The sequence below is a fragment of the Aphelocoma coerulescens genome, chromosome 4, assembly GCF_041296385.1.
Source record: "Aphelocoma coerulescens isolate FSJ_1873_10779 chromosome 4, UR_Acoe_1.0, whole genome shotgun sequence".
NCBI lineage: Eukaryota > Metazoa > Chordata > Aves > Passeriformes > Corvidae > Aphelocoma > Aphelocoma coerulescens.
In genome coordinates this window covers 22,532,177-23,609,912 of record NC_091017.1, presented here as the reverse complement: position 1 = coordinate 23,609,912, position 1,077,736 = coordinate 22,532,177, and the positions used below count along the sequence as shown (strand labels likewise).

General features: G+C 39.1%; 5 protein-coding genes and 2 long non-coding RNA genes across 27 annotated transcripts; 1 reads left to right on the top strand and 6 right to left on the bottom strand.

Annotated features, from left to right (window-relative positions):
• Positions 1 to 7,811: 7,811 nt before the first annotated feature.
• Positions 7,812 to 44,247, bottom strand: LOC138108981 (melanopsin-like). The gene is made up of 11 exons (XM_069012094.1): positions 44,225 to 44,247; positions 42,769 to 42,888; positions 27,086 to 27,228; positions 25,239 to 25,372; positions 23,089 to 23,292; positions 22,486 to 22,657; positions 20,458 to 20,613; positions 19,279 to 19,386; positions 13,952 to 14,126; positions 11,559 to 11,708; positions 7,812 to 8,241 (listed from the first exon to the last, which is right to left on the bottom strand). The coding sequence occupies exons 2-11, from the start codon at positions 42,859 to 42,861 to the stop codon at positions 7,855 to 7,857; spliced, it is 1,722 nt and encodes a 573-aa protein (XP_068868195.1). The 5' UTR covers positions 42,862 to 42,888; positions 44,225 to 44,247; the 3' UTR covers positions 7,812 to 7,854.
• A 24,362-nt stretch (positions 44,248 to 68,609) lies between these two features.
• On the top strand, positions 68,610 to 100,402 carry HPGDS (hematopoietic prostaglandin D synthase). 4 transcript variants are annotated; one of them, XM_069013087.1, is made up of 6 exons: positions 68,610 to 68,765; positions 81,256 to 81,399; positions 92,521 to 92,613; positions 94,616 to 94,725; positions 99,152 to 99,250; positions 99,921 to 100,402. In XM_069013087.1, the coding sequence occupies exons 2-6, from the start codon at positions 81,267 to 81,269 to the stop codon at positions 100,083 to 100,085; spliced, it is 600 nt and encodes a 199-aa protein (XP_068869188.1). In that variant the 5' UTR covers positions 68,610 to 68,765; positions 81,256 to 81,266; the 3' UTR covers positions 100,086 to 100,402. The 4 variants fall into 4 exon arrangements, with proteins under 4 accessions (XP_068869188.1, XP_068869187.1, XP_068869186.1 ...); XM_069013086.1 differs by having other exon boundaries at positions 68,610 to 68,769; positions 81,259 to 81,399; XM_069013085.1 differs by having other exon boundaries at positions 68,610 to 68,769.
• LOC138109518 (uncharacterized) lies at positions 71,108 to 75,253 on the bottom strand. The gene is made up of 3 exons (XR_011150533.1): positions 75,150 to 75,253; positions 74,270 to 74,369; positions 71,108 to 71,204 (listed from the first exon to the last, which is right to left on the bottom strand). It is a non-coding gene; the product is annotated as an uncharacterized lncRNA (long non-coding RNA).
• A 1,837-nt stretch (positions 100,403 to 102,239) lies between the features above and the next one.
• SMARCAD1 (SNF2 related chromatin remodeling ATPase with DExD box 1) lies at positions 102,240 to 222,116 on the bottom strand. Of its 5 annotated transcripts, none has more exons than XM_069013080.1 (24): positions 221,915 to 222,116; positions 143,677 to 143,888; positions 136,551 to 136,722; positions 133,181 to 133,358; positions 130,092 to 130,155; positions 126,339 to 126,427; positions 124,313 to 124,402; positions 123,601 to 123,685; positions 121,757 to 122,136; positions 114,817 to 115,019; positions 113,491 to 113,581; positions 112,192 to 112,291; positions 110,626 to 110,685; positions 110,324 to 110,399; positions 109,750 to 109,885; positions 108,584 to 108,721; positions 108,175 to 108,270; positions 107,628 to 107,745; positions 107,266 to 107,387; positions 105,943 to 106,131; positions 104,987 to 105,105; positions 103,903 to 104,085; positions 103,112 to 103,221; positions 102,240 to 102,801 (listed from the first exon to the last, which is right to left on the bottom strand). In XM_069013080.1, the coding sequence occupies exons 1-24, from the start codon at positions 222,019 to 222,021 to the stop codon at positions 102,740 to 102,742; spliced, it is 3,180 nt and encodes a 1,059-aa protein (XP_068869181.1). In that variant the 5' UTR covers positions 222,022 to 222,116; the 3' UTR covers positions 102,240 to 102,739. The 5 variants fall into 5 exon arrangements, with proteins under 5 accessions (XP_068869181.1, XP_068869182.1, XP_068869183.1 ...); XM_069013081.1 differs by having other exon boundaries at positions 108,175 to 108,267; XM_069013082.1 differs by having other exon boundaries at positions 143,731 to 143,888.
• Positions 222,117 to 229,936: 7,820 nt separating this feature from the next.
• On the bottom strand, positions 229,937 to 230,815 carry ATOH1 (atonal bHLH transcription factor 1). The gene has a single exon (XM_069014863.1). It carries the CDS (start codon positions 230,813 to 230,815, stop codon positions 229,937 to 229,939), a length of 879 nt encoding a protein of 292 aa, XP_068870964.1.
• A 1,789-nt stretch (positions 230,816 to 232,604) lies between these two features.
• LOC138108979 (uncharacterized) lies at positions 232,605 to 239,830 on the bottom strand. Of its 3 annotated transcripts, none has more exons than XR_011150175.1 (5): positions 239,448 to 239,830; positions 236,075 to 236,250; positions 235,310 to 235,467; positions 234,562 to 234,626; positions 232,605 to 233,801 (listed from the first exon to the last, which is right to left on the bottom strand). It is a non-coding gene; the product is annotated as an uncharacterized lncRNA (long non-coding RNA). The 3 variants fall into 3 exon arrangements; XR_011150176.1 differs by lacking the exon at positions 239,448 to 239,830 and adding an exon at positions 236,434 to 237,520; XR_011150174.1 differs by lacking the exon at positions 239,448 to 239,830 and having other exon boundaries at positions 236,075 to 237,520.
• Positions 239,831 to 243,944: 4,114 nt separating this feature from the next.
• GRID2 (glutamate ionotropic receptor delta type subunit 2) lies at positions 243,945 to 1,068,889 on the bottom strand. 12 transcript variants are annotated; one of them, XR_011150528.1, is made up of 17 exons: positions 933,058 to 933,232; positions 791,232 to 791,387; positions 526,830 to 527,114; positions 511,564 to 511,769; positions 462,539 to 462,592; positions 454,501 to 454,674; positions 449,291 to 449,452; positions 441,477 to 441,596; positions 387,717 to 387,818; positions 375,536 to 375,733; positions 368,338 to 368,650; positions 348,954 to 349,092; positions 338,172 to 338,367; positions 310,088 to 310,254; positions 250,722 to 250,962; positions 248,690 to 249,085; positions 246,531 to 246,617 (listed from the first exon to the last, which is right to left on the bottom strand). XR_011150528.1 is itself a non-coding variant. In XM_069013075.1 (16 exons), exons 2-16 carry the CDS (start codon positions 791,338 to 791,340, stop codon positions 246,195 to 246,197), a joined length of 2,889 nt encoding a protein of 962 aa, XP_068869176.1. In that variant the 5' UTR covers positions 791,341 to 791,387; positions 1,068,652 to 1,068,889; the 3' UTR covers positions 243,945 to 246,194. The 12 variants fall into 12 exon arrangements, 7 of the variants coding, with proteins under 7 accessions (XP_068869176.1, XP_068869178.1, XP_068869175.1 ...); XM_069013075.1 differs by lacking the exons at positions 248,690 to 249,085; positions 933,058 to 933,232 and adding an exon at positions 1,068,652 to 1,068,889 and having other exon boundaries at positions 243,945 to 246,617; XM_069013077.1 differs by lacking the exon at positions 248,690 to 249,085 and having other exon boundaries at positions 243,945 to 246,617; positions 933,058 to 933,433.
• Positions 1,068,890 to 1,077,736: the final 8,847 nt, after the last annotated feature.

Here is a 1,077,736-nt window from a genome sequence, read left to right as displayed (position 1 = left end):
ATTTTTTTTCCATGTGGCACACTCGCAAGATGCTGGGGCTTTCACGGTCATTGCCAATGTTTGATAATACTGAGATGAGACATTTGAGTTCCTTTGCATAAAAGGAAACATCCTATAGGCTGGAATGGAAACGTGGGCAAGACTTCTTCCAAACTGCTTATTTTAAAAGTGACATTCTTTGAGAGAGAAGACTTGGAAACCCTGCCCCTAGAAATACAATGTTTACATTAACTTCTGGTTACTGCCATCAGGCATGCCAAATTTAAGGTGTGAGGATAATATTAATTCAGTGCCTGCTATTTATTCATGGTTCCTGGAGAGGGTCCCAGGCATATGTTTTGGTGACAATTCCAGCTGTGCATTTGAATCTATCACTGAAATTCACCACATTATACAGATAGAAATTCACTGTGGTAGTCCTCTGCTTTTTACCCAATTTGAAGATAATGTTAGAGTCTGGCTTGAGTGTTTGTCATCATTTTTTCTGGCCTTGCTGAGTCCAGCCCCAGATTTTAGGAGCACAATGGAGAGGACTTCCTTACCACCTGCTTTTTACCTTGACATCTCCATTGATTCCCACCTACAGACTGATTTTCTCCCTTTTTTTAGCTTGGGTTATTGAAACTGCTGATTTTTCTGTAGCCTGTGGTAAAAGAGTTTTCAGTATTTTAACAGCAGTGATGTTCCAGAAGTGCACAACCACCTTTTCTGAAACAGAGGCATGTGAAGAAGAGACTCAAACTGTCAAATTTTTAGGGTGGTTGAAACCTACCCTTACACAAGTTTGGAAACAGCACCTCAGTCAAAATGGAAACATGCCATGGGAGTTTCTCCTCTGGAAATTTTAGTTGTTAATTCTTGCTGGAGAGGAAGAGCTTTACCCAAAAGCATATGTCTTGGTACATCAGGAGCACCAGAGTATGGCAGAACAACCCAATCGTGAAGGACCATCTGCCAGGCACCCTCAGCACAGCTCAGAAGCTGCTCCAGGAAAAATCATCACATAGGAGAAATAAATCCAGACCCGCACAAAACCAAAGGCTTTCTGAGTAAGCATCCTATGCCAGTAGGGATGCAAGCCAAAGCATCCATGAGAAAAAAAAAAAAAAAAAGAGAAAAAAAAAAAAAAAAAAGAAAAAAACCCCAGTCACTCCACAAATAGGCAAGATAGTAAAACCCTGAAAAAAGAAGTCTTTTTTTCACTTGCCCATTTCCCTTGGCCTTGCAGACCAGACCATCTGTCAGCCTAAAATCGGGGGGGACAAGGCATGTAGGAGAGAGCCCCAGGAGCTTGTCAGGGAGTTCAGCACTTGCTGCTGGGCTCTGATGCAGCAAAATAAGGTTTTAAGCTATACTGTGATGGAAAGACAATTTGGTGCCAGGAGGAAAAGGCCACACCACCTCAACTCCCGGCCCCAGAAAAGTGTGTCGCTTTTGCGAGGAGGGAAAAATAACACAATGCAGGCTCAGCCCTGCCAGGCAGCTGAAATTCAAGTTATTTCCACATTACAAAATACCTTAGGGGACAGGCAATTTTTCCACTAAAGTTTACAAAAAGGATAACAGAGATCCTACTGGTCTCTTGGCAGTTTTCCTCCTCAGTGAATGAGAAGCAGTTCCTTGCTCAATGGCTGTGTGTTGTCAGGAAATTTACTGCGTTTCTTCAGCAGGACTCCTGCTTCGCGACTCTCCTGACAGTCACACATGCACTGAGACTCAAAACAACATCAGCCTGTTTAAAACCATAAGCAAATAAGTCATCTCAAAGCATTTTTTAATAGCAGGATTTGTTTCTGTGGGTATTCACACTTTTAAGGAATTTATTATCATTCTACTGCAGCAATCAGTGTCTGAGACTGGCCTCTGACGGCTGTCACTGACACTTCACTTGAACATCCTATTTTTCATCCCAGATATGTAAAGAGAGTAGTCATATCCCCCTCAGTTGTTGTCTCCTGGGTGTAACAAGGTGAATGAAGTTTGCTCTTGTAAGAGAAACTTTTTATCCCCATTTTCTCCACATGCTGGTGCCCAGAGGGTCACAGCGACCCAAGCATGAAAAAGCTGCCAGTAACTCTGAGCTTATTTCTGTTGGATTGTCCATAGATGGGGTTAGGCAAAAAGACCTAGTTGTATTAATTTATTGGATACAGATTTTTTTTATCTTTTATGAAGATGGAATTGGCCATTTTGTTGCTTCTGGTGGACCAACAGTTTCCACTCTAAGCTGCTGTTTTCATTTGCTTTGCATTTACTGAACTCAAACGTGTTCAGTTTCACATTTTCCACACTTGTAGTTTGCTCTGGGCTGGATTTTTTTTTACTCCATCTCAGGAAATAGGGATCATTTGGTTCCAAGAACACGCCTGTGGAAAATTAGTTGTTAATGTTAAATACATCCATCTGTTCCTTTGAAGAGATTTGCCACCTGCTTGCAGTGGAAAAGAATCAGAAATTTGGAAAGGAGGAACTCTAGGGAGACATCTTCTTCTGTCCGCATGAAAATCTACCCCCACTGAGCTCCCTCTAAATGTCTGGAAAATACCATTTTCATATGGCACCCACTAGCACATGTCTGGCTGTTCCAGGGGAACAGACCTGCTCCTTGGCATGGAGGGAAAGGGCTGGGATGCATCATCCTAAGGACCATTGTGGCAGGGCACATCACCCCTCTTCCCCCCACAGGTGGCCGGTGCAGATAGGAGAGATAACCCAGGTGGGCAAGGCCCCACGGGTATCATCTCCTGGTGCCAAAAGGTCTGCCAGCTTAACAGATGTGGGTAGAGATTAAAAAAAAGAGGTGACCAAAAGGTCTGCTTTACACTGTAAACGTACTACAGTTTATCACAGAGACAGAAGCCTTCTACCCACACGTCCTAAAAGTATGTGAGGCTTCTCCCTGGAGCCTGGATGCAGATTCCATGGTTACTTTCCTGGGAATTGAGGGAAAGGATTTTCATGTGTGCTCCATCAGGAACTGGATGGTAAGAAACATTGGATCCTAAGTTATATAATTTCTTCGCTAGCTGTAAAATTAATAGGTACCTTTAACCCCGTGTGTATAATACTAGCGCTCCCTTTTGTCTTATTCCTGTGCAGTAATAGTCTGTTTTAAGCCTTATGTCTGTTAGCTTTGTGTCTATTAAATAAACAATTCGTTCTATAATAGGCAGAATCAGCCATTATTAAAGGACTTGCAAATGAGAGTGGATCTTGGGGTGCTGGCCTCCTCAGTGACACGACTGCCTGCTGCCAGCGGCCTGGGCAAAAGGCAGGGACTTACCTAAACCCACATCATCCATTCATAACAACCATGCACCCCTGGTAACAGCAGCAGCCCTTCTCCTCACCTCTTAGTGCATATGTCTTTGGCTGATTGAATCCAGAACAAGGTCCTGAAGATGACAAGGATTTTCTGGAGCTTTGCTTTAAGGTGAAGAATGCAGCTGACCTTTTAAATAAAAATGCCTGTGTGATACATAACTACAAATATTGAAGAAAAATGTTTCAGAGTAAAAAATGTCAATATATTGCATAATTCACTAATCCCTACAGAAATTTTCTCTCAGGGGATTTTACAATGAAATATTGGCACCAGGATTGCTGGCACACAGTCATCTCCTCATGCTGGCACAGGGGAGAATCTGTAACAGTGGATTTACACCTGGCTTTGACATTTTGCAGTTAGCTTTTCATGTCCTGCTACAGCCTGTAGCACTACCAAGTACAACCAGAGGGCATCTCGGACACACCATAAAACAAGTAAAATACGTGGACAGACATCTGAACTCTTAGTAAGCCATAATGTATGTTAATACATGGGTAAAAGTGACAGGTACAACGAAGGCATCCTAGCACCAAACTTTTCACCTAAATTGTCCATTCAAGGTGCAGACAGAACATTGGTCACGGACTGAGGCTATGGATGAGGTGCAAAGCTGGGGGGAAAGTAAGGAAATTAAAAAAGAGGGTATTTGCCTCCCAGTGTTTTCCAGTTTTCACACATCACAACATAAACTTTTTTCAGGCAGTGGGGTGGAAGGGATTCCTTGTTCAGGTGCATCTCCTGAAAGGAGGGAAATGGATCAATGTCTGGGGCTTTCTGGAAGAAATCATGTTTCATACCAGCCCAAAGCTGCAAGATTCAGTAAGATTCAAGTAAGTAAATTTTCTTATTTGAAAACTTTATCTAACCATTGATTTAACTATTAAAAAACACCGTTGTCCATGATAAAAGAAAATGTTTACACTTGTGGTCTGGATTTTCTGTTACTCATGAAAACTGGAACATATCCTATAATTGTGCTATACAGAGTTTTAGCAGAAACAAACAATTACTGATTAACTTTCATTCAGATTTAGGACAAAAATCAAAGTCTGCTGTCAGAGTTTTGATGTATTAACTTTGGCTATTTTTTTTCAGTTTTGTTCACCTGATACATGACATCCCAATTAAAGTCATTGTATTTCAAAAGTAGCTGAGCATCTTCAGGTTTTACCAAGTCAGTGAACTCTAAATTTAGATGTTATGCACTCAAGCAGGTGAGTGCTTGCACCTGAGCAGCCTAAATGACTTGAAAATAAAGTCATATATATGTACCTTACTATTAACTGGATAAGAGCACAGGTTTCAGAAACCTTGACTCAACTTTTTTATTGCTCCTCCTGGCTCCAAAAATAATGATTGAATAAGAAAAACAAATAATTCAGTTTAATTCCCAAGAATTTTTTATTCCATTTGAGTGAACCAATACATTCCTTTGTGAAACAGGAAGCAACAATAATTAGTGTACATGTTTATGTGCCATCTATTCTAATGTGGCAACAGAGAAACTTGCAAAATTTTCCTGCATCGTGGTAGTCAATTTGAGACTCATTTACTCTGTGACTGATGTTTCTGCAGAAGTCTCACAGTGACTGCAGTAAGTCTATCTGATATTTCGTACAACTTCATGTTTTATCTACCACTATCCCATTTGGAATTTTAGCCTGCTTCAGTTTCAATAAGCAGTAATCTTGACAGTAGCTTCTGAAGCAATGGTACTAACAGTGTATGACACTAACAGCATAAAAGTGAAACATTGTTTGCACATACCTCAAGCCTGCTAATTTTCTGAGACATGCTCACAGTACCAGCACAGTAACAGTACCAAACACATGCAAGAGATCACTGGAGAGTCTTCTTGTAGGCTAACAAGTAGAATGCAAGACTTCAGATACAGAGGAATTTGTTGACTATGACTTCAGGTCCTCCTTTCTTCATCCTGCCAAAACCTATTGCAATACCTTGCCTACAGTCTTACCTGTATAAATCTGTCATAATCTGAGTGCAAAATCTACTCCATGGCATGTTTTTATAACATGGAACACCAAATGCATTTTTTATTGTTATTTTGGACTAATTACAACAGTGGAAGTCAGGTCTAAGGCTTGGAAGCCCTGAAAGAACACTTGCTTCCTAACATCTGGCTCAAGAAGAAAGGAGATACAGTGGCTGAGGATTTAAAATGCAAGAATAAGTAAGGTCACTGACTGTACACTTCGTGTAGGGGAAAAAAAAATCAGAGGGCAGGTTCAGCAAAAAATAAAGGACAAGAATCCAAGATGGCAGGACAGTATGTTTAGCTGAGGACTGGGCCTGCCCATTTCTCATGAGCATAATACATAATTAAGATTTGATTACTCATTGTGGCCAAAACTATGCAGTGGATGAAAACCTGGCACTGTGGAACTGCAAGTGAGCACGTCCCTGTCCCAGTCCCCGACAGCTGTCCTGCCCTCTCTGCTCACTGTGCCAGTCCTCAAATGGAGGAATTGCCCTTGGAATTGCTGAGCTCATTGTAGATGACCTTGGCATGATTCCTGGACCCATCAGAAAACTCAGCATGCAGTGGGCACAGGCTTTGGCAGCCTGGCTGCAGGAACAGCAGCCTTCTACTGCCCCAGCTGAGCCTTGGTCCCCCAGCACCACACGCCAGGGCTACGCAAAGGCAACCACATGCATGATGTGGCTCCACCACTGATTTCCTCCCTGCTTTCCATGGTAAGGAAGCATGAGGGTCTCTACCCAGGAGAGCACCTCAAAAAATAGCAGCATTAAGAGTGTCAGCATTGCATTAGGCAGCCTGGCACAGCAATCGCCTCTGTAACCCACCAGTGCTTTTTTTTTTTTTTTGTCTTTTTCTAAAAATTGTACTGTCTGTATCAAAAGCAAGTGTCTCAGTCCTCTTGAAGGTCTGCTGTGCTGGCACCTTGCAGAGCCCTAGGTCTGCAAATTTGGAAGCATTCTTCTCTCTCCTGCACTACTTTGGGTTTAATTTGTCCTTTAGTGGTGTTCCGGTCTAGCTTGCTGCAAACAAAATTTGTGTTATCTTTTTTTGTAATGAAAACAGTAATTAAAAACACTTCTATGCTTTCCATCTGGTTTTTGCATCAAGAAAACAGGCAAAGAGAAATTACTTCCCGAGTTCAGCCAGTGCATACACAAAACCTGGAAATTCTCTCAGTGATCTCTTGCACAATATAGGATACAGCCAAGGAAATAAACTGAGACTATGAACATAAACTCTCACTCTCTTGTTGAATGTCTGAACACTATTAGTCTCACTGGACCAAATATTTGCACTGTTATATCCAGAGGAGCACCTGCTTTCTACTAATATATACTGGTACTAGCTGAAGAACAATGTAGTTCAGCTTGTTGTCTAGGTTTGAAAATCAGAGACTGAAGGGGTAGACGTGGAGAAATGAGAAAATGAGTAATGAAAGGAAGAATGCAGTTAGGAATAAAATGCTAGGACAGTCCTGTGAGCCTGAACCGTAATGTGAAGCACAGATAAAATGAGCACAATTAGCAACCACAGATAATGATGTAAGTACAGATCCTGTAACAAACACCACAGTACTGTGCATTTTTCTCCCCAAGATGATGTTTTACCCACTTTGAAGGCCTCTGGTAAGTGACCTGTAAAAGACATCTGCTGGTTTGTTTTAGAGGAGATGAGAAGAATCTCCTCTGAACAGACAAATGATATACAGCAGCCAAGGCTTTATTTTTGTCAGTGACTTGTCAAGCCAGCTGTGAGCATTCACCCTTTCAATCACAGATTCATTAGGATGCATACATATTTAATCAGGACTTAACTCTGAAGGTACTCTGAATGCTTCTATGGCAGTGTATGTTTTAGCATATAGCACCTTGCATTTTGACATTTAGATGACCATGCTAAAGCTGAGGTAAAAGCCAGATTTCTACCACTAAACTTCAGAGAATTAGCGACACTTGAAAGCAGTCACTTGCCAGTGAAAAACCAGTTTCTTTCTTTATGTTTAGCAAGCTGCCTATTTAAAAAATAAAACACAACAAAAACAATGCTGAGATTTGATTAAACTGTAGTTGAGGTCATGTATCCATCTGCCTTACTGCTGGGGCTGGTGGAAGCTGTGGTCGTGCAGTGCTTCCCATCACTGTCCAGAACAGAGCTGCCAAAATGGGAACACAGTTCCATGTGCAGATAGCAGAAACATTCAGGAGCTGACCCTGCTCTCAGTCATTTTCCTTTCTGCTGGCACCCCCACCAGTGGCAACAAATCAGGCGGCCTCCTTGACCAATGCCACTTGATCATGCTGCCAGATCTTCCACTGCTCATTTCCTGCAGCACAATCTGAAAGAAAGCCTGTTTCCACGCCTGAGCTGGTTTGGACAAAGATAAATCTGAAGGCTGCCTAGTGACTAGCATATAAACATACAAAAAAAATCTGATGATCTAACCTACAAGGCTTCAGTTATTTGGTATAATTAAGTGGAGAAGATGCCAAGAAAATAATTACCGGAAAGTTTTCTTTTGAGAAACTTATGATAGAAATTTCTCAACAGCTTCAAGGAATTCCATGGATGAGCTAAGCCCTTCCAAGTCCAGCAGATTGCCCTTTTTGTCATGAAAGTGGAATAATTCAGTCTCTTCCTCTTCCAGTTCTTCCTGAAACAGATTGGTCTCTGAGGTAGGAATGATGATGATGCGAGGGACTGCATTGCTAATGACAGAATCCAGAACTCCATTCACTTGACTTCCTTGAGTTGCCATATGGGAAGTACTTGAGTCTCCTCTGCTGACACTGCTGCTATTCAATCCGACAGGCAGAGAAGTTGCTCTCAGGGAGCTGGTCACAAGTGCTGCAGAGGGACTGGGTAGGACTGGCTGCCCAAGCACCTTCTCCAAACAGCTGGAGGAGAGCGAAACCTGGAGTGGGGACATAAGCTTTAGCATGGTCAGACACCATATTGCTGTGGAAACCTGTATTTGAAATATTCATTGCCACTGGTCAATATTTGAGCCACCAGGCCAGTTTTCTAAACACTTGAATCATTAACTTGAGGGAAAATCATGATGTGCTAACATGTGCTGCTTGGAAAGCAGAATGTTAAATGAAGCAAAAGAAGATGTACTCAAATATCAGCAGAGACTGAAAAGAAAAAAAAAAAAGAAGAAGAAAACAAAAGCTCATTCCTGTATCTGACTTATCATTAAATAATGGTAATACTCCATTTTTAACACATCTCAGGGTATCAGGGTACTAGATAATTGCATTTCTCTCTCTTCTTGTGGAAGAGATCTCAGATAAGACTCAAGTACACTTTATTTTCCTGAAGTTTTGTCAACCTTGTGACAATCTCTGTCTCTCCCCAAATGGCTGCTGGTCCTATCTCAGGGAAGTCAGTGGCCTTGCATTCATACATTGGAAAGTGCTTCCTCCAAGAAAGAAGCAATAAATATTCACTTTCTCATCAATTAAAAAGAAATTTAACAATTTCTTATCTGCCTATTTTGAGAGAATTCTGATTTCTCACTTGGCTCTGATGGCAAGTCCTCTGTAATCTTTTCATAAGTCTTGTGCACAGTATGAAATTCAGAGTAAATTAAGTAAGCTTTGAAAGTGTCTGTTAACTGGCAAGGGAAGGCACAAGTGATCAGTTTTGGCTTCCTTTAAAAAATTACAATTAAGGCAATAAAATCACTGTGTCAGATATAGAGATAAGCTGGAAGTCCCTCCTTTCTAGGGAAAGACAACATTTAAAGTAAAGTGCAGTTTTTACTTCACTACTATGTGAATTCCCATCGTTTCGTGTAATTCTACTCCACAAGCAGGAATCATTCATGAGTCCCTATTGATAATGATTTCTCCAGCCGCTCTTCCTACCAAGTGGAGGGAAGAACAGTGTGCTAAAAAAAGTGGTTTAAATCGGTGTGACAGAGAAGAAAAGTCCATTCTTCCATATCAAAGATAATAATAGAATGAAAATCCCAACTCCAAAACCACTCCTCCCTGTTTCAAGTGCTGTTTTCCCTGCAACAGAAGGAGAGGTTTCTTTTGGATGTGGCTTGGTGGGCACAATACCCACTTACAAGTTTTTTAATAGTTTTCATGTCGGGTAATTCCCTTGAAAAAAAAACTGGATGCAGAGAGGATATTTGACCTCTCCTCTTTGAAATCAAGTATCCAAACCCACATTTTAATACTTCCAGAGAAGCCATGTTAAGTTCCAGGTGTCAGCTTACATCAATTTCATTACTATCCTAACTAACTGAAGTAAGTCATGGGGCTGCATCGTATCTTTGTGGCAGCACAGTCCTATGCATTTTTATGCTTCGGGAAGTACCAAGCCTGGGACACTGACTGGCTTTTCCAGAACTGAGTGTTTTTTAGAAGTGCTCTAATTGGAATTCAGTCATAGACAATCCAGTGATGCTATTAAAACCTTAAAATAAATATCAAAAAATGCATTGGTGCTTCTTTAGGGTTTGTTGGGGATTTTTTTTTTTTTTTGAGGATAAATGGGTGGTCTCATTGTGAAATATTCTAACTGAGCTTGACAAATAAATATTTATTCTCATAGTATGAATTTAGCATTTAGCTGCAATGGACACAAGAAGAACCTTTACACCACACAGGAATCTCTGCTGAAAATAGTAAGAAAAGCAAATGAGGCTTTGAACATCCAATGTAAATAAACTCCCCATATCTCAGTGAACGCCACTGAAAGTCTCAGCATGAAGATACTCTGTTTATCAGTAGGGTTATTTATCAAAGTAATTCAAGAGATGTCTTTCAAATGCAAAGTAATAGCACATGAGCTTTCTTGTGGGCTACACGGTTGCTAAATTCCAGATACAGAAATATTTATTTTATTACTGAACAGTTTATGGAGACCACCTGAGATTTACTTCCCTTCTCCTGTCCTGTGAGACCAAAAGCCAGTGATTCTCCAGAATCTGGAGACAATATCCTGCCTTTGCCACTTGCCTACAACCTTGGACACACCTGGCTGCTGACAGAAGGCAGCAGAACTGAGTGGTACATTTGAGCACATGTTGCCTGACACCACATTTGGAGCCACTGTTTTCCATCAATACTGTTCACAACAGTTACAGGAAAAGAACAAGGTTTCTCACAACTTGATCTTAATGGCACACATGAAAGAAGACAGGACAGAGGCATGCAGGAGCCAGGTCGTTGGGTTACTGGAAATCTTCAGAGCAGTTCCTGCTTTAAACTATGCTGTCTCTAGACAATTACCATCAGATCTGGAAGGGAGAACGGGGACAGAAACAGATGCTTTAGCTGCCCAAGGTGTGGGTGTTTGTCTGCATGCACTAGAATAACCCCATGAAAGGGTGCCTCCATCAAAAAAAGGGGTACTACTCAGTCCAGCCACAGACAGAGGATTGTAAGCTATGTCTGTCTTTTCCTGAAAAGGCAGCACTGGTGTGTTCCTGACACTGTGCCACCCTTACAAGTACTCCTTTGGAAACTGGTGTTACAATCTGGCAGATGCTGACTCGTGGGTGACCTTCTGCCCCCATCAGGGGATGGGGTGCTCCTCAACAGCAGGATGCCAAACCTCAGTGGTTTGGGCAATGGGGGTGATGCATCCACAGAAGATGCGCTGAGTACTCACCGTCTCCTCTTTCAGTGAGGGAAGGGTGGCAGTTGCCAGACTCTCCTACCCTTAGGGAGAAATGGGAGTTTCTTTCTCATCTTCCCCCTCAACAAAAATAAAACATTTTAATGTACACTGAAAAGAAGGGAAAGGGTGGCTTCTATCATGTCAAACTCTGTTTTACAGACTTGACTTTACTATAAAAGGAGACTGCCACAGTATGAACACAAGGGCCATGATGGAAGGAACCAAAGCTAGGGTAGATAAACAGACAAAGAGGCAAAGAACTCATCTTCTTACATTTGATGCTAATGACTATGCCTTAATGAGCTTCAGAGCTATGAGCAGAGCTGGCTTTCCAAAAACAGGCGAATATCAGTGAAAAAAGTTGATTAGGCATTACAGGCACTCTCGTTTGTCACACACACACAAAAAAAGAAAGAAAGAAAGAAAGAAAAGAAATAACAGCAAGGAGGGAGACAATGTTGGAATTAGTATAAATACAATCTACAGATGAAATAGATAGGCATAAAGGCTGAATTATCATTCCAGAGATGATGTACTGCAGCAAGATTAGCACTAAAACAGAGAGTCCTCAGCTGAGACTTTTTCCCATACCTTTTCGGCAGAGGCTTCATCACAGCTGCAGGTCTTTGGGAGCAGGTCTCTCTTGTCTTGTCTCAGACTTGTGGAGAAAGAGTGACTTCGTCGAGGCTTCAGTTTCTCATGAGCTGGCTCTACAGGGTCAAGCTCTACATTGTTCCAGGTCTAATCACAAATTGAAGAAAGATTTCAGCCAGTTGCATCTTTTTTCAAATTCTTGAAAGTTCTCAAACTCTAGTAAAACCCATGCACACTCACAGAAAACTAAAGCTGTTCTAATGCAGGTCTCATGCTCAAAACTCCCCTGAGGAGAGGCTTTATTTTCAATCTTCTCACTTACCCTGGACTATTTGGCTGACCAGAAAAAAAAACAAAAAAAAAACCAACAACTTGGAAGTAATGAAAAATTGTTTAATTATTTTTCACCAGGATGTTTTGCACTCTTTTATATCTCATTGCTTATGCTATACTTATACCTGCAGAACATCTGAATTCTAAAGATGGGAGCAAGTACAATTTATCTGTTTAATATGTCTTGCAGCATTCTGTGTGACCACCAGCTGATACAAAACAATGGACATGGACAGATCCAAAACCTAGTTTGCATACATCCCAGCAGAATATCCAGAACACCCAGGGCTTCTCAATCTGCATGAGCTTGCTGATTCTACAAACCATCATTAGTGCATGGGAGACAATGGGGGGGCTCTGCTCCAGTTTTCTAAGAGCATGCGAGTAATGAAGCATGAATGGGACATTCCAAAAGTGCTGTTCCATTTAGAGGCTTGGGCAGAGGCCATTTGTCATCCCTTACTTTGTGGTGACTTCTATGTTATCAATGATGAGATCATTTCACTCCAGCACTAGCTTTTAGATATGGATAGACAGAGGACAGACGGGCAGACTGACAGGGCTCCACACAAGCGGGAAGATAACAAGTGCATAATTCCCCTGCATCACCTTGCTCATACGTCTGTGTGTGGCCACCTGTTTATTTCTCCACACTTGTTGAATGAAACTCCTTGAATGAAGTGTTCCTTGGTATGACTCACAAATGTTTGTTCCCTACACTGGCACGTATACAACACACAGAGGAAAGCATTGGTGGCTACAGCTGCATCTTTTACAGTGTTCCTGGTGTCATTTCTTGCCCATTGATGTTTTACTGGAGCATTCCAAAACTTCACTCAGTCCCGTGTCGTGACAAAGTTGTTGAGCTTAGCTTTTATTTCAGCAGCTGCTGCTCCAGCTAAAACCTGTACAGCTGCACTGAGCTGCAAGTTGCCCCAAGGACAATTGCCTTTGGCTGCATCAACTCAGCACAGCAGAGTGCTGTGCACTGCTAACAGCAGGGGTTTTAACTGAGACCCCTAAGCCAAAGCTGTGCCAAAAGCTGAAGCTCTTACCCTCATTATCTTGCCTATTTAAGCAGCACTGGCATCGAAATACACACAATAACCTGCTAACATGAACAAACCAAAACCAAGTAGTGACCAACAGTGAAGAACAGAAAGCTTCTTTGATCAGGATGGATGATGAAGCTGAAATTACTCCATTCGGCATCAAACAAAGGAATAATGGGGAGAAAATTTAGGTTTTATACCCAAAGGTGTAAAAGTTGCCTGTAGGATTTATACTTTTGTGACAGGTTACTGGTGGAAGCTGTTGCTCTGGGAGGCTTTTGATGCCCGAACTGAGGGGGAGCAGCACAGGTCCCCAGGAGGGCCAGCCCCAGCCCAGACTCTGCCGTGGCTGCCACCCCCCCAGAGCCACCTTCCCAGCACCTCTGCAGGCAAGGCCAGCTTCTTGTGACTGAGAGAGGCTGTGAAGAGTCTCAAGGGATTCTTTTGTTTCTCTCCCACCCAGTCGCCAGCCTTACTGACATGTGGGGTATATTCTTACAAAACATCCCACCATGCTCTAGGGGCAGGAGCCTTTTGCTCCTCATGGTGAAAATCCAGGTAAAGAAATCAAAATTTTCCCATCCTACAGAAAATGGACTTCTTTTAAAACAATAAGACAGCTTTTGGATACATTATAAAACTTCGGATGGAAGATTGTTTTCTTGTCCTCCAGCCCGGTGAGATACCTAATCACAACCAGTAGTTGGTGACACAGGGCGTGTCTGACAATGGCTCTTTTTAGTTCACATTAAAGACTTAACCTGAACATCCTTGGTCCCAGCAGGCATCAGAACCACACAGATATGCTGGCCTGAGTGCTTTTTCTGATCACACATGAACTTCCAGCTTTGCAGAAATGACCTCACATGACCCAGAAATTTTAGCTACACTCTCCTCCTTCCCTTTTCTGCTCTCTAATTTTGAATATGTATTCATGGAGTTGCTTATTTAGAGTCTGAGAAATGTTATACTCACTTTCTTTCATGGAAACAAGAAAAGACTTACAGCTTCTCCAGTAGAAACGGAGGAAACACAAGTGCTCTTGGTCCTGCCAGCAAGAGAGTGGTGGCTGGAAAGAGAGGTCCTGAATGATGACTCATTTATGGATCCCCTCAGGAGGTCATTCTTTGATATTCGTATCAGGAACCTCAAGCAGGGAACAGCTTTGTGGATGGTTTTTCTGAAGGAAAACGTGAGAAGGAAGAAAAAGCCAAACCTAAAGCCAAACCTGTCACACTGAAGACACAGCTTTGAAATTCATGTGGTGAAAATACTGTCTCTTTCCATCACCTCAACACAGCTTCTGTTTTGATGAAGGGGGTCTTACAGATTACATGCAAACAGCATGATATAGCTGGTGCAAACTACTCAACAGGCTGAAAAGAAAATAACAGGTTCTTCCAGGCCTTGTGTAAAAACACATACAGAAGAGCTGCATAGGTGAGTGAAAAGAATTGAAAATATCTTGGAAGAGCATGATTGCTTCTGATTTATTTAAAATGTTAACCCAGAAAAAATTCAGGCTAGTTGGTACAAAAGTCTTCACTGTGCAAAGACACAGAATGAGTGGAAAAAAGGGAAGAGGGCCAGAAGAATCAGATGTTGTTACTTATTTGTGTCACGCCAGCTACTGTAAACTCCTATTGGTCTAGACCCCAAATCTGCCTTATTCATTAAATAATAATCTCAGTTATGGTTGTGTGAGTCTGTTTCTCCTGACTCCAACCCTGGCCCTTCATGGAGCGGAAATGTCCAAGAGCCTCCCCTGTGCAATGCCAGCTGGCCTTGCTCCTCGCAGGGTAATGCTAGTCAGAATGCTTCATTGGGTGTAGCACCTCCCCAGCACTTCCCAACCCATTATTTCAGCCCAAGAGATGAAGCTAATAGCGGCACAAAACTAAATTAGCAAGTCAAGAAGTGAGGCAGCAGCAAGGCAAGGAGCTGATGCAGGGAACTACGGATCACTGGAGGATGTCAGGACATTGACTTTACACTGAGATGCAAGCCAAACAGAGGAATATTGTAAATTCTTTTGCATCTATAGCTACCAGGTTTGTTGAATAACCAGTACGTTTAAAATCATCATTTCTATTCTCACAAAAGATCACACATGTTAAAATTTCAGAGACATGATTCTGGGAGCATGAAATGTGGTCACTCACTTGTAATCAACAAAAGAAACCCACCACCACCAAACCTCAATATTTGGCATCATCAGCACTCTCAGAATACTTCTGCTTCTCTTTCCTCTCTAATTTCAAAGGCAAGTGAACAGCAGTTCTGTGTCTACTCTGGAGATGGGTACTGAAAATAGCTGCCTGCACCATCATTCCTGATCCTGCCAAGATGCCCGTTGGTGACCTGGCAGGGCCCACCGAGCTGCTTGGGGCAGAAGGCAGAAGGCTTCTTGCATGATGCAGGGTAAAAAAAGATGGTTAATGTTGTGCACAAAGTAAGTCCTGAAAAAGGGTTTACAGGACATGAGAAAATGTCAAACCTCCATCAACTTCCTTTCAGATTGAAGACCTCAGTCTGGTGCTGAAAAGCAGCTGCCAGTTTTTTCCCCAGCTGAGAAGCTGAACTACTTCCATCTGACAACTTCAAGTTAATGGAAAACTCCATCCCATTTATTATGTGGGATTTGGTGCAGAGGTCTCCTAATGCTGGAGATTCAGGAAATAAGTGTCTGATGGTGAATTTTCAAGGAAAACATACGAACATTTCTGAATGCCTCAAGGGACCAGAGTTTCTATTTTACTAATATTTGGGAGGACTATTGAGGGACATTTTGGTGGTTGGTATGAAAGTACAGATTTTGAAGAGAGTTTTAATACTGTATGGGTGGAATACAAAACAGGCATAAACTGAGGTACTTATTTAATGATATTTTTATAATCTGAAATAAAAGAGTCACCTAAAGTAAAATACGTAGTAATTGCAAGCAACTTTTTGAGAAAATACTGCAACTCAAAGTTATTTATGATTATTCATTATTTATGATGTAAGAGTTTTGAACCAATAATTTTTGTGTAATTCTGCTTTGCTTGGGAGCCAGTTGGAAACACGGAGCTGCAGAATTTCCTGTTTGCTATGAAAGAATGATTACAAAACCTAAAACTTCCAAAATGTAAGGGAGTTTCTGCAATAACTCTAACACAGCAATGTGTTATTGTGGAACATAGAGACAACATACAAGTTGTTAAAGATGTGTAAGCTTTCTTCCCCACAAAAGAGTATTTCATGAATTAAAACTTTGAGTACATTCCTCACGTACATTTGTTACTTCCTGTGAGACCTATTAGGGAGAGGTATTTTTCTCCTTTACACTGGTGGGGAGTGGGTGGGCAGGGGGATGGGTGGATGAGGAGGGCTATAGCAAACTCTCACACCAGTTCTTAGAAGCCAAGTGCTAGCACAAAGGTCACTGTTACAATTTCAGTTACAATCACTATAATGTAGGGTTCTTTTCTCCGTTGTTTAAGGTAAGGAAACCCCACGAAAAGGCTTGGTTTTGTTGGGATGTTAAGATGCAGTGTCAGGAAATCTCTGTGCAAAAAACCATCTTGCTTTGCTAGTGGTACATTACTGCTTTGAGCCCGATTTGAACTCTTTAGATCCTGATTTCTAGATGCCTCTTTGTAGAAAGATTTGGAAAACAACTTAGATGTTATTTGGTTCAGTAGTTCCAATATAAAATGACAAATTATCCCCTGCTCAAACCCTTAGCCCTTTGGCCTGAACAGACTGGCCCATTTATCTGTGCTTGGATAAATTACTCTCAAGGCATGATGTGAATAATTAGAAGATTTGGAAATTATCCAGAAACAATAATCTTAACATATATATTCATTATTCACTGTTTAAGCTAAACTGGTCCTGCCAACATATTTTTGCCAACTGACTTATTGGTGTACTGTAGGGTTTCTTCCAGTTTTGAAACTGCATTCTTGATTCATCACAAGGGACCCAACATTACTTCTTTTCCTGACTGGATGGCTCCCAAGTGTATGAAATGTCTTCACAACAAGTCCATAAAAACTTCTCTTGTTGATATGTCTAGAAATACAAGTTAGAAAGCAGTGAAAAAAATAAAACAAGATAAAACAAGATACTTATTAAGAAAATGTCTGAAATCTTGTTGAGGACTCCAGCCCTTTTCCTAACAGCCTTAAAAAGCCAATGCTGATAGGAAAAAGACTAACTGAAGCAGTTCTCTGTCACAGAGCCATAGGATGGTGTGGTTTGGAAGGGACCTTGAAGGAATCTTAAAAACCATCTAGTTCCAAGCCTGATGCCATGGGCAGGGACACCTTCCACTAGACCAGATTGCTCAAAGCTGTATCCAGCCTGGCCTTGAACACTTCCAGGGAAGCATCCACAGCTTCTCTGAGCAACCTGTTCCTTGCAAAAATAATAAACTGAGCACCATAACTTTGGTTCAGAAACAAATTATGGGTCCTAAACACATCAGCCAGCTGTGAAAACTTCCCATTGAACTTCTGCAACCCATCAGAAACTGGGTATTCTCCTACTCTAAAATGCTCTGCAGACTTCAAAAGACTCAGATGGTTTTTGGACGATGTGAAAAGGTGTTAGTTACGATAGCAGATGTTTTCAGACAAAATACATCTCTAAAATGGAGAAGCATGGATGTGACAGATGAACCACATGGTGGATAAGGAATCAGCTGGATGGTCACACTCAAAGAGTGGCTCAGTGTTCAGGTGGAGCCCAGTGACAATTGGTGACCTCAGGGGTGGGTGTTGGGACCAGCCCTGTTTAACATCACTGTTGGTGATGGACAGCTGATGGCACCAAGCTGTGTGGTGTGGTTGACACGCTGGAGGGAAGGGATGATGTCCAGAGGGACCTGGACAGGCTGGAGAGGTGGGCCCACGGGAACCTCAGGAAGTTCAACAAGGCCAAGTGCAAGGTGCTGCAAGTGGGTCAGGGCAATCCCAAGCACAAACACAGGCTGGGCAGAGAATGGATGAGGAGAAGGACTCAGGGGTGCTGGTGGATGAGAGGCTGGACATGACCCAGCAATGGGCATTCACAGCCCAGAGAGCCAATCATGTCCTGCATCCAAAGCAGTTTGGGCAGCAGGGGAGGGAGGGGATTCTGCCCCTCTGCTCTGCTCTGGTGAGACCCCACCTGCAGTGCTGCATCCAACTCTGGGGTCCCAGCACAGGAAGGACATGAACCTGTAGTAGCGAGTCCAGAGGAGGTCATGAAGATAACCAAAGGGCTGGAGCACCTCTCCTCTGCGGACAGGCTGAGAGAGTTGGGCTGTTCAGCCAGGAGAAGGGAAGGCTCTGGGTAGATCTTACAGCACATTCCAGTACCTGAATGACAGCTACAGGAAAGCTGAAGAAGTACTTTTCACAGGGGCATGTAAGGATAGGACAAGGGGGAATAGCTTTAAACTTAAAGAGGGAAACTTTAGATTAGATAATAGGAAGAAATTTACTGTGATGCTGGTGAGGCACTGAACAAGTTGCCCAAAAAGCTGTGGATATCCCATCCCTGGAAGTGATCAAGGCCGGGTTGGATGGGGTTTTGAGCAACCTGGTCTTGTGGAAGGTGTCCCTGCCCATGGCAGCGGGTTCCCAGGGTTCCAACAGGAATTAGATGATACTTAAGGTCCCCTCCCAACTAAACCATTCTATGATTCTATGTTTTCACGCCTTTTGGGTGTATTTCGACCAGCATTCTGAGAAACCTTCACTTTTCTTAAGACCATACTGCTATGCATCAGACATCCAAACCGAGGAACACAGTTTCCAGCTCCCAGGTCCTAGTTGCCAGGCAACGGAACTTACCAGCTTTTCCACTAATTGGGTGGAACAAGCCTTATACCAACGACTAACCCTGCCATCTAGTGGTATTTATACATTTCTCACATCTACCTGTGTTTTCTCAGAACTTTCGACACAGCATCACTTTGTGGTAGCAACGGACAGGTACGCTGAATAGCAGTTCTGTTACAAGTATATCCCCTTTATATAATAAAGTATCTTTTTCTGCCACTGTTTCGAAATTTTTGGTGAAAAAAATGCTTCAGAAAACCAAACCTTGAACACATGCATATATAGCTCCTTAAACTGGTGAGGATGTGATTTTTTGAGCCTCGCTGGTTGGGACCTTTTATCTGGAGAGTGGTCTGTAGTGGCTGTCCCTGATATGATGAAAGATGTCCCTGAGGATCACCTCCTCCTCCTGTCAATCACAGTGTTGTGCAGCTCCACAGGGCAGAGCAGGGCTCTGAGGGAGAGGATTAAAGATCCACATTTGCATGTACAGTTATACACATACCTATATATTTACTATACCTGTATCTTGGGTGAATTATTGCATATATGATGGGGTTGTAGATTGCAGAAGCTTTGGCAATAACTGCTGGCACAGATTTGGAATATGGTGTTAGGCTGTTGCCTCGACTAAAACAAAGCAAAAACATTACACACAGCGATGCCATGGATTACATGGATACTATATTACTAAAACATATTACTCCTTTTAACTGGTTTTATGCTGTTATCTTTTTGTAAGAAATACCCCTGAAAAGTTGACTCATTCAAGTGATTTCTTTGCTCAGATGAAAGGCTTGAATTTGACAGCATGTACTTGGTTTCATTCATTTAGAGAAGATCGAAGACATGCAGTAAGTAATTTTAGGATGACTAGGAGCACAAAGAATCACCTTCCCTGTTTCTACAATAGATTAAGAAAAAAACCAAAACCCCAACAAAAGAACCCCCATTGTGGCCATCTGGGAAAAGTGAATGGTGACAGAAAAGAAAACAGAATCAAACCTAAAAATCTTTCAGCAGCAGCATCTGTGCTGCATGGTAACGTGTGTCAGTGACTCAGTTCCAAACACTGTAGAAGGAAGAGAGGACTGGAAATGGTTTAAAACCAGTATTTCCCTTTTGACTTTAACCTCCCACAGTCACTCAGGTGTGATCAATGTCAGTGCAGGGTAAGCACAGTAATATCATGGTATCATAGAATGGTTTGGGTTGAAGGATACCTTTAAAGATCATCTATCCCAACCTCTCTGCCATGGGCAAGGACATCTTTCACTAGATGAGCTTGCTCAAAGCCCCATCCAACCTGGCCTTGAAAAGTAGAACATGCATCGACAAGACACCAGGTCCCTTTGGAGTGGAGAATGGGTGGAGACAACAATGCATGGAGGAAGCTTCTCAAGACAACAGGTATTAGGAGATAAAAGAGATAACTCCTCCAATTTATGCAAAAAAAGCACCATGTGGAAGAGAAAACATTGTGTACCAAAAATTAAAATAAGAAAGTCATAATGGTTCTAAAATGCATAGACAAATAATCCCTTTTCTGGCTTTATTCACAAGGATATAGTGAAGAATGAAACATCACCTCTAATGTAATAATTATTTAAGACCCATTCAAAAAGGAGCTCTGCCTCATGTGGGTGACAGTACTAATCCTATTTACAAAACTCCTGCTGTTTGGAGTACTTTTCCACTTACCCTGCCCAGGCAATCAAGGTGACACAAGCATAAGGAGACCAGGACAAGACAAACACAATGATGACCACAAAAGCAATTTTTGCCAGCTTCCATTCATTCTTCATGGACTGAGAGAGGTAGGATTTCCGGCTGCAGGATCCCAGCTTTTGAACATCTCTGTGAGGGGGAAAAGAAATACAGATATTTCAGCAGGACAATGAAAAAGCAACATCTCTAATATGTTCTCACCAATATGAAAAATGAAGTAAATTTCATATTTCCCTCCTCTAACTCTTCTTTTGTCCTCTGATATTTAAAAACTCTAGAAGGTATTAATGTAGTAAAATGGTTGCAAGTGTTGTGTTTGCCTGTGAGACTGAGCCAGAACCCCTGGGACTACAGGACTGTGTCCTCATCCCTAGCACAAAGGAAGGCTTCAGGTTGCAAAGATACAGAAATTGGTATCTCTTGAGCTTTGTTGCTCTTAGAGGTGGAGCAAGCAAAGGCACAGCTGGATGGAAAAATCAAGTCCTATGTCTTTTCCTTTTCAAGGGAGGAACAGCTTGCAGAACTTCTAATTCATGAGGTAACACATGCTGGAGTACCCTGACAGCTTTGAGGAACTTGTCCCAAACACTTGCAAGGGCATTTTTACTTACCTGCAGATTTATTTATTAAAGAGTATTTTCAGTGGGAGGTACAACAGGCAGTCCTAATATTTTTGTCACAAAACATCAAATTCTCTTCTCACACCAAACACCCTGCATTTAATTTTAAAAAGTTTTATATGGTCAGGTATTTTCTATACTTTAGTATAGAAAATAACAGTTTTTACATATATATCAGTGTTGTTAAATGGAGATACATTTCAGGCTGAAGACATTAATTACCAGCCAGCAGGGTAACAAACTCCCTGCTGGTGCACTGTAAATATAGACTAGAATCACAGAATCATAGAATGGCTTGGGCTGGAAGAAACCTTAAAGATTATTTAGTTCCAACACCCCTGCCATGACCAGGGACACCTTCAGCTAGACCAGGTTGCTCAAAGTTCCATCCAGCCTGGCCTTGCAAAAGGCATAGAAAAATCTTGTGTCCACTGTGCTTCATGGGTGTACAAGACACCATTATTTTAAGGATGCATTCTTTACTCCTTCACTTGGTATCAAGTATACATACACAAAGCACAGTAAAAAACAAGGCAAAGGGCAAAAAATAAGAGTTCAGAAAGAACTTTATTTCAGGCATATGTAAATGTGCTTATAAAGTGGAATTTAGCCTTATGAAGCCAAATGACTTCAACAAGTGCCTGCAGACAGAGCAGAGAAAAACCATCAGAATGGATGATACAGTTGAGCAGCAGGAAGGACTCACAGCACCAGCTGGTGTTGTATCAGACCAAAGATAAGCCATGTGCTCATCAGCAGAAAAATAACTGATAGAATGATGACACTCTACAGATCTAACACCCTGCTGATTTTTCCTGTCAAACATTGACCAAAAAAATTTTGGGGGAAAAAGTCTGAGTAAGCATAGCCAGATATTGTGCGTGTAGTTGTGATGCTTGAGTGAAGCAAGATGGTTTTTGGGATGCCTGCCTTAAATAAAACTGTCAAAAAATATGAGGACTGTTATGTTTACAGAACTGCTCAAAAGCAGATGATTCCCCCATTGCTACATGTGTTTTATTATCCCTCAAGGCTGAAAACTGCTGGAATACACAAGGACCTTGTTTCTTGTAGCGCAAATCTGAAATACAAATAACTCAGTCTGATTATCTGATGTACTATTCATTACTACAGTGGAATAAGATTAGAACTGCCAGAGACTTCTTTTTCTACTCTGAAATTCATACATCCATTCCAGTTTTAAATTGGCAAAAAATATTTCTCTTGTTACTACTGTTAATGATCTGCCTCTACAGATCATTAACATTCCAATTTCAATACAGACTAATTTTTGATTCAGATGTTTCTGCAGCTAAAGAAATTGAGAACACCTTCTGCTACAAGAAGAGGGATATGTACTTCTTTCAGCTACATTGCTTACCTGCCAGTACGCCTTATGGCCAGGAACATCGATAAATAGCAATGGAATATTATTACCAGGGGAATAAAAAACACGCAGCAGCATAAAATCATGGTGTAACTTCTGTTTGCAGGGGAGTAGGTGACATAGTCCCACGTACAGGATATCATCAAGCCCTCAGGCACATAGGAACCTATGGAGTACATGAATGCATTATTCACACATACACCCAAAGTTAGTGCAGTTGCTAATCCAACCACTAAGCCCTTAAAATAAACCCTGTCCTGTATCCATGGTCTTCAAGAACTGTGCCAGCCAAATTATACCTTATATATGCAGTCTGAGAAGTGAGTGCCCACATGGAGAGGAGATCCTGACTGCAGAACTCTCAGGTACACCCCTAATACTCCATCTGCAGATTGATCTGCTTGAATACCTCCTGCGTGTGGGGGGCAGAGGGTTTCTGCAGCGCAGTAGGTGCAAATGGGTGCTACAACAACAAACCATCATGTGGTGGCTGGGCACCCATCCAAGAACTGATAAGAAAACTCATTTTTTTACACTCCAGGCAAGACTAAACAGAGCACATAGGGAATGCTAGGAGAGGGAGAGCAGCCAACATACTCCAGCCGAGGAGCGGAGCAACACTCCATCCCAGTGAGTAGAGCCACACGACGGCGATGATCTGCACGGTGCGTCTCTTGGAAGTCCACTGGATGGAGTGCAGGGGCTTGGTGATCACCAGGTAGCGGTCAACAGAGATAGCCAGCAGAGTCATCATCGAGGTTATCCCGAAGAGAGCCCCGCAGAAAGCATACAAGTTACAGCCTGAAGAAGAAAATGGCAGTGTCAGGGGTTTTCCTGAAAAGAAAGAGGCATGTTTGCTCTCAGAGCCCATCATAATAAATTGTTGGGAAATAGAATTATTGGGATCAATAAAAGAACTGTGCAAGCAATAGGCCTGGAAGTTTTAGGCTTGTGTGTGAGAAAAACTTTCCATGGGAAAGTCACTCTGTGAAGAAAACAAGCAGGCCGAGAAAGAGCGAGGGAGTGGAAAACTTGCAGCTGTACTATCCGGGAGTGAACAAGGGAGATGGGCACAGAATTCTTTTGATCATAACAAGACTGTGGAGACTTGCCAATGTAAGTCCAATTATGTAGAAATAGAAATGTGTTTTGATAAGCTTTAAGCCACTTAGGAGCTAACAAGCTGGTATACTATAGAAGTGCCTTTGGACTGCTAATAAACAGAGTTCATTTATCAACCATATTGGTTTGGACTGTCTCTCTCTCTCCCCCCGCTGGGATCCAGGCTCCTCATCCCGCGGAGCTTCTAACAATAAAAAATCTCCTAATTTTTTTCCTGGCTCAGGACTTCTTTCTCAATAGAAGCATTTTCTTAGCCTCACATTTTCATAGTTATTAAATTTTTATTAGAAAAACACAAATATAAATAAAATACAAATATATGTATTCAAACAAGTCCTACTTCACTGCAGGCCGCAGCTGGGAACCTTTTGTCAATGGAAAACTGCCTCAAAGAAAATTCAATCTAATTAAAGTTATATTTTCCTGGACTGTTGCCCAATATATTGATCTTAACTTGCTGCAGCAGACATCTGTCTGTTAATGATAGATGGGTGGCTCAAAAAATTACTTTGGTTTATGTGGTTTAAAAATGTAAAGTTGTTTAAATTTGGTGACTAAGAGACCAGCTGTAAAACATAGCTCCAACTCCTACATTTAATGGCAGTACATTTTAAAAGAACTGACTTTTTTTTACATGAAACAGACCTTTTAATCCCCTCGGCATTCAGGCACTGCACTACCAGATGGAAACTTGTAAAGTTACACTGAATTTAATGGAGAAACCTGTGTGGAAAGATCATCCATTCTTTGAAATCTTGCATTGCCCCATGTGGTTATAAACATGGGCCCACTAGGAATGACAGGCAGCAAAAACACCAGATTCAACCTTAAAGCAGAGTTCTAAAGTCTTTACAAGCACCCTGCAACTAAGGACCAAATCCCACTCAACCCAAATCAAATGCTTCATTTGTGACAGCATAATAATTTGCACTGATTTTATCTAAGGGGATGGGCAAGACTAAACATATCTTCAAACTAGAGAAGAGTCCCTTCTGTGCTGCTGAACAGTACATGGTCTCTGGGCTTGCTCCACCATTGTACAGCCACTAGTGGGTGCAAGCTTTAATCCATGATGTGATGAGAAGCACCAAACAGAGCATTGAGCCTTCTGAGGTCCTTGCTCCACCCACATTTCAGCTATAATTTCAGCATGGATCACTTTTTCTTTCTTGTAGTTGGAAAGAAAGAAGCTTAAATTTGCTGAGTCCTTAAATGACTATTGTTATTTAAATATCTTAATTAAATAGGAGATTCCTAGAAGCATGCAAGAATGGATATCAAGATACATTTTAAATAAAAGTAATAACTAGCCCTCAAAATGATACAGAAAAAACTATTTACAACTTACTAAAACTTTTCTACCCATTTTCAGCAATAACATCTGCCTTAGAAGCTAAAGGGTATCATGATTACATGTGGATGTTGACTCCTTCCTTTCCAAAATATGTAAGATAAAAGAATCACAGCTGTAATGCAAAACATGTGACATGTCACTGATGGTGTCTGTGGCTGTGACTCCAGAGATTTGTGCTGCTCTATCTGTGGCACAAGCCAAGGCTGTTGTGGCTAAAACAGGCTGCAGGCAGCGTAAAGCTGGCGAGGTAGGAATTAGTGTTGGAAAGTACCTATGTCTCCAAGTATCCATTCTCTGTGCAAGCTGTTGACAAAGCACATGGGTGCCTGAGAAGCCGACATCAGGAAGTCACTCACAGCTAAATTCATTATAAAGTAGTTTTGGGGAGTCCTCAGCTTCTTGTTGCTTAAAAACAGGAGAAATACATAATTTTAAAAAGACAAAGTGGAAAGTTACTTTATAACTTTGTTTACTAGCATAAACAAATACTGTGCAGATTGGAATCAATGGTTACTCACAGTGAATCAATTGCTAATCACCAGTCAGTCAGCTGTAGTCATTTCAAAATAATTGAAAAGAGCAGGAGCAATAAAATGGATTATTTCCTCTTCTAGCTAAGGAGAGTTTCAGCTGTCTTGATAAATATAGATTTGTTCAGAAGAGCAGTTCCCTAGGAGTGCTGTAATATTGATTGTGTCTTGCATTGCACATGTGGAAGATCTGAAGAAAATTACAGAGCCAAAGGATCTGCTTCTGGTGATACTTTAAAAACTGCTGACCTGAGGTGTTGTGTTGACACAGTTGACTTGAAGTGGTTGACACACCACTAACTAAATAACCCTTTTCAAAGTGCTACAGCACAAGCAGAGCATACACAGAGATTTGGAAAAAGTGCTTTTGCTTATATACATCTCATAAGAGAAAATGAAAGCTCTCAGTTGCAGATGAACAGGCAATATTAAATGCCACAACAAGGAGCGTGAAAGCAGCAGAAGTCTGCAAGCAGAGCTTATCCAAGGAAAACAACAAGGCCTTTCTGATGTGCCTTGCAATATCACTATTTGCAGCTAATATGATTTTCTTTCCTCGTGCTGATAAACAAATACTGAAAAAGAAAGTGAGAAAGCCATCTCAGGCTGCTGCAATTCTAACAAATTCTTAGGTCTCATAACTGCCTGGAAAAACAGGGTGAGAGAGAGTACAGAGTTCACATCTTCCCAGGTGCTCATCTGCCTGTGCAGATTTTCCTACTTTGGCAATTTAATGCTTTTATTACACCAGCCTAACCACAGACATTTCAAGACAAATGCAGAGCTTGTGCTGCATTTAAAAAAAATCATGAAGGTACCTACAGTTACAGGGATTTCTCTAAATCCTATTAGAAGCCAGTTATTCAAAATAATTAATTTATTTGTCTTAAACATTTAAGAACAGGAAACTAACACTTGTGTCTCTAGCATTGTAAGGCCCTGCTGCATCACTATGCATAATGACAGCAACTAGTGATTGAGGAGGGTTTTGAAAACCAGCCTCACAGTGTGGGACAGAGGGCAGATACTTTTTTTTTCCAAGAGGTTTTTGCATACTCTGGCTGCAGTAGCTTTGGCTGTCTATTGCTCTGCCAAGAGAGCACACAAACTGATGGAAATCCTACGGTCTGCCTGAAGCAGGAAATACACTGCTGGCATGAGCTCATTTCATGTAGCACATTGCCTTCTTGGTCCTTTCAGGACATCTGGGCTTCTGGGAAGAGTGTCAGTGTTTGTCAAGTATTTCTGCAATTGCTACAGGGTAAGTGAAGAAGTCTGCAGCTGCAAGACTGTGGTTTCTATCATTAGAAGTATTAAACCGTACTTTAAACTTTCAATTGGAAATTGTTTATAGAACAAGGTATTATTTTCTCATTTTATTTGATTCCTTAAAACATGAAGAATTTACACTGAGGTTGTCAATGATGCACATGGACGTGTATCTGCAGGTGTATGGCCTTCTCCCCTCTTTCCCCCCACGGTTGTTGCCATTAGATTTAATCCAAGAGGAAAGCAATGCAGAAATCCACACACAGGCACAGGTGAAACTCAAGGCCACTCAGATTAACCACAAAAGGAATTTTTGTACCTGTAAAACGCGTAGAGAACTAGGAGGTTTCCTATGATGCCAATGGAGCCAATAATAAGCACACACGTTCCTACGGTGTAAAGAACATGGCCAGGGATCTCTTCCTTGGTCACAGTGTGTGGCTGGGTACTCATGTTCAGAGCCTGAATGGAAAACAGAGGAAAAGGAAAGCACTTGGGGCCCTTAGTTCGGGGAACACATGCTCAGCCTGTTGGTATTCACTTCCATGGCTTGTGCAAATCAAATACACACCTCCGAGTTCTTTTCATGTCCCCTGTAATCAAGCTTCCCTCAAATAACTTTCATAATTTTGACAGCAGACATTTCTCTTAAGAAAAGAGCAACACAGAAAGCAGACTGGAAATGACAACTAAGGAAGTTATGATGATGATGTGAAAAAGGCAAAGAAGCTCGAGCATGAAACTCACTCTGGGTAACTGCTGCACTTTGGGGCACAGAGCTGGCTGACAACACAGACTGATGGCGACAAATAAACTGTCACATTTTGGTTTTATTAGGAGCAATGATATCAAATCCCACACTTACACACACTAAATCCCCTGCATCTCCCCAGGTTCACTATCCACTAACTTAGAGCGTACAAAACCTGGGAATTCCCCATGCAAAAGAGAGGAGATGAGAGGTATAACAACAGCAGTAACACTGCCTGGGTAAGAAAACATACATTAAATAATCTTGACACCTCTCTCCCTGCCCCGGATCTTCAGCACATGAATAGGCTCCCTCTGTATTTTTTTTTAAAATCAAATTCAGATTTATCACTGGCTACATTCAGCAGAAAGGCAGCCTACAGCCAATCCACTCAGCTCACATTAGCATTAGCAACGAGAAGAGTCCAAATTGCCTCATGGAAATTCTTATTTACCAATTCACAGGCAGCTAAGTCTCACACTCACAATCAGACCCGGAGAGCTGAGTTGAAGTTATGGCACCTTGTCACAGCTGGGTACCTGCTTCACTTCATCCCTTTTCTCCACTGCACAGCTCAGCAATGTGTGGAGTGTGGCATAAGATTGATTTTGGCCTGTGGGAGAGCAGCTGAGTGACAGAACAGGTTACTATGATAACTGTGTGATGATAACCACTGGTAGTATTTAGGCAGCCATTTTTAAAATGATGAGTACACCCTTTCTTTCCTGTTGCTAGCTCCTAATCTCCCCTACTGCTGCTTCTCCTTTCTGCCTTGTATTCCTCACTCATCTATGAAGTGCACAGAGTACAGCTCCCTTCCTGTACAACAGTCCTAGCTGTGGGCATTATCCCCCAACTCTGTGACACCCCTGGGGCACTCCCCGAGGAGGCTGCACTTGGCAATAGGGAGAGCGTGGTGAAGTGCATTGCACACCCTGAGTGTGCAACGGGTCTGCGGTGGAAATGCTGACAGCAAACTCCCCCGGACTGAAGTGATGTAGTAAAAAGGTATGGCTTCAAAGCAGGAAGGTGCTTTCAAGCCTTCTCAGTCATCTGACAGACTCTACCCTTGACAGGATGGCTACTGCCACTATGGCACTTTACCAGAGATCACATCACTGTAAAAGTAGGAAGACATGGAAGAAAGCATCTGCGGGTGCTGGTTGCACCGGGGGGCTGTGACACTTATTTCCAGTGCTTAGGCAGCAATAAAAAATGTCACTGTTTGTAGCATTTACACTTGAGAAAGGTGTGAGAGGCAGTGTAAGAGCAGGCAGAGCATGGAGAGGTGGCCCAGCAAAGAAAGCAGTCGTGGCTGTTTGGTGGCATCAGGCAGAACCAGCACCATGCTCTCAGAGCAGGGCTGCCTGGGCATGCACATTGACCATATTAAACTCCTTTCCTCCTCTCTCAAACCCAATAACCCTAGCAGCATGTGCACTGAATCATAACCCTGCCACATTTCTGACAATGCATACCAAAGAAGCTAAACTATGGAGAAAGGGAAAGAGTTCATTTTTTCTTCCTTTCCAGCTTATCTTAGGCATGCCAAGGATTTGCCCCTGCCTAGAGGTTTATTTTATAGAGCACTATTATATAAATGTAACTCAGGGCAAGTAGTACTTGCCTGTCATATGAATTACGCTTTACTTCAACATATGGGAATTCACTGTTGCAGAAATTCATTTGAGAAACGGACTATGAATTTCACACCCAAAGGTGTCTCACCTTACCTCTCTGCTGAAGAGAAGCCGACTTGGACATTTTGGCCCCATTTGCTCATTTGCGGGTGGTCATCTGTGTCAAAAGCTGAAAAATGTCTCACATGACAGATCTGTAAACTCAGCTTACAGTTTGCTGGCAATACTAGATGAAATAGAAACTATTGATGCCTACAGAGTGCAATCTGGAAGGCAATAAATACCAGGGATTACACAGAGTCTTCAATCTCAGTGAGAAGCTGAAGTGAGGGATGTTTAGATTACACAGGCTTTGGATCTTGCCTCCAGGGGAGTCCATGAAATGCCACGGCCACTTCTGCTGCAATGTTAACAGCAGTTCGATAACTCTCAGATCTGAATGGAAAGACAGCTACTCATTCTCTCTGCTGGTGTTACCCTGAGAGAACAGGATGTGGCAGGCATCCAAGCTGTATGAGATGGGGCAAGCTGACAAGGCCAGAAGCCATTTATAACACTATCGTTTGAATCTGAGAAGAAAAATGTTTATATCTATGTTTGTGTATATTATATTTCAACAGAAAACCTCAACTTAGATAAAAAAATAATTTCATTAAACTGGTGGAAATTTTCTGAATAAAACAGGCTAAACCAGTACAAATAGCTGTAGGCTAATCAAGAGAATGTATACCTCATTTTACTCACATAATGTATTTCACCAATTTGGCATATTTTCACAATGGAAAACTTTTAAATTTAAAGATTTAAATACTCTTAAGGCTGAGAACTTAAAATCTACTCTGGTGAACAAATGCTGCTTTTCTAATACAGACTCATTCTCCATACAATGTAACATCCAGCTGGAGACAAGTAGCACTATCATCAAGGTTTTAGGATTTTTATTAAATTTAGGCTTTTCTCTTTTTCTACAGTGTCAACTGTGAGAAGATGGCCTTTTAGCAATTTTAACTAAAAAGCTAAATGCTTGCCAATGTAAATATTTTATTGTATAAAGGTGAGGGCTAGAAATTTGGAAAAAAGAAATTACAAGCTTAGTGACGAGCTTTAAGGAGAAGCTGGGTTTTGCAGATCTTCTCAGAAGCTGTTAATACTCCACACATTTTTTTTTGTACTTCTAGTTTCCCACAACAAATAAGAATAAAATTAAATTATAGGAGAATATTCTGAGTTGCTATGAGTGTTTCTAAGCCAAGAAAACTCAAATAACTATTGTAAATTTTTCCAGATATCTTGGTAAGCAGGAGGGCAGCTATGTACAGCAGGTTGCATTCACTATAGACACTGATGAGTCTTACTTTGCTTTGCCTGTATTATTAGCCTGTCCTAGGACCAAAATGAGGTATGGTCAATGACAGCTGCCACGAATCAGCAAAAGATTAGTTTGTACTATGGGGAAGGTCCTGCCTTTTAGACTTAGTAAAGCACAGATTTTGTATCCATCTCACGTCACCACTAACTATTAGAATACACTGTGTAGTTATACTTGGACTTTATACTTCAGTCTGATCACTTCTATTTTATTAACTGCAAACTCAGACCCCTTGAGAATGCAACTTAAAAAACTTAAAAAATCAAAAGCCATGTTGGGAGAAGCTCCCCTTCTGCTGTTTCACACTGCTATGGTGATGTACAGCTGACCTGGATTCAACACACCGATCTCAATTGTATTTATGGGTGCTCAGTATCATCACAGCCATGTACTGTATAGTGAAAAGCCTGTTCTGTATAAGCCTCAGTCTTGCTCCTTCTCTTTAAAGATGTGATTTAATATAATGATAATGAAGGAAGGCATTATATTTTATTCAACGAATATATTGAATATTTAATGGGTGAATCAAGTTTTCAAGTGCTCACGTGAGATGAGTTCACCTCTCCATTTTTCCCTCAGACTGGCTTTGCCTCCCTTCATACTTTGGTCTTGGGACAGAATCCTGAGCACTCTGCTGAAGACACATCCATTTCCTGAATGAACATTTCAAAAGCACCATCCAGAATTGTTTAAGTCAAAACTCCAAATGGAAATAAGCAGCCCACGGAGATGCCAGTAATTGCAGCAGGGCCAGCTTCTGGCGTACTTGCCGACCCTGCGCTCGCTCTGTTTGACTCCTTCTGAATTAATGCTACAATCATTTGCATTTTGACTCCATGAGCTGTTGGAGGACCTGACAACTCACATAAATTATGATGTGGCCTTACCCTTATATATGAAGCGACTACAACATCAAAATATATAAGCCCCTATGTGGCTGCTGGGAGGGCTTTCCTGGCAGGGTAGCTAACAGATCCACAGGCAAATGGAGGGTAAACAATTAACAGTTGTCCCTCAGCTATCTGGCAAAGGAAGCAGGCACCAGATATAAAAATAAATTTGGCCTATTTCTCCCAAAATAAAGATGGAAAACTTGAAATAGATGAGGAAAGTCATTCTAGGAAAGCTTTTGCAATTTGATTTTTAGCGATAAAATGATGGCTAAATAATTAGAGCCATCTGTTTCTGCTTTTCAGATGGTAAGATGAATAAGGAAGACAAAATTAATTAATTAATGCAGAAGACAAACAATTGTCGTTTAAAAAGGAGGGCAAGGGCAGGTCCCCTTCAATAGGTAGGGGTAGAAACTGATGGACTGAAATGGTTGTATGACTGGCATAAGGTGGATATAAGATTATCCAAAGCTTTATTCACCCTCTGGTTTTGCTCATGGGTGCAAGCTGATCTTGTGGAAATGATTTACACTGAAATGAGCTTAAGGAAGGGCTTGCTTACATGAGGGATTAATGTGCACTAACAAGGGAATAAATTAGCAACATAGCAGCCTCCCCATGTTGAACTGCTCCATGGATTCACAACACAGAAGTCTGATTTGCTGTACAAAAAACTTGTCTATACTGTTACACCTGAAAATTTTACAGAAAAATACTAAACAATACTTAGGTATGTTAGATGAGATGGGAGAAATGTGAGTGTGGCAGCTAGCAGATAGCACTTGCCAACTTCCTTATAATTTCACTGATAGTCTGTATAATCCAGGTAATTTCAGTATGAAACATTGTCTGGTTTGAAATTACAACAAAATTTGTGGCTTAATGAAATATCTTGTATGTAGGAACTCTTGAAGCAGCAAACAGAAGGTCGTTGCTGTGTAGAGACTATAACAGAACTCGTGATCCTCAGATATTTTACAAAACAACAACAACAAATAATAATAAACTAATAAACAACAAATAATAGCCAAAACAACAACTTTGCTTGTTCTGGCTGACAGTACTGTGTTCCAACACCATGCAGAAAGGTCAGATTAATCCGGCCCTCAGAAAGGCAAGTCAAACTGTGATCATCCACATATGGGAAAGTTGCTTTCCTTATCAGCCTCTGGGTGACAGTCCTCTTCCACACTCGTTCCAGTCAGTTCACATGCCAAAGCCAGGAGCATTCAAACACACATTTACAGTGTGTATTTAACCAAAATGAAAACTGCTTTAGCAAATGGACTTCAATGCATGGGACTTCAATGCAGTCCATCCAAAAGCGACCAAGAAGAACAGGAACTGCCTGTGTATAACAGGACAAGTAGCAAAGTCAGGCATCTGCTCCAGACCAAGCCAAGTGTTCATCCAGACAGTTGTCATAAAATTTTGGGGAAACCTCGAGGATTTCTTCCTACAATGAGGTACATATCTAGTTGATTCCATTCCAGCAATTTGCTTCTGGGCTTCTGGCCATTTGAAAAAAAGCACTGTATTTCAGGACTCATTTGTATCCTTAAGACCTCGTGTTTAGCACAGCCTCTGCTTTGATGAGGTGCTTTCTTTCAGGCCCTTAATATCTTCTTACAAGCAGTCTAGTGATGCATGGCTGGGGATGGCAGAAAAAAACCTCAAACACCCCCCCAAAAAAAATCCAAAGAGAAAACCGTCAAAACCTTATCGAGTTCTCAATAAAATAATGAATCAGCTAGATACTTAAAGTAAGCATACTCAGATTTTTACATATCTGAACTAATGAATCAGTATAAGCAATGGGTATTAATAATTCAGATGTTTTCTATATTAATGATATTATATTAAAATGATTCTCCTGAGAGTAACATAGCAATCAGTTGCAAACTATGAAACTGAAAAGAATTTAAGTTGTAATATCTATCTGCCAGTTACAGAGATCTCTAAGAGCATATTTTCGTCTCTCTGGAGACTGACTAAAAGAACATTAAAATGCAAAGTCTTTTCTGGAAAGCACAGAAACATTGCTTTCTATGTACATCTTCAGCTACACTGCTGAAATCGGTGACAAAAGATATATTTTTTTTCAGAGCACAAAAGAAAAAAAAAGAAAAATCCAACCCCAAATATCAGCCCAGCTGAAAAACAAGCCATTTTATGTTCCAGCTTGAGTGCTCTCTGCATGGCTTGGGAAGGGATTAGCAAACGTGAGGGATTACCCAATGTTCTACAAGTTTTTCTATGGAGTGTGCATGCACAGCCCAGCTTTCTTTTTCGTGAGGAAGAACTGGCAAATAACTAGCACATTCAGTTTCCCTTCCTGAATCCATGCCACCAGAATCAAACCTTGAGGCAATGGACTTCAGTTTCAAGACCTGAAAATTTTAAACCAAGGTACCAAAGACATGTTTCCTGAGAACATTTCTCTTCCAGTATTAGTGTACTTGTATAATCCACACAAGTAACATTAACAAGGTCTTCACAACATTTTCATCTACAGAAATTTTACGTTCTATTTAAATGTATCCACTTCTAGTCTGAGACCTAAAGGAACCAAATTCTACCATGACTTATGAATTTTTGAAAAACAAGCAAACAGAAACCCACTACCAGAAGCTGCTAACACTCAATTGAGTTGAGGGCTCAGTCCATCTTTTCCCTATCACATCTCACAGGTGCGCATGCCAGCGCAGACAGTTCCTTAATGTGACCCCTGAGACACTCACCATATTGTCCCCTTGGCCATAAATGACACCAGAATTATCTGATGCTGTGTCCAAATGCACCTCAAATCACAACCCAAGCTGTACACGCTCAGGCAGGCAGCACACTGAACAAATCTAATCAATGCTGACACTGCATTAAAATTAGCTGTACTATCACAGTTCAGTGCATATTTGTTTGGCCATGAGGGAACAGATGACTGCTGGCACAGTGCAACAACAAAGCAGTAGGCAGAAATCTCAGGATATATATATATATTTGAGGGCCTTGGAGCATGTTAGTTAGAAACATGGGTGGTCAAAACATGATATGCTTATTAAGTCCTTCAAAGTAAGATATTTAAGCAGTCTTCAGGGAGAAATTACAGCAAATATTTATTTTAATCCTATTATGCAGCATATTCTCATAGGTTATTTTACTCCCCCTGAACATCCTACTGCTAACTGGAGTTCTTTAATAATCTCACAAAGTTCACCTAAAGAAAGAAATCGAATTGTTCTATGTTTGCCACTCGATGGTGAGAGTGTTTTGAACTCACTTGGCTCTGTAACCTTTGGGGATAACATGGCCTCTTCACCTGAGCTGCTCTCCCTTCTCTGCCTCCTTTGAGCTCCTGTGGCTCATCCTGATCTCTTTTACTCACCCCAGGCTATCACACGATGGCTGTTCCCATTTCATCCGCCACAGATACCTCATACCAGCCTGCCCACCACACACCAAAAGCCATTTCATCATCTGCCACTGTTGGCTGATGACAAGGCAGTGCCACAGCATCCATGGCCTGCCTGGACCAAGCCCTCTCCCACTCCATCAGCCCCAGCAGCACAAGCTCATTTCCGGGGTGAGGCTCACGCTTCACTGGATTCAATGGAAGTACATGGAGAAATGCCTGCCTGTCCACAGCTGTTGGCAACTGTCTTGGGCTGACTGTATGATACTGTATTCCCTATCGTCTGCTCTGTGCCCAGACATGAATCCTGTGCCTCTCTGTACCTTTAAGATAGAGCGGGGAGAGCCGCTGGAATTCCTTCGGCGCAGTGTTCAGAACACAGAGGAGCTCACTGGCTTCTCCTGCCCCGCTGCTGCGCTTCTGCAGCAGGGAAGAGAGTTACATTCCTTTTGCTTTTTAGCTGGTTTCTTGTTCGTTAGCTAAAGCACTGTGCCCTGGGACTTTGGCGACTTCTTCTTCTCTTCTGGACTGTTCAGCAACACCAGAACGTCATCTGGGAGACCCTACACACCAGGCCAGAGGAGCCCACACTAAACCCCAGCTGTGGACAGGAGAGAGCCCCTCCCACAAGGGACTCTGAAATCTACCCAGGTTCTCTCCACAGCAAGAGGTTTCATTATTTAGCATTATTCATTTTTTTCCCATGCCTGCGTGCACTTTACTTTGTTAACTAGATAGTTTATTTTTTTCACTTTCCTCTGAGGAAAATTCTTTCTGACCCTGGTGGGGGAGGGATGGCTGTAACCTGCCTTCTATCAGAGGATGTTCATTTCAGACATTCCTCCAAATTTGTCTCAAACTGGGACAGCAACACACTGAAATTCTGATCCCTGCCAGTGGTTTCTGAGCTCTGCTCTGAGGTTTCAAAGAGCTTGAACATATACTCTGGCTTCTGGACAGCTGAACTTTTATATTTTAATTTTAAAAAATAATTTCTTCCTTATTATTGATAGCTGAAAGCACATCCTTCACCAGCCACCTCTGGCCTCATGTACCTTGTCTAGATGTTAGGAGTCTTTTCATTCCACCATTCAGCTTCTTGGGGAGACTGACTCAACTGCTGCTGGAAGATCTGCACATGGAAACTGCTCTGAGAAGAGTGCCCTGCAGTTTAAATAGATCTCATGAAAACATGTGCTTGTTTTTAAGGACTGTGGAAAAAAATCCCATCAGCTGACATTAGCTGACAAAGGCTGATTACAAAATGAAAACACATCCCAGTAAATCTGCTAAGGCAAGATCTTAATAACTTTTACTAATCCTGTATAGTGTTTCTAATGCTACTTTTTAAAATACACATAGCTAATACCTTTCACCAATGTGGTCATTTGGTTCCTGCTGAGTTCACTGCTCTAGACTTATTCTGTCACCTATGAAGAACTGTGGTGAATGATGAAGGAAGTACAAATAAGAATAGCAGAATTACACTTCTTTAACTACATTACAGTGAAGCTTTTTTACAATTTTTACTAGCTAGGCACAAAGAGCTACAGATTTCCCTCTCTACTTTTCACTATTTGTAAAAAACCACTTCTTCTGCAGGAAATATTCTTAGCTGAAGGCCTGAAACCAGAGACTTTCTTCATCAACTAGGGTAATTTCCATATTTCAACAAGAAATTTTGGTTATGGGTGACAGGGCAGAGGGCAACCCAACTTCTTGATGCCATTTGCATCATTCCATCGTACATTTGGGAACATAAAAACTGCTAAAAGCTGTCAGATTAGAGGTCCACCATCTCCAGTGTCTCACACCCGACAGAATCTGGCAACAGATGCTTTTAAGAGGAAGAACACAGGGAATACAGCCAGTGAACACTCTCAATCTGCTAACTTCAAGCACATTTGTGATATTAGTATAAACACCATAGGATCCCGTTTCTGTTTAGATCAAAGAATTGTCTGATCACTCTAAGATGAGGATTATTCCATGTTATATCTGCTTGTTTCTGTTTAATGTTCCTCTATGCATGGAAGGCAGGGTATGCAGAAGGCAGAGACAGACACTTCACAGAGGTGAACAAGAAATTAACACAAAGAATGTCAAATAATGCCAGCAATAAAACCTCCAAAACACACAGTTAATAAACAAGGGTTTAAGCCATAAATGAAATTAAATATATTTCAGTTACTTGAGGACAGGTGGTCTGTCTCAGTAAACTGAAAATCTTCCTACCTACCTTCTGTTACTTTCACAGGAAACTGGGGGCATCAAGAGCCAAGTGAACCTAAATGCTGTCTTACACCCAGAGACTTTAGATAATTTCAATTGATAATCCCTGCAGAGACCACAATTCTTGCATAGGAAGGCTGCAGCTAAGTGCTCTACTTCATTTGCAACTTTTTTTTCCTACTGTGGCTTTAAATCCAGCATGAAAAGAATGATTTCCAGACTCTTAGGCATTTCACACCTATTGATTGCACGGGTGGCAAAACACCACTCTTCTCCTGTGGTGCTGAAAATACTCCCTGGTGTTTATCTGCACTGTTAGGTGCCTAAGCATAATGAAAATCTGGCTTTGAAGTATTTTATGACTACTTTTAGAGAATCTAACTGGCCCACTGATGCAATGTTAAGTCCAATGGCCTAATGCAATGAGCACAACTACCCCTAACTCTCTAAAAAAAGAGTAAACCAAGCTCTCATCCAGGAAGGAGATCACTGTTTTTCTAGTCCCATGGAGGATGAAGAACATACAAATTTCTTGTGGATTTAGCATTGCTAAAGGAAGAGAAACGAACGTCAAAGAAACAAGTGAAACCGGCAGCTCCATTTACAACTAGAAATCTATGGCAGCACTGAGGGCATTTCAAAGATTGAAGCAACACTTGCAAATTAATAAGAAATTGCAATATGAGCATCATTAGAGAGAAATTACAACCATCAAAAGACCTCTAGATTTCTAAAGCACTAAACTAATGAAGCATGAATTGACACAGTGGAAATACGTGTGTATAGTGTAAGTAAAGTCTGTATCTCTCAGAAAATTATCTCATGGCAATGCTCCTCCAGGGGAGAAGAAACAATATCTTACACAAAAGAAAGTGCCTTTGGTTTGGAGAAGCATCAAGACAACTTTCCATTGCACTATGTAACCTACTGAAAATAGGGATGATGCAGTTATTTAAATGTGATCTCTTGTTTTAATTCTACAGAGCATTTTTCAAGACTGTGAAAGACAACAAAAATTTTGGCACATCTATATTAGGAAACACCATCTTCCTCTCACCCTCATGATAATCTCTGGATATGGGGTGGATTTGAAGTGTCTCCTACATTACGTCTGCAACATCACCTTGGAATCAGGATGAACTACCAGAACAGAAAATCTCAGCACAAGGCAGCTCCCTTTTCTGAATTAAGAAGAAAGGTTCCATTTTACAGAAAAGAGCCTTTATGTTTAAAAGCATATTAAAAAAAACAGCAAAGTAATATGCACCAGAGAATCTCAAAAAACAAGCACAAGTCTAAAGAAGTACTGTGTCTGTCTCAAGTCATGTCCGTACTAGATCTGAGTGCACACTGGACCTTCCTCTGTCCACCCAGCTCTGGACAAGCATTGCAATAAAGAGCATCTCTCAATGGCAAAACAGATGAAGGAACAATTTGCTCCCAACAGCTGTGAGGGTAAGAGAGATATCCATTTGAGTTTTCTCCCTGAGTAAAAGCCCACGGAACCCAAATAGTTACTATTAGTTTCAAAGTTGCATTGAACTTTAGGAAAAGTTTATTGCTCTTACTTTTGTTGTATCAAACACTGTGCTAATGACAGAGTGCAAAGCAATTTGACAGCCATGATTCTGAATACAAAATAATTCTGTTACAAATGGGTTATTAAATTGTTTTGAAGCATTACACAGGACACCATCAGACTGCTGCCTCCTGTGCTGTGGAGGAGGGATGGCAAACACAGCAGATCTTTCAGCCCTCCAGCATTTGAGCCACGCTGCCTTGCCTCACCAGCTGCTTGAGGAGTAAGTGACTGGCACTTACCTACAGCAGTGCCCTGGAGCTTTCCAAAGAGCCAGCATTGATCCACTAAGAGTCTCCCTGGTGCTCCTGAAGTACCTTCATTTTCTATCACTCAGCTTTGCTGCAGTGGTCTCTGCAGCACCATGGAGGGAGGGACCTCTTACGACAGCAACTACATGGTCACAACAACACTGCATGTTTCTATGCCATGCTGACCCTTTCCCAATCATGGTAAAGTCAACTACATCATTCGAGTATTTGCACAAGTTTCAGTACAGAAATTGTAGTAAAAGATATCAGGTATATAAGAAAGTATGCATATTTTTCTTTCTTAGCAAAAGGCAGGTAATTTATGGAACACTAAAGTTACTGGCTGCAGAAAGTTCGATGAAAGTAATTTGCCTTTTTTATAATTAAAACTCAAACAAATTTCCTTCTCACTTGAGACCTAGTCCTTTTTCAGGCATTGCTAACTTTGCAAAGCTCAAGCCAAGTGTGCTTCTTCCTGTTGCTTTAGTAGGTCTAGATTAGCTGGACCTTTTTAAAAGTTGCCCATTTCATCATGCAGGCAGCAAGGGCCTGGTTTCACCTAGTCAGTCATTTCACTGGCAGCACAGCTGTGCTGATGGCAATCAGTCCAGAGGGATCAGCAAGAATCAGAACAGTCCATCTCCCCATTTCTTGGGCTTTCTGCTTAGGATACATTTCAGCTTTGCAAATGCTGTCAAACAAAGCTGCTGCTAGCATTCCCTGGGCTGCTCTCAGCAGGATCAGCTGGTAACTCCCAGCTCAGACCTCACTGCAACAGGCTGGCCCAGGCACACAGGGTGATCCATCGACACAGCAGACCAAGCCTGCATCCTTGAACCATGCCCTGTGTTCTGCATGTGCCACATCACATTCAGCTACTGACCACCATCTGCACTGGGCATTTCTGACTGCTGAGTTATCTACCTGCTAAGCATGCTCTCAAGTCCCAGTGCCTACCAAAGCTGCATGTGAATTTTGAACAACACCTTTTTAATTCAACATTTCCTGGCGTGGCTCTCTGCATCACAGAATTTATGAAGAGGGTCTAACGGCATGCAAGCAATTTATGCAAGTCAGCCTGGTGCTTCCTCTCAGCTGCATTATGAGTAGCTACTTAAATTCCCTGTCACCTATATACTAAGATTTCCTACTTTTCAGAGCTCAGAGAGCTTGACTTGTATTCCAGCTGCTATGTCTTGCAACTCCATGCTTCTATTAAGTTTGCATAACTTTGAAAAACTCGTGGGTACATTGACACCAAAGGCTGAATCACCTCATGCAGTAACACTGCTTTGTCACACCCTGGGGCTTAAGGAGTGTGACCAGCCTCACTCAACCACCTGCAACAATATGCAGACACACATCTCTGCTCTGGGTCCAGTTTGTGCACTGAATTCTACTTCCCATCTGCTTAGCCTGGGACTGCTGGACTAAGCAGACCATCTTCAGCATCCACCCTCTCTCACCAGGCTGGCACCTCAGGGCGTTGGAAACAGGACATCCTAGGGGGAGATAATCTGCAGCCTCTGAAGGCAGCCAAACAAAGTCAACTAAATTTCAATTTTAGATCCCTTGATCAGCTTACTTATTTGCATATACACGTTTTCACACAGCTAAGTTTGTGGCAAGAGAAAGCAATACAGGATGTGAACTAGTTGAAAATTTGGTGACAGGGAACAAAACTTGGATTTCCTCAGAAACTTTAGAGAAAATTTAACAGCAAAAATAATGCAAAGGGTCACTGCGGTAAAGATGTGATTAAAAAGACAAACTGAAATTTAAGACTTTTAGCAGTGCCAGAACACAATATGGGTAAATAATTTGGAGTTATGAGTTACGTGCTCAAATTCCTTTTCACTTGCTGCTTATTCATTACTTGAAAGGACTCTATAAAAAGCTTGCCCCAACGTTTTGTCTCACTTATTCCAGGACAATGACCTGTTGCAATGAAACAATAGCTGCAGTTTCCCTCCTAAGCTGCAGTTTCTCCCACAGCATTCCCATAACCTTTTCTCTTCCACTCTTCAGACTAGAATCTTCTTGGTAGACTTCTTTGGATGACAGGGCTGGGCTGCCTAATAAAACTAATTCTAGACAAGTTATCAAAGATTCAGCAGTAAAGCTTCTGTCCTAAAATCTTTACAAAATATTGTAATGGTTTAAGGTCAGGGTATACAGGGACGAAGATATATGAGGACAGAGGTACAAAAATTTTTTATATTTAGCTTGCTGATCTATCTCAGTCTTCTGCCTCAAATCATCATGACTAATTTGTAATGCACAAGAAAATCCTCTTTTCATTATGAATGTGTTCAAATAATCCTAGCTTAATGCATAAACTATTGACAAGCCTTTCTACAGCACTCCATTTAGGTCACTTTACATTATATTAATCAGCTCCACAAAAAATAACAGTTCTGAAATCTGCTTTAGGACTTCGTTTTTATTTCCTTTCTCATAAAAATGTTCTTGCTATTAGGGAGCAGATCACAATAAGGTTTAATCAATCAGATCTTGATGATGCAACAAATACCATCATAAGCAACCTCCTGCTACATCATCCCCTTCCATAACTGGTTTTCCCATCAGCCAAAACTCCAAATCAATCGTAAAAATCTAAACAAAACAGCACAAAGAAAATGCATGTCCCTTTGAGTAGAGCTGGATCAGATACACACACACAGAGAGAAAACAAGTACCAAAATTCACATTAAAACAACTTCAGTGAGATTTTCTTTTTCCTTCTAAAGAAGAAGCAATTCATTTAAATTATTCCTGAGAAAACAAAGCAGAAGAGAAATGCTCCCTTTCCTCCTCCCTGCCCAGCTCCCACTTCCCAAGCCTTCCTCCTGGCACGTACTTTTTGGGCTGAGCCGAAAGCATTTCTCTTCCCTCTGCACATCTGCTCCATGCAGGGCTGCCGAGCTGCGACTCATCCTGAGGAGCGCTGGAAATCCCAGGCTTTAAAAAGCCGCTCGCAAGCCCCTCCTGGGCTGCCAGGCTGCCAGCTCCGACAGCGATCGAAGCACAGCATAGCCCCCAGCAAGCCACATGGCCCGTCAGTCACCCTCACTGGCCACACCACCACTGCTTCACGTGCAAATAAATGACTTGAAACAAACAAATAAACAAACCCCATCCACACCCAAATACCTCACAATTTAAAAAGAATACCTATATATATATATGCACACACATATATATATATATACACACACATATATATATACACATATATATATTTATAAAGGATGGACACCCAGAGGAGCTCGTTTCCAGGGCAGCCCAGCTGGCTGTCTCTGCCCAGCCCATCCTGGCAGCATCCCGAGCCCCTGAAGAGAGTGGTTACCTGAGGCTGTGCCTGCTGCCCTGCAGTCCCGAGCGGACAGCCTGGGATGGAGGGTGCTGCCTGGGATTTCTCTTGTGGCAACCCGTGCCCCTGGCCTCTTATGCTTTTGCTGCAAGGAGCCTGGCTCTGCCTTCCCTGGAACCCCCCTTTAGGTGGCTGGAAACAGCAGCTGGGCACCCCCCGACTCCCCCAGCCTCTCCTGGCTGGCCAAACCCGGCTCCAGCTTTCCCTCTGCACACCCTGTGCTCCATCCCCACGGCTCATGAAGTCCCTTGGCCTGGTTAGGGTGGCTCTGCCCTGCTGCACAAGTGACCAGGCACATGCTAAGCCATGGCTGGGTTTCTTGCAGGGCTGCCAAGGAACAGGGTATATATAGAACAGAGCCACTTCCCAGCAACTCAACCTGCAGTTACCAAAATGTCATTTGCAGAATACGGCTTAATATTCAAGCATCTCCTGTCACAGAGGCGCTTGAATAGCCACAGAAAATTTAGTGAGCAGCAGTGAGTGTGTCTCAGGAATTTCTTACCTCACAGCAACTTGTTGGTGTCATGGTTGTAAAGCTGAGCATTTCAGAGGCACTGGAACATGATGAAAAGAGCAGGGATCTGATGGCAGGCATGTCCTTTGAGAGCCTCTCTCTTGCACTCTGGCCAGAAAGACATCAGGAAAGTACTTAGATTTCTATCCCTGTATAATTTTTTTAAGTGTATTAATATTTTCCATAAACTTGGTTTCAATGTTTGCCTTTTAAAAGTTGTGAATGGAAACCATGCCTAAGAATGCATTTTGCCTGGAGAAGAAAAGGTTCCAAGTAGTAGAGAGAGGAGTAGGAATTACAATTTAAATATAATTCAAAGAACTTACATGCCCCCTCCATCTAGGGCATGACAGTGGTCACAGCTCCTCAGAAGAATCTTAAAACTATTTCTGCCCATAGATTAATACTTTTAACTGATGATTTTAAAGATAGTAGAAATTGAACTACAGATATAAAACTTACAAGAATGGTGAACATACACCACATGGATGATCTGCAAATGCTGGAGAATACTGCTGAGCTTCCTAGACTGGAAGCCTAGATTTCAAAACAAAGTTTACTTTGGTATTTAACAGCCCAAATGCATGATGAATATGTTAAAATATAATGGTCAGCCAGAACAGAAAAAAAATACCTACTCAGTGAAAACACAATATGCTGTTATGCCTTGTATTATAAAAACATGCACTGTCATACATAACAATTTAGACATTGGTACTGTTGGTCATTATTGCTTCATCCTTGGCTTTCATTCCTTGCTGAGCTGCCTTATTTCCATTCAATCATTTGACCTGACAGGTTCTGCTTCCCTCCTCTGAAGATGCCCAGTTGTTAGCTGCTGTCTTTCACTGTCAGTTGCAGCTTGGCATCTTGGTGCTTTACTTTCTAGGCCCACCTGTTGACCTGGTCTCTATGATCTGCTGGTTGTAGATCTGTTCGGGAGTGAACTCCAGTTCTTTCCATTACTTTATATGCTCCAAGTTCAAATCCACCAAATGACACATACATTAGATATTGCTACAGTTACAGAGTTATTTTTTTGGTTACAACTTTTCCATAACTATTGCCTTTCAGAGGAAAATCTATACACAATATTGGAGCTACTATATACATTAGTGATAATTTCAGAACCTGTTGATTTATAATTTGTTGGCTAATAATGTTTCTTATCTCCAGTGTGGTTTAAATTTTCTGTAAGGCAAGAGAGATCAAATGAGAAATTATCAGCCCTCTAACATCCACACAAGGGTTCCCTTTTTTCCTTTCCTTACAGAAGTAGGTAAAATGCTGGAAATGCTGCCCTCTGAAACCTGAGACCTGACAAACTGCTCAGATGTTCTTTCTGAGGAACTGCTTTCTTTGCTCATGTTGTTCATTCCCATGTCCTCAAGTTGGAGAGGAAACTTCTCTGAGAACAAGCCACTACATATAATACTTCACATACCTAGATCAAAATGAACCCAATCTTCTGTGAGATTTTCTGATCAAAGCTAAGAACTGGATGCCAAGGGAAAGTTAAGTGCCAACTAAAGCAAATTTCTTCACACTTCAGATTTGTTTAGACTCACAGGGTCTTGACTGACAATTTAAGTTGGCTCCACGAATGACAGTGTTTAGGTACAACTAAACCTCCAGACAGAGGATTACTGAATTCCTGTCTCACACATCTCTCTTCCCTGCTCTAACACCAAGATTAGCTCTTCATTAGGCCTTTCTATTTCAGCTGTTTGTAATTAATCCTAGGACATGGGAAAATACAGTAAATCCATCAAGTCAGTACAACCAGACAGTGTTTGGACTCACTGAGCTTTATGAACTGCACTTGCACACTTAATCTCACAGTGTGTTCAAATAAAAGCACTGAAAGCACTGAAAATCAATGCATAAAAATTAGTCACAGAAAACAGGTTGCTCAGATAAGTGAAGAAACAGGTAAGGGAAATAATTGCCTAAAAAAAAGGTCAGATAAAATGCCTGAGACACAGTCAAGATACAAGCACTAAGTGGTAGCAGTTCCATGTGTAGATTTAAAGAAACCAACCAAACATTGAAAAAAATGCAGGAAAGAAGTATATGTGGTTGTTTGGGTTTTTTTTAGGAAAATAGCATAGAGTGATTTAGGATGAATAATAGCACTCTACATTTCTATGACACCTTTCATCCCAAAGGTTCCCAAAGCAGTTGGCAAATTTAACAAATTGAAGTACGTTATCCTCCATACACTGGAATCATTTTATCTGTCACTAAAGGCATCCCTGCTGGAGCAAAAAGCAGTATATGTTTAACAGGTTAGGTCTATTGTGACAAACACCACATCTAAGCAAAGCTACAGGGAGAGGATAATTGTCAACAGCTGGAACTAGTGTTGAATCCTGGATTAAGCAGTTGTTAGGAGAAGGCTGCTAGTATTTCTCCTGTTACCACTGGTGAGGATGACTTTGTCACAGATCTTGAAGAGCTGCCATACCCAGGGCAGGCTTTCTCCTGACCCAGCTCCTCAGGGCACCCGCCTCAGCATGAGGTGCCTTCACATGCCACAGTTCCCCTCCTTGCAACACTTGAGTGTTATATTCACCAGACAGAGCGAGAGCAGAGATTGACTGTGAACATCCAGGCACGAAAACAAACCCAGTGGTCAATCAAGAGGCACTGCACACTGAGAAATGTGGAATCATAGAATAGTTTGGGTTTGAGGGGACCTTTAGAGGTCATTTAGTTCAACCCCTGTGCAATTAGTAGGAACATCGTCAGCTAGATCAGAGCCCCTTGAATGTTTCCAGGTCCTTCATCACCTCTCTGGGCAGCCTGTTCCAGTGCTTTACCAACCCTCATTGCAAAAGAGTTTTTTCTTGTATGTAATCTAAACCAACCACCTTTTAATTGATTTCAACCGTCAGCTTTTATCTGAGCCTTCACCAAGGTCATCTTTCTTTCATTGCAGCCATACTTGTGGCAACACAGCAAGTGTCAAAGGTGTTTCACACACAACAGACTGTTCACATATGCTGCTTCCTAAGGCACATGGGTCTGGCAACAGCCTAACCAGCTCCTTGGAAATCTCTGAGCACAGAGATTAGCAAAGCAGGCTGAATTCAGTTACACACTACTATCTATAATGGCAAAGGGCGGAGAATTGCACTGAAAAGCTCTTCCAGGCTACAGATTCAGTGGGATGGGAGGTTCACACTCCCTTTGTCCCACAGTCACATCAGGGATCTCAATCCTCTCTATGTCCAATAATGTCCATACACTTGCAGCTACTGATGCTATGATCACTGAAGAGTAAGAAGCAAGATGAGTACATCATGATTATTGAAAAACCCTGTAAACAAAACCACAAAAACTGGAAGAAAGGAGAAAATTCAATGAAAGCTAAACACATGGCCACTGAACTGGTACATTCCAGCTTTAAAAAGAAGCAACATAACATTGAAATCCCTTTCCAGATGTGCTGTTGGACCAAAAGACTGTCAAAAACTGATGAGTAGTCTACAGTCACATGTTCATTTTGGGATGGCACAAAGGCATGTTTGGAAATGTGCTTTGAGCTGTCGAATAAGGGACAGTGAAATAAAAAAGTGGGAACAGAATTGTATGCCAATGAGCAAAATGGATTTATTGAGCAGTCCATATTTTTCACTGGTTTAAGAGTAGCTACGAGGTTGATCTGGGAATTAGTCTTGGGACTGTTATAAGCTGCTGTGCAAACACTCAATGTCGTCCTGCTGAGCTTCTGACAACTCTAAAAAGTCTCACATATTTCACATGGCAGCTGAAATATTTTAACAGAAAAGGAAAACAAAGTGTTAGCATGGGTCAGGCTAGCTGAGTGTGAATGAAACAACTGTAGAAACTTCAGGGCTTGGAAAAACTCTCAAGAAGTTAATTCCTTAGTCAAGTGTTTCTCAGGCAGGGCTAGTCATCATGGAAAACCAACGTTTTTTTAAATGCTAAGCATCTACACTATAAACTAAGCTTTAAGGTATGAATGCACTCAGTTAACTCACTCACTAGCAAAAATGTAAATCTGTACCAGCTTGACTCTTTTCTTCTCCACCCCCACTAAAAGAGCATAACCCAATGACAATGATTAACTGGGCATTTGTCTTTTCTTTCCACTTCACCTATGCCATTGCTTGCTTTCACTCCGAGAGGGAGAAGATGAAGCTACCTGAGGTGGTGGTCCCTGCATGAACAGGGGCTTCAGCATAATTCCTATCCCCCTTCCCTCACAGAGGCTGACATCCCTCCTATTCCCTTATTCCACCAGCAGCAATCAGTTACCGGGACTCAGACGCAACTTTTCTTCCCAGGCTCACCCTTACCCAGAGTCCTTCCCATGGAAAGAACAACCCAGTCGAGATCCATGCCCAATCTCTTTCCTCAGTTGAAGACATTCATTTTCTCAGGTACAGCAAAGGATTTTTAGCCATGGCTTATAGTCTTCATGGCCTTTGAAGCTCATGCCTCCCAAGGAGAGGGTCCTTGGCAGCAAGCTACAGACAAGGAATGTTATCTCTGCTGGAGACACAAAATGGCAGGAGAAGAAATGCAGCTGTGAAAGGACCTGAGTGAGGAATTCAACTCCATAATGCTCTGGGGAGATACTCACTTGGGGGACAGGAATCTGGGCTCTTAGTTACCACTCCTAGCACTGTTATGCACCCTCTGGAAAGAAAGGCTGTTTGAACTGGAACTGAAATGGACCTGTGCTGGGACAGGGATCTCACATCAACATTTTGCTACACCACCAATACCGTAAACTTACTCAAAATACAACCTCTTTTACTTTCAACACTCAGTTTAAAAACACTTTTCATGATAGCAGTGTTTTCCACAGGAAAGACATTCTGATATTTTACTAACTCGCATTTTTTTCTCTGGCCTCATTCAATCACAGAGTTTTCTCCAACAGCTTATGGAAAAACCCTAAAAGTCACAACTTTTGCTGTCAAAGTCATGGCAGTGACAGTCACACAGATTTTGTTGTTGCTGTTTTGCTATCTTCTATATTGAAGTTTTCCATTTCTGGTCAAAGGTGACTTATTTCTATAAACAGAAACATTTTCACACTTTAAATGTTTAAAACAAAATCCTTTTGTGTAAAAAGCCAGCCTGGAGAATTTCATCCTGGCAGCTGAATGTGTCCTATAAATGCTTAGACAGGTAATGAGGTTAAAAAAAAAAGAACCCCAAATTTGGTATTGGCTCCCTATTTCAGACACTCTTTCTAAAAGAGACACCAAAGCAAGGAAGCCATTATAGGTCTTCAGTTCCTATATGACAAAGAATGGAAGAATATACTTGGATGTAAAGCAACTCTGACCCACACGTCCTTGAAGAGCCAGAGGGACAACCGCTACAATCCAGAAGGGATACACGTTAGGCAATAGCTGTGCTACTGCCCTGAACACTTAGCAGAAAGTGCTGTACCCTGTTAAGTGTTGGCTCCAGGGGCTGCAGCACAGCCCCTAACACGGCTCTGATGGTCCCTGCTGACACAGTGACAGGGGCTCTGTGTGCGCTCCAGGTGACGCTCTGCCCTGCTCCAACGATGTCACTTTGCAGAGCATGTCGAGGGAGGCACATGTGGTGTGACCTTTCTGAGCTCAGCCCTGCCCTCACCCTCTCAGTGATCAGACACCAGTTCCAGCTCTGCAGGAACCTTCAGTGTGAACCATTCCCACCAGCCACCTCGTAAACCAGGGGAATTAAAATCCAGGTCCCACTGAAATTAAGGGCATGAGATAGCAATATGTTTCAGAAGATCTCAGGATGTACTGCGATACAAAAAACAATACATAATTTCTTCAGCCATTTTAGGCCAAATAATCCTATGGTTTGAATTGCTCTTCAGATAACATTGCCCTAAAACACTGTCTGAACCAGAAAATAAAAGAAATTTAAACTACAAACTTGTTTAAAAATTTGGCTTGAGTCTTGACTTGAAGACCCTCAAGACCTGGTGACAAATACCAAAACCACTGTTGATTCTTACCTCAGAAAACAGAAGCAATAGTATGCCAGTAACTGAATTAGATGCATAGTAATACATTTATCCTGAAGTGAGAAGAAACTTGAATTTCATCTCATGCTAGAAAAAGAAGCCATCACTAATACCATCTGGATGACAATCTGAGATGTGAATCTGAGACTGGCTTTCAAATGCAGGTGCTAAAAGTAAAGGAAAATAAACCCAAATTAACTAATTTTTCTTTCAAATGGGATCATCTTTGACTTTTTATCTTCAAAAATTTCAATTCTGTTCCAAAAAAAGAGAAGGAAACACTATTAGAAGCAACACCTCAGAAAAAATTCTGTACTTACATTCACTGGGTTTTTTTCCAGAAGAAAGAACAAAAAACCTGTTACTAAAAACTGTGTTCTTCCCTTCACCAAACATTCTCTGGTCTAAAATTCCTTCTCTTTCAGACTGAGATAATTTCTCAGCTCTCTTGGTCTAATGCCACATGGGTTCCTGTAATCCCTCTCCCATCTGGTCCGGAAGTCATCAGGATGCACTTACATTCCTCACCAAAGTAGGTATTACTAAAAAAATCCAGCACTTCACTAAAATGAAACATTTCAGACAAAACCCTTTTGCCTGAGAGCAGGGCATACAAATGAAGAGACTTGATGAGCACCATGAAAGCAGCTGGAGACTCGGGTGTCTGGGCTTCTTCGACCACCTGGTGTCCTCCTTCCCTTTGCAAAGATACTCCCACAAGTAGCTTTTTCCCCCCCAGTTCTCATAGCAAGCATAACACAAAGGTACACATTTCCTGAAAAGGAGACAAAGTTTTGCTTGGTCTATTAATCATTAAGAAAGAAAGGTTTGAAATGAGGTTTTTTGCCCAAACATTTGGTGAATAAGGGATAGGCAGAATATAAAAGAAGCTATCTGCTCTAGGTACTTTCAGGAACGGATACTCTTGCCCAAAGGCCAAAACTGCAGGGCAGAGAGAGAAGCAGATGGAATAAGATATTAAAACAGCAGGGTAAAAGCAGATTTTTGTCAGAAGATGTGGTGAACTACACAGGACAACTTAAGGGACCATTTAATGCATGACTGAAAGAGGTTTTGTATTTCTTCTAAACATTTTATACAGAGCAGTTTTGTTGTTTTTTTTTTTTTTTAACCACAGTTTTATGTAGAAATACTACAGAAAATTTTGCATTAGAACTATAGGCAGGTCAGATCACACACCCTCAATTTCTGGGTGTGCCTGCATGCATGTGCACCCATACACACACTTTGATAAAAATTCATTTCAATTAAAAAAACATTTCCCATTATAGGGAACAATCCTCATTGCTGAAGTTAACTGTACCTTTACTGATCATTTATTCTGGCAGCTGCAGCTTTGAACTCTCCATCCAACTGCTCAGCTCAGGAAAAGGCTGACCTACAGAAAAAAAGCATTTTTTGTTCTTTGAGAAGCATGAAGGGGTGTTAGATTGTAAAGTAAGCTTTGCTACAGTTAAACTCATGAAATTATTATAACAAATTATTATAACAAATAAACAGTATTAAATAAATTCTTGAGTTTCCTTATTCTCTCCTGGAGAAATACTAAGTTGCTTTTCAGTGAAAGCTGTTGATACAAATATAGTTTGATTTTCCTCCTATCAGTGTCTCCTTCTGCCTTTGGTCCCAAGTAACAAATCACTTTCCTCAAGTCAGAGAACCAAATTCTACTGTTATGTCACAAGCTTCAATTTGGCTTATATATTTGTGTTAGGATAGTGAGAACAGAAGTTGGTTTACAACACTGATCTTCACACATGCATTAAAAAACCAGTTTTATTGTATTTTCACATTGCTAAGGGGAACTATTCTTGGGCACAAATCACTAGGATTTGGCCTTTGAGAGAATTAGCCTTTCTTGTTCTAACTCTTTCACTCTGCCCACTTTTTCCCCACCTAATTTCCAAAATTAAGAGTCTGCTCAACACAGAGCTGTTCTCTGCAAGTCACGGAATCAATTAGACTGTAAAAAAACTTTGAGATCATCAAGTCCAGCTTATGACCGAACACCACCTTGTCAATTAGACCACAGCACTGTCACATCTAGTCATTCCTTAAACACCTCCAGGGATGGCAATTCCACCATCTCTCTGGGCAGCCCACTCCCTTGTCTAATCAACCTTTCTGTGAAGAATTTCTTCCTTATGTCTAACCTAAACATCTCCTGATGCAGTTTAAGACTGTGTACTCTTGTCCTGTCACCGGCTGCCTGGGAGAAGAGATTGATCCCCACCTGGCTACACCTTCCTTTGAGGACCACCTTTGAGCCTTCTCTTCTCTAGGCTAAACACCCCCAGCACCCTCAGTCACTCCTGATAGGACTTGTGCTCCAGGCCATTCACCAGCTTTGCTGCCTTTCCCTGGACACACTCCGGCACCTCAACTGTCCTTCCTGAACTGAAGCACCCCGAACTGGACATGGGACTTGAGACCTCACCAGCACCAACAATGGGGGAAGAATCATTTCCCTGGTCCTGCTGAGCACACAGCTCCTGATACAGGCCAGGATGCCATTGGCTTTCTTGGTCATCTGGACACACAAATCAGCATCCTGAATAGGCCAAAATCTGCCCTCTGCAGCTGAGGCTGCATCTTCTCCCCTTTTTTGTTTCTTTCAACGCCTCTCATTTCAGACCTGCCTGACCCTGATTTGGTGTAGTGGGAACGTGGCATGATGCACAGGGCAGCACCGTGCAAAACCCTACATCCTCAATTTTAGCCGTGCACTGACTTGTTTTTATTTCACTGGAGAGGCCTCACTGAAGGCACGACATGTTCATTACCATTGTAGCACTTCATAAACAAAACATCAACCTAAGGATTAACTACATAAACATCTTGTTAAATTTGCTGTCATTATTTCCTTGTGATCTGATGATAACTGCATAACATATTGCTAATACTAATTATTAGTCTTGACAGATTTGGCACATATCATGATTTCTATATTCGCTTCCTGGCATTAGCATTTCCCTGCTTCCTGATCCCCACTGACTTTGTGTTACCTAGAGAGCCTCCTGCTTTCTCCAGGGAATTCCATAATTCTCTTATCTGATCCCACAGCTTCTCTGCATCCACATAATTGAAGTGGTCACCGCTGGACAGGAAATGTAAGGTTGAGTTGATACCATATTCTTCTGGACATTGTTATTCTGAATGGTGTCATACATCTCATGAGAAGACCCCAAGGGAAGATGCATCTCAGGCAGAACTGAAAAGAAGAATTAAAGTCAAAGAAGAGGAGTTGAAGGCATCTTTTGTTGCCTTTGTGGTGCAGCAATTACAGCCACTGTTTAATCTGATGTAATAGTTGTCTCATTAAAAGATTTACTAGAGTCAAAACTGAATACATAGAACCGCTTTTTGATTTAGAAAATGTAACGATTTCTTAAGTATTTTTTGTTTAAAAGAGGTAACTCAACACCCTTAACAACCAGGGTGTCAGCAAACTTCTAATTTTAGTTTTACAAATACTGTTCCAAAAATATCTTCCAAAAAACTTTTGGCTCCAAGGTACGAGAAATATGTATACAGGAAACTTAGCCTGAGATTTAGATTTAGTTTCCAAAACTATGGGGTTTTGGATGATTACACTGCAAGAGAAATTTCTTGGTTAAGGTTAACTGAAATTTAAAAAGACTCTGCTAAATGTTCACTGGTTTGGAGAAAAGGATATTTGGCAGATTTTAGAGAGACGTATAAAAGCAGAATTTCTGAGGGTGAGCATGCCAGTGCATGTCCTTCACATTATATAGGAAGCAAAGTATTCCCAGAAAGAGACCAATAGTTTCCATAAGTTTATGGAATCTATGAGTTAACCATATAGATTTATTTTGTACCTTTTGCAGAATGAAATTAAGTTTGATTACGACCAAAGAAGTATCCATACATAATATTCTAATGTTAAACATACCAAAAACTGCTTAACCTTTTAGGGTACTACTACTGTAGTAAAAGTCAGATTTCCCAAAACATGCTAGCCTATATTAGCCAACAGATTTACATGATGCTTTAAACCCTCAGGATTCTTGCTTAGTATAAAGAACAAGGAGAGTCTGCTAACAAACCTAGTGCTGTCTGTTTGTAAGTTCTAGCATGAAATGGTTTTACTTTCATAAAGTGGTGTTACACTCACCTACTGCTTTGCACTCACCCATAGCTCAAAACAGGAATACAGAGCAGCATGACTCAGCTGAATAAAATGGATCTGTGGTAATTTCACTGGGCTATGGAGAACTGCTGAAATGTGATAAACCTGTGAAAAGTGAAGAGACAATGAGTTATGGAGCATTGGCTTCTCCCATAGTAAAGTGTCTGCCACATTTTGATCTTAAAATAGTGCCACTCTTCCAGAGGGACATTTCACAACAGAATTGACACCTTCCTCAACCCATGGTCCACCCTTCAGAAACGATACTTAGCTAGCTAACAGATATCCTCCCTTAGCAGAGGGGCTGCTGCAACAGTTCACATCCCAGTGTCAGTGCTGTATTTTTGTTCCCCAGTGCCAAAATGTCATCCAGCCTCACATTAAAATCCTCCTGGTAAATCAAGGATAGAATACTGTAAGTTTAATGTATCTAAACATGTATTAAAATGCTAGAAATTATTTTAAAAGATTAATTTTTGCAGCCATGTTTGACCGTGTCAATACTATTTCAATTTGTCTTGCCCACTTCAGAACTCTCTCAAGCTGCCTTCAAAAATGTATTGACAGATATTTCCTTTACTTAACCTGCTGCTCATTTTCACATTTCCTATCCTGGCTAAAAATTTAAAACATTTCATTTTGCTTCTTAGTTACACCTTAGTCAGCTATGCAATGAAAAAATATCAGTGTGATATTGCAAAGATGCATTAATATAATCAACATTCAAAGTTTTGCTAAAAATCAAGAACTCAGCAAAGAACTGAATATATCTTCATTGTGTCACATAACTAACCAAGAGCTCTTTATTTTCCAGGGAAGCACAGATTTTATGGGATATTTACTGTATTAGACTAGATTTTTAAAAACTCAAAACCCCCCAAAAAACCCAACAGTAGTTTATATCAGGTTGGTTTGTACAGAAACTAGTGTAATTCATTTTCCTGAGCTCTCTGACATGACTTACTTTCTGGGAGTTAAAACAGAAAACTACCTTTCCCTCTGTCCCAGAGGGAATATATTGACTCCCATTCTCATGCAGGGATGGCATCACAAATATCTCTCTGCCTGAACTGCTTGATGTGTGGGAGTCACAGAAAAGAAGGTGATTCATTAGAAAATTATTTTGGTAAGGGAACAATAGCTCTAAGATTTTTTTTGCCAAAAGTATTCTTTTTCCCTTGGCCACTCCTGCAAGACATTGAAAATGGAAAAATCTGGATAAGCAGAGAAGTTAAAAAGTGCCTTTCACTAATACAAGTCATGCACATTTTACAAACTTTGAGTATGAGTATTTGTTGACATTGAAAATACTTCTACATTGGTAAATCCTTGATTTTTAAGAACTTTGATCCCCAGGAAAAAACCTTGGAACATGAGCATTTTATATCACCAAAGCTCTGCATGCAAATACCAGACTTCCTTGTACAGGGGTAAATTCTAAATCCTGCTTAGCTCTCATAATGGTCCCCTTCAATCTGAGAGATTTCTGTAGCATGAGTCAGGTGAGTGTAATTATTACTCTCCTAGAAATTCTTCTATTAATATTTTCTGCTTATACTTTAAGGTAAAGAACATTTCCTTACCCGGGCCACTACTCAATGATACAACTGCAGTTTTCTGAAGCCGAGATGCCCCTATTGGTCTATAAATCAAAGAAATCTTTTAGATACATTTATCAACTATATCCTAATTGTGCAAACACAAGTCCATGGGGAACAAGGTGGATGCAAAACATCCCCCTGGTTGAGAAGCCTTGCTCTATTAAATTCATCTTGCCCAGGCTGGTGGTTGCACACAAAGCACCATGGAGAAAACAAATCCAAGCCGCACGACAGAGCAAAAGCAGCTGAGCATCTTGAATTTCTTTGCACCTGCTGTTCACTGTAATGATTTAAACCCAAGAAATTTGTGACTCCGCTGATGTCTAACATTTCTGCAAAGTACACTGGTTGGTTTAACCATAAGGGGATGCTGATTTCCCCATTCCAGCTCAGCAAAGAACTTCTTATGTGATCAAAAGGTACAGAACCCATTGAATTATTTGCAGTCCCATTTTCCTCCCCATGATATTAATCTGGCCACATCAAAACAACCACATCCCTGTTGCACTGATGACCCTCCCAAGACTGAGCTGTCGCCCATATATCACTAAGTCAAACCTGTCAAACTGTTCCATGACTGCTAAACTAAGACCAATGACTTCACCAGTGGCTCCTGGGCTCTAATAGGCAGAAAATAACATTGATCTTAATCAGATCAGACACCAGCTTCTCTCAACTCCATCGCAAAGTCTCTTTGATTTCATGCTTCATTATAAAATCAATTAATTGTTTCATTGCCTAGTCATTTTATATGTTTCTTATGGAATATATTGTGGTGATATTCAAAAGACAGTAGGCACTCAGGATATTTTTTATTAGCCACCCACAGTTAGAATGGAAACAGCATTATTTTTAAGAGACGTGGCACATATAAAGCAATGCCATGAATCAGTTCACCAGACCATCCAAAGTAGTGTGATCAATTGTACTGGCCAGGGGGCCTTTCCTGAGTGCCTAAAAGCCCTGTTTTCACAGGGCCTTCACAACCTGTGACAAGGAGACAAGTGCCATCCACAAATCCATCCTCAGCAGCACCTTCTGCCAGTGCAAAGCACCTCGCAGCACAAGAGCTCAATCTCCTCAGAACTGAAAGCAGAAATATCTTCAGTGCAGTGAGATATCTTAGAAGCTGAAATTAAGCATGAAAAACCAAGTTAATTAGTACAGACATTACAACATGCTGGACATGTGGAAAAGTTAAGCCACAATGAGTCTCTTTTGTGGCTGTGCAATAACAACTTAATTTTCCATGCAACTTGTAAATCTGACTGGATGTTTATGGAAAATGGAATCATTCACTCAAGCGCAAGTTTCCTAATGAAGCTGATTTTTAAGGAAGTTATTGATAGTTTATTCTATCAAGCTTTTCATTTACATCTAGATTCAGTAAAGCACTTAGCCATGATGCATTTAAGTTCAAGATGCAGCTCCATGAATATATAATTAGAAACATTCATTTCAGACAAATGGGATTCCAACATTAGCAAGGAGGGGAAGAAGTTGTTAAGATTCAACCCTACAAAAGTATGCATATATCTTCCCCCCTGCAGATCATATTTGCAAGAGATGTGGGCTGGAAACTGCTTTTCTGTTTTTATATTAACTTTTGTCCCAGTTGCCACGGACATATTCCAAAGAGCAGTTTGCCTTAGCCTTCTTGATTAAGTGCTCCTATAACACATATTTGATTTTTTATCTTGGATTTAATTATGCGTGGTTTTATCCAATATTCCTTATGCTTATTCCTTGATAATCTGTCATGTTCTCTTCTGTGATTTACAAATGTTATTTGGACGTGGCACAATGACATTAACCTTGCCCTACTTTTGAGGTGTCAATAATTGTCAGAAGCCTGTTTTGCAGCTCTTTTGAAACCTTTCTTTACTCATATCCAAGCTGTACGAGTTGCAGTCAGAGCTGAGCTTCACCCAGCACAGTATCCCACTTTTGACACTGACCACCACTAATTCTTTCAAAGAACATTCACCAGGACTTAAAAGAGGAAGATATGGAATAGCTTGCTGCCTATAGAATGATTTTTTCCCCTTCTAATTCAGAGTAGATTTAGGTCTCCTCTCACATTATTTTCTTATTTCCTTGATATGATGGCAGCTTTTGACAGTTGAATAATTTCTAAATGCATAAACTATTTTTTGAAGTCTTAAAGCCCTGGGTGTGTGCAGGGCATGTCCAGCCACTCTTGGACACCCACAAAGGCATACCACTGTCTTTGTCAGGCAGGACATCTCCTGCCAGTCAATCTGACCAGCCTGAGGGACCTGGCTTCAGTCTGACAAGTGCCCTCCTGCAGATCACAGCAATGACTGGAACTGCAAGTGACTGGCTGGCTTTCAACAAGCCAAGTAATATTTACCCAGAACACAAGTATTCAAGGGGGAAATATTAGTCTCAAACCAGCTTACAATATCTTATGGTTTAGGTGTTCCTCTGTCTTTTACACAGAAGCAGCTGAAATCCACAGTATTTCACATCCTCCCTGATAGGTCTGTGTCAGTTGGTCAGGGTCTCATTTCCATCCATTCCTGGAAAGTGATCCTGACATAAATGCTGTACTTCTTGTAGCTTCTTCACTACTACTCTGCTCTCCTGTGCCAGCACAAGGCCCCAGCAGCTGCATTTACCTGCATTGCTTACCTGTGAGATATTGCCTTAATCCAACTTGTCAGGCCACAGAAAACCCCAAGCGTGTAAACTGAGGTCCTGTGGAGGAAACTGTCCTGCTGCAGATATGTCCCTGTCCATGAGAGGAGCACACTGCAGTGCTTGAGTGCTGCCAGCCTACCTTCAAAGGATGGCAGCTCACATCCAGTCTCTGTTCTGACCCTCCAAGAGGCCTGGTATATTTGGCATGTTGACTAGAGCTCTACCTACCATGTAGGAGTGGTGTGTCAGTAGTGGGAGGCAGAAACAGTGTAGTAAATGCCAGCTGGGAAGCATTGGAAAACACAGTCTGAAAGAACTAGTTCTACTCTGAACACCTGAGGCTAGATAAGCCAACTTGACAAGTCCTTAGCTTCTGGAAGATGAAAACTATTCTTCTAGAATGAGGGTAAGTAAACACTTGGACTCGCCAAATTACTGATCGTTTCCATTTAGTTAGGAGGGATTCATTAATTTTTTAAAATTTATTTATTTAATCTATGTGCTGCTAGGAGGAACTTTTATTTAAATATCAATTCCCAATATTTCTCTGAGGCATAGAGGTCTAATATAGCTGGATTACTTATTCAGCACTCTTTGTTCTCTTTGCTTGATCAATACTTATCGCTAGAAATAAGTCAAAATATTTCTTCTGGTAAATCTATTTACAACACCACTTTCATGAACTTTCATCAGTTAGGCTGAATATATACAGCACTCATAAGCTGAGAATCACATTTCCTCGTGTGTATCATCCACAATAATGTGAAACTCTATTTCCAGGCTCCTGCCCTCACTATTTCAGAATCAAAGAGTGATTCAGGACTCACTAAATAACTCTCCCATCCTGTGACTGGGTAGAGAGCCACCAATTTCAAACAGAGAAAAGAACACTTTCAGGACTGTGCCCCAATAGGGAAGAGGAGAAAAAAGAATGCTAAGAGCCATAATGTCAGTGATTTTAACATCCATGAACTGTCTTCTCTACTCAATTTATGGAAAGTTAACATCACTGTTTGGCAGTGCAAGGATGTAATGTAGGAATAAGTGGGTCCAAGTCTAACTTAATCATGAAGTGTTTTTTCCACATTTCTGTTGTGTAGTACTCAAAAGTCTTATGCTGAGTGTTGAGAGCTCATATCAAGTGCTACAGAAAATGAGATTGTACAACACCTTCCTGGAATAAGTCCTACACTGGCATAGTTTACTTAGGTGTTAAAACTTAGAGAATAGCACAAGTCCACAAAGAGTTTAAGATTGTTGCTTCCAGTGAGTGTACCAGTGTGGGACTAGCCCAGGGCCACAAATAAATCTAAGGGACTGGAAGATCTCTCATACATGGAGAGGATAAGTGAGCTGGGACTGTTCAGCCTGGAGAAGAAACAATGGATATACAGCAAAGCACATCAAATTCCATCTCCCATCTCCCATGTACCATCAAGGATACACCATTTAAACAGCGAAGCTGGTAAAACACAGAAACAGGTTTGTGGAGATGTTAAAAATCCAACTGGACATAGCTCTGAACAACTGGTTCTACCTGCCCCTGCTTGAGCAGAGTGTCTTGACCAGTAGATCTCAAGAGATCCCTTCCAACCCAAACTACCATCAACACCATAATCTGCAGCAGCAACACTAAAAAGTTATTTTATTACTGCTATGTTCCTGCACATGTAACATCATTTTTGGATGGTCTGTAGTTTTCATTGGGCTACAAGTAACTCCAAATAGTTCCAATCGATTACCCTCTAGATGGGGATATTGTGAGGAAATGAGGTCAAAGATAGCTTCAGCAATGGAACAAACATATCATCTGCTTTAGTGGTCAGCTAAAGTGTTTGCAACCAAAGTCATAGAAAGGGCAAATCCTCTTTCCAGCAACTTGCTGTGCTAAAAAAGCTAATCCTTGTGATTGCTTTCAGTTCAGTTCTCTGCTTAGGAGTAGAAGCATCTATGCAAAATAAACCCTGTGAAAAGGTATAAAGTGTGCTACACTTAGACAATGTGTACTAAAATTAGTTACCTTTAACTTTCCCCTGAAGAATGCAACTGAGCCACCGGGTAGCTAAGTCAACAAATGAACTTCTGCAGGTGATAAAATTCTACCTTGCTTTCAAACATTAACATGCACATACAGCTACTTTACTTACTACAAACTCTTATTGTACTTTTGTTCCAGGGCACTGCACTGTGTCTCAAGTATGGTACTTGAAGGCCTTTTTTTCAGAAGGTAACTGATTCATCTCAGGTTGGAAAGAGAAATGTCACTTTTCAGCTTCTACTTAGGATAGAAACCTCCACAAACAACTCAGAAAAGAGGGATCCTTACCTCACTAGCTGGATTTCATCATCTCTCGACTCTTCTCATCTCCTTTGTCGTCAGAATAATGCTTGATTATGGTAAGAGATCAGCAGTAAAAGGTGTAGGCAGACAACACTGTTCCTCTTGCTTTTATAGAAACTTTCTGAAATTAATGTATATCTTTAATTTCAGCTACTTCAATTCATCAGCTTTCAAAAATTTGCAAAGTATGATATAACAAGAACACAAAGCTACTTTCATTTCTTAAATACTGTGGTAAACAAGTCAGAAGAACTCTCCAGTAATTTTACTATTTCTTTAGAGGAAAAACAAAGGTGTATTACTGGAAGCTTGTACAAATGCTTAAAGGGTTTAAAAAGTGAAAGGGACTTAGTAAGTTTACCGAAATCTTCACAAAAGTGGGAATTTCAAAACAGACAGTACTCAGCAAGGAGTATTTTAGTATGGAGGAAGAGATGTACAGAGTGTGGAGAACACATTCTGTTGTGTTTTCTGCATGTATTTTGCAATGACAAGCAGAGAGCGTTCACCACTTGAGGAGACTCTATGGTTTCCACACAAGGCACAGAAGGAAGAGTTACAGCATCATCTTCTGTTGGGAAACACAGCATTGCAGAGAACAGGATAAGGGGAAAATGTCATCTGAAAAGAGACAGCAGTGCCTGAGCTCTGGGTCTCTCTTTCAGGCATACACCAAGCCTACAGCCCTGCCTGAACACAGGCCAGGGTCATCGCTCAAGTGCCTCAGCTTTCACTCAGCCACAACTGGGGACTGTGACTCTGCAACTCCAACCACCACCCTTACAGGAAGGATCTGTCTGAGCTACTGCCATTGGCTGTGTGAGGGAAAAGAAGCAGCCCTTGCTCTGTGTAGATCAGCAGGGAGAGTGAGAGGGGTGTGAGACAAGGTTGGCTTGGGCAACTTCTAACAAATTCAGGAGACTACCTGGATGAGTAAGAGCTCCCTGATCACTCATTCAGACAGGTCATGAGGTCGGTAAATAGGCGAGAAAGCTGCCTGCAGGAAACCTGTAAGACTGACAATGTAACATTTAGGGTCGGACCAATACCTCTGGTTTATCTTTAGGTACAAAACCAGCCTGATCTGACATTCAACCCCAGCCTAACATCACAGCCAGCTCCTCCAGGCTGCTCCTCTCTTCCTGCTGCTCTCTGAATCAGTGGAAACAAAAGGCAGCATTGTCTGGACAAGTGAATCATTTCATGATGACTCCCAGAAAAGCTCAGCGACACAGAAAACACATGGATACATTATCTTGCCTCACTTTCTTGTCTCAGCTTCTCTCTTCTCAGTTTCTCACTGCACTCCTGCAGAAGTACAGTGATTATTTAACACACAGAGAGTGGGGGGAACTCTCTATCCTTCATGGGCTGCTGTACACTCACGATCTTGATGCTTGGTATAAAGTAGTATGCCAAATGATGTGCCAGCAGGAAGATATCACTACACAGGTCGCAACACCACAAAATCTGCAGTTAAGAAATAATCTTATTTATAGAAACAGTAAAATTAAAACCATCATGGAGACAAGGACAACTTACAAAGGTACTTAAAACTCTTGGAAAAAATTAATCTATGTTTGCTAAGAAAAACACACTGATAAAGGCGATGTTGAAAAAGCCTTAAGATTACAGCAAATATTTTGGATAAACATCAAAATACTTGTAGTTCAAGCAATTTATGTTTTCCCACAATTTTATGAGGGTAGACAGAATAGTCCAAAATATGTTCAAGACAAGAATTTTACTTCAACATCCAAAGATTTTTTCCTTTCTGAATTAGGCAATGACAAAAATATCAAAGCCTACAACACTACTGACCTTGGTTTTTTCACTAGGTGCCTTTCCAATTTTTGTTTTGTTTTTCATTCTGCTAGCAGAGCACTTGCATCCAAACCCAAAAACTTTTCTGTTGAAGTGCAATTGTACTTCTCTCATCCTCTGAGTCATTCAGTGCTACATACAGCAAACATGAAGAGGGAACTGCTCTGTAAATATCACTGCAGTTTGTCCCTAAGATTTTCCATATTCTAAAATCAACAACAACAAAAAGTTCTATAAATTTAATGACAAAATATGTGTAGATCCTTTACAGTGTCACAGTCAGCATTGGCTGGATGGATGAAGTCAGTTATATGGCAGCATCTGTCAAAAGCTGGAGGCTTTCTACTAATTTTTGCTCTTGAATGTCTGCAGTTTATGGAGAAAAGGACAGGAGCAAATCATTGAAGGAATAGTGGTTGTTTGAACATATTAGTTTTTCTCAGAGACTCTTATGCTATCTGTATCTCCTGAAAAGAACACTGGAAAGAGAAGGGAGGGAAGAAATAAACATTTTCACAATATCATGATTGATAGAGTACCAAGAACTCAAAACCAGAAACCTCCTAGGAACAACTCACCAGACAGGAATCTTGATCATTTCAGGCTTCTCTTGATGAGGCAACAAAAGTACTGATACTGACCTTGAAAGGCCCATCTCTGGCAAGCTGGAGGCATTTCACATTATTTTCTCTTATACCGAGAAGAAAAGAAGGCAAATCCAGAAATCCTGACAGAGTAAGCTCTGGTCTTCATATGAATTAAATCTCAAATCACTGAAGTTGATTAATAATTTTCTCTGATAGAAAACAGTAATTGACTTGGCTGTATATTAGTTCATTTTACCCTGAAGTGACTTCCTCCAGCTATAACACTTTGCTCGGTGCTATCTCTGCCACTCTGGAAACTGTGTCATTATGAGCAAATATCTCTGGTTGCGTGCTGCTGTTGGACACATCTTGTCTACCCAAATCTATCAGGTACTTAATAATACCTCCAAATATCTCCCCAAAGCTAAAAGGACCATGTTACCAGAGAAGACGAGGTTTTTTTTTCATTTTGTCTCTACAGAAGCAACGTGAAGAGACAGTGTACTTTTGCTCTGCTCTTTCATAGTGACCACCATGTCTTGTTGTCAGAGTTGGAACATGGAGCACAACTGCTGTTGGGAGCTGTGTTTTGATCCAGATCACCCTTTCACAACATGCTGCCATGGCTATTTTAGGCTCCCTGGCACCTGAGAGAAAGGAAAAGGGCAAACACCCCACAGTTCTCCAGAGCTGCAAGAGGAGATTCTGAAGCCAAAGGCAATTCCTGTTGCTCTCCCTGAAGAACTTCTCCTAACTGATTCTCATTCTAATCGTTGCTGGTTGTTGTTAATTTTTAATTAATTTTGCAGTTTACATCTGTCTAACGCCAAACAAATGCTAGCTCCCTTCCCTCTGCTGCACTTTAAGCCACTAAACAAAAGACTTTGCTTTAATGTATTTAACCTCTGGGCCTGCAACCACTGTAGAGAAGTACAAGACAGATAAAGTAGTAAAATATTTATAAATAGCTTTAGAAATGGCCTCCAGGTCTCTGCCCCTAGCTTTATGCTTCTTTGCTTTCTACGGGCAAATTAGGACTGCAGCTGCCTACCACACACAGTTACCCGGGGATTTGCACCCTGAGCTTCAAGCCACTGGAAGCAAGCATCTTAAAGACATTGCCTGCAGGTCTGAACACAGCATCCCTGCAGAAAAGGATGTCAAGGAAAGGCTGAGGCCAAGGATTGCACCACGGGGCAGGGCAGCACGTATCAGCTCAAGTCCCTGAGAGCCCCAGCCAGACAGAAGTGTCACCTCCTGCTGCGTGTGGCTCATGCATAGCACCGTCACATCATCTGGCAACACAGGGGTGGAGCTGCACTTGTGCAAGAGCTTCAGTCTGCAGCCTCGGAAACCACCAGAGAGATGAAAGGAGCAAAGAACAGAGGAGACTAAACCACTCTTATCTACCTTACTTTTTCCATAGCCAGTATAAAGTCAGACAAAGAACACCTGAGTAACTTCCGCTTAAGCACCTCAGACTATTGCTAATTCAGGGAGGAGGAAGAACAACTAGCAATCCAAATGTGAGATTATTTTTACTTTGAGAAGCAGAACATGCAGAGACCCTTTCTCCTTAAGCACAAGAGCACAAATAAATCATTTTCTAGCTCATAAATTCAAGGCAATTTTCTATTCTGTTAATCTTGTAATGACTTCCACATTCCAGCTTCCCTGGTTTTTGAGTTTAAATTTGTTTCTGGTACACAAGGCTTTACCCTTTCTTCCTCTTGTCTCTGCAGTAAGTTCCAAGAACTACCTCAGTCCATAGGTGTTAATTCTTCCTGAAAATTAATCCTTAATCAAAGGAATCCAGGGTTTTAGCTAGACAAGTTAATTTTTCACCTGGTATTTTCAATAGATTTTTTAAAATATATACTATACTTCCTCTAACCTCCTTCACCATACCAATACACTGGGGACACAGTGAGCTTCAGAGGTGGGCTATCTGTGGAACTGACTAAGTTCTGTCATCTGGACACAAATGCAAGCATTCCCTTTGTGAATTTATCTTGGATTTACCAGTACTGGTTTCCATTCTGATTAGAGCAGTTAGTGCTGGAAAGTCACTGCTGTAGCCATGGGGCAACAACACCAAGGCTTAGACACACTGATCATTTTGTCCCACTCACTTTGACAGATCAGCCCCACATACTTTTGGGAACAGAAGACTTCTCCTTCAGCAATAATTCAGAAAAGAAAAAAACCCACCAACAACAAACCAACCAACAAAATCCCCCAAAGCCACCCCCCTGGCTCAAAAGAACTAAAAGAAAAAAAAATCACAAATAAAACCAAACCAACCAACCAAACCCAACCACACCAAGTGTTTAAACCAAATTCTTCTTAATCCACTTTAGTTTCCTTGAAAGCGACTGTGATATTGAATGATCCATTTCGTGGAATTACAAAGGATGGCATGAAGAGATTGGGGGTTTTTTTAAGAAGTCGCAAATTTCAAAATGTTGAAGTGAATGATTTCTCCCCTTTCATCCCTCCAAGTGCATATCTGTAAACAGGTCCTCTGCCTGCTCAGGGCTCCCTTGGGGGCTTCCTAGTGGGACTACCCAGTACTTGTACATGAGATGAAGAGGCTTCATGTTTTTAAGAAGGTTTCCCTTTAAAAGCTTTTATTTGCTTGTTAAGTAACACATTTGTCTAATGTTATCCCTGCTGAAACTGATGTGGATGGAATCAGGCAGACAACACATGTTACATTACATTATGAGTCTTAACATTTCACTAATGGCATTGACCTACTTCTGTGAATTGCAGATTATTCTCCTGCTCATAAAGCACATCTGATTCCTTTACGTAGTTGTTCATGCAACGTGATACAACTGCAAGGGCCCACTAGGGGATGAGACCTCATGATTTACCTATCCAAATGTAAGCAGACAGCATCTCCAGCTTTCATCAATACTTTGGCCACATGCACAAAACGAGGAACAAAGCTCTTTTATCTTCTGCAATTCGTACACAGTTATTTATTTCTTAACTCTTCCTTTCCTTTTAAACAGCGATAACAAAACATTAATTGAAGTTTGAAAAGCAGCTGATCAACTCTGACTTGGTCATGTGGTTTTTCATTTCCACTACAAGTTTCTGTGGGATAAAATGGGAAACAAAGCATCAGTACAGAGACCTCAAATGGGTAGAGGTCAGCCATCAGCTGACATACGAAGGACCTCCATACAGTGTCTCTATGCTGAACTGCATCTTCTGAATAGATGGGTCCTCTGGCTATTCATCAAGAATTTTTACTTAATTGTCAGGTATGCATATAACTCCCCATGAGCTGGGAAGAGTGTCATTGCTCCTCTGCTAAGGCAGAAAAGTTATTGGGATAAATGCATTCTATAGGGTAACTGGCTTTTAAACCTTGGCCAGTTTCTCATAAATAGAAGTGCTAAGATAAAGCAAATAGTCTGCCAGCTAGCTCAGGACTGAGCATTACTTAAATGAAATGCTGAGGCAAATGCACTGGAAAAGGTAATTTCAAATGCTCCAACTATCTGAGCCATTAGGATCCTGCCCAAATTCCCAATGGCAAAACCAGCACCTGAGATAAGAGCCCACAAGTGCTTATGCCAGCTTCACGGGACTTTGGGTCAGGGTCTTTCACATAAAACCACCTGTAGCTGGGAACCTTCCTACTTACAAATAAAGCCAAGAGACCACTTCTCAACATGAAGAACAGTGTCTAACAGATAGCTCTTTATGGCTCTCCATGTAGTAATTTGAAGATGAATGTTCCAGCTGATGCTTTTCACCGTACACACAAAAGCTCCCTGCTGCCAGGAGCAGAGGAAAAAAAAGTTATCAGCTAAACTTAAAACCCTAAAATTGCAGGCTTGTCTGTAGTTGATTGCTTCTCCAAGCTGCTCTGTTTCAAAAGCAAATCTCATTATTGCTCGTGTAATGATCTCATTGATCATTAAGCATGGCTTTTGCCAGAGCTACAGTGACACTGGAAGGATATTTGCTTAGCAATAGATACTCTCCTTAAAATGAGTGTGTGACCCTTCTGTAAATTTTTAACAAAATATCATAAAAAATATAATGGAATATGCATGAGCAGGGCAAACTGCGCATGTAGGATCATGCTTGTATTGACACAGATGGTGTTTTCAAATACACTAACCTTTTTTTCTATTTCAGATTAGAAAAAAAAAGGCAACAACAACATTAATTCACAATAAACTTTAAATGTGTCAACTTTTCAAAATATAAATACTTGGTATTTTCAATATTCTCCCTGGCATTTCTTCGGTCAAGAGTGTTTATAAACTTAAGCTTCAAAGGTCCAACATTAGGTCTGTCTGAAGGTGTATTTTTCTGTCTGAATTTAGTGCTTGCTAAAAGAGAAGGCAAATTGCTGAGCTCTACTACATATAAACATAAAAGATAAAGCACCTTTGCTGTGTTTGCAGGTCTAACATTTTGCAGGCCTAATATCCTTCATTACATGGCTTAAAAATTATGAAACTTGTAATTATTCATTTTGTGTATCTTATCCTAAGTGTTAGTTTGCTCAAGTCTCTAATCGCAGCATAGCACTGTAATTAAAAATAAAACAAACAAGGCAGGGGTGGGGTGAGGAAATTGCTAAGGAAGTGAACACGATCACTATGTCTAAATTTCCAGTGAAACTTCTGCCTTGAGTGGATTTATTCTCTTGGACACACAAGCAGATGCACTAACTGCAGGTTACTAGTCTTGATAAGATGTGGAGTGCAAGACTTGTGGAGTGCAAAAGTCAACTCACCATAAAAATGGTTGGAATTTCCTTCCCAGCATGGAAAATTCTGCACTGTGGCAATGAGATTACTGTGATTTCAGCTCTGGGGAGCTGGCCTCTTATTGTTCCCACAGCAAGATATCAGGAATCGTGGCTGTTTCTCTTGGCACATGCAGTAAGCAAGCTACCTCACACAGAGACCTGCAACAGAACACGGGCAGCTTCATGAAATGCTACATCTTGTTTCAAACCTTCTGCTTAGCTATCAGCTCTCAGGCACAAGGTAGAGCAGCAAGGTGGGGAAGGTCTGGCCACAAATCAATAGACAGAGTGATCCCTCAACACTTAGGAGTCACGAGGCAGGAGATCTGCCTGGAGTGTACTGATCCCCTAATAGCCTGTGAATGCCCTGAAAGGGACATCTGCTGAACTAAATCTTGGATTTAAATTTAATCCATGTGACTTCCTCTGCATTTATCTAGGGCTTTCAAACCATGAGAGCCACCATGTTGATCAAGAAAAGAAATGCGTCATTGAGTTAATGTCTTCACTTCCCTGTATAAAATACACAGAAAACATCCTTTCACTGACTTGGTGATTCCACACAATCGCCAGATACATGCCCACAGATTTGCCCACGGGGCTCAGCTGACCACGAGAAATCTGAATGTTGCTCCATGGCCAAACAACAAATGGGCAAGAGGCCAGCTGCTGAGTCCTGAGACTGCAGCGCCTGACTGCAGCACCTGCCATTAAGGTGCCCCTGCAACCATTCCTGGAAAGGAGATGAATGTCTCTGCACCCAGCTTTTATACATGCTTCATTTAATACATCATGATCTTGACTGGTTTGCTCTCCCCACCCTGCAGTTTCCAGCAGTTAGACAGAGGTGAAAGACACTTTAGGCAAAGAGCCTCATGTAACAGATCCCAGCCTGACTGCTTCATCAAGCAATTCAGCCAGTGTTTCATGCCGTCAGCAGCAGTTGCAGGATGAAAGGGCAACAGAAAGGAAGAGCTTAATCTGTAAGAAATCATCAGCAGATGAAACTGAGGTTAGATCAGCTCAGGGCATTACTAACTCCATTATTTTGAAACTGTATGCACAATTCACTTCCCCTTTTAGAAAGCACAGGAATTTATTTGATCATTCACATTCATTGAGTTGAATCTGGCAGAAAGGAATTACTTTTTCTTTAGGAGAACCTAGTTCACCATCATGTAAAGAGCTGTACTCAGCTTGAGTAATAACTGGTCCTGAGCACAGCCTCTGTAATTCCCACTGTTTGCATACCCACACTCCTGCCAGACCCTAAGGTGCTCAGAGATAGATAGAGGCAGCAACATGACAGATCTAACTACTAACGTGCATTACTCATGGACACAGTTTGCATGAATCCTTCTTCACTGGTGCCAAAAAAATCCACCCATCAAAACCAAGCAAAACCCGAAAAACACCAGTTTAAATCACACTTGGTCCTTTATGTAAAAGGCTTAGGATTTGGGTTTTTTTGATGGTGCTGGTGGAGGGGTTTGGGGTGGTTTTGTTGGTTTTATATCTGACTCTCCATTTGCAGCTATTTGAGGCATTGTTCTATAATTAGATCAAATGCTGTGGGGGTTCCCATTAGTTAGAAATCATCAACGAAAGACATTACTTAGCTTGTTCCACACTTTTTACATTTAGAAAAAAACACCCATCATCTGACTCAGCTCCTCAGTGCCTGTCTTTATTATTATTTTATTATTATTATATAGATTCAAATGGCACTTTATCACTTTAAATTTGCTTTGAACACAAGCCAAGAAATTCCAGCACTCAGTATGTTCTGCTAGCCCCAAGTCAGCAAACTTGCTTCTTATCATGAACGATGCATTTGCCGTGGGTGTGAGATGGGGGAGGAAGAGGCGTGCAGGAGGTCACGGGGAGGGAGCGGTTTGCATATTAAAACCCGTGCTCGAGCACATCAGCCTTTTCCCTCCGAGGTCGGGGTCGGCACTCAGAGGGACTCCTGTGCACCGAGGAAGGGACCGCGGATCACCGCACCGAGTGAGTGAGTTCTGTTTCAGCTTCGCTACTGCAGCAGCCTGGCTCCTCTCTTTGCCCTTGCTTCTTCCGATCCTGCTCTGCCCTCCCTAGGCTACCGCTACAGCGGTTGTGTGGGGGGTTACTCTGTCACATTATGCTGCGTGTAGAGCCAGTCCTGAGAGTACTTAATTTTGAGAGTTTTGTTCGGTTTATTCAGCCTGAGTCTCTGAGTGGTGCTACCGGCAGTGAAGAGCTCCATACGGGGGCTGCAAGTGTAACTCAAGTATTCTGTCTATGAACCTTCTTTGGTACTTACAGGCATCCTTAAACTGCCTGCTGCACTTAGGACATCTGTACAATCCCTTGCACCGCTAAAACCAGACTTTACCAAAAGTTATGAACTGCTTTTCCAGAGGCAAACAGGCAGATCACTGGCCTGTTGTAGAAGCAAGCCCCTGTTCCTCATCAGTGCCTTGCGCAGTCAGTACTGAGCTACTTTGATAATCAGGCTGTGTGTCAGGGTACTTGCCAAAGAATAGACAACCTCGTCAGCAAAGAAGTCAGAGTGAGGAAGCTCTGGGCATTCTTCAGGGAGTTTTCAGTAAGTGAAAACCCATGTCAAACCAATATTCAATTTGATGTAAAGGCTGACTAAAATGCCTTCACTTACATAACCAAGTTAAATCTAGGCTAATGTCAGAGAAATTAGATGAATATTAAGCAGCACCAACCAATTATGCTAGGTCATTTTTGTGCACTGTTCTGTTCATTTTTCAAATTCCTGTGTTCTAAACCAATGGATTAACGTACTCTAGTCCTAATTCCCACCATCATTCTATAGAGGAAAAAAAACCCTGCATCTGCTTCCACTGCCTCCACATTTCTCCTTATCAAAACTCGCAGGGTTATTTGTTGTTGATATTTGTCTTTTACTTCAAAATGATACTCTAAATAGCCATTAAGGACTTTTTTCTTTGATCCTAACTGCTGTCATTTTCCTATATACATAATCCTCCCACACACATTTCCTTTTAAAAAGCCATCTCTTGTTTGCTGTTCATTTCAAACTATCCAAGCAAAGAAACTGTAGCTATGAAGTCCCTTTACTGGGCTTCTGTACTCCTTAGAACTGTTTGTAAACACTACTACTGTTATACTCAAAAGTTGCAACATTTGTAAAGAAAAAAAGACACAGAGGTCTTTTTTAAGTTTACTGTTGTTCATTCTTTTGTTTTCTTTAATCCAAATTAGAAACCTCTTCTCCCTAAATATGCACACATTGTGTAAATTACCCCCTGATGCAGATGCATACATGTCCAGGCACACAGTCAAACCTATTTGTATAGAAATAAGACAGAAGCTCTCCAAATTTTAAGCTGAAAATATACACAAAGTAATCCTTAAAGAGTTCTGGGTTTGTGCATGAGCAAGCACGTTAGCCAGCGCAGCACGTTCCTGTGCCACTGACCACCACGCTCTGCTGCTCTAAGGGTTTGCTCCTAACATTTCTCATTGCTCTCTGTCCCACACAACCTTCTCCTGAGCAGCTGGAAAGCAGAAGCAATTGAAGTTGGTGCTCATTTTCAAAACACTTTTGATTGAAATCTCTCCAGAAAGTAATTACACAGCCCAGGAGCCACTGACAAGGCTGGTGTTGGGCTAGCAGGGAGCGTGCCCTGTCACAGAAAGTTATGTTTATTCATACCTGCTGGAGACTTATCATATATCCTGCAAATCTCAAACAGGTGAATTTTTTACCCTTTTAACAGTTAGTCCAAGAAGGGGGAGGAAGAAGAAAGAAGGGGGAAAAAAATCTCTCAAGTCCTACATACACATTTCAAAGTGCCACCAACTTTGAAGAACCTTGTTTAATCTCAAGTCAATCTGCTAAAACTCCCATAAAAAAAGCTACAACAATGAACTGAGAAAAACTGAAATGCCTAATTTTGAATCTCTTTAGAAGTAGTTAAAAATACAGTTGGAATGACTTAGTAAAGAATAAGCATGAAATGGAAGAAAAGAGAAAACAAGGACATTCAGTGATAACGGACTAAGTGTACTATGTTTTGTATTCATAGCAGATGCAAAGAGGGAAGGCAAACAAAGGTTTACACTGTCTCACAAGCTTAGTTTAGCTGACGTGTGACAAAAAACAGTATGTGACATGTAACTGTGTGTCTCAGCCAAAGGAACATGTTTTTGTGCCAGGCACACAGCAATTGGGACTGCCCCGGAGCCAGACTAGCTGCTGTCTCCATGAATGATTGGCTGCAAACTGTCTCTCAGAAAGTACTTTCTCTTAAAGTGTAGAAACACAGGTCAGGGCTTTACATACTGAGCAGTTTGTGACGTAACTCAAGAGTCCAGGATGTTTTTCACTTACGGCCAAATCTGGGTGATCCCCAGGCTTCTGGCTGGGTGTTGCTCAGAGCTGTAGGTCCACATTTGGCAGTGTTGGTCCTCTCAAGAAAAAAATAATTTCAGAATCTGAAAATACTCGAGATCTGTATCCCAGCCCACTCGTGCCTCCCAGGTATGGTGGTCTATGCAAGGCACTGAAGAGCAGAGCAGGAGGACATGAGGAGTTTGTGACCAGGACACATAGTGGATGGTACTGGAGAACTCTGCATAGTGAATAAAACCTTTTCCAATCAAACCTCTACCTGCTACAGGGATCATATACAGTGCTTAAAAGCCTATCTAATTCTTTCACATCTGTAATTTTGGGTTTTTTTTTAGCAAATCATACAGTAGATTCACAACATGCAACAGATCAAGAGCAAAGTAGTTTAGACAAGCAAGGGGAAGGATTTGGTGCTTGTACTCCCTCTTACACATATACACACACTCATATCCACACGTGGCTGGGATAGAAAAAAAGACCATTTTTCACAACCAAGGAAAGATGTTAGGTGGCTAAGACAGTTGCTACACAAATTACTGTGCTGGACAGGCTTGAGAGGTCAGAAAATGGACACGATTCATCCTGGAAAAAGCAGCTGGCTTTGGAGAGCCAACTAAACAATACAGAACAACATCACTCACAACGGATCTCTGAGCTTTGTAGGAATATTGAGAGGTCATGCTGATTCATCTGAAGACTGCAGAGAGAGATGCAAGGCATGAATTTCACAGGGATGACTAGGGGTTGGCAAGCACTAAGATTATTTAGGCTTTTTTTCTACCACAAAATGCTTCTGGGAATTCTTAAAACATCTGATGTGGAAATAAAAGACTTAATTAGTTTTTCCTGAGAAATTATCCTAACCACTCTTTTGTATCTTTCCCAAGATCTCTTGCAATTTTATTTACTAGTATTTAATGGTCTTGGGTGTGTAGTTCATTCATCCAAACGAGGCTGCACAAAACAATTTCAAAAGTTATCTACATAAAACTGGGACCAAGTAGATGCAAATCCAAAGTGTGAGGATCAGACAGAAGGCAAAGTCACCACAGATGCTCAGGCCCTAAAGGGAAGGTGTGGCAAGCCAGGCAAACTGAGGACATGCTGCTAAGGTGGATGAGCAAAGCCCTGTCCATCGCCACTTCACTGCCTCCTTAATCCTGCTCACATGTGAGAGCTCCCTCATGCACTTCAGTTCAAACAAACGGGGTGAACTTTAGATATCTGAGTTAATTATTATCAGTTTGGTTGCAGTTGCCTGAGGGGCAATCACAAACTCAGCTCAGAGGAACCCAGTGGGCCCTAGCATTCTCCTTCCACAAGTCTTGACAGTGGACACCCATTCACTGCCCACTTACACTGGACTCCCACTTTCAAAAAAACCCTTTCGTATTTTTCTTATACTCCTCTTTCACTGATATGTTGTGGTTATTTATCTAAAAAAATTTAGCAAAAAAAAGTGGTGGGGTTTTTTTCCCTGTGTCCTCCAAGGATTTTTCTAAAATTCTGATTTTCCACATCAGCAAAAGAAGCCTGAAGCTTCCTCAGAGAGATAATTGCTTTAAGGTCTCCTACAGCTTCTTTTTTTAAGCCCACATATTGACAGATCAGGCTTTGCTCAGACAGTAGAGTTTTACTCGTCAGGTCACTTAAAATACTCATAACCATTAGTACTATTCAATACTCTAACAGTAATGCCTTAAAACCTCTTCTCATTTTAGCATGCTGATTTCCCCCACAGGTCGCAAACAAGCAGCACACCAGGTGCATGCACATGCAAAATCCTTCTAAAAAAGATTTTATATCTGTATTATGCTTGAAGCGATCCATGTATCTAACCTTGAAAATCATGCTTAGAAGTATCAGGCCACAACCATTATATTTGGAATTTGTTATTTCAAAACTCGACCCTACACCTAACTGCACAAACATTTACTTCAGATGACTTCTGTATTAAGCAGAAAAGGGTGCACAGACTTTTTTCTCTTTTCTCTCCAAGGTCCAGATTGCTGTCTGGCTTAGAAATATAAGAGATCAAATTCAAATGCTTATTTTCTGTAACTGGGCCAGAGTGGGAAAAGAGATCATCAATTTTCAGAAAGAGAGCTTATGTCAGACTGAGAGCTGACAGGAAATAGAATTACTTCGAGTTTTTAATTTTATTTTCTGTCAAAACATACTGCTGAGAAAATCTTCCATTGAAAGACTTGCAGTCTTCCATCAATCTGCCAATATTCTCTAATCCTTCCCCCCAAAAGATGGACAGAAAATTTCTTATTTTCTTTGCTAAAAAATGAGTTAATAAAAAAATCTTTTGGCAGAAAAAACAAACTAACAAACAAAAAAGCAAGCCATCAAATCATTACTATTCTTGGTTTTCTAAGGCTGAGAATATCTCTTAAATCCCTTAATATTTTTGAATCTGTGCTAAAAGCAGGAGAAGTTTATGCTGAAGAAAATGAGTATTTTTCCCTTTTTTTGCTGGACAACAAGAGAAGACCATCTGATTCTTCAATTCTCTGTTTTTTAAAAGGAATCCCAAGGTCATTTACTTCCCCATTCAGGCAGCACATCACATACCCTTCAGTTTTTCCCAGGTGAAGCCATAAGTTGGTTGTGTTAGTGTTACATACATCCGAATAAACAGCTTTGATTAAGCCAGGGTCTTTGCCAGGCAGAGTTGCCAACCTTCCTTGCCAATGAGGAGTCAGAAGGTGGCCAACAGCCACCCCAGGGCTGGTTCTTGCTAACACGAGGGGATTTCTCAGCATCAAACTTTGCTCTCCAAAAAAAGGACAAATGCATCACTATTTCTTTCTGTAATTTCAGCTCAAAATTTAGACAGAAAATATTAACACAGAGAGTCTCAGAGAATAATTTTTCACCCAAGAGAAAAAATTGAAGGCATTCCTACAGCAACCAGTTTGATCAGTAACCAGGAGGAGAGCAGCACCACACCTGCAGGCAGGGCAAGGCTGCTTCTCACATCGCTTCAATCTTTTCAGCACTGCTCAAACAGGAAAATGCAAACAATTATGCCTTTTCCCAAACTTTCTGACTGTTATGTTGGTTAAATAAAAAGGAAGAAATACTTCACATTAACATTTTTTATCTTTCCTACCTTGTGCAGTTTTGCAGTTTATAAAGTTACAGCTGTGGAAGCTTTTCTTTATTTGCCTTCTGCAGTAGCTGTTTGAGTCTTGTCTCTCTGGTTCCTTCCTCTGAAATATGAAAATTTAAACAAATAAAGGCAGAAAGACTCACTTGGACAGTTAAAACATCATTTTAAAATTGAGGAGAGAGAAAGTTGCTTTAATGCTCATCTTTCCAGTCACAGAGATGAGGAATTCACATATATGAGAAGGACAATAAGCAAGATGGGCAATTACTATTCCTAATGTTTCTCAGGTGAAACAAGGCAGACTAAGTCTTCCTCCTGGTTAAAGATTTTTTTTTTTGTACTCCATAAGTAACACAACTATCCCCAATTCCTAAGGAATAGAAACAAAAATCCACGATTCATACTTTAATAAGTCAGGTCACTCCTGAGATGACAGCGTAAGAAAGATTTCTACTTTAATATGCAAAGACTCTTTTGTCTGTATATACAGAGACCTAGCCAGCTCCTCTCCTTTCCTTTTCTAAGCTGACATTAGCACTACTTGGCCCTGTCACTGGGAGTAAGGGAGACAAGAAAGAGTCTTCCCTCTGAAATCCCAGCGTTATCATTAAGGGAAAACATTCACGTGACACTAATTTTAAGACTTCAGACTGCATATGTGACAGAAATACATGAGTAAACATAATGATTGGGTGAAATTGCAGTGCCCCATCCACCCCTGTAGGACACCCAAATCAGGCTGCTGGGTGTGCATCTGCGTCAAAACTTACTTGATTTTCAAGTCAACTTTGCAGAAAAATTTCATAAAGAAACAGCAAATACTTTGAAAACAGCACTAGAAAAAAACAAAAGAAAGAAAAATGCCCACAAAGCTTCTCACCTTTGGATAGAATAGTGCTTAGAGAAGGCACAAACTTCATAAAGCAAGATTCTTCTTGGCAGAAAGATAGCTGTAGGCTTACGTGAGTGGAAGCTGATTTGTTTTTATGCCTTCATCCTGTAAAATAAGGAAAATGGAATATATAATCAGCTTCAGCAACTCAAACACTCTGAATTAATATAGAAGCTTAATCTTACAATAAAATAAAGAGGTGTCCATTGACTGAATCATCACTCCTGAATCATTGCCATGCTCTGGTTGCAATTCAAGAAAGGACAAAGACACGTGGCAGGCAAAGACCTCCAGCTTCCCCTTTTTGGCAGGCCCGCAGCCAGGGCAGCATTGTGTCAGGTACTAACCATGGTGCTTTCCGTAAGTGACTCCTAAATTAATGAAGAGCCCTCATGTTAAATAAATATAAATACAGTCCAATGCGTCATCTTTTCCAAGCACACAGTTCAAGTCCAAAGTTTTAGAAACACCCGGATGAACCTTACCTCAACCCGACTGGTCTTGCTTCGTGAAGGGAACAGCTGGGCTTTTTTATGTTCTGTAACAATGATGAAGCAGTAAGGCAAGAAAATCCTTAATTTCTTGCAGCACAAAGTACAGTTACAGGGGACTTCGCAGCACAAGCCCTTTGTCAGACCTTGGATGCATGTGAACACATAGCTCAACTTAGCTGGCTTTTTCCCCCTCTTCACCCCCAGCTTAGGGAAAGCTCTCTTCTGCTTGTCACCTCAAATACTAATAACCTTACACAGGAAAATGTAATTATGTGCTGCCTTTTAAAATTGTTTTTCTCTGGATTCGCGTACTAAGTATCTGCCATTGTCGCGTTCCACTGCAAAGGAATCGTGTGGGGTTTCTTTTAAACAGATTTCTCAGAGTAAATAAAGCAGAAATGCAGGAAATACTCCATCTAAGAACTGTTTATTGATAACAAAAGCCAAGTGTTCTTACCGAAGGTGGATAGAAAAGAGAACAGAGAGGCAGGGCAAGCAGAGCAGCAGGGAGAAGGCGAGAAGGGGCAGAAGGAGCTGAACCTCCAGACAAGCCTCCTGCCCCCTGGAAGTCGAGACGGCAGGCCCCGGGTATGGCGCAGATAACTGCGTTTGTGTGCCAAGGCTCCTCCCATAGTCCCATCAACCATCGGCTAGACTGGGGGAATTTTTCCCTGGGAGCAGCAGGAATTTCACCGCCTGCGGCCCAGTGGTGGAAGTTTTCTCTGCCCTGACTGACTGCCAGGAGAATTGCCCCCAGAACCAAAGCTTCCCACCATTTTCTAAAGGCCTTGTCCGCGTAGAGACCCAAAATGGCGGCGGTCTCTGCCCCCCTCACGCGTCCCAGCTGCCTCCTGCATGCGGCAAACATTAAAGCTCTGTAGTTATTTTCCTCCCCGTGTCAGAAAATGGATTTATAGCATAAAACCTCGACAATGTTGAGGCATTAATAAAAGTTAAATTGGTTCCTCACATGCATCCAGGTTTTGGTGCCTGTTACGAGCCTGAAGAATATTTTCTTGTATTACCTTGAGGGCTGGATTTTCCAAAAGAGAGATGAAATACTGTTCCTCTAGAGAGCCCAGCAGAGTTTTGGTGCTTAATTTTGCTTAGGCTGGGCCTGCAGAACCAAACACTGGCTAGCAGAGGCTGCCTGCTCTGGGTACACACACAAAACTCATCCTGAGCAGTGTCCAGTCTGCCAGTGTTTTTTCTCTTCTGTACTTCTGCTATCTGAAACTCAATATTGCAGTTCGCAGAGAATGCTGGTTCCTTCCTGGGCTCTACTTTTTAACTCTAATCCTGCTTGAAGTTGTCAAATGGATTGCTCAGTCCTGCTTCAACTGGAATAAAAGCATCCCAAGTTCATCAGGAAATACAGTATCTCCATAAAGCCACAAACAGTTTTAAATAATTTGAAATCTGTCCTAAAATTTTTAGACACTTGTAACTCCACACTGATTTTTTGACTCATGAGTATAATGGTGGATGCCAACTTTACACATATTTGAGATTCTCTCAGATTTCCTGTTTGATTTTGTCACTGAGCGGTTCCAAGTTGAATTTAATCATGAGATCCATTAATCTCCTGTTTAAAGGTATGTTAAAGCCAGTTAAGCTGGCTTTCAGAAAGTCACAAAGGAAAGCCAGAAAATCAGCTAAGCAGGTCAACAACTTTAAAGCATTAAAGTTAATTTAATAGTAAATATAAAGCTGTTGAGTTCATGGCTTTGAAATCTGTATGCAATGAAACTGGGACTGAAGTGTCAGGAAAATCCAAAAACGCCAGAAGTTTATGTCCAAAAAGGAGACAGAGGAGTCCTGCAACTTTATTCAAATAAAGGGAGAGAGTCCACAGGGGCACACGCCTACGGGGTTTTCTCTCTCGAGGTTTCGGAGGGTGCAGCCTCCTTTGATCCCAAGCTCCCGGCCGCACGTTGCGCTCTTCCTTTCCCCACTGGCTGAGGTACTGGGAAGGTGCAGCCTTCCCACACTGCCTACCACATATCCTCCCCTTGAACCTACTATTTTACCCCAAAGTTCAGAAGTTCAGGCTTGTGCAGACCCCTGTCTGTTTCAGGAGCCAAGCTGTCTGGGCTCTGCAACAAACCTGCTGCCCAAAGTTAGTAGAGACATTAAGACCCCCTTTCAAAGATGTTAACACCCATACCTTCACCCATCAAATTGTTTGTAAAGACATGAGCTTTCCTCTCGGAAGTGCTGTCAGATAGGACAGGGCAGGTGTACAGGGCTGTTCCAGCCATGTATTCATCAGTTAGAAATTGGAAAAACAGAGCTTAGATGGCAGGTTTATTGGTGGAAGGTAAATCAGCCCCCTCCTGTCTTTATACACACCTGGCTTTGCAATGAACTCACCTGAACATATTTAATAGCACTAAGAAGGTGGCTAAATGCCTGCAAGTCTGGATACTGAGGTCCACCCACCACCACCACCACCCTTCAGTATTTTTAAGCCATGACTAGCCTAGAAAAAGAGAAATAATTTTAAATAGTTTTAAAGATTTTCCTGCTCTCCACCTCCAAAAAAATTCCTAATATCTTCATCCCAAAAACCAGCTCAAAGACACCAGATAGATCTTTTTCCCCTAGAAATGTCATTTTTCAATAATTCAGTAATTCTGCATGGTTTTAATAGTTTTGATTTTTCTTCCTGAACCCCTTCCTTATAAAAAACACTGCAAAAAATGAGGTAAAGGAAGACAAGTTAAAAAAACCCCTAACATCTTACTTTGTATGTTTGGCAAAAAGCTGTTCTGAACACAACCATTTCTTTCATTTAGAAACTTATCTGTAATTGTTTAGGAAGCACTACTCCTGACATTTCACAGTAAATATAAATAAAAAATAAAACCGACAAACATTTACAAAAACATGCTTACAGTAAAGCTATAAAGGCTTTCAAAATGTCAAGTATTTTTGGTAAGCTCCTTGTGGAGTTGGTTTTGGTTTCGTTTTTTTTTATTCATGGATGGAAAAAAAAATCATAAGCTTAAAAGTGCATCACCACTACAAATACTTGGTTACTCCTTACAGTGTGTTCATTAGAAATTTGTTTAGCTTTGCTTTAGACAACTCAAACAATAGTTTCCACTGCTCCCTTGACAGACCAAAACATTCCACTGTCTACCACAACAGGCAGAGAGTCTTGCTGATCATCAGCCAAAATTCCCAATTCTTTACATCACTTCACTACTCGACTAGACATGTCTTTGTGTACAGAGTGCTCCCACAGCAAGAATTAGGCTCTTCAACACACTCACCTACCAGAATGTTTAGGCTTCAGCCAACTCCAGCCCTCTCTCTATATAGCTGTCTACTTCCTCACAACTTCACCTTAAAAATCTACTATTCTTATGCTTTTAAGTGCCTTCCAGCTGCCAGCAACTATTTGCTAACACAGGGCTAAGCAGGCTAGAGGCAGGCAGGAAACGGGAGCCATGTGTGAGTGGTGCAGCAAGTTCAGGGCACTGGGACTGCTATAGATGTTTATGGAAAAATCTATGGACACTCCTAAAGAAGGGGAACAGACACAAAGTCAGTAAATCAGACTAAATCAGTAGCATTTGCTTGTCTCTAAAAAACTGAAAAGTAAGACTTAAGGTTTGGGGTTTTCTTCCCTTTGGCTCCTGAATCACTGTCATGAATCTCAGATAACACATGCTCTTTGAAAAATTCTATTCCTTGCTCTCAAATGACCACACCAAATCAGAAACAGGGACAAAAGGGAAGAAAATCCTGCTTCTATCTCATTCTCTCTTCTTACATTAACTTTGTAGACATATAATCCAAATTCATAGCATATAATACTATATAGTTTTAGTATATACTCAATAGAGCATACCAAGTAATAAATCTGGGCACAAAATTGGAAAATGGAGCAGCCAAGCTCTGCCGCTTACCTAAAACATGCTTGAAAAACCTGGGATTTTCAACATTTCTCTCTTTTATATTGTGCAAAGGAGCACACTTGGCTTAATAATTGTAGTGGTGTGTCTGTTTTGAAGCACTTGTAGATATCTCCGTTGGTAACTTTCCAGCTCTGTTCCTGCTTCTCTGCTAGGCCATCTGACATGAAAAGTCTGCATTCGCTAATAATGCGAATCTCCATTCATTAATAATTCACTTCTGAGTCTGCTGTGTGCTGTAGGGGAACAGATAACTTTCACATTGAATTAAGCAGCCTCTAGTGGGCTCATTTGCTCTGCTTTTTTTTGTTTTTGTTTGTGTTTTCTTTTTGCTTTTGCTACTTGGAGGACAGAAGTTACGTGCTTTGACTTTAGAGAAGCAAGCGTCAAAAGCAGTTTGCTCTTTTCAGTGTAAGTGTATGCTTTTCTATTTCTGAAGGAAGAACTTCTCCATCTAAAATGAAAGCTGATGATGTATCTCCTTAGGCACATGTTTTCAAGGCAAGATGACTAAACGGGGTTGTTTCTACTATGAGATTATGTGGTAGCACTTACTCATTAAAAAAGAAAAATGAGATTTCCCTTTTTGTCTTCGTGCAGATGATCGGTGTTCCAGGCTTTCTTACTAAACATCTTACTTTTCTTACTTTCTTACATAAACATCTATAGCTCTGATGGATATAAAAGACTGGTAAATGCAGTGTCTACTTTAAGGCAAAAATGAGAAAGGGTTTTCCTTTGGGTGAGGAGGCAGATGGTTGTTTTACTATCCTTCAGCCAGCACATTCAAATCTCAGCTGAGCTCTCTTTTTAAAGTGCTATGTGTAAATGCTTACCCTTTGGTTTAAAGCAGCCTTATCTGTTCACCTTTCCTGTACCATCCTTGCTGTACAATCAAACTCGCAAATACTTTCTTTTGTTGCCTGTTATCCTGGGAAACAAATAGAGCCTTCCCGTTATGTGACTCCTAATTGGAACTGAAGGGAAAAAAATAAATCACATGAAAACCTAAAAAAGTTATTTCAAGTTTTCTTTTGGCTTCTGTACAAGAAACTGAAAATTCAATGATGATTTTCTCAAAGCAACACTGTAGCCTGGTTTCCATAGCAAATTTTTCTTCTAAAATAATTTTTGTGCAATAGCTTACACAACTAGGATAATAATTGATCACAAGAGTTTGGTAATTCTCATGATTTGGTCTTGGATGAAGGTCTCCATAAGCAGGAGGGGCTGAGGAGGGCAGGCCTGAACAAAATTGCTGCTAAAGATAACAATTGTCTTCTGGTACAGAATATGATTTTAGATTTGAACTCTGGGAAAAAAAAGGCAGAAACCCCTTTATTAAAAATGGCCTGAACTTGGAGTCAAGGGAAATAAATGAAAGCTGAAAGTTCCTAAGACATCTAAAAAAAAAAATCAAGCCAGCTTTCTAGAGACACACAAGGAGGAACTGCAGGTTCAGCTGTCCTTGTCCACATCTGTGTGCGCTGTGGCTGACAAATGCAGAACAAAAAGGTGTGAGCAATGCAACGATTGCAAAGTACAACACACCACGGCTTGGTGTAATACTTCCTTTGCATTGTACAAGCATGTCTGTCAAAAGCAAGCATACAGAGTGGTTTTGTAAAAAGGGAGTTGAGTTAACCCTCTCTAAAGCAACTCTGTCCCCCCTCCCAGCAGGGCCCAGCATGCCGCAGTACAAGCTCACCTACTTCAACCTGCGAGGACGAGCAGAGATCAGCCGCTACCTCTTTGCCTACTCGGGCAAGGAGTATGAAGACCACAGGATAGAAGCTGCAGACTGGCCCAAAATCAAGCCAAGTGAGTAGCACGGGTTCTCATAGCCAAAGTTCTACTAGAAATGCTGTCAAAAAGAAAAGCGATTGATGAGGTACCTGTATGTTTCATGAGCAGAAATACACCTAATTTCTGGCTTTAATTAAGGCTATGAGAGTTTTAAAGTGAGACACCCAAAATGTCATTGCTGATGCTCTCACAGGAGACCGGATCCAAACCTTCAGACAATCTGAAATGATTTACCTGCTGTCATCCAGCTGGCCTTTTACTCCTGATCAATTCAGTACAGCTTTTGTGTACTTAAAGAAAACCAAATGAGTGTTGATCTCAGCTTCTCTGGATAATTTGATCTCAAAGACCACACCTCAGCCTTCACCCTGGGTTTAGAAAGCCAAATAGGAAAGAAGTATCAGGAAGGACACTCCTTGCAACCTGAAAGGTCTTCACAGAGAAAAAGTGATGAGAAAACAAAAAGTCAGTTGATATAGCAAAGAAAAAAACAAAAGGATCAAAAGAGGTACTAGAAAATAATTATTCCTTAGAATAAACCCTTCCAGACCTTCCAGAAGTACCCTGCAGGCTATTGTACCCCGTTCATTTAATGTCTTTTAGTTTAAGTAACCTCTTTCCAGCTTTTAAAGGTATTTGTTATTTCTGTTCATTAAATTAGCCTTAGTTCAAATGAAACAGGTCTGGAGTTTGAAGACTCAGGGTGTGAAATCAGAGAAATCCATGTGTTCATTTCATGGATTAGGCCTGTATTTGGCTACATGGACTATGACTTTCACATCCAGAATGAAGAGTAGTGCCTTTAGTTTAGGGAAAAGACACAGCAAATGCACAGCGTGATTTCTGTTAATGAAGCAATGTTTCTTGATAAGCTTTCACACCATTTAGTAAGCCCAGCCAGCAAGCTACCAGGTTTTTCCAGGGTGCAAATTTTGTAGGTTTGGTCTTCTCTGTTTGCAGTGACTTGAATGATAAACACCCAAACAGAGCTGTAATCCAAGTGGCCATTGAAACCTTCAGTGGTGCTCAAGCCTAGAAAACACTGGCAAAAATCCACAGAGAGGAATAAGAAGCAGTGGAACTGGGATGTTTTCAGCTAGGAATGACTGCCTTTGGAAACCTTTTCCTTAGGAGAGCTTAAGCCAGTTGACCACGTGGTACAGCTTATTTCTCTTTCACTGCAGTTCTCAGGGAAGCAGGGTAGAAACTAAAGGTGAGATTAAGAATTCAGATGACCTGAGGAAAGCTCTGCATAGGCTTTTCGTACTTAATTACACACATATTCACACATATGCACACTCATTTCAGGACTTTTGTCCTGAAACAAAGTTGAGCATATAAGCAAAGTATATGTTTATGTAGAGTTTTGTATACTGATTTCTTAAGTAAGACAAATTAAAAAGACAAAAGCATAATTAGTCACTTACAGGGTGCAGAGGCATTCACATTCTAGGACAAGGTGTTCTAACAGCAGATATGTCAGACAAGGTAAAAGCATTGCATCACTTTTGAATATTGTTGATGATCCCAGTCTCTGAACAGCACAAGAAACAATGCAGGAAAATTCTTCCTATGCTTTTCTTCAGTGCTCTCTCCACAAACCTCCCAGTGAAGCTTTATGTATACAGGACTTGTTCACTACAGTGAATGTCCAGCTGCAGCACCATTACCACAAAAACACTGGGAGCAGAGACACCCTAGAAATCTTAAGCTACACAATTTATAACTGTATTGGCTGCATTAATGGATGCTTTTGTTTCCCTTTCTGTGCTCTGAAGAGTTTGCTAGCAGGCTTACCAAGGGTTAATTAACATTTTTCATTTTCTCTGTGTAATGGCTTTTCCTAGCAGCCTCTATAACTGATCCCTAGATGAAATTGCGCAGCAGATAAGAAGTTTAGTAAAATGTGGAGGCTGCCACTCTACGATTTGTGAAGTCATCTGTGCAAAATTTATGCTGGCCTAAGAGTTCTTTGAATTTCATGCATGTGTAGACACCTTGTCAGTCAGTGGATGGGAACTGGAGTGTACCCTGCTAATTGACCAGGAAAACATACACCTACACAGAAACGGTTTGGTGTGTATCTGAAAGTGCTGTCACATCTTATGGCAGCAGGCTAAACTTTTGCTCTTCAAATCTCCCTGAAGCCTAGCTCTAGCACCAAAGTAATGGTGCCATCTGCCACCACGGACATCGGCATTACAGACAACAAGCAGTTAAGAGGTTTGCCAATTAGAACAAGAGTAAAGGTTTCTTGCGTGCATAAAAGTGTAATGCTGCTTAAGTAAATTGTCTGGAGATCACCTAGCTGATGACTACCTCCTCCTCCTTTGTGAGGTGTTTCTCATGGTTACTCACAGTATTTCCAGACAAAATGTTCTCCCGCAGGCGAATCATTGAGCAAAACACTGAATCAAAGGTAGCAACAGGGCTTTGGAATAAGCAGCCTTAACTGTTCAACAAGACCGATAGCCAATGCCCCAATCTGCCCTAGGGCACCTAAACCCTGACTTTGCAGGCTGTGACTCAACACGAGAAACAGTTGTCTCCTGGACAGGGAGTAGGTTTGTACAGGCTTTGTCTGCCTTCACACTACGAATGTTGCATACAGCATTTCTCTTATGGAAAACAAGCCTTGCATTCTCTGCAATCCTGAGTTTTCAAAATGTGCCTCAGCTTTTTCCACAGAGACATGTTTTGAAGATGAAAATGCACCAGGGATCAGGATGCTTGCCTGCAAAGTTAAACTACTGCTGTGTTCAAAAAGTAAATGTGAAATGAGATCCATCCAACCCATTGCATATACAAAGGCATAGTTCACTCTGCTGAGAATTCTTCTGCACCACTCTCATTCGTATCTGTATTCAGATCTTTTATATGAAGCTTTTTTTCCCCTCTTACTTCTGCTGAACTGGGTCTGCCTTAGAAAGAAGAGAAATAATAGACTCCAGTCAGTCTCATCCTGGTGAAAACCAAAGGGTGGTTAGTGTTTAGCAATGATAAAGGATAAAGAATTACAGCTGCATTTGACATGACAGTAGTTAAAGTAATAGCAATTTAGTACACAGCTTATTTTGTAGCCCTCAAAAATCACCAAAATTGGTCCAATTAATTGAACTAATTACATAATTATATATTGAGGTGAGATTAAGAAATACCAGACAAACTACTATGCACACTTGCATACACCATGTTTGCCTTTACCCACTTGCCTATGAAAGATCTGGAACCAGTTTTGACTGCAGTCTGCAAGCACAATGTGATGTCCCTCTTTTTAAAAACTTCAAGTATGATGAAGCAAGATAAACAAAAAAATACTTAGGGAAGAAGTTTGGGCAAGAGAACGCTTCATGTTTCTTGAGCTAATAAGGAACAAATTGAATAATTCAAGGTTGTCTAAGAGCACAAGGAGTCAGGTCTCTGAGATCTGAGAGGATAAGTTTGCTTCAGCAGTTTTGTCAAAAGTAAAGTAAGGTTTTGCAACAAATACCAAGCCAGCCAAATCATCATACCATATAAACCAGGAAATACTGGCATTATTCTGAAGAAAAGACCTAGTTCTGTAAAAGTGATGGGAAAACAGAAAATCTGTGCCTAAAGATCAGTGTGCAGAAAAGCCATTTAGAAAGCAGACTTGCAGCTGCTGCAAGTTTAATATTTGACCTGAACTGAAGAGTGTGGTGGGGTTTGTTGTTTGTTTTGGCATTTTTCATGTGGCTGCCACCAATAAGCTGCAATCCTAATGTATCTTCAGGCAAATAAATAAGTCCTCCCTCCTGGAAATACTGTCCCACTTGATTTTGTTTACACCTAATGGTGCTGTTGTTGTGTATGCAAGGAAAGCCTTTTATAAAATAAGAACTTCTGTTATTTGGATTATACATGCTGAAATTAAAATTTCTGTAACTCAGCATTTCTTTTTTCCCCTTCTGACACTAATCAGATCATCTTTGGCAAATTTTCCAGTTGGTGATTTTGGGCAAGGACTGCAGTTTATAATAAAAACAGGTTTAAGGAAGCCAGTGTATAAGCATTGTCTTGCTTTAGCACATAATTTTTAAAATCAGACAAATATTAAGCAGCAGCTTTCCATAACTCTTCACTCTGTATAAGTGAATAATTATTTTAACAAGTAAACAAACTCATTCTTTACAATTCCTTTTGAACAGACTGACTTGACCATGCCCCCCTTTAAAGGGTAATCAATTCAAGATCTACAATAGGCTCATACAAGATCTCTATTTCCACACAATGGGCTCCTCACACAAAGCATCATTGCACTGACATAAGTCATGATGCAGCAGAAAATCCCCTGTAATGGTACACTAAGTTACCATCACCTTAGATATTAGGCTGGCAGGCAGCAAGAGCTTCTGATCTGTGTCTCCTTCAAGCAACTTGAAGCCAAGGCAATAACACAGACTTTATCATCATAGCAAAGGAGGCTTCTGCTGTACCGATGGCTGTAAACACCCCATGAACTGTTTAGGATGTGCAGAATGGTGCTTGAAAGGTGCTTAGGAAACCTGATGCACTAATGGTGCTGAAAATACTCCCAAGATAACAGGTGTTTCTCAAGATTTACCTGACAGCAGACAAAAATTCCTCAGGGGAGCAGTTGCCCTGCTTCCTGAATGACTTTCTGCTATGTAGCTCTAGCTAAAGTGTGTACATAGCTATCTTTGGGTAAAAAGTAGGGCTTAGCAAGAACTTACAAGGAGAATATGAGTTGTAATAGCACTGAACCTGGGCTGAGATTATATCAGAGCATCCTCCTCATCATTCTTTTCTAGAAGATTCAGATTCTAGGTACCTCCAGCTCTGGGCCTACCATTTTACAAGTGCCTTGATCCTCTGTCATCATAAAAAAAAATACATATTTCATATATTTCTTATTAGAAGATGCAAAGTATCTCAATACATTTGTTTCTCACAATCCAATTTAAATATGAATGGATAGGAAAAGCAGTTATGGTCAGTTTTCAAGGCAAAGGCAAGGCAAACTTATTTTGACACAGGTGTAGTGAGAAACATGACTGTGACATTTATTTTCCCCTATATTTGACTAATCCAGCTGCCTTATTATAGAGCCAATCTAAGCTTGATTACCAAACAATAATTATTCAGCTTTTGAGCAATAATCAAGTGCTTAAGCACAGCCTGCATTGCATCAACACCACAGACATTTACAACATGGGCAGGATGAGTCATGGGCAGGTCAGCACGGGGGAAATGGGGGAACATGTTGGAAGGACAGAACAGAAATGAGCAGAAGAAGAATAACGAAGAAGTTGAGTGAAAATAGAAGAAAGAGGCAAGGGAAGGAGAACATTAAGAGCTGTATCTGCACAGGGGAGAAGAGAGGTGAGAAGCACAGCACAGCACCAGCAGCTGACCAGCCTGGATGCCAGGCTTGGACAAAACTTTGCTCAACTCTGTTGTGTTTCCCCTCTCTGTCCCTGACAGAGGAACAGTCCCACAGGAGCACCACCCACACTGGGTCATGGCCAGGAGGACGAGTGAGGAGCTTGTGCTCAGAGGGAAGGCCTGAACACCAGTGAGAACCTACAGGCATGGCAGGATGCCAGCAGTTATCACAGCCCTTTGGGACTTGCTGGGGTGGAAATTAATTAAGGGATGTCCTTGCTTTTAACACACATCAGGCCTCATCTCCCCTTCTCAGCACCCAGCAGAGACCTTTATAAACACCACAGCTCTAGTCACAAAAGCCAACGAAAACTAAAATAGTATGAAAAGGAATTAATCCAATTCCTAAACACTGTACAGATACTTTAGTGAGATCTTCCTAAAACGAGAAGAGAGACTGCAGATCAGTCTGATGACTTGTCCTCTGTCAAGGTTTTCTTCATGGGAGGTGTAGTCTGTGGATTTCATTCCAGCATGAGATGCAAAAAAACCAATAAATAACCAACATAATATGAAAAGCAAGAATTTGCTGATAAAAGTTCAACGTAAAGAAGACTACAGGTTTAGTTATTCAAAAAAGAGGCTTTTTAAAAACCCTGTTTCTCTTTCCAGCCAGTTTTCAATCTAAATTTGGAAACCAGCACACACGTTCACAGTGCTTTGTACTTCAGATGAGCAGCAAAACAAGCAGGAACTAAATGGGAAAGGTCATATTTTGTGCATGCCTGAGAAATGACACTGTTTGCATGACGACAGCAATAGATTTTTCTGCTTTTCCTTCTCAAAATTTATTTTGAGTGGGAGTTGGAAACACTGTAAGACAACATTGTTTTGGAAAACATGGAAAGGACATCATATGGATACACAAGGATTTAAACTGGCGTAAGTATCAAGCAGCCCCCAAAACGATCGGGGTTAGAGAAAAGCCAGCAAAGTGACACTCACATCCTTCCAGCCTGCACTACTTTGGCATTACTGCTCAGCTGTAATGGCTCCGCAATGGATGGTGTTTATGCCTTGCCCCCATGACCTGGATTCTACCCAAAGAATAATCTCTCTCACACGCCAGCTTTTCACTTGCTTATCTGAAGTAGGAGCCTGGCGGGAACTGACTTAACTGCTCTGTTTATCTGGAGTCACACAAACCATGCTTTTCACCAAAACTGAGAAAACTTCAGCAGGTTTAGTACCATGCTTATACAATGGGGCATTTGGGCATCTCCAGAGGCTTCTCAACCATGTCAATGAGCAGAGTTGGGCCAAAAGCACCACAGGAGGTCCAAAGCAATCCACAGAAGCCCATATCCATGAGTCTAAGGGTAACACTACTTAAATCCATGTGCAGACAGGTTTCTGTTGTAGCTTGGAGCCCCTGGGGATATGGCCTGGATGCGGTTTTTGCAAGAGGCAAAGTCTCCAGTGGCCACATCGAGGTCATTTGTCAAACCCCAGCCTTACCTCCAGCAATCATCCAGTGTGAAGGCTTCTCACACCCTCCCTTGGGATGAGCTGTGTGACACAAATCCACTCCCCTCTTCTCCAGCTAGAAAAAGAAGATTCCAATTTTCAGAGAAAATGCACTCTTCCCCATAACAGCCAAACTAAGATATATAAAAAATCTCCTGGGAAAATTGTTATTTTAAGTTAAAAATGCTAAAAGATACTTTACAACAGGTTCCTAAAAATTTTGGCCATTACATGAATTTTAGATAATAACATTTCAAAGGAAAAGATTCTTTTTTCCTAAATTTTCCAGATTGAAAGCACAAGTTTATAAGCCATTATACCTTCTCCATAAATATGAAGGAGATACACTATAAATATTTTCTGCCCCTTGACTAGTCGTTGTTATTTTCTTCAGCTGTAAAGCAGCCTGAATATCTGCTGTGCTTTCTGGTGTTCAAGCATTGCATGCCCTGCATCTAAGAAGAAACAGCAGTTTTTTAAAATTATCTGCACAGCACGTGTACTTTCTTCAAACCTCTTAGAATTGCACTCATTTACAGCTTATTAACTCAATAATCAACAAAACCAGTGTATAATTGTATACATGCACTCTATCAGCTGGAAAAAAAATCTATGTTTACATAAAATCCCTTTTTTTTTCCTCTTCTTGATAAGAAAAAATTAAATAGCATTTGGAACACAGAAGAAAGGAAGGAACATCTATCATTTACCATATTTTATCCTTTATAGAGTCCATTGTTCAGTAATGATAGCAACAGATTTACTGCCTCCTAACAAAGCAAGCCCAAGTCTCATTATAAATCAGAGCATAAATACTTTTGGACATTATGCGACAACATACAATGAAGTCTGCTCTCATTTATTAATTTCATAATTGTATTAGGAATCTTGAAGTTGTATGTACACAAAACAAAGCTGTTGTTGTAGATTTCCAATTGCAAACTCAGTTTCTCTTTCAGAGAAGAATAAGCAGGTCTTAAAGAAAGTAGCTCAGCACTGAGGAGCAAGACATTCGTAGACATTACTCATGTTTTCAAGGAATGAATAGCAATTCCCTTAAACTCAGAAATGATCAGATTTCTTAGAAACAGAGCATGAGAGATGACTACCACTCTGCCAGTCAGTTGACTTTGACACCGTAAACCATGTCCTTCAGCTGTTCAGAAAGATGCTTCCCTCCTTTAGTTGTAATCAAGGATTTCTAAAAAAAACAACCAACCAACCCCCCAAAAATGTCCATAGAAACAAACTGGCTTTAATTTTGCTTGTAGTGACCCACAAAGTGAAACATCAGTCAAAGGTGGGATTTATAGACTTCTTCCACTGTATGTAAACACAGCAGCAAAAATATCTGTTGGTTTCTGGATGAAGCAATCCTGGTTTCACAGTTTCCCAACCTAAGCAGTGAGTGACAGTGTGTTTTGACAGCTATTGCCACAGACTGGCTTAGTCATATTGACCCTGCCAGAGCTGCATCACCCTATAGCATTCCTGCTGGGGCCTCCAAAAGAGGCTGCTTAACTCCTTCATGTGGGGAGCTATTATCCCTGCTCTGGCTGCACTTTTGCTGTTCCCTGTTGTCAGGCATTGTTGTAGATCCCTGTGTGGTCTGGAGGGTATCTGGAGCAGGCTGCAGGCTGACCACACTGGCACATCCAGCAGTCACACCTGCTCTCATCTCCTCTACTTGTGCTGGCCTGAAAGATGTGCTTTACATAAGCAAACATTGTTAACATCTCTGCTGCTTTGGAGCAGTGATGCTCAGGGCACTCTGCACCACTAACCCACAGAGCAGAACCAAGGCTCTTCTCATTTTCATAGCCAGAGAGCTTTCCTGTTAAACATTCGGGGATACAACTTGTCATCTCTCAATGATTCTCAACGAAACAAAACATGGACTTGCCATGACCTTGCTGCTCTCTGGATAATAAAAATTTGAAGTCTTCTGCACAAGAAGTCTATTATTGCTTCAATAACAACCAGCAGAGCCTGCTTTCTCCCTGGGGTACAGCAGCTAATGCTCATTGAACTCTCCTGCTTCTGCTAGTCATCAGCATCCAAATTTACACCGACTTCACACACTTCCCAGTGTGCTGAACTTAAGGAAAAAAAAATGGTGTCATGAGTGCTGTGTTCAGATACAGTGACATTTTATTGTGCCATAAATTGAGTCTCTCCTGATGGGAGAGAATTTGCTGAAAGTCCTTGCAAAGAGTTTAAAAGATAAAGCGAGACGTCTTCTGTAGTTTCAATGCTTCTAGATAGTTGTTTATTAAGTCTTATCAGAGGAACTGAGCCACTAGCGTGACCCAGGTACAGCATGGAAGGAGGAAAAGTAGAAGTGAGAGCGAGAAAGACTGATTATCAAGATTTACACAGCCTTTTAAAGACATTTTAACCAATAGTTACTAAAAACGTACATTATTTTCACTTTCTTACCAATTATTCAGTAACACGACTAGGAACTGCGGAATTTTCTATCCAATCAATCCAAACTACTTTTACTGCAAAATATGGAGTGGTAGAAGAAGGAGAAGAAGGTCTAGAGAACAACAGCAACCCTCCATTTTGATACTTCTTACTCTTATCTATTTACTATAAAGAGAAGCTAAAACCTCTAAATTTTTCACCCTATGACAATCTTACATAGTAGTCGATCACCTAATTCACACCACTCTATTTTCTAGCTGTTGTCTAACTGTTGGTAATTTTTTCCAAGGTTTAAAACTACACCAGTGGTGTCCAGGGGGGTAAAAACCCTTAAAAACAGGCAGAGAAATATTCTCGGCACTCTGGGTTCCTACAATACAGAAAAAAAAAAAAAACAAAGAAAAAAGGCACAGAGGAGTCCTGTATGTCTTGTGCAACTGCAGCATTCATGTTGCAGATCAAGATTTAACATCTAAGATCCTGTACCTAATGTGATTCACACACTGCATGCTAAACCACAGAGCAACTGGCAGTGCTCATCATTTATGAAGTTGCCTTGCTAAACAGTTATAAATGCTTAAGGTTTCATTATTTTCCCCTTTCCACTAAGAACTAAAAATCCTCATGGAACAGAGGTGTCATTCCAGCTGCCCTGTAAAGACAGTTCTCCTGGGTTTGAAAGCTCCTTGCATGCTTCCAATGTTCTCACTTTTCCACTATCACCTTTTTACATCACAGGATAGTCTTAAAATGGATATAAATGTTAACTATATAAAGTGTAATGCAGATGAAAACTGGGTACAAAGCATTTAGCTATGATCAGCACTTGCAGTCACGTACTTGGAGACAGCATCCTTGGAAATGCAGACATTTACAGTTCCCTCAGTGAACAGCACCAGGTTCCCACAAGCAGATTCTCACTGCCCTAAACACGACAGTTTTGCCCAGATTAAGCTTTGCTCCAAGATTCCAGTTCCATTTTATATCATGCCAGCAGCTTCTCTGAAACACAGCAAAACAGCAGTCCAAGTTTCCACGTAACTATGAAATTAATAACAGAAAAATAAGATTGATTTCTTATCTCACGCTCCCTTACAGATATCCATGACACCTGCTTAGTTTTTCTTTCCCTATACTTGAAGTCTGGAGGCTTCTTCCCCGTAACTGACTGAATTTTTTTTTTGAATGCAAGCCACATCAGCTAAATTTGAGTATCTTTTTAGCGTTTGTAGTTCAGTATGAAAGATATATTTGTCTCAGTGATGACTGCTGAGTGAAATGCCCTGTCATGATGTAAGTTCTGAAACACAGATGCTTCTCTGAATCACTGCTTCTGCATTTAAAACAACCATAAATTTAGAACATCTTGTAGTCTTTGCCCAATCTGTAGCTTCATGCCCCAGTTGGATCCTGCACTATGAAATCTTCAGTAGTACTCTACTTAACCTTGGCAGTCACTTTCCTGGGGAAGAAAAAGCAGGAGAGAGAAGGAAAGACTAATACTCCATGAAAAGTTTCCCTATATAAAGAGCTCTGGATGTATAGGAGCACATTTGGCCTCTGCAGCACAAAGCTAGAAAATAGGAAATGCAACACCTGGTTTCTATGCTATAGTTGCCTTCATGCAGTGCAATCTGATTACATCCTTAGCCTTTTTGTTTTTAGTCCATGCATTTCTCCACAGAAGGAGTGTGAAACTGTTAAGTGCTGTAACAATGCATACCCTCTGAGTGGTAAAACTACAGCTGTCACAGACTTCCACTGTTAATGACTGTGATTTAACTTTTGGTTGTTTTTTCTTTCTCCTCCAAGCTATCCCATTTGGCAAACTCCCCATTCTGGAAGTAGATGGAGTTATCATTCACCAGAGCCTGGCAATGGCAAGATACCTTGCCAGAGAATCAGGTAACGTATCTTTGACTATTTTCTTTCTCTCTTTTGAACTCACATTTAATGCTCAGGTAAAAATACGTCCACAGTAAAAACAGAAACAAACCAACAGTTTGGCAAGCCTAACCATGCAGAAGTCAACACCAGCATGGCAAAAATGGAACCAGTGCCTGGGGTTTGGGCTGACTTCTCCAGCCAGTACACTTTATTCACCTGTCTCTGCACGACAGAAAGCACATACCTGTGGTTTCCCTAAGGCTGCCAGGGCAGTTTCCCGTAAAGCTAAACCTTGAGCTGCCAGGCTAACCAGAGAGATGACCAGGAGGAAGAGGTTTTGGAAGCATTAGAGATTATCACAGCAGGCAGAGAACTCTGAAGCAGATTTAGGCAACAATTCTGGGCTAGCAGAGAGATTAGAGGAGATGGTGACATCACTTGCATCTTTAAATACTTACACGCTGTAGAAGTACACAACCAGTTAGATAAAATGATATAAGACTTAGCAATGCAAGTAATCAAAGAGAGTGGCCAGGCTTTGCTTTAGGTCAAAAAGCTGTCATTCAACACCATCTGCAAAATTGGTCTGGCTGAAGGCAGATGTGTCCATGGCATGCCGGACATCAGCAAATTGAAGAGGGGGGCTGGGAAGCAAGTACTATCCTACTTTTTTATGCTGTGAGCAAATGGATGTAGCCTGCCTTTCAGAATATCTCCCATTTTCTAACTGAGGAAAGAAGCAGAAGTTCACAGCATTATTCTTCAAGGCACTAGCACAGCATGTTTTCAAGCATGTCTGCAATACTCTGTTCCTGCCCATTTCCTCCAGCTTTGATATAATCTACTCCTTGCAAGAGAGGAGAATGAGGAAAGCCCACCTGGTGATGAAAAACAGTGGGAAAGCCTGCCTTCCACACAAGATTCCTCCCTCCCTGGCTCCTGTTGGGAGGCTGACCTGGAGCCATGCTCCTTTTGCAGTCTGAAGTTCAGACTTTTTTCAGTTGACTTGCACCAGTGACAAAGGCTTGGGATCTGGAGCACACTCAGACCATGCTGTGCTCTTTCCAGCATTACTCATGCTGTCAGCTACAGCAGGAAAAAGAGCACACAGGAAAGGAGAAAAATATATTTTCAAGTTCATTGTGAAAACTTGCTAGTGCTGCCACTAAGTCAGCAAACACGTCACTAATCCTTTAAAATCAAGAAATGGCATTTTTAAGTGCCCAACACCAACAACTCTTAGCTGAAGGATCACAGAACTTGAGGCCCAGTAGGAGAGGCACAACCTTCACCTTCAAAAGCACAAAGTTTCAGTAAGGGAGATGACCTGGCAGAGGTAGGGCATGCAGTTTGTGATTCAAACCTGCACAAAGGTGAAACATAAACACAAGTCTGTGAAGTGAAAGTGAGGGAGAAAAAGTAGAACCATTAAGGGAACTGCAGGAAAGCCAGAGAACTACAGGGGAGAAAAGCAGATTTGTAAACAAGACAAAGTTTGGCTGATGTCCCTGATTACAATGGAAGAATAAAAAGTAAGTGGAAGGTCGTGAAAATGTTCTGAATGAGGCTGAACGAGCACGGTATAAGGAGAAAGAAGCAGACTTTCACAGGTGCACTTTTGGAGAACTTGTTGACCAAAATGTAAAGACCATGAGATGGAGAAGGACATTGAAAGCTGGGATGGGGAAAGATTAAAGGAAAGGAATTTGTGCTGACCCTCACTGAATGTGCCAGGACGGTGGAAAGCAGAGAGGGTAAAGAAACAATGTTCAGGCTGTGGGCTCAGGTACTGGATAGACCAACTCACTACCTTGGATGGCTGTAAGAGGCCAGAGATGGAAAAAAGCAAAGGTAGATGAGATGGCACCTGGATGCAAGGAGTCAAATCCATGTTGTTAGCATCAAAAAGACCCGGAGAATATGAATTTTTATGGAAATGTTCCCAGAGTTTACCTTTGGGGTATCAAAAACTCCTGCTGACACTGTCTCTAACCTCCCTTCATATGCTTGCTTCCCACAGGTCTGGCAGGCCGGACACCTGTGGAACAGGCTTTAGCTGATGCCATTGTGGACACCATCGATGATTTCATGACGCTGTTCCCTTGGGCAGAGAAAAACCAGGACGTGAGAGTAAGGCAATCACTAATTTAAACAGAGACAGCAAGTAAGCCATGGCCCTGTATCTGAGCATCTCCTCTTGAGACACTGACGGGTGTCAGCCACTGGGTCCATCAGCAAAGCTGGGCCAGTGGAGCTCTGTGGTTCTTCCTTGAGGCTGATCCCACCTCCTCCTTCACCAGGTTGTTTTCACCCTTGGTGGAAACTCTGAGGCCATCATGAGCTGCCCCTCACTAGTGCAGCTTGAACCAAGGATGTGCCTACAACGAACTGCTCTTCAAAAGGGCAAAGATGAGACACTTCCACCCCAGCTGGCGCTGTGGAATTCCTCTCTCTTGTCACAAGGAGCTTGTGCTCAAATCCTTCTGCCAACTCAATAAGATAAGCCCCATCCCATCCTTTAGTGCTTCTGCATTTTGATTTCCTCTAGGTGTTCAGTAAGTATCAGTCTTTAATAACATCACCTACCACGGACAACTGCTTGTCAGTCACCAAAGCAGTGTAGGACAGCGGGCACTGCTAAACAGGGCAGGTAGCACAGCACTCACTGTGCTCTTCAGATGTCACAGCCCACCTTGGTCCTCTGCAGTGCTTCTGACAGCAGGCTATGGTGCCATGGCTACTTTAACACACCATCATGGGCTTGTCCTACAGCATTTGGGGTTTCTTTTGGCATCAGTGGCTCTCACCAGAATCCCAAAAGCAAGCACACACATCAGTTGCTGGGAGAAGAAGGCCATGGGTAAGTTCACTCCAGCGTTAGAATGGCTCTGCACAGCTCTGACCTGAGCAGATAACCACACCCTCTTAGGGAAGTGGAGGTGTAACAACAGGTCTCACTGTAAACTGCCAGTGCAGCCACCTTCCATTTATTCAAAGGTAGCATTTCTGATCATTTAGTGTATCTTATTGCAGAGACCACAGAGTAAAAAATGGTGCCCCAAACCATTAAATAATAAAGAAACAATATGAAAGTGCTCTGAAATCTTGTAGGGGGAAATCTGAAAGCATATTTGGAGCTTTAGTACTTAAAAGTGTGAATTACTTAGATTTCCTAGTGATTTCCTAAAGTTTCCTAGTTTGGGGAGGGTAAGCTGACTCACGAGTTTTAATCATTTCAGAAGAGCCACACTCCTGCTGATGTGCTGGTACAGAGGCAGCACTGCTGCTCCCCCATGGGGAAGCTCCTGTTGTAACTCCTGCGGGTCTCCCAGCTCATACTCAAGCACTTCTCCAAAAAAGGACCCAGACCGTGTCACCAATGATTAATTTAAACGGGAAGAGCTTGCAGCCAACTCCTGTGTGCCCATCCGCACGTATGCATGCAAGGTTATGTGCTGGGGCCAAGTATGATCGGGAATTTCACTTTCCCAGACTCTCCCAACGCTGTCCTCCCTCTCTCCTCCCGGGTCCGCTGCCACCACCTTGTGGTCGAAGTGGCATCTCATGGTCTCACCAGGCCAGATTTAAGTCAGTTACACACACACTGAAGTCAGAACACCTCCCCAGGCCTGACCAGTGCTCACAGGAACACACACCCCAGAGATGGTGAGAGGAAGTGTTACGCCATCTAGCCAGTAGCAAAGAGAAATCAAAGAAAAGTAGGGGAGCAGAGCTGGAAGCTGCCTATGGAAGCTCCCTCCGTGCCAGGCACAGACTCTCCCTTCACCCCACATTCCCTAAAACATAGCTGGCATTGCAAGAGCTTTGCACTCACCACAGCAGAGCTCCAGGGCTGAGATGAGCAGGTTCTGCCACTCCAGAAGAGTGTTCCCATCAGCTTCTCAGCTTGGCTGTGCACTTCTGTAGTTGGGGACGATTGTTACCATCATGACCACACAATAGTTTGGGGTTTTCTTTGCAGGGTGAAACAGTGGGGAGGGGATCACTTACCTAAAAGAAAGGAAATACTACAACCCAGGGCACAGATATGAGATTTCTGGACTTCAAACTCCTGGCTGGTATTTGCAGTCACCTCATCCAGTTACTAAGCTCTTAACAAAGAAGAAAATTATGTCAAATCTTCAATCATGTCCATAGAAACACTGGTTTGATTTCAGCCTGCATTTAAGTTTCTGACTCTTCCAATTTTTTTTTTAATTAACCTCAATTAAAGCTGTAGAAATAATTCCATTCCTGTACACCAGTGCTTATTTACCCAAGCCTATCTTCCTCCAAAATTAGGCCAAGCACAGTAACTGCACAAATTGTGCCACGTGAGTTGACCAGATGGTTCCAGCAGTCTGCAATCTTAATTGTTTCCATGCAGGTGAGAAGAGAAAACCAGAAGCAGTTTTCCATTCCGAAGAAAACAGCTTAGCCCTTTTAAAAGCAGCCTAAATACTTTCTGCTATGGGGAACAGCTGGTGGAGGACCACCACCATCATAACCTCATAACCTTCAGCCATTAACACACAAATTCTAAGGCCTGAGCCTTTTGATCATCCTTTAAAAACACATTTTAGCTGCCTCAAATCTTATTGCTGTGGAGACAAAAAAAAAAAGCAAAATAACATGAACATTAAAGTTGAGAGATAAACCAACCCCGGCAAAAGTTCAAAACCCAGGTTCCACATCTCACATGAGAAGGGCTGATAAGCAAAGATAACTGTCCAGCATCTTACTGACAGCATGGAAATGCTGATCACAAGGGATTCTGGAAATATGGGACTGCACACTAGAAAAGGTGACATTCAAAAGGGTCCCCCATAAATGACTATGAGACATTAGGAATATATTTTGTAGCTGGATTCTTCCTGAATCTGTGGCAGAGCTCCTGCCTTGCCATGGCTGGGTGGCTGTCAGCACAGAAAAAGGAGCAGCATCACCACAGACATCACATCAGCATTGAGGAGCACTCCAGTGTCCATTAAGGGAGCAGTTGGCTTTAAGTCATAGCTCAGCAAGCCATGAATGCCATGTTTTGGTATCTAACATTAATCTTTTTCATATTTCAGCTTTCTTTTTCATTGTAGCCAGCTCGGTTTGTAACTGGGCAGAAACACCAATTTAGTGTAGTGGTTTGGTCCAAAATACTCATTACTGTTTACCTTCTGTGAGATAAGAATTAGGAGAAAAGCAAAGCAGGCACCAAACTCGAAAGAATATAAAGAGAAGTTTATTAACAGACCTAAAAGAGGGAAAAAGAAAAAAATAAAATCATACCACACCTTCAGAACTCTTCTCCTCTCCCCCACCTTTCTCCCTTCTCCCACTGACAATGTAGAAAGACAACCCTTAAGATGTTCAGTCTGTTTACCACTTCCATAATAACCTTGTTCAGTTCATTTAGGAAGAGGAGTCTCTCTTGCCCATGCTATGAAAACATTATCACAACGAGACAGCCGCCCGGGTTGGTTCTCTGCTCGCATGTGAGTCCCTTCCCCCGACCTGCAGCTTTTCCCACAACTGCTTTTGAGGGTCCACTCTTGAATCACCGGGGTATAAATTTAAGGTTCAGGAACAAAAGTTCTCTTCACCCATCTCTGGGAGCATTTCATCTCTAAGAACAGAGGCCCTTCTCCTTCCCTGGGAGCAAAGGGTCCTCCTCATCTTCATCTTTAGGACTATCTCTGGGAGCATCTCTAGGAACTGAGGTTTTCTCCTTTTCCATTTGGAGCAAAAGTCCTCATTGCTTCCATCTCTCCCTGTTGAAACTCCTCATGAAATTACAGCTGCGTCAGCATCTGCCTATCTCAGCACAGGTGCTTTTGCTCACAAGTACAAGTTGAACACTCCACCCCCCATGCCTTCATGAAATTACAACGGGTACTCTGGTAGATCATAGCTTCACAACAGAATTTCAGCTTTAAGCATCTCCTCTTTCTCTTCCCTTGGGTTTTCAGCTCTTCACAGCACTAAAAGGGTTAATCTCACCTCGGCCTTGCAGCTGGAATGTCGCTTATCGCTGTTGGTCACAGGATCTCTGCCGGACAGCAGTGCAGCTTCAGCTGAACCTTGGCCTTGGCACTGGAAGAGGGGAGGGAGCCGAGCTGCTCCAGCTGCACACAGCCCTGCAAGGGGAGGGGAGGGGGGTTCCACAGCTGGAACAGGTCCATCGGCTCCAGGCTGGCCGTGGCCCGGCCCGGCCTGGCCCGAGCAGGGCCTGGCTGGGCCCCTGGCCCCCGCACAGGGCCCGCAGCCACCTGTCCCAGCGCCGGAAACGAGAGCGAGCTTGGGGGGGGAGTTTGTCTATTCTTAAGTGTGGATCACAGAGGCGTCACAACTTTAAGTGGCTTAAAGAATTGTCCATATTCAAACTGGCCAGCTGATAGGTTCTATCAGGTCCCAGAGGAGCAGTAAGCACCCCTTTGCAGAACATCACTTCTGAGACTATGCTTGCTAACCATGACATTCATAAATGAGAAAACCCCAAAAATTCAATTTTGCTGACTGCTTACACATTGGTGAGAATTTCTGTGTTTGTTTCTTCCCCCAGAAAAAAGCATTTGATGATATTCTCACCAACAAAGCACCTGAGCTACTGAAAGATTTGGATGCTTTCTTAGGAGATAAAAAGTGGCTGGTAGGGAATTCTGTAAGTATAATTCTCATTTCTCCCATTCCAATCAGGTTGCCAGAAAAATAAAGTAATTGACTATTGGTGAATTTCTGGGTTTCATGTCAGGCCATGAAGCAGCTCTCCCCCCACATTTAACTCTTTGTTCTTACCAATACACAATTGGTCACTCAACTGCAAAGTGGAAATTGTTTTCCACAATATTAGAAGTGAGGCAAACCAGGACTAGGATCTGCATTTTCTAAAGCAGTTCAAAAGTATTCAAAAGACACAAAACATTTTAAATTCCTTCTAACCTGTGAACACAAATTCATGACTACACAGAACCCTGCTTATCATCACTGACTTATTTATAAGGCAACATGAAAAAAACTTCTATAAAAACATAGTACCCTTTTTTACCCCAAACTGTTTTAAGCACTTTTCTGCAGCACAGTTTCAGCAGTAAAGACTAATATTGTAATACAATTAATATTTTTAGCAAGGGCTTTACTTTAACCAATATTTACTGAAGTCAGGCCTTGCATTGCAACCTAACAACTAGCCCTGTAGTAACAGGCTTAAAAAAAATACCCAAGATGACAAGTTAAACAAAACAGATAAATTCATGTTTTTTAGAGAATATTAGTAGTCCTGGCTTTTGAGATTACCAACTAAAATTTACTGCTTTTTCTCCTATTTCCACTAGGTAACATGGGCTGATTTCTACTGGGATGTGTGCAGTACGACACTTCTGTCCTGTAAACCTGACCTGGCAGACAAATACCCCAGGCTTTTGGCTCTCAGGGAGAGAGTGCAAGCACTTCCAGCTATTGCAGCCTGGATCCAGAAAAGGCCAAAGAGTGTAATGTAGACCAGTTGTTCAGAAAAACAAATGCATGTTCAGTTTTCAATATGACAAACATCCTAAGTTATTAACTTCAGAATCATTTAAATTAAATTAACTTCAGATGGCTATGCTGTATCAAATCAAAATCTACCACTTGTATCTCACTTTCAAGAGAATCTAAAATACTGATTTAGTTGAGTAATAAATATTGATTCACAGAAGTGTGGTTTCAATCACATTCCCCCTCTACTAACACAATGATTGATCAAACCAATTAATATTTTGTGCACTCTCAAAGACAGAAAAGGTGAATAAATCTTCCTGAAGAGGTGCAATCTCAACATTTTGCCTATTGCAGTCTTTCAATCTGGAGGAAAGCCAGTTAAATAGAGAGTGCAAACGTGTGGGACACTAAGCAAAAAAAAAACCAAAAAAACCAAAAAGATCCACTTAGTTAATAAAATTCAAGGGCCTGAAAAAAGTGCTTGAGAAGCTTGAGGTTGATGCTGTGCCCCTGAAAAAAACCCAAACAGAAACTTCCAGAACAACCCAAAAAGCAGTTGCGCAAAGCTGGTGCCCACACCAGCACCAGTTCTCCATAAATGCACCAGCTGCAAAAACATTCAACAGCTCAGTATCTCTGCCAGTAAGCAGGAGACACAAACTGGGGGCTGGTGGTGGCAACCAGGTTCAGGACAAATGAAGGGTTTGTTCTTCCAGGACCAGAGGGAAGGGAGGTGGAAATCCTGGCAATGTGGATGGCTGTAGATGCAAGTGGTTTACAGAAACTCAAGGGGAGACAAGTGCCTGTGAGAGGTCTCTGCTGCGTGGTGTAAGCAGATAAACCACAACAAACTTGGGCAACACTCTGGGCTGGAAATGGCCACTGCTGGGAAAGTAGTTCCCTTCACTCTTGCTTTTCCCTCCTACCTTTAGTATTATTTCATTGAATCATGAGTGACACCAAACAATGCCTAAGAGAGACAAGTCAGGTACTGTCAGAACAGAAAGCACCAACCTTTACTCATTCCAGTCTTCACCTGCTTTGCAACTCCTTGCACGCTTGGTTCTGGCTCTTCACACATTTTTCCTTCTTTAGCTCCCACACTCCTCTCTTCTTCAGCAACTGACTTCAGAGAGAGTGGCTTTGTGTTTTTTCCCTTCTGTACATCTTTCCCAACCAGGAAAACAGAACCATAGAATAGCTGAAGGGACCTCTGGAGGTCATCTAGTCCAAGTCTGTGCTCACACAAGGCCACCTACCTAGACCCAGCTGCCTAGGACTGCATCCAGTTAGTTTTTGGTTATCTCCAAGGATGGTGACTGCAATCCCTTGAGAGCCCCAGCTAAAAAGGGTAGAAACAGTTAGAAGGAAAAAAGGTCAAAACACACATGAGCTTCACAGCACCTAAAGACAGACATTGACCCCAGGGGTCTATGGATGTGATTGTTTGAGGAGTAACCACTGCTCCACCAGACTACATTAACTGACCCCATACACATCCACACCACCACACAACCCACCCTGAAGGGCAGGGATCTTGTTTCAACCCACATTTGAACAAAGCAGGTGAGAACATGCAGATACAATGGGGTAAGAGTTGGGTTAGCATCACACTTAACAGAAACACACAATCTAATTAGCTGTAGCATTGAATACCTGTGGTTCTCTGTTAAATCCCGCTACTTAGTCCAGCAGAACCAGTGGAATTAAAGAAACATGGCAGACAAACTGATTCTTACCCATATCCCTTCTCAAAAAGTACAGTATAGCCTCACCTTAAATTAAACCTTACTACAGATGCACGTTTTGGAACAGACAGCACAGCCACAGAATACTTCTAGGAAAAGCCAAGCAGTCTAGTCCACACTTGGAAAACAAGTTTTGGAAAAGCTTTAATTTCCCATCCATTTTGAATTTGCAGAAATCATGTACAGTTCACCAAAATACCAACAGACTTGACCAAACCATTTGGCAGGAGTTCTGTTTTTACAATCAATATCCTCAAACCACTGTAATTAGAGTATAATGACACATTGGTAATTAACTACTAATATTGACAAAGCCGAGTCAGATCAATTGGAACACTCCAGCTGGTTTGAAAGCTGCCTGTTTGATTTGTAACATGCACATTACCATCCCCTCACCGGCCCCAAATCACCACAACCATGAAAACATTTTGTCAATCTATGGAATTTTATTTGAACAAGTTGATACAAAACCAGTACGGAACATCAAATGAACCAAAACAAGCAGAAACAGACTCAAGCATTGTCAAATAAGGCACATATAAAAAAATCTACACGCTGAATCCAGTGAAACAGACAGTTTTTATATATATATATATATATATTTGGAGGTAGAAATAATTACAAAAATACTGACAAGTCTTAAGCAGTAGCAGATTTGTTAAAACAATTACTACTTAGGTCCCCATTTTTAAAAGTGATCTGTAAAAGCTTTATTCAGCATCTGATGTTGGCACATTTGGGCCATTTATGCTTTTAAGCATCAAAAGAATGCTATTGGTGTTAGAAATTTTCAATATCATGAGCAATACAATAAAGAAACTACAAAAAGTTATAAACGTTCATAAAACTCCTGGTCAACAGTAATGTAAGAGTCCTTGGGGTACATCATCACCTTTCTTCCTTGAAGTTCACAACATATTTACATTTTAGAGACCCATTGAAGCTTTTAATAGTGTGGCTATATCTGCTGGAATGGTTCCTTCTTCTCCTGAGGAATAAAAACAAGCATTAGTACAGCTTAAAATATTTCACATAAACAGATAAAAGCCTACGTCCCCCAAACCGTAAAAAAAATCCTCTGCTTGTAGGGCTTGGTCACTGATTTCTGGGTCAGACTCAGAGGGCACTTCCTGTCAAATCAAAGAATAAGCAGCAAAAATACATCTTTCTAGTTTAACATAAAAAAAGCCCAAAAACCAAAAGGCTTGTCTGCATCAAGAATCTCCTTTTCTTCAGAGCAACATCTTGCAGCAGCTTTAATTTACTTAAGTGGACATCACTATGTGCAAGACACCTACCTGATTCTGCTGCAGTCATATCTTGTTCTAATTTCAATTTCTGTTGGCTGATTTTGAGCATGGTTTCTTCAATAGTCTCCTTACTGATGAGCTTTATGACTTGTACTTCTCTGAAAACCGCAAAATAGGAAAAATTCATTTTCATAGTTCAGACTAGTGCAAAAGAGAAGGATGTTATGTCTTTGCTCAGCTGGCTGGGGTTTAAAGCAAGGATGAGGAAAGGAATGAGAGGGCAATACAAAGAGCACCTAGGTTTTTCTCTGGAATAACTGTGCTCTGTATTGCCAGAAAACATGTTTTCTCCTGCACTCCCAGCCACTGCAAATGTCTGACAGTCACAAAAATCTCCATTAATATAAACAAGTCAAATTCCCCCTAATTCCATGTTAGAGTTAAATACAGTTGAAATTAAACACATTCTATGGTTTCACTCCTTATGATAGGGTGGCACTTAAAAGCTTAGAAGTCTCCTGAAGAGAACAAACAGCTTGGCCAGGCAGTCCCAAAGACTTCAGATCTACCTTGGAATAGTTCCCCAGCACCAGAAATTTGAGAATTATAGAGAATTTGAGAGTTGTAGTGAACTAGAAAAAGGAGGGAGAGTGTAAATAAAGGTTTGTTCTGGCAGCAACATGGACTAAGACAATTACAGCTCCTAGCTCCCACACAACTCAGACCTGGTTTACACAAGTCTCTGCTTAAAATTTTCAACCATAAATACTGTCCTTTTAGCCTCCTTTGAGAGCTTGCCTCCAAGAAAACCCAAGCATTATAATTAAAAGAAGTCTTACCGTGTCTGACCTACTCGGTGGCACCGGTCTTCTGCTTGCTTATCGTTGTAAGGGTTGCAGTCAATGTCATGAAGGATAACAACATTGGCCGAGGTCAGATTAATGCCCAAGCCACCAGCTTTGGTTGACAGAAGGAATACAAATATACCCATATCTGTATTGAACTCATCTATCAGATGTATCCTGCAGAACACAAGACACCATGAATCAGGCCTTGGAAAAAATACCACACTGGCTCCAGAGCTGAACACAGAAGTTGGGATGATCTTTTGGAAGAGAGGACAGAGGCACTGCACAGCAGCTCCAAGTCCAGATGTTACGCAGCAGGAAAAAGGGTACCAACAGTCCTCTGCAGTGACCAGAGAAACATACTGAGTGACAGACAGATGGATAGCAAAGAATGAAAAGAGGCTCAGAAAAAGATTTTTGATGATCACAGAACACAAAGAGCCAGCTGGAGGACGAGGGAAGACTGAAGTACATGAAACAAATGGGAAGGCGGGGGATTAATTTCACTTCATGACTGTCTTCTGTACCAACTGCACATACAAGGGCAGGAACAGACATCAGCTCTACAGGGGAAGTAACACCACAAGCAAGAATGACAGTTTTTGAAATGAAGGAAAAAGCATCCAAAAAAATCTTCAAAAATTCTTGAGACAGAAAACCAGCATTGCTCAAACACAAGAAAAGCACTGCAACGTTTTCAGCTGCAGAGGCAGGCGGAATGGTTTGTCCTAGAGAAACAAAGGGGTTTATCTGCCTATTGTAAAAGAGATACACTCTACTTGCAAGGAATAGCTACAGGAATTATGGCATGGTGACATGCGAACCAAACACACCAGGAACTGCTGAAGATGGCTGATTTCCATGGCTAAGACTGTAACCCCACCATCTAAACCCCATCTTTCAGCCTCACTCTTAACTAAGGTGATCTGAAACTCAACATTAAATGCCTTCCATAGACAATGTCCAGCAGCCACAGACTTTTATACATTGAAAAACAAAGGTAAAGGTCTGAAGTCACCTCCCCCTCTCCAACACATTCACTTTCTCTCTCTCATTTTTGGCAAGAGTCACATACCGCTCAGAAATCTGCGTTTTTCCATCCAGCCTAATGTATCTGTGTTGCCAGTGTTTTAGGAAAACTTCCAAGATGTCCAGCATCATAGTGAACTGGCTAAACAACACGACTCTGTCACCCTAGAAAAGACAAAGCAAAGCAAAAATTGAAAACATGTCAACTATGAACTACAGAAGTTCTTTATCGGTGCAAATATCTGATTTTTACTTTCACTGAATCCATTTTCCAAAATCAAAGACTAAGCTGAAATTCATCAAGTCAGGATTGACTTTCAGTGAAGATTCCATATCCAGTCTTTCTGCTGCATTAACTCACTGTCATTGCAGTAATATTTTAATTATTTTGTACCTTCATGACTCAAGCAAATCACATTTCAAATGCATAAATGACCCATTACTCCATCCAGAAACATCAAACTATTTTCATTCAAAACATGAAATATTTCAATTTAATATAGAGAGTAGCCCTCTTTTGTCTGAAATAATCAGATACACAGCACCCACATGTGCAAATTCAGGATACTCTGAAACATTACAGAACATGTTTTTTTGTAAAATAAACCTGCTTGAATCTCAGGGCAGGACTTAAAGCAGGGGCCTCTTCTTACCCTTCCACTGGCCTTTACATTATTCTAATGTAATACAATCTTATTTAATTGCCAAGAGAAGGTCCAAGTCCATGAGGTGTGAAAATGATGCAAATCCCCATATACTGATAAAGTGGTTAACCTGGGCTGAATATTCTGAAACTTGGAAAACTGGGAAAGTTTATTTCAGCGGTCTCTAAAGTGATGTGCATACTCAGGGCTGCACATTAAAAGTTTTAAGTGTTGCTTTGCAAATTACATTGTAATACTCCACAGCAAAGCAACTGGGTTGCATAGAGAGCTGGCAGATATTAACCAGTTATTTAGAGCCACTCTTTAGACAGGAAAAAGCTTCAGCCATCTGCAATACCTTCTCTTTAAGGTCGGAGAGAATGCGTTCCAGTGCTCTAAACTTTCCGGAATCCAGGATCTGATCCATGTCTAACGTGAAGTCACTGATGTGAGAATATTGCTTACAAAGCACATGCAGCTCAAAATCTGTCATTACTGTCATATCTTCAAAGATAAGGTCAGGGTTAGCATCACAATGTGTGGGTTCCTGTTAGCAAAAATGAAGGGAAATAATGCAATACACAATCTCACCAGAGAACTAAAAACAAAGGCACCACACAGTAACATCCATAATCTCTGAAAGAAAAAAGTAACGCTCCTAGACATGGACAAATGCTAGAGCATGGCTCACGCAAGCAACGGAGGATGAACTCTCAGCTTCAGGTTTATAGGAGAGGATAATTACTTCACAGTTTAGCTTTCACAAGCACTTGTACTGCCAAAAACTTAAGAAGGATATATGCTCAACCTCCATATCAATTACCTACTTCCCATCAAGCTCTAAGACCTTTTACCCCTTTATCAGACCTCTTCCCCTGAAGACACATTGCCTAAAAGGGAGGTCCAATCCTTGAATAGATGGCAGAAGACATGGGAAGCCCAGCCCAAGATGTAGGGTGGGTAGAGGGATGCCATGCCTGGAAGAAAGAGGAAAAAAAAGCCACATCTGGAGAGTACAAGGGTATAAATGGTAACAAAAAGGGACAAAAATCCTTCAAAAACTGCTGGGTCACTTCTTGCTTCTCCCCAACCTTGTCCGGCTTAATTTTAAAACAAAACTGAAGACTACTCAAAGCCAGCTCCAACTTTTTTAGAGCACCTGCTGCACACAGATTTTTTTTTTTTTAATATTTTAGAAAGAAGCAACAATTTTCCCAAGCTCCTCAGGCATTAACCCCAGACAAATTACAAAAAAAAAAATCCTTATCAGATCAATACTTTTATGCCTTCCCTATTTTAGTTCTGTACAATCTAGATTTCTTGCTACTCAGAAAGCTACTAAACTCAAGTGCCCACCTAAGATTTTTTCCATAAGCACTTTGGCTTTAAATTTTGGGGTGGAGGGAAGAGGTGCTAAGGGGGAGCTACTGAAAAGGAGATGACTCCAGACCCACAACTGTTCTCTCCGCTCTAATGATACAAAAATCAGTGTTAAATACATACAGAGCTTGATTAGAGCTCTGGATAGATGAAGAGGAATAAAAAGTAGCAACAATGAATTAAGTTTGGCAAAGACACACTTTTGACCAGAAGTCTGACAAGAAAACAAACAAACAAAGAAACAAGTGTGCATTAGAAATTCTGAGAAATGAAGGATCGCTTCTGAATCTCATCCTCCTACCTTGAGCATAAGTGTGGACATTGTCCTGAGTTTGTCATTTGTGTAATACTGACGATGCAAAAGAGGGTGATTGGCCATTTTTCTAAGTTGCATCATTGCATTTCCCATATCAGAGTTTTTCTCTGTAAACAAAGAAAGTTATTTTCAGTAGTAGTACAAAGATTCTATCTCTCAGCAGAGCTTTATTTGCAAGAACTCAGTTTGAAAATTCACCTATTACCTGAACTTCAGAAAAATTAATAGAAGGGATATAGACGGTGTATGAGCATTAGACATTTCTACAAAGCACAGACTTTGTAGTCACATTCAACACGTCTCAGCACGAAAAAAATCCATGAAAAGGAAACACGGCCCTTACATACCATTACTGTTAATAGTTTTCTTGAGCTTGTTTAAGAGAGCAAAGTATAGTTGTTCCTGTTTCTCAGACATGGCACAAAGTTCAATGAGATCTTTTTTGGGAGGTAGTTGTTTAAGGACCTGACAAAAAAAATGATACCAGATAAAACCTGTACTGTTGTGAATCATCAGTAATTCTGCACCATCTCACAGCTGTTAAGACACTCTGTTCATTCTCCTCATCCCAGCTCCTTTCACTGCTTGCAACTTCACTAACTTAGTTAGCAATTCAACTCCCATCTTGATTTGGATTATACATCAACCTCCTCATCAAGTAGTGTGGTCTGCACACTCCGGAACTGAATGAAATAATACTATATGCAATGCCTGGAATCTACTCCCCTGCTAATCAGGGTTACCCTCTTCAGACCACTGAAGTCTGCAAGTACCCATTAACATTTTTTTAAGATCAGTAAGTAATTTCACCTCATATTATACTCAAAGATTGGTCTCAAATATTATCAGGCTTTTTGATAACACAAACCCATCATTTTAAAGATAAAATGTTACCTCATCTTTTACTCTTCTCAAGATGAATGGTTTTATTATCTGTTTTGCATGTGCAATTCTCTCCTTCTCATATATGCTTTGTTCTTCAGCACTCTTCTAAGGAAAACATTGAAAGAATTCAATTCAAGCATTAAGCTTTCAGCTGCAACACCACCACCTTAACTTCTCTAACTTGATGAAAACCCCAGCCAAAACAGACATATTTGACCTGACCATTAGTATTCCAAGACATCCTGTTACAAGATATTTTAATTTAGATGGTTTATTCAATTGTTTCATTTTCTAGATTTTCAAAGTCACATTACCTGTTCCCATAAGATACCAATAAAACAGAAGTTATGCAGCAACAGCAATCTTACAGCAAAAAGAAAAAAAAGTTGTTTTCAATAAGAGAATTCACGATACTCACTGTTTTTGAGGAGAACATCCTTCGAATTTCACTTGTGCTACTGCTGAACATATGAGGCATGACAAAGTTCAAGAGGGACATCAATTCCAACAGATTATTTTGAACGGGAGTCCCCGTTAGCAGCAAGCGATTCTTGGCCTGTTTGTCCAAAGTGGAAAGAGCAGCGAGAAACATTCACCAAACAGACTAAAAACTATTATTGGCAAAAAACCCACAGCTATGGAGAAGTGAGAAAATAAGCTTGGTTTAAATTATAACTATTTAAACTTATTCTATATTTGGAACTCATGGAATAATTTCCCTGTTAAGTGAACAAAACTGTTTACAGAACTGTGGGTAACTGTGCACCAATTTAAGACAATTAAAAACAAACATTCCTGGATCTATTAAACTTTTTCTCGATTGTTCTGTCTGGGTTTTGTTTTGGTTGTTGTTGTTGGTTTTTTTTTTTTTTGTTGTTTGGGCTTTTTTCTTTCTCTTAATGACTGTTAATTGTTGCACCCATATCAAGTTCTCTAATGTCATACAGTACTTATGCACAAGTTCTGAATTTCAAGTACAAGCAGGTTTCATTGCTTAAAGATCGGCTCTTTAAAAAGGCTTTTGATGAAAAATCTTGAAAAATAAGTTTCAGTAAGTGATCTTAAGTTTATTATTATTGTGTGAATACTACAGTGGTAGATCATAATCAGAGAAAGAGCTGTACTCAAATCTTTTGTAAAAGTCTGCTGACTCAGGCTGCAAGCCACAAGAAAAAATATTTTCAAGCCAGCTCTTCTCACAAAGCTCTATTAGAGCAGGTCCTGAAATACTACAATGTTTCAGCACAAGTAACCAAAAAAAGTAGCATCTTTAAAATCTTTACTACTACGGGATGTAACTGGGAATCTGCTGAAGACTGAAACTCAAGCACTACCATCACTGAAATGATGCTGCAGGAAATTTATTACATTTCTTTGGGAGCTTATCTCCCTGCAAGAGTTCACAGTGCAGGAGCCACTCCTTAGACCACACCAACACTTAAATCCACTTGCATACTGCAGTTTCTCTAAAATTATATGTATATGAACTTTACAGTTAATATTCTATTTTCCCCCTGCTTGTAACTACAAAACAGAAAACCCAGGAGCTGTCCCCTCTAACCCAGCAATAACAAAACCTCTTACATTAATTGTCATGAGGTGCTGGTAGCGGACAGAGCTCATGTTCTTGAGCATATGACCTTCATCAAAAATTGCATAGTTAAGCTTCAGCCTGCGGAACAGTCCTCGATCATCTGAGCTGCTGATTGCAGAGTTGTACCTGTCAGAGACAAATATGACTTGCATTTAATCCCTCTCTGAAAATGAATGTACTGCTACTGTAATCAAATTAAATTCTCTAATATTGTTAAGAGTTATGGAGAGAGTGCATGAGGGGCAGTAAAACTGCCTGGTTTACTCGACTGAAGTAACCAACCATAACACAGTTTATTACTGGCAAATGATTACAGTTTACTTGATGAGCGAATGCTCTCAGTAACACTTCCTAAAAATCTGCTAAAGCCTATTACAATGTAATATTATCTATACATGCTGACAGACACATCTATAACACCTATGACACAGTATCTCTTACACAATAATAAATCCCTAGTTAACTATTACCTGAAACCCAACTCCTAGAACTGTCTGGTTCCTTGTACCACTAGAGGTCAGCAGGACCTCACTAAAGCTCTGTAGTTTTTTCTACTGTACTTACGTAGTCACAATCACATTGAAATCGACAACTTTATTATGAATGTCCACCCTGAGATGTTTCCTGTCTTCTTGGGATCCTTCAGAAGGACAAAACATAAAATGAGTACATATACATATACATATACATTACATATATTTATATACATGCAACAATTAAAGATGCTACATAGAAATCACTCATCAATAATCTGTGTACTTAAATAACTCTCTTCAAACAACACTTCCATGAGCAATTCAGCTTTTCTTAGACTGACCACGCAAGCAGTTGTATTACTGGATTCATTTCTTAAATTGATTCCTCACCATAATAAAAAAGGACATTCAGTTCAGGACACCACAGATGAACTTCTCTTATCCAGTTATCTGTAAGACAACATCAAAACAAAACCCAAGTCATTAATACTTTATTATGTCTTAAAGTTTCACACCTCAGCATTAAACCAAACATCTGATTTCAATGCAAATCCCTTTAAATTCTCCTGAAGGTTAAGAAACATTCTGTCTTTAAACTGGAAAACCGACAATATGTAAGAAACTGAACCAACCCCAACTGGGCTTTTGCTAACTCTTAACCAGCTTGCACTTTAAACTCCTAAAGAAACAGGTCTTGCAGGGTCTGCAACCACCTGTGAAATAAATACAATGTTTAACTTTGCAACTCGATTTCCTCCCTAGACAGTTAATTCCTCAGAAAGCACATCCCTTCATCTGCCAGTACTTGCCTCCAGAAGTATGTCACCAGGAGAGACGGTGCCTCTGGGAGCAGGCAGAGGAGCCTGACAAGCCGGGTGTGCAGCTCCAGGTGTGCAGCAGCACAGTGGCCACAGGCAACATTACTGTGCTCAAGGGGAAGCTGCTTGACAGCCAACACAACTGCTGAGCCCCAACCACAGCAGAAGGGGGACCCTGCTAAATGCCACTTGGGAATGGGCTGGACCCAAATCAGGGCTGAGGAGATGCCTCCAGAAAAGCATCGGGAAAGCTGCCAGTAGACTGCACTGCCCAGGCATTGGCAACCTGCCACTACAGTTCGGACTCTAACACTGACTTCAGGAAAGCACCTTTGTTCACATACTTAAGTACACCTCAGGTTTTAACTAATATATGCATTATTAAGAGTTGTTTTTAAAAAGGGAGCTCCAGTGGAGTCTGAAAGCACACTAAAAATGGAGACTTCAAACTTAAGTTGAACAACTGGAAACTTTTCTGATGTGTCGAGAGAAATTTCTGAAGCCCAAGTAAGTATTTTATATTAAAAGCAGCATTTACTTTCTAAATTCAACTTGTTATTTTCTCCTTTCATTCAAAAATATCCAAATTTAACTCCATCAAGAACCATTTTCTACTCAACTTCATCAGCTTTGCTTACATTTCATTCCACCATACTCTTCCTACTTTCAACTGAGGCCATAAAACAATGAGAACACCCAACTAGAAGACAGACAGCCTCATCATTTTAGGATTTTCATCTGCTTTGACAGATGCTGCGCAGTAAAGAGGAAAAAAAGACCGTGAATGTTTAAAATGTCATGAAACCTAACCCTAAGCACAGCCTGAAGACTAGGAAGTTCAGCCAACATTCAATACGTAAAGAGACTACTTGGCTACACAAGTTCAAACTGTAACAAGCAGCTTTATTTTTTTCGAAGCATACAGATCATCTAAAAAAGTTCCATGCTAAGTCTAATTAATTCAGAACAAGCATGCCTGCAGTATGGTCTGCATTCCAATTCAAATCACTTTAGGAGTTGAGTACCACCATAAAAAACCCAAGTTTTCCTTCATTAAATTATATTTGCTTTACAGTATGTCCATGATTGGTTTGGGGTTTTTTCCTTAAAAAAAATATTTTTGAAGCTTGTAACTTACCTAACGTTGAAGCTGGTACAACTATCAAATGGGGACCCTTATTGCCCTCTTGGTAGAGATAAGCCAGAAATGCAATAGCTTGAATTGTTTTTCCTAAGCCCTAAGAGAAAACAAATCCATTTACACAATCTGTAGGACATAAAAGTGTTTTGTACTCATAAGACAGCTACAGTGTAGTGAAGGCCCAATAAATATTAGAACTTTGATATGAAAATTTGTTCTGTTTAGCTAATTTTAGAGAAGACAATTCCTTCTTAAGTAGAACCTCAGTCAAACTTCATTATCATTTCAGCTCAACATTTGAACAAGAATTCATCTTTTCCATTTATGAAGTTTTTCATTTTAGTTCAATATCATCCCTCAAATCATGGTCAAAAATGTACCTTCCTGAACCAATGGTGCAGAAAAATGATTACTTGGAAACTAAACATTTATTTCCATTTGAGCCAGTTGTACAAAGGATATTCCAGCTATATCTGAAGTAGAATTTAATATGCAAATCAGATTTAAGATAAGCCTACATTTCCACCAACACTCACTCTTCCTGTTTTCTGCATCATGAATTTAGAAATTTCGTGTATCTACCACAAAACACACACATTCTTACTAACATGAAACACAGAGAAGTTGAGAAACACTGCCTAAGTCATAGCAAGGCAAACCAATGCTTTCATTCATGGTTCATCAGAAGATGAACAGCAGCCAGGATTAAAAACAACAGACCACAAATTCAGCAGCTGCATCACTAAGATTTTTCTGTTGTACAACTATGGGTGGTGTCAGCACTCAACAAAACCTCAAACCCATAAGCTTGTCTCTCTCTTAGCTCAAAGTTGATGGGGAGCGTCATGCAAAGAGATGGTGGAAATGCTGCTTCTGGAGAAGCACAGAATGTTTCTACCCATTTAGCTTTTCCTGTATTATTATCTGCCTGTTTTTAAACTGATGGAGAAATGGAGAAAACAGGTACTCACTACACTAAATGCTGGACAAGTAGAATGAATTTTATTTTGGGCCCAGGAGCTGTTAAAATCCATGGTTTGAAAATAACCTGTTGTGGTAGAAACTGGTTCCATTGCATCAGAAGACACCATGTGACTTGTAATTGTCAGTGTCCACAAATTTTAGGCTACTTTTGATTTTCAAATGGAAAGAAGGAGTTCAGCAGCTTCTAAGATCTTGGAGAACTATTTGCAATTTAAGATTACTTATAATCTGCTTTAGGTTTCTAGGCAAGGATTTAACAAAGTCTTTTTTGCAAAATTTTAATGATTCTTAAATAAGCAGTTTCACACTCACCATTTCATCAGCCAAGATGCCATTCAATCCGTGTTTATACAGCAGTGCTAACCAGTTCAAACCAATCTTCTGATATGGCTTCAGTTTCAAACTGTTAAAAATAATCAAGCTTATTACCACCTTTTATTTGTTTCTCCATGAAACACAACTTTACACTTACAGTAATCACAGAATGGCAAGTTTAACATTGCCTTTATTTTAATGCCCTCCAGACCTCCTTGTGTAATGAAAACCACAAACTTTATTAATCAATCACCATACACAAACTGAGTTTCTTGCATTTTCATACACCTAAAATGATCAAAGTGAGTAACACAAGAAATACTTTTCTTCTACAATCAGTGATACACAACCAGATAAAAGCAGCTACAGAATCACTCTTTTTTAAAATACACCATGGATTAAGTGGCATTTTGCAGCTGCATTCCTAATTTTGCTCTGTTGTACAATTACTGTTTGTGTCAGCACCAAAGAAAAACCCAAACCTAAACATACAACGCACAAAGCACACTCAACAGCAAGTCACCCAGTCCAGCACTTTTTCCAAAGAAGAAATGTCACTGACATTCTTCCTCCAAAGACTTCTTGCTTCCTCCCAGGTTTTATTTTCACATAGCTGAAAATCCTTTTGCTGTTGACTTGTAACAACATCCCACTTTAATTCAAACTGCTACTTTGGCCATTCGCACTACAACCCTATGCTTCCTAACCCTTAGGATAGTGCCCTCCACCATATGCATATCCATTTCCATTCCTCCTAAGCTCTCTCTTTACTCCTAATATCTATTTGGAGAACCTTTCCAATTTTGAAATAAATCCTTGCCCACAACACATCCCTGCTGCTACTCCCACTGGATACAGAGTTTCACATTACTTTGCACATCTGAACTGCCTGACCAAGGTCTTTCATCCAGCTGATAAACCTTCCCAGTTTGCTCAGATTTGTTCCAATTTAACATCTTTGAAATCTAATCTCATTTGAAATCTGTCCCCCGTTACAGAAGCAGGTTTGTTTGGGATTTTATTTGAAATAAGTTGACAGCTCATGATTCCATTGCTTAAGGTTGGTTGTTACATTCACCAGAAACTGCAGGAAATAAAACACTGTTATAATTTATGTTCTTATCCTGCTCACCAGCTTTCCTGATACACTTAGAAAACCTGTTAGATTCTCGCAAGTGTTGCACATCACTATTTAGCTCACTGAGAACTACTAAGTATGAAAAATCTGTACCTCTACTTTCAGAAACTACATTTTTGAAAATCCCAGTCTTCAAGTACACCTCACTGTCCAACACCCTTATAAAGTACAAAAATGAGAGATACCTGCGATTCAGAATGGAGGGTTGCTCTATGTTCCATCCACATCCTCCATCTCCAGTAATCCTGGTGACCTGTTTTGTCAGTTTATTGGAAATGTCTTCACATTTATTCATGAGCTTTAGAACCACATCCCTCTCCTTCAGCAGTATCTTGCAGTTCCACACTATATCTTCTGACAAACCAGTAGTCTTTGTCATTTTTGTAAACTGCAAAATCATTAAAAAAAAAAATTCTGTGAATACTGGTAATAGCAGCAAAGGTGCTGCAGTGAAAATCCACAGCTGCTGCAGGCAGTAATTTAAGTAGGAGACAGCAACAGCATTCCCATCTTCTCTCAAAACTTCAAATACTCCTTACACTTGGCCCACTGCAAACTGTGTGAATCCACACTGAAGGTCATCACTGCAGCTCCCCACAGTTCAAGAGATAGAAATTCTCTGAAGAGTTTCTAATGTAAAATGCAGGCACTTTAAACTCAAAATCCTCAAGAGGAGGCAACATACAGTGCAAAGCCAGCTTTGAAGGCCAGGCTCACTAACAGAACAAAACCCCAAAAGGAAGGAAAAAACCCACTCATTCTCATTAAGATGCCCTTTTAAACAAACCCTATTAGATACTAAAGATGTAGGATGTAAGCATAATGTAGGCATCAAGGCAAACAAATGAACCTGTAACGAAGGTTACTACATTTTGTTATGTTTCTGTCTGGGGCTCAGCATTACTTGGTTCCAGTTCTAACTCCACCACAAAGGGTACATTCAAACTGGACTTAGGCATATGAAAAAAAAAAAAAAAGAAGAAGAAGAAGGAGGAGGATAAGAAGTTTCCCAAAACTATGCCAGGTTTTCTGTGGCCACCAAGTACTGACGGGACAGAGAAGCCTTACTTCCACCACTTGCTTCCTCAAGTCCACACTAGTTACTTTGTATTTTCTTCCTCTAAACTTCAGATCTTCATCACAGTATGAATATTCTACATGTCTGAGCCAAGCAGCCTGAAGCTGTGTCAAAACAGGCCCTTCAGGCCCATCAACTTCTCCTGAATTCCATGTAGTGCCATCTGCAGAAAGTGTAAAACCTACCACTAAATATGTTTCTGCAGTAACTGGGGTAATATTTATAATGACAGCATTTTCACAAGTAGTTATCCATATTTCACTGTAAAGAACAGATACCTTTTTTTGTTTATTAATGGATTTAAAGAATTGAAGAATACAATATGCTTTGGATTTGCCATTCTTCTATTAAAACAGAGGTAATTTTCATACAGAGTTTTCTGAATTTTAGATCAGGGAGCTGTTAAAATTTACCACAAGACTCCACATGCATATATCCTCCAAGAATTCCTTCCATAAAAAAGGAATCGTATGATCCAGTTATTATGTGTTAAGCAACTCACCAATTTTGCCACATTGCAGAGTAAAAGCAAGTTTTGTTAAGGTGAAGAGCGTAACCAGATTGAATTTACAATAAAATAAAATTTTAAAACCAGCTTTCATTAGAAAAATATTGAAAAAATAAATGGAGTGAGGCAATTACAGTTGGGGGATATGTTTGTTTTGTTTCTGTTTTTTCCATTTTAAACAAACCCCAGAAAGTTTACCAACATTCATAGGTTAGACCAGGCTAAAATGCACATGTCATCACCTGCAAAGTTTTCTAAATAGACATCTCTATTTAGAAATAAAAAAGAACACAGTTTTTAATAGGTGCCTACAAAAATTCAAAATTTGTTTGGATGCCTAAAGCTTTGGTTGGCATGAATAGAAATCCTGTAATCCATAAGTAAAGGTGTGGAGAATTGAGCCATCTGTTATTAAAATAAATGGTATTGTTTCATGTCAGCACATTAACATCAACGTCCAAGTTGCAACAAGAAATACTTCAGCCACTGGTTTGCATGTGAAACACAGGGTGTTACCCTGCTCAGAACACAAAGCAGATCCACGGGTGGCCTTTGCTTTCTAGAGGTTCTGACGCCCTCCCAAGTTCACCTTTTTTCAAATGAGGCCCAAAAATGTGAGACCATCACGGAAACTGAACCCATGAGCTTCCACAGCACACCTGGAATTGCCACACCAGCGTACTCTGCTTGGGCTTACTTTACATCACTTGTAAGATGATCTAGGCTCTCACTTTAATGCCCAGGGGTGAAAGGCTCAACCTCAATCAACAAACTCCAGTTGCACTGTAAGCAGTTTTCTAACCTGATGCATTTGCTGCTTCCCTTCAGCTGGCTTTGGTGCAAGGCGGTTGTGGAGTTTGGGTTTTGTGGCAGTTTGTACATGTGCAGCCAAACAAAATGAGATGACAAAAAAGCTGGAGCTACCCTTGCTTTAGTCTGTATCTCCTAGCTCATATACTGCTGCAGTGTACAGAATATGATGGACAAATACATCCACCACTGACAGCTCAGTTCTCCCATTCCCCCAAAAGTGATGTGCTATGTCAGCATTTCTACGTAGCACTTTCCATCAGCTTTACTTGTGTGTATTCTGTAAGAATTTCTACAGACATTGTTTAAACCAGTCTTTAAATGCTAAACAAGACAGCTTATTTTGTGAGAGAGTAATACTGTGAATGACAAAAAATGAGAGGATACAGCAAATCTCACAGAGATACATATATTTTTACACTAAAAGGAAATTCAAATAGGTAACAGTTATACACCTTAAAAATAAGAAACTGAACAGCATTAAACCCTCTCCAGTTCCTCTCCAGCATTTACCAGAGGCAGCAGGAAACTGCATTGGGCACACACAGCAAGCCAAGGAACAGACCACCACCCCAGACCCCAACACCCCAGCTGAGCTCCTCTGGGAGACAGTCTTGGCTCTGCCTTCATTTCTTGGCACACACTGAACCCTGTTGGAACCCTGGGTTCTGAGAATTTCGGCCTTTCAGTGCTGAGAGGCAGTGATCCTCAGAAACACACTGTATTTGATCTGAAACCCTGGGAAAAGCTTCCTAAATTGTGTGATAACACTGAGGTCATTGCTGCGTAATTGAAAGTTATATCACTGGGTGAAATATGTAGAAATGTAGAAAATTAGGTTTAGAGGATATAGGTAATAATAGGTTGCAATATGGAGGATTTTGGGTGTGGATTTATGTCTTCTTTCTCTTTCTTCTTCATAAATCTAGCGATTATGGTATTGGTTCAGAAGTTCAGCACCACAGGACATGAAAAGTTAGTAACTGCATTGTAAGTAAAAACATATTACTTAGCATTTCATAATTGGTTAATTTAGACTTTAAAAAACCTTGGAAGTGAGAACTCATGGCCATTTTCCACCCTGCCAACTAAGAGGCACACACTGTGCAGCTGTATTACTGATAAGATATAATAAACAACTAAGTCCAAACAAGAATTCTTGATCTCCTGCATTTTAATTTGAACTCTGGGTAAAAGAACTCGAAATACAAAAACAGAGAAAACCAATAAACCCATGCAGGTACTGCCCTTACATGACTGTGCTCTCAGCCTCTCTGCTGAGAAATGGTGCTGAGTGCTGCAGTTTCCAACACTGGTCAATGCCACAGTGTGGAAAAGAGAGCGCTGTTAAAATATAATTAAGCACCAACAAGATTTTAGAGGAGTGAGGACGGGGGGAAGGGCAATTGATGCACAGAAATTCTTCCACCAAGGAAAGGAACAATGGTGTCTGCTGGCCCACAATGTGTGCCAGTGGGGCATCACTGGGACCTCAAAGCAAACAGGAGAGAGAGGTGAGAAGCCAACACAGGAGATTGAGGGGGGACCTCACTGCAGTTACAACTTCCTCACAAGGGGAACTGGAGATGCAGACACTGATCTCTTCTCTGTGGTGACCAGGGACAGGACCTGAGGGAATGGCCTGAAGCTGTGTCAGGGGAGGTTTAGGTTGGGTATCAGGAAAACGTTCTTCACCCAGAGGGTGATTGGGCACTGGAATAGGATCCTCATGGAAGTGGTCACAGTACCAAGCCTGACAGAATTCAAGAAGCACTTGGACAATGCTCTCAGGCACATGGTTCATGGGGCTGTCCTGTGCCGGGCTACAGGAGTTGGGCTTTGATACCCTTGTGGGTTCCTTCCAACTCAGAATTTCTAATATTCTGTGAAAAGACCCACCAGGAGAGGAGGTCTCTCTTAACAGCTGTTGGTTTACTACCTCATGTAGTAAACCTCTAGAGGAGGTAGAGAGCATAAAGCCAGCACAGAGCAGGCCTGCATTGAGAGAGAAAAACATGGCTGTGCCTCTTGCACAAGATATACGTAACATAAGACAGCAGACCAAGACAATGGGAGGTGAACTTTCCTCTCCACCCTGTCCTGCAGCTTGGTCTGATCCTTTGCTTCACCCTCCCCTCCACAGATGACGACACTCCTGGAGCTCATTCCTGCCTCTCCTCCTGGATGTCACAGCCATGCTTTTCTCCTGACCATCCTTTAGTATGTCTACCACTCATCTGCTCCTCCTGTGTTCTAATGCCCAATTCCCAGCAGTGCAGGACTGCCCCTCATGATCTCCCATCTGCCCATCGCACCTCCTCTTATGTCTCAGCTCCGTGCTTGGGCTTTGCAGAAGCACCTGGGCCCACCCTTCCAAAGCCCCTGCCTCAGGAAGCAGTGTGCAGTTTTAGGTTGTGAATATGACAATCACTGAGAGAGGTGCTCTCAGAAAACACATCCCAATTTCTTTTGTTACCTACTACTTTCCCTATGCACACTACGTACTCTGGAGAGAGGGCACCAGTCCTTGCACACTGCACACCTTGCCCACTTCTCCAAGGAGACAGACACATAAAGCCTCAAGGACATATCCGAGTACTCTTTATGCAAGTTGGTGTTTGAGAGGAGGCTCTCCCAGCCAGTCGTGTCCAGCACTGAAGACTGGATAAAATTACCCTCCTGGAAAATGTACTTGATCTACAGCGCAGGCACTTCTAAACTGCCATATAAATTAATCTTTGTGAGCAAGGACAATTTCAGCTCTCTCCATTTATTTTGAGAGCCACGTCTGCTAAATTATTTTCTATGTATTTTAAACATTCCTAGATCAAGTTAAACATTTGTCTGAAATATCTATTCCAAAGAATAAGTATTTCCAAGTGTTCTTATTAATCTTATGAGCTTATGAAATTAATTTAAATCCTCTTGGAAACAAAATAGCTTAGTCCAACTTAAAAAGATTGTCTAGAATAAAAAAAAAGGCATTCTCATTTGTGTTTTCCTGGAATAAAACAGTCAATTTACAAAAAAGCAGGCTTTAGTTTTAATCTCAGGCTTAGAGTCTTAATATCTTCCTCAATTCTAATAATGAACAAGTGGTAACAACTTGTAGTGCTTTACATTGTGTTACACAAGATACCATTACAGTAAAAAGAGACCTTAAAACTAAGCCAATTTCTTTAATGCTGTAACTGAATCAGCTCTCTCCATTATTCTAACCACTCTTATTAATTGGTAGGAGAAACACTGGGTTACTGAGCTACTGGATCTTTATAATCATCTAAAGCCACACTGATACAAAACATCTGCTAAAATCTGCTGCAAATCACTTCTATTCTGGGCAAGTATTCACAATACTACATGAACATGTGGCTGCTGACAGCAGCAATCTTCATGAAAGACAAATTTTGAATTCAAACAGGCCCATGCAGCTTTTTTTTTTTTCAACTCTAAAATATTTTACACAGAGAAGAGCAGAAGAGCCCTGTAGCAAATACTTCTGCAAAGAATTAAGCTCAGGCAAAATCCAACAAGTTTAGAAAGGAATAGCTGTACGACAGATGTTCTGTGAGACGCCAAAGGCTTGGGGCAAAACGGATTTCTTTTGCAGCATACCTGTACCTTGTATTTTTTTGAAGTATCGTCCTCTTGTCTCGGCCCCCCCACCCCTTGCAACAAAACAAAGATCATTTTGTTTTCCTTAAAATTCTGTTTAGTATCCCTTACTGTTTTGTGGTAAAATATTTCACACACAGGATAATAAATGTTATTGTTTTACACATATTGAAGAAGTTCTTGCATATGTCAGTGGGAGGGGGGGTTCAGAATGCACACTGATGAAAAAAAACACCAATTACTTTGTAAAAAGGCCTATGCACAGTTACTGCTTTAAAATCCAAAGCACTAATAAATTAAATCAAGACAATCTGCTGTAATGCACTTCAAATTTCTTACCAGCACATTGCTCTTAGCAGGACTGATGTCTTGCAGTTAACTGAAACTGTATGAAATGTGAAGTCTACAAAAAAGCCATGGTAAACATCTGAAAGTAACAATGCAGCGACAGTAAGTAATGTACTTACCAACAGATATCCTTGTCCCTTCTGTGGTGGATTGTGGCTTAGCCTTCTGCTGCTTTACCTTTCATTAACAAAAACACAGCAGCTCACTCCACTAAAAATGGCTGCATTGCTTAGCTAGCAAAACCATGCTAGACACTAAGCTGCAGTAGAATAAAGGCACAAAAGAAGGAAAAAAAAAAAAAGAAAACGACCGTTTCTTGCCTGAAACTGAAAATATCCATGCTGGCTTCTTCAGTCATGGAGCTATCCTGGAAACTGCTGCTGCTACACAAGCGTCTGCAGTAAAGGTCCTGCCACGTTCTTCCCTCCTGCATGTGTTTTCAGCTACAAGAGCTCAGAACAGGCTAGCAAACACCTCCTTCTTAAGTGAAAGCTCCAATTTCTCCTTCTGCTGTGAAATCAACCAACTTTCTATGCTACAGAGTGAGTGACAGTAATGTCAGCCAATCAGCTTGAGTTTTCCAGAAAAATCACCCCTTAATTCATTCAAAATCAGGTCATATGACACTATTTGAAATGCTATTGGCTTAGGAGGAACATAGCATTTTAGCCTAATGAGGATAAGGCCACCCATCTAAGCCTCTCTAGGCTGAAGCCACCTTGACTCTAGGCAGGCTGGGGATAGGAAAGGAAGAATGCAGACCTACCAGAGCCTCCCAGCTGTTAAAGGGCCGGAGTGCTATTATCTTCTGAGCCTTTTTCTGAGAACACTGGGGAATCAGAGTCAGTTCGCTCAGGGAAGCATCCTGCAGGAAGCTGAGGATTTTCGCTTTGTAGCCATCCTCCATCACTTCATCGCCGCTGCTGTAGTCCTCGTCCAGGGAGCTTCCGCCATCTTCGGAAGCGGACTCGTCCTCCATGTGCTCTGTTTCTCTTTTAGTGCTCCAAATGCTCCTTTTGCCTTTGTCCTTTTTCTGAAAGCCGTTCTGCTCTTTCTCAGAAAATTTCTGCTTTGTCTTCTCTTTACTCTCATCACTTTGGCTCTCACTCCAGTCAACAACTTTCCTTTTGGGAGGAAATTCCATGCCTATGCACGCAACATAGAAGGCAACAAGTCAATGCGTATTGGTTAAGGGCTGGTGCAAACACAAGTTGTTCTTCCAAAATAAAACCTAGAGATCTGTAAAACACAGTTCTAGTATTTAATACACAAAAACTCAACAGCAGGTGTTATGAAAAGAAAAGCAAATCTGTATAAAACATGTAAATAGCTCCAACTGTGAGTGTAGGATAAGAAAAGCTAATTTGTATAATGCTCAAATAGCAGAAGGTTTTAAGTATCTTAAAATAGAGATGATGAACATAATGTAATATTTGTGAGCTGCAGAAGCTCTGAGGTAAGAGCAAACTGTTAAGAACTCTGATGTATCCTTAAGATGAGATACTGGTCCCACCGCACTTGACTGCGGAGACATTAATTCTGCTGATTTGAGAAAACAATCCTTTTTTTCACCAAGAAAATGATCTATTTTTTCCTTTTTAATGCATTATAGTACAGTATTAGAGATGGGACAACAAAAACATGCACTTGTTAAAAAAACTCAAAGAATGAGGCATCTCCAACCAAAATAACTGAGCTGTCAGAACAGCTGAGACAAAAGTTATTTAACACAGCACAAGCAAGTCGTTTTCAGAAGTGCCCTGCATGGGTTTTGATTCCCTCACTGGAAGACAGCACTTGCAGTGTAGAAGTTTCTCTTCTGCCCAATCCCAGCTTGCTACTGACTGAATCCAACCCTGACATCTGCCTTCTCAGAAGCAGCAGTAAGGACTCAACTTCCGGTGTACTGATAGCTCTCTCCACTTGTAAAAACTCAATTAAGAACACTGCCCTATCCCAAGAACACTTAAATAGCTGATACAGAAAAGCATGCACATATCTGACAGCTGTGTAACACACTGAAAAGTAATCAATTCATTAAATAGTACTTAAGTTATAACTCACAGATTTACTTGGAATCACTGGGTTTGCTCCCTGCCACATTTGAAGTACTGGTATTTACAGATGGGTTGCATAATTCAAGGACTATTTCTAGTATGTTTCTCTCCTAGAATACATTTTACAAGGACAAAATAGCATATATCACTTTTTACCTATGCAGTTATCTGCCATTACTGGTTTAGAAACCAGTAATTTACAAATTAGTCCAGTTAAAAAACAAGCTTATTTTTAAACAAGCAGGAAGGGAGCAGGTATCAGCTTTGACATTTATCAAAATATATTTTAAGATATACTCATAGGTAATTAAAACTTTTTATGCCTACCTGTATTAGCAGGATAAAGAGATTTATTCCTACTTACAGAGCAAAAGATAAAAATACAGAAAAATTTATTTTCCTTCTTTTATCCTCCCTGTAATACTAATTTCAAGTACAAGTGCAAGTTTCTAGGCATGTTGCTGTCAGGACTGTCATTGCTGGACATTCAAAAGTATTTGTATCACAAGTCTGTTTTGTCTCGGGATAAAATGAATTATAAATCTGTCTTTACCCTCCTCATCGTCTGCAAATATTTTCAGGGCTTCCAGTGCATCATGAAACACCCAGTTATGTTCCTGAAGTACCTCTCTCAGCTCCTAGTGAAAAATAAGACATTTGGCATTGTGGTGAGATAAGCACAAGCTAAATTACTGTGCCTAATAACTCCAGGCAAAGAAAACCCCTGAATTTCAAAATCAGGCAATTCAAAATAAAGAATCAAAAGGAGAAAACCCTTCAGTTAATCTTTACACATTCAGTTTAGGCAGAGCTGCACTCCAGTTTTGAAAAGTGTAAGAACACACATGAACAAGCTTTGCTTCCAACAGTTTAAAGCTCAGTACTTGATGAGCAGTCGCTGAGAATCATCAGATACTAAACTAAAACAAAGTGAATGATACATTTAGCAGTCTGGGGGAGAAGAGTGAGAGAGGGAGGGATCATTTCCCCTTGCATTATTATAAAAAGTCATCAAATTTGACTATGCTAGGCCTGTCATAGGGCCAGAAGTGTAGGAAGAGAAGTTCCGTGTAGTCCTAACCACATCCCACTGCTCTCAGTTCAGGACAAGCTACATTCTAAAAGGAGGAACAGCAAAAACCTTCCTACCCTGGGCTCTTTCCAAAATTGCTGCTGGTAAAAGAAGTGTTTCATATGGACTATCAACAGCTGCAGTTTTCTTAAGAAGTCAAAACCTGATGTGCCATAGGGATACATCAGCTCACCTCCTTATCCAATCCAGGGAATGTACCTTGCAACTTCTTCACAAGCATCTCTTGCCTCTCCCATTGTCTTTTGGGTTCTGAGTCATCCAGCTATGTTAAAGAAAGGTAGGTTTAATATAAAATACAACTACAGAAACAGAAGAAAACCTCATCAATATTGCTTATCCTTTAAAGAGCTACTCTAAATGACAAAAGCACATAAGACAAATTCAAGTTGAAGCAATTCCTCATACATAGTCAATGATCAAAGAAAGACCAAAATTGTCATAAACATTGAAAATGCCTTCCATCACAAAAACTGGAACTCTTTGCTTGATAAGCATACACAGTGCCAAGCTATATACCAAAAGACAGTTAATTTAGAACAGTCTAGTTTATATTGCTTTAAAATCAAAAATTATTAGTAATTCTGGATGATATTTAAGGTAGAAGAAGTCAAGGTTAGGAATCAGATTGGATTACTAAGCATGCAGTGTTTAACCCACCAAAGCCTATGAACATGTCAAATGGTATGCTTATATTAAGATTGATGGGTTAAAAAATCCCCAAATATTATGTCACAGCATCATGGAGTCACATCAAAGACTGGTAAAACTTTTCATCAACAATAGCTTCACTAACAGCTACTATCAGCCTGCAAAATGGAAGTTAACAAGTGCCAAAACTTCCACAGGCCACAAGCGGCTCTGCTTTGTATTCACCACACCAGTGACAGTGTGGTGTGTTTCATCAGAAAATCCAGTTTCTTCCTAGAGCTTTGAATGCAAAGTGGTTACAGAGCTACTTGTCTACAGCAGAGATACCAACAGGCTGGATCAATGTTTACTTTGCTGAAGGAGCACAAACCAGATCACCCAGAGGCACTCTGAGTAACAGAGGACATCATTCCTTTCCTCAGTGAGCCTACAGTGTCACTAAGACAGCAGCTACAGTCCATAGAATAGCTGCCCAAGTATGCTCTGGTCTTAGGAACCAGAGGGAAAAGCAAGACTAAAAAAAAACCCTGCAAGTTCTCACTATAGTTCTCTATAATGAGTTCTAAAAACCCATGTTCCACATTTGTTTTTTCCAATTCTTCCCCTCTTAATTGTAATGAAACTCTCAAGAACAGAAATCAGGTTGATACATGAAACCAGGTCCAGTGGAGCATTGTTTGCTAGGCTGGCTGGTTAAAAATTCACTAAAGTCTCCTTTCATAACCAAACCCAGGGGTTTGGTGAGGAGGAACAAGCCCAACTCAAATCTCTCTTTCAGGAAGAAGGGGACTAAATGAGTAGTAGTCTTTTTGCTTTAATGGAAAACCATGTTTTCTTTATTTGGTTCTGTCTGAGGACAACATTAGCCTAAATTTCAACAGTCACCCTTCATGCAGCCTCCAATACTTATGCAGAATTTCCTTTCTCTGCATAAGTGGTTATCAAGGATGTCTGCTGGGATGCCTGGGAGATGGCCTCATGACAGCACTGTAGGACTGTGCAAATCTGCCAAATACTATCCTGAATAGCCCAGGATCATGACACAGTTCCCATTTATTAGCAGAGGTCAAAGTAGTCAGTCCTTTAAATGTAACCAATTCATTATTTTTAAAGATTTTTTTTAAGTCACAGTTTCAAATATATAAGCAACATTACTTCTATAACAAAGAATAGCAGTAGCAAAAGATGTTAACTTCATGTGCTTGAGGAAATACAAGGAATGACCTGAGGAGGCGAAGTGATCCAAAGCCTGTAATTCCCACTGATGTTCACAAAGACTGAATGGTACTCAGAGCCTCACATACTGCTGCCTGCCTTCAACCACTTCCCCAAAGCAGTGAACTGGCTGGTGTGATACAAATCCACAAGCACTAAAGAACAAAGCATGTAATTCCATTTAAAATACCGACAACAAAAAAAGTACAAAAATCTCATTCAGATGGCAAGGTCTGATTTAACTGGATTTTCTGATAAAACGCACCCCTGTCACTGACCAAGTCAGGTAATTCAGTTTATTTTACAATGCATAAAGAGAAAAACACAGTACTTACATAACTAGCTTTTGACTTTTTTGCAACTTGCTCATTTTTGGTTTTGCAATTTGTGGGAGAATCTCTTAGTTTCCTTTTAGCAGAGGCAGCTTCAAAAAGAAGTGAGATGGAAGAGAAGATTTAGTTCCTTTTGTTAAGTTCACCCCATAACAGCAGGATATTTCAATTACCACAACAATCTAGTAGCTACTCGTTACCTGCACAGTGTTTACCAGTCTCCATAACAGTTTCCTACCACAGACCACAGATACACTGAAACTTGAAACAAAGCAGCTACTTGAACGTACAGGTTTATTTATCTCTAGGTTTTATTTAGCAGTCTGGCAAATAAGCAAGTAATTACCTCACATATAACAACTGAAATAGCATTTTATTTTTCTTTTTTCATAACTAACTGCAACATACTTTTACACACAAGTTGCATTAAGGTGTATCTGTCTCTGCTTTTATTCAGGCTGGTATTTCTCCCAGGCTGAACCCCATCTGTGTGCTGGAATATGTACATCGCTGCCGATCTGGAAATGCTGATGACTGATTTCTGGCTCAGATGCACACTGGAGCAGTTACCAAATGCTTTTCAACAGTAAATCCAGACGTCTGAAAGAAAACTATGCATATTAAGTCTGTGATAACCTTATCACTTACAAATAGTCCACGAGCCGTAACTTTCTATCTTGGGCCCTGGTGATTGTCAGGAGATTATCATCTCAGCATTAAGGCCTGCCCAGCCAGGTGCACTTTCAGACTGCTGCTGTGCATAGCTCATGAAGGCAAGAACATGTTACCAGTATTTCTGCACACCAGCTTGGCTTGAAGCAGCATTACCAGAACAAATTATTGTGACAATTCCTAGTCCATGATCTGAAATAGTACTGGAAGTTAAAGCTTTTCTGGAACAGCAAGTGTCTGCAGAGCTTTGGGGTCTGATACCAGTATCTCCAGCCAACCTCCCCTCCCAGCCTGCCCTGGGAGACCAGTGAATAAGCACACTCACACACACACACACACACACACAAAGCACACCTGCTTTCCAGTCCAGAAGACTGTCTGGATGATCAAAATAGTCTTAGCTCTGGAACATTAAATAGCTGTATTTTTGCACAAAGAGATATTTTGTGTGGAAATACTTCCAAATAAATTTTCTACTATAGCCATTCACTCTGACATGAGAGAAGTGACATATAAATATTGAAAAAAAATTATTAAAACATGCCAAAGGAAATTAAAGTACGAGCAACTCATCCTTAAATTAAGGACCTAGTAAGAGATACTAGAAAACATTGTCAAGATTTTTCCAAAATCTATTGATAAATACATATATATAGGTAAAAATATCATAGAATCATAGAATGGTTTGGGTTGGAAGGGACATTAAAGATCACCTAGTTCCAAAGCCCTGCTGTAATCAGGGACACCTTCCATTAGATCAGGTTGCTCAGAGCCGCATCCAACCTGGCATTGAACACCTCCAGGAATGGGGCATCCACAACTTCTCTGGGCAACCTGTTCAGTGCCTCCCCACCCTCACAGTAAAGAATTTCTTCCTGATCTCTAATCTAAACCTACCCTCTCAATTTGAAGCCATTCCCCCTTTTTCTGTCACTACATGTTCTTGTAAATAGTCCCTCTCCATCTTTCTTGCTCAAAAAGCAGTGAATATCAGACAGATTTACATGAGGCTTCAGCTCAGAAGCACCTCCACTGCTTTCATGGTTTTTCAAGACGTACAGCAAACAACCCCAGAAACAAATCACAAGCAACAGGTATTACTGCAGCTTCTCATCTTTCACTCAGACACGTATTTTCAATGTGTCACACCTAATCTTCATACCTTTAAAAAACTGGCACTGTTTCTTGTTTTAGCGCTACACAACTGTTGAATTCAAGCTATAAATACAAGTTTTTTGTCATTTTGAAAGGACAGAAAAATTCAAGGATATCATGGTCACACTATCTTGCCTATCTAAGCCCTATCTTGCCTTGACCTCTCACAGTCAACATTTCACAACATGTAAAGCATATCTCAAATTGACACACATAAAGCAGATGTTCAGTAGTGTCTCCATTTTTAAAAAATGTGTCCAAAATGAGGTGATTTATACCACCACTGTCAAGCATGCTTACTCCTAACTAAATATTTTATACAACAACTGTGATTAGTGAGAATTTTGCTGCCAAGAAGATTCTTCTGTGGGCTCATACTGAAAGGATGTGCAACAACATTCTTAGATCAACACAAAAATGGCCAAAAGGCAGGACCTACATACCAGAAATCAAAGTGATTTAGTTCAAACACTGTGAACGGCAACAAAGTTTAAGGATATATAGGAGCTTAATTTGGTTTAATATTAATTGAAACCCTTGAAAAATAATCAGTCTTCCAGGAACAGCAGCACGCAGTGTATTTCTCAAAACATGCCAGCCTTGTTTTCTATTGCCAGCATACAAGAATTTCCATCTATAGAATCTGACCATGCACACAGTGATAAACTCAAAAATGGTTTGGTTGGTCAAAAAAACCCCATCAAACAACACAAAACACAATAGCATCCCTTTATTCAAATTAGCCTGAATGTTCTTAAAGCTTCTTAGAAATTGTTAAAAATCTTTGCACTTTTTATAAAAAATAAGAAAATTAAAATATGGTAAGTACAACAGGGGGAATTAAATAAGCAAAAAGTTTTGTACTTTAAACATAGGAGTAAAACAGTTCTCCCTCAGCATATGCTTCCACAACATATTGGAACATATACTTCCTCCTAGACATACTGCTTCCAAATCCATAGGATACTGCATGAAAAGATGCATGAACCACTCAGAACTAAATGAAGAGTGATCATAAATAGCTTTTTCCATAATTTCATTAAGATCTCTCAAGAAAACCATGACTGAACAATAAAAACAACCGAACTATAAACAGATGGTTGATCTGCTTTCTATAATACCAACATTCCACTCTTCCCTGACCAACTCCAACAAATCAAAAATATATTAATATTAGACAAGACTTAACCCCAGACTTGAGTGATGTCAAGAAACAAACCCAAAGCCCAAGAATTATGACCCTTTTACATGTCTCACGCTTACAACACACTCCCATAAAATGTGCTGGGTTTTTTGTTTTGCTTTGTTCTGGTAACAGTATGAGACTGCATAAATTGAGGTACAGAACTGACACCCCTAAATAGGCCCTGAGGGTTCAAAAGCATGGTTTGGGTGATGCTTTGCTAGAGAACCAGGGGGATCTGTCTACTGTTTAACAGTTCTTGCTCAGAATTACAAGCAAGTCTTGAAAACAACCTGAACAAAAACCTGTGATGGGCCTTGATACAAACAATAGCTACTTAGTAAGGGCTACATACTCCAGTATATTTTTTCCATACTACCAGACTGCTCACCTAGAACACTTACTATTACTACTGCTAACCCATTACTGTCTGCCTCAAGTTCTGGGCAAAAAAGCAACCAGCAAGAACAGGAATCACTTAAGAACCCACGTGCAAAGAAATCCTGAGAACAAATTCCCCTTTTTTGTTTTATTTATGGATTTTGGTCCACATTCTCTTTTCGTCTTTCTCCCTGCAAAGCCGGTAAATTCAGTTTTGTGTTACTACAACAAACAAACAATACTGTAATGTTTAGCACAAGCTTTACCACTTTTTAAGTACCTCCCAACCAATTTCACTGAGTTAGCTACAGCATCTAAAGTTTGGGTTTTGCTTTTGTTTGGTGGGGGTTTTTTGTTAAACATACCTTTGTCATTGAGCTTCAAACCGGCAGCTACTGCTTCATCCATTGTGCACGCTGATTCTATCAGCTGCAAAACAAAAAAAGGCAACTGCTAAGTGGAGAAATGTAATCCAGTTGAACAGAAGACATGCTGGATCAGTGGTGACTGAAAAACATTAAAAAAAAACCCAAATATACATGTATTATAAAATCCAAGAGCAAAATCAAGAGGTACCAAATTAGCAGGACTGATCACACAAGCTGTATTTGGAAACACTTTAAAACACATGCTGGAAACATTTTTTAATATAATGTCATTTATCATCGCTTTCTTCCCTACTTCACAAACATAACCGCCAAATTTACTTAAAAGCTTTTTTCAAAGTCTATTCAATATTAATATCACAAAACAGGATGATAAACTCCCCTAATTCATTAACTCATAAAGTGTCTGTATACTGTTAAGTTGCACTGGTCCATTTCTTTTAAGTACATGCATGAAACTTACAATGTGCCTCAAGGTTTGTCCATACGTCCTGGAATTCCTAGATTCTTTCTCCATCTACACATAATCTCAACACAGATCTGTTTCACAAACTGCATGCTGAGACTTTCAGAAGACTTTCTGCAAGTGAGGTAACTGCAACAAATGCAAATGGTCTAAACCTTATAAGTATGAAAAAAAGCCCACAAAAAAATGAAGTTATGAGGAATCCTGATTCCCAAGTATCAGTCCACGTTTAGAAAAAGCATCTTAAAATTTTGCTCTAATGGCACAATTTCCTTTTCAAAAGGCTCATGATTTTTCCTTAATAGCCTTCATCAGTTGTGTCAGGTTCGTCTGGACAGCCTGTTCCAGATCCTTCATGAAGGAACAATAGATTTGCCTGATATTCCTTGGTCCTCCTTCAAAAATGTTGCAGCCATGTAACTGCAGAAAAAAAACTGCACAGCCTCCATTTCCTACAAAGTTCTGCTGATAGAGGAGCTGTCTTGCATTCTGCTGAAAACAAACACCATCAGCACCACATGCTGCTCAGGGGATAAGTCACAAAACAGCAGTCAGACACACCACATTGCACTTCTAGCAAGTTACTAAGCTCCAGTGAACTTTTATCAGTCTTTGAATCAAATAAATTCTAGGCAGCCAAAAACTGAAAAAAAAAAAAAACACCAACATTCTGGATATATACAATATAAATGTTAATTACAATGTTCAGAAGAAAAATTCAAAAATTGCTATTTGCAACCCTTTTGTTCTTCCCAAAATAAATGGAGCCTAAGCATAAAGCTTGATCCACTGGGAAACAAAACACCCAGCAAGAACACCAGTAAAACGTCTGAATTTCTTCAACGCCACTTCAACAACGAGGAAACTTTACAGGTGAGTTTAAACACATTTTGCTTTATAAATTAAAGCTAGTGAAAACCTAATTATGTACTAACATTGAAAAGTAACCTTGCTAAAAATATCTTGCACTGTACTAAAGATATTTTACTGTAATAAGCTACCATATCTCACTGTACACTGAACAATGGCCAAGAGTTATTTCACGTTGACATGTCAGCATAATCAGAGTACATCATAGGAAGTTCAAACCTATTCTTTGCCTCACTGGAAGGTCTAAAGCATTTGTGTGTCAAATGTCATAAACGCAAGGATGAAGAGTTTCATCTACTGGAGAAGATGGCAGTGATTTTACTCATTCTGCATTTAATCAGTTAGCTCATTCCAACAACAGCAGTTACCAACAGTTAACTGAGACAGCCATAATTAAGCTTAAATGTCACAACAAAGAAATGCTTGAAATATTTTCTATACACTGGACCTCTCTGTTGTTGAACTTACCTAAAGGTGTTTATTTAAAGTGGGTGTGTCTCTATACTCATTTTTATAGATACCCAAGTTCCCATGTATCTGGAAATGTTACACAACTGCACTACACCTAAAATGTTACTGTTACCCTTTTCCTATTAACAAAATAACAATTAAGAGCTGCACTGTATTTGCATGGCCAGGTTTGATAGTGGCAGGGGCCACACAGGTGGCTTCTGTGAGAAGCCACCAGAAGCTTCCCTCACATCCAAGAGAGCCAATGCCAGTCAGCTCCAAGACAGTCTTGCTGCTGGCCGAGGCTAAGTGCATCAGTGACAGTGGTAGCACCAGTAGGTAACAGTTAAGAAGGCTGAGGGGTAGGGAAATGGGGAGGAACAACACACCTGCAGCAGGAGAGAGGGAGAATCCATGAGAGCAAAACAGCCCTGCAGACACCAAGGTCAGTGAAGGAGGGGGAGGAGGTGCTCCAGGCACCAGATTCCCCTGCAGCCCATGGTGAAGCCCATGGTGAGGCAGCTGTGCCCCTGCAGCCCATGGAGGTCCAAGGTGGAGCAGAGATGCACCTGCAGCCCGTGGAAGACAGCACAGCAGAGCAGGTGCATGTCCAAAGGAAGCTGTCACCACATGGGAAGCCCCTGATGCAAGCAGGCTCCTGGTAGCACCCACAGAGAGAAGGGCTGACCTTGGGGCAGGTTTGCTTGTGACCCTGTGGAACGGACCCACAATGGAGCAGCTTGTTCCTGAGGGACTGCATGCCATGGAAAGGCATCTTACTCTGGAGAAAGGGAAGGGTGTGAGGAGTCCTCCCCCTGAGGAGGGCTGATGAACTGACTGCAGTTCCCATATCCCATTCCCCTGCACCACTGCTGTGAGGGAAAGGAGGTAGAGAAAATCAAAAATATAGTTAAGCCCCAAAATAAGGGAGGGGTGGGGGAAAGGTGTTTTAAGATTTGGGTTTATTTCTCGTTACCCTACTCTGATCTGATTTGTAATAAATGACATTTTTTCCACAAGCTGAGTCTGTGTTGCCCATGACAGTAACTGGTGAGCGACCTCTCCCTGTCTTTATCATGACCCATGAGTCCTTCATTCTATTCTCTTCCCTGTCCAGCTGAGAAGCAGAGTGACAGAGCAACTTTAGTGGGCACCTAGCATCCAGACAGTATTAACCCACCATAAGACTGTACCCTGTAATGAAGCCAGAGGCTTAGAAACACTGCCTATAAAATCCCATAAAATAATAATCAAAATAAATCAAAGAGCTGAGCATTATTACTTTTAATAATTCTTGGTCACTTCTTTGGGGAAAAAGTTCCTTCATTGTTTGCAGCTTTGAGTCTCTGCTATCTTCCTCTACATCCTCCTTCACAGCTGGCTGCTGATTCCCACCATTTACAAGTGCCAGCTGGGGCAGTTCTTCTTCAGGCTGGTCATCATCATCAGACTGTTCAGAGCTACAATGTATGGGGGAAGAAAAAAAGAATTAAAATTTATTTTTGATTATGAATGTTTTACTCTACCAGAGCATTGCTGTAAACTAAACCCAACAGGATTGCATAAAATGCATTTAGATGCATTCAGTAACACTGAACCAACTTGTATCCAAGGGATACCTCTATTCAGGACAAAGTCAGGCATGTATTATAAGTACAGTCTCCTCTTTGCACTATACAATTTCAACTTGGTGAAGGGAAGAAAAAAAGAAGAATGGAACAGGGAAATACCACAACTTACCCTCATATTGTTCTATAAAAGGTTACTTGATAATTTAGCAACAACCACCTTAATACAGTTCATCATTTCAGCTACCTGAATTACATCAGACTACCCCAAGTTTATCTCAAACCACCTTGCTAGTGTTTATTTGCCCAACAGAGACACAGATGTGGATTAGGTTCTTTGTAAACACTCTCCAGGTACAGTATCAACTCTCTGTTCTAGTTCTCAGCTCACTGAGAAAGAAAATTCAAAGTTCCTTGGGCAGCGTCTTAAATGCATGAATATGGGAAGAGCCTTTCTGAAAAAAGAGAATGCTCTGAATTTACTGAAATATTGATTACTAGCACTAATCTGCAGGAAAAGCAAGCCCTACGTATCTTTCAGGATACTGAGTTGCACAGATGAGACTGAACCAAAGCACAGGTCTCCCATTCTCCTTCCTTCCATAGACTTGTAAAAATCTCATTTTCTGAATGAAAATTAATTGAACTGTATGGAGTTTGCCCTTTTATAGGGATTTCACCATCAGAAAGGCTTGCCTGCAGGTCTTTCTACATACATATATGTAAAAGACTAAAAGTAAACCTGGTTTTCCTCACTATATCTTCCTTTAGCAGCTGCAACAGGCAGACTGCAAAAGAATTCTGGAAAAAAATAGTTACATCCCACTTACATAAAAGATACAGATGACTGCTTATCATAGAATCCTTTCCTCCCTTTCCAAAAGGCACACAAAGCAACATGGACTCCCTGGTTGTTCCTCTTAGGAGTAGGGAAATAACAAGAGATAACCCAAATTCTTCTTCAGTCCACCAAAGCACTGAGTTTTAAGCCTCAAAACATGAATCCTACTTCCACTTTTAAAAAAGTTTTAATGAAACATCATATTAAAATTCTATTGGCATATTTCTGATCTTTTTGCCTTGATAAGGAAGAAGGTTTCTTTTACAACGTGCATGTGAAAAAGAAAACCAATCCAAATGAAAGTGGTAACACTGCAATTATCCTATCCTTTCCTATCAGGGAATAACATCTAGACACTTGTCAACAAAGCCAGAGTTGCATACATCATAAATCTTGTCCTCTGTGTATAATCATATTCTTATCAAGCATAAAGAAACACTCATTTAACTGCTAAGCAACTCTGACCCACAAAACCTTGTGTTAGATTCTGCTTTTTCTCTGATAGACTGCAGACAGTGACTCTCTGGTAGCAAAACTTGTGGCACACCTTCTTTTAGGAAAGATGTGTTTTCTACCCTAAACTTTCTGCTTTCTGTTCTGTACCTTGTTCAGAATGAGGGAAGCTGGGATACTCTGCAAAAGGGAAATAAAAACAAAAAAAAAAAAAAACACAAAACCCCCAAACTAGGTAACACATGCACTAAAATGCACAATGCAGACACTGAATTGACTGATTCTACGCAAAGCCAGAATTCAGCACAAAACAGAGCTCCTAAGCCCAGACAGAACCCAGCTAACTCCTGCCACACTCTCAATTTGTGTGTTAGCTCAACCAGAACAGCCACTTGTGAGACAGCTCAGTGGGTTCTGCACACATCAAGCAGCACCTGAGCCAGCACACTGGGCCAAACTGTCAGGCACTGAGGCACCTGGTGGCTCCACAGGAATACTGAAGAGTACAAGAGGATGTAGCCTCATGCTCATCAATCCCACTAGGAGTCACCCTGCTGTCCATGCCTCACTCCCAGTAATCACAACTCAGTATAGGAATAGCAAGCACTGGCTCTGCAAGTTGCATCCTGTGTGGCTTATCAGCATCAGCTCTGCATGGTACAAAACCACTTGAACTGCTTCCAGGTGGGATTCAGCCCAGAAGCAGAGTAACTACATTTACACAGCACTACACACAAGCCAATTTGATACATACAACCAGCTGGCCATCTCTGTCTCCTTACACAATCTACAACTTAAATCACAGGCAGAAACAGGAGCTCACTCATAACTGCTAATTTTTTTTCTCTGTTTCAAGTAGGTGCCTTAAGTTGAAATTTTGATGGAGAAGTACTGAAAAAAAAAGAAACCACATCAGAATTTCAGGTAATAGCAGCAGGAAAATGCATTATTTCACTTCTGCTGTAAACTGCCAGTAACTCCATGCTCCGTGTAGGACTGAAAACCTGACAAGAGACTACACCTGTTAAGGCTGCAATTCCCACAAAAGTTTTTGGCAGATTAATTCAACCAGACTATCAAAAAAACAGGTTAAGCCATCTTGTTTTGCTTAGCACAAGAACATCTAAAGGGCACAATTACCACACAGACATATAACTAGCAGGAGCTCCTTTAAACCATTTCAAATGGCTGCAGATGTCTATCTACATCTTGTCTCACCAGTTCTCTCAACACTGCTTTTTTAGCACACACGCAAAGTGACTCCTGCACAGTAACTCTTCCCTCCCAGCACATTCAAAAATATAAATTTCCAAACCACTTAGGAAAGAAATAGTTTTCATCATGCATAGGAAACATACCGTGCAACTCATACTTAAGTTTACCTCAGGAACTCAAACTACACACTGAAGCTCTACTTGCTTCCCTGTCAAATATAGTTTCATATACAAAAAAAAAAAAAAAATCAACTCCAACAGTTCAAAATTAGTAAAGCAAGTGTTTTATAGTAAAGTTTTCAAGTTGCACTAAAAGGATTTCAGAAGGACAAAGGCACAAATGTATAAATGAACAAAAACATCACACGTTTCAACATGACAGAACTCCTCCCTCTGAAAAAATGATTTAGCTGGATACTTCTTCCCTGAAAATCCAGTAAAGTTTAGCTAGGGGCAGCTGAATCCCAAAGAAGTAAACCAGAATCCAACCTAGGCTCTGATTTTTAGCTCAGTATTTCAACTTAGAACACCCCGTGGGGGTGCAGAGACACTACAGAAAGCTGGCCCAAAGCATACATTACGGCCGCCTCTGCCCTCGGAGCCTGGGCTTCTTCATCAGCAGTGACGTTTCTTGGCTCTTCATCCTCACTGTCAGAGACGTCGTGGAACTGCAGCCCTCGCTGGCGCTTGAAATAGGACTCTTTCATTGTCCTCTGAGCTTCAGGAGTTTCTGGCACAGTGGAATACTCTGTGCAAGCCATAGGAGAAAAAAGAAAAAATATTTATTTGTACTTAGAGCATCAAGTAGCTGTGATTTCTTTCAGAGACACAATAGCCACTTAAAGAGAACTCACATTCTTATGCATGGAAAATTCCTGTAAGCTGCATTCCTTAAAGTGGGTACTTACCTGACAAAGGATCTTCAGCCCTCTTACATCAAACAGACAATTTTTTCTACAAAGTTTAAGAGAACACATATTTTAAGTTAAGAACTACTTATAAATAAATACATAAATAAAGATTTTTTTTAATATAAACTAATAATGAGCAAATTCCTCTGAACTACTTCCAGGCTGATCAGAACATGGATAGAAACATTGGCATATGACTGAAGAGAGAAAGATTGATGCACAGAGCAGAGAACATGACAGCTGCAGAGAGCATTTTCGGTATGAAAGAAATCTTGTGGAAAATAAATTTAAAATAACTCACTCTGGCACCACTGAATGAATGGAAAAAAAAGATAAATCCTAGAAATACAAGCAATTTGCTGACAAAGGAAACTGTGCAGGCTTTGAAAGGAAAAGGCACCCAATAAACTAAAAAAATATAGTACCAGATGTTACAGAGTACGCTACAGAAAAAGAAGACGACTTTAAAAGGGGGCTTAAAAGTGATTAAAAGGGATGAAGGTGAATGTAACTCAGTGTCTATGAGGAAACATTAATAGGGTTCAATGACAGTTCACAAAAGCAATCATTGAAGACGTAAAACTTCAGGCTGCTAAAGAAACTTCCCTGTCCAACCATCCAGGAGCCACTCTGGCAGCACCTGAGCCGGCACCAAGACCCCTTTGCAGCTACACATTCCCAGCTACACATACACAGAGTCACACCAGGTTTCCCAGAGCAGTCTCAGACGTCCAGATCCCCAATATCCTTTAATCATGGTGCAGTAACAGAATCACAGCTCGAGCTGGTGCCTCTGAGGAGCGACCCCAAACAAAAAATCCTGGGCTTTTACACCCTCCCAGTCTAAGTGGCAGACTTGCGGGCAAGTCTGGAGTCATCAGCTCCTGAGTGTCCGGAGCCCTGGCTGGGCCACAGGTACCCGGGCTCTTGGTTGTGCAATGGGTCCACAGCTCCTGGCCACTTGCCTGGGGCTCTCCCCACCCACAGCTCAACCTGCAGCCACACACTGAGCTACCTGCACTGAATGGATTCCTCAACAAGGTGACCTTAGCCACACACAGGAAAAATCCAGGATAAGGGGCAGGAAAGTCAGCTACAAACTTCTCGGAAAGTCGTGTTTTAGTGATACTACTGTCAGTGTAAGTCTTCAAATAAAAAGATCTTAAATCCTCATAATGCAAAGAAAGCATCAGTGGCATCCTCTTCTAACACATCCATTCTTTCTTGGGTGCCTGTAAACCAAACACCAGTGGTGCTCCTAACTCTAGGACCACAATTTTGGCTGGGAGTAAAGATAGTTTCTTCTGCCTCCATTCACTAATGCAGAAACTTGCTGAGTCAAATTACTACAGAGTGTGACATCAGCTTTCAAAGCTAATTTGCCAGCAGACACTAGACACAGATGAATAAATTCATCTGATAGTCAAATGCAGAAAGGAGCTATATAGTGTTTGAGTCTTTCATCTGTGATAAAAGACCTAATTTTAGTTATCATAAAAATCTAAACCTTTTCTATCACTTTTAAATCACAATAGAGGATTATGGTAACGATTTTTAGAAGAGGCAAAAGTCTCACTTTGCACATTAATCTTGTTATTTTGAAAAGCCCATTCACATGTAAATCTAGGAAAGCCTAAAAATTATTAGTTCTGAAGCTGTAGTACACCGTTGCAAGACAGACCTCCCTGCATCCAAGACCAACACATTGGCAATGGAAGCTTCCTCAGCAGTACCCTCTTCTACCTATTTTAGGAAGGAGATGTGTTGTCCTCGATGCAGTTGCTTCATGTGAAAACCAAATAAGTTTTTAGATGAATACAGGAGAGGAGCAAAAGTGACCTTTGGGAACATGATGATGTTGGGTTATCAGGGCAAGTGCTATCACAAAAGGATAGAAACATGAAATGCATTAAAAAAATGTGATTGAATATCAAAACAGGTCTCTAAGAAACATGAGCATTTCACTTTTATTCTGAATTAACAAAACCAATCAAGGCAGTTTTCATGGATCCTTACCTTGTAGGTTAGACTAAATTCTAAAGCAGCATCAGACAGAAATGACAGATATTCATAACAACTTTGCTAAGAGACATCCTTACTGAATTTTAAAACAAAACACAAGGCAATTTTACAAAAATAGGATGGTCTTCAAAGTAATTTTATTCTTTATGGTATAAACCTTGTCTAAGGTTTACATTTAAATAAAAAGTATTTACTGTTTCACTTAGTGATTTCTCATTTTAGTTTTACTTTATTTAGCAATTATTGTCCAGTCTTCATGACAGCTCCTAACTCCCATATCTGTAAAATACCAAGTTACCTGGGAAAAAAAAAAAAAAGCATTCTCCCTCTGAAAAAAAAAGCCCAGTCTTCTCCTCTTCCTCCACCTACTTCACGGAACAGAGTTCCTTACTAAGTGGGGGAAGCAGAAGCCACACATGTAAAAAGGAGTCTTCATATTTAGAGCAAACTGTAACCTTGTAGAGTAGTAACAGATTAAAGTTACTGCCACAACATGTAACTGTTGGAGGCAGAATTTTCTGATTACAGGCAATTAAAAAGAGCTATTATGGAATATCTGCAATCATAAGACCAGTATTTGACTCTAAGGCCAGAAATAGGAACACTCGTAAGTATCCCTACATGCACACATTAGCATCAAAAGCAAAACTCAACAACCAATTTTTGCTATTGTAAAAAGAGAATACACAGCCCTTTAATTCTAAACATAACTGCCTACACAAATCATACATCACACTCTGAGAAAGCCAGCTTCTTCTCTCCCAAGTGAAAACACAGGTAAAACCAAAGCAAAAACTGAGGCAATACTTAGAGGCTTACCACATTTACTAACATTGTCCAACAAGCATTGTCAAACACAAGTAACTTCCACCTAGTTTAGGAAAGCAGTATCAAGCACATGCTACTGAAATCCACAAGCTAGTAAGTATTCCATTTTCAAAGGAAAGTCTTTTCCGTTGACTAAAATAATCCTAAATACCAGTATTACTCTAAGGTACTTCTTAAAGAGGCCCTTTTAAAATGATGATTACTTCAACATATCTTCCCACGAACCCTTAGAAAACTGCATTAGGTACTACAGTCAACACTTTTTTCCAGAAATACTCTAAGCAGAATTACACTCTATGAACTGAGACATAAGCAAAACACAGGACTTCCTCAGATCCTAGAGAAAATGACAACAGACAGAAAAAAAAAGAGCAGTCCCAGCGCAAGTGAACTCTTAGCATTATAATCTCAACGTGCAGTCATTTGGGATACGTGTTCAAACAATACAGAGAGGGTAACAACAAAATCAACCATCAACAACAGGGTTATATATTGTAGTTTAATTTCATCTACAACTTTCACTTCAATCCACTGTTGAAGCTTTGTAAGCATGCTTTTTGAGATTTGAATACCAATCTCACTTTTAAATGTATGTTGGTAATTATTCCAATTTGTGCAGTTCTGGTATGGTTCTGCTCCATTTCTACAACTATGTAGAATAATCTCATTATCTTAGCACACACAGCTATTTACATAATTAAAAGCATCTAAATGAAAATTAAGCAGATGTTTCACTGCTTCCTTAACAGACTAAGAGAAACTATTCAGTAAATAATATTCATTTGTATGGAAAATTGTAGTAAGCCACTCCAGTGTATTTTTCCAACTTTTAGAGATATTTTCAGATATAATTTGGTAACTGTCCCCAGAGTTGGTTTCTATCCCCCAGTTAAATGCTGTTAAGAATTATTCCCTACAACCTGGCTGCAAAATCACTGCAGGCCTGTGTAATTTTGAATACAGACAAGTGTACAACGATGACCAATTCTTGTGGGCATCACACCACAAATTGCTTATTAAAGCATAAGGGATGCATGTTCAACACAAAGCAACAAGAACCATGACCTACAGACATAACTGGGGTACAGAACAATCTACTAATATTAGTTTGTTCTGGGAAAACAAAACTAAAAGAAAAATAGCTAAAAAGATAATGGTGGTTCATGACACAACAGACATCACCTGACTATATTTTTTGAAGATAGATGACATTTATACAATCATATCACTTTGTTAAATGCATATTTCAGGGCACTTGATAAAACACAAATCGGAAGAAATCTCTCAGAAATTATACCAAACTGTTTGTGCTCCTGAAGGAAAAAGTCAGATTTCTAAATTCTTTTTACATACAAACTGTGGTTGCACAATACCAGAGGAAATAGAAGAAAACCCCCAAGTTACCAGCTATTTATAGCATTTTTGTTTGTGAAAGTGAAATAAAGATCACTCTCCTCTTGTTTCCCCAGTTTCTTGTACCAGTATTTTGTTAATGACTCTGTCTTCAGAAGAAATCTGAGTAATTGTTATCCTCACATGATTCATTGAGCACTAGGGCAAGTTATTTTTGGTGAACTTGGTGTAAACCGTTTGTTGTACAGAACAACTCCATAGGCTGACTAGCTGGTGCAGTTAGCAGTAGAGAGCACACAGTGCCATAAACTCATCTTTGGGCCTTCTCCATGACCATTCAACAATAACAACAAAAAAGCTGTTTTATTTGACCCGAAGCAAGAAAAATTCTGTCTTCCTGACAGTAATTAGGTAACAAGGAAGACAATCAAAAAAGTGCTAGTCAAATTTAGTCTTCTCTATTACATTTAAGTGCCTCATATAATTCAGACAAAATCTGAGTGTTCTTTTTTTTGGTTAACTTCTGTAGATGTAGAAAATGTGATTTAATTTCTTAAAAAGTTATTAATTCTTTAAATAGGTTACATAACACTGCTGTGCAAATAAGTGGGAGAAGAAGTCAGTAAACCACTTGATCTTCTTTAAACACTGACTATCTGTGAAAGATGAAGCATCATGTATGTGCAGAGCAATACTATTGCATCTCAATTTTAAATGTTAATTAGTACCCCAGTTTTCCACCAGCATCTGCATCCATGGACGCTTATTTCAGTTGGACACTTGCTGTAATTTTGCCTGCTCTTGCACTCTCCCCAGTTTCACTGTTAGCCACCACCACCTCCAACTAATTTTCCTTACAACTACTTAGCCTTGCACTACAGTTTTTAGGCTGCTCTTCATCTTTTTATTACTTTGCATCTAAACTCGTGCTTATGCCTCTAAATTGGGTATTACATCCCTTCTCCTCCACAGTCCTACCCCTGCAGAATCTAAGCCAAGGGAGACCAGTATTTTAAAAAACAAGCACTAAAATTTGTTGGCAATTATGGTCTAGCTACATGCTTATACTGACAAAGTCCACAGGCAGATTAAAGGAAGAAATATTAAAATGAAGTAAACCACAAAGACAAATAAGCAGCCTCCTCCATTACATCACAACTACATTCGCAGTTCCAAAAGGGCCCCTGCACTCAGTAACTCCTCCACAGCACAAGACAATGATTTACCACAAACAGGAAGAGAACACCTGTTCCAAAGTGCACTTCCTCAGAGTGCCCACTTTTCCATACGAGCATTAAAAAGACATGTGCCGAAGCCAGAGCTAACAGTTGCTTGCTTCTTAAGTTCTCCCTGTCCCCAAAATATTCTTTGCGAGGGGATAGGTTTCCTAATTCCAGACTGGCAACTTACATGTCGTATATATTTTATTTTCAACACAGAACACTGCTTACTATTTACTAATGTCAATAGAAGAGCACTCCAATCAACTGAAAACAGTCAACCTGCACTAAACCAAAATTCAGGGAAGAGTAAATATCCTCCGACTTGGCTCAGCTTTAAAAGAGGAACTCCTCCTTGTGCATGAAAGTTTCTCTACTATTACATAGATAAGGTATTGTGAAAAACTGCCTTGCACCAAGAGAAAGTCACATGCAAAAAAATGTAGTTGAATAACATCAACATATATTGTTGTTCCATTCCTGAATAAATACATAACCAAAGTCTGTCTGATCTCTCCAATAACACTCTTAACTTGACAATTATACCAGAAGTTACATGGACTGTCTGAGAAGTACCAAATAATCAGCAGGAGATGCTGCCTGTTCTTCAAATCTTACTCCCTCAGTAACAGGAAAGACCTCCTGGTGAATGTGATTACACAGTTGACAGCAATTTCAGTCATTAGTATTAACCAACAAATCCAAACAGGAACAGCCAAAGGAAACCAATACACTACTACACAAGCAATTTTTTGACATTCCCATGAAAACCCCAAGCTTCTGCCCAAAAAGAGGACGAACACTACAACAAAACCATTAACACAGTCAGCTTCTGAGAATCAGTAGCAGGTCTCTCAGCTCTTTACAAAAGCAGGCCCAAGTGAAAAGAAACCGTTCTCTTTCTTTTGAATTTCATCTGTGATGCTCCACAATGCATTAGCCAAGGACTCTATACAAAAAGCTAAGTCTAGTGTTGCATCCATCAGACAAATAAAAGCCATTTCTTCCTTGAAAACCCTGAAGCATAAAATAAGTATCAGTAAATACATTTTATAAATAGTAAAACATAACATACTTTCAATATTTAATCTGAAGCTTATTCACTCAGTTAAAAAAAAAAAGTTATTTCAGGTTACTGACTTGCCTGTAAATACAAAGGTTCAATCAGGCCATACACTACTACAAATGAGGATACTTTTGTGGAAATTGTTGTGAAACGTGTGCACAGAAAAACACATTTGTAGAACACGCAGAGGAGGCAAAAAAAAAAAACAAACAAAGGAACACCAAAACAAAAGACAATTACTTTATTTCTAGAAATTAAGTCGCTACAGTGCCCTCATGCTGCACGCCAAACACCTGACTCACCAGCCCTCTCTGTCACGTCCGAAGCCGGAGTGCCTGGCCCGCTGTCATCCGTACCTTCATCCTCATCCCCTCCAGCGGCACCAACCGCGGCAGCAGCGTCAGGTGCCTCCGCCCGGGCCGCCGGCGGGCAAGGCGACTCCTGCTCCGCTCCCTTCTCCTTCCTCTCGAAGCGGAACCGGTCCAAATTGTAGAGGCTCATATTCTTAACCTTTCTGTGGGAAAAAGCCAGAAAGAGGACACAGACGGTAGGGCCCATCTAATACGGATCAGGAAAACGCTGGCGAAGGGACCGGCCGGCGCTCCCACAGAAACGCGAGGCCAGCGACGCTGTCAGGCAGCTGGAAGGCTCCTACCTGCCCATCCATCCGTCCATCCACCCTCTCTCCCTCTTCCCCGAGCTCCCCTGCCTCCCTCCTCCTCTCACGGCGGCCGGCGCCCCCCGGGCACGGGCGCCGGGCCCCACACGCACCTGTCGCGCACCGGGGCGGCCCCAGCGAAGCTGGGGGGGAGCGGCGGCGGCGGCCGGCAGGGCCCCGGCCGGCCCCCGGGACAGGAGTGTCGGCCGGCGGGAGGGCGGGATGAGGGCGGGATGGGGCCCGGCGAGCGGGAGTACGACGCGCTCCCCTCAGCAGCGGTGCGCGGGGCTGCCGGCGCGCGGCGATGACGTCACAGAGCCTCCCGCCAATCGCCTCGCCCGGCCGGAGCGTGCGGGCGCGTGCGCCTTCGCGCCTTTTCCCTCGAGAGCGGCGGGCGCCGCTTCCCTCAGGGGCGGGGCCGGGAGTGCGATGCGGCGCTAGCGGGGGCCGTGGGGTTCTACAGGCTTTGGGTTTCGTGCGGCTGGGGTTCTACAGGCTTTGGGTTTCGTGCGGCTGCCGCCGTGACCAAGCAGATTTGCGGGTTCCAACTCCAGACATCGCACAAGTAACGTTTTTGATACCAAATCCTCTCGTGTTCACACCCCGCCACCCCCTTCCAAGCTGAAATTTTGGGTAGAGAACCGCGAAAAGACCATCATAGGAGAACTGGAACTCTAAAACACGGGGTCATACAATCATAGAATAGTAGGGGTCAGTAGGGTTCTTAAAAACACCTAGTTCCAGCCCCCTTGCGCTGGGCAGGGACATGTTCTGTTAGACCAGGCTGCTCAAAACCCATCCAGCCTGGCCTTGAGCGCTTCCAGGGATGGGGCATTCATAACTCTTCTGGGCAACCTGCTCCAGTGTCTCACCACTCTCACAGCAAAGAATTTCTTCCTAATGTCTTAATTTAAACCTACTCTCTTTAAGATTGGAGCCATTCCCCCTTGCCCTGTCCGCTTACATGCTCTTGTAAAAAGCCCCTCTCCATCTTTCTTGTAGACTCCCTTCAAGTACTGGAAGGCCACAATTAGGTCTCCCCTAAGCCTTCTCTTCCACACAGAACAATTGCAGTTCTCTCAGCTTCCCCTCATAGGAGAGGTGCTCCATCCCTTTGATCATCCTGGTGACCTTCCTCTGGACCCGATCCATCAGGTCCATGTCCTTCCTGTGCTGGGACCCCAGGCTGGCTGCAGCACTGCAGGTGGGGCCTCACCAGAGCAGAGCAGAGGGGCAGAATCCCCTCCCTCACCCTGCTGCCCAAACTGCTTTGGATGCAGCCCAGGACACGTTTGGCTCTCTGGGCTGTGAGTGCCCATGGCTGGGTCATGTCCAGCCTCTCAGCCACCAGTGCCCCAAAGTCCTTCTCCCCAGGGCTGCTCTCCAGCTGTTCATCCCCCAGCCTGTGTTGGTACTGGGGGTTGCCCTGACCTACTTGCAGCACCTTGCACTTGGCCTTGTCAAACCTCATCAGATTGCCATTGACCCACTTCTCAAGCTTGTCCAGGTGTCTCTGGTTGGTAGCCCATCCTTCAGGTGTGGATTTAGGGCAGTTTTCAGCTTAGGTTCCTCAATGTGTTTCCAGCATTACGTTCCTTTGGCAGAATAGGTGGGAAAACACCTCCTTTTGCTGTCTTGGGTAAGGACCTGCTGCCATGGTGGATTTCAGTGGCTGTGTGGTTGCAGGGCACATGCAGCTGGGTCTGCAAATACACCTGAGGTTACCTGGTATTACACAGAGAACCTTGCCAGGGCTAAAACGGTGGCCTTAAATAGTGAAGTTGTAGAGAGGTACTGAAACTGCCTTTACACGTCTGGCCTTTCAAATACCAGCCACCTGTGAAATAAAGTGCTTCAAGTCCTGGCAGAAATGAATAAGCATTATACTGGGGACCCAGGTGCAGCAGCTAATAAAGACCTTCTGGGGAGATTATGCTAGCTAGCAGAAGAAGAGAAAAAGAAGCCACTTCCCCATCCATCATGCCATCTCTCTAGTTCTGGGCTTGCAGGATGTTCCTTCACCCTTAAAGTTATTTGCCTTTTAAATTGCAGTAGCTAAACACCTGAGAAGCAAAAGGATTTGGAGGAAATCAAGCTTCAGTGAAGATGTCTTGCTTTCACATCAAACATTAATCTAAAATTTGGAGAACAGATGAGTTTAAATTTGTTGGAATCTCTGTTCTGCTAATCCCAAATACAGATAAGTGGCAGTGTGAATGGAACAGAAGAGTGATTTTGCCCCAGAGGTGGATGCCAAGGCACAGGTGGATTTGCAGACTGGCTGGTGTCTGAACAGTGCAGTTCAGAGATCATCTGAGGTTATCCCCTGAGGTTATCCTCTGAGGAGGACTAAACTGTGCTGGAGAAGGAGTGCCTGGGCTAGACTCACTACTTTTTATAAAAGGCAAGAGATCAAGGGCTTTCATGCAAAGAGCAGGTCAGAGTGAAAATGGGAGAGAGTTTTGCCTGTCAGCACAGGCTCAGACTCCTACCAACTTGAAATTCTACCCACTTAAAAGGCAAGTTACTCCAAAAATGGGAATAAAGAAGCTTGTAGGTACATCAGATGTAAAGCTGGGTGTGGGTTAGAGGAGGAAAAAGTTTGGTCCATGAGGACACTTTTACTTTAGCGCAGGGAATTTGGCTCCTTCTGGGGACCTGATAACCATAACAAGGCTCATGAGCTTCTTTGCAAAGCTTTAGTACTGTTGTTAGCACCTCTGGTGTGCTTGCCTCACACAAGCTTATTGCAACACACATGAGCATCTGAAGGTTAAGGACTCTGACAAGATTTAGACCACTTTTTCCATGAGGAAAGGATAACAAACTGTGCATGTGATAGATGTCAAGTTACATAGTTTGACTGACTTGGAGGACACAGTCAAACAATGTTGTTAAATGTACAGAGACAAAGGGGCTGCAAGGCTGCAAAGCTGAAAGGGTAATACTTGAAAAGTTGAGAAAAAAAAGATGAAATGGGAAAGTAAGTGTAAAGGGGAGCATGCACTCAAGTCAGTCTGTGTTTGTGACTCAACAAGGCAGTCAGAAACACCAGTCTTGGGGGGAAAGATAAGAAAAAAGACATGAATTCCAAAACCTGGAAGAAAAAGCAAGTTCAAGATCAGAAAACAGTGAAAATGAAGGGTATTAAATAGAACACTCCAGAACGTGCCAGATTTTAAAAGCATTGCGTTTGCAGGAATTAGCATGAGCCTAGAAAATGCTGCTGCAGACTACTTCAGTTTTTGCAGCACTTTGAACTTGAAAAGATTGGGTAATTGGTGGTATTAGTATTGTTAACAAGCTATCCTGAATTCCTGGCAAGTAAGGCAGGCAAAATGTCTTTTTTGAGGTCCTAATGACTGGTTAGACAGCTCGAGCTTACTGGAGAACTGACAGATTGCTGTCTGCTATTGTTTTGAAGGCTGATTTGTGAGATTTGGTTTTGAAGAATGGCAGCAGAAACTTGAAAAGAATCTATTTATATACAGAATTGCTTTACATGCAACATGAGAGCTGTTACATTTGACTTGTTTTTGCTTAAGACACAGTTTTGTTGCTATGCCAGTGATAGAGGAGCATACCAGATGGTATGTGGGCCTTCAGAGAACTTTATGAAGGTTTATAGATCAGTGATATATAATAATGGCCCAAACACTGAGAGAAGTAAAAGAAAACAAAAATATCAGTTTAAAATCACTCAATTTGAAATTGATGCAAATTGAATTTGCATTGTCTTTAGTAGAAGGAAATACAGTTTTAAGAGTTTGATAACAGGAGTTAAAACCTGGGAGACACAAAGAGTCACATTCTGTGTTACATTTTGCAAATTGGCAAGGCAGTAAAATTGTTCATTAGTAAATAATCAGCCAAGACAAAGTGTGTCTATAGCCATTTCTGACAAGTCTCTGTTGTTTCAGCTATTGTTCTTTCACCTTTGATTCACGCCCTTTTTGTGCCCCGTCACTTCAAGCAGCTTTGTGTTAGGGGAAGGTTTACCTCAGCTACCGCATGAGAAGCCACTGAAGTTGTCCTGCAGTATGGAATCAAAAGGGGCTGTGGCAGGTAAATGCTTACAGCACTTCTGTTGGGGCTTGCCCCCAAGCATTGTATAGGATAGGTGGAAAGTGTTTCTGCGTTGTTGTAAATGGTGAGCAACAAGACCAGCTGTCAAATACAGATGGGTTTGTGCTCGATTCTAAAAAAAAAATTAAAAAAGAAAAAAAAAATTTAAAATTCTATTAAAATGTTAAAACGAATTCAGCTGCCACTGAAAAAGTGACAAGAGTTGTGTGTAGCACATGATGTTGCTGTAGCAACCTCACCATACCTAAATATATGAATATCCAAACTATTTTGTTGTGGGAGCTGCGCAGTCATGGCAGAGTAAGGCCTCAGTTTGGAACTGTGTCTTTTCTCACCCAAGGGTTTTTTCTTTTTTAATGTCCATTGCATAGACAGGGTTTTTTTTTCTATTCAGCGAACAATAAAAACCAATACCCTTTGGGAAAGAGAAAGAGAATAAGGCTGGTTTTGTAGTATGACAGGTTTTAGATTGGTATTACTTTATCATGATATGTGGTATCATTATTATGATACTTGGTATCATTTTTTTGTGTGTATGAAGATACTTTAAAGCTGTCTGGTATGGTTCATGTTTTCTGGAAACATGAACCATTCTACTGCTTTACTACCATTCTAGAACATTTCTACTTTTGTTTTTTTCCTCACCTGAGGTTATTTGAGGTAATTTATTTCCAGTACTGTTATCTTGAGATTGAGCTTATGGTATATGTATTTTTTTGTGGTTGTTGTTTTACTTGTAAAAAAGTAAACACATTTTAGTTTATTGTTCTCTACTTCTCTGAAGTAGTTAGTTGCTCTTTTGAAGTTTATATGTATTTGATTAACAAACAAGAGAGAGAAAAACCTGAGTGTAGAATTTCAGGCATTGTGCTTGCTACCCATGTCATTCATTTGGGCAAATGTTCTCTCAGAAATCAAGCTAACCATAACCAGAGGTCTGGCTAGCTCTCAAAAGGCTGTGACTTGTCAGAAACTATGCATCCATGATACTTCTGGCTGGGGTTTTTTGTTTTAACTTTCAGGTGAATATTACTTACGCTTGTGTTGTGGATAAATCTGCCTAAGGCTGGAACACCCGTTTCACTGGGACAGTGGTGGAGTTTCCCATATCGTTCTGCTCCCACAGCAGATCTCCCATGCAGAGTTCACCACAGGACTGCAGGCTATCTTTAGATCCTTTAAACCATTTATGATAACACGTAGTTATGGATGATCATCTGCTGCTCAATTTGTCATCCCTCAACACCCCTGATTTAATGACCTCCTACATATCCTGAGCAGTTAGAATCTATATTGAGTGAAAAGATTATGCTAGAAAGGAAAGCAGTAGTTGCTGTCTATTTAACACAAGTTAAATGAATTTGAAAATAGGCAGCTTCATCAGAATCAGTTTTGCATGAAATACTGAATATGTGACCTTTGGAATGAAAAGAAGGGTCAGAAGTGTATGAACATACATCATTATCAAGGATTTTGGTTTGTTACCTGCATCTGAGGCCTCCCGTAGTGTTTGCAGACAAACCACTTTTTTTGTTTCAATGAACCATTTTGAGAGGATCATAACCTCAAAAGTACAGGCCAACAGGTATTTTATACCTCCTGAGTCAATTGAAACAAACACATTTCCAGTGTGTGCTTCCATGCCTAATTTTTGGCTTACTTCTATCAGGCTACAGTGCTGTAACTCTCCTATACTGTGACATTTTCAACATTGTGTAGTACAGAAACTAACAGAGTAAAAATGAACAGGAAATTCAACTTCTGGCCCAGCGTTCATATAAATGTCCCCATAATTCACCAAAACAATGTCACAGGGCTTGCATAAATACATACACAGGAGCAAATACATATTTGCACCAAACATTTTTACATCATTTTGGTTTTGGTGGTTTTTTGGTTTTTTTTATTGTATTTATAAAGCCTGATCCAGCTATTTTTCCCCAGATACTTTTGAGAGAGAGGAGGGCTGAACTGGGCTTCTGAAGGAGTACCTTTCAGGAACAGAATTTGTCCTTACACAAATAAAATCTATTCACTAGCATGTTATTAGCGCATAAGCAGAAGCAGAGTTCTGTCGTGTACTGTTCTGAATCTCAAAAGAACTGGAGCAAGGCATATACAATCTTTCATTACATACACTTATGTGTTATATTTTTTATGTGTTTAATTAATGCATTTCAATTCTAATACCTCATTTTACTCCAAATAGAATGCTAAAAGAATCTTTGCCTGCACTAGATAAAAAAATAATCTAATCCTAAAAATGGCTAGGCCAGTTATTTTTCTAAGAGAAAAACTCAAATCATCCTTTGAGCTGTTTTTGTACTTTCTTCAGGTTTCTTTATAACCTACTATAATTTGCTAGTTCAAATATTGATATTTAAAAGCTGGAGTAATGGTTTTTGTAAATGCACACAGAAAGAGAGTAGGTACAGGTACACCTGCACTTATAGGATCAGAGTTCCTGTCTTCATTTCTGTTTCTGTAATCAGAACAATATGCTTTGTTTCATTTTATTTTGCATTCAAGGAAAATAAGCCTCGTTCCTAAAAACATATCTTGATATAAGAGAAATATTTTTACTTCTCGTTTCCAAACTTTAAAATCTCATTAAGAAGCTATCTTTAAAACTTTGGGATTTAGAAGGGTCACACAGGTAAAGTGGGATTTGCATGACATTTTTTAACTGCTATTTAATCTAACACTGTCATATTATTATGAACGTTGCAAGAAAGGATTACTGTTACTAGGCTGCATTTAACTGTTTGCACACAGTAAAAGCTTCACACATTTGGGGAAAGGATGATAACTTCCTGTTCTATCTGTATAGTGAGATTTTATATTTACTGTAAAGTGAAAGATAATTTTCAGGGCTGTGACACAACCAAGCTTGAAACACTTTTAATGAGAAAGAACTAATGCCAGTAAAATGCCAAGAAGTTATAATCACTTAATGCACACCCACACCTTCACCCCCCACACACACCTAGGGAGCAACAGCCAGCATGGATTTGTGAAAATGTGCAACATCAAACCAATTTAGTTTGTTTTGAAGCAGAGCAGGAAGGTTTCTGAATATGGAGAAAACAGCAAATGTTATCTGTGTTGACTTCAGTAAGGCTTTTGGCAGCATGTCATTATGACAGATCCATAACTTGGGGTATCCTATGGCATAGCCATAAGCCACAGAAACATAACCCAGATCAATGTCCAGAATTGATTATTGGCCCAATAGTGAGTGGTAAGAATAGAAGAATTTATCATATGGGGGTGAGGGTGTTCATGTGGCTTCTGTCCAATCCTTGTATTTACAACCCAGGTCACAGCATGCAAACTGCAGATGACGCCAAACTGAGACAGGACTGTAAACATTCTGGAAGTACTGCACTGAAATTAGATTAAAATCCAAAGTGATCTTGCAAATTTAAGAAACTGTTAGAAAATTATTATGCAACAGCACAAAAATCACTGCTCTATACAGGATCAAAAAGGAAAAAAATAAAGAATGGCATAAATACAGATAAAACAGATGAGGAAAAACATAGCCTACATAACCATTCTTCTGCAGAAGCAGAACTGGGAGTGATAACTGGTCACACCACTATGAAAAATGGAAATGCTGTGTTTGGTTGTACTAAAACAGTACATCCCCAAGACTGCTCTTTTCTTTGAGCAGACCTGTTATGCCCAGTGCCCAGTAAGGCAAGAGCACTGTGTCCAGTTTGGGACATACAGCTTGTTTTATTGTGGCTGACAGTTCAGAAACCACCTCTATTTAGTCTCATTTCTTGAGATCATGGCCTTTAAGGAAAAGTTTAATAAATGGGATGTGCTGAATATAAAGCAGAGAATACCAAGGGGAACATGTCTGCAAGTGTACATAAAAACACTGCAAGAGGTAGACAAACATCTGTCCCCTATTTTCATGAAAAACAGAACATGTAGTGATTGCACTAGGCTTAAGAAATTCTTTCAAACCACAGAGATAATTAAACACTGGAGTATAACATCTGGTGAGATTGTGAATTCGTCATCATTAGAAACTTCTAAGAACCAGTTAGGCAAACATCTGTCAAAGCTGACATAGTTATAGTTGATCCTGCCTTCGGGCAGAGAAAGAACTGGATGATCTCCTGCCGCCTCTTCCAACTACATTTTAAAGATTATAATTTCTCTCTCTTACTCTGTTTCCTTAGTCTGCTTTCCCCAGCTCCCTAATCTGTCTTCTTGCACACAGTTTGGACAAGAACAACGTGGGACAACTCAGAAAGTCATGCAGACCTCATGGAAGCTTTCTTTAGTTAAGACTTTCAATTAATTTTTACCGTATGAGACAGAAATATCACATGAACAAGCCCATGCAGTTGATTTTAATACATTACAGTTTTCTTTGGTCAATATGTACATACGTCAAATGAGAAAAACAATGTTTGAGTCTATTTACAGTATGGGTTGTAATGAGATTCTCAGGGATGTAACAACTCCCCAGATTCCCAGCTCCTTTTAAGGTAAAAACATAATGAGGGAAGAGGCAAATGCTGAATAAAGGAGTGGATCTCAAGCTGTGATGAGCAAGCCTACAGGTTCTAGAGATGGATGCTACTGCCTCTAAATACCTGCTTCTTCTTCCCCCATGGTCTCTGCCCCTCTGTAGCTCAGGGATGAAAGGAAAGACAGGCCCATGGCTGCATGGACAGACTTCCCAGGCCCTGACAGTGACTGCAGCTGTTGCTAGGGTCAGGGATCCACTCGTCTGCCAAGGGCTGGGGCTGGCAGGGGTTCTCTTATCCCTGCTGCCAACCACATTTTGTGATGAATGTCAAAAAGACAGACAGACAGACAGACAGAAAACTGTGGCAAACGTGGAAATGGGCAACTTTCCTTCTCCTGCGATCCCAGCAAAGCCAAGCGCTGGAGCACAGAGATCACCCACCCAATGCATCTCCAGCCTCAGAGGTGGAGAAATCAAGCTGATAAGCAGTCCATAAAGCAGCTATCAACCAAAGGACATGATCCATAAAAATACCATGTTGTCCCTGGTTTGTTCCCATGCAGCCTGTTTTTAAAAGGTCCTCTCTTTCACTGTGGGAGCCAGCACAAGAGGAGCTTAGCATCACACAAAATTAATCTCCAGAGTTTTTTCAATTTCTGACTGTTCGTATTTGCTTCTTTTTGAGGGGCAGGGCAAGGGGAATGGTTAATAAGGGTTTCTGAAGACTTGCTTCACCTTTTAAGGCTTTGTTGACATTTTCAATTAAAACAGAATAAACCTTTTGGGATGAAAACAAATGTGCCTCTTAATTGGCATAGCACATTAAGCACAAATAAACACAATATATATTGCCTGCATAGCATAAGCTATTTACTAAGTATTCCCTAGTAAGTACTGTGGTGCCTTATTTTCTAACTTCCTGGTATGCTGACAGTTCAGTTTTCAAACACTCATGAAGTCATTAACATTTTTGTCACTTCTGCCTTAGCTTTAAAAGCTAATGATTTTAAAGTACACTCTCTCCTTTAAAAACACCAAGAAGAATAAAATACATCTTTTTAGGCCTTTCTCTTTTCTGGGGCTATTTAGTAAAACAATTTAATTATGACAGATTTTTTTACTGAAGCAAGGCAACTCCATCATTCGCATGTCACAAGTTCAATTACTACTCCACTGATGTTTTGAGTACCACTCTGAAGAATTCTCTCACCATTTCTATCAATAACAAAGAATGACTTGTGTCCTACATGCTGACTTACTAGCGATTTTCATTTTGGGCAAAAATCTCATCATCAGACTCATAAGAAGGGAGAGCAGGAGCCGGGATGTTGCTGATTTAGGAACCAAAGCAAGCTCATTCTCCTGGCCACCAGGGGGAGAAAACTGCCACCGACATTTATGAAGTGCTCAAAATCAGCTTAAAGATGAAACTTTTTTCTCTTACTGAGGCTTTTTCGGAGACTTAGGTCCTTCAGTTTTCTTAATGGATTATTTATGAGAAAATTAATAAGGTTTTTTTCTAAACTACTGTAAACCCCCCACTGGACTACAATTTTAATTAACAATTGTAAAATAATTTAATTATCACATGGATCATGTTCTTTCCTTCTGTTAATGTTGCATGCTACCGCATTTTAAAGCTAATCCTATTATTTCTAATGGGACTGAGTGCACAGTAAGATACAACTCAGCCTAAGTAAGTACAGAAAAATATTGCTGTAAGTGAAAGGAACAAATCTCTTCAAAGCAGGTTGACACAGGGTGACACATACTCACCCCTTGGCCTAGTATAAACTCTGAATAAGAACAGAAATGTAAAGAAAAATAAAGAAAATGCATTTAACTGTTGACCTGGTACTCAAGGAGAGTAATGTACATTCAAATTATCTTCAGAATGTAAGGAAAGAAGTTTAGGGGGCTTGCATCTTGTTGGAACAACTAATAAGAATATATCTGAGATTAAATCGTAACAATGTGAGTCCTTCATGTAGTTACTTTTACTGATATTGTATCTTGCATCTCTCCTTCTGAGCAGGTATTCAGCCTGATTTCCTCACATACCGTCTAATATTGTTTTTTCCACACATTTACATTCATTGTGGGGAAAAAAACCCATAGAAGATAGGATTTATGGAACAAAAGCAAGTTCCATGAAGGAACTGTTTATAATAGAACTCGACTTTTTAAGTGGCAGCTGACCAGATTTAAGAGTTGCCATGAGTTTTTAACCACAATTAGGACTAAAGCTGAATACAACTTGCAGTCAGGCGCACGAACTTGGGGTCAGGACGAGGTTTTGGGTGGTGTATAGGCAGCCTTCAGCCCTGCTAACCAAAAAGGCAGAAGTGATGCAACAGCTAATGTCCACTAGATGCCAGGCTTCCTTTGCGGAGCAGAGCGGTGGCGCCGGCTTTCCGCACGCTTTATACCGATGGCCTCCGAGGTCTCCTTTTCTCTAGTGCTGTGGACAGAAGCTTTAGTGTTTAGCACCAAATCCTGATCCCGTTCAGGCTGCCTCTGGGTTTAGCACTGTTATCTCTCACAAGTTTTTAAGAGAAGCAAAAGGCTTTCCAGAAGAACTAAAAATAGGAATTATCACTAAGAAGAATTGGGCATTTTCTGAGTCCTTCCTTTTTGCACAAGCAGAAAGCTCCCAGTGAAGAGAATGGGATGAGTTCTGTGATTGACGTATTCAATCTGCAAACAAACCTAGCTGAACAGCGGCAAAGAAGAATGCTGACTGCCTCCTGTGCTCCTGCTGCCATCATCAACAGGTAGGTGACCTCCAACCTCTGGCTGTCATCAAATAGGCCAGGCAGCAGCCCAAAATATTGACTTAAAACGACATTGGGGCAATATTTGCTTTCTGATTGTCTTGCTTCTGTAGTTGAGAGAGGTTTCCAGAGTGCAAGCATCCCTCTGTACGGGAGGAGAGGGGGATGGTGGGCCAGTAGCTGTCCATCAGTACCTGGGCCAGAGCACACTCTATCTCTCATGGTGGACCAGCCAGAGCAGCAGCAGGGCTGCACACTCCTCCAGGAGGTCAACAGCTGTTGGCAGTGCTTCCCCCACACGCTGGCACAAATTCAGGCTTTTCTCTTGGGATTTGGGTTACCTCTAAGAAAATGGCAGGGCTATTGGAAGCCACACTGACTCCAGTTTCTGAAGAGACCAAAGTTGTGTGGTGCTTGTGGTCTTACTAAATGGAATGGTCTTAGTAAATTCTAATTAATCATTAATCTTTAGAATCACAGAGTCATTTAGGTTGGAAAAGACTTTTAAAATCATTGAGTCTAACCATTAACCCAGCACTGCCATGTCCACCACTAAACCATGTCCACAGATGCCACATCTACATGGCTTTTAAATAGCTCCACGGATGGTGACTCCAACATTTTCTATTATATAGGCAGCCTATAACTATTCTTCACAGCCCTTTCTGTTAAATTTTTTTTATAATATTTTAATTTTTTTTTCCTAATAGCCAATCTAAACCTCCCCTAGAACAACTTGAGACCATTTGTCCTATTACTTGTTATTTGGGACAAGAGACCAACCCCCACCTGGCTACAGTTTCCTCTCAGACAGTTGTAGAGAGAGATGAGGTCTCCCCTGAGCCTCCTTTTGTCCAGGCTGAACACCCCCAGCTCCCTCAGCTGCTCCTCACAAGACCTGTGCTCCAGACCCTTCCCCAGCTCCGTTGCCCTTCTCTGGACTCACTCCAGCACCTCAATGTCTTTCTTGTAGTGATGGGCCCAAAACTGAGCACAGGATTTGAGGGGCAGCCTCACCAGTGCTGACTACAGGGGCATGAACCCTTCTCTAGTCCTGCTGGCTGCACAATTACTGATATCTTAGTTCAGCTCAGTATTTGTTTGCTGTGAGAAGGCACCTTAATTTTAAAGAAATGGTTGCAGAAGAAAATAGTTGGTTTGAGTAAAGGCCTCTGGCAAGTTAGAAGCTTAGTTAAATTACCTATTGTTAACTTAGAATATTAACTACTCAAAAATGACTACCTATATTATTCAGAAATTCCTTTCTTGAATTCAAAACAGGACAATGGATATGAAATCCGTCTGGAAACCGTAACAGACCAATTAATTTAAAAAAATCACTACCAGAAAATAATAATAAATGCATAACATACTTGCCTCTCTGCAACCAACACAGTTTCATTAAAAAAAAAAAAAAAAAAACACAAAAAAGAGAAACTTTTTGATTCATTCATTAAAATCAACTTTGGCAAATGGACCAGTTTAGAAGCATTCAGTATCCATGTTTATTCTCTCTGCCCTCAGGTTTTGTCTCTGTGGGCCCTGTGTAGATTTGTGGTATGATTTGTGAAGCTCCTACAGACTCTGAGCAGAGACCAAGGGGTTTGAGAAACCACTGAGTGAAGCAGTTCTCTGCTCACCTACCAGCTCTCCCCTATAATCCTGCCGTACCCTATTTGCTGGAAACAATTAGGGGAATAGAATAGGGTGCTCTGCCACTTTGCCTGTCGTCAGCCTCCCCGTTGAGATCAAGTTGCATAAACGTTAATGGTCCTGCCCGTCTCATGCTCAGCGTTGTCGCATCCCTAAACGCCGCAAAACTTTGGGTTTCAGTCAGAGCAATCAACGTATGTGAAAGGATTGCTGTGGTGTAAAACTTTGTCAGCACCTTGAGCTGGTGCTTTATTTTAGAGCTCGATTGTCCTAGTGGGCAAAAAGGAAAAATGATGAAATCGGCTACTAGAATCACATACAGGAGAAAATGTTGTTCCCTACCCACGTTAGAGGAACCAGCCATTTTACACTGGGCAGATGCTCGCAGATAGAGACATTTCTTTATTCATGTAACTCAGTGAGTGGTAAATGAGGCATGCTCACAGAAGTTATTTGGGATGGAAATGAGTCTAATTAGTCTATCCAACTTAGGAATAGCACTGTGAAGCAAGTTCAGGGAAGCTGGGAGTTAGCAACAGAAACAGCAGTGGAGAAACAGACTTATGTGCTTTCCACAGTTAAGCAGAATATTTATTTGAGGTTTCATCTGACAGAATAAACAATAGATAAGGGGACAGTTCAAGCAGGCAAACATTTCTAAGAAACTAGCTTAAAAACATTCTTATTTTAATTGCAGTGTCTGTTAGTAGCCTCCTACATATTCCTGCCTTAGTTTTCAACTTCATGATTTGTTGTACAGTAAATAGTAAAAAGCTGTTCAGTTACTTTAGAGCTTTCTCAATGGGGCAGATGTGCTCCAAACTTAAGTCATACCAATAAAAATTGGTGTCTTTTGAGGTTAGCAAGGGCATAACGGCGATTTTAAAATAGGCTGCTAGAATATGTACATGTATTTTATGTACTGACAAATCTTTTAATCTGAGAGAATCACATCTCGTAATGAATCGCATTCTTGGAGTGAATAATTCAGCCCTTGACGCCAACCTCTGAGGGAGAATATTGTGGTCATGGTGTCTGAACAGTGTGGTAGCTATGGCTACCTATATAATTCTTAGCAATGGAAAAAAAAGTGACAATGACATTAAATTTAATCAGGTTCCCCTTTTCTGTGGTTCCCACTGGGATGAGCCACTAGTGTCTTGCCTTAAATATTCAAAGCCTTCAAAGTTTGCATGTGTTCATATACTGGGACAATATCCTGCTAATACAGAACAATGGATCTGTCATGTATTTCTCCTGTGGGTAGCCGTAAGTCTGAATTTAGTTAGTATAGGGTATTATGATTGCTGCTTCTTTAGTGATTGTCTTTACATTAGTCTTCACTTAGAAGGAAGAAGAGCAGTAATGAAATGTAGCAAAAATACAATGAACTTGGCTATTTTGGTTTGGAAATATGGAGCAAAGGACTGTGTCTTCTTAAAAAGATCCAGCTTTATTTCCAGTCACACTTCATCTGATATGAATGAGCTGGTACTACATATCACATGGCTGAATACATTTGGGAAACATGACCTAACATATATTTAGGAAAGAGAGCTTAGAATCAAACTAGAGTAGTTAAATGCACAAATTCTTTGAATTCTCATTTGGTAAAATCCATTAATTCTTTTTGTGTTTTGTTGATAAAGCTGTGAAAATGTGACTTTTATTAATTAATATTTACTAGTGCAAGAATTTTCCTTAATCTGCAGTAAAAGTCAGTAGTGAAAAAGTTGAAACTGACTAAATATTTTTGAGTATTTATTCGAAGCAGATATTTTAAAACACAGTCCTTGAAAACCATTTACTTTGTTTAATTTTAAGTGGGAAGAGAAAAGAAGGGGTTTTTTTGCTGTTAATTTGGAGATAAAAACTTCACAGCAGGTAAATGTGCCACAGGAAAAACTGGTGTCTGTACAGTTAAGCACATTTGACAGAAAATTTTTCCCTCCTTTTGTATTTCTTTGGAAAGTCCCTGTGATCAGAAAATTACCAGATCTGTGATGATTTAATATTTTCTCTCACTTTTTTGTGGCTTAATGATGCTTATCTCTGTTTGTCTGGCATAGTAAACCCAAACCTACTCTTCATACTTTCTCAGAGCATCAGAACCACGAGTTTTAAAGCATCCCTAGTAAGATGTGCCTTCTCTCACACACATACTCATGAAGGAATACTGGTGAGTGAACACACTGCCACAATTTCCATATGGAAATAAAAAAAGAAAAAAAAGCCTTGAGAAGAGGTGGCTTCCTCTGCATGCCACGTTCTTACAAACTTTATCTCATTAGATGATTGGAATGAAAACTAAAAAACTGCTGCTCTCTTTTACAGTACAGTACCTCATAAAGGAAACAGGATGTCAGCCACCTTTATTTATTTTTCTAGGTTATTATACAGTCATATATGCTACTCATGATCTTGCTGCCTGAATGCTTCTCACAGTTATGATGTATTTATGTGAAAGAAAAATAAAATCATTTCTCTTGCCCTTTCTTTGCTTTGTTCAGAACAGAGCAAGCACACAGCTTTATTTTATTTAGTTTAGGTAATTTAACATTAAACAGTTAGATATCTATTAAGCATGTAGCAAAGACTGCATGCTTTTATTTTTACATCATAAAATCCATTCTGTAGGGAAAAAAAAAATCTGAAAAGTTTGTTTGAGCCAGTGCAGTTTGCATTTTAGCTAAAGAATCAAACTCCACTGATCAGGGCCATCAGTCTCATCAACCTCAGTCCCTGAAGCTGCAGCACACCAGGAATAATCTAACAGTAGAACCAGACATTTAATTTTAGTTGAAAATAACAGCATCTTTTTAGGCACAGTCTGTCACTATGGGATCACAGAAATTCTTGCCCAAGCAGTAGCAAGAGCAGGACTGTCCATGTTTCCCAGACACACTTGCTTTCTCCGCTTGGAGATTTTCTCCAGGTGGGATGCAGAGACTCTGGCCCTTTGTCTAGGTCCTTACAGGCTGCCCCACTTAGCACCAGCCTCTTGCTCTGAATGCAGATTTCACACCAGTGGCTTTTATAAGTGCACAGGCTGATGACACAGCGTGCGTGCAGCAGTTCCAATTCTTCCCCAGTTTAACACACACATGAAGGTTGGATGTCTCGGGCTCCCCATGGGCGTGTGCTGCAGAGCACATGCTTCCATCCAGGAGACACCAGATAAAAATGGCAAATCTGCCCAAGACTTCTGGGTACCTTCAAGGATGAAGAGAGGAATGAATTCAGCTTGCATGAATTCTCTGTTCCTCCTTGCTCATCACCCAGATGTTCTTGGTGATGATTGCCCAGCCCTGCTGCATGTGTACAGATTTTGGGTTGAGACCCCTCTACATTTTAATCCTGTGTAATCCTGTTGTACGAACACTGATTCAGACTTTGATGTATGTTTTAAAACATCTATAGGACTAATAATCCCATTTTATTTTTCTGTTTTACTTTTCATTTTCCGTCAACCTCCCCTGACTTAAACCAACTTATCCCTCTTACTGCTGCTTCAAAAGCTTTGCTTTACAGGTTGTATCACTGATATGATAATGTCAGAAAAAAAGGCTTAGGAGAATAATCACCCCAAGCCTGTTGGCACCACAAAGTGATGTCTGGTCTAATTAAGGCCTAATAATGAGCTACATCTTAAGATAGGAAACAATACAAAGTCAGTAATGAAAACAAGTTTTACCCCTTGCTGTGTCACGCATGTTAACTGGACAGTCAAGTGCAAGAGGTGAAACCTGCTTTGACAAAACAACTTTTGCATCTCTGAAACAGCGACAACCAAATTTAATCTACTTAAAGGAGTGCCAGATCTTTCTCTTAAGCACAGCAGTAGCAAATACCTGATTAGTAGGTAGCACATTAAACAGGTCAGTAAATAAAGGGCTGAGCCAGTTGGTTTAAAATTACTGTACATGCAAAACTGGCCAGAAGTTTCCAACCTCTGTCCTGCCCCAGGGTTTCCCTGAGAGCTCGGGGATTTAAGGCAAGTCAGCTCAGCTTTCTGATCTGACTGAGACCTGGGAGAAAAAGAGTCATTTCACATTTAATCTCCATACAAGTAGATATTGTGCTTTCCTTCGTCTGTGTATTTTATGAACATTTAGAAATACAACAGCTAGTCACTGTGCCTTAAACAAATATTTTTATTAGCATTTTCCCCTGGAATAAATAAAAGGTGAGTTCAAAGTAAATTACTACTAACAAAACATTTCTTACCCAATCTCATAGCAAACCTACAAACTGGGACGCCTAGATATGATAACTCCTGCTGGTCTGTATGTTCTTAGATGAACCCAAAAGGTAAAAAAGTTCTTTCCCCACAGAAACTGCAGGAACTGCTTTGGGAGCAGATATTACAGAGGTTGAGAGAAACAAATCTTCCAAGGAACTGATGACAACAGGAGGGTTCACCAACAGCCAGCAATGTGTGAGCACCGCATCTCACACCACAGAGGTGCCAAGAGGAGTCAGCATAACCATGAGAATATTTCATCAGAAAAACACTGTTCTCTCTTGCCTGGACAGATCATGTTGCTTATGGTCAAAGCACCACTCTTACCTGCCTGATGATCACTAATTGATAGCCAGTTGTCAGAACTATACATCTGAGAGAATAAATTTGTCATAGAAGCTTTTTTTCCCCTGCAGTAATGTGTACTGATGATAACACACACTGATAGGCTTAGTTGTCATTTTAAATTGAAGGATATACCAGGAAAACAGCGAATTACAGAAAGAACAAAATTACTGTAAGTGGGAGTAGAAAAGCAGGTTGTGACAAAATGTTGTGCTCAACACAGAGACAAAAATTCAAATGTTGGCATCTCAGTTTGAATTTTGTTTGAGATTCCTACAGCAATTACTGAAAGCAAGCAAGAAAGCTACCATGATAAGTTTTTTCTACAAAGTAGTAGTGGACCAAGAGAGAAATGTCGGGAATTTTTGTTCTTCCCCCTCCTCTTGAAAGCCAAGCCAGGATCTTAGCATTAATGCAAAAAATTACTACAGAGTTCAACTTTCTTTGTGCATGTAGGGAAACAATGATGGTGCCATCCTGCGTTTTCTTTCTGGTTACAAGGTTAGATCCTAGTGCAGGGCTTTACATACGGATTTTCCAAGTAATTATAAACTTTAAGGGATGTTTAAAGAATACAGCTATGAAAACGTTTAAACTACTTTATAAGTAGGGATAGTGGGGGTTCATTCTGCTATAGCGTGATACCTAAACTTAGGTTTGATGCACGTTCTGTTTCCTGTGATTACAAAAGGTACTGCACATTATCACTTCTTCATTTATCACTTCGCTTCTCTTAAAATTGCTTCACTGTCTCTTTTATCATCATAGCTTTTAACTTCAGTCTTGAATGGTCCAAGACTGAAATGGACATCAGTGTACATATATTTAAGCTCTAGAATCTGTGCATGTCTGCCTAAGTATATATTATATATATAAGTATATAATATATAATATTATGTAAGTATATATAAGTCCCAGTATATCAGCTTCACTCCCTGCTTTTTCACAAGAGAGGCACAAAATGTTTTAGATAAGATACTGTATGTGCTAAAACTGACAAATGTGAGCGCCCAAGAGGTAAAAACAAATGAGATGTACACAGCGACCACTTCCAAAGGACTGCAACAGAATTTAAAATAGCCACATCATCAATAAAGCCACTTAAGCTAGAGGGAAGACTGATCATCTCAAGATTTGGCAGAAGAGCTGTGTCACTAAATAGCTTTACCAATGGATTATAAAAAACCCCAAACAAATAGGAAGAGCCTTTTGAATCAAGACAGCTAACAAGAGCTGAGGGATTGTTGCTGTGACACAGGACAAAATTAACTGTAATACAGATTTCAGATTATGTGGTTAATAGGCCACAATTTAACACTTTTTTGCTTCAAATGCTAGTTCCTCCAAACCTGTTGCAAAAAGCATACATATACTCATACCCCAGCTATATTGCTACATTTTAGATGCAAACTCTATCATGAAGTCTTATCTGGGTATGATTAAAATAGCAGTTGGCCAAAATTGAAAATTTTTTCTTTAACTTTCTGCATTGACCATAGGGAAACCACTTGACTTCCTTTCTGAGGTAACTAAAGGTACTAGTTAGGTACTAACTAAAAAAGATGCTGTTACAAAGTGAGGCTATGTGGGCTTAATGAAGGTGTGGCTTTTTATTGCCCAATTTTCTGGATCCCTGTGATAGCTCTCCAGGGGGGAAGCAATATAATAAAAAGGGTAAGCTGATACAGCCCTTTGAAACAACAATCTTCTTAATTGCTTTATGCATCCCTCTCACGGGCTCGCCTCAGGGGAGCACACCCTGTTGTCAAACAGCAGGTTCTGTATCACAGGTATTAAACGCTGATTCCAAAGGGCACCAACTTGCGTGTGCCCAGCAGAGCCCGGCTGATCATTTATCAGCTCAGCACAGGGGTGATAAGGTTATTTATCATCCTGTGGCACAGCAAAGTTAGCTGTGGATAATTCTAAAACGCGCTCCTGCAAATCAGTACAATATTTATATTATTGAGTGTCAGGACCACGTTAAGCCTGGGGCATGAGCTACATATCTGAAGCCAGGGATGTCCTCCTGAACTAACAAAACTTCTGACCTGGTGGCAGGTGTGTCCCTGTTTAATATCATATATCCCTTTAAAATGGGGAATAGCTCTCCTGAGGTGCTATTATTGTTAGGTATTATTGTTGTCACAAACTGAAACGTACAGCGTGACGTCTGTGGAGCTCTCTTCTTGGGTAGGATTTGGTGACAAGCAAATATTCTACCTTTGTTATTATGACAAAGACTCACTGTTCTTCCCATTGCACTAAAATAAACCAGCCAAGTTGGCACAGTTGGGTTTCAGATTCCAGGGGACAGTGAGTCTCACTTGGGAGAAACTGTTTTTTATTTCACAGACTGAAGGACACAGACAGTATCAGTTGGAGACACATTGATTCTGTTTTGTTTTCCTGGTGTTTGTGATCTGGCCTGCAAACTCTGCTCCCTTCACAAGCCAGTCATTCCCGAGCTTATGGGAGGTGTATCTTCCTCAGTCTCATCAAGTACCAAAGCCCCATGCTTGCCACTGTTATATGAGGAATTTTTAGCAGCAGTGTTTGAACTAAAAGAATCTGTGAGAAATCTAGGAACACCTGAATAAGTTATGAACAATTAACGCCATCAGATTAATGAAGGGTCAAAGGGGAGAAGTATCTATAGTATATTGTGATTAGAAGGGGTACTACAGGCTAGGGATAATTTAATGCAGTTGAAATTCTGCTTTATGCAGTTTGAACAGATGCCACAAACAGAAAAAATAATTTACAAAACCCATCTGGGCAAATACAAGCAGCACTGTCCTTCAGGAGAGTAACCACTGGCATATTAAGACTCTCACATGTACTTTTGCCCAGTGATTCTAATCAAACTCGTAACTTCTCAGCATAATAACCAACTAGATGACTGATGGCTGGAATACATTTGCACTGCCTACTGCTGCCCGTGGCCCTGCAGGGCTAAGGCAGCCCTAGTGGGAGGAGTGGATTCTGCAGCGTGGTGGTGGGCAGCTGCAACCACCAACCTCCTCGACCTTGCACTAAATGTACTTTAAAAGGAAGGGGAAAAAAGTCTTTCCTTTTCATGATGAGCCCTTGTGAGACTGAACACAACATCTCTTTATTTTTTCCTTTGAGACTAAGAAAGTATTCCACGGGTGCTTCCTTCTGGCCTTGGGAAAAAGCCTCCTGAGAACTGCATCTTAAGATGACCTGTTCAGGATTGGTGCCTGCATGAATGGCAGAAAAAGCTGTTCCCACTGTTCCTGGAAGCCAGAAATAACATTTGCACTCTCCAATGAAGTAAGAGGGCAGAGCTGTGACTGAGTCATGACAGAAACCTTCCTTAATTCTTTCGAACAGACATTTTATGCCCCAGCATGTACATCAGTTGAATTCTGAAACATTTTTTGCAGCTTTCTTAATTTGCTTCCACACATCATAGTTCAGTATCAAATGTTCATACACTCCTTGTTCCCAAAAATATTTCCCTTTTTTCATTCCTAATATACTTACTAGTGTAAATTTCATTGAGGAACAGGGAAAATTTTTCTTAGTGAGCATAAATAGAGAAAAGTATCTTTCTAAAAAAGGTGGGCTGTTAAAAACTCACCAAGGACTCACTAAAAATGAAAAGGACATTTTTTTTTCTTATTTTGTAATAGCTTGCTGGCTTGCAAGTACATTCATTTTTCTTCCTTTACGTCACTACACATTACCAAAAATGTGTTTTTTCCTATATTCCTATGAGCTAATCAAACTTTGTCCCATTAGGAATCTTTGATCTATTCCTGTATTGTGTTGATAGTGTGATAGAGCAGACACTCATAGAAAAAGAGTGTGGCATTTCTCATAGTGTGCCTATCCCAGCCTTTGAACCGGCAGCTTTGAAAAACAGGGGTGATGTAGAAGTACAGAGAATCTGTGTCAGTCAGGCAAAATTACCAGTCCGAGGAGTTTTGCTTCTTGTTAAAGTGCATTGACTCTCTCTGACCCAGCTTAGTGCTTTTGCATGACGACAGGGAAATTCTTCTGGGTAAATAATAAATATTTAGTGAGATTGGCTGCTTCAGTATTTAGGTGCTTGAACATTTAGAAACGGAATAGGAAAGAAGGGGCTCAGCTTTTTCCTTAATAAAGTTTATGTCTTTCAAAAGACAGCTCGGACCTTCAAAAATGGCGAACACAGAGCCTGGTGACTTTCCTGACAATCCTTCCGGTGGCTTTCAACCTTTTTACCTCTGCAGGAGCGCCCCAAATCGCGGAGATTAATGTGAGAAGTCCCGCGGCCGAGCGGCTCAGTGTGCGCGCAGCCCGGAGAAGCCAGGGCACCTGACTCCTGCCCGCGGCCGACGTTGATGGATGTCCCCGCGCAGCGCCGGGTTCAAGTGCTGGGATTCCTGGCGCACAGGCCGCGCTCCGCTCCCCTCTCAGATGCCCTACCGCCAGCTAATGGGGCGACACGGCGCGCCAAGCCCCAAGGTTCAGTGTCTGCTACTTGGGCTCATTACAATTAGTCAACTTGATATATTGTTTACCATTTACACCAAACAAGCTTGGGGCTAATTATGACTTAGCTAGTTTGTCTCTTTGATGTCAAGATCCTCCGCAGGAGGCCCAGCTACTGAGCAGCAACTATGTTTAGTCTCAGGCACAGGTACAGGGAATCAAAACGGCCTTCTAATTCAACTGTAGCCATGCAAAGTCCTCAGGAATTAAGAATTATATTAGCACAGCTGATAAACTTGCTGCAAATAGATTTATTTCTACATCCTCTTGAAACACCTGCTATGCAGGAAAGCAGCGATTAAGAAAAGAAGCCACACAGCTGTGAATTCCAGCCATTCCTTAGGGTGTTCAGACACAGTGAGGCTTCATCCACACAAAATGCAATGAGAGACATACAAATATTCCTTATTTGCACTGGAATTTATGGATTGTTTTCCTGGTTTAAATTGTATCATCATGAAAGCTGCTGCATAAAAGACAGATGGCTTGACCCTTTAATGTAGAATTCTATGTTTACTCCACCATTATGTTGCTAAAACAATGTTGTATAAATGAAAGCTACATGATCAGATGCACCAGTGCATTTAATGTGCAATTCCAAATCACAGAAACGTATCAGTAATGTTTTTAAGGGAGAAACTAGATCTAGTCAGAATTGATATAGGAAAGTAAAGGGTTTCCAACAGAACGTGGTACTCCTTCCACCAATCAGAAGAATGAGCCACTGAAGTCCCCTTTGCCTTGGACACCACTGTCAGATCACTGACCTTGACTCTCACTCACACCTTCGGCACTGGGTGCATAACGTGTGCTAGAACCAATTATCCCATCAACAGGCCCACAGCAGCAAGAAACGTTGTGGTTAGAAGAGTCTATGGTCTATCATACAGGCTCTCTTAACAACTCCTAGGTCAAATCTGTGCATTTTGGAGCTCAGTTGTGGGTTGATTTTTACACCCTTCATTTATTCAGCTCAGCATAGGCAAAATGTTTCGTACTTCTTTTAACTCAGTAGCAGCAATAAGGGAGCTGCAGCTTGGTTTGAACCAAAACTGCAGTGCTGAAGTGTCACCAGTGTGGGGGATGGAGAGACTGGATTCACTGGAAGAAGTCTCATATCTCTCCCTAAAAGGTTAAGTAAAATGTAACAATAGTAACTTAGGATTTCCTAGTAAACTCTACCATGTTCCTGAACAGTAATTCTATCAATTAGTACATAAGTATTTCTAAAAAATGAAAGATGAGTGCAAAACAGGTGTTAGAAAGAAACTCTGTAAAGTCTGATTTATACAGTATGTTCCCAGAAACTTTATATTCCTTTATCTCCATCTGCAATTTTCTGTAATTACAGCAAAATTTGCTTTAGTACTGAGGCAAAATGAGGTAAAGGATGGGATAAAAATTGGGATCAGGAAAACATTAAAGTAAGAGTGGGTAATCAGACAAGATAATATCTGTAAATGCCACTTTCCCTGCCCACCTATGGAAGTAACCACTTGTGAGCAGTAAGGGTTGAAGGAGAATCATAGCTAGCATCCCTCTACAAAATACCATGCCTGACAGAAATCCAACCAGTTCTGCAGACCTTATTTTTAAAAGCTATTTCAGTTGTGGATTTATCCCTTCAAGTGTTAAGAGATATGCCTCAAACTTGCAGTCTGAAATTAGCTGCAAACTTACCCCACCATTTTGACAGCCAGTCAGCTTGTCCACAGAGATGGCACTAACTGCAGCTTTCAGACCCTTAACCCATCTCTGCTACACAGAGAAACCTGCAAATTGAAACACCAATATCTGAGAGAGTCCTAACCAGCTTCCTCACAAGCATGAAAAATAAGCTTTCTATTGGATCCTTTTGGGGAATAGCACAGGGGATTCAAACTCCTCACGGGACCCGAAGTCCTCCTGAATCCCCATGTGCATATATGAGAAGGTAACTGCAATCACAGCAGTTATGTTCAATATGGAAAGAGTTGCAATGCAAAGTTTACCAGTTACAGATGGGATTTTCTGTTTCCTTTGAAGCTGAGGGACCATTGTGTGGCAGCAATGGCTGCTGTTATCTGCTATCTTTATGCCATTTGAAAATCTCTGACCTCTGCATTCCGTGTGTCATAAAAAGAACAAAGCAGTGAATATTGATTAATAAAAGTCTTTGACTCTACCAGCAAAACAGTTACAAGCACTGGGAATTGGTTTGAGTTGAAGAGTATGTCCTCCAAGACTCAACACCTCTAGTTTCCACTCTTTTGACCCACAGGAACCTGCTTCTCTCTCCCTCCACTAAGTAAATTTACCTGGCCAGGTGGCAACAAAATTGTATTTCCATTTCTCCTACAATAGAAGGATAAAGTTAAGGGAGTGTTATAATGCCTTTACAACATGAAAACCAGTGGTGAATCTGAACCACCTGAGTCCTGTCTCTGCAGGACAATGATAAATGTCCGCCTGAAGTGCAAAGATCAAGTGCTGGGAGAGCAAGGTCAGATGCTTTACATGACATCTAATGTGACTGTCATTTCTCAGGCTCGGTAGCCAATGGAAATGTGGTGACAGGATGAGCCAATCACTAAGGTACCATGTCTGGCATTTAAATAGAGTGCAGCAATTCCAGCAGTGCCAAATGATTAGAGATCTAATTGCCATTGTCTAATGAATTCCTCTGTGGTGTGGTGTGCATGTTCAAAGAAAGCGTAAAGCAAAGTCCAGCAAGGTACTCCCACGAAAAACGCATTTTTAAAAGATTTAATTCTGGTTTTCTACTCCTAAATAGTCTCATGAATTAATAAAAGGTTCCATACAGGCATATCTATAAATAATGGACGACCATTTTGCTGTTTTATTGGGAATTACCTTTCCACGCATTCCAACATTTGGCTCTAGGGAAATACCACTGTCTGTATTAAGTGCCCCTCCAAGATCATGAGAACTATACAATTCAATTTTTTTGTTTAAAAATCGTTATCAACTTCTTTTCTTCAAAGAGTATATCGCCTTATGATTGTTTCAACGTACCAGTGACAGATACAAGATATAAACTACCTATTAAAGGAGTGGAAAATATGATTTATTGGGACACTGAAGACCTCCCTGTATTCAAGTTAAGGTGATTTGGTTGCACCCTTGAGCACCTCTGGGGGAACAGAAATTTGGTGACAGATTGCTCTTCAGTTGATTTAACTCAGGCTGTTACACCATCCTGTGGTGTCATATAATGAAGGCAGCTTGGGTAAACTCATCCAGAAAATCAGATGCCCCTATTTAAAATGGGATAGTAGCTAACCAGCCACACAGTTCCCAAAGACTGTCATCACCTTTGTGTTCCTACTGATGTCTAAATACAGAGGGAATTTTTATTTTCCAGAAAACTATATTCTCTTTCAAAGAATTGCATCCAAAGTCAGGCAGTTCAATGGCCTGTGTAATACCAAGGAATCTCATGGGCTGCAGCTGTGTGATTCCTGTCTACTCATGTAATCGAAACATTCCTACTTGGATTCATATTTTGACACTGGTCTGTGCCACCTCCCCTTAGGAAAAAATATTTTCTCTAGAACTGTGAATTTGATTTGTTCCTATTCCAGAAAACTACAAAAGTTATAACTAAGAGCCTCATCAGCTGAACATCCACTGAAGGGAGGGTTTTATCCACCACTGAAATCCACCTTTTTCATAAATGGAGAAGTCTTTAGGTGCTTCTCCACGTCACTTTCTGATCTCCTCCTAAAGGTCAGATAAAGTGAACAAATGTAGGCAGATAAAGTTGAATGTGTAGGGGTCTGAGCTTTTTTGCAGATCCTGTGATTGACAGCTAAGGCCTTGCACAGTGACAGTGTCACTTGAGAGACCCTACACTTTTTTTCCCAGGTTTTCTGCAGTCTCTGGTGTCACAGGGGGACAGCCCCCTGTGGTAATGCCAGGCTCCTCGCTGTCAGGGGGCTAAGACCTGGACTAATTCATTGCGGTGCAGTTTAATTAAACTGCACCGGAGTTGTTTCCCTGGTAAAATAAGTGTGGGAAGAGAATGTGTGTCAAAAGAGACATGCCTCTTACTGTGTGTGCTTTATTGTTACACCACAGCTAATATATTGTGGGAATTCCCATGGAGTCAATGATAAAGTATATTATCAAGCTCCATAAAATAGGCATTCTACTAGTGAGGGTTACTGTAGCCCACAATTCCATTAATCCTCCTAATTTATTATATTATAGCTGTATGTGAGGTCTCATAAATTTATTATACCCCTTTCATCTTGATAAAAATGCTTGTTTCTCCTCTCAAATAAAAACCCTTATTATTTGTTGTGTCTGTCTCTAAAAAATAAATGTATCTGCCCCTTGCAAGAAAATATGATTATTGGCTGAGAAATGTAAACTGCACTTGACATGTCTTCTGACATAAAATTAAAGAATTTTATTAAACCTTGCTTTCTGAGTACAAAAACCAGTATATGAAGGCCCATTGAATTTTTATTTGCTTTTGTTTTAGAGCGTTGCATTCTCTTTTATATATATATATATATATATATATATCTTTACAAGGTTTTGTAATTTAAAGCCACAGAACCTGCATCTGTCAGCCTTGCCTTTTATGAAGAAGGCAATTTCTGAGACTCAACATTACATGTCTCTTGGAAATTCATGTGGGTGGCAAATAAAATCATTCCCTCTTTCAGGGCCTTTCACATGAGTAAAATATTTGTTGATAGGTTATGTTGCAGTAGTCTATACTGAAGCATTTGATACATGCTAATATATGGGCTATATGGGGTAAGTGTAGATGATGAAAATAGCAAATTTTCCCTAAGAGCTTGTGTTCCTGAAGGGGGTCAGAGTGGCCTCTGTCTTTCACTGGAACGCAACGGGTGGAATAGAAATCTTGCTTCAGCCACGATCAAAAGAGAGGAAGTCCTCTGTCATGGTTCAAAGCAAAATATGAACATCAGTGGAATCTCACAATGAGCAGTATCAGGTTGGACTGGGGAACACAGAAAAGGCTGTGCTGGTTCAGTCCAATGGCCCCTCCAGGCCAATGTCTCTGATAGTGGCCAGAAGCAGGTGCTTAACTGAGAAAAGGGAAAAGACCCTCCCAGCTACTTATCTCAGGGTGATTTCAGCTCAGATTTCTTGAGAGTAATATGGTTTGTCTTATTTGCTCATCCACCATGGACCTGTCTTTTGAACATTTCTTCATTCTCCTCTTGAACCCTTGCAAACTTTTTTAAATCCACAACATCCATGCACCTACATTGAGTTGGGGTGAAAAAACCCATCCTTGAGGTAATCTTTACCCTGGTTCATCTGTGATCTGCGCACCCTTGATTTTATATTAGATGAAACAACAATCCCTGTCCATTCTCTCCACACTGCTCTTTACTTTGTTGATCTCTACTGTCCTCCCACTACATCCCCTTGGCTGCAAGCTGAAAGAGTCTAAGCCTGCTCAGTTGTTCCTTGTAGACAAGCCACTCCTTGAATACCTACATTTTAAGAACAGGATTTCCTCAGCCTCCTGTATTTTTTTTTCCTTTTTTGGATTCTACTTCCAGTTATCAAATTACAAGCTTTGTTATGTCATGACCATCCTCTAATCCATCTCTCCTTGCAAGCTGAGTGCAAGTACAGCTGCAATGCTCTTAGTAGATCTTTACCCTGGAAACAGCTACCACCCAAGGTACAGTCACCATCAGGGAACAGTACCAAAATGTGGTTCCAAATCCCAGTTCAAAAGTTTGAAGCACAAAGAAGTGATGCTGAAATCCTACTGAACAGGAGACTTGCAATATATGGAATAGGGTAGCCTAAATCGATCAGTCAAATGTAAACTTCCCCCAGGCCACATTACAACTAGCACATCATGTGGATCTATAAGTTGTGAAAAGTTGCTCGTGTTAAAGATTACTTTTAAACATAAACAAAAAGACTGAAGGAAGAATTTTGAAATTTTGTGATGTGGTCTGAAAGGAGGAACGGGGGAAGCGCAAGAAGGCGAAGAAGTGCTCTAGGCAGAAACTCTATTGTGAAAGAAGATTCAGTGTTATCTCAAAAACCACCTAATTTTCTCTTTCAACACAGTTTCCTGTTCCAAGCTAGAAAAAGTCTATTATTCCAAAAACCATGAAGCTGTTAGAAGTGTCTGATTTGGTATAATTAACTACAATTCGAGGAATGAACATGAAGCAAATGATTTCATTGGGAAACTGGGAAGAAAAAGAGTATTGTTTTCCAAACAACCTGAAAAATAACAACTGGCAGGTATTTCCCAAGCACACCTTTGCCAAAATCCTTGGGGAAGAAAATGATAGATTTAAAACTGCATTAAGAGTTTAACATCACAAGTCTGGGTAATTAGTAACCACAGAAACAAGGCTAAGAGAGCAGTGTTTGGTATCCATGCTGGTGCTTACCAGGGCTGTGTGTATGGGAGATGGGAGGTGGGAAAAGCTCCTGTTCCTCAAAAGAATTGATAGGGTTTGTCATTGTGGGGGAAAAATTCTTTTCCCCTCAAGCTGTTTAGAATAGTCTGTTTAGAATAGATGAGAGTTGCTTTCCATAAATCTTTATGAAAGCCCTCCATGTGTGGAATGTGCAAATCCAAGGCAGGACTCAATCATTTCCATACCAATTTGCACTACAGAGCACGTTTGGACAACACTACTAAAAGTATCAACAGTGGGACTTTCCTGGCAGTGAGAGAAATAAGAATCTGGTCCATATCATAAAATCTGCCTCTCTCCACAGCACCCACTTAACTGCACCAGGATGCACTTAAGGACTCTTAGCTGCCTTAAAACGACATCATGTTCAGTAGGGAATGAGCTCCCAACTGGTGCCACTTCCTGGTGTGGCCACTTTTAGACTGTTTCGTGTCTAAAAGCTTCTGATCTCATAACAGAAGAAAGAACTTTTACATACTAAACCAAGAACATGTCAGTAGATTTAAACTCTTAGGCCACATTTCTGATGTCAGTAGATTTAACCTCTTAGGCCACATTTCTGTCCTAGTTCTGAAACCATGGCGCGATTCACCTTCCACAGCTGCATTCGGCACCACAAGATAGAGAAATAGTTGTGGAAACCTGAAACAGATCCTAGGCTGGCTGGGCCATGAAATGTGATACCCTCTGGCTCAACTCTGTTGTTAAAATTTCAACAAAAATTGTAAGGCTAAATAAGAGCAAGATCTGAAGCACAAAGCTGGTATACCCTGGGACAGTGCTTCATAGAGAAATTCACTGTTCAAGTGGCAGCATTTCACACACTCTTCTTCCCCTTGACCCTTTCTTTTGTGTCAAAAGATGGTCTTTGTTCTTCAAATAAATACATTGCTTGTGATGATTTTATTGTGCTGAGTTGCTTTCTCAGTTAAGGAAGTCCTTTTTCATGTTAGGTATGGATTTCTACCTGCCAGCAAATTGTTTCCTACCTAAAGATGCCTGGTTTTTAAAATGCACATATCCATATTCTGCTTGTAGTAACAAAAAAAAAAAAAAAAAAAAAAAAAAAAAAAAAAAAAAAAAAAAAGAGAGAGAGAGAAAAAAAAAATCCCTATGAGCTGGCAATGTGAGACAGTCTCTCATTCTGGAGTGCAAAAAAAAATTACTCTTTAACACTGAAAAGTCTTCAGAAGCTATTCCTTATGCTGCATTCTTAAATTTACAGTCCTATTTTCAGTATTTCACTTAGTTGTATTTAGCAGCCAGGTGAAAAAGACAACAGAAATCTTTAAACCTCTTTACAATTGGTATCCTCAAACATGAGAAAATTTGTTCTATACTGTATTAAAATTATGCATTTCACATAGGAAATTGATCCATCAGGATTACAACATCAGAAGTGCGCTTCAAAATCATCTTAGTACAGTAACCCTTAAATACAGCCACAGTTTATAACCCTCACCTTAACAGTCTTTTAAGCAGTAGGTATTTGCCATCCAGTTGGAGGATGGGTCACTGCTTTCACAGAGAACTTTTAGTGCCCATGGGTTTTTTAATTTTTCCTTTTTAAGTTATGTGAAATTTAGTTCAAGATTTTGACTAGTCAAAGTCCAGTACTTGAGACAGAAGAAGCATGGACCCGAATATGACATTTTATCCCACTTACCAACTCTTGGCATGATGCTAATAAGATTAACACACCCTGTTATTAATGGGCATTCTCTGATTCGTGTGGGATTTACTTTGCTCAAATGCTTTGAGGTACCTGTGTCACCACTGCCACCAGTGCATAATGGCAAAGGTCTTCACACAAATCAAGGCTTTGCATTTTTCTGCTTTAATACAAGAAAGTGATTCGACAAATAGAAAATACTTGGCTTTTAAAGCCAAGCTGCACAGGTTGGAGGAATGCATGGACACTCACGGACCTGCCTTGGCTAACAACTTACAGACAGTCAGTTCATACACACTCCACTAATCCCAGATACAGGAGATATGCACAGGAGAGGGTTTAGTATGCACATAATCCAGTGCAGAGATAGGAATCAAATTCAAAAAGGTATTTTGGACCAAATGCCGACAGAAGCGGGGCACTGAGGCAGCACACGGATGTGGATAGGAGTACTTCTATATTAAAATTAATGAATATGTAAAAGCAGGGAAAACTCTGTAGCATAGTTTTCTACAGGTCTAATTTAGGAGTATAGCTTAGAGGGAGACTAGAACCACGTGGAGACTGAAGCTCTGTTTTCTCAAGAAAGAGGAAGAACATTTGGTAGGATTTACTGTGCACAGCTACAAAAGCACAGTTAGTGATTTTCACATGGGTCAGAAGGAGAAGGCAAACTCCACCCATATTTTTCACTGGTGTTTAACTCATATCACTGAAACTTGTACATTATTTCACTTATCAGAACAGATCCCATTATTAGTAAAATAACTTAGGAAAATGCATGCCATTCCATTTTGTTAGCACCCCATAATCTGTAGGCTCTTAGGACCCAAACTGAAATTAGAAAAAAAAAAAAAAGATAAATAAGGTGTTCATAGAATTGATCCATTTTTATCAGTAGGATGATTTGATGTAGTTGATTAAAATTGGAATTAACCTGCCATAAAAGAAAATTTTCCTTAAATTCTAGTGGGCAAGTATGAGTCCATCACATGTGCATCCTATCTTATTGACACATTGAGAAAGTACGGCTGCACAACTTGTTCAAGAATAGAAATGCACCAACAAACTAATGAAGTTACCTCCAGTCCAGACAGCAACAGGAATCTCAAAGCTCACCTCAGATACAAATGTTTGGAAGAATTGATTTGAATCATGGCCAGAGAGTTGACACTGAAAGGCACTGTGGGAAAAGTGAATGCTAACAAAGAGAACATTCCAGGGAAACAAGCAAGGTTCCTTGTTCTGGAAATTAAAGCTCTGAGTCTAACTTGGCCAAACTCAGTTGTAGCATCAAGGGGGAGAAGGGATGATGCAGGCTAATGGTACAACTTTTATATTGCTTTCTATTCAGAGTCCAAAAATTTAGTTGGGAAAAAAGATCAGAGTTTTACATAACTTGGCAAGGAAATGGAAATGTGGGCAGAGAGGTGTGTGGGCAGGGAAAGGGTCCAAATATGAATTACTCTAATAAAGTTAAGAAACAGTTCATTCAAAGTTCTTCCATGTTGGTTGGCAGCAGTCCTGCGTTTACAGCATGTGGTGAGCCTTGAAATTAAATAGACTCCAATGACAGCAATTGGGAAAGGTTGTTCAGTCTTAAAACAAAAATAAACTATTACACTCTGTCTGGAGGAAAGTTCAGGAGGGGGAAAAAAAGGGATGAGAAAGCTATACAGCTGGTCAAGGTGAGGAAGAAATAAAATCACAGGACACAGATTCTCAACCTGGGAAGTTGTTTTCACTCTGCTTCCGTAGGGACTTTGTTGGACTTCGATTTTTTTGCAGCACTGCTATAACTTGCAAACAGTATTGTCATGGCTAATACCTAGTGATCAGGTATCAGAGCTATCAGAGCTGCTTTACACTGTTTTTCCTCATTTCACCCTTTCTTAAATACATTTTTCCAAATGCACAGCTGTGCCCTGTGGTAGGTCCATTGGAGCTGGCTGCCAATACCTGTGTCCAGTACGGGTCAGTCTCTGGCCTCACCCCACAGAGGGTGGAGCCCCTGCAGCCCCACACTGTCAGTGCCTGGGCACCTGTGCCCAGTACTCACAAAATTTCAGTCCTAAGGCCATAATTAGAGCACAAACCCCTCCCCCCCCAAAACAAAAAACAGACAAACCAACAGAACGCCCCAACAACAACAGTTAAAGAGATCATATGCCAAGGGACAGAAACACAGATACATATGTGATGCATAGCAAACAACAATTAAAGATTAGCATACAGCAAAGGACAGAAACTCATTTACATCTATATACCTATAGATATGTGATCTCCCTCCAGCACCTCCTGCTTTTCCCATGCATGACTGCTTACAGTCCAAATTCCTCCTAATAACTTTAAAAGGGGTATGTTAGCACATTTGCCATTGATAACAGACCAGTGCAAAGGAATTGAAAATGATACTGCAGGTGACAATCTCACCTGTTGGCATTCAGGGAAACCTCTCCCAAAGGCTTTTTTAACATGTCCTGTGAGCCCGAGTCCCACTGGAGAGAGGAAGGACTCACTGCTGGCAGTTTGTGCTTGCCTCAGGCAGGATCCATTCCCATTCTCAGTGCAAGCACAGCCTGCTCTGCAATAACCCCAAACCCGAACACACCCAATGCAACCCATGTCCCACTAGACATAAATTTTACTTTCACATCTCCAGCCTGCCGCCGGGGCTGGTAGGAGCCTTGTGTCTACACTGAGGATGTGCTTCCAGGGGGTGGTGACAGCTCTCAGAAGAAAGCAGCGACTGAAAGGGGAACATGTCAGGGGGCCCTGTCTGACATGGACCTTAGCAGCATGGGAGAGGTTGCAGGGACGGCGGAGGGAGTCAGTGCAGCCTGGCAGGGGATGGGGCAGTCGGCATTAATTCTCACCCTTAGACAGAGCCTTCTACCAGCAGCTCGAATCAAAAAGAAAAGTTTGCTTTTAAATCATAAGGAAAGTTGCTGGGTATTAAAAAAAAAAAAAAAAATGTCCACAATAAATGATGCAAATTGCATTAAAGCAACATTTAAAATGGACTAAGAGTAATAAACATTTCTGATCGAAACAAAAGCTATTTACCTCAGACTGCTTACACACAAACCAGTACTTTTTGGTATCAAGTCCACCTTCTCCCTTGACTGTTTATGTATTTTATTGATTTGTTTGAAATTCTGGTTGGGGAATTTGCAGTAAAACAACGTTCCAGAGATCAGAAACACCCTGGGTGTTAAATAACCGAGGGCACCTCTTAAAGCCTCAGGAGCAGCCTAAGAAATAACATGAACATTTTCAAAGATAAGTTTCCTATTTCTGTAACTAAGAAATGCAAATTAAAGTCAGAGATTGTGTCCAGTGTATGGTAAAGAGCTGAAGCTCAGCTTTTACGCGTGGATTAACTTGGGTGATTGATCACCCAAGTCAGAGCAGTTTTGCTTCTGCTATGAGCTGGCTTCATCGCTTACAGAATTCAGCTTTGCTGAAGTGAGAAAAATGCCAATTCACAGGTAACAGTTTAACCAAGCCATCCACACTCTGGAGAGAAAACAGGCAGTGAATGTGAAGGCAGTGTCCTTCCGTCCCTTATTCCCAGGATTCTTTGATCTCACAGACAGAGCGGGCTAGGGAATGGTGGCTACAGAGGATACACACTCCCACATTTATCCCACAGACACACTTGCTGACTGAAGAGCAACTAGCTTTATTAATCCAGCCTTGAATGGAGAAGTCTGAGTGCAGTTTCTTTGTCCTTATTTTGCTGGGCTTGTTTTTGGATTTTGGGGAAAAATACCAATGCAGATCTAGCCTTCATAAATAAAACTCTAGTAATAAAACAGTAAGCAAGGACTGGTGGTTTTCTGTGGTTTTGTCTGAGAATAGGGGGAGCTGGCAGGCATTTGAAATAATAATATCTTTCAGAGGTGCTCTTGAAGAGTACTAATATGAATTGGCCTCTGATGAGTAGTGAAGTACATATAGGACTTATTTGTCTGTAATGATTTGCAGCACAAATTTCAGTAAGTTTTAAGGTCAGGGCATACTTGAAATATGGACTTATTCTATTACGAAGTTAAATCACAACAAACCAACAGTTTGTCATCGAGCAAAACCACCCATATTTTTAGCACAAATTTTTGGAAAATTAATTGTAAAACAACTTCCAGAACACATCACACTTGCTCATATAGACAATCAAGTGGTGAATATCTCCATTAAGTGCAGAAAAGAGTCTCAGTAGGGAAACACTCTTAGTGATACTGAATAAAACCCCCATTAAAGCATATTTCAGAGACATATTAGAAGTGTAGATTTGAGTATGGCTCACATTACCACATGCAGAAAGCCAGACTGAGTCCCAGGATACCAGGTTGGTAAGACCTGAACAGGTCTGAGATAATATCTCAAGGTTGCAAGGAAAAAAAGCACATCACCTATCAGCTGTTATCTTTAGACAGCATCTGGAATAAACCAAAATAGCTCTGCAAGAGGCTTCATACAAGCCCCCTGTGCCACAATGGTGTAAACACAGGAGAAGTGGCAGGAGAAATTGCACAACAATCTGGAAATCTGTAGGGAAAATAAGCAATTAAGAATAAGAAGCAGCTGTCAGTCACTGGCTGTGCCATGAGGTCATTTCTGAGCATGCCTTAGAGATGTATGTGCATATCTAGCATCCCCAAGTATTTTGCTTGGCTAGAGAGTTTTAAGGACAAAAATGCAACCAGGAAAATAAAAATCATGATCCATCCAGAATAATAATAAAAAAAGAATCAATCCAGATTCACCAACCTGGACACTTTCCAGACATTTCCTATTGCAAACCAAAATGAAAGAGAATTGTGAAAAATGTTACCAGGAAGAATTACAGGAGTGGTAATTTTTATCATTTGTGCTCCATGGACATACAATCCTTTTAGAGGAGTAAGGGAAGGGCTACCTCTGGAGGTTTTTTCACTCTGGCAAAACCTGGTGCAGGTAACTCCATGCTGACTTCTGGATTTCTCACCATTGTGTCAGCTGGACGTCGGTAACAACAGCTCATTTTACAGGCAGCTTTGGGAAAGATCTGTCAGAGTTAGTCTTGCAGGCACAGATTGTGACGCTCTGTAAGGTCTCCCAGGTTGTCTAGCACACAAATTGCAACTGCAGAGCAGTTATTGTTAAAAGACAAATAATGATTTGGCAATGTGTTGAAGACAAAGAACAAGTAATTGCTTGTTTTCCTTATGGACTATAAAGCAGAACTTTAGGCAAAAAGTGTCAGTTGCCATTAATTTCCAGCTCAGTCAATGAGAAATCTTTATGGCACAAAGTGAGTGTGGCCCCCTGTCAAAGTGCAGTATTTTCTCCTGTCTGTTTAAAGATATCAGAGAGGAAAGTGCAAAGGAGAAATGCCCCTAAAGAAGGCCAGATAAACCCTGCTCACATTGAAAAGAGCCTGGAATATAATGTGGTACCAGCTCTTCGAGCCAATCTTTGTGCAAGGAAGTCAACATTAAGGCTTGAAACGGGAAACTGAAAGAGGTCACTCTGCTTTTATTGAGCTTTTCCTTCATGTCAAACCAGTGGGTTGTGTGTTATACTCCTCACGGGTCACTGAGAGCCTATCACAAAGCCTCTCTGTTTGGATGCCATCCCCGAAACCTCACCAGCCAGCAGAGCAGAAACACTAAGGTAGAGCTACCGTCCAAAAAGCTTCCCAGCACAATAGCTGCTGCTGTCATGGCAGGACAATAAAGTGGATTTTATGCTGGTATATTTTTCTCATCATATGCATGACAGAAAGTCTAATGGGCCTTACTAGTTTCTTAGTGGCTTTTAAGGCCCTATAAAATGGCCTACTATCAGTTCGATCTGTGTTCTCAAGACGTCTGCCTGAACATCAGAGAACTCCAGCAGGAGCTATGTTTTTATTCCCCCAACCTGCAGGGAAGAGATAAGCTAATTAGCTGAGAAATTAGAGAGGGAAACTATTAGCATCACAGAAGTGAAAACAAAAGCACTAGGAGAATTTATAGATGGGGAAGACCTACCCCACCTACTGCTCTCTAAGGTCTGCAGGGGTTTTGTTAATGTACTCTTTATTTTCCAGGGGAAAGCAGTTCCTGCCAACAGCCATGATAAGAAGGGATTTTTTTAATATTGGTGGAGAAACCCTTTACTCTTCAATAGTCTACTTGCAGTTGGATCTCTGACTCTTTATGTAGTTTCAAAAGGAGCCTAATTCTAGAGGACAAAAAGGTTGTGCTTCAAAATTACTGACGACAGAAGCTACAGAAAGATTTAACAAGAAGAAGGGGAGATGCTTCTCTTCTGACCAATACGTCATTTCTGGCCACGGAAGTCATACCCCTATCCCTTCTTTATCAGCAGCCTAGGACTGTCCTATGTCAATTCACTTGGTGCCATCCCCTTGGGACTGGTAAATCCTCATCCTCCCCTGTATCCATTGTTATCCTTGATTCAGGACAAAGTACAAAACTCATTAGTTTTTCTTTCTCTCAGTCTTGGTTATACTGGGCTGACCAACTGCAGCTGAGTCCACAGAAACAGTACTTCAAGAACAGAAGAGAGATGGATTGCATAACCTTTTTGCAGCATAATTTACAAACTTCATTCTTAGAAGACAAAGAGATTGATTTCTTCTCTTTTCCATTTTACACAGATCCAGATTCACTGTCTTGCTTCTAAACACATTATTGAAAAGCTGCAAATAGGCAAAACAAGTGTATAGAATCAGGATAAATCCGCCAGATATATCACACAAACCAATCATGTATTTACAAAATCAGACATAAACCACTTAATTTTTAACTTCTTCCCTGAGTTACAGCTATCCTCAGGATGTCTCCTGGAAAGATACCCTTGGCTTTAAACACTGCAGAAATCAAGGGTGAAAGTAAGAAGGAACAGAGAGACAGGAGCAGACCTTGTTCTCATAAAGTAATTTCTCTCAGAAGTTTTGTTCCTAGTTCTGACCACAGTTCCTTCTGACCAAGGAGGTCACCTTTCCTGGCACATCTCTTGATACATCTCTTTCCTGACTTACTTTCCAGAAGGTTCCAGACCTCTAAGGAAGAGAGTACTTCCAGATCTGCTCCAGACTTCTCTAACAGCTCTTCTTCATGACTGTTCCCGTGTTCCCTTCTTGCTGCTGAAGCAGTTCTGTTTGTTCCTCCTCATGTCTCACAGAAGATGCATTCCCATAAATAGGTAAGTACCAAACTCTTTTTTTTTAGGAATTTAAGCCAAGTACACTTCTGAATAAATAGCTTCCCTGCCCACCCACCCCCCCCCCCCCCACCCCCCCGATAGATCCTTTTCTGGAAATTTCTATGCATAACAACAAAATGAATGCAGCCATCAATGCTGTGTCCCTTTCCGTCTGATGTTCCTTTAAATATCTTTCCTTAGATATGTTCCCCATATCCATGTTCCTGGAATCCCTCTTGCCTTCATGTGGTCCCACAAATGGAAGCGACCACCTAGGGAGAAACATGGTCCAGAAGCCAGTTCACAGAGGGAAAGACACTGTTTTGCTGCAATAGTGAATTTGGCCACAGGGTACCCATATATGCACCCCACCTCTGCTTCAGGCTAAATGCGCATAGAGCGCTGTCTACGCTTTGCTCAAGACAGCTCAGGGAGGTAATTACAAGTTAATTTTGCAGCTACATGACGGCTACTCCCTATGTTACTGTATCCAACAAACCCCTGCAGCTGCTCCCAGGGCTCTCACTGCAGCCTCATGAACCAGGGCACAGGCAGAGACCCACGGAAGCAGAGAGACATCTCAGTTTACCCAAAGTACCCAGGTCAGGAGAGATGAATATGCATCACAGGCAGCCTTTCCTGGTGCACCCAGGCCCATTTTCAGGACAGAAAACACTTGTTGTAGGACCTAAACATATGTATTACAGCAGTACCTGGCTCTGTCACAGACATCTGGGAACAACCTGACTTCCTGCACTCCCCACCCCTCTCCTATGCATTGCAGTGTAAAGACATGGGATTATGTGGCCCAATGTCCTACAATAGTCCCTTTGAAGGACATGGAAAAAAGTAGAAGTTAATAAAACTCTCTCAATACCCTCTTGAAAAGGCAAAGATTTTCAGCAGCTATTAAGGCTTCTTCTGTTGACTAGTACTTCCACTGAACAGATATATATTTACATAAACATTTTGTATATTTACTGTTGGTCTTGAGAGACATAATACACATGTCACTGAGGTCAATAACATTTTAATTCTAAAGGTGGTTTTTTTTTTTTTTTTCAAATCCACCTGGGAATGGTTAAAACAGGATATGGGGCTTTTATTCCTGCCTGCCTGCCTTCAGGAAGGCAGCTCCATTCTCTGCTGTACACACGATAGTTGCTATGCATACAGATAGAGCCCTAACAATACTATTCTGACATTTAAGTATTTCACGCTCTGTGCAGGACAGCCTGTTTGTATTTTTAAGCTTGGTTCTTGGGCCAAATGCAAAGAGACTACTGTGTGACTCTGAGCTTATCTTCTGTACTCCCATCTAAAAAGTTAATGCTTGGGTGTGTCAGGTATCACCTGGGGATTTAAGCAAGAGGCTTTTTGCAGTTAACCCAATCCCGTGACCTGCTCTGAATTACCTTTGATTTGAAGGCAGTTTCATTAAGTACCCAACTGCCCCTTCCATTAATTGGAATCAAATTCTCCTGAAACGTGGGTGCACAATAATTCCTATTTTACCTCCTTAATGGCTCTATACATACTCTGTTACACCTTAGAGCAGAGGTACTGGTGAGACACAGGTGGAGAAGGTTGTTTTGTTGTGCTCACCTTCTTGAATCTGATTTTCTTTGCTGAATGTTTGCGGAGTATCAGCATCTAGTTAATCTGGCAGTTGTCTATATGGAGGCTAGTGCCTCCTTGATAATAGTGCCTTCTCATCAGTAGGCAAACAATTTATTCATTACTGGTTTCTCTTCTACCAATATTATGATAACAATCACTTTTGCTTATCTCGCAGCATCTGGAAAAGGAGGGTAATAGGCACTAGCTTTGTCTCCTTTCTCTCATTACTGATTGAAAAGGTGGCATCCAACTTGTGTAAAGAGTGGTGGCATGACTGCCTTGGGGGCTAAATAAAATCTAATATATGCCCTCAGTCAAGGGCTACAGTAAGGGTCTTGTATTGATCCACAAAGGAACTGAGCAGGTGATAGAGGTAGACAAAACAGCAAATTGTACTAAATGGCATCGGCAGTGGCTAAGTTATCAGCTGGGGTTTAGGCTCTGGAAGAGATGATCTGAGGGATGAAAGGATTACTGCTCCAGACACACTGTGAGCCAGGCTCATCATCCCACCCCAGGTAATTCCATGCTGTCCCTGTATTGGCCCACAGAAGGCACAGGCAACTGTGGCTGCACTGACACGAGTCCTGCAGTGCCCTACAGCATCCGTGGGGTCAATCCTGCTGCTACAGCCAGGATCAGCTTCTCTTGCAAGTCAGATGATTCCATTCCTCTGCAGCAATGCCTCCTCAGCTGTAGCCATGAATTATTGCATTGTGCAGAACAGGCAGCTAGAGGAGCATTTAAGAAATTATATTTCAGAAAAGAGGGATATTTAATGCAGCATCGGTGACATTTACTTTCAACAGTTTACCAAGTTATAACTGTTTTATAAATGCTTAGTTATGGCAAGAGTAAATAGCAACTGAAAGAGGAGCATCAACTGGAATTGGGCCTGGAAAGCTGGTATGTTTCTAGTCTCCATCCTTCACTATACCTGCTGATTTTGTCACTGCTGTAATTACACTTTCAGAGACCTGTGCCACGTATGCCACCTCTTTCTTGTGCAGGCTGACTTGCCCACTTAGGGAATGGTGTTTTTCATAGATATCCCATGTCTTACTTCCACAACTGGTGCAGAGACAGAGGCTTTACAACAGAATCCCTTATTTTGACCTGGGGGACACATGGACATGTATGTACATGGCAATTGTTATAATTTTGCCTCTCTAGTCATTCCTTGAGGGCTGGTGCTTTTTGCTTACTGTCCCCCAGGTGTTTCGAAGCAGACAGATTACTGGTTATGTTTAAGATACACATTGGATACAACTTTTGGTAATTGAACAACACCTCTTGAAAATCCTGCTAGGAATTGTCCCCAGGGTGTTTCCTCTGGGACATCCTAACTCAATTTTTGTGATTTAAAGGTTCTGTCTAGTTCTTTTAAATATTCCTTTGACGTTGTAGTGCTCTGCTTGTAATAGATTTTTATTGCCCTATATTGGGTTTGCAGAGTGAAAGTAAATCTTTTGTGATGTGATTGTGCTACCCCAAACTCAATATTGTTCAGAGGTCCTTCATAACTCTCTGGCTTCACTGCAACAAGCGGGACAAATTTTCATTTTTACTCTTTTAGATTTTTATTCTCTGTTCTGAAACTCTTAGGGACAATATTTACAGGCAATGTCTAGTGCACTTTTCATGAACTGAGAACTCAAATGCCGTGGTGGGACCGCAGTTATTCCCCCATCTCAATTTACAATATACTTAGGGACAGAGAAGGCAAGAGAGACCACATGTGAGTCCTGGCATCTTAGAGTAGTATTCCTAATAGTGTAGAAAACAAAAAAGCTTCCAGTTCTGGTATCAAGTATATCGTGGCAGCTCTTGCTTTAAAAATACATAAAGTACACATTTTCATATAATATCCCCAGCCTAATTCCTTATAAGGGTTCTATAGGTATGGGAACCAGCTACACACCACAAAAGCCTGGTAATCAGAACACTAATGATCAGCAATCAGTAATCAGGTAATCGCCCATCAGTACCCTACACAATATATAGCTATGCTTTTTCCATACGGGATCTATACATGCAAATGCGTGCATAAACACACACAGTGGAAAAGTTGCTTATTTTTATGTCCGCCCAACTGGTTTTTGTAAGAACCCTTCCTAACTGGATAAGTCAAATTTGGGAAGCATGATGTCAGATCGCACAATGCAAGTCAGGAAGCCATCACTGTTTGATGCTACGGACCCAAAATATCTCTGAGTGCACAAGTCTCTGGCACAGGTCTTGAGTGTCTTCCCAGGTTGCAGGCATGCAGCCAGCGAGAGCAACTGCCCAGCTCCTGTCTCAGATTGCTGAGAACTGTCTGGGGAAAGGAGAGTAGCCCCAAGGCCACTTTTGTAGTGGTCTTTGCAGTTGCGTTACAGCGGGTGTGTGTGACAATCCCACTTCAAGGGCACCATCCCTATGCTTTCTCTTGCTCATCACACACCTTGGGAGAGGAAGGCTACCCTGCTGCCCAATTCCCTCACAGAGGTTTAAATAAAACCAAGCAAAACTCTGGAGGCAGATCACATTTCTTGAATGAGGCAATCAACTTCAAATTTCCTCTCACTTAATTTTTGAATATTTGGAAATGGCAGTGCATGTAGAATGGGGGTTTAAAATTTTATCAGAGAATTAGTATATTTTTGCATGAGAATATCTTTATTTTGCATTCTGCCAAGTAGCCTCCTAGACAGAAAAATAAATTAAAGACAATTATCAGCTTACAGAAGGATTTATTTAAACATCAACTGCTCCCAATCTTTTCTGTTTCTCTAAATGCTTTGACTGCTTTTTAATGTTCAGGTTTAATTTGTAAAGCCACTCAGACTGCAGAGACAGTGTTTCTTTTGAGGAAAAAGGGAGCATTCTTTTTTTCTCATCATTGTATTAGCAAAAAATATCTGTACTGCCTAGAGCTATTTCAGAGAGAGACTCGACATTTATGCTGGTTAATAAAGCAAAGAAAGAAAATAGTTTATCACTATTGTGTAGCTCATCTTGTTTCATTTCGGTTTTCATTTGGGCTCTCTTTTTTTGTGCACGCACATACTTCTGAGGAGGTAGGATTTCATTACAAATGCTAAAGAAAACCAATCTTAATTAGTCTGAAACACATCAGTAAACTCAAGCTTGCTGGCTCAGAGTCATGTAGTGTGAAAGGCCGATACACTGGGGTCAGCCATGGTGAGTTAGTGGTTTAGTAAGACTCCCATGAGTCTACCTCTCAAAACTATAAGCGGTCAGCAAGACAAAATAGCCTTGATCAGCATTCAAAGTCATGCCTCTCTGGACAGGATGGTTAGCTACAGTTTTCTGCCTACTAATGTTGCAATTATTTGTGGTGCCCTTTGTATCCTGGGTCTCTTATTCTAAAATGTTTGGCTCAAACTCTTTTCCCAGGTGAATGCACTTTGCCTTTCTCTCAGTTAGAACTCCTTTGTGAGATGTGACTTTTACTCAGAGAACATGACCTGCGACCATTTTATAAGACATTTTGGGCTAAAATCCACTCCAACATTCAGGCAGACACCTCCTGCAGTACAGGCAGTGATGGCCAGGACAACAGATGTATCTATAGTGTACCAGAGACCTTGGGGTGAACTGAGCTGAATTTCACTGAGACTCTCAAAACACTTAGAACACAACAAAAAGTTGTTGATTTTTTTCTGTTGTTCTATGTTTTTTTTAACATACTGAGCTGAAAAAAAAAGAGATTTTGGACTTGCTGGGAACCCTTGTAGGAGAGTGGAAAAGGACAGTCATCAGGAAACAGAGAAGCCAGTGAGCAGGGAAGTCCCAGGCTGAATGCAGTGGGGATGTCTGGTTTGGCACTGTGGGCCACTGTGCTACAGAAGGGGATATTGTCCTCACTCAGAACAGTAACTTGTCCATTTCAGATACTGGGAGTCTGTTCCAGCAAGAACAAGGGATTTAAAAACAAAAGTATCTTGTGGGTATAATTTCTCATTTGGTGACTTCCCTGTGGTCACAAAACTGAAGGTGTCTTGGGAGGAAGGACTAAAAGAGAGAGAGATTGCTAGGCATTTGGAGTAGCGGTTTGAAAGCAGAAGTTTCAAGGCTATTCTCAAAAATTCTAAGTTCTGCAATATTGTAAAATGAGAGAAATGTTATCAAATAATAAAAAAATCAGCATTGAGAGACACAGAGCAGTACTGCAAAGCTTTGGCACCTACAGCCTAAACAGACCCAACTAAGATAAGCAACCACAGAAGTATTCCAATCCTGTATATTTTCTGACCAAAAAGCAACACACTCACCAAAAAAAACCCCAAACCACAATGTCCTTGCATCCTCAGGAGCTTCTGCTTCCCCTAAGAAGGCAAAGGAAAAAAGGACATGTTCTGGTGTCCCTGCTGACATGGCCAAAGAAACCACAGAAACAGCTCTGGAGAGACTTCAGGGGGATGCTTATTGGATTTTAAGAAGCTGTCCAAATTACTGCAAGGAACAGGGTAAAACTGCAAGGGGCTATTGGAGACAATCCCCAACACGGCCCAAGGAAGTTGGGCTCCTGGGCAGACCAGGAGAAAAAGGGGCCCCAAGGCCAGGTTTGCCTATTTTGTTGGGATTTTTTTACGCCTGTATCTGTGTGGAGATCTCTGTGGCTGATGTTTAGCTTTCTTTGTAGCGATTTTATCGCTGCTACATAACACATCCCAAGGCATTAACAAAAGAATAAAGCTTCTGGGACAACCCAGCTGATCACCAGGCTCCGATAGGAAGAGGTGCCATCATCTGTCTTTTAACTGAGAGCCTTGACTGAAAGGAAGCTGGAAATAGGAGGCGAGGAGCCAGTGCCCAGTGACATTTCAGGCACCGCAGGAGGAAGATCACCTAACGCATTTTGCTTTCTTATTGTTAGCTTTGTCTGCTGCCGAGGTACAGGTGCTGGTAGGTGAGTTTTCCTAGGGTCACTCCCCCTCTTCACACTCTGCATTAACTCCTTCTCTGCCCCATGGTGACGGCTTTCATACACCCCATCTACAGCACTTTGAGAAGTTATGTGGAGAACTGACGAAGAATTTAAAAGAAAATCTTCCAGTAGTAAGGAACTTGGAATGGAAAAAGTACACTGAAAGCAAGGAAAATTGTACTCTAAGTCTTCCCAGAGCCTGGCTCCTTTGGGTCACATACACACACTAAAGCTTAGAGATGTCATCTCTTAAGGAAGATCGTAGCTTAATTTATACAAACTGGAATTTCTGAACCATGAAATTATTCTTTCTGCAATGAGTAGCAGAGAAAGAAAATCAAACATCATCTTTCCCTCCATTCCATGTCCTTTCCCCCCCTTCCCCAGACTTCGTGGGACGCGTTTTTCCGAAGAGTTAAACTGGGTGTTTCTCAGGGGTTTACAACAGGCACAACTATTGCTGAAAAACAATCTGATACATTCAACTTAGCAAGGCCCTGCTCTTTCCCTCTAATCTTTCAGCAGGACCCAAGGGAGGCTAAAGCTGAGATCGGCCTATTCTCCCCTCGAACTTTGATTCGCTATTAAATTCCGCCTAATGACGATGACTTTGCCATCTCACGTTCATCAGCGGGCCCTGCGCAGAACAATGAGGGCCCAGCGGCGTATAGAGGGACATTGTTCCTGCCTCCTGGTTGCTCTGTTTGAGCAGCATCACGTGGAAACCCTCACAGAGAAGGGACATGTAAAACCAGCAAGGAGTATTACTCTCCAGGGTGTGACGGTAACTCAAGTCGTACCTTGTGCGTGGGCGTTTGTATTTATGTGATCTCCTGTTGAGTTTAGAAAAACAACAACAAAGCCTACAAAAGAGTAATGTATAAGGAACTACCAGACAACTTGGTGGAAGGTGGCATGCAGGGCTGTGATGGAAGAGTCTTGTTCACGTCTGCTGCCCGAGTGACTTAATGACCTGTGCTAAAATCCTTTACCTCAATTTGTACACCTGGGCATGGCAGAAAACAATTTTTACAGCCTTCTAAATCCCTGATTCCTTATCTGTTTATAAATAGCACAGCCTTCAGCAAGTCAGCTTTTTCCCCATCACTACTACACACTACACAAAAATTCACATGCAGATTTCTGTGCCATTTTACGAAAGTGCCCCAGCCAGGAGCAGCTCTCATTACTCTAAATAACAACTTGGTTTTCTTTCCTGTCCTTAGAGCTTATCAGTTTCTGAGATTTCCCAAGCAGACACATGTGAGTGTATATCTGGTGTGATAGCCACAGGGTGCCACACAGATTGTGCCATGGGAGGCTGTACACACAAGGCACAGCAGCACTACCCCTGGGGTTGGGGGGCAGCCAGAAGGCCAGGAGCTGGCCAAAATGCTGTTCCCCACCTGCATTATTTCACCAGGTACCAGCCCTATCGTTCTGTAATAAGCACAGCAGTTCTCAGTAATTGTCCTTCTGTTTTCTACATCCCTACACAAGGCAAGAAAACAACAAAAACCTTGCATTTGCTGAACTTGCTTTCCCTTTCACACACTAACTCTTCCACTGCTCTGCTCCAATAAATAACATTACAAAATCCTTGTAAACTCTCTGGGGAAAACCCCATGACTGGAAAGCTGTAGTCCAGGCATAAAGAATTTTTGATGTTAGAAATTACTAGGAACAAGGATTCTGTGTCTTTGCATCATTCCCTTAGCTGTCTCTTAAAACAACCCTACACCTTTAACAAATTCAATTTCATTATTTCGAATATTTTTCTAAACTACTACAAATCTTTTCTAAACTAGTTTACTTTTTTATTCAGTAAAATGTATACAGATACTCAAACTAGGTGTTTTTTTGAGCTGGTGCCCAAATATGTTAGTTCAACTTTTACCAACCCAGCTCAAAGAGAATCCACTGCAAACAGGAGTCATGTGCCCTTTATTTACCTTTCTGCTCTTTTTGCACTAGCAAACACATTTTTAACCATTCCATACAAGACATCCAATCCAAAGGAGCAGTTCAGTACCCACTGACAGCAGGAAAGCAAAGTAGAAAATGAAAAAAAACCAACCCTATGCCACATATCAAAAAGTGTTAGAAGTTTCTCTGCAGGCACACACGTCAGCCTGACTCAGGAACACAACCTCTGAAGTCATGCTAGCGCCAGCATTGCTTAGGGTCAAAGAAATCCATTCCCCAGGGCAAAACTTAATCTGATTTTTCTCACAAAGGTGATATTTTCACTTGAGTCACTAGAATAAACAGATGCAGATATCAAATCTGGTACTTGACACAAATTTACTGAAAATCAGATATTAACAGCTTTGTGGAAGTTTGGTATACAGTAATTAATGTCCAGAATAAATGATTAGAAATGATTGGTGAAAATAGAAGCTTATCCAGATTACTAGAATAGCCAAGCTTGAAGCTACCTGCTCATTTATGAAAGGACTTGACCTAGGCTCGTATTCCATGAGGACACTGAAATTTGTGCTCATTAAAACACAAGATACTGTCAGGATATTACCCTCACAAGGGAAGAGAAGCTGAACTTCAGAAGCTGGCACTTTTTTATTATTGTCTAAAAGGTCTTTTAGTCCTTTTTCTGATTATACCAACAAAAGAACAAAGAAAGATCTAAGTACTGGCAAAGAATGTTTTAACCCATGTTCCCATCAAAAGGAAACAAATTACTCTGCCCTTATCTGTGAAAGGAGATCCAGTCCCAGAATAACTTGGCCTCATGCAAGGATGTGCCCGGTACCAAAAAGGAAAGCTTCAGAGCAAAAAGGAAAACTTTTTGGCTTTGTAATTATTTTTATTACCTGCTACGTTCTTTTCTGTATCAGGCACACATGTTAGGATTTGTTTACCTGAGTGGTCACAATTTCTTTCCCTTTTTAAGACAGTGAAAAAAAGTCTCAGCTCCTTTTGTGTGCATCTCTCAGCCATTTTGAAACACAAGCCACAGCTCTCCTGTGGGATTACTACTCAGGTTTGTCCCCTGGTTTATCAACCAAACTTGTGAAGCATTGGCCCTGCCAGCCTCTCACAGATGAGCCCCTGCTGGCAGTGGTGGGGAGTTTCTTCCCCACCCTCCCTGGGACAAGCAAGTCCCACTCTCATTCCCAAAACACCCTGAGTTCCACTCCATACACTTGACTCCCAACCACTTTGTAGGTGGCCTGTTATGGGTTTCACACCAAAAATTAATTCCAGTATCTTTTATGGAAGCAGTGCCCCATCCAGACTTCCATTCAGCTCAAACCACCTTGAACCACGGTAACATCCGGATGTGTCATTTTGACAGGGGCAGAAACTGGCATTTCTTTACTACATATAAGTATCCAGGCAAGAGCTACTTATAAGAAATAGATAAATCTTTCCTCAACTCCTAAAGCCAACCCACACTGTCAATTACATTCCCGCAATTACTCTGAAGCCAGGACAAGTAACAGACACAGGAAGTCCTGTTGCTGGTCCATAGGAACCAATATACATTTTAAATACAGGCCACTTTTAAAAATTATCTTTGAACAAGATATAACTTCTTTAATCAAAAGTATTTCTACTACTATATTTTTTCATTTTCCTCCTTTTTAGTTTTGTCAGAGGTGTTTGCAATCAATAATTATTTCATAAAGCAAATGTTATTTCACATACGAGGTAAATTCCAAATCTCCAGCTGGCCTATTAATCACAAAAATCTCAAAATCCTAAACTTTGGGTCAATTGTTCCCTGTGCAAGGGAAGCAAAAAGATTGCTGTAATATCATGTTTTCTTCCATCTTTCACTCATCTTTCAAAACTCGGATGTGAATGGATTTTTCCCCTCTCAAAGCCTCTCCCCTTTAAATGCTTGTTGTCTCTACCACTGATCAAGTTTCTGAGAAATGACTTTACGTAAGAGATTGAGCAAGATAAAGTTGCCACATTTCGTTTTATCTTTTTGGTTGAATTATTAGGACTTAAAGTTGTGGTGACAAGACTGCTACCTTCTAATAGGCCTTGTTGCCATGGGAGTGGGCTTTTTGAAAAGAGCAAGACCCACGGCCACCAAGACCTTTTTTACTATTATTTCCATCCTCAGCCAATACAGAAATCCTTAGTCACAGACAGGAAAATGTGGTGTAGTATACACAGTAACACTTGCTGACAGTGAAAAACAAAAGGAGTGGAAACTAATACTGCAGAAAGCTGAATTGCATCACAGCCTACAAGCAAAAGCATTTCTCTTCTGTAAAAGAAATTCTTTGTGCATCCAAACAATTCCCTCGCTCTGGGACTTCTTCAGAGATAAAAAGGAAAGAAGGCTGTCATCGTACAAAGTAGGCATTCCAGACCTGACAGGAATCTATTTTCCTCTGGAAGAAGAAAACACCATGCAGCAAAAACAGGCAAACAAGCAAAAAGAATCTGCCAGTGGTCCACCAGCTCTGGTGCCTGGCCACCACCTACACCTGGAGTGGGATTAGCCCCACAGAGAGGATTAACAAGGGAGGATTGCTGCTCGTGTGTAGAGGGAGACCTGCTCCTGCCACCCCCATACAGAGAAATGGCATCATTCTGATACAGAACAATTAAAGCCCAGATGGTGAACTCAATCCGGAATCGCCCACCGCAATACAAAGATCAGGAACAGGTTGTAAAACTCTGGTGTCTTTCTGTAGACAAAGATTTCACAGGCTTGATGTCTGCACACAGTCAAATCTTTAATTAAAGAGGTCTGTCAGGTAAAGCACTGAGTACAAACTGATTTTGGTGATTTAGCACTTCTACACGGCTGAAAATTCTGAGATTTGTCTGTAGTTCAGCAAAGCACCCCACAGACTGCTGGTAAGAGAGGGGTAAAGGGTGTGGTGGCTGGTGGACATCGTAAACAGTTTACCTGTATGACAGATATTCACCATCACTTTCTATTCACAGCTATTAAAAAGAAAAAACAGTTTTATCAATAACAAAGAATTCTCTTTGAGGAAGGTACTAATTTAGCTGCAGTCTAAGACAAAAACAAAAAAAAATCAGAAAGCTAGAAAGGGATATCTCCCTGGATCAGTGTAGAATTGATATGCAGCAAGTCACCTCTGCCTCCTGTGTCTTCAAAGGTGATTGCCTTGCTAGAAATTCAAGCCCCACAGCTGTGGCAAATGCTACTCCCATTCTGCAGTGCAGCTCCTGCAAATTTGCTAGCAAGTCCTCAGAAACAGAATTGTACACAATGGTGTTACTACAGTTTGCAGTAGAAGAGATTGTTTAGGATGTCACCAAAGGGCATAGTCCTGGAGAAGAATTTAATTGGATGAAATTACTGCTAGCTAGTAGCATGTTATAGGAGCTCCAAGAACGTGCTGATCTGTAGGTAAATGAAGTTGTTCCCTTGATGCATCTGAGGATCTGTACTAGTTTAGTACTTTAGTTTAGTACTCTGTCCTGAGCAGGCGACCTCGAGCAGCCTTTATTTCCTACAAGCAAGCAAACAGCTGCGCTGACATGAGAGAATGTTTTTACTTGGAGAAGTGAGCAGCTGAGGCTACAGGTCAAGCTGGATGAATCAAGACATCTCAGCAGCTCTGGAGAACGGGCCAGAGCAAGTCTCCTGGAGAAATCAGGAGGTAGATATTGATGGTCCAGGGGAGGGATCCAAGGGGTCTCTAGACAGAGTGGTTTCTTTTCTTTTCCCTCCCCCTTTCCCAATACTGATCTGCACTGTTCCTGCAACACCCTCCTGCTAATCTCACGTACAGAACACCCATCTCAAAGAGATGCCTGCATTTGCATTTACACCCTTACAAAATGCTCTCTTCATTCTCAGGCTTCAGTGCATCTCCCAGTCACTTTCAGGCATCTGCCAAGTTTTTCCAAAAAGGGTTACTAAAGGGTTTGGGGCTCAGAGGAAAGTAACAAATACATTGTTAAGCAAAGGATTGGGACCAAAGGACTTTCTACCGCTGCAGCCATAGGAAAATGTACATGGTAGCTGTTGATGTTCAGGATCAAAGGTGAACTTCTGGTATTGCTGTTAGATGTTATATATATGACTAATTCTAGTTCATAATGAAACAACAAGCTGTCTCTGAATGCTTGTTTGATGAGTTTATGTTTGGACTCCATAATCTCAAGGGTCTTTCCAGACTAAATGACCCTACAATTCCTTTCTATGGTTCTGTGAATGTTAAATCAAAAAGTGCAAACAAAAAGAATAAGGTGAAATAATTCTGATGGCTCTCAGGACCTATTTTCAGAATACATTAAATGTACAAGCAAAATTAAGTTTCTGGGTAATGTTAAAGAAAAACAAATAAATAAAACTTATGAAACATAGATAAGTCACTCAAGACACGTTGAAGAAGGATACACATTTTAAATATGAGAAGATTGTATAGGAAGTTGAGGACTGGTTGGACCAGTAAGATATTCACTTGCTGAGGTATATCACAGTTCTCTACTTATTCTTCTACTACAAAGAAAAAAAATCAGTTCATTTCCTGGAACATCTCTACATATAACGTTATTTCTTATATGCACAACAATTCTCTTCCCACTATTTCATATTAGAAATACTTACTAATATCAACAAAATGCCAGGACTTTTATTGAGAGACACTGGGAGGTGCCTCTAATCCTAAATTTCATAGACATCACTTCAATTTAATTTATGTAAGAGAAATGTCAAGTGTCCATGAGAGTGGACCTCCTGGGAAGCACTCAGAAATGTAGATCTAAGACCCATGCCTGCTCCTATTTAACCACATACACCCTTAGAAGCAGAGACTTGAAACTGAGTAGGGGTATTCTCTTGGTTGTCAGCTTTTTCCAGGCATGTATTTCAAAACTGGCTCCATTTTCAGTCTCAACTTACACTTAGTATCTGTCCCCTAAGGTAGTTCCATAAGAATCTGGATACAGGGCTCTGCAGAGAACGTTGTAAAGCAGACATCTCTGTAAGTATCACTGTAATAAGTTCCAACAATATTTCCAGCTATGCTCAGGTGTCAGAACACTTATACCAGGTTCTTCCTCACTGACCCCAAGCACCTCCTGTGCAAGTACACAGCTAGAGATCCACATTTCCATCTTACCTCCTGCCTCCACACCCCTACAAGCACGTGTTTTTACACCGACTTTCTTCTTTTCTCTGAGGGGCTGGTGTACTGGGGGGAAGCACAAATAAAAAGCCATGGTCTTTAAACTTGATTTGAAGGTGGCAAGTTTTGTGGTGGTTTTGATCTCCTCCAGGCATTCCATAATCGTGGGCCAAGTTGCCTAGAGATCTTTGTCTCCCACACTTCCAAGTCTCTCTGTTGTGGCTGACAGGTCTATTGTTTTGGAAGCATGTAGCTGTCATGGAGGTCATGATCTCCCAGGCGTGAGGCAGTCCCTTTCCTACTTTGGGTTGAGCTTTGAAGATAAAAATGGTAAATTTGAACTTGGGCGCGAGTGCGTTTGATAGAAAGCCTTCCCTTGTGCTCCTTCAAAGCTTGTGCCAGCAGACAGTGGGCACTGCAACAGCAAACCTCAGATCACAATGATTTTTATTAAATATTATGGTTTAACAGCTGAAGCCAGCTGGGTCAGGGCCCATAGTGCCTGGGATAATGCAGACACATAGTAAGTGGCAGTCACTTAGCCAGAGCACTTCCATTTGACCTTTATATTCCTTCCACTCTGTCCCCTCACTTGTCACCAAAAAACGTCTGCAGTGACACCAGTGTAGTGCCAATGTAGTATTGCCTCATAAATTTAATCTAAGACAGCTCCTGAAAGTGAATCCCATATAAACACTTCAGAAGCGTAGATGTGAGGCTCATGCCTACTCCTATACAATAAAATTAAAGAAAATCCACAACAAACATGTCTATGTTACACCCCTGGTGTGGATTCTGTGTCTTCCTACATTGTATCTGTAACATACACCATTTCAGGGCACATCACCTCCCTCTGCAGAGGGGAAATAACATAAATATAAATACAGGCAACATTAGCTACCACTGAGCTGACAGGCACATGCTCAGGTGGTCCTGAGTGAGCCCTTCCTTGTCGTTTTCTCAGGAACCAACCCTGCAGCATGGTGTGTGACTTCAATCATCAGGGTTTTTTTCCTTCCTGCACTGATGCTCTGTCATCTACGGGTACCAGCAGAGTGGATTAGAACTGCCTGTCAGCTTTCTCTGCCTGTGTGAGCTCACAGAATAGCCCGGGCTCACGGCGCGCTGGCCCTGCTCCTCCTGGCAGAGGACTGAGCTCTGGTTTCTGGCAGCGCATCCCCCTGGCACACGACAGATGTGGGGCTGCCCTCACCCCGGTGCAGCTGGCAGCCTAACAACGGCACTGGGCCTGTGCTTGCCCAGTTTCTTCTGCTCTTACACTGGAAGGGAAATATGGCCTATTTATAGGGATGTATCAGCACCTATACGAAGGGCTGTACAGCGAAACCTCACTGGAATAGAATATTGTAAAATAATAAAAAAACCCAAACAACAGAACAAAACAAACCAAATTATACAGGGTTTAAGAAAAATCATCTTTAAAAGCAACAGAGTTATGTAGCTCAAAACCTGGTTAACACTGCCTGCACCCAGCATCACACATCTGCCTGCTCCCCAGCCCACCTTGGCAACTCGGGCTTCAGCTGAATACTGGTCATAAAAACAGAGAGCCAGGACTTGGAAAAAGCAAGTAAAGGGAAACATTTTGCTCCAGCATGTTCTCAGACACCTGAATAAAGCTGCAAGACAATGTCTCTGCTGATCACTGTCACACCTGAGAGCTGCTGGATCTCTGCTTTCAAAATAGACTCCCCCAGCATGTACCCTCTTGTATTAAGGGCCAGAACCAGACACATTAATCAGCCAGCACTGCCTAAAATGTAGGCTACCGCTGGAAAGGCAACCTGTTGCTGGCCTGCTATCCCAACAGGCAAACCCTGTGGGCCATGCTGAGGGCTGTGCAGGAGGCTGGAACACTCAGTGTGACAGCACTGCCCAGTACCTCTATGGGCACACACTGCACCTATGACAGCTCTGCACCAAAGGGGATTTGGGAACCAGCTGGTCACTAGAATCCCTCTGTGTCCTCAAGTGTGCCCTGAACAGCAGCATACAAAGACCATACTCCCCCTCAGGTAGCGCTGGTGCTCTACTAAGCCAGGCAGATGAGAACATCAAATTTCAGGGGATAAATGCAGTCATCTCAAAGGTCAGTTTGGGTGAATCAGGTGGCAAGGAACATTACTGGCATTGTTTGCCCCTTGTTCACCCATAAAAAAGCTTTAACTAGATAAGATTCCAACCACTATTTATCTGTATGGTTTACAAAATCCAAAGTAAATACATTGTTATTTGGAGATGGAAGAATTGTACGTGGCAGATGCTGTAGGTGACTCAAGGTGCTAAAGGAAGCCTTACTGAGTAAACTAGAGCCTCCTGGCAGGTGCACTTGCTAACCTTTACCATGTGAACCTTCATTCTTGATCTGGAGGCAGCTTTTGTGTTGCTTCTCCTTCCTCAAGTGCATTTCTGCAGAGAGAGAATTGCACTCACAGAAGCCCAGAGCAGCATTTGCAGGTCAGCACGCTTGGGATGGGGCAGCTCCACCATGAGGGAAATTTCCAACAGGAACCCAGACTGAAGAACCCCAGCCAGTATGGTGGAGCAGGATATTCTGGTTTGGAGGCAGACATTGTGGGCTTGGATTTTAAGTTAAGAGAATGCCATAAAAAATACTATGGGAAATATTAATGAAGATATGAGACCTTAAAAAATTTAAATCATTAGCATTTCTTGCCAAGAGGAGGGGAATAACAGCTTGTGCCCTGCTTTGCCTGCATCACCACCAGGCATGAATTGCCTGCTTTTTTCTTCAGTCTTTTTCTGCTTATACAGAAGTGTTAGTACTTGCAAGTACAGTGAGAAATAAAGAGCTGCTAGTAAAAGATTAATATCTTACAATGCTGAATTACTCAGTGCAAAAATTGCTATTCCTGCTACCAATGTAGTAATTTTTTAATTTCAACTAGATTAGATGATTATGTTTTTTTAGGTTAAAAAAATGCTGGTACTGAGTTTAAGGTTTTAAAAATTAAAATTTATCCATTATTCAAGTAATTAATTATTTTGATGAGTAATACTGCCTGGAAGCTACTTCACTGTATTATCATTGTTTGTCTTTCATAATCATGCTTTCTCCTGCTGTTTCACGGCATGAAAAAATGAGGCACCTTCGGATAGCCCAGGGTCTGGCGTTTTCCAGATATGGGAGAACACAAGGATTATCATGCAGCATGGAAAAGGACCCTGAACACTGGGAAAGAGTACTCATATGGGTGGTTGAAGAGCATGGTTAACCATGGTGGAGAAGCAGGGAAAAGAAGCCTGACGTGGAGGAGATCATGCCTTTGGTGAGACCCTCGTGTGCGAACAAAGGGACAGGGCAGCAGGGAGAGCTCTCAGCCACAGCTCCCAGTGACCCACGTGTTCCAGCAGGGCCTGAATTTGTTGACCTTCAGTACCTAACTCGAATGTTGACTAAACACTTAGGCTGTGTGTGAGGAAGGTGTTTGGGGAGCTGCTTTGAATTTTCATTTTGCTGGTTTATTCGGTTTGGCCTCTTTGGGTTTATAGCACGGGCACTAGTGAAGATCCCTACTGGCAGGTTGCACTGCAGAAAGAGAAACCAAAACATAAATAACTATTTTGGGGCAGAGACTGGGGAAAGGGAGTCTTGGATACTATGGAACAGGAGAAAACAGAGGAAAAAATAGCTCAAATCTCAACATGATAGCAGTAAATAACCCTCTTAGTCTCTGCTATAGTTTAATGTACATTAAATGCAAAAATAATTTTCATAGGAAAGGTCAAGAAATTATGATTATTTGAAAATTAGGCTGGGACAAGAGGAAGTGAGCTCACCCAACGAAGTACAAAATTAAAAAAAAAAAAAAAAGAAATGAAACAGGAGGGGGGAAAAAAAACAAACTAGGAGAGGAATTGGAATATTCCTTCTTCCAGAAGGACCAATATTCGGAACATCTGTCTTTTCAGTTGTTATCTTTTATGTATCTTTCAGGTTTTTTAAACTAATTCTTTTATAGCCAAGAGGGCTTAGGGAGTTTTCATACCTCAAACCCAAGACAGACAAAATGTTTTCTCCGTTTTAAATGGACGGGAAAGTGATGCACAGGTGCAATCATTTGTTCAAGGTCCCCCAAGGAAGTCACTGACAAAGTCAATTAACATCTTGTCCACTCAACCACAGTGCTCTTCAGTGAAGTCTCTTCCATGTGATATGGGTCAAACTCATTGCATGAGCCATACCCACAGATAGTTTGAGTTTATTCCTCAAAAATATGGATGAAGCACAGGTAACTTATTTTTATAAATATTCTAAAACTTCATCCTAGTTCAGAGCTTCATCTTGCACCCTTGTTCCACCATCATATGTTACATTTATGTAGATGTATGTATCACTCCATAAAATATCCTGATGATGCAATATTTCCATTGTTAAGCTGTCAGCAAAACCTTGACCTTTGCTCCTTCCAAAACAAACTTTCCTGTCAATCACTATCTTGTTACACATGGATATGACATTAGACCTGTGAATAACAATCTCATTGATGGACAGCGCATCTGCCATGACTCTTTCTTTAAATTGCCCAGACTTTAAAGCCTTGAACAGCCAACCAACCACACTCCCCTCTAACCTGAGAGCTATGCTTGAAAAAATGCAATTAACAGCCACACAGACTCTAATTCCCCCGAAGCAAACAAGCAAGTTGAAGAGCTGTAAGTATCTGAGGCTACACCTGAAAAGTAGGGGAAACAGAGGAAAACGTGCAAGAAAGCAGCAGATGATTTTGTAGGGCTTTTTTTTCCCACCCACAAGGGGGCTGATATTTAAATGGGGACATTTTCAGCACGTGACTTTAAGCAGCTACCAGTTTGGGGGGGGGCGGGAGAGGGGGGCAAAGTGAAGCAAACAATAAAACATAGATTAAAGAATAGCTGATTTCTAAACCAAGAGCATCAGTGACAAAAATCAGAGTCATCTGAGAGCTACTGCAACTCCCACCAGCTTGATGCAGTGACTCTGTAGGAGACCTCACACCTTCTTTATCACAAAAATAGTAGTAAGGGGCTAACACCATTGTTTCACATTGCATTTTTACCACCCAACAGCTTAGTGTGTGGTCACAGACAAACTCCTTGACTTCAGGTCACAGGGCAATTTGGGTTGAAAAGGAGAGCAAAAGCTGTCTAATGCAACCTCCTACTCAGATCAGGGTCAGCTAGGAGATCAGACCAGGTAATTTATCCAATCAGGTATTGAAAACCTATTCATTTTGATTGAAAATTATCTCATTACTAGAGTACTTCTGTGGAGTATGACCTCCAAAGAACTCTGCCACTCCTACCTTTTATCAAATAAGGAAGCAAAAATTGCAGTGATAGATGGGGGGGGCGGCAGAATCATTCATTCATCAGGATAAATTAGAGAGGATATGCTTGAGCCAATCATTACAGCTTCCAAATAGCATACATTTTGTACCATTTTGTTCATTCTGCTGCCAGAAGAGCATCAAAAAAAGCTTATCTGTTTCCTGCTATACCATTCATTTGCTCATTCTAACTAGAAAGGCTTGAGATAACTAGCCAGCAATCATTCAGACTTGGCATCTTCCTTTAGAAGCTCCAGAAAAGCAAAGCCTTGTAGAAGTGCAGAACGATGGGGGTCTGTGCAGCAGAACCCATCCACACCACAGCTCCTTGGCATCCAAAACTCACCCACCTCCTGGCTGCTCCTGCCCGTGCCCTCTCCCATGCACCAGACACAGGCAAATGCAGCAGAGGAAAGAATGGTACTGCTGCCATTTAGAGCACTGAAAGGGCTTTGGAGAAGAGCACTGAGCATAAGAGGTGAGCAGAACGCCTTGCTGCTGGCATCTACAGGAGGTTTTCTGCACCACTCAGTTGAAGTCAAGCCCTGACCAACAGGACTCCAAGGAGAATAATGCCGAAAAGACACACTGTGGTGGAAAAGACCCAATGTGTCAGATGCTGAATGATGCAGTAGCACTTATTAAAGCACCCTGTCAGACACTCACATCAATATCATTTATGTGTGCCAAGACCATTTAACCTCACAGCTTCCTTTGAAGTGCTGAGGATTTCCTTCAGGTGCACTGGGATCAGGAAGTGGATTATCTCCCAAGAGGCTGCAGTGTAGCTTTCCCTTCTGTTCTTGCTTTGTCTCTCTCACACATACTCCCTTAGCTCTAACTGCAGCCCATGCTTCAAAGCCACAGAAAGGGAAAGCTTTGGACAGCAGAACATAGCTTGCTGATTTGCTTTCCTCCCACTTCTGCCAGCTTTGTAAAGGTAACTGATTATTTCTGTGTTAATGTGACTTCTCTAGGTATAGGGCAAAGACAATGCTCCTCAGCTTTATATAAAAAGAATGAATGTCCTTAGGCTCTCCAAAGAATAAAGGATTTGGGTTTAGGGATAGGCTGAAGTTCAAGCATCCCTCTCCCTGCACTGCAGAATTTGCTGCATACGAGGACATCACTGCCCTTGGTCAAAATCTGGAGTACAATGACTGGATATTCTCTCAAGTTTTGACTCAGTACACACTTTGTGATAACTTTTTGAAACTGCTAAGAAACTGAATTTGGGGACAGTAATTGTTATATTAGTTTAGCTGTTGCTGTATAAAGTACTAAAAGTTGAAAAGTACTGGCTGCTCTTTGACATTACCAGATCCACCCCTGCTTTTGTGCAAGGCAACAAAAACCATGTTCCATCACCTACAACAGGAGCAGAATCAAATACAGCCAGGTGGTTTGCAAGACAGGTTGTCACATACCTCCCCCAAGAGCTTAGCCACAGGGCTCCTCCAGTCACACCTCTTCCCTTTCTGCAAGCCTCTTCTCAAAAAATAAAGAAGTCTCATATCTCAAACAAAATAGGGTCTACATTATTTATCATGGCCACACCACAGGTCTGTATGATTTACGGATCCTGTAATTTAGGAGAAGGCAGTGAACAAGGAGGGGATTGAAAATGGAATCAAGTAAAAAGGAAACATTATTTTGTTCTACATTCAGTAACCATATTGGTGTAGATGCACTATTGTAAGGAGCAGTGTTTTGATGTAACATCAGAGAAGATTCACTTTTACTAAACAAAAAGTCTTGAATTAATGGAAGATGAGAATTAAGAACTATACCCTACAAGGAATCCAAAGAAAAAAAACAACTTGAACCCGCTGAATGTCATACCTGAAATATTATAGTTGTGTTGTTTTTCTGGATGTTGCTTTCAGATTTGGGAAATTACAGGCACTGTGATAAATATTTCAGGCAGTTGATTTCAATGAAAAGTAATTAACCCAGCTACAACAACAGGTGTTGTATGGGGAAATGCTGGCTTTTATCATGAAGTTGCGGGTGCATGTGCTAAATGCATTCATCATTTTCTCCTTTCTTTTATTCAGAGAATGCCCTGGGGAAAGTATTCTAGTGCCAGCATTTATAGGATATAAAGAAAACCCATTAAATATGTATCTGACTGCTAACAACAGTGTAGAGAAAGAATAACTTAACTATGGTTATGTAAGGCTGCCTGTTCAGCTGGCTTTGGTGGTGGTGGTAGTTGTAATAATCCCGTTTTAATTCCTTTGCCCTGTACTTAACTGTTGGTTTTGAGTTGAGGGGACTATTCCTAATTTTTGTGTCATTTCACTTTCTAATTATCAAATGCAAGCAATAGGATTCAAAGCTTGGCTTGCTTTAACAGAAAGAGTCCAGAAAACCCCTAAGTATGAACATGACTCTCTGTAAATAAGTAGGGAAGAAAGTTCAAAAGGAAAATAACAGCTGTTCAGAGAGCTAACACATAGCACATGTGTGGGTTTAAATGATGTTGTACTTGCTTGCTCAGAGCCCACTCCTGACAGCCAGGCTCAGTCAGAGACTGAAGAATTTGGGAAAGGAGGATGCTGCAGTCAGTGTCAGAATTGGACTCACGTTTTCGATTCTCTTTTCCTGCAGCAGTCACCCTTACGTAGAAAATGCCAATAGACATTGCAACCCACCCCCCTCAAATAATGCAAAATACATGCAGAATCTTCACTCTTCTGCTCCCATCTGCATTTGGAAGGACACTAAGAAGCTGAGTCTGCTTTTCCTGCTTTCCTCTAACCTTACATGACCTTCCCCATGCTTCAAGAGTCTTGAACCAAAGATAAAATACAGACAAAATCCAGAGCAGACAAGACAGCTGAGCTGCTTCTGTAGCATGGCAGGGAAAAAGCAACACTGATTTTACTGCCCCAAGCCTCCTTCTCCTCCAGACAACAAGAACCCCATCCTTTGCTTTGTTGCAAGAGATGTCTTGGGCTGCCTGGGCCTGTGCAGGACTGGAAAAGGGTCAGGAGAAGCAGTTTGGCACAGGGCATCCTCTGTGCATACTAACTCCTCAGCCCTTGGGGAAAGGAAATCTCCCAAGTCTTACAGGAGGAAATGCAGAAACACAGTCAGCATTGGTGACCTGCAAACTCTATGATCTCAAATACTTTGCATTTTCTTTCCTCTTCGTGGGTTATTTCTCATTTAGGGCAGCAACATGGAAAAGAAAAACAGTATAGATTGCTATTGTCTTCCTCACCAGTGCTGCATGAATTCCCTACAGAAAAGGGCAAAGATACAACATTTATGATGGCACTTGTTCTTTTTCTCCAGAAGGAATAGATGCAGGGGTGTGTTTGCGAGGCGGGTTTGTTTGTCTAAAGATAAACAGAGTCATCTCCCTTAAGCCAGCTCCATTATTTATGAAGGAAGACTTTTCAGCCTCTAAACAGCCTTAACAGCCCCTAAACATGCTCATAAAGTGCAATGTTCCTCCTGTCTGAGGCTGCGTGAGTTCAAAAGTCATCTCCCACTTGTGCAGGGATCGCCGCTGCCTCATAAACTGTGAATTTACGGGGAGCAGGTTACATCCACTGACCCCTGGAGACAAAAGCTGAACCTGACACTGATTATTTAATATCTTACTGACAAATGCAGCTCAGAACAAAAAAAAAAAAACAGAAAAAATTATTTAACTGGGCATTTGGAAGTCTGAGCTTTCAGGTTTGGGTTGGACATTAAAACTGTGGTTGTTTTGAGGTTTTTTTGTGGTGCTTGCTGTGTTATTTCCCAAATACAGACAGAAGCATCTTAGTAGAAGAGAAAAAAAAAAAAGCCTTTTCCTTATCACAAATGTAAGATGGTTCAAAAAACCATCCATGAAAGGACTGTAACTGCTTGTGGTGGAGTTGACAGTACAGTTTGGCAAGTAGAAAAGAAAGAGGACACAGTGCGAGGCAGGTAGAAAATCTATTTGGGGGTAAAAGGCCCTTCATCTCTAGCAGCTTTGGGTTTCCATGTTAAGCACCTATCCTAAACAGCAACAAGCAGCTTGCAAACCGAGCACAAACACGTTTATCTGTCAGGTAAGGCTGTGCCTTGGCATCTCCAGATTGACTGCTAATTTTAATAAAGGCTGTTATCTGGCAGGGGGTGGTTTACCCCTGATATTCTGTAACACCCACACATGCACACACACCATAAGCGTGTCAAAAGCACGGCTGTCTTCTGGCACCAGGAGCCTTCCCCCTGAAGGAATATCAGCCCTGTGCTCACACTCCTGCCATGCCATCGGCTCCTCAGTGTGCCTGGAACAGCCCCTGCTCTCCCAGCTCAGAGAGGCTCCCCAGGAAGATCCTCTCCCACCATGGAGTGAGAAACAGAACTGCAGGAGAGCAGCTCTCTGTTTAACCAAGCCCAAACACTGGAAGGGGAGGATGGAAGCTTCCTCGGAGTGGCCTGGCTGGCCACCACCTCCCACGGTTGAGGCTGTTCCATGTCATACCAAGGAAGGTCTGACCCACATTTCTGCCAGGGGCTTCTGTACATCCCCAGATGAACCTGACGGCCAGAGGGGCTCGTCAATGCACTTGCTATTCTTCTCTCAAAAACACAAACAGAAATTAAACCCAACGTTAAGCAAACTAATTTCACTAAGAAAGCAAAGCAACTGCAATGACACAGGCAAGTTCCAGGTAACTGTTAAATAACTTCCATGTCTGAAGCTAATAAAACCCAAAATATTTAATGTCTTTGAGGAGATCTTTTTTCCTGTTCTATAAATGAAAAAGTTACAAGGATTTTACCTAGGGTCTGTTTTAGTATTATGCACCACACAATTGTATTCCTAGGCTGTAAACCATGTTAAAACAGGGCCAGATGGTAACGGGCAAGGAACATAGCCAAATCCTTCACAAGGTGGGATGCCATTTCTCTCCCTCCTGGAAAACCCTGCTTTCTGAAAAGCTCAGTGGCAACAGCTGGAGCTGAAGCAGTGGTAGATGCCTGCATATGCCTGCTACAGGACCATAAGCATCTTGGACTGAACACCCCAAACTGGTCCAGAATACCTCATTATTACTCTTCCTGCCTCCACCTCTCAAAAAAACCCAGCTCCACACACACCCCACTGCCGTAATCCCAAAGAGTGGTCTTGGAGCCAAACTGCTCTCTGTGAAGCACTCAAGAAATTGGGGGGAGAGGGGGGGTAAGGGGGTGGGGAAAAAAGCCTTATAGAAAAAAAAAATCACTACTGAAATAATTGCTTTGTGTACATAGTAAAACATAAACTGCATACGTTAAAAGGGGCCAACTGAACCATGCATTCAGTAGGTCAGTAGAACAGCAGTTGCCCAGAAATTGAACTAATTAACCAGTAACAGCATCTTGAGCAGAAGAATCGTACTCTAGGATCATGTAATTAAAAAAACCAAAACAACCTCAAGCATTTAAAAATAATAAAATCTTAGGAAGTGGGTTTTCACAACAAAAGTTAATCTGACACCCTGAAGCTTCTGAAACCTTTGTATTTTCACCTTTTACATTGTTTATAAAATACTTCACAGATGGTTAGCTTTTTGTACATAACTGAGTGCAGAATGCCCTTCAGAGGGGTGCACCAGCTCAGCTCCCATACACATGGGGGTGATATTGCTTCTGGGAACTAACTGCTAGTAGACTGCAGAACTGCAGGGGTTTTTCCTGAGTGTTTATAGACAACAGTTTATATCTAAAGAGACAAATTTAAAAAAAAAAATCACTTGCATTGGGATAGGTTTTACTTCTTATTATTTAAAAAAAACCCCAAGCCAATAAATGGACAAAATTCTTTTGTGACACTAATTTAAACCTCACTTTAGCTAGGCAGCAAGCACAGTATTTGTGGCACAAGCTGACAAGAGATGCTGAAAGTGTAGCCTTGGCAAAATAAAGGTTTGAGGGAAGCTATCTGTAGTATTATTTACAGACTGGACAGCTGTGCTGGTGACTGAAGTAAAACACCCTGACTAAATATAATCTGAAGCCAGAGATAAGTAAGTGTTTCAAAGCTGCGTCCCTACAAGAGGCACATGTTTAGCTTTTCATGCATCACAATGGATGTCCCACATGAACTTTTTTCTTCTTCAGGTTTCCTTCAGCCCCCGACTGTCCCTGTCACCCTGTGCCAGATGGGAAGTGAGAGCTAAGCCGATCCACCTCTTTGTGGTGGAAACCCCCTGAGCTTCGGCTACAGGTTACTGAAGCCTTCATGAAAAATTCAGAGCTGGTATAACAAGCTTGCTGAAAGTAAAATGCATGTCACATTATCCACCCTCCCTTTTTGCTAGCACTGAACTACCACCGCTGAGAGGTAGAAAACATGCCTGTAACAAACTTGTACAGGGATTCAGATGCAAAAATAAACATTAAACTCTGTCCTCTTTCTGCCTTTTATTTTAATAAAATCAATATGGTGTGAAAATGAGGCAGCAATAAAAAAACACTGGAAATTGATTTATAGACACATAGGACAAGTGGACACTGAAAACTGCTAAGCTGCTAAAAAGATTGGGATGTGGAAGTAGTTTGTGCCTTTCTGAGTAGTTAAATCCCTGTTGTCTCACATTAGATGCCATTTATGAGTGGTGGAATAACAGTTAATTTGTAAAACTATTTCAGAGGTAAATGTGGTGCCTATTAAAGGTGTTATTTGCTTTAAGAGATCAAGCAAAACAGTGGAAAGAAGAATGGCCTGAGCAGAAATCAGCTGTGTAATTTGGCCTAACCTTCCTCTGTGTGCTTTTGCGCCGCAGGTGTGAGGGGACACACACTCCCAGCAGTTACTGAGGATCATGGTGCAAGCTTGGCCCTACTTTCCAACACCCAAAACCCTAGAGATGGGCCAGGGAAGCAACAAAAACACAGCACATGGCTCAGTTCAGTAAGAGACCATGGGCTCAGGGAGGTGGGGAGCAGCCTTCCCCTTTCAGCCAACTGCCTGCCATGTCATCCCCAAGACCTTTGCCTCTTGCCTCCATGCTCTGTACTTGAGGATTTGTATGGCAAGGCATAAATAAGAGGGGTGGATCAATCAGAGAGAGGCTGTATAGGGATATAACCAGATTTAACCAGAAAAGGAAGTTGTCTTCAATGACAACTTCTTGCCCCACACCTCTCGAGTGGATGGGCAGCAGGATGGGGATGTGGGGAGCAAAGTCTCTCCCAGTGTATGTAAAGACCAGGTTCATGACCTCCTGAGGAACCTGAATGCCTGTGGGTCTCGATGAGATACATCCCAGAGCCCTGAGGGATTTGGCTGATGTACTTGCTAAGCCACTCTCCATGACATATGAAAAGTCACGGCAGTCAGGTGAAGTCACAGGCAGCTGGAAGAAGGGAAACACTGTACCCATGTTAAAACAAGATAGAAAGATGGAGCCTGGGAACTACCACCCTGTCAGCCTCACCTCTGTGCCTGGATATGATGGAGGATATCCTCCTAGAAGTATGCCAAGCCACATGGAGAACAGGGACGTAATTTGGGACAGCCAGCACCACTTCACCAAGGGCAAGTCCTGCCTGATCAACCCAATGGCCTTCTACAATGGAGTGACTGCATCAGTGGACAAGGGAAGGGCTACAGATATCATTTACCTGGACTTCTGTGAAGCCTTTAACAGGGTCCCCCACAACATCCTTCTCCAAACTGGAGAGTGATGGGGTTAATGAGTGGATTGTTAGATGGATAAGAAATTGGTTGGACAGTCACATCCAGAGGGTTTTGGTCAATGTCTCAGGGTCCCAACAGACATCAGGGACAAGTGGTGTCCCTCAGGGGTCTGTACTGGGACCAGTGTTATTTAATATCTTCATTAATGATGTAGATGGAGGGATCCAGCGCACCCTCAGCTGATTCCGAGATGAACCCAAGCTGAGTGGTGCCGCTGACACACCTGAAGGATGGGCTACCAGCCAGAGGGACTTGGTCTAGCTCAGGAAGTGGGTCCCTGGGAATACCATGAGGTTAAACAAAACCAAGTGCAAGGTGCTGCACGTGGGTCAGGCCAACCCCCAATATCAGCACAGGCTGAGGGATGAACAGCTCGAGAGCAGCTCTGCCCAGAAGGACTTGGGGGTGCTGCTGGATGAGAGGCTGGACGTGAGCCAGCAGTGTGTGCTTGCAGCCCAGAGAGCCAAGCCCTCCTAGGAGAACAAGGGAAGTCTTCAAGGTATTTTATGTGCTGGCTCCTACTGTGGCAAAACCTCACACTTGCCATCTACAGATGCTGAGCAGATGCTTCTCTGTGGGATGGTGGGAGCCAGGGTGGAGGGGACACTTCCACCATTCCTTCCACGCTAATTCCTTGCAGAGGCTGACGTAGCAGACAGGAGGGACCCAGGAAAAAGACTTTGCAGCTGCATGATACCTGGAGAAGCAGAATTCAGAGGGAAGAGGGCTGGGCACACAGCAATCTGTGGATTTCAGTAACTATATAAAACACAGGACCTGAGCATGCTGCATGCAGCACGCCCCAACTTCACAGCAGGAGAAGCAGTATTGCCTCCCTTGCCCTTAACCTTTTTCCTGGGAAGCAAATGTGGGTGCCCAGCCAGGGTTGGAGCCAGAGAGCTCCCATGCCTTCCAGGCAGGCAGCAGCACTGCCAGGATGGACAGCCCTTGGGACTGCCTCAGCCAAGCCTGGACACCACATACTACAGCAGCCCTAATAGGCACCCCAGATGTGATCTCCCTAATGGTTAAATTGTGCACGAGAAAGCGGATTCCTGGAAAGCACCTCACTTGTAGTGCATACAGGCAACAAGTGTTGCTTCACGGCATTTATAGCAATTACAAAAACAGATCTTTGCTTTTATTAAAGAGCACTTGGATTAAGGTATAATTACATGCTTGCTTCAAGAGTTTAGATAAGAGGTTTTAGGCTAAAAGAATAGATTGTGCAGACATGATGTTATTTCTACACGTGTTTCTTGCTTTTCCAATTTCTTTTTTCCAAGAAAACTCCAACATCATAATTTCTGCATGAGTACCCACTGAAGGGATGCCACAAAAGACTGCTGTGTACACAGGCTACTGACAACATGTAAGTAGTCTCAGACACACTGGAGGGAAAACACAAGGAATAGAAACTCATATGACCACATCTGTCTTTCAACTCACTACTTCCTCCTTTTGCCAAACTCAGACATTAAATAAAAAAAAAAAAGAAAAATCCCAATCATTTTTTATCTTAACCTCCTCTGAGATTTGTGACATGTTTTTACTCAAACTTGAGGTTGAAAAAATGCTTTAAACTATTTCCCTAAGTTACATCTTTTCTACTGATGTTTTGTAGAACTCTGTCTTCTGAAGTCATATCCATCATATCCTACTCTGCCGTCAAACACTGGCACAATTACGTTAATGGAAGTGATTAATAATTCACTGATGTTTTCTTTTATGGTATAGGAAGGTTTTTGACAGTTATGAATAACATTCAGCTTTGTTTGTTCAGGATTTTTTCCTTATTTTCCCCTATCTCTGTTGTCTTACAACATAATCCTCTACCTACTTGTCCTGGCTGCTTTTACACTCCCTCATTGTTTACAAAATGAATAATTAATGATTGATAACCTGCAGCCAAATCCCTCCCACCCTATTTCTCCTGCCTGGTCTATGCCATTTTCTAGTTTATTCCAGCAGCTTGGTTTACAGAACTTGATATCACTTACATGTTTGAAGAAGAGAAACGGGAGCAAATAAAAGTGTAACAAGGTGAAAGTTCAGGTTAACCTGAGCTGCAATACTCACCTACTTGTAGGTCATTTTCGTGGCACTTGTGATACAGCAAAATGAAATATATCTAGACTTACTTTGTGAAGTAAATAAAAAAAGCACAGCCCTTCTAGAGCAGCAAGAAAATCACTGCAAATGCCTTGTCCACTTTCTGAAGCACTTCTCCCATTTCCCAGCACCAGCCTACATCACACCCCTGTCCCTCAGGGCATCTTCCCCGTACCCACAAACGGCACTTGAATTTTTCAGCCCTCGTGGCTCAGCAAAACCCTCACATCCACCTATCACTCGTTTTATCATATTTTGTCAGTCAGTGCACAAATGTCAAAACGTGATCTTTGCCCCAAGCAGCAAGTGGCAGCTCACAAAGTCTATGAAGCAGAGCCATCTCTTGGGCACTCACAGCCCTCCATGCAGGGATGAGCTTCCGCTTCCCTGCACAGCGACAAAAGCTGGGTCAGGGGATGCTCCATTTGACTTCCCTGTGATTGCCCTGACTTCTGAAGACTCATTTTTAATTTGATTTTCCAGATCAGCATCTAAAGTGAGACCTGACTGTCTTCTTGCTTCCATTGCTTTGCTCTAGCAGCATTTTGCTAGAGTCACATGTGGGCATCATGGTGCAGGTGCTCAGCTGGCCCAGATGTGTCCCTCAACACCTGCACAAGGAAGCTGAAGCTGCTCAAACTGCAGGTGAACAATAAACTAAACTAAATAATAATAAAAAATGAAGTTCACATGATCTGGACTAGGCATGCCATGAAACTCAAATATTTGGCATCTGTTTTTCCTTTTCAAGCTGAAGCTGCGTATATTTCTTTGCCATCAGAGGCAGCCAAATTTTGTAACCAGGAGCACTCAGATACCTGTGTTAACATGAGTGCACACCAGTCTAGTTTAAACCTGCTGAAGGGGGCTACAGAGCAGTGCCGATGAGCTTCTTATTTCTCACACACAACACCCATTCAGGTGGGAGTTTATGAACCAGAAGAGAAAAGCAAATGTCACTGGTTTTGTTGATGGGTCAAAAAGTTAAGATAACACACCTTTACTGTTCTCCCAATGATACATTTCCTGCAAACAACTACAAAACCTGTTAAAATTGCTACCAAGTATATAATAAAATGCATCACATTCTGTAAACTTATAGAACAAAAAGAACATTACAATGAAATAAATTAGTGAAATGCAAAAAGCAAAGCTAAGAATTATGAAAATGCCCATGAATTGTAAAAACTGATAGAGTTTACAGTTTTTCATGGAAAAGCTAAATCCATGCCTGCTAACAAATAAAAAAGGACAACTGTCTCAATTCCATTTAATTTGGGGCCTGTTCATCTCTGATGGACTTGGCAGAGGGCAGAATCAGATTTCTGGGCATTAGCAGCACTTTTACCAACACAATGAGTTGGTGGTAAATCCTCTGCCTTTTGAGAGAAGGAAATTAGTCAAGCTGGCTGGAAGATCATTGCTTTGAGACTTGATTTTGTTCCAGCATCCATTCACTAGAAATTCAGAGATGGATGCGCTTTTGCACATGCCACCTCCAGATTTCTGAAATGAAATCTGTTTTGCAGATGTGTAAAAAGAGAAATGAGTTTCTGTCAGCAGCTGCCTGCAAGATCCCAGGCTCTGAGCACATCATGCTGGGTCCAGACACTGCCACTGCTTCAAACCACTGTTTTTTCAGGCTCCCAAGAACCCCAAACCATCCCCTAGGGGATTTAATGAACTTTCACTGCCATGATCCTGGCATTGGTGGCATCCCCCAGAGCCATTCACACTGGAAGGTGCAAGTCTCTATTTGTCAGAGATGAATTCTGAAGGGCAGAAGACCTCCAAGCCTCAGTACCTTTGACAACCTACCTACATCTCAACAAATGTTACTTGAACCTGGGAGGTTTTCTGCAGAACAGTTTGCAAAACACACTACAAAGCAATTTTTTCCCCCACCAGGTTATTTAATTAGAAAATCCTGAAAAGTTCACTTGTTTAAAATTAGACATTAGACAGACGGGCACTTGAAGAGGTTACCAGGGCAAGATGGTAGAAGATATGAGAGTAGTCAGTGGGACATGAACAATTGGCACTATGTTCAGGGTATCACCAGCCAAAATACCATTGCTGGTGTCTCACTAGGAGGGAATAGCAACTTCTGATCATTTCTGCTTTCAGAAACCAGCATGTAGTGGTAGGATGTTCAGATACGAGCCAGGCTTATTCCTGACTGTATCACAGAGGTTAGAAAAGCAGCTCTGAATCAGATCTTCCACAATTTAAGTGGGGATGTTAATCCCAAATGTAGCTCATCAGGATACTTAGGCATGCTCCATCCAAGCACATAGTAGGACTTGTAGTTTTAGGATGACAAGTGTTATGAAATACAAGGGAAGTTTAAAGCAATTTGGTGGGACTGTTGAAAGGAAAAGAACAGGAACATGGTAGAAAGCTTCCTGCAGTCACAGGTGAAGGAAAGGGGTCAATAAAAGTTGGCATAGGCATAGAGCAGGTGAAGAGAGTCTGAACATTTTTGTATGGAAGGTATCAAGAAACACATGGAAACTCAGGATGAGATGTGAGGACATAAGAGAATGTTGGAATGAGGCAACTATGAAACTGCTACATGAAATGAAGGACAAGGAAGGAAACTTGTAGAAGGATTTCAGAATAAGCAACCCTATTCCAGCCTAGTCCAAGCACTACTCATCTGTCTAGTCCAGATGCTAAAGAAAAATTTGGAGAAGTGGAGAGATATAAGCACTGGGGGTAAAGAAAGGAGTAATGGTATCATCACGGCTCTATCATAAATCAGAGAATAATATATTTCTAAACTTATCAGAGAATCAAAGTATTTCTGTAAGAAAATCTCGTACTAAGAAAATGCACGGCTGCCTAATTTCCAATTAAATCCAATTAAATTCAAGAGCTAAACATTTATATTCTTTGCATTAAAAAATTAAATAGGGACAAAGAACCTTTTAAGAAATTCAATACTCTAATCCTCAAGAGACACTTTTATAAAAGGATGCTTACACTCAGCAGTTAAACAATTTCTACTAACAAGACAAGAAACATACAAAGACATTTTGAAAAATTATATCCACCTATGTGTTACATGCAGGGTTTGGGGCTTTCTTTTTTTTTTTTTTTTGTAGTCACACTATTGCCAAAGCAGCTAAGAAATGAAAATTATTAAGAAATAATTTTTATCTTTTCTTTCTGCTACAAAAATTTTACACAAGGGGTCAAAAGGAAATTCTTTCTGTGTTTTTTATTCCAGCCATAAAATGCACTTTACAGTAGCACTGAAATGCAACAAGACACATTTATGCTGTGCTCACATGGCTTTATGCCACCTGGCCAAGAGACATTGGTAAGGCAGTGGAGTACACACCCTGTCGTGCATACTCAGCTTTTATTGCCCACTCAGAAAGCCTCGTTTTCATCATTTTGAAAGGGAACAGAATTCGCTCCAAGAAAAGCCCAGCTTGGATAAAATCAGAGCCAAAAGGAATCTGAATGCCAGCCTACCATGCTGGAAAAATATTTAGCTGTTTCACTGACGTTTGCATTGCCACATTGTATCCCCCTGTTACAAGCAGGACTAAACTTTTCAGACCTATTGGTACCACATGAAGCTGCTGTCCAGTTATCTAATTTAAAGCCTTTTCTTAGGAACTACTTACTGCCCCTTTTCAGACTGGATAACAGCATACATATGTGCAGCTACCTGAATTTTCAAAGCAGGCCCAGGAATGGGCTGGGCTCAGTACCGCGTGCCAGGCTCGTCCTGCCCTCCTGCATCCCCATCTGCCAAGTGAATAGGTACTCATTTGTGTAGGAGGCTTTTGAAACAGCCCTTATGGCTGTGTAGGAGAGGGCAGACACCCACTGCAAACACCATTGTTTTGGGGCTCTCCGGTAGGAGTTTCACACAGAGCTGGAGTAGCAGCCCTCTCCGTGGGCAGTTCCCGTGACAGAAATGGCTGTGCTGGCCATTTAGCAGTTGGGTCTGCTACAGAAATGGGAATGAAATTCATTTCTAAGGGAAGGAGGTGAATTTTCCTATTTGGTTCTTTTTTTTTTAAGCAGGGATCTCTTCCACATGACCCAAACAACAGAAATGCTCCTGGCAAAAAGTACTCCAGTGCTTCAGTAAGCGTCTGGCAAGGGATTGATTTCTTCATGTGTTTTATGACTTAGAAGATCACCCGGTTTTCAAAACCTAAATGGCAAAGATTAACTTTTACAAGGTTCCCTCAAAACACACCACGAGTTGGCTTTTGTGCAGTGTGAAACAGACCCTCAAGGCCCTGATCCCAGCGGTTCACCTGCTCTAACTGCCTTTGGATACATTAATACATGGAGTGTACAAATGATTGCCAGACATTCAAAGCCAGGGCTTACCACCCTTATTCGAGTGATCACAGAGTCCTAAATGAGACACCCATAGGACTCCAGCTATGTTTGTGTCAGAAGGGCTTTCCAGGTGCTAAAGATGCCCATGTGAAACCAGCAAAGCTAGAATTATACAGCAAAACATTGAGCACCCACATGGAACATGCTAAGAATGTTTTGATAATGTTTTATAACATCAACACTGAGGGCTTTCGCTTCAGGCATGGGATCCTTGTTTAAATTATGTTGGATAACCTGTTTTAGTTTGGTTTATGGGCACATCCTGTGCACTCTTGCACAGTTGAGCAATCCCATTCAATTCCAAAGGCTTATTTATGAGCATAAAGATGACTTACAGTAATAAAGAGCTACACCCTTGTCGTTCCAGCACTCACCTGCTCACTGAGAATCTTATCATAGTACAAACAATAAAAAAAAATATATACTGAGATTCCATTTTGAGCCATGCCTGAGCAAAGCAGAGAAGGATAAACAAGGATCCTCCCACAGCTTCCAATTCCTGTAGTGGTTTGAGGCGAGAGAAGAAAATCTGAACTACGGTTCTTAGAAAGATGAAAAGTTCTCGTTTCACTGTGGATTCAAGACTCACACTTCTGCCATTTTTTTCTTTCATAGAAATGAAACACCTGCTTTCAAATGCCATACTTCTGGGTTTTGTTTTGGGATTTTTTGTTTGTTTGTTTTTGTTGTTGTTGGTTGGGATCTTTTTCATACTTTGAGTATTTCTTTCTGTCATTATATCAAAACTAAACTCTTATGCAAGATGACCTAACTTTATCAACATGCTGCTGTGCAATATAATTGCAAATTCAAATGGATTATAGGGATGCAGGAATTTGGGATTTTTAATTCTTGTTTCTGTTATATTTTGTCAGTGGTTTTATTTCCACCAGTGATAAGCCTCCATGTTTCTGTTTCACTTTTTTTTTTTTTTCCCTACAGAAGGTACACCAGGCCTGTGCAGATTTTCATCCTGTTTGCTTCATATCTCTCTGGGATAAAGGCCCTGCTGCAGCAGAGGACAGATTAACATCCTGGGGTAGACCCAGCTCAGACGGAAACAGATCTTTCCCTGCCAGTCACATCCTACTGGGATTCTCCCTACACACGGGCAATTCAGGGAGAGGTTCCTGCCAATATTAATCCAACTGGGCTCTGTAAATAGAGAGAAGGACCACAGACTATGAGCACCGGAGGGAGATTGCTTCCTTGTGATAAACTAAGCTAATAAATAAGTTTTGAAAAGACCAATATCTCAAATGTGGAGAGCTTTAAAGAAGAATCAGCTTATGCAAAACTTATGGCTGATGTTTTGGAAAAAAAAAAGGTTACTTTCACTGGCCGAATGCATCCTTTATTTATACTGATAGGAATAAAATCCTTTTAAAGAAAGAAGGGAGTAAAGGCCTTGCCTATAACACCACAGCTTACCCCTACCAGTGCAACAGGCTACACTGGCATGCCAGAGCCAGAGAGGGAGACCCTGGAAATGTCTGTCCCTCATTATGTGTCACCTGCTAATATCCCCTAACAGATGTGAGCTAACAGCAGAGATCTCATGTTAGACATGTCAGACAGCTCTGGGCCCATCACCACAAGACAGACATTGAGGTGCTGGAGAGTGTCCAGAGAAGGGCAACAGAGCTGGGGAAGGGCCTGAGTTCAGTTGTATGTGGGAGCTGGGGGTGTTTAGCCTAGAGATAAGAAGACTGAGGGGAGATCTTATTGCTCTCTATAAAAAGGAGGTTGCAGCAGAACTGGACATCAGTAACAAGTGACAATGGGAGATGACCTCAAATTACACCAGTGGAGGTTTAGATTAGATATTGAGAAAAAACCAAAAATTACAGAAAGATCTATCAAGTATAGAATATGCAGGGAAGTGGTGGAGTAACTGTCCCTGGAAATGTTAAAAAAAAAATGTGTGGATATAACACTTGAGGACATGGTTTAGTGGTGAATATGGTTGTGGTGCTGGGTTGACAGCTGGACTTGGTGGCCTTAGAGGTCTTTTCCAACCTTGATGATTCTATGGCTGCATGATTTTAGACTGATTCTTAGCACAGCTTTTGCAAGAACTCCTTATATTTCATTCTGAGCATTTTTCCAATATTTAGTTTCCTATTAAACCTCATAAATTGAAACAAAAACTGGAACGATATTGTCTGTTTTCTGTTATGTCATAACAAAAATCCGTAGACCCCATAAGAAATTGCCACTGTGTCACAAGCCAAGCTTCTATGCTTAATATATCACTGAAGAGTTTTAGCTAGGGGTGATATATAGATTAAAAACACACGCGGCATTGAACGGGGCGGGGTGGAGAGGTTTGCACTGAGATGTTTGGTGGGGCTGTTTGGTTTCAGTTTTTTTGTAGAGTCAGCATTAGCAGGAAGGGACTAAACTAAGGAGGGGGAAGAGGACGCGAGGAGAAAAGGGAAAGAAATACGAAAAAAAAAACTGAAAAAAAAAATTTAAAAGAGAGAAAACTGAAAAAAAAAAAAAAAAAAAAAAAAGGGAAAAAAGCGATCACAGGAGCCGCCCGGGAGGCCGCACGCAGCTACCATGGACAGAGCCCGCCGCCCGCTCGGCCCCGCCCGCAGCGGAGCAGCCGCCGCGGCGCTCCCAGCGCGGCGCGGAGATGCCGGCCCAGGGAAGAGCCGGCCCAGGGAAGAAGAGCCCCCACCGGGCAATATCCTCCGTGCAGGAGCTCCAGCCAGGCCCCCAGAGCCGGGAGCGGCTCGGACACGGGTTTATGGGCTCCGCCTCACGCGGTTTTATGGCGGTGTCTGGCTTAGGTTGGGCTTCCCTGTGTTGATTCAGGGCATCCTTCGGAACACCTGCCTCCGAGCGCAAAGCCGTGAAGTTCAGTTGCAATAAAAAGTTAATAAAAGGGTTTATTGCAGGGTACGTAAGCCGAAAATTTTAAATTAATCAAGACAGCAGCTCATAGGCAACTTCAAAGGCTATTTTTTTAAAACATAACAGTGTCCTACTATGTACAACACAAAAGCTTTGTGGTTAAAAAGGTTTTGTTTTGAACAAACTGTTCTTCCTGCAGAAGGGGAAATATGAACCCTGACGGATTTTTCTTTTGACTATACAGCATATTCATCACAGGAATTCCGTATTATGGATTCTGTAGCCCACTACTCCTGAAGGATGGTTATCAGTAACACCTATTTTACCTAGATAATGTGATGCTAAAGGGAAACCTGAATTTGGACACACTGCAGTACATACAGGGAGAAAGGGATGCAACTCCATGTAAGCATAGGGTTAAGTGTTGGAGAGGAGAAAAGAAACTTAGAAAAAATGTTTAGAGAGCTAATAGAAAATATCCCAATTCCCTAATTTGATTTAAAAGTCAGACTTCAATAAAAAAAAACCGGAATTCATTTCAAAAGAAAAACGTTATACTCAGTTGTCATAAACCTGTGCTTAGTAATGTCCTTAAAACCAAGTGCATTGCTGAGGATATTATTTCATGACACTATTTACATCCTTCATAGAGAATGAAAAATTCTGAATGTATTTAGCTGGATAATGAGGTATTATCATGCTTATATTGATTATTGATAGAATTTCAATAGCCTTTTTGATATTTCCTGAGAATCCCCATAATTAATGACATGAATTCACCTGCTGGTGTTTGAATATCAAGAATACATTTTTAATGCTGTCGGTATTTTGGTAACGGTACTCCCTTTCTTCAGTATAGCGTGGAGTTTGTAATGCTTATGAAACTCCTTCAGAATACAACTGATTGAATATTATATCGCGGCTAAATAAGAGTTTTATGGAAACACTGAGCTTTCTGTAGAAAGATTTTAAAAAGTCTTCCAAATTAGGCTGGTGATCTGGTTGACAGTATTGAATTGAATATTGAATATCTACACTCACAATTTTGTGGTCCTCCAAGCTGTGCTCAGGGCTGGCCGAGTACTGAGAGGGTTTCAAAATAGCTGTGCTCTTTGAAAAAGTGTGTCCATGCTCTGGAACGTAACATGTTATTCGAGGGTCACTGTTTCTTAAGGCAAAATGATGTGTGGTGGTATGGTTGTACAAAAATATGTATTGGGCCGTGGTGACAGAGATGTGCCACTGCTTCTGGGGTAATAACCAAAAAACTATTCATGGTCGCAGCTGCTGAACATCTACCTAAAGTAATGAAAATAGGGGGTGAGGAAGGTAAATTTCAGCTTTGTATACAACTTTTTAATAATTATTTGCTTATTTTCACAGGCACAAATATTTGTCTGCATAAGCAAAAGTTGACGGAACTCCATTACACATCTATTAAAAGACAGTGTTTACCACTAAAATCTGTGGCATCACAAAAGTATCCCACAAGAGGTGTGTTCTCAGTCTCAAAACCCCTGAAATAATATTATGCAAGTTAGAACAGCATCTCCTGGCAATAACCACAGCGTTGTGCTCCAGACCCTTCACCAGCTCCACTGCCCTTCTCTGGACACGCTCCAGCATCTCAATGTCTTTCTTGTAGTGAGGGGCCCAGAACTGGACACAGCACTCGAGGTGCAGCCTCAGCAGCGCTGAGTACAGAGGCACAGTGTGAAAACAAGCATTTGGATCAGCCCAAAAAATGAGCACTGGTGTCCCTGCGTGTGGGAAGGGAGATGGAGCTAGATGATCTTTAAGGTGCCTTCCCACCCAAACCATTCTGCGATTCCATGGTTTGCCAGCTATTACCAGATCAGACAGGAAGAACACCTGCACAAGAGGGTCAGTACGTATTCAGAGGGGCAGCCCCTGCAGAGCAGGTCATGACATTTGCTGTTAGCACATCTACTCTTCATCCCCTACTCCAAAACCACAAAGTGTGTGTAATGGCCAGCACAGGCAGATTTAAGCAATGCTCTCACATTTCTTTTGATGTCTCATCAGATTTCCTGGTCTTTCCAAAGACAAAGAGAGGAGCTGTTTCTCCCGAGCAACCTGTCCAGATCTGTGCATGAATATAGCTCCAAATAACTACACAATATGGTAATTAACTATCTCCTGGCTTTGTTATTTCTCTCATCTTTTCCATTTGGGAAACCTCTGGTCAGCTTTCCTAGGGTCTGTTCTTTTAGTTAAACTGTTTCCATCATCCAACTTAGATCACATTTCACTTCATACCGCAATACTGAAGGTGGCAATTCTTTTCTCCAAAGAGGTGAGACCTTCCTGAATACAGAGGAGGTTTATGCTGACAGAAAACCGTCACACTGCTCTCCTATCCAGTAGTATGTTCTAAAAGGTTAATATTAGACTGCCACTCAAAAATCCTTACCCATTTTATAAAAAAAAAAAAAAAATTAAATATCCCTTTGAGAAATCAGAGGCCTGAAGTAATTTCCAGTAGCATTTGATGAGAACTTTAGGATATTCTCTTCCAGTAAGGGTATTAGAACTCATAAAGTAATTCGGCCATTTGTTTTCAAACCTCAAAATGCGTGAAGGGGAAAATCAACAGTGTAATGCAAGAATTGTCAAAGGGAGTAGTTAGATGAAAATAGCAGAATTTAGGAAAATCTTTAATGCTCTATTTTCTATTATGTTAATCGATTTTTTAGCTGATTAAATATATTGATGTTGGTACTGTAGTAGAATCACAGAAACTGAATGCACCAATTTTGCTGGCTTCCTTTTTTTCTCTAGGCATACTTATAAAATATGAACTTTGCACGAGAAAAAAAAAATTAAAACGCAGCAGGGAACTTTCTTCCTTATGAAATCCATACTTTCCAAAGGCTGATGGCTCAGTTTTCCCAGAGTTGCAGAGTCTCCTAATGAAAATGCCCTGGTCTCCACCACAGAGCAGTCACTGATCTAGAGCCATTCACAGAGTATGAATTTTATGTGATAGCAGTAAACACAGCAGGTGTAATACCTACAGACTGCATATCAGGACAAACAGGAGAGGCTGGCAAGAGTGGTTTGATTTTGTTTGATAGGAATGAGAGGGAAAAAATAAATTAGAATATATTCTTAATTTTTTTCAGGCAATAGAAAAGCTGAAATGGAACTTCTGACACTTCCAATAATTTTTCAAAAAGCTCCAAAGGTAGAGCAAACATCTTGAAACTTATGTTTTTACATTTCTCAGATTTGAAGTATTGAAAATCAAGAAGATCCATCAAAATGGATCAATTCAAGAAGGAAAAAAAAAGTTCTCATCTTTGATAGTCTGGTGGGTTTTTATTTGAATAAACAAATTAAAGGTCTGACAAAAGATGACATCAAGTTATTTGTTCCCAATGTTTCCTGCAGGCTTCGGAGAGCCTTATTCAGCTTTTGCCTGCTCACCCTCTGTGGAGACCCTGATTCGGCACTACCATCTATTTCAGGAATCTCCAGGTCAGTTCCCTACAGCAGCTCCACAAATACTGTCAAGGTGTGCAAGGATAATAAGTACAACTGCAAAATGCACCCACAGATATCCCTTCAGTATTCCAATAAGAGTCCAACTTTTCCTTCCCTGCTGAGCACCCAACTGCCACAGAAACAGCTGGAAACCGCTGAACACTCAGCAGCTTTTGAAGACCAAAAGCCTGGCTTTGGAAGACCAAAACACTTTAATTTTTATTTCTATTTTGGATAATTTCTTTTTCCCGGTTTAAGAATGCTTGAAATTATGACCACAGCAGCTCTAAGGTAAGTTTAGACCCATTGTTTTCAGTTAGAAGATGCTCTTCTATTTACACTTCTCAGTTATTTAGAAAAACAAAAGGAAACCAAATAGAGAAATATCCTTTCCAGATGTCACTTGCTCAGGGGGTGGGAATACCAGGGGAAAAGCTATGAACTACTTTCTAAGCTCTTGTTTAGCCTGGGATATGCAAAGATTAATATCCTCTACCTCACTTGGTGTGTGTAACCCCATTACTTCCTAACCCCAAAGTTACAACCAGCAATGCTTCCAAGCTTTCACTCTTTCCCAACATGAAAACCCTGGGAACCCTACACAATTCAGAGCCTTTCCTTCCTTGAAAGAAAGGAAAAACAGCTTTTTGTTGTTTAAAGAAAAAGCTTTTGAGGATATTCTTCAATGCAAAGAGGAAGCCACCAAACTGTAGGGCAGGAAAGAGAGTTAATTGAATGCCTTGATAGCCGAGTAATAGAAGCATAATTGATTTAATCCAGAAATCTTTCAACAATCAAAGACAAACCACACAAAAAATTGCTGTGAGAGTGTTTTTGCAAGACATTCTGGTAAGTGATGAAACATAACAATGTAATTCAGGCTGCATTTATCATATCTTCACTACAAACACTGCAGCACTGCTAACTTCAGAAAAATAAGATATATTCTTCCTACCTGAGAGGTGACCGAGGCTGGTAGGTAGTGCAAGTTCTGCACATCAGACTGTGCTTTAGAGTCTCACATACCCTGGAAAACCACCTCGTAGCCATGTTCTCACCCATGCCAATGGGGAAGCTCCAGCAGGAACAAATTAAACAGATTCAAACTTAATGAGGGAACAAGCTATGAATCAGGAGAATCCCTTTGCTTACAGAAGCCTGCATCCAGTCACCATCCCTCCCAAAATGCTGCTCAGCTTTATCATGCATCAGAAAATTCCACCTCTCCCTCCCTCTTGACCCACCCTAAATAACAGGCTACAGCTGGGGGCAAAACAAGCTGTTTCCTTGGGCTTTGGAAAGGATGACACTACCAAAAACCTTGGTGAAACATCTCTGGAAGTGTAAAGACAGCCCCTGGTTGAATGTCCTTTGCTTTGAGCAAAGTCTTGCAACTGGAAATACTTTTGAAGCAACTGGAATAAAGTGTGTTGTGTGAGAAAGTGGTGGCACACATCCTGGGCTCATGCCCCACCGGTGGCCCTGGGCTCCTGTTGTCCACAGCAAGCCACTTAACATTGCGGGGCCTCAGGTCCTTCTCCACAGACAGGATAATTCCTCCTCAGGCCAGAGGAGGAGATCAGGGACTGAGAACTGTAAGCAGTGCCTAAATGAGCCTTAGACAAGCTCCCAGCTTGACATGTCTGTAAGATGGTTGTGCAGTCCTACCACAAATCATCACAGCTTGTTGACAGTCGGCATTTTGGGGGACCTTCATGTAACACCAGCCCTTTAGTTCAGCATTAGTACTGGCATGAGAAAAATAAAATAACGTAAACTGTGGCTAGTACAAAGCAAATACTAAAGTTACTTTCACCCACAGCAACTGAAATCCAAAGCAGAGAAACTGTGTGGAAGCACTTATCCCCCTTTTCATTGCTTTCCAAAATGGAGTATGAAAGAGCCCCCTCCCTGCTCTGAAAGGGATCTCTGCTTCCCCAGCCTTGCCTCTTTGCTCTGACCCTGTGGACAGCCCAGTCCCGCTCCAGTGGAATAACAGCAAGGCTTCTCCCAGCCTCTCCAGCCACAAAACCTTTAGGCAGAAGAACTATCTTTTCTGTGTTAAAAAACACCAATAAATAAATGCACCACCCTCCTCCTTTTTTGAAGGAGACTTCAGAGAACAGATGTTGCAGGAGATATTGTCATGCACGGCTCTTACAGAAGCTGGGCCGGTGGATTTAATAAATGAATAAATAAATAAATAAATAAATAAATAAGCCGATCTCCTCGCACTGCTCCCAGGAGAAGTGGGGGCGGCCCCAGCTGGCAGGGAAGGGGGACCGGGATGTAGCTGCTGGTCGCGGATGCCGCCCCGGAGCCGGGAGCGAGCAGGAACCTTTCTCGGGCAGGATAAAAATGTTGACTGTAGATAAGCGAGGTGCAGGTGGGGACTGAGGGCACGGCGGCGGCTCCGGCCGGTCCCCGGGGTTTGCTTTTGGGGTTTATGGGAAGCAGGTGATGCCGCTCAACGGTCTCGAGCTTATTCAGCGTGTCCCCTGAACCAGGGTTCAGTCAGCGCACGTCGGCGGTCCGGGCATCTCCCGGCTTTGCAGAGCCCTTGGAGGAAGAAGGGAGCACAGAAAACAAATAAAAGCTCAGAAACTTGCAGAGTCAAACGCTTTCCCCTGTCCGGGGACGCAATTCCCATAGCTCCGCTTGCTCGTTGCGGGGCGCGTCTCAGAGGTGCCGGGGTGCTGGGTGCAGGCTCGGCATCCTCCCCCGGCTCATCGGCCCCGGACGGGGTAGAGGGACGGGCCGCCTCCCGGCGTGTCCCGCCACAGCAGTGGTGACGGGTCCCGCGCTGCCCGCGCATCTCCCACGCGTGCCGGGGTCCCGCAGGCCGGGGGACGACGGGCTGTCCGTCCCGTCCCCCCGCACCTGCGGGCTCTGCCACACTCTGAGCCAGAGGATTTTGCAGCGCAGCGCAGTGTTACACCGCAGCCCGTACGTGATGCGCTGCTCGCTTCCCATCCTTGCTCCTGCTTCTGGATAAAACTGCTTTTCTGAGCATCGGATGGGAACAAAAAAAACCCCCAAGGCCGAAGATGTTGAAACACAAAAATATCTGTGGGTGGTTGGAGCTGAAATGATACGAGCTGACCCGGTAGGGTCGAGGGATTTGCTTGTCCCGAGCAGGTCTTTTAAACACCAATCTGACAAGCCGGAGAGGGGTTTACCGTGCCGGTGGGCCGGGTGTCCTGTTTCAGCGAGTCACGTACCATTAAAGAGGCACTTTTACAAGTTTGCAGCGAGGCGCTGAGGCATTCAAAGCTGCTCGCTCGGGAGGAAAACCCGCGGCGGCAGCACTTGGGGAAAGGGTTAACCCGCTGGCCGCCCTGCCTGGGAAATGATGGTAAATTACCCGGCGCGTTCTCCCGGGGAAGAAATTAGACTTCAAAAGGGCTGGAGCCCTTCTGAATATATATCAAGCAGATGGGCTGATGCGCTGTCTCGCTGATGTGCCATTGATTAACCGCCCCACAAAAGTGCTGCAGCCCCGCTCGCCCGCGGCGGGTGCGCGCCGCCGCCCGCCTCTCTCCGGGGCACCCCGGCGGCGGCAGCGCGCCTCGGAGTTGAGCGAGGGAAAAGGGGTGGCCGCTGCAAGACACCGGGAAAGAAAGATAAGAAGACATCAGAGAGGGGAGAGTAGGGGGAGAAGGGGAAGAAAAAGAAAACCAACCCAACAAAAAACAAACAACAAAACACACGGGGAAAAAAAACGGGGTGAAATACAAAAAGAAATCTCTTCAGAAACTGAGGGGATTTGCTTTCTCATCCCCAAATCTCGCCTTCCCTGTCAGCACTACCCAGAGCCCATCCCCGCGCTGCACAAGCTCCCATCCCAAGTTCCAGCTGCGCTCCGCGCTGCAGCGGGTGCGACGGGCCGGCACCTCCCCACCCCGAGCAGCCTCTGTTAAACCGAACTGGGACCGAAAAGCTGCGGGGAGCGGCAGGAGACCCGAGCTATCCCCCCTCCCCGCTGCCTGACGGGGCAGAGGCGGCAGCTCCGCCGCTGGCGCCCCGCGGGGAAGAGCCTGGCTGCGGCCCCGGGCTGGGGGGCTGCGGGTGTCGCATCCACCCCCGGAGCAGCTCAGTAAAAATGCCTGCTCCCTCCTCCCGGGCCTAAGCGGGGAGGGAGAAAAGCACACGCCAGAAAGTCACCCATTGTAGCGTTTAAATGCTTCACCGCTCAAACCGCCTTTGACACGCCTTGGCTGGGCTCCCGAAGGCATCCCGAGCCATTCGATAGCACTACAGAAGAGGCCTCTCTGTCTGCTCCGCTCTGGGCAGCCTGGAAATGGCCAGCGGCGGCAGCGGCAGCGCACACACCGCACATGATCAGCGCACCCAGCGCACAGGTGCAGCGCAGCCCGCGGAGCCGCGCTCCCATCCACTGCCGGGGGTGCAGCAGCTCTGGAAAACGTCCTTAGAGAGCGTCCGCCTGAAATTAACAGGGGGTGGCGGCAGGGCAGCATGTGATTTTCCGAGGCCCCAGCCCAGCTCCGGGAGCGCAGCCGGTTGTGCGCCCCAGCCCCGGCGGACACACAGCCCCGAGCAAAGCCCCTTCCGCGTTGCAAGCACTTGGCCAGGGGCGGAAAACTTTGTCCCCTTGTCCCTCACGGTGCGCCGGCAGCTCCTCGCTCCAGCCTGGCTTGCCCGCGGAGAGGATGCTTCCCACGCGGGGCCGGCAGGGTCCCCCTCACCCACGCACAAGCGGATCCCTCGCCACTTTCCCCGCATTTTTTTCTCCCGAATAAGCCCGTCACGGACACATGCGACAACCGGTGACCAGACACAAGGTCGGCTCCTGCCGGGTACCGGCATCGGTGCCCGTGGGTGGCAGTGTCAGAGGTGGGGCCGCGGGAGTCAGGGGCACACAGAGAATCGCAAGCCGGGAGGTGCCCCACGCGGGGACGGGGCTGCGGGGCGGAAAGTTTCCAGGGCGCTTCCCTCTGCTCCTGCACGGAGCGGGGGATTTCTGCGTGTGTCCATCGCTGCTGCAGCGGCTCGGACCCCTGTGAGCGAGTGCACGTGTGTGCAGGCGGCCACGAGTGTGCACGCCGGGCCGTGCCGGCCTCCGCGTGGGCTTGCCCGTCCCTCTGTGGGCGCCTGCCTCTCCGCACTGTCGGAGCAGACACGCTGGGCCGTTCCTGCGTATCTTTTTCTCCTCCTTTGTCTCCCTTTCTTTGGCTTTGACTCTTTCAGGTGCCCCGGCGGTGCCCTCGCGTGCTGCTGGTTGCTGGGAGGTGGCGTGGCTGCCACTGCGCTGCTGTTGTGCGAGGGGCGGGAGGGAAGGGGGCTTGAATGCTGGCTGTTGTGCTCGGCTGGGGTGGGGGGCCGCCGAGGAGGAGGAGGAGGCCGATGATGATGATGATGGAGGGGAGGGGGTGACGATGGAGCTCACCGCGGGCGCGCAGCTCCCTGGGGAGCCGCCTGAAAGGCCGCTGCGCTCACCAGCTGACAACGCGTGCTCCGCTCCAGACACGGCGCACCGCGGCCGGGAGCGAGGCCAGACCCCCCCTCCGCCCTCCAGCCCCCCCGTCCCCCCCCTCATTGTCCGCCCCAAAGCATTGTCCGCCCCGCTCTAATTAAGAAACACTGGCCCCACGGCCAGCTCTCCCCTTAACCCCCCCCGTGGTTCCTGAGCTTTTCTGGTCTCCCCTCGCTGGGTTTAACCCTTTCTCCCCCTTCCCTTCCTCCTCCCTCCCCGAGGCCAGAGGTTGAGCAAACAGCAGCCGGAGAGCTGCACGGCAGAGATGCGCCCCGGCCCCGCCACCACCGCGCCTCGTCCCGCTCCGTCCCCCCGAAACCCCCGCCGCCGGGACGGCCGGGCAGAGCCCCGCACCGGAGCCCGCGGCCGTTCTTCATCGGGCGACCCAGGCTCAAAAGTCAACGGAGCCGCCGTGAGCCTCGCACAAAGGCGACCGCCTCCCCAAGCCCCCCGAGCCGCCGCGGTCGTTTCGCACACCCCGGAGGACAGTTAGCGCTCAGCCAAAATTTAACGCTCGGATAGTGCGCTTCTGACTCGCCCTTTTCAAATAAAAGCCTGTTTAGGATGATAAAACCCCACGAAGCAAACCGGGCGAGACTGCTTCCAGGGGCTGGTGCACGTCCCCGCTCTTGTTAAAAAACTTTGCGGTAGTCTATACAAAACAAACACTGTCGCAAGCTCAATAAAGCGATTTATCCATCTTCATTACTTAAAGAAATGTTGTCTCTTTGTTTGTTTGGGAGATATTAAGCATGCTTAGCTTGCAACACATAGTTGATTCCTTTGCTAGTATCTTGGATACTTGGAGCTGACTTTGGAAGGTAGGAGCTAATTGCTAATAATGGAGAGAAAGGAACCAGCCAGCATAGCGGGAGTGGCCTGGCATATGGGGAATGAGCGGTCTGAAATACTCAATGTTCAAGTTTCCAAAATATTAATGAGATTATAGCAACCTGCAGCTATACGTTACAGCTTGTTAACGGAGTGCAAGAGAGGGGGGCTGCCAAGCGGTTGTTATGCAAACTCTATAGCTGAACCTTAAAATGGGAATGCGGCTGGGTATCTCTTTCAAAGAAGAGTTAAAAAAAAGAAAAAAAAGAAAAAAAAGGAAAAAAAAAAAAAAAGGAAGAAGAAAAAGCCCCTCAGAGGGCGAGCGCTGCGCTGCGGCTACGAGCACCAGCCGCGCCATGCGCTGCGCTCGTCTGTCGGGGGAAGGGACCCGACCGAGGGAGCGGGGAGGATTTTGGTGCGCTCTTTTCCACCACCTCGCGTGTTCGCAGCCGCAGAGGCAGCGCCCGGGACGGCGGGGCGGCGAGAGGCTGCACGCACCCCTTCAACCCACGGCCGGGACCCCTCCGCGGGTGCTGCCCCTCCGTCACGGCGGCGGCCGCCGCTTCACTCGCGCCGAGTACATCCCCAAACTAAACCAAATAAACAAAACAACATCCCCAGAGTCGGTGGTTTTGTGCTCCGCCGCATCACTCCCGTTATGGGATCCCTCGCGTGCCCCCTAAGATGCGAGACGGGCTTCCACAGCCCAGAAATCAGTGCCGGTAACCAAAGCTGACCTACCCCGACAAAGCAGGCGTTTTAATAGGAAGGGAAATGACCCTCCCGATAAACTTTCCACCCTGTGGGACCGTACCCCCTTTCGGCAGGTACGGCCGGCGGCCGCGGGTGCTGGCGGCGGGCAGGGCAGGGCGACAGCCTGGGGTTACCGGGGGGGCAGGTGCCCTGTTTCTGCAGGGGAAAGCGACACCCTCACGGGCTTCGATCCCGCGGGAGCCGCTCCCCGGCGGCGCCTGGTTAACTGATCACCTCTCCGACACCCCCTCCCAGTGTCACCTGCTGAACCCAGCGGGACCTCGGCACCGACACGGCTCCGGTTTAGCCCCGGGTCTGGTGTCACGCGCAGGCTGGGCTAAGCATCAGCCAATCCCCCATTCCCGTCTGGGTTTAGCTCGAGCCCAGGGGCCACATCCTGATCCCCCGGCGACCCGCGGCGCTGCTCGCGTGTCCCCAAAACCCCGCCGGCTTCCCCGCCCGCTCCCGGCCCTTTTTGCTCGGCTGATACAGAGGAGGCTCCGTGGGGAGATCCGGTCGCGTCCCCGACTAGAGGAGGAGGTGGGAAGAAGGGAATGATGTGACTCGAGCGGTTGTGCGGGGACAGGCGCTACAGAGCAGCGACAAGCTCCTTACCCTGCACTTGTTGCAATTATCTCGGCTCCGCTGGGAACTGCGGGACGGAAACGGGACACGGTCCCGGCGGTGCAGGGAGCGGAGGGAGTGCTGCTCCACGCGGGGCAGAGCCCGCCCCGGCCCCGGGGTCCGCCCGTCCCTCTGCGAGCAGCCTGGGTGCCCCATCGGCTCCCCGGAGTATCGCCCTCGCCTCTGTACCTCTCACCACCGCCGCGGAGTTTCACACCACCGCGGCGAGGGGAGAGTGAGGGGAGAAGTTGAACCCGACCACGCTTTGAGGCTGATTTTGTTTTGGTTGGTTTTTGTTTTTTTTTTTTTTTTTTTTTTTTTTTTTGGTTTTTTTTTTTCCCACGTTTATTTGATTTCAAAAAATTTTTAAAATTAAAATACATAAAACAATGGCAGCTGGCTTTGCTAAAATCAAAATAAACGATTCTTGTCGTAGAAAAGAATTTTTCTTAAAAAAAAGAGAGAAGCAGAAAGAATTGCAAACACTGCATAATAAATACGTTTCCTATTACCACAAAAGGAAGATAAAACGGACATAAAAGTTTGACACGACAAAACTGTTTTCGTTTTTAAGAGAGCGTTAGGATTAAGTGGCTTAATTAAATATTGGTCTCCAATTGGCAGTTAGTAGCTTTCCTCTTGAAACTGCATCTCCAGCCGCTGATAAAGTGCTTGCGCCAAGTTTCCCCCACAAAAGACGCCGACATGGTGCTCTAAGGAACATCCAAATTTTCTCCGCTATTTACCGGTTAAGACGGTGCGTTATTGACTTTGTGTGTGTGTGTGTGTGTTTCCACAGCAATACGACCCACGGCAGGATCGGTGTCCTGGAAGACGGGGGTGTCAGGGCGGGTTCACGGCCGGGTGGGGATGGCGCCGGCGGCACCGCGGCACCCCCGGCAGCGGGGCCAGGCTTTCTCCCTGCGCATCACCTGCTCGCCGACGGGGCGAGCCAGGCTCCGCGCTGCGAGGTGGCGTGTTGGCAGGAGGGAACGGCAACGACTTCTAGGCGAAAGAAACTTTCGAAGTGTTTAACTAAAAATGAAAACAAACCAACCGACCCTGACAGACAGGGCGGGTACAGTCACTCGCTAACAGCCATCCCCCCTGGACAAACCAGGGGCTGCCGGGGTGGGAGACGAAGGGGTGGATTTCAAAGCGACCGAGGGGAGCCGATGCCGTCCGTGGCGGCACCGCGTTCGGCTGCTCACCCCACGGCGGAGTCTGTGCTTCGAGGGGCGGCCCTGGGGGGGTGCCAGGGACGACACCCCTGCCTTAGCTGGCCTCATCCGAATCGCTGTAGTGGGAGCGGGGCGAGAACTCCCCGTCGCTCCTGTGGGACCGGGGTGACGTCTTGCTCCTCTCCTGCGGCGGCTGCCCGGGCTGCGGCATGAGGAGGGCGGGGGAAGGGGCTCTCTGTCCCATCAGGGCGCCCTCCGCAAAGGAGAAGTGCAGCGGGTCGAGCTGCACCGAATAGCCCCCCGCGGCCGGCGGAGGGGGGAAGCGAGTCCTGCCGTGCCCGGGGGGCGACGCTCTGGGCGGCCCCGGCGGCGGCGCCGGTGGCCCCGGCGGCGCTCCAGCCCCTGCGGCGGCGCAGGGCGGCTCGAAGGGGGCCCCGCGGTGCTCGGCCTTGCCGGGGGCGTCGGGAGGGGCGGCGGGGCCGTGCAGTAGCTCGGCCAGGGCGCTGATGTAGATCTGAGCCATCTGCAGCGTCTCGTACTTGGAGAGCTTCTTGTCGTTGTTGAAGGAGGGGATGACATTGCGCAGCTGGTCGAAGGCGTGGTTCAGCCCGTGCATCCGCCGCCGCTCCCGCGCGTTGGCCGCCAGCCGCCGCTGCTTCTGCACGCCGCTCACCTGCGCCCGCAGCCCGGGGCCGCCGCCGCCGCCGCCCCGCGGCCGCCCGCCGCCCCGCGCCCCGCCGGGGCTGCTCCCGCCGCCCCGCGCCGCGCCGCCCTCCGCCGCCGCCGCCGCCGCCTCCTCGTCCTCCCCGGGCAGCAGGTAGCGCGGCGAGGCGGCGGCGGGCAGGCGGGCGGCGCAGCACACGCCGAGCCACGAGCCCGGCGCGAAGCCGCCGCACCCGCTCTGCTCCGGGCCCGGCGGCGGCTCGGGCGGCCCCGGCGGCTCCCGGGCGCGCTCTGCCCACGGCAAGCTCATGGCTCTATCGCCGCGCGCCCATGGGGCCGCGCGCAGCCCCCGCCTCGCGCGTGGCGCCCCGACGGCTCCGGTGTCGGCCGGGCCCGCGCCCCCCTTTAAGGAGCGGCACGCGCCGGGGTCCCCCCCGCCCCCGCGGCCCCCTCCCCCCCCTCCCCTCCCTCGCGCCCCACCCCTCCCGCCGCACGCCCTCCACTCGCGCCGGTCGCGTGTCGGCGCGGCCAATGGCGCGCGCGAGCGCGGGGCCGGCGCGTGCGGGGAGCCAATGGCGCGCGGGGGGAGCGGAGGCGGCGGGCGGGGGGGGGGGGGGGGGGGCGGGAGGGGTGAGCCCGGGCCGGCGGCACGCGCGGCCCCGCCCCGCCCCGCCCCGGGCAGGCGCGCGCCGGGCGGGCTCCCCGCGCGCGGCGGGGCGGAACTGGGTGGGGGTGCCCGGGAGCGCCCCGACGGCGCGTCCGCCCCGCGCCGGGCAGCAGCGGGCCTGCCGAACGGGGGGCCGGGGAGAGCCCCGCACCGGGCAGCGGGCCTGCCGAACGGGGGGCCGGGGAGAGCCCCGCACCGGGCAGCGGGCCTGCCGAACGCGGGGTGTCGGGAAGAGCCCCGACGGCGCGGCGCCCCGCACCGCGCAGCGGCGGGCGGCTCTGCCGACAGAAGGAACCGACACCCCGTGGCACCGCGCCGTCCCCGCCGCCGCATTCTGTGAGGACGCTCCGTCGCGCCCGCCTGGGGAAACATGCTTTTCCATATAGCCGCCGCTGGCCAAACCTCGGAGGCTCCGGTAATTGCCCGCCGTGGCCTCCCCGCGCCGGGCGCGAGTAGCCGTCGGTGCGTCCGGCTCTCACTGCGGCCGCAGCGACCCTGCCCGGGCTGTCGGTTCGGAGCGCTGCCCGCCCGAGCCCGTGCGGGCGGCGGTGCAGGGAGCGCGGCGCCGCTGTGCGGGGGTTCGGCTGCGGAGCCGCCGAGGGAATGCCCTCGGTTTTAGAGCGATTAATGCCGGGGACACGCGGGAAGCCCACGCAGGACCGAGTAGGTGAGAAGCGGTGGCGTTTGAGCCGGGACAGCACACTGCCCCCGGAGCTGCCACGTTTTCGGCAGGGTCCCGATCCCCCGCGAGCGAGTCCTTTTGTTGGGCCAACAATAGCTGGCCAAAGGTGGTGGAGAGGGAAATAGCTCCGTGCACGCATCTTAACTTCCCTTCCGCGCTGCCTCCCCTCCCGCCACCGCCGCCTGCCTGGAGAGGAGAAGTGGAGGTTTGCCCGTGTGAATAGGCGTGTGGAGAACAAAGTGATGGGCACAGTATGAGGTAGATATGTTTTTTCAAAAGTGAATAACTCGCAAGCCAAGGAGGGAGCGAGGGAGCCCAGCAGCTCAAAGCAGAGCGGCAGTGACATGGAATGAGCAGCCTCACAAGTTTAGGAAGCTGGCTGGGAACGCTTGTTGCAAGGCAGGCTCCTGGGGCTCACCTTCCACAAACAACTGGATGGTATTGAGGAAACACGATGCTGATGGTTTGCTTTCTTTAAAATCAAACTGAGGGAAACCTCCACTGTTCTTTTTTTCCCCGGCAATTATGCTCCAAAGGCAAAAGCTGCTGGATTCCCCCAAAACAAGTTGTCAATTTCTGGCCAAAATGAAAGTGTTTACTCGGTAAGAAAGGTGGCAAGGAGAAGAAGTTAATACCTTGTTTCTGTATAGTTGCCAGACCATCTATTTGTATCTGGTAACAACTTTTATACCCTGCTATTGTTTAACACCGCCCCCCCCCCCCCCCCCCCCGCTTCAATAAATGCTTCCATCACTAAGAGGAGGAAAAGTCCTCTGCACTGGGCTGCATGGTGCTGTTTGCCGGCTAAAGTCTCAGCCCCCGCCTTCTTCAGTCTGCAGGCACCACGTGCTCTCTCCATGGATCCCCGTGGCACAGGTGTGCTTTGCCAGCAGCCCTGCTGCGCTCTCCTCCCCAGGGTTAAGCCTCCGTGTTCTCCGTTTGGGCGCCGGGTGCCACAGCTGTGAGCTGTTCCTTGCGAGGACCGCGGGCCAAAGCTTGGAAATGAGCATGAGCTTTGCTAAGCAGCAGCCACTGACACGCTTTTCCAGAAGCTTAGCAAGCTCCCAGCATGGGGAGAGCCAGGCTGGTGCAGTGCTGAAGTCTCAAACACCTCCCTCCAGGCTGGTGGGCTGTGTGGCTGTTGGGCCTCCTTGACAGCAGGTGCAATCCTCTGTCCCACAAACCACCCACTGGACTCTGGGCACAGAGGGGAGCAGCATCCCATTAGCCTCACATGTGGATGCAAGGTGGCTGATGCCCAGGCCTCTGGATAGCCGAGGGCTGCTGTCTGGTGCTGGGGACTTCCCTTAGCAGTACCTCAGTAACTGTATGGAGCACTGGGGAGATCAGCCTAACACCTCAGCGTGCTCCTTGGACGGGAAAACTTCCCGGCTGGGAAACACTAACAGCTGCTTATTTTTCAAGCGCGTGTTTTGTGAGCGCATGCATGCTTTGAAACTGGAGGCATCTGAGACTCACTCCACAGTTTGCCTTTGAAAGGACACACACAAAAAGCCATTTTCCCCACCAGCACCACTGCTCAGAGGAGGAAAAATGTTTCACTGAAATCCAGTACTCTCTGTATGCCTGTAGCTGCTGTGTGTGCACACACTCAGAGTCAAAGTCAAAGTCAAAGGCAAAGGGTGGTTTATGTCAGCACTGGGTTTAGCTCTGCTCTCCCAGAATAAGATAAATGTAAGTGATGAAGAACTCCTGGGGCTGGCTGAACTCATTTTGTATTCAACACTGCCCAGCCCTTTTCACTTTCCCTTCTCCCTCTCTTTGTATGTTCAAGCCTACTTGAGTTTCTTTTTTTCTTTTGTAGAAGTTGGTTCTTTTGAAGCGGTTCGAGGCACGCCCTGCAGCAAAGGGGACTTCACAGGAGTCGGAAACACAGGCACACCGGTCTGAAACACTTACTGTACAATAGCAGGAATGTAGGAAGCCCTGAAAATGAATCTGCTCTAAGCAAGTGTCAAAGCTTTCAGAGGAAAACAAACTGAACTTACCCCCGTATCTTTATGCATATTTTCCCCCATCCTCCTTTCCTCCCCCCTCAGCCTGGTTAAGGGCCAAGGCAGCAACTCGAGGTCAAGCACATATTAGTGTTACAGAAAATGTGCTATAAAAGGGGGGAGAGCACACTTGCAAAAAGCCTCCTCTATCATTACAGCCAGAGACATTTTGAAAGCACACAAAGCACATGGGTCAATCCTCAGTTTAACTGTACTCAACAGTCTAACTCTGCATTCAATTCCATTTCAAGATGAGATGGCTTCTCTGCCACTGGTCAGAAAGTATTTTACTCCTTCTCTTCCCCTTCCCCACTTTTCCCACATGTTCTCCCATTTCCTCCTTTCCTTTTCAAAAGTGCATAGGGGGGACACATAGCCCTCTTTGTACCTCCCCTGGTCTTCAGGCAGTAAAACCCACAGGTGGATAGAGACCAAGGTGTGAGTCTTGCTCACTGAGATCAGGTAATCCTCAGTGAATCTCAACTGCAACCTGCCCAGGCCTCCTGCAAGAGGAGGGAAGGCGGATTTCTGCCCTCCTGGTGGCTGACCTGCACCCTGGAATGGCAAACCCCATCTAGAAGCTAGTACAGTGAGCAACAACACACACAAAAAGACAATGTACAGCTGAATTATTTTCAGTCTCATGGACTGCATCATCAGACTATTCACCCAAATAAAGTGTTCATACTTACATTATTCAGAGCAAGATTGCTTAAAGCAGAAGAAGGTCCAGCAGCAAATGTTTCTTAGGCTCCTCCTATGACCAGTGCAAATGGGTTTAAAATACACATTAGAAGTGATGACTGCAGGGAATGCAAAAGCCCTGCATTTGGAAACGTGGGAAATCACATTTCTGAAACCTGCCCCTTTCCTCTCAGGACAATCAGGACCATGCTGCTGCCAAAGCAGATGTGCTCTCATTTCTGCAGAGCAATCTTCCTGGGCAGATTTTTACACTTACCCAATGTCATTTGTTTCAGCTCTTGGAGGGTTTGTAAAACTAATTCCCATTTCTTGGTGACATTTACCTCCATAAAGATCTGCTCTGGCGCTAACCCTGTGGACACTTGCAGCTGTATACAGTTAATTCCAGTGCAAGTACCTCCACTGCCTCCAAGAGAAATGCAAAGCATTGGTATAACAATACTTGCCTACCTCCTGGGGCCATTGTAAGGCATAATGAATTCAGCTTGGTGATATAGTTGGAAATCTTTTCTATAGAATTTGTACCTACATACATTTTGCCCATTTATTTAAACGGCTACAGCTGTTACCGAGACATTAATTCATGCTCATATTTTAAAAATAAAAAGCTTCATATTCAAGGAAACATCACTCATCATAATTTTCCCTTAGTCATTTAGTTTTAAACACTTTTTTGTTTTACACTCAGCTTGGCAAGGAGGTTGCACTAAAATTGCTAAATGCCTTCAGTCTCACCAAAGTCTTGGACAACTGAGGAACTTCTCAGCTATGGGACACTTCGAACAATGATGTTATTCCAGGTGTAGCTTGTTCATCCTTTGCAGCCCGAACAATTCTGCAGGGCCTGTGCATGCTCACAGGCACCACCCACAGGTCCGTCGTTTTAATTACTCCTGAAATGAGCAGTAAGAGAACACTAATGACCATCTCTGCTGTGTGAACAAGTGTTTTCTAACATGCTTTCATTAGGCTGCTAGTTGATGTGTTTTACTAACATAAATCACTTAAGCAAGAAAATACCACCGTGATCAACAGTTTTACAGCACATGATTGATACTTCATTTAGTTTAAGATCAAAGAATTAACATCAATCCATCCACAGAAACAATATATTTCCTTCAAATCACATCTGGTCACCTCCTCTTGCTCTCAAGTTCTCTTGCACAAGAGCCCAGGAAGTATAAGTACTCCAACTTTGCTGGGACTAGATTTACTATTTTTAACTGATCACCTCAGCATTCCCTTTTTCACTGTCACTTTAGCCACTACACAAAGTACAGTTACAAAGGTTTGCTCTGGGAAAACATTCTAGTCATAGGCTTGGTGTATAAATGAAAAATTTAGCTTGCAGGCTCTCTGTGGCACAGTAGTAACACAAAAGTGAACAAGTGAGAGAAAAAATAACAGTTGACATGTAAGCAAGAGAAAAAAAGAAAAAAAAAATCAACATTTGAAACAATCTGCCTTGCCTCTCAACAGCAGCATTACTTGAGCAGTAACCTGTGAGTGTAGGGGGCTGCTTCAGTTGTACTGGGCCTTCAGTCTGCTGTTCTCACATCCATCACCCACAAAGCTCTTGGCAATCAGGCAGCCCAGTCCCCGAAGGAGGTTTCTTAGCTGTGGAAATGCCAGCCTGGAACCTGAACCTTTGCAGATCTCCTGAGGAGGGAAGGTCTCTAAAATGTAAAGAGTAAATATATACAGTCACAGAAGCCAAAACAATATGGAGAACAGTGGTTCCTCTAAGAGGAGAAAATCAAGTGAATGGACCCAGTCTGGTGCTGATCAGCAGCTCACATCAATCCCCGAGAGCAGAGTATTTCCCCAAGAAACCCTTGCCAGCCAAGAAAAAGGAGTACCTTGCCATTCATTGGAAATCCTCTCATTTAATCCCTGACAGCAAAGAGCACAGGGCTTCTAGGAACAATCCATTTCCAACACAACACAGCACAAACAGAGCTTTCAGGAGCTACCCCTGTGAAAGGCTGTGAAAAGAAACCTTTCTGAAGACATCTTCAGCTGGTCCACTACCTTGTAAATTAGGATGTCTTAAGAATTTCTACTTGTTAAAGAAGTAGAACCATTTTTTTCTTCATTCCCTTCATGGGGTTAAGAGAGAAAGAAATACACAAAAATTAAGTATTAAAGAGGATTAAGCTTTAGGGGCACCTCAAAATTCTGAGGCGTGCAAAGAAAATGAGAAAACTCTTCCCAGTCTATTAGACATCAGACAGCTTCAGCAGAGCGTTGTTTGCAGTGCCTGTGACAGTGTCCTCATTGGTTTTGTTCAAGCAGCAATACTCAGCTGCAGTCCTGTAGCTCTTGGGAAGAAGCTCTCCTGTAGCAGTAAGCTTGCAAAACCCTGACTGCAGCAAGACCTCTGGCACACCCCTGAGTTGCAGAGCTGATTGGTCTGGAGAGGGAGAGAGACTTGTTAGTATTTCTATTCTTCAGGCGTGCAGGATGATTTGACCTCCATGAAAGTTCTAGAAATCCCGAAGGGTGAAATCTAGTGTTCATCTGCAGTGAGCAAAAGCTCTGTTGAGGCAGAAGTTTAGGCTAGACACAGCTGATGGCCTGCTGAGGCCAGGCGCTTGAGAGCTTTCATCAGGAACCCACAGTCTGCAGAGGCCCGAGTGTGTGGCCCTCATGTGACAGGGGCCACAGATGAGCTCAGTGAGAGCCCGAGTGGCTCAGCTCTGGAGGGAGCTATGGCAGGAGGAACCAGCACCTCACCCTGCCAGGTTCATGCGGCAGAAAACCCCACCTCTTGCTTCAGCACAGGTGTTGCATCCACGCTAGGAGGAGTTCTCTCTGCCATAGGCCTCTGTGGCTTCACACCCCTGTGAGAGCACGAGGTAACGTCCATGGGAAGGCAGCACACAAGCAATGCCCAGCCGAAGCTGCTTTGCTGAACAAAACCCTGGTGTCCCCGCGGGTCCTTGAGTGCCCTGCACAGCCGCCTGGGATGGACTCGAGGGCATTTCTCTCCTACCTCTCCCAGCGAGTCGGGTCCCCCCAGCTCGGGGCTCCTGCTCTGCTGGTGTTCGGCGAGCACCGCTAGCCAGCCGGGCTGGCCGAGCCCACACCACGCCACGGAAGGTGCCCCCAGAAGCCTCGCCCTGGTGACACGGCGGCGAGGCCACCACCCGGTCCCCTCGGGTGGGGTGTGCGCCCCGGTGCTGCCCCGCTGCCGGCAGCAGGTTGAATATTGTAGGTGTGGGCGATTAAAGTGTCGCCGGCACAATGGCGGTCTGTGTCCCATTCGCCACGCCCGGGCTCCTCTTTGGAAAGCGCACACAAGAGGTGACACGGCGCTGGCCCCCGCCATTATCCCGGCGGCATAGCGGCGCGGCCCGCCCCGTTTCCCGGGAAATGGCGCTCCCCCGGCCGCCGCGTGACCACCGCGGCCGCGCACGGCTCCGCGCTCCCCCCTCCGCTGCCCCGAAACGGCGGCCCCGGCGGAGGGGGGATGGCGAGCGCTTGGCGGGGGGGAAGGGGGGGGGGAGCCGCAAGGCTTTTCGGGGACAAGAGCCCCCCGCCTCTGGCCGCCCCCGGGCGCCCGCCCCGTCGAGGCACCGGCAGCGCGGAGCGCGGCCCGGGAGCCGCCGCCGTGAGGGAGCCGGAGGCGGTGCCGCAGCGCCACCACCCGGGCGGCGCCGGGCAGGGCCGGGCCGGGCCCGGCGCTAAACCCGCCCGGGCCCGCCGCTCCTTCATCGCGGCCCTTCTGCTCTTCTAACCCGGGACAACAGTGTTCTTCTCCCCCCAGCTTTCCTTTCCCTTTCCCTTTCTTTTGCAGGTGCCCACCATTAACTCAGGAAGAAGCCTGTGGCAATGGATGGAGATCTGCATGCAGACGCACCACACCCTGCCAGTTTCTCACATGGCTTCACCCCTTGAAATAGAAACTCATGTCTCTGCTCCAAGTTAACTTCTATTTATGCACTGCAGCAAATTACTGTGTGCCGTGGATAATAACCTTCTGTCTGTGATGCTAATCCACTGGGTGTAAGTTTTGGAAAGAAACGCTGCTTCTATCTGTCAATACTTATGGAATAAATGTTGAGGAATATTTATGGGTATGTTTTCCCTTTTCAAACAACTCATATAAGACACAGCAGACTTAATATACACATGGATAGACCTACATGTCAGACGATGTAGAAAGTCTTAAAAAGTAAAGACCACAGTGATATTTACTGAAGACAAAAATGTGTCTTTCAAAAGTCAGTTTTCCAGGTGTATCCCCTCTACTTCTACATATCTTTTATCTTGATGTTAGGAAAACAAAGTTCCCTGTGTCCCATATCAGCTATACTTTCTGTATTGTATAGATAGGCTGACAGGATAACTTCTGAAGCATATAAAGGGGTTCACAGAATTCTGTTTTGTTGGTGGGGAGGAGGTAAGAAAACTTCATCTGCAGTCTCCTAAACCTCGGGAGACATAAAACCAACCCAAGCAAGAGCAGATACGATTCAGAAAGGTGGGTAAAAGTTAGAGCAAGACAAACCATTCCAGGGTTGCCTGAGCACTATTTCATAGAGTAACACACTTTCCTGTTACACTACATCAATTTCTTGCTGTGTTAGCCGTCATGCCGCAGAGACTATTCCTTAAAAATGTGTCAGATAGAAGGAGTAGCAAGTAACCACATTATTAGCTTTGTTCACAGTATTTGCTTTCTTTCTCCTGTTCCCCCATGTGTAAGCAAAAGAATTAATTAGTAACAACATGGGTCAGCTGTGATTACTCTTAATGTGGTCCCCAGTGAATATTCATATCCAGGGAATATTCAAAACCAAACAAGACCTCCCCACTGTGTGTGTGAAGAAGCATGTCCCTGGCCAGTGGGGGAGAAAGGCAAACTTACCAGCGGTGGCAGGGCTACAATACACTCACAGAGCTGCCCGCTCCTCCTTCTTTTTTCTCCTGGCATTTGACAGGGACACGATCTAGACTGGCAGAGTGCAGCAAATGTAACACAAACAACCCACAAAAAAGTGTTTTTTTTTCTTAATTTTTCCAACTGTGCTTTTCAATTTCTAGCAGTTGTGTAATATTTACCACCTTCACACTCCCAGGAAAAATGCTTGCACAAGGATCTTCTAGCTGCTTCTGACTGTGCTGAGTGGGAAAAGAGGGTCTCTCTGCAATCAAGGGGAGTAAGTGACACCTGTGAGTCTTTCTTCGCGTGGCAACAAAAATTAGATTCATGTGGAGCATTTTCCTATACTTAGAAAGAGGGTATGATGTTTCCATCCCAGTTATGGGGAACTGGGATAATGCACCCTGTGTAGCAAAGCTGCTGCTGCAGCCCCACAAGGAGGGAAAAGTCAGGCAAAGCTCAGCTGACCTTCTGGGCAACCAGGTGTGAACCCTCAAATTATGTGTGTGTGTGTGTCTTGTGAGATCTTTGCCATGAAATAAATCCCTGTTTCCTTTCTCCTCCCATTCTCCATAGCCTACCAGAGCCCTGGTGCTGGGGTCCCAACAGATGTGGAGGTGGCACAGGAACAGCTGAAGCAGGGAGAGCAGTGGCAGAGAGCCCAGCACTGAGCACTCACCTGGGGGGCTGTAACACGAGGCATCTGTGGGACATCTGTGAAAGCAAACCTGCCTGCTACACCTTGGCAGAGGCTGTACCTGAGCTCTGTGGTGGGCTGACCCTGGCTGGGTGCCAGGTGCCCACCAAAGCTGCTCCATCACTCTGCTTCCTCAGCTGGACAGGGGAGAGCAAACATAATGAAAGGCTCAGGGGTTGGGATAAGGACAGGGAAAATCACTCACCCATTACCATTGTTGGCAAAACAGACTTGACTCAGGGGAAGATAAATATGATTTATTACCAATTAGATCAAACTAGGGTAATGAGAAATAAGCCCAGGTCTTAAAATGCTTTCCCTCCTCCCCTCCTTTATTCCTGGGCTTAACTTTACTCCTGATTTTCTCTACCTTCCTGCCCCTCAGTACCCCAGAGAGACCAGGAGTAGGGGCTGGGGGCAGTTCATCACACATTTTTTCTGCTACTCCTTCCTCCTCAGTGGAGGGCTCCTCGCACTCTTCCCATACTTCAGTGTAGGGTCCCTCCCACAAGGGACAGTTCCTCATGAACTGCTCCCGCATGTGTCCCTTCCACGGTGTGCAGTCCCCCAGGAACAGACTGCTCCTGTGTGCGTGCCCCACAGTGTCACAAATCCCGCCAGCAAACCTGCTCCAGCGTGGGCTCTTCTCTCCATGGCTCCTCTCTCCTGGCAGAACCTGCCAGGAGTCTGCTCCAGCATGTGCTTCCCACAGCATTCCTTTGGACATGCACCTGCTCTGCTGTGCTGTCCTCCACGGGCTGCAGGTGCATCTCTGCTCCACCTTGGACCTCCATGGGCTGCAGGGGAATCTGTACTCTGGTGCCTGGAGCACCTCCTCCCCCTCCTTCTGCACTGGCTGGGGCTCTGCAGGGCTGTTTGTCTCATGTACTCTCACCCTCTCTCCCAGTGGCAATTGCTCCTGGGCAGTAACATTTCCCCGTTATTAATTCTGTTTTCCCTGAGGCACTAACATCATCTAGTTGTCTTGTGGAGCTGGCTGGGGTCTCTCAGACATGGAGGAAACTTCTGGCAGCTTCTCACAGAAGCCATCCTTGTAGCCCCTCCACTGCCAAAATCTGGCCACACAAACCCCAAACAGCTCTCATTTACTTTACTGCCACATCAGCTGCTGCAGGGGCCAGGAGAGCAACCTAGGAAAGCACCTGCAGCTGGGTTGTTACTTCAGGAGCTGGATGATTGTCTCATGTGCCCCCCAAACCTTTTATTAATTATGGGTTTGCCTTTTAATTCTTTATTTTCATTTGCAGGGTCAGTCTTATAACTGATGATAGCTAGATTTGCAAATAAAGTTCTTGTTAGCTTTTGTTTTGGGACTGTGACGTGGTCCCTTATCCCATCTTGTGTTGGTGCGTCACCCCCTTAGAACAAAGAATGGGACACAAGCATTTACTTTTTTTTAAGAAAGGGAAAAAATTATCTTGCACTGAAAGAAATATTTGCCTTATTAGTGCTGGTAGGAATAATTAGCTACAGAAGCACTGAGCTGTGATATCATGGTGGAGGGGTGTTGTGTGCTTGCTGGGCTTCAGGTGGCTTTCTTTTTCCACTGGCATGGCAGTTACTGATCCCAGAAAGATTTGTTTTTTCCCCTTACAGCAGGGAACTGGTTCTGAGATGCTGAATTCTTCCTTCTGCCTCAAGTTTCCTGTGTGACCTGGAGTACAGTAGTCAATGACTTGACAGTTCAGTTTTCCAGCTGTAATGATTTTTTTTTTTCTTCTAACATATCTTGCAGAAATAGATTCTGTAGTACACACAAAATATCGCACCACTGTGACGAATGGGACTGGGGGGGAGCACAGATTTTGTAAGTCTCGACAGGTAGTAAATTTATTTTTATAACTACACCTCCTGCAAAGTATTTTCTTTCTAAATTATGTCCTTGGTTCCTGCAATTTTGGGGCATTGGTACAATTTTTATGTTTAGGATTTTGCTGAGCTATGAATCACTTCCTCTGCTCTGACCTTCTTTTGGAGGCCTCTATTTCTGACCTCATGAATAATGCCTTGGGTGAGACATGACAAGCTGATAAGATTGTGATGATGTCTTCACAGTTGCCCACTGCTGTTGATGTGACACGTGGATACATGTTCATGTCCCAGTGTTTATCAAAAATTTTGTCTGTGACAGATAAAGGGGGAGATACTTGGTTTTGACATTTATTTCAAAACAGCTCTGCAGAGTGAAGAGGAAGCATTAATTAGTACCGAGAGAAAAATGGTTAAAGCAGGGCTGTGTTGGTGTGATGCCTTTTCTGTTTTGGAGACTTTTTTCATTAGCTACAGCCACGAGCATGCACAAAGGAAGCTCATTTACTTTTTGTGTCATCACTTTGTGCAGAGTTGAGAAATTAAACTTTTTGGGGCATTAGCCTCTAGCAAGCTGCACTGACCCAGTGAGTGTTGGCAGAAAGGCAGCTTTATGTTCTCATCACTTCATAGCATCCTATGTAAGTAGGAAAGAAAAAGATACTCTGAAAAATCTGATTTGTTTAGGGAAATGATCCTAGCCCTTTTTTTTTGGTGAAGACAAGAGGGAAACAAAAGAGACTTTGGCACTGGTTGTGCTGCAGCTGTGTCACTCAGGGCTGCAATCATTCACTTGGTTGGCTCAGCAAAACTATTTATCTCCAGGTATTTCACTGTTGGTCAATAGAAACATCTTACTAGAAGATTCTTTGAAATCAGATAAACATGTTTTCTTCCACTGCTCCCTTTTTGTTTGTAGCTGGTATCTCAAAGAGGTCATATAACTGCAGATACCATGTAAACAACTCATCTTTATAAACAGCTGGCTTGTATCTCCAGTGGAGCTACTGCAGCAGAAACACTTGACAGTCCTTAACACTATTACTTCCCTGGAATTTGTTGTAAAGAAAGGGAAGTGTCACATAGGGTTCACCATGATGTAGCCCATTATAGAGAGTACATATGTCATACCTGCAAAACTACCTGGCTCTAGAGAGGCGTGTCTGTGAGTGGGACAGGAACACAGTGCCTCTGTTTAGGTGAATGATCCCCTGAATGCCTGCTAAGCTTAATAGAAAATTGTAAGAGGTCAGAAATACTAAGTGAATAAAATACACTGAATGTAAAAAGCCAGCAGACAAATTTTGGCTGCTGCAAGTTAAATTGTCATGGCTGATGTTATTGCAGTACATTCTGCACAGCTTGCTAATGACAAGGTTATTAAGTTTAAAATGTTATTGAAATTTAAAAATTGAGAAAGCCATCATGTATGAAATATGGGCTACCTCCTCTCACACTAAAAATTTTGTTTTAGGCAGTGTATGTCCGGTATCAAGGAAAATTAACCTCTGTGCAAATAAAGATGGCAAAGTGTGATTCTATAAAAATAAAGGCCGTACTCCAAGAATATTCCTACATTATATTAAAACAGATGAAAATGGGATGCAGTATTTCTAAAAATCATGTCCCACACATGTCAGTACTAAGGAACTCTAAACTCATCCTCCAAAATGCTGCTCGTAAATGCTCTCTGAAATCTAAGCCTGACATTGATAAACATGGTAAACACTGGTGTTTTCCTAAGATGCTGTTCACTGAGCTGAGTCAGAGCAGCCTGAGGAGCTCATGCCATCTCCATGGGCTAAAACCCTCCAGTAGTAGTGCAGCAAAACCATGAGTACATTACCTTGTCATAGGCTGAAAATCCCCCTGCACTCAGCAATTGAACAGGAGGAAACACAAGTTTAGAAAACAATTTTATTAGACAAATTATTTAGACAAATTATACACAGAAAGCTCTGCCACTTGTAACTGAGGCCTCCAAAAAGTGTTTTGTGTATCTGTATAATAGGCAACACATCAAAATAGGCCTATTTTAAATATCGTACATGGTTAACAGGTTTTTTTAATAGCTAAAATCACTGCAACATCTGGTATGTCCCTATGTAGCTTGTTGGAAAGAAATTTTCTTTTTTTTTTCTTTTTTTTCTTTTTTTTTTTTTTTCTTTTACTCAGAAGTGTGGATGAGTTCATGAATGTTACAAGGGGGAAGCAAGTTGTGCATGCTTTTAGACACTTGCTACCCTGGAAACAAAATGGCCTTTTGCACGATAAGAATTCGTTCTGCCTTACACAGTAGACAATATTTGAAGATTTAGTACAAAAAACAGTGACAGTACAAGATGCTCCCCCAGAACAGAATTAGCATCAAAATAGAATAGATCTGAAGAATATACCTTTTATTTTATCCTAAAGCAAATCACATACGCTGATTCCTATTAATCTTAGCCAAAGAATGAGTTAGATTAAAGTAAGTGTATGGCTGCATTAAAAAGAAAACCAAACCAAAAAACTCACAGGATAAACTGCTTGCTTTCTACTTAACCGCATTTTTAGTTTAAGGATTACAAATTGAAAGCTCTTCCTATGTTTCTAACAGGTAACGGTGTTACTTGAAAAAGCTGGTGCCAAAGAGGGCACTGGTTTTGCTCTCACTGCTGTTCTTTATCTTGCTCTATACAGTTGGCACTAATGTAAAAAATACATAGCTCCTCTAAATCTAACTTAACATAGAAAGGATTAAACTGAGTGCCTGTTCATATTTTTTCCCCTTAGACCAATACGTGATTATAATTAAGGCCACATCTGTGTGTCTTGAGGGCTTTTTAATTTTCTCTGTTAACGCCATTATTTTATTGATCAACTGTACTGACTTGGAAAAGGATTTATTGACCTTTGATCCATGTTTAACTGCTCTAGAGCTATATTAGTTGTTCATGAACATGGTATACCTAAGAGACAGTTCCATTTGTCTAATTAATTAAAAGGAAAATTATCAAGATTAGCCTTATAGAATGCTCAAAAGCCAATGCAAAACCTAACCAAAGGAGTTACATCTAGGTACAAATGTTAAATTGCCCTGGATGCTCTAATAGAAAAGTATAAAATATGCTCTGTTGGCAAACGATGCAAGTCAGAATAACATTAAAGCAACCTGTCTTTTCTAAATGAAAAGACACCCTGCACTGTACATCTCTCCTGTATACAACACATTTTTACTAAAGCTTTATTAAATGAATTGCAATAGCAACGGCTGTCATTTTATAGCTATATATACATGTATATATATATACACATACCTGTGCGTATATATGTATATATATATATATGAGATACTAATTTATTTAACACAACAGAGGCTTCTGCCATATGATACAGTTTACTGTACATAAGAAAAACTTTTAACACTGTACAATCACATAAAGGTCATATGCACTGTTGCAGTGCAAAAGTAGATTTAACTGTAGTCTTTACTGGCATAGTAATGGCTTTTTGTAATCCTACAAAATTGCATTCTTATATTATGGGGCCTGAATGATCTTTGAACTTCATTTGTTTTCCTTTTTTTTTTTTTTTAATGTTTTTTGTCTTTTTGCCTTTTTTTTTTTTTAAATTTTCCATTTCTTAAACCGCAGGGTTTGCCTTTGGTCCACAGTTAAAAGGACACACAGCAGTGGAGCGCTGACTGGATGCAGCAGAGTACATGAAAAATACTTAAGTTATTGCAATTATAGTAAAAAAAGGCGGTGGGGGAGGAGGAGCGAATGCCCTTCTGTAAAGTAATCCTCAGGGTTTTCCTATGCATGAATCACTGCTTGTTTCCTATATTTAAAGTATATGAAAAGCTTGAAGTAACCAAAACCTAACGTGGTGATAAACTGAAGAATAAGTGATTCAAGTAGTACAGAGAATAAGGGGAGGCAGAAGAGACTGGACTGAGAAAGCAGAGAAGAGGAGGAGGAAGAGTTGCTACTAATAATTCTGATTCTTAAATAAAATAAAGAAAAAACCCCAAAAACAACCCCTGAACAGAAAATAACCCCCAAACAAATTAAAAAAAAAACCCCAAACCCAAACCACAACCCTCAAAACCAAAAAATAAGGAAAAGAAGAAAGGTTACATCCATGTTAGTCCCACAATATTACAGCTGCTCCTTGCAAAGGGAGTCCTAAATAAGAAACAGTGAAGAAACTTGTTCTGATGCTCAGATGGAGGTGCCTCGGTCTGGATCACTACCGATATTCAGGCCCAGGGTAGGAGTTGGTTGGTAAGGGATGGATGACATTGTTTTGATGGGGCTTCTGAAAAAGCCCCCGTTGGGTGCCCTGTGCCTGAAAGGGCCAGTTCGGTGCTCGGGCACACTGCCGAAGGAGAATCCCGAGGCGGCTTTAGCAGACAGCGTGCGGCTCAGAGTCTGGATCTGCTCTGGTATGAAGGTGGTTGTGGTGATGTGAGTGTTCCTGAAGTCACTGATTTGCTCCAGTGCCTGACGTGTGGGTAAAGTGTCAATGTCCAGTGGGGTCAAGTCAATCGACGAGGTGGAGAACTGTTTATGGGGACTGTCGTCGTCTGTGCAGAGGCTGTTCACGCGCCTGTGGAGGTGCTCCAGGTCGATCTCCTTGTCATCCTGGGGAATGAGAAAAACAAGAGGCACCACTCACCATCGCCATTTGTGCTGGGCTGAAGTTTCACAGGGTGATCAGCACTGCTCGGGGAGCACAAGGCACAGTTAACTAGAGCTGGCTCTTGGCTGATGGTGTCCTGAATGTCACCAGCGAACTCCCCCACCGCCTGAAGCCAGGTGGGCGAAGCCAAACCGAGGCAGACCCTTACACCACAGCTACCTTCAAACCCTGGATCCAAACAACAAAACTCAAAGCGCCACTGGTAGATTTTCAGGAAAAGCCAAGCTTGGAGCTAGGTGGGTTAGACTAGCAACAGCTGAATAAAAGCAAACTGCATGATCTCAAATGCCTGGAATGATGCCAGTTCTTCAACTCCGCAAAGAGAACTAAATTTGGATGTCAACATGGGAGGCTCTGAGGGATCAGGTTGCCATCTTTGTCATCCTCTCAGGGTTTAAGGAAGGGCTAGAAACATCTCAGGTTCCTTTTTGCCTTTATAATGTAAATTGTAGCATAGAAAAGCTGAACATACAGAGAAAAAACCCCAAGCACTGGTGACTCATTGACATCACACAAAAAGGAGTACACCAGGCAATTTTAAATTACAATGCCGACGGAGGGATTAATTATCTCCTTACCTACAAAGAAGCAATTCCATCTATTCTGATGGAATTATACTTTTGTGGGTGAGAAGAGAAGGCAGCCTGATGTATTTATTATAATATAGCATAGCTCCTCTTACCTCTGTCCCTTTTCCTTCTTAAATCTCTCTTCCCAGAGAACTCAATTAAACAGGTTTGTTTGTTATAATTGAGAATTTAAATGCACAGAAGTTAAAAAAGAGGAGAAATCCTAGGTGACCCAATAAATCACCTGTGTTGAAAATACATATTTCTGCTGAACTGCAAAGCTTAATTCAAAGCAGCATTAAGTACATACGTACAGGGGTATTCCCTCAGTCTAAGTAGTGCAGCTCATTCAGAACAAAAATCAATTTCAACTAACCTTAAAATTTACCTTAATCTCTGTGAAATTTACTAGCTCTTCCAGGCCACTAGAAATATCTCACACTCTAGGACCTCACAGAGGATAATTAGGCAGCCGATAGATGTGCACTGATGACTTCCAGCCTTGATTACTGAAATTCATTGACTGGCTTGATCCAGAGCTCCCTGAATCAATGGCAAAACTCCTAGTATACCAAATGGGCTTGAGACCCCTCCTTTCTCTAGGAATGAAGTCAAGCACTCATTCCTAAAAAGTCGACACCTAGAACAAACTGCAGGAGTTCACCTACTTAGCAAAATGGATCACTGAACATTTGCGCTGGCACCATGCCGAACACAGAGCCCGACTGGAAGGAGACTGAGAGGTCAGCTCCCCTCCAGGACTGCACCCTCTGAGGGCAGGGACAGGCAGGCAAACCAGGGGAAAAGGGGAAGGGAACAGGGCATCAGGGATCTCCCAGGGACTGGATGATCACTGACCACAAGGGCTTTGGTTTGAGCTCATCATGGGAAGGAAAAAATGCAGTGCTCATTTCTCGGACTTAGCTTTCTCTCTATCATTTATTCACAAGTGGACATAGACATGGATGCACATAACAACCACACAGGTGACATCAAATCCAAACGCATTCACCAAACGCTCTCTCCTAAAAAATTTGGAGCTGCATATGGATGCAGGAGAACTGGGGCCGCATCAGAAGCTAAAGAAATATACAGAGGCTCCATTAGTGTGTGCAAGTCATGACTATGTCTCTGAGGGACAGTCCTAAATATTTTTCCTTTTTCTTGTTTTTTTTTTCCTGGTTTTGTTTTTGTTTGTTTGTTTTTAATGTTGAAAAAAACAAACATACAAACACTTTGTAATTTAAAATGCCAGTCGGGAAAAGATTGGAATTACATAGTTTCTGAGCCTCTAAGAGTTACTCAAAATAGTCCTCTTTCTTTTACAGAGATGCATTTGGGGCTAGGGTCAGACCAGTGAAAATATATAAGCGGTGATAATCTCCCATGCTTAGCCCACAACCCAATCTCCACCCAATCGATACACCAAAATGAGACCCACTCACAGTAAGATTGTGCACATCTCCATAATATGATCTTTCCTCTTCTCTCTTGTGTGATCAGTAGTGAAATATTCAGCAGTTTTCACATTTAAATTATCATCAGGCTTCAGAGTCAACATCCCATTGAGATTACTGGGGCGGTTCATACTTCTCTCAGAGCTACTGTTTAAGGCTGTCTGCAGACTCAGGCAGACATCAGTGAATGGGTTACTTCTGGCACGCGACCGAAATGTTATCTTCGCAACCATTAGACAATTTGTTTCAGTATAAATGCTTGCATTCTGGAGCACAAGATGGCAGCCACCAGGAAAAAGGGTTGGCTTGCTGACCACAAACTGGCCCAATCTGACCCCCGATTCTGGACTAGTGGCCTGGAAGAGCCAATGGATTTCATGGAAGCTAAAATGAATTTTAAGAAAGTTAGTTAAGATGTATTTCTTTGCCGAATGACCCCCACATCCAGGATAATGGGGACATTCAGCACATACGTCCACGTTAAACTCAGTTTTGAGCCAAGCTTTTCAATTTAACGTTGAGATGAGCATTTAAATGCTAAGCTAATGACCATATAATAAAGATCAAGGAGGCCAAATTATACCATTTGTGGAAAGTACACACTTGAATTTCTCAGCATTTGAAAATTGAAATAGAAAATTTTATACTTGCGCAAAATATCTGTGTTGGCATTTTTTTCTTTTCCTTTGTCATTGATTTTCATGTTTTGCACCAGATAAATATAAAGTATGAAGTTCTGAAAGTTTGGGTGAACAACAATCAAGTAAATTTTAGGGTTTTAAAATAATTTACCAGGTGAAACTATATGGTTTCCGTTCCTGAGAAACCCAATTTAAAGACTAGAGATTCCTTTTTTTTTTTCCTTTTAATAATGGTCCGGTCCAGATCTTGAACAAAAAAGAAAAAAAGAAAAAAAAAAAAAAGCTTGGGAATTAAAACAGGCAAGAAAAGATTAAATGTATTTTAACATCAGTGCCAATGTTGTCTAATTAGGTGGTGTAATTAATCCTGCCTGATTAGACAGCATTAGATTAGCAGGAATAAACACAATGGAGAAACTGCAGAGAAGGCAAGACCACTGCACACAAATTAACAGCAATACCCCACAAGCTACACAGATGTGCCTAAGCTACACAGACAGAAAAGCTATATTTGATAGTGCTACATTAAAGCTCATATTAGGTTCAGCTTTGGGTGTTGCTTCCAAGAATATTTTAATAAATCATTTTGTCCCTAATTTCGTTTTAGCATTTTGCAGACGTAAAAACTTAATTATGAACATAAGGAATTTGGTGCAAAGTTGCATAAGGCTCAGATGGCTGGTAGAGGGACAGGTAGATTACCACAGGAAGGAAAGCATTACACATGCAGGTGTAGAACCACACTCGTCTCAGGTGTAAAATAATATATTTCTCTGTGGCCTCTGTCCAAGATTTTCTGAAACAAGCCTGTAGCAGGTTTCAGAAACAAGTCTGGCCTGAACCTGAAAAATCTAATGTAGTCTTGCTTCCCTGGACTTCAGATGAAGTAACAAGAACCAAAGTTCATGGAAGTCTCAAGAGCTTAATGTTTCTGAAAATGGGGACAAGCTTATTCAAGAAGCTAACTGCTGATTAAAGGGGTAAATTTTGCAAATGCATTTTGAGAGGTTCAGCTACTGAGCTTAGGGGATGTATTTTTCAAGAAGAAGTCTAAGACACCTAGTGAGAATTAGCTGTCACTAAAGGGAACAATGAACTAAATATTGATGTATTAATAATGTACTATTCTACAAGTAACAGTTGTGTTTTACTCAGAATAGTTGCATATTTATACATCATCAATATACATTTATTTTCATTCAAGCTTTTCTAGAAAGAATAGCTAAAAAGTTTTTGAGGAACATCATTCACCTTAAAAAATCAGGAAGCTAATGAAGTATCTCTGAATTTGATTCCCTTCCCTCTCTAGTGCTATAAAGTCAAAGCAGCAATCTTTAGGGTGCATGAAAATTCCCCAGGAGAAATGGAGGGTCTAATACCTCTTTTGATGGAACCCGGGAGCCTTTCCTTTTATTCCACCACGTTTCCAACATTGCAATGAAACAGGATAGGACAATCCCTGCAGCGAGGATGCAGAAAACACCTGCAAAACTTTTTATGTCCAGGGCACCTCCTTTCTGTTTGGTATCCACAGATGAGTAAAGATCACACTGACCGTTCTTCGGCCACCACTTATGCTTCAGTATGTCCATGTCGCCGTTCTGCTGCAGCTCCAAAATCCTTGGGGAGAGAGCACAGAGGCAGGGGTTACAACGGGCCTGAGAGTGTGAGGATGTAAATCTGACTGCCTGCAACCTTCCCACGTGTCTCAGAAAGCCAGGCAGCAGATGAACCTGGACAGACTGATTTAGCCAGAAAAGAAAGCTTGATTATGGGCTTGCCTGTTAGACTGAGCATATGGATATCTATGTTGGACTCCAGATACAGGAAAGCACACACAAGTCTCTCTTTCCTTCTTTTAACTACCTCAATGAAAATGCATTACTTCATACACTGTATTTTCTCAATTGGCTTTTACTACAGTCTGTGTCAACTGACTTTCATAGTCCGTTAGATATTTGACAATATTTTGAATTCTAATCACTGGAGAAGAGACATGTCAATTAAAAAAATCAGAAGGAATATACATTTCAGATCTACCACACGTTACACGTGGTGGTGTTGTAAACTGATCTTCATCAGGTTACCTACTTTTGCTGCTTTGGAGAGAGAGCAAAGCCATCTTATTGCAATCAGTGATGACCTAAACTAGTCTTGCTTAATGTCAGAATGCAACCTAATGATAAGTGATTCCACAGGAAGGTTCCTTGCTGTGGAATTCACTTGTCCTTGGACCTACATACCCAACCTGCAGCCAAATATTGACTGGGCAGCTTTGCAAGGACAACATATTTAACTAGACTTCCTGTGGGATAAAACATTTGGAAAATGTGAATTTTGTTTGGAAGAATATTTTCATATTTACTCCATTTAATTCTAAGGAGAATACTTTTTTAAAAAAGTATCCAGAAATGACTATAGTAACAGCTGGGTGCCTCCAAAATAAAAAATTCAATTATTTCAACCAAAAAAGAATAAAACAAGGGAAATGTTTTCCTGCATGTAATAAATTTGTTTTACGTTTCAGTGTTGGAAGGCAAACAATTACTACTGTAATCATTTGACCCAGCATGCAAAAAAATCCAAGTGCACACAAACCAGCAGAACTGGGATGTTGCTACCAGAGAGACTGTACCGCACCAGAGGAGGAAGGAAAGCTGTCCCACTGTCTCAGGGCTACCACAACAGCTCAGTGCAGTGGTCTACATCAGCCTCAAAAGGGAGCTTGAATGCACCTGGGGACCACAGGGCAGCTGCTCTGTACAGAGGTTGCTCAGTCTCTGATGCTGCTTCAAGAGGTAGTTGTGTCCATGAGGCCACTTAACCTGCTATGGCACATCCTAATGACCATACATTTGTTCTGTGGTCTTGCCAGGGATGGGAGGCTTGACACAGCCACCAGTGGCTGAAATCCCTGCACAGGTCTGGAGGGAGCTCTCACTTCCCACCTAGGCAGTATGTCTGGTGGCTGGGATCATGACCTGTTCAGAGGGGAACCGCTTGTTCATCCCTGTGCTGTCCCAAAGGAAACAGTGCCCTCCAGGAACAGATCACAGGTGATACATGTGTCCTTAGAGATGCCAGAATCACCTTGTTCATGTAGCTTTGAGTTTGAAAGAAGTGGGACAAATTCTGTGCAGTGTCTGCTGACAGTACATCGCTCAAGGTCCAGGCCTGGAGAAGGGTAGTTAAGGTCAGAGTTACCTGGACTGTGTTTTGACTTCTCCCAAAACCAGAGACAACTTAGGGAAACCTCATCCTGAAGCTTCCTGATGGAGGAGGGATATTTCAAGGATGGGAGGATTCTCTGTTTTGATGCATGAGACAGAATAGCTGTTGTGAGCCACCCATGTTCAGAGAAGCTTTGGAGAGATGGGGACCATAGGCAGGATTGCTGCCATTGCTGCCTGCAGCTGCCTGTTGGGACTGTGTAGAGAAGATCAGGTTAGACCCTCAGTGACAGAGGAGATGCAACTGGGATAAACTGGAAGATAAGAAATTACAACCAGATAAGAGGAGAATGGGAGACATCAAACACTGGAACAGAGAATTTATGGCATCACCACCCTTGGTGAAATTCAAAGACCCACTGGGAAAGACCCAGAGCAAACTGACCTGCTCTAAACAAAGGACTGAATTGGAGACCAAATTACTCCTCTACAACTGCAAACAGAGTCCATACACTACCCTCAGTCATGGCATACAGTCCTTATGGAAAACTCACCATAATCCTGGTTCTCGCTGCCCCAGAATCCTGTACTAGGATTAAGGCAAGTATTTTGGCCTAAATACCCCATTCTGACAGGTTAGCAGGAGCAGACAGCCAGCATAAACAGAGCCCTTTTGTATAAGTTCTTGTGGAGTAATAGTCAATTAATTTTCAATACCTAATCCAAACATATGTGCTTTTATATTTAGGAATTACTGTACTATCTGCCCAAGGCAGTAACAGAACAACATCCATGGGGTTTACTTCTTCCAGCAGTGGCTGTAATCCCTGAGCAGGGCTATTTTCTCTCTTTTATTCAGTCAGGAATAGAATGAACCATCCAAATGATTGCTCTATTCTCATTAATTAAATGATTCTTCACTTGTCAGTATAATTCCTGATTACACAAGACATCTTTTTAACAAAAGGCATTTGCATAAAGACACTGAGCTTTGGCTTGTTCCTTAACGGAGATTTATTCCTAATTGTACTCTTGGTAATTATTGGCAATTTTCTTTATGGATGTAACATATAAGTTCAACTATTTAAAGGAAAACGTAAAAAAAAAAAAAAAAGAAGTAGAAATTGGGGATAGTAATGGTATCATTACATTGGAAAGCTCAAGAAGTGGAAAGCTTAAAATGAAGCCTTGTAAAACTGCAGCTGCAAACAGAATTTAAGGGATAAAATACATATTGAGAGAAATGATAAGAGCACTGATATCTAACTATATTAATGTCACACAGGTAAAGAGGGACATCCTGCTTTTGTTAGGCTTTGGAAACACTCGATTCAGAATTCACCTGTTTGTGGAACCAAAACAATAGTTAACACACTAAGGAGATTTAACACTTCTAACCTGTTCCTAGTTATGAAACTTCCTATCTTTGCGGCTCATTTTCGGAGAAGAAAATTGCACTTTTATGGAAATTCCAGGAAAAACACAGGAGGGGGGGAGGTTCCTTGCAAGCAGGCACGGCGCACACGGGCGCTGCTATCTCTGCGTGCTGCAGGAGCCTCCCACACGATGGCACTCTTTCCATAAAAATACATGGATTTGCCGCAGCTCCTGGCGGGTTCCCCGATACGCTAATCAGATGTACCTGTTGGGTGGCAGACACTACAATCAGTTTGTTATTTGATTTTCAAATTTAATAAATGACTAAAGCAATAACACATTAACTAAATGCTCCAAATGATAATGATGTTCTAATGCTATAATTCCAGCAAGGGCATCTCCTTCTTAGTCCCAGAATTTTACAACTGAACTTTTTCCTCAATGGCCTTGGCTCTTTTGAACCTGCTTATTAGTACAGAGTCGTACTGCAAGCCATAAGCCAGTGGGAAGAGTGGTGGAAAGTAATAAGCAGGGTGCATGACTTCCTGATGTTTTGAAATACCATAGTCTTAAAAAGCTTACAAAAGAAGCCTATATATCGAAGTAATCCGATTTGTCCAAAAAACATGACCTTTAAAACTTGGTTATAGATAGAGTGCAGGTCTTAATATATTTTTCTTTAGCAAGCAAACTGCTAGAGTTACATTTTTCAAGGCAATGACGTAAATTTATTGAGCTGCACAAAAGAAAATATCTGTGTGCACTTTAACTGATTTGGCTCTGAATTCACAGTGCCAAGTGATGTCTCATAGATATAAAAACAGAAAAATAAGCTGCCTGTGGTTTCCAAATCTAACAGGGATGTGAACAAATCCTAATGAATCAATGGGAATAGGGCTGGATTCCACTTGATAACTACTTACTTTGCTGCTGGCAGTGAAATGTAATTATTCCTCCAAAATACCCACAGATAAAAACCCCTAACTTAACATGATAGCAAGGTGTCACAAATGCTCCAAAATTGACCTCTGTGACAACATCTTTTTTGATCTAATTTTATTCTCAGCTATCAATAGTGAGTGTGAGATACGAGAGATCATTTACAATGATACTGGAAATGCCAGTGCAGGTCCTGAGATGTCAAAGGTGACTGAATATCAGCTTCCTGCACCAGGAACATGTTGTCCAGAGGGATAACTTCCCCATTGGCACTGATAAGGAAAAGGATGTGATGAGGTGCTTGGCTCTAGTCAGCAGATCAGACTGCTGCAGAGAGCAGATTTGTAGAACCAATGTAATGAATGTCCACTGTCAAAGAGGGAAGAAAAAGTAAATAAATTAAAGAAAAATGCTATAGTTGTGTACCTTGTTGGGCTCTGCCTCAGAAGCCTGAGCCAAGGTCCCAGCCCTTGTGCTGGCTCCCAGGGTGCTCACATGGTGCTTGCAGATGGGACCAGGCAGTGACAAGACCTCTGGTAACTTCTGCTAGCCAAAAGTCAAATTCCTCAGGCAAAATCTTCTTGCTGGAGCTTTTCTAACAAAAATCTGGTATAAAGTCTTTGCAGAATTTGGTTCTCCTTTTCAAGAAAGATACAAAACTAAGCTAATTTGTAAGCATCCTTCAATTATCAAAGTAGACAGGGACCCACAAGGAGAGTTTGTGGGTTTTTTATTTCAATGAAGCAACCGCCTAAATCCTTCCTATTCGCTGCACCAACTGGAGTGATGCCAGCTCCTATTGCATCTCCCTGAGCAAGCTTTAGGTTTTGGCAAAGCAGGGTCCTCTCTCGGCAGCAGAGCAGCTTTCACTGGTGCCACCTGGAAGGCTGGCTCAGGGCTGGTGCCAGAAAGGGATGGCTGCTGCCCAGCCTGGCTTGCTGCCTCATGGGACAGACAGGGGGAAAGAAGAGGGCAATAAGAATGGAGACAGGCAAGCAGGAGACTCTTGAGGTCCTTTTCATCTCCTCTCCCAGCAGTGGTACCTCACTGTCTCACTGAGACTTGGTGAGTTTTCATATTTTGCCCTCATCCTTGAGGCCTTGCGGGAGACACACATTGGTGCTCAAAGCCTTGACTTTGATGTCCTAAATCATATTTATAAGATTTACAGTATCATATTTCAGCCAAGAAAAGGACATGTGGGAAGGTGTAGGGCAGAAGTCATTGTCCTGGGACGAAAGAAAGAGGGGAGCAGTGCCAGTGCCTGCTCCTGAGTGAAGGAGGTGATGTTGGCAAAGTTTGCAAAATGAGCAAAGCAGCTGGAAGCAGAGATCATTGCTATAGCAGCCCTTCCTGCTACTACAGATCTTGATATCTGTGAGAATTTTTGGTTTTGAAGAGACTGTTTTCTGTTTTTCTGTGTGGATTTTTTTTTTAGCCAGCTTTTTAATGAGCTGCCAGTCATGGGCTCCATGAGAGGAAATTTTGTGTGCCAGCCAAATACTGCCAGAATAGACGAAGCAGTGCTCCCTCTGCACCCATTCCCACCACTTAACCTAGCAAAAGAGTGCCCTTGGGTCCAGCTGCAAAGCCTGTTTTATGGCAGGGGCTCCAAGCAGATTTAAGCCCAACTAACTGGAGGCCCACGAGGGCAGGCAGGTGGTCGCCTTCTGATCTGCCCCTCAGCAGGGCTCAGCACCACACTGCTGTCAGTAGGAAGTCAGTGCACAGAAACAAGGATAAGCATCTCGCCTTCCAGAGATAACAGAAAAAGCAGTAGTAAACCAGAGCTGCTGTTCAGCTTTAAGGATTTGCATATCAAACAATATTAAAAGAGAGAAAGCAGCTGACCTTCTGTCTTGCTCAGCAACAAACCATTACCTTCTAAAGATGCAGTGCTCATCACTTGGATCCCACAAATTAGTATCACTTTGTTCAATTTAGAGAATTTCTTTTTACCTAAATCTGTTGAACTTACATGGACACTCCCTTTCAAATGCAGAAGGCTAACTTTAAATGAAATGGCATCTGCAGTAATAAGAAATGAGATATTAACTCTATTTCTTAGATGACTGGTGGAATTTGATAAGGACTGCTCTACGACAGTTTTGTCCAAGCTGAACAGCTTTGCTGAGTACATAATAACAATTCAGAAACCTACATAAAGATAAAAATCAAGTTATTAAAGATCTTCTGCTTACTTTTTATAGAGAAAAATAGAAGCGAGCGTTAATGGCCTTTCACTGTGAAGAACCTTCCTGCTCAGGAGAAAGCGGCGATAAAAGTATTAGTACTTATTTATAAATCCCAAATGACAAGAGAACATCTACAGACAGTTGCATAAATATCATGAGTTCATTAAGCTCAGTGCTGTTATGGTAAACACCAAATTAATTCATTATGGTGAGTCACGGTACACCGCCAGCCTTATTAAAACAAAGAAATGTACTTTCAAGGTACATTGGTTCCTGTGCACTACCCAAATTCCAGCCCTCTTTTAGAAAACTACTTGAAATATGACAGTTACTAAGCTTTATAAAATAATTCAGTACTTCATGGCCACATGAACACCCTGGACATAATTTTCCTCTTGCTTTCATTACCATAAGCCAAAAGCAAGAGCAGAGACAGCTCGTGGAGTCTGCAGAAGAACCGAGCAGACTCTCACTGGGACAGCTCTGCACTCCCTGTCCTTGGTTTGCTCTGGGAAATGTGCCTTTCTAACTGCCCATGCTTCCAAAGTTGCCTCCAAGACCCACAGATCAGCTGTGGTGCAGGGGACTGCCACAGAATGGAGACAGCACTCTTTCCTAAACTTACACTCTCTTCACACTGTCCCCTATGACAATGCCTGTGCAACACTGAGGGCAGTCAAAAGTGATATTGGGGCTTTATGAGCAGATTTTATGCTTACAGACATACAGCTAAAGGACTTGAGTTGCAGGTCCCAAGCAGCATGTAAGTAAATCAGGAGCTCCTCTCAGAATTGAAGTATAGCTGATAATTTCACACAAAATCAGGAAACTCCAATGTTCAAAGTCAGCAGGAGTTTCATCCTTAACTTTCAGACAGCAGAACCCAACACAGAGCACACATGAGAGCCCCAACCCTTCTGGACAGGCTGTGACAAAAGTGGCATTTTTCTGAATCAGTACAGGATTAACCTCGATTAACCAAAAATGGAAAGCTTGGAAATTGCCCTCTCAGCCTGCTGTTAAGGCTAAATGCATACTTCTTAGGTGTCTTCTTGCTCAAATCTCACCTCACTGAACATTTCCTCCAGTGTCACTTGTCAGCTGACCCCTGTCTGAGAAGCCCTGTGGTTAACAAGCTATGTAAATAACTGCTACTCTGCTTAGCAGGAGAAAGAAAAGAATTGAGAAAAGCAGTTTAGTTTGATTTTGTTATTTTTTTTTCCCAAGAGTGAGATGCAAACAGTTATTAGGCTCAGTTACTATTTCAAAATGCATTCTCAGATTTTTTGGACACAAAGCAATAATTCAAACACCAAAAGCTTTCATTAAGAAAATACCAAAATGAAATACTAAAATATTTGTCTTTCCTTTTAAGGAATTATTTTTTAATTAGATCATAAGGAATAACATTAACTAATCTGTTTAGAGCCTCTGCTGATGTGCTGTGAGAAGGATAAATAAACTAGTTCACTGAACCTGACCTAGAACACAATCCTTGTCTTCAGCTAAGGAGCAATTACAATAAAAATCAAATTATTAACATGATTAATCTTGAGTTGTGGTGACTAGTGAACTTCAGTTTTTATATATTGTATGTGTTTATGCTGCCTTTAAAAGTCAAGCACTTATTCTGGCTATGACAACACGCTATTTGCTAATATCAAAATTGGACTGCAATGAGTTGACAAGAGGCAGAATGAAAGCAAGCTGAAAAAATGCAAGAGAGCTGGAAAGGAAAAGATAGTGAGTCCCATGGAGACCCAGAGCATATCTGCAGTCAGAAAGGCAACACCTTGGGTGGTCTTTGAAAATGTCAGCAGCATCCTTATGCACACTGTGATATTTGGGTTACTGGGTGCAGGAAAAGATCTTTCACTTCAGTGTAAGACCCTGGAAATGATACTGTTTGCTTGGAGTCATGCTTCCAGCAGTGCAAAGCTTCATTCTTATACAAACTACCCACATCTTTACTTCAAGAAACAGAAGACACATTAGCTACACTAAATCCCTTGAACTGACAGTCTAGAACAGCTCTCTCTTAAAGTAAGAGATCTAGGTGGCCCTTGCATATTTGACATTTATCTGCTATTTACCTAAGCAAAAATGACAAAAATATTTGGCTGATGATTCTCTCATGTTTTAAACTGCTTGTATAGTGATTTTTTTTAAGCCCTTAAAAATTAAAACCTTCAAAATTGCCATTTTGATAGTATTTAAATGAATGATTGGCGAACCTTTACCTAGATATAATAATTTGGATTTTAGAAACCCCAAATCAATAGCTTATAGCTATCTCCAAGGTGAACAGAATTGTTGATAGAATAGGAAAGGCTAGACAGATAAATACAGAGTCTGAAGATCAAATCACAGTAATACGCATTGTGTCTGAAATCTGACATTTAAAAATATCTCAAATGCTTTTATCTTCTTGATACTTGGTTACAGGAGTGAAAGCTTCCCAGATTCATTCCCATACAGGGTTTTAAACACACTGAGGTTTGAAACCACTACTTTTGTACACGAACACTGCAATAACCAACCTTATACATCTACATCATACTGAGGGCAGCCCTCTCCAGACAATCCCTTGGACAATGAAAGTAAAAACATTTAAGATTATTGTATAGGATATATTATTGCTTCACAATTTAATTCATTACTTCGATGTGTTCTCCCAAGCAAAAGCATTTCAGAGAGGAACCATTTCTAGAGACACCACCGAAATATGTTTTTCTTTAAAGCTTTTCTCAAATCATACCAATGAATACTTTTCAAATACACACAGCAGTGTAGAGACTATCCAGGGAAGCCTAAGAAAAAGCCACAATTCTGCCTAGAAATTGTAAAAGTTCCCACCAAGTTTTCCAGAGGCACTGAAGTGTGGATTGGACTACACTTAAATCGTATTTCTTATTCTGCACCTTGGGGTTTGAGGAATTCTACTCCTGCTGTTAAGGCTAAATGTGTCAAACCACACTTTTGACACAAGGCTGGCCCAGGTTACAAACAGATCTGCCTGAGATGGACACCCTGGAAATACTGCTTAGGGCACCATGGCTGGTTTGGGGCTTGCTCTGCCTACTTTCCCTTCCAACCTGCGTCAGGCAAGACTTCCTCAAAGACATGAGACCATAAATGTCTCTATCTCCATGAGCATTCAGATCTTTTAATAGCACCCCCCCCCCAGGAGGGTTTTAACTTCTCCTAAAAGAAGATTCTGAAAGATAAAGTAGTACAACTTTGTGAGCAAGAAGCTGCCTGAGCACAATGCTCGGCTCAATCTGAGTGCAGCACAAACCCATGGGCTGTGCTGCTGCTGCCTTTTGCAGCCCTACTGCTCTTATGGGTGGGGAGATAAGGTAGGAAGTTGCTCTTCTTCAAAAGACTGAGTGATTACTTTCAGGAAGGCATCAGCATGCCAGGCTGCCACCTCTGTGCCTGCCAGTTTTCTGCCAACGGGAGAACTTCTTGGTGATCAAAGTCCCTTTCCGTGCTCCCCAGGGCTACCAGCAATGCAGAGGTGAAAAAACCTGGCACAGAAACCCTGCTAGCTACTGGTGTTTAGGAAAGTTAATAACTGATGGTTTATTGCCCACCTTCCACTGCAGTGTCTGTCCACAGGGCCTGCAGGCTACTTTGCATGATAGGAATCAGGCTTTAAGCAGCATGGTGTTTGCTTGAGGGAGCACACTACCTGAGATTTCCGTGTTATGAAGAAGCGTCTTGATATGAACCAAGTGCCATTCAATCTGGATAACAATCTGCAGGAGGACTGAGTGTTTATTCTGTTAATAGAGGCAGCTCCCTGGTAGTGCAGTTTTTCAAAAGTTTGGCTGTATTCTTGTCTCACAAAATTTGCCTAATCAGGTCCCCTGGTCTCCTCTGCATTTCAATAAGCAAAGGCTGTACCTGTTCATGTGTGTAATGTTATTTTTTTTTTTTCCCTCTGGATTTTAGTGCTTTGGAGCAATGCAGAACAATCAAGACCTACCATTATTTTTGCTGGAGGAAGCAGAGCAGAAAGGAACTAGCAGGAAGATCTGAAGTTTTGCATTTCAGCTCATACCTTTTTTCCCCTGAAATGTAGGTCCATATTATTCACACACTGATTACTGACCTGAAGGTTATATTCCATTCAGCTCAGGAGAACAGGAGAAAGGAAACATAAGCTGGCATAACAATGACAGCACACTTGTATCCTAAAAGTATTCTACAGCTTGACCAACCAAATCTTCAATTACAGCAGGTGCCTTGGAGCACAAATCTTTCATAGTCATCCAGACCAGATAATGGGCTTGCTTGCCCTCCATTATAGTACCTACAGTCATGTCCTTTATAGAATTATGAATCCCACTTGCAGTTCTGCAATTTCTACCATGTGAACCTCAGAGGAGGAATCTTGGGAGCAAATAAATGAACCTTTCCCTCCTTCTCCCTTTACTCCCTCTCCAGCAGACACAGCTCATGAAGCAGCTTCCCATGCAGCTTCCCACAGGGGCCACTAAGCTGGGCTTGCTCATTGTCCCGTGACACTGTGCCACAACTGACTGGCATGGTTCACTACTACTGACAGAAGGCAATGCCAGGATTTCCTGTGTAATGTTACAAAACACATCCCATCATTTTCCTGTGCATTGTGCCAAATAAACTGTGGTTGAAAGAAATAACCCCAGAAATAAAATGCAAGGCATTCCCTGGTGCTATTCTGTCATTTTCCCCGTGCAGAATGCCAATGGCTTTGTAGGAAATTTAACATTTTTATAGCATAGGTCAAAACCAAGAGACTTGGCACTGAGATTCAATTTGGATAAGCCCATGAGCCTGCTCAGTTGACCTGTGCATCCCTTTTTCAAGATCAAGGGCATGAAGTCAAATTCTACAGCTCTTTTTGGTAGCACAGAGAAGTGAGCTCCTTTTTGCAGGCAGAGGCAGACCTAAGAGCTCCTGGGCGAGGGCTCCTGTGTCTGCCATCCCACACGTCGTGCAGATCAGAGCATGGGACAAGTTTGGTGGCAAACTCATCAGAGAGTCTCCCTAGTAAGGGGAGTCAGATGCAGAGTAGATGCAATCAGATGTAGGGTTTGAGGAGAGGCAAAAGAAAGGGAGCTATGTAAAAAAATGTCACTTAAGTTTAGAGGAAGAATCAGGACTATTCTTACTTCTCTTGAAAAAGTTGCCTGGCAGGAGAGATGGAAGCATGAATGCCAGGGTATTCCCAATCCTAACTTCCCAATTCCAGAAAGTAAAAGTTTATTTGTGGGACGGCAAAGGAGGATATTAGCACGCTTTTATTTTTACCCAGCCAGTTCACCTTTCTTTACCTCTGTGTCTGACTGAAAATCAGGATTCCACTGAATGTCCCTGTCGCCATGGTGCACTTTCACAGCTGCAGAAGATGGCACACAGTAAATCACTGTCCTCTCACTGAGAGCTGCCATAAATAATGCCACAGGAGTTCCCCCCCTGCAAACAGCAGCTGCCTGCAACTGCTGGGAGCAAAGCTGTAACGCAGCCCCCCAGGGAACAGAGAGAAGGTAAAGCAACAGTCTGGAAAATAAGATCCTGGCATTTATCATCACATTAACTTGTAAGCCTCTCAAAATATTTGTCTCTTTTCTTCCACAGGAGAATTTCTATACAAAGTTGTCATAACTTTTGACAAATTTCAGGAATGTCCTTTGTTAATGTTTTAAAAGTATCTAATCTTAAAAGTATTTTCATTAACAGCATTAACAGCTTGTATGGAGCAGAAAGCTGAGTCAGAGTCTGTGAAGCAAGAATGGAAAGATCAAACCTCAGGTAAGTGGTGAAAGCAGTGGCTGAACCCAGTTCCTGGTCCCTCTGCTCCCTTTTGCAGTTGGTATATTTGCTTGTTTTCCTAAGAGAAGCGTGGAGGAAAGAGAAGGCAAGGGAAAAGAGCAGTTTGGCAGACTACATGACAGGTGGGAAAGGCTGAAGACCTGAAGTGTATTAGCCATGACTTCCTGAGCAAGCAGCTGGCTGACTCTATTGCTCAGTCTCTACATCACTGACAGCTCTGAAGGCTGCTGCTGCAGCACAGCCTCTCTCTTGCTGGCCACAGGCATTTCCCAAACACAGGCGCAACCTCGGGGTTACCAGCAAGACCAGGCTCTGCGCAGGATTGGCCTGGCGGGGAGCTCCCAAGCAATCATCTGTGGCGGACTGGAAGGGACACGGCCCTCCTGGCAGCTGGGCAGTACCACAGCCCCTCTCCAGCTCCGAGGGGATTAGAGCAGCACCAGTGGCCAGGGACATGAGGGGGTGGTGGAAGAAGGGAGCGAGATCTTTCTCTACATTGCCAGCAAAGCTGCAGCATTTCCCAGCCCTTTACAGCACCACTTGGCACCTTGAGCTCTGTACCATTCACACCTTGGATCACACAGCTGTCCTTAACTGCAATTTCTTCACCTTATTTGGGTCAGACAGACTCCAGGGGATACTTCTCTCCCTGGGAGCGCTTGACTGAAGAGACACATCAACGATATGTATTGCACACCTCACGGACAAAGCCTGCAGGTGGGGCTAAATAGATAAAATCCTAGGGTAATGTCAGATTCATTCTTCTCCCGCTCGGCAAAAAGTAGGAGCAGGGGCTTTTTCCAGCTTTGTAAATACCTTTTTTAAATAAAGATGTATTCAATCTCTGACAATTGGTTATAAAAAAAACCAAAAAAGACACTAGGAACATTCAGATACAAAGATATGACTGTGATTGATAGTTGAGACTGTGATGGTAGAAGGAGCTTTACATGGAGACTGTTCTGTGGGTATTTAGGGTTGGGCAGATTCCAGTGAGGTTTGTGCGGTTTGTTTATTTATTTATTTTTTTTTTTAAGACTAGTTTCTAATTCTGATTTTAATGAAAAACTAAGAAGATTACTTTTTTTTCCCTTCCAACCTTCTCTTTTTGGTTGGGTTTCAGATCAAACTGGATATTCTGACCAAATTTTTCAGAGAGCAAGATGCACATGCAGGATATAGGCAGACTGGGCTCCTATCCTTCTTGCCCGGTTCAAAGTAAGGACTGAAAGTGAGATCTCCTTTATAACAGAGGTTATCAGGTAGAGAAGTCATGCCAGAGACACAGATAAGAGTCCCTTGCAAGTAAATCTTTACTTTAGGAAGCTACTGCAGGGGGCAGGAAAATCAGATATAGGAATCTGCTTGCATTAAGGAAAGCTGTAAACCTCTGGAAAAAATCGGATACTGAAGCTTAGGCTTCTTCTTATTTTCCCCCTTTGAAACAGAATGCTTGTTTTCCAGCCAGCTCTTTGAAAAACTGGAATTAAATCCCCAGCACAGCATTTCTCTGTTGGAGAGGGGCACCTTCAGCTGTTGTCCTGTTGGACCAGAGCCTGCACCAGCCAATCGTCACCCTCTCTGGCAAGGTGGATGCGAAAAGTCAAAGCTCACCCACACTGCCTGCTCAAGGGAAGCTCTTTGCACCAGTTAAAAGATGATGGAGGACCAGCAGCAGCACTGCCTGCTTTGCAGAAGTCAGAGCAAGCCCTCTGACACTCACCTTCTCTCCATTCCCATCCCTTCAGACTAGCAGAGCACGGCAGCAGAGCCATCCCAGCCAGCAACGTGTTGAGCACAAGGCCATGCCCATGCTGTGGGAGTGACCCAACACCAGCTGCCCAAGGAGCCTCTAACCAGGGCCTGGGACTTCTGATTGTGTGGTTCCAATTACAGGTGAACGGGACCAAAGGAAATGGAGCCAGCTGCAGAACAGGGCAGCAGAGATTTTCCCCTTGCTGGAAACCCAAGGCGGCCACTCCTGTAACAGGGATGGGAGGCATGTTTTGTTTCATTGCCACTGCTGGCAGAGAGGAAAGCCAGGCCAGGCAGTCCAGCACAGAAAGTTTTGCAGGCAAAAAGATACTTATACTGGCTGATTTTCTTCTTACGCTTGTTTTACTTTAGAGCAGTAATGCTGACAAAACCGCTGGTTCTTTTCGCATCTACAAGAGAAGTCCGGTTTTGTGTCTTGTCCATGATAGATAAGCTCCTTAAGACTGTGCATATATTTGCAAATTGAATTAATATTTAACATTGCAAACTTGATTTTCCCAAGCTTATTTTTAGTGCAAGCATTGAGTCTAACCAGGTTTTAAGTGAAACGCTTTAGAGTTAAGAATGAAGTTCAAAATTACTGCTTGCTTTTTGATTCTGGTTCTTAAATAAACAAAGAGAAGAATAAATGCCACGTGAAGACTCACCAGCTGCTGGAGCGGATTCAGTAGAAAGAGAAATTAATATTTAATTTTATAATAATTTTTAAGACTCTTTTAAGATTTCTTTTTTGTAATTTTCCTTCGGAGGACATGAACCTGTTTTACATTTACTTCTATTACCTCTCTTTCCAGTCCTGTGCGTGCTCCGGGGGCTAGGAAGAGACTTTACTGGAAAAGTGGCCACATTACAGTGGCTTCTGGGATGCTTGAACTTTGTTTACCTACTTAAATCTTTAAGTCAGGAGGAGGGCTCTGCTTTCAAGAGAGAGATTAAGGTCACACAGTTGCTTGAAGTCTGGTGTCCAGAAAACACATGGAGAAAACTACATGCTCCTTGGACACGCTGATCTTTTGCATTGGCAACATTTCCAACTCCCCTAATGAAGCCTTTTCCCTAAAGTATGTGCTGAGGAAGGCCAATGAAAATTTCAGGTTTGCATTTTTTTTTAGCAGTTCTCTTCATTGCTTACAGTGTGCATTGCTGTGGGGCAGAACCCCAGAGTGTAACTCTGAGATGCTTGAAAAACAGACATGAAAATGAAAGATGCATTTCCTTTTCTTTAAATGTATCCCTTTTGAAAAGCTAGTATCTTATTTTGGGGGCTCTGATTCACAACTTTGGGTTGTGCAGTGCTTTAGACCATCATTGTTTCTTTTCTGCCTGCAAACATGGGGATGTAATACACTCCTGTTTACCTCGTAATACTAGTTGACTTCTTCTTTATAGATCACAGGTCTAAAAGGAGGCAAGATAGATCACACACCAAAAGGCAAGAAAGATTAGAAGATAAGGGCTTATGAACTGAGGCCAAGACAAACAATCATACACTTAGAAAAGAGAGGCAGAGATGAGACATGAGTGGAGATGGTAAATACCTGAGAGGTTGCAGTACAGCCATTGTGATGTGATCAGGTTGGTAGAGATAATAGGGTGGCTGAGCTGAGACTGGATGTTTAACCCAGAACACGGGAGGAAAAGTCTCCCTTAACTGAGGGAGATGTCCCTGGGCTGGAAGTGTGGATGCACTAAGATATGGTGCTGGCAGAGTCAACAGCAAATCTTTCCCTAACTAGGGCACACAGCCCCATGGACATTTAGTGCCTAATTCTCCCTCTCAGAGATTTTGACCCTCTGTGCCTTGTTGGACCTGCTCTCCTCAACTAAAGATTTAGTGGAGGGGATGGGGCTGTTGAGCTGATTGACTTCATTTGACTGGAGAGGGAGCAGTGGCAATATGGGTAAGTGGCTGAGGGAAGTAAATGGGCTAATTTTAGCCTCCCTGCATTCAATCACAGTAAATCACAGATGAGAGCTTTTATAACAGTCTGATAAAAAAATCAGAGTTACCTGGTAAGTGGCACTGGAGAGACAGGTGGCCATGTGCTCCGTAGAGACATGGAAAAATGGCACAAAACTTGCTAGTCACTGGGCCTTAAAATGTAATTAGTTTAATTTCTTTTCATATGGACACACAGTATGTAACATCACAGCAGTACATTATCTCCCAAGACAAGAATTTCAGGCAATGTTTTCCAAAGCAGCTAAATAACGTGAGCATGCCAGGGTTTTGCAAAAATACACCATAGGTTTGGGCAATTTTACTTTTTTTGACACATTATATGATGCATCCAATCCACCTTTAACCACTACAGAACAAGTGCTGCCTGTCACCGAATCCCTGACTATTTTGTACATCACTATATTGCAGCAATATCCCGGTGGAGTGACAGCAGGTTTGGGGATCACAAGCACCTCAAAGGGGGTGCAATTTGACCACAAGGAGCACATGTTACAACATCTCCTCGTGTGGAGGTATTGTTTAAAGAGAGGTGAACATTTCCTGCACAAGAGCTTTTTGCTCTGGTACAATATGAGATCTCAGTGCTGAGGGCAGCAGACACACACGCACAGAGCCCTGTTAGAACAGAGCAGCAGGCAAATCCCATCATCTTTATGGAGCATGCAATGCCACACGTGGCGGCCAAGCAGCAAAGCTATTTTCCTCCTTGTAATTACTTACAACAGCACTTCTTAACCTGTACAGCGCTGCCCCCCTCCACACCCTACCCCACTGAAATGCTATGAGGTGTGAAGCCCTCACCTCAGGAGCCATCAAATATGATAAGGTACAAAAAGCTCTTAATTAGGCTGCTGTGGTTCAGAGGAAGAATTTAACGCACATGAAGCTTTTGAGACACTCTGAGAGAGGTCCCTGTCTCGTGGTGCTCATACAACATGAGCTCCAGGACATTACTGACCCTGACAGAAAATACAGAATGACTCCTCAGCTCCCTCTCGGTTCCAAGCAGCAGGTGGGAAGAGCAGCCATGTGAAGTTGTACTGACAGCAACAGGTTTTCTTCCAAAACACAGGGCTCACTGTGCAGAGATAAAAAGTAGTGCAGCCATAGCTACCTTGCCTAGCTGGTGCCTTTATGGTTAGCATCTGATAAAAGCCTGGTTCAGAAAAGGTCTCCAGCACAGACACTTCATTAACAATGGAGACTGTGGCCTTTCAAACATGGAATCTTTCTTATTCACGAAATTATTTTCTGTTCCCCCTGGGCCAAGTTAAGCAAAAAACACCCCTCAGCTGACTCATTTCAGCAGCCAACAGTTGCTCCGTTTTTCTTATTAGCACCTTCTAAAAGATTTCCCAAGTTAAAAAGCCCACAACTAGCTAGAAAAGTAAGATAAAAGACAACTACAGAAAAAATAATTATCTTAATTATACAGCAGCTTTGTCCTCCAAAGGGAGGGTAGTTTTTCCACAAGACAGCATTGCTCTAATGGAGAATGCACTTTAAATAGGACTATGGTTTGCACACTGCAGTGAACTTCTAACCCCTCAAAACCTGTATTTTTTTCCCCCGGAACTGCAGATCCATTTTGCCATTCTCCTCTATTATGTGATGCCTTAAGTTTTAACTTTCATATTTTTCAAACCCTGTACTGCCTAGTGTGTAACTCTGAAGTTTCCTGTGGCCTGTTAACTACTGTTCTCTCATGCTGGTTAGACATAACAAACCTCTCTAGGTTTGCTTTCCGGGGACACCTAGGTTGTCCCAGGCCCCAAAATGTGTAAAATAAAGCATTGGGGGGGGGGGGGGGGGGGGGGAGGGGGGAGAAGCTTGGGGTAATTACATCATCAACTGAAGTTATAACTGGAGAATTATTCCTGATATGCAAATGGACCAAACTTTTAAAAGTGTGAAGAACCCATGACCTGGTGTCCATCTTGGGTGTAGCCTTTTGGCTGCCCAGGGTATGCCTTTGAAGGCCCTTCAAATAAATACCTCCTTTTATTCTCTTATTCTGGTCTAGTCTCTGTGTTTTAGGTGGCCACCTCAAGGCATCAATGAAACTAAATATCCCATGATATTCCACAAAATGAATCTATACATATGACATTTTTCTTGGTGGGTTTGTGGGGTTGTAGTTTGGTTAGCTGTTTGGTCTTTGTTTTTTTGCTATGGCTGGCATTGCTCTCTCATTTCTCTGTCCCATCCCCTACTATTCTGTCCATCTCCAAGGTAAAGCTGAATGCTCTGAATTACTGTGGGTGCCTGCTGCACAAGAGACTGCTGAAAAGGAGTTCTGGCAAATAACCTTTTTTTTTATTCTGTGATGACTCTTTTGTCTTCTTACCTCCAGAAAAACAGGAAAAAAAAGCCCCTTTGTTGTAGGTAACCTTCCCTTTGCTAATACTAGGTATTGCACTGCACTCCCCAGTTGGCAACGAATTAAGATGTTAATTCTGAAAAATCACAGCAGCTGAAGTCACAGAACTTAATACAGTAACTTAGGAAAAAGCTGTTGCTTTGCATGTTCAGAAAACCATTAAGGGCTTATCTTAACATGCTGGATGCTTAAGTGTCTCTGGCCACGGAGATCTGTAGCAGATTCTGAAGATAGAGCCCTATTTTACACAGCACATATCTTAACACAAACAGCATTAAAAACATTTGTCTGCTACATTTTTTTCCTGCAGTGTTGTAAACACTCAAATTCTCTGTCAGGGTTATCCTTTTAGAAGAAGAAGAAGCTGTCCTTTTCTGATCTTACACAAACCAGGCTTCTCCTGTGTGGGAGTCAAGGCTTGGAGAGCATCAGATTCATTATGAGACTTCAGGCCATCCCATAAAACGTACAGAGGAGATATAAGATGGAAGATTCATGCAAGTCTTAAACTGAAATCTTTACACAGGAGGTGCTCCTGATCAACAGCTGCTCTTCAAAGGTACAAGGGCAGTTTCTTTGATAGAGACTGGAGTGCACAACCACAGCTTCAAGGAACCCATTGTCAGTCAGGGGTGAGAAAACTCATGTTCGTGATTAGAATGAGATGTGACAGCTAATGAAAATTCCTGAAGAACACTGAAGTGATTTAAAAATAGGAAGCTACTTGAAGATTCATAGCACTTCACAGGTTGGAAAAGCTATTTTGTTGCCACTAGTTTAGTCTGGTAATCAACATCACCAAAAAGCTCTCAGATTTCAACAGACTTTAGCTGGCACAGAACATGTTCCATTAGCTTGCTTGCATGTAGATGGGACAGAAAGGAACACCAGTGCTAAAGGACAGAGCCACAACTTCACAGAATCACCAAGCTGGAAGAGACCTTCAAAATCACCCGTGCCCTAACATCACCTCAATTAACCATGGCACTGGGTGCCACATCCAATCTTTTTTTAAACACATCCAGGGATGGTGACTCCACCACCTCTCTGGGCAGATGATTCCAGTAGTTTATCACTCTTTCAGTAAACAACTTTTTCCTAACATCCAACCTGAATTTCCCTTGGTGCAGCTTGAGACTGTGTCCTCTTGTTCTGTCAGTTGTTGCCTGGAAAGAGACCAACCCCCTGAAAGGTACAACTACCTGAAAGGTAGTTGAAAAGGTAGTCTACCTGAAGGAGAGTGATAAGGTCACCTCTGAGTCTTCTTTCTCCAGGCTAAACAACCCCAGCTCCCTCAGTCATTCCTCATAGGGCTTGTGTTCCAAGCCTTTCACCTGCCTTGTTGCCCTCCTTTGGACGTGTTTATCCCAGGAAGTTGGAGGATGTCACTCCTCCTTGCACCTGGAATGTATTTATTTGTCCCAATAGCTCCTGAAAACTCTGTCAAAATGCAGCGAGGGCTGATCCCAACATTGGTGCCAGAAGCTATTGTCAAGAAAGAACACTGGAACTCTTGGGAACATCCTGGCAGCTTTCAGACTTGTGGAAGATGCAAGGCAGGGTCACTTAGCTTGGAAAAGCCTTTCTCAACAGGAACACATGAAAGGCATGACCACAGCACTGTCACGCACAGAGGTCCCATACCAGAATCTCAAGTCACTCATCTCTGGCAGACCCTCAGAGATAACAGAAACAGGGTTTCCACCTTCCCAGGGGCAGACACAATTTGAAGAAGTGTTGAAAAAGTGCACCTCCTGAACCCAACGAGAAAAGTTAGGCCCAAAGGCACTTTTCCAGTCAATTTTCATTAATTAGGTTTTTCTCTCAGTGGTCTACTTTGAGTTCACAAAAAAACTTCTGATAAAAACATTTCCTTTTCTGCCAAAAAAGCATCACCCACCATGGACCCATTATTGATATGGACAAAACATAACAGGATTTTTTTTTGATCTTAAGCACCACTTGTGAAACTAGTTGCAATTCTCTTAATTTATCTACGTAAAAAAACCCTATTAAATAACCTGCTCAACATCTGTTCAAGATTCTTTTTGATGAAAGCTATATGGAGTGCAAAATAAATAGGAAATCTAAATATTCCATGCAAATATCAAGACACACTCTAAATATTGTGATCCTACACAATGCACAGTGTCAACTGTGACAATGAAGGCAGGATTTACTGCTCATGGTCCAAATACATAAACCACCATTAATTCAAGTGCTGCCAGTAGCTGATCTACTTTATGTAGAAAAATGACACTCAAATGTGAATCCAAATTTGAGCTACGCAAGCTGAACTTTAAAAAACTACTTGAAAATAAAATGTTGCAATGGTAAAATAAAAAAATTGCATGAATATACAAATTGTATTTTTAGCACCCAGCTTACATAATTGCCCGTTTCCAAGAAGGGAGTTTGTCTGAATTTTTGATAATTTTAATGGAATACTTTATTCATCATGGTGGCTTGTAGAACATCAGTTAAATGAGAATGCTCAGACTTGCAATTCCTTTTTTAGTTCAAATAGAGTTGCTCATAGTTGCAATTCCCATTTTTCTTCATGCACTTCCAGTCATGGCTTTCTTGCAACATTTTTTTCTAGGGATAGTTGTAATATTTTTGAGCATTACCATCTGTAGAAGATCTGTCTCCTTTTTAAAGATTCAGAAGTAATAACCAACCAATACAGATTCAGTTCTTTGCCACGGAGCAGCCATCCTGTGCTCTCATATAGAGAGTCTGATTTGCAACCTTGTTGAAGAGAAGACAAAATAATGCAAAGTACAAATCGACCTTTTATTCTGTGCTGCCAGGGAAAAATGCATTTCCACTACAAAAAACTAATTCCTTCCAGAGTTCCTATGTCCTCATTCAGAGACAATGAACAACCACATGGGCTATACCTACTCTCCTGTCTTGATCCATAAATATCATTATGGAAAGTGTTTCTGCAAGAAACCTTTGTCTAAGGGATACTGCAAACCCTGACACTCAATACTAGAAACCTGGTTTCAAACCTTGGAAACTAAAATTAGGTCTGTATGAAGTTGACATAAATTATGCTTTCTTTTTGTTCTAGAATAACCTAAACCCACTCATTTCTCTCTCATTTTGATAAGCTGAATAGCTTGAGTTTCTAGCATCGTTCATGATAATCGTGTTTCTCAGATTCCAGACTGCTTATGTAACTCTGAATTTTTATGATGTATCTGTAGCAGAAATGAACTTAGTATTAATCTCTAATAAAAATACCACCAGTGTTGCATACAGAAACAACAAATCCTTTTTTTCCTGCACAGTAGCATCAAACTTGTGTATTCAATTTCCATTATTTCTCCTCAGGACTCTACAAATAATTAATTTTAGGGCCTGTTTGTAATAGAAAAAGATAATTTAATTTCTAACAAGATATTTAATCTGGCCTACAGCAAAATGCTTTCTTACAGATTTAAGCACCAAAGGACTTTCAATTTTTAAGGTGAAATACAAAACAACTATGTTCAAAATTAATTTTGAATAGAAAAATTGTTATTCATATCTTTATGTAAGTATTTATCAATCCTTTTTGGGCCCAATTTCTGAGTGAAAAGGAAGTTTATGTCACCATGACAGCTTTTTTTGTCTTCTCCTCTTTTCCCTCCTGAAATCATCTAAACAATTTCTATGAGGGCCAATTTGGGTTAAGGCAAACTGCAAAACCGAGCCACAGTGGCTCCAAAGGTCTTGTTTCTATGCACTTCATTCTGCTTCAGGGTGAACCAAGTTGCGTAAGAATACAAAACATTTTGAGAAATAATCTTTACACACACAGTTTAGATGGAGGTGGATTGTAGCAACCTGAAAGCAGGGCCCCAGTAATGCCAAAAGAAAACAAGAGTGCACTGGGCCACTCAAGGCAAGGTGCAGTTTGGAGAAAGTTTATTAACTGTGATGCTAAGTTAGCACTGAGCTGCAGCAGCTGGCAGCCAGGGAAGCCAAGAAATAGACCTGTTTGAAATGTGAGTGCCACTGATTTGAAAATTTTAAAAACTATGAACTCTGGACCCAGAGGTGTCATTTTATAGTTAATTTTCAGAGAGCTAATACACAGCAGTCAATGCTGGAATAAGCCAACACACCTCACGAAACTATTTATTGTCAGAACCACAGCTGTGATACACACGGTTACTATTCCAGAAAACAGCCCTAGTATTACTTTTTAAAAGGGTAATGAATGCAATAAAAGGTTCTCAGCCACTGCAAGAGCAATAACAATATTAATGTAATTTGAAAAGATGGTCAAAACTCTTTGCTAATGCTCATGAATCATCTGCTGCTTTTGCAATGTAATGGCTGTGTTTGGAAATTGCATTTCCCCACTCATTCACATTATTCTGACCATTCTTCCAGTCTGTCTGTTTTTTAAAGACATCACGTGTCCAAGAAACAGCAAGCATGAGCCTTGAATGTGCTTTTCTCCTGCTTTCATTACAGAGAAGGAAAATAGACTTGCAGGTGCCCCCTCTGAGCAAGAGAACCCATCCTTCCAGACAAGCAGCTCTGCAATGTGACCATGAGCTGCTGATAGAGTTGCTATGGTTATATAGATGTCCTCTGTGGGGGACAACTTCACTTGTGATTAGGTTTTGACAGAAGCAAAGGGATGCTTGATGTGGTATGGAAGGATGGAAAGAGTTTCCGCCATTTCATCAATGTGAAAGTGAAGTTAAACGACATCTGAAGTGTTTTTGGAGAAAGCCCAAACCTTGTTTCTGACATACAGGGGGTTTCCATGCAGGCCAGAAGCAATAACCATACACAGAAACAAAACAAGCAGAAATGGAGTTGGTCCTGACCTGTGGAGTTTCCTGCAATCTCATGCAAGAGATCATTATGCCCTCCACAGGGCAATGAGACTAAAAAAAAGCCTAACAGGTGAGCAAAGGCCTGATGTGGCAGGGCCTAAGTGAGATTTTGTGCCCCTGCACCAGAAGCACTAAAGGTAAAAAGGATTCCATCTTTTCTTCCCAGCTGCTTCCACTTGTGTTCCTGAAATTGCACCTGGTCACTAACTCAGGCTGCTAAGGAGGGGAGAGGCAGAGAGAAGCCAGGGAAGATGGAGGTGGCCAAGCTAACTGGGGCAGAATTTAAAGGAGTGAAATGCTGAGCATGGGACTGCAGCACCTAGAGACCACTGAGAAGCCTCTTCCTTTCTGTCCTTTGGGATGGAGCCTGTGGTACAAGAGCTCTCCTCTCTTCCTGCATACTTCTTTCTATCCATCCTGCCAACTCCAGCTGAGTGGGCAGCCTGTCTGAAATAGCACAGGAGGGGCAGCTACACTCAATGTTGATGTTTATTAAATTATTTGCCTTATCGTATAAAATTCATTGGTTTTCTTTCCTCTCCCCACATCCTCATCTTAGATCTCCAGAGCAGACCTTTCCATGGGAGGATGGGGTGGGAGAACTACCTCTGCTATGGAGAGATAAACACCCTTGTAAAAGGCAAAAATGAACCAAAATCTCTATTTCAAAATACCAAGACAGCTGAAATACCAACAAGCAAAAATCATTTTGAATAAAGTTTTAGTGCCATAAAGAAGGCTAGCCAGAATGGTTCAGAGTGTGAAAAGTTGTGACTAATAAAAAATATGAGTTCTGTTTTACTATAAAATCTCATCACATACAAAAATTGTTCCTGTGAATCATCCTTGATGCTGGTGAGCAGACTCTGTTCAGAGCACAATGTCTGCACTGTCCATAAATATTACCATGCCCAGTAAACTCAAGGCAATGACGAGGGGGCTGTAAAACCATTGAAGGTGCCATACACTGCAGTGGTTGTAAAAAATTCCATAAAAGAAAAATAATCTTTTATTAAATTTTTTGTTTGGGAGGAGCTTTGTATTTTAACAGGGCATTTAGCACCCGGGATAGCTTTCCAGAAGCAGCAGTATCTCTGCCCTTAAACTGGATTTGGAGTCCTGTAAAGTTCTAAAATTACTTAGGCCAAGAACATTTCTACATTTTCTAAGCTGAGACCAAACCTTCATTGCCTCGCTCAAATATTTTCAATTGAAACATACAGAAGTTCAGGAAAAAAAAGTTATTGTTTACTTCTAAAAGCTCAACACACAACTGTACAAGCTCAGTAGGGGAGTGCAAAGTCTGACATCTAAAAAGCTACACACAAGCCAGTTACAACTAAAACCCATCCATTTTATTTAACTTACGTAGCTAAAGGTAGTGGCAGGGTAAGAAAGTTGTGTGGGGCCTGATGGGCCAAGTGTTGTGCTGTGGCTTAGTACCAGAGATGGTAACCAGGCTGTTACTCTTCTTTTCTGCAAGGGCATACATCTGGAAGCACTCTGGGGTATCCATAAAAATCACAATGGTAGGGGTTTCTGAAGTGCATCCATCTTCCAAGATAAGGGGAAAATTTGGTTTTGACCTCTAGACTGTTTTCTGGACTTAAGGCAAATACTGAAGGACCTTCTATGTCCTTACCAGAGTGGAGACAGCTCACAGGAAGACACAGATATTATAAAACACAGTTAAACTGCCTTCAGTTCTCCTATCAGGACTGACAGGTTTATGACCAAAGCAAAGGAATTTTAATATTAAAAAGCCACACACAGCCTTTTCTCAGACTATGCAGACAGATGTTGATTACTTCAATGAAATAAAAATAAGTCTATTGCTTACAAAATAAATTCATATTTTACAGGTTTGATAGCATTTGTCAACATCTGCAATCGTAACAAAATGCCATATGCTCTAGAGATTTAGTATGACTCTTGTGTAATGCCAAACAAGTACTTTGGGAGTTGTTTTTACATATTAGATGTTTAGAACTTGTTCCTTAGAGCATTAATATTTCCTTTGGAATAGCAAATTAGCAGCAAATCCAGCAAAACCTTTCACAGTACCTATAAAACAAATCTAAAACAAACTCTACTCTCACCCACAGAGAGGGTAGGATAATCTTAGGATAGTTCCACACTTCTTATTCCTATTAAAAAAGACATAAATTCAATCTTTATCATCTTTTCTATTACAACACAGTCTCTCTATATTAGACATGCAGAATCTAATCAAACACAAATGCTTACTTAAACTAGTCAAGCTCTGTGTATTTTGTACCAAAGCCAGCATATCGTATCTAATTAACCCTTCTGCTTTTCTGGCTGTGTTGCTCGGATTGCACTGACCTGAGCACTAAACCCATGACAATGAAATTTAATTGAAGAGCTCACGAGGGAAAAATTGCACTCCATTCACCTTAGCCTTTTGTGGCATAAACCAGCAGCATTTTTAATATGGCCTGTGTTCCACCAAAATGCATCCCACAAATACTTCCGGAACAGCACTAAGGGGGAGGAGGGCAGCACTGCTTCCCTCCAAACAAGATTTGCAGAATCACACTATAGGATATAAGGGCAGTACTTGCTCCTGCAGGCACAGTAACTGAATTTCCAGGCTATAATTGGATGATGTGGTTTGCACCATCTCCAGAACCCCTTGATGGAATTACATCTGCCTGATAAATTATATAGTTTTCAGAGCTGTGTTTTACACAGTGCATGGAGCCCTGGGTCCTAATGTCTTCATGGGTATCATCTACCTTTTGCTCCAGACATCCCAAGGGGAGGCCTAAAATAATATGAGCTGCCCTTTGCTCAGACATGAGGCAGAATGGGAAGGCCCATGGGAGAGCTCACGGAAGCCTTCTTGCCAATGGGACTCTCACAGGCTGACATTCATTCTCCCTCTCTGGGCTGAGGAGGCAGAGGGAAAAAGGGATATCTGCTGTTGTCTGCAACTCCTTTTCTTCCCACAGAAAAGCAGTGCAAATCCACAAAGCACCAGCCACTGGTTTTTAACATGCTTGGTAAACTGCAAGCATGACCAGCACCAGGGACAGGCTGCTGAGGTTGGTTTGACCCCACATGTCTTTATTAAAGAATCTCAGTGTTCTTTTACACTTGAAATTTTGATGTGGTGAAACAAAGTATGAGCTTAGCAGGATTACATTTCGGCTTCCTCTGATGCCTTTATGCAGAAGACAGTATATACCAAGGGAGTGAATTTCAATCTGAGAATGTAGAAGGAATTGAAAAATAACCTATATATAACTGCAGTAGTCCTAATGGCAGCCTAAACCCCTGAGAACTGATGGAAAAAAACAGGGCCTGCCTTCCTCTATCTATCCCCTGACTAAAAGAGAATACACAATGAAGTTGGACAGAGAATAAATGAATGAGAAAATAGTCATTTAGTATACTTATTTAATTAGTTCTTTCTGCTTCTAATGGTAATGTGGCAGAGTACGAGACTGAACAGAACAAGGTGGCTGCCTATGGCATAATTAGGCCTTTTAAGGAGGGAGAGAAAGACATCAGTCTGCACAGGCTGGTAGGGAAGGCAACTTCAGTGAGCACCCAATTTCCATAGCTGGAAACACAGAGCTTCTTTAATGAATGCCTCTGATAAAGCATTTAGGTTTTTTGGTTACAATTTTGAAATAAAACTTAGCTGTTACCTGTCAGTTGAAAAGCTGGGTTTTCTTGGTTTGAAAAGCTTGGGTTTTCTTTGCATTACTGGAGTCCCCAGACTTGGGGCTCTCTGGCCTCGAATATGTAAAAGATGACTTTAACACCTGAATGGTTTTTTTTAAACAAAAGGTGAATAAGAATGGAAGTCCCCAGAAGGAAGGACTGCCCCAAACCTCTTTTTCTCCTTCTCCTCCTCCCCTTTTGAGGCAAAAATCACCACTTTGTATTATGACTGAGTGTCCTGGAGCTGAGCACTCTGACTTTTCTAATACATAGCAAGTGGCCTGAACACAGAGACACACACCCTGCACTGCCACCCATCAACCCGGGAGAAACCTGTGGAGAATCCACAAGTTTTCAGAAGTCATTCAGGCTGCTCAGTACACTGCTGGGAACACTCAGAAGATTTGGTTATCAGCAGCTTGTATAACAAAGGCAGGGTAGGATAAAAAGCTGACCTTGTAAAAGAGGGCTGAAAGCTGCGTGGTTTGACAAATACACCCTTGTATCAGGACCAAACACCCTCGTAAGAATTCTAGTTACAATAAGGAAGCAGCCTTAACTAAAATCCTTAAATGAAAAAAACCCCCTATTTTGTGCAAAACATAAGTATTTTGCTTGGGCCAAAATGCATATGCACACTTACACATCCTCATCCCCAGGTGAAGTGTAACACCACTATAACCCTACATCTCTAGCATTAAAATCTAGAGGCTCAGATGAATTGATTTTTTAACGGATTTTTTAACCTTTTCAGAGAATCCAGCCCCAAATCTCTCTCTTTTCTGAGAATTCTCCGAAAGTATCCAGGCCCCAGAGTACTTCAGTGTCCATCTGCAACATACACTGCAACTTGGCAGAACTCTTTCCCTTAAACTAATCAGTTTTGCTCTAACCTACACTCTTTGTGAGATGTAGGACAAGCATTATCTTAAGTGCATCTCTGTTTAGTTAATAACCTCATTTAGGGTACAATAATTACACACAGGCAGCGGTCAGGATCGTATCTGGTAAGAAGCTGCTCTGACTGAAGTTGATAAATACCTAGCAACTGATTTTAGTTGAAATTGGATTGAACTTCCCAAAAGGGCAGTAAAATTAGTATCTACCTGAAAATTAATATAACCACTCCAAATTGTCACAAAGAATTTCTAAAATTGACTCACAGGATAAAATGAGGAATTAATGCCAGGACATCAACAGAAACCTAGAAAGTACCATTAAAAAATATAGTCTGATGGTGACAATAATTTATTTTTTCCAAATTTAATGGCAATAATGTTTATGTCTTTATTAGCATTAATAAACTTGTATTTCCCTGCAACACACTGATCCTTCAGTCTTATTTCTTTTAGGTAGATAAGCACTTCATCAGTTGTTTTTTTTTTTCTGCTTAGCCATGCTTAGCTTGGCATTGCTCTTTCATCTCCTGCAAGTCTGATTATGCAATTAGGATGTTTTTCCCTTTTATAAAATTCAACTCAGCCTTGTATTTCAGCATGTTACCTTTATCTGGGGAGATGAGTAACAATTCCACTTAATTTCTATGGTTAGATTTTCAAAGTCTGGTGCTGCCGAGGCCATTCCTGGCAGGTGTTTGGCACCAGGCTTGCTCCTGCAGGGCAGGTACCTGAGTTTATCAGTCTGCAGGATTGCAGCCAGCCTCCCCAGCTGCTCATAGAACAGAGCACCAGGTACCTCCACACCAGCCTGCCCTCACATCCCACCACCCAGGGCTTGGCCTTGGCATTTGCTATCCAGCTGGCATGGAGGTGTAAATCACTGTGACCACAAGGCACAATTACTTTCACCTCCATGCAAACACAGGAGATGTTAGATGGTCACCCATGGATCTGACTGCATCCCAAAATCAGTTTCTCTGCATGTCATGATGTTGTCCACTGTGCATACATGGGGGTCAAGACCTAGAATTGCACTGGTGGAAACCAGAGCTGAAAGGGAAGGTCAGCCCCCAGCAGGCAAGAATTCTGCCCTTGCTTAATTTTCAAGAACACCTTTGTTTTTCTGCTAAGGGGGAAAAAATACCAGCAGAGCAGCTGTAGGTGATGGGGGACTAAGCCAACGTCTGCTAAATTCCTGGGAAGGAAAATTGACTTTGGTGTGCTTTGGATCTCTCCCTCATTTTGCAGGGTTATTATTTTACCTTACCCAGGCATTGCTTTATATAAGCCTTGGTGCCACTTCTGCCAATACCCTGCTACACCTGATTTTGAAAATCCAGAGTAAAGCATAATACCTTTGGAGAAGAGAATTGATATATAAAAAAAATATCATTATCTGAAGTCACTGCCATTCCTTTAATCATAAGCTGGAAGAGAGATTTTGCAATTTTCTACGTGAGATTTTCTCAATGCTAAGAACAAAATGTGAGTGCAGCTAACATTAGACTGGGCAGTGCACCTTGTGAACATATTTGTAAGCCTCTTACTGGGAGAAAATAGTCACACGTTTTTCCAATCATTATCCTTGGACAAGGAGCAGCTCCTTCCCCTTTCAGATGGGTTTTACTTACAATGACATATTTAGTGTTAGAGGCACCAAAGGGAACAAAATAATAAGCAGGTTTATTTTTTTTTTGTCAGGTCCAAAGCATCAATCTAAAATCGCTATGCCCAGTATCACTTTAAAAAGAGAATGGGTGAACATAGCAGTATTGTGTCCAGGCATTTATCTCAGAAACCAGAATACTGGGGTTTTATAAGCAGAATTTTAGTATCTCAGCATTACAATAAAATTGTTTGCTAAATGAATTAATGGGTTTTCTTTATAGTTTCTGTTTATTTATTCTAAATGAATGTTTAGGTGATAATGACACAATATCAGCAAGTTGAAGTGCAAAATTTCATAATTAGTGATCATTATGTTACCTCTTTTTTACTATTATTAAAATGATAACAAGCACTATATGAACAAATTAACTTAATAGATAGCAGGCAAACATTAAAAAAAATTACCTAATGGTTATTATTTATTTTCAGCAGAAATAGTTGCTATCAGGGTTGGCTTCAAGGAAGTCAGTGCAGAGCCATGTTCTAACCTGACTCAATAAGCCCTGATAACTGACAGCATCTTTCAGAATATGCAGCACTGATACCAAACCAGTATGGTGGGACAGGCACCCTAAAACTACTACCCTTTGAAAGGATTTTGGCCCATAGGTTTCACACAGTGTTGACTTTTCTTCTGTCCTTCCTTCCATTTCCTGCTCTTGGTGCCTGCTAGAGCCTGGCACTGCATGTGATGTGGCTGTTCAACAGACCAAAGTACAAAAAATACTTAATAATGCCTTTTCCCCACCATGGTTAGCATGCAGGAAATGAATGAGGCTTCCTGCACAAGAGATAAATCTATAACTAAATGTCAAAAACTATAACTCTCTCTGAAGGTAGCTTATTAACAATTTGCTATGGTTCATTTTACAGTGACACTTCCATATTCAGGAGTGTCAGAGTACAGAGCAGCAGCCTGGGATCAATTCATTCTGACATTAAAAAAAAGAAGATTAAAAAAAAAAAAAAGGGAAAGGAGGGAGAACAGGACTGGTATCTAACAAAGCATCTGGACTCGTTCAAAGAAAAAGAAAATTCAAGGTTCATTACTGAGCCCCCCAGTCCCAATCAGACAGGCTTTGTGACACAGTCAGGGTGGTTATAGCTCACTGGAGGAACACACAGCAGCCCTAAAGCCACATTTGCTTAAGTGGCAGGATATGGTTCTTCCTCCCAAATCATGTATTAAAACTCTGCAGAAAAACAGCATGAGTGAAATACACTGTATGCATATGACAGAAAGACCAATGCCAAAGTTACTGAAAGGAAATTAATGAGTATACTAAACCCAGGTTTCTGATACTATCGGTTTTTGAAACCAATAATAGAAGCAATGCAAGGTTTTGCATAAAGGTAATAGAAAAAAGCAGTTCTGATTCTGCAGATAGAAAGAAAGCAAGAACATAGGTTTGGGGTTAACAATTAAAAAAAAAAAAAAAAAATCAGTTGTAGGGGCTGGCTAAAAACTGCAAGTGACAAGGTGTCCTCTGGAACAGGACACCTCTGTAGTGGTGTGCCAACCTGGACACAACACTGATGAGGAAAGCTTCCATGCCAATGGAAAGGGAAATGTCTGCCCACACTGCCTCCTCCAGCACACAAACTTCATTACTGTTTGTCATCATCTTCTGCTTGGGAAATGAGGAATGGGTATTTCCCACCTTTAGAGAAGGTTTTAGACCTTTCTAGACCAGAAAAATTGCAGTGGAGCCAGGCGCAGCTCGAGGGAGCACTGCTCAGCTTGTTTGCTGCCTCCAAACTGCTGCAGGGGAAAATGGGGAGAATGAAGGGCGAGTGTGAAAAGCCACAATGTGTTCCTCCTGCTGGCTCAGAGGGACCCCAGGCAATCTGTGGCAACAAATGGGTGGTCCTGAAATAATTTTTCTATGAATTTGCTCTCACAATAGCTGTCTGACAGCTGAGATGGGGCAGGTACCAAACTACCTCGGTGGTTGTTGGCAAAGTACTTAATAAAAGGGAGTAAGGCATGTTGTGGCAGCTCTGTGATATAACACTATTCCTGGAGCTAGCACCTCTTAATGACAACGGTTTGAAGCCACTTTGTTTGCATTTTAGTGCAAACTCGCGGAGAAAGCCTGAGTCAGAGATATCTGCAATATATCTTGACTTTGTTTAGCTTTCAGACGTCTCCAGTTCAGTTTCCCCACTTACATATCCTAGTTCCAAGTTTTTACATTGAGCTTTACATCCTGGCATTTGTAAATGATAATAGGATAAATAAACAGCCATCTCTTAATTGCTTTTATCTCTCAGCATTTTTAATGCCACATCAGAAATGAAACCCATCTTCTAAAGAACTAAAATCCCCAGCACTCCCAGACCCCTACATCTTCTATGGAGGTTGGTCTGTAAGAGAGTTTATGAGAAAGAAAATTACTGCCCAGCCCAGAGCTTAGACTCTTAGGTGCTACCTGCCTATAAATTGGCAGACTATCCACAGGAAATAAAAACCACAGGGAGAAAAAACTGGAATGCTCTTAAAGGTTCATAAAAGGAATGCTGATCATAGACCACCCAACTTACCTTTGTATGCTTGGGTGGGGATAACATTATCAGTAAAAAAGCACAGGTATCTCTAATAAGCTAGCTGTTTTCTCCTGGGGCCTCCCATCCCATTGGAAATGTCTCACCTCCATAGTTCTGGATTTGGGTGTCAGCAAGACAGGATGTGGCTTGGAAAGGAGAGATGATGCAGGCCTGGGAGGAGGCCTCAAAGAAACAAATCTGGGGAGACAGTTAACAGTCAGGGTCTCGTGTCTCCTTTCAAAAAACTGTAAATAAATGTAAATGCAAGGAATATGAAGTCTGGTCATGCCATGAGAAATTACCTGTGATTTCTAAGAGGCAGCTTTTCACTCTCTCTATCAGAGAAAATGCCTCGAACGGCTCACAATGGCATTACCCATGCAAGAACAGCTCAAGCGCTGCTGATTTTTCGCTCCTCATGAAAATGAGCAGAATCTGCTGTTAAAGAGTCACCTGACATTGCTGAGGTAATGCTGCTGCATCCAGTGCCAGTGTCCCATATGCTTTATATTATTTATTAACAGAGAGAAAAAGTTAAAATAGTTTGAACATTTTAAACAATGGACAAGCCAACAACTCTACCACGAATAGATACAGAGAGATCAAGTGAAAACAGTAACAACAACAAAATGAAAAGAAATTATTTTAAGAAGGATGCTTCCATTTGTTGCTAGGGATTTTCCCAATGCCAGGGGAAGCCCTCCAAGCCCACATGGAGGATGGTGGCAGCTCTAGTGCCTGGGCACCTCACTGCCTAGAGATTGTTGTTACTTGGACTACACTTTAAAGCACTCCGTGTTCATTCTCTCCTGTGTAAGTCCATTAACCTGGCTTCCCTCCTGGCTGTGCACTGTCCTGCCTGTTTGCTCTGTGCTCCTTGGGGGCTGGAGCTGGCTGATGGGCTTTCAAAGGCAACGTGCAGGGCAGTGCTGCTTAGGGATTGTCTCAAGCTCTGTGCCTTTTGCAAAATCCTTCCCAAGCACATCTCGTCAGGGCAGGGATTGTGACCACGCTCGGGTCCTGAGCCTGATGGAGATGAAGTGCTTGGAGAGGGACCATTGTGGTTTAATTGATGGGAGCGTGAGCACTTCTAATGCCCTAATGCAGGAGAAGAGGCTTTTTTAGTAACACTGCTGGTGTTAAAGAAGGATTCACAGCAGAAAAGTTAATTACACAAGCACATGCTTCAAGACAAAGCTGAAAAATATTAGATAAACACTGCATTTGAAAACCCCTTCCACTCATGTTTTTTTTTTAAGTGGCTCTTGTCTATTATAGTACTTCAGTGTGTTTTTAATCACAGTTTTTGAGTAGAGACAGGATGTATAACTAAAATCTGTTACACATCTATTTGATTTTATGTTAAAATGATTTAAAAGACAACTCTGATGCACATAATGCAATAGGGGATCTCCAAGAGGCAAGGCAGGAGATTTCTTCTGGAAGTTTCTGGATGGGACACAGTCACATTTGCAAACGAACAAACTGAGAAACTCTTCTATCACCTGACATAATTTTCTGCCTGCTTTCTTCTGTTTTAGAAGAGCAGCTTTCTTGCATGTATAGAGAAGAGATAATACCTCTTATCCAAAAAAGATCCCATTTTAATCACATTAGCATTAATTAGCAGAAAAATTTGATATTCTAATGATGATACTAATTGCTTGCAGAGATCTCAATACCTTCAAAGCACTGCATGAGAATGAATAGAGTAACGCATAACTGTGCATGCCTTTTATCAACTCCAGTATTATTCGATGCTCACTAAATATTTTCTGGAATTAAAATGCATGGTACTTGATACCTGCAAGCCCAGTTGTTTGAAAGAATAGAAGCCACAGAAGCAGCTTTCTGTGAGCTTTAATTTTCTCATCAGAGGAACAAAACATGTTTAGCTTAGTGTGTTTGCTGCTTATCTTACTATTCCAGGGAGCACTGCATATTGCAGTTGTGTGTCTGTTTTTCAGAGGGACTGTGGATAAGTACAGTTTATTAAACCCTGCTGAGGCAATCTGTTGTGTCTGTCTGGTTTAATGTTGTTATAAGTCAGTTAACCATGTACCATACTTGTTAGCTGCATATATACTAATTTAATGTATTGATGGGCTGTCAGTACAAATACCTAATGAATATTAAAATACAAACTCAGATACAGAAATGCAAAGCAGAGCCAGCATGTGGTCAACATTTTGAGGGACAGGCAGAGAAAGGAAAAGACCAGAGTTCAGAGTAAATGACAGTAAACACTCATGAAATGAACCTGAAAACAAATCGCTAGCGGCTTCCCAGGAAAGATGGAGGAAAATAATAATTAAGGGTCTCAAAAACACAGGCTCTAAATATACACTGTGAACTCTGTCTTCTGCCAGCTGATTTCAATATAAATGAAACAAAGGGTGGTTAGCAGACCAGTATGCCAGTAAGACAAAGGGAACTAGAGAAAACAGAATAAAGACACTGTACCAGGGGAGGGAGGGGAGGGGAGAAGGAAAAATCTCCCACAGTCTCTTCGGCAATGCTAATTTTGTGTTTAACAATAGCTCTAAAAATGGATAGCAGTCGATACTTTGCATGCTCTGCATAATACAGTCTTTCAGCAAGAGCATGTACGTACAAATCTCTCCTGCTCCAAGTGAATGTGGCAGGAGTTTGCTGGGCATGTTGCTCCCTATTAGATCATATTCAGAGCTGCAGTCAGCTGCTTGTTAGAGATTCAAAGGCTTGTGCACCATTCAGACCCAGCTCAGAGGCACGCTGTCTATCCTTCACAAGGTTTGAAGCAAAGAGTGAATTACAAAGAGAAACCCCTTGGGCCAGAGCAGGAAATATCAAACCACTGTGAGTGGGGAGGCAGCAGGGTAAAGACACGTGAGCAGCCACGAGGCTGATGAAACCAGCAGAAACAGCCCCACAAATGCAGGATCTGTCTGGAGTTTGATTGCTGCTTCCTTCTCCCTGTCCCACCTCTCTAAAATCATAAACGTGTCTTGAGGGAGACAGGGAGCTGGCATATCTACCAGTTGCAGAAAAGGGAAGAAGGACCAGGGATATGCAAAACTGAGCTGGTCTCCATCTGCAGTCAGTAGGGAGAGTGGTCCCTATTGATTGATTTAGAGGTGATTTTCTCAGTGGAGGTCTTCATGCAGGACAAGATGGGAGGGAAATCTGCCAATTTATCTATGACAGAGCCTTCCTAGCTGGCAGCTTACAGCTGTTTTTGTGGATGAGGAAGAAAATATATCTTCATGGATCAAATGCATAAGGATATGTCAGAGTTTCAAGCATTACATAAACGCCCAGTGAAAAGACAGACAGCAAGCCTTTGAAATGAAAAGGAAAATCGGTGAAATAGGAAAATTCTGCTAAGAATCTGAATTTCACATTAAGTATACGCTTTCCTAGTGGCATCAGTCACTGAAACATTTTACAATAACCTTCTGATTTAACTATAACCTAACATGATCAAACACCTCACCTTACTGCTTGAGCTAGAAGGGCAAACATATAGCTTTCTTTGACACGTCTGTGCCTTCTTTGCTGCTCCTCTTCCCTGGTTCCTTTTCAGATGACTGGAAATGACTTTAAATGTGCCCCTATAATGCTATGAGGTGTGAAATGCACTCTGCTTCCCTGATCCTCTGGACTCTGCCTGCTCATCCTGCAGCCTGGGAGAGCAGTAGCAGCAGTGGCCATCAGAAGTCTGCTTGAGGAACGGCAGCTGGGTGGCAGGCTGGGATAGTAAAGCAGAGGAGCAAGGACCAAGCTTAGCTTGGCAAGAGGTACTTCATCACCTCTAATTTACAGGTAAGTAATCTTGCTGGGGGAAGTGGTGAGGGCAGGGACATTCCTGAAGGTAGAAGAGAAAAATGACCTGTTGTGAAACTTCAGGAGGAAATGACTCTTTGGGCCACTGGCAGACATTGGGTAGATGATGGAAAACCCAGCTACGGAGATCAGGCGAGGAGAAAGAGCACACATTTTGAATCCAAGGGGAGCTACACTTTTGGGAGGGTGAAAAGCAGAAGTTTGCACTCATTTAAATCTGTCTCACTCAACCCAAAAGATGTGTTGTGGAGAGCTCAATGCAAAGACACCACCGAAGTTTTAGTGAAGAAAAGCAAGATCTGGACAAGCACTAATGCCTGGGTCCAACCAATTTGTAAGTCTCTCTTCTCTGAATTTCCAGGGTTTTTCTATTTGCTTTCTGCCATCAGAATAAGGCCTGGTACACAAAGGTAGATGTCAAGCAAACATTCAGTTCAGTTTAATAAGATAGAGTGTAAATAACACAGGCTCTACGTTTGACGCTCACTAAATATGACTGCATTATTCCTGTCTCTTGTGGCTTTTTTCATTGCTTCTGGCAGGAAAACATAGAACGGCAGGAAATCACTTACTCCAAGGTAAAGGCTTTCCTTCTGTAATAACTCACTAAAGGCCTAATCCTGTTGAGTTTGAAAAAACTTGGTAAGACAAAGGATGTTTAATTTAATCAAGTATTAAGGTCATGTGCAAAACAAAAATATAAGGAAAATAAAGATGAAATAAAATGCAACCCTTCCATCAAGAGGATGAAAGCAAGACAAAGAAATAATAGTCTAACTGATGGCTTCATGGATGAATGGCTAGTAATATCTGCTATGCCCAGAAAATAACTGAAACATCTGAAATCACCACTTAAACCAGAAAACAGCTCCTGCTGCTGAAAATGGACAAGACTGTAAAATGCTTCACTGTGCAACAGCAGCGCTGAACAGTGGTGCAACTGCAAGAACAAGGCTGCAGCACGAATCTCCCCACAAGCAGAGGAGGGATGCAGGACCAGCCCCACGTGCCTCCACTTCAGGAAGGAGCCTGCTGCCTCCCACGAAGTGCAGCAAGAGGGAGACGAGGCGAGGGCACCGCAGGGATGTGCTGAACGAGGCAGAATAAATCCCTGCTCGGTCTTTGCTGACCTGGGGAGCGTGGGGAGGTGTAAGTGTGCCCCCTGGGGTGAAACAATTCCAAATTCATCCAGGCACGGGGAAGGAAAATGACCTTTTTTCCCTTGCTCAGTCATCTTAACAGCAACCACAAGAGAAAAAAACACCTCGAAAGCTTGGCTTAGTTAACATGTGCAATCTCAGCTTCCCATCAGTGTCACTCCTGCCTGCTGCTTGCTTCAGCCCTGCCACACACCAGGCCCACTTGTCTTGCCCTGCTTTTACCTGCATGGTTGGTGTGAGGGTTGTTGCTGTACAGTCTTGTTGCTCCATATGCAGACTGAGAGTTTTCGAAACACCTCTTTCTGCATTTTGCTTGGCCTTGTGATTTCTGTGTGGTTAAAGGTCCAGAAAATAAACTGGTCTCTGGCACTGTCTTTAGAGGAATTGAAGGAATGAAACTGTATGGCGACTGAATTTCACACTTGAAGCTATGTAAAGTTAGTTCCAATCAAGCTATCACTTGTCAAAAATTAAGAGAAGGCCATCATTAGGCCTCATTCCAGCTGGTTGGAAATTAGTAATTAACTTCTCACAGAAAACAGATAATTTTGCAGGGAATCAGAGATGACATTTTTACATGTAATATACTTTGTGAGCCAAAGGAGTCTGCATATTGATAGTAAACATTATGCCAACAAACCCTCTATAGGCTGGAAGATTCTCCTGCCCTAATTGGGGATGGTTTTCAACAGTGAGGATATTAAAGCTGAAGTAAGAAAACACATTTAGACTGCAGTAAGCAGAGCTTTAGCAATCTGAGGTGATCCTACTAACCACAAGCAGAACTGAGAGAGGAATAAATGCAGCAGCAATCAGCTCTGCCCTGGCTCAGGAGCCTCCATCTGGGATGAAACAAGCAGGGAGGCAGGCAAAGCCACATCAGCCCACCACAAACCCTCGATTATGGGGCCTCCAGGACAGGAAGGTTCTAGCTCATAGGTGCTTTGCTCTTGCTGGGCTCTCACGCAGAGCAGACGGAGGAGCAGTCGCAGGTGCAAAACTGCTGGCACCAGGCAAAGGCTGGGTTTCTCTGTAACCACAATGCCCAGTTACATTTACATGGGTTGGTTAGTTGTTCCTCGTTTGCTTTTTTAAAAAAAATCCTGGGAATTTGGGAAATTATAGAAAAGCCTGTCTTATCTCACACCCAAAAATGCTAGTTCAGGCTAAAATCTGGAAGTTCTGTAAAATGCTGCAACTTTTTAAAATGAACACATCCCCACACATGAGCATAAGTATTAAGAGTACAGCTGACAGTCATAAATCATGCCAGCTCACTGTGCAGACAGAAAGGGAAAAGAAAGCTGTCACTTTGGTGCTTGACAGCACAGTGATGAGCACCATACAAATGGGTAGTGCTCATCTAATATAAATTAGGTAGTTGTTGCCTAAAAGACTACCATTAGGGAGTACAATGCACTGAAGCTTAGGTAAACCAATAATATTAGGGAAACCATATAATATTTTCTGCAGCAAGCAACAGAGGAGAGCCACAGAAGAGTGAAGTTTCTCTTATTAATGACTAGGCAAAATACTTGGTTTTTTCCACTTTGGAAAAAAAACCAAAACCCAAGACAGCAGAAGCATAGGGAAATTCAGAGGACAGATGAAGCACTGGGAAAGGCAGAGGATAGATCTGCTTTGTCAGGGAAACAAACTGAGCTGTCTAACAAGCCTTTCCCATATCCAATTCCTGGTTTTATATAAAGGGAAGAATTTTCTTCAGTTTGAAGAACTGCTTCTGCCCCATTCAGGGCAACCTGGGAGAAAGCACAGTAGGGGAAATTTCCCGGCCTCTTTCTTGCAGGACTAAAGGCACAGGAATCTGCTAACCTGCACTCTTACCTCATCTTGGAGGGTCTCAGGTGCAACATTTCTACCCAAGTACCAGCACAGCCTTTACTGCTCCAGCTAAGGACCAAATTGGTAACTTTTATGCTGTAAAAGAAATTTAATAAAACCAGGAAAAGCAATTTTATTTCGCTTTGTTCTAAACAGGGATCTGCTTGCTGACATGGATCATTAAGTAAAGTAGAATGAAAAAGCACTAGGAATGACTGAAAGCCTATTTAGCAGAGCAGCAGCAATACCTAGGACATTAACAGCAAAAAGACAGAGTATATAAGGTGCTGGATGAAATTTCCTGTTCATCTCATCATGGCTGCATAGCCCAGCTGTTCTGAAATTTGTTCATGTGAATCAAGAAGACATACAGAACATACTGCAGCAACATGCAATTGGATGAGAGAAAATGAAATTCCACACAATAGTGACACTGAGCACTGTTATGCATGTAGACCCCTTGGAATGTTTTTTATTATCATCTCTGCTACACAAGGCTTTGAAATGTGGCCATAAGAAGAAAAAAAAAAGCTTCATAATAAGACTTGGCAGACAGCACAAGAAGATCTTAGCCCAAAAAATTGCTGTTTTCCTTTCTTCTCTTCTTCTCCCTGTACAGACCAAGACCTAAATTCACTTACAAAATGAGAACAAATAAATATATTTTCATTAAAGATGAATTAAGCATAACAGTCTAGCCTGTCTTACACATAAAAGAGAGAAAAGGAGGTTGTTCCTCATTTAGAAATATACTGCCTTCCTGTGTCACAATAGCAGCTGGAACCTGAGCTACGAAACCTGGCAAGTGATTAATTGCTCCAGGTATTTAAACAAGTTCCACAGCACACAGAATAGATATAATTAAAAAGAGAGTTTGCTCTCTTAAATCTCCCTATTATCCTTCATCCAAATATGTAATCAGAACTGGCCTAAAGCTGTCGAAGCCTGTGAAACTATGAGTTTTGTATTTCCACTGGGTCACGTGGGTAATTCAACCCAAACAGACCTGCAGCACAGGGTGAGGGGAGGAATCTGAGATGTTGCTGAGACAGAAGAGTTCCACAGATCCCTCCAGGGAGGACAGTCCTTGTTTGGTCTACTTTCCCAACAGAGTCTTTTTGCAGGATCTGGCATTTTTCTTCCCACAGAAAGGACGCTTGGCATGCTGGAACAGATCTATGCCAAAAGGCAAGAAATCTTGAAGGAATAGGCTAACCAGAACAAAGATTTTTTACAAATAGCCCCTGTACAGACTGACCAATACAAAAGCTCTAGTTTTAATATGGCCAGAGCCTGCATACTGCTAATTAAAAATGAAATTTGAGCATATTTATAATCACTAAAGAATAGGATGTCAAAGACAAGTATCAATCAGCAAGTACTTAGTTTCTTCAGTAATAAAGTGCATAAAAAAAAAAAAAGAGTGCTGCACCAAGACCTCAGACCTCTCAGGGAGCCAGTCAATGAGAACAGATGAGAAAAGACTTGCAGAATTCTGATTTATCCCTGCCTTTTATCCAGTCAGTCTGGAAGGACATGCTTTAAAAACTCTTTTAGAAAACGGGTAGAAATTAAAGCTGATTTTGCAGGGCATATGGATAATTGTGAATTCTGGAAAGTTCCAGCACAGCTCTCCTTTTTACAAATGTGACAGTGCATGATGTTAAATGCTTTCTGTAGCTGCTCATGCATGATTACAGAAGATTCAAATAGCAGCTTTATGAGTTTTAATGAAAGCAGAAGGTGTCCAACCTGTGAGACTGCTTTGTTAAGAATATTGGCAGGGTTGGTCCAAAAGCAGGAATTTTCTAGTAGGACTGGGTTGTTCAGTATATGTAGCTCAGACTTTTGAAAAACAAAGCAGAAAACCTTCTGCATTTGGTGAATTTGATTCTTGGCTATTGTCTCTCAACTTTGCCAATAGCTATTATATGCAGGTATCCTTTATGTAATAGATCCCTCCAACACATTTTATTTCCTTGGCTCCCACCAACAGTTTCTAGAAAGAATGTGCTGTTATTCACTTAAATTGGACAATTCAACAATAGTGGAGGGAATAATGGAGAGGAACCACAATCCCTCAAAGTGATAATAACCTGCAGAGATATTTCACTGCTCATTTTTTAACCAAAACCTGACATTTCTCATTATTTCCAAGTGCAGACTACCTAATCCAGAAGTCTATCTATCACAAGTAATTCAGGTACAGAACTGACATTGCAATTATTTTTACTAGTACTAGCCAAAAATGAACTATGTCTCAATGTGCACAGATCAAATATCTCCTAGAGATATAGCAGTATACCTGCATGGGAAACTTCCAATTATTGGAATGCAAACACACAGTTGGTGATCCAAAGAAAGTGTTTAGGGAAGAAAGTGTCCCTATTTTACTCCATTTATTACTTCCCAATAGCCTATCCCTGTCAAATAACAACTGTATTTTGTGATATTTAAGATGTAAAAATCCATCAGAAAGCGTAATAAATTTATCTCTCGTGCAGATATAACAGTAGTACTAGTGCAAAATGCTTGCAATAAAATATCAATCCATGGGAAAAGCACTGGAGTTCGGCTTTTGTTGGAGACTCAAAAGCATGCCTGGTTTTGCTATAAGCTTCAGGACCCAGGTGAAGAGCACTGAGACAATTTGCTTTTCATCTCACAGCTCTTATATGAAACCATTGGTTTCATTGGTCGCAATCAAAAATACTACCTCTGACTAGAAGAAAAAGAGAAAAATAGACTTGTTTCAAATTTTACCAAGGCTGTTCAGCTTTTTTTTTGCAATGAAGTGTAGTAAATCTCAGTGGCACCATAGAAAAATTCAAGATTCTTGTAATTGTCCTACTACAATGAATAATCAGAGACCAAACACTGTGCTATTATTATCAGTTACATCTCTGATGCAATCTGCATTTATTATTCTCCAGGTTTGCAAAGAATAGAGACTTGCTTGGAAGAAATGCAAGCTTTAGTTTACAACAATGGAGTTTTCTTCTGTGCCACCATTCCCTTTATGCTGAAGGTGTGTGGGTGTGAGAAAAGTCAATGGAATAGAATTCCCTCAAAAAAAAGCTCCCCTGAATAACCTAATGAAGGGTTTTTTACCCTGAACTGCATTACTATATTTACCTCAGGTCTTTTCTTACATAAATGAACAAACTGGAATTACTACATTGCTACTTAAGTACATCGTGGGGATTTTTCTATGTAGGGCCTTCTTCAACCTCAGAGTAAAAACAAAGAAAAAAGAAATTACAATATCCCCACATTTATTCCTTCAATGTTTATCATTTTTACTGAGGTTTAAGTAAGAACTGTATACCCCATTCTGAGGGCTGGAGAGAGCACAGCTGATGAAGAACAGCACACCATGCCAGCCAGGCATTCATTGCTTGGATGTGAGGGCAGCAAAGGCTGACACGTAATAGTGGCCAACAGCCACCAGCACAATGAAGTTGCAAAATGGGCAAATGGTGTGCCAGAGCACACCAGCCAAGGTATTTCTGATTCACATTCTGGCAGGTACACGTGCAATCTCATCCAACACACTCCGCACAGCTGGCCTTACCCACCTTCATGAAACCAGAATCAGTGCAGATAAGAGATACGGGGATGAACAGGAGAACAGAGCTCTTATCTCAGGAGGTAAAAAGCCTTGCTGACGTGCATGGAAAAGGAAAACTGAGAGTGGCAGAAGGTAGAAACAGAGGAAAGCAATGTGAGGGAAATGCCAATATTAACAGAAGCTAACAGTTACACACTGGCTATGAAGAAATCTGGACTATAAAGAATATCCCTGGGAGTAATAGGGAGAAGGAAAAGCTTCCCAGCAGGAACAGCATCAGAAAAACAACAGACCTCCCAGGGGAAAACACTCAAGTGAATAAAAATCCCTCAGCCTGGTACTGAGATGGCTCTTGATGACGCTATGAAAGGACTCATGTGGTGTGCCTGCCTATCACAGCAGGACAATGAATTCGGTGACCCAGCAGACCCCTCTGATTCTTATGGTCATATAACAGCAATAAAGCAAATTGCCTGTAGCTTTGTCGCTTGGGTCATCTATCAGACAAATGAGGATCTTGGGCTGCAGCTCTGAAACAAGCACCCCAGTGTGACAGCAGTAGGTTTTGGCATGCCCCATTGGTGCTCCCCAATGCTGTAGGCAATGTGTGGTGAATGAAGGGCACCAGACCTCTCATCTCCTTGCTCCCCCCGTCTCTGCTCTGTCCTCCTCCTGCCAGTGCCCCTTGGTTCTCTGCCCGCCCGGGAAACCTGGTGTGGGGCACTTGGCTTGTCCAGCTGCAAACCCCAAGCCTTGCTCCCTGTACAGCCAAGAAGCCAGAGGTATCTCAGCCCAAAGACCACATCCAAGGCAATCTGGAGCACCGAAGGCAAAGCAACCTCTGGAGACCCTTGTGCGGTGCACAGCTGCCTTTTGAAAGCTGCTGGCTTTTGAAAACAGTTTAACTTTCAATGGCCTAGAGTAAGTGGTCTTTCTAAATAAAAATGTAATATTAATGAACCACAACTTTATTAATGCCAACCAAGCTTACTTAAGTATCATCATAAATGAGCATATAAATAGCTAAGTAAATGCAAAGATATTTCAGACCTCCACAGGGGATATTAATAATGATAACTTCACTCCAGTGAGACCCTGAAGACTCTACTCAAAACCTAGGGTTTCCTTAGTAAAAATACATTGATCCAACAGAGATTTATTTACAGCAGCCTACTTTTAGTACAGAGGACTTATAACACTATTACTCTGGCTATGTAATTAGTGGGTAAAACACATATACTAATGAGCTTGAAGGTAGAATTCAAGTGTTTTATGGATAAATGGTTCACCCCTCCTTTCTGTAAAGATTTTACACTCTTTACTGTGCTAATTTGTGATACTGGGAAGCAATTTCTTTCCTTTCACTCATTACATGTCCACAAAGGAACAGAAGATTAACTCTCTTTTCACCAGCCCTCTAAATACTTGTAATCTCAAACCAGTCTCTAGTGCCTTTTGGTGATAATAATCCTTGATATACAATGTCAGCACAACTATGAAATTAAAGCACATTATGGCAAAATGCCTTCCAACACTGTTAAAAGTTTTGGCCTCCCACATGAAATGAATCATTTCAGTATTAAGTTTTCTTTTGGCTTTGCTGTCAAGTTCTCTGTAGAAAAAAAACTGCCAAGGGTTTTATAATGGCTCCTGTCACCTTGCACCTCATGGCCTCAGAAACACATACTGCTGACTTCAGCTACGGCTTTATCCATAATTTCATCCTAAACAACCCTGAGCCCATAAAAGCCACAGAAGAAAAATCCCCACTTTATTATCATATTGAACATGTCATGTTCTTGAAATAAACCAGCATCATGAGACTTTAATCCTCTTTCAACTTCCCATAAATGCCATCAGTCAGAAAACTGTCAGCTCAAGTGTGACAAAAAACCTGCTTCCATTCCCAAGAGACTCTGCTGAAATGAGTATTATTAGCCCATTTTCTCCTCTAAAGGGGTCTGTTACAAAAGAGTGAAGCATCAAGAAATGCAGTCTCTACCACAAGATCAATATTGATACCTCCCCTGTTGAGAGGCTTAAAAATGCTACCCAACATACAGCAAAAACCTTTGTAGCTTTCCAAAGTGTGTGGTTGAGAAAGGGGCTGGAAAAGTGGCTGTGTGACTTCAGAAGGATGTGACAGGGCCTCCTTGCCTCAAAGCTGATCCATTTGTGACAGTGATGAGTGCAAAGTCTCCACTTTTCCCTCTCAAAAGAAAAGCAGACGATGCTTGTCCAGACTTTTGCTAATCAACTACCTAAAGACCCTTCTTCTCCTCTTTGTCTAAACACAAACTGACCATCAAGCAGTCTGGTATATTCCAAAACATCTCTGCTTCTGTCAAGTTGCTCAGCAAAATGATAAATTCATAGCATGGTGTGCCAGAGACACAGTTTTTCCCATTAGGAATATCTGACTTGAAAGGGCGGCAAAACATTTTCTCCAAATTTTGTAAGGAATTAATTTGATCCCATCCATGAAGCTATGAACTGAGCAAACTGAATATGCATTTCTTCTTTCCAGACTTGTTTTGCATGGAAAGGGATTTTAGTCATTTTCAGAAAAGGTCCCAGGAGAGCATATTTGGATTGGTATATATTGTAATACTGCTCCAAGGCCCCACTCTACTGATATTCCCTGTTACTGTTTTACAGAAGAGCATTGATAGATTACTCTTATAAGCACCTGGCATGTTTACATAATTTCCTTTATCTTGCATTTTGTCTACCAATTTATGTCTGTTTACAAGGACTTCATCTTCCTCAGTCAATACAGAAGAATTTCCATACTCATTGCACATGGATCTCCTTCAAGCTTGTGCGAAGAAGTTTTCAGACTAAGTTCTGCCTCTGCTTCATTGGAAAAATAAACCAAGCCAACCAACCCTTATTAGAAGTGTCAATAGGCAGAAATAAAAGCACTGAGATGGAAATTCCAGCCTGTGGGCACTGCCCACAGAGTAATACAGTCAGGTGACAGGAGATATCCAGTTAGCCACCACTTCTGCCATCTTTCTTTCCCAGAGCACCAGGGATGCTGGGCCTAAGCACAAGCTTAGGAACACAGGCTAAGGGACATAAAAAAGATTCCCTGTTGTTCCAAACATGTCTTGGGGCTCCTTTCTAAACTACTTCCTTGTATAAAATGGCCAAACCCCACGTAAGATGGGCAGAGGTATGAATATCACAGCAACCCGAAGAATGACTTCACAGAGGATGACCCATTTCTTTCATCAGTCATTTCAAATGTCATCGTGATTATTAAACCCCAAACCAGTAACATTCATCTAGGAGCTAAACTGAAAGACACACAGGATATTGACTGAAATCAAACTATCTATCAACTGCTGCAGCTCCCAAAATTTCGGTCCCTATGCAGTAACTGTCATTTTATGCTTCTTCGAACTGCTACTTCTTTTGGCCATCAGCTTTCCTACACTCCTCCAAGCACACAAGCTGCAACCATCTGACAGTAATTGTCATGACAACTGATGCTGGTCCCAAGAGGACAAAAGACAATACCGCCAGCGAAATTCAATAAGCAACGTAATGAAGTGGAACACATCACAGGAAGTTAGTTGTGGTTTCATGGTATGGAGAATGAGCAATCTGGAGGATCCCTCGAGTGTCCCAGGGCTATCCATGTCCCAGCCTGGAGTATTCACATATGCTGCTGCGGGTGACCTTAGTGCCCTGGATGGGATGGAGAGATGCTGCAAAGGAGCAAATGATCAGCTTGGAGGAGAGAGGCAGCAGGGTGATGTCAGAGGAAGAGTGGTTTAAAATGAAGTGAGGAGATTTGCAGAGAGTGGTGCTGGAAAGGCCAGTATAACACGTAGTCTGGCCTACAAAGAATGTCACACTGATGTAGGAAAAGCCAGAGAAAGATCTTCAGAACAGAAATTAGGATTAGGCACCTTCCTCGCATGCATTTTTAACTTCCTAAGTTTGCAACTTACTGGCCTTCCCATCATCTGAAGACAAAAATCTAACAAGTTGTAACAAAATTTAAAAGAAAAAAGCACACTTGTTTTTATCTACTCCAGTTCTAATAACTAAGGAAATGCCTTAATTATAAGCATAGGTTAACTGCATAGCATCATTATAAGGCTGCTTTGGAGTTGCATGACTGAATTAACTGCATCCCTTGCCTTCAGGTTTCTTTGATGTGGAATTTTAATTCAGACTTTCATCATCTTATGATGACTGATTCTGGAATTATTATAAGTGTTCTTTTATATTTCTTTCTATCAAATAATAAGTTTTCACTTTCAACTCTAACAAAGATTTCAGTTTCTAATGACATTCAAGTATCCAGCTGACTCCAGCTAATTTAGCTAACCGCTGTGTTAGCACGGAGCAGACAGACTAACTCAGGAGAAGTGGCATGCTAAGAGGAGCAGTTCTGACTGACAAGGCCTTAAGCTAGCTCCTCATATTTTTCTAATTTGTTCCCCACTTTGACTCAAAAAATAATCGCTGAATATCATACAATTTTCCCCCTTCAACCATAAATTGCTCCATTTCGTTAAAACCAAGCCTGGAAAAAGAGCTGAAATTTGTTTAAGAAAACTCAAGTTAAGAGAAGGCAATAAACCACCAGCTAGGAAACAATTCTCTAGAAAAACAAATGTTGCCAAGAAAGCTTCCTGCAGCCCCGCTGTCAGAGCGCTGTGACTCAAGGCAAGCACCACTAACTAAGCTCAAATGGAAGCGATGCAGACTGCCACAGAGAACAGCAAACAGAAATAAGGACCCTTTTTGCCCAGATGCAATGTTTGTATTTGTGCTGGCAGTACAGCAAGAGGCTCAGAAAGTTCAGCACCAGGCCTACAGAGAAAAATCCTTTGGTTTGTAGGCAGCACACCAGGTATTCTGCCATATCCAGGAACATTAAATCATCAGTTTTACCTGCAAGCATCACAAACTGAACTTTAAGAAGGCACCTCCGGATAGGAACAATCTTGTTTATCCAGATCAATATATCAGTGCAGACCTGCAGCATTTCTCCTGGTGAATAAAGATCTGGCACTATTTACACAGAGATAACCTGCATCATTACTATTAAGATTCAGCCATGTGATAATTCCAGCTGTATGGGATAGGCTAGAGGTATATTAGTGATCTAAAGGGATGTAACATTTAAAAATTTTAGCAAGGAGCTTATCCTTGCCTAGGCAAGATGAAGGACTGGCATCTCTTTTTCCTCAATTCAGAAAAAGATACTACTGGGTATGCAATGCCTGCGGAGGATGAGAAAGCTCTTCTGCGAGCAAGCAAATCTTCAGAATTGAACCTGAAATGCAGCACTGTGGGAATCATCTTAAATTGCAACGGGCTGAAAGGCACACAGCATGGTCTTCTCCCAGTCCTGCCAGCCTAGGACAGAAGTTTCCTGGTGAGAGTCTTTACCCAGGCTTTATTTTCAACACAAGAAAAAGATGATGATAGCTCAGCCCCATGAACGGACAAACCACTTACACCTCTGAGAAACAGGGAAAAAGAAAGGAGATAAAAAAAATCCTCACTTTTTCACAATGAGCAACAGTATTGACTCCAAACAGCAGCTTTGTTTTTGAGGAGGTTTTGAGACCACTACCCCAAGAGGACAGGCACTTACAGCCCTCCCAGACCCAGACTGTGCCCAGCCACCCTGTAGGTCACTCCCTTGCACCCACCCGGGGCTTCACCCCACAGGGTCCCCCTTCAGCCCACTACCTCTGTTTGGCAGGGCAAGGGGCAACAGGCTGCTACACAACACTGAACCAGGCAAAAGGGTCTGTGTTAAGTGAAGCAGCAGTAGGAAAACACTTTGGGCAAAAAAAAGGAAACAGGCAGTGGTGCCAAGGCACCAGGTAATTTGAAATAAAGCTGGCAGGAGCGAGAGGAAGGAAGCTGTGGCTGTGCACTGCTCGCAGCTGTGCCAGCCCTGCTGCCTCCTTTAATCTCAGCTATTGCAGCTCTCCATAAAAGCAGAGTCTACTTCTCCTAAGCTCAGCCCTTAAAAACACTCCAACACCAAAGCCACCCTGGATTTCTTCTACCAAAGAAGGCCTCAGAGCAAGTAAGTAAATCATGTGGCCTGCACTGGTAAAAGCTGAGAAAATGGGAAGAAAACAGCTAGATGGAGATGCAAAGGGCTTTGCTAGGCATTCAAGTGATTTGTGGAGTCAGTTTGGACATATTGTTCGTCCCCCCTGAGCTGAGTGTCCTGTAGCAAGTTGGAGTGACAAACCCTTCACTTGCAAAGCCAAGCAGGAGAGGGTATTGCTACACGCTGCTCTGCTCTTGCTGCCAGCCCAGCCACACACGCAAATATTTCATTCTGGGGCTGAGGATAAAATATAGCCACTGCTGCCAGCACAGCTTACCTATACCTACATATACAACCATGGATATATTTCTCCTTGTGTTAAACACCTGTCAGTGGCTCTTTCTGAAACCCTGTATTTTCAAGAGACCTTGTATGTTTAACCTGTGCAAGATTGCTAGACTTAAATAAATTAAAAATGAGTGTTGTTGGTGTTTTTAACTTAAAAGGGACATGAAGAAGATCAACAAACCTTCACTTCCTCAGGGCTTTAACCATGCCTCTTTTTCAATTGCTTTTCTTCTATGGATTTTACAATTTCCTCCAGACTTATATAAAATGGAAGAACACGGGAATTTGATGCTGCAGGTGAAACCCAATAGCTTTTTGAAAGCCCTGATTGCTGCCCAAGTGTGGCTGTCAGAGCTGACACGTTTCTGTAGCTTTGCATAGCACTTCACAGTGTAAGAAGAAGAAATGAACATAAATTCCCTGTTTCATGGGGATCTTAATCTTGAGCCTTACATCTAAATTATGCCAAAGGCACATTATAGGATTAAATTCTCCCGTCAGCTAAACCAGTATAAATCTGGAGTAATTCCATGATCTGAAGATCCACTGCTAATTAACTAAATCCCCCCAAACCCAAGGAAATGAATACAACCAAACAATATTAAAAATAAAGTATCTATTTCTCAGTTAACTCAAGGCTCAGTTCTTCACAGTTTCTCTCACATGTTGCTGTAGGAATACCCTAGACAAAGCCAAAAAACCCAATCAATCCTGGGTCAGGAACTTCTAATCCCTGCTCTCAAGGCTGCAAAACAGTGCTGTTTTTCTCTCCAAATATTACTGTAATGGAGTTTGTTTGTTTTTTTTTTAATTTTAAAAAAAATCAGATTTTTAATTAAACAAACAAACAAATCCTAACACAGCTTATCTTTCTTATCAGCTTTCTGTAGGAATCTGATATTTTTGAGATACTAATGATCTCTTTGGTCCTGTAGAGGCATCCCACCTATGAAACTGCAGCCAATAAGAGTAATTTTTCCTTTTAATGCTTGTCACCAGCTGAAACCTTGCTGCTGCTTTGGTGGGAGCAGCTGGAGCATGTACTTATCTACAAAGCCAGGTAATTAAGTGGCAGCTTTTCTGCACTGCTTTGGAAATTCAGCTGTTAGGCTATTCTTTCAGCTGAAGACAAAAGTAGCAAATACAAGGAAAAAAAAATATTTTTCAATTGCAGTAAGAATGAAAGGATCATAACCTTTCCAAAGAAGTATACTTCCCCTGGCTCAGCCCTTAACTGTGAGGGCTTTTAGAGCGAACTGGCAAAGCCTGTGCATGCTATTAAGCATATGCAAGAGGGAGATGTGCTCATGTGCCATGACAAATTACTGCCACTAGGACTTAATCAGGAGTGTAAGCACACGTTCCAGATAGGCCAAAACCCCTTGTGATGTTTTTCTGTGACTACAACGGCCTTATTTTTAAAATCCTTCTATTCAGGGAGATTGCTAGAGGAGTATGATAAAGTATTTGACTGAGAGAAAGTCAAGTATGACACCGTTTTCTGATTTATTACCAGACAGCTGAAGAGTGCCAATATCAATACCTTGCATATGAACTTGAAAGATCAAACTTTTCCTGATTAATTCTTTTATATTAGGTTATAAACCCTGCCTTCCCATTCTCTCCTCCTTTAAGGAAAAAAATAAAAAAAGGCTGGTCATTTAAAATGTCTATTTCTGTTAATTGACTATAATTTGATTCTGGTTTATCTATTTTTTTTTTTCTGAAAAATTTCGAAATTCTGGTTCCATATAAGACTTTTCCCTTAGTCAGGAACTGCAGTCTGTAATAACAGCAGTCAAGGCAGTTCATTCTGACAAATGCATGTCAGAAAAGGACTGCTGTGACTTTGAAATATTGAAAGTGACTGATAACATAATGTGTGAAGCAGAATAAATGCACAGAAATGGAAGTTTTAGCTGAGCAGTCAAAGTATGAACTAAATACAGTGTCAGAGCTCTGCCCTGAAAGCTCTCTGTGCAGGTGGTTACAACGGCAAATTACTAAATGCACTTTACAAAATGTTCTATGAATAAAACGGCAAACACAGTTTTTCCTTGGCCATATCATCATTTTTGTCTGCTTGCACACCATGTTTAAGTGGAAAACTTGGGTCTGGAAAAGCATTTGGTTTTTAGGACAGTCAACAAAGCTATGATGGCTGGGATCAGGGCTCTGCTTTATTTATTTATTTATTTTTATTTGCTAACCTTACCCAACTGGTGCTAAAGCAGAATATAAACCACACTGTTGCACATTGTGCAAACAAAAGTCTCCGACATTATCCAGCTGGTTCATGTCAGCAAATGCTTGCATCTGTATTGACCCTGGAAAGCCTCTCTGCCACTACCAAGTCTTCTCTGGGATTTGGGCAGAGGTCTTTCCAACTTCATGATAACTCATATCTGGAACATTTTTTCCTCAAGTCTACAGAGGAATCAGAGAGTAAAGGCTTTCTCACCCCATCTTCATCTTCCAACTAATCCAGACCCCTCTAACCACTGCACTCTGACATACTGGTGACCCTGCTGGGCAAACTGTCTGGCTCCTCCTCCCAGTTCCCTCATGATTTCCTTGGGGAACAACCTAGAGCAACCTACTCCATGGGATTGCTCTGAGACCCAGCAGAAGACTTCTCTGGCTAGTTTTTTTTTAGCTTTCTCACTTTGCTAATCTCCTCCTGCATGAACCTGAGCAATAAGGAAGGCTCCTTTTATCTGCCCTCCATAATCACTCAGGAGCACTCAGCTCCTCCCTGTCCTGGCTGCCTGTCCTGTCACTCCCTCTGCTGCTGCAACAAGCTTTCTTCTTCCTCATATTCTATTTCAGCAAGGGAAGACAGCTCTGCTGGGAAACCTGCTGCCACTCTTCCTTGGCTCTACATTCTGGAGAATTTCCACAGGCTCTTTTTCCCTTTCCCTACCCCTGAACTTGGGGGAAGTCATAAACCAAGGCTAGCACCTTCTTCACTTACTGATGAGTAAGTGAAGAGTGGGTGACAAATAGCACATCGGTGTTCTACAGTAGAGCAAATCTCTGCAGGCTGAGGTAGCCTCTGTTGCAGAAGTTCTAGTGGTGGAAGCAAAACTCTCACTTCAGATATGCATAAATCTCTCTAGTTGTCATTCCATCAAGTTCATTTCAGCTTTGAAAAGAAGCTTTGTTTTCAGGCCTTTTATTTTTATCTAGGAAACAGGACTAGCTGAAAACGAGCTTTATGGTCCAGCTAAAGGTTAATTACTTTTAAGGCAACAAAACGGGTTAGCAAAGATCTATTATTCTTTGGTCTTTTGCTACTCTTGCTCATTTTAACTGAAATAGGCTGACCAGTGTTTTGAAAACTGAGGCCAAGAGCCAGGAACATTTGGCAGGTAGTGCTGGTGTGGGGTAGGTGGGTTAAACCCTTGCTTGTGGTTACTATGGTTCTGCCATCAGGACAACTGTATGACCGGATCCTTCCTTTTTCCAAGGAAAGCTTTGCACTCATTTTCCACCCCACTTTAAAGGCAATGCTGCTGCTCAGCTGAGTCAGAGTGAGTAGTTACACCTCTTCCTCTCAAGACTGACGCACACAAACGTACGAGAAGGCAGCCAGAGAAGAAAAAGGTGTACTCCAGGACAGTGTGCACTGACGGTAAACCTAATCTCTGCTGCAGGAATTCATAAAAAGGCCAGTTCTTGGAGGGAAGCCACTCGCTGAGACTTCTTTTAGCTTTACTGTCATCAGATTTATAACCAAGCAGTTTCAAATTCTGCAGCCATGCACTTACTCACTCCATAAAACTTTAAAACACATGAACAACTCAGCTTACAATAAATGTCGCTTCCACATAGTTGGATGAGCAACACTTTTCCACTGACTGTACTGCACACCTCGCTGGGTAATCTCTGGCCATTTTACACGCCAAGTCTGAGGTGCCTGAGGCTGGAGAAGTGGAGAGAAAGTAGTAAGAAATAGCTTGCAAAGTGCTATCTACTGATAATTTAACACATTACAATTAGACTGTTTTCTTTGGGGTGGTTCATGGGTAATGACGGGGAATTAATATGCATAAGCATACCGTTACCTGGCTTGCCTTTGTGAGAGTTTGAATGCAGGGCCCTTTCTGAAAGTGAGCATTGATTAGGAAAAAGAGGAAGAATGAAGCTGCCTTTTTTCATGGTATCTTTTTTTTCCCAACATGCAGCAATGTTGGAAAGTTTTCCTTCACCACAGCACTCCTTGGATGCAGAGGTGCCTTCCCATGGTGAAGCAGGCAGGCAGCTCTCGGGTGTTCATAGCTCTATGCTGTGTGAAGGCAGGAAGATCTAATGCCTTTCCTTATGATTTTCTTTCTCATGCTTCTTCTCAGTGCTGCTACTTCGTGATTCTTTAACTTACCCCATCAATTAATGTTATGGTATATTTTAAAAGCCCACTAATTTCCTCACTGCCTTTATTTGTTTTGATTGAGTAATTTTTCACTATGTGTATGTAATAAACTCCAGATCTGCTGCAGAATCCTTTAACCCATCTCATCAGTTAATATCACGGGAGATTAAGAAGTTGCCAAAGCCTGTGTTTCTGTAGGCATCTCCATCCTTTTCAGCTCCTAATCATGAATTTACAGTGAGACCTACAAGCACCAGATGCACACCATCAGGAATCAATAAAGCCATTTCTCCTGTTCTTGCAGCGTGATGTGTGGGAGCCACAGTTTCTCTGCAGTCCTACAGCCAGCAGCCCCTGCAAGCAAGCGAGTTGGGGACAGGTAATAAAGCCAGGTAACACTGCTGATGACAGTGCAGGAATCTTCAGAACCTGCAGCTCTGCATAGGCAGTTAGGGGAAGAGGATGCAAAGGGACAGTGTCAGATCATCTGGTCCTTGGGGAAAGCGATTAGCAATGTGCTCAGATAGGATTACAGAGCACTGTAAGCCTGGATCAGATGCTCATGGGCTTGGTAAAAAAAAGAAGAGAGAATAGCAGAGGGACAAAAGATTTATGTTAGGGCTTTCTCATGAAGTAATGGATGCCATTTTTAAAAATCCGAATGAAGCTACGTCTTTGCATATAATCCATTTGAGGTTACAAGTCTTCAGCCCGGGGTGGGGTGTGCAGAGTGTGAGCACCCTGCAGCCCCAGCGGGGCAGGTGGCTGGCTGAGCAGTGCTTCCACAAGGTGAGTTTCCTGGCATGAAGGGCACTTGCAGTTTGTCTTGGAGGACCTGGCTCAGCAAAAAGGAAGATGGACGTGTTCTGAGACCTAGGGCCTGGTGCAATTCCCAGGTTTACCCCTACAAGTCGAACGCAGACAGTAAAAAATAAGGATAGACTAGCTATTTTGGATGGTCAAGAAATATTACATTGGTGTGGTACTTAAGTTTTTTATTTAGTATCCTGGTTATCTGAGAAACTACCTTGTTAATATGTGCTACTCTGAAGTTAAGGCTTTTATTAACAATGACTATATCTGAATAAATTAAGACTGGATTTTCATGTCAGACTCCTCAGAAACCTGGAATTAATTTTGATTTTTTTTCCTCTCACTAATGTAATTTCAGTTATATGAACTTGTGACATGATCTAAGAACAGACTCTCAAAATTAAACTCTTCTATCTAAATTCAGGAGTTTGCTTGAAGTCAAGTAATTCTCCCAATTTGCAGAGTTTCTTAATTTTCTGGAATTATCAGGAATAAAAAGTGCTTTGGGTGGATTTAGGTAGATTTTACTAGTTTGTCTGCTATATTTTTCAGACTGTTATATATACAGTTCAGAATAGGATTTCAGTTCTTAGCAAACTACTGAGACAAAGCAGTTTGTCTCTTACTAAGGCACCACTATTCTGCAGGTGATCACTGTATGTAATAATGAAAAATCCAATTACATCATTATTGTCAGTCCTCTGCGGGGTTAGGGTGTAATCCAAAACTCTTATTTTCCACATAGCTGGTAAAAGATAAGTCAGAGAATAAGTGATACTTTCTTGGGTTTTCATTAAAAGAATATTAAAAAAAAAAAATAAAGAGAGGGAGTCTTCTCAAAGAAAAGGGTACATAGTCCCAAGGGCAGAGAAGAAGAAATCAAGGTAGTTAGGAATAAAGTAATTTTCCTTGCACCGGAGTCTTTGGACATAAGTGACCTCCAAGACACAGAATGAAAATGTAAGGAGAGAGAATTAATGGTGAGGAGACAGGAAGAACACATATTTATGGCTAAGGGCAGGAACTTTCTAAGACTCAGGATTCTGCTGATGAGATGTAAAAAGGACAGAAGAATATCCGTACCATTTATTTAAAGCAGCTGGCTAATGATTTGCTAAGGACAGTCTGAAATGCCACGCGATGGCTCTCTTTCCCTCCAAACTTTTGGATATCTGAAAGCGTACCACTTGCTCCTAGGGAGGTGTCTTTGGGCTTGCCATGAGGAAATCATTATATAAAGTGTCCATTTCTTTTTCCCACTTAGGACAAAAAGATGTAATTGGTTTCTCTAGCAGCAGCACAAACTTGCTGTGACTTTTTGTGCATAATGTCAAATCAGACTGAGGTTTCTGCAGAAGCCATATGGTAGTTGCACCTTCCATACATTTTGCCCTCACACACCCCACATCCCACAGACAACCACCAGGAATTATGGAAATACTGCTGCTTCTTTTGGAGCACAGACAACTTTAGGTGTCCATGAGCTTGTGCTTGGCTGGGGAGGATCATTTGTGGAAACACAGCTGATGAACAAGCAAGAGTCCCACACTGTGGGCTCTGAGGGCAAGCTTGCCTTTTCTTTTTTATTCTTCCTATGGCCACTGTTTTCTTTTACCTAAAGGGGCAGAGCACACACGGATGCTCTTTGGGATATGAGGGATGCAGAACAACTATGGCTTGATTTTTCAGTGGTTTTGGGTGTTGACAGGTTCCAGTTACTTAAGTGAATAGCTGGCTACTGGCCTCTGCTGAGCACGAAATTAGTGCTTCCTCTCCCTTTGCCTCTAGCGTGCTGTGTGGCCAGGACTGTAGTGCAGAAGAAGAGAGTGAAACAGCAGAGAAAGTGGAGACATGAACAGCATTCCAGCACTTTGCTGCCACCCCTCCTTGACCCCCACCAAAAGCCAGCCACCAGCGCAGTGCCTGAGCCATTGCTGCAGCACTGCAGGAAGCACAGACAGCCTATGAAATACTCTGAAAGGCATCTGCAATTATAGTTATACCTCCCAGGGGTGCAGTGGAAGTTTTAAAGTTTAGGGCTGAAAAGAATTCTTAACAGGTGTCAAATTTAGTGTCACCACACAGCTCCTCAACCAAAAGACACATCCTTTTCAAGCTCTCCTAGGAAATTTGGCAGTTCCTATTATTACAGCCCCTGTCATTACCTTGAAAGAAAAATATATATATATAGAGAAAACTGACATGCTGCCTGGAGGCTGCTGGTGCTCAGAAGGTTAAGTCTTAGTGGCAAAGAAAAGAGGACAGCAATCTACCTGAGCACATCATCTCACTGCCTAGTGGCATGGCCAGTTGTGTTTGTTAACATTTGCAACAACTTGAATGAAGTCATCAGGATGGCTATGACAAGTCTACCTTTCAGATATTACCCAGATTATTTTCTGTATTATTTGTGTTACAGCCACATACCTATTTTCAGGATGGACCCAGAGCACCTGTTTTCAGAGAAAGCATTAGGCAGGGACTGGCACAGAGGCTGTGTGGGACCCCACCTGGCTGCTTTGCCATCCCCGTCCAGCAAAAAGCCGATCTGACACTGCAGTCAGGCCATTCACTGGCTGTTCCTGTCTTTGTTTTGGCATAGAAGGGATTTTTTTGCATGTGAAAAAGAAAGGTCTCAAAGACCAGCTTCTTTACGCTGCTTCCTGTTGGTAAATTTTACCACAGTGTTACCCTGGGTGCAGCTCACACGCCGTAGCTTTAGAGAGAAGGGGTGAGTGTTTTTCCTCTCTGTCTTTTCCTGTTTCTCTGGGAATCACCTGAATGTTCAGAAAAGCTTCCTGCACAGAGAACAAAATCTCCTGTAAGCTTGCCAGACCTTTTACAGCTGCACCCTAGGGATTTAACACTGTGCATCTTATGGCTTTATATGAAATTTCTTAGAAGAGAAGACCTGTATTTTCACATAAATATATTTATTTTGGGAAAGATCAAGAAGTGACAATATATTTTAAACCAGCTCCCTGCTGCATTAAAAAAGTGAAATATTCATGTGAACATTTTCTAATCCTATACAATGGATCTATTCCTCTCTCTATTTAGCATGCAGGCTGCAGCTGCTGAAGGTTGTTGAGCTTTTTCATTAGGAAGAAATGTAAGGATGGTGTGTGAAAACCACACGGATGTAAACTTAAAGAACAGTACAGAAGCATGTTGAGAACAAAACCTTGTAAGCTACCTTGTAAGCATGATTTCTCTTTCATATGTTTGTTTCTTATTTGGTCTTCCACTGCCTTAAACTGTAAATGTATATTTATGGACATAATTAAAAATGCTATATAATATGCTCTCATAATACAGAAATAAGAATGTAAGCACAGCAGCACACACATTTTCAGACCATATATCTCAGGCTCTCTAAATTCTCCAGGAGGTAGTATCACTGCAAGCAATTTCCAGTTTCTCTGTTCAACCATTACTTCTGCTAATGCAATGAGTTATTTTCTCACCAGTGCTAAGTTCTGCGCATCCATCCAGATCCTCCTGTGGCCCAATATCTGACAAGTAATCCCTCTCTTCATCTACCTAAATTCTGACAACTTTAGCAGGAAATCAAAAATGAGTGCCTATGATCCCTGATTCCACCAGGGGACAACATATGACCTTTGCATTTCATTTAAGTCTCCTGATGCTATGGATTCCCCAAGCATAAAGTGGAAATGGCATTTGCTTTCCTGAGAGATGCTAATATTTAAGTATTGCTTCGAAGATCCTCAGATAAAAATACCTATATATGTGCAAATTCTTATGCTTCTTTCCTCTTTCGTATAGCTCCAAGATATAATAATACACTGAAAAGCTGAAATTTCCTTATGAAATAAAATTGTACTTGGAAATGTTAGGCCTGCACAGACCAATGATCCAGGAGTCGCTGAAGGCAGTGTATCGAAAGAAGCTGTAACCCAGCCTCTCCATGTGCTGAATATTGCAGCCAAGAAGAAAGTCTCTTGCCAGAACCAGCCATAACCTCTTTCCCCATATGCCAAGAGCTATACCCAGTATATAAACCCTGTCACAAGCAGTGTCTAAGGGCAGTTTGGATGCATCCAGCTTGCCTTGCAGGGCAGCAGTGGTGGGCATGAAGAATGAGGGCATGAGCCGTGCCATGTCACTTGGCGGTTTCACTGTGTTTAGTAATAAAGACACCGGCAATGAAATTCCCTAATGTCTTCCAATTTTTGTACTCAAGCTTCCATGGATAAGACTGTGAAGAAGATGACTTAACACCTTGACAAGCACCTGAGAACTCTAATAGGTGGAAGAATTTCTATGCAAGATTACAGGAAGGAATTTGACTCCTTTGTTTAGAGTGCCAGAGATTTTAAGCAGAACCAGGCTGGTCACAGCTGGAATATGAGAGTATTACAGCATTTGGTAAATATTTGCCTCTAATACTCTTTGTAATATACAAAGCAGATCATGTTTCACAGAAATTACATTTCTCACTGATCCTGTGAAAATTTTATTATGTTGCTGCTACGTTAGCACAAAATTCAGCAATATCACTCCCAATATAGAACAGATTCAATGAATCCAAATCTTCTCTGTTCATGCTGTGTGAGCAGAGAATGATTCCTCTGGATCTGCACAGTGTTACTTACTGGCTACTTTCCCCTTACCACAGTCTTTGGACAAAGGCAAAGGCCCAAATTAAGCATATTTTGTGTGTTTACCAGGCAGCCACACAACAGAAATCCCATCGCAGCAACTGTAAAATTTTGCTTCATGCACATAACACAAACCAACAGAAACAAGGCTGAGAGACCAGATTTAGAATGAAAAAAGGATCACGAGATTAGCCCACATCTCCTAAGCGCCAAACTGCAGATATTACACTTCAAGAAAGTTGGGTAGTTTTTTTCATTTCACACACATCCTGATTTAGGAATCAATACTGGAATGAAGCACAAATACTGCAAAGGCACAATACATACAATTAATTTAGTATTTCCAATCCTAATAGAAAGACAGTACCAGTAGCATCTCTAGAGATTTCACTTTTGAAACCCAAGAGATCGATTAGTATGTGGATAAGGACCTATGCTTTTGGTTTCTAATAGGGGTCTTTCCACCAAAAAATCAAATGTTCATGTTCATTCCCTTTAGTTTTCCCATCAGTGTCCAAATTCACTTTCTTTTTCTTTAAGAAACAGCTTCTGTAATAGGAAGGGTTGAGTTATGCTGACTCTCTATAACAAATGAAGCAACTCTTCCCTCATTTTCCTGCTAATGAAGTTGAGTTCATCTCATTAATGTTTTTCAAAAGAAGCAAGAACAATTCAAATAAGAGCAACACAAAGCATTTTTAATGCAGTTTCTAAAAAAGTGAATAATTCAATGTCTCGGAGAAAATGAATGCCTATGCAAGAAATGAAGTGGATTGCAAATACAAGATCTTTTCCCTTCACCAAAAATTCAATTAAAAGAAGGGTCCAGAGCTGAGAGAAACCTTCCCTTCGTACCTGTTCCTCCTAATGCAAAGCCTTACCTTTGTGAGAAGACGTCTCGGTAGGGGCTGCCGTGCTGCAGGGCGATCCCATATCCTCTGTCCGCGACAGTGTTCCCGACCGTGTAGAAGGAGCACTCCGCGTCATTGATGGCCACGTACTCCAGCACTGCTGCGTCCCACACAAAGGCATAGTTCCCGTATTTCACCTGCAGTAAACAGAGGAAAAGCTCAGCCTATGGATGGCCAAGTCTGAAAGGAGGTCACTGCACTGGGAAATGGGGCAGTTTCAGCACAGTCTGTTCTTTAAGGGAAGTGAAGTTTGGGTGCCCAACTGCTGCCAGCATCAAAGGAGCCCAGACACTGGTGCTGTGAGGGGCTTGGGCTGAGCACCTCGGCTGAAAATGAAGAAACATGACCTGAAAACATGCCCTCAGTGACACAGTGCCATGGAGGAAATCTGACTGTCCCTTTTCAGGCAACAAAGGAAACACCATGGTCCCTCCACCAATGCTAAATTCCACGTAAAATCTTCCCCTGTTTTTATTTTGAAGTGTGAAAACAACCATTTAGAGGAAAGTTAGGTATTCCCATTGGGAGAAGCATGGGAGGGTAGGCATGGCGATCCAGAGGGAAGGCCACTGTTCAGGATGGTCCACATTTCAGTCATGCTTCAAGTTCTGACTGACTTCACAAACACCCATTTGTCTTATGGGTTCTCTGGGTAAGATCATACCAAGTAGATTTTTTGGGATTACTTTTCTCAGCATGAGGCATTTTCACATATCTTCGAAGACTTTCACAGAACAAGATAATGCAAGCCATTTTAACTGCTTGATTAAGATAAATCCAACAAGCTCATTACACTGAAAAGCTTTCAAAGTAATATTTTCCCATCCATTCACATTTGAAACAAATCCAGATTTAAAAAATTTAAATATATGTGATGTATACGAAATTTCAGCATTTATTCATTTATTCAGAAGCAAGCCTTTAAAAACAGAAATTCGGTCTATACAAATCGGTGAATTTCTGCTTTCCAGAAAAATCATGTTTTTCTGAAAAAATAGTAATCTCTACCTGCTCTACCAGACCCAGATCTTTTACAGGTTTTCTGTTTCATTGGTCTCTGTGTCAGACCAGAAGAATCACTCTTCTCTTTTCCTGCCCCTCTGCTTGGCTTCACTCAGCGCTTTCCCTGTGCTGTATTAGCCAACTAAGCTGTAAAACTAGGCTGAATCCATTGCCTTTGTACATCTAATGGGAATAAATACGTGACGGCTAAGTGAAAAGTAAACAAAACACAAAAAGGCCATGTGGGGCCAGGCAATCCAGAGAGAATTCGAAACCAAGTCAGCATATCAAAGTAAGCAATGTCAGTACATCATTTAGATTAGGCTTTGACAATGTAGATTATGTTTTTAAAGACTGTTTGCCTATAAAAGTTACTGAAGCAAGCCACACCGTCTGCTTGCTCACAAGATGTAGTGCACAAGGAACCATTGCATTTGGGACACATTCCTTTTAACTGCAGGCCTGGCAAGGGAATATTTCCTATTGCCATCTGTAGGCATGGCAGGGGGAGGATTTGTGCAGATTTTGGAGCAAAAGGGAGCCATGTTATCTGTGGACTGCACAGGATTCGCAGGATAAAGAAAATTCTTTTCAAAGTGTGCACACACACACACACACACACGAGTGCAGGACTGGGTCAGTTTTAATCTTCAGGCTCTGAAAATAGTCAAGAATGGTTTTTCACTCATCCCAGTGGAGGTTTAGGTCTATCTAAACAGGCAGGGAATAAGGGATAGAAGTGAATTTGAAATTAACAAACAATACAACTTGTGTGCTTGTCCTATAGGCACTGCCACTCACAGAGCTCTCCCTAGCATGGGCTGTTCTGATCTTCCTACAGACACCACTTGAGTAAGAAATAGCATGACTGAGAAAAAAGCCCTTCCTAGGAGAATTTAAAAGGATAATGACTCAGCCTGAAAAAGGACCATGATGTGCAGAGAACAAGGGAGGGAAATAGGAGACAAAAGCAGAAGATCAGAAGTGAGCAAATGAATCCTGGAAAGGATCAGATATACTTTCTGAACAAAAGAATTAAGGGAAAGTGGGGTTCAAAACCCAAGTAATTTTACATGTGGGACATAACCTTTGAGGTGATGGAAAGAGCAGAGGGTTATGTTTTGACACCTGCTTTTTTCCTAATCTGCCTTTTTATCATTCCAGTGCATTGAATTCACCCAAGTGCTTGTAAAGAGACTTATCAACTGCTCAGCTGGTCAGAAAAAATTCTCTTGATTTAGCTGCCTTGCTGTAAAACAACTCACAAAGAGAATATATAAAAGTGGTAAAAGCACTTACTGTCAATAATATCTGTGATGAAGTGGTATATATAAGATCCTCAGAGCAGAGCTGATAATATCACAGTTCAGGTTCCCACGAAGATATTACTTTTCACAGATAAGATCACAGTGAGCCTCAGTTAAAGTGCATGTGGCACAAAAGAGACTGAAGAGCCAGAAGGGATCATTCCCATCATCTACCTTCAACACATGATTGCTCCATGCATTAAAATACATCTTTTTTAGCATTTCTGCCCTATTCACTTAAAAATCTGAGGAATTCAAAACCATGGAGCAAACCTAAGTTGCAATTGTCATGCTTGCAATCCATCTCTTTAGAGAACTACTTCTTGCTCTAACATTTTTTGTTGCTTCAGTTTAGTCTTACAACCTATTTTTTAATATATATATATAACTTTGTTATGTCATTCCTAGGTATTTTTGCTCTGCAGTTCTAAATATTCAGTCACACTTTGGAGCTAAGACTTTTCAATTATTGATGGATCTTTCTGTCAGTTAGCCGAGCTGGATATGGCTTTCTTCCATCCTTCCTTGCAATTCTATCAGTTTGGCCCTCCCATTAGCAGTGACACTACTTTTAAACTGTCTCCAATTCTTAATTTTTATGCATGGGAGAAACACCTTTTTCACTAAGAGAGAATCAGTTTTCTAGCAGCTCTGGAGCTACAGGATTTCCTTCTTGGAATACTCTTCTTCTGAGAATTGCTCTAAACTCCCTGTCCAGGGATCTTTCACACAGCTCAAGACTGGTTTTAGCTTAAAGGACTAAGAATAAAATTTTGCTAGAGTATAGCAGACCTGGAACATTGCTGGTATTTCACAGATATTTGCACCTACACTATGGAAAGAGGAGACGATGCTCTCTATAAAAGGGCAAGAGAATTTCAGAACAAAATGTCAATTAAAAACTTACATCCTTCCCTGTCTCTCCCTCTTACTATGGGGAGCACATATTTTGTAGCTCTCCAGTAGCTGTGTAAAAGACTTCTACTTTGGGCCTCAAAATCAACAGCAAAAATTCCAGCTCTGTATTATGAGAAAAAGTTAAGAAACTTACATTCAGCCAATTATGGGAGCTAAATGAAAGCAAAATCTCCTTGGAAAAAGAAACGGATCCATGCAACGCACGTAACTCAGTACTCGCGGAAAAACTGCGTACCTGATTCTACATTTCCTCATCATTATATTGGCCTTCTGTGTAGAGAGAACAACATTTCAGGATGGTGGCAGATCTGAATGCTGTTCACACATGGCCACGCAGCCCAGGATCACCAGGGAGGTGTTTGTAGGAGGGCAGCACATTATCATTCTGCAGCAACCCCAGCTCTCCAGTCCACCGGGGCATGCAGAACTGACACTTCGCTCTCCTTCCCTGGGGCTTCCTGCCTGTCACTGTGGCAGAGGCTAAAGAGACTTTTTGATTATCTGATATCTATTGTCATAGGGGAAAAAAACCCCAAAACAAAACCAGGTAAAATTGAAACTGTTAGTTGTTCATCAGGGTATTTTGAACTCAAGCACCACAGTGGTCATTAAGTGAAACTGGGAGGTGTGGTACCACACAGAAATGCTTGGCTTGACTTCATGGTCCTGTGAGCAATTCTGAAGGAGTTACTGTAAAAAGAATTGTTACATAGAACAGGGGTCATCAGCACATAGCTTGTAAAACTATTTCTGTAGGGCTGTTATATTTATTTTCTATCACTGAACACTTACAAAATTTTTCTTTGCTGAACCCCTGTCTGTAGATATTAGCTAAAATTTATCCTGGATGATTCCACCAAAAACCAGTTGAGTTACAAGAGGAAAACATTTAAAGCCATTGCACTGTTGCATACGCATATATTTTATGTCAAGATGGATGTGGATAGTATTTCTTGCTACAGCTAACCCGCTCATGCAGTGTAAGCTGAATAATGTATTTGTGTACAGCTCTGGCATTCTAAAATCACATTTCTAGGTCTAGCAAATGTTAAATTTCAGAGAAAGTAATTGTAAGTAAACAACGACCAATTGCTGCAATTTTTCATACTTGTACTCTTGGATAATATCTTTTCTGTATTTTGAATTCCTCTATAAAAGAAATACAAAGAATCCTTGTGAAAGAAAAAAAATACACAATAGATTGCAGGTTAAAAGGAACTGGCAATTTCTTTTTCCTGCAGACCTCTTTTAAATATTTCATTGTACATAAAATGTGTTAACTCTTATAAAAACAACGGAACTCATAAGGCCAGGGAAGTCTTATGTTTGAACTGATTAAAATGATATTAATTATCTAGAGGAAAATCTTAAAATTATTAGATAATGCTGATGGCCCATTTTCTTAACTCCCTGTGCCTACACCCCAGAGTCACAGTGGTGGTGCTTTTCTACTCCTTTCCATTATCAGTCAGGTGCCAACTGCTGTACACCTTTCCCTGCCTATGAAGTTGTGAGCTGTAGTATTTGTTGTATTTTAGCTAAGGATACAAACTGACTCTTCCCCAGCACAGCAGCAGCAGCTCCAGCTCTGACATAAACCCGATCAAGAACATTGGTTAATCACCTGCTCCATACAGCATTTTGAGAGTCCTGTTCTCCAAGATAGACCATTCCACTGCACTGACTACACAGAGGAAAAAACACCATCCAGTGCTGCTAGCTAGACCTTTGCCCATCAGCGTGGAGCTGAGACTTTGGCATGTATAAATACATAAATGAAATTTTGGATACTCTTGCCATGTTCAGCAAGTGTGCAGCAGCTACAGCTTGCAGAGGGATGTGCTCCTCTCTACAGCACAGCCTCACCAAGGCTGCTATTACACAAGGAATGAAGAAGAGGGGAGAAAATTGAGTGAACATTTGCAAATAGATGAGTGAAAGCTGGTATACATAGTGTGGATATTGTACTCCAAAATGGGAAAAGATGAAATCTGAGGTGGAAGCCTAAATCTGGATTTTCAGATTGTCGGATGTTGGCAGACAGGTTGATGGCATTCACAAGAGAGGGTTTTTTTCAGCAGAAGGCAATGGAAACACTTTCCATAATCCTCTTGCAAGAGGCCAATGAAGTTGTTGTTTATCGGACTGCAGCAGAAGTCAGATCTTCTGCCTTCAGAGAAATTCTCATTTGCTAATTTGTTTTCCTCAGGAGACCAAGGCTTCAAGTCTTGGTTTTGTTCACAAAGGGCACAAATTCAGCTGACTTCTGTTTGGATCCCAGTGAAATAAAACCGTACATTTCGGCTTTGTTGAATTGATCCCAATAATTTACAGAAGTAAATCTTTCTGTACATCCAGATTGCAATTTTGGAGCTTCTTGCCCCACACTCCCTTGCAGGACAGCACGTGTGGCTGATCTGCATAACTTAAGACTGAAATGCAGTCATGCATTTAGGGAATCTGAATCTGACTGACAGCTCTCTGCAGTGCAAGATAGGAGCTGGATTCCCATGATGGTATTAGAGCACAGAATGAAAATTCGTATATATCATATATGTATATATATGAGAAACTCTATTCAGTCATCAAGGCAACCAGCTACTACTACTATTACTACTACTACTACTATCACCACTTTTAGTATGTAATTTTGCAGGGCCTATAGAAAATTATTTAAATTCAAGGGTTACTATTTGAAAAACATTGAAGTGTATTCTTTGTACTTATTCAAACAGAAAATGCAGAATAGTTTCTAAAAGCATCATTGAGCCCAGGAGAAAACAGCAGCAGAAATGAAACACCTGGGAAGCTTAGGGGAAGAAAGAGGAGGTTAGAAATCCCAGCCTCACCTCTTTTTCAGTATGAAGTTTATCTTTCATTACAGTGTCATATCAGCTGGAATGACATGTCTATTTGTTACATATAAAACTTAATAAGGAAAAGCATTAATTCCTCATATGCAGCCTGCCATCAACTTCTTGAGAAAAGCCTCATGATCACATGTTCACTTGTTACACTGGGCAGACCTTGAATAATTCATCCAGAATAAGAATTACTCAGGTATGAGAGCTCTGTAATGAGAGGGCACCACAGTGTCAGAACTTTCCCAGTGCTCAGTGCTGTCACATTTTGCCATTGTAATTAAAGGTATCTTGTAAGTTAACACAAAAGAAAATAACAAGCAGAGCAAAACAGTGGAGGCCAATTGAAGGTACAGTTCTGAGGGTGGTGGGAGAACAGAGCCAGCTGCCTCTTCAGGTGATCACAGCAAAGCACTAAAAAAACAGCAGATCATGCTGATCACTGACGTGCAGCTGAACCACAGGTTTGCTACAGCAAACATTCATTTCAGATGGAAGAGACACAGCAGAATAAAACAAATCTCAGCAAAGCAGGCCTTTGAAAGGTAAGGAAGCAATATCTTTTTTTTATTATGCCAGCTTCTCACTTATTCTTTGGCAACCAAGTGCTGGAGATTACAATACATACTGTTTTAAGAGTATCACTAGTGAAGGTCATATAGAGAAATTATATGAAAGCACTTCAGAAAATTAGATCTGTGGTAACCAAGTGGCAGTCTCAATAATGAGGCAACTTTAAACGAAATGTTGCTAAAGGGATCCCCCTCTTCTGAGAAATTAATATTTTTGTGATAGTTAATTCCCAATAAGAGAACATTTAAATGAGGAAATGTACATGGGTCAATCCTCCTCATTTGGGTGGAAAAAAAAAATTGTGGATTGAAGTACCATGAAGAAGCTAAACAGAGGTGAATTTAGAAAAGCAGAATTCCTCTTTATATTAAATCAATCCAGTATGATGCTCACTGAAGGGTTCTTGTCCCCCTTCTTTAGAATAGAAGCCTAACTGCAATTCTTGGGCAGCATTCCTTTTTCAAAGACACACTTATTGAATACCAACTGCAAGGAGAGAAAAATCATTAAACGTCAAAAAACTACTCATCAAAACCATTCATCAGTTGAAAAAGAACTGTAACCACAAGAAAAATCTTTGCAAAACTACCAGTGATACTGAAAAATTCTTTTTTGAAATTCTATTTTGAAATAATAGTTTAGTTTTAGAAACTTATTTTAAAGAAGCTGACTTACCTTTCAGTTTTTTATATTCCTTGTACATGAGCCCTGGCCACTTTCCTAGTGGTAATAGGATTCAAGATGTCCCACTACTCACACAAAAGAATTTAACTACCTTCTTTTGAACCATTGTATTCTTCTCTTTTTGATAAGCATCTCCTGCCCAGATTTGGATGGAGCCAGCTTGGTCAAGACACAGTCTCTTGAGCTTCAAAAGAAAAGCTTCCCAGCCCCTCTTTTTCACCTCTCTGAAATTACACTGCACAGCAGCTTAGCATGTTTCCCCTCATTTTGATGACCTGCAGGAGACAAGAAGCACTAACTGCTGGCAACCCGCATAGGCTTGGGCTGGAGCACGAAGGAGCAGGTTTGGATCATGAAGCTCAGTGCTTCCATATCAATTTGCTTACATACAGACTTTGCTTGTCTCAAAAGCTTCCTCTTCCTTTGGACAACCTGCATGAAACCACTTATCTTCTCTGGCAGTTAATCTTCCCCTTAAGTGCAGCAGGTCATGTGGCCATGGAAAGAAGTGAACTGAGATTTGTCCCCACCCCTTCAGGTTTCTACCTTTCAGCAACCCCTGGCATCAGCTTTCCCTGGGAGCTCAATAAAGGCTACCATAGGGTGTCTCTGAGTACTTCTTTTGGAAGACTGTAAGTTCAGGCTGCTGCACAGACTGGTTCCTAATGCCATCACACCATCCCTTGTCACTGCCTTGTCAGGTCTTTGGAGACCCCACTGCTGAATGCATTTTGATTCGTGCAAGAAGGTGCTTTGAACCCACAGGAAAAGAGAACATTACAGATTTGAGCCATGAAAGTTTTCTCTTTCTTTTGCAGTTTAGGACCCATGGAAGACATCAGGAGCTGTGGGAGGGGAAAGAAGACCAGTGCAGTCACATTTTTTACTCAGTTCAGATTGCCTTCTTGCTATCACCATGCAGACAGCTGAGAAGATGACACAACAGAACTTGTCCCATAAGGTCCCTGTAAGTCTTGAAGATGGCTCCTGTCTCTGCTGCCCTCCCTGCAGCAAGCCTACAGCCCCTGCTTGCAGTCACAAACTAGGGAGTCAAACTCCTCACATAAAACAGTGAATACAAAGGATGCTGTTAAGAGTCATTCACAATGCACAGCCAGGCAGAGCAAGGCCAGGTAAAGGAGCAGGCACCCAAGTTCTGTATGTGCAAGGTAAATCAAGATGTAAACAGTGTCCAGAAGGAGTTTCAAGTTCAAGCAGCACCCAAAACAGTTCAACAGCTCCTGAGCACTCTTCACAGCCAACTAGGGATTTTATGTTTACTGCCACTTCAGGTGATAGTTGGGCTTTTGCATCTTTACAGAGTGAAATACTTACAGCCTTTGCCTTCAAATGTACACAGACCAGTTCATTTCTGGCTACAGGCATTTCCACTTATCCAGGGCTGTAACATTCATTTGGCACACCTTTGTAAATAACAGATGAAGTGCAAGTCACACACTTCCATTATATTTGCTTTTAATTCATCCTGATCTGCCCACATCATAGCTCAGATGCCAGGAATCAGTTTACAGATGACAGAACTGAGAAACAGTTGCCAAACGTCAACTGAAAATAAATGAATTACTGAAAAACAATCACTTGTGCTGGAGGAGTCATTCAGGACTGGTATTTTTCATGATTTTTAATCCCTTCCTTCTCCTGAAACAGGAATCAACAGAAATTCCTGGGCAGGACACTTGACACAAACTCAGAGATGTAATTTTAAACACAGACCTTTGGCTTGGTGAAAGTGATAGATTGAGCTGGACAGAAATTAGTTATCTTTCTGCACAAGGAATTTCAAAATTTTGGATTAAGGAAAAATATCACCAAAATCAGTGAAAAAAAAATCCAAACTGGAGAATATTTTTATTCCAAAAAGTTGACTTCAATCTGAATTACTTTCCTGCCATGGATTAACGTTTCAAAATGAAAAAAAACCCACTTTGATCAAAAAGAGATAGTAGTTGAATATGAAAATACCCTATGATGATATGTTGACAATTTTAGTGCTTTTGAAACTACACAGTATTTTATAAAAATACTTATCCTTCCTTACACAGTTTCAGTTTCAATTATGATTATATTCCAGTGAATAAATCCCTAATGATAGCTCACTCTGGTTTACTTGAGCCATGTTTTTAGGCATCTTATAAAAATCTAAATACGTATAAATAGAATCATTAAGGCAATAAGAAATTGTATTTCCTGCTCCACTACTGATTTCCTGTGAGTCTAATGAATCATGGAAACTGATGTGTCTTTATGTGTTGCTCAAGACTCTCAAATTCAAACTTGGACAAAGTATGCTGAGAAATCTCATTATATCATAAACAAGGATAGTTCTTTGGTAAACATACATTATAATTAGTCATCCAATCTTACTTATTTTCTTAATTTGAATTTGATGTGTATACCCCGTGTCACTGGGTGTACAAATAGAATACAATTGGGTTAAAATCAAGTACTTGTTCTAGTCCTACCCTGTTAATAAAAATGCCAGGGTATCTTTGAGAGAAGTCATGAGAAAAGTAAAGTACTTATGTAAGAGAAGAAAAAATTTCATCATGCAATCAGAGCTTATTTGCCGTCATAAAATGAAGTAGCATTTCAGCTGGAATTAGGAATATCAACTGAGATTTTCTTAGTTAGAAAATTCACTTGCAAATCAGGTATTTGTGCATGCAGTGTTGGCAGCTAAGTGCCCAGCTAATCATGTACATCAGTAAACATCTTACTTGAGTGAATGAAGTAATTTCATTAGTTAGCACCAAACAATGGGAAAGGAAGTTGAAAAACACATGCAAAAGAATCCTAAAATCATGAACTTGATATTCTAGCACTTCATGTAAAGTGTAGCAGGTATCACTCAGCATCTGATGGCTTGAAAAAGGCCACTACCTTTTTAGGAAATGTAATCTCATCAGTGTTGTCTTATTTATTTCACTGAAAACCAAGCTGGACTATGTCTATGTAAAGAAGGAATATCTTAACTGCTGTTCCTTGTTAGTTACATTTATATCACAACATAAAAATAATTTCTCTTACAGAACTCTCCCATGAGAAGGACAGTGTATTGGATACATATATACTAAAGTTAGGGAAGGACTGCAGTTTTTCCTCTGGCTTTCAAAAAATTAGGTACTTCATTGCAGAGGAACATATGAGCTGCCAGCACAGTGGCAAGGGTGGAAAAAGACCTTAACTGGCTGCCAAAACAGAAAAATAATAATTTACGGGCCCAGTTCTATATTATTGTCATGCTCCTTGTTCCTTCAGTATGGATTTTTAAATGGAAAATGATGAAATCAATGGTTTTTCTTTACTTGTTAAGGGAGATACTAAAGGATGCTGCACAGCTTCTGCCACATTGGTGATAAGTGCCTGACCAAGTTTTCAGGAAAAGCAGCTGCATGCCTGCATCTGTACAAACAGCTGGTGCAGTGCTCTGGGTGCAGATACAGCTCCTTTCTGTGTGCACTTCTATTAAAACATCGTACTGCACACACGTGGGCTCTTCATCTGAAAAGATCATCCCTTCAGACACAAAGGGAAAGCACGATTCCTCCAAATCGACATCTATGTCAAGTCCAATATAGTATCATTGTTGCTACATCACTCATGTTCAATTTTGGAAAAACTTTAATTCACAAGATGTATATAAGAAAGCAGAGCAAATACAATGCCAGAAACATATATCCTCCTTTATCTTATGTATGACATATCTATGAAGAGCATATTATATTGTAGCTGAAGAAGATTAAACCACAATAATATTTTCTCTTGTCTCTTTTAAAACTTCTTTTTATTCTTTTTGTCATATTTCAAATTATTTGGAGCTGAACAATGCAAGTACAATGGAATCTGAGGCCCAGTACAGGCATCTACATTTGGCAGCTAGTGAATAACTAATAGTCAGTTCAATGGGCTTACTCTGTACCTACATGGGGCACACACCAGAACCTAGGTCTAGCAATGTATGGGCTGAATGAACTGAGATAAATCACAGACTGTAAAAATATGACAACAACCTTGTAAAAAACAAAGAACAGAAATCTAGAAATTGAGAATAACATGATAAAGATGAGATCAAAACTGCAGCTACAAAATTTACATAAAACTTGTCATGGAGTGTTAGAAATGCCTCATAGCTTTGAAATTTTAGGGTAGAAATAACTAAAATAATATAAATAAATAATATAAATAAAATAACTAAAATAAACTGAAACCTTTATAGAAGGTGTGCAGTATAAATCCTGAAAGGATATGGTACAATTTGATGCAGTATCAGTCCAAAAGTGTACGACGTGAAACTCTGTGGGGACTGAAGAAACTCCACCAGGCCTAGGACTACTACTAGAAAGAAATTCAAAACAAACCTTCTGCAAGTTTCTCTGTTATTTGGTTGTGATTTGTCTTCCTTCAGCCAGGAATGGATCTGGATGTGATGCAATGTTATGCTAAGTAATTCTTGTTGTCATGAGATTTCCCCTTGTAACTCTGTTCACAAGGTCGGAAACGGCCAAGTCAGCTTCCAGCTGGTGAATGGAAATAGAAATTGAGCTGAAGTCTACCACTGACTGTTTTCAATGGATGCCAAATTTGAGCTAAAGAATTTTCATGTTGGATGTAGGGAGAAATTAACTTTGAAGATATGAGAAAGGATGTGGTAGAAAGACAGAGAAAACGTTTGATGGGATGTCCTATGAAGGTGGAGAAGCCAGCTGATTAGAGGCTGAATTGGGCAATTCAAGATCTTGAAAAGCAGAACACTAGTTTGGGAGGAGAGAGGTACTGCAAGAAGCATAGAAAAATTCATCAGATATGATGAATTTATGTGGTCTTTAGTTACAAGCTTGGCTGATATTTCCACTCCACTAAACTTCATCTAAATTTTGCAAAATCACTATAGTGTCTAATAAGGTGGGGAGATTCTCAACACCACACGAGAGGATGTATTTAGAAGTACAATTCTCTAACTCAAGATTGCTATTGGCATCTATCAAAAGACAAAACAATACCCTGAGTATTTTCCACAACTGTTGTAATTAACAAACATATGCTATATGTTATTACATTAGCCAGAATTTTGTTATGAGCTCTTTTGAATTACTTCTGGGTTTGCCTAGTTCAATTCTCTTCTAAAATCTCATATTGCTCTGCTGTCTTTGCTGTGTTCCATCTGCTGCTCACTTTGTTGGATCTGAAATGATTTAATGATCGCTCTAATCAAGAATAAGATACTGTTTAAATAAAACCATCTCCTTCATTTAGCTTTCAGCACAACCATTGCATAATCAAAGAGGTTCAGTTTAGTAACAGCATGATCTGAAGGACTGAAAGCACTTTGCAAACATTCATTTATCGATGCTCACATTTTCTTTTTGTGAGGAAACATTCCTGCCTTTGCTGGTTACACCTGCCCTGTGTGCGCTTACATTGTTGTGTGTTGCCTCCTGACTATGCTGTGAACCACAACATTTGGACTCCAAGAGATTCATACAACAACTTGTGCATAAAGACATCACTGGAGAAGAATTGTAGCACTTAAGGCCAAAATTTTGATCCTGAAGATATTGCTGCTTATAACCACCTAATTTTTTTCATGCCAAATTCTACTTTTGAGCATGCAGTAGCTGTGGGCCTCCCCTCTAAGAGGGATGAGCAGACTGGCGTCCTCTCTCATATCAATTCCCAGTGAAAACCCATGCATGAGGTGAGTGGGTACTTGTGCCCATTGAGAGGCCCAGTCCAGCAGCTTTTTAGTGCATACTTGAAGTGTCACATAAAACACAACCATGCTCAGAACTCCTGCCACGTGTGAAACAAAATGTAAAGATTTTCAAACTTGGATTTGTCACATTTTTCTGACCACATGCAGTTTAAGAAGCAAGTCCATGCCATTTCTCCATGCTGCAGGACACTGTTTTTGGTGTCTTCCCGTGGTAACAAATTCAGACCATTTGGAATCAAGTTATGTTGCAGTACCTTGGATAATCACAAGACATGTCCTGGCCATCAATCTCTTATAAAACAGAGTATTAAAGAACTGCATTCAGGACTGAATGGAAGACTGAAGAGAAATTTAGGGGTTCCCTGGGAATTTGTATTACAGTCAGGGACGACTCACTAATGGGAAGGTGCTATGTCCTATATTTGTTTACTCACAGGTTGAGAATTCTTGCTAGAAATGTATTTGTGTTTGCTTTGACTAGGATGGTTAATTTTCTTCATAACTAGCTAGTATGGGCTATGTTTTGGATTTTTGCTGGAAACAGTGTCAACAGCACAGGGATATTTTCATTATTGCTGAGCAGAGCTTCCACCTTGTCAAGGCCTTTTCTGCTCCTCCCACCACCCCACCAGTGAGGAGACTGGGGGTGCAGGAGGAGTTGGGAGGGGGCTCAGTGGGTACAGCTGACCTCAGGGTATCCCACACCATGTGACATCATGCTCAGCATATAGAGCCAATGGAAGAAGGAGGAAGCGGGGAGCATTCAGAGTGCTGGTATTTGTCTTCCCAAGTGCCTGTTACACGTGAGCCCTGCTTTCCTGGGGATGGCTAAACACCTGCCTGCCTGTGGGAAGTGGTGAATGGATTCCATGTTTTGCTTTGATTGCTTGTGTGGCTTTCTCTTTACTTATTAAACCATCTTTATCTCAAGCCATGAGTTTTCTCACTTTCACTCTGCTGATTCTCTCCCCCGTCCTGAGATGAGGGAGAGTGACAGAGTGGCTGTGTGGGGCTGTGATGCCAGCTGGGGTCAAACCATGACTGCATTACAGGGAAATCCTGCTCTGAGGTCAGAGTGATAAAACAAAACAATCTTCTACCCTTTGATTGATGCTATGACCAGAACCCTTACAGACTTTTATAATGCAGTTGCTTATCTACTGGGTTTTTCATTACAGATGCATTGTGTTCTCCACCCATCTTGATACAGCCCCTGGGATTGATATCTCTCCCTCTCTTACATTCAGCAGGGAATGGGGTCTGTTTTATTTGATTAAATAGCCCTTCTGCAAACAGCCATAAACACCAATCAGCCCCCATGCAGCGGGAAAGCTTTAGAGCTGGGAATAGTAAACAACTCTCTCCTGCCATTGTAATTCAGGAAGGGAGTTGTGCAGCCTATCTAGAGCAGTTATTTCATGCAAAAGAATAGAAGAATGATATGTGATTACAGCCTGGTTAAAATGCTTCTTAAAATACTCCACATGGCACTTTAATCATCTCCTTCCATAGCTTGGCTCTTGAAAAGAAACTCATTTATTGTAGTCACATTTTCAAACTGGACAACTCTGCCACCTAATTCAAATGCAAAGAGACATAAACTGCTTGATGGCAATTTAACTAAAGAGAATAAATGGTGGGAAAAACCCAATTATAACTACTCCTCAGCCTGAGGAAAGATTTTGCTTATTTAACAGAAGAATTTTAGCTTTATTTTTAGTTGACACACTTTAGGAAAACCCACTTGCCTACCTGGCAATAACTATGGAAAAGCAAAGCACCCCCAAAAGCCTTTGCTCATGTCATGACACCAGACTGTAGTGCAGCCTGACAACATGTGCAGAAGAGACTCTCTGCTTACTGCAGTTATCCTTTAAAGCAATAACCCCCTACCTCCCAATCTCAGGATTTTGTTGGCATGAGTATGGTTTAAACCCACAAACGTTAATCATAGGTTCTGGCACGCTGCAGAGTAGGACAGCAATTACTTTTGAGTAGGAACTATCTAGTTTGAACCACTGGACCTGCTCCAAACTGGTCCTCGTTCTCCTCTCTCCCTCCTTAAATACGATATAAGCATTTCTTTTTCTCATAACACTGTGAATAAATGAATAAGCTGAAGTGACTGAAATAAATCAATAAAATGATATATTCCAACAAAATGCAGTTTTACTAGAGTATTTCCCACTATGTATAATGAAATGACTGTCAAAGAGCAGCCAACAGCAGAAGTCTGCTCAGTCTCTAGCCAGGTGTTTTCAGATTAGATATAAGAGATCTCTCTGGCTGTAAAACTTCTATGTGCAATTAAATGCACAGAGCTATTTAGAAGCACAGGCCCGGAGCTTGTAGAACAACCATCATTTTGGGGATGTATAGGGTTCCTCTTTTGTATTTGAAAAATTACACTTTTTTTGTGTTTTATTTCTCTCCATGGTATCTTAAACTGTCCTGTTTTGAAACTAGGATGACTTTAAGGGCAATCACCTGTTTTAATTATATCTTCTGATACTTAGAGGCTTGATACTTACACATGTTAGAGACTAGAAAGGTTGATTTTCCCAAGTGTTCTGCGAGTGATTTTTAGTTTGCAATTTAATTTTCCTGCACCATTCTTAGTACTTCACTAGCCTGTCATCACCTACCAGTATGTTTATTAATGCATTGACTATTTAAGGATGATATTGTAAAAAGTTGCTATTAGAGCAGATGCAGGCTCTCCTCATGTATCCACTTTTTCTTTTCTATGACTTCTATCTGTAAGAGTATTAGAATGGAAAAATTCTGAATCATTTCATAAGGAGCTATTAAGTGTCTTACAGTGGAGATTTCCTACAGATCTACTCACTGCAATTGCATTTGTTGACCTCTGGAACAGACATTTTGTTTAGTAACAAGTTGTTGAACAGAAATTATCTAAAGCTATCAAAACTGTTTTATGAATGATTGATATAGCAGCTCCAAAAACATGAAACAAGATCCCTCTGTTACCTCTTGTCCTTCTCTCATGGTTTCAGACTCGCAGCCTCCCAGTCAAAGTCGTGCTTTAAGGCTGGAACATAGGGGATGTATAAAATGCACTCTTTCTCATTATTTCTGTTCATCTCTCTTTTCTATTGCATATATCCTTTAAACACCCTTACATTCAATCCCATCATTTACATTTGTTAATGCATCCTGAAGTATTTGGGTATTATTAAAATATGTTAATACACAAAAATGATAGCTGGAAACATTAAAACAAGAAAGTGAATACATTACCAAGTTCTGTGCCTGGAGCAAGAGTGTGCTCTCCTGCCTCCATCTATTGATCATTAGACAGAGCCTGCATCTCCCTCATCTGTGTGTGATACATCCCCAGAGCAGCCCACCACACTATGAGCCTGCAACCCGGCTTCAAAGTCGGAGTTTGGGAATGCTTCATCTGATTGCAAATGGAAATTGTTGCACAGATCAACAGTGAAACACTGTAAGGCGATGGAGATAACAAAGGGGATGTGTAACAGTCTGGAGAGGTGAAGGGTGGAAAGAAGAAAGGAATTAGAGAGCTGGGGAAAAGTTGGAGTAGCTGTTATCCAAACAGAAAAGACAGAGGGTCAAAAAGCAGACAAATGAAAAAGTAAGAGGGAAGAAACAAAGTGAAGTGAGAATTCAGAAGGAAAAGAACAAGCAGAGGTTGCTGGAGCTGCGTAGGAGTCTCTGTAGTCCCCAGACACTCTTGGGAGGGTGGTGTTATTAATCTTCATGAACCTAGAAATGTTACAGAACCTCTGCAGGAAAAGCACTAAGTTAATGGAGATAAAATGGAGAAATAAGAGCTCACAGGACCAGAATAACAGATGCCTGATAACTTTCATGTTCCCTGTAGCCAAACAGGAGTGCTCCAAATGCCAAACTACTCTTCTTTGTCAGGCATTTTGTAGAGGTTTTCTTTCTTAGGACAACGAGAATGCAAAATGAGGTAGCAATTTTTGACAGAACTTTTCCATTGATGCTTTTTAAAAAGGGATCTGGAACTAGATTTGGGCACAAAAGAAAATTTGTGGTTGCTGAACTACACAAATTCAAATCTTTTGTCATCCTCCCATAGGAAAATGTCTGCAAGAAGTGACCTGAAGAAGTAAAAGAATTACTTTGAGTAGGACATTTTGCTCATTCCAAGCTTTGCTTCCTTACAGGTTGCACAAACACGACCCATATCTGATGTGACCAGACTAGGAAAACATATGCCTGGGAGTTTGTAACTTCCATCAGGAGTCCCTCTTGTTTAATAAAGAGCAATGAATGTGCTACTCAAAAATCCAAAGAATGGAAAATCCCTCCACAAGCTGCTGACACAGGAGGAGGTTCACTGCTCTGCAGGCACCTCAGCACAGTGTGCTCATCTCCCATCATACAGTTTTTGGTCATTTGAAGTTGTTGGTCATAACCTTTTTTTCCAAATCAATGCCACAGACTGAGCAGCCTGAGAAGGTAGTGGATCAAATTTTACCAACAGCATTAGAGGTAGATTCATGGGTTGGAAAAATTCCAAACATTTATTATCTAGCAGAAGTTTCCTTGCATTGCTTTTTCATTATATATATCCAGCATGTCTTCACTGTAAGATGCCACACCAGGACCAACATCACTCTAGCAGCAGGACCCAAATAACAACTGAGACCTTACAAAACTGACCCCTCAGTATCTTTCTGCCCCAAAGAATCTGCATCTCCCAAACCCTTCCTGACCTCTGCAGCCAATAAACTTTGGTTTTAATTGAGAGAGCAACATGCAGCAGAATTTCACTTTGCTACAAATAGATCTGTAAAGACATTTCCAGTCTTGTACTCTTTAATAAATCCCGTGTGTTACTCAGGAGATGGTTTGTAACAGCACCCAGGAGAGCTGTTTCTCTTTCAGACCTCTCCCCTGCTAATGCATAATAAATGCATTCATCACCTACTAAATACTCACAACCCATTTTTTTTTATAGAATATGACAACAGCATTGCTCTGTTAGATGTAAATATGCACAAACTAAGCTACTCATTTGTAGGGGTGGGTTCAGCATCCTTTTCTGTTTATACCATCCTTTCTAAAAGGTGTCTCCCTAACACTGAGTGTGACCAGCTCAGAAAAATTAGGCAACAAATAATACTGGCAAAAAAATTCCTGTGAGCATTATCCCAACATGCTCATGGCTCAACTTTTACAACCAGTGACTGAAAATGCATGCTTTTTCTTAAATTATTTCCTAATTGTCAGTTTTCTTACTCCCTGATATCTTCCAAAATTTTTGATCCCGTAAAAATCCCAGCTTCAGGACAGAACTTGGAATTTCTACAATTAATCACCTGCCAGTGCAAATGAAAGCAGCATTCATACTGCTTAGTTATGCATAAATTTAAAGTCTCCCATATATAATGCTTGAGATTATGCTATTCAGATGTGATAGGGGCATGGAAACAAATGTGGATACATACTGGTCTGCCAGCAATTCCCAAAGTGCTCAGGACCAGAAAAAGGCACCAGAAGATACAAAGTCCTTACACACGAAGCCACAAGCAGTTACTCCACATGTGGTGGTCAAGGTACCCCCACCATCAGAGTGTAGTGTTCCCACCTTCCCTATCAGACACATCCAAAGTTCTCCAGAAATAACAAAAAACCCCAACCAACCAACCAACCACAAAACAAAAAAGGAAGCTCCTGTTTGTTATCTCAACAGCTAGAGACTGGGAGCTATTAACACAAAATTAGTGCTACATTTTGCATGTACATAAGGATTATTTTAGACCAAATGGCTGGCAGTGCACCCTGGGCCCGACAGTGGCAGCTACCCCTACACTCCTACAGAGCTGGTCTTCTGCCATCAGGACAGGGATGCACAACAGACATTTTGCTCATAAGTCCATCTTAATTAGTCCAGTTCTACATAAGAAAAAAATCAAGTGAAATCTCCACTCTCAAAGAAATGTTTTCCCCCTGGACTGTTCTGGCCTGTAAAAATACAGCTCCAGGGTTAGACACAGGCCAAGGTGTGAAGTACTGAGCTTTTCATTTGGCCATCAGGATGAAGGATGGGGACCACACCCCCATCCCATGTTCACTCCTCAAAGGGCTGCCATCTATCCTTTCTCCAGCTGAAAAGTCTGGACTCAGCTCTCTGCAAAATGCAGTTCTACAGGACTGAAGCAAAATTAGTTCCTCAGGGTATATTTTGCTGTGTCTTATTTTTATTTCCATTTCTAGTCATGGAATACGATCTTAGTTTGGTAGGTACTGTACAAAATAAGCCACCAAGAAAAATAGGATGCCATCTTAGGCACTCCTGACCACTCTCTAGAGAAGAAAATTGCCTGTCTACAATAGCTAGGAAAGAAACTTGGACACCTAAATTAGACAGCTCAAGTTACACATGATGGGGGTATACTTATAGCCATTGACAGATCAAGGTGAAGCAAGGTTTTAAGAAAGAATTATCTTTGAACAGAACATGGGATATATCTGTGGGAAGAGCCCTAAATAACAAAGTTTTCAGGCAAACAAGCACCTAAAAACAAGCAGAAAACTTCAAGATTAGAAACTGCCTCTGAAATTAATGCAATGATGTTGTTGTTAATCAATGAGAAAATTCAAAAGAAATATGTAGCTGGCACCACTGAATCTGGAGAAACTGAGGAATAACATGGAGAAATTGCTCAATAAAATCTTATTTCCCCCCTCTTTTTTTATATTGTGTCAGACTGTCATGAACTTTTAGTTCCCGTGCTCATCTTTTGAAGTTAGGCTGTAGCTCTCCTCTGAGGATGAAGGCTGAAAGGTCAGGCACAGAGAGGCTGTTTTTTGAGAGATACTATTCATTTGATAATGGTGGTGTTCATTAATTTAGTTCATTCTGGGGGTACAGTAGTTCTTTGGTTTCCCCCACATCCCATCTATGCCAGTATTTAGATGATTATAGTGTGCATTCCTCTCTACCCCCGATTTGGCAGCTATAAAATAAAGCAAAGGGAGGGAAACAGCATAGAGAAGCAACACAACAGAGCTGCTCTGCTGATGGGTACTGATCATAGCACACCAGGGACCTGGCTGTCAATGTTTTTGTTACTGCAAAAACAAAGGGGAGTGCTCAGGAGTTTGAAGGAAAGACATGACTACTGTCTTGAAGGAAAACATACCTTACAGAAGGGTCCTTAGAGAAAGCATAAAGATGCCTGCTTGAAAAAGGAGTTGCACTGGAAGTTCACACAAACGATTTCCAATTCAGAAATGAGACCGCTACAGGGAGAGTCAGAATTCACCATGAAAGGCCTTGAAAGTCAAGGCAATTTTATTTATTTATTTTTTTTTACCCAGGAGCATTTTCAATGGAACTAAATGGAAAAAGAATTCTTTATAGAGGCCCCAGAAAATAACACTGGAAACTACTGAAGTGACAGGCTGGAGGTCGTATGGACAAAACGTAGACATGTCATGGAAAGTAAATTGGCAAGACTTAAATAGACACACCAGCAATAGAAAGCCACAGGAAAGAAAATTTAAAATGATGAAGTCAGCTTCTGTAGGCTAAGTGGTCAGACATGAACAGACAGTAAAGGAAAAACACACTAATTTTATTTCAGATGAAAGAAGCTCCGCTCAGTTTAAGAGAAGCAAAACTTCAAGTTGTCTTCGTGGAGCCAATTTGTTTGGACTTAAGGGACAGGGATAAGCTATAGATACAAAAGAATATGGTCTTGGATGTAGGATGGCCCACAAAAATTTTAGAACAGGAGTGTCTCCACCAACCAACAAGAAGGAGATGTAAGCTTTCTTAGGTGCCATAGGCTTTTGGAGGATGCATGTTCCTGAGTACAGCCAGATTGTGAGTCCTCTCTACCTGGTTACCCAAAAGAAGAACAATTTCCACTGGGGCCCTGAACAGCAACAAGCTTTTGCTCAGATCAAGCAGGAAATCGCTCATGCGGTAGCCCTTGGCCCAGTCAGGACAGGACCAGAGGTGAAGAACGTGCTCTACTCTGCAGCCGGGAGCCATGGCCTGTCCTGGAGCCTCTGGCAGAAGGTACCTGGTGAGACTTGGGGCCGACCACTGGGATTTTGGAGCTGAAGCTACAGAGGGTCTGAAGCCAACTATACCCCAACAGAGCAGGAAATCTTGGCTGCCTATGAAGGAATCCAAGCTGCCTCAGAGGTAATTGGCACTGAGGCACAACTCCTCCTGGCACCCCGACTACCGGTGCTGGGGTGGATGTTCAAAGCAGAGGTTCCCTCTACCCACCACGCCACCAATGCCACATGGAGCAAATGGATTGCTCTCATCACACAGCGCGCCTGTATCGGAAAACTGAATCGCCCTGGGATTTTGGAAATAATCACAAACTGGCCTGAAGGTGAAAACTTTGGTCTCACTGATGAAGAAGAACAAGTGACACGTGCTGAAGAAGCTCCACCGTACAACCGACTGCCATCAGAAGACACACACTATGCTCTTTTCACCGACGGTTCTTGTCGCATCATAGGGATGAAGTGAAAGTGGAAAGCAGCTGTATGGAGTCCCACACGACGGGTTGCAGAAACTACTGAAGGAGAAGGTGGATCAAGCCCACTCGCTGAACTCAAAGCTGTTCAACTGGCCCTGGACATTGCTGAAAGAGAGAAGTGGCCAAAGCTCTACCTCTACACTGATTCATGGATGGTAGCCAATGCTCTGTGGGAATGGCTGGAAAAGTGGGAAAAAGCTAATTGGCAGCGTAGGGGAAAACCAATCTGGGCTGCTGAAGAGTGGAAAGACATCGCTGCCCGAGTAAGAAAGCTGGTTGTGAAAGTCTGCCATGTAGATGCCCATGTCCCCAAGAGTAGGGCTAATGAAGATGAGGAGGACCCTCTGCTCCCAGGGAAGGAGAAGGGCCTCTGTTCTTAGAGATGAAATGCTCCCAGAGATGGGTGAAGAGAACTTTTTTTTCTGAACGGCTCAACCTTAAAATTGTACCCCAGTAATTCAAGAGTGGACCCTCGAAAGCAGTTGTGAGAAAAGCTGCAGGTCGGGGGGAAGGGACTCACATGCGAGCAGAGAACCAACCCGGGTGGCTGTCTCGTTGTGATAATATTTTCATAGCATGGGCAAGAGAGACTCCTCTTCCTAAATGGACTGAACAAGGTTATTATGGAAGTGGTAAACAGACTGAACATCTCAAGGGTTGTCTTTTTACATTGTCTGTGGGGGAAGGGAGAAAGGTGGGGGGAGGAGAAGTGTTCTGAAGGTGTGGTATGATTTTTTCCCCCCCCCTCTTTCTTCTTTTAGGTCTGTTAATAAACTTCTTTATATTCTTTCAAGTTTTGTGCCTGCTTTGCTTTTCTCCTAATTCTTATCTCACAGAAGGTAAATAGTAATGAGTATTTTGGACCAAACCACTACACTAAATCGGTGTTTCTGCCTGGTTACAAACGGAACCCGCTACAGTCTGGAAAGTTCTCCAAAAGAACTGAGAGATAAGAGAGAGAGCAAGCAAAGCAGCCAGGGAAGGTAAAATGACCCAGCACCACAGCAGGACAGCAGTCAGTGACATCTGAGGTTGTTGAAGTGACTGTCAGGCATACGCAGAGTGACCTTTGAACAGGAGTCAGGAGCAACCTGGGTGCCATTTCAGGGAGAGGAAAAAGGGTGAGGTACATTCAGTAGCATGTAAGATGAAACAGGAGAAGATGAACTCAGATAAACCTTTCAGAGAAATTTGGAGACAAAGGGAATACAGCAATAGTTGGCTTGCTTAGTTGCTGGATGAACACATGTCCATGTAGATCCACTTCTTGATATGTAGGCTAATTCAAATTCTGACTTATTCATTTGAATAAAGCCCAACTCTGCAGAAAATAACTTTTACAGGTGTTCTACTCAAGATAAAACCTGTGAAAACTCTCTAGAAAGTCAAAGTTAGATGAAACTTTATTATATACTCAGAAGTGTTGGTGAGGGAGAGCAAGCCTTTTATTAGACATAGCCTGAATTCTGAGAAAATGTGGTAGTAAGAAAAGTCTGGCATTTAATTTTTAAAGCTACACACAAAATCTGCTTCATGCTCTGTTAACTGTCACAGACCAGTTATTGTACTTCCCAAACACACTGAGCTCCTAAGCTAACCTAGGTAACTATTAGCTGTTTGATAATGCCTGAAAGTAATGCCACACTGTGTTTGTAGAGCTTACTGGTCAGGATTCTAATTTTTGTCACTGCTGTAAGTTTTTAAAGCCCCAGATATGGCAGTAAAGATACACAGGATTATAGGGAAAAAAAATAGCCAGACCACCCATGATAATACAAAAGTAAGGCAGTGGGTGCCTTTGGTACTCCAAGGCACCTGCCAGCTCCAAAATCATGGACTGTACAGGAGACAGTAATTGCAAAATAGAGAGCCTGCACCTTCAGCTGTGGGACTGAACACATCAAGCTCTTAAGGGTACTTGTTAACCTTATCACTTGTAGAGCAGACACAGAACATCTCATCTGCCCAAGAAGCATCAGCTCCAGAGGCAGAGGGGAACCAGGAAACTGGTGTTTGGGTTGGTAATTAGCCTGCTAATCAACAGCTGCATAGCATAGCTGATCCCCTGGGCTGAAATAGGCTGGAGAGCTGTCCCAGCATTGTTACATGCTCTCACCTCTTCTGCTGCCTATCCCTTTCTTAGCCACTGCCAAACTGCTGACTCATGGTGCACATCCAGTATTCCAAAAGTCTGTCTTGGTTCTCTTTTGTTTTCAGTGTCTTTTCATTGGGGTACTCCATGGCCAGAAATGTTCACAGGAAAGAGGTGGGGACTTCCATACATTAACTAGATGTTTTGTGGTGCTATCAGTGAATCTGTCACAAGAACAGCAATTCCAATGGCAAATTTTTAAGTATATCAGGATAATTAATGAATTCAGGAGGGGTTTTGGCCCACCAAGGTAAATCTTCATGATGTCGCTACTGATGTAGACAAATTAAGAATATCCATGGTCAGTTACTGACAATTTGTTCCAGCACAGAATTGCAAATTGTTATTACCCCTTTCTTCCCCATACAAGTAACCTTAGCAGAGCTTTGTTATGGTCTATTCATAAATACTTTTACTATTACAGTATTTTCAGGAGGGTAAGAGTGCCATCCACAGTGTCCAGGGAAAACAAATGGGCTGAGCAGTTGCTAGCACGCTTCCACTGGCATTGCAATTAGGATCACAAGGAAATCCACACCTCAAGACCAAATTCCTTTTGATACTGTGTGCAAGTTGAAAAGGGAGTACTGGGAGCCTACAAGGAGTTTCTCTTAATGCACCATCCAGAAGCATTGTTTCACCTGACAATAATTCACAAGTTTTCTAGCAGCTAAATATTTTGCAGATAGAGTTAAATAGACAGAAGAGGTTTCAAACACATTCGGATCCCGCCTGGGAAAGGAATTTTCCACTCTGTACTACTGAGAGAAATGAAGACGCTGTAGGCTATGGTATCATGTTCAGAGGAACAAGGTGGGTAGAATAGGGCATTAGGCACTATTATACTCCAGGGAAGAAAGAGCAGACAGGGGCACAATGGAAGAGCTCCATTATATTTTAAATGGGAATAGTTCCAAGGATAGGAAAGCCTGTGGTGCTTGTAAAGGATTAAGCAGGGTAATGTGCTTTTTAAGAAGACATAAAGAGGTATGTAATGTGATATGTTTAAGCCTAAATGATTTTTCTTGGAGTCCTCAATGAATGTTTAAGCAGGCATGACTTGGGCCTCTGTAAATCCTCTCTGAATAAATAACTTCCACAAAAATAGACATTCCTATGACAGAATGAGATGCATATTTCATAACCTATGCAAAAAAAGGAAAATCAATTTGAGACACATGAAACCCTTAGGAATAATAAAGAAAAAGGGAAGATAAAAGTGAATATTCTCCAGAATTATCCAGGCTTATATAAAAATACAGCTACCTCCCCACCCATGTTGATTTCACAGTGCAGGAAGACAAACAACTGAGTGCTCCCCTACCTTAAATTCAGATTTTCGACAGCCTTTTGCTGCCTTTTGAGAAAGGAAGAGACAATAAGTGGAAGAAAATATCTAAAGTGCCTGTGCTTTTCAGGCTGTCTCCTGTTTGAGGTATTTAAAACTCTCTCTCTACAGGGTAAATCTATCCAGCTGCTCTCTAGCTGGACCTGTGGTATTTATAGCTGTTCATTATGGATGGAACAGGAGCACACATGGTGATATGTATGCACCTGACTTATGAGAGGAACAGGACCAATAAATATCAAAACCTGAAAACTTACAATGGCATGATCTTCCCATCCTATTTCTCTTGCCTGCCCTGCCCTCCTGCCAGGAAAAGGAGGTCAAAGCAGTAGAATGCCTGATGCAAAGTGGGACTGTGCAATCATTGTCATTTGGCTGTATTGTGTTTGCACTCATACAGGTGCCATTCCCCACGAAGCCACTGGTACAGCAAGCAGGCAGTCCTGCTGAGTGAGGGAGGTCATGCTCTGGGTGAACCAGCAGTGGGTCCCTCTCCCCTTCCTCCTGTTTATATATACATTAGCATTAGACGGCTACTTTCCTCACAATAAAATGGTGCCACCTCCACTGGAGCTGTCAGAATAAAAGCAAGACAAAACTAAAGAACTTCTAGGATTTTACAATAATATTTGGGGAAGTGTCTTCTGTGAAGTTCCTTGCAAACCCCATTTAACCTCTGAGGTGGTGCAGCGAGGGGCATTGTTAAAGATGGGAGAGTTCACTGCATCTCTGCACACCTCTCTCCCATGGTGGTCCATCCTATCCCACTCCCTTCATGGTCACTACTCAGCTGAGTGGAAATCCCCTTCCCTACCTGTTTGGAGGCACTCATTAAGTCTCTGCTGTCTCACTTGGCACTCCAGGAAGGTTTGCTGAGGCGATGGCCAGTCATGCTTTAGTGCTGATGGATGGGGGAAACAAAACGAGGCACAGAGAAAGACCTGCTGGTTTAGCTTGCCCAGGGTTATAACTGGGTTAATAGCTCTGATGTAGCCAGTTAAATTCATTAAAGACTCTGAAGAGCATTATGAAGCATATAAATAGGCCAAGGGGACCCATGAATTCTTTCTGAAATGTTGTCATTTTATGAAGTGTGTTACAGAGATTGTAATCTCTGCCTTTTATCGGATACCTTTAAAAACACTAGTTTTCCTTGCCTAAGATTAGCTTTTAAGATCACTTTCTTAATCCAGCTTTCTTCCTGAGCAGGCCAACTACAACTTCCCAAAAGCTTCTGTGTGAACAGCAGCTGGCAAATAATCATTTTCTGTGTCATTTCTTCCTGTAAACTGAAGAAAGGGGAGAAACTGTGCACACACAGGTAGATGTGTATGTTCATTAGAATCAGGCCTAAGACCTCAGATTTTTTAAAACTGGAGGGTGGGAGCTTGCTCACTTGACACAATTTAGTTTTTTTGACATCATGATTTGCTTACTCCTGGGAAGCAGAAGCATGAGAAATTAGGAACTTGGATGTTTCTGGTTTTGTAGGTTTTGCCATGTTTCCAGGAATGAGAAATCAATGACTGTAGTCTGGAATTACCTGCCAGCAGGATACACCACTTGTTTGTTTTTTTCAGCTAAAAGCTGTTAGTCAGCACAGCTGTGTTTGATGTACTCTGGGTTTTGATTCTTCCAAAACTCTTTTTATAAATTGGGAAGGGAAGCCAGAAGGAGGGAAGGTTTTTGGTTTTGTTTTTTTTTTTTTTTTTATACATACAAAAGGCAAACCCCAGCTTTATCAGTCACTTACAAACTGAGCTAAAATATGTTTTCTCAAAAAAAGCAATTTCCTCTAGCCAATAAATCTTCAGGCCCCTTTTTCTTGCTCTTTCAGCTTATGACTTTATCTAAAAGGGTTTCAAAAGTGCATTCCCCAGGGCCTCTCTTGCCTCTTCTTTTATGCTGTTTAGTCCTTCAGAGGAGAAAATATGATCTTGGTTATCCAGAGGTTGGATTGGTGATTTTTAAAACTCCAAATAATCTTTGTTATTTTGTAGTTCTATTATTATCAAGAGCTCACCAGTGATTTCATCCTTCTTCTTAACATACTCTTTTCTCTTGTTGCTATCTAGAGAGAGAACACCAGAAATTACATGTTTTCCTGGCCAGTGGATTTTGGTGGAGACAAAATCAGAGTTCATCTGGATTTTTACAAGTCTCTAAATTGAGATTGTGACAAAGTGAACACACAATTCATGGATATTTTCTCTAAGAAATCTTCACCTTTTGAAGTTTAAAATAAAGACAGCAAAATATGATACTTCTTTGATTTGGTTTGGAAGTCTGAATAAAAAGATACAATGGTTGGGGAAAAGCTTGTTTACAGTCACTCATTAACCTGTATTGACTCTTATACTGAAGCCTTTCATGGACTGGTGTTTCTATAAAAGCTGTAGCTCTCAGCCACAATTTGGGAGGGAACTATTCCATTCACAAATGTCCCTACAAAGAGCTCTCAAAATATTTTTCCATTGCTAAACCTACTACAGAAAGTGGTTGTGAGACTCTTCTTTAAAGTCAAATCATTCATTCCTGCCTTCCTCTCTCAAAACAAACATGACCCAGAGCTACAACAGAAAGCCAGGATTTTCAGGGTCAGGAAACTACACAAATAAGATAACCAATGTCTTGTATTCTGGGGTTCTAAGTCCAGTGATCCTATTCCCATTTTGCACCCTTACAAACACACTCATCTCCTGTAAATACACCTGTAAATACTTTTTGGGGCAAACAGTCTAGGTACTCACATATCAAAATGCTATTCAATGCCACAAACCTGAGAAGTCCCAATCCTCCGTGCCAGTGCGATGGGCTTTCGGAAATTGGTTCCAGGCATGATCATTGCAAGGGTGCAAATGCATCCCTTGTAGCTAAAAGCAACGACTAAGCAAACGTGGTGTTACACAGAGCATCTCCCGTGGGAAGCATAAAGGAAGCGTGCCAGTACCTTCTGAATGCCTGCAGTGGACTCCAGGACGTTGTTCTCCGAGCCGTTGCTCCTGTTGATCATGCGCCACATCTGGGAATACATGCTGTCCCTCTCGAAGGGATTCATGCCTTTCACTCGCACGTGCTCGTACACTGCGGAGTCCAGGACGGTGCCATAAGGAATATCCGTCTGCCTCGAGAGATCCTGGAGAGACCTTAATTGTTGGGGGAGAAAAAGAGACACAGGAGACTTTAATCCACATTTTCAAGAGGAAGGAGCTGCAGGCAAACAAAGGGCAACACAGAGGGAGACTGTTGGGAAATAGAATTATTGGGATCAATAAAAGAACTGTGCAAGCAATAGGCCTGGAAGTTTTAGGCTTGTGTGTGAGAAAACTTTCCACGGGAAAGTCCCTGTGTGAAAGATAACAAGCAGGCCTGAGAAACAGAGAGGGAGTGAAAAACTTGCAGCTGTACTATCCGGGAGTGAACGAGGGAGATGAGCACTGAATTCTTTTGATCATAACAAGACTATGGAAACTTGCCAATGTAAGACCAATTATGTAGAAATAGAAATGTGTCTTGATAAGCTTTAAGCCACTTAGGAGTTAACAAGCTGGTATACTATAGAAGTACCTTTGGACTGCTAATAAATGGAGTTTGCTTATCAACCATATTGGTTTGGACTGTTTCTCTCTCCCCCCGCTGGGGCCCGGGCTCCTCGTCCCATTCAGCTTCTCACAGGAGACAGCTCTCGAGACACTTTCTTCTGTTTTTTGTGTTTTTTTTTTTTTTTTTTTTTTTTTTTTTTGTTTGTTTGTTTTTTTTTTTTTTTTAAGATAAAGCAAGGCTGAAAATTTGTTTTTATGGTTTAAGACACAAAGAGGAATATGAAGTGAAAGGAAGGGGTAGAAAAAGTGAAAGTGGATGAAAAAAGAGCAGAAGGAGTAAGAGGATCCTGGGAAATGCCAAGCTGGGTTGAGCAAGGGCAAGGGAGAGGCAGGGAGCATTGGAGTCCTACAGAGGTTGGGTACCTGCCTATGGTGCAAACACACACCCTGCTGTGGGGAGCTGGTGTCAGCACCAGGACTCATGAAATCCAGCCCAGAGCATCTGGGCTGAGCACCTCTGTGTGCTCCTGGGTTACACTGTGAAGGGCAGCTTGGTGGGGGTGTTCCTGCACTGAACTGTGCATCCATCACATACGTCACATCCTGTATTATTTTCAGCAATAAGAAGATTTCTTTAATGAACTGTTTTTTCATCACATTTTCATGTTATCATGCTTCATGTTATTTAGTCTAATAAATTTGTTCTGTTTACATGTTATCTAGTCTTACCCTTCTCTATAAACCAGAAAAATAAACCATTTTAGAAGTTTCTAAGGCATCCCAAATGTGGTTTGATCAACCTGCTTTGGACTTAAAAATTGTGTATAAAAATCCTTTAAAGTTTCCTTACCTCTTGGCCTGTATTTTCCTTTCCTGTAGAATTGCTCTCCTGTACCTTTGATTCTTTAATGGCACTCATTAAAATTTCAAAGTGACTACTGCAATATGTCTACTGCTTAAAACCCATTACAGCTTTCCCAGTGCAAATTAACTGTGTATAAACTGCACAAATCTAGTGGATGACACATAAGGACAATCAAGGAGCTCAGTGCTGTCTTAAAGAAGGCAATAGCAAATTGTAAAAGCATATTGCAGACACAGAAAATGCAAACAGCAATGTAGGAAACTCATCAAATTCCAAGCTGTATTTCTGAAAAATGTAAATATGAAGGCTAGTGAAAATGGCCCTATGGGGCGGGGGGTGGTAAAAATGGAATTCTTATGTGTTGTAAGGATGGCACTGAAGAAAACAGTAATCACATTTCACAGGATGTGTATGCCATGAACAAAACAGAAAGCAGGAAAAGAAGAAATCAATAGAGATCAATGGCAAGGGTTTAGATGTTAGCTAAGTGTAAAAGAAATCCTTTGAAATTTAGACATAGGGGCTTAGAAAAACATTGACCAAGAGCTAAATTCTAGTTAGATAACATATAGTAATTACAAGGAAGGGATGAATGTAATTGTGAGGTGTAAATAACTAATGGTATTGAAATCCCTCAAATCATCTCACTTTCTCCAACAAGATCTCATTCCTTTTAAACAGTCTAGGTACTGGGAACCTGCAAAGAATCTGTACATATATGGGATCATCAAAGGTGAGATGCTATATGTAGCATTTCATGAAGCCAGGTGTACTGGTCTTCTACCAGAGGACCAAGACATGCCCTATTCTATGAGGAAAAATATGGGACTCTGGTAGACTAAAGCATCAGGACAATAAGTACCATGGTTAGCTGGCAACTGAAAAGTAAAAAAAAAAAAGAAAAAAATTATCGAGTCCAGATAAACACCTGTGAGTTCTGAAAGACTAAATGTAGAATGGCTGAGCTGTAAGCAAAAATGTGAACCCTCATTGCAGCCAGTGAGCGAAAGGGAAGCAGTAAATATTTTAAAAAGAGGCAGTCGGGGGAATTATGAAAGTAAGCTACTTAGGTCATATGCTTAAGTTTAATAAACATACTGAAATAAACCACGTAATTTTAAAGATCAGTCCTGAAGTCTAGACACAGCCACCAGGTAAGTTTCTCCAGGGAAAGCAGTTCAATCATCTATTACACTTTGAAATTACTAAAGAAACCCTAAGAATTTCAAAAAGAATTTCATCTCACCAAACAATACACAGATGGTGGAAGTATGGACAACCATCGAAGGAGGAGTTTAGAAACATTTCCTAGCAACTCTGGGTAGCATCAGAAATACTCAGTCGGAGTGGATGCTCTTGAGGGATTTCAATGGTAACAAGAACAGCTTTTGCAGAACTAAAAGGCTGAACAAGAAGAGTGTGACCCTGTGGATGGGGGCAGCACTCACAGCTAAAGCTGAGGCACTCAGTGCCTGCATTGCCTCACTCTTCCTCACCAAGGTCTCCCAGGCCTTTGTGACTACAGGCAGGGTTCAAGAAGGCAAGGAACAACGAGGTGGTCAGGTAAATCCCAACCAGACAAGGCAGGGGATTGATCGGCGTCTCTAGTTCCATAGAAGTCAGAGTGTGCTGAGAGAGCTGGCCCAAGTCCTTGCAAGGCCACCTGCTTTAATTTTTGCAGGGTGAAGGAGGCTAAGGGAGATCCCTTGCTACAGGAGAAAGAAAATGTCCAGACTATATTAAAAAAGTTAAAAAAGATGATTAATGCAATTACTGTTGGTCCAACCTCATGGAGTGAGTCCTCTCAGAGCACATTTCTAAGCACGTGAAGGAGAGGCAGCTGCCTGGCAGCACTCAACATTGACTCACCAAAGGTAAGTCAATGACCAATTTGGTTGCCTTCTACACTAAAATTACTTCATTTGTGGACAAGACTAGAGATATTGACATAGTTTACCTTAACTTTAGCGAGGCAGCCTGCCTATTTGCATCCCACAATATTCTTGTATCCAAATGAGGTCATTAGGTACGGCTGTGTGGGAAACCAAATTTGATAAATTCCCAACTGGATTGTCATGCTCATAGGGTAGCTCACCTGCAGGCTGCTAACAGGTACTCCAGAGGTCTAACCTGGGACGTGTCTTTACCAATAACTTGGAGGAGGTAAGCAAGCACCCTCCTGTCAAGTTTGGGGGGACCAACCACCTGCTCAAGGCCAGGCTGAAATTCAGATGGGCCTAGAAAGGCTGGAGGAGCAGGCTGTGAAATTCATCAAGGACAAATACAAAACTCTGTACCTGAGGTTGAATAAAAACCTGCAACAACCAGACTGAGCACAGCTCTGCACAAAGGCACCCCAGTAGGCAGCAGTGGGCCTTGCTGAGAGTTTCTCCTTATTTTACCATTAGGCAAAGTGTTGTGCACAGTGCTGACAGTCTGTCTGTCATAAGCATCACTGATGAAAGGCACTAGGTAAATACAGCATACTATATTGATCCATTCTGTTATTGCCGCTGCCGCCAGTACGCTCCTATAATCAACTGGCAGTGCTCAGCAGTGCAATGAGCTGTCACAGGATGCAGACTGCAATGTCCTGTAATTGTTATTTGTCATATTAGAAAAGTATACAAAAAGTATTTATCCAGTCTCCAATTTCTAGTGACAACACTTGGTAAAACTGCAATCATTTCTTTACAAGACTCCGTGTGGCCATATAATTTTTAATATAACAAGCATATTTTTTGGATATATTATTGCTAAGCAGTATGCAGTTGACAGGTGTAGCTGGTGCCACAAATCAGTTAAAAACAGCACAAAGAAAAAGAGCTCCTGCGTATATCTTGTGGCTATAAAAGCAACTTTGTTATTTTCAGAAGGGCAAACCAGCACAAGACATGAGCTATTAGTCTTGAAGTGTACTACAGTCAGGTATGGGAAGCAAACAGTCTGAGAAGCAAGTGTGCTATCACACACAAAGACACCACCAGCAGGGAAATAACAAGGAGAAGAATTATGTCAATGCCTTCAGGAAGGCATGTTGTAGTTGCCAAGTCTGGCATTAACTAGAGTCTGCAGTGCCTCACTGTTAGATGTGCTATCCTGTAACACAGGATGCCTCTCAGCTGCCCTACTTGCATCTTTTCACAGTTGCAGGTGAGGTTCCATGCTGAGAAAATGATGACAAGAGGACAAAAGCAAGACAAATGTAAGTGTAAACTCTATGGATGCACTCAATGCTGCTGTTGGCAGTAAACCCAAAGTTCTGGTTCACCTGACCATATGCTGAGGAGAAAGAAAGACTTTCGGGAGCCTTGGAGGTGTACATATGTATATTCTGCTGCATAGACAAGCTGCAAATACAGTAAAGATCTATCACACATCAGTGACTCCCTCCCCTCACACAAACATGTAAAATGGGATCATAATATATATGACCTCCTTCAGAAGCTGTTTGTTTAATAACCCACAGCTCTGCAGACTATTGCTGAGACATTGAACCTAGAAGCTATGGTACAGCAAAACAAAGAGAAATGACAAACTTTGAGAGAACTACTAGAATTATTAAACCACTGAGGTTCCCTTACAGAAGAAAGAACTCTTATAACTGCTTTGCCTCCAGCCTGGTTTATAGGTTACATATTGTTCAGTGTACCTGTGCTCCTGGATTAAACAATTCCTTCTCTTTTCAGACAAATGCATTTAGTGGACATGTAAATCTTCAGCCTCACTCTGTCACCCAGTCTCACCACACAGCTGCCACATCAGATCTCAAAACAAGGAAAAAGCCTCTGTCAAGCTAATTAATTCCTACAAGGGATCCTTTGATGCCCAAATTCTGATTCTATTACCCACACTGAAATTTAATTTTTTGATAGTTCTCAGTTGAACTACCTGTAAAGCAAAGCACTCATTAGCATGAGTAAGCAAATGATAATCTCACATTTTAAAACTTTTTTCTCCTTGAATTTCTAATTTTGAAGCAATAAGGTAATGAATGATAAAATTTTCTTAAGAATTTAAAAAAGCAGATATAATTGAAAAAACTGTTAAAAAGTAAGATACTGTCAACTGAGTTTGTATACAGACAAATTCTGCTTCTAGGGAAGTGACCATGCAGCCAGGTCATAATTCAGCTTATTTTTTCTATCACTCATGCAGCACTGTGGGGAAAAATATTATGTGTGGCCTTTATGGTAAGTTTTTTTCCCATTGCAATTACTGGGATAATACCAATATTATCCCAGCATCAATATTACCCTAAATTAACTAGGCTAATAGGGCTATTCAGAGGAGGAATTGAGTCATCTGAGGAAGAATTATTAACAGATAGATGCATTTTTCAGCATTTGTTGATTTTGTTTAGTATTCTACACCCTTAATCAGGCAGCAGTTGTCAGGTCACTTTCATTTTATGGCTTAGTGCAAATCAATTACTTTGCAATTTAAAAAATTACCTCTGCCTCCAGCTAGAAGAAAAACATAGTAGGATTTGGATATGTTTCTTTCTCCAAAGCATACCCTCTTCTATAAATTCAGATCCTAGACTTAGAATTGATAACACGTTCACATGTTGGCCAAAAGTATTAAAAAAGTACACAGAAAAATGCTGAAAAGCAAAAGGTCAGCTTCATAAATAAATAAGTAACCAAATTTCTTTTTAGGTGATAAAATACCACTGAGGTCAGAGACTTGGGCATCAACATAGCTTTGTAGACCTGGGTTATAGATCAATTCAGGCTGGCTGTGCTAGGCTTGAGTGATGCATAGAGCTGTTTGTAAGAACCAGTTACTGAATTTTCAGCAAAAAACAACTGATTTCATAGCCTACACTGAAGATTTCATTTATGACTAATACAGATAAAGCTTTCCAGTGCTTTTGAGGGTTTTTTTTGTTCGTTTGTCCGGTTGGTTGGTTTTTTTTCCCTAGGACAGTAAGGATTAGTTCACAAGCAGATTTAGGGTTAAGGAACAGGGCACATTAAGCCACGGGGTTTGACTGTTGTCAGGGTCAGCTGTGGCAGAAACCATGTTAAATAAAAGATTAATAGACATGCATTGGGCAATATCTAATTACTGAGTTCTAGGCAACCCCCTTGTAGAAATCCTGTAGTCAGTTGCACTGAGCTGTGTAAAGCCTTGGGGACTCCTTAGCTTCAAGTGAATCATGGTTTAACAAAATGTTGTGAAAAGAATGATTAAGGAAGGAAAGACCTGCTTTCCCTCTATGCCTCCATGTTTGGAGGCAGAGGTCTCACCTACCAAACAAGACACACTAGTTATAACATGGAGAACATAACGGGAACTTCTGATTTTACAGAAGACAAGAAGGGCACACTGTCCCCCACAATATGTACAAAGCTCTTAAGCTTCCACCCTTTTAGAAGTGGATTAAACTTGAAACCACCTAACACCAGGCTTTCAGATGGCAAATCCTCTGACTTCTTCTCTGTTCACCCCACTCCCCCAACCTTCCTGCAAAATGTCAGTGCCCATGTGAAGGTGGTGACACCCTCCCCTATTTCAGAAGACTGTGCAGTAATTTGAGTAAAATCAATCTCTGCCAATGGACTCTAATTTGGTCCTAAAGGAATCATAAAACATAACAATGTCAACACTGGCTCAGTGATGAACTGCAGAACATGAGCACCTATTAGAAACAGCTCAGGACCTCCAAATTTATTTGGCAATTACCAAGAAAAGTCATTCCTAATTACTATTAATTTGTGTTGCATTTGAGAAAGTGATTTAAAGATTTAAGACACACAGAAATTATGCTTTGCTGTCACAGTGTTTTGGCATTTGAAATGCTGACTGCCTCGATTTAAATGTCATCTGCAATGTGGGTCAAGTGTAAACAAAAGATGCATCCAGGAACTACTTTAGAACTTGAGTGCCTCTGCTCTTGATATTACATGTTGGCAGAAGGTGAAAAGCTGGGCTCCCAAAGGTATTAAGAGAAGCCGTTTCTCTGGAAAAGCAGATTTTACACCCATTCTTTTTCTTCTAGTTTCTGAAAATTAATTTAAAAACCGTAAATATTTGATTCAAATTGAACATTGAAGCAGAGCACAAATGCCATCAAGTGAGGTTATACAGCAAAGATCTACTGTGAGAGTCTATAGAGAAAGGCAACAGTTATCTCTCTAAGGGTCCTCCTTCGTGGATGGATTGATAAAATTTTGCATGCTTTGCTTCTCAAAGTAGAGTTCTGGATACCATGAGGCATTGAGTAGGAAGAGTGGCCCAGGCTTCACACCAGCTGAAGAAGGGAAGCTGCAAGGGCTCTGAACACAAACTAGTTTCATACCCAAAAGCTGAAATGCAGTAACTACCAAATGTTTAATGGAAATGAAACACACTGTGGGCTGCATGTAATATGCATGTTATCTTTTGTAAAAGATATCACAAGGACCATACCTACAACAATACACTGTAAGATCTGGTGCTAGCTGGAAATCTGAAGTGAAAAACTATTAACTATTTTTTGTATCTGTGCAAACCCACTGACTTCAATTTCTTTCCTTTTTTCTGGCTTGTCTAAAGCTGACAAGCACTACTAGCAGAGTCTGGATTTTTTTTTTTTTTAATGCTTATACTCATTTCCATTCTGGCCTTGAAGGCTCCCCAAGGTACAATTTGAACTGTTAAAAAAAAAAAAAAAAGGGAAAAGGAAAAAAGGAGCATCAGCTTTTTTTCTTTATTGCTTATTCATGTTTTCCACTTTGCAGTAATTCAGTATGGTTAAAAAACATCCTCTCTTATGTGCTTGTTTAAGTTCCAATTTTGGCAGTTTTGTAAACTAAAGTTTTATACTCACACCATAGTTAGGATAACTTAATTCCCTCATGGATACTAAACACATCTAATTACTCTATTTTTGAGCTGGAAGTGCTGTTGAAAAATATCTGTTCTTTCATTCCAGCAGCTTTCCAGCTGCAACATTTTCTACTGAATAAAACATTTTCCGTGACTTTGCCCATAAATAATACAGCACAAAGACCAATGTAGTCCCAACTGTACATAATAACCTCAAAATTCCACCGAGGCTTTTCTAGTGACATCATAATAAACTGCAAGAAAAAGATGAAGATGTATTAAATTATAGTTTGGGTATATTTTATTCTTTTTTACACATCATAAGAAAACACAGATGTTTGTCACAGTAATTTGAACATTTTTCTGGACTGCTTCAAAACTAGAAGGGACATGATTTCAAAGCAGAACACAGAAGCCTATTTCAGTCTTGTAAGGACAAACTGAATGAGTGAATATATCATTATTATTTATTTTGCATGCATAAATTCCCATGTTGTTTCTTCACAGTCTTTAGTCAAATTTAAATCTTTTCAAACTTAAAAAAATAAATAAATCAACTTTCCTCAAAATATCAAGGTCAATGTTGACAAGCATTGACACAGGATATCATTTTACTCCCATATAAATTTTGAGGGGATTAAAATTGAGACTGCAGAGTCAAATGGTTGAGTTGTGTCTAAATACCCCCGCAGCACTGCATCATCTCAAAATCTGTTATTTAGAACACAAAAGAAAATGGTAACTTGATTTAACTGGTAATACAACTGTATCAAGGGAATAATTTGCTTGAGTGACTTTAGTTTGTTTTATGTATCTCTGTCTTAGAGTATGTAGCCCTCTAATAGATAAAAGTGGTAAGGTTGTTACCTCAGAAAGGAAGGATAACAGCTGTAAAAAATTCCCAGTTGGGAATGAATAAGGACTGGTAAAGCCTGGGCAATTTGGGCTGTGGATAATCAACTTCTCCCTCCACCTCCATCACCTAAGAGTCATAACCATGCACTCAAAATTAGGTTCTGCTTCTGCTCTTGGGTCTGGCTTGGGCTTCAGTTGCAAATGAAATTTGTCTGCTAATTACAGATGTTTATTTGCCTGCTATTGCAGATGTTTACCAGCACATGTGAAAGCCCAGGCCTGCTTTTAGCACATAGAGAATCCTCACCTAGAGAAGAAGTGCCTTTGTGTGAGCAGAGTGACTGCTGGCACACAGTGGTGCTTGATCCTGACCTGTGAATTCACAGGAGGCCAAGGCTCCCCCTGCTCAGTCTGTGATAGTGGCTCACTGTCTCAAGGGGAATTTCAGGGAGATTTTGAAAGCAGCTGAACTAGAGGCAGAAAGACCTTAGGTGATGATACACACAAGTCAGGGACTTGAATCAATGACTGGACTGGGAAAATGGAATTTTCCCTAAGGTCATTGTTGAGCCTGACCTGAAGGTCAGGTTCTTACCTTTCTGAAGGAAGAAATATGGTGAAATGTGCCTCTCTTCTTTAAAGTCACTCTATGATTTTTGCAAAGAAGGATATATAGGAAAGGGTAATTTTGTCACTCTCACATACTTTCACAGACTTGTAGCCTCAAGATAAACCTGCTATGAAAAACTAGCCAGCTGCCCCTCACAGTGCTTGGCTAGCTAATGCTTCACTTTATTTTCTAGTGTCTGCTTTGATCCAGGAGCGAGCACTTGAAGGTGAAGGATGTCGCTGGAGCCACGGGAGCAAGGATAACTCAGCAGGCAGCTTGCTGAAGGAGAGGATACTGGAGTGCAAAAGGGCAGAGAGAGAGGGTAGAAGACCTAGAAAGATGACATGATCTTCAAAAATAGACTGGAAGGTGTGACAGAAAGAGTTCACCATAAAAGGGATAGGAGAAGACCAGGACATTCATTTTAGGGAGGCATGAAGCAAAAGAAGGAATAGATGGGAAAGAGAGAATGATGCAATCTGTTTATGTAGTAAGAGAGCACTGGGGAGCAGAAGGAGCAAAGATTACTGGTGACTGAGTTTGTTACTGTTTGTTGTGGTTAACACACCTCTGCCTTGGCAAGAATAGGGGAAGTCAGCTTTCAGCTCCCCATACATTGAAGAAGCATTGTGTTCTTCCTGACCAAAGTGTCAGAACATAAGTACTGTGGAATACATCTGAATGGAAAGCAGAGCTGGAGAACGCAGCAACAATTTATACCTTCCCATTTCAAATACTGATGCTGTGTGGTCGTCTCAAACTCAACTGCTTCTTTCAAAATATGTATGTGTGCAGGCCTACATATGTATGTCTGTCACATGGAAAAGTATCTGCTAGAGGCCAACAATTCAAATTCTAAAAAAAAAAGTGTCTCCAGGGAGACTGGCAGTCCAAGGTATATTGTTATTTTACTAACTTTCTAACTACTTCTCAGGAGGATAAAAATTTATTCCTTTTCTCACATTTAAGTAGAACATTTATACCCCTCTACATGTATATTTATGTTCTCCCTCCTTTCCCTTGAATCATTCTTTACCAACTTACTGGATGGAGTTCTCAATGCGTGTGATGGTGAGGAAAGCTGCTAGGTTGGCCGTGTAGGAGGAGATGACAATCAGAGCAAAAAGCCACCAGGCTCCCATCATCAGTCGGGTTGCCAGAGTTGTGTATGGAACCTCTCCTCCTGTGGGGAAGAAGGAAAAGCAAGAGTTTTCATTTAGCAGAGGAATGCTCATGCATTGCTCAGGATAACTGGACCCCAAGGTTAACAGCATAAAGCAGTTCATTAAAACCTGATGCTTCAGTAAACCAAGCAGGATTTGGAGCTGCACTTTCTATGCAAGAAAAAGCACTGAAGGAAGCCCATGCTGTCAGTTGTCATTCCTGTATTTAATCTCTTTTGCTATTGTGCCTTTAATTGCAGTTCATCTGCCAGTCCTGTCCAGTAATGGAAATAGACTTCTAGATCTCAGAACAAAAGCAGCCAAAGTAAATTCTTACAATGGTCTTTCCTTAGAGATCTTATCTACAAACCTTAATTAAGTTTTTCTTTCATTCTGGGGAACATAAAGTCAAAAAATCCCATCAAAACACAATTAATTTTCACAGTTCTGTGGGCAGGCAGATGCTCATGAGAACCATATGTGGGGGTACAACTCGCTCCAAGTGAACTTGGACATGCAGGAAAAAAAATCACACATATTGAAGAAGAAAGCAAACATTGTTTTGTATTTCTATGGTTGCTTTCCTTTAAAATCCAACTACCATGTAAACAGAACATGAGCAGCAATTAAGCCTCCCAGGATGAGCTGCACACCATTGACTGTGTGACAAGAGCCTAGTAATGCAAGCCATGAGAAGCAGTAGTTTTTATGCAAATAGCTGCCCCAAAACACACTAATTTGGAGTATTTGCAATAGCTCTTTCTGCTAAAAACATATGAATCTCAGATTTTTAGAGGAAGGAAAACGTTTTTGTTTTTTTTTTTTTAATCCCCCGTTGGTCTGCAGGATGTTTTGTCACACCTACAAGTAAAAGGGGGATAGGTGAACACAGCAAACACCCACAGTCAACTGCTTGAGATGTTCATCCTTTTCCTCTCGCTCTACACTCAGCAATTTGAGAAGCTGACATTATTTTTGAGGTAGCTTTCTCAGATGTAAAATCTTACAATGGTACAATGCCTGGGATTTGCAAAAGCAATTTGTTACCAATTCAATCATCTGTAATTAGTTTGTTTTTCACTTATGTAAAAACTCCTTAATGTTTCCAGAGAAAGTAAGTTTAAGGGAATACAAATTATAATTATTCCCATTCCAAGAACAAATAATTTTCACTTATGTACAGAAACTGTATGTTCAATCAATTTTGTCTATTAAGGATCCTCTTACTGCTTTAATTTTTTCTTACCTATACAAAACACTGGGAACTCTGCATTGCCATACAAATCTGAAACTTTTTTCCTGCATCAATGATGTGGAATTGTACCATATGTGAAATAACAATTGAGTCCATTCATTTATACTTTTGGTATATAAACATTGAAATCCTTTGCCTTTTGAGAATTCCAGAACTGAAAGAAAAAATCTGTTAGACCTACACAGCTGGAAATGAGTTTTCTTTTATTTCCAAGATGCCATGTAATAGCCTGAAATAAGAATCTACTGATCAGATTGGGAGATATTATTATATTATTTCAGTCTAAGGATTATCAAAGGTGAACACTAACTTCAGCATCTGAAGACTTGGGTTTCTCTGCTGCGCAAATTTTAAATTACTTTTAATAGAGCATTTCTACCTTACAACAATTTTTGCGTTGTCTTTGGAATACTTAATTTAAAAATGATTCCTTAATAAAATGAAAAGAGCAAATAATTACATTAATTTATCAGAAAAGGCTGCTTGTCCTTTTAACTTTCAGGTGCCAATCCCTGCAGATAATCTTCATACTTAATTGAAATGGGTAGTGTGATTGACAAGAAGCCAATAATCTTTTGGGCATCCTTGCATTTTCATTTTTCAGCTTAAAACTCTTAAATTCTCACATTTTTGAACTGAAATTAGATGTCAGAAGAGAGAGGACCATTGAAACTCACACACCTGCCTTCTGGTTCAAGGGAGGATGCTGTACATCAAGTGAACATGAAAGTCACTACAGATCCCTCAGCCACAGCATTCCCTACTGTCCATACAGCTTTCCCATATGTCGGTAAGGTTGTCCCCACTATTCACTATTACTTTTTCCTTTTCCACCCCATGTTAAAAATGGACTTTAAACCCCACAAACACTGGTTAGGCCAAGCGCTTTCATTTCATCTTGGTGTTTGTGAAGCCTTGTTCCTAATTCAGAGTTGTACCTTGTATATCAGCAGTCAATAAATGAAGCTTGAGGACAAAGCTTGTATCTAAGTACATGTACAATAAACACATACCAAAATTCCTCACTCTAACAATCCTTCCACTGAGGCATCTTAAACCATCATTTCTAAAGCAGGGCTGGCACCACAACTGCACAGGTGCAGGACTTTTAAGCAGTACAGGTAGGGTACTCCCCCTTTCCCAGAGGAAGAAGAAAAGAAACAAAAATCAAAGGAGACCTTTTACTGCCATGGTATAGTTTCTTTGGCATCTCTTAGGAGACTTAATGCGATACAGTCTTGTTCCATTGCACTGTTTGCTAAGACACTTCCTGCACCATGACAGTTCACCTTAAGAAACCTCTTCACTCTCCCCAATTTTGTTCCTGGGGATAAAACCTTCTGAAGTTTTCTTTCGGTCCCAATCCACATTTTCTCAGTGCAGAAGAGTGCCAAGTCACTCAGGAGAGCAACAATCACTGGTTTTCCCTTAACATTACCATGACAGAGAGCTACAGACCTAAAAGATACTACCCTTGACTTTAAATTAGTGTGCAGGGGGGACAGACATGCAAACCTCCCTGAGCTCTGCTTTCCAAGGTCTAGGATGAGTTTTGGGTGCGCTGACATCTTTATGGGTGACAACATAGTCAAGTTACAAGAGGCTACACACAGGACACACAGTACAAAGGATATACTACCTGCACATCACCTATGTTGTGGCTACAGCTCCCAGTAATACATCTGACACGTGATGTGTGCTAAAATCACTTAAAAAAAATCTGATCTGCCTCTAAAATTTTCAGATTGCATGTGCAGGAAGGGAAAGATATTTTCCAGGGTAAACTGGACTAGAAAAATCAATCTTATTGGGAGTTTTCTGAAAAAGTTGAATTACTGTAGAAGTCGCAGTGAAAGAAATTACTTTTAGTCCTCCCACTCTCATCTAATGCAGCTCTGCTTCATCAATCCTAGACCATTTTAATGCTGGCCTACTTCAGATGACAGGGTTAGACTGCAACTTATCTTATAAATTTCTGTTTATTCCCATTTCTTTCCAAGTGCTTCAAGCTAAACAGAAGGCAGGAAAAATAATGCATTGTCTTGACAATGCAAACAACATAATGCATAATTATGACAGACCTAAATATCAGGAAAAACCCAACTTAAAAGATAAAATGTGTAACTATACAATTACCATACCCATTTGTACGTAAAAAAAATTATTTTCCCTCATTAGCAGTCAGTTTAAAGGCTTCTTCACATCAAAAATCACAAAAGAGGAGTACAGGCAAGAAGGAGGGATGAAATCACAGGACAAATGGGCAAAATAGGGAAAATAAGGATCTCAGCCTAGAGAGATCTTGGTATTTTATAATTCTGGACTAAATTTGAAGAATTCAAAATGCATAGTCTCTTTTTCCAAACATCTTGTTCTCAGGCATTTGTCGATTGTTTGCCTGGAGAAAAACCACAGTGAGCTGAATTTCTGTGTAAGGAGTTTTCTAGATAATTTAAAGAAACATGAAAAATATGTTAATTGTGACTCTTTTGTGGAGGAACTGTAATACTATCAAAATTGAAAGCAAGACTCTCAACTGTGCTTTGAAAAGGATGGTGAAGAAATAATAGAGTGGGTTATCTGGGGACAGATTTTGATTTTTCTTACAAAAATTCTATCCACATTCACTGAATTATTGGCCTTTGGTAAAAAAGCACACAGGACTGGGAGTTGGCTGCAATTTAGCCTTTAGCCTGTTAGAACAGTCACATCAATTATGCTGTGCCTCTGCAATTTCCATAAATAAGGAAGTGTAGATGTCTGTTGCAAACAGTTTAGATCAATGTATTTCTTCTGTTTTCTTTGTGAAAGGGACATTAATAGAGAGTGGGTGTAAGGGAAGTAATTTGTATTAACACAGAGGAAAAGGCATTTTATATTTCTGCTTTTTTTTTGCCATGAGAAACAAAACCTGAAGTTTGACTGAGCTCTGCGATCTTTGCAAAACTCTGCAAAGCAGAGCTATTCAAAGGCAGAATCTTTCAGGGCACTAGCTATTGCTATTGTTCTGTTAAAAACTTTCTTGATAATATAAAATCTCTCCTGTTTTCAATTGGAAATGTTCAATTCAGTATAGGACAAAAAATATTTTACAGTCAATGAAGCCTATACCTATTTCTACCAGCTGTGAAGTAAATGCAGCTTGGAACTTGTCGGGAAATCTCTCATCATGAATTTTTCTTCCTTTATTTTCTTTTTTTTTTTTCATCCATACCTCTCCATTCTTCCTTGAACTTTGCATGTATTCCTTTCCATAACATCTAAGCTGGCATGCCATAACCTGAGCTTGTAATATTTCATTTTGTGCTAAGTTAACACCCATTGACCACAGCAGGCACGATGAATTATTCTACAGGAGAATACAACCCCTTGAACTGGTAATGCCTTCCAAATAAGCTTGTAAATTAGTGGCTGAATTCCCTATCCTTGCAAATATTGGCAGATTGCAGGAGTTTGGGAGTGGAGAAGGAACTGATCATGAGGCAGGGCTGGCAGCCAGGTCTTACAAGGTGTGGAGAAGTTCGAGAGCCAGCTATAGTTTTTACTCACCACACCACCTGTTCCTCCTGTAGCATTTGGTTTGTATCAAAATGTAGTGATTTAAAAAAAAAAAAAAAAATCAAAAGAGACATTCAGATATTTTGTTTCACACATGAATCATTTCTTCAGGTCTTTACTTCCTAAAGAGAGAGCACTGCATCTACATGTTAATACTATACTGTGAAAATACTCCAAATATATTAAGAATTGTTCTTTGAGTTCATTGGAAGTAGTAGGATTGGAAGGGAACCAATTTTTTTATAATCACTGAAGTGATTATAAAAGTTTCCATCAAATACCAATGATAACTGCTTTTTCAAATAAAATAGTTAGTCATGTGTAGACTTTTTAAATGGTTATATATTTTGAAATTGTTAAACGTCTGTTTATATTTGTTAAGTCTTTCATCTTGTTACATCCATATAGTAAGATGGAAGAAAAACTTGCACTGAAGTTTTAGCTTGGTCTTTAGGTTTACAATAGATTTTTTTGGTCATCTTTTTAAAACCTGCCCAATGTTCTAAGACTCAAATCAGCAAACACAAATCTTGGAAGCTGCACAGCAAACTCTCTTAAATGTTTGGGTGAAATTTGTTTGAATTTGCTGATTTGAAACTGTCTGATGTTAGTAGCTACCATTTAACCTCCACAACACAGAAAGTATTTAATTTGCTATTTTCACAAGCACAGAAGAGAAATATTTATTGTCTTTCTGGCATAATGATTTTGAGTGGTGTCACCTTCACCTAATGCACCACTATCATTAAGGTTGCTATACCTCCTAACAAGGTTTTCAGCACCCTCCATCCTGTTGTTCTCAGCTCTGCCTCACCTCTGTGTACACTTTCTCCCCGTGTAATTTCTTCTCTGAAGTTTGTAGAATTTAACACTTTGGTGCAATCAATGTTCCTTTTCCTTTCAATACGCTCTACATATGCATTCCAGATGCTTCAGCATGGGCAGCTGGAGGCTTGAAACATCCATCACTCAGCCTGACTACCCCTGTTACACCTCACACTTCCCCTTAGGTGTTACAGGTATGCATTATGGGAGCCAACCATCCTCCACTCCAGTGTGATTTGGTGGCCTGCAGCAGACGCTGTCTCCCATCTCATTAGCACACAGTCACAGAAAAAAAATCAAAATCAGTTCTTTCCAAGTTCTCAGCTTCTGAAATACCTAAGGCTATTTTGGCATAGTGACACCTTCTTCCCCATTTGCCCACCTTGTCCATCTGACTTTAAGTACTTCCAAGTGTTCCTACCAGATTTCAGAAACATCATGAAGACCAATTCTGTATTTCGGAGTCTAACTGTTCTTGTTTATTATTCAGCTTTCTCCTGCTGGTCTACAGGCAGTTAAAGAATGTGTTCACTTTGTCTTTTGGTGCTCTGATTAATTTTTTTTGCCCTTTAATGTCTTATTTCTGAACTAAACAATCACTCTTACCATTTGTTGTTAGTGTAATGATCCCCTGACTAATCTCATTACTTTTTCTCCCTGGAAGATTGTTTTCTTTCAGCTGGGTGGGAAGCACTGCCCTCATTGCACTCCCAGAAGGGAAGCAATGATGCACAAAAGAAAGCTTTCCTCATTTATTTCTCCCCTTTATGTGACAGGGTGAAAATCTTAGACTATCATTCCTCTCCTTCAGGCTTATTTCAAATCACTCCTAGTTATCTGAAATCTGTGAAGGAGTTTGAGAAGCTGCATCTTATACATGCTTAAAGATCCTTATCAACAGCTCTGGAAGCCAGCTAACTCGAGGGTATATGCAAAACCTTGTGCAGGCAGATCTAGGCTTCCCCCAACCTCCTACCAAGGAGGGCAGGCATGAGCCAGCTCCAATCTGAAAGAGAGATTACCATGCTACCTTGTCACCCTCTGTTCCTGCCGGCCAGTAATCACCTCCAAGTTACATTTCATTTCTTGAAAACTCCCCCTGAAAATCCTCCATTTGCTACTGCTGTGTATCTGTTTGGATGTGCCTTTGGCATTTGACTCACATACCAAGGCTCATTGCTCAGCTCTGTTTTCTCATTAATAAAAAGAGATTACCCATGCTGAGATTTCAAATGCTAGGACTAATCAAGTCACAAAGCTCTCATCAAGTTACATCCCAGAGAACCCATCTCATAAATCTGGTCAGAGGGCCTTGCCATACGACCTGATGGACAAATAGAAATATCCAAAAGATTGATCAAAGGCCTGCTCACAAGCTACTTTGCTTGAAATACAGGTTCTTCAGTCTTGTTCTTTGCAAATATCCTCTCCAAAGCTAGAAAATCCTCTAGCATCAAGGAAAGGGCCAGTGCTACCCAGTGCAAAGTACTTCAGCCTACTACAGCATTGCTCACCACTGGGTTAGTAACCTACAGTCTTTGTAAGTTTGAGACTCTGCTATACCTATTATCAAATTCTTTTTCTATCAGTCTTCAAATACCCAGCCTGCCTAACTTGTTCTAAGTGTCTACTGCAACTGCTTCATTCTAGTGACAGAGGGCTAATCATTTGGCCACCAGGCTCCCTTGGAAAATTCTGCCAAGATACAGCAGGAACTGTCAGACGTCCTTGAGTAAAATTTTGTTTGAAAATTAATCTATTTGCAGCAGTCTGTCAGATGCACCACTTCACTAGATGCTTCCCTTTCCTCCCTGGGTGTAATTTATATACAACAGTAGTTAGAGGCACTACAAAGATGAAAAATAATTTGTGACAAGAGCACTCCTAAGGGCAAACCAAGGAGGGCATCCAGAGACAACATACCTGTAGGTAAAAGGGAGTTGTAACAATAAAGGTCAGCTTTATCTTAACCCTCAGGTACTGAACACACTCCTTTTATAATGTTCACCATTTCCACTAAGCTGTGACTAGATAGTGCAGGATTCAGCCTCAGAATAATCTAGATAGAAATGTGCTCTGTCTGCTGCTACATTATAAAGCTGCTGTGTCCTTAAAGTTGTAAAACTATTCCATAAACTAAACTCTGTTTCTCCTAAAAAAAAATTGTCAGGTTTGCAGAGAAGAAACCAGAGAATGAAAACAGAGAAAATTTGTTTTATAGGAGAAGCAATAGCAAGTCAAACCCAAAATCTAATGGACTTTCTTTAAGGCTATTTTAAACAGAAATTCAAGCCTCTATCGAAAAGGAGAGCAGTACAATGACAAAAATTTTAACTGAATTTTTCTAGTCAGAAATTTTTAGATAAAACCCAAACATTTAAATATATATTGAAAGTATAAAAAAGGGTCTAATAACTACATTCCAGTAGAATGGGATCTAATGTGATAATAAAAAGTCTAAACTCTTTTCAGTTGAGCTGAGATTCCAATTTTCTGCATCACTAGCAATGATAATGTTACACAAACAGTGTTCAATCATTAAATTAATTCCCATTAAATCAATGTCCTTAAAGGCCAAACAGTCTTTTAATAATTACCTGATTAAAGTGATGTTAGCATAACATATTAGTTATAGTATATTTATAATTCTCTTCACAACAATAAATTGTTTCTTTCCACCCATCTTACTGGAAGGGTGACAATAATGCAAGAGTTGGGAAGGGAAACATATCATATCAACCATTTAGTAAATGGCTGTGGTCTAGCTTCTCCTGGTGTCTGTGATGCTTCAGTAACATACATTAATCAGTTTTTCATTCCTATTATGTAGTATTTACAGGATGAATCTTCAAGATCTATAGGAATTAATTCCTGGCTTGTAGGCCTATACCCAAGGTTAATGACATTTCAGATATTAGCAATTTTGCAGTGGTCAGATTCTGTCTTTCTGTGGAATTAGCAAAATGTATTTTCAATTGAAAATCAAAGTTCATGAGAGATAAAATAAAATGCAAAAAACATTAGTGTGCATCAATATAATGCCAATACCTTGTAGGGACTTGTGCAACATAATCAGAGAGAGAGGGAATGAGTAGCCTGTACAGTGTTTCCAACAGCTCTGGAAAATGTATCACAAAGTATATTTTGTTTTTCTCTCCTGCTGCCATTACAAAAGAGGAGCAATGACTGCAGCTAAAATGAAAATGGGGGCATCTACTGGGATTTGCTGAAGTTACTGGGAGCCCTTAGAAGAATAATTACTAGTCTTGTACTACAACCTGGAAATTTGAAAGTGCATCCTTTGATATCTGTAACTATGACCACATTGGAACTGTGAGGCTTGCTGTCAACCTCTCATCAATCTGCTAGACAAAATATACTGTATTAATGCTGCTGAAATGCACTGGTTTATTAGAAGACTTGGCAGGGTTTCAAATTTAATTTTGGGGTTACCAAATACAGTACCATCCAATTACATAATCATAAATAATTGTGCAATAAGCATAGCAATTTTACCAACAGCTCTTGGCAAAAAAAAAAAAAAAAAAAAAAATATCTCTGACCAGATACTTCTTTGTTTGTACTTTTAACACATAAGGCAATAGTTTTACAGAATATAATTATTAATATACACACACGGAGACAAACAAAGACTAGAGCTCAATGTGCATTTGCAAGAAACACAGGGAGCTTCTGGGGATCCTCTTCAGGAGCACTGTGATGTGATGTGTGCTTTTAGGATTGCACTTGATTGCATGCCCGTGTAGAGGTGCTATTTGCAGCCACTGGGAATGCATCAAAGTGATATATGCTTGCTAATATTTTAGAGGATATTGGCACTGGATCTTAAAAAATAACCTTGCACGCTGGCAGCATTTAGATCAGATTTCAAGAGATGCTGAGACCCAGACTCTCAATTACTAATGGTTGGATTCAAATGCTGCGAAACCTCAAAGCAATCAGCCACAATTATAATCTCTGGTACATCTTCATAAGTGGCTAAGGAGATAATGTATGTGTTACTGTCACATTGAGTTTACTTAGTGTGGCCTTTCCATAGGCTACTGACAGGGTTGTGCCCAGCACCTTCAGGGACAGCAGAAAGAACTGTGCACAATGGACTGAAAACAGACCATCTGTATGTAAAATTAAGCTAAGCAATGTCATTTATGAGGTAATAAAGTGTGGCTTTAGCTGAGAGCCTGTCAGAGAGGACATTATAAATATGAGGGAGAGAGTCCCCTTTGGCTGAAACTGAACAACTGTGAACCAAGAGAAACACAAAACAATGCAGTGTAACCATAAGTACAAACCCTTATTCCAGTAAAGCCCCCACATCTTTTGACAAGGAGTTTTCCCCATAATCTTTTTACCTCTATATAATTCTGTGACTCAAGATTTTAGGGGGTGAAAGGAATTTTAAAAAGGATTACACACTAAAAATTATGTTTTTGCTTGAATTTTAAAAGTTATGACCTGTTTTATAAATCTGTTCTTCCAAGATTTCCAAGCATCCATCAGGACAGAGTGAGCCCTGACTACTTCAGAGGCAAGAGAATCACAGGCGTCTCGGATACCTTAGTTCACTTCTCGTGTCACTAATTCTAGTTATCCTTTAATTTTCAGAATGCTTCTCTGCAATGAACTCCTAACCTTATAGAGTTCAGTCATTACCAGTGCAGGAGCTCTAACTATGTTCCTAAATAACACATTTTAAAATTTAGACTAAAATTCCACTTCAGGTGCATCCTGTAATGTTATCAAAGTGATCTCTAAAACTCAGATGACCTAATGTAGTATTATGACAGTGAACAGAGGACAGAATGAATCCCTCATCCTTTTAATTATCAGAGTAAAATGCTATAATGTCATTTATTGATGAAAATCACTAATACAAATGCTTATGTTTGAAAGCTGAATAACCTGGTTTTCACTGCAAATCAGCTATCATCTGCTTAAGATCACAACTCAGGGTTTTCAGAAGTGTAAAGAGACTTCAAAGGTGACTTTACAGGATAGCAAGGATTTTCCTCTTTGGGGATATAGAAATAAAAGAAGCCATTGTAAGAAGGAGGTAAATGCTTATATCTAAAAATGTTCTATTAGCAAGTATATCTGGGCATGAACAACGAACACCCCACTCAACAGATTTATTATCACTGTTCCTTAACAGCCTGTTTGCAGATGACTTTCTTTCCCCTTTATTGCTACCTATACTCTGTCTTAGTGTGGGGGAAGAAGAGTCTTCAGTCAAAACCGTGTTCCTTCATTTCCCTTTTGCCTGGTAGGTGAGGTATCACACATTTTTAACCCAGCCCCATCTCAATAACTTCAAAAACACTGAAAAGGTAAAGTCCTACTTTAAGATCTCTCCCTCCACTATTGATAGTGGAAGAATAAAAATTAAGCAGCAGGAGATTCCTACACCAGGATGCTGCTATAATGAAGGTAACCTCCTTAATTTCCATGCTGAGAAGCTGACAAAAAAAAATACAAACACCCCCCCCCCCCCCCCATTTTACCATATTTGCTGACACTGGTGTTTCATCTCATCAATCAGCGAAATGAACAGGTTAGTTTAAAAAAAAAATCATTTGGTAGCATTTTTGTTTCCTTTCTTTATTAATTTTGGTCTACTCCTTTTATAAACACTTTAATATTACTAGAGGTTCGAGGAAAAATCCCTCAGCTGCTGAAGAAGGGAGACTTTCCTGCCAGCAGCTTGAAAACCTCTTTGCTACTCTTGTCTTTACAGTTTTCAAGCAATTTTCCTGGCACCTACCCACCAGTTGATGTTGTGAAGTGGATCTGCATGGGTGGATGCAGCTATGGCACAGCTGTTGCAGAGGAGGGGCTCCCCACACGGCTGAAAAGCAACAGAAAACTACCATGGGCTCCCTCTAAAACCCATGTTTATCTGGTGCCTTGGATGTCCTCAGCTGAAAAAGGCTGATCAGTTTGTGGATGAAGCTGCTGTCAACCCAAGCAGATGGGGAATATTTTTAATAAAGCTAAAACTCATTTCTCACTTCCTCCCTACCTTAAACACCTGAAGCTGTCAATTCAAGTGTAAATTCCTGTGTAGGAATATCAAATAGCAGGACAAGACTTGCCTCTTCAGCTTCTAAACATCTTTGAAGATAAAACTGGGGGTTATATTGCTCCTCCATGCAAGAAACACTCAGTTCCTGACTAAATTGTTCTTCCTCATTTCCCCAATTAAATGCATATTATACACAGGTGAACCCTGAAAAGTCAAAACTGATTACCTAATCTGAATCTAACTTATCAATTCTTTACCCAATTACGGCATATAGTCATATTAGAAATTATAACAAAGAAACTGTTCTGAGTAAAATATTCACCTTAGGATGTTTTTGGAAGGAACACAGAATGATGGACAAGATGCCATGACCTCCAATTCTACTTTCCTTTTGCCTTGTTTGGTCTTGATCAGCATTTATACTATAGCCAGTCAGACATTGCCTTCTCACAGTCAATCAGAGCTAGTCCTAGGCAATTAAGGTAGTTTTTGGGCTTTCATGCTGCCATTCATTCTCCTCTTCTGAAGTGGTATATCAGACACAAAATCTCTAAATACACTGCCTCACGTACCCAGTGCTATTACTCAAGCAACCACGTGCAGACAAGATGTAGAAATGCATTATTTAAGATGCCTCTGAGAACTGCCTGATCTTAACTTCAAATTAGGGGACAATCCAAGCATATCCCCTGGTAGTTTCACACTAGTGGTATCACACTGCTGCAAACAAATGCCCACACTACTGAACTGTTTATTTGGAGCATGGTTATTCCTTGGAATTACCATTTCAAGAAGAGACAACCAAATAAACCTCTGAAAGGACGTAAAGCTACATCCAAGGCTTACAAAAGTGTACTGTGTACATGACAACAGCCCTCAGTGCACGCTGTCAGTTCCAGTGGTTTCCAAATTCATACAGGATGCAATTGCCAAAATGTACCCATTTTTTGATGCTTTCAAGAAGGCTGGCCAAACCACTGAGACATGCAAAAGGAGCTTGGGTACCACAGGGCTACAGTCCCCATTTCAGAGAGATGGCTTTATGAAGGTAAATATACTTACTGATACACTAGCCTAGATTTAATACAATAGCTTGAGGATTTAGGGGCTTCCATCTTGAGGATTTAAGGGCTTCTATCTTGAGGATTTAAGGTGGAACTATCATGTCACAAATAAACCTCTTGGTGTATGAAGTTTGTTTCCTAACATGTTCAATATCTGACTTATCATTTTCCCAGCTCAGTGCTGTGCATTTTAGGCTCAGCAAGTCTGTTCCCCTTGCTACATGAATATGTCAAGACTGGCATTAGTTTGAAGAGCAATTAAAATTGTTAATTAATGAGACTGGCATTTAACTTCTGCCTTCCATCAGGAGATATAAAACATATTTTTATGAAGGAAGATGGGTAATATCTCCATTTTACAACTAAGAACTGATATCTAAGATATTAAATAAAGTTTCTGTGGTCAGCCAGCAGATCAGTTGAAGAAACCAAATTAGGAACTAGGTCCCAGTCTTAAAGCCTTTATACTGGATCATTTTGTATTTCTAAACATACCCCGTCCTCCCTCCCCCAAAATAAATCAAATAAATCAGGTTTCACCACTAAATATCACATGTGACGATATAATTAATTTCTAACACAACTTTTCCAGAATGATTCTAGAGTTTTCCTCTGAATATTAAATATTTGATTGTTGTACAGTTAATTAAGAGAAAATGTCACTAAGCAAGGATGTTGCTACAGCATAATAGTTTCCTGCTGATAGGGATACGCTGAGAGTGAGATAAGCAAGATGGAGTAATTTATTAAGCAACAGCAGACTCCAGGCAGTGCATTTCAGGAGGATTATATCACACCTTGGGTGGTAATAAAAGGAAGAAGATGAGAATTCTGAGCAGCTTTAACCATCTGAGAAGTATTATAATGACTTTGAAGTGCCAAAGCTTGGACGCTGTTTTATTGCTCTTGTGAAATGTAATTTACACAAGGCAAACAGTAAGATTTGCTCATTTACCAGGTATTATCAACATAATTGGCCATTACTGACACCACTGATGACCAATCAAAACATCCAGTTGTGACCAGCATTTTAAACAAATATGAGGGGATAAAAAAATGGCCCACCAGTGATGCTTTTACATCATCCATTTCATAACTTTGCTAAGTTAAGCAAGTGTATTAAGATCTCTGAAGAAAATTATATTTTTGCAGGTAATACTTCAAGCGCTCATTATCCTATGGTCAAATTCTATTTATAAAACTATAATGAATGTTTGCTTTGTTGCAATCACTAAGAAGTGATTAAATCTTGAATGATTCAGCCATTTAAAAGATATTTTCCATTACAGCAGAAAAACCCCAAATGAAACCCCAAACAAAACAGAGCCTTGCATCTTTACCTGCATAATCTAAAATCCTGCCAAGCCAGCTCAGAAATGCCTTCTCTTATACAAAAATTCAAAGCAAAATGAGCAAAGTGTGATAAGATAGAGACAAAGTCTTTTACGGTGTCTTTCACATCAAATACAAAACATTGTCATTTTCTCTAACTTCATTATTTTGTCAACATTCAGTTGAATTCTGTTATACTAAGTTAGCTCATCACTGTCTTCTGAAGCTAAATTTCAGAGGCTGCCTTCAAAACAAAATCCCCTAAATCATTCTTCTGCAAGTCCCTGGTAAAAAATTATGCACCATTTCACCAGTCTCGAAAACTGATCTATTATACCAAAAGGGTTAGGAATTAACTCCAGATCTTGAACTTCTGTTTTTTAAATCATTGATTTTCTCCAGTACTGGTGAGAGCAGAGTGGTCTCTAGAGTGTGTTGTAACAAGAGCCCCTAATAGGAAGCTAATAGAAAACCTTCAGGAGATTAAACTAGGTTCTCAGCAAGTAAAAAAAGTCATCAGACTATTGCAGCAACTTGATTTAGTTGATCTGGATGAAGATTTTAGTAAAGTTTCTTGAACCCCCAAATTTCTTCTCTGAGAGTTCCTATGGCAGATTCCCAGTACTGGCAAATTCTAATATGGGCAAAGTTTGAGGGAGCAGCAACGATACCATGGCTCAAAAGAAGGAAAACCGTGGTTGTATAGAGTAGCACAAAAGCTGAGCAAAGAGTACATAATATGTCATTATTCATATACCACTAAGACTCTTTGAAGTAGAAAGGGACCTTGTCAAACACACCCTACCCAAGCAGGGCTGCCTAGAGCCAGTTATCTGTCCAATTGACAAAGGGTAATATCAAAAAGAAGCAAAATACAGAGCTTTGGTTGTGGATACAAAAATGCTGCTAGCAAGGATTTTCTTGCTATTTTCTAAGTCCGTGAGAGACTTTTCTCTCTCACAGAAGAGGTAGCAGGGAATGTAAACAACCAAGCCACCTGCAACCTTGAAAAGTCTTGTTTATGGTACAGTAGAAAAATATTTTGACAATGGATGTTTTAGGATTTTAGCCAATCACCCCCAAGGGGTGGCTGAACCTTTGTCCAATTAGACTATGAAGAAAAAGGTCTATAAAAGAGTTTGTAAAATAATTAAATAAATCAATCTTGCTGCACAATTCCTGCCTGCTGGATCTTCTCTCCTCCTCCCTATGGCTGTGGGACACGGTGATATACCCTAGGGCATTTTAATATTTAGTCACTTAGTTTTCTAGGATGAGCAAAAAGAAAAGAACAAATTAAGAAGCTGTGACACTAAATTTCAAGACAACTGCAATCTTCCACAGTTGAATCTAAAAATTTGCTTCATGTTTAGAAGAATAGACAATTCAGAGATAACAGATATTATCTTAACTACTCATGCCTGAATTCTGACTTCAGAGTCAGAAATTTGCTTTTAATAAAATCCACAGCAGCATCATCATGATCACCTAAAAGTCTCTGCCTTCCTAGTGGTCACAGATTCAGTGGGTATATTGGGTAGGAAGCCAAAGCATTTCAGTGCACTGCCTGCCTGTTTTTTGTTTGTTTTCTTAATAATGAAGGGATTGAGTACAGGATAAAAACCCCACTTTGTAGTTTATACACTTTTATATTAATTGGTCCTCCCCAGTTACATTACAGCCTTATCCTCATGTATCTCAAACATTAGAAGAGAAAAAAAAGTATATTACTTTGACTGATCTCTATAATGAATGAACATCAAATAAAAAGGGAAACTTAAAATATACCTACCTCTATATTACCCATCTAAAAATGGTGCCCAGAGCGGTCACTAAAATATGGAGTGAAGAAACTGAAAGCCAAGTTCAAAACCTAAGTTTAAGTGATACAAGTAGCTGTGACATTAAGTTTCAGTCTACCTTTAAGGAAGCAACTAAAAATACTCAAATTTTGTAACTGAATATGACAGTAATTATAGACCTGCCTTAAAAACCACTGGATTGATCTGTGTTGACTTTTGTCTACAGACAATGACACAGTATTTTGGTGTTTCAAAAACTGCAAAAGGTTAGAACTCTTTAACAGCATTTAAACAAGACATCAGAGTCAAGGCTGAACAAAAATAAAAAGGGACACTGTGAACTAAAGTTACTTGCTTAAATCTGCCGAGTTTTTAACTATTTCAGAAGAAATGAGCTCTTAGTTTCAATCATAATAGGTTATGAATTCCCTTAAAGAATGACTTGTATTTTTTTGCACCAGAGGGCTCTTTTGTCTTCAGAGCTGTGGCAGGTCTGGAGCCAGTCTGCATGCCTGCAAATTTTTCCTCTGTCTAGAGGAGAGAAAGAGAAGATGACGCTACAAATCACTTGCTAGCCCCAAACAAAGGATCCAGAACTATCAAAGCACAAGCAATCCTCGGTTCATGCAGCTTTGTTTCTGTCAGCACAGGACATAAAAGCATCTTTGGCTCCATGTTTTGATAACAGAAATGAGTACCTTGTCATGCTTTAAATTGCTGCTGAAAGACTTCTTAAGTGAACCTGACAGTATTTGAAATGCTGCTGCACTTAAGATCTGCCAATCACAATTAACATCAACAGATTTACTATTCCAAAACAAATAAAACCTGCCATTTTTCTGCTGAATGAAGAGCTGATGAATGAAAACAGAGGCAAAATTACCACAATAGCCAGTTACCCTGACAATGAAAATGATTTTCATTTCTCTGTATTCACAAGGATTAGTAAACAATAACGCTTCAGCTAATATTGTTTTTGCTATATTCAAATTGAACGTGAAATACAGGCTGACATTATAAATGCATCTCTTTTGCACTGAATTTCTGAGTTCTACTGAGTCTTTATGTTTACATCAGTCTGTAAGTGTCATGTATTTTGGCATCAACCTTTGTCAATGTGTTTCATTTTTCCTTCTAGCTAATTCAGGACAGTTCTGCTTGTTCTTTGAAGGAGACGTGTCTATAGCGCTCCCTTACTCAGTAGGAGCCAAGTGAGTATTTTATATAGTTCTGGTGAATTCTATAGAGTTTTGTTGAAAATCCACATGGTAGAGCGGTAAGGTGTCTCTTCTCTCTGTAAATAATTCCTCCCACCTTCCAAATTTTGTGAATTTCTTTTTCTGAAGTCGCACAACAGTTTTGTTGCCCCCAGATGCTTTGTACCACCAGCAGGTTTTACTTAGTTGCACCTCATATCCCTCTTACCACAGGGAGTGGATGCAGATCTGCTCAAATAAGTTCCCTTTTTTTTTTTTTTTTTTTTTTTTTTTTTGGTTGCTATTGAATTCTGTTATTTTTGTCACCTGGTCCCACCTTCTTTCCATCAAACTTCTTCCTCAACTTCATGCTGAATTCAAGGCTTCTCTCTGAGCCCTCCTTAAGCACTCATTTTCACTGACTGGTCAAAAAATCCTTTTCTTTTTGGGCTAACTGAGCATCTATCAAAGGGCTCCCTTTTGGTCCACTCTGGACCTATGAGTTAGGAAATTTCAGGAAACCAGGCAACACAGGCTTCCTTGGGTAAACCATGAGGCAAACAATTCAGGTTAATAATTTCTCAGACTGAAGTGTGTTAAACTAGCTGTGCCTCCTTTGAACCTGTGCTGGGCAGTCTCCTAGAAAGCTTTTAGGGACTCATGTTGGGAGTACAGCAGGGATGCTCAGACTAATAAACCTGTGTAGAATGACTCACATTCATGCAGTAAGGAAACTAATTCACAAGTTCTAACCTAACAGGAGGACAGATGTAATGATTCTCATTCTGTAACAGACCAACTGCTCTCACACAGCTGGATTCCCTAAACAGTTACACTGGGGATGTTTTAGATAGAAAGAAGGCTTTATAAACCCACCTATACATATTCAAAAAACTTCCATAGGTCTCAGCTACTCTGAAGTCTTTGGTGTTATTAAAAACAATGAAAAAAAAGAAAAAGAAAATCACAAAACCCCTGAAACAATCTCTTCAGGTCTCCTCAGTTGGCCATTACTGCTCAATGCAAATGATAATTTTAAAAGTAATGTCTCTATGCTCGTGTGTTTAAAATCACCCCTCTTGTGGAAACTTAAAATATAATTTCTTCTTTTTTTGGATAGTGACATTAATTTAGCCTTTTTTTCCCCTTCTAGGAGCTTCATACTTGATTTTTATGGATACCTTTAGCTTTTGTGGATGTCATCTGATTGTTTCGAAACAAGAATAATGTAATGCTAAATAACATGTTGCCAGTGTTACGTAAATATGACCCCTTTACCTACAGTGTTCCATCCAAATTCAGGTTAAAACACAAGGAACTGTCTGTGAGTTTGGGGCTGTAGTGGCCATGGCTCTTTGTAGAGCAGATGTTCTATGAAATTAAAACAGGTGTACCTGCAGTGCCAGCAGTGACTGAGGAACAATTACATGGATGAGCAAGAAGGTGTTCATTCTGTTTTGCTGTCGGGTGTTATTATCTAAACCCCTTTTTGCCCTTATATTAAGCTATTTTTTCTTATTCCACTTTGCATTACAACCCCAAATTGTAGACCAGAATCCTAAGTACTATATACCCAGCCAAGATCTGCAGTCCCTGATGTCTTTAGGATGCATGATTAAAACTCTGCCAGAAGAGTAAGGTTGTGAAGGACTTGGGAAAATAAGCAGAAGTGTGGAACAGCCTGGGCTACACCAGATGCTAGAGGGGATTGAGAAAGCAATCAGGAAGGCCAGAGAAGCTTGAATCTAAACATTATATAGGAAAATTGAGATAAATCAGAAGAGGGAGGAAAGACTATCAGACACAGTAAGATCGTTCAGCACTGCTGACTAGTCTAAACTTAGTCCAAAATCCAAATCCCAGCATTCTCTGCCTATGTAAGAACATAACACTTGTTAATGTTGAATAATTCTCCAGAAAATGATGAACAATACTCTTTTTTAGTCAGAGAAAAATCACCTTTCTGTAATGACAAAACAACAAATCACAAGCTAGCATGTAGTGCTCTGAACTTCTCACAGTTCTCGTGTAGGGCAGCCAGATATCTAGGAAATCTTTTAGCATAAGGCTTTCCAATCCTCCCAGCTCTTGTGGGCTCTGGGAGGGAGGCAGGGAAGAGGAAGGTCTCTACAGCAATGGGGAGGAGATACAGATTTTCTCTTGGAGGCAGAGCCTCCCTCTGTCTCTTACCTTGTTGCACAAAGGATCCATAGACAAACCACATGGAGTTGTAGAGAGTTGTAGACGTCATGGACCCCATCTGAAGGCGCGGGGGGTTGAGCCAGTTCAAGAGGTAGACCAGGAGCCCGACTAAGAGCACTGTGCCAGCAATGCAGGCCCACAGGGAGAGGTCAAACGGGGCCAGGCAGGCAAACATGTCCACTGTCTTCTCTGCCTTCCGCAGCAGCACGCCCACCGAGTAGTCCATGTAACGTGTTGTGAAGTCCACCACGTTCTCCCTGTCTGGGGTGATGGTTAGGGCAGAGATCCCTATGTCAGCTCTCTGAGGAGAGGAGGAGAAAACAACGTGCGTAAGTAGGAGCTAACAAAAAGATCTTTGTTCCTCTGTCATTTATAGCAGCTAAGCTTAGGGAGAATCAGATGCCAGGACCAAGGTCTTCAGCATCATATATGTGAGCACAGAAAGGTGACAGGGTAGATATACCATGTGTAGTTTCTGCAAGCAAACCTCACTTGGTGGACTCTGGCTACTTTACTTTTTACAGGTACAATTAGAACTTCAGTGAAAACAAGAAAGGTTATTTAAAGTAGACACATGAATACCATTTTGAAAAGCCCAAATACTGAGCAATAAGACTGTGAATTCTAGATGTTTTAATATGACAAAAGAGTACTTAAAATATTTAAACTTCTACTACCTTGATTTAATCAATTTTTGTTCTGCCTAGAGCAGTGTGGGGTCCTTTGGAAGGGGGTGAGGAGAGTACAAAAACTTGAAAGTACTGAGTCAAATTTTATTAACTCTCTTGAATTTCCTTCTTCTTGCCCGAAGAAGGCAGAGATTCCTAGCTCCTTAGATATGTGATTTGAAATATTGAGTGGGAAAGTATGGCAGCTGAAACTGATTAGAAAATTTTGTAAATCAACCAGACTCTTTTAATATTATGTGCAGAACACTCTGCGGCCCATGGTACAAACATACTCCTAACCACAGTCCTCTTAAGACTTCAGCTTAAATGACGTTACTTTAACTTTATATTGATTGTTCACTGGCTTGAGAAAGTGGCAGAGCCTAGCTGGAAGCCTGATGATTTGGACAAAAAAGGGTTTGAAAATATTGATTTTCTTAAAAGCTGTGAATTAGAGCTTCAGCTTTAATTTGTGTGTTAAATTCCCTGGTGTCATAAGTGAAGCTGTGTTGATGAGCACAGCTGAAACCATGGCTTCATGAATTCACTTCAGGTCCCTTCCTACCAAATTCTTGTGAGTGATGATTCAACTGCCCTCAGCCCATGGGCAGCAGCAAACTCAGTCAGTAATTAGAATTGTCTATGGAAATGTTCAGGTTATCTGAGTCTCTCTATCCTCTCATCATATAACTTCTGTTCAACAAGTGACTCAAGTGATTCACAGCATCTGCTGACAGTCAAGTCCTAGCCCCAATGAGCAAGATGCAAACCAGCCAGCACCTGAACTGTTTTCCACAACTGTGAACATAAATATGTTTTAGAAAGAATTTACAAATATAAAAGTCCAATAGTTGTCAAACAGGAAATTACAATTGTATTTAATGAATAGCATAGGTTTGGGGCTTTTTCCCTGAATGCATATCAAAAAGCAAAATAAGAATTTAGGGGTAAAGGAGGACATGTTAAAAAAAACGTCCTAGACTTAGCCTCTGCTCATTAAGTTAGCTGGTTTATTAATTATCAGCATATTACTAAAATACTTCCCTACCATACTAGATCATTGAGTTTCTCATTCAAGTTGCATTGTTGTAAGATGTTTAAAGATTTTCTACTGAAAAGCGACATACACCAGTACAGATACTTTTACCAAATAATAGTTGACTGTATGACTACTAGAATTTTTTTCTGCTTTCCCCTCCTTTTTACAGGATTTTTTTTTTCCCATTAAATACATTGAAGACCATTAAAGGAAAAAAACAGACAACATGGAATCTATGGAAATACTACTTCTAATTTGCGTCTCTGGGAAGCAGGCTCTCTGCATTCCCCAGAATTATGGTTCCACTCCAGTTATCAACCAACTATGACAGTGAACAATATCGTGCTAATGGAAATGTCACATTTCCTTTGTTGCACTGCAGCAACAATAGTGATATAGTTATGTCTTGCTACTTTATATGCGACATATATAATTAAGGCTTTGAGGTGACCTAATTGCAGCCTTCCTGTGCCTGAAGGAAGCCTACAAGAAAGATGGAGAGAGGCTTTTCTACAATGGCCTAGAGTGACAGGATGGGGGGAAATGTAAACTGAAAGAGAGTAGGTTTAGACTGGATATTAGAAAGAAATTCTTTACTGTGAGGGTGGTAAGACACTGCCACAGGCTGTCCAGAGAAGCTGTGGATGCCCCATCCCTGGAAGTGTTCAAGGAAAAACTCTGAGCAACCTGATCTAGTCAAAGATGTCCTGCCCGTGGCAGTGGGGTTGGAATGAAATGAACTTTAAGCCATTCTGTGATTCTGTATGTCTTTACTTCTTGAGAGGTAGTAAAGTGAAAAACAGAAAGGAGAGATATAAATCCTGACTTCTTAAGCTACACTGAAATATGACAACTCATATTCTTAAACTTACTAAATTGGATCATAAACACCAGTTTCCCAGAAAACTACACTTCTAGCACAAAATCAAGCTTAAGTTTCACTTGATACTTGATTCACTGATAGTGAGCATTCTTGATTACATATAGACTCTGTCATCTTGTTTCAAAACTGGAAGATGAAAAAAATTAAATGCTCATCATTAACATGTCAGATTGGATCAGAGAAGATATCAGTTTGAAGAAGTAAAGGTTCACTTAGTGCTTTTGAGATAGAAAGGCAAATGCATGCAATTATGTCAATATTTAGATATAAAGCTGCCAATATGAATTATAAACATGTATAGCTCTCCACTCACTAAGTTTTTGCAGTGCCAAAATCAAACAAGCATCATATGTCTTACACGTTTCTCATGAATGAAACTGTGACTCCTGAAACAGATTGAAAAAAACAGCAGAGGGCATTATTTTGCTCTCTGTCACCTGGACAGGAATTTATATTTATCTTCCTTAGCAGCAGTTCTCCTGAGGCCATTGTAGAGCAACATAACCAGAATGAGAAAATCCAAAAGAAATGACCAAATGGGTCTGATAGCATTGCTGCTGGTGTCACAGAACCAGCTTATCAGCAAAGCCTAGAAATCCCTGAAATGTCCCTAAGCTACTGCTGTAGGAAGCACATCTCATACACATGGAAAGCAATCTTCTGATGATTCCTGTGGTTCATGATCAAATACAGGGAAAATAAATGAACCTATTCTAAACTGGTCCTGTGAGGCCCTTCATTTTATCCACTTTCAATGTTAAATCAAGTTTCAACATATGCTAGAAGTGATAAAATGCAGTCCCACATTACACAGTTATTAACATGGACATGCAAAAACCAATCAGAGAGACATTTTTACTCAAGTTAACACACATAGATCCAAATAATTCTCCTTTTACTCAGCTATTATTTTTTCTTCTCACTTCATCCTTCCTGTATGATTTCTTCCTTCTTATGCTACCCACCTTGGGAAGGCGCAATAAAAAAAGAGCCTCATAAGAGGCTTCTACTTGATTTGCAGTTTTTCTTAGGAATGATTAAACATGTATTTTCCCTTTTGTGATGGACTTAAGTGGAATCAGGCTGTTTTCCCTATGCTATTTGCTTCCTCATGGCTCCTCATTGGAAAAAAAGTCCTCGCAATCAAGGTAGCATGTCGAGATGTGAAAAGTAATGGTTGATGGATGTGAATATCACCAGAAAGCCCACTTATGCTGGAAAGTCTACTGTGCTCTCCCAGAAATGGCATTAGCCACTTTTCTTGTCTGTCACACAGGCTTATCCCTCAGGCAATCTGGATAGAGGGCAACTAAAGGAATCACTGTGAGAAGACACAGATAATTAACAGCAAGAGAGATTTGTGGTAAAGCACTGCTTCCTTGAGATGGCTTTAGCCTCTCCTTGAAGGGCTGCTGCTCCCTGAACTAATCCTGTTTGCAAGATGAAGCTCTACAAGATGCAGTGAGAGCCCTCGTCATTCTTCAGGAGAGGGACAAGAGCACCACGTGTTTCTCTCAAAGAGCATTTACTCTCTGACGACCACCTAGTTCAGATGTTTAGAAAACAGAAAGCTTTGTATGGCATGTTTACATTCAGGTTATTTTGACTAGAAAACGTGCATAGACCAAATGTGTACCTAATATAGGTCTTGACAGTCAAAGGAGGGGAGGCTTGAATCAGTTTCCAAGTTCAAATTAAAGACCACTTACTATGTGCTGTTGATTCCAGCTCCTATTTTAGCAGCCAAGAGAAACCTTGTCTTCAAAGCTGGAACAAAGTGAACTTGGCACAGGGTCACGTCTGCAAAGCCAGCTGTGGGCCCAGGGCATGTACTTGGAACAGCTGGGCTCCTGCCCTGCCATCCAACTCCAGCAGGGCTGCTGCAAACAAGATCAGCCTGGGACTGCTCTCCCTGATACCAGGACCTGCACCAGTGACTGCTGCACACTGAAGATGGTTAATGCAAGCAGTGAATATTGATCTTGAACACAGAAATCATGTGGTTGCTACAGCAACTGCTATTTCATATGGCACATCTTCTGTAGTGGCCACAGACACCCTTCTCAGTGAGATGCTCTCTACAACTACCTGGAAGGAGGCTGTAGCAAGGGAGGGATCCATCTCCTTAGTAACAAGCAATAGGACAAGAGGGAATGGCCTCAAGTTGTGCCAGGAGATGTTAGGAGAACTTCACTCACTGAAAAGGTGGCCAAGCATTGGAACAGGCTGCCCAGAGAAGTGGTTGAGTCACCCCCCCTTGGAGGGATTTAAAAGACAAGTAGATGTGGCACTTTGGGACATGGTTTAGTGATTGACTTGGCAGTGCTGGTTTAGCAGTTGGACTTGATGATCTTAAAGGCCTTTTCCAAGCTAAACAGTTGTATGATTCTGTGCACTCAAAAAGAGAAGGCAGCTATTTTCCATTACCCTTGAGTGAGACTTGTCTCTTGCAGAACTCATTCCTGGCTGACACACTAACAGGCAAAGAGTACTCCCACTGTTCCTGGAACTCCTCCACTTGTTGGCCAGACTATCATGTAAAACTTGGTTGGGAAAACAAGGAAATGCTATGTTTCAAACACATTAGGCCTTTAATTTAAAACTATTCTCTGCTCCTCTACTTCCCCTTATAAAGTTGCCAAGAGGATGGAAATTTTGGGTCTGGGAGAAGAACTCAGTTCACAGTAAATAAGAAAGCAGTCTTTAAGAACAGCTTGCACTTGGTAAGGGGTAGATAGATGCTGGCTGCTCGCCCAGCAGTTCTTTTGCCTTGAGAGGGACAGAGAATGGGAGAGAAGGACACAGTGAACCTTTACTGCTAATTAATTATATAGGGGTAAGGAAGATGAAAAATTATACAGTGCCACAGTATAGGGAAAACATGGGTTTTGACTTCCAAATGCAGTTCCATTAACTCTTCATGCACTGTAATGGAACAGAAAGATGTCATGTCCACAAAGGCTCATTTACAGCAAAATCATAACAGACTGGTCAATCTGTTGCACTTGAGACATCAATTTACAGATCTGGGGGGTTACCACCTTCAAAGAGCTATTCTTTGAATTCCTGCCTGCCAAGGGGACAAGAATACCATACATGTTTTTCCTTTGAGCCATTTCAGTTGTTATGTGTTCTGCCTTACAAATCATTCATTGCCAATAAATAGAAAACATTCCAGGCCCACTTCCATTTCCAGACCATCTAGGACTGAGACCCCTCCAGTCTGTGTAATGCAGTGGTCTGATGAGTACTGCAGAGAGTAGGGTGTAGCATAACATCAGATTTAGAGGCAGAAAGAATGGTTAAAAGGAAATCAGTGGGCCATTGTGGTGCTACATCTCAAAATCAGATGAGGGATTTTCAGTTGCCAAGGTTTAGAAGATGATGGAAAATCTACTTTTCTAGCTGTGTCCAGCTTACCATTTGTGAATACACAATTCCACCTTCCAGCTTCATAAAGACATAGGGAGATGGCAAAGGAAGTTTATTATTACAGTGTAGCTGTATGAAAGGTGCTATGGGTACAGAATGAGTAGCTGTTTTTTTTCCTTTCCAACAGGTTGCCTGCTTAGGAAGGCAGAATAGGTTAAACCTATCAGTAATTTTAACCCATGGAGGATAATACTTACCTTTTTTTTTTTTAATATTTTCTTTTTTATTTATTACAAGTCTTAGGTCCTGTATTTGACCACGATTCTCCTTTCTGTTTGCTGCGCTTGTGAATTAAATTCCACATACACATTTGGAAAAACATTTCTATAGCTAATGTCTATGTTATTTACATGAATATCTGCTCCAGTTCTTAAGGAAGCACAACAAATGTAGGTCTCTATAGCTGTAAAAGCTGCCTTCACATGTTAATTATGAGCAAATAAAATACATATATTCATGGTACAAATGAGGCACCAGCAGAACAGAGTCAGCCTAGTCTTCTCTCTCTGTTTGCAGGGAGAAACTGCAAATAAGTAAGATGAGAGGAGTGGGCCAAAAAAAAAAGGGAAATATTGCATATGCGTATTTGGTTCAATTTATTTATTATCTAATATTGAACAATTAATGTCAAATTAAGTAGACTAAATGGTTTATTAATTACAGAATAAAAATAATATATTACTCTTGATTCATACATCTACATAATGTGTTATTATATATCAATAAAACATTTTCTGTTGATTACATACCTCACGTATTCATCACGCCAACATTTTTCTAAGTGCTATACATTATTTATGTAATGTATCACTAATTACTGCAACACCAATTTTTCCTCTTTTGAACAGCCTCTTCAACTCATTTGTGTCAGGTATTGCCAAACTAATTAGGATAATGTGCATCCCATTATTTGACCGCATTTAGATTTTACTTTGGGTGGAAAAAAAGAGATTGCCTTCCCTCTTAAACAGTTACTAGCAAGTGTTATTTCCAGCTTTTTTTTCGTACTGCCCAATGGACATTATCAAGGTCTGGCAACACGCAAGAAAAGAAGTGTTATCAATTACTCATAAAAAAAGGTTACTGGCTGATGCAAACAGAACATACCACATATTCCTTAGCTGTATCACACAGCTTTAATCAGTAAATTATTAATGACCTTACCTTAAACACCAGTTCTCCTATCAGGCCATTCCATGACCCATCATCCTGAGGACTCCCATACTTGTGATCCGGTGCTACATAAATTTCGTATTTAAAGCCGAGGTAAGTGGCCAAGGCTTCCAGCACGTCTATTGAGAAGCCCTGATACTTCTTTGGTTTCCCCAGAACATTTTCAGACACCATGACAAAGGGCTCTTCCTAAACAAACAACAAAGGAGGAATCTGTTAATAAAGCAATTATATGCCACGTTTGGGTGCTGGAAGTTTTTTTAAACAAAAGGAGGAACTATTCAAATATTATTTATACAAAACTTTTCTAAAATGCATAGTTAGCAGTGCCCCTTACATTCTGTGAAATTCTATTTTGTGTTGGATTTCCTTCAACAGAGAAATTTTATTCTCTATTACATATTTCAGAAGTAGATCTGCTGTAACATTTCAACTGAAATGCTTTTTAGTAATGCCTGCTGACCACACTTATGGTCAGCAGGACAGACATATACTCAATGTCTGGCCATAAATATGGAGGATTCAACAGAACTGCCATTTTCCACTAGCTGGGCAAACATTGTACCTAATGCAACCACTAATTCATGTTGTAAGGAAAGAAAAACATGGCAAAACTGAAACATGTATTGCTCTTGTCCTTCTACTGAACCCTGAATATAGGCCAGCTGAATTTCAATAGTTCTATCCGAAGAAATTCCATTTGATTAGTTTAGGGACTATCAATTATAGGACTTAAGGCTGTCTGTAAGAATGATTCATGACTATTCATCTAAAACATGACCATCATAAAAGATACAAATAGATACCAAAAGCTGACACTGAAAGTTCAGATCTCCAAAAAACGTTTTTCTTCTTACTTTTCCAAAGACTTGTAATAGTTTTCTCTATTTTGTTATGAAATTGCCCCGCTCTGTTATTCTTTCTGTTGTGCGATTTCTACACATTCCCCTTCACTTTTTATTTAAATGACACACAAAGAGAGATCATATTTCTAAGAGCAAACAATATATATTTGCCATAGATGGATTTCACTTGTGCTTGTTCTTTATTTTCTCTGAAAACACCTGTCTGATCTAAGTAGAACAAAATATTAAATCATCCCAAGAAGTATGGAGGCACTGTAACACTTAGGTAATATTTAAAATATGCTACATGCCATCCTTTTAATTCATTACATGGCACTTTAATTTCATATGAGGTTAACAGAAACACCTTTTCTGAGGTCCAAAAAAGTTAGTTCTGACTTTTCATGGCTTGGCCAGGTCAAGCACATGAAACCACTCCCTGACCACTTTGTCCTGGTCTGCAAAACCCACAAGTATATAGAAGAAAACAGAATTGATTTTTTGCAGTATTTGTGGCCCAAACTTTCATTGTTTCTCCAGTGGAATTCTTGGCAGTGTTTAAAATATTTCTTTATTACTCTACTACTTATATGTGTAAATTACTTTAAAGCCAAAGCATTTTCACAATTTTTTCATTAAGCCTATGCCTCACTACTATTTTTAGCTTGTTGGAATGTCCTTCTGTATGAACAGGTGTCACTGAATTGCAAGCAGGATGTTCTTGAAATAAGAAAACATAATTTGCAAATGCTTGAGTAAATATTCTCAAGGACAGCCACATGCTGAGGATGCTGCCAAAGAAGAAAGGACACAACCAGAGTGCACTGGCAGGACGCTCTTTTCTGACTCCAGGAAATCCAGAAAAAACCCCCAAACCCAAAACAAGCAGAAAACAAACCAAACAACCCCACCCCTGACCAAAAAGAAAGCATTAAGGGTGGACTGCCTCAAGCAATTATTTCTAGTTGTCAGATAGAATTTCTTTCTTCCATATTATCCAACATCAGTGAAATTGACTAAAAATGGAGGAGCGAAATTAAAATGAATATTTAAAGTTGTTTTCCAGTGCCCAGGTTCTAAGAACATTGCATAAGTTGAGACTAAGTTGATGAAAGCCTCTCTTAAATGAGAGCGCAAAATGAATTCAGTCTTGCTGATCACCTGAATGATAGATTCCGTAAATAAGACTCAAAATTACTGGGAAGAAATGTTTCTGCAAAAAATAAATATGGTAGTTTATCAATCTAAACACAGTACGCACAAAATTCTAAAGATTTATGTGAACAAAGGATGTTTTAGGAGTTGATAATTTTCATATTAGAAAGGATTAATTTTTGTCACTAAATTATTTAGAACATAGTTGCTCATAAACTGATTTTCTACCCAGTTGCTCACTGTAGTGATTTAATGCACTGTTTAAAATGCAGTTTGTCACAACTAATATCAGTCCTTTATTGAGTAATGCAATATTGTTTGCTGTTGAGAGATTGACAAAAAGCCCTGATGTCCAGTGTTCTATATATATGTAATGAAATATAAACAGTCAATCAACTTTATGCAAAGCAACTAACACTTCCCAATTTTTGTTGAAGTCTGGAGCAGCAAATAATTTGATCATATTCCAAACAAAACGAAACCAATCTACTGCTATGGTTTTTTTTTGGTGTAATTGTTTATATTTCTGAGAATGCATTGAAAGAGGACAAAAATATTTGTCTTGATATTTTCTCCTCATAAATACGGCAGGCTGAAACTATGCCAGTTGTCCTTTTTTTTTGGGAGGGTGCCACGGGAGCTACGGAATGGTGTATACATCCCTACAATATGGATGTTAAAACAATTGTCTCCATCCTTGAGAAAGTTGAATTTGCAGAAAGAAAATACACAAAGCAAAGCAGCAAGGACAATGATGAGCTTGTAGAAAGTAGGTGTGAAAAACAGCTGAGCTAACTGATGAGTCTGGAGGTGGAAAAATTCACCTGGATGATGAAAGTTCCATTCGACCCCAATAAATTCAGGAAAATCCTGATACACTTTCTCTCCAAAGCAAATGTTGATTCAGACTATGTAAGAAGGTCTTTATCAGAGAGTCCATACAATTGCCATCCTTGGAGATGCTCAAAACTCCCCTGGACACCATTCCAAAAACCTGCTCTAACATTTATTCTGCTGCACTCAGCTGCCACCCAAGAGTCCCATCAAACCTAAACTGTTCTAGAATAGAGTAAATCGATCCAAGGAAGGCCACTGCTCCTGCTTCTCCTTTTCTTCCTTTTGGAGACACCTCTCTAGGGGTCTTGTAAGGCAAAAGCAGACTTCATAGCCTATAAAGCCTGTGAAAGGGAGGTCTGGAAAAGCAAACAAGTCACAACATTCATGACTGAGGAATGAAAAAAAAAAGAAAAAGAACAGGTTGCTCGCCCATAGCTTCTTGTTTTTGCAAGGCTGATCTGCCTCACCGAACTCCATAGGCATCCAGTATATTTAGGGGATGGTTTTTCACCCAACCTCAGTGAAGATCCTTTAAGGGAAGGGGTATTTTTGTTCAACTTTACCTTCAACATGCCCCCTTTGTCAACTGAATGCAGCACTACTAAGCCGATGATAAGGGTTCCTTTTCAAAATAGCTCTACAATTATCACTGCCTGGCTTCTTCTTGGGATCAAAGCTGTGCTGCCCTGACCCAAAGGAGGATAGGTTTAAGACCTGGTGGATTTTACACAGGACTGTGGGTTTACCCCGGTGGACAGCTAAGCACCACACAGCCAATACCGCCTGCAGCAACATGAAAGTCAGCAGCAAACAGCTAAAGGCTATATTGGGTGAAGCTGTGCATATTCTTTTTTATGGCTGTAGGAAGACAAAGTCTGGCTTCAGAGGTGCTCATGTCCCCCCCAAGCAAGAGAAACTGCAAAATGTTAGACTGGCACACCTTAGGAAGGATAAAGTTGAACACAAGATTAAGGCAACATGGCATAAAAAAGGGAAAATGTTGGGAAGATGACACGTTGTACAAGTACTTTGGGGGAAGTAGCTCAAGAAAATGTTTGTCTCCATTCATTTCACTATTATCACACGCTTTAAGGAAGAAGCCACACATTAAGACTGACATAGGTTAACAACATGCTACTTATTAAGACTGATATAATTTAACATTCCCAGCACCCCTGGAAACTGATGTGAGATGCTATAGCATAACCTCTGGTCCTAGCCATGCCCCCTCCTAGCTACTGCAAAACTTAACCCTGTCCTGGCCAAAATCAGGACAATTTGCTAAATGCTTCAAGAGTCTAAGATTTAAAAATACAAAATACAGTTCTTATTTACTCTGATGAAATTCTCAGACATACCAATAATTTGGATAAAATATCTGGTTTGGAGTGATCTTTTTATATTCTTTACTACACCCCCTAATAAAGTTAAAAATAGGAAAGGAGAGAAAAGCTTTTGGGCACAGAAGACCTTCACACTTGAAAATGGAGCAATACTCAAGCTAAATAGCAGAAAAGAACAATTAGGCTGAGTTTAACTTGGTTGTGTTAATTAATTAGACAATCAAAGAGAAACATTTGTTTGTAGCTGTGCTACAGATGCGGATGATAAAGTCAAGCAATAAATTCCAGCCTTAGAGGAGGCAGAACAAAAGAATAATTGCTTTTCATAAGTTCAGTTCCCTAAACCCAGAGTCTCTATTTGGGATGATTTTTAGTCAGTAAAATAGTGACTTTAGATTCCAAGCTTTGATAGTAATCTTTTAGTTCCTCGATGAAAATCAAGTTTTAAAGGTCCAGTATTTTTGTAAAGATCCTCTCTTTTTGGACAAATTACAGAAAACTTTTTTGAAAGAACAGAAAAGCCCCATTCAGATCTTAAAGACAGAACTCTAATTACATACATGAGAGGAAGAAAAAAGTTGTCTGCAGTGGGCTGTTTACAAGGAAGTTGTGGTCTTAGCTCAGCTGTTCATGGTTTTACCCACGCCCACCACCTCATTATGAGATCACTGAATGGGCAGTAAGGTAGATTTTCTCTGCAATTACAAGTGTGGATTCTGTGGCTTTAAGTTGAGACTTATTTCAGGATAGAAATCATACGGAGCTATGATACACTGCTCTGCTGCACTTATTTGTGACGGTCTTTTGCTTGCTCTAAATATAAACATGCTAAAAAGCTAGGATGTACTTTACAAATGAAAAAGCAAAAGCAAAACAGAATGGTTTGGATTATTTTCCTGGTCAGCTGAATCCTCTTTACCCCTTAGCATGGACAAAAAACTTCCTAGAGAGGGCACCGTACAGAAAATACTCAGTAAAGAAAATGTTACTGGCTTTTAAGGTGAGAGAAACTAACCCCTACTGGGATTTACAGCACAAATTGGAGTCTTATGTGTTTCTACTATGTTTAGAAGAATCCTTTGTTCAGCTTTAAACCCCTCACTACACCAGAGAAGGGCAACTGAGCTGGTGAAGGGTCTGGAGCACAAGTCCTGTGAGGAGCAGCTGAGGGAGCTGGGAGTGTTTAGCCTGGAGGAAAGGAGGCTCAGAGTAACATAACTGCTCTCTACAGGTATGTAAAGGGAGGTTGTGTCAAGGTGGGAATTGGCCTCTTCTCTCAAGAAACTAACTACAGGACAAGAGGAAATGGCCTCAAGTTGTGGCAGGGGAGGATTACTTTGGATATTAGGAAAAATTTCTTCACTGAAAGGGTTGTTAAGCTTTGGAGCAGGCTGCCCAGGGCAGTGGTGGAGTCACCATCACTGGAGACATTTGTAGATGTTAGAGATGTGTAGATGTGACACTTTGGGACATGGTTTAGTGGTGGGCTTGGCAGAGCAGGGTTAATGGCTGGACTTGATGATCTTAAAGGTCTTTTCCAACCTAAATGATTCTATGAAGAGAGTTTTGAAATTAGGTAATTATATGGGTGGTTAGCATTCATAAAGCGTATGAAAATGACCTCTGTGTCGACTCATCAAAAATTTCTGAACACACTGTATTCATTCAATAGGACTGCATTCATTAAATTTTCCCTTTTTCTCCACTGAAAGTAGTGAGAAAAAAGAAAGCAAGAAATGAAGCTCAGTTGTGGGCGAGTCTGTCAATCTGTACTTGACACTGACTCTAGAGACAGTGGACAGGCACATTAAATGATTCCCATAGCCCAGGATGAGCCTTGGCAATCTCGTGAAGTAAATATTCACTATGACACTTTAAAAACTCCCATTCCCTGCAAATTTTAAGAAACTGCTCCCCAAACTGAAATTCACTCTTATTACTAGATTTCTCAGCTCCCTTCCAATGGCTGCTGGATGACCAAGCACAGCCATTATAACCAACAGGAAACACTAAGTCCTGTAAACTATAAACAAAATATTTTCAAGCACAAGATGCTATTGTCTTGTTGCTAGGCAAAATCACTTTTCCCTTGACTCATAAAATAATTAATGCCCCCCTTTTAAATGTTAGTGACTTTCCATTTCCTTCCCCAAAAGATTTTAGTGAAATTTGCAGTCCCAAATACTTAATTTCCTCAAGTGCTTTATTGACTCCTGTTTTGGGGATTTTATTTGGCTAGGAACAGCACAGCAGCTTGTTATTTTTAATTGAAAAATAATATACATTAATTCATGTTAGAATCAATGACCAAAATTTAATTCAAACATTTCATTCTTTCATTACAGAAATTCTCCCACTATCAACAGTTATAAAATTCCTGCAAAATATGACACAGCCCCCACCTCTTAATAACACTAAAACATAAAGGATTCAAATCTACAAGATCTTGGATAATTAAATACTATAGTCATTCAATATCCTATAGTGCCAATGGGATGTGTAACCGTACTGGCACTGAAAACCACCATTCTCTCTCATCCTGTGCTTTTCAAACAGTTTGATTAGAAAGTCACTTGTACTGACAGAAAAGTCACCTCATCTACAGCAAGAAGCCCATTCACATCCCAGAAACTGAATACCTTATTAAAGGGATTTTACATTTGGCCTATTCTTATGCATGTGCGTAGTCTGTCACTTTTTTTGATATTTTTATTGTCATCTTCAACTAGACATGAAGCTCGTTCTTTTAGTTACGGTACTTTAAACAGTATTTTTTCCTCCAGAGTGAAATGGTAGCTTCTGGATTTATTATGGTCTTTAGTTTAGTGGTATTTACCAGAAATGAACAAAGAATGTTAGCCCCTCTTCCCAGTTCCTCCCATTTCTCAGCAATGGGACTAAGACTTCTTTCAAAGCGACCTGTGGCAATGGTCTATTAGGATGCTGCCAAGCTTTGTGTATTGATTTTAATTCACAATAACTTAATGCAGGTAACAGCTCTTTCTGAGCCATATTACAGGAATATGGATTGAGATTGGAATTGATTGGAATGTTTTAGAGTACGTCTAAAGAGTTCAATGGTGGCTTTAATGCAGATAGTTCAGACACTTGATTTAGCAAAAGTGTGGTATGGGTACATTAACCTGCTGGGAACGACACTGTACTCCTTCCAGCAGCCTTGCAAGGGGGCTCCTATTCATAAGGATCGTGTCACACAGTTCAGCTCCTTTTCTATCTTGCATAGTATGGAAGGATAATTACAGTCAGAGTAAGAGCCTCTTTCTGTTTCAAAGTCAAATTTCTGTGAACTGTGTGAATTGCTCTGGAATGCAAATATGCCCAGAGAGCAGATGGGTAAGGGTCAGCAAGAAGATAAGAGCCAAGGAGCCCTGAGAGGTAGCCCTTGACACAGAGATGAGTTAGGTTGGTCCTACCAGGCTTTGCACTGCCCCTACCTTGCTGTTAAATTGTGGCCCCAGCAAGTTCCCAAAACATTTGAATTGCTTGATATCCACCTTATCTAGTATATAGTACCTGCTACTTTAGAAAAATGGATTGAAAATAACAATAATTGGAAAAAAAAAAGGTGCTGGGTTTCCCAGCAGGCTGTGAGATTAAAGCTTGTCAAATGAATGATCGTAGTAGTCAATAAGTGTAAGGTTTATGACCTGTTAATACAAGCTAGGTAGCTCAAAGGGATATAAAACAGCCATTCACAGAAACCTGTGCCCAGTCAGTAGCAATTTAAACTTGGCCCTTGTACAGGTGTGGTGGTTGGAAGAGGAATAGAAAGACAGGTTCTGCCTCTATCGAAGAGTATTACTTTCTGCTCTTATAATAATGATTTTAATTATTACTATTTTGGGTACTACTGTAGTCCAATATACCAATACAGAGAGCAATATATAATTCAGTATAATACATGCCTAATTAAAATTATTTTTCTTAGTGCAGAGATAGAGCTGCCTAGCAAAATGAAGAGACTTTACAGAAGTCCACAGCATCCAGTTATGAAATGGGGAACGGGATTGGGACTGCATAGGAAAAGTGATCACTCAAAATATTGGGAGAACATATAAGAAGCATTATCTATGAGACTGGTTCACAATTTATAAAATATTTATTCAATATTTAATGAGGTATCCTGCACATGATCTTCCTGAAGTTGATCTTTATTGTACAGTCATTCACTGATGTTTTTGTCCTGACATTTTTAAACCTTTATCACTTCTGACTGTTTGTTCCTCCACCTGTGCTTAAACATTGTCTTATTTCATCTTTCTTATGCCTTATGTCCTTTCCCCAGTCACTCTGAAAGTTACTCCAGCTTCTTGGAAAGAATTTTTATTTTTACTTTCTTTAAGCCAGTGTTGGAAGTCAAATCCCAAAGGCAGTTTCAGCTTTTAAAACCAGGCCTTAGCTTCATATCTAACTTTTCATCTTCTCTCTGAGTGGTAAATTCAATAAAAAAAGGGACTGAAGATGCAGACCTCCTGCCAGCTCATGTCCCTAAAGACACTGTCTGCTTTCAAATAACTTTCTTTTCTAATCTGTGCAACAAATGTTCATGAATTTACTACCAGACACTGAGAATTAAACTAGTCCACATATGATAACATTTTCCATGGTGCAAATTATGTTTCTTAATTATTTTTTCTTTCTGTGCTTATCTAACCTTTTGCTAGTCCTTTCACTACATCACGTCCCACAGTGCCCACCTGCAGCCAAGGGTGACCAACCTGCAGCTCTGTGCAAGTAACCCAGCTAGTAACTCTCGAGGTACAGTGGATAGGGCTGCATGGCAAAGCATAATTCAGCACGGCTTGCTGTTATCTTTCTTTCCTTTATCCTGCCTGCCTTCTTAGAACCCTCCAGATATAAAAATACATTCCTGTTTGGGAGCTGTTTTGAATTTTCATGTAGAGTCACAGAAAGTCATGCAGAGTCTTTTGCACCATTAGGATATTATACCTTATGCACTTTCAGGAAAGGCTCTGTACCTTTCAGTCAAGGTGTTAATGCTCTAAAACAGGGAAATTCAAACTATTTCCTTTTTTGAACAACAGGGGCTTTTTTAAAAATATGATTTTACAAATACCTGCTGGCCTTTTCATTGTCAAATGGACCAGATCTCTTTCCACTTCCAATGTCTTAATATTCATATGAATAATTCAGTAATTGCCACAGCTAGTAAAATTATATTGTGAGAGTATCTGCTATATTTTAGGTCTTTTTCGATAAAACTGATCAACTGAAAAAGAGAATAAACTGAGACAGAAAAAATGGATATATAGCTAATTTTTCTTGGCCAATTGTTCATTCAAGACACTCTGAATTTGTTTGAGCCTACTATGCTGACCTTTGATTGAGCTACATTGCAGAAACTCAGAATACATTTCAGAAATTCACAAGCAAGTGACTTGAACTTAAGAGCAACTTGTCAAACACAAAGTTCAGACTTCAGCTTCATATGTGGAAGCAGTCCAAGACAGAGACATCTGATATTTAAGTCAGACAAAAAAACCCCTTTTCTAGAAGTGTACAAAGTTTGGTACTAATCCAACTCAGATTAAAGCATTGAATTACATGTACACAAACATGACCATAGTTCTCCTCAGAATAAACCACAAAGAAATATTTCTTATTGCTATTTATGCAAAGGAGAGCATTCACATTTACTGCAGAGGAGCCAGGATTCTCTGCCAAGTGAAACCAGATGATTTCCAGTTTGGGGCTATACTGTATTCTGCCATACTCACAAAGAGATTTTGGTTTGGGTCTGCAGATACATAGCCCATAATTATTAAATTTACTTAGGGAAAGGAATTAGTAGATGGATGATGGGAACTGTTCAGCATTTGCTTACTGAAAGGCTGAGGAAATAAGTCACAATCATTTGTTTTCAGACTCCAGAATGTTTCATTTCTTTAGTATAAAGCAGTATAAACCCAGGTGCTGCAATTTGCTATCCTCTCAAATTCTACTGCAATTTTTAGAATAAGTCCTTTTCAACCTGAAGGCATAACAAAATGAAATTGGAAGAGGAGAAGGGGTGTTATCTAGAAAGACATGAGAGATTTGAACTATTAACAAAACAAAACAAAACAAATTTGCAAATTAATGTAAACTTCTCAACTCTCCATGAAAAAGAAACCTATTAATAGTCAAAGGTATATTATTTAATTTTTAACACTTTTTTCCCTGGATCAAGATCATACTGTTAGAAACTGGCAGAATTAATATCAATAACTAATCATTCACAGTCTGCATAGATTCTTTACTCTTAACAGAAATGTATTGACCTAATTGAAAAACAGTGAGAAAGATGGAAGAGAAAATATAAAGAAGATCATCACTAAAATAAATTTAATTGGTGAAATCCCTCCTGCTGTCACATCCAAGGTAAGAATCACACATGTTCATTACACAGGTTAAATATAAATCTCCAATTTTGTCCTATCCAGCAGATATAGAACTAGTAAGGAGACTGAAGTGTTGTGTGCTCTGTCTTGAACTTTAAATGTCTGCTTTCATTTTTATAATTACTACAGGATCCTATCAGCACAGATAATTTTTTTTGTGTGTATCTTTGCACGTTTATAAATATTCATGCTATAATAATGTGAAAGAAGATTGCTCTCCAGCAAGGTAACTAAGATAACTGGGGATAAACCAGTGGGGAGAGAGGAAAGAAGAACAACTTCATCTTTCTAGGGAAAATCCACAGGTCCTTTTTGTTAACAGATAATTATACTGAACCAATTAATATGAGTATCAGGGAAAACAAAGACCAGCCACTACCAACATGATGCTATTTTGATGAACATGCAATTAAAGTATGATCTTCCCCCTCTCTGTTAGTACTCCTTTTTTTCTGTGCATTCATCCTTCCTTGGCTGGCTTTTACTGTTGTTGTTTGATTTGGTTTTGGGTTCTTTTTTAGATTTGTGGGGGGTTTTTTTGTTTTGTTTTGTTTTGTTTTTGTTTTGTTTTTGTTTTGTTTTTGTTTGTTTTTTTTTGTTTGGTTTGTTTTTTTTTTTTTTGTGTTGTTTGGTTTGCTGCTGTGTCTTATGGAACTGACATGCTCTGGTGATTTCACTTTCCACCCCTGTAGGAGCCTCTTCCTTCATCATGCACTGTCAGTAATGCAAAGCCTGGAAACTCCTCTTTTCTTGTTCTTTATGAACAAGTGCTGGGCCCTCAGACACTGCACTCAAACACAAGTAGATAGTAGCAAGAGGAAAATAGTTCAATCTAACCTTTACAATTCTGCAACCCCAGATCAACTTTGTCTTTGGGCATTGGTCCAAAGAGGGCTATATACCTCATATTATTTTCTTTTTCTTTATTTGTTTAAATTTTTTTCCACTCTTATAAACTTCTCTTCAAGCAGAGTTTATGGCAGGGAATACACTGGCCTCATAACACGAAGTACCTTCTATTCTGGTAGACATTGTGTGTTCAGCTTTAAACCAAGAATCTTCCTGTGCTGCTTAATGCAAGATGCCCACAAAGGGGAAGAACCTGGCTGAAGAAAACTAGGATGGGACAGGAGATGTTTTACCAAACTAACATTACTTGCCCTAAGCTGACCTTGAATATTTCCTGAGTGTGACAATTTGTGTTAGATTGCACTCAATTTGCCAAGGTGACTGGAATTGAATCATTTAGAGCTTCAGCTAGGTAACTTTAGCTAACAGGGCACTTGAAGTTGCCCTTTATCAGCTCATATGCTTGTGTTACCTAATTCAGAATGTGCTTGTGCAAGAAAAAGGTTCTAACATGTTTGATTCAGTCTGAAATGCACTGTACTGATAAATAATTTTATCTTGTGGAAAATTATCCATTTTTCTGGGTTTTTTCTGACCAGTTTAAATCAGACACTCTAATGCCAACTACCTTCTTGGTAAAATGATGTACATAATAAAAAGATGAGGCAAAAGGAAAAAAAAAAACATTCCTGCTAGTGCAGAAGGTTGAGCATCTGCTTACCAGCACAGTCACCACACGCAGAACCACTCCTCGCATGTTATTCTCCAGCTTTCTGTCTGTTAGTGACCCATTCAGACCAGTGATGGGGTTCCAGCAGCCAAGCTAAAAGAGAAAACAAAAATAATTTTCTCATTGCCCATAAAACTTTGCTAGTCATTCCTCTTAGGTGGCTTTATGCAGGAACATATGAAATAAACAGAATACCTTCTGGAATCAATGGGATGGAAACTCGGAAGGTCTTGTGCACAGATTCAACTTTAAATTGAAATTAAAGCAATTAAGGATATCGGTTTCTGATTTCAAATACCAGTGCAATGGATGACAGCATCCAGGATTTGGGATTATATGCATTGCTTTAAAAGAGGTGAGAGAGGACTTCTATATTACCTGAAAACATTTAAAAAGTACTGTAGCTGTAACAATATTTCTACCTTACTTTCAGTAATACACTAATTGGAGAAATAATAGCTACCATCATTTTAGCATGCTATCTGCTCCAGCCCATCCTTCCTAGTGGAACTCTGACAAAAGGAATTACACCAGCTTTAATTAAAGCTTATACGACTAATTGCTAATGAAACAGCAGTGATTTTAATCCAGGTGAAAAATCACATTTAAAGATAATTGAGGAAAAGATCATTGGAGAGGCACACCACAGTATTGAGAGAGTACCGCAATAGATAATGCAGAAGTTCATCTATGCCATTCTTTGCATTGGTGCTATCGTATTTCTTGAGCTTCTATGGATGAAGCTTTTGCTCAGGAATCTCTCTAGGATTATCTGCCTTTCAATCTGAGTTTAGTAGATACTGACTTGTAATTCAGCTTCTCTGAAAATATAACTTGCCTGTTTTTTGTATGATGGTAGATGCTTTCTTTGAGCACAGAGAAAGAAATCAATCAACCACACATCATGCCTTAGCACCACATACCAAGATAACCAGTTTCATTTTTGAAATTCGTTACTGCACTCAGCTGGCCTGCACAATTACCAGTGTTAAATCCAAAACCCAACAGAAGGAAATGACTGACTTCAGAGGACTTTGGAGCAGTCTCAATTAAGGCACTTAAACCAATTGCTTGTGTAAAGTCATTACACAGCCAAAGAGACAGCCACCTGCAGCTACAAGTTCTTGCTCTGACTTTCCTTCTCCATGGACTGTGAATGAAACATTTCAAGGGATGCTCATCTTCTGACTCCTATTTAAAGGAACAAAAGGTCTTGCTCCCGCTGACAAATCAAGATTAACATCAGTAGGTTATTGTTGGGTCCAGTGGCCTCTACTAAGACTATTCTCTTGGAGCATTCAACACTGTAATCGGAGAGAAACAGAACTGCAAAACATTGAAAATATGACTGTAATTTCACACAGAGTCACAGAAATGGCAGGTTGCCTCCAACCATCTGAAAGGGTTTGTAAAGAAGGGGAAAACCTGTGCTGACCATACTTGAGCAGGAATTTACAGAAATCATTTTCAGCCTTTGTGTGAAAAGGCTTTGTATATGTGTTTCATAGATCTCTCAAAGCAAAACAAAAAAGAAAGAACTAACTTCAAGTAAACATATTTAACCATTCCAGAAATGGATAATTTGAAATATTACACCTATTTTGTAGCGACTTCTATATTTTTTAATTCTGATAACATTCATATCAATTCTTTGAAGATGCCTCCTTAAGAAATGTGTGTCTCAAAAAGTAAAGGATAGAAACTTTCTGCAATGACATAGGAGCTGGGTTTGACTCAATGGTCTCAAAGGTCTTCTTCAGTCTCAATGATCCCATGATTCTATGCTTCCCAAAGGAAGATGGCCTTAAAACAACGTAGTCACTTCTCTCTGCTGCTTTCAGAAGTACTCACAGCTAATTCTTGCCCTTCTGAAGTCAAAGTTATACTATCAGGGAATGAGTGAGGAAAATGCTGAACATACTTGAAATCTCAAGGAATGACTGAATCAAAGATCTACTAGATCCAGAATACCAGAGAAATTGAAAGCACCAACAGGATACAAGGAGAATCAAACTCAGGAGGCGTCATGTTACCCTCTTGCAATTGCTCACCTTTCCAATAGCTGTTTCTAAATAAAAGCACTAATTACCCCTGCTTGGTTTCCCCACTTCGTGTTCCCATCTGATCACAAAGCCCAACAAGAGATCATACCTGCCTGCTCTGCTTCTTCTGGACCTCCACAGTGTATCTAGCTGTTCACATGAATGGACTGCTGACACATTCTAGGTCCTCATCACTCCCCTGGCAAAGCCCTGCAACACTTTGAGCTGAATAACCTAAATGCTGAAGTGTGTTGACTATAATAATACAGTGAAATGCAGCAAATATACTTGCACTGTACTTTGTACGTGACAAACCACTGACATCCCATAAAGCAAAGCATTCCACAGGCTACATTTTCTGTACAAAAAATAGCAAAACCAGTACTAAGCTCAGAACAAAACTGCATTAAAATAATTTGGTGATTGTCATTCTTAGTCACACAAGGAAACTAATTAGAACTTAGTTCCAATTAGCATATCTAAATGTGTTGGATGTATAATTACTGCAGAAACTCTGCTGCTTTTGCCAGAACTAAAACCCTAGGAAGCTGCTGAAGAGCCTTTTTGTCCTTTTGAGGTTAAAGTCCACTTTTAATTATGTACGTTAATGTGTACATATTTATATAATTAAGATTTGAGCCCAACCCTATCTTTTTTAAGGCAAACTCCCCCCACCAACTTAACTGATTTCTGGAAATGCAGCATAGCACTAATTTTCCTTTAAAAAGGCACTTTTTATTTTCAATTATTGTTCATTTAATTTTCAATTCAGTTGTTCCTTTATGCAGCTCAGCCATGCTGAAGACAAATGTGCAGAGCGTGCCAACAAAGTTGAAATTGATTTTGAGTGGGAGCTGCTTACTGTTATTAGGAGAAAACAAATCAACATTTATTGATGACAATTTGAGCTTGCCGTTGGAGCAAGAAGCAAATGTAACTACTGCTGAAACATCGAGATGGGGTGGTATGAAGCTCCCTCTTCAGCTTTGAGTTGTTTAACTGCTGCTGCAAAACATTTGCTGCTTCTGCATTTACTTCCTTTTTTCTTTTGTTCTCTCTCTAATGGTTGAAATGAGAGAATAGATCAGACAATAACAGAATCTCACATTAACTCTGGTAGATTTGGGCAGATGGGTGATGGGAACTCTCTTACTGACCACAGTGCTTGTCATCTTCATACCACATGAAATTTATCATTTGTAGTACTTTGTACTTCTGTTGCAGCTTATTTTATTAATTCTAATTACAGCTTTTACTCTGCTAGGTTTGATATAATAAGATGAAGATGGAAAAGTTGTCAGTCTTCTACTTCCTTTGCTATCCAGTTTGCAATCTCTTTCTGTTCATCCCACATCCCAGCTTGTTATCCTCACTATCATCATTGTTGAAATGGGCTTTGTTCTCCTGTTTTGCTGGCAAAGCCAGAAATTTACTTTCCTTCTTCATTAAAATTTTTTGACTATATGAACAATACATTATGGAAGGAATTTAATTTGTGTATCAATATTAAAGTAGGCAAAAATCTATTTCATGTGTACTTACAATTTCATTATTTATAAGGAACTTGGAACACTAAAATCTATAATGCCTTTACGACAGAGCTTACAGCCAGTTTTCCTCCCCTACTTCCTATGCAACCATTGAATTCTGCTGAATATCTGAGAGCTTTCACTATTTTTTCAGGCACAGTAAATTGTGTCAATTAATCAAGAAAAATACATTGACCTGCTATGATCACAGTTGATGACCATCAAAGAAAATGAATAAAAGCAGAATAGTGATACAGATAAATTACTTAACTGCTTGTCACTACATCAAAGTTTAGAGTATTCTGTTACTTCAATGAATACAGAAAATATTCAGGAACTGGTTTATCCAGCACTGCAATGCAGCCACCTCAGAACTCAGACTACATTACCACAACATTAACACTAGAGAAAGTGCAATGGAAATCTGAAAGATAAAAGTGCACTACATCCACAACCGAAATCTGTTAAGGACATTGGGATCACTGACTCCTCTTTCATTTATTTCTCTGTCATTTACAGAAAAAAACCCCACCAATATCTTGTTTTTATTATGGACAGCCTGGTGAAACATTTCCAGTGGAAATGCCTATGACTGAGTAGTTCATACAGAGCTGATGAGCCAGAGAAATAGCAGCCTCCTTGCCTGAAGTACCCACATGCTCTTCAGAAACTCTCTCCTCCATTTTCACCCAGGTCCAACCTGCTTTAGGAACTGAATTCTTACAAGATCTGACTTCAACAGAAGGAATGTGCCTTAATAATCCTTTTTTCCATTCCAAAGCATACTAAATTCACAGAAATGGAAAAGCCCCCATGAAGCTGTCACAAAATGCCACTCAGTTGGAAGATTCAAACTCCCAGGAGTGCTGGGAAGACTGGAAATAGGACACATAATAAAAAATGATGAAGAAAAAGGTGTAATTTTTTTTGTGATATGTGAATTCAGAATTTGCAACATTTTCCAGGACACCAGTCTAGGCAAAATTCAAGGACAACATAGAAATTGTTTTGCACAGAGTACTGCTGATGCCTCTTGTCACCTGTTGTTTAATATAACATCCAACAGCAACTGGGAAATCAGAGACTAAATCCTATTGATTAAAGACTGTCTCAAAGAAGAAACACCATAAAAAAATCTTTTCATCATCAACATGATGCTGTCAGTTATTTAAAATGTAGTCAGATGCTCTGTTACCTGGTTAAAGAGTCCTTTCAGTTCAGCTCTCTAGCCAGCAACCAACAGTTTGTCAACCAGATCTGAAAAAAATCTGATGGCCAGGGGTTAACTGAGGGCCTTTGTAACCCTGGGCTTGACTGAAGAAGCAAGGATCAGTTTTGTTCTTCACAGCAATTTGCTAACAGCAGTGGTTAGCAGGAAAGCTTTCTGTGTTTAGCTGCTACCTTCACTGAACCTTAGGTAACAGTCAGCAAATAGCAAGATATTAAAATCAATAGAAAATATGGTGCTCAACAATTGGATAATGTATAGCAGCCCTTGTTTCTCCTGCATTCTGCGTGGTGAAATCTCTACAGTTCTGTGCATTCAGTTAATTATTTTGTACAGTGTGTTTTACTGCTTTAATCTGTCTCTGGACTAGATGGAATGGCCTGCCCCTAGACTTGCTATGTTATTTTCGAGCTATTAGGTGGATGTGAATACCCAAGTTTAGCCCTTTATCCGGTGGAGTAAGGATTGTAATTGCAGCAGTCAAGGTGGGGGATTTGTTTTGTTAACTGATCATAGACACTAGTGCAAGTGACCTAAGTAGGAATTTCTTTCCTCAAAGCACAAGGCAGAATAATGCTGACTGGAGTTAATAAAATATTTTGCTTTGGGGACTAACCAAATTTCCTTTTCCTACTGAACTGAAATCAAGAAGCTAATGGAAACTTACCTGCTGGTAACCTGCTGTTCATTTGCCTACTAGCTCCTGACTCATTGTTTTCTCAAGGACCCAGATTGCTGCCAGAAGTTATAATTGAGTGTTTTAGACCACTGACAAATGTTGAATTTATGAGGGAAATGGCACGGACTTCATAGGTGTCCTCACACTCCATGCTCTACTCACAAAGCTGATGCTTAGTGCTTAGGCCAAGATTCTAGAATCTAATGGTATAATTTTTCAAATGTGTAGTAAATTACCACATCTCAAAGAAAATGAACCATGTCTCCAAGCCAGTGGTGTCATTCTAATGATCCCCCACTTCTCCTCCCCCCCCATCTCTTTATCTCTGGCTCACTTTCTCTATTGCTTCATTCCCTTTCATTTGAAATTCGTTGGTTTTAATCTATCATTTTCCCCTTCTGTCATCTCTTATCTTTGGAAAATACCATTTTTTCCCTTCTTTAGTCCTTTTTTACTGTGAATTCAGTACTCCCAGCAGTTCCCTCACCTGTCGTTATCTTCCTCTTTCCTACATTACGAAACCTCTTGCCATCCATTTCTCTTTGTACTATCAGGGTACTTTCTGTGCTCTCTGCTTTTCTTTCCCTTGATCTTCCTTTCCATTTCCTGTGCCTTTTTCCTATCTTGTGTGTTTTTTTTTTTTTTTTGTTTTGTTTTTGTTTTTTTGTTTGCTTGTTTTTTAGGGTTTGGGTTGGTGTCTGGGGGAAAAGGGACCTCACTTTTCACTACATCCAGCTTTGACACATCTGTCAAACCACTTTGTGTCCTTTCCCCTTTCTCTTTGCCCATGGATCTCCTTTTCTCTCGGACAGTCCTCTCAGGAAACTTCCCCCCAACTCCTCCTTTCTCCTTTTGTCTTATGAAGGAGATGGGACTTAACAAAACAAATTATTGTACAGCCCTGTTTCCTTTGCTTTCATCTTTCTTGCATTTTTTTTTATTCCCATCCCCTGACAATCTTACACAACTCTGAAGAGTCAGTCAAGGATAATAATGAGTCAGATGTTGATCTCTTTTCCCATGGCCTCCATATTTCAATTAATGTCAAATACTCAGAAAAGCCTGTTCTTTGACCCAATACCAACATCACCCCTTTGCTAACAAATTTCTTCATACTGCCAGAATAAAACTTGTGAACATCACTTTCATTTTACACTGAAAGATTTCTCACTGATGTCTGAGTTATTCCAGGGTAATTGATAATACCAAGTAAGTTCAGGTTTGTGTGCAGTTTAAATATAGTCACTTTGATTTTTAATTGCAAATTACTGTCTCCTTTCTCATTAAGCATATTAAGAGTTAAAAAGGATGTCTTTTATCTAAGTCATGTGAGATCTGGAAGAAAACCAAGAACCTTAAAATCAGGTTTTATAACTGAACTTGGTCTGTTTTGTCCACCTTCTGAAATCAGAGAAAAATATTCAAGGTTACTACTCCAGCTTGTATTAAATCACAATATATAAGCTTTTGATACCATCATAAAACCTTTGATCAAACCTATTCAGTGACAAACAGTGAAAAGCACTGTTTTCCACTCGGTTGCATGAAGCTCCCTCTCTACAGGTAGCAAGAAAACACACAGAGCACATTTCAGTTTCTCATCAGTTCCCTGGCAGTGTTCAAACATTCTTCAGCAGACTCCCAGCTTTCCCCTCAGCTTAGCAAGGCACGTTTTTATGCTCCGAATTTTCAGAAATGGTTTGTCAAAGTGGAGTATCAACAAAACCTGTTTGCTGTTCAGGGCTCAAAAATTCTGGGGGCAACATTCCAGTAAGAAATCAAAGTAGTAACAGTGCAGAGCAAAGCCACCACTGCTTCATTTGGAGGAAAGTGGGTTTACAGAGCAGCATTCTGAATAAACCCAGTCCAGCAAACGCCGTAAGTGAATCCTTCAGAGTAAAGTGGCCCATGGTGAAAGCCCTGCTTCTGCAGCAGAGTGCTGCCAGTGCTGAGCTGCTTGGGCACCTCCACACTGCATTGCAGTCAGCTCGGTGAGCACGTATGCTGAGAAGCACCTTGGCTTTTTTTTCCCTGCAATAAAGATCTCCCCTTCAATATAATCCCTGAATTAGTAGTCTGGGAGTCAGCTTTGGAAGTAAATCCACGTGGAGAATTGTGTATTAGATTCATCACTCTCCAAGCTGGGAAGAAAAAGAAAGGCTCCTGCAGAGCAGTAGTACCGACCTGTGCTTGCACTAAAGAAATCTGTTCTTATTTTAAAGGCAGCAGACAAGCAATGCATGTTTAAGTATACATGGGGCCCAATGAGGCTACAGAACATCTGGGCTAACCTCAGTGGCACCTCTTTAGCACTATTTTTGAAGTGTAAGCAGAATTATCACACCACTGCTTTCACAGAAATGCATCAAGGAACTCTACATCTGGTTATCTTTTCACATGAAGTACAATGTTATGAAGTATACTTTTTTCAGGCATAGCATACGGGAATCTCCATTTTTCTTTGGCAGGCTAAAGGATTTTAAATTAAGCAATACCTCAGCACTATTTACTCAAAAGCATATTTATGTATTTATTTAGCTACTGAATGCTCACTGGGCAGTACTGCTGTGGTTGTTTTCCTCGTGCAAGAAGAACGAGTTCACTGGACTTGGGTGAAGGGTGGGGGATGTTCCCAGGATGCACATACCATGAAAATACATGTCCTGAAAACCTTGGAAACAGAGCAACCTCATTTCATCTTATACTCAGCATCTTTGGCATTGTTACACAATTCTCAACCTCACCATGAAACACCAAATAAAAAAAGGACACAGAAAAACACTTCCTCCTTAGTCAAGGCACTGATGTAATGACATGAAAACACTACTTTCAAATACAAAATACAAAGTCAAAGAGAGGCAGCTGCTATAAGATACTATTTTTGTCTCAAAGACTGTGGGTCCCTGTCTCCTCAGACACGTTCAGCCTCTCATTGCCAACATGAAAAGCAAAGGAATTAGCATGTAGGTATTGTGGAAACATACACCAGTGTTCAGCACAGACAATTTCTATATCTTTAAGCATATTTGTACCTGTCTAGAAGCTGTTCAAAGTTACACAACATCAAAGTAGCTTACACTTTCTGTTGCTCAGCACAGCAGAGTTTTCCAGCTCCTTCTTAAATGTAGTACAAAGAGAGATCTGACAAGAGCATCTCCTAGTCATACATGCTAGTGCAACATGCTTCCCAAGCAGAGGGGCTAGGAAACAGCTGCTCACAAAGCATCAACACCAAAATGTAAATATTAGAGAAAAAAAAAAGACAGAAAGAAAAAAGCTGATGGAGCATGAGAAATTTGCATGAAAGGGCAATTTAGCTTATTTCCATTTTAAATGTGCATATGTGAAGGCACTCTGGAGAGGGCCTAAAGAATGGAGAGCTTAGGTACAAAGTGACAAACCTAAACAAGCTTTTACTCAAATATTGCCTTCAAGTTTCTCACTACAGAGGAGCTAACATGGTAATGCAGCAAGAGTAGCACTAGATGACAAACTGCTTTCCATTGATTCTTCAGATTCCTGGGATGCTTAAATGAGGAACATGGAGATGGAAACAATCTTTGCTTACACACAGATCAATACTCTGTTTTAAAATTCAGGATTTATTCTTAGCACTGGCAGAAAAAAAGAGGTCTGCTAAGTTGGATATGTCACAGAATTCCCAGCTTGATACTGGCTAGTAAATCAAAGCTGCATTCTGCCACTGATATGTTAGAAAATATTACTCCGGTATAACCCATGCTCACAGAGTATATGGCTACAGAGTCACCAGCTTTTAGTGCATTATGGACCAGATAGAACAAGTGATTTACTGGATCATATATTTCTGAGGGTTTGGTAGTGAAGAAAATAAGATTGTGGATGTTTTTTCCCACTCCTTCAGCACAGAGCAGCATTCTCAGGAATCAGAACTATTAGTGAAGAAATCAAAAAATTTAGCACAGCAGTGACCAAGCAGAGTTAGTTATCAGTACCAGGCCCCAACTGAGAAGGAACAGCACCTTCAACTGAAGGCTCTCTTTTGACCCTGACACTTGGGGCAGTGGAGAACAGAAAGGTCATGAGTGAATTTGAGGAGATGGTTGTGGCCAACAACCTGGATTACAAGAAGTAACTTCTTCCCACTAAATTCAACTGCAATGAGAGCAAGTGTGCTCACCTAAAGTCCTAAAGATCAGCACAGGTACCAGGAGCATTGAGCACTGGGAAATATTTAAATAATGTGGCCTGGTCATAGACCTCTATGGGGTCTAGACAATACGTTTTAAAATTTTTGCCTGCAGATGATCTAGCCTTAGTTGCAAAGCACAGGCCATTTTAACATCAATAAACTGAAATTTTCTTAGGTCTAGAGGCCATGACAGAACTGCTATTCTGATAACCAACTGCTATACTGATAATGGTCAAAAGCAATCCTCTAATTACCAACACCATAAACCCACCTTCAGCACAGTCCATACATTCAACTTCATTCATTCTATATACCAGAGGGCATTTGCTTCATCACTAGCTAGCAGAAAGGCTGTCCCTAAAACAGGCCTGTACTCTCTATGGCCTTCTGATGTTGCCCCCAAAGAGACTTCAGAAGCATCCCCCCCTTACCAGCAGAAGAAATGCAATTCTGATTGCCCAATTGCTTTTCCTGGGGGTGATGCTGTAGAGCTACCACAGCTGTACATAACCTGTTTAAAATATCTGTTACACTTGTGCATACATGATTTAGAGCAAATTTGGAGTCCACTACGCTTACTACTAGTCGGTGTTCCACTGAAGAATATCTAAATCCTATCAGGATCTGTTAGTAACTAGTTCAGTGGAACCACATGCAGTAGTGGGTAGTTCTGCAAAAAAGAAACAGAGGCATTAGTGTGAGTAAATTTCATATGTTTTCATAAATAAATGGCAAATTATATTCTGTAGAGTACCTGAAGACTTAAATAAAAGATCCTTGTGGAAAACAGTAAACCATTAGTGTAAAAGATTAAATGATACATCTAATAAACCTTGTCTAGAATAGCTGAATCACTAAAATAAATTTTTGTTACAAATGAAAATCACTGCTTTAATGACACTGGAATTTGCCACAAAAATAAATTAGAAATGTATCTTAGTAACTAAAACTACAGAACGCTATAAATCTGTCTTGCAAAGGATGAGAATTATATTTGCTAGAACACTATATTCCTACAATAGATTCATACACACTGCTGAAATCGGGTAAAGAAACCAAGAACTTTAAACCACTGAGAATTTTCCTTAGTTAGTTTGATATTGCAAAGATCCTTCTAAGAAAATATTGGCATCTATGGCAGTGATAATTTAACCAGCTAAGTATTAATACTGTGCTCTTCGCTACAGTCTTTCTGGGATTTAATTTTAAAGGATAATACCTATTTTAAAATCATCTTTCCATTTGAAAAGATCCTACTACTTTTAAGAAGAAAGGTCTGTCTTAACAGTACATTAAGAAATCAGTAGTTAGGCTCAAATTACCATCCCAGCTCGTCCCATACGAAAAATTTCTTTCAGCTGGGAAAGGTGACTTAAAAATAATACCCTTCCAAATGCTAGACAGAGCACAAAACAAGAATCCTCAAGGCCTTTTTCTCCACAGCCTGTGTGTACCCCTGCATTGTCTCCCAATGCACACTCAGAGCTTTTGCCTGGGGACACTGATCATCTTTTAAGGAGCAGGCCCTAAGTTTAACAGCTACTGGGGAAGGTGTAAATGTCGGCAGGACTAAGAGTGCTCGCTTGGAAGCTGACTCTTGGTGGGACTACTCTCGTCTCAGAGTTCATCTCCATTATAGTTTTGATGGAGAATGTTACTAGTTTTCCCAAATTTAGAAAGAAGATATTATTGCTACTAGCTTCAGGCTTTAACACAAACTCCCCATAATATTTTTTTTTTAACTTATTTTTTTATTTTTAATATCATGGTCTTTTAAAATTTCACTGCAAAACTAACCTTCATTTATGCAATCCTAGCTAATGTGCTGTAAGTCTCCCACTTCAGGCTAAAGAGACAAAAAAAAAAAAGCCCAAAGAGCCTAGTACCTGGTGTGGCATCTATTCATTGTCTAAAGTAGAGATGAATGCTAGTAGTCTGTCAGCATTTGTTCTGATTTAAACACTTTACTCTGGACACTTTTATTAACTGTGTTGGCATAGCTATATATTACTGATTTAACCTGCACTTCATTGTGCTCCTAATACACAATCAGGCTTTGCAAACATGAACCTGAATATAAGACAGTTGAGGCTGGAGTCTGGGTTGGTTTAAGCCAGAAGATTTTAGTGAAAAGAAGCCTCCCTAGCCTGTATGAGAATCCAATCCTATCCCTACACTGGCAAATGCAACTATATTTCTTCTTAGAATAGATCCTGAATGTGCCTCCATTTTTAGTACAACACCTGGGAGCTATGCTCAGCTCACTTTTCATTGCATTAAAGCACTCATTAAAATGAGAATTTGTACTGCTATAGAAACATAAATTGCCTCTATGCAAGATGCACTAAGTGAATAATTCATCTATTTTTCATATACAAATTTATTCATGGAATAATATCATCTAATAGGCTCCTTTATGGAGATTACAGGCAGTTTCTCCAAAGCATTCAATAATCAGAAAGCTATGCTGGTTTGTTTGCCTGGACACATTGTCCTTACAGGACATCTTTTTCTCATGATTGGACTGTCTGGTTTCTGGCATGAACATCTACATTTATCAGTTTAATCCTTACCAGCTTTACAAGCTGTGAAAATAGAGACCACGTACCTTCTAAGAAAGCCTTGACAGTAACTTAGTGCAAGCATTACACAACTCATGACAGTCCTACTCTCAGGAACCATCATTGTTCAGCAAATTCAAATTCCTTGAACAAGCAGAACTAAGTCCTTGCACAAACAAGCTGTTCTAAGTCCAAGTCCCTGACATCCAAACCTGTCTGTCTTGTGGTTTTGTGATTTTAAGACAGATTTGAAAACTCAGAATACTATTAACAATGTATAAAACTAGAAAATATTCATTAATGTCCTTTTCCCTCAGCTGATAGGATTCATAATTATCTTACTTCAGTAACTAAGAGAATTTCTTCCATATTTCTTTTTTACTCCTTATGTGCTTGTTCACTGACGAAAATAAGATATAAGTCACTCCAACAGATCTATTCCTACCTTTAGTACATTGACATTTCCTATTCCCATCTCCAGAAACCTATATTAGGCTCATATCTCTTTTGAAAAACATTCTCTAATCAGCCTGGTCTATTTCTGTGCTAATTATCACTATGCTCAGAGTGACTACATTGAATAGATAACCTTAACATATATAACATGTATTATTTTGAATTTTATGGGCTTCTGTCTCCCTGCTCATACAAAAGTGTCGTTGTAGCTCTGCTGGTGTAATTCTATGAACCTGCTAGGCTTGTAAAGAGAAGTAATATCTTTTATTAGACCAAGAAATATAGTCAGGGGAGAGAATGAGTTTTGAGCTCAGAAATCTAATGAAAGTCCTCTGAGACAAAAATCTTTCTTGTTTTTCTTCCAGCTGTATTATTTGGTCTTATAAAAGATATAACCCTTTCCCTGTAGGCCTGACTGTCCTTGGATGGGCACACTGTCAGCTGTCTGCAGGAAGAAGGCAAGAAACTGGATATTGCACCAGTGATGTTCTGTGCATCTAGGAGGAGTAAGGATGTGAAGGCACTGAAAGAAGCGTTCCTCATCCATATCTGTAGCAAAAGGAGGGCTATGGAATGGACAGCCTTGCTGCTCAGTGGGCAGGGGACCCAGAGACAGCAAGCTCAGAAACAAAAGAGGAGCATGCTTTCCTTGACTGGAGCTTTATTGTCAGGGTCTGTTCTCAGGCTTTCCAGCTCGTGCACCTCATGTCAGAGTCTGGGGGAATGAAGTGCTACACATGACACAGGGAAATCAATGAGGCTGTGCTTAAATAAGAAAATGAGTCCATGGAACTGCACAGGATATAGCTGATAGGGCTGAGGGAGCTACAAATCTCTGATGTTTGAAAAGTCTTAGTGGCTGGAAAAGGGCAAACACCACACCCATCTTCAAAAAGCACAAGAAAGAGGATCCAGTGAAACAGAGACTGGTCAGTCTGGCAACCTCAGTTCTTTGAGGGATTTTGAAGCCCTTTCCATCTGAAGGTGATGCTCTCTGGGGATCAAAGCAGGACATCCTGTCCATGTGCTGCCCACACAGTTGATGCCTTTGAAATGGGAAAGCAAACTTCTATGAATAGAGTGAGGAAAAATGGTGGAAAGTTTAAAGCCCCTCCTTCATCGAAGCAATTTCTATCTGTATCATCCATCCAAACAACTCTCTTTTCCTATGAGACCCTCATCCTTAAAGTAACATTTTATCAATTAATGCAGATTGCTTTTTATAGTAGACAACTCCTCCTCTAGTTATCTGCAAGTTTTATCAATGATGGTTGTCTAGTTTCATGAAGATTGACATAAATATTTAAAAGGAAAACCGAACAAGCCAATTTCCTTGAATATAAATACACCTCAGAATTAGCATCAGCTGTAATACACAACCATAGAATAAATTTATTTATTCTTAGACATACATAATAGATGGAGGCCTAATCAGTAATTATTAAGGTCACCCTATCATTTGTGCTGTGAATCACCATTTTTTGTTTGCTAGATTTGGCAATTTGAGCTACATAGGCTGAAGTTTTCCATACCAGATGTCAGTTCAGGATAAAACAAACTATCATAAATCATACAAATATATCATTGGAATGACAAAAGATGGTGTTTAAATAAGTTAGTAATTTTCTCATTTCTGGGTCAGATTCAACCTTGGAAAGGTTTTTAAATCGTTTTTATTTTTCAAGTGGTAATACAGTAGGAAGTGTTTTAGCATAACTTTTTACCAAGTTCCCCTCCTACTATTTTTTGACTTGCTTCACACTTTCCAGCTGGAAAAGTTCCAGCTTTTGTCTTCTTTGACTGACATTTAATTTACTTTTTTTTTTTTTTTTTTTTAAACTAGGGCAAAATTTCTCCAACTCTGCAAAAGAAAGATTGCAGGAAAAAATTACTCTCAAAATTAAAAAAAGATCTAAAGGTGTCATGACCTACTTTTGATGCTGTTTACGACAGGAAGTCAATTCAGCAAGGAAACAAACAAACTGTGAAAAGTTTGCATGTGATAGCTTAACCACTTCTGAGATGGGCAAACAGCTCCACTTGCCATTTTCACTTTTATATCATCCTCCAACTCACATGGAAGATGATCTTGGTAATACCTGCTTTTGAAATTTTTAAAAATCTTACTAATGTGCCTTTTCTTGACAGAAGAGGATGGAAGTCCTAATTCACAGCTCAGCATATTAGAGGTTTAAAATTTAGCAGGCTTTTTAGAGATTGTTTTCAATCTTACCAAAAAAGGCACTTTTAAGAGAATTAGCACTAGCATTAAAAACCTGAAATTTCCTGTGGACTACCTGAAGCTGTTCCTGACAGCTCTGATAATGGCTTGCTACTAATCAGTCATAAAAAAAACAACTCAGAACACTGTTTTATGGGTTTGGTTTCTGCTGTTTCTTCTTTGAAGAAACAATTCTTTGAGCTTCAGAAATGGCTATTCTTTAAAGCAAAGAACTCTTTTTCTTTTTTTAAGTAGAGCACAGGGTTCTCATGTAAAATACCTAAGGAAAAATGTCTCTTTGAATAGGATAAAATTGCCTTTCCTAAGGTAGGCTTGGCTTAGTGATTTGTAATTTCTCGAGGCTTCAGGCAGGCTATTTTATTCTAACCCAACCTCTTCCTCTTTGAAATCAATCATGGGTACACTTCATAATTTTAATTAGCATCTTAAAAAATAACAACAGACTCCTGCTTAAATGTAGAGGAACAAAAGATTTAGGAAATTCTGTCACTGAAGAAATAATCTTTTCTATTCTTTAACTAGTACAGAAACCATATTAAAAAGGAATTTTGGAAACAGCTGTCTTGCACTCAGGTCCCAAATGAAAGACAAGGAACCAAGATGAAAGACTACCGACTTCAGATATCTTTGGATCAGAGTTCTCTGGCTTAGATGCTCAGCCCCACTTTTATTTTACTCTTCCCAAATTCTAAAGGGATGTGGCTGAAAACTTCTCTGTCAATGAATTACCTCATGGAATGAGCTGCCCCAGTTCCTTGTGATTTGTTCACAGCTATTAGGTATTGACAGAATTAATAAAACACAGAATATGGCAGAGCCTCAGATCATCACTTCAGCATTTCTCTACTTTGACTGAATGCCAGAAACTCTTTATTGGATGCTCTGACAGGAAACACTGCGGCACATCCTAAGCACAAGTATTTACCAGAGAATTCCTGGCCAAAGAGCAAAGGTGAGCTACGATGGTTGACTTCAAGCCACCCCCCAGCTCTCGGCTGTGCCATGAGTTTGGCAACACCACCAGCGTTTCTAGCAGCCTGCATAGGCTACAGCACTATTTGAAATCAAACTAATATCTGAAAATATTACCTTTGTCATCATATATTGGTTTTAATCCATGCAGCTCTTAGCCCTAGCATTCCTAGACAAAATGCATAAGAGACATTCAACTTATTGTTAGAATTCAGAAAATGAGTTAATAAGCAATGAGAGAAGAATCCCATAAGAAACAATGGGTGAGCAGTGGTACCAAAAAGGATGGGATTAGTTGGAACACAGAAATGCTTGCTCCTGAATTTTTTGTGTTAACAGTTCTGTAGACCCTCTAATTATTAAAGCACAAGACCTGCAGTTCTAAAATGTAGAGTTTAATATGCATCAATCTTCTTGGATTTGCTTTTGCTCTTATGACAAGCAAATCCATTTGGTATGGATTTGCCATTCACTTTATCTGCAACAGTGAAACAGCACAATGACAACAACAACAACAAAAAAACACAAACCCCAACAAACCCAGGAAATGACAGAAAAAAGTCCCGTGTGCCATAAAATAATAAAATCCATTGCAGCTGCAGGAATCAGTAGAATCTGAGTCAATCTGAAGGTGCAGAGAATTTGTGGAGTTAAAAAAAAGAAAAAAAATCACCAAACCAACTCTTCTGGCTCAGAGCCAGGATGCACAGCATGTAAATTTGCTAATTCTCACAGACCTTTTGTAAAGCTTACTGCTGCTGTATCATTTACCTACTCAATATTTATAGATAACGGATGAAGTTAATGCAATTTATAATTTTTTCTTGGCTTGTTTACATGAACACTGCAAAAGCCATAAGCACAAGGGAACTGGGCTCATAAAGCATAAGTTAGCAGTGGAGATAGGATTTTTCCTGAATTGAAGCCACTGTCATCTTTCTCCAAAACATCGTAAGATGAACATCAAACCTCTTCCATAGCACAGAAGATGCTACACTTGCAATGTCTTTAGTCCCAAGTGGGATATGTGGGAGAAACTTAGGGTGATGCAGAACTTCCCACTGCCCCATATTCAGTATCTTGCCCAAACGAGCAGAATCAGACATGAAGACATACTCTTGCAAAAACTGAAAACACACAAAAAAGCCCCTAAGAAAAAGCAATTAAAATAGATGAAGGTCCTGGCCAACCAGTTCTGGATCCAATTAACTCTTCGAAAATTCCATATCTTTACAAAAGTCTTCATTATCTCCTTTGATCACCACCTGCCTTTTTACGACCCATTGTAAACCATAAAAGGTCACCAGTATCATATTAAAGAATCACTGTTCCCTCTCCACCTCACACTCCTACTTTTGAAACCATAAGAATGTAATGAACCCCTTACCAAGTATATAGTCAAAGCTAAAATGTTGACAGCTGTGATGAGAAGAACGAATTTCCCTTTTTCTAAAAGTTGTGCTATTCAAGGTATCCATATCTGAGAGGAACATAAAAGTTGAATTTCATCCTTGATGCAGTGCTCATATAAAAACATTGATTCAAATAGACACGGTCGATGCTGGTGAAAACTGTAGTACAATATAGACAAAGTTTCCACAATTCTTCCATAGGGCTTCTTATCACTCCAAGTGGTCTTCAAACAGAATTCATTAGGAGCACATCAGTAGTGAGAAGGTTCAAACAGACAGAAAAATGGTAAGAAAAGATTTCTTATAAAAATTTCTTCTCTTATTGCTGTCCAACACACAAAGATCTCATTTGCAAAGACGAACTGAGTGATCTCTACTGCATGTCACCATTCCCAATTATTACATCATCTCGGTCTGTCTTATTAAGGGATTCCACAATTTGAATGCTCACTGAACTTAGTGCCTGAGTTCTCATTCTCAAAATTGAGATACATTATTCACCTTACCTCACTAGGACTCTAGGAGTATAGTTTCATAAATATCTACTCACCATTTAAAAGAAATAAACTTTTACAAATAGCAAAAAGACACAAGTATTTGAGACATAACTACAGGTCCAAGTTTAAAGAGGAACAGTTCAGAATGACTTTCCAGAACCCTCCTTTGCCCCAAAATCTGCCTTGAGATGATTCTTAGGGAGTCCGAGCACCTATTTCCTTCCCACATATATTGACAAATATAATAGTGTTCCTCATTACCTCCCAATAAAAACGATCTCCTGTTAACCTGACTCAAGCAAATAGTCACACAAACACTGTTCACATCTGTATACAGCACTCATGACAACATCAAACATCCTTTCTTAGGTTATTTTGGTTTCAAACCCGTGGTTCTCAAAATTACATGGTTTATTACAAGAGACTGAGGGGAGACCTCATCACAATCTACAGCTTCCTCATGAGGGGAAGAGCAGGGGCAAACACTGATCTCTTCTCTGTGGTCACCAGTGATAGGACTGAGGGAATGGCCTGAAGTTGTGTCAGGGGAGGTTTAGGTTGGATATCAGGAAAAGGTTCTTCACCCAGAGAGGGGTATGGCACTGGAACAGGCTCTCCAGGGAAGTGGCCACAACACCAACCTGACAGAGCTCAAGAAGCATTTGGACAATGCTTTCAGGGACATGGTGTGACTCTTGGGGCTGTCCTGTGCTGGGACACAGAAGTTTGACTCAATGATCCTTGTGGGTACCCTCCATGCCAGGATATTATTCTATGATTCTATGATATCTGTAATATGAGACTAGTCTAAGTGCTATATTAAATAGATATGCAGCAATATTTTAAGGGTAAATCAAAGTTGTGATAAAAGTTTCAGTTCAATGACTCATCCAAAATGTGATGTAGATGTGCTTAACTTATAAATTCCTGATCTACACAAGATGATATCTATTACATCTGTGCTTCAAAATAAATGTCATAGATTACAGTGAAGGCCGCAAAAATTTTTTGAAGTTTCCAGGGACAGTGGTAATTTCAGCAAGAAGTCAGATAACTCTTTCTTTGCAGAATCACGATCCGCCATCATATATGAAATCACAAATAATATGCACTCTCAGAAATAATGATCCAATATGAAAAATACCATTTACATACTGAATTACCTGGGAGAATTCTATGTGATTATCAAAGATTATTAATCGTAACAAGTTGATTAATTTGAATGTAAAACCCGATAAATCTGAAGAATTTTGGACAGTGCTTCTATTTTAACACAGTGATATTGATTAAACTCTGCCCTCCACACCCTAAAAATAATAATATTGATGGAGAAAAAAATCAGGGATCAATATGCATAAAACTGAAGAAAATCATGACTCAGCATCAAGAGTACACATGTAAAAATGTTGATACCAGATACCAAGGAAATGGAGGATCATAGGAATGAAACACAAGAAAAGTTGATTTTTTTGTTTGTTTAGTTGGTTTTTTGTTTGGTTGTTTTTTTTTTTTTTTAATATGAACACACTAAATCATTTAAACAAGACCTTAAATGAGTTCTTGACTGCATTTTTGACACATTACTTCTTTGTGTGCTTAGAGCTGATGGTCTTATTTCAAAACTTGACGTAAAAGCAACTAGGATATGCTAGGTTTATTTCTCTTTGGAGATTCTAAAAGGGGGTAGAGAAGAGTATTATTGGCATGTTTATTGAGACACTTTCATTATTAGAGGCAATTGATAACAGTACTTTTTATGTAAATTACTACCTCTGCTATTTATGATGTGGTAGCATTACTATGATTATCGATGTTGTGTTTAGATACCTAATGAATGCTAATATTATCATCATAATGGTGACTGGGAGAACTAAGGCTTTCGTTTGGTGAATCAAAATAAAAGAAGGAGAAATGTCTGTTCCTCAATTATTTTGAGATGTCACTGTCAATCAAGTGCTGCCTTACAGTTCATCTGCTGGAAATATTTTCCTTTCCACTCAAGCTCAGCTGCAGCTCAACTACACCACATTCAACTATGTGAATTTTTAGATTTTCCTCATTCACATTCAGGAAATATTTCATTTGCAAAATTAACATGATTAAGACTCTCTCCAGTTTCATAAGGGTTATTTAAGGATGACAGTCAGTCACCAGTGGCTTGGACTGGATTCAAATCAGTGACGTAAACATGGGACGTTCTGTAATCTGTTATCATTTCCTGAGCAAAGCACAGTGATGTTTTACATGTTCATATCAAGGAAAAGCATGTAATTTGATCAAACTGCAAGTGCAAACTTCTTGGCAGAGCCTGAGGGAAAGCAGTGACAATAAAATGAATAGGCAGGTTGTCAAGAGAAGTGAAAGTATTTTCAACTGCAAAATTTTAAAGCAAGTCTCGCTGTAGAGAGGCTGAAAATATTGTCTGCAACAGTGCCCATGGCTATCCTGGAGGTGAGGGATTAGTTTCTGAACTGCAGACATGCTATTATTAAATGAATTCAGATAAGAGTTAAATTCATTCATTTACTTAACACTATTGTTGGCAAGGGAGCAAGTCCTCAGTGATGTAAAATGGAATTGGAGCCATGACAATTTCTAGCACGAGTGTCTGACCCTAGAAGTATTTATTTTGCTTGAAAAAGTAAATACAGTTTATATGTAAATGAGAGGCAGCTTGCCAGTTCTGTATAATTTGTCAATATGGATGCTAATTTCACAAAGACTGAGCAATCTCTATTCTAGAATAATAATAGGACTTCATTGCACCAACTCTTGCTATTATGGTGGTGGAACTAGAGGAACAGCTGGACACATATCATATGATACTTTTCTTCATATAATTTCTTTGATATGTTTCCTGGTCTCTTTCAGCATAATGAGTGATGCTAAGAGCTAAATAAAATTCTAGGACACAAATTAAAAGCCGTCTTTTCCATGGATTTTCATGGAGTACTATTGTTTGCAACTGGATATGGGTGTAGATTAAAAATACTACTTTATAGTGAAAATCTGATATTAAAACTACTGCTGCCTTTTTGTTTCTTCATTACAAAGGGATTTATGCCAGGGTGCAGAAAACATTATGGAGCTTAAACCTGTCACATGAAGAATTTCTTGGGGAGAACTTCCCCTCCTGAGAGTTTGAGATATAAATCCAGATTCTTTGATTTATTCCCACTCTTGATAGCACTGGCCTCAATCTGGAGACCTGACTTTTAAGGATTTGAAACAAGCTTTAAAGCACCTTTAAAAGTGAGAATGCTCAATCCATTTCCAAGTGTCATAAGACCATAATGCAGGCTATAGACATATTTTTCAAAAAGGACACATTTAAAGTGTTTTCTTAGACACAATATTGAATTAAATCACTTCGCCTAAGAGCTACCAAGAGAAAAAGGTGAAGAAAATAAATAAGAGCATAATTCATTTTCACTTCACCTTCTTGAAAATTTTGAATTTATTTTGTTTTCCTTTTCTTCTGACCTCATCAACACTGATTTACAGTTTTTCAGTTGACTAACAAACAGATCCATCAGGATTGTGACATACATGTTGTGAGACTCTTTTGATAAAGTTTTCTAATAATCTTTTTTCAAATAATTTTGTTTGTAATAATGTCTTTAATAAAAACAGTGCATCTTTTGTGTTATATATGCGTCCTGTGATATAGGTTTAAATTACCTAGAATTGATCTCAATATAAAGCTTAGAAGCATCTGTTCTAACAATTATTCTAAACCTCTGTGTTTGAGGCATGAACTTAATTGGTGAGGTATCTAACTTACTTAACAAAGCCTTATTTGGTTTAGCTTTCTTTTGTTTATCCCAAATTCTTTTCTACCCTGTCAATATTATTTATGTCCTCTTTGGGGCTATAACTCTGCTAATTTTTTATATCCCTTAGCCTTGCCTTCTTATTTCCTGCTGTCTGCTAGACATAATCTCTCCACCCCTGCAGAAAGCAATGGATATTATTCAGGAACATAATAAAAGCACACAGTTTGGCTTGGCTCCTATCTACCAAAATGCCATGGATGTCACTGGAATTTTAGCCTCTGCTTAAAAATAAGGCAGTGTCAAAAGACTCAAGTGTTTTTCAGACTGGGATAATTAAAAGATGGTAACCTAGGAATCACAGCAGTAACAACATTTATCTGAACTCAAAAGTCAATTGCCATAATTAAAAGCAAAAGAGTACATTAGTTGCCTTTGGACAGAGAAGGGTCAGCTGGTACTGTACCAACAATATTAAAAATGGACAACCAGTACCTTCCAGAAAAATTTCTTTTTCATATTCTTAGTGTCACTTTAGTATTTACAAGGTTATTTGCCAATATTAAGACAGGCAGAGTAAATAAGCATATGCCAGCCCCATACTGTTGCTTGAAATATCTACGGAGCACAAGGCTGGAGTGCAGGTAGACATTTCAGCTTTTTCCTAATACTTCTTCCTTGTCACCAACTACTGCAGTGGTCAGCAACCACATGGTCAGAATCAGGCTATAGAGCTGGGATGATTTTTAGTCTGACACCATACATCAGTTCTTATCCTACAAAACCAAAAGACCCAAATGCCACATCACAATGCACTGCCAAAACATCACTGATGTTCAAGCCTCATCTATCAATCTTATTTAGGAAACTACCTTTATGCAGGATAGCAGATCTCACACAAGCCTGACTAATCTATTTAAATTTCAACACATTTTAAACAACTAAGCACGTTCCATTGTTCTGTTATTATTTTTAGAAAGGATGCATTTAAGCTTGGTTTTAACTGTTTGTCTGAATCAGGTCCTGTACATAATTAATCCCAACATCCATACTTGAAACTTAAATCCCCCATAAACAGCCCTGTGCCTTTGGAAACTATAAAACACAAAACATATACTCCAACATTAGTTGTGTACCTCACTGAATGTTAAATCAAGCTCAGAAGCCCAAAGACAGTTTTAAATAAATTAAAAAACAAAACCCCAAATCACCATTATTTCATTCAACTGATAAAGGTGAGTTGCCTCACCTTCCTTTCACTGAAAAAGTTGAATAAATAAGTAGCACCTATTTCCTCCAGTTTGCTGCACATCTCCCCAGTAGACTGCTCTTACATATGCAGCCAGCAGAATGCAAAACTTGGAATAGGGATTCATGAGCCACATTCTCTTTGAGAGGGAAAATGTTAACAGCTTTTAAGAAAGTAAGGGAAGATGGGTATCTTGTGAAGGAGGATGTAGCTAGAACGTTCACAAGTCATGCCTATGCAAAAAGATAAGGATGTAAAACCTGAACTCTGTAGGTCTTCGACTAAAGCTATTTTTTTCCTTCTAAATGTACTGTTCATTAAATGAATTTTTATTTCTTAAAGGACTTACTATAATGCTGTCTTAGCAAGCAGCACATACGAAATTTGTGGTCTTCTCCTGTGTAAATATAGGCCATGGACACACACATCATATATTTTATAGTCACAATTTGCAACCTTTCAGATGTCTGTACTGTTTATTTGTCCTGTTATTGTCTCAGAATATTTTTATTATAGAATTCTTTTTTAATCAGAAGGAATACAGCTAGAAAATATACCAAAAGCAACATTCACATTTTCCATGACAAAAGTTTCACAGAACATAGATAAAGGTGCCCTTGATGTTTCCAAAATGCACGTTCCCTTGACACTAATGTTTCAGCATCAACTAACGTGGAAAGAAAAATGAGAAACCCAATGCTTCTAAAAAGACCTTAAAAAAATATTTGTTGGTCAAAGATACACTTTAGAAAAACTCTTATCTTACTACATTTCCCAGTGAATGAAAAAAATATATATACCTTGCCTGCTCTGACAGGTTATCAGGCAACTCAGTTTTGCATTCTCTGGTAAGTATAACTCAGAAGCAAAATAATGAAGGAAAAAATTCTTTGGTTTATATCATACATTTCACCAAAAGAATGCTATTTGATCATCATGTAAGGAAGTGGAGCACAAAGTCATGACAAAAAATACCAAGAAAAGAAATATAGATACATTTTAATTGACAGTGCTGAGGTTTATACTTCTGATACATTTACAAGGAAGTGACTGATGTCTAGGTTTGTAGATGGGTATGGAAGTGGCTAATAGAGAATTTAGGCATTATTAATTTTATATGTGTGTCTCTTTCCTTATCAAAAAATTAGCATAGAGTCAAATATTACCTAATTTGATTGTTGATAGTGAAATGTAGTGTTTTACATATTTAATTTGATTTCTGAGAAGAGACTGAAATAGATATCCTATAGCGTATATCTATATGTATATATATATGAAAGACTTGATTTCAGCACTGCAATCTCTTTTTCTCCCCCCTCCCAAAGTTAGTTTGCCTAAATTTCTTTAGGTGCAAGACTTTTCAGTTCACCCCATTGATTTATCTTTTTTCTTAAGTAAACACTGACCTTTCTACTCCCAGCCTTTCTCTCGAGGTGACACAGCCCTGTCTTCAGAAAAGTAGACCTGCTAATTTTAGCCAGAAGCAGACAACCTGGCATTTCCCAATAAATGACCTAATCAAACAGGCTTATAACACTAAAACTGTGATGACAGGTAACTTGGTCATTAGTTTAGCTGTTTTCTTGTGTTTCTTCTGACATTTCACATCAACTTACGAGGCCAGCAGCTCTCCTGATCTGAATAATGCCAGGCAGTTCTGAGCTTGTGTGGGGGATACAAAAAACCCCACAAACCCCATCAGAAAATAAGAGGTCAGCCTTCAAATGCTATTGTCTGGAGAGAGTTAAAAGTTTAACTTCCAGCACTACATTTGTGCTGCCATACTTTAAACAGCACTGTCCACTAACTGTGCTCTTACAATGGCTTTTACTTTGTTGTGCTATTTGATTTTTGCACTATGCTTTTGAAAACAGATTGCTTCAGCATATCAGCAAGATTTTTTTTCTTTTTTTTTTTGCAAATAGGACTAGACAATTTTGCAAACAATATGTAGAAGAATGACCTAAAAAGGGCATTACAGGTAGGAGTGAGAAATCTCATCTCCAGATCTTCGATACAGTGGGTGCAAGCTCGTCTCACAGTACATCTGTGCATTAGGCTCACTTGAATGAGGAGGCAGCTTCTGTGTCTAACACCCTTCCTGAAATAAGTTGTCCACAAAAAGATAAGGCAGTGATATTTGAAGAAAAAGACTTATTTTTCCTGTTTTAGGTGGGTGGAGAGCATCAACCTCTTTTGCACAAGCTTCTAGAAACCCATCAGATGGGTCTAATTTCTGTAGTAGGGCCTGAGCCAGGATTTAACTGTAGGCTGAAGTAAAAGCTCATTGCTGGTATTCTGTCTCTAACAAAAAACCCCATGCACAAGGAAAATGTTCAAGTGTATTTCTTGGACTCTGGCTGCCTCCTCTTTAGTCAGTGTAAAATTTTGCGAGGTCTCTAGGAGAAAATTCTCTAAGCACTGTGAAAGGACAGATTTTAAATTTGTAGTACCAATAAAACTAAGACAAGTTTACACAACTGCAGTTCTGCCTCACAGTGAGGCATTTTCATCCAAAACTATTTAAGGAAAATATATACAATTCTTCATCTACAGTCAGACAAATAAAAGTGCATTTACAGTAAACAGGCAACATAAGATATTTAACAACAATCCAAAAAGAGGCTATAAACCCAACACTTTTAACTTTAATGGAGACAGAAATGCTGCAATTTCATGATTCGCCATAAATGGCATGCAGCACAGAGAGTTTCCTTTACAGAAAAAATAGATGAGTCAAAATGAAACACAAAATAATTCATGCCACGGTGAAGACAGGGAAAGATACTGTAAAAGAATCAGATATGCAGTTAGAAGGAAAAAAAGACATCTAGAAAAAGAGATGTAGATAGCAGTTTGATCTCAAGACAAAACAATGAATTGGCCTGCACAATACCAGGATGCCTTAAGACAAGGGAGAAATCACAGTAAGAGCTTTAAGAGGCAGGAAAGGCTGCTCCACTCCACTGTGCCAGAAACTGATGGGAACCATCAAAAACGCTACAAAAGAGTGGGACCACTCCACTGCCTTTCACCCCCAATAACCTGAATAGGTAGCAGGCAGTCTTGGCTGCAGCATTATAAAGCCCAGGTTGCCACATTTCTCTGGTGTTGAGGAGTAACACCCCTCTCTTGCCAAGGAGGATCTTGTTAATCCTGTTCTAGCACAGCTGCCAGGCACCTGGGTTTTTTCAGTTTATGTTATCTGGGTTTAGATGGCAATCCAAGACTTATGAACAGAGCTATAGTTGCACCTACTGCATTCCTCAGACTCTTAACTAGTCACTGCTACACTGCTGCCAGCAATCCTTTTCTGGGGGTGGTAGCAGAGAAGTATGCATATGGTAGAGCTTAGGAGTATTTACCATCTAGCTGGTGCTCTCTTTCACCCTGCCTTTCCTACAGCTTTGCTGTACTCAGACTGGAGAAATCAGCAAACTACAGAGACTACCTTCTGAATATCTTATTAGTAGAAACAGTGTTGCACAGTATTTGTTCTTTTCACACAGTTCACCAGTGATTATCAGTGCTCAGAATTAAATTCCATTATTACTGCTGGTAGGAAAATCATTGCTGACCAAAAACGTGGGTGCGGCGATGAGGGAAAGCAAGTGAAGATAAAATCATATAGTAAGAAATAAGGCTTGTGGAACATCAAATTTTGCAACCTATCAGATATAATTACAGAGGCATGAAGCTCTTTGAGAAAGAAAGGTGATAAAGTTGATAACTATATTCCATCTCAAAACAATGTCAAGTTTTGAAGGCTGTGGTTTAAAGCGTTTGACCTCAGTCATTCACAAATATGCTGCTAAATCCTGCAGCCAAATATTACACTTATTCCCTGATTTCAGCCCCTGGAATAAATGAAGATAAACAAATGAATGAGGATATGTGAAAGGAATTACACTCATGCAACAGCTTCTCATCGTACTTGAGCACTTCTGATGTGGTACGTTACAACTGAGTATTAAAATCAAGGATTAGGGGCAAACCCCCCTCACTACCTCAGAATAATTTTGATGGAATCTTACATGAATGCACATGTCAATGCACATACACATATAGATATATTAATACACATTTGATGAACATGAGCAAGTCAAAGACCTGTGCTTACATACAAGGCCACAGATTTCAAGTATGTGCATTTCCACTTACTCAAATTTCCACAATCAAGGTCTGATTTTTATAAAAGTTCCACGAAGAGACAAAATCAACAGAAATCAACGCCTCATTAGATCAATTCTTACTGGGTAAAACAAGCCAATCACTTTACATCCAGAGGACAAAACATAGAGCTTTTTCACCTGTAAAAAAACCCTGAAAAACTCTGTGTCCACAGATTTGTAGTTCTAGTTTTATCTGGAATAAGCACAGAACAGCAAGACACAGTGCAGAGGTCAAGTGAACTTGGGAATAAGGTATCCACAGAGACAAATTTCTCCTACCTTTCTTCTACCCATGTCAATTAGGCGGAACTCACATCCAGGAATTAGGGAAAAGGAAGAGGCCAAGTTGTCAGTAGGAGAAAAAGAAAGAGATAGAAAGATTATTCCCTGCCTAAGTATTGAGAGATGTAAAGAAGAAACAACTGAAGAAAGAACTGGAAGGCCACCCAAGTTCACCAGTCTTACAAGGCGAAGGTAATCGTAGCTACTCAAACTTTAAAGACAGACTTTTGGCTCCTATGAATGTATCAAATCATAATATTCCCATGCTAAGCAAACCACCACCAGATTACAACATGATGCATTTTATTTTAAAGATGTAACCTTACTGAATGAAGGGGTTGGTTTCTGGCTGTTAAAAGTAGACACATCTACTTTAAATACAAGTCAAGGGAGTTTAGAGCACTCTGTGCCTGGATTCACTGAGCAGTAAGAAAAAGTATTCTTTGGGGTTTTTTTCTATGTAGCTGTTTGTTTCTCGGGACTTTTCTCACTAAGTTTGAAATCTGTAATGGCTGTGTGGTTTCCCCCCTATGATTTACTCCATTAGAAAATTCATGATCAAAACAATATTGGGCATAGTTCCTTCTTATACAGCACAATATTCAAATCAGATGAACTCAAACATCTGCGTGAATCAGGCTTCCATATTAAAACATTCAGTTAACAGGAACACATTACTTAATTTATGATAACCCCATGGCACATCAGTAGCCCACAAACATCATGTTACAATATTTAACAAAAGATATACTATTAAATAAAGTGTTTGTGAATAAATCAACAGTGATTTGTCTGCAATGACTGAGAAAAGAATTTGGCTGCTGACTTTTTCCTTTTGGTACAGGATACAATTGCAAAATACATTTTTAAATCTTCAATTATGTTGCAAGTTGCAGAGTTTGTCATTGGAATTATTAAGCTGACATTTATCCTTTTTTTCAAATTGCTCTGCCTAATAAAATTACCTATCTTTTTTTAACTACATAGCTTCCCTATACACATGAGGCTTTAAATGTATTTTAAATATTAAAAAACTTTTCATTAAAATGCAGAAACAGGGGTGGGGGAGCTACTAAAAAAGGCTTTACTCTGTCTCTTTTAGTTTTATGTGGAAGCATTAATCAAAACCTTCATTAATATTGCATAAATTCAGAGCCTTTGCACAATTGGAATGCACGTTACTTCTTATTTACAATATTTTTATTGTAAGGTGCTCCATTTAACAGAAAAATTAGGAATCTGAAGATATTTATGCACACATAGAAAGTGCTATATTGCAGAACTCACGTTACAGGCAAACTTCTGGATTTACACAATGGAAAATTGAAATTCTGTAGGAATCTCAAGCAGCATTTCCAAAAATCTGCATTTGATACGACTGTGAGTGACTGATTACTGAGTGCTCAGGATTTATGGTTAAGGCTTCCTGTCTTCCTTCCAAGACTTGGGGTGAAAAAACATGCACTGTTGACAGATAAAAAATCCACAGCCTTCAGGAAGCCAGGTAAGGTTAAACAGAATTATCAACTGTGCTGCTAGATACATAATTACAGGGGAAACAACATGCCTCTTTTAGATCAAAGTCACAAGTAGCAAAAGCTGTCATGACATGTAAGGGAAAATTCTTTTCTAGATAACCAATGCTAAATGACAAAAATGATAAGAAGAAAGAAACAGTTTCATATTAGCAGGATATTAATAATATCCTGGTATCTGCACTCGTCTCCTGGGCTCTGCTGTTTGACATATTCATACAGCGTCAAGGAAAGTTGATGAAGAGCAGAGTGGCAAAGTTTGTGTATTGTGCTAAATAATTCAATTGAATAAACATGGAAATGGACAACAAAAAAATCCAGATAGATCTCACAGTACTGAGCAACTGTAGTACAATAACAGATGCTGCTCAATGTTGATAAATGTGAAGTAATGTACACTGGAAAAAACTATTTTAACTGTAACAGGCCAAAAAAACAGGAGGGCAGGATGGTGTCCCAGATTTGCATTAACATCAAAACCTTAAAAGGCTTCAAAAAGCATAAAGAAAAAATGTTAAACAGGCACTATCTTATTCTGAGAAGCCTTTAAAACCTGCACTCCTGGAAGGTGTGATGGTTTGTGGCAGGACTAAAATGTTTTTTTTTTTTTTTTTTGTTCCCTATCAGTCTTCAGTGAAGTGTATTGGACTAGAGGACCCTCTCAACCCCTTCTCATACTGTCTGAAATAGATTTGTTGCTGTCAAAAGCAGACTTTTCTTATTTGTTATTAAACACTGTCATTACCTTTCTGTGATAATAATATTACACTGCACAATACTAAAACGCTATGTGCAAATACTCATGCTTTCACCTCTTCCCATTAACACAACTCCATCTATTTCTCCTAAATACTGCTTCCCTTTCCATGCCTACAGCTCTTGCATACCCAGAAAGAAGCTTCACAAATTGGAAAGGTTTCTTTTCTTTGGAAAAAATTGGTTCTACTGGATTAGTTCAGCTCTATATATAAAGAAAAAGTCAAAAAGTCAGAAATTACTTTTGGAAAAATACCACCTGGAAAAATGGCATCCTGTGGGAATAACTTCATTGAGGTCAAAATTTCACTTGTGGATTCAAACAGGTAGTTAAAATTTCACTGAAAGGCTTTTCACAATCAAAGGAAGGAGAGGACTTGAGATCAGGCTTTTAACTGGAGAAAAAAGACTGCACAGCAGACAATTTTTACAAGATAAGTAGAATGTCGCAAAACTTTCATGGCATTGCATAATTTTTCCCCTCAACAGGACTCGTTAATATCTTCTGGCTATTGAAACATAGATTTAAAAGAAACATAAGGATTTTAGTTATAGGCTAGCTGTGTTGAAATGAGTTAGAATATGAGGGAATTCAGGCCCAGCTGGAGTTAATTAAAATAGTTAAGAGAGCTGGACCTGAAATGGTTTTCAAGATGTTAGTAATTGATTACTGAATGATTGATGATCTGTCACTTGTATGTTTGTTTAACTGTGCTTAGAACGAGGAACAGAAACATTGATAAGTCAGTGTGGGGAACAAGGACAATTACCAATTTCCTCCCTCTGTGAGAACCGATCCAAAAGTCACACAAGAGAAACTTAGAGGTCACTAAAGTAATTAGGATTGTTAAAGTTCAGAGCAGCGAAAAGGTCAAAACGAGGAAGATGAGTTACTTCATCTTTTTAAGACCACTGACCCAATTCAAGACCACTGACTCAATTCAGAGAATACACTACGCATGCCTAATGGTATTTAAGCTCATTTCCATACAAAGCAGAGAATGGGAGGTGTTAATGTTATGAATATGCATTTGTATTTTGGATATTCATAATTTTTGTAAATAAAAAGCTTTGTGTTTGCTTGGATCGGGGCCCTGCATCTTAGGGAGCTGTCCCACGCAGTGCCTGGTGCCAAATAAAACATACACTTTCTAACTTTAAACTGTTAGAGAGTTTTTGTCCTTCTCGGTTGGATATTGATACTAGATCGATATTCATATTTTAATAAATCACTGTGATGTTTTGAATTGCGAGCAGCAACATAAAAATGAATAGCTAGATATGAAACCCAGACCTAATCTGTGAACGCCAGTCAATATTTCGACTGTACAGAGAGACCCAGGTTATGTAAGTAAGCATATTAAATTTATATTCCTGGTTCACTTGTATGGTGTAGGCTTACAATTTATTGTTATGTGAATTTTAGAAACAGCGGGTTCAGTTATTTGCCTCTGCTAGAAACCCACTTGAGCATTTTCATTATATGTATTACACTCAATGAAATTAAAGGACTTTCTAATATTTAAGTGTCATCCTGTGGGGATACAGAGCATTTAATTTTCAGTATCATTATTTGGTTTTGTCAATTCTCTACATATATAAAGTACAAAGCTGATCTATATTTACACTGGATGATGTAAGACATCTGCTTAGCTCATACCTTCTCCAGGGCTTTCATTAAGAATGGAATTTACGTAGTTTGGGTTTCACTGCCCTCGGATATTTTTCAGTCCAGAATGAGTTTGTATTTGTCTATAAGACTACACTATAAACATGATGATAACATCTCCATCCCAGAAAGCAAAAAACCCCCTAATTTAATAGTGGTTCCTCTTGAAAAAACTGAGCTATTATGTTAGTGTGAATAAGACTAATAGAAAACTTAGAACTTAATGGAATGTTTTAGATTTATATAATTTATCTTATTTTACAAAATATAAATGAAACTTTCCTACCCCAAAGCAGCACCGCACTCTCCAATACTTGAAATACATTAAATCCACTTTGTAATTTCTAGATTATAGCTCTCTTTCCTCTAATTCAGATGTCCAAGGTGCTAAATTTGCAGGAAGCACCTTTAAATGTTAGTCTAGGAATATATCCAAGTACCATGCGTTTTGAAAATTAAACTGAAAATGTCTTATAAAGCATGTTTGACTGTATAAAATTTGCAGAGTTTTTCATTTGAGATTTTTTGTGCAACCAGCAAACCAGAGGTTCCTCTAATCCAAGGTATACCAAATTGCTGATGTTGGGAGTGGAAGGGGTGTATTTCAAGAAGGGACAAGACAGTAAAGCACCTTAAATTTATTCTAATGAAACTACTCACATTCTGTAGATATAAAATCAAAAGGCGCTCGAGGAGGCCACTGGTCTGAGGAAGCTACAAACCTTATGGGGAACAATTAGTGTCATGGTCCAGGTCAAGCTCCTCCCTTTACCTCATTATGTCCATCTGTTTAGAGTTAACTACTTGGGAGCCCATTTCCTGCTGTCTTTGTAATTGCACATCAGAGCCCCAATGATAATGAGATACCAATTACGCATTTAAAAACAGTTTTGTGTTTAGTGACAATCTAGCACGCTGAGAAATGGATAAGGAATGTTAAAAAGAGAGGTGCAATGTTAGGATTTAGGAAAGATGCCTTACACTAAAATAGAGGCAATTTCTTTCTCCCCTCAGAATAAAAATATCTAAAAGTATATTCTTATGGTGAAGAAACATCAAGAGCTATAAACACTAAGGCTAAGAAATATGAAGAGATAATCCTATCTATTTATGTGTACATATATAAAAAACTGGTTGCAGAGATCAATGAAGATGATATGTGCACGGATCTGGTGTACAAAATTTCATGGTGTGAATTATGGGAAGCACGAAATCTACACTACCTAGGGAATTTCCAAGATCCCATTTCCAAGATCCATTTTTTTGAATCAAAGTACAAAAAGGAACTGTCTCCATTCCAGGCTGCTGTACAAACTGAACTTGATGCTGAGGATGTTGCTTACAGCATCTGATGCCTCCTCACCTCTGATACTGCTGTGCAGATACAGACACTCTTCCTACTGTAGGACTTACAATTTTTCCAGTTTTCTCTCCATATACAGCGGTTGTCTTGGCCTGTCTTTACAACCCATGAATGCCTTAGTTATATGGACGGCCATTGCAGTTAACCAAGGTTTTACTATATATATAACAAACTTTACAGGTAACAGCTAATTGTCAGGCAAGATAATTTCAGCCAACCAGCTCAGTTCCTTAAACAGAGTAAGAAAAAAAGACAATTTCTGTTGAGGTGTTAGGCTGCATAGAAATTGAAGTGCAGTAGAAGGACAAGAATAGGATTGATTAGAAGCTATGATATGTTCACGGATCATGCTGGGAATCTCTGGTAAGCACAATGCATCTTTAATGCAAATCAATATAGACAGTCTGACAATGACCCTTGAGAAAGGAAGTGCAATCAAGCTGCTGCTCCAAGAGACGGAGCCGGTCCAGCAGTGAGCTCATGGGTTCTCTCTTCACAGTGTCTACAGGAGTGAGGAATTCATCTGATAATTAGAGCAGGTCAAATGATTTTTGCTGTTGAGTAGGCTGTGAAATTCAGGAAGGTAGTCTGGGTTTTGCCTTATAATGGCACAGTTACTCATTGACAGAGCACAGTGGCACCATTGTGGTGAGTCGCTAGCAAACATCAGCCTCATGAGCTGCAGATGATGCATAATTTGAACAGAAGCTGCAAAGTTTCCCCCAGATTGTCTTGGGAGCTTCAAAAACCCATTTTCAGAGCCATGAAATTTTGCAGTAGCTTTTTTAGGGAGAGAAGTTACAAAAGCAAGGCACATATTTACCTCCAACCCCCCCACTCTTAGATGCTCATCTGTAACCATGTAGGCCCTGTTCACCAAGGAACAGTAGGCGGGTAGTAATTTTTACAGCTTTCACTCATTTATTTCAACAGGGTGTCTGGAGTTATTTGAATTGTAATTGAAAGGAAGAAAGGAAGCATACAGCACCCCTAACAACTACATTCCTGTCTGAAAACAATTGTTTCTTGAAGCTATTTCACTGAGATTTCAAATCTAGGCACACAGCTGTCAGGAAGCTCTACTCCTGCGGACCAAGAAGCAGAAGCAGAGGCAACGAGAGGGCTCGCACCAGTCCTCGTGAGGAACACTCATGGCCATTAACTGACCCTGTCCTTTTGCCCCCTTGCCTGAGTAAGTGGGGCGGGGACAGCAGTCAGGAGGGGCAGCTCTGAGACCACTTCAGAGAGGTCCAGTGGGAAGGGTTCAAATCAATTTGTGGAGCCCAGGCCCTTACATTGTGCAGAGCTCTGCAAAGAGAAGCACAATGCCCTAGGCAGCTGGAGTGAGCTGAAAGCTTTCTAGGACAGCACTGAGCCTGCTCTCTGAACACCATGGGTCTTCACTGAGGGAAACATGCAGAGAGAGAGCAAAGTTAATGATTACTGCAAGGATTAATACTCACTCTATGTGACCTTTGAGACTAGGGAGGGGCTACAGTTTCCCATTGGTTTTTCCAATATACTACAACAGCTTTCATCTGGTGAGGCATCTGAAGATCTCAGGTGATAGTAAGTTAGACACTCAGTTTAACAGGAAATTTTGTTGCTACCAAAAAGTACATTTCCTTTAAAAGCAGGTACTTTTTTTCAAATCCAAACAAAACCATACAAATAACCGAAACATCACAAATTATTATATAGTGCTTAAAATTCACATGGATAAATCATCCTTGGAGTTTAATTGAGCATACAGTTCTGAATGTTTTGTTAAATAGAATAAATACCTGTAAAGTTGTAAAAAAAAAATGGTTTAGATGTTATTAACCTCTGCGCCTAAATTTAGAAACTTAAATCTTTAATTTGCCTTATAAACATAAGCCCTTTCATCTTTTGAGATGCTTAAGACTCTTAGCTCCCAATAACTTTGTGAATTTAGATATCTAACACCCACTAAGGAAAAACAACAATTACATGCTTCTAGTATTTTCATCAAGTATACTTTTAGTTTGGAACGTCCTCTCTGAGAAACAATTATATAAAGAAAATTAACATATACGTATTTGTTCACATTGCACACTTAAAAATTGCTTTTATAGTGCACTGCTTTATCTTATAATCTTAAATTTTAATGATTAACATACTTTTTTCTAAATTAACAATGTGTTAGTTATATAAATATCTTACCACAAGAAAGAATAGTAGCTTTTTCTGTGTGAGCTTTATTATTTAGTCTCTAATCCACCAGACCATTTCTAAAGTGCCCTAAAGAGCCACAGATGAAAATTTATGTCTAAAAGGAGTCTAACAAATGTAAGGGCTTCAAGCAGCTTTTCTGGATTTTCTGCAGATTTTACTCTTGTTGGAATTAAGGAAAAAAAAAAAGAAATTAAGCATTTCAGCAAAATGTGTACATATTAAATATATATATGTATATATATTGTGTGTGTGAAGAGCAATTCTTCCTAGCCTACATGAAGATACAGTTTACAGTGAAGAGAATCTATCACAAAGAATAACTCAAGCCAATAGAAAAATCAATCTAATATGCTACAGATAAAGTATGTAGTCTAACACATCCACTAGTGCTTAAACATCAGGAATAAAATCTGAAGTGTAAAGATTAAGGAGTACTACATGGCAGACAAAACCAAATACAATGCAAGATTGAAATGAGCATAATAAGTGCTACCCAATCGTGACCAGGGACCAGACCATGACTTAAGAGCATAAAATAGATTTGTCTCCTCCTCATAAATCTGCTGTAAGGACTCATGGTATTTCTAATGAACTGCTCCATCAAAGCCTAACACAAAAAATAAAAGGCAAGTGACCCTCTTCTAATTTCCCATCCAAGTCACTTGGCTCATTACACCCTTATATTAGAGTGATAAAAGTCTGGTGAGTGATTCATTCATTTATCAGATGAAGAAGAAGATACAATTTGATAGCTTCCCTGAGTCTATCTATCATCATGTTAGGGAGGGACAAAAAGAAGAAAAAAACTGATGACAAGAATATTGAGAGTTAAGAATGTAAGGACAAATGTGCTGGAGGTTAAGAAGGAAAGGGAAACCAAGAGGTAAAATGGCTCCCTGTGAAGCCATTAATCTCAGAAGTTAAACCACGGGCACAATTTCCTACAACTGTCTCAGCATAATGGATTCATTATTGCAATAAATACTGTTGATGGCGATGCTCTGCATTTACCATGGGCACTTGGGAAGAGAGGAGCTGGGGTGACTTTCCATTCAAAGAGGGCTCAATGACAAGGATAGGAATAAAAACAAAGAAAGGCCAGTAATATGTGCTACTGTCCAGAAGCAACCCATGAGTCTTTTGGAGGCCTGAAGCAAGCAATCCCTTCTAGGAACTTAGGCATCCTATGAAACAGAGATTTCCAAAAGATATATGATCTTCAGGAGGGAAAAGCTTTAGGGCTTTAGAAATACATAGTAAGAACTCGAGTCAGAAGTCCATCTCACCTTTGGGGCATTCAGGATATCTGAACATCCCGTATGTGAGGCCAGGCAATCCATTTTCCCACTGAGAGCTCTGTGGTCTAGGGTTTTCTAGGAAAACTGCAGACCAGCAGCTGTGTGTGCATGAACCTATACATATCTACGTATATGCACATATATATATATTAATGAGCTTTTCTCTGAACTCAAAACTGAGCTCAGCCAAAAAGTTTTCTCAGCTACCCCAGGTCTTCCTAATGCTCTGAACTTTGGGAGAGGGGTGCAATTTAAAGGCACTACAGCTATTTCTACATAAATAAGATACACACATAGTTAAAAATTACAAGCAGGTACTGCACTGGAAATTCTTTTCGTATGTTGAATTACAGGAAGAAATCTGAGGGCAGTGGCAAAATGCTACAAATACATTTTTCTTTCCAGTTAGTTTTCCAACTTATTAGGAAGTCAGGAGGAAAAACTGACAGTGAGATTCTAACTGTAAAGAGGAGCAGAGCAGATTATCTGTATCCAGCTTCTGGCATTTCACACTGACTGCGTGAACTTGGAACACTTGGACAAAACAAAGCAGGAGAGACAGCACAGAAAGCCAGCATAGGAAGCAGCTATATTAATTCCCTGCCCACACTTCTCCCAAAACAGTGTTTTTTTACTCTAAACTCTACTGTTCCCACATTGATGATGACACATGAAAATGAACATCCTTGCTGTTGTATCAGTCAGTGATATCAGAAACTAAAAATAAAGAGGCAAAGATGTATTGTTATTCCACAACATTATTGAAGGGTTTCTTCTGACCACTCACTTTGAGCTCCTGTGTGCTTGCCCCACACTCATATCTCTAATTTGTACCAGTTGTCAGTCTAAAACCCACCTCCAAGGGGTGACTGCCCAGACTAGTCAAATCCCAGACACAGAGAAATGGAGACATAGAGAAATGCATCAGCCAGCCAGGTTTGTACTTTAAGTTAAAACCTGGCCTTTCTACTAATACAGAAATAGTCAGTAGAGAATTCCAGCTACTTGTGAGCCTGTCTCCTTCAAAAATGCAGGAGGGATGGGACGTATCCCACAGGACTGACTTGAAATAACAGCTACACAAGAAAGAATGCAGGGAACTGTGTGGCAGCCCTGAGGCACTTCACAACACTGTGTACCAAGATTGCTGCATCAAATACATTGCATTTTTAAAACGTGTCATGATTCCTCTTTTTTGCTGTGTTGAAAGAGATATGATTGTTTCCCCTTTCAGTAAAGACACAGGCAAAAAATTTAATAGCTATGTCTCACCCTGGCTCTTGAACTGTTTTTGCTCCTTCTAATTTCCTGCCAAAGTATGTAGTCAATTTGCAAGGTGACATTTGCAGAGTCTCCTTACAGATTGATTGGTTAAACTGCTGGGAAGCCAAGAGAATTCATATAGAGAACGACCTTCGTTTATTATAAAATCAGACCTGCTGATGTTGCTGCATGCCAGAAAAGTCCAACCATTCCCCACATGTTTCTCAGAGAGGGCCACTGATGGATGCAGATTACAAGCAGGACAGCAAACAAGAGGCTGGATAATCTGCAGAGTTCCTGACAATCCTTGAGTGAAAACTCATGTCATGGTGCTGCATGCTGAGTGCTAGACAGGAAAGGAAAAATGCAATCTTTTCTTGGAAGACATCCTGTATGGTAACAAAGAGCTACCTGGAGGGTGATAGTGACTTCAGTAAACATGCAGATCCCTTCCCTTTGTGAGCATCAGGAGGCTCTCCTTGCCTGTCCATCACAATTCACCTCCCTTTCAGACTTTTTCTTGAAAGTTGCTGTGCTCTTGGCATAGCTTAAACTTTTAACCACTGACACAACTAATCCTCCATCCTTTCGAACCAGGGGCACTTGCCAAATTTGCATTTGCTACAGAAAAAGTCATTGCTCTGTTTAAAAACATTTAACACGGATTACCAGTAACAGCCATTTGTGTTTTAAGTATTTCTCAGTACAAAGAATCATCTCTGTGCTTTGAAAACAGAACAGATGCTGAACTGCTTTTGTGGCTCTGGACGTGTACCACACTTCTGTTTTCTTTCATTTCTTTGGCTTGAAGAAACACGTTGTCAAAAGACAAGATGTATTGGTTTATTCTTTCCCATTCACTCCTTTGTAAATATTGACATAACATAGACTTCCTGAAATATATGGTGAAACATAACTCATCAAAAAGATCCCTTTGGGAGCTGCAAGTTACACATACAAAATATGTGTCATTTCTAAATTATAGTCCCTCCTGCAGTATAAACTCCCAGCCTTCCTGAACCAATAATGCTATCATTGAAGAATTTGTTTGATTACTTTGAAGTAAAACACAGGATTGACTGAAATTTAACTACACTCCCTGATTTAACTTAATCAGATTTAATCATGGCATGGAAATCAAACCTCATGTTTTTGTGATATGTTTCACAAAAACTGTTCATAATAGCACATGGTTCAAAAATCAGTCACAGTTTATGGCTCCATGTAGGACTTCTTAGTTCTCCCAGATACCAGGGATCAGCTCAGGGGTAACTCAGGGAGCCTGCAGATCTAGATCTTCTTTTCACAGAGTTTTGGAGGACAGTCTTTTACAAGTTTTGAAAGAAAACAGTTGAAATTAGCTAGCAAATATCTCCAGATACCTTCTGCAGTCTGGAACTGCCTTGTAGGGCAGTACCTCCTGTCCCCATGTGGGGTAGACGAAGATTACTTGTTAACACACGCCCCTGAATTAGCTGCCTAAAATTGACAGGTTTTAATAAAATAGCACCTAGCTAACTATTCCAGCAAGAAACTAGAATGTCATTAGCTTTTTCACTGCTCACAAGACACACAGACTTTGTTTAAATATTTTTAACAAATATTTTGAAATATTTGTGTAAAATTATGGAAAGGAATGTATTGTCATGATGTTTTTATAAGGTTGAATAATTAAATAAATATTCCTAAACACATATGTGCACACATCACAGAACAAACCAGTAAGCTCACTCACAAACAAGCTGAAATGAACATCAGAAACTTCATGGATAATTATTAATCCACAATATCCAACTTGCTATGATTTCCTGGCAAAAAACCCCCACTCACAACAAAGGAAAATTCCTTTCTGCTCTTTAGTTAAGGGTTTGTGAAAAAGAGGCCAGTTTTAACTCTCACCAAGAGAGGGCAGTGACATATCTCAAATTATTAGGAGATCCCATATGAGAACCATATACCTTTATAGCAAGCATGATAGCAAATCATCTCTGCAGACATTTAATTTTAAATTCTGTGGAGCATTCAGCTGATGCTGTATTATTTTTAATTAACATCCTCCCACCCTTGAGTGTGTGTACTGTTGTGTTTGGAGAAAATAGAAAGAGATTATGGATAAAACTGTGAGTCCTTATGAAATGAGACTTTTTTTTCCTTTTTCAAACAGGTTTTTCAAAGCAGAATATTAAGAAATACCTGCCTTCTACTATGAACCATGTTCATAGCAGTGTGTAAGCCTTATTTTCAATTTTAATTGATTTCTCTAGAATGTGAGGACTTTACCACTTAGCTCTATCCCACACTTTCTATCCTCTCAACCCCCAAAATATCTGTTTTTGTTCCCAAGTCCTAAAGATCTTGTTACAGGTAAGCAGCTGTACTATGCTGTTCAGGATGATTGATTTTTTTTTTTTTAAGGAAGTTAGTATATCCATTTTTTTCCTCAAAGTTATCTCAGGACTATTGGCTTGTGAAGCTTAAATTGTCCTACCCCAAAATCTGTGATTAGCATATGTCCTAAGTCTGTTATTTTTGGTCTCCAAAGGACTGCAACATCTTCAAGTTCATGGCCTCTTGCACATCTACTGCTATCCCTGAAGTTCAAAAAATACAGCTGGCAAAAAGCCAGCGCCTTTCTCTTTTTCACAGCCTTTCAGTGGGTAGGTGTAGTCCAGAGGAAAATGTTATGTCTTCTAAAGAAGGACTTTGGGGTTTATTTTCAACAGAATTTATGAGAGATCACACACAAAATCTGTCCAGTATGGCATGTGGTTATATATTATTTTCTTTGCAATTTTCAAGGCATCTTTCAAAAGGTATGGAGAGGAGAGAGGAAAAAAGAGGAAGAGAGAAATACACTTCATTTTATCTATAGTCTTTGGAGGTTTAGAGCAGTTGGAACCCCTCTTTGAAAATGAATTTAACTAGATCAGATGCTTTTATATGGGCTTTTTCTCAATTTCTAGGGCAAATGGAATGAATAAGAAGACACAAAATAAAATAATGATGAGGACAAACATTTCTCTAACAAGGTATCATAACATTTTCTTATTGACGTTTTCTTTATTGATGTGTTGATTTCCCCTTGCAGAATGATTTGTCTCAATATTCTGGAGTGTCACAACAAGCTAGAAAACAGCTTCTAATGACTAATGGAATGACTGACAATTTAGATGTTACAAACCTGTTAGAAAAGAGCTTAGAAGGAATACATAATGGGAACCAAAAAAAATTGGAAGAATTGATCTGTAATAAATGTGGAGTATCATGTTACATACCAACTACATTAAAGAAAGGGGGATGAGATCCGCTATCAGAAAAAGTTCATCAGAATTTCTTATTTACTCTTCCTATCATGTCTGACATCACACCACATACACACACCCACACCCTGAGGCCCCCCATTGTAAAAGCAACATAAACATGTCCACCACAAAATCAGCATCTTGTTAAATTCACTCCCTTTTGGACCGAACAGAAAAGCTCCAGTATATACAGATGCTAAAAGCATTTGTATTCAGTGCACCAGTCCTTGTTTAAGGCAATCTGTTGGTGGCCTACAGTCACAGAGCACATAAAGATTATATTCTCATGTGGGAAGATATCCATCACTGAGTTGGTCTTGTCATTCTTGCTTTCCTGCAGACACTGTAAGTAGCAAAGCTAAAAGCAAGCAGGGTATAAGGTCTTCAGCAGTAAGCTTAGCAGCAAGAGAGGACAATAACTTTCACATTCTGTTCTGTGTACAGCAAGCCCCAAGGCCAAACAGAGAAATCAATTCAACTATCCAGAATCAAGTGTATCAAGAGACTCACTGTGACTTTACTGGAGACCAAACTAGCTGTGAATTATTCCAGTCCTTCAAACATATTTGAAAAGGTAATTTGTGACCATATAGATACTGTGGAAATACACTTTACCTTAGTCTATACTGACCAAAAGGCTGTACTTCAAAATCTTTCTGCTAGCAACCAAACATGCTGGCAATCCAAGTACTGTATACTGAGATCCAGGTAAAATATTCCTATATGTTTTTACCATCATAGAAAAGAAAGTTCACCTTACCTGCTCCCTGATAAAAGACTGTTACACAGATAACATAAAAATCCATTCACTTTTGTTTTGCAAATTGTAGCCTCATTCTGGAATAAACTTTGTGGCACTATACCCACTGACCCCCAACACTAGCTACCATCTGTCTGTGAACATAGCTGCTCTGATACGAGGCTGGAATCTCTCTCTAATTCAAAGCTTAGACAATCTCTTCTGTAACCTTCTCTGAGCAGGTTTTCTGCAGCACAAATGAACTGTTCATGCTTTTAAGGCATTGCCTACATCCCACAGCAAAGCCTACAATTTTCAGACATTATTCCTTGCTAATAAAACATCACTTGTGACGCACTTTGCAAGAAAAGTGGGCTCCGATGTCAGAAGCAGAACTCATAATTTGTGGAAAATAAATGAATGAAGCAGCAAGAAACACACCCATAGCAGCAGGCCTGGATGGCTGCTCCAGGGATTGCAAGGCAAGAGAGGAAATCAGTTTGTAATGTTGTTTAACCACTATGGCCTGAGTGGGACTGATACTCCCTTTAAGTAGTCAACAGATATTTTGAAAAAACTGCATTAATTGACACTGCTCCAGTGAGTTTTAATAATGGATTTATGCTATTTAACTACATCTTAATTAAAAGACTTTTTTTCTCACTTTATATTTATGACAAATATTTGTCTCAAGTAATATAATACACAGCTTAAAATAAACTGACTAATGAGATCTCAGACATGCACATTCAGTGGGGAAATCCCAAATTTTATCAGTAGTTAATAAATTTGGAGAGCTAAGAGTACCTGAGTTCTACTTCAGAATACTAATGTTTAGAATACTGAAACCTTATAGAGTCAAACTGATGCAAAACACCAGCATCAAGGCTTTAAAATAAAATCTATTATTGTTAAAGGCAATCAAGTTATAATGCAAAATCAGTAGAAGTGTAGAGAAACTGAATGCTGCATTAAAATATTCATATAAAACACTTACGGCTCATTATTAAGGCACTCCATTAGAATGCATACTTTGAATCAGATTTTTATGAGCTCCAAGTACATTATTTATTATAAAAGTGTGTTTAAAACAAACAAATAAACCCCTAAAATCAAATCCAGCATTTCAGACTAAGAACTTTGTGATGAGGTTCAGAAGCAGACTGGTTGAGCACTGATCAGAAAAATATGTTAAAGCTACTAGTTTATATTGAAACATTATCAACTTAAATGTATTTTTTTCACACCAATGTATAAATTTTGATATATTATGCTGTATTTTTTCTAAACCAATTTCAAAATTATTTACACATATGATCTAAATTAATTTGAGCTCCAATTTCAGTAGAATGCCTCCTGCCGTTTATCCCATTCTATCCTTTTCTGTTTACACAAGAAGGATACTCTTTCTACTGCTACACTTCAGAAAGAAATGTCTGTAATATTTTTCATAGATTTTGAGAAATGGAGAGTAGTTTTGGAATAATGATGAGACTATTTTTTGACATCTGCCACAGGTGCCAGACATATCTTTCTTAATTCCTTAAAATATGTTTATCCCCATTTGCTTCTAGCCTAAAGAGTTTCAAAGCCTTGTTAGTGCACACAATTTCCTCAAAAGCCTTGTTTTTTTTCTGAAAGAGGTTCTATCAAATAATATTAATTCTGTTTATCAAAATGAAAATGTAAAGTATTTGAGACTTCATCCATTTTACTTTTTCTATTACTCCTGCTGTGCATTTTAAAGCAGGAGTACACCATGACAAGAATATTTATTATTAAATTCTATTGTAACTTACCCTTTGATTAAGGCATTATATCATAACTTTAGAAGAGGCAAAAATCTGAGCACTGTAATTTTAAGGCTGAATCATAAAAACCTTCCAACACTATCAAGGAACTATAAATATTATGAAGTCATTGAAAGCTTCACCATCCTCATTTTTATTATTTGCAAAGATCTCAAAAGGTACAAAGAGGCGTCCCTAAACAATTACACAGAGGTAACTTTATCTCTGGAAATCACTTTTAAGGATCGTTTAATTGCAGGATACAGCTATAACCGCTTTAGGGGAAACATATCTCAGCATTGCCATAAACTCAATATTGAGAAAAAAATGACATATCAGTTCTACTCCTGGAGTTCTTTTAGCAGATAAGAAGACTTAACTGAAAACTTCTACTTTACAAATGGATTTATGAATAGTAAACTCTGCCACATTTTGAAATATACGAGCTGAGTTATGTGGTGGGAAACTACAGTGCATTATAAACATGATGCAGCATCCAAACTGAAACCACAGGGATAGTTCTCTTTGTCTTCTCAAATACCACCATTTATTTCTTATTGGTCTTCAAAACACCACAACAAACAAAGATTTACTGTACTTTCAACTGTGTTTTGCTGGAATACAATTTCCACTGTCTGATGTGTCATTTCTCCTCTTCCTCGTTAGCAACCATTGTACCCATGTGCACTCTCTCCTCCAGCCAAAAGATGAGACTCCCCATTGACTCAAGCTGTTCTTCCTGGGGGTGGCCCCTGCTCTCACCAGACGACAGCTGACCCTTGACTCTTTGCTAATGTAACACATTCTGACTCTTGCCTATAGATGTCCACATCCTTCTGATTCATTTGGGAGCTTCTAGCAGCTTCATGGATGTTTTCACATTTGTGCCTGCTGTAATTCTTCTCCCGCAGCTCTGAAGGCTGAGGGTGGTAGATATTACACACACATATATATAAATAGACATATAGAGGGTGTTCTCAGTGGAAATCTACAATCATCATTTCCCAATCGGTTTATGACTTGTCTGGCTCCTCTACATCCCACAGTCTGCAAGTGGAGGACTAAAGGGATTAAATGTCTGTGTTTGGATTCTCCCTCCTTCAGTAGAAGATCCCACTGAATATTTTATGGCCACAGAGGCAAAGGGTGTTGGGCTTACCAGGGTTCCTTACCCCACTGTAGGAAAATAGTGCCTACTGCTGTCAACAAATTAGTATTCAGCATCATGTTCAATGAAATAGTCTTTCCACAACACAAACACTGAAAAACAAAACAAAACAACCCAAAAACAAAAAAAAACCCCACCCAAACAAAAAGAAAAAACAAACCAAAAAACACATCAAACCCCCCCAAACCCAAAAAAACCCCAAAAAATCAACAAAACCACCCCCAAAAGATCCAACCAAAATATCTGCACAAACCAACCACACACACACAAAGATATCTCCTCCACAAAAACCCCCAAACAAGTAAACAAAAACCAAACCAAGTTTTGTCTCTGATACACATAAATAGTCAGTGTCTAAAAAGACACATTTTTATGTTTTCCTGCTAATACACTAACTGGGAACAAAGAGATTTTACTGCAAAAAATAGATAGTTCTGCCTACTTTAAACTTGTACCAGCAAAGTTTTGATTAATATGAGCATTCCAGGCCTTTCAGATGCACCACAGAGGCTCATCCAACTTACCAGCCTACAAGATCACACAGCCTTCAAGGAGAAGCCTTTCACTAAACATGCAAATTAGAAGCAATTTATTGAAAGGTTGGACTGGACGTTCTTTGAAGTCCAGCCTGGACTGTGGTACAATTCTATATTATCATGGGATGTGGCTGGGAGAACACAACAGGCCATATAATTGTGTCGGTCTTGGCTTGCAGTTCTTGAAGAAAAAGACAATTTATCGAATTCAAATCCCGTGAAATGGCCCAGGTGGCCAATAAGGCCAATGGCATCCTGGCCTGTATCAGCAATAGCATGGCCAGCAGGAGCAGAGCAGAGCTCTTCCCCTCTCTACTCAGGACTGGTGAGGCCACACCTCACATACCAGATTCAATTTTGGCCTCTCTCTACAAGAGGGACATTGAGGTGTGGAACACGTTCAGAGAAGGGCAACAAAGCTGGTTACGGATCTGGAGCACAAGTGTTATGACTCAGGGAGCTGGGGGTGTTTAGCTTGGAGAAAAGGAGGCTCATGGAGGACCTTATCACTCCCTTCAACTACCTGAGAAGAGGCTGTAGTGAGAGGGAGGGTACTTCACTGAAAGGATGGCAAAGCACTGGAACAGGCTGCCCAGGGAAGTGGTGGAGTCACCATCTCTGGAAGTGTTCAGAAAGTGTGTATATGTGCTGCTTGGAGACAGGGATTAGTGGGGGCTTGGTGTTGCACTCAATGACCTTAAAGGTCTTTTCCAACCTCAACAATTCTATGATTCCAAATCTGTGTAGATCTACTTTCATGCATTATGGATTAAGATCTGGATTACAACCCACAGATATGTATCAGCCCTCCCAAGGCTGTGCACTGAGCCCTTAATTCTGAGAACTGAAGCCTTCACCACCCTCAAAAGCTAAAATTTAATGACCCATTTCATATTACCATCACTTCATGCCTCCTGTTAAAAGAAGCAGTTCAGTCTTTTACCATTCCTCTCTCCTGTCCACACGACTTTCCAGTTATTAGGAATTTTTGACTAGGATACCCAAGTTGCATCCAAATTTGGGTGGAAATATATAACTTACTGGAGATATAGTTATTATCTCCCTCTTCACATGATAAATTAGCTACAACACCCTCATTCTTTTGGATTAATGGAGGGTTAAATATACTTTATTACTTCTTCCTATTCCTGGAAAACATATGTTTGTTCCAGTTCGAAGCATTTGTGAAATGAAGTCATTTTCATCAGATGATAACCTTGACTGAAAGCAAAGCAGCTCTAAAGAGCAAAAGACAAGCATTAAAAACTTTAATTCTGGAAGAATCTATAATTCATTGAGACTGTCCACCTTAAACCAAGTAATTCCAAGTCGAGCTAAGTGTTTTATCCTATTAATTTCAAGGATGATGAACCACATTCTTGAAGCAGCACCCACTGAGTACTCTCTTAAAGGTGAAGAGAAGTCCCTAATGGGATTTCCAAAATCACATAGAAGCATTACTGCCTGAGAGGCCAATGAAGCATTAAGTCCATTCTTAAATAATACAAGTCCGTTCTGACATTATTCAAAATGTCAGTTTTGAGGCACTTCAAAGTTTCCAAGCACTTCAGATCTCTGAAGTAAGTTACAAAGCTAATTTGCTCAGCAGAAGCATCTGAGGATAAAAATTCACAACTTGCCAGCCAGTTTTGCAGATCCATGTTCACCGTGAGGCTTTCACAGCTACTCAAGCAGAAAAAAAAGCCATATAACCATAATAAAGGTATTTCAAAAGTGGCCCAACCAATCATACTGAAAACTGTAAAGGGTTCTGCCAATATCAAGTTCGGAAAAATCAAAAGTGATCTAATCCCTTGGTCTGGTTGATCTGAGCCAACTGTGAGCAGTTCAAGAGGAATCCAGAAGTGAAGGAATCATATTTAATGGACATAAATCAAGTTTTACATGCTACATAAACATGACCAACATGCAAATTCAAATTTTCTTTTCGAATGTATGTATTGAAAACTCATCATGCTAGTTCTGCTATTCAAAAATTTTCAGGACAAAAAAAAAAAAAAATCTCTTCTGCAAAAATGACTGAAGTTCTGTGTCATTCTTTGCTCTCATGCCCATTTTGAAGCACAGAATAATCACACAGGAGCCTCTGTGGTTAGGCACTTGCCTAGCAGCATCAACAGAGAACAGGAGTTGCTGCTCCCAGCTTTTTTTTTTAATTATTATTAATTTTTGACTTATCTTTCTCAAGTTTCCATTGTCATAACAAGATATGAAAGGAAATTAAAAACACAGTTTGAAAGTGGAAAATATTTCTCCTGTTCTTTGCTGTCAAGACAACTATATTTTCTGCAGGAGATGGGTAAAATGTAACCTCTTTTCCAGATGAACAAAAATGAATAAAATGCATGAAACTATATAATTTAAAGTGCATAGAAAAAGATTTGTCTCTCTCTGATGAAAGCAATCAGTCAAAATAGGCAGTCCCCAATGCACTGAAAATATTTTTCAGTGAGAACATTCTTATCAGTTTTGACAGGACTGGATATACTGAGCAAAAGAGAGACGAGCTCATCCGTGCCAAAACTGTGAAGAGAAATACTACAGAGCATCAAGGTCCCAAGGGGAATTTCTGTTTGACATCAATACTTCTCCTCAGGGCTCCATAGCATTCTCCCCTTCTGCCACCTGCATTTTCTCTTTCTCCCCACACTGATCCCAATGCAGGAGCATGCCCCTCTTCACTCCAGAGGGCTGTAGTCACTCAGAGGCTTAAGAGACTTTTTTTTTCCAAATCAACTCTAGCCCTGGAAGTCACTGTTAAAAGCCATCAAACCTGTGTGCTGGAAACTGGATAAACCTGTATCTTAATTATTTGAATTTTCACAAAGCACTTAACCTTATTGTTCTAGACCAGGGAATCCGGACACCCACTTGTATTACAGCCTAAAATAATTTCTCTTTTTTACAACACACTAAACACACTGGAGCTCAGCAGACATGGCTGACTGTTCTGCTAAGAAGAAATAGTGCACTGTGCTTGCCTTGGTTTTGTAGGTATTAGTTGGAGTTTGAGTTCTGGGTCATTTTGCTCATATATCTGATCCTGGTTCTCGTGTATTCCTCGTGGATGTTTTGCTCCACAGGTGAATAATTCATGTGGAGTGGGTTGAGTAGTAGCAACTCTGCTCTGCCTTTATCAGAAGGATGACTTGAACCTTCACTTCTGTGTTCCTGGGGCAGCCTCCACCAAGCCACCAAATTCATCTCTGGCTTTACTTTGAACTTATTACAAGCAAAGAAATACTCATCCAAAGACCCCAGTGTCAGGGCAGGCAGCTGGACAATCTAGCACCAAAAATTAGATTTCACTCCCCCCATCTGAATCAGAGAGTCCAAAAGCTGGTAAATTCTCGAAATGGCACACTACTGATTGAGTCAGTCTCTCTTTCTGCATCCTCAGATTTTAAAAGAAAATGTTCCATTCAAAAGCAGAGAGGGAATTTTTAAAAAAGACTTTTGAATTTTTTAAAGTTCAAGAATACAATTATGGATGGATACTTTTATTTCATTTTCTGCTATACTCAAATACGCATTAAGTTTGGCCTTTAAGCTAAACAGAAGTAGACTTCCAAGTAAAACATAGCTCTCTATTAACACTAGTTTCATTGTGATAGCATGCAAATCCCCAACACTTTGCAGCCAAATTAAATTTCACTGAGATTTGACAACAGATTTGCAGAAGCTACCAGAAAGTAAAGAATCAGTCTTAAATCTATTTATTGCATACCGCTAAATGAAGGAAGGAAATGCCATTCTTCAGCAGGCTTACAGCAAAATTTAGGTACTGGGCTGAATTGGAACAGCAGGTCTTGGTTCATCAAGGTATTTAATTACCTCTTTATCTTTAGTATTAAGTAGTTTACTTAATTTCTACCAGGCTGATTAAGTATTTAAAGTTGCTTTAGAAAGAGTATCCTGGTAGAACTGTGCCAGGTCCACCTTCTCCATCAGCACTAGAGGCAAAGTAGTCAGACACAGCAATATTTATTTCAACTGCCTAGAAAATATACCATCAATAATGTCTCTGAATTGCAAGGGTATCTTTCAGTCACATCATAAATTGCATGTCAACCTTTAGAAACATCTGCACAGGTCACAGCTTAAAGTACCAGGTGCTGATACATACACATTTTTAAAGTCACATTACACAGCTCTACCTTGACTGCACTCACAAAGAGAACAGGTGAAGCCATCATTTACCTCAAGTAGCTAACCAGGAAGCTAACCAAGAAGGAAATACTTCATGTGCTCTTGGTTATTAAATGAGGTTAGTCAATATGTGTCAGCAGAGCTGTATAACTTATCCTTTTACCTAATGGAACAAAAGGGAGTAAGAGATAAAGGATGCAGAAAAGAAGTTTTAACTTTATAAGAATAGACAGCAACTTCCTGAAGGTCAAAATATATGCTTGGAACATATGTTGCTCCGTGAGGCAAGTGTAAGGAAAAAATATAGTGTATTAGAAAGAAATGCCACAATTGTAAACAACAAGTGTTTTCAGATGAAGTGGAAGTAGCAATTATTTTACTAGAATGAAAAAATGCAAACAAATAGCACAACTACGGAGTGCTGCACTTAACCCTTAATAGTCTGTGAAATAAAAACCTGCATGCAGGAAAGTCCTGCCACTTGCACTGGCAGAAGTGAAGAGGAACAATGTATCTGTTAGTGAGGTTCCAATCCCTTTCACACAAAATGCATGGCACCACAGATCTGCCTTGGATTAAAATAGATAACATTTCCTCCTTAAGACAATCAGATCAAAATTATTTAGGATTAAACCCTATAATCCTAATGAACAAATGCAGATGGCCCAAAGCATCCTGGGTTACCCTGGTGCCCCACCAAGGCTGACTGTTTTCCTGCATGCTCCCAGCTCTATCCTTCCTCCAAGGCATCTCCAGCTGTCCTGAATGCAAAGGAAACCTTGACATGAACATCTTGGTGCAGGCAGAAACTGATGCAAGAGCAAGGTATATCATCTTGCTCCCTCACTGGGAGGAAATAACCTAAAACATCTTCAGAGGAGAAGAGAAACATACAGAAGGTGGGTGTACGATAATATGGAAGTGGAGGCAGAGCAAAACACAGATCTTCAAATGAGCACATGTGGTAAGAAAACCAGAGTGGGAACAGAAAGAAAGTCCCCTACACTTCAAAAGATGTAGAACAGAGCCTTTGAAGATGAGCCCATTCTGAATTACAAGGAGCACTGTAAGAAACATGAAAACCACTTTATTACTGCGGTGCTGTTTTCTACACCACTAAGATGTAAGACAGGACTCGGAGCTATCAACTCCCTTTTGTTCGTTTGTTTGTTGGATGGTTATTCACAGGAATGGCAGCTTACATTTCAGCAGTATAGATAAAAGTATTGCACTGAAATTTAAATGTCAAAGAATACATACGCAAATGTCAAATACCAACAGACAAATGCCAACAGAGAAATGTCAGAAATACACCCATGTCTCCCACTGAATATAACTACATCTGCACAAATGCAAGCCACGGTACGATGTGTAAAAGCCAGAGCTTTTCTTCAGTTCTTTTGGCGTTGTAATACCACTGGTGTCAATAAAATCAGTGTCTGGCAGCAGTCTGAGTGTACTATTCCAAGTACCCAGCTCTGGCAAACAGTACACCTAAGTGATCCGTGGTCTGCAAGGTGATGGATAACATTTACAGTCACAAGGGTACAAAATTGCTGTTTCAGGCAAATCCCACTCTGGGATTTGTTAACTTGTCACTAGATGACGGAGCCCAACACAACAACCTTTCACATGAATTCTCTTTCCAGCTATGACAGGAGGCCATGAAAGCTGAAGGCAGGGACGTGAAAGCAATTTCTCCTAGATACATGGCTTAATTTGTCCAAACAAGAAAAAAGCATAAACATGACTTCTTAGTGTATCCTAAGCTATTCGCTTTTTTGAGTCCTGGGGATAATCACCTATGAATATAAGTGAACTTTGCGGAAGTATAAATGACTCCAGAACCCAAGGAGAACAGATTTCAAGCAGAATTTGGACTCTTGAGAAATTCGAGTGTGTTTTAAAATCTTACTTGCTTTATTAAAATCAATTGACTGTTCCTCAGGAAAACAAAATAGCAATTCTTTACACAATTGACTTGATGGCAATCTCTGGTCCCAATGACTTCAATGGGCTTTTCGTAATGATTTTACCCTTCATTATCTCCTATAAAAGTACTTAAAAATATGTTGATTAGGGAAGATGCATTAGCTCAGAAATTTCAGTCAGTCTGCTAATTGCAGCTGCTTCTACTAGAGCTGAGAAATAAAAATGCTTAGGTAGTTCTGCAGTCAGATCACTAAATACACGAAAATCTGAAGTATACTTTAATTAGTGTAGTTAACAAAAATATATCTGACTCCTGTAATTATTGTGATTTGCTTCCCACACCAGTAGCTCTGTAAAGTAGATGTAAAGTTAATCCTAATCAAAGATAAAAGATGTGAATTTTTGTCAAATAATAAAATCCTCTAAAAATTTTTTTCCTGGCCTCTGAAGGGATAGTTTTAAGAAACCTACCTTGTTTTTCTTATCTCTGTGACATTGACTAGAAATACCATATTAATTTTAAATTATTTTCTTATTCAATTTATTGCAAAAATTTGAAATAATTAATTGGAATTTTTTTAAAGAAACCTGTGAGAACAATTATCACATTCTCACAATATATACAGAACTTTCTTTCTAAAGAAAATTTCTTTCTGTACACCAGAACTCTTTCTAAAGCCTTCTCTGGAATACTGAGTGTTGTTTAGGAAAAAGAAAATTCAAACAGTTTAAATCTGTTCTGCTCTGAACCCTTTCTTCTTTTTAACTAGCTGCAGAGCATCACAAAACTCTATGGAGAGGCATTTACTGACTATCTTGCTCAACAGGAAAATTTTCTTATAATATTGATATTTAATTTTAAATGCTCATCTTGGCAAACGAAAAAAACCCACATACTTTCAGTATCTTAATTTTAAACTTTGTTTTCTCCTCAAAAGGGTTGTATGATGCTGACTTTCATAATCTAATTATATTATGAGCAAAGCTCTATTCTCTGACCAACTTCAAATCCATTTCCCTCCAAAGACAGTGGATATCTCTTTGTTCTTGAACTATCCTAAAGAGTAAACAAGGAAGGTTCAAAAAGCCTGTTTGTATTATCCCACTGTTTTACACAAGTTAGGTGTGCCCACAGTCATTAACATCTGTTTTAAAATTAAACTCTACCAACTCTACTGCTGTTAAACTAGCAGTACAATTCTAAATTACACCATCAAACAAGAATTAGAATAGCTAGGAAGTCTTTTTGTACTTCTGTATTTCCAAGATCTCTCTGTGAGTCTCTCTTCTATCTTTTTTGGGAAAGAAAAAACAAAATTTAGTGCTTCACTCAGGCATTCACCCAGACAGGCCTGAAGTCGAAAAACCCCCAGTCAAAGTCAATGAAACAAATTAAACAAAGAGACACAGATTTGTCTTAGGAAGGTAGCACTAAAGAATAAATAGCTCCTCAGTGCACAGCATGAAAAATAAGTCGAAATATGTTGAAACAGACAGAACTTAAAGGTAAGGAAATAAGGACTTATCCAACATTCTGGTCTCCCAAAGACTGTGTGAAGTTCCTCCAGATATCAACTAGATCCAGTTCTGTCTAGTTTCTGAAGCACCTGTCAGGACCTCTGCTCAAGGTGACATAACTATAAGCACATGTGCACATTAGGGTATTGACAAGAGATGGAACAGCAGGAACAGAATAACAATTCTGGTGAATAGTGGAGGAGACAGTTCAGTGTTTAGACACTTTAGACTTCTTATTTATCTCTTCCTTCTTTCAGAGTACTTATCTGTTGCTCCAGAAGGTGTGCAGACAAATGAGGCACTTCGTCATCTAGTGACGCACATACGGAACCAGTTTACATATATTAAGAAAACTCTATCATTTCCTTTCAGACCTCATGTTCCTCCTGTATAAAACCCAGCATGATGTGATATACTAAATGAAGAGATCTTGGTAGTTTTCAGGAAGTGTGTCTTTAAAGGACAGCTGCTCCTGGGAAAGCTTATTAGTCTTTCATTCACCTGTGAAGTCCCAAATGATTTTTGCCATACCGGATAAACAGTTGTTCAAAGCTAAGGATATTCATTGCAAATAGAGACCTCTTTCCACCATTTCTTACACAGGACTTAAATTTAGTTTTAGACTGGCAAAACTCAAATACCAAGAAAGAGTAATTTTGCTGGACATATATGCCATTCCCTGTAATATCCAAGTCCAGGCATTTGGACTGTGTCTGGCAGCTGAATACATAACATTAACTTATTCTGTAAAAGTTAACTCATTAAAACACCATGTTTTTATTTCATGTAGAGACTACAGAAATTTTATCTATACTACAGGAGATTTTCTCTTTCCATAGCTATGAATTTTAATCACCTAGCAGGTGGAGCATCCCACTTTGACCTAGTATCAGCGACCAATCTTGGTGCTTTAAACATAATTCAATGTAAAATTTGCTATTTTGGACAGAGGTTGCAAGTGTTACAAAACAACAGCTTTCACTGGTCTTTTAGGACAATTGATCAGCAGCTCAACACATTCTGTATTATAAATGATACCTTCATCAACACAACCTGCTCCAAGGCCTATTTGAAATAACAAAATACATGAGTATCTCAAAGTTCAAAGCTTTTCTCCCATCTCTTACTCATTTAACAATACAGAACACCACGCTATCCGCCATCAAATGCTTTTCTATTAACAAAGAACGCAAGAAAGGTTTTGAAAATACCAGTAAAAATAGACTTTTGTTTGAATATATGTAGCCTCACCTTGCGGATGCCTCTGCCAAGATCTTCTCCATAGTTTGTTCCCAAAATTTCAAAATGTACATTGGGGTTCCCCCCATTTTCTGCAAATTCCAGTTCTCCCGTCAAGCCATTCACTCCACCCTATTGAAAAAAAAAGGAAAATGGAATGAAAACTCGTAAGTGGGTAACTGTATTACCCTTTTGTTTCTCAAAGGGATTTATGCACTAACTATGCAGAATACACAGGTAACTACCAGCATGAGGACAGTTTTCCAAAGACCACGTTTCCCTAAAAATTCTGATGCTTACATTATTCTTTCATCATAATTAAGTTCTTCACAGAAGAATTAAACTCAGCAATGCTACACAGATGCAATACAAGCAATAGTCTTACTCTTAGCATATTTGCACTCCAATTTCTGTTCTTTGACCCATCAACATATATGTATTGACACTCTAACCCCACCAAATTTAAAAAAAAAACAATCCAAAACCATTTTGCAACTAAGTTTAGTGGAAGCAAAGCTAAACACAAATATATAAAAGAAATTGCACAAAAATTAGTTATGTTTGTTGATCTTTGCTTTTTCCCTTTAAATATTTCTCCCTCATGAAAGATTTCCACATGAGGGCAGGCTGAGTTTTAGATGAAGTTACATGTTTTTTGAGCTCAACATATGTGATTTGCACAAATGAAGAAGGGCTTGATTCAAGGTCTAGCTGAATGCAGTGATTTTTCTTTCTCCTCCCAATTATCCTTTGCTAAGAATACATGACATGGGCAAGAGTGAAGCATCTCTTCAAGCGTGCTTTAACTTTTTTAGTTTTGCTGGAAGGGGTTAAAATATTACAGATGAAACAGTGAATAATCCCTAGAAAGAAATAGAGTTCAAAGGGCTATACACACCACAGCCATACTCAAAATATATTCCAGAGTTAATTCAACATGACACACATTTCATCTTTGTATAAGAACTATGATGACCTGAACTATAAAATCAACAGAACCATGTAAAATGCCAATAATGAAAACCTTTACCCTTCAAAAATTTCTTCAGTGTACAGATTCAGGGAAAATTTGATGTTTAACCTTCTCCCTCCAAAAAAGAAAGGTAAAAAATATTTTTTTTATGTTTTTATGCACAAAAAAAAAAAATCTACCTCTGGTGTAAAACCCTATGAAATGCATAGTTTTCACCCAAAACATAAGGCAAGAACTTTGCAGTTGTGATTGCTGTTTCACTTAGGAGCTTTTTTATTTAAACTGGAAAAACTTGCATTATGAACTACCTAGCTAAGCACATGAGCCTTGCTGAATCATGATATTAAAAGCTCTATTCTTACATCTTCAGTTTGGACAAAATCCAGGAACGACTACAGAATTTGCATCTCCATTGCAAATTGCTGTGAACTAACAGAATGTTCTCCTACTTTTACAAAACATTACTGTAATTATAACAAAAGTTATGAAATTGATCATTGAGATAATATCTTTAGAATTTACTAGACAACTAGAAACTAGTACTATCAGGGAATAATACATGAATAATTATATATTAAAATAATAATACAAATATTATAATAATACAAATACGTAATGAGTGCCATTTACAATTAAAACCAAGGAAATACTTTGTGTATATACATATTTAATGATTTTTAAAAAATATTTTCCATAATATTTTCTTTCTACAATATTTACTTTTTATTCCATACTACAACAAAAATAATTGTAAAAAAAGAAAGGAAAAAAATCCAATGTCCTGGTTAAGGGTATATCTGAACAGTCTTTTGCAGTCTGGCAACTGCAAACCAGACAATTTTGACACATGTTGGGGTTAGCAAGACACTCTGATTACTTTTTAACTTCACTACAATCACACTTTCATGGCTTTTAGGTTGGGGTTAGCACACCTCTGGCTGGTTCAGAGTAAAGGCAGAGTGAGCTTGTGTTTACCCACTGAATCATTTGAACATATCCTTTGGTAAATAACCAAGTTTCACAAATATGAACCTTTAACTTAAATCTGACTTCATCCTACTCATGGAACAGAAGTGGAAACTTGCCCCACATATCTTTTCTCTCATAGGTTCTTATTTGGCTTTCTGATTACCTTAGGCACAATTGCACAGAACATGTGATGTAGAAATGCCTGCAAAGTGGCACAGACCTGCAATAGTTGGGATACCCAGCTGATTGCTCAAAGACTCCACCTGGACACCTTACCAGATACTGATTTGATGATATTATACTTAATATTTCTTATATTACTTCCCAAAACTTTCCCCCACACTGGGTACTAAACCTGTGGGTCAGAGGTAGGTAAAGTGTGAAAATTAATTAAACTGTTATAGACCACCTGAGCAGCACCATGATCTCAAGTGAGCCACAAGCAGGACCTGGAAAAAGGAAGGGAAAACTCTGGAACAAAATGGTGAAAGAGAAGAAATATTCAACAAAAAAACCCTCCACAATCTCTTCACACAGATGCTTTGTACAGCAGAAAAAAAGAAATGAAGAATATAGGATTTTCAATCTAGCAAATTCAAGTGACTTTATTTTCCATATTGAGAGTGGTTCCAATACTTTAAGGAACATGAAGATAAAACCATGTCTAAAATGTAAATGATTTTTTGAGACTTAAGATAGCAATTTAAAATTTTAATAAACTTCTACATTTTTGAATAATATTTTTCCTTATTTGAGCAAATATGATTAAAAATAAAGAATCATTTAACCTCAATTATATTTGAGGTTATCAAATCCATTTCTGAAGAAAACATGGGATATGGAAATATATGTCCCCTTACATACAGTACAGGTTAACAGAATTACCTAACATGTTTTGGAATTCGATCTCTATCCAGAAACTTTGTATAACTTTATTTAACTTGATTTTTTAAATGGCTTCAATTGTCAGGGCATGATACAAACTGTAAGTCCATCAACTTTATTTGTCTGGAATCCCATCTTAATCACCACAACATTATTTCTCATTTATCTATTTTGGCAATCCTATAATTCTTTGAAAATTTCTCGTTGTGGACTGTCTTATTCAGAGCTTCCTCTCTTAGACTGTGTACATATGAAGATAGTGCAGTAAGAGCTCAGATTAGATGGGAATGATGCTGGCTCAGGAAGGAAGGGCAGAGGCAAAAAGACAGAACAGCAAAGAACTGCCCATTTAATACCAACAATGCTAAATTTATAGGAAATTTCTTGGGGTCTTGATTTCTCCTCCCTATCTGGGACTGATCTTGTTGGACCATGCAATCCTGTCATTGCTCTCTACTTTTCCTCATTGTCCCACACAGCCTTTTTACAAGGCTTACACAAATCTGGTTTATTGCTTAGGGCTGATAGAGTGGAACAGGATATCGCCTAGGAAGATTTTCAGGACACTGCCCCAATTTTTATGCGTAGTCTTTCACTGTATGAATCTCTCTGAAACACTTGATTTATGGCGTGAGTTTTATCCCTCTGCTAATGCATAGTGGAAGGAGATCACAGAGGAAATGACCATCTGTATGACAGCTACTGATCCAGTAACTTCCTGACGAGATTTTTACCAGTGATTTCAGTGTTACTCATGATAACCGGCAAGAGTAAAAGAAATTTTTCGTTGCATTTAACTTACAGGAACTACTGGGAAAACACGAAGGCATATTTGTTATGTACTTTCTCAAATTCTTCTAAGGTTCAGCTGCAACCATGCAATTTCCTGACACATATGAAACTGAAGAGTGAAATGTCAGTTGCTGGGACAAAAGTGTTTTACTTATGATTCTGATCACTGCTCGGGGCTTTGCAGAGCTGTTATAAAGCTTGGCAATATAATTAAAGCCTACTTGAGTTTCATCTAGACTAGCAAGACAAACTACAGTTTATATATGCTTAGGCACTACTATACTGTAAGTCCCTGAAGAAAGCAGTATTTACCTAGCAGTCAGGACCTCACTTGGGAATGTCAGCTTGCCAATCATCAGCTATAAAATATTGTTCTTGCTCTCAGCTTCTGTTCAAACTTCCTCTTCTTTTTTTTTTTCCAAAATATGGTTATTCTCAGGTACTAGCTATTTTGCAATTAAGGATAAAAAATGTGGCTATAGGCAGGAAAAAATGCTACAAACATCAAATACGAGTTCCACATTTTATTTTTGAAAAAATATGATCTTGAGAACATGGCTGAGTTTTCAACTAGCAGAGACCATCCAATCTATTACCAGAAAAACAATTTGGCACCTTTTTTGCAAGTCACCACTGAGTGTCACTGACATTTCTGAGACCAGAACTAGTTGACAATTCCACTTATGATTCATGAAACAGCTCATTTCCTAGAAAGGGACAGGCTCTATATTGCTGCTAGCACTAAAAATTTGCTGTTAGTGAGCTAAAAAAATGTGACTGGGAAGAGCCCTGAGATGTGTGAGAGAAGGTAGATGCAGAAACTTGATGCCATCTTGCTGAGTTGATCCCCCCTCTAATCCTACTTACATTTATTCCCAGACTATTCAGGAAGATTAATTTTTCTCAAAGTAGAATTATTTTCTAGTGATACTTATTCCTCCAACTGTGAAATAGCTTTACTGAGAAATAAACAAGTGAGCATGTGTTTAGGGATAGTTCCTATGCAGAAGTGAATTTAAACTAATTGCTGGAGCTGGCCAAATTCATTAGAAGGATTGTATTTCCAGATGGATTTAACTGTTTATTCAGTCAGAGAATGGGTAGAAACTGATATTAGATTTAAATAATTGTGGTGGGCTTGAAATTTTTTCTTTAGGCTTTGTCCAATCAGCTGAATTCACAAAGAAAAAAACCAGCTTTTGAGCTGTTTGTAGAAATAGCAATGCATGAGTCGAATATTCAACAAATGACAATGAGGAATGATTTACACAGCTTTTTTACCATTTTAAGAAATGTTTGAAACTCTAATTTCCTCTGTTCCCTACTCTCCCCTACCAGCTCATTAACTATAAAAAACCAGTTTACTTACCACCAGAGTTCCATTTTTAACAACTGCTGCTGCAGGTAGAACATCAACATCCCTTTCTCTTACCTTCTTCAGTGAGTAGCTTACTAAAGATTTCCCAACCCTTTTCTTATTTCCCCCTTCAGAAATCAAAGAGAGATTTCCCTCTGCAGCTAAAACACTTCCAGATGTTCCTGCTTCTGGATCTCAAACTCTAAAAGACAGATATTTCTTCTATAAAAGCTTCCTCTAGAACTAGGTTTGTTGTTGTTGTTGTTTGGTTTTTTTTTTTTTTTAGCAGCAGAAGCTCCATGGTGCTTCTGCATTGCTGCTGCCAGAACAACTGCTTGAGTTTTTGGTCCTCTCCTGAGGCAGGCAGCCTGGAATTAGACATCTCTTCCTCAACTCAAAACCATACTTGAGTACAATTTGATTCCTAGAGAAGCTACACTGAGAGAAGGGACAACCTGAGACCAGGTGATGATTTCAGCTCTACAGTACAGATCATCACGAAGGAAGAATTAAGGTGTTGCAGAGGATGGAAGTTCTTTTTCCAGGAATATTTAAGAAATCTCAGAATGTATTTTCACCCTGAATTATATCCATATCTTCCTATGATATTCCATTATACACTACATCCTGTAAACAGTGGTGAGTTCAAAATGAAAATGCAGAACTTTTAATTCAGAAACTATTTAAATACCACGTGGTGACTTCCTCCTGTTTGCTTTCAAAATTAGGGAAAACTGGTGTGTTTTTGTAAAAAAAATTCTATTTCAGTTGATTTTAGAGGACTCCTCAGGACAACAGGAGTGAAAATATGTTTAAAGAATATGGTGAGATGGGAAAGAGAAGCATTCTCAAGAAGAGAGATTAAGTGGCGGCTTTTTTCCCTTCATTACTTTTGGATTTTATTGTTTTTGTGATACCCCATCAGGCATTCATCAATGCCAAATTTTTAATTTCAAAAGTACACAGCTGTGATCCCAAAGTTCTTCTACCTAACTGCTTTCGTGAAAGAAAAGGGAAAGTAGGCCACCAAACTAAAGCAGAATTCCTGTTCCTGTGCAATCCAAACTCTCAGCTGCAATCTTTACCTTTCCTCTGCCTATGGATTGAAATGCTACTGACATCCACACACAGTAAAATTTCTGTATTTCATTTGGATTAGATTTTGACTTTCAATTTTAGCACATTACTTTTAGAAATTCATCTCTGTCAGCACAGTGCAGTGTAAGGAGGATTTGGATTATTCAATTTGCACCAATAAAATACTTTCTTTTCAGAGCCATCTAATTGAAATAACAGAGACAGCCAAAAGTGACAGGATGGAAGCATGGTTAGCTGCACAGATCAGGAATTTCTTTGGCATTTGTTTCATTTTTTTAGCAAGCTAACAACAACTCTGGAATTTCCACTTGCTCCTGCCTTCTTGAATGCTTTCATAATTCTCCTGGCCATTTTAATGGAAAAGTGTGCAATGGTATTTACAAAACCCAAGGCAAGAGGAGAATCAGCCTTGCCTGAAACATAGCTCAAAATACACGGGATTGCCAAATGTGAATTTGAAATTGCTCTGATAGGTAGGTTAAGAGCAATGCAGTTTGGAGTCCCTTAAAGCCATATCCTGCCCCTGAAATAAGAAATGTGTCCTGGATTATTCTTTCAGTCTCATGACTTCAAACTGCTAGAATGGAAAGTGGAAACAGATACCAAAGAAATCTTTGAACTGCCATTTTGGAGGTAACACAGATTAAGCTGGGACTGCATAAAATATAAGCAGTGGTCAAAGGAGCCTTATGTTTTGCCTGCATCGTCATAATTTCTGGTATAGCTAAATACCTAATGCAGAATGGCAACTTCTCATCACAACATTATATTTTAAATGGTTTTTATGTTCTGTAGTGAAAGACACAATTAAAGCACCATTCAAGATTTTTTTTTTAAATGGACAAAATTTTTTATCCATTTTTTTTCCTGTGTTTACAATGCCAGCACTTTAAAAGTAAGTATACATTAGAAGGAAGTGTATGCAGACAAATTAGAAGGCAGTTTTACGAAAGATATCAATAACTTAAGGAAAACAATGTGAATAACTTACAGCTAAGGGCAAATCCTGAACTTGTTCATATTGACTAAACATTGACCCAGAAGGCTGCAATATTTGTCTGTAAGTATGTGGGGGCTGTAAACATTACAAAGAAAGGAAATGACTAAGAAAAATTGTCTTAAAAGACTGAAGAACAGGAAAAGCATCTTGGGCATGAGCATGATTAAGGTATGAAATAAAAAGATTAAGGTATGAAATAAAAATCACAGGGAAGCAGCAACATTGGATAAAGCTCTGTAGAGACTGTTACAGGCACAGTTTTGTGGTGGCCGAATATAGCCTAGATAATTTAGGGGGTTCCTTACTCCCATTTCTATGATTTCACTTTATTAACATCAAAAGCAGTGCAACAGCGAATTCCACAGAACATTACCCAAGTGTAATTCTGCAACTTTTTTCTTTTACAAATAAAATAGTAAATTCATTTTCTTTACTTCCTAACCAGTGAAACTTTTTCAATCCTGACACCTGTTCGCCAGTGACACTTTTTCTTCCTTGAAGATCCAGCTGGTTTGGTAGTTTTGGTAAACAAGCGTATTGATTTTATATCAATATGATCATTATGACATGGAAAAAACACAACCAACCAACAAACAACCCAAACCAAATAAGGACTACTTCCATTCAGGAACTGTGAATATGTAAAACCTATACTGCTGGTACTGGTTAGAGTAATATGCACCTCAGCAAGAAATACTGCATAATGTAAGTATTATAGAAATCAAAGATGAGGAAATACAGAGAAAAAGTACCTTCTTGATGGTTTCCAACATTGATCGTCCTCCTTGCCAGGGTTTAGAATTCTTCCTGATGCAGGTGAGGCTGGCCATGCTGTGCCACTTCCTGTCCTCCAGCTTCTTATGAAAGGCATTTGCCAGCAGGAGGACAGTGTCATATATATACAGGTTTGAAATCTGTAAATGGATCAAAAGGGAAGCATTATCACTATTATTTGTAGCCTCCTGCCAGAATTTATAATTTGTTTTGCCTCACCCATAATCCTCTGGTAATTAAATACTTTATTTGGTATTAAGAAGAACCTGTAAGAGGCAAAATGTCATTCCTTTGCGCTCTGGTAAAATCTGCAGCTGGCAGCTGTAACGCTAAAAGTGATTTGCAGCAACAAACTACACACACATGAGAAGTGCAAGCAGCCCAATCACTGGCACAGCTCCACCTGCCAGATTTACAGCTTTACTTATGACTGTAAACTGACTTTCTTTTATTTTTAACCAGTTGCTTGTGAGACTCAGTTTTTTACCAGATATTTGGACACTATCAAATTATCTTCAAGGCTGTTTTGTTCTTTTGAAAAGCAGAAACTCTGAAAATTTAGAATAGATCATTTCATTGTGTTTTTTGTTCCTGATTTGTGCAGTCAATTCAGATTGGCACTTTCTGGCATGAAATACTACTCAATGAAATTTTTGTCAGTGTGCAGTTGCATGTTGATTCTGCAATTTATAGTGTTTACTGTCAGAGTATTTGACATTGGCTCTTAATTCCCTGCAGGACAAAACTCCTACAGAATAAATGTGTGTATGTTTCACTGTGAGCAGAGCTGCATACAGTGCGAGGAAGTTCCAGTTTGGGATTAAAGACAGAACAGTGGAACTCAAGAAGAGAAATCACTTGTGTGCCACTTCCACTTAACCATGTTCTAGTTCTATGTACGTGCTTTTGAATGCACACAGTGCCAAGTCAGATGTGAAAGATACAATTAAATGTAAAAGAATAGAACCTCAGAATTCATGAAAACTTATGAAACAAGTAATTTTCAATATCGTTTTATATCAGTCTTTCCTGTCCTCAAATGGCAGGAACATTTAAGTTACTGACAGTATCATAGAAAAAGAAACCTCAGCTGTCCTGAACAGAGGTTCCCATGAAGAAAAATTATGTTCAGAAATAAAAAGGACTTTTGGGAATATTATTTTTAGATAACCCATGGATCATCTGAAGTTACTGAGGGAAACTCAGTTTCCTCAGCTGCATGATAAAGAGCTCTGTAGAGCATTCCTAGTGCTTGACAACAAATTAGCCAGTGGCAATTTGAGGAAAGCTTGCTGGGGCTTTTTCTGCATCAGTCAGATGAGGCAAACGACATTTCCTCAGATTTGTGGAATATGTTGGCTGCTCTCTGTAAGGGTTTTTTACACAGATATAGGTGGTGTGCTCAAAGTTTTAAAAGAAGAAGCAAGCTTACAAAAGGAACGTTTGGGAATTAGTGGGCCTATTCTGCTTTTTAAATATATCCAAAGACTGGGAGAGCCCTGCAGCTATCGGGAGGGGGTATATGGCAAGGAAGCACAATAATGCTGAGGATCTGAGACACTGATAAGCAAATCCACACATCCCCTTAAAAAAGGAGAAAATAAAAATTAAAAAAACCCCAAACACCTCTCTTTCTACCTGATTACTCCTTTCCTTATAACATATTTTTATGTTTTTATTTCCTTTGGTAAATCCCATCTTTATGCTGGCTTTGCTTGTGTCATCCACAACCTGTTGTTGCATGCTGTTCCCAGGAAGGTCTCATGAGAGATTCCCTCCCTGCATAGCACCCAGGAAAGAGGTACTCTCTCCTTACCTGGCCAGAATTACTTAAGACATCCCAACTGACTTCCCTATTTTATCAAAGGAAGGCTAATGATCCGCTGCTTTCCCTTGTGATAAACTGCTGGAATCCTCCCTTACCTTTACAACTCTACACTGTTAGTAGCAGAGATGCACAGAACCTCTGATCCTTATTGCCCCTTTTCTTTAAATGATCCTTCACTCTGTCTTTCTGGAAGGTGCTTCTTTATTCTTACTTGAGCTCCTCCAGTGACTATGAACATTTCCATTTTGGTATTCACCCAGGAACAAATCTCCTTTCTTCAGAGGCACAGGCCAGGCATCACTGTGCACAATAGGATTAAAAGCATGGATTGAGAATCTGGGTCCAGGTTAATCAAGCATTTTTAAAAAAAACTTGGATGATTTGCCTGCATATTGTAAACTTACAAAGAATTCAAAGCATTTCAGCTAAAACTGTGTTTCTGCAACAAAGTCAGCTCTACAGGGATATTTGTTGGAGCAGTGAGGGAAAGAATTATCACTGTGCTGTGAGGCAAGCTTTTTCCATGTAAGCCTTTTCCAAAGGGAAAAAAAGCCCCACACCACCTCTGGAGAGCAGAGGGAATAAGGTCACTAATGAGACTAAATTGGTACATGACCAGCTGTGGATGCCAAGTCATCATTTCCCACCAAAATGACATTGCTTTCAAGGTAACTTCTGTAACCTACTATCAAGGGGAATAGAAGACAATTGTCACAGTTCATGAGGAAGGATGCACTCACTAATCTAAGAGTAATATAACTGGGCCTTCATCCAGTATTAACAGGGCTCAGGAGGACAGAGTTCAGCAGTTATTAAGCATTGTTAGTCCTTCACTAATAGTTGAGCTTAACATTTACAGCAATCAATCACTGATAATACAATGATAAAGACCCCACAATTAATTTCTGTTTCTCAAAATCACCCTTCCCTGCCACTACCAGAAGTATGCTTCATTAATATCTGTCCTGATGAACAGAAGGGGGTTGTAATTTAAAGTCAGTTTGCACTTTTATTAACTTCCCACGTTAATTTACTAGGGCATTTAATGCCTGGTGTCCATTACTGATCCTTTATTTACTCCAAGCCTGTTAGACTAATAGCTGGTCACTTGTATTACCAAGAAGTATTTAATTGCATAACCTTCTGTTGATGCAGTTCAAAATTCAGATGTAATTTTTTAATCCAGATTGTGGAAGAAAGGCACTTAGCATTAGATTAAGGATGAATGATTAATCTGTATTATCAGTGGCTATTTTATGTGTACCTATAATATTGAACATAGTTTTTAGACAAAAGGGTGACAGTACTAAATTCTTCTCTGAATCCAGTTTTTAACTTTCTGCCTTCAAAATGACACAAACTCATAGAATTTGTTTCAACTAGGCCAATTCCAAAGACACAGTGAGATATCTTCACCAGAATACTTTTCAATGTTTTAATAAAGATGCTGAAAAAAATTGATTATTCACACAGATTTTAGTAATTCAGAAAAAAATAAATTAAGAAATTACCCCTTATAATTTCCAGAGAATGTTTTTGATTAGTCACACTTCGATGTCATTAAAAAAAAAAATTAGTAATTTCAATTTATAAACTGTTCCTACTCCCCACTGGATTATAAACTAATTTATAATATTGTTGGGTAGAACAAAGAAGCAGCAAACAAACCCCACAGCTACTCAAAGGACTGTGCATCATATGAAGACACAGGGGAAATTGTGTCAGAGTTTTCCTTCCTTTCAGTTTGTAATGTTGTCTCAGCTAAAATAATGAAGTACAGCCATCCCAGGGAAAGCATGAAAAAAGTAACTCAGTTGCACAGAACAATTAAACCACTCAAGCTTCCATCATTCCTTTGAACCAAAATGCTGTGAAAGCTTTCAATAAGAATATTGTAGCTCTCCAAGCTATAGGTAGATCATGGCACATAGGTTAAGGTATAAGATCTAATCTAACAAATTAAATGGAATATGCCAATTTGTTGAGAATAAACTTTGAATTTTAAAACTTATCTTTCCTAGAGTCAGCCAACTGCTGAAGTGAAAATGAAAAAGTGAAGTAGAAGAGAAAGACAAATCAAAATGTGAAGCTTCCCATTGACACATGACTCTTGTTTTCTGCCTTGCTGTAGTCAGTAATTTTGTTCATGAGAACTGCTCTTTGCACTCTCTGGCTCCTGCATATAAGTTCCTGCACATAACACATTGTCCTTAGACTTCCAAAGTTCCCCCTAGGACCATGCTGCCATGACAGAATGGCACAGCCTAAAGGATTTTTGCACTTCCTAAATAGTCTGTAGAGATATCCTATGCACCAATGGGCATCAGACAGTCCTGTTTGTTTTGAGAACTCTAATAGGATCACTGTGCACTGTGCTACAGCCAGTTTTTCATGTCATCAATAATTGCTGGCTGGCTGCTTTATGAACTAAAATTACTGACACAAAGACTCTTAACAACTAATCTAAAACAGGACAAGACTATCCACACTTTCTCCCTTACATATTTTCATTTTAAACAAAGACACTCTTCAGAACCTCCCTATTTTGCTCCCATTGTTTTCTTGCACTCTTTCAGAATCATGAGGTGGCTGCTTTTAGCTGCTAGGTCAGATATGCTCCTCCCTCTACTGCTAAAAATAATAGTACACAGTCATCTTTCTACAACTGCACAAATGATCCCAGAAAAAAAAAAACAACCCACAAAAGTAAAATCAACATCTTAAGCTAATTTCACACTCCTGATTTGCCATAGCTTTGTCATGATGAACCCTAATGAGAGAGACAGGGGACTTGTTCTTGGAAAAACTATGTGAAGTCAGGAGGACAGGGATCCTGTAGGTGAATTCATGTGGTAGAAAGGCTCTTAAAGTTTAATTGTAATCTGTGATTAACAACCCTGAAAATAAGGCCTTGGAACTTAGACACAGATTTAGATGTATACACTAAGACACTTGAAAGAGATGATGTGGGTGCTCCCTGGAAGACTTTCTTAATGACAACATATTTGAGGCTTAGAGAAGCCCAGCAACTCAGGAGACATTGACTACTAGGAAGGAAATTATTCTTGGTTGAGATGACAAAAATTAAAATTTATCAGGGCAACAAAATGACTAGCCTACTACCTGGAGATCAGGCAGCTTTTTTGGATGTTTATCTCTATTGCTGTGGAGCAGGCAAGTTGTTCTCTGTCAGACACACTCACCCCCTTACTCCAAGTATTTGGGCATGCCATGAGCCATTAAGCTACATGTCAGAGAGAACATGAAAAATAACATTGTTACAGTAAGCCCCTGGGGAAAAACTTAGAAGTTATCTAGAAAGACAGTTCCCAGGTGGGGACAGACTGGCATATGAACTACCTCCATGCTTTGGGAGAAAGGGTCCTTCGGATCACACAGCGATGAAGATATTCTGTGGTTGCCTCGGAAACAGCGCTGGCTTATGTTTTGGGGGACTGGAAATGTCTGTCGAATAATTGTTAACCTTCCAATTGACCTTCTCACCAGCTCCTGCACATCCACATCATTTATTTCCTGAAAGATAAGGCAAGGGAGAGAGTATGCATGAGAGTCAAAATTCAGAAATGTGACCACCAAGGTATAAACAAAAAATAAACTGAGTGGACCAAGAGGCTGTGATTGACACACAGCTATTGTCAAACTCCACCCTAGCCTCAAAACCAATATGTGCATGCTCATTAAAGTAACTGACATACCACCCTTAACTGCAAAGTTCAAAATGTACTGTGCTCAAACCTCACCAAATATTTGTACATGTAATTGCTCCTAGTTGTTTCATTTGGGGTTTTCTCTGCCTCTCCTTTTACCTCTTCTGATCTTTTATTTAAGGCTTTCACAGCATCTTTGACAGATAATATGTAAATCAGTAGGAAGCCATACCATGATGTATTTCTGAATGTAGCATTGCTTAGGAGCTGTGAAGGTAGAGACAATTTTTCAGGCCTTAAGTGTTCATTTCCTAGAAATAGAATATCAAGAACCTATAAACAAGGTGCAAGTTAGCAAACATCACCTACCAAAAGGGTAAAGAAAATGCATAAGAGCATTCTAGGTGTGAATGTGCTTGTTTATAGCAAGACCTAACTTAAAACCAAATTTCAATTCCATAGGGTACCTATTAAAGCTTACAGCTGAACACTCAGCTCTACAGACAAATACTTTAAAGAAAAAATAACTAAGTAAACACACCCATATTAAGCTTGAAATATTAAATTTAAGACAGGTTAGGGAAATCAGAAAAACAGTTTTTTACACAGCATAAATTCCTGCAGTTTGGGAACATGGTGTTTTACACAGCTGAATGATGACTCCCTCAGGGAATATTGAGTAAGAGGAACATGGGCTCCCAAGCAACAGCAACTGACTCCAACCTTCACATAAGAACTTGAACTTTAGTTAAACATGTTTTTTTCCTGGTGATTCAAATAGATGGTAGCTTTCAAGATAATTCTGTGTCTGTATTTTCCTGTAAAATAGTAGAAATAATCTAAAATTCGCACAATCTTTTTAACCAGGACTTTCCATCATTCTGAACTGTCTGTCCATGATCTCTCTTAATTACAGAGGCTGATGCCCCAAACTTTCCAGACTTTTAAAATTGTGGATATGCCCCCAGGAAGGGAGGTGATTAAGAGTCTCCTATTAGCAGCCTGCATTTAATATTCCCTTGCATACAGACAGAGTTTATTGAACATTTTTGATTCTCGTGTGTGCATTTATAGCTTTGTCATTTTTCAAAGGATACAGCACTTCTACATTGTTATACCTGTAATGAAATGCATAATCTTTTTCTGCCTTAGCTTCCTGATCTATAACCATATTAAAGAATTTAGGAGACACCAGGAGCTAGACTTGATCTCAAATTATGGAATCTTTCTTGTGGAAATTAAGCCAAGCTTCTTGAAAAAGCAGCTCCTTAAAAGTTAAGACAACCACCCCAGTTATTTTGGCTTTTTCTGCTGTTCCAGTATAATATCCTTTTATTATTTTGAAAGAACTACTTTGGACATACTGGTATTTGTTTATTTCCCTTACATTTTGAAAGAAAAACATGTGAGATGTAAATTTTAACTTCAACTTTCCTGACTACAGTAAAAGTATTTTATTTGCCTTCACAGATTATCACAGTTTCTGAATTCATCTGTTATTAATGTTCTTTATGAAATATAGATTTTTTTTTTTTTCTGCAAAGAGAAATAACATAGCATCAGCTGTGTTCAGTGTAATATCTTGCAGTTCTGGTCGATTAATTCTTAATGTACCACAGATAATGGCTTATCTCAGCTTAAGATGCTGTCTTTTCATTTAGCCTGTACCATTTTGCTAGCTATGAGGTTAAAAAAAACCCCATATATAATGCTGTTTTAGCAAAATATATATATATATTATAATACTTTCAATATAATCATAAAGGAGAGCTCAAAAAACTTCTTATCTTGATTTTAAATGATACACTTTCTCAGAGGATTTAGAAAAGTTTGCCTGGTTTCATTATACAGCATGCCCAAACTGTAACACCAAGATTATTAAATTCACTCTAATAATATAAAAAAGAGATACCTGCATGGCCATATTATATTGCCAAATACTACTTTAAAAGAGATTTTGACTTTCAATTCCTCAAGCATTTATCTTTTCTGCCATAAAAGCGTATTTATGTTTTCTGTATTCAGCACTTTTTGGTGCATTTTAAATAGAATGTTCTCATTTTAACCTCTAGGTTGCTACCTCATGTTTTTATACATCACCTGGGAAATAATAATAGAACTCAAAACACCAAAGCCATTTTTGTGTGGTGGCCGAGGAGGTATACACATTTATAGATTAATGACAGCTATTATTTTAAATGCTGTGAATTCCACTGATTTTATCATAAATCCAGATTTTAGATTGACAACAAAGAAATGCCATGCCACCCCAAATTCAACATTAGTCATTTGCTATGTATTTCTTTGTCATTTTTTAAAAACTTGGCATTGACTGAGTGACAAGCCTTTTATATAATGACTCTCCAATATCATCTCTCATTCTTGAATTTTGGATCTCACTTAAGAAAACTATATAAAGCAACTATTGTATGAAAGGAAACAATTTTCATTTGCACTTCAAAGGAGGATACACTGTAATGATATAAGGATGGCAGATGATCTGTTATACAAGCATTGAATGTCAAAAAAATTAGAAAGTTGGCCAAGTTGAACTGAGTTGGCACCTGAATAAATTTAGGCTAGGTTATGTGAGGTTGTCTGTTTTTTATTGGTTCTTTTTGGTTTTTTTTGTTTGGTTGTTTTTTTGGTTTTCTTTCACATGAGAAGTTCAATATAGAAGTTCAATTCCAAGCCTTTCTTTTGCTGGTCTGAACTTGGAATTAAGGGGAGACTGTCCTGCCACAAATGGAACTAGGATAAAAATTAGATGTACACTTCATCTAAGCAGGCAAATAAATAAGGAAACAAATGGTGTTTTAAATTAAGAACTCTTTACAGATGAATTAGGAAACAAGAACTGAAGAGGATCATCTTGACATATAAGGCAAGACTCCATGGGAACCAAGACTACATACTGGACATCTAACATGTCCCATTATTTTAAGATAAGCAGCCCAGGCAGAGACTTACTATTCACCACAGAGCAATTGTACCTGCAGTGAGAGACATGGAGGGAAAGAACTTACTTACATGCTCCTGTATTAAGCACAAAACAAAGGCAGCAATACCTTTTCTTATGGAAACATCTTAACTTTGGGCCAAGAAGATGTTTCCAGTATTTATAATATAGTGGACATGCACTATTTTCCAGTGCATGCCAGGACTTCATCACAGAAAATTTTGACACGCAGAGAGGAGTGTTTCTTCCTCCTCCAAAAGTCAGCACGGGGGAAAGGGTGGCTTAAGGCCTCTGGGCTGCCACTGCCCATGCCAGAGCACATTTGTGCTGTGCCCTTCCTGAATTTCTCAGCACTTTCCAAAGAGAAGTTGAGGGAAAGGCATGACTAGATGAAGCTCCAAGACAAGGAAAAGAAGATTTTGAACTGCGTCATCACTTGCTCAATTTTATCTCCCTTAGGTTTTTTAGGCTTTGCAGAAAAGGATGAATAAAACCTAATAGAACAAGGAGAAATCAACTTTTAGCTTTCTCAGAGAAAAAAAATCCAAGATCTTGGAGAAAGCAGAGTTCACTCCATCTGTGCATTAGCTCTCACTAACGCCAGGAGCTGGCAACTTGGTTGCCCACCTGTTCCAAAGAGGGTGTAATTTCACACGGACCCACCAACCCAATGAAAAATGTATGTGCTCAAATGAAGCTCTAATGCTTTTATTAATCATTCTCCATAAGAAAATGTTGAATTATGCGAGCTCTTGTAACTGAGTCGTGATTATAGGACCTGACCTAACTGCTTGAGCTTGGAACATGGCTGTGCTCTACACTCTTATTCATGGTGGAGTGCATTGGGCTGAAACACAATGAACAAGATGAATACATGGGCCAAGGAGAAGCCCTCTCCTAGGAAAAATCAAAAAGAATACAAACTTTGAATACAACCTTGTAGGTCCCCCAGTCCTCTCTTGTGCTATGATGGGCAAATCTGTTGGACCTTTTCCCATAAATTGGTCTTTAAAAGACTCTGGAGGTTTTTTTCATTCTTTCACCAAGAAGGAGTTTTTCCATCCTCTGGTGCCTCTGGTAATTAGAAACCTTTCACCAGCTTTTGACCTCAGTTTACTCATGGACAAATTGAACTCATTTGTTCTTGCGACAACCTTGTCCTCTAGCTCTTGACAATGATGCATTTATTCACACTCAGTAAGTGTTTACAAACAGAGAGCACATCCTCTTTCAGTCTTTGCCTTCATAGGCTAATCAAGCCAACCTTTCCAGTCTCTTCTTACACAAAGCAGCTTTTCTGTGCACTCATTCCATTCTAATTGTAATAGACCTGGTCATAACTGACCACATTATTGCAGATGAAATCCAAACAATCCTTTGTAAAGTAGCATTAATATTTTCACCTCCTGTATTGCAACTGTAGGCAGTGGAAACTGTTTGGGGCTGTCCTTGAGTAAGCAGTAGTAATAGAGAACTGGTGGCTGCCTTGGGTATAGCAAGATAATAGCAAGATAACCCTGAATGTTTTAACGAAAGAAAATACTTGAGACGGACATGATTTAAAATGGAAAAAAGGGCATTTCTTGCATTTAAAAAGAATAAGGTAAAGTGATAAAAATCATACAAAAGCCCCTTCTTCAGTTCCACTAAATAAAATCTAAGATTACTGTACAGTTGTGATTTAAGAGTCATGGAAGAAATATCATTTTCCATCCTGGGACATTGAAGCCATATTTACTATTGTGCAGAGGAAATGAAGCAAGCAAAGACAGACAGAGGATGAGAGAGTGTGAGAAATCCATTCCCACATTTTGTTAAGGCATATTTGATCATGACTGTGTTCAAATCTATGACTCCTGCAAATTTTAAATAAAGAATTGTAACATCTGCTTTAAGGCCCCGAAGAAATAGGAACATTTATTGGGAGAGTATTTCCTCAGCTGACAATACTGATCAGAAGAGATTAGCATTATTTTCCACAGTCTAATACAATGCATTATGTTTTAGAAAATTATGAATTCTTTCATTTCATGGGAACAAACCACCTCCTCCCACGCTTACATTATGATACACAGTCTTCAAGAAAATTTGCTGTATTGCATAAAGTAGCAAGTAATGGGACAATAAAAATTAAGGAACTCTTTGCAGGCATTATAGCATTTAAAGTGAGCAATTAAAATAGCAGATGTTACCTCACAAAGCCTAAGCAGATTCCTGATCACAAAACTGAAGGCGGTTATTTGCTTCTGTATTGCTATAGCTGGTAAGAATGTTGTATTCCCTTGAAACATTGATGGAAAAGGAAAGAAAATTCCAGCTTATTTTGGTATCTCAAGTCAAGGAATTATTTGAATCATATGCAGAATTTGCAAAACAATGCATTTTCACTGCCACAGATCATCTTAGAATTTCAAATTAGGAGGCCAGAGAAGCAGTGTTACTTATTTGACAGTGTCACTTAGCCAGTACAGGCACTCAAGTACAGATGCCTAAGCTGTCACAAAAGATTCACATAAGCAACAAAATGGGCAGAACTCTGAGATCATCTCCCAGTCCTATGGAAGTACTATGGTCATCAACAGTTAATGGTTGACCACCTCAAATGGATTGGGATATAAAGATAGCTGTTTTATGTATCACACTGAAAGGGGCCCACAAATCGCTGCATTTCCAAGTCTTGCACTGCCAAATAGAGGCATTGCAATCTCACTACTGAACTAGCAAAATGTTGCAATAAGCAATTACCCAACATTAAACACTCAGGAAATATGCAGATTTCTGCTTTAATTTGAACATAGTGATAAGGAAAAATTGGGCAAAGCAGAACTCTTGCCATATTATTATTTACCAATCTTATTTATTGCTAATATGATTTCTGCATCCACATAATATTGAGATTATTTGCATTTTTGAACAAACAGAGCTAGAAAGCTATCTAAGTCTCTAAGTATCTAAGGTTTAGGTTCAGAAGCAGATTAAGATGAGATAGCATTAAACATATTCACCTTGTCTGAAAGAGAAAAGAGGAATTACTGAATGAGATGCAGAGACTTTAATGACAATGGTTTTGAGCAGTTTGTTGGAATGAACTTAATCACAGCTTTTGCCCTTTTCATATACAAAACTATAAAACTAAGAAGGGATGGTGTACATTCTCTGCGCAGATCATTCAGCTTTTTCTGCTGCTGGGACTGCAGCCCAGAGAAAGAGTCTTGGAGCGGAGAAGGCAGATCAGTGGTAACCACTTTGATTGCTCTGCCATTTCATCTGCTGCAATGTGCAAATAACAATGCTTGAAAAGCAGATTTTTTTTTTCCCCCATGGAGACACGAATTTCTGAATAAAAAGCAAAGAGAAAGCATATAAGCTAGAAATGGATCCTTGGTCTTGTTTTTTTTTTAGAGTGAAGGAGCTGAAACAGCTAAAAGCAAGAACATTCTTTAGATCGTTTGGAAAGTATGTAACATTTGAAAAGAAAAATCAATGGCAGTGTCTTTAACTTGAACAGCAAGCCAAAATCTGAGCTTTGTCTAAGAAACTGCAGTCCAATCTACTCACACAGAAGATGACTTTAGATTCAGGTAACTCTCCTTTTAAAGTACTGAGTGTTAACTCTGAAGTGAATTCTGGTTTAATCTGACACGAAAAAGAAAGCCTGCATGTTGTTCACATGACCACCTGTAGATTAAAGCTGGCTTCTCTCCCAGCAAAGCCCCATTCAGTCCTGGGAAACACACACAGTACTGGTCAGGAGCAAGGCAGGGCCCACACTAATGGTTATGCTGGACCTGGTTTGTCTTCACAGCATTTCCTGAGACATATTTTTCTCCAAAGAAAACTGGCTAAAAATCCACTGGTTTAGCCCAGTATACTAATGAAAATGCAGTAATTAAGTATGGAAACAGAAATGTACAGTAAATCCAGATAGCAGAACATGCAATCTACATACAATATCTCCAAGCAATCTTTTATCCTGAGAATATACAGGAGTTGAATGATTAACACGTTAGGAGATAGTTATCTACTATGGGAATCCAGATATCCTATACCTAAATTATTTTTCATAAAAAACAAAAAACCTGAATGCTGTCAAACCTGAACTGCATTTTTCAATGTTTTGTACACAGAACTACCTCACATATTGACTTGTCATATTTTAAGTAACAAGCTTTCATGGAAGAACTTGTTTCACAGTGTAAAAGCAGGATCTCAATTTAATTTTCTTTTTTCCCTTTACGAACATTCATATGTTACCTAATCCAGAAGTCTACCAAAAAGCCTCCCACTAATCTCAACAGGTCTGGATATCAACCATGATGGAACATTTGGAGAATTCATAAAGGGATGGAAAATAGGGGATTTTATTATTATTACTTTGATTATTATTAAAAAAAACCAAACAACTAAAATATAAAAAAAAATGCAAGGACTCCACTGCATAAGATCACATATTTAAAAAAGGCCTTTAAAAGATCCTGTGAACACAGCCAGCTCAGTTGTGAAATCTCAAAATACTCAGAAATAAAGGGTTTTTTTTCATTTTATTTTCCATTTATTCATACACGGACTTCCATTTAAAACAGGCAAGACAAAACAGCAAAGTCCAAGAACCTGTCATTCTACTTTTATTAAGCAACATTTACTCCCTCAGTGTGCTTGAACTTTGTCATAGCTATTGCCTCCTGTTGGCAAAGTGAGAACCAGCATGAATATTGTCAGTAAGCCTGAAAACAGGATTCATGGTTCACAACAATGTTCACTTGACAGTTACCTCATTTATAATGATCCAGTGACAGTCAAAAGCAACCAAATTAGTCTCCACGACCTGAAATAGAGAACAAACCAGCTATCAGTCAGCTTGCTCGTGAAAGCCAGAAAAAAATTAAATAGATGCTCTCTGCAAATGACAAAAACCAAAGCACATGCTCTCTAGGACTTTTGCTGTTGAACTGAGGATAGAGAACCTTTAGCACTATTCTGCAGAAGCATTTGTGTTATTGTTTGACTTGCCAATTAAACTTGGAAAATACATTTCATTGCCGGAATCACAGGAAAGAATATGTTTCAGCTGACTGAGGAGAGAAATGAAAACATTTTTGCCTTAGCACATTGTGCATTGAGAGGAAGCAACGGAGAGGAAGGCAGAAAATGAATATCAAGTAACTTTTGTCGTATTTCTGTATTTCTTGCTTCTAAGGCCTTTCCAGTGTATATCTATCCTGAAAGCCTCTGAATAAAAGAAAAAAGAAACAAACCCAAACCAAAAAAACCCACACAACAAATGCTGGAGTTCATAGAAGTGCAAAGAGCAGGAAGGAAAGGATTGTCCTGAGAAAGAGGGCTGTCACAGGGATGATGAATTATAGCCTGTCTCATGTTCCTTGCACAGAAGGCCTCTCATCCTCCTCTCATACATCTCCTTTCCCTTGTTGAAAATTTTTCTAGGACCTGCTTTCATGCTGGACTGAACATGTGCTTCCTAACTCATCTTTCACTCAATCCTTTCCCTCTTTGAATCCACTACACTTTTGTGGCAAGTCACTTTTGAATCAACTTCACAGTGCAAATGAAGACAATAAAAATACAATTGTTCTGCTTTCATTAGGTAGGAAAGAAATCATTGACAAAAGAGAGGCCAGAAACAAACTCTGGAAAAGGCTGGACACCTTAAATTTTTTTTTCTAATTGAAATTGAATTAGGATTAACATGCAAATAGTTTTAAACAAAAATTAATTTCAATTCTATAGTTACCACGATCATCTTGATTCATAACTCATAACTACTGGATACTTCAAACTGTATTGAATACCCCCTTAAAAAAACACAAAGAAAAAAACACAAAGAAAACAACCCAAAGAAAAGCAGAATCTTGGAAATGACAGTGTTTAAATGTTCAATTAGATGTCTGGTGCTGGGCTCTTATTACTTGAACCATTGGCTTTTAATGATGACCAACAGAAACAGCACTTGCCAAGGATGGTGGCAAATTATACTGTGCTATGTCCAAAGGAGAACAATTTAACTGGCCACAAATCCGAAGAGCATCAAAAAACCTCACACTGATAATCCTCATTATTAATTCAGAGACTATTAGAATTGAGGTCACTGCTTGTTTAGCAGAATGACAGGCAAGATTGGAAATTGTGATTTGGAGAGACTTGGGAGAGAGAAAGCAAGAGCAGCGGTATATGACTGATTTCTTATTTGAAACTCTCACAGCACTGATCAGAAATGAAGGGGAGTGAAAGCCATAGCTGCTAATGTGGTTCTGGAAAATTTCAATATCATTAGCAGTAGGAATCAGGGTCCTTTCTTTATGTGGAGTATGGTAGTTAACAACAACATGATATTTTCTTGTGTTGCTTTGACATTTTCTTGCATTCTCCAGTGCAGGGGTTCCCACAGCACATATAAAAGAATAGGATAGAAACTGAGTAACTGTGATAGGCAGCAGCACAATAGACTGAGCCAGGATGTTTGAATAGGAGCATGGCTGTTCTGATCAGATTGCTCATAACAAACCAGTTGGAATAAAAACACACCCAGGAACCAAAAAAGGTCAAAAGAGGACAGAATAGTAACAAAGTTCACAATGGAGCATTTCCTCCTTACATAAACTTCCAAAGGACAGAAAGTTTATCCCATTTACAGCATAAGCTGTCATTTAAATTTTCCATAAAACAGAACAAATCAAAGCCTTACTAAAGCAGGAACAATTCTGCTAGTCAAGCTACATACAGTTCTGCTGAAAGCAGGCAGAATTAAATACAAAAACAGAGAAAAAAAGGCAGCACAGTTGACATATTTTCTGATTTCTTGTCAGGGTCCTAGCAACCTTGTCCTTCCTAACTTTTGGCTCTGGGATGTCCTTCCGGGAACGTCTGCCCTGCTGTAACTGCTCTGCTTGAGATGAGGTCTCATAAGGTTCGTGTGGCTCCAAGGCAATCTGCCAGAGTGACACCCTTGAGTCAAGTCTCCCAGTCATGGTAGGAAAATTACAATAACTGTGTTCCACAAAGGGCTCCTAAGCTCTTTCTCTGCTTCCAAGTGGCAGTCAACCGAAAATTCAGATTCAAGGAATCCACAAAATGAAAATTCACATTTTCTGTTCACTTTTTATTAATGTGTTACAAGTGGGCCGGAAAGCTTCTTTGTGCCTGAAGCTTCAGCTGATCAGATTTTAATGCATTGTATCTCCCATTAAAACTTTTGTTTCAGTTCATTTAGCTTCTTAATAAATATTTGGTTTGGAGTTCCTACTTTGCCCAGATTCTCAGATTTCAATCAGAGAACATCTTTTTAATTAAATGTGGTCCTAAGTGTCACTGGTTTTGTTATGTAAAGCTCACAGACCACTTAAGCGAGGCACTGGAAGAAGCTGACTGGTCTCACAAGTCACTGTTATTTCAAACAGCTCAGGGTACCTGTGCCAGATTTATTCATAATTTGCAAATATCAAGATGAAATAACCCATTTTTTAGTTACAGTTGAAACTCCACAGCAGAAAGATCATGTTTTATCCATTAAAGTTTATGCATTCATGAATCTACTTAATATTAAAAGCATTTTCAAAAAGCATATGTCAAATGGAGATGAACTTGTAACACACTCAGAGATACTCAAACTAATATATTCCAAGTTTAGATGAGCTGCAAATAGCCCCTGATTTTAAAATTCACTTTACCTTTCAGTCAGCTAAAAGCTGCTTTTTGGCATTTTCCTTAGCACATCTACCCAAAGCCTGTTCTAGTATTGACATTGCTTAAAAAGATGACTGATGATGCCCTGAGAAAGCTGCTAGATTTTAATATAAATTTGTATCTGAACTGGGACTCAACACTAGGCTGGGATTTCAAGGCCATATTTTCATCCTTTGGTCATTCAGTCTTATCTCTCACAAAAGAGCTGCTCATTCCAGCAGCATCAAAATGCTGCATCTCAGTCTCCCCCTTCTTAACATGTCTTCTGTGAGCATAGCCTTTGTTGTCCATTTAATTGACTTTAAAGTTGGCAGTGCACATTCTGTCTGTAAGAATTGCAGGACACGACAATGTTATCCTCATTATTAATAACCTTCCCATATTTTCCAAATATTATGCTCCTTATGTTTTTCACTGTAGATGAATGCACCAGAACATGCACTATTTTACAGAAAATAAATAAATGCAATGCTATGTAAACCTTCAGTTTTGATGCTTGAGGGAAAAAGTTGCCCAATCCTAAGGTTTTCTTCAAATGCTAAGAGTAGTCATATGCATAAACTTACAGTCAGAAGATTATCAGCAGCTATTAAGCACTATTTTACAAGCACAAGACTGTAATAAATGTTAAACCCCCAAAACCGTCTAAATTCAGCATCAACACAACCTAGATTATTCATCAGTACAGCAGTCATTACTTGCACACAGCAGGCCTTTACAGCCATGACACATTGCTCCAGAATGTCCTTGTCTATCTACTGAGTTTACCATTCTCTTTACTTTAAAAAGCCATGGCATTTTCTCTTAGAAGGGATGATAACAAGTAAGACTAAAGTGAAAAAAAACCCAAAAGACCACACCTGGGTCTGCTTAAAATGGACCATAACCTAAAAAGTACATAAAGCTCAGCTTCATCAGAAGTATTTAAGGCAGTTGTAGAGCAGGTTTCTATGCCTAATATGCTCAGAATGGTAAAACAGGTATTTGTTATCTGAATGATATCTTTTTCTTGTTGAAATTCATATCTGCATGCATACCAAGTGAGCTGGCATGAACTTGTGTTTTGTGCCAGGGAAAAATGAATGTAGAGAATAATGCTTGCAAGCACATAAGGGCAGTAATGAAAAAGAAAACTTAAATCCTCTATTTTAGAAGCAATATAACAACTTGATTGGGGTGTGTGGGGGTTGGGGATTCCAGACCTCAAGCATTTGAATACAATGCAAGTTTCAGATTCATCTGCTGGCTCTGTGACAGGAAGCAGCACTGTTCCCTCCCAAAAGGTAAGGGACAGATTGGAAATTTCCATACAAGACAGAGGGCAGGTGAACCTGTGGTTTATGAAGCTCACTTCTTAAGCGAAAACTGAGAAAATCTAGAGTGCACATTCATAATGAGGGCTGAACACCAACATTCTACACAGATATTAAATGGAGGAAAGCTGACACTTTCCAAAGCAAAGAAAACATGTACCTATTTGACAAGTTCTCATTTCACACATCCTCTAGGGGAAATCATACAAGCTGTGGGTTAACAAACATATAAAGCTATAGGTCAATGCAAAAAGCTCTCTGAAGCTAAGCAGAGCTGCGAGCTGGGAGAGCATTAGGAGTCAGTATCATGTATCCCTACACTGTTCTTACTGCTCCTTTAGGCATTCAAACCACCTTTGGAGAAGTAAGGCACTGAAATAGTCTTTGGTCTAAGCCAAGACAGCTGCCTTTGTGCTTCTAAATATAAGTTGCTTTCTTAACTGTGATGAATGGGACTACCTGTAGCTAGAGGAAGCAGAACTTATTAATTCTCTGCTGACTGTTCTGCAGTTCAGACTATATTTATTTACTAAAAGGGGAAATATTTGAAAGAATCCCCCCCCAAAAAAGCATTTTGTGCTTCTGGGGTTCTATTTCTACTATGCCATTGAGGACCTCCACGGTGCAGGAACATTTTTAAGTAGAACTCCGGGGTGAACTGGGGTTCAGTCTGATGCCCATAGCCACTGACCCTTTCCTGTCTCAGACAACTAAATCAGTGTCAGAGGACTAGCAGAGGACAGCCTATTAACCAACTCCTTCAGAAAACCATTTTCTGAATTCAGCATTTTTTCATCTATAGACTGTTGGTATTCAATTATTTATAATGCCATATCACATAATTCTCCATTACTAAGATTCCAAGCAGGCCAGTTAGCAGCCCAGTTCTGAAAGAGACCTTATGAAATTGTGGAAAAGCTGGAAAAGAAAATCACTATCTACTCACTCAGCCTTTTCTCAGACACAGAGAGTTCACACTCGAGCATTTGAAAACATTGTCATTGGTTGCATAAATCCTGCAGCGAAGGATACAGCCTGTCAAGTATGCAGCACCATTCATGCACAGTCATAGAAATCCACAGCAATAGATACAAAAGATCATTCTTACCATCTTTGTAACTTTAGAAATGTGCTCATGTCAAACTCCAGCAGTTCTCCTAACACCCTATTAAAATAAATCAAACTTATGCTTCATGAGGAAGGTGTTCCACTTAGTGAAACACGGGTGCTATTGAACTGATGAGCACGAACGTGGATGAAACAGAAACTAATTTTCTTTTTCTAAAGAATTCAACTACACACTGAGGGAGATTTAGCAGAGAGCATAAAAATGCTGCCAACATGACAAGTGATGAGCAAGGACAAATCATCTGTCATTGGCAGTAACTCCAGAACTTCTGAATCTTTGGAAAAGCTTGACAATTTATCATAACTATTTCTATTGTTCACACTCAAACCTTCAAATGGCCTAAATGCAAGACAATCTAAAGCAAATAAAGCAGTTGTAGTGCCAGCATGCAGGCTTTTTCCATGTGCAGTAGTAAGCAAGAAAGGAAAAAAAAAAGGCTTTTTGACAAAAAAGGACAAGTCATTTAATGGAAAATGACATCAAAAATTATCTACATCGCTTCTTTCTTATAGATATGGGCCGACAAGTGTGGGCAAAAACAAAGATACAGCTCAGAACCCTTACAAAGGAAACAGGAAGACCATTCTGGATTTTCAAAAATTAAGCTACACACATATGCAGCTAGTCAGACAAGCCTTGCAAACACCTAAGCGAGCGGTAACGTTGCATGTATGAAAAGATCCTTACAGGCTCAGGCCATCTCAAGTCTCTTCTCTTTGCAACACAGAGGAGAGCTCCTGGGCTCCTGTTTTACCTGTGCTACAGCTGGGACTGGTCTGTGTCAAGGCACCCAGAGGCCATGACTCATTTCTCAAAATGCTGAAGGGAAGTGTCTCAAGCTAGAGCTTGCCTTCCTGTTGACTTTCTGCTCCACCAGGAGCTGCAGTATTGCCTGTGAATCTCTTTCTGCTGGACCATCACAGAGCAAAACACACTTTCCATTTGAGTTTTTTTCACAAAAGCCAACAGATGGCATTGCCTAGCCCATAGCTCTGGGAATGGCTGATATTGGAATAATTTAGAAAGTGATTTAGAAAGTTAGTTTCCCAAGAGCTGAGCTGAGACACCAACTTCCTGTTAACCTTTCCCAAACACTGTCTGCTTATAATATATCCAATTTATGAGGTTTTGCAATCTGAACTGCACTCTTCCAACCGGAAGATGGATAAAATGCTTCCATCCAATACCTCTAGATTTGCTGTCTGTGTCTTTTCACAGACCAGCCTCTTGGAGTCACCGCTGCTCTTTTACAGGTGAACATGTCTTAACCTAATTTTCTCCCCCAGGGGCATAGCAATTTGCTGATCATTAAGATATGATAAAAAACAGGCTTCCAGAAAACACATGGGAGAGGAAGCCCCTCCAATTCAACCTTTGTCCCCCCTTCAACCTCAATGCCCCTCTCCAAGAAAAGGACAACCAAGGAAAAGCAACAACCAATCAAACAAAAGAAGTCAGAGGTCATTCCTTAACATGACCTTTAATTAAAGAGATGTGATTTGTCTAGTTTCAGCACCCAGAGCAGTCTCCAATAGTACAGATGGCTCCTCAAGGACTGGTATTTAAAGCAAAATATGTAAGCTAAAGACTATTAAATAGCTAATGTACAGGTAGTACTAGAAAGTTAAGGAATAAACTGAAGACTACCTTAACTGATCTGAAGTTTAGAAAGGTGAAAGTGTGGAGCTGTACTAGTTAGTGTGTTGTACTATGTTAAACACTGCAGGACTTGTTCATGGAGATCCTCAGGTTTGTTTGCTTGTTTATTTTCACTTTTTTTCCTTCTAGTTCCTAGTTCATCAAACCACCACAATGTTATCAGGCTACCGCCACCATTTCTTCCTGCTGGTGCCACAGCAACTTCTTTCTGTCTCCCCACTTTTATCCTTTGAGCTTCTCAGTAGGGAAATCAGTTGTTGATTTATAAAGCTCATTCTTACACACCAGAAACTAAAGCTCATAAAAATCTCTCTTCACCAAAGGCAATATTTTTGTAATTTAATTTTAATCTCTACCCATTTCTACTCTTGAGACAGGGAAAAAAACCAAACCACACATGGCAATACTTATTTTTATTCTTCTGGACAATCACCTCTTTTTGGAATTCCTTTCCCTGATTCCCTGATGTTCCTTCTCAGAAAAAAAAAAGAAAAAAAAAAGAAAAGAAAAAAAAAAAAAAAAAAGAAGACATAAACAAAAAAACTTTGGGTGAAACCTGACAGAGACATTTACCATGGATTAGAAAGCAAGCTTCTAAAGCACTTTGGGGAGGCAGGCAGAAATTGTCTTCTAGTGTCCTCCTAAGGATGGGTGATATGGCTGAGATGGCTTCATTTGCTTCTCTCATGAAAATGCATTTCTTTTAAAAAGAAATAAATAGTTGAAGCACTTGATCAGCTTTCCATTTTTTCAGATTTATTTTAAAGTATGATACTTTCAAACTAAAAATATTGGGCTATTCCACTGAATAATTAGTTTTATATTGACTTGGCTTGCCATCATAACTACATCTGAAATGAATCAACCTTCAGGGAACACTTTGTATCTTCTGTCCTAAGATTTTAAGAGATGGAGGCTGTTAAAGTACAGAAATCAGCCCCATGCTAAAGAAAAGAAAACAGTTAAATATTCAATAAAAGTAAATAAAGACAGCATTAATACTTCAGTGAGTTTGACCACAGGCTTGTACTGAGAACACAAAATAAAAACACATTCCGTCTGGTAGAAATGGCCATTTTAAATGATTCATTTCCTTAATCATTGAGAAAAGCTAATAATGTTTATTTTATAGGTGTCTAAATCCATGCATCTTCCTGAGGTCAGCCTGTAGACTGTAGGTTTAGAATAAAATAACTATAAGCAATTTATATATATTTCATTTTAAGGATTATTTTATTCTTACAGTTGGTTTTCTTACTTCCAAATTTATGCCTTGATTTATATTCCTATTATCCTTCTGAAAAATGTTTCTAATATCCACTCTAGAAAAAAAACCCAAAACAAACCACCACAGATTTTTTTCACAAGTTCTGAAACTGCTTTGCTTTAACTCAAACCCATGAGCACATTCTCCCATCTGCACTGCAAGACAGTTTGAAGAAAGCAGAATAATAGTATTCTTAATGAACAGTAATGTACCTTCCACCTAGAAACTATTTATTTGAAAGTGAAAAAGGGACTCAAACCATCATGGAAATGCAGAAATTCAGATTCATGACTGTTGAGTGGTTGCCTGTACCTGTCTTTCTTGTTAAGAACTAGATTTTATTTATAGTGATAGTACTAAATTGATCCCTGAAGAACTCTTGTTCTTTATCTGTTACTTTTATTTTTATTTAAGCTGAATTCTATTTGGAAATCAAAGCAGAAAACTTGAGTATTTGTGTTGGACAGGGGCTTTGAATCAAAGTGGCTGTCATCACCTTTGAAGGTGAAGAACCAAACATAAGAAGCCTAAATCTATGCTAAAGTATCAAAATTTCCTTGTCATTATGGATTAAGAGCTGGAGTCAGAAACTTCTCCCAGCTGTGGTGTTTGTTTCAAACACCTCACCATCTCCTACATGCAGACATACTCTGGAGCTACCCTTTTAGTGAACACACCTAGATTGAAGGCTGTTGACAAGTCCTCCAAAAGATGGAAAATAATTGCCTTGCTGATTTTGATGCCTTTGCAACTGCCTTCACCAAGGCCAGAATCTTTTCACAAAGTCAGGGAATAACGAAGCTTTGTCATAGACTTACACTTACTCCATCTGCAGATGTAAATTATTTTTCTAAGCAGAATAAAAGGTTCAGTTCCTAATTTTAACCTGTTGCAGACCTTATAAGCAGCATCTGATTTATTCCAAGCATTATTAATAAGAAGAAAGCTTTCAAACTGTTAATGTGACATGAGAAGTTCAGACAAACAGTCTAACTGGATGCTTTAACTTGTAGAGGAAAAAGGAATGCTGGCTAGACAATGGATCATTCTTAATGTCTGCCTTAGGTAGTTAGGCTGCTAGTGAAGAGAGCTTTGGAGACTGAAAAAAACCACAGATGATAAAATGGTATCTGTCCTAATTTCAATGTATGATACTTTGTTAGCTCATATAAAAATATGCAACTTCATATTTGCTACCTCTTTAAACATATACATAGTGTTTCTATTCATTAGTGTTTTGAACTGAGATTAACCAAAGCTACCACTTAAGTAAGGCAGTGAACAGTTAAGACTGAAGAAAAATACACTTGAGAGGCACAAGATTCCTTTCCAGTGTGGATTATTATGGGTTGACTGAACTCAGCAAAAGAAAAATTGATTCAAATAAAACTTTTAAAAGAATCATGTAAAGGGTGTATTTTAAATAAGCTTTCCCTTCTCATCCATACTTGATTTTATATAGTTGATTTTACTTTCATAGATTGTAGTACAGTTACTCTTTCTTTACACCAGTTTAAATTAAAAGAATATGAAATTAGGATGGAAATCACTTTCAGAAAGAGGGTGAAAAGTATGGGCCTTGAGGAAAAACTTAAAGTTTTGAAGTGGAGAACAGCAATAGCAGAATAGGGTGCCTGATTCAGAAGGCTATTTGGTAGTGTGAACAAATACTTTTAGACTGCTATTGCTTAAAAGCCTGCAAACAGAAAAAACAAATACAAACCACCAGTTTTCTAAATAACAGCCATTTTCCACAAAAAAGCTTCCTGTCCAACTCAGGTACTAGCACTCCAAATTAATAAAACTAAAAATACAAATTAAATTTAAACTAGTCAGTTTTGCCCATTCTTGTTGATTGTTTTTTGATATTAAGTGTGGGTGCTGTTGTTTTTAAAGGTTTGAAGGAATTTAAGAACTATTAAACGTACATATAAAATTTATCTCTTCAAACTGAAAACACAAGGCTTAGTTCACCTTTTCCTCTTTTTTTCCCAAGAACAGCACGTGAACATTTTAGGGCCAAACCCTCTGAATTGCTCAGCATCTGTAAATTACTCAGATTTTCCCCAACAGGGGCTGCAGGATGCTGAGTGCCTTTGAAAACTTGCCTATTCCAATCAGGTTTTTAAATACAAGTTGAATGCCTTGAAAATCCAGCCCTGATTATGCTGGCAGTGTGTTGTTTATTTTATTAGTGATACGGAAATGTGGTTTCAACTCCTTTTGCATCTGTTAGCAAACTCAGGATTTAGTCTGACTGCATATCAGGGAAAATGTTAAACTTCATACACTACAGAATATGTGTTGCTCTTTTTTCTTTGCTGTCTGCCTTAAAAGCAATTTTTGCCAAGCATCAGACTGGCATTACCGAAACAGAAAGTATTTCATTTTCCTATCACAGGCATTATTAACAAAGGTCACTGTTCAAGTGACAAAATATCGCTAAAGCCATCAGCTCTTTTTGCTCTTCAGCTTCATGGTGGTGCCTCTCGTGTCATTTCACATATCTGTAGAGAACAACGGTGGCAGAGGTTCAAGCGAGATAGCCCCCATTTCTGACTTGCTCATAAACTTAGCATTCAGCTCCTCTCCAAGCATACAGGCTGAAAGCATTTTTTATGGTATTAGGAGTTCAAGAATCAGGAGCAGTTTAATAGAGTTCTGATTGGCTGCAGGCTTGAAGCTCCCTATGAAAAACATCCTCTCAACAATACATGTACAAAGACAAAATCTGTTCTAAACATATTGAAAACATCCTTATCACCAGATTGCAAAGCCCAGTGGCCATTTTTGCTTCTGTGCTTCACAGGATATGAACAAAATGGATCACTCTTACTAAAGCTCCAAAGGCATTGCAGTCCCAGAAGATCTGCACAAGGACTCGCTGAGTCTTAAAAGAGGACATGGATCAAACCAGCAGCATTTTCTCATTATGGTTCTAAATTTTCCTAATAAAGTACCTCTAGCTTTTGGGTAATTCGGCTATTACTTCTGGAAGTAGTTCAGCCAGTCAACTACATGAACCTTGGCAATAATTTAAAGATTTTTAATATCACCATAAAAATCTTTTTGATAAGCAATGTCTATCCTGACATCAACCACACTACACAGTTCAAATTCATCTTTTCAACAAAATACTGCTTGCCAGATACCTGTTCACAGACCTTCAATCTGAATTCCTTCATATATGTCACTGAAGGTTATTAAAAACTAATCTTCAAGGTGAATACAAAGTACTCTCTGTATTACCGCATTTCTCTAGCTGCTAATGGTTAAGCTAACAGAAATATGACAACTCAGCAGAAACTGATATAGATTAAATTATATTCCAGCTCTAGAAAGACAGAACATCTATATGTTTTTCATCCTTGTTGGATGCTGGTTTAAAAGCTGGTTCCACACAGTAATTGCATCTGGATCCACAGAGTCCGAGCAGCATCTACCCCACAGACACTGGAGATAGAAACATGCCAAAGTTGCAAGCTCAAGCACACCTGAAATGCAACTGCAGCTGGGACATCGGATCCTCTCTAAAATGGGATGGATCCTAACAGATTGAAAAGAACTTTATCAGTGAAAGAACAGCATCAGAAGCCAATATGTGTTCAATTACAGAAAAAGATAAAACTTTCTAGCTGTCTAGGATGGTTATTCTAACCCACTTCTGGTTTATCATCAGAAACGAAACACAGCGGAATTGCAGGAGAGGCAAAAGTTGCAATCATAAAAAACCAGAAAACTAGAAGCATTTAACATACACAGCATAATTGGAGCCTTTCTGTGCAGTTCTTCAATAATTTACAGGGATTAAGCTGCTAAGAATTGTTTCTCAAATTTTCATTGTGGAAGAGTTGCCCATTTCTTTTGGCTTACTGAACAGAGAGGCTTAAATTAGATCCTTGCTATCATCTTTTAAAAACAAATTGGAGGAAAGTAAAAAGAGTGGAAGAACTTTAAGAGGATTTACACATCCCAGAAAAGGAAAACCAGAATGCACTTTGTTAAAAATACAATTAGTTCTGCACTTTAAGTTTGTGAAAGCAACTATAGCCTTAGCAAAATGAGCTATATAGAAAAATGAAGGCCTTTTTAACTTTTTGTGAAAAGAAGTGTTGAAGACCATTCTACCTAAACCCATATTACAACTTTATTTTTTTAATGGAAAACAAGCTAAACTCATAATTGTAATTGCCTTTTTTCTAGTTTAGATAGATAAACAGCAGTTAATTGATTCATTCTCATGATAACAATTCCTCTAAAGTCGATGTGATTACTCAGCTGATGAAATGACTCATGTGAGGAAAATAAGTCATATGTATAAGAGATTACTGGCACAGGTGCCTGGATGTAAATTATGAAAGACACATTACAGAGTGTCATAAATTTTCTAGCTACACATTTCTCTTTCCCCCAGGTACTGTCAAACAGCTTTTTACCTTTAAGCACTGCATTTTTGTAGCATTCTTTCAATCATCTTTTTGACTAACCTGAACCAGAACGGTGATATATCTCTCCTATTCCGACTATTAATATTATGAGCACATGGTCTTTGCTTTTTGACGGTGATAGAAGCAAACTGACAGAACCAATATCCAGACAATCCTTGAAGTGATACATGAGCTTTACACAAGAATGATCAACAAGATAGAGCACTATTCTCTCCAGACTGATTGATAGGAAAAATAAGTTAGCTATAAGGCTGCATTTTCAGCTGGAAGCAAGTACATCAGAAGTCCTCTGTGGGCCCCCACGTATAAAAAGTACAAAGCTTATCCAGACAGAAGAATAAAAATAAAGGAAGAATGGCAAAAAGAAAAAAGGTTATAACAATATAAGAAGGTAGGGTTTTGCTCTATTTTGCAGCAGAGAGGAGAAATACACATCTGTCATGATGACCTAAGCAAAATTCTTAATGTGTGAACATAATTACGGCCCATCTGAAGTTCAGTTAAATCCCAGTTTACCTGAGAAAGACAGGCTGGCACAGCTCAGTAGAGCTGTGTCAAATGACAGATGACTTCTTGAGCCATTTCCAAAGCTAAGTCAGGGACAGGAAGGGGTAGAGCTCATCCCACATACCCCAGCCAGAAACCTCACACCTGCGAGCAAGACGGGAACGTGATCACTGCACACTGCCATGCAATTAAACACAACTGCTTAGACACTGCTAAATACTTGCACCTGACTGCATTTCTACAGCTGCTTTTAGGGCCAAGCTGCACTCCCTCTGTGCTTCATATATGGCACTGCCTACTCTGGGGATGGGCACTTATGTCCTCGTCAGCCGCCGGTCTCTGCCTGGAGCCACCATGTTTTCTCATCTGTCAATGCTTCCTTTGATCTCCATCCTCAAAGCATCATCAGGATGAGAACATTTCAGAGGGAGAGCAGAAATGCACCAGCAGAGCCATTGGTGGATATTTAACTGCTCTTCCTGAGTATTCCTCTCCTGTGTCTTTTCAATCTTGCTGGTTGGCCCCTTCCTGAGTAGGAAACCATCTGGCTGTCACAGCAAAAATTGTTAGGGATATTGTGATGCATTTTGTTCCACTTCTTGCCACTTGGATAGGCAGTGTCTTTGTATCACATCTTTTCATGGCACTTCTGATGTGCACACTAAGAATTTTGTCTAGAGGAGTCAAGAGAATTATTTTAAAAATGTAAAAAAGATAAAAAATCAAAAGTAAACTCTCATCTGCAATCATTCAGAAACTCAGAGAAGACAAAGGAAGGGACTTCTATAGTTTTGTGTTAATGTTTGAGAGAGACAGTTTTGAATTAAAACTCAGTGTGACAGACAAGAACTTTAAGGAATCATGAGAAATTCATATTCAGATCATTTTCTGCACTGGCATCCTGCAAACATATTAAAAACCTTCATTACTGCAGTGTCTGATGCTTGTAACATAAGCTACAAAACACAGCTATCTGAAAATTAAATAAAATGAGCTTGTTTTCCTCTTGTCCCACAACACACAGTTGGTTTATATATATATATATGCATGCACCACAAATTTATTCCTATTTGTTTCATCTACCATGTCTTATCCTATACACTGCCAGCTTTTCCTGAGAGACCAGGGATCTATCTCTGTACATGTGAAAATGTCCTCTACATGAGTTATAATCCAGCCCTTAAATTTATTTCCCAAAGCAGGCATTTTACAGGATCCTCCAAAGGAGGAAATTTTCTTTGTAAACATCATAGAAAATTCATTCTACTGAAGAAGATTCTAACTTTGATCCGTTACCCTCTACACACGATAACATGTCTCCAAAATGGAAGAGTGGCCATCAAAATTCCTTAATGTGCATCTTTTTCACTCTCCCACGGGCAAAAGATAATAAAAGCAGAGCAAGACCATGTTTCTGTCAAAATATGAATCTTCCTGGTTGTATGTTACAATAGCTAATAGATGGCTTGGGGTTTTTTTTAACATTTATGACAATGAAAGACACTTTTATCAGTATAGTTCTGTACTTGTATGATTTCTAACAATGGCATCCTGGCACATGACTGAGCAGTAACACAAACAAATGGGGTACCTTCTCTAGCAAGAAGTTATCATTGTTCTTATAATTTGACATTTTAAAGAAATTACTATAATTTTGTCTTTACTTTGAGAACAAATGCAACAAGAAACCTTGCAATTAAATACACAGTACCATATCTCCCAACCCCAAAACCAAGTCTGATCTGAGAGCAGCTAGGATTAGAGGTTTCATGACAAGAACTACTCCTTTGGTTCAATGTGAGAAGGGATACATGGAAAAGAAAGAAAATTGATACTCCTTCAAGCTCTATTTGCTTATTAAATCTTAAAGGTAGAAACAAATTTTTATCTATGGCTTCAGGACCTCTGGTCCTGCTTCCTGCAGTGGAAGCTGTTTTCAGCGAATTGCTGTTATTTGTCAGTTCTTCCACTTAATTTCCAGAATAATAGGATGATATTAGTGATTTATTAGGGCAGAAGCACAACTTACTCATGGGAATGAAGCAAGTGTCTCTGAAATAATGATGTAGAGATACTTAAAAAGACTTTTTCAAGTAATCTTATAAAAAATAGTTTCAGTGTGATAGGCCTCTTGAAAGACCTTGTTTTGGTGACGGTGATATTTTCCCATTCTGAGAAACTCACCTTCCTTGTGTGATTGTGACTTTTCTTCACAGATAACTATTAATGCAGATGACTAAGGACAGGGGGGACTACAATGAATTAATTTCCTAAAGTGTCTCTAGCTCTGTAATTAAGGCAGGTAAAGCATGTAACAAATGCTGACAAAGAAAAGTGAGACTCTACTGAGCTTATTTTAAATAAATAAATAATTTTAAAAAACCAGTCCCAGGTATACACATCCCCATGTGACCCTGTCTTATTTTATTATTTGTTTTACTTTAAAAGCTCATTAGCTTTGAGCTTTTTCACAGCTTATCCAGTTTCATGTAGAAGGTACCAAATTCCTGTGGTCCAATGCACTGAGACAAATGGTGGTATAAAAACACCCCTCCCCACCTTCCTATAAAAAATCATGAAAACTTATGTAAATCAGATCACCTATAAGTGCTACAGTGAAAAAGGCAGCTTTCTTCCAGTCACCACAATTAGCCCGCAGTTAAGACTCCAGATCGAATATGATATTCCCTGTGAACCATTTTTGATAAGGATTGAAGCTGGATGTGAACTTTGAATTCAATAAGCAAATTCTCTGACTCATGGATTGTGGGAGGTCCCACATCAGAGCCCAGAACAGTATCAATATACCAGTTCAAATCTTTCAAAATAAATCAAGGTTACATCTTTTCCTTCTGAGAATGTTAATTGCTGATGGAATGGGGCTTGGGACACACAAGGAGAAGAGAGGTTTGGGCACAAGATGCTTTAAGATCTGATTTACTTGAAGTTATTCCATCTTTCCTATTCAATCAGTTCTTGTGCTAAACAGTCCTCAGGGTGAAGCATTTACAGTTAATATGGAACTGCTATAAACCATCTTGCTTTCAAATTAACAATTTATCATAGTGACAAATTAATTCCACTTTTTTTTTTCCCCCTAGCATAATAGCACATCAACCACAGTGGCTAGCCTCATTTCACTCCCATTATTAAGACAGTTTTTCCTTTTAATTTATACAAAGAATGAAATTTTACAACCAGATCTAAAAGTCAGCTATGAATAACTTACTGAGGAAATTTTACATTTCAAATACAAAATGACATAAATGTAACCAAGACTAAGCCACTGTACATAGTGCTGGTGAGGAAATCAGTAACTTTTTGGATAATAGTTTTTTTTATTTACTTCTTACTCAGTTATGACTTTCATACAACACTAATGAGTCCAATAAACAGACAATCAACCGTTCTTCTAATAAAATGTTTCTTTATGATTCTTTTCAACACCTCATTCCCTTTAAAATCTGGAGTGTTTATTCATGGAAAATAAAATTAGAGCAAAAATATCCGGATACAGAGAAGTACCTAAGATGGCCGAACTAAATATTAATGAACCTATTAATGATAATTATGTTTGCTGACACAAGCATGTGAATATGTTATCATAACCTGCTCACAGGCAATATGTACAATGGTCCTGCAAAACTGTGTTTGAAGAAGTGTTTTGTTTTACAAGCCAAAGTATTATGTTTCTAGCTAATATAGAGAAACTGATCTTTTCCCAGGATAAATAATAACTATTTAATCTTAATTTTATAGCTGTATGCTTTTGAAGAAAATTCTTCCTCTACAGGGAACAAAAGTAGCCCTTGCCCTCTCAGCTAGCCTAAACAAAATCAAATATGAAGACACAGAAAAGAGGAAGCAAAGCAACAGCTGATAAGAAAGCAAGATACGAGATATCTGTGACACTGACCAACTAAAAAGGAGGAGGACCAGCTTCCACATTTATTATGTACTCCCATGCAATGTTTATTAATAAACAACAGTATTGTTAGATAGTCCACAGTGACACATATTTCTATATTTACAGAGATGATTACTAACTGCTAGATGCCTTTAATCACTGCAGTGATGCTCTCCCTCCACCTCAGAGCTGATGTTAGAAACAGGCAAGCAGGGGAAGCTCAGCAGAGGAGATGAGCATAATTGTGTGGCACCTCAAAGATGCCCCTTGCACCTTCCAGCCTTTGCTCTTTTCCTTACTATCTTCTATTATTTTCCCTGTCTATGCTTGTCCTGAAACCCAGCTCAGCATAAAATCTCATTACCAAAATGTCAATGCAATAACCATATCTTTATCTCTCTTCATTTCCCCCCCCCCTCCAAAATATATACACACAGAAAATGTTATTATGGCTTTACTGTTTTAGGCAATTAATAGCTCCAGTTTGGGGTAGGAATCAATTATGCCCATATTCTGTAGTGCATTCTGGAGAGCTCACAGTCCATATTAACATACAATGTGCATTACCAATTCTATGTCAAACATAGCTGGTGTTCAGTGGACAAACATGGAAAGAATAGAATGGCTACTATTAGGTGCCTTAAAAATCCTAAACCTTTTCTAAATAATACCAGGTACAATTCAAAAGCTTTAATGTAAGTTTATTTGCTGGACTAGACAATTATGAAAACTGATTTATTGTGCTTTGCTTTAGACACACAACACAACTTGCCTGTAACAAGTTGTCTGGTTTTTTATTTCTGGAGAGCAGACATTTCTAGTGCTCAGCGGAAAGTCCTTGATCATTCCTCACACACACATATCCAGCTGCTAATTGACAGCTATGGAATGGGGAGGATGCCACTTGGCTCCTCTGTCATGGTAACACCACCTGCCCATGAACCCACCCTGTTCACCTGTGAGAGAGACTCTCCAACAGCGCCTCTCTCACCCTACTTTGGTGAACAGGCATGAAAACTGATTCAGATTTGAAATGATCACAGAACTCTTTGTGTGCAATTTCTAAGCAATCATTCCTTGTTGCAGTGGATTTTTATACCCTTTCCCTACACAAGAGGTGCTTGCAGAGGCTGCACTGGTGGGGAGTAAATGGAAGAGCAGACAAGCTCAGTATATACAGATTTCCCTGTATTGATCCACACCATATACAAAGTCACATCAACTTCTGCTGTCCCATGAACACATAGCACTGTGAGAAAAGCAGAAATCCAGCAATAGATAAGTCTGTCCATCTGGAATAAGTGAGAGTTTCTTCATGTATTTCTCTATGCCACAGCTTTCAGAGCTGAAACAAGAAATGGAATGCATCCAATTTTTTGTGATCATTAGTCAGCTGTCCAGACATCAGGAACGAAACCTTTTCAGACACAGATTATTTTCTCCCCCTTTTTTTTTTTTTTTTTTTTTTCAAGTAAAGAATATGTCCCTAAATTCTCTTCAGGTTGCCTCACTAACTACAAGGAACTTGTTTACAATTCTGCTTCGAAATACACAGACATACCTTTGTTAATGAAGCATATCTGCTGCCTGGTAAACAAAGACAGAATGCCCAAACCAGGGACAAACTGTTAATGAGGAGCAGCAATTCTACATTTCTGGCTTTCTTTGCATGTTGGAGACAGAGGGCAAGTCCCTTCACAGTTTAAAAACGACAGAATAAGCCCTACCTCAGAATCGGGAAAAGAGCCAGAGTGACAAATCTGTCCTTCCTTATTTAAAAAAAAAAACCAACTAAGTAAAAAATATCAGGATGAAGTCTGAAGAATTAAAATTTTTATTTTAAGACAGGCTTGTCACGTTGAGGTTGAAACACTGTTTTGTGCCAGACTACCTACCTGCAAGTCTTTTAAACAGTCTGAGTTGGCACCACCACCCCCAACTCCAAATATCAGTGTCAAAAATGCTGCTCTTGAAGGTCTAGCCAGCAGCACCATAATGTGGAAAATGAACAAAATGCCCCAGTGATCCATTTCTCCATTCAAACCCATTCTTTTTCTTCACCTGCAAAAACAGAACCATTCCTGGTCCTCCAATGCAAAATCCTTGGTGCGTGACTATCCCTCTGTGGGGTCTTCCACTTTCTTGGAAACGTGGCCCCAGCTTGAGAAGATAAGGGGGAATGAAGTCACCAAAACCTGTAGACTCGACTTCCTGCTCTCAGCACTGTTTGTATTTTCCAGGAATCAAATGTTGCATCAAATTTATTACGCAAAATGACAGCTGAGCAGCTGAGCATCGCCTTTCTCTTCGAGCTAAATGGCATCAGACACACAAGCCACTGCAGAGCACAGCCTGCTTGGTGACTGATTTTAGTCTCTTGCTTTAGACATTACATGTAATTTTAAGGTTCAAAGGCTGTCAAGTGCAGAGACTATGCCATTCTTTGCATTTTGAAAAAAACTGAAGTCGGCAGTAAATTAAGTACAAGGACAGTGAGAGGATGTTGAAAACTACCTGTTGTCAAAAGCCTCACCATACCAATAACCTCTTCTGTTAAAAAAAACCCCAAACAAACACAAACCAACAAAAACCCATACCTGCAACATTTGTTTTAAAACACTTCATTTTCTGTTATGATCTTTAGAGATCATACACATCTCATAGTGTCATTCTCTCAGCTGACATGTTCCTAATGAGGCTGCTGATACAATCCATATTAAAGCTAAGTTCTCTTAAGACACCAGGAAAACAAACAGAACTGCAATGTGGGGATAAAAATAGGTCATGAAACTTCAAGGGACCAGCCAAATGTCTGCCTCTAATGTATGTTTATGAAAATTCACCTTAATTCCCATTCTCTCCTACCTCTTTCTTAGTATGCTATTTGAATCATAAGTGCCAGCAAGAAGCAAAATGATTATTCCAAGAAACAAGGAGGAATCCTTTGTATCAACAGTGATTTCTTTGACTTCCCTGACACATTAATTCGCATTTTTTTTTCTGAATACCCATAGACTCTGTCCAGAAGAGTGTCTAAGAGGAGAGAGTTTAAAATAAACAATGGCAAAGCTGCTGTAACACCAGTTAATGAGGTGCCTATATGTGACCAATTGAAGCCTATATGTGACCAATTCCCACAGTCTGCTGTTAGAATTTAGAGTGATTTAGAGTAACTTCTATTACTAGAAATCATAAGCTATTAGAATTTTGAAGAAAATAATAGCAAACAAAAACTTTCAAAAGGTTTATTCTGTTTAATCACGTGACGCTTTTTTAAACTCCATCTTAAGGACAGGGCCCCTCAGAAGCTCAGTTTCCTGGCCAATTTAAAGCAATTATCAAAGTCTGCTCCTATATTCCCAAGAACTTCAGTTCACTAAGTCCTAGCTTTTGCAGTGAAAGCAAGCTGGGAAGGACTTTTATAAAACGCTTAGAAAGCCGAGTGGGAAAAACTCCAGGATTTCCGAAAGGAGACCAGTGTCAGAAGGAAAGCAGCATTTAGCAGCACAAGTACTAGCCACAAATGATAAGAAGAGGAAGAGAGTAATTTAAAAAGCAGTATTAAGAGAATGTTAAGAAAAGTTTGGAACTGACATTAAACTTTCATATAGGATGAGATGATTTCACTTACACTGATAAAGTTGGTCTATGCGCAGGCATTAGTTTCTCATATGTTCTAAGACTCAAATTTGTTTTTACAGCCAAAGTCCTAAAGTGACCTAAAATTAAAGTTTCTTCCAGTTTAAGATAAGTTGACCCAGTTCAATGCAATGAAATAGCCAATCACGAGCAAAGTGAGCTTCAGGAAAATAAAAATTAGTGTAATTATATCTCAAATTCTATTAATAATGGGTTCTATGTTTTTATAAAAATCACAACAGATGCTATAGCTCAGCACAGCTCTAAGAGTTAAGCCTGTGATATGTCTTCATCTTTGGTTCATCAGAAACCTTTGCTTTCCAAGAGAATTAATTTTTTACAGAATAAAACATTCTGCTCCAAGTGGAAAAGTGGATTGTAGAGCAATCATTCTGGAATAGCTTTTCTGGAACAGCAGTATAAATTGAAAAATCCTAATTTTTCTTTCATATAAACTATTCCACTACATTCCCCTTTTGCATTTTCACTCTCAATTGAGTAAAATATGGAATATGAATGTAAAACTAAACAGAGTGGCATCAGACATCAATGACAGGAGATAAAAATGCAGAATTTGCCTGTCAGAAGTATTTCTCAGCTATAATTATAGCTATACAAATAAATAAGAAAGATGAGGGAAAAATAAAGATGCAAAAGAAAGAGTTGTAACTTCTGTAGGGTTTTGACAAATCCCAGAGCATTCCTTTGTGGATCAACCACAAACTCAGAATGGTGAAAAGGGCTCTTCAGGTGCTCTTGCATTTACTTTACTGAGCTGATGTCCATGGAGAGAGAGTGAGACGTGGGGAGCATGGGGGCTGGGGTGCTGAACAAAATATCCCAGGACAGTATCTGAGTTCTGTCAGGCCCAATATCATTTTATAGCTCACAGACATTATCTGACTATTTGGATCTGGACTAGATCTCCTGCTTGTGCATTTCTATATTTTTCCCCCCCCAAATCTGTATCCTGAATTTTTCCAAGAAAATAAACAAACAAACAAACAAAAAACCCCACCAAAAAACCAAAACTGCCAAACCCTGTTCTGTTCTTCCCAATCTAATCACAATAAAGAATTTACAAAGGGACAGCAAGAAATCAACCATGTATAATAAAGATGGTAGCCTGAGAATGACAGTAAAATCAAGAGTGCTCATTTCCTAAAGGTAATACTCCTTTTCATCTCTATTTAAGGGGGTGGCTACATTTTCTAATTGGGCTCTGAATGTTTTGCACAAGCTTTTTCAAATGGTTTCATGCAGCAAGTCATTCTCTACTCTTGGTACTTTTCATTACTCGAATTTGACTGGTCAGGTATTTCAGGGTGATTCACTCCAACTCTCTCCGGAGGTGTTTATGACATAAATTTTGATTTCTGCTGATATTTTCATGTCTAGAATTGCCAATTTCTGGGTAATATTTTTGCCATTGCTTAGGTCAGGTGCCTCAAGTGTAGCCTTGAGAAATCTTGGAGGAAGATGCATTCATTTTGGCATTTCTCTCTTGAGAATCTGACAACCAAATATTTTTCAAATGATATTCAGAAACAGCTGGCTTACTAGATAGCGAGAGCAATTTTATCTGTTTGGGGAATGCAGAAAGCTGTTTGTACCACCTGAATTGCCCCTTTCTGAAATACGGAAACCTCGTGAAAACCCGTTATCTAATTTCTACAGTAATATAATCATTCCCGGCTTACCAGTAGTTAAAAAAGACAATTATACAAATCTGAGGTTCTGATACCAGTAAAAATCCCTTATGTCCAAATCTGTGCAGAAGATTATTTTTTCCCTTCACATGTGGAACAATTCTGCAGATAAATCTGTTTTAAATGTCTAAGGACAGGTTTAATTCAAAGAAAACAGAAATCCCAATTTTTGAATGGCCATTTGCATCTACATTTTTATCTTTCCATTTTAGTCCCCAAAATTATTTGAATGAAACATGAAAAAGTAAGAGGTAGTGTCAGTCTCCTCAGGGTGTCTTGTTGCTGGTTCAGTTCTTCCCTCTCCACTGCCGAAATTGCCAATAACTAAGCTTAAAGTGTAAATCATAACAAAGCCAAGCTGACAACCTTTCCTGGGGCAGAATATGTTGCTTCTGTAGGTTTTGTTTTGTTTGTTTGTGGTTTATTTTTTTGTTTGTTTTATTTTTGTTGTAGAATTTCGTTCAGGATAAATACATTGTTTTCTGTAATTGCAATATATGGTTAACTTGTATTCTTCAGAGAGGAAAGGAATTGTATGTCTGACTTCTTCTAAATCCACCTGCTGTGTTTATGAGAAAAGATAGCAATATATACATCAATGCTCCATGCAAAGCTATTGCTTTAGCTGGCACTATATTGACATTTCAATAGTATAGATTCTATATAATGCAATATCTTTCTTTTGAATACTTATTATAGGATGATTTCTGGGGTAAAATAAAATGTGTACTGTAAGAATACAGGAATCTTACTTTTTAAAACATGTATCAATGATAGTATCTTAGTAGCTTGCAAAAGTTCCTTATGTGAGTATTGACAAGGGGATTAATTCCTTGCTCTGGATTTCTGTTCTGGCTTTTCCAAGGTGCCATTAATGAAAGCTTCTTTACATGACATTCATTGCTGGGTTACAGGATTTGTTCAGGGTATTTAGTATGCAAATAATGTCAATAATGGTAGAAATTTTGATTATACTCAGAAATAAAGTGCATAACTACTCAGCTTTTTCCTTTTGCTTAACTACACTTGCTAGAAGCAGCAGAAAAACAATAGTTAATGATATTACCCACCATGAACAGCCAGATTAGACAATCCACTAATGCAGAGAATGGAAAACGGAAGACATACAGAAGAAAAAAGATGAGCGTAGGACTCATCCCAAAGGGACTGTTTCAGCTCAGAGACCTCTGTTCCTTGAACATAGTCTAGATAAAAGAAGAAAGAAGGACCTCTGTACTTCTTTCTTCTCTCCCTTTAATGTGCACAGTGGCAATAGCATGACCTTTCCTTTGGTAGTACAAAAGACAGGAGGAAATTCTAATAGCTTACCCACAGTATTTGATATCAGTAAGAAACAAGGACTGTTTTAATTTCTAGTCCAACTCATCCCCCTTCCCAAAACAACATACAACAGAACAAACGAAAAAGAAAACCCTTCAAAAGTGATTATAACTTACTGGGAGTGTTTTCACCGATTGTTTACGCGAGGACAGCAGGGCTCCTCTACCCATCCCAGGCTCATGCTTGTGTCTCATCTCCAGTGCCTGAGCACGTCATGACCATTTCTTGTAGCCAACTGTGCTCACTCCAATCAGATAAAAGAGAGGGGAGACCCAGAAGACCTTCCCCTCCTTGCTTAGCTCTTCAGTGTAAGCAGCCACCTCTTAGATAAAGGCACAGCAGGGCTTTCCTTCACCTGGACTTTCCATTACTGCAGATCAGCATTTTCTTAAGATGGAAATACCATTATATAGAAAAACAGTTAAGCTGCTGGTGCTGTCACTACCAGGCACTCAGATTTGAACTCCTGCATTTCCTCTAAAATACTAAGCCTCTGCCAAAAAGGCAGCTCTCAATTTTCTACTTACTACTGTTTTTGAGAGGACCTTTTGATTGCTTACTGGAGCACGAGCCCTGTGTTCTTCCTGTACAAAACCAGAAAAAGAAACACAACAGAATTGCCAGAACAGAGCTAAAGGACCAGTTTCTCCCATTTTTTTTTTTTTTTTTTTCACTTGCTCTATAGCAAGCTCTTGCCATGCTGGTCAAGAGGAAAGGAAGAGGAAGAATTGAAAGGGACCTTTCCATGGAAGTGCTGGACTTCATTCCTCACTCCGTAGCCATTAGAAACACATTAGAGACTGAGCAAAACATCTTCATTTCTGAAGCATTCCAGCCTGAATCACCAAGTAAATATTTCAGATGCTCTTTACACTTTAGAAAATCAATTTCAGACACTAGGCTAATGAGACATTCCTCTGGGAGTTAAGATGCTAGAAAGTTCCTAAATTACAGCATTGACTTAAACCCACTAAAGTAGCTATTCAGTAACTTTGAAAACAACAAATGATTGTGCTGTCTTCTGGCTAGAAGAAACAATTACTGATGCATTTGGACTACCTACAAAGTTTTGTCTATAGGGTTTAAACAGGTATTTTTTCTGACTGTTCCAAATACTGTTTAGGTATCTGAAGTGATAAAGGCTGTATATCAGCAAATTGCCTCATTTGAAGCACAAATCTTCAAAACTGCATGAGAAAAAGATGTCAGATAAGTAACCATGAGACCAATTATATTTCCTATTTGTATTATTCAAACACCTGGAAGTGAAATGTAAGACAAGGACACTTTGCTAGAAAGTAAATCAGTTTTGGCATTAATCTTGGTCTAGTTTCTTCTGCATGACAAAAGATTGTGACCCAGATGGCTAAGTCACCCATGTCAGCACAGCTTATTCAGTGGGACAGGCAGCTGAGGGGCTTGTCTTTGGTGGGTTTGGATACAGTCCAATTTGAAATGACTCAAGCAAATGTCATTTAAGATCAACCTACCTTCCACACCTTCAATTACCCTTGAAAACAGAAGCCTGCTCCTGCATTTCACAACACTTAACAGCTTGGTCATTTTACTGGGCTGAACTAACTAAGTGGCTAAAATCCATAGCAAAAGGATCCTTTCCCAAATATTTGAATTGCAAAGAGGTGAAGCTGTGGCAGCCACCAAGGACTGAAGAGACTTGGCCACCTTTAGAGATGAAATAATTAGCAGGCATAGGAGTTTAGATTACTGAGCCCTACAATAAATGCAAGAGGTCATCAAATACCTTCAAGGTCTCTTTTCTCTATTTTACTTTTTTCCTTGAAAATAAATTTTAACTTCTGGTTTTATGTAAGTCTGAAAGACAGGTCCTGTAAATGGAAACAGCAGACCCTGAAAAGCAGCAAAGCTATAATGTATTTCTAATGACTTCATCTTGGCTAAAGCAAGGTATTGCCAGTCAACAGTGGATAAAATTTCATTCTGCTATTTATGAAATACGAATTTTAAAAATGAGTATTTTGCTCAATGGCATAAAATGAAAGTGCTGAATTTTAAAGTTCGTGAATCTCATGTGGATTTCACCTCAATTCAGACATTATATTGGTGTTTGGAAATAAGAGTCTTTCTGTGAAATTTCCATGAAAATCCAATTTACCTACTTTATAATTTTAAAGGCTTTAACTATAGTGCATGGTTTGTGTTCTCTGTAGCCTTGAAACTGATTTGGTGTTTTCCTAAGCTTTGTTGAATAGTTTGTGACCTTCTTCCTCTCCTCCAAATGTCTCTCTTTAAAATATTAATACTTAGAAGTCAAGAAACAAAAAGCATGTATGTCTAACAAAGAGATGAAGACAGTAGATCATGGCTCTTAAGATGAGAAAAATTATCCTGGGAACAGCTTTAGAACATATTCAAAAATAATAAAAAAAGGAACCAAATGAGGAAATGTACTTTCTCTTATAAAAAATTACCTCCCAAGACTATAATCCTTTCTGTAAATATGGATGAATATTACAAAAATCAAGACTTATAAAATGTTCGACTCCTGAAAAATGCCACGGAAATTTCCATTATAAATACACTTCTGGTACCCAGAAGAGAAATTTAAAACCCTGGAGGAATTGTGATCAAATTTTACCTCTCAAAAAATAAAATAACTTCTCAACAATCCGTTTAATCTGATCATAACACCAGTTACACAGTGCAAAGCCACATGCACTCTAGCAGCATTTCCAAATGCTATTTTCATTCATTTCAGGTTTTGCATCTGCACAGTATATTAAGAACAAATATGAGCTGGCCACACCCATTCATGGACCTTAATGAAAGTCAGAAGAAGCACAACTCCATCTTAGTATAAAGCTTCCTGTCAGCAGAGATAATTAAGTGATGTTCAGCATTATAACAGCTGAACTTGGCTCGTTTCCTACCCCACTCCAACTGTGGACAAAGAAAGCTCATGTCTGCCTAGAATGTATTCCATAGGCACAAGCCATTGGAAATTCATCTGTTACCAACTTCCCACCCCAAAGACAAAGGCAAACCTTTTACCTGCACTGCAAAAATTGGTTTGTGTGTGTGAACTCACAGGTTTATGAGAATGTGCTACTTGTACTATGTTCTCTCTAGTGAAATACCAGGACAATCTAATTTTACTTTCTCATTTCAGACACATCCTAGCATCTTGATATTACTATTGTTATGGATTTATGATTTTATGCCTGCATTATTATTATTGTTATTATTCTCATTGTTATTGTTATTATTATATTGCATTTATAGTTATAGTTCTATTTTAGCATCTTGAGAAGAAAATGCTTCAGAAGGTTTTTTTTCTTTAAATCCCAAAAGAAACTTTCAAATACTGGCTTTTCATTGCAGCTCATTAAAATTCACAGGTCCCAAGAATTATCTCTAAGTTGAAAGTTTTGGATTCTTTATATACATTTAAACATGAAATGGAACTCTCAGATATTCTGAGTGAGTGATTGTTAATGCAGATAGCTGAACTGGCCTATTATTATTTGAGGACCATCTTTTGTCTCTCCAATCTCTGCCATCTCTCCTACTGTTCAAACAATAGAAGTTTGAACATCTGTCCTTCTGATTTGAGAGTTGTTAATCCTTGGATTTCATACCTACATTACATGATTGTGTCATTAATATAACATACATGTATACTATATTTTAAAGAATTAGATACATCAACTAAAACACATTAATATCTTTAAGAGATAACTAAGGATGTTTTTATGGGCATCAGAATATTGTACCATAAAGCTAACATTTTTAAAAGAGTTTAGTTACAGCAATACCTAAGCACACACTTGAACACTAACGCACCTGCTGGGATTCCAAAAGGTCTACATCATATAAATTTCTCCTGAGGAAAAAATGTGGATTGAAAATCAAAGGGAATTTTGCATGTTTAACCTCCCTATATGTCAGTGATAGATTTTCAGGCAGCAGTATGGATTTAATAACACTTTTAATGTTCAATATGCTTAAGAATTTAAACTGAATGTTGGCATGCATCTCAGGTAATTTTGCTTTCAGATTCTGAAACTAGATGATTTAGTCCAATCTGTATGAATAGCTTAATGGAGTATTTCCATTTTATAATGTCAGGAGCCAACCTGATCGAAATTTAGATTCAAAGCTTAATTCCTTGTCTGCATTGTAGAGTAGCAGTTACCTTAGGGGCTGATAACACCGATACTGGAAAACCCATTGCTGTCTGTGTCAAATATAGTACTATTCCTCTGAGCAGGAATATAGTTTGTCCTTCTTTTGGTTCTGAAATTAATAGCATGACCTGTCTTTATTTTCCTATTGCCATGTAAAAGCTTGTTGAATTAATTGTGTCTGACATTTTCTAATGTGTCTTTTCTTACAGCTCTAAATCTTTTCTAAACTAATTACAAATAACATACATAAAATCATATGAATGAGACCTGTGACAGAGGTCTTCATAATTTCCAACTGTGAAGAACAGATTCTTCTAAGAACCCCAAGCACTTGCTGGTAAATTCCCAATTTCAGTGGTAATTTGATGCCTCATTCTTGTAGGTTCATTAACTTTGATGTCAAATTTCAGTTTGAGTCTCCATACTTTTCCTGTACAACTTGAACCAGTCATAATATTTCTGACTTTCTCCCACAAGACACTACTTAGAGCAGTAGACCTGATCTCAGGGACACACACTTCAGTACTTCTTAAAGTGTCATGTCTGACACTTAGCAAATTTTAATTATGTTGCAGTACAGTTATATGAAGGGCAAAGAACAATTATTAGAATGCCAATAAACTCAGGTACCAACTAATCTATATTAATCAAAACAGACACCGTTTTACATTTGCTTACTATTTAGATTGTATATGTTTGTACTTGATATCTAAGCATAAAAAAGAAACAAGAGCTGCAAAAACTTAGTGACAAGCAATGTGCTTCAGCAAAGAAAACTGCAGGAATGTATATATGAAATATCACATACAAGCCTGAGACCTGCCAGAGTATACTCCATAAGTATTTCAAACAGAGTTATGTACAAAGCTCTCCGATATTATGCCAGACTCATGAAAAAAACCAAAACTCTGAAGAATTGAAAAATTGTTCCCCAAATCCACTCTACAGAAGCTAAAAAACAAAATCTGAAAGTCTCAGCTCCAGCCTAGAGATTATATGTGTCCAATACAAGATAATGGGCACAATTTACTGTTGTAGTGGTGGGGTCTTTTTTACTGGTTCAATTAGCAAGACAAGGTAATTTGATACAATTCTGAGCTAACATATTTCAAACAATGGGAATGGAATGTTTGCTGCTTTTAAAATAAACTTCTCACTTTCTAAGGAGCTGTGTCACTTGCTCTTGCTCCCTTTTTACTGGCTTGTCTCCATCGCCTCCAAGACCAATTTCCATTATACAGCAAGAAAGCTGCTACAGCAGCAATGCTAAACACTGGATTTCTTAGTCAAAATACCAATGCTTGTGAACTGCTTTGAAAATGTAAAAAAACTATGGATATAGAAAGTAGTTTTACTAAAAGTAATGAAAGGGCAAGGAATATTGCCACTAAGTAAAAAAGATATTTTCTTATTGTGCATCCAGTTGTTTCAAAAGAGATAGACATTGTGAAATCACTATGTAAAATGAAAACCTTCATCAAGCTTGTGATTAGACCTGCACGAATAACAAAATCAGTTCAAGTGTCACAGGACACAATAACCCAAACTCTCTTCAGGAGATCGCCACCGCCTGAATGACCTCCTCAGTTTAAGGGCTCCCTGTGTCAGACACAAAGTGGCACACACTAGTGCCAGAAATAGCAGTCACCTCTTCAGTGTGAATGGGCATGTGTTAACACAGCTTCAAGTTTGCAGCAGCAAAAGAACTGTGTGATCTCTTGTCACTGAACAGTGTGGGAGCACCTGCAGCAAAGTCAGCTCACTGCCATGTCCTTGAGAGAAATATTTTTTTGGTAAAGAGCCAGCCTATTTTGAAGCCACACATGCTACCTGAACTTCACACGCTTACATTGTTCTCATTCTTTTTTGTTATGTATGATTTGGCATCACTAATGTTTTTAATTGATATGTTAATTTCAGAATACACTGTCCTACTTAAAAATGAAACTGCTTCAACATTATCAAGACTGATGTAACTTAAAGCACTTAATTGTTACTGAAAACAAAGGCACATTCCTTGAAAATAATTTCATAATTACATTAAACTGTTTGGGGATTATGTATGCATATTAGCAAATAATTTGTTCATGAAAATAGAATATATTCCGCTTCAGTGTGAGAGAAAATGGTCCACTGCTTTGGCATGCCATGCCCAGTGGTTTGTGATACTGACTCTGATCTCCCTCACAGTGACTTTGGTATTTGAGATGGTCAGTCTGCTTCAGCATTGCTGAAGTTTTCTAGGATAAATGCCTGTCACATCTCAAGCGACACTTAAGGTCCTTTAACATCTTACTACTTCTGAAATTTTTTCCTACAATCTTGCTATGGCAGTTCCACCCTGTTCATTAGATGAAAACAGCATAACAGGATTAACAAAGATGAAATAAATATATCTCTCAGACTGTAAGTAAACGATGCCCTAGCATTCCACACTACCACAAATGTTTGTTCTTGATTAACCAGGGGAAAATATTTATCCATCTGTCACACAAAACAGTGTTCCTGACATTCTATGAGGAACTAATTGCTATGGATAATTTGATCTTTAAAAATGAAAGATTTGTGGTTCCATCATTACCAAAACTGGAAATGTCAAATATAATTCCTCTGGGATGAAAGAGGAAAGAAATTGCAACTTTAGAGCCAGAGACACACTGCTGTTTCTTCAGAGAATGTTAAAAGGGAGAGCACAAAAGGCTAATTTCTCTTCCCAGAGAATGTATTACAGTGAAGGCCAACTGTAGAGGTAATGCTGCACTAGATAAATCAAAATGTATGCAACTATCTACAGGAGACTAACAACACGAAAAAGCCAATGTACTCAAACTGCAGAAAATTGAATATTGTTACTTTTAACAATGACTTCAGAAACACTCTATGATAGCTGTGTTTATGAAGAACGTCTAGGATTTAATCGCAACAAGTGTTTAGGGATTTTTTTTTTCTTTCATTTCAGTAATCACAATGTATAGAAAGAAGATCTAGACAATAATTTTTCACCTGAGTGACTATAGCTGTAAAACAGCACAAGAAATTAAATTAGGATATGCACACTGAATAACAGTTTAAACCCAGATATGATGTTCTGATATGTACAAATAAGGCAAACCCTGATTCAGACTGAATATTGAACTAAGTCTTAGAGAAGAGGTGTTTTATCCCTCCTATCCTATTAGAGTGTCTAATACAAGTGGGCACTCAGGAGGACTAGTCCACAAACACTCCATTTGAAATTCCAGAGGAAACAAAGTTGACCGAGTATGCTCTTGGAAGACAAGAAGGTATGAGCAGTGATATGAGTGTGTGAAATGAGCAGGTACCAGTGAAATAAGAGTCAATGAAATAAAACCTTAGTACATTACAAAACATGTAAGTTGTGGATGCAGTCAGTACAACTGCACTTAGGCATTCAGGCTCCTTTAAACATTATACTTTATGTTACACAATCTCTGAATGAATGAACTACGGGAACTGAAGCCTCATTCTTCCTTCACAATGATAAAATATTTTCATCTGCTAGTTGCACTGGAATTCCCTTGCACTTTTAACTGCAATGGTATTTGTCATATTTTGTGTCACCTGGTATGTTTTTGATTATCTAGTTTATGTTTAAGAGTTTCAGTAATAATTTAGTTTGTGACTTCTACATCCATTTTAACAACTTGTTGTACTGACTAATTAATACTAAAGCTACATTAAATATTACTTCATGGCTTTATGACCTTGAGAAACACACTTCATATTTCAAGTTTTAATTGGCCACACAGATGCAGTAAAAAAGGCATTTCATTTATTGAAAGACTGTTAATGGAAAGAAGCATTGTAGCTATCCTACATGAAAAGTGGGGTTAGAATCATAGAATCATATCAATAAAGCAAATATTTAATAACTAAGCAAACAGTTGAACAAGTGAAAGAGAAGGCATAAAGGTGCTGCAACATGCAAGTAGGAACACGGATGGAGGGGGAAATCATAGCAGGGAGGAAATTATGAGGGTGTGGGACCTCAGCACAAATAAATCCTTAATAGCACTGCACATTCTACATAGACATCCTTTAGGTCAAAACCCCCTGGGCAGACACATGCATAAAGATGAGAGAGATCCTGCCTTCTGAAAGTTGGTATCTGACAAGATAGATCAGTTAAGTAGGTAGATAGAGTGATAGGTAGACAAGCAAAAGATGAACAAAGATAAAAGGGAGTATTAGTCACCACATCAGGCAGTTGTCTCAGCATAACAGCTGCCTGTACATTGCCAAGTTAATCATAGAACAGGTGACAAAAGAGTTTGGAGGACAGGTCAGAAGCAGGATAAAGGATTGGTTTAGTGTGAATTAGTAATGTGTTCTTTCCACATGCAAGGGAAAATCATGGAAGAAGCAAGATCACTCAGAAGAAAGCAATGAACAATAATAGATGGGCAAAGCAAACAAGAGCTGACATCCAAACACCATTTAAAATTCAAAAAAAGCAACATTCAATAATTCAGAAAAGGCTCTGGGAAAAGGCAAAAGCTTTGTGTTCTACACCACTAAGAAGGCAGACTCAAGAACAGGGAGAGCAGCAATCTAGGAAACAACCTTTCATCAGTATTTTGAACAGCTTCAAACCAGGTGAGATTGTATTTATCAAGTGCAGAGAAAGAGATTTTGCAATTGCAACACATTATAGCTGTGCACCTTTTATTTAGAAAGTCTGCACCTGAAAGTTACTTCCTAAATAGAATCAGCTAAATTGAAACACTGAGCAGACGTGAAGATCCTGAGAAAAGGAAAAATTGAACAATAAGGGATGGATGAGAATATAGCAGCTTGTCCAGAGTAATTAAATAAAGGGTAAAACTTGCTTAAGTTTAGGCGATTAGACATCGAACAGATTTCTGAAAGACGGGGAGCATGTTTAAGTTGCATGAAAATCCAGAAAGAACAATCAGCAGTCATTAGTGCAGAGCAGATTCTGAATTTATGTTCCCAAACATAATTTTCCAGACATTACGGACTTAGACAAGACAGCAGGAAATAATTATGCCCAACTGCAAATCACCAGCATCCCTACTGTGAGAGTCATCCATAGGACGAAAGCTTGGGTAAGAGTTATTCAATTGATAAACTCACCGTAGCAACCTCTCAGAGACAAGAATTTACTGATGATAAATTTTGTTGACTGGTAAATACTGCCTTCAAGATCTTAATAAGAAAAGAATTTCCTTTTCCATGCTAAATTATCCTGTAGTGAAAAGAGGATGTGAATATATATTTATCCCTTTGCTATCATTAATAAACAGAGAACTTCAATCCATAGGGAATTGCCAGTATGGAAAAACATGATACATGTCTCCAATATAGAGAAAATGAAACATCTTTGTGCAGAATGTGCACAAATGTCCCAGAAGAATCAAATGCTAGACACAACAAAAGATGTTAATAGCAACGGGTTGTGTCAAACAAATCCACCCTACAGCTATCATGGATAAAAGCTCCTTGAAAAAATAAATGCCACTAGGAAAATCAGTTAAAAGTCATAGAAAAAGAAACAGTGACGTGGTTTTGTGGAGAAAAACCCCACTAACTGGGTAAAAGTAGAAAAACACTGTTGATTTGCACAAATATTCTTTGGTGTAAAAAATGCTCTTGTGAAAAGCATCTAATGCTCTATTTGTCTTAAATTCATCATGTGTCTTCTGCATCAGAGTAAACTATCACCACTAAGTGCTGCATTTTCTGAAAATCTGGTTTTTCTGTTTATCACATAAGGTAAAATCAAAATTGCAAAACCCATCAGGACAAGAACTGAAACCCTTGAGCAAGAAGAGGTGCAGGACTAAGCAAACCACAGATGAGCTTAAGTCAGCATGGGAAAGGAGAAGCAGACTGCCATGGAAATACAACTGTGACCTGTGAGGAGGCTATGAGGTTCTATGTCTTGACTTGGGGAATATGAAAACACACATCAAATGTTAGAGGTGGAACAAACAAAGAAAACCAAAAATTTTCAAGCGACCAGAAGCTAAAAGTTCCAGTTTAGTACTACTGAGTGCAGTAGGTGTGACTACCTCAAGCAAGCAAGAAATGTGCACAGAAGACAAAGAGCTCATCATCTTCAAATTCTAAGCACTTTGACTTGCAGTCAGATTGAATGAACTAGATATAAAATAAAAAAAAAGATAAACTAAACTAAACTAAACTAAAGGAGGAAGGGCATCTTAAGTCATCAAAGCATTAACTCCTGGCAAGGTTAAAAAACCCCAAACTACAAATGGGACTTTGTGTGAACACCACCAGATCATCATATAAATGATGAGAATCTGACACAGCCACCCTGTGAAAACCACTGTGTCCTCATGAAAAATGTTTTTGTCAGATACAAAATAAGTGGGAGTCACATGCTGAGTTTCCCTCTGACAGTGTGTGGTGGTCCCCACAGGGAGAGTGAGCTGCTGTCTGGGGTCCATATGAGCACCAGCAACAGGGGGAGAGAAGGCAGCAATGTGCAGAAAGGGATCTATCCAAAACATCAGGGAATCCTGCAATAACCACTTAAGACTGAGAGTCTGCAAATTATGCCTCTGTTAGAGACGAAGACAAATAAACTGCCTAGAACTTTACAAACTCTGTAGTCCTATGGGGGTAACAAAAAACTTCTTTAAAAGGAGAAAGACCATAGCCATAATATATGTATGTTCTCATGGCAATCTTACAAAGTCAAAAAGGCAAGAAGGATGAAATGATTTTTACCTAATTTTAAGTAACAATTGATATGCAGGGCATCTCAAGAATCTTGGTTAATGGAAGGTTTACCAGGCTAAATATGAAAGGAATTTCATAAAATATTGTGGGAAAAGGAAAAATCAGTATACTACACTTACCTTAAATAAAAAGAGGTAAATATATACAGAAAAGCAGACAAAAGAATAAAATGCTCTTAAGTGGAAACTCCATGAATCGTATTGAAGTATAAACTATATCAAGTATTCTGAATGCAAGCAAACTGTGGAAATACATTTATTTTCAATCTTTTCACTTTATTTGATCCTCAACAATCATTAATTTTCCTTGGTATTCACTGACTCTTTCCACTTTCTCAATTCTTTCTGCATCAGAGTAGCTCAATCAGAAAAGCAGCATTTCTCATCAAGTAATATTACTTGTAATTCCTGTGAGGGGATGCACATTTGTACCAGGCTAAAAATTGTATTTCTCACTCTATGCTACATATTGCTATTTTTCAACTCAACAAATTTAATCCTGTTGAATTTATTTCACAATCCAAACAAAGTATTTGTGGGAACTGAAAGCAGCTCTGGTGCTTTCTCTCAGGGGAATTCTAGGCCTCTGTTCCTCTTATCCCAAGTGAATGCATTATGCCCTTGAGAACCCTTTTCCCTACTTTTTATACCATACATTAGAAGTATCAAAAACCTTGAGAATGCACACCTTTTTAGTATTGTACAAATATAACAAAACATTCCTTGAGCAAACAGTAACAGTTATACCTCAGGGAGAGTCACTGCACTGACAAACAATATACCGTAAAGCCTCTGATTTACCTTCTTGATATAACCAGGACAGTGAACAGATGTGGCAATACAAGATTAAGTTCTAATTTTAAAATATAGGAAATCACTTAATTTCATATTTGCTCAATACTGTTTTCTGAAAATAAATACCAAGTCTTCCTCAAGGCAATGAGCTTTGCCATTTCCATAGGCAATGGCAAAGCTTGGGAATATAGTCTGAGGAGGTTTGTCTTTTCACACACTTCAGGTGTGATCAGTGATGGGGAAGTGGCAGTACATTATGAGTTCTCTCACCCTGTTCTGCCTCCTCCCTTGTTCAACGTGCACTTCAGCCTGCACGAGTCTGTCAACCAGCTTGAGGACACCACTTAGCTTTCCATGTCCTCTTTGAACACGGGGTTTGACAGTCTGCTTGGATTCACTGTTGCAAGCCTAATTAGGATCCTCTGTAATGGCAGGCTGGAAGCCACTTCTCAAACAAGATTCAAATGAAGATTGATTAAATGGACAATGAAAAAGTACTTTCAGTTCAAACTTAGCAGCTGGCAATAAGGATACTTAAATGCCTTCATAGCAAAGACAGTGATACTGGAAGACCCATGACCGCAATACAACGGGCTGAAATGTAGAGAGCTTGGCTTGGAAGTAAGTTTGAAAGCTAGTCAAGAGAAAAGCAGAATGAAAAGAAAGGTCACATAAGTCTCCAGAGGATGGAGATGTTTGAAAATCTGGTTTTATTCCAACTTGGAATCAAGTGCAAGAGCTTTGAAATTCTATGAAATACGTTTCGGAGTCCAGGCCCTAAGGTAATCTGCCTGCCTATCTCAGAAGCACAGACCATAAGAAAATTGAAATTTTTGATGGAAAAAAGCCTCTTAGTTTTAGGCTTCAGTCAGGATCTGATATCTTAAAGTCAATGAAGTTTTACCAACGTTAAGTAATTTAAAGAACAGAAACCACAGGCTTTATTCTTTAAATACTGATTCCAACAGTAGCATATACTGGCCTGATTTCTGAACTACAAGCATGATTTTTGGCTTAGACATGTATTAGATAAATATATGTGAAATAATATATAAATAAAACATGGTTTAATTTTATAATTAATTTTATTTGCCACCTCTAAAATGAAGGCAAAGTATTAAAAAAAAAAAAAAAATCAAAGAAGCATGAATCAGATCGACTTTTACATCACTACCATGAGGGTACACCAAAGAATTGCCAGGGGATATGAAACAGGTATTCTGTAGACCCAGCAGCCACTCTCTCCTGAGCAAAGAAAATTTCAATACAACATACATGTCCAGGAAATTAAAATGTTTTAAGGATATTGCACATGAAAAGCTATCATTCCTCAGTACATCTAAAAATACTAAGCATGTTATTTTTGCTAGTCTCTGTTTAAATTACAGTTTGTGGGAAGGTACTTTCATCATTGCTTAATTGAATCTGGAGAAAACTTGAATCATCCACTTCCCTTCCCTTTTTCCTTCCTCTGCTTTCCCCCTAGCACACCTCACTTGTTCAATGCAAAAACAGTGAATAACATATGCAATAACCTATGGAAATTTTTCCACTATAAATCCCACTAAGAAATGTCCAATAACATGATGAGAATCAGTCTACCTCCCTAAACTAAGGCCTTCTTTTGGCCTGTCTCCAACTACCTGAGGACAAGCTAAAAGGAGCCCCTGCTCTTGGTGCCTTTTTAACTAGATGAATGCCTTCTGTAAAGCACTCTTTAAGGCAACTTCATTTACTGAATTCCTAAAGCAAGTTGACAAAAATCTATCTCTTCATTTAATCTCCTTTGAATTTATGTCCACCTAACTCCTAAGTAATACTGGCTCAGAAGCCAGATAAAGAACAAGAGACCGAACAAAACAGACTACTTTCCTCTTTTAACACAGCAGGTCAATACTATGATCTTGCAAATTTCCTTTTCCTCCTCGAGTTTTCATGTGTAGCAATTATTTCTTAGACTAATTTGTGCTGACAGCATAAACTCCTACTATTCCTTGTTAAACATGATGAAGAATTTTTTTACTGTGAGGGTGACGGAACACTGGAAGACTGGAATCCAGAGAGATTGTGGAGTCTCCCTCTCAGCAGATACTCAAAAACCATCTGGATACAATCCTGAATAATGTGTATTAAGGGACCCTGCTTGACCAAGGAGGTTGGGCTAGATAACTTCTAGTGTCCCCTTCCAACCTGACCCATTCTGTGATTCTTTAGTTTCTCTGAAATACAGGAACTTCTGTAAGATCAAAATATTTATCTATCTAAAACCAAATGTTGATTCCCTTCCTCAGCAATTCACAGCATGGTTTGGGCTGGAACGGACCTTAAAGACCATCTAGTTTCAACCCCCCTACCATGGGCAGGGACACCTTTCACTAGAACAAGCTTCTCAGAGCTCCATCCAGCATGGCTTTGAACACTTCCAAGGATGTGGCATCCACACCTGAATGCACATGGCTGGGCCATGTCCACCCTCTCATCCTTCAGAACCCCAAGTCCTTCTCAGCACGACTGCCTAGTCACTTGTAAGAAGAGACAAAATAAGCAAAGCTCCCAAGGAAGCATAGGGCTCTTATTAGAAGACCGGACCCTTACTGTGGATGACACAGGAAACCAGTAGAAAACATGATTTACAAACTCAAAACGATACTTTTTTACACCTACTCTCACAATCAGCAGAAGCAGCTGTTACTTTCATTTATGGAAATTCTGAGATGAATTGCTTGTAGCACTATTTAATATTCCATTTGAAATAAGAACATCCGGGACAAAAAATCTCCAAATCTTTAAAAATTATTTATAAATAAGCTAAATAGCAGAAGTCCTAACTAGGGACAAATTATGTGGGGAGGTGAGAAACTTTTAATGTGTAAATCTAAAATTAGCTCTTGACATCAGCAGTCCCCAACTCCTGTTGAAACTCTGTAGAAACCATAAAATCAGCGACAGTTGGCTAAGTGCTTCCAAAATAGAATAAATTATCTTAAAACAGTCTTCAAAAATATTACTGCTGATTATGAAGTGTCTACAAAAGCAACCTGAATGAGATATCCATCACTGTAGATATGGTTTCTAATAGTGTTAATGTGCTGTTCATCTATTCACAGATAAGTGTCCAGTCAGGTTGACCAAATATTAAAGGAAAGAATTTATTTTGACACAAGGATTACAAGTATATGTGGCAAAAGCATTACAGCCATAATAAAACTACCACACACAAACTGAAAAAAGGGGAAAAACGTAGGAGACCCTGCTCAACAAAATTTCATAAGCAAACTTCCAGCAAATGCTGTGGAAGGAGTGATAGGGTATAAACTTCTACCTTTACTTCAGACAAACTAATGAGAGCTTCTTCAGTGTCACAGGCAATATTATTAGAAAGAAGAAATAATGGCTATTAGTTTACACTTCAGTTTAACTGAAGGAGAAAATGAATTACATAATGATTGATTGTGATTAAATTAATTGTGTTTTGGGGTTAGAAACATTCAACACTGAATTTTCATTTTAGCTAGGAAATCAGTTATATTTTCTGGAAACAAAGTTAAACCAATGCACCGACTATACCTCTTTTTTTTCTGGTATAGAAGGAAGGAGGCAGAACAGTTCTGCCAATCAGGCAACATTGCTTTGGAGAAAGAATTGGATTAGAAATAGTTTTGTCAGATCTTATCTCCACTATAAGCTAATCCTCTCTAGCTGTCATTTTATTTCAAAGACACACTCATCCCATGGCAGTCAATTGCATATTAGTTTTGCAGATGTTCAGAGTGGGCTTTTTATAACACAAGAATCAGCCACCCTCAGTTATGTAGAAAATACACGCTTTAATACATACTCTGACTGTCTCTACCGATGTGCATGTAATAGTTTTGTTGCATTAATGTGCATGCTTTTTTTTTTTTTTTTAAATTTATTTACTCTGTTTGGCTGGTTGAAGCAATTTACTCTCCTTGGGAAGACATTTGTCTCTCAAGAGGAACACAACAGAGATGTTTATAGTGAGGCTATAAAAGCAGGGAGGAAGGATAAGCAGTAACCAAGACTATCACATCCAATTAAAATCGCTGGTATGACAACAGTAGAATGTAATTAAGTATGATAGCACTTTAAGAAAGCAGAACAAAGAATAGCCAACACAAATTGAAGGAGAAAAGAATTATTACATCTTTAAAGATCATGGGAGGTCAGCCCCTCAGTTATTTGTTTTAGTCCAGAAAACAGCATACCCGGCAAGATCCCAAAGAAGAGGATGTCAATTGCTGAGTATTTGAAAGCCATGTAGAGAAACAGAAAGCAATTATAGGAAAGCATAACCAAACAGTTGTTTGCACAACAGCAAGTATTATGAGATTCTCAGAAAGTACATAATACATCTTCTACTCAGTACTTAATTACTAAAGCTCCCCTTCTTTTCTCTCAAACACACTAGAAGTTTAACTACTGCTTTCAATACAAAATAGTGGTCAGAGCTTACATACAGTGTGGGGTATCTTTCTTATTATATTCCAAGATGAAGAATCTTATTGTATAGCTACCCAAATTCTGATAGTGTAAATATTTGTACTGACAACAAGACACAGATCAATTATAGTCATATTGCCCTGCATACACCTCTATAATGAATGTATGTGCATGTTTTATAAAAAAAAAAAGTTTTGTTTTTACAAAAAATTAATATGCTACAACTTTTGCCGTTGTCACTAGAGAGGTAGACCTGGTACACATCTCACAATTGTGCTACACCCTGACATATGATAGAAGCCAGCATTGAGTGAATATCTATCTGTAATATAGGTCACATCACTAAATGCCATACAGCCAGAATGAAGAAAATACCGAAAGAATAAAAATGTAGAGATAAGCTGTTTCTTATTCTGTGAACCAGACAAGTGCTCTAATTGATATTGCCTTTGCACACACACTTCAGTGAGTGTCTCCTTATGCCACCAACACCCCATTAAGGGTATAAAACCCTAGAGAACCATGGTACAATTCATAAGGCCTACTGGTATCCCCAGCCTTGTAACATCAGTCAGGATTTTGCCTGACTTTTCTAACTTATGAGGCATGGCTGATTGATAGATGAGCATGTCTCTATGCTGCTTCTCCTCAGCTGCTGTTATCAGCAACGCTAATCGAAAACCAAAACCTACACAGCCAACATAAATGTGCCAGATGAGCTCCACGCTACTGAGCCTTAACTTTCAGTAACTTTCAGTAATAGCAAGGTACAGCCTTAGTTCTGGACCTCATATCAGTGCAAAGGACCTGCAGACAGCCCCCAGCTCCTTCTAAATGCAGACCCTCTGTGCCAGGATAGATTTCCCAAAACGTTCTTGCTTCATTTTAGATACCAAAATAACTGACCTTGGCTACAGTGAGCACTGCATTCTGTCCCAAGAACCCCAACACTACGTTGCAAAACTGAATTTTACTGTTCCTGAAAACACACAGACAGAAAGGATTGCTTCAGGCTGCAGTTTCAGTAATGATGCAAATAATACATATCCCTTTGAAGCAGACTTATTTTACCAGTGAGACTTTTTTCTTTCATTTTTTTGTAACTAAAATGTTTTATCTTTGAACTTTTACCTTATGGTAAGCAAGTGCATATAAAATCTAAGCCAATGTCACTGTATTCACAGGCAAAAACCCAGTCATTTTCTCATTCAGTCATTCAGCCATCAGCTGGATGGCTTGCATTCAAGAATGCAAGAGCACAAAAAAGCAAGCAATTGGACTACCCAGTAAACCAATTGGACTACCCAGTAAATCCTCAGATTTCACCAAAAGGTAAAATCTAAAATCCTCCAAGACCCCTTCTTGAAGGTTATATAAAAAAATCCGGGAGACCACTTAAAGGATGGTTCTAGTGGTTCAACATTTTGAACATATTTTCTGAACATTCCTTTACTAGAGATTTGGAAGATCCTATGAAATAAAAAAAATCCTTCCAGCCTGAATTTCAATTTGCAGATATAAATTCTGTGCTTTTAAATGCTGGAGAAAGAAAAAAGAAACAAAAGATAGATTTCTTAACATTGTAATTATCAGCTACAGCTAATTACAGTGGAGTAGGCTGAATAGGATTTATTCCACCACAAACAATGGTGCAGAGAATAGACTCAAAAAAGGCAAGTATGCTTTCCAGGAGAGTTCAGGTCTAAAAGCTCAAACACTAAGGTGATAAAGATGACCTCAAAGATGAGAGCACTCCGCTTACTTACAAGAAAAACAAAGGAGCAAACAGTCCCTGACTGAAAAATCTGATTTTGGCCTCTGCAAACTATCACTCCTATATCAAATCCAATCAACATACACACTTCTGATAAAATTATAGGAAAAGGAAATGAAAATAGCAATAGGTTCATATGTCTGCTGCCAATTCTTCACTTTCATCACTGCCCTCTAAAAGAGAACTGCCTGAACAACTTCTGCCTTTAGAGAATTCAGACTTGTGTTTTATGTAAACAGGATTGTTTAAAAATTCCCAGCGATCATGAATAAACTTTTGCAATGACATACTGAAAATCTCTGAAGCAAATTGTGCTGCATATCTGATGTATCACAAAGATCATGCATCAATCTGTCTGATAAAGAATTACTCTTTTCATTACTGTTAGGGAAACTACCCATCAGCTATCACATTCAGCAGGGCACAGAAAATTATGATGTACTTATACACGCGACAAACCATCAAGTCACTCCTCAGCCTAACTGGAAATCCAACAGGCTTCCCATGAAACCTGGGTATTTTTCCAGTGCATCACTGGATCAGTTCAATTGCTGAATTCAACAGAGCAAATCCTTGCTCACCCAATCTCCATTTTACTTTGACAAGAAGAAGCTGTTCAAGTAGTAGAGTTCATCTGAAAGCATAAAACTCAGTGTGGGTTTTAGGTGGCAGATGAATACACTTTTGTCATTGCAGAAAATGTCTGTATGTACACAAAGGAATGTTACTTTTTAGCTCATATACACTGTACACAGGTATGCAGACACACACATAGCAGAAGAGAATCCAGCCTTCCTAATTCCCAATCTGATGCCTGCTCCTGAACATACTTGGGACTGGCAGGCTACGACACACACAAAAAGGCAAACCAGCCGCTTTGGATTTCAGTAAAGGTTTCAATACTGTCTCTCACAGGATCCTTCTGGACAAAACATGCAGCACTCAGCTGGATAAACACATCATGGGATGGGTGAGCAACTGGCTCATGGGTCAGACACAAAAGGTCACAGTGAATGAGGTGACATCAGACTGGGGACCTGTCACCAGTGGGGTTACACAGGGATCCATCTTACGCCCTGGACTCTTCAACATCTTCATGAATGACTCGGATGTAGCACTGGAATACTAAGTTCGCAGACAATACAAACCTGGGAGGAGCTGTTGGATCCCTCAAAGGCAGGGAGGCCCTGCAGAGAGACCTTGATGAATTAGAAGGCTGGAAAATCACCAACCAAGCAAAGTTCAATAAGGGAAGGTGCCAGATTCTGCACCAGGGATGGGACAACCCTGGATGTACAGACAGGCTGGGGAATGAGATGCTGGAAGGCAGAGCTGCAGAAAGGGACCTGGGAGTCCTGGTCAATGGCAAGTTGAACACGAGTCAGCAGGGCCCTGGCAGCCAGGAGGGCCAGCCCTGTCCTGGGGGGCATCAGGCACAGCATCACCAGCCGGGCAAGGGAGAAACAGAAGGAAGTATTAAGCTGTTAGACAGCATCCAAAGGAGACTATGGACAACATGAAGGGCTTGAAGGGAAACATACGAGGAGTGGCTGAGGTCACTTTGTTCAGCCTGGAGGAGACTGAGGGGAGACCTCACTGCAGTTACAATTTCCTCGTGAGGGGAAGAAGAGGGGCAAACACTGATCTCTTCTCTGTGGTGAGCAGTGACAGGACCTGAAGTTGTGTCAAGGGAGGTTTAGGGTGGATATTAGGAAACAGTTCTTTGCCCAGAGGGTGGTTGGGCACTGGAACAGGCTCCGCAGGGAAGTGGTCACAGCACCAGCCTGAAAGAGCTCCGGAAGCATTCAGACAACATGCTTGGGCACATGGTGTTACTTGGCACATGCCATGCAGGACCAGGAGTTGGACTTGATGATCCTTGTGGGTCCCTTCCAACTCAACAGATTGTGTGATTCTGTGAATTATGTGGATTTGATACTTGTCTGGAGTCTTCTACCTCTCCCTGCTATGTATGCTTTCTGTCCACACTTGAACAAAAATCATTGCCATCTGCTCCCACTGGAAACATCCAAATTTTTACTGCAGGTTTCAGTAGTAGTGGCACGCAAGTGCAGCAGTTTCTTAACTCCTATTTTCAACTTCATTCACTTCACCTCATATCTGCATATCATGCTTTTGACTACAGACAGGACCACTTATTAATAAAAAGGAATAGAGAAACAAAACAGCTAATTTTCGCCCTAGCCTTCTGTAAGATATATGTAAAATAAAAAGAGAAAAGCATCACAAAATAAGATCTGAAAAAAAAGTGTGGGGGGGAAGATAATACTAAATTTCCATGAACATTGGACACACAAACGCTGAATAAATCTTTTGGAGAAGTTGAATAAATTTTCCTAATTCTCAGTAAATAACCTGCTTAAAGAAATAAGTCTAGTTAGAGTACTATGTAACACTAAAGCAAATCCCTGTCTTTAGATCTAAATGATTACTGATTTGTTTCATGATCAAATCTAATACCTAGTAAAACAATAACTATGTCAGTACAAGAAAAAAACCTGTATTTTTTCAAATAATTACATTTAAAATTAACTGTTGTTTTCAACAGAGAGACAAAAATCAAACATAATAAAAATCAGGGCATTTTCTATCAGGAATAATCTCGTTTCACAGAATAAATGTTACTTCTCATTCTATTCACAGTCACCATTAGTAAAAGCATGTTGAAGGTTCAATTACATGAGGCAATTTCAATTACATTTGCTCCTTAAACACTCTTTTCTTTTTTTTCCACTTGCCCACTACACGGCAAGAACTCTTCAGTACTTAATTTATAAGCTTCATTCTATTTTCCCAGTATATTTTAACATTTCATTTATATTGAGTTCTTTTATTCAGGAAAGTAGCAGTGTAGCTTCTTTTCATCTAAGGTAACCTTATTTTAGGACTTCCCCACATTAGCCTGGGATAGAAAAAAGGAAATTTATTTTCAAAACCATGTGTAGTAGATTATAGTAATGCTGAAAGGTACATGATTTTAATTTTCTTTGAAAACAAATACAGACAAATAAAAGAGCAGCTATATAAGTTGGTACAATAAATATGGCTGCATGCACACAGGCCAACACACAGGACTTATTTGCTACAACTCTCAGATTTGGCAGCAGCTAGTTTTGTTGAATATGCCTTTTCAATAATTATAACCCAGTTCTGTCATGCAGATGAGTTTAACTTTAAATACATTTTTAACAGTAAACATTTCCAATATCTCTAGCATGCTTGAAGTCTGGACACGATGGCATTCAGTGACTGCAAGTTTGTTGCAGAGTGAAACCTTTGCAATAATAAATAGCTAATACTTTCCTTCACTCAAACCATGCAGTGTACAGTGAGTTGAAGGGAAGTACTCTCCAGGCTGGGAAATGCCAGTGCTCACTTCATTGACAGCTTGAGGTTGTCAAGCCTCAAATAGCTTTGTTGGCTCATGCACATTGCCAGCGCTCTGAAAATTCTGCTAGATAAACTTCTGTATCTTGCTGCCACAGCTAAAAAATGTTCTCACCTCTCTCTGTAAGAAGCCACTAACACCTGCAACAGAACCTGAGAAGGGACCTTGCATGGGGCAGGAAGGTACACAGTCACATCTGCTGAGGTTGCTGGGCTGGTAATCCCTCCTTTGAGGGAGGATGGAGGCAGCAGTCTCTTCAGCTGCCTCCATCCTCCCTCAAAGTATCCAAGGCCTTCCAGAGCTTGCCTGTCAAAACTCCAGCAAAATCCCTGGCTGCTGCTAGGGCTCTTTCACACATGGCTTACTGGATTTTCAATGTGTGAAGTTTTTCTCTATAACTAAATGAATGAATTAGCTTCATTGTCCCTCCTTTGTAGTCCCATTATCAGCTCCTGGAGTCATGACACAGAAGAACACATTCATATTCCTGCACTCAAGTGATAAGGTAGCTTCCTTAGCTAAACAGAAAAAAACCTGAAAGCAGAGATGTACTGACAGCATTTTGGCCCAGTGGAGGACATCTGGCTCGTGTCCTAAAGTATTGCCTCCCAAAGTTTTGCTTCTCAAACTTGCTTTGTTATCCCCAGAACCTCTGCTGCTACTTGACTTTCCAGGCCTGACCCTGCCTACCCAGCCTTTTCACACTTGACACTTGAAGCCCTTGATTTTTGTTGTCATGATGAGCTGGCAAGGACATCTTATTTAAGGACATCTTATTCGTCCCTTTTAGGGCTTTTCCTAACCATCAGGTTCATCACAAATCAGAAGAACACATGCAAAAACAATCCCCACCCCAAAATATAAAGCAAGAAAGTGGTGCATAGTTCACATCCATCACCAGTGCTGTCAGATAGCATAGCAAATTTTGTGCAAGATGGATATTTAGTAATCACAAAAGTTTCAGTGGGAATATTATGCTTCACCTATGGGACCTGGGCAACTATTTGAGAGTAGAGAAACGTCTGCACTCCTCAGCCCTAGTGAATTTCACTCGTTCAGCAGAATTCTTTTCTGTCTCCTCCTCCATCCTCAGCTCAAAGCAACAAAGGACATTTGGGAATCTGGCTGGCCCCTCCTCCCTCTCACTTTATATTATTCCTTTAGCCAGTAAGGAGAAATGCTGCGATACTTCTCCCAAATCTTCCTGCCTTTCCACACTGTATGGAGGGTAAATTAATACATCATGTTTAAAGAGAAGGTAAGCTTTTATTTCCACAACCAGAGAAGTGTATTTACTTCCTAGTCTCCATTTTATTGTGTGTGTAAATACAGATCTGATCTCTGCAAGCTCTAGAGATAGAAAAGCTGCAGAGAAAGAAGTGTTTAACGCAAAAAGCAATACTGCTTAAAAAAAAAATAAAAAGATTTCAAACACAGAATTCCAAAAAGTCTGAACAAAGATAAATTCTACACAAGCAAACTCCAGTTTACAGACTGCTTATTTACACAGGCTAGTGTCTGACTATTTACCCTGGAATAGTTGTTACTTGCATAGTAATCAAGACCACGCTTACTACAGCTGTTGCAGTGTGAATGAACCCTCTTCTCAGCTAAACAATGATGGGGTTCAGCCAGAGCAGTCATCTAAGAAGGGACCAAGCAGGAGAGATTATGTGAGGTCTGGGGAAAGGAGCAGACAGCTCAATCCAGTGAGGCAAGCCAAAAGCTTCTCCTGGGCAGAAAAAACCCAAGAGCTTTTCTACATATGCAGTTTTTTCTTACTGTCTTCATAAGGATTACATGCTAAATCCATTAGGTTACACTGAATTTCACAGCTTAACTGATCATGCACAAGGCATAGGCTTTAGAATCAGCATGTCCATTAAATTGTTTAGCAATATCTTAGCCCGCTGGCAGTCCATAGGCTTTATAATTTCTTTGCCCATACAGTACAGCTCCTGGTTTGACTCAAAATAACAGCTTTTAATAGCCATTGTAAAAACAGCCCCAGCAAATTTCTCCTTGTCCAATGACTTTGTATTGGAGCTCAGTTGTTTAGTTTATTCCCTGTCACCAACAGAAATAAGGGCTATAATCACACTCCTGTTTGAGTAACTCTTCCTATTAGGAGGTTCCTGCTGTCAGTTTACCTGTCACATATCATACTCCAAATAAATACTCTTATCCAGCCAAACACCTGTAATATGAAGCTGATGTGAGAGTCTTTCTTTGAACCACACTTGCAGAAGAAGATAATGAGCTTTCCTGGTAGACTTACAGACTCCAGGGAAGGAGAAACATTGGGAGCCTCTTGTATTTCAGGAGTTCTTTGGTGTTTGGTATTGGAATTTTTTTGGAGGGAGGGGGATTGTGGATTTGGTTTAGTTGTTTTTTTTAACTGTCTTTTAATTTTTGGGGTCTTGAGTGGCCAGTGACAAAGTAAGAAGTCTAAAGTAAATTGTTTACTTTCTTGACAACACATACATGATAACTTCAAAAGATGAAAACTACTTTGTTACTATATCCAAGTGTGTAAAAATAAATGATAAAATGTACCTTTATTTAAAAAGAGTGTTTCTCTGTAAGAACAATGCAGGAGTTTTGTTTTGCTGAGTTACTGTAGTTAGAGCCCCCAACCATGCTGCTTACAAGTTGAACTGTGAAATATCTTATCATGCCTCAAGTAAAACACTCATAACTTGGGTGATGAAAACACTGCAGAACAATCTAAAGGTGCCCACAAATTGTTTAAACCTTATGAAGCACTACAGACATTTGGATAGAGCAGCAGACCCTCATTATTCAGAATTAGCAAGCATCAAGTGTGTAATGAGGACAGTGAAAAACCCAGCCAAAAAAAACCAAGGGCAAACAAAATTTTGAAAAAGAAACCAAGAAAGCCCTCTTCTAGCTAATATTCCTAAAAGGCATTCACTCAAGATTGAATATGCAGAAATAGTTTTTGAACTTGAATTTCTGAAGATGAAGGCAATAGCATAGTATAGAAGAAAAGTAATGCAAGTTAGAAACAGATCCAAAGAGAAATTATTGAAGAGAAAAAGTATATTTCTGTGGAACACAACAGAGATTTTTAAGCATTGGTTGACGATAAAGAATATACACACAGGTAAAAACCACATGTGAAATGACACAGTGCTGCGTAAAAAGAAACGTGCCACTCATTTAAAAAGATTGTACAGCTCATAGTCAAATGTCATATGCAGGTCTTCTGTCTCTAAATCCCAAAGAACCTTTTGAAAATCTGCTCCACATTGCTTGAAAACACTTGACTTTAGTCTATCATCTCAAATTCTTCATGCAAATCAAATCTTTCATATATTCCATTACCTTACTCAGTGGCACATAAGAGAACACTATCAACATGATTTTATATTAAAAAATAAAATTTAAATTAGGTAAACACATCTTATTCACAAATACATATTTTATATATATATATGTAAGAGTAATAAAAATTTCAGTTGTAAATATTTCAGTAATGGGTGTCACAATGGCAATACAGCATCTTTGAGCTTCAAACAGAAGCCTGAGGGGTAATCCTTCTGCATATTTCCTAAATCTTCTTGCTCATGCAGGATTTGGTTTTACTTATTCTTTCTTTAAATACACATGCATATTTAGGAACATGAATGAACACCCTTGCATGCTGATCTTTGAATAGAGAATATTTAAACTTTTGCTTGGAGAGGCTGGTTTTTTTTGATTACAATTATGAAGCCAAATAAACTGAATCTTTTGACAGACCACTGTGGTCTTGGTCAGCAAAACAAGAAGAAAGCCTCTTGTTAAAATACATACCTCTGTCAGGAACGATTTGGCTGTGGAAGGGTTCATTATGAGGATAGCCCGTCTCAGGGTATCCCGATAGCGGTTCAGTTCTTCTATTCTCATAGTGGCAAAGAGCCCCGTGATCATTTTATTGATGTTGTTTTCTACTTTCTGTAATGCTACATCCATTCCCTGTTGAGATACTTTGTCTAAAAATTCTTGTATTCCACGGATATCTAGAAAAATCAGAAGCCAAACAAGATGTTAATTGGTAAGTGGAAAAAAAAGACACAAGTAACTGTTCAATTTATCTCTCAGAAACATTATGTCAGGTAGATCCCTGCAGGCTTTGCCTTAATATTCATTAAACCTCTTCCTGAGACATGTTCATTGCATTTCTTAAAGTACTGAAACAGGAGAAAGAGTGGCCACACAACAGCTACTGTCCAGAACAGCCATTAGAAAACAAACCTACAAATACTTGTAGCAGTTTTCCCAATTTGGCCATTCAATCATCACACTTCTTCCTAATCTTTCTTAAAGGACTTTCATGCCAAAATCCATATAGAGCAGCGAGGCCATGGTGACCATCACACACAATTCTTCCCTCAAGCAAGAGTTGTCAGAGGGTAACTGAGGATGAGAAAGGCAGGAAGCAGATTGTTTTCTTTTGAGAAACTCAAAACTATGTTATCCATGCTACATAGCTTAATGTATCTAAGTGAAGCTTGGGCTGTTCACTGATCAAAGTGTCTCATTGTTGTTCTAAACATCACAATTATTTATTTCCTTCAAAAGCAAAACAAAAGCCAGATATGTAGTTGTTGCAATGATACTGCCTGCTCTCATCTGATACCGCTGGCTGAGTTTAGTAAATTTTCCACAGCAAAGTGGTCCTGTAGGGCTTTCTGGCTCACTCTGAGTAAACCCTTCTTTAAGAATGACTTAGAAAGGAAAAATTGATCAGCAAGATGTTGACTGAGTTCACTACCTAGCTTGTAATATATTTGAAGTCTACTGAACTGAAATATCTGTGTACTCTTCACAGATAGCTGGTCCAAGGCTTTGGAAGGGCTTTTTCCAGTACTGAATTCCACAAGCAGGCTTGACTTTTTCCTTCCCTTTGCTCTTTTGAATGGTTTTATCTAAAACCCCAAACTTTATGCTTAAAAATTAAAATCATTCAATGACTTCACAAGTCAGATCAGGGCCTTCTGGACCTCAGGAAAATCCCTTCAGCCTCAGTGAGTCCTCACTATCTGACCCTTGCTCACTACCGCAGATTCTCAACCTGTTTTCAGGAGCTGAGCCACCAGTTCCCTAACGTGACTCTTCCCTCCAGCAGTTGCTCTGACCTGCTGTCCCAGAGGACACTCAGCAGGACATCCTGCCTTCCCTACTGGCATGCCAACCTCCCACACACTCAACTGCTCTCAGTTAGGGGAAAAAGAAATAGCCTTAGAGTCAACACAACAGACACTAGCTGAAACACGCACTATGTTAAAAGAAAAAGAGAAAAAGAAAGGAAACCGGTAACCCCACATAAACGGGAATTTCTGAAGAAACATTTCTCCAAAAAATAAAGGTTCCTCAGGTTTAACAAGGCATTTGTCGCTAAAATCACCAGAAAATATTTCTCCCATTAGAATGCTAAATCTGGTCTCTCCTAGATGTGTAGCCTTAGATCCAGTCTCTGAGGGACTGCAGCTCCTGCTTTGCTTCCCTCTTAGACCCTTGGTGCTGTATCCGTTCCTTGTCTCAATCACTCATTTTCCAGGGGAATGGTCAGACCCGAAGGAACAGGATTTTTATGTGTCTTTCTGCATGAGACATCTTTTAGTTGAGAAAGCTTCCAATTAGACTCTTTCACAACGGCTTGGCTACTCAGATCTTTCATCCTGACCTACCGACTTCCCCTGCTCTCAGCTCTTCTTATGGGGTGGTGGCACAAACAGTAGGATAAGAAAAAAAAGTTCAGTCTGCACAGAAGAAAAAAGGCTCTGCCTGCATCACCAGCAGAGATCAACTAACTAGAGAATATTAGAGACAGCCATCCTCCTCCAGCACCAGTTTATTGAGATGCTACAAATGATGAAGAAACAGCCATGGAATAGCTTATGATCAAACAGTACACAAGGATTATTCAACAGGGTTAGTCCTGGAAGTCTGTCACAGTCAGCAATCTGGGTCTCTTGTCTAGAGCTCCAAAATACCATGAACTGGAAAGAAATGGTATTTTAGGCATTTAGGCTATTTTAGACATTTATCACCAAAACCTCACTCTCCAGACACTGCCAAAATATCAGTATTACTAAACACTTGTAGGATAGTTTAACCATGAATAAAATACATGCATACACTAAAAGTAAAGCTCCATAAGAGAATCAGATACTAATTACAGCTTCTATTTAATATCTAAATCAGGAAAATTAGATTCACTCTAATCAGAGATGTTAGAATTTTTTTGGCACTTTAAATGCCAACAAGATTATTTGAAGTGCTACAAATACGTTTAGTTTTATGCAAATGACAAAATAACTTCTTTCTGCTTTAACCCCTTAATTCTAAAGTTCCTGGGGCTCATACACTGAGGATTACTCAGGATCCATATAATGAGTAAAACTGGTTGAAGTCAAAATCATTGAAGCACAAGGAACACTTGCAGATGGGATCTAAATATGCTATCAAAATATCAGGAAGAAAATTTACTTAGGCTATGAAAGTCTTTTTAAAAACTTAAATTCTATCTCAAAAATCCATATATTTTCTGACACCAGAACATGGTAAGCAGGAACCACCAAACAAAGTTTTATTTGTCCTTTTTGAAAACAAGAACATAATTTCACTTGACCTGAATTTATAAACACACTGGGGTTATTGACTGATATTCTGCATAACCTGTGTTGGCCCAGAAGACAGATTATAGAATCAAATGTCTTTCTTTGCCATGAAGGTCTGCATATAAACAATGAAACAATTATACTGATTCTTCACTAAATGATGGGACAAAAGGGACAGACATCCAGTATTATTCTCTACATTTATTAGGTGACTGTGCCAACTGTATTGCATTTGTGTGATATGCTTTTAGGAAAATACCACCATTCCAATGGAAAATGTACCAAACCAGGATTCCTACTTCTTCTTTATTACTTCTGTCTTTGGCATTAGCGCAACAAAAAGATACAGGCAGGAAATAAACACAGACACTGGTTATATCTCAGCTTACCCAGTAGCAGAATAGAGCTATTGGTGGTGCTCACCTGATGCTGTGAAACAGCAGAAAGCATATTAAAACACCCTGCAATTTAAATGCTATTTAAATCACGATGGTACTTCCAATATTTCAGCAGCAAGTCACTAGCGCTGATCATATTCAAAGAGTATGCCAAAGAACAGATGCTGCCACTGAATGGGCAGCATTATCTTTCCTGCGTGGATTGTCTGAAAGTGGCACATATCCACACTGAACTGTGGAATCATCTTTTTAATAGATAAACTCCTTCTGCAGAAAAATCTGGCAAGCAACCTGTGGCACAGATGGCTTTTCTGAGGAGACACAAGACTGTTCATGTCTGGAACACAGGTGTTTCTTGCCCTGAATTTGCTAGCCAACCTGTTGCCCAGACAGAAGTCACATTTTTACTTTCTATTTAAGTCAGATGAGTCATACTCATAGCCAGAAATTCAGAAGAGTTTCTCCATTATCACCAGTATTAATTATCCTCCTTAGTGATCAAAGCCAAACTTAGCACATAGAGAGAGATCAATGTTAAAGCCAAAGTTGCTATCTCCTCTCCCAGCTCAGTGCCACTATTATTTAGTATCACATTTTGTGGTTTTTTCACTACGCGGGCATCACTCCCAGTCTTGTGTGCAGAAGAACAGAGCACCCCTCTGTAATCAGCATCACCGACAGGGTTAAACCAGACTGGAAAATTACATGAAACATTACCAAACATTCTCCTTATAACCAAAACTGTGCTCAGTATAAGAGACTGTGAAGTTGTCTTGGAAACGCTAAAAAACAAAGCAAGCACAATTTTTCAAGGCCTCTGTTTCAAGGCCTTCCCTGGCATAAATAACCATGCCACACATGCTCATACACAGAGCATCCTGCAGAAGCGAGCTCAAGGCCCAGAGCCTCTGAAGCAGACCTGGCTGATATATTCAAATGCAGGTACTCAGTGTAACACTGCCCCAGCTGAGATCTGAATTCAGGTGACAGCTTCACCAAACTTGTCATTACTGTGTCAGCTGCTGTGGATTCTGACCTAAGGAAGAATTTAGGAAATGAAGCATAAACTCACACCCCATCTTTTCATTGAACAATCTTTTTGATACCAAAGAAAGCACAAGAAACAGGTTAAGTATGTTAAATACAGAGCGTGCTCAGAGAAGAGCAAAGTGCCCTCCACAGACTACAGGTCTAAATCTTAAATGACCAGCCTGGCAGGAACACTCAGACCTCACCTAACAATAAGAACCATTTAATGGAAAGCTCACACACATGCTGTGACTTTTGGGGCTGTCCAGAGCAGGGCCAGGCATGGGACTTTAATGAGCCTTGTGGGTCCCTTCATACTCAGGACATTCTATGATTCTTGCACAAGATTTTTTTTAATGATAGGACCAGATCTCATTTCACTTTTTTGTTCTCTCTGCCCCCCCCCCCCCCCCCCCCCCTTCATAACTTTCCTTTGCCATCTCTGTTTTATACAGAGGGAGCAAGTCCCCTAATCCATCTTGGAGAAAGCCGAATAATCAGGGCATCCTAGAGCAATACATGCTGGTTTTCAGGCATCTCATACAGGAATACCAGGATGCATATGCAGTGAAGATTTTATAAGCTGAATAAAATGAACAGCAAATATTAAATAACTCATATGCTAAGTACCTCTTACACCCTTATTAAAAAGGAAACATCTACAAGTAGATGCAAAGTTCATTAAAAAATTCTCAGATCACACTATAATCAGAAGAGAAAGATGGCACTATTCACTAATGGTAATAAATTAATCCATCCACCCGTATCATTGTGTTCCACCTAAATTACAAGGCACTCACTGTGCACTTTGGTTAACTCAAGCCTGGCTTACAGTCATTAGCTCATCCTCCCTCTGATGGCATTTGAGATCTGAGAACATTCTCCTCAGAGTATCTGGCTGATAAATACCAACTGATTCAGCTGTGGTGGTAAAGGTGAATGTGCCTGTCATAAATATTCACTGGCTAATTTGTGCAAAAGACCACTTTATTTGTACAGATGATGAGAAAAGCCATTGTGTAAGAAATAACACTGTTCAAATGCTTATCAAGATAGCTTTACAAGTGTACCACAGTGATTCTTCCTTAGACAATGCTGGCTAACCTGACAGCAACTATTAACTGTGGTAAGGCACTGTACACAAGGGAGGTGTGCAGCTTCAGCCGGACTCTGATGGTGCCCCTGCTCTGTGTAAAGGCTTGTGCAAAGCGTTTGCACTCCTGTGCATGCTGATATCTATTAACGTGGTTAAGATGCAGCCTGATGAAAACAACAATTTAGCAGCACGATTCAGTAACAGTCCTTCATTTTACTTGCACAGCAGTGGGATTCCCTTTCATTAATTGTCTTATATGTAATTTGTTGAACCTCCAAATTAAAACTAATTAAAAAAAAAAAAATCATCACAGCTTTTTCATATTAGCATGTGGGAACTGAGAGGGACAGTTACTTGAGCAATTTCATCTGGATGATGAACTTCAGAGAATATAGCAGTACTTCAAGCTCATTAGAAGTAAATTCAAGCCCAAATGTTTAATTACATATAAAATCTCATTTATAATATCAGAATTTCTGCAGCCTAAGAAGTGGAGATATATCTTGGGAAAAACTGAACATTTGTAAATGGTACAAATGACCGGGGTCTTTTTCTTCCTTGTTTGTAATTTTCTGACATTTTTTACACATAAAAAAGAAGACAACAAATTGTCTCAAATTTTTTAGTATCATTGAACTGAGAAAAATGAAAAAAATACATTCGTATACTTTTTTCCTTTTTGAAGATGTTTCCAGTTCAAATTGCAATGTAAGCAGGTGATTGCAAGTTTTGTTGTTTGATATGAACTATTTTAGCATTAATGAAATATCTATGTAATCCCTATTTTAAATGTTCATTCAAATATCATTTACATTAGCTACTCTTGTGTTGTATTATACATCAGTTATTAGAAATTTTCCTTTAAATAAATTAAATCAATACAAATATTCTTGAGCAGCTGAATCAGTGTTGGGGGAAAGATACCAAAATTTGCAGTTTTCAAATCCTGCAAGACTTCAGTTTTGAACTTTACTGATGGTTGAAAAAAGATGCTTCCTTTGAGTTTCTTTTTGCCCTTTTTTTTTCTTTTTTTTTTTGACTAGAAAGAAAGAGGGAAAAAGCAAAGAGTAAAAAAGATAAATAAGAATAAAGCTAGAACTAATCCTTCAGAGTATCAGTTGTTACTGTAGCTTCTCAAAAAACAGAAAGGAAGTCAGATTACGATCACCAGCCTCACTCACGAAGACTGACATGGCAATATATTCTATCTATGTACTTTTGACTGTGTAACCTGCTTTCTATCTCTTCATTCAATTTCCTTTTGACCACAGTTTGCATTAGAGATTTCCAGAAGGCTTCTATGGGTTGTCTTTTGAGCGAAACCACCTGTTGCAAAGAAATGAATTTTCCCTGCCTGGCGCCTCCAAATCACGCCAAACTTAAAAAAATTATCCTCAAATCCTGTACAACAGAACTTTATATCTCTGTGTAGATAAAAGTCTTTATTAAATAGCAACTATACATATATATTATATAAGTCCATCTGTGTGATTCACCAACTCTCCCTGTAAGTCACTGCTACTTCCCTGTTGGTTGTTGTAAGCATGAGGAACAGTGCATCCCCTTGCAGGGAGGTGGGGTAAAGAGCAACAAAGAGAGTGTCCTTGCAGTGAACAATGTGTCTGCTTGGCACACTGAGAAAGTTGGGGCTGTTCAGCCTGCAGAAGACAATCTTGTGTGGAGATCTCATAACAACCTTCCAGTACCTGAAGGGGGCCTACAGGGAAGCCAGAGAGGGACTCTGCTCCAGGAACTGCAGTGATAGAAGGAGTAATGAGGTCCAAAGGAAAGAGGGATGATTTAGGTTAGATACTAGGAAGAAATTCTTGACTATAAGGGTGGTGAGGCACTACCACAGGTTGCCCAGAGAAGCTGTGGATGTTCCATCTGTGGAAGTGTTCAAGGTCAGTCTGGTTGGGGCTCTGAGCAACCTGGTCTAGTGGAAGGTGTCCCTACCCATGGGAGGGCATTGGAACTGGATTATGTTTAAGGTCCCTTGCAATCCAAGCTCTCCCATGATTCTGTACACATTATAAACTTCCTTAAGACAAACTGTTCTCTGTGCATTGATCTCTTCCTAAAGAGCATTTTCAGTTGATTAAAAGTTTACAGCATAGAAACAGGAATATTTTATGAGTGAACTGATGCTGTGAAGAACATAGCTTACAAAAGTAAAGCTGATAAACTAAGATTTAGCAGTAGTGCTATAAATATTTTCTAGCTCTTTCCTATCTCTCTGCTTCCTCTTTTTCTTGACTGGTTAAAACTCTCAGAGACAAGTTTTCTTTTCAATTCATGATACTACTTGACATTTATGATGTTATTATACCTAATTCATTCTTTTTTTTTCCCAGTGGTGATATAATTTCTTCAATTCAACACATAAAAATTACTTTTCTCAATAGTTTCCTCATTTGATTACGGTTCGTTTATATAGCTGCCAAAATATAAACTTACAAACTCAATTTTGATACTTCTGAGAAGACAGAACAATGTGTAAAGAGTTGAAAAATACTTAGCAAACAGTAGCAGATATCAAGTGTAAGCTTCAGGTTTTCAAATATTCTTTAAATAAATTACTTTTCTTCTGATGCAGGCTGCATATACAAATGAAATCTTGTACCTACCTCTTCAAAACCTTAAAATAGCACCTCATTTACAGAGTTTCGCCTCTGCACAGCTGTTGGGAGAACACCTACAGTTTTATTTTGAACCCAGCTTACTAACAGAACACAGGTCTGTCAGGTGAAACCTTTGGAAACTTTACTCATCCCGTCCATAAGGGCTGCAACATGAGGGAGTGACAAACACTCTCTTATCTTTCTACATATTCACTTATAGTCCCTGCAATACATTTCTCCAAGTGTTATGTGGCTGAAAAAGAGAAGCATGTCCACTTTTCCACTAGAAAAATTTTATAGTATAATTCAGAAGCTGAATAATTTTAGGGTCGCCCAAAATATATACCCAATTTGCAGTGGCAATGTCAATCAGCAAATGCAAGTTGTGCCAGAAGTTCTCACCTGACACACAAAAGTTACACAGCTGAAAATTAATGCTCCTTTCCTTATCTGAATGACGTAATAAATACTAATGGGAAAAAAAATTCAGTAATAAGCCTGAATTAATTATATGTTTATTGAGGCACAGTGAAGCAAATGAGTGTGGGAAGCTGGCAAAGAGCCAGATGAGTAATAAACAGTTTTAAGACTGTCTGGAGACAGACTTGAGAATATTATAGTCATCAAGCAGCTGAAAACAGCCTCAGGGTAATTATAAGCATTTGCAATCGATTAAAGAGAGCATGATTCTTTTATGAGTCTTTATTAAACTCGCATTAAAACTTAAAATGATTAGAAAATGTTATGGTTTCAAGCACGTCTATGTCAGTGGTCATCATACTTACTTCTGGAAAATGTGTGTGCAGGAAAGTGTCCACAGAATCACTTACTCTACATGGTTTTAAAGGAAATGCTGGGAATTTGGGGCCTACATACTGATGGGCATCATCCCAGAACATCATGCTTTAAAACACAGGAGGTAGTCTTTCTGCAAGCAGCACAGCCTTTCAAGTTCCAGGTATAATCCCTATTTTTCCAGGATCTTTAAAGAATAGCACTCCAGTTCTTTAGCATTACACTCAATTTACTTGAAAACCACTGCCTTTCTGGAGTAGGGATGAGGATAATGCTCTTTTATCTTCATAGCTTCACAGACCTGTTTACTTAGGCTGAACTCCTCAGTAATAGAGATGTCACTGCTCCCTCCTTAAGATTCTGTTTTATTTTGTCTCTTGCTCCAAAATCATCTCTCAGATTGAACTTGAGACAGCTTCTACTGGCCAGGTACCTCACACCACTGCCTTCATTCTTTCCTTGTGCAGAAATAATCTGAAACTCCTGTATATGATAAAGGAGCAAGAAGGGAGATCCATGAGGAAGTTTTTCAAGACACATGCCCACTAAACTCTTTCTTACTGCTAAGCTCCTCCTTTTTGCTCCAATCAAGTCTTGACAATTACTTTTTCAACCTCGGTTTCCTATGGGAATGCCTCCTTCAGCCTCACAGAGCAAATCCCCTTCCATAGCCTTAATGCTTGCTTTTTTTCTCCTCTTTACAAAAGTTAAAATTAAACTACCACCTAAGGGAATGACAAATATCCACTGCCAAATATCTGCAGTATTAGTAGGATGGTCAAAAAACTGTAAGCAAAGATATCTTAGTTCTGGAATCAGTAAATATTTCATGGATCTCCATTGGTGGCTGCATATCAAAAGCATGCTGGGATGAAATACACAAGGTTATGCCAGAAACTTGGAAAGAAAAGTGGGGTTAAGAATTTTTTTCTTTTAATATGAAATACAGAAGGGTTTTAAATTTTACTATCATCACTATAAAAGAATGGAGATTAAGACTAAATTAATTCTCCAGAAAAAAAATCTTATTCCCTAAACCTTTCAAGAGGAAAATTGCAGAATCTTTCTGTCTACTTTAGCAGCAACAAAACATTAAAAATAAATGTTTTCAAACAGCTAGACTTTCTGTCTTTCATCTTAGAAATGCAGAGATACCTACGCTGTAAATTGCACAAAATTCACAGCTGTGTTCTTGCAGTGATTTACTGCTTTCTTCATAAAGAATTTACTACTACAGAAAAGTATCTACATTTTTTCCTGGAAAATACAGTAAGCTGTAAACTTCCTGAGAGTAAAACACGAATTGCAAAAGCTTGCCCCTGGTTGATACACCACAGAGATAAAACCCAACAGTATGCTGGAATTCCAGCTCAGTCTGCTTATACGGCCTGGGCTCACACATTCTGGTCTCAAATTACTATTTAATTCCATGAAATGTATCTGTCTTTTGCATGTTAGCTTTTGGGGACTGGCAATTGTCAGGTGCCAGTCTGTGGATGAGGTAGGATTTGCTGTTTCAGACTGCATTTTGCTCGCTTTGAACTTGAAGCCATAAAGATTAATAACTTGGTAAAGCTTGCTCAAAATATTTACAGATGGCACTGGTTCTCTTTCCAAATCCAAACTCTGTGATTTTCAAAGGTGTAAGTTATACATTTGTAGTGTCCCGTATGAAAATGCCTTCCCTGAGAGGGTGCTGATGCTCCTAGGGAAGAATTCAGAGTTAGTGGAGGAGCTTCCCGGTCTCTACAGCTGCTTGTAAGAAAGAGATGCACAAACGCCCTCTGCACAGTGATCCTACAGATTGAGCTGAGCAGTCAAGAATGAAGTGAGTAGGAGCTGATTTGGCTGCTTAAATGAAATAAATTTGGCTTGTACATACTGTGGGGATAGTAATTTTAATAGCACTTTAAGAAAGGCATCAGTCTACTGCATAATTTTGCTGCATTTCATGCCGCCTACTCTTTATCTCCACAAGAACCTCTTTAATGGCCTTTGAAGAAGTGCAGAATTGTTCTCGAATGCTTTTAATATCCTTGTATTAAATTTTCTTAAAAAAAATCAGATTTCAGGTCCTGGGCCGGCCTTAACTTAACAAAACACACTGAATACAAGGGAACTGTCTGCACTGAGAGTTTGGTCTAGATCGCGCTTGCAGAGTGCAAGGACTGGGGAAAATACAACTTGTTCTGATTTTCAAAAGTTCATCTAAATTTATAAACTACAGATACAATTGTAGCAAATAAAATACAATATCACCTAAGCCTGTTCATACTAAAATGTTCTCTTTTCTCACACCCCCACTCATTAACTACTACTGTTAGCCTTACATTTGTTACTGGGAAGGCTCTACCACTGACAAGAGACTATGGCTTTTCTCAAGTCTTTACTTAGCTTAACTAACTCAACAGTAAGAAAATATTTTTTTTACAATTATCAAGGCATCCTTTGTTTTGTCTTAGTCAGCCTATCTACAATTTTACTTGGAAAAGAAACATCATTTGAAAACTTAGATATCAATTGCTTAAGAAATGCATTTCTTCCTCACTTTTTCAACACCCAGCTGGTTATGACATAATGAAAGAATTGCTTTCTTCAAAGAGTTAACTTTCTTTGTCAGTAAAGAGCCTTTAAGTAGACCTGAAGTTTCTAAAATTTAGATATTAGTACAGTAGTGTTAAAACAGTAAAACTGAATATACTCATCTACTTATATTCAAAATAAGAATTTGAGATTTTTAAGGAGGACAACACTGGGCAAATTATTCTCAGACCTGCAGAAAACATTTCCATTATAAAAAAATGCCCTGATAATGAAAAGGAATCAATGACAGACTGCAAGATAAAATTCAAAAGCAATTCTATTGATAGGATTAAAAAACTATGATTTTGATGAATTGACACATAAAGGTTTGCAGCTTATATTGAAGGTGCAAGGCAACTGGTTTAGCACAGTTTGTGCTTTGGATAAGATCCCAATTTTACTGTAGGAAAATTTATTTTAAATATGAAAGGTCCATTTTCTTCACAGAGCAAAATTATTACTGGAAATAATTTCAGTAATACAACTAAAGTATTTAGTTTTAAGTAATTAAATTAAATCACTATACAAAATAATTTATTGGAAATGAAAGTACTGGAATTCTGCTGGTTGCTGGAATCAGTCAGTCTATCAGTGCTTTTACATTTTCTAACTTACAAAAAGATAGCAACGATTAAAAAAAAAAAAAAAAAAAAAAAAAAAAAAGATCAACACATACCAGAATCTGTATTCTCATTATTTCTCAAGAGTCATTTTTACTGCTGTGGAGACACCACTTCATGTTATGATACACACCTTGAGAAGGAGCAATCACTGCACATGAAAAAATTGCTGCTTGTACAAACATCAGTTTTGCAGAGGGCTGGGCACAACATACCAATAACCTCTTCCTAATATGAAATTAATTCTAAGGCAGGTATCGAACTCCCATCTACTTCAATGTTTAATACTAAATGTTCTATTAAAATTTCTAATATTAACTGCTGCAAGCAGTTACACTGAGCAAAGCTTTTAGCAAAAATTTTATTTTAGGTCTGTATGAGTGGAGAAAATAAATAAGTCTCACAATGAAGCAGAACCTCTCAGGCAAACTGAGGAATGGGACTGGGATCTTCCAGAGGAAATTGCAACCATCCTTAGCTGCACTGAAACTGAGCAAAGGGATGGATTATCCCTGGACTTCCACCCCATATCTGCATGCCTAGTCTTGACTTCTTTCTAAAACAGGCACAGAAGCTAACAGCAATGTTCCCTTCCTCAGGGTCTTCTGGAGTTTTTGGGCCAACTCTCTTTAAAAAAAATCCAAACTAATGCTGGAATCATTTTTTTTTATTTGTAAAAATATTTCATATCTACAGACCCACCTAAAGAATGGGTTTTCAAACATCACAGAATCATGGAATGATTAGAGTTGCATGGGATTTCAGGACATCACACTGTCCAACCTGCTGCTCAAAGCATGGTGAAAACTGAATTCAGACTTATCCACTCTGTAATCCATTAAGAAGTGATGCCAGCTCCTCTTTTCATGCCACTAATTTCTTTGTCCCTCTCTTTGTGCTAGTCCCTCTTCCATCAACAGAAAATCCCAGAAGAGAAAATGTGAACTGCTAACATAAGAGAAATGTTTTTAGTTCATCAATAAAATAGCAGGAAAAGGGGAGAAAGTTATATAATTTGTTAATATTTACAACAATCTGGCAAGATTACTCTCTAGGGGCTACTAAGAAAATAATGTCATCCTGTGTCTGAGAAAAATTGCTGTCATAGGTAAAAAACTGGATAAAAGAATTATGGACAGGCAAAACACAGTGTCATACGTAATGATTTCACCTAACACAGGGTAGACAAGAGTTAGAGGGGCATTCCAGTATGAGCAAGACATGGGAATGGAGAGCCAGTGAACACCTCTCATAGTAATGGAAAGAATGAGAGGCCTCAGGTTAGAGATGGTGATCTGAAAGTTCGGCTCTCCTGTTCGTTATTAAAAATGGAGGAGGAAACAACATAAAATTTTATAAAGAAACTGTAGGAAGCAAAAGAAGAATACAGAAATTGCTTGCTGCCCTGGGATGGCTGTTGAAATCAAGGATTTAGCTTGATACAGTTTAAAGAAACATACCTTTGCACAACTAGTATCTCTACTCAGAGTTGCCGGTTAATTTAAAAATCAGGTTGTATTCAAAATCATTCTATCTGTGGCATTAAATTTCAAACTATGCACGCACACCCCTCCCCCCAAAAAAACCAACCTACTCCCCCCTCCCATCCAAAACACTCAAGCCACACAAACAGTTAGAAATATACTGCTCAGTATATACTAAATGCAGAAATTTTTTTTGCACCTTTTCCTGATGTTTGTGATGGTGATCACTAATCAGTCAGATTGCCAATCTGTCTTGGTTAGTATGGCATTACTTGTAGACTACTGAATTCAGAATGCCAGAGAGGCTGGTACAGAGACTTAGTATTTGCCACAGGTCCCATCTGAAGATGATGTGTCACTGAATGAGCTACTGCTCTGAAACTTATTCCCTGCAGGCAGGCAGACAGGCCTCTTTGTTACGGAAGTCACACCATTATGAAGTTCTTAGCCAGATATCAAGGATAAAATAACATGGTGTCTGAACTATAGGCTCAAATTAAGAATTGAAACCTGAATAATATAACCCAGTATTTTTGAATATAATTATTCAAAGATATTAATTATAAAATTTTGCTGGAGGCTTTTAAACTCAAAAATACCTGCTAAAAGATACATCTTAAATGAAAAGTTCATAGTTGTCTTCATAGATACCTGGCAATTAAATACATAAACTCAATTTCGGAACAACAATACTCTTTGCCATGAGAGTTTTGGATATTTTGGTTTTTGTTTATTTGTTTTGTAGGGGTTTGTGTGTGTGTGTTCCTTATTCCATGGCTGGTGCTTTTAGGTGCTGCTTTATTATAAAGAAGGATTTTCCTATTCATCATTTTCTGTTCCTCTAATTTAAGAATTTATTATGTAGGCAGGGAACAAAAATCAATAACACCTGACCTGAATGAACCAGATATTATGCACAGCATTCCACTGAAGTGAGCATTTTCCTATAACTTAAAGATTTAACTTTGAAAATAAGTTTTAAAATGCTCATCCAAGCCAGTCATGATTACTTATAAATATTGGATGCATCTGAAGAAAACAGGTCTGGTTGCAAAGCAATTTTCCGTAGAAATAAAGATTATTAAATTCGTTAGATAATGCACCCATAGTGGAGAAATCTTTCCAGTTCTCCTGTCAGCTGTAGAAAATATCTGGACCACAATTGGCTGATTCACCGAGCTGGATGGTACAGTCTTGTGACACCGCCATCTGTGTCACACTTACTCTATCACACAAAAACCACCAATTCAGCACCTTCCAGGAACACTGAATGAACTCGAACAAGAGGGAATCTTGTCTTGTCCAAGACCCCCTCCTCAAGTTCTTCACTCTCCAGAACTTCTCTTTACATGTTTTATATTTATGACTAGCACCTCGTTCTTGCCAAAACTGTGACCTACATTCACCCCTGCTTCAGATTCTGGCCAGAAAATAGATGCCAACAAACAGAAGAGATTTACTACACAATAAATAAATCTACAGAATGCAAATCTTATATGTTGCTTCTTGAATTGTCATTTTACGTTTCTACAGTCCAAAAAAACCAAAAGAGTTTGCTAAAATCTTTTATGTTTCATAAACATGGGCAGAATAGAAAAACACGTAAGTTCTTCATTTATCAGCTAACTCTAACGAAGACATTATCAAATAAATCTGTAAATGCTGATGGATTTTAGAAGTAGACTTCTCTGAGGTGCTGTGAAATGCTGCCAGAACCATAAATGTTCACAAGCAAAACATAATCTATTGGAAGACTATAAAGCTCTAATGTGACACTTTTCAACAGGATTATGGATTTGACAAAAATCACCCTGCTAAATAAATACTTACCATAGTCACTATCGTAAAAAATAATGAATTTCTGCCAGGCATATTCTGTGACCACTCTCAAGATGACATCATTTAAGTAGACAGGGGGCCGCACGGAGAGCGTGTAGTCATCGTTGCGGTTGCTCCTGGTGAGCCCGCAGCCGCTCCTTGGCGTTCCTGCCGTGGAGCGCTGGATGAAGAGGTGAGGGATGTGCATGGCATCGGCCAGAGACTGCAGGGATCCTGCTGATGTGCAGCCGATGGAGCTGACGAGCGCCAGAATGCCTTGGTTCATCAGGTCACAGGCTGGAAGAAAACACAGCGACACCGGGACTGAGAGCGGGTCAGTGCACAGGGCCTATTTGCTGTCAAAACACAAACACTGGGAGCTGAAACACAACAAGACTAATCAAGGAAAATATGGGTACATTTTTCAGATTGAGTAATCCAGACATAAAATTAATCAAAATCATGAAGCTAGTCTATTCACTTTGAGGTGTCTTGTGGTATAAGGTGTAAGACTGTCCTGTCCACCCTATCCAGAAATGAATTCTTCCTTAGAAACGAGACCCACCACTGGATCTTCTCAAAAACACTAAGAACTGATTTCAGCTATGGAATTGCCATGACCACCCAAGGAGATAAGTACTTTTCAAAGCCTAGCACAACAGCTCCACGAATAATAGTATCATTGCATTATACAGGGAAAACTCAAAGAAATAACAGCTCAAGCTTTCTGTCAACTTTTGAAGACAATTGAATAGCATTATGGACATTAACCTGTCCAAGGAAAAATGCAGTTTCTTTTGGGGTTTAAGAGGTATATGTATATATGGTATATGTATATCTAACGTAAACTTATCATTTTCTTTAGAAGACAAACAACCCTCCCCCCCAAAAAGCTAGTCTTATAAATAGCAAAATGTATTGAAAATCAGTGAACAGTTTCTATACATTTACTTTCCTCACCTCCTTAAGAAAGGCAAGAAGTTGACTGTGCAAAATACAACACCTTACTAATGGTCCTATTAGTTACAGTAGGTGGCTCTGAGTATAATACCAGTGACATCCATATTAATACAAAAGGTGTTTATCATGAATATCATGATACAATCAATAAATATCAAAGAAATTAATAATTATGTCAGTAATTTTTAAGGGTTACCCTGTAAACCAGAGTCTATACTGTGTTTCTAACATGCTGGAGAGCTTGAATGAAGAAATAACATGGACTTGTAGCGTAATTCCCCAGAGCACACCCAAGGTTAAATTTTGAAATACTCAGTTTGCCACTGGCAGAGTCACACAAGCAGTTAACCTGCATTTACACATGTAAATGAGTAATGGGATGGCAAAGATTAATATGTATTTACATATTAATATCTAATACTAAACTGTACAATTACTTATTTTGCAGGACTATTCTGCACACGCAACAGGTGCAAGCAAAAACAAGAAACCCACATGTGAGAAAATATTCCCCTAAAAATATAAAACCATATTTTAGTTCCAGACCTGTTGCCTTGTATCATATGGCTCTTACTCACACTGAGTAATATTTTAGTTTGCAAACACCTATTGATCTCAGTGGGAATATTTTCAGTGTGAGGAAAGGAGTTCCACATTCAGGCCCATATGGAGATTGATTTTGAAGCCAAAGGACATCACCAGAGGTCATGAGTGCAGAAAACCACCTTCTCCTAAAGCCAGATCATTATTCTCATTAAGGGACAGAGATCTGGAACATGAAAGTGTGTTTTCCCAGGGCCTACTGATGCTGCTGCTGAGGTTTTGTCCCTTGTGAACTCTTCTGAGTTCCTTCATGCAGATAAATATGGGATAGAGAGCGTTCCCACAGAGAGCTTTCAAAGTGTTTTGGCTTAGGATAAACTGTTCCCTCTGTTACATGCTCTGAATACAGCTCAGCTTCTGGACTTCAAGTTAAAGGTAACACATTTTCAATAACTGAAAGTATCCTTCTTCAGAAAAGTATCAAATATGATTGGTAATGGGACAACAGAATTACCAGCATCTCATATGTTTCTTAAATTTGGAACATTTCAAAACCATCTTAATAGCTATTCATCTTTTATGCTGCTTGTTACAGTCCTTTATCATCACTTTCAACAAAGATAAAAGACTTGTCAAGTGAAATTTTTAGGGAGATGCTGAATCTCTTTCTTGATATGGTTTTCCTGTACCAAGGACTGCAATATCTAGGTTGCATATCCCAGTGAGAATGCTACTGCTTGAGACAAAAACTATTTTTGTTGATATAATGTTAGATATTGATAGAATTGATATAAATAAAATTCATTAGATTTTGCAAAAGCCGATTTTTAATACAACAAAAATTTAAGTTTTTTGACTCTGATGTAACCTGTTCAAATAAAATATGTACTGTGACCCTCCAGTCTCTCAAACCTGACTTTTAAAAATATAGCCAAGTCAAAATGCATTACAGAAATTGCTTGAAAATGTCTTAATTTCCAGGCACACTTTCAGACCCTGAAAAACCACTCCATGAAGTGGGAGACATGCTTTTTATGAAAATTGTTATTGAAACATGAAGGGGAAGGAAACAGCATGGAACGTTCAGCTCCACAGGACCGAATGTTAATACTGGCAAACAAACTGAAAAAAAGGATTAAAATCTTCTCCCGTGACACTGCATCACATTTGTTACGATAGCCTCAGGACCAAAGTTGCCTGGGTGTCTCTTTATTCCATGGAATGCTTATGAGAATTTTGAGTGCTGGATTCGAGCAATAGGCACTTAATTATGCTCAAATAGACCTTACTCCTGCACACTTAGAGACTATTTAATACACAGAGAGTCAGCTCTGGAGAAGGGACAATATCTCAGAGGCAGCTTTTTCTAGAAAATCAGTGCATGAGTTTGAGAGTTCACCTCTGAGTAAAACTGACTGCATTATTCTTCGAGCAGAAATATAATTTCTGCAGTATATACACATTCAAAGTAAAGCCTATGCAATATGTCAAAATATTATCTACAATATTCAAATATTCCTCAGCCAAGCAGATGTTTTGTTCTCTCCATGAAAAGAGTTGATTGCAAAAAAGCACAAGACTAAGGTCTATGTCTTCTCAAGCCTTTTTTCCCCCCTCACTAACAAAAACCCTACTAAAATCCTTTTCCTCATGTTCCAAATCTTTCAACTGTATCTTATCAATTGACTAAAAGCTATAGTTCAAACATATTTGAAATCCTGGTTGCATTCCTTTCTTGAGTCTGAAATATCCAAGTTTTGTTTTGCCCCATCTGCACTAAGAAACCCACTTGCATATATATATACACACACATATACATATATATATACACATACACACATACTTAAATGCTACCTTGGCATTCAAAACTCTGTTTCCATCTCATTTACTACAACCTCCTTGGTCGATTGTATTTCCAAGCTGGTATTTAGTCTACTGCCAATATGATCAAGGAATATTAGTTTGCCATCAACTAGAGAAATAAAAATATTGCTGTGTCTGTTAAGTCCTCAGTCATGTCTGTAGAAATGCCAAACTCAAATGGACCTGTACACAGCTCCATTGCAAATTTAGCAAAGAAGGGGCAGAAGTTCAGTAATAGTGTTTCTAAAATACTGATTCATACCGTAAGTTACATTTAAACATCTGTTGTCCAGATATTAGTTCACCCTTATAACCACCACACAGCAGATGTTATTAACAACTTCATCTTCACCAGCTAAAGGAATAAAACTGATCACATTATTTTAAGCATTGCATAGAGAGAATATTAAGAATATTAATAAGATAATTTAAAATGCTTCTCCATTATATATATATATATATATATATATATATACATATATATACATATATATATATATAACGCATAGCACACCTTGGCATGCATTCAGCATTATGTTTAACTCTGCAGCTTATCTGGGTTTTATTCAAAATGCAAAGTTTCTGAATTTTCAGCGCTGGTGGGCCAATCGCCAGTAACAGAAAAGCAATCTTTTAGAGTAAAATCTCTTGTTAGTTTGGCAGGCATCTAAAGAAAATAAAAAACCTAATTTTGTGGTTAGAATGCTATTTTTTTAAAAATAAAGACCACAGCCAATTCAATTTGAAATAAATAATTTACATCTAGGCTATCAGCTTGTACAAGCACTTCCAGCAAAGCAGAATTTAAATGGCTGTGGTAACAAATGTGTCCTTAAAATGAGTATTCTCTAGAATGGAAACAATGGTAGGTCCTTAAATAACTACTAGTTGCTGTAATTTAGAAAGAAAACAAAAAAAAAACCCCTATAAATAAGAGCAAGTTAAAAACAGATGTAGGAATAAATAAGAAGCAACAAGAAAAGGGGATTATGGAGAATTAACTATTGCTATGAAAGTGAGAATTTTCTTACTTATTTCTCCCATGTTCTTCCTGATAGTAAATCACATCACCCTCATCTACTGTGAACTGATGAGCCAAACTGGAAAAAAAGTAGTATAAGATCTCTAGAGACTTCAGTAGCAGTCCAGATTTGCTCCCACTTAAATTTCTGGTTAAACAAAGTCAGACCAACTCTTAAAATTATGTTTTTGGAAATGCTAAATGCTGTGCATACAGAGTGGGGAGGGTCCCTTTAAATAATCAGACATGTATTCTACAGTCCTTTTCATCTTCTAGAAACTACCAGGCTCCTTCAACAATTGTAGCATTGTTTGACTGTGGTGATGTTGAGTGAACAAAAATCACATCTAAATGCTGTTCCCAGAATCATGGTCCCACGGGCCTGAGTCGCACACCCCAATGTCATTCCCCTGAATGTCCTCTTCAAAGCTGACATCATTCCAACCTCACTGCTCCTGGATGTTTTCCACATATTATCCACATGGATCAATGCCTCGAAGCTATTTATCTGAATGGGAATCTGGGGAAGAAAACTTCTCTTGACTGATATGTCTGGTTTGGGATAGAGACTATAAAACAGTTTGTTACTCTGTACATCTGCTCTATGCTTTGAAAGTGCTCCAAGGACTTTGTCACCAGGAGGGCTCCATACAGTTGGGCCAAATTTGCTTTCCTTTGGTTTCTGTTGAAGGTGAATACAGTCTTTCCACAGACACATATTTTATCTTCTTACTCTCTTTTGGAGCCCGTACAACTCACCACCTGATGAATCACAGGTTCCCTGGAAGAATACTCAGATTTGTTCCCCATGTTCCCCAGATGGCCAGGAACCTACAAACTTGTCAGAGGTCAGGAAAAAAGAATCTAGCCCATAGGAGCCTCGGGTTTCCCCCATACGATAGCAATGAAGAGAGTATTACTGGATTTATTAATGTGTTCCAGAAATTCATCCTCCCTATTTGTACTATTCCACATCCAAATCAGGATACACAGCTGATTCAAGGGTCAAAATACCCAAGCCCCTATAAATTAATATTAGCCAGCTTCTAAGCAGCTTTGAAAAGACAAGCCATTATTTCTTGTTTATTTTGAGAATATGATGTTGGCTGCTCCTCAAATCCTCTCTGAGCTTCAGGGTGCTCATGAAGACTGAGGGACCATAGCATGCAAATTCTCTGTTGCAAAGGGTAAGGAATAAGGTTAAAGTCTGCATTTCTTTCACTGTGATGTTCTGCTCCCTCCCAAAATGCAATTTTTTTGTCTTTGTCACCTTGAAACACTCCCCAAACCACTCATGAATTCATTGCAGAAAGATAATGTAGTCACATGAAAACACCCATGAAAACTGACAAGAAGTTTAAACAGATAAACTACAGGTCTTTCTGTTTGGCGTTCATAATCTCAGATACAAGAAGTAGAATGAAATGTGATTATGAGATCCATGATCAAGTGAGATTGGCCTCAAATTTCCAATAAATCTTTTTAGTCACTTTTGGATGGCAATTCTGCTCTTGCAAATTATTTTTCCTTCATAACACAGTGGTTCATCCCAGACTTAGAGCTGAATTATTTCGAGAAGAGTGACAGCACATTTTTAATATATCCTGAAAACTCTTCAGAAGGAAATAAGGATAAGATGGGGGGGAGGGGAAATTATTGACTGGATTTTAAAGAATATTCTCCTCTGCAATGCAGATAACTGAGTCTATCCTGTTCCTTTTTTTGATAAGGTTATAGAATTCCACTTCATTTACATCTTCTCTGTAAACATTAGTAAAAATTTCCCTCCTGCCACTATATTATACACAACTCGGACTGCTAACAGTATTTTAAACTCACTTGTAATTAACCTTTAAGGGATTTTAGTTTGTCCTGACTGTAAAACAAACTTGTGTTTGAGCCTTAGCAGCAGTGTTTTCTAAGCCTTGGGACTTCTTTGTTTGGGAAAAATAATCCAAACTTCTGGTACCTAAAAAACTATTACCAGAAAGTGCATTTGCATCTCTGTTGCACAAAACACCACAACCACTTTTGGAATTTTTAATACTGAAAAGCATTTGAGAGTCTTTTCTGGGTCAGATATCTTCCTGTATACAAGCTTTGCCAATTATGGTAGCATTAAATCCACTACATTAAAATTCAATAATTAATCTGAGCCTTGAAAAAATAAACTAAAAGTCTCCCAAGTTTGGAGGAAAGCAAGATTTATGTATAAAAGATATTTTGATGCTGTTGCTTGCAGGATTCAGTGAGAGGGCTTGAAAGAAGCACAGCTTGCAAAGGCTACCAAACAGACAGAAGGCTCCACAAGTTCTCTTTTTGGACAAATGTCCTGATTTATTTACTTTTTCTTTCACACCAACCTACAGCTCTTCTGTTCAATTCCACAGAGGCACAAAGAGATACGTGTCTTGCCAGGTTAGCACATCAGGCAGAGAAACAGCCGTACAACTTCCTATATTTTTTAAATCTGGTATCACCTGGCACTCAACAATTGCACCTAGGCTTTGTCTCAGAGAAATGATGGTTGCCAGCCTCTCAAGAAGCCTCAGCTTTTTAAAAAACATTTAGAATCGCTCCCATCATTTTAAAGAAGTTACACAGCCACAAATCTTCAGCTGAAGAGTGGCTTTAGCTGCCATGTCTGTTAGGATGCAAACATGAGTATACTCCCCAAAATGGACAGGGTGTTTTTCAGGGTACCTATGGCTGAGATATTAAGAGGCTGTAGCGTTGCTAGATCTGGAAAGAGGAGGCTGTGCCAGGCAGCACTGTTGAAGAAAGGTTTGCCATGTGTGCTAAGGGGTGAAGAGGGGCAGGGAAAGAAGGAAGTTAAAATCAATTAAAGTCAGGCAGTGACATTCACTGGAGAAAAGGCTAGATACACATCACAAAACTGACCTCTAGAATCCTGGCATCCCAACAGAGATGTCTGTCTGAAAAGGTAATGTAGCCTATTGGAAAATAAGAAAAGCAAGGAAACCCAGGCATAGATTCCAAGAATGACTCCAAAATATTCTCTTTTATTTGTGCTGAACTCCCACTGACATAAGCCAAATCTCACCTACTTGCCAGCATCCTTGCTCAAAGTGTTGCACGAGCAATTTCCATTCATCAATTCAGCAAAATGAAAACTTTTCATTTCAGGTGAAATCATTGGTAGATTCCACTTGATTACCTAATTTGTGATGAAGGACATATTACCTCAGTATGCCATGACAACTTCCTCCATCCCTTACTTTGTTCCTTCACCTTGCACTGCTTCTGAATCTTTTATTTCCTTAGCCAGCACTGTTTGAGTAGTTATTAAGCAGCACATACTGTCTGATACCCTTTTAATATCTAGCTTGCCTGCTAGATAGCATAGCAGCAATTATATGGAAACAAAAAGGCTGAGTCTTAAAGCAGCTTAATATAAAATGAAATATAATTTTATCAAAAGATAACATCCTGATACAATCACAGGAATTTACTCTAATTTTATGTCCTCTGGAAGTCTGCAGAGAAGGCCTGGGGGGTAAAAACCCTCAACAACAAGGTTGTTAAAACCTTGAGCATCAGCATTTCTTGTTTTACGAACCTGCTCAAAATAAGCCAGGGTAATTTTCTTGTTAAGAGGATAAAACACTGAACTTGAGGACATTTGACAAAAATTATACTTTCCTTGCCCCTATAAATCAGACTGTCTCACAATTTTCCCTTCCCTCCTTTCTGTTTCAATTCTAACTTTCCTTCCTGTCTGATTTTTCTTGCCCTGAGCATCACAGAGCATTGGCTGTCATTGTCCCATTGTCTGTTCTCCCTTTCTCCTTAGAATCTGCTCCAGCCAGGCAAACCAACTTGCTTTTCCTCTTCATGTCACCTTCTCCATCTCTTCTTTTTAAATCTCTTTTTTCCCCCACCTACTTCACCCCATTGCCTCCAAAGTCCAGAAACAAGATCTAGAGGACTTGACACTGCAGTGAAAATCTGAAGACTCATATCCCGGGTCCAACTCTGCCATCACTTTGTTGCATAACTAATTTGGGATTAGTAATCTGATTTCCCTTATGCATTGGTGATTATGATAATTTGACACCTTTGTAAAAGAGTTTTTCATGAGCTAAATAAATTACACTTGTGTTCCCCCACCCATTTTTTCAAGGTTAGAAGACCTGTTCCTGAGCATAACTCACACTGCCAGAAGTTCCTTTACATCTCCTCTCTTTTCTGAATGCTTGGGTTTCATAGCCCCCCTTCTCTTGCCCAAACTATTAATATGGAGACAACAGGCTCTGCTGGAGAGATACAGTGGGAAGCACAATACCACAGCCTAGTCCAGGGCAGACAAAAGAACACACAGCTGGTAGCACTAGCTTAATTGGAAGCCCTACAACGGGAAAAGCTGCCTGTGCTGCCCTGGATGATCTTGGCATCCTTCCAAGCATAGATATTACTGAACAACACTGTTCAAAATAAGACCATCCCCCAAATGAAAAGAAATCTGTGAACAGTAATCTGGGAGAACTTTCTTTCCTACAGTTCAAGCAGCAAATATTCAGGGAATTTTCTGCTATGGGGACAGCTAAGCAACTTTTTCAGTCTTTTAATGTGGCATTGTAGACAGAGTATTTTCATAAGCCAAAAAGGGCACATAATGATTTATTAAACCACCCCCCAACAATAAAAAAAAAAAAGAAAAAAAAAAAACCAACCAAACAAAAAACCCGAACAAACCAATAGTTCCAGCTGAGTGAATCAAACCGAGCAACTTAAGAGCAAACAATACCAAGGCCAGATTTTGCATTTGCCACAAAAAAAGCGAAACAGACATCAAATAAAGAACTTTGTATGAGAATAAGCAGAAGGCAAGGGAGGTGGTACATCAGTTGCAGAAAATACATGGCTGTGAAAAAACTGAGAAGTCTGTAGGAGTTCAGAACATCAGTTCCATTAGCAACTTAGCCACTCAAGAAAATCTCAGATGAGTCAAAACAACTCTCACCATTATTATTTGCTAAGAATAGACATTGTGCTTGATTCACTGACTGACACACAGAATAACAAGCATGATAAGAATAAAATAATCAACTACCTTTAACTTTTTCTTTATTTGCAGTTCTGAAAGTGCTTTGAAAAGATACACGGCATCTTCACCTCTATTTTACAGAATAAAAAACACCAGATGTGCCAAGAAGAGTTTCCTGCCCAAGGTCAAAAAGCAAGGCAAGAAAATTATTTTCCATGCCAAGCTCAAACATGTACAAAGGCTGAAAATAAAGTTCTTCGTTGCAGCTTTTCGTTGTTTGTTTTGTGCATTAGTGTGCATTGAAAATGTTCTATGTTCTGAGCCCAAGGTAACAATGCTTTATGAAAACAAAAAATTTTGAAGGAAGGCAAGGCAGCCTACAACAACAGGATTAAGTGACAAAGACTTCCAGATCTGCAGTGACCCCAAAGCAAGACCACTGTTGATTATGAGAACATATTGACTCACAAGCATGTAGGTAATGGAGAGTGAATGTGGAAAAGGAAAGCAGAGATGTAGGTGAGACACAAACTATTGATGCATAACACAAAATGCCAGCAGACATGGAGAATGAATTACAAGCAGAAGTACTGGATGAAGGAGTAAACATTTCACAAGGAAAATTACAGATACAATGTTCAAGAGAAGGGAAATTGTAAGGTATTGAGGTCAGGGGGGACAGGGCAGAAACATTCATGGAAAATTCAACTCCTGGGAGCTGAGCACATGATCATGGGTTTTGGAAAAAGACATATATACTTGTATCAGAGAACTCCAGCATCTCTGCTCATATTACTTACATTCTCCACATGGTTTCAAACCTGGCATGCAGTGTGATTGGTTCCAACAAACCCAGATAAGCCACAGATTCACTAACAACTACGTAAGACCTTGAAACCCAGAACAACACACTGACAAAGAGCTGAGGGTGCAATTCTGACAAAGTGAAGATAAGAATTCAGAAATGTTAAAACAGTACTAGTGAAAGGCATGGGGAGAGCAAAAAAAGGGTACACTGTTTTGCAAGCAGCAACAATAAAGGAATAACATGAGGGAAGTAGGTAACAGAGAATAACATGAGCTTTGAGGTAACAGAGAATGTTAAATATTAGTTGGTAAGTGATGAGACAGATTTACAGTCAGGAAGTAATAAATCCATTTAGATATCAGGGAGGAGGAGGATGCAGGTTGCTGCAGTGTGGGAGTAATGGAAGAGAGCAGAAGATACAGCAAGGAGGACAGTGACAGTGCTACTGCACTGTATCTGCTGAAGTGCAAATAGTCAAGGCATTGACAAACGTGTCAGCTAAAAGGGCGCTGGGGAAAAATCAGCTTGGTGCATGTTACAGACAAAGCAGCAGCTGGGCTTGGCAGCAGCTTCAGCATGTGAAGAGAAGGAGAGAGAAGACAAAATGTGCCTAAGTCTGAGAGTCTACTCTTGCTTTCTTACTCCAGGAATAATAATGATGCAGTGTTCCTCTAGTGCCAGTTGCAACCTTTTACTGAGATTGCTTTGACTGTAATGGCTGCAAGAGATGCCAGGAAAAGAAGGTAATGCAGCTTTTCTGTTCCCTTGACTTTTTCCAATGTCACAGAAAAAGAAATTTGCATAACCCCAAAATGGAAAATATACATTTTCAACAAGGAGTATTTGAGTAACACTAAACACTTAACCTTAACTGAAAGCAGCAGTTGTTCTGAACCATGCACACTATGGTAAAACATGATTGAAAGAAAATTTAAAACCTATCTCTGACATCAGAGAGACGTGTCCAACAAAAACATGCCCAATGAACTATTAGAAATCAATTGACACAAATCCTATTTGGAATCAGAGGCAAAACTTTCCCGTGCTTTTAAAGCAGCATTTTAAATTTGTGACAAACACAAAACCACGTAGGGAGTGAAAAAAAGGTGGTCTCAGCTTCCAAAGCAGGAGACGAAGTAGTTTTGCACAGCTATACAGCACAAGAGAGTCACATGCAGGAACACCATGTGGAGCAAAGCTATAGAACTGCTGAGTCTGCTCACTTGCTTTTCCCTGAAATGGAAATTACAATTTTCTTCCTAGATCTCTTAAAATCTTTCAATTGCTATTGGATTGAAGCACCAGTGCTCACTGTGTTGTTTCAGATACCAGCAAGTCTATTCCTTCACTGAAGACTTCACTCCTGTGGTGCAGCACTTCATGTATTTACTGACATGATTTTTTTCTCCAGTTCTTTCATGCTGCCACAATAACTCCTCTAATCAAGAGTATTGACTCCACTACAGGATTCTGTCTTCTTTACTTATTTTGCCTTGGTATTACCTCTCAAGTAGTAACTGAGTTGGTCTGTCACTACTGGATGTGAAAGAGAGGGGAACCAGGATTACTGTGTATACCAAGAGCTCCTAGTTGTGAATTGAATATAGTGTCATTCCCTTTGACTTGCTTTTTCCATGAATTTAGCTTGCAGGATGCCCTGAAACTGGCAATAAATGAGAGCACCACAGAACACCTTCTGATCTGCAGTACTACAGATATCATTTGTAGGAAAGCAGAGGCAAAAACAAAGAACTGACATAAAAACTATTTTCATTCAAGCATGTTCAATATTGTATGAAAACAAGGACATATGATTATTTCCATTCTACCACAAGATCTGAAGGATACAACAGGAAAAAAAAAAGGCAAAAAAAAAACCCCTAACAAACAAAAACACCAACAAAAAAACCCCAGCACATCTGAAGAACTGGAGTTACACAAACCTACTATTCTACCAAGTAAAATGCTGGCCCATACACATGGAAGTGGCACTCCAAATGCCTCTTTACTGTTTGAATCCTGTGTGTGCAATCGAAAAAATGCTGAAGTTTCAGAAAGGCTTCCTCAGGACTGAGTAAAGCAGGATTTTCTTAAGTCACATAAGCACTGCCAAGGACATTGTAGCAATGCCTACGTGGTCTTTGTGCCATTGGTCTAGTCTGATCAAAGCACAGGCACTGCCTACCTTTCCCACTGCCTCTCATTAGAGTGTTGCAAGAGGTGTTCCACAGGCAAAAAAAAGAAGGTCAGTTTTCAGAAATTTAATTACAGATGACTAGCTGTCAAGAGTAAATAATTTCAAAATTCATTTTAACACATGAGTCTGCATAATTCTAATACATTATTCCATTGTCTGTAAGTCGGTTTCTGTAGAACTTGGATAAAATAGGATGCTTAATCTTAGCAAATGGCCCTGATCTCATTTCACCACTTTTGAAAGGTGTGAAGTTTTCTGACTTTTCTAAGAGTTATGCCTGATTTTCACTTATGAATTAGTGAGAAGAGAACCAAGCACATTTTTCCATTCCTCAGGCTTTATACAATCAAGTGTCTTCCTTTGTGAGAAGGGGAATTTCAGACTGCTATATTCTAAGGCACTGTTAGTCAGCCATTATTTTTCTTTCATTCTCTCCCCTTTGCTACTTTGGGTAACAGCTTATTTTTTAATTGCAACGTAGTGAATACACTGGAGATTTTTTTTTTTTTCTTTTTCAGCAATTGGCTGCATGCATTTTCTTATTTGGTCTGTTAGCAACACCTGTACACACAAATATGTACGTATACACAGAAAATATGACATGACTGTCTCCAACTTCTTGTGCACAGCAATATTCTGTGACAAGATGTATGGGCCAAATGCAAAACCAAGAGAAAAATATATGCCTTAACTTGAACAATATAGTATCTATCATTTATGAAAGTTGCCTGCACTTCTAAGTGTTTAAGACATCCAACCACAGAAAACGTCTAAGGTCAGTGCTCTGTAAAACTTAAGTAACACAGGCAAATATTTAGCATTAGTGCAAGGGATGACCAAAAATCCTGTGACTTTATCCCCACAATAGAAAATTAAATCCTTTTTTAGACTTAAGTTGACATTTGAACTAATGCAGCCTTCATTCCTTGTTATTTTGTATGAAGGCAGACAAGTGATGTCAAATACTATGGAATAAGGTGATTGGCACACATATGAGGATTGTCAAATTACCTCACTTCCCAAAGTAAGCAACAAAAGGTGAGACAGAGCAGGAAGGGGAAAAAGGAAATCCTCTTATTCTCAGTATCACTATCATTTCTAGTGCCAAAACTAATCAATGGTAAAATCCAGGGATGTCAAATAAAGAATGGCAAAGAGTAAGCCTTATATCTTCATGCACCTCTAAGGTTTGCAAATACCAGGAACTAGTGGAGTATTTAAAACATGAAAAAAACCCAACAAACCCACAAACAAAATGAAGACAAAGACACAACCCAGCCCTATTCTCAAACTTCATCTATTTGAAAAATTCGGACAGCCCTGGAAATGCAGTAAAAAGTCCTGTTTAAAGTGATTTTTTTCAAAAGTTTCTTCCAGTGAGAAACACTTTTTCCTATCAGCTCATATTTTTTCCATTGCTTTTTGTCAATTGGCACTTAAAGCATCCAAGGATCTGAGGTTTTGGTGGCAAGCTAAAATTGTGATTACAGTACCTTTAAATGCCTTGGGAATGACCCCCAGGACTGGCATCATCAACATGCCTTATCCCAACTCCTTCTTGAAAGGTCTTGCTTCCCCAAGAATTCCTTTTTCTTCAAAGGAGAGGCAGGTATAGATCCTTAAATCGATCTATAAGACATGCTCAGCCTCCTACCCATGGGCATCCACACGCCCCAGTGGAACAATGTTTCAGCCACACTTGCACCTTGGAACTCAGGTCTTTAACTCACTCTTGATGTTTCCCATAAAGACAATTACCTACTTCCATATTCCCCTGCCTACGCCATGATTTGGAGTAAAGTCCTCTACATCAACCTACATAGAAGAGCCTGGCCATTCAGTTCCTTTTTATTTCCATATGTAGATTCCTGGGAAGGCCTGCAAATCTACCACCACAAGCCAAATTTGCAGATTTCCTTGGAGAACAACAACGAAATGTACCATAAAAGCTCCTTGAGGTGGGAGGAAGTTTCAGGGGGCTGCCGACCTCAAGACATCCTCTTCTGTCACCTTTTCTAGAACCTAATCCAGCTGTTTCTCAAAAACAACAAACAAACATGCTTTACAGACCACAGTGAGTTCTGAGGAGCAATCCCTAACCTAACGTGTGCCACTGCTTTGCAATCGCACATACACTGATGTGCCGCTGCTTCACGTGTTTCTATCAGCTAAAGGACAGCTTTCTTTGCACGCAAATTTTTTTTTCTCTACCTGGGAGTATAACAGAAATAGAAACTCCTCTAGCTGCAGAATATGTAAACTGCCCACTGCCTTGGGTTATTGTCTTTTTGCTGTTAATAGGAGCTGGCACAGGCTCGTGGATTCACACTTGCATATCCTGCTGCAGAGTTAGGAACTACTGCTTTTTGTAAAGTGTCTTCTCCTTTCACAAAGGAAGAGTGCTTTTTCGGTGGACTGATACCATTGTTTCATTTTTAATAGATACCCCTGCAAAGGGAATTGTTACCAGTACTGTTGCTATGAAAAATAGATTAGACAAAACAATACATTTTACAGAAGGCTGATCACAAGAAGAATGATAAAATTAGCAGGGCAACTGTTTTAAAATACAGGCTACTACCACTTTCCCTCAGCTGAAGTAAAGAGGATTAGCAATTCTGCAAATCAGAAACTTGACTATTTCAAGCGAGGGGATTTTTAAACAGCATGTCCCGATGATGTTAGGTAAGCCTGGACAAACCAGACCAGGGAAAATTTCACATAAAGACAGACAGCATGGCTGTGAGGAAGCAGACAGCTGTGAAGGAGGAGGAACTGCTGGATGGCAAAGATCACTTTTTTTTGACTTTGCCACTAGTAACAGAAGGCCATATTTCTTTACACATCCATTTTAAACACCAGCCAAGGGGCATTCCAGCTTTCTGGATTTTTTTCTTTTCACTGTTCTACTTCAAAATACAGTTCCACTTGGTTTTCCAAGGTGGTATGACAGAAATGGGTCCCTGTGAGATATATTATAAATTATGGCAATTTAAACAAGCTAAAGACCAGCTCTTACAAATTGAACTAACCTAGCATATACCCATAGCAGTTTGTCATAGGTTAGCAAGCATAGTCTTGGAAGTGATGTTCTTGCAAAGGAGTGCTTACAGCTCCTCTATGACCTGACAGAACCTATCAGCTGGCCAGTTTGAATATGGACAATTCTTTAAACCACTTAAAATTGTGACCACCTCTGTGATCCACACTTAAGAATAGAAACCCTGAGGCAGAGGCGTGGTCTCGTTTCCAGCGCTGGGACAGGTGGCTGTGGGCCCCGTGCGGGGGCCAGCGGGCCCAGCCCAGGCCCTGCTCGGGCCAGGCCGGGCTGGGCCACGGCCAGCCTGGAGCCGATGGGCCCTGTTCCACCTATCCTGGAGCCGATGGGCCCTGTTCCACCCACGGAACCCCCCCACAGCCCTGCTGTGGGCAGCCGGAGCAGCTCGGCTCCCCCTCTCCAGTTCGGCCAAGATTCAGCTGAAGCTGCACTGCTGTCCGGCAGAGATCCTGTGACCAACAGCGATAAGTGACATTCCAGCTGCAAGGCCGAGGTGAGATTAACCCTTTTAGTGCTGTGAAGAGCTGAAAACCTGAGGGAAGAGAAAGAGGAGATGCTTAAAGCTGAAATTCTGTTGTGAAGCTATGATATACCAGAGTATCCCGTTGTAATTTCATGATGGCATGGGGGGTGGAGTGTTCAACTTGTACTTGGGAGCAAAAGCACCTGCACTGAGATAGGCAGATGCTGATGCAGCTGTAATTTCATGAGAAGTTTCAACACGGAGAGATGGAAGCGATGAGGACTTTTGCTCCAAATGGGAAAGGAGAAAACCTCAGCTCCCAGAGACAGTCCTAGAGATGAAGATGAGGAGGACCCTTTGCTCCCAGGGAAGGAGAAGGGCCTCTGTTCTTAGAGATGAAATGCTCCCAGAGATGGGTGAAGAGAACTTTTTTTCCTGAATGGCTCAACCTTAAAATTGTACCCCAAAAACCTTCAAGAGTGGAGCCTCGAAAGCAGTTGTGGGAAAAGCTGCAAGATGGGGAGAAGGGACTCACATGCGAGCAGAGAGACTCCCTAAATGGACTGAACAGAGCTATTCAGAAGTGGGTGGCTGTCTTGTTGTGATGTTTTCATAGCATGGGCAAGAGAGACTCCTCTTCCTAAATGGACTGAGCAAGGTTATTATGGAAGTGGCAAACAGCCTGAACATCTCAAGGGTTGTCTTTTTACATTGTCAGTGGGAGAAGGGAGGAAGGTGGGGGGGAGGAGAAGTGTTCTGAAAGTGTGGTATAATTCTTTTTCCTTCTTTTAGGTCTGTTAATAAACTTCTTTATATTCTCTCAAGTTTTGCGCCTGCTTTGCTTTCTCCTAATTCTTATCTCACAGAAGGTAAATAGTAATGAGTATTTTGGACCAAACCACTACACTAAATTGGTGTTTCCGCCCAGTTACAAACCAAACCCGCTACACAGCCTTAATAATAGGGAACAAAAATCCAACCAGTCCAATGCAGGCACACTGTGGTCAGATGTTTATTTAGTATTCCATGATTTTTTCTGTAATATAATATTAAAGGAAGGACTTAGAGTTTATAACTACTGTATTATTAATTTTACCAATTCTTGTCAATCAATACAGATCTCTTTTAAGGCTATATAACAGAATGTGGAATCGAAAGTAAAGCCTTGATTTCATCTTTTTGGGAAGTCCCTCACTACCTCTGGAGTTGTTCCAGGCAGGATAGGTAAAACCCTAAGAACAGACAGGCTGCTGCGGGATTTTAACTATTGCGTTTTTCAAAAGACTTAAGGCAGGACTTCTACATAACTCTTACCAGTAGTGGTCTCTGCAAGCAAAGGTCACCAACTTTTCATCCAGAGGGCTTCTGATGCCTTCAAATTCCTGAATTTAATTGGTTCACCTCTATCTGGACCCATAAACTCTCCAGCACAGTGGTAGAGCAAATGGGTAAAGTGCTGTGCCTTTATGTGGTAAGCCCTCGCAACAAAAGCGGATACTTGATGAGGGCCTGCAGTACTGGGAAAATCTTTTCCTTAATTATTAAAACAATTGTTGTGGCACTGTTTATTTGGAGAGACTTACCACTTGACATCAACACATAATCAACACATAGCAATTAAAGCCGTCGTTTAAGATGTGGAGGATTTAAACCCAGTTTTCTTCTTTACTTAACAACACCTTATGTGACCCAGGCCCAGGGATTCTGTCACTACTCAGAGAAGATTATTCTGGGTCCTGAAGCTCCAGCCTCTCTCTGACCATTTCACTTTGCATAGGCTGTTCAAACACATAATGGAACATGGGCTGTAACCCATGGGTCCAGCAGCCTGCTCTTCTCCCATCAGACACTTTGTCCTTATGATTATGAGAGATATAAGTTGAAATCCTCTGAGGCAGAAAAGAATTTGTGCCTCCTATGTCCTCCTGCATGCACAAATCCTTCAGCTATCATGTCAAAGAAGAAATGTCCTGCCTTAGAAATTCTGCAAATCTGGACTCTCACCCCTCTTACTGCTTCTTTAAAAAACTTCAGACAAACCATTTTGCTTTGGATACAGCAGATACCTCTTGTCTACGGGAATATTTTTTTTTACTTATTTTATACTTTTAATATCTTCTTTTCAACAAACCATGAAGTCTAATTGCACACAGGCATGAAATTCCACATTATCCAGGCAGTCTTTAGTAGACTGCTGAGATCTATGGAACATATAACCAGCTAGCATCTTAAAGGAAAGGAAGCACAATTGTATCTCTGAAAGCCATGCTCAAAACCCAACTGATAGAGAATCTTCAAATCCAGCAGCATAGAGATGCCTGTGGTGATACTTTACATAGATTTTGAAAGACAAATGTGCATTATTTATTTTATTTAGTTTAGGGTAGGTGACAATATAAAATCAAAACAAGCACACAGTAAGATCTGATGCTTAAGCAATATTTGGCCATTTACTTGATTTCCAGAGAAAGCACACTGATGAGGAGTTGTCTAAGAGGGCTCACTTTACGTTATACAAATTAAAATCAACCAACCAACCAAAACTCTCAAAATTCAGCTCAATTAAAAATCTGCCAGGCAAACAGGAAATACAAACAAGACAGTAAGATGTCTAAACATATAGAAAAAAAACCAAAAAAACCCCCAAACAACGCCCTAACCCCAAAATCACAACAACCGCCAAAATAACCAAACAAAAAAACCCTACACCACTACCAACCCCTCCAATACTTTAGGGATTGTATCTCAAAACAAAACCCTTCAAAGCTTTTTTCCCCACATCAAATAGCCTCTTACAGAAACTAAAGACACTTCATGCCATACTAATTAAAAAAAAAAAAAAAAAGACATATGAAAAGCCCCATTTTAGGTAGTTACAGGAATTCATTCCATACTTCCTCTAAATCTGCTATGCTTCTATTCTTTGCTGAACTGAAACTTCTTGGCTTTTGTATTTTATGAGACAGACATGCTTTTAAGGGAGCACAAATGAGCACACACAGCTTTATTCGTGAGACAGTGATAACAGATATTAAACTTAGAGTTGCATGTGAGACAATTTACCTCACCTCCATTTTTGAGATTTTAGTAATCTCTTTTGCTTTGCATCTGAACAACATCAATACATCTAAAAGATCTGCTGTCAAAAACATTAAAAACACAAAAAGCCTTCAAATATTGTATATATTTACTGAAAGAGTGCAGGAGGAGAAAGAAAAAAGCTAAAAGGATCAGCAAGTGTTTATTTTTGTAGACTGAAAATACTGCAATAATGAAAGACTGAACCAGGGTCATCCTGCAATAATTTAGAAATAAGATTGTTGACACTCATCTGAGATGAGGGGAAACAAAAATAATCCCAGAAAATATAAACAGAAAACCAAATACTTTACATCCTTTCAACATGTTAGCTTGCCAGGCTACTTTGGGGTAAAAAGAGTCCGTTGTGGGCCTGCCTAAGTATTTTTAAGTAAGCTCTGCTGGAGCATCCACAATAGCTTCATTTTTACATATAACGTAAAATCAGTGTGATTTCCATTAGCAAGAATTAATTTCTTCTAAGTGGATAAACTGGGGCAAATTCAAAGCTAGTAAAAGCATACGGAATTCCATACTGCTATGGAATTGTTCAGAAAAATCCACTACGCTTTTATTTGCCCTCTTTTTCCTTGGTACCATTTTTCCTGGGGGAAAGCTGCCTTATCCAATTACACAAACTAGAAAGATAAGACAACTGGTAAACCTACCTGATAGTACTGTTCTGTATCAATTGGGATATACTGCTCAGTACTTTGAGGTTAAGTAAAGCACTGTGTAACATTAGGAGAATCATATTAGATTGCTGGAGGTAAAACTGCTTCTAATCCTAACAGAGAGGCTTCATCACTCCTGGTTATCCCTCAGGAAGCAGAAGATAATAACATCAAGGTTGCTTTCCTCCTTACTTACTACACTCAGGCCGTTTCAGGTTGCTGAGTCATTGAATAAGATCTAACCCTTCAGATCATCCTTAAAATGTCACATTAAATTAAAACTGTCTTGTTGCCTTACTTCTTTGTCATCCTTCTTTCATCAAAAGCAAGCCTACAAATTGAACCTCACAACAGCACCTTTTCCTGCTTCCAAAACAAACCCTGGCACAAGAAATATTTATGTTCAAAGTGGTTTGGGCATGCCCCTAGTCTAAATGTACTTAATAAAAAAGCATTATAAAAATAATCAGAAAATTCATCTTGATTTTTATTCTTTATTATAATGATTCCTTAAGTGATTGTGAGGTACTGCCACACTTACTGCTTCATAACATACTGCTTCTCTATCTTATATAGGGAATGTTTGTTAAAAGCCCACACGTCTAAACAACTTCAGCAGGTTGAGAGAAACAGAGATAAGGAAAGAAAAAAAGTGAAGCAGGGAAGAAAATGTTTGGGGTTTTTTTGTTTTTTTTTTTTTCACTCCCTTTGGCATTTGTTGAGAGGCTTTAGAGGAATCAATATTCTCAGATTTATAAGGAAAGCAAGCAGGGGGCCCCAAATTTCACGGCCTTTACAGAAGCAGACTTCCTGTTAGCTCCACGAAGGAAATGTCAGATCATGATGACAGCCCACATCAGCAGCTACCCGAGAGCCATCACGTTGACTAAATAGCCCGGAATAGGGGAACTGTGCGAATCATCAGCTGGAAAGCGCTAAGAAGCTGTCAGAAAAACAACCCCAAACCCAAAACACATACACAAGACACTGTGTTGTTTTAGCCAGGAGTGAATAGAGAAATAGGTCTTCTAGTTATAAATTATTTTTGGTACCACAGAGAAGTGACGTGCCAAGGCGATCTCTCTAGACAACATCCCCCTGCAGAGCTGACAGAGGCAGCGACTACTCTTGCTCACTCACTGGCTATGAGGTGGCTGGCCATGATGTGCCAAATCTTACTTCAGGAGCAAAATCTTCTCTGTAGGAAAATGACTGATGTTTGACCACAAGCACCATGGTAGCCTTATCACAGAGAAAGCAAAGAGCAGAAATTTTGCATCCCTTAAAAAAAAAAAAAAAGAAAATCAGAAAGCTGCATTGATTTTTAGCTTAAAAGAAAGAGGGGGGGAAAAAAACAAACTGTGAACAAAATTCATGTAAATGCTTATTAGTTACAAATGCTCTATTAGATCATCTGGGCAAAACCCACAAAAATAGCAACTTGTGAGAATGGTTGTTGGCCTGAGTGCAGGCCAATCAATCCATTATAATTTAAGTGCAAGCTGCTCTGGTAGAGGCATTAGTTTCCTACTAGATCACGTTTGCCAGCTTGGGGCAGGGGGGATTGTTGGAACCGGAGACCTCTAGGACTGGGGCTTGCCAATGACTTGCAGATATCAGAGAGAACATTGTTCATCATGTGCAATGATTTGTCAAAATGTCCTGTTTTTACAGCACATGAGAAACGTTCACTTCTCAGAACAAGTGATTTCCTACGAGTAGGGGCATCTAGATCATATATTCCCATAACATCTAGGCTATAAAGAACAAAATTTAAAAAAATGTTGCCACGCCAAGACATACTGACTCTCATCAAAATGCAATTCTCAAACACCACACCACACCCACTAAGATGTGACAAAATGTAATAGATTCCTTGCCAGAATGACAGAAAAATATTTTTCTTTTAAAAACAGATTTTGGGGGCGGGGGAGGGGAGTCAAGAGGAATATAACCAAGTAAACATATATATTATCCAAAAACTTCACAAAAATCAAAGTGTGGAAGGAATCATCCCCATGCTCAGAAGAAGATGGCAGTGTATCCTGCATTCATTAACAGCCGGCTTATGGCTTGCCAACTACCTGAACTTTTTCCAAATGCTTTAGCTAGCTCAAATTTGACTGCAGTCCATTTTGGCCACAAATTTAAAAATATGTCCTTCCGTTCATGTGTATTGCAATCATTTTGTAAGTGCTAGAGCCAGGCATTACAATTACAACATGCATTACTCAAGCATTTATGTGCTCTATTTGGTTATTTTTATCACATTCATGCACGCAAGCGTACATCTCAAATAACTCAGACCACATCAATTTCAATTCATTTAAAAGCACAGAAAACCTCTATGTTTGCTTCAGAAATCAGTACACTAAGAGATTCCTTATCCAGGAATGGGAAACATTTATTGAAATGCCATATTTTTAAGGCAATCTGTGTTTTTTTCTTTAGCTTATCTGGCAGACACAGAATCACACAATGGGTCAGGTTGGACAGGATCACAGTGTGTCATCTGGTCCAAACTCCCTGCTCAAGCAGGGTCATCCTGCACAGAGCACATGGCACAGGATTTCATCCAGACGGTTCTTGAATATGTCCAGGGACGGAGAATCCATAGCCTCTCTGGGCAATCTGTTCCACTGCTCAGTCACTATTTACCATAGCTCAGTAGCAGTAAACATTCATGCTCATCATGTGTATTGTAACAAATCTCACTTAAACAGAATTCTGACATTTTCTACTAGAAATGCTCAGCTCACCACAGATCTCTTCCACACCAGTAATGAGTTTCAGCAGTGAAAAATGATACTCTCTACAGTTTTTTTCTCACTCATTTTCTCAATACCTATTTTCCTCAGTATTTCCTGCTGAGTACCCTTTTAAAGTTTAAATCATTTTTTGACATAATGGACAGGCAAGCATTTCAATTAAAAAAAAAAACAAAACCAACAAAAAAACAACATGAAATCTTCCAGGATCAAAACCCCAAACTACTGGAGAAGGGAAAGAGACATTCAGTAGGTGGTACATCTGCAACAAATCAAGTTATCTTAGCTTAAAGGCTTGGATAGCTAGTTGTTGAAGACAGAGGCTGATTCAACCCACAAACAATTTTTAACAGGAAGTGTTTCTAGAACTGAACCATCCTCCTGACACCCTGCCTTTGAACGCTTGCATACATTGATGAGGCCTCCTCTCAGTCATCTCCTCTTGAGGCTGAACAGGCCCAGATCCCTCAGCCTTTCCTTGCGATCCAGATGCTCCAGTCCCCTCATCGTCTTTGTTGCCCTCTGCTGGAGCTGCTCCAGGGGCTCCACAAACCAGAACTTACAAACACCTGTTAACCATGATCACTTCATCAAACAGCCACAATTTCACCCCCATGAACCTATCTATAACCAGCTCTTCCTCTGAACAGACAGTGTTTACCAAATGCAGAGCAGGCTAGAAATACAGAAAACACTGTAAGCAGTGTCCACAGTCAAGTGTCTCTCAACTTGGGGCAAAGTACGGGTACAAACTTCCCTTCTTCTGTGTGAATACTCGCAGGCTGCCTCTCTGCATAACCAACTATTTCTCCACAGGTATTTGATGCAGAAGGAGAACTGTCCCACTTTTCTGGTGTCACTTAAGTTTGATCCATGGCATATGGAGCCATGAAAGTGGCTATAATCTGGAAAGTGTTTGGCTGGAGAGGGACTCAATAGACAAAAGTAGATAGAAATTGGACGAAGCAGCTGTTTAGTGTCATGTTTCTGGTTTTGTTTTTTGTTTTTATGACAAACCCTGTAGCATTTCAGCAATAACAAATATATTAACTAGCTGTATTATACTATATTGCAATGTTTTGCAATTGTATAATTTGGTGTCATTAATGATATAGAAACATATCAATTGTCATGAAAAATGAAGCACTTAGAAGAAGATGAAGATCCAGAGAGAAAACTTAGTTCTACTGAAGGCAGTGGCTCTTCTTCTTTTATAAATCCTATTCCTATCAACAAACCTCCCTCTTTTTTGTTTGATTACTGTCAGACTCTATTTGTAAAGTCTTATTTTATTAGAAGGAATGTAAAAGTAATCATGGTTACCTATTCCAAAGTATATCTGAAATGCCAAATTTTGTATTCTGTTTCAGTGGCATCAGAAATTTGACTAAGTTGCAAATCAATTATTAAGGGTGGAAGAGGAGTCTGAATTGCAGTGGTGGCCTTTCCTTCTTCACAGGAGTGTAATACATGCAGTATACACTCGTCATATATGTGTTATATAGAAGTTTCTGATGATTGATAAAAACAGTGTAATGCACAATAAATCACAGCATGACAGGCATGATCAGAGCAGCCTTATGAAATGTCCAGTCAGGTCTGAAAAGCCCAAGATCACAGAATCAAAGAATGATTTAGGCTGGGAAAGACCTCCAAGATCATCAAGCCCAGGCTTTGACTGATCACCACCTTGTCAATTAGACCATGGCACAGAGTACCATGCCCAGTTTTTTCTTGAACACTGCCAGGAATGTTGACTCCTTACGTCTTAACCTAATGTAAATCTTTTACTTAAATATTGTTTTAGATCTAATTCTTTATACGGAAGAACAGCATCCTTTCCTAGAATGAAAAAATATATTTTTCCCATGGTATAGAGCTATGAAATATAACAAGTTCACAGGGAGGCTAGTAATCCTTCCAATACTTCTTGAAACAGCAATTCACCTATTTAATAAAAATTTCTAAAATTTTGCCATCATTTTCTATCTCTCTTACTTTCCCTCCTCCTCCCTCTACTTTTTTAATTAAAGCTTCTAAGGAACACTTATTGAAAGGTCTTTTATCCTCTTATTGCTTTTTTAATTCTTTACCTCAGTCCTTTTATACTCCTCCTTAATCATGAATGCAAATAAAATTCAAAGTGTAATCAGCAGCTGCCTAAAGAGAGCACGGAGCTCTGTTGCCATGGGAACAGTCAAGTCAGTCCTTGACCAGCGGAGGAATCCCACCTACCTTTCTGCCTCATTCCTTGCGCCATCCCTCACCCCTTTTGGTTTCCAACCATTATTGCTTCCCTGGAACATGCCACATCTGACAACAAATATTTTCCTTTGATCTAATGACAAATGATCACCAACACAAAGTTCTTTTATATACAAAACCAACCACCAGCAGCACTGGTTTGTGCACTGGTCCCCCCTGCTGTGCATCATCCTAGGGCTCATGGCTCCTTCTCCACCCCAAGTTTATTTGCTAAACTACATCACCAATTACATCAACAGCACCCATCACATTTTAGGTGCAGCAAGCAACTAGTGGTGCTGCCAAAGTAACAGAGCACTTGATTTTAGTCCAGTTATTAACAGGCGATGAAACTAGAGCGACGTTCCTGCAACATAAGGCAAATGGTTTCAATTTGAGAGAGAGTCTTCCAACTACAAGACACCTCAGCACCTAGGCTTTCTACATAGTGACTATTACTAAAGAGCTCTGAGGGATGCTGGATCACTACAAGAGAAGTACTATATTCAAACAGCCACGTATTATATTTACTATTTATATGATTTTGGGGACAGCCATTCTAACATCCTGCACTTCCTGCTGCTCACTTTTGCTGAGGTTCTCGCCATACTTTGACACTTTGTCAGTATAAATAGGTCAGCCCAATGTTTCCAACAGTGGGATAAAAATGTCACTGGATTGTTTCTGAAAATCTCCAGACAGGCCTGGTTAAGATCCACTTTAGATAAACTGCAAATATCTGAAGTGGAAGGATCTGATAGTGATGGCCAGTTTTGTATTATTTCTACTTTCTTCATCACAGCTGGAGCTTTTGCCCAGCATTTGATAAATGTCTGACTCTTCTATTGTTTTTCTGGCAAGTGCACTAGAACTCAACAAATTGCAAATATGCCTGAGACATTCAGCACTAATTAAACTTTTCAATTAATAAACAGGAAAACCTTTAATCTTACAAACTCAGAATCCTCAGGGGACAGCTGTTGTCCTGACTGAGGCAGCTGGATATTTATAGCACATACATATATCAACTCAGACACGCATATATAGATAATATACATATATTCAAGAAAGCAAATGAAAACAAAATAATAAAAAGAAAAATAATAATTTCCTTTTGTTAACCTTTACCTAGAAACTACATTAAATGGCCAAAGTCTAAAATTTCCTGCTTACTTAAGACTTGGTTAATTGCACTTTTACCCCTTGGCACCTGTGCCAAGGCACTATGTACCTCCATTAAATGCAGTAATAAAACATCCTAATTAGGCCACAGTCACCTCCATTCACTCTCATTATGCCAAACCAGTCTCATCAGAGTTGTCCCAACTCAAGCCAGTCTTTTCTAATGAAACAAAAGTAAAACACACAGGATGCCTCTGCATACCTTTAGGAGAAGGCAAATCTGAAATACACCACGTTCCCTTGCCGAGTGAATTTCGCTCTGAGACATTCCCAATTATATCCCTGGGAACAGAGAGAACCACAGAGAGAACCAGCTTGCTCCTTCTTCTTAAATTGAGGTCTGAAAATTAATTGTACACGGGTCCTTTCCTATAATATCTTTATTCCTCTTTCAATCATTTGAAAGCCGAGTACAAAAGAGAGCAAACTTTTCAAGGAAGACAAAAAGGCAAGTCCTTGAACAGAACCACGTGCTTTCTATCACTTCAAATAATTAACTGTGTAGCATTCACAAAGGCCCTTCTGTATAAGCAAACCTTGACATTCAAAGTGTTTGTTAAACATTGGCTACGTAAAGCCAGTGAAGCATAGCATAGATCTATGTTGTAGTTATAGGCAGTAATTTTTCTGGCAATTGTAAATTCCGTTTGTCTTGTCACAGCAAGAAGGCTTCAAAAGTTTATTTTGAATGTTTATCTTATACTCTGCAAAGAATACAACAGAGAAAATGTAACTAGAAGAACCGAATCAAAATAGGAGATAAATGAAAGATAAAAAGCAAAGAAAAGGAAAAACAATCTGTGAAGAAATTGCTCTGATACCCTATTAGAATGACACTTGTTTTGGCAGTGTGTCTTTCTGGCTTTATGCCAGATGTTTGCTTCAAATAAAAATATCATATATATTATATATAAGACTTCATGTAAATATGAGCAACACACTAATATAATCTAGCAGATTCATCTAACATTGCAATCTCTTGTGGGCAGCCATCGTCTTGATTAAGCAAGATATATAGCAATAAAAAAATTAAAGTTAATTGAAGGGAATGACAGTAAAAGACAACTTAGGAAAAAAAAAGAATAAATGGGAATTATATACCGTGTATAACTTCATTCTTAAATTCTCTGATTAGGTATGATCCTCCAATGAAGGAAGCACAGAATATCATTAGTTATAAATGACACCTTGATGTGGTCAGGCTTCCTGTTTTCTGGCAGAGTGGTGGAGATGGGAAAAAAGGTGAAATAGGTTGAAACCATATTTCATTTTCCAGTTTTTATTTAAAAACAGTAATGCATCACCCTCTCTTATACATATCTGTTTTGTTCAGACAGGTTGAAACTGGAAAGTCCAAACTCCATTAACATTTTCAAAAAAAACAATAAATCCACCTATCTCAGGACAACTGGTAATCACAAAATAAATGAGGTCACTCTGCCCTTCTCTTACAGCCTATGATTCTTTTATATCTAGAACATTAACCATGATAAAACATGATGTCTGTACCTACAATTATGCCAACACTGCCTCTGGAGGGCCTATGAGGTTTTTTCTCTCTTACTATTTACCATGCTGTGTATTTATAATTCATGTCCTTTAATTACACTAATATATTTTATCCAAAGGTTGTTATTGTTGATCTTTTTTTTTTTTTTTTTTTTTTTTTTTTAACTCCCACTCCTGCTTAACACATTATTTCACATCCAGACCCAGAGGTTCATGTCTCTCTCCCAGGCATCAAATTTTAAATCAGGTTTGCTTGCAGTCAGTTGCGAGCCTCTGTTAGCAGCATACGTTTCATGCTCTTGTGAGCACGACACGTAGTGCACACCCAGCTCTTGCCATGTCTTTTACCATCCTGATGCTGTACATTCCCTAAAACCAGCCTCGTGGGAGCACACTGCAGTTACCTACCTTACAAGGAAACTCAAGAGAAGCACATCACACAATGCCTTCTGGAAATCACCTGCAGCTCCATTTGCATGATAAAAACCAGTGATTTACTCATTCTCCTTGTACACAGTTCCTAGAAACGAAACCCTTTGCAGTGGGTTGAGGCACAAACAAGCTCTTGGGTTGTTTCTTGGTTTGAGAAAAGGAGATAGAAACCCCAGTTGTTTATGTTTGAGACATTGATTGGGTCTTCCTCAACAAGACTAACTCATGTCATTTAGCTACTGAAAGGAGCTAAACCTTAAAAAGTAAAGTTCTATGTGTAGAATAGTAACCCTTCTCTTTATTGTCTACTTGCACTAAACAGATGTGAAAGATGCATCCTTCACTTCGGTATTCTCTTGTGTTCTGAAAACTTAAATTTGTGGGGCTGCTTTCAGAACAAATCTGTTTTTAATTTCTACTTGGGCTATGCTATGGTTCATTACTTCTAGAAATGTCTCAAAACCATTTAATGTGTCTCAAAGTAAGCCACAAATATACCATTAATGATTTGCTTTCTGTGCATTGGGATGGCTATGAGGTGAATCAAGAAAAAATATCCTATACTTTTCTTTTTTAAAAATTTATTTTAGGGTGACTGTATTGCACCCTTTGAAGGTAGCTTCAGCTCAGTTAAATCTCACAAGTGGTTTTTTTTCTCCATTTAGTCTTTTTAAGAGAACCCTCTGGTTTCCCCTGTAAAATCTGAGCAGAAAAATCCTCCATCTTGCATCAGAATGTGAGGCAGGCTGTGAAGAAAAAACACTATTCAAAATGAAGTTAGAATGTAATAATTACATATTTGCCTAAGATATCAAGTCACCTCACTGTTGCTATATCTCTTCAATTTTATCTTCTGAAACAGTTTTGCTTTCCCTGACAGTACCAAAATAAGCCAGTTACTCTTTTAATCTAATAGCCTTCAATTTTTCTCTTGAAATAAAATGTCACCTTAAAAGCAAAGACTAGTTTGATGAAAAATTATTTTGTTCTATTTTTCATTTCTCATCAAGCATGTCTCTGCAACATCAACATGAAATTATCTTCATTCTCCAGGAGGAATCTGCATTGAATGAATTGTTTTAGAAATAATGTATCTATTGTTCTGACTGTGAAAAGGAGGATGGTACAGTACTCAATTTTGACTGCAAAAGAATAGTGTTGCAAGGTACTGAAATACTGTACTTTATAAATAATTGGGATATTGCTTCAGATAGCATAATCCTGATTGCAAGGTCAAATTAAAAAACCCCAAACAAACAAACATGCAAACCAGAAACAAAAATACACACTCCAAACACTCAACTTCAAATCTGCATTTGGCAACTGCTTAACTGACTGATTCAGAAAAAATTGCACCTTTCATTTCTCTCTCATGGCTGAAAGCTGCTTCAGTATCAGACATCAATTCCATTTTCTCCTTCCCCAGAATTAAATGGGATGAAAATATATTGCACTCTCTGACACTGAGAGAGCTCATAATCAACACAAGCCATAACAATGTTAGAACGCCTAGTAAAGCAGTATGGGGTTTCTTTGCCATTTCTGGGAGCTCAGAGCGACAATAAGTACAGCCAATTGCAATGTAATCAGCTTAAGTAATTCCAGTTTAACAAGTCTTGTTCATTTAAATTAAGATTTTTCTAGTCACTTTTTAAAGTCAGAGTTAGAATTATTTGATATAAAAGTAGAGTCAGGGAACACATCAGTATCATAAGACAAGTTTTGAGCATTTAAATGGCTTTTATATACTCCACCATTATTGCTAGCATGTTTCATCTTGGGTTTGGATACCCTTAGAATTGAAAGCTCTAATGTATGTGGAGGGAAACGAAAGCAATTTATTTGTACCTTGTTTAATATGCCTATAAAAACTGCTAATATTTTTCCATAGTGGTTGCCTTTCTAGGTTTCTTTTTTATATGCTTCAGCTGTTCTCTTTAATAACAAAGTTAGTCTCTTATTCAGGAAGCAATGCCTGAATGTGAAATATTACAGATCAGACTGTTTTTAATGTAGATAAAAGCATGGCACAGTAAAATAGAAAATAAGTTGTAGTGCCTCCAATAAAAGAAATTTATAACTGAAAACCACTCTTTGCAGATAAAGCTTCATTACAGCTGTACTTGCTTTGTTTTAACCGGAAATTAAAGCAGTATTTAAGCACTAAAAGTTTCATTACAAGTTAAAGAAGTTAGAAAAGAACAAACACCCTAATGACAAATCAAACACATCCAGCAAACACACACTCTCTTTCACCATTGGAGACATTTTAATTTTCATCCCATTAGTAAATTTTGTTTTACTTGAAAAATTTCTTGACAAATCTCCATTTCCCAAAATGCTACATTCCAGAATACATAACTTCATAACCACATTAATGGTTATTTGCACAGAAAGAAGGAATTTTGCATCTCTCCACTAAACCTGGAAGCATAGAACTTACCAGGCATATACATAAAATAAATATTATAACAAATTAAGGCACACCAAAGCAATCAAAGGACGTAGAAGTGAATGAACTGCCACAGTGCCAGAGCCACTAACCAAACAGCAAAGGACGAAAGTAATTGTTTCACACCATGATGTATAAAGAAATAATTTCTGGTTCAAGGGAAAGAACCGGACCTGATCATCAGGCACTGACTTCAATAACACTTTTTGAACTGTTTGAACTAAATAGGTTTGTAGTTTTCTATCCAATATTCCTGAGGCAGCAAAGCTTACGTGTACCTGTTAGGATGCTCTGCTGAATCAGGCCCCTTTAGCACTTAAAAGCACTTAGAGCACTGATCTATAAAATGAAAACAAGCATTTCAAGCTACAAAGAGCTAAATGTTACCTGGTATATTAAGAAAACCAAAACCAAAAGGAAAACAAGCAAAAAACCCCAACCAACCAACGCCACACAACAACAATGACCAACCAACCAATCCCCAACAAAACAAAACAACCCCAAACCCCACAAACCCAAATACAAACAATGAAAAATAGATGAAAGGTAAATCCTTCAAATTACTAGAAAGATGATTTTCTTCCAGGCAAAGATGTTAACTGCTGTTGGGAGTTATGTAAATATTTAAGCATAATCAGCATCCGGCCATGGAGTTCATAGCTGTAAACAATGCAATGATTTACAACCCTTCAAACCGAACACTTTACATTTCTTTTATACTGTATCTTATATGCAAATTTACTTGTGTTTTCTGTTAGAGAATTACATGATGAAGAGTCCAGCTCAGAGAAACAGCTGGATACTTTGGGTTTGTTGTTTTGTTGTGGGTTTTTTGTTTTTTTTTTCATAAAGAATTCGTATGTTTTTACACTTTGGTCTGTTCTCCTTCAGCAACATGACAAATATTTATCCAGTGTACAAAAGACTGACACACTGATTTCCCTTTAACCTAGTCTAATGGCCTCTGAAGTTTATACATTTAACCACTTCAGGTGGCTCCCTCCTCATCACTTCCCATGCAGGCTTATGGCTCAGCTTACCAAGTAGCATCTACCAGACAAAATGGTCACACTGACACACAGCACCATGGTCAAGGCTGATGAGTGGCAGTTTTACCTCTCTCTTGCGACAAGCAGTCATTTGGGGGAGGGGGGGGATGAGAAAATATTAAGGTAGGTACTACAGGCTTGTATTTCCCAATTTGTGAATCAGTGATTTTCAGTGTTAGTCAGTTAAGGCAAAAGATGTCACTTCTAACTTTAACATTACAAAAATGCTTAGGCTGTAATTCTTCCTCACGCCTTTAGAAACACATCCAATCTCCATGGTTTTGCTCCAATGTCTGAATTGGAAACAGAGGAAAGAAGAGAGTTCGTCTTCTCAAACTACAGAAGATGCAGCAAACCTACGTGACAGATTTGACTTCTTCTCCAAGTCAGAAATATCTTCTCTTAGACATGACTTAAGGACTTCTTTGGGTACCTGTCTGCCACCCTAGATCAACATCTTACTCAAAGGAAGGACACAACATGCCTTCAAGTAAAAATGGTATTCACATTCATATTCTGTCAGAGAAAACGTAAGCCTGCTTACTCACAGTAAAACATCTGCAAGGCATGGACAGACGGTGAAGCGCTTGAGGTAGGAATGAATACCTTGGAAATTAGTGGTTAGCTGGATATTTCGTAGAAGACAACCTAAAAACAGAATCAATTTTCCCTACATACAGCATGGGGAAACCCTTTGGAAACATTGATGCTCTTGTACATACAGTACTGAATGCTTTCCTAGTTTATGTTTGATTTATAGATAAAAATGTTCTGCAGATTTCTCCAGCTGTGTTCCCTTCGCAGATTGTGAGATGCAGCAATCTGTTGGAGAGCAGCTGTTACTTCATATGTAGTTTTATTTGAATCAATGTAAAATAGCAGCTTGCTACATGAATAAAACATGCTTTCTTTTGCCCTGTTCTGGTAGAAAGATTTATCTATTTAATTTATTTTTACATCAAAGAGCTTTATTTTTAAAGAAGATTTTTTTTTAAATGAAAATTTATTTTCAATTATGTATTTTAAGATTCTAAAATGCCCATGTAGTCTTTTTAGAATGGGTGGTATCTCTTTTTGCTCTGAACAGAGATTGCTTTGCAAACAGATTTTAAAATATGTTCAGTCAGTACTTTGTTTGAAAAGCCCACCTCCATGCCACTCACCACAATGATCAAATGCACAGTAACTTTCAGAATATATGCAGAAATGTGCCATCTCCAACAACAATGGTAACTACATAATGGTTCGGAACTTTTCAAACTTTTAGTGGCTAATTCTAAATGTCTAGGGAGATATTAATGATGATCCCCTATCCCAATGCCTCAGATGCAAATCAACATCCAATTTCGGCTTTAAATACTTACATTGGATTTATGCCTATCACATTCCAGTGGGACTGACCCTGGCCTTCCACACTCAGTGATGTCTGTTAATAGAGAGGACCTTGTGTACAAGGCCACTGACCACTGCTGTAACTTCCCTAGGTTTTCAGTCTCTCCCATCAAACTCGGCTGGGAACTAGGGACCAGTCAGGAGCCCAAGAGAAACACTCCAAACAGCAGTTCCAAATGGCTGTGGGCCTTCTCCTGTGCTTTGTCTGAATGCTTTCTAAAAAGCTCTGTTTTGTCGAGAACACCCATCTTACTGGTGCCTTAATTTCTGTCTTCTTTCTGTCTTAGATTTCTTTCTTAAGCCTGTCTTTTTACTGTTTAGGTAGAATCATTTAAATACACGATGTCACAGCTGCTTCCTCAGTCAAGGAAATGTTTTTTGTCAACAACATATAGCTTGTTTTGTGCTGGGATATTGCAGGGCTTTTTGTTGTTGTTGGTTTTGGTTTTTAACTTTTGTTTGGGGTTGTTTTTACATCCCATCCTTTTACTGCTTAAATGAGCTTGCTTAAATATAACTTAAGATCATGCTTCCACTCACAGCTGCTGTATGACAAGAGTAGCTGAATTCATGAAAAATTTTTAAATTCAAGACCAAATTTTTCATGAAACCTTTTAAAACATATAGAACACTTCCTACTTGCATTAATGATATTTCACAGTGGAGCCTGACACTTGAGGGCAAAATTAAAATGTGGGCGTTACTGTACCCACATTTACCTTTCCTCTAAATGTTGAAAAAGGGCAGCAGGGTGGAACCACCCAACATGTTTAATTTCAGACACAGATCAAGTAACACCAGACTCCAAGGAAGAAAGATCAGTGTTTGTTTGAAAATGTTTCAGCAAACCTGCAGCCAAACACAAACATCAGCATCTCATGCTTTTCCATATGAAATAAATCCCAGCTTTATCTGATTTCATCAGGCATTCTGTAATGTTTCTTTTATTTTTTTAATACCTCCATTCTACGTCTCAGACTGCAATTGCTCTGCCATTCATGAGATTACATCTGTACCAGCTAAAGCCTTACCAGCCTTTACAATAGCTCCCAGATAGTTTCCACAGATACAGGGCACCAACCATTTGTCATTTTTCTGCAACAGCTGAACTTTCAGATCAATTACAAAAGGAAGCAGTGATAAAGTAAACAAGATATGTCACCGGTTTGGATTCCAGAAACTAGATTTTGCCACTCTGACAAACACCATTACTCTTCCCCCAGGGATATAACTAGGCTATTCATAAAGTAAGACACCACCTACACTGGAAAAGGGTTAAGGACCTGACTCTACATAGAATAGAATAATTTAGGTTGAAAAAGACCTTTAAGATCATTGAGTCCAGCCATAAACAAACATTGCTATGCATATATCTTCATAAATTATACATATATATATACAGCATATTTTTAATCCTGTATCATGTATCTCTATTGTGGATGTCTGTCTCTTCTCCCAAATTACAAATGATAGGATAAGAGGAAACAGCCTCAAGTTATACCAGAGGAGGCTTAGCTTTGATATTAGGAAAAATTTCTTCACTGAGTGTGTTGTCAAGCCTTGGATCAGACTGCCTAGGGAAGTGGTTGAGTCACTGTTCCTGGAGGTATTAAAAAAATGTGTCGATGTGGCACTTGGGGACATGGTTTAGTGGAGGACTTGGCAGTGCTGGGTTAACAGTAGCACTCCATGATCCCGGAGGTCCTTTCCAACCTAAACAGTTCTATGATTCTCTGTACCACAGCACACACATTAACCTTCCAGTCACCCAATTCCCACTCTTATGTTTCCTTCACTTGCATCCAGACCATGCAATGCCTGTTCAGAACCCTGGCTGGGTGCAGAGCCTTCCATCTTCACTTGAGCCTCATTTGTCTCCAACTAGATTCTCAAATGGATTTTAAAGAGACATTAGTACACTACTCTGAAAAAAGGCACCAGATTGTTTGGATCTCATTATGGAATACAAATTGGATAAAAACATTAACTTTCTCCCCACTTCACATTAGGTAATGAGCAGATTTATCTTCTATTTCCATGTGTTTTTTCCCCTCACAGACAGCAGACAGTATACCAAGATAAGTATAAAAAAGGAGTTTTGAACTCCTTTTAACTTGTTGCCTGAAAAAGGGGCAATGAGTGCCACTGCCTACTGATCATTCTTTTGTTTCTTTAGACACTCCCTGAGGTGATTTAATGAACTTTTCCCTATATAACCTCCACTGAAGTACTGTGAGAGTGAATGAAGAGTTGAATAGTTCATCTTGTTTTCAATTAAATAACTGAGATCTTCTCAAGAATCCCATTTTATTTAAACTCTCAGTGCCTAATAACTGCTGAGTTCATCCAATCTAAATTTCAGCTGACACCTTTTTAATAGTGTTATGTTTGAAAAGTAAGTCACAAAGCCTCATGTGAACCCAAATTCATTTGGATACTGCCACTATGGATTTTACATTCCACTGAAATATCTACAAAAAGGCTTTTCCCATTAAATCACAGTGAACCTTAGGCTACTAGCAAAAAGTCGGTATATTCAGGTCCCTGCCCCTACAATGTTTCACAAAAGAAATACACTCTAAAACAAACATACCAGGAACAATGCTGAAATTGATAGAATAGCCAATTAAAATTGCTAAGAGTGATGGGAACAAAACATTTGGTTAACCTTAGTCAAACAGTGAAGGATAGGCATGAATTAAGGCAATTGGAAGTGGTCAATAAGTCAAGTAACAGGAGGTTAAATATGAGCTCACATACTGAGTAAAAACACTGGAAGGCAGACAAGAAAACTAATAAAAGTAAGCCAAGGTTTATGTTACTCAGGACAAAGATAAGTCAAATGTTTTTACCAAACTCCTCTCTCATTCTCACTGTTGATTCCTGTTGCCATATTTCTCTACCTGCAGCATTCATCCAGCACGAGCTGTAGAAAGAGGTCCATAGCTCACTGAAGCAGACTCAATGACCAAAGCTCCTGTTTTCACTTTTCACCATTATCCAAGTAATTTCTTATTGTTATTAAAGACATAGCTGCTAAAAATAACTGAAAATCAGTTTAAAAAAACACGCTTTTCCCAAGAGCCACGTTAAAAGACTTACCACACTTACTCCTACTCCATTTTTTCAAAGAAAATGCATTGATTTTAATTCCTGGCTCCAAATACATCTTCTGTGTTGGATGTTGTGAAGATTTATGAGACATGAATAACAAAATTTGAAACCAGGTAGAAGTCAAAGTAACAAAGATCTTGCAGAACCAGTTCACTGCACAGACTGACTGATACTTGAGCTGCAAGCCACCAGAAAGGCTCAAGAGGTTTTTGTGCCCTCCAGTTTAGATTAGACAATTGACACCAATTTTCAAATAAGTTTAAATCCAACCATCGATTTCTCATCTGTTCTCACTTTTTTCCTATCTTCTATTATTATCTAGCAGCCAGTTATGTTTTGAAGTGAGCTTCTTGCTAAACAGCAATGTGACTTTTTAAACTTTGAAGGGCAGACTTGCCCATTTAATAAAACATTTCATACATTTCATCAAAAATATATTTAAATTACCTTTAAAAATCCCCAAAACAAAAACACACACAAATAAAAACAGAACAAGCCAAACAATCTCCAACCCTCAACACCAACCATGTTCCAAAATGCTCTGAAACAACCCAGCTTGCCAGTGGTTTAGTACAGCATTGGAGTCATGGGATTTTCCCTTAACCTTGTCAGACATCAAAATGGGCCCCCTCTTGAAATCTCTGTATTTTTTATACCTGAACAGCTTCTATGCCACAGACATCCCATTCATCATATTCCCCAGACCTTGCAAGTGACCAAGTGCATGATGCACAGTTTGGAAAGGATGGCACAAGGATAAGAGAAGTACAAGGAATATGTGGTGCTAAAGCAAGTATTTGCTGCTTCCTGCATTCAGAAATAATCTAAAGTTCTTCCATTTTATACACTTCACTGAAATTAAAAAAAAAAAAAAGCTATTCTGACAGCTTGGTTTGGTAAAACATCTGGCTATTGTGTCTGTGAGACTGGAGGCAGAGAGGCTGATTTTGACAGGAGGAAAGTACAAGTCCTACAGAATTGTACGTCCTATTTATTGTCATCCTTACTATAATTATTAAAAAAAAAATGAAATACATCAATAGGTATTGAAAGACATCAATAGAATCCCACAAATAATTTTAACAAGAGAAAAAACTGGCCCTATCTTCTATATGACAGTGAGCACAGAAAACCAGGCCACTTGATTTGACGTCGCACTGATGGAAGAGCTGCTGCTGCTTCTCCCTCCCTTCCCTACAGGTTTTTGGATAACATTTGTAGCTCAGCAAAGCACCCAGTCACCACATCCTTGGGGGGGGGGGGGGGGGGCGGGGGTGGTATGTGTAAAACAGAGCCCTTCAGTTCTGAACTCAACACTTAAACCCACATCATAAGTCCGGGTTTGCTCCAAAGCTCTCGAAGGACATTTTCTCCTGGTGAAGCCTTTGCCATTTTTCTGCTGCAGCTGAAGTGTAAAGATCAATGTCAAAGGGAATATCTCAGCAAGCAAAGAGGAGATGGTACTGGTTTCATTTCTAGTGGCAAGATTCTGCCACTCTGCATCAGAAATAATTGTGTCCTTCACCGTTGAAGACCACAAGGCCATACACAAGCTCAGGCACAGCTTGTGGCAGAACTCTGCTTCTAGGGAAGGTCAGTGAGAGATATGTTATTGGACATACAGATATGGAAGCTCAGAAAGTCCCCATTTTCATTATTTCAAAGGATTTCTTACAACTATACTGACAAATACAGATTTTTTTGTTTCTTTTATTTAATTAAAAACACTACACAGTAGGAATGCTGCAACACTATACACAGCACAGAGTAAAAATGAGCAGAACCTGCAAACTACCCTATAAATCCATGTTCTCCCGCAAAGTTAATTTAGTAAGGTTCTCACAAATGTTCTTGTTTGATAATTAAATGGAGTGTAAAAATAATAATAAAACCTGGCATAATTGCATTGCTAAAATAATCCTGCACCTGCACAATGAACTGCTTGGTAATCAGCCAGATGTTACATTTTATCTAAATGCCCGTATTGCAACACTGACAATATCCTCATGTACCGCCTTCCTTTTCTTTCTCCAGGAGTAAAGAAACCCTCAGTGTCCCTCCCGTGGTTGATCCCAATAGTTTAACATCAGCTTCACAGTTGTGACTGACTATACTGAGTGTGGATCTCAGCCAACTTGAAATTATGTCCCAAAAAGTGCAGTACATAGTGACAGGAAAGCGAGACAAGCACATGCTTTTCACCATGGAATATAAGGTTACATACGCACCACTACATTTTACAATTTATTACAGTGTGGATGACTTTCTATAGTCCTGCTATAGTTCTGCTGTAGCACAACCTCCTTCCCCACAAAGGATGTAAAGGCAAGCAGAAGGTATCAAGCAGTGGGCCTTCACATTGCAAATAGTTAATTAATTAATATGTTTACTGCATAAGTTAACAAACTGGAACTGGAAAAAAAAGATAGCATTTGGAACTGACTAGAATCCATGCATTTCCTCTGTTAGCAAATGTGAGATTTTATTGCACATCGTTCCATATAACACGTTTTTCCCTTTTTTACTTAATACCACAGTGTCATTGTGCTTTTGTCACACTATTCGTTTGAATAAACATTTTTTTTATGGTTTGTAAATGTAGGTAACAAAATCAAGACTGAAAAAAAGGCATCTGTCTTCTCAAATGGTCTTTTCATTTTCACATCCAATACAATAATATTCACTCATAATTTTCTTGGAAGACACTTACCTGTGAATCAGATAGCTCCCTGTAATTAAAGTATTACAGATGGTCAGAATAATGTGTTCATACTCCAATGAAACCTTCAAAATTTGACTTATTATGTTTAGATCACCCCAACCTTTTGGATAAGATCAAGCTGAGCAACAGGTCTCTGAGAAGCAGCAGGAAACCAGATTTCATGATCTAATAGGATTTTTTCTCCAGATATTCTAAAGGTTTTGATTCAATAAATCGTTCACCAATGTCAAGTATCTAAACCAAACTATTATGAACAATTGAGAAGAGTCAGCCTTCCTTACAATAAAAGCTGCAATCAAAGTTATATAAATAAGACTTGCAGACTGAAGGGTCAAATCCTCACTTAGCGAAGAAAAGAGTCTCAAAATACTGTCAGACTATAGCTGGGAATTTCCTGGTCCTCAAACTAATAGAAAAATTATATACACTCCCAAAGTTGTATTTGTGCTTGTTAACCAAACGGAGCTATTTTAACCATGTGAGGCATTATATATTTTATATAATTTTATATATATATTTTTATATCTATTAATATATTTTTTCTCAACAATCAAGTGAAGCTGCTCTTTGCCTATTGCTGACTTTAGAATATTTTTATCAAATAGAGCTAATGTTTTATTTGCCCAAGGTGGGATTTCATACATAAACACAGCAAACCTTTATCAGCTAAAGCAAGCAAAACATTTCCTCTTTCGCCTCTGAGTTATTCTTATAATTACACTGATTTTTAGACTAGCACAGCTTATAAAAGGCTAAGTACACAATTACTGATAAACAGTCTATTTTTCACTCTGTTGTCCCCTTCTGATCTTTTTTGCCTCCCTATTACTTATAACAACATTCATTAATGCCCACCCCCCCACAAGCTGATTAGAGACCACAAGGGAGTCGCTACACGAGACTCAGTGCAACAGTTCAGCAGCTGAAAGAGACAAGTCCAGCTGAGATACTGCAGAAACTTTACAAAATACTTTTAGAAACCAACACTGAACAATAAAAAACAAAGAGCAAGAAAATCCCTGTTTGTGTTCCTTCTGTTGCAGAGACAAGCGCTGCCACTGCACAGCCATTGCCATCATTGAAATACAAGCCTACAATATTGGTACAATACAATTGCACATTGTGTAATCACTCATTAGTTTAGTCATTTAAACATTTCAATATATAGTACCAGTACTTTGGTAACTGCACTCTTGCTGCCAACCTCCTCAGTTTCCTGACCTGGAAGACAGGAATAGCCACAGAAGGGCTCTCCCCTGACAAACCCACTCTGCTTTTACTCAGGTCTATGGATCTGCAGCTGTTGCACTTAAGACGACTTCAGAAAATAAAGGAAATGACAAATTTCCAACTCTATATATTACAAAGCCAATAACTGCCTAGAGTGCCACCTTGCTTCGTGCTCCAACACTGTATTTTGCACACTAAGACAGTACTTTTCTTCTTTCCAGAACACACAATGTCTTCATGCAGCCCAAGTGAATTGGTCAAATCTGGTCATGGTGAGATACGTGCCATAATTTATTAATTTTCTCAACATTTATTGAAAACTTTTTTCTCATTTCAGAAACAAAAATCTAAGCAGTTTTTATACAATGCGCCTCCTGTCATTTGTCATCTAAACCAACAACCCTTTCAAAGCTCTTTCATTATGCCTTTCTTTCCCCAAAAGGATAAAGTTCTCTCTTCAGTAATTGCAGAAAGCATAATGGATTAACACTTTTAATCTATTTTAAAATATTATTTGCAATGAACTCCATGTGGTGCTTTTGATTACTCTAACAGATTACAACTATTTCTTTACTTTGAACTGCAGACTCCAAAACCAGTACAGTTTTTGTCAAATATGTAAAAGGAGATTAATTTTTCCACACTCCTTTTCACGAGGCTAAATACCCCCAGCTCCCTCAGCTGCTCCTCACGGGACTTGTGCTCCAGACCCTTCTCCAGCTCCATCACCCTTCTCTGGACTCACTCCAGCACCTCAATGCTTCTCCTCCAGTGAGGGGCCCAGAATTGAATACAGCACTTGAGGTGCAGCCTCACCAGTGCCCAGTACAGGGGCACGATAACATGCCTGATCCTGCTGGCCACGCTGTTACTGACACAAGCCCGGCCGCCTTGGCCACGCTGCTGGCTCATCCCAGTATGTATCCATTCTCCCAGAGAGCTGATGAAAATAAAAATCCTTCTCAGTGTACTGATGACCTCACCGGTGAAAATTTTCTAGGCATTCCTATAATTTACTTCCCAGTTTTTAGCAACTTAATAATCTATAGAAGAATTTTTCATCTAATACCTGTATCTCTGAATAGCATTGAAGAAAGTTCATCTTGAAGCTTTGTGGTTTTGTGTGTTGGGGGTTTTTTTATAATTATTTGAAACTTGAGTACTTATTTTGAACCAAAAAAATTGTCTATCTCCTCAATAATATTTTTTAAGTGCCTGAGTAATATTTGTGATTTAAGTCTTCCTTCAACAGATCTCTGTGGCAGCTAAACAGAGGTAGCAGTGTCCATGTGCAAGAAATTTCATACATGACTCCTTCTTATAAAATGGTTTAAAAAATATCACCATCTGAAGCATACAGAATATCCATGAATAAATATGTTACTCATCCTTTCCTTGTGCACATGTAGTGTAACAGGCTTTCAACCTGCAGGATTACATGCTGTCTTTTCACAAAAGATGCAAGTCTCAATGGGCAGAACAAGCAATGCTAATACATATAGTGATTTTAAAATTTGGTATTTTATCCTTATTGCTTAATGTTTGATTACAGGCCTTGTCTAGCCAACATTTCCCAAGTTAGTACTTTTATACTTGAATTAAAAAGCAACTGTCCCATAAAAGCTAAGGAATATTCCCTTGTTCTTACTTATTGCTTTCCTAGCTTACAGGTAATGGGATTGTTCTTACTCCATTTAAATGCAAGTAAAACATGTTAGCTCGCATCACCGTAAATAGTCATTATTAAAAAGTGTTGGCTATGTGGGCAGAAAGTCTCCACATGCAATCAGAAAGGAGTTTCTCCATCAATCAGTGCCAGATATTTTTTTCTTTTGTTTGCTTTATTTTACTTTAAAACAAAAGACCCAGTGTACAGGAGGGAAACAATCTGAAAACAAAGAACAGCAGGGCCAGACAACATTAAGGAGTACTCTCTTGAGAAGGAGGAAAATGGTTTTGTATTGCATACAACACTAACAAAGCCATTATTGCAATACTCTGTTACGCTGCCCACACTTTATAGAAGACATTGATAATCTGGAAAGATTCAAAATGTAAACTAGTAAGAAACAACAAGAAAACTTGGAGAGCTGTTTGTCAGTAAGATAATGAAAGAAGCTCCATGCCCTAATTTACTTGAGCTATTGAGAATAACAAAAATCAGTGTCTCTTTGCTCTCTAACAGCCAGCAGATACAGGCAGAAAATTATTCAGTGAGGCAAGGCTTACAAATAAGGTGAAGCAGCATTTTTGAGTAGACACAAAAAAATGTAAAAAACTCTTAATTCAAGCCAAACAAAGACAAAGCAAATCTAATTTAAAGTACATGCTGAGAATAATAGTTCTCTATATAATGTGATTAATGTAAGTTCAAGAGGAAACTTGGACCAAGCAGTGCCATCTACTTCCTAAAGAAAAACATCTCATCATTAAATAATTACTCTTAGCAGATCTATGACCATCTAAACAATTCTGAATATGCAGACCTCCTTCCCCTGAACCACTCAAATTTTTTTTCCAGACAATAAGCTCTCACAAATTTCAGCAAATGAGAAGAACAAAAATTAGAAACACGTTCAACTTACTTTTGCAGTTGTTTGGAGTTTTCTAGTGAAGACATTCATACAATACAGAATAAAATCAGTGACTGTTTCACCATCAAGATACACACTGAGCAAAAAAACATCCTCACCTTTCAAGAGGTCAATATTATCCACCAAGATACTTCTGCATTATCACTATGTGAAAACAATTCCTGAACTATCTGACCTATCTGATTCTTTCCACTGACATTTTTTTTTCCTGCTTGGAGGAACAGCCTGACAACAGTACAGGGAAAAACTTTTTCTCTAACTCTTCCTCAATGCTCCCACAGCCAAAATAAACTTGCTTCTAAGATGGCTCTCTTCTCATTGACTCAGAGTAAACAATAAAAAACCACCACTGAACTAGACACACAGCAAAGAAACAATTTCACCTTGGACAATCATACTGGCTGTTCAGGAAATGATGCACAATGGTTTCCCCCAAAACCAGCTCTAAAATTATTTATATCTGTAATGGATGTATCCCATTTATCATCATCTGGACTAAAATGGCATTCCCATGTAGAGCTTTATCACAGCCCAGGGTAGTGCCTCTGAATCCAGTCTGCCTCGGGAATCCTGATACATGAATGTAAACCTTCTAGACACATGAAAAATGGCAATGTGGAAATTACTCCATACAGAAGTCTACCAATCTGTTCTTTCTCTGAGGAAGTAAGGACTATACCAAATACACAGAGGAAAAGGATCAATACAGTCAAGCCCCCAGACACTCTCACAACTTTTCTGAGAAAAAAATTCACAATAAAGACAAAATTTATCAGTGTAGCACCTGTCAGGATTCTAAAAGTTTCATTGGTTCAGACCAACAAGACCTCACAGCCCAATATCTTGTCTCCAAGATATTAGCAGGTGCTGAGGTAAAACAAGGGTAAGCAGTTATGCCACTCTGTACTGGTGGGAATGGGACTGGAGAGTTCATCCTTTTTGATTTATTTCAGGAGGAAAAAAAACAAGCCTCATGGAAAGGCATCAAAATATGTAAATATTGGGTTTGGTAATGAGAAACATGAAAAGCTACTTTATGGTTCTAATGGTGCAAGTCATGCATTACTTATATTATTCCCACATTCACTCTTGGGTTTTGCAATGTATTTTTTGCCTGCTTGGATATCACAAACATAAGCACAGCAGAGCTGCATCAGAATCAAAGAGCATGGTGGCTGCACCAATGAAATATTGAGACAGCCTAATTATAACTCAAAGAGGTCATTAGCATGCCCCCTTGTCTGTTCCTCTTGCCTAGGTTGGGAGATGTCAGAATTGCAAGTTGGGGAGTATCACACAGTGAAAGTCTCCAGCTTCTGAGTGTCCTTCATCTACAGTGCTACAACTGCTACCCTGAATTGGACAAGTATTTTCAATTAGTTAGTGCAAAAATGCACAGTTCTCAAACACCAACAAGTCAAGCACAAGCTTCATTTGTTTTGCTTTTAAATTCTTGCAGCGAGCTGACATATATTTAGCAGATCTATACTCTCACTTACATTTATCCTTTCATATACGCTGTCCCTCCTTACGGAAACACACATTGGCAAGCCTTTCATGTATTTAACAGCCTTACTCAAAGTGCAAATAAGATGCCTCTACACAGCATCATTTAGAAACAGGAATGAATTACCTATTTAAAAGAATAACTAAAGGAATTACTATGATTTATTGTACAGTGTGCACTTCTGTATTGCTTAACAATAAACATCTGAATACAGAATTGCTCCCTAAACAGAGCTACACATCAACATCTCTCACTACTTTCTCTCTCACAGGACTGCAGGAAACTTTAAAGAACATTATGATGATATCTTAAATATCTGAAGTTGCAGCACCAGAAAAGAAACCGTTTTCAACCTATTTTGGATCACAGAACTATTACATTATAATGATGCAGCTTAGCACAATGTTCCTTTTAGTAAGAGCCTTAAAGGACTAGTTAACAGATTCTCTCTGAATACAGTCTCAAAGTCTGGGTTTGACAAAGTCTTTTGGCACAGATCCTATTCCTTCAATCCCTTCTCTACAGAGATAAAAAGGGTTAAAAGTAAAAAAGAACACAGAGGTATCAGGCTTAAACAAACTAGCCTAGGCACTATTTCAGTCATCAAAACCTTCAACTCAGCACAGACCATAAAGAAAAAACCCATGTTTAACTAAGCTGCATAAAGCTCTATCTTTTCTATGCACAATTAGCTCGATGAAAGCTATCATAGGTATGGCTAAAGCATAATAAATAAAATAAATATACTGGAAAGGCCTAAAGGAACATGGGGGTAAGGGATTTTATGCAGATGTCTTTCCTCAAGAAGCCTACTCAATTTACTACCAAAGGAAAGCTACAGTGATTTTCCAGCTTACTAGGATGAACGTATCCAGAGATGGCTGCTTCCAGCCTCCAGCCAAACCTAAAGCCATCCATCCAGGGCACCAAATCTGATTGCCATCTTTTCCCACTTCTACTGCACAGAGTAGAAAGGAAGGTGAAAAGAGCAAGCAGCAAAACGGCTGAGCTAAGAAAAGAACAGAATCTTAATCCAAATTGTGACCATCCCCACAGAGGTAATTTGCTTCACTAAAAAAACCAACACAAGATACGCTGTAAGAGAATCATTAACTTGAATGGTATTGAAGAATTGTATTTTATACTGCAGTCCCCCAGACTGCTCACAGTAATCACATAAAAGTAGCAACAAACACACCCTGATTTATTGTGCAACAACGAATAAAAAAAGAACAAAATGTAGTTTGAATGTTCACAAATACTTTTTAACTGAAACAACCAAATTCTGTCATTTAATCATTTGCATCGTATTAGCAACTGTATATGTATTGAATAGAACTTATTAGTGACAGGAAAAAAATGGATACCGGAAAAAATATTCAAATAAAAATACATGTAAAATTGCTTTAATAGCCATCTCATGTTTTTCTTCAAGCAGCTCATGTAAGGAAATATCAGAAAATGCTAAATATTTAGGTCACATTGTATGACAAATTCTGTTCATGTTGAATGTTCAGCAAGTTACAGTACAGCATTACACTACAAAGTCTGTAAATAATTTTAGGATGGAAATGCCTTCAACTTACCCTAAGACAGTCAGTCCTGCTTCTTTTCAAAGCCCAGGAAAAGTTATGTAATATCTTCCTGAGGACTATACTTCCTGAATAAATATCACAGCAATATCACACTGGTTTTGTTGGGTTTGGTTTGTCTGTTTGGTTTTTAAACAGGTCAATTATGAAGTTTTTGGTTCCTATAAATGCAGTAAATCCACTGCACATAGCAGACAGTAACTTCTGACTGTGTATAATCCACATCATGTTTTGTACTGACTGCAGCACTCTATATAAAATTTTCCATAAAAACCTGTAAAAATTGTAGTTAAAACTACTTAACAACAGCATTTGTATGATAAAAAAGCACCTTAAGTTCCCACCAAACACCGCTTCACACGGTTTGGGCAAGTTTTGTTGGAAGAAAATAATGTACAAAGCAGTTGTTGATGTGTCCAGATTCAGGAGTAATTAAGCACATGATTATGCACTTTGATGAACATGAGGGCCATCCTTTGCCTTAGGGAAGTGGCTCCCACAGAGCAAGAGCTGATACAGGCAGCTTTCTATGTAGAAATTCTGTGTCAGTACAGTTTCTCCTTTCTTCTGATTTATAATTGATGTGCTTGCCCTCTCTTTATTGTTATAGCAGTAACGCTTGGGGTAATATAATTAAGGTTGGGAGTTCATAAATATTTTTCTGAGAAATTTGTTGAGAAAGGAGGATCTACTCAGCAGAGCCTAAAACTTCTATAATTTTATGTCTCTTGCTACAGTTACCTGTTACTTTTCTTGAATGACATGGAAGAGAACAAGTGGAAGAAGTCTTGTGAGTTCTGCAAGTATTATATATTTATGTGCCTAGAGAGGAGAAGACTCTGGAAGTCCATTGGAAAAAGATCTCCCTTTACTTTTAATGTCTTTTTAAAGTAAGATCATGTATCTTATTGGTATAAATTACAGCAGCATCTCAAGAAAGTTTTGATATATGAGCAAAGGCACTTTTTACTGTCTACATGGTGATGTTTTCCTGATCTATAAACTTCATACAAAATTACATGAGACCATAATACATGAACTACAGACCAGACCTCGGACTACAAGTTGTAGGCTTATAGCCTAAACAAATTTCTTCCTTAGCTAACATATAAAGGATTTTGAAGAAGGGTTAAAATGAACCCAGGAATATCTTAACAGTTTCCTTAAGCAAAACACCCTCTTACTTGGTTAAATTTTGCTTGCAAAAAACAATAAAAAATACTTCACACAAGAAGCAGTCCAGTTTGTGCTCCAATTGAGTCCTGCCTAACTCAGCCATGATCTGGATATGAAAAGTTTCAAATTCATGGAATAATTTATTACAGCATTGTTTGGAAATGCTCTCAAAAACCATACAAAGCCTGGGTGTGCTTTGAGTATATATTTTATGGACTGATAATAAAGTTTAAAAAGTTGCAATGAATACCCAAATATTGGTATTAGCAGCATTAATTCTCGATGATACTTTTGCAGGTTTTTCCCAAGATACTAAAAAACCTTGAAAACTAACCAACAAACCAAGCAACCAACAAATATTTGCGTAATCCCAGGTAGATAACCAACAACTTGTCATGAGGAACTTTCAATCTAACTTTTACTGTGATAGACACAAGATTTGTCTGGTACACACTGATGACACAACTCAGGATATTTCCAGATATAGTTAAATCTTAAACACTATTGTATTTACTGATTGCCTCCCTTTTTAATACTTTGAGCTTTTAAAAAAACCTAAATCCATCTAAATTAATTCAGTGAATCTTAGTCACAGATAAATTTTGGTTCGTTTATGTAAAACCAGATGTTACAGTTTACGTTCATGCTAGTAAAATTTAGATAAAACGCCCTGTCTATTTCTCAATATTGTACAGGACAGAGTGTGTGGGAAAACAGAAACCCAACTCTTAAAGTTATCTAAGTTATAGAAAAGCAAAAGGAGAAAGAAAAAATTTATCACCAGAAAATGCTACCAGCAGCAAAAGAAAACACAACACATAAATATTTCCATGTAAACAACATCCTTCCCTGTAGCCAGCCTGCAGAGGATGGCAATGCCATTCATTTTTTAGTGCCCTAACACCATGTTTGAATTGTTTCTTTTCTACAGATATGGCAAACCAGTCTTAGAGACATTTATCATACTCTGAAACAAGATCTCCTTCCCTGTTAGACATGAATTCTGTTTAACACTAAATGGGATTTGGACAAGCCCACGATATTGGGTGAAAGAGCTGCCCTTGCTGCTAGATCTAAGAAACACCCGAGAAGTTTCCCCATGACTGCACCTTTGGGAGTTGTGCCATAGCATTACTCAATAAAGTGCTGACTACACAAGAAGCACAACCCTACAAGTCAAGTGTGATTTTCGGTTAAAATAGCTTCCTTAGACTTATTGATTGATTAGACACAGAAAAAACCCTCTGGTTTTACTTCTTTTTCGACAGCCTCACTTTATGTAGCACAGAAAAAAAAAAAAAAACCAGAAAATTTTTAAAAGCTCCGTTGCTTTCTTCTTTCAACAGAAGAACATAAAACAATCTCCCAAGCATGACAGTCACCACCATGACACAGACTAACTAAACTGTATAAACATCATAAAAGGAAGAAAGTTTCCCATAATTGAGACAACAATTATGTCAGCTTTACCTATGGAAATTATAGTATGCATAATCTAATTACTTTTATTTTTCAAAGGAATTCAAGCCACTGAAATTTATGTAATTGATTCAATTATTTTATTGAACAAACTCCTATATTCATCCATCTTGCACGTAACAAAGAGACATCCGTGACTTCCATTTCTGTTTTCAAAATTAAAGTTCCTGTAGGAATGAGTTGCAATAGTCACAGTTATCATTGCCTCTCCAGCCCTCACTGTAGAGGAACTAAAAGCAAAAATCTGCTCAGAGGCACCGTCAGCTTTATGCTCAGACACGACTTTGTGAAGCAAGCAGGCACCAGCAGTACAGAGAGGAAAAGGAGGCAATGCGCATATTCAGAAGCTCTGCTATCTTTTTACTGAGAGAATTGAATGTATTTAATTTAAACAGAATATGAAATTATTCCAAATATTTTTTGGAAAATTAATACTGACAGGATAGAAGTGATCACATTTACTTAGCCCCATTTACTGATATTTTTTTTTTTCAAAACTGCAGACTGAAACACAATTTAAAAATAAAATCTTGAAATAAGATCCTTGAAATGTTGAACATGACAGAGGCATATTAACCATCAGCCTCAGTAGACTAGTCTGCATTTAAAGCTACTCAATTCTATTGAAAAACATAACACAGTTCAGGATTTATTTAAATACATCTCCAAACTGTTTGGACAATTCAACAGATATGTGGGTGTTCTAAATATGCCCTCACTTAACTACATAATTACACTTCAACTTTGTTATTGCTGTCAAAGGTGTAAGGAAATTTGCAACCAGATATGTTTACCACAGACTTTTCAACACTGCCTAGTTCTTTAAGGCTGAGATCATACACAGATCTAAGCATAACATTTTTTACAGTGAAAGATGAGCGTATTCAAAACAAGAACTGCAGACAGAACCTTAAAAATATATGCTGGGAGCAAACCAAAAGTCTAAATGTCAACAGAGCAGGATAAAAAAAAAACAAAACAAACAAAACAACCACTCCTTGTGTCCATCCTACAATCCTACAACTATGTTTTAATGTAGAGGATTGACAATACTGAGTCCATCTCTCTGGTGCTTGTTTCTGGAAGAGTCACCATCAGAATGAACTACACAGCAAAAGATTTGCTGTCCTTTTTGTAAAAGATCTTTTTTTTTTTATTCCCAAAGTCCCTTCTTGTTTTAGATGTCTTTTCACTGGGGATTAACTGTGTTGGTATTTTAGCTACATAGAAAGCAGGAGAAAAGGGAGGGTATTTAGCAGAAGAAACAACCAGTATTGTAGGCTTCCACTGAGCATCCTCCATGAACCCACCTTTTTCCCTGCTTTCTGTACAGCTAAAATTTCTGTTTACATCTTCATCAAGATAAAGTGAGGTTATTGTAACTCCTCCTATCAGAGCCTTCTCTGTCATCTGTGTTAAAATGCCTGTTCAAATGGAATTTAATGGTTGAAATTCAGCACCTATCTTCATCTACTTTCCTTTAATCCTTCTGGCCATCACTTGCAAAGCCTGCTTCAGATATTAGTTCCTAATACCAGAAATTGCCTAATCTTGCTGAATAATCCTGCCTCATTTCTGTGTCCCTGAACTCCTTTACTATTTGGGCTACTGCTTCCCCTGTTCCAGCTGAGCCAGCATCTTCTGGTTTTGTCCAGCTGCTTAAACAGCCACTTGGCAGAATGATGGCAGACAGAAAAGGCAAATGACACCTCCTGTTTCTTTCAAACAAGCCAAGGGGAAACTGAAATCTGCACAACAGCAGTGCACACAATTTGACTAAATCTTTCTGAACTTAGAGTGAAAGGGTTTTTACAGTCACAAGGAAAACTTGTAACTCTTTGGAAAATGCTGACGAAATTGCTTTTCTGCATATAGACTTCTAAAGAATGATAACAACAGAATTCAGCCACTGTGATAGGGAGCTATCATTATTTGTTGAGTGCAATAAAGATTTTTGTAGAATTAATGTGAATTATGAATTTGTTACACTTGTTTTTCCCTTGGGTGTTTTTTCATGCAGGCAGTGTTTTGCTCATGTAGAAATGTCTCAGGCTGTGGCTGGAATGTCAGTGCCGTTTTTAGGTAGAATTTCAGAGCATGGCAAGCATGTATCCTCACATAATCTATGAGGTCTTCAGAACAAACATTGTAATACCACACCCACTACACCTGCAGCTTGTGACTGCACTGGAGTATCACTGTAATAACACTGTAGTAGCAGTTAAATATTCATGTTATGGATGTCATTACTGTCTCTGGAGGAAAATTCCTTTCTTCCTGTAATCAGGTACAAGGAAATTCTTACCTGATTTTTTTTTTTTAACTTTGGTTTTAAGTAATCCCCACACAATTTGCCAGAAAGTGACAAACTTAACACTAGGGAAAAAAAAAAAAAGGAGGTATACTCATTAGCTGCTGCAAAATTGAAAAATGTATTTAAAACTCTTTGGTTGATAACCACACTCGCATATGGAGAAAGTCCAGAAATTAAAAAATCAAGCTCCCTCATGTGACATAGGGAGTAGCAAACTTATCTCTTGGCAAGCATCCTCTTTTAGGTCCAACCAAAATGTGCCGAAGCCACAAGGCAGGAAGAAATGATGGGGAAAAAAGAGACATGGTGTAAAGGATGAGCAGTGGGAAAATAAGGAAAAAGCAAACATGAAAGTGGGGTTGAAAGAGATCTTAAGGTGAATTCAGGAAAGAACTGAGACCCACATAGTTTGGAGAGGAAGTATGTTTGTATTGCAAAACAATGAAGGAAAACATGTACAGGGTATAGACTGAAGAGCTGATCACATGAAACCCAGCAGCCAAAGCAACATCAAAAAGAAAGAATAAGAAAAAGAGGTGGCATTCAGACAAGATAAAATTAAGAAAAAAATAGAGGTTCTTATACTGAAAACAAAAGACAATGAAGCTACTGGCAACTACAAGGAGAGGGGAAGAAATAGCGTGGGAGAAATGCAGAGATGGTGCAGAGACAACCTAGACTTTCACATTTAAATTGGTTCAATTACTTCCGAAAAGGAAAGGCATGGGTTTATCACTTTCACTAAATAGAGGAGAAGTGGAGGAGCAGCTCTTCAGAGCAGGAGCAGCTTTGAATCTGAAGAACAGATGACTCAATATTCTAGCAACAATTAGCATATTAATCATTTACTGCATCACACAAGTAAAATCAGACAATTCTTCAAAGTGAAGAATCCTATAGAACAACTGGGGAATTTAGGAATTTAATATAACACATTCAACATCAATTCATCACGTACAATGGCTGTTTGTTTATGTAAAATAATGAATCAAAAGCTTTATGAATTTTGGCACAGGGACTGGAAATGCTTGATACTTGAAATTTTACTAGGTTTGAGGGAAGAAAACTCTCCGGTGAATAAAGCTGTTTTATCTTACAGGCATCTCATAAACTGTTTAAATAAAATTTGAAATATATTAGCTATCAAAACCAAAACTGTTTTTAAAATGGACCTCTGATGAGTTTAGGGTTTAATTTTCCCACAAGAATCTCAAATACCTCAAAAAAGGATTGTATAGGTTATATAATGTGTCAGTTGCTTTCGTAGCTTTTCCTAATCTATTTCTTAGCCATTGGAGAACTTTGCTCCTGAAGCACTCAGTGCACCTTTACCATGATGCCATCACTGGATGCCAAGCATTTTTACTAGGGAAAGAAGCAGTGATGCATGCAGAATGATTATGTGGCTCAATGAGCTGTGACAAAGGTGCAATAATAATACACTCAGGGTAGAGCAGTGAATTTTAAGGCAAAGCCCAGATTTCAGGGCAGCTTAGAGCCTTATCACCACATCATGGAGAGCTCTGAGTGGACCTGGGTGTTCTGTTTGGAGGTCAGACACTGGTGACTGGCAGTGGTCAAACTGAAGTGATGCTCATTAAATTTGACCTTTGGCTGCCAGGATGATGCACACTTTCAGGATGGTTTAGATGAAGAACACTGCCTACTACTGCTGGACTCCAAAAAAAAAAAAAAAGAGAACAGCTCTTCCTGAGGGGATAAGGAAGTGGACTGCATCTGTCTGGGATGAAATTAACATTTTTTGTAGCAGCTTGAATGGTGCTCTAGATTTCTGGATCTGGATTTCTGGTTAAAAACAGTACTGATTAAACCCCAGTGTTTTGATTATTGCTGAGCAGTGCTTTGAGACTTCCTCTTTTTCACACTTTGTCACCCTGGTTCCAGGCTGGGGATAGGCAAGAAATTGGGAGTGGGTTCTGCTGACCAAAATTGAGCAAAAGGGTGCTCCATAATGTAGTCAGCAATAAAATCTCAAGAAAAGGTGGAGAAATTCCTGATGTTTGCATGTATGATATCCCAAGAAATTCATTCTCAGGACCTGCTTTCCAGGAAGTGGCTGGACAGCTGTCTGTAAATGTGAAGGAATTAATCTATCCCTTATTTTGTTTTGCTTTCACTCACAGCTTTTGTTTCACTTCATAAACCATCTTTTTCTCCATCCCTCAGTCTTCTTGCCTTCTTTTTATTTACTCCCTGTTCAGTGGGAGAAGTGAGCAAATAGGCAGCTGGTTGGGTCTAACCCACCTGAGGAACAAGGAGCTTTTTTCCCTCAATACAGTTTGAAATTTCTATCAGGAACAACTTACTTCCCCCCCCAAATCACAATGAGAAAGAGGCCAGAGCCTCTGTTACATGCACCTGCAGCATCACAAATATTGCAACAGGTTGATAATGATAACAGAAAAGCTCTTCCCCATTCCAAAATTATATGCCCCAAGGTGCATGATTCCACTTAGAAAAAATAACTTTTGGTCTTTATAAATATGTTTAACTTTTCTGACTGATCTGTTTGACAGATATTTGACTACAAGAGCCAGAGGTAGAGGAATAAACCACGTGATTAGAATTTTTACTGGATTTACACAGCTCTGAAATACGATACTGAGTTGGTGCAACCTAAGGCCTCAGACTGCCTGTAATATATCTGGAATGCTAATTAATGCTGATAACACATGAAGTCAGTTTGAAATTTCTCCTGTGTGGATTTACTCAGAGCTGAGGATCACTATATCATTGGTCTGATATATTTGTATTGTATTTCTTAAAAATATGGCATCTTCTCAAAAATAAATATCAGCTTGTTGAGCTTCTGTGAACCAGTTCAATTTTGCCTGCTGCTATTTTCCTAGGATAGGAAGATGATGCAACACTGATTGGAACAATAGATCGATGTAGAAGATGAAACTCAGATGAAAACAACAGTTCTCACCTCCACAGTGTCTGTGCATTGATCTTAAAATTTTAGATCTTGGATTTAAATCTAGAAAGCACTCTAATTTCTAAATAAGGCTGTCAGCAGACATCTGCCTGCCTTTGTATTGAAGACAGCTGGTGTGGGAGAGTTAATAACAAGGAAAAAATATAAAAGGAACAGAGCCCTCCATCATGTTTGGGAGTCAAATATTAATATTTTCAACTACAGAAAACTCCAAGAAGCTATAATTTTTATCTCTTGTTGATCAACACAGTCTTTAATAAATCCTAGGTATGAAACAATGAGTAAAAGGGACAGCAAAGGCCATAACCATATATGTTTAGCATCAATCTAAAGGTAAAGATGAAATGTGTAAATTATGCTGCTATTTTCACTGGATCTTTTGTCATTGTTCCTTCAGTGAATATAAGGGACAGAAGTGAGGAACTTCAAAAGAATAGATAATATCTCAAGAATGGACAAGCTGACAAAAGAGATTAGTGATGAGATGTGAGAGATCAGCTGAGCCAGATAATCCTAAACATCTGTGTAAGAAATGAAGGAGAATGTGAAGGTTATGTACAGGATTACTTTTGCTAGCAAGAGGCATCTGAAGGACAAGGGAAAAGAAAAAGTTAACATTAAAGACAATTACCATAAAAAAGAAGTAAAAAAGTTAAAAAGCAGTCGCTGCTGCTTTATGAAGTGGGAACCATCAGCTACATGAAAAGGATTTATTACATCTGAGGCAAGAGCTCTGTTCAAATATGGAAAATACCGTGAAGAGAAGGAGAAAGGAAATGTTCACATCAGGATGTTGCTTGTCTTCATTGTGCCCTCATCTCTTCCAGTTACTAAGCCTTGGCTGTATTTTGTATATGCTTCCTGTTTTCTTTGCATGTTTTTCTCAATATGCTCTGGTGCTGACACTGACTTCTGGAATCAGCTGTGTCTAGGAGAGTTTTATACTTCTCAAGATCAGTATTTTTGGTTGTCTGCAGGCTTGCCCAAACATCCTCAGTGAGGGCATATACACCTTTTATACTACAGTATAGATCTGATTTATACTAAAAAGTCTATGGCACAGGTGCCTGAGGTACAGGCCTACAGGAAATGCAGTTTCTGTTGTGCAACCTTGGCTGCACAAAAAGTGATCATCCATTTCAACCCCACATTCACACGTCACAGAAGTACCAGACTTGCCAATTTTGCCACTACCACTGTCAGTCTGACATGCAGCATGCATTAGCTAGAGAGAAAGCCATGTAGACTGAGGAAGACACTTGGCAGTGTTGCCTTTCTGCACCTGCTTAGCACTTTGGTGTGCATCAGTAATTTGAAGAAGGTATGCAAATGAATTTGTGAATCAATTCAGAAATTACTCCTTAGAAACTGTGTGGGACCATAATACCTTCAGTACTTTTCCAAGAATAGCAAACTTTGATCTTAATAATTTCTTAAGGAGCTATTTAGACCTGGGAGCAGGAATTCTCATCAGTCCCAATACAGAACCCACAAACTGTTGAGTCTATCAGCATTGATAGGAACACTTTCCAGCTCTTTCAATGTCTGACTACTGCTTTACAAAAGAAAAGAGGAGGAGGAAAATTCAGGATTTAGAAACCCTTGTGAATCCTGTTTTGTTTCCACTCCAAAGGACTATCAAATATTTAAAAATAAATGTCTGAAATAAATGTCATTGATACACTTATGGCACAAGCATTAAGATAAAATACAGGGCCCATTGACCATATTTTGAAGCAGTTACAAAGATTTACCTTTATGGATGAACAATCCCTGGCAGAAGAATTCTTTGCACAGAGGATTAGAGAATAATAGAGATCTGCTATCTTTTTTAGGATTAAGGCTTGTGCCATGCCACACTGTGAACCCAAACCACAATGTATAAACTGTATTACTGTTTCCCTAAAGGATCTGATTTGTCACAACAGGTAGGCAAGTGCATAAACTGGATTCAAATTCCTCCTAGTAGTGTATCCCTCTTTTTTAGGTTTCTGAAAACATGAAGATGCAACACTACCCAATAATACAGCACCATTTGTTGGAGGGGATATCTGTCACTGGAAAGGTTTGAAGATGATTTCATAGTTATGGTTTTCAAACATATAAACGAGAACCAAAAAGGCCAGAAGTTTTTAGACAATGAGAAGCAAAGTGGATTCCTCTAGTCCAGTATATTGACCCAGGCTCATACAGGTTTGCTACATAATTGCCTACTGACAAGTTTTAATTCATAAATGAAAAACTCTGACTTTTCTACACACTAATCATGAATACTTTTAGAAGTGAAATAGTCAGAATACATAAAATGGTCCATGAATAATAAAACTGTCTGTAAAAAGAAGTTAAGTTTGACAATAACAGCTCTGTCCAAACCCCTGGGCAAATTGTGTCTGTGCTTTTCACTTCTATCCAACTCTACTTTTTATTTAGATTGTTTTCTCCAGAGAACTAGAATATTATTTCACAAGGGTTTTTCACAATCCCCATAGTTCTTCATTGCTATTCTTCCATAAACTTTCCTTTAAGAGTTATTATTAATCTTAATTCTGTAAAAATCATTTTTCCCCAACAAATTCCCTCCATCCCTTACATAATCTTTTTTGAGAACATAGTAAACACCTTATCGTCAAAAAAGAACAAAAGTAAAATTCATTCTAGATACTAATTTTTGAGGGAGAAACACCATTGTATTATACTCTTATTTTATTTGGAAGAACATGAGGCTATCAGAGAGAGAGGATGAAAGTTTTTAGACTTGTCAGTCTTGCTATACATGTGGAGCTGTAGCAGTGTCATGACCTCAATTCCCCCATGATACTTCCATCAATAAAACTAAGGATGTGGGTAGAGTTTTCAACCTCTTCAGCTCTTTCTGTTAATTTGTCACTCTCCAAGTTCTGGAGCTAAGAAACTCCCAGGTTTTCTACCTTCTATTAATATTTGACAAAAAAAGTTTATTACAAATCTTAGAAGTCAAAAAGCTGGATGAAGCTGAACTGAATTTAATGTAAGGACAATGAAAGATAATTATCTAATCTAAGAAAATTCAGTGGCATCTTCAGCAAAAGAAAAGCTTTTAAATATATATTTGAAAGTAGACATTCGTTGGCCAAATACTAATTTCTGAAAATGCTCATCTAATGCACATGAACTACCCATCCTATGCATTTTAAATATTTGCAAAATATGTTCAGAGTGAAGCAAAAATACATTTTGAAGCATGCAACAAAACCTCACCATCCTCTGTTCAACTACATAAGCATATACCAACATAGGATCCTTTTTTTTTCTTCAGAAACATCTCTGATTTCTGCTATATCCTATACTGAGGTATCACAGACCCCTACATTTTAAATAATCTTTCTAGATCTAACTTTAGATCTTCAAAGGTATTTAGATACCTAATTCCCTTTGATTTAGTTGAAAACTAGGCAGTTATACAATAAAATGTGCTTGAGTATGAAGAAAAAAATGTCATCCTTTTCCGGGAAAGACTTAAAAGTTTAAAATACACCTTCTATAACTACAATCAAGCAAAAAAACTGTTATCACAACTATGCAGGAGGAAATTTTCATCTGGTCAAGATACTTTCTTTACTCAATTCAGTGGATTACTCAATTGGTCATCAACACCAGGGCTTAAAACATCTCGGAGACTGGTTGGGGGAAGGCTTGAATAATAAAAAAATGGCAGTACTTCACTGCCTGCCTGTTGGAAGGAAAGGGTTAAAACTGGAAGATTTTTAAGGAGTGGAAAATAGGTATTTTCGGTGAAGATGACCTGGCAGCTGGGGGATGCTAATATTCACTGTGGGAAATTTCATTGTTTGCTGCCTGTCTTGAGAAGTGGGATTCCTCTAGACGGTAACACAATGCTGTAAAAGACCTAAAAAAATATCCTTCGCAGGCCTAGGCCTGGTGGTGGGGGAGCAGAGAGATAAGAAGCTTGAAGACTGTAAAACACAGCCTTGTGATTGCGCCTGTGCCGGGCCTTTGATGGCAGGTGGGAATGGCACGTGTGCTTTTTGCCCTGGCTAAGATAGAATAAGCTTAGCTGTGGATGTGTCTTTGTTTTGCCAGAGTGGGGATAGAATAAATCTACCCTTTATGCTTCAGCTGTGGATTTTGGCCACCTTGGTTACCTGCATGTATTTCACTTCTCACACTGCCTAAGCCTTCTTCCCTTTTCACGTGCCTTTACATGAGATACCTTCTCCTTTCTCTCTCTCCCCAGTCACCTCTGTGTTACTCCTCCTCCCCTAGGTTATGTCCACGCTATGATGTAAAACTCACCACACCAATTAATAGAGATTCCCAGGCATTGTGCAGGGGTTAAGAAGCTCCCAAGGGCCATTCCCAATGGGTGTTTTCATTCAGTGCCCTGATTTTTGGAGACAAAATAAACTCACCGGGTTACATGATGGCTAGTCATGTCAGTCAACTCAGCGCCTGAGGACACAGTGTCAGAGTCCTTTACATCTTTATCTATGCTGACACTGTTTCTGCCTGCCCTGCTTCTTATTTCTCCTGTTAAATCAGCTTTTGCACACCCTTGCCTTTCTAGAATGGGACAGAGAAAGGAAGGGGTGAAGGTATGCTCTAGGGCTGCTGTAAGGCAGCACAGGTAAATTGGGAAAAAAGTGAGAAGAGGAGGACAAAGTACAAGAGGTGAGATGAAAAGGTCTTTCTCTTCCTGCTGACACTGGCAAAGAGATTACTAAGATTTCCTTGGAAAAGTTGCTATTGGTTGCTGCACAGGACATCAGCAGGTGCAAAGCATTAGCCAAAGACAACACACAGGTTTGGTCGATGGAAACATCCAAACCTTGTCTCCTTTAGCTTCAGCAGCAGTCTGTTGCTGTTGTCAGTGCTATTGGCTATTTTGTCTGCTCTTTGGAACCAGCCCTTCAGAAACAAGACAATAGTGTCAACAAAAAATCTGAGGAATGCAGGAAGGCTCAAATGTCAACTTCAAAAAGATTATTTCCTTTTTTTTCCCTTCCAGAAACGGGTACCTTGCTAATGACATCACTTTGACTAGTCTCAGAAAGTGTCAACATCCCAATGATGTAATGAATGAATACTATATGAGAAAAACCAAAATGTACAATTGCTGTACTGTCTTTCAGTTACATAAATATGATGCCAGTTGAATAGGAATATTTTAGCATATGATGAGTAGGGGGAAACCAGTGTTCAAAAAGTTCCAAAATATACATTATCACCAATTAGTCTTCTGTAATAGGATTAAAGCGCCACAGTTAAGAAGAAATTTTAAGCTTATTTCATAATGATTTATTCTTAGATGGGATTTCTCTGAAGTGCCATTTCACCATCAACCTCTCACTTACAGTCAAACCAACTCAAACTAAATCCAGCCAGCAGAAATAGCTAAAGCACATAGATAAAGCAAATATGAGTTGAGAATCACCTTCCATCATAATTTTAGGTTTTCTTTTTGTATGGCTCAAGAGCATATAAATGATGTTTTGAAAAAGTGGAACTCATTGTAATATTTAGTCCAAGTGCTGAACAGCATCACTTTCCACTTGAGATCTAAATACAGCCTCAAATGACTACTGTATTATCAGAATCTTCTATGTAAAATCGGGCAACTTTTGGAAAAACACCATCCTATAAAAATTTACTCACTGTTTATACACTGTTAGGGATTTTCAGAAAAAAATTTGCAGCGAGACAGAGATATGAAGCAAACAGTCTCTTTATAATCTGAACATACTCCCACAGCAATTTTTTTTTTTTTTAAGGCATATCTGGTAAGTCATGTATTTAAAATACACCCAAGCTATACAAAACCCTCTAAGACTTTAAGCGACAAAACATCTAGAACATTAAATCACAAGAATTGGGGTGGGTTGTTTTCTTTTTTGGTGAAGATTATGGGGAATAGCTGCCTATGTATTTTTGTTAAGCATGTTAAAGGCACAAAAATACACCAATGGTTGTGGCAGCAATATAAAAATCTCTCACATTTGCATGAAAAGTACTAGAGTTTGGACATGCAAGTGCTTTGAAAAAGTTCCTTCTTGTTATATCCTAAGTAGCCACTGCATTGTCTGAAACAGAAAGTACAATGCTTTCATGTCTGGCTATAGTCCAGTTTGGGTAATTGCATTCTACCTGCACAAATTGCATTGGCAGTTTTCATAAGCATGATGTTATTCTTTATTTCCAACCTTACATTGTTGCTATATGCTATTAACACACAGTTTCAGTGCTTCAGCCAGGAAGCAGCCACATACTGCAAGGAAGCCCCCACATATTCATAGTTTCTTTTTTATTCATCCATTCCTCACTGTTGCCCAAAACCAGTACTCTGGATAAAATTAGGAAGCAACTATGAAATCAGTAATACATTGCCATAAGTGTAATTTTACACACACACACCCCCACCATTTTTTTAAGGTTTTAAGATAACCCTAAAAAAAGAAAAGTTTTTTGTTGCTTTTCAGACATCTGTGAGGTAGTTACAACTTTTTGTGTGTCTGGTTATTTTCTGGTTTTAATGTTTAGGTATGTGGTTAGCTTACAGCAAGTAGAATGAGAAATGAAAATGGTATTTGATCAGAATTTCATCCAAGACTAAATATTAAGAAAGTTTGGAAAAACACAAGAGAAATTGTCCCCTCCGCATAACATGCAACATAAGCCCAAGTCCTGATGCAGAACGAAAGTCAACACCTGTGTTGATGGACTGAAAACAGTGGCAGTGGCTCCAATGCAGAACCTTTCCATTTATTTTGATAAGGCTTTGCAGATTCAAATTAATTTATAATGTTCTACAGCAACCTACACTGTTTCTTTACAGTTACAATACAGTTTCTTTTTGCCCATAGTTTGAAAGTGTTTGTGAAGCAATGATTTTCAAGTTTTCAGAGCTAATTAATTAAAAGAGTATGTAATTAGATATGAATTAGCATCTCTTCCAATATAACTGTTGAAAATAAAACTCTGAGCAGGTTTGGTTCAGAAAAATTGTCTGTCATTATGTGGGAAAATTCAGATTCTGGTACTAGAATCAAGATGGCAGTGGAACTAAATTGTTGCAAAGAATGATTACCTGGCTAGGTTTTTAGTGGTTTGGTTTTGGATTTGTTTTTTCCTTTTTAACTGTATAGCCTCTGCAACAGAAGATGGAGTATCAAGGTGTTAGCCCCATTTTGCTGCATCAGCAGCATAAATAAAAACAGTCACTCTGAGATGGTGCTCAGTTGTACATTCTTCACTGCCTTTGTTCTGCCTGAAGTAGAAGTTTGATAACATAGGGTAGGTTCATCTTCATTTATCCAAAGATCTTTTTGACATTCCATAAGCTGGACTTGTGGCAGACATTTTTTATAACATCAGCCTTGATGAGCTAAAGACAGGAACGAATGTGTTCTCCTGTGGCTGCAGAGTTTCTCAGATCATCTACCACAATTCTGTCATAAATAATATCTAGAAGGTGGTTATTATCCTCTCTGATTAAATGATTAGACTAGAAGCTAAACCCACAGTTACTGATCCTAGAAAAATATCTCATATGTTAAAGCATGAAACCAGCAATAGATTTAAGGGAGGAGGAGGGGAGAGAAGTAGAGGTGCAAAGGACAGATTATGCAGCCAAGTCAGTAATCAAGATTTTAGGTAATTATATGGGAAAAACAAAAAACCTGACACTCTAAATTGACTTTTGTAAGACGATTTTTATTTTTATTTGTATTTTCAGGAACTTTTTCAGATCTAAAATAATGATTTAATATCCCTTGGAAGGTGTGTTATTGATAAAAGAGCTCTATAATAACATGCCATCAATATGCTAATTTCCAGGGCTGGAATTACCAGCAAGTTCCCAACATGGATCCACATGTGAGACTGTGGCTGCCCATTGTTGCCTAATTGAAAATACTTCTCTCTCTTAATGGCATTACAGATTACCAACATCAAAGGCATTCTCTCAGAGGTGTCCTTTACTAATCTGACAGTCATGGCAGACAAAGAAGCTGCAGACCCTTCTAAACAATTTTTTATCTTTGTCAACAACTCCTCAAGATTCTGTGAGATGGAGATGCCAGAGAAGAATGGCCACTACCATACCTAAGGATCGCAATTAGCTTTTCTGGAGACACACCAACTATTCCTTGAAGTGGTGAACCTAGTTAAGTTATCTTAATTGTCTGACCTTATAAAAACTAGTTAAGGTGCTTTAAGACTAGCAGAGAGATTGGATAGTACTGTGAAGGCTCGATCCTCTGTTGTAACACCAGATCAACAATGAGATACAGTCAAAACTACAAATCACTTCCATTGATACTTGAATTGGCTTAGTACATACTTGATTAATCATACATGATTAAATCCAAAGAAAGGAACAGTCAGGAAACATGCTTGCCAAGGAATGCTGCTTGACAAGCAGCAAGTCAGGTGAGCACTCAGAGCTGTGGTGGTATGAAAAGAAAGAGGATTGACAGCCTGAAAACCTCAATGTCTTGGTTAGCAATCGGTAGCAGTGCCATTTGACTTAAAAATCATTTTTAGCTCCCAGTCCCAAGGAGGTTTCCTTTGGGGTTTGCCTCAAAGGTGATAATGAAAGAGGACAGCTCTCCTATTCTAAAGGTTGGGAGACCCTTTAAAGGTGCCCAGTGGAAGTTATAGCCCTTTTAAATTAAGACCACAATTTTTATCAGCAGACATCTCGCATTCATAATTAGAGTTCCACTAAATAGTCAAAGAGCTTTTACCAATAGAAACAAATTTTCTATTCTTCTAAATCTTAAACCAAAATATCATTAACTTATTCCACATTTAGGACCATACTTTTCTAAGTTTTTACTGCAAAGAAAGTAAAGCTTTACATCTTGTATTCATACAGCCAGTGCATGTCTCCAGAGCCTCTGCTGGACAAAGAAATGAGCATGGTGAGGGTAACTCATTCAGAGCACTGCTGAAATCTCTGTTATTCATAAATTCTACTTTCCTTTTTTTTTTTTTTCCTGCTAAAATCTTTAAATTGAACAGAGCTATGAATATAAATCATTGTCTTGCACAGGTGAATTCCCAAAGCTCAACTGCCTCCAGAAAGGATATGCATTTCCAGCATTGCTCCAGTGGATGTCAGCGGAACCTACAATTTGTTTTATTGTGTTGAGTCTACTAACCAGTCTAACTCCCGGTGTTTCTACGACACCCAATCCATGATCTTGTGAGGTTACAGAAATTACAGAACAGTTTGAGTATTTGCAAGTGCAGCCCTGATAATGGTTTATGGTGGCTGGAATATTATGTCTGAGAACTGATCACAGTCCATTGATTCATAAAGGTGAGAATCACAGTTCTGAACAGGAAATGCTTTTCCCATAGCTACACATCCTACTTCCAGGACTACAGGCAATTTTTTATTACTAAAAATTAATCATGGTAACCTGTGGAGTGCATAAAAGATGAATTTTCATCAACAGAAAACATATCTACGTAAGTGAGATGAAGGAACAACATGACAAAAAATTAGTATTTAGGAAATATTTTAGAAGCAGAAGTTGAAACCAAATCCCTCACTAGCAAAGAAATTTTAGTGCACTGAGAATGCAAATTAAATTTCCAAATGAAAAAGTTACAATAAAAGCTTCTTAATGTTCATATGAAATCTTAAAGCAAATGTAAAATGTTTTTAGGAGATGCCTTTGTTTTCTTGGTGTTTACTTTACATCCTTGACATAAATGAATCCATTTCACTGTAAATCTCTGAGTTTCCTCAGTTGTATGAGATAGTACACAATATCAAGAACTTTTACTTTGGGATGCAAAAACAGTGACCATTTTTACAAATTGGGAATAGCACTCTTGCATCTTTCACTACAAATTCTGTCAGTCCTACTTGTGTTTTGTTTCATTTAAACCTTTAAGGCATATCATCTGCACTGACAGCCTACACTCAGGATTTGATGTTTGGGTTGAGGTGAAGTTAAAAAATAAATCAAAAAGATATTCTAAATACTGAAATGTGATTAGCCAGATGCAAATTCCTCTCTTCTTCTTCCAAGTCCTGACATAATCTGGCTGACTGCCCTTAAGGGTACTGGATTTGTAGAAAGTGAGTATTCAGCCATTTCAGTGTATGTTTTTGCCTCTTTTGGGTGCCTCTAGAAGGAATGCCCATCCCAAATCAGTAGCACTTTTGGTTTCTGGCTGAATAGTAGCATACTCATTATCTCACACATCTTGCAATTAGAGCTTTCCTCTTGGGGAAACAATCCTTGGCAATGGAAGGAACTGGAGGACATCCATGGCATCCTGAAGGTAACTGGCTGACCAGTTAACCCATGGCTTTATGGAATATCTTCAGAAGACTGCACATTTTATGAAATATTCTCCACCAACTCTTTCACTTATATTCAACAAAAATGAAGCTACAGAAGTAACCATAAGTAGATGTCAAACTGAAAAGTTTCTTTGCTTCTGTCAGTTTACTGAAATCTTGAACAGTAGTTTGTTTTGAATTAATTAATGCAACACATTTTCGCTAGCTGACTGAAATGCTTTGCACCTGCTCTACAGTAATAATTTTAAAGATTGCTAAAACTATTTTTTTTTTCATGTGGCTGTAAAAACTGTGAGAAGAGCACATTGATTTCAAAGAAGGCATGGATTCTTCACTTACATTGAAGCTATTACTATTTCCTGAGGTGTACTGGAGATATTGCAAGACTTTTTGAGACAACTCTCAGGCAACAGAAGAAGTTCAGACCTGCTGGGCCATGTCTATTGGTTACTACATTTCTGTCACTACCTCTGTCAAAGTCCTAATAAGGGGGAATGGCCACTTGTTGGTGTAACAGCATCACAGCAAAGCACTGCCCTACAACTGACCATGAGGTATCAGGACATGACTGCAGCTGTACATGGATCTAGGGAAGGGATGCTCTTCCTGGGTACCATTTCTTGCCAATTGAGAATAACAAACAGGACCCACTAAAGTGTTCTGCTATGCCTCTTATCCACATTAAAACAGAATTTATCTGGAAGACTGCCATGACAGCGTTGCTCTCCCTAAATGCTCCTGATAATGGAGCAAATCTGATGGCAGAGAAGGGATATCTCTTCATGTAGCCAAGCGCCACCTCTGTGGTTATGCAGCAGTATGAAGCTGCTCTTCTTATTTGGAAACCACCACGCCGTATCTGACAGAAACTGAATTCAAATATATTCTGGCAAGAAAATATGAATTAGAGAATTCTAGAAAGGATAAATATACATCAGACTCGCATTTTGCCTCACACCTGCCACCCTCAGATAAATAATGATATTGATGCATATACATTTACTATCTGCCACCACATTAGCTGAGAAGCACAGACCAACATATGCAAGCAGCCAAACAAGCATTGACAAAGATAGACTAAAATATTTTTCAACAGAAAATAATGAGAGCACTTTACGCGCTCAGTATACTACGGCTCCATTTAATCTCAAGAGTTTTATTAAGCATTGCTCTAATTGTACATCACTTACAGTCCTTGATCTGTGACAGGGGATAATAGATGTCAAGTCATTGTGCTAGTAGCCATTCATTCAATTTATATTTTCAAAATAAAAATCACACACATATCAAAAATCCTTATGAGCACACTAAAAACTGCATCACAAAGCCATCTGTTTTAGGCCATGTAGAGCTCAGTAAGAAAACAAATGTTGCATTTCATTTTCAGATCCAGGATTATTGATTATTTTATCTCCTCTGCTGCAGAGTATGCCAGAAGGCCCTGCTCTGGAGGCAAGTTGCAATGAAAAGAGACAAGAATTTTATTAGTGCTAGAAGACATATAGCTTTGCTTTGGGAAAAATTACACAGCTCTCCAATGGAAAAAAAATAATACAAATGAATGAGGCCTGACAAAAAGCAGAAAAAAGCCTGCAGCTGCCATAAAATTGATAAAAGCTGAAAGGGATCTCACAGATAAGCATAATAATGCCTAAGCCAATGACATTTCATTATTTTCTCTCAGTAGCTGTCTAGGAGAGCAGGTGAGCCCTTGATGCATTCTCTACCACGTCAATCACTACTTTGCCAACCAAATTAGAGACGAATCACCCACAGGATCTGCAGAACAGTCTAGTACAGCTCCTTTTGAGAGAACAGCTCCTTTTGACAAAGCAACACCTCCAGTAACATCATTGCTGCCAGTTTTGTTACCTGCTAACAGCACCTAGAGAATTCATTGCCTTTATCCATTTACCTTTTTCATCAGTTGGGAATGGCACAAGGTAATGTTGAATACTCTGTGAGCTGGTGCTGTTTGTGGCACTGTGATCTTCACGAAGATGTGGCAGAGTCAGCCCCTCCTTCACACATTTAGAGATAAAAGAATATAATTTTTTGTGTTTTGATCCACTCTTTTTCCACTGACAGGACTATGTCTTCCACAGACATAGCTGGGTACTGCAAATGGACTAATGACTGCTCAGGCATGCAAGCACTCCCTCTCCATCACCATCTGGGAAAGGGCAAGAACCAGTGTTGTCTTAGTTGGGAAAGAAAAGGTATTTAAGTAAGTGGGTATAGGCCCTTCATCCCCAAGTGAGAGTAAAGACAAGCTGCTGCTCCTCTCAGTTGTGTAAAGGGGATACTCAGACAGCTCTAGTTTTAAGTAACAAACACAGCTGTACAAGCACAAGCCCAAATTTGTCCATAAACTAGTATTTTCAAAAATCTAGTTCAGCTCCCTTCTGGACCAATTTGATCAATGCTGACTCAGAACACTGGCTCTGTTTTTTGTCTACTCTCTGCATAGTGGAAATTCTTCCCTTTCTTAGGAAATAATTTATTCTCCTCCCCAGATTCTTAAGACATCTTGGTGATTGAATTACTTATCTCTAATAATAGTATATTACCATCAATCTGTTCTCTTTCTCCCAGTGTTTCATACACCTTGATGAGAACCTCCTCATTCTAGACACCCTTGAGCTTCACAGATGAAATCTGGCTAATCTTTCATCTTTTGCAGACTGAAAATCAGAGGTCTCCATTGCAACCTAATCTCAGCAATGTCCTTCTCATTATAAGGTCATTGGAAGGGCACAAATTACTCCAAATGCAATTTTATTCTTTCTTCAATTTGTGCCAAAATAATTTAAAATTAAAAGTAAGCATATTCTGTCTGTTTAAGACTTTGTATCAAGACTTGTCTCTTTTTTTCTGCTTCTATGTAGTATTCACAGCAAACTGGATTATCTACAAATAATAGCCTTGAATTAAAGTCTACATTTCTCATCCTTTTCCTACTATAGAGTACGTATTATTACTTTTGAGTCTCGGCTTCCCTTAACTGTAAACTTTAATGTCTCTAATGCATTAAAACAATCTAATACTGCTTTGTACACCAGTAGAAAAGACTACTGGATTATTTTAATGGATTACAGAGACACTGTATTTAAGGATACAACACAAATTCTGAGTTATCAGCATCAGCGAAAGCTTGTTTTTGCCAGTGGCACAATCCTTTTGTAATATCCTTCTCCAGAGTCAATTACATGTGAGGCAAACACAATCATTTTTAAAAATGAGTTATGTTGCCTAGAAATACAGCCAAATTTACTGACATTTGCCTATTAGAAGAAACAACAACCGAACCCCCACATTTTAAAGCACTTGAAGTGTTCCCATTAGTATAGCTTGATTTCACTGATAGCAGTCAATTTTGTATTATACTTACAAACGTGAAATTTAGCTGGTGAATAATATAAATACTATATTAAATAGTCCTGAATATAACAGCAGGGCCCAGTGGAGAGGCCAAAGAGGTTTTGCACATACCAGAACAGAACAGTTCAGTTGTGATAAACTTTCTACAGATTCCTTTTATCATTCTCTGGATCCTGACAGGAAGCATTTAATTCTGTATTAAACTCTACATCTGATGTATGAAGCATACTTTGACTTGTAAGTGAAATGTCTTGGCATTCATCAGCAATTATGCCCTTAATAAGTTCTGACTATTGTCAAAGCTTTCTAGCTTGTCAGTGAAAAAGATGCAAGTGCCACAAGATGGAAAAACTGATCTCTACAGGAAGGCTTATGAATTTGAAAAAACCCTCTATAAAGACAGCACTAAAATCTGCCTTTAGGATCTACCACTATGTTTTATGCACAGTTTCATAGGAACCTCCCAGTCTGGGATAAGAATGAAAAATTCATAGGAAATGCTATTCATCTCTCATGAAAGTATTTGTAAACAGAGCACAGTTTCTCTGAATGTATTCATTATCACAGACAACTGCAGTAAGCACGAACTCTTCAGTAATTTTAGTGGGCTCTGGATTAGATCTTATTTTAATTTTCTCTAAATGCATTTTAAGTAGGATTTTGCTTGCTTAGAAACTTCTACATGGAGCTCATTTACAGATGACTGAGTATTTGGTGCTTGGTTTATTCAGGCATCCCATTGTTGCTCATATCAACATGAACAACATAGCACCATTCTTTTCCATTAGAGGAACATGATTCTAATCCTAATGAAAGGGAGCATGTAAAGGTAATGGGATATTTTAATCTCTCTAGAGAGGCTCAGGGATGAACTGGATTAGGGTGCCTCACAAAATTCCTACACCAGGTCAACACTGCTTATCCCCAGAGAAACTCTGCAAGTTGTAGTTACATCACTGTGTTACACTAACAGCATGCCATCTATATTCAATGAGGAGAGATTTGGGGAACAGAGGCACAGATATAGAAGCAATGGGAAGACTATTTCAATTCAGGGGTGACAGAGCTCACAGATAGAAAACTGGAGACCTGCTCATTAAGCAATATCCCACATGGAAAAAGTATCATCTACTTATTGATCTTCATCTTTCTCTTTACCACAAACGTAACTGGTTTTTACACAGACTATCAATATGCATGCAGTCTCCTGCTTAGAGTGGACAGAGGAATACTAATACCATGCTCATTTGTGAACTTGGGGATGTTTTCAGGTTTCTGGCCAAATCTTTGGGTGTGCCTGCAGTATGCACAGCACAGTCCTATCCCTGTATACTCTTTGAAGGAAGACATTTAGCATCCTACTTATGAGAACAGCTGCCTGTCATGGCATCCTGGGAACAGGAACACACAACTAGTCACCCACAGCCACAAAGGATATCCTATAAACCCTGCTTCTCTTTTACATTAGTTCTGAATGAGGAAACTTCAGTGAGCAAGTGCTTAACAACTCAGTGAAACAATTCTCTCTATGCCCTCCTAACAAATGTACAGAGACAGGAGTAAGGGCAGCACCAATTTACATAAAGAAAAAGCAGTCTTAACTATCCAATGCAAAGCTGTAAGCTGGTAATATATCCAGTAAGTAATTTGTAAGATCATGGATTTTACTACCTAAATTGTGTTTCTTAAAGATTCAAGAAACCTGCTTTTAATTTAGCTTCTTTGTAATTTGCTTATTCTTTGTCGTTCTCCTATACATGGAATCTGTCTCTAGATTTCAGAATTACCAACAAGTGTCGACAGTGATTTTATCTTCTTTATGAGTGTGTCACAATTCATTTTGCAGCAGGATATTTTTTAATCCTTTCATCCTAAAGTCCTTCTCCCCTTACCAACAATGAATTTGGATATACATAGGACAGATAATCAGTACTCTGCAAGCACTGGTCAATGCAGACTAAACTGAATAATTCTTCTTGAGTCAAAATTCCCCAAATCTCAAAGCACCTACAAAGAATCCAAATTCTTTATCTTACTGCTTATCTAGAAAGGTTGGCTCATTTGAACTTTTCTGCAGATCTGAAGAGAAATTGCACAGAGACTTTTAGCTATCTAGAGCCCACGAATTGCACTGTGCTGCCAGGACACAATTACTGAAGTGGAACGTAGGAGTAGAGTAGCTTTTGTTAGTTTTATTTCCAAAATTACACCACTAGAGAACCATTCACTTGCATTTATAACTGCAGACTATATTTCCTATAAACCAGTAACAGCAATAACAAGGAAAAGCATCATTAAATGGATATGATTTGGTTTTCCTCAAAAACTAGACATATTTCATAGCAAGATGGACAAGATACAGCCTGGTACAGTGTTCTAAAGCTGAGTCAGCAGCAGCCAGCACTTCTTGAGTGTACAATTTGTCTGGAATAACAGTACACGGATTTTTACCACAAAATTATGAAGTGATTGGGAACTGCCCAGGATTCAAAAGGATGTACATGCTGTATATATGTCACAGGACTAAAACTGGGTAAACGTACACAATGGAACCACGGGGGGAAAGTAAGAGAATGAATGAAGCCCTCTGGAGATTCCTACTGCTAAGTACAAGAAACAAGCATATGCTAGAAGTGGTAAAGGCAAAAGAAGCAATGAGACAGGCAAGTGGCCCCAACAAAGTGTGTTTCAAATTCAGTAACTTCTACTACACTTGGTGGACACTTTTTAAAATGCAGCTTTACTGAAGGGTGTAAGAAACACCGTACTGGCCCTGTGCTTTTGATCAGTGATCGCTCTAGGCCCCAGGTAACTGTGTGTGCCAATCCACTCTGTCTCTCTGACTGTGGCAGTAGCTGTATGTAACAGCTGCTATCTGCAGTTCATACATTCCCACGTCCCCTTCCCAGGCAATTCCAGTCACTCACCCAGAAATATGGGACAAGAAAGACTTCCCTACCCCTTCCTCGTGATGTCTACTATGAACCTGTTGCCCATGTGTTTCTCTAATGCCCCATGAAACTCCAACTTTTGTCTCTGCATTCTCTGCAGAGCCAACAAATACCAGTAATTCAATATCATTGTTGAAGAAAAAAGAAAGGAATTCCTTCTCTTTTACATTGTAAATGGGTTTTCCATGGTTATGGCATGTGCAGTCCTGCCCTTCATGGTTTTGTTTGTCTCAGCCATATCCTCAGCACAGCATTTTATTCTCCAAACCAAAGAGCCCCAGCCTTTTACCCTCCCTTCAATAGCTTCTTTCTTATGTCATGACAACTGTTCCTTGGCTCTTCTAGAGCTACTAACAGCCTTGCCACATTCTGCCTGTCTTGGTCCTAGCCCCAGAAACTGTGTCTATCAGCAAAAGAGAAAATATTATGCTCTGAGACTTCTGCCAGAAGAAGGGGGTTTTTTTTGCAGCAGGATATTATTTGAGAACAGAACAGCTCTGAAACATCAGATCTTTTCCTGATACTTTGGAAGACTTGCATGCACAGCTTCATGGAGCAAATTAGAGTAATGCTTTCTGCAGTCATGAAATGAAGCATTTAAAAGTGAAATAAGCAGAACCAGAGTTTCAAGAAATAATTGTCATCCCTGGAGTAACTCCAAATCCTCAGGAGCTTTGTGCATTTCTCATGAATTCCAAAGCAGGAAAATAGGTGGATCTTAGTAATCCTGGTGAAGCTGAGGACTACAGAGAATAACTTGGTGAATTGCATTATTAGTGTCAGTGTTGATAAATACATTCAAATATTTTCCCATTTTTGCCGTTTCTTTAGATTTCACATTGCTATAGGAGAAGACTAAGCAGACACAGTATCTGTAGAAAACAAAGATTATGAAGGGCACCTAAAGTTGATCATTATAAAATAAAAACTGGGTGTCCTCTGGGACAAGTATGTATTACTGTAATAATACCTGAAATCTGAACACTTTGAGATTAATTTGGTACTTATGGAATACAAAACAAAACTTGATCTCAGGAGACCTTGTCAAGACCTCAGCACTTCCACACAAGGTACTTAATTAGTAAAAAAAAAATTGTTAATCCTGAAGAGTTTTCAAAGCAAAGAACTTTGGGAATAGATCCAAAAGAGTAATTTAGGTGCTTTCTCTGTCAAAATAAATGAATCCATGCAAATCTTTGCCTAAGTGTTATAATTTGGTAGTTTATCAAATGTATTTTATTTCATGTGGAACTTCTCGTAGTATGTAAGTGGTTCCTTACAACAATGCAAACATTTCCTTTAGCCAATTTGCCCGTTTGTGAATTGAAATAAAGAAAGACAAAAAAGGTAATTTGGGAGAACTTTGTTTTTCAGGTTTTCAAAACTGGATAAAATTTTCCTTAATTAAATCCAATCATTAAATGAATCAGTTTTAATTATAGGTAATCTTTTTCACCAATGTTGAAAGTACCCAAATCATATTACTCACATATGCATTTCTTAGCACAAAAGTTTTTCTAACTAATGTCAGCTCATAATATCATGGAAGATTTTCTTTCCCCTTCCTCTTCACCTCTCAAAAGGAATTGATATTCATTACACTTCCAAATTCTATATGGTGACCTCTGAAAGCAACCACTGACACAATATAGAGGAGCTCAGGCTGTTGTTTTTGTTCAAGTACATCCTCCACACAGATTCTTGGCCTTTGCTTAATGAAATGTCCACTACCTCTCTCTTTGTTAGTCAAGAGTGATCTCGAGTAAATTAATGGCAAATATTTTCCATAAGTAAACAAAAGAAACCCCTGAAGGCCTCAGTACAAGATACTACTGTATACTTACCCTGGAAGAAATGGTTTGTTCCTTGCCAAGACTAAAATCCAAGAGTCCAGAAACGGAACAATTCTAAACCAGAGAAAGCAAAATGGCAAACTTCTACAAAATTACAAACAAGTCATCAGCTCAGGTTTTCTTCATAAGACAGACTTGTGCATTTTACCAGCAATAAAAAGTTACTTGTTCTAAATATATCACTATTATTATTTTTGCAGTCTTGTATACATTCATCATGCCCGTAAAGGAAACAGGACTCTTGGTGACACAGCAATTTGGAAACACTAATCCATACACCCCTTGGTATTTGGAAAGAGACATAAAGGAACAGAAATAAGATTATGTTGAATTCCTTCATTAATGCAAGTAATAATTTACAGGAAACCGATCTATTTATTAGACTGGAGCATCACAGGAAAATGAAGTGTTGGACCATCAAAAAATCAGAGGGCCCATATCCAAACTTAAAACCATGAAGTTGATATATTTTTATATGAGGTTTAACAGAATCACATTGCTGTCTGTCCCCATCCTTGCCCTCTACCACTGGGCTCAGCTGGGACTCAATTAAACTTGAATATATGCTTTATCGAAACCCACGGGTTTGACCCCAAGTGCTAATTTCACTGTTCCCATTTTTCTAATTCAGTTTTAGGTTTCAAAATAAATAATATACCAGCTTTCCATGTTGTTTTTGTGTTTTTCAAAATGATTTTGTTTCTTCTAGCAAAATAGGTAATAAATAAAAGAGAAAATAAAAATGAAAAGGACACTCCGGCCTTGATAATGTAGTTAGGAAAGAAAAGGCTGAGAACAATAACTGTATCACTGTGCTCTCCTTTCTTGAGTCATCACTTCTCACTAAATACAATTGTATGGGAACACACATCTGTTGTAGGGTGGGGGTTTTAATGTCTTTCAGTGTGTCATAACCTAAGTGATCAATGTATGACAGGCAGGTAGGATTTCAGCCAGGAGGACAAGCCCGTATTAGCTTTCATTTACCTGGCACAGAGACTTCAGCAAAGGCAGAGGTGTGGCTTTAACTGCCATCCAACAACTTCCATGCTTGTTCACTGGTCCTGCTCCCTTGGCAGGCTAAAAATGATCATATAGTCCCACACAGGATAATCATACATACACTTAATAGCTAGACACATTCTTCAAAATGAAAAAACTTCTGCAGGAGAAAAGCACATCTTCACCTCAAATATGCACTGTCCTTCCAAATGTAATGAGCTATATGTGCCCAGAACTAGTGAAAAATGGAAGGACATTACCTAAAAAAACCTGTAGAGCCTGAAATTGTAACACCGTGTATTGTGAAAAGGGGAAACACTTTTCAGAAGTCAGGTGCATCATGGAGGATCCTTTCCTTTCTTCTTGAGGACTTAAAATCTGTGATTTTGACAATTCCTGATAATCAGTACATTCACCAGCTCTGGATAACCTACCTTTCAGATCTCTACATCCAAACTGAAGCAAAGCCTCAATAATTATGTCTGCAGACTAGATAGTCTAAAGCTATTTAAAATAGCAAAATAATAGCAAATATCTGTTCTTCAGATAAACCTTCACTTTTGCAAGGATATATCAAACTCTGGGATTAGTATCCCAACTGTAGCAATAGTGCAGTTCTACTCTCGCTTTGGTCGGCATTAAATTTTCTGCCCAAGTTTTCTTCAAGTTTTAATACAAACAAACTTAGCCATGGGTCTATGTAAAAATATTTCATATGTGGCATCATCTCTTCATGCACAAATTGAGATCAGTTCACCATTGTCTCATAACAGATAGAAAGAAGGGAAGGAGGTGGAATTGTAAAGAAATAAAGACATTTAGCACTCAATTATTTCAAACAAAGCGGGAAACAATGTCTTGCTAGAAGAAATACTTTTGTGAAACACAGATGCCATGCTGTGTACCTAATGACAAAGTAGTTGAACCAGAAAGATGGATGGATTTTCACTGGCATTTCCTGCTGACCATGTTAAGTACCATAGCTGAGAGATTTTTTAGACTTTCCTGGAACTATTTTATTTAAGACTTGATTGAACTAATGTGCTCTATGCAAATCTCTCTATATAATGAAAACTGGAATCAGCAAAAGAGATGTTCCTTGCACTCACTTAAACCATGACAAACATTGCTGCATTGCCTAAAATACAGAAACAGTGCTTGCAAAAAGCCTTCATGGTGGATAATGACCTTTCTGTGCTTTGCCAGAAGTTTTGGGTGGTTTTAGATTTCACCCTGAATTACAGAGGAAATGAGGGTGAGTTTCCACATTACTCAGAGTTCAATCAATTATAATACTCCAAATTAAAGCCACTATACCTCTACAAAGGCTCATCACCACCCTGCAACACGATGCAGACATGATAATTTCATTAGTACATTCTGAGGCCTCAGTTACACATCTTGCAATGCAGTCTTCCAAATGAGCTGCCGCCAGATCTGCCTAAAATTGCCAAGAGAACAGTCAAAGGCAACTTAGCTATTACAAAGCTTAAACAGGATGGAAATATAAGATGGGACTACCACACTAAGGCTAAGGCCTTCACCCAGCCAGCAGTCCCTCTTCTCCCCACAAGCAACAAAAACCCCAGTACAGTTTAAGTTGAAATAGGCTTCACTCACCACTTTCTGGCTAACTCAGTGGCTAAAGTAAAAATGCAGAAAATTATCTCAAAGGAATTTGAGAGAAGAAAGAATTTGATCGCTGTCATTGTTAGACTGTTGAGACTATTGTTCTGGGAGTGCTTTAGGCTCACTCAAATCTACCTTCCTGTGTTGGTTTATAAGTTCAAATTCTTTTCTTTTGTAGCTGTACTAGTCTGTGCAGCCCTTTTCAAAGCACTAGAGCTGTATAGATGAACTGCACTGATTTACATCGTTTCAGAATTCAATTCAAAAGACTTTAAGTAGCATGCTGAGATCGGATATGTAACATCTATACCAGAGCATCTAGGATTTGATTGCAATATAATGAAGAGTCATTTAAGTAATTACTTTTGCATAAATTACTCTGTGCTGGTACATTCCAATCTATAATTGCACCACATTACAAGCACCATAGTTACTAATCAAGGGGTGGAAGGAATTCGAGACCTGGAAAGAGCAAGAGAAATTAGGTAGAGCTAATGTATGGACAGACTAAAGAGCACATTATTCATCTTCCATCTTGACATGTAGTATGCATATAAGCAGGAAGGTAAGAAAAAGGACCCAGAAGTGACACACCTACCTATCCCAGCCCAGGTAACTTGTACTTCGGTGTCTCACAGAATATATAAACAAACTGACTAAATTAGATTGATATAATTAATTCCCTCAATGTGGGTTAAATAAAATGATAAATCAAGATGCCAACATTGCAATATTTTGTAATTCCATAAAAATCCATTATCTTCAGATGAAATTGTTCCATTCATTAGCAAAAACCATGTGTTCTAGATGTAACAGCCTCACAGCCTTCCTGTGTTTTAGGAAAGGAGTCTCTGGCCATAGCAAAGTCCTTTTGCTGATTTCCAATAGCAGAGGAAACTACTACACACAACTCCTGGCAAATGCACAAGAGTAACACTGATAACCTGAGGGAAAGCCTACCCATTCTCCAGACAGAATGGGAGCAGTAGCAGTTGCTGACTTCTGAGGCATATTGCAAGATGTTTATTATCCTGTAGCATGTTTTTCAGTCAAAGCAGTTTTGACTGGTACTCAATTTTTGTTAGGAATACTTGGCACAGCTGCTCTCTTATAAAACTAAATGTCTAGTGACAGTAAACGTAGCATGATGGAGGGGGTCTGGCAGAGATGCCAAATGATCTTTGGCCCTTACAGATATGTGACATTTCCAGAAAAAAAAGCATTAGATAAGCCACTAGGGAACAATCCTTCAATTGATGGACACGGCCATGTTGTCCTGGCAAAGATAAGCTTCTGAGAATGCCAATCACAGGTTAGGATATGTTCTGCAAAGCAAGTAGAAATGAAATAATAGGAAGAGAGAACCCTTATAGGGGAGTTATATTTGGACTGATTGATTATTTAGGTGTTATCACATTCAGAACTGCCCACAGCACTTATCCTGGTAAAGCATTGGCACTAACCAGCAAGCTCAGCTGTCCCACCATCCATAGGTCACCATTATCACAAATAATTATTATATACTCTCAGAACATATTAAAAGCAGAGTGGAATTTGATGTAAATACAGGCAAATTAAGAACAAAACAAGACCAACGTGATACACTGACATTTTCAAAATATTGCAACTCGAGATGATTTCCTTTGACAAATTCCATCTGCAGTCCAAATGTAGGATTCACAAAAAGTAGGCAAAAATACAAAGCCAGTAAGTTTACAAACCACGAAAAACGAGGCGTGGGAGAACATATCATGTCATTGATAACACCTTCAGCCATCACCAGAAAAAAAAATCATGACCATATCTTCAGGAAATTGGGTCAAAGTCTGAACTGCTTTCCTATCAACTGGAAGGAAAAGAGATGCAGCGTTTCTGCATAAGACAAGGAGAGAGTAATTAGACATAATTAATGAGTACAACAGAGAGTGAGGAATACAAGAAAGAACAGCTTTGCTTTTCCCTCCTCCTTACAGGTTGTGTTGGTGGGCTATGTTGTCAAGCAATCTCAAGTTAAAGCTAACAAAGTCTTCTGTGTGGGAATAGATTTATATACACATATCACGCTCAGAGCTACATAAACACATATGCCCAAAGACAAGCTAATCCCTTTAATGAATCCAGCCCACAACACTCTAATCATTATGAATTTTCTTTATAATAGAAGCTACATTCAGATGCAGAAACAGTGCAGTCTCGCTTGTAAAGTACTGCAAACTTTATCCTTTTTGAACCTGAAAATAAGGCCTGGCTAATTTTCTCTTTAACTTTCAGGCCTCTTTGGGCCCAAATTTTAAATCTTCCTGATGTTAATTTCTGCAGCTTAATTATGTTACCATGATTCTTTGTCCCCACTAGACATATAGTGTACAAATCTACTGAGAAAACATCGATTCCTGGCAAGAGCTCTTGGCAAAGGAATGATACTTCCCCCTTCACAGAGCCATTTTGGATATTCAAACTGCATACAGAAATACAAAACTTTGTCATGGGATGGGTAGGATTAGCTGAAGCCCCCTTTGAAGCACTGTTGAAATCCTGAGTTAGATTTTGAGCTTGGCCTTTTTCTTGAGATGAAAAAAAAGCACAGCAGAAAGATGCAGAAGAAATAAGAGAAAGCTACAGGAATAGAAACATTAGAGTAATCCCTCCAAACCTCTACCCTTCTAAAACTACTCTGAACAGATGGATAAAGGTGTATCAAGCCAAAGCTGTCACTTTAGGTGAAACCTAAATATATATAGAAGCATCTGATGCGCAGTAGTACCACAGGTTGCAAAAAAAATTGACTTGCAAGATACTTTTAATTCTGAACCCCACTGGCTAATATTGGGCGCCTCCAGCCTTCAGAATTTTCAGGTTAGGTTTAGACTAAATACTTGATCAATATATCCCTCTGCTATCATAACCTGTATGATATGAAGGGATTTTCACCCCGAAGGTAAATAACTAAATGGAGTAAATGAGATAGTGACAAAAACAAAACTTCATCAAAAGATCTATAGTTATCCAGTCATTATTCCATCTTGTAAAATTATCTATATATAAAGGCAGAGACTTCTGAAAATTTAAAAATTAATTAGTGTGGGCAGTCATGCAACCTCAGCTTTTCCTTTTAGGAAAGGTGAGGTTTGAGTTTTTTGGGGTTTTTTTTGCAAGCCTCCCAGATGCATTCACTCTTACACATATTTGTATATATATTGAATAATGAGTAATTAGCTGTAATCAACTTAAAAATAATGCAATTCTAGAAATGAGGCTATCAGACTAGTCATGATCAGACAAAATCTTCACTGAGATACATATATCTGTCCCAACAGCTCTGCCTATGATACAGAAAATTCCTGAGAAATACAGCATTGCATGCATAGATTGTGTCAGCCATCATGTAGAGGAGGTTGTCAGCAGTCAAGAGGGGGAAGAAAAAAAAAGCCAAAAACAAGAATCCCAGTTTTTACTAATGGAAAAATCCTTGCTTTCATTCTTCTTCCAATAAAAACTGCAATTCAACAGTAATAATATCGGGTTTAGAAGTATCAAATTCACCCATTTTGAATAGGCATTTCAGCAGTCAAATCAGTGAGGGAAACTGTTAATTCTCCTAAAGGAAGCGTCAGGTTTTTTGTGCTGAATTATGAGATTTCTGTACCTAAATAAATTACACATCATGTGGACTAGATTTACTCCAGTTCCAGGAAGAGCAGTATTTGCCCTATAAATTGCTGCAGCACTATTTTCTTCACTCCCACTAGCTAAGCACTGGCTAAACAAGGTGGAATACTGATATAGTATGGCTATATTGTATTATTGAGGCATTAAAGACCTTGTTATTACTAAGACATCAAAAACAAGACAAAAATATTTTCAGTTGCCATTTGACTTTCAAGTGGTGGCAGGAAAAAAAAGCTGAATTTTCTCTCCAAACCAATTTCAGCTTTAAGATTTTCCCACAACATATTGTTGCCTATACAGCATCTCTTGTTTTCAGTATCCACAATAAACCATAAATGCTTTTTTTAGCCACAGATGTTAAGGGTAGCTAAGACTTCATTTTAGAAGAACACTGAAAATAGGATAAAACATTTCACCTCCATCTCCTTAGAGAACAACCAGGCTCCATGTCATCTTGGTTCATCTCAGTAGTGAACAGATTTTAATACACTGTCCAGGTCACACCTGGGACACAGCTCCAGTGGCCACACAAAGAAAATTTCTGGGCTTTTCTAGTTTATGTTACATTTTTATATGAAATTTTATGCCTTTTTACTACCATAATAGTCTGTTCTGACCTACAGAAGGATATGTGGACTGCCAATGTTAGGTGAGCAGAACAGATCAGGGAGCAGTGGCATTCCCCCATCTTGTCTGCATTATTCACTTGAATTCAGTATGTGACTACTTGAATAAATCACAATTTCCAGCTTGACGTATTATTTTTTCCGGCTCTTGTTATTAACAATTATGGGTGTTTTATTTAAAATAAGCTCATGGAGTACTCAGGGAGAAAGCCATGAATTAGACTCAATGTGCTTGGTTTCTCACTAAAACAGAGATGTGAATTTTTATCAGCAAACAGAAAGATTCATCACCTAACTCTGAGAAGGAAAATTGCAGTTTTACTCACACACTGAGACGCACAGCCAGACCCCAGAGCTATTACATAGGTATTTTAAAATATAACACTGCTAGAAATCGTATCATTATAAGTCGGTATAAAGCATATTCTTGGAAATATCATCCTGTGAATAACCCAGTTCCTCAGGCTCTCCAGTCCCAGCTGGTGGAAGATTACCACATAGTGAAAAAGGCTTGATGGGGATTTTGTTGGGGTACTGCCAGCCAAAGTTCTGGTGCAGCAAAAGGCATTCTTTGCTGTGAGGAAATTGAGGACAAGATGCAGCACCTGATGCAATCATCAGCTGCCAACTGATTTGCTTTGGTTCCCTGGCAGCATGTGAAGTTTGGGCAAAGAGGAGAGTTTTATACAAAATAGAACCTCTAGTCACTGGTAAGTGATGGACTTATCAAAAGATGAAACACAGATGCCAAATACTGACTTATCTGTACAACTCCAGTCAGAAAATGCAGCATAAAAATGACATGGGAGCAAGAAAGGAAAGAAAAGAAAGACAAAAAGAAGAAAGACTGTGCAAAAAAGTAGAAAGAGGAGAAAGTTCAGCGCAAAGGAGGTCTTTCAAACAGCTAGGACTGCAATATGACCCGTATGTTTAAAATCCACACCTGACTTTGGATCTAGTAGGCTGGAAACATGTGACTCGTGCCACTTCTTTCCCCTCTGTGCATGAAGACATGGAGCAGATGAATGCAAACATCTGAGTGGCTGGGTTTTGCATAGGCAACTGCTGAAGATGCAAGGAAACAGAAAGATGAGGACTACAACAGGAAAAGCAAGCCAGATGGCAATCTAAACATCATGTTCCAGGTATCTACCATGGTTTAATTTGTCAAAATTCTAATAACTCCATTAACCAGTCTAATCAGACCAGATTACAAGCTACAGATATTTCTGAAAAATATATTCATCAGCATTAAGGCAAGTTCCTTATTCAAAATTGTAAGAACTTAGTACCAGAGAAACTGTGTTGCAAAGAGAGTAGGAAAATATTTATGATACCATTGTCGAAGACAATGTTTAATGAAGCCAGTAAATGCAAAATTGTTTTCTGACTTCAAACTCTGCAAGATATTTCAATGAATTTATGTCAACAACAGCCTGCTTTCAACAGTTACTAATACAATCCCTTTCACTGCAGTCTTGGAAACAGGCAGTTCAGACTTTTATGGCCATATTTTCCAAGTCCTGTACACTTTATGCTACAAACACATCTGTTTGAAATTAAGTCATGAACATGATTATTTAATGTGCACAATAAAGTCAGAGGGTCTAGCTGGCCATATGCTAACAACTGAACAGTACACCTGCCCTCCAACTTCACTATAGATCAGTTTATGCATCAAACTACAAAAGCCTAGGGAAGTTTGGCTCTTTTTCTCTGGTTTTATTTTTCTCTCTGCATTTGCACACCACTGACTTATAAAATATAACAAACTTGGGGCCTGAGATAATTCTTTTCTTGCACGGTCTTCAGCACATGGAGAATACTGTTAGGCAGGGCTTGCTTTTCAAAGCAACTCTGACAATAATTGCCAGCGTGCACTTAAATGTGTGTCAATCACAGCGAGTCTTAAAGTCCATAAAAATGTAGAAAGCATTCATTGTGTAATTTTATGTGACACTACTCATGATTCACAGGGGGAAATAAACCCAAACCCCAAAAAGAACCAAAGCCAGGAAAGCTATATCCTGTAATGATCTGCTCCCTGGTTACAATGAATGAAATGTAGCTATGAAGATTTGTGGTGTGCTATCAAATATTTATGTTGATACTTCATGTCTCCATGCTGCTCTTAATTAATTTATCAGCACCATTCTTTAGAAATGTTGGCACTAAGCTCAAGAGCTTTGTTTGCCTTCGACTACTGAACACTACATTCCTAAAACCAGTAAGAAGCAACAGTTTGATATCTGATACAATACTTGCAACACACTTAAAAATTTGAAAACCCAGTGCTACCTGTGAAGCCAGAGAATGAACTACAGAAGCTTTGGGGATTTTATTTTTTAAAAACAATAACTGTATCACAGGAGGTATTTATCAATATTTTAATTAAAGCTATCAACTAAATCTGAAATACGTTTTTCCTTCAAAGTACAAATGGAAACTTATTATTTCATGAACATGAAAAGGCAACCAGGAACCATATCAAAATGTCTGGTATTTTAGATAACGCATGATATCATTCTCAAACAGCTCATTTAAATTGATTTTTTTGGTACAAAATGGGATGGCCCTTACCTGACTTCAAACATACTCTAATACACCACTCAGTAATGAGATCCAGACAAAGCCCAGGACATAGAATAATTAGAATATGAACAGGCTGCTTGCGTATTTGTCCAGCCTTCAACCATTGTTCATTAAAATCAGAATTCACATCCCCTAATTAATGGTCCTTCAGGAATTGTTTTGTCCTTGAATTTGTCTAATGGCTTAGGATTCCTCTTTAAACTTATATAAACTTTAAGTATCTAGATAATTTAACAAGGAAATTCAGAATGTAAGCATTTCTTGTGCAAAGAAGTAACTAGGTTTTGTGTGCAAAATGTACTTGTGTGCACATTAAGTAAATTCTTGGCTCTTTACAGCATTCTGAACATGTAACTGGGCCAAATAACAGATAGTTGAGATAATTTGGGTTAATTCTATTCTGGAGAATATATTACTATACATTATAACTACTGAAAGACTGTAGTTAACATCTAGACTGGAACAGTAAATTTTCTTTTCAAAACTAAGATCTTCTGTTTGAAATTATGGCTAAAGCATGTGAAAGAAAAATCACAATATTTATCTTACATCAAAATAAAGCTAGAAGAAACAGTATATACCAATGATAATTGATATGCTGGGGAACGTGACCCTTACATGTTAGAAAAAGCCACAGACCTAAAAAACCAACGTCTTGTCAATTAGAGCTACACACTCTCAGGTACTGTGCTGTAATGAGGACAAACTTGTTTAATATTCATTACCGCTGTTCTTGTTTACTCAGTAGAGAGGATATTTGAACTCTAAGATGTTCAAATGGACTTTACAGACTGATTTCCTTTGGGTAGTCTTTTCATTGAAATTCCTATAAATTGATAACTAACAAAGAGAATAAAAGGGGATGGGAAGAAGTAAACGGTTGCAAAGCTGGGTTCATGAACAGAATATTTTCTGAGAGCCCTGAAATTTCAGGTATCAGAAGATTATTTGATTTTTAGCCCTAAATGAATTTTATCAGATGGGGTTTTTTACATTAGCACGGGTGAGAAAAAGACCAATTCTTAAATTATCAGTTTCCTTAGCAGAAATAAAATACACATTTTTGAATGAGTCACTCTGTTACAGAACATGAACAACTCAGAAAGAGAAGGCAGGCCTGGCCTTCTATTGATCTCATGGAAACAGATTCAAGACAAAAGATCGTCTTTTGGATGAAATAGTGCTACAGGTTGCCTCTGGCAGTGACCAAGAGGTGTTGTTTTATAACAAAGATACAAAACCACATTGCATTTAACCATCCACACAGTGTTTTACTGAAGGCTGGTTGTTCCTTTTTTCTTAAATTGGTTCTTGCATTAACTGGCTTATTTTCTCTAATGTGATTTGTCTTTTTTTCTTACTTTCACATAAGCAAGAATACAAATATCTTGAATTTTCTGGCCTGGAACCCACTCACAAGAAGCGTTCTTCTCTGATACAAGAACAACCCAACACAGAAAAATTAAAATTATAATCCACTAAAAAGGCAACAAACCAGTGCAGCAATATTCCACCTTGAACAGATAAGAGTAATACTCTTAAAGGCTTTCTTGGTTTTCTTAGTCTGATTGGTCATGTGATGGTTTTCATCTTCCAAGTTTTTCTTCTGTTGTTCCATAATCCATCACTTGCCTTGAAAAACAATTTCTCAGTATTTATAATGCTCCTACAAACAGGAATGCTTTTCTTTGTTGCCTAAGACTAATTTTTTACCCTACTGAGATAATCAATCTGACTGAAGCCAAAATTCTCTAAATAGTCATGGTGAGTCAACAGGAAAGAAAAAGGTAAAATTGATGACAGGGCTGAGGCCACCTCATCAATGAATTACATGCCTTCAGTGGGCAGAAGTTCAACGTATTATATAGAAGAGACTCATCTAACTAAATTAATAGATGTCCTACTGTTATTATTAATGTTGAAACTTCTGCAGGGACTTGTAGACTGTCCTCATCCCTTGATTTCCAAATGATGTAATGGGTGATATTGGAGCACGCTGAACAGTACAACTCTGAAACTCTTTACCATCCTTGACAATTCAGATCTTGAAGTAAAAAACAACAAGGATACACAAATAAAACCCAGCAGCAACTAAGAAAAAAAGCCAAGTGGCTTAGGGTTGTAGCCCCTGAGCGACAGGGTGAGGAGTGTCTATCTTACTCTAACACTGTCTTTTTGGATGGCATGAATCCCCACTCTTCCCCTTCCTTTGCCTTCTCCCATCATCTGCTTGGGCTACGTGTTCCTGCAACATATTTGTGTGATGCCTGCCTGGAACAATGATATTCCAGTATTCTCTAGGGTTCTGCTATCTTCCTTTAACCCTTTACCCATTTAGCATGCTTTGCTAGTGATTCCAAAGTTTGGCTTTGATTAATAACAGGAAAATATCAAATCTGGGAACTGAGCTTTGATTTGAATTTTAAAAAGTTCTTTACCAAGCTTCACTAATATTAAAGAGCTAGCTCATTTTTGTGCAATATTAGGTCCTCATTAGGTCCTCATTTTGCCCTACAATCTGATCCATACTGATGTTGTCAACTCACCCTACTTCTTTAGAAGACTTCTGATGAAATTCTTCCTTTTCCCAGAAGGACCATGACTTTTTTGTTTGAGTTTTTTTTCCCCACCTTTTTTTTTATTACTACAGTGAAATTGAGAGAGTAGTTCAGACTTTAGGCTTCTAATCTTTAATGAAAATCCTGCAAAAATAGATTTCAGAGTTGTGTCAAATATAACATAATAGTCAACAGGGTTTAACAACTTAAACCAGTCATTCACCTACGTGATATTACATATGCCTGTCACAAATCTGCATTGAGAGTCCTGCATGCAATGCACTAATAGATGTCTCTATTGCTCGTTCTACTTTCATGCCAGCACTTTCCAAAACTGTCCCAATGACTGAGCCATCAGTGTCTCAATTCCCAAGGAGACTTCAAAAGAAGTTCTCAAAACATCATAGCAGAGTTTTGTCCCAAACCATTATTAAATTTACATCTGAGCTGGTTATTGACCATCTCTCAGGCTGGTGTAAAATCCTTTGTCTTGGACATTTAGAAATGTACGTGTCCATCAGACCTGCATGCTTAGTCATGGAAGTAGCCCCAGTTGCCTGTAGCCAAACTGCTGGAAATGATGGAAAAGAGGATGACATGTCCAATTCCCATGAAGGAACCTCTAAGATACAGGCCCAGGGAAAGAAGGATAACCAGGCATAGAGGGGCCCTGCCTCTAGCCAAGTAGAGGTTAGGGAAAACCGTGTTTTTTTGGACTGTGTGGATTCGTTGGCCTGGTACATCAGAACCACAAAAATATGATGCCTTGGTTGACACTGGTGCACAGTGTACAATAATTCCATCGCAGCATGTGGGGGTAGAATCTGTTTCTATTTCTGGTGTAACAGGTGGATCACAAAATTTGACCTTGGTGGAAGCTGAGGTGAGCCTGACTGGAACTGAGTGGAAGAAGCATCTCATTGTGACTGGCCCACAGGCCCCGTGCATTTTGGGCATAGACTTCCTCCGGAACGGGTATTTTAGAGACCCAAAGGGACTCAAGTGGGCTTGAGTGTGACCTGGTGTGCTTACAGAACAGCCAGTACTGCACGTGGCTGATGCTGAAAGCCTTACAGATGCTCAATGCAATAACACTATTAAGCCCTTGCTAGGAAGAGCAGCTTAGCCACACCTTTTCCACAGCACAGTTTCCAGCTCCTGAGATATCTCAGAGAGTAGCCCACTTTAGCCAGCAGCAAAGCCCAGAAAGTGCCAACCTGAGGAATGACAGAGTTGACAGACTCCACACTCAGCCCATGTTTCAGGTAGGGGTTGTCTTGGAGTTGGGCTGGGCCAGTGGACTTCATGCCCTGTAGCCAACAGGTTGGATCTGCCAGCTGAAACTCACTTGAAAGAAATCCAGTAAAGTTGCTTCAAACTTACTTCTCCTGGAGAGGCGGATGGAGTTGATCAGAAAATGGGATTCAGAAGCTAAATCCTTATCCAAATGGAAAACTCAACAGTGTCCAGCTCCCACTCTCCTCCACTGCTCAATGCAACCATGCCAGTGCCCTTTTTTGTAAAAAAAAACCCTCTAAACTTCAGTTTTCCAGTAGATTTATTCTGCAGTAGATTTACATTTCACAGTGATCTTGAAAGATAACCAAGTACCAAGCAAGTCCAGTCCATCTACACAAGCTGTAGTTGATGTAGAACTGCCCCTCTTAAGATCAGGGTGCATCATTAAAGGTAGCTCTCTTAAAATTGTTGAAACTCATGTACAACTTGTACAATTACAATAATTACAATAATTGTAATTATTTGAAGCTGGCAGTACTACTAAAAACCTACAAAATTCATCACTTCCTTGTCTGTAGGACCAAGGGGAAAGACTTTACTGAAAAGTTTTAATATTTTATCCAAGTTTAACCTAATGGCCATGAATCCACACACACCTCAACAGGATGAAGTCCTCTGGTGAGAAAAGCTGTGCTGTCAGAAAGCAATCATGAGACAGGGCTGTGGGAACTATGACCTATAAATTAGATGTCACTGACATTATCCAGTAGAAATTCCTCATTGTAGGAGTGTATCATTGCTGGAGCAATTACTTTTCAATGGTTGGTTGGGGATTTTTTGGTTCTTTTAAATAATTTTCTAACCCAGCAGGGTCACATTAACTCTGAGTGCTGGTTCTGTTGGAGCTTGTCCAACTGTAAACTGAAATTCCCTGACCTTTGAGGCTCAGAGAGGACCTGATAACATAATCTACACTGATCACTTCTCGTAATTTAGCCTATTTGGGTTTTTTTTCCCTACATTTTCTGAAAAACAACCACAGTGTGTGTAACAGTCACTTTCAGACTCTATAAATTAACCTGGTTTGACCTCCAAAAGAGAAAAATGTTTTAAAAGGAGAAGGAGTAATTATTAAGCTTTTTGTCCATGCTACTTGTCAATTTGCATAGCATTATCTGTAATGTTTTGAAAAGCTTTTTTGGAGGTCATCTAATCTTGTTAAATCTGTCACAGGGCTGCTGCTGTATCAGACTTAGATGGCACGTTTGCATGACACAAGAAGTCCCCAGCAACAATGATAAATGTGTTTGTTTCTGGCAGTCTGACCACGCAGATGTTTGTTATGCATGTATGCAGGCATTTACATTATTTAATCAGCTTCAGAAAAGAGAAAGAGGGCTCAGGCACTCAAGATATAGTTTGCTTTTGTATGTACTTACTGCCTGCTCATGATAGTTTTAAGCAAGCATTATCTGCTAGCTGATCCAGAAAGATCATGAACTTCTTTATGGATCCTACACTGTTAGCAGTGTTTTTATTTGTTTACAGAGACCTATCCAGCAGATGGATAATATCCAATAGTATCTTTACCATGTCTAAAACACTCCAACTGGAGCCTAAAACATAATAAGTGACATCAAGTTCAGGGGAAGACAAATGTGCATAGCTACACTGTTTGTAGCAGAAATTTCCTCTGGCTAACAAAACACATGAAGCTATGAAGTGGACTGAGCACAACTCAGCTGCTTTTATAAAGCATGAAAAATTGAATTCATTTCCACTTTAGGAATCTAGTTCATTGGCATGCCAGGACAACAAGGAGTTGAGGGTAAAGTCAATCCTGTAAACCCACACAGTCTGGAAAAAAACCCTTTTTATTTCAGGCACATCTAGGATTAAATAAGTTAATTAACAAAACAGAACAAACAAAAGCAAGCAACCAACAACAAACAAACAAACAAAACCCCCAAACAAACAAAAAACCCAACAACAACAACAACAAAAAAACCCAACCCAAAACCAAACAAGAGACATTATTCAGAATCTGGCAGTTAAAAGGAAAACTGCAAGCAAGCAATTTGTATTCCTTAATATGAGAAAAAAGAAGCACATCTGTGTCTCAGCATCTCGTAAATCTGAAAGCTAATATCAAGCAAGCTTTTTCAAGAGCAGCTTAAGTCCATAAACTGTATCAACTGAGACATAAAACTTCAATTTAATCACTGTACTGAAGTAGTATTTCTCACTGCTAAATTCTAATTGCTCGACCATGTGTTTAATATGGTCACTTTCCTTTGGTCAGCCATAGCAAACCAGAAGTTGAATATACATATAGGGAATTAGGCTCAGAATTCCCATGCCATATGTATTTACAGGTAAACAATAACTCAAAACTCATAACTGCTTAGAGATAAAACTCAGTATTTCCAGTACCCATTTCAGCCCAAAATGATAAAATAGGTAGAAAACTGCAACAACATCTAATGCTAAACTGCTAAATTAATTAGCAAAAGTATTATCTTAACGTAGCCTGTGGTTTAAACGGACTTTGCAATTTGAAAGACAATTTATTCTTATTGATTTAATGGCAGAACATGAAGAACTAAAAAAGACAAACTTGCATAGTCATAACACTGACTACTGCACCAATGGAGATCAAATGTCATTGCCCTCTGTAGAAAGATCTGTTTGTTTGGCTTCCTATGGAGTTATATCTATTTCAAATTTGAAGTTAAGCTGTCATTTTCTTTGCATGTGATGGGTTGACTTGAGACAGCTGCCTGCTGCCCACCCAGCCACTGTCTCACTCCCCCTCCCCAAAAAGGCAGGGTGAGAAAAACAGACAAAAAAGCTCATGAGTTGATAAAAGGCTGGGAAGATGACTTACCAATTGCAATCACAGCCAAACGACAAGGAACATAAAGGAAAGTAATTTAATGCATTGACAGTTAAAATAGATTGGAATGATGAGGAAAAACCCCAAAACTACATCATCTTCCCCCACTCTCACGTTTGTCCCTTGCTCAACTTCACTCCAACATCCCCAGTTTCTCATCACAATCTCAGCTATTTCAAGCAGACACTAGACAAGCTTAGGTAAGCAATGACACTGTAATTTGCAGAAAAGCATCAGTATATGAATGCGGCTTTATCCTAGACTATTTCCATACTCTTATTAGAAGATACCTCTAAATCACAAGTTGCAGCTAGAAGATTGACTTGGCTCTGAAGGCAGTAATAAGTTACCAAAGTCTGTAGATTATTTTTAATCATTTTCCTTTTTAAATCAAAACCCAGTGTCAAGTAAGAACTTAGGAAAATTTAAAGGAAAGCAAAATTAAGAACTCAGGCTTCCATATTGCCACATTAGAAATTCTGTTCATAACAAAATTGTACGGTGATGATTAACACAAACACTACATACAAATACTTTCCATGAAAATATTACTTTCATAATATAATACTACTATTACTAAGTAGCAAGTGACTGTTAAAAGCAGCATGAATATGAATAAAATTACACTTAATTGGTGTAAGTCTGCTAATTTCAGCAGATTTGCACATATTTTACAGCGGACACATCTAGCATTTTATTCAAACCTATAAAAACCACAACTAATTATTATTTTTTATGGAACAAAATGACTTTCACTCTATTTCTAACATGAAGTTATCTTAGCTATTGCAGTAATATAACAAAACCCAAGAATATTTACCTTTAATCCAAAAGTGAAGCTTTAGTTTCCAATAACCATTTAACCCTTTTACAAGAATCTTGCAAACATAATAGATTTTTAAAAAGTAAGTTTCTCAAGTAGTTTCATGCAGTGTCACACACACACACCCAGAGCTCCTGGTGAGCAGATGGGCCAAAGGTTGCAATGGAAGTTGATTCCCAAATCTCTGATTATTCAAATACAACATCAATTTATGTTGCAAGCTGAGAATATTGCAGAAAAGTGTGTTCTGGTTATCTTCCTAAAGGTAATGTACTGTAATAAGCACAGAATGGCATCAATTGCTTTTTCACTTACACATGTCAATGTGAGTATTTCTACTTGTACAACATGAGGAGATGGATTTTCAAAAGAGAACTGGGAGTTACAGATCATCGACAAATTCTTCTAAATGTTAAGATATGACATTAATCTCAGCACTTTGAAAATTGCCCACATCAAGTGTTTCTACTTCTAAAATGAGAAGGTAAAATTACAGTGTTTCCAGCATGGCCATCAATCTTTCTCCTTTGGTTATGACTACATATGTCTAAAATCTCTTGATGCATTTTTGTAAGTGAGAAAACAAATATTCATTGGTCTGAATATATTGCTAAAGGGAAACATAGAGTACCTGTCATTTGTCAAGAAAAATATTTTTATATATACAAAATATTTTATAAATTATATATATATATATATCTCAGTGTTAGACTATGCAACATATTGTTCATATTATTACTGTTCCTGTTAAGAAATAATCTAACATATTCAGTACCAAGTCATAAATTCCAAGCCTTCCTTGACAACCTTACAGATGGTTATTATGCTAATATTGACTCAGATTATCTCGTAACAGTGCTTTTCAATCTTGGAAATATTTTAGAAATTAGGCATCACAAGAGAGAAGAAACTCTTACTCAAGAGTCTGTATCTCATATCCTCATTAAATTTCCAAGTGGCAGAGGAAAGAAATGGATAAAGTTGCCAAACAAAATCTGAGCATTGTTTAGGAGAGAACAACTCCTGTTCACTGTGAGTCAACTTTTGTGTCCCGTTTCATTACAAAAATACTGGCACATCTTCTCTAGAGAAAGGAAGCAACAAAATTTTAACATGATGATAACATAAGGATGCTAAGCAAACAGGATATTTTAAAGATAAATCCCAACTAGGAAAAAAAAAAACCACGTAAGTACTTATCATTCATTTAATAAACTCCTTTGGAAATAGTTATTCAAGCAAAATTAGTGGGTTTTTTTTTCAGTTACATCAAAGCAATCACGTAATCTTTCATGAATATTGCAAAACCAATTGGAGTACTGTCCTAAGTCCAGAAAGACTACTGTTTGTCTGATGGAGGGTGTCCTGTCTTGAACGGCATCAGCAAATAAATTAACCCTCCAGGGAAGAAGTTCACCTCAAAGGAGAGAATGAAGGGGTGGGAGTGGGGAAGACAGTACACATGATGACAGGGGCATAAAATACTTTATTTGAAACATATCTGTGCCTTGACAAAAGGCTTGATCCAAACAAAAAGACAAAAGACTTGATCCAAAGCTTTGATCACACAATAAAGATTTTTTTTTTTCCTTATCTGATCTGCTCAGAAATACTTGCAGGACAATTACCTTTGAGCAATTAAAGACATTGATTAAAGAGAGGAAAAAAGTGTTCAGCATTAAGCCTCGTGTGTGGAAAATGTAAGTCAGCCATTCAACTAAGACTTTAACTGGGCTGTGAATTAAAGCAGGTGGGAGCAAGGTAGAACCTCGGACCCAGAGGATTTTTTCCCCCACAAAGAAGTTGGGTGAGGTTGGGAAATGTGTGATGAAGTTGTAAATGTAGGAGATGAAGCCGACTTTTTCTGGAAGCATTATCCTTCTCTCACAAATTTAGTTATTCCTAAATTTCTGCTTATATCTGTATCAAACTACCCCCAGTAAATAAGCTTGGTAATAATTCTATAATAATAATAATAATAAACCCTTAAAAGGTGCAAAAAGAATCCCCTAAATTTTACATTTGTCAGACTATCACAGAACTGAAGAGGCTTATGAGCCATGAGCAGAATGGGGACAGACTTTATTTTTTCTTTAATTTTGTTTATGCTATGGGTTAAAATATACAGCATCTCAATTTCAAGGTCTCCAAGGAGACAAGGAAAAAACATGTTCCTCTTTCAATCACACAGATAAAAATGTTGGAAAATGTAAACTTCAAGAAAAATTTGAGGAGGTAATCTTTGGGAGATGATCTGGAAATAATTTTGACAGAGATCTCAATTTTCTAATCTGCTACACTGGGAGTGACATAAGTTGACAAATTATGTTCTTTTGTGATTTTGACAACATTGCAACTTCAAAAAGAAGCACTAGAGAAATTACAGACTCTGTTATTGATCAGCTCAGTGAAGATGCCACCAAAATGAAACAGGAACTGTGAAAGATTTATGCACAATTTCCAATAACTATTTGTCTGCTACAGAGTAGCTCCTTGGGATTCAACCTACATGGGCTCAGGTAGACAAAGCTACTTAGTCATTCCAAAAATATAGCACTGTCCAGACATAAATCTGTAAGAGGATCAAAGAAAATAAGTAAATAATTGAATGAAGGATCATTTTTTTACCAGATGACTTCACAATGCCAAAACTAGGAACTGTAAGAAAGGAGCAAGAACCTGTGCATATATTTAAATATTACAAGAATAAACCCAAACCGTACTTCAAATTACTCTGAGATTAAAGAAAAAGTCTAATTAACTTAGCAAATATTTGTGCTGACTCTGGCTAGCTGCGATCCTGGATGGGAGGAAAGGCTGATGAATGTTACTAACCTCCAGGCTCATGTGCTTTGTGAAGAGGGAAAGACTGTTTTCAGAAGAGCACAGCCCTGGCAGGGAGAAAGGAAACTCTTAGCAAAGATACGTGCTGAGAGTGGGATAACTGTGACAGAGCAAGGATCTCAGAGCTGGAAAAGGCTCAGACTGAACTCCATGGAGCTGGAGACTGTCTCTATTTTTCTACTTTATGTATGGAGTATATATATCTATGTTCAGACTGGTCTTTTCCTTCCTAGATGATTTTTTAATTCTATACATACTGTTCAGCATAAAGTACATATATCTCACTATACACACAGTTACCTCTGAACACAAGCCACTTATGACTGCTTGTGGCAATTCATTTCTGAGCGCTAGGAAAAAGCCCTGGTGCTGCAGGCTCACATATAACAGCATTTGTTTACATGTACCATGTGCACATTCTACTAGGCATGTAAGTCCTATTACCCTAAGAGAATACATAATTCCGTCCTGCTTTGCATATTCTGTTTCCATCTGAAGCTCAAATATGGGGGTGGGGGTAGACTGCGGTGGGGTGCAGAGCAGAGGGAAATCTAGTCTCAGTTATTTCCATCACTGGAAAAGATAAAAAAAACCAGCAGCAGAATACTTTTCAAAACAAGCTGTCCCTGTGAAATTTCTGCCTACTGCAGATTCAGTTGGCAGCCTAAGCTTTGAATAAGCTTCTCAATTTCTAACATGCTTCTTTGGAGAGCTGCTGCACATCAGAGTTTCCAAACCTGTGTGAGACAACAAACTGTGTTTTTTTATTTTTCATGTCAACGTTATTGAATTATTCAAATCAGAAAATACACACCAGAAAGATACACGTGCCTCTTCACTGTGCTGTTTAATCATTTACTAAAGACATTTGATGCTGGAAGTTAATTGCGCCAGCAACTAGATGGTCACACAACTTGTGCTTTTCTGTCTTAATTCCACCCTCTCAAAATACTCTTTCTAAGAGCTCAACTGCCTGCATCCTTCCTGGAGACTTTTGAAACCCTCTCCCAGTGCTATAACAAACTAAAATGCCAAACATGTGATAAGAGGTCCTGGTCTTTCTTTAAGATTTCTCCCACAACTTATCAACAGTTTTCTGCAGCACAGGCCAGGAGAAAAACAGTGTCTGAGAGCACCTTCTCCCATATTCTCAAACTTCCTGAAGTATCAGGATCCATTTACTACTGGTACTTGGGGCTCTGGGACACTCAACATCATTTTTTTATCATAGCATTCTTAATTCTTTTCTTTCTATATAAAGATATGTAACTTAAATTTATATCTAAATATGCAAAATTGAAAGCTAGTAATGATAGATAGAGGTACCAGTGGTTTCCACTAGTTAAATTTTGTTCTGTGTCTAGAACAAACTGTATAGGTGGTGGAACTTGCTATTTCCCTGAATGAATGGCATATCTCAAGGAGGACCCCCAGTTCATCTTAGGTTAAATGAATCTTTATTTAGCTTCACAGGTAAAGATAACTATAGTTCGTTGAAGATGACTTCCAATACACAAAAGCACAGATGCCTGATACTGTTTTGGAAAGGGATGAAATTATTACCAAGGGAAAAGGCATATTTCTACAGCATAACACATTTAAGGATCTTCAGCACCCAAGTAAAACTGACATTTGTTTTAGCCAAGCGCTCAGATTTGGGAGAGCATGTCTTTGGCAGACCTCCATGACGAAACACAGTTTTACAGGATCACACTAGGAGATTATGGGTGTGTAAGAGCACCCACTGGACAAGTCTCATCAAGATTTTTGTCTACTGTCTATCAGTAGCTGCTATACTAAATTTTCTATACCATATGCTCAATATAGAGTTGCAGCTTGCAGAACATTTGGAGATGCTCAACTTCTAGCTTCCAGCAAGAGTAGCATGTCAATAATCCACGTTACTCCGAGTGGAGCACCAACAGATTAAAACATTCCCCAATTACGCCACACGCCACAATGGATTATAACAGCTGTGAAGGAGCCATTGTGTCACTATTAAGTGTTTTGTCATGGTCTGTCAGACAATACTAAGGAAAATTCAAGTCTGCAGATTGCTGCTAAGATAATATGGAACAGCTCATTCAAATACATATAAAATCTCCTTGTGAAAGATTTACATGCAAAATTCTTCTTGGTGTTATGGGAATTAGCTCTCTGAATCCCCCACACGCTTATGGCAGCAGGATAGAGCCTTGTGACAGCGTGGCAACAAAAGATTTGGAAATTTGTTAGTGAAGGAGGATTGAGAATTTACTGGTAGGTAGGCTAGTTGTCTTTCTTTGATTCTTTTCTTTGACTGCGATAGCAAGCTGTCTTAATTCCTTTTATACTCACACCCAAAAGGCACTGGTAGTTATCTTGCAACACCTCAACCAAGTAATTTCCCTCTCCCTGCCCTCTAAAACCTCCTTTGAAAAGCATCCATACTCCTAAACCTCTCATGCTCCTTCCTTCTGAATATAAAAAGAAACATTTCTAAATGGGTATATACAAACTTAATTGTACTATGTCAATTCTCAGGTCTTCCAGCAGTGAGAGGATCTCCTGACTTAACAAAAACCAGGACTGATGGAATGACCCTACACCAACAAACGACATCCACCGTATCAGGGCAAGCAGCTCTGCCAGCATCAGGTTTATAGATAGTCCAGGTTGACTGTGCTCATGGTAGGTAGTTATGAGCCTTTAACTAGTCCCATAAAAAGAAGCTATTGAGAGCTATTGGAAGCTAAAAAAACTGCCAAAGCAGAGAACCCAAAGTCATTCCTGCACTCCCTGTGAATCCTCTAAGACTACCACTTCAACAGCGTACAACACCTGTTGTCACAGGCAAATACCATTCCAGTGAAGAATTCAGCAATATTGAAAGTTTTACCCTTTGGCCTTGTCTTTGCTGTTTCAGAAACAAGAAAACCCTCTATGTAAACAAGTCTTTTACATGAGAAAATTCTGAGTTAGTTCTTGAGGACCTTGTTCATACTTCTTTCCTTCCAATTTATTCCTTTCTATACTAATCTACTATATTATTTCACATCAGAAACCTCCAATAAGACTTAAAAATCATATGACAGCTCTAATGTAATTTTATTTCTCCTTTAGACAGATGGTCGCACATTACAGCCCACTCTGTTTAGATTCACACAAAACCTAAATAAATCTTGTGCATTGTACTCTAAATAGCACCGGGTCTTAAGAGAAACTGAGCTAAGGATAAACATCTTTAGGGTGTTCTTCTATACCAGAATCAACATGGCAGGGCATTTTACCAAGTCTGGAACTCACATCAGGTTACAAGTAACACTGGGTAGTTTGCTTTGGGCACCCATTACTACAGGCTTGTGTTTCCTTTCAACAGAGTTTGTGCTAAGTCTTTCCATTCAATTTTATGCAAACCAAACACAAATATGTCACCTCATTTTAACTTGCACATTTTTGATTCATGAGAACAATGGAAAAAAGAAAGTTAGTTGCCAAGAGCAGTCTAACAACATCAAACTGTCAGAAAACACATCAAATTAGAAGTTTGTACAGTTTCTGGCCTCGCATAACAAAGCAGAGAACAGCTTTGGCTGCAGGGCCATTCTAATACAGAAAGATGTGTTTTAATAATGGATGCAAAGTATTTTATCAGCACAACAAGGAGGGATGAGGGTGGGAAGGTGATGAATGGCTTAAAATTCTGCAGGGGGTTTCCACTGATGTAGTTGTTTAGAAAGATGCCGTGCTCTGTCGCACTGCTTTCCCTTTCTCCGGGCTATAATGAATTGAATGCAGCTAGGGAATCACAACCCAACGCAAGAGCACAGCACGGTCTTATCTATCTTTAAGATCTAGTGCTTTGTTATCTCCAGTCACGTGGCATCAGCTCAGAAGATGAATTTCCTCAAAAGAACCAAGTCAGAGTCTAGACCTTTTGCCTGCAAGGATTGCTGTTTGGATTAGCAATCAGAACACAACCTTTTCACTGCTCTCAAAGTCTACGAGGACATGCCCAATTTGCTTCAGACTCTTTACCTGCCTTGCAAAACAACAGGACCTTTTCCTTAACTACCTCAAAGCTAAATATTCAAGGGACAAATTATCTATAATTAGTGTTCAGGAATGATATCGACTACATTAACCTTATAGGCTTTAGCTCAAAGACTTTCTCTTTTTTCATGAAACAACTAAGGTGCAATTGTCTCTTTTGCAATTTATTTCATGGCAGCGTTCTACCTAGTGCCTTACCTAGATATCAACCCTTAATATCAGCATTAAAAGCAGTTGAACTTATATGTATGTGCACCTTCCTTTTAAGACCAATTCACGTCACTGCCAGTGATTCCAGAAATGCATATTTACATTTTGCTTTCTCTAGTACCCAACTAAAATAAACAAAGTAAAAGCCAAAACTTCAAAAAGAAATTCCTACTAATTTTCAGTAGGACTCTTCCAGAGGTGTTCCAAGGAAACAGCTGAAAAGATACAAGAAAATTAAATTTGGAATGTGTAATCAGAGGCAATTTCACAGACAGTACCTTGGAGCATGTCACTATCAAATGACAAGTGCAACACTCCTAATAAATAATAAGCTGCAAATGCTGTGGCTAAAGCATACAGGCATTAAATAAAATATTAAATCAGAGGTAAAAAAGTGGTACTTGGTCTTTAGCATGCAGCACACCACAGGAACACCAAGTCCTGCACATAACATGTATCAGGGTGTCAGGGACCTCACAGGGCACACACTGAACGCAAATACTGGTGTCATTATATGGTGTCTCATTCAGCTGCAAATTGGAGCAAAACAGCAGATCCCAAGTCACAAAACACAACGCTAGTAGCAAATTAGACATAAAATATCCGGGAAGTCAAAATCACAGACAACAGTTTAACAATATTGGAGATGGAATGATATAAAATTAAGGTGGATTTTGATGGCAAGACCTGGGAACTACAGTAAAAGCTGCATTACAAACAGGTTAGATGTGGGGAGAAGCTGTAACAGAGAGAACCCGAGCTGGCACTGCTGCTTGTGCAAATAAGTATATACTTCTCAGTCTTTCACCCCAGCAGGGAATCTGATTCCTGGCCTTCCTGAAAGCAGGACATCCAACCCATTATCTCCGTCATACATTTGTCTCGCAGAAAGTGCACGAACAAGACAGAATCTCTAGTAACAGGTTGTGCTTTTGAGGGTCTACACAGCCACATAGCCAGAAATTCTCTGAATACACTGTGTTTAATGGTTTTGAATACAGCAGAGGAAACAGCAGCATTTCATCTATTGAACTGTTAAAGGCCATTTATCACAATTTTTCAGAAAATACATGCTTATATTAGATTCCAGGGAGTAAAAGGATGTGTTGACAAAGGGCACATTTATTAGAGGAGACCTAAATTGCATACTTAACCTTAGGTACATGCTGTTTTAATGGCAAATAAAAATATGCCAAGCATTTTGTATTTTTCAGAACAAGGGCCAAAGGCAACAGAAGAATCAAGCTCTCAATACAGAGAAATCTTTTCTTTTTCCCTCATTTCACCACGGCTAAAGCCACCTCTGGATGCCCTCAGATTAGAATATCTGAATAATAATAAACAAGATGTTTTACAGAAGAGAAGCTGTGTTCTCTGCAGTCCCAATTGTTCCACCCACCCATCTACATATGTACTGCATTCTTATCCATCTCAATGGTAAAGCAAGTGTCCTTATAACTAGTGGGCAATATTTGGTAAAACTATGTTATAGTTAACCTGTTTGCACCTTCCTATATCCATTTTGTTTGAACTTCCTATCAAACCTTGCCTTTCCTACAAGTGCATGGCAAAGCACCTTGTCACACTGAGGGAAATCCCCTCCAATCATTTCCTAATAACCAATATGCTCTCAGTAACTGCTAAAATCACAGGAGCTACAGGGACCTAAATTGCTCTCCAAGGCTTTAGAGGGAGATGATGCATGATTATGTATTGAAAAATCCTTTTTGAGGGTAAAAAGAAACAAAACAAAGCAACATCTACATTCACTCAAGAAGAAGTCGTCAAATTGGGAGAAAAATCACAGCATTCATCTGCCTCTGCTTGAATCATGATGCTGTACTGAGAGTCTGCTCCTCAGACCCAGAGTCACTCTGCTGGTCTTCAAAGTCTTTTATGAACTAATTCCTAGGGAAATGAAGGGGACAAAAACTCAGCACGCAGTCATGTCCATCTCTATGACCCAACAAGGGACAAGAGTGTGTATTTAAGATGAAATCTATCTGTACCAGGTACCAGAATTTTCCTCCCAGTGTGAGAGGGGAGGATGAGAACTACTTGTTTACAGATTAGACACTCTGTGTTCCTTGCTCTGTGAGCAAAGATCATGTCAGTGACCAAACAGAAGTGAAAACAAAAATTATGCAGACATGCAATTATAATCTAAGACAAAACAGGCGATGTGTCTTCCTGGTCTGACAAAACAGATCCTTGGGGAGAAGTACCTTGTTACACTGGCCCACAGCTCCTGATAACCTGGGCGAAAGGAGCCTGAATATAATTCAAAACAGACCATCACAGAAGACAGGGAACTGGCATGTGCATATTTGGTTATTCGCCCATGACATCAATCATTTGAATTGTTTCCATCTTCTCACCACATGCTTAAGATTTAACCAATCCTAGGGCTTACTCCCAGAAGATATCTGACTTGCTGAAGAATTCAGCAAAGAAGAACCAGAAAAGCTACCAAAACAATGGTCATATTTTTTGTCGTGTTCCCTCTGCCTTCATCCTCTGCTCGTGCATGGGTTGTCCAAGCTCAGCAGTAAAAGCTCTGTGTGAATGTGTGACTGCAAAGCCTCCTGAGACTGGCAGCCACTGAGCAGGTGTGCGATGTTTATGCCTCCTCCTCTGGTAACACAGGAAACCTATTGGCACAGCAGCATATTTGCCGTGGTCAAACATTACAATGATACAATAAACAGGCTGCTGAATCCTAGCAAAATAACTTAAGAACACAGCTGTTTATGCAAGTGAATATTGACACTGCTTCTTCCTGTGAAAATGCCAACCTGTACTAAAAATAATGAGTTCTTGCCTCTTGCAATGCTGTGAGCAGATAGACTGAAATTCCAGTATGTGACAGCAGTTGTATTTCTGTATTCTCAGAGGTCCCAAAGTATGGAAAACAGGAAGAATCACAAGGTAATATAAAGTAGCAGTAATATTTGAGCCTAAAATAGGTTTTTGTATAGTGAAAATAATGCACAAATGCTACTTATTTCTATGAGCATTTTGATAAACAAGCACAATATATTTTTCTTTACTATTTCAGATGGGAAATGGAGGAGGAGAATTGTGCTTTTGATAGACACACAGGACCCCAACTCATCCTTTTACATCTCCCAGTTAGGTATGTATTTACCACTACCATACACTTGTTCTACTGTCTTGTATTTTGAGACTTCACAAAGAAGGAAAGACTCGCTTGCTTTTACCAGTCGGCCAAATTTTTTAAGGATTATCTGTCATTTGCATTTATTCTTGCATATTTTATCAGCAGTGTTATTCAACTCTTCCATTCTGTCCACATACCCTTCTAAGTTTACCATGAATGAATGGGCATATCATTTAATTGAAAAAAAACCAAAAACCCCAAAAACCATTTCCAGAATGGTGAGGGAGAAAAAGACACTATTAATGATCCATGCATTAATTTTCACTTTTCTGAAACCAGTCCAAACTATGCATTAAGATACAATGAAATTTTAAGGTGAAAAAACAAACTATGCAGAGGAAAAAATGGTAAGGTTTTTACCACCATGAAAGGATATATGAAGAATGTGAAACAGAAAAAGTGGATTAAGAAAAAATTTACTTAAAAGAAGAATAATTAAAAAGTTGACGTGTGAAAGCTGGAACTGCAGCTTATCTGAACGGTCTTAAGCTCCTATAAGTAAACAACTAGACAAACAAACAAAACCTACTTCTGGTAAGTTCCTAATCCCCTAACCTGAAAAAAATCTGTTCGCTCCCTGAGAGTTCACTTAATAGAAAAATGTGTACTTTGTAGTATTTAAGAAAAAATCTTGGACTTACTAGAGTAACTCTGAACGTTTCATGGAACATGGAGTGCAATATATATTTCCTGAATGAAGGGTGACTGTAAGCAACTCATTTCAGATACTGCAGTTATGGATGCTGAAACAGGAAGTTTGAAATAGATCAGAATCTCAGAGTTCTCCAAAAAGACGGCCAGCACCAGAAGGAAAGCTTCATTTCTCCCTCCTTCATCTCCATTAAAGTTTAATTCAAAACAAAACTAAACCAACACTTCTGAGTGTTAAAAAATGCTATGGTTTCATCATTCAGAATGGCAGAGCTCTTTTATTCCAGCCAAGCAAGCTGAGCTCATCAACTGAATCCTCTGAGGGCAACTAAACAGAACCTGTAACCATGCGGATAACGTACCTGAATTGAAGCCTAATTTAATAAACAGTGTAGTCCTCTTTCCAGGAGTCAGGCTGACCCTGGATCTGATTTTGAGGAATTGAAGAATTTCATAGTCAAGCGAGTGGAAGGAATATTGTGAGTGACTTAAATCCCCACTCCAGAGGAAAAAGAAAAGCTTTCGCCTTGACATGTTACCGTTAATGAAATACTTAGCTACACTCTAGCTGCACAGTTCTTTCTAACAAAATTCAAGTACTAAAGAATAAAAGTACTGTCAATTTAGCCCTCCACTAAGTGCTATTTTGTAAGTTTTTTTCTTCTTTCAATGTTTTTCACCTGCTTAGTTCCAGATTCTGCTTCTAATACCTACATTATGCATTTTGTCACATGGGGTACAAACATCAGTATCAATAAAAACAGGCCAACTAAACTGCACTAAGAATGAATGCTTTCCTGTATTAGGTTTTAAAACTTGTCTGTACTCTTACCAAATTTCAAAATACATTTTAAAGAACATCTATTTTTTTGCAGTTTTTTCCCATGAAGTATGGGTTCCTAAAAAAAATTTTGTTTCCATACACTGAAAAAAGACCTTTCTATACATTTTCTGCATGTGCAGAAAGCTTCCAGATGACACTTTTTTCCCAGTCACTATTACTGAAATGAATATATCATATATGATTTTTCAGGACCCAACACAAGCTAGAAAGTCTTCCCCCCCCCATGTTAAACTTTTATTTAAGTCTAGCTCAGACAATTCTAGGAATATTTTAATTAAAGCCTGCCCTGTTTTACAAGTTGCCTTTACATGTAAATTCAAGGATAACTGCTGAAAGTGGGAAAATATGCTTTAGAATATCTTTGATGCTTAAACAGTCAGTAAGTGTACAAGCCTCTTTAAGCTATTTAATTGCAAATTGCAAAAACTGCTTAATATCACTGCTATATATAGTAAGTTGTTTTATGCATAAATATGTCAAGGTCATTTGGTGCCATTACTAATATAAGAAGCCATTTCAGTATGAATGTTATTAATTGGAGGATTAATCAGTCATACAGCAATGCTTAAGCAACTTCTTCACAAACCTTGCAAATTCCAGGGTCATCTCTCCAAATACTTAAAAAGGACAATTCTTTCTCCAGTTTGCAAATCTTTCAAGGACACTAAGGTCCCACCTATCAACTTATGGAGAATTTCTGCCTCCACAGAGGAAATAGCTTCATAATTTTTAACCAACAAATAAAACAGTGGCTCTTACTACCACTCTCTGTTCTCAATATATTATTTCTTACATGTTAGGAATCAGAAGCCATTACTATGATTTCATAATTTGAGTACATTCACCATTATCTACTTTAGCTTGCCCACAACAAACTGAAAATAATCAAATGCAGAAAAGCACCTTTGAACAGTGTACCATCGCCAGGTGAAAAGTATCTAAAAATTTAAAATATATATAAAAAAACAACTAATTATGGATGACAAGAAAATGCCAAAAATTACTAAAATAATGAAAGATGCATTTCTGAGAGATTTAAGAAAGGACTGAAACTTGACCTGCTCTGTTTTGCTAGTATTTTACAGTTTGTAGGAAAAACCACAAACAAAAAAACAGTCAAACCCCAAAAAATCCCAAAGCCAAACCCAAGAGAATAGTGTGAACAGAAGCCTCTAGACATGAATGAGGACCTAAGGACTTTAAAATTATTTTATTCCCATTTCTATCAGAAATAATTCAACATCTTGTTTCTTTCTAAAACCCACTAAAATTGGAAGAACAAAACCAGCACAAATGTTAATAACTGGTGTTAACATCCAAATCCTGTGTACTGAGTTAAAGCATTTCAGAAGATATGAGTTTAAAATGCAATCTGAGAGAAATTACAGTTCTGGTTGCTAACTGGGGTTTGTGTACATCTTTTTTAAAGCTTGGTAACATTCTCACTTTTTACTTTACATTGGGACATCTGATACTGCTGTGGGAAGGGAATAGCTTTTGGGTCAATGATGTTAAAAAAAAATAGAAGCAATTTTTAAGATGTTCATGATGCATTTTCAGAAAATAATAAGAGAAACATTACTTTATTTGATAAATATTTCTTCAGAAAAACAACCACTAAAGACTAAAACTATTTAAATTAAAATGAATACATTTTGAATTAACATCTAAAATGAGCAGTTAGGATGCAATTAATGTAAAATCTGAAAAGATACATATTTTAAAATATTTTAAATTCATTGAAAGCCAGTTTTCTTTCCTGATACCTACCTATGCAGAATGAAGATGAGCAAAACAATATTAAGCCAAAAAACAAGAAGAGGACTCTAACTTTTAAAATACAAAAAAAAACCCCATCAGATATTAGAAATAAGTTATTTAAAGTAGTCCATCCTAGTGCAAACAACTTTAATTTAAACAACATTAATTTGGGATTTTCCCATCAGTAGAGCAATATTCCCCAGCTAGAAAGCAAATACCAGATTTAACTGTTTGGAGATTGCAATGAAGCCCACATAAGTTCATATTTCTTCATTATGCCAATAGGCCCTGGGTTTCTTCCTTCAGAAGTATTAAATTAGAGCTTTTCAACTCACTGAGAAATGAGTGCAATATGCACAGTTCATAAACACTGGCAGCATCCACCCATATGGAGTTCAAACTCCCTTGAGAAATTAAATAGGCATGATATAACGATCATGCTTTTATATAAAATTTACATAAAGTTTTACATACGCACCTGTATGTCAAACTGTTGCTCTCCACTTTTCTTGTCCATTTATTTTTACCTGTAACATCACAACACCTTCAAAATACACATACTCACAAAGGCTGGAGCTTCCAAAATAATCTATTTCTTCCCCTCTCTATCTATCACAAATGCAAATTCATGATTCTTCTCTAGAGGGTTTTAAATAATGCCTCCCTTTCCCACCATGAAGCTGAGGGGAAGGTAAAAGGAGGGAAAGCAGAGCACAGCTCCTACCATCAGACACACCTGGTGAGTCTGAGTCCATCTGGAATTGTTCAGGCTCTGTGTAAAATGGGCCAAACTTTTGTTGGGACATTTCCTGGGCAGGAAGATATAGTACACATGTGAACCCACCAGTACCTCGATATGACAACTGCTCTGAAAGCTCTCTTCGGTTGTAAGACTACAACCCTTTTCCAAAATCCACACCTGAGCTCAGTGCAGCAATCCATCTGCTGTTTCTGAGAGGAACTTCACCACATTACAGCTTGACCTAGAAGAGAACTGATACTGCCAGGGTGAGTCTGCTCTTTTTGGCCTGCATTAATACACAACACCATGACATAAAGTGCCTTTTACCTTAGAAATAGGTTTGTTGGGGTTCTTCCCCTGCCCATTTCACAACTACTTTTTATAGTATGTGATGAATCACAGCAAGACAGACAACTTAGATAAATTGGATCACAGCCAGTAAAAGCCATCTCACAGCTGCTCTCTACCTCTGCAACAGACACATCCTTCATCATAAGATCTGTTAAAATAAGCTGTCAATAAAAATTCTCTGCATTTATCTGGAGAAGAGTTGCTGGCAGAAAAGGCCAGAAGCAATAAAATCAGAGATAGGTTCTGCAGCATCAGTCAGCATTCAGTGAGGAAAAAGAATCAAACCACTATCTTACATTTAATTAGGATTAGGCAGAAGAAAATATCTGGCCAAATAAATATTCAGTGTTTATAAATCACCTGAGCTCCACTAAGCCTTGCACCTACTGCCACTCACTAAAAATACGAGTGCCTTTCTCTGGAAATGAAATGCCATATACACTGATCTGGAAGAGAGAGGAAGGTGTTTATATCCTTATTAACATCCTGTACATCCCATCCAACATTTTCCTTTCAATGCAGTGCCATAGGGAAATATACTACCCTACCCTGAGCAGGCCAGCAATTTCTACACAGCAAATGCCAGCCCCTGGTTTGAGATATGGCACCTGGTTTAACTGCAGGCAAGGAGTTGTACTGTCTGGGCTACTCTAATGCTGGGTATTAAACAGCAAACTGTTTCTCTATGCACTGCACAGGCATAGCAATGACCTTAATAGCCAGTCTTGTTGCAACAGCACTAATAAAGTAATTTCCCATGTAATGGAAATAAGGCAATGAGACAGTAAGTAAATTGTCCAGCCACAGGCAGAGCCAGGAGTAGAAAGGAGATTTTCAATTCTCAACCTGTTACTGTCACTTCTAGACCATATTTTAATCTTCTTAATAGTCCACTATTGATCCACATATAGAGGACCTGTCAAACTTCATATGTCTAAAGCAGAAAAGACAAGACCAGCTGATCTTTACTGGCATGAAGGTACTCCATTGTCTCAGAGTGATCTACTAAGAACAAAACAAGGTTCATAACAATCCAGCACAAGACACTTACAGCTGTGGAAGAAGTGACTAATCTTTTATACTTCCAAGGTTTAACAATACTTCTTTTTGCTTACAGAAAAACATGTTTTTAGAAAATAACTAGAATTGCACCACTACTGCTTATCTAAGAGCTAGGAAGAGGAAGAAAAATTACCCTAAAAATTCCAAGAGGGGACACTGCATTAGCTAAGAGTGTCTACTCTCCTTCACTGAAGACTGTGGAACTTAGTGAAAATGAATGCTGTCACTTAGGTTATTTGTCGAAAAAAACTTCACTTCTCAAATTAGCTGCCAACTGAAGGTGTATTCACATTTTAAATTTCGATGTTTGATATCAAAGCTATCACAGATGACATTGGTCAGTGCCATTTCCCACTGCTGATAGTTTGTGGGCTTGCACAGAACAAGAAATTCAGGTTCTTCCCTTTTGATTGGATGGAGCTGAAGCTGTAGCTCCCACTGTAACCATCTGGCTATTTCAAAGGCTTGGCTAAGGTACCCCTGGTTTCTCCTGCTGACACTGTTCTTTAGAAAAGTGGGTTTGAATATTTTAAAGTAAAAGGACTGCAAGTCAGTAATTCATCTTCCATTACTTTTAAAGTGACCATGGATTTAATATCTTCATTTTTCTTTGGGCACCTGTTTACCGAGAGATGAAACACTTAAAACCCACTCATGGTGTGAAACCTCTCTATATTCCTTTCTGAGGAGCTTTAGTATAACTATTTTGTGTTTACCATTAATTCCTTTTTCTTATTTCTTATATGAGTCCTTTCCTCTGTACATAATCCTTATGTGAAGAGAGAAACAAAGTTTCAGTGCTTTCTTATTGTGGATTTTATTCTTGCACTGCGAATCAATGCATTTTACATTAAGGCAATTTCTTCCATGTTATTTTAACCAGAAATGAGCTGAACGTTCATCAGGAGCTGCAGGATACAGAAAAGAGAAAGCAGAATAAACTGCAGGGCTATGCATTGCTTCCTTTGGGAATGAGGGAACAAATCCAATAAAAGATGTGCACATCTTTTATCTAAATTCACAAAGACTGTATCACAGAGCACAAACAGCATTCAGGGTACCCTACCCTGGATATGGGAAGATTTTGTGACTCCACTGGCACTACAAACTGAGCAAGAAATGGTCTGAAGTCTTCAGATTGATCCTATAACTGCCAAAATGTCACCAACAGAAGTACCCCGAAAATGGTGTCAATCCTTGCCCTACTGCAGCTTCCATCATCTGAGGCACTCTCACTGACACAGGCTACCAGGCACAGTAAGCCTCTGGAAAGGCACCCACCTATTCCCTGTTTGCCCAAGGCTATAGCATATGTTCATTCTTATGGTTTCATAATGAAATACAAAGAAGGGGAGAGGCAGCAGTAATGCTTTCCTTACTCCTCTTGCATAAGCAATAGCCAAGTGTTGGGAATTCAGTGAGGAAAGGAAAGCTCTTGGTTCATTCTTGCTGTTTTGCTAGAGGTGAGGTTAACTGTGTACCTACCAAGAAAAAGTGATCCATGCAGCACACTAAATACAGAGCTAGAAGGTGCAGTATGGTGAAAACAGATCAAGATTTATAAAGTAGAGGAAGGAGTGCAATGTCATTATTGAATACTCACATGAAAGATCATCCTGATCCCTTTCCCCTGAACTGCCCACATGCACCACAATCCAACAACTGATAACCTGGCAAGTCTAAACCAAAGCCAGAGCATCAGTCAAGCCCCCTAGGCACTAACAATCACTGGCCAGTGTGTCAGGGCTTCTTTCCCAGCACTAACATTCCACCTCCCAGTTTCACTAAAGCCCTCCAAGCCTCTTCTTCACTGCTCCAAGTGAAGTCAGTTCCACACTTACTTTTCAGGAGCTTCTTAATACTGAAATTACTCAATGCTCTTTTTTTTTTACCAGCAAAAGTTTGATGAAATTATGAAATATATTTTAGAAATAGCTTACTGGAAAATAATGTTTTCTTTGAAATCTGCAACATTTACACCAAATTCCTTTCATTACGTTTTCTACTTTGTAACTAAAAAAACCTTAAAAGTAACCTGCTGGTTTTTATACTCAAGCCTGCTAAACTATTTTCCTTCATGAGCAGTTACAGCCTTACACTTACATAGCATTATTATATGAGAATTTTTATGTTAAAGAAGGAGATTGTTCCACAACAGGCATTTTTCGGCTGTAGCACTCACACAGAAGATCACTGAGTTTTCATATTGAAATTTGGTATGTACCAAAAATGCTGGTGAGGATAGTTCTTACGCTGATAACAGGAGATAAGGGAGTTTTAATTTGGACAGTGAGAACACTCAGTAGTTTCTTGAACTACTCAGTTTCAGGAGAGCCTTTGTCGTCTGCTGGAGGTGAATAATGTTTCCAGCATTACATTTCTGGTATCCTTATGGTGGAATTTCACTCAACTTATGGCTACATATAAACATATATGTGTCTCTGTGTATTACTAGAAATGCTAGCATGAAGCACTTTCTGGAGTAGCAGTAGAAAATATTTTTTTTCCTCATGCTGATACCTTCAGGGACTCTTAAAAACAGTATCTCATGCTGACCATAGGCAACATACCATAAAGACAATGTGTAATTTGGGTGTCTGTCCCTTATATACAAAGATGAAAAAAAGATGATTTTATATATATATACACACACCAGGGCAATTACCAAAATACATGACTGTAGTAAACACTGCTTACTTTTGGAATAAAAAAGGTGCAAGAAGCATTCCAGGAATACCACCTTTACTCTAGCATAGGTAATCTACCAGAACCTCTAACTGCAACAAGAGAGTGTAATGTTTGCCTATGTCATTTTAGCCCAGAAAAGGCTCCATAAACCAACACCTTCACCCCCTTCCCCATCAGGAATATGTCAGTTTCATTGGACCTTTTTACACCGAAGATTTGTTCAGGCTCAGAAGAGAACTTCCATCACATAAGAACAAGCAATGCAGTACCACTAGAATTTGAAGAGTTTACAAGTTACTCTCTTGAATTCAAATATGCATTATTAATGCAAATAAACTAATGGACACTACAGGCTAGGTGACCATGATACTCTAATGACTTCCATCTACCATAGATAGCCTAAGCTTCCTGCAGTGCATGAGATTTATTGGCACACTATGACAAAGTCCTTCCCAGTTTTGGAGTTAGAAGTGAAGGCACCATTAGACTAGAAAATGATAATTGCCAGGGTTTCAATGTAATGATTCAAGATATGGGTCAAATGCCCAACATGTTACACAAGAAATCTTGATATTTGCTATTTCAGAGAGAAAATGTCCCAAAGTATTCAGGATTACTTTAAAGAGCTCTGAACAGAAGGAAAACTTGCAGAAACCCTGACTTCTTTAGATTAGTTTATTAGATGACATCCTAAAATTTCTGATGACTTTCAAAAAACTTGTAGGAATCATAACAGAGAGGTAGGCAGACAGAAAAATGGTCCTGTATTTCGGACAGTTATTTATTCAAAATAGTTATGGGTCCTTAAATTTTTCACCTCTGTGAATTTTTTCACTTCACTGTGCCTTATCTTCACAGGTTGTAATATTATATGTATAAGCAGTGAGTCACAACACATCTGTGTTCAAGAGTATTCAATGTAAAAATTTAAAAACCCCCCACCTTTTTGCTATCATTTTTCAGTATTAAGAAGAGTGTTTTTGATCTCCTAAAATGAGACCAGAAGTCGCCATGAACTGGCTGGTGTACTTCAGGGACTTTTTTAACCCGAGAGCGGAGAGCAAAGTGTTTGAGCAGATTAACATTTCTGAGCTTGTCTACATTTTCACAGGAAGCAACAGCAGTGCATTCCACTGTGCTCTCCCCAGTGCTGAAAAAGCCTTCAAAAACAACACAAGTATATTGGGCAAGGATTCCCAGGGATTACCCTTTGCCTTCTCTTTAAAATAGATGAAATACGTCAATAGTTTATATCTTAGCATCTTCTAAACATCTTACAGTGTTCAACGGGGATGGAAATTTTTCTACTTGCATGCTGCAAATCTACAGAGTCTGAGTATATAAATGTGAATTTCTATATATTGTGCAATACCTAGTTATTGACTTTGCAAAATTAGTACACTCTCTTTCTTAAAATCTACACAAAAATCTAGCACTCTAATTACAAGCAGTAGAGCCTACTAGGAATAAACTATATTAAATGCCTTCTGCTTAGGCATAACAAATTATAGTTTCAGAAACAGACAATTCAAAGGGTTTCTTGCAATTGTTTCACTGATAAAAAGGCTCCACTCATAAAGTGGGTAATTCTAAACTGAGAACAAGGTAGCTTAAGGATTCAAATAAAGAATTCTTTCAAGAGAGATTCACTGCCAAGAAGGCATTACTATAATCTGTTATTTGTGATTTGCAAAATGGTGATTTTACCACTAGATCAGTTTACTGACCTGAAACTAAACCTTGTGCACTCCTGAAGTCAGAAACTCAACTTTAAATGAACTACACCTTATGTATGTTTTTCCAAAAAGCCTCTTTCAAAACAAAGGAGGGGAAGAGTTGACTGGATAAATGATTCTGTTCCCCACGAATAAACACAATACAAAGCTATTTATATTATCTTGCCTACACAGCACAGTATAACATTTTCCTTCTATATAATAGCATACTCTGCATTTACAGAACAGAGATATTATATGTTATGACAGAACTGTTTTATCCTGCTCAAAAAATGACATGCATCAATGAGAAAATACCAAAAGAGCAGAAGGAGATGATTTTTTATTATTACAGACATGGTGGTCTGTCGTAAATTAGCGAGGCCATTATCAGCCAGAACACCAATATATGCTCTCTGACAGAAGCCCATTTCAGGAACCTGTGACATTTTGATTAATGCTATATAATAGCACTGCATTTTACATGCTATATATCTTTAGACAAGTATTGCACCTTGGACAGGATTTCATTCTAGTTCTTGCCAGATGACATTAAGAACCTGCATATATGCCTTAATTAAACACTTGATTATGAATACTAATTATTGCTCGAATTAAGACAACAACAAGTCTAATGACTGCTTTTTGGAATAAAGGGTTTCTTATTTTCATGCTATGTAAATGGATGTAGAAACAACATCCATTGTGCTAAAGGCATTAATAAGAGATAATATGTTTTCAAATGTTAAAACAATCCAGTTGATTGCATTAAGCACTGCTTGTGCTTGCAATTTTTCTTAGATGTTGTTTTCTGGAAACTGTTTCATAGGTGATCCATTTCTGTAATAGCTTCATTGTTTCATCTTTCACAGAAAAGCAAGGCAGGGCCTTAGAAGAAAAGCTGTGTTGGAGATTTGACACGTAACACTACTGAGTCACAAACACACTGTTTTTTAATGTCTGCATTAAATTTGGGATTACTATTCCACTTTTCAAATGTGGCTGAGCTTGAGCTGCAGAGATAGTCATCAAAACCAGGTACAAAACAAGACAGCTGCCCTTTTAAACATAACATAGAAAAAAATGTCTAAAAAAGAGATTTCCTATTTACCTGAGACACCTCCAGGGAAGGGGTCCCTATATATTCATTTGCACATTGGGAATAACTAACAAGGAATGAGAGACAATGTGTCCAATGCCACATGCAAATTTCAGCTTAACAAAACAAAGCAGATATAGAATTCCGTAATTCATCTGCCTTCCACTTCCTAAACATGTCCTTGATCCTCCCTTCAGAGCAACAGCAGTCCATTAACCTCATCTTCACAGCTGCCCTTCCCACCTCTCCATCTGGATACTAGAAAGGCAAGATCAAAAAAATACAAATGCTTTCTTTATATGGGTAATCTAAAACTCAGCTAAATTTCAGGAGAAAAATCTAGCTTCTTTTCAGGAAACAAGAAGAGAATATTTCATGTCTTAAAATAATACATATTTGACATCCCTTTTACCAGCAGCCAGAGGCCCATTGAAGAAGATAAGACACTTTTGCGAGTTGTGGATTCAAGTGAAACCAGCAAGACAGATCACTGTACCAGAGGTGAAACTTCAGCAGACTTGCATGGTTTCCATCTGACTTCTTTACTTTTTTGAGGGGTTGATCAGTTTTGAGAGACAAGACGCTTTTACAGAGTGTGTTTTATTCAACTGGCAGGCACAGAGCACCAGTTGTGTTTGAGACACACAAGATGCACATTGTGTCCAGAGAAGGCAAACAGGGTATGCTGTGGTCCATAAACCTTGAAACTTTTTGTGTCAGTAAAACTTGCCTGAAAAGTGAGAAACAAGAAGAAACTCACCTTCAAGACCAACCTCCAAGACCCATTCCCAATGATACAATGGGGATGGCCATGAACATCTCACATGGTACACACCATTTCCCTTACCAAGGGCCAGAGGAAAAAAAGTAGAAATGAGTTTCAACCAGTAAGGAAAGCACTGTCTGAGGAAGGCTGACTTTAGATGTGAAGGCATGCATTCTCATAGTGCTCCTTTTAAGTGCATCCTTGTTTGAAATATATCTGTTATTGCTTTATGGGACTTAACACGGGCTCAAACCTTCAATTTCTTCACAGCTCTCCCTGATGATCTTGCCCTCGGGCACATACTGGTGTTCTCCCTCCTTTCAACTTGTGCAGTTAGGTCACATTCCTTATATTGGGTCAGCCCAAGCCTGTGTATTTTACTGTCTCTTGGGTGCATAGTGTCAGACAAGGAGAGATTAATGTATTATCACACAGCTTTTGATTTAAAATTAGCTTACCTATTGAATCTCTTTCAACTGGCGTTTTGAAAAGGATAATATATTCCAACCACTGAGCAAAGATGTCTCCTCTGGCATTGATTGAAATAAAAGAGCATTTTTGCTTGAAGAGGATTCCTTTTCTGACCCTTCTTTCACTCAAGACTTTTGCCTGTAATTTTGGTAACCCGAAGCAAATCTCTAGCATATAGTCATTAACCTCATGAACCAAAGAAGAGTGAAGCTTGGCAAGAGAAACACCTATTTTACAATTTTCCTCCGCCAGCGTATGCCCTACTTTGTTTAATTTTCTAATCACTCTTCGTGTGTGCCTTACAAGCTAATCTCTCCAGTCACAAAAGAAATAATTAGAAGATTGCATTCATGTACAATTAATGTTCAAACTGATTGTGAGTGCAAGTCAGATTTTGCTTTGACTTAATTATGTAAATGAACACTAGAAAGAGTCAGGCAGGTGAATACCACAGGCTTTGATACACAAGCATGTTGTCTTAACTCAGCTGAGTTTCTTTCTACTTTATGCACACATACAGAGAATTAACAATTATTTTACAATGGAAAGTCCATATTAATCCCATTACAGCCCACACTGCCCACCCATGTAGACAAGAATACTACGTACTGCAAATTAAGGCTATACAAACAACATGAACTATACCAAAATTAATCTATCACACCAGAAAGGACTGATAATTAAATTTGCATAGAATCAAGTTAAAACTCTCACTTGATGTAATATGCCCACAACATACATGCTTTTACAAAATAAAAGGGAAAACTCTATATTGTATTCTCTACTTTTACTGTACAGCCTTTGCTGATAATTTTGGAGATGAAGGTTTCCTACTGGCAAGTGATTTAGGACCAAAATTAATACTAGGTGTGATAAAGACATTTAACAAAAATAGGAATTTTAGAATGCTTATAAAAAAAATATAAGAAGGGCAAACAGTGGAGAAGTGTGAGCTGTGATATTACTGAAACTAAATATTTACGATATTACTGAAACTTTCTTCAGACTCTAGTTCATGTTGAGGAGCAAGTATATTTACCACTCACTCAGTTGCCAGCATTCTTGTAGCTGTTTCTCATTGAGGCTACAGAAGTCAGAAAGTCTCCTTCCCACAGTGAAACTCTTCTATTCCTTTTGATAGACTGAGATTCTGAAAAAAGAAAGCTTGCCATTGCTGACTCTTCAAATGCACAACTCAGGTGAAGGCAGGTGTTCTGCTCAAAAAGCAATGCCCCACAACATTTTTTTTTTCCAACCACTTGAGGGTGGACCAGATACTTACACATCCAGCTGTGAAACATTCATGCTTGCTTCAGTTGAGGTGAGCTAGCAAGATTTAAAGGCCCCAAGGTACTAAAAGACCATCAAAAAATACTGCTTAGGAAAGGAGTTTATTACTTGGAAAACAGAACTCCCAGACTGACAAGTTGCCCAAAGTAAGATGGCATAGAAATCTATCCCCCTTCACAATACGTGCCACATTTTTTCAGCAGATAAAACTGTTTTTGCTTCAAGCAGTAGACACACAACTAACAAGTTTGAAGTTTGAGATGTTTTATCACATGGTATGAAGTAGGCTTTAGCATTTTTAATGGAACAGTTGTTTTCAGACAGTACACAGTATTTCCTTTTTATCATAGCCTGTAAGTGATACAAAGCTCATCTTTAGTTTTAAAAACTGTTTTACTGTGATATTTTCCAATTATTTTTTTTAAATGTTTCATTTCCAGCATTTTTATAATTATGTGTTTTAAGATTAATGCGAATTACCATATGGTTTAAAACGCAGCAATTTTGCATGAGGCACACCTGGCTAAGTAAGGATGAAGACATTTTTGTCTGTATGATATTCAATGCCTAATTCATAATCAAAGACTAATACAGATCACACAAAACTCTTGATGACTGTAAATGAGCCTCCATCAATCCACAACCTGAAATCAAAACCCACTTGGTTGCTTCAACATTTTGGCACGTACCACTCTGAGTAGATTGGAGGTAGACCCTAAGAAGGCCAAGTTCTTCATGCTAACTATGTTTGAGATGCAGCAGCCAACTTTAAGAGCCACAAACCTAGTGCTTGCATGGGTGTCTGTGATACTGCTTTCTCAGAGTGCACCCCCGATTTGTATGAGTAGACAGACATACTATCTCCTCCTACAGAATGACTAAAGATCTGTGTACAGAAGATCCACTCCGATTTCAGTTATCTTGGCAAGTCTTACACACAGGATTGTAAGAAAACTTCTGCCCAGACACTTATATGCCAAAGCATCTAAAAATGCCCTAAACTATTACAAAAATCATGCTGCATTACAAGACATTTTGTTATTGCACAGGACTGCAGGCACTTCCATATTGGCCATCCTGGACAGGATAGTGCTGTTATTGTATAAGGCCAGTTAGGATCCATAAATTATATGCCACTGCACTTCCCATGAGTAGCTCAATACACGCCTGACACAAGCTCCCAAAAGCCAATTAAGTGCAAAGATGACAGCACAAATACAGTAGGTCAAAAACAAGGATGCATCTTTGCAATAACAACCTCCTGGCAGCAGGTGAAGGATTGCAGGCTGAAACTTTTTCCTAACAGAAATAGCTCAAATCATCTGTTTATTCACTGCTAGTCAATAAAAATTTTAAGCCAGTCCCACAGTTCATTTTCTCTCAATGTGGAACGAGTGCCTTGGAAACACCGCAAAGTTCAAGGGTGTCGCGGTTCTATTAGATGGCAACATGCCATGACCTTCCCAAAAGCGCCTTCCAGGAAGCCTCTCGGTGCAGCCAGCATGCTGGCACACACACACCACATAGCCAGCTAAAACAGTCCCACGGTGAATGAGCAGGAAGGGTCTTTGCATAGGGTTCTACAGGAGAGATTTGATGCACCCGCACTCGTGCAAGGTTTCCGAAAAGTCCCGGGGCAGAGCAACGGGGGTCCAGGGTAAGGGAACTAATCGAGAAACTCTCAGGATGTATCAGGTAACAAGGGTTGTGGTGGCCAATGGAGCCAACCAGGGGAGCAGAACTGGGGTACATTAACAGAACAGAACAAAGCATTCTGGGGGAAGCTTTTCAGTCACCACAAGCTGGTAAGGAACCTAGGACTTATCCCACTGTAGGACTCCTTTCGTTCCTTGTCCAGCAGGCCCACCAGCCACCATGCAAGGGGACAGAAAGAAGAAAAAAGGGACTTGATACATGAAGAAAAGGAAGAACCCAGGGTCCATGCCATTGCCCCCACCTCTGTGGAGGGCAGAAGCAACAAGAGACCAGCTGGCTTCTTTCTGGGGACAGGGCTTTATCTACTGGGTTACAGTCATGCACTTTCACAGCATGACTGCCCTAACTGGAAGGCACACTATTCATGTCTCCTAAAAGAGTGATAAAATGAAGTAAAAATACTACTCTGATGCAAGGCTGTATCACTTCTGAGGATCACAGACAAATGAGTGAAACTTGATTTCAAATTCTGCATTACACCAGAATAATCCTTGCATGTCCCAAGATCACTTTATAAGTGAATATATAATCATGAATTTACTCAGCAAAATTTTATCAGATCAAAAAGTAGTTTGTTTCCCTACAAACTACTTCTTTAAGCTAAAAGAATAAAAGTAAAACTAAACATAAGGAGCCTTAACCTGTTGGTCTGTACATCAATTAGATACTCTCTGCCAAATTGGTATGCTGACCTTTGAGATGCAGAATAGAAAGGGGAGAATACACGAAATATTACAGGAAGTCTTACTGCATTTACGCTGTCTCTAAGTGAAGCAGCACCTAAATTCCTAACCATATGCCAATCAACTCAAGCCAGGTAACAGCTACCAATACCATTCTCATGAGAAATGTTTTACAGAACTGGAAGTGCTCCAGTGCAAAGTTTGAATAGGAAGGATGAATAAGATCTCTGCAGGGAAAGCTCCTCTTCATAAAGAAAAAAAGAGAGCTTAATTTTAATGTTTTCATATTTAAATTTCTGTCAAGAAAGAATACTTTGCATTTTTATAACACCTAATTTATAGGACTTTCAAGACACTCTAGACATATAAGTAAATTTCATTTGTTACCTCCCATGAAGTGTGAGAACATTATCCCCATTTCAACATTCAGAAGCTTAGTGTTGAGATTAAGCCATTTACCACAGATTACAAAGAACTTCTAAGGAGGAGAGACAAAGGTCGCAAGCCTCTCAGTTCCTCTTCTCCCTGCTCTTCAACATTCAACACTATGCTTTGCAGAGCAATTTTTCAAAAATATATCTATATATTTTATAAAAATCAAATGAAAATTTATATTTGTTCTTAACATTGAAAGAAACATCCCTATGAAATAAAGTGAAGTGCACAAGGGGAAAAAGGGAGAAGATAAATCAGCATGTTCTCAAGGTCTTTCTTTTAGCAGTCTTTTCCCAGCTGAACAGTTCATTTGTCTTTAAAATATTCTTCCAGCATAACTGACTCCAAACCATCCCATGTGATAAACAAAAAACTCTTCTATTTCTTCTCAGTGGGAACACTTAAGCACAAAAGTCAAAGCTTGTACAAAGGTACCCAAGGACTCATTGCAAAACATGGAACTAGCTAGAGATGAACAAACATTTATTTGTTTTGATGGCATAAGTGAAAAATACTTAAAACCATTTTATGTGTGTGATTCTAGGTCAATCTGGAGTTCTTTTTTTCATCTATTGCAGTAGTGAGGAAAAAAGGCAAGAAAAGGAAAAAACAAATATTCCTCCTCGCTCGAAACTGAATGATACTACAATTCAGTTACTAAAATTGCTAATAAATTTTACTTTTTCCAACATAACAAAATATAATTAGAGATTTTATGTTACTGTTTTTTTTAATTGAAAACAGTTTTGCAAATAAACACTGTATATTAAAACATTTCTGCCATCTTCACTCTAGTTTGCAGTCTGCTTGAACTAACCGAAAAGATCCAACTTCCAGACCCCATTTATGCTAACCAAGGGTGTAAGAGCCACTGATTAAAGAGCCTCCTATCACGGATCAAAACCCACCTGTGCTTACCCCACAACTCCCTTCTTATGGCTAGCCACTGGTGTCCAACTCAAGTGACCTTGTTGTGTGCTTTGGTGACCTCTTGATGTTTTCCTGCCCTGCTTTCTGTATCAGGGGACCCAGCCAGCTGAGAGAAAAGCCTGCTTACAAACATGCCTGTTGCATATGGCCAGCTGTGAAAAGAGGAGAATCGGTGACATACAGCCTGCAGCTCCAGGGTTACAGATGTTATGGTGAGGGCTGAAGCTAATCTGGAAGACACACACACACACACACACACACACACACACACACACACACACACAGACATTCACCTGGACACTTTCCATTTCTTATGACAATAGCAAATATATGGACAGTCAAAAGGAATTGAAGATAAGCCAAAGGGATCACCCCCTTATCCCATCATTTGCTTTTGTGAGAAATTACAAGAAGTATAGATTTCCAAGACTGGATCAAATGAGATGCTTACAAGTGATGGAGAAATTTTAAAACACCGAAACCTTAGACAGAATATATATAGGAAATAATTTCCATGCATCCAAAAAAGCATCACTGTTTATCATGAAACAACAATTGTGCTGGATATTTACTCAGGCCATAATTATCCTTGTTTACTATGTAAGCCTAGGCCGATGAAACAAACAAAACTCAGTTCTAGCACTTTTAGTACCAGATCTTGTTTTCCACAGATTTGGAGCATTGCACTTTCTAATACAGTGTATTGCTCTGCATCCATTGCTATCCCTCTATCTGTTCCTGCCCAGGAATAAGAAGCCGATAGAACTTAGCCTTGGGGAAAGCATTCCTGCATGGGATACAGACCTGATGAGACAATCCTGCACTACATAAGCTTTGTGGTCCCAAAGGGATTCAGGGTTTTGAAAGGGAGAGAAGCACATGGCTCTTTGAGGGACACAGGTCAGCCTCCAGCCAAGATCCATTACTGCTGCAGCAATTCCACATTCCCCAAGGGAGCACAGCCAATCTGAGCTCTCTACGTACCAGTGCAAAGGCTCCACAAACAACCCATACAAGCGAGGTGTGAAACACTACCTGAAACATCCTTGTCTGTTCTTTTCTCTACTCTGATCTCTTTTCCCTTCTTCAAACAGGACACATGTTAACCCAAAAAGAGAATCCAGGGCAAGATTTCTTAGGGAAAGTCAATTGCCCGTGAATTCTTCTGAAAGGTGAATGCACAGGACCTTAAACCCCAAACTGATGATCACCAACCAGCTGCTGGACACAACACTTCAAGCAATGGTTGATAGTAGTTGAAATAACAGCACATGGGGACTAGACTTTGTTCTTTCAGAAACTGCTTTTTTCACATATGCTTTAGTCCAGGCCTAAAAGATGTTTTTCCTCATGCTAACACAGAGAATACCAAAGAGCAAAGAAAATTCAACAAGTGAAAAGGAAGGAGCAGTCCCACAGAACTCACAAGTTTCACAAGACTTGAAATAATTTCTTATTTGCACTGTTGTCCAAATAGATAAATTCAGCTATGATCCATCTAACATGTCTCCCTCTTATTTGTCACTTGTAAGCTAGACTGTCCTTTGAGGTTCAGAGCAATTGAAAAAAAAAATTTATTTCCCAGTCTATATCAGTGATAAAGTTCTACAGTTTCATTGGACCCATATAATAATAGTGAGAATTTCCTAGAGGTTAGGGATTTGTGCTTTTCTTTAAACCTGGATTGGACACAATGATTTTGTAAAACCTAAATTATTTCGCTCTACACAGAAATAGTTCTGGAAGCTCTGTAGCCATTATCATACAGCATTAATGATTTACCAGTCTTTTTCCTTTCTTATTTTAATGCCTCGAATAAAAAGAAGAAACAGGGATTTAAGTGTTTCCTGCTACAGGACCTACTTTACTAGTGCAAGACAAAGAGTACCTCAGAAAAAAACCAAAGCATGATACATGTGGGTTTGCAATTTCTAAAAGGTCTTTACTTCAAGATTCATAGTGTGTAATACACTTCCTGTGTACCAAATTACAATAGCTGTATTTGTTAGAACACGGCAGGGGTAGTTGTTTCTTGTCTGCTTAAATACACTTCAGATCACTCTAAGTATTTAATGGCAAGATACAATTGGCAAAAGCAGAAAAAGCTGTATAAATACTTCAATACAGTACCATTTTTATTCACTTCAGATTTGAAACTGCTTTTTTTAGCAGGTGGGAGGCCTGCTAAACCTGTCATTTACATATGAGAGTAAACCAAGGATATTTTGGTAGGGAAGATACTGTTCTGACAGCTAGGTGCTCCTTTAAACACTTCACTTGTTTTCACTCCCATAACCTACAGCCTACAAAACAGAAACACGAGAAAAAATATGCTACTGCTAAAATTAGTGAGAAAGGATTTCATCCCTCATGCATCTTAGACCTCTCCTGCAGGAGAGGACATCAAGTGCCTCAAGAACTGCATCGTGCCAGCAATCCTCAGCAAACTGCTGCCACGTGGATGTTGTTCCACTCGCCACCACCCAGGAGGGCATCAGCACCTTTGAGGAGTGGGATCTTCATGCAAGTAGGAAGATGATTTTCTGTGTAGCACCTACTTCCCAGGGGCAGTGGTAGGGGTGGAGAAGCAAAGCAACATTACGACTGCATTCTGCTCTCCTGATGGTTTATGCAAGGAGGAATGGCCTTTTCCTCACAAAATACAGCCAGTGAATTGCAGGAAATGTAATTAAGCCTCATCTAGCTGCCAGCCATGTTTGTCTCCGGACAAACATTTCAAATCATTTGTGTTTTGGAAATGGGCAATGACAGTTTGGGGGGATTTTTTTTCTTTATGTAAACACCCAAAATTTTTATATAAAATGAACTACAGAACTCTGCAGCAACCTTTCTAATGAATGCTTCCAATATCTCAAGGAAAAGGAAAAAAAAACCAAACTGAACCCAAATCTGCTACATCTCATGAATTCAGATATGAATACTCCCTAGAAAAGGCTTTCATTTCAGATTCATGAGATGCTTTATGAAAAAAAGCATGATCCCAGTTTGTAAGATGAAGCTACAGGGATGAGAATGCTGCTGAATGGGTTAAGAGAACAGCTAAGAACATCCTTTGCTCACCATCCTGACTTCTCATAATATGTCATTGCTTTAGGAGGAAGAAGACAAAACAAATCATGTCTGGTTGCATTGTTGATATGATTTTAACCTCAGGATAAACATCTGGACCAACTCTCAGCATCATTATTATTTGTTGCCACTATTACCCCAGAATCCACAGCTCTGGAGCAATAGCAATGTTAAACCAGTGTGTGTTGACAAAATAAAAAGGTTATTTCCCCAAAACCTACAGATATTTGGAAAAAAGGACAGAAAATATAAAAAGTCCCAAATAGTTAAGAAAACAATGTCAAAATACAAATGAGAATGGTATAGCTGCTCTCTTTCTATTGTCTCCTCTTAAATCTTTGCATCTTTTCATGTCTCTTCCTAGTATACAGTAGGGCATTTCCAGTGGAGGAGGGTCTTCATAGGAAGCCTTCTGAAACAACACAGATTTTACTGTAACTTCTACAACACAGAAGGAGCCCACTAACCACATCTGTAGGGCAAAACCCCTTGAGAAACATCGAAATCCTGAAAGAATGAATGTGACTGACCAACAAGGAAATGCACCCCTTCCCTCTCCTAGGAGCTGAAATCAAGATATAAACCTAAAGCAGACACCACAATACCAGATATATTCCTCAGTTTCTCTTAATGCTTGTTAAACAAACCTTGGCTGAATTTTTCAAATTGAAAATTGAACAGCCCTTTTGCCGTACTTCTTCTGGTGACCATAATTACTGATCACATTTGCAACACCTCCTGTGACCTTAGCATTTTATGTCCATTAGGTATAAAATGTAACCCAATGTGATAGCAAAATTTGCTCTTATATATCTATGTGTTTATCACCAAAACTAAAGAGAAACCGTGGCCAAAAACCACACAACTCCTTTAATATAGTTTGAGACTGATCCCTACCATAGAGAAACTCCAGCATTAGACCCAGACTAAAGAGGAGAGGGGCAGAAAAATCTATGCCAAACTCTAGATTAGCCAAATGGAAAGCTACATGCCTCCCTAAAATCATGGAGAATGAATTTCTCAAAAGCAGCCAGGATTTTTGCAACAAGTCCTCGTTTGAAATAATTAAAACAGTGCAGATGTATTTTTAACAGATACAAGGTGCATTACACTGGCTCTTCCTCTTATGAAAGAGAGTCTTGATTTATTTTGAGTGTTGGGGGGTGGGGGTGTATGGGTTTTTTAAAGATTTCTCTGAGCCTTAAAAAAGATTTGTTCTTCTGCCTTTCCAAGCTAAAGGACAATGAGATCATATTTTGTGTTTTAGAAGGCTGTAAGCCTTCCTTTGGAAAACCATTAAGTTTATTCACAGCACTGAACAATCCAAGTTGACAAGTTTATGGTCAAACCCCTAATTTTCCTCCTAGCAGGTCCAGCATAGGAATGCAGCTACAACATAGTTAAAAGTCCATCTGGAATTAAACTGAATTACAAGGAAACTCGGGAATCCAAGTAGTAGTACAAATTCCCATCATTATGAAATTTCTTCACCACTAACTTCCTGAAAAATTACTTCTTCCCTGTGCTTCATTTCACCTACGCACAGGACAAGCATTTTTCCTCTGGCACAAGAAGGGGCATGCCAAAATATTTGAACTAGAAACTCAGTTTTGTCAAACTTTCCTGTGAAATTGGGATTACTGTCATCTCTGGTCATGGGACCAGGCACTGCCTCTGAAAGAATGACAATACCTCTTCATCAACACAACTCAGAATGAAGGAAAGTGTTCAAATGACTGTTCTGTTTAGATGGGTGCATTTCTCATGATATTTAAAATAAAGAAGGATTGATTCTAGAACTTTCACAAAATTTGCAGTTGGGATATAATAGGAAGGAAAGAGAAATACTGACTTTTAGACCTAGGAGGGTATGAAGCATACCCGTAAAAGACTTGAGAATCTCTGAGTTGTGGTTAGCACCTCATGGGAAGTCTGGCACCAAACAAGCTTCCCCAGTGACCTGAGAGGGAGCCTGCAGGGAAACATTGCTATTTGCTGCCCCTCTCCTGGATAGAGATCAGCTCACCCCCACCTCTACATCATACGTCACAACCTCATTTGAAACCACGCTATTTCTCCAGTTCACAGAAAAGTCTAAAAGGGAGAACAGGAGACCATGAGCTAAGTAATATTGACAGGTTCAATTTAATAAACTAAAGTTTTATGAGGATTGCAAATCAGAGTCTTTCAGAATTTGAAGATTTCTGACAAATATTTCAGCCCTCCAAAAAGAACACTTGAAGAGATTAATCAGCTGAAACATCATTGTGAGTCCTGAATACAAACAGATCATTACATACAGTGGTGGGGGGTGTCTTCCCATGCCTATAAACACACACTTCCACTGATATTATTGGAGAGAAGAACAGTCTAATTAGTGTTGTATATTTGTCTATTTATTTTTTTAGTCTGGGGATTTCTTGAATAAATTTAATTAAACTGTGCCTGTGCTTCCACGCTTTGAGAGCTTGGCATGGGTGGGTTGAAACGTGCCTGCATACTTGATAGTCTGTTCCATTCGCTTAACAGTCTTAGAGGAAGAAGGGAAAAAAAAAAAAAAAGAGTAGGAAAGCATGTCCTCCAAGTCACTTTGACTAAAACCTGCGTTTCTGCTTCACTCAACATTTACATAAAATCATTAAACTTGCTTGTCTGATTATAGAAAGACAGAAACTGATTTTTATTCCAATAATCTGGTCACTCCACAGTAGCACTACATATAGAGGACACGATGACACCATTTTTGCCCTCTCTTTTATGTTTTGCAATGTAAAGTAGGTTACATACCTTTGCATAGGTCTGTAATATATCAGTACCAGCCTAGAAGCTAAAAGCATACTATGACCTTGACAAGCAGGTAGGAATATACAACACAGTTCTTAATTCAATGTTATCTAACTGCGTACTCCTTTTTCTGCAACAGCCATTATTTCTCTGTTTGTCAGCTTTTTCTTCACTGTGAAATCCAAAGTGGGCAATCTCATGACTGAAGTGCTTATTTGGGCCCAAAAACTGAGGATAAAATCTAGGTCCTGCTATAGTTGAAGTGAGTTTTGTCACTGACTTCAAAAGTGTTATGATTTCACCTTGTGAAATTTAAATTCCTTGCCTGGTGGATCTAGTGTATGTTTTCCTTGAATACCCAATTCTGTCAGCTCTGAAATACTAAGTATAAGGGAATGATGCAGGAAAAGTACAGGAGAAGAAACAGAGCACTTGGTTTTGGCAGAAACATATCTTTGTGGAAGACTCAAGTAAAAGGCCAAATTTAGGGAGTAGACAAAAAAAAAAGGAGAAAATAAAAAGGCTGTAACACCAGCACTTCACTTGACTATCAACTTCATGTATATGATGTAAGCACTCTGCATATGAGGAGCTCTACCATTCCACAAGCAGGTAAATTCTACTACAGAAATCTATAAATCTAGCATTTAGTTAAGATTCTTTTCCTCACTGAAAACCACAAAGAATATAGAAAAACAGCTTTAATTAGGACTACATTTCTGATCATCTAAAATTACAGGAAAAACAATATTAAAATATTTTGAAATTTTACCTCACATAATATGTGAGCAAAATATTTCAATGCATAATCAGTTTGCTGTAAAATTTCATCTAGACAATGGCTCTGACAAAAAATGACTAAGCAAGAAAAAGAACCATATTTTTATCCCAAAAAACCACAAGTACTGATTTCACTTATATCAACCAGTTTAGCAATCTTAGCAATAGGTCAACCAAATTCTATATGCAAGTATGTATGACTGACTAAGGTGTTTCTTTCCTTCCTCCTGTCCTCAAATTCATCTGAACTATTATACTCACACATGCCAATGGCAAGCCATTGTTGTGAGCCAGCACACATTTCTGCCCGTATAGATAACTAAACACCCAGAGCACACTATATACAAACACAGAATGAAATTGTGCAAACAAACCACTGCACTGCATACTCACAGGTGCAAATTATAACCACCCCTTCTTTCACCTCGTGGCAAGGAAAAAGGGCACCCCCATGGAGCCTGCTCCTTTCCAGAAGTACAGACAATCCCTGATCTCCAGGCACAATGATCACCCAGATTAGCTTTCTCTGGAGATGCTCTTATCAAACTCAGATGTTTCTCAGCTGTCGGTGCAACTTGGCCAGTACTATCCCACCAGAACTGCCTTTCCTGCAGAAAGGTGCTGCACCCAGTATCCATTCATCTCTGCATTGCTATAATTAATGCTGAGCTCCAAATTGGATTAGCCATGTAAGGCAGCTCCGTAAACAAGTTAATAGGATCTCTCTGCTAACAACACTGTTACCAATATCCAATTACTGTAACCAGGTATTAATCTAATGGTGTTAATCTAATGGTGTCAGATTCTAAAATTTAAAGCACACTGCTGTAACATTTTAATAAAATTAAAAAGTAATTTTCCCCCTTTACTAAAATATGTGCATTAACTAATATTTTATTTTGATATCACAGCAATGGCCATGTAGAAAACAAAAAACCCAAACCAGCTCAGGACCTGTGACTTCCATTACTGCATTACTCAAACAGTGATACTGACACTTTTGTTTGGTGGGGTTTTTTGCCTATTAGGTAGACCAAAGCATCCAACCCACTACCCTGAATAAACAACAAGTTTCTATCAATTCTTCTAAGTTCCTTTGAAAACAAATATCAGAAATAATGATTACTACTAGAATTCACTGTGGAATTACAAAGAGAACACCTGTTCATTATTTAGAAGTTTCCCATCTGTCATGGGTTAGCATAGCTATGGAAGTGATTTTCTTGCAAAGAGGTGCTTACAGCTTTCTCTATGACCCAACAGAACCAGTCAACTGGCTAGTTTGAATATTGACAATTTTTTAAGACACTTAAAAAGCTTGACACACCTCTGTGGTCCACATTTAAGAATGGACAAACCCTGGGAAAGCTCTCTCTTGCTTCCGGCCTTGGGACAGGTAACTGGGCAGGGCCCGTGCAGCCCAGCGGGGCCGGGCCCTGCTCGGCCTGGGCCAGCTAGGACACAGCCATGGTGGAGCCGGGCCCTGCTCAGCCTGGGCCAGCTAGGACACAGCCATGGCGGAGCCGGGCCCTGCTCGGCCTGGGCCAGCTAGGACACAGCCATGGCGGAGCCGGGCCCTGCTCGGCCTGGGCCAGCTAGGACACAGCCATGGCGGAGCCGGGCCCTGCTCGGCCTGGGCCAGCTAGGACACAGCCATGGTGGAGCCGGGCTGCCCTGTTCCATCCGCGGCCCCCACACAACTCTGCTACGTGCAGACAGAGCGGCCCGGCTCTACACACGCCCCTCAGTGCGGCCGAAGAGTCAGCTGAAGCTACTGGCAAAGATCATGTGACCAACAGTGATAAGCGAAATTCCAGCTGCAGGGCCCAGGTGAGACTAACCCTTTTAGTGCTGTAAGTTTCCTCCAGAACAGATAGAGCCTGCAGACATTAAGTAAAGAAGGAAGAGCTGAAACCCTGAGGGAGGAGGAAAAGGAGATGCTTAAAAGCTGAAACTCTGTTATAAAGCTATGGTGGTGATGGACTATGATATATCAGACTACCCATTATAATTTCATGAAAGCATAGGGGGTGGAGCGTCCAAACTGCAATTGTGAGCAAAAATACCTGTGCTGGAATAAGCAAATGCTGAAGCAGCTGTAATTTGATGTGAAGTTTGAACAAGGAGAGGTGGAAGTGATGAGGACTCTTTGTTCCAAATCAGAAGGAGAAGACCTCTGTTCCTAGAGATGCTCCCAGAGATAGTCCTAGAGATGAAGATAATGAGGACGCTTTTCCTCCCAGGGAAGGGAGGAGGGCCTCTATTCCTAGAGATGAAGATGCTCCCAGAGATGGGTGAAGAGAACCTTTGTTTCTGAACAGCTCAACCTTAAAATGGTACCCCAGTAGCTCAAGATTGGACCCTCAAAAGCAGTTGTGGGGAGAGCTGTAAGTCGGGGGAAGGGACTCTCACATGTGAGCAGAGAACCAACCTGAGCAGTTGTCTCATTGTGATACTGAAGCCATGAGAGAATTTCTTGTGGAGATGTCTCCGTAGCATGAGCAAGAGAGACTCCTCTCCCTAAGTGAACTGAACAAGGTTATTATAGAAGTGGTAAACAGAGTGAACATCTCAAGGGTTGTCTTTTTACATTGTCAGTGGGAGAAGAGAGAAAGGTGGTGGGAGGAGAAGTGTACTGAAGGTGTGGTCTGATTTTTTTTCCTCTTCCTTTTAGGTCTGTTAATAAACTTCTTTATATTCTTTTAAGTTTTGTGCCTGTTTTGCTTTCTCCTAATTCTTATCTCACAGAAGGTAAATAAGTAATGAGTATTTTGGACCAAACCACTACACTCAAATTGGTGTTTCTGCCTGGTTTCAAATTGAACCCGCTACACCATCCTAGGTTTTTTTATCCAAATATTAAATACGTTCTATCAAAGAAGAAATGGTGAATTACTGAAGAGATTCAACAGCAAATATATAATAGACCACAGCTTGTATCAGAAAGGGATTGTTTTTGAAGTTCTGTATAACAAAGGGACTAACACAATAATTACAATTTCTATTTGTTAGTTCACTTTCAGCATAGCAAGTCATGAGCTTGCTAAGGGCTTCCACCACCTTGGGTACAGGAAGCTGTTGTAGCACATCAAGACACAATGAGCTGAGCACAAAATTAAAAAACAAACATCCATTAAAATTTGCATTCTGGACAGCACGATTATCTCTCAAAAAGGCATTATTTTCTGAATATCCATCCCAGTGTAAAAAAATTTTTAAAAAACTAAACAAAAGGTAGCAATAGATAATTTATCACATATTTCACATTTCTGAATGAAGTCTAATTCTGTTTTTGCTCCAAACTAATGGTGTTCAGCTCCAAGCAGGAAGGAAACGAGATGCACTCTGCCAGGGACAGCAGTTGTGGGCTCATCTCGTAACACCTATGGGCTCCACACTCAAGACCTTCAGAGAGACTTTTTCCTCCCCACTGCAGCATTGTGTGTGCCCACATCCCAACCCAGTGGGGATGGTCAGGACCCACCTCCACCCCACTGCCCCCAGGGCAATGTTGCTGCTGCTCCTGCCAGCTGGTGCTGGGATGCTGGAGAATGAAATGCAGAGAAACTGGTCACAGCTGTGAGCCAGATCACAGTGCCAGATTTACTCACCACCGTATGGGTAAGGGATTCAGCTTGTAGGGACAGCTTTTAACTAAGCATAGGATCAAAATACTGATCTGCTCAAGAGTCCAAGGCATAAAGGAGAAAGGGGTAGAGCAATGGATGCCACCTTAGCTATGTTCATGAGCTTCCTACGAACTTTAAGCATGAGAAAGAAGCAGATCAGAAACCAGACTACAAATATTAAAGCATAAAGTAATAATGTGAGGCTGATGTACAAACCAGAAATCTTAGGGACAAAATCAGATACAAGGACAAAGAAATATCAAGGGTAAAAAGAAATCACAGTAAGTATATGGAACTAATGAAACATCAACCTCAAATATGTAAGACAGCGAAAGAAAAGAGCATGCTGGAGAATATGTAGAAAAGTTTCCAGTCCATCTGATGCAGCTTACATAAAGACACCGTTTGTTATCATTTAAAGAACTGACAGAAGCACTCTCATAGGGAAGAGTGGAAAACAAAAAATGATCTTTAAAAACCAGGGACATATATAGACTAGCAGCATGAAGGAACACAATTGCATGGCAAATCTATGAGCCCACATAGATTCATAAGTTGCTGAGGTACATTCTTATTGTGATGGGGGCAAAACTAATATTTCGTAGTTGCCAATTTACTTACTTAATGTGGCTTTTGTACTTCTTTATTTGTGCTGGACTATTCACTTTAGCACTTATTTTTCTGCTACAGACCTACTGACTCAGGAGTCTGCTTGAGCTGGAAACACAAACCTGCGTTCCAATACAGAACGTCTATGCTATTACTCTATGGAAAAAAACTCTACTCAAAGAGTCAACATTAAATTTCCCCTATGAAAAATAAATAATTTAATAAAGACTTCAGAATTAATAATATAGAGATAATAAACATAACATTCGACAGCTTAAGTTCTGTTAGCCATTGTGAGATGTTATATGCCACTAAATGTCAGAAAAAGTAGCCCTGACTTCTTATTTCATGGGAGAAATTGGTTAAGATTAAGAAATTGTAAATAAAACATTATCACATCATTACAAGTCTGAGGGCACAAATTATCAGTCCATCAATTTCTCCTTGTACAACAAAAGCTATAAAAAAAGCACTAGCACTTGGTAATCCACCCTTTTCTGACACCCCACATAAACCAGTTTTACAGTAATAGGAAAAACCCTTAAGATGACAAAACTCCAGATCACTCACTGGTTCACTAATAATGCTCAAGTAAATCTTCCTGAGATCTTCTACATGCCTCTCTTCATATGCTATAGCTCACACTGCTTGTATAATAATATAATACGAAGTGCAGTTATGTATTTTTAAAGGCCTGATAAACAAATACTTCCATCTCTTAATAGATCCCAGAGGCCTTTGCTTCATTTTATACTTCCTCAGCTAACATAGCTGGTGGAAAGTGCAGAACATTTAAAAATAATATAAATACATAAGCTTACATAAAATATAAGTACATAAATTTATGTTAAAAATAAGCTACTGAATTGTTAATTAAATATAACTACAACTTACTCAGGATGAAGAAAGACTTTCCTTTCCTGATTAGACTTTAAAAACATAAGTAGAATATCACAGAAGAGGTACCACAAGGAGATTGCCACATTTGGCCATCATGCATAGGTCTGACATAGAAAAGAGAATTTGGAAAATTTCCTCTCCAACACACCAGCCTTTACTGAATAGCTTTTACCTTTCTTTCTATCACTCAATTATGGGAGGGCTTATATTTTCTTTCAGACCATTGCTACAAAGCAGGGCCACTAAGACACCCACATTTAACATGTCCATTCATACATGTATATAAAACATCACTTCTTTGAGGATCAATGAACAAACTGTAAAGCCAGCAGAAGTTCTCTGAATTTGTGATGACTTTCTGTCTGCAACAGAAGAGGTCAATTGTTCAGAAATCTTTTCCTAACCCGTCTACAATCCCAAAGCACACTATATAAGAAGACAGAGGCAATCTGACACACATGTGAGTGCTTGAAGGTTTCGTTTTATTTTTTGTTCCTTATCCAGGCTAAAATGCAAGCAGTGGGAAGAGAGATGACTATATGCATAATGATTTTGCAACCTAAAAATCAAGACTGGCAAATACTGTGTTAAGTTATCCTTTCTAAATAAATCTGTATTATTTCCCCATTTAGAATTCAATTTTCAAGAAGTGTATTGACATAGGAAGTTCAGCAAATCTTGACACACTTACTACATCAACTTTGGCTGTATAGTGAAGGTATTATAGTGACAATGGGTTAGATTGTGTACATTTTCCCAACTGCAACATCCTGGAAATATTCTGTCCCTTGCTTATGTGAGTTTTCAATGATTCACAGTTAACAAACTGTTGGAACTTGGTAGCTCTAATTTAGGTAAATATTAAACATGTTATATTCACTTGAGTTTTTCTTTTCTGGTAAAGAAGTAGATTTGAAAAGTAGACCATGAAGGTATGGAACACAAGACTATGAAAACATAGTAGCTTCACCAAAAGACCTTTTTGGTGTGTGGTAAAGAGCAGCTGGGAACAGCTTCCTATTACATATGCAAAGATAATATAGTCTGTGGACTAGGGCCATTAAGGGAAGACACTTTCACTCCATTTTGATCCCCAGACTCTCCCCAGCTAACAGGAGGATTCATGCACCACAGTATCAGGCAGGCAAGTTATTAACACAACATGGTCATGCCTAAGAACTTCATGTGTTCCGCCCCAGACATGCCAGGATGTACATAAGGACACACATTCCTAATGTCACATTATTGTCAGGCCTCTCCTGATAGCCAGAATACCCAAGGAAACCTCACCCAGCAGCCCCTTTACTGCTTAAGGGTTACATCATGAGCGACTGAGAAAACCCCTCAGCCCTTGCTGGATTTCCCTGCCTGAGCTATTAAAAGGCCCTCCCTTCCCATACATCATAAATATAACACATCAAGAGCAGTTCTCTTCTGAGCTACTTTTTAACCAGCCTACAAAGGAAAAAAAAGCCTGCTTGTACTCTCCTCCTTGCATCCTTCTAAACACACACGAAAATCATCTCTCCTAAAAGCATAGCACACCTTACAGTGCCTTGGCCCATGTGCACCTGGGTCAGGGTGAATATTCTTTTCCAACACAAGACTACCTGTTGGACTTCCTAGGACGTGCAAACACCTTCCCCAGACTTCTCCCAGTCATCACATTGGTAGCCCAGGGCCACAAAGAAGGTGCTGGAGGAGGAATGGGAAAGCAGGAGCACAGCTGGAGGCCTGCCCACGTACTCACTCACCACAGGCGCTGTGTTCAGGGTTATCTATGTGCTGCCCAAGGCAGAGACATGCAGGATTCTGGGGAAAAACATGAAAACATAAAATACCAGCTGTTCAGCTGCTGGGCCAAAAGCACTTGGAAAGTTAGGGGTATTTGAAGCTTATGGTGTTTTGCAGCTTCTGCTTTAGCATGTGGCAAGACAAATCCTACTGGCAGCTCCTAAACTTAGGGCTTTTATAGTCCTGACTGCTATGCCAAGTCTATGCTGGAAGCTCCCACTGTTGCAGAGTCCCATTGGGGGCCACCACTCTTTCACACAGGGCAGGAAAGCCAGAAAACATGTTATAAACCATAGAAACACTTCCTTGTCAAGGACAAAAAAACCCCCCCTTTTAAGTGCAAGCAAGCAGCACTGGCCTTGCAAAGGCACTGCTTGACCTTGAAAGAAATTCTACAGTCAGCAGCACAGCATGGATTTACCCATCCATTGAGAGAAAAAATGAAAAAAAAAACACAAAGGAGAACATTTATGAAAAGGTTAGTCCCTTTGCAGTGACACAGGGATATTTTACTCAGAGCACTGTCAGATTACACAAACAAAATTATTATTTTTCTCACTGTAGACAGTACAAATTGGTACTGTTCTAAAAGAGAAGACTTTCTCACAGAAAGAGATCCCTCAAGATCTTTTCAGATGGTCTTCTATACTAGAGGCTATTTCCCAGGAAGGACAGATAACTCAGAAAAGGAACAAACAATGTCTGTCTTGACCCTTAAAGGAAGTTGCTTGACTGCTTGAAAAATAAAGCAGTCCTCAGTAAGAGGAAAGATGGTCTGAAAGATCATCTGATGATGCCAAACAAAAACTTACTTAGCTCCCCTCCTTGTCTCTCTCAGTCCTGGCATCCAAATTTTGAGTCATTACGCATTCCATTCCAAGTGTTGTGATTATTCATCCCTGCTCACGTACGTATGGCATCACGACAAGCTACGATCACACCGCTGGACTCAGATTCAGCAATTCAGAGTGTGCAGGATAGTCTGGGAGCAGTAAGATGTGGTGGAAGAAGAGATGATGGCTGATCTCCCAGTCCTGACTACTGGTAGCTAAATACTCATGGTCTTATGTCCCAGATGCTGAAAGATCTCAACCTCCAGCTACCGCTCCAGAAGGGCATGACAATCTTGTTGTACCTTGTTACTGCCTCCGTTTGTACCCTAGACAGTCTGAGAGATTCTCTGAACCATTTCCAATCTGGGATGTAGCTCTCCACCTCCTATTTCCAAATTACAGTCCGCTCTGAGTCACAACAAGCAAAGAGCAGATAAGGAGACACTATTTTTTTCTGCAGTTTTGTCCTGCACTACAGTGGAAAAAGATAACAAGGTCAGCATAAACCCTTGTTCTCAATATGCAATTTTTTTGAAAGAAAAACAGTTTAAAAAGGCTGTCACTCCTTAAGCAGGTCATCAATTTTTTTTTAAACTTTTTTAAACCATATGCCAGTCTGAAGGACACAATTACTTGTGTGAGATTTGGAGCAGAGAATAACCCTTCCGTAGTCCCTGCCTCTTAAATCCATCCTGCAGTCCTCTTTTGGGATGCCTCACCTAGATTCAACTTATTGAATAAAATAAGGTGATCCAGAAATTGATTCCCTGACATATTGCTCCTACTCCTTAAATGAATGGGTCCCCTAAGAGAGACTCTTGACATGGGCCTTCCCTCGACATTCACGGTGGAAAAACAGTTGAACCCTCGTAGTTCACTGTGAATTCCTTCCGGCTCTGTTACACCTCTCTGGAAGAGGTGGTGAAGATATGTTGGCAGCTACTGGTCCACAGACAGGCTAAGGCACTCTCTCCTGAGAAAAAGGATTTCTACTGTCCACATGACTTTTCTAAGGCTGTCTAAGGACCCGGTTAAGGGAAACTTGGAATTCTGCAGATACACAAGGTTTTTGACGACTTTGTTACAAGACATACCTCCGCTCCTTAAGTCTGGTGTGCCTCCTTTCCTCCTCTCTTCTCCTCCCAGATATGTGCTTGTTCCACATTTCAGACTGCAGCCTCTTTGTCAAAGCCCTTCTGGATCTTCTCTGCAAGAGGATTACTTCCATGAACTGTTGTTATTACTTCAAAATAGACCTTCTTGACCTTCCGCATTGCTTTGTGGATAGCTCTCTTAAAACTGCTTTGCATGCATACATTTTCAGTTGATAGGAAGACATAGATCTCCCTGAGCTTTGAGCAGAGCACCCCTCCAAAGCAGCATGCCATGCATGGAAGTATCCTGGCAGCAGTGGAAGATGGATGGTGTGGTCCATGCCATATGTCCTTTAGAGAGATGTGTTGGCAGAATTGGGTCATTCCAAGTGGGTCCCTGGGAGGTGCAAGCCATCCAAGCTTCCTGCACACACTTTGGAGGGGGGGTGCTCCTGGGGTTTCACCCACACGTGCCAGATGGGGCATCCCACTGGCACAGCTAGGCACGAATCAGGGAAACGGAATTCCTAGGGAAGCCCATCAGCGAAGTAAAGACCTGCTCAAGGACACCTGAAATTATAGTAGACGTGCTTTGAAGGCTGGTGGATGGTAATGAGTGATACTAATCCATGGTTGCTTTTGTGGCATTTCATAATACAATAACTGTACAGCAGAAAGTCAAAGGTATTTTCCTTGGGCATTTTCCTAAGATTGTGGTTATGAGCTCCAATGTCCAATAATGACAGGGTTCATCAGCTACATGAGATATTTTTTCAAATGGTTCTTCAATATCCAAAGATTTAGTCAATAAAAGTTCTAAGATGGCAATGTAGTGAAGATGAAAAATGGGCATTTTTCATGCTATGTGCCCCTAAAAATTTCAGTTATCCTATGTATTTTTCACAGAAAATAAAGAAAACTCACAATACACTGTTCATCTACAGCTGGCAAATGTAACCCTTATTTTTTCTCTATCATAACCATTGAACTTCAAACAGTTTTCTAATGACTTGCTGTCTAACACAATGAATTAGTCACTTCTGCAATAAATGATGGAAGTTCTCTGTAACAAAATCATAGTGTTTGTACAAAATGGTATGTAATGGGGAAAATAGAAGAAACTGATCTACCCGAGCACTGCATGCATTTATTGAGACTGATTTATTAGTTTTAATTAATCTAAGCTCAAAAACATCCTGAGCTCTCACAATATATAAGAAATTAATTTTATCTGGTTCCAAAATAAAACACTAATTCAGGTCAGTTTTTCTTGAGATTTGTCAAAATAGTTCTATGACCTCATAAAGATTCTTAGTTTCATTCAAAATTAAGTTTAAAAGAAATATCTGAACACAGGTGTGCTGCATGAGTCACATCAAAATTTCAGGAAATTCTCATACTGGAATTTGTCAAAGATATTAACTGTAATTTACCCTTTCTTGGAAAAGCACCACAGGGTTTAAAATGGTCTGTTCAGTTCTTTAGCTTGACCTCTCACCATAAACACAACAGCACAAATAGCACAGTACTTTAAAGCCTTATTACAGTATAAAATAAATAGGAAGAGAACACCTCAAATTATTTCCAGCAGTGCCTATGTCAATACCAGAAGTCACTGCTAAACCTTGTTAAGTTCATGAAATCCCGTAGTCACAGATTAGTAGCAGTAAATACAGTTATTCTGTATACCAGACTACCCAGAAGTGCTTTGATTGACTTAGATTAATTCGGGTTCAATAACATCAAAACTTCAAGTCATTTTGCTGGTTAGACACGGTTTCTAAGGTTTGAAGTAGTATTAAAGATTTAGCACACAAGCTGCAGCTCTTTTGCTGTTTTTACTCTCCAGCACCAGCTCCTGGGTCTCTCTAGGTCACCAGCAACTCAATGTCCATGTTTGTACACAGGATTCAATTAATTAATTAATGAACTACAGACTTCTTAACATAAGATTAAAACCCCATCATTATATTAATTGCAAACAAGAGTGAATCAATACTACTTTTTTCCCAAGAGAGCTTTATGCTATTACTCTACTTGTCTACCACCTGAGATGGCGATTACCCTCAGGAATTATGAGACAAAAAGGTAAATCACTTTAGTTCAACAGACAATTCGTATTACACGGAATAGTAATTTGTGCTTCAGTGCATATGAAATCTCTTACCTCTAGGGTTTTCCTCCCCCATTTTTTCCAGTTAAACACAGGATATAGACTATGAAAAATGTGAGTAAAAACTGTGCTTTTAGGATCAAATATTTACAATCCAAGTATAAAGTTTACAGTATGGAGGACTTTCCTGTAAGGTATTTAATATTATTGATCACAATGGTGTCTTTAAGCAGAATTTTCTGTTCTTTCCTTTGATCTCTGTTGCAGATGGAAGCTGATAGCATCATTTTCACCTTTAACCCCTCTTAAATGCAGAAAGATATTATCAAGTGTATTAAGCAGACATTGTCTAATGTGATGCGCAGCTATCATCAAGAGTTAGCTTCAAGCATAAAGAAAAAATGAATTACTCATTTTGAAGAATAGCACCAAATAAATTAAACAGTGATAGCTCCAGATATCCTGATTCCACAAGAGGTGAAAAGGGGAAGAAAGGTGTGGAAAGGGGTTGAGAAAGGCAGTGAAGAACACAAAAGATGGCAAAAGAGAAGGGAAAAGGAGTTGGGTGTCTGGCCTATAGTTACGGTTTTGCAACACGGGAGAGAAGGATAGAGGGGTTGAAGGAGGGGAAGAATGACAGAGAAGGGCAGAAAAAGGCTGATATCTGTGTGTAGATATGGGCAGGCAGAAACCAAGGAACCAAAAGGAGTGGAAAAGGGACAGTGAAGGGCAGGAAAGGTCAAAGAACGCAAAAAAAAAAAAAAGGTGGAACAGAGGAGAGCAGGGAGAGAGCAGCAGAGAAGAGCAAAGGGAAAAAATGAGCAAAGAAGGGTAAAAAAAGAAAGGAAGAGAAGAAAGGCAGAAAACAAAGACAGAGAAGAAGAGTTGAGATGGGCAGAAGTAAAAGAAGAACAGAGAAAAGAACAGAAGGGTGGAGAAGGGCAGAAAAGTTCAAAAAACTCCAAAGAAGGTCAGAGAAGGTCACTGCCAATATTGGCAGTGTACACTAAAGGTGTACTAAGGAAATTCATCCCGTGATTGATCAGAATTGCTTAAGGCTCCATGATCAGTGCAGCAAACCTCAGTTCTCTCAATAATAGACACATATATTTGCATTTTTCAGTTCAAATGGGAAACGTGGGAGTTTTGCTCTCCTCTTTCCCTAGATTGCTGCTTTTGATCTGGGAACAGAAAATTCCAATTCTACTCAGGCCTGTCAGAGCAAACAATTTCCAAACCATCTGCTATCTAATAAAACAACTCATGTAGACAAACGACCATCCGGGCAACAAATATGATATTGTACTTGAAGTCACCATAAGTATTAACAACCTGCCATATATAAAACAAAGTATTTCATAATGAAAATACCTACACTGAAAGAATATTAAGAAGGTAATGCCAAGTACTCAAATCCTAGGCAAAAAGCCTATATCTGGTTCTCTCTACACTATCAGTTTTTAATTTCATAAAAGCACTTTTTATTCCCCTCCTGTGGGATGAGTGCTTCATTCAGTGTGTAGTGTGGGGCCATACGACACAAATTCATCAGGGCTGAGCAGTGAAGGTTGCTGTCCATGCCTCATTTGTGCCAGTTCTGCAAAGGGTTAATGAATAAAGCTGGACACAGAAGAGAAATGAGGGTTTGATAGTGAAGACAACTGAATGTTACTCCAGAGAATTGGATTCCAACACCATTTCTGCCATCAAGCTCCACTGTGATGCTGGGCAAACATTTCACAGATGGCTACTAATTGTGTCTTTCTTATTTCCTACATGCTCAGTGGGCAACACCTGAGGCCAGACTCACAGAAATACTAAGCATTCAAGCAGTATTTGGCTGAAGAAGCTTTCTGAATGGAAACACTACTGTAGGAACTTGATGCCTCTGAAAATTCAGATCATGCCTCTTCAAACAAATGTTTGCTTGACAGTCTTGGTCATAATCTCCTGAAGAGTCAATCGTGTATTTGTGAAACAGAGATAAGGCAGCAACTTTCCTTTGGGTATGGTTATGATAAATTCATTACAGTTTATGCAGCACTTCAAGACCCTCTAATACAAAATTCCCACTACAACACTGATGATGATGATGATGATGCAGAATATTTAGTGAGAAGTTGCAATGAAGTGCACTAAATACAACATTCAGCAATACATTGGAGAGGATTAAAAGTACAAATACATATACTGAACAACCAAAAATTTCCTCTGTATCTAAGACCTCTGAGAAAAAAATGTGTGACTTCACAGGAAAACCTAATTTACAACAGAACTACGTAGGAAAATGCAATGGATTACAAAGAGAAGGCAATTCTAATATTGGTATCACCTATTTTTGTAATATTTGGTTTTTTGCAATCCTAAAATTCATATTTTCTGACACAATTTGTGCTTACATGAATCCATATACATTATAGAAATATTTCTGTCAAATTTCATAAGTTTAACAGTTGCCTTGGCAACTAAATTTAAACAGATCTGTTGCCTGCTCTCTTGACCCTTTCTTTCTGAAGCTGTTTTGAAATCTAGCTTTTCAATACTCCTCAATATCCTTCTGCTCTGAAAATGAAAATATACCAAAGTGGGCAGCGACAGGACTTCTATGAGATTATTGGAAATTCCTGTCCATTGTTGCTGCACACTTCATAAATCAGGCTTTCTGATAGTAAAAGTCACACTGGTTTCCTGTTCTCACCTGGTCCTCTTCAAGAATTATTTCTGAAATTAGCCACAACCCCAATTTGTGCTGAGGAACGGGTACGGAATTTTATTTTTTAAACTTTGTAAACGAACTCAAAGGGGTTTTTATTTCTTTATAGTTTGCGCATGCTGTCTTTCTACAGTAATGATCAATAAACTCAAGATGAATGTTTTGCAGTAGGGCTTATCCTGTTGATGCACTAGTGGCTATACCTTGACCTTCCCCTTTTGCTTTCATAATCAAATCACAAATACGAGCCACCTCAAGGCTGCTCTAAATTGTGCTCAAAAGCAGCAAAATAAACAAAGCCCTTCTGGACTCGAGGATTTATTCTAGACCTTTTTTTCCCCCCTCTCCCTGCTCCCCAAGGTGTCATCTGACACATATTTCATATTGCAGGCTGCAAAGAGGAGTGAAATAAGACAGCTCTCCTGGCATGATGCCACCAAGGGATTTTCTTCCCTTCAGCACACTCCCTGGGCAGAAAGCTGTGCCAGCTGCCCTGCTGCTCCGATCTGCAGGAACAGTGCAAAGCAGTGTGGAAGACGACAGAAGATCTGGGCTGCGATAATGTTTTGAAGAAAGCACTGATTCCCATTCTGCAATTCATGCTCAGGATGTTTCAGATTAGTGCTTTTTTAAAACCACAGCTCTCAGGTTGTGGAAAATACTGAGAGTTTTGTGTTCCCTTGCGTTTACCTGCAATAGGCTAAAGTTAAAGGGCTTAGAGCTCCCAACAGTTGGCAAATAACAATGGATAACGAGCACAAATTTGCAAGAACTGGTTAAGTGTTTGTAAATGAGCCAGCAGCAGCAAGAAATACCATAAACAGGTCCCTCATGTAAGGTATTTTTTGAATGCTTCTGTAAAAAACTTCCTCTAGAAAGAGAACCATGGTTATTTATGTGCTTTTTACGTCGAAATAATTACATTTACAGGCTACTTTAAATAGTATCAAGAAACTTCTATGAAAAACTCAACAACCTAAATTTCCACTGATAATGGTTTTCACCAAGTGACAGTTTCAGAAGATGTTCTGTGTGAAGAACTGTCAGTTTTCATTTATGTTTTGCATTAGAAGGATGCATTTGGAATGATAAACTGTAAATTATAACAAACTGAAACAAAATTTCATAAATCTTAGTTATATTAACCAAAGCATTATTCTGACATACCTAATACAAGAAAATCAATCAAACTCAGCTCCAGTTAAGCTCAGCTACTAACCAAAGAGATGCCGTTGTCAGGAACAGTGATTGCTTTTGAAGTTCTGAGTAAGAATTCAAAGGAAGTTTTAGCATGTGGTATGTCATGTGGAAAAGGAAATCCTTGTGGCTTGGAAACACTGTGGAAGGGAAGCCCATGTGCCTAAGAAACATCGGGCAATGCTGTTAAAATATACTTTATGCATATTTAGACTTCAATTCAAATCACTTCCATGTGAATTCATTTCTGTGGCTTGAAGTATTTCTCATTATGCTCTTCTACCTTTTGAACAGCTTGTGCTTAGCTGAAGTCACATACTGAGAGGAAATATGATAGTTTGCCTTTCTGACCATGGAGGTCCCTATTTGTCAGAGGCAATGCTGAAAAAACCCCATCAAGCAGACAGATGTATTTCATTCTGGAGAACTTCAGTAAGAGGCCAACAATATATGCTACATGGGATTATGTGTTTGCATTTGATATCTGTCTAACTCTCTACACACATAGAGACCAAAAGTCATGTAAAAGAAAACTGGTTTAGAGCCTTTTTAAAATTAGAGGTCAAGACCTGCACTTTGATTCATTTCCTATCCAAAGTGAATAATAAAATTTTTAAAAAATAAAAATCAAGTACTGTACTGCAGTATCAGTTATGTTAAGATGATTATCTCTGGAGGAAAAAGGAATCATGAATATACTGGCAACAAGTCTTCCCCAGACTTACATGTTCTTGCAGTGAAAGTGGCAACAGATCCCTAGCTGCACAATTCCATCTGCAGCATCTAAAACTACATGTGCTCCTTAGAGAGGGAGAAATGGAAGTGCTGTGCTCATCTACCAACCCTAGTAGCCTGTGACGCAAGTTTCCATCAAACGGTGCTTGGTCTCCTTTATTTACCACAATTTAGTACTGGAGAGGTTTTTTTAAACTATAAACATATTTAGTTTAAGCTTAATGCTCACATTTGTGACAACACTTTGATCCACTTCCTGCATGTCTATGGTTCACCAATAAGAACGAGGCAAAATTACCTCAGTACACCCACATACATTAGCTTTGCTCTAGCAGAGTGTTGCTACAGCTGTACCTCCTCTACTGCTAGCTTGTCTTCATTTACCTAGAATTTAAAATTTTATTCCAATCCCACATTTTAAAATAAGACCCTGAACTCTCCTCATAGCTATCCACATTTAGAAATGTATTTCTGTGCCACCTTTAAGTATTTCTGTCTTGCTGCATGAAGGATTTATCTAAATTCCTTCTGGCTGTCAAAATCTTACAGCAACAACTTCCCATGATATTATTTCCTTTTATGATGAGCTTCCATCCTAAAAGACAAATGGGGCATACAAGAAATTGAGGGCAGACATGCACGCAATCAAATTATAAATTTTATTACAGTCCTTACTTAAGTCACAGTTCTTTCCCAGATGAAACAGAAACTTTCTCAGGACAGAGGTAATTTCCTGGGGTTTCACTCCATGCTAACACACTCCTACCACTCTTTTTCTCTTGCTCCAGTCTCTAGAAAAGGGAGCTGCTAGGCAAAACAAGCCCAGACAAGCAGAGAATACAAGCGTACAAGCACAGTTTGCATCCAGCGAAGTACACTGGCTTCTGCAGCACTTCATATTGTATTCCCCTAATGTGTTTGGTTTTCTGATCAGTTTAGAAATCTGAAGTTCAACCTTGAAGTTTTTTTGTTAAAGCAAAAGAAAACCTGACACTTCAAAAAGTAACGTGACACACAAGATCAAATTACTTTAGGTTCACAAGGATGCTGCAATGTTGTATAGTTTAAATGCAAGATGATGCCAAACCAGCACGCCTTCATAGTGCTAGATAATACTTAGACATATTTTAATGTAATCTTTTTGGATCAACTTTCATTCTGTTTATTAACCAAAAAATTTCTTTCAGCCAGTGAATTTTCACTACAGAGTACCACCTTCTAATATGGTCTTTCCACCAAATAATAAATTCCAAATTCAGCACTAATCAGCACAAGATAGAAGGAAGGTAACAAAAAAAATGTGCTGTATGTGGAGTCTTAACATTGCCATTTTGGAGTCCTGACACACTTCTGAATGGCAGTGTTGATCTGCTGAAAGGTAGGAAAGCTCTGCAGAGGGATCTGGACAGGCTGGATTGATAAACCAAGGCCAATCACATGAGGTTCAAAACAGCAAAGTTCTGGGTCCTGCAACTGGGTCATGACAACCCCAGATGTGCCACAGGCTGGGGCAGAGTGGCTGGAAAGTGGCTCAGCAAAAAAGGACCTGGGTACTTGACAGTGGCTGAACATGAGCCAGTGTATGCCCAGGTGGCCAAGAAGGCCAGTGGCATCCTGGCCTGTGTCAGTAAGAGTGTGACCAGCAGGACCAGGGCAGTGACTTTCCCCCTGTACTAAGCATTGGTGAGGCTGCACCTCAAGTGTTGCATTCAGTTTTGGCCCTCTCACTACAAGAAGGACATTGAGGTGCTGGAGTGAGTCCAGAGAAGGGCAACAGAGCTGGGAAAGGGTCTGGAGCACAACTCTGAAGAGGAGCAGCTGATGGATCTGGGGTTGCTTGGCCTGGAGAAAAGGAAGCTCAGGGGGGAAGCTTTAAAACTGCTCGAGAGGAGGTTGTAATGATGTGGGTGTCAGTCTCTCCTCCCATGTAAAAAGGAAGAAGACAAGACGAAATGGATTCAAATTGCATAAGGGGAGATTTAGACTGGATGCTAAGAAAAATTTCTTCACCAAAAGGGTTATCAAGCATTGGAACAGGCTGCTCAGGGAAGTGGTGGAGTCACTATTCCTGGAGATATTTAAAAGACTTATAAATGTGGTGTTTGTGGACAGGGCTTAGTGCTGGAATTGGTAGTGCTGGGCTGTACTCTGTGATCTTAAAGGTCTTTTCCAACCTATACGATTTTGTGATTTTAACCATAAACCACGTGCTCTGCTCTCTAGGCTCCCGTGTTTGCAACAAAAAAAGTACACAACACTTGAATATAAGCTCTGTTGACAAGATTTCATCACACTAGAATTAGCAGAATTTCCAGAGCAGACAAAAACAATAAAGCAACAACTTTTTTTATTTGAGTTTGCATCCTCAGGAAATGAAGCGTAACAATATTTATGTCGATATTTCATCTTCTGTGTTCACTCAGACTCAAGAAGCCAGGTTTCCCTGGCAACCTCCATTGTTTTGCCTCCACAGGTTGCTTTAGTCTTACCCTCACCTTGGCACCTGCGATACAGGGCAGCCAGTATGGCTGGGACAGAGTGGCACTCACTTGTGCTGCTACTGCCACAGCCCTGACCTTCAGCAGGCTGTAGAGCCCATCACCAAAGGACCAGGGTTTTGAAGCCTGACCTTGCCTTCTTGGTGGAAGCCCAATTAATTTTCACAGATCTATCCCACAGCTTCAGGTTGTCAAACCACACAGCACCAGCCTGGGTTAAACTGCATCCAAAGAGACAGCAGCTACAGACCAGCTCTCTGATACAGCTGGCAGTCCATTTAAATGAGCTGCTAGTCAAGAGCTAAAGGGAGGGAACTTGAGAGAGTGACAGACAGACACAGGGTGAAATCTCTGCTTCCAGAGGAATTGCCATAACGTGTCTGAGCAGGTGGCAACAATGAGAAGAAAAACCTATAAAAAGAATATGGATTTAATTTCTATCTCAAGTTGTTAATAGTAGCTGAGGCATAAGCCCTTTCACAGCTGAACTGGCATTTGGATTGATCAGTATTGACAGCTTGTTTACTAGGAAGATCTTAAGAACTAGAAGTGCTCACCAAGTAGCTTAAGCTCCTTCCTTCCAACGTAGGGAAAATACAGTGAGGGGGAGGCTAGCTCCTTACAATCTGCTGCTACAAGAGGAGAAGAAAACCTTTTACTTTCTGGTTTTGCATTGAATTTAGAAAATTTGACTTGCTAATCTTTTATACGTTGGCATTCTTTCATCTTCTTGAGAGATAAATATTTTTAATCAGGCAATTCCCTTCAGGATAACAGTGATTCAAATTATACTGATGAATGATATCAATCAGTTATTAGGCATGAAAATGTGTATGTCAAACCCTAACAATGTTTATCCTAACAAAAGCGCAAAGCTTTCTTCTCCTACTTAAGAAAACCCAAACCTCTGATAGTCTTTTTCTACACTCAAGAGGGCTTTTTTTTTAAATGTTAGAGTAAAACCAGCAGCTAAATAGTCAGTCCTGTTTGCAGTAGAACATTATTAAATGCACTAATTAATCAAATTAATGAAAGATACCATGCCATATCCCTGCAGATATACAGAAGATATTTTCTAAAGCTGCTTTTTAAAATGGAAGATTAACATTAAATAGCACCGCTGACTTTAAAAGCCCTAGACATGGTTGGTTTCTTTTTTACCCTTGTTATTTTGCCAGTTATCTATCTTGACTCAGACAGCATCTGACTTTTAAGGATTTTAAATGATCAGAACATCAGGGCCTGTCCCAGGGGAGTTCAAGCAGAGAGCTCTACCTCTCTCTGGCCCTTATCCCAGGAGTCAGACTGTGACCCTTGTTGCAGGGGAGACAGCTTTGCTAAAACAGGACATCTATCAAAGCTGCTCACCCCTCAGCTTCTTTGTGCCGTAGGGGAATGCCTGGACTACACCATGAGGTTTTCACTGGCAAAGACAATGCCATGCCAATGGCTGCACCAGGGCACCATAGCTATACATGACCATTCCACAAACCAGCAAAGAATTTGTGGTGGGTGGCAGCAGAAAATGTTGTAATGAGGAGACAGTGGTTTCAGGCAAAGCCTAAGGAAGGTATAACCACAAGACTTGCTCAACGAGACTCATATGCTAGCAGAAGTAACACCTATATAACCTGAGCCCATGCCTTGTTTGCCTCTAACAGGTTCCTGTGGAGATACACCAGAATGGGCAGCTCTCAGCAGATCTCAGTGGCTGCTGAACAAACTTAACTGATGAATTTGTAACGGAGGAAGCTGTATGTAGTTTCCATCTACTCCACAAGTGATCTAAGTTTGTGTACAACACAACCTACTCACCTTGTCTTTCCTCTGGATTAAGCAGCACACCCAACACAACATTCCTCTACCTGACAACAGAACAAATGAGTATGTTTGTTTACTTTCCAGAAATTCTAATAAAACGTCCAAAGACCACAATGCTGACAGACCTCAACATGGACGGGATCCACATAGCATGAACAACTTAAAGAGTTTCTTCTGAACAGTTGAGACAGTGAAGGTTCCCAGCTTTAGAAGGGACTTAAACTGACTATAATTTTTCCCACTACTTCTCTGATATCAAAAGAGAGATAAGATTGCTATCACCTTTTATACTTCCATTCTTTATGCAATAAACTCAAACAGCCTCAAGTCTCTTTGCCTTACTTACTGAGACCCCAAAAGAACCTGCAGACCCTTTGTGAACCAAGGAATTCATGATGTGTATCAGGCTATCCACATGCTTCTCTCAGCTATTTTACTGCCTTAAGTTAGAAGGAAAATAAAAACCAAAACCAAACAGTGCAACTCTAATTGGCCAGACCATGTTTCCTGAGGATAACACAAGATCAGTAAAAAGGGGCTGGAAAAAATACACTGCAAAATCAAGTAACAGACTTGTTTGTTTCACTTGTGTTCGACATGGCCTGCTTCCCTCATGGGACCAACATTAGGAGTCTGACCCAAGAAGTCACTTGTGCTTCACCTGCTGCTCACAGAAGACTTGTCCCTCCCCATCACCACAGCCACAAGTAGGAGTAAAATGTTCAACAAAACACAGTTTGGCCGTTACAGTTATTTTAAGCTCCCTCTCAAAAGAAACAAAACTGAATGTTACATCTCCAGCATTCAAAGAAAGAAAGGCATCTTAACTGTGATCACAAAAGGATCCCAGTAGATAATGAAAACAGCAGAAATCTACAGAAGAAATTACATTCTGAAAACAAGTCAGGAAACACATTCAATATCCAAACAATTCCCTACAGAAGGGCGATAGAGGACAAATAATGCTCATCAAGATTAAGTTACAGTAAAATTAATTCATTTTGTAAACAGAAAATTCTTATCAGTAATGAGCAGTATAAACACCTAAAGCAAAAGAAGATGCAGCTGCAAATTATGGCATAATGTCATTTCTACAGCTACCTTGTCATTACAGAACTAAAGCATAGTGCTTAGGTCCTGCTTGCAGAAGTAATTTTTACAAAACAATATTTATTTTATGCATAATACAGCTAGTGCTGAAGGTAGAAACACATTATACTAAATATACGCATGAAGATGTTTTACTTAAGTTTACACAGTCATCTGAAACATTGCATCTTCATAAAGAAGCCCAGAAAAATTTCCAAGTTTGATTATCTGTGCAAGAGATGAGTATGTTAAGAGGGTTTCCTCACAAGCTATGAATTAGAAGGTGTAGTTCAAAGAAATGCATTTGGCACAGAGAAGAGCAAAAGACAATTAACAAAAATTCTTGCTCAGAAACATTTTAACCTAGAAGAAGTGCAGAAATATCAATCCTGGGCACAAAGTTCATTTCCCAACAGTGGATAAATGCCTAATCCAAAGTGATTCTGGCCAATATTTCATGCTTTAATCAATCAACAAATATATGTTGCAGAGAGCTATCTGGGGAAATTAAAAAAAAAAAAAAAAAGCAAAACATAACAAAACATGGGTCCTGATCTGATGCCATGAAGGATATTCATTAATGCCGCAACAGATGGTTAATCTGCAGACTTAAAATATGTCAACTTTATTTAATTAAAAGTCAACATTATTATAATATTGCCATCATGAAATCAGATTCTGACAGTGTGCCAAATTTTATTGTTGTTTTACTTTTAAACAGAAACTTTTTGATGAGGAGCAACTCATTCACCACTTTTGTGAACATTCATACATCTCAGTAAACACAGAGCAACTTCTCCTGCGGGCTCCCTCCTTCAGTGGCTTTGCCATGCACAGCAGGATTTTTGATCCCTCTACTCCTACACTCAGCAACATTTCAGGCTGCAGCAGGTTCTGGAGCCAATACAGATACACTGCTACTGGGAAGGAAGCTAACTGGTGTTGTGTCAGATCAAATAGCTCATCCATCACCCTGTATTTGCAGTGTAAATGCACAGCAGTGGGCCTAACTCTAAGTGAGGTGTAACTAATTGAAGGGGTGTCAATAGCTGGCTTAAGTTATTCGTAAGAAACTCAACCCAAGGAAGCACCCAAATCAGGTAATACTCATTATTTACCATCGCCTGCCACCAAAGTAAACTGGCACTGAGGTATGAGGGGTAACTACTACTGCTGGCTGCCAGCACCAGACAGAGCAGTCATTACAAAACACCACCAGAGCTATCCTGATCTTAGGTCCATTACATGACTCTAATTTTGCCTGAGGCTTCTCAAATATTTCATTAAGGAACACCTCAGTTCATCCCCTAGTATTTCTGGATTTAAAATCCCAGATGGCAGGGACTGTACCACTGAGAGACTTCAGCCTGCACTGCTATTTTATAGGAGTTATCTCTCAAAAACCTCTTCTCCAACCACAGAAGACTCCAGATCTTAATGGAAGAAGAGCATGAACTGCAGGGCCCAGCAGAGAGCAAGCATTTGATACCCACTGGTATCAGAGCAGAAAGGAATAAAATATTGATCTGCAAGCCCTGGTGACAGCTGGTTAGGGGTTGCAAACACTGATATAAAAGTGCCAAGGAAAGAGACAAGCCAAGTCCCATCTGGTTATGGACTACTATGCTCTGAGGTTTGGTGCAGACCTAGTTCTGTTAATAATATGAAATACCATCTTACTGGCTTGGATTAATTTGTCCCAAGAATAAGAAAATAAATGTAATGTTTTTATCTGGAGGGAAAAAAAAAGCTTTTTTTCTGTCTTTAACTAACACCCAATAGTTCTGAAGTATAATGCCTCATATGTCACTGACCCACAGATGCAAAGTGTAAGTAACTGCACCACCAGGACATATTGGCTCAGGCGCCAGGGTACGAGAGCTTATTTTTATGTTCCAAGAAAAGACCTACAGGCAGTGTTTTAAAACCATTACAAATGTGTGGTCTGCAGAGAGATTGTGAAAAAAAAAAAAATCTGACTGCTGTTTTGCGGTATGTTCTCCGACATCAAACAGGGAGCTAAACTCCTGCCAGTTGCATCTGCATAATGACCCAGCAGCCATGTAAACCCTTCGCTAGCCCCTTTGGACAGCTCCACAGCTGCCACAGCCCTGAGGAGCGGGGCTAGACCAGGGGTCGGAGAGGACGACAGAGTCAATCACACAGATGCCAGGCTTAGAAACAAGCAGCCAAAATCTGTTTTGCAGCTCCTAAGCACACCTCTTATCTGAATGCAGTGTCTGAATTCGGTAGAATTCAACAGAGCAGGCAAATGCAGGGAACAAATTGGTCGCTACTCTAGTGGGAACGTGTACAATGACAATGAATAATACAACATTTACAGCCTCAAAGTATTAAAGAATGCTATGCAGAACTTGGTACATGCTACCAAAGCTTGGTATTTTAATAACTCTCTTTTCCTCCAGAGTTTTGGACCTTACTCCTTGAATGCTCACAACAGTGAAAGACACACTCTTAGAAACATCAATTTAAAACATGGAGTGCATTCTACAAAGCTGAAGGCAGAAATGGGCTGCAGGATTGTCTTAAAAGGTTGTAGTGCTCTTATTATAATTAGAGACTAGATCAATCACTCCAGATTCCTATCACAAATCTGGATACCACAAGAAATATGAGAGCTAAATACATAGGTATTATTTAGAAGGCAGGTTTTGGCAAATGCTGGTATTACAAACCAAGTGGGAAGGCAGAAGCCAAAGGGAGCTGACACATTCCTGACTCCTATTTCCCTTATGCAATCTTGGTCTAGGTTGCTGTTAACAGATGTAGAAAAATGGCTGTGCAAAAGCCATGCCTCTTAGGTAACCACCTAATCCACTTCAAGCTGTAGCATGATGTAGAGATTTCTGCCGTTATCATTGGACACAAGAACATCTCTGGAAACCCAATGTACAGACCTATAGACAAAACATAGGTCTGAACCTAACATGAATCTAATAACACCATCCTGAGTTCCCCAAAGTCCTGTATAAGAGTGGAATTGAGTTGGACTGAACTGTGACAAACATACTTTCTGGTAGAAAAATATGCAGTGAACCTATAATCTCTCTATTGTAAATTGTGTGCTAATTAGCACAGAATTTCAGTGAACATGATGTCTTGCTAGGTGTAGTCAGGTATTCAACTTTTCCCTCACATTCAAAGTAGCAAACCTGACACGAACATTAATTAGGAGTAATAACTGCTGTTTGCTCAAAGTCTTATTTCCAAAAATTCTTTCTCCTTTTTGTAGTTGAATTTTGAACACTCTGATTTACTTCAGTGTTATAAATAACAATTTTTAATATTTAATTATTTTTTCAATATAATGAAAAAAAAATCATTTTCATATAACAAATAGATGTTTACACCAAACCCTCACTGAGATCAATTAGCTTAGTAACTTACTTAGTTACTTAGTAAATATCTGTACATAATGCCCTGATGCATGAATACTTTTTCAAAGCAAAGAGTAAGAGGCCAAGGACATCTCAAGCAAAGACACATTTAAGATCCCAGAGCATTTCAAGAAAGAAGAGTGAAATTACAGGAAAATATGAAATGCTTACAACATGATCCAAAGGTCACCAGGATCAAAGGAGACACTCATTATGAGTTCAGCAAACTTTGTGACTTGACCATAGTCATTCAGAAAAGGACACCAAGAACACATTCAAAAAATTAACAATAAATACATACTCATAGTTGAAATATTCAGTACTTCACAGTGGTAATACACTATCACTCTCATAGCATCTCATTAAAGTTAGAGTGAGTACTAAATTCTCACAACTCCAATAAATTCCAAGTATGACAAAAAGAGATCATATTCAAAGATAAGACATGCTTATTACCTGGTATTTTTAGGTAACACAAACTTCAGTTTCTAGTTCAAGTCACTTATTTTAATCCTGACTAAAAATAGCAGGCTTGCCAATTCCTCTGCTAGCCTGACAAGTAGTCTAGACATGGTTAGATAATAGCATTCACCTTTGACAGTCCCCTCTGAGGTATTAAAAATTTGTTAATGGTTTAATAAATTCCAGTCAAATAATGCTTTATGACAGTCATGGCAGTTAATAAATTCCAAGATGTTTATAACTACAAAGACCAGCTTTGTCCTCAGACACCTGAATTAACATAAATTATGAACGTACAGCCTTTACTGACATGTGGAATAAAAATATAATTGATTAAAACATAGTGCAAAATTCTCTTAATGCTTCCACAAATACAGACAAGTAACAGTTAAATTTGTTATGACAGATACTATAATGAGCAATTAAACATCCAGACATTTTTGCCCTTCAAAAAATCTTCAGTCTTGCAAAAACATATTTAAAATTTTCATATTCCTCAGCATTCTGTGGTCCTGAAATGCAAATACCTTTGATGAGAGGCAATTCTCCGTAGCACTTAAAGCCACAAGTCCAGCACGTTTCCCTTCATCTTGATGTATTTCCTGAAACAGTCTCTTTTGTCCAAAATTCACACATCCTTACTTGTCTAGAATATTTACTTTCTCAAACTAACCCCAGTATCTCTGAATAACATGCATCCTTTTACAAAGTGAAGATACAGTACATTTTCTTACAAGTACACCAATCCACACAGTAAAGGAATTTTTCACGTTACTGAAAAAAATTAAAGAATGTATGCTATTTCCAGGATATACGCATCTAAACCTCGTCCTTCAGCTTTCATATATAATTTCAAGCCATCATTGACCGGCAGAAGATTTAACAAGGAAGGAATTAAAGCCTCTATGTGACTCAGCAGCATCCTAACACAGCAATATCTGAATATGCTGACCCTAAACCTCCAAAGAGCATCTGTATTAGTTGATAAGAGATCTATACAATTGTTAGGTCACAGATCATTCTGCCTCAATGTTTCACTTTGTTGCAGTAAACCCTGACAGCTTCAGCAATCACAAATGCTTTCCTGCCCCTACAATAAAAGGTTTAATATTGCCAAACAGATTTATTCACTCTGGTCTTCTCTACTCCCCATCACAGAGCATCAAAACCAGCAGATTTTACAGTATGCCTGAAATCAAATGAGCATATGGGCCTCCATTTAAGAAGGATAAATTAGTTCTCTGCTGATTAGTTAAGAGAAATATAATTGGTGTCCAGCTTCTGCAGAGCACCTGGGTTTCCCCTACCTCTCTTTTTCATAGTCAAGAGAAGGATGAAAATTTCCTTCTGTTTAATGACTCTGCAGAAAGGAGAACAATGCTGCTGTTCTTGATGGGGAAGAAGGAAATCAAATTTATGGATGCCAACCTGACAAAAGCTTTGATTAGGACTTTTCTCATCTATTCCAGAAGGGCAAGACAGGGAAATTAATCCACTGGCAGTTTAACTGAGAAAAGCAGTCACAAGTGATTTCCTATACAATATTTTGTTAATTGTTGTACTTGGACACTAATCAAGACATCTGATCACAGCACTTTTTGTTTAGAGGGTCAAGGGCAGCTGAACGAATACAGCACCTGTGATGGACAGGGCTTGGTCTTCAATGTGATAAAAGTTCACTCATCTAAGACAGACAGGGTAGAGATGTGATACCCTTTTCAGAGAACTCTCTCAAAATGTCTGTGAATGCTTCAGGATCCAAAATACCAACTTACAAACTGGTTCACAATTGAAAGGCTCATTGTTGAAGGGCCAGTCCCACAGCTGGTACATTTCTCACTCTATGATTGATGATTATTCCTTTCCCTTTTCCATATTTCATTACTTCTTTGTCCAAGAGTACCAGTATCAAAGCATCTGCAGAGTGACACCACCTTGCTGGAAGTCTGTAATGTGGTAACTTTATATGGAGAGGGATAATGTGCAGTTCCACAAAGCCTGGCACCTGAGGCCATGCTGCAAACTTCCATGGTGTTAATGCCAGGAGAAAAATCTGGTCTATGGTTTGGTGTCAAGCTACAGCTTCTAACAGCCAGGAATTGCATCCAAAATCCTGTATTGCAATTCACTGGAAACAGTCGGGAAAGGAACTCCATATACCTGAAAATACGGTGAGCCTATCGCCCTGGGATCACTCCAAGGTTCTGCCCACCTGAATTTTTCCAAGCAGACTGTCAGACACTACAAATAGAGAATTCCTACTTTTTGGGTGCTAGCATGCAACAGGAAGACTGAGCCTCTGGGGCACGATGACATTTGACAGATAAAGACTTACCTGCATTGGAGGGCTGCTAGCCGAGGTTTGCATACAAAGGGGAGGGCAGCAGGAATGCTGCAAGCCTGGAGATGTACATCATCAGGGTGGAATAATTCAGGGCAATCTGCTCTGACAATAATATAAAGAAAACGCTGAAGTGCCTCCCCCTGCTGTGATCAAGCCTGCTTAAGAGCCTTATCCAGACACCATACCAACAGAGCAGGTTTTGACCTCACTGTGAAGATAATACCTCCCTCCTGCTTCCCCTGAACGTTCTCTTTGTGGAAGCAAAAAGACAGTTTTCCCCTTTACACAGTGTCCTGCCGCGTGGTGCCCTGAGGTCAGCAGGACAGCATGCTCTGGATCTAAATGGCCTGATTTTTCCTGCCACCTCTCTCCCCCCTCCCTCCATCACACTTCAGAAGTTTCAATAGTAATAAAAACACTAAAACAGAGATCAAAATATCCTCCAGGAGACAGCTGAAACACATTCTAAATACTTATGTCTAGGGATGCTGAGGGGGGACCTTACTGCTTCCTGCAACTACCTGAACAGAGGCTGGAATGAGATGGGGCTGATCTCTTCTTCCAGGGAACAAGCCATAGAATGACAAGAAATGGCCTCTGAGTTTCTCAAGTGGAGGCTCAGATTGGATATTAGGAACAAAAAAATTCTTCACTTGAAAGGATAACAAAGCACTGGAGCAGGCTGCCCAGGGAAGTGGTGGAGTTACCATCCACGAAACTATTTATAAGATGCGTAGATGTGGCACTTGGGGACACAGCTGAGTGGTGGGCTTGGCAGTGCTGCGTTAATAGTTGGGCTCAGGGATCTAAAGGGTCTTTTCCAAACTAAATGATTATAAGACAAACATCCCAAATTCACCTCAGTGGCTTCCAGTTTCCCTGCTCTCTGTCAAGGTCATCCCTGTGTTTCTCCACACCACTACCTCTGCTCCATAATGAATCCTACAGGGCCAGTTTTCCCTTTCTACCAGGGCCCATGCTTTCGCTCCTATGTTGCCTGGATGCTCCTCTCCCCTCAGACCTCCATCTCTCTTACCCTTAATCTTCTCCACTTTTTGTCACTCTTGCTTTCTCCTTGCTTGTCTTCAGAATGCTCTCAGAACCATCCTTATCAAAGCACTCAGTAACAATTGCATTGATAAAACGTATGAAAATTAATAATATTTTCCAAATCTGTGATGCATCTAGGTTTGCAACACCCTGTAGGGGCTAGCTGATGCCTAACTATTCAGATCTTTTCCCTCAGTAACTCTCTCATAAAACACACAATTTACTTGCATCCATCTTTGTTCTGGCATCCAAGTTAGCTACACGCAAACGTGAACTCACAGACTCTCATTATTCAGAAACCTGAAGCACTTTCTTTTTTCCCTGTGACATAGCTCTCTAGATGAACAAAACACTCAAGACAAACCCCTGCAGAGTATTTATAACTGAATAAATTGTACAGTTCACTAGCAGCTACTCCCTATGTCATTTGGTTAATTATTTAAGTTAAGCAGGTCTATTTGTTTTATTGGAAACATGTCTTGTTTGCCCTTTAATGGCTTCTTTTCTTTTCCCCCACCATTACTCAACTTACGAATTTTAAGACATAAAACAAAACTGACAATCCTAAATGTCCCTGTTCCCAAATGAGAGATAGATAATTTTACTGTCATGAACACTCTACTGGCACAAAACCACCAGGCAATTTTTGGCTTTGCTTACTAGAAAACCACCTTAAAAATGTGATAAAGTTTGAAAAAAAAGAAAAGGAAGAAAAAAATGTAATAAAACCCCACCAAGACCCTGTCCTTGGGAAAAAGAGCAACTCCACTTGAGTATGTGGTTTGGAAATGATCATAGGAAACTTACTGCACAAAACTAGGAGTAAGACATTTTTGCAGGTACATAACTAATTATTGGACAGAAATACTTAAAGAACAGCAATTTTGCAGATGTTATACACCTGAGTTACTAGAACTGGCATTCCTAGAACTGGCAAATGCATGTTTAACGGAGAACACACATACACACTTCATGTCTTTCCCATACAGAGCACAGAACGTTTTTCCTTGCCCTAAAGCAATCACTGTTGCTCACAAATAGGTCTGAGAATGCATACAAGCACAGATGTAACCATGCAGACTTACAGATCCTATTTAGGCACTATGAGATTGATCTCAAAATCCTGGTGGATGTTTTTTCAGTGAAGAAAAACTGATAGAATACAAGGGTCAGCCCCTTGTATTATCAGATACCTCACCTGGTTCAATATATAAATGTACTAATCACCCATCACCTCTAAGCCGGAGATGATGAGCACGTCTGGGAGAAAAGTGAGGGGGGGAGATCTCCTGTAAGCTTAGTATTGAAAGTAATGAAGGCAAGTGCCTCCAAATCCACCTCTGGGAAGAGAGATTTAAAAATAGATATTTTCTTAAATTCTGAGCTTTTAGTTCTTTCAATATATTACCTCTGAAGGCAGAAATTCAGTTTTAAAGAGATGGCGTCAACATACCTTATGCTTTCCCTGAATAGTTTCTCCAGAGCAACCAAACAAGTTTAACAACCTAACAAGGAAACAATACTCATGTAAAAAAAACACTAAAACAGAACTGGACAATTCACTGATAACACAAATGTTCTCATGTTACTCCTCAGGTAAAAAAAAAAGCCATGAATATATAATGTAGGTAATATTTTTGAGTCTTTTCTGCACAGGACAACTTTGTATATAAGTAGGTGTATATAACAGGGACATTGGTGTGTATCACAGTAGCTCCTCACAACTCCTTTGTTCTTCTAAGGATTCTTACTGGAATTGGAAAATATCTTTGCAATGAAGTAAACAACTAAGAGTATCTACACTGAGCACAACCACAGGCTAACTAGTAAACTGCAAATCTACCTCTAATTTGCCTGGCTGTAGTTACCCTTCCCCAGCTAGAGAGAAGAGCAAAAAAAAAGAACCCTAGCTTGTCCAAATGCCACCACAAAGCACAAAAAGCTACCACACCTACTTCCAAAAGAAAAAAATGTGTCAGGAATGAATATATGGAAAACAAATTGTTTTCAATAAATTCTTAGACTATGGAGTGTTTCAGATAAGATACTTATAAAAATCAGTTGATATTTAGCAAGAATTCCGTGTGATTTTGAAATAAACTGATTAATATTTTCATGATCAATGTAAGAAGTATTTCTGTAATTAGAATCAATATTTTCTGCTAATACAGTTATCAGATGAAGATGGAGGAGAGGTTGTTGAAAACAGAAGAACCAAGGCCATACTGAAAGCACGAATACTAAAAATGTGTTGGGTACAGCATTTTGCAACTGAATTGCCAAGAGAGGAGCTACACAGTAGCTCAATCAGTTTTATTTTCTCATCCAGTTCTTAGTTTACTTCCAAAGTACATTCAGTCATGTGCAAACACCAAGCCAGGCACTTCACTAAATGATGCCAAGTTCCTAAAGGCATTATCTGAAAAGTGCTTCACTTTGGTTAGTTTTTCAAGAAAAAAACCAGCGATATTAATAGAATGCTTTTTGATTTGCACCACAGTACCCAAACCTGGCATGTTGCCCTTGCTGCCACCATCATGTGTGAAGTACTTTTACTCTCTCTGGAGACCTAATGCACAGTAGAATGGCAAGGTAAGGACAACACAGCAAAAATTTCCTAGCACATATACCTAGGAACTCTTGATGACAGACAGCTAGGTTTTCTTTATTGTGTCCATGCCTTTGTGATCAATTCCAAGCCTTTCACTTTTGACTGAGGGTAAAACATCAGGGACACAATTCCTGCTCCCTGAAGTAATTTCTGAAAGTGATTTTATTTAGTTCATTGCATTAATTGAGCAATAGATCCCATTTTTAATAAAGTGCTGAATCATTCTCACGTTGAATCAAGAATGATTTTCTCTACCAAGACTAATATCTGCAGTATATCTGGTTAGTGCAGAGATCTTTAAGCTTTATCAAACAAAATGGTAGAATGTAGTTCCAGTTTTTGTTCTCAGTTTGTTCTTTGTCTGCCAGTTCACTAACAAAAAAAACCCAGAAGCAAACCCAGACTCTTTTCTTCCTTCTTGCAGCATCAGACATTTCCATAGATGTATTATGAAACATACCTGGAGTCTTTACAATAACACTGAGCTGCTTTATGTTTCATCAAACTATGGAAACTCATTAGAGCTTTTCAAAGAGTGTGAGAACAGTTCTTCAAAGAAGCATCACTAAATTCTAAATATACATATGCTTACTTCAAAAGTTCTCAGTTGAACAGAAATTGGATCTTCAGAAATACTTCAGGATCTAAGCAATGTCAAGGAAAGACAAGACACACAAGAAAGAGCAGAGAGGAGCTTTTTCTAAGAAGTGATAGGGAGTAAGACTGAGCAGTGCAAAATTTTCAGAATAAGGACAAGCACCCAGGGAAAAGAGAACTGCTCTCCCAGAGGTGAAATAAAGACTAAGATCACCTCCTAGGACTTGGGTATCCTAGGTCCGAATGTTTGCTTTTCATTACAACATACTGATGTAAAAATGAGAGGTCTCCTGTGATAGATTTGCAACTCTCCTACCAAGTTCAGTCGTACCTGTCTGTACAGTCCTGATACGGAATTGCATCTTCATTAGTGTCACACACTGAAACTATCCCTAACTAGACAATCTAAGGCATTAGGGTTTGAGGATATTTTTGCTGTTATCGTTTCTACTTGTAGGATTTATATTTTTTTTTGCACACTGATTTTCCCAATCATACTCAATATTACGATTCCACATCAGCCCATTTTCAAATTGAACTAATATAGCCTCTGTGACATTCCTCCCGTGCAGCAGCTTGTGCACTGCAGTAGGAGCCATTCACAGCCTCTGGCTCTTTCCAGGCTTAGTTTCCAAACCATTACTCCTTGTAGTGTTCCTCATAAAGCAAATCCTGAAGTGAAACTGTATTTCCTAATAGGGGCTTCAAGCCATGTTAGAACAAGTTAATGATAGCCACCATTTTTACAAAAATAAAAAAAAGGAAAAGAAAAAAGGGGGAAACATCTCACATCTCTTCATAGCTGCAGTAAAGACATGTTACACAGAATCATAGAATAGGCCAGCACCCTGTCCAGCTGAATATCAAATGTGTCCAATGTTGGGGAATCCCCCACTTTATTCCAATGGCTGATTGCTCTAACTGTGAAAAATTTTCCTCTTGTGTCCAATTTTAACCTCCCTAGGAGTAAATTGTACACATTACACCTCATCTTTTCCATCTGACTCCTTGTAAGAAGGGAGTCTTAGTAGCCATCCTTGAAATACTGGAACATGGTGGTCCCCTTGCATGTCCCCTAAGTCTTCTTTTCTCAAGGCTGAACAAATCAAGCTCTTTCAGGCTTTCCTCATATGACAAGCCTTATAGTCCTTTAGTCATCTCTGTGTCACTTCTCTGGACCCTCTGCAGCCTGTCCACAACTCTTTGCGTAGCAGGGACCAAAACTGAACACAGAATTCAAGGCATGACAAGCTGAGTAGAGTGGGACAATAATGATTTCTTTATCAGCTGGTGGTGCCCTTGTTGATGCCACCCAGCACCCTGTTGGCTTTCTTTGCCGCAGCAGCACGCTGTACACTCATATTGAGATCATCATCCATCAGGACCACCAGGTCCCTTTCCACAGAGCTGCTCCTCAGCAGAGTAGATTCCTGTTTTCCTGGGTTATGTTTTCCCAGGTACAAGACTACGTGTACTTGTCAAACTTCATAGGGTTCTTGTTAGCCCACTCTTTCAGCCTATCCAGGTCTTCCTGCAGGGTGGCTCTCCCACTCAGCCTTCTACCATCAACAAACTCTGCCAGGGTACACTTGGTCCCATCTTATGGCTCACTTAGGAAGACATTAAATACTGTTGGGCCCAATATCAATCCCTTTGGGACCCCACTTGTGACAGGTTTCCTGTTTGAAGAGCTATTTACCACCACTCTCTGGGTGCTGCCTGTTAGTTCCCCACTTACCACAGGGACCACTTGTCAAGACCCTTAACACATTGGCTTCTCCAGGACAGGGCTTTGGGAAGCCATATCAAAAGCCTTGGAAAATTCCAGGTAGACAATGTTCACCACTTACCCCACATCAACCAAGCAAGTTACTTTGTCATAAAGGGCGATCACGTCTGTCAAGCACAAGTTGCTCTTGGTGAATCCATGCTGGCTCTCCCCAATCTTGTGCCTTTTCTGACTTGTGATGGCCCCCAGGAGGATGTGTTCCATAATTTTCCCAGGGACTGAAATAAGACTGATGCGCCTAAAATTTCCTGAATCTTTCTTTAATCCCTTCTTGCAGATGGGGGTGATATTAGCCTTCTTCCAGTCTTCTGGGGCAACTCCCAATATCCACAACCATGCAGATTATGGAGAGCAGCCTCCCAGTGCTGTCAGACAGCTCTCTGAACACCTTCAGGGGACAAAGTCAGGGCCCATAGATCATTGGGGGACAAGCCCCTGTCACAGATCACATACAAACTCTTCCTTCACTGACTGTGGGTCTGTGTTTGCATCAGCCTGGGGTTTTGTTCCCAAGGCCTAGGGCCCCACAGTGCTGGTGAACACAGAGCTGGAGAACGCATTGAGAACCTTTGCCTTTTCAGTCTCATTGGTGACTGATTCCCCTCTGCTGTTCAACACCAGGCCAGTATTTCCTTCCTCTTTCTGCTTGGTGTCTACATACCTGAAGAACACTTTATTGGGGTTTTTGACATCTCTGCCCAATTTCAACTTGAACTGAGCTTTTGGTTTTCTGGTTGCATCTCTGCACACCCTGGGAGTGCCCCTGTAGTGCTCAAGGGGTATTGTCTCCTTTTCTCTCTCTGGTACACTTCCCTTGGTTTTGAGCACACTCAGAAGGTCACAGTGAAGCCAAGGGGGTCTCTTGCTCCACGTACTTCCCTACCTTTAAAGAGAATGAAACGTTTTTGTGCTTCCAGGGGAATATTATTGAAAAAAACTCCCAGTGCTCACCAGCTCCTTTATCCTTCATGGAACCTTCCCATGGAATCCTTCCCATCTGAGCTCTGAGCAAGCTGAGTTTCCTCTTCTAAAAATCTAAAACCTTTTCCTTAGTCCTAGCCTTCAGTATGCTCAGCAAGATCCCAAACTCCAGAATATTGTGATCACTGCAGCCAAGGCTATCATTAACTGAGACATCACAAAGCAGTTTTTCTTGGTTTGTGACTAACAACTCCAGCAGTGCCTCATTCCTGGTTGGCACATCTAACATTTGTGTGAGAAAACAGTCCTCTATGCATTCCAGAAACTTGATGGATGATGTGTAAGCTGCTGCACTGTTCTTCCAACAAACGTCTGGGTGGGTTAAGTCACCCCTAAGAACCAGGTTGTGTTGACCCAAAGCTTGCTTAAGTGACCGAAATATCGCTTTGTTGATTTTATTGTCTTAGTTTGGAAGTCAGTGGCAGACGCATACTGTAAGATTCCCCTTGGATCCAATCCCTTTGATCTTGACCCAGAGGCATTCCATAGGGCTGGAATTATCATAGTTCACTTCCATACATTCAAGATTCTCCTTTAACAAAAGGCACAACTCCTTCTCCTCTTTTTCCCTGCCTGTCTTTGCAAAACAGCTTATAGCCATCCATTGTGGTCCTCCAGTCACACCAGTTGTCCCCACCATGTTTCAGTTATTCCTATGACATCCTAACTTCTGCTCTTGAGGGAAAGAACCTGTATTACACATCCACATTGCAAGCAGCTCTGTGCACACACAACAGTGACCAGACACTTTCGCTGACTCTTCAGTGAGGGCATCAATTTCAAGGACTTTGATCAAATCCTGATGGGAAGGAAAATACCTGCACAACAAGCTGTTCCAACATACAAAGGTGAAAGTGGTCAAATCTCATCTTACAACCAAGCAGAAGAAAAAATACACAGAAGGCACAGTTGCAATGCTGCCTTTGTTACCTAGGTAAGTGGTCAAATTCCAAAATTTCCATGTATGCAAGTCAGGAGATTACATCAAAATTTGAGGCTGAATTTCATCTGAAAATTAATCACCTATTATTCCATCCCATCTTTTGCAAACATCTAGATATATCATATTATTCTGCTGTACAAAAAAATACCAGCCATGAAACTTCACATCCAATATATTGAAAATTGAGTATCTTCTCATGCAAGAAAGAAGGTGCATGCATGAATACAGCTGCAAGTACTTAATCTCAATTAGCTTTACACAACTCATGTTTTATATAATTTTCATCCTCCCATATTCATTATCACTGATTCCTTTCCCTTCCACTTTATTTTGCCTGATTTTTTATCCAAAACTTTCACTGATCTCTATGGTAGGGACTATGGCATATGTTGAAATAAAGTCTGGGCTCTGCAGCACTGTATTCTGAGTCACACAAAGCCTTTGCATCTTTAAAAGATGAAGGAGCATGTACCAGAAAATATGAAATCTCAGCCATGTATAAATAAGTACAGATGGTGCCTGCCAAAGATTTACTGACCTACTAGAAGGCACTCTGAATATAAGTAATAACTATAGAGATGGAGAACTGGTGCTCCTCCACATCTGACCCAACCGTCAAGCTCACCACACACGCTCACAGGTTTTTGTTCAAAAGCAATTCCAGGGGCATGAGCCTACAGGTCAAATCCATCTTGTACTTGCTTGAATAAACCTTTCCCCTTTTTGTGACCACCAGCCATTGGGGTTAACCAACAGTTTCAAACATGGGACACTGTCCAAACCCAAAGGAAGTCAAAGAGGGTCCTTCCAGGCCCAACACAGGTACTATTTGATGCCCAAAGCAGCAAGCATCATGTAAATATTAACAGCACAGGCTCCAAAGTCAACACCAATTTTGATATCATTTTCAAAGGTGCATGGTAAAATCCCGTAGGTGCTATTGCAATCCAAGAAATTCAAGAAGGTCATAACCTCTTCTGTTATTACTGTTACTATTATTAATGATTGATCACCCAAAGCACATTGCACTGAACAGAAAAGTCACTTGAGCAGGTTTTCATACATATGTATTTATGTATTTAAAATGTCTCCAGACCTACCAGTGTCAAATTATATTATGCTATACTAGAAACTGAAATAATTCACATACTGGCACAGGCGATGCAGTTAAACATCCCAGTGAATATCTGTTGATGATCATGAGCACAGGGCTTCTACTGAAGATTTTTTAATCTTTTAACGTGAAACACAGGCTCAACCACAGTTAAGAGTAAAACTTGCATTTCTCATGCAAGTATTTTACATATTCAAAAAGACAAAGGAAAATTGGTATTTTTGCTTAAGTAAGTTACATTTCTTGACTATGACCAGCTGGGAAGTGCTGAATTCAGTCCAAACTCTGCTGTTAATGATTGCTCAGAGGCCATCCTACTTTCCATGATGCTCTCAGCAATTATGCGTCTGGTCTCAAATAGCAACATATGAAAATAAGTCTCAGGGCCCTGCCCAGATTCTGCCTGGAAACTTTCACTGTTAAAAGATTTCCCATTAGTGAAAGATTTGGCCAGGCAGGAGGATGACTCACTAATGGCCACCCTCACCAGAGCCCGAATCAGAAAGATGATTGCACGCTAGCTGCACAAGAATACGTAAGTCTGAACTCACCTGAGCTAGCAAATTGCCAAAAAGTAAACAGCAGCGCCTTTGTTCAGCCTTAACAGAAGCAGAGACATCTGTCTCCAAGCACATGGTCCTGTAATACAGCAGAGACCAGCAAGACTATTCTTTCCTACTGGACAAGAGCTAAGTGCATCCTTCTCCACAGAACCAGGAAAAAAAAAGAAGCTGCCCAGAGCAGGTGTTCCTCGGATAGCAGAGGAAGATACAATGTTAGCAAACTATCAAAAGGCCTCACAGGTGAGCTTTACTTATTAGGCTCCTACAATTAGCAGACCCAGAAAGAACCTGCTGGCTCCTCACTGATGACTAACAAAATACATTACAGAACGCAAACTGGCAGATCATGACCTTGGAAAGGAGGAGAACACCACTTCAAACTCTGCTGCATGCATCTCCTTGTTCCCCCATCATGTTTCCAACCCACGTCGCACATCCCCACCAGCTCCTTGCCCCAAAGGACTTTTTTTAATATCTTCACCATCCTGGGTGGTCCCCTTATATCCATGCACTAAATGCAACCTATTCTCAAGTATAGTTATGTCAATCACATTGTAAAAACAAAGCTACAGCCTTAACATCTGTGTCATCCCTCTCTGTATGTCTAAGCTAATCCATGGTCATTTCAATCAGGAAGGCTCTCTCTATGTTTTTCTTAAATTAACATTGAGAATCTCAACCTCTTGCTTAACTTTGCCTTGTAAAAACCCTCTTAGAAATGTTCAAGGGAATCTCTCTTCACCTGCTTGCGTACTTGAAGGAATTCTGCAGCAAGTTAATTACCTAGGAGGTCCTCTGTCATTCTACCAAGTCCGTAACCAGCTATATATACACATATAAACACACCAACACACACAAAAACGTGCACACATCAACTACTGCAAAAATCACCTTAACTACTTCATCTTTTAAAATGAATTCTTTTCTTTTGGTGAAAGAGACTGTATGAATCACTGCTGTAAACCCATTGACAGAATCCTTAGCTGACATTTACTCAATTGAATAAAAATGTAGAGACCAATAGATGTCTAAAGTAGAATAATAAAGAACGTAATTGTCTCAGGTCCTTTTTTCTTAGTCTTCCTAAATCATAGCAGCACAGTTTATTGCTCTAATTTGTCTATCAAACTATCAGATCCATCTGAGATCATTTTAAGCTGTTCATTGTTATACTTTGCAGACTGATGAAGCTGCAAACAAACAGCCACAAATCTCTATATTAAGTTATTAGAGTCATATCATTTTAAGTTGCTTATCACTTCTAGCATGAGGACTCAATTACCTAAGCATTTTCCTATTCCTATAGACATACTGTGCTCAGGACTCTCTTTGAAGGTCCCCAGATGAATGTTATATGAAAGAAGCAAGCAAGCAGCAAGAAAATATATGGACCAAAGTCTGCCCAACCATTTCTAAATGCTCATGTCCTGAAAAAAATAAGCAGAAAGTTTAGAGATACATATATTGCTTCTGGCAGAAGTGCTTCATTAAAAATAACCCGCAAAAGTGAAACAGGATCAATGATTTCTTACTGAAAAATAGGTCTTAAACATTAATTCTTCAGGCCTTTTGCTGAAAACCTTGCCTTTAAAGTTTCTGCACTGCACATAAATGAAGCTTGGCTTCTGTCATAAGTCTGAAACAAGGCAGGGTTACTTGAAACGCCAACTCTCCTGGCAGGATTTTTTGTTGTGTTTCTTTTGTTTACTCTTAAGTCTATCAGTCTGCTTACTTCTTGTCTTCACTCTAAATATATGTCCTCTTAACTGGATTCCCACCATGACCATCACTTTTAATCCAAATCCAGCCCTTCATTTTTGCATGTGACATTTCCCTCTGTTCATTGTTCTTTCTAGTTTTTTATACTAATCTGCAACCCCTTCAACAACCTGCATTTTTGAAGTCCGGAGTACAATAAATCTGTATTCAGTCACTGCGTTAATTCTGCAAACACAAGCATAAATTCTGTTTTAAAGGTGTCCTACACGTGCAATGAACACAGCACTGGCCTAAAATTACAGAAGTCCAAGAGGCTCTGACGTAGGACTCAAAGGAGGAGCACCACTGCCCTACAGCATTTGTCATATTTGTTCAGTACCTGTCTCTCCATCTGCAGCTCTCTCACAATCACCCACTAGCTTTATAACCACATCTATTTCAAATCTTTGTCCTATGCTTTTCTTTCCTCACCTTGGTCTTTTCAATCCTACTCTGAGAAGCCTTTCATATTATTTTTTGTCAATGTTACTGTTTCACCATGATTCAGTTTCAAAGCTGTTCGATGAATTTGAAAATGTTGTTAAATCTTTTTCAAAACCAAAACAAAACACAAAACTTCTGCTCTTGAAGCCTTTGTATTTTCCCTGAATGCCCAGTGATATTTCCCTGTTTTATTCATTCTTTGCATTTATTTCCAGTTCTGCAAAGATCATGTGCAATTGCCTAGTTTCTACCTGATTTCTTTTTCTGAGCTGCACCAAGTGATAAAGAAAATTCTGAATTTATAGCCCAAACAAAATATTTCTGTTAGTGCTTTAGAAGAAGTCCAACCATCTGCTCATTTCAAATAATATCATACTTCATACTAATAAAATTAATTGGGTAAAGTAATTTCAGCCTTTTAAAATAACAATCAGTCCCAGAGTATTCACTTTGTGCTGCTCACAGAGTATTTCAATATACCATGCTCTAAATAAAATATTGGTTTCCATATAAATTGATGGTGGTCTTTAAAAAGATGTCATTATCTCCCTCTTTTGACTGGATTATTCTTCTCAATAAATTTAATTTTTTAAAATGTCATACACATTTCAGCAGTAATTTCTTGAAGAGGTTTGTTACTGCATAAGGTTTAATTTCAACAAGGACACTGCACTAGAGAAAAAGGAAAAGGCGCTGGATGAAGAAGGACATGAAAAGAGTCTATTATCCAAAAACATAATGAGGGAGGACTCAACACACAGTCCTGGCTATACATTTCAAAGCAGAAAATGTGATTTCCAGTGATAAATATTTTTTAAGTATCTTTTTAGCTACGGTGAATTTTCAGGAAAAAAAAACCTCTGAAATTAAAATTCAAAACAAAATTAAATGAGAGTCAAGGAAATAAACTGAACAGAAAAACAATTCTTCTCCTGAGCATCTGCTGACACTCTGAATTTAAGCTTTCATATTGAAGGTCAGGATAAAAATCAGGTTGGATTAACAGGTGTTAAAACTTAAACAATTTTAAGATGAGAAATTATGCAATAAATACAATTTGAAATAACAAAATGCATCTCCCAGAAACCTTATATTGTTGGGGAAATACCAAATAATTTCATCACATCTGCAATTGCTCATGAAACTATAGCAAAAGAAATAATAGACAAAAAAAAAGCTTTAAGGATAATCAGTAATAATATGCTTTGTCTTTGGAACTGTATCCTTAATATCAACTGGCAAGCAGGTGAATAAGAAGTAAGAATACAACTCAATTTCAATAGTCCTGAATCACTTTTTCCCTTTTAGGTTGTCCTACCTGTACATCACCAAGAAAGAAAAGGAAGCACATGATATGCTGTGCTGACAAAGTGGTTTGGGTTTTAGGTTTTGTCCAGTTCTTTGAGGGAGTTTTACACTTTTTTATTTAGGTTTTTTCCCCTCTTTTTCCTCCTTTTTTTTTTTTCCGCCTCTAAGAGCCCTTGTTGAAATGGCCTTTTAAGGCAGGTGAGTGGATGACTATTGCCAACCCTCTTTGCTGTCAGTTTATTTGGGCACAAGCAAAGTACTGCACCAGCAGTACATGCACAGCTTAAAAAATATAAAGCTGTTATTTATTTATGAGCGCGCACACACACACAAGACAGCAAGTTTAAGACTTGCTGGGCTATTCACTACCCTGATAAGAAAATCGAAGTATTTTTGCCAGCCAGGCAGACCCAAGCTCAGAGGAGATGGGCCAGTCTCTGGAGCTCCCTGGAGCAGGTACCCTGTGTGACCAAGCTGCCACCCCTCCACCACCTCTGCGAGCACCAAGGACCTGACCGGCTCACAGCCACATCTGCTGACCTCCAAACAGCCTCTCCTGGTTTTTTAGTTTATTTTCCGTATACTTTTCCACATTGATTCTTCTCTCAATTCTGTGAGGTATTAACAATGCTCGTCTCTATAACTCTGTCTCTGCCTGTAATTTTACCCCTCTTTTCTTTTTTTTTTTTTTTTTTTTTTTTTTACAGGCTGTCTCACAGCTTTTTCTTATAATTTAACAATCTTCTCAGACATCTGAGCCCAAGTTTCTGAGCTGGGCTGTATTTGAGTAAGACCTTGGATCCCTGGAAGACTCACAGATGAATGGGGTAGTTTAGAAAGAAGTTCCAGGGCAGACACAGGCAGAGGGGGGTTACAGTGTATAGAGAAATCAATACTACAGGAATAAAATTGTCATTTTGATGTGTCTCCATCCAGCCCAGGCCAGAAATAAAAATATCTCAAATGTTGCATTGAAGAAAAAAAAAAAAAACAACAAATGAACCAACCAAAACCAAATCAACCAACACAATATGCTACAAAACAAACAAAAAACCCACCCAACAGTTAAAATACCTAAAACACTGCCTAGGCTCACATGTACTGCATGTGTACTCGAGCTTCAAATTTCAGCATTTATTAAGTTATGAAACTTGCTTGCTAAAACAATGTGCCACAGGGAACTGATACTCTCATCACCAGTAAGGAGACCAGAAGACTTTTGCCCTTCAGCAATTTCAGTACAATATCAGAGGTTACAGTGTTATTTGTCACATTACCCTGATTGCTTATCACTGAAGAAGTCATCTCCAACACATTTTCTAGTACTTACTAAACCTCGATGTTAGAGAAAGAGTTAAATGCAAGAATTTTAGAAGAGCATGTTTTGCCCTTCCTTATGACCACATCCTTTGCTGAAAATTGGTTAAATCTTTGGAGCATCTGTTTGGATTTGTTAGAAATCATATTTCTCTTCTCTTGTGATTTAATCTTTAGCATTCCACTGCCCTTTTGCCCTGTAAATCCCCTTACCATAGCATATCAAAGCTCTTGGGGTACCTCACAGGCTGTGTGATAAAGCCCATTTCTTAGTATGTAGACAGGATACTTTGTTTCCACTTACTTAGACAAAGCAAGTCTAATTCTGTGCTTTAATATTTGGGGAGTTATTGTTCAGTTGGTTAGAACATGGTATTGATAATGTCATGGTTGTGGGTTTGATGCCTGGGCCATTCACTTAAGAGCTGGATTCAAGGGTCCTCGGGGGTCCCTTCCAACTCGGAATACTCTGTGATTCTGTCAAGCATTTCATGTAGTACCACCACGTCTTTATTTTCTAGAATTAAAATCTGAATGATCTGAAGACCAAAACGCAGAAAACAAATCCCAAGCTAGAAAATAAATACACACCACTTGAAAAAATAAATTACATGTTCTTGAACTAGCTTATCCTACCTCTTCATCAGCTTCTTGGAACCTTTTCAGAAAGCAGGAATAACCGTGTTCATCATGTTTCTTAACTGCACACACAGGTTCTCTGATGCAAAGTAAAATGAGTTTACCCACTGTAAGATACACAGCTTGAGATGTGTAATTACTTCAGTGGCAGCCAATCTGAAACCCAAGTACAAACCTACTTCTGGCAGTCCTAAGAAATTACAAAGTCTAAAACATCAAGATACAGCTCAGGATTCTTTCAGAATCAATAATCAGTTAAGAAAGGATGTAAATATAACAAGAGTCAGAAATTTGGCTTTCCAGGCAGAAATTATTATCTTTCTTTTATTTTCAGCTTGAAATTCAGAGCTTTAAAGCAAGGAGAAATATTTTTCTTCTGTAAGACTAATTGGCCTCTGAAAAAGTTACACTGCCAAAAACAACAGAAACACTTCAGCGATTCAGAATAACAACACACCTTTTGGAAAGCTACGCTGTCTGCGCTCTTTAATACATAACTGATGAGATTGCTGTTATGTTCAACACATGCTCATGAGTCTTCCTAAATCTCAGCAGCAATTTATTTATTTTAGCCTCTGTCATATTACTTGTTCAATAACATGAGAGATTTCATTTTTTTTTTCATATTAACAGCCCTTTCAGAACAAACATTTTAAAAATATATGTAATTATTTCCCAAAATGCCTGTAATTTTGTTCTGATTCTCTTTGTGACCACTGCATGAGTGAATTAAAATTATATATCACAGCTCTACTTGCAAACCTACAATTAGTATTTCAATTTTTCAAATAGTCTAGAAAGGTTTTTCATAACTCAAATTTATTATTCCTGCTACAGAAGGATGGAAATGTGAAGCCTTGCTGGCCATCATTCTATAGCAAAGATCTCCAAATCACACATTGAAGTAGGCTTCCCATTAATTGTGGGGTCAGAGTTTCTCAGAGAGTAGGAGCTATCTGGATCCTACTTCCATATGGTTTATGAAAACAAAGGAGGAGACAATATATGGTCTCATTTTTTGTTGCTCTGGAAATTCAGAAACGCTGAAGTTTTAATTAACATTGGTAAGTTATCACCTAAAACCTTCCAAGCGGCAAAACCAACCAGTCAACCTCCCCTTGCTATTATCCCATATATTTTGAGAAAGGAAAGTCAGGCTTTGCATCTCACAGTCAGAAAGAAAATAAAGTGATTTAAAATTTGGCTTATTACATAATTTCTTTTGTATGATGGTCAGCAGCACTAAAGTACTACTGGCAAGTAATACTTGTTTAGCTGGTCTTCAATCAAAAAAGCTGTTTCATAGCAAGACTTCAGTTGCTGAAAAGGATAATAATGATTCCTGACTTGCAAGCAGATGAAAACAACTACAAGACAAGTCTTCACAATCATGCATTTTACAGATGCAGCTGATAACTTTCAAGTTTGAAACCATAATACAACATAGATACCACACTTACACCACAAAGGTGCTGAAATTTCCCTAAGAAATAAGTAATAACTACTAAAATGCATTTTGATAAACTGGTATAGTTCTTAACCCAACCTGTCACCAGCACATGATCCAACTGAGAGAAAATAATTCACCTGTGTTACTGCAAACACTGGTATCTCACTACATATTTAAGCCCACAATGGATTAAAACAATAAGTTTGCATATTGTACCTTATCACTTTTACAGGACAAAACCCAGGTTGATTTGTAAAGAAATTATGTTCCTGTCTTTTAGCCCAATGCAGTAATTCACAAGCACTGGTAAAGACAGGAAAAGCTATTATCACACAGTTTGGGGGTTGGCTGTTTTTCAAACATAACCTTTGCAAAGTTCTGTTGGGATTTTTCCTGCACTAACCTCTAACTTTTCCCAAAGTCACCATTTCCGATTTGGAGAAAGTAGAAGACGACAGAATTTTTTTTTTCTTTCCGGTTAACAGCCCTACCTGAACACTGATCACTCCACTTCTCCAGATTCCTGAGGCTCACACAGTTGAAAACATCAACGAAGGTTGAGAATACAAAGATAGATGAGTGAAAATAATTCAAATTTGTGAATGTATCACCCATGCTCATCTCCTACCTCATCTCTGGGGAAGACTTATAGGACTCTGAGACAGGGTCAACAACAGCAAATATGCAACCAGGTACCACTTATGGGAGCCCAAAATCACCACTTCCTTCTCAAAGACATTTTTGTACTGAGTTTAAATTGTTGACATGCTAGACTTCCACAGCAGCTACTTCCTGGGGAGTGGGGTTTTAAAGACTGTTTTTTTCTATTTTCTACCGATAACACAACTGAAAACAAAACAACTTTCCTTTTTAATTTTACAATCACTCAGACTTAAGCAGCTCCTTTGTTTCTGCGACGATGTCAACATGTTTCATTTTTATATGCTTATAATTATTTACATGGCAAAGCCCTTAATAGTGTTAATTTTCTCTCATTTTGTAAAAGCCAATTGTACACACAATGTTCCATCTCTAAAATTTTTAGTACAGCATTTTAATGACATGTTCATAATTTTATGAGTGTCACAGTTGGCAGCAAATCACACAAATGACATGGAAAACCAAGGAATTCTTGTCTATTTTTCAGCTCAGTTTTAACCATCTCACTAGAAGCTCCGGGAATAGACCCAACTCTTACTTTAGTTCTTAAACCTGCATCTCGTATTTTATCTTGCCAGGAACAAAATGCCAACAATTCAGGCAGAAGCTCTCAATAGTGAACACGTTCCCTACTTCTACTGATTGCTTGAAAAAAAACCCCAACCAAACTACTTTAAGTGCACCCTGTAAAAGCAGAATACCAAGATGAGAGGAAGTTCAGCCCCATCAATACAGTCAATAGGCTTTGGAATTTAATCAATGATGTCTTCCATGAGTGGCAGAGTGAATAACTGCAGGTGCCCTCCTATAGTCACAAACACCATTTGCAGATTCATTTTAGCCTTCACTGGAATAACACAGCAAGTAAATCTCCATCAAGTCACTCAGCAATCCCTTCCAACTTTTTTTAGCCCTTGCAGCCTCAGGTGAAAGAAATAATTTAACAACAAAGCACTCCATCTGACTGGGAAATCATTGCCTCATTGATTTTTTTATCACTTCATAATATCACACCAATATTTCTTAAAGAAAATTTACTAAGCCTTGGAATGGCAGAGTGCACTGAGCTCAGCCAGGTGTGCAATTCTATTGACATCTCGTGTGTTTGAGGTTCAGATTAGAGAGACTTATTTTTCTAGATAAGATAAACTCTCACAGAAAATAATTATGATCTGATTTTGCGAATCTCACACCTTACATGTGTCATTTCAGTTACTGATCCATGTATCCTTTATACTTTTAAACACTGCCCAGCCCTGTTGCAGTGGCAACAGGTTTCCTAGGCTTTTCCAACCTGAGCCAGCAGCTGAAACATATATGGAAAAAAAAAATTTGCTTTATTTTGAAAAGTGAATCACCATACCCTCTTACAGCTTTACCTTTCCTCTCTTCAGTCAATACAACTCAGGACTCGTGCAAGTAGTATCCTGCCTCTAGGGGATTTGGCTTTGAAAAGGCACGAAACATCTCTCATAGTAATGCCTACCAGATCTCCTAATGGAAATCTTGAACTGGAAGCTACTGAGCAGAGGAAAAGTCAAGCTAAATGGGATCAAAATGTATCCTAATCAACTTCAAGAGAGACAATTCTCTTGCTCTCCAGTTATCTGAAATGAAATGACACCTTATCTCCCATTTTTGAAATTATTAGAAGGCATTCAGCCACAGCTGCCTAACAGGCCACTTCCAAACACAACGGGAACTTCCTACTGCCCTGTACTGTCAAAGAAACTTTCAAAAGTCTGCTTTCCAAGAAGCTTGAGTGACTTTCTTTCATCTCAATTCTTTTAACAGTTTAAGAGCTCATTACTTTTATCACTTCATTCTTAGTTAGGAGAGTATATGCTACTGAAACAAATTACTGTGGGAAGTTGGTATCTATAACTAAACTACCCCCTACTGGAAAATATTATATTCTGAGTAATTAACTGCTTCCATTTCTGCTACTAGGAATTTATTTCTTCCAGTGTAAACCTCCAATAAAGAAAAGAAATCCAAAAGAAAGTACCACATGAACAGTGTCATGAAAACCTCCTACAGGTCCCAAAATTGTCCCAACTTAGTTATTAAGAAACACTAACAAAAATCCACAGCAAATTTCATTTTTTTTTCAGTTACTTAAAAATTTAGACAAATGTATATACGTGTCTGTCTATCCAAAGTCATTATAGTCCTCATCTAGAACCTACAGGCCCAGCTAACAAGGTTGAAGCATTTTTATACACTTAAATTAGTTTAAAATACACAAGCACAGGGAACAATTAGGAAGGTGCTCCTTTGAAAAAGCAGAAGGAAGTTTTATTTATAAACAACAAAAGTTTTATCAAAAACTTGACTGTATCAATTTAAGGAATATATTCTCACAACAATGATAAATTTTCAGATGGCTCCCAGTAAGCCAAATAAATTACATTTTGGACACTTACCAGAACAGTTTCTACAAAAGATTACTGTCCCTTTAGAATAACTCATTCGTAATTGTCGTTATCATCCCACTAACACAAAATTGCCAGTCTCTTGACCATTCCCCTCTTAAGTCTCTAAGGTTTCCCTGAAAGTTCAACATTATAATCCATTTACTTGAAATGGATTTTTCTGTTTAAGGTCTGTCCAAAAGCTTCTGAAAATAAGCTCAGAAAAATAAATGCTATCTAAGCTCTCTAATAAAATCATACTTCCATGTTTTCTCATGACAGCCTACAGATGCATTGTATTTAAATTTAACCTACTGAGTATCCAGTAAGGTTTACCAAAGTAAACAAGCACTATCTTGATGTGTTAATTGCAAGCTACCTTTCCTTTCTTGTAAAATTAATGTGACAGAAAGGCTCGGTGGCTCTCCTCTCTCACTTACCTTGATAGAAAGCAATTTTCTTTGTGTTTGTGGATCTGATAAATATCTAATAATGAAAACACTCATTTGTTCTGAGCTGTTTGGGAAGGAGTACAAACATGCAACCAGTCCAATTAAAACGAAAAGCCTGTGTTAAAATTTCAATACAAGTGTAACATTAATAATAAGTGCATACAACATGTAGAGTAGCAGTTCCCATGGCAACCATACATCTCACTACACATCTAATAAAGTAGGGCCTTTCTTCACATGAATGCCAAAAGCACAGATAACTTGCCAATCACTGGCATGGTATGTATTTATATACACATCCTCTAGCACATTAATATGGAACTTCCTAACTACAGCTAAGGCCGTAGTTGTTCTCTCCCCCGTGACCAGTGAAAAAAGCCACTACAGGAAAGTGTTTATCATGTTATACACAATTTCTCAACTATTTTGACACGCCTGTCATGGCTGTGTGACCTTGAAACCTCAGACACTCTTTAAACATCCCCTAATGCTTGTTAAAAGGGTCAGTGTCAAGATTTCAGAGCAGCTGCTAATACTGCATGCCCTGTCCTCTTTGCAAATGCAACTTCATGGTTCACTTATGTAATTTTTGCTTCCTAAGACTCTACCTGCTTTCTCTTCTTGACTTTTTTCCCCTTTGACAACACAGTATTTCAATTCATATTTAATCAAAAAACTTAAGTCTCTCAAGTTTATTCACTCTGAGAGCCCACTCTTGGGGCAAGAGCTCTTTAGTATTGCCACTCTACCCTCATTTCACTGCTAAATTTTTGCTTTCTCTACAGCTGTCACCCCTCCCCAATGCCCTTTCCAGTCTGCTATGTGCATGTGTCCTGGTCAGCAATATGTAAAACAGTTTAATGACTAGAAAGAAATCTTTGAACATGTGCTGAAGTCTGCAGTAGCTTTACTGATGCAGTCCATGCTCGGCCACACAAGGGCTGGACTAGTACATCATGGATGACCAACAAATCCCAAGCACTGCACAGCATCAGTCTAGATGTTCACTCAAAACCACACATGTTCATTTACAATAAACTCTCCTGCCTACAAGCCCAAACTAGAATTTAGGGATAAAGTACTTTAGACCTGTCAAGAATAGAAAAGGTGAGATCATCAGAAAATAAACAGCTACAAAACAGCAGAACATTTTCCTCCATAAGTTGAACAAGTTGATTCCCATGGGCAAACCTCAAAACTTATTCCATCCACTGGCCCGAAAACAAACAGCACTAACACTTGAGATAACCACATGCTGTGGATCTTCACACCTCTGCACACTCATTAATGCAGTCTCAAAAAGCATTGAGATCCAGAACTACGACTAACATTCTACGGGATTAGAAACAAGTATGTGGCCAATTTCTGGCTTTTCAAACTGCTTATTGTTAAAATCATAGCCTCAAGTCAACAGAGATGGAAAAAGTCTTTGAGGAGACATTTCTGACAGATTTATATAAAAAAAACAGTGCAAATCATCACTCCTAACATCTGGGCTTTTAAGAAGTTGAAAATGACAATTTATAAATCACACAATATTAGAGAAAATTTTTACCCCCCTCCAAAAAAAAAAAAAAAAGAAGAAGACAAATGAATAAAATGACATGGAGTGATCTTTGCTCAAAAAAATCCAGGAATTAACTGTGCAAGTTATCAATACAAAATACACAGGGTAACAAAAATGTTGCTGGGGAATAACAAAGAAAGTGATTCCAAACAAGGAAAAGTAACAGAATTAGGAAAGCAAACCTTGAGAAGAACAAAGATAAGTTTTTCCATTTAATATTAAAGACCTTCAGATATGGCACATCAAAAATAATGTACATATAATGCAGTGTGCTCAAAATTTAGCTATATTTCTAGTATAGCAGAATATGTATACTAGGAATATGTTAACAGATATTACCAAAATGCATATACTGCAAAAAAGGATGCTCAGATGCAGATTTTTACCCTCATTATACTCACTTTTTTTGTAAGCCATTCTCCAAATTTCCTTTTTTTTAAAATTTTCATTAACTTATTTCTCACCATTCTTCTCTGTGTAATTTTCCCCATTTTCTGGCAATTTTTCCCTTTCTTTGTTTACCTTCTCCCACATCAACCACATAAAAACACTTGGAAAATAAATAGCGATACAAGATGTTCCTTTAGTGAATGTCATAGGAGGATTACAAAGCTGTTCACTAAATTCAATTAAACTTAACAACATTCCTCTGCCTGCTGCAAAAGATTACAGTAATGAGCTTAAATATGGAAAAACTGAAACCGAGACAAGAGAGATCTGTCCATAGCTCCCAAAAGAGGAAACCCACCCCCCCACAGCTGATGTGTGGATTTGGGCTGCTGATGCCTCAGATTTTCCATTTTCTTTTTGCAAATTCACTGCTTCCTCCCCTCCTAGCCACTCTGTTGAGCACCAGAATTCTTGTAATTCGTTGTAACATAACAGGCACAGAGAAGGTGGCTGTGGAATTCTAGACTACAAACCCAAGACCCAATGCACTGCCAGAACTAATTCTGAGTTAGAGGGTCCCAATTCAGTAACAGATTGGCAAACTACGGAGGATGCACAACATGTATTAAAGATACTGCTCTCAAAGAAGGAGAGTTGCAAGAGGGCTGCCAGGCAGGCTTGCAGGGGTGGGGTACAAGAGGAAGAACTCAATAAAGGAACTTCTGCTCCCTGTTTCACACTTAGTCCTATCAGCACAGTCAACCCTAACAGCAGCTCAGCTGGCATGTCAGCCTAAAAAACTGAGAACCTACCATCACTAAAACAATTAGAAGTGAAAATAAGAGGTCCAACAGCTACAAACATGTTTAACCCAAGGATTTGATCAGGGGATTTCTCCATATTCTATTTTGGTTTATTTTCTATTAATTTAGCTAAAAAAAAAAAAAAAAAAAAAAAATCCTTAAAAACTCCTTCAGCTTCAGCAACTTAGCATGCACCTTTGGATTAACTGAGTGGCAAATTTTCAAACAGGAAAGTGAAGAACTAATCAATATATGCAAACTGGTAAAGAGTTAGGGAAATCATTATGAGCTTTACCATGAAACTTCCAACAAAAATACATTTAATACTCAGCGATGCTCGCCTCATAAATCACATGAACTAGATCTTATTAAAAGGGAGATGATCTTTATACATAATCAGTATTGACGCTTGCTCAGAAGAAACTCAGAGAAATGAGAGACTTTATCCAAAGGACTACAATCAGATAGACATTTCTTCTAAAACGAAATTAGATGACAAAAATTGAAGAATCCATACTTTTAAAAAATGGACTTGAAAAGAGGAAAAAAACCCCAAAACCTAAAGCTTTCTACACTATGGAAAAAAATGATTATTTACGTATTTTAATGTTCTAATGTTATTCTGAAAATTAGAAAATAATTTTGACTCATCCAGGAAACACAAAGAATTCACAACAGAACCATGACTGAACCTATGGGTGATGTCAAAAAATCAGAACTGGTATGTCTTCTTTCATTGCCCTCTGTATTCTGTTGCTACGTCTGATAGCATCTTGATTAATGTCATTCATAGCTGAAGGAAGGAGCCACGTCTATAAGCAAGAGTCATGTCTTGTAAGGGCAGTATGTTTGACTTTCAAGCAAAAGCAAAATGGAGCTTTGCTTTTTCTGTCTAATTAGCCCATTGATTTTCCAGGAAATATCATTCATCTAGTTCCATCCTGTCCGTGTTCTCTTAGCCAGAAGTGTAATTAAAAAGCCAGTTCCCCCAGGTGCTGGTAAAACTAAATGGAATGTGGGATCTCACAACATAGGACATTTCCCAAAGCTAGTAGAGAGCAAAGAGATGTTAAATCTTTTTGATGCTCTAAATATTATGGATCGAATGAATTCCTAAGGTAGCTGTGTGGAAGTTACAGTAATTTGCCCCAAGGGCAGACTTACAAAAGACATATAGCACTGTCACAGTGTTTGTGATTTCCTGAACTGCAAACCAATGGCTGACATACTGCAGGTTTAAAGTTCTGAAACTTTTGAAATGGGTATTTGTTGCTCTGGAAGAAGGAAACAGCATTTCTTACTCCAATAAAAATGTCACTGTTACAGCCTCATACAAGACTAATTAATTAATATATTTAACTATAAAAATGCACAATCGGAAGTATCTTAGTCTTTATTGTGATGCTTTAAATTCCTTAACAGAAGTAAGAATAGACAGGAGCACAGATAACGAATTACCATTAATACTATTAGAATTACAGGAAACAGGGACAAAAAAGATGCAAATTTAGACAGCTTTTAAGTGTTCAGTTAAGTTGAAAGTGCTATGGTACCCAAAGTGTACCAAGTTAAAGTGAGAATTTATGTAGCTCATGATCGGTACTGACTGCCAATTTTGTAAGGTCTATGTTTTCTGGGATCCAACTGATATTTCCTAGCAAGGATTTCTTCTTTAAAAATAGGATGTTGATGCTAAATATTAATGCATTCAGCCTCCCAAAGTTTGCAGCCAAGGGCAGAAAGCCTTAATAATATCTTTTAATAAAGCTGTAATGTTTGCTAAGAGAAAAATAACAGATGTCTATCACCTATAATCTGTGTCCCTTACAGGCCTACCCTACATGATATAGGTTTGTATGACATGGGACAGAAAACTGAATGTCATGTTGCAAAAAATATTGAACCAGTAATGTATGTCATAGCTTTATAATATTTTCAGCATTTTTCTGTATTCCTTTCTTAATGCTGCCTACTGTTTTTATGGTTCCTGACCATTAAGCAGATATTTTTCATGAATTCCTGATAACGATGGAGAATGCAGGAGGTCTCTGACTAGCTACCTTTGATTATATCTTCTAAATCCATCAGTTTTTTGACTATTATTTTTGAGCTATTCAAATTAAATCAGTAAAACAATTTAATTTTCAGATATTATAGCTCTTTCTCAAATTTCTGTTATCAGTATTCAAAATACAGCCAGAATGAAAAAGACTGTTTCAAGGAATTTTTCCCAGATGGAAATTTGAAGCAGCTCTGAAAAATATGGTGACAAATTATATCTTTCAGCTCTCAGAAGCTGAATAGCTACACAATCCTTGAGTTATGAAGAGACAAAAACATTTCAGCTAAATATCATTCCAACATCTTAATGTGTAGGTTTCAGTGTAGTGTCTAGCACGTCTCACTTTGACTGCTCACTGTATTATAGCTCACTGATGCCTCTCCCTACAGCTCATTTTTAGTAAAATTTTATGTACTGCCATTAGATACCCAAGTTCATGTGGGTTTTCTGATTCTCTGCCTTCTCTCCATTGATACAAGCTGCTTGCTCATGTAGAGACTAGAATTATTTGATGCCACATCCTTGCCAGTTTGCACCAAGATTTCTGAGTGCATTTTTGAATTGTCATCAGAGGATATGCTACCTTTGTGCCAAGCATGAACCACATGCACATTATATAGGCAATACACACACGACAGAGCAGATGTTTCTGGTGACTTCCTTGTGTGTTCCAACAAAATTTCGATCAGTGTAACCAAGAGGGGGCACACAGATTTATGGTCCTATTCAACATGCAGTCCCCTTCAGGGATCCTAAAATAAGAATGAACATAGATCGACTTATTTATAACAATTACAGTGCATTCTATCAAACTGGCATTGATATTCTAAGACAATCACATATAAGTTTCAGAGGTGCAGTGTTCCTGGAAAAGATTAATAGTATCAGTGGATAACAGGCTAAGTATCCTCCTGGCAGCTGCAGGACGTTTGTACAGAACCTGTAGCATTTCATCCTATAACTTCGTATATAGGATGCATATCGAGTCTGGTATAGAGAGTTTTACAAGTCTAAAAAAATAAAATTTGTAATCTATGTGATTCTTAAAAGGAGTTAAAAGTATAGCTTTAGGTGCTACATCTGCTCTAAATGAGAAAAACAACTGTGTAACACTACAGGCACTGGACAACAGCTTTTTTATGATATAGAATAAACCATGACATCCAAAAAAATACCTGTACAGAATCACTCTCTCAGTATTTACACTGGTTTTACTAAGATAAGAATTTTTCCTTAGTTGCCTAGTTTTAGAAAAAGTCCCCCATCCAACAGGGTGTAAATGCAGTACAAACTGCCTGAGTGACAGGCATCCTTGGACTGCATCCAGGGGCAGCAGGGGCATCTGGAAAAGTGGAAGTCAGAGACTATTAGTTATATTAGAGGATTTTAAAAATAAACTGACTTACAAAGCTAAGTGGATTTTAATTTCAACTTGCTATAAAGAAAGGCAGCAAAGTCTTCCAGAACTGTGCAATTCATGTCAAATTCCATCTGCCTGAGATACATTAATTGGGTATTAGACAACTGAAGAGCACACAACACTTTAACCTCGTGTCAGCAATAGCCAGAGCAGGGTTCTTGTGCTCTGCCACTCAAAGTACCTGCTAAGAAACAACTGCAAAGAACACAAATAATCTATGAACATAGTGTTTTTCTCTTGCATGTGTCATATCCCTTAATGTACCTATCAGGGGACAGAGAGAAACCTTGGCAGGATGAAAGGGCAGAGAGGAAAGTACAGGTCCAGGAAAACAACACACAAGGAAAATTCTGGTCCCAGTGGTGTTAATTTAATGCTTTTCTGCCTCTAATAGGATCAATTTATTTCACTCTAGTAAGTTTGCAAGAGTGAAAGAGCTACGAATTTCTCCTTTCCTTGCTGCTCAGTCTGTAATATACACATGTATATTTTTCATTTCAGTGGTTTTCAATTACAACACTTTGCTCTTTGTCTTCTGAAACATTGCTTTTTCTAAAATCTGATATATAATACATAGCTTGCAGCTTAATATTTGTCTATAATATGACGTGCTAACACAGTCTTTTCAACAGCTTTTTCCTTGCTGCTGCTAGAGGAAGAATATTTTGCCTCAAAAATCCTTTTTTTCAGTCTGCTGTGTGACTGACCACCAAAGAAATCTGAAAATGAAGAAACTAGAAAGCTTCCAACACAAAGGATATTAAGAAATAGAGTTGAATATTTGGATATTATATGACAAGACATCTTAATGTCAGATTTACATAATCTGTCTGAAGATAAGGTAAGTAAAAGTCATCTTTTATCTGATCTTTTTATTGACCTTCAAGCAGTGATGTAGAAACAGTAAAAACTTCATGACACTATTAAAATGAAGGCGAGCTGAATGCATAAAACCTTGTGATAATCAGTTAATGCAAAACTCCCTTCAGTCTTAGGCTTCCTGGAGGTATTTACCTAAGCTTTTCCCCCATGTCACTATATTTAGATTGCTGGTGGCTGAATGCTCTTCTGAATAGGATCTCATATTTCTTGCTGGCCTGTAAAGCTCTTTAAGAATCAAGGCAAAGAATTACTCTTGGAGAAACTCTATGAATAAGTCTGATTTGAACTATTTACTACTGACATCAGTGAACTTCACTGCAGCCTAGGAGTGTCACTGGACAAGTTAACAGAAAGTCTGAACCTGAGAAAGTGAGATAACCTGATGGCAAAACCTCTCTATTAGCATTCTGCACCATGCCTAAAGGTACACGTTAGTTCATAGGCTGTATGACCATACACTTGTGAGCATAAATCTGATCTGTTCCAAGAGAAAAATAAATCTCCCTAACAAATTCTTCATCAAGGAAGGACTGAAGTAATTGGAAAGACAAAACCGCCTCCCAAATGGAAAACAGTTTTTCTAGTGCGAACTTCATTGTTTATATATCTATAAATCCTATTCTACAGGGAAATCCACCCAGCATTAGGCTATTGCTGTCTCAAAAAAGTAACGTCATAAACATACAAGAGTATAAGAACCATCAGCTCTGAGATGCTATCAGTACCACTCTCAGGGCAAGGAATTATTTTGCTATAATAAAATAGTACTAGGTAAAAGTACAGCAGTGGAATATTATTCTGGATGGGTAGAACTGAGGCTTAATTAGCATAAGTTAGTGAACTGAATACTCATTTTTGTTAAACATTGCTTTATGTCAAATCTTTCCTCTTAAAAAGAACAAAACTCAAAAAAAGCATATTCTTGTTGGGCTTACAACAGTACATGGAGCAGAGCAGGAATGGCAGTCTCATCTTTCTTAGCCTTAGCACACTTTTGCTAGTAAAATATCTGCTAAACTTGCAGCTTCAAATACATACATTGGTAACACCTTGTTAAACTCCTTAAGTTAATAAGCTTATTGTTTATAAATTGTCTAAAATATCATAAGCCACTAACTGATAACCAGTGAGCACTCAGTCTGAAAAACAATGACGACTCCTTCTTATCATATGTACTGTTGCACTGAAAATACCTGGACTAGTCAATACTGAAAGCTTGTTCTAGTATTGCCATTAGCAACTAATTCAGAAACAACAGGAGAATGTTCTCCACTCACAATGGTGATAACACCTACCATAGTCTCTTGGGCTGCTTTTGCATTCTTATACAATACACCACAGATTCGTGGTCCCCTGGGACGGTGGCCATACAAAGTGACACTTAGGCCATACCCTTAGGTTTTCTGTGAAAAGCAGCATATGTGCAACAGCAACGGGGGCAGGAATGGAGGGCTTGTGAACATAGCTGAATCAGGACAGTGCTAGATGCACAGCTGGACTCAGATCTGTGTAAAATAATTTGTAAAATGCTCTGAAATACATAGTACAAGTGTCTGCCAACTTATCTTTCCTACAAGCAAACATCACTTGCTTAACAACAAAAACCATCTGTTAATTATGTTACATTCCAAACCGATTTATAAGTACTTGTGAAGACAATGCAGATATGTGAGATTAACTGAGAAGATCAGGAAGAAAGGAATAAAAGTGAAGAAGCTTTGATATCCCATTATAGCTACATTTTGTGAGTACTATAGATACACATATGAATGGAAATGTGTTCTTTAGATAAACAATAACCTCTCTCAGCTAAACTTTGTGGCCTGCATAGTAATGCATTACTGTACAGTAATACAGTCCAAATATAAATGCAGTAACCTTGTTTACTTTCTGATATCTATGGGGGTAAAATAAACAACCAGAAGACAAAAATCACGGTAACTCATTTCACCAAGGTCATAATCTGCTAGGATTTTAAACATAAACCTACTGTGTTGTCTGCAATGCTAAGTACAATGGCAAGCCGGCCTCGAATTCAACAGCGCATTCGCTCAACAATTGAGCTGATAAACCACACACAATGGCATTAAAAAGAGAACTAACTAGCTCCTGGCTCTAATATAGTACACAAAGAATGAGAGCAAAAAATTTATTAATTCTACTGTTTTAATGAACCTGTAGCCAAAGTTGAAAATGCAAAATTTGGTGTGATGGCATATGTGAGATGGAGAGACTGGTTCAGTTAAAGTGAGGCACAACACAAACCGTAAATTAACCATTCTTCTGAAATTTCAGAAGTTTAGCTTTAGAGGCTGGTTTAGGTGTTTTTTTCCCACTGCCTGATTTTCCCAAGTGAACTAAAATTTGAAGAGAGAAAATTATAAACATGATTGAAGAATTTGTTATGTTTCTGCTCCATTTGTGATTTTAAGGAGTTTTCAAAAAGCTTTTTTCCCCGTGAGATTTCTGATCATTTTTGCAAGAGTTAGAAGTCTCAGAAGGATAAAATTTGAGATTAAAAAAATCCCTTTAGTATGTTATCAAGTGTCAGAAACACTGTTGGTTTTGCACACATAGAAGTTGCCTACTCTTTTAGAGGAGCGGGATAAAGAAGGAAGTTTAAGGCTATAGAGTCCAAAGTCAGGCAAGAATTAAACCACAGAAAAGTTTCCTTGTATAACATTTGTCTCCTCAAAAGGTGGCAGGTGCAATACAGTCTTTGCTCCAGCCCACCCCTGGTATTCAGGAGCGGAGCATCATGTCAAAGAGAGCCATTAAGAAGGAGGAAGGGGAACCAAAGGAACACTTTGGTGCACATGTTTTGAAGAGATGTAAACTGTTTAGTTGTATTCATAAGAGTTAGTTTAAATCTAAGCCACTCACACAGATGTCTTTTTTGGGTCAATGGTAGGGAAGAGGAAGCTGTGGAGGTCTTGAGTTGACATAATTTAAAACAGGGCGAATTCAGTTAGAATATATCTACCATTCCATTTAGTTTTGAAGGGCTTAGACAACTATACTGTATGCTAAATTTAGCAGAAAAACCTTTATTTGAATTGGTGAAGAGATATAGTTACCCCCAGCTGTTATCATAGTAAGACAAAGATGCTATTACTCTAAGGTGAGGATGAGTCTGAGCAAAGAAAGTATCAACATCTGGTTTGCAGCACACAGGCTTCAACTGTGCTAAGCAGAAAAGCTCGGTGGGTCACTGAAGTTCTCCTCACACTGCTAAATGATAGGAAACCTCTTTTATTGGCCTACTTTATGTAGAAGAATTTCACTCCACAGAAAAGAATAGTGGAAAAAAAAAAGAAAAATCCATCCAGAAATGTTGGAATTTGGAACCACGTATCTGTCAGCCTGTAGCCATGAACCTACAAAGTGAGGCTGGGCAGATCAAAAATAGAAACTGAAAGCATCCAAACTGTGTTGACACTTTTAATTCGATCTGGTGCTCAGAATAGGCTGCTTTTGAGGGGCTGTGTAATTTCCCATATAAAAGGATAGAGAATGAGCAAAATGAGAAGCATGCAGTCTTTAATATGTTTTTACTTCCAGGGTATGAGATGTTTCAGCCCTTGTAGACATTTAGAAATACCCTGTTTTAAAATGAAAATACTAAACAACAGTGTTTTCTACCAATTTAGCAACACCAAGAAAGAAATGAAAAAGCAGCTCAAAATGCACAGGGGAGACAGGAAAATTAGGCTGAAAGGGTCATTGAGAACCAGACTGTAGGTTACAAACTAATCTTTGAAGATTAAAATGCATCCTTTAATGCAGGCAAGTAGATTATCATTATCTACTCTAGATTTTACTTCTTATTGAGAAGTTCCATTCCTTGCAGCATATAGTTTAATCCTTTCCACCAATGTCTCTTCATGCTTTCATTGGCTTTAGAGAGAGCTACTGTACATTATGCATGACTTCTATAGGAAAAACCCCATAAATAAAGTTTCATGGTTACCCCTTTCATGGGATGCTACCAACAATACAGAAATTTTGTTTTGCTTGTTTGTCTTAGATCTTAGATGAACTTGCCACATTCTGATTGAACAACCACATGTGGCCCTCTGGCTACTGAAAAGGAGAAAAGAGCCCGATTATTACTGACTATATTATAACCTTTTAAGGATATCAAAGTGCATAAGTTTCTTAAGGTGACCTTTTGATAAAAGCTGACAGAGGTCACTTTCTGTTTATTTTGTGAAGTGACGTTACTTTAGCAGTGACCTTGCAAACTCACTTTACCAACAATGTGTGCTGGGAAAGAGAATATGCTTGACTAGTTTTTCTTATTTGATTTCTATCATGTTTCTTGTAAACTTCAGTTAAGCCAAGTGCTGTAGCAGACATCATTCCAATTTTCCCATTCTCATTCTCCTCAGTATCAAAATTTTTGCCATTATCAGGCTCCTCCCATTTCTTTCAAAGTCAGAGGTGCTGTTTACTCCATAGGAAAGCAGCAAGCACAACTTCCCAGAATTTGTGTGACTGAGGTGCTGCCTGCTGTGAGATGCCAGGTAAATCACTCAGGCTCCTCCCTGCCTCATGCTCCTCACCCACACAATGCCAATAATTCTCTGTAGCTGCTTCAAGTGCCACAGAGATTAAGTAGATTTATTGGGGATGGCCTTTTGGTTCCATGGGCAAAATTAGTTCTATGTCTTACATTCACATTTTGGTTGATTAGGGGGCTTTGTTGTACTGCTGTGAACTACTATCAAGTATATGCTTGACTACAATTCTAATGGGAAATGTACCAAATTTGCTGTTATTTCATGGCTGAGAAGCATGCAACAGCTTCAGTCACTGCCATCCCTTAGCTTCAAAGAGCAATGTGGCTGGCAGAAGTTCATGGCAAAGAAGAGACAACAATCTTGAGTGTGTATGAAGGAGCTGCCTTTCCCAATGCTTCCCTTAGGGGATGAAGCACATGATTTCTTGGACATACACATGCTCCACTGACCCAACCAACAGCAGAGGTTTTTACTTCTAAATTTAAATTTTGCTTAAAAAGTTAATTCTATGTTTCCTATAATTACATTTTTTACAGAACCTTAGGCATGGTTACACATTTCCTGAGCATAAGATTATTTAAAAATGGCTCTGCCAAAGAATAGTGTTGACACAAAAAAGCATAACATCAGCAGATATTGGGCTGGGGGAGGGAGGCGGGTGGGAGCACAGAAGGAGAAAAACTGAGGAATAAACAACAGATAAAGAGCACCACGAAAACTGCATCATAAATGCTTTTTTTCTAAACACAGAGAGACAAAGGCCACATAGAGAAATTTTGCAGGCATAGCTTCAAAAGAAATGTATAGGATTTGGATTCTTTTGATTGTGTAAGCAAAATTCAGGTGGACTCTGATGATTTGTGATATTAATTCAGAACTTACAGGCAACAAATATCTTGTATCCAAAATAAAACAAAGTGTTAGTCTTACCTCTTGGCAAAACAATCACAATGCAATCTAAAAAAAATCATGCTAATTCATTCTCAGAATGGTATGTCAGACTAAAGTAGTTATTTTCTGGTATTGTTGTGATGAAACAGGAATCTAATTTCTCCAAAATTTTATAGAATAGTGATAAGCTTTATTGGCAAAGGTTCTACTGTGTTTACTGTAAAATTGTCAGTTTGCTCTTTTCAGGAGATAGCAAGAGTTTGTGCATGATCCAAAGACAGACAACCTTTGCCCAATAATTCATTGTATTTAGTTTGGGTAAGTTTTTCTCTGAGGAATGGAAAGTCATACACCAGCAACCTTTTCTCTCCCTGCTGCAAGATAATCAAAATAGCTTTTACCATGTGAATAAAACCGATAAAGTGAAGACATACTTTTAAATTTCATTATCCAGGTTCAGATACAATACAGGGGGAGAGAGTAGTTAAATACCCCATAATTCACAATGGCATTATTCAAATTTAAATTGCTTAAATTATCCTGCAGAAAGGTATTCTAGTTTACATCAGGGTCCTTTAAGGCATGGGATGACTTAAAAAAAGCAGTTACAACAAAAAAGAACTTCAAGGCAAATGTTGTGTGGAGTAACTAATTCTATTATTTATAAGTTCACTTTCTTTGCATGACTGGCTCTATAAAGTTTGGCTAAGGCAGTTATAGCTGTATATCTCAAGTTAGTTCTTAATTTCCAAATGCACCACCTACTGCTCTGTTACTAAAATTTAGTGCAGCTAATAAATAAGATCACAAACTCCTTTGAGTAGGACTCACCTTGTTATTTGTGTAAAACCTAAGCACAGTAATAGCTATACAATGAGAAAACACAATATTATCTATTCATCATGGTCTTGAACAGACTGTGATAAGCCACTCAGAACTGGGGTCTTGTGTAGAGTTGTATTTTCAAAGCTTCAATATGTATTAAGAAATAGAACTTTAGCTACTTGATAGTGGATGAAATGAGGTTCAGTTATTCATCATGCCACAAAAAATGGACAGTGTGCAAATTCCTGGTCAGAGGACGAGTCTGAGGCTTGGGGGTGGAACAGTGCAATGATGAACAGCTGTACAGAACTGTAGCTACAACTTTAAGTGACTTTTAGTGTTTACTGATAACCAGGATCATCACCCAGATTACACAGAATCATGGAGCATTTTAATATATCTACAATCTGCTTGACAGTTATTTCAATGCATCTACAAATTATTATGTGAATTAAGATATTTTTAATTCTAAACAGTGAGATAACTTTAGTGATATGAAAATCCTACAGCCATAACATTAGTAGGTGGCTCTCAAGCTCTTTCCTTTCTCAATCTCAAAATGTATTAAAAGTAAAGGTAAGTTTTGAAATGTCATCATTATTCTCTTTAGTAGTTTTCAGCAGCAGGGCAACATCCAGTCAAAAACTAAGAGTCAGCATTAGTTTATGTAAGGATGAGAACTATATATGGAATATGGCTGAAAATAGCCTATCACCACAAAAAAATCCACCGAGAGAGGCACCTACACACACAAGTACAAGATGGGGATTCAAGGAAATCCTGGTATTCCTCTCTCCAGCTTTTATCAGCTTAGAGGATCCTCAGTAATATAAGGACAGTGTAACACATCAGCAGTCGATGCCAATAACAGAAAGACAGAATCAATGAGGTTGGCAAAGACCTCTGAGATCATCGAGTGGGATTATGAATGACTCATTAAGTAGCTACTCAGGTGATGTATATAGAGCCTCTCCACTCCCCTCAAACTCTGCCTGACTCTGCAGAAAAGGAAAACAGTGACCACCCCACATCAAGCCAAGATGGGCTTCCCTGGATCTTGTCTGGATCACTCTGGACAAAAGGTAATGGAATGAATTGGCCTCCCTGCATTCAATATGCAAAGGGAAACTTCCTCTGTGCAGGTATTTCTAAGTGTTTTGCAGTAACCTGAAGCTGCTTTGAAGTTAGAACCACTAAAAAGTTCTTGAAAAGGGAGACTAACAGATCTGTTTACTTCAAAGCTTCTGAAGCTGAGTGCTCTAAAAGTGTGCCATAAGGCTGACCTCACCTCACCATCATCATAACCCCACAAGCTCTGATGCAATTACGAGAAGGCAGTGGAGACCACTCGGCCTCCTTACAGTTTTGCCAAGGTCCACCACTTGAATCCAACACAGTTTTCCTCCCCAACAGGATGGTGCTACAGTCTTGACCTCCTCCAGACACATTACACTTGAATATTATTAATGGTTACTTGGGCTACAAGTAATTTTTCTGACTATTTTTCTGTGATTAATAGTTAAAGCAATGTAAGGCACATCCACACATATTAGCCATTAGGTCCCTAAGTTCTTGGATATGCTGTTATTCTTAAGATAACACAACTTGGGTATTTAGGTGACAGCTGAGCAAACAGAGGATTAACATGTGCAAGTGTTTAAAGCAACAAGACAGATAGGACACAAAAAAATGCTCCCTTTCTTTTAAAACTAAAACCACTAAAAGGACTCACATTAGTATCTGTGTGTACAATTCACAGGAGCACATAATGATTTGACTGTGGGTTTCTTTTTAATAGAGAGAGAAGAGATGCAAATGTCAATGGGAGCTGGAGATCCCCAGCAACTGAAAGTCAAGCCTTTAATTTTCAAATCACTGGCACGAGTTTTGAAAAAATAAATCTTGTTTTGAAATCCAGAAGTGTTTCTGAGCACACCCATCAAATTTAAATTTTTAACTCCCGTTTCCAGTTTCTTTTCTTTGCTCTCTTAAGTTCTACTTTCTTCTATTTTCCTACTTTTCAGAGGAGACTACATTGAGGCCTCTTATGCACCTGGACCACAAGGAGCTGCTAAGAGGCCCTGCTGTGAAGGGGTTCAAATGGAGAGTCATTTTAATCTGTGCATGTAAAATAGGCCAGTGCTATTTAAAGTGACAAATTCAGGCCTTGATTCTGCAGAAGAATAATGCACATGCCTAACTTGACACACATGAATAGTCCCTTTGCCTGAATGTATTGTAAAGCTAAGAACAGTTTTCAATGGTTTAGGGTTTTAAATTCCATTTTCAAGTTAGTCTTACACACTTATTAAAAGACTTCATGGTTTGGAAAACAGAACTTAGGCTTGGCTGTCATTTCAGTGCTTATGTTTTATGCTAACTGAAAATATATTGTACAGTACCTTCAATTCATTTTTCAGATCTACCAATGTAAAGGAATGAATTCTTAATACAGCAGTTCTTTGGAAAGGGACTGCCTGCTGCAATAAATAACACTGAAAAATCAATGGCAGTTGTATGTTCAAAATGAGTTCTGCTTTTTTTTTTTTTTTTGTCATCTCTGTTCATAATTTTCAGGCTTTGGGCATTCAGTTAAGAAAAACTTGTCTAACAAATAAGGCTGAATACTGAGGTTCACAATTAATAAGACAATTAAATTAACCACACTGTACAAGTCCCAAAATTTAATATTCAAGAAGTAGTTAAATTATGCAGGAAAAAATAGAAATGCACGAGTATATATAGTTAAGCTTTTAAAAACATCATACCAGCAAAGATCTAGGATGTCCCAGGCATTTTTGGTCCCAGTAAAACAAAAAAAGCCTAACACTCATGCACTTGAATGCAATTTTAGCTCTCTACAGAAATTTTAGTGTGGATTCCCTGTTTGTAGAGCAAACACAAGACAATGCAAAAATTTAGAAAGACACATAAGGCCCATTTACTCACAGCACTGACTGTGATGTCCAAAGATGTAAGATATCAGAAAACTGATACCTCCCTTCAGCACAGCCCAGCACTTTTGGAGGTCGAAGATTTAGAGGTATCAAGGGCAAACATCGTGCACAAGCAATCTTCTACACTTGGAGACTTAAAAAATTTCACATGATAGACAAAGACGAAAGGTCAGATTCTGCAGCATCTATGTATGAATATTTCTGGATCTCAATGAGTTTTGTGATGCCCCAAGAAATTCTGGAAATTGAATTTCCTGAAATCAACATTATCCAAAAAAACTGATAAATGTCCAGAAACTCGATAAACCTGAAATATTGACTTCCAGACTGCATATGCATTTTGGCTCTCCTTGCTCTAGAAGTAATTATTTTTGAGAAAGCTTATACCAAGGAGAGATTAAACTATTTTGCTATACACAAGATGAGCAGTGGCACCTCATTCTCACAAAAAAAAAAAAAAAGAAAAAAAAAGAAAAAAAAGAATAAAAAAAATAATTAAAATAAGTTTCAAATTTTTTATCAAAACCAATAACGCTGCCATAGCGAACCAATTCCCTGGAAATTCTTTTCAACTTCCATTTGTCTTTTTGCTGCATTATGAAGGTCAAATCTTCTTCAATGCTGCAGCAAGCCATACTGCAAAAATGCCAACGTGAAGGCTAGCTAAAATGTACCAAGCATTTGCCGTGCCAACATGTCCCTAATGAAAATCCCTTCCACTTCATGAACTGGACAAGCCGTATGCTTCATTAAATCACAGACAGCACACTCATTAAAGATCAATGGCATCTTCCAAATGCATTTTGTTTTGCTTTAGTCCTAACATATGGTCATAATAATGCATCTAGCAGTAAGCCTGAGCACTGTTTTTTAATGAAAAATAATGTTCAGACCGGCCCATGTAATTTGCTTTTATGTTTCTGACCTTGTTTTGAAATGAATCCCCATAGTTCCCCAACGTTCTCATTCCAGGTTCTCAGTTCTCTTGCCAAGAAAGGCAGATGCCATATTTGTAACTTACTACGTCTCTGTTTAAACCATGCCCTTTCATCTAATGCTGGGCTATGTTTTTCCTTCCTAGGTGCACACCAGCTCCCAAAGAAGAAAAGAAGAGATGCAAAGCAATCCCTGTCAACCAAAGCTGGTGATAGCAAGGCAGATATCCCTCACAGAGGCACACCATGCTTCTGTCTAGCATGAGAAATGTTGTCATTTCAGACATACTACATCAGCCTATTTTGCCATCTGTGTAGGAGCTCCATGAGCCCAGAAATTATCAAAGTGACGAGTGATCAAAGGTTTGGCAACTATACTGACATATTTCATTTTTCAATGGAAAAAAAAGTCAAAAAAAAAGTCAGGTTTTTTGCTACTAAGACACTGCAAAGAACAAACTCATACATTAGGGTTTTCCTCCAAGTATTTAGCCTAAAAGAACAAATTCTCAGCTTAGACTTTCACTTTTGTTTCCATCACTTTTGTTAATTACATATACAGGCAGTGTCAAGCCCTGATTTGAGCTTAACAAAATGGCAGTGAACCAAAACCCACCAAAATTAAGAGCTGTGTATTTTTCATTTGTGTTATACCCTGAGACACTTCAAAAACCTGTAATAAACTGAGTTTTTCAGTCCCCAAAATCTACCCTGACTTCCAGTTTTAACCAGTCAATACATGTAGCAGCAGGCAGTCCTCTAGGTCTTCCTTCATTACATACCTGACAGCATCATTAAGTCCTTACTTTCCAAACCCCTTACATTAACTGGAAACCTGAAACAGAGCAATGCCTCCTGCAGAAGTCAGCTCTTGCTCTCCCTCACACCAGCACTTGTTCAAAAACTGGGGCACTGGCACAGCACAAAAAGAAATAGAGTTCTTATACTCTGATATATTGAATCTTACTCCTAACTGCAGCACAATCCTAGTTTTTATCATAGCTGAAGGCACCTTAATTTTACAAAAGCACACATTGAAACTACTGTTCCATCAGTACTGTTTCACCTGGGATCAAAAATAATTTTAGCTCTGTAAGCCTAAAGAAGGCTAATAACCAGAGGTCCTCAGAAGCACTTTTCTCAAGCCAGCCCTAACCCTTGTTTTAATTAAAGTCTAATGATGCACGTGAATATGAGAACCAAAGCATCCACCAGCATCTTTATCTTAGTAAGTTTGCAATGCTCTTCAGTAGATCTGTCCAGTATCTGAATACCCAAATTCAGTTTCTAATCCTAGTTTTAAGCATACTATAATAACCCACCAATACAAGTGTTAAAAAACTCAGCAGTCCTTTGTAGAAGAAGTCCTTTGTAGTCTCTGTCCTGTTGATTTTTTTTAATATATCAATGACAGGTGCAAAGAGTAAAAAGCTAAGAAGTGACTTCATCTTTCTTTCAAAAAGATTTCTAAGAGTCCTTTCATAACATAATGTCACTAAGAAGAGCATTTTAAGAAATGCATAAAATGAAGATTAAACCTGCTCCAAATTTCCACAGTACTTTAATGAGATAATTATTTAATTATTTAATTATTTTAATGACTTTTCTTTTCTTCCTGATTTTTCTGCCTACAAGGTACATTCCTGTATTTAACTTTTATTACGTGTCATTAACATTCAAAACTGGAAACTAAGTTTCTATCAAAGTCAAATGAATTAACACTAATTCAAGGAAGAGAAATTTTCAATTAAATTTCAATATTTCATTTTTACAGTTTGATTTCAGCTTACACGTCTCAATAGTACAAACCAGGCAGGATATATTTAGTCACTTTATGCTTTTATCGTGAACTAATTTTTGAGTAGAAAAACCCTTCAGCTGTATGTTTAACTCCAAACTCAGACTGTCTGGACTGTGTGGAGTTCACATATGGGAAATGGCTCAGATATTTTGCTCAGTTTTCAGGTTTGCACAAAAACTTTGTTTCTTCTACCTAACTGTAGCCTAGCTGCCACTTTTCACATACAGGTATCTTTTTAGCAGAGTTGTCATTAGTTTGCAAGGGAGTTTGGATCTGGGGGGTTGGAAGGCGCTGTGCATATTTAAGTTATTATCACATTTTGTGAGGTTTATTCTTGACAAGAGCTCTTTTGTGGTTTTAGTATCTTATTTTTTGAGTTTCCCCTAATTTGTACTTGCTTCCCTAGTCCAGTTGGCTAGAGGGTTTTTTAAGTGGTTGCAGCCACTGATTATTGTGACGTTCCTTTACATTTTCCTACAGCTAATGCTCAGCTCCATTCGCTTTGTTGCCTTACTTAAAGATTCACATTTTGTTAGCCTTATTTAAAGATGCCCTTGTTTGAGAACTTAGAGTGGCCTACCTGCTGACTTAACAGCTATTATTACCTGTAAGGGGAAAATATATTTTGAAAGAAATGGAAAACATGCATTAGTGGAGAAGCTTTCATATCAGCAATTAAATAACATCTGAATTAAAGTGACAGATTTGCAACTAAACTGAAATCTTTCTTAAAAATTACACTTCTGAGAGCATCAATGCAGCACAATTATTTAACTTGCTGTAAAGGAACAAAATTCCTCTCAGAATAAACAATACTGTGGCAACCCAAAGTCCACATACTTAATTATTTTAGAAGAGCTCAAAAGACACATTTTCCCCTCACTCTTTCATATTAATTTAGCAAAAGACATACTTTGTAAATGTAAATGTGTTTTTTTTATTAACTGTTGAGTAAGATCTTGGTGAAGAGAGCCATGAAGCCAATTCTTCAGCTTAACAAGAGGAAGTACAACTGATTAAAATCAAAGACAACTATTGCTGAAACATCCTCATTTTGAGACAGAAGTTTTTAAGGAGAGTGTTTAACTTCAATGAGTTTACAAAGAAACAGAAGTACTGAGAGCAGCTGGGTGCCACTGAGATGAGACTGACAAGCTATCCAGCACTGGCTGCATACCGCCAGTATAACACAACTAAATCCAAGGCAATCTTTCAGTCATAGTTCCTGAAACTATTTATGTGCTTCAAATTAAGCACACATTTAGTTACTGCTGCTATACCAGACTCATGAGTTGTGAACTGCCCTGTACTCACCTGGTATTAAAGATGCACCCTAATTGCAGAATATACCAATGCCAGTGGTAAAAAGTACTTCTGCTTTATTCACATATTGAGTAAATGGCACATGTATAATTTCCCTGCAATCAATGGAAATCACAGATTTCCATACCACATGCTAAATGCTGAGGCTGATTACCATTATATTTAATTTATAGTAATCAGTGTGAGCCAAGTGGGGCTTTAACATAACATGGAGATTTACATCAAAAGTTTCCCTTTTTTTACTTTAGGAAAATAACAAATGTTGATAGGGTCAGAAATGGATTTTCATCTGCAACACATAAAATAAGTGCTTAGAAAATGATAGTATGTACTTTAAAACCATTTAAATGCTGCTATTTGAAAGTATTTCAATAGAAAGCTTTGTCTTTCCTTTTGAAGATCTCTCCTGAGCAATAATAAAATAATTTAGTAACCCTTTTAGCCCCATTTATTTCTAAAAGTCTCCGGAAAGAGTTTCTTATCCTTCTCAGACTTCAAAAAATAAAACAAACTTCACATATCTTTTGCACTGGAAAAAATCACATGTTCAAATCATGCCAACACATGGTAAGTACGTATATTACCTCAATATAGCTTTTTTTATTTCATATACTGACAGTCCTAAGGCTGAATGTCTTATATTGGATGGGCACACTGTGAAAAAAGAAAAAAAAGTGAAATAAAAATATTTCTTTATCAGATTAGCAGGAGACTTCTGATCTTTCAAGTGGTGAAGCTGAAAGAAAGAAAATCAATAGGCATGAGAGAGCCACATCCTCAAAATACTATCAAACAACTGACAACTCACACAAAACTGAGATGACACCTGGAAGCAATTACCTGGAATACAGAATAATTCAACACTGACTTTCCTTATTTAGTAATCTGTTTGATCAGGGTTGGGTTTTTCTTTTGGTTGTTTGTTTATTCCTGTGGAGGAAGAGAGGTTGCCCTGGCTGTGTAGGCAGGACAACTAAAAAAGGTGTTGTATATAAGCTTCCAGCCTATCTACTACTTCTACAGGAAAATAAAGAGGCTGGGTTTCCTTTCTGTGCTTTACTTCCAAAATGAAGTTCTATCCCTAATGCCATACCAAGGGAAAAATATCAGTATGTGTCTCTTAATACATCTAGGTTTTCTTTTTAATTGAATTGATTGCCATTTATGGTAATAGTTACAGAAAAGAAAAATCAGGTCCTGGTTAGAGTTTTCTTTTTTTACACAGGATGAAAATCTGCTCCCATATTCATAAAGGTTAAGTCAGCCAGATTTAATCAATTGTGAGGTCACAGCTATTAAACATTAATGCTGAAACTTCAATGGTTTAAGAAGCTAGGGGGTACTTGTGAGGTGGAAGCACCAAGCTACAAGACCAGTCAAAAATAACAAGCATATAGGATGGATTTCAAGTCAAGCAAGCTTACACAGCCCACGAGATGATAAAGTCAACGTGAAAAGCAAATCAATGGGTAAACTGGGCAGAAAGCAAAGCCAAGCCATTGACACAGTGTCTACAGTTGAGTGTAAAATGCCTTTGATGCATAGGAAGAAGATAAGCTTGACCACCTAAGACAGAGAGGGTAAGGGTGAAAATCCTGAACTTCAGCCTGTGGAAGGAATTCAAAGGAAGAACATGATATCTTCTTACCATGAGAGACGGACAATCTAATCCTGTGATCATGAAAAAGTGTATACATTCATATCTTTCTACTGAAGCCAAAATGACCATGTACTTTCTTCATACACTGACTTGCAGAAAATATGTTAGACTAAAGATATATGAAATAAGGGCTACCTAATTATCTCTTTGAAATTGAACTATCATGATAACCTGAATTTATATCCAGAGCTCTGGATAATTCCAACTTTCAAATTATTACTTCTTGAAACACTCATCAAATGTAATACTAGCAATAGATGAATTTAGAAGAAAAAAAAAAGGCAAGAAAAGAGCAGAGATTTTTTAGTAGAAAATACTATTCTAAGTTATGTCAGAAATTGTTTTAGGCTAGTGGAACATTTCAAGTATTCAAATTGAAACAGCAAATGAGAAAAAAATTAGGCAGCCTTTCTCTGGGCCTTTTAAATAAATTTTTGCAAAGATGAGTCTGTTTTTCTGTGACTGTAACTGGTAGGTAGACTCCTTGTTTTTATCTCAGCCTATAAGCTCTTCCATCTTATTTTCTCCTACAGTTCCATCAAGAGAGGGGAGTGAGAGGGTGGCTGGGTGGGCATCTGGTCAACCCACCAGCTACAGAAGTTTGAATAGCAGGGATAAGAAAAATGCAGTCAGCACCAAAATATTGAGGATCCTAAAGATAAACATCACAGGAAAGTGATGACAAGAGAAAAGGAACATATATTTTTAATGCCTTCCCATATCCAGGTTACCTAGACTCTAAAGTGACTCTGGATGTCAGGAGGCATCAGATCAGAGCATGTGCTTAGTGCTGAAGGATTGGCCAACATTAATTTCTGCTTAACATTAACAGCTCTGTGGGTAAAGAGATGTCAGGCCAGGCTTGCAGGTCTACGTGTTACCTACATGAGAGCACCTTGTTCTGAGAGTTTCTAGGCAAAACCTCTATTTCTTGGCTGATAGAAAGACATTGATTTCCTTATGGTGCTTCACTGTCTACTGGCACAGAGTACAACTAGAAAAGCATAAAACAGGATCAATACATATTTTAAGTTAGGTCATTATTTAGAGGTTTAATGTTATATTCAGAAACACAGAACAGTTGTACTCTTTTTAAGGGCATCTTACTAAAAAGGTAGTAATATCAAAACAGATTTATGATCACATGGGATAATTAATTAGGAAGGTTAGGTTTTTATTCAGTCCTTTTTCCATTTATCAATGTTAAAATGAATGCATAACACGCATTGCACTTTGCAATGCCAAACACAAGTGCAAATCTGTTCTTTCATGAGTGTATCATTACATTGTATTGGAATAAAAGCTTCTGTCTTAGAATATGCCTTTTGTTACTGCTAGAAGTTAAAGACAAAATTACTTTCCTGAAAGCCCTTAAAAGGGATTGAATCGAATTAGCACTCAGCCAGTGAAGTCTGAAACTCATGCAGAGAGAAGTTCACGTGCACTGAATATGCCTGAAATCAGAACTGCCTCTAGATAAGACTCCAACCAAATAATTGCAGCTTTCTTTTTAAAAGAAACAAGAAGGAAAAGGGTATGGAAGAGAAGCAGTTTTGCTTGGGTAGTCTATGAGAAAACTCCAGATGCTTCTGCTTTTAGTATGGGTATTGTATTTATCACCTCAAAAGTTAAGCATCCAATTCTTACTCTCACTGGAACAAGACAGAAAAATTGAGGATTTTGGCTCTGATTCTGTTCAGTGGAAATGATGCATATCAAGAAGAAACACAAAGCTGTCTTCTCAAAGATAGAAAAATTCATTTTACCGCTAAAATTAGATCAGTCTCAACAGAAACCAGCATCAATACCACTTGGTCCTATTTCTGTCTGAATGATTTGTTGATTTTGAAGACAAATGCAAAAGAAAATTAATTAAGATTTATAACAGGATTCTTTGTTATTTGTCTTTGATTTTGCTTATTTCAATCTCTAAGAATATTAAAAAGGGCAATGACTAATGCACAAGCAATAAAGAGCTACAAGTAAGATCTAGAAGTGTACAGGCAAAACTCTATACTGAAAGTTATTACCTCAGATACGGTTCTCAGAAATTAATGTCTGAAATGACTACAGCATAAGTGAGACCAGAATTTATCCAGTTGCTTTGAAAATTAATTCACGGATATAAAACGAATTAGCGATTCCACACAACACTCAATTTCCGTCCCTTCTGTTACTTATTCTCACTTATTTTCTTCTTAAAATTCATTTCAGAACTGTGTATAACCAACATAATATTCAACCTGCATTTCTGGTACTGAATATTGACATAGAATTCTCAATATTACACTCACTGCCTGCTTATGTAATCACAGCACTGCTCATGGTGAGTTACAATGTCTAAAAATAAAACTGAATTTTTATTTTTAAATTTCTCATCCAAATATCAGCAAGAATGTGAACCACAAGCAGAAGAAATATCTAGGAGGCAGTAGATTATAATTTCTTAATAAAAGGTATGGCAGAGGTTGGACAAAACCTGCCCAGAGCTTCCCCATGATTCCAGGATACTGAAGCTTTGACAGAAAGCAGAGCTGTAGAAAGGACAGTAATGAAGCTCTTAGATATTATCATGGAATCAGAAGGAATATAATTCTTTCATGTTGTATGGGGGAAGTCAGGAGCATGGCATCCGGAGAATAAATGTTTCCTCATGGTTATTCAGATTTGTTATTGGTGGTAACTGGGCTTGTGATCAAATGCCTTTCAAGTCCCACAAAAAAACCATGGACTCAGTAGGAGACCAGGGACAAGAAGATCATGCATGCCTCCAGATTTTATAGGAAAAGCAAGCCAAAATCCCCACTGAATTTGGCTGCATGCATGTAACTGGAGGATAGTAGTGACAATAGAGCAGGTGTATTCAGCTCCAAACAAATGACAGATGCAGTTTGACTAACTGTTGTTAATACCATGAACCCCGTTCAAGAAATCTCCAGAAATTTTGCACCCAATCATCAATTATAGTCTGGTGACTTAGACATTTTCCTGTTTCCTATGGTATAGCACCAGTGTAAAAATCTAATAGTCCTTGGCACATTCTTACTGCTTTAAATACTACAGGCAAGGCAAAAAGTTAAAAAAAAAAAAAAAGAGAAATACAACGTAGTGGTTCCTGGCCAAATCCTATTACTTGGAAATGTAAATTTACATGCTGAGCATGTTTTTTCTTTCTTATCTCCATTTTCTCATTTTGCAGCACTAAAAGTAGCTTCAGGGTGCTTTAATATTTAATTCCATTGAGACTCTTCAATGCTTACATCTAGCTTTGTAAACTTAATAAAAAAAATTAAACAGAAATACTGCAAATACCAATGCTAGCACTTCAACATCGAGAAAGATCAAAAGGGAGAACACACATGCATCCATACAGCAGCCAAGACAGTTTTTGATGCTAACAGTTACAAAAAAAAACCCCAAAAATATTGACACTCACAGCATTTTAATAAATTATCTTATATTAAACTTTGACACAAGAAAACGTATCTGCAAAGATAAGAATCAGGTCACACAACAGAACAACTGGGATGCAATTAATAATTTATGTTACTTTTATTTGTCTAAGAGATTTTAAAGAACTCAAGACCATTGCTCAGTCTAGAGAAATTCCACAGAATACTTTTTTCCACAGAAATTTTCCATATTTGAAATCAGAGTTTATCCTCAGTGTATTGGTGTTCTGAACAAGGTCACACCAAGTAATCTTTCCAATGAACGTAAATTTAGTAGGGTGAGGATCATTCATAGTTGAGAAGGTTGGAACTGTTTAGCTGGAAAAGTTGCTTGGAATAGCTTCACTTTAGATCGTGAACTTTATGATCTCAGTTAAGATAAAAACAGACTTCTTCTGTGGCTATTCCAAAATGGTGAAAATAAAAAAAAATTACTGAATGCATTATTTTAAAGGAAAGTTGCAGAAATTATACACAGAAATTATGTCAAAAGATTTAATTGCAGAACTATTTTACCATCTTGGAAACAAATTTAGACAACATATTAGCTTCTCTACAGGTCTATTTTGTAACATATACCACGCTTCTGTGTCATTACTTTTAAGACAGCAATTCTGTACAGTGCTCCTTCTTCAACAAGTCCTATGGGCCTGAATGCCTATCAGCCTACCATTCTCTTTTTTTTTTTTTTTTTCCTTTGCATTCCAGACTTCGACAAACCATTCTCAATTTTCCTTTTGAAGAGCAGGCAGAAACTTTGACAAAATGCAAGAGGAAAGAAAAAAAATCAATATACTTTGTTTTGGAAACTATCAGTTCCAAAGAATACACAATCCATTTATTAGAACAAAAAAAAAAAAAAAAAAAAAAAAAAAAAAAGCATCACACCACAGTTTCCTCTTTCACTGTGCCAATAAAGAGTTGTACTAGAGTTTGTCATTCAATATTGCTTAAGTTTTACATAACTCCTGCATACATTGATGGGAAAAATTCCCCTCTAATTCAGAGACTTAAACCAGAGGGCATCAGAAGCTGTATTGATTGAAGTTAACAGATACCACACGCAATGCACTTGTGTCTGAAGTAGAGAAGGTGGTGTTCTGTACTTTGGTTTAGGCTTAAAGGCAAAATATTTCTTTTCCCTCCACAATCAAAACAAGGACAAGCAAATTGTAATAACAATCCAAGAATTAAATCAGTGACTATTTTCAATACTGGCAGCCTTAAAAAGGAGTTTGCTATTCAGGCCTGATTCTAAGAAGCTGTGTTACCAGGAAGTTTCTTTTCCTTGTGGGGGTAGAAGTGTTCATTTCTCAAACATATTCACGAAAATAGGACATATTTCGGTTTAGAAAAAAAAATACTCTTTTTCAAGACTTGATTATAATTAAAATTAACTACTGAATTTTCAGATATCTGTTCAGTTTGAAGACCTCACTGGAAAAATGTTTCGATAACAGATAAGTAAACCTTTATTTGGTGCCTATATTGAACGAGGGGGGGCGTCCTTAATTTTAAAATATTCAACTGTTGGGTTTTATATTCTCAGTTTTGAGAAGATATTAGATCAATCTTCCTATGACTGAGAGTGCAACCATCAGCTGAGAAAACTGGTCAACAAAAATATTCAGCAGCCCACAGGCAAAACACTTTGAGTAAAATAGTTTGATAATATACAGACAAGCACTGTACATGGTCCCCTGTGAGCCTTCTGCAGCATTTTTCAGAGAAAAGAATGGCTGAAAGAATGTTATAAATGCTAAGGGAAATTTAGGCTCAAACAATTTCACTAACTTTCAGTAAATTTCAATTTACTGCAACAAATTGCTGTCTTGCAATGCAATAGAATTAGACTGAGGACATTGCTAACACTCATCAGAAAAGTGTGTTTCCTTTAAATCAGAGCAAAGACATATAAAGCCTAGCACAGTTACACAAGACATAGAAAAAGCTTCTAAATATATAGATCAAGTAAGGTGCACCCAAGAAAGAACCAGCAATTTAAACACCATCAACTTCATGTTTTCATCACGGACTTTAAACTTCTCCCTAATTTAGCAGTCTAAAGGTTGTATACAACATAACTGATACAAAATAACATTTGCCTTTAATGCCAAACCTCGTAAGACTCTGTAGTTTAAAATGGGGTTTAGTTTTCAAATGTGAATGTCAAAGCAAAGCGGAGTGGGTTGGAAAGAATCAATTCTGTAAATGAATAGAACTTAAGCAGTAACCTTAAGGATGAAATTTGAGCAACATTTGTAAGAGTGAATACAATTTTATTAACTGGTATAATTTATGTATTTGCTCTTTTTCTCACTTCATAGCAAAGCAATACTAAGGGGTAAGAGCAGTATGACCATAAAAGTATTTGGGAGCAGAAATGTTATCTTGCAATGGAGCTAATGCATCTCATAAACTAGTTTTTTCAGCTCATGGCTGTAATTTTGTCTTTAAATATGACTGTGAAGAAGAACTTTGAACATAACAAAACATGTCATAACTAGAACTGAAATGCACACACTATAAATAACTTCAGTCATAGTCAGATGTTTGGAGAGAGGGCTGTAAGATTCTTCTACTTCTGTCTCTTTAGTAGACTTAAGCACACTTTAAAAATCATACCTACATGTTATCAGGAAAACAATCAGCTTTCTTGATTCCTAAATATTTTATAGACAAGAAAAAAAATAGTATCAGTGGAAAATGACCTGGTGTTATTTATCCTATAAATAAGAGGTTTTTGGTTTTTTCACCAGGAAGTGAATGAACAAGGAAGGAAGGAGCAAACAATGTAGAATTTTTTGAGACTTGTGTTTGCTTAAGTATAAAAAATTACCAGCTGAAGATGCCAGTTTTCAAGAAATCTTTCACCTCACATGGTATTACCGGGAGCTCTCACAAGCACAGGCTCCAAGAGCAGGGTCTGAGCTAGCACATCAAGGTCTAACTATGCAAGCCCCAGGAAGACGAAATCTATGGAAAACAAATGTTTAGCCCTCACAGAGGATCTCCTGGGGGACACTTTAACACTGGAAAAAACAAAAGCAAAGCAGCATGATCCTGTTTCTGCAGCTGAGCTTTCTGCCTGTGCAGTGCCGCTGTGCTAAGCCGCGCTGAGCACAGGCCAAAGTGATTTAAACGCCAAACTGCTGGGCTTCCAACCCCATTTGCAGTGCCCCGGGAAAGCAGGGCTCCTGCCTGAGCTGCACCTGGGGAAATGCTCTCTTCCATCAGACCTCCCCAACTAACTAATAAGGAAAAAAGGATCTGTCATCTTTGAGCACACACAGAGTGAGGTGGCTGCGCCTCTGAGATGCACCTAACAGCATCTTGAGCAGTGCTGGCACTTCATTCTGGGATACCTACAGCATCCCTGCTGTCTGAAAACATCCCCTCCCCACAAATTGACAAGAAACAAAAAGACAGAGATTTACAAAAGATACTTGCAAAGATAATAAAAAGGTGAAATGTTTCCTCCATTCTTCATTACCCTGTGACTCTCTCTCTCATCCTCTTCCCCCTTCCCTTTTCCAAGACAACTTTCCCTGCATTTTCTTAGAAGACCTTCCTATTACAACACTTGAGGATGATAATTGATTGAGAGGAGATAATGAGATGAAGATCAGTACTTCATCCTTCCTGGGAATTTCACATTCTCCTTTCCAGAAAAAAGATACCCTGTAGATGAGCTCCAAAACACATACTTAGCTGCCCAAATAATAGGATTGACTTTCAAGTATAGAGTGTAGAATTTTCAACTCTCTTCAGCCTATTTACTTAAATAATTTTTCTTTTAGAAATCTCGAACTATGTGCTTACCATCATTTACTCACAAATACCCCCAGGATAAAAACCCCAACCATACTTGTTTATTGACCAAATTTCAACATGCCCACCAGGTTTCCATATTCCCATTCAGCCAAAGAGACCACATGGAGGGAGAGAAGGAAAAGGAAAAGTTGTGGCCAGGCCCCACATTTCCTTTAAGGATACAGGCAGTTAAAAGAGGCTTGGAGTTGAACTTTATCTTGAAATGAAACAAACACATCTAAAGACTAGAAAGCCCTCTTGGGTTCAAAATTACAGGCACAGTCAGAGAAAGAAAAGATACACTTCAAAGCTAATTGAAGTAATTAGTGGTACTTTGAAGACAATAAACTGTATTTAGCAAGATTTAAAAAAATGATTAATGAATTGGTCAACACACTGACTTCCCAGGTTGCTTAGTGTTTGTTTATTAAACAGAATTTGATCATTTCCCATGGAAAATTAAATTTTCCAGGATAGCACACTTTAATTGAAAATTTATTTTTCTATTTAACATCATCAGCTGTATCTACTGTTTATTGCATGCTTTCAATAATAAATTCCTAATTGCAGCAATTCTAGTACAGGTGATGATGATTTTAGATAGAATTAAATAAATTATTATAGCTTCACTGCTGAGTGCACCTGTGCTAAGTAACATTCCTACTATCTTTTTCTGTGAGCAAAAACTATGCATCACGCTGAAGCATACATTATCTTTTTTCTTTTCTTGTTTTATAGAATCCAGGCATAGGTTGGGGACAAAACCATAAAATATAAGACACTGCTGTTGAAAAAGCTGTATTGAGTCTCTTTAGCTAGTCTGTAAGTCTTTCGTAAATATTCTCATACAAAGAATTCGAACTGGCTGATGTAATGGATTAATTTGCTTCAGCAACTGCGTAGCTCCAGACACAATCCATCTAAAACATAATTAAAATACATTTGGTAGATCTGAGGCTAAGCTTTTTGAGAACAACAGATTACATTAGAAAGATTTTAATGAGGCCAGGGCTGATTACATCCTTGCTTCCTCTTTTGGATAGGGACTGGGGAATCCTCTGAATGAGGTTAACATACCATTTACCAACCAGAATTATATGGAAAACAAGAAAAAAGGGACTAAAATAATCATGGGTTTTTTTGAGTTTTTAGCAATATAAAATGAAGGCGTTTAGCTTGTATTAACTTCACCAGAAGAAAAGCAAGTGGCTATTTATATATCACTGTCAGCAGAGTACTATTATCTGTGCATTAATCCTGTATCACTTCCACAAAATACTGCTGTTTTCATATTATGTCAGGCATGTTTTAGTATGCATCATCCTCCAAAGACTAACTAAATGCTAAGTACTCAGTGAAGTTAAAAGTGTTTGGGTAGAAATGTACCACACTTCTGAAGTAATTTAAATGTATTAGAATTCACATTAGCAATGTTAAATACCCTCTGATACCTCTAGATGAAAAGCATTGAGTCTTCTGTGGGATGACATGATGCTTTCATAATTATCAAGATTAATTGAAGAAGACAGAGGCAAGGTCTTCCTCAAAACCCAAATGCTGTGGGTACAATTCCCAGGCTTGTCAAATATTTTCTATTTCTTTAATTTTAGGCGAGTCACAGATAATTTCTCTAATGTATTTGGCAGAGTTGGGAATGTAGTAATATTCAATATTTATTCTCTGTTGGCAAACTGGAGATAATTTTTTTTTTTACTACCATGTTACATGGATGCATTCATTAACATTTGGGATACATTTCACGCTAGAGTGGCAGAGATTATATTACCAATCTCAGTGTTAATGATCGAACACTTATAAATTTCAAAACAATCATCTGAATAAATATTCAAAAGGATTTATTACCTGTTACAGATACCTTGCCAGCCTCTCCATTTCCCCACTACTAGCAACCCAGGCCATTGGTTTTGGTCTCTACTCTCAAGTCAGAAGACCATGTTTTGTTTTGTTTGTTTGTTTTTTCTTTAAATCCTATCCTAAACCATCTCTCAGAATGAAAAGGTAAAATACAGTATCTGGAATAAAAGCTATGCCTCTTTCTTCTTTTCATAAAACCCAAAGAGAAAGTGCAGGCAGTCACAAGAAGCGATCCAGGACTTCACAAATTCAGTGGTGCCTTAATAATGTCATCAGGTTATCAGGCAGTAAATCTTCACTAGCTCACTGTAATAGTTTCATTCCCTACCAGGATAACTACACAGCAAGATGAATATTGACTATTTAAACTTCCCCACAGTCACTCCACAGAATTCCTCGAAACCTGCAGCTCCCACAACCTCTTCAGTATATGATTATAGATTTGCAAGATATTACATAATTACTACTTAACACACAGTGTTGTGCCTAGTTACTACTTTACTTCAAAATTTTATTGCTGAAATACCTTTTGTAGATCACTTAGGTAAATTTTCTAATACTATGTATGAAGAGTTTAATACTGTGTTCCATCTTTAACATTTACACCATGACACAGTTGCAAATCACCACAATGATATGCTCACTTGGCATTTTAAAACTGAAGTAATCTTTCCAACAGAAAGAGATGCACGTGAACATGCACACAATAGCTCTTAGGGCTGATTGAAAGCTTAAATGTTTATTATGGTGGTTTAAAAAATCATGCTAGAAAAGACTATGGGGCTTATCTGCAAGCAGATCATAACCAAGGGAATATATTTCTCCATGTTAATTTGTTAGATGTCTGAAATTAGGCATAACTGAAGTACCAGGCACATACTGCAGAAAAATTAGCTTACCCACTGACCCCAATTAGAATTGGAAAATTTTAGCAGTATTTTTCAGGCTGGACCTAAACTGTCTCACAATACTGTGAATTTGTTCGGATAGTACGAAACTAACTTCTAGCAACACCTAAAAATATTTCTCAAGAAATAAGATAACTTTTCAACAATACAGCTGACTAAATTAAAAAAAAAAACAAACCCAACAGACTACACGAGTTAGGAATTGCAAAGGTCTTCAAACACAAAGACATATCCCAACAACCACAGACACACTTAATGCAAGTTGTAAAAAATTCGAGCAAGAGCTCATGATGTGCAGGCAGACTCTGTGTCAGTGAACCCAGAATCACTCAGTATAACCCTGAAGACAAGGGAGCAAATTCAGAGTGACCCAGCAATGTGACACAGCCACAGAAAAATCCAGTGTTTTTCAGACGGGCACACGCTTGCCTCGTGTGCGCTCCCAGCTGGCCAAAGCAGCGAGACTGCTGCTAGCAGTGCCTGAGCCTGAGGGAAATGCTCAGTTCAAAGAGTCCGGGTATTCCAGCCCAGGTTAAGGGCTGTGCTTGCCACATTCACACAGCCTGGGGGCAGCTCGGAGCGCAGGCTGGGGGAGCTGGCGTCCCTCTGAGCAGAGCTGTGCTACAACAGGCACAGATAAGGAGGTGTCGCAGCAAGAACGGAGCAAACATGAGAGCAACGCACGGGTCAGAGTGGGAAAGGAGAAAGGCCAAGAGAAAAAGAATCAATTACTAGGACTCCGTCAGCATCCCATCACGTACATCCTTCGTTTTTCTGCCAGGATCTTCTAAAAGTTCTCTCTTCAACAGATTACAGCCTTAAGATCTGGCTAATTTGTAGGCATGCCAAAATATATGGGATTACCTCAACTTTAAAAAACAGCAAGAATAACTAATATGATGGGAATTTTTCCATTAAACACTAAAGCTTCTCTTTGCTATAAATAATTTATATTGTAAAATGTTGCATAATACTTTAAGTACAGAAATTCCACCACCACAAAGACTTAAAGTTATATTGTAAATGTAGAGGATTCTTTCAATCCAAGTTGCTCTGAGAAATTCCACTTATCCTCTTTCATTTAATTGGTGATTCAAATACTAAACCCATTTACTTTCCTTCTGGGGAATCTCATGTGCAAAGAGTTTCTAACTATGCAGAAGTGTATAAAAATATAATAATAACAGGATGGTTATTTTTTCCTGGGATTAGTACATCTTTGAGCAAAGCAACTCAAATGCATACGATTTAAAGGCTTAACTTGGTACATAAAGAATAACTCTCAAAAATTTGGGTTTTATTAATTCCAAAGACATATGCTCCAATTTTCACTTCACTGGGCTATTTACATTTCATAATTCCTTTCCTTTTTATATTTTAATTAACTGATATTCCAACTTGCTTCATTCCCATTAGCTCTTTATGAATGGAAGGATTCAGGCTGTGACTTGTTTACTCCTTGCAAGAGCGAAACAAACTTGTCCTTTGATTCCACTGATCCAATATGGCCTTGGGAAAACCAAATGAAACCACACCACGGTTAATTTCAGGCTTTCAGAGCAACATGAGCTTTTGATACTGGTCACTTCAAGAATCTTCATTCTCAGTATGGAAACAGAGTATGACACTTTTCTGAATGTTCAAGATTTTTGTGTGGAACATAAAAATAAAACGAAGTACTATATAGCAATTTAAATTATGAAAAGTGAATTATTGGAGAAAAATGTGGAATGTAAGAATATTCCAATGACATTGAAAAAGTCACACTCACTTTGACTTTCCCCTAATCAGTTTTGACTGCATACTTGTAGTTCACTGAGGCACAGAAGAAAGAAAGAACGTTTTTCATTTCAGAAATTTTCAAAGATCTTTTGTTTCATATACAAAGGTTAAAACACAAAATTTCTTAATGGGAGACAGGCAGCTTTTTGATATCCCATAGAATATAAATCAGCAGTTGCTTTTTTACATTTCACCTCAGTGACACTTTCATGTGTGACAAGTTCTCCTGTGCAATTTATGTGAGGGACAAAGCCCAGCCTACACAAAGAAAAATAAATTTTAAAAATTGCTGAGATTATTTCAATGACTGCTAAGTAGTATTTCCTGTATTTTTAGTAGCAGTTTGGCTCAAGGTAAGTGATATATCATTCAGGACCTCTGTCTGTGGCCACCAGTACTCACAGAATTATTGGTAATATTTAGCTAGATCCAAGGGATGGCTGTTGTCTGGGTTTTTTAAAATAGTATTTATGACAAGGCATATACACAGTGCAAGTGCAAAAGGGGCTGAAATGGAGCACCCATCCCTGAGCACATCTGATCTCTACAAAAGGAAGGGCTTTCAAGAAATTATGCATAATATTTCAAGACTATTTCCTTTAAAAGTAGAGACTTAGGTTTTGCAGTTTCTACTAATAACAGAACTACAGAGATAAAGGTGAGCTATAAGGAACTGCTCACTTAATTAAAGATTTTTATAAATAATCCCTCACTTTACTATGCAGCTGAACTTTCCTACAGAGTCTGAAAGGAAATGATATACCTTCTACTAAGCATCGTGGGAGGTTCAAGAAAGCTACACAGAGTGTTTTTCTCTATTTCACTCCAGAGGTGCTATGAATTGTTTCTTTAGACCCATGTTATACAGATCTATAAAAGAGGTTATTTATCTAATATATCATATGGGCTTTTCGTTCCTTAGAATTATTTGATGGAAAAAACCTTGGTCTTTGAGACTATTACTGTTTGAATGGAGACACAAGCAGTTTTTCAGTGTAAATCCTCTTTGCTGATAAATGAGGCTTAGCAGTTTGGGATGACAAGACAAATCCCACTACTCCTGAAAAGTGGGAATCTCCACTGCTCAGCATGAAGAGCTATGGAAGTTCCCATGCATGCATGAAGATTATTTCTTGAATAAAGCAGAAAGAGAGAAGCCACACCACTCAGCAGAACTGCTGATCATCCCATGCTCACCTGGGAGGTCCCAAGCCAAGGTCCTGAACAGCCAATTTAGGTTGCATTTGAAGTCACATCTTCAGCAGAGGACAGTGGCCTAGGTTCTGTGTTGCTCCAGGGATGGATTTTTCCCTCTGCCTAGCATTATCCCAAATAATGAAACATGTGTCACTCACCTAGAGCACAGGACAGCAAGGCTCAAACACCAGACCTAGTGAGTAGTTAATTACTAATACAACGTGGCACAAAAATGAGAGGATTTCAAAGACAAATCAGGAATGTAGCATATTCCAAATGAGGATTTGAATCAAGCATAGTGGGAACATAGATCTTGGCTTTGGGCCTTTACTTTTGATGCAAAGTCTTAACATTATTAAAACTTGCAGGAGAGTATTACTACAGAAAGCATTGTTTTGGAAAACTTTCCTGTTCTTAGAAGCACAAGCAACTTTTTTTTTTCCCCCAACTTATTTCAAATGGCATTGGGAATTTTAAGTGCAAGAATTAGATCCTTTCTGAGCTGATTGACACAAAGGAGATTCACACTCCAGAAAGACACAAACAACTATCAACTCAAATAATCTAAACAGAAAAATAATTGGTCTGGGACATCTCTCTAATCTCAAATGAACATAAAGAAAATCCACTGCACAAATCACAAAAATAATAAAGCAGGTCCAGCCTGGAGATCAGAGAAATCACATTTTTCTGGAGAATGCAAAAGGTTTGAGAAGCATATAAGCAAGCATGCTGCTCATGACCAGCAGCAGCTTGGTCAGAAGTTGAGAACGAGGTCTCACTGGTAACAGTATGGTCCCTAATGAAAAGCAAACTATTAAGACAAAAGAACACAAACATGGTGCCAACATAGGGTTTTGTAAACCACATCAAATCTAGCACAAAGAAGACCAGTGGCATAGCTTGGTAATTTCTTTTTTTAGATTTTTTTTTTTTAGACATGTGTTTTCACTATTTTTTAATAGATCATGTGGAAATTGCACATTCCCATATAATAAGTACAGCCTTATTTATTTTCTCCCCATTTTGCAACACATTCTTCATTAAAATTTATACCACATAGAGTTGCAATAACTGAGAGGGAAGAGAATTCACAACTATCACTTTTGCTGATAAATGCTTACCTTATCTTAGAAAACACTGTTTGTCCTCCTGATACAAGTTAACATCCCTGTGCAGAGAGAGGATCTATCTTGGAATTGTACAGTGCATATAACCAACTCCTCAAGAACTGATTCCTAGTCAAAAGCAAAGCCCCACATGTACAGCATTCAACTGTTTTTGTAGGAGAGTCTCCTTTTCACTGCATAATCTGTGCACACATTTAAGCTCTTTATGATGTGAAAGGAATATGTTCTGTCACTTTAAAAATCAATCAGAGGAAAATGGGTAATGTAAAAACACGACAGGCAAGCATTGTGCTGTACTGGAATAAGCAATACCCAGAGAGTGCACGATTCTGAATTTCCCAGCACCAGTTCACAAGAGCTTATCTCTTGCCCTGCCTTAATCAAGGCCTCTGACACTGACTTTGCAGAGCCTGCTGATAACAACAAAGGTAATAAAAAAGGTTTGGTGCTCAGTCCCATGTTTGCTGTTGTGCTTTTCTGATAGGTGTGACACTCTCTACTTCCCACGATGGTTGGGGTTAAATAGCCAACAATAGATGTGACTTCCAGTGCACTGCTCAAACTGTTCAACCATAAAATAAACACTGCTTAGCACGTTTTAAATAAGTACTAAAGAATTAGAGAGCACATGGTAGAAACATTAATCTCATAATCCTCCTAGCATGTCTGCTGTTTACATGAGCACAGACAGAGGGTTCAGGCTGGGGCTGATGGCTGCCATCAGCTCCAGCCTTGAAATACACTCAGGTCCTAAGTTCAAAAAGCAATGAATAATCACATTCTCCCCGAAGCTGTTGGATCTGGCCCAGTTGTTCGGAATAGGCTGCTAACTGACGAAGGTGAGATGTGTGTAAGATCAAGCCCAGATACGTAACAAATAGAAGATGCAGCTGTTGTGCCCAGAACCCCTGATAAAGACAATAAACATCTTCCCCCTTCGTGTTTGGAAAAGGTGGCAAACACACAACTGACAGCTATATCCAGATTTCAGCCTGTAAAACATTCACACACTTCATTGATAGGTACTCTTTACAATCCACCAGTGTTTCTGTTTTACACCTCTTCCTAGAGAGCACAAGCAGCTACTTGGTGTGATACATCAAACCCACGTATGTGTCCCTAGAATTTGGCATGCAGTAGCTAAAGAAAACCTTTTTCCCAAATCAAAATGTCACAAACCAAGCGTACGTATTGATCTTTACTTTGAGTATGATGTTCGTGACACAGCCTAATTTTATTTCATTTAAAATAATGGCAAACTATGAAAGCAAACAAGATCAGATTTATGTTGATATTTAAAAGTCTTCTTAGGTCTTCTCTGATCCATTAGCTGTTGTCTATCAAAATAGTGGATATGCTGTGCACAAATGCATGCAGAATGAAAACCTGCAGCTGATTTATGTTTTTATTACTTGACACTAGCAGAGTGCACTGCAGATCAGAGAATGCAATCTCTAAAATGATTTAAATCTGGATGATTTTATGTCATTAACATATTATAACCAGAGCTCAGAGGTGATCTTTGAACTGGAAGCGTTATTTCCAGCCAAATGGAAACTGACATCGTTTAGTCTTGAAAATAAATTAATTAATCCCTTCCATAAGGAATCTAATTCCACTACCACCTGTAAACTCCATGGTATTCAGTTTCTCATAATTGCCATCAAGGTTTCTACAGTAGGACTAATATATCATATTCATTTTTTTAATATTTATTTAGAAAATCCACCAATTAGATGCTAGTACACTGAAGATTTTTACACGTGCTAGCTCATTTTGACAGCTGGGTTCTGCTAACTACAGCAAATACCGATGGCAAGAGCCTGTCAAAAGAAGAATAACTAGGGTGAATATGAGCAGAACTGGTCCCATGAGGAAACTCCTAGTCATTGTAAAATCCAGAAGAAAAAGTAAAATTGAACCTTTAGAATTTTGACTGTTATTTAAAAGGAAGAATTTCTCCTTACTCTTACACAACTGCACTTGTACTATTCATTACCAAGCCTTCATTTAATTTATAAATTTCCTGTTTCATGACCCATTCCTCTAATCCCTCTCTGCTTTGTTTTGTTTCTTTCTTTCTTTGGCTTTTCATCTAATGGCACAGGAAAAGAACAGAAGTGGGGTGAAGGCAAAGAAACAGAGGAGAACTTATTTAGGTTTCTCTTTCAAACTGAGTTTTAGGTTGTGTGTGGATAAGAATGGAGCAGGGAAAGCAGTGGTAGCAGAGGATGTGGTGGAAATTGAGGAGTTGTCAGTGTAATAGTCCTCTTTTAAGCTGTGAAGTCCATGGTCTTTTCTCTACCAAAAGCAAGCACTGCTTGCTCTTTCCATCAGTACTCTTCTTTCAAATACACACTGTCTCTCCTTCAACATGATTTTGCTCAAACCTTCCACTGTCTGGAAAATTTGGGTCAAGCTTTGCATTGCATTGCAATTTTTAAAAATCGTGCAGATTTCTCCATCCCTTGCCAGCTCTCCAAAAGCATAGGAACAAGCCAAAAATTATTAAACTGTATGTTATTTTGCAGATAAATAAGCCTTTTTTCAGATACGAGGAAAATTAATATTAAGGCATTAACAGCATCATTTTATATCAGTTTTCAGTATTTTCCTTGGGGTTTTTTTTGTCCTCCTTACTGTTATTTACTGCCCAAAAGGTTGTATGAGGGGAAGAGTTATGATTTTTGCAGTTACCTTTCCAAAGTTAACAAGGTAAGGCGATTCTCAGAACAAACAGATTGCTTTATTGTTATCAACACAGCAGAAGATCAAAACATGTAGCAAGTCTTAATGACTCCAGTATATTCCATGCTTATTATTCCTTTATTCTGATAAAGCTAACTACTGCAGCCTGTGTCATAGGATCAAACAGTGCATGAGCTCAGCAATGGGTGAATTTGGTCATACATTGAAGTCAATTGTTTACATGCAGGAAAGAGCAGATTACATTCTCCAAGAGAGTCTATTCCCTCCTTCCTTGAGATTCATTAAGTGACTCTAAGACTGTTTACTTTTTACAAAGCCTTCAATGTTTTACTGGGATTTACAAAAAATACCTACATGACCTGGGAGCACAACTCACATTGATTTTTCCAAGAAACTGCTTCCAGATTAACTTGTACTTGTCTGAAAATCCAGCCTCCCATGCTTAACCCTTCATTCTGTTCCAGCCAAATAGATAGGAAAGCTTCTGTGCTGGAAATACAGCACATGGTGTCTAGGACAGACAGTCACTAAAGAGAAGGGGAAGGATGAATCAAGCCAGGGGCACCCCCAGAACTGAGAATCTGAGAATTGCACTTCACAGGCGAAGGCTGCTTATGACTGAAGCATTTAATTGCAAAGACCAACAGCATGGTTCCTGCATTTTTTTCCTAAAACAACACTTTATGTCAAGAGATGCCCATGAAATTCATCTAAACCTTGTCCAACGTCAAGCATCTAAATAACATACACCCTGCTCTCTCCCAGTCCTCCTTGGCCAAAGTGATTGACTTTGCCAGAAACACTTGGAATAGTATTTTGACTGGCAAAAAGGGCTAAAATTTTACTGATGCCACAAATCAGTAAATGCACATGTGCATCTTTGCTTCTAGTTCAGAATCTTTGATTCTCAGTACTGCTTTTGACCAAATCCTTGTTTCTGCAATCTAAAAACATCCAGAAAGCCTGGGTACTACTTGTTTCCTATTTCTTAGATGCCTCCCAAGGTACTCTAAAACAGTCTGAACCAGTCTTTGCTTCAAACTTAACTACTAAACACTGTAACATACAGAAAAGTAAATTTCAAAGAGAGCGAGCTTCATGCACTTCCACTTGAGCCTTCACTAACTAATAAAGAGCTCAGAATATTTCAGAAATGGCAAGTTAAAGTTTCACTTTTACTGTTGTGACAGCAAAACGTGAACATAGAGAGTATTTCAGGAAGATGGGAGGAAGATGCAAAAAGGTGATGTGGGTGATGTGGCAGCACTAGGTCTCACAAACACAGCTCTCAAGTGAAGTCCATCCTGCTGCTCAGCCCCAGTGTTAGGGGGGGAAAAAAGAGAAAACAGCAGGTCCCCTCCATTGCACAAGGTGAGCAGAGTTTGGCTTTCAATATACCCCAGTTCCTCACCCATCACCTGCAGCATGGCTATGGACAGGTTGCTCTAAAGAGCAGATGCCAGCAAATAGCACAAACAAGTCTTATTTAATTAATTTTTATACAATTATCATTATCTCTGTAATTGAAGGAATGAATGGGGATGAAAACTCTTAATAATTTAGAAAACACATTGGACTAACTAGTTTTCTCACATTTTTTCCAACCGTTGCTCAAATCAAAATACTATACACTGGAATGCTCTTTTCTCTGTGTGTGGAAGGGAAGTTTAAGTACTATACATGGGTATAATTACAAAGCCATACCTGTTTACTATAAGGATAAGAACAGCTAGATTTTCATATTATCTACTGATGATTCTAGGCCTGAAATAGAAATGCAACTACTTCATACTACCAAAAATAATACTGCAAGCACAGTAGCACAGTCATTTTAGTAACCTGAAGATGTCTATGTCACTGGTATAGGAAATACAAAGATAAGTCACTAAGATACAATACTATAATTTGCTTTATGAGTAAACCAAGATAAGGTTTACTTTCCTTTCAATTAGTTTTCTGCAGGAAATTTTATATTATCAGCTTGTAATTGGCAACATGTACAAAAATAAAAACCATTTTTTTCCATTTAAAGCAAGAAAGCTGGAGTGAAAAGGCAATGTCACACTCTTGGGTGTTAGGATTTCACCACAGAGATCACAAAGGAATTCTTCCTCTAGAAATAGCTTCAGACCTTCAGCAAGACAAGTTGTATGTTTTCCTGCCCTGTTTAACTCTGACATATCAAGTATTAGCCATTGACGCAAGCAGGATCATGTCTTCAACAGGCCAGTTGCTCTGTTATGGAGCAAGTCACATCTCCAGTGGAGAAGAGCCAAAACATCATTTAAAAATAACAAAAGCTAAATAAATAACAAACAAAACCAAAAACAAGAAAAAAATACGAATCAGGAAAAAAAAAGCCACAAAAACCCACCAAAACCAACCGCAAAACATGAATCAAAAATAGGCTGTAGAGGCCTGAAAAGTGACATTATATTTCATAGGCTGTAAATATCACTGTAGCTGTTTCCAAAAAGAGAGGAAAGCAGAAATGCTGCAGCAAATTATTGGAACTTGAAAAACTGGAAGGATAAGAAAAAACTAGCACTGCAAAAGAGATAGGAAGGTAAAAAAGCAGCTCATAGATGGAGCCCTCTAAGGTAAGGATCTGTATCATCACTGCCTGCCTCCTAAGGCTCCAGGCTGTCAAGGAGCAGTCTCACTTAGAAAGGTTGGAAAGTAAAAAGATGTAGAAGCTCCATTGGGTTGATATTTACATTTGGAAGACAAATTTAATTTGCCTGGATCACAGCCTGCTTTCGTCTAGTCTGAGTGGATATTAGTACAAGTAAAATATTTTATCAAACTAGTCTGAAAAGTGAGCTTTACACAAATATTTCTTTTGTATAATCAAATTTTCAACAGACACATTGTTTTATTAAGTTATAATTTATAGAAATCTAAGTTTGATCCTGCTTTCTGTAGTTCAAGACAATTACATGAAGATTCCTTTGTAGCAATTTCTAAGCTTTGCAATCTTTTTTTCCCTTTACTTTCAGAATTCACTTCCTTGGTTTCACCTCAAATTATAAAAATGTATGCAACAGGTTGGGGTTTTTTTTAAAATTCTTCTCTTTCCCTTTCTACAAAAATGGTTCAGCCTGTAGATGTATATTTCAATACAGTAAATAAAACACAAACTTAGTAGATATTGATAAAAAATTTCAAAGCAATGGTAGTGTGTGAGAAGGGGAAAAGACAAAGAAGAAAATTATCCATTCCTCTTAAGTAACAAACTTTGTTGGCTAGGCTCTTCTATTAAAGTAGCCATTGTATAACTAGCAACTTCTAAATTGGCCATTTCCAATATACATAATTCCTGCAGCTTTAGCTTTTTCTTATCCTCTTGTAGTAGTTGAGAGCCCTTCCTGAAGCCCTATCAGACTGCAAAAAAGAACAAAAAGGACAGTAGTGTCTGCCCTAAAGACCTTTCAGCCCAAATGCAAGGCACAAGACAAGGAGCAGCGAGAAGCCCGGTAGCCAGGATGACAGGCACCACAGGAGCCTGACTGCTGTCAGGCTTCTAGAGAAACAGAGTATTAAGGATCCATATAATGAGCAAGGTGGTGAATGGCTTTGTGTGCCAATGCAAGTGCTCCCCAAGCTAATACAAGGAAGTAGATAGAATAAAAAAGTAACGTGACAAAATCCTTGTGTCGCCTCCTGTCTCAAACAGGACATAACGTCGTGATAGAACACAAACAACACATAGGCTGGGAAAGGCCTCCAGCATCACTGACAGAAAAAATGAGCACTTGATTCTGATGTGATAGAGGAAAGGAGGTTAGCTGAGAGCAGGCAAAATGTTCCAAGCCAGAGGTTACGAGAAATACTTGGGCAGTAGATGTGAGTAGATGGAGATTAGAAAATATGTCATCTGCCAAGACCAGAAAATAGAATTATTGGAATGTGAAATGTAGTGACTTTCAGATTTGCACATGGCTAACAAAAGCTGCATGTTAGAGCTCTTATGGGAAAACAAAATTGTGTAAGAAGGAAGCAGATGCTGGGATATAAAAGGTAATCAAAACTGAGATGAGATCAAGGTTATAGGCCAAAATACAGTGAAGAGATGATACTCCCCACAGCTACTAGGAATGCTGCACCCAGCACTAATGGAGAAGAGATGAAGAGCTCTGCTTTAACCCCTTTGAAATGACAACCAATGGCAGGTGAAAATTAAACATTTCCTGCAGAATAACACCATTGTTAAAAAGGATACGAAGAAACAACCAACACTGCTATCAAGGTGTTAATTGTTTCTTACAAAAATACCTTTCAAAGACAGAAGTTGTTTAGAGCCTACTGATACCTCGACCACAAGCTGGACTATTAATGACAAAGGAGAGCAAGCTTCCTCTCGCAATCCATTTTACAGGGACCAGAGGTGTGTAAAGCAGGTCATACCCACACCTACTTTAACTTAGATACACTTCCTTCATGTTTTCCAAACACTGAAATATCCCCAAGCTTTTTCTCAAGCTGAAGAAAACATCCTTATCATGCTTTCATGATAAGAGACTCAAGAGCACTGACTACGTCTGTGTGAGATGAAGTTACTCTCAGGGATTGTTATCACCACCTCCAAAACCACCACCCCACTCTGATCCTCAGGAAAAGATGGCACTAATTCTGTAAACCCAAGCAAACTTGAGAGGAGAACACTACAAACGTAATTTGTCAAACAAACAGTCATAAATACATCCTAAAAACCACGAGACCTGAGGCAGCTAGATAACAGATTTTAAGAGCAGAATAAATTAAACAAATGGCATCCCCACAGGCAGTTTTTCTTACACTTTGGGCTTCATCTATACAAAACACTAAGCAAAATTTAAAAAAGGGAAAGGAGAGAAGGAAAAGAGGATACATTTCCTGTGATGCCTTTTGGTTCAGAAGGTTAGCAAAGGTTAGCTTAATCAAACTCTCCTTTTGGGAAATATGTGAATATTACACCGTGTGTAACAATGGACTGGAAATGGAGAGGGATAAGATGGAAAAATGATAGACAGGTGGGATTAATACATTCACAAGTGGAAGTGAGCAAGTGCCATTTTAGTCTTATCTGTCTGTCTACGATTCTGACTCCAGATAATGCCTAATTCCCCTTTATGAGAGCTTAAAAGAAACCTTTTTTCACAAGCCATATGAAATAAAATGTTCATGCAATATATGCCAAAAGTGCTCCTAATACCTAGAAAAAAAAACATTAGGACCTTGGGAATTAAACATTAATTTTCAAACACAAAAAGAACAAATCATCATGCTTTAAAACCCACACAATTTTGTGCATCTCTAAACACACACCCACACTGTACATACAAGAAATTCTCATTAAATTAAATCTGAGCCCATTTGTGGAGCTTGCGGCGGCACCACAAACAAAGTGAAAGGTATTTTGGAAAGTTCATAAATAATTTAGGAACAACAGAATAAGCTGTGTTGCCAAAGTGCAATGATGTTAATTTTGAAACTGGAAGAAATATTTAAACCAGTATGTTCTTAGCTAACTACAGCAGAAGCTGCACTGTAGAAAACAGATTTGTAGGTGTTTCTGCCTATACCTAAGTGCAAGAAGGCATTCTAAAGACTTGAATATAGGCATTTGTCTTACCATCGGAGGTAATTAGACTTACATTTGCTACAACGCTTCTGTTATCTTCCCACACAAAGAGAAAGGATCCTTCTTTTTTCATCATTATTGAAAGACATTTTCAAAGGTAGCTTTCACAAAGTGGGGCTAAAGCAGTGACTCTCACAATGTGCTTAATTCTTTGGAAACAATTTGAAAATCACAAGTGGGTTCTGAAAAAAACCTTAATAAGATATTTCATCAGAATATGAATAAGAAGAAAAGCTCTGCATTTCAAATATTCCTAACACAGGGAGATGTTTATGGTCAACCACAAGCAGCACATGAGAGTCTAAACCTTTATTTCCTCCATGCATATATTTTTCTACCAGTTATTGTTTCTTCCTTTTCACTTCATGCGTGGCCCAGTATTTTTCCATTTCTTATGAAATATTTGTCCCTTCTGATCTTAATAAAGACCTTTCATAACAAAAGTAATGCAATTTATTTGTTTAGCCAGGCTGAGCAAAAACCTTTGCAGTTATGTTTGACCCTGGGACCGACCAGCCTCCCTCACATATTCACAAACCCCACAACCTCCACCAACACACCTGGCTACATACAGAAGAAGAAAATTTGCATCATCTTAATGCCAGGCAGCATGTGTGAATATTTACAGATTTTTAATTCAACTCAATTAATTTGTTAAGGCCAGTTATTTCCAGTATTAGACCAGTTACCTGTATCTTCCAAGTTTTATTTGCTCTAATGTCTGGCAGGATATTATATTGAAAAAAGATATTTAGGAGCCACCCAATGAATGGCAGAGAATTTAGATGCAAGATAAACAAATAAAAGGACAACTATAAGGAACAGCAATAATTTTCCTAGCTGAAACTCACTTACTACTTTCAATTCACAGAGTAAATAAATAAAAATTACTATTATCCCTGGAATTTAATACCTGTGAAAGAATAACCTTGCTTTAGATTGAAAAGTTTAATTCTCTATTTTGAAAAAGAAGATAGACACTTCTTAGTTGCAGTGAAATCTTTAGGAGTCCCAAAGTAGCTGAGAGTGCAGAAGACACTCAAGTTCCACACCACTGAACCCTCCTGGACCAAGATGTAAGTCTTTGGGTCTAAGCAGATCTACCCGAAAAAACCAAGATCCTAAGGCATAAATCTCAGCAATTCAAGAAAAGAACCGACCAAAGACAATAGCAAGAGGCCTGAGACTAAAATCTTAAAGCCAAGCTAAAAGTCAAAACAATATTTTTATATTCCCTTGCATCCCTAAACTGAACTGATTTTGGAAGTCTCTTTTTCCAGAGTGTGGGGAAGGTCAGTATTGTTTGGGGTTTTTATCTATAAAATAGTGTGGAAAGTGTAACACTCAATTAGACAGCAACAAAACTGCTCCACAAGGATGCATAAACCAAGGCCATGGTTTGCAGGACAACAAAGACAAACTAGTGATTTTTGGTCTGCTCTTGTGTACCAAATCAGCAGTTCCAAGCAGTTACAAATACTCATATTGACTGAAAACAGCAGGACTGCACAGGTGTAAGTGGAGGGCAATTATACAATGAAAAAATATCACTGAACCACAGCAACATCATCAAAGTTGTAGCACTGCCAGATTTAGAGTTCTCAGAGGTATACGTAGGGCTGGCAGTTTAGGAAATGTATTTTGTTACCTATCAATTGAGAATATTTTATATGAAGATCAATGAAATACAGAAATTAAATACTAAGATGTCATGGGTACAAGTCCAATGCTCAGCCTTGGACATTCATTGGACTCTGAATACAGTACTGACTGAAGGAAAGGCTTGCACACAGAGGTGCAAGAAGAAAAGAGAACAGAAGGTTCCCAACACAGAAATGATACTTGGACTTTGACCAGATTCAAGAGGTTTAAAGCTATTTTGATGTTTCTTCCTAGATGTCTTCAAAATATGTGGGAACATCAGAAATTAATGACCTCCCAGTAGTGCTGGTGAACCAAGTTTGCCTTCCCCACACATCTTCAAAAACAATATAGGCTATATTAAAACTGATTCCTTCTGTAATAAGAACAAACCTGAGAGCAACAGCAGTGGAACATAAAACACTGTAAGATAACTTAAGCATCATCATTGCAACAGTTTTTGTCATTCTTTATTACCTTTCCAAAGACTTCAGAAGAAGACAAAGCTTTCAGAAAGCAAATCAAAAACAATACCAAGGATAAATTAAATTTTGGATTTACTGCTAGGCATAACCAATGAAGCATTAACAATGCACAAAATTGCATTTAAAGTTATGAAGAACATGACCAATCTCCGGTGTTTTTTACAGAAATTAGGCAATAATTTTATTCTAAGTGAATGTTCCAGAGGGTAAATGACTTCTGCAGAGCAATAAACGGTACAGCAAATTGAGGAGTATATTTTAAAAGTAGGAGCAATTTTCCTTCCATAACCTTCACTTGAAAGAACATTATTGCTATTTTATTAAATGGACTAAATGAAAAATAAATTAGAAGGCATTTTATGGGGTTTAAATACACTTAATATCACGGTAAGATATGTGGATTTAAATGGCAACTTTCTAAATTACACCACACTGGAAGCATAGAATATACAGAACAATTTAAAGAAATAATCAAGCATCCTGACAGGACAGTTACTCTTGTTTCCTACAGGACCCATGAATTATATCAAAGATCTATTCTATCTCTGTTTATGTAACTTATTATTCAAAATGTCTCCTCATATAAATTAAAGATTTTGGCAAGTTATTGCTCCCCTGTGAAAAAAATTGTGGCAAAATCAAATACCTTCAGGACACACAGCCTGCACAATCTATGTAGGGGAAAACTGTTAAGATACATTTTACATAGCAATCTCATGCATTTCCCAACCAAGACAAAGTACATGCTACTAATATGCCAAAAAGTTGCTGAGCAAGGTTCTTTTCTTAATAGTAGGAGAGAGATTGAGTTCTCAGAAAAAATGAAAGGAGTTTTTGCTGTTACAAGATGTTCTACAGCACAAAAATAAGCACAAAATAATTACTGAAATAGGTCTTATATTAAAACAGCACAAAAGAACATCTTCTGATTTCTTTTTTTTTTGCCAAGGCTTACTGGGGATATCAAAACTAAAGCCTTGTTTCATTGCAAGAAAAATGCCTGTTATGTTTACCTAACATGTAGGTGATTTGAGCATTCGTGTTTCCATTGATTTAGTTTATTTTCATAATGTAGTTAATAACCTTAACAAAAAAATAGCAAAAAAGTATGGGTCTCTCCACTAACCCTAAAAGGAAGTTGCTGCTTTGTACAGAAAGAGAAAAACCCATTGTGGAGAGGCAGAGGAAGCACTGCCACTGTACAGTATTGTTTTTCATCAGCCTGTACTTGAGGCCCTGAGAATTTCCCGAGCTGTTCCATGCCTGTAAGTTGACTCTGGAATAGTAGTAGAGGTTGATGGCAAAGCTAGGAGCCCTCAGGTGAAAAACTGTGTGGCCAGGCACAGTTTGCCTTTAGCATGTGTGAATAGGGAGTGCAGTGTCGTGGTGGTTTACTTTCTCACATGACACTCATTGCATTTCTTTACAAACGTGCATGGAAATGTATTCTGCTCCTTTTTTATACGCTGGCAGTTCGAGACTCCCTCTTTGCTTCTGTTTATGAAATCTTTTGGCTGAAAGCTCTCATATGATGTCTTGAGAAGTGGCATAAATGTGAATATTTATGACTCGAACTACACACAGCGAAAAGGCATATGCAAAACCATGTTCAGAAATACTCACTGCTGATGAAAAGGCTGTAACTCTTGACTACACCTAGGGTTTTTCCTTGATGGTGCTATCAGTGTTTTGCTGTCTCCCATGAGGATATTCAGCCTACGTTTAGCACAATTCCAAATTTGCAAGAAGATGCAGACCTTCAGCCTTTTTACAAACTGAGGGCTACCCTTTTTGACATACAGAATGTTTTCTCAGTATTTGAGTACCAAAGAAAAATGTTCACAGCAATAAAAACAGATATTAAAACCAAAAAATAATCCAACAGTGCAATATACTTAGCCTAACTTTAAGGGAAAAGCATGGGTCCACTGCTTTTTCCCTTTCTGTTTTTCCCGATTATTTTAAAATCACTTGCTAATGCATTCTCATAAAAGTGCAACACCTGCTGGAAGGCAGAGGAGGACCACAACAAAGAACTAACCCTGGAAAGGTTTCTGTAGCCCTTTGCCACTTGGGTGTCATCACTCTTTGTCATCAACAAAACAAAAAGTTGTCATACACAGGCTGAGCTCCAGGACTTGAAGAGTCCTTTGCTGCAAAGTCAAGTAGTACCTTTGGAGAAAGGGACAAGAGCAGAAAGTGAGAAAAACTTTATTATCAATTCTTATAGCCTAAAGCCTCTTGAGATGCCATGATATTTGAAACAGGCTGACTGAATCTGACAGGAATCCTTTCACAGATCTATCCCAGGCCTTTTGAGCTAATTTGAGGCCCAGATGTTTCTGTGGTACAAAAATAAGTAACATCTAGAATAATTTTAAGACTTCCCCAGAATCCCAGTTCAGAAGAGTGTGTTACCAGTGCGTTTCAAACCTCAAACTCCCTCTTAAATCTACACTGGGCTAACTGAACTGGTTTCCAATTTTCCAAGCTTTTATATGATTCTTCCTTGCAAACCAAAAATTACTCCAAATCTTTCAGAGTTCAGACACAATCTGTGCTTTACAAATGTATCTTAAACATGGCTTCAAAACTGTCGTAATACTTTCCAAGTTATGCATATAATTCATACATATGTCAGGAAGAAGATAAATTATCAAGCTTACATTTGTAAAGTATAAGCATAAGGCTTTTCAAAGATACGTGCATTTTTAATTGCTATTTGCTTTTTAGAATTCCAAGGGAGAAGTTTAGCACTAAAACAGGAAGACTTGAATATAAATAGTTCTTTGCACATGAATGCAACAAGCTGTCCCCTGTCCCGCAGAATCTCTGTGGTCTTCTGTGCCAAGGGCAGCTTTCCCTATGCTGAGGCAGAGTTTACAGTGGCAGATGTCTCATCCTTGTTGTCCAAATTAATCTGTCATAGTGAGTAAAGGATGCAGTCTGAGAGTGGAAAAAAACTAAAGCAACTTTCTAAGGCAGTTTTGTAATACAAAAGTTATTGTTGGCTTGTTTGGTTGGTTTGTTATTTGTGTTCCTTGCTCATCTATGCATTCTGCCTCTTTCTCCAATAAATCTCTCTTCAGGATTAAATCTTGTCTATGATTCATAACAGCTATTAGTTAAGAAATTATGGCCAAACTGAGTGGCAGTTGCAGAAAACTGATATAATTTATTTATTGACACTGATAAATAATATTTTGAAACTGTACAGGGATCTTAAATCATGGTATTATTTTGTCATGCTGAACTTTGTCATTTCCCCTCTTCTCCTCCTGGTTTTTAGTCCCATCTACTGCATTTTTTTCTTTGAAAAGTACTAAAAAAAAAGGCAGATGGCCCAATCCTAGAAAAGGCATTTAAGCACAGCACAGATCATGACAGGTCATTTCTGACTGGGGAGGTTTGGTACTATTGTGAACACATGTATTGCTACCAACACAAAAGAAAAAGAAAAGCAAAAAGCTCCCTCCCTCCCTTTTCCCAAAATAACAGAATAAACAACGCTCCTCACCACAAACAAGCAAAAAACATCAAAACCAAATAAACTAACCAAAAAAAAAACCTAAACCCTTGCTCCTTCCACATCAAAATGGTTACAGAAACCCTACAACCTGTTGAAGTTATGTGAATAACACAGCTGGAGTATTTCTTCAAACAGAGATGAATGCAGGCAAACAAATTGTATTTTTGCACTATATCAGGTTCTTGAAGCTAAAAATGAACATGCATTCCCATTCTAAATGGCAATAATTAAATGTGCCACCATTTGCTCTTTGAATAGAACTGACGAAATGCCTTCTGGATAAAAATCTTCACCTCAAATTTATATCCATGAAAATGGCAAAATTAAATATTAAAAGCTTCTCCAGAAACTGGGACATGCTCTATGAGGTATTTATCAAAATAAGTTATTTAGAGGCACAAATGCAGCAACCAATATGATTCTGTGCTACAACAGTAGCAAGTGGGCTGAGCTGCATCAGAAGGGAAAGTTTGAATTTCCGTTGGAAAGGAGATTGTTAGGAATTAACAGCAACAAAGTTGTTGCACAGAAAAGTCATTTGCTTTGTCATTCAACAGCTATCTATTTTGAAAACAAAACCCTATTAAAAGATCACTTGTACTCCAGCTTGATTGATGATTTGTCACTTTTGCTACCCTTTTACTGAGCAGCAGACCAATAAATAAAGAGTGACTTTGAGTGACAGTAAACCCAGAATTTAAAGTAAATTAGAGGAAAATAATCTGTATAGATAAGAGTCAAAACAAACACCGAAGTCTGATTTTTTTCGGCTCTTCTGCAAAATTGGATGCAATTAAATTTTGTAATGACAGCTTTGAACTCAACCATCTGCCTTTTCTTCCCCCCCCCCCCTCATTTTTCTTACATTTCCATGTAGACTATGACACTCATGTTCCTAGGAGTGAAGCAAAGATTAGATTTACTAAGTGGTGACTCTCTCCAAAGGAATGGTGGCTGAAGATGGACATTTACAGGTCATAGCACCTACTTAGAGGAACCTGAGCAACTCTGCAATGGTGTAGGTCAAAAAAGGCACTCGGATGTGTATAGATAAGCAAATACTGAGTAGGCTTAGGAAGGTCCAAGTACCTTTCATCTGCCACTGAATCAAAGTGCCTTTGGATGGGTGAGTCCTACCTGCCTCTTCATACTTCAGAAAAATTGCTGAAGACTGAATAAGATTCAAAAGGCAACATCAAATGTGAGCCTAAAAATCCAGGAAAGCACGACATGAAAAGGAGCATCAACCTGCTTTGCTGATCTAAAGGAACATGAAGGAGTGGCTTGATTACAGCCTTTAAGAAATACATGAAGCAGAAAAATTTGATAATGGAAGAATCACAAATCAATGGCCAAAACCCGAAGTAAGATTAATACAGTCTGAAAATAAGGAGGTTATTTTTAACACTGGAGGCAATGAACCACTGAAGCACCTTATCATGGGCTGACATCAGCTCTGCAGCATTAGAAACGTGAACGTTAGGCTTGGTGCTTTCCAAAAACCACAGATCATTAGTTAAGAAATAACTTCCTGAAGAAAGGTCCCTGGTTAGATGGAAATAATGACTTACAAACTCCAGGATTTAATCTAGAGAAATAATTGGTGGGTACAGGGGGAAAAACAACTGGAGTGAATGGGTCTTGATGAGTTTACAATCCTGCATGCTGAAACCTCCAAGCAGAATAGATGACAAAAAGGTACGATAAATTATGTTTTCAGCAAGTAATATTAAAAAAAAAAAAAATCTTATAGCATCCACTTATTAATAGCTTTATTTGAATGTATTTCAAATTTCAGTGGCATCCCCTGAATGGTTTCTTTTTACCAAAAAAAAGAAAAAGGTAGCTTAATTAAATCCTATGAACTCAAGAATTTGAATTGACAAAGAAGGCCAAAACCAACATGTGTTGTCAAGGCAACCTGGGCCAAGAATTGTCTTTGATATCTGTTAAACCTGACAGTTGATAATATTAGGCATCATTTGTGCAGAAAGCTGATGCATCTCACTGTAATTTTAATTTGTAATGAGAACTGAAAGCAATGCCTATAAGCAAAGATAAAATCTCATGTTTTAGAAATGTGATGTAATTTTTAGTTTGATTTTTACTTATGCCAATCAAGTAATACTCAATATAACCCCCCGGATGTTGGTGTCAGATTCAACACAACACTGGTAAGGAAGTGTTATCTCTAAGGGCCCAATTTAATTTTTAGCAGTTTAGGGTTTGATAAATGTTGGAAGTTAAGCAAAAATGGAATACCCTCCAGCAAACTCAGTCAGATAGTTTATTACAGCATTAATAACTCCATCTTTGTCATGTAATTAGAAAGTAAAATGCAGAAAGGCATTTGAAAAACACCTTCATGAACAATTCAGTTCCTAAAAGAAAGGAGAACTTAACATAATACAGAAAGAGGAGGAGTGGTATGATTCTAATTTGTGGCAAGCACTAAAGACAGAAATAAATTCAAAGGCACCTCACACACAAATTCAGACATTTCAAATGTACTTCCACAGTCTGGAAGACAAGATTTAACTCATACCATTACAACTGGGGGTTGGGGTGAGCAGGGAAAGGAAGTAAAAGGACTGAATTAGTGTTTAGGGCAGAATGTTTGCATCAGAATCCTGGAGCATTCACTATCTCTATTTTACTTGCTGTGAGACATATCAGTAGGGCTGGACAGCAAACGCTTCTGTGTTTACTAACTCTTTACTGCTAAACCATCTAACCAGAATAAGTGCAAACCTGGAGCTATAGAGTTGTCAGTGAACTGGTTTTTCTCTCTCCCACTTTCCTCTTTAGAATAAAAAAAATTACTGACAAAGCAACTGATATTAATCTCTCTCTAGCACTACGCTGTTCCAGTTGGTTTGGAACATAAGAAAAGTCTTAGAGGAATTCAAGAACAGGTGAATAGAAGAATTTCCTATATTACTAAACAGGCTTATCTGTACCCAGATGTTCTTAAACGCCCCCAAATTACAGGTGCTTAAGAGACTACAGATTAAAAGTAGTACCCTAGAGCTTTTCTACTGAAGTTTTTGCTACTTTATAGCTGCAATTACTGTTTTCACAGCTGATACTCAGAGAAACCACTTGGAGTTTCCATACTACTTCATTAGAAAATGAAGTTTCACTGACTCCCCTTCTATCACAAAGCAAATTCAGACCCTACCTCATGTCAAGGTGGTCTGCAAGACATCTGTTCCCAGAGATCAGCTGGATGGGGAAGAGGCATTCTTCCAGGATCACTGCATGTTTTTTCCACACCTTTTACTTCTCACTCAAGAAGCAAACCTCCCAATTAAAAAAAAAAATAACCAACTTTACAACCCTGTGGTGGATTTCACCTTGGCTGGCTGCCAGTGCTCACCTGGGTGCCCTCTCACACCCCCTACTCAACAGGAAAGGAGGAGAACATGTGATGGAAAAGCTTAGGGGTTGAGACAGACAGGGAGGTCACTTACCAGTTACCATCACAGGTAGAAAAGGCATGACTTGGGGAAGATTAATTTAATTAATTGCTAATAAAAACTAGACTAGAACAGCGAGAGAGAAAGACAAAACAAACCTACAAGACGCCAACACCCAATATATAATCTGACAGCAAACACCAAAGAAAGCAGAGTTTCTGCATTTCAGACAAAGCCATAGGTCTGTGATTGTTTGGATGTGACACTTGGACAAGCACCAAGTCTCCCATCCCAGCTAAATGACAAAATCCAGAAGATATTTGCATAATCGCAACAGTTTTGGTCTTCAGCTTTTTTAAAATGGTTGCATATATCTGCATTGCAAACAGTAAACAGAAAAATACAATTTCAGTCCTAAGCAAACTGGTGAGGAGACAAAGCCCTGGAAACAGGAGTCTCCTGAACCGGCAAAAAATAGGAAATGTTCCATCCTGTTTGTCGAGCATTTGCGGAACAGTGGTAACCAGCGCTGGTGCAGTGAGTGGAAAGTTATGTCCATACAGCCAAAGTCTTGGAGTCTATTTCTACCTGAAAAAGTTCCACATATGGTTTTGGGAACAAACAAAAAAAAATACATAAAATCCAACAGCCTTGCATATAGAGTACAGTGTGAAAAAAGTGTATGGAAAACTAGACTGCATTATAGAACATAACCAAGATATGACCCGTTAGAGGAGAAAAAACATGAAAGTCAACTTGAGAGAGATGATTCATTTCTGTGAAGTAAACTAAACATCTAAAATTGATATATTTCTAATTAAAAGTCCAGAGGAATGAATCAATTATGTTTCTAGCCCAGCCATTAGTTCTTCTCTGTGCTTTTCTTATTGGATCTGCTTGCCAGTGCTATCCATGTAAGGAGCTTCATTACTCTGTTGTTTTAATAAAGTGGTGTGAAGATTAACTGCCCTTCACATGCTAGTGAAGAAGATTAAAAGATCAAAATAAAGCTGAAGTTGAAAATTAAAAGTATGTAAACTTATAGAAGACTAACATCATGAAAGGAAATTACTTATGTGAACTATGCTTTTCTTAAAGCCAGGCACCATCCTAGAATATCATTAACTGAGCAGAGCTATCTACAGTATCACTAACATTCCACTTCCCCAACTGTGTTTTATGACAGACAAAATAAGAAAAAAATTAAAACAGAACTATCTATACAGGACCAAAGATCTGTTCTGTATATTCATGTCTTTGGAATAACATTGGTCAGCTCAGCTCCTAATTAGTACACCTGTATGCCCTAAGACCTCACTATCAACTACAAAGTACATTCATGTGGATTTTCAACTAATTTTTTCCACTTGATCCCAACTTAGAGCTGAATATCTGACCATTCTTGCTTCATGTAACTATGAAGTATATTTACGTATTTTTTTTGCACAAGATATGGTAAGTAGAGAGCTGTCGTTTGTACCTTATCTAATGGTGAGCTTTGCTGTCTTGGAAACTCATTGCAGAGAAAATGAGATGACAAAAAAATATTAGAAATTAAGTATATATTAAAAAATCTTTTTTTTTTTTTCTTTTCAGATTACATATGCAAGCATAAGTGCAATCAAAAACAAATCAGTCAACAACGTGGAAGTCCACCCAGGCCTGCAAAGCATAAGGAAATAGCTGTGGCAGGAAGGTGAGAGAACAAACCAAAGCACTCATCTATTCTCTTCCTAACGACCTGCCACTACTGCACTGCCAGCAAATAACCCCCTGGGACAGACATGTTGTTGTATTTAATAAATTCTCTAAATCATCTTTGCTTCTTTTAGCATTACCAAATTACATTTGAACATGTTTGAACCCTCAAATGTCAGCTCTGAAACCTCATAGTACACATAAAACTGCCAAGAAAAACTAGAGCCATACAAAAGAATAGCTCTGATATGAAGGTGAAGGTAAGCAAAACACAGCAGAAGGAAGTGAGAATACCTTTCTTTCCATTTTTTATCAAGAAAACTGATGGAAGGCATCTTCTTTAAAAATCATTCTTTGCTAGTCACCTAGAAAGTGGTGCTAGTACCTGAGCATTGTACAACAAACTGTTCTGCAGTTTAGGAACTATGAGGAAAAAAAATTCATCATATACTCTAGCTCAAGCCTCTACTGCCTCCAGCAGTGATCATAAATTGCATTCACTGGTCTTTCCTGCAAGTAGAATAGAACAAATCATATTTCATATTATTTTGCAGTTTATAATAATGTGTGTAGAGGAAAAAAAGGAAAAAAAATATTTCTCTCAGTCTTTTATCCCTCAACTAAAATTTTATTTTTGCACTTGTTACCATAAAATGTATTTTTCTTACCTGGAATGACCCAGTCATTACTAATGTATAGTCTTGTTTTTCTACTTGCTCATATAACAAGTGGCTATAATAAATAGCCAAAACCATGCATAGTACCAAGCCTGAGATTTAGAAGACCATCTATCATAGTGATAAATACATTTCCACTTTATTGATATTTTCTCTTTTCCATCCAGTGAACTATCCTTTTCACTGCAATTCTGATTATTCTTTTATTCCTTGGAGTGTTTTAAGTAAAATCAGCTAAGGCCAAGTCCAGCTCTAATGAAATGAGGGAAAGCTTTGCCACTGACCTTAATATAATCATGAAGAGGCTGTTAGTGAATAAAAGCTGTGTATCTTTTTATCCTCTGTATCTTATTCAGGCTTCATAGCATGTCCAACATTTCTAACTTCTGCTGATTTCCTAATGTATTAATATTTTTCTGCAAACCCACAGTGTCTTGCTGTAATGATCACCATCTGGTTTACTTTTGTCTTTTACTGTATAAAACACATATGTATTGTGTAAGGTATGTTATAACAGAGCACATTGGGGATGCACATTAGGGGGAAATTTGTTTTTGCTTTGTCCTGCTTCTGCACATTGGGTCATGGTGAGGCTTCTGGGGAGAGCAAGGATTTCATTGGGGCTGAGATGCAAGAAGAGTGAAGAGAGAGAAGGAAGGAGGAGGACTGGGAAGGAGAGCTTACAGAAAGGACACGAATCTGGACAGCAGAAATGGCTGAGAGAAGTGAGAGGCAGTCGGGCCTTGGAGGTGATGGATAAAAAGCCTTTCTCTGGAAGAGAACAGAAAACATTGCTCTCCAGCCACAGAACCACTGGGGAGAAAACTAAGCCTGAAGGAAAGGCTGGGGTTGTACCAGAGAAGGAATGGAAAGACTGCAAGTGGAAAAAAGTCAGGCAGAGTAACATTTGCAAACTTTTAATATCAGTTTCAGTTTACATGGCTATTTTTAGTGGGGTTATTTTCTAATTCAAAATATTAATTGCTATAAGTTATACTCAAGATGAGTCTGGGTTTTGAATTTAAAGCTATTTTTGTATTTTGGGAACACTTGCTACAGAGAGAGCTTAGGCAAATCCACATAGAAGGTATAGATGACTCAGTCTCATCACACCTGCAGAAAGCCAAAAATTTGTAAGACTTTTCTATCACAAAATATGAACCCATGTGCTCTCATCTGAAGACTGAGAAGCTTTATTACCCACAGACAAACTTGCACTACAGCTTGCACCCTGTCTTCCATAGATACCACAACTCTGCCAAGAAGCCTCCTTAAGTCACAACCCTTGCATGTAGAAATTGCAGCCACAGTTGTAAGATTTATTATGTATGCTCACTGGAGAGCTAGTTCTCTAAAAAGGGGTACAGTAAGTTTTAATTTCTAGGACACTTCCCCTATTCTGTTCAATTCAAGTCTCCTTGATGACTTATTGTTATTAAGTAGAACACCCTGGATCTTTCCTGCAGGCAATGCTTGATCTCTCTCATCATTTCAGCAGTAGTAGCAGCTTATTTTGCATAATTAAAAAACCATTCTAGTTTATCAAGCATTTGGACAAAATTAGTGTTTATAGAGAGGTGTTCTCTAGAACTTTATCTATCCTTCAAGAAATTCAGTCTGAAATATCATCCCTTTCATATTTGGTGAATATTCTTTACTATTTGGTAAATATACCAGTACATAAAATATATCAAATAGCACTTTGGTAAGTACAGTTGATTTTTCTCTGCTAAATAATGGAAGGGTTTTTCAATGAAAGGAGAGGATATGGATAAACAAATGCAGAACTACTTTAGACGTGATCTATTTTATAATTTCTCAGAAAGATTAATTAGTGCATCATTTAGATGCTGGCCACATCCATCCATTTTCCAGTCAGATCCCTGGCAGTTTTTGAAGGCAACTTTGGCCTTTTACCTTTGCCTGCCTTCCAGAAGGGAAATTGAAATTATGCTTCAGAGTTCCCAGTCTAGAGACCCACTGCCCACCTTATCTCCTTTCAGTCAATCTGCTAAGAAGTTGAAAATACCTGCTGGAAAAGGAATAAAAGGCAAGCACTAGTCTGTGAAAAGACTAAGTAGGGAAGGCATCTCAGTAGTAGCAACTGGTCACTATACTGGTATACTTTGTAAGAGAAGCTGAGGAAAACCATTACAAGAATAGACAGATTCCTGAAGGCTCTGTGCTGAGATGTTGAGATGGGGCTGCTCCCCTACAGTTTCTGCCAGCTAAATACTCCCCAGCTGGTAAAGTCACTTGCATGTACAGCTTTTACAGAAGGAATTGATGAAACCCCTTATAATTCAAATATTAATCTAATCAAAAATTCCATTAACAAAGGATGTTGGAGTGGTGGTGTATTACAGATGAATCAGAATTCATTACAATTCTCTCCTGTGGTGCTAATGATTCATTGGTCTTTCAGTAGAAAACTAAGGATTATCTCTAGCAGCTTACAGGAGTTGTCCAAGAAAAAATGTATTAGTTCTTGCTCATTCTGCAAAATGTTGGCAAAAAGTATTCTATCTTGGAAGGGAAATACCATACTGAAAAATAAGCATGTTTATAGCACTTACCAGTGTAGCCACATGCATACAGAAAAGCAGGTATTTTAATCACTGACCTCTTTCAAAACTTAAGAACTCTCTCAATATCCCCAATAATCTCACAAAAACCATAAGCATACAAGAAATCAGCAGGAAGAAACGGGGCCATAGGAAAGCAGATATGTGCAAGTTCAGTTTTCCCAGTGTTTAGTTAAACTGTGGAGGGGAGAACCTCTGAGCGTATGTTTTGCACATCAGGGGCTTGGGGGAGGGAGATGTTAAATTCTTCTTCTCTGAGGCAAGGCACATTTGATTGCAGTGGCATGCTTTTAATAGTGGAGGCTTTTAACCTGAGTTGCAACCCACACAATTTTCTGCCATCTAATTTACAGTTCTTCAAGGCACAAGTTCTTTGCGTAAGAATAGGCAAGAGATGCCCCACAAAATGCCATGATTTTGTCATTGTTTTTTTACTTTTCTGCTTCAGAAAGTGTCAACTGTGCAATAGAACTAGATATTTTGTGGCTGATTATCCAGGCTGTGGTATGTACAGGTACTGCTCCAGAGTAGTGGTGACAGTGACCTGAATAAAGGTAATTTGATCTTCCCTGAAGTACATTAGAGCAAAACCAGGATGATAACGTGAATCAACATTATATTCCATTTTCAACAACAAGAATATAGACAATTGTGTTTTTTACCTTTCCTGTTTTCTTCTCCATCCACAAATATTTACACTTTTAAATGTTACCTTCTGGTACATGCAAAAAGAGTAAATAAATAGCATCAGACAAGAAACTGCAGGTTCTGTAGGCTTTACTCAAGGCCAGTACAAAACACAGGCAAGCACCTAAATTACTGCTGTATAGAAGACATGACAGGATACCTGTTCTTATCTTCCATGGACAGACATCTGCCAGCTGCATGGAACGATATAAAAGCGACAGTTTTATAGGGCATAGTCTGCAGCTACCACACCAAAGTTGAGGCAGTGCTGAAAATGTCACTGACTGAGAAAAGGCCAGATCTTCTGTTCAGATGATATGCAACATGCAGCATGTCCTGTCACATGCAGTTCTTTCTCGCTCTCGTGAACACAATCCTTATTGTGACATCAATTAACATAGATGCTGAGGAATGAGGGAATTTATAGATGCTAATGAGGTCTAGAAGCAGAACAGACTAGGATGGTCTGCTATGTCTTTCCCAATCCTGAATTCTCCATATTTTTGAACCATTTCACTGTACTCCAACTTTTATGTGAATAAGAGAAGAAAACAAAGAACATGGGATATCTTAAGTAAACTGAGTTTAACCTTAAGTAAAAGCAGCTAAAAATAACCTACATCAATCTTACATTTAAGAGACAGAACCATACCCAATTAATTTTAATTAAGTTATTCCATTAGCACTGATTTTCTTTGACACTGCAGAGCATGACCTCCTCTATGCTATGGGTTAGCAGCAAGGCTGAGCTTCCATCAATAACAAACTACCTCACTTAAACTTCATTACATTGTTGCACTAATGGAGTGGAAAGGATAAAGAGAGCATCTTGCACATCTTTTGCCAATACCTCTGCCCTCAGAGAGGTATTCTGCTAGTTCACAAGCCCATATGTGCACTAGAAAGATGCTGTTGTCTCCTACAATAACTTCAGCATAAACTTCTATCTTCTGCATAACTTATTTCTATCCTAATATGGCAACAGGATGCACAAATTAGCAGATAATTTTTTTGTTCTTGCCTTTCAGATGCTCTATTCTAAGCCACACAAGGCAATTCCTATTCCACTACTATTCCATGTTTCGCTCCTTCCCACTCCAAACCTCTTCCCACCCTTTTCTGCAATTAATATTTTAAAATATTATGAAGATAGAATTTAAATGAACACAAATATACTGCCCTTCTATTGTCATCATGCAACGCATTCCCAGAGCAGGAGACAGTAGCCTTCACATTGTGCCCTTCAGGCAAATAAAATGTTTGCAGGAGAAAAAGCACATTTCTACCTCAAATTTCTATGTCCAATTTACTGAGAAGACAGTCAAAAGGTATTTAGAGAACAGATATTTCCCTCCTTTTTCTTTCAAATAGATTTACCCAGAGCAGTGGCAGCTAATCCAGACACTAAAAGGGTCCATAGATTTTAATAAGATCTCATTGATGAAGACAGCACTTCCTGAAGCCTAGTAACCAATGTTACATTTTATAGCTCAATCTAAAGGTAGCTGAAGTCTATCATGAGACATTGCTATAGACTACTGTGGACCTCCAGAGGTAATTTCATTTGATCATTTGAACACTGGGCTTTAAATAGCAAAGAATGCAATTTTGAAGGTACTGCATTCTTAAAAACAATATCCAACAGGTAAATTATAGGCAGAACTTAATATTAAAGCCCTAGAGACTCTTTAAATCCATTTCTCCTAAGAAATGAGCCAAAACCTCTTGAATTATCAGAAGTGTCAAATCTGCTTTCAGTAGAAACTCTCCACAGATCATTTCATTAAATCATTTGATCACTGGCTATTAAATAAAAAAGGAAATAATTTTGCAGGAGAGCAGAGAGGGAAAAATAGTTATAATTAAGTATAGCAATTTAAAGTTGCACTCTTCACACACCATTACTGTCATTAGAAACCTACTAATATGCTAGCAAAGTCACATGCCAGAGCTTGTGACTAAGGAAAAGAGAGCACAGAGTTTGTCTGAAGAAGTTCAGGAGAGTTCATTCATGCCCACAACTATCTGAATTGCTTGCTTAGCTTCGTATGTGGGAGTATTGAAAACAAAAATATTCATCCAGTTGTACCAGAGGCCACTTCTCTGTATTTCTCCATCACTGTTTAGTCTGGGATTATTGAATAAAGTGCAGAAAGACCTTTAGGATTTTGATTCATCTTTTGCTTGAGCAAAATTGTGTTCTACCCTTCTCTCACAGAACTTGATCTAATTTCAAATAATATATGTACAAATAATAGGAATTAACAAATTGAAATGGAATTCATACATTTGTGGCGTGACCTTGTTTTCCATTATATAGCTCTAGTTCTCAGAGGGCAGTGACAAAGCACCAATATGCCTGCTACATTTTCAGTAATAAAAACTCAAGAGAGATGAGGGAAAAGAAAATGAGAATTCAGCTGTGTACAAAAAAGGAAAAGAAAGGTGACTGTCATGCCGAGAAAGGGAGATTACAAATTTGCTAAAATGAATAATTTACAATTACACAAAAAAGCATTCAAATTAGATTTTCTTAAGTGAATCTTAAAAATCATATTTTTAAAGAATATAAAAGAAACCACATTTTTAAAGTCTTAAATAACAGTATTTTGCCAGTCTGCACACAGCTATGGGTCTATCAAGTAAGCTAGTGATGAGGCTCTAGGGAGCTGTACTGGGAAGCACCTCCCCAGTTTCTTTGAACAATTTTTGTTTTCTTCTAGTCTTTATTATGCACCCTGAAAGATAGGTTTTGTTTATTTTTTCTTTGTATGTGGAACTCCAAGTGTCTCTGAACATAAACCTACTTGTGTTACAGGCGGGTTCTGTTCTGCCTAGGTCCATTACTGCAAAGCACAGGAGAACAAGGGAGATTCTACTAAATGGATGATGACAATTTCTGTCTTCACCAAACCTTTAATAAATAACTGAAAATAAAGCACAAGCTCCGTAACACATCCCATTGTACGCCACCATACTGTTACACAAAAAGTCTTCACACATGTTGAGGCTATTAAGTTTTTCAAGTATTAACACTGAAAGTCCAAGGCAGTTTTAAGAATCATCCATGCTCTAGATAGTCCCTGTGCACATGTAAGGGAAACCTCTTAACCTTCTATCCCAAGAAGCAGGAAACCAATACTGACTAAATGTACATGATTCCTGTGTCAGAAATATTCCACAGGACTGCAGTCACATGCAGAGCTTAGTAACTCTCAGCATAATATGGAGATTTTATGAAATTATTTTTTTAAAAGCTAAGAAAGAGCTAATAAAAATGACTTTTCTATAAGCTTAGACTTCCCTGCAGCAGAAAGGCCTCTGCTGAGCACCCTAACCAGAGTGCTGAAGCTGTGACTCCTGAAACTGCTCTGAGCATAAAGTTTCACAAGAGAGCTGACACAACAAGCTGCTGTTTATGGAAACAGAGTTATCAAAGCCCAGTCTCCCAGCCTTCTGCTCCCAGTTGTCTTTCCACTGAGCAGGAGACTTGCTTCTTTTTGGCTGGGTCTGTTTTCTCCTACATTGGTGAACTCACCTGGCTTGCCAAGCGAGTAAGTGATCAATGGAGATCATTCAGGGGGAGACAAAGCAGGCCAGGGACAGAGGGAAGGAGGAAGTTGAAACCTTTCTTGCACATTAAACATCATCATTTCAGTCCCTGAGATAACCAAAAATCACTTTCTCAGTTAATAGCCACCTCCTCAAATACACCTGAGGAATGAAGACTGCAACACCTACTTATTTATTACCTGGTTGTTCCTGCATTTATCTAGACTTGCACAAAGGGACTGCCACCAAGATTAAGGGTATTTTACATCCCTTCTTCACAATTTTAATAACTGTACAAGCATGTAACACACTGCTGTGGTCCATTCTGGAAGAGAATATTAAATATAACATTTTAACAAGTCAACTGATAGATTTTACAACAAAGCTGCAAAGCTTGAATACTGGAGGTGTGGAACTCAAGAGATTCTGACCTAGGTGACTGCTGACAATCAAGCTATCATTTATTCCTTCTTAGATACTGGAAGAGGACAAAAAACCCCAACAATCTATATAAGCATTGTGCTCAGTTCATGACAGTTTAAAATCCTTACCTACAGGTCAATAAACAATCAGCATGATTAAAGAACCCATGTTGAATCTTGGCAAAACTTTTCCTATGAGGAGTTTACTCATCTGCTTAAGGATGCAACTTCCATCAGCAAAAGGCCTGGGAAGATGCCATTAGAGCATCAGATTGCAGCACAGATTCAATTTCACAGCTGCTGGCTTGAGGCATAGGCTGGTAATGTTATCTTTGTAATTTTCTTAACATTTTTCAGTTTTTAAAGACTTCCTGCTCTGTGCCACCATCACACCTCTGCAAGATAATGCACACACCTGGATAGTCTAGAGAATCATTCCCCTTAGTCCTGGTCTACTTGACATCCATCAGAGAAAAAGAGGACATATGTGCAATGCCCTGGCCTTATTTAGTTATTTCTCACTTTTAGTTCATAGTTCCTATCTAGTTTGTTGAGACAGACAGATGACAAGCCAAAGAGATGGATATTTTAGTGCCTCTAACCATGGCATCTAATCATAGATCTTAATAGTGTTTGGGGCAGAAAAATGAAATTAAGGTTGTGATGTGAGAAGGATGAGATTGAAACTTCCTGACCTCTGATCCTTTAAGCTGAAGAGTGATGTGTCCTCTAAATTTCAAGCCAAGGAATATAAAAGGAGAAAATGTGTCCTGCTACCTCGGTCTAATCATGCATAGTTAGGTGTTCCTAGCCATCAGCACTTTAGCATACTTGACTAGTGATGTATGAAGTAGGCCACCCCTGGAAATTGGTTTTCTTGCCCTGTGTCCGGGACCAGTGTAACCACAGGCCATAAATACTTAGGCTGTTCAATATCCTCTTACTTGTATCTTTTTAGAATGATTTATTCACGTAACCAGGTTAAAACTGCAGCAGTAATTCAGATTGGGGATTGAAAAGCTGTCTGGCTTCAAGGCACTTGGGAGTTATTACCCATTTAGACTACAGGCAGAACAAGCCCTGTAGCCTGATTTGCTGACATTTGTCCAAAAAGGTTTCAGCACTGCTGTGTTAATCGACTGGCCTTGATCTGAGAAGGGGACAGAGCACAGATTTACTCCCCTATTTCACTGTAATCGCAATTCCTGTTTCCATCCTCTTTCGGACCACTTAAAATCTATCACCAGAAATAATTATTGATACTGAAATCAAATGCTCCCGTTGATTCTGTTACCCAAAAGGTTCCAAGAATTGTGGTTCACAGAAATAAACCATGAACTACAAAGTACAGAAGAATAAAGTTTCTAAGATAACAATCCTATTTTCAGAGTGCTAGCTTTTGGCCTCAACTTGACCATAGAAAAAAACCAAAAGGCATTGCAATAAAAAGGAGATGCCTGCTTCAAGCTTTCCTAAAGACAGTCCATCCTCTTTTCAGGCACATCACATCTAGAATGCAATTGCTCTGAAATTTTCATAATTTTCAGACTATACTCCAAAAAGTGACTTGCCTGTCTTCCTGACAGAATCCTGTCACCACAGAGCCAATTTTGAAATCAGAATTATTCACAAAATTCATGGCAACATATCAGTATTATACACCCCCATTTCACCTACTAGACTGAGAGCTCTCCATGAGGCCACCTAAAAAGTGAATAAAAATATATCATCTTTTCTAAACAGAAAGACAATTTTGATTCCTCACACCTGCAAAATAATATTATTATCTGTGTTGGGACAACAGTCCCAGAAATGGCATATTTAACAGAGCTGGAACATCAAAGGACATTCAGATTGATTATCCAGAATTAGTTGCTTTCATTGCTGCTTTAAAATTGGATGAGCAACAGCCTATCCCTTTCCTGCCAGTGATAACACAGGAGCAACTAAGATGTAGTCAAATTATTTTATAAGTACAGGCCTACCAGCTTTGTCCATGGCTCTTGCTCTCAACTCAACATGGGTCCTATATGTGATAAAACACTTTGCTAAGCAGCTTGTCAATACAAGTGTGAAAAAATGCAAAAACAGTGAGAAAGGTTAATTCATCTAGGAGCAAAAGCTAACCTGACACACGGAAGCATGCTGAGAGACCCTTTACACCCACTTGCCTGGATGCTGGGATAGGCATCTGGAGAAGCACTTTCACTCTGTATCATTTCTCCTTGAGTCACCACTTCCATATTCCTGACAGATGCAACCAGCATTTGCCCAAAGAGCAGATCAGTCTTCAACACCATGAGCACCATAGTCTACACACAAGTTGTGCAAAACTGGAAGGAATGGCAGCATAATCCACTTTATTTTGTAGAAATATTACTCCTACCTCAGTTTACTTCCCTGATACTGAGCTGGCTAACTACAAATTGCAACAGAGGAGGGAAAAGACGATTCCATTAGAAAATGATTTCTGAAATATCCTGTTTAACAGATGTGAGATGGGATATTTCTGTCAATAGCTAAATCTGGTGACTGACATCTCCTTCATGTTAGCACAACTTACAGAATGGCATCTGGGAGTATTTTTCTTCCTCCTTGTATCTTGCTTAATTTACTTAGCATCATATCCTGAACCATAATTACAAAGCTTATCTGCACTACCCTCTGCTTGAACTGCAGGTCTGTAGGTCTTTCCAAAGGTTACATTTTTCTCCCTTCATTCTGAATGCATCTGATCAAAGAAGCTATTTTAATCTGATGTTGGTCAGAGGTCTTTAATGCTGGCATGTAGGAACTAAGAAACTGAACCTCTGGGATCCACCTACAATGGAATAGTTAGCTTTAAAATAACAAATTCAAGTAACTGTGATGGGACAGCACTTAGTGAGCAATATTAACCAGTATCAGGCAGTTCTCAGAGGTTTTGTTGATCTTCATCCTCAAAATTTTCAGTATCAGTATGCTCTTTACATAGTGAGTAACAGACTTCCACTTGGTAGAAAGAAGGGGAAAAACAAATGCAACAACTCGAGTCACCTGAAAGATGCAAGATCCAGAGGGACAGGACATAAAGCATGTTGTGGTGCCAGGGCAGCGGGACAAAACCCTGTACTCTGGAAAGGGCATGTACAAGTACACAAAATTGCAATCTGGGCAAAGCACTAAGAGAAACACTGAGTGGGACCAGAGCTCATTAAGTTCTGTCCAAAAACCTGGGTAAACTTGTCAATAACTACAAATGCACAAATACCAGCTTGTGGTTGACTGCCTTCTCCTCATGCCAGAGACAGCATATAAAAACCCTATTTACAAATCTCCTGGGAACATTTAGGGTTTTGTGCTAGACCTAACAGGGCTCCAACTCATGTTGTGGGGAACAGTTGGGGTGGGTGGTGTGAGAGAAACTAGAAAGTCTGTGTATGTGGAGATAAACAGAATATTAAACACTGCAGTAAAACACAAACATTTCCAATGATTTAGAAAGTGTTTTCAATCAGTGGAACCTAGAATCAATTTTGGAAAGGAAACATAACAAAAAAATATAACTACCTACCCCCATTACCAATCTCACCAACTGGAATAGAAGGCTTGAAGTGCTTTCCACACAGATGATTGTGATTGCCAAGTTTGCTTTTGCAAGAAAAACAAAAGTACTGTAGGATTTTCAAGTGTTCAGCACCAGAATGTCTGAAGAACCCTGAACTAATACTGATCGTTTCTGTCAGCAGCCAAATTCAAAATTTCTTAGTTCCTCTCCACCTTCAAGCTGTACCTTTTTGTCCTTTACAGTTTACTCATGTGCAGAGTATCCTGCACCTTTGAATCAGAACGATCATTATACAAACAACATATCCATTTGAAACAAAGGTATTTTGCTACAGGGTGCTGGGAAGAAAAGGTACCTAGAAATTTACCCTTCAGTAAGAGATTCTCTGTACATACAGCTGCAGGAGCTGGGAACTAAAAAAAAAGAAAAAAAAAATGGTCAGTACCCACCTGTCTTCTGATCTGAAAATCTGGAACTAAGATTTCCATCCATTGTATACTTGACAGGGATACAAATGTGTTTTACATATATATGTATAGAGTATATATCTGTTATGTGTTAAGACTACAAAATTTTACAGAAAATAAACCCCTTGCAGTGCAGCCTGTCAGTCCCCAGAGTTCAGAGGGCTTTGCAGCTCTGTAAGTCGGGTCATGTTAAATAGGAGCTTCCAGGGGCACAGATTCATAAATAGGGCAGTTTTTCATTTCAGCACTAGAATTGTGGTCACATTCAATAAGAATGTGCATGATCACAGATCCACAAATACTGAGATTAACCAATCCAAACTTATAGATCCAGTCATGTTTAGTAAGAACCTAGAGATCATACACTGACTAATAGTGCAATTTATTAAAGCAACAGAAAAAGAGTTTTGGAATTGCCATTGATAAATGCACGAGCTGTGATAGAGCTCTAACAATAACAATAATATTGTGTTAACACAGGTAATAGTAATCCTTTGAAGAAGCTTACAGTGAAGGCATCCCTCTTTGGAAGGAGGGAGAGTATCCTCTAGACTGTCTCTGAGGTCTTTTGGGTCTTCCTCATAACGAGCTGAAGTTTCTACCCTTCTTATATACAGCCCATCTTATTTTTCTCCTGCTATGTTATGTATAGCAAGATCTAAGCAGAGAGTTGAGTAATGCAGTCATATATGGGGTACCATTTACTTCATTAAGCTTATTAGCACGTACAGGGTGTACTTCTAAAATAAATGACACTGAATCAGGCAAAAGTTAATTTTTTGGCCATGGTTGCCTTCAAAGTTCCAATCAGACGACTTTGTTCTGTTCTATGCTGTTCATCATAGCCAAACCAAGACCATTCTATCTCCACAGGACCTCATCCTTCAGCCAACTCATCTTTCCTTGACATCAGCAGATCTCTATCTGCAAAGATAATGCAGAGGGTACACAGGGTAGACCACAGATAGGAAAAATTAGACCTTGCCCTTCTCTTTTGTCATCATCCTGCAGCTATTACAGTAGCCTCTAATTGCTTCTTACACCTTTTTAGTGGCAAACATATTCAAATAATACCCTAATACATAGGATAGATTAATAAGTCAATTTACTTATTTATTTGCTAGCAAAAGGTCTTTTTTGTTTTGTTGGTTGCAAAGCAAACTAATCTAAACTCTGTGTGCAGGCTGCCAAACAGGACAGGTAATGAGAATCTATGAGACACACAGCAGACAAAGGCAGTGCTTTTACCTTGCTGGCTCTCACACCAGAATGGTTTTTTTCCTTTTAAAGAAACTTTTTTTTTTGAGTGAGAAAGAAGGAAGCAAAATCACCATTTAACGAGATTTAATGAGCCTTTGTTTTTCCCATTCAGCTATTTCCTTCACTGTGATAACTCAGTTAGAAATACATCTTACAAACTACACAATATTTGTGTTGTTCTAAATTTATTTTTTTAATGTAATACCTGTCTTATTTTCCCAGCCCAAGCAACATAGTTAATAGAAATTATAACAAAAGTAAGGGATATGGACACCGCAGAAGAATAAAAGGAAAGAAACTGAAATTGTCCACTTTTTATATGGCACATGAACTAGAGCTTTTTGATCTGTCAGTATATCACATTAAAAATATTCTTTTCAATATAGAGTGTGTATAATTTATGCAAACCTATCTCATAAGAAGCCATGCCATTGATTTTCAAAGGTCTAACTCTCATTCCAATATGCTCATAGAATATTAACAGAAATGAGGAATCTAAATGCCTTACTGGACTGAGACTTTGTCATCAAGCTCAGGAAATATTTATTTGCTATAGTACAATAGATATGTTCTACATTACAACAAAGGTATCTGAATCATGATGCAGGTTGTACTTTTCTTAATGCGGCTGAAAACTGTAAAGGATTTTTCTGTTTGAAATAATAAAAGAATATTTTTTTTCTTTATCATCAAAATTTCCTAAAGAAAATGGGAAAGAAACAAATAATAATGACAAGCAAAGGTAACATAAAACTTCTTAACATTTTAAAGTACCTTCTTGAAAATTTCACTTTTTGCATTACATCCCAAAGGAGAGAGATTAATTTTAATTGAGAGTAGTATTACTGCAGTAATTTCAGGAACAAATTACATGGCCTTGGTTCAAAACTAACAAACTCACTGACTAATATATCCCATATAGTATAGATATACTCTGAAAAGAGAGAACCTTTTTGTCTCAGGTCTCTCTTATCTGTGGTACATGGCTGTGTCTACCTCTGCCAAACAGTGTTCATTCCTATTGTCATTTTTATATATCAATTCTATTTTGCTTTCACCTAACTTTTGGTTTTGCCTAACTGCACTCAGAAAGTTTATTGAATGTATTACCAAAGGTAAACTGAATTTGCTGAATTATTTTGGCTTAGCCATCAGGCTCAGAGTGCCCATCCAGTCTCTCATGTGCCATCAGTGATCATAACAATATCACTGTTTTCCTTTTGGAAGTCACAGACAGAAGTGACTTCAAATAAAAATTAAATCCTACTCAGCAGATATAGCAGATATTTTCCCACTGGATGTGCTTCTCATCTTTGATATTTCCACCTTGGCTGAACAGAGGATGATATTCTCCCAATTATCACCTGTGTATGGTCTTTCACAAATTGTGCCAACTGGATTGAAAAATACTGTTCCTTTAATTGGGTAATGTTCTCCGTTCAGCTTTTGCAAATAATTGAACTTGAAAGGTTTCAGAGAGTCACTGATTTCTTTTTAATCTGGCCTGCCCCAGCAATCTCACATAAATAATTCTAATGTTCCCTTGTTTTATTATGTTGAGACACATGTAGGTAATGCAGGGCAGCGCATAATCACAGACATACATATGGCATCTAAAATATTTTAGTTTGGAATTTGGGTTATACAGCACAGCCACACAAATCTGAATTTCCAAACTTGCATACTGCTCAAATTAACAAAATGTCTTGTCTTGGAATAGAGCCATCTCTAGCTGGGATGCAGACAATGCTGCTATTTATCGTATACTTGGTTAGAATTTGTAAAATGAAAAAAATTCCCACAATGGTGTGAAAGGTTGGTATGAAATTATGGTAAATTATTATTTTTAAATCAAAAAATATTTTGATAAACTGATGAAAAGGACTATGGAGCAACAGCAACTGTTTCACTGGTTTGTGAGTAAAAGAGGAAAACACTTAATAAATCCCAACAGAGCAAACCTATACCATTCTTCCAAGAAAGGAACACTATGTGATTGGATGAGAAGCCAACATTTGAAATAACAGTCAATTTTCTCCTAAGTTTAGCCTGTAGTTAGCCCAGATTCAAACACACATGTTAAGAAAAATGGCAATTCGTCTACAGTCTATTGATGGATAGTTCACTGTATAATTCAAGAGGAAAATAAGCTTCTGAGTATTAGCCTCACCATATTCAGCAATTACCAACAGTTTGTAAAACCTAAGAAACTACTTCTGCTGACACTGTTTTACTTTCTCTGTCTCAAGGAAATTACATTTTAGTGACTTGGCCAAGGTCACACAAGGAAAAGGGGTGGACTACTTCTTCCCTGTTTCACCTCCATCTGAAGTTAAATGGGCAAAGTAAAACAGAAGATAGTCCATAACAAACACTGGCTCTCTGAGTGTGTAATTTTGTACGCACAAACCATTAAACTGAAATAAAATACTACAAAAATAATTTTACAGCCAAATTTTGCAATGCACTGCATTGCACTCTAGTTTTCTGAATCTGAGGAAAATCAGTTTGTCACCAAGGATGTTTTAATGAGTCTGGATATGGAACTTATCAAATAAAAGAAGAAAAAGAAGGAAACAGCATCTTTTCACATAGGTCAAGAAATCATAAACAAAATTTGTGTGTATCATCTGTCACTCTGGGGAAAATACAAATTAAGCAAAATCCAAAAACCCCTATGCTTGCTCAAACCAAAGCACAGTGTCTTAGCCTCTCTGTATCAGAAGAGCAATACAAGAACAATTCTTTCTCTGCATGCTCCACTGGCTACTCCATGCTGTTGGAAGATTTTTAGTACAGATTTGCCTCTCAGTTATTTCTGGGATACATCACTCTATATCACAAAGGGTGTTTCTCTAGCAAGAATCACAAATGATTTTGCATGAAATCAGAAACTTGCCTCTAGCTGTAGTGAGTGACAGAAAATTAGGCTTTATCCCCCTTGGGTGTGGGACTTTGCAAAGGCACACAGCTGCCAGAGTGCCCATTACTCAGTGATGAAAAGAAGCTCCATAGAAACGCAGGTGCTTTTCTGCTACCTCACTGCGAAATCTGGCATGAGCCTCAACAATATTGAAATTGCCAGTGCCAACACCTACAAAAATGAGATTAAGTCTGAATCCTTCTACTAAACAGGTATGAAGTTCTGTGAGTCTGTCCTGATACACAGGAAACAAAATTCTCTTTTTACCATAAAAACATGCAAGCAATAAATTGACATAAAATAATAAAGGTAGCTCTTTAACCATTTTAAAGTGTCATAATTTTGCTTGTACACTAGTTTGATGAGCAGAAGTTGAGCTTCTCTCTATAGTCAAAGCTGAACCATTAACATAAAAACGTATGACATCTATAAAAGTTAATAGGCATAACGCTAAAAGCAGCCAAGTATAAGAGAAGAACAAAAATAAAAGCTTTTGCCTTGAGAATCCCTGTAACTGTGAAATCCATATCCATCAGAGCACTGTGCCCTGTGTTATTTCACTCCAAATATAACACTGCCAGAATGTTATTTAAGCAGTGCTCTGAGTGCTCATTACATTTTATAAACACAACCACTCAATCGACAAACTAACAAAAAAACCACCAATATACAAAATAGACATTTTCCAAAAGGATTTCAAGTCACACACCAAACTGGGAGTGAATAAGTCTTCCCACTCTACCTTAAGTACTGCTATTAGCTTGGCTAAATGAAGTCTGGCATCATGCATTGTCTGTATTCATGCTTCCAGACTGATGACAATAGCCAATAAAGGAGAAATCCAGTAGGTCCATTAACAAAGGTTTTCTTATTACCATCCTAAATTGTGGAATGGTTTATGTCTGTAGTCTGACAGCTCTTCCAGCAAGATCTGATGCCTCGGAAGGTTTAAATTGCTCTCCAATGACCTACTGATCTGTATGTAAACATAAATTATCTCCCTGGAATATATAGAAGATCAATAACAAAAGAAATTGGATTTTATACATGTTTATCTCGTTCCACAATTAAGCCTCAATTGTTCTACATGCCTGTAGAACAGTATTGATGCTGTCTCTGACAAGAAATATAAAACATAAGCCTAAGCCTGTGTTTAATTAAGAAATCCCTGCAGTCCAAAATAGATGGTTGCAGACTTACAAAATCACCATGAAAACTTATCAGTGCAGATGTAAAGACTCATCGTTTCTACTTATAATGATTATGAGAGAAAAGGATGATTGTCTTAACAAAAAAAAACAAACAAAAAAAAAAACAAACACAAAACACACACACACACACAAAAAACCCAACAAAGCAGATAATGAGAATAATAAGCACATGAACATTAACAAACAAGTCAAGGTAGGATGAGTAGAATTGTATGATCCTCCTATTTGTGGAATTGCAGGATATTAGTGGACAAAACATCAGAATGGACCATAAGTCAGGCAAACATGTTTCTCAGTTTCACATCCCTGTTACTAATACTGAAGTATCATTCTCCTGGAATCATTAATAAATTCCCCTCAGATTATTATACTGCAACCAAATAAGGAAGAAAACTGTTTTTACAAATCAGTAAAGCCCACATGATCCAATTCTCTCTGCATAGCTTGTCTTATCAAACAGGAACTCAAATACAACCTAAACCTAAAATGTTAAAAAAAAAAAAAACCTCAAACAACCAAGAATCCCAACAAAAAAAAAAAAACCCTCCAAACTGTTCTGGGATGAGTTTTTCTAAGTTGATATCCATCCACCCATAGATGAAATCAAAGGCACTATTTGATAATATACAGGAATGCTTTGCATACTTCAGGAGGCACAATTCTTATTCTAGCTAATCACACATGGTGTTGGACAAGGTGATCTCAGGTTTTCCCTTCAACTAAATAAGCTTTTGCTCTTTAATTCCAGAGAGAGATATAGGTAGAAAGAGAGACAGGTAGAGAGAAAAAGTGGTCAAATAATATTCACTTAGTCAACAAGTAAGAAAAGCCCAGAGCAGGCAACAAAAACAGAGTTTGGAGGAAAAAAACGTGGAGCCATACAGCAGCTCATGGGGACTTGGCACTGAAAGTTCTGCTCAACAACTATAAAAAGAAACTTGGGAAGCAAATACAGGAAACCATGTGCAGCAAATACAGGTGTTCCCTGGCAATTCTCCTGTGTGGACATCTGCTACTGAATGTCTGTAGAGCTGAGACATCTATCTCTACAATGCTTTGGAAGGAGTTCTTGATTCAGCAACACATTGGTTTGATGGTGTAAAAAGTTTACCTCCTTCCCAGTAATGCAAATTTCAGCAGCATGACATGAACTTATGTCAGGACACTGGATGTTTATACCTTAGTGGGGGAAAGAAAGACATTACTTGTAGATTTTCAAAGTGGAAATACAACAAGCATTCTTAAGAATTTCTTATGTGTCACACTTTTTTATCTCCTTTTCCTTCCATTGCTAGAATCAAGTCATTTGGTTGCCAATGTGTCTTCCTCCATTCCTTCCACTCGTTCACAAAAATACCTACGTCATGGCTCTTTTCTCCCTTTCGCTCTCCCTGTAGGGAGAATATCAGAAAACTTTTTATTTTCCAGCAACTCTTTGTACCTTCAGATGCTTTTCCTGTGCTGCCAGCTATGTGTGTACCTAGTTGAATGTAAAGTCTTCCTACAACCAGACACAGTAATGAATGAAGTGATGAGATGAAAGGAAACAGCAGCTCCTTCCATGTAGGAGTAGTATGAGGCGGGAAGGTGTCATAAAGCATGTCCATCTAGTCTAAAACTGTTGCATTGGGAGAGTGAGGCAACACAAAGCTGCCTGCAGTTACACTTAATGGTATCCTGAATGTCAGTCACTCACAGAAAGTTGTGATATATCCCAAGCTCTGGGTTCAGTTCTTTCCCAGGGCTGTGGGGCTTATTTGTTATATGGATCCACAGCTAAAGTACAGCAGAGCAACTCCTCATACCCTACAATTCCTTATGGAAATAAATAAGTTCCTCCTACTCTTTGTTGAACTAGCCTAAATTAGGTTCAAAGGTATCCAGGTAAACAACAAATTTGGACATTTCTGTAACTTTCCAGATACAAAATCACACTGTCCTGAACTTCAAGCATCAATGGGGCAAAACCTACTACCACAGGACGAAACCATTAACTCCCTCCTCTAGAAGCCAACCTGTTGTCACTCTCTGTGCATTAAAGCCAACAAGCTGAATGCCAGTTCCTCTCCTCTCCATCCCAACATTCTTTTTCATTTTCCATCGTGGCCTATTAACATAGACAACTTAAAAGTTTTAGCTGGAAAAATGGTTTAAAGCACTACTGTTGTACAATATATAGCTATATAATGGCTTCATACACATACCAAAAATTGCAAAGTGTTTGCTAAGCCTCCTGTTTGCTGTTGTCTCCCATTTTATTTATATACATCATGGAGTGTAAATACATGCTTGTATCTTGAACAAAACCCCATCAATAAAATATGCAACAAAAAGACAAGAAATTATTCTGTGCCAAGATTATCAGGACAGCTTCAAAGATATGGTCTCTCTAGACATTATTAAAAAACCTCTAAAGCTTCTTGTTTTAAGGGCTCTTGCTTGAGACCTTACGGCATTTACTTATAAAAATGTTCCAAATGATAAAATCTCCTGTGAAACCATATTTTCACCTAGAAAATTTATCATACAGCTATTTGGTTATAACTGAACAATGTAATTCCACAAGAAAAAACCTGTATCACAAGTGAAAGTGCCTAACAGTGGCTGCCTTTGCCAAAAAAGCCCATGTAGGGCTTTGCTGCTTGTTTTAAACATGATCATGACATCCACTAATACCATTTTATAAACCAAAGCTTCAGACCTGGAGATATTCTTTAATTATAAATTAAAGAAACCCTTTGTACAAGTGTTTAACTATATCTGCATAGCATCCTTCAGGCCTCTTGTACAATAAAATAAAACAAAAAAGAAAGGCACATTTAACGAAGCTCTGTGTCTGTCCACCCTGGGGTAAAATTGCCACAATTGCTTCTTATGGGATTGTTTGCTGATTTAGCCCTTGGATGCTCCTCCCAGGGCTCCCATTGCTATATAAGAGTTGCTGAAGGAAGTTACCATTTGTGTTTGGAAGCTACTTGGTAAAGCATCCTGCTATTCCTTCAGAATCCTACACTGCAATTTGCACAAAAGAATTAAAGACTCTGACGCTTTTCATCTGAAAGTGCTAGTTCATCACAAAAAATTAAAACTGTCAAATAGCGTAACAATAAATTTGCCCTCCCTTGATTTTTCTCTTCCTTTTTTTAAATAGGTAATTGCCCTGCATAGGCTGTAATAATGCAATTTGCAGCAGGCCTTGGTAACTTGTTAGTAGAAAAAAAACATATTACACTCCGTGGTAACATCTTGCAAAGACAAATATTCTTGGAGGAAAGAAATAAAAAGTCATGGGCAGAAGTAATCACTGAACAGGCAATAAAAGATTAAGTAACTTTTGAAAGAGACCAGTGGCTTAGGAAAACAGCCACAACTAGAGACAGTTTTTACTGGAGTTTATTACTGATGTACCTATAATAATAATGTTAATGATAGCTAGGAAGTGGGATGACACAGCAGTCCTGATACAATTCCCAATCAATTTTATCTCTACCTTAATCTGGACTTTAAAAATGATGCTGCAAATCTGCATTTTATTAACAGAAAGAATAATTGAAAGAATTTAAAAGCCTGGCAGAAAAATTTCTTTGACATTTTCTACTTTAAAGCCAAATACTTGACTCCCTACAACAGATAGGTGAACAGGGAGGCCTCTGAGTGCTTTCTTGGCATATTGCCATTAACTGAACAGCAGCTGGCAATTAATAACCTTTATCTAAATAATAATTCATACAGGATTAAACTGGTTACAAACACTACAGCTGGATGCTGTTGAAACTATTATGATGCAGTTTTAAATCGGTGCTTTCAATGAAATCATTCCCATGCCAAGTCTATGTGCGTATTTTGGCTTACAAGAGGGAGGTAGGAGGTGCAAGGATATTTGATCTGGCGAGTCACAAAAAACCCACCTTTTGGGGTTTTTTTGGTGATTCTTATGCCAAGAAAATTACAGAGTTAAGCAGACTAAAATCTGTCTAAAAAGGAGAAGGTTAATGAACAAAACACCAAGCTCCTGCACATTGTACAGAACATCTTCATCAACTTCAGATAAGTAATAATGAGTACATGCACAATTCTGGCTTCCAAATGGTAAAAAGTACACCAGGACAAAAATAATAAAAAGCATGTATCACTGTAGGAAAAGGCAGGAGAGGAATCCTGGGAAAATTAACCCACTTCAGGTCAAAAATCATGGTTTAGACACTTTGGCTATTTTCATATCCATGTTGTAACTTCACACCAAGAAAATCTCACATTTCAGGAACACTTCAAAAGAATTAAAAAAAAAAAAGTTAGAAGCTCTAGAGAAAACAGTAAAAGATGTATATTAGGTGCTAGTCAAACTGCAAATTGGAATGAAGATGTAGAAATAGGCTTGGAAGACGAAAGCATATATAGTTCCTCTGTGTGTGTGTAGTTCAGTACTAAGACAAGCTTTGCTGACACACACTGTTTTAAGAAAACAGAGTCTTACATCTACCACCAATGATAAAAGTAGCATAAAAAAGCCAACACTCAGCCACATTGAAGAAACACTGTAGAAACAGTACCTAGTACTGTTGTTTAAGGGAACTCTATTTTGGTAATAGCAGCTCAATAAAACATGAATGGTACAATTACACACTACAAATAAATAACCTCTCTGGACCAACTTGAATTTGATTAAAAAGATGTTCCTTCTGAGTTTGCACTCAGAAAATTTTGCATATTTGTTAACTGGTTGAAAATATCATCACCATAGCATCTAATTTGGAAAATGCAGATCCTTTTTCTTGATAGATTGTCCTCTCTCTAAGTTGGGAATGATGTAGCAAAAGGCAGACACTAGCCATCAAAAATCCTGGAGTGTTCCTCTCCCATCTTTTGTGGTATTTTTCGTAACACATAACCCACCCATGTAAAAGCTGCTGCCTTAGAAGCCCAGATCCTGCAGGCAGATGTTGCATTAGGACAGATAAATTTCACTGTCACAAACTTTGTACACTGCCTTTTAATACAGGCCATTTTTTGTTCCTCCATTTATAAGGTACACAAGGAAAATTATAACCCCAACCATTCCCAGGGGCAGAGAAATTAAGGAAAGCATTCAGCAGTGTTTAGTATGCCTTGGTGGCCTCTATTCATCCCTTTAGGTTTTGTTTCTCCTCCTGCAAACCTTTGAAATTAAATGAGCAGGCAACACTGAGACAGCTGCACAGCTGTAACTCCCTGCTACTTTGTGGGTGTGTGGGGCACTTCAGCACAGGTGAGCTTCTGACCAGTGCACTTATTTAAGGCTTTGCAAGATTTCCCAATTAAGCTATTTCCAAGAATCCTATTATTACCCTGCAAACAATTAAGTTACCACATTCATGGCTGCTGAAGTTCTTTCACCTTTGAAAACGCTAAAAATGCAAATTAAATATATATTGTATTAACTGAATAAAACATGAAGCTCTCTTGCCCTCTTATAATAATGAAGAGCAAGGAGCAAAAGGTGAATCAGGCAATAAACTTGGGCTTGACTACCCTGTATTCAGAGTTTTAGTTAGAATAAACAGATCTAATTTGTTTATACAGCTGTAGAAAACAACCAGAACGTGATGCCAGAGGAAGTGGGTGAATGCAATGAAACGGATTCACGATGCTCAATGGATTCTTGCTGCTTAGGTACAGTGCCCTTCTAGTGATAGCAATTATCATCCTCTGAAATCTCTCCTCTACCCTTATCCCTGGATTCTTTAGTCCTTCAACAACACACATTAATCTAAATGGCACTGACAAGAGCTTCCAAAACTTGCCAATAGCAAGTGGTATTCTCTCAGTCTGGGGAAAATTTGTCTCTTCTACTTGGACATCTGCATTTTGTTATGATAGCCTTGCTTTTTCTGATGGATCATCATCACACCATGGGGACAGCCATTCAGAACAGCCTCACTACTGATGCTGGAAGTCAGAGAAGAAGACTGGGCTGCTGGCTGGCACAAAGAGAGACAGTGGGGAAAAAAGAGTCCTACCATTCCTAAAAGGATGTATCTTCAGTATAGGTTTCTATCATCTTCTGGAAACAATCTCATTCACCAAGAACAAATGCTTCCAAATTAGTAAAACTAAGTGTCCATAATTCAAGAATCCTAAAAGTTAGCAAGGAAATAATTGCTAATATGCTGGTACTAATTTTTAAAACAAAGATTGAAATAGCAGAGATTTTCTGCAACGCTAAAGTGTTCCTACTGCAATACTGAAGGAGGGTAACCTAATAACTACAGGGCTCTCACAGCAACTTCAACCACACAAAGAGAATAATGAAAAATTAATAGACTCAGAGAAGAGGTTATAATTGGTACCAGTGATTCTGGTAACCGGAAAAGGCTGAGCTAAACTTCACGTTGACTCATGGAGAAAGGCATATTTCATAACATATTTTGGAAAATTCCAAAATAAGCCTTTGTATAAACTGCTATTTACCTGGAGTGGCAAGACTGCATGAAATGACAGCTAAGCATAGAACAGCTGCTAGGTAAGTTCGCAAGATAGTTTGTCTGGAATGAAATCTAAGTTACTTATTCTGCAGAAAACTAAATGCTGATCAAAATGCCATGTTGTACAGGTAGAGAACCAAGCAAAACACTAAACCAAAAGAAAGGAAAATTCCACATCAAGAAGCACTATGAAATTTTCTTCTGCTCCCTCCTAAGCCTCTTACCCTATCTTCTCCAAACTAGATGAGTTGTTTACACACATGAAAATATTAAGCAACAAGAAAATCAAAGCATCGTGTCCTAAACATTAAAGGATTCTTTTCTATGTTCTCCTAACATTATGGTGAAACTTCATCTCAGGTAGTCTGAAATTCAAACAGCCTAGGCTTTACCTGCATAGAAATTTGTTCCAAATTAGCAGTTCTTAAGGTGAGATCACACATGGTTATTTCTCTTTTAATTCATATCCTAGCTTCACACAAATTCTCTGGGTACAAAGTAACCTTTAACCCCCTTTGGCCCATTGTAAATGTCTTGTTACTAGTCCATATGACCACAGCCCTGCAGAACTGTAATGAGGAGATCTGCCATAGGGAACCCAGCCAAGGATCATGCGCGCCTTCCAAATTTAGTGATGTCCAGAACACAGCCATCAGAAAGACAAAAACTGATTCAACTATTTCAAGAGGCAGCCTGGAAACAGCACAGGTAAACCTCAGAAAGCAGGCCATTTAAATATTTATGCTCCACATACTTCTATAGTGAGAGTTGAAATATGAAATTATATTATTAAAATTAAATTCTGTGAATCCACAGATAAAGAAACAATTCATGAAATAATCAGACTGCAGACTGTGGGCTCTAAAAGAATTTACAGACAAGCTACCAGAAGCAGGTAAACATTTCAAAGCTCCTTGTCATCCAAGTTTAACATAAAACCAGAGAACTATATTTTACCTTTCCAAAAGTCTGATATTTCCAAAACTGCAATCTATTCTATCCAGATATATATTCCAGCTGCCAGATGTAATGACTGTGCATGGCAGATACATCTGCCAAGTGATTTTTATGCCAGGTAAAGCTTTGGGAAATGTCTATTTCAAATGCTCAAGTGCTGCTACAATGATAGGTTTAACAGAAAAAATTACTGATGCATTTGAAGACAACATCGGGTATACTCTAGTAGCCTTGGTAACAATAACAATTTTATCACTAGTTAATATTCCGTACGGATCCACAAACATCTATCTCTAACCAAAACAATTTTTTTTCCTAGCTATGGTACATTCTTTTCTTTTTCTTACAGCAATATATTAATACATTGCTGGTTATAAATATCAAGAATTTATAAGCATGGCTGATTTAAAGACATATCTTCAGATTCTTTGTATTAGCTGAAAAAATCAAACCTGTCCTTTTCTTGCAATATCATTGTTCAGTCAGTTCATTGCAAAGTCTGACAGTAGTTAGAGGCATGGCTTTCTACTCAATTTCTATTTTGAAAGTGGGACCTAGAGACTTAGGCTTAAACCCTTCATATCTCTTTCTGTGACCTGTACACCAATTAAAGGAGTATAACCCAACCCCATGGGAGCTAGCTTTTCAACTCTTTTAATAGAATTTGTGAGTCCTCAATAGAAATTGAGAGAAAGGAGGAAAAAAAGAACCTGAATTAGTCAGGCACATTAGACGAAAAATATTTCAAGTCATGACAAGCAGGTGCATTTCATGTTTCTCTAAAGGTTTTTTTTCATTTCCTGTTACAAAGGAGCCAGATAAATACATTTTTATACCTTGGAATGATATAATTTACTCTTGCTTGATAAATATTTACAGTTCATATAAATGTGGTTAATTTTGCATAAGTTCTGTGTGTCACAACTGAGGCCCTCAGAGGCTGCAATCCTTTTTTCTCCAGACTCCAAAAAGAAAGGTTCTTGCATACAGAAAAAAATCTCTGCTGTTTCCTTCTCCAGCTTTTCCATCTCCTTTATAGAACACAGCTCTCTCCAGGAGATAACTATTTAGAACTAAACTCTTTTGATGTAATCAAAAAGGCAGCTAAGCCCCTCCACTACCCGCACAGAGTCACCCCAAAACTTCTAAAGTTCTCCAAGTCTGTGAAGTCTGAACAGTAGTATGTTTATGAAGACTTACACTTATTGTTTGAAACCAAAATAGCCATCCTAATTCACCTCAAGAAACAGAGCAATTTAAAAAACTGAAGAAAGTAATAATTTCCTAGATAAGAGAACTTGCATTCACTTTGTAATCCTGCGGCTGAGAAAAAAGAAGAGATTTCCTGAGCTGCAGACATCTCATCAAAAACTGCATTAAAAGATCTTTTACTTCACGCTGGGATGTTTGTTCCTTAGAAACGTTCAAGTCCTCTTATGTAAGTAATGTGAGTCTTGCAACAAAACCTGTACTGCTTCCCAAGTGGCTCCATATCACCAGTACCATTCAAAATCTGAGAAGGAGGTCTTCAAGCCATTTTTATTGTGATATGGTCAATAAATACCTACATTTTTGTTTAATTGGCTTCTGCATCTTCCAGAAAAAGCAGTAAAAATGTCACCACGAACTTTTTGCATTTGTCCTTTGAAAAGTTTATCAAAATCTCTAGTCTTAACACCACTGCATTCTAACACACTTATCAACCACATTTGGAAAGGCATGAACAAATCTTTAAATGTTGCTTCCACATTCATCATTTTTTACCATCACTCACTATTTCCCTACACATCAGCAGCATGCTTCAACTTGTCAATTTGTGAGAAAGAAATCTTCTCTGAAAAAAATGTATCAGTTTGTCTCACTTCCTACATTGCTTCTGTTGCTCTTTGACAGACCTTTCTTACATTTTGTGTATTTCAGCTACCTTTACTAAAACTGAACACCCTTTTGCATTGGGAAGAATCTGAGTTTAAGTTTGAAATTAATTCTACTGAGAAGTGACACCCACAAAGATCTCAGCAGTGAGGAAATTTTGCAACACACAGAAAATACTACAGCAACCCAGTATCTACGTTAATGCTATTTTGTTTCTATTTTCAGACTTGACACTGAATAAAATCACTGTAGCAGACACATTGTTGAGCCCACAGATTTTTTCCACAATATGTTTTTCAACTTGCTATTGTACACAACCAATCACACTCAACTTATCAGAAAGATTTGCTGAGCCTGGTGCTTCCAAGCATTAGTAGCCATACTGATTTTCAGAGGTAATTTAGAATGAAGAATTTTTGGTTTTCATAAAGCCAGATAAAGACAAGTACTTTTGTTCTTGATTCTTATATAATCATGTCATCAAAAATGGCCAGATACAACAAGCACTACCAGGTATAAAAATGACCATCCAGAAATAATCAACAAGAATAAACTAAGCAAGAGGAGAAGAATGGAGGAGGTCATTCCTTTAAGAAAAGCTCAAGCAGTTCTCTAGAAGCTGCTTGTGGAAGAAAATACTACAGTTTAGCAATACAAGAATTCCCATGAAGGAAAACTACTCAAAATTCTGCTTTTCATTATCAAAGGAAATCACTCATCCAGATACTTTTGATATCACTTTTTTTTTTTCATGCTGCAAAATAAATTACTTCTCCAGTTCAGATAAAGAATCATAGAACGCTCCAAGTTGGAAGGGATCCACAAGGATCACCAAGTCCAACTTCTGAAGCCAATGAATAGACAATGAGGAGTGTTCTACATGAATTGATCCCTGCACTAAACATTAATAGATATGAAGAATAAAAGGGGACAAACTTTCAAGTCACTATTACTGCTGGTGATAGGAAGAGAAGTTGAGCCTTTCTCCTTAAATTCCCTTCTCATTAATGCAAGAAGTAAGTCAGTCTGTAAAGGCACAAACTGAACAAGCTGAAGGCACAAAGCACAAACACCCAGGAAAAAAAGGATTTCAAAATTCCAAGTAATTAAAAAAAAAAAAAAAAAAAAAAAATCTGGAATTTAAAACTCCCTGACAGAAGATACATGGGACCAACTCTTACAAGGTGACAATTTTTAAAGTAACAAACTAATACTATAAAATAACAAAACTTTGCTCTTATTATTTTGGTAGAAGCTCCAGATAATAATTTGAAGTTTAAAAACTGATGCAGTAACTAGTTTTAAGAATGTCCTTAATATTAAGAACAAGCACAGAAAGGACTATACCTTTCTCATGCTTTTGGAAGCTGCTGATTTCAGCTGCCCATTTCCACTTTGAAATGGTTGTTTTTCAAGGTACTTTCCTCACAAATATCACAGAATGTGAACTTGTTGATCAGTTAGACCAAAGAATCATGTCTTCCAAAGTCATCCTAATTGCAGCAGCAACTGACATTGTATTACATAAAGTTCAAAACTCTTCTTTGAGGCACAGTTCATGTCAGAGCCTGAGCATCAGCAGTTGCCAAAGGAGGCTCCAGATACCATCTGTGCTCCTCCAAAGTCTGTTCTGGCTAGGAATAGGAGGTGATCCAGTATATTCACTACCTGTAGCCCCTGGAGCTTGCACAAGGAACATCTGCTGATACACAGAAATTTCTAATGTATGTGAACTGGAAAACATATTATGTGTATCAACCTAGTTTGAGGACTTGACACAAAACTCGAACTCAGAAAATCTTGAGTTGTGATCTTGGCATGACCAAACATATTTAATAAGTACATCTTGGAGTTTTGAAACTAGTTGTGCTCAATTCTCTATGGCAGATTGAGAAATAGTGAAAAAGAAATATGTTTTATGCTTGAAAAATTGTGACTTGAGTGGGGCTCATAGAGCCACTCAATAACTGCTCATGAAGCTTCCCTGGATGCTGACCTTATTTCAAAATGTTAATCCTCCAAATAATGAAATTCAATGAAAAAACATCCCAACTACAGAATTCCTAGTAACTCTCAATATAATGCTGTTATCTGCTATTGAAAGACATAATTTTTTTATTAAGAAAGAAGCAGTTGTTACTAACAGAGTACAAAGAAAATTCTTGAATACAGGAACATGTTCTTCTGTATAGGTTTTTTATTGATTTATGTTTGTTTGGAGGTTTTTTTTAATATAAAGATAAGGTAGAGCAATACATCTTTCAATGCCATGTAAACTAAGACAACAAAGAACATAACTTCAAAACATTTTCTTAAGTTAGTGCTTTCAGAGGTTTGTTTTACACTGTTATTTTTATTCTAAATCAAGGTCACTGTGTTTGGCTAACCCAGCTGAGCTAGGTGCCACTTGCTCCTGTGCTGCCCAGGTATCTCTAGACTGTCTCCTGCTCTCACCACAGGAACCAGTTTCTACTCCACAATGCATGGAACTCAACGAGCCAAGCACACAGAAGAATATGATTTTGGCTCAGCATTTGATCCACCAGTGCCAAATTAAGAACGAAAAATACACTGAAAGGATCATTGATATCCAAATGAAAGTTGCAACATTCCTTCGTCCATACCAGTTTACTCCCTTTTCCTTTCTAGTATCAGAGAATTAGGATTAGCAAAGACCTCAGGAAAAAACTCAAATTTTGTGTTTTTAAGTGGAACCAATGAGCCTTTTCACAAATGTCATGGCAAGTCGCTATTTTACATCACCTCACTCTTCAGACTGCACCCCTTAGAGAGAATGTCAACGTTGCAACCTAGGCAACATTTGTTTTTCTTTTTCTAAACTCCTGGTAAGTTAGAATGGACTTTATTTTCTCAAAACACTCATCTTCTGTGTTCAGGAAATGAAGTTTTGGTATCCCTTTTCCCTGAAATGGCATTTCACAAGTGCAAAAGTTCTCTTCTCTTAGGGCAGCTGTTTTTTCTGTATTTGACAACTAATGATCATTTACTTTCAGCTCCTGGCATCCAACATTACAGCAAGCTGCTCCAACATCTGGCTGCACCTGGAACAGGGAGTTCACGCTCTCTTCCTGTGCCCTTAGCAAGGGCTGGCTATCACACAGCTTGCCACTGTTCACAGCTTGCTATTAAAGACACATAATATTTTTGAAAAGAAAGTAGCTTCTTGCTGGCTTCCTTTCCTGCACCAGATCACAAAGGGATGGGAGGAACATAAACTGTTTACCTGTAACATGAAACTGCAATTTCTGAGTACAGCTCTCTGGTACTCTGATGACCAAGCCCTGTACATCATAACCCTCTCGGTGTGAAATGTAGTGTCAGAAGCCAAACCTCTGTAGGCTTTTACTTATTTAGCTGTGTTTTGTGGCCTGGCACTCTGGAAGATTCATTGTCATTTCAAACCTTTTTCCAGATGTCACAAGGCACAGCCATGACCTGCAGCCATATTTTCTGCTTCCAGCAATACCAGAGGAGCTACAGCCACCTGGCACATTTGGACAGCCAGAGGTGCAGGATGTGAAAGTGCTGCAAAGATCTACAAGTTTCTGGAGAAAATGAGCCCTTAAAGTAAACAAAATAATGAATACCAGCTGCTGAAGAAAATTAAGTCACTGATTTGGGATTGCTTAAGTATATCCCTGCTCAGGAAAGCCTTTAAGCACGTGCTTAATTTCCACATCAAGTTAAGCCCCATGTGTTAATTCCTTATACCCTTACATAAAGATCCCAAGGCCAAGCTCCCACTTCTGTGTCAACAGAACATGAAAGGCTCTGCAAGACTCCAGTGTCTATTCCAGGCTCAGAGTAAATGTTTTTTAATTACTGTCAAAGCTACCTGCTTCATCTGCCCTCTGCAAGTGCTGCACTTAGTGGCTGCATCCTTCAGAGTGGCTTGTCTCACTTCAGTATTCTTCCAGACTACACAATGAAGAATTTCAAAAGACTGGATTTTAAGGAGAAAAATAAGTTTCGGAAGAGCCTGTAATCACAGAAGCTGAAGGCCCACCCATAGTCAAAATGAATAAGCATCAAAATCCCACAGCAGACATCCTTTCAAAAAGATAACATGAAAGGTTATGGTTTTCTGATATGATTAGTGTTTTAATAGAACTCTTCCTAGTTTTAAAATCTGTCCTTGTAACTGCACTCTTTTGCTCAGATAATTTTTCATAAATTGGTATTTAGTCAAAATTACTTGGTAGTGTACAATATAAAGGGTCTAAGTAACAGGAAACCAAGCTAAAATATAATTAATTTCCCCATCTAAGAGAATGACCTTCATAATTCACTTCAGGCTTCACCTCCAGAGTTGTCATGGCTCATTTCCTCATTACGAAAATTAGATTTTAAAACACTACTGTCCTCCATAAAGTACACTTTGTCTCTAATTATACAAAGAGAGAGAGAGGAGTGCATATAAAATTATTTGAAGCACACAAATACCCAGTTGCCTCAAATACAGACTGGTGTACTTACTATGAATACAGTGGCCGAAGAGCTAACAGATTAGAACAAAACCAGCTTGCAAATGAAACAAAATATTTTTGAGAAGAGAATGAAGAAGTGCAAGGAAGGTTAAAAGGGGAGAATTAAATTAAGAAATTAATTTATTAAAATTAATTAACTCTATTGACTTTTAAACAAGCACTGACATAGATAGATGCAGCAAATATGGATCTGTAAGGAGTCAGATCCATGTTTGTACCTAAACAGTATGGTGAAACAAGGACCTGGTGACTTTCACTTAATTCATAGAATTTAGCCAGCAGAAAGAAAAGCAAAATCTCCAATTAACACTATGAGAGGACTCAGGAGGACTCAATAGAGCAAAAAACAGCTGAATGCAGCAGTTCATGGCTTGGTAGTTGCCACAACCTGCTGCAAGCTTGCAGGCTGTGAGGCCTGTCTGGGAATATACATGTCTGGTTGGGCAGTGATGATTGACTGCTCTAGTAATTTTAGTGGACACTATTCACAAAAGGTTGAGAAGAAAATCCAGAAAGGGTGTCCATTACTTACTTAAGGAGATTACTTTAGGGGACTGATAGCTCAGGGTGCTAGTTAAATAATTGGCATCTAGGATGATGAACCATCTCTCATTTCCTTTGTCTCTATGCTTTTGTTTGTTAAAATACCCCAAAAACCTCCAGGCACAGTGGCTTTAAACGTTTAAATGTACTACTGATATTATTTAATCACATCACAATCTGCATAGCTCTCTTAAAAGTAAACGCTTAGCAGTGTGTCAGAGTACATTAACACAGCAGACTGAAGCTCTGTGCTTAATGTATGAAAACACATACTGGGCACTTGTGAATTGCAAGTGGAAACATGTCTATTGAGAAATCAGAAATTATCTCATCTAGGTTTGCAGAAAGCAGCCTGTCCAGCTTTTCCTTTAGTAATGTGATAAAATTCACTCTGTACCTCACCATCAAAAGGCAGCACACTTGTCCAGTGTGTATTTATTCATTTATTTGATCCACCTTTATAAAAGGGGTTAGAGGTTAAAAGTCTCACGGTCACATGCTTTTCAAGCAACAGCCTAGGAAGGAACTTCTTGCATGCCTATTAAAATTCCTGCCTGTCATTTGAAAGTGGAAGCTCTGATAAAAAATGTCAAAATCTGCCATAAAAATTAAGTCGAGCCAAACTTTGGCAACTGAAAATGGTAAATGGCATCAGCGTTAGGAAAATCAGTCCTGCTGTTTTCAAGTCATCAGAAAGCAGAGGGGGGGGGGAAAGGACCCCAGAAAAGTAGTGTGGTAGGTAATGCAAAGTCTGAAACACCAAAGTCCTCGGTCTGATGTGTGGCCCCACATAAACACCTTCAGTCACGGCATTGCATTTGAATGCTGCAGTGCATTGCAGTGTAACGGGGGATGTTACCAGGTCTCCTGGTCACCTGAAGAAAAGTGGTTTCCATAGAAACACCAGTATTCTTTCCTTAAACCACAGCAAAGACATGCAGCATTCATAAAGTGTATATTCAGCGAGGTTTACATACTCTGGGAGACAAAGTGGAGAGCAGCACCTAAAGGATGGCTGGATCTTGCCCTAGCTTGCACTGGAGTAAGCCTCTTTCCTCCCCTCTTTGGCTTAGCAATTTGGAAAGCCTATGGCAGAGAAGGCTGTTCAACCACGTTAATATCTATAGCTTAATTTCTCACATTGCTTAAACTATCCTGAAAAAAGCCATTCTTGGTAGACTGATTTTTTTTTAATTTTTTTTTTTCTATTTAAATTCATGTGGATTTGGGGGACTTTTTCAGAGCTAAATATAAACAATTTTTTAAATCTTCAAGTATCTGAAGGTCTAGTACAGCTTACAGCTGCCAGATTTTACTTTAAAACTGGAAACAAAGATAATGGAAGTTGTCTGACAATCAAAGAAAACATTGTTACAGAAAGAATTAGGAACTAGAAAGCTTGGAGGATCAAAATCCAAAGGCTGGAAAGTGATGGAAGTCTTGCAATTACTGTATCTGCTGTACTACTCTGAGGCCTTTCTGAGAATAAATCTGGTCTCCTTTCACAGCCTGCAGTATGCTCTGAGTAGATTACTTCCGGGCAAAGAAAGGTCACAAGAGCTTTGAAATTGTTGATGAAAATGTGTTAAAAGTGCATCCTGCTCATCCTAAACTAAGCCTCTATTACATGTCCCTTTTCTAGTTCCATCAGTGCTCACTCCTCCCTTCTCTCTGATCTTCTCCCATGCAACCACTGCCTTCCCAACTGTCAGGATGTTATCACCAGTGTAGCAACATCTCTTTTCTTAAGCTGTCAACACTTGGACTCCCATGCTACATTTATGCAGATTGGAAATCTGATTGATTTCATGAGGTTAGCAAGACTAAAATGAGAACAAAGGCTGTGTAAGAGTAGTAGGCTCCTCACCCAGCACTTTGAGAACAGGGCCAAGTGCTGCAACTGCTGGTACATTATGAGAAAGCACAGAGCACAGGTAATTCAAACAATCTCCCACTGTATTTTCTGAAGTGCTCATGATACAAGCAATTTGCAATTGCAAACACTTCCAACAGTTTTGGATTTTACAAAGGACTTTTATATCATTATTGAAATACTTCTCCTCCTCTTCTTCCTTGACTTTTTATAGCTCAAATCCTGCTTGATTTTTTTTCTTCCTCAGTATATCTTTTTGCATCAAAATCCATTTTACTGGGAAATAAAAAAGCATATTGGAAATAAAATGGAGGGCCAGTGAAGAAGTTCAACCCTGTAAAGATTTAATCTCAAACTGAACACGTACTGGTTAACAAACAGCACAAGGAAGGCTCAGAAATCTGAAGAAATAAGTGACACAAAGTGAAAGAAAGTTTAGCAGGCCATGAAATCTGTGGATTCAAACAGATTTCTACGGTGATCAGAGAAATGGGAAAGGACAATCTTATTACACTCATCTAGTCCCAAAGGCCAAAGCAGATGTATCCATCGGGTTGTAATTTCTGACCATAAAACTTTGCTTGAATAAAATCCTGCATGTGACCTTCATACATATTGCTGCCCTACAAACCTCTGTTACTCTACAGCTGAATCCCATTTAGTTATGACTCACTGCCTTATTTACTTCACTGATCACAATAAGCTTTCAAGAGCCATTACGAAGGCTTGAGTTGGTGTCTGTAAGCATACTCTGGTGACCAGCCTGAATGACAAAAAGGTTGGGTTAGAAAAAAAAAAGAAAAGAAAAATAAGCCTCACATATATCTGCTTGCAACAGGAAAATGTGTCCAACAAAGCTAATTTCAAACAACGTCAGTCAAATCTATTTGTCATGTGTTATAGGTAACCTATAGAAGAAAATACTGGATTACTGTAGAATTATTTTTCAAGATAGGTAAAATGTGATATTGTCAAAGGAAAAAAAAAAAAAAAAAAAAAAGAGTTAGGAGAAAGGAGTAAGATTAAAAAAAACCCACCAGCACTAAATGAAAAGCAAATGTTTGCCAATGGATCTCCAAGGTTGACACACATCTTTGGCCGAGCTCTGACTACCTTCCAGATGCTGTGGATGCCTCAAGCACTGCAAGCTCCTGCAGAGTTTGCTCCATAACTCTCAGTGTGCAAGTAGAAATGGCAGCATGAGGGCTGAGGAAACTGTGCTGCACAAGGACGTGTGTCAGCATGAGCCAAGCTATTACCTTTGGTCCAAGCTACCAAAGCCACCCCTTCCCTGCACTTGCCACAAAAACACAAAGGCCATCACATATTTTTTATCAACCTTTCAGCTACCGTATGTCATATTACTAACGATAAATTAAGGACTGGAGAAAACAGCAGGCTCTGAACCATTAAATTAAAGCTTTAATTATTAGTGTATTGAAGTAAGCACAAGCATAATAAAACTAAGAGAAAGAGAACAGAGTGATTTTCTGACAAATGAGAAAATAAGTGTTGTATTTATTTTAACCAAATTTCCCAGTGAAAGAAAAAAAAGAGTCCATTGCAAAGAAATAGAGAAGCATGTCTTTTATAAAAAAATAATTACAGTTTAAGTGTATGTAGAACTCAAACCCTTTTGAAGGCCTGTCCCACCCCTATTTAAATACTGCTGTAAATTGGAGTCTCACAGGAAAGGAAGTAAAGATTATGCTAATACACATTATTAGCACCACTGTGAATCTGGCTCATAATTCCTTGTTTCATAGTACTAAATCACTGACTTGACACCATGCAGAACCTGACTATCCCAACTTCTTTCTGTGTCTATGTACAAAAAAAACTCCAGTTTCTGCTTTTCCTTTGTGGTACCTGACATGGGCACAGCATAAAAAAAGCCAATCACAATATTGTTCCTCTCTCAATCACACAAGCAAGGAAATAATTTGAGACACTGCACAGAAGAGAACTATAAATATTGTGAAGCATTTTGTAATGAGAAAGAAAGAGGAAAGAACCTGCCATGTTGGACATTTCCACATGTGACTTAGTGACTGGGCTGCACCTTCCACAAGGGTGTGGGATGCACCACACTTGCTTTTGGCCCTTTCTGTGGCCAATAGAAGGGAAGACTAATTTTCCTAACTTCAAGAATTTCACCTCCTATTTCTGCGCACTGGAACATGCCTATAAATTGTCCCTGAGGGCACTTCCAGTGATATTATGGGGCATGTCATTCATAGGTCTTCTAGGATAAAACCACTCAGCTCTGCTATAGTATCATCACCCCAATCAGAGCTGTTAATGAGATGCCCTAAGGTACAAATGGAAGACATTTAAGGGCACTGTAATAGTTTATGAAAAACACATTCAGAGAGAAGAACACAGTACTGCACAGGTGGCAATCCTCTCAAATTATTTACCTTTACATCCCAAAATCATTAGGAAGTGTCGGAGTATTGCTGTTTACATTGTTTGGGAGTTACTTGCCAATTTCACTAGTAAAGTGAAATAAAAGAAATAATGCAGGCTGTCCATTACTGCATTATGAAAAATAACTCTGTACCTAATGTCTTGTTTCATGAGGTCTTTGCTCATGACTTCTTGGTTTTTTGAAATTCACAGTCCTAGGCAAATTCTTTATCTTTCTTTATTGACAAAAAGGGCACAAATTTAGACCATTTTTAGACCAATTTTAAGCTGTTATTATGGATCTAATGCTTTAAAAAAGCATTTTACCAAGCAATAAAAGTTGGGGTTTTTAAAGGCTATTCTGTAGTTTATACTATAAGAAAAAAAGTCAAGACCTTAAAGAATTCCAGATATTGTGGCTTAAAACAAAGCAAACTTCAAGCAGTTTATATAAAAATAATTAAAACAAACAAATAGTAAATTAAATAAATTGTATATTTTTTAACATTAGGCTCTGCTTCATAGAAGATGCCATGGACCTCAGACTCAGTGCTATGATTCCAAGAAAAGGATCATGCTTGCATGAAACAGACGAGTTTGAGAATACTGAATATCACACATTGAAAAATATGAGATTTATCCTCATTCTAGTCATTCTTTTACAAATAAAAGACTGGAAGGCCTGAGTGGTTAAATGAACTTTTTTTTTTTTCCTGGTGTTTAGTACAGTGCGTTTTGGTAAGCGTTTGTCAAAGTTATAAACCACGTAATATGTGACAAATGTTAGAGTGGTCCCCTTCCATGCTACTAACATTTATAGAAATACAATTAAGAGCAGAAGATGAGTGATATAAAGATACACAGAAAAGGAGAAAGGCAACAAACTGATGCAAGTGCAAATATTGCACTGCAGCTTCTGCCTGCATTCAGTTAAAACAAAACACATTAACTGTGGTAAAATATTTTAACAAGCAAAATGTCAGATATGTACATGCAAAAGATTAAAACCTTTGTTCTCCGCTTGGATTATCCCAAACAAAACACAGGGCCCTTAAAAGATAGGGAATATATTTGCTAGGCCTGTAGCTGTATTTGACCATGTATTCACAAGAAACAGTTTTTACTGGAAAATAGTGAACTCATCAATATTGCAACAGACCTTTCATCTCCGCAACAGATAGTAATGAAATTTATATCAAATCTGCTCCATTCACATTTCAAATGTTGACTATACCAAGATACTTTCAACAATGACAAACACAACTTTGGCATAAAATAAATAATTGAATATTGAAATATTAGGTCATTCACTCTTTTGGAATTCTCTACTTTACTAGACAGTTTCTCTAAATTACAAATAAATACTGTACTTAAAGCATAATTTCATTAAATAGTTTGCAACTACTCGACCACAATGATACAGGAAATTAATTGCTAATTTTCAGAGTTAATTAATGCTAACCACAGAGCATCAGCTAATATCATCCATCCTGGATTTAAAAAAAAAAAAAAAAAAAAAAAAAAAAAAAAAGACAAAATGTAGAAAGCATCTTAAAAAGATTGAGTTCACTTACTTATTTTCCCCTCTGAATTCTAAAAGTATCAGGTAGTTCCAGTTTCTATGTTAGCCTTTTCAGATGGAAAGAGATGGAATTGATTCTAACTGGAATACTTTCACAATCACTTTTTTTTCTGCTTCAGCCCTATCAAGCACAGACTGCAATGCTTCTTGTTACACAGATCTATCTACTGGTAAAATTTAACAGAAGAAAATTGACTAAATTACTAAATTCTCAAAAATTAAGAATATCATTGGTAAAAAAACAAAATAAGCATTAAAGGCTTTTTCAGTAGCATTGCCTTGTCAATAACCAATTGAAGCCAAACCTTTGACTACACAAATATTGAAGAAACTATTTGCATATTTCCCTTAAATCTCAATGTCAATACAGAGGCAATAATGATATAGAAAACCATCAAAATTTACTTTTGTTGTTAAGAAAAATTTGGTAATATACCTTCAATAAATAACTTTGGCATCTCAAGCAGCTGTTAGTGTGCCAGAACAGCAAAGAAATAACAAATGCTTAAACCCCAAATTTGAATTCGTATTTCGCTAAAGACTTCCTGAGCTGTTTTTCCAGAGAACTCCTCAGTCACCCCAGTGATTTACTAATCCAGCTCAGAGGGATTTCAAATATTATTTTCTTTTATCATCCTGCCACTATCACAGGAGCCCAAAGCAGTGTCGTCATCCCGTGTCCAGTAATTGTGGAATGACACAAAGGTCAGGCCAAGAACAAAATCATGTTGGACACAGGCAACTTTCTGATTCATCAGGGTATCTTCTCATCCCTCCTTTAAAATATGTAACTTTTTCAGGTGTGCAGGCTGAAAAAGTTACCCACACAACAACCTATGTTTCCCAACAAATTGCCATTAGTTGCACAAAATTAATTGAAAAAGTAGAAGGAAGTAGTCGTCATTTTGACAGTATCTTCAAAACAGGCTGGAAAAGAAGAAAGATGTAGGCAAAGTGTGTCTAACTTCTTTATCACATTTCAACAGCCTATATATCGAAAACTGATAAAAGGTGACTTTATAGCTAAAAGTCACTATGACCAACACGAACCAAAGCAGCTAAAGCCAAAATTAAACGCGCTATTTGATATTACAAAAAAAGGAGCCAACAAAAATTACGAATTCCCATAAAGCTAAGAAACTATCAGGGTAATATTTTGCATGTCACTGCAAAAACAACAGCAAGAATTCTCTTCAGTTGTCCTACCTTCTTGAACCGCCTGGAAAGGATTGTTGCCATCCACAAATGTCACTGAACATGTGATTTTCTCTGTTTGTAAGATTTCATCATTCTGGTTGAGATCAGCAACTGCCATTCGAAAAACTTCCTCATCTTTTTTGGCAGATTCATCAAAAATCGCCCCTGTGGAGGAAAAAAAAGAACAAAAATCACATTGCACCTTTCACCTGCAGTATCCCAAAGTATTAATCATAAGCACTTAAGACATTTTTTGCTAGAACATCATCCCTTTCTCACTCCTTAAGAGCAGTTCTCTCTATACAGAGCCCAGAAGTTGCTTCACTATATATGCAATTTTTACATTTTAACATAATTTAAGACATAAATTGAAAAGAAACATTGATTCCAGCTAGAAATGGGGGAAAACTAGTTAGGCACAAAGCAAATTATCTGTATAAGAACACAGCCATGAAACAAGAATTGAGTTTCTTCCAAAAGTGCCATTTAATATATTGAATGACTACAGTGAGCTAGGATATACATTTAACATCATGTCTGCTGACAATTAAAAAATATAAAGTTCAAACAATGTAAGACTAAGCCTAAAATGGTAGCGGCACTGGGTAAATGAGGTAGAATTGTCACCCTTGATCAATAGACAGGTCAGCAGCCAATATAAATTATTTCAGGTGTAGTACCTATAGGATCTGCAAAACAACAGTTCCAGCTAATTGTCTGACTCTTGAGGCCAGTAAGTTAAATTTAAATGGTTAATTAAAATAAGTTCTGCCTTTATAAATCTCACAAAGTGAATGTTCTGTCTACTTCTTCACAACATTTCACAGAACATTGTAAACAGGGAACCAAAACACTCAAGAGGAGCTGCCAGAGTGAGAGTACCCAACTCTCATTTAGCCAATTCTTCACGTGTACTGCAAAAGAACTCCAAGACTGATCCAGAGGTTTTAAGCTTTTTTTCTTTAAACCACAAGGATCACTTTTAACATCACTGATTTCCTATTATTTTATGCTTGCTTTTTGTATGAACTATTTATCCAGAAATAAGCTCCAACTATACTGTTATAGTCCTATGACAAATGCTAGATTGTTTAAAACCTTAAAATCAAGGCTTTTAGATTTTCAAGCACCTTTAAAAGCTTTCATTTCCAGGCAGCAGATTAAAGAGACAGGAGGGCTGGTTCAAAACCAGACTTCTGAAAACTGTGTTTATTTATTTTTGAGGGTCTGGTGTCAGTACAGAACCCAGCTAAGGCAGTGAATGTGTTGAGGCAGACAATGACAACAGAAAATAGTGATCATTGATGACTCCAGGTAAACACCTGCAATCAATGCTGGAAAGAACTGAAAGAGATTCATTTAGAAGAAATGGCTACTTTAAGATAAATAAACTTCATATAAAGTGTTTACTGCGTTTTTCCCACTGACCTCCCACACTCATCTCCCTGCCAGCACCACTCATCCTTCATGAACATCATCTCCTCCTACAATCTGACCGCTTTGACTCCAACATTTTCCCTCCTGAAGCTCCTACCATCTGGAACAGCTGTTCTTTACCTCTCCACCTCATTCACCTGTCATCTCTGTGCAAATCTCAGCTGAAAACATTCATTTTTCCCCTTGCCCCTGTTCCATTTTCCCTTGTTTTATTTAGCTCCATGAAGCAAAGCTGCACATGGCTGAGAACATGCTTGGTATGCAAGATGTTACAAACCCTCTTTTCTCCACAAAGACAGCTATTTGTGGATACATGTAGCATTTAAGGGGACAGAAAACTGTGTCCAAGACATGTCTAAACATGTTTCTAACCTCATGAAACTCAAACAAAACCCACACAGGCTTCATTTTGGGGTTACACCTATACTGGTTATAATGACATAGCCCTGCAAGCATTTGAAGGATGGCTTCTAAGTAACAAGGGTAAAATTAAGGGGGGAAAAAAGAATTGGAAAATAATTATAGTAATTAGTCAAATTCTATCCCTGTAGAGTAATTCTGTCACAAATGCTATACTGTAAAGAAGTGAACATACCCGGATTGCATACACACATAGGACAGCTGTCAACTGTGTTGCAGAACAGCATGGCAAAACAAAGATCTTCCAGCCAACACTGCAGAGTACAGCTTCTTATTCAACAGACAGGAAATACCTTCTTAAGCCTGGCCTGGTCCCCAAAACAATTCAGGTCATTTATTGAGTAGAGGATACAGCAAAGTCCCAGGTAACTAGTGTGTGTCTCTCTTGTATGTATCATCCAAAAAAGCCTCTTCAGCACCTTTGCCCTTTCACTGGGCAATGGAGGGCTGCTGCCAAGATAATCCTGGACTGGTGAATCCATCAAGGTTTCTCAACAGAGGAACCTTCTTGACAATCTTCTCTTTCTTTCACACACAGATATTCCTAATAAACTCCTATGCTTTTTCTCCAGTTTCTCAGCCTGAAACAAATCCTAACTCTATCAGCATCTGAACATATAAGGGACTGGGTTAAATCAAACTCGATGTTGTTTTCACAAATGCTGCTCTTTCTCACTTGAGTACAATGCCTCCACTTTTGCTCTGACCGCTGCTTATGTTTTTACAGCTCCATGTTTCAGATGCAAATTTCAAAATTTCTCCTGAAACCAATATTGTATCTGACATTTTAAAGAAACTACATCACAGAAATGACATCACACACATTCTAGTGTAGGAGTATCTCCACAGGTAAAACACATACAGGTGAAAAAATAGTTCTAAACATAGTTCCTGTCTGAGCATCCAAGCAGGAATTAGATTGTTTTCCTTCAGAAACTCAGGCCTCATTCATTAGAGTATCTAACTTCTCTACACAAAATGTGTTTTAAGATATAATAAAGATTGCACTGTTCCTTTCAGGAGATGGCAGTGCACAGCAGCACATGCATTACAATTTCAAACAGTGATAAGAGAAATTTTATTACATAATCGATTCTCAAAATTTAGTTTCAGTTGTTATATAAAATTGAAAACCAAAAAACAAAAGAAAGCCGAGCCACAAAACCCCTGAATAACTTTCAAATTGTTACTATTCCCATATATATAATTTTATGTCCCTCTTTCAGCTGTATTTCATGAGTCTATATATGTCTCTGTATTACAGAGATAGATGGAAGGGATATTTTTTTTGCTTGTTTTCTAAAAGAAAAACTATTTCAGTGAAAAGATGGAAGGGATGGTTCAGATTGTGCTAACATTGCTGGAATATTTTCCTTTCGCTGTCATTTCAGAAATTATCCTCTAGTAAACAGGACTGATCTTTCTTATGTGAAACAGGTATATCAAAATTTTTACATCTAGCTCCTTTAACCTTTACCTAAGGGTTAACTTAAACCTTATGTATGAGGTATCATTTGCTCTTGCCAAGGCCTGAAGTCTGAAGATTTTCTGTGTATTCTTTCAAATACAGTCATTCAACCAAGTCAAAAAACCCAAATGAACAACTAGAAGTTATCAGACTTTAAAATTACTTCCATAGTGAGACCTATATGCGCTCTCATTTCTTCATGTAGAGCTGGAAATGAGAGAACTGGGATGACCACAGTACTTACTTGGGGCACATGTCTAGAATGAACCCTTTTGGCCATAAGAAAAATTGTTACAGAAAGTAATAACAGCTGAGGAGGAAAAGCAGATTATTTCTATAGATACTGTAAGACACACTCTAGAAAAATGATGCAACACTATTTAAAAAGGGAGAAAGCCTTCAAATTTATACAAAAGTAATGCTGTTCATTTTTCTTCCACCCCCACTGCTCATCTCAGCTGGAAGTGGCCTCACACTAAACATGTCATTTCTAACTATGCTCAAGGAGCATTCCCATGATTGCATCAAGAGCCGACATGCTGACACAGCAACTACTCTGCACCAGTTTCCCCCTCCTGTTTTATTAGCATGTCATTACTTTCAGCTTTATCTCAGAATCTGGATGAGGACAGCACAAACAAAATTCTCTACTGGCTTTTTAAAAACCCTCAGCACATCAATAACATCATGTGGTTTAGCAGAGAATTCTTTGCATTCAGCCATGCCACCAGAAATCTGTCATTTTAAGTTAATATAGACAAAATCAGACGGATGCTCAGAAAGTTCAGATACTGATAACATCATTAGAATGGTTTTTCAATGATCCCTTGTCCCACTGACCCATACACACAAAAAAAATATAATCCAAATTAAGTATTATCAGCTATTTCTAGAGAGATTTGAGCAGTCTTGTGGAATCAGTCCAGAAAACAAAAGTGTGAGAGAAATGCATCATGATTGCAAGTGCAAAGCAAGAAGAGATTTAAACCACTGTTTGTCTTTCTATCAACTAAGAAAGGACAAAGTCCACTGCTTGCAATGTTCTCAAGTACTATAATTTTATTACATATGGAAGTGTGACATTTCTGGACCTCAGTGCCCCATATTACCCTCAGAAAATAAAGTACCTTATTTCAAAGAGGAGGAAGAGCATATGGATTAAATGCCATTGTGAACTAAGGTCACAGTTCAATTTCAGCACGTGTTTGATTTTCACCTCCTAACATTGCACACACACCCCTCACCAATAAAAACCATATATGCTTTGCCCAATAATTTACTAGCTCATTCCAGGAACGTTTGGAGAGAAAAGGAAGCAAATGGGAAAGTGTATACATAGGAACTTTTTGAGTGACTATCTCATGTTCTCAGAAGCTCCTGATTCTATGACAGTTCTCTGAGCCACTGGTATTGCCAACATTTTCCAGTGTCTGAATCCAATTCCACTGTATTTCCTCAACTGCTGCAATTGAATTATTATTCTGAATGAGAAACTTAATGCTGCTGCTGGGAGAAGGATGGCCATGCTGTTAGTGCTCAGAACTGGAAGCTGGGACTTTTGAGTATTCATGGAAGATCTCATCTGAAATGTCCTTCAGATCTATGAGCTCCTTGCCACAGGTCCAGCTCCACAATATGAAATAAGGATATGAGACACTAATTTCTGGAAGCCTCAGTAAGGCTGGTATTTGAGATCCTCAGATACATCGTACAATCAAATCTCATGTTATTTCTAGGCCATGTGAATGTCTGGTTGGGAAAATTTGTATCAAATTCATTCATTTTTAACTGCAGTGGCAAATGCCTGGCTGTATTGCATACTATCATATCTGATTTACTGACTAAATCCATACAGCTTTAGTAGGCCAATTATAATGGCATTATTGTCAACAAAGAGAGGGACTGCAGGAGTTTTAGAGAGGGGCTGCAGTAATTTAGCAGGAATTTAGGAAGTCACATACAGAGACTTTGCCTTGTGCATGCAGCTCCCATTACCATGGTATTCAGCATGCACTCATACAATTGGACCCTAAATTTCATTGTGACACTTTTAGAGCTGCTGTTAAGTTTCTCTGTTGACTGATAGGCAGCTGAGTACGTGCAATCACATCTGATTTTGCCAGTGAAGGGAAAACAGCATGCTTTGTCTTTGTCTTTTAAGCCAAGTTTTAGAAACCCTTTAGAAACAGTACAGTAAGCTTAATTTTGTCATTGCAGCATAAAGGCAGTTGAACTCCTCTGCCTCCTGTATCAGGAGGGAGCTCCCAGCAGATATGTCCTGAGCCACCTCGCACGTCAGGCTGCAGATGCCAGCCACGGTACAGGGCTTGGCCACTGAGCTCCCCAGTCCGTGGGGACCACGGCTGGCTCACCTGGGGCCAGCGTGGGGCTTTAGCTCAGGGCACAGCCAATCCTGTGCACCTGGAATCGTCAGCCTCATGAGTTTGCTCCCCAGAGCCTCCCTACCCTGCACCACAGGGATCTCAGCACCAGAGTGCATCTAGGTCAAGCTGAAATTTTTGAAAACACTACTTGTTTGTTCATTTTAATTTTTCAAGACTTTCACAGCTCCCATGATGACGTTAAAAGAGACAGCAAGATAGGCTGAGGAGTACCTGCACCATCTTCTTCTGCAGAGAATGTAATGCCTCCATGTCCACCAAACTCCAAAGGTAAGATTTGTGTTTCTACTTTATATGGCTCTTATTTCAACGAGTACAGTAAAGACATTGAGCAGTACCTTAGCACATATCTTCTACTATTTATCATCAGACACGTAAAAAAGATTAAAACAATCAGCTTAAGAGAATGTACTTGCCACCCTAAATCTACACATATGTATGGAAGTTGTACCTGTAACTTTAGCAGCACAGATGAGACCAGAAATACTTCCCTTCAGTTTCTTGATTACCACTGATGCAAGACTGATCAAATAACAGAAGCATCAGGCCTACTATCATCTTTTTAATGGACTTCTGTAAAGGTTTGCTTCTGATAGAGAAGTGTGGATATTTTTCCAGACCATGAGCAATACCCATTTCCCTGACATCAGTGGCATTGAGTGACCATACATTACATATGCCTGTGTACATATTGCTGCTATCTCCAGAACGCATTCCTTAAATAATAACTGCATCCATTTTTAATGTAAAGGGAAAAAACCCCCAACAAACAGCAAAATTATTAAATACAAGGTCCACACATAACCAGAATATGTGGGGAAAAAGCCCACCCCAAAACAAAACTCCCCATGTTATTTTCTAGGGAAGCCACCCTCCCTACAAATCTTGCCCTCCCTACAAATCTAGTTCTGCAGTCTGGTGTATGTACACAAATTGTACACTACTGGTATTAATTAGAGAAGCTAACCTTTTAGCTGGACACAACAATTAAATCAGAGATTTAGTGAGATGGAACGGAGAATGAAAGTTTTCCCTGTACCTACCCAAGTTTAGCAAATGCTTTTTGAATGTACAAACCTAAACTTAGGTGTATGAATAGTCTCTCTCAAGTTACATCTGGAAACAAGACTCTGCTGAGCTTCATACAGCGTTTCCAACTGTGTATGGCACCACTTACCCAAACCGTTACCCAAATCATAGTCCATTTTTGTTCCTTTTATAAGCACTTAACCCATTTTCAGACCAGCTATATGACTGGAATATCACAGAAGTGATAAAGCAACTCCTTCCCTTTATTGTTTTCATTTTCTAACTTGAAATATTTGAAACAGAGGCGAATGAGGAATTTTACAGGTGTTTCAATCCTGCAAATTGCTAGAGGCAAAGTCTGTTTAAAAGACAGTCAGAAAAGTGCAGCTATCATCTAAATACAGAAATGTCTCTCCATTCTTCTGCCAAAACATGGTTGTTTTTCCATGTCCCAATCTCACAGTAAAACAACCGATGCAGTTCTGCTTGGCTTTGAAAACTGATATTTGTTTTAAATTATTTGACTTCAGGAGGGTATCCCACTGTATTACACCTTGTCCTTTTTGTTATCTCTAGTGTATCCCAATCAAGCTTTGAAAGTATGGTGGCTTGACAGGTTGACAAATTAAATAAAGACTTCACTTTTTAAGCTTTTCTGAACATATTTACATGCAGTGAGAGCCAATGCTTCAGGTGTTGTATGTCAAACCTATAAATCATAAGGTGATAGAGAATTTCTAGGTAAGATGAAACACAAGCCTGAAGGTATGGAATCAATTGTCTTTGCACAGCCTTAATTTAATTTCAATATGATTGGAGGCAGTCTGGGGTCAGTTCATTTGCACACAATAGGTGCTAGAGTTCTCTGGAGCTCAAGAATTTTTGAAAATTACTGCTCTGACAGTTTGCAAGACCAGAATGCATATGGGATTTTTTCTTCTGTTTAATTCTACAAGAACATTGTGGATACATCAGTGTCATTGGGAATTATGTTCACATTTGGAAAGAACAGATTCTAAGATCTTATCCTCCTTATTTACACTGTCTGTCAGGCACATATGCAGAAGCACGAACTCCTTCCAATCACCATTGAATTATTTTAAGCTCATCCTGACAGATATTTCTAATTGTTCTCAAGTTCTAAACCATCATTTTACACTTATATTTAATGTAGCAAATGGTACAGTTTGTCAAAATCATCTGCTGAGTCTTGTTAATCTCATTTAGAAAACAGCTGTCATTTGCCAGTCCCTTTTGCTGATGTGTTATTGTTGGCTACCAAGTACAAGAAGGAGGAATACAGAGGGAGAGGAAGGCAAAACATTGTGGTCCTACCAAGAAATGCATTTTGTAGGATGTCATGAATTGGAAGGGACCCACAAGGATTATCAAAGTTCGACTCCTGGCCCTGCACAGGCCAGTCCCAAAAACCACATCATGCGCCATCAATTTTGATGCATTTTTTTCTATGCAACATATAATCAATGGCATCTTAAAAGGCGACTCTAGAAAATCTCTAGCTAAGTAATAAAGTCCCTTCCCAATTGCTTGACATTCTCATTAACTTAAGGAGTCCTCAAGTAGAAAAGGGGTGTAAGAACTACTATATCAAAGAAACAACAATTGACATACACCTTGTTTTTCTTTTTAAGAGCCAACTAATTGATCGCACAAATTGCAGAGCCACGAAGTATTCGTTCCTGCAGACTGAAAAGTGCTGCACAAGCACCTGTTGTGCCACTGGAGACCACTAACTACTTTTGTAAACGCAGCAGGGCACAATATTATCATCATATAAACAATACATTTTATACACAATGTACCTTTCACAGCGTAAGTGTTAAGATATGTTCTGTGCACTGTTCCACTATAAACTTGATGTGGTGATTAACTACAGTGATAATATCTTCACATTCATTATGCAACAAATGAGCTGATAATAATGAGAAGCTTTTCATGTTTTCTATCATATCCATAACTATCAAGTTAGGGTCTAGATGTGAAAAGCATCTGGTTTGGTAGATATACTTGCCATATTATTAACATCCCATACAGAAAGTTAATGTGATTATCATAAATTTACTGTATAGTATCCACATTCTTGAAAAGGATATTAAAAAACAACCTTATGATGTATTTTCAGAGCTTGTTTAAATGCTGGTTTAAAACCGCAGCAAACATTGATTCTATGTTCTATTTCATCAATTTTATTAGCCCCTACCTGTTAATGAAAGAACACTTCAAAAAGTGTCAACAAGAATGACTGTATACTAAAAAATAACTCCTAAACAGTTGTTAAGCTTTTGTCATCGCCTACTGTCTTCCACTCTCATACTTGTTGCTCTGCCTCTGTGTACAATTCTGCTTTGTGATTTTTGAAAGACAAACTAATGCTTTAATTAGTCAAATGATGCAGACTGCTAGGTAGAGATGAAGAGAAGACTGATGCCAAACCATTTCTTTATGGCATGAGGCAGCTGCAGCACCTCACTCCTGTAGCAGCTGAACTTAGTGGAGAATGAGATTCCAAATCTCCTGGAGATGTTGTTAATACACAAACATATGTCTGCGTACACACACACAGATGTGAAAGTGCAAAGATTAGAGCGTGAGGTTTTTCTGGGGGGGCACTTGTCTGTTTTTCCCTTCCTATTTCACTTGGAAATTTCACAAGCCTTTTGCTACTAACAATTCAATCATTTCAAGGAGTACAGAAGCCTGGCTTACAAAACTGAAATACAGGTGTTGACACTGAATATTGCTACTGGGAGGGTGTTCCAGGGATAAGGGATTATTTCTTGATTACCACCCAGTGTACAAACTCAGCCTCCTCTTCCCTCTAGAAAAATAAGACAGAGGTGCTGAGTCATCATGCCACAGACTCACAGAATTGTTTGGGTTGGAAGGGACCTTTAAAGACCATGGGCAGGGACACTTTTCACTAGATCATGTTGCTAAAACCCCCATCCAACCCAGCCTTGAATATATCCAATGATGGAGCACGCACAGCTTCTCTGGGTATAACAGAGAAGCACAGACAAGTAACCTTTAAATATATAGCTTTTTAAAATCTATCTGATACAACATGTAGTGATATGAATGCCATGGTTAAGAATTAAATAACACAGGGAAGAAAGCAGGAATGAGAAGCTGTTTTATGAGCCTGATTGAATATGCAAAAGCAGACTGAAAATAATCTCTCTCTTAAACAGCTCTTCTATTCTGCTGGAGGAGAGACATTCAGCAAATTTACACATAGACATGGAATTTGAATGGAAATGAGAGCAACCAAACAAATTAGTCCATTTTCTTGCAAGATAGGACAGGACTACCTTGTAGAAGGAAATTTATATTTCAGCTGAAAATTAACATATGTAACTTCTTTCACTCATTTCGCACAGAGTAACAAATCTGGAAGCAATCCGTTTCCAGTTTCAACACAAAAAATCACATCCAAAATTGCCCTAAGAAATAGCCACTTTCCAAAAAATGGTGCAAATTACCCTCTTTCTACAAACAGGGTTCTTATTTTCTTCTCAGTACAGATTTTGCTGAACTAGTGGTATTCCACTTAATTACAATTTTTTAATTTCATCATTTTGGCAAAAGGACAACCCACGTGGCTCAGAAATTTTCTTTGCAAATATTCAGGACTATGGGCTCAAAGTGCCTTCACGATCAAGGATGTTGAATACTTAAATTCTTTGCCATTCTCTGTAGAAGCTGATGCCTATTAGCTTTGTACTTCTTATACAAGTTTGATAGAATATTTTCTACTTTCTCAATTCATAACTTACATGCGTGTATAAAAAATAGATTCTCAGAAAATCTCTCTCAGACAAGTGACAAAATTTTCATTTCAAAACTTTCACCCAATAAATTATTGTAATGCAGTTTCCATTTTGGAACAGGCAAAATAAGAAGTGGAGAGTAAGAAAAGGTTAATGTCATCCTACATGAGACACATTAGAACATGACCGAAAAGTCCTGCTTTAAATTTCTTCAACTCTCTGCTGCAATTTAACTTCACCCTTTGTTCTAATAACCCTACTGTTCTTCAGAAATACAAAGCTCTTTGAAAATGATAACACTGTCTTATGAAATGCCTGCGAATTCGCATTTCCCAAGCTTCACTGTCAGTCAATTAAAAGCTCAAATTCTGCAAAAGAGCAGTTTCTAGGGTACAATAAATGTCTGAACATTTTTTTTTTAATCAACACAGAATTTCTGATTTTGAGACAAACTCTGAAGAATGAAGAACAGGTGTTTCTTCCAATGGCTTCTTTAATATTAACCTCCAGGTCCACAGTTGGAATAAAGTTTAATCTCCCTAAGATCACAAATACTTTTGAGAAACTAGCCCTGGCTTTAGATTTTTTTAATGAGACCAAGAACTATGTGTTTGGTTTAAGTTATCATCTGTCAAGAACAACTTATAAAAAGCCATATGCAAGTGAATAATTACTTTCCCATTTTAGAGATTAAGGAATATTAAGCAGATGTGGAGTGACTTGTTCAGACACTCCATAATTAGTTGCCTGTCAAAATTAGAAGAATCTAATAAAAACCTGATTATTCAAAGTACCTATCTTTATTTCTATCACTTAACACATAATCTTGGAACACTGATATTAAAATAACAGTAAGTATGCTATTATTATAGCTCCCACTTTATCTGAAAATTTCATTAAAAAAGAGACTTAGTTTGCTTTATTTTTGGTTGGAGATTTTTAGGGGGAGAGGTTGTAAGTTTTGGTTTGTGTTCTTGGTTTGGATTTTTATTGGTTTTTTTTAACTGAAGTGGCTCTAAACTGAAGGTGACAAAAATGTGTTTAATGCCTTCAAAATCATTCTAACTTGAACAGACTCGAAATCGAGTAACTTAGGCAAAGGCTTTCTTTTACATTTTAAGACCTCATTTAAATCAGGAAAAAAATGCAAGCTGGCAAGTAGAAAAAGAAAATAAAAATGGAATTATATCTATTGAAAAAAACCAAAACAAAACAAAGAACCAACCAAGAAAAACTGTGTCATTAACCATATTCAAATTTAAACTTGCAATTTAGAGACCTGAACACAAATAAAAACAACTCCAGAAGTTATACTTATGGAGGTATAAATCCTGTTCTTATTGCTGCATGATCTCTACTGATCCATTTAAGTTTGTGAGAAGCCAGTCAAAGTGAGAGAGAAGTGTTTTGACAGCAGCCAGTTGTAGGCAACAGATCATTTTGAGAAAATTTTCTTATTTATTTACAAAAGTGGGAAAAAGAGAACAAGGAAACTTCCACTATAATAAAAAATAGGTTTTCTCTTTAACAAAACATGAATATAATCTGAAATAATGCCAGCTACTAACTTCCTGGGAACCAAGATCAAGGTTTTGTTTTCCTCTAGTCAGCAGAACAGTACCTGTAAACAATGTGCATTTTATTTTCTGTCACATGTGATAAGCCTCCAAGTAATAAATAAACAGGGAAACCCAAGAAAGAAGAATAACCTTCCTACTATTCCTGTAATCACTTTTAGTATCAGCAATTCTCCCAGCTCACTAGTTGAAGAAAAAACATTTCTTATGATCTACTACTGCAACTTTGAGAAAACAATCCCAGTAGTCACTTCAATATGAACATTAAAGGAAATTAGGAAATTATTTTACAAAGCAGAAGGACATGTTACATTCAAGCCTAGAATTGAATCTAAATTCTGCTCTCCTCTACATTTAAATACTCCAGTAGATAGATTTAGTTCCATTTTCCAGTCACTTCTGCCTTAACCGAGTCCTTTCATGATTTTGGAAAAGAAGAGGAAACTTAGCTCACATTGACTTTGCCTACAGGCCTGTCACATCACTAGACATAAAGCTTTAAAATTTGTCTACAGGTTTTGAATCTCACTATTATCGTATCACTTAATTATCACAGGACCATTTTAATTAGTTATTACTGTATTATTACCAATTAATACAGAATACCTTGAGTATATTGTGGCACATTTTATCTGGGAGAATGTGTAATTACTTTGTCAAATTACTCCAAAAGACTACACCAGAATTCTACCTAATATAAATGCTTTGCACCCATAACTCCCAAATTCCCATATTCAAATTCCTAACCAGAGGTTAGCAAAAACTCTGTACAATTAAGCACTCATACAGGGATTCCCCAGCCAACTGTGCCAAACACAACTTGCTTCTTAGAAGATTTTTTTTTTACATCTCTCTCTCGTTGGCCTCTTTCCAAGCAAGAAGAGGATATCTAAATATTCTGTATTTAATAGTAATGGAAAAGGCATTTCTAGGAATTAGATCTCAGCTGCAGGCACGACTCCTAATCCCTCATTTTTAAAAGCGAGTACGACTTTACTGAGGTCGTGATTTTCCATGCTAGATCATCACTGTACAATAATTTACTCTTTATAACAAAGTGCAGCCAATGTAAGATAAAATTTCTGAGAAAGAGGAAAACTATACTACCCAGGATTTGAGAATTATGCACGTGTTGCATAACAACAGAGCACGTGTACTTAACTGGCCCTTAAAAAAGGGTAATATTAGTTGAAGAAATGGGACCACAACAAGTATTCACATCCAGATCTCCTCTTCCCTATCCTCTGTTCCAGACAAAATGTAATGTGAGTCTGTATTCAGATATGCAGCTCTAAAATCAAATTGTAGGTAGCAATCCACATTTTCATGAACATAATTCAACTTCCTGCTGCTTGAGGGAAAAAAAATTCAAGCCTCAAAACTAGTTAATATTCTACAAAGGAAAAGTATTTTTCATCAGCTTGACAGGGCAACCAAGAGGTATTTCCCTGATTCTGGGATCTTAGAGGATTTTCTTTCAGTATTACCCTTTCAGCCTCTAGTCATCCCAGTAAAACATCTCCTGATAGTTCCTTTTACAGGTTGAAGAAAAATAAGCCTTTCAAAGCATCTTACCACTCATACATAAGCATTTCCACTTTTCTCTCTTTTTTTTTTCCCTTTTTTTCCCCCACATACAGATAACATAACTTTGCTCTTTGGTCTTAGAAATAGAACGCCAAAAAAAGATTTCTTGAAACATAAGGTAAAATTTAAATCAGACATTACCCTACCCACATTTCTCTTCCCATCCCTCCTTCACTTTCATGGGCTTTGTATCAATAAACTTTGCAGCAGATGTATTTATAGCACTGGTAAAGCTGTTCTACTGTCCAGGAAGTAACTCAAAGTACCAGGATCCTGCAATGGTGGCTGGGACATTTTCATGGGACATGGTTTAAACTCCTGAGAAGGAAGAAAACTGAGCAGCCATCTTGAGCACTTTTTACAAGTTCTTTAACAACGTCCTAGAATACAAGAGAAAATATCAGGACCATTCCTTATTGATTTATTATTATTCTTTATCCCACTACAAAACACAGTCCACTGTGTTTCATAAGTAAGGGAGTTCACGCATCAATCTCCTGTAGAAGATTCAGGGTTGTATATCCCATAGGACTTGCATTCAATACTTCTCTGCTTCCCTCAACTCAAGAAAGAGCCAGGTTTGAAAGCACACCTTTGTCATCAGGTATGCTTACAGAAGCCAGATATATTCTGGCTGAAGTTTCAGCTTTCCTCTTTGGTTATCTCAGAACAAACAAATAAAACACACATATGCAGACACTTCTGTGCTTCTGATATAAGCCCCAGTAGCAGACACAAGTTTGGTGCCTGGGTAACTTCTTGACCTGTTTGCTACATGAAGCTATTCCACTGCTTTGGAATAATTACCTGTCCTCAGAAGCTTTCACTTTCTATTTCTGCTCCTCTTATCTCTCTCCTTCTGAATATGCACAGAAAATGGGGAAGATGACTGTAACTCAAGCTTGAAGATGCATGACTTATCATATTTCACTTCTCTAATTACATTTTAAAAAATCCCTCAATACTACTTCATATAAGGTAGAAGGGAAATCTCCGAGCTATGCAGGGTATACAAATAAAAACATCACTCTAAAAGGTTGCATTATGTTTGCAGTCTGCAATAAGCTATCCTGCATTACATGAAATTCATGAAACCTTTGATTAAAAAATGAAAATGCATGTAACAAGCTCACAGAAGGGGGACACTGTATAGAATTATCATCTCATGCATACACACTCTCTAAAAGAAAGTGAAGAAGCTAAAGAACATGGTTTCCTGAAGAGAAATGGCACATCACATATTTTAAGCCAAGGCAGAGCCTTCTAAAAGTGTAATAAAAATTGGTCAGGTAGAAGTCATTTGGGGTTTATTGGCTCTATCCTAGAATGTAGAAGAATGACAAGGCTAACAGAGACTAACTATTCTATTACAATTCTTCAGCAGTAGCATATAAAGCCCATTATGTATGAATCTATATCTCAAGCTCCATTTTTTAGAGACGGTTATAGACACAAAGGACAAAGACTCAAAAGTAAAAAAGCAGTACATCTCAAAAAGCCTTGTGGAGTCAGTTCTGCTTTTTAAAATAAACACTTATGCTTGTGAGTCATTATAAAACCTTAAGATTGACACCTAAGTTTCCACAAATAAAATCTTCCAACTTCCTCTTCCATATGACTGCACAAGAGTGTACCATATTACGAATATAGATTTGCATATTACTTGCCCCTCTTTTCTTTTTTTTCTTTACATGTTCATTTTATATTATGTTACTTTTTCCTCAGAAATATGCAGAAGAGTTAGAGAGAATTCCAGAAAATAAATCCTTGAACTCACATTAGGAATTGGGAAAAATAATATACAGTAAGATCATCAAATAATGATTAAGCAGCCATAAATCAGTGCTTAAATGCAAAAGGAAAACTATTTCTTAATGAACTCCCATCAGGAGATTATTTTTTCCTAAGAAACCAGCAATAAATTGCTATCCATGCATTTTTTATCAAGAGTACCAGCATTTTACAGTTGTGTTTCCAAAATATTTGAATAATCAATTGCAATTTGCAACTGTACTCTCATTTAAGTAATAAATAAATAAATATGCTTTTGAAGTATCTCCTTGGCTGCTTTCAAAGCCTTTTTACTGTCAAATACCATGTTAAGGTTTTAAAAACCATACCCTGGTATCAACTTCTGAAAGTAAAAGGGAAAAAGAACCAAGTCTGAACACCTTGGTGTTGGCTCTACTGCAATGCAAGTAAGTACCAGATTAGCTTCAGATACTGAAAATATCTGTGTTTTTTAAAAAAAAAAGATATTACCATTTCAATAAAATAAGAGCCTGTAAAGCATTTTGGTTTTTTTAAGCAGCAAGCTAAAAAGCAATCATGATAATCACTGCAGAGAGGCTAACCTGCCTTTCACCTACTTACATTGTTTATGTACTGAAACAGTCTGGCAAGGGATATAATCAACTGCTTCTTTGAGAAAGTAGAACTAATTTTCAGAAAGATTATTTGTGACAAATTTCCTGAGAAAACTGAAAAACTCTTTGGGTTTCAGGAAGAGCTTGACACTTGCCCCATATTCTTCAATAGATTTTTAAACACACGCAGGACTGCTCAATACTTCCACACAGCTCGAGCACATATCATCATCTTTAAATAAAAAAAACCCATTCAAAAGCAGATTGTCACCAAGCACTGCAAACTCAGTGCTGGCAAGCCATGGAAATTAAACAGACAGAAAGGTTTTAATCAGCCATAGTGAACCAATGCTAAGAGCAGCTCTTACCCCAGGGAGAAACAACTCATCAGAAGATACAGACAGAAACCCTTCACCAGGAATCCTCACATGTCCTCCAGTTTAGGTTATGTTATAAATGACCTGAATATATTATTATGTATATATTTGAATATATAGTGAATATATTTTCTCACAAATTCTGCAAACAAGAAATCAGTGTGAAAAGAACAGCTCTAGAAGATGCAGTTGAGATTTTTAGAAAACAGGCATGGATTTGCAGTGGGGTTGGAGGTGTTATCCAGACAACCTGAAGTGGCCACAGTCTTTTTGCAACAGAATGCTATTGTGCAAATGAAGTGCTGAAGTACTGCAAATATAGAGTAATTGGGGATTTACTTTTCACTTTTGCCATATTAAAGGGCTTGGAAGATCACCAAATAGTGCACTGCAATTGTACTTTAAGGAAAATGTGGCACAAGGCTGCACGTCAGTGGCAAGGTAAACATGTTCTTGAATGGCAGCTGATCACATGCCACCATAGGACTCAATGTACCTGAGGTTTTCTGAACCAGAAAACCAGCATTTTGAGGATGCAGACAGAGTTTTTCCTACACATTGCAGCAGGTTCAAATACTGTGCTGTGTAGCACAAGAGAAAAGCTTCCCAGTCAATAGACACGAGGCTGATTTATACAACTGGCCTTTCTCATGCATGCATATTATTCTTCAGCATCACAACTATTAAGTCACCAGGTTTTTAGAGCTACTCACTAATCAAAACCCCATCAGAACCATGCATTTGCAGCTGAAGAATATAGTGTCAAGGAAATTTCTCTCTATATTCTGTGAGGAAGTGACACTTCCTGCAGCTTTGCTGCCTTTGAGAGGGTGGCACGCCAAGCACTGACAGGAGAATGAATAGAGCCAGTCATGCTAAACATGCATCCTATTGTTTTGGGCTGTGTCGGTCAGATCCACTGTCAACACATTTTCTGTTTCTCCCTCTGCCTCCCCCCACCACCATCTTTTGTTGCTGTCGTTGGTAACCTATACTCATCCTATTTCAAGAAGAATATGCTGTGAACCATGCTGCATCTGCCAGAGCCACTCTTTTAAGGAAACACATGCGCATTTACTTAATTTTTATTTTTTTCTCTAAAAGGCCTCCAAAAAATAACCCCTTGGGAAGCAGGAAGAGATTTCCCCTTTTGAAACAGTGTCAGGGAAAAACTCATTTAATTTCCTCCTCACTAAAGAATGAGTGTTTCAAAAGGCTGGGGACACACCTCTCCATTGCACAGATGTGTGCTGGTATATACACAGATGTGCATCTCTTCTTACTGCTTTACAATGATCAGGTTTTGAAGGCAGAAGCCTCCCAAACTTTAATCATGTTTTTTTCAAAGACTGGCAGCTTGACCAGGCGTTTGATCCATAACTCAGCCTGAGCCAGCTCTGTGTGGGCAGAAAGAGTTCACGGTGAATTAGAAACCTCAACATGGGGACACACAAGCTGGGATTCAAACACGGGCAAAGTCTGAATGCTCTGCAGGTGTTTGAGGCAATTTCTATTCTACCTAATGAAAAGCTGCAGTTTGTCTGTTTTTTTTCCCAATCAACAAATATCTCTTTAATACAAAATAAAATGCTTTAAATGAATGAAATGAAATTTAATTTAGTAAATGCTAATGAAAACTGTTTCATCTCTCTTTGCAAAGAGATTTATAAATTATGAGGAGAAAGAAAAATAAAAAAAATTTTAAAAAGGTGTTATCCTCTAGGAACATATTTTACCTTCTGTGTTACAAATAGATAAATTTCCTGAAAAAAACAGTGTCCAGGATTTTACTGTGGTCTGGAATTCTTCCAGATCAGGAAAAGGTTTATCAGCAGGGAAAACAAAAAAATGGGTGAACCAACCCTCAGAAAGTCATGAAGCCTAATTAAGATTCTATCTTAGAATTTAGGGAGCAAGACCTTAAAAGTCAATGACAAGTCAGAAGTTTTGTTTAATTTTCAAAAGCCATTAACCTGGCAACCAGCCTTGAGTTTAAAGAACAATATTAAAATCTAAGCACACTGTTCCTCTCAGGTTTCCCCTTTGGGAAAGCAACACATTTGTCAGGATCAGGAATGCCATCTCTTGCCTTCCCTGTGGCTGAGAGCAGAACCTGCCTGAAGAGATGCTTATACACAGGCACTATGAATGAAATCAAATGATGAAATATAAGTTGCCAGGGTTCTGGCCTACACACATTTGAAGGAAGACTGAAACTACAACCTGCAGGGAGAGGCTGTCAAAGCAAAGAATGGCAGAAAGTCACCCTGCTAGACAAAACAGAAAAGACTGTGATATCTATTTTTTATCAATCACACAAGCTGCATCACATCGCTCTTTTTAACCCCGAATCTTCACGAAAGAAGGTAGGCTTCTAAGGACGCCTAGGTTACTTCAATGAGAGAGCATAAATGATGTTAGGAAGAGTAGGATCAAAAGAGAAAAAAGAAGATGAAAACAGAGGCCTATCAACCTGTTTCAGGAAAGCTTGGGCAGCTCCAAAAACAGAAAGCATTTTCTAAGTTGGAAGATGTCTTAAACATGACAGACAGAAGTTGAATAAACATTGCTTCTCCAAGAAGGGAGGGGAGATAAGGGTCATTTAAGGTTACGGGACTTAACCCCTGATCAGCAGGGATGTTATGAATTAAGAGATTTTTAGACTTTACTCCTGCTTCTCAACCTTATGCTTCTTCTGATGACACCACTGCAGTATGAGAGATTTACTAGACTTTTTAATCCCATTTTACTTCAAACTCCAGAAATTTATGAATAGGGAAGAATGAATGGCTTGCCAAGGTGTGTTCCTCAAAAAGTACCTTGAGTAGTATTAAAAGACTGGACAGTGCATTCTGCACTGATCATGGCCAAGGGAAAATCATTTACAACAAAACAAATAACAACCCCCACATATACTTTTAAATGTTTACTGATCAAAAGACTTTCAAATATCTGGGTTACACCATATGCTGAGTTAGGAAACAAAAGAACAACTTCCCCTTGGCAAGTTTTCACACCCATGTGCTTCAACTTTACCTTGCTAACTGGGTACCAGGACTGATTACAAAATACCACAATTTTCATCCTGTGGGAAATGTCTTTGAAAGAAACTTGTTATGTGAACTCAGAGAACACAATTAAGTGTGGATCCTCTTTAAAGGTCTCCTTAATTTCTTCTTTAATCTTTTTTTCAGTGCTCTGTTCACTAATGCCTGGATCCTTTTTTGCATTCTCTCTTCTCCTAGGTTTTCCCTTTCAGCCTTAGCTTCAATTTTTTTCTCTGCTCCTTTACCACACTATCTCCCCTATACTCCTAACTTAATCTGCTAAGCTTTTGCATTCCCTTGCAGTCTCTTTCAGAAACATGTTTTTCAATCATACCTATAAGGCCTTTTGAATATAAATACAGTGCTTAAAAATGAAATGGGAAAAAACTAACAAAATTAGTCTAATATCTTCTGTATGTTTTCTACTTTCCATCCCAAACATTCACTCTCAGTTACACCTTTAGAGTTACTTCTTTAAAACAAAGATATTTAAAAGAAATTGGGACTTCAGTTTCCCTGGTTTCCAGCTGCACAATTATCTACAGAATTGCCTATTTATGTTCCATGCCAAACCCTAATTGCTGGGCCCCTCCTACATCCAATTTCTTGCAACCTAAACACAACTAAGAAAGTGGAGAAGTAAATAGATATTACAAGATAGGAGTGCAAATGTTAAGAGAAACTTTATCATTATAAATCAACTCAATTCAAAAACCTACACCAAATTTAAATCAATATAATTAAATTAGGATTGGCTGTGTGCAAATGGCAATAACAGAATAGGTCATAATTTATATTTTGGCTCTATTTTTTGAAAGAAAAAAAAAATCTTTTCCAAAGGCTTCTGAATATAGTCCATTTCCAATCTCACATAAAGTGTATGAAGATAGGTACATGAAGAACTGTGCAATCCTTTGATACTACAGCAGCATGGGCTAAGTATCATCTATTCATCATCACTGGAGCACTGAGGTAGAATTTGCTTTGACCTCAGATTTGTCTAGCAACTCAGAGAAAAATCAGTAAATGTGTACACGTCCATATTCCAAGGGAATGCAAATGAATCTATCAAAGTGAGAATTCAGCAAGTCAGGAAACCTCACCTTGGATTCATTTCTGGCACATTTGCTTACTCATCATTCAATACCTCAAATCAGAAATGCTTTAGCAGCAGTTACCAGTTCTCTTTTTCAGAAATGCACTAGGCTAGACTTGTTCCATGTACGAACCTCTAGTGATTGCAAACTTGCCATTTTATCAGAATATTTTTACCTGCAATAATTACTGTTATGACATCCAGCAGCACTACTAATCTGATGTTACAAGTTAGTTCAATTATTTCAGCATTAGGAATTAATAATTTAATTAGTTGTGAAGTTTTTTGATATAAAGACTTAGTAAAGTGCAGTAGAAGTTTTTACTTATTCTAGAAGGATTTAAATGTAGCACTTTGCATCATTAAACTCAGTCTACTTTAATTTAAATAAAAGTACTGTAAGACTGAAATCAAACAGTCCTAAGTGCAACAGTGTCCTGGGTTGCAGTGTATTCTATTACCACCCTCATGAGCTGTGGAAATCAGGTGGGGCAGTGTTTCCTTGCCTCCTCCCCCCAGACTATCTTGCTGTTAATGGCCCATCATTGTCCTGCTGCATGACTCAGAGATAACTCCCTCCGGACTATCTTATGTTAATGAGCCTAATCAACACTTGGCCTCATGACTCATTACCCCATTGTGAGATGCTCCACCCAGAGGGAGGAACCAAGCATCCCATCCTGGATATAATCTGGGACTCTGAGCACCAAAGACACTCTCTCTACTGGATTTCCAGAGGACAGGAGCTACACAGACACCACTGGACTTTCTGAGGAAGAGCAGACCCCTTGTACTACAGGATCACCACTTCAGAGGATTGCAGCCACCATTCTACCAGACTGCTACCACCACCCTGACTAATAGGGTGTCAGGTTGGATCTTGACACTGTCAGTTTGAAACAGTGTTTTTAGGTTTTTTTTTTTTCCTTTTCTTTAATTTCCCCATTAAATTGTTATTCTGACTTGGTGCCTCCCACTGGTTTGTTTTCAAACTAGTACAAACAGCAAAAATTTCTATTATTTCACAGATATACCATTATGTCAGAGATGTCATTTTTTCTGAGAACAATACAATGTGCAGTTACAATATGCAGTGAAGAGCATCTGAAAGCTAAAACTCTACTTATGCCTGTGTAAAGGCCCCCATTAGCTTCACTGGGCTTTGAATCAGGCTGTTACTGCAGATCAGTCAATGTAATTCCCCTCAATGTGTCAGACATTAACATGGCAAAGAACAGCACACAGCAAACAAACGATGACAAAACTGCCCAAAGCGCTCACCTACCACTGAAGCCTACTCATCAGGTACCATTTCAGAACCTTCTGAAAGGCTTTCACACTCCAAACAACATTCTGTTGCTGTCATTAGAGCACACTTGTTGACTTTCCTCAATGCATTCAAGGTTAGTATTCACAGTTATTTCTGGCTACACCAAGAGGCAGAGTTTGGGCGCTGCTTTACAAACACTGATTCCAAGTGTTTAGCCCAAGTTTATGAAGATTCATTCTCTGCTTTCTACAGAGTCAAAGTCACAACAGGAAAGATTTTTACCTTGTCCTTGCACATCCAGCACACAGAAGAAATTAAAAAAAGACATCTCTCTATCCTTCTGGAGGCACACTGCTCTAATGGAATTTATGTCATCAGCTCGGACAACCTGGGTTGTGTAAATTCCACCTCCACTCATTTATGAACAAGTTACTATGTTGAAAAATCCTAGATGTATCACTAATTTTACAAAAGTCAACTTACTTTTGAAGAAAAGGTTTTAGATTCCTCTTTAACTCAACAGCTGCTAATTGAAAGCCAAGCAATATTAACCTTTGTAATCAAGAACCTAAAGTCTTACGGTTTTATGACAGTGTACTAACACAAGTGTGAACTAATAGCAGGTCAGTCAGCCTATAGCCTCCGTAAAGGGTACCAAGTCAGAATATACCTCTTCCAAGACAGATTAACCCAAATGAAATCAGACATAAGGCTCGGAGCATTCAAATTATCTCATTTGATAATAACCTCTGAAGCATTGCACCACAGCATCCAGAAACTTCTTGCATTTTTCCTTACAAAACACCTTCATCTGTAAATATGTTTACTGTTGTTTTCCAAAATCCCTCAGGTTTCCCTTTGGAACCTGAAACTCTTCCCTTGCTCTGTCCCATGTGTGACAGGTGTGAAAAGATTTTTATTTCCTTATAGGAGAGGATAACTTGTACATGGCCTTAGTAAAATCAGTACTGCTCTGATTTCTCAAGCAAGGCATACACTTGTACACTAGCCGTTTTTAGAAGCCATTTGAGATGGGCCCCATTCACCTTTCCTGTGTGAGATCCTGGGTACTCAGCACCTCTAACCATCAGATCAATACTGCATGCTAAACAGTTTCTGTGTCAAAGGCTCCTCTGAGCTGGCACAGTCAAGACAGTTGAGATCAACGTAAGTAATTCTAGTGTGAAAGATTTCTTGCAGAGTATACTTTTCAGAAAATTTCTTTTTCTACACAGCTATCTTCCAGTAAGGACTAAATTACAAAATTTAATCTCTTTCATTTGATTTAGGCTCATTTTTCACTCTCCTCTTGCTTTGATTTACTTTATCTCTGTTTCCAGACAAGTAGCTACAAGAGATGTATTTCTGCAAGCTCACTGCTGCTTTGATTCCCCCAAGTCAGGTCTTCCAAGACAGTTTCTGGGGAATACCTGCACAGTGTTAGATTCTTTTAGGCTTTTCTATTTATCCATTTTGCATCATTGTCCAGAGTAGCTGTGAAAATATAACCACTTCATGCATCTCTTACTTAAAAACTTAGTTTGTCATATAGAGCAAACATGGAAGACCTGGAATCGGCAGCTCTTCAGAGAGGAAGACCCTCGGTTAAAAATGTTACTGAACATCAAGAGTAGAGCACCCTGGCATCTTCAGGGAACTTTCTCCTTGCCTGAGAAACACAGAGTCTCATGACTGCACGTTCTGTTCTCTGCGTCAGTAGGTCATAGAATGGTTTCAAGGAACTGAGAGCAAGATTTCTCCACTCAAAACAATGAGAGTTCAAGGCTACAGATGTAGATGCCCACCAGTTCCAGAAAAGGGCTCACAGATTAGAGGAACACATAGGTGAAGGAAAGTGGCCAGGAGTCAGTTTGGATGTTTACAAAGAATACACTCTGCAATCATTCAAACCAGTTGTCAAGCATACAGAACTAGTATTAGCGAGAAGCGGGCAAGTTTCTGATGGTACCTCCTCTCCAGAGGAGGAAGGTTTCTGCTGGAATCCTTCCTGGCTTCTATGTGGTTTTCATGACCATCAGTTTCTTATTGAAATTGAAACATCTTGCAGTTGCCTGGATTCTGAAAACACTAACTCTGATATTTAAGGGTTTTTTTCTTTACTATAAATGAAACCCAACCTGATGCTGACTGTAGTTTATCAAGCCTCAAATGACCAGAAGGTGAATTGCTCTGGGTTAAGAATATATTGGTGCTCTTGCTGTAAAACTATTTTCCCTTTGTATGGAAAAGAATGAGACTGAGACTTGCAAGGCACATTAAGGTGTGCAAATACAACTTCAATTGACAAGGCACACCATTGTCTATTCAGTTAAATCCTAAAGATGTTTTGGGATTCTGAGACTGTGGAGTCTAAATTACTGTGCTTGCCTTCTAGCTCAAGAAATAAAGATTTATGTTTCCAGACTAAGGGGACAACAATTCTCTCTTTTCGGATGTCCAGTTCAAGGAACATTTTTACAGTTTGAAGATGTATTAAAAGTTAGTCACAGTCACTAACCTACAAACGCACTGTATTGAATAGATTTTCTTCAGTTAAAATAGGATGATGTACAACACACTACATCATCTCATTTTCCCCCCCTCTATCATTATTTTTAGATACAGTTATGCTTTTATACCTTCCATTAACTTTCTGAATCTCACATATAGATCCTTATGCAGAAATTGCTACACCTCTCTTTTGAGTTAGGAAGCCAGCTTTCATTTTCTTTGGTATATTGCTATTTTAAACAACACAGCAAGAGATAAAACACATGAAATTGCATTTGTAAGAACACAACAAAATTGGCATGGTGACCCATAATCAGATGCAGTTTCTGAAACCACTGTGAAATTGATCTTTTTGAAAATGACTAGATTTTGTTAACATCCCTTTAAAGTACTACTTTACACCAGGGGTTGTATACACCTTTTTTAAAGGCACAAAGAGAGAATTATATATCATAAATTAACGTCGTAGTAATTCTAAAAGGGAAGTCAGATTTAAAAGCAAAAGATTAAAAAAAACAGAAAAGCAACTGAGCACAAGTAATCAGTCATTCAACTCCAAAAATGAAAAATGGTGAATGCTTACATATTGCTACTTTCATCAGTCCACCAGACTGCATAATTTATGTCCAAGACAAGACAAATTTTGCCACATCGAAGAATGTAATTTTTTCACAAGCTTCAGAGAAGGTAATTTTCTCAGATGACATAATCCTCCATTTCTGTTTTAGCAGTGTAAAAAATTAAAATATAGTCAGAATTAGTCTACTACGCTAAGTACTCAAGGATCTTGTACTGTAACTTGTGTAGTCAGCTAGAATATATTGTTTACTTTAATCCAAGTAAAAAGGAAAACCACCAATTGATGTCAATTATTTAGGTGTGAAAGATTTGTCCTTTGAATTCAGTTGCTCATACTGGTTCTGTATAATCAACTGAAAATAATACATAATCAGATTCTGCTGTTCTTCAACCACATAAAACTTATTACAGCTATCTTTTCCTACAGAATAATTCTAAAATATCAAGTTACTGTCATCCACTTACAATAAACTGAGTACCTCATTTATGATCTCTAACCATACAGTATTTCAGCTTCCATTTGAGAGAATAAAATAAACATAAACAAAAACCAAAAAACAAGTGCAGACAGAAGACCTGAATTTCACATTCAAACATTCACCAAACCACAGCATTTCGGGGAAGCTCACCCACTGAAGAGGTTTTCCTACAGATTAGAGCATGGAAAAATCACAGCATTTCCATTTTCTCTCACAGGCTTTATTAGCAAAGTAAAATGGCCTTTATTTTCAAGTTAACTGTGCTGTTGAATCATGGGTCTTTCCCATTAAAATATAATTCAGACAAGAGTAAAGCAAACACTTGCTACCTGCCAAACACAAAACACCAGCACAAAACTCAGCTAATGTCCTTTTCTTCATTGCAGAATGCATGCAAACTCTAGGAGGGGAAAACTGCAGGATTCACTCAAATATAATTAGCACTTCAAAAGTGTCTCTATATCAATAAAAAGGAAGTTTATAGAAAAACCTTATAGTAAAGGGTTGAGAGAATTCAGTTCAAAATGTAATGACGATGTGGCTTTGTTCACCCTACAGCCCAGATGAGTGTGTAAATCCTCATCACAACACATAAAAATGATTTAAGAATGGTTGTGGCTGGGTTATCCAGAACGGGTGGTCTCCCTACATATACTTCTCTGGAAAGTCAATGTCAGAATGTTGATATCTTATCATATTAAAAAAGAAAAACTAACAAACAGACATACATTGAGGTAAAAGGTTTGAATTCGCACACCAGACAAAATGCCACTGTAAGGAAAACACAGACAACAACAGGAAGATTCCAGGCCTGGTGAGGCAGATTTGGATAACCTTTCTGGACATGAATTCTCACCGTGGCAAACTGTGGGAAAAGAAGCAAATCCTTACACACACACAATCCCAAGTTGTGGGAAGGGCACATACACATGGTGGACACCCGGGACTTGGACTGTATCAAAGTGGTACCTCCAGAGGAACACACTGGGGACCCCCAGCACCGAGACCAGAGAAAGGGCCATCAGGACACCGCAGCACCCATGTGGTGGTGACCATCTTTCTACTTAACTTGGCTCTCTCTCTCTTCCCCCCACCCTTGTCCTCCTCAACCTTTACATTTACCGCTAAATAAAATCCATAATACTGACTTTAGCACATGGTCTTATTTGCACCTTAATTGGGGCAGAGGCACCTTTTAATAATCAGACCCTAGCATTATTTGGTGTCATAATGGGATCATAACAAATAATCTGCACGTATTTAAGGCCTATTAACTGTATTAACATAAACCAAAGAACCTCAGCTGTGAGGCTATGCATCTCAAAGCAAAGAGGCCTGTATCCTATCTAAACTTACGTGGGTTTGTAATTAGCATGTCGAAGTGGCAATTAATACTACTACAATTAATCTTCACCTGAAAAGCTCAAAAATACGGCTTAGGCAGCAAGACAAACATCTGTTCCCTGAACAGTAAGCAAAATTTGGTCTTGATATCTGAACAGTACCTCCTAACCAGAAACAAATGATCCAAAATGAAAAATAAAAATTTAGAGCATGGATCTTCTTTGCATAAAAATTCTTCTATAGATCTGCATTAATTCTGCATGAATATGGTAAAACACCGTGGCTGTTTGCTGTGGGATTGTGCAAAAAAAACCAACAGGGTAATAAAATAAATAAAATAATACAATAATAATAAATAATAAAAGGATTGCTGGAACTCCTTGTAGCATTGGAGTGCTAAAAGACCAGTGCTGTCCATGGGGACTAGGAATAGAAAAATGCTTTTTTCTACTGTTCAGAGATAAGCCATGGCCCTTGTACTTGCTTCCCAATCCAAATGATGATGCTTGCCCCTCTCAGAACTGTAAAGCTCAAAGTACGTTTCCTAAGTTAGCTGGCTCCCTGACATTCTACAGTTTTCATAGATATAAGGAAGATCACTGGGGGGAAAGAAAAAAAATTAAAATCCTATTATATAGTGCACTGAACTTTGCAGGTGAGGCAACTTGCTTATTTCTGAGCAATCATTACCATGGTTGAGCACCAGTATATTATAATAACAACAACAAATAAAAAAAATTTGCATTCTTCTCAAGCAGGAAAAAAGGTGCTGTTGGTGAGGCCCAAAAACCTTAAACACTAGATGATACCCCTTGTACTACTACAGAGGGAAATAAAAGTCAGAGTTATTACTGAGATCTGTTTTCTTGGCTCCTTCAGCAAAATGTCAGCAAACTGACTCAAATGACAGTGACAGTTAAACCTTTGTTCAAGGAGCAGTTCAAAGAGTCAGTGAAACAAACAAGACTCTTGTGTTTTCTATACTGATACACCTTGCTTTTCTATTGTACAGGGTTTGGATTTTTATCTCTTATGTATTGACTTGAGTGTTTTTGTGCTGTGGGTATTTTTTTCCTTCCTATTCATTTTCAGTATGGCCACACTGACAGGCCAAATTTTAGGTTGAGAAAATCTGTGAGAATGTTTCTGATAGCTTTCACGAAATAGTAACAGAAGAGAGAAAATAACAGCTTCATAGAGCTGTGCCTTAAAGCTCATTTCCTTCTGATGCCAACACAGTTGGTAGATGATCTGGTATTCTCTTGTAAAAATGGACAGGGAAACACAAAATTTTCTGGGAGACCACGACAAAGATTTGAAAAAGCTAGAAAGCCCGTAACCATTCCAGGGCTGATGTGACACTCCCACAGCTGGCAGTGTTAAGGAAGCTTCCCTGTCTGACCATCCTGGAGCCCCTCTGGCAGCCACACACACACCACCTGAGATGGGACCAAGGCCCCTTCACAAGTACACACCCCACACTCACACCAGGTTTCCTTACTGCCTTGATCCCAGAGCACAGTCTCAGACATCCCGATCATTAAAATAATTTAGTTATTGCACCATGACTAAATAACAAAATAACAGCTCGAGCTGGTTCCTCAAGGAGGGACCCAGAACCAAGGAGCCCCTGGGCTTTCACATCCTCACAGTCTAAAGGTGGGAAAGTCTGGAATCATCCGCTCCTGCTGTGTCCCTGAGTGTCCCGGTCCCCTGGCTGGGCCACAGGTCCCTGTGCCCTTTGTTCTGCAAAGGGTCAGCACTCCATGGCCTCTTGCCTGGGGCTCGGGCTCCTGCCCCCCAGAGCTGAACCTGCAGCTGCACCCCGAGCTACCTGCGCTGAACGGATTCCTCAACAGGCAAAACACCACAGAAGAGGGACGGACAAGGACACTGGCATCTGCAGCTTCCCCACAAGGGACACAAGCATCAGTTCTTCTGGATTCCAAATCAGAACAGCATTAATACCTCCTCTAGCAGTCCCACAGACACTACTGAGGGGAGCCTGGCTTCTGAAAAAAGTTTTAACAGTAGCCATGTGCCCATTCTCAATTTCCCAGGTGCTCTTTTTCATGACAAGAAGCCAGCAGGGAGCTGACATAACATCCAGCGTCTGACAGTGAAGCACTCTGCCTCCCTGCAAGCCAAAATACAAGTGCTCAATGATTTTTAATGACACTGGCTGCACTTTAACCTGGAAATCCAACAAATGTTTTGAAATTCCAACCAGATTTAATCTGTTAAGAGCACCTGACAGCAACAGTACCTTGGATTTAAATCTTGACATGAGAAGCAGTGACACACAAATATTATCATCTGCTCTGATTAGTTTAGTTGTATCAACAGTACTCTCCTGCTGTGTCTCAAAAGTATTTCAAAGAACATGTTTTCCCCAAACAGTGCCAGTTCTCCAGATTTAAAACCTTTGTTTGGACAACAAACAATAGTCAATAAAACTTCTGAAGCCCAAGATGAAAATCCTGGTTAAGACAGAGCTAAAGACCTGATTATGGAGCTGGATCCTTCACATCTCAAGAGAACATAATATTCTCTACCAGTTACCTCAAAATACTTTTCCCTGTCATTTTTCTTCCAATTTGGACTGACAAAAATACCAAAAAAAGAAACTTTTCAATGAATAAAAATAATAAAAAATTGATTCTTGTCTACCCTATCTTTAAGAAGTCTGAGGGCCAACCCTGCTTAATGCATGTCTAACCTTGATGGTACTTGAATACTGAAAAAATTCCTTGGGAAAGATCTTGAAAAGATTTTTACATGGATGTCTGAGTGATATATAGAAGTAGGAAGTAGTAAATGATTTATATCTTTCAATATTTTAAAGCAAGTCAATAATTAGTGTCTCTGGAAAGACACAAGCCTCAAAAAAAAATTTCTGTAGTACTTCTTTCTCCTCAGACAAATAAACATTGAAACTCTTGTAAGAATTGTGTCTTCAGAACTATGAAGTAGCAATATATGATTTAATAAGCAAAAAAGTTACTTTTGCTCAGGTTTTTTTTTAATATTCTGTTTTTGTGAACACATTTAACTCAGACATCTGGCAGAGCAGAGGGAAGGAAATCCTTGTGATTAAGGGCCAAAGGAGATATGAGCACTTTCTCCAGCGAAAGAACTGAGAAAAATAGTAAGAAAAAAAAGATTAAAAATAATCTACACCATCTAGGCTCACAATGTAAAGAAGAAGAATCAAAACCAAAAAAAAGAATATGGCATAGGAATTCTACATACCTTTCCTTTTGTTTCAAGTTATTTTTAGATCTTTCAGTCTCACCTCTGATGGTTTTTTTTTTCTCCCTAACCATTTTTATCACTGGTCTCTGGATTCAGATCAGGCTTAATGCCATCAGAGGACTGTGCAGCCCTAAGGACAGAGTAGTACATGGTAACACACTTTTCCTTTCCCTTTGAAAGAATGGCAGGAAACAAAATTGGCTCAGCCTTTAAGTGTTTTACTACATGAATCACTCTGGGGTTGTGTGCCTCCTAGGATGAGCTGTTAAAAGCAAGTCATCTCTGCTCTTACGTCTGTATTCCATTAAGGCATTTAGTGCTGTCAGAAATTAAATTCAGAATCAACAGTCAAACATACTGTATGTAAATGCGAACCTGAACTCTTCAACCCAGCTGCGTTTCAGACCACGAAAAAGATACTGCAGCAACTTAGTTGAATTACACTTAGCTAAACCTCACGATTATCTCTTCTTCAATTCAATTCTTAGTTACTTCTATTAATATTACAAAAAAAAAAAATTGAAAAGAAAAACCAAATAGATGCAAGAAAGCAGCAGGGAACTGCTTTTAACTGCTCACTCCCACAGTTGTATTTCATCTTCCAGAACTGTCTTTAAAACACTTCGACAGCTCAGTTCTAGACTTGATAAGCTTCTAGGAGCTAACAGTTCAACTCATCCCAAAGATTTCAAACTGCTCATTAAAGCAAGATGGCTATAGGCAACAATGACACTAAAAGAATGCACTACAATCTGGTCGCTTGAGGGAAACCAAGATAACTTTGAGAAACTCAAATCTGCTCAGACTTGAGAAAGAAAAGAGACCAAATTTATCTTCAGGAAGGACTTTCTCAAGTTTTTCTTCCCCCATTCCATGCTTCTCACTGTATTTGCTTTCCATATTTACTTCTTTCTTCTACTTGAATTAGAGGGAAAGGTCTCAGAGGAGTAACGAGTTGCAGCTAGCAGAAACTGCTCAGCCCATACTTCATAAGGTAGCTTTGGAAATCTCTCTCAGATGTCATGTTGCCTATATCTGCCATGATGAAAAGCTCATATTTAACTTGGTCTGTTTTTCTGCTCTGAAAGTATAATGGCACAGGGTAGAGGTAGAAAGGAACCATTTTAATAATTTGTCTGGTTTGTTTTATTTGAATTACTAACATCCCATGTTTTAGATGAGCCCTCTTTTCATTTTTGAAATTTACAGACCTTCTTCCTGTAAACAGTAATTAACATAACATATATATAAATAAATATATATATATACACACACACACACTGATATAATGATAACCAAAATCTTTATCTGAGTGCAGAGACAGAGGCTGGATACGTGAGAAAGAAAACAAAGAACCAACCTACATATGAGAGTTAACTATTCCAACAGACTTCAATCCATGGAACAGGCTTGACTGAGAGGCTTTGCCCACAATGCAATAGACAATTACAGGATCAAAAAGACACAGCACTTGCTTTGAGTTTTGAGGCCTGGATATGCTTGAAGGCCCTACCGCATGAAAAAGATTTTCCCCTACTCTCAAATTAGCTCAGACATCTCTGTTGTTTCAACACTCAACCCAAAGCAGCTTTGAATGAAAATTACATTCAAGCAAGAAGTTGTCAGCTAATTTGCACCAAATTATGTAATGGCACATAATCTGAGATGCTGGAGTGTCTTGGTGGTCACCCTATAAAAAACTGACACACCACAGAAGGGACTGGAGGAACTCCAGAGAATGAGGCAGGAGGCAAGGAAACAAAACAGACGACACAAATTTTACAAGCTCTAACAAATCTTTCCATGCTAAAAATGAGAACCCAACCCATTCCTAATCCTTGGTCAACAAGGAACAAAAGGAGAGGACATGAGATTTTGATAGGTAGAAGTGGAAAAATATTTCTAAGGGAAGAAATGGATGTAAATGTCTGAAAAATAAGAAGTATCTCTGACTCAACATCTCTCTCCTTTAGACACATTTGTGAACAGTTCTCAAATTTACACTAATATTAAGATGCACTTATTTCATTAAGCATGTATTAAAATTGTAGAAACATTTTCATATGGAACTTTATTTTAATTATCTGAAAAGACCATCAACCGAATTTAATTTGAATAAATCCAACATTAATAAACAGTATAGCAATAAACATTGATCATTAGCTTAGCTATAATGATTCCCTCTGTAGATTTTAAATAGGTACATTTTATTCCATATTTCAAAAGCATCCTAAAATATTTACTGCGAGCTATACTAGATGAAGATTGCACAAATACTGAGGGTTTGCTTCAGCATGGTTTGCTCAAACAGAACGAGCTCCTCAGATTTAGTCTACGACTGCATGAAAAGGCCTTTTTTAACTTCTGGGTTTTCTCTCAACACACTCTTATAAAAACCCATATTTACTAATTTATTTCACTTTATACTTTTAATTGCAGTTTCTCGCAGTGTTAGGAAATGAGCAGACAACTTGGTAACAGTTAGAACTAGTTTTCAACCTTAGAACAAAACAGTATTTTTCAGGCCTCTGGGCATTTCAGAACATCTGGAAAGCAACCATAAACAATATCTAAAGAAAACTTACATACTTAATGAAAAAAAAAATAATCAGAATGGCTAATATATCTCATACATTATTATTACTTTAAAGACCCTCATCCTATTTTATCATCATTGCATTTGCATTAAGAAACAACTACTTCAGAGAATGTGCTATTAAGAAATGCAACCCAAGGGGTACCATTAAAATATAAAATAAAATAAACTGATTTCCCTGGGGATTGAAAATAGTTCTCAAGTTTAAGCCAAGATTCTTCTCCTATAAAGTTGTATCTTAATTCTGATGGATTTCTCTATTTGATGGTTCACCTAAAAATTTTACGATGCCTGTTCAAAGAAGGAGTCTGAAAAAGTCTTTGTCTCCTTTCTCTACACAAGGCTCCCTTCCCTTTGAAGCTCTCTGACTCCAGAGCCAGAATATAACACACCAGAAACAACTAATTGAAACCTGTAAGTCTCATTGAAACCTATGAGCTCTGTAGGCCAGCTATGTCACTAGCTACTAAACCCCATCACCCAAAAAACCTACCCCAAACCCACCAACAAACAACCAGAAAACCCCAACATTATTAAACATGTAGGTTTATCTGGCAAGTATCTAGCAACCAGAAGCTTTTCATTATTGCTAGTGAAGAAAAATGCACAGTATCAGCAAGCCAACCATCTTCTGAGCAATAAATACTAAATTGAAATCACCCACATGCTAAAAGTATCTTTGCTCTGAAAGGATTGTAATATGTGGAAGAATGGAGAAAACATGATGGTGAACTGTAAATTATTTGTAGTTTATTTACAGCCTCTAGATGTATTTCTTGTGCTGCCCTGAACTTACAAGTAAATTTAATGGCTCAGTTTGTTCGTAACACCTTGCATGGCTCAGCTAAACCAGATTTTTGGCCAAAATTTTTACTTGCTTCCTCTTTCTAGAATGGTCTGCACTGCAAAGGAGTACTATTCTGCACACACAGTAATAAAGATAGTTACATCTGATTATCATTATAATAAAATGAAATTTTAAAATCCTCAAATCTTCTCATGCTGAAAACCTGAAGCTGAAAAATCAGAAGATAAACACAAAGCTGAGTGTATGAAGTCTAACAGTGAGAGACATTCTTATTTAGCATTTAGAGCCCTCTCCACAAAACATCCTCCAGGATGGCAAATATTAGGCTATCCATTCCTCCAAGCACACTGCACTTCTCAGCAAAACAGAAGCCTTGGCAATAAGAGATACTCAAGTAGCATTTTATTCTCTCAAGAATTCAATAATAGTGCACAGCAGGTCATATTCATCATCACCAGCTTCTTAGCTTCCTGCAGTACACTGGTATTTGTGATGGTCCATACCTACATTTGTAACTTTGGATGATACAAAACTCAGTCACACTCCACACTTGTTTTGTCACAACACTAAGAAGGCCCACTATTTAGATTTTTAATTGCATACAAGTTCTACTATTTAAATGGACAAAGTGTGAAAAGAACACAAACTAACATAGTTATATAAACGCACCCATGCCAGATAAGTTGAGATGCTCATAGCTGCTGCCTCTGTACATAGCTAGAAAACCTGGGCATACTTACTCTGTGTATATACTTCAGTTACAATCTTGTCTAAGAAGAGAAACAGAAACAATTAATGAACCTCATGTGTGACATTTCACCAGTAAACCCATCACAGAATTTGAATTATCAGACAGTGAATATCATAGAAACAAGTAAAATTGAGAGTATGTAAACAGTAAAGACCTAATGATAACCAATAACATCTGACAATATGTAAGGCTAAGTAGTATGATTCATTTTGCAGACACTGTGCTATTAGATTGATCAACTGTTCTTAGAAAGTTAGTGATTGTTAACCTGTCACTCTGTTGTTTCTAGAAGCTTCCACAATCCCAGCAGTATCATAAATTTAACCATAGCCATTAAGTACTTGCATGATTCAAAGATATTGGCTCATTACCTAGACGCTGATTCACATTAAAATCGAAACCTCTTTTCCATCAGTAGAGCTTCACAAGTGAATTATAGGTCAGTTCCCTTGATTTAAAAACACAGGGGTCTTTTTTTTCTCCTTTGTACTGAATGAGAACAGGAAAGTTCAGGGCAATATCAGGTTAGCCTCTAACTATAAAGTCTCCTCCAATCCATAACCATTTTACCTGCAGAAAAAAGCCACAAGGTGCTCAACTAGAAACTCAGTAGACATGACTGTGCTTCTACAGAAGTTAACTGGCAATATCTGAATGCATAAGGGGGCACACAAATGCCAAATTGCCAGTTAACTGCATCCAACAGATCAATAAATTTCACTTTCTCCTTCTCTCATTAGTCCTGGAAGTTGACCTGAGTGTTGAATTGTGCATACAAAACCTAATAAGCTTATTTTATCTTGTAAAGGTCACACGAGTACTCAAAAGGGTATGAAAATTTAAAACATTGCATTAGTGCATTTCGCTTTCTCAATTTATAATCTTCATGACTGATTTAGTACTATTTAAGAGTTACAAAGAATACATTCATGAGACTGAAAATATCTATTAGGTTTGGATGATAGACTATGGACCAGCAGTCATTATTTGAACTATTCCCTTTCTTTATATTGGCTTTATCTCAGATATTTTAGTTTTGCATCTTGAAAATGCCCTTAATCCCTAAGCATAACAGCACACTGTACATGACACATTAAAATTACAAACCAGTTTATCTTATGTGCATGCTATGCAGTTGTGACTTAAAGAATCACCAGAAAGCAAAAAGAAACAGATTCGCTGCAATATTGAGTTAAGAAAAAAATCATATGACCCTATCCTGAGGCTGAAATACGTTCTGCTTGCCTGGATGTACCTTCCCAATCCTCATGGTCCTCCTTTGGACATTTTCTAATAGCTTAATGTCTTTTTTATATTGTAGTGCCCAACACTATGATCCCCAAAGGCAGATGATAATAGAATCATGGATTGGTTTAGGAAATGGATTGGAAGGAAACTTAAAGATCTTCTAGTTCCAACCACCTTCTGTGATCAATAACTGTTGGTAAGGTTATACCCTTAAAGCACTTCCATTATCTAAGAACCAAATTTTCTAGTTCCACTTTTTTTTGTGACAATAATATCAGGATGTTGCAACCTTGATTGAGCAACTCAGAATACGGAATTGTGCTGGCACAAAATGACATGGAAAGGTGCCATGCAGCTTTAAGCCGGAAACATCCTATTATCAAGGGAACTTAAAATGCAAAGAATACGAACTCTCTGAAGGAGAACCAGAGTAAATTAAGTAAAGCCTGGAAGCTTGTCTCTTAGTGAAGCATGCTAAATTAATACAGTAGGAGGAGACACCTCTTCCACAGAGCAAGGCAGAACTCAAGCAGCATCAAGCAGCCATCATCCGTGTCACTTCAAATTCAAGGGCCAGACTAACCAAAGGCTATGAAGAAGGAAGTAATCGTTCTAATTCAGGCTGTCAGTTACTTTACTTTGCTGTTAATTCTTTCAATATTTTATTGCTCTCAATACCTTCTTTGTCTGTCAGTTTATCAGTGTCCACCTTTAAATCCTTTCAGGTAACGCAGTAAGAGTCTCGGGCTTGGTAAATAAATTATACACCCTTTATTTAGTTCTCTACTTTCTGATGGTCCTTTTGTTTTAAAATGTTGTGATAGTAAAAAAAAAAAAAAAAAAATCATATTGGAATTAATTTCATGGAAGACAGAATCACATTTCTCAAAGTAGAGCTGGAAAAATTCACGCTAAGCCCTGAAAAATGCAGCCTGTTGTGGTACTTTCTACAAGAAAGATAGGATAATTATAAATAGATTTAACTCCCTTCAAACTAACAGTACAGTATCAGAGGCTACCCCAGAACATCATCTACAATTAAAAATACAAAACCATGTAAAAGTATCAGTCCCAGATGTTATTCAATGACTGTCCCAGCTCCTCAAAAATGAAGCAAAAGTTACCTGTCTATATAATTATGTCCTCATTTTGAAATTAAAGATGAATAAAAAGTCATTAGTCATGCGGTTTATAAGGCTGAGCATATAAAACAAAAATACAGTGAAAAATGCAAAAGTTGTAACTGTGGCACTAGAAACTGAAATGTAGTTCGTGAGGAAGCAATAAGGATCCTTCAGTGGTGGATCATGCAATGTTTAGGGTTGTAAGATGAGCAGGAAAGAAACCAGAGGGCAAACAAAGCATTCTTGCCAGTTAGATGTTGGTAATACAAGACAGGATAACCCAGAACTGTAACGATTCAGCCATTCTGAATTCCATGAAGCTTCTTTAGGTAGTAAATACACAAAAAGTATGTGCAAGTTGCATATGAAGCAAATAAAGACGACTGGTAGAATATATGCAGACCTCATACAACAATTATGGTCACAATTTTCCCGGAGCAAAAGAGAGAGACTTTTATATGTAAATACAGAACCAAGAGAAATGATGCATGACTTGGTCAAAAAAAACTTCAAACACTTCCAATATCTAAGAGTCATTCAGAGCCCAGAGAAGATTCTACTCTGCTTTTTATCTTCCCTGATGCAGCTCACACAAAGCTATTGTTCATGCTTTCAGGAGACCAGCATTACTATTTTCTGAAGGCAAACAATGATTTTTTTTCCTCTTTTCACAAATCATCCATGGCAAGACTCCCATTAATGTCAATGGAATCAAGATCTGAAATCACACCTTTGCTGTTCATCCTCCAATGACTGAGTTATTGGTGCTGCAGTTACCAGCTATGGGAGAGGAGACATAATAAGACATAAGACAGCTGATTTTTTTTATTTTTTTTTAAATCATATTGGTTGAGTTACTAGCAATAGGTGTTAAAGTAAAAATAAAAATAAAATTTCAAAACCCAACTAGTCACATAAGTGAAATACTGACTAGTAATCCATATTCCCTGCTCATTTACACAATAGTTCTGGGTGCTCTCCTGGCTGAGAGTAAAAGCACAGGACGAAGAAATTCCCTATGGTCACTTAAACTGCAAGAGCCTTATTTTGATTTACAAAATGAAAGCTCCTCATCTTCAAAATGGGCTTTCCAACAATAGCTATCTTGAATTCTGCCTTCCAAAGGAGAAAGCCCCCACTGTCATTTGAAAGCTTTAAAGGTTTATTCCTACTGGAAAATGCATTTAAACAAACATCCAGGCAGAGTTTTCTTAGTGCAAAAGAAGCTTCTGAAAACTTTAAAAATAGCTACAGGGTTTTTAGCCTCCTGAGGTCAGTCTTCCTTGCCCAGTGACTGCCAATCTCAGTACCAATCTTCTTTGGAACAATCAAACCTGTAGGATGGCTTGAGAAATATTCTGCCAGGTGGAAAATATTTCTCTTGCAACTCTTACTAAACATTAGCAAAAAAAAAAAGAATTATCTTTCCAGCAACAATCTGAATATAAATAACTTAGCAAAGAAAGAGACATCCACAACAGGAATGATAGTCAGCACTGGTCTATGACTAACTACTCTATGGTAACTACTGCAAAAGGTTACCACAGCCCTAAGCACAGCCAGAACTGATGACAAGAACTGAAGTATCCAGAATGTGAAGTATTTAACTTCAGGACAGAACATAAGACCTTGAGAGAGAACAGGAGAAAAGGCCTGACTGAATGCCCACGTGAATGAAGGTTGTTGTAAAACAAAGGTTATCGTGTTTCACATAACCCTTTCAGAAACTGACTACTGGGACAGGTGCCAAACTAAAACAAATTAATTTATCAAAGGATATGTCATTTCTGTAGTGGAAATGTGATCATACTTAAATGCTACCAAAAGCAACATAACCCCCTTGTTCTTTGTAACTTTTCCAAAAAGCCTTCCTGATAGCTTGTCTCAGTTTAGAGTCACATCCTTACAAACCACAGAACTGACATTTTCTTTTAAAGATCTATAAAGAATTGATCTTGCATATGCTCAGAAATTTGTTTAAAATATAATTTTACATCCTTTTGGACTGTGATTCCTGTTTCTTAATATAATCACAGAGAACTATTGATGAATACTCTAAACACAGTTACCAATGATGAAGAAGTATCATATAATGATCTGGCATTTGCATTATTTATGATTTCCTTTTTTGAAAGTCATTTGCGAGGCTACCAAAGAACTCACCATACCACACATGCTAGGAAGATTACTCTACATGCAAAGAAGTCACAGTGGTTTAACAATTTTTTTTCTTTGGGAACTCATATTGGCTTGTTCTTGTTCTTTAGGTTCTTAAGAACCGGTTGTTTGCAACGTTTCTCTTCTTCAACTTCTGGAGCAAGGAAAGAAACCGTACTATCAGTCATGCTTGCTTTTCCTCTTTTGAAAGATTAATTACTATGTTTGCCCTTCTTCAGCCCACTGAGGCCAACCCATTCTCTATGAGCTCTCAAAGATAAACACTGCCAGTTTCTGAGCCATTGATCCGGTTAGTTCCTGAGGGATTGTAGGTAAACCTCATCAGACATAAATGACTTAAATACACCGAGATGGGATAAATATTCTCTGATTCATGCTTTTCCTGCTCTGGGTCTATGTACTCATTCTACTCTTGACTTTATTATGTTACATTTTTATAAGTATCTTTCTTTTTAAAAGGCCTGAAGCACAGAAGAAAATAGACCTCTTTAGCTTAATATGAACTATTAATTATTTCCTCTTCCTCAATAACAGGATTTATGGTTTTTCTTTGTTTTCTTTTCACACCTAATATGATGAACAGGACATTTTTATGGCCTTTTATTCACTGGAACTTAATCCATCTTTTTAATTTTGTCTCTGTATGTTTGTGTCACCCTTTTATACATGCCATTGCCAAGACAGTGCAACTACCACTTACAGTACAGCTCTTTTCTGATTTTAGGCATCTCTGACAAAACTAAGTTTTTCCTTATTTCACTTCATATCTGTATTTTACATCAAAATACTTTTGTGTTGTGGTTTAGATATTGTCTCTTTTCAAGACCTTTAAATAACTTCCTCTATCTAATTATTTTGTTATTTGACAGAAACCTACTTTTCAATACTCATTGCCTCCAATCCTTTGCTATCATGCCTTCTCTTTCTTTATAGTCAGAAGGATGACAGGCACTGGACCAAGTGATCCTTTAAAATATTATGTTTCTAAGGTGTTTTCAGAACAGTTTCATCCTGATGGTCTTCTGCTTTCAGACTGAGCTCTCTTCTCACCACATGTTAGAATAAGTGTAAAATTATTGTTCCCTTGGTTATTTTCTCCACCTTAGCAGATCACCTTTTTTTTGCTGGAAATGCAAATAAAATGAAATTTGTTTAAAGGTGTTTTAGCAGTGATTCTTTTAGCAAATCAGGTATCCTCATACTGGCTTGTACACATCAGCTATTCTCCCTTGTACAAATCTCTTATGGTAACTTTCCATTTGTTATTTAAATGTCTTTATTTTTACAAATAATTCTCTTAAAGTGTTTAATGTGGATCCAGCTTTAGAGTTAAATCAGCTTTCACATTATTTACTAACAGACAACAAATTCCACAAATGTAGGGAAATCATAGAAAAATGTTGGGGGGCAATGAACTGTGGGAAACCTCCCAGCACACAACACAGTGGAAATTTCTATTAATACATCACCTTGACCAATTCTTCAGACAGAAATTTTTCAGCTAAGAAAGACTGTTTTCTACAACTAATCTTCAGAATACTGGAAAACAGTGTTCAAAACAGGAAGTATAATTTATCATTACAATTTCCAAAATCCCCAAAGAGGAAATGGGAACTCTACAGCTAACATACAAAAATGGTATTACTACCCTTCTATTTTTTTGATAATAGCTGAAAAAAATGTTTTAGGGCCCCAATTGAAAATGCACAAAAGTAACCCAACCTTGCTATTCTTCGCTTCAACGATGCCCTACGTTCAAAGCCAAACAGCATGAAACACCTTTTGAAATTTAGAAAATTTTGGCAAATTTTAAAAAAATCCCACAGACTAGAAAATCTATGTTATTTGGTATTCGAGATTTAACAGCAAGTTTTTGAATATTTTGTCACGGCATGCAGTATGTGAAAAATACAATTATCTAGAAGCAAACATATTTTTTCTATTACACTGTGGGCAGAGTTACATCTTTCAGAATTAATCTGTGCATTAGCTGCAAGTAAAAGTGCAGTGTCAAAACTCAAATATACAATCCTCTTTCAAATATTTCTAAGCATTGCATTTCACTGCTCAACTGTTCAAGCACCTCCTTGCAACTGGATAATAATGAGCAACTATGAGAATTATTTGACTGCACTCATGGACTGAGGCACTAGGGAACAATATCTCCTTTCCAGTCACGTCTCGAATGTTTTTTTTCCTAAACTTGCCTAGACTGTGAATAGCACAGGGCATCACCCTCCCCAGCTACTTGAACCAGATCTAGCATATAAAAAACACAGACTACATGCAGGATTCATGCCATTAAATAACAACAGTAAAATAAAATATTTCAACATGAACAAGCAGTAAGGTCTGAATCAAACATTACATAAAGAAAACTGAGAAAGTTAAAATCCACCTCCTGGGAAAACTTGATTAGAAGTGAGTGGAAGCAGTCTAAACAGGCAGGCTTTTGCTACCACTTATATTTTGCTGGATTTACATCACCAGAACTTGCATTCCAAGTGCTGAAATTACAGTCCTGCTATGTCAGTGCCACAGCTTTCTCAATTAGAGAAAAGACTGGGATGAGAGTGTCATACTTCACTGAGCAAGAAACATCTCTCTGGTGCATTTTGGGTCAAGCATTATTAAAAGGTAATCTATTGTTTCAATTCACTGTTCCCTTCATTGCACGAATTGCTGTTATGTTGATAAGAAAATGCATTTGAAGAAATGCAGTTGTGACTTCCAAGATGACATCTAGAAGATTTCGCTCTCTCTGTCAAATAGACCATTCTCAACTGACTGCAGAACAGCCTGCAGTTAGACCTCTGACACATATGAAGACTTTTGTATCTTTTTTGGCTAGAAGTAATGCACACAGCAACCAAGGGGGATACAAAATTAATACAGGTTCAGTATTTACTACTTTTTGCACTACTCAAACAATAGAAACTTCAGTTCTGGGTGAATGAAGTCTAATGATACAAATACCAGATAAGGACACAATAGACCCCCTATCAATTCCACAAGATTTTTGGGGGTGAGAGAAATTACAGTACGTAAGAAGAAATTTTATATCTCTGACAGAAAAACATTCTGATTTTCCCAGATGAAGCCCAGCCTATGGAATTTATTTGGTACATTAGCTGTGACACAGTGGCATTTCATACTTCAAAACTAAAAGAACTTCAAGAATACAAAACCAAATGTAAACTAACACCTCAAAAAAAGCAAACAAAAAACCCTCAACAAATCCAACCCAAAAAAGCACGATGGAAACAAAACTCCATCCACAGATCTCAAAAAAATGGAAAAAATTACTTTCCCAAGACCATTTTTGAGATTTTTTTTTTTTTTAATTTTTTGATACCTTATTTTCTTTACTAATCCAAGAAAATCAGAAGGTGGCTTCTGAAAACCAGACATTACTAATGGCTGATGTAATTAACAGTACCAAGATAATAATCACACAAGCCTTGGCAGTTGGATTTCACGTGCTAGACAAGCCCTCACTGAGGTATGGTAATTTCAGCCAAGAACGACTGCTTCATATGACTAATCTCATTAGCTTCACTGGGAGTAAAAATGATGCTAAACTTTATAGATCACTGACTAATGCCAGACAACATACAGGAAATTGTTTGACCTGTTTGGACTCATAATAAAGAAACCATTTCCCCTAAGGACCTAGAATCTCTTCGTAAAAATTCAGTGCTGAGGTTCCCTCATTAATTTTTGTAAAATATGTTGAGGTCTGGGATGGGAGCCACTACAGAAACAGTGTAATTTCCTATGATAAAAGGAGAGGAAAACACACAGGAGAGCAAGCTTCTAATCTTGAAAGCAGAAGTGCCATAGGAGCTCTTAATTGTTTACCATAATTATAAACTTATGAATCCTTAAAACACTACTGTCCCACTGGTGCAGCATATTTTCTATAGCAGAAGATGAAAAACGACAAGTTAGGTAATATTTTTTTCCAGAAAACAATTTGCATATTATAATGGTCACAAACTCGACACGAGTAAACACTTATGTTTTTACAGGGAAAGATAAACATCACACTGGGATGTGCAGAGTGGTGTTCAGCCCATAAAAAACATCAGTTAATTCTTTTAATTTGTGCGATGCTCTCGAGGAAGCTACAGAAGTGTGTTCATAAAAAGAAAACAACAAATGAGAAAAAAAAAACAAACAAAACCAAACCCAAACACACAGCAAATCAGTACACAACTGAGGACAGTAAGACCTAGAAAATCTGACCTGTGAGGAAAGTTCAAAAGGAAAGACATTGTGGTGGTAAAATTAATGTTTGATAATTGAAAGATCTGGCTAAGAAAGCATTTCACTACAATGATATTCTTTTTAACTAAAAGCCAACAGTCTGAGATGGTCTCCAACTCCCCACTCATAAGCTAGAGTAATAGCAGGTGGGCCATTCTTATGGCTTCCACACTGTCTCATTATTTACTGTCTGATTCTTTCCTTGAGCCATGGCAGTTAGCACACTACTCAAGTCCATCCCTCCCAGGGATGGACACCTGGCTTTAAGATTGAAATGAGTGTTTTCCCCTCACCTCTTTCTTTTTTCTGAAGCAGTCCATAGGCTGGGTCTCTGCAACCACCTGGAAGAGGACAAGGGACAGAGGGCAGGGAGATGCTGTCCCACAGTTCTCTCACTATGACCATAGTGAATAAAACTTCTGTACGACCTGTCCTAATTTGTACTGTTATGCACCTGAAGCACACAGATTCTTTAAAAAAAAGGATTAATCCTGCAGAAGGAAAAATGGCCATTGTGGGAAGGAAAATATTTCTGGTTTCCCTAATTTCTGAAGAAAACATTGGGGGGGTTTTCATTGGGATTTAAGAATATTCAAACTGAATTCCCCTCGCCCTATTTTTTACCTTGTATTTATTTATTTATTAACACCTTGCTTTATCTACATAACACAGCAATGTTACCAAATTTTGTGTTAGAATTCTGAAGGGCTGAGTGCCTGACCTCCTCAGGTCCTTTCCAATCCCACTAATTATGATTTTACAATGTAAAGTCCTTTTAGGGTCGAGGATACAGAGTGATCCTGAAACATTCCTTTGCCGGAAGTTGACAGAATGGCCCAGGAGCATAAGACTGACAATAACCACACTGTACTCCAAAACTAGAATGACTTATACCATGCCTCCCTGACCCTGAAATCACTCCCAGGGAAAAACCATCAGTAATAAATTTATTCACACAATCCAAATACTTGCAGCATTTACATTACAGCTTACAAAAGCTTTAGAGAGTCCTTAAAACATCCAGGACTAACATTTGATCATTCGATCTGATGAAAAAGCTTCCACAGCAGTCATATAATAATGTTCTCTGTACCATGAATATATTTCAAAGAAAAGAACTAATTTAACTTTCATATGACCATTCAAGGCTTCCAATTATCATATCTAGGGTTTATATTGGAAAAATCAAATACCTTCAGTTAGTAATAATCCAATTCAATTGATAATTTTCTCATATTTCCATTAAAAAAACCAACAAAACCAAAAAACCTTGGTCAAAAAAAAGAAAAAAGTAGGCAATATTTCCCACATTTTCTTTTATTTGGGTAATGACTGAAAGGAAACTCTTCAGAAAATTTTATATTAGAGAGGGAATGTTAAGGAAAGCTGCAGATGTGTGAAAAGTGGGAGCTTCAAGGGAAAGTATTTTACCACAGTTGCTACTAGCAACTGATACGTTGTTTCACGCGCTGTATAAAAATGCCCTGTTTTACCTTTAGGTATCTTTCCATGAACATTAACTTTTGTATTACAGTCTTTACTATCCTTCTACCATCAAGAGCAAAATTACAAAAGTGAAGAAACGCACTGGGAGCTTATATTGGTAATTCTTCAATTTCCTATTCCATCTTTGGAACATATTTCTTCCTTTTCCCTGAAGTATTTTGATGAGAAGGCAGAGTTCAACACAATAATCCTTAAGACAAGTAAATGACACTTAATTCCTATAGACATCATAAAAAGCCTGGTCACTAAACCACTTCAAAAGGCTTTTACTTTCCTTATCTTGAAATTCTGGATTTCAAACCCAGTTGGTCAGTTAAGAATAACATACTTAATAACTTAAGTGTTCATTAACCATTTTGAAAAGTTAGCTTAATAAAAATCATTTAGCATTTGGCCAAAGACAACCATTTTCACAACTCAAAACCAACTGTTTTATGCTAATCTGGTTTGTTTTCTTTTAGAAAATGCAAAAAGATTGGTTAAATAAAATAATGGAATTTGGAAATCACACAGCTCTACGTCATAAACAATATGGAAATAGAAGAAAGCATTTGGGATGGACAATTTACTGAATTCATTTATTAGGAATTAATTTACTGCTTTCTTAAAAAAAAAAAAATAGGCACTTTTTGCAGCGCAAGTGATTTTGTATTCACCTATTACCCAGTTCCATTAGTACACTCCGAGCAATTTGGCCACCGTTCAAGGAAAGTGTTCTTTTTTTTTCCCAAAATGCTGCACTATCTCTTCTATTTGCATTGCAAAAATTCCTCCCATCTTGCCATAAGTGAAAGAATAGAAACAAGGGTTTGACATTCCTACAGGATAAGTGAAATTCATCACTCTGCTATGTTCAAGACAACATCCCATTAGACCCCTCATTTTGTGAGCCCTCCTTAATGACATAGTTAACATCAGTTACTAATTTCCTTTCTGGTCAACTGCCTTCTGACACCATGGGTAAGGTGGAACTTCTCTAGCTATGCAGAAAAAGACTAATTGTTGGTGCTAAGAAGCTTTTTAGTTTTGAAATATCTATTCCTTACAAATTTTTAAGTCACATTTGTCTTCTGCAGAAGCAGGAATGTAGTATCATGGGCACAGATCATGATGTGAGATATAAAAATAAGACCCCACAACCAGACAATCAAAAAGAGTTGGCTCCCTCCCTTAGTCTCTCTTAGTCTGGCACCCAGGCCTCACAGGCTTTGCTGCACATTCAAACACATCAGTAGCCAGAACATTTTGTGACAATTGGATAACAAGTGAAAGAACTTGTTCCCAAAGGGTGAGAGACTAAGATCTCAACAATTAAGAAGCTGAAAAATTTATAGTTTAAGCACAATTTCTGACATTTGTTTACCTCCACTGTTATTCCCCCTGCTGTCTTCAAGGGTTCATTACCAAGTCTGTGCTCTCAGCCCTCTCACCAGAGAGCAGAGCAACATAGCAGCATATACACCAACATAACAAATAATGTGCAGCTCAAATCTCAGAGAAGTCATTCCTGAAGAAGACTGTTTATTCTGAAGGAAACTCTAAGCAGGGAAAGAACTGGGTTAAAAACTTCAACAGAGGAAGAAGTATAGGTTTGTTGTAAAATAAATTGAAAACATACAGCGCTGACATTTCTATAACTCAAGGAAAGTTCAAACCAGAAGACAAACAGGCCAGTCCTCTTTCTGTTGCCTCTGGAATTCCATGAATGTGCATATTAACATAATGCACACAAAGTAGATGTCCCTACTGAAACCTCATTACTATAGTCAATTATTGGTAAAAGAAAAAAATCCTAATGTCTAAATTAAGATTTCTGAGGACTCCGCTGATTTTCAAAGATTACACAATCAAAATCAGTAGAGCCTTGCCTCTGTTAGATTAGACTGAACTATTGGAGTCTTAGCCACTAAAACCATTTTCTCTCTGAACTAACCTGTTTCTTCTGCCACCAGATTAAACTCTGATGCAGGCCTGCTTTCTGAACAGAGCTGAATTTTGGGATGAGTCACACACAGTTCTATTTCTTCAGCTTCAGTTAAGAAATCGCACCAGAGTGCTAATTAGTGAGGAGATGATTTATATTGACAGGCAAATATCATTCTAATTACTAATGATGAGAAAAGAACTACAGAAAACACCCTTGTGGTTTAACTGTAACACCATCATTGATGAATAATATAAATCCTATTTAACTATATGAAAAAGTTGTGCACAGAGTATTCTCCCGCTCCTCTTTTAATCAAAGCAATCACTACAACCTCTTTTACAGACCAGACTCTTCTGTAATTTCCTCTTCTGTCTTCAAAGCTACAGAAAAGCTGGGGTCATCCTGCTACCCCTTTCACAAACTGGGTGCCTTAATCTCTCCTCTGATGTTTCACTGATACATACACATCCCATTTTACCCACCCACTGAGCTTTTCTTAAATGGTTCTGAGTTCTGACTTGGTCCATTGCACAGTTCCAGATTTGCTTTCCCCGTAGGTGAGGCTGGTTTTACCAGTAGAGAAAAAGGGAAGGTTTTTTTTAAATATATGCTGCAAGTGAAGAAATTTGTAGGGAGGAGGTACAAAGATTGACCAGTTCAGGCATAAAATATGGAAGCAAGTTACAAAGCCATATTTGACCCCAGCCTAAAGCCCACTTATTTCCAGATGATACTCAAAAACTGTGTCCCAACACTCTCCTTTGGTTAGAAATTACTCAATAGGTACATTCATAAGAATTTATTAAATGCTTAGAAAACAGAAGATCAGATCAATCAGATTTTCCACATTCTACTTTGCTTTTTTAAAGTTAATGAATGATGAAAATAGATTGATCAATTTCTCCACTTATTCTATTTTTCAGGTTCTCAAACAGATGGACGCTTGTGTATCATCTGAATCTCAAACACTCTAGAGACAAATATTTTAAAAGCTGAACAGTGATTCCATGTAGGAGCCTACAGTAAGAGTTGTTTGATTCTTTAAGAAGTCATTACCATTTTTAGCTCAATGTCATGTCATTTCTATTTCACATACCAACATTTCAGGAAAAATCGGACCATAGCATCCCCACTACAAGAAATACTAAGACATAGTTCCATAGTTTCATTGCTTGTTCTACAGAAGCTCTCTTTTTATTAGTAACCTCCATACAGAATCGTAATGCCTCTTACTACCTCTTTAAAATGAGCAGGATGTCCATCCAAGCACCACTGAACACCTAGGAACCAATTTCACATAAAGGATTTTCTTTTCCAGCACAACAGTAATTCTCCCCTACTGCTATTATTGGGTTTTATGCATGCCTTGAGACAGCACTTGTTTGTGAATAAAAATTATCTGGTTAGAAATTCACTATCGTGTCAAAGATACAGCTTCAGGAATGGTCATGACACCAAGATCACCAGTTAGAAACACAAGGAGTCACATCAGGAAGGATACAGAGTCCTCAGAAGAAGTAATTACACTTAATGCCTACTTAGAGTGTTAAGGAAATGCAACCCTGTTTGAATGCAAGAATTGGGATTAAAAAACTATGTATGTTTTCTGGTGTATAGTGCTCTCCTCAAAAGAATAAAAAGAATGTGCTTTAAACAAGAAAAAATAAAAGAACTGAAAAAAACAAAGGGAAAAAACCTCAGGCATTGAATATGAGACATGAATAATATTCTAAAGCTCTTCAATACTCTGGCAGACCTAAGTTCAAAATTACCTTGGTAATAAGCAGATTGGTGCTGAAGGGATGTCCAGTGTTACAACTACTGAGGAGTTGCTAAAACTGTCTGGCACGTGTCTCAGCTGTGACAATCTTAACATCCTTCTGCTAAACTAAATACATGCTGAAATCATCTGGCTTCTAACTTTCTAGCTCTTCATATAACTTGGTGGGGTTTAATGACTGAAATTGTAGGGGAGAGGTTAGGCTGATTGCTTGGAAAATTAGGTGGAGCTGCGAATGTTTGACAGATTTCTCTTTAATCCTTTAGAGAGAAATATAAAATTCAATACAATCAAAGATTATAAGTTGATGACTACCACTGTTAGTCCCTTCTCTGGAATAAAAAAATCCAACTATTTCAAAGAATTGTTCATCATGCCAAAAAAGATGTTCTGGGAAAATTTATTTTCAAAGATGATCTATTTCATTCTAACCCTTCCACAAGGAGTTGATCATGGATAAAACAGAACTCTCTTGCCTTCTCTTGGACAACATCTAACCTCCAAAATATTTTTAGTCAAGTCTTTGAGGTGATTACTTCATTTTTAGCTCTGCTGTCACATTTTCACCTACACAGGTATCAGGTAGATATATTTCTTTTATGCTTGAATTATTTCTTGGTCTCAGGAACCCTAACTGCACAATACTTCTGCTCTCCTAAACTAAAACAATGCATCTCCATCTCAGGCCTTTCATACTTGGAAAAACTGCTTCCTAATCACAGTACAAAAATCACTGTTGACCCGAAGACCTGAGTTAATAGTTACTTTTTTCAGCATCTCTTTCTCCTTTTTAGCATGAGGCATAACATTCTCAATCTGATTTTTAATCTGCACACAGATTAATACTCAAATATTCAAATTTAGACTGGAAAGGTCTACAAGTCAGAGGAGGAAATGTGAGACACAGCTCTAATAAAAGAAATACAAGGCAGAAAACAGCCTTATCAACTATGGATGACTGTATTTCCAAATTTAATTACTCTTTTCATCTCTTCACACACAGTAGAAATTCCTAAATCTACTACAGACTGTTTGTTTTGTGATTACATTTGCATGAAAAAAATACAAACTTAAATGAGCTTGCACTTGCTTCTTCATGGTCAGCTGACACATCTCTATTTTTCACTACCTTGTATTCTTCACAGAGATTTCACTCACTATGCACTTCAGGCTCTATTTAGCAGCCAGACTTTCACACATCCACTATCCTCTCTAAGCCCAGGAATGGAATGAGCCATTTAATTGGGCTCTGATTACTTGATTGCTTCACAGTTTACTAATGATCTGCACATTGAAAGGAGAATCCAAATATTGCAAGAGGAATAGCAATGACATTGTGTTATAATTATGAGACTGTTCAAAAAAGCCTCCCACATACGCAACATAAAAGTGCCTAAGTCTTTGATGCTAGCTATACTGCCTGTTACTTTCTATAATGTTAGTGGGAAAAAATGTCTTTTAACACTCTTTTAATCAACTGAATTAGCTAATTATCTATAGCTGTATTTGAGATAGATACTACCAGCCTCACTGGTTTTCCCTGCATTTTAAAGCCTGAATGCCAGTATGCACTAATAGAAATAAAGCATGATTTTATCTCACTTTACTTAAGTGAAAGATAAGAACAAAATCTATTATCTGATAAAGGGACTAATTATTTTCTAAAGTGGTATCCTACACAGCACCTACACTTTTCACTTCTGAGCTCTTGTGAATAGCACAAATCACCTATTCAGATTACATTTTACTTATCCCTTAGGTAGCAGTATTTGCCTAAAGGCATATATCAAGCAATAAAAATATTTCAGTTTATATATACATATATCTGATTTATATAGACACATACACAAAGGTGCACATGTTCACATACACACACATTCTCTAAGCCACAAAGTAGAAAATGTGCTTAGAAATCAAAGCTAAAATTAAATATGCAAATTTATTAAGTCCTCTCTTTGTTTTATTCTTATTTTCCTAGGAATAAATTTTAAAAACTAAGTTATACCAATTCCATTGACAACCAACCTATTGTGTTCCTATCACAGAATATCAATGTTTTTTCACAGTAAAGAAAATCACCCTGAGAGCAGAATCCCCAAGAAAACCAAAGCAAGCAAACAAACACCTTCCTCCAGGATTAGATTCAGGTGGATGCCTAAAACGAGTCCTGAGGTCACTGAAATTAGGAGTCTGCAGCACGCAAAGAACTGCAGATCTACACTGTAACAAGTGCAATAGATACATTCCAGCAGATTGCCTCTCCTCTTAGTTGTCACCACACTACTACAAACAGGCTGTGAAGTGTACCTCTGTTGTATCTGTAATTACAGACTCAGATATATTTGATATGTTGACAGGTCTCCACTGCTTATTCAAGGAAATATTCGCCAGCAAGTTATCATGTAACTTCTCTTTTCTACAAAACAAAGAGAAAATAAACCGTACTTGGCAATGTACTTGAACATTGCCAATGCAAACTAATGACTTCTAAGCAACGTGAAACTCTTATGCTTCATGTAATGGGGAAAGAAAAACTCACAGCAATAACAAAAAACCAAATGAGTCTAACTGCGTAAAAGCTTTGGTGACAGGTACAAGCACTGCACCAAAACATCTGCTTTAAAATGTGTGAGGGGTTTTTTTCTTCCTATCTTTTTTTCCTTGAGAGTTAGGGAATTAGGTTAGCAAGTACCCTAAAAGCCAGCCACTAAAGAAAAGCTAGGTGTGTGCAATGAGGCAGAGCCACCTCAACATCCCCTGGGTAGAATTAGCATACAGTCACTTAATGTGCATCAGCTACTTGGTCACCTCTTCCCAATTTCTATAAGCAGGCAAGTGCCTCTAGCTCCTCTACTTTGGATTGCCTCAAACTGGCAGGACTTTCAGTACTGAAAATAAACTACCAAGGATGACAGGGCTTATTGAATTTTTCTCTGCTGAGATTAGGCTACAGAGAAAATTTTGGGGGCCATTATTGTGCTGGATACCTAAACTTAACTCAATCTTGAGATTCTACAGCTGAAAAGTATTAATAAAAATATTGATCATCCTATTTTTTACAGTTCTGTGGCTGTCGGCTTGACAAGGCTGTGCAACACTGAGAAAGGCTGACACTTCCCACAATGGAAGGCTGATAAGAAAATTATGCCAAGTATCTAGTAGAAGGAATTCTTCATTACCTTAGAAGATTGCTTTCACAGCTTTTGCTCTGGAAACCATTAAAATGTTTGATAAGATTTAGCACTTCTCCAGTATTGGTGCTTGCTCAGCTGTGGCACAAAGGTACTATTTCTTCTTACTAAAATGCACCTGGGTAGATAGTCTTCAAATCACTTTACTTCCTTCTTGCCTCTTCTGACCGGTTTGACATCAGAGAGGCAACTCTGATCAAACACATTCCAGCTTTGGAAGACAACTATTAGAAATAAATAGTTCAATTCCACCACAGAAACCTGAGTGGAGAAATCAAGGCATGAGAGCCAATGGCAGCGTAACTGCAGACTTAGCCAATTATCTGAAATCCCACCACAGCTGTAGGACTTGCCTGAGGGCTGAAAGCTGTAAGACTTCCACTCACTTTTAGTATGTCTCACACAATAGGGTATTTACAGCCAGCTTAAAATAATATGACTAAACCATACCTTTGAATACACTGGTGGTAAATGTACTACCATTTGAGGAAAACCAGTTTTCTCCTCCCTGTGGTTGGGAGAGAATTACTAACTCCCACTCTAGGAATCCTTTACATGCAAATGACACAATCAATTACTGCTAAAAAAACCTCAAACCACCGAGTCAAGTACAATATTGATGTCTAAGAACCTTTAACTGTTCTTCCTACAGTAGGAGCTTTTCAACTCATGTGTCAAGTTCTCTCATTGCCAAGATGGCAAGCTGTTTTGCTGCTGTTGCTCTTCCAGATCATCCACAGAAAGACTGAGATTTAAGTTCCCTTAGGCTTAAACACACAAGTTGCTCTTTCAGCTGGCTGTCAGAACTCTCCTGGCTCAGCAACATTTATAACTGTGCTGGTTTGGGCTGAGATGGAGTTAATTTTTTTCAATGTTCCTCTCCCACTTGGGCAATATGCAAAGGAAATTCCAAGCTTCCTATTTGGAATTACCATTATAAGATGCAATTATTACACTGTCAGTTTTACACCCAAGGTATACCGATACTTTTCTGAGATTCTAAATAACTCTGAATATACAGAATCTATCTTTTCACTACTTGAAAAATCCTCAGTTCTCACATGGAATGATCCATGCTATAGGAGAAAATCAGCCCCTAAGTCCTTTCTGAACCACTACTGTTTTCTTAGGCATGTCTTAGACACCAAACTGCTTCTAGGTTCTTCCCTACAAAGGGCTTCCATATTTCCTTTTCCTAGACCTCAGCTTTCACTGTAACACACTTCCATTAGTCCTGTCCAGCACCCAGAAGTACCTAAGCAAGCTAAGCATACAAATATCAATGAATGATACAGGAATTATCCCACCAGCAACACCTCTATCACAGGGAAGAAACATTAATATACAATGGTAAGGGTGTGTCCTTTCAGTTCCTTACCTTTTGTCTGAAGTACAAAGCCAAGAAAAACAACTAGGCTTCTTATCAGAACTTCCATGTCCCATTTATGCTACCTGGCTAATATTGTTAGAGTCCAGCAGCATAAAAATAAGTCTAGTAAACATGCCTTTCTGGCTGTATTATTATTAATAAGTGCCAGGGGATGGGGTTCTAGCAAGCTCTTGAACCAGTTCAGGCCCTGCCAGTTGATAACAATGATAAAGTTGAGAGTCTTGGAGGAATTGCATTGGCTTGAAAATTACTTTGAGATCTTTGTGCTTTAATGAAACATATCCAAGAGGAGACAGTAGTTACAAAGCCACAAATTAAAAAACTGGATTTATTATTTTCACTTTGGCAATAAAGGTGTCTAGATCCATCCACAATGGGAAGAAGTTTTCAAAACAATTTAGCTCCTCCCAAAAGTTCTATGAAATAATACAGTAAGATCAAATTCAGGAGCAGAAATAAAGTACTGGAATTCATCTTTTTTGTACAAGCGAAGTGATTTTAGGTGTTCTATAGTACATACAAAATAATTAAAAAAAATAAAAGAAACCTCATACAGCAGGATGCTAGCAATTATAGTCTGCAGGCCTCAGAAATGATAGTCTACAACTCACAAAGAAATAATTCTAACCAATTTAGAAAAGAAAAAAACTGATTTAAAATACTCTCATTTATCCTTGGTTATCATTTTTCCCAAATGCAAAATCTGTTTTATTACTATTATTTGTGATTTTTACAAGCTTTACTGTCATTCTGTAGCATTTGACTAATACAGCATCGTGTGATATGTGCTTGGAATAATTTTTTCTTGGTTTTGGGGGGAGTCCCATAGTAGAGAATTGAATGCATAGGGTCCACATCATAAAGAGGTGAACAGTAAAAAAATGGAAGAGGAGTGCAAGGGGTGCATCCCCTCTAATGACAGATACATCTGGTTTGAGGTGTTCTCCCAACTGGCTGCAACTCACTCTTACCCCCTTGCTTTTCTTTATTTCCATGGCACAGACCAGTTATTATTGAATGAAGGTACATAAAAGGCTTCAGCACCATAACTACCTTTCTATTTTTACAGTTATTTCTTAAAATATTGATCATCTCAGATTCAATCCTGTACACATCCCATTGTGGATTTTATACAGAAATTTCAGTAAATCAGGATCCCCTGTTCTGTGGTTTTCCTCACAAAAGAGCATTAGTAAGTACAGATTCTTAAATGGATAAACCAATGATGCTCTTGAAAACAGGTATAAAAACAAAAACTATGCAGGTCACTTGGCCTTTGCAAGAGAAATGGCTGGTACTAGTAGGGGTGGAGGAATGAAAATTCTGACTCAACATTGATTTTTTTAGCACCCTTTAGACCAACTCAGTATCAAGGGTGAACTCTACTAACATAAGCTGTAACAGTTCCTGCCACAGAGCAGGGTCATAAAACAGGATAACCAAACAAGAACCAAACAGAGAGAGCTGAGAAGTTTAAAATCCCAAGCCATTTCCATCTCTTCTAGGCTTTTCTGATAAAAATCATTGTGTCTGCAGCAAAACCAACACAGAGAATAGGAATAACCAGGTGGGGAGAAGGAAGACAAAATTATTCACGTGCTGCTTTTATTTATTCCTCAGAGAGCACCACAGCTGCAGGAAATCCTGAGTAGATGTTCGCTGCCAAAATTAATGTTACGTAGAAAGAACAAACATGAAGCACCTCATTCTCCCTTTTGCTGCTGATACAAATCCTTTACATACCTCTCTGCATGTGGCCATCATTCTTTTAAGTACCTGACAAACCATAAGCACATTACCCTAATCCTTCACTGAAAACAGCTCCATAAAAACTGACAAGAGTTAGTTTGTAAGTATAGCCATCAAATTAACAAAATGCCTTTTTTTTTTTCAGGAAATTCACCATTTAAAGGGAGGGAAGCAGGCAAGCATAACTGTGCACCACCACCTATGTGGGACAATTACATATTTGTGTGAGTGACTCATTTCTTGTCATACTTAAGTGCACACTGTACAGATGGAACTATCCATTGATATTCAAGCTGTGTGTGTTAACATCATGCACCCTTTCAACTAGAGTAGAATTCAAGTCACTGAATGAAAGAAAGAACATTCAGGGGAGATGCTGCTCCCTATTATTGTAACTCTTTCCAATTCCTTAATGGAAGTTACGAAGTTGCACTGTCACTATGGCATAAACCAAGCAGTGTACCAGGAAAGATATCCAGTACGAATAAGGACTGAAAAAGCTCAGAGAACCAAAAGCATAATATTGTGTATCATAAAGGAAGTTAATCTTCACTTGACTTAAAAAAATAGTAATACCCCCATGGGAGGAAATGCAGGAGACTATGTAGAGCTCTAACAACTACTCAGACTTTAAAAAAATCTAACAACTCTGCATAGCCAGACAACTGGTACCACAAACTTAAGACAAATGTGAAACTGCCCAGAGATCTAAACCATGAAGTTCATGTGAAAGTATATGAGAAAGGGATCTCAGAAGATAAGAAAAGGAAAATAAAATGAAGAAGGAACACAAAAAAATTAGGAAAAAGTCTGTAAGAGATTGTTGGTGTATGTTAAGATAAATGCTTCCTCAAAAATGCTGCCTGGTATCAGCAAAGAATCTCCCCTTTGATTTCATAGAAGCATAGAATAGTTTGGAGTGGAATGGACCTTTTAAAGGCCAACTAGTCCAATCACCCTGCAAAGAGGAGGGAAACCTTCAACTAGATCAGGCTGCTCAGAGTCCTGCCCAACCTGACCTGGACTGTTTCCAGGTACGGGGAATCCACCTCCTCTCTGAGCAACCTGTTTTACTGCCCTCATTGCAAAAAACTTCTTCCTTATATCCAGCCTAAATTGATTCTATTTAAAACCATTACTCCTTGTTCCATCACAACAGGCTCTGCTAAAAAGTTTGTCCCCACCTTTCTTATAGGCCCCCTTCAAGTAATGGAAGACTACTGGGAGGTCTTCCCAGAGCCTTCTCTTCTTCACTCTGAACAAGCTCAATTCTTGCAGCCTTTCCTCATAGGGGATGATTTAAGCAGTTTTTTAATTAATGATCAGAGGTGATTTCACTAATGCACGGAGAAACTGGACTTAACACATCTGTTATTCTTAACTAGGATATTTTCAGAGCTATCTGCTTTCATCAACAATTTCTCCTCACCAAAACAATTCTTAGAAAATGTAACCAGGCTTTTTGTTGCTTGGGTTCGTTTATTTTTGATGTACGTTAAAAAGAAAAGCCCAATCACACAGTGTGCCCTTGTTAGGTTTCACTGATGCTGAGGCCAGTCATTCCTGCTACAGTGCTAGAAGTAAGTAATCTGAGGAGACCGGAAAATTCTTGCGTTCCAGGAGGAAGCGTTTTTAACCATGCAAAAAGTACTATCCTTAAAGGTATCATTATGTTCTTAAGTCTGTTTCAGACACCCCAGAATTTCAGTTGCCTTCTCTCAGAACCATAATAGAGTGAAACAATGAAAGCTTTAGTATGTATAGCCATGAAGTTTGGCATTGGGAGCAAAATTTTCCAGTTGTTTTCCAACTTATATTGAACTATATTTCCTGTCTGGAAGAAATGAATTTCTGTTATCTACTGAAAAACTTATTCTTTCAGCCTAATATTGCGAAGAGCTCCTGACAGATAGCACGACAATGCCATTTAGGATTTAATGTGTGATATAAAAAAATGCACCAGAAACATGAAATTATTTTTTGCTAGATAGGTTTTACCCAAAAAAATAGCTCACCGTTACCTCAGGAAAATCAGCTGGCAGAAAGCACCACATCAGCTCGTTTGCTAAGTCCACTTTCATAATTGCAGTCTGAGGACTGCTATCAAGACGGATACAAACCTAAGACACAGTGACCCTGTATTCGTGCATGACCAGGCATCCCTTTGCACATGGCCATCCCCCTGAAAGTGGGATACAGTTTTTGTGAAAAAGCCAATGACATCATAAGCATTGTCACAAGCAAGATTACAACAGCTGACTCCAAAATGGAAAGAGAAGCTTTGGACAGAGATGATCAAATAGAACTCTGGTGGTGTAGCAGCACTGTATGAATTTGGAAGTCCTTTTGTCCTATCATTTTCTGTGGTCCCACAGAGATATAAAAAGGGATTTTAGAAATGGTTACACTTTTTACTATGGCTTCCGTATTTTAAATGAAGGTGTTAAATCTCCCTCAAACAGATTTGAGTTTAAAACAAAAAAAGTAACTAAAAAAAATCACAAAAAACCAAGAAACACCTCCCCACACAACCCCCATGTATTTACAATCAATATCTCGCCAGACAGAGTACACATGTGGGTGCATGCACACTTCTATTATCCATGTGCGAATTCTTCCTCGGTGAGTTTAGGCTCCAAGTATCTTCCAGAAGAAAAGAACAGAAGAAAATACATGCACATTCAAGGCTGGGGAGAAAGTGTATGCTGACCTTTGCACACAAACATTCCATAGGTCTCTTACTTTCAGGTGTCGTGAGATTTAACCAAAATTCCAGAAGAAAACATAAAATCTGCTATTGCCCCAAAATATTTCCCTATCTCCTGGGTTTCAACCTTAGTCAAGGACAACATTTCCTATTATCAATCACTAAAAATAGTTAACAATATCTTCACCTTTTACACATCTTGCTTGTCTTTTCCTTTTAAATATTTCACTTACTTGTTTTTCTCTGAGTACTATTTCCTTGAGGAAAAGAAGTACTGCAATTAACCAAGACCTTGTCACTTTAGGTAGCAAAAATATGTATCCATGCTCTTGCTTTTCCCTTAACACAGTAAAGTCATTTCTTCCACAATCGACCTCTAATTTACTGTATGCAGATATTTCTTTCCCAAGTGACACTTGATATCAGGCTGCATCTTTTAATTTACAAAGACAACAATGGTAATTTCATATTCCTTAAACACAGTAGCTCACTTTGTATTTTGCAAGGATCTTTTCCTTTGATTTTACTCCAGCTCATCCTGCTTTTTAAGTCCCCATAACCTCTGCACATCTGCAAACCATTAGCACATTTTTCAAACTTGAAGTTCTGTCCAAACTCCATTAAAATTATCACCTTTTTATTTCAGATCTTGGCAGCTTATCTTTTTATATTTTACCTGGCTCTTTATTACATGGTTCATCTTTCCAGCAGGAAAAGATCCCTTGCCACACCACTTTCTCACAGAACCCTACTTTTTCTTTTTTCTCTGCCTGTGCAGCTGGGTTTACTCAATCCTAATTTCACACAGATTACAGTTCATTATTTCATTGGTTACATTTATAACTTGAAATACCTTTTAAAATAACAAATAACAAGATAGAGAAATAGCAGAGAGTTTTTAAAAGTTTATATTTAAATTCCTATTTAAAAGTAAAACACTCCCGCATCCTCCATTGAGGAACTGTTGTCAGTCATCACAGTTCCACTGGTACCCATTTTGGATCATGAAAGAGGGAAGAATTGCAGACAGGAAAAAAAGAATACAGGATGCATGCAAAGGCAAACCCCTCTCCTGCAAGATTAAACAAAGATAATTTTAGAAGCCATTCCCAGTAACGTATTTATGCAGGTTTTTCTGACCTAAGCAAAACTTTCGAACCAAAGAAAATCCCAAACCAACCAAACCCCCCACCACAAGGGTCCTGCATTTCTTCCAGCTAAAGAAAGAGGAATTCTCTCTACCCACATATACGTGAAGCAGTCAACAATTTAAAGAGAGAGCTTTTTATAAGACTAGCCTTTTTAAAACAGCATTTTATTATAGTCCACTTATTAATAGAGAAGGTTCATAAGTACCAGTTCTTTTATACATTCAGATAAAAATCAACACAGAAAAAACATGCTTTCTCTCTTAGCCCACATGACTTCAGTTCTATTGAGATGTCATAAACCCCAAAAGGTCTGACAGATGTTAGATAATGTCACTGAACCCCACTCTGCCTCTCTCTCTCCTAGAATGTTTCTTCAGCACTGATAATTACATCACTTCTAGGTACTTTGGCTCTTCTTCAAATGTAGATAATGTGCAACACTTGAACAGTCTCTTATTTGTGCTGCAAGTAAAAACATCACTGAAATAGCCACAGATGAAAGACTGCACACACACACGCCAGTATTCCTGGATACACAGCTGGAAAAATGCCTGACAAAACTACTAAAATATTCTAACCATGTGTGTACTATCACATGCATTCCTAGCTATCTCAGGTACTGGGATTGTAAATTTGGAGAAGCCTCTTCTGCAGCTTCCAGTGACTACATCAGTAGTGAAGCAGAGTAAGAAGCACCCTTTCAATGCAGGAGATCGTGGTTTTGCACTTCTCCAGGCATTTCTGCCAAAAACAGCAGGCAGACCACAAGAACCTGCCCTCTGTTCACAACATTACTCTTAACGTCACCTTATTCTGTGATGAAGCAAACATCACTGTTAAAAGCAAAGACTCTAGTACTCCAAATTTTCACACAGGGTTAAACCAGCTTTTTCAATGCTTTCTTGGTGGGGTTTTTAGCAGTACCTTCAAAAGTGTTTGTATAGACAAATAGCTTGGGGTCATCAGTTTTTCTCCACATTTGTATAACATGAATTTTCGCAAACAAAAAAAAGTGATAAAATATTTTGCTGCATTTAACTAGCTGAAAATCAAACATTTTTGTAAAAAAGTAAATCAAGGAGTTTATTATCTAAAAGGAAGAAGTGGAGACTTCTACACCTTTGTAATCTCACATTCAGAACTGTATTTCAAAACCCCAATAATACTTTCTCATGCACATAGCACTAATGTGATTTTCACAAGAAACAAAACGTGAACCTGTATTTCCCCTAGTGAGACTAACAAGTCCATTCCTAAAATAAGAGGTCCTCCATCATAATTTTGTAAATAACCACTGCAGTGATATGTCAGTTAGTTTAACAAATTTATAGAATAAATTTATCACACCAGAATGCTGATGTCTCAACATAGCCCAGAATAGTGAGCAGTAAGTAAGTAAAAATCAAAGCCTGCTAAATTTTTTATTAAAAATACCAAGCCAAACAAAACCCAACATCAAAATTTGAATGCCTGGATTTTTCCCTCTCTACAAGTGCGTTGACAGTAATCTTGACTGTCTTCTGCCACCCTGCTCCAACCCACCATCCAAACACAAACTCAAAACCTTTGAATAAATGAAGGCTAAAGCCAAGAACAATAATTTTTATGCTGTGTTCATCCTTTCTGAGATATAGGAATGGGACACAGTTCTACAGTTTCCATCATATGACTCTGTGATTTCAATATACCTACAGAATGAGGAACAGAATGAGGGACAGAAACTCCAACATGAATTTCATCCAATTAACCAAACTGTCATAGAGGCTTACATAATTCACAAGAACTTTTGATGGTTTAATCCTCCTAATTTTAATGAATCTTTACCCTTGAGATATTACTTACAATCTGATTTGGCACTGGACCAAAAAGTACTCTGCTTATGCAGAATAAATTCCATATACTGGAGTAGGAATTTCCTTGATACTTTTGCCTTACATGATACAGACATAGCTTTTATGGCACAGTTGCTCTCAACAGAATGGAAATAAATGCATTTTTCATTTTGTTTTCATTTTTTAAAAGGAGTGAATCATCCCATTTTCACTGGATGCAAAGTAGGAGCAAGTAAACAGGTCATGCTATTGAAAACTCACCAAAAAGTATCTTGAATTGTATATAACCACTCATTTTAGGCTGTTAAAAAATAACACCCTGTACATACAGATTTTCTAAGAGAAGCAGGATTCTTCAAGAGTTGTGATAGTACATGTGTGAATGAACAGGTGTCTTCCTACTAGATGCTGGATGCTGCTGCTGTCTTGTCAGTTTTTCACTAACAGATAGCTCTACTTCTTTTTGATGGTGCTTCAATTTCTTTAAGCTACAGAGTTGAGTGCTATGTGATTTTTTTTTTGTTTAAATATGGAGGTTAATGAAAGCCAAGGTTTTCACACACCAATTTATATTTAAGAGAAACTTGAACTGAGAGATCTGAAGGATTTTAAAAGATCATCACAATTAAAAAGGAGCTACTCAGACTGCACATTTGGAGAGAGACTGTGTGTTAGTTTTGCAGTCATGCATGCATCCAGAAAAGTCATTGGTGTTCCCATAAAATAATTTGCAAAGCCTTTAAAACTGGGGTAAGCCAGTAATCACAGTGACTGTCTGATCCCTCCTAGCTATTGTAGGATGAACTCCTAACCATCAGTGGATGCTGAAGCAAGTATCCAGCAGCAGCTTTGCTATAAAACTGCTCTTCATAGAATATGCCAGTATTTCAGTGCTTTATTTTCACTCCAAGTAAAATATTTCCCATTAAAATCTATTTTGAAAATATTTGAGGGGTTTTGTCTACTGAAATCTGACCATTATATTTCAGTAAGTAAAAGTGCTGTCCCTTCTGAATACTTACAATTCATTTCATTCTAAAATTTTTACTATAACACTTTTATTTCATTTTAGGCTGGATATTCTAGATGTACTGGCATTACAATATGAAAGGTTTTATCAAAGGATATTATCTTTCCTTCTTTTTCACTAAATACAGCTTCAAAACTCATTGGATTTCTTTTTTCCTACTGAAAATTGACAAAACTAGATTAAGTTTTTTATTTGAATTATCCCTGGGAAGAAACAAATCTGTTTAAAAGTGTGATTCAGTTCTAGGTGTCAGGTGCCTCATGAAAACAACATGGAAATTTTCTCCCTGCCATTGCCACACCCACACAGTGCCAAAGATCAGAATAGCAGCATCACTCTGTAGACTTCCAAGCATAACAAGGGCCTTCAATGGACAGAAAAAGGAGCCTAGCAGGTGAAGAGAGCACAAATTCAGATCAAGAGAAACTGGAGGGGAAAAAAAGGACTATAAACACATTCTTGAAAACCCTAACTTGTAGGTATCTCAAACTTCCTTAAATTACTTGGGTTCTTCAGATAGGACCAGCAGAAATTTGCTGTGCTTATTTAAAGTATGATGCATTTAAGTTTATTAAGTAAGGATTTAAAGCATTGTATTACAAAGTACACATCTCTAAATAATTTCTGATTTCTGACAGACAGAAGCAAACATTCTAATGGATTTGCAAGCTGGATTTTAAAAGTGAAAAAAGGCCATGTATTTAAGCACGATCATAACTTGATGTCTCAACAATACAATTTTTTCTTGCACTGCTAGAAGAGGACATCTTTGACTCCATACAAGATGGATTAATTTGTAGCTCCCAACTACAAAATAATGAACAAAACAGAAGCAGCAGCAAAGATGAATAAGTTGGACCACATACTCGACCCTAGCCAACATGTAGGTCTTAGCCTATGTACAGAATATGTGGAAAGAACCCTCAAGTGCTCCCTTCACATTCATTCCATCAGCTTCCTTTATAAGTCTGTTTTATAATTTTTCACAGTTGCAAGAGTTCAAACATCCCAAGAGTAAAAGAATGTGAGATTCCTTGGAGGTTTTCAAATGGAATGCTGGAATGAGTCATCACCAGAACACTTTCCAATGTCCCACCCCAAAGGTGATCCACTGAAGCAAAAAGATGGATTAGAGCTGCTGACTAAACAGCAGCAAAATTTTCTGATATATTCAAAACATTTGCAAGGTGTCTATTCAGTGCCATTTAGCTTGAAGGGAAGAAAAAAAATGGTTTTGATTAGGATAGATAGATGTAACTGAAAACATTTTCTTAAAGTTAATTAATTATCAAAAACACTCAATGTAAAAGACAAAATATTACGACTCTCATTCAACTGTAATTTGAAAGTCAACCCACCTTTATGAAACCACCCACAAAAAACTTCAAATAATTTTCATTTGCTGTATTCCACCTCATTTCTTAAAGAATAACCTGAAAATTATTACAAGGTACTCTTCCTAGACTCTAACATGCCAAAAAAAGGGTAGTTTCATATAAACATCAGTAATACTGAAGTGTGCTCTATGAAGTAACAGGTGAGCTGACAGACTAAACAGTGAACCCTTCTTGAATTTTATACAGGCAGAACAGGAAAAGTAGTCACCATCAATAACCAAGACACAGAACACTATCTATTCCTGATGAGAGTGTCTTTTTTTATATAAATATTATTAAAACAACAACAACAAAAAAAGGCCAAACAAACCTTACCTCAGCCCAAAAAAAAAAAAAAAACCAAAACAAATAAGGAACACTGAAATTCCCACCATGGGGTTAAGAACAGCATCTCAGGCTGTTTCCTAAGCTCCAAGGACAGATGGTTGAAGAGACTGTAAGAATGACTTCAGGGTTATACTCACCATTAAGGGATTCTCTACTTCAGCAAGGAATACCTTTTAGAAAAGCATATCCATGACTGCTGCTATTGTATCAATAACATTTATATTAAAAACACAACAATGGAAAGCAGCAAGGTCACTCCTCTGAGTCACTAAACTCCCAAGTGATTCCTGTGTTACTCTCATGACAGAATTACCATCATTGCTTACCTGCTGTTAAACAGAAATCTGCAAAATGACAATAAAAATGAATAGATTTGAGTTTTGCTAATAACACTTTGTACCACACACCACTGTCACTGCACTCCCTTGAATAACATACACGTATGTACTGCATGCACTTGTGGATTTTACACACATATCTATAGTCACTTCTTTAAAAAATAAATTTTATATTCATATATAAAGCAAACATGGAAAACTTTCTACATTAATAAGCAGTGTTGTGTGCTTTGTTTGAAAAGTAAAGAGCTTCTAAGATGCCAAAATCATGTATAATTGTATCCTGCACATGCAAATAAAAGGAATTTTCCCTGTTGGCATGGTTTGTAGAACTTCTCTGAAACACTGAAGCATGAGACGTACCTAAAGCAACTCTTAGTCAGGAGAGCATTGCCTCAACGCAGACTTCAGACTTGTTCTTTGGTAAGTTTATCCTACAGTCCCGACTGTGCAAACACTAACTAACATTAGTGAACTAAACTGAAATCTTAAACTTAGTTTCACCCATGGAAAATCCCTCACATAAACAAAGTTGTCAGATTTTAAACTTGGACTCCATGACTGCTCTAGGAATTGCACAAAGATCCAGTGCCACACGATGTTTGGCCCTTTCTTCTGACAGGCCATCTAAAAAAGCTACAAGAATCCTTCCCTCAGTAACTTGCCAGGTGACTTTAAAATTCAGAGAGTTTTCAGGCAGTGAGAAATTTGAAGGGATTTAAGAAAAAGCTATAGAAAGTTAATCTATTCCCAGGGAAAAACTGAAATGAAATGCCTACTAATTAATGAATTATAACAGAAATACATAAATATTTTCCAAAATTTAAAACTTCTGAAGACAATAATGGACTATAGATCCAAACAACCTACAAAAATCTCTCAATTATTTTTCCATTACAACTAATATTACAGTACTTTATATAAGATTTCAAAATGTATAATAGCTTCTAGTCTCTCCAAAATTTTGCTTGTTTCTGTTGGAAACTGTGAGCAAAAAAAAAAATCATGTCAACATACTTCCAAATAAGTATGAAATTAAGGGCAAATATGTACTGAAGACAATCTTCTAAATTGTCAGTTTCACTTATGTGGATTTGTACTATATTATTTCACTTCTTTCAGTTTTTCATTTCTTCTCTGCTACAAAATTGTCTATACAAATATAATCTGAATGTAATTTTTTTCTTTTTACTGAAGTTATTATGCTCCACTTACTTACCAGTTGCCTGTCTGTATTAATATCAGAGTAAATACCTCACACCTTCAACACACGAGATGAAGAGATCTAAAACGTATTTTCATTGCTGACACAACACTGAACTTAGCCTTTTATGAGTTATAAAATCTCATTTAAATGCACTGTTTTTAATGAAGCCCTGTTGACTTTGGGCTATCTATATTTGTCACCAGATCATCATGCCCTGCAAGATATAAGAATTTCTATGCATTGATGTTCTCAATCTTTGCTTGCCTACTTACGTTCAGACTCCTGCTACATCCAAGTTTCAAACACAAACCACAAGTTGCCCTTTTCTAATATACATTAGGAATTCCTTCAGCATCAAATGATAACTACAAAGGGGGAAAAAAAACCCCAGTATGAACTAAAATATCTTGAAATAATATCTCATTGAAAAAGTACTTTTCCTCCATGAAAAATATTTAGCATGAACACAAAAAGATTGTCCTGTTGCCTTCAGGCCCTGAAATAGAAAAGGTACCAAGCTCCATCAAGCACGGGAGGACCCATCAGATCTCTTGTCCACCCTTCTCAACTACTTTTTGCATACAGCACAATGCCCTCAAAAGGGCTCAGAGTGGAGAGAACTCAGTAAATTAGAGAAGCAGTACGAATAACAAATCAGACAAATATTCTAAACTATGAATATGTAGTGCTGCACCTAAGACCCAGAGGCATCCCCAAGCAGGAGCCCTACAGAAATCCCAAGAGTTTTCACAGCTGGCTGTTGAACACCTTGATGGTCACTCCTCGGCAGCAAAACCTGCTCCAGAAAAGCAGATCTGCAAACCAGTGATCCCTTTCATGTTAAACCAGTAGCAATCCATCTTAAAAGCCTTTTGGCACTAGATACAGAGACAGTGTGATTTATATGTTAAGCTCTTAATAAAGTCCTCAGAGATTTAACTGAGCACCCTATTCCTGTACACTATCCTGTTGACTTACTACTACACTAGGAAGCAGTACTTCTAATTTAGCACACAGTTTCTGTGCAGGTCAAATTCCAGACTGAAATAAGGAAGGGTTGGGATATAAAAGTGCTCCAATTCCAGGAAGAATAAATGGCAAAACTCTTCTTATTTAATAAAAATATAGGCCTTTAATATACATCCTTTTTATTTTGCTCTAGATCTGAGGAATTTCAGTAAACCATTTGGAAAATATTTTGCCTTTGAATTATCAAGAGCTGTGCAATGATAATAATTTTATCAAGGAAAGGATCCAATTTTACTGGACATAGCAGTTGGAAAAAAAACCCCACCAAAACCAGCCCATACTCCAAAAAAATTCCATAAGCAAGCCTAGGAAATTATAGAGAAAGGAAAAAAAAATACCAAACTGCATTTTTTTGACACTGACCATCACTTTCCCAGATAAAAAATGAAAACTACAAGGTTTCCAAGTGCCCCTGAGGAAACTTATTTCACAGCTACCATAATTTGCCATCTGTAGCTTCCTTCTTTAATGAAGCCTTTAGAATAGACTTCATTGCAGATGAGTAAGAACTGTTAACTCTTCATTGTGGGGGTTTTGACAACTTGTGCAAGCTCTTTTAAATTAGAATTTCTTGCATATTAAAATGTAGGTTTATCCTTTCCTACATGAATCATGACACACTCTGTTAGCCTGTTAGTCAGCAAGAACATACCAGTGGCACTTTGAAAGCTGGCTATCTGTTACTGTCTAATGATACATTCCAACAATCTGCCAAAACTGAACAATGCAGAACTTTACATCTCCATGTGCTATAATAATAGAGGTATGATTGATGCTTCATATATTTCATTGTTCACATTATTCAATGAGAAGTTCAAGCAGATATGGAAAAGATTCTCCTAAAATTATTACATGTTGCTCTTTTATTTTGGCCATCATCACTTAATGATTTCTTGAATTATTCAAAAAACACCCCCAACAGCTATTGAAATAATTTAAAAATCATTTGATAAGTAATATGCATTACAAAACTGATTCACCTGCAATTATTTTTAGGCCTGTCTTACTTTCTAAATAAACATCTTCATCAACATGATGCTGAGTTCTGCATCCATTGCTTTATTGTCATCTCAACCTTTCATTCTCCATCTGTCTCATTCATCACTTTCAGTCTGTCATGACCCATGCAAGGAGTCCTTTAAAGAATATCCTGTAACTAATTCAGCAAACCAAAATGCATAATAGTGTACTCAAGAAAAATATGAACAGGTGATACTGGAACTGGTGTGTTGCACTGTTTGCTATTTAACTGTCCGAGTCATGGTCACTTCCCTTTATTTTCACAATTATGATCATCAGCACATCTGTGACAACCTTTATTTTGTACTTGTGTCTAATTTACCTACATATCTTCTTATCCTCAGACTTAACAGTCTGTTAAACCACAACAACATAAAATTACCTTTAAGGAGAAAAACTGCTTCCTACACAAAAGCACTGATTTACCATACTGTCACCATGCCTCCCAGGCATCAATTAAAGGAATAAAAGAGACAAACAGCTAAAACATTGAATACCCTACTTTCAACTCATCAGTTCTTCTTTTCAATTTCACCAATGTCTTTTTCATCCCCCTACCCCCATGTTTATATTTCAACTCTTACCTCCTCCTGCAGCTGTGATCATGCTTTATGAAGGCTTAAACTAAAATCTGCACAGCTGTGTATATATTTATGGCCCAAGTTAAAGCTATAGACTGGCTCTTTAGGAGGGAGAGTGGTTTGTCAGACTAGCATAATGGAGGTTGACAATAGCACCATAAACGTGCAGTAAAATGGGAAATGGAAAAATTCATCAAGCTGCACAATCTCAGTGTGTGAGTACCCAGATATAGCTACACTACTAATAAAAATTAAATGGAAATACACAAAGAATAACAGGTGGTTTTGGGAAAAAAAAGGCTAATCCTAGAAATCATAGAAAGTAGCCCTGTATTAAAAACACACCCATTTTCTTCCTTTAATGAAGTTGCGCATTTACGCAAACAGACAATATCCTCCAACCACTTAATATTTGCCATTACAGTAATATAATCTAATAGTCAGTCAAATATTAAACCATAAAGTAGTCAGAAAGTAAAAAGCTCCATGGCAATTTTTAAGCATTGGCATTTAACCACACTCTTTCCTTTATTTATGCTCAAGATAGTGTTTTGCTCTTTCAGTGTTTTCTGTACTATACTAATGGGAATGTAATTTACCAAAACATTAAATATACCTCCTACAGTCAGAATACAGTCTTGTAAAATATGTCAGAAGCAACCTTTTATCTGTGCCTTTTTTGGGGGGGCTAGAACTATTTATGAAGTTCTAGTTGTACAGTTACTTTTCATACCAGTATTTTCATTTACATTAGTAAGTAAACCTGAACTTTCAGCAAGATGTCACCTTTCTGACACCATATGCTTGAATTTCAATTAATGCCATGTGAATAAGAACATATTTGTTTTCCTTTCTTCCCTCTTGCCAGCTATAATGTGAGAACACAAAAGGATGGAAGGCAGCAGAGTATGTGAAGCTTTATCAAAATTTCAGTTTAGAATATTTAATGTGATTGCCCAATTCCCAAAAATTTTCAACTTCAGCTGTTGAAACTTTCAACAGTCACTGTCACAATCACATATGTATTAATATGCCATCCTACAAGGATGAAGATCAGATGACTCAACTCAGTATCAAACTCTGGCTAAATGCCCAAACTGGTCCCAGAAACAACACTAACCCAGTCAAAGATGAAGGAAAGGTTATTTACAGTATTGAAGGAAAGGAGATTTCTTGCCTTTTTTTAATGGACTCATTAGAAAAATGTTATCACTAGGACTCAAGAACTACAACACGTGCAAATACTTTTTAAATAAAGTATAGTTTGAAGATAGAAAGGAGTAGCCTTTGAAAAAAAGGTGTCTTACGTTTCCTCACAGAGCCTAACAGTGCCTCTGCAGGGGTAAGAGCAGGAACAGTCACAGATCTTACAGTCACTCCCTGATACCATGTGACAGGAAGTGCTTGAGTAACCTAAACCAAAATTCAACTAGACTTATAAAGAACTTACTATGATTGAGTAAAAAAGACTCTAACTTCACATTAAATTCAGTTAAAGTTAACTCAGCTAAGATCTGCATAAATCATTTGAGAAAAGAGGAAAAGTGCAGAAGAAATAGTTTAGGCTAATTGCTCTTTCCAAGATCTAATCCTGAGAATAACTGCATTCTGCAAAAGAGCAACTGCCCCAAACTCTTAATGATGCTTGAAAGCTTCAATATTCTACAGCACTTCCTTTAAAATCTTCAGCTTAGAGTATATACAGGACCTGTTAGTATGAAATTTGCAGATATTTTCTAGGTAAAATTTCGAAACATTTATGGAAGTTACATGCAGTATTGAAAGAGGGATTAGGCAATAAAATAACATATTCTAAAAAATAATTCAGAACAGAACATAATAAAGAAAATCAGGCAGCAACTGCTAGCAGTAGCCCATTGAGGCATTTTTGTTTGGTAAGCCAGACCTTTTCTAAGGACTCAATCATGATAATTGTCAAGTACATCCTGCAGGGCTGAGTATCCATAGATCCTGTCTGGATTTGGGCCTCTTAACTGCAATGCTGCTCTCTGCCTGATTCAGAAACACGTGGCTGTGCAAAACTAATGTACAAGAGCATATGACACACATAAGAATTCCAGGAGAAAGACTTGGGAATCCTGGTGGACAAGATGAACACGAGCCAGAATTGTGCAAAGGGTTCTAGGCTGCATTACGAACAGCACTGCCAACAGATCAAAGGAATTAAGAGCCTTCCCCTCTGCTCAGAAAAAGGACCAGAAGAAGGTGCATAAATTGAAATATAAACCCCCTCATTTAAACATAAGAAAACACTTATTCACTGGGAGGGGGTTGAAATCTCTGGGCAACCTGTCCCAGAGAAGTAATGAAGTCTCCTTGGTGGTACTCAAAACACAACATGAACCTGAGCAATCAGCTCCAGCTAGTCCTGCTCTGAGCAGAAGGTTGGACTAGGTGATCTCCAGAGGCACCTTCAAACACCACTCATGACTCTGTATGTGATATTTTGAAATAAATGAAAAAAATGTAGGGACTTGAGATGTTGTTCATTACAGCCTTGTAATTTCACATAATTGGACTAGAAAAGTAATTTAATAAAACCAAAGCCTACAGGATTTAAGATTCTTCAAACCTTGCTTGGTTTTTTTGCTTGCAGATTTTTGCATGCTCTTCATTTTCTTAGGATGCCTTGTAGAATGCCCCCTACATTTTCACATGTATCAAAGGTACTAAATCCCATTTTAAGGTCCTGATATTAGCAGAATTGAGATACCACCCCTTTCTTACCTCAGTAGGGAAATATATTATGCTCATCAACCACTCCTATTTCCACCTAAAGAGAAACGGTGAGTGCTAACAGAAGAGAGCACATCAGCTGGTTTTACCTTTGACACAAAGTACTTTGTTGGACCTTAAAAGGCAAATTTGGCTTTGAGTCATTTGGCTGCTCTTGGACTTTTTTACTGTCAGCAGTGACACTGTTTGACCATTTTGTCTCAGAAAAGAGCTGATTCTTCTACAAGCCAGAAATTGCTTCAAAGCAATAAGGTTAATTAAATACAACATGTATACAAGGTTATATATGATAATTTAAATGTCCTATAGGAGAGACAATCCCTAGAATACTGGGGGTGGGGAATCATGTGATATAGAAAACGGTGTATATCCAGCACGAGCATTTCTAGCTTTATCCTCCCAGAACTGGAATTCCCACCTGGAATGGAACAGAGATACAGAATCTCTCCCTTCCCAAGTTCCCACATAATGAAATCTACTATACTTGGTTTGTTGCTGTAATGCATATTGCTACTTGTTTCTCTTTCAACACAAAAAAGACTACTTGCTTTAAAAAAAAATAATAAAAGAAAAAAATCTGCTGAGTTAGTGGAGAAGGAGGGGGGGGGAAGTGCTGAGAAATTACACACATTTTCCAATCTGTCAAAAATAGAGCTTTTAATTTATAGATGCCAATATGTACAAAAATATCTAACTAGGAAGAGCATAAACACAAGCTTGTTATGGATAATGAACTGAAATTGCCCACTGTGTAAATAAGGAAATAGTGCTGAGTCAATACAGTGTTGGGAGGGTGAGCAATGCAGCCTCCTCACTTACTCAACACTTTAAAGCTCTCAGAAAAAACTACCCAATAAACTAAAGTCAATTTAAAGATATCAGCTTACAGGTAGGTGATGGCAATTGTGAGATTTTTCTAAGGCTTCTGAATTAACTCCTGACCTCAAAATTGATTCAAACCATAACCCTTTACGAGTCCATTTGAAAGCACCTCCTCTCCTCCTAAGTGGGTTTAAAAATACACTATAAAATGATAAAAAACCCAAATCACTTTAGATCATACAAGAACAAATTATCAGAAATCAGGATACAGTAAGAAAACTAAGCACTACAGCCATTACAGGTAGGATTTTCTCCTTCAGAAAGACTAGTATTCATTTTCTAAGTGACTATTCCACCTCCAGAGAGTCCTACAGGGCAGCAGTGAGCAGTTCTGCAACCGTCAATGCCTACAGGATGATATGGCCACTTATGTGGAACACTCAGATCCTGCTGTCTAACAAACATCCACTCAGTTCAGTTTTCCTCACTTACTCTCCCTTTTTCCCCCGCCCCCGGTCATTTTTGAATGGCAGCAAACATGCAGATGGATCTTCCTTTCAAAACCTCCTTCTCCTCCTGTCCCACAGAGGAACTCTAGGCTGAATCGGTCAACCCTGGAGTTGAAGGGAGGCTAATGTTTGCATCAAATTCTGCATGAACCAACCTATTCCTGAATAGATATTGTTATAACCTTTGCTACCACTAAAAAGTACTAAACTAAGACCCACTGGCCATGAGCTGCAGGACAGATCAGCTACTTGAAGTCTAACAATAGGACAGAATCCATCACGAGTACATTGTACCATGTTTGTGCAGTCTCTAATAAAGACAGAAGGAACAGAAGGCAAACAAGAGTGGTAAAGCACAGTAGCACAAAGATTTCCAAGCATGCAAGGAAACCAGGCTGCATGTTTCTGTGAAAAAAATCTAGCACTTCAAGAGATAGTCATCAACATAGCTATAAAAAAGCATCTCCGACATTCTTTGAAATGGAACAAAAAAAGTCAAAGAAAAACAAAGACCAATTGGTTATGCTAATGATTACTGAGGTCAAGTGGAAATTTGAGAAAAACTGTGTGATTTGTAGAACCTGATTAAAAATGGCACTCACCACAAAAGATCCAAGAGCACAAGACTCTACAAAAAGTGAAGTTTTTATTGCCAATGACTATCACATTTTCCAAATGTTGCTTAATAGTGTCCCACAGTGCCAACTAGAAAAAGAAATTGCTCATTTTTCTGTTGCCTTTCTGTATTTCATTATAGCCTTGACTTGCATAAAGATGTGTTCTTTCATCTCAATCAATGCCATTATTTATTTTTCTGTGTTACCCTATACCTCAACTTGCAAGGCAATTTAATATACATTAAATCTGGAATCAAGGCTGTGTACTCTGGTAAAAGCAAGAGGATGCCATAACTCTACTATTTGTTCACTAGAGATAGCAGGAGAAATGTCATGCCTGGACAACTTGATGGGAAGAAAGAAAAAATAAAGATGAGGAATACAAGCAGAATCTTTGTTAAAGGTAGACAAAGGAATCTGTAACAAGGTACAAGTCTCTTAATTTGCAAGTGAATGTCTTATCAACTAAGACATTTTTCTCTCTCCTCATGGTGATAATACTTGATACACTTAATATTGTAAAAAAAATATGAATACTTTTACAGTTAATGCATAACACTGTATGAAGTTTAAAGAAAATATATATGTGGTATGTCTCAGCATCATCATACAACAGCATTGTAATCCTGCCCGAAGCAGACAGAAAGAATTGGATAACTTCCTAATACTTTTCTTGGTCCACATTTCTATGGGGTTTTTTGGTAAAAATGGGTTGCAAGAAACACTGTACCACAAATTATTAAGCAATGCACTATTGTTATATGGATAAACACAGCATGAGGAACCTCACAAAACTCAACAAGGCCAAAGCAAGTCCTGCCATCTGGACTGGACTGACTCCACCAGTACCACTAGGTCCAGAGTGCCTGGTTAGGAGTTCTCTAGACAAGGACACAAGCGTCCTTGTGGATGTTTGTCTAAAGATGAGCCAGCATGGGACTCCGGAATAAACAAAGGCTGATAGCCTAGTGGGCTATAACAAGAAAAAATGCAGGAAACTCAAGTTTCTGCACACAGTTTTTCCACTGGAGGGCAGCCAGGATGGTCAGGAGCTGGAGAAAACAGGATTTTGGAAGATAGGATTTGTTCAGCCTCAAAGAAAAGAAGGCTGCAGGGGGCTTAACAGCAGAGTTCCAGTACTACAGGGAGGCAACTGAGAAAACAGAGCCAGGTTATTCATGGTGGTGCACAGTGGAAGGTTGAGAGACATCCATCCTGCCATAAATAGGGGGTTGCAACCAGATAAAGGGGAGTGGGCAGGGAAGGTTTCACCATGAGGATAACAAGGCTTCAGAACCCAGAGAGGCTATGGAATCTCTATACTCAGAGACTTTACAGACCCAGACAGCACAGTCTTAATTTAATGCTAACTCCTCTTTGAGCAGGACCTTGGACTAAATGGCTCCTGAGATCTCTTCCAGCCTGAGTGATTCCGCAATTCTAAATCATAAACCCAAAGAGATGCAAAGAAACTCCTTAGATAGAACAGCAACAAAATCCTTTCTGCATGATTATTTGCATAACCCTTGTACTGCTAACGAAGCTGTCTTTTCAAATGTCTGAACAACTGATTTGAGGGCTAATGTATTTGACTGTGCTACCATCAAATTAGGAAAAGAAAGCTGCTCATTTCTCTAGCATTATTTAGTTTGGAGAGGCAATTTAGCAAAAAGCATCATTAATGTTGTATGAAGAACGGAATCATATGAATCACCAGCAAATATAAGCAGTAGGTTAAATAACCCAAGTCCTGCTAACTCTCACATGTTCCATAGCTTGGTCACTCCCAGGAAATTAACAGTCTAACAAATACATCTCCTGCTTGAAAAGCCAATAAAACAATATGTAATGTAAAGAAAAAAAAAGCAATTTACATAGAGCTATTTCACCCCAAACTGTGACACTTCTTTCTTGTGGGACGCAACGAGGATCGCAGGAATGACAAGACAGAAAGAAAATTTTGAAATGTTAATTTTATCTAAAACCAGTTTTCACCTGAACATTTAACTTAGACTGCTATGGCAGTGATTTTTCTAGAGCTACTTCCTATACTACAGAAGTCAACACTATATTCAAGAATTGCCCAGAGCACATCTGTGGATATTCTGCAGGAAGATAAAATAATCCTCATTATTTAAATGCAAAAACACTAACTAGTTTGTTCTCAAACTTTAATTATCACTGACATGAGTTATGCTTGAAATATACCAAATAATTTGGCATGGGTTTTTTTCCAGTGATTTAAGGTTAGTTATATATTATATACTTTAATTCCCACAATGACAAACAGAGAAAAAATATTCGATATGCAGCCAGTAATTTCTCACCAAAACAATACAGTTCACAGAAGTATAAGTGAATGCCTTGTCCTGACACTGGCTTGCTGCAGCAAGTAACAGAACATACTCCTCCATCAATACACAAATGTACTGACTTACATGATGTGATATTCTAATTGACTTCAAGCATACTCCTTATTCCTGCTCTCCTGGAAGTCTTATTTTTCAAGGAATCATCTGAGAGATCATCACATCCCAATGGGGGAAAAAGAACCCCACCAAAACAGACATACAAAACTAGAACAAAAACAACCTCCAAAGAAACCTAAAACTCAAACACATCCTTTTTGGCACTTGATGAGCACTATTCCCACCAGAAACCAAAAGATGGCATTTACCTGGTATAAACCTTGCATTAAAAGGACACTGAAGAGCAGTAGCTAAAAGATGCCACAATAGCATTGAGTTTGCTTGGTGAAAATTAATTAAATAAGTAAACATATATTAGTAATCATTCTTTCTTAAATCACTTCCATAATATGTTAGCATTTCACCAAAAATTACTCTCTGGTAACAACTCTCACTTCAAGGCAACAAATGTAATACTTACAAGTGTATTTCTGGAATAAATAGAAATGCTCTTAATTCCTTAGAAGAGAAATATAATTCTTTTGCTGCCACAAACACCAATGTTCCTTTCCTCAAAAGGAACAGGAGGCCAAGCTCATTGCCCTACAGTTTAAGGCACTTCAGCATGATAAATCAATTGGGCTGTTCATGCACTTACAATTAGCTAGTTGCTTAAACACTGCTGAATTAGATGCAAAAAGAGGTAAAAGTGAGAACAAAGGTCTCACTTTCACTCTAGCACAATGTGCTTGGTTATATATTAGTTAGGACCACTTATTTTCTAAGCTGGGGCTCTACTCAGAGTAAATTTTCCCCAAGATCTCTTGCAGTGAATGTGAGAGCCACCTTTTTTTTCTTTAGCACAGTTATTTATTTCCTCATCTTCTGCTGGGCAAGTAATGAAGCAAACTGATTTCCAGTAAGCTTTATCAAAAGGCAATCAAAAGCTCAGCATCATTACCAAAAGCAAAATTGCATTGATTAAAGAGAAAAATTATTCTAATAAAAACCTGATAGACAAGTAATTGTGACTTCTTTCTTCTCTACAAAGCAGTGAAAAGAAAAGACGACAAAGATCTGTTAACAAAAAAACCCCAAGAGACTGAAGCAAATAGAGGCAAAACTACAATTTAGTTCTGAAAGCAGTATTTGAAAGTCCCAGTTAGAACTGGTTTTTCATTCTCAGAAGATAGTAGATGTTGCATTCAAGGTATGACCAAGTAAAATTAACCTCACTGCACATTACTTTAGTTTAATTCTATTCTTAATCCATCTGAAACTCTGCCGGCAAATTTCTTTATTTTGCAAATTTCACATATAAAACTGCAGATGCAGGAAGAGTCTTGAGCAAAGAGTTTTCTGAGGACAGGTTGAAGCAAAACAAAATTGAATTTTAGGTCAAAAATCCTTGTAACCAAAATGTCTCATTAAGCTGAGACATTACTCTGACTGAACAGCTCTGGGAACAGGTATTTGATATTTGGCTTTTCAAATACCCTGCAGAAAAAAAGGTAGCATTTTCACACACCATTTTAAAGTATCACCTAGTGGACTAGGTGTTCTTCTCCATCACCACATGATAAATCAGAAAAGCTAGACCAAAAGGGCACTGTACTGAACTCCAAAGCACGTTCCTAGCAATTCCCTACTTGCCTATGCAGATTGTAAGACCAAGTCTGGATAAGACAATTATCTTGGGATTGAAAACAGAACCAAACTGGCTCATTTAGGTAACTATGATTTATATAAAGAGTAATGAAGAAGTAATTCTCATCTTAAAAAAAAAAAAAAAAAAAAAATCTATGAAGAAGTAATTCTCATCTAAAAAAAAAAAAAATCTAGGAAAAACAGAAACGCAGTCAAAGTTTGTGGACTCAGTTTGAATGCCTAGACCAAAACAGAAGAGGTCCTTTTTGAGGTCACTTAAAAAAAAAAAGATGAAAAGCCAGACTGAGACAAAGAGCCTTTGGTAAGAACTAAACTTAATTCAGCTGTAATCTAGGTAGTGATTTTAATTATACCGCTGAGGTAAATTATACACTCAGAGGATGGGCACAAATGGCAAATTCGGCATCTAAGCAATGTTTCTGACACAGGCAGAGAAGGCAAGGGAAATAATAGCAGGAAAAACAAATAAGCTTGGATTAAATACCATTCCAAACTTCTAAGGGCAAATATATCTTTTACAAAATCACCTCCATACTCCTTAAACACCGCTGTGCCAGAGTGTTCAAATTCCATCGATACAGATTATGGAGCAGTGGCTGAAGTGTTTTACATAGCCTTGAATTAACCCAAGAGCCCCAGTCCCATCAGGACTTATTTTGCCTTCATAAACAGTAGTATAGCTAGGGATAAAACTAAGTTAAGCTATCTAAGAACTAAGTTCATATCTTGCAGCAAAGAGGTCAGTAAGATGCATGGCAATAATTCATTTCAAGAAACACTTTTGGACTCTGACTCAAATACCTCCCCTAAACATTCACAACAGTGTCAAGCACGCTTGATACGTGCTAAACTACAGCCAGCACTTTTGGTAGTGGTAACTTACACTTTTACTCACATGTACACAACACGTACTTTATACTACTATATACTAGTATATATACTATTATACCATATACTACTATACATTATACTACTATAAAGTCTTTTACTAGGAAAAAAAAGGGGTTGCATACTGAACTGAAGCTTAGAGATACTTATTTTCTTTTTTTTCCTCAAGACTTGCCTCCATCTGCAGCCTTCACCAAAGAACTCGTCCCTCAGACAATGAAATAAATAGCATCTGGGAATAAAACTCACTTACCATAAATAAGTTGTAACAATGCTCATATAAGTGAACCAACTCAGAGAAGTATCCACATTACACCTTCTCCCTCTTACACCAGCAGAAACTGTGTCCTCACAAAAAAGTCACTACACCAAATCCCCTAAACTTTATCCCAAAAGCCTCTCCTCTGCTGGTTTTACAAAGCAGAAACTGCTTAACAAAGCCTTAATGAACAACTGGTGTGAACCATTAGCCCAGGTGTTTCCATCACCTCCCTTTCACACAGCTGCACCCACTTTGTAAACGAGTTCTTGCTGTCTGAAGAGGTGTTGGAAGTAAGTTAGAGCAGAGAGCCCTTTCAGAGAGGCATTTCTTCCACCTGCCATCCCTCAGGTAAGATGAAGCCCAGCTGCTGTGGTTTTACCCGTTATGAAAAATGTCCACATTATCATTATCACAAATACTGATCTGTTGTTCAAGGAGCAAGCCGTGCTCCAGTCTTTGACTGCAAGGTGGGTAAATTCCTGCAGCAGTGAAGCAGATAGGAATGGTGCAAAGTAATTTTACACCAAGTAACATCCATCAGAAAACTGTTAACATAGATGACAGTACCCAAGTCTCTTGTTAATTACTTGACTATAAAATTTAAAGAGCTTTAAGTTGACGAGTGTTCTCAATGGAACAGACATAATTAATTCCCTAGGAAGGGAAAATAAACACTTTGAAAACACTTCTATGTACAGTGTAATTTATGTTTTCCACACTTCTTCTTTCCCATTCCCTCACAGACCAGAAAACATCTAGGAGATTTATATCAGCACTTTAACCATAGAAATAAATGTAGAAGTTAACTTTCCAAGATTTTAATAACAACAAATATGATATATGAAACAATATTAATAACAATGAAAAATATTATCACAGGAAAAGATGTGTAACTATTGTTAAAATAGAGTATATTTCATTAAGGTGAGACCATTTTCTCTTACTACTAAATAGTTAGTCTTTACTAACTACTAAAAACCACACAAAATAGAAAAGGAAAATGAAAAAAAAAAGCATCTTTCAAGTATGCCACATAGTCTCACACAGCTTTTAGCTTTAGTAAGCAAGAGGTGAGGAAAACATTCAAATGCATTATTTTTATCTATTTTTAAATGGTTTTTCTCCACAAATATTTCTAAGCAGCAAGACAAGACCATGTACTATAAAGAAGTTGGTGAAATGGGATTGATTAAAGCTGCAGTATTTTTAGAGATGCTGTAAGAAAAATACAGGGCAATGCTTCTAGTGACACTGGATTTTCTTTTAAATAGCAAATGGATATTTAAAGAATAATACAGTGTTTCAAGTAAGCTATTAAAATCTAAGTTTCCCATAATAGAAGAAAATCTCATTGTTTTCAGTGTGTGGTTTTTTAAGGACAAATCAGGAAAAAAGGGTCATGTTTAACTTTTTATATAATAAGGTGTGACAGAAAAATATTCTCCAGGCTTCATATGGGAAGAAAAATGTACTATCAGTTTTCCTTCCTCTTCCCTATTTTTTTTTTCTCCTTGTCTATAATGTGCTGTATTGGCAAATGGAAATAAAAAAATGTCCTATTACTTTCCCTTCTCTAACATCTTCAGAAAAGAGCCTGATTTTTTAGATTTTTTTGCACTGGGTAGAAAAGACCATCTACTTCTCTCCTACACATTTGCCCATTTAAATTTTCAAGACACATTTAGCTGAGCTTGGGAATCTCATTGGGGTTTCAGTCTATTATGAAGCACAGATTTTAAACCACGACTGAAAATCTGAGTTCTCCTGAGTCCTGGTTGTCTGATTTCTCACACTTACAAACTATTTTTACAAATAAGTCAGCCACCTTGTTCTCAGGCAGTTTTGCTCCGGACACTATTTCTCACACGCAGGATTCCACCTCATTTGACCCTCTCCATGCACACCTGGTGTGAAGGAAACTTTCCTGTCTGACCATCCAGGAGCCAGTCTGGCAGCCACACTCCTGCCACCAGAGACTTTAGCTGCTGGGGCCAAGGCCCTTCCACAGCAGGAGATGACAAGTGTTACATCATCCAGCGTAAAACTCCTGCCCCAGGGGCGTACCTGGGCATTCCCACCTGAATCTGAGTGAATAGGAAACCCACTGGGCTCTGAGTTTTCTGGGCTTTCTCCATTGGGTCCAGACTGCAACCAGCACTTGGATAAGAACGGGACCCTCGCCACTGAGACGACCAGAAGAGGACCAACACAATACCATCAAGATCCACAGAGTGGTAATATTTTTTCTACTTAATCTGTCTCTCTGCCACTCTCTTTCTCTCTCCTCCTCTCTTTTCCTATTTCTTTCTACCTCTCCCTCACATTTACTGTTAAATAAAAATCCATACTATTGACTTCAGCATATGGTCTTGTTTGCACCTTAATTCAGGCAGAGACATCTAATAATTTTAATAACCAGACCTTAAGAGCACGTAACGCCTGCCCTTGCTCTCTTGCTTCAAAACCAAAAATTTATTGGACTGCAACACAGAGTTTGTTTCATGTCAGTTACTCTGTACAAAACCAAACAAAAAAACCCACTCAAAGATGGCCAGGAATAAACATTATGATAAAAGGATGTACAAATTACATAGGAAAACATTCCACTGGTTTCACTCTGCTGTAGAACGGATGAGGACAAAGGCAACTCCGCATCTGGGAGTCAGCCATAGTGTGGATCCGGGCAAAGATGAAAGTAACAGCTGAAAGCACATTTCATTAAGAACCAAGGTAACAAATTCCTACCAGACTAGGAAATCCCTACTGCATTTCCCACTGTCAGTAAACATTAGCTTTTTCAGACTCAAAGGGTCAAAAATTAAGGTTGAATTGTGAGCTGTTAGGCAGTAACATAAAAGCCATTTGGATCACTCACCTTTCCTAACAAGGTATTACAATAGGTTACCTAAATCTCATAGCGCTTTAACAGGAGAAGATCCTGGTTTTGGATGACAGCTGGCCTCACAAAAACTTAATTTCACCTTGATGCTATTTTAACCATAACTTGTTGGCAGACAGAACAAGACAAAGATGCTGATAGATACAAAGGGCAAAGAATGATCCTTCTTTCTTTGCCTTTGAATCTTCCTCCTTAGGCTGTTCTTGTGACACATTATGTGTTTTAAACATCAAAGTCTTTTTTAGGCCTGCAATGACAATGTTGAGACAGAAGATAAAAAACTAGCACAAACAGAATGTAAGGAGTATGTCATTGCCCTTCTGCATATTTTTTTTCCCAGAGCTTTCATGTATGCCAATGTCACATGTCATGAAGTACTATACTGAATGTCACAGTGTGTGACAGAGTTACATAATTTTCACATTTGGAGTAGTTGCTCTGTCTGGGGTGGAAAGTCCTTTTCTCCTTTTTTTTTTTTTTAAGTAGAGATCTAATTTTGAATATAGATGTTTATTTACATGAACTGTTTTGAGCAGCATCCATATCTTGATGCACAGAAAATCAGTATAATGGTTGGTGTTGAGAAAGTGTAGTTAACTGATTATAGCTGCAGCTTAAGTTTAGGACTCCTGAATTATCTTCCGAGCTGTGCAAGTGATTATTATATAACTGGAGTCTATGGTACTTTACAATATTACAAAGAATCCTGAGGAACAAATAATATTTATAGCATAATTTGAGACCCCAAGTGAAAGGCATGTTTAGCAGTATGACAAAATTTTCTAGTTTAAAAAAAAAAGTCATTAGTGGCATAAAAACTTCAGGGTAAGTGTGAAATGACCTGGGCTTATTGTTTCTGATGGAAGTCTTCTCAACCATGCCATGTGAAGATCTTCCCTGCTAATAATTTTTCATAAAATCAGAGACTAATTCAGGTTCAAAGGGATCTCAGCAGGTCACCCGATCCAATCTCCTCCCCAAAGCAGGGTCAGCTGTTCTTTAATCCTTCCCAAGAAGCCATTAATCATTCCCTCAGAGCTGAGTTATCAAGAGCATCGTGAATTGTTTAGTAACCTGATTACAATGATTAATTAATCAAGCCTGAATATTGCTAATCCAATTACAGTACTCTCAAAGAACTCAAGGCATGTTTGGATGCACAATGCAGTTACTCGTGATACGAGGCAATTCATAACATTTTGAAGATCAAGACAGTGTGGTTTATTTAGCAGTGCCTTTGCTAAGGGAGTGTAGACATAAGCATTCTCTGTTAAGGAACCAAAGGGTTTAACACGGCCTGTTGACTGTATAGAGGGGGACAGAATGCTTACAACAGCTCTTCTATGGATGGGGAGCCAGGCTCAGGCAGCCGTCAGGAAGGCGGAATATTACTACAGATCTGAGAGTGAGGGTGCAGTCCACTAGAGGCAGCTCATGATTTATACACTGGGGTACATGAGTCACAAACAGCACAACTGGCCACAACTGCCTTTTAATGCAGAGCTGGTAGAGAGCAGCCTTGCCCTGAAAACATGGATAATCAGAATATATTTCCTCTGTGCACTTTAGGAACGGCTATGAATGACAATCTCTTTCGTTTGAGCTAACGTGTATGTTTATTTTAGGGAAGAAGAACCACAATAGGAAGAAAACTGAAATTATCATCTTGTCTGACTGACCATAGAATTCAAACCACACAAACCATCTTCTTTACCTCAACATGTTATACGGCCCATAAGATCAGTACTGTTCTGGTCCTTCAAGGAGACAATACTATAAGCAGATAAAAGTTATGAAGAGACAGCTTTTGTAAAAATGTTTGCATCTACTTACAAATTAACATACATCTTTGGCTAGTCAGAGTCCTCTGACAAGACTCTCCAGCTGGCATAAACCACCACTGCCCTATTGCTGATCTGTGCATTTCAAATGATTCAGTCCACCAGAACCTAAGTCATTCTTCCACCACTATTTTAATGTTCTGTTTATACAGAATCACTTTTGTCCTTCAAAAGAAAATAAAAAGGCAACGCACATAAACAAATAGAATGATAAACAACTGCTTATTTGAAGTGGCTTTAAATTTACTTTCTAATCCTGCAACCACCGGGGAACCAAACAATTGTGACGGGATCGCACAAAGCAATCATGAATATATGGATCTCAGTCTAAAGGGAATACACGTAGGGGAAGTACAGTTACTTACCACGCATGTTTCATAACTAAGTAAGGGTTTTGTACAGACAGGAATTGAAACATTTGTTAAATTTTATTTACCAAAAACATAACTAAAAAATACAAAACACTAAAACATGATACAGAGTTGCAAGGTTTGAAGAAATCCACAATATAATAGGGGAAAGTTTAATGCATACTAGCCAAGATACAGAGAAGGTGACAGAGAAGCAAGCTAAAAATAAACCTGGTGGGTGGCAGTGTGGGCATGTGATTCCACTGGTTTAGCCCGAGAGCTTTTCCCAAAGCCATACTGAAGGTCTCAAGTGCATCTAGTTAAAGCCTACTTTTAAAACTGTTAACCATTGATATATCTGAAGAGGTTTTTTGTTTGTTTTTTTCCATTGTTACATCTGTTGATTTCTCTCTCCTTTCCTTCTGTCATACAGGCTCCACCTGCTACTTTAACTCTCCTCCACTCTCAAGTCTGTGCCTGTACTGAAGGCAGCCTCTCTGGGTATCTGGACCTCAGTGACAACACATTGAATCTGAAGTATCTTTATTTAAAAAATGCTTTAAATTATACTGTACTTCATAATAAAGCCCCAGCAACCCGCTGGTTTGCTTCTGCTATTGGGATGTTTACAATTAACCAGAGCATAATGCCATAATGTCATCCCACTCCTAAATTCAAGGCTGTGTGAAAAGAGCAGATAGGAATGCACTCCAATGCATTTATTATGTGGTCCCCAGCCCCCAAGTTTAAGAAGGCTATATTCAAAATCCTCTGCTGTAATACCAGCACGATTAAATGACTATGTTTAAAGGCTGTAAGTTTATAAACTGTACTGAAATAATTTGTATAGAAATGATACCATTTCTCTTCACGAGCACAAAACCTATCACATTCTATCATGAAAAGCAGTATTTTTCATTCTTTATACAATGGAAGCAATGTTCCTAATACTCTTAAGCAGGTAAATATTATATATTTCAGGCATATCCTATACAGTTTCAGAGTGGGGACACAGCAAAAATATCACTTTCTGTGTCTGTAGAATTCCATCAGGCAAACAATTAAGCAGCGCTTTGACTCGCTGGGGCACTTCGACCAAAATTTACACTTTCCCATCTAATATAATAAATCGAAGTTTATTTTAGGTCATGCCCAGCTGCATTAATGTAAGTATACTTGCAGCTTTATACACCATTCATAAAATATCCCCATAAAGCCAGGCACAGTGGTGATACTATGGCTCCCCTTCATAGTCATTCCGCCCTTGCAGACTAGGTCCTCTACAGTCATAATTAAATTCAATCAGCACTAATTTATCTTGTATTTTAGCCAAAATTATTATACTGAGATAGGCTGGAAGGAGCTGTAGGGCTTTCTTTACTCAGTTATTACAGGAACTGCATTTGTTTCCAATAACTAATAAATGAGAGTCAATAGAGCTACAGGACAATACAGTGGCAATGATGTTAAGCTATGCAGATTAAAACCATTTCCAGATATAAGTACAAAAGGCACTTAAGAGAGGTGGAAATACACATTTTCAGTCTAAATGCACCATTAACAAATTCAACCTTTCATTAACTAGGGCCAAACCAAAGACTTCCAAGTTGTCTTTAGTACCAGAAAGAAAAGGATTTGTCAGCCCAATATGTAAGGGTCGCACCGTGTGAACTGCAGCTATGACTGTCAGGAAAATTCTAAAAGAGAATAAATAAGTGAAGACAAGCTGGTATCAAATGTTGAACAATTACTTTGAAATTACAAATAGTCTTGCCTTCAGAACTACCTTGCCTGGCTCTTCTTTTCACTTATGCCAAAACAAATTAATTAAAAATAAAGACTACTGCACATAAAAGAATAAAAAGTATAAAATATAACTAAATACTTCACAATTTCATCATGAAAAAAAAAAATCAGTTGTATTAAATAATGCTATATTTTGATCACCTAATGTTACTGCTATTCTGCTGTATGTCCAAACTACCTTCACGGATCATTTTTCAGCATCTATATTACTGTTCTCCATGGAGCTATAATGATTTAGATGAGGATCTAACCCTGTTTTCTTTCCTCAAACAAATTTAAACAACATTTCACATGAAATCCATTTTGCAGAACATCTGTTTAATCTTCATTATTAATACATGATCATCACAGATCTCATTCTGTTAGCTTCTGTATAAAACTAGCACCATGCAAGAAACAGCTTATTTATGAGGATTTCAACATCTTAAATACCTTCTGTCCTTCCCACGTTGTAACACTTTTTTTCTAACCAGATGATCAGCTTCCTGAATGGAATTAAATTGTAATAATATCTCAGGTAATTTTGTCTCTGAAATTGGTGTTTAGACATTGTAAAGTATGATTAAACTTACAGTGCAATGTTGTCTTGGTCCAGGTAAAAACCACACGCCTTTCTCTAAAACCTCTTTTTTTCACCTCTACTAAGTGAAAAAAAATTAATTTCAAAGAATGCTCTAGGACTAATGCATAACATTTACCTCATTATTCTAACAATGCCTTGTAAAAAAGTTCATAAACAAAAAATACACAAATAGCTCAAGTGAATGAGAAGGTGGCACCGAGAAGCATTTCTCTATTAAAACCACACAACACTACATTAAAGTTGGGCAACCCTCCAAAGCATCATGGATATTACATGTATTGGGTGGATGTGTCTAAGTGATGCCGATGATAAAACTGCAGCTAAACTCTGATAAAGAAACAGCATCCTTGGGAAAGACTCACTTTTTTGATATTTTTGCTGATACAGGAGATACTGTAGCCAAAGACATCCCACAGCCTTAATTGTTTAAGTAAACCCTGTACTTATCAGTCTACACTACCTTGCAATAGTGTTACAAGTACTAGAAAACCTGGCTGAATAGCTGCCTCAACAGAAAAAAAGAAACTTTCAAAAATTGCTATGCTGAGTTTCACCTATTTTTTCTCTCCACATTGTGGGGAAGGGCTTCCAGTTCAAAAAAAAAGACAGAGTGGAAAGCCATAACTAAAATGCCATGGAAAGAATTTAAAGTTTCAGTCACAAACTTTATACATTCGTTAGGAAACAAAATATTGTAACACAGACTCCAACATTTTGGATGAAGTCTTAAATATGAAAACAGCCTCACATTGGGGAAATTTAACAAAATGCTTTTAGTGATTTATCCTTTAACTTTTACAAACTGTTTTAATTGTTTTGAAATCTTTTCTACTAAGCTAATTTTTTCTGTTAATGAAGAAAAAAAATGCCAGTTCTTTATGTTAATTAGGCATCCTGATAACAAACACCATAATTCTCAGGATATTATTCTCTCAAAATTGTCACCTCCTCTACTAATGTCTGCAAACACAGGTAGAAATACATGACTAAAGTGCATTTCGTGTATATTTTAACTTTAAACATGCAATGCAGATGAGTTCTGATCACCATAAAGATTAATACAGAATATGTGCATAAAAGTATGTATATAAAATTTATGTTGTTTATACTCTGCTTTACATCAAAGAGAATAATGATCACCAATAGACTGGTTTGTGATAGAGGGTTATGTTTCACAGTAATACTGATTATTTTTTAATATCACAGTGTACAAAATGGAGGCATTAATCTACTGCACAATATCACAAACAAATTAATATGGTTGGGCCTCAGTTCTTATTTTTTGCCTTCAGACACAAAATGAAAGAATCATGAATTTCAGTACTAAAACAGAACCATTTTGTCTCCTGTCTAGAAATAAACATGCTAGAGGTCTCTGATGGTGACGGGAGAGTGTGAACGACTTTACATGCATTTTGGATTGCCAACACATTCTTGCACATGCTTTTCCATTGTCCCCTGTGCATCTGGTCAAAACAATCATCTCGTTTTCTGTTATCCTTCAGCCTTTCCCACCTAAGACTAGGATATCAAGTGGTATCCTGACCTGTACCTTGCCCTATTCTGCCTGCAGAAACTTCTGTCCATTCTAGATTCAATTGTACAAAGACAGGGAGAGAATTCTTGCTATCTCCCATTAAAAAAAACAAAAACAAAAACAAACACATGTTAAGGACTACTCAAAATAAAAATAACAAGCTATAACTAAATTTTTACAGCATTTGGGATACTAAAAGTAATATTCTGATAACTACATTTATTGAAGGTAAAATCTTCAAGACTGACTCTTAATGTTTTTTAGTCAGCACTACCAGTGCTTTCAGTAGAGGGGAAAAAGTGAATTTCTAAAGCTAACAATTAAATATTCACTTACTGCTGGTTACTTAGGAATTAGGTTGCTTAAAATAATAATAATTTTGTTGCATTAAAAATTCTAGGTAAAGTTAGCAAAATATAAATGTGGTTTGGTTTTTTTCTCCCACCAAAAACCCCTAATATCCCTTTTCTTCTGGAGAAATAGCCAATATTGCCACTGCCCATCAGACGCCCAGAACCAGCAGAGTCTCTGGCATTTAGTCTCAGAATTTGTGTTCTATTGACAACATCTACCTACAGCTATTAATCTGCTGTCCATAAAGCAGTTGTTGCCATGGTGGCCCTGTTGGGTTTTTTTCTGTAAATAAAAATTAACATAATATCTGACCTCAGTCTGTCCTAGACAAAGCACTAGGCAGGCAAGAAGGCTTGGAGGAAAACCACAATTTTTTCCTCACCCTAGAATAAAAGTAGAGCTTCACCATCTAATTTGTTGGATATGAAAATCCTAATAGTCACCTCAAACACGCATGCATGATTATCACTTCTTTGGTCAATTCACTGATGATGCCTCCTCTGTGCTGTAGCTTCCATTATTCTGACAAGCCAATGACACCCAAGAGACACAATTTAATACCGTTCTTTCCCTTCCAAAAATGAGGAAAAGCACTTTCAGTGTTGTCAAATCATGCTCTGAAAGATTTGATTTTGTTTTCCACTGTACATGAATCCTTAGAAAAAAAGGAGCATGTCAAGGAGAACACAAAGGACGATAAATTCCCGGACGAAGGAGCTGGGCGCTGTCCGTGATGCAGGCCCCAGGCGGGGCTGCGTGAGGGCACTCCCAGGCCGGGCACAGCCACTTCCAGCCGGCGCCAACCAACCCACTTGGGCACAGCTAGGCCCCTCAGCAAAGGCATTGGAGCCTCAGGGAAAGCATATTTAATAAGGTTGAAAAAAACTGTGGAGCTGTTGGTAGAGAATAGCTAAAAATTAAATGTGTGAGAAATAGCCCTGTGACCCAAGCTCAGTGGAGAAGAGGGAGGAAATGCTCCAGGCACCTGGGCAGGTTTATCCTAAAGGACTGCAGCCCACTGAGAACCCACAGTTGAGTGGGGAAAAAGTGGGAGGAGGAAGAAGCAGATAAGAGGACCTGTTTTGCACTGGCTGCACCCCCCACTCCCTGGCCCCACGTGCGGGAGTTGATAGGAGAAGCTGGGGATGAAGGAGTGAAGTTGAGACAAGAAAGAAGCAGGGACAGGTGGGGGGAAGGAGAAGGTGGGTTTGGGTTTGCTTCTTATCACCCTAATCTGTTTTTATATGGCAGAACATGACAATAATTTTTCTCCAGGTCATGTCTGTTTTGTTCATAACACAATAGGTAAGTGATCTCCCTGTTTCTTGACCTATAAGCTTTCTCATCTTGTGCTCTTCCTGTACTTTAGTGAAAAAAGAGAGTGAGGCAGTGCCTGGGTGGGCATCTGGCAGCATCCAACCCACCCCAGAGAGAACAGGGACATGAAGGCTGTGTGCTGCACGTACAGAAAGGCAAATTCTCATTGACTGCAATACTCAATCAGGAGAACTGCTGATACCTTCTCCTCCTCATCGCCCAGTGTGATGACCATACACATACAAAATGAATGTCAGATGACAGATTTCCTATGTAAATTTGAAAATGTTACCCAACATTGCAGCTGTGGCAAATTTTTGCTCTAATTATGTGACAGACGTACATTATGATGTGAACTTTGGCTCTTATGTCAGAAGACTTCAGTGTTCTTACAAATGAAGATACACTCCATTACAAAATACATAATCACATGACTAATTTTAAACATATAACCCCACTTCAAAAAAACAGAGCAATGATTCAAGTTAGCCACTCAAAATTTAAGTAAGTTAGATGAGTATGATTTGATTCTTCATTTCTTAGAGATACCTGGGGAATGTTTGGGGGTAAAAGTAAAAAGTAAAAATAATACACAGAATTTAACTGTTTTAACCAGATATTTAAAAGCACAGTTTTATTCCAGTTTTATGTCTATTTTGTTTGCTGACTGTGGAAAATAAATTTCTTGCACCACAACAGAATGATTCTACATGTCTTAGCAACTGTCATTGGATTTTGGTTTTCCCACAGACTCTACCAACCTGCCTGTTAGGTAAAAAACACTGTACAAAAGTAAGTGTTAAATTTGACTTGAAACTGAATATCAAGTTTCAGTGTACTGCAAAATATAAATTCCCATCTGACAGAGAATCCAATTGTCCCTATTCCAGGAAATGCAGTTTGCCCATAACTTTTATTCCCTCAGAAATATGTAATTTACATCCTTTCAATTTAAAAAGGACACAGTAAAAGGTGTCACCTTTATAAAAGCCGTTTCAATAAAACTTTACTCCCATGTTATACTTTAAAATTAATTTGACCTTGAATTCTAAATTTCAGAAAGGTTGGTATACTACACTTCTTCCTAGATGACCACTTTAAAAATTATATGAAAAGTTGACAGCATATCCACTGCATTTGAGACCACAAATTAGGACACTTGGGAAAGAAAGATTTGTTGCACCCTAGCTTTTAGGAAAGCATATGCTATGGTTTGAAATATACTACCCCAGTTCCCTTAAAACAACTACATTTTTCTAACAGGTAATTAAAAGTTTAGTAGACTTGCATTCTGGCTTCCCAAGATGGCAGAAGACAAACAAATTATTTCATATAATTATGCCAGTAAGGGGAAGGATCTGAGTCCCTTCAGTAGGAGTAGTTTAACCCTGATCTTGTAAGGAAAAGTATAAGGTACACATCAACATAGAGTAGCAAAGCTAAGATCACCAAATACTAGCTGAATTACCACAAAAAAACCAAACAAACACCAAAACAAAAAAAACCCCAAACAAATAAACCACCCCACACCAAAAACAAAAGCACAACAAAAGGAACTCCTGAAATAAAATCAACTTCTTCTATTTCTTGTCAACAGATGGCTCTTGAGACAGAGTTCAACTGGAAACTCCAAGAGGACATCCTCAAAATACCACATTTTTTATTACCCCATAACATCCAGTGTAGGTGCAATGAAACAATACGTCTTGCTAAGGTGTAACTCCCCACAAGACAAGTGGTTTCTATGCACAGCCTGCCTCCTGCAGTAGTGTAATTTTGTGCATTTCATAATGGCACTCACATTATGGGCCAACATCTTTTCTTCAAGGATCTCCAGAACTGCATTCTGAAGTATTTTTCTCTACTCAGACATTTAGCCTTGCCTAGTTCTTTCACAGTTAGCAGCTATCAGCTGCATTCACATAACTTCTTTTTGTACATTTCAGTATGGAAATTACATATAATGCACTGCAAGTCCTCACATGCCCTTTTCTCCTTGAAACAGTCTTACAAATCACTGAGACATTCTTCATAGTAATCAGTTACCTCCCTACCCCCTAAATGTGACACTTTATACCCTCAGTTTAGTAATAGCTCTCATGGCTTTGTCCTCAGCCAAAAGACATCCTCTTAGTAAATTTTTCACATTTCAGTTCTCTCAAACTATTGGTAGCATATGACGTTATTTGTGAGACAGAGGGCTTGCAAAATGACTGAAGTAGTTTCAGACTAAAATTTCGAAAGCTCACTTCTAGGATTTATCTGACAATAGAATATCTTGGGGAGAGGAAGAGAAGCCCTCTCCTTAAGACTTAGGATTTTTCTCTGCTTTTTTACATACAGGCTGTCAAAGCCATGGCATTTTGTCCTGTGGTCATGAGGAAAGCACTAATTGGAAAAACAGTCAATGGCAACAGATGACTGGTCAGTTTAACTCCTATTAAGTTGATTTTTAATTCCTATCAGAAAGAGCAGGGCATCTGTGAAGATGGGAAGATTTGTTGGTTGAGCACAATGCCTGTTTGCAAATATACTGCCCTTCTTATTAGCAGCTATCTCTACAGTTTGAGTGTATGCTCTATTAGATGTTTTCATAAATTTTTGATCTAAATGGTGCATGTAAAAAGCATGGGAAGATATTCCTGAGGCTTACAAAAGCATATAAATAAATATGCTATAATATACATGTTTTTTCCTTAAATATTTTCTTCACAGTGCTCTCAGGGTTATCTGTTTGCACTTTATGAAGAGAAGTACTTTAGTCCACTATAAACATGTACAATAAATATTGTATGAGAGTACTTTAAAATGTAGGGCAAATTCTAAAATGCACAAAGAGCTGTGCATTGGTGGTATCAATCCAGGAAATACTCAATGGAATATTTTATTCTTACATTCTTTCTCAATGTAATCATGCATTTACTACATCTGTTTGAAAGTCTCTTCAAATGGGAGGAAGAACGTTTAGAAAAGTACTACTAACACTTTCTCAAATGTACAAAAAAAAGTGAAAAGTTGAGTTCGGCGCAAAAATGCCATCAAAAACATCTGTGTCCTAATTTCCCACTCTGTAAAGACTTATGTATGAACATCATTTTCTACACATATGAAGATTTCCCTGTAAATACCTGAGCTTCTTACGTATTTCAAAATAAGCATAACATGCGAGCCTTTGCAGAACTGGGATTTTTTCCAGCTCATGCTGACTTCAATGGCAATCAGTTTATCTATCCTTCAGTCCAACAAAAAGAATGTTAACATAATTAGACTAAGAGAAGAATAGATTGGTTAGAAGTATCAATAATAATTGGGGGTATTTCAAATGCCACCGCACCTAAATTTATCTACAAGTCATTAAACTGAGAATTCCCTACCTTTCCTGGTTTTTGTGCTTGCAAATAAATGCAGGAAGATGTAACTTCTCCATTTTCACATAGTGCATTTTGCACATCAATCCAAACACAATACCAATAGGGTAAAGAAATAAACATTACCGCTTATAAAAAAGGACATGCCAGCTGTTCATTTTCCTCTACTCTTTGAATTATTTAGGACATTACAAAAATACTTTTTTCTTCCCTTACTGAAAGGGAAGATTATGGTAGAATTCTGGACTGTGAAGACAGTCTCCAAACTGTCTCTGAGAGACAATCATCTTTTAGACTGTTTCTATTTCATAAAGAGAGGGGGTTTTGGGGTTGTTTTTTGTTTGGGTTTTTTTGAGAGCAAGAGAAAAAGATCAATACTGTTTTTACGTTAGAATCAAGACATCATTATTATTAGGCTAAAACAAACAGTACTTCTTAAACATAATGCTTAAAGGCAAGGGGTTGAGACTGTCAACTATTTCTTCATATCAGCAAAGAAACCCACTGTCATCATTAAGGCCACACAGGAACAAAGAAGCCCATCTGGACCGGGGATGATATTATTTATTGCCTAATAAGCAAAGCTCTTAACAGAGATGGCGCTTAGATTTATCATCCAGGTTTCTAGAAAAATTGAGAAAGAAATCGAGGTTAGGAGATTGTGTTCAAAAATGTCTTCTGTTAAATGATGGGATAATACTAGTGCTTATACAATAATGCAATGATTTTTGATTTTAATGTATTACTACAAGCTGCTCATGACCCAGTCCTAGCTGAGAAATTTGAAATAAGATCAACTGCAAGGTGATATTCAAAGCATTTGAGACAAGAACTTTCCTACATATAGCAGTCATCCCTCCTCTTTACCCACAGACTTGCTCTTTGGTGAGATCCCGTCTGGTCAAACCCCTTTTCTTACACAGACTAACAGTCCAAAATTCCTGAACCGCGTTCTTTCAGTGCTGTAGTCCTTGAAGCATAGCCAGAGTGTGATCCAGTGGCCTTTGGAGCAGACAGGAAGGCCTCCACGGCCTATACACAGCTGTGACCATCAAACTGTCCACCCCTGTTACTCTAATTTGGGTTCTGAATGAAAACGTCCAACCGTCCCGTTAGATCTTTGATTTCAAGCCAGGGCTTGGCCTACAGTGCCAAGTGTCACCCCTTTCCCAGAGATTTCTTTTGCACGCATGCATGTATACACACACAATTTAAAATACTCTATTCACAGAAGTGAGAAGAAGCAATTGGCTTTCTGTCAAGGTTAATAGAAGCCAAATAGTTAAGCATATCTGAAAAGCAAGAAGAGCAGTTCTGCTGTTACAGTAAGGGAATTTTCTGAAAGGGACATATTCTAAAAAGCTTTGCTGATTTTAGCACTACTAGTTTCCTTTCAGTTAGTAAGTTTAAAATCAGAATCTCAAATAAAGATGATTTATTCAGAAATGTTAATATAAGATTTTTGGTTCATTACACTCAGCCTTTTCTCTGACACAAATTGGATATTACCAGCTTTTAAACAAAAATCACATTTCTGTCTGCATATTTTCTGTCTTACTTGCAGAAAAAAAAACCATGAAAAAACACAGTCATTTTGCCAATTGAGGCTAAAATCTTTTCTTTATCCTCCAAGGAGTGTATTTTCTTTGTGTATGGTTCCTAAATTTTCTTTTTAGAGCTGAACAAAGTTGAATATTCCACAACTCAGATATTCTGTTATTCTCTTTCAACTGGATTTTGCATGAGCTTGTACAGAATCCACAAGTATATTACATTTGTAATTTCAAAATAGCTTCTCCATACTGATTGTCCTAGTGATCAAAAGACATAAATTACTTGGAAGAAAACAGAAAAACTGAGTGATAAGTTTTGCTGCAATCAATGTCTCTAATATGTATGAGAATGGGACATCATTTCACCAAAACAATCCATCTGTGAAGAATGCTAAGGGATGACTGCGTTTGGATACAGCAATTAATCACCACATTATTTATAGCACTTCAGAAGCAGCTTACAGTACATTAATCAGGGATAACTTCTGCTTAATTAATAGAGCTGCCAAAAACGTCAAACAAGACCATAAAAAACTGAATTGAGAAAGAAAGCAATAGCAAGGGACTGGTAATGATGAAATACTCAAAGTTCCTCTTCAGCAAAGGTCTTTTCCCAGTTTCTGCAGCACCAGTAAGCAACAAACTCCATCGACAAACTGTGCTAGGTGACCATATTGGTAACATTAGATACTCATGAGCAAAAAGAAAACAAAGCAACAAGAAGTTGACTGCATCAGTTTTAGTGCCCTGCCATGCACACATCCACGTGGATATGGAAGACACCGAAAATAAAGAAACAACTTTATTTATTTATTTGAAAGACCTTACTTTGCACAGCTCAAAGGGCCACTAGAGTGAGAAACTGCATGGATCACACCTAAATTCATTGTCTCTGCTTCAGCATGGACTGCATGAGAAGTAAAGAAGAGGAGTAGTCTGGGGTTTGCTATTTAATCTGCTTTTCAAATCACGGCTCAATGGAAGTCTCTTTCTTATGTAGAGGCTCATAAAATAAAATCATGTTTTCCAGAAGTATGAAAGGCAGTGTAACTCTCCAATTCAAAGTACTTGAAAAGAAGTTTAGCAATTAAAACTAAGTAAAACATTAGTAAGATATGGAGAACACAAGTAATTTGCATGTTAGGCATATGCAAATTGGAAAATAAGATCTGGTTTAAAGGAATAAAGAACTTCATAAAATTACATGTCTATTAAAAGTAGCTTATATGCTAAGAAGTATTCTGATTTACATAAGCAAATTTATTTCAATTACTACATGCAAATGGTAATTATATCAAGTAAAAACAAATTTTTATTGAAGCACATCTCATTATAGAAAACATTAATGATTTTCTCAGTTTTGGGTCTTCCTTGAGAAAGGGTGATGAATAAAATATAGAAAAAATGCTTTTATTATTCAATGCACAGGTGAAGGTTTAACTATGAAGCAACTGCAATTAGGTTTTGTTAATCTTTTTTTAGCTTGGTGTCTATAGATCTCCAAATAACTTGAGATATCCACTGGAAGTAAAAATGAAGTGCTTATTGTTACTTGTCACACTTTAACATTTTTATGTTAAAAAATACATATGTATTTTTTAACATAAAAATACCTTGTTTTCACTGTTGAAACTGTCTGTCCTTATGTAAATAAGGATACCTGAATCTATTATTAGTCTAAGATTTGACATGTATAAAGGCAGGTACTTTTAGAAACTTATATTTAGTCTAGGACCATTTTTCACAGAAGTCTTCATTAAACTGTCACTGGACACCGTAACCTGTGTGCACAAACCCCACTTTAATATGTATGTTTGTATGCATATTTGTGTTTATGAAATGGAAAAAAATTGAATGGACTGAAATGAAAATGGAACCTTCTACATATCAGATGTGCTTGAAGAAAGATCTGTGAATTGATGTAGAAGAAACTATTTCTGTGTCACTTATAGCTGAAAGAAAAAGAATCATAGGACCTAAAAAGAAGGAAAAGGCCCACCAACTTTGTAAAATACAGATCTAAATAAATATCACTCCAGGCTTTCACTATGTCCCCTCTGATTAAAAGTTCTTTATCTAGTAGTTGAATTTGGGGCAATATAAAAGAATGCTTCCAGTGCTTTTAGTATTTCATACAGTACCATTCATATGGTTATCACTTGTCTTAATGGTTCTTGAAGAGCATTTTTCTTGTTGCCCTGGTAACAAAGACTGCCATGAGGTCACTCAACACCCACCTAAAGAGCTCAAATTAAATATTCATCTTGGTAATTGTAAGACTTGTTCAACAGTAACATCACTTCAAACTATTCTGTAAAATAATACTGCCCTCCCAGAACTTGTGATTTGTTGAGCTCATTGAGTTTTCTCCTGAAAAATCAAATGCATTTCAGATCAGTGGGGCCTGGGGTGAGGGGAAGGAACTCTGTATAGCTTGGTACAGAAGGCATTAAGAAATATGGTTTACACAATTTTGTCTCATTACTCCTTAAGTGAAACTATTAATCCAGAGGCCTATAAATTACTCCATTTTCCTGTATCAGCACCTTTTAATGTTTTGTTTCATTGAATTAAGATGGCAGCCTATGAGCACGTATTGGTAGCATTTGCTCTCGATTCAGAGCAATAAAACACTAGATTAGTCAATTCTCAACAATCCTGGGCAGATGGTGTTCATTCTTCAAACAGGTGTGGGGATGTAAAACGTGCCTCTACCTTTACCCACTGACAGTTCGCTACAACAAATTGCTTAAAATAAAAGAAATAAAGTCTAACTTGGATGAAGCTACCGGATTATTCTTCATGGATCCAAGACTCAGAGTGATTTAAATGGCATTCCAGCATGTACTAAAAACAGCAGATCAGTCTCTAGGAATCTTACAATTCCTACCTATAGTGCAACTCAGTTTGCTATTTCCTGACAAGTCTTTTACGACTGAAACCAAATACTATCCATCTGAAGTCACTATTTCAATAAAAATTGCATCAGACCACACAATCAGAAATACATACCCCTGAATATCTCTACAATGTACTGTAAAATATACTTTTCCTTTCTTTTCTGCAAAAGTCCCATTATCACTGATAACTGCTCTTAGACAAACAATGTTCTTTCACCACTGATAAGTCTCCCAGACGGACAGACTATGCCAGACAGATAAAACTGATGCAGATAAGTACTTTGAGCATTTCATAGAACTATAAATAAAAAGTTTTCTAGAAATGAGTGATAACAAAAGTAACACTGCAATCCTGGTGAAAAACCTCTGAACACAATGAGAGGGAGAGTTACACAAAAAAAAATGGGAAAACTACAAACAAATATGACAGAGAAGGCTCCATCTGTAGAAAAACAGCATTCTGCTTTGAATCAGAATACATTTTAAAATGTAATCTAAAAAAACCCAGTCAGGCAAGACATAAGCTGTCTGTAAGTACACCCGAGTCAAATCAAAAAACTCCCTGTTTGGCCACAAAACCCGACCTAAAAACTGGGACTACTGTGAGGGTCTATCTGAGGAAGTAACAGTCCCCAAACGGTCTTGTGAAAGGTTCTGCATAGCACAGAAATTACTTACCTGCAAACTAAATGACATGGTATCAGCTTTCATTGACAACTTCCAAGATGCCCTAAAGTCAACAGGAGAATTCTCCTAATCTTATTCCTAAAAAAGGAGCATGCCTTATCACATGCCAACTGCGAAACAAGAAACAGACAACCGGTGAAAAAAGAAGACAGAGATGGGTTTGCATATCTCAAAGAAAACGAATTCTGAACTTTCCCAGGTCCTGGAATAGCTGCAGGCACTTGCACAGTCATAACTACCAACTACCAGGCAACTTTGTCAAGTTGACCCAAAACCACTGTCACAGTCCATCTGAATGACAGGTAAGACCTAAGCCTCTGAGAGAACTCCCTTTAGAGTGAAAAACTACTGCAAAATGGTTATTCCTCATTCAAGCCTTGAGACCCGAGGATGACTTGCATTTTCACATGTAATCCAATTAGTAAGATTGAGACTAAGCTAATTACAGTAGGAAAAAAAAAAAAGCACTGATCATCACGTAAACCTTGTGGCTTCGTGGTTTCACACTTTAATACCTGTCCAACAGACAATACAGGATTTTCATTCTGAACCAGCTCCCACTGCAGTGGGATAAATAAATACCAGAAATACTCAGGAGTCATATGCAATGCATTCTGCATAGAGTATTAGGTTGGAAATGAAACTATGCATGCTAGTAATCAAAGGAATCAGCTTTGAAAGGGAAGGTAATTCTCTTTTAAACCTAAAAGAGACAAATAAATCTAGCAAAACTACCCCACAAGATCTTTGTCTTTCACTAGCACATCTTGGAAAGCAATCAACGTGAATTAGCAGCATTCATGGAACCGATATTTTGCTGGATAATTGCTGATTACTATGCAATACATAATAGTGAAGTATTTTGCATGTGTGAATTGACTAAACATTGGAAATAACTGTATTGAGGATTAACCAGTGATTTGGGTGAAAAGTTATTTAGTAAGCAAAATGTTCTTTTCCCTGTTTCTTTTATTAGCCATGTTTTTGAGCTTAATGTTAGGGCTCCTTTGAAAACACTGTGTTTATCAGCCTTAATTTTGTCTCACCCTATTGTAAAACATAGTCACTTACCTCAGTGGCCTTTCCTGAGCCTGTCTGTAATGCGCTCTTTGGAAATATTATAATATCACTTCATCAACCGAGGATTTTTTTTTTTTTTTTACAGAGCATGCAGCAGCAAAGAACACAGAAATTCATATTCATTTCTATTTTGTTTTGCTTGGATAGCTGGAAGATTTTGATGTTTCAGTTGATCCTCACTATGCTAACAAGCTAAAGTGACTGTGGTCTAACAACAGAAAGAACTAATGAACATGAGAACAAAACAACATAAAGCAAAAATAATATATACACTGCTAATTTTAGAGAGGTCTGTCGCAAGACCGGAAATAAAATTATAGTATGGGCTCTGCAAATCTACTATCCTAGTTGATGATTCCTATTTTATTATCATACATGTGAGAGAACATTTATGGACTAAAGAGACTTTCATTTTACTTGAGTTTACATCTCAACACAGCTCTAATTCCCTAACCTTCTTACATTAATTGCTATGAGCACAATAGCCTACAAACACATGGAAAATGCAATTCCTGTACTTTAAAAATATATAATCAATCTAGCATTTCCAATCAATAGGTTAACACTCAATCCAAGAAAGAAATACAGCTACACACACAAAATATCTCAATTTTCAGCTCTCTGCCATTCTATTGTCAGTTTTTCGTCACTCCTTTCCTAAATGACATGAGTGCTACTCAGCATTGGTGTCAAATTCCCATTTTTGATCTTTCAGCCACCTGCAGTTTCTACCAGGTCTGCCCACTCCTCTTCCTCTCTATCTTCACCCTTTCTCATATAGTGCAGAAACACCTTCCTGTTATTCAACACATGAAGCCACGCTTTGTCTCTCCTTTTCCATACTTTTGTTATCACTCTAAAGCTCCTTACGTCCAGTGATCTGCTGCTCAGGAGCCTTCTCAATCAGTGGTAATTTATTTATGTTTAACACCCTTCTGAAATCTCTTTCTCTGCTTTTGTGCACTCGTTTTTTCAGATCCAAAAAAAACACTGGCATTCCTCTAATATCCAATGGCCCAGTTTTGCTCATCTTAACTGTGTCTTCTGAGGAGCATCTTGCTCATTTTGAGACTGCTTTCTGCTAACTTCCCCTGACGTGCCATTGTTCTTGTACAGAAAAAAACCTGTAAATAATAATTGTCTGTTCATCTTCTCTCAACCTAACAATGATTTCTGGATTCCTGTCACATACCCTTTAGTCATATATTTTTTTTTCTAATCTGGGCTCCTTGATTTTTCAATTGCTATTTAGGATAAAGTAATTTTCTAACAAACTTTATCATTCTTCTTTTTCTTGACTTTGCAAATAGTAATATACCTGTCCAAGTCAGACTTCAATACATGGACATACTGTGAGTGTATATAAAGCCATAAAATTTTTTCTAGGGTTTTTCCGCTCTTTTCCCTATAATTTCTAATGGCCTAGAAATACTCATTGCAGCCCTTGCATCTCATGCTTAAAAAATAGTAATTAATTGGCTTGCCATCATTGTGCATGTAAAAAAATGTTGGGATTTTTTTCTACCTTTCTATGTACTTCTGCACATTTACTTAGACTGAATTTCATCACCTCCTTTTTTGCTGCACTTAGAAGTTGTTCCTTCTCTTCTTTATCTTGACTAGCTTGGCAATCTCACAAGAATTTCATTATTATCCACTATAAATCCCTTTTTCCAGAAAGTTAAGACCGCAGTGCAAAACCTATGACTGAACCCTAACTCAGGCCCTATTGTTTTGTTTGTGTGGATTTTTTTTTTTTATAGATACTTCTCCATGTTTAGTACCTCTCAAGTTGTCATGGTTAGATAGTTTTTCTTATAGTTTTTTGGAAAAGGGAAATATTTTCAAACACTTTCTGGAAGCCTAAGTAGACTCTAATGACAGGACTACTCTAGCCCCCCAAGTAAATTCTAACTGTGAGGAATGACTAAATAAGCCATGTTGAGTCTTCCCCAAGATACCATATATATTTATCTGTCCAGTTACTATTCCTTGTCATAGTTTCTATCAGTTTGGTGAATGCAGGCTCAGTGGTTAGCAGTTCCCTGGCTACTCTAAAGAAACCATTTTCTAGCTTGGCATTATATTAATCTTTCCCCAAGTCTTTGGTACCAAGGAAATGTTAGGCAACACAATAAATACAAATCAATTTAACTCATTCACCCTTAATGGTCCTCTAGACCTCTTGGGAAAATGCCCCTGGGTTCAGGTATTTTTAACCAATATTAACTGTTTATTTTGTCAGTTTGCTCTGCTGTCTCTTCTGTTGAGTTACATTCTCTAATCAACTTTTGAAAAAAAAAATCACCATGTGGGAATCTGCCCAGTTTATTCTGCATTTGTACTGTTACTGCAACAAATACTTTCTATGCATGAATGCTGTGCTCCATCTTCTTATACTGTGATCTTACACAGGCCTTATGTACTACCTGGCAGACGCTCCACACTTCAGGAGTTTGAGAAAGTCTTTAGAAGTTCTTCCTCTATCGTGTTTGCTCTGCCTTACAGGTTTTTTCACATTTAACCTAGCAGATTCTACATTCTGGGTTTTTTAAAATTATTATTCTTGAGATTTGTATAGGGATTCAATTTTGTGAAGAACATCTGCATATTTGATAATTTCTCTAATCTCAGTATTTAACAATGATGCTTTTCAAACTTGATCTTCCTACAATGCTTTAATGCATTATATTTTTTTAGCTTCCAATATAGTGGCTTGAAACAATACCCATGTCATCTGTTAAGATGATTTTTTAGCCACCTCTGGAAGTTTCTTTTTAACAAGCATCCTTATTCTCCTGAAACTCCCCATTTGTGGAATTAAGTACTTCTACATTGGTTCTGACTTCTGTTGTTCCTGACAGCATGCTGAATTTAAGCACCTGGTTACAGAATGTACTTTGATAACAACATTGTGTCAATAAACTGCCCCTCCATTGATTCACCAATTAGCTTCCTCAGTGGAAAGTTATTTACGGTGTCTAAAAGTTTAGTTTGGCTTGACAGCTATTACCTGATTGACATGGGAGACCACAATCATGGTGAGCTGAAACAACACATTTCTCTTGTGTTTCCTGACAAGTATCTCTGACCTATCCTGGTATGCCACATTCATTGATCAAGCACTTATAGTCTTATACTAAATGTAGGCCTAGATATTCAACAAGGATTCTTAATTACTCCCAGACAGTTAATTTGTTTATCTGCTATAAACGTGCATTTCATTTACTGCATGGCACTATTTCTCCACACGCATGACCACCCTTTCATTATTACCTTGTTATTATCCCAGTACTTCTATTCCTTACAGAAAATTCCCAGTATGCTTTTTATAGCAATAGGCTAAAATAAAGTTAGGCATCTATTGGGGTTTTAGGATCTCTCCTGGGTTTTGGGTTTTTTTTTTCTGTTAAAGGAATTTTCCCCATAAGTGTTGGTAGGGGGACAGATTGCTGGGTATTTATGAAAAACAAAAGATCTACCCCCTGAGGGTGGGGTGCATCTCTCTACTCTTTTGTTTCACCTGGGTGTGCGGACAGTCGGTCCCCAGCGTTTGGACAGAGAGGGAGGCTGCTCTCTTTGGCTGCTTTTCCTTCTGCCAGAGAAATCCGGGGATCCCAAGCCTGCCTTCCCTGCCCCGCCGGGAGCCGGGCTGTGGCTGCCCTGCCCCCGTTGCTGCTTTGAGCCTTCGCTACGTTGTAGCCCTGCTCGCCCTGCCTGCCCAGACCTCCGGGGGGGTTCTCCATTTGGATACATCTCATCTGCCACCCGGGATTTGTGCTCGTCCCTGCCATTCCAGTCTGCCGTCCCAGCCTGCTGTTCCTGAGGGTCTGGCCGGACATCGGGACCAGCTGCCCACCGGTTTGTGAAGCCTTTGTCCCATCCCTCCCCGGGATCCCAGGGCGCCATTGCCGCGTGCTCCCCGAGCTCGCTCCGGAGCGCCCCCTGCAGCCGCGGGGGAACCATCGCACCTGCCCTGCTCACCGGGAGCCGCCAGCGCCCCTGCTGGCTGCGAGCGGAACTGCACCCGAGGGGAAAGGGCCCGGCAGCCGAGAAGGCTGGGACTGGGTTTGGGATTGTTTGCTGGTACTGCCATGGTTATTGCTGTTTGTTTGACTGGCTATACACATATGGATATATAATAGTAAAGAACTGTTATTCCTATTTCCCACATCTTTGCCTAAAAGCCCCTTGATTTCAAAATTATAATAACTCGGAGGGAAGGGGGGTCTCATCTGCCATTCCAAGGGAGGCTTCTGCCTTCCTTAGCAGACACCTGTATTTCAAACCAAGACAGCATCCTATAAAATCCAGGTATCATGAAGTTTACGGCCTCCCCCCTAAAACTCCTAGTGTTTAAAGAACACAGTATTGGCAAATTCAATACCTCAGATGTTGGAAGATTCCAGAAATAAGCTTGTCTAAACAAGCTCTCCCTGACATCCTTGTATGCATATGGCATATTCTCTATCTACAGTCAAATGCTGTATTTCTACAGGACAACTCTTCTGTACAAGGCAGGGTATGGAGAGCATTCAATAGATCATTATTCTTCTCTTGTTCCCACATTCACCACCCAGACTGTAATCCCACAGTGTATTTACTGGACATGATCCAAATTCTGCAATGAATACAAAATTATCACTTTCCTCATGGGCCTTCAACTGTTCTCTTATTCTATTATCTTTCTGTGCTCCTCTTTTAAACAAATGGAATTAATCTAGCTTCATAACTCTCCTGTAAAAGGTGGTTCCATATTACACACAAAGAACAGAGGGGAAGCAAAGGTAAAACTGTCCAGGAGTCAATTAATTTACCTGGCTAATAAGAAAACAGTATCTTAGAACCCAGTCTGTATTTCTGTGAAATTTCCAATGATATGATTAATGCCACAACCACTCCTCGAGTAAGAGACTGTGTATATCAAGTGGGGGAACCAGAAAACAACATGCAGAAAAGATTACATTTTTGTGACTCACTGCATATTCAGCAAATATTGGTACTCTACAGCAAATCTTTCAAGTCTACTTCAATTCCTATTCAATTGTCATTTTTTCCACGTGCCTTGAACCAAAATAAGAACAATCTATGCAACTTTGCTTTGTTCCCATAGCACAGGTGGTCATGCATAGAATCCCAAAACAAAAAAAAAACAAAACAAAAAATCAAACCTCTACAAAAGAACAAATCAAAAGACACCTGATCATATAATCATACTAATACAATAAGCTCATGGAATAAATGTTAACAAGAGCACTGTGATCATCAGTATGGAGATTCTAGAAGAGCGTGAGATGTCTACACTCATGAGATGTTTCTACACAGTGGAAATGTCTGTTAGGGACAACAGGTTGGTTATGAAAGTAGTTCACAGGGATCTCAAAGAAATATAGTGGAGAAATTTTTTTCCAGGTAAACAAAGAGGAGGAGATTTTTGCAGCCCTTTAAATCTACCCATCTCCCTGCCTGGATATAGTATCTGCCTTTTCAGAATTTTGGATAAGCCCCAACAAAGAGTACTTAAGAAAGCGTTATAAAAATCTGTCATTTGAGATCTCAGTGATTAGCAAAACAATGCGTAGCAGCACTGAAGACAGGCTAGAGATAAGCTAGAGGAGAAGCGGGACGGTAATCCACAGGTACATAAAAGGCTGCTAACAAAGAAGATGGGAATAGTCTGTTTTCCATGTTCATTAATGGATTCCACTTGCAGCAAGAACAATGCATATTAAACATAATGGAAACTTTCAAGCAGGGAAAAGAGTAACAGACTGTGACAAATTGCCTGGTGAGGATGTGGAAAGTCTGTAATTAGAACAGGCAAGACAGATATCTGCCTGGAACAATACACATAAATTTACTTGGGGCAAGAATATTACCTCTTGAGGCCCATTTCAGCCCTAGTTTTCCACTTTTCTTTATACTCTCTAACATCATTAAAAAATTAAAACTACTTCCCTAAAATTCTCTCTGCATGCAATGTATATTTAAAAGAATTCACCTCTCCCAGTAGCCAGTATAAAATTGCTGTGACTGTTCAACAGAAAAGGAATAAAGAACATTTTGTGTTTCTGTATACTAGTTTATATCAACTGAAATACTGAGAGCCCACTTTTATGGGTAAGAACAAATGAAAAAGCTCCTTGTGCACACAGAAGCCGGGTGGCTGCCTATATAAAAAATTATGACATGCCAAGTTGAAGTTCAGTGACACAAGAGCATTCATCTAAAAGTTAATCCAAATACGTCTCATTTGCCTTTAACTGTTGAAAAAAAAACAGAAAAAGGGAGGGGGCAGAGGGGAACCTGTAGGTAATAGTGTCAATTTTTCACTCATATAAATGTATTCCAATATGACAATCATAAATTCTTATCACAGTTATAACCACCTGAGCACTTTTTTTTCCTCTAGCGAGTATCTGCCTGGATCTAATTTATCGTTTTTAAACAAAGGCAATTAAGCTAATGTTGAAGAAGAGATAGTGTTCCTTGTGTTGCCATTCTGGAATCCCAGTCCCGTCAGGTTTCATTTCAACAATGTGCCACAGTCACCTTCACCGATCTCTGACACAAGAAGGTTCTAATGTAGCCTCACCTCTGATTCACAAAGTCTCTTCTTATCTGAATTCACTACCTAAACTGCACTGTTGAGCTCGAGCCCAAGACTGACCAGGACTATCCATGAAGATGCAGCTCTAGTGGCCTGCAGGCAGATCAGGCCCAGGAACTGGAGCTGAAGGCAGACAGCTCATTACTCCAGTATTTTTCCCAGATTTATTGGAAGAGGACAAGAGCACAGCAAAGGAACCTTCATGACAAGAAGACAAAAGGGAGACAATAAAGACAGCAGGAGGGGTATGAGAGATTAAGGGGAAATATGGAAGATGCAAATAAGTGACACTCATAGGTGGGTAAGAAATGGGACTAAAGAAAGAAACTGGTAGCAGGAAGTTGAAGGGAAATGGTAAAGATGCTTGGAAAAGGCATCCAGAATGGCTCTGCAGGAAAACTGTGCCTTCAATAGAAGCAGAGCTAGCAGGAATGAAATAATTTGTACACGGACTAGGACAAACAGGAATACGAATATTAGGATATAAGGTAATGTAGAAAACTTGGACAGCAGAAATCTGTATTTGCTTTGCCTGAAATCTGAGAAGGAGGAGCTAGGAGGAAGAAATAGAATTTATGTCAAGGAAAACAATGAAGTTCTGAACTACACCCTAGGACTGTTGAGAAGATGGGGTGGCGATGTTATGGCACAATGGAATAGGAAGGAGACGATGTCTAGATTTGGATTCAGAGAACAGCGAGAAGGGATCAAGAAAAGGAGGGGGGGGGAAAGAAGAAAAAGACTGACTCATACAATGGCAGGAGGGAGAGAGAAGTTGCTGGCAAGGATCTCAAGAAGAAAAAACACTATCTTAGCAAATAAAGAGAAAGAGCCTGGAACAAGGAAAGGAAAACAGTGGAATCAAACATAGGACAATTTGGAGTAAATTAAATAAATATATGCTACACCAGAGCCTGGAATGCAACCAAGGAATCCCAGTCTTGCCAACACTCTGCTGTCAGCAATCACCTGTGAATCCCTTCTGAGAAAAAAACACAGTGAGCTTTCACAGATAGTCAACAATTGCGTGCTCTGATTTTCTGGTCGCCTGCCTGGAGACCCTGGGGTCTGACTTGCAGAAGTGCTAAGCACTTTCAGCAGCAAGTGAAGGCAACAGAAGTCACTGTTGTGAGAATAAATTCATTACTATTTGGGATGAACTCAGATACTACAGCAGTGAGTGCCATGGTGAAACTCACGAGTAACTGTGACTGCCTAAAGATTTCAAATGGAGTGCAGTAAATAAGATACAGAGACACACGTGCAACATCACGATAAAAGCGAAGTATCAAAGTTGCTCACAGAGGGAACCCATTTGGTTTATCTAATGCACTGTGAGGTACGAGATGTATAAAGCAAAAGAACAAAAATAATATAGACTATTAATGTAGGTACACAAGGAGAAAATTTGTTTAGCATTGTGAATGCTTGACTTTTGAAGCTGTATTACATGACTGGTGTTATTCATGTGGATGCTATCTACATATTCCACTCCGTTGAGTAAGTGGTATGACCTCAACATACAAGCTACACCTAAAGGCCAGTTCCTGTCTTGCTGACTTTCTAGTGTGGGTCACACACGTTTCAAGTCAATAGGCGGTTTGGTGACAATTTCCACCAACGTGGCCTCAATTCCATTATTAGCTCTATGCAAAGTAGCAATACAAAAATGCTTTCCTCAGATTTGCAACTATCCTGAAAATGTTAGCATTCATTGACCCATTACAACCTAATGCACATTAAAAGAAATTAAGAAAACAATGCTTATATCTCTGTAAAACAATGAAGTGGTAATTTTAACAGTGTTGGAGGGGGTTTATTCTGCTTAATACTACCTGATTCCTCTTTCCACTGTTGTCAGTTTGGCTAACTATCAAGTCCAGCATTATATCCATACTTCCTGAGGTTACTCAATGCAATTTCTGGACTAAGGCTTAGGACAGTTTAAATCTTGACTTTCTTCATTGCTAAATTTATTTTATTTTTGTATTAGAGTCAGCTCACTGTATTAGTTCTCAAATACCGGTACAACTACTCATTCATGACAGTTTGCCAGTAAATAAAAACTTACTTGGCTTAAGAACTAAGCCAAAGATTAAAGTCAGCTTAAAGTCAGATTGGAAGGAACTAATTCTGCCCAAACCCAGAAGGCAAATGTTTAGTGCTCCCAAAAAGCAGGATGTCCTCAGTTGAGCAACCCAAACATTTATCACCTTAGGAGAAATCTCCATCTGACTGCTCAAATACAAAATAAGTTGGAATGTAAGTCAGATGTAAATCCAATTCCTTCACTTTCAAAAATTCAACCCTTTGATTTGGCATGGAGACAAAGATGCACAAAATCATTCACTGCTGATTCAACTGAATTGTGAGCGATTTAGATCCTTATCAGGATCAGCATTTTTTCAAGTTACAGTCAAGGCCTATTAGTTTTTCACATTATTGGATAATTTTTTATCTGTTTGACAGGACTGCTTACATCAAATATTCCTGTAAAAGCTGTAAGTCACATGCTGTTTGTACGGCACTGGAATTTTTTACCTACACATTGAAGTCACCTTAAAAAACAACTTGAATTCCTGTGATCATCTGAATAAATGCAATTTTCCTTAAAGCTTATGCAGCATCTGCTTAGGGGCAAAAACAGGCCTACTAGAGTGTCTTCCTGCTGCTTCCAAGAAGCAAAATTTCCTTCTATTAGATAAAAGGTTTTAACACTTTAAAGTGTGTTATTCCCTAACAAAGCAGTCATTACATCCACACTTAATGATTTGGGGTTTTTTCCTTAAAGTACCACAGAGATGAAGGCTCCCATAGAAATGTTCTATGCAGTAATTTTCACTCTGGATGTGTGAGAAAGTTCAAATAACATATGAAAGAAACTCCACCTGAAAGCTTTTTAAAATTCCATTTTTTAATGCTTCCTGGTTCTCCCCAAAAACATTCTTATTCACACTGCAGTAGCACCCAGTCACTCCTGATCAGGACTAGGACCCAAATTAACATCAATATTACTTCACAAATTTTAAATTTCTTTTAATAAAATATACACTAATATTGGTGTCTATCACAGGCATCATCTAGCAATGCATGTCTTAAATGTACACACAGCTAAGCAGAGAGATCAGTAACCTTGGAAGCCACGAGCAAAACCCTTGCACACCAGTTCCCTGTCAGCTCTGACACACATACATCATGAATGTTCTCATTTTTGAGACTGATGTCCCAGTCTCTAAGATGTTTGGGATTTTCTCCTTGTTTAGATTAGTGATAAAAATGGACAGGATGAAGGGAGGGAAAAGACCACTGTTCTAAAGCTATTTAGCAGATTTAAACAGCAATATCAAGTTATCTGCATCTGACCTACAGCTTTAACCCATCTGTTGAGAGCTGGAAAGAACAGCTGAAACACAAAATACAATATTATGTTATGGTTAGCTATGTCCCCAAAGACTTTCTTAACTCGCCACAAGAAATTAAAAATTCAAGCAAGCAATGAAGGAATGCTTGAAAAGTTCTAATGTTGCCCCTCAAATCGTATAAGGAACATGACTGAAGAGAAAATGAACAAACAAATAAAGTTTCACTCCTGGTAGAGGAAGGAGGCCCTGATGGAAAAACAAGATACGACTTAAATTAGAATTAAAAAAACAACAAGATTTACCACAATGTGTTTGCTTTCCGTTTTAATCTGCTGCATTAAAAGGGATCAGGATTTGGAATTTCACACTTATTTATCACCTAGTTAAACAACATTCAGTAACAGAGCACCAGGGAGCTGCTGCACCACCGAGCAGAACATAGCCTAATTCTACCCTATCAAGCAGCAGTCATTGCATCTCCATATCATTAGGCTGCCCTTAGAGAGAGATCCCGGTACTGTGGCTATTCTAATTAAGAGCGTTATCAGTGAGTGACGTGTGGTGCACAGTAATTCAAACATTTCTGTGGCAGAACTACAGAGTATTTCAACAGGTATGGAAAAAAAAAAAAATTAACATGAAATCTTACTACAGCTCTGGTGTACAGCTACTGAAGAAGAAACATTCCAGATTTGCATCTTCATATCTGCCTTCAGAAAGCAGGACTGAGATCAGCTGACAGACCTTAGGGCTTAATTGAAAAGAAAGCCTGTCAGTAGCTTTCAGTCTCATTTTGCTCCTGGGTAACAGACTCAGTTTTAATTTGTTGTGCAAGATGAGCATGAAAAGGTAAGACTCGGTCACCTAGTGAGTCACCACACAAAATAAATGACTAATGGGTCTATCTGCATTTGACAGATTGAGGTTCAAATCCTGCTGCTCCTTCAGGAAAGGCAGATCTACTGCTTGGAGGAACAGAAATTCATGGTGCATGTTATGCAGGCAGGGTTTAAAAAGAAATTTTAAAAGCCAGCCGCTTTCTACATGCTGCCTTTAGAAAGTTCCTGTTAACTTTGTTTATCAAGAAGAAAACATGATTATTTTGTGTGCAATCACTTGCCTCCATGCAAACTCTTGCACTGGCAAATACCACCTTCTTCATTCTGATGATGTGGCTCTTATCTGACCCCTCTATTGTACAGTGGAGATTAAATTTCTTCATTATGCTTCCCTGCTTGCCTACACTATTCTGTTCTCCTATCTGCTTTTTCCCCCACACTAAAACAGTCTATTCAGTCTCTGTACCATCTCCTCATTTTTGCATTTCTCTCAAATTGTGACTTCATCAAAATACAGAGGTTTACCAGACTTCTTTAAATGCCTTCTAAGAAAATTTTGCTTATCACATGGACAGCTCTTTGCTAAAACTGAAGTAGTTTCCTGAAGTTGTCTACTTAATCTCCTTGCAGCTTCTTTCCAACACTGAAGCATTATGCATTATACGCAAAAGAGAAAAAAAAATATAAAAGAGATAAAAGCAATACACACACAAAGAAATCAACCCCAAAACACAACAACCCTCAAAACCAAATAGTTTATAAGGTCTGTAACAGTCCAGAGAAGCAGCAGTCAAAACCAGTGTCCAGCCCTGGTGTTCAGACCATTCCATATATTCTGTGGAATGGAAATGTATGCATATGCATCAGTCAGTCCTAAAATACCCCACAATTGTTTTCTATTCATCTATATTAAATAAACACCTCAGTGATTTTTAAAAAGTTGCTCATTTTTAATAGAGGCAACTTGAATATACAGGCTAATTACAGTTACAGAATGGTGAGATTGGGACATAACCCAATGCTCAAGCAGGACCACTTAGAACTGGCAGCTCAGAACAATGGCCCCAAATTAAGGTGCTCCTTATCAGGCAGGCCAGCTCTCCTAGCAGAAATGCTTTTTAAGGTAGATCCTGTCTCTTCCAAGTATCCCACAAAACATGCCCCATGGGCCTAGACCCCAGAAAGCAACCATTACTATTTCCCTTTAGAGTGGGAGGACAAAGGCAAGAAAACAATCCAAGCACAGGTCTAGTCATCCTGTTCAGATAGCCAGTTTGCTCAGACACCTACTAGAAAGTTTTAGTTGGATAAAATAAAACAGCAAGAACGTTAGAAAACCTTCTCTCTCCCTCATACAATTCTTTCAATTAGGGAACTATGTGTAATTCTTGTTCCTTCAGTGTTCAAGCCAGAACCCTCTGGTGTCAGTGTCTACCTCTTTTATCAGCTCCAACTGAAAGTACTTTGGTATAGATTGCTTTGAAGTTGGTAATATTTTCTTTTAGATGTCAACCTCGCTGCAGCAGTTGAGGACACTGCTATGACAGGATCACAGAGTTAAACATTTGAAAGCAAGTGGAGCCTTTTGTTTTTTCTGAAAAGAAGCAGAGCAGTGCTGAATAACATTTCCAACAGAAAGCATCACCCAACTGCACCTGCAGCAGCAGCTTGTGGGGAGGAAGACAACCAGAATGCAGGGAAGAAAATTACAGCTAATAGCTAAGAGGAAGAAACAGATTGATGACTTACATTTTTGTTTCACTGCCCACAAAGGCAGCCTGAGATGCTAATTTATTCTAAAACAGAAAAGTGTTTTTGTTTTATTAGATACTTAGATTTAGATACTGATTACACAAATCTTTATGATTTGATTTTATTTAATTTGCTAGATATTTCAGAGATGTGCCAAAATGCTTCTTTATTCCTCCAAGTGGAGACAAAGCAGTGAATTCATAACAGGGACAGCTTCTTTACTGTTTTATTTTCAACCCTAGTGCTTTAATTAAACAGTATAAAAAATTTCAAAATATTAAAATGTTATTCTTTTCATATTTATTCAAGTGTTACTTGAATAACATCTTTATGTCAATGCTTTGTCAACCCATTGTACTACTTTCAGTGCAAATATGTAACAATGACCTTTACTCCAAGAAGATTATGAAGGATAAAGCTATAGATAACAGCTGGATGTTACTAAAGTACAAAAACAAAGCTGGTACCTCAAAGTTACCACAATACTGGTATCTCATTTCCACAGTACATCAATGTCTGAATTTTTAATAAAAAAAAAAAAAGAAAGAAAAAAATTAAAAACTATCTCAGACCTTTCTTGCATATCACAAATCCAAAAAGTGGAGAAATTTATTGGTGGCAAGGAAAAGTTCATTCTACAGCACCAGAAGACGCATAGTAAAGATCAGCAGGAGTATGCCCAAACTGACATGAATTCCCACCTGAGGAGTCCACTGACCTGAGTAGGCACCATAGTCCAAACTTTTATAATAGGTATGAGCACAGCTTTGTTCGTCCTTAAACTTCTTTAAAGTCTAGTAATGTTCTCATCCTACCTTGTAGAGCGGAGCGAGGTTACTAGTTGATAATAAAGAGAAGTCAATATGGTACCAAATGCCACTGGGAAGGAGAATTCAGTTTGAGGAGTCAACTTTAAAGACTTCCAGGCTGCCATCTGACAAGGTCTGAAAAGCTCATCAGCCTCAGGGAACTGTACAAGGCAAGGGAGATTTGGCCTTGACAAAAACCAGAAATTCTGGCACTGCAGAAGACTAGATGCCTGTGGAAATGTCACTGGCAGCAAATTAGGAAAAGGTGTTTTAGCTTGCTGGACATAAGCAATTGTGGTCCAAGACCTTGCTGTACTGGCTGTTTGATTTGCTTGGACTAGTAGTCAACTTTGGTCAAATAGGACAAAATATCCAAATGAATGCATCAGTACTACGTATGGACAGACTCTGCAGGGACTGTCAGTCTAAAAATGCATGAAAAAAATATGCTACTCCACTATCTGTAGTTCCCATGCTTGTCCCTTCAATCTTTCTACACAAACGAAGTCCTCATGAATGGAAGGTTAAATTCACCCTCCATTTCCCTTGCCAGTGTTTCATCTGAACTCAAGCAGCTGTACTGAAAGGAAGGTTATTGACACAGACTGCAGTATTAGGATCCATTTTTTTTTTCAGAAAGAGATGCATTAAGGTAACAGACTGACCAAAGTTTAAGAATTGCTTAAAATCAGATACTCCATCCATCCCAGGCTTATCAAATTAAAACAACCAAAAAAAACCAAAAAAAAAACCCCCAAAAAAACCCCAAAAAAACCCAAACAAATGAAAAAAATTCCAACATTGCTAACAGTATTTACTTCCCTGATTTTTACTGGCAAACGGTTTAGAAACTAAAATAAGCAAACCAGATCTAAAAAAAAAAAAAAAAAAAAAAAAAAAAAAAAAAAAAAAAAAAAAAAGAAATCACATCTGGATAATCTGGATAGTCACAAAACCTCTATTTCCTAAATATCTTCTTCCCCACTATTTTATTCATTTGTCACACTCACTTGTAAAGCACTGCACTCTTCTTGACCTGCCTGCAGTAGAACATTGGTTTGAAGGTACAGTTTCCATGATTTGACTGTGAAGGACGTGCCCCTTCCAGTCACAGCCTCCCCAAGCTTCTGTCAAAATAATCTCTTTCTTTATTATTTGATGCTGACATCCTGGAAAACATTACTTGAGAAAAAAAGGCAAACACAAACACAGATGTGTACACATGCTTGGGAGATGGGCTTGGGAGGGTGGGCCTAACTGAGGAGATCAAAAGAGCACAATAACCTTCTATATCAAAGAAGTCAGGGGCACAGCATTGCTATAAAACTGCTTCAGTTTCATGTGAGGACCAGCACTGATGTATGATTTTAAATGACTTTTGAGAGTTTCAATGGATAAGTTGTTGGAAAAACAACATCTTTTCAAAGTGTCCTGTTCCCTGCATACAAACATCTCTGTTTACACCAATGCCGGTTCAGAGCACACTGCAGCACTGCCTTTCTTTCAGCTTTGACAATCCAGACAACAGAGGGAAGAAGCAATGGCTGCATCAGTGATGCTTAATCGATATTTACAACCACTGATTACAGAGGGCCACTAGGTGTTTTGGAGGTAAACACATGCTTCCGTTTTCTCCGTAATATTAGAAGTAATATTAAAAGTAATATTAGTATTTTGATATCATTTTTTCTACTTACTCATTCTTTGCTACCAATAATTCAGGTGATAGTAGCAACTAATCTCAGTTCGGGTTTTGGGGGTTTTTTTGTGCAGAGACAAGCAGGGACATGCTTCTCCTCTCCCTTCTTAATGTTTCTGTTAACTGCCTACAAAGCTGACTAATCCAGTCCCACAGTATCTCAGTATCTGTCCGGATGCAACTGCCTACATCCAGCTGTCGTCTCGTCCTGTATTCAGACTGTAGATGCTTTAGAAATTCAAGTTATCTTTCTTCTTTATCAAGTTGTCTTTATCAGTTTAGCAGCAACAGTGCGTCCCTGGTAAAGACTAGAGGTGTCCAAGTGCTGCAGTATTGTTAATTCCAGTACCTACAATTGTTCACTGGTTTAATAATGTTATGGGGAGTTAATCCAGATTTGTAACATTGCAAGAATAAATTATCAAATATACTCTGTATAAATACAAGAGTTAAAACCTGTTGCCTGGGTTACTCTCAATGTACTATAAAATGGCTCTGTGATTTAGAAAGACATTTCATTCATACATTAACTTCTAGCCAGATTTACCTCAAAAAAGCAAGCAGAAATGAACTTTTCAAAATAAGATGTAAAAATTCTCCCATTTCCAGTAAACAATATAATCAACTCACAGAGACTTCAACAAAGATGACTGGTGACTAGAAAGAAAAAAATATTTCTATTTTACAGAATGTGAATATGTTATTCTTATTTGCAATATGCAACTAAGAATGGTAAAGCTACTGGTAACAGCAATATCTAAACTGAATTTAGAATTGAATATGAAAATGTGCCTCATCCAGTTCTCTTCCCACTCTACATTATAACCGAAGGAAAGTTCAGTGACTAATTTCAGTCAGAGCCAAATGAAACCCTTGAAACATCCTGAGAACACATGAGGGGAACTTATCTGTCTGGGTTACAAACCAGAACAAGCCCAACTTCATATTTGACAGCACCATAAATGCTACTGTAAATCCACTGCTTACACAAAACCCAATGAGCTCTCTCATTGCCTAGAGTACTTCCTTATGACCTCTCACATGAAGACAGGCTGAGAGAGTTGGGGCTGTTTGCACTGGAGAAAGAGTAGGCTCTGGGGAGACAATATAGCACCTTTCAGTACTTTCCAGGGGGCTTACAGGAAGGCTGAAGAGCAGTGTTTTGAAAAGGCATGCAGTGAGAGGACAAGGAAGGATGACTTTTAGCTGAGAGGTGCAGATTTAGATTGGATGTTAGGAAAAAATTCTTCACTGTGAGGGTGGAGCAGGTTACAGAGAAGCCATGGATGCCCCATCCCAGGAAGTACTCAAGGCTGCCTGGATGAGGCTCTCAGGCAACCTGGTCTAGTGAAAGATGTCCTGGTCTGTGGCAGGGTGGGTGGGAACTAGATGATGTTTAAGGGCTCTTGCAACACAAACCATTCTATGATTCTAAGACTTGAGTCAGAAAGAAACCAAACAGGTGTGCTCTGAATGTCTGAGAGCAGACCTGAACATCTGTCTGTCCATAAGCCAGACTTTGGCAGCTGGAAGCCTGTCCTGCACAGCCTTGTTCCTCTTCTTGTGAACCAGGTTTCAAACTGAGCTGACATTTAACAAGCCCAATATTCATGTTGTCAGACTAAGTCTGGATCCCTTGAAAGTCTACTCAGCTCTGTTTTAATTTCCACTGCCTGCATGCAAATATCATGATTTCAGAATAAACTCTTCATCTAAGTGTGACCACAGTGGTAGGAGTAAGCTATAGAAAACAAATGTAAGCTCACTCCACATCTGTCAAAAGCAATATCTGTCAAAAGCAGAATAAAACATGAGGAGATACTACTAAGTGTAACTAAAAACTCTCAACTGTCCTAAGTTTCTGTGGCTGCAGCTTACACAAATGAGTTCAAAGTATTTCCTGGGATATCCTTTAATAGTTATCTGCTGCCACAGGAGAAGGCTAAAAAAGATCAGCCAAACCAAAGAACACACTTGGATAGGCACAAGGTACCATGTTCACAGCCTCTGAATTCAGGAGGCAGGGAGCCTTCTGGAGATGATGCTATGAGGTGTGAGAGTACGGAGGTGCTAATTCTTGCTCTCAGTAATTTGCTGAGTATTTCATAGGGCATACAGTCTCTCATAAGCAAAACTCTTTAAATTATTTAAGAATACTAAAAAGTATGTATTCTTAGAGGCAAAAAATAACAGCTAGGAACACACTAGTGTATTAAAGACAGTTACACTACAGAAGTCCCTGGAAACATCAATAGTAATTACCTCAGTTTTCAAGGAAGAGGTAAGATGTTATAGGACAAAACATGTCTATTGATGGAGATTATTACTGAAGAAGGGCTTGATAACTAATGAATACACTGCACTTATTTTTCTCCTCAAATCCCTAAAACTCTACCAGCGTATAGGGGTGTTTGTTTAACCCAGACCACAATTCTTTCTTATTACAGAGTCCATAAAATGTCTCTTTTAAATCTATGATTTATATTCTTAATTATTCTTACCTTCTTTTTTTTAATGTATGACTTTTATTCTTACATTTTTTATAAGAAAGAATGGCAGCAAATAGCACATTACATGTTCTCCTAAATTAGTGAGCATTGCAAATATAAAGTTCTGTAAATATGAGGTTTAAATCAGTAGTGACTCATTAGTTTTTTAGTGAATAAGGACTCAAAGCCCCTCAAAAAAAACAAAAAAAAAAAAACACAAAAAAAACCCCCAAAACAACAACAAAAAAAAACCCCACCAAACCAACCTATCCCATTCAGCTTCATCATAAAAAGAAGACCTGAAACATATACTTGGGTAATAAATCAGCACCACTTACCCGAGAAATGAAACCACAGTGCAGCCAGGCTTCTGAGGCATTGCAACATACCCCCATGGATCACATTTTCTGTTCAGGTTGAGTTATGCATGCCAGTCTCTGAAGTTGTGCAAATAGCCAGGGAAAGCCTCACTGATAGCGGCTGATGGCTTGAGGTGTCAGATTTAGTGCTAGCATGTGTGCCATTTGCAGTTAAAAAACAAGGGAAATAAGGCTCAGAAAAATTATAAAAGTTATAAAGCTTTGGAGGCATTAGACAACACAGTTCTGAAGGTAGCAGCGTCTCTAGTTTCAGTTCAGACCAATAAACTCAAGTAGGTCTCCTCTTTAAGCTCACAAAAGGGTGTTTAGATTGTACCTTATCCCCAGGTTCCTGCCCACAATCACTATATTTTGAATCAATGTATTTTGAATATATTCTTCCAAACGGTTGGAAAAGTTTCTTCCCTCACGAGATCATCTGTTAAACAGATTTTAGTGGTTTAGCAGCAAATACTTACTGTATTAATGGAATAAACTGTAACCTCCTCAACTATAGGATTATAAATTACCTGGTCCCTGATCTCATTAAAAAATTACTCTGTAAAAGTGTTAATGAAACAAAAGAGAGATACCAGCTCTCTGACACATGTTACAAAAGCCAGGAAGTTAGAGTTTGTCCAGAAGGGGGTCAAATCCAAACAGGGCAAACTTATTTCATCTGTGCAGTGTTCACTTAACTCAGTGATTGTAGAAGAGGAAGAAGAAAGAAGTTGGTTTTTATTGTAGAATGAATCAGCAAGCATGAAACAAAAGGGGAGTGGAAGCTAAGGTTTCTGTTAATTTGTGCATCTTTGAAACTCAAACATAAAGGTCAAAGGCACAGCATTCAAAAGGAGGGAATTTTGCCATACAGATGACAGCCACATAAACAAATTAGATGAAATATAACAAAATAGTGCACCTAGAAGGTTTATAAGAGAAATTTCTTGTTAAGGTGAAACTAGAGAACATGCCTAGTTCTTACAAACACTTCTACTCAAGCTTTATTCATTTTATTGTCCACTGACATGCAAGTCACTTCTAATTAAAGCAAAATTTAGAGCTGTAAAATAAAGCTGGATGATATGTTCTTAAGCAGATGCTACAGGAGTACTCATCAGAAAGCATAAGGTTCTGACTCTCATAATGTGTAACTGACATAATTTCTGCACAATCCCATATGGCTCCCAATTCCGAATTTTGAATATAGAGTATTGTATTCCTATTCAATAGAAACAATAAAACTACACATTTACACGAGGGCTTCTCAATATTCCTAAAACTATTGGTACTAATACTAGAAACATCTGCAACTATGTGCTTGTCCCAAGAGTCCCTCACCAACTCGGAGGACAAAACATGACCCAGTAAAATACCATTACCCCATGTTTTGCAAACTGCCCTATAGCAAAGTCCTGGGGCACTGCTGCTAGGCTTTGGAGACCAGATAAGGTGGATTTATCACAGGCTACTTAATATTGCAAGAAAATCCTACCAAAGAAAGAGATGCTAGTGAAGGGACTGTCACACAGCAACAGAGTTGAATATATGAATCAATATGCATTAGTCTGGTATGATATAAATCAATATGTCATGCAGGAAAGTTATATGCTTTATACTTCCTAATCTATAGAAAGCCTTGTTTTAAGCAGCATCAAATAAATTTTATAATAGTGTTTGATTTCCTTAGCTATCAATTGATTACATGTAATTAGCCCTCCACCAGCTCTTCATTCACTCAGAGAATTCTAAGTAGCAGTTTACTATGGCGTTCCAGTGGGGACAACAAAACCCTTTTTAAAGAGAAAGGATGCTTGGCAAAATATTTAAGCTTTAATCACACTTGTTTCAAGTTGTCACACAGAAGAATACATGCAATACAATAAAATAACAATGCAAAATTGTGTAAGTGTGACATAGCATTCATCCCTGGCTTTGAATCCTGTGAAAGCTTGAGCATGCACCTCTGGCCTTGAATGGTGCCCAAACTCAGCAACCCTGAAAGATCCTCTCCTTGACAGAACAAGCTAAAACACAGAATCCTGTAAGGAACTGCCACTCACGAGACCAAGAACACCAGCTCATGGTATGACCTGCACTGCCTGCTGAGAATCCAGCTATAAACACGAGCTTGCTTTGCCAACCCTTCAGGCTGGGAAGAGGCTGCTGGTGGCTGTGCCAGAGGGGGTCCCATCACCCAAACACACAGTGTCACCTCCTGTTGCTGGGAACACCTATTTCCTTCTGCAGCATTGAGAGGACAGTGATCAGGACCAGAGGGTCAAGCATTTGTTACTCCTCAGTATTATACAGTTCTTCCTTGCTGATAACAGGTTATTGTTAATCCCAAGTGAGTGTGTGCGCAGGATGTGGTGTTTTCACGGAGGAACTCATGAACCTAGTCACAAATCCTCAAAGATGGTGTGACAGCAAGTCACTGGGAGTCTACTCCTTCTTACACTAAGCAGCACAGGTGATGTCCAGCATGCTTTTTAAGTGGCATGGTATGGTTCAGGCACTTTCAAGGCTCTGAGAAATAGTTTCACCCACAGCATGGGATCATGCTTTGGAAAGTGGTCATGTTTGTGGGATGAGCAACCCCTCTGACGATAGCAAACGTGACCACTGAAGCTTCATCTACACCAGCCACTTACTGAAATTCACAGACTGCGGTTTATCTCTTCAGACATGCAAGAAGTTCTTACACAAACCTTGACCAGCCAAACTCTCAAAAAGCAATTTAAAGTTGTCTATCTTGTTCCATACCATTTCCCCACACCTAACGCTTTCCTTTGCCAAGAATTCTAGCTTGCTGGGATTATTGAGCTTTTACTTTACATAAGCAAACATGGCACAAAATGATAAACAGCTGTAGTCTACTTTTCCTCCTCTCAGATGGGGTGTATTTCCCACCAGGAAACAAACAGCACTGTATAGAAACAAAGCAAACCCCAGCCTTGCTGACTGGAAAAAATCAATGGCCTTCATACACTTTATGCTTTTTATACATAGTAAATGTAATTTCCTGTTTAATTCAGCAGAATCTGTTTGCTTTCTTTGCAACCAGTTCATCAATCCATGACATTTGCAATACACCTCAAACTAGAGTCTGCAGTTTAAAGACAAAAGTAAAATGATGCATATGAAGCACTTTTTTAAACCTAAATTTATACATAATTATAGAAAAGGTATTTAATTTGGTTTTGTGTTTGAATTTGTAATCTCATTAAATTCAATTTGCATGTCAGCAAATTGAAAATCTTTGAAGTTCTCCGAGAAGTGCTCTGCATAGGTATGCATGCCCCAGTCTCTTCCAGAATCAATACAGCTGAACATTAAGCTGAGAGACAAGAGAGATCATATTTCTTAAACTGATAAAAATTACACATAAGGGGACTATTTAAAAAGAGATAATCCACAGCCTGAGACCCTCTGATAAAACTTAGTCTAAAAAAAATACAGAATGATCTGTGTATTTCCTATGCTGTAGTGACTTTTGTTTGTCTAACAGCATTACTGGTAGGAGATCTTTCTAAAGAATGTCAACAATGATGCAAGAATACTGCTAGGAGAGGCTTGAGGAAGTGGAATCTAGATTTTTTTTGTCTTCCCCAGGATGGAGGTGTTTATTTTTTTTTTAATTTTATTAAAAGACTAATATATGTACAATATAAGATTGCAGACAACAGAAACAAAAACCCTGAAACTTTTGAAAACTGAAAATATAAATTCCTTCTCTTTTAATTAACTCACATCATTTTTATATGGATAATGAATGAAAATGTTTTCTTTTATCATAGAGAAGTTCTATGATACTGGAACCACAGGAGAAATGTTTATGTATAGTTTCTCTTCCATAAGTACTGTGGAAGACATGGCTTGATTAACCTTTTCCAAGGCCAGAAATTATCACAAAGAATCAGCCCCAAACTTCTCCTAGTTCCTAGGCCATTAGATCAACACCAGCTCAGTCAATAAGACACCAGCAGAAAAGGGCTAACCTAACCAAGAATGTTCATTGCCACCAAGTAAATTCAGACAGGACCTTTTCTGTGTTGTTCCCCTGAATTTCTTGGGTTAATAAATATATTAGATTACTAAAGTTATTGGGATTTCTGAAATTTCAAAAATTTCAGCTGACTTCTTGTCACTTAAATTTACCAGAGGTGTCTTCACTTGTGTCTCTGCTAGAATGAGGGACTTGGCCAGCTGGTCATCCAGGCTAAATGAACGCGTATTCCTTTCTACCTGCCAGTGATACCACCACAACTTCTGGCATAAAGGTCAGGAGTTAAGAGTTTCAACTGGAAATAAGATGATGGGGAACACCTATTTGTCAGATACTTGGAAGCTAATGGGACAGGGACCTCTGACAAGCAGCCAAGACAGGTGTCTTCATCTTAAAGCACTGTAACCGTTTGGTGACTAATCTGGTAATGATTCACTGAGTTTGTATGTGTACATAGAAAGAGAAAGAGAGTTTGTAATTTGGCACCTGCTGTGTACACTAAAGCCATTTCTTTACAGAAGCATTCATGAAATATGCATGAGGAGTTAAACTTGATTTTTCAAAAAGTTCAAATTCCACTGATTTTCTAGCAAGTTACCTCAAAGCTGTTGTCCTCAAAGGAACTAACTGAGCCAAGAAATGATTCTGAAGAAACCACAGACTTTCTTTAGCTTAAGAACACATTGAGATAACTTGCTCCTTCTGTCTGTAGCTACAATCTACTGCAAGAGCAAGAATTCTCCTTGGAAAACATCACAAGAGAGTGAAAAGGCAGCAGTGCCCTGGCACCCGTGATTAAAAAGAATGTGGTGTTTTACAGAGGGCTGTACATAGGAGGGAGAGAATAACCAGAGTCCTTATGGCTTTTCTTTGTTCCTGCTTCAGAATAATCTTTTGAAGGCCATCACTTGCCAGACGGTAAAAAAAGTTTTCCTACTAGGAAACAAAAAGCACAAATTACTTAGGGCAAAAGTTTTTCAAACCAGCAGTTGGAAGTCAAGGGATCATGGAGTCTGAATTAGATGCTGTGAAAGCCTATTTTGCTCACATTTAACTGTAAGCAGACCAGAAGCTCTCACAAGCAGCAAACACTGCTGCAGACAAGAACTAAAATACAATTATATTCGTATTTTGACAATACACAATGAATAAATGTATTACTTGTATTCATCATTCATTTCCCACACCAATCTCATGTATAGTAAAACATACAAATCAAGAAAACCATTCTGCAAATTGCATTTCTCTTTCTGTTTTTCATATTCTCAAATTCTTTTGCCTTTCACAGACATCAGATAGCTGCACAGTGGTGTGGGGGATTAGGAAAACTGCAGAGTAGTTCTCTGCAGCACTTTAAGAGATGCTTCTAAGCACAACAGCTAGCACAAAAACAAATGTCCTACTGAAGACAAGTGTCTGCATCATAATCTGAAGTCTCCAACTCCTTAAGTGTTTTTCAATTGCTACAGATGTACATGTTGATGGAAATACAGCACCTAATGAGTTTCCAGCTACTTTGACTGGCCCATCAGCCCTGTTAATAGAATTGTGTTTCTTTCTCTTTTTCACACTGCTAATGTGCTAATGGCTAAAATTTATCTTCCTCCAGCACAACTCTGACCAGCTAACCTACAACTCACAATGTAACCCCAAAATGGCTTAAAATGCTAAAATATATAGGCTAGGACAACTCATTTGCTTCCTCTTCAGAGTGCAGGGAATGTACTTCTCCTACCTTTTACATTGCAAAAACCACATCTTTTTCCCATTGAGAGCAAGGTCAATAGGCAAAGCTGACACAGTGGCTTGTGGGAAGTTTTGAGAATTGGTGTGGTTCAGAAACCAAATTACTTGCTCCCTACAGAACTGGATATTGCTTAGGTCTAGTTCCAGAATACCAGCAAAACATTACTAAAGTCAGTAGGGTGCACAAACCCAACAATATTCACATACAGGAGGCCGAGTTATCTACTGACATTACCACCTGCCTGCTAGTATTACATATGTGTACCCACACACCCCTTCTAAAAATAAACATACTAAAAATTCTAAAAACAACCACTACTATTTAACTGATAAACAGAGTTTATAGCTGAAAGTCCCTTTTAATAGGCAGTTATGGATTTAAAGAAAAATCAATGCACTGTATTTCTTCCCTCTTGTCTTAATTATTGTTCTGCATAGTTACAAATGATGAATAAGGAAGAAGAAAATTAGAAGGCAAATTAATTCCTTAATCTATTCAGAAAACACTGTAGGATTATACAAACATACACGGAATTACTCATAGAAGAGCTATATAGGCATACTGAGACAGAAGGAAAAATAATTGGTATGCAGGAGAAATAACTGTTAGCAACCAAAAGGAATAGTTTATCTTCTACAATAGCAGCAGCCTTAACATTACCAATTTAGATAGCAGATATCCATAAAATCAATGTACTTAACTGTTAGTCTGGGTTAAGGCATCCTTAGTAAACACTACAGCATAAAATAAAACAAAATCTTACAATAAAGCTTTTATTAAGCTATAAAAATAACCAATGTCCACCAATGTAATTTCTTTGTCTTGAATAAAAAGAAAATAGTAAGTTTGGGGATTTTTTATTTTTTTAATTTAACTCTCCTTGTTTGTTACATTAGTATGTGGGTCAGTCATGGTTCTCTAACCATTAAATTCTTCAAATAATTATTTTTAATCATTTGTTGAAATAGAAGCTATAGTCCATTTTCAGTAATGGTACAAGTAAATTGTCTCTCTCAATATTGCTGGGGGAATGAAATAGTAAGAGTATGTAGTTGCATGTGGCTGTGTAAGTAAATATGTGTATGAACAGTCTAGGAAGAATTCCCACTGCCACACTAAAACATTTTATATATATGCTGTCATCGCCTTGTCAAGATCTGGCAATACCACCTTAGTTACATATTACAGATCTTATCTTTCAGAGGGAACAGAACATTCTGAGTGTGCCTCAGAGTGACATGGAAAAGCTCAAGGCATGGGCTTTTGTTTGTTTTGAAGCTCCAGATTCTGCTTATCTGCTCAGGATGCCCCAGCTTTTCAATGTTCTCTTATAAATCCCAATAACTGCAAAATAATATTCTGAAGATAGTGACAGAGCCAGAAATGCTCACTGTTGTCCACACAATGCAACAAGATGAATGACTTGCCCAATGTCATGCCAGAATTAGTGGAAATGGCAAAAAACAAAGGAGTCTCCTGAGTGCAAGTCAAGTGCTTTAACCACAGCATTATTCTTACATCTAAAGTGCACTGCTAATCGGACCTTGCTTGCTCAGAAAATATTCCTAAAGCCGAAGGTCTACTGTGAGTGCTAACATTTCTTCCTATTAATATTTTAAATAGGATTTGACTATTCAGCCAGCATAATAAACAATACAAATCTTCCTAAAATGTGAATTCACGCTTAAGACTTACAGTTGTTGGGTAACTTTAAAAAAAACCTGCTTTTACTCAGCCTGGCCTGAAATGAAATACCATAAAATTATCCATTCTTTTAAAAAGTCTTGCAGATGAAGAATCTGAATGAATTTAAACTAAGCTCTGAAAGGCATGAACTTTTCAGAGCTTATTCAAACTTAATCCCTTTAAATATTTGAAGTATACAATGCTGCAAACCTGTCGACTTCAGTGTGAAAATAAAGGAATACATATATGGTATGCTTTATACTTGTACCCCTCAGCCACCTGTAAAAAGGCAAATACAGATCCAATAGAAAAAGACAGCTAAGGGGAGTTTGCTGCCCTTAAGAGACACAACTGGAGATACCGACACATGCGCTATAGGACAGCCAGATGAGAAAGATGAATCCCAAATTATAGAAACTCCACACAAATAAGCAGGGCAGTAGGACACCCTTCAGAACACAGCAGTGGATGTTTTTGGAATCACAGAAAAGGTGAAGCTGACCAAGGGGTGGTACACAAGTAAGGACATGCAGAGAAAACACTCATCTTGGATGCAGACTGCTCAGTGGAACAATGCATAATTTTTTTTTTCTTTTCTGCTCAGGAAACATGCCTCACCACTTTTTTTGATACCTATGTCAACTTTGAGCAGTGGGTGAGGAAACCAACTGATTGCTAGGCTTGTTTCACCTGTAGGCTGCACATCAATTTAGTGGTGCCCCTCTTTCAAAACCACACAACGTTTGTAGCAAGCTGTTCTGTTAACTATTAGGGCATCTTCAATTATTATTTCCAATAGAGAAGTTGCTCTCAAAATTACTTTTCTGTTTCAAAATCTTGGTAAGAAAAAAAGGTGTGAAATTAAAGATGATTTTAAGGCCCACCTGAAGTACAGACATTAATTCAAAAACAGATGTGTACTTCTCTGCCCTAACACTTGCTCTGCCGTGTAGAGTAAATGACATTGCTTTAGTTAGCCTGTTCTTTGGCGGACTTACAATGTTGCAGTGTTCTAGGTCAGAGAAAAAACAAACACATAATCCTCTGGTAATTCAGGAAATCATCTAAAATTTTCAGGTTTAGGCTTTCAAACTGGATATTTCAGGTTCTAATTGAAAGTAGTGCAGCAAATGCAAAATAGAGCAATTCCTTCAGATAACACATTTACCTGCAACAGCCGATAAGAATACGTAAAAAAAGAAACAGTTTGTTTCCTATTTGTGGGGAGATGAATTTACAGTGCCTTTTGAAACACTGTCATAATTGCCTTTACACAAGCTAGAGCTTGGCTGCTTTCATAAATAAACATATATATTTTTAACTTGCCCCCAAAGCCCCAATTTCTGCCCATAACAGTAGCAATCCACATCAGCACTTTCCACCCTCCAGTAAAACTGAGCGAATACTCCAGCTCCATCACTCAATCATCTTGGAAGCATATCACGGAATAAGCTCATTGCTTGCATCCAAATTTTGCCTTCCTAAAATAGAATAGCTTGTTCTAGTCATTGATGCAAAAAATACATTTTTACAACCAACAGTTGTACAGGAAGCTTCAAAGCTCTCAGCTGAAATGGTATCACTGGCATTGGCCATGCAGATACAACGCAGCACAAGGCAGAGCTCTGCCTGAAGAGCGCAAACACAGCAGACAAGGCAAAAGGTGTTCAGTAAGGGGATATATTTCTCCCCGTGGAAAACAGAGGTTCAACAAGTCAAGGCAATAGCTGAACAGGGTGCAACACTAGCTCACAAGGAGCCCTGATGATCCCATTTTGATATCATTGTCAATCATTGCATGTGTTCCTCCAGATCAGGAAAGAGTCCAAAACTGAATTCAACTTTCACAAATTCTAATCTTATTCCTTAAGTATAAAACTACTGTTTGTCTCCTTTCCTGTTAGCCATAATAAGAATAAGGCATGGAATAGAGGATATACAGTTATTGCCCTGAACAGATGTCAGTGTAGTCCATCTTGTTCAGTCTTTAGCACTTGACAGTAATCAATGTTTCAGAAACATGGAAAATTAACTTGCTTCTGAATAAGGCTTTGCCTCTTCAGACAAAAATACTTAAAGTAATACAAAATATCAGAAGAGTAATAGGAATAATGTGCCAGTGGGATTCTCACCTATGTTTAAATCTGAATGTGAATTTTCCCTAGTCAGTCTTCCTCAATTCACACATGCACTACTGAAAGGCTGCTTATGAGTATTGGCAGCTACTAATGCCTTTGCATAAAAAAAATGCAAGGCAGTAGTTGATGAGAGAGAGAAGGAAAGGATAAAAGGACAAAAAGGAATTACATAAATATAGAAGATACAATCCAAAGTCCAATAAAGTCAATTGAATGATTCATACCGATTTCAGAAGTCATGAGAGATGGAGTCTGAAAATAGAAAATAGATTTCAAGCCCAGTGGTAGGCATGCTCTTCCTCCAAAAGTTTTACAACAGAGGACATAATGATTTTATCTAAAAGAATCATCTATAAGAAGATAGTTATAACCCATTTTGTTTCCTTTTAAATGGCTCTGGCAGCTTTTTCTAACATATGATATGAAAAATATTTTATTTCCCCCCATCTTATGTCCTAAAATATGGTTCTATCCACACGCACTCAGGTCTCTCAGACTGCATTAGTGGCTCCACTACCACAGCCCTTGGGAATGATGAAAATAATGTCAGCTGGGAATTATCTGCCCTGCTTGAAAAAAGAGGCATCAGTGACTACTTTGAAAATCGACTTAGCCCTTCACCACGTTACAGTTAGAGATGAGAAAAGGAGCATGGCCAGCAGTCTTTATCCTGATGACCGTTCCAGCAGGAACTATCACCAAGAAAAGAATTAATACAGGATTAAAGCCCCATTTGAACCAAACAACAAGTTCAAATGCACACTATGGTCAGACAGTGAGAGAGGACAATGACAAGTTCATTCAGATCTTTACAGAGTAGAAAAAAACTAAAGTCTGAGAATATTTCAAGGCTGTAGTCAGTCTGCAGCACCAGCAGTCTGCAAAAATATTGCTTTGCATGACATAAAAACAAATGCATTAAAAATCCTTTGTTGAGTCACTGCAAAAACTTCTTGGCTGCACAACTTACTATTATCAATTAGAAAAAAAACCCTGAGCTTCTCTATCTGCTCTTCACTTTTGATTACATATAAATGCAGCTCAATACAGACTATACATCGAACATGACCAAGTAAGTCAGGTACTGTGCCCAGCCAAGTTAGCTCTAGGATCCCCAAACCAGTGCCATTTATATCATGCAACCAGCAAGAACCTAGAAATCCTATTTTACAAGGAGCAGACTGATAAATAAGCAATTTAACTAAGATTTTTTTGCTCCAAATATTGTGTAGTGCTAATAAATATAATCTGTCAGCACAGATGGGGAAAAATAAGAAGTAACAGAAGCAGAAATATTTCCCAAATAGTTTCAGGCTAAAAGAATTATTGAAGCTTTCCTTTGCCTTTCTGGTAACAAAGATACAAGAGCATTGTCCTGGGGCATGAGACCAAATAAATGAAGCTTATGGGAAACAAGACACCAAGATTACAAAAACTTCACCATGGACTGCTTTTTACTACACACTTTTTGCAGACAGCACATCAAACAGATCTATCATCTCGGGTGCTCTCACCACAACATGGGTACTTAACAATGCTATTGGATGAGCAGCACTAGGGAACACAATTTGCCATTTAGCTACAAATTTCAGTGACAACTCTTGCCTTAAAGCTGCTGCCTCAGAAACTTCTCCATTTCCTCCCTACCATTTTGCCAGATCTCAACATAAATACACTTACATGCCAATACACAGTCATTTCATCTCAAATGTATGGATCTCCATAAATATAAGTTTTTGTAACATAGGTACTGTGACAGTAAATGTCATTGCTGGTGTCAAATTCTGTCTGGAGGGAGTGGCCCAAGACATGCTGAAGAGAGAAGTTGCTAGAAGTACCTGCCAAGGGGCAGAGAACTCTCCACTTTGTTGGCTTCAACCCTTAGCATTTCACGAGCACAAGAAACTGCTGGCATGCAGGTAAAGCCTTAATTGTCCTCTGGAAGTGGTTTCTGTGATAGGAAAATAAGGGGAAGCGTGGGATGGGATGAGAGAATCTTGTTGGGAATTAGATAAGTAGGCAGCTGCATACACAAAACAGGATAGTCAGAGGTGGCCAGGAGCACATCCAAGCTGTTTTGGTGAGAAGGTAAGGAAAGGAGGAGAACCTTACACCTGCCCAGCTATGAGCTGGTTTAGCTACCATGAGTGGCTCCTCATCAAACTGTATCAGGATATTCCTGTGCAAGCTCACTCTCAGATTTGTGCCATTTAGACCCAAAACACTTTTAACCAGGCTACTCTACCTTTTGCCAATCACACTTTTAAAAAGATATTTGCTTATTTACAAATATAGGTAGGTACAGAGGAGGATTCACAGTAAGAACTATGTTTCCGAGCACTTCTAGAATTTTTTTTTTAAATCTCACAAAACACCTCTCTGCACAGCTTTAAGAAAATTCCAATGATTCTAAAGGAAGAGGCAGACAATAAATGTGTGCTTGCACAGCACTTTACCACTTTTTATACTCAATCCTGGAGGTAAAATTCATGAAGTCCTGCAACAAATCACCAACCACCTCTTCCCTTGCTCCTTACTCTTTGGTGCTAGAACAAGTGCTTCCTTTCCTTGCTCCTGGTGAAATCAATCTCATTCCTCATCAAGATGCTGGGAACTAGAGGGATCAATGAAAAGACAGCTGCTAGAAATTGCTTTGAGTCCTTTCAAAAATAATGGATTCATGAGGTAGAGATTGGCCTCCTTAGCCCTATCATGAGTTACTTCTTAATAAAGTTCAGTTCCTGCTCATATGTGCTTTGAATCTGTCAGTATTGAAACAGTTTTAAGAGGCAAGATAAACATTTACGTGCAAGGAGACAAGCAGTGAAACTGATGTGGGAATACATCTGGCTTCGTTCTCATGCAGGTCACCATGTGACAGACCCGGCAGAGATACTCAGCACCCAGTCATGAAAAACAGCGATCCCTTCAAGGGGCAGGTTTATTGACTGACAACTGTGGGCTGGGCTATTCTATTTCATCGGCCATTATTCACTGTAAATGTGTGAAAAATCCATCTGGTTTTATTTCCCTGTATACACCGGATATGAAAGGAAAGAAAAACCTGTCTAAGCAAAAAGTAAGAGCATGACAAGAATACACTTATGGCAAGACCTCATTCTCACAGTTCAAACAGTCTCTGTTCCCTTTGCCTCACACAGATGTTTGCTAACACAATCGAAGATGGCTCTCTGTACTCCCTCTCTCATATCAGATAAACCAAAATACCACTCAGTGATAGCACAAGACAACATAGTTGCTTGAACTGAGTAACAGACAGACAAGAAATCTTTCATTCATCCTGGATTTACGGTTACTTGTCTCAAACAAGTAACTTTATGGGTAATCAGCCTGTCTACATGAAAAACAAGGAAAGCAGTGTGGGTTTCTGAGGGGCATTTTGGAAGAGGTGAAAATCTTTACATCTAAAATAACAAGTGAAAGACCTGACTCCTCAAACACACAATCAGTTCCAGTTGTACTTCCAGCGTGGAAAAAATAATACAAAATAATAATGCAGGGTAGAACTGGTTTATAACTGAGGAGAATTTGACTTAGCGTTAGCTACATGGACCACATGGCTGTTGTACCAATAGGCCTATGGACATACAGTACCTGTACCTCAGCAAGAAATGCTGATGAAGATTATTTCAGCTAAAAGAATACAAGATATTATCTATTTCTGTGCAGAGCAAGCTAAGAACATTAGTTATAGTCCATGCAAGACTATGAATAAACAAAACTCAGCAAATCCTTCTAGGAGGTGGAAGAGAAAGACACAAAAAACGTTTCCACTTGGCCACATTTTGCCTTTTCTTCTCAAATTGAATTTTTATAAAATGCATCTTCTAATATGGATCTTCAAAATCCTTCCTAAAATAGACAATCCAACAGCTACCTGTAGTCTGTCATTACTAGATTTCTCTTCTTACTCCCCTCTTTAAATATTGTGCAAGATTTGGCTGTTTGCTAATATGAGTAAAGTAGCTTTATTACTATCACAGAAAGCGTTTCCTAACAGATACCAGTAAGTTAGACTAGCTTTTGGAATAGGTTTCAAACTGGTCAGACCCTCTTCCTACCAGAAGCTGAACTACTTCTGCATATTCAGCTGAGAGAAATCTAGGGATGGAGATGTTCTGGTACCAAGAACATTTCCAGACACAGCTCACACTCTTCAGTGCAGCTCAACTTCCACATGCAGAAAGGGCTGAGTGTTTAGGGGGTGTTCAAAACCCCATAGGAACACTGAACAAAGAACTGTTTCTCAGTCCACAAAAGTTATATTATAAGGAACGAAGCTTTTTACATACCCATGGGGAACACACTCCCTTGTTGTTTTACCATGCAAACTGTATTTGTAGTTACCACTGAATTCTTGCTGTGATGAGAAATGGTTGTAAATAAAAAGGATTCTGCTTCAAAACTGGGGACCAAGCTGGAAACAGTTAGAAACAGGCACCATTCTAGTCATATACCACAAATATTTACTCCTTTATGTGAGCTGAGAGTGTGACACAAAATCTCTACAAGTCAGTGGTCCCCACAAAGAGTTTGTGACTTCCTGAACTAAAATACTAATTTAGAGTTAGACTTTTCTTCATGCCATGACTCCTCTGCTCTTTCTGGGAATTATGGAGATTTTTAAATAGTACTAATTCTCACTAGCAGATGGTAGTAGCACTTTGTCAGAGCATTATTACATTTAAGTTAACACTTTGGAATTTTAATGCAACGGCTCCAAGACTTACTTCTCAAACCCCTCCATAAAAGGGCCATTTCAAAGCTTACATCTACGACTGCTGCCATCCACTGGCTTCAATCCATTTTAAGAAGTAGCCTTTGAAATAGCAGTATTAAAAAATGATAAAATACTTCCAAATCCAAAATGGTCAGGGGGAATTTGTGAAATGAACCGCAACAAGGAACCTCTGTTGTATTACCAAAGCAATGCCAACAACAAAATACATCTCCATGGCCCTTAACTCCTGAACCTCTTTCAAAAAACCCAAATGCTGGTTATTTCTGAGGAGCAGGCGTTTACTCATTGCAGATACCTGGAGGTGAGAGCAAAAGAAATCGGCACATGCTTGTTCTGAAGGGAGGATTAGTCAGAATGAAGGGATGAGGGCACCGGGGATGATTCCAACAGCTTCCAAATCACCAACACCAGCAATTGCAATATTCTATTTGTTATTCCAAGTTTGTGGTACAAAATGACGCAAGGACCTTGTTTATAGAAAGTTAGCCCCTCTCTCCCTTTCATGTTCTCTGTGGAAGTCTGTAAACCTAGTATTTTCTGAAAACACTTGTACTCCTTACTTGACACAACACAAAGAGCCAATTAATTCTAGCCTCAGGGACATTTGGCAGTCTTACAAAAAATGGGGGGAAAAATGCATCCCTTTAAAAAAATGCTAAAAACCTCCAACCCCACAGTACTTTAATGAACAGACTTTTTTTTCCTTTTTTTTTTTAATGACTAAATCCTGAGAAGATGATTTTCAGCAATAGCAGTTTCCAAATGCTATCATTACCTACCTTCCCCTGAGGAAGTATTTACCTCCTCCTTCCACACATCATTCCCTGTTGTTAGAAATCACTGACCTCAAACAGAAAAATATTTTAAAAAACTACTGTCCCTGTTCTTAATGTGTCTCATTTACAGGAAACACAAGCCAGTGGCTGTGCCTTTACTGCCTTGAATGGGGGTTGGACAAGGAGGATGTTGACAGAAAACCAGACCAAATGAGGACATATGCCACAAGATAAGTGTGAAAGGAGATCCACTCACCACTCTGGAGCTTCACTGAAGAAAGAAGTAACTTTTAAAGCAAGCTATGCAGCTATTTGAGATGAGGAGAAAGCTAGCACTCGCCCCCTCATTCCATGAAAGTCACGGCAGGCTTTGCATCCAGAAGCTGCATTATTTACCCTTTCCTTCCTTCCTAAATTAGGTCAAAAATCAATGGAGCAGAAGCTGTGGCTGTGTGCATCCCTTCCTCCTACTCACCAGCCACAGAAGCTGAGTTTAAAAGGAGGCATGGTACAGACCAGCCTATGAAATAAAATGCTAAGATAATGCTGAGGCACAGGAAGGTACAATATGCTTGGAGTTACCCTGGGAGAAGAGGAGTGGAAGATGACACCTCTACTCATTGTTTGCATCTGTGCACAACAGTATTAAACAATACAAAGGTAAAACAGATCTCACTTTTCTGCCAAATAACCAGGTACAATTATTGGCTGAAAAAACTCAAAAAATTAAGGTCTACCACACAAACCAAATGCTTTATGGTAAAACTATAGAGGCTAGACAGGGAGAAACAATCCCATTTTCTAATGTATAATTTAGTTTCTTTAAAACTTAATATTATCTCCTAGCTATATTGTTCTCAAAGCATCATTTGCATTATATTATTAATCTTTTCGGTAATATTTGTGCCATTCCAGTCCCTCGCTCCTTTGGATTCCCCAACTTTTCTCATATGCATAGGCATATAGCCCTCCCCTACAAGGCCTGTCCCAAACATAAAGCCCAGTCTCCAAACATAACATTTCCTGCTATTCCTTGAGTACAGGTGTCCTGTACTCTTACAGAGGTAGGCTGCCCATCACTCGTGCCAACCCCTCCAAATGTTTCCTGCACCCCTTCACCACCCAGCCAACTCCCACCACTGTTAAGCACAACCCTCCAATCCCCTTATAAAGCTCCCACATAGAAGGCACCACCAGTACCCTGCCCATAGTGGTCCTGCTCCCAGAGCATCTCCGTGGCAAAGAACAATTTTTTTTTCTGGCCCGCTCCCCTCAGCCATTTTATTTGACATAAGCCCTACACTCTTTGCAACGACACCAAAAATGGCAGAACTTTTTCAAGTAAATGAGCATTTCTCATGTATCTCCAGGACGCAATCCAATTCCATAACAGGAGAGCTACTTCCAGGAGTTGGAAAATCATTTCTCTAGATTGTTTCAATAATATTTCCATAGCAATACAAAAGCTTCACGAGACTTCTGAATGAGGCTGCAGATACTTTCAGAATAATTGACTATATTAAAGTATCTCCTTTAAACAAAGTAGGGAATTTTGCAACATATATAGTTCCACTTTCCCAAGAAGGGGTTTTCTCCTCCTACCTGGTCTTCCAAAACTATACTATGAAATATTTGTCCAAGTGAGACAGAGAGTGAGAGTGGGCATATGCATAACCATGCATTACCTCCTGTACTAGGTAAACTCAGAGAGTAACATGGTGGCAGCTGATGAGGTAATGATTGTTTCTATTTGGCCAATTTAATCAGTGTTACTGGCAATAACATATTGTAGGTAATAATTATAAACACATTGCTGCCCTTCATTTCTTGTCAACCCTTTCACCTCACAGCCCCAGATCAGGAAGTTTTGATACCAGCCACGCAGCACCTGCCCTGACAGGACATCCCTGTAGATATTTCTACCTGCTTTCATCCCTTTGCACCGTTCAAAAACATGAATCTGCCTCTCAAACGACACACGAGTCTCCAGGTGTACAAACTGAGTTGCAGACAGATTCAAGCACTCTCTTTCACTTCATCTTCAAATCTCCTGACAGCCAACTTTTTGTTTCATATTTGTACAACTTCCAGCACGGTGGGGTGTCATTTCATGATTTGTATTCACGTTCGGCTTCCTGCCTGCAAGCAAAAAGCCTCCCAAATCTTCGTGTTGTTACTTAAGGTGGAAACTAATGCCATCCCAAATTAAAGAAAAATCCAGCCAAATACTTTCAGTAAGAATGTTCTTCTGACTACTGAAAAAGTACCTATTTTTATATTGTATATGCATACATTAATACATACCCCAGTGCTTGCTATCAACCTGTAGCATGGAGCTAGAATAGCTCCAGAATAGTAAATTTTTAAAGATATTTCCAGCAAATAGATCAGTGGACATACTTCAATCCTCTTCAGCCTATTTATTCACAAAGAGGAGAGCTGAAGGAAGACTACCTTTAAGAAATAAAACCAACTTTTTGAGATGTATTTGTCTCAAAAAAGGTCAAATAAGTGGAGTTCCAGGGAAATTTCCAGAGAAAAAACAGTTTTATCTGTCCAAATAACAGATATTTTTGTTATGGTATGTTTCACTTTTTTCTTCCTGGACATTAAAAGCAGATATTTAAGAGCATAGAACAAAGTGACCATCACAACTTCTTGCCACGAGCTTGGAATGTGTGAGAGAAAGAAACAAATAAAAACAATGAAAGGGAGAAATTAATGTATTTTAATAAGACCTAAAATAGCTATTGCCTTTCCACAGTCCACACTGTACACTGGACACACACTGCCACTATTCTACAGTGGCTTCACTGAGCAAGAAATATGTCTTTTCTACTGTCTTTTTCCCTTTAACAACTCTCTAGTACATGAAAAGGTTTTAAAATGTTCCTCAAATGTTTAAGTTGAACATTATAAAGATGGCAAGAAGGCAAAGGATATACAAAAAGAAACATCCATGCTTAACAGTGTATGGTCTGGAGATATCCCAATTTTGTGTGCTTTCAGCCCAGGGTACACTGCCAGACAATTTTAATACTGATTGCAATCAGTGAGGTAACTCTGCAGTAGTGTCCTGGCACCTGAGAAATACAACTGACATCTTCAAAACATCCCAAAGGCTCAGGAGCCTGAGCTTGACTGAGATGAGGTCCTGCATGCTTTAAAATCAAAGCAATTTACTGTCTGTCATCAGGTCTAGGTCCCAAACACAGGTCTGGAGTTGGCATCCCAAGGCAGGGAAACCTGCCCTGGGCAAAGTTTCATTTTTCTATTTAAAAATGGGTTTGCAAAATTGTTTTATCTGCATACATTAAAATTAGGCACAGCAAATCCAGGCCTGGCATTCAGGTCTGCTGTTCTGCCATCCTCTGCTCTCTCCAGAGCTATCATCCGGAGCTCCTTTCCACAGCACTGGAGTGGTGCTGTTTGATTTTGATTTATCACAAGTGAATTATTATAATGAAATCACCAACTTGATTTAAGCCTCTGAGAAAGATATGGTTGGACTAACAAAAAATTGTTCTGCAAAACAAGCAATTATTGTTAGGTTCACTGGATATTGGCCTTAGCAATCCAACTGATTACAGAAAGTTAATGTTTTAAAAAGCAATGAAAAAAAAGGTATTAAATCCTTTAAAGCTGCATGAAAGGCTCCAGGAGGAATTTTACAGTTATTTTCACTGCATATTTTATTAGATATGTGATATTTTATTCATGGGTAAAGCAAATAAAACAATTAGGAATAATTAGCATTTCAGCACAGAGTGTTATCGAATACATTAAAATACACATCTAATTCTTCATTTAAATTCTGTATCCTCACATTTTCCCCTTTCCGGTTCAGAACTTTTCCATTGAGCATAGCATTTACAGGAGCACTATATATCTCCTAAAGAAATAGAAACAGACAGAACTAGGGGCTTTTGCCTTTGATATCTTATTTTCCTCCCCTCCTTGCATTTTTACTCATTTTCTTTTTCATTTTCCTCTTGATTATACAGCTTGTCAGATAAACCAAGCATAACTTTCAAGAAACTTTTTCCCTTTCATCTTTTCCACCCTACTCCCCCATTATTCCACAACTAATGTGTGTAATGGAAATCTACTTTAAATCTAACCCTGCTCTTACAAATCCATCAGTTTACAGTTGACTAAAACTAGAGTAACTGCCTCTGTACCACCTCTTCCACCATAACTTTAATGCTACACAGAAATGCTGTAGTTACTGTATTATCCTTTCTCATTAAGTAAGTGTCACTTTTTATGAGGCCTTTTCTTTTTTTTTTATTTAATGCAGCACTTACAGCTCTCACAATATCCTTTCCTTGAGCTTTTGTGGTTAGTCCCAGACCAAAGCAGGAAGAAGTCTCTCCAGCTGAAGTGCACTCTGCGGTACAATACAGAACACAAAATACCTCCTTCTCTGAATTAAGTATATTATCACTGAAACTAGGACATAAATTCTGAACCTTACAAAATTACAGCACTGCACAATATCAAACATGCTCCCTTGCTAGGTTTCAGAACTGTCATCCAAACACCAGCACATTTCATTTACTAGCCTTCAATTTCAGCCTGTGTCCTCCGTATTAGAGAGATCACTTATGACCCTCCAAGTCACATAAGACTTTATTAATTATAGTGGTTGCAGACACAAGAGAATCTTTCCCTTACTCCACCAGCTCTCACAACTGCTTGGCAAGCAATAACCAGAAACCAAAGCCTGACTCCTGTACTGAAGAATAGCAGAGGAAACTGCCCTGACGGTGCTTGTGGGAAATCCAGAAAGACACCTGTTCCTCACCCACTCCTCCTCTAAATGCTTCCATATCAGTCTTGGTGTTTAAATTACGATGACAACAACACAAAACTACATCCTGCCTCTGTTTAGTATACCCCTCTGTGGGGGGTGACAACACCACTTCCTCTTCTCCACTTGCTGCTTCAAATGGACAAGCCAGCTTAAAACTGTGCCCAGAAGGCCTTCGTTACCTGGTGTTGAGGATGGATTAACTAGCACTGCACCAAACTTATCCATTTAGCACATATTCCACGCCACATGTCACACTGCACTCCCCCAATATTGCACCTTTTCCAATACAGTCTGCTTGCCTAGATGAGCAAGGAAGCCACGGTCAACGTTACTCTGGAAAAGGCCAACGAAAGTCATTTTGGTAACTACTTCAAGCAACAGGACAGCAACTACTTCCTCACAGACATAATACATGATGCAGGAAGATAATGTAACACCACAGAAGGAGAGGAAGTGCATCTGTATGCAGGAAGCCCAGTAGGAAGCCAGGGACTGCACCACCAGCCTAGGGTACAAAACACCTCAAAGAAACATGAGCTGTCATGACCAGCTCCCAGCCACTCTGTCAGGTTGCCAACAACCTGCCTGTTATGCTTTACTTTTGTGCTGTGACAGTCATGCTCTTGGCATTTCTAGATAGCACAAACTGTATCTGAGGCTCTCATAAATGGGTGTGAGCATGACCAGAGCCATGAACTGGACTGTAAGGTCTATAGGACGCACAGGTGTGGAACTGCCCAAGTTCTGACATGCGTGCCAAGCCTGAATCTGAAATTCAAGTTTTCTTCAAAATTTCAACAGCTTAGATAATAACTTACTTCTTCTGGAATTCAAATCTAAATGAAAAAAGAAGAAGAAAAAGAAAAGCAACAACTGAATTTGCAGACACAGAAAGGTATCTGAATTTGCCTCATTACCAATGTATTACCTGAGATCAACCTTTGGCACATACCATCATGTATCATAATATATGTGCAAAATACATTTTCAAAGTTTGATCATTTTCTTATAATTGCTCAAAATACTATTTCCTTTTCTTATTGGTCGCTTGTAAGCCCAAACATCAATGGTAATTATCTGTTTCTAGTAAGTTTCTGAACATTAAAGATACAAAATAAAATATGTTTGGAGCGAGTGTAGATGGAAAGAGTGTTACCATGTTCTCATGTATAACCCAGGTAATTAAGAAAATTAATTAGAAACTGATAGCCAAATAGAACTACCATTACATATAAACTGTTTTTAAAACCTTTTTTCACTGTGCTGAAAAAAAAAAAATCAAGCAATGGAGTAGCAGTAAACAAAGGGTAAAAATACAAACCTTAACTCAGAAGGCAAAAGCCTCCAATAAATTTCAGCCAAAACCAGGCTGTCACGGCAGATTATAGATAGCTATACGTCAAATGAAAGAAAATGATGTAAGTTCAAGTCTATATCTAGGGAGTAACCTAATGGCTTACAGAAGTCATCTCTTGCCAATGCCACTTGCTTTACAGGGCCAGGGAGTGGAAGAGAACCATACTTAATGCCTTTGTTCATTAAGTTAAATGAACCTTAGTTGGTAGGTTTATGCAGTCACAGTCTTGAAAGATTTTTCTCCAGTGTGTTTTTCCAAGATGGCATTGAGAGAATAAAGGCTCAGTGCATCCATAAGTAGTCATGTGAAAGCACAGAGCAGCAGCAGTGATTGCCATGTCAGACATTTGTTACGGCACCACTTGAAAACAGATGGTTGATATTTTTTTTTTTTTTTACTCTGCCTTCATCAAGGACAAGGAACCTGATATAACACTACAAGTTATTTAAGAACATGAAAAGGAGCTGCCTGCTGTGGTCAGCAATCCACAGGCTCAGCTTAAAATCTTCTGAGTCAACTAAGCAACTCACCTGGATTATGACAGACTCTGGATCAGGCCCTGAGGATGACTAAGAAACACTCCAGAAAGCAGTGACACCTAATGGCAAACATGCCTTTGGATGATGGCAAATCCTAATCCATGGCATGCGAAGTCACCAGTCTTTAGCTACAGAGTAACTAACACACTTCACAGGGACTGAAACACTACCACAAACCTAAGCACCTGGCAAAGTGTTTCAGAAATAATGCACGTAGAAGCAGAGAGTTTGTCACACAGGCTGAGCATTTAAGTAGAACACAGTTACTAATAGAACCTCCTGGCTGCTCAGCCCCAGCACGCTGGGTGTCCAGATCTACACTCGTAGGTGTGTTTAAAATAAGCAAGTAACCTTCCCACACCCTAGAGCAGGGAAAACAGGGACCTGAGTGCTCCTCTGTGGACACTGCAGGCACACAGAGATTTATTTGTTTTTAATAAATCTGTTTTGCTTGTTTGTCCTGTGCTTTACAAATGTATGTGAGAGTACTGTAATGAAGAGTTAGTGGCATACGCTACATACCTCCTAATGAGGCTTCACCAACAGCACAGCAAATTAAATCCCCATTACCAATTCACAACACAACCCAAGCTGCATTGTAGCACATCAGCTTACAAGAAGAAACGTGGACGTGCATACCACCAAGCAACAAGAATCCCTTTCCCTTACAAAAAAAAAAAAAAAACCAAACAAAACATTTTAGTCACCACTAATATCAAGAGGAGAAACAAGCAATAGACCCCATGTTGGAATGGCCTTGATATTATTAACCGTGGTACAGAAGAACTTAAAGGTATGAGCCAAAGCTAAGGACCCAGCAATATTGGGAACTTGTCCAACACAAGGAATGCAGCAATCCTGGCCTACAAAGTCTAAAAGCTGAGAAGAGTGAGGTAAGAGCAGAATTAGTTTTCTCTCTCAGAAAAAAACCCCATTGTATAGATATATATTAAAAACAGATATATAACTATATGTAGAAGCATATATAATATATATAACTGTATCTTATATACATTTATGAATTTCCCATTAAAAATAAAAAAGCCAAGAGCAGTAAACTGACTGTATATGACTGAAGTTACTGATAAACATGAAAATCAACTTAAAGTAATCAGGGAGGCTGAACTAGATTAATTAGCCTTCAAAAATACTTTAGTGTATCTTTTCAGCAAAACTGTTGTACCACACAATGTGACTGCTGCCCTAGGTGATTTTGCAGCACCTAAAACACTCATATCTGCCTATATGTTTCTATAGGCACAATAGGAAATCCATAAGCACGTACAGATATATTACCATGTACATATCAGGGGAAGATAATGAGCATAAAGTACAAGATACAAAAGCATGAGACTGAGTGATAGAAGATACAAAGCATACGCAAACTGTGAAGTTGACAAGGAATGCCACCTAATCCCTGCTTAATTAAAACACTCTTCTAAACTCCTGTTTAGGGAGTGAGGAGTGTGGGACGACTGATGTATGAAGAAAATATCAGGCAGCGTGGCTAATCTCAAAGACTTGGGAGCTTTCGAGCTACATAAATCAGAGCGACTTTTTGAATAGCCTCATAAAACACAGAATCATTACCATTCCACTCACGACTTTCAGATTCTTCCTACAGCATACAGATCATTAGGAAACTTCTAAGCAATCAAGTAATGTGGGACTGATGAAATTACTCAATCAATGCACGGGCTGAGAGAAGCAGCATAATACAGGATTGCACAGTTTTGACATGGTAACCCTGCCCCTCTCTTTTTTATATAATGGTAAGGAAAATTATAGTGGAGTCGATTCATTTCACCATTTTCACAAGAGTGCTTAATGTAGTCTTTCTGAACTGCCAGTTCCTATTTATAATAGCAGGGCAGCAGAAACGTACAGACTACAAGCAGCTCTACCGATGTTTACGATATGACACAGGAAAACCTTTCTTTTTTAAATGTGCACATTTACATACACACAGACCTGCTCTAATGATCAAATTAGAAACTGTGCACAGAAGACAGGAATATGAAAAAGCATTATCATAGATGGGTATCAGTCACCGTATCCCTCCCACTGACATCATCAAGTCATTAATGTCTACTCACTAAATTGTAATATTTTTTTGGCATTGTCTAAGAGATGCTTGATAAAATACTTTGAGACAGGAAGAAACCTTTTACAGGAAACACATAAAATAAAACACAGCCAAGTTAAGAGAGTTTGTGCATTATATTGAAAAAAGTATGTACTATTAGGAAAAGGGCATTCACAGGTAGCATATTATTTCTTATGACCATCTGCCCCTCTCAAACATGGGAAAATATTTTCCCCTTGAATATCTTAGCACAGCAGAACGAGAAAAAAAGATAATGCATTTGTTTGGTCTGTTGCCCAAGGCATCAGTACTCCCTCTGGTAGAATTTCTTTTCCCCTGAACTGAGCATTTTGGTCTTTTCTTTGGCCTTAAGAGTTCTTCTATAGTTAATTTCTTCATAGAGTACCATGCTACTACTTTTGCTGACTCATTTAAATAAATACAGTTTTTTACTTATGTCTAAATATTTTATGCATAAGTTTATTTAGTAAGAGTGGAAAACAGCAAAAGGGGGTCAGAAGACCAGGTCACAAAACACAGCGGTGCTACTCGGGGGCCAAATTTTCATCTGTGAGCTATACAAGTTGGAATATTTAGCTGTGTACCATTTACTGTTAAAACAGTTCTAATTTCAGGTCATTTATTTTCAGAGTGTTCATTTTAGTAGATTTAAAGCTCTGTTACATAGTTTGCCATTTTCAGGGCAACATAAGCCAGTCTATAAAAAGAGCTAATCCCCTTGTCAACTGTACTAATTGTCTCTCAAGACAAATTAATTGTGTGAGAAGCAACTACTTTGGTTTTGCTAGTTTAGGTTGGGGTTTTTTTTGCTTTCAATAAGGATTTACTGTGTTGATGTATCTAAACACTAACAGCATTATAAAAAAATAAAAAAAAAAAAACAGAGTTAAAATGTGATGCATTTATCATATAAAACAAGTAAACCAAACAAATTTTCATTAACACACAGGGAGGAAAGCTGCTGTCTCCCCTGACGGTAATGCAAAGGCACACAGCTTGCCCAGCAGCACTCCTTTAGCCAGGAGGATGGGCGACAGTGGATTGAAAAGAAACTCATCTGCTACACAGTCAAAATTTCCCCCCAAATTCTAGGATGTCATCGTTTGTTACAAGCTCTTAAGAAAGAAATCCTAAGGCTGTCTCCTAGTGTCGCTTTAACAGTCTACAACTGGGAAGCATTAAAAAAGTCCTTCTCCCTTTAAAAGGAGGGCATAGAACGCTACCTCCCCTGTGCAATATTTGCTGCTCCAGTCGCACACAGCCAAAAGGACTGACCCCTATAAAGTTGCGGTACCTAAGGGGAGCGGTGGCTTGTGGGCTCGGGGACGGCTACACGAAGGGCTGGTGCACCGCTGCCCAAATATCGGTGTCCTGCAGGAAAGCTCCTGACGGCCGGGCTTTCCAAACGCTCTCCCCGCTTCCCCTTCCAGAAAAACCCGCTACGGGTCCCCACGACAAGCACCGGCAGACATATTTATAAAGCCAGCCCCGGGGAGAGCCACAGCTGCCCCACAGACGGGGCCGGCACCGCCCCAGGAACCTCCCCAAAACCCCGGCGGGACCCTGCCCCCAAATGCACCTTCCCCGGGGCAGCGCGGCGTCGGCCGCCCGCCCGCCCCCGCTCCGCCTGCGTGCGGTGCCTGCAGATGGGCGAGCGGCCGCGGGGGAAGCGCCCTCGTCTCCTCATCTCCCCATCCCCGCTGCTCTCCCTCCCCGCGCATCCCCGGCCGGCGCAGGGGGGCGACCCGCTCTCGCCAGTCGCGGGAGCGAAGCGCCGCTCGGCAGCGGGGCTCGGCGCTTCCCAGGGATGCGCCCGCCGAGAGGGAGGGCTGGCGTGCCGGAGATGGCTCGGGATAACGGGGAGCGAGGGGGCACGGGCGGCGGGAGTGCGGGCAGCGCCGTGCACCGGCATCACCCCAGCTGCCCCCTGCCCCCGGGGCGGACGGGAGGCCGCTGCCCTTCCCGGGAGCCGCGTCTCCGGGAGGCGCACCCGGAGCCGGCGGGGTGGCGGCCGGGAAGCGGTGCCGGACGGCCAGAGCCCCCCGCCCCCGCGGCCGCCCTGCCCGCCCGCGGCAGGGGAAGCGCTCACGTTGCCAAACCACCTGTTCCGCCGCGGGAGAGGAAGGCGGGATGGGGGGTGTGAAGGAAGAAAAAGTGGGGGGGGGGGGGGGGGTTGGGGGTTTTGCGTGGCCGTCTCCGCGGTGTGAGGAACACAGAGAGGCGTGGGGTCTCCCCCGGCCGAGGGCGAGCCGGGGCAGCGGAAGGCAGATTGGAGCTGAGGGGAGGTGGGGAGGAACCGAGGAAGTGCCCGAGCCCTGGGCGCCCCTATCATCAGCCTCATCAAAACCTCAAGGTCTAAAGCACATACCCCGCCGCCAAGAAACCTTTACACAGCGCAGTAGGGGAAAAAGAGGACGCCTGAGATCCTGGTTGGAAAGCAGTTATAAGAGGAGACAAAACAACAGGAAAAAAAGCAAGCGATCAAGCGATAAAAGAGAGTAGGGGCAGCGGGGGGAGGGGGAAAGCCTTCCAAGAGAGGGAAGGTTGCAAAGGAGAGCTGGAAAAGTGTCCAGCAGCACCAGCAGGCGCAGCACCCCCTTACCGATATGAATGATTGAATCTGCAATCGCCGCTTTCCAGGTTCGAGTCCAACAGACGGACACGACCAGGATGAGGGAGAAAACTTCCATCTCCTCCAGAGGTCCAGGCTTTACAAGAACAGATCTCTTCGCCACACGGTGCGGCCGTGGAGGACAGTGCAGCGCAGGAAGCCCAAGAGTTTGAGGTGCAGCCGGAGGAGCGTGTAAATCCCGATGGCTGGCGCAGAGCCGCGGCTGGTCAGGGCGCGAGCCCGCGGCTCCTAAGCGCTTCTCTCCGCGGCGAAACCCCGCGTCACTTCGCGGGGCTCCTGGGCAGCACCAGAATTGCTGGGAGCGCCGGCAGCAAATCCATCCAGCCCGGGCGCCGCCGCGGGCAGCAGACGCCTCTGCTGGTCAGACAATCCCCATCCTTCCGCTGGGTCCAGGGATCCGCTCGGTCCCGCTGCTGCACAGCAACTTCCAACCCACACCACGCACACGCTCACACACACAGACACACGCGCACACACAAGCAGACACGCACACACAAGCAGACACGCACAAACCCTCTTGGCCAGAGAAGCCCCAGGAGCCCGCAGCAAATAGCTCGCCTTCAGCGAGGTGGGAGGAGCGGGCGACCGAGGGAGCAGGCGATCCCGCTCCCAGCAGCCAGATTCCTGCAGGAAAAGCCCCCCCGGAGGCCAAAAAACAAAGTGAACTTCAGGGTAATGCAGATAGTAATGCAGAAATTTCCCCCCACCCTTCGCTTAGAAAAATCGCTTCCCACAACTGGAGGAAAAAAAAATAAATCTGCCAATGGAGCCCAGCGTGCTGTCTCTGTCGCGCAAGGTGGTGGTTGGACAGGGCAGAAGCGAGAGGAGGAGTACCCGGAGCGAGGCAGAGGAAAGCAGATGATGGTCTGCAGGTTGCTTTTGGAGCTTGCTTTGCTGGTGGGATGCAGAGAGAGCTGGCAGCTCCAGCACCAGCCAGCACGTTGCCTAGAAATGGATCACCTAGGAGAAGGAGAGAGAGCGAGAGATAAGTGCTATCAGCCAGAGAGGGAGAAACAGAGAGAGCGAGCGAGTGAGAGCGCTTCTCTCTAATAACCACCTCCTCCCCCTATCTGCAATACATGGGAGAAACAATATAGAGCCCTCGACTCCCTTGAAATCTTCAACTGGGACTAAGGAACAGACATAGGCAGGAGTGCATACAACCTAAAAATACACTGGGGGAGGGGGGAGAGAGAACCTTTTTGAAGTGCTATGCTCAGTTTAAAATAAAAAACCCAACCCACCCCATTTACTTAACCTTGCAACTTCACTGTGGGGATCAAGTTCAAAGCTAGATGGGCACTTCTGCTTCTCAGTCTTTGACAACTGAGTCAGGGACATTACCTGAACGGGAACAGGAAAAAAAAATCAGGGACACCTGGCCTCAAGGGGAAAATGAAGACCTAAAATCTATTAATATTACTTTAATTATCTGTGTTCTTGATGGAATTTGCACAGTTCTTTAAAGCAATGAATTAGCTTTTTTCTTCCTCTCTCTTTAGGTAATGGAGAAAATTCTATGGGAAACATTTAGAGTGCACTTTTCATGCTCAGGGTTCTATGAATTCATTAACCGATTAATCCTCAGACGTCTCGTGCTGTAGTTAAATACATTATCCCCGTTACACAGACAGAGAATTGTACAGAGAGGTTAAGTATGTTCCTATAAAACAGTCTAAATCCCCACTTTATGTCTTACTACACTTTCTTCTGACTTTGATTTTTCTAGTCCCACTAGAGACAGGAAGCAGAAATCAAAGAAGTGCTCATAACATAGTAGTTATATCCTAAACTGACACAAGCCATTGATAAGTCCTGGTAGTCAACCAGTGAGAGGTTGATCAACCCATTTTCTTCAGAAGAAACCTCTTTTGAAGGCATCTTCTTAGTTATAATATATCTAAATTCATCATAACTGACTTGTGTATTTCTCCTGTTTCTCCTGACTTGCATTTGTCTTCTTTCAGCTATGGTTGGCAAAAACAGTTGTATACCTATAAAATTTAAGGGTTTACTTCAAGAGAGAGAAATAAGCATTTCAAGAAAAGCTAAACTAAACCAACGGCAAGATGATTGATTCTACTAAAAGAAAAACAAACAAAAATAACTAACATTGCCAAGAAAAAGCACCAGCAGCAATTTCACCTTTGCTTAGGTCCACCTTGGCAGGTGAGAACTTCTCTACAAATAGTAACACTCAAAAGGCTTCAAACCCGATCCCAAGCACAAGTCAGGGCTCATCTTTTCACAGCCTAGAATGGACTCTCTTGTAAGACCTGTAACAAATCACAACTAGAATTGCTTTAGAGACAAAAGAAAAGGTATGTAAAGAGAACGAGAGATGAGCAGTGTGAAGCAAAAGTCTCACAAATTATGTCAGTCATGTGCTGCATTTGTCCCTATCCTCTCCACAAGTCACAGATCTATTATCAATAAGGGCAAACAGCAAAAAAGAGGGGATTTTTTTCCTACAAATGACAATTTATGCACAGTATCAGTGAATGTAATGGGCATTAATTTTACAAGTAATAAATTCTGATTCATCTGAGAAACTTTTGGAGCTGCTTGAATCATTATTACTTCTTCACAAAAGAACAGAGTTCACACAAAATGTTAATTCACTTCTTTGGGGGGCATGTCAGAGCAGTACTCTTTAATAATGTACAATGCACAGTAGGCAGAATAAGAAATGTAATGGAAACCTTTGGAAAATAATAACTTTTTAATCCTCAGTTTAGATAATACTAAGAATTTTGAGGCCTTATCTAGGAACCAGATGTCCTTACTGACTCTTTAAAACCTCTAGTGCCCTAAACTGGCCACACTAAATGGAATTTTTTGCAGAACTCTGTAGACACATATAACAGAATACATGAGACAGCCAAGAGTTTGTAGCTCACAAATACCCTCTAACTAATACAAAAAAGAATTTTGAGTGGATTTCTGAATAATAATTCCAGTGGTAAAGGACACCATGTAAAAATTTGACAGGAAAGAGACTGAATTTAAAAAATAAATTCAAATAAAATTACTTCAAATAATGAACACGTTATTGACTTAATATACATCCACCACAGATATAAAGTAATTTTCACTTCCTCATTTCCATTCTCTTTAATACTCATTCATTAAAAACAAAAATTGATGTCACCCATTTAAACAGTGAAAAAAATCTTGTGCTGTGTGGTTAGTTCAAGGTATCATAAAAATATTAAAAACGAATAATTGTCTTTTCTATTCAACAGAAACAGAACATTTGCAGAAACTTAAAGCTAGAGGAAAGAAAGAATTTCAGAACTGAGGAGTTACCAATACTGTGAAAATATCCTAAAAAATAATGAGCACATCCAGGCCCCTAAAAAAGCCATAATGACCATTCTCAGGTCTTCAGCGATTGCTGCCTCAGGAACTTTGGAAGCTGAAGTCCCACAGGTTTCAGCCATGCCGCTCTCCGTTTGCTACAACTTCCCTCCCCAAATGCCCTCAGTTCCCTCAACGTCACTCCAGCTCCACTGCTGATGTCCGTGGAAGAAGTGCCACCAGCGACCAGCCACGGTTTTTAACAGCAGGGAGGGGTTGTCTTCTTTCCAGCAGTCTGACTCAAATGTGGTTAATGGCTGATATACCTTATGTTTGCACTGATCAGCTCTTACAGTGCTGCACGTTAATGCAGCCCCTGGAGGAGCAGCAGAGAGAGGCTGTTCTTGTAAAACAGATGCAGTGTGGGGAAAAAGTGTCTATCTAAAGTTTATTTCCTCACACCCACATAAAATACACTGCTACCTTAACCAAGCCAGCCTAGGACCTGAGCTTCTGTCTACAGAGGAGAGAGAGCTAAAACCAAAAGTTTCACCTGCTTTTCAGTAATCTAAACCCTTAATTTTGATAAGATAATGCCCCCTTCCCCATCTGTTTGGCCATACAAACAGCTCTGACCATGCAGAGGTCAACTTTTCATTTGTTTAATTCTAAGTCCCAGGAGATCCTTCAGGTATTCAAAGAAATTCAGAGAGTGATAAGACACATACATGTAGAGAGCCATTTCAATGGGCACAGGATCTCCCCATAAGGACACCATTCCCAGATCATATTCTAATTTACATGAGGCAAAAAAAAAATTATTAATATTAATTCTAACTATTTATAATGATTATGATGTAGGTTCTGAGAATGTGTACCTAAATTTAAAACTTGGTATACTCAAGGCTGGCCAGATAAATATTTCATGACTGTAAAACAACCAACCATGGGCCTCCAACCCTAATTTATGTAGGGCAACATGTTCCATTTAACAATACTATTTCAATCTAAATAACACAGTTTCCCCCCCATTTTCAAAACACAAACTGACAAATATCCCTCACCTTGCAATGCTATAATTTTTTTTAAACTACTTGCATTCTAAAAGTGCTGATATAAAGCAACTGACTGACAGACCTACCAGAGACCATGTGCCACAAGCAAATGCTCCTGTGCCACTGAGCTGGTGCCCAGACTGTCGGGGAACGCTGCTCTCTCCAAGAGGTTACTTGAGTTGACACATCCACTCAGTCTTTGCTTTACCTGGCATAGCTTCAGACAAGAAGTCATCTGGGAGGGCTTTAGTTAAGTGGACATCTGTCCATTAGGAAATAGACTTGCTTCAGTGACCGCCAAATAACCTTTAAATTTAAGCTTTAGCCTACTGCCAACTTTTAGGTTGCTCTCTGCATTATAAGAGAGGTCCAGGTTAATAAAACCATTCCAATTCTAAGTAGTGGCCCAGATACTGACTCCATCTGTCCTGTCAGACTTGGAGTGAAACGTACACTCTTGGACCTCTGTCACCCCTCCTGAATAAAGGGGATAATCTTGCCTTTACTTAATGGAGTAGCTTGAGGACTAACTAGTTTGTTCATTTTCAAAAAATGCAAAGTATTATACCCTTTTTCCAATTTCTTTCACTCAGTTTCTACATGGTTTAAATATGTGAATGTGTGTCTATTTCCAAGAGTGTGTGTGTGTATGTGCACATGCAGATAGGTAAATAGATAGAAAGTAGTTTCATTTGGGCATTATAGAAATAAACAGAACATTAAATATTTACTGCATTTCAACAGACAGTGCATGATGTGGCCTTGAATATCTTATCACAAATGAATGCATCACAAAACCAGAATCAAGAGTTATTCTGCTGGGCTGGAGAATTGGAAAAAGAAAAAAAGAGTATTGATGCAGTACATTGCAAAGATTTCAAAGCTTTCTGCTTTTTCAAAAACTACAACACGATTGAGTTTAGTTGAGAGCTTGTGTTTTATCCTTTAGCCTCACTACATAAAACTTAGAAAGTGGTTATGAAGTAAAGTCAGCCCTTAGAGCAACCAGTGTTTTCAAGTGATTTTGCAGGGACTGCTGCTGAGGTAGATTTATTTTGTCTCCATTTAAACTCATGTTATAGATCTCCTATGTTGCCTGAGCCATCCTGTGATGTACCTTGCTTAGAAGCTATTAGGCTGCTGGAGGGAGGAGGACACAGGGCCTAAGAGCCATAAGGTTTATTTGGCATGGTCTGAACAGAAAAAAAAAACAAAAACCTTGAGAAAACAAAAGAAGAAGAAGAAGAAAAGTGGGGTCAAGTTATTCCTTTCATTGGTGCCAGAGCAAATGTGATGCTCTGAGATACAGAAATATGTAACATCTTTTCAATTTTATCTATGTTAAAAGGAAACCAGAGAATAAATTCTCCCTTCACTTGTCACTTCTGTCCAGTGAATATTAAGCCAAATTTTCTAATGCCAAATCCTTCTCTTCTCTGTAATAACCCAGCTAGCTGTCCTCCTCAGCCTCTCAGACTCTCACTCAAGCTCCCTGTTATTCAGCACTTTGCAGAGTTGTTGTGCTCCAGGTCTTTCCTGGTTCCTCCCAAAGATGCTTTACTGTACTTTACATGGTAAATATACAGTTTCACTTTTCTGTCTTGCTGGCAATTCCTGTCCTTCTGTTCTTCCTCCTGTTACTCCCTACATTGCACAGTCATGGCCTTTGTTGCTATTGTCCCTTTGCCCCTTCTTTTCTTTCCCTTCAAGAGCTGTAGGAGGGTGAAAGACATGCAAGGCACTCTCTGCCAAAGCCACATCACAATTATGCTGGGTGAAAAGCACATTGCAAATGGAGGAGAAAGCCCATAGGGGAAGCAAAGAAGCAGGGAATATGCTGACAGCTGCAGACACAGGTACAGTTTGTACCTGTGGATCTTCTGTTGGCAGCAGGAGTGGAGTGACTTTCAGCAAGAGCTTGGGCGGGTCTGAGAACCTGGATAGGGTGTGACTGGCAGTAAGGGTGCAGAAACAGCACTCCTAGTAATTGGCCAAGGGTATGGGAGTGTTTTCTGTTCCAATTCTGTGCATCTTACTCCTACCTCCTCTCCCAACACCCATTGATGACTTTAGGCTCATTCTAGGCACAGGCTAGAAGCCACCATGATGGAGAAGCACCAAGCCAAATATACCAGTCCCTGGAGAAAGTGTGCACGGAGGAGAAGTCAGGAAGGTTGGAAAACTATCTTTGAGAACACAACATGTTACAATAGAGAGAAATCTGTAGGAAAGCTTTGGTGGCAGACAGCAGAGCGGTGGCAGAGCACAGTGAAGTCACAGTTCAGATCCAAGTAGCTCCTCATTTAGCCTTTCAGTGTCACATGGCTGAAGGACTCAGACTATTCTGGGTCCTCTATGGAGTGAAAGAGCCAACCAAGAGTGAACCATTTTAACTGGTCTCATTCTATGCCTTCACTGCTGCTGAGAAGAGAGAAGGCAGTTTCAGCTGTGACAGTAAAAGAAAGGCCAGTTGGAAGTCATCACTGAACCAGAAATGCCACATGCTGTTTGCTTTGTATAATGCAAGACCAGAATCAGCTCAGTCTTTCCTACTGCAAGTGGTGGAAGAGATAATCAGAAAAGTGTAGTGTGGGAAAGCAGAATTACTGTTGCTCTGTGAGCCCACGGATCCAGCAGGGGAAAACCTGGCACACTAGAGTCTTTTACCTGTTTGGAAAAGGTATCAGGAAGTCTGTTAAATCTGGTGGTTTAACAAAAATAGGATTTAATTATTTGCGAAACACAAATAGTGCAGGCATTGCTGGTTGTTTGACACTGTCGTTAGGCTGACACCTGCAAAGCTCTACATATTTTTCTATTGCATCTTTATTCAGTAATAATCATTAGTGTTACATTACTGCTATATTGAGAATACTAGCAAGACTAGGATTTCATTGTGGCAAATACAGCACAAAAAGTATAGCAAAATAGTCCTCACCACAATACAGTACATTCCGATTACAGGAGAAAAACTAGAGATGGGAAGGGAAGCAAAAAAGGCAAACATATTCCCAAGATCCTATGTAATAAAATCTGAAGCAGAATTTGAATTTTCCAAGTTTCAGTACAGGAAAGTCCTCACCAAAACTATCCACTCTCTCTCCTGGTGCATTGGAACATCCTCTGGTCTCTTTCAAGAAGAAGCTGCAGCAGGAAAAAAATTTACTTTTGCCTGTAAACTTACACTTTTTTAGCACCAGGATCCCAGAAACACTTGATAAGTTCTTGTAACACAAGGTGTGAACTAGGATGTGCACTCCTTCCTGCGTGCTGACTTTAAAAAAAAATCTCAGTACGAAATAAATCTCATGTCTTGCCTAAGTTTTACTCTCCAGTACAATTATTGGTGGTGGGTTTTTCCAACAAACAAAGCGTTACCTGAACCAAATGAAGACCCAGGTAGAAAAAGATGGTTGATGAATTTGAGAACTGTATAATTCACTACCTTTTATATGAAGAGTCAAACAATTCTCCAGGCCAGAAGGCACCAGCTGGTCATTACATATTGGATATTATTATGTCTAGTAGTCTCTAAAAGAATCCTTCCTTCATAGATGAGAGAAATATGTTTCTGTATCTGAGAGTCTCTAGCCATTCTTTATGATGCATGTTTTCACACTGTCACTTTTGGTACTAATCCCTCACCTTTCCTTCCTTCCTTCCCTTCTCCCCAAAAGACATATTAAATCAAGGTAACAGAAATAACCTATTTGAAATTTCTTTCTTTGATGCATTAAACATAATTTCCTTCTCTCTCTGTTTTCATCATAACAAACAGCATCATTATAGTTGACATTTACCTTATTCCACAGAATTTCTGTCATAAATTAAGAAAGAACCATTAGATCTGATGACATGACAAGGGAAAAAGTACCTAAATAACATGATGAATTATTTGTGGTGATTTTTAAGATAATTCAGCTTTGTCTGTACAGTACCTAAAATTAAAATAAACAACGTATTTTTCTCAGTTGGACTGGCTTCTGCAAGTACTTTTCACATAATATTTACCCTGTATAACCATCCCAACAGGACTGGAAAGGCTATAGAGCTCTGAAGTGCTACTATTTCAATGAAAGCCAGTCAGAAAGACTTAATTTCAAAGAGGCTTTTGAAAACATACAATTCTAATAAAACCCTACAATATATGGGGAAAAAAAGGGAACATAAAGTAAAATTACCTTCCTATTATGACCTATTTTTCATTGATGCCTACTTCATTTACTTCAAATTACTAACAAGTGAATTTTGAAAAGCAAAAGCTGCATATTCTGTTTTGACTAGGTTAAACATTTTCTTCACATTAGTGAAGTCATGCTGATAAATTGAAACAATTCCTATTAGCATGACTGCAAAATGTGTTTTGGATGATTCTAGATATTGGATGTTCATGCATCATCCCCATTACACAGACAAAAATTCTACAATATCTATCTACATTACAAGCTTGCCAACTATTACTGTTCTCCATGTTCATTAATGTCTTTTCTCTTTTCCTGTTTAGTGTTTACTCTTCTGTCTTTTTTCATCAGCTTAAATCACAAAATATAAGCAGATGGCCAATATACATTTAGGTGACTAATGACAGGTAAGATGTTTCTGAGTACCCACCAGTTTGGCGAAACACTGGGAATAAATTCTCCACTGGGGATGATAACAAAGCACCCCGTTCCACTGTCCTTTACAGTGCCCTGTACTTTTCAAGTACGTGGTCTATTCTGAAATGGCAAGCAGTAACAATAATTTAACTCTTTTAAGTGTTAATTGTAATTAATACTTTCTTCCTTCCAAGAATTAAGAGTATAACCACACTCCTGCCCCAAAAGTTCCTCTACAAAGCCTCATTTTATTCTTCAGAAGATAAGATATTGACGGTAGTGAATGGCTCCGTAACATTCAGTACTTCCATTTGCCACTTGGCTATGGAAAAGGGGGAGGTGATCAATAAACAGAATGTTTGCCTGTGTTACACTGTAGCAAAATAATTGCAAAGCCAAGCAAGGTCTGAAAGAAAAAGCTGAGCACTTTATGCACCTTATAAAAACCACCCGCCTTCTAATTACTTTTAGACAATCCTCCAAGTAGAGTAACTGTGCAAATGCATATAAATTATTCTTGTAGATAAGCAACTACATGTTTTATGATCCTCCTTACATGCACAAGACTGAATGGACTTCTACTGACACATGAGCTACTTACTTGAAAAGCTGCAAACCATTTAGCCTGAATATCTGGCCTGATTGCTTATTTCCCTTGGGTATCAAAAAGTTGTTCAGGTTCAGTAAGTTCCACTTCACTAAAGATCTACTGTAAATTGTGTGCTTTTCCCTACTTTTATTCTCATTCATATATATATATATATATCTATATCTATATATGGACATGGTGAGACATTTATGCAAATACATGGAGTTCTGGCCCTTTAATATAAATTGCTCCTCAAGTAATTGCAGGGGAAGTGCAGCGGGATTGTGTAAGGAGTAAAGGACGGGTGACAGTCCTTTGAGATGGCCCTTGACCTGTCCAAGTTAATTGATGAGCTGCAGTCCCAGACTTTAAACTGTCACTCCTGCAAAGCAAATTCCACATAGAGAAAGGCAAATTCCACATAGAGAGAGGAAGAACTCAGTGAGGGGGAAACAATAATTGCATTAAATCTCATTTGAAACATTTTTGACGGGTGAATCTTGGCACAAAGTGGAAAGCAGTAAGTCACCTCAGGGGTTTAAAACTCTGGATGAATCCAGAAACTTGTGTTAGCATCACAACTTGGTTACCCAACTCCCTTTCAAATCAGTTAAAGCCTCAGCTAAATCGAGGCTAAACACATCTGCTCGATTCTCTGCTTCAGAGAGTTTCAATCAAATCAGAGACTTTTCCCATATACAGAAAACTGAACACACAAATACAAGTTTAAAGGACTGGAATTTAAGGGCATGTGATTTGTCTATTAGTTCCCCACGGCATTTTTTTTTACCTCTGTTCTTAGAAAAATGAAGCAGAAAAATCAATAATCCATAGGAACTACCATGTCTCCTTTTTGAATGTCCATGTTAAGTGGAGGGAAAAAAAAAAAAAGTATTTAAGAAATGACAGAGCATAAGCAACTTTATAATAAACACCTTGTCAGAGATACTTCTAACCCCCAGCTTTGGGTGAAACTACCAGGCACAGTACAAAGCAGAAGTAGTCTGACTCCAGTCTCATTACTAAGAGAAATCAAGCAGTTCCTCCTTTGTAAATGAAAATCATTTTGCAAGGACATATGAAGTTTGGACTTGAGCTTAAATTAAATGTGTTACAAGTGTCACAAAAGGTGAACTTTGACAGGCTAAACTGAGTTAAAACAAACCAAGTAATGAATTAAGCACTTCAGACTAATTAGCTCTGTCTTCTATCAAGCTAGGTATAAAATGAGAATTATTTCTACATTAAAAAAATCAGACTTCCAGTAGAATGAAGTGAGAACTGAATTTTTGGATCTACTCAGGGGAGCAGAAATAAGGGAATGATCTCTCCTATTTGTTGGAAAGTCACCTTTAAAGAAAGAAAGAAAAGGAAGTCTCTAAGGACTTAAAGAAAGAAAGAAAAGGAAGTCTCTAAGGACTTATCACAAAAGCATCCAGAGAAAGCAAAACCAGTTTCATATGCAGCAATATAATACCCTTCTAACATTTTTAATAAGGAAGATCTGGGGGACAGATCACATGTCCTTCCTCTGGATTAACTTCTGTTATCCAAACCCATGTATAAAATAACACAGAGCTGTGGATAAGGACTGAAGCAGGAGGGGACTTTCATAAACACTATGGGAAGTAATGCTAAACTAAAAGATGGATGGGAATTTTGAATCCCATGTTAGTTTTCTGTGGTATTCAAAGCAATAGAAAGGGGCTCATCCAAGAATGGCACACATTTGAATAGCTGGTTTGTCATCAATTTAGTTTCTCTTGAAAGACAAAACCAAACAAAAGCAAAACCTCAAGTTAAAACCAAAACATTCAATGATACACAGCTATTAAAAAAAAAAAAATTCAAAAAACCAACATCAGCTCATATTAAACTGTAAGGCAGCCCAGTGGCTGGAACCTGAATCTCTGTACACCAGATGAGCCCCTGAAGTATTATGCTATAAATAAGGTCTGGCTGAATGTTGCTCAGAGCTCTCAGGTCGTGGTTCTCTGTGTGAGCACCTGGCCAGACCAGAAACATTTGCCTTCCCTAGATAACCAAATCACTGGCAGGACAGAGGCTCTCATACATACCTAGGACTAGAGCCCGACACAGTGAGGGTGAAAATGCAGCACCAGGAGCTCAGTCCTCCTTGGTACAGCAATTTAAACAATGCACCTGAGCTTCTCCTGACAGAGCTGTCCCACTTTCTATAAATAATGCTCTAGCTAAGGGAGACTGACTCTCTGCTTAGGCCATTCTCACATATGATTTAATTTGAATTTTCTGCTTTTTATTGTGAATGGTCCTGTCCACAAAAGCAGCAGCTATAGTAAGATTTCTTTTTTCTTTTTTTTTTTTTTCTTGTGGTTTAGAATACACTTGGTAAGATTTAAGATTAATTACAGGAAGGGGCAGATCTAAAAAATTTTGAAACATCTGTGAAATAGATCACCTGTATTACACTAGGCCCATGTATATTTTAAATGTCTCCATGATTTTTTTTAAAGTGTTGGACTGAAGTTGCTGTAGCAGAGTACACCAGCAGCCCTGAAACTGTTCTGTGTTTTCAACTTCAGTTTGAAAAGTGCTGACAGAGATAAGGTAAAGGACAAAGATGTGCACCATTCTTTGTTTAAAAAAACCCAAACAAAACAAGACACAAAAAGAGTAAAAAGGAAAGAGTATAGATGAAAGCATCAATGGTATTTTCATCTGGTCTTTATAAGAGTTTGCAGTAAAAGTCAGTACAGGTAGAAGAACCTATCCCCAACTTGAAGCATTCCCAGCAGGTCATAACCATTAAAAGGAAAGCTGGTATTATAACATAGAGACTTCTTCCTGAACTCCAGCCTAATATCAAAGTGACTAACCTTTGTTTCAGCTCCTTTTAGTACATCTAGAGGAGGGACACGAATGCTTTATGTGTAGGAAATTGCCAGGGAGACAGAGAAACAGGGTCAGTATTTAGCAACAAGTAACACTCCCCACCGCTCTTGGCTGTTTGTACAATTTCCACTCTGTGGTAGAAGTCAGTCTGAAAAATCTTTAGAGAGAAAAACCTGATAATTGTTCCTTTGGCAGAGTTAATGATGTGCTATGAAAAAAAAAAAGTTGAAAACAATAAAGACTACATGTTAATAATGCGTAATAGCTGGTGGGAAATTTTTGGATGCTTGATTTTTAACCAAAATAGTATTTTGCATAAGCATCCTCGTGCAACTGAACCTCCACACACATTTCCAAAATATGCAATTTGGCCTCAAATGAAGGATGGAAGCATGCTTCCAAAAGCTCTCATTTGGTTAGCAACATTTTTGATACCAGACAATCAGACAGGAGACCTCCAACTCTCCAGTTTTCTCTTGAGTTTTACTTTGCTTGAGAATTTCTAATGGACATCTCTAGTCCACACTGTCTCAGAGTTTCACATAGTACATGTGAAAACCTCCATTGCAAAATAAGTTCCCTTGCAATTTATAACAGCGTCATGTTTTTATCACAGTACATAACAGACAGCACAGTGGCATAAAAGACAAGGTTACTTGGCTTGTACATATGTACAGATAATTTCCTTTCCCAGTATGTCATGTTTCATAATTTGGTTGTGGAGCAGAGTTAAAAAGGAGGCAAAAAAAGTGCCTACAGTTGATAAGCAAATATCCAGACATATTTACTTCACAATCATTATTTATATGGACTTTGAGTTTAAATTTACATATACATAAATTTACAGTATACTGATACTGCATATTTGAGAGTGGGTTTGAGGTTTCCCTAAAGAGAAAATCTATTCACAAAGTTCAAAACTACTTCAGTTTAGAGCACTAGCACTGCACCTTACAAACCTTCTGACATTAAGATAACTTCACCTACATTGCTTTCATATACAGTATATAATATAAACATGATTTGTTACTGATTTTGAATTTACCTGGGTCATAGCTTTCAGTTCTTCTTAAAACTGTGTTTATACTCTCCTTCTTTCTGTGCTTGATGTCTTAGATATTCATGTGACAAAATGTTACACTGTCTGACTAGGGAGTCAGGCAAAGCCCATTTCCTTTATAGGGGAAAATCTGCAAGCTCCTTGAAAGATGCAATAATTTTGAGATTTCATCAACACCTCTCAAGCAAAGCTGCTAAAAGTCAAGTATATTCTAATATCAGTTTGACCTAAAGAAGTTACCAGAAAGACAGGAGGGCAAAGCCACAGCCTGTTATACTGACAGTGAAGTCCTTATTCTCAACATTTCAATAACTTCTCTTTACTTTCAACAAGGCATGTAAATATTAGTTTTATTGCATATCTTACATACCCCCCAAAATAGAAAGTAAGTTAAGAAAAGCAAAGAAAAAGTGCAGAAAAATCTCACAGTGGAAGCTTTAATTTTTCATGAGTCAATAAAAAAAATTAAAATTTTAAGTTTTGAACACTTTAAGCTTTTCAAATTTCAACACAAAGATGTACATAATACATCTCTCTGTATAAATATATATGTGCACTCATATTTCAGCAGTCATATTTGCTTTGAAGTCTGCTTTGTTTTCACCATATGAAACATCTAAATGGGGTCTGCCATGCAAGACTAGACTAAAAATTTTACTTAAAACTTTCATGAATTCCTAGAAAAATTAGACTTAAATTATTCCTTAGAACACCAATTAAATATTTTCACTAACCAAAAAATAGAATGATGGTAGTTTAAAAAGAGAACTTGATCTCCCTATCCTCAAAAATTTCTGTCTATAATGAAAGGTGATGGGATACCCCCCTGAAGTATTTCTCTAAAGGGAATGTCTTATCTCAGCTGCTCTTTCATATCATGGAAGTTAATGATCATGCTGAAATAAATGTATAATATCAATCAAGCAACATTCAGAAAAATTATGATTTCTGCTCCTGGTCTCTTTCTTTCAGTCCAGATATTTTCCTAAAGGTTTTCCCTCTCATTAAGACCAAATTTTGCTGAGTTGATCCTATACTTCAGTATACCTCAGTGCTTATAATTTTGGCTGAAACACAAATGTACTCTGGTCAACAGCAAATTAGCATCAAGAGCATGGATGAATCATAGGTCTGCAAATCTTTGACATCATTTTAAAGAGACAGCTGGGAAAAAGAACAAGCTCTTTGATGAAAACAATTGAAGAGACAATCATGTATCAATTTATTATTTCCTTAAAAATGTAATGATGATAGGTATGCATTGATTAAATCTTATAAAAATTTAGATCTGCTCAATTGGGTCTAATAGACTAATTTTTAGATATCCTTTAGGTTTATCTTTTAGACTATCTAGACTCCTTTGATTACCAAGAATATTTATAAGTAGGTTTGGAACCCTGACAATTATGAGGATTCATATTTTGCTAATGTAATACTCTACTGACATTTTAACAACTCGTCTAGATACATCAGACTGTTTCCACATCATTTGTTCTCTTTCAGACATACGAATTTCTTTCAGCTGATGTATTCATTTCACTCAAAGCTGTCAATTTGTGATGTTCCTTGAGTGCATAAAATTTCTTTAGTAATTGAATCATGTATTTTGGCTTCCATTTTCTTATACATATCTTGAAAGCTTACTCCTCCTCATCTGGCATTCACTTAGTCTCAGAAAGGTGTATGTCTAAACTTTGTGCTCCTTCCAAGTATTAACTCCACGCCTTATTAAAGTATCTCAAGCTGCCACAGTCAGTCAACATTTAAAACAGATTCACCAGCAAAGGAGTTTCTTCCTTAACTTCCCCAACAGAGTTTGAAAAATACCTGATTTTTTGGAGAGATCTGAATAATCTAAAGTGTTAACTAGAGTCATTTATTGTAGGTTCATGATGCACTCTGGGTTGTGGATCTCTTGCTAGGGAAGCAGAGCAGACTTCTGCTTTAAAAAGACAATGCTTCGCTAACACATCCCAAGCCTGTCCAAGCAGTTGTCATTTCTGTACATAGGGCCCAAGGTAATCTTAGGTTTTTGTCTGAAATCTTTCTTTATAGTCTCTCCCACATGTCCCACAGATGGTTCAGAAAGCTAAGCAGCATTCACATGAGCTCAGATAACTTCTCCATCTTACTGCTTCATTCCTCTCAGTTAAAGTTTCCTTTTTCTAATCCTCAGATGTCACCTATTGGCTCTTCTTCTGTGTAACTATGCTAATTTTTTAATTTCCCCCATTATTCTTCAAGATAAAAAAATATATGCTTCTTTTCTCTTTTTTTTTTTTGTCTTGTATTGACTGCACAGACACTTAAACATTTCTTCAGTGCTTTGAGAATTGCAGGACAATGCTAGCTTTGGCATATTTGAAGATTACCAAGGCTAAAATGTACTCTTGGACGAAGTGTGCAAATTTGAATTTCAACATCCAAATTCTTATGTTACACCAAAGGCTTTAAAAAGTCTATTTGAAGATGCATTACAAAAATTTGTTTTATCTTGACCATTCTAAAATTCACTGGAGATTTCTGGGAAAGGTCTGTTAAACATACTGGTTCTGAACTCAGTTAACATAAGCTCAACTCAATGAATACAAGCGTATATAATGTGAGTTTGTTGTTATTGCAGCAGTGAGCTTGCTTCAAGGGAATCAAGGGATTTCCCTTACACTGATCACAGAGTTATAGAACCATAGAATAGTTTGGGTTGGAAGTGACCTTAAAGACATCTATTTCCAACCCCCCTGCCGTGAGCAGGGACACCTTCCACTAGACCAGGCTGCTTAAAGCCCATCCAACTTGGCCTTGACCACTTCCAGGGATGGGGCGTTCACAGCTTCTCTGGGCAACCTGTTCCAGTGCCCCACCAGCATCACTTTAAAGAATATTTTTCTAATATCCATTCTAAAACTACTCTCTTTCCGTTTGAAGCCATTCCCCCTTGCTCTGTCACTACATGCCCTTGTAAAATATCCCTCTCCATCTTTCTTGTAGGCTCCCTTCAGGTACTGGAAGGCCACAAATAGGTTACCCCAAAGCCTTTTCTTCTCTAGACCAAACAATCTGAATTCTCCCAGCCTTTCCTCAAATGAGAGATTCTCCAACCTTCTGATCATCTTGGCAGCCCTCCTCTGGACCCAATCCATCAGGTCCATGTCCTTCCTGTGCTGGGACCCCAGGCTGGCTGCAGCACTGCAGGTGGGGTCTCACCAGAGCAGAGCAGAGGGGCAGAATCCCCTCCCTCGCCCTGCTGCCCAAACTGCTTTGGATGCAGCCCAGGTTGTGTTTGGCTTTCTGGGCTGTGAGGGCACATTGCTGGGTCATTTCCAGCCTCTTATCCATCAGCACCCCCAAATTATTTTTTCTCAGGAATATGAATAGTTTTTCTTCTTCTCCACACTGTATATGTATACATAATGTTGAATTTTCAGTGTGGACAGTGACCATTACCAACAGTTCAAGGTATATATCACTTTTTAAGGGCTGGTCACCCATGGTTGGTGGCTGTGGAAACTACACAACCTTCACCAAGTAGTATAGATTCAAACTAAGTTAGAATAGGACGAAGTATTTTCAATGTGTCTTTTGCACTCTGAATTTACGTCACATTAGAAACAAAACGACAACAAATCCCCAAGCAAAACTACTATTCCTATGAAACAATAAAACTTTCTGGGGCAAAGGAAAGAAGCAGGCACAGAAACTAACCTGACCAGATTGATAACAATGGGAAAAATGAGTACTCCAAAAATTTGCTTCAATTTTGCCACTTTAGAGCAGCATGTATAGGAAGAGCCCATTGAAAGACAGCCCCTGCCACGAAGATTAACTGCACCACCAGCATTAGGCAGTACAGACACAATCAGTTCTGCAACTCACATTAAAGGGGTAAGGCTTGCATTCGTAAACAGACAGATCTCAGCACCTTGAATCTCAGGTTCCTGGTATATTTGTTTTGTGTTACAAAGTAGTATTTCAGCCTACTACTTAACTCTATCCAAACAGAAGACAGTAAGATCCCCACTCATGTGAGGCACGAACAGTAATATCGACTGATGTTGTGTTGAATTATGTGGTTAATGCTTAAATCTAGTAAGGCTTTACTGTAAATGCTCGGACACAAAAGCTGTAGAAAAAGAAAATTCTTTAATTATTCTTGGTTTCACTTCCTCTAGCAGTGAAATTTCAATTTATGGAAAATTTCTGTTTACATGGAAATTAGAAAATTTCAGATCTTGCCAATCTCTCAGATCTTCCAGGAACAGCAACAGAGTCTGATCTTACGTGTGGTTCTTGTGAAAACACACTTGTGGAAACAGCCCTGGGAATTCCATGGGCAGCGTTTTTCCACTGACTTCTCTATAAAGTATTTATTCTCTATAAAAATGTTGGCACTGTGTACTTCCTAGGATCAGATGCTCCTTTTTATCAGCTTCTTCATGAAACACACTAACACTGGTAAAAGAGGGACTGCAGACCCACAGGTACATCTGCAAAACCTTCTCTGGCTCCAGGTCATTCACTCAGTTACACATGTACACACCTATTAGTCTTAAATGGCTTTGGATCCGCAGCTCAGGGGAATAATCCAAAAAGATTTGAGTTGCTCAGGAAAAGTTAGGGGAAGCGACAGGCCTGCAGGCTTTCTCTGACTACAGACAATACATGAAAAGGAAAGAAGTCAGTCTGACTGTTAAATCTCAGATCTGCTTGCTGGGCTGCAAGACAGATTTTATGTTACAAACAAGTATACATTAAACAGAGAGAATAAAAAAAAAAACCAAAAATAAAACAAGTGGAATATAATGAACACAGAATCCTACAAAAGAAGTATACGAATAGCCCATATTACCTGGAGTGGCAATTTAAAAAGACATACTTCTGATATCTTTCCCATCTCCTGAGGAGACCTCACTGCATAAATTTAACATTAAAATGCCTGTAGGATTTTATTTACAGTATTCAGAAGATGACACAAATTCATCCAGCAGATGTATCTTTCAACAATGAAATGATAGGTCACCAAATTCAAAAGCTTTTATTTATTTTCATTGTTTGTAAAGAGATATTTGAAGATTATTTTGTTCTGTGCATTTCAGTAACAGATTCTGCTTAATACCTGTGTAGTGGGAAACTATGTGAAAAAAAAATCTAGGTTCTACTGCTTATGCAAGCTACTGGTATTTTCATATATATAGCTTTCTATATCTCTATTTATTAGAGATAGGGATTTTCACTGGATTTGTGCTCCTAAATTGGACCATTAAAGAAAACTCCTGTAAACTACCTCTTTTCTTGCAGGTGCTCTTTTCTTGCATTTGAAGCATTCTATGCTTCAAAGTGTGGTCTAGCAACAGACTGTGAACCCATTGCTTTACTCCAAAGCCGAAGGAGTCTCTTACCACAAGGCATGCACCATTCATCAACACTGAATTTCAAAACCTCAGGAAAGCACATGACTTCAATTTCTTGGTGGCTCTCATGATTGATTTTATGTCAGTCTTACAAGATCCGCTACTAATCCCATGCAGCAAATCCCTTCGTGACATTACTCTATTTTTCTTCAGCTGTACCAAAAACCCAATGGACTGAGCTGCATCAAGAGAGATTGTCTGACACTTTGCATAAGACCTTGTTAAAAGGACACCTCAGTGTTCTGAAATCAAGACCTTTTGTTTTCTTGTGCATGTATCTCAGAAAAACATTGTGACCGTGAAAAAATTTAAGCAGATACTGCTTTCAGTGTACTGCTGACTATTTGCATTTGAGGCATTCAACTGACATGTCAAGGCCAGAGAAAAAAACCCTGCCTTGATAAATGTATCAGTGTTTCTACAAAACAGGATCCCTGCAATTAGAGCAATGGCATTTGTCCTGCAGCTGAAAAGCATATCTCTGGGTGTGGTTCACCTTTTACAGAGTTGTGAAATCAAAAGAAGGGACCTGCCAGGGAATTCTAGTCATTCATGGTAGCATTTGATAGCACCATGCGAAAAGCACCCATTAAATTCAAAAGCTGTTTCACCCAATGAATGACTGCACAGCCATGCAAGGAGTAGGATCCCACTTGATATTCATCACCTTGTAACTCACGAACGATTTGAATATTTTACTTTCCAGCCACATACATGAACCATTGAATGGAGGGAGCTGAATAGCACCTTTTTTCCTCTCCTCTGGAGAGAAAGGAACACACATATTCTGCTTGAGGAACATGAGAAGTACACGGACATGCAAGTAGAGGCCAGCGTAGTGTTCTGAAAGAACTCCATACAGCGGTGAGCTTTCATTTTTCCACTGCTTTCTTTCTCACAGGATGTGCACTGGGTTATCACCATGCCACCAAAAAGAATTGGGGGATGACCCTTGTAGCCCTCAGTTCTCAAAGTATGAGAGAGGCTGCATAGTCGCTAAGGTGAATTTTTGAGGAGTCTGTGAGACATGCTCATGTTGGGTGCTTCTGTGAACAGGAAATTGCCAAGTTGTGCGATTGTCTGCACAGCAGATTTTTCCTTCGGAAACTGATTAACAACAAAGCAAGGGGGCTCTGAACAGCCAGGTAGAGTTGAAGATGTCCCTGATTATTACATGGGGCTTGGACTACATGACCTCTGAAGGTCCCTTCCGGCCCAAAGTATTGTATGGTTCTATGAAATCATTATACGCAGAAAAACGTAACCTCAAAACTTTGTGACCATATACAACTGAATAAAGTCCACAACACCTGTTGTGTCCCCTCCTATTCTCATCCAGTTTTCCCTCATTTCTCTTCTCCATTCTAAGGAGCATCTAGAAATAACTCAATGGCAAAAATATAGTCTAGGACATGCATCCTGGTCTCCTTCACACAGACTGCATTATAGGTAATATAGTCCCATCCTTCTGGATTTTAGGCCATAGGCATGGTGTTGGTTTACATCACAGTTATATTCCTGGCACAACTGCACTTCCAGTTGTCACATTCAGTAAGTTTTTTTACATAGCACTAGGCTTTTCACAGACAACCACAGTCAATCAATTTCTTTTTTCATAGGTAGGGTCTTGTGTCTCTGTAAGCACTCTCCAGACTGCCACAGCAGACTTCAGCTGGGGCACCTCATCCTAGTCCCCAGAATCACTGAACAGGTGTGAGAAAAACAGAGCTGGGGAACGCCTTCCTGACATCTTTAACACCATAATAATGTTAATCAGGTAATAGCAGTAAACAATTATTCTAATATCCAAGATTGGTCTTAGACTTAAAAATCTTCCAACCCTTTTCTCCCTCAAATATGAAGATGTAGCAGATCTTCATACAAAGGGATGCCACTCAGCATGACATTCCTATGCACACAGAAAACTTGTTTCTCACACAGCTCTTCTGCACTGCTTGTGTGAACTCCCTCAATGCTGCAAGCACCGTGAGACTCCAGCAAGACAGATCGTCACTGTTATTTGATCAATTAAATTTTGTCCGTAACTTTGGGATGAGGAGTAAACTGCAGCATTCTGCATATCCTGCCTCCAACAGCTTTTGATAGCCAGGAAGAAAGTTCAGTCAAAACACGGTGCTTTCTTACTTTGCTGGAGAATACTGACCCAGTCTAAAACTCTCACCATGATCATAAAGTTTAAATTCATATCAAAAGAATATAGAGTCACACAAGCTGACAGTTTCAAGATGGCCCTGAATGTAATCACTGAGCTCAAACAGGTGGCATAAGTGATCAAAAATTTTCTCTACACCCTGAACAAAAGTTTCATAAACTTCAAATAGCGATACCCTATTTCAATTAACACATCTGTATTCTGGTAGCCCCAAAACACTGGACCAGCCATTCCTACTGCTGAACATGCTTCATCTAAATCCTGTGTAGGATGGTCTGAACTGTAGCTTGTGTCTTGCTCAGGGCAGCTATCAATAGTTGTCATAAAAAGCCCAGATGAAATACTCAGAATTCTGAAACCTCGAGTAAAGTGGAGAGAACAGATAAGACAACGACTTCCACCAGAAGAACGAGAAATGCAGCTGATATTCCCATCCAACAATCAAAAGATAGAAAGCGTTTCTGTCCTCAGACACAACACCCAGACTTGTGCAACTACAAAAATTGTGGGAAATTCTTTATTCTTCTGGAACAGGTAATTTTCATCTACTCTGTAAAGTCATAGGTTAGCAAGCATAGTCCCGGAAGGGATATCCTTGCTAAGGGGTGCTTACAGCTTCCTCTGGGACCTGATAGAACCTATCAGCTGGCCAGTTTGAATATGGACAATTCTTTAAGCCACTTAAAGCTGTGACCGCCTCTGTGATCCACACTTAAGAATAGACAAACTCCCCTCCAAGCTCTCTCTCGTTTCCGGCGCTGGGACAGGTGGCTGCAGGCCCCGTGCGGGGGCCAGCAGGCCCGACCAGGCCCTGCTTGGGCCAGGCCGGGCCGGGCCACGGCCAGCCTGGAGCCATGGGCCTGTTCCAGCCATGGAACCCCCCCCACTGCCTTGCCGTGGGCAGCCGGAGCGGCTCGGAACCCCCCCCTCCACTGCGGCCGAGATTCAGCAAAGCGGCACCTCTGTCCGGCAGAGGCCAGGTGACCAACTGTGATAAGCCACATTCCAGCTGCAAGGCCGAGGTGAGATTAACCCTTTTATTGCTGTGAAGAGCTGAAAACCTGAGGGAAGAGAGAGAGGAGATGCTTAAAGCTGAAAGTCTGTTGTGAAGCTATGATATATCAGAGTATCCCATTGTAATTTCATGAAGATATGGGGGGTGGAGTGTTCAACTCATAAGCAGAAGCACCTGCGCTGAGATAGGCAGATGCTGCCGCAGCTGTAATTTCATGAGAAGTTTGGACAGAGAGAGATGAACCAGATGAACCAGATGAGGACTTTTGCTCCAAAGAGGAAAGGAGAAAAATCTCAATTCCTAGAGATGCTTCCAGAGATAGTCTTAAAGATGAAGATGACCCTTTGCTCCCAGGGAAGGAGAAGGGCCTCTGTTTTTTTTGTTTCTGAACAGCTCAACCTTAAAATTGTACCCCAGAAAACTTTCAAGAGTGGACCCTCGAAAGCAGTTGCGGGAAAAGCTGCAAGTCGGGGGAAGGGACTCACATCGCAAGCAGAGAGACTCCTCTTCCTGAATGGACTGAACAATATTTGGAAGTGGGTGGCTGTCTCGGTGTGATACTGTTTTCATAGCACGAGCAAAAAGAGACTTCTCTTTCTAAATGGACTGAACAAGGTTATTATGGAAGTGGTAAACAGACTGAACATCTTAAGGGTTGTCTTTACATTGTCAGTGGGAGAAGGGAGGAAGGTGGGGGGAGGAGGAGAGTTCTAAAGGTGGTATAATTTTTTTTCTTTTCTTCTTTTAGGTCTGTTAATAAACTTCTTTATATTCATTCAAGTTGGTGCCTGCTTTGCATTTCTCCTAATTCTTATCTCACAGAAGATAAACAGTAATGAGTATTTTAGACCAAACCACTACACTAAATTGGTGTTTCCGCCCGGTTACAAACCCAACCCACGACAATGATTTATGAAGAGTCTGGTGATTTTGGGGATCTGCTAGAAGCCTAAATAAGTCTAAACATGATGAACTTTAAGATGAAAATTCAATAAAGATTTACTAGAGTTCAACCTAGAATAGATAGGGAAAAAAGCCAAAAAATGGTGTTTCTGATAATACACTGCTGGAATTGAGTATCAAGTCTGTACTTACGCTGTTGCTTGCTTTGTCTGTTTGGTGACAATCAGAATAGTTTAGGTTGGAAAGGACCTCTGGAGATCATTTGCTCCAATCCGGCTCTCAAAACTAGGCTAATGGCTTATTATTTCTCTAGATTTTAAGTGTTACTTAGACTTCAGATGAGGGAACAGGAGAAGGCAGTCTCAAAACTTCCTTTTCTTAAGAAACACATCCCTCATTTTATTAGTATTAATAGACTAAATATTCTATTAAACTGGAAGAACAGACCATAGAGATGTAGCATTTCTATTTCAAATAAATGCACATTTCTCTTTACTCCCATTGAAGTTAAAAGCAATTCTTATGTCCTGCTTTACATATGAGAACAGATACAGGTCAATGTGAAAGTAAGGTGATCTCTAAACATAAGAAATGTGGCCTGTACTTGTAACCACCCCCATGTGGAACAGGGATTCCATTTTTAGTTTGCAGCTCATTAATAAAGAGAAGAAACCAACATCTGCTATGCTTCTTAAAAGAGTGGCATATCTGAATTTATCTTCGCTGTGTAGGAAAATGGGGTCTTATGTCTGACATATGACACTGTTTTAAAACAGCTCTACTCATGTCCACTCAAACAGTGATGATGGCCTAGTTAATGAAATGTTTTGGCTTCAGCTGATAGGACTGAATGACCCAGAACTTAAAGGGGAGGAAAAAAAGAGAAGGTAGGTATTTCTCTGCAGTTTGATAAATTTCCTTAGCAAGTTTCCATGTGGGTCATTCTTTTTCTAAGTGATGGAAAGTTATTCATATTTTAGGTTGCAAATAATTTTAGTACTTTCAGCTTTGAGAGACTTTTCAAACTATTATTTTTCTAGAAAACAGTGTTTACCAGCAACTTATATCTTAAGTTTCCTCTTTTCTGCCCTGTTATTTAGACTAATGACACTGTTGATTCAGGCAGATAGAATACTGCATATTCTTGGGAAAATCTGAGCCCTCTGACTTACACAAGCAAGTAAATGAGAATCTTCCTTTTAACTACATGTCCTAGTTTTCATAGAATCATAGAACGACTTGGGTTGAAAGGGACCTTAAAGACCACCTGATTATAAACACACCCCTGCAGCCCCCCAGGCACTTTTGACTATAATACAATTCTTTTTCTTCCTAGTAGCTCATACAGTGCTGGGGTTTGGATTTATCATGACAATAATAATTGATAACACACTTCTGTTTTCCTTATCGCTCAGTACTGTTTACCCTAAACAAAGGATTTTTTAGTTTCCCATACTCTGTGAGAAGGCACACAAAGATGATGTGAGGGAACATGGCCAGGACAGCTGATCCAAGCTGGCCAAAGGGTTATTCCATACCACAGAACACCATACTCAGTGTACAAACCAGGGTGAGTTGGCTGGAACCACTGATCAGTGCTGGAGGATGGACTGGGCATTGGTGAGCAGGGAGCGAGAACTGCATTGGGCATTGCTTGTTTCTCTTGGGTTTTATTACTCTCTCTCCTCTTCATGAAAATTATCATTAGTATTATTAGCATATTTTATTTTGTTTCAGTTAATTAAACATTCTTATCTCAACCCTAGAGTTTTACTTTCTTTTTTTTCCCCCCTCTTGATTTTCCTCCCCACCAGAAGGGTGGGAGTGAGTGTGCAGTTGCACAGTCCTTGGTTGCCAGCTGGGGTTAAACCACAACCTTACAGAAGGTTTCTGTTCGAATACCTTATTTGAAAAGCATTTTAGACACAGAACTGACATAATTTAAAAGAGATTAGCTACCCACTCAATGATACAGCATGTTACATGCTGCCTTTCCCCGTTTTAAAAACAAAACCAAAATACTCAAGAAATACGCACCACGGACACCAACATCCACACAAAAAGGAGAAATGAGGACAAAATACACCACACAAATTTGTTCCTGCACCGGTGACTCCAGTATTCTACATAGATAGTGAGAAAAGCTCTCTGCAGGACTTCTGTAGAGGGAATTTTTCTCACAAGGGAATTAAACAAAATGAAGTCACAATGCCACAGGGTTTTGCTGGTCATAATGGAGCAAAGATTACTTCACAGACTTACATAATAGAATAAATAGTCTTTTGAGAAAATGACTGTCTGCTGACATAAAAGACTGACTGACATAATTGCATAATTAAGATTCCACTGGAATGAGGGGAAAATACACATCAGAATCTACTACCAACTAGAGATTTCTTTTTTCCCTTTGTACAGTAAAATAATTATATAAGTTAAGTTCTTGCCTTAAGGATGATTCTGAGGTGCTTTTCAAATGAGCTTGCAAATGAGTAATGGCCAAAGGAAAATCACTTCAAAAGGTCAAGAATCATCCTGTCTCCCATCAATGTAAATGCTTAAAAGCTTAAACTGAAGAAAGCCTAAGCTAACATGGTGTCTTTGTAATATTCCTCTCTACACAAAGAAAATGGAGTTAGTGCTTCTCTAAAGTTCAAAGCAGGGGGGGACAGCAACCCTCATGTCATAGAGGAAAATTTGTTAATGTTGAATTTTGTGGCCAGGTTGTTGTGAGATGTTATCAATTTAAATGCTTCACAAACAAAATTATTCCCAATAATTTCTTTCACCCAGGTTTTTAGGTTTTTTTTAAAGAGTATTAAGAAATGGAGGTGGTTAGTTGTTGAGTATACTGGCCTACTAGCCGAATAAACAATAGCTCTCTGTTTATTTCAATATGTCACAGAGCAACCAGAAAGACATTACAAAGCTCTGAACATCAAACTGAAGGATTATTCACGTTTTCTAGAAAATTCTGTATATGAAAGGCCTGCATTGTTACTGAAGTTGCAGCCTCACTTAGGAAATAATTCTACCCACCAAATCAGAATCTGCATTTCCATCTATACCCTTTTCAAGTTTCTGAGTACCTGTCTGTCAGAGAAATTGCACTATATCTTTCCTTCTACAGGATTTGCCTCCCTTGGAGTACTTTTTCCAGATCACCTTACATAGAATTAGAATTGCAAGCATCAGATACACTCAAATCACTGTTTTTTAAGGCTACAGGGTGTAGAGTTCAGTGAGATTTGTGGTTTCTAGATTTTCTCATCTATTTCTAGAATCAGGTCCTTAAACACAAGGGTCATACAATAATGCACATACAATCATATTTTAATTATATTATTTATTAATAATATCATTTCATGCAAAACACTAATAAATTAGTTTTGTGCAGGTTAAAGGTATCAAATTATATTCCATATTAAGTTACTTCATTTACTGTATTTTTCAATTTTTCCTTTCTTGAGGAATTATTTTATTCTGTACGCTTGCAAGTGGATGAATCTTATTTTTACTTTTCTTCTCTCAGTAACAATAATACTTAAGGTACGTGAATAAACTTCCTCCATAATATTTCAGTTTTTATTTTCATTCTTTTCTGTTTTAGGTTTTTCCTTGTAATTCTCCAGTAAACCCTTGTGGACAGTAAAATACAGTAAGCAAGCTGCTGGCTGGACTATACATTCCAATTTAGTCTGTAATCATTAGTATAACTGTTCTCTTCAGCTTTCAAAATACATGTATTCCCAAATGCCTTTCAAATTGCAAAGCCAGCTCAGCTGCAGATTCAGGTATCATGTGTCACAAGTTTCTCTGTCTTATTTAACATTTTTATAATTAACTTCTGGCTTGTGGAATAGAAATGCCTCACTGAGCTTTTATACCATAAACAATGTGAAGACCCTCTGTTGCCATGAACTGCAGTTAATCACATTTGAAGATCAAGGCCTATATCAGAATAGCTCTATGGTTCTATAGACACGATTTGAGAAAATGTTTGCAATCCTGACATACACATGCAAGAGGCAAAGTTAACATAATGTATGGAATGTTAACTTGATCATTTCCTGCTAGCTAGATACTTTCCTTAACCATATAATTTTTAGCTCAAGACAACAGCATCAGATTAGCATTATTTTCTTCTGGAAACAAGATTTTTGGCACATTCCAATTAAATGTATGATCGCTGAAGCATTCACTTGACAGATTATAAACTACTGCTCATTAAAAGTTACATTGTTTCATAGATATAATTGCTGGAAAAGTTTTAAAATATTTTATTTTCTTTAGAAATAGGGAAGTAATATTTCATTATTTTCCTTATATCCTAAAATTACCTCTCTCAAAAAAAATTATACAGAGTTAACTACTCTAAGTGAAACTATTAAAAAATTCAGTTCTGATTAGAGCAACATAAAACCTCAGTTATAGCAATTGCACAACCCTCACCATCTCAATTTTCAGCAAAGACAGCTAGAAGGCATTTTGATTGCTCACATACCTTCTAATATTCTTTACAATAAGGAGACAACTGAGCTACTGGGCACAATCCTGTGCAGAGTTTAAACTGACACATTTTTCAAATGTAGAAATATTTGGTTTTACATGTATATGCATATTATTTTTAAGGTTTGTAAGATAACTAAAAAAGAAAAAGAGGAAAGAACGAAAACATGCTCAAAACAACTTGGAGGGGTCACCCTAAATGTGGTCTTCTAGGTTTTTTAAAAGGGTTATGACCTGAGATTCACATGCCACTAGGAATCTTGTTCAGCTGCCAGTCAGAAAGAACCAGATTGTTATTTCTCCAGCTAAATGCATCATGATAACTCTGCAAGTTACAGTCTGCAACTTTGAAATGGAAATGAAACTTTGAAATGTGTTTCTAAGACAAAGGCTGCAATGAATTATCCCTTTTTAACTTGACTAATTAGCTCCACTTCCCCTGAGACCCTCGTTAGTAGCTTCTTTTAACTTCAATGTCACCCTTTCATGGTGACACCACCGATCCACATACAAGCCTATTATCACAAGTAGGCTCTTGTTTCAATGATTACTACAAAGAAACAGAGGGAATAAACAAGAAACAGGAGATTAGCTTGACAGGTATAATAAAGCAGAAGAGTCTTAAAAAATAAAATACATGTGTCAGCAGAGATGAATCCTAAAACTTTTTAACTTTAGGACTTGGAATATAAATATCTTCTCTTTTGCTTTCTGATACGTGAGAAGAACATCCATTTATACAAATATATGTATTTATTATACACTGCACTGAAAGCCACAAAAATATTCTTTTGCTCCTTGATAGAACAGTACCACATGCTATTTTAATCTAGAAACACCTTTTTTCCTATTATTATGTCCAAATGGTCATTTTTTTTCATATACATTCATTGTGTTCACTTATATCTACAGAGCTTTTTCTACAAAGAATATCTCTAATTTATATTTGGTGTTTTCTCTCTCAAAATGTATTTTGATGAAAACAAGTGTCTTAAAGGTTCAGAAACTAACATATGCTTTCGTAAGCACTGGAGTTAATTGTTGCTTCGATTTTTTTCTTCTATTTTGGGAAATTAATATATATTATGGATTTAAATGGGCAATAAAAAGACTGTAGCATACAGTAATTTGTTATTCCAAAATGCACAAACAAAATAATTCTGAAAAAATTCTATCCTATTAGTCAGCAAGAACTGGTAATTTATTCACTTATTCCTTTTCTCTCCAACCATAGTTACTAACCTATTAGATGTGTGACTTTAATCACACCCTAGTTCTGTGTTGTGAGAAGATTACCCAACTTCCCATAAGAGGCTGGGACTACTGCTATTACACAAGCTGTCCCATGAACAGAGAAAAATTAGAACACCTCAGTGTCTCTAACTCCATGTGTGCCCAAGAGGGACAGAACTGAAATAATTTCTTCTCATCCATGGAAAGACCTGCCTACCTCCTGCTGTGAGCAGGGACTGCAGTGAGATTTTCTTCTGCTTTCTATTCCCCCTTCAACTTATTTACTCTCAGTCAGGAAGCTGGAAAATTAGAAGAGGCTTTCTACAATTTGAATGGAGTCACAGAGGTGTCTGGAATAAGCCAAATGCCTACTCCTTACGTATCTTTACATTTGAACAGGAGCAGAGATAGTCTGTCCTTAACCGTTGGTGGTATTCTACCCACAGATGGAATTTTCACATTTTAGAAGCAGTCTCACAGGCAAAATATTAATCTCACCAAAATTAGTGAAGAGCAAGGGCTCATAATGCATGGACAGGAAGCAAAATATTTGGAAGTGATTCAAGCATCCATAAATAATTTTTTTGCCTCTGCTGTTTCTCACATTCTAGCTAAAAATTTAGGCCAGTGCTGCTCATAGCTCAATACCTGTTCCAAATTTAAAATCAGACAGATTGACTATTTCAGCAGTACTAGAGGTTGAATTGGACCCTAGTAACTTAATGTGCTGAGCCAGGATTATTGTGCCTCGTGGTTTTTAGACTCAAGCACAGTGAAGCTGTTAATCAGATATGGGGGGGTTTTAGTTTGAAAGGAATTCACCACTCCTGCACAGCACCAAGGAAAAGAGGAGTATTTGAGTTTTCAGAAGGAGACTGGGATGCCTTTCTGTAAGTTGGCATGTTTCAAATTAAAAATAAATAACTAAATACATAAAAGAGTGTTAAGCAATTGCAAGAGGGTAAAATAAGCAAGTGGCTTGCAATATAAGAACAGGAGCCTGATTGCATCTTGTAACTCAAAATGCACTTCGCTGCTATTGTGTTGTCAGTGTCTGCAGTTCATTTTTCCCATCCTGCTCTGGTTTCCAGTAAGTCTGTTCCACTTTTCACCTCTGAGCAGTGCCTCCTTGTAGAATCCCAGAGGATAAGGGTCTAGTGTGCATGTCTCAAACACGATAGCCAGATGGTTGTGCAGCCAGCCAAGGACTGTTGGCAATAACAGACAAGAATTGTTGGTAGTAAAACACCATGGGAAAGAGCAAGGTGTGGCTGGAGCAGGGGGGCCATGTGGGGGTTCTAGTTCCTGCAGATAAGCACAACACAGTACAGCACTAGAGCAAGGATGAGGCTCTGAAGGGGGCACAGACTGTAGGGGAAGATCAAGACCACCCAAGATCCCCAAAGCCCTCTGGCCCACTTCCAGAAAGGTCTGAAAGAACAGTCTGCATGGAACTCATTTGCATAAGAAGTGAGAAACCTGTCTACAAAAAGGTACCCCCACCAAGGCTGAACACACGCTCCAGAACCCTGGACATCCCATCGGCTGGACCAACACTGCAACCAGGACTGGTGACCTTTCTTTCCTTCCTTCATTCCCTCCTTCCTTCCTTCTTTCATTTCCTCTTACCCCTTTATCCAAAGCCCACTTCAGTGTGCTCATTTAGTAAGTTAGGAACCAACATTCCAACCTCTGTGCCAACTGTGTAATTTACTGAGAAAACTTTCTGAGTTTTTGCGGACCCTCTGACTTTCATCCTTCCTTTCAACCACAAGCATCTACAAATCTTGGGTGCTCCCTTGCCCTTAAAGGTTGAACATCACTTTCCCATGCTGTGTGCTGGTTCAGGGGTCTGCACAGCTCAAGTCTGAGAGATGAGCTCTTGTCTTCAGGTGGGAGCCTTCTGCTCCTTAAACAAGTAAACTGAAGAAGTCACGCAAACATAAAAGTGTTCTACAGGAAATCAGGCAACAGGAGGAATAATGGAGGACTGGCAAAAGAAAGATGTGCTAATTGAAACATGCAAGCAGGACACATGACTAGGTTTTAGCGAGAGTAACAAGCATAGAGTGAAGAAGGCAGTATGTGAACATGCGGGAGTAAACAGGCTAAAACTAATTAACAGTGTGGGTTTGTTGAAAATATGATAGGTCATGTCAAGAGAATCTAATAGCTGGCTTGTGCATGTTTGTTTCTGATTTTAGTTTAAAACAGAAGCAGTAGGTTCTGGAAACTGAGCTGGATTTGGATTGGACCAAGTATAATACAGCATATCATGCTCTAACCATTGTGCAGCACTGTGTGCATTTCAGTGAGAAAAACACCCTTAAAAGAAAACACAGAAAAAAAGCAAACCAAATAAAAGTATTGTTTTGGCAAAGACTAAAAATACCCTAACAAAGTCCATACTTACTGCATCATTTACCTTCTCTTATCTGTGCAATCAACTAATTACTGCATGTAAAATACAGAAGTTCATTTAGCATGGCTCAGTAGAAATGTCAGAAACTCATGCTGTTTACCATTTGGGCAATTTTTCATTCTGAATTTTTACATGCTGCCAGGTACAGAAATGGCTTTTGTCACCAGGAAGGTATAATTGCACACAGCTCATTTACATTGAAATGCAGTGATAGAGAATAACGAATCCAACTAAAATTGCAAAAGAACTTGTAAGCAATTAGACTCCAAAGAAGGCTCTGAAAATCTCCGATGACTAGAGAATTTGAATGAAAAATGCTTGTTTCCTTCTATTTTTAGAAGTGGTGAAAACCTCAAGAATACCTCTCAGTAGACAGTCACTATCAGTAAGCTGAACTTTATTTAGAAATTTTTATCTGCTGGCACACAGTCAGGAAAGCACATCTTTAGCAGCAGATTTGTCTTAGTGATTTTTACTTTTTATATACAAGCATTAAAAGCTTTGCTTAGTTTTATCAAACAATGTATAAGAACTTAGATTTGTACAAGAGTGCAGTCTCTTGCCTTCTAAAAATGCTGTAGTGATTAACTGATCTATACCCAACTAGACTGAAACAAGAAATACACTTAATAAAGTAAGTACCACTGGAATACTACTGTAGTGGAGTGTTAGTGCAGCACTACAGGAACAAAAATATCTATTTGGGGAATTATAAAGCAATCATGTATCCAATAAACTATGGTAGCTATCGCCTCAAATACTTACTGATTGTACTTTACCGTCACCTGCACCTACGGCTCTTCTACGTGGTCACCAGCAATACATTGGTTATTGTTTGTGCTTTATGAAGGATGAAAAGCATAGAAAAATCGTTTCCAAGATTGCCACCAAGTAGAGTTTAACAAAGTCTACCATGCAGCTACAAATGTAAACTTTAAAGCAAAAAATTGAAGAGTAATCAAGCACTGAGAATTATATGTATCTTTGAAATTTAGTCCAAATTCGTGAGGGAAACAAAAAGAATACATGTACCACATTAACATGATGAAAATCCAGGAGAGTCCCCCTGAAACAGGTAAGGGTTTTTTCCCCCACATTCAAAGGCATGCTGTATACACTATGTTTATGAACATATAGTATCCCTCTCATCTGTTTTAAAAGGAGCACTCTGAGTAGCATGGATGGAAGAACCCAAATGAGATGTCCCAATCCTATTAAAATGTACACTAATAGTTTATTAATTAACATGTACTTTAACCTTCAAGAATACGGCCCCAGCAATGGTGAATTTTATAGGCACTATGGAGTTCTGCACCATTTCTTTTTCAGAAGTGGGGTGGGTGACCATGTCAGTGAAAGAATATTTTACTGTAATAAAATACATATTGTGATTCAGCTGGAACACTCCTTCCTGCTTTGACAACCAGCCATCAGTTCCTGATTTAACCCTGAGGTGCTAGTTACACCTAACTAAACAGATAACACCACTTTCTCCATCCAAAAAGCAAGTTTGACAAAGGTTAAATGTCAAAGCTGATAGAGCAAACTGAACCCCTAAGAATATGTGACAGAACAGTGGAATAAACAGTCATTTTTACCAGATTATTTCAGATTAGCTGCCTGATATAAAAATATAAAAATAGGTAAAAACTGCTAAAAGTACTCAAGATGAAAGTGTTATCCAAATGGATAACTACACTTCTTATTTAGTGTTAACATAACACATAAAAAGGTGTGGACCTAAGCTCTCAGTGGTTTTGCTGTAATTACTATACAGTAATACTAATGCAGAATAAAAGATAATTGGAAACTCTACCTAAAATATGACAAATAAAATGACCCCTCAAAATTTAGATGCTTATGAGACCCAAGCTTCACACTGTGGACAAATATTTCCTATTTATCTGTTTCAAATAATTTTTAAAATCAGAGAAGAGAGGTTTTTTCTTGTGTCCTGCAGGTTAGTTTCTTGCTCCAAGGAGAGAACTCTGAAGGCTGTCTCCATCAGAGAGCACGTGGCTGGGCTCCCTGGCCTTCAAACTGGGGGGGCAGCAGTCTCAGCTCATTATTAACTCTGTTATTGATACAACAGCTTTGCAAGAAAAACAGTCTCTGAAAGAGGGAAATTCAATACCATTTAAGGGTCTGAAAATGCCTAAAAAATTTTGCTTGTATTCCAATATTTTCTCAGTGCAGTTTCAGGATTACCAGGGTGATTTACACATGGTCTGAAACTGATCTCTACAGATGGAACTTGGATGAAAGTTAGAAAAGTAAAGCATTTAGCAAAGAATCCCTCCCAGAACACACACACACATGCAAACACCACACCACAATTCCCTTTTCTTGAATGAATAACAGTTGCTGTGGAGACAAAAGCATCAGCTGCAACAGAAGACACTCCTTAATGGTAACTAAATGATTATTGAAATAGGGCACATAACTGTCCTACTGTGATGTGCAATTCCTCATGAACGCTTCCAGTCATTCTACAAAAAAATTGAAGGAAACTGGGGAAAACAATTCCTTAAAAAAGCCCCCAACAACTTTCACAAATTTTCCCCAATTTTCCCAGATTCTCAGAAAAAAGCACCTTTGATGGCCATTTTTATCTCCTCTTCCTTCCTTTCACTGTTAACTCTCTATGATCAACATACCTAAGATCGTACCTTGCACGTGTATTCCCACAAACACAGTCTCTTTTCATTGCATGGAGAATATTACTGACCAGTTTTTGAAGCAGTAAGTGTTATATTTAAAACTGAGCTGCTGTGAACAAACATCCTTGAACCTTTCACTCAAAAGAGAAAAGATGGACTTAAAACAGATAAATTCCCACAAGCACACAGGGCAGCTCTTTGACAACATGACCTTCTTAAAGCATTCACTGACATACACTACCAATAACAGTATTTCCTTTACTTTTCTCAAAGGAGAATCTGAAAAAAAAACTGAAGCATTTAATAAAAGTACATTATCAGTTGCCAATGTGCAGCACATAATACAGTATTCAATCTGTCAGCACTCAGAGGCATCACACAAAATTCAAGGGCAGATGCACCAAAGTCTGAGCCAGTTCTTAAAGTTCCTTCCATCTTTGTCCTTTTATAATTCTATCTTGAGAGTGTTTGCTTTATGAGATGTGAGAGCTGAAAAAAACGCTTCATGATCATCACAAAAGATATTCACCTTCTAAGTGGATAGGTATCTTTGAAGGGCACTTTACAAAAGACACATCAATCTTCATCAATTTTTCCTTCAGAAACTGTTTCTACAAACACAGCTCCTTCACCTCTGTGCTGTCATCAACTTTCATAAAAGCTAAGCAGCTGGGGGGTAAATTACCCCACAGTGTGTGTTATTCAATCTGACCTTTTAAATGGTTGAGGCTTTTCTAGCTGCATTTGGTAATTTTGTGTCTTTATTTGAGTGACCTTTATTTTTTTCTGAAACAACTTCTCTAGCAACTGCTAAACATTTTATGGAACTACTTAAAATAGTGTAAAAATAAGTGAAGGAAGAATGCAGATGACAGAAATTGAAATCAACAGCACAAATTTAACCCTTGACATTTGACTAAAGATTCATCTACCTTGTCTAACTTAGTATAGAACTGTGTCTGGACAAGGTTTGTAACCCTGAAGTGCAACCAAAAAATCATGGATTCATGTAATTGTGGATTTAGGATGTGCTGGGAAAAGATGGGAACAAAAGGCAAGGTGGTATAGTGTGAAATACTATTCCTTTTAAGAGAAATATTAGAAAAACAGAGTGGAACCTTAAAATGAAGAGGGTTTATATCCATTAAGTATGGGCAATTTATCTCTTTACTTGCTGTGGTTAGAACATAGATATTATGTCTAAATGATTGTGAACTTAACTTATTAAGACTTAAACTTAAGAAAAAATACCTAGTGTACTACACCAGCAGCAATTTCACACTTAAAAATATTTTTACCTATGCAGCTAATTGGAAAGGTCACGTGAAATTAATAAAACCTGTAAATGAACAGGGGAGGTGGTCCTGCACATCATTTCAGTGTCCTACAATCCTTCAAGTGTCTCTTATCCCAACAGATTATTTGCCCATATTTCACAAGGGAACAAAAGCAGCTATGCCCTGGTAAACCCTATCACAAGCAGGAAACAGTATATTTAATTTAAATTCTATGGAAAAAGAAGAGACAAGCTTTTTATCAGATTTTGCAAGAAAAACCAACTTGTCTATACATTCCTTAAAGATAGAATGAGCAGATAAAATCTGTCACCTGGCATATACAGATAAGGCAGAGCATTTCACTCGGGAGGAAAACAATATTTGATTCGGTATAGAAAAGGTTTGCTTTTAGCTCTGGAGAAACAATATGACAGGCCTTCATTACAGCCCTTACAAACATATTTAAGAGTTTGCCTTGTGAATCTCCAGAAAGCACTGCTTCTACCCAGTAGCCTTAATAGCAGTATTAGTGGTGGTTTCTTTGGAGAACTTCATCTTGCGAGTCAGACACAGGGCAGATGTCAAGCCTGTACTGCTAAAACACCTGTTTAAATGGAGGAGTGGGATAGAACAAGAGGATGTGATAGGTCAACAGGAAATGGCTTCAGGCTGTACCAGATAAAGTTTAGATTGAATATTAGGAAAAAATTTTTCACCAAGAGTGTGGTTAGACACTGGAACAGGCTGCCCAGAGAAGTGGTTGAGTCACCATCCCTGGAAGTGCTTAAAAGACGTGTAGATGTGGCTTAGTGGTGGGCTTGGCAGAGCTGGGCTGATAGTTGGACCTGATGATCTGAAAGGTATTTTCCAGCCTAAACAATTTTTTGATTCTATGATATTGTTGTCCAAATAAAATGTTCTAAAAGAAACCTTTCCCAAATTTTAAGTTGCTGCAAGAGAGTTTCCTATCACTGCACGCAAAACTAAAGCTTGGTCTCTTTACCAGTTTCCTGAACTTGTATTCTCAAAGTACACAGAAACCAAGGGGGACAAATTAAAGAATAGAGTGAGTGTCTTCTCTCCTCTTTCACTGATAAAGAGGGCTGGTTCTCCTCTCCAAATAAATGGGTCAAATAGAAGCACCAGTATCATTGGAAAGGCACACATGCATCCCAACCTTTTATGCCATGGTTGAGAAATAGAGAATTAGGCTCTTCAGCTAATTATCCACAAGCACGTAGCTGTGAGGGAGAGATTTCTGACTACATTATTCACCTGCCAAAAAAAAAAAAAAGGAAAAAAAAAAGAAAAAACCACAACAAACCAAACTTCGTTACATACATAAATAGCTTACTGAAAGTTATCTGTGAGTCATAGTTATCTGTGAATAGCATTTCTGCAGGAATGCAGTTACAGAAACAGAAAAAAAAGCATTACGTTATATCTACACGTATTACTTAATGTTAAATTATATCTAGACATGACACTTTTTTCCATTCTCTTCCCCCCCCAAGTTGTTTTTCTTATTCCTCGTAAGTTCTTCTGCATAAATACTCTGTTCAAAAAAAAACCCTTCATAAAACAGACACTAAGTCTACAGGTACATTTATTCAAAGGCAGAAAACTCCATTTAAACTTTCTCAGAAAACACATAAGAACTCAAGATGAATAAGAAAGACCTATTTAAAAAATCATTAAAAGTGAGGAAGCATTAACAGATCTGTTTGTTTTGCTGGCTAGATGGATACAAACAACATCTAGACGAATTAAGAATCCCATAAAAAAAGACTCAAAACCTGAAGGAAAACAATTACCTGCATTAGAGTAATTGGTAATTTTGTCAGTTAGTGGCTTGCATTTGGTGGATACAATAAGTGGTAATTTTGGTAACCTGCAATCCATTACCATAAGCACGCAGGAGAAAAACTCAATTCCCGGTCTGGTATAATAGAAATTACAGCAGAGATTTATAACAATCCCAGATTTATAACAGCCCCAGATTGCTAGCCAAGGTCTGAGACAGAGAATAGCCTAAGCATTGTATAATCTATCTTTGAGATAGATATGGGCCCACTCCAGCATAATGAATCCAAACATACGGTAGTTGACGTAATGCCTGAGCACTTCACAAGTAGATGGGTGTTAGTAAGAAGTGCTGATTAACTTATCCTCTAAATTATTTTAGTTCCTGAGTACAGCATGCAATTTAGTTATGTCCATGCACCAAAATTCAGAAGCGAATTGGCTCGATATTATGGTCTTTGTATTATGCACAGGGAAACCAGCAGCAAGAGCAAGCAAAGACACTTGTTCAGGATTATACCGCTGGCTCACACAGAAGTGGAAGCAGAAGCAATGGTTATGCTCGCACTTAGCCCATCAGATCAAAGGTATGTAAGCATCTCTTAAGCTATTAGATGCTTGTACAACTACATAAATCTGGGATTTCCCCCCATCCCTGGGCGGAAAACCAAACACACTTTTCGTTTTGAAAGGCTGCTGAAGGCTTCTGACATGGTTTCTGGAGTTCACCATCTTCCCCTAAAGTTTTCTCATTAAGGACAGAGAAGCACAAGTCTTTGTGGAACAGTTTTCTCTGGCACATTTCCCTTTCCTCCTTCCCCATACACCATTCCATAATAAAGAGCTTTTCCTGATGCTCGCACCATTTCTTAGTGATAGCATCCCAGTTTCAAACTCTACGATCTTCCAAAATAGCTGTCTTGCTGCCTCTATTCTGCACCAAGGTGCAAGTTACCTCTACTTCAGGTACCAAGTCTGAAATGATGAGGTGGGAAGGAGAGAAATCATGTCTCCCATCCATATGATCCTGAAACACCATGCCGGGAGATGTAAGCAGAAGGAGTTCAGTTTGGTCAGCCTATGTTCCCTCTACTCCCTTTCCCCCTGGCCCTCATTTCATATGATATTATTGGGAATAAAATACTTCAAAATACTTCTGTCTGAAAAAGCCAGAAAGGAACAGGCTGCCCAGGGAAATAGCGCAGTCACCATCCCTGGAGGTATTTCAAAGACACTTAGGGACCCGGTTTAATGATGGGCTTGACAGTGCTGGGTTAAGTGCTGGACTTAAAGACCTTTTCCAACTTAAATGATTCTATGACTCTATAAAAGGAAGATGAGACACGTACAGCAAAAAGTGGGCAAGTGAAGAAACCAGTGCAGGGAAAGGATGGGCGCTCTAAGAACCATAGCAGGAGTCTAAGAGCCTGGAAGTTCACTGCCAAGTCAGGCTCCTGACTGCTCAAAGTACAGTACATTATATATACAAGGGAAGTGTCTGCCTGGGCCAGACAGCTGAATCAATATTAAAAGGGATCAAGTAGGAAGTGTTTAACTGCACTTTGAATAGCTAATTTAATGGAGATGAATCTTATCCTTCGGGCCACATTTTGCATCCTTTCTTCCCTCTGAGTAGTACATTGCTTAATTCAAAATGGCTATTTGCAAAGTATATATCTTTGCAAAATGAGCAAGGGTATTACAAGCTGACTCTCATACTATATAACTCCAGAGCCAGGGAGTAGCTTTTATTGTAGGCAGAACAAGCTTTGGTTGTGCTGTTTGACACTACTGAACATACAAATATTAAGTAGGTAGTAAATAAGCAGTCTAAGTAAGCAAAGAATCCTATACTAATTATTTGTTGTTGAGTTTCCCTAATAACAAAATGTCAAGTAAGGGAAGATGGATTTTTTTTCTCCCCCTAATCTTTTTAGTTTCTTTCTTCTGCTAAACTTTTATACTTTAAAAATACTGCTATACTTTTATGCATACAAAAGGACATGGGACAACTGAAAAAAGACCTCTGTTATTTTGACTACAGACTTAATGACAGCCAAATGGTTTACAGGAGCCTAGTAACGTGAATGTATTAACCCCTCAGGCTGATTGCAGTGCTCTGTATGCTACAGGCAGGGTTAGAGCACTGAATTTAATGTTGCACAGAATGTTGGATTTAATACCGAACTATAACCTTGTGCATAAAATTTATAGTGCAATTTACAGGTGAATTTTAAATACAAAAATCAAAATATCATAAGAGAAAAAAAAGACATGTTTTATTACTTTTATGTTATTTAAGAAATTGATCAATAATAGCATCAAGTCAGGCAAGGCACAAATTCCTTAACAGAAATAAGCCCACCATTACCATCTGCTAGTAGTAGTTGTATATGAATTAATATATTCATAGTCTGTAAGGCATCATTACATCATCTAACCTAATTTCCAGTGTTTCACCAATAAAATTTTTGCCCATTTTTCCTGTAGCATGTGAATAACCAAGATTTTACTGTAGTAAACACAATAAGAAAGAATTTATGATGTCATTTTGAGCCTCCCACATCCAAACTCTGTTTCCTATGATGCATGGTTCCACTGACTATTTAAAACAGGGGCTGATGACTGCAATCCAAAAGGAAGGCCAGCAGGTGATACTGTGCTTGTAGCAAGCTGGAAGAAGTAAAAATTGACTATGTTGAAAATAAACCAAAGCAAACCAAACCCCCCCCTCAAAAAAAAAAAAAAAATCAATTCCACTTCTGAAAACAAGATTAGGCTATTTGTGGACTGTTACTAAGCCTAACTGCAGTCTAACTGTCAGAAAGAACATTTGGTATTAATTTCATATCTTCAGGAAATACACAATCCACAGTTCCCCTTGGCAGTTTTTTTTTTTTTTTTTCAAAGGTTAATCACTCTCAGCATAAAAATCTGTGTCTTATTTTTAATTTGAGTTTATGCATCTTCTGCTTCCAGTCATTAGTTCTTGTTATGATGATTCTGTTAGATTAAAGTAGCCCATTAGTACATTTTCTCAAGCCTGTCAGTCTTTTTCTATAGCTCATTTCCACATTATCTTCAGGTTGGTTTTCCATTAAATACCAACATTGGCTTGTGCAGTGCAGCAGAATCAGTCTCATCAAGACTGAAAGCAAGGCAGCAGCAGCTATATTATTTCTGCAAACTCTTTCTAAAACCTCTAGTGATATAGATTCCTCAAGTCTTCCTTCCAGGTGCTTTAAGACTTCTCCCAGCATATGACAGCCCATCTTTGTTATATGCCAATCAGCTTGATGCATATGAGAATATGGAAAATACTTAATTCATTCTGTCACTGCAGCTAATTCAAATCTGCTTGAAAATTATCACCTCACCTCCTCTGCTTTCTTTGCATCTCAGAATCCACTGTCTTCAAGAATTCTCCAAACCTTACAATGTCCTAAGCTTCCTAACATTTTGTCAGTGAAATTTCCTAGACTTCACTCCCTTGGCCACAAATTCCATGAAGTATGATGGAAAGTTAGACACAATAATTAAAGTTTCACTACTACTAAAAGCAGTAGGTGGGTCTCACTTCCACATTTTGCTGGTGATCAGCACCTGAGTAGTCATGTCTACCTTTAAGCACTGCGACCAATGATACCGTGTTCCTATTGAGAGGGCCACGTGTATGACATTAGAGATAAGCCCAAATATGGTGCACAGGTTTATATAAAAAGTTAGACAGCATTCAACAATACCCAGCAATGACCAACATGTTCCGACACAGTCCCACAGATTGAAAAGGTAGTTTTTGCATTTTTTTGAAGAAGTGGTGTGAAAGAATGAATGTGTAATGGGCTTTATGCTCCCTGTTGTCACATCTCACCTGGCATCAAAGCTTTACTTGCCCTTAGTGAGGGCAATGTTTAGTCTGATATGACAGTCTGTGTGATGTACTGCCTCAGCTCCACATATTCTTTGACGAAGAAGGTGTCTTTATTTAGTTGATTCATTTTGATAGCATTAAGCTTTGGATTCTTCTCTGTACCTGGACCATCTTTATATCACTATTTGCTGTTTATAATACAAGCAACAGAAGTCTTGGGTGGATAATGAATTCCACAGTTCAGACAGATGCTGTGCTGTTCACTGCAAAATGCTGCAGTTTTACTCTCCCAGTTTTAAATGTAATTGAGAAAGAGTTTTTCTGTGATATGTTTCCTCCATCAACTTCTATCTTTAATATCATGTTAAGTATAAGGTCTTTTCATCTTATGTCATTATTATAGATATTAATAGTGAAAAGACAGAACTTTTCTTATGAAACTCCATTTATATAATGAGCTCTCAACTGATATATACTGTATTTTCTATGTTCAGGTTTTCAACAAGCAGCAGTGCTTTAACTGAAAAAAGTTTACACACATGACTTCCTTTCACAAACACAAATTTATCATATATAAAATATCTTCTTACATGTCCTGCAATTTAAAGAGGCTGGTTTTGTTTTTTTGGTTTTTTTTTAATGCAGATAGGTACACATGTCTAGGAAAAAAAAAAAAAAAGAAGAAAATTTCATTATAATATGCTATAAACTCGTAGGAAATTTGCATCTTACGGACTGTGCAGTATGATTCTCTGTCTACACAGGCCCTGGAAAAACTGGAAAGTCTTCAAAAAAAGAACATAAAGGATAAGATGGATTCTGTACCAAGGAGTGGGGTTAGACTTGAAGACCTCCCAAAATTCTTCCAACCTGGATTCTATGAATTAATAGCTACAGACTTATTAGTCTGAATAAAGAGACAGATGTGCAGCAGCAACTAACTACTGAAACATTAATGACATGGAGGGAAAAGGGTCTACAGTGATCACCACCTCTTCTAGTACAAGAGCTCAATTGTTCCAAATTAAAATTACTACATGAAAAATTCTGAATAACTGAAAGTAGTTCATTCCTCTGAAAGCTTGTAACAAAGCTGTAGAATTCCTGGCCACAGGATATTGCAAGTTAGTACAAGTTCAAGAACAGCCTGGATACCTTCGTGAAAGAGAAATGCATTTATAATAGTTTTATTAACCTACACAGAAAGCTCTTCTAGCCCAGTAACTTTCCAAATTATAAATGGTTTGAGGCTGGGAAAGTAATGAAGTATTTCTGTGCACTTGCCTCAACAGCCTTATACTCTTCTTCAAGTATTTGCATTTTCCCCCCAGACACTATCAGAGACAGGATGCCAGGAGAGATAAATGTCCTGCCTGTCCCAGCACAACCTTTTCATTACATTATCTTCCATTGTCCTTAAGCTAAACCATTGACTTCCGATGTTTTAACCGGAATTGTGCTCATGAGTATTTTGGCTTATCCCTTCATTTGCCCACTTTGAGTTAAAACAACCCCATGCTAAATCTCAACTTTGATCTGCAAATGAAACATTCTGTCTTGAACCAAGTTTTACAAATGCTTAGTAAATTTTAATTGCATTTCTGAATTTTCTTAGAAGGCACTTATCTGTGAATATGATGATCTGACAGGTTTTCACTGTATGCTACTGAAAGAGTACGTCTAACCCAACTCCCACAGTTGTCAAGAAACACCACTCTGGCACAGCTCACTCCTGTTCTCAGTGGAGTTCATGTCAATGTGACTGCAACTATGACAAAAGATAGGTGGGATTTGCAGGAGGAACTGTCTGGATGCTCACATAATTAATGCATTCCCCTGATGGGGAGCTGGGGGGGGGTTTCAATTGACTTCAGTGCACTTTGGCCTGCAAAACAGTGTAAAATGCTGCTGCAGACTGGGCCAATGGGGCAAACAGTTTTGCCAAGGTTGCAGGCAGCTTCCGTGTGAATCCTTCCTACTGGAAGGGCTGGCTTCAGGCTATGTCCATCCTGAAGATAGGAAACACTCCCTTCTAGATGCATGAGGAAAAGCACAAAGATCTGGTCACATACAGAAAGAAAATCCTAACGTAGCTCCATAGGTGCTTTGTTGCTTTGTAATCACGCATTCTGCATGGCCAAAGGTTTTAAACCTGTATGTTTCTAGCCAAACCTGCCTTATATTATAGCCCTTTAGACCTGATGATGTTACTGCATTGGCAATGCTTAGGTACTGCATTAGCAATAAATCTAATCATAATCATCTACATAATCAGCATCACGCTTCTCGTGTCTGACCAAGAGTCTTCTCTCTACTACTCTGCCACAGTGAATCAATTACAGAAGCTGGATCAGGCCCTCAAAGTGAAATGCCACTTATAGCAATGCCCAAAAAAATGCAAGTTTCACCTTCAGTTCTGCTCAGGAGCAAGAGAATACTGTTGCACGGTACCGGAATACAGTTTTGCTTTGCCTTCAGCATTAATGCACACAGAAAGTTTCACCTTCAAGGAATATCTAGTTATACAAACCAAGCACTTAAAAATTGGTCTTGACATGAATCCATTAGTCCAGTCCTTATGTGATTAAAATTGAGAGTACAAGTGTGCAAACAGTGACTAAGATACCACTCAAATCAAAGTCTAAGATGTCTTTAGGTTTGATCTCTCCTTTAAATTCAATCGACACATCTGAGCAGTGAAAATAGGTTTTATTTAGTTTGCATTAACTAAAATGTCACATTCTATACCATTTTATGCACTTTATGTTTTGCTTTTAAGTTTTTAAGTCTGCCTGAGTTCTAGGCTTGTTTCCTAGGAAATGAAGGGGAAAAAAATAAAGCCACAAACAAACAAAAAGCTACATACACAAAAAACCACCTCCACCAAACAGGAAAAGACACAGCCCCGCACTAATAGTTCCAAAGTCCAATTAAGACTTGTTTTCTCTTTGAATCCACTCTTGTAAAGTGCCCTTTTTGTTTTGCTCACAGACCCATGTCTTTAAATACCTCTGAAGGAAGATGAATAAAAACATGTTCTGTAAAGTTACAAAGAAGAAAAAAAAGTAATCTTTCTTTACTTTGCACCATGGATTACCGTTGTTTTCTGCAGAAAGTTCTAATCGCCTTCTTGGGTCATCTAATTCCTCCACCTTTCAGATATCTCTTGTTGATAAGCCTGAGAAGCCCCTGTAACTATCTACAGTTCCCATGATGTTAAGTTATAAACACAGAAAACAAAATAAAACTGAAGCACTGTAGCTGCAAGCAAAGAGACAATATCATCCACTTAGAAATTCCATATACTCCATTGTGGAAAGGTCACATTATCTGCTCAGAGCACAACCATTCAGGTAAAGGCTTCATATACAACTGCTAGCAGGTCAGTGGTTATTGTGGGGTTCATTCTTTTGGCAAATTCTAGGGCACAGAAGTCCAGATATTTAAAAACAAACTCTTCTTCTGAACACTTGGAAATTTACCACTTAAAGTAAAACAATCTTTCTAGCACTCCTGTTGCCAAATGTACCCTAACACACCACATGTACATGGGCATTTTAACATATAAGAAACCCAAAAGTTTAAACATTCAATAACTAAAACCTCCAAATATCAACTGTCTAATTATGCACCAATAATTTTCTTTGAAACTGTGATCTTGGTTAGCAGTTTATCCCGGTAGAAATGCATTTATACTACTGGCATACTTGATTTCAGCTTAGAGAAATATGCTCCAAAGTTATAATCTCTCTAATGAATACTATGTCTTTATTAGTCTCTGTTTATTGACTTACATTCCTGCTATCATGAAAGAAAGGTACAACAAAGGCACTTCAAATAGAATGAAATATCCATTGTGGGAGAGAAAGTGAATAACTGGATAGAAAAAGTATATGAACTGACATATTTATATTCTATTTTCTACCTCAGAAGACAAAAGTAGTTCAATTTCCCTCTGCATGAAGATGCTTTATAATCAAGTTTGTACAATGGTTTTCCATTCAGACAAATACATCTTACAAAACAAAAGGAGGTGCTCCTGATTTGAGGGCAGAGCATTAGAAACAAGAATTTCTACTAACAACAGTTGCTGGCTCTCAATGTCACATTGCAGCAAACCCAAGTAAAATTAGTGATGACCAGTTTTTCTGTAGCCCTTTGCATAGTAGTCAAGTGCTCTGTGAAAATCATAGATAAATTATTGCTAAAGAAATAATTTGGTTCCATTTTATAAAACCACAGCTGCTAGACAACTATGATTTGCTTTCTTTATTTGCAAAATCAGCAAGGCAGCCAAACCTTCTATGTGAGGAATTAATACTTTAAATACAAGAAATGTTTATAATCATTCTACCCTTCTCACATTTTGGGGTCTGGCAGAGGTAATATTTTAACATAGCATATTGCCAACAACCACATTTAGCAGAGAGAGCAAGTTACAAGTGAACACTGCAGAAAAACTGGAAAAGTTTTTTGAATCTAATATCTTCTAGTTTGAAATTATTTTTCCCATAGCAGTCATTGGACTACTTTTGTAATATTACATAAATAAAATGAAAATGTTTGCAGGTTCTTGGCAGTTCTTTTGTATCATGGGGCTTTAATAACACACATGGATTCAATTTAGACTAGATTGCTAATGCAGTCATTTGGAAGTCCACAGTTCTGAAATTTGAACAAAAGTACATATTGTGAAAGCAGCTCACGATAAAGATTAGAGGAAGAAAAAGCTGATTTATATGAGGGATGGAGAAACTGTTTTGTTGTTAACTGTTTCTTCAATTAGGAAAATTATCTTTAATACAACTCTTACATAACCATTATGAAAGAAAAACACAGAAGGTTAAGAGAAGAAGATGAGTCCTTAGGATATCCTGAGTAAAGTACGTGTTCCAGTCATTTTAATATTATTTAATTTAGAAGATAGAAGAAGAAAAACCTGAGTTTCACCAACTGAGCAGTGAACATATGATGGCATTCTAGCTGATCATTAAATTATCACATTCTGTCTGTTGCCTGAAGATAAAAAAGCAGACCATTGAAAATCCCATTTACCTTTGCAGCATTATTAAATGCTTCAGAGCAGTCAGGTGGAGAAGATCAGTCTTAGGATCCCAGGGCATGCCTCTAAAGTCAGAAATTAACTAGCTAGACTAACACTTAGTTTCATTCCTATGGGTTGAATTACATTGGCCGGACTTTACAAGCTTCCATGAACTTGACTGCCATGGCTTCAGCTGCTGGGAGGGTCACTGATGAGGTTGCCTCCACCCAACAGCATTCAAGCTACAGCTTTGTCTAAGAGCACCTAAATACCCGAGGGCAATCTGAGGACTGGCAGGACAATGCTGCTTCCTCCTCCATTGTTGATGGTATAAATTATTATCTCAGAGGGGCAGTCTCAAGCTCATCAATGAGATGTTGACATGCTACTGCAGTACAGGTAGTGATAGTAGAGCGTTCTCCTGCAGGACATGGCTCACTGTTCAGCACTGAAAGCCAAAAGGAGTGTTCTTATAACCCACACTGCCTGAAGTTACAATGCTCTTGCATTCAGTAGCTGGATATTATGTTGATGAAAAAATATCCCTGAATACTTGTGGAGAACAAAAACCTGCCAGTTCTGAAATTAAGTTACTTAAATTAGTAATTAAAATACTAGACATTTCCAGTGGTGGGTACCCTGACATATTCATAAATAACTGCCTGCTTCATTGGAAAGACCCTCCTATTTCTATTACAACAGCTAGTGGCCAGCTTTCACAGACTTCAGCCTTAGTTTCACAACACATGCATGAGTTTAATAATCTTGTAATTTGTCTAGGCTGGAAGGTTCCTATTGCGTGAAAATCACTAGGATAAAATCTCTAATAGATCAAACAGCAGAGTACATTTCTTCCAATGATTTAATTATTTAAATAGCCATTGACACATTTTTCTATAGTTTCCAATTGTTTCCTGTTCTGTAATGTTTAGAAATGTCCTTTGTAAATAGGTGAGGGGGGAGAGAGGACTCCATTTTCTGAAGAAAAAGCACTACAAACTAAGTAGCAAGTCTCAATTATGGAAGGCCTCACTTGGCAATTTCCTATAGTACAGCATGGAATGTTATATACTATCACAACAAGTTGTGATTAAAGTTGCTCAAGGATGACATGTCTGCAAGGTTGGCTAAGGAACATTTATAGTGCAGGATTGGAGCTCATTTTCAGAGATGGGCAAAATCCTGCCAAAGCATTTGCACATCCAGCTTTTAAAAGCTTGCACTGCTCTTCTGAAAAAATAACTCATCTGTTCAAACTATTTTTTTACAGCCTTGATAATTATCTCTTTTGCTCAATTATAAAAAATAAACATGGTATACAAAATTTATTATTTTTAATTAAGTCATCAGACTCACATAAGTTGGTTTCTCATACTGAGAACACTAAATTAAGATATTTTTGATTTATTAATGGGTACATCTTAAATTGCAAATATTTCTCAAGGTAATGCATAGAACAGCACTTCATTATTTTGAATACATTTGTTAAAGGGCTGAGGTCTTGCCTATTTCCCATGAGGAAATTGTCACTTCATATTGTCCACTTCAATTTATAGAAGCAGTAACTCAAGTGAGCCAATGTTTCAATTACAAGGCTTCATATGAGTATCGAAGTACTTTTTCTCTTCTCTCAGTTATCAAGGTTTCAGTCTCAATGGATCTGTGACTTGCTCTACATTGCACTTCCTCTTCTCATATTATAAGTTCTATTCTTCAAAGTCAAAGTTCCTTGTGAGCAAAGTATTTCTAGGTCACAGAAAAAACTGGGATGAAACACATGTGGTATAAGACAGCTTTATTTGACATAATCAGTCCAAGTCAAGCAAGTCAACAGTATCTGTTCAAAAAGAAATATTTTCATTTGTGTTCCCAGAACTGATAAAACTAGCCTGGACTTTTATCAATCTTTATGACGGTTCCTTTACATCACAGCAAAGAAACAGAATAATTACTAGCAGACACTGTATCTGACACCTAACCTTTGCATTCTGCTCTAGGATCTTACTCTAATTCATGATCCTCCTCCTCATCCTTAAGGCCCCTGCATTGTAGGACCCACCCCAGCACTTCTCTCCATTTGTTTTCTAATAGTCTCCCAAACTGCCCTACAGGAATAGCAAACTAATCTCTTCTTGGTGTGTCTGTCCACCGTGGTTTTCAAGATTTGACATCTGTATCATCTGTATCTTCTTTTTTTTTTTTTTCTTTAAATGTCTTCAAATATAGAGAGAAAAACAGATGGGCAAAGTGACACCTGTTTTACCTTGAGTTTCAGTTTTTTGATAGCCATGGTACAGATACTGAACCCATGCAAGTCAGTCATATTTTGACGTAGAAAACTCACCAGTGTAGAAAAAACGTCATACTACAGTCACATGAGTTATCTCATCCTCACCCATCCATGATTTTCTGCTCAAGATGTATCTCTTTCTTTGCTTCAGAATGATGACCAAAGCTACACAGTATAAAAAAACCAAATACCAAGCAAGTGATTCCTAATCACTTAGGCAACTCTGAAAGTTTACCAGATGCATAGCCTTGCTTCCATTAATCACTGTTCCCTCCATTTACCTTGGTACAGCAACAGAATTCTTAACATAATATAAAAATAGAGAAGTAATTATTTGGGGTGCCTAGGATAAGAAACTTAAAACAGAAGGCAGGGCAGGCTGTTCTTCTAACTAATCGGGGAATCAAATTACGATGGCGGCCCTTGGTGCCAGTGTAAATATCTCCAGCCTAAATTAAAGCACTCTGGATCAACCTGCCAGCACTTCTCTCTTGTTTTCCATTTCTTTAGACCACCCATTCTAAGAGGTATTTCTGAGCAGCCTAAGTCGTACTGTTATCCATACTGACATGTCTCCTCCACATCCCTGTGAATACAGTGCACAGGGAAAGTTATGTGCCCTCTATAAAGCAGGACTGACAGGTGGAGGTCTGAGGGGAATTTGCTCTTTCTTTTTGTTGATGCCATGTTTTTGTGTGCCCAGAAAAGGGCAATGGAGCTGATGAAGGGACTGAGCACATGTCCTGTGAGGAGTGGCTGAGGGAACTGGAGAAGAGGATGCACGGGGGGACCTTACTGCTCTCTACATCTGTCTGAGAGGAGGCTGTAGCCAGGTGGGGATTGGTCACTTGTCCCAAGTATCAAGTGATAGGACAAGAGGAAATGGCCTCAAATTGTGCCAGATGTGGTTTAGATTAGGCATTAGGAAGAATTTCTTTACCAAAAGGGTTGTCAAACACTGGAAGAGGCTGCCCAGGGAAATGGTGGAGTTGCCATTCCTGGACATAGCCAAAAGATGTGCGGATGTGGCACGTACAGACATGGCTTTATCATGGACTTGGCAGTGCTGGGTTAATGGTTATACTCATTGATCTTAGAGAGCTTTCCATTTTCATGATTCTATGTTTTGTCTCTTCTTTTCCCCTCTATCTGTTCACATGGGGATAAGAAGATATTTTTCCATTTATCTCTTGAGATTCTGAGCTCTACCTCTTCTGGAGTTGTGTGCATCTTCTATTTTGGAAGAGTAAAAAAAAGATTTCTCTATATGCTGGTAATGTACAGCCCTCAATAATAAAATAGCTTTTTGAAAAACATTTTCAACCTACTGTTGGATAACAACAATTATACACATGCAAAAAAAAAAAAAGAAAATCAAATTTTTGACCTGAACATGAAAAGGTTTGTCATATTGGAGAAATAGCCACAGAGCTTTATATCAGGGGGAGTGCATCCAGAAAAATAGAAAAATAGGATAGAATAGAATAGAAAAAAAAGTACAGATCACACAAATCATTGCAGCTCAAGCACTACATATCTAATTTTCATCTCATTTTACTCTGATCTGTTTAACTTTATGACTTTTTTTCAATAAAGATATGAATAATTCTTACTTTAAGATTTACTACTATATATCTAGGTTAAGTATTAATGAATGAGTTTCTTTAAAATGTGTTTTTGTTTCAGTCAAGAATTCAATTCAGGGACTAAAAAAAAAATTTCAAATCACAGTTGTGGCTTAAAAAGTTCAATAGCCTTCAACACAGCAAAACTAATCGAGATCCAAAAAAAAAAAACCCCACAAACACCATTCCCCCTCCAAAAGCCTGCTTACTGTTTATGCACTGTATTTTTATTACCAACTGAGAAAGAAGTCGCCTTAATATCCTCTGTTGATTATATAAATTTATAATAGATTATATAAATAATGAATTAAAATGATGACATAAAGAATAACTACATATTGTGGTTGCTTTCATCTGTCTGAACACTTCTTTAAACCAGCTGTTTCAGATCAAAACATTATGCTCATTCTTTCCATTTTCATTCATGCACTAGGGACAATAGGATATAATTAGAGAGCTGTGACCATTTTTAAACCTTACAATTCTAAGCTACAATTTCATAACAAAATAGATTTATTTTCTTTAGCAATCCTATCTTTTTGCTGCAGTGTTAAGCACTTTTCATGCTCAATTTCCATTTTATTCCCTTAATTTGAGTGTCAGGAAGCCTCTATTCATCTTCTACCACACCATATGAGCTGAAATGGATTTTCTGTAAACAACTGTGTGTCCTATAGGTGTGTATGCTACTGAGGTTCTGTGAGAGTTATGAAGTAAATTAACTCAGATACTATAAAGTCACCCAAAAGATCAACTGCAAACCCCCAGTTTTGTCTGAGATCTTTTCATACAAGTGTGCTGAATGAAGACCGCTCCTTTTAGGTACCAGCACTTTGTATGTGCATAAGAACAAAAGGAATGTTCTTGGTCACCCAGACTTTTGACCTTTATAAGATACACTGGACCATCTCATTTGTCTCATCCTTCAGAAGCATGAGCTTCTATGGATTGCCATTCTCGTCTAGAAGTTTGCCTCCTTAATCTTTTGTTCAGAAAGTGCTTACAAGTTTTAAGATTATAATCTATTCCTTTCTAGTGTTTTCCTTAGCTTCAACACGTCACTGCCTCCACTTGAATCTAAACACAGTACATGGAAAGAGACATAAGATATTATTATCATTATTGTTATTATCATTAGACATTCTATTAGTGGAGGACTGCAATGCTGTGCCTAATATTAGCCACAGCCACATCATCCTTTTCACATTACAGTAGTCACAGCTTGTTTATGTGGCATAAGGGATGCTCCTGCTCTGCAATCACAATGAATATTCAATGGCTTAATGGACATGGCAAAGAGTAAAAGTCCATTTAGTGTCAGGCAACTTTTCATGAGTAAACAGGCATTTCAGGGAAGTGAATATCTCCACATTTTCTCAGAAGTCCCTTCACTTCTGAAGAAGGCAACTTTATCAGCTGCTGCAGTTGTGATGGTGAAAGCAGCACACTGCTCTGCACAGCTAAACTATCCCCGTATATATTTGCCTAACCTGTGTCACAAAACCTAATATTTTGCCTCAGGATATTTTTCCTCATAGTTTGAACAGACTGTCGGAAACTGTCTGTTCCACCCACCATTGCTTTCTTTTTCTTTCCCTTAAGTTTAAAGGAAGAGAGGTATAAGAGCTGCCTTTTAAGTTCAGCACCAAAGCTCCTCTTTTCCTTCACCCACCTGGGTCCTGTCATTGCTGATTCTATGGCATTTTAAGCTTTTTGTCTAGTTCAGTGCTGTTATGCCCAGAAGCCCATTGTTGTGACTAATAGCAGGTAATCACCTTCACCACCAAATCACTGAGGTCTAGAGGCACCCAGGGCAGAAATTGCTGTCAGCCCATATTTTGCATACAGATACAACCCCTCATTTCTACTCAACCTAAATATAAATGTGAATTAAATTAGGCACAGTCTGAACTATAAAGGATTGGAGGTGGAGGGGGTGGGGGTGGACCCCAAACCATCATTCCCATTGTGGATGTTCCAGCTAAGCATCCCAATAAGAACTAGACAAAAACATATTCTACTTGACAATCCAACCATAAAGTCGTGAAGTTGCAGTGTTATTGAAAATATTTTCATGCAGTAACTCAGGGAAAAAGGCTACACCTTGATTGCTATATGTGAATACTTTAAATCACAGAAGTGTAAGTTCAAACTAATTTAAATCCCATGCACATTTATTAGACTACTGAATTTCTTTTGAAATACAGAAAGAAAACGTCCCTTATGCCTTATAATCTGTACAAAACAAATTACACTGGAGGTGGTTCAGTGTATAAATCTCAATTGATTAATATTATATTTCTAACTCAATTTAAGAGATCAATTTCCCCCCATTTCCAGAATACAAGAACTTCAAATACAGTAGTATTTGTACAAGATTAACAATTTAGGGTAATTCCAATATCCTTAATCATGTTGAACAACACTTTGCTTTGCCAGTAGCCTGAGTTAGTATTTGCTGAGAAAATTACTACCCAACAGCAGAAAGAACATCAGAATACTATTTTTAATAAAATCCAAATTAAAAAAAAATAGAAGCGAGAGAGAAGAATGATATATAGTGTAACTATTATAGGGAATATTAATATAATAAAATGGTAGTAGTGTTCCTTGTATGCCTGTTAGATAGATAGCAGCAATTCAACATGCACAAGATTGTTCCATTTTCAAAGAGCTCTAGCAACATATTTTTAACCTTTATTGCTGAGCAATTACAGATATTTGTTTCCTACAAGAAGACTGAGTCCTTAAAAAGCAAAGAAAATTTGTGTCCTGTAAGCATGGATGTAAAATTACCACCAGAGGTGAAGCAGGATTTTCCCTGCAATTAAGGACAGCAGGAACAGGGTCAGTGTAGGAGGCTGAATGAAGTTCAAACTGTATGCTTTATTTTTCAAGCCCTGTTTAGAAGTGTTTATGAAAGCTTGAATTGTCAAACGAGCTGGGTCTCCTTCCTCAGTTCTTTGCTTTTGTTACTTGCAGAAGAACTAAATGATAGTTCTCACCTGATACTTGTGTAACGAACCTTAATTGGGCTGAAGAAGTATTATTAGTTAGGAAGAGAGTTATAACTGGAAACTGGTACACCTTAATTGAAAAAAAACTACTCATAATCACAGCACATTCTTTGAGAAGGGCATAATGAAATATCCCATCATGGTCTGAGGGCCTTGCAATTATCCACAGACCTCTGTTGAACAGTACAGACAATTTCCACAGGAAGTGAGATTTGTAAATATAAATGTGTCAATTTCATCAAAAACAGTCTATCCAAAAAAAAGGATGGTCAGCTATGTCAAAACAGAAAACAATCAAGGTTTAATAATTATTTAGGAAGTTAAATTCTTTCCTGTAGATAACTGTTATGTCAAGTTCTCTATATTTGAAATTATCAGCAAGCCTAAGATTCTTTCTAATTATGCAGGTAACTAAATAATAAACTAAAAACTTTTAGAAAACAGATGTGCCTTGCCACTCTGAACAGAGCTAAAAAAAAGGTATGTTTTTCCTTTACCAATGAATATTATAGCATTTATAAATCTAGGAAAGCTGTTCTTTTCCGAAATTATTTAGAAAGGTAAAAAGAAAAGCATTAAATAATTCCCTCACATTGCATATTCTCACTGCATTCAGAAAATGAAGGCCAAGGGAAAAACTGAAAATGCCAACATGCAAAATATATGCATTTCTATTTTAGGAGTTGAAGAAAGTGCTAATCTTTACTATCGTCTTTCCAAAAGAAATTGAAGCCATGGAAGCTGTAACAACATTAAATTATGAAATTGAGCTCTACAATAAGTTCTATCTTAATCCTACCCCCTCCTTTAAGTCGGTATTATGATCCAGACACCCATTAGTCAGTCTTGCCCTCTTTTTCTCCTTCTTGCAAAAGCTGTCCTACCTCTGGGAGGCACTCAGGAATGTGGAGAAAAAGTTAACGTGTAGAATTAGCATTCTTGCATTTAGTACTCTTGCATTTTCATGTATTCAAATACTTTACTTGTGATATATGTTTTTGAAGATGACACAGGACAATAAGCTTTTTAATCAGGAAATCCATCAAGGACTTTCTTTAAGAGCTTAGAATTTATTACCTCAGCTTTAAAGGATCACCTTCCTTCCAGAAATCCTACAGCTAGCAATCTGAAGAAATATCCCTGGTATAAGGGCTATAAGAAGAAGACGACTTTATTGCTCAAAGAAGACTTTACCAGATCATCTTTGGGTAGGTGTAAACTAAACTAGGTCTTCATGGGTGTTCTTCTCACTATGAAGTTGCAGGTACTACCTGCACAGTAACGAAAATTTGAAGTACTGCAGCTACTGCCTTGCTCTGTGCATATTCTGGGGTACACAGAAAAAAAAAACCACATATTCCTGCTTACAGTATCTCTCTGCAGACCTTGACTGGTCAGTCGTGCCTGTGGAGTAATGCCTCCAGGGCCGGTTTAACACACTTCATGGAATCATTTAGTTTGGAAAAGATCTTTAAGATCAAGCCCAACCATTAATCCAGCACTGCCAAGTCCATCACCAATCCATGTCTCTACACGCCCCTATCTAGGTATATTTAGAACACTTCCAGGGACAGTGATTCCGCCACTTCCCTGTTCCAACATTTGATCACACTTTCTGCAAAGAAATTTTTCCTAATATCCAGTCTAAACCTCCTCTGGTGCAACTTGAGACCATCTCCTCTTATCACTTGTTACCTGGGAGAAAAGACTGACCTCACCTGCCCACAACCTCCTTGCCCCAACTCTCTGCAGCGAAAGCAAGCAGCAGAGAACCAAAGGATAGGAGCAGCAAACTGAAGCTGTGGTGCTCTACCAGGCTGCTTTGGAAGTCTGTAGAGCCCTAATTAACCATCATGAATGAAGCAACTCCAGCACCAGCTTGCTGGTGGCACACAATTGCAGCAGTATTCTGCAAACCCTTTTCCCATCAATTGCCATTATGGAAAGCATGCTCTGGTGGAGGGTGGTCTCAAACTCTGCGTGCAAAAGAAGAGGAAGGAGCAGTTGTGCTGTACTGAACTCACGAGTATAACTTGAAAATGTTACTTCTTAATTCTGCAAGCATAATTTGGCCGTTTTTCCCCTTTAGCAGTGCTGCACTGGCAAGGCGTGCGAGGCCAGGATCCTGCAGAGCTCTGATATGCTCAAGGTTGCTCAGGCTTGTATTCTTCGCTGATGGCAATTGTAATACATTGCTAAGTTAATTGATGTACTGTCAGTGAGATTCATTTGCCTATCATTCTTTCAAGGATCCCACTTATTTGCTGCTGCTGTAGATGATGAAGCTGCACTTGTACCACAGTCAGGCCGAGTACAAAACACAGTTATATGCTAATCAGTCAGATGAGGGTGATTGAATGAGCACTTGAAAGGCTGAAGGCAAGATGGCACTAGTTCCCAGTTTGGAGCTAATGGCTGAAAACATTATGAATAAGTCTCACTGGCTACCTCTTATCAGCGCAGCCAAAAGTGAATTTTTGTTAAGTATGTATCCTGCACACTTATTTTCTTTACTGATTTGTCCAACTGGAAATCAGTGCAACCAGCAATGTCAGCCTAGTTGCAAGGCAGGCAGTCAGTGCTGGACACCACATGTGCACATATCCAATAACAGGATTTAGATGTTGTGTGCACATCTTGTCTTGTGCTTTGCCAAGGGTTATACCATATCTGCATGATACAGGAGTGTAAGTCCACGCATATTTTAAATTCCTGGGATGCTGTGTAATAATTGCAAAGCACGATCCTGTAAAGCTTAATAGGTTTCAGGCAAGAGTAGATGTGCTGTTTAGTTACATCAGAAGTCTCATAAAATTAATTTCTACAGGTAATTTAATATTACCCCAAAACTTTACTAAAAGCTTTTGGCTCAACCATATCTTGTGAATTTCCTCATACATATGCTAAAGACAGCCAGTTAATAGAAGAAAAGCTAAGCAGTTAATATATTAAAGCACCATGGAAAAGGAGGTCCAGACAGACTAGTTGATCACAAGCAGTAAAAATACAGCTTCACGGTAATCATCATTTAAGATGAACATGCAAACAAAATTTCACATCCTAAGAACAGCTACAAGCAAAGATGTCTCAATAGTTCAACTGTGTTTTGCTAGGATAGAGATAAAATCATGCATTCCAAACTCCTCTTGAAATAAACCAAACACTTCCTTTGTAATTATAATCGCAATACAAATGAGGGAAATGAGCACAAATGCACAGGTAATTTGGCACTGCACTTATTCCATGGATCAACAGCACAGAGAAGAACATTTGTCAGAAAGAAGTTTCACATTCCATTCCTTTTTTTAAAAAAAAAAAAGTTGTGTGATAGAAACATAACACTATTCTAACATTTTCTTATTAGGGCACAGTATGAATTTTGGTAAATTTCTCTGCTGTGGAGGAAAGCATACCTATAGGGCCACTTGCAATATTTTTTAACAAGATATACTGAAACAGAACTACTGAAATGCAAAAGTCAGTGGGGGGTTGGGAGAGGAGTGAAATTAGCACCTTAGAAAGATAAAGAACAAGTGACAAAAAGACAAGATATGACATTTTCTTACTATGTTCAATTATAGGTGACCACTAGACAGTGTCCAGAACTGCAGAAGCATTTGACACAAACTATTGGTTTACAAAGTGACCTTTAAGAAATTTTGATTTTTTTTTTCTTCCCCTAGAGGCAATGCCTGAAAAAGTTAGTTACTTATCCAGTCACAGCGTGTGCTCTCTGAGAGCAATGTATCTATAGAAGTCTGTCTCCCTTATGGTAGATAAAAATGCAAAAAGCCCTCAAAAATATACATAAGTCTGAAGAAAACGATCAGCAGTTAATCTGGGTATCTTTTTTAATGCATCAGAATCAATTCCAAGTGTGAGTTTGCATGGAAAATGGTTTACACTAACATGCTGCTTCTACATACAACCTTACAGAGAAAAGGGTTCTTCTCCATTCTAAATTATATCATATATAGAAGATTCATACAAATACTTCAGATGTTTCATTTTGCAGTACACCAAAATGAGTGACACAGTCTACCTAATGTGCTGGTACACAGCAGTCTGGCATGAATAAACTGTGGATAATGCCAGGAATCCACATTTATCTGCAGGCTCCGTTAAAAACAAACCAACAAACCAAAATGTAGATTGTTTGTTTGTTTGTTTTAGGGAATTATGGAGGGCACTATCCTACACAGAGCTCCTTGCCTTGCATTCCCAAGGCTCCTGTATGTGGTGAAGGCAATGCTAGTAGAATAGTCTCTCCAAAAATTCTAGCCAAAAGAAGGACTGTGAGACCTGACTTGAAGCAGTTATTATTTCTCCATGGACAGCCCTGACTTCCTGAAGATCTTAAGGAAATAGTTGTGCATCTATATAACTTTGCTACTGAAGAGGAAATAAAAACCCTTTAATGTCCTCGTGTGATGACAAAGTAGAGCTGATTTCCATGGAGGGATCATTCTGTCCAAACACTTCTGAGTTTTATAACAGGAAGTGTCAACCAAAACAAAAGCCTTGTGTAGAAGTACACGTGTATTAGACACGACACTTCAGATTTAGCACTTTTAGTTGTAACAGGGCACCAGGATAAAAATAAGGATATCTGCACTTTGTAATTCTGCATGCTTCCCATACACAACGGCATTCACTAATTAACATTCTGATAAATGTCACACCCTTCTCACTGGGACTCCAGATTCACCCCAGTGTATTGGCGTGGCTCTGAAAAATAGATAACGTGCCTACAGAAGACCTTCATTAAAGTCCTGCACTAGGGACAGCACTAGATTATCCTTATTTACCCACAAGAGAGGAAAAGCCAGGTGATATGATCTGATAGGTCAGAATAGGGTTTGATGCAACAGATCTGGCCTTAATTTTCCTGACACAGTGTTGAGTGTTAACTGATTTACAAAATGAATAGCACTTGCTGAGTAACTGCTCTGGTTTATATAAAGTGTTACATAAAGAGTCTTGCTTTAGGACAGATTAGATACGGAAATGTCTGAGCTTTTAGCAGTTCGACCTCTCAAGTGGAATCAAATCCCAAGGTTTCCCACACTGTGTATGAGGAACATCAAAAGTCTCTACAGAATGGGGCAATGAGTTCAAACTAGTCGGTGTAAAATGCTAACAATATCTGTGTACTGCTTCCCTTGCCCCAGGCCACCAAACCCTGCGCTGGTCTCACGCTGCGCCTGTCTTCGACCTATGCCAGCCCCAAATCCTCCCCAGGAGTCAAAGCACACAATTGCTCACAAGGACCTGATAAGCTTTTCCTCTAGGTGCTGGTTCTACTAATGCCAAGAGTAGTTTCCTTACGTTAAAGATGACTTTCTTGTACCCTCAATTCAGGAAACTGCAGAATGAGCTCAGTTGCTCTTCCAGAGCCAGAAAGAGCATGATGCTGTTATATGTTTCTTAAAAACTGTTAAGACATCACTTCTAAATCTGTGACTTGACTATCCCTCAATATCTTTTCTGACTGCCAAGAAAGGGCTCTAAACCAACAATATGCCCACAGATTTTTGTTTCAATATAATGCCCCTGCCTTTCTGCATACCAAATATCTGCAAGTAGAGTAAGGACATGGATAATAAAGACAAACTAGAAAACAAACCGCTTTGGCAGCAAGTAGCAACATAAGTAAATATAGAAAAGGACAGCAAGCTCCCAAAATAGCTGTCAAATTATAAAAGCAAGTAACTGGTTCTTTCTTCTATTAACTGAAGCTTCCCCTGTCCTACATGAGCCTCTAACAGTATCCAGGGACTCAGGGCATGCAACCACCCTACAGCTACAGGTCAGAATAAAAATGAAACTGAAATGAAGAAAACCCACAGCCTTCAAAGGTTGCAAGCAGCTTCTGGATGGATCCCTGCCCCCGCAAGGAGCCTGCAGGGTATACCTGGCTGAAAATAGGGGAACACTAGCTTTTGGATGGGCAAGTAAAATCACTCAGGTCCTATCAAATAAGGAGACAAAATCTTAAAGAAACTACTTAGGTGCTTTGTTGCTTTGCAATTGTGCATTCTGCAAGGCCAAAGACTGAATTTGCATGTTTCTAGCCAAGCCTTCTTATATTTAACTCTTTAGACATGGACTGTTGATCAAATCTGAAACTAAGTGGTCCTAGCCACACTTAGACTTCTCTGAGAAATTTAGACAGCAAGGAGGTCTCACTGAAGCTCATGACTCAACAGGAGGCACAACAACCTAATTATAGCATAATCAATTATAATAAATGACAGTGTTGTTATTTAGACACTGCACTGCAATATTTAAACACTGAATTAGCAAGAAATCTAATCATAACCATCCATGTCATCGTTGTGTCCTACTTCTCAGACCTGGCTGAGAACCTTCCTCTCTTGATAGCTCTGCTACAGATATCAGAACTAGAAGGAAGATACGTTAATTCTCACTGAAGAGCGTGTACTTAGTCCAAAACCAAACGAATAGTTCCAATTCGATTAAGAATACACCTTTATAAACTCTACAGCAATCAACTAGGGAAGGACTTCTCCTTTGAACTGTTAATTTGCAGTCCTCTTCAGAAAAAATGACAATGTGAAAATGATAACTTTCTATTCCCTTCACAAGCAGACAGTCTCACATGATCTGACTTCAGGTCAAATAAAAGATGATATATTTTACTCCTCCTTGTCCTGCAGGATTGGGATAGATTGAATCATCTGCATGCTATTTCTATACCTGCCTGACAGAACTGTCACTAAGTACTAATCAATTACACCTGGCAAATGTATTGTGAAGAAGGCTTAAATTAGCTCTGTTTCCAGTGATCAAATGAATGCTAGAAACATGCAATCATAATTGTTAACCATAGCTGTTTACAGAGCTAGCAGTTTGTTTGCAAGATGAATAACTTCTAAATTAACTGTGCTCATTTAATAAATAACTATCAACTGTCTATTTCCAAGTCGGTTTATAACTAATTAACTCAGTCAATAGATAGATATATCTGGGCTATCTTTATCAAAGAAACCAATAGCAATCACCAAGACTGTTTTCAGAATAAAATTCCCCCCTTACTACCATTATCAATATTTAATTGCCAAATGAAACAACTACCTTAAAATGCAGTTCTGTACCCATTGATCCTGAAAGGCATTTGGCAGAGTACAAATTCCAGGAATTAAAGGTGCCAGAGTAAAACAAAAGAGCAGCCAGTAATATAGAGGCAGTCACAGCTCATAGTCTGGGGTTCATTCTGCAATCATAAGGTTTCTGAAAAAATTGTGCATCAGATGAGCACAACAGACAAGCAGCAGTCGAAGTTAAATTTGGTAAAATCCCATGAACCTTCCTCTAAAGAGCTTTTCTTTCAACAAAAAGCAACAGTTGATTTATCTCATTTAGACAACATGCTGGAACCAATTGAAAAGTCTTTTGAACACACACGACAATCATAGTGAGGTTTTTTCACCCCCTAGGATAGGTCAACCAAATGTTATTTTACAAGGGCATTCTTAGGGTTTACCTGCCTTTACAAGGTCACCTTCTATAACTAGTGATAGCTGGAATTTTGCAAGTGCTCCATCTATGGAAGCATTCAGAACTGTACAAGTTTTAATGTTGGCACAGCTTTATCTATCAAGTTTCTTCCAAAAGAAAAAGACAGACTTTCATATGCTGCCTTCCTCCAAGCTACATTTAACTGTGATCACTGACCTGATTTAAGGATGCAGAGGCTAGACAACAATTTCACACAGAAAATTTCACACAGTTCCCTACGCCTTCAGCTGGTGAACTGAACATACTGGACACCGCAGGTGTGATAAGCTAAGTACCTACACTGTCCATCCATGTCCTGACCCTCGGGTGCATTCACACTGTGCAGTCACATAACCTTCCAAACCCTTTCTGGGATGTAGAGGCATCTGAAATCAGCAGATCAGGGGCACATGCTTTCTTACAGCAGGTCCCCCGTGTTCATGCTGAAGTGCCAAGAGTACTTCAGATCTACAGGAGAGGAAGACACAGGATTCAGAGGCAGCTCTGGCTGCCAACAGGACAGGTTGCACTGCAGCAGCATCCAAGAACCCCTGAAGACCACTTGTGATACTAAACACGAAAGAGGAAACAGCAGCCTGAAAGAACTCTGAATGGAAGTACAACCACAAATTACAATAGCTTGACAAAAATACTTATTTACAAAACTGAGACTCGAACTCACATTTTGCTTTCCTCATGGTATATAAGCATGTTTAACACACCCTCAAGGTCTTCAGACCTGATCATGCCCACACACCATTATTCCTCTCTATAGTTTCACTTGACCCACCCCAAGCCTACGAAGTAGCATTCGGCCACACTGCACATAACTCAGGAGGAGATAAAAGACTTACCTGGGAAGCATCTTACTCTTTTTAATCTCCTTCTGGGACCTGATCTAACCAAGTGATACTTACTGAAATACATCTACTGACCCAGAGTAATTACTTGGTCTGTAATAGCAGCCTAGCCTTGAAGTGCTGCCTTCCTTTATGTTTAGAAAATGCAGAAGATGTCTGGCGCTTGACCACATCAATACCTGCACATAAGATCCAAAGAAATTGTTTCAAAGAAACTAATACAGAAAACTAGTAGGTTGACATTTCCAGTTTAACTCAGGCAGTGAAGACACTGCAGAAGCTGAGGGGGAATATTGGAATACTAAGCACAGAGATGTTACAGAATTTGAAGGAAAAAGATACCAGAATAATGTTAGAAAGGTTATAATAAATTTATAGAAATACTAAGTAGAGCCATAATTTTTATAATACTCAAAATGACCTGATTTTTTTGCTCTGATTTGTAGTACTTGAACCAGCCCCAACCTTCTCCTTCACTAGCACTGTCCTAACCTGGTACTAGATCCAGTCTACAAACAATTACAGGGAAAGCATTTAACCTTTAGATGGATAAATTGAGGCTCCCAAGTAATCCACAGCACGATAAGCAAGCTGGAGTTGTGTTGCTCTCACAGTGCAACTTCAGCCTGTTTAATGATAACATTGACCATAAAGGAAAGTTGCAGCCTCTTCGTTCTAAGGTACCCCAAAGATTATTTTGACCTCAAAACCATCAGGGGTTAAGAGAGTGAATGAAGGTGCTGTAATACTAAAGCCTAGTTTGCCTGCTAAAGTCTTATAATGCTCTTCTGGGAAAGACAGGGCAAAACTTTCCTCTATGGTTTTTTTTTTCCTCTTTGTTTGTTTTCAGGGTATTTTTGGTTTTTTTTCTTCTCTTTTCTTCAATGACTGGGATAAAACTGACATTGTGCAACACAAAATAGTCCAGAACAGTGTTTCATACCTCTCTAAGAGCCCAAAATTCACACAGTTTCATGCAGTGGAGGGGCAAAGACAGCACACTGAAATTAAGTAGCCTGTATATAACCTGGCAGTCAAAAGGGACTTGAAAAAGCTTTTCACATCTGCCAGTATATCATGGCTCATTGCAGGTGAGCATAAAGAAAACCTTTTAAATATTGTAGCAGCACCTGCAGCAAAACGTTATCCTCCAAGTGTGACTCACTCTCACAGCTCCATTCATAACGTGGCTTGCACCTACTGCTCAGTGCGGGCTCTGAGGAAAGCTCTCACAGCTACACATGGCTGAGCAGAGCCGGATCACTGCAGAGCCTGCAGTCAGCAGAGGGCAGTGGAAATTATTTTCTTCTCTGAAACTTTGTGTAATGCTTTTATTATCCTCTGCATTTAGAAACTTCCCTGATACTGATCTCCCACGGTGTTATAATGAACTGAGTAGAAAAGCTCATTTTTTTTTTACTTTGTCTTATGCCTCAGGCTTCTGGAAGGTATTAGTCCCTCACACCTCCTTGATTTTAAATTTCGCTTTATATAGTAGACATACTGGAAAATAGTCCCACTCGAGTATTTATTTCACCACGTATTAAGCAATCTGATTTTAAAAGATACAGAGCTCTAGATATAAAACAACTCCTAGCTCCTCAGCAATCCATTGCAAGCAATTTTCTCAATTTGACATTGTTACAGTACATCTACACGCAGCAGCAGAGAGAGAAGTAGTTTAGATGGGCCAGGGGCTGTCATCACAGGCACTGCTTGATTTCGATTTGCTTGAGCTAAAGTCTCATCCCAGCTGGATCAGCAACTGGTAATTAAAATAGATCAGTTCATCATACCAGGAAATACTGAGAGAGCACTGTTTCATGCTATTAGCTATGTGCACTTAGTAACTTCAATTAAAAAAAAAAAAGGGGGGGAAAAATTAAAAACTAGAGCATTTGTCTTGCCTAATCCACACCACCTATTTCTACTGCATGATGACATAACAACCTGGAGGCCATTTTCCTTTAAACTTCCTCATCATACTCTATATGGATAAATTAATAAATTAAAGTTACCAGGTTTTTGAAATTACCTTTTTCTTTAATGGACAAATGATTAAAGGGTGAGAAAACAACCCACTCTGCAGCATCCAAATACCATATTAATCCCATTGCTAATAAATATCCTTTCCTTGCTGAAAGGCTGTTTGAAAATTTTGAGAAGAACAGCATATTGCTACAGCAAAAGTGAATTATAACACATTTTCAGCTAGTTATTCTTTCTAAAGTAAAAGCATGCACAGCCAGAATGGTCAGAGCCACCACAAACAAATCTGCACCTCTGGAAAAAGCTGCAAGAGCTAAAGGTTTCTCAGAGTTACTGTACAGTAAGAAGGCTATCTTAAATGCATGCAGCTACTTCTGATAAGCCTCTAGCTTCTTTTATCAGAGGACCATTAGCCTTCATTTTATTCATAAGATGCAGAGAGGCCAAGGAAGGGTAGAAAGATAGAGAAGGAAGACAGATGTACCTTATCAGGAAATAAAGCTACTGCCAGCACTCCTTGTGTTACTATTGGGTCCCCAGTTTCTTTGCAAACCTTGATCCTGTCTCTAGCTCCCAAATGACTACAGATTTACTGAAAAGCATCTGAGCAGATATTTGGTACCAAATTCTTGTTTTAGAACCAGCATACTTATGTCTTTCTGCAAACTTCTTGTAAATCAAATTAACAAAACTCAGAAAGCAACACTGTGTCTGAAAGCAGATAGTGTGTCCTATTAAAGTGTATTTTATACTATTTACTAATAAAACCATCATAATTAAAATAGAAAAGCTATACTAATTATTCCTGAGGACAGAGATGTGTCCAGCAGGTTTCAGCCAGGACCATACGTTCCTAGTTATCCCTTAGTCCATAATGCTGCCCTCAAGTTGTTACATTGTCACCTGCTTGCTATAAATCCTACATGCAACTGCAAATTCTACAATATTTTATTTTTACTCTAGAAAGCAATAGAAAAAAGAAAAATTTTTCTAGATAGAAAAATTATATTGTGTCTAACACTTTGTCTCATTTCTCTAAATTTCAAGTATTACTAATAGTTCATGGAGATCATTTTATGTAAGTTATCTTAACTTGGTTCAGGGGCCCATCAAAAACAAATAAAGTTTCATCTATAACTATCATACACTCCTGATACCCAATTTATCTGAGTTATAAAGGAACATCAAAAGCTTTCCTCCTACTTTCCTGAGGTTTTGTAGGTTGTTGGCTTTGGGTGTGCTGATACCTTGTAAAAAATATTTATATATCTATATAAAATTGACATTATGTCAAAACAACACAAGCAGCATCTTCCAAAGAAATTCTTTAAAGATATCAGTTGCTGACAAGTACAGACAGACTGTGAAGTCTAATCTTTACAACAGTATAATACCTCAGTGGGGACCACGGTTGTATCCTCAGCAGCACTGCAAAAAGCCAAAATTAACTCAGCCTAACCTTTTGAAGTTAAGCAGGTAGAGACAAACAGCCCAAAACTCCCCCAGTCCTGCCAAATATCAATGTTTGCAGCAGTCACCTCAACATCATGATTTGTTTTCTAGGCATACACACAAATGCTTATGACCTGATTACTCAGCATCTAGTTATGAGATCCTTGAAAGGCTTTTCATTGGGAATAGAAAAAAAGTTTTGACATCCTGAGAACGAAGTGAAAATTAATGAAATTCATCCAATAACATAAAGGCTGCTTACAGTCAAAAGGCACAGAAAATGAAGGTGAAAGGAGCCCAGATATTCCATCTCCTTCTCCATCCCTTTCCCACTGCTGCTTATGCTCCCTTTGAGCAGTTCTCAGCAATCTGATCAGCATTTAGCTTAACTTTACCCAAAACTGACCTTAATTATTTTATAACAAGTCTCTATGAAAGTCCTCCAGCTTCTGGAGCAGCTCCCCCCAAGTAAGTAGCTGAGGGCTCCAAAGATATGCAACACTCCCCCTGATTTTGCTCTAATCTGAAAAGGGGTGTAGTAGGCACTTATCTGCACAGGGGATTCAAATTTACAGCTCTAGAGTTTAGCACACAACCTTACAAAGGTCCTCAGTAAATGTGTATTTATCAAAACTTGCTATTTTCGCTGTCTAGAAATAGAGATTTTGCCTTACCAATGCTCAGCATCACATCTTCAATACCAGGGCTTCTACAGCCATAGAGAAATATTTTAAATTTAAGCGGAGGGGTGGGTGGAGTTGTGGTGTGTATATTGATCCCAAAATCAAGGTTTTAATGAATTCCAGCTGCTGGCAAGGCTACTTAGAGTCACCTGTTGCAGCAATCTGTGATGTCTGTAAAACTTAAATACTAGAAATTTTTCTCTCTTGTCTTATAAGGCTGCTCAGGCTGTTCAAAACTGAAGAAAAGTGCACCTGAAACTTTTTCACTATGGTAACCCATCCTGTGCCCAAAACGGTTATGGATAATTAACTACTTTCCAAACTCCTGGTGTTTTCAAAACTGCACATAATATTTCTCATATTGAAAAAAAAGAAAAAAAAAAAAGGCACTTTTTCATACAAGTATTGTTCATCCCCTTCAAATTTAAAAGTTTCTTTTCCTAGGTACTGTCTCACATAGCAGGTACTGTCTCACAGGTGTCAGATTTTCTCAGTTTCCAAATATTTGTAAGGTCTTCACATGTCTGCATAGGCAAGAGCCTTTTAACAGATTTTCTTCATACTTCAGGTGAGGCTGAGAGGAAAAAAACCCTGCAGATTTATCCTCCCCAAATGGTGTGTGTCCTCAGTTTTCATGCCAGCAGCCTTTATCATTGCCTTTCTTGGGGCATTCTTTGGGGACTCTGTTATATAGGAACCTAGCTTGCTTTCGCTGCACGTAAAGGATAATCTCCTAATGCACAGTCTCTGCAAAATCATTCTATTTGTCCCGGGAACAGTAGCAAGATATGAGAGTTCAAATGTGGCAACACGTAAGTGCATCTCTATAAACTCTAGAGAGTTTCACTGCACAGCTACACAGCTCTCACTGGGAATATTCTTGCCTTTCAGACCACTGCCTGCTGTGGCCAAGCTGTACAAATCTGAAAGGTTTTGTATTACAGATTATGACAACCCCAGGATATGACCTGTAGACAGTAATATGAGAATTCACTAGGGCTCAAGTTTAGAGGTTTGGGGTTTTTTTCTACTCCTCAAGTCTTCCTACTTCATTAGGGAGAATACAGTGTATTAACCAAATCTGACCCAGTCTTATCTACTGGAAAGTGCCTTTAAAGGAATATATTATAAAATAGTATTAATTATAATAGCTCTCATACTCCTGCCATAAAAATGCTAAAATATTGAGACTGTTGTAAAGCAAATTATTTTATGAGTTACAGAACCATTTGGCACTGAAACTTTCCTTTTTTCTTGACCTGTCTTATCTTTACACTTACCAAGCTAAGCCAACAGCTGTAGCTATACCTTTGGCAGGGAGCACAACCTGGATTTAGATGCCAAGCATATGAATACTTTGCGTTTTACTCCATCTCTCTACCACCCTCAGGAACAGACTCAAGGTCTGCATATGATCTTTTCTGATCAGTTACTTGGCAAGGTCTTTGAGAAAAACTGATCACTGGCAGTAGAGCTGCACTGACTGCAAAAAGAGCTACAGAAAGACTCAGAAAATTTAATTTGGTTTGATATCAGTTGCTTAGACTCTCTGCCCAACAGATGATGTCCTACCACATAGCAAAGTTTAACAGTGTCCTCAAGCTTTTATTACCAAATGAAAATAGTTTAATGGTAAATCTCTTTTAGATCCTATGCCTACTTTCGACACAAAAGTTTCTCTTCAGTAGAATCCATCGGTAAGAGTAAACTCCAGCCACAATACTCAAAGCTGATGTTGTATGCAGTAGAATCCACTTAATCTTATTTGTTTCCAGCCCAAAAGCCTATGAGAAATTCTGGATTGAAAATGTGAAAGAAAAGAGTAACCGGAATTGCCTTTTTCCTCTCATTTTTTTAATTAGCCTGCCTAACTGGGTCTGAGCACTGTAGAGGAATGTGCAGGCTGGGAGAGAAGGAGTCTTTGTATGTGGAAAGGGTTTGGTAGTAGCTGAAGTAACTGCTCTTTTTTACAGTGACAGACAAGCAATTTGGTGGGAGGCATTTTAAACAGCAGGCATTTTAAAGTAGTTACTATCATTTAAGAACTCATTCAGTTGTAAGAGGTAGCAAATGTACAGCAGAAAGGGGATCTGTGCACGTTGTAATGTGAGAGGGGTGATACATTCATAAACCCACAGAGAACTCTCTGGCAGCATTGAAGCCACTGCCACAGCTACTCTTTTGCAGCCATAGAGAGCCAGAGGTGCTTTAGATTCCCAAATAATATTTCATATGCACACTACAGTGAAGAAGGCAGAGAGCATTCCTCTTGTTCCATAAACTTATGGGATCCATGCCTGCTTAAGGAGTCCATGCATACATGCAGTCCTTTAAACCAAAAATTTGCATCAGCGCTGACACTAGTTCTTATTGCACACGGCGTTATCAAGGCAGCTTTAAACGAAGGAATGTAAAGGCTCTGAAGAAATGGATTTGTACTGAAGTATCTTAATCAGAACCTTTGGAGGGGAGGTCATAAATAAACCTGGTATTTCATTTCAGCAAGCAATCCATCATCCCTATCATCCCATTGAGTTATAACAGCGTGGAGTGAGTTGTTATTTATGCACACAAACAATTCATGCCGAAGCATGTCAGTAACAAAGGAAGAAACAAACCACAAGCAGTCTCTAATAAAGTAACGAGTGCTAAGTAAGAAGAAGAGGTATGCAAAGCAGTATTCCATGACAGTAACACCATGCAAGGTCATGCTGAGTAGATAAAAACTTGGAATGACACAAAGAGCCACATACAAGAAGGGAAGAAAATTTTTTTTAAAAAGTTATTAATTTTTCTGAACACATCAAAATAATTTTGAGGATAATCCTGCCATTGCAGTATTCCAAGAGGACAGAAACATACTAACCATTCCTAAGCAAATGCTAAAGGTTAAAGAATTTTACATTCCACGTGTCATTTGTTACTTGATACAAGAACTGTTTTATCTTGAACACCATTAATACAAAACTTCCTAACATAACACAGGCTAACACTCTGCTAGTCATCATCCAAAAGCAACTTAAGAGTGAAAAACACAGATCTAGATATCAACAAGTTGAAATCTGACATAGTTATTTACTACCTGATATAATCCATTGCAAGATAATGAGTCAGTTTTACAGTCTTTGCTTGGGTAAAACTCCCATTCCTTTCTAAAAGAGCTCCATCTTCTCAAAAAAAGATCAGGCACTTAGATAAGAGGGCACTTTGGGAGGGACTGAGAGGATACTGAAGAAAGCCTAAAATATATTCAAGCATTTACATGACTCTTTCTACAGCAATTAAAAGAACAAATAAAATATGTAGACAATAAAATAGATAGACTTCTACTTTAAGTAGAAGGCAAACGTATCTACAGTAGTACTTGAACAAAATTTCGTCTCTCATCAATAAAAAGCAACTCCCAAACTCACACTATTGACTGCCTAGAAGATTATCTTGGAAAGCAGTTGCTTGACCTCTTTCTTGTCATTAGCCTTTCTGGTGTGTAAGTCTTTTCCTGTCATCCACAAAGCCCAGTGATGCAGGCAGCAGCTCATTGAAAGGATACAGAATTAAATGATACCAAGAAATAAGTGTAAAATGTAAGATAACCCAAACAGATCAAATCACTGTGATCAAAATAGAATCTATAAAGCAAGAGATGAACTACAACAATAAGTCGTCTATCACAGACCAGTGAAGTATGCATATTTGTAGGAGAGAAATAAACATTGTTACAAAGGACAAACAATCTGTGATGTCTTACATAAGCCTGAAGATGACCTTTACCTGAAGGGTTTCCCAGAAGACCTGTGTGGAGCACCTTGGGAAAATGCTGACTGTGAGAGCTTAGAGAAATCAAGAGAGAGCTGCATGCAAGACTAAACCAACACATGGCAGACATCAGCAAAAGCCCAGCCAGCTCCCAGCTAGGAAAACATGCCTTATCCACAGGTTATAGAATAAACACAGATGCAACAAAATGTGTCACCAGAGGAAAACAAAAATTTAAATTGGAGGCAAATGAAGCTTTTTGCACATGCATGACAAGAAATCCATTGAGCAAAACTAATTTTATGTCTGCGCTGGAGTAGCTGTCTTGCATGTTGAAAAAAAAAGACTACAATGCTAAGAAGGGAAGTACCACATAGCTCAGATTTTAGCAAAAAAAAATATAGAATCAAACAGCCCATCCAAATAAAATATTTCCTTTATTCATTTAAAAAAGGAATGGAAAGGCTTCTCATGGAACCTTATATTAGTATATTTGAATTTCCATGTACTGCAGGCTAAGAAGATACCACGCTCATTCATGCACCTCAGCGGATAGCAGCTCGTTATCCCACAACGTTACTTTGCTTCAAATTGCAAAGCATGACTGGTGTCACTCCATATTTGGGGGCATACAGAAAATAAATGATTTCCAAAATACATACATGTGAGGAAGAAAAGGAAGGAAAGGAAAGGAAGGACAGGAAGGAAAGAAAGAAGGGAGGGAAAGAAGAAGGGAGGGAAAGAAGAAGGGAGGGAAAGAAGAAGGGAGGGAAAGAACCCCTCACATTTTAATGATTTTATCTTCTTTATAATGAATACCAGAATTGATCATCAAGTCAGACCCTCATCCACTTGGTTCTCTGCTAACTCTGAGGGAAAAGCCAGGTTCAGTTCCAATGAATGGAGTTCAAATATTAATCAGTCATCTTCTGAACTGTGTGTTAAATATTTTCATAAAAGCTCAAGTATGAGGTTTTCTTTCAGAAGAATGCAGTGTGTGAGGTGGGTGCTTCATGCACAGCATACCCTAAACCTTTACTGTATCAAGGGAAGTGAAAAATGCTTCAAATAATCTGTAAACATTTCCACTATATAGTAAACAGGATTTATAAACTCCTTGAAAACACAGAAAATAACCTACAGCTTCTTGAATTTTTTTATACTATTATGATTTTACACCAATTTATCTCCCCATAATAGCTTTTCTAGCACAAAAAGCCCTATTCACAGTATCAGAGCCAACTGATTCCTACAAGCCAGCTGTGCAAAATAGCTGTTGTCAAGGGGCAAAAAAGTCTGTATCAAACTCAGGAGTCACAAAGTAGGGTTTCTGTGCTGCTATATAGTTTTAAGAACTTGTTGAATCTTCCCCTTACCACCTATGTATTCTGATTCTTCATCATCCAACAAGAGAAGGAACTGAATAAATATTTTCAAAGAGATCCGCTGATCTCACATAAACAGGAACACATCAACAGCTTGGCAGAAATGTACATGGGTATGTGTTTATTTACATTTGTATGCATTCATGCTTTATGTTTCCTAAGTTCATATAGTGCAGAAGTTTAGAAATCTAAGTAAAAGAAAAATACTTTGTTTGTGTAGGAAGTGAGGGAAGAGTTTAACTCAAATATGTCACTTATTTTAGGAGATGCAAAATCACATCCAGTGAATGAATACAAGGAGACAGAGCGTTCAGACATACATGGATAGTTGGACCTTACAGAAAATTCTCTTTTTATATGGTAGCACATAGGGGTACATGCATGATTGTAATCTTGATTTTGGGCATGGACCCATAGGAATTGAAATGCATTCTGTTACAAGTCATCTTCACATCTTGGAGTCTTTCTCATTTGTGTGTTTGCATTTTAAAAGGGTTAAAAAAAAAAATCCAGACAGACTTGTCTGGACATATACTTGCAACAGAAAGAAATAATTGAGAAGAACAGTAAGTGCTAGTTGCTAAGCAATCCACTTTTCCTGGTCCAGATGGAGTGCCAACCTTCATGGGATTCTTACTCTTTCCCTTTAAACACTGTACAATAACATCATTTGAAAACATGCTCTCCAAATGGTGTCCTCTAAGTCTGTAGAGTGGAGTGCTTGGTTCAGCCTGGCTGAAGTCCTGAGTGCTGCCTGAGGAAAGCCCAGCTGTCAGGCACTTCCCCTGCCTCTGCATTCAGCAGTTGTCACGTTAGGAGCTCGTTGCATTTATGGGGACAGACAACTGCATTTGTAACTGCTCTGGGGTTTTTGTCTCCTTGGCAGGTGTGGAGGGGAAAAAAAAGGAGAGATGGAAACTCCACTGGTTCATGCCTATGCACTGCCAGCTGGAACAGGCTTTCTTCCCACTTTATTTCCACTCAGGATGAAACTACAAAAACAACCAAACCCAAGCCCTAAACAAACACAGGCACACACCCCAGAGCAAATTACACAAACGGGGGGGGGAGGGGGGAAGGAGAAAATCAGGAGTGGCAAAGCAAGGATTCATCACAGTTCAGCCTTGCTCAGCTCAGGCAAGACTGTAGGGGATTGTTCAACCACCAGGTTCAGGCAGCTCCCCCAGCTGCCTCCTAATTTCCTATTACAGCTGAACTAGAGCAGAATAGACCATGCCTAGTTACTTATAGAAACATATAGGAAACTCTTTTCCTATGACCTTTGCTAGCTTAATTTTCAGAAATACCAATCACTGTCACCAAGTTCCCAAGCAGATGTACCAATAAACAAGTTAAGCCAAACATTCAAATATTTATTTACTGACAACTTTCAACTATACCAAATATCACTTATACAAACATGGTAAGATTTAAATATCACAGTTGTGTTATTGCTGTAAGATGATGTGTAACAGCTGGAAATCTGCATTTTCTGGGTATTCAATATTACTGAACAATGTTAAAGAACATATTGCTCTCATAGGGCCCGATTCGTGAAGATGAGGAGCTCTGACGCCCACTTCCTTTGCTGGGAGCCATGAGAATTCATCTCAGAGGAACATTTTGGAAGGGTGAACTTCAAATTAGATTATTTTATTATTATTATTATTACATTCTGGATCTTATAATAAGCACAGCTGTTTACTTATGCGCTAACTATATTTAAATAGACATTAGAGGTTAAAATTTGATTTTCTAATTTCAATATTATGTGCAAATGGTCTTGCTGCTGCCAAAAAGTCATAGTGTGCTATAAAAATCCATAACCATCTTCATCTTTGTTTTCATACTTCACATACATGCTAGAATGGATAAACATGCTGACATTCAGAAACAGCAATGAGTTTTTTGGAACATCTCAAAAAAGGATACCGTAGAGCTAGCTGCATATCACAGCCAATGCAACACATTTGAAAAGACTGCTTGTTATTTTACTTTTTTTCATGGTTATCAGATACTTTGCCAGACTATGTTATACCAAGACCAAACCAGGAGAGGTTTCCCCTTTCTTCCAGTTTCCTTCCATTGCTCTGCTCATCTAGCAAAGGAATTGCCACCACTTGTTGCCCCTGCAGTGGGATGTAGAGCACTTCTTTACTGTATCACAGTAAAGTCAACTGAATAAGGCTCTTTTTCAGAAAGGGGGGTATGCTGCACCCCAAAGCAAAAAAAGAAAAAAAAAGAATGTTTCTTAACTACCTTTTGGCTTTATTGCACTTTCCCAATTCTGCATGTTGTACTGAATGTGTAAAACTCTTCTCCTTAAATAAGGTAATTCCATGAATGTGCTTTGTTTGTCTTTTTATCATTAGAAGCAATTCAAGAAATTGGAGGAATAAGAATTTTTTCTGTCTTTTCTGTTGCAATTGCTAGTCTACATCAAGTTATTGATTAAAAAAAGATGTGTCTTCATTTATAATTCTATTACACTCTGAAGAGCCTGTAAAGAGAGTTGGAATATGAGCTCTTTTTTTTTGTGAGCTGCAAGCATATCTTGGTTGGATTTTCAGCAGTTGATAGATGTGTGATTTTTTTTTTAAAATACTATGATAGGTGCTTACATTATAATGCATGGTATGTGCATTTATGTGTAGGTATACAGTAGGTAAAGCCCTAAGTTTCTGTTATAAAAGGGTAAAATATAACAAACATAAATGGCATTACGTAGCACTGATATGGACAGCCTTTGAACATTCATTGTTTGACCACATAAATAAGACTTTTGAACGGATTAATTATGTTATCTTAGCTTCCTTTGTGTTGTAATATTTCTGCTCTTTCAGAACTTACAAAAGTCTTATTTTAGTCAAATGCCAAAAACAGTATCACAGAAAAGAAATATGGGAGCAAGAGAGAGCGATCCAGTGTTGAAACAACCAGTGTCAGAAAAGGGACATAAACCAGCCCTGCTTCCATGTGCATGAGCACACAGTCTATGACAGTGTGCTCACATATGTGCTCCATAGGGAGAGGGATGGCTTCAGAGTGGGGCTGTGCAGCCCCAAAAAGCAGCAGCCAGTGTGCTGGAAGCACAGCATGCAGGGAAATCACAGAGGGAAGGGCTTTAAGGGAAGAAGAAGAGGGAGAGGAGGCTGAAAAGGGTCTTGAGCAAGGATATAGTTTCAGGGAATATCAGTGATCCTTAATGCTGTCAGAGTCCTGGGCAAATTGAAGTACATAACTATAGTCATGGGGAAGGGGACTGAGCTCAGCCAGTCTTGGAACACCCTGCCTGGCAATCTGCAGCATCCTTAGTGACCTCATTGGGGGTGTCTGGGGCTCATAATGCTTCTCTGTATGATCCCAGGTTCATACTCAAAAAAAGAGGCTCAAAAATAGCCAAGAGGAAAAATGCAAAGGAAACAGAAAGAAAGAGACCAGCAGTAAGACGGTCTTTGAGATCGTTAATATTGAGTTTCACAGCTTAAAAACTTACAGAATGCAGAACTCTGAAGCAAAATAGAGCACCAACACACATGGCAGTCTGAAAAATTTAAACATGGGTATTGGAATTGAGAGATGGGAATTAATTCCCTTGTTGTTGAAAGCTGAGTGCCGTTCCAAAGTGGCAGAAAAGGAGGCACTGCAAATGGAACATCAAACATTTTAAAAAACTGATATTATACCATATTCCTACTCAAAAACATGGTGAATGACTTAGCGTGACATCAAAGGAAAAAAGAGAGTAATGTTATTATAAAGGTTTGTTTGAGGCTATCTTATATTAAAAGTCATGCAGTGTAACTGAACATAGAAAAATCCTGGGCAGCAGAAAGTATTTCCCAATAACTTCTATTTGTCGGTGGAAATCACTGAAAGAAGGCCAAATGAAAATATCTTCATCTGAGTTCTTTAAAGTGGACATCTACCAGGTGGAAAATACAAGCAGACAGAGAAGATTCCCTAACAGATCAAAACATAGTATATGAAACATATTCAGGAAGCAATGAAGTCTAACTTTGAGTCCTCTTCCATGTAGAGACAAACAGATTCAAGTGGAAAGTCCTCATAGTTTCAGACAGATAATCTGCTTAATTTTAGATCAGGAGCCATTTGGAATTCCTTGTTTTGTAAATACTTCTATAAACCTAGTACAATTTAGTCCTAGCCCAGAACAAGGATTTTAGCTGTGGCTGTAATTAAGAATGAGAGTGGCCAGAATAAAGAAGCCATTCTCCAATAATGCCACATCACTTGGAGAAGACATTACCAAAGCAATACTCGGGTTTTCTGAATAATTTTGACTTGTCAGTAGAATGAATACAGAACCAGGCAATACTTCACCTACTGATACAGTCCTTGAGAGAAAGCCATAAAAGAGATGAAGCATCTCATTGCTGGAAAATAGCTGTAATTTAAGACTTACTTATGCCAGACAGAAATATGAACGCTCATTTCTCTGCAAATACAAGAAGATACTCATGATTTAGAGATTTTAGTTGCAGTTGTTTTAACAAATTTCCAGTGTTGGGGAGAGGAGTGGGTAAGAAAGTAACTGCAATTGTACTTGGCTAAAAAGAGTAAACTAATATTTTTTTTTCCCTGATTTATAGCTAATCAGATGTTGGACATTAACATGGAATTTTAAAAAGTTCTGCAAACTGCTGCAGCTTAAAGGAAAATGCCAAATCATGTTAATTTGCAGGAAAAAAGTATTACAGCTATCAGAGTTGGAAAGATGTGGTGGTGAAAGGAGGTGACTAGAAAATGGAAAAATGACTGCTAGCTAGAGTTTTATGCCATTCTATGCTCAGATTTTAAAGAAAAAAAAATAAGAACAGGAAAAAAAAAAAAAAAAAAACAAAACCAACTCACTAAAGCTTAAAGTAGCAATAGCTTTCCAAGGGTTTAAACTGTTTGAAAAACTGTCTGTGGTGAACGCTGCTACAAGGTACAAGGAGCACTGGAGGGGTTTGCAGGAAAGCCAAAACCAAAGTAGCTTTTGAGATCAATCAGAAACTGCTGTTTCAGGTGCTGTGCTAGAGTTAATGCCAAATAAAATGCATGCTACTCTACAGAGATTTTAATGAACCTGCTTGGAGGCAACAGAATGAAGGTGCCGTTGGCAGGGAGCAACATTTCAAAATAACCTGGAGCAAGTTACCTAAATTCCCAACATTTATAACAAAACTGAACAAAACACAAGCAGAAGTAGGGAGGAGGTTAATGAAGTCCTGTGAGCAGCATCAAGCACTTCCTAAAACACACAGAGAAAACAAACCGTGTTCAAAGGTGGTTTTTTAAGCACCGTGAGATACATTAAAATCCTTTGAAAAGAAGTTCCTTTGAACAAATTTGAGCATTTATATCCAGTAAACAAGACATCCTGAGAAAAATTCTAGTCAAGCTCTCCTGTCCCTTCAAGCTAAGTTCTTTGGTATTTGTCTCTCCTTTTCTTCTCCATCCACCCCACACTCCTTTTCATCTGCGTTTCACTTTCAACACACCACTTGGGATCAGTGCACAGCAGCAGCCGTAGCGCTCCTGTGTAGCTGGGCTGTGCCTTAGGTAGTGGTGAGTTTATTCACCCGTCTGCCTAAGCAGCAATTCCAAGACATTCCTTATTTCAGTTTTCTTTTGTGTGTTAGGAGATTTACTCACTACTCCTGGAATCAGAAACATGTTTCACCCAGCTATGTGGTAATTAGAAATTACGCTCTAATAATCAGTGCATTTTTCAAGCATCTCAGCATTTGCAAAGAGGTTATTTTTATAGTCAGTACTGAAGCAGAAGGGGTGCTTCTGTTATCAGCTATAACATATATTGCTCCTTTTTTTTCCCCCCAGGTCTAGTATGCATCCTGGCCCTCAGAGAAAAGGACCACCACCACCACATGACAGAGCTGAGCTGCAGTTGCTAGGATGAGTGTTGCTTGTTTGACCTGTGAAGATTGGGCCAGGCTGTTGTTCTTGTAGTATTAATTAATGGTGCTGAGTTCCAGTTGCACCAGCATAATAGTGCTGGATACTGGCACAGCCCTCACTTCCTTGTAGTAGTGTCCCCCAACTGCAGCTGAATTAGTGAAAGTATGGAAGAAAATCTTTAAGACTAAGAAGAAAAGCCAGACCACAAGCTCTAAACTCATTAAGATACTGCAAACTTTCTGGTGAAAAGTAAATTTCTCCAAAAGAGACATTTTAGAAACTAATTTTTAATTTGAGGAGGGTTTTTTCATTTTTATATTTTTTTCCTGGGCAGCTTGAGTAGATGACATTAATACATAAGGTATGGTATTTCAACAAGTGCGGTACTGTGATGGAACAATTTGCCATAAAACAGATTGATAGTTAGATTTTTTTATCCTACTGGTAAATAAGATGATGACATCAGTTTCAGATGCCAAAAGAACTTGGAAGTCTTTACTATTTAGTACTCACATTAGGAGCAACACTGTTGATGACCATTATGGATGTCCCTCGTGGCCAGTTCTTATTGCACTCTAGTATCTCAACGTGGGCTAGCTGGAGTTAACTCTCTTCCTGAGCAGTAGGAAATAATTGATCTGTGCAGCTATTCAAGCCTGGTTGAACATGGTAGGGATGAGTGCATTTGTAGCAGGTGTTGAGCAGCTCGCACAAAACTTTTGTGCCCAGAAAAAGGGAACCTGTTTTGTTAGCTGCATGCATCAGGAACACTTAACTATCAATAAGGAAATGCTCCTAACAATACCTATGTTCTTGTATATATCTGGCAGACCCCAGAGGTGGTGCTGTGTGGGGAGGGTTCATTCTTTATTCTTTTCTTTCTCCTACTTTTCTAAGCTTTTAGCAATGTTTCCATGAATTATGGTTTGAAAAGTTTCTGGGGCCCCCAGCAAAGCTGCAGTATAAAGCTATTTCTGGCAGGCAGGTAAGTGTACCAAAGCAATATCCACAGTGGCTGTTTTGCAAGCTCTACAAACAAGCACCAAGCACAGCTGAAAATCATCATCATCTTTGGGTTTGGATTCATATGAAGATGTCTTTATTTGTAGGCAGGGCAAGGAGGAACAAAAATTAGCACAACTCAGAAATGTGATGTGTGCAATGAAGGAATCGGTGACTGCCAGCAGAGCACCGTTTCCATTTCCCTCTGACTTTCTTTCAGAGGGTCTGTGCAAACCTGAGTCCTGTGGCCCATTGAAAGGCACAAACATTGATGATGAAGATGCTCATGGTATAAACAAAATCTTTCAACAGTAACAGTAGGCTGGGTGGTATCAGGTTTAGGATCTCAACAGTCTTTCACCACCGAGCTCAGGGATTTCAGGACTAGGCTGCAAAGGCCTACTGAGAGAAACATTCATTATTTATGACCTTGGATAAGGATAAATGTAAACAAAACACTGACAAACAGCTCAGCAGAAATTATACCATGTGGTTTTACTACATTAGGAGTTTTGATTAATAAAGTGTGGGGGGAGGTTTAGCAACAGTGTACCAATTTAAAATAATAAAACCTAATGAAAAATTAACACTAACATGAAATGTTTCAGTAATGTTCCCTGTAATGGCTGTTGACATGGGAAGTAAATCATCAAAAGGATTTCTGAAGAACAAATTTAGCAGAGAAATATCAAATAAGAGCGCCTTAGATAGCCATATTCAGTACATAGATTTAAAATGTAATTCTACATTCTCACACATTAAATATTTAAATTCTCATAAGGAACAAAGAGTGTGGGACTATCTCTTTCTTCAGGCATATTACATTTCAAAGCAAGGATGTCCTTAGCATCCAGCTAAAGCCTGGATCTGTGGCTGCATTCTATTGTTTGGCCTCAAACTAATTGTAGCAGAAAATTAATTACGTCCAACATTTCAAACTTAAGTTTTAAAAGCAGCTTGATCCTGAAGGGCAGGAGCTGCTCAGCATGTTACATATTGAGCACTAAGTGGCCTGGTTTTTCAGAACTGCTTGACTTGTCTAACACATTAGTTTTTGATAGAACCAGATGGTGTTTTGGTCTCAGTATTTCAAGGCACCTTGACACAGATCCTTAGATGCATTTCTGTGTAATTCAGACTAATTTTTAACATCTCAGAAGGTCTTGCCCATGTGTATGTAATGGTATCATTTGGAAACTGCAGTCTAAGCATTAAACCTGTGTGCATGTCTGTGTAATTTAAGGATTAGAGAAAAGGGGAAAAGTTCTTTTTTGTACCAATCTAAACCAGCAAAAGATCATAGAAAGTTCTGGCCTTTTTTTTTTTTTTATACAGTCTGGGACTTGTAAAAGGACTCCAAGGTTAAAAATCTGCTTAGTTGCTCCAGCTGAAAATTTCAAAATTTTTTTCAGGGATATCAGGCTATGTATCACAAATCACTTTTCCAACAAATAACTGTAGTGGTGAAAGAAAAATTAAGAGAGAAATCCCATTATATAATAGATTAAATTATGGGGTTTATTACCCATACTACACAAAACCCCTGAATTTTAATTGCTAAAAGCAAAACAGCTCAAAATTAGGACTTGTTGACTAGCCATGGTACAGCCAAAGTACTCTGGAAGATTTTGCTTCAAAAAGGTGGGCAAATGTTATTTGGGAAAGCCTCAATTCTCTCACGAAGGCTCTTCACTGCAAGGCGGTTATGCTGGGTATTCTCTAAAAGGATTGACTTGAAATAGAAATGTCCTGACCTTGGCTTGTATTGAAACTCTGACACTTTCTACATTTATCACAAACTTAAATGGTGCTTATGCCTTTTGGAAACCCCTTTGAGTGGTTTATGAAGATATTTATAAACTACAAATAAAAAAATAATGTCAGCTACAGCACCAACTCTGTAATTGAACCCCATCATCTTTTTCATAATCATTCAACTTGAATATCATATTCTAGACCTCTTTGGTTTAGTATTTCCTTACAGCTTGGCCAGCTGTTGTCTGAATTTAACTGAAGCTACCACACTAAGGTGTTACCAGAGCAATCTATGATATCCACCACCCACCACAAATATCCTATTCATCTTCATTTCCTTTTGTGTGCTATACTAGTCCAAATGCCTTCAACATAATGACTCCCCTTCCTTCGCCCTGCTGTGAAATGAGCTGCGTGACCTTTACAAACCTACTAGAGATAGTGTAGAGGGGAAAAAGGTAAATAGAAATCAGAAGTTCTACTGCATTTTAATTCTTGTATTGGTCTTTTAAATACTCCAGCTTCAAAAACAGCACAATTTAAGTGTCAAGGATTGCAATATCCCCAGCTGGCTGTACTATTCACAGCATTTCAGATTATGTGAGCAACTCCAGTGATTTTGATGGAAACAGATATTATCCAGTTTTATTTTGTGGTTTTGTTGTCGACATTAAAAAGCAAGGAGGAAATGGGAGGTGGCAGCAGGCTCAAGAAGTAGCAGCAATGTGTGCAGAACAGCATAATCAATCAGCTATAACCAATCAAACTTCCAGTGTCACATCCGAGGCAAGACTTGGTGTGCAATAAATGTCTCACAGATGTGGTTGTTCTCAGAAAGATCCTGGAGTGGCCCTGAGTGGCCAAAGCAAGGAGAGCTCCCTGCCTTCCTGGCTGCCCTGCTAAATCAAATCTAAATGCAGAAAGGCTGCTTGGGTCTCTCAAACTGTCTCAAGCTGACTTAAAGACTAATAGACTGACAGACTGACAGTATTTAATTTTTTTTTTCCTCTTAGTCTTGCTGGATCCTTTTGGCTCTCTAAGCATCTAATTTTTCCAAAGAACTCTGCTAGAATAATTTTATATAACCTCATGTTTAACTCTCAGATTACTCAGAAAGTATCTTACATTTAAAAAAATCCCACATCTTTGACTTGCTATCTACTCAATATCCTAGAAGAAGAGGATCTGTTACTTTATTTCATTTTCATGAAGCCAATTTCTCTAGCTGTGTATTCACATGGGTCATCTCCTATCAGATCTGACTTTTTATTCAAGCTATAAGCAATGCAAAAGCATTTTACAATGTTTATTTATTTAAACTTACTGTAAAAGCATCAAGACATAAATAGCATTCTTCTGAAACAAAGATTAATGTTTATACAGAACAACCTGCCGAGCATGGAGGTTTTAAACTAATGCCCATTTTGTTTTGAAGGAAAATTATGGAAGCATTTGGAGCAGAACTGTAGAGGAAATTAAGTAGTTGACCTTTTATTATGCTATTCAATGTGATCTTTACTGTGAAATAATAAAGATAATGATGGCAACAATGACAACGCTTGCTGATTTGAGCTACTCAGAATAATGAGGAAAAATGTGTCCTGAAACCTGACTTAAAAGCAAAAATGAGCTGTTAATTCTCACAGGATTCCTCTAGTATATAATCAATAAAACTGCAACTGATTTTTTTCTTTAAATCCATCTTCCTCAAAAAAAAAAACCAAAAACCAAGAGACCAGAAGATAAGAACTAATCATACTATGAAGTACTTGCCTAGTGATTCAAACCAACTTTTGGAATGGATAAATATAACAACGTTATTGAATTATATACAATTTGATCTTATTTAAAAATGTGATGCACTTGCATCGATCTGGCTCTCCATGCATGAAGATTGATAAAAAAAATTCAAAGAGGGAGTTCACTGTTAAACTAGAGACAGGTCAGAATCAAGCCCTTGTCACTATGCATTGCAGCCACACAAGTGATTATGTTTTAGAATCCACAATATTTTTTCAACAGAGCTCAGTGAGACACTGAAGCCTGGCCTTTGCAAAGTGCTAAAAATGCAGACAGTCAGGGGGAGCATTGAATGTACAGAGAGATGAACAACATGAGCTGACAGGTCTTTTCAGCTTTACCTTGTTATCTTATGGGTTTATCAATAGGGGATGGAGAGAAATCCAATGACTTTCCCAGCCTGAGGATGTAGTTGAATAACAGACTTCTTAAAAAATTCCAACTTTTTAAGGTGTTACAAGCTAGGATTTCACTGTTGCAATCCATTGAGCTAATTAATATACCAGTTTCCAATTCTAAATTTTTTCTTTTCTGACTAAAGCACCTCCTCCTTCTTTTGCTCAGGAAAGAAAAGGTGTGGGGAAAAATTCTGCTTGCTGAAGTCTGGTGAGAAATTACTCTCCTCCCACAGAATGAGTTCACAGCAATGATGTCAAAAGGCTTAGTTTTGTGCTCCTTTTCAAACATCTTGAGAGTTTTGAGACTTTTTGTACTGTATGTTTTTATGGGTGAGGTATATGCCTTCAATACAGCTCTAGCAATGGCACTGAACAGCCTTGTACAGATTAACAGCAATTAAATTATACCTAAGATGTAAAGGTGTTTTTCATCTTTTAAAAAGAAAAGCAGTGATTATTTATATCTACTGCAGGTTTCCTTGACATACTGCTTAATACTGGTTGTATTGAGAAGTGAAACTGGGAAGTGAAATGAGGAAAGGGCATGCAAGGAACAAGATCTTCTCAGTGCAGTCTTCTATGCCAGTTCATTCTCTGCTCCCAGAGACTGGCCATAGGTTTTTTGAGTAAAGAGGATCTTGACTATAACCTAGGCCATTCAAAAAGTTCACAAATGAATCAACTTAAACTACTTAACAACAGGAAAGAAAGCATGCAAGATAAATATGATGAAAGCAGTCAAGCTTAGGAGTGACCACAATCCCTGGAGGTATTTAAAAGACATGTGGATGTGGCACTTCAGGACATGGCTTAGTGGTGGACTTGGCAGAGCTGGGTTAATGGTTGGACTCAAAGAACCTAAAGGTATTTTCCAACCTAAATGATTCTGTGATTCTACATTCAGGATAACTTACAACCTGTCAGGGAAATGAATGGCATTTATTTATATCATTTAAAAGCCACGTAGGAAATATGTGGCATAACAGACATGGGAAGTTATGTACCAACAGGGGCAAGCTTACTTCAATGTTTGTATATTTTTACATTTTTGTTTGTTCAGCCTTTGAAAGGCTGACTATCATATCATTTACAATACTCATTAATTACCTATTTCCTTGATACTCATTAGCATTTTGTTTTTCTTTGGTGATGGATTAATATGTAGACATATTCATTTTTTTGCTTTATTATCTTGCCTGGGAGACTAACAGAATAGCATTAGCTACAGAAATAATACTGTGATTTAATGTATGAAAACAGATGGTTATTTAAAATTACTTAGTTCTGATGTTTAATATTAAGTAACATGTTTAATGAACACAAATGTGATGCTAATTAGGCATAATTTATTCATGTATCCCTCTGAAACATTGATGACAATTTATTTGAGAAAACTAGGCTCATCTGCATGTTAGTTTGCTTACATTCTATAAAACCAAAAAGACTTTTAAACTGTATCTATTAATATAGATCTATTTTTATTTTTATTCAGAAGAAAAGAATGACACTTCTGTGTTAGCTTGGTTTTTTTTTTTCTGCTGGCAAATGAATCTTGTAAACCAGCAAAAGAATTGTTAACTAAAAAAAAAAAACACCCCCCCCCCAAAAAAAAAAACCAACACCTTCTGCCAAACCAAATATTTTTACACAAACATTGCTTTTACAATGAGGCAACCAAGGGCAAAACCAATTCCTTTGAGGAGAAAAGGCTCCTGCCATTTCCAGGCCATCAGTGCTCTCTGTTGCTAGAGCTGTGTCACTAGTGGAACAAAGTCTTTACTGTATGACTCAAACAGAGCCCCAGAGAACACTGAGAAGTCAGGGATTCCAGCTATGACTCAGGCTTAAAGTGTCAGTGGAGCCTCACAGAGATACAAACTGACGACAGTCATGAAGTATAAAAACAAAGGATAAAACCCTTAGTGGGTCACAAAGCACATATGAGGCAAAGAGCATTAGGCTTCTGACCATTTTAACACAGAGTTTCCAAGTTGGTAACTTGCTTTTGGCAAATCTAAAGCATAAGGCAAACAGTTTAAAAAGAAGCTCAAACCAAACCAAATCAGCTCAAACTTTCTAAAAAGCTACAATTGACAAAGTGTAGGAATATAAAAAATGGACAAGGAGACAGAAGAAAGCTTTTGATGTTACAGTCTATCATCAGAAAAAAGCCATAGTGTGAGGATGTCACTGCTTTAGATAAAACATTGACAAGCTATCGACATCCAAAAAGAGAAAACATGATCATAATTGCTGTAGAAACACTTGGGTACAAACATCATATGAAATATATATGGAGAGAAAAGTTGGAACAAGGCCCTCCAAGATCCACAGTTGTCATACCAACAATCAAGCTAGATAAAAAATTTCCTCCAAGGGCACCCACCATGCCAAGGTAGAGACAAAGGTGCAATCATTACAAGCCTGTGCAGCCACGAGATGGCAACTGGAGTGACAGTGTGCAAAGGCACATCCTCAGGACTCTGGATTTCCTGCTCTCTCACTAATTAAAGTTTCCAGTGAACCATACACAATGCCTGCTTAGTCCTGGCATTGCACCCTCTGACATGCTAATGAAGGAAGACAGGAGTACAATCTTTAAATGCTTCTCAGAGGCAGAATATCAAGTACAAAGGGGAAAATTAAACAACTGCAAGCAGATGGTGAGATGCATAAAGAGAAACCAACAAGCAGATTATATTCAACCTCTCACCTCAGTAATACCAGTTCAAATCTTGCATATTCTGGAGTAGCACCATATCTGACAAAATAAAATAAATATAGGCTTGGGCCTTTGGCTTTATTATCTCTTGTCATAGCACTGAAGAAATTATGCCTTTGGGAGTCTCAGCTCAGTGATAAAAGTATTTATTAAGAATTTAATAATTACAAAAATTAGGGGAAAGAATGGAATATCACAAAGCACATCATAATTCCAAAAAATAATTTATTTCAGACATAGACAAGATAACACAACATGGAAGGTCTTAGTTTGAGAATAGAATGGTGTGATGGACTAGGATATGCATTGCCTTTACACTGAAAGTGGAAATGGAACCTACTTTTTTCTGCTTGCTAGAGTGGCTTTTAACTATTAATATACATTACCTGTACAGCAAGAGACTGTTCCCTTATACTTCCTTATTTGTTTCCAAAGGATCAGCCACAAAGGATGCTGAGAACAGCAAACACAAAGGAGGTAAACAAAGACAGGTTTCATTACTAAGCTTGACCATTGATAAGTTTTGAAAAATCCAGATACCACAACTTATTTTTCATCTCACATGAACTCTTCCCTTGTTGACTGTGTCATTCTTTGTATAGCTTAAATTTCCTCTCTATAAATATCAATAAACCTGGCTAAGAAGCCTGACAAAGATTGCACCTGAATATTCTAATTACAGTGGCCTTTGCATCCTCTCTTGCATTATCATTCCTCTTGCACACTGATGCAAGACAGCTGGGAGAGTCTAATCCCTGTTTGCTGAAATCATTCTTTACAGGCTGCTTACAAATGGCCTGAAATGTAGAAAAGATGCAAGTGGCTTAAATAATACTTAACTTCAATCCTGGGTTTTTTTGAGCAGAGCTTGGACAAAGTCTCCTGGGACACTTTCTTTGTATTAGGCTACATCAGTTGTTCCAATTAGAAGTGTAACAACATTTTTCAAGATCAGTCGCTGTGTAATCGACCTAGCATCCACCAATCTTCATCAGGAATGGCAAGTAATTAAAACATACAAAAAACCCCCCACAAACCCAAAAAACACAAACAAAAAAAACCTGCCCAAAAAACCAAATGAAGGCAAAAAAACCCAAAAAACCCAAAACAACAAAAACCCACTAAAAAAAAAAAAACCAAAACAAAAAAACCCGACAAGAAAACAAAAAGGAGGCTTGAGTGAAGAGATCAGTTCTTCAATGGAGTAATTAAAAGAAAATCCATGATCCTCCCAAAGGCTGCAAGATTCACACCAAGTGAGCCAACTCAAACTCAAGGATGATAAAGGGCCTGGCAGTTTCCCAGCACAGTTGCACTACTTTTCTGAAACAAAGACTGAAGTTAACTATGAAAAAATACTTCCTTTATTATGTCATAGTGGAGCAGATATCAGATCTCCTGACTGTTGTCACCCCTGTGGAGTTACTCAAAAGATATTTTAATTGAAAAAATGATATCTTCCTAAAGACACAAACTAGAGTCTTCTTTTGGTCACTGCCTAAAAAAAATGGTATCAGATTCAAAACTATTTTCTGTTTCAAACTTGTATGAGTAAACCACAGAGCTACAACATCAGGGCCAATAAAACTCTGAGTTAGGGTTCCATTCATTTCAGAAGATTGAAAGCAAACCAAAAGAAGTTCCCAACACTATTAAAATCAATTTCCAACTGGCTTTTATGAAAATGCAACTTCCCTAAACACAACAGGATACTGTCTACCAAAGAGGACAGTTGCTGATTTTTAGAAGAATATAATCTATATGACTGTCCCAAAAGACATTGTCACCTGGTACCTCTAAAGAAAGACACTGTTCTTTTTGAAGTAGCAACATGACTGAAATTATAGCTGGATTTCTGTTCACATAGCACTCAAGAAAAAATAACATTGAAAACAACTTGTCCAAATTAGCAAAGTAGTACTGTGGTGGACAAAAGAACTGGAGACCTATCAAAAATCTTTTCCAGTGAAGCAGTCCATCCTTCAAATATGTCTATGATTTAGAGGGTAACACCTTCCTTTGTGCTTTATTAAGTTATTCTTTCAAACAAGAAAATATTTCCAGGGAAGTACCTATCAATGTGAAAATCAAAGACATGCTGAGTTCAAAAGCATCCAATGGGATTACCTAGTTCATCTTCTTTCTTTGAGGCAAGATGAAATGCATACCTAGGACACTCCAAGCAGATGTTTGTGTGGCTTGTTCTTAAAAACTGCTGGCTTACCTCCTTACATAAATCCTCTGTCTACAGAGGATGTCTTATCCCATGTGCAGGAATGACACAAATTCCTGATAAAAGTACTGATGTGCTAGAATATTTTCTGTTTCTCTAACAAACCTCCTTGCATTAATAAAGCAAATCCAGCACTTTTAACTTTCTAAATCAAAGTTAATTGCTATTATTTGAAACTTGTCACTCTCTTCTAAACACCACTTCCTTTTTAAAGGGGGATGTGATGGACAGGTCCTGATACTTCCAAGCACAGCATATCTGCTATTATGTTCCATGCAAAAGGGAACAGAAGCGGCAGCGACAGAACCTGTTTGCCTTCCTCCTTCGGGAGCAATCCAACATGTGGAAACATGAGGGCTCTGTCATTTGCAGAAAGTGAGGCGATTTAAATGAGACAGGATCCATCTGCTTCAAGATGAGCAGAAGATTGTTTGCATGATAATAACCTCTTTGGATGTTGCAGAAGATCTCTGCCACGTTAGCAAACGGAGAAGATGTGCAATGATGCACCTATTTCTTTAGCTGTAAGTCATAGCTGTCAATATTATGGAGGATTTAACAAACAGTTAACTTTCACTTAAAGAAAAGCTTACAAATAGAGTTACTTGAGGAGATTTGGCAATGAAACTGGATGAGTGGAGCTTTTTTTGTTGAAACCTCTGCCTGACCATGGGATTTCACCTATAACATTTTATCGCCTTTTCACAAAACTGCAACTTTTAAAAAATCTCAACTGATATGATTAACATGGAATGAATTTCAGATATGATATGGAGCATCTTAGCTCAGCAAAAGGACACTGGATCAATTGTGGGTGCAGAAGACAGCTTTTATTTATAACATAGAAATAAGAACAAATACCTATTCTCCAGGTTTATCTAGCTTATTGCTAGCTTTTCCTCTGTTACAATAATCTCCTCTCTTCGTTAATTTATGCCCACAATTACCTTGTGCCTAGTAAGAATATGAAATGGTATGGAACACTCAAAATTAATCTCAGTGTTTGACCTGTAATATCAGGTAAAACCCAGAAAAAACAACTAAATGAGCCACTGACGACTCAAATAACATACCATCAAACAAGTCACCAGCACCAAAACATATTCCCTGTAGTTAATTTATTTGAAAGTACTATCTGAGATTTTTCTCATGAGTAATGTTATTTAAAATAATTAGCATATGCAAAGGATGGATTGTAACTCTCTTTCACCAAAGTATTAATGCAAATAGAGTGATTAGCAATTACTGATTCGGTCCTTAAAATAATGCAACTTTAAGGTTATGTTCTCCCCTTTCCTCTGCTCAGAAGTATTTTTCACAGTGGTGCAGATTGCCTCTAAACTGCAGATTTATGATATAATAGTGAAGCAATATGCAATGACACAGTGCATATTATGTTACATTCCTGCTGGTTGGGTTCCTCTTTTTTTTTCCCAATTTTCAGCAACTGTATAGCCCGTTTTAGCTACTGAAGCATGGTTCATAGAGAATAGATTATATTCTTTAATACAGTTTGCATTATTCCTCTGCTGGAATATGGATGAAGAGCACACATCCCTATCTCCCACTATATTACCTGGCACTGTAAATCTAGTATCCAGTAAATTTAAAATACCTTTGATATAACACACTGTGCTGTCTCGGGGAGAAGCAGGGTAGCAAAAGCTCAGCTATGTAATACTAGGTAACAGTCTCCCTGTTGTCTCCTTTTGTTCCACCAGTGGTCCACCTAGATCAGAGTAGCTCTCACATTACATCACCAGGGACCAGCTCTATTGTTTGCTGTGATTTCCTTTGTCCCAGGAGAAGGCACAATATTTGTTTTTGTAATTAAAAAGACTGGGGAATAGAATCTAAGTCATAGAATCATCAAGGCTGGAAGAGAACTGCAAGACTATCCCATTCAACCATCCACCCAGCACTGCCACTGTAACCCCTAAACCACATCACCCAATGCCAGACCCAGATGCCCCTCAAACACCTTCAGTGATGGTGAGTCCACCACCTCCCTGGGCAACCTGTTCCACTTAACAGTGGGAAGTTTTTCTAATATCTAATCTGAATCTCCCCTGTGTCAGTTTAAAGATAATTCCTCTGCTCCTGTCAGTGCAGGCACAGCAAAGACCAACCCCTACCTCACTTCAGCCTCCTTTCAGGAAGTTGTAGAGAATGAAGAAGTCCCCCCTGAGCCTCCTCAAGACTAAACAAAACCAGCTCCCTCAGCCACATGATGTAAGTCATGTTTTCTAGAATACTCACAAGTCACAGATAGCTTTAAGACTTCATTTTCAGCATCCATTTATAATTCAGTTCACTTTCCATTACTAACCTATGGATGAGAATTTCCTTTCATAGAGAGTAACAGTGGAAGCTTTCCTGCTTGTGGATACCTGAGCAAATACATTTGGAATATTAAACACCTGCTAATTGGAGGCAGATTTCCAAAATCAACATGTGTGCCTACTTATGTGGGCAAATTACAAATTCCTCTCCAGCTGGACAAGAGAACTGGTTCAAGGATTTTGTTTTCAGCAGAGAGATCAGTGCCATACTAGTTTGGAATTCCTTTGTATGTAAGGATGCCTCTAGACAGCCTAACTGGACAATGTACATGATTTAGACTAGTTATTTTCTAATAGCTCTGCCATTAGACTAGCCAAGTATGTGACAGGTTTTCTTCACACCTTTGTGAGATATCTTTATATAATCATTCATATTCACTGTCAGACTGTATTTCTTATATCTTAGTGTTCTTCCCAGAAGGAGACCTAGACTTAACACATAACATCAAAATGTCAGCTTGTACTGAGGTACCAAAGGCACCACTCAGTGTGTGGAGATTTTGAGAAATAGCAATGTTGCCTTTTAATAAACTATGAGGCAAGTACCAACAGCTTAAAATCTTGCCTTTGAATGACTTACTCTTGTCCACTAAATGTGTAAAAAACTAACAAAATAATGACTGAAAAAGGCATAATTTTAAAATAAATTTCTAGGACTAATAGTGATACAGGGTTTGTCTTAAGAATTTGCCATGAATCAAAAAGCAAAACACTTCTAAATTAGAAAACACCATAAAATTATTCTGTGTTAAAACTACAATAATATGGCATATCCTTATATTTGTGTTTCTTTCTCAACTCCTGGTCATAAATTCCTGTGTGCTAATGCTTAAACTTAGAAAAAAATATCTCTGGATTTTTTTTCTTTTCAAATATGTTCCAGGAGTATAATTTTCTTGTAAGTGGTCGTGTTATGAATGTTCTCACTGTGGCTTTTTTTTCCCCCTAGAAATATACCCCAAGGAATACTGGTCTTATAATAAAGCTGCAAAACACTTTTAGAAAACACAGGACAAACTTTCTGTGTATCATAATGAAAAAAAAAAGAAAAAGAGGATTTTACAGAGGGGGAAAAAAAAAAACAACCAACAACAAAAGAACTGCCCCAAAACCCAGAACACCCAAACAACATATTTTGGATATGCTCTTCATAATATACTTGATTTAAAAAAAAAAAAAAAAAAAAAAATCATACTAATCATTTTAATATCAGTGCCAAGAATTTCCAGGAGCAATCATTTTCCATCTCTAAAAAGACATGATAGCAGAAACAACTACAGTCCTGTTCCCTGCAATTCCAACTTCAGACCCCTAAGGAATGATCTTCAAAAACTGAGAAATTGCTGGTCTTATTCATCTCCTCTCTCTCAGTACATCTTACTGCCTATTCACTGGTAATTAAGCAAGGATAGCAAAAAAACCCAAACAAAACACACAAAAATACCAACCCAAACCAAGATCAGAAACAAAAAAAAGAGACCCACAGAAATGAAACCAAAACAATAAAACCAAAAACCAAACCCCACAATCAACATCAAATTTACTCAAGAAGATCAAGAAAATTTGAAATTATGCCCTTATTGTCAGTAACAAAGAGTAAATGACAGACTAATGTGCAAAGATACAAACCCAGGGTGCATATAAATTGATGGATGAATTACAATGTTAAAATTAGAAAAGAGGGAAGAAAGATGGATAATCTGTCATTTTCATAATACATCAACATTTGCTTATGCTCAGAGATCTTTTTAAAATCCCTTTTTATCACAAACTTCAGACTTCAGCTTGGCTTAGTAACAGAGCATCTGAATAGGGGGAATAGAGCAAAATTGTCTCAACAGCCTTAAACAGAGCATTACAGTCAGATGTTACTGTAATAAAACTGCAACACTGGTCTGAAAAGGAAACAGAACCTCATGGCTGTTACTCAGTAATTTTCTGAAAGATAGGTTCAATAAAAATATATCCAGTTTCTGCACTACTAAATCTCACAAGACCACAAAAGCTTTATATATTTTATTGAATTATGCCTGAAGCATAGGTTTGTAAATGAGAAATTATCTGTTCCTGAAGCCTAGCAAGAAGATACCATTTTATTCTCCAAAACTGATTGTATCACTCCATCTACTCCTCCCCCCACCTTTTTTCCTGGGCTACAAAGAGTAAGCTAAAATAGCAGAAAATGTTGAAGACTTTCTTGACTGTTTAAAATACTTATCTGCATGCCACAAAAACACAGATGATTTTCTTTAAAGTGAACAGTGCAATGAGATATTGTTACACTATGATAGAACAATCCTTTTTATGCTCTCGTTACGATTTTAAGTAGGTGAGTTTATTGCATACAGCACTTACTCTCTTAGTGAAGCATGAGCACAAAGACTGTTGCTGAGATACAACTAAATTTTTTAAAACCAACTAGGAAATGCTTTTTGTTCATTTTATTTCCAACCCTAATAGATCTTTTTGATACATCTATGGGTTATGTCCATGCAAGTTGGCATATATGCACAATAGAAAGGAGTCAAGGTTCCTCTCCATTTTGAATAAAAATATTCAAAGTATTTGTTTAGTTTTTAGCAACTTACTGGATTTAAGTCAGTGGACAACATTTACCTGGAACAGCTATCTGCAAGAAATATTTGCACAAAGTCCCCACACCTTAGCTGCTAACATAGTTAAGTCTTCGACATTCAAGAGAAGGAAGAAAAACAATCACTAATGAAATTTGCGTGACTCTTTCCAACAAGTCTGGAGCTTCTAAAATGTGGGTTCTGTTTTTTCATAAGCCCAGAAACCAGTGCTGCAGCCAGAAATTGCTGCATGTCCTCTGTAGCATCGCCCAGCAAGAGGCCATACAATTTCGAAAAGCAAACCAGAAGACTGGTGCCTCCCTGTGGAAAAATTACTGTATTTTCACAAATGTCAGACTGATCCAGCCATCAAAGGCAACGCTGCTCACTGATGTCTGAGTCAGAGACAAACAAACAAATCTAAAGATAACTTTAACGGAGCAAATATAAAAGGATCAAAGAGGAAAGTAGGCGCATGCAACAGTAGCACACATTCAGAGTTAGCTGAAAAACAAGGAAATTCAAAAGGAGGGAGGGAACATGATTTCCTACTTCCAAAACTCAGACACAAGCATGGCACCTAAAAAAGACACTGAGACATTAATCTAGTTCACCTCTCCATCACCACACGCAGCTGACTGGCAGTAAAGCCAGCAACAACCCCACTGCACACTCTGTCAAGGTACAGGTTGACTGCAGGGCAGATGCTCTGATCTTAAAAGCATACTGAAATCTCAGCTACTGACAGCTAAACATTCCACCAGGCAGTCCCACTGAGAAGCCACTCTCTCCAGTTTTCCACAGTCACATCCCACTACCACGGTGTCACAAAGTCACTCAGTGCTTTCCCAGCAGAGGTAGAGAGTGTGCATGGGCTAACGTTGAATAGATTATAAAGATGAACAGCTGGTGACCAGGTAGGTTTGAAATGTTTGTGGATAGGGACAGAAAAGGATATATAAATGGAATCAAAGCACTGTTTAGGTGTTACCAAAGCATGAGCTCTTTAAGGACCAAACTCTTCTCCTGACTCAGGAGATTCACAACAGCAGTGAACCAACTCCTGATTTACATCATTCCTGCACAGCCCCTGCTGATGAGGGCTCAGCTTTTGCTCCAGTTAGTGTCATCTGAAGATTAATCTTTTAAGACTCAAAGCCAGATACTGTAAGAACATACTATCCCCTGATCTTTATCTATCTTCAGACTAACAGCAATAGAGAACAAAACTTAATATCCTTGTATTAGCTCTATTATAATTTATAACAGAAACCCTTGATCTCTTAACCTCATGCCAACTACATTTTGCCTAGCTTTGCAGCATAGATTTTTCCTTACCTTACCAGTAGCTATTTACCTCTTTAAATAACACACACAGTTACATTACAATAAAACCAATTTGCAAGTACTGATATTGTAGTAGGTAACGGGAAATTGCTTCTTTCAGATTTAGTGCAGTTTTTACTGTAAGAACAGTTTTTAACATATCCTAGGACAATATCAGTTTGTCATAATCAGCAAATTGCATCCCTGTCACTGAATTTACATAACGACTTCAGCAGAGGTAACTACAACTATTAACTTTAGTAACTCTTCCACAGTTTAATGAACAGAAAACATCTCATGTTATCTCTAAAAATAAGCTGTTAGCAGCTTTCTAAAGCAATCTACATTGCAATAACTTCAGCTTGCCTTACTGTGAAGATCAGGAAAAGGTACTACTTCCTCGGAAGTATCAACAGGAGAAACCCACCTCCTCAAACAGTTTCCTGTTGTTTTGACAACAAACAGGGAAAAAAGGTACAAGTACGTGTTTCCACCCTGAATGTGTTCCTGCTCCTTTTTTTCATTAGAAAGAGCACTTCAGCAGGGCAGCTTATCCCTTTTTTTGACTTTAGGGACACTAATAAGCCACAAGTCATATGTTGGGGACTAGAAAATTCAGAGAATTGCTATAAAATGAATATTTATGATGACGGGGAGAGATCTTAAGAATTCTTTTCTTCTGATTCCCATCAAAACATGTTAAGTAAGGCCTACTATGAATATTTACATATTGCAGTGATGTCCAGCTCCCCTAAGACTAGTCAGAAACTAGCATGTTTTCAATGTGTTTCAATGCCTTTCTAGGTGTTTTAAAATTAAGTTTAAAAGTTGCAATTACTAAGAAGGGCCAACAGCAAGGTTTATGGAAAGCCACAAAACACCAAGTGAAAAAGGCAGTCAGAGCCTTGCATACTGAAGATTACTTTTCTTTTAAAATGTTTTCAGAAACTTGGTGCACAGAATGATATTTAAGAGAGTCTTTAAAAGAACATTAATTTCAAATTAAACAATTAAGTTGATAGGAATAAATTATGAGAAAGCCAGTGAAAACAGAATTGCCTATTACCAGAGAAGTGAGAGCCAAAGAGAATGTTAGTCCTCATTTTAGCTTTTCATTTTCTACACCTGTTGCATATTACACAAAATCCAGTGGTTCTTAATCACTCTGAGGTATCATAAACTTTCAAATATTAGAAAATACATTTATGCACAATTTTCAATACCTATCCCTATATATTTCTATACCTACATAAAGGTATTTCTGTATCATGTATCTATACTTTAAAGAGTCTTCAAAGTTCAGAGTTTCAAGTTTTCTTTAGAACACTGAGGTCTGGAGATTTATTTAATGAGCTTCTTTACTTTTAACTAGGTATAAAGTTGAAATTGTTGAGAACCAAGAAAAAGAAAAAATCAAAGTGTGTTTTATGAAACGAACCAGCTCTAGGGAAAACAAGCACATTAAGATAGGGATGCTAACTGCTTCTTTGCTTAATGTTTTCTTGAGATAATTTTAGCCAATATTTCCATAGATCCCAAACAATTCTAAAAACTGTATAGTTCACACCATACAATACCTTGATTAAGCGTGATGCCACATAAATAGAAGTAATGGGAGGGAAAAAGGGAGATTATCAGCGGTTTATATGACTTCAGGAGCAACCAGCATTGGTTGACATCCAGCTGAACATGAGCTGTCAGTGTGCCCAGGTGGCCAAGAGGCCCAATGACATCCAGGCTCATATCAGAGAAAGAGTGGCCAGCAGAACCAGGAAGTGATTATCCCTCTGGCACTGGTGAGGCTGCACCTTGAATTTTGTGCTCAGTTTTGGGCACCTCATGACCAAAAAATAGACATCGAGGTACTGGAGCAAGACCAGAGAAGGGCAGCAGAGCTGGTGAAGGATCTGGAGCACAAGTCTTATGAGGAACAGCTGAGGGAACTGGAGTTATTTAGCCTGGAGAAAAGGAAGCTCAGGGGATGCCTTATCACTCTCTACAACTGCCTGAAAGGAGGCTGTAGCAAGGTGGAGTCAGTCTCATTTCCCAGGCAACCATTGACAGGAAAAGAGGAAATGGCCTCAAGCTGCACCAGAGGAGAATAAGGTTGGACATGAGGAAGAATTTCTTTACTGAAAAGGTGTTTAAGCAATGGAATGGACTGCCCAGAGAAGGGGTAGAGTAACCATCCCTGGGAATGTTCAAGAAATGACTGCACACGGTGCTTTGTGCTATGTTTTAGTTGAGATGATGATGTTCAGTCAAAGACTGGACTTGATTTTGGAGGTCTTTTGCAAACTTAATGATTTTATGACTCCAAATGGTAATAATTGCACAGACAATGTTAGTTCTGGCCCTTCAGTTTAGTCCTCCATTTCACATTGAATGTCAGAAATCTTCAATATTGCCTTGCTTGATCATACAAAGACATAACAATGACAAGTACAGTAGTTCAGAAATGTTACCTGTGTACAATAAAAAATTAATTAAAATTGCTCTGGGAACTATTACCTCATTTAAACAAGTACAGTAGGATAATGTTAAGTACTCCCTTTAGGTGTCTGATGCAGAACACTTAACACTAAATCTCCTGCTGTGACTTTGGCTAAAGAAGTTCCATGGTTCTTTTTCAATGAGATTTTGTAAATTTTACGATATAAAGAAAAAGGCTGAAGTTTTGATAATAGTTTTGCACTATTTAGTATACCCATAAGAAATTAATATATCTTTCTAATTGCACATAATTAAGCTGTTGTGCATGCTGTACCACTGATAGTGAAGAAAACCTTTTCATACTTAAAAAAATTTAAGAAAATTATGCCCTTACATAAGCAGAGGCAATCTTGAAAAAGTGAAAGTCTGAAATTATATTCAAATGAGTTATCAAACTATATTTTGATAATTTTTACCAGATTTTTGAAACCTTTCAGCATCTGATTGTGTTTTGCTGTGTCTGCTAAATGCTTGAAAACATAAATCTTATCCAGCTATCAAACCTCACATTTGTGTGCATTATGAACTGGGATTATACTTTGTCTGATCAATACAGAATCCACCTAGAACAACATTAGCCCTAACTAATGTTGCTGGAAACTTTCCACGATAAGAACTGCATTTCAGTAAACTAAATGCAGCATATGTTAGAACACAGAGTTTATAAAAAGTCTGTGTTTCCCCCAAATTATTTTTCCATACACAGATTGCATCCTTTGTGGCCTAAATTAGCCTAGAAACAACAGCAGACAAATTTAAGCTGCTCAGACTGAAATTTTCTATGTTGCATGTCTACCCCAGGCTGATTTCTTTTTCCTTTAAGTTTCATTTAAAATAGTTCAGCCTACTTTTAGGGGACAAAAATACAGTGCTTTACACTATGCTGGAAAGCTTCTGTGCTTTGAAGTGCAGGCTTGAAATCAGGATGTGAAATGTCTGGGTGTCAAGAATATGTCTCTTGCAATCCCTATGAAAAATCCAAGGGGAAAAAAGTATTTTAAAAAAGGTGGCAGTGCAATAATACCCTTCATTCTTCCGCTCAGCTGATTGAGCTGCTAATGTGGAGCACAGGGCAGAACGACACACACATGTGAGAGGCAAAAAATATCCTAGTTCTGATCTTTATGTGGAACAAATAGGAGCATGGGAAGGGGGAGAATTGGTTTTCACTCAAGAGATTTGTCTAAAGTTTCTGTCCTGTTCACCAACATCAAAATCAGCGATCAGAAATTTGCATTGATTGGCAACAGTTCAAGTGATATTCCCACACTTCCCTGAGATGTGTTGCCCATGAAACTCTCTCCTAAAGAGGCAGCCCCACTCTGCCTCTGACCATTAATACTGACATTAATAGTGCTGTGCCTGCCCAATGAAATGGGTCAGGAAATGATCTGCACTCAAAGCTAATCCAGCCAGGTTTAATTAATTATTTATTTATCTGTGCAGACCTAGCCTCCAAAGAGGAACTACTTCTTTTAGGCAGACAGGCATTTCATGACAATTTAAGTGTTCATGGAATCATGGGATTAGAATTGACTTCTAAGGAAACAAAAAAAAAAATCCTATTTTAAATGGTGTTTAACCAAGCATTAATTGTGAAACTCTGAGCCGGTCTATTAATAATGAGGTTGCCAACCAAAAATTTAAAGAAGCAAAGATCAAATAAAGATGAAACAGACTAAATCTAATTTTTCATTCTGCATTTTTAAATAGCGAAGTATTATATGTCATTTAGTCTTTTCATACTTAGAGGCAAAATGACCTCCTACTGTTTTGGGAAAGCTGTTGAACTGGACCAAAACTGTCCACTGAGATACTGCCAACTAAGGATGTACTATGGAATTGCACCTGCATGTCAGAATAACATTTAAAACTCATATGTGTGGAAGTGGTTTTTTTCAAGATGATGGCCCAGTTTTCTTTAGTTTACAAGAAATGTGTTCATTAATACAGGCACAGGAAGAATTTCTGTATAAATCAAGATTCATCATAGGGCTGCATTCCCATTGCAAAGGTAGAAGTGAATCCAGATAAAACCTTGTAATTCAAGCTACAACTGCACTTTCCATTTTAGCTTTCTATTTTTCACAGGAGGGAAAGGAATATTGACATCTTCATAACAAAATGTTTAATGGCATAGCATGTGCATAAGAGCATGGTTTATGAGTTGCTTTGTAAGAGCATGAGCTCGTCAGAATTACTGAAATAACTCCCTCCTAACTTTCTCGCACTGAAGATAGCAAGAGATATTTTGCTTTGTGATTCGTTTTCCTCTCCAGGCAATAATTCCCCTGGCATCCTTAGTTTCCCTTTCAAGACACTTTTATAAACAAAGAAAGCAAATGCAAAGCCAAAAGAATTATAAACATAATGCATTATGTATTATATTCAAATGCATTGCATTAAAAATTATATTCAAAATAAGACATTTGTAAGTGAAAAATTTTTGCAACTATTCCATAGACTACTAATAGTTTTCTGGTCATTTTAAATTGACTACAGATGTTTCACATTCATCACTTACTCTTTGCATTTGCTTTACAAATATGCTCTTACAGTGTAGTTGAATGTCTGGGTTTAATCTATTTTGTAACAATGTAGTTAGTGCAAATAAATATTTTTTAACCATGTAGTAGAAGAAACAATTTCTGTGTTTTCCTAAATTTGCATTCTCCTCCCTTAAGAATCTACCATACTGACAGCAACCAATCCCCATTAAACCACTTTAGGAAGTGATGAAATGTCCTTGATGTGGCCTTAATGTAACAGAGAATGAGGCACATTCTATTTCATAGAGATGCTTTATACTTCTACTACCAAAGTAAGACTAAATTCAAGTGCTGGCTCCTTGTAAATCTGACTGCCATTTACACTGAGACCTCTTCACAGAACTCCTGCTTCCCGAACTAACATTAGTGCAAAAGCAAATTAGATCCCTTAAGTCAATGACCTAGTAGTTGATCTAGTTAAACTTGGGGGGGGTGAAGGGAGGTGGAGTGGGTGGGTATATATAATTGGCTCCTTGGAACTTTTCTGTTTGTTCCTTTGGATGTGTGAATAGCTATTGATTACAAGAAATAAAACTTGTTATACAATCCTTCCAGGGCCATTTTTGTCGTTTCTTTGTGTTTGAATAAAAATAAAAAAGAAAGTTTAAAACAGCCTCCCTTTTAAGACATTGTGATAATCTAAGCTGTGCAGGTCCAAGTAGAATTATTTAATATGACTTTTAAAAGTATCCAGTGGTCTAGAATATAATTAGATGCTTAAGTGTGTTTTTGTAAGTCCGTGCTTGACTCAGGATCATTAGGATCACATGAAATGGCAATCACAAGTTCTAGGACCATCATCAGCAAAAACACTTCCACTCTGGATAATGACAGTCTTTGAGCAGTGTTCAAACGCTTGAAGGAGAGCATCTGGCATAAAGATGTCCCAACTGATTATGGTTTGTCCTTCCAGAGGGTTTGGTGGTGATGAATTAGAAGCTTATTTTTCATGTGTTGTAACCAAGACCTTGAGCAAAACAAGAACAGGATCATAGGAAAATATTACCAACCAAAGAGTCTATATCCAGGTTGTTTATTTGAAGCTCTCAAAATATCACTAAAGAAATGAAGTGTTGCTATCCACCTCTTCCAGATAAGAAAACTGGAGAGCTTTGCCACAGAATAGTAACAAAGCAAGACAAGTAGTATATTTCCTTCACTTTTCTGTTCAAGAGACAGGGTCCTTGCCCTCCTTTAAGCTATGTGCCATATTCCTTCTTTACAGCAGTAAGCCATGGCTACCATTACAATTTTTTTCTACTCAGAAATTGCCTCATTGCAAAGCTGCATAGTAATACTTTGAGAGGAATAAAACGTCTTAGTTCTTCCTGTGACCTTGCATTACATCAGAGTTTCAGCAGCCTGTCAGGTGCTGTATATGCACACAGAAGTAGAGTAATTATGGTTCTGTTAAATGGAATTCTAAAGAGGGTTCATCAAGGGTGTTTAGAAATTAACTAATCCACAAGATTGGCTTGTGAATCTGTTTACCATCCAAACATGAATAAAAACATTAAACGGATATAGCAACTGTTAAATACTATTGTAAACACTGAAAGAAACAGTAATGACATGAGCAGGCCTCAATATTCATAGGGAAAAATATCTTGTATATACACCCTTTCAGCTTAAAGGCAATGCCTAAAAGTTACTGGATTAATACAGCTGTTTTCCTGCCCCACATCCTCAGATCATTAAAATAACTAAGATCCTGCTTTCCCTGAAACTCAGTAAAAAAGCAAGGACTAAAGAAACATCTAATACTGCTCTCTGAAAGATACTTCTCTCAGCTTTGCCAGGCTCAACTTCTATTATTAATTTTCCTTCTTCTACTTTAACTCCTGTCAGTATAGAGGTGCAGAGACATGACAATAATATTTGAATGTTTTCTCTCCGGTTCATCTCTGGTTTAGCTCTTCTTTTTTGGAGAATGACAATTGCTACCGTAAGAACAACAGTATTACTGCTATCCAAAGCCGATTCATCCAAAATGTGTTTAAACATTAGCACATTCCTGTATGTAAAATGGATCGTGGCTATGTGTGTGTCATCCTACCACCACCCTGAAGCTTCCCCAAGACACTCCTGGATTTCCATCAGTATCTGCTAGTTAAGCACTGCCTCTGATCTGCCTTTCTCCTTCATACACCTGGTGATGGTTACTGCACAAGAAAAGGCCATTATAAGCTAATCAAGCACCAAGGAAAACCAAAAATCACTGAATTGTCTGTATGTGGCAAGGTTGTTTCTTGGGGTGGGGAGGGTGGGCTACAGGGGCAGCCTTTGTGAGAAGAGGATCAGGGGCTGAAATGTAAGCAACTCTCCTGCCTATGTGATAACCTTTAAAAGAGGGGTAGAATCAAATTTGGTGTGTTAGGAACATCTGAGAAGCAAAGAAGTTTAGTTAAGACCAATTCTACAGGTTTCCAAATTCCCACAGACACCCATTCAAACTGTACAAGCTGTAAAAAACAGTGTATCTCACTACCAAAATTCCTCAGCTCAAATCTTCCATTAAACCTGAATTGCTTACCTTTAAAATCCTGCTACCCTCTCACAGTTTCTGTCCTGTGGATCACTTTCCCTTTTTTAAATTTTAAATAGCTAATTACCTTGTCACAGCCTACAGTTATATTGCTGACCATTCTCAACCCAAGCAGACAGCTCTGGGTTGGTTCTCACTATTCAAAGAGAGCATCACTGGTAAACTTTTGGTATTTGGAGAAATGCTGCTGTTCACACAGAACATGCAATCTGCCTTTTCCCTTGAGGCAACAGCTTAAGCAGTTTCCTTTCCCAATAGGCATAGCCTGAGGAGACAGGACTCACTCTCACTTCACGGTGGGGAAGGCATTTGATGTGCAGCCAAGACCAGGTGACCACTCAGCCCCAGCTTCACCTGCTGCCAGACCCACAGCATTCCCTAATCTTCTGGGCTTTGCTGTTGATCCTCACTTAGCCAGGGCTTCTTCTTGGGAGATGTAGGACTGCAAAACTCACTAGAGCAGCCATCCAAGTCCTGCTGATGGTCTTAGAAAATAAACCAACCTACCAACCAACAAAAAAGTCAACCAAACAAAAAAACCAAACCCCAAACCAAGCCCTACAATCCTAAGCACACTGCTGTGGTGGTGATAGTATTTGGTGCTTGCAAAGAAATGAAAGAAGTACCCTTTCCTGGAATATGCGTGGTGTTCCTCTTCAGACAAAGAGGAAAAGAGCTCTGCTTTCTCAGAGGATTTCTTCCTGAGGTTGGTAGGCTGCTTCAGCATAGGGTAAATGGACTTTTTTTTTTCCTCTGGAACTAGTCATTAATTTCAAGTTGGACTAAAGGATGTAAGTCAGAAATTTGCCAGCAACACTGATAAAAATATCAAGAGAAAATCTATAAGTCATAATTACAAAACAGAGCAAGACCATAAGTCTCATAGTGGGGCTAAAGGCTCATTAAAAAGTGTGGGGTCGGGGGGAGAAAAAGGTGGAAGAGGCGATGATAATGAATCCCTTTTTTTATCTTGGCTGTGTGAAAGAAGAGTTCACATGATGTGTTTTGTGATTAAGAGCTTTATTGCTAGAGGAAAATAGAGAAAAAAAGCTCAATTTAGTGCAAGAGGAGTTTACAGTTAAGTGACTTTGTTAGAGCAAAATTTCTGAATCAACTTTGGAGCAGTAAATGAAAGATAGGATTCTCTTGTCCAGTGATGTGCACAAGATTATGATATCTTAATCTCCCTTTTATCTACTCATAGTTTCCCCCTTTTCTCTTAATAGTAAAGAAATTATGGAAAATGCCTTGCATAGAAATCTCTACAATCAACCCAACAGGGGCATGAGAACGACCTCAGGTAGAGAACAAAGCTGAGCTGAATCTCTCACAGTCATGTACAAGGACATTATGCATGGCAACAGTGTGAGCAGAGAAAGCAGATATCCCTATTTCCCTCTTAAATGACCTGTATCCTCTAGTAATGACTACTCTGTCAAGATCCATGAGGCAGAAAGCATCAAGGGAAGAAAATAACCCTTTTCTGGATAGTGACTCTTTTTAAGCATCAACTAGACTACTCAATCCTATCAAAGCTGAAGCCCTTTTAGGCATGAAGAGAAGAGTCTTCTGTGTGCTTGTGGAAAATAGAGATAAAAAAAGTAAGACAGCATTAAAAGAGTGAGGCTGAAGCTGTTTGAAAATGTTTAGGGTTGAAATTTGGGATTTATTAATGTTTTTATCTGAAGTTTTAATGGGTTTGAAATACGTGATGTGTTTTAAAATGTACTGACTCTTGCTTCCAAGTGCCGGTCCAGAGGTCATCCAAACTTTTAAAGATGAGTGTTTCTATCAAGCTTCTTTGATTCTAAAGTTTGTTATTTGAGCCCTAGATAATATTCTCATGAAGCAATTATAAAAGTAAGAACTTAAATCCTACTTTCAAACAGTACATTGCTTAATTCTACTGACAAATGCATGCTTAGGGACTGGGAGAGACAAGCATTGAGCTACTGTACTCCTGCTTTCAAAATAGGCCCTACACTACCTATGTGCTGCAAAAGGCACTAATTTTTAAATTCCACTTAGTCAGCTGTTCTATCCACATCATACTGTGGGTGTATTTCCATCATATTGCATCTTGTTAAAATATCAACCCATGACCTGGAATCACTCCCCCTGCACCCACACCGCTTCTCAGACCTAGAAGCAAAAAGTTGGTGCTAAACTACCTCCAAGTAGAATAGACGTGTCCTCGATTTCATTGTTAGAAGCAGTTTAATTATGAAGTATCAGATAAACAGAAATAAATTAATTATTGGGTAAAAATATGTTTCTCTCAAAATTAGGGGAAAGAAAGAGGGGTGGGAATAAACGAGATCATGTTTCTGCAGTTAGATGGTGCCACAAAGTTACTTTCCCTGACTGCTCTGAGGATTTTTCTTACCCTTATCTACATAGTAATTCCTGGTTCTGGATGGGGAAGGACACTGGAAGAAACTAAAAGTGCCCATATAAGTTAATTCAGTTAATTCTGCTTATGTAATTGTGATGATGTTGGAAGTGGGAAAGGCAATTTCAGACCATTTATTCTTTTTCAAGGCAAATTTTGGGAGTTTTGGTACACACTCCTGAGACTTGCCCTTAGACTTCTTTAGGATGTTATAGCGGCTTTGAACCAATGAACAGCAAAAAACCTTCCCCTAATGAAATTAAAACATACAACCAAAACCACAAAAAAACCATTACTTATCTTTTAGCTATACCATAAGACCAAAAAACCCCTTTAAAATACTGACATTCGAAACCAACTAGACATACTAAACAAACAAAACTACCTTGGCTCTCCCAGAAGAATGGCTCATTGCAGAGGCAGCAGAACTTCAAAGTCACTTGATATAATAAAGTTAGTTATTAACATCTTGTATGTAAAAAATTAGAATAAACTTTTCCAACCAACATTCCATTTTGTTATTAATGCTCTTCAAGAGAAATCACTATTCCTGGTGTCCCTGTCGAGTACAGTCAATCTCTTCACTTTACAGTTTATTAATAATCTCCAAGTTTCTGCCAAGATAAGTAAATTTCTCTTGCATTTTGGGTTTAAATTTGTTTGTTTTTTTCTCAAGGGTTCTTTCATAGGCAAGATTTGGAAAGAAAGCAGCTGTCAGTTACATTTTAGAATATGGTTTTGGCAGAGACATTTATTTTCTGAGCATTGAGATCAAATCTGTCTAAGAACTGATAGGCCAAGGTCAAACCACAGTAATCTTTGGAAAGTAAATTATTAATATTTTGTCAGGAATCAAACTTTTCCAGCTGAAGGGCCATGGAGATACAGTACACAGAGAGGTGTGCATAAAGATAAATATTTATACACACATGTATCCAAATGTGTGTGTCTATACAATGCATTAAGAACTGGGGAAAAAATGTGGCTTTTGCTTCTAACAGCATAGTCTGAGGCAACCTTGATGAAGAACAGGCTTTATTCTATTATATCCTCATTTCTATAGGAAGTAGGGAAAAGTTGTTTGGGGTGCAGCTGTCAGGAAAGCACTAATTTTTTAAAAACCTCAGGTAACAGTGCATTTCCTTCTCAAAAGAGAAGTACCTGTTAGAAATTTTGGAATGAATAGATCAAAAGATCCACAGCTTAAAGCATTTTATGAAGCGACTGATGAATGTAAAGGATTGTGGTTTAAATGCAGATACAAATTAAATCTTCAAAACATACAGATCCTAAATACCTGTACTCCAGTTGAACACAAGGCAATGCGACAAATCAATGGATGAGCAGTTCTGTCCCTCCAGCCCCTGACTCCTGGGGGAATGATGTTAACGTATTATTGATAATTCTGCTTCCCAGAAGAGCTGTGGAAAACAACGCTGCTTACTAACGACAGCAGCAAAGAGCAATGCACAGGAGATGAGCTCCTATCCATCCATTCCTGCCTGAGGCTACACTTCCATGCAATTTATTAGTCTCCTTGCAAACTGTCGTGTTGGACTGCTCTCTTCCTGAGGACAAATATGATGAATAGCATCCCAAGCTTCTGTTACCGGGTGAAAAGTTTGAATTTCATTTCTTCCTAACCCTCAAAAGCAAAAGTATCATTTTTTGCCAACACAGGTTGGTTAATTTAAATATCCAGATGGAGAAGATACTAGCAACTTTCCTGCTTTCCTTTATAACTAACATATAGGGGGGAATGGTGAAAAACAGGAAAATATTCTGGCAATTAGTCAAGTCTAGAAAGTAAAGAATAGCATTGAGCTGACTTTAGATGAATGATCACTATTTTCAAGGCACAGTGAGACAGATTTATTACAAGAAATATGCATTTACAAGGGTAAAATGCAAGTAAAGTAACAAAGATGTTTTCACATGAGAAGCGAGCTTGTTGCTCCCCTTTTCACCATGCCTGAATGCAAAGCAAACATGAACCAATCTTCATCTTTAAGGTTTGCTCCTGAGAACTTGTGGAAAATACACCTTCTACAATTCTCAATACGTGTTTTGAAACATAGAGGTAAGTCAATAAGGATATTAAAATCAACAATGTGATTTTGTATTTAGATTTTTGAGGATACTTGAGGACTTTGCATGCTGAAATATTCGGCACATTCCCAACACTTTCATCTACCATCACTGGCTTAAGATAGTTACAGTCAAAGATCACACATCTGCATTTGCCCTTGTATTGTTCCTGTAGTTCTCAGATCAGCCAGCCCTAGAAACAATGATCTTTTAAGGGCTCTCCCCACTGGCATGTGGGTTCAGTTTTCTTCAGCCCTCTTATCATTGATAGAGGTACTGCTTTTTAAAAAGGTAGATTTCAAAAAAAGCCAAGTTTTGGTGAATGTTTGTCCTAGAGTATTCCAAAGTCTTGGATTGCCTTTCAATGACAGAATGACTAATAGGTGGTAGAATGCATTCCTCTAAAAAGGAGCACGCTGACATGAAAGGAAGCATTTGAGAGCAACACTACTTGAGAGGAATGACCAAACCAGAGTTTGCCACTAACATCATTATGCTTGCACTTCCTGGAATTATTCTATCTACACGCAAAATGCGGGTCAGGATGGAAAAACATAAATTTACCTTTGCAGGTTATTTTAAATCCACTTAACACCAATGATGAATGCAGTAACAGCACAAGGAGAGGATATTGCATAAACCACACATTTAGAGATCCATGTTTAAATATCTTCTTAGAAGAAAAGAAGGAGTTAGATACTATTTCAAAACATAAAAAAATGCAGATATCAAAAGGAGTAGCTTAATTATTGTGATTAAAAAGGTTATGTGGTTCTTGATAGTACTGAATATTGTAAAGGAATATTTTAGACTATTTGCACTTATGAAAATGAGACAGGGATATTAGTTCAAGCTTATTTACATTACAAAATAGAACTTTTCTTCCACTAAAGAGGGAAATAGCCTTAATGTTCTGCTGTTAGTTTACCTAAGTGTACTCCACTTATCCATGCATCAACCACTCAGTTCTGTGTTTGAGCCATTAAGAGTAGCATCTGCTACATTTCTCAGCCTAAAATCTAGACTAATAACTCAAATTAACTCAACTCATGTGTGTATTTCTCTCTAGATTCACATACATAAACCAGTACTACTTCTGGATATCACACTGCAAATAACTTTCATGAATCATAAAAAGATGCTGTAATAAGCATTTTAACAATAGAAACAGAATTCATTTTCTGCTTAGAATTGGTTTCCATATACCCAAAAATCTTATTAAAGATCATACCTGCAAATTCTGCAATTTTTGCATTTCTTATTCAGGCATCTGTTTTTCCCTTGTTATTAGGGCTGTAGAATCGAACATATCCCTATTGCATTATTTCCTGGGGAACATGTAATCTGTCCTCCATTTTTGGTCTTTATGAATATTTGGAGACAGATGCAAAGGAAGGTGATACAGAGCTCACTTTTAGAAGGAAATAAGGGCCTAAACATGACCTTAGGCCACAGGTTCCATGCTTTTTCCTCTACAGTCAGAAACTTTAAGAGGGAACACAAAGAAATTTAAATTGTCCTTCTCCATCCTTTTCTTTTCTTTTTCCTTGAGGCCCAAGTTAATACATTTCACTAACAGGGAGCCTGGAGGGGAAAAAAACCCATGCAACACAATAGAAATAGTAGGGAAGAAAATACCACAAAACTTTTAAGACTTTAATTCCCTCCACAACCTACTGAAAAAATAGTAGTCCCGCTGCCAATCTCCCTGGCTCTATTCTAATTCCAACTTGTCCTCTTCTGGTGTTAATTATTCGTTTATAATCTGATTTAAAACACTAGAACTAACCAATACAGAGCTCCCATGGAGAAAACAAGTTTTTAGGAAAACCTAACAATAAGAACAAGTTCAGCACAGGACAAAAAAAAAAAGACAAATAATTGAGGGTGAGGCTTTTTCAAATAGTGTAGCCCTCAAATATTGGATGCAACAAGAAATAGTGTGGTAAAGGTCAACAGAATACTATAAAAATTGATCATAGATCAAAGAATTATCAATAATGCAGCTGTATTGCAATTCTCTGTATGTAATTCCTTGCAGAGCTTTTTATCAATGTCAAAGGGAACACACTAACTTTTGTCTCCTCTTAACTTCTTCCCCTACTGAGGGGGGAACACCAATAGTTAAAATGCTGATTTTGGCACAAATGGAGTCACACTTCAGGATTCTTCCCTCAGCCTGACCTCCAAAGGCTGCTTAATGTTTGTGCTGCACACTGTTCCAACAGTACTTCCACTTCAGGTGGGACATCAACTGAGACAAGGTGCTCCAAAATGAGGGGGTGGCTTCTTTCTACATGGTGGCCACTGCTGCTACAGATTTAATACAGGCTGGTGCTCCTGCTGCACTGAATCCAGGTGAATGAAGGAGTGGAACAGGTCTCTGGTGAGGTCCTAATTTCTGTGTGGCCACTCCACTGGCTCTTCCTTTTATTCATCTATAAATTGAAGCGCTTTGCATAATCCAGGAGAACAATAGCAGGTGCTGATGCCAAAGCTTCTCTATCATTTTAAAAGCTTGTTCCCGACCTGGACCTCATGCCATAACTCCTACCTCCTCATTTACTGCAGCTTCTGCCAGAGATTTGGTTAATTTTCCCAACCCATATAATGTATATTATATCTTTCTATTTTCACTGACTGAGCAATAAGCAACCTTGAAGAGATTGTCTTTAGGACAAATTTTCTTCAACTTTTTTTTTTTTTTTACTTCCAAGATAAATGATAGGCAAATTGTAGAGCACACATTTAGGGATCTGCAATACAGGTGATGATTGTGAATAACTGCTTTGATACGAGAAGTAATAAAATGGGTCAAGAAAGATGGCACTGACTTCCTCAAGCCTTCTAAGAGGGAAAAAAGTTCATGGAAAAGAAAAAAAAAAAGAAAAATCAGAGTTGAAGTCACAGATCTTTATCTAGTGCTAGCCAGATCAAAGAAAAATACAGGCAAAAATAGCTACTTGAAAGAGTTTGATACAAGTTCATGGATGCAACCTGTACTGCGGCCATTACCAGCACTTTTTGACCTGCCTTTTTAGATGACTGCAGCAACACTGCGTTTAAATACAGTTTTATTTTACTGATTATTTCAAAATATCTGTCTTATTCACAGCCTCAGAACAGAATCAACTTACTTTACATGGAGACATTGTAAACTATATGAATATTATTTATTCACAGTTTTGCAACTATAGTTTGTGATGTGTTGTCAGATGCCTTCCAGATTTTGAATATACACTGTCTACCATGCCAACTGTTAGGTCTGTGACACTTCAAAAGAGCTCAGATTTCTCTCAACTGCTTCAGCCTCTAGCTCAGTGATCAAATCTTAGTTGCAGATTTGGAATGCCTAGATATCTAAAACCAGGAATTTTTTTTGTTTCTTTTCCTTTTATGTTGAAAGACTCTGGTCCTTTTAAGTCTCAAGGGAAAATATTTCTGACTTTTTAAAAATTCCCTATATTTCATGTGAAAATCTGACCATATAATTGAATATAGCTGATCTTATGTGAACATCTGAATAGCAGGGAGAAGTGCTTGCAGACGTGTTACACAATATCTATTAGTAAAGCACTTCACTTAGAACAATTTTGCTTTTTTGTGGGTTAAAGCTTCACAATAAAGTTTTGGGGGAAAAAAAATCAAATTCTGATGTTTAGATGAATTACAATGCCAACAATTTGATCAACACTGTGGCAAAGATCTGTCATTTGCCTCATTACAAACTGAAATTTACACTAGGCTAACTGTACTTTGCTTTAGCTTTTCTTTCTTAGTTTTCATGCCAGTAAATTCACTGGTACTACTGTGACTTCAGGAGAAACAGAATCTGTCTTCTAGATAGCTAGTTGTTTGTCCAAAAGTCAAACTTGAAAAAAAGTCTTGAAAAAAGACTAGAGAAAAGTCAAGTCCCCCACACTGGACACTTGTCACTTCAGTTCACTTCTAATTTTTGCACCAGAATTGTTTCCCCCACCCTCACTCACCTACAGAGTACTGTTGCTACCACATGTATCTTTTTCATTCAGAGCACACAAGATCAAAGCATTGGTATTTAATGGGCACAGATTTCTCTCACTGGTGCGGTCTGAGTCTGGAAATTTTAACCAAGATCTTAAAATCCAAAACCACGGTTATATTCCAACAGTTACTTGTTTCCTGTTAACAGTAAATTGGTGCTTACTTTTGAATGTTGTTGGCAAGAGTTTTGTTTTGTGAAGCCAGGAGTTCTGCTACAGCAGTATCACCATGCTTAGCAACTTCTCTAGAATCAGAAATAACTTGGTCTTTTTTTTGCTCTTGAGCACAGATTTTATGAAGAGACCATTTGGATATGCTGGCACAAGCGATTTCTGGTAGACAGAAAGCAAGCAAAGCCGTCCTGCCTGTCACTGCTGTGGTAGGCTTCTGAAACAAGATAAAAGCTACTAAGGAGATACCATCCCTCTTACTATGATTATATAATCCTTATCATTCTGTGGTACTGCATAAGAGAAAAGAAAATAAGGGAAAACTGCACTAACATGCAAACAGAATTCCCCTGAGCTTTGTCCATTTATTGTGAATCAAACCTCTATCATAAAATTAAAACACATTCATTTTCTTTGCCACACCTGCTAGGAATTACATGACCGACGCCTTCCTCCCAAGCACCAGCGGACATCTCAATAGTACACCAGAGGAAGCCCTATGTGTGCACACCTAAGGTCAACAAATTCACACCACTCTAGATGGCAAGGACACCTCTTTTGCCGTGAGAAAAGCTCCGTTTGGAAGCTGGGCTGACCTGGGCAGTGACAGCACAGCAAATGGCTCACTAAGCCACAGGAATTGCAGCATCAGGTATTTGCACATGTACCCCGTCAAAACTGCAACTCTGTTCTGGAGTAACAGCCATAAAGGAACCTTTTTTGGACGATACACTCTCCTTCTATCTCTAAGATCAGGAGATAATTGTTTAAAAGGCATGCCATGTACACCATGGTTAAATAGTGCCCAGGAGAATGACAACAATACAGTATTTCAGAGTGATGAATGGTATCCATTCCCCTGGCCAAAAATGTTTAAGAACATACAGATAAAAGCGATTAATTTCAGAAAGATGCATATTATAAATGCTAAATTGTGCTGCCAATACAGTTTCAGCTCACCTTGAGACTAATAAGGTAAAATATATGTTACTCAATAATATATTTATTAAAATAAGTTCCATGTAAATATCTAGGTGACTTTTTTATTATACTGCAACGTGAGCCAACCAGAGTATTATATACTGACATAAATAGTCTAAAATTACTTATATTTCATGCTGCACAGTTCAATAGCCTATCAATAGTAATACTGGGATTCGGCTAGAAAATAAAATGCTTTCAAAAAGAAAATATCATTTAGCAGGCTTCTGCTAAGAGGTTCTGAGATACCTTTTGTAGACTGGAAAAAAAAGGTTACTTTCTGTACATATCTTTTGGTGAAATACAGGTACATAATCAACCCCTCATCCCCTCGTTAAACCGTTTGGGACGCTTCAAACGCACAAGTGCCATCCAACAGGTTGATTCACCCAAGGATAAGCACTATGTTGCCTTTCCTATTGTGATTTTTGGAAAGTCCTGCTTTGCCCATTAAGAAGGCAAAATAGAAGGTGCAATTCCAAACAAGAACATGGCACAAAACTGGTTATTTAGGAACTGATGTTCCTAAAATCATGTGGTGAAATTATGGGAACTTTTCCTTGAACTGAAGAAATTTGATCTCGAGAGGGGTGCTAGGATTTATATTTTACAAAACCACTTTTTCCATTAGAATATTTTTTTTCTCTATTTTTATAATCTGTTTTAGCATACTGTTTTTAACTACTTTTATTAATTAGAGCTATGTCATGGTTAGAAATTGATTTCTACTTTGAATCAATAAGACCACAACCTTTATTTGTTCCATCACAATTCTCCAATATATCTCTAATGAATCATTGCAGTTTGCTTTGGAAATTACAGATCCCATGATGGTTAATTTGTTTATATTTTTCATCTATATTCTAATTCATTTCTCTTGTTAAGAGGATATGCTTGTGAACTTAAAACACTTTTTTTTGAGGCTAGAAATGTCTTGCTAAATGAAGCTATCTGCTATACAAAGTTGTTATTGAATTCCTAGCCATAATGAGTATTGTCAGCTGAGTACAATACTTTTCATAGCCTATTTTTGTATAGTTTTACTGATATAATTTTCTTTTGAGTATATTTTTTTCTCACTCTTTGTGCCTCTATTTAAGATTATTCTGGAAAAGGTGCTGACTATTTAGCACGAAGTCTTGACTTCCTTTACACACTTCCCTACTTTTTTCATCTCTCATGGTTCATGCATATAAACTTTCATGGTATTACTGAAGTCAATGGATAGTTTGTACCTCTAGAGGATATGAGATTTATATCTGTATATCTGGTTCCTAGACTTAGGGAACAAAAGAAAAAAAAACAACCAAAAACCCATTCAAAGGACAACTCTAACAACTACAAACAGTATTATGTCAGCTATGAAATGGCACTGACCTCCATGGTCCACATTATTTTTTCTGCATGAATGGACATACTAAAAAAAGATTTGTTGTTCCCTCTAAGTTTTAAGATGAGTGAGCATGTGTGTAAGCATGCATATCCACAACACTCTGATGGAGAAGGCAAGCTTTAAATCATACAGCCTCAGTTGAAATAAGTGTGAGCTAATTAAAAACAACTGGATTAGGGATAGCACTTGACTATTTCCTGAATAACTTGGGATATAATAGAAGACGGTAATAAGGAGAATGAAAAACAATCTGGTTGGAGTCTAAGATAAATATGGCATTAAGACTAATCCAGAAGCTATATTGTAGAATCAGCAATGTTAGTGATGGTGAAATCTGCATACAAAAATTTTTAATATAGGTATGGGGGGAGGGGTCCAGAAATAGCACATAAAAAAGCTGATTGACCTGGGATTTTTAACAAATGTATCATAGGTCAGTTCAGATTAATGAGTTCAGTTCAGGAATTTGATCTGTAAGCAAAATTTGTTCATTGCACAGACAGCATGACGTGAAAGGGAAACAATCTTTTGACCCTATGTCACATCATCTTGATCTGAATTTAACCCCCATAACTGGATAAATTCTAACTTGAATCAGAGTTCAGATACAGGGAGAGTAAATGAAACATCATGAACTACACCTAACATAGAAAACCACAAAAAATTACACGCAGGAGTGCAAAAAAAGCTGACTTTTTGTGATCAGTGACTACAATTGAGGGGCTGTGTCTTAACAAGATTTAAATCTAGAAGAAAAACAGGTAAGAGCCTCATTACTCATTCCTGTTGCTGATCTCCTGCATCGTTGATGTCTTATGGTTCCTACCATTAAATTCCTTACACAGGTTAAAGCGTTTGGCAGTACATCTTTAATATCACCTACATCCCCTGGCACTTGCTTGCAGACCACAGGTTGACAACCAACCTAAGAGGATTACCCAGCCTCCCCAACATCTGCTGAGCAAACAAGCAAAGCAAAAAAAAAACAACAAAAAAGCCTACCAAGGACCACAAATTCCTTTCCTATAGAGATGGGGGCAGAATTATGTTTTCTTCAGCAGGAAGGAGAAGTCCTGTACAGAAAATAGGAAAAATCCCAGATCTGATGTCCCTTGTTGCTTTGTTAGCTACTAGCAAAGGAAGAAGTTGCCAATAGGCAAACAAATAGGAAGACAGAACTGGGGTATCTCATCCTGTGTTTACTTCTGTTCTCCAAATAGAGGCATTTGTTGTTATTTTTGTTAAACCAGGTGGGGTTGGGGTAAAACAATTTACACTCATAAAATTGCAGCTTCCTTACAGGTCTCCATGCAACAGCCTGATTGAAAACTACTGCTGTTTTAGAGACAATTGTTGATAGTGACCCAATGAACACCCTTAGTAAAGTCTCAGTTTTCAATGGAAGGAAAAAAAAAAAGATGGGACAAGTGTTCCAAAAAAAAACCCATCTTATCTCTTTGAAAATTTGTTTAATAGATGGATATATTTTCATACTTCATATCCAACAAAAAGGTTTTATTTTGTCCTTTTAGGGCATTTCTTTCTCAAATTTCTTCTTTTAACTGCCATGCTAACAAATTAAGATAAACTAACAAGCCAGTCTTCTCCTGAACTCTTTGTAAATATTACATGCTACCAGAGCAGAAAAGTATCTGATCTGTCACAGTTCAGGATTTGGATTGGTTGAAAAATCATCACAGGTTTCTGCAATATGTCTTTTTAAATGAAGTAAGTTAGAAGTAAAATGTTTCATCTTAAGTCAAATTAAAGCACTTCAGAGAATACCATTTGACTCTGCTCCTTGCAAATATTCAAAGCCAAGCATATACTTTTATGAGAATGATTGATTAATGAGGGTTTAATTTAAGATAAATCTCATTTTATACAAATCATCTAGAACTATTTCCTAGACAGATATTCCACAAGTATATGATGTTAGTCAATTAATGAAATAATATTTGTGTTAGGCTGACAGAATGTCTTTATATATCTCAAGTTCTACTAGAACAGAGGCTCACATTCCCAATAATTCTTTGCAATAAAAATTTTTTTTTTTGACTACATTCAATACTTTATGGACTCTAGAGTATTTCCTTAATGATTAAGTTACACTAGTAAATTTGAAATACCTTAGATCATACATTTCTATCCAGCACTACAATGTCATACTTCAAAAATTTACAAGCTTGAATGTAAAAAAATTCACTGGGGCTTGGGGGGAGCCTAGCTAATACCTTATTAGTAAAATTGTCTGGGCTTATGTCTTAAATTCTCTCTCATTTAACTTCGCAGCCAACTTACACTAAGCAGCACCTGCTCTGTTGATTTTATGACCCACACTTAAAATTCAATTTCTTTAAAAAAAAGTCAATTGTCTGACTTGGTGCAGAAGAAATGAGAATGTTTTCTTCAGAAGACTACAGAAAAATATTCGGGTGGTTTTCTTTAATTTGTGTATAAGTGCTTACATATGTGCCTCCATCCACAGCTATATTCACACAGTGAGTGAGGATCAGATCACAAAGTTGAAATTATTCCTCTTTTGAAGTGCCTATAATTGATCTATCTATAAGTACTAAACAAAGGGCACAAGGAATCGAAAAGCCTGGTCAGATTAACTGATATGAGTTACTCCAAGTCAATTGCACCAATAGAGAAGGGGTAAACATTTAGATTTTATATAAGGCACTTCTAAAGATACCTTAAAATGGGTGAATTACATATGGATGCATGGTCGAGATAAGAGGGAGTTCTCAGTGTAAAATAAATATTTTTTTTTTTGGTAGAACTTCTCTTTTGTGGACCTCAAAGACCTTTAAAGTGAACTATCCAGCTCAACACAAAGAACCTAAGCAATTAAGAATTCTAATTAAAAAAAAAAATGAAAACTCCTAGAGAAATTTTTTTCCACAAGCATACATAGACAAGTAACAGACAAAAATTACTCAAGGAATAAATAGAATCTATTCATAAATTTTCTTCTTTACAGATCATGAGGAAGGATTGACTACAAAGATTATAAAAAAGAAAGTCAAGGATCTTAAAATACATATGAAAAGAATTGCATCTCATCAGATAATGAGCTCGTTTTCAAGTGATAAAAATGATAATGAGCCCATTAGTAATGCTATTTCCAGGATTAAAAATGAAGATGGTGATTTTGAATGAGTGTATAAGAAATATTTCCATTCTAGATGGAAGAAAATAGTGTAAACAATAAGTAAATGAACATTACCTAGGGGAAAAGATATATGCTTATTACAAAAAAAGCAATAGAAGCTTTACTCAAAAATGAAAAATTTTAGAACAGAATGTGGTATTAGTAGAACTGAAATTGGAAAATACAGAAATCAAATCAGATAAACCAGGAGAGATATGAAACTATCCTTTCTTATCTCACTTTGAGTATTTTAATGATTTTGCAAGTCATTTATATGCTTTTAGGTAAGTCATGACCATATTCTCATCTTATAGTATACTAACAACATTATTTCCTATATTCTAAGCTTTGCAACATTTTTTACTCTTGAGCCTCAGGATCTGTACAAAGTTGTTCTCAATGGAAAGATGTATGCAACATAATTTTCACTTCAGTAGTGATAAATATTATGTTGAATAAACAGTTGATGTTTCCTGACAAGTTCAAAACTGCACTCACACTAAATAGCTTTATTTTACATATTTATTCACATTAGTAACTGCTCATCCCATGGGGAATTTTAATCTCATTCTCTAGACAGTTGAGAGAAAATTTCAATTGAATAAAAGTACTGATGAGTTACTCTATTAAAGGTGCTAGGCACTAAATAGTCTTAATAGTATTTGATGTCTCATAGTTCAAACAACTAAGTCCCTCACCCAAAACTCACAACTAAAGCATCTTTCAAGTCAAATTTCAATCAGCTACTCTACACTAGTTAAGTGAACAAACAGTAAAAAACCTAATTCATTTGAATATTTGGTAAATCAAAATGCTGTTATTTTCAGAGTTACATTCCAACCAGCAATATACATCTGCTGTGCTAAAAACACATATTTGACATTCACCAGTCTACTAATAAAAAACGTGATATGGCAATCTGCCACAGGAGTTAAACAAAAGGAAGCAATCATTAACTCTTTGGGAATTATTTTTGCTTGTTTGTGAACCCTGAGAAAAAATAATGCTGATTTTATGCTCCATGTTCAAAAATGGCATCCTTTATTCAGAGGCAGCACAACAGAGCAAAAACACTCTGGGAAGAAAACATTTCCTGTATGGTTCTTTCATCTCTCCTTGAAGAAGGGACAGAGAAAGAACTACCTGAGTGCATTCTGTACTGGGAATAGTGGGAGGGAAATGCTGTCTAGGAGCAGTAAATTGCAGAGCATATTGGGACTACAAGTATTCAAGGCCAGCAGTATTCAAAGCAGACTGCAGTATTAGATAAATTCAGTCAGCGATTTTTAAAAGTGACCTTAGGAAGGAGAGATACAAGTGGTGCTGCTGTCAACGTCTCCAGCAGTAGGGAGGGTACACTGCAATAGACCCAGAGAAGGTTTTCAGTCTGGTTTTGGTCTTTAGCATTAAAAAAACCCCTAGAAAATGCCTTATCTTTTGTTCTCATCATGCTTGTAACAGACCAGACAGTTTGTCCCTGATGTAGCTGGCCATGGAAGCTAGAAGCTATCTATTCATACACAGCCAAAATCTGTTTACCAATTTGGACACAGCTCCCCACAGCTTCATGCTGGAAAACCAAAGTTCATCCTGTGAAGTGTATTTGCTTGCAAGGTATTCGTCAGACAAAATTTTCATCTAATATATTCATATGAATATTCATCAGGCAGGACTATTGCACTCAAACACCCTCAGTTTTGTGCTGTTTCTAAGTTCCTGTCTCTTATCCTTCTAACTGGTAAAATATACAACAGACTGGATGCACAGTAAGACTCAAACCCTTCCTCCCAAGGCACTGCAAATTTTTCATGGTTAGGTTTCACTGTAGTTAAAGTCTACCTGTCCAGTTCATGTCATTTTGTTGAGATGGACAAGAGCTCAAGGCTTAGAATAGGAAATTTATTTTAGATTTCTTAAAAGGCTTATTAGTGCAATAGAAAACAGCAGATTATTGTTATTGTGTGTACATCCATTTCTGTGAAGGGATATATAACCCAATTTAATCACCTCAGAAGAGGCATAATATTTACTAATGAAAAAGGACAATGTGTATTAAACATGCATTTACTGACCGAAAATGTGGACTATTTGATGCAGGATGGCTGCAAGAATTTGTAACATGTTTGATTCAGACTGACTCTGGCACCTGGATTTTACTCACCCTCAACACATTCACAGGAGACAATGGTGGGCTTCCTGCTCTTTCATGAAAAACAAACACTGCTTTATAAATAAGTGACAGTGAGTAAAATTAGCTGATGTTCTATATCTATAAACACCTTCAGCAATCCATTATTCATTGAGCTATGTACCGAATTTATTGAATAACCTTTGTTACAGTTAATTTAAATTGAGTTTCTCTTTCTTATACAGATCACATGATGCAATAAAGCACTTGTAACACTGTAAGATATCTTATGTGCTGCTTTCTGCAAAGTAATTGACAGAATAAATCCATCTAGGAACATACTTGAGTGTTATAGTCCAAATAATTGTAATGAAACTGTCTCAAATCAACAACAGGATGTTAAAGCAGAATCAATTAAAATTTAATATGAGCCTGTAAGCATCAGACTCATCCCGAAAAAACACTGTTTATAAGACTTTTTAATTTATTTTATGGAATAGGTATAAGAATCAAGATAGCTTTATCCACAGAAGCATCAAATAAAGTGGCCCTGTGTCAAAGAAAGAATGATTTTTACTTTTACTGCATCTTGGTGCCATTCATAGGACACAGATTCTGAAATACTGTGGTAGGTGTTAGATTTTGTTTCCTGGCATTATTTGTTAGTTGGAAATGTACCACTAACGCCTTGCCCTGAAATCTGCATCATTTTCTTCTCATGCATCTCCACCAGCAATAAAGTGCCAGTAGGCCCCTGGGTGACCCTCAAGGACACACTCCTGCAATGCTTTTAGCCATTAAGTCTTTTTCCAGAACAGAGAGCAGAAATTGAAAAGCCATTGCATCTCAAGTGGCTAAAGAGAAATAAAAGCTTCCAAAACTTATAGAAGAGATGTGGAAGAAAAAAAAGTATTGGCTACCTATACTAGTTACAGTAGTTGACTTAAGCTTCCATGTTAAAAAGTGCAAGTGGGTTATAGGTGAAAAGTAATTATTAGCTTAAGGGGGCCAGAAATACTTCTATTCCTAAAAGACAGAAATTCTTTCATTCTTCAACTTCTCATTTCCAAACTATGGGGAAAACTCACTTTTATCTTAATCCAGTCTCTTCCATATAACTAGCAACACATAGTTTCCTTCTCTTCCACCACATCTCACATTCACTTAGCACTTACTCCTTTTGCATGAAACCTGAATATTTCAATCCATGTGGTATCACTTTGTGGTGAAGGGCCCATAATGTCATGAGTGGGTGCCAAAAAGTAACGAAATGCCCAATTCCATTTAGTGACCTTGCTTTTGACCTGCTGTCAAAAACATCCCTAAGTTTTTGAAGGATTTCAGTGCAATTTATATGCACAATATGGAGATGTCATTATTTAAATGGCATTTAGCCATTTTCAATTATGTACCCATTTGAAATGAGGTTATTGTGCATTAGTCACATAAAAATTCATTACTACAGCAGCATCTAAAACCACGTGTCCTAGTGTTCCTTTGTTCTCATCCTTCCTTCTCACAAAAGGATTGAGAGTTTATTTCTTTGTATTTCCATGTCTGCTATTTGTGAATATTCAGTTGTTAATTTAAGCATATTCTCTTAATCTTCCTAGTAAATAATTGATATTTCTAGAAATAATTAAGCCCATTTCTAATTACTTCAAATTACTCTTAGTTAATCCAACTGTACCGTTAATTTGAACTGTTCCATAATAGTTGGCAAAATACACAGTAATAAATATTTGTTTTCAAATATTTGTATTTAAAACATTGTGTGATTGAACTTGATAATCAAGTATCTACTGAGGTGATTTTTCTTCTCCTCTTCACTCAGGTCATTTTTTAAATGAAGTTCGATTATTTGCATGTTCTAAGTTCTTCAGCAGGTCTTTGTCTATGTAGTGGTACAAATAAATGTAAAGCTCTACCAAACAAAAATCAGTAGACACAATGAGTTTACATGTCATATCCATACCTGTCCTTTTTATCTCTTAGAAACTCACATTTGGTGTAATGAATTCTGTCTTGTTATTAAAGATGTGAAACAAACACAAAGAAAGAAAATGTTTTTGCAAGTTCAAGGAAAACAAACCTAATGCAAGAACAAGAAATGCTGTAAAGGCTACTTAAATATGGAGAATACACTGAAGTAGGCAAGATACAAGAAACTAGAGTGATCCAGTCCTCCATTATCCTCACAAAATGAGGAATGCTTCAGATACTTAATAAAAAGATTCAGAGCACTTATCTTCAGCAGGTTGCTTTATTCTAAACAGAATCCTGCCAGCCAAGAACAGAAGAGTTAAGAAGCAAATATTCCCTGAAATCTCAGCATCAGAAACTGGGCATTTACATACTGAGTGCCAGACCTGCTGCAAATTTTCACCTCTGAAAACAGATGAGTTTGGATGCAGCTCCATGAAAGATTGCACAGGAACTAGTTTAAGATGTGTCCATATACAGTGGTGCAGACGTAAACTGTGAAACTTATCTTTCCATGCTAGGACACTCACATTGCTGACACACCCATGAACAAATACTCTCCATGCTTTACACACAAGCTGTACTAGAGCAAATCAACTTCCTTGTATTGTTTCCAGAAATGCAAATTACTGGAAATAGTCTTTTCCAGAACAACACAGTGAGATGCTTTAAAGGGTTTGTTGATGATGAATTTCATGTTGGAAAATTTTACTACATTTCACTGAGAGAATGCCTAGTGTGATGCCACACTTCTATTCTGCTGCTCTGTAGGAATCAGATCCTCAAGCAGTTTGGAAGTCTGTAGCTTATGAGCTACACAGCAGGTGGAGTGTGAATGAGTTAAAAGTATCACTGTAACCACTGTCACATCTACTGTGGCATGACTAATCCATGTATTATTTCAAGTGATAAAGCCCCTATTAAAGTGAAATTTTTAACCTTTTTCTTTCTCTGAAACAAAATACTTAAAAGGTATTTACCTACTTTCCTGTCACACATGGGCTATGCTAATAAATGTCAGCCCACTGACTGGGTCTGCGCTTTTAGTCAATTGCTCTAATTTCCCCTAACATGTTAGAAATGAAGTTTCACAAAGACAAGTAGAATAATGTATGATGCCATCCTGTTCTGAAGTTTCCTCTTAACCACTGTCAGGTTCTATTAAATGTTTTCCCAATTAGAAATTTTGAAAAGTTTTTCTTTTGGCAAATACATTTTTGATAACAAATTTACAGGAGCTAAAAGAACATGGATAAAACAGAATAGTTTACTGCCCCTTACAGTCCTTCTCAAGATTAATACACTTCAAGAATTTCAGAATGCCAAAAAGTCAATGTGTACATAACAGTGAAGAATGTATTTTCAGTTTGGAAAAAAAAAAAGGGGGGGGGGGGGGGAGAAGTCTCCTGCAAACTTAAGATTATTTGGATCACCTAAAGTCTCTGCATAAATAACTTCCCTCTTACTTTTTTTTGTGGTTCTAATGGGTTATTTCGCTTCACCATCACTATGTTCAAGCTAGCTCCCCTAACAAGTTTTTCAAGTGTCCTTTCCCATTTAAAATTCCTTTAAAACTTCACCATTTCTTCAAGTGAATTTTTTTAAATTTGATGAGTCCATTCATTCTAAGCCATTTTCACAAAGAACAGTGTTTGTTTCCAATGATGCATCCTCTATCTTGAAGTCTTTCTTCCTTTCCACAATTCTGTAAGTATACACTGCCTTGGGCATATTTATCTCATTTTTCTATTACAAAGATAGGAAAAAAATGACAATAAAATTAACACTCCTTCCCTTAGCTAGTGGTCAACTTTGTATTAGTAGACAGTACTGTGCTTTGACTACATTTGAAATAATTTACAGAGAAAATAATAATTTTAAAGAAAACATTCTTCACATATTCAAAATGGTCTAAGAAAGCAGATGATGCTGAAGAATAATCTAGAGGATATATTTTAATTTTAAACTCTATATTTTTGAGAAGATTGAATGTAGATATTGGGGAAATCATCCAGAAGAATATTAATGGGTGGAAAAGCAATGCCCTTTTCTGTCTCGAGGTGCCTGGAGTTGGTATGTAGTACCAAATGGAGACTACATTTCATAGGCGTAAAAAAAATGCCTTTCAGATGATAATGCCATTGTTATCTTATAATTTATAAGAATCTGGAAAGTCTGAAGAGGTATTGCATTGAATAACACTGTATAGAAAGGGATGATAATTAAAAGTGAATGTAGGGCTGAAGATTTTTTTAAGAGAAATGCTAATGAATTGGAAGAAGCTTATATGTTAAAAGCACAAATTTAATAGAAGTCCACAGATCATTTTCAACTCCAAGAAATGTGATTTCTACTAATACTGTACTATATTCCATTGAGTCATCTGAAAAAATATAAACTCTCTACATTATATTTTTTTAACTTGTTACATATTCTAAGGGACTCTGCTTTGCCTGGTTATTGCTTTTCTAGAGGGGTTTTTAAATTTGCTTCTCCCCCCTGCTCCTCTCATTTTCTGTATTGTCTTTTCAGGTATATCTTCAGAGACTTCAACTTTCAAAGGAACAACAGAGCAGCAAATAGAGAAGTAACATGAATTCTGCCAGTTTGGTCAGAGTGGGAAGGAGAGCAAGGGCAGGCAGGAGGTGAGTGACCGAGGAGGGATAAAAACCACTTAGAGGAGAAGGTGGTCAGAAGGTAGCTCACAGAAACAGGCACATTTTGTGTTTTGTGTCATGAATGACTGGGGGAGTGCTGATTTAACAAACAGAGTGAATATAGGTGGTGAAGGATGAGATAAGCCAGCTTTGTTGAACAGCTCTGTGTAGGAGCAGGGAATGCAGCGTCCCAGTGCAATTATAATTTGTGGGAGGACTGAGCAACGTGGACCATAGCATTGAAGCTCATTCACCAAGTGATTGTAACCTGAGGGAAAAAGGAGCTACATTCCTTAGGGAGAACACACCAGAGGGGAAGAGGTCATTATTAACAGATAATGAGTTCACAAGAAGACTACGGAATTGGTGTCTGAGTTGAACATTTTTATATTTTGTTGTTAAGACTTGCAGAGCAACAGGCAATAATGCAAACTGTTAAGATTGGGAAGAAACAGTGGAAAAATTTGCATCATCTGCCATTGTCCATTGAAGAAACCAAAGAAACTAACTGGACACATGACCAAAGGCCAATCCTTGTGTTCCTACAGGGCAAGAAAATGAAAACAGCAAAATAAAAGAACGATAGTCTGATATTATTTCTTAACAAGATAATGCTTCATTTTATGGCAAGTCAAAACATGACAATGAACAGAAAGTAAACTCAAATAGTGAGATACAATTGCACCTACAGTCCACACAGAAAGAACAGGATCACATTCTCTCCTTTTGTTTTCACGAGTCTTGTCCTACAGTAAACCAACAAACAAACTAAAACCAGGATGGAGTAAACTGATTGCACCCTTTTGCATCAATGGCTCATCTCTACCAAAGATAAATCACCACTAAGGGAAGGAAATGCAGTGAAAATCAGGATGAAAAACAGATGATTAGACTGATTAATGTTGGTTCTCCTTCAAGCATAAACTCATTTTCTATATTTTCTAAATATAGAAAAGAAAAATATTGAAAAACCAAAGGATATATTTCTCTCTCTGACATAGGAATTGGAACTTATACTTTTGATAAATACTGAGGGGCATCCAAAATGGGGTTGAAGGGAAAAGAAAGCATAAAACAGAAAAAATATCTAATTAAAAACTGAATTCAAACTTGTTGATTTAAATTGTCAGATTTCATTCATCTTCACCTAGATCAATGTGATTCTACCACCTTTTATTATTACTTCAAACCATCTCTTGGAAGCATTATGGAACCCTAGTAGCTTCACGTGTTATTTTTTTGAAATCAGGATTATCCACTACTCTCTCTATTGTACTTTTATATATGCCAGAACCTTGATTACGCCTTTGTGCAGTGCTGAGTTTTGCTCAGTTATCCCAAACATGTCTCAGGATAAAATCTGAAGGTGTATTCTGCACCTTAAGCCAGCTGGCCTGCTGTTGATAATGTCAGGAAAGTATCTCAGAACTTCTGTCTCACTCATAATGGGAACCTGTTCCTTGGCTGCATCCATTAGGAAAAATCACCACCTATCACAGCCTATTTCATTGCTTTTCTGCAGTTCTGAGTGCCTCCAGGGGCTAAAAATTGACTCGTCAAATGTCATCATTCCTCTTCATTGGAAAATTGTTTGCCTTTACCTTACAAGAATCCTTCAAATTGTCAGTTTTTTAAACAGATGTTTTCACACTTCCAAGGTAGACAATTCTGTTTGTGTTAGACAATCTCACATACCTGGCTGCCTACTCAACAATTTCCCCCTTCTCCCTCCCAACTGATAAGTCACCCTGAGAATACAGTTCAAAAAGAGAGTGAAGCAACTGCATCTACTGAACTTTCTGTAAATCTAAACATACTTGATATCAATATCCAAGTGTGATTACACTGTTCATTATGTAAACTTCATTGAAACAATAAATTATGCTGAGTGAGTGTTGGAAAGATAGCAGATTAACAACTCACACTACAATATAGCCTAAAAATACCAGAGTAGAGACATTTCATAAAAGTCAGTTGTGCGTTACTGTTCCAATCAAGTTTCTTGCCTCTGTATTGAAGCTTCTTTCTACAATGAGAAAGACTTGGGAGATCTTGATGGAACATCTGCATTCTGCCTTTTGTCATTGGCTAAAAGGCACACATAACACTAAGGGTTATATGGCCAATAGAGTAGAAACCAGCTGCTAAAGCCTCACAGCTTTGGTTGCCCAGTTTAACAGCCTTATAAGCCATTTTCACCAGGGTAAGAACCTCCCAGTTGCTGTGATCAAAAGGAGCTTGAGTGCTTGGCAAAGCAATAGTCACTGCTGAATGTAGGCTCATTCTTGCCTGACAAGGCAGAATCCTAATTCATCTAAGTATGCTTAGACCATCCACAGAGTCTTTGTGGTGAGAGCTTCCCCTGTGGTTACCAGAAATTATATTGGTGAACACAATATTTTAGAGGAAGAGAAGTAGGACAAAATCTTCATCTCCTTGAAGTAACACAGAACTGTCTAGTTCTCTTCTCCCATAGAGCTGTTTACATTCTCTTTATAGAAAAAAAGTTCTCTTGTTAGAGGAAAAGCATAAGTTCAATTCATGTTAGGAGAACATGGAAAATGCATGAATTAAAATTACAAAGTCTGAGCTTGCTAAAACCAGTCTTTTTCAAACAGCATTCATACAATAATAATAATACCTACATGGTAGGCATGTGTGTCAGCTCTTTTAATGGACTCAAGGTTCACCAAAAACTTGCCTGGTTTGGCCTCTGCTTGGAATACACACAAAAAAAAGCACAGCCATTGAAAACAGATCTCCTGGAGAACAAGTTTATTCCAAACTTGACACAGCATTGCTTAAGAAATAGAATTTCCTCAGATATATTTCCATGAATTTTAATTTACATAAACCAAGAAATCATCCAAGCTCAGACTGGAACATCCTCCTTCCTAAATTAGTTCTGCTTGAATATCTGGGGAGTAATGGGCTCATCAATGTGAATTCAGGTGTGATGAGAATATCACATACTGCTGTTGCTACTTTTTCCATGTCTTACCACCAGAATATAAGAAAAAGCCATGGAAGTGGCACTAATGATATTCTTACAAAATATTTCCTGAAAAGGCACTAGGTAGATGACCAAAGTACTCATCTCCTGCAACCAGCAGCAAACTCTCTTCACTGAAATATAATAAAAAAATAAGGCACTTCAACTATTTACCTTTTTGTTCAAAAGACAAATTAGACATTAATAGGTTTAATGTTTATAGACCTTCTGAAAAAACTTGTGTTCATAGAACATTTGTAGGTAATTTACAGTTATTGTTGTGATTTAACTCATTTACAGGCCTTTCTAATGCAGTAAAGATGATTTTCCCTCTCTTTCCCCCTGAGACTCACACTGGTGGCAAAGTCAACTTTACAATAAAAAACCAAACAGTCTCATTTTGTTAGTTTTTCAGCACAGTAGCAGAAACACTCTGCTGGACCCCTGCTGCTGCTGAGATTTCCTTTCATTGTTTGGCAAGTTAAAGTCGGTAAAAATACGTAAACATTTGGGGTCACAGATTTGTGGCCCCAACCTTGGCATTCTAATACTCAAAGTGTATTGTGGGTAACTGAAGCCATGTCACTTGTAATTAGAGTTTTACCCTTGGCTTCTGCACTCAGCACACTTCTCTAAGAGAAAAGTAGCTTCTGGTATTGAAAAGTGGTTTACATTTAACATTTCATTAAAAACAATGCAACATCCTCTATCTCTACTCCTATAAAAACCTATAAGAAGGCGCATTTCAATTATCACTTTGCTTAGGGGCTAACACTGTGACTGTAGAATGCCTCCTGGCTGTCCCTGAAACGCAGTTCTTACTGAAGAAACCTCTTAAAGACGATCAGTTTAAGCACTGTGTGAAGCACAGTCTTTGTTCAAGTCAGGGGACAGCATCTTCCAGGGGCTGCCTCCAAGTCCTCGTCCTCGCCAGAGACAAAATAAGTTAAGCCCTGGAGGCATGGAAGCTAATCAGAAAGCAGTTTGCTCTCCAGATCTCTTTGTGGTGCCACAGCACTGTTGGATTACTTCCGATTTCCCAGATGGCAAGATTTATGTTCAAACTGCATGTTGGAATTTGGGTCTTTGGGGTGGGTTTTTTTTCACTGTAAAAAAAAGTAATAATGACCTTAAATTCCTTCAACAATTACATATTCATTTTAACTCTCCTACTGAAGATACTGTTACTTCTCTTACATTCAGGCTCCTTTCTGTTATTAAACTTTCTTTGAAATTAAACCTATTCATTTAAGTAAAAAAAAACAAAACAAAACAAAAAAACACCAAAAAAACACAATTGAGATTTGAGTGCATAGCTGAGTACCCTTTTCTGTGCTGATCTGGGCACATTTCAGGAAATACATTATTTGCATCTATATCGTTAAGATCTCCAGGAATTTCCTTGTGCATTTTAAGCTTCCTATGCCTCCATTAACAGCCTGCCTTCATCACAGGAGAATCAATCTAGTTCTTCATACCTATATTACAATTTATATGTTTTTTAGACAGAAATAAATTCTTAGACAAGGTTTAAAAGTATTACTCAGCTCTTGAAGGCTTGTACTCAGCAATGTCTACCAGTAAAAAAAAAAAAACAACCCACCCCACAAAAGCAAACGATGGCTATAAGGGATGCACAAATTAGTTGCCAAGCTAAGCTCGTACTGGAGTTGAATTACTGCAAGTCAGACAACTGTCCTTCTTGACAGGGGGATGTATTTAAACTGCTTGGTATGGCACTGCATTTATTCTCTTGATAGGTTTGACCTAAATAACTAAGTTATTTTAAATTATTATTATGTATATGGCTGCCCTCCCCTCTTGTTGCTGTAACCTTGACAAATTGGTAGTTTTTTAGACTAGCATCATTCCTGAACTACATGTTTTGCAGTTCAGGCTTCTTCATAATCCATACTAGTTTTTATGTATCTGGCACAACGCTTTCCCACCTGTCACAACCTCATGGTACAACTTTGACAATTACTTTTTACTAAAAACTGTTAAAGACAACAAAATGTGTCTTTGCTATTTCACTATTTGGTTTTCCTCCATTTTGCCTGAACTACTCTCTTACTCACCTGAGATTAGAAACTAAAGTTTCATCACAATAAATTAATTTTCAACAAGTTTGAACAAGGGGAAAGACTCATGTCACATTTCCAGTGAAATAAGACAATTGATCATGCATAAACAATGAAGTGTCCCGCATTCAGCTGTGTTTCTGTAAATCAGTCCTACCCTCAGCACGCATTGAGCCTGCTGGGAAATCTGTAGGCCAGATGTGCTGACCTAGTAATAGGGGTGTTTCTTGACTTGATCCGGGAACAAGTAGCTGAAAGTGACAAAGTTCTAAAATATAAGTTGAACTGATCCTCCTAAAACTGTTTAAGAGGAATCAGCTGTGAGAAAAACTTAATTCCTAGAATGGTAGTGGAAAATAAATTAGCTAAAAAGCAAATTTTTCTTTCATTCTAAATCAAGTCAAAGTCAGGATTTATAAGCTGATTTTCTTCCCTTTTTTCTTGGTTTGCAAAATTATCACGTGTACAGAAGAGAAAAGAAAGATGCTCTTGCCTCTCTGAAGAGGTAGCCAGATATAGAAACAATAGACCTTTTTTAATTAATCAGAACACGTATTGGAATCAAACAGTTTTACTTGGAAGAGCCAAGTAAAGAAAATAAATGAACTCCTAAACACAATCAGTACCACAACTAACCCTGGCAAATAAATAAAGGAATTTTTTTTTTTAAATAGAGATCCTTCTTACCAGAGCACTTTGGCCATAGCATGCTTATTAATGGACAAAGGCCATATATACCATTTATAATGGGACCATTGTAGAAGCCCTGTGTAAAATTTCAAGCATCCATAGGATTATATGACTTTATTTCTTTCCAAGAAAAGTTAGCACTTAGCTAACTGAATGGGCATGTGTCTTACAACTTATTTTCGTGATTTAAAGTGCCACCAAAAATTTCCAAGCTCTCTATCATGAGAGTGTCTCTTTTCCTAGATTGTCTTACTGCCAAAAAGAGATCTTTGATAGTTTTTTCTGAAAACATGTAGACTTTTCTTTTCTCATTTCTAACAGCAAAGTAAAACAAGACAAAACTGGGTCAGAAATGAAATGCATATAGCAGGTGCAGGTTTTCTTAAATACAAGAAAACTCCCCAGTCTTGGACCTTGGGGTGGCAGAGGTAGATAAGTAATATGCCTGTACATAAAGATTGATGCTTCAGTGGAAGGCTGCCTCTAAACCTGTTAAATATTTTTAAGTAGGGTTAGGTTTCCAGCCACTCTTGATTATATTGAACTTTTACTGAGCTTTTATTCAGTTACACTTTTGTTATCAACTGAAAAATAGGAAAAAAAACCCACCTCAGTCTGTCTTTTTGGAGCCAAAGCACAGGAACTGTAGTTTTTCTGACTCCTCAGACATCAAAAGGTGGTCACTTAGATGTCACTTGACTTCTGCATGTATTGGCATTCATAGTTGATGCAAGCCCAAGTATTAAAATTGGCTTTCAGGGTTTTAGCCATTCAAATCAGAAACAAGATCTCATTAACCTGAAAAGATCTAGATTGCACTTTTTATACTCAGGACAATAACAACTTCAAAAGGATCAAATCAACACCGTTGTCTACAATACCAACACAGACACTTCAAAGTTTCAGACATTATATGGACTGCAAAAGTTGCAAAAACTTGCTATGAACTGGTTGAAAAATCAAATTAGAAAAAAAATAAATCTCCAAATATTTTAGAGGTTAGCACAAATTGAGCTTGTAGCATTGCTTGCACAGCTCAGTATCCAAACTGATGTGATGCATCACTTAGGAGGCATTTAAAACTTCAAAGACTCTTCTTTTTCCTGCATAGTGTAGTTTTGTTCCCTGAGACAGAAGGCTATGCTATTACAGTGCCATATTCCCATGCCTTGGAGCAGGGGTAACCCTTCCAGATGGCCCTTGCATGGAGCAGGTAACCAAGAAAGTTTAGTCACTTAGGACACACACCACCCTAACTCAAAACAGCAGCTTGGAAGAGGTAACAGGGTCCTGTGCTGTCATGTCACACAGAAAAGGCTCCTTTTTTTACCGTAATACATATGATTTTCACCAGTCTATTACTCCTTGGCCTGCTATGCAGGCTGACATGCTGTCACCATAATCACATAGAGTGGCACAGAGCAGAAAGTATTCTAATGGCATTTATCAGTACCTAGAAAGATGAAAGGAAAAGCATAATAACGTTCCCGACACAGAGAGAAAGCACTTGTCAACACCACTGATGGACTAATGAAGGGTCAAAGACACCTTATCTTCTCAGCATCTCAAAGTATCCATCCTTTCCCCCCCCTCAAAACCTTGCCTGATATTTTGCTGCCTAGTACTTAGCCCTTGTTCCCATCCACTTCTTTTCTCAATTTTCTTCTCTAAAGCTCAAAATTCAGCAGATGTCCTTGCAAATTAAGAAGGAAGCTTATATATTTTTCCTTCCTGATTGGGCTTTCTGCCGGCTATTGGGAAGCAATAACCTTCAAAAGGTGACTGTCAGCCAGATTATTGGCAAGCAACATCCTCATAATTCCAAACAGCAAAGTGCAAGAGACAAGGGCAAGTACAACTCTATCTCTTTTACCTCCCAATATAGCAACCTGCTTTTATTTTTACACAGTGACTATTACTTCCATTAAGGACATACTTTGAAAAGTTCTTCACCATCAAAGATTAAAACTGACAGTGCAGGATCAAGAGTTACTCCAGCCTAATATTTGGAAATCACACACCAAACTCTGTCATTAGATATCAATCATATTTTACAATAACACCGATAATGGGAGTGATGGTGGCCACCCACACAGATAAAAAAGCAGCCCCTACACGGTGGGGCAAGCAGGAGATACATCCTCTGCACTCACTGGAAAGGATGTGGTGACCCATGAAAACACGCAGCTGCCCAGGCCTCAGGCTGCAGCCAGGGCCAGAGCCTGTCACTGGTGTCAGAGGTCAGCAGAGACAGCAGCTGCCCAGGTGTGACAATCTGCCCAGCCTGGTGGCAGAGATAAGGGAGGCACTCAGGGACCTTGAGGAGGTAGAATATGCCTCCCCCAGACCACCATCCCCAAGACAAATGCACCACCAACAGCCAGGGATCCCCTGTCCTCCCACCACCAGGCAGGAGGGGACCAAGGCAAATGCAAACAGGTTCTGCTGGGGAGAGGGGTTGGCAAATACCTCACCCACCCAGGTGCCCTGACACAATAGGCACTTGGGGACCAGGCATATTACAATAGGCATGAAGATCCATCATGAAGGCTGGAGGAATTGCCTGGGGCAAGTCAGATCTACCGCCTAGATCACAGGATAGGGCAGTTGTTATTGGTGACTCCTTCCTGAGAGGGACAGAGGGCCCAACAGAACCACCAGACAACCCATAGGGAAGTGTGCTCCTCCCAACAAGAACAATGAGGACAGTTGGGAGCAACCTCAAGACCTTGGGATGACTAGTTGAGACTTCTAGAGCACAAGCTCTGTTTTCCTTCATCCCGCCTGTTGCCATGAGTTATGGGAGTAGAAACAGGAAAAATCATACAGATCAATACCTGGCTCCAAGTCTGGTGCCCTTGAAATAAACTTCACCATTTCCCCCATCCCATGTTGTAACTTGCTTCGCTTAGCTTATCCAGCCTGTTTTCTGGGTGAACCTAAAAATCTAGACAAAAACTGGGAAAGAGGTCAATGAGAGAAAGATGAGAAAAGTATCACAGCAACGAGTTGGTACTTAGTCAAAAATAAGCATAAACACATGGTAATTTTGACTAAAAGCGTTATGAGTGTTTGTTTTGTTTAAGATGCAAATAACTTGTTTACTTATTGAACTCAAGCTTCCTTTTTTCTCCCTCGTTTAGCAAAGCATGGTCATGTTGTTAAACAAAAACTTCATTCTTAGCCTTTTAAGTATTAGCAGTTTGACTGGGCCATGGTACCTCAAAATGCTTATTGTGATGTAGAGAGGGTACTGTTGCTGGATGTTATACAGGAGTTTTCAAAGTCAAATTCTCAGTCACTCAAAAAACCCCTCATAGTTCAATTAGTAACAATAGGACCTCTACCATGTTAGTCCTCCATATAACACAGAGTTAAACCCTTAAATCTGCTGTCACACTGAAGAAAGGTCTCTAGACTCCCCAGAAAAAGCAACCATCTTTCCTAAAAGCACAAAGACAGCACACTAGAAGAACAATGCACACAGCCTCAAGAGCACAGAATCCACTTCAATGATACTAATTTATCAAGGAAACGACACTTTTTCTTCAAAGAGAAATGTGGGGCCCCACAGAAATGTTAAGAGCCCCAGGTATCTTCAGAGCTTACAGAGGTGAATGCCAGGTACTTGCTCTGAAGGATGAGACCATTTTTTGCTATTAGCACCAAAAAGCACCACAATTCCATAGCTAAAGTAAACCCAGGCACAGATGTATCTGCCAGTCCTTCAGGATGCATTTACAGTGCAGCAACACAGCCCCTGGAAGACTTGCTGTAATTAGAACCCTCAGGGCATCTCATCCAGGGATTGCTGAGGTCCACTGCTTGCCTGATACTTCAGAAAGTGCTTAGGGAATCTCAGGCTGCCCCACATCATCCCATACCACTGACTGAGGGAGTTGACTCAATGCATGACAAGAAGGGGTGATGATCAAGCATTTCTGTGACAGCAGCTTTACACCATAGAGCAGTGCTCCAAAATTGAAAAGATACTCTTGCAGCCATTTCTCACATCACATCCCTTCCCCAGAAGATTAGGCATTAATAGATTCACCCACATTGTCTTGCATATTGATTATTTTGATTGTACATTATGAAAATACAAGAGATGTGCTTGAAAGACTTAGTGAGCATAAGGCAGGACTTGCTTTTTTTTGTTTAGAAAGAAAAAAAAAAAAAGCTTGCTTTCCTAAGTCAAAGACATTACTTCCTGGTTTGCTACATATATACAATTGTATGCACTATTTTCTTTATCTGCATAGGAGAGAAACAATTGGCTCCTCTCCTTGCCCTTCTCAGGGTGCCAGACAGTTTCAAGTATGACAGATCTTGCACAAACAGCACGATTTTTATGGTGACAGATGGAAATTGTCATTATTTCTATAAATATTTAAAGAACCTTAAACAATTTCTATGAATATTTTGCTGCTTTATAAATACCTTAAGTAATTCACTTTCTTAGTTCACTGTAATGACCACAGAACGCAAAATAAGGACTCAGCACCCTTGATTATATTCCTTCTGAACAGGAAGCTGCTGTGGCTCCTCTTTTCCTACATGCCAGATTTTAATAATATATATGTAAACTCACACTCATGATCACAAGGTTTTGCACTGGGAAGTACATCTCAGTTTCAGTGATACAGCATAAAGTGAATTTGATCTTTTATGGACTAAAGGCTTGGTGTCTGACATTATGACACACGTAGAAGTGGGGTTTGGGAGCTGCACAGAGTCTGCAGTGATCTTTCATTATGTCAGAAGCCAGAAGGCTAAAACCACCTGGATAAATTAGATTCCCATATGGCAGGTCCAAATAATATGATGTGACCCAGTGGCCACATGCCCCTGCTGCTGTGGAACAAGCTGCAGCTATTTCAGAAGACAGAATTTGACATTACCTGATACCACAGCACCAAGGTCAGAGCACACATTCCATATGGGTCAGGACATATGTTCCCTAACTACTTAAGCTAGACTGAAGTGACATTTATTTAAAAGAGACTCTCATAGAAAGGGAGGGAGGGAAATTTTTAAACCTGGGATAGTTCTGTCTAGTTTAAAGAACAGTCCTCCAGTTTGCATGGAGGCAACATCTTAGGCTTTAGAACCACATCTGTGCATAGTTGAAATACAAGTAAAGGAAATCATAGGTTTGTCCTGAAGTAGTCTGCCTAAAACAGTGCAATTCTGACTTCTTAGCAAAGGAAAAATATTCCTCACTGGGGCAATTAGCATTAAGGGCTGACTGATTGTGTCCCCATACACAATTTAGGTTCAAATTACAGATAAAGAAAATAAGATTCAGCTTGCATTGCCAAGAAAAAAAGCACTTTTTGGGTCTGCTGGCAGTCAGCCTCCATTGTCCAAGTTCTTTGCTGAATTTTTAAACTAGCTACTGTGGAAGGCAACCCATGTCCGGCCCTGGCAGGGTTTTCTGAGATGCAGGAAAGAGATTACATGACAAGGATCTACAGTGTAACTTCTAGAGAGTAGGCTACAGAAACAGTTCCCCAAGGGATCTCATATGCAGAGTACAGAACAGTTAACACAGACAGAATTTTCTCTTAAAACTACCAAGATATACAGCTCCTCCTCAAGTGAAAGACATTTGCTGGTTAATTGAACGTAATTGAATCCCTTCCCAAACCAGCACAGGAAGGCCATGTTAGTACAAACCATCCAAAAGCTGATGGGGGTGGAATCACAAAACCGTCAATTTTTTTGATTTCCCATTTACCACTGGATTAGCTGAACCATGATGTCGGCCACTACTGACCACTACACATTTTCCACTAGATTATAACTCAGTGTTTGGAATAGATTAATCCCTTAAAAAGACAACACAAATATGTTAACTGTTGCCAGCAGACACCAGCATGCAAAAACAGGGAACTGAACAGACCAGTGCGTGCCATTGCTACCAGGGCAACACAGACAAGACAAGCACTCCCTGCACCTCCTTAAGAGCTTCCATAGCCAACAGATTCCTGTCAACATTTACCTTACCAGCTCTACCAATACCAGTTTATACAATCACACCTCAATGTGAGAGTGCAGGGCTCAGGGGGGAAGTGTACTTCTTGTTAAGGTGCTTCTTTCTTTCATGCATCAGTGTCCTGAAGTCACTATCTTTTTACCTGCTTCTGAGCCATATACTACAAACATCTGCATTTTCTCAAGTCTTTAGTGCCTGTCACACACGTGAGTCACAAAGTTCTTTCAAGTACCCTTCATAGCAAATGTTGCTGACAGGGGAGATGATTCCCCAATTATTTATCAGATAACTATGCTGATAACTCATGGAGCAGATTTAGGGATCTCACTAGCACTCAGTTCCCAGAGTTTTGATATGCCATCCCATTGCTTATCACCAACAAGCCTGACTGTGTCCCTTTCCCACTTTCAAATTACCTTAAAGAGCCCTGCTAGCTCCTGTAGTCAAACCTTTTTTCCCTTCTGGGAAAAGTGCATCCCATCAGGTGTCAGTAGACCTTCACAAGGGAAGATGCCACAGGAGTGATCTATGGACATGTGTGTTGGTGTAACATCTTCTTTCTCTCAGAGTTTTTTCTGTTCTTCCAATCAAAACAGAAATACCTGTCACTAGGATATACCCCCAGGAATTTCCAAAGGAAAAAAAATGTCAGCAGGTTGCTGGGTCTGAGATTTCCTTTACTGAGGGTATACAAATGCTTATTAGTATCAGCCCTAAATTTCCACATTCTAATACAATTAAAAGGTTAATTATATTTGAAAGGGTAGGAGAAGAATATTACATTTATAAGTGAATGTCTAATTAATTTATAATCACTCTTGAAATAGGGTATAACAGTCATCTGCTCAAAGCTGTTCACCATTAATTTAGATGTCCTAGCATACCACATCCAGCTTCTAGTTGTTGCTCTGAAGGAGCACAGGTCTTGATTTTTACTTTTATTTTTTCACCTCCTTATCTTGTATAGATCCATGGGCAGAGCTGTTAGGGCCAATCAGACACTTGGTACAAGCAAACCAGGCAGACAGTCCAAGTGGAGAGTGGGACAGAAAAGGAGGTGGGATTTCATGAAACAGTGGAGCAATCCAACAAAACTGCTACTGAAATAAGATACCATGGTTTTGAGATGACTATTATATAATAGCTAGCCATCAGAGGTAGGATATTAGCAATTTAAGGAGATAAAGTTAATATAGAAAAATACCTGTATCATTGCCAGAAAGCAGAAGGGCAAGTAGTGTCTGAACTGAGCAGCCTCAAGGCTGAGCAATCAACTCAGCCTTAGAGTCAGTGTCAAGAGTCACCTGGTCACTGGGGCAGCACTGCCTTCTAGAGCTACAAGATGAAGTTCTCCTTCAAGGCATAACCTGGGAGGGTTTTCCAGATTGTTTCAAACAGATACACCAGATTTTAGTTCTGAATTCTTTCCTTGGAGTTTGCCCTTCAGTTCAGGAACCTGAGAGCAATATCAGAGCTGCCAAAGTCCCATTGAACCTAATTTGGATGTGTGAAAACCTTTTAAAAGGACCCCAGTTACTCTGCATGATGCGTTGCCTTTTCCATTCTATCAGCTTTTCCACCGGTTATGAGTTAAAGACCTTCCTTTCACAGCCAAAGAAGATTTCCATTCTGCTTTCATTAATCCTGTTACAGGCTATAAGCCTTTTGAGAAACGGCACGGGTCAATACCTAGCAGTGCCACCTCTGAGTCCATACAAATTGCTTTATCACAGCAATATATTGCAGTGCTATGGTTCCAAGACTCAGGCTCTCAATTTAACAGCTAGATTACTCCCACTACATATGACAGTTTTCTTATGCCTTTTCACATCAGACAAACAAGTGACACTGTCCACATGGTTGAATTAACGCTGCATTTTGTAGACTGCTGCTTCTTTAGCTTTATGTAGTGGTGCATTTCCATAGAAACTAATAAAGAAAATTGCTTACTGCATATGCACTTTAGCTGATGCTTCTCTAGTTCGTACTTTTTTAAGTCTTGGTGCAGCTAAGACACTGAGTTGCCTTAGCTCCCCTTATTGTTAATGGAGTGGAATGCATAGAAAATTCCACAGTTAGGTCCCTCCTGCTCCCAGATCCTATCACAATACTTTTTCTATCATCTTCTTATCTAGTTTGGTCTGCTTAAAAACCTAAACTTACAATCAAACAGACATGGGAAGAATTGTACCCCTGCAGCAAGAAAGCAAAAAGGCTTCAAGAAGGGGTAGTGACAGCAGGTTCACAATGGCTCACCTATAAAATTTTAGATACGATTTTGTGTATGCACGTCCACACAAAATTACCTGATACCACAAGAGCAGACCACAAATTTCAATGTTTTTCTCACTTGGGTCCTAAAGATCAAGAGTCTGAGGCCTTAGGCTAACACAGTCTGGAAAAAAAAGGCCAAAACCAAAAGCAGTAACACAGAAGAAATAACTACCCCAGGATTACAGACCAAGTTATCACACACACCTAGCAGAATTAGGAACAAAAATTCACACAGTTTATAGGTGGAGTTCTCTCCATTAAGCCATGTTAAGTAACAGGAGAAATACCACATTGACTTCAATAGACACCATTCACATTTCAAAATGAAAATCAATTTAATAGGAAAAGAAATATAACAAGCAAGTAATTATATACTGGTATAACTTCTAGGCCCGTAAGCATAAGGACTAAACACAACCCAATGTTACTTAATGAATGCAAAAACACTGGACTCCACAGCATAACCATCTCCACTGAGCAAACCATTAAAAAACCCAAAAACATACGAATGCATGGACTTACCAAAGCACTTTTTCAGCTGGTTTCTTGCAGCATCTTTTGTGCAGACAAGTCTTGAATTTGTGCATTCAAATCAAGTAAAGAGCCTAAAGTACTATACTCTTAAACTCAACTAACCAACCAAACAACAAAAAGACCACATAAATCAGATTATGCTGCTCACAGCAGCATTGTCCTACCCCAAAACACACGTCCACTACCTTTTTCTGGGTGTTACTCACCCCAAACCTCAGCTAGTAATGAAAACAATAATTACCTTTCTCACTCTTACCTTTTAAGGCCTGGTACTTATCTCATCACCTGGTAATTAAATCAAGCACAGGTGAAACTCAGTTCTTAATGTTCCCAGTGTCTGAAAGGGGCCAGCATAGTTTAGAATACAGATAGAAATTTGTAATAAAGGGAAATAGGAGAAAAGGAAAAAAGTGAAGGGTGGAAGGAGGAACAGATTAAAGAAATTGAAGTAATTTGGAGCAATATCTGCATCTAGGCAGTGCTGCAAGCAGGGCTGGTGTGCAGCAGCCCAGGGGTAGATGCTGATTCCTCTGACACAAAAGCATTTCACGTTTGTCATCAAAAGAAGTGAAATCGAGCTATGCTGATTATTAGAGCTCTTCCAACACTTGAAAAATCTGAAAGATCAACTCCCTTTAATTTCATATCAATATTTTTTCAATCTGAAACTATGTTTAAGCTTAGCTCATTCTCTTGTATGCAATTTTTCTAAAGCAACAACGTTCTATTATTTTTGAGTTATTACAACATAAAATATTATGAATTATAATACATACAAACTAATTGAGGAATTACTTTGCTGTCTGATGAACATTGTTTTACCCTCAGTAATGAGTAGCTTTTGAGGTATTTCTGTGATAGGGAATAAATTCGTCTCCCATTGTTTCATAAAAGAACACTTTACAAGGAAGTAAAAAAAAACATGTATAATGTAAGCATGAAAAAATCCTCAGGCACTTTAAAGACCATCACAACCCAAATACTAAGGCTTCCATCATTTTGGACACACTCAAGCTTCATAGAAGTGATGTTATGTGGGAAAGCTTCCTTAGCTCCCAAGCACTTTGTATAACCTGTGCTAATTTCAAAGAATCTTCCCTTTTCCACAACTTGTATCCAATTTGATGTTTCTTTAGCTTCATTTAGCAGAGGGCTGATAGTACAATAATTTAAATTCACAGAAAAATATCAGATAAAAAACTTTTATTTCAGTTTTATTTTTCCTTGGAAGATTATATATAAAGTTATAAAGTCAAATAACCCATTCAGCTTCATATTCCTGCCACGGACTGAAATGCTCAAAAGAATTACCATGAACAGCACTGAAATGGTGCAGCTATTCAAGAGTGGATGGTAACAGGAAGAAACAGCTTAGAGTGGGACATGTATTTTAAACAGTATTACTGAGAGAGTAGCAGGCACCTAAGTCCTGTGAAATGAGCTACAGCCATCTCTAGATGAAGAATTGGATGCCAAGCTGAGGCTTTCAAAGCAGGGACTGAAAATGGTACACTAGTAGTGATGCAAAAAAAGCCCCCAAACCAACATCCAGTACCCCCCCCCCCCCAAACAAATAAACCCCTGGTCTGAGAATGCAGCCCAGAATTATTTGCATGCAGGCAAAAGCTGAAATGGAACTCAGTTATGACACGATGAGCTAACAATTTGGTCTTCATGCTTCTTTTATTTATATACTACTGTTAGTGATGACAAATACTTTATAGCCTTACAAATGTGAAAGTTTGCTTATTTCTTCTATATTTGAATTAAAGTAATATTAGTGATTTTTCCCTTTGAAGGTGAAGACATATCATTTAGATATGCTGTGGGAAAAATGAAGCAAAGTGGAGGAGTGTTTTATAACATCCTTAATTGAAACACTGGGATGAACAACACAAAAATACACACATACTATAAGAGCAAAAGAATAAAGTGGTAAAAGATGCTAAAGAGAAGAAAAACAAAAGTAAAGCCTAATTTTATTTATGTACATTACTATTTTCACACTAAGAACAACTGTGGAGTAGGGAATTGAGAAATGCTGTGTAAGAAAAATTATTTGGATACGCAGGAAATAGTGTAATAAAGAATTTGCAAAATACCAAGGCAGAATGGATTTTTTTTTCCTGCAACACAGTAGAACTTTTGTAGATAACCTTTAGATTTTATAAAATGTTCTGAACAGGTGTTTGTAATTTATTATTAGCACAGTATCAAATAGCTTTGACCAAGAGTTCTCATCGAGTGATTAAAGGACCTCAGGAAAAAATGATAAGTCTCTTGATCATGACAGACTGCTAATAGCATTAAGCCATAAAAGAATTAGTCTTTACTAAAGTGCAATATGTATTTCCCAGCAAAAGTATGAAGAAATATCCAAGAAATAAAAGCTATTTCAAAGACAAAACCAACACAGGCTCATCATAGAACGCAGGATTTTTATTAACAAATTATCTTTTGGCAGCATGAAGAGAAAAAAACAAAACTGTAAGAGCCCTTTATGTTCATTTCAAATATGGAAATATATGAATGTGCATCTCTACAATAAGGTTTAAAGTTAAAAGTCCATACAAATATTCAAAAATAATATTTCTTTCCATAAAACATAGAAGGAGAAATAATGCCAACTAAAATCAGGAACAAACAAATGACCATTGAATAATACCAATAGGATCCCATAGCACTGTTTTACAAACTGCCATAACTCTTCAGAGTAATGCACAGAAATTATTTAGCCAGTAATCTGATTTAAAAACCCAACAGAATGCTGCTTGATATTCTTCAGAGAGAACAGTGGTCTCATCTAAAGGCTACGTAACTTCTTTCAGTCAGTGCAAAACGACTGAATTTGAAACAATCATATTCTTATTGCACAGAAGTTACAAAACCTCAAAACAATTAAAAAAAGAACAGAAAAGAAAAAAAATCAGAGGATTTGTGGTACTGTGGTACTAAAATCAAAGGTTAGGGTTATGCCTTGGCAATTCTTAAATAATGCAAAGTATTTGCCTGCTAAATAAGAATGAGTTTAACCAATTATGGCTCTGTAGAGTAAAATCACTTAAAAGCACTAACGAACTTGTTGAATCAGAACTTAGATATAATTTACAGTTTTCTTTTCAGACCACACCTTGAGGCAAATACCTTCACTATTGCAAATTCTGCTCCAAGTTGATTTTTAGGTTGCCTTTGTGTGTTATCTCTTAGCAAAAATATTCTCTTTTCTTTCCTTTTAAATCTAAGTTACCATCTAAATCAGCAAAGTGATCCTGGACTGACTGCAGTCTGTTCAGTGAAAAAGCTTTACCTTGTCTCCCATAGATCTTCACTCTTCAACACACTTCAGCAGTGCATTACATATACCTAACCTTCAAGTTAATATTCTCCTCTTTTTCTCATCTGTGTTGCTCTTCTGAAGTCTCTAATTCAAGTAATTTAAAAATTTAATTTCAGTAGTATATAACAAATAGCCTTGCTGTGTACTGTTATTAAAATTAAATGGGTGTTTAGCAGCACAGAATACAAAATTCAATGTCTTATTTGTAATTTAATTTTTATAGTGGTCAGTAGTTTTGAAAAACACCATCCTGGACAGCAGGATATTCACAGACAAGTTCACAATTAGGAAATGATCAGATAAAATATCCAATTTTAATACACGAAACAGAACACTTTTGTTTACAGAAAAATGCCCAAAGCCCCCTAACGGCCTTCAGCAGTATTAAAGAACATATTTTCAAAAATAGTCAGAGTTGCAATCATCTTTTTTTAATTAAAATTTTAATTTTCCCCTAACCAGTGTGAAATTCACATAGGCCAAGCTGCTTGTGGAGATATTTGTACTAACATTTTCTCACAAGAATCCTGATCCTTTATTGGAAAGGAAAACCAAAACCTTGACCCTGTTAACCAAGTGCAGCTCTCGATGTAGGGTCGGGCTCATGACTCTCTTCGATGTTTTTTCCTTGTTGCCCAACATAAGGGCATTTAGTACCACAGCTGCATGAAATAAAATTACATAAAACTACTTCAGATAGTTAGAGAGGACTGTACAAAGTGCAAGGCTTTAGAGATAGAATCTTTTTATTTAATTTTTTTGTCTGAATTGTTTCTATGCTAGAATGCAAATTGCACTGTTCCGCTTACACTTATCCTTCAGATAAAGATAATACCCTGGTAATAAAAAGATGTAAATTCACTCAGATGCTGTTTGATCAAATTATGGAAGTACCCTTAACCATACTTTGGGGTGTTACACAACCATTTTATCTCATTTCTTATTATTCCAATAGATTTACTTTATAAATATTGCTTCAGTGTTATTTCACAGCAAATGGCTCTGCACCACCAGCCCTGGAACAGAAAAAGAGCTATTAATCCATCAGCCTTTACCCTTCCATTAGAGTTTTCTGAGCAACAAAACATCTGTTCTCCTCTTACACAGATTTTTATATCCTGTTGATCCTCTTGCTTAAAAAACATCAGATGCATCACTGATTAAGGACTTTGATTGCTTATATTCTCCTTGTGATATTGATCATCTCTCCACACATTCTGTAGAGCATGTACTAAAACATTTTGTGTTTTTCACACTCTTAACCATGGAAAGCAAATAGATTTTCTTTAAAAAGAAATTAATGATTTGGCAAACAAAGCCTAGTGGTATAGCTGGACAAGTGATTTTAATATTAAGGTAGTTTCTTATCTTTTCTACTTTGTGGGGTGTTTGAAACGTACTTATATTTAGATACAAGTAAGAATACGTTTTATACATTGTACCTTTCAAACAATAAATATGAATGAAATTGTTTACGTTGGAAAAAATATTATTTACTTGTGGTTTAGCTTTTTAAAGAAGAGGAATTTGACTGTTTTAGGGGATTGCTTACATACTTAAATAGTAGAGAATTCTGAACCCTGTTGAAATCAAGTTTAGGTTACAAAAAAATAAAAGCCAGTGTGTTGTTCACACTAAACCCTCATATAAAGTGCAATGACATAATGGAAAATTGAAAATCAATTAAAATTCTACTACTACTGTTGATACCCATATGCATTTAAAAACTGCATTATTAGGGCCTTTTCAATGTGATAAAAGCAGGCTCAAACCTGGCAAGGTATTTGTTTATGTAGGTGCTTAAGTAAATTTGACAGTTTTTGTGTAGGTGTAAGTCAGCTGTGACTTCAGCTCACCAACAGCCTTCCCAGATGGAAAAGGGACATTTTCTGTGAATGCACTGCTTTTTACTACACCAGCAGCACAGCAGTTCTGGGGGAAAACGTTAAAACATTTTAATGATGACATATTTTAAATTTAAAAAAAAAAAAAAATCCAGTGGAGCCTTCTCATAGCAGAAATAACACCGTGGTGCAACCTGTTAGAGAGTCATCACAACTCCATACCTAAGGGAAATGTTCCTGAAATCCAGAGAGACACAGAAATGGTCATGATACAGAATATAAGGAGGTAATATTTGCCCACTAGAAAAATCTTCTCAGTGGAGTATTTTCTGTTCTATAACCTCTATGTGGATTTAGAAACAAAACCAATCTGCGACTTGCCACATCCATCAGATTCTCACAAATCCTTCACAGTTAAAATCAATCAGAAAGGTCTTCCATCCCCAGGAAACACACAGAGACCTTCAGGCAAGTTTCTTGTTGCCCTGCTTTCAGAGCACCAGGATTACTTCCACAGAAATCCTCAACAGCCCTCCCTGTGTGTTTCAAGTACTGGATTGATGGCCCAAAACCACCAGAACTAGGGGTAATGATTTGCAGGTAATGAAGGCAACAAAACCAGCAAATCCAAAAATGTTTCACAGCTGTACAGAATGGAAGTGACAGCTGTGGCTAATGAGAATCTCAGATTTATGGGAAATTTATTCTGATAAAAGTTTGGGGTTTTTTCATGTCTTTAGATACAGGGAGATAAATTTGAAGTGCATTTTAAAATAAAATTAACCACGACATCTTTCCAAAATACTTCAATAAGCAAGTTTCTTTTCCACTGACTTTGTAACAACAAAAGATCCTTGAAGAAGAAGATAATTTAATCCAGATGCTTCTCCTAGACTGAAAATACACTGCAAATCTCAAGCTCTTCAGAGAGGATATCCAGTGTCTTTATAGTGTGAGGAGTTAGTATCATATCCCTTACAGCAGAGAAACTCCCACATCCTGGGCAGATCACCAGTGAGCGAGCAAGTTCCTTTACAAGGTTAAAAACAGCACATGGCACTTTCATCTCAAAAAAAAAAACCAACAAGCCAGCAAGGTGTGTTCTGCAGCTGCTGACATTTCCATATTATTTTAGAAGTGCCTTATATAGAACATGTTGAAGTCCATTTAAAGGCAGTCGTGGTCTGCATGATTTGAGGCTGCTCTCCTGAGGAATCTCTGTCAACTTCTTGCTGGCTAAAGAACACTAAGATACCTCCTGGAAATGATGCTGTGTGCTTCCCCAAGCTGGGAGAAGACCTCCACAGTTACTTTCAATGTACTTCCTCACACTGTACTGCCTGCTTTGTCTAGAACAAGATTCAAACATCAAACTCTCCCCCTGAAAAAAACCACCAGATTGAGAGCAGCAGAGGCCATAGAACACATTCATTAGTGCACTCAGATACAGAACTTATCAACATCTTTACAAACTCAGCAACTTTACAAAAATCTGTGAGACGACTCCCATGGATTTTTTTTTCTCTAGGTATTTATTTCAAGATTTTGCATTTTGTTAGCTGTTACTCTACTTCATTTATGAACTATGTAGATATACAAAGGGACTTGCAGGGATTTTTTTGCTTTTGAATGTGAAGGAGGGAAAAAAGTGCATTCACCATAGATCATGATCTGGTGTTTTTGTTAGATTAAATATTTTCTTGTCTTTTTTGTGAACCAGGAAATATTTCCAGATTCAGACCTCTCCTATGCATAAACCAAGACGAGTTGGATTAAAGGCCACAATATCAATCATCAGGTGACTTAACTTGGCATAATCTAATCAATCTCATACCAATCAAACCAGTGTAGATATGGCACAACTGTTAGGGCATGTAAATTACAGTACTGATTTGTAAATAAATACCTTATTTTTATTATGATGCAGAGTATACTTTGTATTTAACAGTGTAAAGTGAATCAGCACAGACAGAAATCATTACTTTCAAACTGGCTTTTAGGAAAGGGAAAAATACCAATATTTATTGGTAACAAACCTGTAATGACTGTAATGAACCTGTAGGACAAACATGAACATTTTGGTAAGCTTTCAAATGCTTATCTAGACATCACTTCAGCATCTTAGTCTGGATATACATCCTTTCACAATTTCCAGAAAAAAAAAAAAAAAACACATAAGGAAAGCCCTTCTAACATTTTGTGGAGGTGTGTGGAATAAAAACCAGTAAGAGCCTGGATTGAAGTAAAGGAATCTAATCTGGCTGTTTCATTTTACATACAGAGGACTGGCCTGTTTGGAAAGGTGGCAGAAATTTATGTTGCTGGATGCTTTCATATGCTGCTAAATAGCCTAAATAGAGGAGAGTTTTTCCCTAAGACTTCTCTTTCCAGTATGCCCAAGCACACAGCTTGAGCTTCATTCACATGCACAAGGTATACAAAAAACCTTCCCACTGCTCTGAAAGCCAAACAAAACCAGTTTTCCTTCCATCTCAAGAATTTATGACCAGGGCTGGCCCTAGCATGTTACTGTATCTTATAAACATGTCCTAGTCATGGTAAGTCGAGAGATGATGATAAGCCATTTCAGGTGTGGCTCTGCTAAATTACTAAAAAAATATTTAGGACATAGATCTAAGGTTTCTTTTGCCAAATGATTGCTTTAAAAAAATGGGACGGATACTGCTTCAAATGGAAACAGTTTTTCTTTGGGGATTTCCTCCTCCTTAAAATGCCCTCTATCACACTGAAAGACAGGGAACTAACAAGTAATTTTAAGCAGAAACTTTGCAGTTATGCTTTGTTGTACAGAAAGAGAAAAAAAAAGACAGGAAGAAAGGTACATCCATGGAAAAAAAACAATAACTGCCTTTTCCCCCTGGTGTCATGTCTTTGGATATGTACAGCCTTGGAGAAATGTATAAATCATTTTGTACATGGAACTCTTAAAAAACTAGAGATTTTTAGTACAAAGGAATCAATTCACTGCAAGATTGTCCACATGCTGTTGCTTTATGATTTACTATATACACAAGAGGATCAAACAAAGGACCTCTGTTTTACAGTTACTGCTGTACTGTACATTAACATGTGGCTAACACCCTTCTCTGGGTGAGATTTACACTCAGTATTACAAATAACATAGCAATGCTGAAAATACTGATACAAAACAGCTTCAAGATGACATTTTAAAAATATCCCTCACTTTGAACTGTTTTTTTTCCAGTTTTTTAAAGTTTCAGCTCTATAAAAGATTCTCCAAGAAAATAGTAGCATTTAAAATCCTATTTTTGAAGTTTATAGATGGATTTTTTTAATAAAGTGTAATCCAAAAGTCCATTTTCCCAGGAAAAAAAACAACTATAGATACAATACATAACCTAAAACTGAAGAGGGTATTGGGGTTTGTTTTGTGTTTTGTTTTTTGTTTTTTTAATGTAGTACAGTACATTTGTGTCCTGGAAAAAAATTCCTTGATTACAGTGTATGTTTAATTTATTTACAGATCTGAAATTGAATTGCATACTTCAGCTCTTGAGATGAGCAATACTGAAATGAATTGTTAGTAAGAATTAACTGTCCTTTCAATCTACCATGACTTTAAGGTATTGCTAATAAGAAAAAGTGATTCTGAGTAGTGAAATTATCTTATTACTATTTTAACTTGTTTGGCAGACTTTAAATTATGAGTTTTAACACAGGACTGGGAGTCTTGAATATCCACAGTTAATTCGGTAAAGCTGTGTTTGCAATTTTTGCACATTCTCTTTTGGCAGTAGCAATGCACACATGAACAGGAAAAAATTTGGCAAATATTTGTCTTGGTTCTTATGTATCCATCTTTGGACACCCAAAATTATCACTACAGAATATTTAGACAAAACCTGCTCTC

Bases quoted from the DNA above. Each gene is read 5' to 3' on its own strand.
- ATOH1 (XM_069014863.1), bottom strand. From the start codon at position 230,815: ATGAGCTTGCCGTGGGCAGAGCGCGCCCGGGAGCCGCCGGGGCCGCCC.
- HPGDS (XM_069013087.1), top strand. From the start codon at position 81,267: ATGCCGCAGTACAAGCTCACCTACTTCAACCTGCGAGGACGAGCAGAG. The intron at 92,614-94,615 runs GTAACGTATCTT...TGCTTCCCACAG, and splicing joins ATACCTTGCCAGAGAATCAG to GTCTGGCAGGCCGGACACCT. The intron at 94,726-99,151 runs GTAAGGCAATCA...TTCTTCCCCCAG, and splicing joins AGAAAAACCAGGACGTGAGA to AAAAAAGCATTTGATGATAT.
- GRID2 (XM_069013077.1), bottom strand. From the start codon at position 933,145: ATGGAAGTTTTCTCCCTCATCCTGGTCGTGTCCGTCTGTTGGACTCGA. The intron at 527,115-791,231 runs GTAGGACAACTG...GTTTTCTTCCAG, and splicing joins TTTCCAGGCGGTTCAAGAAG to CCTGTGACCTGATGAACCAA. The intron at 250,963-310,087 runs GTAAGGCTTTGC...TCTCTCCCCAAG, and splicing joins CGAGACGTCTTCTCACAAAG to GATTTTGGAGCTGCAGCAGA.
- LOC138108981 (XM_069012094.1), bottom strand. From the start codon at position 42,861: ATGCCTGCCATCAGATCCCTGCTCTTTTCATCATGTTCCAGTGCCTCT. The intron at 25,373-27,085 runs GTACAAAAATTC...CCTGTTTTTAAG, and splicing joins GTTCTCTACGCGTTTTACAG to CAACAAGAAGCTGAGGACTC. The intron at 20,614-22,485 runs GTAAGCAATGTA...TCCCCCTCACAG, and splicing joins GCCATAAGGCGTACTGGCAG to AGATGTTCAAAAGCTGGGAT.
- SMARCAD1 (XM_069013080.1), bottom strand. From the start codon at position 222,021: ATGGGTGAGAACATGGCTACGAGGTGGTTTTCCAGGGTATGTGAGACT. The intron at 123,686-124,312 runs GTGAGCTGATGT...ATTTTTCACTAG, and splicing joins TCCCTGGATTGGATAAGGAG to GAGCTGAGAGAGGTACTTCA. The intron at 106,132-107,265 runs GTAGGAGGATGA...TTTTGCTAACAG, and splicing joins TGTCCACACTTATGCTCAAG to GAACCCACACATTGTGATGC.